Source organism: Homo sapiens, chromosome 3 (assembly GCF_000001405.40).
Source record: "Homo sapiens chromosome 3, GRCh38.p14 Primary Assembly".
NCBI lineage: Eukaryota > Metazoa > Chordata > Mammalia > Primates > Hominidae > Homo > Homo sapiens.
This window is the reverse complement of record NC_000003.12, coordinates 31284203-32208668: the sequence shown is the minus strand read 5'-3', so window position 1 is coordinate 32208668 and position 924466 is coordinate 31284203. Positions and strand designations below refer to the sequence as shown.

The 924466-nt window shown below is 41.1% G+C and overlaps 4 protein-coding genes, 2 long non-coding RNA genes, 2 other non-coding genes and 6 pseudogenes across 32 annotated transcripts, besides 38 other annotated features; 4 read left to right on the top strand and 10 right to left on the bottom strand.

The window, feature by feature from the left end:
- On the bottom strand, positions 16972-17998 carry RPSAP11 (ribosomal protein SA pseudogene 11; annotated as a pseudogene).
- Positions 30237-30406: an enhancer, noted in NCBI's record as "experimental_69804 CRE fragment used in MPRA reporter constructs". NCBI's record gives its function as "activates a minimal promoter by MPRAs in K562 erythroleukemia cells, with activity observed for both the introgressed and non-introgressed 3:32219840 variant alleles {active_cell/tissue: K562}" and the evidence as "EXISTENCE:reporter gene assay evidence [ECO:0000049][PMID:34662402]".
- Positions 30712-30881: an enhancer, noted in NCBI's record as "experimental_69802 CRE fragment used in MPRA reporter constructs". NCBI's record gives its function as "activates a minimal promoter by MPRAs in K562 erythroleukemia cells, with activity observed for the introgressed 3:32219365 or rs17028988 variant allele {active_cell/tissue: K562}" and the evidence as "EXISTENCE:reporter gene assay evidence [ECO:0000049][PMID:34662402]".
- Position 30796: a transcriptional cis regulatory region, noted in NCBI's record as "Neanderthal adaptively introgressed variant 3:32219365 (GRCh37/hg19 assembly coordinates) or rs17028988 in the experimental_69802 CRE". NCBI's record gives its function as "modulates activity of the experimental_69802 enhancer by MPRAs in K562 erythroleukemia cells {active_cell/tissue: K562}" and the evidence as "EXISTENCE:reporter gene assay evidence [ECO:0000049][PMID:34662402]".
- On the bottom strand, positions 35914-36013 carry LOC124906367 (small nucleolar RNA U13). Its single transcript, XR_007096334.1, has one exon. It is a non-coding gene; the product is annotated as a small nucleolar RNA U13 (small nucleolar RNA).
- Positions 38669-39326: an enhancer, noted in NCBI's record as "H3K27ac hESC enhancer chr3:32210835-32211492 (GRCh37/hg19 assembly coordinates)". NCBI's record gives its function as "activates a minimal SCP1, AML or CMV promoter by ChIP-STARR-seq in primed H9 embryonic stem cells {active_cell/tissue: H9 hESC(primed)}" and the evidence as "EXISTENCE:reporter gene assay evidence [ECO:0000049][PMID:30033119]".
- Positions 39960-102049, bottom strand: GPD1L (glycerol-3-phosphate dehydrogenase 1 like). 2 transcript variants are annotated; one of them, NM_015141.4, is made up of 8 exons: positions 101911-102049; positions 80416-80593; positions 69942-70082; positions 68303-68441; positions 61935-62047; positions 49560-49793; positions 48995-49101; positions 39960-42855 (listed from the first exon to the last, which is right to left on the bottom strand). In NM_015141.4, the coding sequence occupies exons 1-8, from the start codon at positions 101955-101957 to the stop codon at positions 42759-42761; spliced, it is 1056 nt and encodes a 351-aa protein (NP_055956.1). In that variant the 5' UTR covers positions 101958-102049; the 3' UTR covers positions 39960-42758. The 2 variants fall into 2 exon arrangements, with proteins under 2 accessions (NP_055956.1, XP_006713131.1); XM_006713068.3 differs by lacking the exon at positions 69942-70082.
- On the top strand, positions 56774-57586 carry RPL21P137 (ribosomal protein L21 pseudogene 137; annotated as a pseudogene).
- Positions 60273-60886: an enhancer, noted in NCBI's record as "OCT4-NANOG hESC enhancer chr3:32189275-32189888 (GRCh37/hg19 assembly coordinates)". NCBI's record gives its function as "activates a minimal SCP1, AML or CMV promoter by ChIP-STARR-seq in naive H9 embryonic stem cells {active_cell/tissue: H9 hESC(naive)}" and the evidence as "EXISTENCE:reporter gene assay evidence [ECO:0000049][PMID:30033119]".
- Positions 72410-72579: an enhancer, noted in NCBI's record as "experimental_69731 CRE fragment used in MPRA reporter constructs". NCBI's record gives its function as "activates a minimal promoter by MPRAs in K562 erythroleukemia cells, with activity observed for the introgressed 3:32177667 variant allele {active_cell/tissue: K562}" and the evidence as "EXISTENCE:reporter gene assay evidence [ECO:0000049][PMID:34662402]".
- Positions 78460-78629: an enhancer, noted in NCBI's record as "experimental_69674 CRE fragment used in MPRA reporter constructs". NCBI's record gives its function as "activates a minimal promoter by MPRAs in K562 erythroleukemia cells, with activity observed for both the introgressed and non-introgressed 3:32171617 variant alleles {active_cell/tissue: K562}" and the evidence as "EXISTENCE:reporter gene assay evidence [ECO:0000049][PMID:34662402]".
- Positions 101647-101786: a silencer, noted in NCBI's record as "silent region_14166". NCBI's record gives its function as "represses an Ori minimal core promoter by ATAC-STARR-seq in GM12878 lymphoblastoid cells {active_cell/tissue: GM12878}" and the evidence as "EXISTENCE:reporter gene assay evidence [ECO:0000049][PMID:35858748]".
- Positions 101907-102316: a silencer, noted in NCBI's record as "silent region_14165". NCBI's record gives its function as "represses an Ori minimal core promoter by ATAC-STARR-seq in GM12878 lymphoblastoid cells {active_cell/tissue: GM12878}" and the evidence as "EXISTENCE:reporter gene assay evidence [ECO:0000049][PMID:35858748]".
- Positions 110286-110385: a silencer, noted in NCBI's record as "fragment chr3:32139776-32139875 (GRCh37/hg19 assembly coordinates)". NCBI's record gives its function as "represses an EF-1alpha promoter that drives an FKBP-Casp9 reporter gene in an ReSE screen in phorbol 12-myristate 13-acetate-treated (for megakaryocytic differentiation) K562 erythroleukemia cells {active_cell/tissue: K562(+PMA)}" and the evidence as "EXISTENCE:reporter gene assay evidence [ECO:0000049][PMID:32094911]".
- Positions 130977-547844, top strand: OSBPL10 (oxysterol binding protein like 10). 17 transcript variants are annotated; one of them, XM_047447386.1, is made up of 13 exons: positions 130984-131273; positions 162066-162178; positions 328839-329014; positions 332157-332236; positions 378438-378629; positions 460549-460759; positions 475258-475412; positions 506161-506310; positions 524555-525035; positions 537686-537872; positions 539845-540027; positions 544437-544590; positions 546553-547844. In XM_047447386.1, exons 2-13 carry the CDS (start codon positions 162171-162173, stop codon positions 546595-546597), a joined length of 2022 nt encoding a protein of 673 aa, XP_047303342.1. In that variant the 5' UTR covers positions 130984-131273; positions 162066-162170; the 3' UTR covers positions 546598-547844. The 17 variants fall into 17 exon arrangements, with proteins under 17 accessions (XP_047303346.1, XP_047303342.1, XP_047303341.1 ...); XM_047447390.1 differs by lacking the exon at positions 378438-378629 and having other exon boundaries at positions 130977-131273; XM_047447385.1 differs by lacking the exon at positions 546553-547844 and having other exon boundaries at positions 131090-131273; positions 544437-546546.
- NIFKP7 (NIFK pseudogene 7) lies at positions 142058-144695 on the top strand (annotated as a pseudogene).
- Positions 171016-171143, bottom strand: LOC124900559 (small nucleolar RNA SNORA25). The gene has a single exon (XR_007096308.1). It is a non-coding gene; the product is annotated as a small nucleolar RNA SNORA25 (small nucleolar RNA).
- Positions 177958-178515, bottom strand: RPL21P40 (ribosomal protein L21 pseudogene 40; annotated as a pseudogene).
- On the bottom strand, positions 202226-226919 carry ZNF860 (zinc finger protein 860). Of its 6 annotated transcripts, XR_007095674.1 has the most exons (4): positions 211826-213729; positions 211660-211732; positions 210297-210408; positions 202226-206450 (listed from the first exon to the last, which is right to left on the bottom strand). XR_007095674.1 is itself a non-coding variant. In XM_047448072.1 (3 exons), exon 3 carries the CDS (start codon positions 219587-219589, stop codon positions 217691-217693), a length of 1899 nt encoding a protein of 632 aa, XP_047304028.1. In that variant the 5' UTR covers positions 219590-220009; positions 222260-222421; positions 226767-226919; the 3' UTR covers positions 216946-217690. The 6 variants fall into 6 exon arrangements, 4 of the variants coding, with proteins under 4 accessions (XP_047304028.1, XP_047304030.1, NP_001131146.2 ...); XR_001740138.2 differs by lacking the exons at positions 211660-211732; positions 211826-213729 and adding an exon at positions 222260-223471; XM_047448072.1 differs by lacking the exons at positions 202226-206450; positions 210297-210408; positions 211660-211732; positions 211826-213729 and adding exons at positions 216946-220009; positions 222260-222421; positions 226767-226919.
- Positions 227648-227717: a silencer, noted in NCBI's record as "silent region_14164". NCBI's record gives its function as "represses an Ori minimal core promoter by ATAC-STARR-seq in GM12878 lymphoblastoid cells {active_cell/tissue: GM12878}" and the evidence as "EXISTENCE:reporter gene assay evidence [ECO:0000049][PMID:35858748]".
- Positions 229272-229321: an enhancer, noted in NCBI's record as "active region_19632". NCBI's record gives its function as "activates an Ori minimal core promoter by ATAC-STARR-seq in GM12878 lymphoblastoid cells {active_cell/tissue: GM12878}" and the evidence as "EXISTENCE:reporter gene assay evidence [ECO:0000049][PMID:35858748]".
- Positions 256110-256159: an enhancer, noted in NCBI's record as "active region_19631". NCBI's record gives its function as "activates an Ori minimal core promoter by ATAC-STARR-seq in GM12878 lymphoblastoid cells {active_cell/tissue: GM12878}" and the evidence as "EXISTENCE:reporter gene assay evidence [ECO:0000049][PMID:35858748]".
- Positions 261139-261740: an enhancer, noted in NCBI's record as "H3K27ac-H3K4me1 hESC enhancer chr3:31988421-31989022 (GRCh37/hg19 assembly coordinates)". NCBI's record gives its function as "activates a minimal SCP1, AML or CMV promoter by ChIP-STARR-seq in primed H9 embryonic stem cells {active_cell/tissue: H9 hESC(primed)}" and the evidence as "EXISTENCE:reporter gene assay evidence [ECO:0000049][PMID:30033119]".
- Positions 261741-262343: an enhancer, noted in NCBI's record as "H3K4me1 hESC enhancer chr3:31987818-31988420 (GRCh37/hg19 assembly coordinates)". NCBI's record gives its function as "activates a minimal SCP1, AML or CMV promoter by ChIP-STARR-seq in primed H9 embryonic stem cells {active_cell/tissue: H9 hESC(primed)}" and the evidence as "EXISTENCE:reporter gene assay evidence [ECO:0000049][PMID:30033119]".
- Positions 311363-311864: an enhancer, noted in NCBI's record as "NANOG hESC enhancer chr3:31938297-31938798 (GRCh37/hg19 assembly coordinates)". NCBI's record gives its function as "activates a minimal SCP1, AML or CMV promoter by ChIP-STARR-seq in naive H9 embryonic stem cells {active_cell/tissue: H9 hESC(naive)}" and the evidence as "EXISTENCE:reporter gene assay evidence [ECO:0000049][PMID:30033119]".
- ZNF587P1 (zinc finger protein 587 pseudogene 1) lies at positions 412369-413225 on the bottom strand (annotated as a pseudogene).
- On the bottom strand, positions 487083-504456 carry OSBPL10-AS1 (OSBPL10 antisense RNA 1). The gene is made up of 5 exons (NR_049771.1): positions 504430-504456; positions 497604-497731; positions 490399-490446; positions 489745-489890; positions 487083-487277 (listed from the first exon to the last, which is right to left on the bottom strand). It is a non-coding gene; the product is annotated as an OSBPL10 antisense RNA 1 (long non-coding RNA).
- On the top strand, positions 506319-511056 carry LOC124909360 (uncharacterized). The gene is made up of 2 exons (XR_007095858.1): positions 506319-508595; positions 508705-511056. It is a non-coding gene; the product is annotated as an uncharacterized LOC124909360 (long non-coding RNA).
- Positions 529640-530141: an enhancer, noted in NCBI's record as "NANOG hESC enhancer chr3:31720020-31720521 (GRCh37/hg19 assembly coordinates)". NCBI's record gives its function as "activates a minimal SCP1, AML or CMV promoter by ChIP-STARR-seq in primed H9 embryonic stem cells {active_cell/tissue: H9 hESC(primed)}" and the evidence as "EXISTENCE:reporter gene assay evidence [ECO:0000049][PMID:30033119]".
- Positions 562552-562721: an enhancer, noted in NCBI's record as "experimental_69593 CRE fragment used in MPRA reporter constructs". NCBI's record gives its function as "activates a minimal promoter by MPRAs in K562 erythroleukemia cells, with activity observed for both the introgressed and non-introgressed 3:31687525 variant alleles {active_cell/tissue: K562}" and the evidence as "EXISTENCE:reporter gene assay evidence [ECO:0000049][PMID:34662402]".
- On the bottom strand, positions 571053-675744 carry STT3B (STT3 oligosaccharyltransferase complex catalytic subunit B). Of its 3 annotated transcripts, none has more exons than NM_178862.3 (16): positions 675357-675744; positions 632165-632273; positions 628573-628860; positions 611806-611871; positions 608210-608309; positions 593466-593564; positions 591594-591740; positions 590681-590729; positions 588839-588993; positions 586361-586572; positions 584808-584995; positions 583584-583755; positions 582542-582715; positions 579258-579371; positions 575522-575734; positions 571053-572685 (listed from the first exon to the last, which is right to left on the bottom strand). In NM_178862.3, the coding sequence occupies exons 1-16, from the start codon at positions 675668-675670 to the stop codon at positions 572605-572607; spliced, it is 2481 nt and encodes an 826-aa protein (NP_849193.1). In that variant the 5' UTR covers positions 675671-675744; the 3' UTR covers positions 571053-572604. The 3 variants fall into 3 exon arrangements, with proteins under 3 accessions (NP_849193.1, XP_016861347.1, XP_011531767.1); XM_017005858.2 differs by lacking the exon at positions 675357-675744 and adding an exon at positions 674983-675105; XM_011533465.2 differs by lacking the exons at positions 571053-572685; positions 575522-575734; positions 579258-579371; ... (2 more) ...; positions 584808-584995; positions 586361-586572 and adding an exon at positions 586786-588704.
- Positions 646730-646899: an enhancer, noted in NCBI's record as "experimental_69549 CRE fragment used in MPRA reporter constructs". NCBI's record gives its function as "activates a minimal promoter by MPRAs in K562 erythroleukemia cells, with activity observed for the introgressed 3:31603347 variant allele {active_cell/tissue: K562}" and the evidence as "EXISTENCE:reporter gene assay evidence [ECO:0000049][PMID:34662402]".
- Positions 661065-661234: an enhancer, noted in NCBI's record as "experimental_69540 CRE fragment used in MPRA reporter constructs". NCBI's record gives its function as "activates a minimal promoter by MPRAs in K562 erythroleukemia cells, with activity observed for both the introgressed and non-introgressed 3:31589012 variant alleles {active_cell/tissue: K562}" and the evidence as "EXISTENCE:reporter gene assay evidence [ECO:0000049][PMID:34662402]".
- Positions 672571-673070: an enhancer, noted in NCBI's record as "H3K4me1 hESC enhancer chr3:31577091-31577590 (GRCh37/hg19 assembly coordinates)". NCBI's record gives its function as "activates a minimal SCP1, AML or CMV promoter by ChIP-STARR-seq in primed H9 embryonic stem cells {active_cell/tissue: H9 hESC(primed)}" and the evidence as "EXISTENCE:reporter gene assay evidence [ECO:0000049][PMID:30033119]".
- Positions 673071-673572: an enhancer, noted in NCBI's record as "H3K4me1 hESC enhancer chr3:31576589-31577090 (GRCh37/hg19 assembly coordinates)". NCBI's record gives its function as "activates a minimal SCP1, AML or CMV promoter by ChIP-STARR-seq in naive H9 embryonic stem cells {active_cell/tissue: H9 hESC(naive)}" and the evidence as "EXISTENCE:reporter gene assay evidence [ECO:0000049][PMID:30033119]".
- Positions 675012-675071: an enhancer, noted in NCBI's record as "active region_19630". NCBI's record gives its function as "activates an Ori minimal core promoter by ATAC-STARR-seq in GM12878 lymphoblastoid cells {active_cell/tissue: GM12878}" and the evidence as "EXISTENCE:reporter gene assay evidence [ECO:0000049][PMID:35858748]".
- Positions 675232-675381: a silencer, noted in NCBI's record as "silent region_14163". NCBI's record gives its function as "represses an Ori minimal core promoter by ATAC-STARR-seq in GM12878 lymphoblastoid cells {active_cell/tissue: GM12878}" and the evidence as "EXISTENCE:reporter gene assay evidence [ECO:0000049][PMID:35858748]".
- Positions 675462-675591: a silencer, noted in NCBI's record as "silent region_14162". NCBI's record gives its function as "represses an Ori minimal core promoter by ATAC-STARR-seq in GM12878 lymphoblastoid cells {active_cell/tissue: GM12878}" and the evidence as "EXISTENCE:reporter gene assay evidence [ECO:0000049][PMID:35858748]".
- Positions 675622-675851: a silencer, noted in NCBI's record as "silent region_14161". NCBI's record gives its function as "represses an Ori minimal core promoter by ATAC-STARR-seq in GM12878 lymphoblastoid cells {active_cell/tissue: GM12878}" and the evidence as "EXISTENCE:reporter gene assay evidence [ECO:0000049][PMID:35858748]".
- Positions 675922-676061: an enhancer, noted in NCBI's record as "active region_19629". NCBI's record gives its function as "activates an Ori minimal core promoter by ATAC-STARR-seq in GM12878 lymphoblastoid cells {active_cell/tissue: GM12878}" and the evidence as "EXISTENCE:reporter gene assay evidence [ECO:0000049][PMID:35858748]".
- Positions 676162-676421: a silencer, noted in NCBI's record as "silent region_14160". NCBI's record gives its function as "represses an Ori minimal core promoter by ATAC-STARR-seq in GM12878 lymphoblastoid cells {active_cell/tissue: GM12878}" and the evidence as "EXISTENCE:reporter gene assay evidence [ECO:0000049][PMID:35858748]".
- Positions 681318-681818: an enhancer, noted in NCBI's record as "H3K4me1 hESC enhancer chr3:31568343-31568843 (GRCh37/hg19 assembly coordinates)". NCBI's record gives its function as "activates a minimal SCP1, AML or CMV promoter by ChIP-STARR-seq in primed H9 embryonic stem cells {active_cell/tissue: H9 hESC(primed)}" and the evidence as "EXISTENCE:reporter gene assay evidence [ECO:0000049][PMID:30033119]".
- Positions 719039-719208: an enhancer, noted in NCBI's record as "experimental_69494 CRE fragment used in MPRA reporter constructs". NCBI's record gives its function as "activates a minimal promoter by MPRAs in K562 erythroleukemia cells, with activity observed for both the introgressed and non-introgressed 3:31531038 variant alleles {active_cell/tissue: K562}" and the evidence as "EXISTENCE:reporter gene assay evidence [ECO:0000049][PMID:34662402]".
- Positions 721558-721852: an enhancer, noted in NCBI's record as "tiled region #4459; HepG2 Activating non-DNase unmatched - State 3:PromF, and K562 Activating DNase matched - State 5:Enh". NCBI's record gives its function as "activates a minimal TATA promoter and a strong SV40 promoter by Sharpr-MPRA in HepG2 and K562 cells {active_cell/tissue: HepG2 | K562}" and the evidence as "EXISTENCE:reporter gene assay evidence [ECO:0000049][PMID:27701403]".
- THRAP3P1 (THRAP3 pseudogene 1) lies at positions 752578-756026 on the bottom strand (annotated as a pseudogene).
- Positions 759822-760000: a silencer, noted in NCBI's record as "fragment chr3:31490161-31490339 (GRCh37/hg19 assembly coordinates)". NCBI's record gives its function as "represses an EF-1alpha promoter that drives an FKBP-Casp9 reporter gene in an ReSE screen in phorbol 12-myristate 13-acetate-treated (for megakaryocytic differentiation) K562 erythroleukemia cells {active_cell/tissue: K562(+PMA)}" and the evidence as "EXISTENCE:reporter gene assay evidence [ECO:0000049][PMID:32094911]".
- Positions 786748-786797: a silencer, noted in NCBI's record as "silent region_14159". NCBI's record gives its function as "represses an Ori minimal core promoter by ATAC-STARR-seq in GM12878 lymphoblastoid cells {active_cell/tissue: GM12878}" and the evidence as "EXISTENCE:reporter gene assay evidence [ECO:0000049][PMID:35858748]".
- Positions 794980-796179: an enhancer, noted in NCBI's record as "CDK7 strongly-dependent group 2 enhancer chr3:31453982-31455181 (GRCh37/hg19 assembly coordinates)". NCBI's record gives its function as "activates an origin of replication core promoter dependent on BRD2, BRD4, P300/CBP, MED14 and CDK7 cofactors, with strong dependence on CDK7, by STARR-seq in HCT116 cells {active_cell/tissue: HCT116}" and the evidence as "EXISTENCE:reporter gene assay evidence [ECO:0000049][PMID:35650434]".
- Positions 815996-816205: an enhancer, noted in NCBI's record as "active region_19628". NCBI's record gives its function as "activates an Ori minimal core promoter by ATAC-STARR-seq in GM12878 lymphoblastoid cells {active_cell/tissue: GM12878}" and the evidence as "EXISTENCE:reporter gene assay evidence [ECO:0000049][PMID:35858748]".
- Positions 830641-831840: an enhancer, noted in NCBI's record as "CDK7 strongly-dependent group 2 enhancer chr3:31418321-31419520 (GRCh37/hg19 assembly coordinates)". NCBI's record gives its function as "activates an origin of replication core promoter dependent on BRD2, BRD4, P300/CBP, MED14 and CDK7 cofactors, with strong dependence on CDK7, by STARR-seq in HCT116 cells {active_cell/tissue: HCT116}" and the evidence as "EXISTENCE:reporter gene assay evidence [ECO:0000049][PMID:35650434]".
- Positions 850758-851957: an enhancer, noted in NCBI's record as "MED14-independent group 3 enhancer chr3:31398204-31399403 (GRCh37/hg19 assembly coordinates)". NCBI's record gives its function as "activates an origin of replication core promoter dependent on BRD2, BRD4, P300/CBP and CDK7 cofactors, and independent of MED14, by STARR-seq in HCT116 cells {active_cell/tissue: HCT116}" and the evidence as "EXISTENCE:reporter gene assay evidence [ECO:0000049][PMID:35650434]".
- Positions 861758-862052: a silencer, noted in NCBI's record as "tiled region #2436; K562 Repressive non-DNase unmatched - State 24:Quies". NCBI's record gives its function as "represses a minimal TATA promoter and a strong SV40 promoter by Sharpr-MPRA in K562 cells {active_cell/tissue: K562}" and the evidence as "EXISTENCE:reporter gene assay evidence [ECO:0000049][PMID:27701403]".

Below are 924466 nucleotides of genomic sequence, written 5' to 3'. Positions count from 1 at the left end.
AAGTTAGTCATCAGTATCAGCTACGACCATGTGACCAGTTGCAGAAACAAGGAGCGTAATTGTGAATACTTCCCCTTATTTTGTTAAGAATATGTTTGTGCATGTATACACTTGTACGAAGAAAATATCTTCATTTTAAATTTCCTTTCTTTTTCCTTTATCGTGTGACATAAGATTTTTTGACTTTATATCAGCATTTAAGTGTTGTTAACTTTATATAAAAACATTTAGGTTAAGGATTAGTGAGCTTCTGGTTGTACAAAGGATAGCTGTATTATGTTAGGTGTAATTATGACCTTATTATTGTCTTTATTTGGAAATTATGTATGATTTCAGGAAATGTGTATGGCTTCAAGTTGACAAGGGGTGGACTTGTGATCGTTAATATTGTCAACTTGATTGGATTGAAGGATGCAAAGTATTGTTCCTGGGTGTGTCTGCGAGGGTGTTGCCAAAGGAGATTAACATGTAAGTCAGTGGACTGAGAGAGGCAGACCCACCCTCAGTCTGGGTGGGCACCATTCTCAACAGCCGCCAGCCTAAAAGCAGGAATGGAAAGGGCAGACTTGCTGAGTCTTCCAGCTTCCAACTTTCTCCTGTGCTGGATACTTCCTACCCTCGAACATCTGACTCCAAGTTCTTCAGCTTTCGGACTCTTGGACTTACACCAGTAGTTTGCCAGGGGCTCTTGGGCCTTTGGCCACAGACTGAAAGCTGCATTGTCAGCTTCCCTACTTCTGAGGTTTTGGGACTCGACTGGCTTTCTTGCTCCTCAGCTTGCAGACAGCCTATTGTGGGACTTCACTTTGTGATCCTGTGAGTCAATTCTCCTAATAAACTCCCCTTCATATATACATCTATCCTATTAGTCTGGTCCCTCTAGAGAACCCTGACTAATACAATAGAGTTAAAGACAAACTCCTTGTACTGCTTTATCTCAGCTTACTGTAGAGGTCATAAACCAGGGTCAACAGGCAGGATTTGGCTCGCAGATGCATTTCATCTGGACAGTACAGTGTTTAGATGTTTTAAAAAGTTGGTTGCCAACATTTAAAAATTTGGAGATTCCAAATTGTGGGCTCTCTTGCTTTCACTGATAACTTGAAAGGGCTGAGCGGCTGTGCCAACATTCCAACATGGCAACAATTTGAGTCTCAATGTAAAGCAAGCTGAGCGGTGGCCTCCCATTGCAGACAGGCGTTCTCCCACCTGGTGGGGTCCACCTCTCACTTTCACTGTGTCTGCCCTGAGGGTATTGCAATTAGTGACCCCAGGTATAACCTCCTTGCAAACCCTTTGCATGTATTTTTAAGAAAATTTTATGAAAAGTGTATATACTTGGCCCAGTTCTTCATCTACACAGTATAATTAACTTATTAAACTTGAAGTATAATATACATATAAAAAGTGCCTATTTCACAGTGTACACCTTGATGAGTGTTCACAAATTAAACATATCTGTGTGATAATACCCAAGTCAAGAACCAAAACATTTCTAGCACCACAGAAGCCCCCTTCTGTCCCCTTCTGGTTACCCCTGCCCCTGGGTCACCACTGTCCCGATCTCTATCAACATAGATCAATTTTGTCTGTTTTTGTAGCTTCTAAAAATAGAATTGCCTATCTAGTATAACTTCAGAAATATTTTCGATAGAATATGTTTGACTCCAGTTTGTAATAAAGCGATACACTTTACTGTCCTGCCATACACTTTGCAGAGCCTTCTGCCTCAGCCATAGAATAACTGCATTTCCAGGTGAGCTGGGCACAGTTTAATTCCATTGAGGTTTTCGGTACACTCCTGGGAAGAACTTGGTCAAGAAGACATTGTACACGAAAAGGACCTCTGAGTGTTGGCACCTCAGGAAGTGAGTTGTGCTCTACCAGGGAAGATAATAAGATTTTACCTACAACAATAGCCTTTGTTTTCAGTCTACGTGTAATTAACAAATCCCCTGCTCAATGCCAAACTCTGGGGATATATACAAGAGAAACTTCCCCTTAAGATCTCATAGTCTGGCCTGTAGCTGCTATTTCTAGTTCAGGATGATAAGTGAGTGCATGACTCTGGAGTCAGACTGCCTAGGTTTAAAATCATGTCACCGCCAATCAGCTGTGTGACTTTGGCTCAGTTCCTTAAGCTCTCTGTGCTTCAATTTCCTCACCAGTAAAGATTATTAATAGTACCTGCTTCGTGGGTCTATTTTGTGGCTTAAATGAAATCGTTTGACCGGGTGTGGTGGCTGACACTTGTAATCCAGCACTTTGGGGGGCAATGTGGGAGGATTATTTGAGGCTAGAAGTTCAAGACCAGCCTTAGCAATACAGTGAGACCCTCACCCCACCCCCAGCCCCTTGTCTCTACAAAATAATAATAATAATAAAAAGCCAGGCATGGGGACACATGCCTATAAACCTGTACTCCTAGCTACTTGGGAGATTGAGGCAGGAGGATTGCTTGAGCCTAGGAGTTCGAGGTTGCAATGAGCTGTGATTGTGCCACTGCACTCCAGCCTGGACAAACAGAGTGACAGCCTGTCTCTAAAGATAAAAAATTTAAAACATTTAAAAAATAAATATGAAAGAAAAATGTCAAAAAAAGACCAAAAAAAAAAAAAAGGAAGTCATCTAAGTAAAGCACTTAACACAGTATCCAGAACATGCGGACAGCTCAGTAAATGTCATCATTGTTATTGTAAAGGAACACAGAAACATATGAGGCATACTGAGGAGGGACTCTAACCCAGGCTGGATGGAGTCAGGGGCTGGGGGAGATAGGAAGTGGAGAGGAATGGAAGGAGGTAGAGGAATAATCAGAAAAGCCTCCAATTAGGTGATCCCTTGCTTGAGTTTAAAGGTGCCCTTCAGGAGTTAGCCAAATATTATACAAGTTAACCAAGGGGAGAAAGGACCGGAATGTGGCAGAGAGAGGAAGGGTGTTTAGGAAGGAGGAACAGCCTGTGCAAAAGAAAAAAGGCACGAGTGAGAATTACATGTTCTGGGCATTACACCCCAAAGTGTTTTCCTGAAGAAACCAAGAAGTGGCAGGAAATGAGTTTAGCAAAGTGCATAAGGGTCAGATTATGCAGACTGTTAGGAAAAATTAGAAATAAAACCAAGTGATGATGACTGCATATGACTGCAGTATCATACTGAATTTCTGAGTAAAGGGCCCACCCAAGGGCTATTTATTTCTCTAGGCAAATGTACCATTGTGAGATTTTGCTACTTTTTTTTTTTTTTGAGACAGAGTCCTGTTCTGTCGCCCAGGTTGGAGGGCAGTGGGCTCACTGCAACCTCTGCCTCCTGGGTTCAAGCAATTCTCTTGCCTCAGCCTCCCACATAGCTGGGATTACAGGTGTGTTTCACCACACTCTGGTAATTTTTTTGTATTTTTAGTAGAGACGGGGTTTTGCCATGTTGGCCAGGCTGGTCTCGAACTCCTGACCTCAGGCTATCTGCCTGCCTCAGCCTCCCAAAGTGCTGGGATTATAGGCGTGAGCCACCATGCTCAGCCTTTTCTGTTTTTTGAGACAGAGTCTTGCTTTGTCACCCAGGCTGGAGTGCAGTGGGGTGATCTCGGCTCACTGCAACCTTTGCCTCCTGTGTTCAAGTGATTCTCGTGCCTCAGCCTCCTGAGTAGCTGGAATTACAGGCGTGTGCCACCACGCCTGGCTAATTTTTGTATTTTTAGTAGAGACAGGGGTTCGCCATGTTGACCAGGCTAGTCTCAAACTCCTGGCCTCAAGTGATCCACTCTCCTCGGCCTCCCAAAGTGCTGGGATTACAGGTGTAAGCCACAGTGCCAGCAGATTTTGATACTCACTATTAATTAAGGACTCAGACTTTGTGACGTTCCATGTAAATTAGTAGATTTGGGTCTACCAGAGATGTAAATAATTTCTGTCTGGTAGAAAAATAATCCCGAAGGTTACAATTTTATTGCCTTGCAGGATATTAGCCAGCTTTATGTCTAACCTAGCAAACTTATTCTAATCATTTTTTAAAGGACCATATAAATCCTAGTTCCCCAAGCAGTCCAGCTCTATTTTCTGATTGGTTCCCTCACTAATTAATGAATTCAATAAATTTTAACCTTTTTGTTCTGTATTTGTATGAAAGTCTAATTTTTTCAGTTTTCAAAATTATACTTTGATGAAGGCCATTGCATACCATGATAAGAGGTATGGAATTTATCCTTAAAAGAGGAGGAAAACTTTGAAATATTTATGCACAAGGATGACATGATTATATTGGCATTTGGAAAGGTCATTTTTTCAGCAGTGTCTAAAAGGAGTGAGATAGTCATTGACGTGAAATTTAATTCTGAAAACCAGTGGACATTTGGTGGCAACAGTAGCGATAAGAATTTCTGAATATCCTGGGAGCAGGTAGTAATTTCCATATGGAAATTTTATCATGTACAGAATCAAGAAAGAATGGTATTTACACTGCAGTTTAGGAGGATGTCTTGCATATTAATATCTATTAACAACCACTATGGTAATCAGAGGTCATAAATATTTTAAGTAGATAAAAGAAGTTGTGCTCTAGGGTTACCATCAGAAGCACATTATCAATGTACCCATGGATATGCAGTTAGAAAAATGAGTCATCACTTGCCTTCAGCTGGGAAGAAAGCCAGTTTATCTGCTGTGAAGCTATCTCTAATACCTTTTTCTCTTCTCCTGGTATTCTCTAAACCCAAGAGATGAAGTAGAATAAGGAAACATCTTGGGAAGCTCAAATTATCTGGCAACACTGCCTCTGGTCAGTGAAACCAGGGAAAGGAAGGAGACATACTATTCACATGCCTTTGTGTTTTACACCATTGGAATGAATGCACTGGTGTTCTGCATACTGCTGTACCCGTTGGGCCACCGTCTGTGGGGGCACCATTCATATGGTAGACATTGTAGATCTGGATAAATATGCCTATTTTTTGGTAGTTGTCAGTAAAGTGTCTTGGATCAGGATTGCGTTTTTGCACAAAGGCACCAAATGGGCTAGGAGTGGCCTCATGAATGACTAACTTTTTCACATGTATTTAAAAATGATAACAGGTCAGATTCCTAGGATTTGGGGGGGCTGACATTCTGAAGTGTTTTTCTCATATTACTCATTATTGTACCACTGTTTCTCCCTTAAAATGTACCTATTTCTCCAAAGTTCTGGAAGGTAAGCAGAAGGCACAAGTTCTTCACCCTAATGAGCATGATCTTTCTGTTTTGTGTTACTTTCATATTTAGAATCCTTCCTACAGATGACACTTGTCCGTGTATCTATCTGTCTATCTATCTATCTAGACAGAGTCTTGCTCTGTTGCCCAGGCTGGAGTGCAGTGGCACAATCTGGGCTCACTGCAACCTCCATCTCCTGGGTTTAAGCAATCCTCATACCTCAGCCTCCGAAGTAGCTGGGATTATAGTCATGTGCTATCATGCTGTACTAAAATTTTGTATTTGTAGTAGAGACGGGGTTTTGCCGTTTTGGCCAGGCTGGTCTCGAACTCCTGGCCTCAAGTGATCCACTCTCCTTGGCCTCCCAAAGTGCTGGGATTATAGGAGTGAGCCACCACGCCCAGCTACACTTGTCATTTTAAAAAGCTGCTTAGCATCTACTCTGCCATTAAGATATTACTTTGAATTTAAGACATTACTTTGAATTTCCTTTGGGAAATCACTCTTTCCTCATTCTCAGCCATGTGATTTAGACGGGATTGATTCTAAGGCTGAGCCCCGACTGGCCTAAGTCACCATCTTGGCCACTTGACTGGTTCAGCAAAGGGAATATATCCCAATCAGAACTAGTGAGACAGGAAGGTGTTTTCTGGGGTATTTTGCTGCCACACAGGCGAGAGCCTGATGCTGCTGGAGGGAGAGCAGCTGGTATAGTATGAGAAGAAATCTAAAAGCATAGAAAAAAAAGTCACCCATGGAGACATCATTTGAGTCTTGCATCACATTGATTCTGAAGCCAGCACTGCCTTTGGATATTGTGGTTATGTAAGCCAATGTAGTCCATTTCTTGTTCAAGCAATTTGAGGTTTTTTAGGGAGGTTGGTTTTGTTTTGTTTTGATTTTGGCCACATGAAACACACACACATCCTCAACTAATCTGTTCTATTTCTTATGTGATTTGGATTTAACCATTTTCAGACTAATGACTTAAAGGATGACTCCAGGCTACAGCAGATCATTTTAAAAGTAACTATTTGCTATTAAAAGCACTTAAGTTCAGGCGCGGTGGCTGATGCCTGTAATCCCAGCACTTTGGGAGGCCAAGGTGGGAGGATTGCTTGAGCCCAGGAATTCGAGAGCAGCCTGGGCAACATAGGGAGACCTCATCTCTCCAAAAAATTAAAAAATTAGCTGGGCGTGTTGGCATACACCTGTAGTTCCAGCTACTCAGGAGGCTGAGGTGTGGGAGGTCAAGGTTGCAGTGAGCCATGATTGTGCCACTGCGCTCTAGCCTGGGTAACAAATGAGATCCTGTGTCAAACAAAAAACAAAAAACAAACCAAAAGCAGGGGGTGTGGGGGAGGCACTTCAGCACTTAACACAAATTGCTGATGTGAAAGCCTCATATTATTTGAAATTTACAATTACTTTTTTTTTTGCTCTTAAGCAGAAATGATTACCCTGACTACTCTTTCTTGATGTTTTGCTTTGGATAAATGAACTGTAATATCATGCGTTTCCCAGTATGGGTCCCTTCAGGAGAAAGAACCACAGCATAGGTGAAGTAGAGGAGGCTTTATATAAAGAAGCTTTAACTATGCTAAAAGAGTAACAATAAGATACAAGAAAACGCTATATGGTACCCTAGGCTGAGGGAAAGTACTAAAGGAAGCACAAATTTGGAAGAGGTTCACATCTCACTGGAGAAGGTGTGGTTCAGCCCACCAGGCAGCAGAGTGGTTTCCAATTCTGCTGGGCCAAAGCTGGCCTACAGCTGCTGGAAAGCAAAAGGCCACCTTCCAGAGTGCAGCCTGGGAGCTGGGCTTGGGTGAGCGTGGGAGTCCGCATGGGGACAGGAACCCCTCAGGGCACATAGGCTGCACCGGAGCTTTGGTTTCCATGACAAGAGGGCCATGGAAAGGCTGTCACCAGGCTGAGGCTGTAATGTCCCAGAGGGACTGTGTCCTGGGCTGGGGCAGGCTCTACTGGATGTCCCGGGACCCATTTCCACTCGGGAAATGACAGGAGAGTCTCTTCCTCCTGCAGTTTCCTCCAGCGCCCTGTACAGAGAAGTTTAATAAACATCACACCCTACTTCAAGAAGAAATGCTTAAAAGAATTCTAGGCTGATCCCAGAGCATATACTGAAGGTTGCATTCGGAGCTGAGAAGCAATAAATTGTGTTTTTCCAAGAATACAGCTCTGTCCAATTCATTAGGGACTGTTTGGGGGGAAAGAATAACAGAAGTTGCCTAATCTTACATACTCAAATTCCGAGTTGGGTTAAGGGTTTCCTGAAGGGGTGAACTTAGTCCAGGCACGTGTCCTCTAGAGTGTTCTATGTACTAGTATGAAGCAGAAAAAAATGGAGATACGCTGTGCTGAGCAAAGTGATAAGACTGACTGTTGGACACTCCAGAGCTTTCATATGCTAATGTATAATAACTTCTCTCCAAATTACTCAGACTGATAACCCTTTTTCCTTCAGGGTTATGTACAAGTTGCCTATAGCAGATTTTTTTTTCTCAAAATTCCCACATCTTCCCACATTCTCTTCTTACAATGTGATATTGAAACTCTTCCCATTGAGAATTCAGATCTGTTTTTCTTCCTCTGAAATTTGCGTGAGCATACGACTATGTTGGAAGCGATACTACATGGCTTCCAAGGTTAGATTATAAAAGACAAAACAGCTTCTGCTTGGTTCTCTTGGGACAATTGTTCTTGGAACCTAGCCACCATGCTTTCAGGAAGCCTAAGCAGCCACGTGCAGGTTTTATGTCCAAAAGGCCCAGCTGCAGTCCCAGCCAACAGCCAGAATCAGTCACCATACATGTGAGTGAGTGAGTGTTCAGTTGATTCCAGCTCCCAGCCATTGAGTCACTCCCAGCTTCCAGGTCTTCCCAGTCAAGGCCTCCGACATTGTGCAGCCGAGGCCAGCCAGCCATACAAAGTCCTTCCCAATTCCTGGACAAGTAGGATCCATGAGCGTAATACAATGGTTGTCGTTTGAAGCTACGAAGTTTAGCCTGGTTTGTTACACAGTAATAATTACTGGAGCACACCCTGTAGGAAAGACTTTCTTGCAAATCCCAACTGCGTTACAGTTTTGTCCCATCCTTCAATCCTTCTTTTCACTAATATCAGGCTGTCCACTGGTTAGACCAGATATCCACTGCTCTACCAAAATGGTTGCCAGTGTGCTGCAACTCTGTGAGCAAATTCTTCTCCTCTGTGTGACCCATACTGACCCGGGCACTTTCCAGATTCTTTCTCCATAGTGTAAGATATGTTCTCCTTAGGTCTGGAGAGGAGAGGATGCTTGACTTATCCCAGGTTGTTTAACCTTAGGATTGTGTGTTGGTCACAAAGTGTAAAGAAGTGAGTCTGAGCGTAGCCAGTTCTGTTTCTTCCCTTTCAGAGTGACTGCCCACTGGGGTATTAGCCCTCCCCAGGATAACTCCTCCTGCTTCTTCCCACTCCTCCTCTTCCCTTTCCCCCTTTGTTTTCCTCTCTCCTTCCCCTTCCTCTTCTTCTCCTCCTATTCCTCTTCCTCACTCCCTCCTGCTTCTTAAGCAGTTACCAGAAGCCAGGCACAGCAACATAACGAGGTGTGAGCAGTGCTGTCATCCCCTGGTTGGTGCTGTTCGTATTCCTAATCCCTGTGGATCCCTTTACCATTTCTCTGCACACAGGCTTCCCAGCCAGCACCTGAGTCTCTGGTTTCTTTGTCCTAGAATGGTTCTTGGGCTGCCTAGTTGCAAATGCCTGGCAGTTTACACACCTCCTTCCCCCAGTAGCCCTTAACCCTTGTGGAACTAAACCAAAACTTTCCTCTATGGAATCTGGCTTGACATAGCACTTTAGCTTGGCCCTCTTCCCTTCCCTGTCTCCTGGGAATATTTCCTGATATGTCACTTTTGCATGAATCCTAGTCTCCGGGTCTCTTTCCGAGAAATTCAGCTTAAGATATTTCTATTTAATAATCAGGGAAACTGAGAAGTAAATTGCACAATCTCTGTAAAAAAATAAGTGATTGACATTGAGATTTTAACCTGGCTTCCTTTGGATCTCAAATCTACATACCTGCTCATTACTCAATACCGCTTCCCGAAATAAGGCAGCCAGTTAACACCTAGGTCTCTCCCCAGGACAGCTCTAGGCAAAGCACTGCTAGGAAGAGCCACCCATGCCAAGTCAGCTGCCTGTTTATCCACCACCCCACAGTTCTTTAAAGGTAATCCTTTGAGAGCAGATCGTGCTATATTGAAGTTTGCAGCCCCACAACATTATTATGCTCATGACTCTGCAATTTGGACAGGGTTTGGTGGGGAAGGAAAGGCTCGTCTCTGTTCCATGTGGTGTCAGCTGCAGGCCTCAACTGGGGAAAATCTGCCTCTAAGATGGCGCACTCAGGCTTTCAAGTTGGTGCTGTCAACTAGACGATCAGCCAGGGCTGAGGCTGGAGGGGTCTCTCTAGGTGGGTCTCTCCATGTGGCTTCTCATAGCAGCAGAGCCAGGCTCCAAGGGCAAGCCATCCCCAAAGAGAGCCAGGAAGCTGGGTTGCTTCTGTGGTCTGGGCTCAGAAGTCAGATAGTATCACTTCTGCTCTTCTCTACTGATGGAGGCAGTCACAAAGGCCCACCCAGTGTTTTCAAGGGATGGGGACAGCCACAGGCTCCACCTCTTGTTCGGGAGTGGCCAGGTTCTGGAAAACATGTGTGATGGGAGATATTACTGTGGCCATTTTTTGGAAGCACAATCTGCCACACAGATATTATGTTCATTCTCTTGAGTTAGCTTCTGCCAGGCATGGAAGACACGGGCATCAATAATTCTCAGGTTCCCAGCTTCTGCTCTGCCATCCGAGAGGGATGCCCTTCTTGCCTTTGGCCCAGTTTGGGTTGCATCTTTGTTCCAATTGCTGTGGTATGAGATTGGATAATATTATTGGTTTATTTGGGGTTGGGGCCCTACCTCTGCCAATCCCTGTGGCTTAGGGTGTGAGATCTGAAAGCAGATGGCTCTAAACAAGAGGATAAGGATGAGGGTAAGGAGTAGAGCCAGAAGAGGGGAGGGGTGCTATCCTGAGCAGACACATTAATAGCTGTTCACCATAGGCAAGAGACCCTGACCTTAAGACATGCTGTCTTGGAGGCATTGCTTGTAAAGACTTCTCTTCCCTCCCCTCCACTGGGCGGCAAAGAATGTGGCTGCTTGGATAAATGGGCTCCCAGCCTGCCATCCCAAGGGAGGACTTGTATTACTTTATAGACCCAATTCTGCCAATCTAGCTAGAGGTTTAGGTGGAAGTTGTGGAGCTTTATGATTAAAGAAACAAACCCAGCAGGTTTAGCAATAAATGGGATCCATTTCTTCTTGGAAGTTTCTGCTCTGAGAGGTGTAGAGTTGTAAGTTTTATGATCCTTGATGGTGGCAGTCAACCCACATATGTTTCTCAGAACAATTTCTTTGAACACTTCAGATTTTTGTTTGAATTATTTTGTTTTATTTTGTTTGAAATTATTGTTTATTTAAATGGACAGGTATCATTGTATGTTTTTTATCATGTACCACATGATGTTTTGAAGCGCATGTCTATTGCAGAATGGTGAATCTAGCTGATTAACAAAGGATACCTTCAGATTTTGAATGCCAGCACTGGCCCTAAAAAATGAGAACTGCTTGAGACCATCTGAATACAATTTGGATTTTGGGAGGTCAAATATTCAAGACCTTTTGTAATCTGGATCCAGCTAAAAAAATGATAGCCTTTATTTTCACTACCGATTTAAGCTTCAACAAGTAGAATTTAACATAAGGTTTTAAAAGCCAGGCACAGTGGCACATGCCTGTAGTCCTAGTTACTCAGGAGGCTGAAGGGGGGGGAATCCCTTGAGCCTAGGAGTTCAAGGCCAGACGAGGCAACAAGTGACATCCCATCTCCAAAAAACAAATAAATAAAAATAAAATAATGTCTTAAATATCCCTTTTCTTTTCTTTTCTTCTTTTCTTTCTTTTTGTTTTTTTTTTTTTTTTGAGACAGAGTCTCACTCTATCACCTAGGCTGGAGTGCAGTGGCATGATCTCGGCTCCACCTCCTGTTTTCAAGCAATTATCCTGCCTCAGCTTCCTGAGTAACTGGGATTACAGACATGCGCCACCACGCCTGGCTAATTTTTGTATTTTTAGTAGAGATGGGGTTTCACCATGTTGGCCAGGCTGGTCTTGAACTCCTGACCTCAAGTGATCTGCCTGTCTCAGTCTCCCAAAGTGCTGGGATTATAGGCATGGGCCACTGCCCCCAGCCTAAATATTTCTTAATACTTATATTTTTACCTTTGGTGGTTTCCTCGGAAATGGATTATAGGTCTTCTTTTTTGTTTTCTTCCTATATTTTAATATAATTGAGGAAACCCAACAAACATAATTCTGGGGGACATAAAATTCCTCACTCAACAGGATCCCCTCAAAGTCATCAGGTGCTGCTGGAACATGTCTGTGGGAGAAAACACACTGCTGTGAGAGGCTGTCCATCTTCCACCGCCCGACAGTCCTCGCTGTGAGAAGGGTATTACATTAAAGCCCATCCTGCCTGTCTCTCATCCAGCAGTGCATTTCTGGGCTCTGGACCAAGAAGCACAATTCTACTTCTTCCCATGACCGCCCTCTGGATATTTTGAGATGTTACCAGGTTCATTACACATGTTCAGCCCAAACTTTCTGTTGCCTAAGTTAGTGGTACCCAGAATCGAAACCCCACACCATTCTGACTGTCCTCCTCAAGATGGATCTTCATTTTAAATGTTCTCTCTGAAAGGGGAGTGCTGTACTGAATATGGTATTTCTTCATTCTTTCATCAACCAGGCATTGAGCACCTATGTGGGGGGCAGGCACTGCTTGTCATCCAGGGATCTAGAAGGTCACAGGACAGATGTAATCCCTACCTCACGAAGTGTGTCATATCCCGAAGGAGCTGGGCATGGAGAGTGTCAGGTGTTGGGGAGTTGGGCATGCAGATTGTCAGGTGCTGCTTTGATTTTTCCTGACCACCACTCTTTTGTCCTACTCATGCTGCCTAAAACTGTATTATCTGATTTGATTTCCACAACAAACCATGTGTCATACAAACTGGGACAATGCCAGGCACCTGTCATCCCGTACCTGTGCAGCTGTATTTATTTTATGCATAAATACAGCTGTCATTTCTCTTTTATCTTGTTGGCTACACCTCAGGATTCTGATCTGTTGATATCATTTAAATATTGATTATGCAATCTCTTTTATTTGCCATTTCTCTGAGTTTGGGATCATCTGCAAAGTTGATAAGCATGAATTTTAAGGTTTTTGCTTTTAAATTAATAGTTGATTTTTTTCAAAATGGGAAGGATGGAGCAATAAACAGTACCCTATGGAATACCGCATTAGTTCAAAAAGTCTCAATAAAATACTTGAATGAACAGCTAGATATGAAGAATAAGTTCTAATGTTCTATACCAGTGTAGGATGACTACAGTTAACAATAACATATTATACAGGCCAGGCGAGGTGGCGTATGCCTAAAATCCCAGCACTTTGGGAGGCCGAGGCAGGCGGATCACTTGAGGTCAGGAGTTCGAGACCAGCCTGGCCAACATGGTGAAATCCCGTCTCTACTAAAAATACAAAAATTAGCCGGGTGCGGTGGTGTGTGACTGTAATCCCAGCTACTCAGGAGGCTGAGACACGAGAATTTCTTGAACCCGGGAGGTGAAGGCTGCAGTGACCCGAGATCGTGCCATCGCACTCCAGTCTGGGCAACAGAGTGAGACTCTGTCTCAAAAAAAAAAATAAAAATAAAAATAAAAAAAGAAAGAAAAGAAAACAAACAAAAAACCCCCCCACAAAACCCAATAATATTTTATACCATTTCAAATGGCTAGATAGCTAGAAGGAGAATATCGAATGATCCCAACACAAAGGAATAATAAGTCTTTGAGCTGATGGATATGCTAATTACCCTGATCTGATAATTGTACATTAAATGTATTGAAACATCTCTATGTACCCCAGAATATGTACAGTTATTATTTGTCAATTAAAAAAATAAAATAAATACTTGAATGAATGAATATGTCCTTTTCTCTGAAATTTTTAAAATCTGCTTTTCTAAAGTCACATTTACTATTCTCCAAATCAATTGATCACTTTTTTCCAAAGGGTTCCTGGCATTTCAATGTAACCAGGCTGGTTGTAGTTACCTGTTGTTTGGAGGATTGTACAAATTACCATATGCCCACTAATCCTCCCCTTACCCCTCTAGAAAGGAAAACTGGGTTATTTGAATGCAATGTTCAGTTCACCTTTGGTTGTGCCAAAGAGGATAGCCTTTAAAAAATGATCTGAGGTCAAAAAAGACATCTGCTGCACCCTTTTGTTGGTAATTTTAAAACTCTGGGCTAGTCAGGAAGATTCTATTTTTATGCTCATTGTTGAGAGAATCAGGTAAGAACAGGAAAACAACCCTATGGAGTGAAATCAGATAATCCCAGACAATGGGTTGTCTGGCCACTGCCACAAAGCTTCTGGTCCAGCCTGCAGGGAGGTAATGGTCTTCTCGCAACCCTGGAGCAAGTTCTGCTTCCAGAGGCTTCACAGAGCAGAAGTTGGAGCCATATCAAGTAGGCCTCTGATTTATGAGGGTAAGTAAGACAGGAAAATAAACATGGCTCCTGCCTGTGCTGAGCCAGGCTGTGTCATGGGGCTGAGGTGTGTGTGCCTCTGTGTGTGTGGGCATTCCTCATGAGCACAGACCTGGCTGCCCAGGATTTTTGCAGCATGCAGTGCTGGTGAGGTAAAATTCTGAAACCAAATATTGTTTATAATCTTGCTGTTACAGGGACTGACAGATTTATTTTATTATCAAAATGAAAACTCCTTTATGTCTCCCAGGAAGTTTAGGGACCCCCATGCACCAAGGTGTGTGGGAGTGGGTTTGGTGTTGTTGGCCTGGAGAACAAGCAGTCTGGAAATACTTAGAGAAATTAGATGTGCAAATATGTACCTGACAGCCCAGTATTCTCCTCTCCTGGATATATGTCCCAGAGAATCTCATTCCTAGGTACATGAGGACACATGGAAAACAACATTCATTGCAGCATCCTATGTGATAGAGGAGTTGGAAGCAACCTAAGGCGTCCCTCACTAAGGGAGTAGAAAAGTACACTGTTGAAGAGAGACAGACACTTAGACCGGATGGAAGCAATGAACTAAGGTACATAAAGAATACAGACAGACTTTGAAAACATGATGTTGAATGATAATAATTTTTATTACTATCATTTTTATTTTATTTTTTATTTATTTTATAACCAAGGGAGATCTAGAATTGTGCAGCTTGATGTGTGGTGCACTGTCCACAGCCTCAGAATCCCCAGGCAACCTGTTACAAATGTTAACTCTCAGGCCCCATGCAGACCTGCTGAATCAGTCTCTGGTCCAGGAATCTGTGTTTTCTCCGGATCATCCTGATGCAGCTAAAGTTGGATTACCAATTATATGTACTTAAAATGCATACATATACTAAGTTGTGCTCTGTATTTTTCAAAGGTAGGGTCATAGCTAAGGAAATACTACACATTATAATGAGTGCTGATGGGGAGAAGGGTGGAACAGAAATGCAGAACAGAGACCAGGAGCGGTGGCTCACACCTGTAATCCCAGCACTTTGGGAGGCTGAGGTGGGCTGATCACCTGAGGCCAGGAGTTCAAGACCAGTGTGACCAACATGGTGAAAATTTGCCTCTACTAAAAGTACAAAAATTAGCCAGGCATGGTGGTGTGCACCTGTAATCCCAGGTACTTGGGAATCCAGGAGGCAGAGGTTGCAGTGAGCCAGGATCGCATCACTGCACTCCAGCCTGAGTGACAAGAGTGAGACCCTTTCTTAAAAAAAATAGAAAAAGAAAAAAAGAAACAGAACAGAGATGAAGGGGGAAAATCCAATAAAATAAAATAAAATACATATAAAAGTGAGGCACAGCCCAGGCACAGATGATAGTAAGTGATACACTGAATCATAAAAGAACATAATTCTGTAACTGACATTAAAAATATTTGTCTGGTTCAGAAAATCCCAAAGAAAACTGGCATGCATTTGTAGTCCCAGCTACTCAGGAGGCTGAAGTAGGAGGGTGGCTTAATGCCAGGAGTTCAAGATCAGCCTGGGCAACAGAGCAAGACTCTGTCTCTTTTAAAAAAAAAAAAGGAAGAAAGAGAGAAAGAAAGTAAAGAAAGAAAGAAAGAAAAAGACAGAAAGAAAGAAAAAGAAGAAAAGAAAAGCTGGAGAAAGAATTAGGACTTCAGATCCAGGGGAAATTTTTTTGCCCTTTATTTGAAGTCCACTGACTTTGCTCCGGCCAGCAGAGGCATATTCAGTGAATCCAACTGTGTCTATGTATGAACAGAAAACCAATTCTTTCTGCTCCCCATAAACAAATATTTAAGGAACATCAGTTTAAGGGAATGCCAAATTATTAGCTTGCCCAAGATGTCTGCATCTCATATTCTGGTCCTAGAGGATTACCTGATTTTAAGAGACCTGTAAGTCAGGTGAGAGGATGTAGTTGGAAGAAAAACACAGTTTCTCTACTAACCATTTAGCCTACAGACCACATAGGACACATTCAGAGAATCAGGTCTGAGGAGGCCTCGGCCCACCCAACAAGAAAGCGGAAATGACCACAAAAAGGCCAACTTTTCTCCTGTTTTTTTTCCTTTGTTTGAGACTCTTACTTCTGACTGTTGGGAAAAGCTGAGTGGTGGTTTCACTTGGCTGAGACCTTATTAGGGAATTAAGGTGCCAGAGGAACGGAGACACTTTGTGGGTGGACAGGTTGGCATGGTGCTGACAAGGGGTCCTGTGTGTCCCAGGGCATACCAGCCCCTGGCTCATCTGAATGCCCTCTCAGTGGTGAGGAGTTGAGTGGCCATCTGAGGTGGTTGATGGTGACAGGTCCACAGCCTGGGAGTGGAGAGGGCTGGGTTCTCACTGGGTTCTGGGAAGGGAGACCACACCATCACCATTTATCATCCAAACTGTGGCACTTTGAAAAAGCACTAAATACTTCTATGTGTAGTTCCTAAACCTAAGGACATTCTACATTGATAGCAGTGCCGTTATCTAATCTACAGTCTTCAGATTTCACACGGCCTGCTGATGTACTTTTTTTCCATTCAGGATATAATCTTGTACCATGTGTTGCATTTAGTTGTCGTTTCTCTTTAGTGTCCTTTAATCTAGAATGGTTCCTTGGTCTTTCTTGTCTCTCATGACCTTGATATGTTTTGTGGCTCAACTGTTGTGTGGAATGTCCCTCAGTTGGGGTTTGTCTGATATTTCTTAGTGATTAGATTCAGTTTATATATTTCTGGCAACAATATCACAAAAGTGCTGTTGTGTCCCTCTTGGCACATTTTTTTTTTTTTTTTTTGAGACAGAGTCTTACTCTGTTGCCCAGGCTAGAGTGCAGCGGCGCGATCCTTGCTCACTGCAAACTCCACCTCCCGGGTTCAAGCAATTCTCCTGCTTCAACCTCCTGAGTAGCTGGGATTACAGGCGCACGCCACCACGGCCAGCTAATTTTGTATTTTTAGTAAAGATGGGGTTTTACCATGTTAGCCAGGCTGGTCTTGAACTCCCGACCTCATGTGATCTGCCTGCCTTGGCCCCCCAAAGTGCTGGGATTACAGACGTGAGCCACTGTTCCTGCCCCTTCTCAGCACAAATTTTTTCTTTCTCTCTTTTTTTTTTTTTAGAAACTGATGTTTATTTTCCATCAGCCTTATTTCCATGTTGCTTAAGAGCCTGTGCAAGAACAGCTTAAGACCATTCAGTGGTTGCTCCTACCCATTCAGTGGCCTGAGCAGTGGGAGCTGTAGACCAGTCTTCCGTGGCATGCTGAGAGCTCTAGTCTTCAGTAGGGATCTGCTGGATAGGCACAGAGGGCACCTGCACACCTTCAGACCAGTCTGCAACCTCAGGCTGAGTAGCAGTGAACTCAGGAGCTGGAGCAGTCCATTCGCCCTGAAGTTCCTTCTTGGTCACAGCCTTTTCAGCAGCAGCCTGCTCTTCTTTTTCAATCTCTTCAGGATCTCTGTAGAAGCAGAGATCAGGCATGACCTCCTATGGGTGTTCACGGGAAATGGTGCCACGCATGCGCAGAACTTCCCGAGCCAGCATCCACCACATCAGACCCACTGAGTGAGCTCCCTTGTTGTTGCATGGGATGGCAATGTCCACATAGCACAGAGGAGAATCTGTGTTACAGAGCAATGGTAGGTAGGTTAACATAAGATGTCTCCGGGAGAGGCTGGTGGTCAGCTCTGGGGTCAGTAAACACAAGAAGCCATGGCTCCCGGAAAGCTGCCTGGATCTGATTGGTGAAGGTTCCAGGGGTGAAGCGGTCAGCAATTGGAGTGGTTCCAGCAGCAGCAAACTTCAGCACAGCCCTCTGGCCAGTATTCCTGGAGGATATGACACTGACATCAGCAGGGTTTTCAATGGCAACAATGGCACGAGCTGCCAGCAGAAGCTTCTCCCAGGTCCTCTTCAGATTTAGGATGTAGATGCCATCACTTCCTTTTATAGACGTACTGTTCCATCTGGAAGTCAAGATTAGTGCCACCTAAGTGGGTTCCTGCTGCAAGGAACTTAAGGACATCCTCCTCCTTCATTTGTAGGACATCAAGGGCTCCGGACATTGTGAAAGTTTCCGTTTAAGTTACGACTGGAATCCAGAACAATGCTGTATGCACCCCTCTGTGGGTAGCGTGGAAAGTTCTGAGCAAATCTTAACAGGAGGCACATGATGTTCATTGGTACCATCTGTGAAGATATTAATCTTCATTACTGGATTAAGCATCTGCCAGATTTCTCTACTGCAAAGTTACTATTTTTTTCCTTCATAATTCCAACAATTTTTTAGGGAAATACTTTGAAAGCATGCATATATCAAACATGTATTTTGAGAGGAAAAAAGGGTGCTACTGATACTCAAACTGTGACAACAGAAGCAAACATATTATCCTGGGGAAACTAGGACATATGGTCATCCCAGTTCTGAATGACTTTTGTTATTTCCTGCTGTAATGTCCAGGTTGCTCCCAGCCACATTTTAAGGGTCACATTCATGGCGAAACCATTGCTGAACCCCCTCCTCTTTGCCTCCATTTCACCCTGTGAGATGACCATCATAGATTGTTATGTCTCTCTGACTTCCTGTCTCTTTCTGTCTCAGACTGACAGCTCCTTGAAGGCAAGAACCTTGTCATATCTTTATCTCCTAGGGCCTTACATGGGGCTAGTAAGGGAGAAGCATTTCCTAAAAGTTTGAATTCATACTGACCTCTGAACATTGGTTTTCTCATCTTTTGCAAAGAGGGATAATGAACTTTGCTGAATTGCCTCTAAGGATCAACTGTGATGAGATTTTACAAGTGAAAGCACTTTATAACCTACAAAGTGCCAGAGGACTCTGAGGCACCACTGTTTGTTTGGAGCCAAGAACGACTCCAACACCAGTGAGCACTGCTGGGTCTCCTCTCACACTCGGCAGGTGGCCACCCAGACTCTGATCTGAAATCAGCTTGTTCACTCCTTCATCCTGTGGCTGCCTTGTTGGTCTTAGTAGTTTCAGGGCTGAGCACAGAACACAGCCAGGGGTACTCGATAAGTGTTTTGAAAGAATACCCCCATGAATGAATGCATCTAGCCCCTTCCCCTCCTCTTAGTGTCCAAACCTCCCAAAAGAAATTTAAGAACTAGCACTGTACCTGACACAGTATTGTGTAAGCATTCAAGATGAATGCTATGTAGAGAATTACAGCAAGTAAAGAGATTGAATTAGCAAACAAATAACTACTCACAAAGAAAGCCCCAGACTCAGATGGCTTCACTCGGTGAATTCTATCAAACATTTGAAAAAGAATGAATACCAATTTTTTCACAAACTCTTTCAAAAAATAGAAGAGGAGGGAACATTTCCCAACTCATTCTATGATGCCAGTATTATCCCTGATACCAGAGACAACTCAATAAAAGAAAACTCCAGATCAATGTCCCTTATAAATGTAGTCAAAAACCTTTAACAAAATACCAGTGAAATAGAAGAGTTACACACCCTGACCAAGTGGGACTTATCCCAGGAATACAAGGTTGGCAATATTTGAAAATAAATCATGTAATATACCACATGAATGGAAAAAAGGAAAAAAGCCACATGGTCATCTCAGTAGACACAGGAAAAGCATTTGATAAAATTGAACATACTTTCATGACAAAAACACTCCACTAACCAGGACTAGAAGGGAACTTCTTAAACCTGATAAAGGGCATCTACAAAAAGAAAACCGATAGGTAATATCATATATAATGGTGGAAGACAAATACTTTTTTCCTAAAATCAGGAATAAGATAAGAGTGTCTGTGCTCATCACTTCTACTCAACATTCAACTAACTGACAAATTAATTAGGAAAGAAAATAAAATAAAAGGCATCTAGATTTGAAAGGAAGAAATAAACTATATGTTACCTATTGGCAGACATAGGTCTTATATCTATAAAGTTATGAAGTATCCACTAAAACTTACTAGAACTAATAAACAAGTTCAGCAAGGATGTAAAATCAATATACAAAAATCAATTATATTTCTATATGCTGGCAGTAAACAATCTGAAAATGAAATTAATCTAAAAATTCCATTTCCATTTATAATAGTATCAAAAAGAGGAACATACTCGGGAATAAGTTTAACATAAGAAGTATAAGACTAGTACACTCAAATTACAAAACACTGCTGAAAGAAATCAATAAAGACCTAAATAGATGAAAAGACATCCCATGTCCATGGATTGAAAGACTTAATATTGTTCAGATGGGAATACTCTCTAGAGTGATCTATAGTTTCAATGCAGTCCTTATCAAAATCTCACCTGGATTTTTTTTGCAGCAATCGACAAACTGATCTTGAAAATCATATGGATTTGTTAATTAGCTCAATTGAGCCATTTTGTAATGTACGTATTTCAAAACATGTTGTACATGATAAATATATACTATTTTTCTTTGTCAATTAAAAATTAATTAATTAAAAAATAAAACCCAACAGTAATGAGAAAAACTAAAAAAAAAAAAATCATATGGAATTCAAGGTATCCAGAATAACCACAATCATCTTAAAAAGGAAGAATTAAGTTGGAGGACTCACACTCCTCTATTTGACAACTTACTACAAATCTATAGTAGTCCAGACAGTATGGTACTGGTGTAAGGATAGATGTATAGGTCAATGGAATTGAAGTGAGAGTCCTGACAGAAATTTATACATCTAAGCTCAGCTTGTTTGCTAAAAGGGTGCCAAGACCATTCAGTGGACAAGGAAGTTTCTTCAAAAATGATGGTGAAACAACTGGCTAGCCATATGCAAAAGAACGAAATTGAACTCCTGCTTCATGCCATATACAAAACTTCATCAAAATGGAGCAAAGGCCTAAATAAATGTGAGAGCTAAACTATACAACTCTTAAAAGAATGCATAGGCCTAAATCTTCATGATCTTGGATTAGGCAATGGTTTCTTAGCTATAACACCAACAGCACAAGCAACAAAAGAAAAAATAGATAAATGGGACTTCATCAAAATTAAAAACTATTATGCTTCAAGGACATCTTCCGGAAAATGAAAAGAAAACCACTGAATGGAAGAAAATATTTGTAAATCATGTATCTGACAAGGGGCTTATATCTAGAATATGTAAGAACTCTTACAATTCAGTAATAAGAAGATAAATAACCCAGTTTTTAAATGAGCAAAGGATCTGAATACACATTTCTCTAAAAAGATACACAAATGGCCAATAAGCACATGAAAAGATGTTCAACATTGTTAATCATCAGGGAAATGCAAATCAAAGCCACAATGAGATACTACTTCACACCTACTAGGATGGCTAGAATCAAAAGGTAGATAATAACAGGTGCTAGTGAGGCTATGGAGGAATTAGAACCTTCATATTTGTGCTGGTACAAACATAAAATGATACAGACACTTTATTTAACAAAGTCTGGCAGTTCTTCAAAATGTTAAACATAGAGTTACCATATGACCCAGCAATCCCACTCTTAGGTGTATACCCAAGAAAACTAAAGACATATGTCCACACAAAAACCTGCATACAGATGTTCACAGGAGCTATTATTCATAATAGCCCAAAAGTGGAAATGACCCAAATGTCCATCAACAGACGAATGTGGTAAAGCCATATAAGGGAGTGTTATTTAGCCATAAAGAGAAATGAAGTATGTGCACCTGCTACTTCATGAATGAACCTCAAAAACATGCTAAGTGAAATAAGGCAGAAACAAAAGGCCACATATTGTGGGATTCCATTTATATGAACTGTCCAGAGTATGCAAATCCATACAGACAGAAAGTGGATAAATGGTTGCCAGCAGCTGGGGGCAGGGAGGACAAGGAGTGACTGCTAATGGGTTGGAGTTTCTATATAAGGTACAGCCTTTTCGGTTTGCCTGGGACTGAAGGATTTCCCTGGGATGTGGCAGTACTTCCAGTGCTGAAGTTGGGGCAGTCCCAGCTAAACCAGGACGGATTGGTCGCCATATTCCATACCTGGAAATGAATGTGTTGTATTAGATTGTCTCTAAGGTCTCTTCGAGCTCACAAATTCTTTGAGATTTGTGAAAAAAACAACAAAAGCAACAACACACGCTGGAAAACAAGAAAAGCCTGTTTTTCTTTCCCTGTCTGGTAAATGATCCTCTTTGGGCTAGCTTGCTGTCCACACCTGCTGACTGTGTATCACAGCCAGCAGCAAAGTTCCCTGGTTTCAGGAGAAGCGTGGGTACCATGCATCTAAAACAACATGCATACTTAGCCTCTAACCCCAGATCAATTGAATCAGAATCTCTGAGGGTGGGACCCAGGCCGTGGGTATGTTTTTAAAGCTGCGCAGGTGATCCGAATATGCAGCCAGGTGTGAGAATCAGTGCAGGGTGATCTGAGAGCCGCCCAGCTCCTCATTCCCTTTAGTCCCAGCCTGTGTCAGCCCCTCCATTTGATTGGACCAAGTGTTGTGAGACATATGAGATGAGCCAGTCAGAGCCTCTCTCTGGAATTTGAACTAACACATTCGGGGAAGCTTGACAAAGGCTGGAGAGGCCATAGCAGGTCAAAGGCCAGTGTGCTGGGGAGGAGCAGAGGCTGAGGGAAATCAAACAAGACCAAGAGAAACTGAGTAGAGAGAGTGCAAAGCAGACATGCAGAGGTCAGAGACAGAGCAACTGGTCCATTCCAGGGTTTTCCTAATTCTAGTCTTTTGTATTTTTATAATAAATCCTCTTTTTCTTAGCAGTGGAGGAGATTCCATTTTTCAAAGATGGCTACAACACTATCTCCATCCCACATGCTCTCCTCAGTGTGACCTTGCCACTCCCCCATCAGGAGGGGACCTATGATTCCTTTCCCCTTGAATCTGAGCTGACATTACTATAGTCAACAGAATGCAGTGGATGTAACACTATGTGTCTTCCAAGGGTAGGTCAAAAAAATCATGCAGCGTCCATGTAGTTGTGACATATAATAAAATGGTTTTGCTTAATCAACAAAGTTTTAGGGTAGTTTGTTATGCAGTGATAGTAAGTGGGACAGGTAGTCTAAGAAAATCCATGTTCCTTGTCATCAAAAGAGCCTGACGAGCACACCTGACTCCATCTCTCAAGGTCTGTCCTCATTTCTAACTCAGCCTTGGTTTAGTTTTCACCAGGCACCCAACCACCAACCTGTCACCACCAATGGGTAAACTTGAAGTGTGAATAGGAATTGCTGATGCTTTCATAGCCAGAATGGTTCTGAAAAGTACACAATGCAATTATAAAGTATTAAGAGAAAATATCTTTTAAATGTGGTAAAATATACATAAAACTTGCCATTTTAATCATTTGTAAGTGTATAGTTCAGTGGCATTAAGCACATGAACACTGTTACACAGCCATCACCACCATCTACCTCCAAAACTTTTTCATCTTCCTAGAATGAAACTCAGTACTCATTAAACAACTCCCCATCCTCCCCTCCCCTACGTCCCTGGAACTACCACTGTACTTTATGTCTCCATGAATTTGGCTACTCTATGTACCTCATATAAGTGGAGTTATACAGTATTTATCCTTTTGTATCTGGCTTAGTTCACTTAACATAATATCTCCAAAGTTCATCTATGTGGTAGCAGGCGTCGGAATTTCTTTCCTTTTTAAGGTCAAAGAATAGTCCACTGTATGGGCCAGGCGCAGTGGCTCACACCCGTAATCCCAGCACTTTGGGAGGCTGAGGCAGATGGATCATGAGGTCAGGCATTCGAGACCAGCCTGGCCAGCATGGCGAAATCCCATCTCTATTAAAAAATTAGCCAGGCACGGTGGCACATGCCTGTAATCCCAGCTACTCGGGAGGCTGAGGCAGGAGAATCGCTTGAACCCAGGAGGCGGAGGTTGCAGTGAACCGAGATTGCACCATTGCACTCCAGCCTGGGCAATACAACGAGACTCCGTCTCAAAAAAAAAAAAAAAAAAAAAACGAATAGTCCATTGTTGTATGTGTAGACCATATTTTGTTTCTCCATTCATCTCAGCGGACACTTGGATTTCTGCTACTTTTTGGCTATTGTGATTAATATTGCTCTGAATGTCAGCGTACAAATATCTGAATCCTTGCTTTCAATTCTTGTGGGTATATACCCAGAAGTGGAACTACTAGATCATATGCTAATTCTATTTTTAAGTTTTTGACGAACCACTATACTATTTTCCATAGCGGCTGCACCATTTTATGTTCCCACCAACAATGCAAAGCAGTTCCAATTTTCCCACATCCTTACTAACTCTTGTTATTAACTACATATTGTGAAAAAAATAACGTTCCTAATGAGTGAGGTGGTATCTCATTGTGGTTTTGGTTTGCATTTCTCTAGTGATTAGTGATGTTGGGCATCCTTTCATGTGCTTATTGCCATTGTATATCTTTGGAGGAATGCCTATTTAAGCCCTTTGTCAGTTTTTTAATTGAGTGTTTTTGTTGTTGTTGAGTTGTAGGAATTCTTTGTATATTCTGGATATCAATCCTTTATGAGTTATATGATTTGCAAATATGTTCTCCCATTCTGTGGGCTGCCTATAAACAATATAAAAAGAGCTGAAAAAGACTTTCTTTTGTCTTTCTTTCCTTTTTTTTTTTCTTTTTTTTATGAAGTCTCGCTCTGTTGCCCAGGCTGGAGTGCAGTGGTGCAATCTCGGCTCACTGCAGCCTCCGCCTCCCAGGTTCAAGGGATTCTCCTGCCTCAGCCTTCTGAGTAGCTGGGATTACAGATGTGCATCACCACGCCCAGCTAATTTTTGTAATTTTAGTAGTGATGGGGTTTCACCACGTTGGCCAGGTGGTCTCGAACTCCTGACCTCAAGTGATTCGCCCACCTTGACTTCCCAAAGTGCTGGGATTACAGGCATGAGCCACCATGCCCGGCTGAAAAGGACTTTCTAAGTGTGGTGCCAAAGCAGAAATTATAAGGAAACTAATTGAACAATTTGACTACATAAAGATAAAGGTGTTAGTTATGATAAAAATATCATAAACCAAAAGGCAAACGACATTGAAAGTATTTTTTTTACATTTTATCGTAATAGCTTTTTAATATATAGGAAATAAAAATCAATAAGCAAAAGGTACGACCCAGTAAAGTTAAATAGGGCAAAAGACACATACAGTTATACAAGCAGAAATACACAATCCTGTCTACACCTGAAAAGTCTCGTGGAAGCAAAACTGATCTCTTGCCTCCGTTAAGTCCCATGGTTAGAGGAAAACAAACATTTTGAACCCTCTCTAATTCTAGCCCCCCAAATAAATGAACTCTTGAGCATTTCCTGTAAGTTGCTGACTACTTAATGCAAACAACTTTATCCCAGACTTTTGCAAAACTGCTGTCTGAAGACTACCCCAGCCTTTGTAGAAATGATAACCCCGTAAGAAAATTGCCGGTTTTCTGTCATGAACACACCAACTACAAATTCAGTAACCTTGGTAAGTTTGCAGTGTTTGCTGTTAATGACCTGTTGTGTTTTTTATCTGATGAGCAGTTCCTTCTGAGGTCCCTGTATTTCTTGCAAGTAAACTTTTTCCTTTTCTAAATTCTATTATCTCCAAATCTTCAACTTAGTGATACTTAAATGCAAATTGAAAATATGAAGATGCCATTTTCACCTATTAAATGAGCAAAGTTGTATTTTTCCAAGATATTGCTCAATGCCAGATGGATGGGCACTAACCTGGGCACTCATACGTGGCTGGTAGGCAGTTGAGTCATATTTATTGAAAGCTTTCAAAATCTACCCTTCAAATCCTGTAATTCTACCACTAGCAATAGACCAATGGATATAATTAGGTTGTGTATCCCCAAATTAAAATAAAACTCTAAAAATGCCATCAACTTATACATGGTTAAATATATTCCCTAAGGATATTTAATACTATGGGAAAATGCTCTTGGTTTAATACAAAATGAAAAAAAAGATGAGATCATACAGGGTGATTGAAATTTTGACATTGAAACCATATATATGGCATCCAAAAAATCAAGAGGAAAAATAAAGCATTTTAATTACTACCCTTTTCCTTTCTTTAAGAAGAAAAAGAAATCATTCTATTCTGCTGACATTTAATAACAGAGAACAGTAAAACTTCTTAAGTTTAATTAATTTAGAATCACATATAATGTTCTGTGTTAAAGTGGATGAAACTGGATGTGATGGTTAGGAATGAAGAAAATAAACAAGACGGGGCAGAGAAAGAAAAGGGAGAGGTTGGGCACAGCGGCTCACACCTGTAATCCCAGCAATTTGGGAGGCTGAGGCCAGTAGATCACCCGAGGTCAGGAGTTCCAGACCAGCCTGGCCGACATGATGAAACCTCGTCTCTACTAAAAACACACAAAAAGTTAGCTGGGCATGGTGGCACAGGCCTGTAATCCCAGCTACTTGGGATGCTGAGGCACGAGAATAGCTTGAACCTGGGAGGCAGAGGTTGCAATGAGCCGAGATTGCGCCATTGCACTCCAGCCTGGGTGACAGAGTGAGACTCAGTCTCAAAAAAAAAAAAAAAAAAAAAAAAAAGAAAGAAAGAAAGAAAAAAAAAAAAGAAAAGGGAGTGGAAGACAGGCATGATAGTACAGGAATGCAGCAGAGTGACAGACAGACTTGGACACCTAGGCATAATGATCAAATGAAATCAATCCATGGTGTCCTGTTTCTCTCTTTCTCTCTCTCCCCCCTCGTTCTCTCTCTCCTACTCTACACACACACATACACACGTATACACACACACCCCAGCCTGTTGTTTCAGAAAGCTGTCATAGAAACCAATGAAGAAGTCAGCGCTGTGAATCAACAGGAACACAGATTCTTCTGCAGATACATGTACTAAAGTTGAAAGAAATGATGTTCACATCAAATCCTTGTCAATAGAGCACATGCAGGAACATGCACGCTGGAGTTTGCAAAGGACATCAGAGATGTCTCAGAAGTTGCGATCAGTTGTTCTGGAGGAAAAATAAATCACATTGCAAGCGGCTCAATGCCCTTCTGTGGAAATTGCCAATAAGCATTGTGTGCATACTCCCACCTCCAGGAGGCAGGGACCTCAGGCCAGGTTACTCGATTATTTATTGGAGATCTGATTTAAAAGAATGAAACCAGTTTAAAAAATAAAAAAGGCAGGGCAGGGGAGTAGGCAAGGACTAGCTGAAAGAAAAGAACAGGCAGTTATTTACAAAGGACACGCACATGCGCACAGACGCGCAGGTGCAGACCTGTAATGTGATCAGAAAGGCAGTGTACCAGAAAATGAAGCAAAAGTCTTTAGTGAAGATCAAAACCAGAAGTAATTGTCCATGGCAGGCCCGGGGTACTGTAATGCTAAGCAAGCCATGCTGGCTTCTGTGGGCACAGAACTCACCACCCACGAAAGATCTCTGACTTGCTGGGTTAAAGGAGGTCTGTCCTCTCTCAAACTAAGACTCACACCCTGGATTGCCCAGGTTTGAGAACTCTTTATCAGATTAAAAGCCTCTAAGGAATCTGCCTCAAGTAGTAGAAAAATATCCCAGATTTGGAATTAGGAAAGTGTCACAAACACAGGAGAATTAGCACTAGGTATCTGGAAAATAAAGCAGGGTTCTCTGGCCCAGTATGAGAGAAATAGATCAAGTTAACAGCGTAGTCATTTAGGTGCTTGTGGAGAGACCCCAAGAAGCGATTTGACACCTGTATGTGCCCTTCCTGGTGTGGATTTCAGGAACCCCGGGGCCTTTGATTCTCAGGTGGTCACTCCTTTCGGTAAGTCAAGGTGACACAATCTCTGAGGTGGCTGAAAAGACCATAGCCAGAAAGTCCAGAGGATGCACACACATACCTGTGAGTTGGATAATGGCAGGATGCACGGTGCAAACACCACGCATCCCTCTCCTGTTTCCTTTAACTCCAAGAGAAGTGACCTCAATCTGGGGCATTACTGTGCCACTATCTGGAACAGAAATGGGGCAGGGTTGTAAATGACAAGGAAACATAGGCAACCCCCCCCAGTAAGGTGGCAAAGCCTTTTGTGGATACAAAGGGTGGATGCTGAACTCCTCACCCCCACCCATGAGAAGGTTACTGTGGTGACTGCTGTGTGAGCCCAGTGACAGGGAACAGAAACACATGCGTTCAAGGAAATCGTCGGAGGGATGAGAAGGGAGAGAAATTGATTTGACAGCTTGTTGCTGCCACAGCTTCCTTAGCAAAGATAAGATCAGGATGGGGTTTATTTAAAAAGAGACATCCTGATGTCTACCCAAGATGTCCATTCTTATTGTATTTACTCTGTTGGCAGGAGTAAGGAAGAAGTCACTTTTGGGTAAACGCTGCTTAAAGTAGTAGCCATTCCAAATTTGCAGAGCAAATTTGTAAACGGAGAACTGAAAATGAACCAAGAAAAACTAGCACATCCTTGGCAACCTACCCTTCACAGGGCTTCAGCTGTGTTTTCTTAGAAACACAAACCATCTTTGTCAACAGAGCCTTGACACCCACTCATAAGGTGTACTGGCCGTCATACTCCAGTCCCTTTAAAAAGGGGCCTGCAGCTCCTTCACCGAGAACCAGTCAGTTTTGCTTAACAGAATTGCAAATTTGGTGGCTTAAATCATGTAGACTAAACATCCCTAAATGAAAGTGGTTTACAGAAAAAAGTTGGGATTGCTCCTCAAAGATCTCTGCATCAGGTCTGGCTGTTCAGTGGGATCCCGTGGGAGCTCTGGAGACACTCTAAGTCTGGGACCCACTCTAGAGCAGTGAAATCAGAATCTCGGAAAGGCGGGCAGGTCCTTGGCATTGTTCCCAAAGGCTTCCAGGTGATTTCAACACTCACCCGGGTGAGAAAGAGTGGTCCAGGGCGGAGCTTGTCAAAGCAAATGGGCACAGGACTCACCTGGGGATCTCCTTCAAGTTCAGAGTCTAATCCAGACAGGTCTGCGAGACGAGAGTGAGTTTCTAACGAGCTTCAGGTGATGCTGATGCTCTTGATCCCAGGCCACACAGGATAACAAGGGTCCCCAGGCCTACCTCTTTAATTATAGGGATTGGAATGGAGGATTTTCACCAATGAAGTACAGTTCAAAGCCAGTCAGAAACTTTTTGATCATCATGGTAAAAACAAAACAAAACAAACAAAACCAACTTTATTTATGTGTGAGGAGAGGTCAGGGGTAAGCAATCAGATCAGATGAGTAGAAATCAGATGCTATTAAAAACAGTTTTGAATTTCAGTTACATTTTTCAGTAAACATTACTTCAACTGATGAATGGGAAAACAATGTAGCATATCCCTACGATGGAATATTATTTGGTCATAAAAAGGAATGGAGTTCTGATACATACTACAACATGGATAAACCTTGAAAAATTAGGCTAAATGAAAGAAGCCAGTCACAATAGACCACATATTATATGATTCCATTTATATGTCCAGAATAGGCAAATTGATAGAGACAGAAGGTAGGTTGGTGGTTGCTTAGGGTTGGGGATGGGGGAATAGGGAAATGATAGCCAAAAGGTGAAGGTTTTTTTTTTTCAAGTTGGTGAAAATGTTCTAAAATTGTAACAAAAACCCATCGTACACTTTCAATGGTTGAATTGTATGATATATGAACTACATCTCAATAAAACTGTTATAAAATACTGGAAGATCTTTGCAGTGCATATAAGCAACCAAATATACAAAGGATATATATTTTAAATGTATTGCATATACTATATTATAGTCTTTAATATATTATCTTTATATAATATACAAGCATACATTATATATAATATAAAATATTAAGATTATGTAAGGACAGACTTTCAGGAGCAAGTCAACTCAAAAAAAAAAAAAAAAGGAAGAAGAAAAGAAAAGGAAAACAGAGGAAATGCACAGTCAACTCACAAAAGGAAATTGGAAGGCCAACGAACACAAGGAAAGAAGCTCAACATCTTTGGAAATCAGGGAAATGAACATTAAAATATCAACCAGATACCATTTCAGACCTATCAGATTGGCAAAAACCTACACAAATTAGTATGGCAACACCAGGTGATGCCAAATGTGGAGAAATGAGAATTCTTCTATACTAATAATGGTGGGAGAATAGATTGGTCCAAGTTCTTTGAAAAGCAATTTAGTAATATTTTAGTAAATTTGAAGATGTGAGTATCCCATGGCTTCCTAGTATATACCCATGAGAAAGTCTCACTTAGGTACACAAGAGGCATGCACAGAAATATTTCCCATTTTGTTTCTTTATTAGTAAAAAAAAAAAGAGAACCTTCAAACAACCTAAATCCCATCAATAGGGAAATGAATAACTAGAATGGGATTTATTCATATAATGGAAAGTAAGACAGCAGATAAAAAGAAATGAATTTGAGCTATTGTATGCAATAAAAATATTTAAAATAGAATTCATATTTTATCTCCTTCAAAATGAGACTAAATAGAGCAAAAGTATAGGAGAAAGTCGAGTTGATAAATATATATATTGCTTGCATCTGGCACACCATCACTCCTGCCACACTGCATTGGCAAAGCAAGTCACAAGAGCAAAGCCAGATTTGAGGGCCTGGGAGATATACCGTGTCTGTAAAGCCTGTAAAGTCTTGTGGCAAAATGCATGGATTCAGGGAGGGATGAAGTGGAGCCAAGATCTACTACATCACTATGTCATTTGTTCTGCCAAATCGCCATGTCATGTGCCTATTTCCAGACAGGAACCAACTGGAACAGAGCATCCCCTAGTGGTCATCTGTGGGCTAGATACTGAGGACACACAGTATCAGTAGAACCTCTGGCTTAGGGAGAACTGCCCAGTCACCAGAACACGTTGTATGCACAAAATGATCAGTAAGATATTCAACTTGAAGCCACAATTGACCCATGTGTTGAAGGAAAGGTAGGACTAAGTGTCCAGTGGAGACAAGGATGCTCTGGGAAGGAGAGGTGCCTTGAAGAAAGACTGGTGGTAGCCATACCTCTGTGCCTTTGTAAAATGGGACTATTACCACCTTCCCTGAAATAAGTTATAGGAAAGGGCCCGACACATAGTAACCGCTCAGAAAATGTTAATAGGCTCCAGAAACTGAGCTGTAATCCCGATCTGCATCCACATCCCACTCACTTTTCCAGCTACCACGGCACTGTCCCTTCTTCCCCCACTCCCAGGCTTTCTGCCATCACAGAGCCTTAGCACATGCTGCTACCTTTACCTGGAACACCTCTTCCTTCCCTATTTAATTCCACCCCATCCTGCTACATGGGTCGAGGGTCACTTCCTCAGGAAAGCTTTCCTTGACCCTAGTTACAACTTTGCTTAGCACACGACATGTCCTCAATAAGTATCTGTTAAATGAACGTTGTTGGTTGAATAACCCTTGCGCAGTGCTGCCCTCAAGTGATTATCCTGGGTATTGCAATAATTAATTTCAAACGGTTGTCACACTTAGGACGGCAGGATCAATGAGAACAGAGTCCTGAATGAGTAAGTCCTGAGCAATGGGATGCAAGATTCATAAATTACCCGCAAGAAATGAAATGTGAACTTCTGAAGTTCAGGCCTCACCCTGGACACTGTGCTGGGCTTAGACTCCCGCTTCTTCCTTCCTGCCACACAGATACTTCCTTCACCCAACTCTGGCTTCAGTAACTGCCTGGACACTGGCCTCACCCAACATCTCTGCTCCTCATCCCCTTTTGATCTGTTGTCCAGAGTGTCCTCTTGCTTCCTGCACATCTCCCCACAAAGGTCCCAAGCAATTCCATCCAAATATGGATTTGTCATTTTCTCTCTGGGTTCTTTCCATCATGAAGTCCCCTAATATGTTCAGGGAATTGGGAAAAGCAAATGACATGTTTTCTGACTTCTCAAGAAACCCAAGATAAAAGATACTATTTACAGAAAAGAAAATTAAGGCCTAGGGGGAAGTTAGCTCCCCAAGTTCACACAGGTCTAAAATTTGAACCCCCACCTGACTCCAAAGTTCTGAAACTAGAGATGGACTAGTTTTAGGGGGTTATGACTTTAAGAAAAATAAAAATCTATGAAAACAAAGTTTGGTACAGGGCCTTAGAAAGGATTTACACAAGTGAGGGTCTTGAAGCTTACATTTCATTAGCTTCATGATTACACAGCATCCTAGTGAAAATTATGCTGTCTCCAAAGATAACAGACAAGCAAACCAGAAAGATTAGGATGCAAAGAGGTTTTATCTTTCCTACCACTCTCCTTGCTGAAACTGCCTCCTTTAAAAGTATTTCCCAGGTGTGTTCCTGGAATCTTTCCTAAAAGCAGAAAGCAGGAAGCAAGTGTTTTTGCTTTTGTCAGAATGTCAGTGTCAGAATGAGAGACAGAAGAAAACAGAAATTTAGTAAAGATGTTCATAAGTGGGTCTCCGACATCAAGGAAGAGAAAGAGATCAAGAAGCAACAAAAGTCCCCCAGACATCTAGGTGGACACAGGCCAGCAGTGAAAGTAAAGCTGCTGTATGTCAAAATGTGTGGTCTGGGAGTTTCCGGATAGCTGAACACATGGAGGTCCCCGGAGGCTGGCGTGCCCAGGGAGGGCGTAGAAGCTCCATGCCCCTGGCCCCATACCTGACCCTATGCATCTCTTCATTTGTATCCTTTGTATTCTGGGGACTCACATTTTGCTCCAGACCTCTATTTCCCAGGCTTTGTCCCCTTGCAGAGAAAGGCCGCATCAACTCTATTTTTCCTGTTTAAAAAATTTGCCTGCTAACCTAGGGATTGACAGACTTCAAGCCAAATCTGACCCACTGTCTATATTTGTAAATAAAGTTTTATTGGAATAACAAGAAGAAATTGTGGTCTGTTTTGAGTTTAAAAGTCAAAGTGAAACGTAGACACTGGGCGCTTTCTAGTACAAATTTAGTTTAGTTCATAAGAAATACGTGTTCTTCTAAAAACTTGACCAAAATGCCATAGGAATAGTGATGTCTTTCACAGCATGCCAACTGCCTAGGGAAGTTATTCACGAAGAGCGACCTCTAGTGGGCAAGGGTCATAGTTAATTAGAACCTGGAACTCTCCCAGAAAAGCATCTTACCCCCATTTCAGCTTGTTTTGACAACAGCTTGAAGAGGTTTTGAATAAATAGTGAATTTGTGATTAAAAAAATGTTTCTTGTTTTAACATTCGTTATAAACATCTCATTTACATGAACATTTCTGTGACTATAAAAACTTTCAAGGCCAGGTGCGGTGGCTTACACCTGTGATCCCCGCACTTTGGGAGGCCGAGGTGAGTAGATCACCTGAGGTCAGGAGTTCAAGACCAGCCTGACCAACATGGTGAAACCCCGTCTCTACTAAAAATACAAAAAACTAGCTGGGCGTGATGGCGGGTGCCTGTAATCCTAGCTACTTGGGAGGCTGAGGCAGAATTGCTTGAACCTGGGAAGTGGAGGTTGCAGTGAGCCAAGATTGTGCCATTGCACTCCAGCCTGAGTGACAGAGCAAGACCCTGTCTCAAAAAAAAAAAAAAAAAAACTTTCAGTACCAACTATTACAACTATATAGTAAGATGGCTGCTTTAACACAATTGTAGTTTTGAATAACAAAAAATTTTATTTTTTACAGTGAAACTGACAGGAGAGACATAAATTATTAAGTACAAAGGCTCACATTTCTGGGACTTATTTGGTTCAATTTAGGTCTCTGGTTATTATAAAGAATTCCCTAATAGAGGCTGTAGAGGTAATTAGGAACAGAAAGTGAGGTCAGAAGCATAAATTGCAGCCATCTTTGTGAAGGGGGATTTGGCGGTTTCCATTAAAGTATAGAACACACATACCTTTGAGCCAGCAATTCCGCTTCCAGGATTTTATGATGTAGATTCACTCATATAAATGAGCAGAAATCCATGTGCAAGAATGTTTTCTGCACCAGTTATTATAATAAAAAGAAAACAAACATTTATCTGTAATAAACTAAGGAAGAGTCATAGAAAATGATGCAGATATGTAGAATGATGTAGGAGATTATATTGATACAGAAAGTTCAATATTAAAACTATTAAAAAAGTTTTAAAACAGTATTGTCTTAAAATATATCGCATGCATGAACACAGTACATTTATGAAAGTCTGCAAAAGAATTGAATGATTACACTTTCAACCCTTCACATCATTGTTTGCTTTTGCTTAACTATGAACACCCATTACTCAAAGGAGTTAATGTAGTCTTATCTAAGAGTTAAGAACACAGACTTTTAAGCCAAACTCCCCAGGTCCAAAACGTGGCCTCATTAATTACTATCTCTGTTATTTGGACACGTTCTTTATCCTCTTTGTGCCTTAGTTTCCCCATCTGTATATGGGGGTGATACATTTTTATTAATGTTCATCTATGCAAAGCACTTAGAACAGTGCTAAAAGTGGGCCAGGCATGGTGGCTTATACCGATAATCCCAGCACTTTGGGGGGCCAAGGCAGGAGAATCACTTGAGGCCAGGAGTTCAAGATCAGCCTTGGTAACATGGTGAGACCCTGGTTTCACAAAATATTCAGAAATTAGCTGGGTGTGGTGGCTCATGCCTGAAGTCCCAGCTATTGGAAGAAGCTGAGGCAGGAGGAATGCTTCAGCCCAGGAGTTGGAGGCTGCAGTGGGCTAGGATCGAGCCACTGCAGTCCAGCCTGGGCAACAGAGGGAAACCCTGACTAAAAAGAAAGAAAAAGAGCAGTGCTGAAAGTGTTTCGCTACTGTTATTTTAACTTACAATTTTAAAAACTAGGTGTTGATATATTAGGGAAAATTGGGTGAAGGGTACCTTTGCAATTTACTATGAATCCGTAATTATTTCAAAGTAAAAAGTTAAACATGCAGTTATTAAAAATAACTGATATAAAAGATTGTCAAGATGTCATGTTAAGTAAAAAAAGCAAGATGTGTAACAATGCATCAAGTAAGCTCAATTTTATGTAGAGAAATGGGGAAGGGAATGAGAATATATATATTTTGCTTATGTGTGTGAAATGAAATTCTAGAAGAGATTGTTAAAAACTAATAACTACTTGGGAAGCAGGCTTTATTTTTGAACCAAATGACTGTGTTACCTATTGAAAAATTATTTAAAAATAAGACTAGTAACAAAAATGCAAATAACACTTCCATCATAGCATAAAAGCATTTCCATTTGTAACGAGTCAAATAACACCAATTTGACAAATAACAGGGTGCATTGAGTTCAACAGTAAAGTACTTTCCAGTGGCACTATTTCACTCACAATGTGTACAATTCAGACAAGTTTAATTCCTAAGTCTTTGAGGGGGAGCTGAAGAACCACTCCTTCAGGTTTCAGACAGACAGGTTTCAGGAGGTTACAAGTAGCATATGGCCTTATCTAAGATCTAGTGACATTTCTAACTTAAAGCTTTTGAAATGAGGAAGACATCTTAAGGACATCACCACCTGGTGAAGACTTCTCTGATGTTAAGCACATGTTATAAGTCCTGGAACTTGCTGGCATTAGTCCTAGAGAAAGAAGGATGAGGCTGAGCATGGTGGCTCATGCCTATAATCCCAGCACTTTGGGAGGCCGAGGCGGATGGATCACGAGATCAGGGGTTTGAGACCAGCCTGGCCAACATGGTGAAACCCCGTCTCTACTAAAAATACAAAAATTAGCCGGGTGTGGTGGCATGCACCTGTAATCCCAGCTACTCTGGAGGCTGAGGTAGGAGAATCACTTGAACCTGGGAGGCGGAGGTTGCAGTGAGCCTAGACTATGCCATTGCACTCCAGCCTGGGTGACAGAGTAAGACTCTGTCTCAAAAAAAAAAAAAAAAATAGAGTGAGAGGGAGAAAGAAGGACTATTGGATATACAAATTTGGATTTAGCCAGAGTTATCCTGGGTAGGGAAGAGTCAGACAGACATACCCATAGGCACGCCCACACTCATATATAGCCTCCTGTGTCCAAAAAAGTGATGGCAAAACAGACACTGTGATGCTGTAGTGACCAAGGGATTAAAATTTCCCTAATCTCTTGATGTTTCTGCAAGTTCAATTTTTAAATTCCTGAAACATCTATTTTTTTTCATGTCTGATAATAAGCAGATGTTGTGACAAGTTTGATTGGGGGCACATCTCATACATGAGCATGAAAACTGAATCATCACACTTATCAACCACAAAAGGATCTCCTCAAACATCTTTTTAGCAATGTATGAAGTGAAGTTATGCTAGCTGCTATAACAAGTAACTCCTATGTCTCAGTGGCATAATACAATAATTTTTGTACCTATCAATCACAGACCAATGTGATTGGGGGGTACTTTCTCCATATTGTCTTGTAGAATCCTGGCTGAAAAGGGGGTCCATCATCTTCAATGTATGGCTTCCAGAACATACTGGAAATTGATATACAACCAGCACGCACAGAAGAAATAATAAAGAACCAGACAGAACACATGAAAGTGGCACTTTTCTCTCCCTATGCCATTGACTAGAACTCAATCATGTGATGCCACCTAACTGCTGGGGAGGTTGGGAAATGTAATTTAACTGTGTATCTACAAAAAAAAAAAAAAGAAAAGAAAAAATAATTTAGTGAACACATGGCATTGTTTCTGCCACAAGCAGATATCGCCATGATCATTTAATTTTTCTCCTTTAATATGTTGATTTCCTGCTCTTTACGGACCTTAACAGCAATCCTATGAGGTAGGCTGCACAGATATTATTCCCACTTACGAATGAGAAAAATGAACCTCAAAGAGAAGTTAGCTGACTTGGCTAAACAACATGGATATTAAATGTTAAGCAGGAGCTAGAACAAGTCTTCCCACAGTACCAGGCCTGCTGTCTCCCATCCTACCAAAGGTAACATCACTTGCTTCAGTAACTTGAATCAATCACAGCTTCAGTAAATTAGATTATCCACACAGATTCTTCATAAAGCGTATTTCCTCAAAAACGTTCACCATCAACTTAGTTTATATGCAGTCATAAAAAGCTATAAAGACCATGTGATTAAATTTTAATGGAAATACATTATGGAGAATAACATAAAATTGAATGCACATAATTAAATCGGGACAAATTTCAGCCTTTTCTTCAAAAATTGCCTCCTTTTTCTCTCTTCTGTAACTCCTATCAGATGTATGTTCAAGTCCTATTCTATCTTCCACTTAATCTTTAAATTCTCAAATATTTTCTTTGCTACTTTAATATCCTCAGATCTATTTTCCAGTTTGCCAATTCCATCTGCAGCTCTGTCAAATCTAGTCTTTAATCTTTCCATCTGCCTATTTTTAAACTTCAAATGATTATATTCATTCCTAAATGTTTGAATAGGTTCCTTTTCAAATCTGCCTGGCTGGGTTCTTTTTTTTTTTCCTCCCATACAATTTATTTTTTAATCCTTCTTTTATGCCTTTATTTTTAAAAATATCTTTCAAAGCATCTGGCCAGGCTCATGCTTGTAGTACCAGGGCTTTGGGAGGCCAAGACAGGAGGATTGCTTGAGGCCAGGAGTTTGAGACCAGACTGGGCAACATAGCAAGACCCTATCTTTACTTTAAAAAAAAAGCTGGGTGTGGTACCATGCCCCTGGAGTCTTAGCTACTTGGAGGCTGAGGCAGGAGGACTGCTTGGGCCCAGGAGTTGGAGGCTGCAGTGAGCTATGATCACACCACTGCAGTCGAGTCTGGGCAACATAGTAAGACCCCCATCTCTATAAAGGATTTCAAATGATTTTAAAAAAGCATCTATCGTATTACTCAAATTATCTGAAATCCTACGGTTCTAACTCTGTTTTTAAAAATCTGTTGGTTTTCACTCATAATGAATTATTTTTCAACTATTTTATTTATCTTTTCAAGACAGTGTCTCACTGCTCTATCTCCCAGGCTGGAGTGCAGTGGCATGATCTCTGCTCACTGCAGCCTCAACCGTCCTGGGCTCAGGTGATCCTCCCACCTCAGCCCCGAGTAGCTGGGACCACAGGTGTGTGCCACCACTGGGTGACAGAGCAAGACTCTGTAGCAAACAAAACAAAACATTTTTCTCACATGGAGCCCAGCTTCTTTGTTTGTACCTCTACCTGGGTTTTCTTATTTCATTTTTTTCCCTGACAACATAGCCTTTGGTGGGCTCTCGTGTAGCATAAGCTTCACAACTCAATTCTTTCGACTCTGGCAATCAGTCCCCTATTTGTTTCAGGATTCTAGGAATTTCCCTTACATTTTTTTTTTTTTTTATTGATCATTCTTGGGTGTTTCTCGCAGAGGGGGATTTGGCAGGGTCACAGGACAATAGTGGAGGGAAGGTCAGCAGATAAACAAGTGAACAAAGGTCTCTGGTTTTCCTAGGCAGAGGACCCTGCGGCCCTCCGCAGTGTCTGTGTCACTGGGCACTTGAGATTAAGGAGTGGTGATGACTCTTAACGAGCATGCTGCCCTCAAGCATCTGTTCAACAAAGCACATCTTGCACCGCCCTTAATCCATTTAACCCTGAGTGGACACAGCACATGTTTCAGAGAGCACAGGGTTGGGGGTAAGGTCACAGATCAACAGGATCCCAAGGCAGAAGAATTTTTCTTAGTAGAGAACAAAATGAAAAGTCTCCCATGTCTACTTCTTTCTACACAGACACGGCAACCATCCGATTTCTCAATCTTTTCCCCACCTTTCCCCCATTTCCATTCCACAAAACCGCCATTGTCATCATGGCCCATTCTCAATGAGCTGTTGGGTACACCTCCCAGACGGGGTGGTGGCCGGGCAGAGGGGCTCCTCACTTCCCAGTAGGGGTGGCCAGGCAGAGGCACCCCTCACCTCCCGGACGGGGCAGCTGGCCGGGCGGGGGGCTGACCCCCCCACCTCCCTCCCGGACGGGGTGGCTGGCCGGGCCGGGGGCTGACCCCCCCCCCTTCCCGGACGGGGCGGCTGGCCTGGCAAGGGCTGACCCCCACCTCCTTCCCGGACGGGGTGGCTGCCGGGCGGAGACGCTCCTCACTTCCCAGACGGGGTGGCTGCCGGGCGGAGGGGCTCCTCACTTCTCAGACGGGGCGGTTGCCAGGCGGAGGGTCTCCTCACCTCCCAGATGGGGCGGCGGGGCAGAGGCGCTCCCCACATCTCAGACGACGGGCGGCCGGGCAGAGACGCTCCTCACTTCCTAGATGGGATGGCGGCCGGGAAGAGGCGCTCCTCACTGCCTAGATGGGATGGCGGCCGGGCAGAGATGCTCCTCACTTTCCAGACGGGGCAGCCAGGCAGAGGGGCTCCTCACGTCCCAGACGATGGGCGGCCAGGCAGAGACGCTCCTCACTTCCCAGATGGGGTGGCGGCCGGGCAGAGGCTGCACTCTTGGCACTTTGGAAGGCCAAGGCAGGCGGCTGGGAGGTGGAGGTTGTAGCGAGCCGAGATCACGCCACTGCACTCCAGCCTGGGCACCATTGAGCACTGAGTGAACCAGACTCCGTCTGCAATCCTGGCATCTCGGGAGGCCGAGGCTGGCGGATCACTCGCGGTTAGGAGCTGGAGACCAGCCCAGCCAACACAGCGAATCCCCGTCTACACCAAAAAAATACGAAAACCAGTGAGGCGTGGCGGCGCGCGCCTGCAATCGCAGGCACTCGGCAGGCTGAGGCAGGAGAATCAGGCAGGGAGGTTGCAGTGAGCCGAGATGGCAGCAGTACAGTCCAGCTTCGGCTCAGCATCAGAGGGAGACCGTGGAAAGAGAGGGAGACGGAGAGGTAGAGGTAGAGGTAGAGAGGTAGAGAGGTAGAGAGGTAGAGAGGTAGAGAGGTAGAGAGGTAGAGGTAGAGGTAGAGGGAGAGCTCCCTTACATTTTTACGAGATCAGCACTGGTTATATTTTCCCAGCTTTTAAAGGTATACATGGAGTGGGGAGAAGGGGATTTCAAATTCACTAGAAGGTCTCCATCCTAAACTGCAATTGTATAAAAATATCAGTAAACAATAAAAACAGATGCATTTAAGGCCTGGGATTAGAGATGAAGCCCTTCTGTTGAAAACTGTTTTTGATATTGGTAATGAAACACAGTTCAGGAAAAAAGAAAAAGCCGACAAATAAAATGATTACCTAAGCTGATAAAAAGAAAAACAGGATCCACGGTGCAAGTTTAGGGGGTTAAATGTTTATTAAATCAAGCTTTTAAATTATATATCCACCTACAGTCTATAAACAAATATAGTACACATGTATGTAAAAGGCTAGCAGATAAGAACCAGTGGAAAAACTAAAGTTCCCTTTGCACACCGGCACCTCATCACAACACCCTCTTGGTGTGGATGCCATGGGGCCATGCTGTAGTCAAAAGTTAAATGAAAAACCACAAGTTTAGTTTGACTCCGTCTCCTAGGGTGGATTTCATTCAGATATTTGTTCCATATTATAGGAGGGTGGATCCTAGCAAGGCAACAGTGTAGTTTTTACATTCACAGATTGGCTGAAGTAGTACAAATTGAGCTGCTAATCTAGGTGTCTCCCTCCCTGTTACCATACTTCATAAGAAATGTGAATTAAAATGAACAATGGACCACAGGTGGTTATAAAAATAGATAACTCGCAGAGTCATAAATATCTACAGTTAGTAGAGCAGAAACTTCTAAAATTTACCTTTTTCCATAATGTGCAGAATATCCTAAGTATGTTCAAGAGACACAGTCAGCAGACTTCAGAGTGGTAATTACAAGGGCATTTGTAAAGAAATAACACTCGAGTACAAACCCAGAGTAAGAAGCTGAATGCAGATGAAAATACGCAAAACACGCAAAGTTCCAACTCCTCACATCTCATTATGCTACTTACTAGACACCACAATTAGCTTACAGCCCTTTATATATCTTTTAAAGTAACTTTTTGTTACCTGTGTACAAACTTTAACAAAGATTTTTCATGAGACAAGCAAAGTGGGTTAATGGTGGCGCTAAAACTGCTGAAACTTGGAGTGTTTTGTGTGCTTTCGTATACTTCTGTGTATGGGGCTTTAAAATGCTCCAAAAATGTTTTGGATAGAGTTTTTAAAATTCCCATGAAAATCTATTTTATAATCATTTCAAGGTATAGAAAAAAAGAAATCCTAAACTGGCATTGAGGGACAGGCCCAAATCTCACAAAGTAACTTAAATTCTAGGAATATATAAATTACATTCATATGTTCATTTAACACGTATCAAGTGCTATGTAAGGTAACTGTAATGGATTCTGAAGCCAATCTCATTTAAAACAGTACAGTAAATCCCATTCTAATTCTACAATTAAAGCACTTATTCCAGGTAATGTGCGTTTCAGCAAAGCTGACATCTTGTACAACAGTGTCACCTTAAAGCTTCATCAAAGATTCACAGCAGGCCTGAACTGTAAAAGTTCAGAACCAACAATGCCACAGGTAGTTATTCATCCTAATTTCTCGCAGGGAGTGAAGGGTCTACTTGAGTGATCCTAAGGTCACCTAAGCCTAGAACAGTGTTCCCTGAAAACTCCAGCAAGTTTCCTCACCAAAATCTCTTCAGTGTAATGTGTTTGGGACTTGCTAGGCTAGAAAAATGGGTTCCACTGATGTATAAACATACATTCGACACCTTCAAGAGGTGTACAGACATAGTGTTTCCCAGACTCACTTGACCTTTCCAGGGAACACCTGGAATAATCACTGGCTCTTGGGACAGTCATTTCCTAGGGAACACAATTAGAGGAATACCAAGTTAAAGCAGATTTTCTAAAGTAGTGGTTCACATATTGTAGTAAGCATCAGAAACACAGATGCCACACCCCTTCAGAAGTCCAGGGTGGGACCTGGGAACCTGCATTTCTGAGACCGCCCCTTCCCCCACCCCCCCACAAGTGAAGCTGATGCTGCTGCACCGAGGACCGCCCTTGGAGTGGCACTTGTTGAGAGGATGGCCTGCATAGATCTCAGCTGCAGGAAGCCCTCCTATGGCCTCAGGAAAGGCTGCACATGGCATTTGCACAACCAATGAGTCGGAGGTCAAATCAGCCCAGTGACTTCTCAGAGGGTCATGCACCTTGGCACTGCACTTGACTCCTGGCTCTGTCCCTGCTCACTAGGTGACCAGGAGGAGTGACTGCATCTAACAAGAGGACTAACAGTAGCCCCTTGCACCCCCCAGTGGATCTGTGATGTTTAAGATAAATGTTTGCTAAAAAATGCACTAACTAGCCTAAAGCATCATACAAGTGTCTGTTAATCAGAAGAATGTGCCAGCCACAGCAGGAAAATCCCAGATGAATTTTCTGTCTTGTTACCTCTGAGCCTTGACGAAGGCATATTCTGACAACTAACGAAGAGAAAAGAGGCTAAAAATGCAGACAACTGCAGTGAGGGGGAAATACATGAGTGGATTATCTAATTAAAAATGCCTGATTGTTAAAAAAACAAAGGTCAGCCCACAATCAAAGTAGTTAATTATGCTGGCTTTGAGATAGTGTTTAAAAGTTAAATATGTTGATCTTTGAACACACTCACTCCTCCACTCTACCATGTTAATGCTGGTTAAAATTTAACACTAGAAAAATGAGAAAAAAAATCCTCCACTCAAATACATATGAATTACACCTAAAATATTTGGCTGAGATCGTTCCAATCTTATAAGCTACGATTGTGTGGAAATTTCATAAGCAATTTTGAAAAAAAGACATCAAATTTTGGCTCATAGAAACATCCACAGAATGAGGAATAAACCACCATTCACATGTTTGCATGTGTGTTTAGTTACTGCCCAGTACATCTTTGCTAATGAACTGCCTCTCACAATTCAAAAACGAACCTGTAAAAATTCATACATATCCGTGATGAGATTACAGTCAAACATCATGTTGCCAAGTCCTGGTTTCCACGTGAACCCAAAAGATTGATCAGAAAGGCAGAACTTCCCCCAACACGTTGCATGATTCACTTTATGTATGCTCTGGATGGCTCTGAAGACAAGACAACATCTCTTGAACTGGTCTGCTTTCGTAGCAGATCTGATACACTGCAGTAAACAATGGAAACCTAGTTGGGAGGAAATGTGAAAAGACAAAGTTAGGCCACTGGATTTACCTCAGAGAATAAGTTAGGTTTTCTGTCCTAACAGATTGCAGGTTAGTATGTGACTATGGAAAACACAGTGAGCACTTTCTACATTCCTTTATTATTTGGTCTGCAGAGAGCCTCTGGAATGTGGCTGTCAGATCCTGGGGCAACCTAGACCATCCTCTGCCTAATTAAGCTTGGAGCACACTGTCCACAACCAAGTCACACGGTGATCCTACCAGGGCAAACTGTTGTCATTTACATAGGAGCTGTGGCTCCAACTCTTGGTCAAATCTTGGAGGAGTCTATATTCTGTCATTATTTTAAAAGTTGTAAAAATAAATTTTTAAATTGCAAGGAGGCATTGCTCTCCCTTCTCCAAAAAGAATCATCCCAAGGTAACAAATAATGTAGGCTGGAATGCTCCCGCAAGAATCCGAGTGAGGACCCACGATTAGCAAAGCACTCATCTTATGTCAGAAGCTTGATTTATCTTACCTTTTCTTCCAAGATGTGAATACAGATATAAGTGAAAAATCACTAAAGAAATAATTTCATCAGGCTTTTTTTCTTTTTTCTTTTCTTTTGCGACAAAGTCTCACTCTATCGCCCAGGCTGGAGTGCGGTGGCATGATCTTGTCTCACTGCAACCTCTGCCTCCTGGATTCAAGCGATTCTGCTGCCTCAGTCTCCTGAGAGTAGTTGGGATTACAGGTGTGTGCCACCACGCCTGGCTAATTTTTGTATTTTTAGTAGAGACGGGGTTTTACCATGTTGGTCAGGCTGGTCTCAAACTCCTAACCTCATGATCCACCCACCTCGGCCTCCCAAAGTGCTGGGATTACAGGCGTGAGCCACCGCGCCGGCCCAGGCTTTTAAATACACACACACACATAGCTCAAAGTGAGCTTGGCAGAATCAATAGAGTCTTGAAAGGCAATCCTGAAAATTAGCTGGACAGAACCTTATAATGATAATTTTTAAGAAGAACAAATAGTACTAATAGATCACATGTCTTTATGAGAGTCTATCGTTGTAGGGTTGTTTCTTCATTGTAGTTTTTTTAAGGTACGGAATGTTTTGCTACTTTTTTGTGGAATGTTTTATTTTTTTGGAGTCAGGTAGACCTAATCAACTCTGACTCTACAGCCTACTAACTCTGGGCAAGTTTCACAATCCTTCTGACCCTGTTTGCCCATCTGTAAAATGGGACTGGATACACAGCCTTGCTGCAAGTATTAAATGACTTATGTGTGAAGCACACAGTACACACTTGGCAAATGGTGGATGTGCAGTAACAACAGCTTATAATAGCAGCCACAAGATGGATAGTGTGTCCTGGACCGAGAAAGCTCCCTGAGGACTGGGACCAAGTCTGTTTTTTTCACTACTGTATCCTCAGTGCCTGGCACCATGCACGGCAAGGGGCAGGTGCTCCGTGAGAATTCGTTGAATAAATTCCTGTGGATTGGATTTAAAGCCTAGAAACTTCAGCCCCTTTCTTTGTCCTTCCATGCTATGTTTCCCTGTTCCTAAAACAAGAACAATGTATATGTCCCCAAAGCAGTGTGGTAGCAGATGACTGGCCATCCAAAGCCATTTCCAACCTGCTTCTCCCTTTCCCCAAGGTTGGAAGAGACTACTCACCTTCCTAGCCTTTCACCTAGAATTGGTCAAGTAACACAGTCCTAGGCAGCAAGACATAATATATCTGCTGAAGGTTTCTCGAGGAAGATTTCTCGAGAGGCACTAGAGGAAAAATCTGTTACCCCAGACTACTCTTGTTCCCTTCCTGAGTGTAAAAGTGAATGTGATGCCTGGAGCTGCTGCAGCCATCTTGAGGTTCAAGGGAAAGCCAACAGGATCACTGAGATTCTAATCCAGAGCCAGAGCCACTGGGCCAACACTTTAATAATGTTCACCTCCATATTCCCTGTTATAACTGTGTGTTGGTCTTGCAGCTGAAAGCACTCCCAACTTTTAAAACTATCATTTCCAAAGTGCATTCTGTGGAAGGGATGTTAACAAGAGATATGAAGTGTGTGGAAGAGAAATTTCTACAGACGAGTAACTTGTTTAATCCTTACAATCACCCCATGAGGTAGAAAATATTGTCCCCATTCTATATATGAGTAAATTGAACCACAGTTTTGGACTCTGAAGCCAATGATCAACCATTAGGCTACACTGCCCATCTAAATATTATTTTCTATTACATAAAATGCTAAAAGGACAATTAGATCAGTTTGGAAGACTCTCTAAATAAAGTTAGAGGTGAAAGGAAGAAAAAGACAACATTTCATTTAAAAAAATGACAAACCAGAGGCCTGGGTGTGCTGGCTCACGCCTGTAATCTCAGCACTTTGGGAGGTTGAGGCAGGTGGATCACGAGGTCAGGAGATCGAGACCATCTTGGCTAACACAGTGAAACCCCGTCTCTACTAAAAATACAAAAACTTAGCTGGGCGTGGTGGCGGGCGCCTGTAGTCCCAGCTACTCAGGAGGCTGAGGCAGAAGAATGGTGTGAACCTGGGAGGTGGAGGTTGCAGTGAGCCAAGATCGTGCCACTGCACTCCAGCCTGGGCGACAGAGCAAGACTCTGTCTCAAAAAAAAAAAAAAAAAAAAAAAAAGGACAAACCAGTCAGCCAGCTATCCCACTAATCAATACTGAGGGCTTAAGATGTTTCAGACTTCAGACTAAGTGCAGGGATGTGCAGTATTATAAATAAAGCCAGGCCAGGCGTGGTGGCTCATGCCTGTAATCCAGCACTTTGGGAAGCCAAGGTGGGCAGATTGCTTGAGGCCAGGAGTTCGAGACCAGCCTGGGCAACGTGGTAAAAACCAGTCTCTACTAAAAATGCAAAAATTAGCTGGGTATAGGGGCACACGCCTGTAATCCCAGCTACTGGAGAGGCTGAGGCAAGAGAATTACTTAAACATGGGAGGCGGAGATTGCAGTGCTGAGATTGCACCATTGCACTCCAGCCTGGGTGACAGAGTGAGACCCAGGAGCTTGCAACATGCACCTCAGAGAACATGTTGTGTACGGGCTGAATTGTGCCCTCCTCCCAATTAATATGCTTAGGTCCTAACCCCTAGTATCTCAGAATGTGACACGGTCTTTGAAAAGGTAATTAAGGGCACTTTGGGAGGCCGAGGCGGGTGGATCATGAGGTCAGGAGATCGAGACCATCCTGGCTAACAAGGTGAAACCCCGTCTCTACTAAAAATACAAAAAATTAGCCGGGCGCGGTGGCGGGCGCCTGTAGTCCCAGCTACTGGGGAGGCTGAGGCAGGAGAATGGCTTGAACCCGGGAAGCGGAGCTTGCAGTGAGCCGAGATTGCGCCACTGCAGTCCGCAGTCCGGCCTGGGCGACAGAGCGAGACTCCGTCTCAAAAAAAAAAAGAAAAGGTAATTAAGGTAAAATGAGAGGCAAAGAAAAGTTCCATTCAAGAAAAGACGGTACCATAGGGAGTAAGAGGATGTACTGCAGGAAGTTACATTGGTGCTAGATTGAGGGGGGCCACATCTGCCTAAGGACCATGTGCTTCACTCTATAAGAGCAGGAGGCCTCTGAATGTGAATGCTCAAGCTGGTAGGGACCATGGTGTTCATCTGGTCTTCCATCTTAATTTTGTGGATAAGAACACCGGGGCACAGAACAGCTAAATACGTGACTTGCCCAAGGCCACAGGGCTAATAAGCCACAGGGCAGCCTTGAATGCTGCCCTCCTGCTATTTTTTCTATAGCAATGGAGAAGAGAAGGGAGGGAGAAGGAAACAGAGGAAGACCGGAGTAGTGGTGGTCAGAATGAAAAAGGAAAAAGGAATCAAAGTAAGAGGTGGTGCAAAGGGAGCACAATAGGCCTCTGCCTTTGGGAGGCAGGTGGTACAAGGAATGGGGAGGAGTCCCAGGGGATTCTACACTCCAGCCCAGGAGAAGGGTGCTGCCACGTCCAATCCAGCAGCGATGTTATTAAGCACAGGTGGAGCCTGTTCAATCTCTAATCAGAAGAAATAAAATGGGACATGACCAAGGAGAGATGTCTGCTCAGAGCAGAGATTTACCTGCTTGATTACACCTGCTTTTGAAAACAGGGAGCTACTGGCCCCAGAATCGCAATTCTAGTCCATGTCCCCCTGGAGCTAACAGGCTAATGCCCAGCCAACCTGTCCATCCAGAGAATCCTATCAAGGCACCCCATGGTAGCACACTTGGGGTGTGTTTCAAGATGCCACTTGAAAATTCTGGTTGGGAGAGTCTCACTAAACAGCCAAGTATTATTTTTTTTTGAGACTTAAAAAAATTTCTTGATAAATGCTCAGTGGTCATTAAAGTAGTCCAACCACACACAAACATATCACTGTCTGCTGCTAAGTAGGTAAGGAAAACCATGCATGTCAGAGGCATTTTCCTTTTAGCCACAATTTAAAGGTAGTTCTCCTCCTTTGGCAGCCTGTTTGTGAACTTCCATCTCTGCATGGCTGGTTTTAAAAGCCATTTCAGAAAAATAAAGTGCAAATTTAAAAGGTAAGACAAATGCTCCATCCACCCTCATTTTTAACTTTCAGTACAGAACTCCATGGCTGATTAATTTGTTCTGGGTAAAAGGAGGAGGGGTGCTGGGTGCAGGGGGAGGTAAAGATGCATGACTGGGACCAGCAGACACCTAAACTGACAGAACCAGGATAAAGGAGCTGCAACCAGAGATAATAGCAACAACATCCACGACCCTCCTCCCAGCTTGGAGAGAAGCTCATGCTCTAAATTAGCCACAATCAGCATGTCATTCCAGCTGCCCAGCTCCCTTCAGTCCTAGGCAACAAGACCTCCCCTCCCCTAGAGAGTATTACGGGAGAGTTAAGGATACATGCAATATGCTGCATAAGCATTTATGCAGTGGTGTAGTTGGCATCATGATTATGGTCCTCCACAATCATGCTCAGTAAATCGGCAAGAGAAAGTGCTGTGGAGCAGGTAGGGCTGGAGAGTGGCCTCAGGAGAGGCTGGGAAGCTTTTCTGGTGCTACAGGGCTCACTCTCTCAATCAGGTGGCAAATAAACTGACTTAAGCCCACCTTTAACACACAACTGGCCTGGAAGGGCAATGGAGGATGGATGCACCCACCCATCTATCCATCCATTCACCCATCCCACCCATCCACTCACCCATCTATCCATGCACCCATCCATTATCCATCCCTCCGTCTATCTCATCCCATCCCACCCACCCACCCATCATCCATCCATTCACCCATCCCACCCATCCACTCACCCATCTACCCATGCGCCCATCCATCATCCATCCCTCCATCTATCTCATCCCATCCCACCCACCCACCCATCATCCATCCATTCACCCATCCCACCCATCCACTCACCCATCCACCCATGCACCCATCCATAATCCATCCATCCATCCATCCATCCATCCATCTCATCCCATCCCATCCCACCCACCCATCATCCATCCATTCACCCATCCCACCCATCCACTCACCCATCTACCCATGCACCCATCCATCATCCATCCATCCATCTATCTCATCCCATCCCTTCCCACCTGCCAACCCACCCACCCATCATCCATCCCTTCATCCCATTCCATCCCATCCCATCCCATCCTAAGCCCCATCTACCCACCCGATGAAGAGACTGGAAGGCTGTGCACCAAACTTAACAGAGCTACCTTCTAATGGTATAATGTTGGGCTAACTCGTCCTTCCTTCTTTTCTGACTTGACATTTTAATAACATAACCATACTTTTTAATAAAAACAAAAAAGTAATTTTTACAAATTTTAAAACGTATGATATGTAGCTTTTACCAAACACCCTGCGAGACAAACTAGAATCTTAAATTTTGTATTTTATAACATGACTTATAGAATTGAGCTCCTTTCATTGAAGTTGAGCCTGGTTTTGTGTAAACACATGTTTTGGGAGTAGGTAGATGCTTCTCATCACAGACGTTCACATCACACAAAGGACTGAACTAATCCAGATAAGTTCTAAGGGCACTTGTCAAATAGTCTAGCTCATCTCCGTGGGGCTGGAAGTCCTGAGAATAGGAATGATGGACATTTATCTGGTCTCATGGGCGACTGAGAGACTTACTTGTCCAGTAGTCCCTTCTGTTTGAGGATGCGGTACACTTCAGCAGAAGTCTGCGGTCCTTGGAGCTTTTGCCCATTCAGCATCTCCTTCTCCAACTCTTCAATGGTCTTAAAAACAAAGGATTATATATTTAAAAAAACTATGGTAAAGACTAAAGAATCATTTATTTGTTTAATTTTTAAGTGTTTTTTTTCTTTTTTTTTTTTTTTAGAGAATGGGTCTTGCTATGCTGTGCAGGCTGGCCTCGAACTTGCGGCCTAAAGCAATCCTCCCACCTTGGCCTCCCAAAGTGGTGGGATTACAGGCATGAGCCACCACGCCCGGCCTAGCATCAATTATTTCAAGAGCAGAGTGAGAGAAGAGCTTCAGTCCCCTGCTGGAAGCCAAGGAAAGATAAAGACACAAAGATAAAGAACAGAAGAGTCAAGTGAAAAAGCAGCCAGGCAAACGGAACAATCCCAGCAAATAGATGCTGGCATGAAATCTCCACTGGGCTGCAGTTCACCCCAAGCCAGGAGTCTCAAGTGAGGAAGGAGGGGGTGCGGGAGAGCAGGTGAGGGGCTACCTTCCCAGTTCTGGCGAAGGCCTCGGCCACCCTGCGGTTCCGCCCTCCGTAACAGGTGGTGATCAGGTCGGCCACCCCGCAGCTCTCTAGGAAGGTGGCTGTAGACACTTGGCCTTTGCAGAAGATCCTGGCAAAAGCAATCATTTCCATGAGTCCCAGGCGGATGACGGCCGCTTTGGTGTTGTCTCCACAGCGGAGGCCGTCGCAGAACCCAGCTCCCACAGCTACGATGTTCTGCAAAGGAGATGACAAAGCCCAGATGCCGTTACAGCACCCACCACGGGTATGGATGCCAGAGGTGGTGGGGGATGCCGAGGCAGGGGCAGACCAGGGACATTGGCTCCATCTTCAAAATACTCAATGCCGGGCTCTGCTCTTGTACACCTGGGTGAAAGAGATGACGAAAGGAGAGACAGGGCTTCCATATTCCCCTTTCTAGGACAAAGAGCCCATATTTGGGGTCAGCAGTTGAAGAGCATTGGACAGAAAATCAGAACGGCTGATAGTAGTCTTTGGTTAAATAATGTTTGGACAAACTACTTTACTTTTTGTTTTGTTTTAAATGGAATGCTTTATGCAACCATAACATTCATACAGAAAAGTACACAAATCCTAAGTGCACGGATTGAAGAATTTTCACAAACTGAGCATACCCCCATAGCCAGCACACTGATCAAGGAGAAAAGCACAGCCAGTGCTTCAGGAAGCTCCCGAGAACCCCTTCCAGCCCACCTCCACCACCAAAGGTAACCACTCTCCTCACTTCTCACAGCATAGATGTGTTTTACCTGCCTTTCAACTTTTTGTGAATGGAGTCATACAATATGTAATATTTTATGTGTAGCTTCATCTTAATTCAACATCGTGTTTGTGAGATTCATCCATATTTTTACATAGAGCACATTTATTTTAATTGCTGCATAGTATTCCATTTTGTGAATATGCTGCAATTGATTTAATTATCTCCTGTCAACTGGCACTGGGGTAGATTCCAGTTTGGGGCCATGACAAACAGTGCTGCCATGGACACCCTGGCACATGCCCTCCGGTGACTACGTGCAGGCAATCCTGTTGGGTATGACCTAGGAATTGAAACACTGGGTCATGAGGCCTGTATGTGTGCAGCTCAAATTCCAGCCTTTTGCTTCATTTAATAATCCCCAAATGAGTATTTATGGAGCACTCACTCTCTGCATGGCCTCTGCTAGACACAAGGCAAATGAGACACAGAGCCTGCCTTTTCAGAAGCTGAAAATCTGCTAAGGGGGCTGGCAATCTAGGCCAACTGCCTGTTTTGTAAATAATGTTTTACGGGAACCCAGCCATACCCATTCATTTACACATCGTCTATGGTTGCAGATTTGAGTAATTGCAACAGAGACCATATGGTCCACAAGGCCTCTTCTGTCTGGCCCTGATGGAAAACGTTTACCAGCCCTGACCTTACAGGAAAAATAAAACGTGTACAAATAACTGTTAATGCTCAGCAGAAAGTGATATTCCATAAAAGGTACTGAGAATCTGAAATTCCGTTTCAACAGGTATGCACTGAGCATGTACTGTGTGGGGAGCACCCCACTCAGCCCTGGAGGGACACAGTGATTGCAGGGGCTAGCGGGTGGCAGGGGGAATGCAGGGGCTGAAGATGCCCCCAGGGGAGAGCTGCAAAGATGAGAGTTAAGACATAGAGCTTGTCCTCAAGGAGCTGACAATCTGGCTGAGAAAAGAGACACAACAAAGCACATCAAAAGGCAGAGGGGATGGAGTGAACCTGGGAGGTGGAGCTTGCAGTAAGCCGAGATCGCACCACTGCACTCCAGCCTGGGCGAGAGCGAGACTCTGTCTCAAAAAAAAAAAAGGCAGAGGGGAGAGAGTGTGCTGACAAGTGGCAGGAGCCACAAGCTTCCGTTCACAGCAGGGAAGGCCACATGGAGGAGGCGGCATCTGAGCTGGGCCCAAATAATAAGTAAAAGTCAGATTACCACCTATGACAAGTAACACCTGCACAGTTGCACAGGTGGCAACTCAGTTGGAACTTCAGTTGAGCCCCTAGGTTCCTGGCCCCTTCCACTTTTCCAGCTCCTTCACCAAGAACACTCAATGCCCCCCAAAAAGCAAATATCCAACTGTCTAACCACACTAGCAATTCCAGTAATACCTGTGACTGTACAGAGAGCCGTGGGAGATTTTAAAACATGAACTTAGTTTGGGAAATGAGTTAAAATAAGTGTATTTTAATAAAACCAAGTTTTATAGTGAAAGAATAACTTTTCTTAAAACATCAGGCCTATAAAATGTGAGGGATGAGATGAAAAACAGAATGAGCTGGGGAATAAAAATGTCTTCTCTAGTACACAGGCAGTTTTTGATAAAACACATCAAACATATCATTGATGTGGCCGGGCTCACCATGACAAACAGACTTGGTCATTTAGATACAGCTATTGCTTACCAGAAGACCGAGGCGCAAAGATACTTCACATGAAAAAAAACATCCAATTGGGCCTCCTGAAGTTTCTGTCTACTCCCCACAGACCCACAGAACAGAGCCCTCTCTTGCCCTCTCCCACGGGGTGATGTGGAATGAAGAGGGCTAGAGAATAAAGGATGGGGATAGGAAGGCCCCCTAGTGTCTTCTCTTCCTGAGCAATAATGTGAGAGCTTACTGCGGTTGCTGCTTATGCCTCTCATTGCAGTCAACATAGAAAGGAAAAAGTGGAAAAATTCTCTAAAAATGATGCAGGCAGAGCTGATGAGGAATTGGTCCTAGGAACTGACAGCCTGACCAAGTGCATATGTCTTCGTAAGGTACCAACTTGCCTGAACCTGCGAAAGCTTCTCAGCCTCTTCCTACCACACAGGCTATGCGAACTATAGGTTTCATCAGTTCTCATCAGTGTGTAATTCCCGGCTTACACACTCTCAGCAACAGGCAGCATCATGGAAGAGGCAAGGCAGAAGCCGTGTGAAAGGAGCCTGGAGAGATGCTGGGGGGTCGGGTGCGATCTAGTTCTGCAGCTCTGCTTCTAGAAGGGGTGAGTTGCCGAGTCAGGATGGGACAGCCAGACCTTTTAGGATGAGTGCTATGCAGAGGCTAAGAGCAGGGACCATAAGAACACCTGGGGCTGGGCCCACCTAGGTCTGGACGCCCTTCCCAGCATAGCAGCCAGACTAAGGAGGCTACAAGGAGACGGAAGCGGTACACGGCACTGACATCCAGAGAGCCTCTACATTGTCACAGTGTGACCTAGGCCAACCACTCCACCTCTCCGGCCATCTTCACCTCAGATGTAAAATTCAGGGCTTGGACAAGACTTTTCAAGGCCCTTCTAGTATTGACATTCTTTCAGGAAAGTTGGTGCAATTGTAGCCTGCACTGGGGCTGCAACCAGTACTGGGGCAACAGATTGACACCTGGGGACATGCAGCGGGTCTGACTGCCGAAGCCCAGAGGCCAGCCCTTGGGTGAGCTGGCCAAGTGGTTTTATTGAAGTTGCCATGCAATGTGGCGAGGCTTAGGCTGTTGGCCAACTGGTCAGATTCCTGAAATTGCTCTCTGATGCCCCCTGGACTGTGTCCCTATTTCCCCCTCCATCACAACATGAACCATTCTGAAACTGTTATATGAAAAACCAACCCCAGGAAATGTCTATGGGCTGAATGGGAGAGAACATGGACTTCTGTTCAACAAGGGGCTCCTGTCAACAGAGGAGGGGAGGCACTTATTTATTACGTGCCTTCAGCCAGCCCAGGCTAGTTACACACTGCCTCATCATCATTCCCATGACTCAGAAGTATGTACCTATCCTCCTATTTCCCAACTGGCACAACTGAGGCTCAGAGAGGTTTAGTGGCCCACTGAGAACACCTCACTGGTAAAAGATGGAGTCTGGATGTGCCCCTGGTGCCTGGCTTTGCAGCCCGCTCTGTCCCCTGTGCCTTGCTGCTCCAGTGTGGGAAATCTGCCCTTCCTCCAACCTCGGTCAAAAAGACCTGCCTGACCCTTTGCAATTGGTTGTCAAAGGAGAGTGCCTCCCTGGCCTACACCAAGGCTTGGGAGGTAAAAACGGTAGCTTAGGTTGGGCATAATCCTAGCACTTTGGGAGGCTGGGGTGGGTGGATTGCTTGAGCTCAGGAGTTTGAGACCAGCCTGGGCAACATAGTGAAACCCTGTTTCTACCAAAAATACAAAAAATTAGCTGGGCATGGTGGCATGCACCTTTCGTCCCACCTACTTGGGAGGCTGAGGTGGAAGGATCACTTGAGCTGGGGAGGCGGAGGTTGCAGTGAGCCGAGATCATGCCACTGCACTCCAGCCTGGGTGACAGAGTGAGCCTGTCTCAAAAAAAAAAAAGTAGCTTAGGAGAAGAAAAGGTAATAAAAAATAGCAACAGCAAACCTTACTGAACTGTTCTAAGAGCTTCATATATTATTACCTCATTTAAACCTCACAACATTGTCACAGGGCAGGTCCTATTATCATGGGAACATGATAGGAAACTGAAGCACACAGAGTAAGGACCTTGCCCGAGAAGATCACGCCACACCGTGCTGCTCTAGGGTCAGTGAGTGAAAGGCACAGAGAGGCCACCGCAGAGTCCAGATGAGAACTTTCTAACAGGAAGAGCTGACCTCACCCAACAGGAAAGATTTAGCAGGAGCTCTCTGCAACCAGAACCATCCAAGCAGGACTGTATGGACAGGCCCTGAGCTCCAAAGCAGTGTTTCTATGTTGCTGTACTCAGAAAAGCCACATGAGGGTGCCTGGGTGCTCCCTCACAGCTCCTCTGTGGCCCCTTCACTGCAGGGCATGGGAGTCTAGACCACCCCAAAGCTTCTACTAGAAGCTTTTACTAGACATTTAACCTTCCCACCAGGGGAGATCAGGAGACCTAGTGCAGGGTAAACTCCTCTCTTCTAAGAGGACCCTGGGCTGCAACCCAGTTTAGTCGCCTTATGACAGATCTTGAAATCCTCATTCTCTCCCTCCACCACTTACCATTGTCAAAAGAAAAATAAAGATACTGAGCCAGTCAGAGCGTGTTTGAACAGCATCCGAGCAGATGTCCTCCGAGATCGCTCAGATGTGAAAGTTATCATTATCCACTGTGCATTTAAATCTGCTTTAAACTCTTTTGGAGCTAAAAATACCATAATTTTCAGAAAACAGACGTATGTAGCTCTTCCCCATCTCCTGAGTGACGGAATACTCAGAGGCAATCATCCACTCTTGAGTGTACTCTTTCCAGTTCTGAATAGGGGTGGGTTGGATGGGGCTCAATTCCTCTCCCACTTCCACCTTCCCACAAAAAGAATAAAGAACAGGAGAACCAGCCCATGCTACCTGCAGGTTACATAAACATTCTCACCACCCAGCAAGAACTGCCTCCCCAAAACCCAAGTCAGTACTCACTGTTTTCTCTCAGTCCAACAATCCATCCGACTCCTCCTGAGGCTAGCTGCCAAGAGGAGACTGTCTGCAGGGTTTGGGATTACTAAAGGCAAGGTGCCACATATTGTTTGCTGCTGGCCCCTGTCTAAGGCAGCCTGGCTGAGATGTCAAGGAAGGCTGAGGCAGGCCCACACTTGGCCCACCTAGTCGGTCGCACCAATATGAAGCTGCCTTAGCTGGAAGAGCGTTGTCCAATAGAAGTTTCTGCAATGATAGAAATGTTTTATATTTGCTCTATCGAATACAGTAGCCATTAGTCAGCCACTGAGTCTTCAAAATGTAGTTACTGTGACTCCGAAATGGAATTTTTAGTTTTTAAGAATTTTAATTAATTTGAATGTAAATATAAATAGTACATATGTCTAGTGGCTAGCATGTCAGATTATGTAGGCCTTGCTCTCACTCACATAAAGGTGCTTTTGGGCGAGCAGTGGCCCTGACTACAGATGAGACCCAAAGCTGGGCATCCCGGCATGGTTTACCACAGCCAAAGCCCTGGAGCAAACCTACATGCCCAGCAATTAGAACTGCAGAACAGCCCCACAAAGGAACACCACCAGCCTGTACCACGGGCTGCTGCTTTATCCCCAATCTATTCTTTCCTTCTACAATAATAGAATCTCTTATTTTAATGCAAGTATATGGCTATCCAGAAAAAAGATCCCCAAAATGATTTTCCAGCCTGCCTTGTAGCTAGTTATGGTCACACCTAGTGTACCCACTGAGATGAAGCCAAGTGACAAGGTTGATTTTCCAGAACCTTCCTTGAAAGATAGCTGCCACGTGCTCTTTGTCTGTCTTTTTTTTTTTTTCTTTCTTTCTTTCTTCTTTTTTTAACCTCGCTGCTTGGAAGGTAGATGTGACATTGATGCTCTGGTCACTTTCACAGACCATGAAGACAAGGGCCACACCCTATGCTACCCTATGCCATTCAGTGTTTGTCCTCTCCAAAACCCATGTTGAAATTCGGTGGCCACTGTGGCAGTGTTGGGAGGTGGGGCCTAACAGGAAGTGTTTTGGTCATGCGTGTTCTGCCTTCATGAATGGACTGAGGCTTTTCCTTAGAAAAAAGACTCCGGGAGTGGCTCTCTGTTTGCCTCTTCCATTCCTCTGTTGCATGAGGGTCAGCGCTCCTCCCCTCCGGCAGCATTCAAGGTGCCACTTGGAACAGACCGTGCCCTCATGAGACACCAGAACTGCTGGTGCCCGATACTGGATTTTCCAGCCTCCAGAACTGTATGAGCCAATACATTTCTGTTCATTATAAATCACCCAGTCTCAAGTGTTCTGTTATAGCAGCACAAAATGGGCTAAGCACCAAGTGAGCTGGAAGAAGCCTGGATCCCTGCGAATTCTATAGAATAGAATTGTCATATACATTCTGGATTTTACATAAGAAAGAAAGAAACGTCTACCTTGTTCAGCCAGTACAGTTTGAGCATTCCTAATCTGAAAATCCAAAATCCAAAATGCTCCAAAATCTGAGACTTCTGGAGCACCAACATCATGCTCAAAGGAAATAGTCATTGGAGCATTTTGTATTTTCAAATAGGGATGATGAACTGGTAAGTATAATGCAAATATTCCAAAAAAGAAAAAATCCAAAATCCAAAACACTTCTGGTCACAAGTATTTTAGATAAGAGATACTCAACCTGTATTATTTTGGGTCTCTGTTAATGAAACTCAATCCTGATAAAGAATCTATTAAAAATGATAGCCTTCTGGCCAGAATCGCCATCTTCCAGTAATTTACCAAAATGATGAATACAAAAGGGAAAGAGGAGAGAAGTACCTGACATATGTTCTCCAGGCCTTTTAGAAAGCATGAAGTTGCTCCTTTGGCCACATATATGTGAATCTATCAGAAAGGTGATATTGGCAGGGTGTGGTGGCTCAGGTCTATAATCCTAGCACGTTGGGAGGCCAAGGCTGATGGATCACTTGAGTCCAGGAGTTTGAGATCAGACTGGGCAACATGGTGAAACTCTGTCTCCACAAAAAATACAAAAATTAGCAGGCATGGTGGCAAGCACCTATAGTCCCAGTTACTCAGAAGGCTGAGGCGGGAGGATCACTTGAGCCCAGGAGGCAGAGGTTGCACTGAGCTGAGATTGTGCCACTGCACTCCAGCCTGGGCAACAGAGTGAGACCCTGTCTCAAAAAAAATAAAAAATAAATACATAAGCTAAAAAACCTTTTTTTAAAAAAAGATGATATTGTAGACATCAGGGGAATGGTCACTGTTCAAAAAGGAATGCCCCACAAGTGTCACCATGGCTAAACTGGAAGAGTCTACAATGTTACCCAGCATGCTGCTGGCATTGTGGTAAACAAGTTAAGGGCAAGATTCTTGCCAAGAATTAATGGGTGTATGGAGCATATTAAGCTAAGAGCTGAGATAGCTTCCTGAAACACATGAAGGAAAATGATCAGAAAAAGAAGGAAGCCAAAGAGAAAGGTACCTGGATTAGACTGAAGTACCAGCCTGCTCCACCCAGAGAAGCGCACTTTGTGGGAACCAGTGGGAAGGAGCCTGAGCTGCTGGGACTTATTCTCTATGAATTCATGCATAATAGGTGTGAAAAATAGGCTGGGTGTGATGGCTCACGCATGTAACCCCAGCACTTTGGGAAGCTGAGGCAGGCGGATCACTTGAGGCCAGGAGTTCGAGTAGCTGGGACTACAGGCACAAGCCACCACGTCTGACTAATTTTGTTTATTTTTTGTAGAGATGCGGGGGGTCTCACTGTGTTGTCCAGGCTGGTCTTGAACTCGTGGACTCAAGCAGTCTTCCCACCTCGGCCTCCCAAAGTGCTGGGATTACAAGGATGACCCACGACGTCCAGCCATTGATGAGTTTCACTTTTTTAACATTAATCATCTTTAGTAATATTCTCCATAGTAGCCAATTACAAAACGTACATTACAGATGTAATACATCTGTTGGCCAGCTACAGCCTGGCCAACATGGCAAAACCCTATCTCTACTAAAAATACAAAAATTAACTGGGTGTGGTGGAATGCACCTGTAATCCCAGCTACTTGGGAGGCTGAGGCATGAGAATTCCTTGAACCTGGAAGGCAGAGGTTGCAGTAAGCTGAGATCACACCACTGCACTCCAGCCTGGGCAAGACTCTGTCTCAAAAAAAAAAAAAAGTTGTTAAGAAAAAAAAGACCACTAGACTATTTAAAAACACAGAAAACAATAACATAAATCAGGCGCTGTGGTGCATACCTATAATCCCAGCTACTTGGGAGGCTGAGGCAGGAAAACAGCTTGAGCCAAGGAACACAAGACCTCTCTCAGAGGGGAAAAAAAAGATAACATAGATTAAACAATATACTTATGATTTTTGTACTTTTCTATATGAAGTACCTCTTAAAATTTATATTAAAACAAACAAAAAATACACCTCCAATCAAAGAAGCCAGACACAAAAGAGTGCATACTGTACAGTTCCACTTATAAAAATCCTAGAAAATGCAAACGATGGCATATAAAAGCAGATCAGCTGACTGCCCAACTGGAGGCTGGGGTGATGAGGAACCTCAAAGGGACATGTGGAGTTGTTTGGGGATAATGGAAATGTTGTGTACTTTGGTAGTGGTTTTCGCAAGTGCATGCACACAACTCTCAAAACCCATGGTATTATAAACTCTAAATAGATGCAGTTTGATTACATGAATTACATTTTTTTTTTTTTTTGAGACGGAGTCTCACTCTGTCGCCCAGGCTGGAGTGCAGTGGCACGATCTTGGCTCACTGCAGCCTCTGCCTCCCAGATTCAAGTGATTCTCGTGCCTCAGCCTCCCGAGTAGCTGGGATTACAGGCACACACCACCACGCCCAGCTAATTTTTGTATTTTTTAGTAGAGATGCGGTTTCGCCCTATTGGCCAGACTGGTCTAAGACTCCCATACTCACGTGATCCACCCGCCTTGGCCTCCACAAGTGCTGGGATTACAGGTGTGAGCCACCATGCCTGGCCTAATTACATGAATTACACTTAAAGTTGATTTTTAAAAAAGGATATATCCTTACTAAGAGATGAATACAGCTAAGAGTTCATGAAGGACATTCCGAAGGTAGTAAGAGGCACTGGTACAAAATGATTATGCATAAATCCTTTGAATTTTCTATTTTATCCTTGTAGAGAGTTGTTTTCACATTTTTCCTAGTAAGTCAAATGCTCCACATTTTTGAGTACAAAAAAGATAATGTACATTTTGTAAATTGGCTAGTATGGAGAATATTACTAAAGATTGTTAACGTAAAAAAGTAAAACACATCAATGGCTGGATGTGGTGGGTCATGCCTGTAATCCCAGCACTTTGGGAGTCTGAGGTGGGAAGACTGCTTGAGTTCACAAGTTCAAGACCAGCCTGAACAACACAGCGAGGCCCCATCTCTACAAAAAATAAACAAAATTAGTCGGGCATGGCAGCATGTGCCTGTAGTCCCAGCTACTCAGGAGGCAGAGGTGGGAGGACAGCTTGAGCTTGGGAGGCTGAGGTTGCAATGAGCCATGATTGTGCCACTGCACTCAGTCTGGGCAGCACAGCGAGACCTTGTCTCAAAAACAAACAAAACACACACACACAAAATCAAACTACTTGAACACTAATATCTAGTTTTTGTTTTAAAAAGGACCCATACACATAGGTACACACTAAAAACATTGGAAGGGTATACAACAAACATTAACTGAGGTTATTTCAGGATGTAGGATTGTCAGTGATTTGATTTTTACTTCCTTCTTTACACCTTTCTGTTGTGTGAAAACAAGGAATATGACTGTGTTATAGTCGGGGGGAAAAACCCATCACTGTTATTTATGTGATGAAAGCAACATACGGCCATGTGTCCTTGCTCTGGCAGGCTCTGATGAGAGAGGGCTTCGTTTCATTCATGCTGCCTGATTACTAACCAGAAAAGTCAAGTGGTACACAGTAACCAAAGAAACTGGGCTGAGAGTCTTAAAACCCGTGTTCACGCTCCGAGTGTGCCAGTGTTTGCTACCCTAAAGTCATTTGCTCTTTGGATCTCGATTTCCTTATCTGTGCAAGACAATGGTTGGAGTTAATAATTGCTACAAGTGCCTGTTTCTCAGTTTTCAAAAATTTTAACTCTGATGCAAACCCCCAGGAATGATGGTAACTGATCTCGTTTTAAAAGATTGTGTGGGAAGTTGCAGGGAGGATGATTAAGGGCCTTCAACCCCCACCTCCCTGCATCCCCCATGAATCCCTTTCCATCAAGGTAGCTGGCACATCCACTTACAGTCTTCCTGCCAGCAAAAATGAAAGCCATTCTAAGTTCAGACACAAGACCAGCATGGGTTCCCATTAGCAGAAGCTTTTCCAAAGCCCTCACCTCAATCTAGACTCCTTCTTCTCACCCAGCACTCTTTGCTCTGGGCAGGGTTTCACAGCTTCTCCATGACCACCAAAAACATCCAGTCACTTGAAAACAGCTTTGGAGCAGCTCAGGCCAGCACTGAGCAATTAGGCATTCACGATGCCCCCTGCTGTTGAGTGGTAATTAGTTTAATGAAGGACTATTAAAAACACATAAAAATCTCAACCAACAAAAATAAACAAAGCAGCCAAAGTCAGCGTCTTACATGTATAACTGGGCCTGCATGTAATGTAATGCTAATGCAAAGAATGCCCCACACAGGCGCTTAGAAATATGCATGTGTGCTCCCTAGGAGCCCAGGCCTTTAATTGGCTTTAATTTTTTTAAATGCTCATTATATATCATGACCACACATATATACACAATGTTAATTCTAGAGAGTGGTTTTAACTTCTGACTAGAAAAAAACATATACAATTTATGAGAAAGCATAGACAGGCATTCTTTCCACCTTTGCAACTCCCATCCAATAAAGACAGGTGACTGGTGGATTGCCTAACCTCTTCCCTAGATGCTCAAATTTCTGAAGGGTGGCTTTTTGCTGCAAAAGAGATGACTCAGAAGTGGCTCAAAAGGGGCATTCACATTGAGAACTTTTTATTTCCCCTATTCCCCCCACTCTTTTTTGTAGATGATAGTGAAATAAAGGCAACTTAGATAGTGAGGGGGAATGAGCAGGTAGCTGCTGCTGTTCCCTGTTGGTTGTTCCCCCAAGTCACGGCAGAGAGAGGGACAGTGCCTAAGGCTTTAAAAGACAGCAGCCAACAAGTCAGGAGCCCAGGTGTGGAGACCTCCCTTTACCTCAAAAGAGGGGAAAAAAAGATAACATAAACTACATACTTATGATTTTTGTACTTTTCTGTATGAAGTACCTCTTAAAATTTACATTAAAACAAACAAAAATACACCTCCAATCAAAGAAGCCGGACACAAAAGAGTGCATACTGTACAGTTCCACTTACAAAAATCCAGCAAGCCACTGGCCAGTGGAGTGCATTTCTTTAATCACATCTTCTCTCTCTTGAGGGCAAAGACAAAACTATTCTTAGAAAAACCTCTACCAGCAGCAGATTATTTTTTCCCTTAATAAGAACAACCAGCCAAACTAGTAGAGTAGCATAATTCAGAGGAAACAAGTTCCTTTTCCTGCTCAGGATGAAGTGTGGGAGAAAAACATGAATGAATAGAATCATTTGCTCCTGGGTGAAACCCTGTCATCAAGGAACTCCCATGCTTTCCAAATATCAATGCTGCCAACTTCCCAAAGACCAAAACATCACAATTCCCCCATATTTACAAGTTAAAGCAAGCCACGAGTAAGAGAGGAACTGAACCACCCGGGAAAGGCTGCAGCAAAACAGGAAGTTATAAACAAGACTCTCAATTCACTATTCTTCGCTGATGTGGGTGCACAGAACACAGAGCCCATTCTTGAGGATTAGACTCAATGATGCTAACATTTGCCTTGCTTGATGAACTCCTCCCCTGAGGCTGACTTTACCTTAAGCGCACCACAGAGTTCAACAGTGTCTGCATCATCAACCACGGTAATTCGAAAATTTGGAGTCTGCAGAAGTTCTTTGAAGAGAAGGCCGTTCTCCATTACTTTGCTGCCTGTTGAAAGGTTAGACAACAAGGATATTAATAACAGCCTCTAATCTTAATTTTCACACCTAATACACTTTAAAATAAGTTTCTACTTACTATAAAAGTAACATGTTCATGATAGGATATTTAGAAAACACATAGGAGCAGAAATAAAGTAAAAATATCCCGTTTCCAATCGAGGTGATCATTTACAATTTGACATACATTTTTAACTGACCGAATGTGAATCTAAAGTTTTTTTTGGCCAGACACGATGACTCACACCTGTAATCCCAGCACTTTGGGAGGCTGAGGCGGGCAGATCACGAGGTCAAGAGATTGAAGCCATCCTGGCTAACATGGTGAAACCCCATCTCTACTAAAAATACAAAAAATTAGCTGGGCGTGGTGGCACGTACCTGTGGTCCCAGCTACTCAGGAGGTTGAGGCAGGAGCATCGCTTGAACCCAGGAGGTGGAGGCTGTAGTGAGCTGAGATCTCACCACTGCACTCCATCCTGGGCAACAGAGCGAGACTCTGTCTCAAAAAAAAAAAAAAAAAAAAAGAAAAAAGCATGATTGTCAACAAGTAAAACTACACCAAGAAGTGACACAATGTCAAAATAATCCAGGCCATCTGAGGGTTGAGAGAGGGTGGGGAGTGGATGAAATGAGACTGGCCAGGAGTTAATCATTTCTAAAGATGGGTGACGGGCATGTGAGGTTCGTGATACTACTCTACTTTTCTGAAAAGTTTCATAATAAAACACAATATCTACACCCAATACTTAGAAACACAGTCTACTCTGTAGCATTACTGTTCTTTCATTTAGCTGAGTTCCCCTTTTCCAAATGTTAGAACTATGTCAGTTTGTGCAAACTGTTCTCTTCCTTTTTAAACAGTCCACCAGGCTGTCTAGGTGACTCTGTGCAACACTGTTGCATCATCTGGGTTGGGTAAACCAGCCCCTGGCCCCTACATCATATTACAGCCTCATCGTGTCTCCTCCCACTGCTCAGTGCCTCCAACATGAAGCATGCTCCTGAACATTGCAGACCAGCCCCTCCCTCAAGTCACTTTAATCCAGCCATCTGCAGCTGGAAACTTGGGTTGCTGGTGAACAAACTGAGGAATGGGCAGGGGAAGGCACACTCTTGGCTTGCCATAGATACAAGGTAGGGTCTATGGGTTCCTTTGTGGCTGCAAATAACGCAATGCCCATCCAAGAGGTGGGCTTGATTTATAGCAATCTCATATTTTCTCAAAGGTACCTTTTAAAATTTATTACCTTAAATCATGGATAATAGGTAGTAACTTTATTTATTTATTTATGAGACAGAGTTGCTGTGTTGCCCAGGCTAGAGTGCAGTGGCACTATCTCAGCTCACTGCAACCTCCACCTCCCAAGCTCAAGCGATTCTCCCGCCTCAGCCTCCTGAGTAGCTGCAACTATAGGCATGCGCCACCATACTCGGCTAAGTTTTGTATTTTTAGTAAAGATGGGGTTTCGCCATGTTGGCCAGGCTGGTCTCGAACTCCTGACCTCCAGCAATCCACCTGCCTTGGCCTTCCCAAGTGCTGGGATTAAAGGCATGAGCCACCGCACCCGGCCCGCGAATTTTATTATTAATATAATACCAGTCATAAGCCAGCGCGGTGGCTCATGCCTGTAATCCCAGCACTTTGGGAGGCTCAGGTAAGTGGATTACTTGAGGTCAGGAGTTCGAGACCAGCCTGGTCAGCATGGCGAAATCCCATCTCTACAAAAAATTCAAAAATTAGCCTGGCGTGGTGGTGTGTGTGTGTGTGTGTGTGTGTGTGTGTGTTCCCAGCTACTCAGGAGGCTGAGGCATTAGAATCATTTGAGCCCAGGGGGCGGAGGTTGCTGTGAGCCGAGATCACGCCACTGCACTCCAGCCTGGGCAACAGCGTGAGACTCCATCTCAAAAACAACAACAACAACAACAACAAACCCCAGTAATAAACAGTGACATGGCAAGCAGGGACTCAGGGCATCTGTACAGAACAGCTAATGCCGGACAGCCATGTGGGAAGGTTGCCCAAAACTCAATGTAAACCAAAGACAGGAAAATCCCCTTTCTCTGTCACACCAAGTTTTAGAGGCAATTAACCTATGTAATAAAACTCCTTCAAAACCCTTATTTTAGTTTGTGATTCCATATGTGTTTGTGTGCTTACAAGTTCCATAAGGAGCTTATGTATTCTAGACATTTGGCACCATGCCTGATACATAAGAGGGTTTGAAAAATATTTGTGGAATGACTGGATTAAAAGCCTCAGAGTCTGTGGTATGCCCCAAGAACGAAAGGAGACCTTACCACAAGAGGGCACTGTAGTTCACCATGACAGGATTTTGAGGCCTGAAGCTGCCCTATCTTTTCCCTCCACAGAAGATTCAAGTGGGCCACGATTCCTGAACCTACCGCAATTTAAAATAGTCCCTATGCATCAACAAAGGATGTCTGGATAACCACACTGCAATGATCAAATACAGAAAATGTAATGTTTACATAATATTATTATCTAACATATAATCCACATTCAAACCTCACCAATCACCTCTGCATTGTCTTCCACAGCAACCCTCCCTGCCTAATCCAGGACCCCACACTGCACATAGTGCTCATGTCTCCTTTTTGATTTTTAGAGACAAGGTCTTGCTCTGTCACCCAGGCTGGAGTGCCATGGTGCGATCACTGCTCATTGCAGCCTCCACCTCCCACGCTGAAGCAATCCTCTCATCTCAGGCTCTCGAGTACCTGGGACCATAGGCGTGCACCACCACACCTGGCTAATTTTTGTATTTTTAGTAAAGATGAGGTTTCGCTTGTCATGTTGACAAGGCTGGTCTCAAACTCCTAACTTCAGGTGATCCGCCCGCCTCAGCCTCCCAAAGTGCTGGGATTACAGGTGTGCGCCACCACACCTGGCTAATTTTTGTATTTTTTGTAGAGATGGGATCTCATTATGTTGCCCAGGCTGGTCTCAAACTCCTAGGCCCAAGTGATCTCCCACCTTGGCCTCCCAAAGTGCTAAGATAATAAGTGTGAGTCACCACGCCTGGCTCGGTAATATATCTTTAGTCCTTTTTATTCTGGGACACTCCTTTAGCCTTTCATTGTCTTTCATGACACTGACTTTTTTGAAGAGTCAAAGATACCATTGGCCTGTTGTTTTATAACATATCTCTTACTTTGGGCTTGTCTGATATTTTCTCATGATTAAATTCAGGTTATAGGCTGGGCACAGTGGCTCGCACCTGTAATCCCGGTACATCAGCAGGCTGAGGCAGGAGGATCCCATGAGGCCAGGAATTCGAACAAGACTCTACTTTTAAAAATTAATTAATTCAGGTTATATAAAACAATTTTTAAACATCACTTTCATATTCTATCTTACTTTCAATGTTTTACTTAAATTTTTTTTTTTTAAAGAGACAGGGTATTGCTGTCACCCAGGCAGGAGTGCAATGACGTGATCATAGCCACTGCAGTGACTACAGCCTCGCTCAATCTCCTAGCCTCAAGGTGATCCTCCCACAGCAGTCTCCTGAGTAGCTGGGACTACAGGTATGTACTACCATACCAGGCTAATTAAAAAATTTTTTTTTTTCTTTTTTGGAAACTCCCAGCTACATTTCCCAGGGTGATTTCAAACTCTTGGCCTCAGAAGATCCTCGGCTTTAGCCTCACGAGAGCTACTCCACCCAGAAATGCTTTACTTAATTTAATTCAGGTCATCAGTGCTTATCACACTCCACCCCACAGAGAAGGCATAGAAGCACCGGGTAAAGAAATGCCAGAGGGAAAGAAATGCAACTTATGTGCTTTTATCTGTTTTTTAAAACCAAAAAAGCCTAATGTACCCAACTAGAAACTTTCCTACAACAAACAGGGCTAGAGTCCTAGCCAGGATTGGATCAGGGATTGGGATTGCAGATTAAGATTTAGTCTTCCAGAATGAACTGGGAAAGGATTATTGGCAAATAGGATTGAGTTGGAACAAACTAGTTAATCTTTTTGGGAAAATATAAGTAATTACATAACAATTTCACAGGCTATATTAAAACTGCAGATAAATAAAAGAATTTACTGTAAAAGAATAAGACATATTCATATATGTACATACTAGCATACAAATATAAATAAATTTTTTCCAGAAGAATATTTAGAAACTGCTAATAGTAAAAGCCATTAAAAAAGAATGAAATCAGCCGGGCGCGGTGGCTCACATCTGTAATCCCAGCACTTTGGGAGGTTGAGGCAGGTGGATCATGAGGTCAGGAGATCAAGACCATCCTGGCCAACATGGTGAAACCCTGTCTCTACCAAAAATACAAAAATTAGCTGGGCGTGGTGGCGCATGCCTGTAATTCCAGCTACTTGGGAGGCTGAGGCAGGAGAATCGCTTGAACCAGGGAATTGGAGGTTGCAGTGAGCCAAGATAGCACCACTGCGCTCAAGCCTGGCGACAGGGTGAGACTCCATCTCAAAAAAAAAAAAAGAAAATCATGTCCTTTGCAGCATGGATGCAGCTGGAAGCCATTATCCTAAGTGAGTTAACATAGGAACAGAAAACCAAATACTGCATGTTCTCACTTACAAGTGAGGGCTAAACATTGGGTACCCATGAACATAAAGATAGCAACAACAGATACTGGGGACTACTAGAGAGGAGAGAAAGGAGGGAAGGATTGAAAAACTACCTGTGGGGTACTATGCTCACTACCTGGGTGACAGGATTAGTCATAACCCAGACCTCAGCATCATGCAATACACCCATGTAACAAACCTGCACATGTACCCCCGAATCTAAAATAAAAGTTGCAATTATAAAAAACAAAAAAGAAACTGCTAACAGTGATTCCCTCTGGGAAGAGGGAAATGGGTGGGAAATTACAATCTTAGTTCTACTTTTCCACCTTCTCATGGTGCTTGAATTTTTTTTTAAACCTGTGTCTGTATCACTTTCGTAAATGACAACCTGGGCAGGTGGTATCATAGGCTATTCTTTTCTTCTTTGTATTATTTGTGATACTTCTCCTCTCCAACAAATATTATTTTTCAAAAAAAAGTTTTGTATCCAAATATATGGAATTGCTGATGGAATGCTATGCAGTTATGAGGATGTACAGTATGTTAACAGACTCTGAAAGGTTTTTGTTACATATTCAGCGAATAAAGCAATTATTAAACAGCATATGATTCACTACAAACATAATAGTTCATACAAATAGTAAAAAAGGATATATAACAAAATTATCAAAAATTTAAAATGGCTTTCTTTTGATTATCTCTATCTTCCATAATAATCATGTAAAATACCTCCATAATTAAAAATAAAAATTAAGGTAGAAAATTCCAAAAAAATCCTAAAAAGTCCTACGTATAGGCAGGTATAAGAATCTGGAGCTACATTTTCCTGCGCATTCATCTCATGCAAGAGAGCCTGACATCTCTCAGAGCTTCCTTTTACAAAGCTGCCAAGGGGAAATGATTCATATTGCTTGCAGGTTTGATAAGGGTGAAAGTAAGTTCTGCAGTGGTAGATAAACTTTTGCAAAGCATCTGAAAATACAATAATATTACTCTTCCAACAAAGCATCGTTTAATATAGTACACGGACACTTGAGAATTCTCAAAGCCCCTTTCAAAAGAAATGAAAATTTTCATAACGTCAATGTGAGAATAATGTATCTAATGTATAATGTGTAAGAGTAGAAAAGGCTTACTAGTTCAGGAAACAGAAGACTCAAATTTGTTCCTGGCTTCTACATTAGTGTGTGATCTTGGGGCAGGTAATTTATTCTCTGAGTCTTATCATTCACCTGAAAATGGGGGTCATTCAACCAATTTTTAGATCTCACTGGAATCAATGAGGATCCAGATACTAACATTTGTAAGAAAAGAAAATTTGGGCTTCTGAGGCCAGGGGACCCCTACCATGGATGTAGCCACCTGTTTCTTGGTACAAGCAACCTTGCACTTTTGTGTTTAACCTCAGTAATTCATTATTGGATCACAGCAAGTCAGAATGCTCTTCTTGGCTATATTCATTTATATTCATTCTGGAGGTTGTTGAAACACTTCAGTTCCACAAAATAGCCTCCTTAAGTAAAACCCTCGCCCCACTGAATGCCCAACTAAGGAATGTTAAGAGGGACAGGGAAGAGTCTATTACAGAAAATATCAGAAATGGAATATGTACATGTTCAAACATCAAATGTCCAGACTCCTGGGGTCCCTCCCAGGCAGTGCTTACCGATGGTGGTCTCACAGAACTTCTCTGCAGCCACCTCATTGGCAATGTTGGCTCCCATCAGCACACTGATGTCAATACCCATCTTCTCACGGATGATGTCAGAAATGAGCTTCAGCCCCTCGGGGCCCTCGTCTATGCCCTACAAGGATGCCAAGAAGTTAGGAGAGAACAAACCGCCAAATCAAAGAGGCATGGGATAGTAGATGTCCCATGGCTACACAACTTGAAAAATGTCTCCTACTTACAAGAGTAAAAGCATCTATACTGCCTATGTACAGCTTAAAGAAGAATCAAATGAAGAAAATAAACATGTACTCATCACTCGTGTTAAGAAATAGAACGTGACTGACACCACTGAAGTCCCCTGTGTGTCTCCTCTCAAGTTCATCCTCCTTCTACCCCTGCTCCCCAGGGTGAACCACTGTCCTGAATGCTGTATGCATTGCTCCCTTGCTTTTCTTGACTATTTTACCACATCGGATGGTCCCTAGACAATGTTATACGTCATTATCCCTGGGGTTTCAAGTCTATAAAGAGAGTTGTGCCATTCACCTGTGATGTGCTGTCTTGAACTACAATACCGTTTTAGAGATTCACTCATGTGGCTGCATCAAACTTCTGGTTCGTTTCTGTTCACTTACTGCACAGTATTCCAAAATGAATAGTTCACATTTCATTTGTCTACTCTCTTGCTGATGACATTTGGGTTGCTCTGGTTTGCCTTCATGAACATTCATCTGTAAATGCTCTGGCACAGCCTCTCTTGGGAGTTCTTAATCTTTCCAACGACATGGGCCTTACCCCTGGTAGTCTGGTGAAGTTTATGGACTCATTCTCAGAATTTCATATGCATAAAACAAAACACCTAAAATAACCCAGGAATCCAATTATGTTGAAATTTGTTTAAAAAACAAATTTATGATAAAGTAATATATGCACTGTTTTATTAATGCAATTAGAAAAAGATATCATGGCAGGTCTAACAATTACCACAATTTCCAAGTAGTGATGAGTATAAATGATACCTTGAGATATCAGAAAAAGGTGTAAACTGAAATGAAAGCCCTGCGACTCCTATTGACAAGGTCTCAGATCCTGCTAATACTGCTATTACTGAAACTTTGGCTGTGAGCTGCATTCATAAATGAAGAGAATGCTCATTTCACTTAGAGGTTAAAATGAGTTAGAATGCAAGGATTTTTTTCCACCACATTTAAATGCATGAACTTCCTGTATTCAACCTGTGGACCTTCAGAGGTGGTTCATGGAGTTCTGGTTAAAAACACATGCTTTAGGGTATATATCCAAGAATGGGCACTAATGGTTATTAATTTCCCAGCTAATTCAAACTGCTGGTGCTTTCCAGATGGCAGGCTGAGCCCCGAGAGTGGACTGGAAGGGGCGGCACAGCTCTTCACATCACTGCTGCTGCTAGTCTGCTGCAATGGAAAGCAGCCCACTCTCAATCTGAGCTAAACTAGTCTTATTTTTTTTATGACTTTTGAGCATCTTTAAGAACACAAACGAAAAACCGCCACAACTTCCCCTTCAGCTCCAAATCTCAAGCAGATGAAAGTGTGAGGAAATGAAATTTCCTGATAACCAATGTCTAGCCCTGGGCAGCATGCACTCGAGTTACCTTGATGAGGGTGATTCCCAGCGCTTTCTTGGGCACTCTCCCAGTGATCTCATCACAGATTCTGTGAATGAACTGGTGGGGAATGACAAACACCAGCAGGTCTGCATCCTGCACAGCCTCGCTAAGATTTGACATGGCAACCTGCAACCAAAAGGCAGAGAAGACCGTTTCTCCTCTTATATCAAACCTTGCCTGTCCACAAGGTTTCACTCACTGACCATTTATCAGATGCCTACTATGTGCAGAGCATTGCACAGATAGACAAGGAAGGCAAGTGTGTTTGCTTTGCCTTCCTTATTCCTTATGGGGGTCTGAAGCAGAGGGTTTGCCTCTGTCACCAGCTGGGCAGGTGAGTTATCCTCTCCACCCCTCAACTGCCTTATCTGCAAAAGGCACCTCTAATAACACTATGTGGGTTGCTCTCTGTTGCTCTCCCACCTCACCAGCCCCCTCATCCATTTTCCGCTCTTCTCTGCCCCATTCTGTTCTCAGGAGGCTGCTTTCTCTAAACTATTTCCCCAGGCTCCCTTGTTCTCTGGCTTCCAGTGGGCTTCAGCCAATGGGAGGCATTGTCAGGAGATCAAAGGATGGGAGGAGAGACAGGTCAAGGGTATTTATCAGCCTCCTCGGGCCACTTCTGCCTAGGCTCACAGTGTTTCTGGCTTGGCTTCATTCCACAGCTGTCCCTGCTGCCAGGCAGCCCCTTTCTAAGGCCATGTCTCTAAGCCCTCTTCAGGCTGGTGACATGTTCTTTCCCTGACCCTTTTAGGGGTGGTAATGGCTTCCTGCTGTTGCTAATCTCCGAGCACTTCACCAACCCCTGTTGATTCCCTCGACCCCATGGCCCCTCTGTAAATGATCCCACACTAAACTCTCCTTTGAGAGTGCCACTGTGAGGACTAAATGATATAGAAAACTGCCTGGGACTTGATATACACTCAACACATGTCAGCTATTATGACGATTTCTTTCCTTAAGGGTGAAGATTAGTTTAACACGGCAGAAGTGAAGGCATGCCGTGCGGACTCCAGGGCACATGGTCTCTGGCAAAGGCTTCTTGCTGCACCTAGTATCTGTTCTTCCTTATTCCTCAGCATTAGAACCCCTAGTTTCAAGCTGGGCTCCTGAATGCCAGCAAAGAAGGCTATGTTTCCCTGTGCTCCTTGCAGCTACGTGTACCATGTGACTGAGTTCTGATCAAGGGAGCATCAATGGAAGTGCTGCCTGTGACTTCTAGAAAATGTCCTGGAAGGTCCTTCTCCTTCCTTTTGCCAGTGGGAATGTGAAGGCATGGCGGAAATTCAGACAGTCATCTTAGAGCAGAAGGAGGACAGCACATGCCGAGATGGCAGAACAGTGGAATCAAACAAGTCTCTGCCACCATGATGCTACACCAACCACAAATGTCTTTACATTAGAGAAAAATGCACAAACATTTACCTTGCTTAGACCACTGTTATTTTAGGTTTTCTGTCATATGTATTTAAACCTAACTATAACTGACTTAGTCCCCATTAAGCATTCCTGGTTCCCAAAATGAAAGGCCTTGGATGAAGATTCTTCTCTGAGGAAATCGTGTCTGTCACAGGAACATCATTCGGAATGGGCCAGCCTCTGAGGAAACCTAGTTTGGGGGTTGTGATGGAGATTGCCAACTCCCAGCCAAAATTCCTTCTCCCCTTTCTCTATAATCACAGACCTGTAAGCTGGTCGCTAGTCATCTAGCCAGGGACTGTGTTTCCCAGCAGTCCTTGCAGCTACACATGGCCATGGACCAAGTTCTCATTGTTGGATGTGAGAGGGAGAAGTGGTTTCCACTGACAGCCCAGAGCCCTCAAGACAGTGGGTTGCCTCCTCTACACTTTCTCTTCCCCCTTTCTGTGAGCTGAAAACCTTGGTAACTTAGCCTTGATCACACTGAGGGTTACAAGGCTTAGGAGATGGTACAGGGGAAAAAAAAACAAAAAACATGGGACCAAGAATAATAGTGTAAAGCAAACCACTGGAGTATTTCTATGTGAGAGGAAGACAAGTCTCTTGTTCTTTGTCACATTATTATGTCTTTTGCAGTATCTTAGCCTATTACCTTGACTAATGCCTGTGCTAAGAGTTACTCCCTCACACAAAGGATTCCCCAAAGAAAATGTATCTGAAGTTTAATTCCCTTATCCCTTCAGGAGGTGTGGAGGACTTCCATAATTTATTGCCTAGCCTCCATTCCCCTTCTTTCTAGAAGTTTCCTTAAACTTCCTTTCAAAAGCTACAACTTCCCCATTTTATCCATGCCATTTGGGTGGAATTGGCCCCTACCCCATTTCAGGGGTGGTTCTTAACTTGTTCAAGCTAATGGGCACATTAAACAATCAGAGCCAACAAGAAACCAGTAGATGTCTTCTGGGAAACAGATGCTTCCTTATTCTTCAGGAGTAGCCTGAACAATGTCTTTCCTTGAACAGTGTGGGATGCTGCTGTGAAGTCTGGAACTACTGCAACCATGTTTACAAATGTGAGGGGAGAACCTACGCCACGGGGCTACCATGTGGATGAAGCCAACTTTGCGGATGGCAAAGCAGGGGAACAGAGGGAAAAACAGGGCCCTGTTAATATCATGTAACCTGCTGGTTCAGGCTACACCTGAAGCCAGCACTGCCTGGATCTTTAGTTACAAGAGCCAAAACATTTAGCTTTAAGCTGATTTGAATGACAACCTAGAGTCACTCCCCATAGAGCAGATCAAAACCCAAAGCTCAGCACTTCTCCACCGTTAGTGGCAGATCCAAAGGCAGGGAAGGCCTATTTGCCTATTTTCCTCTTGAAAGGGCTTCTCCAGATTGGTAATCTAGGCTAGGTAGTCCACAAGTGGTGAAGATTTATTAAAAAAATCCACCTGCTACATTATTCCTCTCCCACCTGGAGACTCCACCCCCTCCAACAAAGCATTTTCTGATTCTATTGCATTAATCTCCCGATGAAGGCTGGGCGCCATGCTCATGCCTGTAATAATCCCAGCACTTGGGGAGGCTGAGGTGGGTGGATCGCTTGAGGCCAAGAGTTTGAAACCAGCCTGGCCAACATGGCAAAACCCCATCTCTACTAAAAATATAAAAATTAGCCAGGTGTGGTGGTGCACACCTGTAATCCCAGCTACTTAGGAGGCTGAGGCATGAGAATCACTTGAACCTGGGATGGGGAGGTTGCAGTGAGCCAAGATCGTGCCACTGCACTCCAGCCTGGGCGACAGAGCAAGACTCTGTCTCAAAAAAAACAAAACAAAACAAACAAAAAAACAACCCTCTCGATGCCAACCCACAATTGGCCTGTGTGTCGTTTATTGGCAAAGCTCATTGTTTTGTTCTCATGTGTTTGCCTGTGTCCCACCCATCTTCCCACGGCCTTCACAAGAACTCCGATCACTCCTTCCCCTTCAACACTGGCCTTGCTCAGATGGGCATTTATGCACCCTACTCCCTGGTTCATATGGAGCCTGGCCGCCTGACTTTTAATTAAAACCTATTCCTCTGGACCTACTGTTTCTCCTCTTCCCCATCCACCTCTAACACATACACATTCCTCCCTTTCCCCCTTTGGGGCATTTTCAACATGGTGAAGTGGAAAAAACACCAGAACCAAAGAGAAAAAATATAGGTTTGAAGGTCTGGGTTGCACATCTGCAACTGACCAGCTGTGTGACCTCTGGCAAGCTACTCAGCTTCATCGACCTCAGTCACTCCATATGTAAAATAGAGATAAAAATTACCTTTCCGATCTGGCTACCTCACAGAACCCTTTCCAATTAAGTAATATGAGTGGCAATGTTTTGAAACTACAAAGACCTTAACAAATGAAAGCGTATTCATCAGAAAAATCTACCCGTGTCTTGCAAATCCTTAACTTTTAAGAAATCGGCCTATTCCCATGTCTCTTGCTAAAATACATCCCCAGCCAGGCTCAGTGGCTCATGCCATAATCCCAACACTTTTGGGAGGCTGAGGTGGGAGGACTGCTTGAGCCCAGGAGCTCAAGACCAGCCTAAGCAACACAGTGCGACTTCATCTTTACAAAAAATAAAAAAAATTAACCAGGTGTGGTGGCGAGTGCCTGTGGTCCCAGCTACTTGGGAAGTTGAGGTGGGAGGATCACTTGAGCCCAGGAGGTCGAGGCTGCAAAAAGTTGTGATTGCACCACTGTACTCCAGCCTTGGGGACAGAGTGAGGCCCTGTCACAAGCAAACAAACAAACCATTCTCAAGGAATCTGCTAGCTGGCCAGGATTTCTTCTGTCTCTTACATTTCCTTCTTAATAAATCAAAGAGGAACCTGCAGGTGGTAGGGAATGTGATGGTCTCTAGGACAATGTGGTTGGGGCTTATTCTCCTTGGTGGAATACTTAGGGTTTAACCCACAGAAGCAACGTGTACAATGTGAGCTGTATTTTTATGGTGTGCATGGTCCATTCACAGAACATTATTCCTCTTACACCGTATCAGAACAAGTTCTTATCAGCTAATGAGATCATGTGAATCTCATCTTTCAGAATAAAACCTTTTGCTAAGCCCCTACCCGATTTTCTGCTCTGAAAATAATCAGGAGCTGCTTTGGAAATGGTGACTGATTTTGTGAGCCTCCTGCCAAAACTCTGAAGGTGTCCATCGTTCCAGATTCTGAAATATGCTGGGAAGCAAAACTCAGAACAACAGGTCTTGCCTTTCAATGGCAAGTAGGACAAACAACCCAGAACGAAGGCATCAGGGCTGGTTTGCTTAATGCCCAGACTTTCAGGAGCCCAGTGCTCTTAGTCTAAGTTAATAAAAACCTAATAATAAATAAAAACCATTGGAAACAAAGCTGGTGAAGTCTGTGTGGACAAGTCTGAAGGTTCTTTCGTACTTCCTGGATCCACCATCACTGTCCACAGTGTGTGCTCAATGAGCTTTTACCTGTTAGCAACATCTTATCTGCAGCCATCAGAGTGGGCAAGAAAAAGACCTCACTTTCATCATCACAGACTGATCTCCTCACCCTCCAAAGATGCTATTTTATGGTCTTTAAAACCAATTAGGACTAAAATGCTTTCTCCATTCATTCATGACTATAAATAGGCTCGCTGGATCAAATCTGAAGAAAAAATCTCTAAGTAGGAAAATAAGAACAGCTTCTCCCTGCTGTTCCCAGAAATAATCACTATCAATATTTTGGTACACTCCTTCCAAGGTCTTTTCGAGCCTACAGCAATGTCTAAAATTGTATTTATAGAATTAAAGTAATATTTTATATCTTTTTAATATAGTATTATAAGAATTTTCCTGTTATTCAAATGAAGACTTTTCCCCCTAAAATCCATGAATCTTACTACAAACCTTTTTGTAGCAACATCATAGTAATGACAGATAAAACAAGGATAAGCCAAATAAAAGATACCAAGGCTGTTCTCATTTTTATCTAATCTCTTAGGGCCACTAGTTATGTCTACTTCAAGTCTGTATGAATCTACATGCTGAAACAATTCTGGTTCCTAATGAGAATGGTGTGGTTTAACAACGGTCCAGCTGCCGTGGCTGCACGGAGCATCGTGGCCGGGCTCTAATGCCAGTCAGCTAACCGGACACCATGGCAACTCACCTACATTATCTGGGGGATGTGTGTACTCAGATTCAAGACAATACCAGGAGTAAAACACATAGCAGTGTCATACTTGGGACATAGTAGAGGCTCAAAAATAGCGTAATTTTCCTCTGTCTCTTCATCTCACTTGCAGCCAAGATCTCAGGTGAAATTCACATACTTGGCTCTACATGCAGAAACATGACCCTCAGACAGAGGACCTTATCTGATGATTCTTATGTAAACATGCCACTGCTGGTAAGTAAGGCTACTTCTGGAAAAATAGCTATCCATCGCCTGGATTCCCCAGTACAACACCAATAATATCAATTTATTATGTACCCCCATGGTTCCCAAAGCATGGCTCCTGAACCAACAGCATCCCCATTACCTGGGAACTTGTGAGAAATGCACATTCAGGGACCGCACCTGAAACCTACTGAATCAGAAACTATAGGAGTGGGCCCACATATCCCTGGGAAGCTCTCCCAGTGATCTGATGAACACTAAAATTTGAAGATCACCAGGGAAAACTACTCCTCTAATGAAATCAAAGAGTTAAACCCAGGGAGGAAAGGAGTAACACTGAGGCTTCGCACTGAACTGATATTTTAATTTTCAGAAGGCTTTCAGCAAAAATTAATAGGTATTACCCCAACCCTAGTATCCAAATGTAAATGATTAATTTTTTTTTAAGTCTTGCCCTAAACTTATTTCCCATGTGATACCACCTAAAAAGCACTGAAACAAAACTCTTCATCCTGGTTTGTTCTTCCTCACCACTTCCACTATCCTTGGCATTTATTCAAACCACAAATAATGCCAGGCACTATTCCAGGTGCTGAGGAGACATTAGTGAATAAAGACCTATGCAAGAAACTATACTCAAAGAGTTCACAGCAGAGTAAAAAGGTAAACATTGGACTTCATAATTAAAAACTTTTGTGCTTCAAAGGATACCATCAAGCAAGTAAAAAGAAAACCCACAGAACAGGAGAAAATACTTGTGGAGAAAGGGGACCTGTATCTAGAATATATAAAGAATTTGTATAACTCAATAATAAAAAGACAATCCATTTTTTAAATGGACAAAGGATTTGAATACACATTTCTCCAAAGATATACAAGTGACAATAAGCACAAGATGCTCAACATGGTTAGCCATCAGGCAAATGAAAATCAAAACCATGAATGAGATACTCGCTAGGATTAAAAAGTCAGATAACAGCAAGCACTGGTGAGAATGTGAAGAAACTGGAACATTCACACACTGTTGATAGGAATGTAAAATGGTACAGCCACTTTGTAAAACAGTCTGGCAGTTCCTCAAAAAGTTAACTCTACTCCTAGGTATACACACAAAAGAAATGAAAACATATGTTCATACAAAACATTGTATATAAAGGTTCACATTGTACATAAAGGTATTATTCATAATACCCAAAGAGTGGAAACAGCTCAAATGACCATCAACCAATGAATGGGTAAACAAAATGTGGGACATCCATACAACAGGATCGTATTCAGCCATAAAAAGGAACGAAGTATTGATACATGCTACAACATGGATGGAGCTTCACAGCATTATGCAAAGTGAAAGAAGCCAGTCACAGAAGACCGCATATTGTAAGACGCAATTTACATGAAATATGGAGAACAGGTAAATCTATAGAGATAGAAAGTAGATTAGTAGTCACCTAGGGCTGTGGGACAACTGGGGAAAACAGGAGGTGACTATGAAAGGGTACAAGTTTCTTTTCAAGGTGATGAAAATGTGTTAAAATTGATGGCAGTGATGGCTGCACAGCTATGTAAATATACGAAAAAAGCCACTGAATTGTATGGTCTGTGGATTATATCTCAGTGAAGCAGTTTTTTAAAAAGGAGGCAGGAGATGAGAGGCAACGGCAACTATATTTCATGGGGGTGCTGGAATCTAAATCCTGGTGTCACTGGCTGAAGCTGGAACAGGGAAGCAAAAGAATCCTCTACCTTGATGAGCTCCAAACACAGGCTCTGGAAATAGAGCTAGAAAACAGGATCAACCATTTTGCAATTACAGAAAATAATGAGCATTCTTTTTTTTTTTAAACGGAGCATTCTATTTTTTTTTTAGATGGAGTCTTGCTCTGTTGCCCAGGCTGGAGTGCAGCGGGGCAATCTCGTCTCACTGCAACTTCCGCCTCCTGGGTTCAGGCAATTCTCCTGCCTCAGCCTCCCGAGTATAGCCGGGATTACAGGTGTGCACCACTACACCCGGCTAATTTTTCTTTTTTTAGTAGAGATGAGGTTTTGCCATGTTGGCCAGGGTGGTCTCGAGCTCCTGACCTCAAGTGATCCGCCCCCCTCAGCCTCCCAAAGTGCTGGGATTACAGGCATGAGCCACTGCGCTCGGTCCCAAAGTGCTGGGATTACAGGTGTGAGCCACCGCAACCGGCCTTCAGAAAATAATGAGCATTCTTTTCATTCGGATCTAAAGGGAAATCGCAAATCCAGACGGGCTCAGCTTTTAGTGAGCAGGCAATGACATGGTGAAGTCACTGTAACAGAAGGCTCCTATGTGGGAGGGGCCACATGATGAGTGTGGACCTGGGGAAGGGTCACGTTGGCAGCAGTTTGAGGGTCTCACACAGAAAAGGCTCAGTCTGAAGTCAGCACATCAAATGACAGCATAAACAGTGAGCTTGTGTTGACGGAAATGCAACAAACCTCTCCTGCTTGAATTGGAAAGAAAAACAATGATTAAAAACTGTACTTTTAGGTGGCTACCTGAGGCTGGAGGGTGAGGGACTGGGGACATATTGGTCAAAAATTTCACTTAAACAGGAAGAATAGGTTTGAGAGATCTATCAGACAACAACAGGGTTCTGGGAGTGAATTCTCCTGCCTCTGTCCACACCCAGTGACCAGGGGTGGGTGGTGGAGTCAGTCAAGTGGGGGGCAGGCTCTCTCAACTCCTCTATGTCGATTCCTTCCCTCCCACTCTCCCTGTTCGCAGCACAGGCTCCAGCTTCACAGAACCACTCAGCAGATTCACTTCCCCCAACATTCCTCAAATATCCACTGTAGGAAAAGCACTGTGCTAGGGACTGTGGGTGAATGAAGAACCAGAAAGCAAGGTCACACACTGAGGGCACGTGGAGGTAGACAGACAGGTACACAAGGGACTGGCGCCAGGCAGGGTGGGAGGAATGTAACAATGAAGCATGTAGTTTACCAAAGGGAAGGGGCAACCAATTCTGATAAAAATGAGAAAAGTGAAGCTCAAAAGAATGATCTGCCCCAAGAATGGATTAGAGATGACCCCACAGGCCTTCCATTGCAGGGGGAAGAGCTACCTCTTTTATTCTCTCCAGCAGATATTTGGACAACTTAACTTCTAAGCTCACAACTCTAAAGGTTCTTCTTCCCCCACCAACTACACCAAGAATAACTGTAGGGAAATGCTGGCTCACCCAAGTCCAGAGCAGAAAGTCATCACTGTCTAGAAGGCAACAGATTCGGCATGCTCAGGGATGCGTCCACCAGGAATCAATCTGAACCGTAGCCCTCAGCTGTGTGACCCTGGACAAGTTCATTAGCCTCTTTGAGTCTTGGTTTCCTCCACTATATAATCAAAATAATCACCCTAATAGGAAAACCAGTAGTATCAGCCTAAGAGGGTTATTGAGAGGATTAAATGAGACTAAATGTATTGCTTAGCACAGTGCTTGACACTAACGAACACTGTAACTAAAACTTCCCCACATTTATTGATTTAGAGATCGGTCTCCCCCGCTCAGTTCCTTGAGGAAAGCAACACTGTCTTATTCCTCTTTCTGTCCCCAGCACCCAACACGGTGCTTTGCATGCACAGTGCATGCTCATAAGGTTTGGTGAGTGAATATATGCAGTAAAGGGTATTTCGTTAACAAAGGAGATGAGCTTCTTGGGTTAACCATAGGAATCAGACAGCCACAACTGTCTGTTTTTCAAAGAGATTATGATAGAAAGCCACAAAGGGGTGAATCTGACAACAGAAGAAGTTCATAAATTCCACTCAGACAAGCAGCAGGGTACACCCTTTTCACTCCCCAAGCTCATTTCTTTCTTCCCCTGCAAGTCAATAGAAGGAGGTCAGGCAATAACCTGTATTTTTCTCTCCCAGACTTAATAAGCTTGAATTTAAACTGTCAGTCTTACATTTTCCCATTTTCTTCTATCTCCTTCTGTAATTTAGGCCTTGACCCTGACTTTAATTACAGACCATTGTATTAGCTGTCCTAGCAAGCTGATCTCATGCACTTAGGGTACAGCAGGAGCTACTTGGGGAGCAGGAGCAGCCTAAGGCAAGTTTGTTAGTTCCAGAGGTGGCTGGCACTTTGAATGCCAAGGAGGAAACCTGTTATGGGCTGTACCTCAGAATGTGACTGTATCTGGAAACAGTGTCTTAAAAGAGGTAATTAACTTAAGTCATTGGGGTGGGTCTTTATCCAATATGACTGCTATCTTTATAAGAGGAGATTATGACAGAGACAGGATTAGAGGGAAGACCATGTGAAAATACAGAAGATGCTATCTATAAGCCAAGGAGAGAGGCCTCAGAAGAAATTAACCCTATCAACACCCTGATCTCATGCTCAAAACCTCTAGAATTATAAAAGATAAATTTCTGTTGTTTAAGGTACCCAGTCTGGCACTTTGTTAAGGCATCCTTAGCAACATAATAGGAAACCCATTTTCAGAGTCAGGAAGACCAAAACCAACCAACCAATTGGTAGTGGAAAGGAACTGGGGAAAAGGGAAGCAGCTTTCCCAGTTCCAAAACCCAAGTGCTGCTCAGCCAAGCACAACTTGCAGAATGAACCAATGTACATTTCACCCCAAAGTCTTACCACATTTTCTGGCAGCTTGTGTCCAGGAAGATATTTTACATTTTCATGGTCATTATTTATGATGTCTGTCAGTTTTCTGCCATTCACTGTTTCTTCAAAGACCCACATCTTGACTGTGGAGGCAAATTTCTGAAGTTTCTTGACATTATTACCAATTATTTTTGCAACAGCTGAACCCCTACAAAAGAAATCGTGGAAAAGAAAAACATAAACTCACTTGGGCGGGAGAGAAAAAGCGTTTGATTAAAATTCAGAAGACTTGTGTTTTGATTCTGATTCAAACACTGAGCCTACTCAAGATGTGACGTGTATCAGCCCCAAGCCATTTGAAACTTAGTTGTTTTCACATGGAATACCACCGCCTGTGACTGGGAAAGCACCAGAATTTGGCTTAAGGTCAAAATGCACCACCCCTTGAAACTAGTAAGAATCAACCTATCTTGGAAGACAACGTCACAGGCAGAAGAGAAATCCACCCCAAAGCATGAAAATGACCCTAGAAGGTCTTGAAAGGATATTGAGATGTACCTGTGGTAAGATAAACTGTGTCTTGATGAACTGCAACAGGTGCAAAGCAGAATCACAAAGGAAAGACAAGAACCTGACTGGATTCCAGAAGAGGAGCAAAGGGAGAGCGCAGGGCCCAGTTGTTGAGTACTTTGCACTCCCTCCGCCCTGCAACCAAGCCGGCCTCTGGCCCCCAAGCTCCCTTTTCTCTGCATCTCTATTTAGCAAACATGTTCTAGTGACGGCTCAGTCTCCCACAGGCTTTCCTACAGGGGACAAGAATGACCCTGATTTGTTAACATCTGTCCTCCCGACAGCAGTGCAGGTCTGCACGTGGTTGCCGCAGCAGAGGAGGTTGGACCAGGCACCTGTGTCCATCTCACAGAAGCTGCTGATGGGGCCATGGTGGGCACTTGATCCTAGCTGAGCCTGTCAGCTTTCCCCTCTGGACTTTCAACTGAGAAACAGTTTGTTTCTTAGATGACCTTCCTGGCGTGAGGAGCAAATGAGAGAACGCAGTAAAGAGCATCTTGCAAATTCATGTGTTAGGGCAGTTGCTACTTTTTCTCACAATTATTCTCAAGACAAATTGATGAGATGGAGTAGGGGGTGACAACAAAAGGCGGGGGCGGCCAAGTGGATGCAGAACATGTTGGAGACATTTATTTTCATCCCTGGATGAATCTGTTATTCTAACCCAAATATAATACATCCCAGCATATAAACCTGTATGCTTTAACAACCATAAAATTTCAAGTAATTCTAACAGATTATAAATATTGTCCCTTTCCTGACATAGAAGGGATAAACTGAACCAGTGGTTCTCAACTTTGGCTGCACACAGAGTTACCCGGGAGATTTAAAAATCCTGAGTCCCAGACCACACCCCAGGCCAACGGAACTGGCACTTCTGTGGTGGGATCAGGCATCTGTACTTTTTAAAGCTCCCTGATGACTTGATGTGCAGCCAGGGCTGAGAGCCACTGCTCTGCACAATGATTAGAATTCTGATGCCCTCCTCCCTCACAAAAGAATAGCTGTAGATATCAAGGCTATGCAGCTGTACCTGTGAAATTCTTATTCTATGCCAGCAGGACAGGTTATTAGAAAAATACCCATTAATCTAATTCTCCTACTGACACTTTGTAGAAGGGAGGCCAGGAATCTCCCACCATCACTACCACCTTTATTCTAATCTTGGAAACAGCTGCTCACGTACTCACAGGAAGATAAAGGCTGTGGTTCACAGTGTTCCCTGGCATCAAGTAACTTTCACAAGGTCATAGAGAACAAGTATGGTTCTGGGGGACTGAGCATCAACTGACGAGGGACTATGAGACACCAGGAATCTAAGTCTAGTAAACCAAGTGGAAAAATAAATCAGAACCAGGAATCCCTCCCCATGATCTTACTGGAATACACTTGCTTTCCCCTTTACAGCTGCCTCTTGGGGAAGCCAAACATTTGCAACCAGAAGCAAACCTGTAGTATCTGCTGCAATGAGTTGGGAATATTTATTTATTTATGTATTTATTTATTTATTTAATTTATTGATACAGGATCTCACTCTGTCACCCAGGCTGGAGTGCAGTGGCACAGTCACAATTCACTGCAGCCTCGACCTCCTGGGCTCAGGTGATCCTTCCAACTCAGCCTCCTGAGTGGCTGGGACTACAGGCACATGCCACCACACCTGCCTAGAGTTAGGAAAATTTAAACAAACATTGGTACCATTAAGAACTAAGCCCTCCAGACCATGTCTGTACATCCTTTGGGATTCAATGGGGCTTAAAGTGACAGGATAAAAAATTAATAAGGGGAATTCCAGTTATTTTACTCTTGGGGGGTCATCAAGACCTCATTCTACCTCATTCCTGGTTTCATCAATAATTTCAGTCATTCACTCATTTATCTCAGTCATCAAATATTTACTGAGCACCTACTATGCGTAATGCATTGGGCCAGATGGTGGTAATACAGCAGGGGAAAGGCAATGTGTTATTTGCTCTCAAAAGCTTACCACCCGCTCAGAGAGATAAATAGCTAAAAGGCATTCATGATGCTGTGTGTGGTAAGAGGTGGAAGAAAGTGGAAGCAGATGTGGTTAGAAGGGTAAACTGCAGTGGACTTCAATACAAAGGAACCAACTGCAATACATGTTGATCCATGACAAGTCTCCCAGGCTCAACCTTCTATTAAGAGAACCATAATGGACAGCCCAACCCAGGGTGCAGGGAGAAGACATAAGGATGGTGCTCAGGAAGACCAAACCCCGCTGAGAAGCAAAAAAAGCTTCGCAAATCAGGGCTGGGAAGAGCAGACACAGCAGTGCTTTCCACCCAAATACTCAGCTAACTGCAGACACATGAGTGAGCCTGACCAGCTGATCCATAACTCATAAGCAATCATAAATGCTTGTTATTTTAAGCAGCTGAGTTAGGGGAGAGTGGGCTGTGTTGCAGCAAAAGCTGATAGATGCATAAATACAGCATCTTTGACACAACTAGAGGCCACTCCAAGTGAATTGTTGGCCAAGCTGTTGGATTTGCCACCCAGGGATTGGCAATGTGGTGGGAGGGATTGGGGGCTGCGGTAGTGTTCAGTGCTGAAGGAAGGACTGTGGAATTAAATTCACATATGGAGAGGAACAAAATGATCCTAGTACCTTAAGGCCTAGTTTTGTTCTCTATATATAATTTATACAGTAATTTTTTTGGCAAGGGTGGCGGGGAGGCAGGGCATGGAGGAGGAGGACCAGGACTTAAAACACTATATTTTATTTTGTTTTAACCCCCTTTGGCATACTCTCTCTGTTTGTTTGTTTGAGACAATGTCTTGCTCTGTCCTCCAGGCTGGAGTGCAGTGGTGCAATCATGGCTCACTGCAGCCTTGACCTCCCAGGCTCAAGGGAATCATCCCTGGCCCCTCGAGTAGCTGGACTACATGTGTGCCACCACGCCCAGCTAATTTTTTAAAAAGTTTTTGTAGAGATGAAATCTCTCTATGTTGCCCAGGCTAGTCTTGAACTCCTGGGCTCAAACGATCCTCCCACCTTGGCCTCCCAAGGTGTTAGGATTACAGGCATGAGCCACTGCGCCCAGCCCAATCTCCATGTTGAACTCAATATTTTCTCTGTTGTCCACTTTTATCTGTGTGGTTTATAAAAAATCAAAAAGTATAACCCGCACCCAAAATTCCTTTGTGCCTCTGGAATGGTACTAGATGCATTTGTCCCAAGTGTTACCTCTTCTGACCAATGTGAAAGAGCAGTTTCATTTTTCTTGTGGATGAAATAGAGCAAGGAAAGTGTTTTGGAGGAGCCAGAGGGTTTTGAAGGGAACAGAGTCTACTTATAAGTGGCACACCCTGTTCTAAAGAAATGGGCCGGGGGTGGTGGCTCACGCCTGTAATCCCAGCACTTTGGGAGGCCGAGGCGGGTGGATCACAAGGTCAGGAGATTGAGACCATCCTGGCCAACATGGTGAAACCCTGTCTCTACTAAAAATACAAAAAATTAGCTGAGCATGGTGGCGTGCGCCTGTAGTCCCAGCTACTCAAGAGGCTGAGGCAGGAGAATCGCTTGAACTCAGGAGGCGGAGGTTGCAGTGAGCCGAGATCATGCCACTGTATTCCAGCTTGGGCTACAGAGGAAGACTCTGTCTGGGAAAAAAGAAAGAAAGAAAGAAAGAAATGTGACTGGCCAACAGAAGGCCAGTCCAAAAATGTACATAGATATATTAGAGCTGAGCTTAAAATAAAAGTACTGACTACAGTCCACAAAGGTGGTTTGCATGTGAACAGGTCATAGTTGGGGACCTGCGGCCACACTGCTGGCACTCTCCATGTCTCAGCTGCTTTCTGTAACACTACACAAGCATAGTCAGGCATGGGTCTTATCTGTCTGTCTATCTATCTATCTATCTATCTATCTATCTATCTATCTATCTATCTATCTTTCAATTCCTGCATATCTATCTCTCTGTCTATCTACCTGCCTGCCTATTTTTCAACTCCTGCATATCTATCTATCTATCTATCTGTCTGTCTGTCTTTCGACTCCCGCATTTTGAGAATCGAGGGCACAGGTCTTCACATGGCTGGGTCAAGGGCACGAGCAGCCACCTCCACATCAGGCTCAGCTCATCCATCTACAAAATGATGGGGGGGTCAGGTAATCTTTAAGGTTCCTTCCAGGTCTATGATCGAATCCAGTGCTTCCCAAAGTGAGAAATGGGTACTAGGGATACACACGAAACCAAATGACACTGAATCACTCATGCCCTTTTCAACTCTCATGGTCCTGAGCGAGTGCAGAATGTCTCGCTGCAGTGCCATTAAGTGGTTACCATCTCTCCAGCATGTGCTAATTTCCCTTCTTCACAAAGTCTGAAGAGGCCTCAGACTCTGAGCCTTGGCAGGTAGTAATATCTGGCAAGAATTTTATAACACTGTCTTGTTTTCATTCTACTGGGTTTTGTTGTTGTTACCTTCTACTTGTGATATTTACTATAGTGGTATGAAGTTGTCTTTTAAAGTAAACATTTAGGCTGGACACAGTGGCTTCCACCTGGAATCTCAGCACACTGGGAGGCTAAGGAGGGAGCATTTCTTGAGCCCAGGAGTTTGAGACAGCTTGGGCAACATACTGAGATCCTGTCTCTACAAAAAATAAAAAATTAGCTGGGCATGGCGGCTGCACCTGTAGTCCTAGCGACTCAGGAGGCTGAAGCGAGAGGATCAGTTGAGCCCAGGAGGTCAAGGCTGCAGTAAGCCATGATCATACCACCGCAATCCAGCCTGGGTAATGGCACACAACCCTGTCTCCAAAAAATAAATGAATAAAAATAAACTTTTAAAGAAAGAATAGCAATCAAATAATACTATAGCTATGAAGCAGATAGAGCCAAAGCCATAAGGGTGCTGCCTGCATGATGTGTTTAACCCTACCCAAACTCTTCATCTTGCAGATTAAGATGCATGAGACTCAGTCATGTTCACCTTGCATCCTACGACCAGGTATGGCCTCCAGGTGGGTCTTACCTGGGGAGGAGGTTGGGGAGCCTTCCAGGCAGAAGGAAGGCCCCCGGAGCAAAGGTCAAAAACTAGCTAAGGCAGAACTTGGAGGACTCAGGTCTGCTGATGGCCAGTCCTGGGTCTTTACATAGATGTATAAAATTCTATTACCCATGAAATAATGAATTGTCTTAAGTCTTAGGCCTTAAAGTATACACTATTTCACAAGTCCTGTAATGCTATGCAAATAAAATTTAAAAGGAACTTGAGTAGATGGGTACTTCATATAAGATTTCATTTAAAAAATCTTTATTACAGCCCATAAGAGAGGTGCACATTATCCCCATTTTACAGATGATGAAATTGAGGCCCAAAGAGCATAAATGAATTGCCTAAGTCATGCTGTCCATCTACGGTTAGCAATTCAAACCCAGATCTGAGTGTCTCCAAAGCCTGCACTTGCTGCTAATTCATATTTGCCCTATTGTAGTGTAGAGTCTTTTATTGAAAATATTTATTGAGCACCCATTAATTTCAGACACCATGCTGGGTGCAAGGGACACAAGGGAATGAACGCAGACAAGTCCCCATCCTCATGGAGCTTGGAGACTGGTAAACAGAGACTGACGCTGTTTCAACAAGCACAGAAAAAAATGTAACTGTGCTGCTGCGCACGGTGGCTCACGCCTGTAATCCCAGCACTTTGGGAGGCCAAGGCGGGCAGATCACGAGGTCAGGAGTTCAAGACCAGCCTGACCAACATGGTAAAACACCGTCTCTGCTAAAAATACAAAAATTAGCCGGGCGTGGTGGCGCGTGCCTGTAATCCCAGCTCCTCAGGAGGCTGAGGACAGAGACTCACTTGAAACTGGGAGGCAGAGGTTGCGGTGAGCTGAAATCACACCACTGCACTCCAGCCTCGGCAAAAGAGCAAAACTCTGCCTAAAAAAAATATATATATATATAGAAATATATATATATAGAAATATATATATAGAAATATATATATAGAAATATATGTAGAAATATATATATAAATATATATATAGAAATATACACATAGAAATATATATAGAAATATATATATTATATATATAGAAATATATATAATATATATAGAAATATATATAGAAATATATATATAGAAATATATATATAGAAATATATACATAGAAATATATATATAGAAATATATACATAGAAATATATATAGAGAGAAATATATATAGAGAGAAATATATATAGAGAGAAATATATATAGAGAGAAATATATATAGAGAGAAATATATATATAAAGAAAGCCTAGCCAGGGCGGAGCTCTGAGGCTTAGTGGGCCTTACCCGGGGAGGAGGCTGGGTACCTTCCCGGCAGCAGTAAGGCCCCTGGGGCAAAGCTCACTCATAGCAGGTGGCATGGCCAACAATAGGCACAGATTTTATCTAGAACCAACACATCCAGAGAGGAGAGAAAAGAAGGAAGAGGAGACAGGTTAAGGGAAGGAGAGAAGAGGAGACAGTGCAAGAGAAATGGAAAGGATCAGGGAGACTAAGGGAGGAGAAAAAGAGGAGGGAGGGAAGGTGGAGAAAATGGCGTGGCAGGGGCAAGAGGCAAGGAAGGGACGGGGTGGGCAAAAACAGCACTAATTTGGTGCGTACCAGGTGTCAGGCACTGTTTCAAATACCTTACCCACAGTATCCCTTTTAACCCTTCTGCTCTACGGCCCTGAGTCCCAGCTGGATGGACACCCGCCTGCAGGAGGTCCTAACCCCCAGCTTGGCAATGCCCTCCCCGCCTCCAGCCCCAGCTAACCCTTTGCCATTCACTCTGTCCACAGCCTTCTCACCCCTTTCTCTCTAAAAAGGTGTAGTATTTAATTAGGCTGGGGAGGTACTACTTCAGCCAAGGAATGGACGCCTGTTTTTAAATAAAAATAAAAATTTCAGAACCCTCTAAATTTATTATGCCAAGGGGGAAGTTAGGGCTTGGAGACTGGGTTATGTATAACTTGCATGCTTGCAATTCTGCTTCACTCTCTTCCCCACTGTTCTTGACTTCCTCATTGTAAATGACTAGGAGAGACCAGATCTTCCCGCTTCTAATTGCTGATCTTTGTTGTACATTAACTGCCTCCTTCATTGTCCTGTACCTAACTCGCACCAGATAGCGTCAGTCCAAGACCCAATGATGGTTACATCTGCTGTGTGGAATGTTAAATATACCTCCCCCACCACTCAGAAAGACCACCTTGACTAATCAGATCATTGTAACTATGCATTAAGCCTTACATAGAAACATGCTGAAATCCTATTAAATTTCCCTGAACTTTTTCTATATGAACACTGTCAAATTTCTTGGAATCTGTTCTTTCTGGGCAGGCTCACTTGTTTTTGTTTGTTTGTTTGTTTTTTGTTTTTTTTGAGACAGAGTCTCACTCTGTCGCCAGGCTGGAGTACAGTGGTGCGATCTTGACTCACTGCAACCTCCGTCTCCTGGGTTCAAGCGATTCTCCTGCCTCAGGCTCCCCAGTAGCTGGGACTACAGGCACGCGCCACCACACCCAACTAAATTTTGTATTTTTAGTAGAGACAGGGTTTCACCATGTTGGCTGGCATGGTCTTGATCTCTTTGTGATCCGCCTGCCTCGGCCTCCCAAAGTGCTGGGATTACAGTTGTGAGCCACTGTGTCCGGCCGGCAGGCTCACTTTTAACCTTCGCACTTAATTAAACTCTCTTTAAACTAGATTCTGACCTTTTTGATTATTTTAGGTTGACACTATCAAGTTGGGCCTAAAAACCTGATGAATTTCTTTGAGGCCAGAAAGGACCCTACAGTCCATCCTTCTTTTTACTATGGAGGAAGCGGAGGTCCAGGAAGAATACACCATCAGCTAGATTCTCCACATTCCATGCCCCCATCTCTTCCAGAGCTGACCCGGGCTGGTTCCATGGGCAAAAGCGTGGTCCTTTGTGGTTTAAATAACATGTACTTTTTCACTCATAAGAGCAATACATGAAAAAAATTATGAATAATCTCACCACCCAGGGAGAACCACTATTAACATTTTGCGTAATTCTTTGCAGTCAAAGGGCTTTTAAAGAACAACCAAATGCCAGAGTATTAGATGCAAATGTTAAAAATGAAGTATTTTAAAAATAGATTCAACTTGGCGAATGTTATTTGATCTCTACATAGGGAAGCTTTCTAAGCTTAAAATCAAAGAAAGAAACCACAAAGGAAAAAAGATCAATATGAACAACTTCACTTCAAAGAGGAAGGAGACTGAAAAGGCTTTCTATCAAAATTCAAACTGTAGGGGAAAATGCTTATGATAGAATGTTACATTTAACAAAAAGGATGTAAAATTGTACATACCATATGATTGCAAGTGTGCAATTAATAAATAATACCACCTCAGATCCACTTAGATGGCTACTATCAAAAACACAGAAAATAATAAGTGTTGGTAAGGATGCAGAGAAATCAGGACCCTTGTATACTGTTTGTAGATTTGTAAAATACTGCAGCCACTGTGGAAAACCAAATGGCAGTCCCTCAAAGAATTAAAAATAGAACTAACATATGATCAAGCAATTCTGTTTCTGGGTATATACCCCAAAGAATTGAAAGCAGGGTCTCAAAGAGGTATTTGTACACCCATGTTCATAGCAACACTATTCACAATTGCCAAAAGGTGGAAGCAACCCAAGTGTCCATCAACTGATGTATGGATAAGCAAAAGGTGGTCTACACATGCAATGGGATATTATCCAGCCTTAAAAAGGAAATTCTGACATACGTTACAACATGGATGAACCTTGAAGACATTATGCTAACTGAAATAAGCCAGACACAGAAGGATAAATAATGTATAATTCTACTTATATGAGGTACTTAGAGTAGTCAAATTCATAGAGACAGAAAGTAGAAGCGTGGTTTCCAGGGACTGGGGAAAGAGTGGATTGAGGAACTGTCGTTTAATGAATATAGAGTTTCAGATTTGCAAGATGAAAAGAATTCTGGAGATCTAATTCTTTTCAATATTTTCATTGTTTTCAATACGAACAATGTGAACATTCTTAACCCTACTAAACCGTATGCTTAAAAATGGTTAAGGTGGTAAATTTTATGTTATGTGTATTTTGTCACAATTAAAAAAACATACACACTTAAAAAGGATGGCAAGAAAACACACAAGAACAAGCATAAGACCCAGCCTATGGTCAGATCCTATTAAAAGTGCAGTTCGTGGACCAGCAGTGAATATATCCCTGAGAGCGTGTTAGAAATGCTGAACCTCAGGCCCTACCCCAGACCTGCTGAATCAGAATCTGCTCTGTAACACAATCCCCAAGAGATTCACATGCACATTGAAGTGTTGACATAGTAGATGCACAACAAACATTTGTTGCATGAATACATCCTTTCTTGTTGGTAAGTTTACAAGCAAATGTTATTGTGTTCTTCATACTTGCCTATCTTTTCCAAATTTTCCCAAACAGGCATGTGTTAGTTTATTTTTTTATTCTGATTTTAAATCATTCCCATTTAGATATTTTAACAGACCCCGAATCCAAAGCAGACAAGTTTCAGCAAGTCCCAAGGCCTGTTAGCCAACCAGAAAATAGAAGCTATGGAGGTTTAACTGAAATCCACAGATGCCCCCTAAGTCTCATTTTAGTTGATACTTACTTCAATATGTTTTCAGAGCAGCCAAGTAGGAGCAGTTTGGGATGGACCACACCTCTGTCAGCCTGTACAAAAATGGCTATCCATGACCTGGTCAGCCATGCTATCAACCCCACACACCATGGGAACAATGTTCATCTGAGTGAATGGAGGAATGGTCAGTGATTAATTCAGATCGGAATCAAAGACATAGGTAGCAGGAGAATCTACCTGCCCACTCAGGAGAACAACACACAGGGTCCTGGAGAATGTCTAAGTCACAGTCTCAAATTGCCTTTAAGGACCACCAGTCTTAAGCAAGGATGGCAGAGAACCAAACTGTCCATGGTGCTTCAAACAAGCATATTCTACATCCTAGCACAAACTTTTTAGATAAATACATTCTGCAAGCCCATCTATTGATAATGGAAAGAACCATGCAGTGCAAATTCTAACAGCCACCTGGCACTTGGTCTCTGTTGACATAACAACTGAAAGACTATACACCCCTGCCCGCATTCCTGGATAATGAGAATTACTGAAAACCATTTCCAAACATCCACCAGAGTCTCAACAATGCAAAATCTCAGCTTTCAAACCTGAGCTCTACACCAGACATGCTAGGTAATCCAGAACAAACAAATCTCTTTTCTGCTTATGTTTCTAGGCCCTCTACAGCTGGAATGTTACTGTCCACCTTCCTCATACTTGCTTATTACAAAGTGAAAAATGAAATAAGAAATCATGACTAAATTATTTCTCATGTATTGTTCTGGCTTCCACCAACATATATGCAGATGGTTCAGTATAAGGCTATTCACTGCAGAACTCTTAGAATATCCATCAAGAGGAAACTGATTAAACAAAAGCATACCTATACCCAGCAATATTATACAAGTATAAAAAAGAATGAAGATGTTCTTTATGTATAGATATGGAAAGGGCTTCAAGACACAGTTACATGAAAAAGCAAGGAGAAAATAAGTATGTAGAGCTCCACTGCATACGTAGCTACACATAGTATTTACATTTTAATTAGTTAACATTTAAATGTAGTCCGAATAGCCACATTTCAAGTGGGCAGGAAGGCAGAGAACTTCAACCACTCTACTGCATAGTATCTGTGTAACTTAGAACACATTACATAACTTCTGTAAGCTCAGACTTATTATAAAATAAGGATGATGACAATACAGTACCTCATACTGTGAGGATTAACTCAGATAACACATAAAGTGCTTAAGGGGTTAACCGGGATAGTCCTTACTACTGAATCTAACATTTGTGCAGCTGTGGGCCAAAGCTGAGCATGAGCTGGCTGTGTCAGTCAAGGCCTCACAGATGGGTTCTCCTTTGGTAGAAGTAACTAGTCCAAGTAGTAGTAAATTTAAATATGAGTAGTAGTAAAATTGGTAGTAGTAAATCAGTCCAAGCTAGATGCTGTCAGTCCCCACCCCAATCCCCACCCCAGCTTGCTATCGTAGGTCACAGCACCCTTTCCTGGCAAAGCTACTCTCTTCCCCAGAATCCTTCTCAACACAAAACTCTCTGCAGCCACCATTAATCAACTAGAGTCAGTGCCTGAGATGAAATTTATCTGCCATCATTGCTGGTCCTGGTTGTGAGGATCAGAATCATGTTACTCAAACTCACAAGAGTTCCTTTTAAGCAGGTTACCATAAGATTTGTTGTTTAAAACAAGATCCTTTTGAGAATGCTCTGAAATTAGACTGGGACAAGTATAAACCACAGTTGAAGACAAATGTGAATGCATGGTCACTTAATTATATGTGATAATGCAAATTTATCCATAATCATTTCTAACATTTATATAACATATTACAGTTGTCAAAGTGTTTGCACATGCAGAATTTCAACAGACGACCCACACAATGGAGAACCATGGAGTACAGTCTACAAAAGGCACTTCCTCTCACTGGGTGGATCCACTCAAGAAACCCAACTTAAAAAGTTCAACCTGGCCGGGCACGGTGGCTCACATCTGTAAACCCAGCACTTTGAGAGGCCGAGGCGGGCACATCACGAGGTCAGGAGATCGAGACCATCCTGGCTAACACGGTGAAACCCCGTCTCTACTAAAAATACAAAAAAATTAGCCTGGCGTGGTGGCACATGCCTGCAGTCCCAGCTACTCGGAGGCTGAGGCAGGAGAATTGCTTGAACCCGGGAGGTGGAGGTTGCAGTGAGCCAAGATCGTGCCACTGCACTCCAACCTGTGCAACAGAGCGAGACTCCGTCTCAAAAAAAAAAAAAAAAAAAAAAAAAAAAAAAAAAAAAAAAAAAAAAAAGTTCAACGTACACGAAAAGGGTTTAGATGCTTGAAGACATTTCCATCAAGCTGAGGTAGCTACATGAATTACTAATTTCAGCTTGGGGATATTTCTGTCCAGATGGCCAGTGTTAGGGCTATTAGGTTAGAGTTCTCCTCCTCCTCCAGGACTGGAGAAACACAAATTCTTTGGTTCTTTTTTTGCCTATAACCCATGCAAACCACTTCCTTTCTTCAGCACTGGAAAAACCGGGTAGAGAAAATCCAAATGATGAGGATATAGTTTTCTTAGGACATACATGTGACTCTGGCTGTAATGATAATGAGAGGTGAAGCCAGCTGGACTTCTTGGGTCCAGTGGGGACTTGGAGAACTTTTCTGCCTAGCTAAAGTATTGTAAACGCACCAATCAGCACTCTGTAAAAATGCACCAATCAGCACTCTGTGTCTAGCTAAAGGATTATAAATGCACCAATCAGTACTCTGGAAAAACACACCAGTCAGCACTCTGTGTCTAGCTAAAGGATTGTAAATGCACCAATCAGCACTCTGTGTCTAGCTAAAGGATTGTAAATGCACCAATCAGCACTCTATAAAATGCATCAATCAGCACTCTGTAAAATGGACCAATCAGCACTCTGTAAAACGGACCAATCAGCAGGTTGTGGGCAGGGCCAAATAAAGGAATAGAAGCTGGCCACCCCAGCCAGTGGTGGCAACCGGCTCAGGTCTCCTTCTACTCCGTGGATGCTTTGTTCTTTCGCTCTTCACAATAAATCTTGCTGCTGCTCACTCTTTGGGTCTGTACTACCTTTATGAGCTGTAACACTCACTACAGAGGTCTGCGGCTTCACTCCTGAAGTAAGCGAGACCACAAACCCACCTGGAGGAACAAACAACTCTGAACGCGCCACCTTTAAGAGCTGTAACACTCACTGGGAAGGTCTGTGGCTTCACTCCTGAAGTCAGCGAGACCACGAACCCACTGGAAGGAAGAAACTCCGAACACATCTGAACATCTGAAGGAACAAACTCTGAACACACCATCTTTAAGAACTGTAACACTCACCGTGAGGGTCCGCGGCTTCATTCTCGAAGTCAGCGAGACCAAGAACCCACCGGAAGGAACCAAGTCCGGAAACAATAAGAATGAGAAACTGTTTTACTATCTAGGACAGTGTTTCTCAAACTGAAGGTTATGCAGGCACAAAATAAATATAAGGAGAAGAGATCACAGTTAATCACCCATAGTAACATTTGTTACTGTGAAACATTTGTTTCTGGTTGGATATGAAGTATCCTCCATCATAATATAAAATTGTATGTCAGCTAGTTGCAAGTCAAAAAATTTAAAGCCACAGATTTAGGAAACTATGACTCTTCTGAACACATGGACTAGAAAAGCATCTGGCCCAATTCGTGCTACAGCTTGAAAAGTGCCTATTAAGTTCATGAAGGTTTGCCTTCTCTTACTCTTGTTAGAACCCAACCACCATATGGAGAAGCCTAAGCTAGCCTGCTGAAGGATGAAAGACATGTGGGCTGGTCACCCCTGTCACGCTGGCTGAAGCCTGCCCACTGCCAGACATGAAGGAGGTCATCTAGGACCAAGAGTCCCAGCCAGGCTGGGTGTGGTGGCCCATGCCTGTAATCCCAGTACTTTGGGAGGCCAAGGCAGGAGGATCACTTGAGCCCAGGTGTTCGAAATCAGCTTGGGCAACATAGTGAGACCCCACCTCTATGATGAAATCTGAAGATTAGCCAGGCATGGTGGTGTGTGCCTCTAGTCCCAGCTACTCGGGAGGTTAAGGTGGGAGGATTGCTTGAGCCTTGGAGGTTGAGGCTGCAATGCATTGTGATCATGCCACTGTACTCCAGCCTGGGTGACAGAGTGAGACTCCCAAAAAATAACAACAAAAAAAAGGTGGGTGAGAGTGTCCAACCAAGTCACCAGCCAACCACAGCCATATGAGTGAGCCTAGGCTAGATCAGCAGAAAATCTGCCAGGTTAGTCAGCCCACATTGTTAAACCCCAGAATCATGAGCTAATAAATGATTGCTGTCTGAAGCCACTAAGTTTGGGGGTAGACTGTTAGGCAGTGAGAGATGACTGATTCAGTTCTCCTCTTCCAATTGTGGAAGAGACTGAGCCTCAAAGCAGAATAACTACAAAGTGTCACCAGTATAACCTTATGGGAGCCCAGGACACTTCTGGCACAGTGAGCTTAGTTCCTGACATCACCCAGTTGGGGAGGAGGAAAGGGAAAGGAGAATGGTGACACAGATGGTGAGGATCCCAGAAACTACTGTCCACCTGCAACCACTGAGAGACTTGGGGATGCTACTTGGCCTGCCAGAGACAAGATTTAGGAGATATGTGACTTTTCTGTCCAAAGGGACATGACTTAGAGAAGAGTAGGCTCACCTAAGTGTTGCTCTGGGATTAACAGGTAAAAGTTAGAGGTGATAGATTTTTAGCTTAGATTTTCCTAAGATTTTTCTTCACATACAAAGAAAAAAAAAGATAAGATTTTTTCAACAATTAATCCTCTAATTAATTTTAAGATCAATTGCCTTGAAAATAGTAAACTATAATCATCTGTCATATCTATAGGAGAAGGGATGACTACATTGGTGGGAAACTGAATGAGATGATTTTTAAGGCCTTGCTTCCATTTTATTTCTCAGAAGGAGAATATAAAATTGGATTTTGTTGGGAGGATACTCAACATTTTTATGAAAATGATATTTATCCTCATGTGAAAGTATGCTTCACACTGAAAATGGTAAGAATTTATGGAAACATGGTCTTTGGGGTTAAAAGGATCTGGGTTTCAAGTCCACCTACTAACTGTTGACTTAAGCAAGTTTTCTCTAAATCTTAGTTATGTCATCTAACATAGGGTTATAATAATAGTACCCCACAGGCCTGTCACATGTTTAAACGAAATAACATCATGTACATGACACACAGAAAATGATAAATTATTATATTTATGCCTCTTAAGGAAGAGAAGGAGATAGAATGGAAGAATGAAGCAAGAGGTAAAGGTTAAGAAATGAAAGGTTAAGGTAAGACACTGGGAGCTCTCGACTCATTCCTAGAATAGTAGTCATTATTATATTATATATATTTTTTTGAGATAGGGTTTCCCTCCTGTCACCCAGGCTGGAGTGCAATGGTGCCATCTTGGCTCACTGCAACCTTTGCCTCCTGGGCTCAAGTGATTCTCCTGCCTTAGCCTCCCAAGTGGGTGGGACTACAGGCGCATGCCATCATGCCCAGCTAATTTTTGTATTTTTTTTGTACAGACAGGGTCTCACTAAGTTGTCTAGGCTGGTCTTGAACTCCTAGGCTCAACCAGTCCACCTACCTCAGCCTCCCAAAGTGTTGGGATTACAGGCATGAGCCACTGCGCCCGGCCATGAGTTTTATTTATATTTTATTTATTTATTTTTTAGATTTAGAGACAGGGTCTTGCTATGTTTCTCAGGCTGGACTCAAATTGTGGGGCTCAAATGATTCTCCACCTCAGCCTCCCAAAGTATTGAGGTTATAGGCATGAGCCACTGCACCCAGCCCCACTCATGATTTGTATACCAAACAGGTGGGGGAGATGAAGGAAACAGGTGATTAAATATTACTTTTTAAAAAGCCGTACAAACTTTCTCATCTTAGCCCACAAGGGAACTCTAAGTCTCTTCCCAGTTCATCTCCAGTCCATCCTATCAACTCTCACTCCAACTTCCAAGGCAGAAGTGTGTCCGTGCGCCTGTCCTCAGGGAAGGATTATTTCTGACCATAAAGGAGCTAACTTATAGTCACTCAAATTGTTTCTGAGCTCTCTGTGTGGTGAGAATCACAACAGAAACTGAGTAGCACAGACAAAAGGGTGCCCAGGGCGGATGAACAGCCAGGATGCTGCACCCAGCCAGTTCCAGCAGACCAAAAAAAAAAAAAAGACAGAGTCACAGGTCCAGCTTCAGTCATCAGAGCAAAGTGGGCCAAAGCTCTCCTTGACCTTCGGTATCAGAGAAAATGTCAGGCTGTGGGGTGATGTGAAAACAAGGGCAAGAGATAGGCAACTCCCAAGGACACTCCTCCAGCTGTCTATCAGCCTCTCTCCTCATCTCCTGTCTTCTCTCCTATCCTCTGCCTCTCTACCCCTTGGCCAAACCCCAAACCAGTCCATTTTGTGACTTAATGACAGGTCCATCAAGGATGATGAAACTAATAATACTAATAGCAACTGTCATTTACTGAGTGCTAGTCACCATGCACTCTCCCCAGATCATTTCATTTAATCCTAACCATAATCCCAGACAGCAGGTATCAATACATGATTCTTAGAGAGAAGCGCTTTTCCCAAGGCCTCAGAGCTGCCAAGTGGGAGACCCAGGCAGAAACGTAGGCAGTCAGATTCCCAAGCTCTTTCTTATACCACTGCACTACCCTGCCTCCAAAGGAGATTTAGGATGTGTTTCTGGACATATGCTTCCTATCACAAGGGTTTGGCTGTAAATACAGCCCTGAGGTTTTAACTCTAGAACTTTATTTTGCACTTTGTCTGGGTGATCTTCCCAAGGTGCTGGTTAAAAGAAAGAAACTTTGGGCCAGGCACTGTGGCTGATGCCTATAATCCCAGCACTTTGGGAGGCCAAGGCGGGCAGACTATTTGAGGCCAGGAGTTCAAGACCAACCTGGCCAACACGGCAAAACCCTGTCTGTACTAAAAATATAAAACTTAGCCGGGCATGGTGGTGCCCACCTGTAATCCCAGCTACTCAGAAGGCGGAGGCATGAGAATCGCTAGAACCCAGCAGATGGAGGTTGCAGTGAGCCAAGATGGTGCCATTGCACTCTAGCCTGGGTAACAGAGCTGACTCTGTCTCAACAACAACAAAAACAAAAAAAGAAAAAAGAAACTGTTTCATCTTTGAAAGAACCTGAGAAGCTTTTGTTGTTTTTCCAAATCAAATTTACAGGGTCAGGAAAAGTCATGCAGGTTAGGAAGTCCCTCCCTGCACCTGCGGCAGTGGGCAACACAGCAGGGCTCAGCTGGATGCATGACGGCCCCTCCTCTAGCCTCCTCTCTCTGATCTATGTAGAGAAAATGAGCTTCACCAAAGGACAGGACAAGGGCATGTTATACAACACGTCTACTTTCCTGCCCAGGACCTTCCTGGCTGAAGCTCCCTGGCAAGCCAGCTAGATTCAATATTCTGATAACTGTATTGCAACTGATGACAATTGACTTGGGAGAGGCACTCCATGTGAGAGTTCTCAAATGTGACAAACACCTTTATTTACACAAACAGGCTAAGCTGCCCTAAAGTTCCAAGTATAAACATTGCTTAAGCAACTTGACATTCCTGAGGTAAGAACCAGATCTGGAAGGGTAGGTCTATCTCTTGGTGATCTGTATTAAAATTGGCAAAAGGCTAAAGTTCCTTCAGAAAAAAAAATCTCATTCTCAGGGGATATGATTAAGCAAGTCTAGTTTCAGTGGTAATTCTGACACAAGTGGTCTTGGGACCACAATTTAAGAAACACGATTTAGGCCGGGCGCAGTGGCTTACGCCTGTAATCCCAGCACTTTGGGAGGCCGAGGCAGGCAGATCACGACGTCAGGAGATTGAGACCATCCTAGCTAACACAGTGAAACCTCGTCTCTACTAAAAAACACAAAAAATTAGCTGGGCGTGGTGGCGGGTGCCTGTAGTCCCAGCTACCTGGGAGGCTGAGGCAGGAGAATGGCGTGAACCCGCGAGGCGAAGCTTGCGGTGAGCTGAGATTGCGCCACTGCACTCTAGCCTGGGCGACAGAGCGAGACTCCGTCTCAAGAAAAACAAAAACAAACAAACAAAAAAAGAAACACGATTTAAAGTGTAACAGAGCAGTTACTCCATTCCACTTGGCAATTCCTTCGGTCTTATCTTCCATGTCCTCACTGATCTCAGACCTGAAGGTAAGTTGTTTAAGGACCGGGACTGTGTCCAGCTGTGTCTGCATCCCTGGTCAGACCACAGTCTCTTCACCGGGCAACACTCAAATGTCTACTGACTAGAGCTGAACACTCCTCTGGGGCTTCTCCATGTTGTTTTCAGTTTCTGAGTTCCTGAATCCCTCTGGGGAGGTTGTGATCCTCTCTCTAGGACTGGAGTAACTCTGTACCCAAGGCAGTGGCACAGAAGCCAAGAATTGTTCCCGTCTAATCCCATAATTAATGAAGCCAGGCAGCCAGCCCAAACCATCAGCACATTTCTCAATTGCTCTGCTTCAGTATCACTGGCCAAGTTCTACTCCATTTCCCTGGGCTGGAGTGGGCCAAGGAAACAGTCAAGTACACCAGAATGAAGAAGCCACGGGCAGGCAGCCAAATCCCAGCAGAGGGGGCAGGAGGCTCACTTCACTACTCTTGCTCCAGGCCCAGTTCCAGCATGGCAGAGCTGTGCTACTTGTCCTGCATCTTGCAAATTAGGAAAAGGGGCTGTCATCTGTGGAATTGTACAGACTAAAAAACTAATGTTAAAAAAACATGTGCTAAATGGGTGCCTTTCAAGTGGCATGGCCAACAGGGGAGCTGACACTGCACTCAAGTGAGCTTGACATTAAAACTGGCAAAGCCGGCCGGGTACGGTGGTTCATGCCTGTAATCCCAGCACTTTGGGAGGAAGAGGCAGGCGGATCATGAGGTCAGGAGATTGAGACCATCCTGGCTAACATGGTGAAACCCCGTCTCTACTAAGAATACAAAAAATTAGCCAGGCATGGTGGCGGATGCCTGTAGTCCCAGCTACTCAGGAGGCTGAGGCAGGAGAATGGCATGAACCCAGGAAGCGGAGCTTGCAGTGAGCAGAGATCGCGCCACTGCACTCCAGCCTGGGCGACAGAGGGAGACTCCGTCTAAAAAAATAGTAATAAAAAAAAACAACTGGCAAAGCCAAGCTGAAAGTCCAAATTAAGCTTTGCAGCAGCAAGCTACCAACTCTATTAAATATTGTGTAGAACATTCTGTTGTTGGTTGAAAAATGCAGCTCACAGAAAAGTATGCAATACCCTAGTATTTGCAGCGTGGAGGGCGAAAGGACTATATGTAAGCATTCACTTGCATGGAATTCCTCCAGAAAGGACAGAAGTAATTCATAACACTGGTTTTCCTCCAGGAGGTACTCAGGGGGGATAAATGTGGATGGGTGATGTTTCACTGTTTTTGGTACTCTTTGGTTTTTGTTTTTTATTTTTTGTTTTGTTTTGTTCTTTTGAGACAGGGTTTCACTCCCTTCACACAGACTAGAGTACGATGGTGCAATCTGATTTTGGCTCACTGCAACCTCTGCCTCCCAGGCTCAGGCGATTCTGCTGCCTTAGCATCCCAAGTAGCCGGGACTACAGGCGCCTGCCACCACACCTGGCTAATTTTTTGTATTTTCAGTAGAGACGGGGTTTCACCGTGGTCTCAATCTCCTGACCTCGTGATCCCCCTGCCTCAGCCTCCCAAAGTGCTGGGATTACAAGCGTGAGCCACCATGCCCGACTAATATTTTATTTTTTGTAGAGGCGGGGTTTTGCCGTGTTGCCCAGGCTAGTCTCAAACTCCTGGGCCCACCTCAGCCTCCCAAAGTGCTGGGATTACAGGCATAAGCTACTGCGCCCAGCCCTGGTTGTTAAACAATGTGAATGTATTATTCAATCAAATATCATTATGGTTTTAAAAATTAGTTTTTAGGCAGGGAGCGGTGGCTCACACCTGTAATCCCAGCTACTCAAGTGGATGAGGCACAAGAATCGCTTGAATCCAGGAGGTGGAGGTTGCAGTGAGCCAAGATCGCACCACTGCAACAGAGTCTTAGTATTGACTTAGCATATGCCAGGCACTAGGGTAGATGCCATTCTCAAAAGTTGGGAGACAGATAATCAAATAACTCCTTATAATGCAGTGATGCAGGCCAGCAATAGGGACACAGAGAGAGGCCACTGGCCTTGCTGGGATGGAAAAGTGAAGAACCAGGTAAGGTTTCCTTCAATAAGTACTTTCTGGGCCAAGTCTTGAAAGAGTAAAACTAAGACCAACTACCTAGGACCAGCTGCTGCAGCACTTCTGATGCCTGTCACGCCACAGAAAAACCGGTAAACAGAAGCACTGAAAGGACATCATCACTCTTAACTATTGTACACCAGTCCCTCCAATGTGGCAGAGTGTACAGCAATGAAAAAAGGCTTGGAAACACCAGATGCTACACTTTGCTTCCTTCCCCCTTCACACCCCCACCTCTACATTCACCCAAACACACCAGAGAATCCCACAGTGTACGTTTGATTAAGGGTACTAGAAGAACTGACATTTCTAATGTGCTCTATAAAATGTTAAAGTCAAATAAGGCCCCAAAGAGACGCAAAGCTTCGCAAACATCTCGGCAAGGGAGAATTCTCAACGCCTCAGGGAGAGCGGCCTGTTGAAACTTGGATTTTCTTCCTGATACGACGCGCCTAAGATAGTGGACCTATCAGAAGCGGGGGCGAGACGGGCACCTTGAAGGGCAGAGCATGCCCCGCCCGTGACCTGGGCAGCAAGAGCCCTTTAGCCCTCTCCGCCTCGGTTTCCTCAACACCGAAACTGCAGTAAGAATGCTCGAGCCTCCACCAAGTCCTTGACCCAGGAGATCCGCCGTGGAGAACGGAATACGCCCTTAGGATATTGTGCAAAACACCCAGGCGTGGCAAGCAGGTGGCTTCTGTGCGCTCAGTAACGGGGGCGCAGACAGGTGCCCGCGTGCTCGGGGTGCCCTCTCTCCGCGCTGTCCCCCGCACGCACGCGAGCCCAGCGCCTCCCGAGCGAGTGCCCCGGTGCGGCCTCCTCGGGCGCACGGTGCCCAGCCCAGCAACGAGGTCGCCCACCCCGCCTCCCTGCGCGCAGTGCCCGGTGCCCACGCCGCAGCATGGGGCGCGCAGCCCTCACCGCCCGGGAGAGGCGCTTCCTGGAAGCGGAGCCCCGGCCTCCAGCCCGCCGCCGCTCACCAGTTCCCCGAGCCCACGATGCACACTTTCAGGGGCGCCGCTGCCATGGCCGGGCCGAATGTAGCCGCCTGGACCGTGCTTCCCTGGCCGGCTGCCCACCTCCGCCTGTTCAGCCTTGCCCGCAGCGGCTGGCGGCGGCCCCGCCCCTTTCGCCTCTCCGCCAATGGTCGCGGCCACCCCCGCCCGGCGCCGGGGGCCGCAGCTGACAGCGGGGCAGGACCCGCTTCGCCACTCCCAAGAACCACTGCGCACGCCTGGCCCCGGCCGGCCTCCAGGCCCGGCTCCGGCACCGCCCCGCCCTGCCCGAGGCACGTCGGGACATGTAGTCCTCACCCCCCGTCGCTGCGCGGCCCTAGGCAGCAGCTCCCGCCGCGCCACATGCAGGCCCAGGCCACTGAGCAGCGACTCGCGCCCCTGGTTCCCGGTGGAGGCTGCACTCCATCCTCATGGGTGGAGCAGACCCAACCAGCTTGCCGTGGTGCCCCCTACACGCTCCTTTTTCCCTACTCGGGAAGGGCTGCCACATTGCCATTTGGAGCCGAGAGAGGCTCCTAGGTTGACTCTCAAGCCGACCAGACTTGGGGCAGAGCTCGAAATGCCCACCCGACCTTGTCATCCTCTGTTTCATTTGCACAAACAAGACACAGCCTGGCACCTCTGAACTTCTTAGAGAACTTGGATCTTCAGAGGACTTTGGAATTTGGCTGAACAGTACCTGCATTTCAAGGATGACACCTTTTCTAGTTAGAGTCAAGATAGAAACTTGACCTGGTGCAGTGGCTCACACCTGTAATCCCAGCACTTTTGGAGGCCGAGTCAGGAAGATCACTTGAGCCCAGGAGTTCGAGACCAGCCTGAGCAACATAATTAGGACCCCCCACCCCTCTGTACAAAAATTTAAAAAATTAGCCAAGCATGGTGGCACGCACCTATAGTCCTAGCTACTCAGGAGGCTGAGGCGGGAGAATTGCATGTGCCCAGGAGGTCGAGGCTTCAGTGAGCCAGGATAGGGCCACTGCACTCCAGACTGAAGGACAGTGAGACCCTGTCTCAACAAAAAATAAATACATAAAAATAAAGGGAAAAAGGTAACAACAGCTTGCATTCAGTGGGTGTCACCCTCACACGCTTACTTGGCAGGAATTGCTTTACCATTGTCTTTGCCCAGGGCCTGACTTATCCCTTGCTTGTGGTTTGTTTGCATTTGTGAGTAACACAATGCTCTCCTCCTTGACAAATAGAATCTTAGTTTGTTCATTCTGAGCATCAGTCTCTGCCAGGCACTGTGCTAGACGCTGTCAGAGTAGGACAAAGTCCTTTAAACCAGTGGTTCTCAAACTCTGCTGCATATTAGTCACTGGGGCTTTTAAAAATCCCCATGCCCAGACACCATTGCAGGCCAGTTACATCAGAATGTCCCATGGTGGGATCCAGGCATCAGGATATTTACTTATTGACATATATTTTTTGAGACAGTCTCCTTCTGTTGCCCAGGCTGGAGCAGAATTTTTTAAAGTTCAAGAGGTAGTTGCAAAAGCAAGCCAAGATTGAGAACCAGAAGACTAAAATATCAGTGGATTCTGGCTAAAGAAACAAATACTCTAGTACCTACAAAAAACTAAGCCTAGGCCGGGTGCCGTGGCTCACGCCTATAACCCCAGCACTTCAGGAGGTCGAGGCAGGCAGTTCACCTGAGGTCAGGAGATGGAGACTAGTCTGCCCAACTTGGCAAAACCCCGTCTCTACTGAAAATACAAAAAATTAGCCAGGCATGGTGGCAGATGCCTGTAATCCCAGCTACTCAGGAGGCTGAGACAGGAGAATCTCTTGAACCTGGGAGGCGGAGGTTGCAGTGAGCCGAGATCTTGCCTGGGCGACAAGAGCGACACTCCGTTTCAAAAAAATGATAGTAATACTAAGCCTATTAGTTTGATGCTCAGAGAACTGTTATTTTTGCTTTTTTCTCTACATTGTATGAAATATTTATTTGTGTTACTTATGATATTTACTTAAGGAAATACTTAAAGGGAGCTGGTGAGTCAGAGCAGTCTTTCCATCCCCTCACCAATGGTTTGTTCTCAATTATTTGCACTAATGCAAGGATACATGCAGGGATAATGGGAAAGATGGACTAGTAAAGCTTTATTAATCCTTTCTGTATTTGTGTAACAGAACGCATTTGTCAAATTGAATAATGAAGTCATGTCCTTGGGTAGTACACATACACTGCAAATATTTATGTTATCTAACTGAACTAGGGTCCCTTCACCTGACACAGTAAGGCCAAATACCCACACCAAGGTTTGCAGAGGGAGAAAGAAGGGTGTTTATCTGTAGGGTACCAAGCAAGGAGAATCAGGTAGCTCCTCCTTGATGGCTGGCAAGTAAGGGTTTTTAAAGGCAGCTGGGGGCCAGGCGCGGTGGCTCACACCTGTAATCTCAACACTTTGGGAGGCCGGGGTGGGAAGATTGCTTGAGCTCAGGAGTTCAAGACCAGGCTGGATAACACATACCGTGTCTCTACAAAAAATTAAAATTAGCTGGGTGTCCCAGCTAGTCGGAATAGGCTGAGATGAGGGGATTACTTGAGCCTAGGAGGTCGAGGTTGCAGTGAACTGTAATTGTGCCACTGCACTCCAGCCTGAATGAAAGAGCAAGACCCTGTCTCAAAAATAAAAAGTAAAATAAAGGTGCGTGGGGCAGAGGTTACAGGCAAAGTCATAAATCAATACATGGAGCTACACATTGGTTTGACCTAAAAAAGCAGGACATCTCAAAGTGGGGGAGGGGGACCCACAGGTCATAGGTGAATCAGAGATTTTCTTTTTTGCAATTGGTTAAGGAACTTTAGACAAAGCTTTGTCTAAAAATTTGGGGTCAGTAGAAAAGAACGTTAGTTCTCAGCCTGGGCAGTATAGGGAGACCCCATCTCTACAAAAATAATTTAAAAATTAGCTGACCATGCTGGCACAGACCTGTGGTTCTAGCTACTTGGGAGACTGAGGTGGGAGGATTGCTTGGGCCTGGAAGGTGGAGGTTGCAGTGAGCCATGATTGTGCCACTGCACTCCAGCCTGGGCAACAGAGTGATACACTGTCTCCAAAAAGAAAAAATAAAAGAAAAAAAAAGAATGTTAGTTCTGATTTGCAGACATGACTTTCAGGCCCCTCTGAAAGACGTTGAAGAACAGTGGTCAGAGTTCAATCCTCAGTTCCTCCTTATCTGAGGTCTATATGCCAGTGGATACATTTCGTGAGGGTCTGGGTTTTTAAAAAACAACTCAGGGACATAGTTAAGATGCATCATTAGTTTCTATAGGGACCATCTTCTGACTCTAACTTCCTTGGCTTTTTATTTTTGATTTTTTTTTTTTATTTTGAGGTAGAGTCTTGCTCTGTCATCCAGGCTGGAGTGCAGTGGCACAATCTCAGCTCACTGCAACCTCTGCCTCCCAGCTCAAGTGATCCTCTCCCTCAGCCTCTCAAGTAGTTGGGACTACAGGTACATGTCACAATGCTAATTTTTGTATTTTTTGTAGAGACGGGATTTTGCCATGTTGCCCAGGCTGGTCTCGAACTCCTGAGCTCAAGTGATCTGCCTGCCTCAGCCTCCCAGAGTGCTGGGATTACAGGCGTGAGCCACTGTGCCCGGCCTTGGCTATTGTTTTAAGCTACTATTACCTTCTTGCTTATTAATTTGCTCATTTACTTCTAAAGGCTGGGAAGGTGCCTGGAATTTCCCTTGAAGGAACTCAAGATTTTCTGTTATTTCCATGCTTGGGAGATCCACAGGCCTTTAAGAGAGGTCCCTGCTCTTAAATGATTTTGTAAAGGTCCCTTTACACCAAATGATTCATTTTTAGCAGTTGCCTAAAAGTTTTTAGTTTATTTTAAAAAAGGTTTTTTTTTGGTAGAAACAGGGTCTTGCTACGTTGCTCAGGCTGATCTTGAACTCCAGGTCTCAGGCAATCTTCCTGCCTTGGCCTCTCAAAGTGCTGGGATTATAGGCAAGAGCCACCACGCCTAGCCACCTAAAAGTTTTTTGTTTTTTTTTCTTTTTTTTAAATTTTTTGGGGGTCACGTAAAAGTTTTGTACCTTCTCTGGAAACTCTTATTCCTGAATATTACAACTACATTTGCATGAACGTGAGCTACCCACCTATTCTGTGTGTTGGGGTGATCAGACCCAACACTAAGCTGTGGGTGCTACGAAGTCCAGCAGAGTCAAAGGAATGAGAAAAGACAAGAGAGAAAGTGGGACCAGGGGGCCAACGCTAGTATGGAGGCTGCAAAGGCCCTGAGCTCTGGGAGCCCACGCTATTTATTGGTGATAAAACAAAGAAACAGGTGGTGAGGATGTGGGGGTTGGAAGGAAGTGGCGTATCAAGCGAATGAGCTATAGCTGTGAGAGTTTAGCATTTTCTTTGAAACATATGGCTACTTGAGATAATGGGAGTGCTAAAAGCAAGGAGCCCGCAAGTCTAGACCCATTCCAAAGGCCACGAGGGGTTTTAGACCCTGGACCCCTGACATGTTCCAAGCCCTGCCTCAGGTTCTCTCCCAACACTCAGCTTTTCTCCCAACACTGTGGACATATCCTGCCCAGCATCATCCTACAGTGTTTACTGGTCACCTGATATGCACAGCACATTGTGCCAGAACAGAGAGGATAGTCATTTGGTTTTACAGACTGGTTACAAAGATTAAGACAAAAAACAAATAGGTGAAATTTATGAACTTAATGTTGAGAGAATAAAGCAAGTTTCGGGAGAATACATACAGTGTGATCCCATTTCTGTTAGTTAAGAAACAAGCAAAAATAAATCTATCACTAGGGATTCACATGTAGTGAAACCATAGAGGAAAACAAAGAAAGGAAACACACAAAATGCAGGATCATGGATATGGTGAAGGGCAGGATTAGTTATTTATACATTTTGCACATATTAAATAATTTTTGTGTAGATGTTTAATGAAAATCATGGGGGAAAGGAGAAGCCACAGTACAGAGGACTGAAGAATGCCAGACGAATCACAGTGGATAGGAACTAGTGACCTGCTTTCCAATTTTGAGATAGCTGATCTTCTGCCAGTCCCACTCTCTTTTGTCTAAGATGACAGTGCCAACGATGTTGCCACCTTCTCCAAAAGGGTTGAGTAGCCTGGAAGACAAAAGGTTAGCCATTGTCATTGTGACAGTGCCAACTCTTCGGGGACCTGGAGAAGGCTTAGGGCAGGGGTGTCCAATCTTTTGGCTTCCCTGGGCCACACTGGAAGAACTGTCTTGGGCCACACATAAAACACTAATGATAGCTGATAAACTAAAAAACAAAACAAACAAACAAAAACTTGCAAAAAGAATCTCATAATGCTTTAAGAAAGTTTACGAATTTGTGTTGGGCCGCATGCGGTCCATAGGCTGTGGGTTGGACAAGCTTGGCATAGGGTGTCTATAATTTCATGCATGGAGACAATGTCTTTAACAACATGACTGGTTCATGCATTGTGGTAGAAAGAGGTGCCACTAGCTAGCCAAGTAAAAATCAGGCAGCACTTTGGAAACTCAGCCCAGAAATCTTCTTAGAAAGGTCACTGAGTTCATGAAGTACACTTTTTATTTTCCACATTACAGAAGGCCACGGCAACAGTGTTGCCAAACTTTTCTATGTAACTGGAGTCCCCTTTCCTCTCTCCAGATAACATTTCCCTCACTTTTAAGTCCTCACTCCCAGCCTCCTACACCATTACTAACATGCTCCCAGAGGCGTTTCTGGCTTGTATCTGCTGCCCAGTCCCAAAGCCAGTGCTGCGTGTTATGGTATTATCAATACTCCACTTCCAGGTATCAAAATCTGTCCTGATTATTGCTTGTTGCATAACAAACCATACCAAAATGTAGATCTTAAACAACATTTCTTTATCTCTGGAATCTTACATGGGGGTGGATGTTCAAATGGGGCTGGAAGGTCCACTTCCAAGATGATTTGCTTGGATGGAGCAAGATGGAGGCCAAAATGGCTGCCAAATTGTGGGTGTTGCTGCCTGGGAGCTTGGCAGAAGCTGAGGGCTGGAGGCTGGAGTCCTCTACGTGGGCCTCTCTGGAGCTGCTTCTCCATGGCATAGTGCCTGCGTTCCGCAAGGAAGCATCCCAAGAAAAACAAAATGGAAATTGCCGATTTCTTAAGACTTGAGTCCAGAAATGGCCATGACATCACTTTTGTTGTGATCTTTTGGTCAAGAAATTACAGAGCCCAAATTCTAAAGGAAGGGACATAGGCTCTACCTCTCGTTAAAAGAAGTGTCAAAGAATTTGGGGATTATGTTTTAAAATTGCCATTGCCATGCTCTATATTATATATTCGTATTACAAGTGAGGACACTAAGGTACAGCAACACTAATAAACACTTTCCAAGGGTCCAGTGGTGAGTCAGGACCAGAATTTTTGGATTCATATCCTGCACTTATCAACTGTTCATTTATTCTACATGTACTTACTGAGCACCTACTATGTGCTGGTCACTGTGCTGGGTCCCAAGAATTAAATATTAAACAAAAGCTGGATGAGGTGGCTCACACCTGTAATCCCAGTACTTTGGGAGGCTGAGGTGGGCGGATCACTTGAGCTCAGGAGTTCGAGACCAGCCTGGGCAAGACCCCATCTCTAAAAAAAAAAAAAAAAAAAAATTAGCCAGGTGTGGTGGTGCATGCCTGTAGTCCCACCTATTCAGGAGGCTGAGGCAGGAGAATCACTTGACCCCAGGAGGTGGAGGTTGCAGTCAGCTGAGATCGTGCCATTGCACTCCAGCCTGGACAACAGAGTGAGAGTCTGTCTCAAAAACAAACAAAGAAGAGAGGCAAGGTTCCTGACCTCTTAGATGCTTATATTTAAAGGAAGATGTAGACCAATGAACAGGGAAACACCCTAGTGTGATAAATGGTACCAGCTTACTATGGCAGCTCAGAAAAAGACCCTTGTCCCAGATTTGGGAGTTTAGGGAAGGCTTCCTAGATAAAGTAAGATCTCTGCTGAAACCTGAAGAGAAGGTAGCATCGGCAAAGTAAAGGGGTGGGAGAGCAGCTAATGAGCTGCTCCATGCAGAGGGAACAGCACAGGCCAAAGTTCAGAGTCTAGAGAGAGAATGGGATATTCAGAAGCTAAGAGGAGTTTAGTATGGATGGAGGGAAGAATGAATGAGTGACAGAATATGAGGGGAAAGGGGGAATGGAAATAAATAAAAGCAGAGAGGTAGAGGAGGTACCTGATTATGGTTGGCCTTATAAAGCATATTGAAGAATTAGAACTGAAATCCTGAAGGCCAAAAAAACCATTATAGGGTTTCACCAGGAGCTTAACATCATCAGTCTTGTGTCATAGGAAGCATGCTCTGGATGAATTCACAGGGAAAAGTCCCGAAGGCTGAGGCCAGGAAGGAGCCTGCTGCTGTATTCTATAAGAGCCATCATAATGGCTTAGAGTGAGATGGAGACCAGTGTGGTGGTAACAGTGATGGAGACAGGTGATTGAAAGTCAGACATATCTAGGAAGCAGAAAAAAGAGACTTACTACTTTCTCAGGTGGGAGAGAGAAAAGGGTCTAGGATGACTCCAGCTATCAGTCTTGGGCAACTGAATGAATATCATTTGCTAAAATGGGGAACCCAGGAAGAGAAACCGATCTAGAGAGAAGGATGATGAACTCAGTTCTAGACAAGTTAAGTTTGGGGGAAGGTCGTTTGATATCGAAGTTCAGATTTCAGGGAGGCAGTTGGATATGTGAGCCTGAGATAGACACATTTGTCATTTACCAGCATGTACTTAGAAGTTGCAAGTGGTCAGTGCCTAGAACAATGCCTAGCACAGAGTGGGCACTCAATAAATGTTGAATGAAAGTGATTGGGATCACTCAGAGAGATGGGAAGACAAACCAGGATAGACTCTGGAATGGACTTAATATTAAAGAAGAGAAGCATGAGAGGATGAGAAAGAAACAATGAGAACATTGTGTGGTATCACAGTTGCCAAAGGAAGGCAACATTTCAAGAAGGAAGGATGGTCACAGGGGAGTTGAAAGTGGTCAAATAAAAACTAGGGCTGGGTGCAGTGGCTATTCTATGCTTGTAACCCCAGCACTTGGGGAGGCTGAGATGGGCAGATCGCTTGATCCCAGGAGTTTGAGACCAGCCTGGGCAACACAGCAAGACTGTCATAAAAAAAAAAAAATGGATAGGACTAAAGTATAATGCATCTTTCTTTCTTTCTTTTTTTTTTTTGAGACGGAGTCTCGCTCTGTCACCCAGGCTGGAGTGCATTGGCGCGATCTCTGCTCACTGCAAGCTCCGCCTCCCGGGTTCACGCCATTCTCCTACCTCAGCCTCCCAAGTAGCTGGGACTACAGGCACCCGCCACCACGTCCAGCTAATTTTTTGTATTTTCAGTAGACGGGGTTTCACTATGGTCTGGCTCCTGACCTCGTGATCTGCCCGCCTCGGCCTCCCAAAGTGCTGGGATTACAAGCGTGAGCCACTGAGCCCGGCCGTGTAATGTATCTTTCGGGCTTGGAGGATGTTGGTAGGGTCCTCATATGGTTGTGCAGGTAGCACACTGCACAACACCAGCAGGCACCATGCACATTGCAGACATTGCAGATTGGTATACCTAAGATGACTATTTTCTGATAGATGGAAGCAAGCGTCTTGAAAAAGGGAAATGTTTTTCCAGTCCATATGAAAGCAATATATGGGCTAGCCACAGGCCTGTTTTTTTCTGTATCTGGTCAGAGTAAGTCACTTTCAGTTTTGGGGCAGAGCATAAACTCATTGTGTGGTGGGTGGAGGTATAAATAAATGGAAGGTAGGGAAGTGAGGCTTGAGAAAGTACAGATATCTTAGTCTGTTTGTGCTGCTGTAACAAAATACCTGAAACCAGGCAATTTATAAAGAACAGAATTTTTTTGTTTGTTTGCTTTTTTTTGAGACAGGGTCTCCCTTTGTCGCCCAGGCTGGAGTGCAATGGCAGGATCTTGGCTCACTGCAACCTCCATCTCTCAGGTTCAAGTGGTTCTCGTGTTTCAGCCTCCTGAGTAGCTGGGATTGCAGGCTTGTACCATTATGCCTGGCTATTTTTGTATTTTTAGTAGAGAGAGGGTTTCACCATGTTGGCCAGGCTGGTCTCAAACTCTTGGCCTTAAGTGATCTGCCTGCCTTGGCCTCCCAAACTGCTGGGATTACAGGCATGAGCCACCGAGCTCAGCCCAGAAATTTATGTCTTAGTTCTGGAACCTGGAAAGTCCCAGGTCAAGGTGCTGGCATTCAGTGTCTGGTAAAGGCCTTCTTGCTTGTCCTCACATGATGGAAGAGCAGAGGGAAAAAAAAAAGGGCCTAATTCCCTGTATCGCTTTTATGAAGTCATAATCTGGCCAGGTGCTGTGGTTCATGACTATAATCCCAGCACTTTGGGAGGCTATCATGGGAGGATTGCTTGAGCCCAGGAGTTTGAAACCAGCCTGGACCACTTGGCAAGACCTTGTCTCTACAAAAAAATTTTTAAAATAGCTGGGCATGGCGGTGCACACCTATATCCCCAGCTACTTGGGAGGCTGAGGTGGGAGGCTCCCTTGAGGCCAAGAGGTTAAGGCTTCAGTGATTGTGTCACTGCACTCCAGCCCGGGCAATAGAGCAAGCCTGTCTCAAATAAACAAATAAAGTCATAATTCCCAATTAGAGCCCTCATGACTTAATCACCTCCTAAAGGCCCCACCCCTTAATACTATCAAATTGGGGATTAAGTTTCAACATGAATTTTGGAGAAGACACAGACATTCAAACTGCAGCAGTAGACAGTGTTTTCTAGAAGTTTGGCTGTGAGAAGATGAGAGCTAGGGACACGAGGAAAAGGAGAGGCAAAACTAAAGAGTAGCAAAATAATTTTAGTTTTTTTGTGCTTGTTTGTTTTACATCATGTGGAGGAGGCTAGAATATGTTGAACTAGTCCTGGGGAGGAGCCAACAGAGAGGGAGATATCTAAAATACAGGAGAGGCCAGGTGCAGTGGTTCATACCTGTAATCCCAGTAGGAGGATCTCTTGAGTAGTTGTGATTCCAGCTACTCGGGAGGCTGAGGCAGGGGGATCCCTTGAACCCAACAGTTTGAGGTTGCAGTGAGCTATGATTGTGCCACTGCACTCCAGACAGAGCAAGACTCTGTCTCAAAAGGTAAATAAAATGAAATACAAAAGAGAGACTGAGAATGAGATTGGGAGTAAGAGTGAGAGATAAATTAGTCTTTTTTTTTTTTTAATTGAGACAGAGTTTTGCTCTTGTTGTCCAGGCTGGAGTGCAGTGGCGTGATCTTGGCTCACTGCAACCTCTGCCTTCTGGTTTCAAGTGATTCTCCTGCTTCAGCCTCCCGAGTAGCTGGGATTACAGGCACCCGCCACCATGCCAGGCTAATTTTTGTATTTTTAGTCGAGATGGCATTTCACCATGTTGGCCAGGCTGGTCTCGAACTCCTGACCTTATGATCCGCCTACCTCGGCCTCCCAAAGTGTTGGGATTACAGGCGTGAGCCATGCGCCCAGCCAAGGGATTAGTCTTATATTAGACAAGATGGTCCCAGAAAAATTCTCTGAGAAGGAGACATCTGAACGCATGGAAGGAGCCTGCCATGGGAAGGTGGGAAGAAGACAACTCCAGGGAGGGGGACTGCTAGTGTAAAGGCCCCGAGGCAGTGCAGAGCCTGCATGTTTGAGGAACAGAAAACTATAATTAATAAGTAAGTATGAGAGAGAGGAGCATTTCAGTCAGAGACACAGTCAGCCCAGATTAAATAGCAGGGTCTTGTGGTCCATAGTATTAAAAAAAAAAAAAAAAAGGATTTCCCACTAGGCAAATCTGAGTCAATGCATGCATTAAAATTAATAATAATAGTTATGAATTTAAACTCTTTGAATAAAAGTTCATGAGCCTATACCGATTCAAAGAAACAAGTAAACAAACAAGGCAGAAGGGAAATAAGTAAACAAACAAGGCAGACAAACAAGTCAAATGTCAACCCATAAATATGGAAAGAATGATGGCTCTAGACAATCATCAATGGATGCTAACAATAGTGACGAAAGTTTGATGTGGGACAGGATATTTATTTAGCATTAAAGTGTCCACACAAATTGTTTACAAAGGATAAAACAGTAACTTTACTGTAGAGTAAACTGGCTGACACCACCTTAACCACATGGTCAAAGTCATTGCCAGTGACGGGACAAACTGATACATGCATCTTCTTTAACTAAAATGAGAAGATATTTACTTAATATCAGTGTGTTAGATATTTATTTTTAAAAATAGGACTTCAGGATTTTACAGATTAAAATATTTTTAATTCTTTTGATGTCTGACAGAGACTTGTCCATTTTCTCCAAGTAAGGACATAAGCTATTACCATATCCGATTACCATTTTATTTCATCTTATTTTATTTTAATTCATCTTATTAATCTTACTTTAATTAACTTATATTTTGAATAATTAATGCATCCATTTGGCTCAAAACCCAAAAGTCTTAAAGAGGTATACAGTGAAATCCCTTTCTTTTACAGCAGATGCCCAATTCCCTCCTTTGAAGAAACCCTTGTTCTCAATCCCAATTTCTTTGTGTATCCTTCCAAGAATATTCCATGCATATACAAATACATTTTTTTCCTCTCTCTTTTTTTGTTTTTGAGACAGAGTTTCGCTCTGTTGCCTGGCTGGAGTGCAGAGGCACAAACATGGCTCACAGCAGCCTTGACCTCCTAACTTCAAGCAATTGATCCTCTCACTTCATCCTTCCAACTAGCTGAGACTACAGGTGCGAGCCACCATACCTGGCCAATTTTAAAAAGTTTTTGGTAGAGATGAAGTTTCACTGTGCTGCCCAGGCTGGTCTTGAACTCCTGGGCTCAAGAGATCCTCTGGCCTCAGCCTTTCAAAGTGCTGGGATTACAGGCGTAAACCACTGCGCCTGGCTCCTCTTGTTTTTAATTAGTATGCTATGCACATTGTTCTGTTACTTGCTTTTTCACTAGATGTCATTTCGCATTAAAAATGTCAGTCAACATAAGAAAAGGATGCATATAATGAAAACTTAAAAGAAAACAACTTATCTTTTTGGAAAACACTCCCCCAAAGTCTTTATTTTTCTTATTTCTCTGTGACACTGAAAACTTTTTCACAGGCTGATATTGGTTACATTTATTTCTCTAATTCCAAGTAAAACATACACTTGGACCACCGTAGAGAAACATTTTATCTATTCTGCCTTACCCCACATATATCACAACTTTGCTTCCTCATTACACACCATACAATCTCTGGTGGTGACATTTGTTCTTGGTATAGCGGTTTCAAATGCAATTACCCATCTTCAATATTGTTATTGACAGTCCAGTGATAAATTACAGATTTTTGGCAGAAGAAAACAATGCCTCCTTCTGGAAACTTATATTGGCTTTTATCTCACTTCCTTGGGGAATAGAGACATAATGGATAAAAGGCAGATTTGGCTGCTTGAAAGACCCAAATAGAGACCCAGGCACTTAGCAGTAGCAGGTGTCAATTGTAATCTGTTCACATCAAACTTTATTACATTATCCAAGAGGTCTGTGTACCAGGTTTTATCCAGCAACTGCACGTTTTCACCAGTTCCTTAAATTGGGACAGTGTGAAAATTTGTTGCTTCTTTTATAAACCACACTACCATAATCTACTTTTGGTTTAGAAGCCAGCTCTTAGCCCAGCACTGTGTATTATTATAGATTATGTCTGGGGTGTCAGCCAGCTTGGATCATTTGGAGAACTTGGGAGTTTTAAAGATGAATTTACCAGACTTAGCACTGTAACTGACCAGAGAAAGGCATATCTATTCAGAATTTTTGCTTGATTAAAAGTCAAATATCCACCTGAACTTGGTTTTCTGTGTTTTGTTTTTGAGAGGGAGTCTCCCTCTGTCACCCAGGCTGGAGTGCAGTGGCACGATCTCAGCTCACTGCAACCTCTGACTCCTGGGTTCAGGCGATTCTCCTGCCTCAGCCTCCCGAGTACCTGGGATTACAGGTGCCCGCCACCATGCCTGGCTAATTTTTGTATTTTTAGTAGAGATGGGGTTTCACCATGTTGGCCAGGCTGGTCTCAAACTCCTGACCTCAAGTGATCTGCCCGCCTTGGTCTTCCAAAGTGCTCGTATTACAGGCGTGAGCCACTGTGTCCAGCCTGAACTTGGTTTTTAGTTTGTCTTTTTCATTTGTTTATTCAACACATAGTTACTGAACTCACTATGTGCCAGGAGCTAAGGACACAATGTTGAAGAAAACAAAGTCCCTGCCCTCATGGAACTTACAGTCCAGAAGGGAGACTAGATAAAGAACAAAGCAGGTATCTACAAAACTATCCACCCTTATGTTCCCCTGATGAGAGATGAGGGACGCCAGAACAAATGGGAGGGGCAGCAACCTGGACCCAAGGTGTCAGGTAAGACCTTCTGGATTCCTGAATTGAAGGATGAGTAGGAATTAAGTCGGGGAAGAGTGTTTGAAGCAGAGAGAACAGCATGGGTGAAGGTTAGGAGGCAAAATGAAAATAGTCATCGGTTCTTTTGAGAAAATGAAAATTCAATAAGTTGGAGGATAATTCAAGCCATAAAGACAGATGAACGGCCATGTGCCGTGGTGCACACCTGTAATCCCAGCACTTTAGGGGCTGAGGTGGGAGGATCCCTTGAGCTCAGGAGTTCGAGACCAGCCTGAGAAACATGGTGAAACTGTCTCTACAAAAATTACAAGAATTAGCCAGGCATGGTGGCAAGCACCTGTAGTCCCACCTACTCAGGGGGCTGAGGTGGCAGGATTGCTTGAGCCCCCGGGATTGAGGCTGCAGTGAGCAGAGATCATACCACTGCACTCCAGCCTGGGTGACAGACCTTGCCTCAAGATAGATAGATAGATAGATAGATAGATAGATAGATAGATAGATAAGGTGTTTTTAAAAATCAGAAACAAAGTCAATAAAAAAGAAAAAAGGAGGCCGGGCATGGTGGGTCACGCCTGTAATCCCAGCACTTTGGGAGGCTGAGGTGGGTGGATCACCTGAGGTTGGGAGTTCAAGACCAGCCTGACCTCCATGGAGAAACCCCGTCTCTACTAAAAATACAAAATTAGCCGGAAGTGGTGGCACATGCCTGTAATCCCAGCTACTCGGGAGGCTGAGGCTGGAGAATCGCTTGAACCCAGGAAGCGGAGCTTGCAGTGAGCTGAGATGGTGCCATTGCACTCCAGCCTGGGCAACAAGAGTGAAACTTCATCTCAAAAAAAAAAAAAAAAAAAAAGAAGAAAGAAAGGAAAGAAAAAAGGATTAAGAAAAACAGAATAAAGACAGATAAGGCAGACAGTTTGGTGGAGGCCAGATAATGCAGGCTTCTGTCATAGAGCTTTTGATTTTCTTTTGGAGACACTGAGGGAATATTGAAGTGTTTAGGTTGGTGAGTGAGGTAGCCATATTTGTTTTTAAAAGATTACTCTTGCCCGGGAGCAGTGGCTCACCCCTGTAATCCCAGCACTTTGGGGGGCTGAGGCGAGAGGATCACAAAGTCAGGAGATCAAGACCATCCTGGCTAACACGGTGAAACCCCGTCTCTACTAAAAAAATACAAAAAATTAGCCACGCGTGTGGCTGGCGCCTGTAGTCCCAGCTACTCGGGAGGCTGAGGCAGGAGAATGGCGTGAACCCGGGAGGCGGAGCTTGCAGTGAGCCGAGATCACGCCATTGCACTCTAGCCTGGGCGACAGAGCGAGACTCAGTCTCAAAACAAAACAAAACAAAAAAAGATTACTCGTGTTGCAGCAAAGCAGATGTCCTAGAAGGGGCAAAGTTGGAAGTAACAAGAACAGTTAAGTAAGAGGCTGTTGCATACAAAAGGGATGGAAAAAAGTGGACCAGTTAAAGGAAGAACCTATAGGATCTAGCATTTGAACCTAAGTGATCCAGGACTATAGGTAGAACCCACCAGATCTGGCAATGTTGGGGAGAGTTAACGATGACTTTCAGATTTTTTACTTGGACAGCTAGGTAGGTGGTGGTGGGAGGGGGATAGGACAGAGGATGTTTTGAGGCAGAAGTTGCCTTCTTGGCAAAAGCAAAAGTATCTGTGGCTTTTCTGGTTTTCCTCTTTTCTAAACTATGAAATCAGATACCAATCCTTGCTTTATATTTTATGCCAGACAGCATTCAAGACTGATTGCAGTTTTCCATGAATGACCTGCAAGTATAAGAGATGTGATTTAATTTGTAAAAGATTGGCATTTTGGAGCAGTTCAAAAATTTATATTCTTATGTCACTTCTCAACATATGAGACGTGGATAAAATTTAGCCCTTGCAATATTGCTTCACATGACGTTTGGTTGGTCACTCTCTGGGGTTTTTTCTCTTAATTTTTAAAAATCAAAAATCTAGTACATGCACGTGGTTTTTAAAATGATCTAGTACCAACTACTAAATCTAAGTGGAAATAGTAAATACTAAATGGAAAGCAGCAACCCTCTCTCCAGATTCTACTCCTTAGAAACAACCACTTTCAATATTTCTTCTGGTATTTACTTCCATATTTCTACATAATGTCCTTATGCTTCTATTTATTTTTTTAAATTAAAGTGTCTGAATAAGTAATGAAATCACATTGTTCTAAAATGGAACATATAAAAAGATGTACAGTAAAGAGCAGTTCTCTTCCTCTTGTCCTCTATCCAATTCCTACCCAACTCCATTTCTCAGGTAACCACTATTATTTGTTTTTTGTGTATGCCTGCATATGAGAAAATACCATTATACATTTAGTCCTTTTCCCGTTTGCCCCAAGAATACTTGCTAGTAGTGCTTGCCACTGCAGCATTTGCCCTAAGATAACTATGCCACAAAATATCTTGCTTGTATTATTATTTTTGCATTGCTCTAGTATATCAACTTTGGAAACAAAAGACATAATTCTAATATTTATAGCATTACGTTTTTAGTAGTGGTATTTCCATTTACAAAATATAATATTTCTCAATCACTGAAGGTGGCAAATCCTAAAAAATGTAGCATTCCTATACGTGATGTTAACATTGTTCTCAAAGAGTTGTTGGCTGAAGATTCATTTGATGAATTCAATTTTTCTGAAATAGATGATTCTGGTGATTCAGACAACTCTGATGTTAGCTCTGTTTAGAAATAACTCCAAGAACAGTTTTCATATTTTATATTCGCATTGAAAATCAGTCAGATTTGCTTCAGTCTCTAAGAGCATGTTTATGTAAAATTAAATGAGCACTGGCAGCGAGCTGCACTTTCTTTCTCTTTTCTTTTCTTTTTTTTTTTTTTTTTTTTTTGAGAAGGAGTCTTGCTTTATCACCTAGGCTGGAGTGCAGTGGCGCAATCTTGGCTCACTGCAACCTCCACCTCCCAGGTCCAAGCATTTCTCCTGCCTCAGCCTCGCTAGTAGCTGGGATTACAGGTGGGCATCACCACGCCTGACTAAGTTTTGTATTTTCAGTAGGGATGGGGTTTCGACTTGTTGGCCCAGGCTGGTCTTGAACTCCTGACCTCGGTGATCTGTCCGCTGTTGCCTCCCAGAATGCTCGGATTAGAGGCATAAGCCACCATGCCTGGCCCACTTTGTTTTTCTAAACAAGAAAAGGGTTAATTTTTCTGCCCTTTTCTTTTTTTACACAAAAGGTGCTATACTAGCCTGTACCAGTCACAATAAAGGAGAATATGTTGCAATAACAAAAAATTCATGCATCTTCATGGCTTCTTTCTCCCACATGCTGTGTGTCCATCCTGGGCTGGCTGGGGATTCACATTTTCCTCACCCAGGATTGCAAACCAACTGAGTGTCTACCATCTGGAGGGTCATGTTTGTGATGGGAGTGGGCAGGGAACATGACTAATCACTCACTGGCCCTGAAAGCCTTTCTCCCAGAGTTGACCCATATCTCCTCTGCTCCAGTTCATTGACCAAAGCATGTTACATGGACCTGACAGATTAAAGCCTCACTGGCCCTGAAAGCCTTTCTCCCGGAGTTGACGCATATCTCCTCTGCTCCGGTTCATTGACCAAAGCATGTTACACGGACCTGACAGATTAAAGGTGTTGGAGACCGAAAGAATAAGGGTCATGATAAACTCAGTATACCTCTAGAGGCTATATGAATAAACAGCAAACTGTTCTCGTGAAAGCAGGATGTTGGCAAACTGACAAACTGCATCTGCCACCCAGAAGGAATGCTGAGGGTGGTCATGCCCAAGGAGCAGTGTTTCTTGTGATTAGGCACATGTGAACCTGTGATTAGTCAAGCAGCTGACCAATTGTTACCTCCTCCTCCCTGCTCTTTCTACCCAATAAATACGAAGGGCTGTGGAAGCTCAAGGCCCTTGCTCACTAGAAGCAAGGAGCCCCCTGACCCCTTCTTTAAAACAGATTATTTTGTTTTTGTTTTTCATTTCTGCATTCATCCCCCTTTGTTCAGTCCCATAGTAACCATCACAAGTGGTGCCTAAACAGGGACCTGCAGGGACAAATAGAGATAAATAGAGAAAAATAGAGACAATAGGGAAAAATAGGAACTAGAAGAGACTTGCAGGGACTAACAGGAACCGACAGGGACATACAGGGACATGAATGAAGAAGGTCTGCTGGAGCAGAGAAAGTAAAACTGACCAGATGAACGAGAAACCCCGGGACGAGTCTGCCGGCAGCTGATATAAGGTCAGTGTCCTAAAGAGGTACTGGGAATGGGAAGTTTCTGAATCAAGGTAACATGGGGCAGAATTTATCTATTCTTTCTGTTTTTGTTTGGAGTTTGGCCCATGCTGTTCTTTGCCATTGTTTCCTTCTTATTTAGCGGGACAGCAGGAGTTATGTTCTGAAAATTTGAGAGAGTCTTTTGCCCTACCCACAGCACCTATTGAAAATGGTGAACAGGAGAGGGAGGATGATAATTGGCTTGTACTGTCTTCTTCTGTGGCTGCAGAAATGCTAGCATTGGCTTTGGCTTTTGGGGATGCAAACATGGATTGTAAATGTGCACTGGCATCTGTGAGATGTACAAAAGGCTTAAGAACACCTGGAAGTACAGGATTAGATCTCCCAGTCAGAGAATGGGTTGCATTAGTTGGAGGAGACAAACTCGCCAATATTCCCACTGGTATTTGGGGACCCTTGCCAACAGGATGTATGGGATTAATTTTAGGCAAAAGTCATCTTAACCTACAGGGCATTACTGTAGTCCCAGGAGTTGTTGATTTGAATTATGAAGGAGAAATTCAGGTGATGGTGATGTCACAAGATCTTTGGGTTTTTGAACCGGGAGAATGTATTGCTTGACTGTTGCTTATTCCCTGTAAATTACACCCTTCTCCACTTAAGGAGAAATGAGAGAATAAAGGATTTGGGAGTACAACTAGGAGGGAAATTTATCTATCACAACCCATAGCATCTAATAGACCCACTGTACAGTGCAAATTAAAGGAAAGAAGTTTTATGGGCTTATGGATATGGGAGCTGATGTGTCAGTAATATCTAAAAACAATTGGCCCCCGTCCTGGCCTCTGCAATTAACTTCTACATCCCTAGTGGGAGTAGGAACAGCTCAAAGTGTTCAACAGAGAGCTGCGATTTTGCCCTGTCTTGGAGTGGATGGACAGTCATGTACTTTTCAACGTTATGTTGCAAATATAGCTGTTAATCTATGGGGTCAAGATTTACTTACAGCATGAGATATGAGACTTACAAATGAAACTATTGATAATCTAGGATTTACAATGTTAAAGAAAATGGGATCTCAGAGCAGAAATGTCTTAGGAAAGCCCCTCCAAGGAAACCCTGAATCATTATCAATAACTGAACAGACAGATAGAAAAGGGCTAAGTCATCAGGATTTCTGACGAGGGTCATTGATATTCCTCCTCCACCCACTGCTTTGCCATTAGAGTGGCTGACTAACAAACCTGTATGGGTGGAGCAATGGCCTTTATCACAGGATAAACTGATACCAGTATTTGTGATTCCAAAAAAGTCAGGAAGGTGGCGATTGCTACATGATTTGAGAGCTATTAATGCACAGATTAAACCAGTGGGTGCATTGCAGCAGGGTCTGCCATCCCCCGCGGCCATTCCGAGGGACAGGCTTCTCATAGTGATAGATTTTAAGGATTTTTTTTTGTTGTTGTTATACTATTGCACAAGAAGGATAGGCCTCGATTTGCTTTCTCTGCGCCTTCTGTTAATCAGAAAGAGCCTGTCTCTCATTATCAGTGGAAAGTTTTCAGTGGATTTACTAACATGGGGACAAGGGTATGCTTGAGTTTTTATAGGAGACGGACAAACCTTGTGGGTACCCTCAAGGTGTGTGCGACCATGGAACGGTAGACTGGAGGGACCTATGGATCCCAAGCACAGGCCTGGTTCCCCCAGTATGAGCCATGAGCCAGTTGAATCTGAATGCGAGAAGACAGAGCAAGGACTGACCGGAGTCACGCTGACATCAACCCCCATAACATAGGGACAGATCTTATTCAGTTAATGCAAAAACAAAAAGAGGGAGATGTTGGAGGCCAAAAGAATGAGGGTCGTGATAAACTCAGTTTACCACTGGAGGCTATATGAGTAAACAGCAAACTCTTCTCATGAAAGCAGGATGTTGGCAAACTGACAAACTGCATCTGCTGCCCAGAAGAAACGCTGAGGACAGTCATGCCCCAGGCGCAGGGTTTCTTGTGATTAGGCACATCTGAAGCCTGTTATCAATAATGTGAACCTGTGATCAATCAAGCAGCTGACTAATCATTACCTCCTCCTCCCTGCTCTTTCTACCCAATAAATTTATAGTAATAGTATTATTACCTATACTGTGGAAGGGCTGTGGAAGCTCAAGGCCCTTGCTCACTAGAAACAAGGAGCCCCCTGACACCTTCTTTAAAACAGACTCTTTTGTCTTAAGTTTTCATTTCTGCATTCATCCCCCTTCATTCAGTCCCATAGTAACCATCACACAAAGGGGCAGGGAAGTGGGAACTTATCTTGTGCCCAGGAGTCCAGGGAAGCTGGTGAACAGCGCAGATGATGATGTCATATACACACTGTTCTGCAGCTTACTTTTTTCAGCTAAGAAGATAATCATGCCATTTCAATAAATACAGAGAGCATCTACTGTGGATTGAATGTTTGTGTCTTCCCAAATTATATGTTGAAAACCCAATCCACAGTGTGATGGTATTTAGAGATGGGGCTTTTGGGAGGTAAGTAGATCATGAGGATGGAGCACTCATGATGGGATTAGTGCCCTTGTATGAAGAGACATGAGAGAGCTTCCTTCCTGTCTGTGTGCACCACCAAAGAAAGGCCACGTGAGGACATGACCTCTTGGGCTCTCACCAAGAACCTGCTCATACTAGCACCCTGATCTCAGACTTCCAGTCACTGAACCATGAGAAATAAATGTTTGTTGTTTAAGCCATCCAGTCTAAGGTTGTTTGTTATAGCAAACATATTCAAAAACACCCTTATTCTTTTTTAAAAGCTGATGGACATTTGCATAATTTCCAATATTTTCTTTATAAAAAATGCTGCAGTGAATAAACACATACAGATGTTATTTTGCCCATGTATGACACTGATATGGAAGGGGGGCAGGGAAGTGTTGGGTAGAGGAGGGCATGGCCCCTGGCTAGGGCTCCACCTCCAGGCCTGTGCCCAAGGAGCTAGGTGAGGACAGGCATTCCTGCCTTTGCATGCAAATGTTGCATTTCCCAAGACCACCCTGGCCTGCCATGCTCCCATCCTGTGCCGATAAAAACCCTGAGACCCTAGCAGCCACACACACAAGCCACTGGATGTTGTGAGGAACACATCGGTGGAAGAAGACACAAGTGGCTGGACGTCAAGAGGACATTGAGAGGAGCATGCCAGCGGAAGAGCACACGACAGACGCCAGCACACTTGCATGCCATCGACTGGTGGAACGAGGCAGAGTTTGTCCAGGGTAGCTGGAGGAGAGCCCAAGATGCCAAGCAGCCTGATTCCAGGGGAAAACCATCTCCCTTTTGGCTGCCCCATCTGCTGAGGGCTACTTCCACTCAATAAAACCTTGCACTCATTCTCCAAGCCCATGTGTGATCTGATTCTTCTGGTACACCAAGGCAAGAGGCCTGGGATACTGATAGCCTCTGTCCTTGCCATAAGGCAGGGGTCTAATTGAGCTGACTAACACAAGCTGCCTATGGACGGCTAAACTAAAAGAGCAGCCTGTTAACACACGCCCACTGGGGCTTCAGCTGTACATGCCCCTAGACACTGCTGTGGGGTTGGAGACCCACAGCCTCACTGACTGTATGCTCCCCTAGAGGTTTGAACAGCAGGATACTGAAGAAGTGAGCCACACCCCCATCACATGCCCTGTGAGGGGGACAAGGGAACTTTTCCTGTTTCAAGTGTGTTGCTAAGTGATATGGTTTGGCTGTGTCCCCACCCAAATCTCACCTTGAATTGTAGCTCCCACATGTCATGGGAGGGACCCAGTGGGAATCATGGGGGCAGATCTTTCCTGTGCTGTTCTCGGGATAGTGAATGAGACTCATGAGATCTGATGGTTTTACAAAGGGGAGTTTCCCTGCACAAGTTTTCTCTCTTGTCTGCCACCATGTAAGACATGCCACCTGCCTTCCACCTTGATTGTGAGACCTCCCCAGTCACGTGGAACTGTGAGTCTGTTAAAACTCTTTTTCTTTATAAATTACACAGTCTTGGGTATGTCTTTATCAGCAGCATGAGAACACACTAATACACTAAGATAAATGTCCAGAATGGAACTGTTGGGTCATGGGGTGTACACGTTTGTCATTTTGAGAGGTATGGCTGCATGGACCTCCCCAGGGGCTAGGCCAGTGTGCATTCTTACCAGCAATGTGTGGGCATGACTGCTTTCCCACGGCCTTGCTGAGGGAGTGTACTTTGAACTTTTGGGTTTTCAACAGAATAGGCAAAAATATTCTCTATTTAGTGTAAATTATATTTTGCTTATTATAAATAAAGTGGAGTGTTCTGCTACCTCTTGATTTTTAGGCTTCCTAGAATAGTAAGTGACACTTTACTTCTCCAACACTCACCCTTCCCATGCACACATTCCCTCTCCCTCTCTTCTCCATTTCCAGTTATGCCACAGCTCTGGGTTAATTCAGCGATCAGTCTACATCATTGTGTCATGAAAATATATTTAGTGGCCAGGCGCGGTGGCTCATGCCTGTAATCCCAGCACTTTGGGAGGCCAAGGCAGGTGGATCATGAAGTCAAGAGATCGAGACCATCCTGGCCAACATGGTGAAACCCGGTCTCTACTAAAAATACAAAAATTAGCCAGGAGTGGTGGCGCATGACTGTAGTTCCAGCTACTTGGGAGGCTGAGGCAGGAGAATCACTTGAACCCAGGAGGCAGAGGTTGCAGTGAGCCAAGATTGCACCATTACACTCCAGCCTGGGTGACAGAGCAAGACTCCAACTAAAAAAAAAAAAAAAAAAAAAAGGAAAAAAAGAAAGAAAATATATTTAGCTATAGTGCCAGATCATGTTCTATAATTAAATTTTCTCTAGTGTGCTCTCCCCACACCCCCGCCGACTTGATGATTGCCTTTGCATTTTTTACCCATATACTATTCATCTTTTTATCCTTACAGGTTATTTTTCCCTACTTGTTTTCACTGGATCTAGTACATGTCTGCTAGTAGTTGTTCACAAATGATCAAATACAAATTTATTAGGTAATTTATTGATTTCATTTTTTCCTGGAGACTTCCTTCCCAGAGCCATCCATCTGTCAGCCTGCACTATTTGCCCTCCAGGCCTCCTTCTTAGACCCGCTGTACTCCTCTTTCTTGGATTACTCTGTGTTTAATTAGAGCACACCATTCAGTAATTTTCAGAAAACTCTCTGTTTATGTCTTATTGCCTTACTGAAACTCACTTTTGATAACAGACTAAAATGGCATTCTAGGGTAAGTGTCTTTTACCCACCAAACAATGAAGACATTATTTCATTGACTACTAGTATCACAGTGATGCTGTGAAGAAATATGATTCTGTTTTGATTCCTATTTGTGGCAGAGGCTTCTATTTCTCTTTCAGTATCCATTTTTTTCCTTAGTAAAATAATGCCTAACTTTTAGCCTGGCTGGAGATGACATTCCCTAGCCCTCCTTGCAGCACTTTATGGACATGTAACTAAGTTCGGCCAGTGGAGTGTTGAGTTGAAATGATATTTTCCACTTTCGGATTATGCCTGGAAGGAATCAGCAGCCAATGGCCTTTCCCATTCCCTTCTTCCCCATGGACAGGTGCAGACATGATCGGGGGACCTGGCTGCCACCTTGAATTCTGGGTTGGAAGCTGTGTGATGAGGTTCCCAGAGCTGCCATTCTTGCTCTGGACTTTACCTCTGAACTGTGATATGAGTTCAGAATAAATTTCTGCCTTGATTATGCCACTCCACTTTTATACATATTTCTATATTAACACTGCTTAGATTCTTCATTATTATAGTTTCTTTGTATATGACCTGTTAAACCAAGTTTAACCTAAAGTTTCCTCCTTACATATTTTAAGTTTGAACTAAAGGTTTCTCTGTACATAGTGAACTATAACCTAAATGGAGAGATAAACACTGTAACCTACTCTTGCACCAATCACCGAGTTTTGGCTAATCAAGCTGTTAAACAGTGTTCAAATAAGGCTGGGCTGTAACCAATCCAGCTTTTTGTGTATCTCTTTTTGGTTTTCTGTCCGTCACTTTCCTTTTTCTGTCCATAAATCTTTTTCCACCACGTGGCTGTGCTGGAGCCTCTGAGTCTACTCTGGCTCTGGAGGCTGCCCAATTCACAAATAATTCTTTTGCCCAGTTAAACTCTGCAAAGTTGCTTTGTCTAAGGTTTTTCTTTGAACAGATACCTTGGATTTTTTTTTTCATTTCCTCTGTCTCTGAAAGTTTTAGGATCCTCTTTTTATCCCCTGCTTTCATGCTTAGAGTCCTGTCACAAGCTTTTAAAATTCAGGGTGCTGGGTACTCTGTGTCTTTTAAATCTGAATGATTGTGTTTTTCAGTTTCATAGAATGTTTTGTGTTATTTATTCAAGGAGTAACTCCTTTTCATTTTCTCTGTAGTTTCTATTTGAAATTTTATCATTTAGCATTGTCACCTTTCCTGAAGTCTTTTCTTTTCTTATTTCCAATTGTTTGCTTGTACTCATCTTCACTTTCTGGATTTCATCTTTTAACCCTTTTGGTGCATTTCTCTAAAAAATTAAAGCCATATTATTTTCCATTTCCAAGAGCTCTTTCTCATTATTCTTTTTATTTCTGTGAAGATGTTTATTATAGGTTTTGATTTTCTTTCATGTTTATGTGATCCTGTTTGTGTTGTCTTTTTTATGTTGGAGACTGTCAAATGTTTGGTGATGTGTGGCTGTTGGTATAAGAGTGAAATGGCTCTAAGTGGACTGGCACGACTTGTCAACAGAGGGTGACTGGGTTGCAAGTAAGCCTTAATTTTTTTAAAATTGATGCATAACAAATGTATATAGTTTCAGGCCATTTGTGATAATTTAATACATTCATATAATTTGCAAAGATTAAACCAGCGTAATTGGGATATGCATCACCATAAATATTTATATTTTCTTTCTGCTAAAACCATTCCTATTCTTCTCTCCTAGCTATTTTGAAATGTGCAATAGATTACTGTAACCCATAGATACCTTACTGATCTACAAGCAAGTCTTTTTCAGTGGGGGCACACCCACATGTCAGCATCCTGAAAACTCTTCTCCAGAGCAGAGTAATTCCTCAAGAGGAGAGTTCTATAGTTTACCAGGAGAAGGAGATATCACATGTATACTCCAAACTAGCTTTCACATATAAAGATATTGATTCACTTTAGCAAGCCAATGGTTTTGAATATTTTCCCCTAGCAGTTATGGCATATGTATGTGTGTTTATATACTAATATGGTTTGTCCGTGTCCCCACCCAAATCTCATCTTGAATTGTAGCTCCCATAATTCCCATGGGTTGTGGGAGGGACAGGGTGGGAGATAATTTGAATCATGGAAGCAGTTCCCCTATACTGTTCTTGTGGTAGTGAATAAGTCTCACAAGATCTGATGGTTTTATACTGGGTTTCTCCTTTCACTTGGCTCTCACTCTCTCTTGCCTGCTACCATATAAGATGTGCCTTTCACCTTCCACCATGATTGTGAGGCCTCCCCAGCCATGTGGAATTGCGAGTCTATTAAAGCTCTTTTTCTTTACAAATTACCCAGTTTCAGGTATGTCTTTATTACCAACATGAGAATGGACGAATACATTTACTTAACAAATATTTAGGCTGAGTCCCTCTGTGTGTGTGTATGTTTGTGTGTGAGATACTAGGAGGACAAAATTGAGAAAATCCACATTTTGGCTCTGTCTTGTAGCAGGCAGGATCACAATGTATTTCCAGGTAATGACTGCTGTGATGGGGATGGGGGTGGTGTAGAGGGAAACAGGAACCAAGGGTTCCCATATCAGAAGTGTGGAGTGGGCCAGGTAATGTTACAGCAGCTTGGAGGTCTTCCAGGTGGGGCACTCCTAAGTTAGGTTGAGTATCAAGGGAAGGAGTCAGCCAGGTACAGTGGCTCATGTCTGTAATCCCAGAACTTCCGGAAGCTAAGACAGGAGGATTGTTTGAGCTCAGGAGTTTGGGCCACATGGTGTAACCTCGTATCTACAAAAAATACAAAAATTAGCTGAGTGTGGTGGCATATGTCTGTAGTCCCAGCTACTCTGGAGGCTGAGGTAGGAGGATCGCTTCAGCCCAGGAGGTTGAGGCTGCAGTGAGTCATGGTTGTGCCACTGCACTCCAGCCTGGGTAACAGAGTGAGACACTCTCTCTTAAAAAAAAAAAAAAAAAAAGGGAAGGAAGCCTCTCACAGTGTGAGAAGCTGTGCAGAGAAAGTGTGAAAATAAATACAGTTTTAAAGCTGTTGGGACCTGCTTCCCAGCGCCCCCCCAAAAAAATTAAGCCTAGATAGAGATGACTGTGATCTGAGCCACATATGGTTACAATTTATGGTTCTCAGACTATGGATTAACTTGCTTTCTTATTTTTCTTGTTCTGTACAATGACTAGAGAGAATTAAACAAAATCAGAGACAAAAACTTCCCGCCTTTTTAATGAATAGCACGTGCTAAAGATTAACTTCCCTTTTGTTGTCCTGCTTTGCTTAAACCAGATGACAGAAAATCTGTGACTATCATACCCTCTGCAAAAAGATGTTAAAATATACCCTTCTCAAAAGAAACATTGCCTAAAACCTAATTTCTGTAACTATGTGCCAACCTTGTATGAATAATGTAATCCCACCAAAAACTCCTCTGTCTCCACCCATATACATGAAATCTTAACTTCCCTACATTGCAACACCGACTCCATCCCTTTGGAGTTGGTGTTTCTGGGCGGTCCATCCTCATGCACTTGAATAAACGCTCTTTAAATTAGATTCTGACCCTTTCGATTATATTAGGTTGACAAGAGAAAACTGAGTATCTTAGTAGAAAAAAAGCACAGGGCATGAAAAGACAATTTGCATGAGCAGAAATGACCAATGAGCACATGAAAATTTTCCGGATCAGAGGTAGTTCAAACACTGCAGGAGGAAGCAACACCGAGGTTTGATTTCTTTCTAGTAGCTGACATAAAAGGTAGAGGGGTCTGCTACCATCCAACGTTCATGAAGACAGGGGGAAAGGGGCTCTGTTGTACTCTGTGGATGGAAACATACAGTGCCATGATTTTCAAAGACAATAAATTGGCTTTATTCCACTTCTATTGAAATACCTAGGCTGGGCGCAGTGGCTCACGCCTGTAATCCCAGCACTTTGGGAGGCCGAGGCGGGTGGATCACGAGGTCAGGAGATGGAGACCATCCTGGCTAACAGGGTGAAACCCCGTCTCTACTAAAAATACCAAAAATTAGCCGGGCATGGTGGCGGGCGCCTGTAGTCCCAGCTGCTGGGGAGGCTGAGGCAGGAGAATGGCGTGAACCCAGGAGGCGGAGCTTGCAGATGGCGCCACTGGACTCCAGCCTGGGCAACAGAGCGAGAATCCATCTCAAAAAACAAAAAAAAAGAAATATCGTAAGTGTATACCAAGAGGAATAATAGTCTGTTATACATATATTTAATTTACACAATGTGTGTAAATGATAGATATATAAATATATAATATAATATTTTAAAATTCAGAATAACCTAAATGTCCAACGATAGGTAAATTATATAGTTGTATATTATATAGTTATTAAATGATGTTGCAGAGAATAATTAGTGATATTAAAATAATAAAGATACATTAAATTTTAAAAGTTCACAAAATGATATGTATATATATACACACACATAAAATAATGTGTAAACACACACACCTACTTGCATGTTAATAAAACAACTGAAATATCAAACATCAAAATATTTTAAATGTGGAGGTACAGAAAACTTTTTAAAAACTTATGTATGTTAAATAAAAATTTTAGGAGGCCATTGTTTTAGACTGAGTTTCTGCACTAGGCCCCAACACACTGGACTAAAAATCAACATGGAGTCACCCAAGCTAAAGTTCCACATCACCAAACACAAACTAAGTTGCTATCTGACCTTCTGAGAAGCCAGGAGAAAGAGACAGCCAATTTCCCAAATGGACCAGATTAAATCTTCAATGGGTGTAATAATGCAGTTCCCTCTTCTTTAATCCTTACACCAAAGAAGTAGTCTGAAGTAACCTGATATTAATTAATCAGTTCTTTTTCTATTGTTCTGTCTAAAAGTAACTGATAAACTCTTCGTTCTTTGCTTCTGCTTTCTTCAGCACTCCTCTGTCTATAAAGCCAAACTCTCTTGCTCAGCTCATTGGAACACTTATTCTGTTTTATGGAAAAAAGTCTTGCCTATTCTAGAATTGCAAATAAAGCCAACTGAGATGCTTAAACTTGTTGTAATTCTGTCTTTTGATATCTATCTCTTCTAAATTTTCTATAATAAATATGCATTGTTTCTATAACGAAAGAACAACAGTGAAATATTTTCAAACCAACTGGGATTCACATCCTGCTGGGTTCACCTTGAGTGGAGAGTTGAGGCACACTTTGAAGGTGAACCAAGCAGGACTTGAATTAGTTGTGAAAAGTGGAACAGAAATTATGCATTCACCATTCAAAACTTATTTGCATTTGAAGCGAGGTCCCCAGACCTTAACATAAAGGAACAAAATTTTTTTTTCTTGTTTCATAAGATACAGTAGCACTATTCTCAAAGGACAGAAGATACAGATCACCTTACCAAAAGAGCAAACAAATTTATAATCTTTTTATATTTCATAAGATACAAAATGTCTATTTCCAAAGGGCAGAAGATGTAGACTCACAATTTCTAAAGGTGGTAGTAATGGTGGGAATTTCTGACCCTATTTGAAGAAGGAGGGGAGATACAGAGATCTCTGAGCAGGTGCCTCTGACATTTTAGATCATGCTTTGGGGCAGCTGCCTGCAGAGAGAGCTAAGGACACAGCTGATTTCTGCAAAAGACGCCAGTCTTTCTGTGGATTTCCAGAGGCAGGACCATGACTGGTGAGAAGCCATAAGGCTAGCTGACCACAGAACAGATACTGCAGGAAGAATGGAGGGGTCTTAGTGTTACTGGTGGAAAGAATCCGAGTTGCCGACAGCAAATCCATACAGGTCTGCAGCAACTTCAATTCTTGCCTCCTCAGAAGAAAGAATTCGACTGAGGGGCATAAAGCAGAAAAAAAGACTAAGGCAGGAAGGGCGACTCCTTTCTGAGAAGGAGTGGAAGTTTATTTAAAAGGCTTCAGAACAGGAAAGAAAGGAAAAGAAAGTATGCTGGGAAGAGACCCAAACAGGCACAAAGGTCAAGTGTGACGTTTAACTGCATCCTAGGACTTTATAGGCTCGCCTCTTTCCCATGATTCTTCCGTTAGTGTGGGCTGCCCGCAAATGCAGCGCCCTCCTTACCCTTGGGAGGTGAGCATGTGCAGTGTGTTTAGGAAGTTGTCCACATGCCCACCTGAGGCTTTCTTCCTTTTTCCAGTGGCGTGCCCCTGGAACGTTGTGCACCACCATTTTGACTCTTTTAATGTGCATGCCCAGGAAGCTGCTTCTCCCTGGAGTCAGTATTCAAATCACACTTTACTGCAACAGGTGTGGACCATCAGGAAACGGCCTCTCCCCTGGCGCCTGGCTCCCAATTCACCACTTTTAGAGAGGTAATGTGATAATTACCGAACATTCCTAGTGGGTGGGGGAGAGTGCTCTCCTGCCCTGTTGATGCCTGGTTAACTACCTGTAACATTAGCACAGGCACTCTCAGAGCAGAGTTTAGATGACAGTGAAACATCCATTGCAAAATTATAACTGAGACCGTGAAAGAGATTTGACCTAACCAATTCCATCTTGCTTCTAACTTCTAAGCTATCCTTGTTCATTCCTGGGCTTAGGCTGAACTAACTTTGGGAAGAACTTAGTTTATAGTTTAAAACAAAGACGATAATAGCCCTTTCCCAAAACAAACCCCTTTCTTGCCTGGGGACTAGGCTGACTTTGTAGGGCTAACAAATTGGCCAAAAGATCAGATATTATGGTTTAGGAGTCATACAGCTGGGGGCTACAAGATTCTGACTCTCTCCAAATTGTTCTTGGGGATAATATCAGTGCTTTATTTTGCAAAATATCAGTGGATATTTTGCAGACCCTGCACTTGATGGATCAGCTTGCACCACCCAGATCAATAAACTGGCTCATCTGACCTTGTGGCCCCAACCCAGGAATTGACTCAGCCACAAGAGGACAGCTTGGCTCCCTGTAATTTTGTCTCTGACCTTACCAATCAGCACTTCTGACTCACTGGCCCCCCACCTACCAAATTATCCTTAAAAACTCTGATCCCTGAATGCTCAGGGTGACTAATTTGAGTTACAAAACTCTGGTCTCCCGCACAGCCGGCTTTGTGTGAAATACTCTTTCTTTATTGCAATTCCCCTGTCTTGATAAAACGGCTGTCTAGGTGGTAGGCAAGATGAACCCATTGGACAGTTAAAAAAGTTTGTCAGGCGAACAGGGAAAGGATCCCCTTTCTCTGACCAGATGCCTTAAGGTTGTGTCACGCGTGTCCGTGTGAAGAGACCACCAAACAGGCTTTGTGTGAGCAACGAGGCTGTTTATTTCACCTGGGTGCAGGCAGGCTGAGTCTGAAAAGAGAGTCAGCAAAGGGTGGTGGGATTCTTTTTTTTTTTTTGAGATGGAGTCTCACTCTGTTGCCCAGGTTGGAGTGCAGTGGCGCAATCTCTGCTCACTACAAGCTCTGCCTCCTGGGTTCACGCCATTCTCTTGCCTCAGCCTCCTGAGTAGCTGGGACTACAGGTGCTCGCCACCTTGCCTGGCTAATTTTTGAATTTTTAGTAGAGACGGGGTTTCACCATGTTAGCCAGGATGGTCTCGATCTCCTGACCTCGTGATCCACCCACCTCGGTCTCCCAAAGTGCTGGGATTACAGGCGTGAGCCACCGCGCCTGGCCATATCATTAGTTCTTACAGGTTTTGGGATAGGTGGTGGAGTTAGGAGCAATGTTTTGCAGGCAGGGGGTGGATCTCACAAAGTACATTCTCAAGGATGGGGAGAATTACAAAGAAACTTCTTAAGGGTGGGGGAGATTACGAAGTACATTGATCAGTCAGGCTGGGGCAGAAACAAATCTCAATGGTGGAATGTCATCAATTAAGGCTATTTTCATTTCTTTTGTGGATCTTCAGTTGCTTCAGGCCATCTGGATGTATATGTGCAGGTCACAGGGGATATGATGGCTTAGCTTGGGCTCAGAGGCCTGACATTCCTGTCTTCTTATATTAATAAGAAAAGCAAAACAAAATAGTGGTGAGGTGTTGGAGCGGCAAAAAATTTTGGAGGTGGTATGGAGAGATAATGGGCAATGTCTCTCAGGGCTGCTTCAAGCGGGATTAGGGGCTGTGTGGAAACCTACAGTGGGAAAGATTCAACTGAAGAAAGATTTTGGGGTGAGGGGTGATATTGTGGGTTTCTTAGAAGGAGGATTTGTCATATAGAATTATTGGTGATGGCCTGGATGCTGTTTTGTATGAATTGAGAAACTAAACGAAAGACACAAGGTCTGAATAAAAGAAGGAGATAAAAAGGTATTAAAGGACTAAGAGTTGGGAGTACCCAGGACATCCAATTAAAGAGTGTCCAAGGGGGTTCAATGTTATTGTTTGCTTGGTTGGTGAGTTTTTGGGCTCTATCCTTGAGTTTTTTTATGTTGTCATATACCAGACCAGATTGATTTAGGTAAAAACAACACTCTTCATTTAAAAATATACAGAGTCCTCCTTTTTCAGCAGTGAGTAAATCAAGGCTTTGGCGGTTCTGGAGGACAACTGCAGCTAAAGGGTCAACCTGGGCTTGAGGAACAGATAAAGTTTGTGATACATCTGTAATGCTAGTGGAGAAGTCATTAGAGAGGCTGCAGAATGTTGTGACAGAGGTTGAAATGCCTGCTATTCAAGTTCCAAGTACAATAGTGGAAGCAGAAAGTCGTAGACCCACAAGTAAAGGGATTAGTCGGATGACTCTTTTTGGTCGTGTTGGCGTCATGAGGGGGACCCGCAGTTGTTCATTCCCATCTGCAAACTGGATTTTGGGGGTAAGGAAGACTAGAGTACATGTGCTTGTCCAGTTGGCAGGTAGGCACATGTAGGTGGAAGAGCCGCATAAAAAGAAGAGACCTTGTGTCAGGCAGAACTGGAAATGTAAAGTGAAAAGGTTAGAGGGTGTACTGAAAGAGGAATCCTGCACCCCAAATCCTAGAGATCCAGCAAGGGCAGCAGCTGTTACAGATTGTAATGGGGATTGATGGTGCAACTGCATAGAGGGAGGGGTTCGGTTTTCATGGTATATGAGAAAGTGCATAGTGTCTACAAGTAACCTTTCACTGCTATTCATGGGGCTGGGTATAAGCAAGCAAGAGGAGGGGCTAGGAGGAGATTCAGATGAGCAGGGGGAGGGTAGCGAAGGATGCAGTGAGATGCAGGGTAGGTGTCTTCCTAAACAATAGTGACTGCCAATGTTTTTCAGTTTGTCAGTAATGATAGAGGGCTTATCAGTAACGTGAAGTTGGAATGCTCCCATCTGTTTGGTAATGTGTGTGGCTGGGTTCTGGAGATAAAGAGTAAAGGAACATTTGGACAGTGGAAGGTTGCCTAAAGGGATTCCAGTAGGCTGTTGTCGAGAGATGCATAAAGGAGTGGCAACAGGGATAGTTGTTTGCGTGGTTAGCAGTCCAAATATGGGGGCGTGGAATTGACATAAGGAGAAAGGTGCCGTAAGTAGATGCGGAGAAGTGTGACAGCTTATTGATGTGAAATGTCTGGGGAGTTCTCACCAAATCTGTCTAGAAAGTAAAGAAGTTCCTCAGGCGGGTAAAGTGAGGGCTATTAAAGGAGGTTCTGAGGTGCAGGGAGGTGGGAGAGGTAGCCCAGTCGGCCTGTAGAGCGGGGATGGCTGTGTAAGAGCAGGAAGAAAGGGAAATGCATAGCCAACAATTCTTTGCTAGAGAAGGATTGGCGGCAGTGAGGACAAAGTGGATGAGATTGCTAGTATGCTGGAGGTAACTAGGGAGAGGTAGAGAGTGGCATAAGAATGGGAATGAGAATAAGAGTGAGTATAAAAGTAAAGGATAGAACTTCATCAGGGCGGAAGTATTGGAGGGTGCCCTGTCAGAAAAGATCATCTATCCACTCCAAGAGGGAGTCAAGAGTGGCGGTTTGGGGATAGCACCAGGAGATATCAGCTGTGATGGCTTGGAGAAACAATGTAAACCGGCAGTGTAAACAAGAGCAGGTCATTTATGAGTAGTTGAGAATGGTGAATAGGAGTATGGCTAGACAGAATATAGAAGGGATGACAAGTTTTTTGGGGTGCAGTCCAAGTAGTGGGGGTGACTGCATAAAGCCCCGTTGCAAAGAGTAGCATAAGGATGGATAGACCTAATAAATGAAGGGATGTATTAGGCTCATAAGGGTCATTACTGTTCTTCAGAAATGTGAGTGAGTTTAGGGAAGTAGGGGAGAGTACTTGCAATTTCCAGGAGGAAGAGAAGATATCAGGCTGTCTGTCTGATGGATACAACTTTATTCTGGAACAGTGAACCCAATGGGGAGGGTCCTGCAGGTGGATGGCAGTTGGAGTACTATAGATGACTAAGTGGGGTCCTGTCCATCGAGGTTGTAGAGTTTGAGGGGTCAGATTCTTAACAAGAACTGATCGTCCAGCTAGGGTGTCTTCATATGGCTGGGAATCTGGAGTAGGCAAGAGAAGATTAGCAGCCTGGTGAATGTCCTGTCTAGCCTGCTGGAGGACTGGAAGATAGTTGCCTAGAGGGCTGGTGTCTGGGATGAGGTTTGGGCCGAGTAAGAAAGTGCATCCATATAAAAGTTCAAATGGACTGCACCCTGTAGCGTCTCGAGGACAGGCTCGAATTCTGAGAAGGGCAGAAGGTCAAAGTACTGTCCAGTCCTTTTTAAGATGGAGGCTGAGCTTGGTGAGGTGTGTCTTTAAAAGACCATTAGTCTGTTCTACCTTTCCTGAAGATTGAGGACGGTGAGGGGTATGAAGGTTCCACTGAATACCAAGAGCCTGAGAAACTGCTTGGGTGATTTGACTAGTAAAGGCCGATCCACTATCAGACTGTATAGAGGTGGGAAGGCCAAACTGAGGAATTATGTCTGACAAAAAGGAAGATAGGACCGCGGTGGCCTTCTCAGACCCCGTGGGAAAGGCCTCTACCTATCCAGTGAAAGTGTCTACCCAGACCAAGAGGTATTTTAGTTTCCTGACTCAGGGCATGTGAGTAAAGTCAATTTGCCACTCCTGGGCGAGGGTGAATCCCCGAGCTTGATGTGTAGGGAAGGGAGGGGGCCTGAACAATCCCTGAGGATTAGTAGAATAGCAGATGGAACACTGAGAAGTGATTTCCTTAAGGATAGATTTTCACGATGGAAAGGAAATGAGAGGTTCTAAGAGGCGGGCTAGCAGCTTGTAACCTACATGGAAGAGGTTATGAAATGACAATAGAATAGAATGGGCCTGTGAGGCTGGAAGGAGATATTTTCCTTGGTCCAAGAACAATTTGCTTTGTGTGGGAAGAGATTGATAGATGGAAGTTTCAGTGGGAGAGTAGGTGGGAGTGACTGATGAGAAGGAGAAAAACTGGCCGTGAGGGACAGAAGTTGGAATGCTAGCTGCTTCTTTAGCTACCTTATCAGCATAAGCATTGCCCTGAGCAATGGGATCTGATGCCTTTTGGTGGCCCTTGCAGTGTATGACTCCAGCTTCCTTGGGAAGTAAAGCGGCCTTGAGAAGCATTTTTATTAAAGAGGCTTTGACGATGGAGGACCTTTGTGTAGTAAGGAAACCTCTTTCAGCCCATATAACAGCATGGTGGTGCAGGATATGGAAGGCATATTTAGAGTCAGTATAAATATTGACGCGTAATTCCTTTGCAAGAGTGAGGGCTTGAGTGAAGGCAATGAGTTCGGCTTGCTGAGAGGTAGTAGAGGGGGGCAGAGTGGTAGCCTCAATGATAGATGTGGAAGATACTATAGCATAGTCTGCCTTTGCTGGTGAGTGGCAATTAGGCCTGGTGGAACTGCCATCAATAAACCAGGTGTGATCAGGGTGAGGAACAGGAAAGAAGGAAATATGGGGAAATGCAGTGAATGCCAGGTGTATCAGAGAGATACAGTTATGGGGGTCAGGTGTGGTATCAGGAACAATGTGGGAGGCTGGATTGAAGTCTGGGCCAGGAACAATGGTAACTGTGGGAGACACAACAAAGAGTGAGTACAGCTGAAGGAGCCGGGGAGCAGAAAGTATATGTGTCAGGTGTGAGGAAGAAAATAGATTTTGGAAGTTATGAGAACTGTAGAGAGTGAGTTGAGCATAGTTTGTGATTTTGAGGGCCTCTAAAAGTATTAGGGTGGTGGCAGCCGCCGCATGGAGACATGATGGCCAGCCTAAAACAGTAAGGTCAAGTTGTTTGGACAAAAAGGCTACAAGGCGTGGTCCTGGTCCTTCTGTAAGAATTCCGACTGCACAGCCCTGCACTTCAGCTGTGTGTAATGAAAAGGGTTGGGATGAGTCAGGGAGAGCTAGTGTGGGAGCAGTCTGTAAAGCTGTTTTCAAGGAATGGAAACAGGAGTGGGGAAAGGATTTAGGATTTATGAGGTCAGCTAGGTTTCCTTTTGTGAGTTTATGTAATGGTTTTGTTAGGATGCAAAACCAGGTATCCAAAGGCGAAAGTATCCAACCATGCCCAGGAAGGAAAGGAGTTGTTGTTTTATAGAAGGAGTTGGGGTTTGAGAGATCAGTCAGACCCAATTGGCAGGGAGAGCACATGTGTTTTTATGAAGAACTATACTTAGGTAGGTAACAGAGAAGAAATTTGAGCTTTGGAGGGGGATACCTGATATCCCTTGGAGAATAAATGTTGAAGGAGCAGGAGGGTATCTTGTTGAGAAGATTCAAAGGAGGGGCTACAAAGTAGAAGGTCATCAATATATTGAATAAGGTGAGAAGCAGAGGAGTGGAAAGAAAGTAAATCATGAGAAAAAGCTTGGCTGAAGTAATGAGGGCTGTCCCTGGAGGCTTGCAGCAGTACAGCCCAGGTAAGCTGCTGGGACTGATGGGTGTCAGGGTCAGTCCAGGTAAAAGCAAAGAGAGGCTGGGATGAGGGGTGTAGGGGAAGAGTGAAAAAAACATCTTTAAGATCAAGAACGGAATAGTGAGTTGTGGAGGAAGGTATTGAGGACAAAAGAGTGTATGGGTTGGGCACCACAGGGTGGATAGGCAAAACAATTTGGTTGATAAGGTGCAGATCCTGAACTAACCTGTAAGACTTGTCTAGTTTTTGAACAGGTAAAACGGGAGAATTGGAAGGAGAATTTATAGGTTTTAGAAGCCCATGCTGTAGCAAGCAAGTGATAACAGGATTTAATCCCCTTAAAGCCTGTTGTAGGGTAAGGGTGATTAGGTTTTAATGGGATAGTAATGGGCATGTGATCAGTTGCCAGGGAGGGAGTGGAGGTGTCCCATATTTGTGGATTAAGGTTGGGGGATATGAGAGGAAGACACGAAGGAGGCTTTGGGTTGGGAAGAAGGGTGGAGATAAGATGTGACTGTAGTCCAGGAATAATCAGGGAAGCAGATAATTTGGTTAAAATGTCTTGACCTAATAAGGGAACTGGACAGGTGGGGATAACTGAAAAAGAGTGCATAAAAGAATGTTGTCCAAGCTGGCACCAGAGTGGGGTAGTTTTAAGGGGTTTTGAAGCTTGGCTGTCAATACCCACAACAGTTATGGGGGCAAGGAAAACAGGCCCTTGAAAAGAAGGTAATGTGGAGTGGGTAGCCCCCATATCAATTAAATAGGGGACGGACTTACCCTCCACCATAAGAGTTACCTAAAGCTCGGCGTCCGTGATGGTCCAGGGGGCTTCCAATGTGATCAGGCAGAGTCAGTCTTCAGCTGCTAAGCTGAGGAGATCTGGGAAGGAGTCAGCCAGGGAACACTGGGTTTGGGCTCCAGAGGCTTTAGAAGCAGCGGCGATGTGAGTCGGAGAGTCCAACCTCCAGTGGGGACCCACACAGACAGGGCATGTCTTAGGAAGAATCCTGGGCTGCGGGCATTCTGAGGCCCAGTGGCCAGGCTTTTGGCATTTGAAGCAAGGTCCACGAGGATGTTTTGAAGGAGCCCCTGGGAGCTATGGCTTTGATGTTCTGAAGTTCTTATATGCTGGAGCCGTGGTTGTGGGTTATCTTACATTGGAAGCAAGTAGCTGTAACTCAGAAATGCATTGCTGTCTGGCTACCGCCTCTCTATTATTGTACACCTTGAAGGTGAGGTTGATTAATTCCTGTTGTGGGGTTTGAGGGCCGGATTCCAATTTTTAAAGCTTTTTTCTAATGTCAGGAGCTGACTGGGTGATAAAATGCATGTTAAGAATAAGGCGGCCTTCTGGACCCTCTGGGTCTAGGGCGGTAAAGCGTCTAAGGGTTGCTGTTAAGCGGGCCATGAACTGGGCTGGGTTTTCGTCTTTACCTTGGGTAGTTTCTTTAAGTTTGTCATAATTAACAGCTTATAAGCTGCCTTTTAAAGCCCTTCAACTAGGCAGGAAACCATGTAATCTCGCCTAGCTATACCTGGGGAATCTGCCTGGTAGTTCCATTGGGGATCTTCTCGGGGAACTGCTCTAATGCCTTCCTGGAGGTCTGGCTCATGAAGCTGGTGGTTATCAGCATGAGATTGGGCTACAGAAAAAAACTCTTTCCCGTTCATCTGGGGAGAGGGTAGAAGTCAGGATGACATTTAAGTCACTCTAAGTTAAATTGTAGGACAGAGTTAGATATCGGAATTCCTGTATATATTTAGTGGGGTCTGATGAGAAAGAGCCTAAACACTGGCTGATTTGTGAAAGGTCTGATAGAGAAAAAGGCACATGTACCCTGACTATGCCTTCAACTCCAGCCACCTCTCTAAGAGGAAATTGTTGGGCAGGTGGGGGAGAGCTAGTTGCAGAATGAAACTGTAAACCAGACCGGGTGTGGGGAGGGGAGGTAATAGAAGGGTTATAGGGTAGGGGAGCAGGGGCTGAACAAGAGTTGGAGCCTGATTCAGCCTGACGGGGAGCGACCTGAGGAGGAGCAGTCTGGGGAGGAGGTGAGAGGTCAGATGGGTTAGTAAAAAAGGAAGATTCACAAGACTCAGTGACACTTGGGGTTGGGACTGAAGGGACAGGCAGGAGGGAAAGAAGGAGGCTTTGGGATGAGTTGCATTGGGAACAGAGACTAGGGAGAGAATGAAGTGTGAAAAATGCCTGGATGTAAGGCACCTCAGACCATTTGCCCATTTTTCGACAAAAATGATCTAGGTCTCGTAGGATGGAGAAATCAAAAGTGCCGTTTTCTGGCCATTTAGAACCATTGTCAAGTTTGTATTGGGGCCAAGCAGTGTTGCAAAAGAAAATAAGATGCTTAGATTTTAGGTCAGGCGAGAGTTGAAGAGGTTTTAGGTTCTTGAGAACACAGGCTAAGGGAGAAGAAGGAGGAATGGAGGGTGGAAGGTTGCCCATAGTGAAGGAGGCAAGATTAAAGAGAAGGGTAGAGACACGGAGAAGGGGGGTGGGGAGCAGCCCTGGGCTGCAATGTGGGTGAGCAGCCAAAGCAGGCATCCCTGCAATTGACTTGCCACCAAGGGAATGTGGGTGAATGACCAAGGCAGGCATCCCTGCGGTGATCAGACACCAATGGAATGTGGGTGAATAATCAGGCAGGGGTCCCCGCAGTGATTAAACACCAAGGGAAGACTGTCTTCCCGAGTCCGTGACTGGCGCCGGAGTTTTGGGTCCACAGATAAAATGTGTCTCCTCTGTCTCTACTAGAGAGGAAAACAACTGGAATTGGAAGGAAAGAGAGATTGAAGGGAGTGAGAGAGGCTGGAGAAGAGAGTGAAAAGACCGCTTACCTGATTTGAAATTGGTGAGATGTTCCTTGGGCTGGTTGGTCTGAGGACCGGAGGTTGTAGGTGGATCTCTTCACAGAGTGAGGGTGAGGACAGGGAACTGGTCTCTTGAAGCAGTCCCTCTGACCCTGGTCTTCAGCACCAAATGTCATACGCATCTGTGTGAAGAGACCACTAAACAGGCTTTGTGTGAGCAACAAGACTGTTTATTTCATGTGGGTGCAGGCAGGCTGAGTCTGAAAAGAGAGTCAGCAAAGGGTGGTGGGATTATCATTAGTTCTCATACGTTTCAGGATAGGTGGTGGAGTTAGGAGCAATGTTTTGTGGGTAGTGGGTGGATCTCACAAGGTACATTCTCAAGGGTGGGGAGAATTACAAAGAAACTTCTTAAGGGTTGGGGAGATTACAAGAACCTTCTTAAGGGTGGGGGAGATTACAAAGTACATTGATCAGTTAGGGTGGGGCAGAAACAAATCACAATGGTGGAATGTCATCAGTAAGGCTATTTTTACTTCTTTTGTGGATCTTCAGTTGCTTCAGGCCATCTGGATGTATATGTGCAGGTCACAGGGGATATGATGGCTTAGCTTGGGCTCAGAGGCCTGACAGGTTGTTTTTGTAATACTTAGATTCTATTTGTCAATGCAGATCCCTGAATATCACTAACTCAACCAACTGAAAAGACAAAGCTGAATTTATTGCTCCTCAAGATGAGAGAACACGACCCTCCACAGAGCTTTGGCAGTGGCTCTGGGTTCCACAGAAGGGGTCCCTTCCCAAGGGTCCCACTTGGGAAGGCAAGATATAAATTGACTTAGAATTGAGACTGTCAAAAGACAAAATTACAAAAAAATTTAAATTAAAGATCTAAATGGGTTTTAGATCTTTTAGTCATTGAATTGGCAATTCAACATCTCATCTGAAGATTTTTTTTTTAAAGGTGTTCCATTGGTTATAGAAGAACAGTCAGTTTTTATAAGGTTGCTTAAGCAGGACAAAGGTAACAGCATAATCCAAAAACAGTTTGGTTAACATCAGGTCACTTCAAGTTACTTTCTTTATAAGAGTTAAAGCAGAAGGAGCCTCGTTATCATGCTGTCTAAAACTGGCCCATTTGGGAATTTGGCTATCATCTCTTCTGATCTTTTAGAAGATCAGATAAACAACTTAGTTTCAGAACTTTAGCATGAGTGACTCCATTTTGGTGTGGTTTGTTGGGGCCAATCACAGGAGCTCAGTCCAAATCAATGACCTCCCATAAATTTCATTTTTCAGGAGTTTTGTTTAAGATGGGCCTTTCATTGTGGGTGACGTTATTAGGATTGGATAAAGATAACAATACAACTGTCCAGAATTGGTAAGGAATTTGAAGCAAGAGATTTAAAGAATCTTAGGTTGCAAACTGTCTGTTGATGATTTTCACTGAGGAGGTGATGGATCTTGGTTGGCTTGGGTACTCTCGGCATGGCAGACTTTTCTGGCATGGCCAAGCTGCTCCTGTCACTGAGTTTGCAGGAGGAGGGCAAGTTTCTAATGGAGGTGGTACAGGTTTGCTGTGCTAAAGAAACAATTATTCATGACACTTGTTAAGGATAGTAAGGCTGCCTTTATTCAACGGGACCATGGTGATCGGTATAGGGACCATTACAATGTGAGATTGGCTCAACTCAGACTCCAACAAGGACAAGTGGAGATTTATAACCAAAGAGCAGGGTAGGGGCAGTGGATGGAAAATTACTAAGGGGAAATATCAAGGATAAGAGGTTTCTGGCTAAACTGACTTGAAAGGATTATTGCTGAAGGCAGGCTAGGGTGATAATATAGTGAGGGTGGTCAGATTGCAAGGGTGGGGGATGTCCTTCCTTCCTTCCTTCCTTCCTTCCTTCCTTCCTTCCTTCCTTCCTTCCTTCCTTTCTTCCTTTCTTCCTTTCTTCCCTTTCTCTCTCTCTTTCTTCAGGGTCTTGCTCTGTCGCCCAGGCTGGAGTCTAGTGGCGCAATCTCTGCTCACTGCAACCTTGCAACCTTCTCTTTCTCTTTCTCTCTCTCTCTCTTTCTTTCTTTCTTTCTCTTTCTTTCTTTCTTTCTTTCTTTCTTTCTTTCTTTCTTTCTTTCTTTCTTTCTTTCTTTCTTCTTTCTTCTTTCCTTCTTTCTTTCTTCCTTCTTTCTCTCTCTTTCTGTCTCTCTTTCTCTCTTCTCTTGCTCCGTTGCCCAGGCTGGAGTCTAGTGGTGCAGTCTCTGCTGACTGCAACCTTGCAACCTAGGCCTCCTGGGCTCAAGCGATCCTTTGGCTTCAGCCTCCCAAGTAGCTGGGACCACAGACAGATGCCACCATGCCTGGCTGATTTTTGTATTTTTTGTAGAGATGGAGTTTCACCATGTTGGCAAGGCTGGTCTTGAACTCTGGGCCTCAAGTGATCCACCTGCCTCAGGCTCTCAAAGCGGGGGGATTATAGGAGTGAGCCACTGTGCCTGACCTGGGGATTTTTATTAAACTGACTACACAGGATTCTTGCTCAAACTGGATTCTACAAGGACAGAGAGAGAAGCCCAAGGGCAGGCCTAGTCAAGCAGAGGCCTCAGAGGAGCCTGGCCAAAGTTCTGCTCAAAGGATAGAGTCTTTGTCAGCCCAATGACAGGAGCAAGAAAAACTGTCTTCTGGAGTTATCTGTGTAGGTCACATACCTCCAGCGCTTTATGAAACCCAGATCTGAGCATATTTCTCCAAGTATGACATGATTACAAGATTCAAGCTCTCCAGAAGTGGAAAGCCTGAAAATGCCAAAACTATGCTTTTGTGGAGTTTGAGTCTAATGATATTGCTAAGTTGCCAAAACAATGAACCGCCTTTTTGGTAAAAGACTCTTCAAGTGTCATTTTATACCACTTGAAAAAGTACATGAAGAACTTTTCAGAGAGTGGAGTGTTCCATGTAAAAAGCCATCATATCCAGTGAAATGAAACAGTCAGAATTGAACACTTTTAGAAAAGCTGCAGATAAGGAGCTATTTAAAAAGAAAGAAAAATTACTCAGGAAGAGATTAGCCAAGAAAGAAATTGATTATAATTTTCTTTCACTGATTTAACAGAAAAAGGAAAAAAGAAATGTTTCGAGCACTGATTTTCAGAAATCTGCAAATAGTCATGTTTTACCTAAGAAGAAGAAAAAGGAGATTTTAGGCATGCCTAAGAGAAAGGGGGAAAAAAACAAAAAAACACACATGTATCTAGGAAATGTGAGCCCTTTAAATTATGAGGCCCAGCAAGGCATTTAAAATGTAACAGCAGTTATGTAGCACTTCCCCTTGAGCTAAATCATTACTTCTTGAAGCCACTTGCTATTTGGGCTCTAGACTAACTGACATCAAGTAGCCATAAAATGCCATGCAACCTGTAATTCAACACAAGCCAATCACGAGTCAATGTTATTTCTGTAAACCAATGAGAATGCCTGATGAACAACTTTTATAATCGTCTCCTCTCCTGATTCATCTTTTTTTTTCTTTAAAAACTTGAGATTCTCTTTTGTTTTTCCAAGCATTCACCAAGGCAATTTGGAAGCATGTCCCTAGCTGCAGTCCTCAACATTTGTGCTTGAATACATTCTCTTTAAGCTACATTCTGACCCTTTTGATTATTTCAGGTTGACATCTAACACTCCTGAAAAGATGGTGAAATATCAGGGCTTCATATTAGTTTGTATATCAACATGTTTGCAGAGACAGAAATCTGATGTGACATAGGTGAATGATGATGATAAAGATAATGAAATAGTTTTCAAATAGCACATATCTGGTATAAAAAAAGAAATACTGGCCAGGTGTGGTGGCTCATGCCTGTAATCCTAGCACTTTGGGAAGCCAAGGTGGATGGATGGCTTGAGCCCAGGAGTTCGACTCCAGTCTGGGCAACATTGGTGAAACCCTGTCTCTGAAAAAAATACAAAAATTAGCTGTGTGTGGTGGCTCATGCCTGTGGTCCAGCTACTAGGGAGGCTGAGGTGGGAGGATTGCTTGAGCCTAGGAGGTCGACACTGCAGTAAGCTGTGAGCATGCCACTGCATTCCAGCCTGGGCAACACAGTGAGACCCCTGTCCCAGAAAACAAAACAAAACAAAAAACATGAGACTGTATTAGTCCATTTTCACACTGCTATAAAGAACTACCTGAGACTGGGTAATTTACAAAGAAAAGAGGTTTAATTGACTCACGGTTCCACATAGCTAGGGAGGCCTTAGGAAACTTACAATCGTGGCAGAGGATGAACAGGAAGCAAGGCACGTCTTACGTGGCAGCAGGGGAGAGACAGCGAGAAAGTGGGGAACTGCCAAACACTTTTAAACCATCAGATCTTGTGAAAACTCACTCCCTATCATGAAAACAGCATGGGGGAAACTGCCCCCATGATCCAATCACCTCCCACCAGGTCCCTCCCTTCACATATAGGGATTACAATTCAAGATGAGATTTGGGTGGGGACACAGAACCAAACCATATCAGACTCAAACACCTACATGTCACTTGCCTACATCTCCCTGATAGCCCAGGGCCAAATTTGCACTGAATCTTCCTTAAAAATTTGACGAGGAAGGTTCTGCCCTCCACCCCTAGTGTTGGTCTGTTCACCCTGGGCATCAACACTCTTTGATATGTGAAAGCTCAAAGTTCCTGAGCTGTGGAGCCAAGAAGCTGAACTCTGAACTTCTACCTAGAAGCCTTCCTAGTCTTCAACATGTGGCTCTAAACCCCTTGCTTCCCCATCCCTGACCTGTCCCACTGCAGGATTAAATGGGAAGTGGTTCATTCTTCCTGAGGCTGAAAATAGTCAGCAACCACTCTCCCCTGAGAGCTGGATAAGTATTATTCCTCCTCCAGGGGGAATGTAACATTGTGTTATTCTACTCTTGAAACATGTCCAAGTCGATTCAGCTACCAAGAGACAAAGTTGAACCCAGAAATGATTCAGGACTGCAATTCAAGTTTTATTACATCCCACTGCAAGGTCTTGGAAAGATTGCTCTTATGCTCATCAAGACCAGGGAATACATAAATATTTTCAGTACCTAAACTGCTGTGGATTGACGTTATCCAAGATACATGACAATATCAGGATTTGTACTCGGGCAGTACATTAAAAGTAAGAAGTAGTGGAAAAAGGAAGACTTTCTATTTTAAAGGATTGATTATCTTGCGTACCTCTGAAACAGCTTTAAAAATAGCAGGAATGGCTTTTATTTTTAAATTTCAAAGATTTGCAAAACCTGTTGGGGGATAAAAATAGGAGATTAAGGATTTGAACATTGACAAATGCTACTGTCCTGTTTGTCTGGAAATCCATAATACATCCACAAGTCCTTTGCTGGTAGCCTGGCAATGCCAGGCTGTTGGCTACATTAGCACAAATCCAGGTCTGATTCAAGAAGCCCATGCTCCCAGCCCTTGCTGTCCCCTTTTGAGCTCTGTATCCTTAGGCAAGTTTCCCTATCTGCGCTCAGAGTTTTGTCTGGACCAGCATGAAAGGACTTTCTAAATCGTAAAGATAGCTTATATTAAACAAACATCAGAGATTGTGATTGAAAATACAACTGAAATCCTATAGTGAAATTACCATCAGATAAAAACATACCATAGCCATACAAACATACTGGGCCATACAAACATAGCCATATAAACAAACCAGGAGTGGTGGCTCATGCCTATAATCCCAGCACTTTGGGAGGCCAAGGCAGGTGGGTCACCTGAGGTCAGGAATTCAACACCAGCCTGGCCAACATGGTGAAAGCCCATCTCTACTAAAAATACAAAAATTAGCTGGGTGTAATGGTGCATGCCTGTATTCCCAGCTACTTGGGAGGCTGAGGCAGAATCTCTTGAACCTGGGAGGTGGAGGTTGCAGTGAGCCGAGATTGTGCCACTGCATTCCAGCCTGGGCCATAGAGCGAGACTCTGTCTCAAAAACAAAACAAAACAAAAAACAACAACAACAAAAAACCAATAAACCATACCATAGATTAAAGAGAACCTTATAAAAAAGGACCTGTAGTTGGGTCTCCATGTCCGTTGATACTGCATCTGCATATTCAACCAACCATGGTTGGAAAATATTTGAAAAAAAATTAAAAAGTGAAAAATAACAATATAGCTTGACATAGTGGCTCATGTCTGTGATCCCAGCATTTTGGGAGACTGAGGCAGGAGGATTCCTCGAGCTCAAGAGTTTGAGGCCAGCCTGCTCAACACAGTAAGACTCTGGCTCTATAAAAAATAAAAAAATAAGTCAGGCATGGTGGCACAAGCCTGTAGTCCCAGCTACTTAGGAGGCTGAGGTGGGAGGATGGCTTCAGCCTGAGAGGTCAAGGCTGCAGTGAGCTGTGATCATTGTGCCACTGTACTCCAGCCTGGGCCACAGACTGAGACCCTGTCTTAAAAAACAAAAAAGGATTGATCCTCTTTGCTTCTCTTCCTCTTCTCTTCTTTTTTCTCAAAAAAATAAAAAATAAAATAAAAAAGAAGTTGCTAGACCCAGCAACCCGTGTGCAAGACTTGCACCCTCCTTTGGTATGGAGAATGCATTCATTGAACGAGTTTTAGAATGTAGAGGACCTTAAGGTTTTCCTCAAGGGCTTCACCTTAAATAGTGCCCATGAAGTATTTTATCATAATCGATAAATAACTTTCATTAAAGAAGCAGTCATTCATCTCATCTCTCACTTATATAATAAATATATATTGAGCTCCTACCAGGTGGCCTGGGCTGGGTACTAGACATATAGCAGTGCAAGGGAAGATGCCTTCCTTGTACCCACAGTGCTTATAGTTTATCTGAAAGACAGATATTAAACAAAGAGTTACAATAAGGTGAGAGGGGAGCTGTGGGGTGCTCAGGGGACAGAGCAGAAGGGCCTAACTCAGTTTAGCTTCAATAGAGGACTTCTTGAAGAAGTGCCTGAGGAAGCACATGAGTTGGTGAGATAAGAGGAAGAGAGTGATGTGTGAGGTCTGGGAGGGGAAAGAATGGGGCTTGTTTGAGGAACTGAAGAGGGGTGATTGTGTCGAGGGACAGAGCAGGAGCAGGGGGTCCTCTGAGGGTTTTTTTTTTTTTTTTGAGGCGGAGTTTTGCTCTTGTTGCCCAGGCTGGAGTGCAATGGTGTGATCTCGGCTCACCGAAACCTCCGCCTCCCAGGTTCAAGCGGTTCTCCCGCCTCAGCCTCCCGAGTAGCTGAGATTACAGCTGAGATTGCCACCACGGCTGGCTAATTTTGTATTTTGAGTAGAGATGGGGTTTAGTAGAGATGGGGTTTCTCCACGTTGGTCAGGGTGGTTGCGAACTCCCGACCTCAGGTGATCCACCCAGCTCGGCCTCCCAAAGTACTGGGATTACAGGCATGAGCCACTGTGCCTGCCCATGGAAGTGGGTTTTTTTAAAAGCTGGGGAGCAACACAATCAAATTTGCCTGTTTGAACTTAATTCTGGCTGCAATGGAAGAGAATGCTTGGAGACAATTGGAGATGAAGAGTGGGGATATTATTGCTCTGGGAGAATAAAGGTGCCTGTGGCTAGGTTAGAAGTGGAAAGCAGTGGGTGAAGTTTGGATAAACAGTAAAATCAACCATTTTTGGTATATGAGCATTTAAGCAGGGTTAAGAAAGGACAAGAAGTTGAGAATGATGGCGTTCGGCCTGGGCATTTGATGGACAGCGAGACAGAGAAAGATGGATGAGCTTATTGGAGGCACACTGAATTAACCTACTTGTGTAGTAGTTGAGGGCAACAAGATGCAAACTGGTGCCAAGGAGGCCGGATCTTGCCTGCAGAGGAATTTAGCCAGCATTCATTCATCATTCAGTTTGTTTTAAAATTATTTGAAGACATACATACTTCAGTATCATTCTCTATCCATACATATACAGATCTTGCATTCTATTTTTGTAGTTTTTTTGTCAGAAAAGGTGCATACAGAAATGTATATATACCGTAAGTATATATATATATATATAGCTCATTGACTTTTCACGAAGATAATTTCGTACCTGTGTAACCACCAACCAGATCACAGAACATTACCAGTGCTCCCAAAAGCCCCCTCATGCACTTTTTAGTCATTACCTCCACTCTCCTGGCTTCTCGAACCCTATATTAATTTAGCCTGTTTTTTTTCTTTCTTTTGAGACAGGGTCTGGCTCTGTCTCCCAGGCTGGAGTGCAGTGGTGCAGTCTTGGCTCACTTTAACCTCCACCTCCTGGGCTCAATCAATCCACCCATCTCAGCCTCCCAAGTAGCTGGGACTACAGGCATGTGCCACCATGCCTGGCTAATTTTTTTTATAGAGATGGGATCTCACTGTGTTGCCCAGGCTGGTCTCGAACTCCTGGGCTCAAGAAATCCTCCTACCTTGGCCTCCCAGAGTGCTAGGATTACAGATCTGACCCATCATGCCTGGCCTAGCCTGTTGTTGTTGTTTTTTGTTTTGTTTTGTTTTGTTTTTTTGAGATGGAGTCTTGCTCTGTCACCCAGGCTGGAGTGCAGTGGTGCGATCTCGGCTCACTGCAACCTCCACCTCCCGGGTTCAAGCGATTCTCCTGCCTCAGCCTCCGGAGTAGCTGGGATTATAGGTGCCCACCACCACGCCTGGCTAATTTTTTTTTGTATTTTTAGTAGAGGTGGGGTTTCACCACCTTGGCCAGGCTTGTCTTGAACTCCTGACCTAGTGATCCACCCACCTCGGCCTCCCAAAGTGGTGGGATTACAGGCGTGAGCCACTGTGCCCGGCCTGTTGTTGTTTTGAGACAGAGTCTTGCTCTGTTGCCAGGCTGGAGTAGAGTGGCATGATCGTGGCTCACTGCAACCTCCACCTCCCAGGTTCAAGCGATTCTTCTGCCTCAGCCTGCCAAGTAGCTGGGATTACAGGCATATGCCACCATGCCCCACTAATTTTTGTATTTTTGTAGAGACAGGGTTTCATCATGTTGGCCAGGCTGGTCTTAAACTCCTGACCTCGTGATCCACCTGCCTCAGCCTCCCAAAGTGCTGGTATTACAGGTATGAGCCACCACACCCGGCCAGCCTAGCCTGTTTTTAAAATCAACGTAAACCAGGCATGGTGGCACATGCTTGTAGTCCCAGCTACTCTGGAGGCTGAGGCAGGAGGATCCCTTGAGCCCAGGATTTCAAGACCAGCATGGGCAACATAGCGAGAAGCTATCTCTACCAAAAAAATAAATAATTAGTTTGGCATTGTGGTGCATACATGTAGTCCCTATGGCTACTCCACAGACAGAGGCAGCCACTGGGAGGCTAAGGCAGGAAGATGACTTGAGCCCAGGTCAAGGCTGCAGTAAGCTATGATGGCACCACTGTATTCCAGCCTAGGCGACAGAGCATGACTCTGTCTTTAAAAAACAACAACAACAATTCATAAGCATGCATCATTTAAAACATTTTGAATAGTTCAGGCTGGGTGGGGTGGCTCATGCCTGTAATGTCAGCACTTTGGGAGGCCGAGGTGGGCGGATCACTTGAGGTCAGGAGTTCGAGACAAGCCTGGACAACATGGTGAAACCCCATCTCTACTGAAAATACAAAATTAGCCAGGTGTGGTGGTGGGCACCAGTAATCCCAATTACTCAGGAAACTGAGGCAGGAGAATTGCTTGAACCCAAGAGGCAGAGGTTGCAGTGAGCCGAGGTCATGTCTCACTCCAGCCTGGGTGACAGAGCAAAACTCTGTCTCAAAAAAACAAAACAAAACAGAATAGTTCAAAGAATAGTACAGAGAAACCCATATACCTACCAACTAGATTCTATAATTGATAACATTTTGCTAAAGTTGGTTTATCACATATCTATCCCTCTATCTATTTTTCAAATGCATTTTGAAGTTGCAGACATTAGGGCATCTCATCCCTAAACATGTCTGCATTCATATCATTAACTAAAGTTCAAGGTTTCTTTATAATTCTCTTTTATGAGGTAAAACTAAATGCAGTGATATGCACAGATCTTATGAAAACTATTAGATAAGTTTTCAATGTCAATGGTCTTCATTTCCTGATAGTGCCATGAATTATTAATTCTTTGAATTATTCTTATTGTCATACCCATACAAGTCCATGCAGTTAAAAATCAATGTCATTCTTGCCACAGGCCAGTTCCTTTGCATAGGTTGCCCTTCCTCAAGTGCCAGAGCTAAAAGTTTATGTGTCTCAGCTGTGTACTTCCACCTCCTGGGTTGGTCCCCCACCTGAGGGCCTCTATGTTACTCTTGACTCCCATTGTAGGTCTAGATAATCTGAGGCAGCAAACAATCCAGAGTAGTGATATGGTTAGGCTTGTGTCCTCACCCACATCTCATTTGAATTATAATCCTCATAACCCCCACAAGTCAAAGGAGAGACCAGGTGGAGGTAATTGGATCATGGGGGCAGTTTCTCCCATGCTATTCTCATGATAGTGACTGAGTTCTCATGAGATCTGATGGTTTTATAAAGGGCTCTTCCCACTTCGCTTGGCACTTCTTCCTGCTGCCCTGTTAAGAAGGTGCCTTGCTTTCCCTTTGCCTTCTGCCATGATTATAAGTTTTCTGATGCCTCTCCAACCACGCTGAACTGTGAGTCAATTAAACCTCTTTCCTTTATAAATTACCCAGTCTCAGGCAATTCTCTATAGCAGTATGAAAATGGACTAATACAAGTAGATTTTACTAATCCCAGGGTCAATGGCATGACTGTTATGGAAAGGGGTTCTGATCTAGATCCCAGGAGAGGGTTCTTAAACCTCACGCAAAAAAAAATTGGGGGCAAGTCTATAAAGTGAAATCAAGTTTATTAGGAAGGTAAATGAATAAAAGAATGGCTACTCCATAGACACAGCAACCGCATGGGCTGCTCTACTGAGTATACTTACAGTTATTTCTTGATTATATGCTACACAGAGGTGAATTATTCATGAATTTTGCAGGAAATGAGCAAAGATTTCTTGGAACTGAGGGTTCCTTTCCACTTTAGACCATATAGAGTAACTTCCTGATGTTGCCATGGCACTGGTGAGAGTGTCTTTTAGCATGCTAATGCATTATAATTAGCATATAATGAGCACTGAGGATGACCAGAGGTCACTTTCATTACTATCTTGGTTTGGATGGGTTTTAGCCAGCTTCTTTACTGCATCCTGTTTTATCAGCATGGTCTTTATGACCTGTGTCTTGTGTATCTTTATGACCTCTTATCTCATTCCATGACTAAGAATGCCTAACCTTCTGGGAATGCAGCCCAGTAGGTCTCAGACTTATTTTACCCAGCCCCTTTTCAAGATGGAGTTGCTCTGGTTCAAACGGCTCTGACATATGTCCCTCCTCCCTTTTACAAGGGTTGCAGAGGGACGAAGGTCCATCTTCTGTAATTTCTTCGGGCTGAATAGGGGCAATGATATTTCTGCCTAAGTATCAGGGTCTCTTGTATTCAGGGTAGACAGGAGCTCAGTCAGAAAGTGTAGGTATGGCAAGGGCCATTCGTATCTCTTGAGTCTGACCAAAGGTGACATCTGGAAGATTAAAATGTTCAATTTAAGCAAGCATACAGTAAGCTTATCCTGCATTCCTACACAAAGAGTACAACAGCAATATACTCCACAAGAGTAAAGCAAAATAAGCAAACTATCCCAAGTAAACTAAATAAGAAGGCTTTCCATGAACTGGGCAATTGTTGGAACCCGGCTGATATGAAGTCTCTGGCTGATTCCAACATGTACCCAGAATTATAACATTGATTCAGATTTTTACATTACCTATCCCTCTTGTTTCTTCTGAGCTGCAGTCAGAAATCACTAGTTGGTTCACAGAAATAAGCAGGGTGAGTCTAAATTGCAGAAAAAAACTCAAAAACAACTGATAAGACCGGAATCTAATAAACAGGTGTATCATGGTTCTTGAGACATAATTTTTCTCTCTCCAGTTCTTATTTTTATTAAAAGCAAATCATGATAGGACTGATTTGTTTACAAAATAAGCTTTGATCTTATTATACCTGGCTTAATTATTTGTAAAAAGTGCAGCAAGAATAATTATTTGTCACATAGGCTCTTTTTAATTGGTTTTGATGGAACTTTGTTTCATAAGGAATCTCAGATAAGACCTTTTTTAAAGCCAAGGCCAGCCATGGGTTTACACATACAACCATCAAATACCTGTATGAGTTGGTCAAATTCCTTTCCTCTTGAGCTCCCAAGATAACTTGGGGCTCCTGGGCCTGTCAGAAGTGGCATTCTTTACTTACCACAGATTAGGGACCCTGTACAGGAACTGTGTAGATGAGATATGTGGCCAGTTTTCCGAAAGGGCTTTTATTGGTTCTATAAGTCAGGTTTGATTCCTTAAAGGAAAGCAGGCGATTCCAGTCAAAGCCTAGGTAAAATAATCAATGTCTCCAATTGTGTCTTGTTACAAGAGAAAACAGATTCTTATTGCACTTATGCAAATAACTATATTGATAAGAATACTCACAACTAGTTTCCAAATTTTAGAGAAATCAAGTGGAGAGAAATATAATCCAAGTTTTGTTTATAGGAGTATACTTTACTAAAATGTTAAAAGCTATAAATATGGCTCATGCCTGTAATCCCAGCACTTTGGGGGGCTGATGTGGGTGGGTCACGAGGTTAGGAGACCAGCCTGGCCAACATGGTGAAACCCCATCTCTACTAAAAATACAAAAATTAGCCCAGTGTGGTGGCATGCACCTGTAATCCCAGATACTCATGAGGCTGATGCAGGAGAATCACTGGAACCCAGGAGGCAGAGGATGCAGTGAGCCGAGATCCCGCCACTGCACTCCAGCCTGGGCGACAGAGCGAGACTCCGTCTCAAAAAAAAAAAAAAAAAAAAAAAAAAAAAAGCTATAAATAGTTCAAAAGTTTTCTTGGTTCTGAAAAACAAAACAAAGGATCAGCAAAGTTTTAAGCAAAAAGTCATAAAAGGATTATTTCAGTCTTCTATTAGCTTAGTCCATGCAGTTAACTCCTGTTCTTGATATTCATGAACATTTCAGCTCTTCATGAGAGTCCTGAAAGTTTTTTCCTATATTCTAATGTTGCAGTCTCCAAAGTTATCAGAAACCTGCATTCAAGAGCACCTGTCAATGTCCTATACCCGTCAAAGTCCTATAAACCACCTTATGTAGAGGATCAAAACGAGAGAACAATTTTCTGTGAATGACCAAAAGTCTTAGTTAGGACAGCCACTATTAAAGCCACAATTGCTGGGCACAGTGGCTCATGCCTGTAATCCCAGAACTTTGGGAGGCTGAGGCAGGTGGATCATGAGGTCAGGAGTTTGAGACCAGCCTGACCTATGTGGTGAAACCCCATCTCTACTAAAAAATACAAAACTTAGCTGGGCGTAGTGGCCCGCCCCCGTAATCCCAGCTACTTGGGAGGCTGAGGCAGGAGAATCGTTTGAACCTGGGAGGCAGAGGTTGCAGTGAGCCAAGATTATGCCATTGCACTCCAGCCTGGGTGACAGAGTGAGACTCCGTCTCAAAAAAAAAAAAAAAAAAAAAAAGCCACCATTGACCAGGAAATGTTGGTTACTTCTGTGGCATACAACAATTTTATGTAATAATATAACTATTAATAACATACACTAAGTCATATAAGAATTATAGGAGTTTCAAATAATTTTGGAACACATACCAATAACATATACAAATACAACCCAAAGAAAGTCAAATACCATTTCATATTTGACAATGCTTCCTGTGTGATTTTTATACCAAATAAGCCAAATATGTCTCTTTTGGACTTTAGGGGACCTAATATCTAAAAGATTAATTAGATCAGAAAAAGACATAATTTAGAAAATGATTTTGGAAAGTTTATTAAATATCAAAGATTTAAGCACTTGATATTTTAAAATAGAATCCCAGGTTACCATAAGTCATTCACTTGGTCAAAATGATAACTCAAAAATTTTGTTAAAGGCAGAAAGCTTTGCTCATTGATAGAGGGAAGATTTAGCTTTCCAAACAATCTGTCTCTTGTCTTTCCCTTCTTTTTCCTGTAGCTTATTCAAAAGTCAAACAAAACCCAAAAATTTCTTTCTTTCTTTCTTTTGTTTTTTTGAGATGGAGTCTTGCCCTGTTGCCCAGGCTGGAGTGCAGTGGTGCAATCTTGGCTCACTGCAATCTCTGTCTGCCTCCCGTGTTCAAGTGATTCTCTTGCCTCAGCCTTGAGATTACAGGCACATGCCACTACACCCAGCTAATTTTTGTATTTTTAGTAGAGATAGGGTTTCACCATGTTGGCCAGGCTGGTCTCAAACTCCTGACCTCCCGTGATCCACCTGCCTCAGCCTCACAAAGTGCTGGGATTACAGGTGTGAGCCACAGCACCATCCTCATTATTTTTTTTAATATTACATGAAAATCTTATTCAAGAGAGAAAGCCAAGTTTCACCCTTGCATTAGTGTACTACTGATATCAAACCCAGGTCTTAATGAAAATTCATAGACACATCTATCCAATTTTAATGTCTGACCATAAGGTAAGAGCCTCATAAACCTTTGATAACCCTTTACAATTTTTGTAAAAGAGCAGATTAGTGCTCTAAGAAAACCACATTGTGCTTTTATTGCAATGTCCAATTTACAGAAAAACTGAGTAATACCCCTTTAACTTTAGCCAGTATGTTCACACACAGAATTTCTTTTATAAGGTTAATTTTTCACAAACCTTCCACAACTTGCTCAAACCTTCAGCTTTATCCTAATATAACTTAAAACAATCCTTTAACCCTTTAGTTGAAAAATCCACATTCCCATGCCTTCTTATAACCTTTTACCAAAAGGACGTTTCACTTTCCTCACGTGCCTTGCATGTAAAACTGTTTCTTTACACTTTATACTGTTAACTCTTAGCAACTTTTACTTTTGGTGAAAAACCTGGTAAACAAGCAATTAGAATTATGTACTAGGTGTGGAGCCTAGGACACCAGACAGAAGTGCAGATAAGGTCTGACTCTTTCCAGCATAGCCAGGGGGCATAGGTAACTCCACATGTCCCCAGGCCTTACCTAGAATCTACTGGCTCCAAGGCAGGTAAGTCAATCAATTTTTTTTTGATTGTTCTGTAAGTTCTGGGATATATGTGCAGAACGTGCAGGTTTGTTACGTAGGTACACATGTGCCATGGTGGTTTGCTGCACCTATCAACCCATCATCTAGGTTTTAAGCCCCGCATGCTTTAGATATTTGTCCTAATTCTCTCCCTCCCCTTGCCCCCAACTCCTGACAGGCCCCAATGTATGATGTTCCCCTCCCTGCATCCATGTGATCTCATTGTTCAACTCCCACTTGTAAGTGAGAACATGCAGTGTTTGGTTTTCTGTTCCTGTGTTAGTTTGCTGAGAATGATGGTTTCCAGCTTTATCCATGTCCCTGCAAAGGGCATGAACTCATCCTTTTTTATGGCTGCATGGTATTCCGTGGTATATATGTAGCACATTTTTTTTATCTAGTCTATCTTGATGGGCATTTGGGTTGGTTCCAAGTCTTTGCTATTGTAAATAGTGCTGCAATAAGCATATGTGTGCATATGTCTTTATAGTAGAATGATTTATAATCTTTTGGGTATATACCCAGTAATGGGATTGCTGGGTCGACTGGTATTTCTGGTTCTAGATCCTTGATGAATCACCACACTGTCTTCCACAATAAAGTCAACCAATTTTCAAAAGTCAAAGAAGCAGTTTATGACATTAAAGCATTTAGCAAATCTAATCTCTGACCTAATTTAAACCAAATATCTAAATTTTATTAATCTTTATTTTGCTTTTTTTTTTTTTGTGACAGGATCTTATTCTGTCACTCAGGTTGGAGTGGAGTGGTGTGATCTCTGCTCATTCCAACCTCTACCTCCCAGGCTCAAGTGATCCTCCCACCTCAGCCTCCCAAGTAGCTGGGACCACAGGTGCATGCCACCACACCCAGCTAATTTTTTGTATTTTTGGTAAAGGTGGGGTTTTGCCATGTTTCCCAGGCTGGTCTTGAACTCCTGAGCTCAGGTGATCACCTACCTCAGCCTTCCTAATGCTGAGATTACAAGCATGAGCCACTGCACCCGGCCTACCAATAATCTTGAAAACTGTCTTTATTTCCCAAAGCTTACTAAAGTCATGTGAACTAAAAAGCATTACAGTTTTTATTTTTCTGACAAAACATTTGAATTAAGTGCTTATTATTTTTAAGCCAGTTAATTAGATCTCTTTCATACATAGACATCACACACACACCACATATAAATACGCAGACAGACAAGAAGATCTAGTAGTTGTAGGATTTTTCATTTGCCAGTTTTTTAGTTTCTTAGTTGGATTACTGGCTTCAGGGTGGAACCATTCAAGAAACAGGTCTAGGAAAACATGCAGTTTCTAGGACCTAGTAAGCAGGCATGGCTGGAAAGGAAAATAGATCCACAAAAATTAAGGGTCTCATTTTTATACCAGATCCTGGATCTCCAAAGAGAGGGAACTAGCCCATTTCCCATAGGAGTCTTATCTCTCAGTGGGGGGTGAGGACATTTTACCATAACTTCCAGGTGGCCAAGAGCATGCTTCTCTAATCCAAACATCAAAGAGCTGAGTATCCCCTGATAACTGCCATTAGCTATCCCCAAAAGTGTATTTCCTACCTAGTTATTCCACACCAAAGCTTTCTCATAATGAGAATTTCTGATAACGCTCCAAAAGGAAAAAAGTCAGATAACACAATGCAAAACAGAACAGATCCTTAGATTTTGAGAGGGATCTATCCATTTTGAATTCCTGGGGTTTCATGAGGAAAACAGATTTTTCCCAAAATGGAGTCTGTGGTGCCTCCTCTGTTTTCCCCAGCAGTCCCAGCCTGTTAGAAATTATCTTAGGTCCTCTCATGTGTGCATCAAGAGTAGCAAGAAGGCAAAATAGAGACAAACCATTCAGTCAACTGAGAAGAAAATAAAGCCTCTTTTCCAGAAAAACAAGAGCCAAGAAGAGAAAAAACATAAAGGCCTTCTAAATATATGTATAGCTTGGATATCCACTTTTAATTAAGCTGACTTTTAGCCAGTGAGCTTTTAAAAAAAATCCTTTTGTGGCTGGGCATGGTGGCTCACACTTGTCATCCCAGCACTTTGGGAGGCCGAGGTGGGCGGATCACCTGAGGTTGGGAGTTCGAGCCCAGCTGACCAACATGGAGAAACCCCATCTCTACTAAAAATACAAAATTAGCCGGGCATGGTAGCAGGCGCCTGTAATTCTAGCTACTTGGGAGGCTGAGGCAGGAGAATCACTTGAATTAGGGAGGCGGAGGTTGCGGTGAGCTGAGATTGCACCATTGTACTCCAGCCTGGGCAACAAGAGCGAAACTTCATCTCAAAAAAAAAAAAAAAAATCCTTTTGTATCTCTTATTACCTGACTTTAGCCAGGCCAAACAGCCAATATTTCTGGCCTTTGAACTTTACCAAAAGTAATCTCCCAGGTGAAACCAATAAGCCTTAACTAAGGTTATGACTTAACCATGAGTGTATGAGGTATTTTCAAAGATGTGGTTAGAAGTTTTTTCAAGATTTAGAAACACCAAAGGTAGCTCAGAGAAAGGAAGATTCAAGAAGGGAAGTTAGAAGTTGTTCATGGAGGAGAAGAGAATCAACAAATGGCAAAGATCACACAGATATCAAACCAGAAAGGACTCATTCCCAAAGCCAGAAATTGAACCCTGAATTCATGCCACCGTTGTGAAAAGAAAGCCTTAGCTACTAAGCTACAGCACTGGGCAGTCTCTATTGCTCTTCTCAGAAGGAGCCTAGAGCAGTCAATTTTGAGCTTGCAATGGCTTTTAACTGCTCAAGATATGTTTTAGAGCTATGACATAAACTCCAAAATTCCTGTCCTCCAGATGGCGAAGATCAAGAGAAAGTACTGCCCATGGTTACAAGGTCAAGCTCCTAAGGACCTTGGGACAAGAGGGAAACTTCATCCAGTTTTTGCTGCTGTTACACCAGATTCACTACAGCTTAAGACTAGCCTCACAAATCCTTTTTCCCATTAATCAAAACTTTGCAGAGAACACAGTGATTTTTACCATTCCTATAACAAGTTTTCATAGAAAGAGAGGAAAGGGAAGGGAGAAAAGTGTTGACTGCAGCGAGGTGGGGAAGGCAAGGAGCTCGGGGAGGCCAGAGAAAGACCTACCCATTGCACTAACACTGAATCAAAACTTCAGGCAGCTGCTTGCTGATCACCAAGGGATCTTTTCCAGTAGTCCCATCAGCTCTCAAGTTTTCCCATTTGGGGAAAAGAAAAGTTCTCCATGTCCCATAATCTTGTACATGCCTAATCCTGTCACTCATAGCCATCAGCAGAGAGTACAAGGCAGATTAATCCAAAGAGAATAGTGGTTAAGAACTCATAGTGCCAAATCCATTTTTAAGCAAGGGGGACTTTACTGAGAGGGGCCTCTAACCCCCTAAATCTTAGGAAGGATTCTAATCTTCCTAATTTGGGTCTTGCCTCAAACCCAAGTTTAATCAAGCATCCTTGCCTTTTATTAAGAGGAGCCTTTAACCCTCTCTGTCTTTAGAGAGACTCTCCTAAGTTGGGCCTCTAACCCAATCCTATCCTTTACCTGGGTAAAATGTATCCTACCACTTACCCAAAGTTGGCCAATTGGTGCTGCAATCTATGTCCTTGGGGTCAGGAGTCTCCCCAGTATAGTCCCTTCATGGTTGCCAGCAAGATGTTACTAAAAAGGGCTCCTGATCCAGACCCCAAGAGGGCGTTTTTGGACCTCGCACAAGAAAGAATTTGGGGTGAGTCTATACAGTAAAAGCAAGTTTATTAGGAAAGTAAAGGAATAAAGTAATGGCTGCTCCATAGGCAGAGCAGTGGCATGGGCTGCTCAACTGAGTATACTTATAGTTATTTCTTGACTATATGTTAAGTGAGGGGTGGATTATTCATAAGTTTTCTGGGAAATGGGCAGGGATTTCCTGGAACTGAGGGGTCCTTCCCTCTTTAGACCATATAGGGTAACTTCCGGATGTTGCAATGGCATTTGTAAACTGTCATAGCACTGGTAGGAGTGTCTTTTAGCATGCTAATGTTTTCTAATTAGTGTATAATGAGCAGTGATAACAACCAGAGGTCACTTTCATTGCCATGTTGTTTTTGGTGGGTTTTGGGATGCCAGCTTCTTTACTGCATCCTGTTTTATCAGCAAAGTCTTTATGACCTGTATCTTGTGCTGACCTCCTATCTCATCCTGTGACTAAGAATGTCTAAGCTCCTGGGATTATAGGTCTCAGCCTTATTTTACCCAGCCCCTATTCAAAATGGAGTTGCTCTGGTTCAAACACCTCTGACATGACCAGCTGGTAGTTGGATGGGGGGATTTAAAGGGGTATAGAGAAAAAAAACAGCTAGTCTATAGTAATAGTGTCTAAGAGAGGCTGGGCATGGTGGCTAACGCCTGTAATCCCACCACTTTAGGAGGCCAAGGCGGGTGGATCACCTGAGGTCAGGAGTTTGAGACCAGCCTGACCAACATGGTGAAACCCCGCCTCTACTGAAAATACAAAATTAGCCGGGCATGGTGGCGTATGCCTGTAATCGCAGCTATTTGGGAGGCTGAGGCAGGCGAATCACTTGAACCAGGAAGGCAGATGTTGCAGTGAGCGGAGATCGTGCCATTGCACTCCAGCCTGGGCAATGAGTGAAACTGTCTCAAAAAAAAAAAAAAAAAATAGTAGTAGTGTCTAGGAGAGATGACAGTATATAATGAGAATGGATTTTAGGAACAGGGGTCTTGAATATTTTGAGCAGAGGGATGAGAGGGAGAGATATCAGTGTTGGGAAGGGAAAGGAAAGAAAGCAAAATTAATAGGAACTGCCAAGTGCGGTGGTTAGAGGAAGAGATGTGGGGTTGTCAGAGGCATTTGAAGCATAGCAACTCCATCTTTAATAGGGGCTGGGTAAAATAAGCCTCAGGTTTGCTGGGCTGCATTCTTAGTCACAGGATGATATTGGAAGTCGGCAGGACTGGTATCACAAGATACAGGTCACAAGACTTTGTTGATAAAACAGGTTGTAGGCCGGGCGTGGTGGCTTATGCCTGTAATCCCAGCACTTTGGGAGGCCGAGGCGGGTGGATCACAAGGTCAGGAGATTGATACCATCCTGGCTAACATGGTGAAACCCCATCTCTACTAAAAACAATACAAAAAATTAGCCAGGCGTAGTGGCAGGTGCCTGTAGTCCCAGCTACTCGGGAGGCTGAGGCAGGAGAATGGTGTGAACCCGGGAGGCGGAGCTTGCAGTGAGCCGAGATCGCACCACTGCACTCCAGCCTGGGCGACAGAGCAAGACTCCGTCTCAAAAAAAAAAACAAAAAACAAAAAACAGGTTGTAGTAAAGATGCAGGCCAAAACCCACCAAAACCAAGATGGCGACAAAAGTGACCACTGGCTGTCCTCACTTCTCATTATACGCTAATTATAATGTAATAGCATGTTAAAAGACACCCCTACCAGCGCCATGACAGTTTATAAATGCCATGGCAACATCAGGAAGTTCCACTATATGGTCTAAAGAGGGGAGAACCCCTCAGTTCCAGGAAATCCCTGCCCCTTTCCGGGAAAACTCGTGAATAATCCACCGCTTGTTTAGCATATAATCAAGAAATAACCATAAAAATAGCCAACCAGCATCCCTCGGTGCTACTCTGTCTACGGAGTAGCCATTATTTTGTTTCTTTACTTCTCTAATAAACTTGTTTTCAAGGCCAGGCATGGTGGCTCAGCCTGTAATCCTAGCATTTTGGGAGGCTGAGGAGAGTGGATAGCTTGAGCTCAGGGATTCAAGACCAGCCTGGGCAACATGGCAAAACCCTGTCTCTACAAAGAATACGAAAATTAGCTGGGCTGGTGGCACACACCTAGAGTCTCAGCTATCTGGGAGGCAGAGATTAGCAGACGTTGCAGTGAGCCGAGATCGTGCCACTGCACTCCAGCCTGGGTGACAATAAGACCCTGTCTCAAAGAAAAACAAAACAAACTTGCTTTCACTAGACTCTATGGACTTACCCAGAATTCTTTCTTGAGTGAGATCCAAGAACCCTCTCTTGGAGTCTCGATTGGGACCCTTTTTCTGGTAACAGGGTCTGACTTCTTGCATGTCCCTGTTCCACCACTTAGTAGTTGTCTGTTTTAATTTAACTCTCTGTGCCTTAATTTCCTTTTCTGTAAAATGGGGATAATAATAGTAGCTATTCCATTAGATTCTTGTGAGAAGTACATGAAATCATGTAAATGATAGTGAATGCCCTACCTCTTGGTTAATGTATGGCAAATGTTCGCTGAATGGATGAATTGGTGGTTGGTTGGCTTAGCTTTGGGGCCAGTCTTTAACATTTACGATTTATAGTAAGAAAGTCTCTTGCTTTCCTTCCACAGCTATCCCCCATCCTCATCACTTTCCTATCTGGCTGCTGCAGCAGAAACATTTATTTAATAGGAAATAGAACTACTCATTCTGCAAGAAGAGTCTTTAAATTGCAGATGCCTGGGTGAGTTATTATATTTATATAAGTGGATTTTGTTTAAAGTGCAGACAGTGATCTCTGATTTCTTTTTGATTTGACAAAGAAAGGTACAATGAACTTGGAGTCTAAAGGTGGAAGAGCTAAAGCCACTGGGGTTGAGGAAAAAGCAAAAGGAATAGATGGGAGACAACCAGGACACATTTTAACACATTTTGATGAGGGCGTCAATTTTTAAAAGTAAGCAGTATTTTTATATAAGAAGGACCCCATTTTTCTTTTAGAGATAGGATCTCACTGTGTCACACAGGCTGGAGTCCAGTGGTATCACCATAGCTCAGTGCAACCTTGAACTCCTGATCCTCCCTCCTTGGCCTCCCAAAGTGCTAGGATTACAGGTGAGAGCAACTGTGCTGGGCTGAGGGCCCCATTTTTGCAATGCCAAAATATTCTGTATAATAAGTAAGAAATAAGAACCCACAGGAAAGTAGATTCAGGACAAACAACGGAACCGAGATTCTGGTGTTTGTTTGTTGTTTGTTGACTGGTCAAGTGCAGTATTAAGAAGTCAGGAAAGAGTGGAACAAGGAGTTCAACCTGTAACTGAGCAATCATTTGAGATAACTCACTATCTTCAAACAGGCAGAGATTCTGTTCTTTAAAAACATTGAGTAATCACACACACTGATTCTTAGGCTTCATCTGCTCACACCTGGTACACACCCATACAAATCCCTTCCTAGCTTTTTGTTTAATGCTGCTGAGTCAGCCCCGTTGGATGAGAGAGAAGGGAGGAAGCTTAGCTTCACTTTGTGAGCCACCCCCTCCCCCACAGCTTACTTCTAGGCAGATGTGGGAAGCCTTGAGAGGCTGGCATAGTTTCCAAGTTGGATGCCTCCTTTAAAAATGTCTGTTAATTCTGACTACAGGCTAGAGCTGTCAGTTTGGAACCCCTTTAGGTGGAAAGCCAAGCTTACGGTCATTCTATTATCGACCCTGTCTCATTTCCTGGTGACTTTTCACCGTGTACACAAAGCTTTCACCTTTTATGCCCTCTCCCAGCCTCTTGCCCAACAGTCTTGGCTGTCTTTTTGTAAACTGATCTGTTAGCATATACTCTATTATTAGTTTAGTCTTATCATAATCACCGTAACAGCTGCTGTTAAAATTTACTTTCACAACAGACATTAGTGTAATCTAGCTCCTAGTGGCTCAAAAGTGTTTTCTTGCATTTGTGAGAAACCCAGTAGAAGCTACAAGCAAAGGGACTTGGAATGCTTCCTGGTAGAATGCCTGCACCAGATGGGAGCCATACCCTGAATTGCCTTTGGAAAAGCAATCTATGCTCCATCCAGACTGTTTCTCATTCACACTAGCTCATGGCCCCACCCACTATGCCATCTTAAAAGGCAAGGCCTCTTCTATTTTGAAAACTTCCAACAACAAAAAATGTGGGTTAAGCAAAATTAAATGCTGTAAGTTATCTCACACTGCAAATTAATTTTAATAGGAAGACACAATTGATTTTTTCTGGAATCTTTCAAAGTAGAGCATTCATTTTGAGTTAGGCCTAGTTTGCCCTCAAAAATCAAGTTCCCTTCTCTGCAAATTTTAAGTAGAGGCTGCATTGAATTACTATTTCAAATAAGGTTGAGAAATAAGATTCTTTCAGCAAATAATTTTTTTGAGCATTATACAAGTTTATTCCTATTTATACTTAGTATATGGCATCTGTTATTTAGGATTCAGAATCTTTTTTTTTTTTTTTTTTTTTTTGAGATGGAGTTTCGCTCTTGTTGCCCAGGCTGGAGTGCAATGATGCAATCTTGGCTCACTGCAACCTCTGCCTCCCGGGTTCAAGCCATTCTCCTGCCTCAGCCTCCTGAGTAGCTGGGATTATAGGCATGTGCTACCACGCCTGACTAATTTTGTATTTTCAGTAGAGACTGGGTTTCTCCTGTTGGTCAGGCTTGGTCGCTAACTCCCGAGCTCAAGTGATCTGCCCGCCTTGGCCTCCCAAAGTGCTGGGATTACAGGTGTGAGCCACAGCACCCGACCAGGATTCAGAATCTTTATTAGATACAACTGTTTGCCATTAAAATTTTTTTAAATTATGTTATATATTATTATTATTATTTATTATATATATATTATTTCCCAACTAATATTCTTTGTATTGATAGGGGAATTCTTTTTAAGGTTTAGCCAGAAGTGATCAGAATAATATGAATCTTATATTACGAAAGATAGATTTGGAACACAAAATTTAACCTGAATAGCCTAGAAATGTTAAAATTAATACAATATATTTTGTATATTGACTTTACAGGGTGATTATAACATTGCAGAAGACCACAGCTTGGCTTGGTTTCAATATAAATATGTGGAATTTTCTTTTGTTAAAAAGTAATTTCAACTTTTATTTTAGATTTAAGGGATACATGTTCAGGCTTGTTACATTGGTATATTGTATGATGCTGTCACCAAAGTACCCAATAGGTAGTGAGCACAGTACCCAATAGGTAGTGAGCACAGTACCCAATAGGTAGTGAGCATAGTACCCAATAGGTAGTTTTTCAGCCCTTGCCCCCTCCCTCCATTCCCCCTCTAATAGTCCCCAGTGTCTATTGTTGCCATCTTTATGTCCGTGAGTACCCAATGTTTAGCTCTCACTTATAAGAGAACATGCGGTATTTCGTTTTCTGTTCCTACATTAATTCACTTAGGATAATGGCCTCCAGCTGCATCCATGCTGCTGCAAAGAACATGATTTCATTCTTTTTATGGCTGTGTCTTTTAGCAAATTATTTTTGAGTTCCTACTATGTGTAGGGCTCCCTGCTACACGTAGTGCTGGCCTTAGGAGAAAGGAGTGATAGTGTTGTGAGAAGTCAGGGATCCCAAACGGAGGGACCGGCTGGAGCCATGGCAGAGGAACATAAATTATGAAGATTTCATGGACATTTACCAGTTCCCAAATAATACTTTCATAATTTCTTACGCCTGTCTTACTTTAATCTCTTAATCCTGTTATCTTCGTAAGCTGAGGATGTACGTCATCTCAGGACCACTGTGATAATTGTGTTAACTGTACAAATTGATTATAAAACATGTGTGTTTGAACAATACGAAATCAGTGCACCTTGAAAAAGAACAGAAAATCAGCGATTTTCAGGGAACAAGGGAAGACAACCATAAGGTCTGACTGCCTGCAGGGTCGGGCAAAATACAGCCATATTTTTCTTCTTGCAGAGAGCCTATAAACGGACGTGCAAGTAGGGAAGATATCGCTAAATTCTTTTCCTAGCAAGGAATATTAATAATTAATACCCTGGGGAAGGAATGCATTCCTTGGGGGAGGTCTATAAACAGCTGCTCTGGGAGTGTCTGTCTTATGCAGTTGAGATAAGGGCTGAAATGTGCCCTGGTCTCCTGCAGTACCCTCAGACTTACTACGGTGGGGAAAAAACCCGCCCCAGTAAATTTGAGGTCAGACCAGTTCTCTGCTCTCGAACCCTGTTTTCTGTTGTTTAAGATGTTTATCAAGACAATACTTGCACTGCTGAACATAGACCCTTATCAGTAATTCTGCTTTTGCCCTTTGCCTTGTGATCTTTGCTTTTGCCCTTTGCCTTGTGATCTTTGGACCCTTATCAGGAGTTTCTGATTTTGTCCTTGTCCTGTTTCCTCAGAAGCATGTGATCTTTGTTCTCCTTTTTGCCCTTTGAAGCATGTGATCTTGTGACCTACTCCCTGTTCTTGCACCCCCTCCCCTTTTGAAATCCTTAATAAAATTTGCTGGCTTTAAGGCTCAGGTGGGCATCACGGTCCTACCGATATGTGATGTCACCCCCGGTGACCCAGCTGTAAAATTCCTCTCTTTGTACACTTTCTCTTTATTTCTCGGCCGGCCAACACTTATGGAAAATAGAAAGAACCTACATTGAAATATTGGGGGCAGGTTCCCCCAATATGATAGAGCATACAACTAAATCTTACACAAGTCAGACTAAGGGATCCATTCTGACCATGGAACTGAAGGTGGGTTTCAAAAAGGGGATGATGCTTTTGCTGAGCCTTTAAGGATGAATAGACTTTGACCTAGCGAAATAGAGAAGGGCATTGTTTCACTACCACTGCTGCATAATAAACAGCAAATTTAGTGGCAAAAAAACAAACCATGTTATTATGCACACAGATTCTGTGGGTCAGGAATTCAGAAAGGGTGCAACAGGGAAAGCTTGTCTTTGATCTGCCATGTCTGGGTCCTTAACTAGAAAGACTTAAAGGTGGGGGTGACCCCACAGATGGGAGGTGAAATTGTCTGAGAGCATCTTCATTCACATGTCTGGTGGCTAATACTGGCTATTATTGTATGAGGCCTTAGTGGAGCTGTGGGTAGAAAAACCTACCTATGGTCTCTCCACGGGCCTTCCTCATAGCAGGTAACCTTTGGGTGGCCAGATTTCTAATTTGGCAGCTCAGGGATCCCAGAGTGAGTGTCCCAAGAGAACCAGGTGGAAGCTGCATGGTATTTTCTACACTAGTTTCAGAAACTCAGCCAGGTGCAGTGGCTCACACCAGTAATCTTAGCACTTTGGGAGGTTGAGGCAGGCAGATCACCTGAGGTCAGGAGTTCGAGACCAGCCTGGCCAACATGGTGAAACACCCGTCTCTACTAAAAATACAAAAAATTAGCTGGGTGTGGTGGCACATGCCTGAAATCCCAGCTACCTGGGAGATTGAGGCAGGAGAATTGCTGGAACCTGGGAGGTGGAGGCTGCAGTGAGCCAAGATCATGCCACTGCACTCCAGCCTGAGTGACAGCAAGACTCTGTCAAAAAAAGAAAAAAGAAAGAAAGAAAGAAAAAGAAAGAAAGAGAAAGAAAGAAAGAAACTCAGTGGTATCACTTCCACAAGAGAGGCATCAATGTTGGCCAGCTCAGATTCAATAAGAAGTGATACGGACTATGGACTTCAGCCTCTTGATAGGAGGCGTGTGACCATTTTAAAGCCTGTCCTAAGTGTGCTGCAGCAGAAGGAAAGCAGAGACCTCACGGGGTGTTTCCAGCTGGCCTGTAGTCTGATGCTGCTGGCATTGTAGGTGTGAAGTAGAGTGGCAAAAGTGGGGTTGGAAATGTAGACTGGAACCACCATGTGAAAAAGTCTTTACTGCTTTGCGGCAAGTACCATATCTGAAGCCACAAATCACAGAAGAAATGACACTTTGTTTTTCTATGAGTTAATCTACTTTTCCTTTTGAGACATTCCATCAGGGCGTGGGAACTTAATCTCACTCAGTTCTGGGTAATCTCTGCCACCCTGGGTTGCCTGAGTTCAGTCCTCCCTCATTTTTTCTCTTGACACTGTCTCTAGAGTGGCATGGGGTGTATGTGGCACGGAGGAAGCTGGCTCCGGGCTAATTTCTGTCCAAGCGGGCACCTGCCCAGATATACCTGAACCTGTTTGGTTCTAGGCCATTGATTCAAGCAAGTTGCATCTGTGTTATTCCTGACTGCAGAGCTTCTTGAGGTCTAGTTCTATTTTAGCTAAAACTGTCCCCTTCATAGGGACACAGAGATAATCTCCTGTACCTCTCTGGAGCTGCAAGGAACAATGTAAGGTCATCTCAGTTCTTCTCTGTTCCCTACTGCACTTAAAAACAATTTTTAACTTTTATTAGAGATGGAGTCTCACTCTGTCACCAGGGCTGGAGTGCAGTGGCACCATTATAGCTCACTGCAGCCTTGAACTCCTGGGCTCAAGCAATCTTCCCACCTCAGCCTCCTGTTTAGCTAGGACTACAGGTGCATGCCACCACAGCCAGCTAATGTTTAAATTTTTTGGTAGAGACAGGGTCTCTCTATGCTTCCCAGGCTGGTCTCAAACTCCTGGCCTCAACTGATCCTCCCACCTAGGCCTCCCAAAGTGCTTTGCTTACAGGTGTGAGCCACTGTGTCTGGCCTATCTACTGGACTTTACTCCTATGCCAGGCCAGCTGCAAAGAACCCACCTCCTGGGTTCAAGTCATGCTCCTGTCTCAGCCTCCTGAGTGGCTGTGACTACAGGTGCATGCCACCACATCTGGCTAATTTCTATATATATATTTTTTGAGATGGGGTCTTGCTCTGTCGCCTAGGCTGGAGTGCAGTGGTGCAATGTTAGCTCACTGCAACCTCTGCCTCCCAGGTTCAAGCCATTCTCCTGTCTCAGCCTTCCAAGTAGCAGGGACTACAGGCACATGCCACCACACCCAGCCATTTTTTGTATTTTTAGTAGAGACAGGGGTTCACCATGTTGGCCAGGCTGGTCTCGAACTCTTGACCTCAGGTGATCCGCCCTCCTGGGCCTCCCAAAGTACTGGGATTACAGGCATGAGCCACCGTGCCTGGCCTCTGTTTTCAATTCTCTGAGTATACTGCCTTAAACTAGGAGTGGAGTTGTTGAGTCATATTATAATTTGGTTTTACTTATTGACGAACTGCCAAACTTTGTCTCAGGCCCTTAAAACACAAAGCTGGCCCATGTCCTTCCTTGGTCAAGATTCATTGTTCTTTTACCGTACTGTTGAATTTGATCTGCCAGGGTTTTATTTAGGATTTTCACACCTATCCGTGAGTGAGACTGTCTTTGTCAGGCTTTGGTAAAAGGATTATGATTAGTCAGCTTCATAAGTTTCCATCTTCTACATATATTGTATATTATAATATTATAGATTATGGAAATGATCTATTTCTCCAGTTATAGAATACATAACACAAACATGAGTATTTTGAATTATAAACTTTCAATATCACTTTTAATGATTTTGTTTGCTTCTCCTTAAAATAATCTAAGTAATTTATATTTTCTTTTTTTTTGAGACAGAGTCTCACTCTGTCACCCAGGCTGGAGTGCAATGACGTGATCTCAGCTCACTGCAATCTCTGCCTCCCAGGTTCAAGCGATTCTCCTGCCTTAGCCTCCCGGGAAGCTGGGATTACAGGTGCCCACCAACACACCCAGCTAATTTTTTGTATCTTTAGTAGAGACAGGGTTTCACCATGCTGGCCAGGCTGGTCTCGAACTCCTGACCTCCTTGTTATCTGCCCGCCTCGGCCTCCCAAAGTGCTGGGATTATAGGCATGAGCCACCATACCCAGCCCTCTTTTTTTTTTTAATTAACTAATTAATTAATTTATTTATTTATTTTTGCAACAGAGTCTTGCTCTGTTGCCCAGGCTGGAGTGCAGTGGCATGGTCCCGGCTCACTGCAACCTCCACCTCCCAGGTTCAAGCGATTCTTGTGCCTCAGCCTCCTAAGTAGCTGAGATTACAGGCACGTCCCACCATGCCCAGCTAATTTTTCTGTATTTTTGGTAGAGACAGGGTTTCACCATATTGGCCAGGCTGGTCTTGAACTCCTGACCTCTTGATCCACCTGCCTCAACCTCCCAAAAGTGCTAGGATTACAGGCATGAGCCACCATGCCCTGACCCTCTTTATAAACTTTTTAATAGCTCCTAAGTTTTTATTATTCCTTTTATTGTTGTCTAGTTTTTCAATTAATTTTTTTTATTTTGTCTCTGTACTTGACTTGTAACAGTCTTTTAGTCCACCTTAACTTCTAGATAAGGTATTTTGTCCGTTTATTTTACTTTTCTTGCCTAGGATTTGCTTTTCGGAACTGCTTTATTAGGTTATAATTTTCCTACTTAAAATTCATCCATGCTGAGTGTACAATTAAATGATTTTTAGTAAACATACTGAGTTGTGCAAACATCACCACAATCCAGTTTTAGCACATTTCTGGCACTCTGAAAGATCCCTTATGCCCATGTACAGTTGATCTTCATTCCTATCTTCAGCCTCAGACAAGCACTGGTTTGATTTCGGTATCTATAAATTTGCTTTTTCTGGCTGGGTGTGATGACTGACGCCTGTAATCCCAGCACTTTGGGAGACCGAGGTGGATGGATCACTTGAGGCCAGGAGTTTGAGACCAGCCTGACCAACAAGGTGAAACCCTGTTTCTATAAAAAATACAAAAATTAGTTGGGTGTGGTGGCACACGCCTGTAATCCCAGCTACTCCGGAGGCTGAAGCAACAAGAATCACTTGAACCCGGGAGCCGGAGATTGTGCTGAGCCAATATTGCACCATTGCAGCCTGGCTGACAGAGTGAGACGCTGGCTCAAAAGAAAAAAAAGGAAAAATACTTGGTTTTTCTGGATATTTCATTATAAATGGAATCCTGTTATATCATGTGGTCTTTTGCATCTGGCTTTTTCTCCTGGCCGTAATGTTTTTGGGGCTCGCCTGTGTTGTAGCATGTATTGTATGCAGCAGGTAATACATTCTGACTTTTTAGATTGTGCTTATCCACATCTTTCTAAGGGCTCTTTCCCTGGACTCATGTAGCTTCCTCCTAAGACTGTGGAAAGCCATACTTTGCAAAGGCTCGAGGGAACACTGCAGATCTCTGGAACTCTCTCTTGGTACAACTTCCTTATCTCTGGTACATTGCTCCATAAATTGTGGATATTTTCTAAAATCTTTCTCTGTTCTGATATAAAAACATTTCACAGCAGTGTTTTCTCTCTAAGATCTCAGGACAATGCTCCCTTTCCCTTAAGTTGCAGAGTCTTTCCTAGGATATATGAAGTCTGTTTTCACTCCTCCATGAAGCAGTGAGCTCTTTCAAGGCCTGGGATTGTCACTGGGCAGATATGTGGGCTGTTCTTCTCTCCCTCCGCTGCAGAGGAAGTGTCAGATTTCCCCCCTCAGGCTGAGAGACAACTGGGTGGAGGTTGATCTGCACTCTCCCCAGAGCAATTTCTGGTGCCTAGTGGATTCTCTTTTATCATTTTTTTTCTTTTTCTTTTTTCTTATATCTCCTCAAGAAAACATAGCACCATCAAATGCCATGGCATCCTATAGAGAACTTCCATCTTTGGTCGCAGTGTTAAGAGCTCTTGGTTTCACAGCCTCACAAGACCTCTTTGAAATGACCTATCTTTTCTCGTTAAAAAAATTGAAAAAAAAAATTTTTTTAGAAATGGGGGTCTTGCTATGTTGCCCAGTCTGGTCTTGTACTCCTGGCCTCAAACAGTCCTCCCACCCTGGCCTCCCAAAGTGCTGGGATTACAGGCATGAGCCACCACACCTGGCCCTTAGTGGGCTTTCTGAAAGAAGCAAAACTTTTTTCCTGTTTTCATTCTAGGATTTTCTGACTGCAATACCAGTTCAAGAACATGCCTAAACAAATGAAAGCTTCTGCAGAGGGCAGTGCAGTCACAGAAGGCTGACTGCCTCCTGCTTGTGTAACCAGCTCTCCCAGTGAGCCCGCAGTTCCTGTTCTCTCTGTCACACGGGGTACGTAGGGGAGCTTTTCTTCCAGCATGTACTGTTCTAGGGGTACTGCCTGACAGGATACTCATCTCCCAAGATGCCCCTGGGCTAGGCAGTGGATACATCAAGTCCTAGTAATTGTCACTGAATGGTTACAGAAAGAGGCAGGTGGGGGTTGGGGGTAGTAAGGTAAAACTTTGGTTTAGATCAGTTTAGATCAAGCCAGCCTGTCTATACTAGTAGGACTTCTGCCTAGTTGCTTGGTTAGAATGAGGATAAGTAAGCTCCTTGTGGCTGTCCATGGTTCAAGAGCCGAGTGAGTATCATCAGGAATGTGGGTTTTTTTCTTTTTCTTTTTTTTTTTTGAGACACGAGTCTCACTCTGTTGCCCAGGCTGGAGTGCAGTGGTGCCATCGTGGCTCACTGCAGCCTCAAACTCCTGGGCTCAAGCAATCCTCCTGCCTCAGACTCCCAAAGTGGTGGGACTACAGGCATGAGCTACCATCCCTGGCCTATGAATGTGTCTACTGTTAGTGTCCCAACACATTGCATTTAGTGGAAACGTCTCTCAGATTTTGGCAAGTGGTCTTCCTTATCTATCACTCCTTTCAGGGACCAGCATCTTACTAAGTTGGGAAGGCACTGGTGGTTTACCCCATGGTAACCTTGAGGCAATCTAAGGATTTTTTATTTGGTTCTGGAGGAATTGGAAAACCTGTGAGCTTTCCAGGCAGAAGTGGTGAGTTAGGTGGATTATAGGTCAGAATTGTGCCACCTGGGCAGTGGCAATTGGAATGCAGAGGAATCAATAGTTCCTTGTTTTTTCTCTTAAATTTTTTTTGGCTGGGTGCAATGGCTCATGTCTGTAATCCCAGCACTTTTGGAAACCAACGCAGGAGGATGGCTTAAGGCCAGAGGTTTGAGACCAGCCCAGGCAACATAGCGAGATCCATCTCTACTAAAAATTAAAAAGATTAGCCGGGCGTGGTGTCACATGCCTGCCATCCCAGCTACTCAGGAGGCGAAGGCAAGAGGATTGCTTGAGCCCAGGAGATGGAGGCTGCAGCGATCTAGGAATGTGCCACTGCACCCCAGCCTAGGTGACAAAGCAAGAACCTGTCTAAAAAAATTTTTTTAAATTGTGATAAAATATACATAATGAAGTATGCAGAGTAGTTGGATTCATGAAGACAGAAAGTATGACAGTGGTCACCAAAGACTGGGGGGAGGGTGGAATGGGGAGTTACTGTTTGATGGATACAGAGTTTCAATTTGGGAAGATGAAAACAGTTCTGGAGATAGATGGTAGTGATGGTTGCACCATGTGAATGTGACTTAATGCCACCCAATTGTACACTTAAAAATGGTTACAATGATACATTTTATATCATAATATTTTAACTTCTATTATCTGTCTCTATAAATTTGCGTCTAATTTTTTGCTTTTTAAATCTGTGAAGATAGCATAGGTTCTTTTCCTACCAGAAAGTTGGAGGATAGAGGGAAGAGATATTCCTTTAAGATCTCTTCCAAACCTATTATTTTTCTCTATTTTTATTTAAAGAATTAGTGTCTGATCCTATTTTATGAATTAACATGTCTGATTTTTTTTTTTTTTTTTTTTTTGAGACAGAGTTTCACTCTTGTTGACCAGGCTGGAGTGCAGTGGCATGGTATCAGCTCCCTGCATCCTCTGCCTCCCAAGTTCAAGCCATTCTCCTGCCTCAGCTTCCTGAGTAGCTAGGATTACAGGCGTGCACCACCATGTCCAGCTAATTTTTGTATTTTTAGTAGAGACATGATTTTGTCATGTTGGCCAAGCTGGTCTCGAACTCTTGAGCTCCAGTGATCTGCCTGCCTTTGCCTCCAAAAGTGCTGGGATTACAGGCATGAGCCACTGTGCCCAGCCTGATTCTTCAGAGTTGTAAGTTTTTGTTTTATTATATTTTTTCTATAAAGTACATTTTCTTTCTTTCTTTTCTTTTTAAAATAATTTTCTTCAGGCAGGCTCCCAAACCAGAGTAGGCTCAGACTCCTCTATGAAGTACATTTATGGTATATCCTACGGCCCCACTCTCCTATCTCCTCATTCTCTCTGGTGTGGCTAGCTGTATGTGTGATGTGAATGTCTGAGTGTAGACACTGCTGCTTCCATGAAACAACTTCAGTTAACAGTTATGGGAAAACCCCATGTTCATGTATTAAAGTCCTGTTACTAGAATTATCACTCTGTGAATTTATATACATGATAACTTCTTTTTCTCAGCTCTGGAATAATAGCTGTATACTTGATATTTATTTTGATATATTTTGCACATTTATGTAGTTGTAAATTGATTTACCATGTATTGATTAAGCCTGATTTTCATAGACACTGTCTGATATAGTGTGGATAAGTCTAAATTCAGCAATACTGACTTTGCAAAGTGACCATGAAATTGTTACATATTGGCTGATACAATATCTTGACTGACATTGACTCACTGATTATAGCATATTAGGTGATGAATTGGAGACAAATTAGTATCTCCCTTGCAGGTACAGGGCAGTAAAATTATTTATTTTCTTGGAAAGCACTGTGATGAGCATCACTTTCTTCAGCTGGAAATCTTAGTGTTGATTCTTCTTCTGTTCTGGAGCCTGTGATTGATTGGACTCTAATTATTGACAACTTTTCTAGGAAGTCTCAGAGCTTTTAGAGGGGAGAGTATTTACATTTGGTAGAAAATCTTTTTTTTTTTTTTTTCCGCTACAGGGTCTCGCTCTGTCACCGAGGCTGGAGTGCAGTGGTGCCATCTCTGCTCACTGCAGCCTCAGCCTCCCAGACTCAAGTGATCCTCCCATCTCAGACTCCCTCTCAGCTGGGACTACAGGCTGGGGCCACCATACCTGGCTAATCTTTTTATTTTTTGTAGAGATGGAGTCTTGCTAATATGGTTTGGCTCTGTGTCCCCACCCAAATCTCACCTCTAATTGTAATCCCCGTAATCCCTACACGTCAAAGGTGGGATCAGGTGGAGGTAATTGGCTCATGGGGGCAGTTTCCCCTATGCCGTTCTCCTGATAGTGAGTGAGGCTCATGAGATCTGATGGTTTTATAAGCATCTGGCATTTCCCCTGCTTGCACTCACTCCATCCTTCTGCCCTGTGAAGAATTGCCTACTTCTTTGCCAGCCGCCATGATTGTAAGTTTCCTAAGGTGTCCCTAGCAATGTAGAACTGTGAGTCAATTAAACCTCTTCCTTTATAAATTACCCAGTCTTGGATATTTCTTCATAACAGTGTGAGAATGGACTAATATCCTTGCTATGTTGCCCAGGCTGATCTCAAACTCCTGGGCTCAAGCAATCCTCCTGCCTCAGCCTCCCAAAATGCTGGGATCACAGGCATGAGCCACTGCACCTGGCCTGATAGAAATTCTTAATTTCTCACCTTTCCTCTTTCTTTACACTAAAGAATAAGAAAAGCCAATAACAATGGCTGCTATTGGCTTACTGTCTTAAAGGCAGATAAGTCTTCTCACTTTGGGGCCAAATGTCTCATAAAACCTATCATAGAGTGTATGAATACCGTTAATGAAACTCTGTCTCTTTTTTACACAGTCTAGGGAAGTTGATATCACTTGTGGCTGACAATAAATTTGTATCTGGATATTCTTATAAATTTTCTAATACAGCATTTATTGGCTGCAATACAGAGTTATATCACCCTTTTACTAGAAAGGAGATATTTCTCTGCATTCCATGTACTCCTTCAACAAGTATTTTTTGAGTGCCTTCTAGGTGCCAGCTACTTTATAATTAAATTCCTAATCTTAGGACTGGCATCCGTGGTTTGTCAGATTTTAAATTCCACAGGATCATGTAAGTTCAAGTTAATTAATTCTAGGTACTAAAAAATAAGACTTCCTGTTAAGACAACAATTAATTTTACAAGATTAATATAGATATTTGAAAGGCTTCTTGGAATTGAAACAGCTCTTAAGACCTTCAAATTTTGACAAGTTGAACCAAAATGATTCAACAACAGCAAAAAACCACTGAGCTTTAATATACATTTCAAATTGTTTTATGATATCAGAAATAATAGGAGAACTGTTCAGTAACACACAACTTGTAAAATCTAAAAACATTTTAAAGGAAATTCATCACATTATAATTTGACAAGCCCCTAAATATGACTACTGAAAACAGGCATTAATAACTGGAATGACTGTTTTACATTTTATTGCTGATAGCGAATGGGTCTTGAGTAAAGATGTGAATTTTCTTTCAATGGTCCTCCAACAACAACAAATCTTATTTTATAAAATTCCATATTAATGGAGAGTTCATTTGAGAGTAAGCCAACTGTAATTTTTCCTAAGGTTTTCAAACAAGAATCCAAAACATACATCCATTGAATTGAAGTCTAACACAATTCGTTATCCTAGAAACATTAAAGAGCTGGAGATTAACAGTGTTATCACCTCAACTTAAGTCAACTGTTCAATAGAATTAAAAATTGGAGATGTAGTAATTCTCATATTCTTGTTTCTTTTCATATTCACAAAAAAATATCCAGTGTCCTATTTAAGTGGCATTTCAACTTAAGCTAAAACTTAATTCTTCTTCTTTTCCTGCTTTGCTTTCTTTTGGTGGAGGAGGGGTCATGCAAGAAGGAACTTAGTCCTAAAAACAAAATATATAGATTGCCATAGATTTTATTTCATTTTATTGTTTTTTGTCATTTTTCTTTTTACTTATTTAATTTTTAATTAATTAGTTAATTAATTATTTTTAGACAGAGTCTCACTCTGTCGCCCAGGCTGGAGTGGCATGATCTCGGCTCACTGCAACCTCTGCCTCCCGGGTTCAAGAGATTCTCCCACCTTAGCCTCCTGAGTAGCTGGGATTACAGGTGCCCCCCATCATGCCTAATTTTTGTATTTTTAGTAGAGATGGGGTTTTGCCATGTTGGCCAGGCTGGTCTTGAACTCCTGACCTCAAGTGATCCACCTGCCTTGGTCTCCCAAAGTGTTGGGATTACAGGCATGAGCTTTCATGCCTGGCCTATTTATTTTTAAAATAGAGATGGGGTCTTATTATATTGCCCAGGTTGGTCTCAAACTCCTGGGCTTCAGCAATCCTCCTGCCTCAGCCTCCCAAAGTACTGGAATTATAGGCATGAACTACCATGCCTGGTCAGCCTTAAGATTTCAAAGGAGCAATTCTTAAAATGACTCATCTTTCCTAAATATCTGGGTTTAATTCCGAAATATTCTAAGATTTCAAACTCATTTTTCTATTGCATTTATATTTCCTATTTCTCATTGCTTTTAAGAGGAAATGCATTTCCTATGTTAGCTTTATCCTTGAGTCTATTTCTGAATATTTGTTGAAAAAAGTACTAACATCAGAATTTTATGGATTCTTTTAGTATATTAAAAGCCTTTTGGCTGGGCACGGTGGCTTACGCCTGTAATCCCAGCACTTTGGGAGGCCGAGGTGGGTGGATCACATGAGGTCAGGAGTTCGAGACCAGCCTGGCCAACTTAGTGAACTCCCATCTCTACTAAAAATACAAAAATTAGCCGGGCGTATGCCTGTAGTCCCAGCTACTTGGGAGGCTGAGGCAGGAGAATCACTTGAAACTGGGGGGCAGAGGTTGCAGTGAGCCAAGATCACGCCACTGCACTCCAGCTGGGGTGACAGAGTGAGACTCTGTCTCGAAAAAAAAAAAAAAAATTATTTAAGAAGCCTTTCAGGTTAAATAACTGAAGAGAATCTAAAAATATTGTTGCAAGAAGTAGGCTGCTGATTCAAATCACATCTTTAAAAAAAAATCCAACATATGAAAATAAAAAAGTTTTAAATACCAGTGACCTTGATTTCATCTATGGGCTTAAGATACATTTTAGATTCAAATATGATAAACACAGTTACTCTCCCTGAAATTGTAAAATAGTGAAGTCTTTTTCATTCTTGTTTGTCACTTAAGTTCTCCTCAATTGTTTTCTTTTTTCTTTTTCTTTTCTTTTTTTTTTGAGATGGAGTCTCTCTTGGTCGCCCAGGCTAGAGTGCAGTGTCACGACTCAGCTCACTCCAACCTCTGCCTCCCAGGTTCAAGCAATTCTGCCTCAGCCTCTCCAGTAACTGGGATTACAGGCACCTGCCACAACGCCAGGCTAATCTTTTTGTATTTTTAGTAGAGACGAGGTTTTACCATGTTAGGCAGGCTGGTCTCGAACTCCTGACCTCAGGTGATCCACCCGCCTCGGCCTCCCAAAGTGCTGGGATTACAGGTGTGAGCCACCGCGCCCGGCCTCCTCAATTATTTTCAATCTTTCTATTTCCCTTGTCAAAATATTTCATGTAATCTTATCATTCCCTTGAGATAAGGAATTGCTGTTGGAGAAAATGTGTTTCCAAACAGAGAATATTTTATGTAACTTAAGGGTTTTGCTTAGTAATTTTTTATTTATTTATTTATTTTTACAGTCCAGAGGTCTTTTATTTTTTTTAACACCTATTATGCCATGAATTCATAGGGAATAGGTTCCAGCAGCTCAGGCTACTTCCCATTGGTTCTCACAAAGTGTGCTTCTCTGGGTGGAGCAGGCGGGCGCTTCAGTTGAACCCAGGTACGTTTGTCTTTGGCTTCTTTCTTTTTCTGATCATTTTCCTTCACGCATTTTAGGAAGCGATCTCAGCCCTTAGAGTGCTTAATACGCTTAATACGCACATTAATTCTCTTGGCAAGAATCTTGCCCTTAACTTGTTTCTTTACCACAATGCCAGCAGCATGCTGGGTCACATTGTAGACTCTTCCAGTTTAGCCATGGTGCCTCTTGTGGGGCATTCCTTTTTGAACGGCGCCCATTCCCTTGATTTCCACAGTATCACCTTTCTTATAGATTCGCATACACGTGGCCAAAGGAACAACTCCATGTTTTCTAAAAGGCCTGGAGAACATGTATCACGTGTCTCTCCTCTTTCCCTTGGCGTTCGTCATTTTGGCAAATTACTGGAAGATGGCGGTTCTGGCCGAAAGGAAGCAGTAAAATTTTTATCACTTGCTTTCTTAAGAAAATTTAGATATCATAAATTTAGCCTCTAACCTTCTTTGACATATTCTCTATTCTCATTTTATGACTCAGTCTCTTCTGTTTTATTTAATGGCTTAATAGAGTCATGTTTGAAACTGGGTGGAAAGCAATTTCAGGAAATGGTTTACAAGCTACTTTTAATGGGTACTGTTAGAGTGTTTATTGCTTTCAGATATAAAATTATTATTAAAAATTATTTGTTGGTTGCTGGTGGTTGTGCTTGGAGCTATGAGAGACATAAAGAAGCTGCAATCACTGTCCTGTGCCCCATTATGTGGCAAATAAAAACTATGTGTCTTTACGTGGTTTCTCTGGCTCTACCTGAGATATTTTCCCCTCTAGGGAATGGACATTGGTTACAGTGAGATGATGCATTTTCATCTTATTTTTATTGGCTCTCTTTTCATGAGTATTAGATTCCTTGGTAGTCAAGCTGAACTCCCTAAGAGGAAACACTAGGTCAGTGAAGTATATCAATGGCCTTTATAAGAACATGATGTTGATTCATGATTGCGAGACTTGCATTAGGGTTTGCCTTGCTCATATTGTTACCGGCAGAACATATCCGTATCTGTACAGGTCTGCAGCAACCTCAATTCTTGCCTCCTCAGAAGAAAGGATTTCACTGAGGGGGATAATGCAGAAGGAGAGACTGGGGCAAGTTTCTGAGCAGGAGTGAAAGTTTATTAAAAAGCCTTAGAACACCAACATGGCACATGTATACATATGTAACAAACCTGCACGTTGTGCACATGTACCCTAAAACTTAGAGTATAATAATAATAAAATAAAATTAAAAAGCCTTAGAACAGGAATGAAAGGAAGGAAAGTACACTTGGAAGAGGGCCTGGCAGGCAACCTGAAAGGCAAGTGTGTGGTTTGACCTTTTGACCTGGGGTTTTATATGTTGGCATACTTCTGGGGTCTTGAATTTCTTCTTTCATCCCACTTACCTAACTCCTGAGAGCTTATCAGGAAACTGCTGATCACCAGTTTCAGGTGTTACCTATTATGAGGCTGCCTTTCACTGGTGCCGGCTGTGACCAATTATTACCGTAGCAGGGCAGTTAACAACAGCCTGACCATCACCTGATGGCCACCCAACATTCCTGGTGTGTGTGTGTGTGTGTGTGTGTGTGTGTGTGTGTGTGTGTGTGTGTGTGTGTGTGTGTGTCCTGACTAGCTACCTACTGTAACAATATCTGTAAGTAGATGTTTGAAATAATCTTAGAGATTAGAGTCATGAGTTTTGGAGGGGACAAATATTCAAACCTTCCATGTTCTCTCTTTTCTTCTACCTTCCATCAATTATTTCTCACAAAAGGGGCAGATTTCTTAGCCATAGAAAAGGAAAGATGACAAAAATGAAGAGGATACCAAACAAGTTAAAATATAAAACAGGAGAGCAAGAGAGTCTATGGATACCAGAAGTTTCCAAACTCCTTAAAGAGCATAAAATGTAAAACCCACCTCTTTGTAACATTTCTTCCTATTTAAGAAAAGAGGAGAAATCAGTTTCATATTGCAATTTGATGTGTATATTGTGTGTGTATATGTGTATGTATGTATCCAAAACACAGATTTTACAAATCAATACTTGTGATGCATACTATTATCTATTCTGTGATTGATGGCTGGGATTTAAAGGTTGAAGTAAAGAGCCAAGATGACTTCTGGTCTTTGGTTTAAGCAATTGGGTTGGGTGGTAGTACTGTTTACTGAGATAGAGAAAATGCAAGAGGAAATGTTTTGAAAGTTTAGAGAGAAGAAAGTGAATGAAATAATGATTTCTGATTTGGCCTTTTATGTTTGAGTTCCTTAGTATAGTGGTTCTCAGACATTTTGACTGATCCTCAGTACATTTGACATGAAGACCAAGTTGACAGGCACACATTTATGTCTGTAACACATACATTTATATCTATGAGTATGCACATGTGTATGTCCTCCTCCTTTAGCAGGAGCAACAAGAGCTCTGGCCTGAGATGGGGGTTGAAAGATGCCATCTTAAGAGAGGACTCAATGAAGTGTTAGGGCCATCATGAACAAGAAAGAAGTTCTCAATGTTTTCCTCATTTCCAGGTGGCACTCACTTCCAGAACCCAATGGCTAGTTATTTTGAAAAGACCAAGGCAGTGAATGTATTGGAGACAGTTGTTCCAGTCTCTCCATTCCTCTATCAGGAAAGATCAAGAAGGAAGAAGCTCAAGGTCTTCTCTTGCTTTGAGAAAAGCTAAATTGTGGAGTCTGAAGGGTGACCTCCATTTCTTGCTTAAAGTCTGAACACCCCTGCCCCTAACACATGCAAACCTGGGCACAGTGATGTGCACCTGTAGTCCCAGTTACTCTGGGGACTTGGGCAAGGGAATCACTTGAGCCCAGGAATTTGAGTCTGTAGTGGCTATTCATAGCCATAAATAGCCTGGCAACATAGTGAGACCCTGTCTGTTAAAATAAAAAATAAAAATAAAATCTGAACACATTCAATTTTATTGATTAATTAAAAATGATTTTGAGTTAAACTTACTGAAAAATAATTGGAAAAGTTTAGCAAACACTTATTTCCAACATCAAGAATTATTAATTGTTAACATTTGTCTTATTTGCTCCTAGTCTTTTCTTTGATGAATATAAAACATTATGGATAAAGCTAATGTCCCCTTGAATCATCACCTCAATCCCATTCCTCTCCCCTTCTCTGTGCCATCACTTCAGTTAGCATTTATGAATTTGATCTGCATCTTCTGACCCATATTTCATTGTTTTCCTACATAATTATAGCCAAGATATAGTATTCGCATTTTTAAGATTAATAAACCAAACATCGCATGTTCTCACTCATAAGTGGGAGTTGAACAGTGAGAACACATGGACACAGGGAGGGGAACATCACACACTGGGGCCTGTCAGGGGGTCGGGGGCAAAGGGAGGGAGAGCATTAGGGCAAATACCTAATGTAGATGATGGGTTGATGGGTGCAGCAAACCACCATGGTATGTGTATACCTATGTAACAAACCTGCATGTTCTGCACGTGTATCCCAGAACTTAAAGTATAATAATAAAAAAAAGAAAAAAAAAGTAATAAATGACTCCTCCACTGGCCACGGCTGTTATTTAGCAAGCTAGGGTCCTAGCATTCAAAGTTATGTCCTCTCTGAGTGAGAACAGACTTTCTGAGGGTGAGGAGATGGTGACTGTGCAAATCTGTATGGATGCCAGTGCAGGCATCTTTGGCCCAGGATGGAGGGCTGTTTCTGAGGAAGTGAAGTGGGCTCTATGGGGAACTGCAGTTCATGCCCGTTTCCTCAGCTTAGAGCTGTCTCAACTAAAAGTAGTAAAAGCTGTTCACCACCTGCAAAATGCAGCTGTGTGGGCTATTTTGAAACAAAGAGAGCGTTAGTATGGCGGTCATTTCCCCAGATCTCTCTTGGTTCACTAGGCAAAAGGTAATGCAGATATTAACGGTAGGGTTTTCTGCGTCTTTCTCTCCCGGCCATTGCTGTGTGTGGTAGGAGGCATCCTGTTGCAATATACATTTAGGGTTTTTTTAGAACCATATAGTTCCTTTAAGGGTTCCTTTAATCATATCAATCTGGATTGTAAGTTGAAGCTAACAGTCCTCCAGCTATAGTAAGAAGAAAGACATTCCTCAAAGAATATTATGGCTTAGCCGGGCATGGTCACATGAACCTATAATTCCACTGCTTTGGGAGGCAGAAGGATTGCTTGACACCAGGAGTTTGAAACTAGCCTGGGCAACACAGTGAGACCCTATCTCTATATAAAATTCAAAAAGTTAGCTGGGCATGGTGGCTCATGTCTGTAGTCCTAGCTACTTGGGAGGTTGAGGCAGGAGGACCACTGAGCCTAGCAGTTTAAGGTTACAGTGAACTATGATTGTGACATTGCACCCCAGCTTGGGGCACAGAGTGGGATCCTGTCTCAAAAAAAAATCTATATATCTCTATCTCTATCTCTGTCTCTATCTCTATCTCTATCTATCTATCATCTATCTATCTATCTATCTATCTATCTATCTATCATCTATCTATCTATCTATCTATCTATCTATCTATCTATCTATCTATGTCTGTATATATAAAGGCTCCATATATCATGTTTAGCCAGAGACTTTGGCATGTATAGCAAAGACCAGAGCAGGTCTGAGCCATCCACACAACCCTGGCTGATGGAGTCTGTGTGTGTGTGCAGCGGATACTCAAGAAAGCCTGATGGCTCTGCTAGACCAAGAAAAGAAGAGACACAAAATCAGGAATGAAAGAGAGGACATTACTACTGACCTTATAGAAGTAAAATGAATTGTAAGGGAATATTATGAATAACTGTTAGACAGCAGATGAATTAGACAAATTCCTAGGAAGATGTAAATTACTGGCTTGGAAAAAATAGAAAAGCTTGATAGACCTACAAGTAAAGAAATTGAACTGGCTTCCCACAAAGAAATGCTCATGCCCAAATAACTTCCCTAGTGAATGCTATCAAATATTTAAATAACAAATACTAGTAGCTTACAAGTTCTTTCAGAAAATAGAGGAGGAAGGAACACTTCCCAGCTCATTCAATGAGGGCAGCATTAACCTGATACAAAAGCCAAAGATGACATGAGAAGAGAAAACTACAGACCAATATTCCTCATGAACATAGGCCCCAAAATTCTTAATAAAATCCTATCAAACCAAGGTCAGCAACATAAAAAAAGGATCATATACCATGACCAATAATATCCCAAGAAATGCAATATTCCTGTATCCCAGAAATGCAAGGTTGAATTAACATTCAAAAATCAATTAATGTGATATACCATATTAATAAAAGTCAAAACTGATATGATCATCTTCACAGATGCAGAAAAAACATTGGAAGAAATTCAGCACCAATTCATGATAAAAACCCTCATCAAACAAGATAGAGGGGTCCTTCCTCATTCTGATAAAGGCATCTACAAATAACCTAGGGCTAATATCATATTTAATGGTGTAGGACTGAATGTTTTCCTCCTAAGATCATGAACAAGGTGAGACTGTCTACTCCCACCACTTCTGTTCAGCTATATACTGGAGGTTCTAGCCAGTATAATGAGGCCAAAAATAAAAAAGACATCCATGTTGCAAAAGAGAAGTAGGACTTTTTAAATTCACAGATGATATAATCCTTTATGTAGAAAATTGGAAGAAATTCACAAAAACACAAATCTAGAACTAATAAATTAGCAATGTTGCAAGAGACAAAAGCAATATACAAAGCTAATTATATTTCCATGTTCTAGCAACAAACTATTCAAAGATGAAATTAAGAAAATAATTCCGGCCGGGCACGGTAGCTCATGCCTGTAATCCCAGCACTTTGGGAGGCCGAGGCAGGTGGTCAGGAGTTCTAGACCAGCCTGGCCAACATGGTAAAACCCTGTCTCTACTAAAAATACAAAAATTCGCCTAGCATGGTGGCAGGCGCGTGTAATCCCAGCTACTGGGGGGGCTGAGGCAGGACTTGAACCTGGGAGGTGGAGGTTGCAGTGAGCCGAGATCATGCCATCGCACTCCAGCCTGAGGGACAAGAGTGAGACTTTGTCTCAAAAAAAAAAAAAAAAAAAAATTCCATTCACAATACGTAAATAAAATCAAAAGGAACAAAATACTTAGGAAAAAATGATCAAAAGTAGTGCTAGATATATACACTGAAAACAACAAAATATTGAAAATATTGCTGAGAGAAATTAAAGAAGATATAAATAAACATCATGTGATGGGTTGGAAGACTCAACTTTGTTAAAGGGTGATTTTCCCTAAATTGATTTACATTCAACAGAATTCTTCTCAAAATCCCAAGCAGGCTATTTTTTTGTAGCAATTGATAAGCTGATCATAAAATTTATATGGAAATACCAAGGACCTTGCAGAGCCCAAACTGTTTTGAGAAGGAAGAATGACACTGGAGAACTTATACAACTCAATGTCAAAATTTACCATTAAAACGACAGTAATCAAGACAGTGTGATATTAGGGTATTGGATAAGCATAGGCATGTACAGTAGGCCTCTCTTTTCTGTGGTTTCAATTTCTGCAGTTACCCATGGTCTACTGTAGCCCAAAAATATTAAGTGGAAAATCCCAGAAATAAACAGTTTATCGGTTTAAGATTCTTATTATAGTATGCTCTTGTAATTGGCCCACTTATTATTATTGTTGTTAGTCTCTTACTGTGCCTAATTTATAAATTAAACTTTACCATAAAGTTTACATATATAGGAAATGCCAGTATAGAAAAAAACATAGAATGTATAGGGTTCTGTACTATCTGCAGTTTCAGGTATCCACTGAGGGGTCTTGGAATATATCCCTTGCCGATGAGAAGAAACTATTGTAAGGCAATGAAGCAGGACTGAGAATGCAGCAATAAACTATATTAAATTAATTTTCACCAGCGGTTCTAAGACAATTTTGTAGGGGAAGTATAGTCTTTTCAACAAATTGAGATGGAGCAGGGGGTTCTTTTAGGGGCTTGTGGGTGGCCCAAGCATGGAAATAAAGAAAAGTCTTGAGTTCCTTCAAGGGACATTCTGGGCACCTATCTAGCTGTATTAGTCAGTCTTCACACCGCTAATAAAGGCATACCTGAGACAGGGTAATTTATAAAGGAAAGAGGTTTAATGGACTCACAGTTTCACATGGCTGGGGAGGCCTCACAATTGTGGCGGAAGATAAAGGAAGAGCACACGGACATCTTACATGGCAGCAGGCAAGAGGGCATGTTCTGGGAAACTCCCCCTTATAAGACCATGAGATCCTGTGAGACTTATTCACTATCACAAATACAGCAAGGGAGAGACTCGCCCCCATGATTCAATTACCTCCCATTGGGTCCCTCCCAGGACACGTGGGAATTATGGGAGCTACAATTCAAGATGAGTTTTGGATGGATCACAGCCAAACCATATCACTAGCCTTGAAAAGTAAATGAACAACTTGATAAGCAAGAAGTTAATAGTAGCTTAAAACAGGAGCCACAGAAGCTAAAGTCAGGAGATGTTTGATTCCCTATAGAAACTAAAGATATCTTAACATATGTACCTGAGTTGTTTTTCAGAAACCCAGACCTCCACCAAACAGATCCACTGGCACACAGATGTCAAATATGAGGGACTTGAGGACTGAACTCTGACCACCGCTATTTGTTTTAGATGTCTTCCTAGGCAGTCTGGCAGAAGTCACACTCCCAGGCCAGAATTAACGTTCTTTTCTGCTGATCCCAAATTTTTAGACAAAGCTTTGTGTCCTTTAATCGCAAATCAGAATTTTTTTTTTTTGCAGCATCTTGCTCTGTCACCCAGGCTGGAGTGCAGTGTGTGCAATCTTGGCTCACTGCAACCTCTGCCTCCCGGGCTCAAGTGATCCTCCCACCTCAGCCTCCCAAATAGTCAAGGTGCCAGCCACCATGCCTAACTAATTTGTGTATTTTTGTAGAGATGGGGTTTCACCACATTGCCTAAGCTAGTCTCAAACTCCTGAGCTCAAGCAATCCATCCGCCTCAGCCTTCCAAAATGCTGGGATTACAGGCGTGAGCCACCATGCCAGGCCTCAAATCAGAAAATCTTTGAATCCACCTATGACCTATGGGCCTCTACTTCAAGATGTCCCACCTTTTTAGGTCAAACCAATGTGTAGCCTCCATGTATTGATTTATGACTTTGCCTGTAACTGCCTCGCCATCCTAAAAAACCCTTACCTGTAAACCATCTGGGAGTTTGGGTCTTAAGTATGAGCTGCCCAATTCTCCCTGTTTGGTGCCCTGCAATACATGCCTCACTTTCTCTTGCTGCAAATCCCAATGTCAGTGTTTGGCTTTGCTGCACCAAGTGAGAGACCCCAGTTCGGTTCCATAACAAAATGGTGCTGGGACAACTGCATATCTATATGCAACACTTCAGAAAAAATAGATAAGCTGGACTTCATTATAGTTGAAAACTTCAGCTCTTCAAAAAACACCACTAACAAAATGAAAAGACAAGTTAAACAGACTGGGTAATAAGATTTGCAAATCATGTACCTGACAAACGACTTATATCTAGAATATACATATTTTGTTTTACTTTTTTTTTTTTCGAGACAGATTATCTCCTGTTGCCCAGGCTGGAGTGCAGTAGCACGACCATGACTCACTGCAGCTTCAACCTCTTCAGGCTCAGGTGATCCTCCCACCTCAGCCTCCCTAGTAGCTGAGACTACAGTCATGCACCACCATGCCCAGCTAATTTTTTTGGTATTTTTTTGTAGAGATGGAGTTTTGCTTATGTTGCCCATGCTGGTCTCAAACTCCTGGGCTCAAGCTATCTGCCCACCTCAGCCTCCCAAAATGCTAGAATTACAGGTGTGAGCCATCATACCCAGCCTAGAATATATTTTTAAAACTCCTAAATGGGCAATGGATTTGAAGAGATATTTCACTAAAGAAGATATACAAATGGTTAACAAGTACATGAAAAAGGTGTTCAACATCATTAATCACTAGAGAAATATAAATTAAAACCACAATGAAATATCCATTTACTTTTACCAGAATGGCTGAAATAAAAAAGAAAGCATTCATGAGCGTAAGGGAGTGGAGAAACTGGAATCCTTTAATATTATTGGTGGGAAGTTAAAACGGTGCAGATATGTTGGCAAATGGCTTCTTAAAATGTTAAACGTAACCCAGTAATTCCAGTTCTAGGAATATACACAAGAGAAATGATAACATCTGTCCTCATGACGTTGAACTTTATTTGAGCCTGTGCTCCTGGAAAGCAGCAACGCGGAGAAAATACCCACACTTTTGTATTTGTAAGAAAGACTACCCACAAAGAATCACTGTTATGGACTTAATTATGTCCCACCCACGCCCCAATTCATATATTGAGGTCTTAACCCACAGTACACCTCAGAATGTGATTATACTTGGACACAGGGCTTTTAAAGAGGTAATTAAGGTTAAATGAGGTAATGAGGATGGGGCTCCAATCCAACAGAACTGGTGTTTTAATGAGAAGAGGAAGCAATATCAGGAAAGCACGTACACACAGGAAAGTCCAAGTGAGGACACAGCAAGAGGCAGCCATCTGCAAGCCAAAAAGAGAGTCCATGGCAGAAACCAACTCTACTGACACCTTGATCTTAGACATCCAGCCTCCAGAACTCTGAGAAAATACGAGTTTTGTTGTTTAAGCCACCCAGTCTGTGGTATTTCATTATGGCAGTCCTAGCGGACTAACACAACCACCTTGCTCTTGCATATTTCCTGCCATCATTCCTTAGGACTCCTATAAGACTCACTGGTGGCTCTCTTGCTTACCCGCTTCTATAAAATCCCAGGTCTTCTTTTTTTTTTTTCTCCTGGAGATGTTTTTCATTAATGAACATTTTGCCTATTATAAAAGCTTGAATGAAATCATCTCCTTAATTGCTCAGCACATTTTGTCTTTTATGTCCATCACAAAGACTTGTACGCAATTACTCATAGCAGCATTATTTGAAAACTGGAAAGAATCCAAATGTCAATTAATTAATGAATTGATAAACAAATGTAGTATGCCCATACAATGGAATTCTATTTAGAAATAAAAAGGAATGATATAGTACTGATACATGCTACAACATAGATGAACCTTGAAAACATTATGCTAAATGAAAAAAGCTAAGTGCAGAAGACTACATATAGTATGACATGAAATGTCCAGAGAGGGCAAATTTAGAGAAAGAGAAAGCAGATCAGGCTAACCTGGAGCTGGATATGGAAGTGGAGTATGTCTGCAAATGGGCTAAAGGAAATTGGGCAGGGTTCTAAAATTGGAATGTGGTGACGATTGTACAACTATACAGATTCTAAAAGTCATGAATTGTATACTTACAATGGGTGAATTTATGGCATATAAATTTTAACAAAGCTATAGAAAATAACAGGAACAAAACATAAAAATCAAATGCTGCAACAAACTATGAAAATTCACTATCAGAACAAATTGTACCCAAAGAGTGGATTAAGCATCCAGACTTCTGGTGTTTTGCATTGTAGGCTCATTGACTCGGCTTCTACAGAGCACTGTGAGTGGAACTGGGAGAGAAATCCCTCCGCAAATTCAGGGTTCGTGTTTGATCCACATATCTAGAACCACCCATCAGAGCAGCACCCTCACCACAATAGTCAAAGATTGATAGTTATACTTTATATGTTCCAGTGTAGTAGAAATAAAGAACAAAGAAACTAACTCGATGAGGAAATAGACTATAGTTGAAGCTATTGATCATGGAGCCAAATAAAGATAACACAATGAAAGACTGCAAACAATTTTACCCTTCTTATTGCGAAGAAACAGAGTTAATAATTTTTTATAATTGCATCATTAAAAATTGTGTTGAATCTTTTTTAAAAAAATTCATTTTTAGTTAGATATTTACAAATGAGGCCAATACCCATTAACTAGTCTGTGGATGTTGAACATATGAAAACAGACTTAAGAAGATGCTTTCTCTTCCAACTGTAATACAAGTTTACTTAAACATTGGCACCGATCTTTCTTCCCATTATACTCCTCTCTTCAGAATCTTCCTCCTACCACACGTCTCTGCTTATTATAAATTCCCATTCAGCCATAAGACTTAGCTCTAATGTGATTTAATAGTTCATTTCTTCTTGAATCATCATTACTTGCATAAATATATTATTGATTGCACTTGAATGTAAGGAATGATGCCTTATTTTTTTTCATGGGGTAGCCTCTAGAGTATGGAGCACTTGGTAAACTTCCCTAAATATGCTTTTTGAATTGAATGGAATGTATTACCCCCTGGTGGCTGAATAGGAGAACAACTTCGGACTTTGTTAAACGACATCACCCCCACTCCCTTGTTCCTCAAACTACTGTGGATTTTGGAGAGCTCCAATTGTGGAAATTAATTCAAGGGAATTTGGGGGGGTGGGTGATGTTGATGTTCTAAAACTGGAATGTGATGATTGCACAGCCTTCAAAATCAAGAGTAGCTTAGGCCGTTGGTGGAGATTGCAATTTCAGAAATTACCTTTTTTTCCTTTTTTCCTCTTTTTTCATTTCTTCCCACTCCTGGTCCTCTTCATTTTTCTCATTTCTCCCTTGTGAATCTTTCCTCCACCTTATCTACTCATTTTAATTTTTTTCTTCTTTCACTTCTTGTTCTTATCTTTTCATTGCTGAGTTCTTTTGCTTCCTTTTGATTTTTGCCTGTTTGTATTCAATTATTTCCAGTGTGATCACACAAAAACACTACCTTTTTTTCTTTTGGTGTGTTTAATGGACACAGTTGGCCAGACTCCAAATTCAGCCACTGATGTCTTCAAATATAATGTCTTGCATTTTTTTCCTTAGGACAGAGTCTTGCTGTGTTGCTGCCCAGGCTGGAGGGCAGTGGTGTGATCATAGCTCACTGTGGCCTTGAGCTCCTGGGCTCAAATGATCTTCCCACCTCAGCCTCCCGAGTAGCTGGAACTACAGGCACACATGACCTCACCCGTGTCTTGCATTTTTACAGCATTTTTATTGTAAACTTTTTTCCAGTGTGGTTTCCCTTTTATGCTCTGGTTTTCCCTTCTATGCTCTGGTTTCTCATCTATTTTAATATCTGGCAAGAAGTCTTCTTAAAGCAAACATACAGGCATTAGAATTATCTCCATTCAACCATAAAGCAAACTAAATCAGAGGAAGAATAAACACTTGTCTGAGATCACAGATACTCAGTCTGAGCTTTGTTCCCACATCTCGTCTATCATTGCACCAATCCTTCTAAAAAGCTGGTTTCTGAAAGGTTGGGATCAAACTTCTTTACCATCATAGTTTAACAATCACATTTGTCCCTGTAATTATTTCATAATTTTTGACATTTTATTTATTTATTTATTTATTTATTTATTTATTTATTTATTTATTGAGATGGAGTTTTACTCTTGTTGCCCAGGTTGGAGTGCAATGGCACCATCTGGGCTCACTGCAACTTCCGCCTCCCAGGTTCAAGTGATTCTCCTGCCTCAGCCCCCTGAGTAGCTGGGATTACAGGCGCCCGCCACCAAGCCCAGCTAATTTTGTATTTTTAGTAGAGACGGGGTTTCACCATGTTGGCCAGGCTGGTCTCGAACTCCTGACCTCAAGTGATCTGCCTGCCTCGGCCTCTCAAAGTGCTGGGATTACAGGCATGAGCCACTGCGCCTGGCTGACATTTTATTTCTTTAAGTTTAGTGACACAATGAATGTGATTGTTCACAATTCACCTGGGATTATAGAAACTTAAAGCCAAAAGAATTAAAAGTGACCTAATTCAAATTATTTCAGCAAATGACAAAACTGAGGCTCAGAGAAGTGAAATGGCTTAACTGATGTCACATAGTTCATTGGTAACACAGCGAACAATAAAACCCAGGTCTCTTGGATTCCAGTTTAGTGTACTTTCCGGGGCTTTGTGCAGTCTACTAAGCACAGTTTGGAAGTGGTAGGGTAGAGCTGTGAAGACACAGAACCCTGGGCCCAAACAGACCAAACAGTAGATTAAGAGAAAATGAATTTTTTTTTTTTTGAATCTCAGCTCAGCCACTTGCCAAACCATATTAGGTAAGTTATTTAAGCATCAGCTTCCTTATCTGTAAACCAATGATAAAATCCAGTACAGTTCTGTTTGAAGATTCAAAATAAAAACTACTTGGTAGAGTAAAAATGTGTAGCTTGATAAAAGGTACCTAGATTCTGAGACCAGTATAGCTAAGAAGATGGTCTTCGGATCAAACAGCTGGTGTTTTTAGCTGTTGGAACTTTGGAAAGCTTTTTAACTTCTTTGAAAGTTATTTCCTCATCTTTAAAATGGGAAAAACAATGCTATTTGCCTCGTAGCGTTTCCAGAAGCTCAAATGAAATCATTCATAAGAAATTAATATGTGTTTGGCATACAAGTCAGAGTTCAATAAATGCATGCTGTGATCAGCCCTCTTCCCACGTTCTAATGGAAGTTCAGATCTCTTAAAGGGCAAAACTTTGAACTAAAAAATTTAGTCTAGAAAACACTTTATTATAAAACATTAGCTTCTTTCCAAAGTAATGATATTTTCAAGGAAATAAGGAGTAAAGACTTTTCATTATCACATGAAGATAATAGCTACCAAGAATGTGCCATGTGGGTGCCAGGTCTTTACATACGGTCTCTCATTTAGGTTTCAGAATACTCATATGCAGACAGATTAAGTACCTGGTCCAGGATCACTCTGCTAATGCGATGTTTAATCCTGGTCCAGATCACTCCAAACTCTCTGGCATTCCACTGTCCCATTTTAATTCTGCCTCCCAAACTGAACTATTTATTGAGAGCATTAAAACTTGAGACTATCAACAATTGCTCTAGCTTTTTGACAACCTATTCTAATTACCAAAAGCAGCAAGAGAGAACATCGATATAAAGCTTTTATGATGCCAGGAAAAACCCTTTTATTTTTTTCTAAATTATACTTTAAGTTTTAGGGTACATGTGCACAACGTACAGGTTTGTTACATATGTATACACGTGCCATGTTGGTGTGCTGCACCCATTAACTTGTCGTTTACATTAGGTATATCTCCTAACGCTATCCCTCCCCATTCCCCCAACCCCACAACAGGCCCCAGTGTGTGATGTTCCCCTTCCTGTGTCCATGTGTTCTCATTGTTCAATTCCCACCTATGAGTGAGAACATGCGGTGTTTGGTTTTTTGTCCTTGCGAGGGTTTGCTGAGAATGATGGTTTCCAGCTTCATCCATGTCCCTGCAAAGGACATGAACTCATCATTTTTTATAGCTGCATAGTATTCCATGGTGTATATGTGCCACATTTTCTTAATCCAGTCTATCATTGTTGGACATTTGGCTTGGTTCCAAATCTTTGCTGTTGTGAATAGTGCTGCAATAAACATACGTGTGCATGTGTCTCTATAGCAGCATGATTTATAATCCTTTGGGTATATACCCAGTAATGGAATGGCTGGGTCAAATGGTATTTCTAGTTCTAGATCCCTGAGGAATCACCACACTGACTTCCACAATGGTTGAACTAGTTTACAGTCCCACCAACAGTGTAAAAGTGTTCCTATTTCTCCACATCCTCTCCAGCACCTGTTGTTCCCTGACTTTTTAATGATCGCCATTCTAACTGTGTGAGATGGTATCTCATTGTGGTTTTGATTTGCATTTCTCTGATGGCCAGTGATGACGAGTATTTTTTCAAGTGTCTTTTGGCTGCATAAATATCTTCTTTTGAGAAGTGTCTGTTCATATCCTTCGCCCACTTGTTGATGGGGTTGTTTTTTTCTTGTAAATTTGTTGGAGTTCATTGTAGGTTCTGGATATTAGCCCTTTGTAAGATGAGTAGATTGCAAACATTTTCTCCCATTCTGTAGGTTGCCTGTTCACTCTGATGGTAGTTTCTTTTGCTGTGCAGAAGCTCTTTAGTTTAATTAGATTCCATTTGTCAATTTTGGCTTTTGTTGCCATTGCTTTTGGTGTTTTAGACATGAAGTCCTTGCCTATGCCTATGTCCTGAATGGTATTGCCCAGGTTTTCTTCTAGAGTTTTTATGGTTTTAGGTCTAACATTTAAGTCTTTAATCCATCCATCTTGAATTAATTTTTGTATAAGGTGTAAGGAAGGGATCCAGTTTCAGCTTTCTATGTATGGCTAGCCAGTTTTCCCTGCACCATTTACTAAATAGGGAATCATTTCCCCATTTCTTATTATTGTCAGGTTTGTCAAAGATCAGATAGTTGTAGATATGTGGCATTATTTCTGAGGGCTCTATTCTGTTCCATTGGTCTATATCTCTGTTTTGGTACCAGTACCATGCTGTTTTGGTTACTGTAGCCTTGTAGTATAGTTTGAAGTCAGGTAGTGTGATGCCTCCAGCTTTGTTCTTTTGGCTTAGGATTGACTTAGCAATGCAGGCTCTTTTTTGGTTCCATATGAACTTTAAAGTGGTTTTTTCCAATTGTGTGAAGAAAGTCATTGGTAGCTTGATGGGGATGGCATTGAATCTATAAATTACCTTGGGCAGTATGGCCATTTTCACGATATTGATTCTTCCTATCCATGAGCAGGAAATGTTCTTCCATTTGTTTGTATCCTCTTTTATTTCCTTGAGCAGTGGTTTGTAGTTCTCCTTGAAGAGGTCCTTCACATCCCTTGTAAGTTGGATTCCTAGGTATTTTATTCTCTTTGAAGCAATTGTGAATGGGAGTTCACTCATGATTTGGATCTCTGTTTGTCTGTTATTGGTGTATAAAATGCTTGTGATTTTTACACATGGATTTTGTATCATGAGACTTTGCTGAAGTTGCTTATCAGCTTATGGAGATTTTGGGCTGAGACCAAGGGGTTTTCTAGATATACAGTCATGTCATCTGCAAACAGGGACAATTTGACTTCCTCTTTTCCTAATTGAATACCCTTTATTTCCTTTTCCTGCCTGATTGCCCTGGCCAGAACTTCCAACACTATGTTGAATAGGAGTGGTGAGAGAGGGCATCCCTGTCTTGTGCCAGTTTTCAAAGGGAATGCTTCCAGTTTTTGCCCATTCAGTATGATATTGGCTGTGGGTTTGTCATAGATAGCTCTTATTATTTTAAGATACATCCCATCGATACCTAATTTATTGAGAGTTTTTAGCATGAAGGACTGTTGAATTTTGTCAAAGGCCTTTTCTGCATCTATTGAGATAATCATGTACTTTTTGTCATTGGTTCTGTTTATATGCTGGATTACGTTTATTGATTTGCATATGTTGAACCAGCGTTGCATCCCAGGGATGAAGCCCACTTGATCATGGTGGATAAGCTTTTTGATGTGCTGCTGGATTCAGTTTGCCAGTATTTTATTGAGGATTTTTGCATTGTTATTCATCAGGGATATTGGTCTAAAATTCTCTTTTTTTGTTGTGTGTCTGCCAGGCTTTGGTATCAGGATGATGCTGGCCTCATAAAATGAGTTAGTGAGGATTCTCTCTTTTTCTATTGATTGGAATAGTTTCAGAAGGAATGGTACCAGCTCCTCCTTGTACCTCTGGTAGAATTCGGCTGTGAATCCATCTGGTCCTGTACTTTTTTTGGTTGCTAAGCTATTAATTATTGCCTCAATTTCAGTGCCTGTTATTGGTCTATTCAGAGATTCTACTTCTTCCTGGTTTAGTCTTGGGAGGGTGTATGTGTCGAGGAATTTATCCATTTCTTCTAGATTTTCAAGTTTATTTGCATAGAGGTGTTTATAGTATTCTCTGATGGTAGTTTGTATTTCTGTGGGATCAGTGGTGATATCCACTTTATCATTTTTTATTGCATCTATTTCATTCTTCTCTCTTTTCTTCTTTATTAGTCTTGCTAGCAGTCTATCAATTTTGTTGATCTTTTCAAAAAACCAGCTCCTGGATTCATTGAATTTTTGAAGGGTTTTTTGTGTCTCTATCTCCTTCAGTTCTGCTCTGATCTTAGTTATTTCTTGCCTTCTGCTAGCTTTTGAATGTGATTACTCTTGCTTCTCTAGTTCTTTTAATTGTGATGTTAGGGTGTCAATTTTAGATCTTTCCTGCTTTCTCTTGTGGGCATTTAGTGCTGTAAATTTCCCTCTACACACTGCTTTAAATGTGTCCCAGAGATTCTGGTATGTTGTGTCTTTGTTCTCGTTGGTTTCAAAGAACATCTTTATTTCTGCCTTCATTTCGTTATGTATGCAGTAGCCATTCAGGAGCAGGTTGTTCAGTTTCCATGTAGTTGAATGGTTTTGAGTGAGTTTCTTAATCCTGAGTTCTAGTTTGTTTGCACCGTGGTCTGAGGGACAGTTTGTTATAATTTCTGTTCTTTTACATTTGCTGAGGAGTGCTTTACTTCCAACTATGTGGTCAATTTTGGAATAAGTGCAGTGTGGTGCTGAGAAGAATGTATATTCTGTTGATTTGGGGTGGAGAGTTCTGTAGATGTCTATTAGGTCCGCTTGGTGCAGAGCTGAGTTCAATTCCTGGATATCCTTGTTAACTTTCTGCCTCGTTGATCTGTTTAATGTTGACAGTGGGGTGTTAAAGTCTCCCATTATTATTGTGTGGGAGTCTTAAGTCTCTTTGTAGGTCTCTAAGGACTTGCTTTATGAATCTGGGTGCTCCTGTATTGGGTGCATATATATTTAGGATAGTTAGCTCTTCTTGTTGAATTGATCCCTTTACCATTATGTAATGGCCTTCTTGGTCTCTTTTGATCTTTGTTGGTTTAAAGTCTGTTTTATCAGAGACTAGGATTGCAACCCCTGCCTTTTTTTGTTTTCCATTTGCTTGGTAGATCTTTCTCCATCCCTTTATTTTGAGCCTAAGTGTGTCTCTGCACGTGAGATAGGTTTCCTGAATACAGCACACTGATGGGTCTTGACTCTTGATCCAATTTGCCAGTCTGTGTCTTTTAATTGGAGCATTTAGCCCATTTACATTTAAGGTTAACATTGTTATGTGTGAATTTAATCCTGTCATTATGATGTTAGCTGGTTATTTTGCTCGTTAGTTGATGCAGTTTCTTCCTAGCATCGATGGACTTTACAATTTGGCATGTTTTTGCAGTGGCTGATACTGGTTGTTCCTTTCCATGTTTAGTGCTTCCTTCAGGAGCTCTTGTAGGGCAGGCCTGGTGGTGACAAAATGTCTCAACATTTGCTTGTCTGTAAAGTATTTTATTTCTCCTTCACTTATGAAGCTTAGTTTGGCTGGATATGAAATTCTGGGTTGAAAATTCTTTTCTTTAAGAATGTTGAATATTGGCCCCCACTCTCTTCTGGCTTGTAGAGTTTCTGCCGAGAGATCAGCTGTTAGTCTGATGGGCTTCCCTTTGTGGTAACCCGACCTTTCTCTCTGGCTGCCTTTAACATTTTTTCCTTTGTTTCAACTTTGGTGAATCTGACAATTATGTGTCTTGGAGTTGCTCTTCCCAAGGAGTATCTTTGTGGCATTCTCTGTATTTCCTGAATTTGAATGTTGGCCTGCCTTGCTAGATTGGGGAAGTTTTCCTGGATAATATCCTGCAGAGTGTTTTCCAACTTTGTTGCATTCTCCCCGTCACTTTCAGGTACACCAATCAGATGTAGATTCGGTCTTTTCACATAGTCCCATATTTCTTGGAGGCTTTGTTCATTTCTTTTTATTCTTTTTTTTCTGACTTCTCTTCTCGCTTCATTTCATTCATTTGATCTTCCATCACTGATAACCTTTCTTCCAGTTGATCAAATCGGCTACTGAAGCTTGTGCATTCATCACGTAGTTCTCGTGCCATGGTTTTCAGCTCCATGAGGTCCTTTAAGGACTTCTCTGCATTGGTTATTATTCTAGTTAGCCATTCATCTAATCTTTTTTCAAGGTTTTTAACTTCTCTGCCATGGGTTCGAACTTTCTCCTTTAGCTCAGAGAAGTTTGATCGTCTGAAGCCTTCTTCTCTCAACTTGTCAAAGTCATTCTCCGTCCAGCTTTGTTCCATTGCTGGTGAGGAGCTGCATTCCTTTGGAGGAGGAGAGGCTCTCTGATTTTCAGAATTTTCAGTTTCTCTGCTCTGTTTTTTCCCCATCTTTGTGGTTTTATCTACTTTTGGTCTTTGATGATGGTGACGTACAGATGGGGTTTTGGTGTGGATGTCCTTTCTGTTTGTTAGTTTTCCTTCTAACAGTCAGGACCCTCAGCTGCAGGTCTGTTGGAGTTTGCTGGAGGTCCACTCCAGACCCTGTTTGCCTGGGTATCAGCAGCGGAGGCTGAAGAACAGTGAATATTGCTGAACAGCAAATATTGCTGCCTGATTGTTCCTCTGGAAGTTTTGTCTCAGAGGAGTACCCGGCTGTGTGAGGTGTCAGTCTGCCCCTACTGGGGGGTGCCTCCCAGTTAGGCTACTCGGGGGTCAGGGACCCACTTGAGGAGGCAGTCTGCCTGTTCTCAGATCTCAAGCTGCGTGCTGGGAGAACCACTACTCTCTTCAAAGCTGTCAGACAGGGACATTTAAGTCTGCAGAGGTTTCTGCTGCCTTTTGTTTGGCTATGCCTTGCCCCCAGAGGTGGAGTCTACAGAGGCAGGCAGGCCTCCTTGAGCTGCGGTGGGCTCCAACCAGTTTGAGCTTCCTGGCCGCTTTGTTTACCTACTCAAGCCTCACCAATGGGGGGCGCCCCTCCTCCAGCCTCGCTGCCACCTTGCAGTTTGGTCTCAGACTGCTGTGCTAGCAATGAGTGAGGCTCCATGGGCACAGGACCCTCTGAGCCAGGCACGGGATGTAATCTCCTGGTGTGCTATTTGCTAAGACTGTCGGAAAATCGCAGTATTAGGGTGGGAGTGACCTGATTTTCCAGGTGCCATCTGTCACCCTGTTCCTTGGCTAGGAAAGGGAATTCCCTGACCCCTTGCACTTCCTGGGTGAAGTGATGCCTCGCCCTGCTTCGGCTCATGCTCAGTGCGCTGCACCCACTGTTCTGCACCCACTGTCCGACAATCCCCAGTGAGATGAACCCAGTACCTCAGTTGGAAATGCAGAAATCATTCATATTCTGCATTGCTCATGCTGGGAGCTGTAGACTGGAGCTGTTCCTGTTCGGCCATCTTGGAACTGCCCCCCCTTTTAACTTTTATTCCTTGAAATCTCTTGGACATTCTCTAGTGAACCTCCTACCACAACTGGCTTTTGAATCCTGTATTAGTCTGCTAGGGCTGCCATGAAAAAATACTGTAGACTGAGAGGCTTAAACAACAGAAATTTATTTTCTCATAGTTCTAGAGGCTGGAGATCCAAGAACAAGGCACTGGCAGTCTTGGTTTCTCCTGCAGCCTCTCTCCTTGGCTTACAGATGGCTCTGGCCCCACTATGCGTTCTCATGCCCTTTCCTCTGTGCACCTGCATTTCTGTCTCTCTTCCTCTTAAAAAAAAAAAAATGGGCAGCCTCCTGAGGTTGAGTAGGCTCAGAGAGACTTCCTCTTTGACTCTTCTTATGAGAATACAAGTCCTGTTAGATTAGGGCCCTACCGTTACAACTTCATTTAAGCTTAAATGCCTTTGCAAAGATCCTGTCTCCAAATACAGTCACATTGGGAGTTAGGGATTCAGCATATGAATCTGAGGCACTGGGGGAAACAATTCAGCCTATAACGAATGCTTCAATAGTTTAGCCTCAAGGCCATAAAGCATTTTCTAGAAATACTCGCAGAGACATGACTGACAAGCACGATCATAAATCATGTCTAAGCCCCCAGAATTATAGAATGTGAGAGCCAGAAGAGACCCTAGAGGTCTATTTCAGTGCCATTATTTTTCAGTTATTGAAACTTGGGCCCAAGATGGGGAAGCAGCTTGTGTGAGGACTACCTCGCATCCGTCCATATTGGAACCCAGAACTTCTCATGTGGTGCAGGGCTTATTCAACTGCAGTGCTGCTGCTAATTCAAATCTGATTTTATATATAATATCATCCTTGCTTTTTCCCCATCTTAAATTTCACCAATGAATTCATTCACACTTGAGAAGATTAGATTCAGCTCAGTCCAAGCACTTAACTTGGAAATGCATTGTTTCATTTATTCCTCCTTGTAGCCCTGTGTGGAAGACTGTATCATTTTATAGATAAGGACACCTGAGAGTTTAAGTGACTTGCTCAAGTTTCCCCAACTAGTGAGAGACAAAGCCTGATGTGGACATGGATTTGAAGACTCATGCGTGATTAATTGAATGGCTCATGTGTTTGCTCACTTTGAAGGCTGATTCATTAGCTTCTTTCCCTATCCCCATTATGACTTACGACTGCAAGTTCAACAACAGGTGGTGAAAGAGGACAACTACAGACCTTCACAGGGCCTTGGAAAAGGATTCCTTTATTGTTCTGCAAAAAGGATCACTGGGGAAAGCCAAGAGTTCCTACTTAGCAGGACTAGGGTCACTTTAGGCAGGAGGGCTAGAGAATATTTTATAACAAAAACACTTTACAGTGACTGTAAAAACACAAACCTGTTCATGATTTTAAAAAACATAAACAGTATAGAAAAGTACAAAGAGTAAATTATCTCGTCTTCCTGGCTCATCCCCAGTTGCATTCTCCAGAGATAACTGTTGTTCTGTGTCTATTCAGACACATTTTAAAAAATATATGTAAGCACTTGCATAATGTATGTAAATTATACTTTAGGGTAATACTATAACTATTGCTCTGAAATTTACTTTTAAAAAATCTCTTAACAGTATGTCTTTGACATGTTTTCATGTAAATATATGTACTTCCATTTCATCCTTCTTTTTTTGTTCTTCTTTTTTTTTTTTTTTTTCCAGTCAGGATCTCACTCTGTCTCCCAGGCTGGAGTGTGGTGGAGTGTAGTAGTGCAATCTTGCCTTACCGCAGCCTCGACTGCCTGGGCTTAAGCGATCCTCTCACTTCAGCCTCCCCAGTAGCCAGGACTGCAGGCATGCGACACCACTCTCTGCTAGCTTTTGTGGGTTTTTTTTTGTCTTTTTTTTTTTGTAGAAACGGGGTTTGGCCATGTTGCCCAGGCTGGTCTTGAACTCCTGGGCTCAAGTAATCTGCCCACCTTGGCCTCTCAAAGTTCATTCTTTTTAATGATGGAAAAATATTTCAGGCTGGACGCGGTGGCTCACACCTGTAATCCCAGCACTGTAGGAAGCCAAGGCGGGTGCATCACTTGATGTCAGGAGTTTGAGACCAGCCTGGCCAACATGGTGAAACCATGTCTTTACTAAAAAAACAAAAATTAGCTGAGCATTGTGGCGGGCACCTGTAATCCCAACTACTCAGGAGGCTGAAGCAGGAGAATTGCTTGAACCTGGGAGGTGGAGCGCCACTGCACTCCAGCCTGGGCAACACGGCGAGACTTGTCTCAAAAAAAAAAAAAATGATAAAAACATTTCATTGTAGGGATATACAATAATTTTAAATTAAATCATTCCCGTAATAGGCTGAGTAATGGCCCCCAAATGTCTACACTGTCTACATCATAATCCCTGGAACCTGTACATGTTACCCTATTTAAAGAAATGATCTTTACAGATGTGTTTAAGAATTTTGAGGCTGGGCGCAGTGGCTCATGCCTGTAATCCCAGCACTTTGGGAGGCTGAGGTGGGCGGATCACCTGAGGTCAGGAGTTTGAGATCAGCCTGGCCAACATGGAGAAACCCTGTCTCTACTAAAAATACAAAATTAGCCAGGGTGGTCGCGGGCACCTGTAATCCCAGCTACTCGGGAGGCTGAGGCAGGAGAATCGCTTGAACTCGGGAGATGGAGGTTGCAGTGAGCTGAGATGGTGCCATTGCACTCTAGCCTGGGCAACAAGAGCAAAACTCTGTCTCAAAAAAAAAAGAAAGAATTTTGAGAAGGGGAGATCATCCTGTATGATTGAGAGGGGGTGTGGGGAGGTGCTAAATGCAATCATTAGTGTCCGTATAAGAGAGAGGCAGAGGGAACTTTGACATATACAGAAAAAGTGAGAAGACAGAGGTTGAGATTGGAGCATGGAGGTTACAAGCTAAGAAATGTGGGCAGTCACCAGGAGCTGGAAGACACAAGAGATGGAGTCTCTTTTTGAGCCTCCAGAGGAAGTGTGGCCCTGCTGGCACCTTGATTTTGGACCAGTGATACTGATTTCAGACTTCTGGCTTCCAGAATGGTGAAAGAATACATTTATTATGTTTTCAGCAAAATAAGTTTGCTTAAAACAAGTTTGGGGTAGTTTGTTATAGCAGCCACAGGAAACATATAGTTCTTTTACTGATGAACATTTAGGATGTTTACAATAAATGTTTAAAATAAATATAACTTTACCCACTTGGACAATTATATTTGTAGGACAAATTCCAAGAACTAGAATATCTGAGGCAAAGCATATGGACATAAAAACAAAAATTTCATCATGCCTAAAGAGAATATTTTATATATTCTAAATGGATTCCAAGTACTATATGTCAAAATGTACACCTTTGAATTTACAAATTTAATTATGTTTGTTGGCTGGGCTCAGTGGCTCACATCTGTAATCCCAGCACTTTAGGAGGATGAGGTGGGAGGATTACTTGAAGCTAGGAGTTTGAGATCAGCCTGGGCCACATAGTGAGACCACATCTCTACAAAAATAGAAATGAAAAAATAAAAATAAATAAAATGTCTATAGAAGAGGAAATATCCATGAATAGGTTCATTTTCATAAAGGAAAGGCAAGAAGGACGACTAGACTCCCAGATATTAACAAATACTGCAAAGCCACAGCAACAAAAGCATTATGGTACATAAGTGTGGGTAAATAGCCCGATGGGGCAGAACAGAGAGCTCAGAAGCAAAGCTGTGTACATGAGAACTTGATATATGAGGTTGACACCACAAGTCAGTGGAGAAAGGCAACAGTGCCTCACTATTGGAGAAAAGTAAAATTAGGTCCTTACTTCATTCTGTGTGAAGGTAAATTTCAGATCAACCAAGATCCAATGGAAAGATAAAACTATAAAGTTAAAAAAAGAAAATGTAGGAAGAGTATCTTTTTGGGGGTAGAAGAGAGGTAGGGTTGAAGGATTTCTACAAAACCCAGAAATCACCAACAATTGGGTAAAAAAGTTCAATGGATTATATTAGACCACGATTAAGAATTCATTTTTAATGTGATATAGTAGACAAAGATGACAACTGGCTTACAGAAAGGGAGATTTTTACATCATCAAAAAGTGACAGAAATAATATCTAAAGTAAATCCAACAGAAAAATACACAAAGTGTATTCAAGGGGAAATCAAAATGGCTAAGATTGCTCAACTTCATTGGATACCAAAATAAAACAAGATGGAGGGGTGCGGTGGCTCACGCCTGTAATCCCAGCACTTTGAGAGGCCGAGGCAGAGGGATCACCTGAGGTCAGGAGTTTGAGACCAGCCTGGCCAACATGGTGAAACCCCCGTCTCTATTAAAAATACAAAAATTAGCTGGGCATGGTGGTGCTCATCTGTAATCGCAGCTACTTGGGAGGCTGAGGTGGGAGAATTGCTAGAACCTGGGAGGCGGAGGCTGCAGTGAGCCAAGATGGTACCACTGCACTCCAGTCTGGGTGACAGAGCAAGACTCTGTCTCAAAAAAACAAAATAAAATAAAAAATAAAATAAATAAATAAAGTAAAACAAGACACCACTTAAAAGCCAAAAACATTGGGCTGGGCACGGTGGCTCACCCTGTAATCCCAGCACTTTGGGAGTCCTGAGGTGGGCGGATCACGAGGTCAGGAGACTGAGACCATGCGGCTAACACGGTGAAACCCCATCTCTACTAAAAATACAAAAAATTAGCTGGGCATGGCGGCAGGTGCCTTTAGTCCCAGCTACTCAGGAGGCTGAGGCAGGAGAATTGCTTGAACCTGGGAGGCAGAGGTTGCAGTGAGCCGAGACAGCGACACTGCACTCCAGCCTGGCAACAGAGTGAAACTCCATCTCAGAGAAAAAGCAACAACAAAAAAAACCCAAAACATTAAAGAGGCAGACAATACCAAGTTTGAGTGTCTGGAGAGCAGTATGCCAATACTTATGGACGTCACATATGCCCCATGACTTATTTAGCCTACTCCTGGGTAAATGCTCCAGAGAAACTTGCTCACAGTCCATAAAGGGACAGGTCTACAGATGCTACGTTAATCTCCAGATTAATGTGGTAGTAGGACAATTGGAGGCATCTGAGCATTTACTGCTCAGGGAATGGATAATACTATGGAATAGATACAACCTGTGGAATACTTTCCAGCAGTTAGGCCCTATGAACTAGATGTGCGTGTGCATCATGGGTAGATCTTAAAAATTAGTGTTGGGGATAGGGGGCAAGGGGAGGGAGAGCATTAGGACAAATACCTAATGCATGCAGGACTTAAAACCTAGATGACGCGTTGATGGGTGCAACAAACCACCATGGCACACGTATACCTATGTAACAAACCTGAACGTTCTGCACATGTACACCAGAACTTAAAGTAAAATAATAAAAAAAAGTGTTGAGTGAAAGAAGCGGCAGATTAAGATCTACGGTGTGATACCACTTCTGTATGATTTTATAAAGATGCCATCCTATCCAAGGATACTTATTAAGTCCATCAAAGTGGGTGCCTATGGGGAGAAACATAAGTGGGAATTGAATTGCAAAAAATAAAACAGGCTGATGACAATAAGCACCATGAAATAAGGACTATAATTTACTTAATTTTATGCACCTGTAAAAATTCTAGCTATCCTTTTCTTTGGTCTAAAACATGGCCTGCATTGTTTTAGAGGCTAAGCCATACACCTGCAAATAACTGCGCATGTGTCTGTCGCTCTGCAAGGCTGTCAGGCAGCCCATGTTTTCTTCTCTGTTGTTCTCTTGGTACCTGACACATAGCAGGTGTTCAATAGTTTTGTTGAAAGAAAACTCAGAACATTTTTGGAAACCAGTTTATACATTCCTCCAAAGCTTAGAAAAATGCAGAGGAACCGAAGAATGTGATGCCTGGAAACAAGATTTTCTAGTTCTCCAGCCGATATCTTGAAGGCTCAAAATTGAAAAGCAAGTACTGTTTTTTGTCCCTGTGTTCTGACTCCCCTTTCTTGTCTTCTCTTCTAGTGCTTAACAGTTGTCTTCCCCATCTGGGCAAGGGAGTCAGGTGACAACAGAATTAATATGCAATCCTTCCTGGTAATGTAAGGGATGGGCAGGGGCTTGCCTATCACAGCATAATCCAGCAAAAGCAGCCAGTACCACATGCTGCTCCCTGCTGGAGGCCCTCCAGGTCCACACTGCCCTCAGGATAAAGTCTCCACCTGACACTCATGTCCTTCCAGACTTGCTTAGGGCTCCAGACTTGGCTGTCACCACTCTAACAGGATCTGCTTCTCTAACAAAGGGTGCCAACATGGACACTCGTTAATTTTTTAAATAAGAAATCATTTAAAATAATATAAGTTAAAACTAGTAAGTTCAATAATTTAAAATTCTTTCTACTGCTTGTCTCCAAAGTGGCAGTTTGTTGAAGACACCAGGTCCACAGTGCTAGGGTCTGCTGTTCCCTGCTGTGCTATAAGTGACAACTCCTTTTATCTCACTTTCCCAAATCCAGCTGTTGTTTTGCAGAGAAAAACCTCTGTGCCAGGGTGAACAAGTCCAAAAGAGCCCTTAGTATTAGCCCGTGTTCTAGAACTTTCTACTTTGTCCCTCCAAATCCACTGTTCTCCCTTTTCCACCTTGCTCTCTGTCCTGGAGGATGACCTCCAGGGACAGCCTTGGCAGCTCTCAGAGAGAGGTGCCCTCAGTGCTGACCACACACTGCAGTGCCCTGCAGAGCTACATGACCTCCGATGCCCAGGTCCACCTGGACCAATTAAATCCTTGCCCTTTGTTCCTGATTGGTTTCGGCCAGTGAAGAGACGAGAAAGAGGATTATCCTGTTTCACTGTGCAGTCTGTTCCCTCCCAGGACCTTGAATGATACCACCCACTGGTATATTCAGTTCTCAGAAACACCCTGTTTCTTCATGGTGGTTTTATTTCTTGGTTGTCCTTGTCCTTTCCTGAAACTCAGCATTGGTTAAAGGCTAGCCTGGTTCCCTAAATGTCCTCAGGAAACAGGATGGGATGGTTCAGGGCAAGTCTACAAATGGCTCCACTTTCCACACAGGGATCAGCTTTGCAAACCAGGTGCCTTAGGAAACCTCGGGGGAACTCCCCCTTAGCACTTCCCCTCTGGGGGCTACTTGCCTTTCATGTGTATATGCATAGGAAGACCACGCTAATGACTCTCCCCTGAACAGAGAACACATACTCCCAGTGACCTGTGCTTTCTAACCTTAGCCAGAGGAGAGTTTGGTCTAAGTTCTGATGTAAGTGTTACGCAGTCCTCCAAAGCATTCTAGACATTCCGTTGATTTGCCTTCAATGACACTTGTGATTCCTCCAATTTACCACCCTCTGCCCCACTCTGGTGCCTCTGCCCAAGTCCTCACTGTGCTGTAACACTCCTCCTTCCCACTTTCGTTCGGCCAGCTTCTGCTTTTCCCAGCTGGGAGGTCTGCCTCCTGCAGACAGTCTTCCCTGACCTAAATGAAGTCTAAATTAAACCCTCATCATAGTTGCTTCTCCCACTGTGTTGTAATGACCTGATTGTCTGTCACCCCCATTGAGACAAGAGAAAGTAAAAATTAGCTTGGACTGTTAAAATCTGCCTGGCCATTCATCAGGCTGGAATAAAAGATAAAAGCAGATTCAAAGTTAACAATAAATAGTATTTCTCCCAAGGGGCACACTGTAGTGGTAAAGGGTCACAACAACCCCCTTCTTGGAGTGAGTAGTGCCTTCTGACTCACTGAGAAACCTTTTTTCTCTAAAATCTTAGACTATCAGAAACATTGCTGTTTGAAATGATGTTAGAGTGAAACATCTCACCCTTGCCTGGAGGATCTAAGTCACCAAGAGAGAAGAAGCCTTGATTCAAACCCTAGGTACAGAGCTTTGGAGGAGGGGTTTTTGGACACAGTATTCCACAGCTATGGATAATAATCTTATTGCTTCCCAGCAAACAGGTTCCTGGGTCTGCTTCATAGTCCAGGACTTAAAATAATACCTTTACATTTAGACCTATCTTGCTTTGAGTCTGTCAAAATACATTTCACTTAAATTCCATTCCTCCCCTTGCCCCATACTGTAATTCTTTTCTTTTCCTTGTTTGGGGAGATACCCTATGGTTCTCCTGGTGTGTGGTCTCTTTGCAATGTGTCAATGAACACAACTTTGTAGGCTTTTTCAGAGTAGGCTTTGTTCCTGCTGGTCTTGGGTTGGTTGAGTGGACAGCAATTCATCATAGCACCTAAAATGCAGGATAAAAGAGAGAAGCAATTTCTGTTGAATGGGCGAGTAAATGAATGAATGAGTAAATGAATGAGTGAGTAATGTTTTCCCCTAGATGGACTTGTATGAGCCAGGAAGTATACCTAGGACCTAGCCAACCTGGGCAGTTTAAACTGGGAATCTGGAGTCAGAGCTGGGTTTGAACCCTAACCTGCCATTTATTAATCATGTGAGCAAAATGAATGTCTTACTTCTGTGTGCCTCAGTGTCCTCATCTCAAAATGAAGATGATATTTTATTAAGCATAATAATCTCTCTTCTTCAGGATTGCTGTAATTGTCAGAAAAAAATTGTCCAAGAGTTGGGATTGGATAATAGAGATTACTGGGTGTTATTTCAATTGAGTGGGGCCATTGTCCTGGGGACCCTCTGGGGATATCTGATTCCAAAGGGGTGTGCACATTTCACTGACTTGCCATTGGCTAGGCTTTTTTTTTTTACACTTGATATTAGCCAAAAGGCTGAGAAGCAATGACTAGCCTTTTTAAAAATTCAACTAACAGTAGAAATTAAGTTATAGAAAACTGATGGTAACAGTTCCTGCTCATAGCAATGCCAATTAATTTTCTCTGGTACAGAATATAAATCTCTGTAATTTAAATTCTTATTTGCACCAGTTTTTACATCTTACTGGTTTCCCTATTAATTAATGAGTTGAATAAAACCCTTGGCATGGGTTCATTTCACATTTGCACGAGAGTCAGGATTTTACCTTTTGAAATTTTAATTTAACACAATGAGAGCAATAATAGATGTAAAATGCTTATTGTACCAGAGACCCTCAAGTAATACCTATGATTATTATTTTATTGATAGACTGAGATGCCAGACAGAATACACCAACAGATCAGCAAGACTGTAGGGGTTAATATAGAGCCCAGCCTTATAGAGTAGGCCAGGGAAGGGTTGGAGACCGGGAAGTTCTCTTGGGACACATCCAGGCTGAATGAATGTTTGCCTCTCCTCTTAGGCATCGCTGCTTGGTTGCAAGCACAGAACCCCACCTGAAACAATGAGGGAGCTTATGCCATAAAGCACAGGTTGATCAGCCAGGCTTCAGGAAGAGTGGACAGACAACAGCGCCCCTAGATGCCTTCACTCATCTCTCAACTCTGCCTGTTTATTAGTTTGATTCTCTGTCCTAGCACATTGACCTTGTCCACACAGCCAGGAACATGGCTGCTAACAGCTCCAAGTCCCCTTCCCCAAGGCTGTTACCACAGGTTAAGGACAGTCTTTTCTTCATTCCAGTTCCAAAGATTTCCAGGAATGTCTCTAAGCTTTCTGGTTTGGAAAGCTGCACGTCTTAGAGTATTCAGTTGTGGCCATGGAAGAGAAAGGTATTTCCCATGTGAACCGCATGGCCGGAGTCAAAGAGCAGTTCCAGGAAGAAGGGGGAGAGTGCTGAGCAGAGAAGGCAGAATATTTTTCTATTCCCTCTCAAAATTGGCTTGGAAACTGAAGTGTAACCTACCTAGAGCTGGCCAGATCACCTTGCAGTGCAGGAGTCAACAATGGTAAAGGGAGGAACAACCGTCACGAGGAAGGGCTGACAAACCGTGCTGAGAACAGCCCCGCAATTTCGCACAGATGTTATAGAAATGCTTTTAGAGTGTGTTAGATAAATGATGGGTTCAAATAGATGCATTGATTATCCTTTATATGGGAGTCAGCATGCTGGCCTCCTTACAATTTCATTTCGCCCTCACAGAGGCCCACTGGTGTGGTGGGGTGATCTTCATATGACCGTTAAGGAGACTGAGGCCCAGAGAGGTCATATAGCTATGAAGTAGCAAAACCAGTTGGAGGCAGTCTGATCCTAAACACTATTTGGAATGGACCTTTGGTCTTTGAGCCCGTATTATAAGCCGAATATAACTCTGATCTTAGTTTTTCTCCTTTATCTAGAGTGCTAACTCTGTCATGTCATTCTGTCACGTCAGCATGACCATGCTACAGTGAAATTATGTGGCGAGAGCAGGGCTTTATACTTGTATAAAACCCAGGAAAATGAACGTTAATTTACCAGGTAGAGGAAGACAGCCTCAAATAGAATAAGCTGGTATGACTAAGACAGAGGAAATGAAGGCTGACTTAGAAACAAACAAAGATAACCATTGGACCATGAGACTCAGACTTTTTGGTTATCTTTGTGGCAAAGATCATCTCCCTGTTATAGCTGAGGCCGCACCACTAGATATTTAAAGTCAAAGGGAATTAGTTTTAGAAGAGGCTCTTATGAACATTTTGGCCCTGACCTAAGGGCAAGGGAATCGAATGACCTTTTTAAGGTTCGGTTTTCAGGCCCGGTTTTGTGACAGCAGTAAAATTACTCTGACTGAAAGTTTAGAGAGTTTCAGTACAAAACAGAATGCTCTCTAGGTCTCATTTCACCGGGCTGTGGGCATGCCTTGGAAAAGGTGATCCCTGACATCTGGGCATAGCAGAGGCAGCCATATTTTCTGAACCCCAAAGCAAAACTTATGAATGGCAAAGAATTTTTAAAAATGATTTTGAGGCCGGGCACGGTGGCTCACACCTGTAATCCCAGCACTTTGGGAGGCCAAGGCAGGCAGATCACCTGAGGTAGGAAGTTCGAGACCAGCCTAAAAAAACATGGAGAAACCGTGTCTCTACTAAAAATACAAAATTAGGTGGGCGTGGTTGTGCATGCCTGTAATCTCAGCTACTCAGGAGGCTGAGGCAGAAGAATCGCTTGAACCCAAGAGGCAGAGGTTGTGGTGAGCCGAGATTGTGCCATTGTACTCCAGCCTGGGCAACAGAGTGAGACCTTGTCTCAAAAAAAAAAAAAAAAAAAGATTTTGATATTTTTATCTGAAAAGTCTCCCAAAGCATAAATAATCACATTCATTGAAAAGAATGAAAACAATCTGGGCCATGTTATCATCACTGACATAGGGGAATCAGGTTAGGGGAGTAGCTGGCAAGACAGGAAAGACTGATACCTTTGCTACATGCCACACCTGATTGCCACTGCAGCTCTTGTGCAGTCTGGAGTTACAGTGATGCCCTCCAGACAGCAGAGGGGAGACAGCTGATCAAGCTAACAGCAGAGATGGGCCAAGTGAAAACTAAAAGCTAGGCTCTCTTCAGGAGATTATTACTGTCTGGCTGATACAAATTTGTAAATTATGTCCCTCCTTTTTTCTCTTTTACACATCTTCTTCGACCTTGTGTTTTCTTATGAATGCAAAATAGCTAAATAGATTTTAAATATCCACTTATACTAAAGTGTGAATGATTGCTCTGAGCCAATGAATGGATAAATTTTATTTATCCAAGATAGTTGAAAAAGAACTGTTTTAGTTGGAAACTCTCCATTAATGGTGCAGATCTACCATAGCCAATGGCAGAAAAACTCAGTAGGGACAGAAAAACCAATAGACGTGGATCTATAAGGAAAATGCAGGAATAGGAGACTACAGCTAGAAAGGGAAAGGGCGGAGTTCTCAGTATGAGCAGAATTGATGGATAGCCAATTGGCAAGAACAGCTATAAAGTGGGGAATTTAAATGACTAGAGGACCATATTTGGTATGTAACCATCAAATTATTTGAAAAAGATCCAATGAAAGGGACAGATAAGGAAACTGGAATTTGATTATGGGTTTTGCTAGTGACAGAATGAAATATCTCCATCATTGCAATCCCAAGTTAATATACAGTAGTTGTGAAGTTCCCTTTCTAAATTGTAAATAAGCCTGATGCTGGGGGACAACCATCTGCTCAAATTCTGACCAATAATTCTCCCTTACTAGCAAGAAATCAACAGACTCAGCACTCACATGGAATTTTTTCTGAGGGGTTTTCATTCAAAGGGTGAGTCGCCAGTGGTGAGATATGCTGATGGGGAGTATACTTTGATGCTGAAGCCATTCCTCATTTCTTCCCTTTCATCTGGGGGCAAAAAAAATGCCACAAGGAAAACAAAACCCCAAATACTCTCTCACACATCATAGTACTTTACCATTTACTAAGTAATACAACTCAAGATGCCTTATTAGAGCCTGACAACAGCACCACAAAGTGGGTGCTGTCATCTTATTTTTCAGATGAAGACACTGAGGCTATAGCTGGGCACGGCTGCTCACACCTGTGGCACTTCAGGAGGCCGAGGCGGGAGGACTGCTTGAGCTCAGGAGTCTGAGACCAGTCTGGGCAACAGAGTGGGACCCAGTCTCTACAAAAAAATAAAACAAAATTAGCTGGGCACGGTGGTGCATACCTGTATAGTCCCAGCTACTCGGGAGGCTAAGGTGGGAGGATTGCTTGAGCCCAGGATGTCGAGGCTGCCATGAGTTGGGATTGTGCCAATGCACTCCCACTCCTGCCTGGGCGACAGAGTAAGACCCTGTCTCAGAAACAAAAACAAAACAAAACAAAAACACTGAGGCTCAGCGAGGCAAGTTGCTCCATGACAAGGAAGAGGCACTAACTCACAGCTGTTCCATCTCCCATCTCCAGATGTTCGCTTGATGAAATTTGTGGTAAGCAGACTATTTGATAAAGGAAAGTAAAAACAAAACAAAAAAAATCCTTCTTCTGCTTGTCATTTGCTAATTCACTAACTCTCCTTTATCTCTTTAACAATGAATGATGTTTGCCCTGGCACGGTGGCTGTAATCCCAGCATTTTGGGAGGCTGAAGCGGGCAGATCATGAGGTCAGGAGATAGAGACCATCCTGGCCAACATGGTGAAACCCTATCTCTACTAAAAATAGAAAAATTAGCTGGGTGTGGTGGCTCGTGCTTGTAATCCCAGTGACTTGGGAGGCTGAGGCACGAGGATCCCTTGAACCCAGGAGGCGGAGGTTGCAGTGAGCCGAAATCGCACCACTGCACTCCAGCCTGGCGACAGAGTGAGGGCGAGACTCCATCTTGAAAAAAAAAAAGAATGATGTTCATAAATGCTCATAGGGAGACTATTAGGACTTAAACACTGCCTATTGACATTGTAATAGTCATATTTACAGGGCTCTGCTGTGCACATAAATCGGGCATGCTTTTTAAAAGCTTTAAGTCAGAAATAATTTACTGCATAATGTGTGCTAGTAAATTTAAGCATATGATGATCTCAAATGTGTCTTGTCAGAAAGCAAGCCATTCAGCTGCAAGAAACGTGTGGTAACTATAAATAAAGGCTCCCACCTTTGCATCAAGATGAATCTCCATGATAATTTCCTTTCCTCTGGCTTCTCTCCCATTGTGAGTGGGGAGCCTTCTGGGAAGAAGGGTAGAAGCTTGGCTTTAGTTCTCCAAGATTCACAACCACATACCATATTGAATGGAGTGCTCACAAAACTGAACTTCCTACCTGTCCAAAGATACTTGTCAAGTTTTTTTTGTTTTAAATTTTATTTTTTTAAGTTCTGCACTCTCTGGAGTTGATAGCGGGATCTTTTTGCTGGTTTTTCGGCTTTTGCTTTCTTTCTTCTATAGTTTCAACCTATAAAAATTGACTTGAATATTAGGTTTGATCCAAAAAGAAACGTCAGCACCCGGCAACAGCTTCTTTCTGAAATTCTCTTTTCAGGACTGGGAGTACAGAGATGTATTAGAGATTTTCTGTAAGTGGTCTTTTCTCTTTTTAAACTTTGGGAAAGTCAATTCTTAAATCTGAAGATAAAAGCCTTAAGGTCCACTAACCCCCTTCTCCCCCTGGCAATTTATATTTAAAAAGACTTCAGATCACACATAGGTTGGCTCATATTTAGATGCAGAGAATGGCTCATATTTAGAGGTTGAGAAACACTCAAAGTGAAACAACCCACAATCATATCATTGTTCCCTTGCACGGGGGGGAGAGTTTAGAGAAATCAAGTCCTCTCTAGCAGGTTGTAACAAAAAGAATGTTACAAGTCTCAGTTAAATTTAAAACATTTCTTTGGACAGAAGTTTCTCTTTACAGGAACATTGAATTGTATTTTCCCCCTTTTATGTCTCTAGAATATTTTGTCCACTTTGGTAATCTTCCATTCTGGTTGTTTGCGTTTACCTGTGGGGAAGTCAGAAGGACTAGTATTTTGCAAACCACTTAAAACTGCCGTTTAAATGGCATCCAGTCAAGAACATTCTGCCTTGAAACTGGCAGCCCCAATTCTACCTCCAGCTCACAGTGTGACCCTGGGAGTCTCCTTTTTTTGAGTTTCATTTTCCTTCTCAGAAAAATGCTGAGATTGGATTCATCCTCCATTTCCAGCCCTCCACAGGGCATTTTGTCAGGTGGCAAATCAGGAAGGGGAGATGTCATGGATGGTTATTAACAGCGGCTTTGCACTGCATTGATCACACTAACTGCATGTCACTTCATCTCTGGATAGGGACTTCCTGTGGCTCTTTAAAAACCTGGGGTGTCACGGGAAGTCAGGGACCCTGAATGGAGGGACCGGCTGGAGCCTCAGCAGAGGAACATAAATTGTGAAGATTTCATGGACATTTATCACTTCCCTAATAATACTTTCATAATTTCTTATGCCTGTCTTTATTTTAATCTCTTAATCCTGTTATCTTCGTAAGCTGAGGATGTACATCACCTAAGGACCACTGTGATGATTGCGTTAACTGTACAAATTGATTGTAAAACATGTGTGTTTGAACAATATGAAGTCAGTGCACCTTGAAAAAGAACAGAATAACAGCGATTTTAGGGAACAAGGGAAGACAACCATAAGGTCTGACTGCCTGCAGGGTTGGGCAAAAAGAGCCATATTTTTCTTCTTGCAGAGAGCCTATAAATGGACATGCAAATAGGGAAGATATCGCTAAATTCTTTTCCTAGCAAGGAATATTAAGACCCTAGGGAAAGAATTGCATTCCTGGGGGCAGGTCTATAAACGGCCGCTCTGGGGATGTCTGTCCTATGTGGTTGAGATAAGGACTGAGATACGCCCTGGTCTCCTGCAGTACTCTCAGGCTTACTAGGATTGGGAAATCCCAGCCTGGTAAATTTGAGGTCAGACCAGTTCTCTGCTCTCAAACTCTGTTTTCTGTTAAGATGTTTATCAAGACAATACGTGCACTGCTGAACATAGACCCTTACCAGGAGTTCTGATTTTGTCCTTGCCCCATTTCCTCAGATGCATATGATCTTTACTCTGCTTTTTGCCCCTTAAAGCATGTGACCTACTCCCTATTCATATACCCCTTCCCCTTTTGAAATCCTGAATAAAAACTTACTGGTTTTGCGGCTCAGGTGGGCATCATGGTCCTACCAATATGTGATGTCACCCCTGGCAGCCCAGCTGTAAAATTCCTCTCTTTGTACTCTTTCTCTTTGTTTCTCAGACCAGCCGACACTTAGGGAAAATAGAAAGAACCTACGTTGAAATATTGGGGGCAAGTTCCCCTGATACTGGGGTATTTGTTTTATGGCCTTTCAGGAGCCTCAATCTTAAGACACATGAATATCTAGACTGTTTCTTCCTTTGGCAGTAACATATCTGGTGTTTGCAGTACACTTTCAATTTATAAAGAATTTTCTGATTTGGTGTCTCATTTAATCAAATGCTCACATTACTGTCACTTGAAGAAGGTGTATAGAAAAGACATCTGCACACCTACCCAAAAGATCTTAGAAATATCACTGAAAATTTTCAGCAGGCATGCAGTTAGGCTGGCAGACCATCCATCCATCCATCCATCCATCCATCCATCCATCCATCCATCCTTTTTTTCCCTGACATAGGGAACTCATCCTCTAACATGAAGGCATACAGGACATTTGACCTCATATACCTTTTTCTTTTTTAAAAATTTGTTTGAGAAGTTCACATTTAATAAATTTCACTATTTTTGGTGGACAGTCTATGAGTTTCTATGAGGCCTGGAGCTCTTGTAACCACTGCCACAAGTAAGTTATAGGACAGTTCCATCACTCCACCCACGTTCAAATACATTTCTGTCTAGCTACCTCTTTCTAGTCAAACACTTGCTCCACTCTTAACTCTTGGCAATCACTACTCTCAACTCTGTTCCTATAGTTTTGCCTTTTCCAGAATGTCATTATCAAGAAAATCATATAGTGTGTGGTTGAGTCTGGCTTCTTTCACTGAACATAATGCATATGAGATTCACTTGCAATATTGCATGTAACAATAGTTTACTCTCATTTATTGCTGAGTACTCATTTATTGTATACATGTACCATAGTTGGTTTACATTTTTAATTCATTCCCCAGTTGAGGGATCTTTGGGTTGTTTCCGGGTTTTGATGATTATGAATAAGGCATCAATAAACATTCACAAACAAGTTTTTTTTTGTACAAACATAGGTTTTCATTATATTTGTATAAATATCTAGAAGTGGAATAACTAGATCATATTGTATGTTTAACTTTAAAAGACACTGTCAAACTGTTTTCCAAAGTGACTGTATTATTTTGCACTCTCACCAGCAATGTGTAAGAGTTCCAATTACTCCACATCCTCACCAGCACTTGGTATCCTCAGTTTTGTGTGTGTGTGTGTGTGTGTGTGTATGTGTGTGTAGTCATGTTAATAGGTATGTAGTAGTATCTCATTGTAGTTTTACTTGTATTTCCCTAATGACTAGTAATGTTGAACATCTCTTGATGTGCTTTTTCGGACATCTGTATATCTTATTTGGTGAAGTGAATGCTCACATTTTTTGTGATTAAAAAAGGGTTTTCTTGTCTGGGCGCGGTGGCTCATGCCTGTAATCCCAGCACTTTGGGAGGCCGAGGCGGGTGGATCACCTGAGGTCAGGAGTTTGAAACCAGCCTGACCAACATGGAGAAACCCTGTCTCTACTAAAAATACAAAATTAGCCGGGCATGGTGGCGCATGCCTGTAATCCCAGCTACCGGGAGGCTGAGGCAGGAGAAGTGCTTGAACCTGGGAGGTGGAAGTTGTGGTGAGCTGAGATCGTGCCATTGCACTCCAGCCTGGTCAACAAGAGTGAACTCTGTCTCAAAAATAAAATAAAATAAAATAAAATAAAATAAAATAAAATAAAATAAAATAAAATAAAATAAGGTTTTCTTACTTCTGCATTTTGAGGGTTCTTTGAATATGCGGGAAACAAGTCCTTGGTCAAACACATGATTTGCAAATATTTTCCCGTCTTTGGCTCACCTTTCATTTCCTTACCCATATCTTTTGTAGAGTAAATATTTTCAGTATTTGTTTATTTTTTAGAGACAGGGTCTTGCTCTATTGCCTGGGCTGGAGTGCAGTGGCATGATCACAGCTCACTGCAGCTTTGAACTTCTGTGTTCAAGTGATACTCCTGCCTCAGCCTCTTGAGTAACTAGGACTACAGGCATGTGCCATCCACACCCAGCTAATATTTTATTTAAAAAACTTTCTGGACAGATGTTACCTTGCTATGTAGCCCAAGCTGGTCTTGAAATCCCAGCCTCAAGTGATGTTCCTGCCTTGGCCTCCCAAAGTGCTGGGATTACAGGCATGAGTCACCATGCCTGGCCAAGGTTTGTTTGTTTTTTGCATATAGATGTCTAGTTCCATCACTTGTTGAAAAGATCATCCAGGTGTGCTCAATGTAATCACAAGGGTCCTTATGAAAAATGCAGGAGGGTCAGAGTCAGAGAAGGAGATGCAATGACAGAACCAGAGATTGGAGTGATGTCCTTGCTGAAAGGGGCCAAAAACCAGGAACCAAGGAATGTGGGCAGCCTCTAGATGCTGGAAAAGGCAAGTAATAGATTCTCCCCTAGAGCCTCCAGAATCAACATGGCTCTACTGATACCTTGATTTTACCATGTAAGACCCATTTTTGGGCTTCTGACTGCCAGAACGGTAAAATAATCAAGTTGTATTGTTTTATAATAACCACTATGTTTATGGTAATATTTTATAGTAGCAATAGGAAACCAATACAAAAAGCTGCATTGAATTGCCTTTGCATTTCTGTCAAAATCAAGTGACTATATTCATATGAAACTATTTCTAGATTATTTATTCTGTTCCATATTTCTATGTGTCCATACTTTTTGCCTACACCACACTGACATATCTTTTTTTTTTTTTTTTTGAGATGGAGTCTCGCTCTGTTGCCTAGGTTGGAGTGCAGTGGGGCGATCCTGGCTCACTGCGACCTCTGCCTCCCAGGTTCAAGTGATTCTCCTGCCTCAGCCTCCCCAGTAGCTGGGACTACTGGTGCGTGCCACTACGCCTGGCTAATTTTTGTATTTTTTGTAGAGGTGGGGTTTTGCCATGTTGACCAGGCTGGTCTCAAACTCCTAACCTCAAGTGATCCACCCAAAGTGCTGGGATTACAGGCATGAGCCACTGCACCTGGCATTTTTTTTTTTTTAGCCTGTCTTGAATTCTCTTATTTTCACTGCTTCATATCTTCAGGATATGAAAAGTTGGTCAGTGGTAGTGAGAAAGATCCCAAAACATAAGGATCAAAAAATGGCATGTTTCAGGGTAGGCATCTGTATTAGTTATCCATTTTTTTTTTCAGAAAGAAAGAAGTAAAATTGTATTTGTTTGTAGATGACATGATCTGCTGTGTAGAAAATCACAGAGTCAACTAAAATACTACTGAAGCTAATAAACACAGTGTATTTGCAGAATACAATATCAGTACCAAAAATTAGTTAAATTTCCATACATTAACAATAAACAATGTTAAAAGAAAATTAAGAAAACACTTCCATTTGCTAGAGAACTTACAGTAAGAAATATTTAGGAATAAACGTAAAAAGGTGAGAAGTTTGTACCTTGAAATCTACAAACATTGATCAAAATGATTAAAAACTTATATAAATAGAGATATGACCCATATTGATGGATTGGAAAGATTAATATTGTTAAATGATTATATAACCCAATGTGATTTAGATTCAACACAATACCCATAAAAATCCCTATCAGAAACAAAAAACAGGCTAGGAAAAGTGGCTCACGTCTTTTGGCCAGGATGGTCTCAAACTCCTGACCTCAAGTGATCTATCCGTCTTGACCTCCCACAGTGCTGGGATTACAGGTATAAGCCACCCTGCCCAGCCCAATCCTCTTAACGTAAACACTTTAATGTCAATTAATGCTTGAACTCAATGTCAAGTCAACTGAAACTCAAGTCAATGCTGAATTGACTCTAATGTCAATTAATGCTTGATGGTTTGCTATACTCATTGCATTTGGAACAATTATCTCAGGAATGAATTTTCTGATGTTTTGCAAGGAGTGACCTCTAACTGAAGACCTTGCCACGCTTATGACATTTGTAAGATTTCTGTCCGGTATGGATTCTCTGATGTCTAATGCGATGTGAATGTGAAGTAAAGGCTTTGCCACAATCATCACACTTGTGATGTTTCTCTCCCATATGAATTCTCCTTTGTTTTGCATAAGATGAAGCTTGACTGAAGGCCTCGTCAAAATCATCACATTTGTAAGGTTTCTCTCCAGTATGAATTCTCTTATGTGTTTCATGGTGTGATTTGCGACTGAAAACTGTGTCACATTCTTCACATTTGTAAGGTTTCTCTCCAGTATGAAGTCTATGATGACGTGCAAGGGTTGCTTGTTGATTAAAAACCTTGCCACATTCATTACACTTGTAAGGTTTCTCTCCAGTATGAATTGCCTTATGAATTACAAGGGCTGAATTGTGACGGAAGGTCTTGCCACACTCATTACACTTGTAAGGTTTCTCTCCAGTATGAATTGCCTTATGAATTACAAGGGCTGAATTGTGATGGAAGGTCTTGCCACACTCATTACACTTGTAAGGTTTCTCTCCAGTATGAGTTCGCCAATGAACTACGAGATATGAACGACGTCTAAAAAATTTGCCACATTTATTACACTTGTAAGATCTCTCTTCATTATGGATTCTCCAATGATTTGCAATGGTTGTAGCATTACTGAAGACTTTGTGACAATCATTACATTTATAAAGTTTCCCTATACCATGGATTGCTTGATGGTGAATAAGTGTTGACTGCCCACTAAAGGCTTTGCCACACTCATTACACTTGTAAGGTTTCTCTCCAGTGTGAATTCTAGTGTGTTGTGTGAGGTGTGAATCACGCCTGAAAGCCTTTTCACAAACCTTACATTTGTATGGTTTCTCTCCAGTATGAATTCTCCTATGTCTTTCAAGATTTGATTTGCGACTAAAAACTTTGTCACATTCTTCACATTTGTAAGGTTTCTCTCCAGTATGAAGTCTATGATGACTTGCAAGGTTTGATTGTTGATTAAAAACCTTGCCACATTCATTACACTTGTAAGGTTTCTCACCAGTGTGACATCTATGATGGCATGCAAGGTATCGCTTCTGATTAAAGACCTTGCCACATACATCACATTTATATTGTTTCCCTCCTAAATAGATTATCTGATGTTTCCTTAAGAGTGAGCTACAATTAAAGGCTTTGCCACTCTCATTACATTGGAAAGATTTTTCTCTTATGTGTACTTCCTGTTTTAGTGTGAGTAATGATGAATGGAAGAAATTATTTTCATAGTTATTAGAAATATGGATTTTGGGCCTAGAAGAAATTCTTTGGGACGTTAGAACTGAGGAAGCATCGTTGATAGACTTCTCAACTTGATTACCAACTTTCCCTTTGGTCTGAAATATGTGGAGTTCAGGAAGATGCGAATGAAAGCTTAATCCAAGCTGATCTTTGATAGGCTTGTTTCCAGGATGCCTTCGATCATATCTGTCGGTGCTACCAGTCAACTTTTTGATTTGTGTCATAGTTGCTTCATGGCTATTTCTTTTGTCTTCTTGCCATTGAAACTCAAAGTCATGAATATCTTTCCCAATTTTCTGGAAGCAAAAATCTCCAATGTGATGACTTTCATGTCTTTCTAATGTCCCTGTGTCCACTTCTGTATTGCCTTGCGCTGTTGATGAGAACTTCTTCATCATGCATTTGGAAGAGATATCCACAGAATGCAGGTTCCTGTAGTTCTCCAACATCATGGCCCTGTATAAAGCCCTCTGCGTAGGGTCCAGGCATTTCCACTCCTCCAAAGAGAATTCTATAGCCACATCCCTAAAAGTCAAGTGTCCCTGAGGAAGAGCCATGCCTGGCTCCTTTTCTTTCCTCTTCTGAGCTGCTTCCTCACGTAACATGAGTCTTTAGAAATCAATAGTGCTGCAGTGTGACCTTCACTGAGGCGATCTGCTTCCTGCTCTGTATTAGTTATCTGTTTCCGAGAAACAAATTATCACAAACTTCGTGGCTTAAGGCAACAAACACTGATTATCTCACAGTCGCTGTGGGTCGGGGTTTGGAGGCACTTCAGCTGGGTGTTCCTGGCTCAGTGTCTCTCTGGGTTGTAGTCAAGCTGTGGGTCATGGCTGCAGTCATCTCAAGGCTTGACTGGTGACAACCTACTTCCAAGGTCACTCACATGGCTGTTAGCAGGTCTCAGAAAATCTGCTTATAAGGTGACTGACACAGTGGCTGGCACACCTTCATGCCTCCTGCCTGGGCTATCCATTGGTGGCCTGAGTATCCTTATGTCATGGCAGCTGGCTTTCCTAGAGTGACTGATGATAGAGAGAGAGAAAGACAGGGGGAGAGAGAAAGAGAGAGAGAGAGCGAGAGTGAACACTCCCCTGTTTATAAGCTGATCTTGGACATGATATACCATGACTTCTGCCATATTGTATTCATTAGAAGTGAGTCACTAAATTCATCCCACACTCAAGAGGGGAGGAATTAAGTTTCACCTCTAAAGGAGAGGAATCTATAGGCATAGCTTTGAAATCACTACAGTCTACCCTCTGGCCACAAATTTTTTTATATTCCTCCCACATGTACAACACACTCATCCTACTCCTCAGTGGCCCCCAGTGTCTCATCCCATTACTGCACTAGCTTCAAGTCCACAATCTCACCATCTAAGTCAGGTCTAGGTAGGAGAGGCTCCTCAGGTTAGTAAGTTTAGCTCCGTAAGTGCCGTTCCTCTGATCTGTGAAACTAAAGAGACTGGTTATCTGCCCCTTCACACTCAAAACACAATGGTGAAGCAGACACAGGATAATTGCTCCAGATATTCTTGTTCAAAGAGGCGGAAACAGGAGGTGCAAAGCGATCAGTGGTCCAAGGCAATTTTGAAAGCCAGTTGGGCAAATGTTGCAATTTCCGTGATTAGGTCTCAAGGCCTGGGAATACTTCTCTGGGGTTCTTGGCTTCCCTGTCTGAACCCTTGGTTTTGCCCTCTTAATCATCCTTCCCTTATCACAAAAGGCAATATGTGTTTGCTCCATTTTCCTAACCCAAGTTCATAAGTATTTTTTCCTATGTTTTCCCCTGAAAATCTAATGGTTTTACATTTCACATTTTGGTTTCTGATCCACTTGGAGGTGACTTTTGCATAAAGTGTGAAGTATAGGTCTTTCAATTTTTTGCTTATAAATGTCCCAGTCTTCTAGCACTGTTAGTTGAAATGTGGCAAAGTGACATTATACCAGTTCCCAGACTAGGCTTCAGGAGGTCCTTCCGGCTTCCTCTCTTTGGAACCCTCCCCATGCCATGAAAACAAGCCTGGGCTGGCCTGCTAGAGGATGAGAGACCCTGTGGATTAGAGAGCCCAGCTCAAACATGGCCAGCCTAGTCCATCCAGCCAATGGTCTGACATGTTAGATCTAGCCAGAACCAGCATAGTAAACATTGGTTCAGACTTTCCGGGGGTTAATTCTGTAGTACATGAGCCACATTTATAAGTGTATGCAGCCTGACCCAGTCATTGGATCTTATTCTAAGGAAATAATTAAACTAATGTAAAAGGTTATTTAAAGAACATTTCTCACAATAGCAAAAGCTTGAAATATGAGTGTTCATCAGTAGTGGAATGATTAAATTAGGGTGCATATAGACAGTGGAATACTCTGAAACTGTTACAAAGGATAATATAGCTCTAAAGGAAATTGTCTATACTATATTCTTCAGTGAACAAGGTAAATTAGAAAGTATTATATGTTTTATAGTATGAACCTGTTTTTGAATAAAATGATATACAACTATGCAGATAGAAGAGTGTCTGGACGAAGGGAAGGAGATGTATATATATGTGTGTGTGTGTGTGTGTATACACATACATATATATGGACATACATATATAAAAGTATATATACACATATATATTTATAAATTATTAGCAGTGGTTTAGAAATAATTTTTTAGTTTCTGTTTTTTTTGAGATAGGGTCTTGCTCTGTCACTCAGGCTGGAGTACAGTGGCACAATCATAGCTCACTGCAGCCTCAAATTTCTGGGCGCAAGCAATCCTCCTGGCTCAGCCTCCTGAGTAGCTGGGACTACAGGTACATGTGCCACTGTGGCTGGCTTATTTTAAAAATTTTTTTGGAGATGGAGTCTCTCCAGGTTGCCCAGGCTGGTCTGGAACTCCTGGGCAATCCTCCCATCTCAGCCTCCCACAGTGCTGGGATTATATGCATGAGCTACTGCACCTGGTCTTCAGTTTTTACTTTATAATTTTGTGTGCAAATCTTTGAAAGTGAGCATCTATTTAATAAAATAATAATAAATAGGCCAGGCGCCTATTTTATTTGTATATTTGTATTTTTTCGTATAAAAAAATATAAACTTTTTTTTGTATTTTTAGTAGAGACAGGGTTTCACTGTGTTAGCCAGGATGGTCTCGATCTCCTGACCTCGTGATCTGCCCGCCTCAGCCTCCCAAAGTGCTGGGATTAGGCGTGAGCCACCGCGCCTGGCCCTCTCAGGGTAATCTTAATGGAGCTGTTTATTCACTGGATAGTGGACTGTCCATACCTTAATTCTGGTATTTTCTTCTTCCCACTGGATGGTAAGGTTGCATGTACACGTCACAGCTGAAGTTCAGGCAGCAAGAACACTGGACTTGGAGTCAGAAGGCCTTGGTTCAGAATCAACTCCTCCTCTTTGAGTTTCTGTTTCTTCCTCAGTAAAATTAGGCTTCATTTATCATGCAATAAACATGTATTGAGTATGATTGTGTTCAGGCCCTGTGGCTGGGTGCTAGAGGCCCAAACACCTGTACTGCTTCTCTCAGAGTGGTAATGAGAGGATCAATTCCTAAATGCATAAAAATATAACAGGAAATGGAATTCCAGGCACTGAGCTGTGCTTTCTGCAGTTTCATTAAGTAGAGGAAATGAAACTGGATTCATTGCAAAGCAAGTGGTATAATACGGTGGCTAAGAACTCACGCTCAGTAGCCAAATTGCCTAAGTTGAAATCCTGGCTCCACCAGAATTTGGGGGATGTTGCTGAACCTCTCTTCAATTCAGTTTCCTCTGCCTGTAAAATGGGAGTAAGAACTGTAGATCTCCTCATGTGGTTGTTGTGAGGATTTAATGAGTTATTATGTGTAAAACACTTAAAGCAGAGTCTAGCACATAGTGCTCAATATACATTAGCTATTATTGTTATTATTATTTGGGACGTACAACACATCAGACCACATGTTTCTAACACAGACATGACCAAGTTGATATCAGAGAGTGATCTGGTTGTGATAATTTTCTCTCTATTCGTGGCCAAGCTTCATTCCTGTCATCTGGCCAATGAAGTCAATGTCCACTCACTTACTTGCTGGTCCATGAACATCCTCCTAAGGCTTTCTAACTAGAGGAGGGAGCCTCAGAAACAACTACTAGAAACTCCAGACCAGCCCTCCAGGTCCATGTGGAGAAGAAGATGGGGTAGTCAGCTCCCTACTAGGAACTACTGATTCTGTCCATTATTTCAAGAGGTATAATGTGTTTATCTTATTGCTCCAATCATGCATAGCTTCATTCCCAAAATCTTTACATGGTCTGTGATGGCTGTCAGATTTCCAGTCATTCTATTTACGTTTAAAATTTTTTCTAAGTGATTTATGCAATCTGGGTAAATTAAGGAAATGGTCCTTATATTGAGCATTTGTGTTTAGCCAATATTTTGTATTTTTAAAACATTTTTTGAGATGGAGTCTTGCTCTGTTGCCCAGGCTGGAGTGCAATGGTGTGATCTTGGCTCACTGCAACCTCTGCCTTCTGGGTTCAAGCGATTTTCCTGCCTCAGCCTCCTGAGTAGCTGGGACTACAGGCGTGTATGACCACGCCCAGCTAATTTTTGTATTTTTAGTAGAGACAGGGTTGTACCATGTTGGCCAGGCTGGTCTTGAACGCCTGACCTCACGTGACCCGCCCACCTTGGCCTCCCAAAGTGCTGGGATTACAGGCTTGAGCCACCGCGCCTGGCCTAGCCAATATTTTTAATCATACCGAAAGTGCCTTTGCAAAATTATGACAGTAAAAAAAATTCGACATAGCTGATTCCATCTTGCTTCTAACCTGTAAGCTGTCCTTGTTCATTCCCGGGCACAGGCCACAGCTAACTTTGGGAGGAATTTAGTTCATAGTCTAACCCTAAAGCAAGGATTGTAATATCCCTTTCCAAAACTATTCCCTCCTTGTTTGAACACCAAACTACCTTTGTAAAACTAATGAAAGGCCACAGGCTTAAGAGAGGTCTGAACTTTGCTAAGATAAAGGCATAGTTAAATGATAATCTGCCATTTTTCCAGAGGTCACAAGATTTCTAACCTCCCCATCACTCCTATAGATAACACCACTATTGTAAAACTTAAGATTTGTGTTTGAGGTGTTTTTCATACCCTGCATTCTGACGGACCAGTTGCCACCACCCAGTCTGGTAAACTGGCTCATCAGGTCCTGTGGCCCTTACTCAGGAACTGACTCAGTGCAAGAAGACAAACTTCGACTCTCTATAATTTCATCCCTCACCCAATCTATCAGCTTCCCCATCCTTAGCCCTCTGCCCACCAAACTATCCTTAAAAAAAAAAAAACCTTAGGTGGGCCCGGTACGGTGGCTCACGCCTGTAATCCCAGCACTTTGGGAGGCCGAGGTGGGCGGATCACGAGGTCACGAGATCGAGACCATCCTGGTGAACACAGTGAAATCCCATCTCTACTAAAAATACAAAAAAATTAGCTGGGCATGGTGGCAGGTGCCTGTAGTCCCAGCTACTGGGGAAGCTGTGAGGCAGGAGAATGACGTGAACCCGGGAGGCAGGGCTTGCAGTGAGCTGAGGTCGTGCCACTACACTCCAGCCTGGGTGACAGAGCGAGACTCCAGTCTCAAAACAAAAACAAAAACAAAAACAAAAAAAACCCCTTAGGCTCTGAATTTTCAGGGAGATTGATTTGAGTAATAATACACTCCTGTGCTCCAGCTTGGCTGGCCCTACAATTGTTAAACTCTTCCTCTATTGCAAAAACCTGCATTGGCTTTTCCGGGTAACAAGCAAGATGAAACTGTTGGGCATTACAGTATGTATTTCAAATACTTTTTGCCAACTTATTATGTATTTTCCAAATTGTTTTTCAAACATAAAGACTTTTTCCTCTCCAAACATAATTCTGCAGGTACCTTTTCCCTATTTGCTATACTACGGTAGGTCAAGGAAAGCTTTCTGGAAGAAGTGACTTGTAATCCATAACTCCATGGGTGAGAAACACAAACCGGGTGAAGAGAGCAGGGAACAGTGTCACCAGCAGGAGGAACAGCATGTGCTTCATCACTCTTTCATGATATAGCCTCTACTTTCAGCACATCTGCTCCACTCACCTCTTGGACATTTTTGATCCCATACGGCTGGCTTGCTCCTGCCCCATCCTGGCCTTGACTATTCCTTTTAGCTTAGTTCCTTCCCCACTTGAACTGGTCTATCTCAAGGGTCTAATTTTTTAGTCCAAGGTGAGAATTTGTTGTGCTAGCTCATTCAGTCTTAGGTTGGCTGCATAAGGTGGAGTAATGGTGGCATAGGTTAGGTAATATGAAATAAAATGACACTTCTCCTCTTTTAGCAGGAGCTTAAGGTGGCAGTCTCCAATAAAAGGCATGTTGTTTTGGTACATAATGCTGACATTTATAGTCCAGTATGCACCTACCTTCCCACCTTCAGTCTGTATGTCAATGCAGGACTCAATGAACACTCATATATGATCAGTAAGTTAGCTTAGGCAAAGCTATGCTGTGGTAAAAAATAATGCTAAAATCTCAATGGCTTCAAACAAACATTTTGTGCATGTTACATGGCCAACACTAACTGGCTTAGGATCTGCTGTATTCCACACCTTCTCACTCCAGGACACAAGCTTAAGGAGAGTCCTTATCCGGGACATGCTGCTCTCCTGGGATAAGGAAAAGAGAAAGATGGTGGAACCATATGACTGCTCTTAAAGCTTATGTTTGGAAGGGGCATTCATTACTTCTGTTCACATTCCATTGCTCAAAGCAATTCCATGGCCAAGCCTAAGGTCCATGTGGAGGAAGGATACTCTTTCCATAGGAAGCGGCAGTAAATATTTTGAACAAATGAACATTCTTGCATAGTTTATTACAGCCGGTATCATTTGTCCCATTTTGCAGTGAGAAAACTAAGGCTAAAAGAGGTAATTTGATCAAGGTCATAGGTTAGAATTCAGCTCTGAATGGCTTCAAATTTGGTCCAGGCAAGCTCTTTTCAGATTTTTTTTTTTTTAACACTATGTAGGCACCTGGAATTGTAATTTACTCAGGGGCACAACCACTTCTCTTCAACTCCAGAAGCTTCTCCGTGCATCTCTAGAGCTAAACCACCCATGAAATCTTCCTGGAAGGATGTGAAGCTAGAAAGGGGTTGGGCTCGGGGAACTGTCCCTTTGAGAGCTGACTTTTCCATTTAGTAATTTTTTTTAACTCTTGAAGTATTTATCTGCTTGATGGGTTTGTAGATCCTTTGGACGGAGATCACCTATCATCTATCACCTTTTGTTTTGTCTGTGTGTGTGTGAGAGAGAGAGTCTGAGTTCCTCAAAGCTTTTTTCTAGGTAATTTTTGATACTTCAGATTACAATGGATATCTATATTCACAAAAAATATTAGTGGGATAGAAAGAGTATCTTTAGGTAGGAAGAGGGGCGCAGAAGTTACAGCCAACACAGAGAATCCTTCAATGTTTGTAAATATCTGTTAATTTCCCTTGCCTCTGGAGCAGTTTTCCCGGTTTCAGAGCCTCTGCTCCTAGGTGCACGTGCAGTGTGGTAGCAATGGATAGGTTTTGACTTGCCAGGTTTATGCGTGCCATTCAGGGCAGGGGATTAGGGTTAGGCCAGTGAGTGACCTAGGACACTCAATTTAAGGAAGCACTCGCACAAACCTGAGAGTTCGCGCGCCTCACCCCAGCCCAGCCGTGTGTCTGTTAAGCATTTATCATAATCCTGCTGCATGAAAATGCCCGGCGAGCTTACCTGTGAGGATCACCTGCCACTCCCCTCCTCCGCCAGACAACGCGGAGGGCCTCCCTGAGCTGTGACTTTGCTCCGCCGGTGATAATTTCCAGGTTACTGTGTAGGAGCGTCTGGCGCAGCATCGTGTGCGGAAGACCGAGAGAGGGAGTGTGCGTGTGAGCCTGTCAGGCCGGGCGGGTCCATATCCGGGTGGACCGGGTGGGTGGGGCTGCCCCTCCCTCCAGGTCCCGAGGTGGATAAGGGGTGGGGAGTGACGTGCAGAGATTCCCTTTCGCCCCTTCGGATCCAAGAGAGGGTGGCAGAAGGAATGCGTGGGTGACTTGGCGTGGATTTAGGGCGTGCCCACCCTGCAGATCGGCCTCCTAGAGTGTCCCGAGGGCCTGAGAGGCCGCAGGGACACGAAGGAAGAGAAGGAGGAACCCGAAGAGGGCTCGCCTAGCCGGCCACCCGCTCCGAACTTGCCCGGGAAACTAGTGCGGAGGGAGGGGCCGGGCCCTGGCCGCGGCGGGAGGAGGGGCGGCCGCAGCTGCATCCAGCCCCGTTGGCTTCCTTCCCAGCTCTCCTTCGCCTCCTCCTCCTCTTCCTCCTGTATGAGTCAGGCATTTCCCGGGGATTTGGAGCAGGCACGCGCGGCCCGGGCGTCCGGAGCTGTAGCAGCAGCAGCAGCCGCCGTGCCGGGGCCGCCACCGCGGCGGGCACCCGCGTCCCGGGCGCCCACGGACCATGGAGAGGGCAGTCCAGGGCACAGACGGCGGCGGGGGTAGCAACAGCAGCAGCCGCAGCAGCAGCCGTGCTACCTCGGCGGGCTCCTCGCCCTCCTGCTCTCTGGCGGGCCGGGGGGTCTCCAGCCGGTCGGCGGCGGCCGGGCTCGGCGGCGGGGGAAGCCGCAGCAGCCCGGGCTCTGTGGCCGCTAGCCCGTCCGGGGGAGGCGGCCGCAGGAGGGAGCCGGCGCTCGAGGGCGTGCTCAGCAAATACACCAACCTCCTCCAGGGCTGGCAGAACAGGTAACGCGCCAGCCGCCCGCGCCACCGCGCGCCGCTGTGTGTGTGTGTGTGTGTGTGCGTGCGTGTGTGTATGTGTGTCTGTGTATGTGTGTGCGCGCGCGATTGTGCCTTCAGCGAACCCAGTGATGCCTCCCAACGGTGCCCTTCCTGCGTCCCTGCTCCCCTCCAGGTGGGGTTCTCAGGATGGGGCGCGCCGTGGCTCCACCCCGGGACCGCACCGCAGTGGCGGGGAGGGAGGCGAGAGCCCTGGTTTTCTTCTATGCTGGCACCTGCAGAGACTGGAGTGGTGGCAGGAGGATCGTGCTGGTCCCCGTGCTCTGCTTGTCCGCGGTTTCCCGCACGCCTGAAGAATGACTGGGAAAGGGAGGCAGAAGGGGCGTGCTTTGTGCCGGGGTGAAAAAGCGTTAGCACGTCCGCTCCGATTACAGTAATTCTCTAAGTAACAGTTCATTTTAAAGTTTGGTGTTTCAGAACACCACCACCATCAACAAAAAACCTGCCACTTGTCATCCTGGGCGACTGTGCATACTCCTGCCCCAGTTTGTGCCTTGCAGCCTCCGATGTTTGTAATGGAAGTTTTGTTTAAAAACAGAAAGAGGCCGGGCGCGGTGGCTCACCTCTGTAATCCCAGTACTTTGGGAGGCCGAGGCGGGCAGATCACGAAGTCAGGAGTTCGAGACCAGCCTCGCCAACATGGTGAAAACCCGTCTCTACTAAAAACAAAAAAAATTAGCCGGGCGTGGCGGCGCGCCTGTAATTCCAGCTACTCCGGAGGCTGAGGCAGGAGAATCGCTTGAACCCCGGAGGCAGAGGTTGCAGTGAGCCGAGATCGCGCCATTGCAATCTAGCCGGGGCGACAGTGCGAGACTCCGACTCAAAAAAAATAAATAAATAAAATAAAATAAAATAAAATAATAAAAAGAAAGAAAAAATACCCTCCCCCTTTTAATATTAGTAGCAATTTACATTATTATCATTATTTCCTCTTCAGGTCCCATTTGAAGTTTCCTGCTCACTTCCCCCTTGCAGTTGAGAAGCCTAGTTATGGACACGTGGAAGGATGGGGCTGTCGAGGAAAGGGGCTCAGGAGGCACTTGGAATGGTGGTAGTGTGTGTGATCTGCCATCGTGAGGAAGACAAGAACAGATGTGGCACTACTGTTTACTTTTTGTTTTTGTTTTTTTTTTCAATTTGTTTTCCAAAAACAAGCCAGAGGGAAATACAAGTGTCAGTGCGAGGAGAACAATGCTTTTTGGAGAGGTGGTTGGTGGGATATTTTGTCCTGCCTATTTAACAGTCTCCAGATCTTAATAGACTTGGGGCTCTTAAGGATGTTTGTGAGATTTGAATTATACCCTGGAAAGTTGCTTATCTCTGCTGCATGGACTATATTACTTGGTTATCTCTTCCTGTAGATTGTTTGGAAATGTTCAGATTTGCTTCCATCTGAAACATATCAGCCAGTTATCTGCACGAAACTCAACTTGGAGGAAGAGGTCTTTTGAAGTATGGAAACTGAGTTGTTTCTATATTGATATTCTACATATAGGACTTTCTGAGTCACCTGGGCTTCCTGGGAGATGTGTTACTATGTTAGTGGAAGTTGCACTTAACTTTTGAATCCTTTTATTTCTCAAAATAGTCCTAGTGTCTGCTGTTGCCTCTCCCTTCCCCTTTCAATTCGTGAAAGCTGAAAAAGAATAGGTAGAATGCGTAGGTAGAGGGAGATATGAGATGACTAAATCTGATTTCAGTTCTTGGTAATTATGTCTCGTTAATGGCAACTCAAGGTGCCTTGTCAGTAACAGCATTTTGTTGGTGTGTTGAGCAATCACTTAATGCTTTTTCTTCAAGTAGATTATGAGGCCAGCAAAGCTTTTACCCTGGATTACAGTTATTTTATTATTTACTTGCTGGGGAACAATATTTTACCTTGCAGTCTGTATTAAAGGATTTGTTATTTGGAGTGGATTTAGGAGGCATTGGAGTAACATTCTTTTGCATTATTTTAAACCCATTGTGGTGTTTAGATTGGAGGCAAGGTTGAGAAGAAGCACATTTAATGCCAATAATAATACCTACGTGATAGCAGGCTACCTAGGTGAAATGTGGTATTAAGTACACTCCTGAGCATGCTTAAGTGATGTCTCATCTTTATTGAGTTTGTTTACTGCAATTTATAGCTGTCTGCCTATGTTTGTTCTTACCACAGTAGACTCACCGTTTTCCAAGTCTACCACTGACTCCATAAGCATCGTCTGTAATTGTTAACATCTCAGTGTCAGGGTTTCTATTTCCCACATTTTGTTCTTTGAACGATGGCTGAGGGTCCATTAGTGGTTTGGAGAAGATTACGATGACTCTGTGCTTGCAAAATTCTCCCTTCTCTAGGGGTCTTATGAAGGGACAGATGGATTAGTGAAAAGGAAGAGAGAAGAGGATAAAAATAGAAACTTTGAAAATGTATTCATTTGTTCAATTATCTATTCACAGACTGTTTTATTGAGCACCTACTATGTGGCAGGAACTGTTCTAGGAGCTGGAGCTACCACCCTTCCCTGGTCCAGGGAAATGCCTTAGTACAAATAGTTAGCCAACTGATTCCTGCTGCCTTTCTTTCTGGGCCTCATAGCATCTTCCTTTGGCAGTTCTTTTCAAAGTGCCCACAGTTAATGACAAATCTATAGCAACCAAGTTCTTGGTTCATCCTCTCAGGCTGCTGTGCAATTGTAGTGCTCTTCACCAGCTCCCAGGACTTAATACCAATCACCCACTAACAGTTTGTACCCTGGTGTCCTCTTGCATGTTCTCAAGTTGCTGTAAAACTTATATTTTAACACTTGGCATCATATTCTGCCTTTATTTGTAGCCTCATCCTCATGCCCTTAGGAAGGCAGTTTGGGCCAGAACACAAAATAAACGACATAAAGAGAGGTCACAGAGAAGAACACTGTATGATGGGAACGTGCTCAACTCAGGAGAGTAAGTTCAGGACATTTGGCTCACACTCACTGGATGAGAATGTGAAATACTTAGAGTATGGGGAAAACATGCATTAAGGGCTTTCTGTCATTCATTATTATAGATATTTAAAGAAAATATTTCAGGCATAATAACATTGTATAGATTTACAGGATGGCACTGAAGAGTAAATACATTGATACAAATGAACAACAATAAAAAATCCAGAAAGTGGCAAGTGCTATGAAGGTTAAAAAAAGGTGATGAGATAAAGCAAGTATTTGCAGGAATAATTTTAAGTGTGAGTCTAGTGTTTTTACTGCTATTCACATTGTCACTTAGAGTACTCTCTTATTACCCATCTTATCACTCATACAGAGTGAACCATGGGGAGAGTAAACCTCGAGAACTTGAGGAGGCAGATGACCTAGCACCTAGTTGGCCAGGATTAGAATTTCAGACTGGGTTCTGGTGGCCCAGAAGGATTTTAGGAAGGGAAGTGACACTTATTAGGTCACTTTGGCTGCTGTGTAGAGATGAGATTTTCAAGGGGCCAAAGCATGAAGCAGGGAGACCAGTTAGGAGCCCATCTGAGTGGTCCAGGAAAGAGATGCTGGCGGCCTGGGCTGGGGGTTGGCAGAGAACTGGAGAGAAGGGATAGATCTGGTGTGGAGAGGATGGAAATCGCTGATGAATTTGATGTGGAGGTGAGAGAGGGGCAAGAATAACTCTTGATTTGTGGGCCTGAGAGGCTGGGAGGTTGAGACGTCCTTTGTGGAGATGAGGATCACAGGAGGGGAATGTGTTTGTGGGGAGGGTGAGGCTTGGCCAAGAGTTCTGTTTGGACTGTGTTCAGTTTGAGGTGCTTACCCCTAGTAAGAAACTGGCTGTATGAACTTTCATTTGCCCTAAGTCAAACTTTACTCTCAAACTAAAATGGAGCTATTTTGGAGTTGCTCATAATATCAAGTATTTGAGGAAATAATTTCTAATTGGATCTAGAAATTGTTATTTAAATATCTAAGGGTTGCCATTGCCATTCACTTTTTCTTATTTGGAGAAAAGAAGACACTGCGAACGTGGAACCAACCTTCAATTCTTTTTTTGGTGATTGGCAGGGTTGTAAGAACTCAATAAAATGCTGAATGACAACAAATCTTGACTAGGATTAAGGAAGACAAGGCTGGGTGCATTGGCTCACATCTGTAATCCCAGCACTTTGGGAGGCCGAGGTGGGAGGATTGCTTGAGCCCAGGAGTTCCAGACCAGCGTGGGAACCATGGTGAAACCCTGTCTCCACAAAATAAAAATATAAAAATTAGCCAGTGGTGGTGGCTTAGGCCTGTAGTCACTGCTGCTCAGGGGTCTGAGTTGGGAGGATTGCTTGAGCACAAGAGGTCAAGGCTGCAGTGAGCTATGATCACACCACTGGACTCCAGCCTGAGCAACAGAGCAAGACTCTGTCTCTAAAGTAGACATTTATTTGGGGAGGAAGAGTAGTGTGAACTTTGGATTCAAATCTTGACACCAACACTTAGCACACATGTGACCGTGGGCTAGCTCTTTAATTGCACTGGGCTTCTGTTTTTCTCTTCTGCTAAATGTGGGAAATGATGTTACTCTTTTCATTAGTTCAATGTGAAGATTAAATGAGATTATTGGTGTATAAGGGACTGAGAATAGTACATAGCAAGATACCAAGAAGTGGTAGCTATTATTAGATCTTCAATTTGTCTGTTTTTAAGTAGGCACTTTCTGGTCCATAAAATTCTTGGTTTTTATTCTGAGTGCTGTGGTTACCCTGGGACCACATTAACATAATTATCATAGAGTTCTTTGGGGAGAAGATGATTACTTCATTTTGAAGGGATCCTTTTAAAACTTGGCACCAAACATTTACAGCTCCCCTTCCCAGCCTCTAAATCCTATCTTCCTTTCCTATTTTATTTCTCTCCATATACCTTGCTATTATCTGACATGCTTTATATTTTACTTTTTTTGGTCTCTCCACACTAGAGTATAAGCTCCCTGAGGACAGATAATTTTGTTTGTCTTTGTTGCTGCTGTTATCTCCAGTGTTGAGAACAGGGTCTGGTATACAGTAAGGGTAGAGTAAGTATTGTCAAATGGATAAAAAAATGAATAAATGTCAGAGAGGGAAACCAGGGCTTAGTTCTATTTGAGCCAGTGTTAGCTATTATTAGTATCAGAAGTCTTGGTTCTGTACCTGCTTGTAACCTTGTCCTTGTGTTGCTGTGTTTATCATCTGTCCTGCTCTCTGCAAACAGTCTTTGGTTCTGGATCAGGGAGTATGACTCTTCCTGTGACGTGCCCACCCTGATTTAGGGCCCACCACAACTCACCCATTGGGGGCCATTAGTGACCAAATATCCAGGGCTTGCTTTTGACTCTATCTGGATTAACAACATACGTTGAGTGTTTAGTGTTTAGCCCCCAGCATTTTGGTGCCACTTATCCCAAATTAAAGCATCACTGGGGTATATATGAATTTTTAAAGCCACCTTGAAGGAAAATAAGTGTTTTTTTGAGTATCCCAATAATTTTAGAGGGAATTGGTGATACCAGGGTTGAAAATCACTGCTCTGGGTTTTGTATTCTTGTCCGCGTGTACATAGGAAATATCTGCATATCTTCCTGTGTAGTCTGCCAGAGTGTTTTGAGGCCGTGTGCTAAAATCCTTTAGGGACACTAACTAGTTTCATTGATGGTAATAATAAAAGGGATGGTTGCCTAGGTTACAAAACACTGTATAATATTGTTTATTCACTTATGGTTCAAAATACGTATTGAGCACCTGCTTCGTATTAACTACTCCCTGCAGAATCTGCCCTCCCCCTCCTTTGAAAGTGTGTGTATATTTGAGGAGATTCACACCAAAATGGTTTTCTTTGGTTGGTGGGATTATGGGTGATTTCCATTATCTTCTCTTGTCTGTTTTCCCAAGGTGAATGTGTGTCTGTTTTGCAGTTTGAAAAAGTTGTTGAGGCAAAGAAAAGCTGCTCATGCCTTTTCACGTCATCTGTCTAACTGAGTTTTGCGAGTAAATTTCAAGTCTAATCTACATTCAGAAAAGTACACAAATCATATACATACACAGTTCAATGAATTTTCTTAAATGGAACACACCCAGATTAAGAAACAGCTGCCAAAACATTCCCTGTCCCCCACAGCCCCTTTCCTCATAGTATCTCCCCGCATACGGTAACTGCTATTCTGACCTCAACACCACTGAGTTGTTTGGTCTCCTTTTGAACTGTGTATTGTGTAATATGTGATCTGTGTGTCTGGCTTCTTTCTCTTAACGTTATGTTTGGGAGGCTTACGCATGTTTCTGTGTATAGTTGTGGTCTGTTTATTTTCATTGCTATTTGGTATTCCGTGGTATGAATATACTGAACACATTTGTCTATTGTAGGTTGGTATTTGAGTTCTTTTCAGTTTTTGACCCTATTCATAGGGTCACAATGCTGTGAACATTCTAGTACCTGTGTTTGGAGAACATAGGTATGCATTTCTGTGGATATACACCTAGGAGTGTTTGCTCATGTCCAGCTTATTAGATACTAGCAGAGAGTTTTCCACAGTGGTTGTATGCATTAATACTTCCACCAAAAGTGTGTAGAGAGAGTTCTGTGTGTACCACATTCTCATCCACACTTGATATTGTCTCTTGTTTTCATGTCATCCAATTTTAATTTGCCTTTCCCTGATGACTACTGAGGCTGAACATGTTTTCACGTATTAATCGGCCATTGGGATGTCATGTTTTGCAAGCTGCTCTTTAAGTCCTCTGCCCATTTATCTGTTGGGTGTCTGCCTTTTTCTTCTTGACTTTTACGAGATGTTTATATATTCTGGGTATGCGCCCTTTGCTGGATGCCTGTATACAGGTGCCTGGGCACTGCATATATAGAGACACGGTGTATTATGCAGGCATTATGTCCTGTGGATATACCACAGTTTGTTTATCCATTACCTGTAGGACAACATTTGGGCTGTTTCCAGTTTTTGACTATTACAGATAAAGCTGCTATTTGTGTGTAAGTCTTTGTGTGGTCACATGCTTTTATTTCTTTTGGGTAAATACCTAGCATTAGAATTGCTCGTGTATCCATCCTATGTAGAAAGTGCTAACCTGTTTTCCAAAGTGGCTGAACCATTTCACACTGCCACCAGCAGTGCATAAGTGAATAGATGGCTCCCCATCCTGGCCATCTTCATGTTGCTACCTGGAGAGCTTTTGGAAAACAGGACTGCCACTTCCTCATGTGCATGGCATTGCTTCTGAGAGGGGCAGTCTAGGGAGAAGCTGTGTAGTCCTTCTTACCTTTCCAGCTTTGTCTCCTTTTGGCCAAATGACCTTGGGCAAGTTATTTAACTCTTTGGGCCTTGGTCTCTCCATCTGTAAAATGATATGAACCTCGCAGTGTTGTGAGGCCACCACAGGCACCAGTCCTGTGCTTGGTGCACAGTAGGTCCTCAGCAGAAGTTTGTGAGTGAGAGTCTTGTATTTTAGATAGACTAGTGACTAGCTTTCTGGAACCTAGGGGTTGCATTGGTGGTCACTTAAGCCCCAGCCTTGGCAAATCTGCAGGTGTCTTAGCCCTGCCTCTCATTACATGAGGACCCAGTTGACTTAAGCCATTTGATTTGCCCAGTGGCTGTCTGCGTTTGGTGTGCTTCCTCAGAGGCTGCTTGTGGACAGTTGTCTGAGGACTCTGGGAAGAAAGAAGCCACATGGATGGGCCTTTGTGTCCTGAAAGAAGGGTTGAAATGATTGTGCCGGAAACGTGGGAGGCTTTTTGCAGTTCTGCCTGGCTCCCACTGATGCGATTTGGGGCCAGGCCAAGACAGAATTAAAAAGAAAACCATCCAGAATTTGAATTTTGATAACCTAGACTGGACTGAATATGGTCACAGCCCAGAAAATGCTTTATTTGTGCCTCATGCAATGATATCAATAATAATGATAAAATTAGGAAACATTATATATGGTCTTTTGTTGCAAGTCTGTTCCTTGAAGGTCAGAGAAGGCATTTGCACCATGAATAATCTTTTCTTTTTGTGTTGTAGTTTTTAGGGGACTATTTATGTTTTTGTGTGGTTTAGTCCCTTTCTATAAATATATTGATGAAAATACAAAGAGTTGAAAGGCAACCAATATCAGTTTTTAGTCACTCTTTTCCAGGATGTTTTAAGTATTTATCTGCACGGCCAGCCTTGTGGCCTGTGCAGGCTGCCATGAGTGGTTGGGTGGGATTGGACGTTTTTTGGAAAGTGGTGGGGTTCAGGTTCTCCTTATGTGTGGGTAGAACTGGGGGCTCTGTTCTGGCCTTGTGTTCAGGGCAATCGAGTAGATTAGGTGACTGATGCAAATGATCCTCACTCAGCCGTCTCTGCAGTGCTCACTCCGTCAGAGCTGTGTGGGCTGCTAACAATGCAATGAAAACCACCGCTGCAGCTGATCTGGGCTTTTTGGTTGTTAAGTAGAGTCTGGGCAGAGTCGGGAAACTTTCTTTTTTCTTTTTGAGACAGAGTCTCGCTGTGTCACCCAGGCTGGAGTGCAGTGGCGTGATCTCCACTCACTGCAACTTCCACCTCCTGGGTTCAAGCGATTCTTCTGCCACAGCTTCCTGAGTAGCTGGAATTACAGGCGTCCGCCACCACACCCAGCTAATTTTTGTATTTTTAGTAGAGACGGGGTTTCATCATGTTGGCCAGGCTGGTCTTGATCTCCTGACCTCAGGTGATCCGCCCGCCTTGGCCTCCCGAAGTGCTGGGATTACAGGCGTGAGCCACTGTGCCCGGCCCAGAGTTGGGAAACTTTCTAAGCCCTGAGTGAGGTGGCAGCACCATCCCCCAAACATACTCCTCTTTGCTTGAAATTATGCCTGGTGGAATTTTTATACCCCAAATATTTTTGAGCGCTTTTTATGTATATGTCAAATGCCATGTGAGAAGCAGGAGACAGGAGGAAGAAGCACAGGCCCTACCTTAAGGAGCTGACAGTCCATAACAGAGGGGAGCAGACTTTTCTGTAAAGGGCCAGATAGTAAGTAGGTTAGACTTTGTGGGCTATACAGTCTTCATGGCAACTACCGAGTGCTCCTTTGTAAATAAGTGGATGTATCTGTGTTCTATAAAACTTTATTTATAAAAGCTGGCGGTGGGCTGATATAGCCTGTGAGATGTAGTTTGATCATCCTTTCCCTATAATTACACTTAGATTTCTTATGCAAGTAGTTGAGGCAGCCCAGTGTTGGGGCTAAGAGTGTAGTTTCTGAGGTCCAGTAGCCTGTTTTTAAATCCCAGCTCTACTCTTTGCCTTGGACAAGCTATTTGACCTTTATGTCGCAGTTTCTTTATCTGTAAAATGGGGATAATATGGTGTCTGTGTCATAGAGTTTTGGGGATCAACTGAGAAGCTGTGTATAAAGGGTTTAGGACAATGGGTGGCACATAGAAAGCACTCATTAGGGCCAGGTGCAGTGGCTCATGCCTGTAATCCCAGCACACTGGGAGGCCGAGGTGGGTGGATCACCTGAGGTCAGGAGTTCGAGACCAGCCTGGCCAACATGGCGAAACCCTGTCTCTACTAAAAATGCAACAATTAGCGGGCATGGTGGCATGCGCCCGTAATCCCAGCTACTTGGGAGGCTGAGACAGGAGAATCGCTTGAACCCAGAAGGCAGAGGTTGCAGTGAGCCAAGATTGTGCCACTGCACTCCAGCCTGGGCGACAGAGCAAGACTCCAGCTCAAAAAAAAAAAAAAAAAAAGAAAAAAGAAAAAAAAACAGAAAAAAAAAACCAACTCATTAGATGCAGCAGTACAGGTGGTGAGTGCTACTGCAGAGGAAGCACCTGGGAGTGGGAGCAGCTGCTCCACTTGGGAATAAAGGGCAGAAGTCGCAGGTGGAGGAAGACCTTCTAGAATGTTGAAGAGAAGAGTTCATCATGCAGACAAAGGCTTCAGCAGGGCGTCCCTGGTAGAAGGCTCTGTGAGTACAAATGTTTGGAGGCATGAAAGGAGATAGGTTTAGTATGGCTGGAATGCAGGTTGTATGTGGAGTGTGGCCAGAGATGAGACTGTAAAAGACAGACTAGGCTAAAAAAAGGCTACTTTCTGAAGAAGCTCTTAAGCCGCTGAGACCACAGATCACAAAATGTCTGTGTTACCACAAGGGGAACGCTGGCCCTGTGTATTTGTGGGTCCACGAAGCATCAGACACTTTACGTATATTATCCAATTTAATCTTTAAAATGAGATGGAGGTGGGTGTTGCAAAGCTATCCATTCTCCCCTTTTCCTGTAGCTATAGACCCCAGTTTTTAGCTGGATGCATGGCTGTCAAAAATAAAACTGTATTTTCATCCCTCCCCCTCCTTGCAACTAGGATGGTGATGAGATTATAATCTGGATGTAAGCGCAGAGTTGTCACATAGTAATTTCCTGGAACCTTCTTTGTACTCTTCTTACCTTTTCCTTTCCTGTTGGAATATAGACATGCTGGCCAAAACTAGAATATGGAAATGATGGCTGGAATTTCAGCAGCCGTCTTGAACCTCGAGGTGACTGGGATGAAGGCCATGGAGACAGAAGAAATCTGGCCTCAGAGGACTTTGTGGATCAAAGCCACCTCATAAATCCTAGCTGCAACCTCTGGAATTTTCCTTGTGGGGAGGGGGAGGAATATGCTTCTTTTGCAAGCCCCGAGTCTCAGTCAGATCTAACCCTAATTGATGCAGGTAGAATCGCAGTTTTACAGGTGAAGATGTTGAGGCCTAGAGTGACATAGACTGCACAGTTAATAAATTGTGGAGCACGGAATTTTCGGACTTCAAAGTGTGTTTTCTTTTTCTCTGGAAAGAACTTGGTCTCCTACCCCTTCATTTTATAGATGAGATTACTGAGGGCTTTGGCTTAGGGTAAACTAGGACCAGCTAATTCCACTGCAAGATAATCATTTCCTGCCCCGCGCCCCCCACCCCCGCATACTCTTTCTCTCCATGGCCTTTCCAAAGAAGAGGCCTCGTGTTTTTTTTTTTTCTTTTTTTGTTTTTTTGAGACGGAGTCTCGCTTTGTCGCCCAGGCTGGAGTGCAGTGGTGCGATCTCGGCTCAATGCAACCTCCGCCTCCCAGGTTCAAGCTATTCTCCTGCCTTAGCCTCCGGAGTAGCTGGGATTACAGGTGCCTGCCACCATGCCTGACTAATTTTTTGTATTTTTAGTAGAGACGAGGTTTCCACCATGTTGGCCAGGTTGACCTGGCCTCAAGTAATCAAGTAATCTGGCCTCAAGTAATCCGACCTCATTACGTGAACACCTGACCTCAACTAATCCACCCACCTCAGCCTCCCAAAGTAGTGCTAGGATTACAGGCGTGAGCCACCGTGCCCAGCGAAGCCCCGTGTTTTAACGAGTGATGTTGTAGCCCTCCTTTGGGCAGAATATCTTTCTGTGCATGGGTTGTGTTCGGTGGTTTTTCCTCTTCCAAAACCCTAACTGTTCCAGAGCTGTAAGTGTAGAGCTTTCTCTTTAGACAACCTTGCCAACTCTTGCCACCTCTGGGCTGGTCCTTAGGAATGACTTTCCTTGCCTGGCCTGTCCTTTCTCTGCCTGAGTGTTTAGGGGATGGATGAGGGGTTCCTTGGCCCTGTGATTATTTGTAAGTGCTGACAGATGTCTTGATTTATGCAGAGGCCTCCCAATTCATTAACCTCAGAGTGTGGACTTTGGCTGAAATAGGATCATGCGTTTGCGGAATGTACTTTGCTTTTGGGATTCTTGTGTGTCTGAGTTCCACCCTATTACTAATACCTTAACAATGGGCTTCTTGATCCCCTTGGCTAACCACACAGCACAGAACTTTTTTGTGTGTGTACTGCAGCAGACTCATTTAGTGGCCTCGTCTCTAAAAAGTTTAACAGAACAAAAACCCATTTGTGCTAGTACGTGCCGTTGAGAGAGCATTTGTCGTACATTCATTATATAGCATTTCATATTGATTCCTCTCTTTGCTCCAGCAAATTTCTTTGTGGTAATTTTTATTAGCTTGGCTAATGAGTGCCTTTTTCTTTTTATGAGAAGTCTGCAGCTGATACCTTGGCCCAAAGTACATCATAACACTATTATAGTTGTTTAGTTAATTTGGAATTTCCTGTAACTGGAATTTTTATGTCAAAGATCAGTTTACATGATTGCTTCGAAGTCAGCTAAAATTCAGGAAGATGGTCTTAAAAGCCAGAATGGCATGTTTTCTTTCTCATGTTGATTAATAGGATAGGCCATTTTTATGGGTTGAACGTAAAGGTATGCTTCAGAAAATCTTTGTATCAAAGAAAGTAGACCAAACTTGTATCTGGGAAATCAAGTTTAAGTCTGGGTAAAGTGTTTTTTTTTTTTTTTTCCCCTTCAAAATAGAAGCAAAGCATGACCTAACTTGGATGAAACTAAATTGCAGTGATTCATGTCATGGAATGGTCTGAATTTCTGTTTATCTGAAGGCTTGCTTCCTTTTCCTTTCCAGCATTGTAGTGTTATTGGTATTTTTGATATTTTTGTTTTGTTTCCTTTTTTGTTTTTGCTTCCTTTCTTAGTTTAAGACTTTGAATTCTTTTGTGTAACAACTGCATGTAACTTGTGATCCGATTTTTTTTTCTATAAATGACATGATTGACAACATTTGTATAAAGTCTACAGATTTGATAATAGTACTGTATCCATGTCAAGTATTTATTTTAACATTTACGCACTGAAGTATTTAAGGGTAAAGGGGCATTATGTTGGCTATTTACAGAAAGAAATACACACAGAAAGAAAAAATAATAAAGCAACTGTGGTAAAATGTTAATAGTTCTTTAATAGTAAATACTTATTTGTATTATTTGTGTAACTTCTCTGTAAATTTGAAATTATATTGAAAGATTAACAAAAATTCACTTGACCTATTCAAAACAAAAACCTTGGGGTGTGCACTATATACTTAATCACCGAATAGAGCATATATCTAATAAACATTATCCAATTTGCCTTAATTCTAGTCTTCTAATGTGGCCACTGAAGCATCCATTCTTGAAGCTTCATCCAGACTGGTTTAGAAGATGCCCAGGTGTGATAAAAATGATTGTTAGGCAATTCCAGAGATTAACTACAATGAAATTGCCTGAGTGTGTGAGTGCCTGTGAGCAAATAGGTAAAGCCAGCATATTTGCAGCTTATGAAAGGACCATTAAACCAAAGGTTTGGGAGATTTGTTTTTATCCTTTCACTGTTTTTATCCTTTCCCTATTAAGTTGTTTCATCGTAATATAAATGTCAACTGTCTCTTTCATTTATAAATGAGATGAAGTGGGAAACATTGCTTGTTTCCTCATTACTCCAACATAGGAAAATTATAATGAATTACCATTTATAAGCAACTTTTTTTTTTCATTTTTTTGAGACAGGGTGTTGCTCTGTTGTCCACGCTGGAGTGCAGTGGTGCAATCACAGCTCATTGTAGCCTCAACCTCCTGGGTTCAAGCGATCCTCCTGCCTCAGCCTCCCAAGTGGCTGGGGCTACTACAGGCCAGGGCAGGAGGATCGCTTGAGGCCAAGAGTTTGAGACCAGCCCTGGCAATGGCAAGCTCCCTGCAACGGTGAGACTCTACAAAAAATTACAAACAGAAAACAATCAAACAAAAAACCTGGAGTGGCATGAGCTCTCTGCATTCCTGTCCAGAGCTGGAAAGATGTCTCAGTGAGGGAATGGGATTTTTTTTTTCCTGACCTTGGTTTTGATGTGCAAGATTGATTTGGTTTGTCTTGCATTATCTCATGGAACATGTTATTTATGCTCAGAAGTAACAGCTTAAATCTTTGTTATTTGTGTAGTAAAATGTGTTTTAACCATTTATTAAAAAAAAAAAATCCCCTCAGAGATTGTCCATGAACTTGCTCATACTCACATGAAAGTTCCAGTTCCACATCCTTGTCAGCGCTTGGTATTATGATATTTTTAATTTTAGGCATTTTAGTAAATGTGTGTCATGGTTTTCATTTGTAATTGGCTGATAGCTAATGACACTGAACAGCTTTTCATGTGCTTATTTCCCATCCAGATATCGTGTTTAGTAAGGTTAGCTTTAGCTAAGTCTTTTGCCCATTTTTAAATTGGATTTCAATCAGGTTGTTTGTTTTCTTATGGTTGTGAGAGTTTTCTTCTGAGAGTGGTTCATGCTTTTTAAAGAAGTGATCCATTTTTTATAAGTTGTTGAATTTAGGTATGTAGAGTTGCTTCTAGTATTCCCTTATTATCTTTTTAATGTTCATGAGGCCCCTTTTTCTTCTCCCTGATATTGGTAACTTGTTCGTGTTTCTTTTTGTTTTTATCAGTTTTGCTAGAGGTCAGTCAATTTATTGATCTTTTCTAAGAATCAACTTTTTGTTTCATTTATGATCTTTATTCTTTCTCTGTTTTCAATTTAATTGATTTCTATTCTAATATTTTTTATTTTTTCACTTTATATATAGTTTTTTAGTTTCCTAAGGCAGATGCTTAAATTATTAAATTATCATTTCTTTTCTAATGTAAACATTTAGTGCTATAAATTTCCCTCTAACCATTGCTTTAGTTGCACTCACACATTTTGATATGTTGTATTTCTATTTTAGTTCAGCTTAACCATTTTGTAATTTATCTTGAGACTTTATTTTCGTCCCATGAATTATTTAGAAGTGTGAATACACACACACACACACACACACACACACACACACACACACATAATTTTGTTGTTGTTGTTGTAGTAGAGATGGGGTCTTGCTATGTTGTTCAGGCTGGTCTCAAACTCCTGACCTCAAGCAATCCTCCCACCTTGGCCTCCCAAAGTGCTGGGATTACAGGCATGAGCGACTGAGCCTGGCCTATATATATATATATTATATTTTATATAATATATATTATCTATTTTATATAATATATAATATATATTATCTATTTTATATAATATATATTATATATTATCTATTTTATATAATATATAATATATGTTATCTATTTTATATAATATGTATTATATATTATCTTTTTATATAATATATATTATATATTTATATAATATATATTATATAAATAGATAATATATCTTATCTATTTATATAATATATATTATCTTTTAATATAATATATATTATATAAATAGATAATATATATTATATTATATATTTTATATAATATATTATATATTTTATATAATATATATTATATAAAATATATAATATATAATATATAATTTATATAATATATTATATAATATATAATTTATATAATATATTATATAATATATAATTTATATAATATATTATATAATATATAATTTATATAATATATAATATATAATTTATATAATATAATAGTTTATATATTATCTATTTTATATATTATATAAAATAGATAATATATAATATATATTATATAAATTATATATTATATAATATATATTATATATTATCTATTATATATAATATATATTTTATATTATATATTATACATAATATATATATTTTTTGAGATGGAGTCTTGCTCTGTCACCCAGGCTGGAGTGCAGTAGTGCGATCTCAGCTCCCTGCAAGCTCTGCCTCCTGGGTTCACGCCATTCTCCTGCCTTAGCTTCCCGAGTAGCTGGGACTACAGGTGCCCACCACCACGCCCGGCTAATTTTTTTGTATTTTTAGTAGAGACGGGATTTCACCATGTTAGCCAGGATGGTCACAATCTCCTGACCTCGTGATCCGCCCACCTTGGCCTCCCAAAGTGCGCCCCGGCCGCCTGGCCTACATTTTTTAAGGGTTGTTTTATGACATTGAATATGTTCTATCTTGATGATTGTTCCATGTATACTTGAAAGAATATGTATTTGGTTGTCATTGGATGAATTGTGCTATAAATGTCAGTTTGATTCAGTTGATAATGTTCAGTTCTATATCATGACTGACTTTAAAAATTTTTATTTGATAATTTTGGAGCTGTGGTCTGGAAAGAAAGTACACCCTCTGCTCATAAGCCATTCATATTCAGATTTTCCCCTGAATTTGTGTGTTCTTTTACAGACTAACTTACTTTTACATTTAATTTTCCTGAGTATTGCTACATGAAGTCAGTTAAATGATGAGCCATGAGAACTTGATGTTTGTTCATTGTTTGAAAGCACACAAGTATTTCAGGCCAGGGTGTTGTTTATTTCATTTTATGAGGCACACCTATCATTATTTTAGGTAAATACCTAAAAATCAGCTTCAGGACTACTTGGAGATGCTTTTTCAGACAATTTAATTGACTCCAACTCAGACTTAATGTAAAGATGTTATTTACCTCGTCAAGTGAAGATTGATCTAAGGAAATACATATTGGTTCTAATGAGTGGATGGATGCTGATGAAAGAGGTTCTGAGACCACTGCTTACCCATTAAGAGTGCTGGGTAGGGCAGGTGCCATGGCTGACGCCTGTAATCCCATCACTATGGGAGGCCGAGGCGGGCAGATCACTTGAGGCCAGGAGTTTGAGACTAATCTGGGCAACCTGGCTAAACCCTGTCTGTACCATAAGTACAAAAATTAGCCAGGTGTGGTGGTGCACACCTGTAGTCCCAGTTAGTCGGGAGCCTGAGGCAGGAGAATTGCTTGAACTTGGGAGGCAGAGGTTGCAGTGAGTCTAGATTAAGGCACTGTACTCCAGCCTAGGTGACAGTGTGAGACCCTGTATCAAACAATGAACAACAAAAAAAGAGTGCTGGGTAGATGGAATCATTGGAGAAACATCTGACAGCTATATTGAAGGAATCATTAGACAACCCAGGTTCATCCACCTCCATCTCAATAGGGAGATTTACCTGTGTCTCCCAAGACATTCCCTCTTGGTTTGGATGTGCTTTGGAAATATTGCTTTGAATGGAAGATGCTGAGCAGGAGGGCTACTGAGATTAGAACAATTTCTAATTGGGGCCAGGTGTGGTCATGCATGTCATTAGTCCCAGCTACTCGGGAGGCTGAGGTGGGAGGATGGCTTGAGCCCAGGACCTTGAGATTAAAAAAAAAAAATCTAATTGGGAGGGTGTGGAAGGTGATGCTGCTGAATTTTGTTACAAGAAAGCATTTTTATCCAGAGATTTCATGACTATGGAACAAAATTAGATAGGACTAAGTCATATCTTGGAGAAATCAGGTTAAATGTGATTTGTTCCAGTTAGGGAGCTTCATTAAGTAATAAGGGAAGGAATTTTAATGAGAATTTTCTTCTGCCTGGAGTCCTCTACGAAATGTCCTATGGATAGCAAGGGAGCAAGCCAGGCGCCTCTTTGGGTGGGTGTGTCTCTACAGGTTGTCTCTTTAGTCCATTTGGTGTTTGAAGAGTGAGCCTTCAAATCATTGTTTTAGAATCTGTGCATCACTCCTGCTGTCATCATTTGAAGAACTGGCAGCATTTAAGTATTAAGTAATAGTATTTAATCAGTGTTAAACTGTGAGAACTTGATCATCATATGGTTCTATAAGAAAATGTCCTTGTTCTTGGAAAATACATAAATACATAAATATGAAATATTTAAGAATAAAGGGAGATGTCTACAACTCATTCTCAGATGGTTGAGGAAACACTTTATATAAGGAGAAGGGGATGGGAAAGGGAGGGAGATGGATGGATGTGGGTGGAGGGGAGGAAAGGAAGGAAGGACGGGGAAGGGAGAGAAGGGAGGGGAGAGATGGCTAGAGAGCATGATAAAGCAGATGTACGCAAACATCAATAATTTTTGAATCTGTGTGAAGGGAGATAGAGGAGTTCTTTGTCATATTCTTGCAACTCTTTGGTAAGTTTGAGTCATTTCAAAGTACACATTTAAAAAAACAGAAAACAAGGAAACACATGGCTCCTTTGAGAAACAGGAGTCACACCACTTCCTGTAATATTATTTGAAATTGCCACAAAAGTGAAGTCTTTTGATTGAAAGCAAGTCATTGTATTGCAAGATCCAGGAGATCAGGCATTAGACCTAAGTTCTGGCACAGTGCCTGGCGCATAGTAGGTACTCAATATTTGTTTAGTGAATGCTATCAAAGCAGCAGTGATTTTGGCATTGGCTTTTCCCATTTGTGCATTTACCTTGCACCCAAGTGATTTGGATTTGCTCCCCTAGACAAGACTTTATGTGCTCCTGTGGTCTTTGTGAAAACAGCCAAATGGAAAAGTTTTGTCTCAGGGAGCTTGCGTTACAACTTAGTGTAATGGGAGCGATTGAAACCCTAACTGTACATTTCTTGCGGGTAAAAGCCCCCTGGAATCAGGCAGAGTATTTATGGCACTTCTCCTGTGCTGGTTCCCATTTAAAGATGGTGAAATCTCAAAAAAAAAAATAGTGTTTCATTACTTTTATAATATGTAGAACATATAGTTTACCATTTTAACCATTTGTAAGTGTACAGTTTGGTGGCATAAGTATATTCATACTGTTGTGAAACCAATACCACTTTTCATGTCCGGTACTTTTTTATCATCCCAAATTGAAACTATACCCATGAAATAACTTTATTGTTGTTATTTGCTTAGAAAATCATTTATTCAACAGAATTATAGTTGTTATCTGTGTTAATAGTAGGCTACAGGACCTCGAATCCAAAATTGGTGATGCCGGCCAGGCGCGGTGGCTCCCACCTGTAATCCCAGCATTTTGGGAGGCCAAGGTGGGCAGATCACCTGAGGTCAGGAGTTCAAGACCAGCCTGGCCAACGTGATGAAACCCCATCTCTACTAAAAATACAAAAAAATTAGCTGGGCGTGGTGGTGGGCATCTGTAATCCCAGCTACCCAGGAGGCTGAGGCAGGTGAATTGCTTGAGCCTAGGAGGCAGAGGTTGCAGTGAGCTGAGATCACACCACTGCACTCCAGCCTGGGCGACAGAGCGAGACTCCGTCTCAAAAAATAAAAATAAAAAAAAGCAACCCTCCCCTCTGCCAAAAAAAACTCTTAAAAAAAAAAAAACCAAAACAAAACTGGTGATGCCAAAATTAGAGAACTTATTTAAATGTAATTAATAGCAATTATCTTGAAAGGGAACCTTTAGAAATATAACAGGAACATCTGCTGGTGTACATTAATTAATTTCTGTAAAGATTATAATTATACACTAGAATATATGCCATTTAAAATGAAATTTAATACTCAGGAGGCTGAGATGGGAGGATGGCTTGAGCCCAGGAGTTCAAGGCTGCAGTGAGCTATGATTGCACCACTGCACTCCAGCCTAGGAAATAGAGTGAGACCCTGTCTCTAAAAAATAAATAAATAAAATACAAATGTCAAAAGACACCAATAATTAGCCCAGCCCCCTCCCAGCATTATTAGCATTATTAACATTATTAACACACACACTCTCTAAATAGAGCAGTTTTAGGCTCCCAGCAAAATTGGAAATATAGAGTTCCCATGTCTCCCCTACTCCAACACATGCACAGCCTTTTTAATGATACTTTACATTTTAAAAATAGTATCTGTCTACTAAAATAAAATCAGAGACGCTAGCTTTCCGAGCCCTGGGAGCTCACTTTTCTCCTGAAGCCTTCCCTGGCTTCCTGGGCACTGCAGATCCCTCAAATTTAGGTTCTACCACCACATTCTTGTTTGGTGACTCGTGATCTAGCCTCACCCACAAGGACAGTACAGGGCTCGTGTTTGCTTAGGTGGTGCTCCATATTTGATTGTTGAGCCAAAGAGTGGGTTTGGAGAGCTTCAGAACTTGATTTGTTATAGAATAGCTTCATTCTTTATGGAGTGGGTTGCACATGAAGAATATTTGATGTAGAATGGCTCTGGCAAGTTAAAAAAAAAAAAAAAAAAAAAAAGGCTGTAGCTTCTTGGTTAAACATTGACAGAAGGAGGTCCCTTGGGGAATTTGTGAGCTGCTAGGTGGTTTACACCATTTTTTGGGCAGCTTTGAGGTTCAAGCAGTTTGGTTTTAACCCTTTGTAGGTCAGGTTTTTAGACCTTGTAATCTATTTTCCCTTTTAAAGGAGGAATAAGGATTAAAGAGGATAAAGAGGATGGTTTTTCTGTAAGAGAGAGTGCTGGTAATTCTCTCCTGGTGGTGAGCATTTGTAGGGTGGGGTAGGGGCACAGATGGCACATGGCTGATGGCCTTGAGGGAGAAGTGGGTTGCACAGTCTCTTGCAACAGTTTCCAGAGTGGGGAAGGTTCAGAGATGCTCTTCTGGTTTCTGAGCTTGTGAAGAGAGAGACGTAGAGGAGAAAGGGTTAACTTCCATTTTTACTTGGAAATGGATAGTTTAAGCTGGGGAGGGCCTGTGTTATGTAAACTAGCTTGCAACCTTCTGGTGTCCATTTTAGCCTTGCTTTCTCATTTAGGTCAATTGGATCTGAATAAGGAATTTGGCCAGACAACAAAATATTTAAACTGGTTCCCCTATTGCATCTCATTTCCACAGTCTGTTTATAATCCTAATTGATGCAAATGCCCTTGTTATTGTGAATGTGAATACCCTGAATGCAGGGTTCTGGTTTGTTTCATTTCACATTGTATTACTGAACGTGGTGAGGGAAGCTGAGGGTCTGAGTGACAAGCGGAGTGTGGCTGGATCCAGCCTTATTTTGAAGGATTCCTTTGGCACCCAGGGGCCCAGGGATGAGGTGCTGTTTTGGGAGGCTGGTAAAAGTTCAGAAGCGATCTCTGAGACTCCCTATCTGCCAGATTCCCAGACTGTGAGCTGCTTCAAGATCAGGGAAGTTTTTCGGTACGTAATTTCTTAAGCACTCAGCAAAGTGCTAAGATAGTCTTCCCTGCCTCAGGGAGTTTGGAAGGACATTTTTCCATGGAGTACATCAGACCTAAGAGGGAGAGTTTTGTTTTTCTTCACTGATAGGCAACTTTCATTTTCTGCATTTGAGAGAACCTGATTTTAAGTAGCACAGTGGCCACGTCACAATCCAGGAATAATTTTGGCATTTTTCCTGTATCCTTTTTCTGCAAGTGTTTTTCACAATAAACCAAAATAACCTAGTCAAGGGGAGAGGGAGGCTAACATTTTCTTTCATGGAGCATTATTCTGAGGCTTGAAGGTGCTCAGGTGAACTTGCCCAAGTTCTGTTTTACAGGTGAGGAAACTGCCTCAAATAGATGACATTTAATTCAAAGTTACACACGGAGTTTGTCGCTGAGTTAGAACAAGAAACAGAATATGCTTCTCAGTCAGTTTTGGAAAAACTCCAGAAAGGTGATGCTAAAAATGGTCTTTTTGCCTTGTGTTTTGTTATATAGCAAAGAATACCCGCTGGCTTCTCATTATCTAGCTGATGCCCTGAGACTCATCTGATGTTCTGGCTTATGTATTAGCTGCTTTGAGTGATGGCGAAAACTTCAAAATGTGCAGAGAGCTCTTCCTTGAACCCAGTGATCCTGGGGTATTAACAGATTGTGTTTGGGATATCTTATCTCTGAGTCTCATGCTAATTTCCTCTGATATATAGCAAAAAGACTGGGTTTAACAGTAGTTTTCAGTAGACAAAGTTGCTTTTATTTTATTTTCCAGGTTATGAATACAGAACTGGCCTTTAGGACTGCTTCTGATCTATCAGTAGATAGTACACTGTTTATAGTGCTGCAAAAAGAGAAGGTGGACTTGTAAATTCAGGAAGGGACCTGGCTAAATTTGATTAGACTGCATTAAAAATTTGAGACTTTTCTCTGTGAGCCGATATCTCGTAGCATTTCTTTAGGACAGAGCACTCTTTAATTGAGAGTTGTTCTTGCCTGGACCTTGGCTTGTTGGCAAATGCAGCATGTGTGATTCCATTGCGTGCGTCTCCACTCTTGAACTGCTACTTTGGATCACAATTACTGGAAGTGTCTTCTAGGGCCCTGACCCTTTAGAGATGACATTTGACCTTTGGGAGTCTCTTCCATGGTGCATTAATGAGTTTCCCATGTGCTGGAGTGCTTACTCTTTGGTTTAGTACAGGGGTTAGAAAGGTTTTTTTGTAAAGAGTCAGATAGTAAATAATTCAACTCTGCCATGGCAGCATAAAAGCAGCCCTAGGCAATATGTAAACAAATAGACATGGCTCTGTTCCAATAAAACCTTATTTGCTAAAATAAGTGGTGGGCTGGATTTGGCTCAAAGGCCTGTTCTCTAGTTTAGAGGCTTTTGGAACACAAAGCCGAAACACCCTTGGCTCTTGTGTGAGAGAGAGAAGAATCCAGTATTCAGAACATAAACATCTCAGTTGAAATGTAGCATCCATGGTGAGAAAGATGCTTTGTGTTATTGAAAAGTTGACATAACAAATATAAAGACTTTTTTTGGGAAAAAAATGGGCCCTTGTCCTCCCATCCTAATACAACTGTTACTGATTTTTGTGCATTTCTTTTGAGTCTTGTCCTCCTGCATATGTACCTCTGTGAAGTCCTGATGTGCGCAATACCAGTTGATATTATTAAAAAGCATAACACACCATATATCTGACAGTTGTTACTACATTGGATCTAGTGAGGCCTAAAACATACAAACTAGATTTGTCAGAGAAGATATTTTTAAGGACTAATTTGTGAGGTGTACTGTCATTTTGTGCATTTTTAACTTTTTTCAATTGCAAGAGTAATACTTCACTCATTATTTACTTCAGCCCTAAATATTAGTAGAAATCAGGCCAGAGCTAAAGTAAATCAGGTAATTGGCTATTCAGGGGCTGAAAGATGTTTAGTGGCAAAGTCACGCTTTAGCTCTAAGTTAACATTGTGGTCACAAGGGTATTCTGGTGGCCCGAGAGTTACTGCACCCCTCCTTGCAAATGGCTACAAAGGCTAAGACATAGCACACGTTTAATTTTTTTCTTCCTTCTTAGCTGGTGCACACACAATAAACCAAGAAACAAATGACCATACTTCAGTGTCACTCTATACAATGTGACTTTAAAGATGCATTTTTAAAAACAGGAATCTGGCCGGGTGCGGTGGCTCACGCCTGTAATCCTAGCACTTTGGGAGGCTGAGGTGGGCAGATCACGAGGTCAGGGGTTTAAGATCAGCCTGGCCAACATGGTGAAACCCCCCCTCTACTAAAAATACAAAAATTAGTCAGGCGTGGTGGCATGTGCCTGTAATCCCAGCTATTTAGGAGGCTGAGGCAGGAGAATTGCTTGAACCCCGGAGACGGAGGTTGCAGTGAGCCGAGATTGCACCACTGCACTCCAGCCAGGGCGACAGAGCAAGACTCCTCAAAAAACAAACAAACCAAAACAAACAAACAAAAACAAACCAATAACAACAAAAAACCCCAGGAATCTCCAAGTACATATCTCCACGAATGGCAAGGTTCTTTTTCACAACAGTGCTGCCATTGCTCAAAATATTTCAAGGCTCCTTTTCTGGAATTGCCTTCAGAATAAGTTATAAGCCACAGTAGAGTAGAGGTCTGCCTGCTTCATAGTCTTTTCTCATTTTTGACTAAAAATGGTGTTCGCCAGTGCAGTTCCCTTGCCTCAGCTGCCACTGTGGCTCTGGGTTGCTTTCAGCTGTTTCCAGATCTCATAACTGTGCTCAGGGGAGATGGATTTATCGTAACTGAGTCAAAGGTTGTGGGTAATGACAATAAGTCAGGAGTCTCTGTGGTTATTTCTTTGGAAAGAACAAAAATATTTATGTGTCAGTTGTGATAGTTAAAAAAACAAAAAGTTCTGCCTTTGTACATCCCTGGATCACCATGCCAACATGATTTTATTTATTTTTATTTATTTTTTATTTTTTGAGACAGGGCCTCACTCTGTCGCCCAGGCTGGAGTGCAGTGGCACAGTCTTGGCCCACTGCACCCTCTGCCTCCCGGGCTCAGGTGATCCTCCCACTTCAGTTTCCTGAATAGCTGGGACCACAGGTGTGTACCACCACATCCAGATAACTTTTTTGTATTTTTTATAGAGATGGGGTTTCACCATGTTGCCCAGGCTGGTCTTGAACTTCTGGACTCAAGCAATCTGCCCACCTCAGGCTCCCAAAGTACTGAGATTACAGGCTTGAGCCACCACACCCGGCCCAATGTGGCTTTTGAATGAGATCATTCCTTCACCAAGCAGCATCCAAGATTGACATGCTGTATCCCAAATCCTACTCTAGGGAGCAAGGCCAGGGTCCATGAAAGGCCCCCTTTTTTTTTTTGAGACGGAGTTTCGCTCTTGTCGCCCAGGTTGGAGTGCAATGGCGCAATCTCGGCTCAGTGCAACCTCCACCTCCCAGGTTCAGGTGATTCTCCTGCCTCAGTCTCCTGAGTGGCTGGGAATACAGGTGCCCGCCACCAAGCCCAGCTAATTTTTTTTTGTTTTGTATTTTTAGTAGAGACAGGGTTTCGCCATGTTGGCCAGGCTGGTCTTGAATTCCTGACCTCAGGTGATCCAGCTGCCTCGGCCTCCCAAAATGCTGGGATTACAGGGGTGAGCCACCATGCCCGGCCAAAAGGCCATCATTTTTATGTGCTCTGTTGTCCCTCTTACCTGGAACATTTGGAAAGCTTTGCTCAGTTTGCTTTTCTGGGAGACCCTGCACATACTGATATTAATAGAACCTGATGGACTGTAGGATGTCCCCTCAACTCTCCTTGTCCTCCTTTGCCCTCCCTCTAATGTGGAAAGTGGGACTCTCCTGTACTAAAGAGTTTTACTCTCTAGCAGGCATTTATATAGGCTCAAAATGTGGGAGGCAGGATCAGAGCCATTTAGAAGGGTTGCTGTTTAGGATATTAGTTACAAACAGTAGATTCCTTCTAAGCAGTCTAAGTAGCCAGGGATTTATTAGAGGGTTTTGCAGTGTTTCTGGGAGAACCAAGATCAATGCTACATGTTTAGGAACAACACAGCCTGTCTCTAACCAATTCCCATCTATAGCATGGATATAACCCACTTCTGCCTTAGGGCTGGTGACACTAGAGGCCAAACTTCATAACATCTGCTATAACTGCTCCAAGGAATCAAATACACTTGTCACCATCTGACCAGAAGTTCTGACCTTCTGGTTTGTGGCTACTGCCTCCTGTTGTTCCCCTCTCACTCTCAGATCTTGCATGAGTGTGTCTGCTTAGAAGAATCTAGCTGCAAGGGAGTCAGTGAAATGTAGCTTATAGTTTTCTAGCTTCTGTAGACTAGAAGCTGGGCTGGAAAGCTGCTAGATGGCACTGAATGAGCTGCTTTGCATTATTTGTTATTAAGAGCATGTGCATGGAGATGATGGCTAAATCCCTGGTGGGTAAATTCTCCTTGTGGCAAAAAGAAAAGAGGGAAGAGGATTGAGTGTAGGAGACCCCACAGGGCTTTTGGGAGAATGAAGCGACAGGGAGTCAGTGCAAGTGCCAATGCTGTTACCAAGAGGGTGGCTTCCTACTGCATGATAGGTGGCATTGCTGGGTAGCTGTGGCTGCAGTGCCATGCCTGAGCCTTTGGCACAGTCCTGACCTTTGCAAGAGGGAAGCAGTGTTGGGCTCATATGGTTCTTTTTCTATTGAGGTTGGTAGAGCTGGTTTCAAATTCTAGCCTCGGATAAGTTCCTGCACCATTCTGAGTTTCAGTTTGCTTATCTATAAAATGATGATATGCCTACCTTGCAGGGAAGTTGTGATGGTAAGACCAGATGGCATATGAGTGTCTAGCATATACCTCTGGTGTATAGTAGTGGTTCAACAAATTATTACTGTATTACTGTTATCTTCAATTTTGTCATCTTTCCTTTTTTCTTTTGTCTGAGCAGCTCACGCTGCATTAAACCCCAGTGGATGCCTGGATGCCAGTAGCTTCTATGATTTTTTCTTAGCAATTAGCTTACCTTATCCACCCATCTACCTTCTATGTGGCTAACTGCCCCCTCCCTCATTTTATTATGAAAAATTTCAAATATACAGAAATGTTGAAAGAATTGTACAGTAAACACACAAGTATCTACCACCTGGATTCTACAACTGACATTTTATTATACCTAGTTTTTTACATGTCTGTCCATCTGTCTCATCCATAGATCCATTTTATTTCTTTATACATTTCAGAGCAAACTGCTGACATTAGTATAGTCATAAATATTTTAGCATGCATGTCATTAACACATATCATTAACAATATTTGTTTTCAATTATTTCTCTTGATGTAAAATTTCACAATGAAATGCACAAATCCTAAGTGTACATTGCTAAGTTTTGACAACTGCATGCATTTTTACCCAACCTCTGTCAAGGCATAGAACATTACCATCTCCCCAGAAGCTTCTGTTGTGTCTCTTGCTCCTCCCCACTCCAGGCAACCACCATCCTTCCCCCTGCCCCCAATATAGATTGGTTTTTGCCTACTCTAGCATTTCATATAAATGGAATCACACAATATATACTTACTGTGTCTGGCTTCCTCTAGTCAGCATAACATTTTGGGATTCATTTATGTCGTTGTGTCTTATCAGTCGTGGATTCCTTTTTATTGCTGAGACGGCTAGCTTTAAAATTATGCCTGATTGCTGCAAGTAGAAAGAACCAGAAGCCCTCCTCATGGAACTTGGGATTGTTGCTTCTTTTTCCTTTCCAGCCTAGTGTTAGCAATGCACAAAGGCTCTTTGTAGAGGATTAGAGTTGAGGGGCTTAGAGGCCATTTAATTCAGTACCTCCTCCAGGCCTGTGGCATCTTGGCCAGGCAGCCATCTTTCTGACCCCTTTTTCTTCCCTCTTGGGACTGGTGTTAATGGGAATTCATGTGCAGAAGGAGCAAATGGGCCAATGCACGGGCACCTCACACATTTAATTGTTCTAGGGTTAAAGGATGAACCCAGACTTCTCTTAATGATTTTTGTTGTTGAGGATTTTGACATGCTTTGTGCATGCTAGAAATTATAGGACCAGTCAGCTGCAACAACTGGAGCTGGAAACAAGTTCCTATTTAGCTTTGATGTTAAGGAATCAACCACAGCACTGAAGCTGCTGAACTCTCTGATGGAAAAAGGCGTCATTCTGTTGCCTCTTGCCCCAGTTCCTTCTCTCCTCCTCTTTCATTTCTCTGTCTCTGTCTCTCTGTCACACACACTCCTCACATACACATAGAGCTTTTGAACATCTTCACGTATGGTGACTTGTCTGAAAGTTTAGCTGTCTCTTTTTTGAAGAAAATTGACATGATTGAGAGGGAGAAGGAAAAGGGTTAATGAAGAATGGCCATTGTGGCCAGGTGTGGTGGCTCACACTTGTCATTCCAGCACTTTGGGAGACTGAGGCTGGCAGATTGCTTGAGCCCAGGAGCTTGAGATCAGCCTGGGAAACATGGTAAAACCGTCTTTACAAAAAATACAAAAATTAGCCAGGTGTGGTGGCATGCATCTGTAGTCCCAGTTACTTAGGAGGCTGAGGTGGGAGGATTGCTTGAGCCCAGGAGGCTGAGGCTGCAGTGAGCTGTGATCAAGCCACTGCACTCCAGTCTAGACCCTGTCCTCAACAGCAACAACAACAACAACAGAATCACTTCTGCTTGGTAAGGGGGAAGCAGTGCCCACTCTTTGTGTGTGTGGGGGTATTAAATAATATAATGTGTGGCAACTGAGTGTTGGACACAGCAAGGCTCTGCAGATGTTATTTCCTGCCTTGCTTCTGTCCCGTGGAGAGGTTCTGAAACCTTTCTGCATATTAAAAGTATCTGAGGACCGGGCGCGCTGGCTCACGCCTGTAATCTCAGCACTTTGGGAGGTTGAGGTGGATGGATCACGAGGTCAGGAGTTCAAGACCAGCCTGGCCAAGATGGTGAGACCCCCGTCTCTACTAAAAATACAAAAAAATTAGCCAGGCATGGTGGTGGGCGCCTGTAATCCCAGCTACTCAGGAGGCTGAGGCGGAGCATTGCTTGAACCCTGGAGGCGGAGGTTGCAGTGAGCCGAGATTGCACCATTGCACTCCAGCCTGGGCTACAGAATGAGACTCCGTCTCAAAAAAAAAAAAAAAAAAAAAGTAGGAAGATTTTACAAAAATTTCATCACCAGATCCCATCCTGGACCAGTTGAACCAGAATATAGGACCCTTCCCCGACAGCCACAGTTTAAAGTCACTGATTAGTACCTGAGAGAATCATCTTCACACATATTATCACCACTAATTCTAATAACCACACAAGGCGGGCAGGTTTTAGTAATATTTAATATTTAGTAATATCAGAGCCAACTGATGTTGGGGGGACATTCTAACACAGGTCAGTCTGATTCCAAGTGCCACATCCTTCCTACTATTCTGTGTTCCCTCTGATCCTTTCGTGTGAATGGATTTTACATAGTAGTATGATCATCCCTTCATTCAGTTGTTGATTCCTTCTCATTGCTCCCCATGCTGTGCCTGAAGGTACAGTGGGGACTATTGTAGATGGGTTCCTGCCCCAAGTTGCTGGTGGGCTAGGAAGAAGATGCACAGCAGTGGTTGAACTGCAGCATGCAAAGTGCTCTCACGGAGCGTGACGAGGGATACGCCTGGATGTAGGGTGGGGAACTCTTTTGGAGGAAGTGCCACCTGGTTAAGATCTAGGGTGAGAGAGGAAACATGACTCTTGAAGGGAAGTGAAAGAAGCTCAGAAGGTGAAAACAAGAAAAGAACCTGGACAAACAGATGAATTTATCACTTGAATAGTTTTGCCTCACTGAAGAAAACATATTTCTTAATCCACCTAATGTGTACTAAGGCATGGCTTTCCACTTTGCACCAGGATTCTTTATTTGCATTTGCAAAATAAAACAAAATGCTTTATCGTAGGTTTTCTATAAATTCCAAATTTCATTGAATTTAAGAGTCTTTTGTTTAATATGACTATATGTTAACATGTAAATAAGTTTGTCTTTAGAGCTAACAAATCCTAATAAACAATACTCATTTCCCACCACTCATGGAAGGCACAGATTATAGTAGGAGTTCTGTAAGAGTTGCACACTAATGGAGTTTTAGGCAGGGATTCTTGAATCTTGTGAATTATATCTAATTTTTTTCTTCGCTGGTGGAAATCTTAAGAGTATAGCACGGTGTTAAAGCATGGGTTTTAAAGTTAATGAAAAGCTTAGTTTGTCACTTTCACTTAACTGGATGTGTAAAGTTATCCTACCTTTTTAACTCTCAGTTTCTTCATCAGTAAAATGGGAATAATAATAAATACTCCATATAATTTAAATATATAATTATATAGTTTAAATTAACATTTATATATTAGTTTCTATTTTTATAATTGTATACAATCATAGAATAAATGATCTAAATAGCTTTTTTCTAATATTTGAAAAATATAATTGATTTATATTAAAGAATATATGCAATCATATATGTAACAGAGCATAAGAAAATGAACAGGCATGAGCTCACCATTCACTCTAGGAAGGATAATATAACCACTAGTAGCTCATCTGCCCAAGTATTCTTCTTCAACTCAATCCTTTCCTCCCCTCTTTTAGGTAACCACTAACTCTTGAGTTTCAAGTTCATCATTCCTTCACCTTTGTATAATATAAAGTATTTTTATAATAGATATTTTACAAAAATAATGTGTGTTATCTCTCTGTATTATTTAGTTTTGTTTCTCAGTTTTATATTTTTAAAAGGATGTTGTATATAGTTTTCTGCAAGTCTTTTTTTTTTCCCGTTTTGTTTCCAAAATTGATTCCCGTTATTGTGTCTAACTTCAGTGCATTTCTTTTCAATGCTGTATAACATTCTTTGTGTGACTATGTCACAAATTTTTTATCCTGGTGATGGGTATTTAGGTTGTTCACCATTTCTTCCTCTGTGAACGGTGTTACTGCTGTGTGTAAGTTAGTATGTATCTCCCAGTACACACACGCAAGAATTTCCTTGTGATGTTGATGTAGAAGTTGAATTGTTGGTGTGTTAGTCCGTTTTGCATTGCTATAAAGGAATATCTGAGACTGGGTAATTTATAAAGAAAAGAGGTTTATTTGGCTCATGGTTGTGAAGACTGTACAGGCATGGCACCAGCATCTTGGCTTCTGGTGAGGCTTCAGGGAACTTTTACTCAAGATGGAAAGTGGAGGGAGCAGGCATGTCACATGGCGAGAGGGAGCAAGAGAGAGAGGAGGAGATGCTAGGCTCCTTTAAACAACCAGCTCTAACAGAGCTAACTGGTAAACTAACAGAACTAACAGAGTGAGAACTCACTTATTACCATAGGGAGGGCACCAAGCCATTTGTGAGGGATCTGCCCCCATGACCCAAGTGCCTCCCCTTAGGCTCCACCTCCAACATTGGGGATCACATTTCAGCCTGAGATTTGGAGAGGTCAGATATCCAAACTATATCCACTGGGCTTCAGGGTATTTGGATGTTCCATTTTATAAGATGATGTTAAGTTGTTTTCTAAAGTGGATGTGCCAGTTTAATGCCATCCAGTAGGGTATAAGCATTTGCATTGTTCTGCACCTTTTCTAGTTTTTGATATAGTAAGAATTCTTAATTTTGCCAAGCCAGTAGGTATACATGATATCTCATTGGTATCTTAATTTGTGTATCTCTGATTATCAGAAAGACAGCAGCTCTTCATGTGCTTAAGGGTCATTCTTTCTTCCTCTTTTATGAAATTCCAGCTTGGGTCTTTTGCTCAGTTATTTATTAGGTTGTCTTTTTTGCATTGGTTTGTAGGAGTGCTTTATATATTCTGCATACTTATCCTTTGTTGGATCTATGTTGCAAATATCTCCTTTTAGTTCATAGCTTGGCTTTTTACTTTATTTGTGATGCTTTTGAAAAACAAGTTCTTACTTCTTTTCCATATTCTCTTAATTATGCTGCCCACTGCTCAGTTTACTGGCAGAAACAGTCATCCCTCCTGACAGGCCCTTTTCGGATACCCTGGAAGCTAATACAAGCCTACATAAGTAGGATTTCCACCGAGACCTACTTTAAAAAATTTTTGCCAACTCTCAGATTGCTACTTCAACCCACTGCATAACTGACAACTAAAATTTTTCATTGAGAGCAGCTTCTAGCTCTGATCCAAACCAAGTCAGTCCATAGGTGGGACCTCAGGTCAGGAGGTTCTTAATGTGGTAGAATATGAGTATTTTCTTTTCTAGTTAACTAAAGAGATATTCTCTTATATTTTCTGCTGAAAGTTTCAGAAGTTACCTCTCTCAATTAAGGCTTTAATCTGTCTGGACTTGTGTCTGTTCTGTGAGGTAGGAACCCAGTATCCTTTTTTTTTTTTTTTTTTTTTTTTTTTTTTTTTGAGACAGAGTCTTGCTCTGTTGCCCAGGCTGGAGTGCAGTGAGGTGATCTCAGCTCACTGCAAGCTCCACCTCCCGGGTTCACGTGATTCTCCTGCCTCAGCCTCCCAAGTAGCTGGGACTACAGGTGCCTGCCACCAAGCCCAGCTAATTTTTTGTATTTTTAGTAGAGACCGAGTTTCACCGTGTTAGCCAGGATGGTCTTGATCTCCTGACCTCGTGATCTGCCCGCCTCAGCCTCCCAAAGTGCTGGGATTACAGGCGTGAGCCACCGTGCCCAGCCGGAACCCAGTATCCTTTTATATTTCTTGTACTGCACAATTGTTCCATGAGAATGGAGAAGGATGTATGCATCCAACTACTTGCACAGTTTTAGGCACATGGAAGGTACTCTGAAAAGGTTAGCTGTTGCTATTTTAACTTGTCTCCTGTTTTTTCAGTTGATTGGTTCAATCCTTCCTGAAATAATATGTGTGTGCGTTTTAGGAATGACAATTGAGGCAGATTTGCATTGGGCTAAGAAACCAACCTAAAACTCCTCTTTCCCCAACTTCCCCTTAGTATTGTTAGAAGCTTGATCTGTAAGTTTAATCACAGAGTAAATAATAAATAATGAGTTAATTGATTTGACCATTTATTTCCTTTGGACTTGGCTGGTAATTAAGGAATTTCTCTGGCACCTTACCAAACACCTGCTCCCTTTTCTCTGAATAATCAAATAGTCTTTTATTACAAAGTTAATTTCGCTACTCTGGAATTTACTTATTTGGCCCTGCATTACCATAGAGGTACTCTCTAACTCCATCATGGATGGTGGGGGCTCCAGCCATGATTCTGAAGTTCTCCTTAAGTCAATTCCTTCTTGAATGTCTTGGTCCAGATTGTACACACTGTACAGAAAACTTGATTTGGGGGCCTTTTCCAATTTCTTAGCTATGCTTTAGTGGAAAGGAAAGGCAAAGAAATACTTCTTGGAAAATTAAAACTGCTTAGCAACACTCCTGGGGTGCATTGAATGCACACGATGAAATCTGGAAAGTAAAACGTGAAACTTTATAAAGTCAGCATAAAAAGCACCATAAAAATTGGAGGAAAGTTGTTAGTTATATGACGGAGGATGACTGCCCGTTTATTGCTCGAGTGTGGTCGTGGAGATTCACTCTGAGGCTAAAGTGCTCTTAGGCAGAAGGTAGGTGGAACTGCAGGCTGCTGCTTGCAATAGGGAACAATAAACCCAGTTACTTGGGAGGTAAGCCTTCAGTCTGGGTTGTAAAATTATACTCCATGCTCAAGGCTTTTCAGAGGTGCTCAACCACCTTGTACAGATGAGTTTTTTAACTTCCTGGATGGTTTCCAGAGAGATGGAAAGATGAAAAGACTCATAATGATGAATGGCCCTTCCCTCTTTCCCTGCATGTATATTGTTCTGCTGGACTTCTAGAATGGACTCTGTCCATTGTGGATGTTGCTGGTGCCCTGCACAGATCCCCTTTACTGGGTCAGGGCACCCAGCCCTTGACTAATTGAGGGAGTTAGCTGCTAATACTTCATGCCTGTACCTTTCACTGGAAGATTCTGCCCTGCAGGGGAGGAACCCTCTAGCCTGGAGGTGACTGGGAGGTAACCTGCATCCTCCACTCTGGTGTGACCTTGTACCCAGTGACTGACATCACTTAGTGAAGTCAACGATTGGGAGTATCAAACCCAATCCCCTGCTTCCTGGCAGCACAAACTTTGTACAGTTTACTTCAGAGCTTTTTGTGGGATCAGACGGAGGCTGGGCTTATCTCAACTCCTATGCAGTTTCCCTCACCTTCTTCCAGTTTCTCCGGATCCTGAGAGCACTTCCTCAAGCACTCATTTGCATAGGAGTCGCCACATCAGGCTCTGCCTCCAGGGAATATGACCTAACACAGATTCTTTATCTATTTTTCTCCTCCAGCCTGTCATACTGTGCTCAGCGTGTGGAGTGTTTCCACAGGAGTCTTCCGTGATCTGTTAGGTTCTTTTGAGGGCTTGTTTCATGTGTTGGTCATCTTTAGACTTCCACCAAACCTCCCAACCCCATGCCCTGCCTGAGTACCTTCTCAGTGCTGTCGCAGGAATTGTGGAGTAGGGGAAGGTGGCATATGCAGAGGCCAAGAGGAGCTGGTAGGGGACTTCTGATGTTGGTGTAAGATCTGCCATTGGTAATTTGGACACTCGCTATAGGCAGGCAGAGGACAAAGCATGCTTCCGCCTTTGTGAGGAGGATAGCATTCCAATTTTTCAGCCTTAGTGATGCTGTGGGAACTGCTGTTCAGCTGAGTTGGGTGGAGGAATTGGCACCTCCAGCTTTGGTGATGTGCTGTGTGCTTAGGGACAGCCTGGGCCGAGGGTTGACCTTGTTCGTGCCTAGATCCAGAGCTGCTACACTTCTGCAGATGGGATCCTGGTCTCTATGTCTCCCCTACTCACCCTTACCTTCCAGTAACTGCTCCCCATCCTTTATTTTTTGTGTTGGCCCAGTGTTTCTGATGTCCACTGAGTTGTCAGAGCCTGAAATTTAGTGAATCATTCTGATTACTGCTGTGTCTCGTTCTCTAGTATCTAACCAGCCACTGAGGCATAGCTGCCTTTCTGGTCTGCTCCCTCCTGCCTTTGTCTCTTCTGATAACTGCTCGTCTCATTTGTCAGTATCTAACAGCCACTGAGCCGTAGCTGCCTCTCTGGTCTGCTCCTCCTGCCCTTGTCTTTGTTTCGATGCTCCTTGCATCTGGTCTGGACTCCCACGATCATCTTCTTAAGGCCTCCCTGAGCCCAAGCTCCTCTTCTTCTAGGCACCTCAACACCATCTCCATGGTAACTTTTCTAAAGCATGCAACACTAAAAACTCTTGGGTGACTTCCTGTGACCTCCAAAGGAAGTCTCAGCTCTGCTAGAATGGGACCAAAGCCCAGCTCCACCTTGAACTTGTGTCATAGCCTTGCTTCTTGTTCCCTCTCCTTAGCCGGGCAGATGCCTTGTCCTTTGATAAAGGCTTCCTGTCACCTCCTGAGGGCTCTTGTGCTTTTCGCAGGTGGATGCCATTACCTTTACCGCTGTGCCTCCCGCAATTGCTCTGTTCACACGCTGTCCGCCATCTGCCTGCAAGGGCCCAGGCAGGGTCTTACTCATCATTATGTCATTGCTTCAATAGAAGCCTAATATTTTGTACATAGTAGTCAGGAAGGAAACGACTTAAAAAATTCTTAATTTTTCTTAATACAAGGGTTTTTTTTTTTTTTGATAAAAAACAACTTAATAAAATTCTTAATTTTTCTTAAATTCTTAATTGATTTCTAATTTTTTTGTTATTATTGAAAAAGTAAAAAACTTGAGTTCCCCCTTTTCATTAAAAAACTTAGTAGTGGCTGGGTGCAGTGGCTCACGCCTATAATTTTAGCACTTGGGGAGGCTGAGGGGGGTGGATCACCTGAGATCAGGGGTTCGAGACCAGCTGGCCAACGTGGTGAAACCCTGTCTCTACTAAAAATACAAAAATTAGCCGGGCATGGTGGCACGTGCCTGTAATCCCAGCTACTCAGGAGGCTGAGGCAGGAGAATCACTTGAACCTGGGAGGCGGAGGTTGCAGTAAGCCGAGATCATGCCATTGCACTCCAGCCTGGGCAACAAGAGTGAAACCCATCTCAGAAAAAAAAAAGCATAAACCAAAACTTAGTAGTGTCTGTTGATTCAGGCAATCCCTAATGGCAAGAGGTTCTCTGAATTGAGTAATGCCTTAAGTAGTTTGGATTTTTTTAGTCATAATAGGATCTGCAGATGTTTGGCCAGTAACCCTATTTGTATGCATGATACGTTATTCGTACCAGACCAGGGGTCACAGGCTCAAATATTCTCCAGGTCTCAGGCTGTGTCACAGAAACAAGGGTGTCAGAAAAGCAGTATAAACCCCTCTGGTCAAGGGCTGCTGACCTCTGCTTTGGCATCCTGAGCGTCTGGAGAAGGTGGGAGCATGGAGACCTGAGAGTGCATCACATCTGACAGGGCAGCTGCTTCTCAGCTATGGCCTATGGTTGCCGTGTAGTGAATGGACCCCATGTTGAGATCCTTGGATATTGCAAGAGAAACTAGAGATGTAGATTTGTGTGAGAAGCTGTCTTAATTTTTAAAGATTGTCAACTGATTCAAAACAATTTTTAAAGCCAAAAATAAAAACAATGAACAAACCAAAGCCTGATTCTGGTCAAAGCAAGTGGGCTTGAGGGCTGGATCGTATGTCACTGACTGACTTTTGTTTTGAGGCTTCCGGTCCAGATAGTGTCCCTAGAGCATATTTGTGGTGACTTTGGGAGCCCCATGTCACTGGTGTTGACTTTGGGGACTGTAACTTTGGACCAGAGTCCTAGTGGCAGGAATTTGACGCCTTGTTTGCTGATGAGGGAGGGAATTTTAGGTAATTTTCTCCTCCCAAAATGACCCTGGCACCCCTTTTGTTAGCATGGCTTGTTCCTTCCTGTTTTTTTTTTTTTTTTTTTTTGAGACGGAGTCTTGCTCTGTCGCCAGGCTCGAGTGTAGTGGTGCAATCTTGGTTCACTGCAACCTCTGCCTCCCAGGTTCAAGTGATTCTCCTGCCGTGGCCTCCCGAGTAGCTGGGACTACACATGTGTGCCACCACGCCCAGCTAATTTTTGTATTTTTAGTAGAGACGGGGTTTCACTATGTTGGCCAGGATGGTCTCAATCTCTTGACCTCAGGATCTGCCCGCCTCAGCCTCCCAAAATGTTGGGATTACAGGCATAAGCCACTGTGCCTGGCCTTTTTTTTTTTTTTTTTTTTTTTTTTTTTTTTTTTTTAAAGAGAGGGGGTCTTGCTCTGTTGCCCAGTTTGGAATGTAGTGGTGCAATCATAGCTCACTGCAACCTTAACTCCTGTACCCACTCTTTTCATGTGAAGCAACCAGATTGGCTGATGGATGTGCTGGGAAGAAGGTGTCTCCAAGGAGATGAGTCAGTGCCACAGCACTGTATTATAGGCATTATGTATTATAGGCATTAGAGTTGTCCTTAGTCTATTCAGGCTTGTATAAAAAGGACAAAGGGAAAATTTAGGGATGGGGACAGCTATCAGGAAGGTGGTGGTTTTACATAAATCTTTCTCTCCACATGTCCATATGTAAATATATCCATGCTTTAGCAGGCCTGTTAGTTTAAAATATGGATTGCCATTTGAAAACTTGACATTTTCCTAGATGTCTTGAACCTTAGTTCATCTAGCCTGGCCACATCATTTAATAGAAAAGATAATTGCTAACACATGGTTTACCAGTTTGGAAGCTGTTCTTTTATATTTTATGATTATATAATTAATTTATTTTTACATTTAAAAAAGCTGCTTATTTTTGCTGGTAGAAATATAGATTGGTATGACTTTTATGGAAGACAAATAGGTAATCTTTATCAACAGCCTTAGCAATGGTTATATTGTTTGATGCAGTGATTCTACTTGTTGTAAGATATGCTAAAATAGTAATCAAAGAAGTGCAGAAGAAATAATTCATGAAAATGTTCATTGCTGTGTTATTTATGACCACAGAAAATATGCAACAGCCTAAATTGGGGAATAGTTAATAAAGTTATGCTTTATCTATCTGATGAAATATTATTCATATATTAAGTGTTGTTTCTAAAGAACTTTTTTTTTTTTTTTTTTTTTTTTTTTTGAGACGGAGTCTTCCTCTGTTGCCCAGGATGGAGTGCTGTGGTGCAGTCTCAGCTCACTCGAACCTCCGCTTCCTGGGTTCAAGTGATTCTGCTGCTTCAGCCTCCTGAGTAGCTGGGACTACAGGTGCGTGCCACCATGCCTGGCTAGTTTTTTTGTATTTTTAGTAGAGACGGGGTTTCACCCTATTGGCCAGGCTGGTCTCGAACTCCTGACCTCGTGATCCACCTGTCTTGGCCTCCCAAAGTGCTGGGATTACAGGCATGAGCCACTGTGCCCGGCCTCTGAAGAACATTTAATGACAGTGGAGTTAATGCTCTTGATACAATGATAAGTGGAAATAACCCAGTTTTAGTTAAAATATCCATGTATGTCTGTCTCTGTGTATGTGTATAACTAGACAGTAAGATTTTAAGGGAATATTCTGAAATATTAACAGCGACTTTCTCTGGGTGGTGTAATTATTTTCCAGATTTCCTACAATGAACATGTGTTGCTTTTTAATCAGGAAAAAAGTCCAAGTTTTTTTTAAAACTATTGAATGTACTTGATTAAAAAAAATACTGTGTATTATATGACCTAGCAATTCTACTCCTAGGTATATACCCAAAATAATTGAAAGCAGTGACTCAAATAGATACTTGTATGGCAAGGTTCATTGTAGCATTATTCACAAGATTCAAAAATGGAAACAACCCAAGTGTGCATCAGTAGATGAATGGACAAACAAAATGTGGTTTATATGCACAATGGAATATTATTTAGTCATGAAAAGGAATGTAGCTCTGATACATGTGGCAACATGGAGGAACCTTGAAAACATTATGCTAAGAAGTCAAATAAGCCAGTTACAAAAGGACAAATATTGTATGCTTCCCATTGTATGAAATATCAATACTAGCCAGATTCATAGAGGAAGAAAGTAGACTAGAAGATACCAAGGGCTGAGGAAAGATTGGAATGGGGAGTTATTGATTGATAGTTACAGAATTTCTCTCTGGGGTGATGAAAAAGGTTTGGAAATAGATAGTAGTGATGGTTGCATAACAATTGTGAATACAACTAATGTCACTGAATTGTACACCTAAACATGACTAAATGGCAAATTTTGTTATGTGTATGTTATGATTTAAAAAATTTGACATAATTTTTTTTGTCAAAACTGTGTTAGCTAATTGTGTGTTTGCTATTTTACATATGGTGTTTACTTTCAATGACAGTGGCTATCACTTTTTGGTTCATTTATCTCAATTTTTGCTTTTCACTTTTACCCCTACAGACATGCCTGTGCTTTAAATGGGTTTGTTGTTTTGAAGGTTTCAGATGCCAGGCTCAGATGCTGACAATGGAGCCAGGCAGGTAATGAGGCATCTGGGAGGATTTAAAAAAAATGTATAAGAGGAAATGTGTCACTTTTTTTTTTTTTTTTTTTTTGAGATGGAGTCTCACCCTGTCGCCCAGGCTGGAGTGCAATGATGCGATCTTGGCTCACTGCAACTTCCAACTCCTGGGTTCAAAGGATTCTCCTCTCTCAGCCTCTTGTAGCTGGGATTACAGGTGCCCGCCACCCAGCTAATTTTTGTATTTTTAGTAGAGACAGGGTTTCACCATGTTGACCAGGCTGGTCTCAAACTCCTGATCCGCCCGCCTTGGCCTCCCAAAGTGCCGGGATTACAGACGTGAGCCACTGCGCTCAGCCCGCTTTTTATATTGAGCCATACATTGCATTCTTGTGGCGCCATCTCGGCTCACTGCAAGCTCCGCCTCCCAGGTTCACGCCATTGTTCTACCTCAGCCTCCCGAGTAGTTGGGACTACAGGTGCCTGCCGTCACGCCCAGCTAATTTTTTTGTATTTTTAGTAGAGACGGGGTTTCACCGTGTTAGCCAGGATGGTCTCAATCTCCTGACCTCGTGATCCACCCGCCTCGGCTTCCCAAAGTGCTGGGATTACAGGCGTGAGCCACCGTGCCCTGCCATACATTGCATTCTCGACTGGGAGAAGAAGGAAGAAAGAGAAGCCCTGCTGGTAACCAGCAGCCAGCCGATAATAGTTCTGGAATGGTGAAAAGTATTCTGGCAAATCAGATAGCACTTGAAGAAATACAGCTAGCACTTTTTTGCTTTGAAGATTGATTTGGCAGCTAGAAGTGCTAGAGGAAGATCTTTACTTATATTCTCTGCTTCCTGATATTTAAGGAATTTATTTCACTTGCAATTTAACACTAGTCCATTTTCTTTCCCTTTCAAAGGAAAGATGGGCCCCTCTGAGATGTGAAAGATGGCAGGTGGCTGAGGCTGCTTCTCTTAAAGCTACCTCTTAGCAATCCATCTAAAAATGATTATGGAATACAAGAAATTGGGGTCAGCAGGGATCTTGGCAGTAGGCAGGCAGCCAGATCCCTCTCAGGGGAGTTTGAGGTGTCTAGACTTGATGCTTTTGAGCTCTTGGTACGTTTCCAAATCATTGTTTGGCTCCTAGCTGCTTCTGTTGGAATTTACACAGCTCAGAGAGATTTGTTGGGCTAACTCTTGCCTCTGCTTAAATCAACTGAAAAAGTGACCACTTTCGTATCCATCAAAGAGTCTTCCCTTTGCTCAGGATGCCCTCCCTGAGATTCATTTATTTACCCAATAAGACTTTCATTTTCCTTTTATCTTGGCTTTTAGAGTAAGAGTTAGCAGAGTCTGTTTGTCTTGCTTTTCTTTTTTGTTTGCACCGGATCTTGATATAATACAGTCTCCTGTGTATATATGGTTACTGAAGTATTAAATATAAAATACTGACCTTTTATTCTTTCAAAGTTATTTCCTTAAATATTGATATTGCAACTGTTCATCCTTCTGTGTTTAGCTTGAGGAGAAAGCAATTTTTGAATGTTTCATTCACCTGTCGGACAAACGTTGAGTACATTTACCATTCTCAACACCTGGCACACCCTCAGCAAATAACTTGGAGACCCTGTGCTCAGGGAATTCACATTCTGGGGAGGGAAATGGTTAAGCACAAGCCTTTTTTAAGATGAGAGAGTTGGCCAGGTGTGGTGGCTCATGCCTGTAATCCCAGCACTTTGGGAAGCCAAGGTGGGTGGATCACGAGGTCAGGAGTTTGAGACCAACCTGGCCAATATGGTGAAACCCCGTCTCTACTAAAAATACAAATCTAGTTTGGGGATTGGGAAGACTTCCTGGCAGTAGTAACATCTACGCTGAGTCTCAAAAGACAGTAGGAGGTGGCCATGCCAAAGCTGTGGGGTTGTTCAAGCAGAGAGGCCAGGGGTGAAGGAGAACATCATCTATTTGGGAAAAGATAAGAACTTCAGTATGAGAGCAGGGTAGCCTGTGAAGGAAGGTGACGAAGAAGGAGTACAGAGAATCATACAGGTATGAAATCCCAAAGGCCTTTGCCATGAGATTGTGGCACTCTCAGAAAATACTTAAAAAAGGGAAATGAGGTGGCAATTTTATACATTCATATTATCAACACATCAAACCAGATATAGGACATCTCCACCAGCCCAGAAAATTCCCCAGTGCCCATTTCCAGTCAGTCACCCACCCCACCTCTCTACAGCTGCTTTCTGACTTTTATCACCAGTTATGTCTTTCTCAGATTTCATGAAAATGATGTTACGTAGTAGGTGTTCTGCCATGTCTGGCTCTCTTAAGTCAACATAATACTTTGGAGCTCAGCCACATTGTTGAGTGCATCAGTCGTAGCTCCTTTTCATTGCTGAGTAGTGTTCCATTGTATGGGTTCACCCAGTTTGCTTATACATTCTGTTGATGGACATTTGGGTTGTTTCTAGTTTTTGGCTTTGATGAATAAAGTTGTTGTGAACATTTCTTGTGTAAGTCTTTTTTGTGGACATATATTTCTATTTCTCTTGGTTAAATACTTAATCATGGGATTGCTAGGTCTGGCTGTCTATTAAAGAATATATGGAGTGGGCTGGGTATAGTGGCTTATGCCTATAGTCCCAGTGCTTTGGGAGGCCGAGGTAGGAGGATTGCTTGAGGCCAGGAGTTTGATACCAGCCTGAACAACATGGTGAGACCTCGTCCCTCTATTAGCCAGGTGTGGTAGCATGCACCTGTAGTCCCAGCTACAGGAGGCTGAGGCAGGAGGATCGCTTAAGCCCAGGATTTTGAGACTTAGGTTCAAGACTGGCAGTTTGAAAAACAGTGAAGTAAAAGGCAGACAGAGGGAAAAGATTGGCTAGCAAGATAGAAAGAAACCCAGGAGTGTGTGCATGAATTGAGGGCTCAGGGAAGATGTTCCAGAGAAGCCAGGTCAAGTGTGGTCTGAATGTGTTTGTGGAGTTTGGTCACTATGGCCATGCTGGTGTGCTGCTGACTGTAGCTAGGGGAGTTTCACTGGAGGGGTGGGGAAGGAAGCCAGATTCACTGGGAGAGAAGTTGGGAGAGATAAATCTAGAAGCTTGACTGTGAAGAAGAGGTCATAGTTGGAGCAGGCGTTAGGTCTGAGGGGAATTTTTTTGTTTTTTTTTTTTAAGATGAAAGAGTTGGCCAGGTGTGGTGACTCATGCCTGTAATCCCAGCACTTTGGGAAGCTAGGGCGGGTAGGTCACAAGGTCAGGAGTTTGAGACCAACCTGGCCAATATAGTGAAACCCTGTCTCTACTTGAAATACAAAAATTAGCTGGGTGTGGTGGCATGCGCCCGTAGTCCCAGCTACTCGGGAGGCTGAGGCAGGAGAATCGTTTGAACCTGGGAGGTGGAGGTTGCAGTGAGCCAAGATTGTGCCACTGCACTCCAGCCTGGGCGACAGAGTGAAACTCTGTCTCAAAAAAAAAAAAAAAAAAGGATGAGAGAGTCTTGGCACATTAAACTGAAAAGAGAGGGAAGTGTGAGAGCATAAGAGAGCATTAATGTAGTAGAGCAAATGCCTGGGAAGTCTAGTGTGGATAGAGTTCTGAGCTGGGATGCATGTTGATCTGAAGCAGGAGGAAGGACATTTATCCACTGAATGGGAAGGAAGACATTGATGGATACAGATGAAGGTGAGTTTGAGGGTGGGCAGGAAGTTGAAGGCGTTCTTGCTTTACTCTCTGTAAAGTAGGAGGTGAGGTTATCGTCTGAGAGTGGAGTTAGAGGAAGGGTTGATGGTGGACCCTGAGGCTTGGGCAAAGTCGAGGAGGTTTGAAAAAGCCTCTGGCCAGGCATGTTGGCTCACACCTGTAGTCTCAGCACTTTAGGAGGCTGAGACAGAGGATCACTTGAGCCTAGGAGTTCGAGACCAGCCTGGGCAGCATAGTGAAACCCCATTTCTACTTACCTGGGTGAGTTGGCGTGTGCCTGTAGTCCCAGCTACGTGGTAGGCTGAGGTGGGAGGATCACTTGAGTCCAGGAGGTCAAGGCTGCAGTGAGCCATGATCGCACCACTGCACTCCAGCCTGGGCGACAAAGTGGGCTCTATCTAAACAAACAAACAAACAAAAAACCCCACAAAAACTTCTGAGGGGAATGGAAAGAGAGCTCAACAGGTTTGCTGGACAGCTCTGAGGGTGTCCAGAATGGAGCCCCTGAATCTGTTATGCCATCTGCTGTTAATGGTTGTGTGGTTTTCTCCTTGGTGTTGAGTATCCTGAGGAGAGGAACAGAGAAGGTGATAGGTAGAAGGATCTGGGGTTGGGATTTGGTTGAGTGAGTGTTTAAGAGAGTGTGAGGGAGTTGAGATCATTGGTTAGTGGGCAGTTGATGTAGGATGGAGGAGAAAGGAGATGTAGACAGAAGAGGCCTGTCAGAGAAGAAGAAAATAGAGGTGCTAGCAAATTGGAGCATCAGAAGAGATGGAAGAGTTGGTGTGGTGGGAGAGGTGGCATGAGAGATCTCAGGGAAGGAGTTCGTAGGGTCAAAAGGAAATGCAGTGAGATGTTTGGCAGGTACTGTCAGAGTTGGAGCCATTCTGAGTAGTGATGGGAAAGCCACGCTAGGTCTTTGGGAGGAAGACAGTAACACCAAGAAGGAGGTTACAGAATGAGGTCAAGGAACTAATTGGGCAGTGTGCTTGGTGGATTCTAAGGTCATTTGGAATGACTGCTGGACTTGGTGACTCAGGGAGGACTGAACCAGGGGAAAAGGTCTTCAGCGAATGAGATAGAATGATTGAGAGACATGGAGGTAAATTTTACCCAAGAGTGGAGGAGTCTTATATTGGAAACAGCTTTGGGCAATAAGGAGAAGCTACAATGTGCTTCCATCAAGAGTTCCAGGTTTCAACCAAGATAAGAAGAGAGGTTGGGGGAAGGGTGGTCCCAAGAGGTTCAGTACAAAGGTGTAGGAGGGTGGGGATCCAAGGGAAGTTTTGGACTGTGGGTGTGATATTGTGGGAAAGGGTCGGGGGTCTGGGGGCAGGAAGGGGCTTGAACTTTGGACAGGACTGAAAGGCATGATGGGGGTGAGTGGCTGTATTGTTCTTCTAGCTCCCCTGCTGGCTAGGAGGAGCCAGTCTTCTCTTTGGAAGCAATTTGAGAAGTGCTCTGCTGGACCTAAATTGATGCTGTCCAAATTTCTGCCTTGAGGCAAGTTGGCTATGCCTTCTCGGATGAGTAATTTCAGCCCCTAAAGAGTATAGCAAATCCATATAACCAAGAGTTGGCAAGAAAAGGCTCTTTATGACATTTGAGTGTTTCATGTTCCTCTGACTTTCTTTCTTTTTTTTTTTTTTTGAGCCTGAGTGTCTCTTGCCCAGGCTGGGTGCAGTGGCGCAATCTCGGATCACTGCAACCTCTGCCTCCCAGGTTCAAGTGATTCTTCTGCCTCAGCCTCCTGAGTAGCTGGGACTACAGGCACATGCCACCATGCCCAGCTAATTTTTGTACTTTTTAGTAGAGACAGGGTTTCACCATGTTGCCCAGGATGGTCTTGATCTCTTGACCTTGTGATCTGCCTGCCTCAACCTCCCAAAGTGTTGGGATTACAGGCATAAGCCACTGCACCCAGCCATTCCTCTGACTTTCTAGAGGCCTGTTTACTGGAAGAGTGAATAATCTCAACTGCTTCTTTTTTTTTCCTGGTATCTAGAAAGCAGAAAGATAAGAAGACTCCTTGGGGTTTCAGTTCCATTCAGTGCCTTGGTTACACGGTGTGATAAGTCATGTCTGGTTCTTGAAAGTCAGCAGTGAATAAGCCTTTCCCAGTGTAGAGCATAGGGTTCCTTTGGGGAATTTAAACACATTTTTCTTTAATGGCTGAAATGAAGTGTGGCTCTTTTCATGGAAGTTTTATGTATTTGACCTATTTAATTTTTTTTTCTTCAGGAAATAAAAAATGCCACTTTCTTACTTCCCTTCCAAAACAGACAACCACTGACTTTTCTTGGCAAGGAGATACCTGTGTGTGTCATGGAAATGGATGGTGTTTGGAAATGTGAAAAATGTAATTTACTTTTTCTTTTCACCATTGAAGTGGATTAAAAGAAGTGAATATTTTAATGGAACTGGATATGATAAATGTCTTTCTTGTGAAAGCTTTAGAATCAGAATGAAAAATTATGTTTTGATTTTTCCCTATAAATATGCACATTTATTCTTGGAAGTAATACTAGAGTCTGTTTGTTACAGCATTTAGCTAACATGAGGTTTCAAAGGACAGTCATTTTGTACAGATTGAATACAAAATATGCAGAAGGGACTGCCTCAGTAAATAAATGCTAAGCCCTAGGTTGTTTTGGTAGTATTTTAAGAAAATAAGAGTTGCTGGTGTACCTTAAAGAATGTAAGAGAGAATAAAAAGAAAACAAAAATGAAAATAGGAGAAAGAAAAATTATTAAAGCATGAGAGGCTGAAGCAAAGAATGAGTGAAACCTTAGAGAAGCTCAGGAATGGACATTTAAAGACCAGTGGGGAATGTTAGAACAGAGGGGAGTTACATAAGGAAATGACAGTTCAGGAGTTGAGAAGGGATGGTGAAGAGGAGAAGGGGGTATGGCCCAACCTGTAAAAGCATAAAGTGGAAAGATAAAGGATTTTTCTCACTAGAATGGTGACTTTACATAAAAAGTAAAAACATATCAGATCCTGCTTGTAGAATTTTGTTATCACTTCAGCAATTTTATTTCCAGAACCCCTTGCTTAAACGCAACCTATTTCCTTTCCCTTTCTACATATGAAAACCAATTATTTTGGCCGGGTGCGGTGGCTCATGCCTGTAATCCCAGGACTTTGCGAGGCTGAGGTGGGTGGATCACAAGGTCAGGAGTTCCAGACCAGCCTGACCAACATGGTGAAACCCCGTCTCTACTAAAAATACAAAAATTAGCCGGGCGTGGTGGGGGTCACCTGTAATCCCAGCTACTTGGGAGGCTGAGGCAGGAGAATCGCTTGAACCCAGGAGACAGAGGTTGCAGTGAGCCAAGATCATACCACTGCACTCCAGCCTGGGCGAAAAGAGTGAGACTCTGTCTCAAGAAAAAAAAGAAAAAAAAAAAAAATCTATTTCATAGGAGTAGATTTTTTTTTCTTCTTTTAGTTCCCAAAGCAGCATTTCCCAGGATGAATTGCACCAAATGCTGTTTCAACAGGCTGTTCAAAGGAAATAAAGAATTTTATGTTCAAATAACTTTGAGAAATACTGTATAAAAAAAAAGTTTAACATGTTTATTTACTGCACAGTTCTCAGATCCCTTAACATCAAATATGTATTTTGAATTTCTAAGATAAATGGTCTCTCTTATCTAATGGAATTCTGGTTTTGCTCTGGGTGGCAAAAATTATAGTTAAAAATTCTCATCTCCCCAGACTCCCCTGTTGCCAAAGGTGACACAGTAGCAGCCAGTGAAATATAAGTAGAAGTGGTTGCAGGGCAGAGGCTTCCAGGAGAGCTTCGGTTTCTTGATAAACAGGATCTGTGAGGCTGGCACACAACTTTCCCATTTCCCTTCCCACCTTCCTGTATGAAGGGGATGTAGCAATCTTGTCCCAGGAAGGCCAAGCGCTAAGAGTTGCAAATCAGAAAGATTGAAGGGGTTCTTGATGGCTTCTTGCAACTACTCTACCAGCCTTGGAGTTTCTATCTTTGGACTGGTTGCTTTAGTAGAAAAATAGAGCCCCGATTGTTTAAACTACTATGGGTAAGTTTCTATGACATGCAGCTGAATGCAATTGTAACTCATACCAGGGTGATATATAGTAAGCAGTAATTGTGCTTATGTTAACCGTGGATATCCAATTTTTTTTCCTTTAAACTATTTAGAAGAGTCTTTGGGAAATGCTACGTTTATGAATAGAAATGTAGTAATATAGTCAGCCTTTTTTTTTCTATAAAAATGAATTTTCTCTTGGGAGGCCGAGGCGGGTGGATCACCTGAGGTCAGGAGTTTGAGACCAGCTTGGGAAACATGGTGAAACCCCATCTTTACTAAAATACAAAAAATTAGCTGGGTGTGGTGGCAGGCACCTGTAATCCCAGCTTCAGGAGGCTGAGGCAGGAGAATCCCTTGAACCTGGGAGGCGGAGGTTGCAGTGAGCCGAGATTGTGCCATTGCACTCCAGCCTGGGCGCCAGAGCGAGACTTTGTCTCCAAAAAAAAAAAAAAAGAATGAATTTTCTGATGGTCTTTGACTATGAAATTTGGGTTTAAAATTTTGGGCTTTTCCTTTGCCTTTTCCCCACACAGATGAAGTTTTTGCTTCCTTTTTTTTTGTTGTTGTTGTTTTTTAAATGGGCCAGGCTGATCTTGAATTCCTAGGCTCAAGCCATCCTCCCCCGCTCAGCCTCCTGAGTAGCTGTTACCACAGACAGGCATCACCATGCCTGGCTTCCTTTTTTGTAAAAACAACAAACAGACCAAAAAAGCCTTTGTAATTAGTTTATGCCTCTTACCAAAGCACTTTATATATGCCAGGTTTTTTTTTTTGTTTTTTTTTTTTTAAACAGAGGTGGTTTTCATTAGCCTATTCATGCCTTCTTTACAGTACAATTGTTCTGAAAATTTGTAGGGGAATTGACTCAGATGTACATTTATTTTCGTCATACTATCAGAGATGTTTAATTTCCTTTGAATGATTTTATTCTTAACTGTAGCACTTAACACTTTTTTCTGTCTTCTTTCCTCTCAAAATTAATGTCTGTAAACTAATGTTTAAGTGGCCTAGAGAGTCTCTTAATGTAAAAGCTTGTTGTAAAGTTGGAAATCTTTTGTAATTTGAATACCCCTTGATTGCTGTCCTTCAGTGCATTGGATTGTCCTAGGGTGTTCTAATAGTATTTCTCAATTAGCTGATAAAAGAATTTTAGAGGCTGGGTGCCCTGGCTCAATCCTGTAATCCCGGCACTTTGGGAGGCTGAGGTGGGAAGATTGCTTGAGCTCAGGAGTTGAAGACCAACCTAGACAACATAGTGAGAGCCCACCGTCTCTGCCAAAAAATGTAAAAACTCAGGGGAATGTGGTGGTGTGTACCTGTAGTCACTACTGCTCGGGAGGGTGAGGTAGAAGGATTGCTTGAGCCCAGGAGATCGAGGCTGCAGTGAGCTATGATAGCACCACTGCATTCCAGCCTGGGCAACAGCAAGAGACCCTGTCTCCTAAAAAAAAAAAAAATTTATTGTTTCCCCCTTAAAGGACATTTAAAGTATACTTCAAATCTCTAGAATATAAAATCAGAATGTTAAAGTTGAAGTGGCCCTTAGCAAATGAGTCTAACCTCCTCATTCTGCAGCTGAAGGGATCGAGAACTTACCGAAGGCCTCATTACTGAGCCAAAAGGATGGCAGGACTGGTGCTCTATTCATGAGTCTGCTCACTCTGGTGATGGCCTGACAATAACAGTGTGGGAAGTTACACAACTCATTTCAGTGATCAGTTTCTCCATGCGTAAAACTGGAGTAACTTCTCATTTGCTCAACCTGCAGTAAAATCTTTAAACTCTTCTGAGTTGCTTGGAATTGAATCCTTATTCTAGTATACTGTATTTGTTGGAAAGGAGAAATATTTGATTTTAGAAAACTTTATTTTTAAATAAATTTGAGTTTATTGCAGTATATAAAATTGAACCTTTTCAAGTGTACAGTTCAATGAGTTTTGACAAATGTATGTCTTATGAAACTGCCACCATAAATAAGAATATTCTACCATCTTAAAAGGTTAGAATTTGTTTTGCTTTGATTAATGAGAGAATACTTTCATTTTCTGTAATAAGAATATGGATAAAATGTTACAACTATTAAAATATTGACATACTTCATTGTTTTCATGAAAGCTGTTAAATTTTTGATTCTCTTGCTGACACCAAGAAGAAGGAGGGGGAGGAGAAGGAGCAGACATCATTAAAATGATGTTAAATAGCCTCTTTGTGACATGGGGAGTGTGTAATGGACTTTAATATTATTCAGGTAGAAAAAATGATAGGTAAGGATATAGTAGACTTATTTTTATTATACGCAATGTAAAACTTTACAGATTTTCCTGTGGGTTTGTGGAGACAAGGTGTTCGTTAAATTTAAATCATAGGGAAACCATTACCAATGAAATAAATTGTATATCTTCTTACATTGTTATTTATTTATTTATTATATTGTTAGAACAAGCAGCATCAAGGTACTTAAGCCATTTGTATCCCATTTGAAAGGCAGGAAGCGAAATCACTTAGGGCATTGAATTTGAGGCAGTGTTGTCTTGGAGGTAAGGAAAGTTTTAAGCTAAGCAAAGAAACTGGGAGATGCGGGTGGAGGTGAGGAGACCGTGTTCGGAGTTGGAAACTCTAGTGAAATGGATTATTTTAGCATAAACTTATCATTGGCAAATAACAGTGTTTGGTTTTCTTAAACTTTTTTTTCTTCAAGTTTCTTGAATGAGAGACCATGTTTTTCATTTTCATTTTTATTTTTCGGTATAATATAATCAGATATATAAATTCTGTAAATTTTTTTTTCTTCATTTAAAAAGATTATTTATTTGTTTATTTTTGAGACAGAGTCTCGCTGTATTGCCCAGGCTGGAGTGCAGTGGCATGATCTTGGCTCACTGCAACCTCTGCCTCCTGGGTTCAAGTGATCCTCTCACTTCAGCCTCCGGATTAGCTGGGACCATAGGCACACACCACCTTGTCTGGCTGTGTTGCCTAGGCTGGTCTCGAACTCTGGGACTCAAGAGATCCACCCACCTCAGGCTCCCAAAGTGATAGGATTATGGGCATGAGCCACCATGCCCAGCCTAAATTCTGTAAATTACATCACTATTTATTATTTATTCATTTATTCAAATAACATTTCTTGAGTACTTACTATGTGCAAGACACCATTCTAAGAGTTTTGAGAATAAAAAGATGGATTTGATAATGAGTGTTCTGTAAGAAGCTTCTAGTGTAATTGGAATTAAAAACATAAGCACAGACAACAGAACTGTAAAGGTGGCTTGGATTTGAATGCCAAGACAAGGAGCGTGGCATTCTGTAAGCAGTCAGCTTCCACTGATGTATAGAGGAAGGACTTCATCAGGTCTAGGCCAAGGTCATCTCCTTAAAGGGAGTTGAATCTGGTGGTGGAGTATAGGTGCATTCTTAATGGGTAGAGGGGAGTATGGAGACCAGCTAGGGGACCCTTGATAATTGTCTAAGGACTTGGAGTGTGTCCACAGAATTGGAAAGGAAATAGGTTAAGCAAGAGATGTTTTAGAGAGAATCATCAGAATTTAATAAGTGGTTGGGGGCTGGGGGTGGAGAGTGGGGAGTGTTTCAAATGCTACTAAGATTTTTTAAAAATTTAATTTGAATTCATTTTTTAGTAGGTATTACGTTCACATGGTTTTCAATCCAAAAGAGAATGCCATGAATTGTTTCCCCCTTCCTTCTGTCTCTCGGTCTCCCTCTCCAAAGATAATCACCAGTGTTATTGGTTTCTTCTATATGCTCCCAGAGATATTGAATGCCTATGTAAGCAGATAGGTGTGAGCACTCTTTTTTACTATCTTTTTTTTTTTTTTTTTTTTTTTTTTTGAGACCGAGTCTTGCTCTGTCGCCCAGGCTGGAGTGCAGTGGGGGGGATCTCGGCTCACTGCAAGCTCCGCCTCCTGGGTTCACGCCATTCTCCTGCCTCAGCCTCCCGAGTAGCTGGGACTACAGGTGCCTGCCACCACGCCCAGCTAATTTTTTGTATTTTTAGTAGAGGCGGGGTTTCACCATGTTAGCCAGGATGGTCTCGATCTCCTGACCTCGTGATCTACCCGCCTCGGCCTCCCAAAGTGCTGGGATTATAGGTGTGAGCCACCGCACCCAGCCTACTATCTTTTTATTCTACCCAGTAGCAATTTATTTTTCACTTACACTGTTTTTTAAAGATCATTCCATAGAAGGAGATAAAAGGCTTCCTAACTCTTTTCTTATGACTACATAGTGTACCTTGTATGGATTTACTGTGATTCATTCATCATTCTGCTATGGATGCTCATGTAGGTAGGTTCCAGTTTTTGCTGTTACAAGCAATCTACATTGCAATACCTGTACATACATACTTTCTCGCATGTGCACCTATTTCTGTGGGGTAAATGTTGAGAATAGAAATAGCTAAGTGTAAAGGTATGTACATTTTTAAATTTTGATATATGTTGCCTAATTGCCCCTTATAAAGGTTGTACACTTCCATTAGCAAAATAGAAAGTGCCTATCAATAGGATGTGGTTTTGAACTGTTGAAAATCTGAGAGGTAAAAATGATTTCTCAGGTCAGTTTTAATTTGCATTTACCCTTTTGTGAATGAAGTTGAACATGTTTTCATACATCAAGGGGCCATATATGTATATGTATATATATCCTTATCTGTGAACTGTTTTTTAATTAAAAAAAAATTTTTTTTTTTTGAGATCTGAGGTCTTGCTGTGTTGACCCAGCTGGTCTCAATCTCAGACGCCTGGTCTCAAGTGCTCAAGTGATCCCCTGCCTTGGCTTCTCAAAGTTCTGGTATTACAGGCGTAGGCCACCACACCTGTTTTTTTTTTTTTTTTTTTTTTTGGTTGGTGACAGGGTCTCACTTGATCACCCAGGCTGGAGGGCAGTGGTGCAGTCATTGCTGACAGCAGCCTTGAACTCCTGGGTTTAAGCCATCTTCTTGCTTCACTGTCCTGTGTAGCTGGGATTACAGGCATGAGTCGCCATGCCCAGCCTGTGAACTATGGCTGTATCTGTTGACCATGTATCTGTTCGGTTATTGGGCTTTCTTTTCTTACTTAGTAAGAGCTTTATTTTTATTTCCTTTTTTTTTTTTTTTGAGACAGAGTCTTGCCCTGTCGCCCAGGCTGGAGTCCAGTGGCGCTATCTCGGCTCACTGCAAGCTCCGCCTCCCGGGTTCACGCCATTCTCCTGCCTCAGCCTCCCAAGTAGCTGGGACTACAGGCGGCTGCCACCACGCCCAGCTAATTTTTTTGTATTTTTAGTAGAGATGGGGTTTCACTGTGTTAGCCAGGATGGTCTCGATCTCCTGACCTTGTGATCCACCTGCCTCGGCCTCCCAAAGTGCTGGTATTACAGGCGTGAGCCACCGCGCCCGGCCGATATTTTACTTTTTGTAACCATCATGAATGAAGTATTTTCTTTGATTATACTTTATAACTGGTTATTTTTTGTCTGTATTAAAGCCACATATTTTACATGTTAATTTTGTATTAGTAAATTTTTTTCTTGTCTAATTATGTTGACGGGAATCTCCAGATCCATGTTAAAAAATGCTGGTTCTTATTTTGTTCCTGAGTAGAATTTCTTGTTAAACATCATGCTGACTTTTATCCTGAGATATATTTTATGATGTTGGAAAAGCATCCATCTCTATCTTTTTTTTCTTCTAAGAATGGATGTTGAATATTATCAGATGTGAATGGATGTTGAGTATTACCAGGTGCCTTTAGAGTGCCTATGGCAATGATGTATGACCTACCATCTAAAAGATTTATTTTTAATCCTAGCTGGATGTTTCCTTTTTAATTCTAGCTGGTGTGAAGGAGATGCAGGCTTGGGAATGAGGTAGTTGAGAGTTGGATGTCTCTGCGATGCTATTGTGCAAGTCAGCTCTTTTATCAAATGCTATCAATATTTAATAAACCTAGACCTAATAATAGATTGACTTTGGATTGTGATTTTTATATTTCTGTCTTTCCCTGTCAACACCTTTTGGTAGCTTCAAGTTAAACTTCTAGTCCAGTTGGGGTTTAAAGGGTATAAATATACATTCTGGGCATTCTTTTTTTTTTTTTTTTTTTGGAGACAAGTCTCACTGTCGCCCAGACTGGAGTGCAGTGGCGGCAACCTCTGTCTCCCAGGTTCAAATGATTCTCCTGTCTCAGCCTCCTGAGTAGCTAGGACTACAGACAGGCATGCACCACCATGCCCGGCTGATTTTTATATTTTTAGTAGAGACAGGGTTTTCAGCATGTTGGCCAGACTGGTCTTGAACACCTGACCTCAAGTAACCCGCCTGCCTCGGCCTCCCAAAGTGCTGGGATTACAGGCAGGAGCCGCTCTGCGCCCGGCCATTCTTGGCATTGTTAATTGTGCAAGTCTGAGGTAGATGGTAGGGTCTGTGTCCTCCGAATCAAGAGTAGGATACTTGGGGGTAGCACACACAATAATTACTGTTTTGGAGCATGCAGATAAACTTTTAAAAGTCACCTTGATGTATGAGTCATTCTTGAAACTGTCAATTAGTGGATTGTTTTTTTCCAGGCAGGTTAAGGTAGATGCCAAATGGACAGGATGTTTTGGTTATGTGTTGCCATTTTTTAAAAAGATCAATACCTCCGAATTAAAGTTGTATAGGGACCTAAGTGCTCATTTTCTGTAGAGTTTTAAATACCATCCGCAAATCTCCATTATTTTTCTTAAAGGTATTTGTCCTTTAGGAGTAGAAAGTAATTGTTGTAAATGTAACTAACCTGAACTTCACCCTCGGGAGTTTAATGACCTTATTTTTACTGGTCGTGGTTCACACTGAATTTTCTCTCACTTCTTGTTCCTCATTCTCTCCATGCAACCTATCCTTTTCGGGCCTTTTTTATTTCTTACTCCTTACCTGTATGGCAGCCTCCCTGTTCCCGACTACAAGGGCTAGTAGGTGGGGGTGGAGAAGAAGAGCTCCATAGTGTTAACATACAAAGATGTGAAGATTCACGGGCTACAGACTCTGTGCCTGGTAGAACCCCACAATTATTCACTCAGCCTCTTTACGCATGTTTTAGATAAGGTGTTCCTGGTTATTATACTAGATTTCTGGAAAAGCCAAATGAGAAGGAGCTGGCATGAAGGCCAGCGGTAGATATACTGATTGCAACAAGGAATAATAGCTGCTGTTTATTGGGTGACCCTGAAAATTATATCAGGACCTTTAAAACCAAGGCCACTTAGGGCCATTTAGTGAAGGGACAAGCCTCTGTTCCTTTTATATCAGTATAGTACAATTTAAAAAATAGTTAAGATGACTCTGGGCATCCAGAAAAGATAAATCTGACATAGGTTGTTCAGTTTACGAAGACAGAGAAGTGTGTGATCCGTTTTTGAGTCAGTTATCTGGAAAATTTACCAAGCAAGGGTTGAAGAGTGGAGATTTCTTGTACTAGGGAAGCTAGCTTAAAAGATGTGTTCTAATGGAAACAGTTAAATAGTTGATGACTCAGTTTTTCTTTAGCAATTACTTTTATGATATGATGTGGTTGAAAATAACCTCCAAATATTCCAGAGTTTCTTTTACATATAATAGTGACGCTTGTTTTTCATGGTAATTGAAAATGTTTCAGATTCAACTTTTGTAATGAATAGTTTTAATTTATTTCAGATTTGAAATGTCAGTGACTTGGGAAGGGTCCAGAGTGTGTAGCTTTTACTTTACCTTTGACTTTTTGTTGTTGTTGTTGTTGTTGAGATGGAGTCTCACTCTGTCACCCAGGCTGGAGTGCAGTGACACGATCTTGGCTCACTGCAACCTCTACCTCTTGGGTTCAAGCTATTCTCCTGCCTCAGTCTCCCGAGTAGCTGGGATTACAGGCATGTGCCACCATACCCAGCTAATTTTTTATATTTTTAGTAGAGACAGGGTTTCGCCATGTTGGTCAGGCTGGTCTCGAACTCCTGACTTCAAGTGATCCACCTGCCTCAGCCTCTCAAAGGGTTGGGATTACAGGCATGAGCCACCATGCCCGGCCTACTTTCCCTTTGATTTTGTAGGTGGCTGAGGAAGTGCAACTGTGTTACTACTTCTGCTGCATAGGTGCTGTGTCATTCATATGTCAAAGTAATAACCTCTGCATGAGAATAACATTCAAAGCACCCTGTGTAGCCCTGTGTACCTACACAGCTTTTCAGACCAGTTCAGGCGTCCACAGCAAGCCTGTGCCATTTTTACTTGTCTTATGTTACACCAACTCCTGAAGTGTGGTGGCTTTCTGAATATGCTTATGGCATATGTGCTGCAAATTTTTGTGATTTCCTGTCTCCATATTCCAGAATTTATAGTAATCTCATGAGGAAGCGAGGTGAAGTTTTTGGTTTATTCCACGGCTTCTCAACCCCAGCACTATTGGCATTTGGGGCTAGATAATTCTTTGTTGTGGGAGAACTAGCCTGTATATTGTAGACTGCTCAGCAGCATCCCTGACCTCTCCCCAGTAGATGGTAATGGCATCTTCTCTGGTTATAACAATAAAAAATCTTTCCAGACATTGCAGCTATCCTCTGGGGGGGCAAAATCACCCATGGTTGAGAACCACCGGTTTATGCTTTATAAAGAGTGATTTTGAGGGCGAATTGACTGTTTATGTTATTATAAGAAAATGAATAAACATTTGTTGAGCACAATTGATAAGCCAACTCCAGTGCAAAACCAAGTATACAGAGGAAACATCCCTGTCCTCAAAGGAAACGTACATGTGTACTAGAACTAGAAATACAATACTTTATACTATGTGACAAAGCCTATAATAGATATAAAGATAAGAGAGTGGTTACTTTTACTATAAAGATATCAGCCAAAGAACAGGAAAGGAAGGAATACTTGACCTGGGTCTCGATGGATCAGTAGGAATTCACCAGAGTGAACTGCAGTGGCCTTCATAACAGAAAAGTCATTGTGAATTAAGGCTAAAGGACTCTACATTATGGTTTGCTTTGGGATATTCTTCTTGTCCCGGCATAATTATTTTTATTTTTATCTTTTTTTTTGAAACAGAGTCTTGCTCTATTGCCCAGGCTGGAGTGCAGTGGCACAATCTCGGCTCACTGCAACCTCCGTCTCCCAGGTTCATGCACTTCTCCTGCTTCAGCCTCCCAAGTAGCTGGGATTACAGGAGCCCACAACCACGCCTGGCTAATTTTTGTACCTTTAGTAGAGACGGGGGTTCACCACATTGGCCAGGCTGGTCTTGAACTCCTGACCTCAAGTGATCTCCCCACGTTGGCCTCCCAAAGTACTGGGATTACAGGCGTGAGCCACTGCGCCCGGCCCCAGCATAATTATTAATAGCACTCCTTTCACTCAAAAAAAAAAAAAAATGCTTTGCATGATGAATTTAACAGTCACTCTGGTAGTCCTGGGGAGTCAAAAGTTTGTGGGCAAGTGATGTGTTTAAGGTGCAGTGAGTTGTCTTATATTGTCAGAGTACTTTAGGGAGTGGGAAGGGATGTGGAGGATGGCTGGAGATAAGGTTAGGACCTATTGTGGAGGGTCGTGGAGGGTCTTGTATGCCATATGATGAAAGTGGAACTTGTCCTGGACAGCCTAGGAGCCAACTAAAACCTCCCGGGCAAGGGAGTGTGTTAGGAAGAGAGAGACAGAGAAAATGGGCTTTTCTGGCCCTTGAGAAGTTCCAGTCTGTTCTATATGTTGAATGCTGCTCCCAAGTACTACTACTTAGAGGAAATAGGTCCCCAGGAGTTTCTCCTTGGCTGAGTTTTTTTGGTGACAGCCAGGTGCTGTTCACAACTGTGTTACTTTCAACTGAGTTTCTTTGTGAAATGCATAAAGGAGACTTCTATTCATTTTCACTTTGTTCTTGACTTGTGAATGAGTGAGATTTTGCTCTGTTACTGAAATTTGAATGAATGGCTACTATTTTAGTTGAAAAGAAAAGATGAAATTATCTCAGGACTTGGCAAAGGATATTCTGTGGGCGAAATCTAGCCTCTAGTCTGCTGCTTGTTTTTGTAAATAAAGTTTTATTGGAACACAGCCACAGTTATTCATCTATGTATTGTGTATAGCTGCCTTAGTGGTACAACAGCAGAGCTGGATAGTTCTGACAAATACCATATGGCTTGTGATGCCTAAAATGACTGTCTGGGCCTTTGTAGAAAAAGTTTGCCAATCCCTCATCCAACTGAATTCAATATTCAAGTCAAGTCACTCAAGTATTTTTCATATCTTTACTCCGATTAAGATAGTTTCAGGAATGGACCAAATTATGCTGATTTTAGTGCATCTATTTGTTCCAAATTGGGCTTGTGTTTTCAATTTTACGGGAGAGATTTTGTTATCCAGGATTTTACCTGAGAGGGATAAAGCTCTAGAACTTGGCTTTTCTGTCTTCCAGGAAGTCTTGAATCTACTCTCTGGATTTGATACCTCACAAGGAAGGTGCTGCCCGGAGAGGCTGGGTGGCTGGACCCGGGCTCTGTGGTGGGGCTCTCTCCCCTCTAGATGGCCATGGACCACGTACTCTTTTCCACTCCAGAGTCCCTTTCCTTTTCCACTCCAGAGTCAATGCCGTAAGAGACAAATATATTTCTTTTTTTCTTTTCTTTCTTTCTTTTTTTTTTTTAGATGAAGTCTTGCACTGTCACCTGGGCTGGAGTGCAGTGGCATGATCTCAGCTCACTGCAACCTCCACCTCCCAGGTTCAAGCAATTCTCCTTGCCTCAGCCTCCCAAGTAGCTGGGATTCCAGGCGCCTGCCACTATGCCCACTAATTTTCTTGTATTTTTAGTAAAGACAGGGTTTCACTATGTTGGCCAGGCTGGTCTTGAACTCCCGACCTTCTGATCCACCCACCTCAGCCTCCTAAAGTGCTGGGATTACAGGCTTGAACCACCACACATGGCCTTGACAAATATATTCCAATTTCAAGCATTTTCAGAAAAGTAAGCTATTATAAATAACATGAATTTGTGTACTTAAGAATATTTTTGGCTTTTAAAAATACAAGTAGATCATACTGGTCTTTTTCTTTTACTTACTCCTCACTGTCTTTTAGAGACAGGATCTCGCTCTGTCATTGAGGCTGGAGTGCAATGGCACAATCATAACTCACTGTAGTCTCAACCTCCTGGGCTCAAGTGATCCTTCTGCCTCAGCCTCCTGAGTAGGTAGGACTACAGGTGTGCACCAAATCAGCTATTTTTAAAAATTATTTGTAGAGATGGGGTCTTGTTATATTTCCAAGTCTGGTCTCGAACTTTTGGGCTCAAGTGATCCTCCCACCTTGGCTTCCCAAAGTGCTGGGATTACAGGGATGAGCCACTGCTCCTGGCTCATACTGGTCTTTAAGAAAACAAACAAAAAGTACAGGAAGAAAAAGAGGCAGTTTTTTGGTTGGTCTGATGCATTTATTTCCTCGTTACGATCCTCTGGTGCCTTCTCATTTAATGACCATGTTTGTTTACTCCCTTTCAAACTGACAACTTTCACTCTGATTAGCATCAAGCTGTACCTGGTATTTGGGTGGGGACTGGACCTTTGGAGAGAGAACCAGGGACAACAGCCATATGTTAACCAGGGACAATGTTAATTAACCAAATTGGTGGTTTAGCTCCCCACCCCTTTCCTCCACCAGTCTGGATAGCTCAGCTTTTTGTAGGATTTGGCTACTTGCCTTCAGAGACTCTTCAATAAGAGGAGAGTGGTTACCCTGGGAAACCAGTTCACATAAATGAAGAATGCTGTTTGGTCATTTATGGTCCTGGACCTTGCCCCTTGTTCTTTCTTTGTGAAGTGTTCAGATGAGCGTTTTCTTTCATCTTTTAGTTGCTCCTTTAAAGCTCCAAGTGATTTTTTTAAACACTGTGAAGCCCTCACAATCAATTGCTTAAAATGTTTCTAGAAATTCCTGGTATCACTTAAAAATAGCTTCCGTTTTGTGCTCTAGAAGGTTATTGTTGCTGAGTGCCAGCAGCTACATTTTAGAATTAAGGCAGGTTTGGCCAGATTGGTGTGCAGTGTGGAGATGAAGAATCCCACCCCTGCAAGACGGAGCCACATAAGAAGCCAGCCGGGGGAACAGATCACTGTAGCCATCTCTGAAAAGTGACAGCGCTAAATCCTTGTCCTGCCTTTCTTCTCTTTCCTTCCAGTTTTTTAAAAAAAATTAATAGACTTTATTATTGTTTTTAGAACAATTTCAGATTTATAGAAGTTTTTTTTTTAGATGGAGTTTTGCTCTTGTTGCCCAGGCTGGAGTGCAATGGTGCGATCCAGGCTAACTGCAACCTCCGCCTCCCGGGTTCAAGCGATTCTCTTGCCTCAGTCTCTCGAGTAACTGGGATTACAAGCACGCTCCACCACACCCAGCTAACTTTGTATTTTTAGTAGAGATGGGATTTCACCATGTTGGTTAGGCTGGTCTCGAACTCCTGACCTCAGGTGATCTGCCCGCCATGGCCTCCCAAAGTGCTGGGATTACAGGCGTGAGCCACTGCTCCCGGCCAGGTTTATAGAAGAACTGATTGGATAATAGAGAGTTCTCACATACTCCCCCCAACTCCCACAGTTTCTCTATTATTAACATTTTACGTTTATGTGGTTACATTACCATTAATAACCGATATTACACCTCATTATTAACTGAAGTGTATAGTTTACCTAGATTTCTTTACTTTTTATCCAATGTTCCTTTTCTGTTCTAGGATCCCTTCCAGGATACCGTATTACATTTAGTTGTCATTTCTGCCCCTTAGGCTCCTCTTGACTGCGATGACAGTTTCTCACAATTCCGTTGTTTTTGATGACCTTGACAGTTTTGAGGACTACTAGTCAGGTGTATTGTAGGATAGTCCTTATTGGAATTTGTCTGATGTTTTTCTCTTGATGAGATGAGGGTTATGTGTTTTCAGAGGAAGATCACAGAGGGAAAGTGGCATTTTTATCACATCATATCAAGGGTACATACTATCAACATGATTTGTAATTGTTGCTGTTGACCTTAATCACCTGGCTAGAAGTAGTATATTTCAGGTTTTTCCCCTGTGAAGTTTCTCTCCTCTCCTGTCCTTTTCATACTGTGCTCCGCAAAAGAAAGTCCCTATGCTCAACCTAGTGTTTAAAGAGTAGGGAGTTAAACTCCTCCTTCTTGAGGGAATGGTTTTACATCATTTATTTGCAGTTCTGATGCCTGGGAGATTTGTCTCTTCTCCATTTATTGAGTAACTTAATCATTATTCATATCAGTATGGAATCATGCATATTTATTTTTTACTCTGGATTATAGACCCATGTTACTTTATTTTGTTGCTCAAATGTTTCCATTTTTGTTGGCCATCGGAGGCTCTTTCACTTGGCTCCTGCATCACTTTGACATACCCCCATCATTGTGGGTTTGAGCACTTCCTTACTTCCTGGTACTACAAGATGCTCTAGACCCATCTTGTGTTATTTCCTGCCCCAGTCTTAGAATCAGCCATTTTTCCAAGGAACCTGACTCCTTTTATTGGAGAATGGTATTACAAACCAAGATGTGGGCACTAGGTATACTTGTTGCCATGGGGTTATCATTTTTTTAGGTCCTCTTAGCTGACATAAAAAAAGTACATGTGTGTACTAAGGTGTATATATACACATATTTTAAAATATTTCTATGTGTAACCATGTGTATCTATATTAAGTTTATCATGAGTTTGACTTATGTTTAACATGTTGATATCTGAACCCTAGCCTATTAGCACATGGATTAATCTAGATTCCTCCTCTAGTTTATCGTTCACCCCCACTTCAATAGTGAGAAACTTGGAGTATTAGTCCATTTGTGTTGCTATAATGGAATACCTGAGACTGGGTAATTTATTTTAAATAATAGAGTTTTATTTGGCTCATGGTTCTGCAGGCTACACATAAAACATAGTGCCGGTATCTGCTTCTGGTGTTGGCTTCAGGAAGCTTCCAATCATGGTGGAAGGTGAAGGGGGAGCTAGTGGATCACATGGTGAGAGAGGGAACAAGAGAGAAGCCAGGCTTCTTTAAGCAACCAACTCTTGGTGTGAACTAATAAATAGAGTGAAAACTCACTCATCACCAAGAAAATGGTCCCAAGCCATTCATGAGGGATCTGCCTCCCTCCCACGACCCAGGCACCTCCCACCAGGCCCCACTTCCAACATTTTGGATCACATTCCAACATGAGATTTGGAAGGGACTGATATCCAAACCATATCACTTGGCCTCTACCATCTACCATCCATCTACTTAATTGTTTAGTTCCAGTACACATGTGTAGCAGTAGCAGCATTGGTAACCTGCATCCCCATGGGAAGCAACTTTATCAGCTAGAGTACAATTCTTATGTGCTGTTCCTTTTGCCTTTACTCTTACAGATGCCACTCACTTGCAAAGTCACTTAGGTTACTCTTTCTCCTACCTCCTTCAGTAAGGTTGTTTCCTACATTTGTAATACAATTAGATTCTTTTGTCACAGGCTGGGTTCTTTCCTAGGATCCCCTGACTTCCTAAATGATTCTTCTTTTCAAATTTGCATATATCCAGGTTCACTCTTTGTGTTGGACAGTTCTATGAATTTTGACAAATGCATGTCACATATCCACCAATACAGTATCATACAGAATATTTTCACCATCCTAAAAATTCCCAATGCTTCACCTGCTTATTCCTCCCTTCCTCCCCTAAACCACTAGCAACCCCTGATCTTTATAATGTCTTTATAGTTTTACCTTTTCCATCTTCTGCATTTTAAATTCTTTACACTTGAATCTCTTGAGCACCCACTGACAATGGCTGGCCAGTCAGAACTCATAGTCATTATTCTATTATTCTGCTCCTCTGGAGGGCACAGAAAGTTGGACTTCTCTTTGGAATAAAGTAGAAGATAGTTATGAAAGCTAAAATGCATTATCTTAACAACACGTCCATGTTTCACAGTCTGCACTATTAGTGCCATTATCCTCTAATAAAAAAGTGCTTTCATTCTAGTCTTCCTGTAAAGCCTGATTTGGTGGATAGATTTGCAGTGCCTGTGTTGTACTTCCTGTTTTCCTCAGCCCAGGATAGTGATTGCTATTTACTCAGCAAACAGTTTTGGAGGCACATTCTGGAAGCCATTCCTCCTGCTCTGTGAACTGCCTCCCTGGACCTTTGGTAATGATGTTTATTAACTCTGGTGATATGATTGGGTGAAAGAGACAAATCAGATCCTCACTTAGAAATTTGAATTGATGAGATAGCCGGTTGGGATGAGCACATTCCTGGAATTCTAGAAGGTGTCATCTTGGGAACTGAAACCACTATGTTCATTTCTGGAAAAACAGAGATTGGAACCAGAGGGAGAAAACACTTCCTCTCTGTTGGTTGGATTTCCAGTCTTTGCTCCAGCCCTTCCTAAGACCTGGCCACCTTCCTTGGCTCCTGTGAGATGCCTTGAGCCTCATTCAGTAAGTCACCCCGATGTATCCTCAAGCAACCAAATTAGTTTCTGTTACTTGCAATAAATAAGTCATAGGGAATTTATCTATGTTTTAAATTTGGTCTTTTCCTCTGCGGAGTGCTGTTCTAAGTGGATTTGATATGTCAGACTTATTTACATTAATACTAAAGCATTATAAAGGTCATGATAGAAATCTGTGTAAGAGGCAAAGAAAGGAGTGGTTGAGTCTACCTGAGGGCAGGAGGACACAGTCCATGAAAGAGGCGATCTTTCCAGGTGGTCTGGGCAGGGCATTCTGGGTAGAAGGTACAGTATGAGCAAAAGCCCAGCATTTGGAATCATCTTCAGGAGTTGCAGGATGTTTGACATAGGGTGTGACTGGGGGCAGTTGGTAGGCAGGTGAGATCCAGGCTGTGAGTGCCTCATGCTGTGAAGTTTGACTTTATCTTGTAGATCGAAACCACAAATGGGCTTTGGATGGGCTATTTGTGGCCTGCATATGTGTTTTGTTTTGCTTGTGCAAATGTTTTCCATCACTAGTTGCCATGATTTAAAAATCAAATGCTTTCCCTTAAACATCTGAATATGTACAAATTACCACTGTCTGAAATTTTTTGGAAGATTTATTAATAGATGGTCTAGCAGTAGTGGGCCTGCATTCCACATGGCACAGGAAATGGGGTATGTGGGCCCCTGTTGCCATGGTCTCACCTGGTCTACCCCATACACTGACTTTGCTTTCCTATCCTTATAGGCTTGGGCTGGAGGTAGTGGGGCCAGTGACTTGCTTACTTTCATTTGTTTCCTGTTTGGTCAGCAGTGGTCCCAGTGATGACCGCCTTACTATCTCATTAACCCTTTTCCTTTCTGAGGTGATTTTCCATTCCAAACTCTTTAGACACAAAACTGCTCTGGAGCCAGGCATGGTAGCTCACTCCTCAGGAGGCTGAGGCAGGAGGATCGTTTGAGCCCAGGAGTTCGAGGCTACAGTGAGCTATGATCATACCACTGTACTCTGGCCTGGGCAACAGAATGAGACCCTGTCTCTTTAAAAAAAAAAAAAAGAAAAGAAAAAACAACTCCAGTGTGTGTCTTCTAGATGTTTTTGTTTCACTTTCAGGGACTTGTCTTGCTGTCTTTTAACTTTGTCATTATTACTATTTTTTAAAGCAAAAGAGAAAGTTTAAAATACTGGCATAAAGGTTAAGTGAATTGTCATTGTGTTTTTAATAACTGAGGAGGGCTTTTGTTTGGAATGATATTTATAGTAAGTTGTTCTTTTTCAATTATTAGTTTATTAAAATAGTAAATTTTAAAACCTAGTATTTCTTGAACTTTAAGCTCAACTTGTAGATAAATTTTTATTTATAAAGTAGTAATTTTCATGTCAAAAATGGTTTCACTTATTCATTGATTAACCTCACTTAGTTTCTAAATTTAACAAATTAAAGTTATTAAGGCTGTTAGCACCACTTAAAGATTTAATCAGAGTCCCTTGATGTTTTAAACTGTAATCACACATTTTAAGTATCTGTTTCTCTCAAACACCTTAACTAAGGCTGATAACAAAACCGAGGAGCAAAGTCAGCCTCATACTTCAGCAGCTCTTGGGAATTAGTGCAGTAATCCTACTGGAAGCCAAGAGGAAAAAAGAGTGCGTTAGTCCAGTCAAGGTTACATGTTTTGAGGTATTGATTGATTGATTGTCAGCATACTAGATCAGTTTGTACCTTCCAAGGTGCTCCTTCCTATCTCAACAGCTAGTTTCTTTTCTCTTTTTGTGTTTTAAATCAGGCAGCCTCCAGAACCAGAATAGGTTCAGAGAGACTCTCAAAAGCTGGTTGCTTGATAAAAACAAAGCATACTTGTGAGTAGGAGGTTTGGGTGTCTGTAGTCTTTCAGCTGGGGGTTACCTATTTGCATAGGTTGCACTTGTCTGCAGCCAGGTGTGCTAAACTACCCATCATGTAAATTAACAGAGGCTCTTGAATGTACTTTTTTTCTCTAGTCAAGCAGTAAGGATTTATTCTTTTCATTTTTCACAACATAGCAAAAGACACCTCGTTAATAGCTTTTCACTATAAAGACTGTAAAGATTGAATTACTTTCTCATTTGGTTGGGACTCCTAGTGGAGTTGGACACTGAAATTCCTTTGCCAAGGCCCTTGGCCCCACCTCACATGAACGCTGTAACTGTCGTGTAATTTCTTGTGTGGGGCCTAGTGTGGGCACCGGTGGGATGCTGAACCCCGGCTGTGACACCGACTTTGTCTTGTCTTATTCTCCAGTGTCCTATTGACCTCCTCCTGGAATCTCATTATTGATGTGCACAAGGGAAGTAAAGTAATGCAAGGAGGCACAGCCTCACATTATTTAGAAGAAATGCTTTTGGAGAGGCTTGAAATCGATTTTTTGAAATCTAAATATTAGAACAAAAGAGATATATTTAGTCTGCATATCTTAATAGGAGTCCCGGCTTACAATAAAAACATTTATTAAACAGTTAAAGATGGAAAGCAGAGATAAGCAACCATTTTCAGGAGAGGGCCAGGTGGATGAATCAACACAATTGGTCTTTTTGGCAAGAATGTTAAAACCTGTTGGTTTTGATTTTGTTAATTGGAAACAGCGAGGGAGATTAACAGGTGCCTGAGAAGTAATTAATCAGGGATTTAGAGAGCTTTTATGTTATCAGGGAAAGGTGATTTTGAAAGTGTCCACTCCAATATTTAAGAGTACTGAGTGGAACAAACATTTACATTTTTACTGTATTGATTAGCTTACTCATTGGTGAGCCATGGACTGTGGAAAATGATCATTTGTGGGGGTGGGTGATAAAAGACTAAGAGTCAATTTAGAGTGAGGTTTGGTGCATGAAAAAAGGTGTCAGATATTTTACTTCTGACTGCTCATGAGAACAAAGGCATCATAATGCTTATAACCAACCTGTTGTTACACTTGACTCCTCTGTTTTTAGAGGCAGTGGGGTGGCCACTCACTCTACACTTGCCAAATCACCCAATTAGGAAGACAAACCAAGAAGGAACATTTTACGTGACTTTAGAATTGGGGAAATAGGTGAGTAGGAAGCTGTACAAAATATGCACATTGATTTCTGCATGTTAACTTATTTTGGGTTCTAGAATGTAGAAGCCAGTATCAGTGCATCCATGTTTGTGTGCTATAGCCTTTTGGATAGAATTTGATCAGTATCAAAATAAATACATGCATACTTATTGTACATTAATTATTTCCCTCCTGGAGACAGTGCTGGATTCTTTTTTTTTTTTTTTTTTTGAGACGGAGTTTCACTCTTGTCACCCAGGCTGGAGTGCAATGGTGCGATCTTGGCTCACTGCAACCTCCACCTCCCGGGTTCAAGCGATTCTCTTGCCTCAGCCTCCCGAGTAGCTGGGATTACAGGCTCCCACCACCACACCTGGCTAATTTTTTATATTTTTTAGTAGAGACGGGGTTTCGCCGTATTGGTCAGGCTGGTCTTGAACTCCTGACCTCAGGTGATCTGCCCACCTCGTCCTCCCAAAGTGCTGGGATTACAGGCGTGAGCTACCACTCCCGGCCTGGATTTCTCTTAAAGGGTGTTGCGTGGTTGGTTACAGATAATTTTTTTTCAACTTTTATTTTAGATTTGGAGGTACACGGGCAGGTTTGTTACCTGGGTGTACTGAGTGATGCTCACGTTTGAGGTATGAATGATCCTGTCACCTAGGCACTGAGCATGGTATGCGATAGTTTTTCAACCCTTGCTCCCTCTCCTTCCCTACTTTAGTCGCCCCAAGTTTTTATTGTTGCCACCATTATGTCCATTAGTACCCAATGTTTAGCTTACACATATAAGTGAGAATATGCGGCATTTGGTTTTCTGTTCCTGCATTAATTCGCTTGGGATAATGGCCTCCAGCTGTATCCATGTTGCTACAAAGGAAATGATTATTTTTTTATGGCTGGGTAGTATTCCATGATATATGTGTACCACATTTTATATATCCAGTCCACCATTGACAGGCACTTAAGTTGATTCCATGTCTTTGCTATTGTGAATAGTGCTGTGATGAACACCTGAAGGTCACCAGAGAATTTGAGGACAGGAGTTGGGAGGCGAAGTGGAAGGGAACAACTCCAGGAAACCACCAATAAGAGGAAATTTTATTCATGGTAATGGTTTTTTTTCCCCCCTGTTACCATTCAATGGCTATTTATTAAAAAAAAAAATGTGTTCAAAGCAGTGCACTGGATGCAGATGAGGATACGATAGAAGACAACAGGCATGGTAGTGGTTCACACCTGTAATACCTGTGCTTTGAGGCCAGGAGTTCAAGGTTACAGTGAGCTCTGATTGTGCCACTGCACTCCAGCACGGAGCTTGGGCGACAGAGTGAGACTCTGTCTCAAAGGGAAAAAACAAAACCAAACAAAACAAAACACAATAGACACATCCCCGTAAACACAGGGAGCTTATACTCTAGTGTAATGCTGTTCAATGGAACCTTCAGCAGTGATGGCAATGATATATAGGTATGTTGTCCAATATGGTAGCCAGTAGCCACATGTGGCTATTGAGTGCTTGAAATGTGATCAGCATGACTGAGGGATTGAATTTTTTATTTTATTTAATTTTATAATCATTTTAAGTTAAATAGTTGCACATGGCTAATGACTAGTTGGGCATTTGTAGTGGGTCAAGTGAGTTCTAGTTCTAGTCTTCATATTTAGAACACCTCATTTGCGGTAACTAGGAAAATTTGATACTAAAATCCAGAGTCTCGGGCTCAAATAATTCCATATACTGGGAAATCAGAGTCCCATCTTGGATATATTTTTGCTGTGACATTTCCCAAAGTGGGTTCCATGGAATGCTAGTCACATGAGATATACTGACAAAAAGAGTGCTGTGGTTAGTAAGGTTGGGAAACACTGCCTGCTGCCATATCCTTCTGGAGCTGCATAATGAATACAAGCATATTTACAGACTCTGATAAGTCACACAGTAAAGAAATTGATACTTGGTAGAGATGTATTTTGGCTCAGTTTCCCAAACTTAGTTGGCGATAGCACTCTTTTATTCACCAATACCTCTGAACACTTTTCGGGAAATGCTATTCTAGGGAGATAACTGATCTTGGTTAGGACCGTCTTAAAAATGAAAGGAAGAGGCTGGGTGCAGTGGCTCATGCCTGTAATCCCAGCACTTTGGGAGGCCGAGGTGGGTGGATCACTTGAGGTCAGGAGTTCGAGACCAGCCTGGCTAACATGGAGAAACCCTGTCTCTACTAAAAATACAAAAATTAGCCTGGTGTGGTGGCGGGTGCCTATAATCCCAACACTTGGGAGCTGACACAGGAGAATCACTTGAACCCAGGAGGCAGAGGTTTCAGTGAGCTGAGATTGTGCCACTGCACTCCAGCTTGGGCAACAGAGCAAGACTCCGTCTCAAAAACAAACATGCAAACAAACAATCAAAAAATAAAGAAGGAAGAAATGGTGGTTATAGCCTCTGGTTAGTTCTTGGTTCTCCGAGAATATGAGAGTTCTCCCATTCTCCTAGATTTTGGTGGGTTAGAGATATGACAGAATCGGGGCATAGAATTGCATATTGCACATTTGGGCACTGAAAAAACGCTTCTTGTCAGTAACAATATCTTTATTTCAGAGTTTTATATACATATATTTTGTTGTGTTCACCTTGGTTAGTCAGTTTTCTAATTGTTTCTGAGTTAGCCTGTGGTCTACAGTAGTCTAAGGTAGCCTGAATTAATACATGCACAAAGAGGTTGAATAGTTTGATTTTGCTTTTCTCCTATTTAGGTTTATAAAACTAGTACTTGGGCCGGGCGTGGTGGCTCACGCCTGTAATCCCAGCACTTTGGGAGGCTGAGGCAGGTGGATCACGAGTTCAGGAGATCGAGACCATCCTGGCTAACACGGTGGAACCCCATCTCTACTAAAAATACAAAAAATTAGCCAGGTGTGGTGTTGTGCGCCTGTAGTCCCAGCTACTCGGGAGGCTGAGGCAGGAGAATCGCTTGAACCTGGGAGGTGGAGGTTGTAGTGAGCTGAGATCGTGCCACTGTACTCCAGCCTGGGCGACAGAGAGAGACTCCATCTTAAAGAAAAAAAAAACAAAAAACAAAATAAAAAAAAAAACCTAGTACTTCTGTGTCCATTTACACTTTCTGACTCCCTTTACAAAAGCCTACAGGGTCTCCAGGGGTGGTATTATAGTCCCCTCATTTACTTGGTATAAATTAAAAGCACAGAGTCTATTATATATCAACCCCAAATGGCATTTTAGAAATTCCAGTTAGATTGTATTATAAATCAGTTCTTATGCTGTTATATATGCGGGTGTGTGGGTATATGTGTGTGTGTATGTACAAACACAAATAAGATCTCTAAGCTTGCTAATGCCTTACTTAACAATACAACTAGGCTGGACTCAAGGTTATTCATATAATAATGCCACCCTTGCTCACCTTCTGCAGTACTTTCTTGAGCAGCAGAGAAGGAAATGGATTGAGCAGGCCATGGGAGTGGATCCTGCTGCATCCATCATGCTTGTGAGCTCCATCCATCATGCCTGCTGTGGCAGGAAAAGGCTCAGAGCTGCTGGGTAGTGTATCTTCCAAGGTCCCTTTCAGTGCCGAAATTCTATCACTCTACGACAGCTTTATTGAGGGTTTCCATTGTAGTGAAGGCGCATTGTAGTCTAGCTGAAACTCTAGCATCAAAGGAGAGACATGCTCAAAATACTTCAAGGCTTCAAGAGGAAATGTTGATGATGAAGTTGATTTTTGGCCTTATAAGAGGGCGAGAGCTTCTTGGGTGCCTTAACTTACCATTTCATTCTAAGAGTTTAGAAAACACTGCTTGTTTCTGCCATTTGGAACTTCTCAATAACCAGTACTTCCTCAACTTTACTAATGTCCGCCCCCCGACCCCGTGACTATCACTATTTTGCCTTAATTTTTTTTTTTTTCCGAGACAGAGTCTCGCCCTGTCGCCCAGGCTGGAGTGCAGTGGCGCAAATCTCGGCTCACTGCAACCTCTGCCTCCTGTGTTCAAATGATTCTCCTGCCTCAGCCTCCCGAGTAGCTGGGATTACAGGCATCCACCACCACGCCCAGCTAATTTTTGTATTTTTAATAGAGACGGAGTTTCACCGTGTTAGCCAGGCTGGTCTCAAACTCCTGACCTCATGATCTGCCTGCCTCGGCCCCCCAAAGTTCTGGGATTACAGGCGTGAGCCACTGCGCCCAGCCAATTTTTTTTTTTGATTTAAACATTGTTTTATTATGGTAAAATATACATAACAAAATTTATCATTTTAACTGTTTTTTTCGGCATACTGTACCGTGGCATTAAGTACATTCACATTGTTTTGCAACCATCAAAATTACCATTTTTAATCAATGCTTGTCTGCATGGAGGATTAGGGGAAATTTCCTGTTGGGGCCTGACCTTCCAGCACCTGCCTGTACTAGTTAGTTGAGACTGTTATTCATAAGCAAGACTTGCCAACCCAAGTTGACCTCTTTCATAATATAGCTAGACTTATGGAAGGAGAATGACTAACTTTTGCATGTTCCCTGCTTGAGGCCACTTTCCTTCCGAAAGGAGGTGAAAGAAAGTTGTAGTGTGAGCTTGTCCAGCCTTCAGCTTGTGCTCTGCCTGTGGCCCAGGACAGCTTTGAATGCAGCCCAAAACAAATTTGTAAACTTTTCTTAAAACATGAGTTTTTTTTTTTTTGAGATTTTTTTTTAAAGTCCATCAGCTATTGTTAGTGTTAGTATATTTTATGTGTGGCCCAAGACAATTCTTCTTCTTCCAATGTGGTCCAGGGAAGTAAAAAGATTGGACACCCCTGTTGTAGAGGGAATGTTGAAGGTATTACCCCAAGCTTAGTGGTGTTTCGCCATTCCCCTGAGGGTATCTGGAGATTTCTGAGAAAGGGACAAAATGCTCAGAACCACCAGCGGCCACTTCCCATTCCACTCCTCCACCCCCATGAGAGTAGCTTTAAGATTAACCATCCCACTGTTTTCTTTATACATAAAGTTTCGTTGGGACACAGTCATGCCCATTTGTTTACTCTGGTCTGTGGCTACTTTTGTGTGGTATCAGCAGAGTTGAAGTTGAGTAGTTGGAACAGAGACTGCAATGGCCTACTGAAGCTAAAATATTGACTTTTTCCCCTTTTCCAGAAAAAGTTTGGCAACTCTGTAGGCCCTGAGCACCCCTGGCCCTGTGTCTTCTTTAAGTTCCCCCTCAAACAGGGTCTGAAGCAGGATGGACTTATCTGAGTACTCTGTGGGTGTCGCATTTAATATGGAACCCTGCCCTGGTGTCCTGAAAGGCTGGGCTGTGGAGATGAAAAGAATCAAAGCAACAGCCCAGGTGTGGCAGAAGACAATGTTCTTTTATTCTGGACCATGCTTGAGAAGACAGCCTGCTGGGTTACATAATGATTTGAGTAAAGGAAGTAGGGGGTCCTTTAATTCATGAAGTAGTTTATTAGGAAATTAATTTAAGTATGCTATAAATATTTGTAAGTTTGGGAGACTCATGGATTTGGTTAAAGGAAGCGGCGCCATTTGTTAAATTTTACTCTGGAAGCTTGAGGGTATGTCAGTACAGCCTTTGATTTGTCATACATTCCATTTGCCAAGAAGTCCAACTGAGGAGACTCTCTGGCTTCCCAGACTCTGAATTCTTTTATTTTTATTTTTATTTTTTTTTTGAGCTAGAGTCTCACTCTGTCCCCCAGACTGGAGTGCAGTGGCATGATCTTGGCTCACTGCAACCTCCACCTCCCAGGTTCAAGCGATTCTTCCACCTCAGGCTCCCAAGTAGCTGGGATTACAGGCGCGTGCCACCAAGCCTGGCTAATAACTTTGTATTTTCGTAGAGACAGGGTTTCACCATGTTGGCCAGGCTGGTCTTGAACTCCTGATCTCAGGTAATCTGCCTGCCTCAGCTTCCCGAAGTTCTGGGATTACAGGCGTGAGCCACCGCGCCCGGCCCCCTGACTCTGAATTCTGCCAATAGGTTGTCCTTTACTGAACCCCATGTCCCTCCTGTTTAAAGGCCAGGAGATGGCTAGGTGCACTGGCTCACACCTGTAATCCCAGCACTTTGGGAGGCTGAGGCGGGCAGATCACAAGGTAAAGAGATCGAGACCATCCTGGCCAACATGGTGAAACCCTGTCTCTACTAAAAATACAAAATTAGTTGGGCATGGTGGCGTGTTCCTGCAGTCCCAGATACTCAGGAGGCTGAGGCAGAAGAATCGCTTGAACCCAGGAGGTGGAGATTGCAGTGAGCCGAGATTGTGCCACTGCACTCCAGCCTGGTGACAGAGCAAGGTTCCATCTAAAAAAAAAAAAAAAAAAAGGCCAGGAGACAAGGATGCAAAATGATTGTCTTACACAGCGCCAGTGTAGCCAGCCTCTTGGTGCTCCAGGATTTAGGCATCTTAATGTCTTTAATTTCTTAAATGTGTATGTGTTTAACATTTTTAAAAAAATGGTGTTAGGGGGTTTGTTTCAAAGCTGCTACTCAGAGTGGGGGCCATTCTAGTAGATTCATGTGGGTTCCTAAAGGCAAAGTCGCATGTGTTTCCCATGGGATGTGAAGAACGGCCCTGGAAAGAAAAGCTGATGTGGTCGCTGAGGGTTATGTCAGTCACAGTGCACTCGCTTGATCTGAAATGGAGGGAAGTGAAATCGTTGGGGTGTCCAAGTGGCCGTACTGACTTGGTGAGTTACTGTGGAAATGTTCATTTGCACTTTTTTGCTAATGAAATCATTTGCTGAGAGATGGCAATTTAGTGAGAAGTTCCTTCTCTCCCCCTTTCTTTCTTTTTTTTTTTAAACGTTGAGCCCTACCAGCAATAGCTTTCATTAGCCACAAGAGTCATGGAGTTAATGGAATCTTTCATTTTCCGTTATGCCAGCTCCCTTTCCCAAAACTAATCTTCAGGTGCCTTAAGAGACAGCCTCAGAGAATGAAAGGCAGAAGACCAGAAACCAAATCATATTGGTATTCTGGTTGAATGCTAATATATTTTGGTGGAGGTCATTATTTAGAAACTATAGGTCTTGGTGATAAAATTACCGATGGCCTTAACAGTTCCAGTAGAAAGGAGAGTGTTACAGAAATATAGCTTTGAGAGACCACTGGAGGGCCAAGGCCAGCCATCTGAAAGGTAATGTCAGCTCTCAAGTTCTTTACTTTGCTCATTAACCTCTAGGTAGTTTTCCCTTAGCTCAGGCTATGGATAAAGTAAAAAGACTTAACACAGTCATTAAGAATTCTGACGAATGCTAGCTATGTTTTAGCATTTTATTCTAAGACACTTCTTAGCTAAATGATACTTCTCTCCAGTGACCTAAAGTTAATGGTTTCAGAAGGCCCTTGACCTGGCTCTGCTTCCTGTAGAAATGATTTCAAGGTTTCCAATTGGTTACTAATCACTAGTTAAGTGAAAGCCAAATAAAACAATGCTACTTGCAGTTCCCCAGGGGGAGCCGCTCATCTCCTCTTTCCATCTCATTGCCTGAAAGTGCTGCCATCATCTGTAGGAGATCAATATCTCCAGGTACTTAAAAAATATCCTGGCCTATGGAAATGGACTGTTATATCAGGGAATTGGCCGACACAACCCAGGGAATCACAGAATGTTTAAAGGCAAGCAAACATCCTGAAGTAATAGGAAACCAAAGTCAATGATGTTTTTTCCTGTCCAGTAGTTTCCTTAACCTCATCCTCACTAGTGAACTACATCCGACACAATTAGGGCATTTACGTGGCAAAAAACACCTGGCACCATTGTCCTGGGCTGGCCATCTTGCCTCTAGATCAGCTGGTAGAGCAACAAGTTATCAGGCTGCAGGTGCAAGAGAAGGGGGTGGCTCTTCCAGTTGTGTTGGAAAAAATTAAAAGGTAAACTTTTCCATGTGACCAATCTGCACAGGTTCTGTGCTCACATAAATCTCTGCCTAGACAATTATACTAAGCTCTTAGTGGATCCCCCTTTCTCCACCCACCCAAGCATCATTCTAGAGTGAGCTGCTAGTGTCATGTCTTTGCTCAGAGCCCTCCTGGGGTCTCCCTTTATATCTGGAATCAACCCCCCAGTCCCTATCATGCCTGCAAGGTTCTGTGTGATCTGGCTCTGGTTCCCTTCATCTCCCATCACTTCCCCCTTGTTCACTCCACCCGTGTTGCACTGGCTGTTTCTCCAGCACACCAAGCCTGCTCCCACCTCAGAGTCTGTATTTATTGCCTGAAACACAGTTATTTTTACCGCCACCATGCTTTACCCTCTTCCTTCCAGTCTTTGCTCAGAGTCACCTTACAGACAGGCCTTCCCTGACCCAGTGAAGTTAGAACTGCTCCTCCACCGCAGCCTTTTCCCAGCCTCCAACACTGTAGCCTGTTTTATTTTTCTCTAAGCCACTTATGGACACTTACTATGTTTGTGTATATGTTTATAATTTATTTCCCACCCCTAGAATATCAGTTCCACAAGGGCAGGAATGCTTATCTGTTTCACGGATTGTTCTATTCCCAACATCTAGAGGAGTCTTTGGCAGTGAATATCAACAAGTATTGAATAGGGAACCTCATAATTTAATAAAATAAACTATAGACCAAAAATTCAAGTATCTGGTCCTGGTCCTTATATGAACTAGTTATGAGACAATGGAGAGATCACTTAAATTTTTTTTTTTTTTTTTTTTTTTTTTTTTTTTGAGATGGAGGTCTCACCCAGGCTGGAGTGCAGTGGTGTGATCTTGGCTCACTGCAACCTCTGCCTCTTGGGTTCAAGTGATTCTCCTGCCTTAGCTTCCCAAGTAGCTGGGATGATAGATGCCCGCCACCATGCCTGGCTACTTTTTGTATTTTTAGTGGAGACGGGATTTCACCATGTTGGCCAGGCTGATCTTGAACTGCTGACCTCAAGTGATCTGCCCACCTCGGCCTTCCAGTGTTGGGATTACAGGCGTGAGTCACCGTGCCCAGCTAGAGGTCACTTAAATTTACCAGTCTTACTTTTCTTACAAGTAAAATGCAATAAAGAATACCTGCCCTATTTTTAAGACGACAAAATAAGATAATCAGATGAGTATGCTGGAAGCTCTGTGTGTTGGTCCGACCTAGAGTTCTTTTTTGGTCTGATACCATGGGGCCTTTGCATATAGCAGATCCTCAAAAGCCATTGGCTTGCTATTGCTTTTACTCCCTGGTCACAGACCTTGTGATGGGTCTGTGCATCTGTGTATCTGTGCATCATTGCATCTGGGGTGTGACCTATGACCTAAGGGAGACCTTTCAATAAATTATGACATCAATAATTCAGAGGCAGACTGTGTAATTTCACTGCTCCCGAAGGCTGGAGAAATGATCTGCTTTCTAGAGCCATAAAAGTTCTCTTAACATAAAACCTTCTACAGAAATGGGTTTCACAGGCAGGCTGTCTTCAGTGACTTCAGTGACAGTTTTTCAAAATCAAGTTTTACTTCAGTCAGTTTTCTGTTAGCCATGGATGATCTAAAAACATAGTTGTTATCACCAGGTACAACCTCTTTTATCTTGAAATTTGAATCCAATCCACTAGTGGTCCACCATGCTTGGCAGATTTGGTTCTCACCTTTTCTTCCTGCTCAGAGGAGAGGAGTAGCCAGTGTGGGAGGAGGATTAGAGGGTCAGGATGGCCTGAAGATTAATTCATCAACATGGACCTAATTCATCAAATCCTGATTGATTGGGAATTGGTCATTTTGCTAGCTGTATATATTCATAAAGTACCCAAAATGTCCCTGGTTATGGAGAGTAGTTTTGGCTTTAAAGAGCTTTATGTGCTGGTAGTGATAATAGATAGGGAGGATGATAATGAAAGGATACATTTCTATTTAATGATCTTTTGCCCTGGATCTGTTAGGGCAAACTTCCTCCATATGCACAACACTATGCCAAGCCCAGAGCTATGTTTAATCGAGTGATATAATGTCAAAGGAATTTCTAGTTTAATTGGCAGAGATACTCATAATATTATTGATAATAACAGTAGGAGGCCAAAGGATTTCCCAGTTTTTTTTGGCTCTAGTCTGCTTGTGGGAGAGTTGAAGTGGGTTATATATACTTTGTGAAAAATAATTTAAGAGGTAGTTGTGGGGTTGGTGAAGAACAAAGTGAAAAGGGGTTAGTTTTTTGGTTCCCTGATCGTGAAATAGATTGCTTTGTTTGTTCTTGCTTGGCAAATTGAAATGGCAGCAGAGCCAACTGAAGTGATGGACACTGACTATGGTGTTGTTTGTGGAATCGAAGAAACTTAGCAGGAGACACTCCCCAAACTCATATTCCTTCTACAGGAGAGTAGATTAATAAGGTTGAATGTGGTGACTGTTGCTCAAAATTCAGGCTGGATCTGAATATATATTTGTTCATCTGAGGAGAACACACTTTTTTTTTTTTTCCTTCTTTGAGGTGATGGGAATAGAATAATTAATCAAGTGATAGGTTTTTTTTTGTCAGGGAATGTTTTATTGTCTTGCTAAGAAGTCTTATATTTTTTTTTCTAGAGTGGTATGATGGATATTTCAAGACAGATTTGAATAATATCATAGTCAATGCTTAGAATTCAGTGATGTTTATTAATCTTTGTCCTCCTCTCTCACTAGGCCTTAATCTTGTCTATTGTGATGAGAATTCACTAGGTTCTGGCTGGGCACAGTGGCTCACTCCTGTAATCCCAGCACTTTGGGAGGCTGAGGCAGGTGGATCACTTGAGGTCAGGAGTTCGAGAGCAGCCTGGCCAACATGGCGAAACCATGTCTCTACTAAAAATACAAAAATTAGCTGGGTGTGGTAGCGCATGTCTGTAATCTCAGCTACTCAGGAGGCTGAGGCATACGAATCACTTGAACCCGGGAGACGGAGGTTGCAGTGAGCCAAGATTGTGCCACTACACTCCAGCCTGGGTGACAGAACGGGAGTCCGTCTAAAAAAAAAAAAAAAAAAAAAAATCACCAGGTTCCTTGACATAGAGCTCTTTGTGGAATGCCATGTGCTCTTTGACATATTGACAAGTTTGATATCATCGTGTGACTTGAGGACTAGGAAATCACAGCTCATATGTATTTATGCAGAATGTGATCACAAACTCATGCCCCTGAAAAATTAAGCTTTCTATGTAGGCAAGACAGTGATTTTGTTCAGAGTAATTGGTATTTCCTTCATTTATGTTATTAATATTTGACAGACATATTATACTTCCTGTGTGCCAGATACTATTTTAAGCATTTTACAAATAACTTACTTCACCCTCATTGAAGTCCTGTGAGGTAGATACTTCTATTACTCGATTCCTTTGTTGCTTATACTTTTGTTTTATATTCCGGTGGCAGCCTATAGGCAGATGCTTGTAGCTGCCTCCAGTTTAAGAAAAATTCCTTGGAGAAAACCTCAGCTCTGCCTCATAACTGATGCTCTCCTCTCCCAGAAAGTTGGGAAAGTTCCACCTTGATTTGAACTCGCTGGCCAAACACCAGCTATCTCTGTAGACACAGATTTTGACAGGTTCAGACCCAGATTGGAAATGATTTTGATTCAGGTTGCCTTTGAGTCTGTGGAGAGTCAGAGTTTATGGCAATTTCAGCCCGCTCTATCCTCTGTTTGGGATTATGTGTTCCCAGAGAGTAAACTGTGTGGCCCCAGAGTCACCCTAGGAGGATCTGAGTGACCCTGGGTTTTGTGTTTTTACTCTGTGGATGTTGTGGTCACGCTGGATCATGTTGTGTGGAGGCTTGGGAGCATGTGTTGGAGGAACAGTTGAGATTTTAATTTTATTTTTGGTGGCTTTTTTGGTACATCCAACCCTTTCAGGTTAATTAAATGCCAGGTAGAGCTAGCCCACAAGTGGATTTTGTTTTGAAAATGTGCCTGTTTTCCAGGAGCCCTTTGTGGCAGCCTGGTCTGGTTGCCCAGATATCATTTTGGCTTCTTGGTGCCTTAGTGCCTGGGATGAATTGGCCTGCCTGCTGCAGTCTCTTCTCCTCAGCCCTGATATCCGCCAACTGGGTGGCTTTGATGCCTCTGCTGAGGGCTCTGGTTTCCTGCCAGTCTGGGAGGCGTGGGATCTCATGCGTGGGAAAGGTAATCAAGCAATAAAACTAAGCCTGGGTGTGAGAGGTGGATTAAAGTGGGCAAGGAAGAAGCAGGGGAGAGGGAGGGAGCCAGCTGTCCAGAGTGGCCGGAAGAGGCAGAATGTGGGCTCCATCCTGGCTGGGACCTGTCAGCCCTTGTGAGAACTTTTAGGGCGGTAGTATTATAGTTTGGATTTTCCCCATTCATCTTCTCTCCTTCCCCTCTCCTAGGTTTTAGCTGCCCACAGAATCCTTTGAGGAGGTGATTCCTGGAAACCTGTGTTCACTGGATTTAGTAGAAATCCACCTTGACTTCCTGTTGAATATTTGACATGTCCTGACAAGTGTTTCCCTCCCATCCCCGCAACCCCGTCACCCTGCTTTAACAAAAAGCTTCAAAGTTGAGACCCTTTGCTCTGAGGTAGAAGATTTTATATACTCTTATTTTTCAGAAAAGGGCAGAATAATGCAGTAGTTAGGAACACAGCTCTGGGGACAGATTGCCTGGGCTCCTATTGCCTCTGCTGCTGATTGGCTGTTTGACTCTGATGAGAGATCTCTGTGTCTCGGTTTCCTCATCTTTAAAAAGGGCTAATAGCTGAGCATGCTGGCTCATGCCTATAATCCCAGCACTTTGGGAGGCTGAGGTGGGAGGATTGTTTGAGTCCAGGAGTTTGAGACCAGCCTGGGTAACATAGTGGAACCCTGTCTCTACAAAAGAGTTTTTAAAGATTAGCTGGGTGGTGTGGTATGGCCTGTGGTCCCAGCTACTCAGAAGTCTGAGGTGGAAGGTTTGCTTGGGCCTAGGGGGTCAAGGCTGCACAAGCCTTGGTGTTGTGCCACTGTACTCCAATCCGGGCAACATAGTGAGACCTTGTCTAAAAAAAAAAAAAAAACCTAAAAAGCAAAACAAAACAAGGGATTATAATAATGCCTCCATCATAAGGTTAGGGAAATATTAGCAATTATTAGTTTCTCTGCCTTCTCTATTCTCTATAAAGGGTCCTTGAGGTGAAGGCATGAATTTTTGTTATGTTTTCCCACTGTTGTATTCCTGGCACCTAGAATAGTGCTTGGTACTTAGTGCTTAGTATATCTTTTGAATGAATAAATGTAAGAAAGACTGTGCAAATGCTATTTGCTGTGGCCTCTTGTTTATCCTGTGTCTTTTGGACTATAGCAGGGATGAAGGAGGAAGGAAGGGCATGGGACTGGCAATGTCAGAAAAGTGCAAGAATGAATAAATCCTCTGTCTTTCTCCATGCTTTCAGCTTTCTGCATTGTTGAGCTGGCTGTTCTTCCTCACTGCTCTCTTTGGAATCAGACTCCATAGAAGGGTGAGCAGGGTGAAACAGGTGCCTGCTGGCCACTGACTTAGGGGCTACATTAAGACTAGCAGGTTTGGGAGGCCAAGGCGGGTGGATCACGAGGTCAGGAGATCGAGACCATCCTGACTAACACGGTGAAACTTGGTCTCTACTGAAAATACAAAAAAAATTAGCCAGGCGTGGTGGCGGGTGCCTGTAGTCCCAGCTACTCAGGAGGCTGAGGCAGGAGAATGGCGTGAACCTGGGAGGTGGAGCTTGCAGTGAGCCGAGATTGCGCCACTGCACTCCAGCCTGGGCGACAGAGCAAGACTCTGTCTCAAAAAACACTGGCAGGAAGGCTGGGCGCAGTGGCTCATGCCTGTAATCCCAGCACTTTGAGAGGCTGAGGCAGGTGGATTGCCTGAGGTCAGGAGTTCAAGACCAGCCTGGACAACATGGTGAAACCCCGTCTCTACTAAAAATATAAAAATTAGCTGGGTGTGGTGGCAGCCACCTGTAATCCCAGCTATTCGGAAGGCTGAGGCAGGAGAATCGCTTGAACCAGGGAGGCAGAGGTTGCAGTAAGCCGAGATGGTGCCACTGCGCTTCAGCCTGGGCGACAGAGTGGGACTCCGTCTCCAAAAAAAAAAAAAAAAAAAAATACTGACAAGAAGCAGCCTCTTAGTACTGTATATGTGCCAGGTCCATCTTTAAGGTGCTATATGTGCATTAGCTTGTTTAAACCTTAGCACAGCTCTGTGAAGTGAGATCTTCTTAGCCCCATTTTACAGACCGGAAACAGGCACTGAGAGGTTAAGTGACCTGTGCAAAATCATGCAGTATTATAAATACTTATTAAATGCCCTTTTTTGTTTGGTGCTTTTGTTTTTTGGAGACAGAGCCTCACTGTTGCCCAGGCTGGAGTGCAGTGGTGCAATCTTGGCTCACTACAACCTCTGCCTCCTAGGTTAAAGTAGTTCTCCTGTCTCAGCCTTCCAAGTAGCTGGGACCACAGGTGCGCGGCACCATACCTAGCTGATTTTTACTAGAGATGGGGTTTTGCCGTATTGCCCAGGCTGATCTTGAACTCCTGAGCTCAGGCAGTCCGCCCGCCTTGGCTTCCCAAAGTGCTGGGATTACAGGTGCGATTGGCCTAAATGCCCTTTTTGTACCAGGCATTTGTGCTAGATACCGAGCAGCCAGCAGTGAAGAATCCTGATGTGGTTCCGCCCTGAAGGACATGCAGTCTAGTGAATGTGTGGATGTTAACAAATAATCCCACAAATAAGGACACAGTGATGACTTGTGAGAAATGCGAGGGAGGCAGTGTGCTATGGGGCAGAGTGACAGGGAATCTGGTATGAGAAAGGGAAGACTTTGCTCAAGGGCAGGCCTTTTTCAGCTGGGATCTGAAAGCACAAGTAAGAAGTAGCCAGACCAAGAGTAGGGAAGAGACTTCCAGACAGTGGGATCAGGATAGGTGAGTGTTCTGAGGCAGGAAAGTGGGGGCATTGGGAAGATGGCCACTGTGGCCAGAGCAGGCGGAATGAGCAGACTGCAGAGGTGAGCTGAGCTACATCATGTAAGACCTGTAGGCACACTTAAGGATTTTGGATTTTGTCTTGAATGCAATGGAAGCCATTGAAGGATTTTAATTAGGAGTGCAAGGGGATCTCATTTACATTTGTTTGAAAAACCTTTATGTCGAGTAGAGGGAGATGATTAGAAGTGAGTGAGAATGGATGTGGGGAGATCAGCAAGAAAAGTTTATGCTTTGACTACAGGATTTAAAATGTGTATCCAAAATTCATATGGTCTCTTCAATAGATGCTGAAAAGACATTACATAAAAGTCAACATCTATTTTCGTTTAATGTCTTGTTTTGAAATATTTTTAGATTTACAGTAGAGTTGCAGAGATAGAGTGTTCTCACAGCATTTTCCCAGCTTCCCTTAATCAAATTTATTTTTCATTAACACTTTAATAAATTAGAAATGGATTTTTCCTTATTATAATGAAGACTATCTGAAACCAACAGCTAACATCATACTTAATGGTAAAAATACTTAGAAATGTTTCCATGTAAGACAAGAGTAATACAAAGTTTCCTGCTCACTCATTTCAGAACATTCTGTGCTTTGCAGTAAGGCAGGAAAAGGAAATCAGAAACAGAAAAAGTGATCCTCCTCAATACCTATAACATCCAAAGAGTTAATTGAATTGAAAATCTAACATTGATGCAATCAGTGGAATGGCAAAAGTACAAAATAAATATCTAAAACTCCCTTCTAGAATAAAGACAAAGTAATTGCTGTTACAACAACTGACTGCAGTGCCTTTGGCCCCTAAATCATGTAATTTTCCTCTTGTAGGACAAGCCTGAGAAGGGGAGAAATGTGAAGAGAGGTCTTGGGGAACAATGGGTCTTGTCTGAGGAGAGGCCAGGGGTTTAATAGGAGACAAATAGTGAGAAATTAGTCATAGTGGGCACAGCCAAGGGACCAAGGGTTGGAGCTTTTATCAGGAACAGGGCTGCAGAACAAGAAGGGGCAATGATATGGTAAATGGTTTGTTTTTTAAAAGTTTCATTCTCGGCTGGGTGCGGTGGCAGCACTTTGGGAGGCCAAGGTGAGTGGATCTCTTGAGCTGAGGAGTTCGAGACCAGCCTGGGCAACATGTTGAAACCCCATCTCTACAAATGAAAAACAAAAAAACAAAACCCACAAAAATTAGCCTGGCATGGTGGCGTGTGCCTGTAGTCCCAGCTACTGGGGAAGTTGAGGTGAGGATCACTTGAGCCTGGGAAGTCAAGGCTGCAGTGAGCCTTGATCTCACCACTGCACCCCAGCCTGGGTGACAGAGCCAGACCCTGTCTTAAAAAAAAAAAAAAAAAAGTTTTATTTTCTAACCATGTTTGTAAATAAATATGCAGTTTTAAAAACAGCTTAATCTTCTGCAAAGTTGGTTTCATAAAAGTAAAAACAGCTTAATCCAGTATATTACTAAGGTGCTTTTAATTGTAGTTATTTTCTGTAGAATATTTTCTATGCTGGGACCACAGGTGTGTGCCATCATACTCAGCTAATTAAAAAAATTTTTTTTGTAGAGGTGGGGTCTCACTCTGTTGCCCAAGCTGGTCTTAAACTCCTGACTTTAAGCAATTCTCCTGCCTCAGCCTTTCAAAGTGCTGGGATTATTGGCATGAACCACTGCACCTGGCTGAATTTTTCTTTCTTTCTTTTCTCTTTATTTTTTAAAGAGATAGGCTCTCCTATTTGCCCAGGCTGGTCTCAAGCTCCTGGGTTCCAGTGGTTCTCTCACCTCGGCCTCTCAAAGTGCTGAGATTACATGCATGGTGTTCAGATTTTTTAAAACATCTGTTTAATTTGCAGTATCTGTTGTTTAACTGGCAAGTTTAATTCATTTATATCATTTGTGATTAATACGTTTGGACATGTTTGTGCCATTGTAACCACTGATTTTTATCTGTCCAGCTTTTTCTATGTTTCTTCTTTCCACCCCACCCCATCTTGTATTTTTGGAGGATATATTGCATTTTTATTCTTTTGTTTATATTCTATTTTTTTCTTCTTACTCTTTTGGAATTTATGCACTATATTTTCTATTGGTTTCCCTTGAAACTTTACCATCCATATTAAGCTTTAAAAGGTTTGAAGTTGGCTGATGTGGTGGCTTACGCCTGTAATCCTAGCACTTTGGGAGGCCGAGATGGGCGGATTGCCTGAGCTCAGGAGTTCGAGAGCAGCCTGGGCAACACGGTGAAACCCCGTCTCTACTAAAATACAAAAATTAGCTGGGCATGGTGGGTGCGCCTATAGTCCCAGCTACTTGATAGGCTGAGGCAGGGAGGCAGAGGTTGCAGTGAGCCAAGATCATGCCACTGCACTGCAGCCTGGGTGACAGACCGAGACTCTGTCTCAAAAAAAAAAAAAAAAAAAAAAAAAAAAGGTTTAAAGTTAACTGTCTTAAACTTTCTCCCAAACCCAGTTGAATATTTTAATTTTAATGATACCCTCCTATGTCAAACTTTAGTTCTGTCCTTAAAAAGAATCCATAAGTTAAACATCTTTATTATTTTATGTAGACTTATATTGTTTAGATTTGCCTTTGTTTACCATTTTATTTATTCATCATTTCTTTTTGCAAACAAGACTTCTTTGTGGGATTATTTTTATTATCCCAAAGAACCTTAAAAGCTCCTTAAATGCAGGTCCCTTAGTGGTAAATTATGTTTCCGTATATCTGTATATCTGTTTTGTATATTTGTAAAGATATTTATTTCATTCTTATTCTTTTTTTTTAGATTTTTTTTTTTTTTAAGAGACAGGGTCTTGCTATGTTGCCCAGGCTGGTCTCGAACTCCTGGGCTCAAATGATCCTCCTGCCTTGGCCTCCCAAAGTGCTGGGATTACAGGCATGAGCCACCATGTGTGGCCAGCAGTTTCTAATGCTTACCCATCCTGAGAGTGTTTTTAAAAAATATTTTCAATGGACAAATCACAGTTGTATACATTTATAGGGTGTAATGTGATGTTTTGATACATGTATACAATGTGGAGTGGTTAAATCAAGCTAATTAACATATCTCTCACCTCACTTATCTTTTTTTGTGGTGAGGCATTTGAAATTTACTCCTAGCTATTTTAAAATATATAATGGATTATTACTAACTATAGTCACCCTGCTATGCGATAGATCTCAAAAACTTATTCCTCCTGTCTAACTAAAACTTTGTATCTGTTGACCAATGTATCTATATTTCCTACACACTTAAAATGTCAACAAGATCTTCCCAGACTAAAGATTCCAATATTTTTTCCTTTACATTTTGAAAATATCATTCCTTTCTCTTCTTCTTCTGTTTTTTTTTTTTTTTTTTTTTTTTTTTTTTTGACAGAGTTCTCGCTGTGTCACCCAAGCTGGGGTGCAGTGGCATGATCTCGGCTCACTGCAACCTCCTCCTACCAGGTTCAAGCAATTCTCCTGCCTCAGCCTCCCTAGTAGCTGGGACTACAGGCGCCTGCCACCACGCCCAGCTAATTTTTGTATTTTTAGTAGAGATGGGGTTTCACCATATTGGCCAGGCTGGTCTCGAACTCCTGACCTTGTGATCTGCCCACCTCAGCCTCCCAAAGTGCTGGGATTACAGGCGTGAGCCACTGTGCCTGGCCTCGTTTCTCTTCTTATACATCCAGTGCTGATATTAAAAACTCTAATGTCAACCTGATGTTTGTTTCTCTAAAGGTTTTCTGCCTTTTTTCTCTGGTAGCTTTTAGATTTTTCTTTCTTTGATTTTAAATTTTACTATAATGAATCTACATGTGGCTTTTTCTCATCTAACCTGTTTGGCACTAAGTGAGATCTTTCAATCTGAAATGTCGTATCTTTCTTTAATTGTGGTGAATACTTGGTCCTTGTTTCTTTAGATATTTTCGCTTCTTTTCATTCCTTGTTCGTTCTGTGGAACCGCTGTGGAAGGATGTTAACACTTCTGTTTTATCACATTTTCTTTTCATTTTAAAAATCCAGTCCTGATGCCTTCTGAGAGAGTGCCTTGATTAATCTTCCAGCTCACCAGTTCGTTTTTCCACCACACTCTGCTCTTCTACCAGTCCTGTGAGTGCCCTTAGCAAAGCTCTTCTTTTTCAAACCCCATATTTTCAATCAGTGGTTTCTAACTGCTCGTTTCTACTTGCATTTCCAGTAGCCTCCGCTGGTTTGCTGAGGCTAACTATGGTATTTGTTTTGTTTTAAGTTTTAGTTCTTTGTTTTCTATTAGGTCTGCTTCTTCTGTCTAAGTCATTCCATTCTTTTTTCTTCCTTTTATAGTGTAGATGTTTCTCTGATTTCTGGTTCTTTCTGCCTCTGGCATGGACCTTTTAGTGCTTTGTGATGCTTAGCTGTCTTGCCTAAGTTTTCTACCAGGGGGTGAATGACAGTAGCTCAGGCACTACCTGTCCTCCCTAGATGAGATGACGTGGCGAGAGAAGGTGCCCTTTGGACTGAAGTGTAACCAGGGACCCTTAACTCCCTGCCTTTCCTCCCCTCCCTCCAAGGACTGGCCCTAGGCTTTGCTAACTCTGCCTCCTGTGGCCTGTGGAAAGGTGCTGAGTAGGGAAGAGGCATAGGCAGGAGCTGGCTGGCCCACCATTCTTCTTCCCAGAGGTGACCCCCTCTAAGGCAGGCACTGCCCTGATTTCACAGCAGCCCTTCCAGCTGGTGCTTCTGCTTATCTGCCCATGACAATGATGTGGATGGCCCAGCTAGAGGAGCCTCCTTGAATCTGCCTCTGCTCTGTGGCCCTTAATGTCCGATTGTCCTGGACTGTCCCTGCAATCGGGAACCACTTCTGCTCTGCACGGCTCTCTGCTCTTCAGCTCCCTTTATTTTGTGTGGCGTCTCCACAACTGGATTCCAAGGAGGGAGCTGGAGATGGGCACGTTCTCCACATTGTCCAGAGTTGGAAGCAGTGATCCAAAATTCATAGATTTGTCAAGAAACTGTACCATCCTTTGCAGAAAATAAATGTCATTTTTTATTTGATTAGATTCTGTGGAATATGGATCTAAGCACCTGGAACATTTGATCCCCCTAAGGGATATAATCTTACACAGTCTTTTGAGGAGTAATTATTGTTTTTCTGTGAAGTCTGAAAAGTGATGCAATAACTCTTTCCTCTACAAAGTGTGATGGTTTTAGTGTGATGGCAACACGTGAATTTCTGAAGGATTCTGTATTTTGAAAGCTTTATTATCAATGGTGAATGTTTCATTCATACAACTGTCATACAATTCTTGGAGTTGAGTTTCTTGGAATTAATGTGGCATTGTTTTTAATTATCATAAATTAAGACATGTAGAATATACTAGGCATAATTTCTAGTACTGTGTGTGTGTATAGGTGTGTGCATTGAGGATATAGCAGCAGTGTTGAACTATTCTCAGCAATTACTGAGTGCATTGCTGAAACAGGGAATTAGATTTCACCTTCCTTTAATATGGTGATGTATTTCCCATCCTTGCTATTTCTCCTGGGTTTTGATTATGCTTCCCACAAATAACTGTAGAATTTATATAGTTTGTTGCTCTTGCCCATTCATGTAAATTTTTAGACAACATATCTGTACGTTTCTTGAAGGCAGGAACACTGAGTCACTTACCAGTGTATCCTCAGTTACTAAATATTTGTGGGAGCAGTAAGCATTATAATCCCCTGTTTTAAAGATGTTCACATTGGCACAGGAAGAGTCAAACAGCTTGGATTATCAGTTAGGAATTGTGTTCAGCTGTGAGTAATGGAGTTACATAAAGTTGGAGTCCATCACAGATTCTCCACGTTGACTGCAATTGTAACCACCTGAGGAGCTTTAAAAAACTACCACTGCCTGAGTTTCATCCCCAGAGATTCTGAGTTAATTGGTCCAAGTGTATGTGGGGGATTGGGATTGTTTAAAAAAAGTCTGGGCTGGGTGCGGTGGCTCATGTCTGTAATCCCAGCACTTTGGGAGGCTGAGGCGGGCAGATCATGAGGTCAGGAGATCAAGACCATCCTGGCTAACATGGTGAAACCCCCATCTCTACTAAAAATACAAAAAAAAAAATTAGCCGGGCGTGGTGACGGGTGCCTGTAATCCCAGCTACTCGGGAGGCTGAGGTAGGAGAATGGCGTCAACCCGGGAGACAGCTAGCAGTGAACCGAGATCACACCACTGCACTCCAGCCTGGGCGACAGAGTGAGACTCCGTCTAAAAAAAAAAAAAAAAAAGGCCGCAGAGAATTCTAATATGCAGCATTTATGTTCTGTCACATAAAAGCAGTTTGGAGGTAGCTTTTCCGGGTTGGTTTGGGGATTCCACAGAAATCAGAGACCCATGCTCCTTCCAGCTTTCTGCTTCACCATCCCTAGAGTGTGGCATGGAATTTCAGCCATTGCATTCATCTTCTAAAAAGCAAGTGGAGGAGGGAGGGAAGGTAATACGACAGCATTTTTCCTCATTAGTTAGAACTTAGTCAATTGATCACATCTAAGTGAAAGGAAGGCTGGGAAAGATATTCCGGCATAGCATGTTGTGTCCGACTAAAAACTAGCGTTCTCTTGAGAGAGAAGGGAAATAGGTATTTAGTGGGTAGTAGTCTGTCTCTGCCACACCTGGTTTCAGACCGCTAATCAATCAGTGGCAGAGCTGAAATTCAGATCCTGGCTTCAACCCAATAATGTTTCCACTCCTCCCAGTAAAAATGGAATGAGGATGTTGGAAAATAGCTGGTGGATTTAGGCAATACGTGTTTGGAAGAGAAGTTCTTTTCCTTTCTCTTGGGCTTGCTGCATCAACAACAACAAAACAAAAACGGATTTGCTTGACAATAAATTAGGGCCATGGGAATCCATGAATCTAGAAATAAACAGATGAGTGTATGGTCACAAATAGGATGTTTCAGTTCTTACTGACACTTTGTCAGCATTTGACATGGTCACTCTGTCCTTTCTGTGCTTCTGGTTTTCCTCTCTGCCTTGTTTTCTCTGTTCTTTTCCCTGTTTAATGTTAGAATTCCTCAAGTCTTGGTCCCAGGCCCGTTCCTTCCTGCCTCCCCTTGTCCTCCTTGTTCCTCTTTCTGGGCAATCTCATCTATGCCTGTGGCCTCAATTTCTACTTATTTGCAGATGATTTGCAAATTCACATCTCCAACTCCGACCGCTCCTGGGCTCCAGATTCATCCATCCAACGGCTAAGTGACATTTCTTGGAGTAAGGTATTTCAAATGCAGCATTCCCAAAACTGAATTCCTGCCTCATCAAATCTTGTCAACTGAAACTCTGCCATCACCACCTTGGTCTAGGCTATTGCCAGGATCACTGTAGATATCACTTGTATTAAGGTATAATTTAAACATTATAAAATTCACTCATTGTAAGTATACAATTGAGTTACTTTTAGTAAATTTATATAGTTTTGTAACTATCACCACAATTCAGTTTGAGAATATTTCTAACACCAACATTTTTTTAAAAAAATAAAATAATCCCTGTAAGCAGTTTGCAGCTAATCCTGCTCCCACCCTTAGCCCCAGACAACCACTTATCTTTTTGTCTCTCTGTTTCCCTTTGCTGGACGTTTTATATAAATAGAATGATACAATTTGTAGTGTTTTTCATCTGGCTCCTTTAGCATAATGTTTTTGAGGTTCATCCATGTTGTACTTTTATTGCTGAATAGTATGCCATGGGATGGATATGCCACATTTTCTTTATCCATTCACCAGTTAACATTTAAATTATTTCCAGTTTCTGGCTACTATGAATAATACTGCTTTAACATTCGCATGTAAGTCTTTGGTGTAGACATTTGTTTTAATTTCTGTTTAGTAGATTCTTAGGAGTGAAACTGATGTGTTGTAGGTTAAGTTTATTTTCACAAGCAGATGTTCTATTTCACATTCCTACCAAGAGTGTGGAAAGGTTCCAGTTTCTCCATATCCTTACCATTTGTCATTGTCTTTTTAATTATAGCTGTTCTAGTGGGTGTGAACTGGAATCTCATTGTGGTTTTAATTTGCATTTTTCTAAAGACTAATCATGTGCATCTTTTCATGTATTTATTAACCATTCATGTATCTTCTTTGGTGAAATGTCTTCTTTGGTGAAATGAAATATTTTGCATTTCTTGAATGGGTTGCTTCTCTTAGTTTTGAGGTGTAAGGGTTCTTTGTATATTTTGCATGTATATACTTGGTATTTAGTCAAAGATTGGCCAGAGATTGTGCTTTAGCCAGAAAGGCTTTGACTCTGCCCCTCTATCTGCTTGTTAGGAGGGAGCACATTAACATTTCAGGCTGTTTCCGTGTCCTTCCTGGCTCTTACTTTTTATCGCTCTTCCCTGTGCCTGAGCATAGGCTCTGTTGACCAAGGATGTATGGGTGCCGTGGGCCTGCTCTGGTCTCTGCTGCAGTTGTGCTCAACCACCGGTTAACAGATACATGAAAAGTTTAGCCCCATGGTTTTCTCACCTCCTGAAATTCCCAATTAAATCCCTGGCTAGTCTGCTGGTCCGTGGCTTGCTCCAAACTGGGCAGCAACCTCAGGCCAGTGGAGCCCCTGGTCTTCCCACTGCATCTGCCTGCAATTGCCACTTTACCTGATGATGATCCGAATCATGTGAGCAATTGCCCTCACCCTCGCCCTCTCCCTCTCCCTCAGGCAGCAGAACCCTGCTGCCCCAGTCGAACTACCGGTCAGCATTGCTAGGAGGAGGCTGGGGACAGCCCAGGCATGATCCCCAAGCTCTGCTTGTTCTTATCAAAGTTTGGTCAGTTTCTACTGTTCTGAAATGGTTGCTTTTGACAGTTTTGTCCAGTTTTATAGTTGACTTTTTTGGGGAGAGAATGTGTTAGTCTCCCCAGTCGTCACGTTGAGAGAAAGCGAGTCTCTGCAGCCGCCTTTCTGCTCCCTCTGCTCCCACCTGGCTTCTTTCCTGGCCTTTCCCTACTTTGGAGCTAGAATTCTCTTTCTACAAAGTAGTTCTGGTTCTGTCCCTGCCGCTGGTTGATGTTAGGATAAAGTCCCGCCACGCCTTGTAGGCGCAGCATGGTTTGCATTGCCTACGTCTTTAGCCCCATCTGATAACACACATTCTTTCCTTCTCTTTGCTCCAAACACACTGGTTTTTCTCCATTCCCTCTCCCCACTCCGTCCTCAGGGCCATACACGTGCTCCTTCCTCTGCTTGGAACTCTCTCCTCTCCTCTTCCCCGAGTCCATTTCTTCACACCTCAGATCTCAGTTCCTCCGTCTCCAGACAGGCCCTAGTAAGTCAAATTCTACTAATTGACTCACTTCTATTACAACACACAATCACAGCCAGAGTTTGGCACTCATTTTAGTGAATATTTTATTCTCTGCTTCCCTCCCCCGTTAGAATAGGGGCTTTGTCACCCATACCACATGTATCCTTAGCACAATACCTGGCTCATAGCAGATAGTAAAAATTTTTCCGAAAACAAATGAGTGAATTCTTACAAATAAAACTTAGTTTGGGGACTTGGAGCTACCCTCTTCAAAACATTGTTGAGCTTTTATATGGATTCTCTTCTCTTTAACCATTACCTGAATAAACTTATCCAGAGTGCTTTATTCATATCACAGAACCTATGTACAGTTGACCACACTGACAGCTGAGTGTGAGCCCCTGCCAAATAATATTTCCGTGGCACTGGCACCCCCCAAAAATGGCAAACACAAGCTCTCAAGTTCTGTCTTGTTGGCATTGTAGTAAACTGCTGATACAATGCAATATGAGCATCAGCATCAGATCTGATTTACTGTCTGCATTTAGGAATGTGATATGAACATTTGGAAATTCTTGTTTTATAAGCAGGCAGACCTTTGGGCACAGAGACGGTGGGATGGACTGCAAGAGCGAATTAGCCAGCTTTTTGTTTTTGCAAATGTGGAAATCAAGTCTTAGAGTGGATAAAGAACTTGCCCGAGGTCACAAAAATGAAAACAAGTGGTTCCCAAAGTGTGGTCCTACCAGCAGCATCAGCATCACCTGGGAACTTGTTAGAAATCAAATTCTCCTGCTCCACCCAGACCTCCTGAATCATAAGCTCTGGGGGAGGGGCCCAGGAAGCTGTGTTTTAACCAACTTCCAGGTGATTCTGATGTGGGCAAAGTCTGAAAACCCCTGGCCTAGGGCATAATTAGGTCTCTGACTGCCGAATCACACTACCTTCCTCTATGCTTTGTTGCCCCTAGAGAAAAAGTAAAGGACACTTTGAATTCAGGGACGGTGGAATTTAGAGACTTAGTTGATGTTTAGGGAAAAAGCTGAGCCATGGGGCTTGTTGATGATTGGGTTTGCTTCTCCTGGCCTCCACAGGACAGCTCCCATCTCTCTTGCTCTTGGTGGGTACTAAACTGGGGTTGCTCACCCACTTTTACCCCAGGGCTTTAGCTAGTATCAGAATTTTTTCAGCGTGACTTTCAGGATGGGTGTGTTATAGTACAAAGCAGAGACGTGAATCAGGACTTAGCTCATTTCCAGGTAAGTTCCAACATCGTCAGTATCAAGAATAAGATATAATTTGTGAGCATTAAGACGCAGATTGGTATCGAAATTTTCACCTAAAGACACCAGAAACTCAAGAGTTAATAGTTCAGAGGGAAATGAGGCAATATTGTGAAAGCCTATATTAATTCTCATAAGACAGGTCTCAGTTCTTTCGGGCTTAAATCAACTAGTCTTTAAAAGCAGATCGAGTCTCATCATAGATCAAATCCAAGCTCAGTGCATCAAATCTTGAGTTAAAAGTTCACTTTGACTTATTCTGGTGCTTTATGAGGTCTCCAAAGCAGCAGCCTCTCAGGCTGGTGGCTCTTAATCTTGAGGTGCTTCACTCAGCCTGGCCCCTGGAGCCCCTCTGCTCAAGTGAGCACCTTCATAATGCCAGGTGATGATCCCATTATGCAGGAACTCGATGCCAGGTGATTTCAAACAATGTCTTTAAACCTTTCTCAAAAACACTTCCAGAGTGACAAAACCAAGAAATCCACTGTCTGGGCTGCTGTGATTTAGGAAAGCTGGGGTTTGGCTGTTTTTGACTAAGACAAAATGAGGTTGGCTAATGCTTAAATAACATTCATCTTGGTTATATGGGTGTGTGGGTGCTCAGGTGTTTGAATGAATGATTGAGAGAAATGCTTGGCATACCAGATGGAAAACAGGGTGATGAATAACGGAAGGTTTTATTTTGACTCTGATTTTGCACTGTTTTTTGTACTTGAGGGTGCTTCTGAATCACTTGGAAAACTTCTTGAAATTCACATTTCCGACTTCCTGACCTTCACAAAGATCCTCTAGGTGTAGGTTGAGAGTCAGAATCCACATTTTCAACAAGCTTTTCAACTGATTGAGAAGCAGAGAGCAACTGGACCAAACTTTAAGAAACATTATTTTTATTAAGTTTTAAATTGACACATAATTGTACATATTTATGGGCTACATAGTGATGTTTTGAGACATACAACATACCATGATCATATCAGGGTAATTAGCATATCCATCATCTCAAACATTTATCATTTCTTTGTGCTGGGAACATGCAATATCCTCCTCCGAGCTATTTGAAGCTATATATTATTCATTAGCATCATTGTATTGTGCTATAGAATGCTAGAAATCCTCCCGTCTAGCTATAAGTTTGTATCCTTTAACAAATCTCCTTCTATCCCTCCCTTCCCCCAACCCTTCCCAGCCCCTAGTATCCTCTATTCTACTTTTTATTTCTAGGAGGTCAATTTTTTTTTTTTAAGTTTCCATACATGAGTGAGAGAATATGTGGTGGTTAAATTTCTGTTCCTTGCTTATTTCACTTAACATAGTGTCCTTCAGTTCCATCTGTGTTGCTGAGAATGACAGGGTTTCATTCTTTTTTAAGGCTGAATAATGTTTCATTGTGTATATAGACCACATTTTCTTTATCCGTTCATCTGTTGTTGGACACCCAGCTTGATTCCACATCTTGGCTATTGTGAATAGTGCTGCACTAAACGTGGGGGTGCAGATGTCTCTTCAATACACTGATTTCCTTTCCTTTGCATAAATCCCAGTAGTGGATTGCTGGATCATATGGTAGCTGTACCTGTAGTTCTTTGAAGAGTATTCATACTGTTTTCCATAATTGCTATACTGGTTTACGTTCCCACCAATAGTGTATAAGAGTTCCCTTTTCTTTGTATCTTCACCAGCATTTGTTATTTTTTGTCTTTTTGATAATAGCCATGCGAGCTGGGGTTAGATGATTCCTCATTGTGATTTTGATTTGCATTTTCCTAATGATTAGTGATGTTGAGCATTTTTTCATATATTTGTTGGACATTTGTATATCCTTTGAGAAATATCTTCAGATCATTTTTAAATGATGAATTTAAAATCAGATTATTTTTAAAGCAGATTATTATTATTATTATTATTTTTTCCTGAGATGGAGTCTCACTCTGTCACCCAGGCTGGAGTGCAGTGACGTGATCTCGGCTCACTGCAACCTCCACCTCTCAGGTTCGAGTGATTCTCCTGCCTCAGCTTCCCAAGTAGCTGGGATTATAGGCATGCACCACCAGGCCTGGCTAATTTTTTTTATATTTTTAGTAGAGATGGGGTTTCACCATGTTGGCCAGGCTGGTCTTGAACTCCTGACCTCAGGTGATCTGCCCACCTCAGCCTCCCAAAGTGCTGGGATTACGGGCGTGAGCCACTGTGCCCAGCCCATTATTTGTGGTTTTTTTTCGCTGTTGTTTGAGTTTCTTGTATATACTGGATATTAATCTCTTGTTAGATGAATAGTTTGCAAATATTTTCCCCCATTCTGTAGATTGTCTTTTCACTCTGTTGTTTCCTTTGTTGCACAGAAGCTTTTATAGCTTGATGTGATCACATTTGTTTATTTTTGCTTTGGCTTCCTGTGCTTTTGAGGTCTCACTAATTTATAAAATCTTTTCCCAGACCAAGGTCCTGCAGCATTTCCCTTTTGTTTTCTTCTAGTAGTTTTGTAGTTTTCAGGTCTTACATTTAGGTCTTTCATTCATTTTGAGTTGATTTTTGTATAGGATAAGAGATGTCTCTTTCTTCTGCATATGGATATCCAGTTGTCCCCGCACCATTTACTGAAGAGACTGAGCTTTCCTCGATGTATGTTTTTGGTGCCTTTGTCAAAAATCAGTTGGCTGTAGATACAGGAATTAATTTCTGAGTTCTCTATTCTGTTCCATTGGTTTATGTGTCTCTTTTTTGTGCCAGTACCATGCTGTTTTGGATACTACAGCTTTGTAGTATCTTTTGAAGTCTGGTAGTGTGTTCTAATATAATTCTTATGTAATAGACTATATTTGTTCCTGGCTTGGTGATGAGCCTGAGGACCCTCTGACAATTTAGTACCACCTGGGGTGTGTTGGAATCTCTACATCTTGGTGGTTTGGGAGGATGGTGATGGTGGCAGTGGTGGGACTCTGGTCACAGACAAGTAGCTGAGAGATGTAAGAAGACCACTGCATTTCTCTAGTCATTGCCACAAATTCCAAGAGTTAAGAAGATTCCAGATTTTAAAGTTTGGTTGGGATTGAGTTTGCCTGCAGGTGCTGTGCCTTGGAACCTGTTGTAAGGTTTTGGCTGTAGGATCCAGTGTCTTACTTCCAGGAAGTTTGGTTATCATGAGAGAAATTCTAGAAAACTTACTATTTTCTTCTAAACCTCTTAAGGTTTTTGAGTATAAACTCTTCTAAGATGACAAGACTACTATAGGGAAGGAAGAAAGTTTCTTTTCTTTCTACCCTCTAGGTTGAGCATATTTTGGGGTTATATATTATGCTTTCTTTCCTTCACCGCAATGATTAAGGCATTACAGCCCCACCTGGAGATGTGTAGATACCTCCTATGTGACACTGGTAGCTCCAAGGAGGAAACTTTTTGCTGACTTTAGTCTGTTGATCTCTGGAGATGAGAAGGGTTCAACAAATGATTACCAGATGATATTAATTTTAAAAACATATGGGACACTCGGGAAAATGCATCCATAGTTTGGCCCCCCACTTCACATACTGAGTGTGCTTTATTTTGCTGACTTTTCCTGAGTTTTTCTGTAAGTAGTAGATTGGAAGTTTTATAAACAAGGTACTTGTTGATCTCAGAGATGGTGAAGCTTTAGATGTTTGTGCACAGGAGGGACCTGGAAGGCTACTGAAACCTCAAGAATCAGTGTGTACATTGCTGGAAAGAACTGCTCCTTCCAGCTTGGACCTTGTACCAGGCAAATCTTTTAGTGGGAACCATGTGGGGGTGGGGAGATGCTGAGGGTAGGGAGGGTCTCAGTCTCTGCCATTAGTGTGTTCGTGGGGGTGTCTGTTGACTGCAACTCTGGAAGAGTCAGGTAGTAACTATCCCACATGGAGAAGGGTTTTCTTTTTTTTTTTTGAGATGGAGTCTCACTCTGTCACCCAGGCTGGAGTGCAGTGGCATGACCTCGGCTCACTGCAGCCCTGCCTCCTGGGTTCCAGCGATTCTTCTGCCTCAGCCTCCCGAGTAGCTGGGAGTACAGGTGCATGCCACCATGCCCAGCTAATTTTTGTATTTTTAGTAGAGACGAGGTTTCACCATATTGGCCAGGCTGGTCTCGAACTCCTGACCTCGTGATCCGCCCGCCTCAGCCTCCCAAAGTGCTGGGATTACAGGCGTGATCCACCGCATCCGGCCAGGAGAAGGGTCTTAAGCTGAAGAACATGGCATAGTTGCCATTGGTCAGGACGAGACAGGGTGCAGAAGTCTGTTCACAGGCCCCGTTCATGCAGTCCAGCAGTTTGGAGCAGATGCGTCTCAGAAGATAGAGGCCTGAGGAAGGCGAGGCAGATCTCAGCAGGGAGGTCCACCCTCTCCATGAAGCTGCGGTCAGCTAGGAGCTTGGTGCTCATTCCTCTTTCACGTGGCAGAAGGTGGGCCTGGGTAGGTAAGGGGCCTTCATGGCCCTGGACTTGACCATCTTGTGTGGCAGTGAGGGACTGATCCTCACCAGGACTAAGAGGAGCCTGAGCCCCTCTTGGTAATAGCAGTAATGTGGCTATGTAAGGTATGCTGCTCAGTCATTAAAGAGAGGGCCATAACCTCCCCTTCTTGGGCCCTTTATGCTTGTTGTTTTAATTTTCACTTTTAAATTTAGATGAAATGATTTTGCTTTTTGTTAGAACCAGCCTGTCTAGCAGAGTGCTTCAAAGAAAGATTTTTTTCATGCATGTTTGTAATTCTCTTGTAGTTTGGCTCTAACTTCTGGCTGTCAGCATGAGTGAGCTGTTTCCCACTGCAGCCCCCCACCCCCCATCTCCTTCTCCTTTCTTTCTTTCTTTCTTTTTTTTTTTTTTTTTTTGAGATGGAGTTTCGCTCTTGTTTCCCAGGCTGGAGTGCAATGGTGTGACCTTGGCTTACTGCAACCTCCGCATCCTGGGTTCAAGCGATTCTCCTGCCTCAGCCTCTCAAGTAGCTAGGATTACAGGCACCTGCCACCATGCCAGGCTAATTTTTTTTTTTTTTTTTGTATTTTTAGTAGAGATGGGGTTTCACCATGTTGGCCAGGCTGATCTTGAACTCCTGACCTCAGGTGATGCACCCATCTCAGACTCCCAAAGTGCTGGGATTATAGGCATGAGCCACTGCACCTGGCCTCTCCTTTCTATTTCTCTTCTTGCCTGGGGTTTGGCTAAGGGTTGTTGGTGAAATCCTAGGCCCAGTTCCTTCCCCGACAAAGGAAACATGTATGCTTTTGTCAGCTTTTAGATCCTAAAGTTGAACCTTAATGAAACTATGTCGGGTAGATGGGGGTGTAGAGGCAGCAATGAAATGGGTACCTGTGCAGACAGATGATGTCTCAGAGATGCAAGACTGGCAAGGCACAGTGAGTGGGTAAGGGCAGTGCAGTGTGTGGGTGTGAACGAGTGAGAACATGTGCAGGTGAGTGTGAATATGCAAATGCACCTTCAAGGGTGAGTGCATGGGTGGTTATGAATGTGTGAGTGTGTCACACTCTTGGTGCCTCCAGTTGTGCAAGTGTGCATGAGTTTGTGAGTATGTGAGTGTGAACATGTGTAAGCATGAATGCAAGTACCTGTGTGAGTGTGTTTATATGTATAGTGTGTGTGAGATGCATGTATGTTTGTGGGCATCAGTGTGAGTGTGTCACATATATAAGTGTATATGAGGGTATATATGTGTGCATTTGTGCTTCTTTTGGAAACAATGGATATATCTGAAGGATGTTAGTAGGCAATGGCTTGTCCTCAGCCCTTCCCAGGAAGGGGCCTACACTTGCCCTATCTCCCAGCTTTGGGATTGAGCAAGGGTTTCACCAAGAAGCTAGCCTGGTGAGAATTAAGATGGCTTTCCTCATGGGTTTGTTCGCTTTCTTCCCTCATTTTCCCTTTCTCCCTGCAGCACATGCTTTGATTTTTTTTTCCTCTTTTATTGATGTTATTTTTAACATAGCAAAGAAAGTATGTTCTCTCTGGGTACAATTAAGTTCACCAACACAGCAGTCAAGTTGCACACTGTAGCTTCAAGAAGTTAATTAATAAACCCCAGAACGTAGGAATTAGATTTGCCTTATTCTGTTCTCTAGAAGGGAAGATCTTTAAGAATGTTTCAGGATTTTATCTGACAATTTCACTTGGTTTAATGAAGCCCGATCCAGAAATACGGTTTACTTTTCCATTTAGAATGAAAGCTGTGACTTTGAGATATAGCTGCGTGCTCCTAACAGCAGTACCTGACAAAGCCATGACCCTGTGGGAAACCAAATTTAATTTCTTTCCTACCAGGGAATGTGACCCACAGGAATTCTTAATGCTATATGGACAGTGCTTATCCATATATGACACAAGCTGACTTAACTGTCAGAGGCCATGCTGAAAGAACACTTGTTGAGTCTGTTGCAATTTTTTTCTAGTCTGTTGGAATTTTTAATCAGATAGTGTCCCATCAGTCCCTTCCAAATATAAAAATTTTAACTGTCTTTAGAAGAGGAGTAAATTATTGATAACTCTCCTTAGTACACATGATTCAAACCTGTGCATTTGCATTGAAACTATTTTAGAAAGCAGTGGAAACATGTTCTTTTTTTTCATCTGAGGCAGAAAGTTAAAGATGTCAGTTTGAAATAGTTAATGTGAAAAATCATTAATGTGTCCCTATATTCTATATAATGTGACATCAGTTGGTTATTCTGTCATACTTACTGAAAAAATAAAACAGCGTTCAATTCATTTCTTTATACCAGCTCCTAAATAATGTCCTCTTCAATTATATAGTTATTTGTTTGAACAGGATGCATTTGGGAAGCTGCCTCTAGGAGAGAGAAAAGCTGGCAAGCTGGCAGGTTCTCTGTGGATAAGTTGGTAGGAGCGGTAAGGAGAGAAAAGTTAAGCCTTTGCTTCATTCCAGTCAATGGCATAGAGTAGATGGGGAAACTGAGGACATGTTACTTTGCCTTTTCATTGAAAGTTTATCCCCTTCCTTTTCTACTTACCTTTGTGTAAGAGTGGCATGTGGCCAGGCACGGTGGCTCATGCCTGTAATTCCAGCACGTGGGGAGGCCGAGGCGGGTGGATCACCTGAAGTCAGGACCTGCCTGGCCAACATGGCGAAACCCTGTCTCTACTGAAAATGCAAAAATTAGCTGGGCATAGTGGCAAGCGCCTGTAATCTCAGCTACTCGGGAGGCTGAGGCAGGAGAATCACTTGAACCCGGGAGGTGGAGGTTGCAGTAAGCCAAGATCACACCATTGCAGTCCTGCCTAACAGAGCAAGACTCATCTCAAAAAAAAAAAACAACAAAAAAAAAACAGGCTCATGCCTGTAATCCCAGCACTATGGGAGGCTGAGGTGGGCAGATCACCTGAGGTCAGGAGTTTGAGACTAGACTGGCCAACATGGGGAAACCCCATCTCTACTAAAAATACAAAAAAAATTAGCTGGGCGTGGTGGTGTCTGTAATCCCAGCTACTTGGGGAGGCTGAGGCAGGAAAATCACTTGAACCTGGGAAGTGGAGGTTGCAGTGAGCTGAGATCGTGCCATTGCACTCTAGCCTGGGCAAAGAAGCGAGACTCCATCTCAAAAAAAAAAAAAAGAGTGGCATGCTTGTCAAAGGGGATGCTGCAGTGCTGTGTCTGCAGGTGTGTGTAGGGGGGCACACATGGCACAACGTGCTGTAGTGTGAGCCTACCTAGTCTCCTTCCTCAGCTTGAAAGGATGATTGTTCATGTTCTAACTTGCCATGAGCATTGTCTGCACAGCCGCAGTCAGAATGACATTAAATATAGGTCAAGTGGAAGACACTCCTCAAGGCAGTCAGCACTTAAATAATTTGACCATTTGCTGCTCAGAAGTTACCCTGGTTCTTCTCTCATTGAGGGAGTTTGGTTTTTGCCCCACATTAAAGAATAGGGGCAAATTTCAAGTAGAAGGATCTGAAAATACAAATAAAAAGGGTTTTTTATGTCTTTGTTAATGTAAGGCTAGCAGCTGCTATAACAGATACTGATCCCCGTGGCCTAGTTAAAGTTTCTTTCTTATTAATATAGTGGTCTGATGTGGGTGTTGCTCAGCAGGTGATGCTCTTCCAGGTGGTGTTTCAGGGACCCAGGCTCTCCCAAGTTGTGCTGTAGGTTGTCTCCATTCCAGTGCGTGTGTGTGTGTGTGTGCGTGTGTGCACACTTCTGCTCACATTCTATTGGCTAAAGCTCAAAAAGCCACACCCTAAGTGCTGGGAAGGCTGAGAAATGTGTTCTGGATGTGGCTTCTCTGGAAGAGGAGGAAAGGGATTTGTTGATGGTAGTTTACGCCAGTGATTTTCACACTTCACCTGCAGCAGATTACCTGGAAGCTTGTTAAAACAGTTTCTGATTCAGCAGGGCTTGGGTGGGGCCCAAGATTTTCCATTTCTAACAAGATCCCAGGCAATGTTGTTACTGCCGGCTTGGGGATCACACTTTGAATAGCCCTGGTTCTGACACATTTTTGCGTCTTCGTTTATCCACGCTGTTCATGAGAACCAGAAATACCGTTATTAGAATGACTTGAGAGATGAGAGGGAAGAAGAGTAAAATAGATAGTAGTCTTGGCCAGACCATCTGAAATATTAAAAATAATTCAAAGTGGACGATTTCTTAGAGGAATTGGAGCTTTGGAGGACTGCCACCCGGGCAGTCATGTGCTAATGAGATGGCTGCGACTTGCTCCCTTGCCGGGGCCATAAGTAGGGACCTCTACTGCCAGGCAAAGGAGCTTTCAGCTTCATTATCTCTGTTGGAACAGGGAGATTTGGAGAATGAAGTATGTAAATAGGTCCTGGAGAAGTGATATGGAGAAGTTACAAGGAAGGACTTGAGTGAGAATCAAGGAGTTTCAGTTTGCTGGAGTGGACCCGAGCCTGAACTTTGGACACAGAAGAGTTGAACTTGGATTTTAAATTCCTTCAAGTCTCAGGATACGTATAATGTGGGGATAACATCTATTCTGTTGGGTTATTGTGAGAATAATTTAGAGGTTTGTGAACTTTGCTGGTTGTTGGTGCTTCTAGGTTAAAATAAGTATCTAACAGATTCATTTTTTAAGTGGTTAGTTCCAAACAACCTCATACATATTTATGTCTAAACAACTCAGTAGCTATTTGAAAAAATAATATCAATTGAAAGAAAAATATTTTAGTTTCTTAAATAACCACAATTACTTATTAATGGGATGTGTGTACCTGTGGGTACTGCACAGCTTCTCAAACCTTGGAATCATACTGGACATTGCTGTTCTCTTTTCCTGTTCTACGTTGATGTTTTTTTTTAAATCGTAGCACCTGCTGAAACTCTTTGCAAAAATATGATGGCATCAAAAGGAGTGTAGTGCAATATAATGTTAAAACTGTGAAAAGTCCCTGAGTTGGTAGTACAGACGGTATGTTGAGTCTCGCCATGTATCCCTCAAAAAATGTAAAATATGTTGCATTGCCTCTATCAGTTCACTGTATGACCCGGGTGCTTTGATGCATGGATGGAGAAACGTGGGATTTAGTAGGTTTTTTTCTTTATTCATTCCTTGCACAAGTGCTAACTGAGTAGCAATGAACTATCAGGCACACTGCTGGGCGCTGTGGGGAGGAAAACACTTTCCACTTCCGCAGAGTGTAGTCTAGTGGGGAAACCAGTCATTGAATCAGATAATCACACAAATGTAGACTTCAAATGGGGCCAGTACCATGAGGGAGCATTTCAAAGTGCTGCAAGAAAGAATATTTGACCCGGTCAGGAGAACTTGACACGGCAAGAAGGGGTAGGAACCATATTCCAGGCAGGGGGAGTAGCATTCTGGGCAAGTGTTTTTCAAACTATCTATGGTGAAGGACCTGCTTCACTCCATCTGCCAATTGCACTGTCATTGGTTCATGACTAGTATGTAGCTTGTGTGGACCACGTGTGTTTGACAACTTCTGAACTGTTGAGACTTGTCCAACTGATCTATGCATTTGGATATTGAAACAAAGCCAAATGCAGGAAATGTTTCAAAAGGGTGTGGTGGACTGGTAACAGTTTGTAGACCGTCAAAATTTGCAGACCACACTTTGAGTAACTGCTCCAGACAGCAAGAACAGCATGTGCAAAGGTCCTGTGGCAGGAGGCAACTTGGTGACTATGAAGGAAGAGAGAAAAGACTAGTGTCAGTGGAAGATGAAGTGAGAAGGTAGAAAAGTCAGCAGGGGCGGGCCTCAAGGCCACAGTAAGAATCTGAGGCTCAGGTGAAGACATTTCCCTCCTGGTGGAGAAGGGGAAATTGTCTTGACTACTTCCTAGGTAATAGCTTGAGAAAATTAACAGGCCAGATATTTGGCTACAAAGATTCATTGTGTGATTTAAGCAAATTGGAGTTCTTCTTCTTTTACCATGGATGTAGAGTTCAGTGGCATTTCAACGTCCCAGAGCAGGGGGATTCCTTGCCTTCGTGTGAATGGGCCTGCTAGAGCGTGTCCAGATGGTTGCAGAAGCACCTCCAGTTCCCTGACAGATGCTGCCAGGTGCTCAGGCTCCTTATGGTACCCATGCCACTGGCAGGAAGTTGGAGACCAAGCTTGCTGCTGCTCTCTGGGTGTGAAACTACCTCTCCTGGAGGCCTTGTGAATTTCAACTGTTCCTGTGAATTCATGTGGAGCATGTTGCAAGAGGCTGTGTTGCAATGCTTCTGCCAGTCTCTGTCATTCTGAGGTTTAATGTGGTATCCATGGGTACTGGGTGAAGTGTGGGCATGGCACCAAATCCTGAGTGGTCCTGGCCCTTGCCCACAAGTGCCCCATTATGAGCGCCACTCTGATTTAAGAATCCAGTGCTCTCTCCCTACTCAGGCTAACTTCTATGGGCATCTGGGAGGGACTTTTGGTTTCCAGCTTCATGGATGTGGAGTCTTGATGTTGACTTCTGGATCACTTTGCTTTTTTCTGCTTTGCTGTGCAGAATAGGGTAGGAGAGAAAAATGATGTACTGTGGTTTCTCTGTGCAGGTACTTCGTACTGGATTTCGAGGCTGGCATCCTGCAGTATTTTGTGAATGAGCAAAGCAAACACCAGAAGCCTCGAGGAGTCCTGTCTTTATCTGGAGCCATAGTGTCCCTGAGCGATGAAGCTCCCCACATGCTGGTGGTGTACTCTGCTAATGGAGAGATGTTTAAACTGAGAGGTGCGTTCTTCTCCCAGTAACTTTTCAGACAGGCCTCTAGTTGCTATGGTGATGGCTCTCTTGTTTTTTGATTTTTTGTTTTTTTAAATTGCCTTTGACAGTTTGCTGTGTTTGGAGGACTCTGTGGTGACACACATTGCCTCTCTTATCCCTGGGGTGGGGAGATGGAGCTGACATTAGGAATTACTTGTCCTAATTAACTGAGGAATTAAGGACAAAGGAAAGGTGAGTGATTCCCAAAGCAGCGCGCCTTAGGACTTCGAAGATCTTAAGTGTTAGCTCAGTATATTCTCTTTGACGTAATAGTATGAATCTTCACTACAGTGCCCTGTGAGGGCTGTGCTATAAGGGCAAAAAAAGACCTTTAAGGGTCCTAGTGTTTTCCCCCCAAAGTTTCTCTAGAACCGTTTCTTAGTAAAGTGCCCCTTTGAGTTTTGTTCAATCCACTGTCGTAGAGCCTGGTGAGAAGCCAACTGGAATGGAGTTAATGTCCCTTTGTATGCTTTCTTCCCTTCTCTTTGCTTCTTGAAAATGGATATCTTTGCTTTAATAAAGAAAAAAAAGAAAATGGATACCTGCCCAGCATCCCGGAAATGAGGATGACTTTCCAGGGAGTCCAGTATTCACCCTCAAGACACATCCATCGCACAGAAATGTCAGACTTGTAATAAAATTGCAGTGTAATTTGATTGCTAGATCATTCTACCAGGATCTGTCATGGTTGCATTGCTGTGATTCTTCTGCCACTTTTCTTCTAATAAAATAATGAAATGAAACAACAAATCTAAATGCCCACAAGTGCATGCACACACACACACACACACACACACACACACACATGGACACGCAGAGTCTATATTATTTATCAAGTCCTGAGGAAAAGTAGTATGTATTAAGTATTGAGAGGTGGTTGAAAATTCTGCCTTTTTTAATGTAACATTTTCTTTTGACTAAGAGCTAAGTATGAAGAAACGGCTGCTTGCTATCTGTTCGTGACCATGATCAGTTGCCTCTGCAAAGTCAGACTGAGGGACTACATTCCTCACCTCTCAGCCCAGTTTTCACCATTCTTCTGCCAAGCTTCACTACCCAAGAGATGGAATAAGCTAATGTTTATTATCTATATACAAGTCATATTTCAGAATCTATAAAACAATCCAAAAACCTCGGAAGTAAAAATGTCTATAGTTGATAAAAAACTTTCAGGAATGTGATAAGATTCATGTTCTCTTGAGATTCATGCAGTGTGCATTCCAGCTGGCTAGATTTATATGGTCCTTGGCTTCGCTTTGCCATTTATTGCTTAATAAATTGTCAGTGCAGAAACAATAGCAGACGAAAAACGTAATGGCACTTTCCACCCTGCCTGTGGTTTATAAAATGATACAAACCCATACAAAAGAAATATCCAACTAATTTGACAATTGAGCCATCTTGTTTTGCCATTGAATCATTAATATCCTTTGGATTATTAAGCCCTAGGTTTTTTTTAGAGGGCAATTTTAATAGCAAATATAGAGGTTTTATGATCTGCATGGAATAATCACAATTGCTAAATTTAGCTAAAGCGTAACTATAAAAAAAAGTCAGGATAAATTTCTGCATGTTTATGGCTTGTCCTTAGCCCGTCCCACAAGCAACTGGCTGTTGGTGTCTCATTTCACATCTTACCTGCACATAGTAGGAGTTGGATCATGGTATCATGAGACGCACAGCTTTTGGGAGTATTTTTGATGCAAAGCCTTTGGATAGTATTGCCACAAACTGGCAATTCTTCAAGTTTACTAAGGAAAAAGGCCCTAATTTCTGCAAAGTCCTTTGTCTTTGGAAGTTCATTACACCTGGTACACACTGTAAATCAGACTTGTGTAACAGGCCTTTTGACAGACAAATCATTTGGGATTTGTAGGGGCCATCTTCATGCCTTAAATAGGACTAAGCAACGAATTTCCCATTTGGTAACTCTAGATTTCTTCTCCTGAAAGTTCAAGCTGAAGTCAGGTTTTATGGACAAATGACACTTAGGCCCAGTTTTGTAAACAGATATAATTTCCAGGGAATCGTTGTTTTTTTTTTTCATAGTCAACATTTATGCAGCTAGTATTATTATATTTATGCAGTTATTTATGTGATTAAATTGATGATTTAGATTTCATTAGAACCTGTTGTGTGCCCATGATATTTGAGAATAACTTCATATATATTATTTGAGAGATAGGTTATAGATGGAAGGACATAACTATACAACATGACTACTTGCACTTTAATATCTCTTTGGGGGAAATTTGAGGCTCTCTAAGGCAGCATTTGGTATCTTGCTCTTTGCAATCGTATGAATCTTTGAGAGCATACTAAAATGGTAATTCAACTGAATGCTTATTTTGTAAATGTTAATAACACCACAATACAGCCCTGGTAGATAGCAAAAGGCCCTGAAAAACTGCCCTTTGAGGCCGGGTGCAGTGGCTCAGCCTGTAATACCATCACTTTGGTAGACCAAGGCGGGTGGATCATGAGGTCAGGAGATTGAGACCATCCTGGCTAACACAGTGAAACCCCATCTCTACTAAAAAATACAAAAAAAATAGCCGGGCATGGTAGCGGGTGCCTGTAGTCCCAGCTACGGAGGAGGCTGAGGCAGAAGAATGGTATGAACCCAGGAGGCAGAGTGTGCAGTGAGCTGAGTTGGCGCCACTGCACATCAGCCTGGGCGACAGAGCGAGACTCCGTCTCAAAAAAAAAAAAAAAAAAGTGCCATTTGATACTCATATTAGCTACACAAGGTTAGAGGCATTTGAAAATAAGCATGTGGTTCCTTGCCTGCTTTCTTTTTAAATAAGTATTATAGAAATGACTTTTTTCAGAGGAGGCTAAAAAATGGCAAAATTATTCTTATAACGGGTATTTCAGAATCCATTTTTCATATGGCTCAAGAGAGGATTTTCCGTGGGATTCAGTGCAGTCTCTGTTTTGGTGTAAGTACAGGCCGCTTGAGAACGTTGTGATCTGTGCTTGCTTCCCCACCTTCTTGCTACCTCTCACTCCCCAGGCTCCCCACCCCCTTAGGTGGGTGTAGAAATAAGTTGGATGTGTTTTGGAACAATCTCTGCAATCATTTCTTTCTCTGTTTTCTCTATTTTAGCTGCTGATGCAAAAGAGAAACAATTCTGGGTGACTCAGCTTCGAGCTTGTGCCAAATACCACATGGAAATGAATTCTAAGGTAAGTCACCGTGAGAAAGGAAGGAGGCATTCGAATAACCAGCCTGGCTTTCAGCCCCATTATTTGTTTCTTCGGGGAAGGTGTTTTTCATGTTATTTTTTAAGTTGCCCACTGCAGTGGAATTCCTACTTGTCCTGCTGCACATAAATTTAAAGCCAGGAGAAATGTAGTAAGATTTTCTTGTAGGTAGAATACGCAGGCACGCAGACACTATGGGAACCGAATCTGGAAAGACACTTTTGCATTCTGTTGTCAATTTAGGCAGCTGTTAATTGGTCTATTGAGAAGCTCTAGTGGATGATTTCATTGTGGAGATGGAGTTGTCAGATTTACAGTTCGTAAATCTAGTAGCCATCACCGATCCTTAAATAAAACCTAGACCCTGAATTGCTTATGTACTTTGCAAGGAGCTTCTGCATTCCTAGTGTATCAAAATGTTCTCGGGTAATTTGGCATCCAAGTATGATTTATTCTCTCCTGGGGACCTTGTGAGATCTTGTGTTAGGTGTGCAGGAGGTAGGAGGTGGGCATTTTCATGGATTATTGTGGAGGATTTACATTCATTAAAATACAGGAAACAATTTCAAAATGCATTTATCTAGGGCAATAAATATTTGTTAAAATTAATGTTCCAAGGGCTACTCCTTTCTATCATTAGTTCAAATATAGTTAGTGTATCCAACTGCTATCTTTTTCTGTATTCCATGCATCCTGTAGAAAGATCCATTCTTCAAACTTCTGATGATTCCATCTGCTAAAACCTGCCTGCTTTCTGGGTCAGGGCCATGTGAAATGTCTTACTTAGATACACCTGGCTGTTCTGCCTCCAAATACAAACTAAAATAATTTCTTCATAATGCTTTTTTTTTTTTTTTTTAAAGAAACATCCCCTTTTCCTTAACTTGCTTAGGATAGTGGCACTTACCTGTAATGCCTCGCTTAACTTGCCCTAAGCCGAATCTTCAGGAACTGTAGGTACAGCCCTCATTCTAAAGCATTTTCCCCCAATTGGCCTTCTTTATTTTCCAAGAATTATAGTAGGAGTTCTCAACACTTAATTGGTACTTTATATACATCTAGGAAGTGCAGTTTGTTTTTGTCTTTTTATATGTGTCTTTACTTTTTATAAACCAGAACAGAAGAGGATAAGAGTAGAAGGACTTATCCCCACCTATTGCCCTATGTGCTCATTAGAGATAGTTGTTCTTAACAGTTCTTGAATATCTTTCTAGTAAATTTAGTATATCTTGGTATGTGTATGTATATATAACTGTATCTACGTAAATACATGTTTTTATACAAATGGGGATCACATGCATACTGTTTTCTCCTTTTTTTTTTTTTTTTTTTACTTAATATATTTTGGAGATCTTTTTGTATTAGGCACATGGATTTACTTGCACTCCTTTTTGGTTGGCCAGATGGTGTTTTTGGGAATGGATGTCAGTGCTTTATTTAAGTCTTCTACTAATGGAAATTTAGAGTTGTTTCCTTATTGTTGTTGTCACATATAATGCTGTAATGTGTGACGTCTTTGTGCATATATATTCTTATACCTCTAGGTGTCTATCTGTAGGATGAATTTATACCAGTGGAATTGCTAGATCTTAGAATATGTCTTTGAAATTTTCATAGACGTTGCTAAATTGTCTTCTACAACGGTTGCCGTTATTTGTACTCCCACCAGTTCTGTAAGAGTTTGTTTCCCCCTCTCATTAACGGGCGTTACTAACATTCAGGTTTCTTCATTCTCACAGATCAAAATTGGATACCTCATTATTTTTATTTTCATGTCTAAAATCATGACTGGGGCCAAGTATGTCTTCAAATGTTTATTGGCCATTCTTAAAAATAATGCAAACTGCCAATTTATATCCTTCACTTGTTTTTCTATTAAGCTCATTTTTTCCTCTTGATTTGCAGTAGCTCTTTGTGTACAAAGGATTTTTTTTGGCCTGTCATTTGTACTGTTGATATTTTCTCCTAGTAGACAATTTGTATTTTGAGTTTGAATAAAATTTTTGCTTTGTAGAATATTTAAGTTTTTGCAGTCAAGTTTATGAGTATTTTTATTTTTGGCTTTTGGTTTTGTATCATATTTAGAAAGGGCATCTCTGGTCCAAAATTATGAAAATATTCTTCACTGTTTTCAAGGAGTTTATAGGTTAATTATTATATTTAAATCACTGATTCATCTGGAATTTATTTTGGGAGTGGGAATTGAGGTAGGGGAACCAACTTTAAGTACATTAATATTTTGATGAATCATTGTAGAGAAGAAAAATTAAAGCCTTCCTAATGGTAGTTAAAAAAAAAAAAAGAATTTGAAGATTCTTGGAAGCAGAGTTTGATTTCCTGATATATTCTCTGGTTAGCTTCAGGAATACTGACTAATCTATTAATATTAGAATCAAAATAAATAATAATTTAGAAGTTTAGGCCTGGAGGATTTCTTATTTGAGAAATGGAGATGAAAGTGCTATTACCACTCATTTATATCCTAGCTAGCATGATCAACTAGGGAATAATAATTTTAACACTGTGAACAGACCTTATTATTCAGTGACAGCATTACCAAATTCAAGGCTGCTTAAGCAGAAGTTAAATAGTGAAAACAAGGATGGGCTCAAAGTGAATATAAACTTGATATCTAGTTAACTATAGTACTGCTGCTTAATTTGCATCATGGTTATTAGGAATATATGCCAAGCCTCCTCTTCACCGTGTTTCTTCTTTATTCTCAGCAGATCAGATCCCTTTACAGTAGACTATAGAGAATACTTTCCCTACAGCTGCTTGGAATTTTGCCTTTTAAAAACTCTTACGTAAAATCGTGTTCAGGGTGGGAAAAAAATAACATTGTGTTCCCTGGAACAAATATTAGGTAAAATGGTGCTATAATTCAAACTCATTTTAGTAAGAACTACAGGATAGCCAGATGCATAGAACTGTAGAGCTGAAAAAGGCTTTAAGGATGACCCAGCCTGTGGTTTCAAAACCCAGACCTGCCTTAGTCACTACCTGATGAAGTTTTTCCCCAGTCCAGAGTGAAATGAGAAAAACAAGGAGGGAATTATTCCCAAAGACAACTTTATTTAAAATAAACGACTACTCTTTTTTTCAAAAATTATGTTGCTTTGCTTTTGGATGGTTAAAATATTCTTCCTTTTTATCGTAGAATATGGTAGAATATTGATTGCATTTTTTTTAAATTGAGGTTTATTAGAGTATAATTTGCATACAATAAAATTTAACTCCTTTTAAGTGTAAAGTTCACTGAGTTTTGACAAATATATAGAGTCGAGTAACCACCACTGTACTCACAATTCCGCCCTGCCAGCAGGTTCCCTCGTTACCCCCTTTATGATCAATCTCCTCGCTGACCCCTCTGCAACTGGCAACTGCTGATTGGTTTCCTATTTATAGTTCTGCTTTTTCTAGAATGTTCTATAGGTAGAATTATATGGCCTTTCACAACAGACTTCTGTTACTTACAAAAAAGTTTTTGAGGCTGGATGTGGTGGCTCACGCCTGTAATCCCAGCACTTTGGGAGGCTGAGGCAGGCAGATTGCTCGAGTCTGGGAGTTCGAGACCAGCCTGGGCAACATGGCGAAACCCTGTCTCCAAAAAAATATGAAAAAAATTAGCTGGGCATGGTGGTGCACACCTGTAGTCTCAGCTTCTCAGGAGACTGAGGTGGGAGGATTGCTTGAGCCCAGGAGACAGAGGTTACATCAAACTGAGATTGCACCACTGTACTCCAGCCTGGGTGACAGAGTGAGATCATGTCTCAAAAAAAAAAAAAAAAAGCTTTTGAATTTCATCCATGCTGTTGTGTGTATCAGTAGTTGATTCTGTCTTTACATTTTAGCTATTTTAGTGGAATTATGGTACTTTTTGTTCTTAATATTCTTACTTGGAAAAATTGAAAGTGTGAATAACCCTAAATCAATTCCCAGACTTAAAAAAAAAAAAAAAACAACAACAAAAACAAAACACGTATTGGCTTTTGAAATCCAGAGGTCTGGCTATCTCGCCCAGCCTCCATTGGTTTGTACACAAAGAAGCCCCAACCAGGAGGCTGTGGTGCTAAGACTGGAACCTGGGTCTCCTGCTTTCTTGTCCTTGCTCTGACATCTAGCCTCACAGATGTCAGCTAGGGCCACCATGTGCTTCCCTCTGTGGGTGGTGGGGTCCCTTCTAGGAAAGTTTCTGATTCTGCATGGACAGAAACTGACAAACAGACAAAATCTCCCTTTTCTCCATGTCACATAGGTTCATCCTGTGGTTTCCGGTGTTACTTGAGGTGGAGTCACCGGGGTATGGGATTGGTCTGCCAGGAAGAATAGAACACAGACTTCCCCTGAAAACACAAACAACAAAAGAAAACATTCGGCCTTTAGTGCATTATAAAAATTAAAGCAGCATTGATGGAGAAAGTGTTGAGAGAGAGTCATAAAGCCATTCTTATGAGAATCTACTTGTGTATGACTTTGAAGGTCTTAAATGCAAGAAATGCAAGAGTGAATTTCTTGCATGTGTGTGCGTGTGCATGTGTGTGTGTGTGTTTTGAGACAGGGTCTCATTCTGTTGCTCAAGCTGGCATGCAGTGGTGCAATCAGTGCTACAGCCTTGACCTCCCAGGCTCTCAATCCATCCTCCCACCTTAGCCTCCTGAGCAGCTGGGGCCACAGGCACACACCATCATCCCCGGCTAATTTTTTGTAGAAACAGGGTTTCTCCACATAGCCCAGGCTGTTCTCCAACTCATGGGCTCAAGCGATCCTCCTGCCTTGCCCTCCCAAAGTGCTGGGATTATAGGCATGAGCCACTGAGCCTGGCTTCTTGTAGTTTTTATCAAGTGGGTGGTCTTAGGAAACTTCTAGGATAGGAAAAGTGGTGTTACAGTGTGTCCGGAATTGGTGGGTTCTTGGTCTCACTGACTTCAAGAATGAAGCCGTGGACCCTTGCGGTGAGTGTTACAGCTTTTAAGGTGGCCTGTCTGGAGTTTTTTCCTTCTGATGTTTGGATGTGTTCGGAGTTTCTTCCTTCTGGTGGGTTCATAGTCTCGCTGGCTCAGGAGGGAAGCTGCAGTCCTTCGTAGTGAGTGTTACAGCTCTTAAGGCGGCGCATCTGGAGTTGTTCCTTCCTCCCGGTGGGCTCATGGTCTCGCTGGCTTCAGGAGTGAAGCTGCAGATCTTAGGGGTGAGTGTTACAGCTCATAAAAGCAGTGTGGACCCAAAGAGTGAGCAGTAGCAAGATTTATTGCAAAGAGCGAAAGAACAAACCTTCTACAGTGCAGAAGGGGACGGGAACGGGTTGCCACTGCTGGTTTGGGCAGCCTGCTTTTATTCTCTTATCTGGCCCCACCCACGTCCTGCTGATTGGTAGAGCTGAGTGGTCTGTTTTGACAGGGCGCTGATTGGTGCGTTTACAATCCCTGAGCTAGACACAAAGGTTCTCCACCTCCCCATCAGATTAGTTAGATACAGAGTATAGACACACAGGTTCTCCAAGGCCTCACCAGAGCAGCTAGATACAGAGTGTCGATTGGTGTACTCACAAACCCTGAGCTAGACACAGGGTGCTGATTGGTGTGTTTACAAACCTTGAGCTAGATACAGAGTGCTGATTGGTGTATTTACAATCCCTGAGCTAGACATAAAGGTTCTCCAAGGCCCCACCAGAGCAGCTAGAATACAGAGTGTGGATTGGTGCACTCACAAACCCTGAGGTAGACACAGGGTGCTGATTGGTGTGTTTACAAACCTTGAACGAGATACAGAGTGCCAATTGGTGTATTTACAATCCCTGCGCTAGACATAAAGGTTCTCCAAGGCCCCACCAGACTCAGAAGCCCAGCTGGCTTCACCCAGTGGATCCCGCACCGGGGCTGCAGGTGGAGCTGCCTGCCAGTCCTGCGCCATGCATTCGCACTCCTCAGCCCTTGGGTGGTTGATAGGACTGGGTGCTATGGAGTAGGGGGCGGCGCTCGTCGGGGAGGCTCGGGCCGCACAGGAGCCCATGGAGGGGTGGGAGGCTCAGGCATGGCGGGCTGCAGGTCCGGAGCCCTGCCCCGCGGGAAAGCTAAGGCCCAGTGAGAAATCGAGGGCAGCGCCAGTGGGCCGGGACTGCTGGGGGACCCAGTACACCCTCCGCAGCCACTGGCCCAGGTGCTAAGCCCCTCACTGCCCGGGCCGGGAGGCCCGCCGGCTGCTCGGAGTGCGGGGCCCTCCAAGCCCACGCCCACCTGGAACTCCAGCTGGCCCGCAAGCGCAGTGCGCAGCCCCGGTTCCCCCTTGCGCCTGTCCCTCCACACCTCCCTGCAAGCTGAGGGAGCCGGCTCTGGCCTTGGCCAGCCCAGAAAGGGGCTCCCACAGTGCAGCGGTGGGCTGAAGGGCTCCTCAAGTGCCACCAAAGTGGGAGCCCAGGCAGAGGAGGTGCCGAGAGCAGGCGAGGGCTCTGAGGACTGCCAGCATGCTGTCACCTCTCAATAGGAATTCAGTAAGCACTGAGGATGAATCAGGAACTGGCCTGTTGGCAGAAGTAATGATAATTAATACTTTATACTAGTGTGAGCTTCATCCATGATTGTGTTACTCTTCACAGAGGTCCTGTGAGGTAGGTGGTATTACTTCCATTTTTATAAATTAGAAAATGGAGGCCAACTGAACCTAAATGACAGGCTGAAAGTTACACAACTGTTAAGTGACTAAGCTGGGACAAAAGCCCAAATTGCTTAGCATGCTCCCTCTTCTTTCCATCTCCCATCCTAGTTTATTGGCATAATTTGAATAGAAAGGTTCACCCCCATCCCCTTGAGCCCCATATTTTCATATATTGCAGAGGAAACAGCTCTGGAATAGGATGTCTGCAATCTTTATGTAATCAAAGGAATCCTTCCTCAATCTTCTAAATTGATTCTGATTCTACAGTTTTTAAAGTGATATTGCTTAAAATTACATCAGCCTTTTGCACTCATTTTTGGGGGATGTAAGCTTATTATACAAGGTGAGCATTTTGGCGGGGTGGGGGGTTCCCGTAAACTTTGAATGAAAAGTGTCTTCTGATTAATTGGATATATCCATCTTTCAATTCATGACATTCTGGTTTAGAAATGATATTGTGGGGTTCAGAGTGAGAAGACCTGTTTAAATCCCTGCTCTGCCAATGATGTATTGAGCATACCTGCTTAGACCATTTTTTTGTACTTTCTGAACCTCTGTCTCCTCATCTTTGAAATGATGATATCTGTCTCATAAGGTCATATAGCTCAAGCAAGAGAGTGAAGTGAAAGCCATTTGCTGAAGTGAAGCACTCCTCGGAGTTGGAGGCTTAGTAGCAGGTGCTGATTTTCAGTAAGGCTGCTGCTTGGAAGTTCAGACTCCTGACCACCTTTGGTGCTTTGACAAATCCCTCAAGGAAAACAACTTTGCTTTTTAATCCATTCGTGGCTATGTGTCTGTTTAGCAGTCTGTTTTTAGATAGGCCTTATTATTTTCAAGTGACCACATCAAAGAATGTAGGATCATTCAAAATCAACAAAAGTCAATATTTGGGAGTGGATTCGGGAGTTGGAGAAATTTATGAATAGTGCTGTTTTCAAGTTACTTTTGACCTTTGTGAAAAGTAGGGTAAAAAGAACAAAAGTCAAGTGATTAGGGAACATTTAAAAGACATTCATACAAGAAAATTTTAGTTTCATTGGCTTTAATTCTGACTGAGAAAAATTTTAAGGGTCAAACTTGATGGAAACTTACAATATTTTCAATAGTTTTTGGATTTTTTTTTTCTGGACATGGAAAGTGGATTCATTTGTGGAGATGACTTGTACACGAAGTGTAATAATAGCTTATGAGTCTGCTGTGATGCTAGTTGGGCTTTAGTATCTTCTCCCTTGATGTTTCATCCCTAAAGGATAAATGTGTGACAGACAGTGATGCTTATCACTTCCTCAAGTAGCGCTTGGCAGCCACCTAGACAATGGCGGGGGAGGTGGAATGTGGTGCTTCAAAACCCGATGGAGCTCGGGGATTGCCTTTTTGGTTCAGGTGGCTGTTTTCTGACTGGCATTCCCCATCCTCACTGCAAATGTATTCTTAGTGCCAATTCATCTCTAACAGCTTGCAAAGGCCTTTTTTTCTATAATGGAAGTAGCATTATTTTTCAAGATTATGAATATTACCTATATGCCATATAAAACATTCAGAAGATAGAAAAGTATTTCAAAAGGTCACCCCAGACCCCACCCCCAGACATAATCTGATGCTACCATTTGGGTGTGCATCCCTCCAGGCACTTTTTAATGTGGAAAAATGCAGAGAGACACATGACTCCATTTGGAGGTCCGTCCTGCCCGTCTTTTTTTTTTTTCTTGTACGTTCATATGCACGGAACTTGTACACGTTTTGTTTTCATGGGCAGTTTACATCTCTGTGAGGAGGGACTAGGAAGACCAGGCTTTGGCCATAGACCTATTCTATGTTTGGGCTGTTTTATTTTTAAAGTGACTGTGAGAGTGTTCAGTTGGGGACCTGTTTCTTAGAACATTTCTGGGATCTCTCTTGTGTTTTATCTTCCTTCCAGTCAGCTACTTGCCCTTCTGTCTGGGTCATTTCTGACCCCTTGTTCTGTCTGTCTGTTTCCCTCCCTCCCTCCCTCCCTCCCTTCCTTCCTCCCTTCCTTTCTCTTTCTTCTTGTCTTACTCTGCGCCCAGGCTGGAGTGCAGTGCCCTGATCTTGGCTCACTGCAACCTCCGCCTCCCAGGTTCAAGCAATTCTCTTGCCTCAGCCTCCTGAGTAGCTGGGATTACAGGTGCACACCACTATGCCTGGCTAATGTTTTGTATTTTTAGTAGAGACAGGGTTTCACCATGTTGGCCAGGCTAGTCTCAAACTTCCGACCTCAAGTGATCCACCCTCCTTGGGCTCCCAAAGTGCTGGGATTACAGGTGAGAGCCACCGTGTCCCGCCTGTGTCCTGTTCTTGATTAGCTCCAAGTGGGAAATTGAGAAAATAAAGGGAAGTGTTTCCTGGTATTTTATACATCTAACAGTATGGAAAGCACAGCAACTTTTTTTTTCCATCTATGGATAAAAAAGCAAGAAAATGTAGATATATGTAGATGTATTTGAAGTAGTTTATGATACTCATCGCATTAGAAATCTTTTCTCTGGGCTTCTAGGACCCCAGGCCTGACTCTCTCCTGGCGCTTACTAATGACCTGGTTTCCCATCTCCTCCACTTGACCCTGTGCTCACTGAGAGCAAACAGTGGTGGCTACACTGAGGATGGCAGTAGGTCCCTGTGAATCTTCATCTGTGTAAAGAGTGTGAAGACACTGTGGTTAGATTGGCATATGGTTAGGGCTTATTTTCCTTGCTAGGTAATTCTAAATTAAAATACAAATTTTAGGATAAAGTCTTATGCAAATTTGGTCATGGAGGAATATGATTGGCTAATACAGGACTTTAAATTCATTATAAGTCATAGGGGGTCTTGAATGAACAGCAAAAGTTACTGAGTTTTGAGGAGTGTATATATTAATGTTCATGCTGGAAGCTGCCCAAATTACAGGTCTTTTGGATTTTTTCTTTTTCCCCATCCCCTTAGAATGATAATTGCACATTAATTCACTTGTGGCCTTGTGGTAGTAAGAGCCCTGTCTTACCCCCGTCCACTGGGGTCTGGACAGCCCCAAGAGTAGGTGAGGCAGCTCTTCCTCACCCCTTCTAGCTGTGAGGGACCTGCCTGTGTTTACAAAACTTCCAATGATAGCTGACACCAGTGATATACCCTAACTCTCCTCCCCCGCCTTTGTCATGGCGTCTATACTCCCCAAGCATGTAGGGGCTTTAGTCAGGGCATGTTAGAGCATTGGACAGTGAGAAAGGAGGCCGTAGAGAAATGGGCTGGCTTGGCACCCTGGCTGACACTGGTTGGTTCCACATCCACTCTGACTAAGGAGAGCATGCTCTGTGGGTGTCTTCTCTTCCTGAAGGCTGTGTGTCCTGAAGCCACTGTTCCCACTTGTGTGGTTGAGTGCACAGGAGTGTGTGGATAGGTTGAGAGACCAACTGATAGACCTCGCCCCTGCTTGCCAGGTGCAGACACCACCCCTGTTTGGGGACATTGAGAAACTTTACTTGGGGAGGCCTAGGGGATGTGTGGACTGCTTCCGGGGAATTAAAGGGTTTGTTTGTTGGGGTGGGAAGGAGGAGACAGGAGTGGGGAATTCTATCCATAGCAAAATGTGAAGGGTGAGGTGATTTGAAGCTGTTTAATTGTTCCTCCCGCCAATCTAGGTTTCTGATGGTGAAAGACTACAACTTTCTTGACTTTTTCCCGCCCTGGGGTGTGAGCCAGAGGGCTTTGGAGAGGTGCTTTGATATTTTGGTTAGGATGCAACACAACGGGAAGCAAGATTAACCCAGTGACATCTGTAGACTCTGAAACCATGTGGTTACCAGGGATTTCAGAAGTCATCCAGCCCAACATCCTGGTCTATCCAACTACTTGGAAAGAAAAATGCACACCAAAGTGTTTACGCTTATACTAAATAAAGATTGATTCTACTCAAAACAACACCCAATTTTATTCTTTTAGAGAGGGTACTGCTGGTAACTCATTGGCTGAATTCTCAGAATTTTGGTGGCAATCTGACAAATGACACTGAATACCTCTTTTATATGATTAAGCAATTTTAGGGTCTCTCAGAACAATTTGAAATAATTCAGAAGTAACAGAATGATTAAAATGTTGTGTCTTAGTCTGTTTGGGCTTCTGTAACAAGCTACCATAGACTGGATACTTTTAAACAACATGAGCTCTTTCATGACCTAATCACCTCCCAAAGGCCCACCTCCTAATGCTATCAACTTGGGGGTTAGGATCTCAACAAATGAATTTTAGGGAAGACACAAGCCTTCAGACCATAGCAGATTGAAAGGGATTCCAAACTCCCTTTGTTGCATTTGTCTAAGAAACAGTAGATGAAAAGGGATAAGAAAATACAGGTTTTAAAACTATGCTGTGCAATATGGAGACCTCTAGCCACATGAGACTACTTAAATTTCATTGAAATAAGATTTAAAAATCAGTTCTTCAGTGGCACACATTTCAAGTGCTCAGTAGCCACATCTGGCTGATGGCTGCGTATTGGACAGCACAGATATAGAGCATTTCCATTATCACAGAAAGTTCTGTTGGATAGAGCTGGTAAAGCTTCCACTATTACTTAATGGTTTCTAAGAAGGGAATTTACCAATATCTAGTTTTGTCTCTTGCACAATGAACAGTTCTTTTAATCTACAGAGGTTTAATGGGGCTCCCTCACCCCTTCTGTCCCTCCCTCCCTTCTTTTCTTCTCCCTTTCTGTTGGGAGTCCTGGTCTTCTTTAGGACCTCGGCATTAAATGCTTGATCACTTTCACTTGTCCACTTGCCTCACCTGTGCAACAGGAACATAGGCCTTACTGATCTGAAGGCAGGAGCTAATGTTCTCTGTGGTCCGGGTCAGCTACTTGTTCACGCCACTGGAGCCATTTATGGAGCAGACATCTCACACGCGGCTTTAGTGAAGGACAAAAGAGCAAAGGAGACTGCTAGTTATGCCTGTCCCTAGCTCGAACAATCGTTAGTGGCACCAAACTTCCTAAGGCAAGTCCAAAACTTTATCTTGGCATTAAATGCCCACTCATTTCGGGTCCAGTTCCTTCCCCTCTATCTCTACCCATCATTCAGTCAGTGTTCTAGACAAACAGCTCCCCAAGCACCCTGCACACCTCCATGCTTCCTTGCCTTTGTCACTGCTGTTTCCTTTGCTGGGAATGCCTTTCCCTCCCCCTCCCTCTTGTGGTTTTTAAAGCTCATATACTTTATATGGTTAAGTATATGGTCGGGTGCGGTGGCTCACTCCTGTAATCCTAGCACTTTGGGAGGCTGAGGCAGGTGGATCATGTGAGGTCAGGAATTCGAGACCAGCCTGGGCAACATGGCGAAACCCTGTCTACCAAAAATACAAAAATGTGCTGGGTGTGGTGGCGTGTGTCTGTCATACCAGCTACTCAGGAGGCTGAGGCAGGAGAATTGCTTGAACCCAGGAGGCGGAGGTTGCAGTGAGCCAGATTGCACCACTGCATTCCAACTCCAGCCTGGGCAACAGAGTGAGACTCCATCTCAAAAAACAAGAAACAGAAAGAGAAAGCCCCTTATACTTCTGTGATGCCTTCCTGACCCCCCAGGCAGCATGGTCTTCTCTCTGTGCTCCCATATATACCAGTACTCACTGACATTATAGCACATCTTATTGTGCCCTCATGGCCCACCGTGTGTCCTCGGAGGCCTGGGACTGTGGGGAAATCATACTGCATCCTCTGCATCTGGCACTGTCATGACACATGGGGGTGGACATAAACCAGTTAGTGCATGTTCAATACTCAGCAAATATCAACGCTGCTTCTTCCTTCTTCTTCTCCTTTACCTGTTAGTAGTAGTATTAGTATCAGTATTAGTAACAGTAGTAGTATTAGTAGTAGTGGTGTTGGATTTGGGTTCCTCAGGAAACTAGATCCAAGATACCACATTTTATTTTTCTAAATATTATTGTTTTGTATTTGATCAAGTATAACAATTTTTTTTTATAGAGAGAGAACTATTAACCAGTAGCTGAAAATCAGTCATGAGTAACAAGCAAAATGTTTCTGAATTTTTAGTTTTTTAAAGAGAGAGGAAACTAATAGTCATAAGGAACACATTTTTGGGAAAAGGAAATAATAGTAAATGGCATCTTGGAACACATTGCTTTGTGGCAGATACTATGCTAAGTACTTTTCTTGGATTATCTTGTGTATTTCTCACAACAACCCTGTAAGGCAGGCACTGCTATGACCACATTTTCTAGGTGAGGACACTGAGGCACAGAGTAGATTTGTGATAAGCCCAAGGTGGCATAGCTAACAAGTGGCTCTTATCGTTTCTTAAAATTTAAGATATAATTCACATACCATAAAGTTTACTTTTTTAAAGTATGTAATTCAGTGGTTTTTAGTATGTTTTCAAAATTGTACAACCACTACCACTATCTCATTCCAGGATATTTTATCGTTCCTAAAAAAATCCCCTGTTTCCCTGTTTCCATGAACTGTCAGTCACCCCCCATTTCTATCCACCCTGTCTTCCCAGCCCCTGGCAACCACTAACCACTGTCTCTATGGATTTGCCTCTTTTGGATATTTCATTTAAATGGATTGTATGCAATATTGTGTCTCTTTGTGTCTGGCTTTTTTTCACTTAGCATAGTGTTTTCAAGGTTCATCCATGTTGTAGCATAAATCAGTACTTCATTCCTTTTTTATGACTAATATCCCGTTGTATGGACATGGCATAATTTTTAATCCCTTCATCGCTTGATGCATATTTGGGTTGCTTTTGCTTTTTGGCTATTGTGAATAATGCTGCTGTGAACATTTGTATGCCAGTTTTTGTGTGAGTTTGTTTTAAATTCTTTTGGGTGTATATTTAAAAGTGGAATGACTGGGCCATATGGTAATTCTATGTTTAGCTTTTTAAGGAACAACCAGACTGGTTTCCAAAGCAGCTGCACCATTTTACATCCCTATCAGCAATGTATAGGGTTCCAATTTTTCCATATCCTTGCCAACATTTGTTAGTATAGCAGCCATACTAGTGGGTGTGAAGTGATACCTCCTTGTAATTTTGATTTGCATTTCCCTAATGAATGATGTTAAGTCTCTTTTTATATGCTTATTGGCCATTCATATATACTCTTCGGAGAAATACATATAAAAATCCTTTGTCTTTTTTTATTCATTTATATTTTATTGAGTCATATGAGTTATTTATATAGTCTTGATAGTTAGACCTTTATCAGATACATAATTTGCAAGTATTAGCTCCCATTCTTTTTGTTTTTAGAAAATAAAAAAAAAGCATTACATTTTACTGTTGCATTTGTTCATGATAGTTAAAGTTCTAGGGTGGAACGCAGACATCTTTTATTTCAACACTGTCTTAATGCAGGATATGTTTATTTTGGTAATTTATTATTGTTAGAATTAAACCAGGCTTCGGTCTTTCCAAGTTTGATTTGAGCTTATACTTTGCATGTCTATGTGTGGTCCTTTGGTCTCAGGCTGGGGCACATTAAAGATAGCCACAGATTCTTTGAAGCTTTCCTGTCAGCATTCCCATCAAAAGGCAGGTGCTATTTTTTTCTTTAAAAAAATTAAAAAAAAATTTTTTTGTGGGTACATAGTGTATGTATTTATGAGGTACGTGAGATATTTTGATAGAGGCATGCAATGCATGAAGGGGCTATTTCTGAGCCTGGCATGTGGCAGCTTTGACCAAAAGTCAAAGTACCGCTGACAGTTCCAGGCATGGGCTGTAAGAAAACTGGCCCCTTCCACTTGGCTCAGAGCCCTGAGCCACTCTGTAAATATTTACTACCCTACTGGAGAGACCCCATTGCGAGGCTGTAAGAATACATGAAGGGACACAGCAAAATCCAGGCTTCCAGCTGCCCCTCTCAAGGCACCAGGATGTGCACGAGGCTTTCGTGACCCCTCCAGACAAGTCTAGCTACTGGCCAAGTACCACTGAGTCACCCGAGGTGATGCCACCCAGAATAGAAAGAATCACCCCAGGAAGACCGGCCTGAGTTCCTGACACATGTTGAGATAAAATAAAATAGTAGTCACTTTTAACCTCTTGTTTTGGGGTAGTTAGGCAGTAATAGATAACCAGTGCAAACTTGCCAAGGGAATGGTTAGTGTCACCAAAGAGGCCAATAATATTAATGGTATTAATCAATTTTTGAACAATGATACAAGCTAAAATTTAAATTCTGAGTTTCTAGTTCTATAGACAATCAGTCATCTGTATCTGTGGGTTCTGCCTATGTGGATTCAACCAACTCTGGATCACAAATATTCTAAAAAAAATTGCATCTGTTTTGAACATGGATCGACTTTTAATCTTGTCATTATTTTGTAAACAATACAAATAACTGTTTACATAGCATTTACATTGCATTAGACATTATAAGTAATTTAGAGGTGATTTACAGGGGAATATATATGCATAGGTTATATGCAAATAAAATGCCATTTGATATCAGGGACTTGGGCATCTGTGAATTTTGCTGTCTTAGAAGGGTCATGGAACTAATCCCCCATGGACACCAAGGGGATGACTGTATATGCCTTCACAATTTCCTAATGACCCCCAAACTGACCCAATGAAAATCAAAAATAAACACATTGATTAAAAACATGACTTATTCTAAATCTGTGATTTCTAAACTAATAATTTATGTTATTGGCTTAATTTTCAATTTTTATCCATAGTGTAGGTTAGAGCAATGTATATTTAATAACCTGTAGACTTAAGAACTAAGGTATTTTTGCCCATGTGTGGTTCACAACTGTAATCCCAGCACTTTGGGAGGCTGAGGTGGGCGGATCACTTGAGGTCAGGATTTTAAGACCAGCCTGGCCAACATGATGAAACCCCGTGTCTACTAAAAATACAAAAAAAAAAACCCAAAAAAAAAAACCCCAAAAAACCCCACAAAAATTAGCCAGGCATGGTGGTGGGCACCTGTAGCTACTCAGGAGGCTGAGGCAGGAGAATTGCTTGAACCCAGGAGACGGAGGCTGCAGTGAGCCGATATTGTGCCACTGCACTCCTGCCTGGGTGACAGAGTGAAACTCCATCTAAAAACAACAACAACAACAAAAAACAGAAAGAGAACTAAGGTATTTTTAACAGTGTTTTGAGTAGAAGAAACTAAAAAGAACATACATGAACTTTTTTAATGTGGTGGGTCAGGTCATCAGATAAGATGTGGTGGCAACGGTGGAGAATGTGGCTCATAACCCTAGCCTCCTTGGTCGTTCAGTCCCCTCTTATCACTTCCTTGTCTCTTTATTGCCTTGGGGCTTTCTGCCTGGAGCCCCTCATTCTTCTCCCATAGTAAATCCTTCTAATGCAGTTTCATGACTTGGTTAAGGTCACTCACTCAGTGACATGTTCCTTTGGACCATCCAATAACAAGATGCTTAATTCTTTCCTTTTTTACATCTCCATAGACCTGGGGGCAAGTAAAATACAACTCTGGATGTGCTTCTTCATGTAGAGAGTTGGCCCATCATAGGTCTGGTGACTGGTGACTGTGCTTCGTGCAGTGAATGATGCAGAGGTTGCCGAGGTGCAGGCTTCTTCAAAATCTTAAACGCTTTCATTTTCAAATACAAGGCCTTTTAGGGCACAGGGAAAGAAAAGGCTTTTCATTGACTCAGACTTCATGTAAGGGAGCAGGAAGGGCTGGTTCCAATGTGCGCAGGAGGGAGAGGATTACCAGGTATATGTGAGCAATGTCCACCACACCATTCTTAAGATACTCTCCATGCCCAAATGGAACTGTTATTGGAGTAAGTCCTACATGGCAATCTCCAAGTCCATTGGAAAATTTCACTCACTCTTAGGCCTCAAGGGCCAGTCTGATTACATGTGGGAATGCCACCTACTTTGCTGGGCTCTTGGCCTTCCTAAGCAGAAATGTGATTATACTACAAGGTAAGGGTGCTGTAATGAATTGTGTATTCCTCAAGGATTCTGGAACCAAAGCCCTTTCCAATGTCTCAGCACAAGCAGTTGCTGCACAGAAAAATAAACTTAAGGAGCCTGGGAGAGGTTCATTTTGGGATGATGATGACGTTAGTGATGTTCCCTTGATGGAAGTCCAAGATTGAGGGACCAGCATCTGGTGAGGACCTTCTTGCTGTGGCATCCCATGGCAGAAAGTGAAAGGGCAAAAGAAAACCATTTCACCAAGATGGAGATTGGGTCCATCATGAACTTACTGATCATCTCCAGGATTTCGTGAGGCAGCGTGGCACTGATGAGAACAACCTGCATGGCTGGAGGCCATGTACACATTGTAAATCTGCCCTTTGAAACTTATGTTTACCAGTTTATTATAAAGGATGTTGCAAAGGATACAGATGAAGAGATATGTAGGGTGAGGTATAAGGGAAGGGGCGTGGAACTTCTACGCCCTCCCTGGGCGGTCACCCTCCTAGAGCCTCCTGTATTCAGCTATCCGGAAGCTCCAGCTCCCATTTCATGGTTTGTCTCTTTACTTTTCCCATTTTTTTTGACATAGACAAAATTTTTTAGAACAAATGGAGGATCTGGTGTGATAGACAATGTAGGGAATTAGGTAAAAACAACAACAAAAAAAAAAACCTGGTTTCTGGCTGTGCCTGGGCCACTCACAGGCTACTACCTAGCTTTGTAATCTCAAGTAACTCAGTAAACGAGTAATGTCTCTTAGCCTCAGTTTTCACTTCTGTAAATTGGGCAAAATAATGGCATCAACCCTACAGGGCAGTTGTTAGGATTAAGTAATATTAAGCATGTCACAATATTCTTTTTATAACACAGATTCACCCAATTCTGCTACAACATTTCTGTTGATGGATAACTTGGTTGTTAAGCCAAGTTCTACCTGAAGATGATCATGAAGGAGTGGCTAAGAAGCATCTCTAAAACCTGATTGTTATGACTTTCCCCCTAAAAGTTTTGATAGACTGCCCAAATGTTTATATTCCCCATGCATCAGAAAGCTCCAGTATAATCCAGACTCAGCCAGGCTGGCCTTGTTCACATTGTGCATCTGGTTTTGAGTGGCTCCCATCTCACTTTCTGTGATGCTGCAGGATTAAAGGCAAGTGCTCTAGGCTCTCTGGGGGCAGTACCCGGTTCAGAACTAGCCCTATAGTGCCACCTGGGGCAAGTTATTCCTTGAAATGAGGACAGTAATTTTTGATGTGAGGATTGAATTGTATGCTGTGGTGAGGATTAATGAGATCATGTCTGTTGTGCTCTTAGTACAGAGCCAGACACTGAATGAGTTTCCGTGAGGGGTACTGTGCTTTCAGGACCCAGCTAAGTTGGGCCCTGCGAAACAAGCAGTACCTGACTGCCCAAGACTGGAAAGGCACAGCTTGTGAAATGAAATGGGGTATTTCTGATAAAAAACTGAGCTTCTGCAATAAAAGAGAAATTTAATTTATTAAAGTTGATGAAAAGGTTAAAAAACATAGGGGGCTGGGCACAGTGGCTCACACCTGTAATCCCAGCACTTTGGAAGGCTGACATGGGAGGATTGCTTGAGCCCAGGAGTTTGAGATCAGCCTGGGCAACATAGGGAAACCCTGTCTTACAGAAATATAAAAAAATTAGCCTGGTGTGGTGGCGTGCTCCTGTAGTTCCAGCTAGATACTCGGGAGGCTGAGATGGCAGGATTGCTTAAGCCCAGGGAGGTCAAGGCTGCAGTGAGCCATGATTACGCCCCTGCACTCCAGTCTGGGCAATAGAACGAGACCTTGTCTCAAAAAAAAAAAAAACACAGGCTGTGGGGAAGATATACCATGATAGGAACAACCAACCAGTCAAACAAAAACGGGAGAGACACACACATACTTACTTTTTCTGTATCTCTCTCTCTCTTTCTCTCTCTCTCCCCCCCTTTCCCTCTCCCTCTCCCTCCTTCTTTCCCTCCCTCTTTCCCTCTCCCTCTCCCTCTCCCTTTCTCTCTCTCTCCCTTTCTGTCTCTCCCCCCCACCCCCCTGCCAATCTTTGGAAGGACACACGAGAGGCTAGTAGTAGTGGTTGCCAGGGGTGCTGTTAGGGGAACAAGAGATTTATGGTTGAAAGTATATAGGGATTTAGGTGTACCTTTTGATATTATTCAAAATTTTCATCTTTTGCATTGGTCAGTTGTATATTAAAAATGTAGTTACTCAAGTGGTTAAAATTTGAATTATTAAAAATGTATTTTAAAACCTGGAGCCGAGGCTCTTTTGCTGAGTGCTGTGTTCTCGTGGGTCACTATTGAGTTGGTCGTTTTATCTTCAGGGAGATGCTCTCCATCAGGCAGTCACTGATGAACCTGCTTCTCATTATATTCTTCACTTGAAAGTCTTAACATCTAATGTCCTTGAAGATGTTCAGTAATTCCAAATTCCTGCCAGTTCAGATTAGGCTCCTCTTCTTGCTACTCTGAATTGCTTTCACTTGAAATAATTTGAAGTGTTTAAAGTTTAATGCTCTTTGAGGGGAGCTGCTACATCTCTCCCCTTTATTTGAATTAAATAGTGATTAATAGTCTCTGTTGAGTGGCCTCTTCCTTGACAAAACCCTCCGGTGCTGGGGTGGTTGGCTGATTAGCAGAGCTAGCTCCTGTCTTGGGTTCTGTAAGCAGAGCTTCTCCATCTGCAGAGGGCAGGGGGTATGAATGCCACTGGAGGTTGAAGAGGGTTAGTACTGCCCACATGAAAACTTCTTTTTCAAGGCAGGGTCTCACTCTGTTGCCCAGGCTGGAGTGCAGTGGTGTGATCCTTGAACCCTCCACCGCCCAGGTTCAGGCGATTCACCCACGTAGCTGGGAATACAGGTGCCCGCCACCATGCCCAGCTAATTTTTGTATTTTTAGTAGAGACGGGGTTTCACCATGCTGGCCAGGCTGGTCTTGATCTCCTGGCCTCAAGTGATCCTCCCACCTTGGCCTCCCAAAGCACTGGGATTACAGGCATGAGCCACTGTGTCTGGCCTACATGAAAACATTTTCAAGAAGCCCTAGGTGTATCTTACATTCAACTCGTACATCTTACTGAACAATACACTAGCCTGATAAAATATTTTAAAGCTGTTTTATTTTCTTTCCCAAATCATTGGGTGAAAAGTAAGATATGCTGCATCTCCTGTTGAGACTGAAGGTATAAAGTGCTCCAGGTTGAAAAGCAGAGTATGAGGATAATATGTTTTCCGAAGTAGCAAGTCTTTGGGGGAATAGATTCCGATGAGTTTAGGCTGGATAAACTCCCTTAGTAAAGTTGGACAAGCTCATCTAAGGATTGACTCTTCCCTTGGCTCTGTCTTCTTATTTCTGCTATTGGGTAATTTTGCTTTCATGTTTTATTAAGCTCAGTGCCATTTTTCTTCTAGAATTTTTCACAGATAATTACTTTTTGGGTACTTAAAACTAAGTGTAAAACATCACCCTCCTAAACATACCATCAAATTAAGTAAATAAAACACAATTTAAGAACAGCTTTTATTAAAACAATAAAGTTTGGGGATTTTTTTAATTGTCTTAATAAAGTGCAACAATTTTGCATACCTTCTCCAGCATAATCTTAACATTTGGCTGCCCGCCTTGCCTGAAAGGAAAGTCCTAACATTACCCAGGAAGATCATTTTAGGTCAAGAAGGCCTTTAGATTAAAACGTGTGTGTGTGTGTGTGTGTGTGTGTGTGTGTGTGTGTGTGTGTGTGTAATATAAACATAAATGTATATAACATATATTATACATATATAAATATATATATTTTTAGGAAAAAACAAAATGGTACAGTTTTGATTCAGTTGAACTAGTTTATTGCACCATACATCTGTACTTAAATAGGGCTTTTTTCTACAATACTTGAGTTGCTGTTTTTTTGCCTAGAACCTTGTGGGGTGATTTTCCATCGCTAGCCCTCTGTGAGAAGTTCTGACTTGAGGGTAGACAGCTCTTAGTCTGAGGACATTTCCTGCACTGAACTGCATCCACTGTGAGTGATAAAGTTGGGGTCAGTTGTTCAGAGTGGGGGTGTCTGGTCCCTGTTTTGCTAACATTGGAGGAAAGGCTTAGAAGAACGAATGAATGCTTGGAGTAGCATTCAACAAACACTGCAAGTAGATGAATGCTTGGGAGTAGCATTCAACAAACACTGCATGTCTGTGTACCATAATGTTCTAGGCACTAGGATATAGTACTGGACCCTGGAAAGTGACTACGTGTAGCTTGTACTTGTGTGAGGGAGACATCCAACAGACAAATATGTACTGTGCCAGGTGGTGACAGGTTCTATGAAGAAAAGTAAAACAAGGCTGGAGGCTAGAGAACAACAGTAAATATTTTAAGGTATTCCTACTTAAAAATATATCCTACATGGACTGTATTCTTCAAAAATGTCAGTATAAAAGACCAAGAAGGGTATGGAAGTGTTCCAGATTAAATGAGGCTAAAGATACATGACAACTCACCGAGCATGGCGGCTCAAACTGTAATCCCAGCATTTTGGGAGACCTGGTGTATGAATTGCTTTAGCCCAGGAGTTTGAGACCAGCTCAGGCAACATAGCAAGACCTTGTGTGCACAAAAAAACTTAAAAATTAGCCAGGGTGGCACATGCTTTAGTCCCAGCTACTTAGGAGGCCGAGGTGGAAGGATACCTTGAGTCCGAGAGTTGGAGGTTATAGTGAGCTAATCATGCAGCATGCACCCCAGGCTGGGGACACAGCAAGATCCCTGTCTCTGGCAAAACAAAAACAAAAACAAAACAAAACAAAACAAAACCATGACAACCAAATGCGATACCTACCCTAAACTAGATCTGATTTTACACTGACATGGAATTAATTGGAATACAGACAGTAGATAGGATAAAGGCATTTGATAACTGTCCTGTGGTTATACAGAGAATATCCTTGTTTTTAGAAAGACACACTGAAGCAGTTAGAGGTATTTAAGGGGAAAAGGCCTTACCCTTAAATTAGGAAAAAGTTTCATTCATTTATTCGTATAATAATTATGTGTGTTTATGTGTTTATTTTAAAGTGGGGAAGGAGAGAACAGAGGGAACAAATGATAAAACAAATGGGGTAAAATGTTAGTAATTGGTAAAACCGAGTAAAGGATACGTGGTGGGTTTTCTTTTCAACTTTCTATAAGTTTGAAATTATTTCTTTGTCAACTTTTAAAAATTATATATTGTATGTGTGTTATATAAAACTGTAAAATTATATATAGTCTAACACTTTTAAAAACATTCTTTTTTAAAAAGTATATATTCTTTGGGAGAAGTTACCTATTAATCATTTCCATGTTAATAATATGAATTTTAAGAAAAGTAATTTATTCATTTGCTATTGTCTTAGCTGAGACTAACCACAAAGGAACTGAGTGGCTAAGAAAATGTGGGAAAGGAGGCATTATGGGCCAATGGCAGCCAGGCTGATGCAGAGAACTGGTTAGAACACTTGGGCTTGGAGAGTGAGGCGCACAGTGTATTGTGGAAGATGACGTTTAAAAGGAAGATCAGAGCAGGCCTTTGATAAAACCACCACTGGGGTCAGTTTGGCCTTTACAGTTAGGCAATCTCTCTAGACCATTCTGTATGCTATCTTTGGGATAAAGTTATCCTTAAAAAAAAAAAAAAACTTTACTGAGATATAATGTATATATCATGAAAGAAGGTTGTGAGTGACCTTGACCAATATTTTATACAGATAGATGAACATTGTTATGCCAGCATCTATCAAACTTGATCAAAATGCCAGGCGCAGTGTTAAGTACTTTAATAGATATTATTTAGTTTAATCCTTACAATATCCTTATAAGATATGTCTTGCTTTTTAAATAGGCAATGAGGATAAAACCCTGAAACGTTATAAATAACTGCCTTAGGTTGCATATCTGATAAGGGGCTGCATTTTGGAGCCAGGCCTTGCTGCTCCAGCACCACTGGACTGGGCTGCTGCCTCATGTGTGTGATCCCTGATGTGTGGGTGGTGCAGCCAGGTGAGAGCAGAGGCTCTGTCTCAAGTTAGAACAGAACGTGCAGGTGCTTCCTGAAATGTGGCAGAAGTGAGCTGACGTGTCTCAGCCCAAGAAGAGAAGAAAAACTGTGTGAATAATAATAAGTAGGAAAATGAAGATGCCTGGGGAGTTAATTGAGCATTTTGGGGTTAATATTTAAGTAGAGTCAGTTCTGGGCTGGGCAAACTATAGCATCGATCCTTTCTTCCTTCCATTCATCCAATCTGTATTCCAAGGTGGCTAACCTTGATTTGCATTTTTCTTTCTGCCCAGCATTGACCTTCCCTACCACTCTTGCCTGTGGTACAAATTAGATGATCCTGTTTCTCTACCATAGACTTTACCTCCATCATCTTGTATTCTTAGCTGCTTTTCCAGCCCTTCACAGACCCCTTGATGCTGACCCTCAGTAACCTAGACAGGTTATCAGGAACTACACTGAGGGTTAGGATACAGGGTCATTTGAAGTGGAACTCCATGTTTTGTTAATTAGTTGGCACCTGCCTTCACAATCTTTCTTCCCTCTGAATCCTCTTTAGGCCAGGTCAGGAACTAGAAAAGGTTGCTGATGCCTGACTACCTGTATTAGGATATTTATTTTTCATTCATCTACTTGGCAGCTTATCTTAATGGCATCTTCCGTCCCTCCTAAGCCTTGTTGCTTGGCAGATCTGCATACCTCTTTGGACTAAAAAACTCTTTTTCATGTGAAAAAAACCTTATGAACTCCAGTGCATTGCATTGGGCAGTAGGCATTTATAAACTGCCTACTATGTGGGGCACATTGCCCTTGGTACTCTTTCTTTACAACTTATAGCATAGAACCTTTAAATTCCTAGATTCTCATCATGTATTCATGTGTTAAAACAAACAAAACAGGAATAGCCAGGCGTGGTGGCTCACACCTGTAATCCCAGCCCTTAGGGAGGCTGAGGCAGGCGGATCACTTGAGGTCAGGAGTTCAAGACCAGCCTGGCCAATATGGTGAAACCCCGTCGCTACTAAAATTAGAAAAATTAGCCAGGCATGGTGGCGTGTGCCTGTAGTCTCACTTACTTGGGAGGCTGAGGCAGGAGGATTGCTTGAGCCTGGGAGTTGGAGGTTGTAGTGAGTCGAGAGCATGCCACTGCACTCCAGCCTGGGTGACGGGAGCGAAACCCTGTCTCAAAACAAACAAACAAACAAAAAAAGGAAAAAACTTCCGTGCCACAGGAGTAGCTTGCTCAAATGTCACAAAAATGTGTTTTTCTCCTGTAATAATTGTAGTAAATAGTGCACTGTCGTTCATAGGTTTCTTTCACGTGCATCACCTCATCCCAGGGTTTTCCCACCTTGGTACTATTGACATTTTTGGCTGGATAATAGTTGTTGTGAAGCGGTTGTCATGAGCATTGTAGGATGTTCAGCACATCCCTGTACTCTTTACCTCCTGATAGTGTACCTCCTTCCCCCCGACCCCCTGCCCCCGACTGCCGGTTGACAGACTTTGCTGAATGCTTTGGGGGAGGGGAAGGAGCACAGTCACCCTCATTGAGAAATCCCTGCCTCAGATAATGCTCACAACAATCTTGCGGGTAGGTCTTATCTCCATTTCTGCAGATGAGGAAACTGAGGCCCAGGGAGATTAAATGGCCACATGGCTAGGGCATGGCAGAAGTGAGGCTTGAGGTCATCCCCATATGTTCAGTTCTTCACTTGAGGTCCTTTTTCACCCTGCAGCTGCTGGGAATGGTGTTTCAGTGTATAAGAGAGAAGCAAGGCCAGCGGGGTGGTTCTGCAGTTGAGCTTTTACTCTTGGGAAGGGCCTTGTTCTCTTTGCCAGATGCAAGACAGCCTATCCATCATGTCTTTGAGACTCCTGGGCATCTCCCCCAGAAAGGGATGCAGAGTGAGAGATGTTTTAGCAGCAAAGCTAGAATGCCTTCTGAGTCCTGCTCTGCCTGGTTCCAGGGATCACCGGACTCAGTCACGGGATGGAGGGGGTTCTGAACTTTGCAGTCTGAGACCCCCTTTGCCAGGATACTGCACAAATCAGAGGAGAGCTGCATGACACTTCTGGCACATGTTGCTGAAGAAGCAAATCACATCTTTCGGAAATTTTATTCCCCTGTGCTCTGTGTTGCACTGACAGAGTGGAGAAGAGATTGAGGAGAATGTTCTCTTGAGCCTGAAGTTTGACAGCTCGTGTGAGTCGTGCTGGTCTGGGTAGGACTGGCAGAGCCTTGGCCCTGGTGCCTTCTGGCCCTCCTCATGGGCTGCAGCCACTCTGCCATGGTGTGGACCGACAGCGGCGCCTCCTCCCTCATCCCGCTGTGGGCAGATGCGGGGAGAGGCTCTTGCCGGTTTCCTCTCCATTGCTCATCAAAGGTAGATGATGGAGGGGCCAGGGCTGAACTGGGGAGTGGGATTGGAGGGGAGCATTTACTCTTCAGCTCTCCTTCACGTCTCTGGCTGAGAAAAGAAGTACATCTCTCTTAGGACTTCTCGACACAGACTTCCAGGGCATCGGGGATTTCTGTACAGTATGAAACTATAAATATTTTCTTCCCCCAGTGGGATGCATAGTACAGACTGGTTAAACTTGAGGAAGTGTTTTTTTAGAATCTGATTTTTGAAATACAAAAGAATGTTACTAGAGCGTTCCTTGGCATTTGAAATGAGAAAAAGACATCTATCTTTTCTCTTGTGAAATTTTTTTTGCAACTTAAATACTGACCTTGGATAACTGCTTTGATTTTCTGGTTTTGAAGCCAGTGTCATGTTGTTCATGCTTTCCTCATTACTTCTTAATAACCAAATTATATGCAGACACACCACATTAATGGAGGCAGTTCAGGAATGGAAGAAACTCGAGTATTCTTCTCAATAGTTCTATCATTGGCCTTGACCTTGAGCTGTTTCCTTCTTTTTTGTACTTGTTTCTTATTCCGTAAAGTAGATGGAGCATTTCCTTCTTGTGTTTTATAGCGACATTGCAAGGCAAGTAAATCAATACTTTTGGAGAGGCTTAATCAAAGACAGGTTCAGTAGCTATTAATATCGTGATTATAATGATGGCATGATGACGAATAGTATAATTGCCAGCTTTATGTGCAGAGTGGGGGTTGTGAGAGTTACCTGGGAGTGCTCTGCCACTGACCTCTGCTCATTTCTATGGAGAGTGAAATTTTTCTCACATTTGTTTTAATGAAGTAGAATTTTGGTTTCCTTTTTTACACGTTGGAAGCTTTTTGCTGCCCCTTTGCTCTTTGCCCCTCCACTCTATTCTCCAAAGTAACCATTCTGGGCATGTAAATGTGAATATTGTTTTCAACAAAGGGGGAAGTGGGGTCATATTTTATATTTTCTTTCCTGGTTTATTGTTTTTGTTTTTTGTTTGTATTTTTCACTTACTAGCTCTTGGAATTTTTTTCTTTCTTTTTCTTTTTGAGATGGAGTCTTGCTCTGTAACCTGGGCTGGAGTGCAGTGGTATGATCGTAGCTCACTGCAGCCTCAAACTCCTGGGCTTAAGAGATCCTTCTGCCTCAGTCTCCTGAGTAGCTAGGACTACAGGTGTGTGTGACCATATCCAGCTAGTTTTTAATTTTTTTCTTTTTGAGACAGAGTTTCACTGTGTCACCCAGGCTGGAGTGCAGTGGCGTGACCTCGGCTCACTGCAACCTCCACCTCCTGGGTTCAAATTACTCTCCTGCCTCAGCCTCCCGAGTAGCTGGGATTACAGGAATGCACCACCACACCCAGCTAATTTGTTAATTTTTAGTAGAGATGGGGTTTCACTGTGTTGGCCAGGCTGGTGTCCAACTCCCAACCTCAGGTGATCCGCTTACTTCGGTCTCCCAAAGTGCTGGGATTACAGGTGTGAGCCGGCATGCCTGGCTAAATTTTTGTAGAGAAGGAGACTCACTATGTTGCCCAGGCTGGTCTCGAACTCCTGGCTTCAGGCAATCCTTCTGCCTTGGCCTCCCAAAGTGCTGGGATTATAGGTGTGAGCCACCATACCCAGCCCAGTCTTGGAAATTTTTTCATGCCAGTGTTTGTGTATATGTATGTATATGGATCTGTCATTTAAAATGGCTGCATGATATTTAGTGGAATGCATATGTCATAAGTCTTATCCAATCTCTTGTATAACAACGTTATAGCAATCTCTTGGTGGGTATTTTTTTGGTTATATAGTAGACCCTTGAGCCTAGGAAAGGCCTTGTTATGGTATGAAGTGGTAAGGCTAGTGAGACCTAGGATTCTAGACCTAGAATTATCTCTAAAACACACAGGCAGGACCAGGAGGAATCTTCTAGTCCTGTCTTTGTGTGCGTTAGAGATAATTGCTCTGTTTTTCTGGGCTTCAGTTTTCTCGCTAAAAAGGAGGATTGGACTAGAAGATATACTCAGATCCTATTCTACTTTAAATGTTATAAATGTATCCTCAAATTGCCCATACTGTCTATATTGCTTTGTAACAAACTTCCCAAAACTTAATGCCTTAAAACTATAATCCTTTATTTAGCTCCTAGCTATGCTGGACATTTCTTCTTATCTGGGCAGGCTCATTTGATCAGTGGACAAGTGGGTCAGGGGGCCTTTTATTCCTGGATGGCCTCATTCACATGTCTGGTGATGGCTGGTTCTGTTCACATGTGACTTGGCAGAATTTCAAAAGTAGCAGGAGCAGAAGATGAAAGGCATCTTGAAGCCTAGGCTTGGAACTGACACAGTGTCACTTTGATCACAGTCTCTTGGTCAGAGCAAATGACACAGCCAGCCAGATTCAGGTGGAAAGAGCCACCAAAGTGGACCTGAGACCACCCAACTCTGAACTTTTTGCTAAGTAATGAAAGGGATCCTGAAGTTTAGGCCACTGTCAGTCAGTTTTCTGTTACTTGCAACAGAGCGGGTTCCTAACTGACATATGTCACTATTAAGGATGTGATTAAATAAAGAAGAGAAACAAGGTGTACCTTTCCTTCTGTTTCATTTTAATGTATCAGACAATATTTTAGACCATTGGCCATGCTTTTAGATGGCCTTGGACTCTCAGCTTTTGGCCAGAAATGCTTTTTCAGCTGTTCTGTGTTAATCCTTAAACCTGAGCAGGAGGTCAGAGCAGGGAACAGGCATGTGGGAGGCAGTCATTGCTCCCATTTATTCTGGGGCAGAAATGCAATTAAAAGGTTGAAGCAGCAGCTCAGGCCTAGGAACATATTATTCTTTAACCTGGTTACTTTTCGTTTTAAATGCAATAGGGCATTTGAGAGTAGTAGAGCATGAGTTTTAAAAAGAACTGACGAAAAAAGTCACTGGGTGGAACTGGAACCAGATAATGGAATTCATGTTCTTCATGTTTGAGATGAGACTCACAAAACATTTTCCACCGTGACCTTGAACTTGCCGTATGTCTGTATTTGAACTAACTGGGGGGGGCTTGTAGTGGGAAAGAGAGATGTGAAATTCTTCTAGGACAAGCAGAGAGTAACAGCAGAAGAGAAGGTAAAACGTGTGCCTGAGTCAAGGAAGGCAGTTCACCAAGAGGTAAACTTAAGACCACAAGGGGTTGTGCCGGAGTATATAGAATCCTATCACACCATGCCCAGAACCAAAGGAACAACAAAGCTTCAGGGCAGGTGTCCCCTGAAGTCAAGCCTGATTCTGCATCATCTTGTATAGCACAAACTGGCGACACCTGTGACTTTGCCTTTCCCAGGGTCCCTGCTCTCCGCTCCAGGTAGGCTCAGCCTGAGGGAGGTGCTGGCAGGAGCCTCGGAGGCAGGAGGGGCTGGCGTGCTTCACTCCTTCAGCTTGTCTTGGGAGAGCTGTGGGCTGCATCCCCCTGGCTCCTCGTCCCACAGGCAGCCCCGCTGTGTGTCTGGTCTTGCAGGTTGGCTGCAGCTTCTGGGCCCTGCTTCCAGCCCCTCTTCCCATGATCCTCCAGCCTTGGAAGGTGTAATAGTTTCCCATGTTGCTGATCTTTAGTTTGCCTCCCTCTCCTTGGCTGTTCTTTCTGCTGTTCCATCCTCTGTGCAACCAATTTTCCATATTAAATTCCCTCACTGAGACACTTCTGACTTCCTGACTGGACAAAATCTTGTTGACTCAAAATGTATTCTCTCTCTCAGTGTTGAGTGTGAAGGGGTCTATGTCTTAACCACTCATTTGGAAGACTTATTGGGAGTCAACACAGATATGGATTGGGGTAATGCCGGTGAATAGTTTAAGGAAAGGACAGCTCTGAGGAGGGCAAGAGAAGGTTTGCTACCACAGTGAGAGAAGTAATAGGCTGGGCGTGGTGGCTCACACCTGTAATCCCAGCACTTTGGGAGGCCAAGGTGGGTGGATCACCTGAGGTCAGGAGTTTGAGACCAGCCTGACCAACATGGTGAAACCCCGTCAAAGTACAAAAATCAGCCAGGTGTGGTGGGCACGCCTGTACTCCCAGCTTCTTAGGAGGCCGAGGCACGAGAATTGCTTGAACCTGGGAGACCGAGGCTGCAGTGAGCCGAGATTGTGCCACTGTACTCTAGCCTGGGCTACCAAATGAAATTCTGTCTTTTTAAAAAAAAAAAAAAAAAGGAATGGGGAGAATTGCAGATGACTTGTGAGTGGAGGCTGAGATGGGGAACCACCTGGTGGATAAATGATGTAATGAGAAAGGGGAGAATGAGACATTGGGTTGGGGGATCCTTGAAGTGACAGCCCTTTATGGATAATTGGAAATCTGAGTTATTTTGAGGACTGAGAGTGGACATTTGTGATTCTTCTGAGAAGAGGTGACAATTGAAGACACACAAAAAGTTCTTTGTAGAGAAAAGTCCGTACAAACAACAGAAGGCTGGATCTTGGGGTTCACTCATAGTTGGGGGATAGAGGAATATAGAGGACATTGATGAGCTAAAGGATGTACACTCAGATACAGGAGGAAAATTCGCATGGTTTTTCATCCCAGCTTTGAAAGGTGGGCATGCTCAGGAGCACCAGAAGCTGCAGAGAAAGAGAGGGGCATTTGGGATAAGACCTTTGGATTTGCCCAAAGGGTAGTCAAGAGAGTGGTATATGTTTATATGTGGCCACTAGCACTAGATTAATTGTTCCCAATAGGATTTATTTATTTATTTATTTATTTATTTATTTATTGAGATGGAGTTTTGCTCTTGTTGCCCAGGCTGGAGTGCAATGGCGTGATCTTGGCTCACTGCAACCTCCGCCTCCCAGGTTCAAGCGATTCCTCAGCCTCAGCCTCAGCCTCCCAAGTAGCTGGGATTATAGGCGCCCACCACCAGGCCCGGCTAATTTTTTTGTATTTTTAGTAGAGACGGGGTTTTACCATGTTGGCCAGACTGATCTCGAACTCCTGACCTCAGGTGATATACTCACCTTGGCCTCCCAAAGTGCTGGGATTACAGGCATGAGTCACCTCGCCCGGCCCCAGTAGGATTTTTTAAATTGCCATTTCTGGTCAGATGCAATGGCTGATGCCTATAATCTCAGCACTTTGGGGAGGCCAAGGCGGAGGATCGCTGGAGCCCAGGAGCTTGAGACCAACCTGGGCAATATAGTGAGATCTTGTCTCTACAAAAAATTAAAAAATTAGCGTAGTGTGGTGGGACATGCCTGTTGTCCCCGCCACGCGGGAGGCTGAGGCAGGAGGATTGCTTGAGCCTGGGAGGCAGAGGTTGCAGTGAGCAGAGATGGTGCCGCTGCACTTCATCCTGGGTGACAGAGTGAGACCCTGTCTCAAAAGAAACATAAACTTTAAAAATAGCTATTTTAAAATTTTGTCATGGTTCAGTTATTTCAAATTTGCCTTTTGCAAAGCACATGTCTCATCTTCTCCATGTCTTGACCACAGTTGTGCGGGATTCCTCTTGAAGTCAAATAAGTAATGCACAGGTAAGCCAAAGAAACCTGAAATGGTAGCAATCCATTCATGGAAAAGAGCCTGCCCTGCTGTAAATGACAGGTTTTGGGAGTCTCTGAAAAGCATCGGTTTGCCCATGTTGCCCTGTCTCTGGGTCATGCAGAGCAGTAGAGAATTTCAAATCTGGACTTGGTGGAGTGACTGCTTTTTGCCTTTTTTCTCTTTATAATGTGTGCTGTCTGGGGCTCATGCTTAGCATTTCCTCTTGGTGAAGTCTGACACAGAACCGCTTCTTACTGGATTCTGCTCTGTGTGTAATAAACAGTCAATGTTATCAGGAAGTTGAGGAATAATAGAATTCATTAGTTTAACTTTTTTCTTACTATAAAAGCACTATAATTGCACATAATAAAATGTGGAAAATAGAGGAAAGAAGATCCTGGTCTCATCTCTCTACAACAAGCACTTTAACAATTTGGAATCTCTTCTGTTGGTGGACTCACTTCCTACTTTAATAAGTAATTTTGAGTCATTGCTTCCAGTATCTCTCAGTTTTTGTCCAGTTACCCTGGGTATACAGTTCTGCCTACACGAAGAAGAAATAAGAGCAGCCTTATTATAAAATATTCTGTATGTTCCACATACCTTGTGGCATAAAGAGAAACCCTTTCAGGATGAGCAGGAGAAGATGGAGGCAGGCAGGCAGAAAGTGTTAGAATTGCCGGTGGAGGGTTGCTGGATCCTTAGGGTGTTCATTTTTATTTTCATTAAAAAAAAATTGATATGAAAGTCATTGACATAAAATACATACAATGGTTAATTTTATTGAGACAGGGTCTTGCTCTGTCACCCAGGCTGGAGTGCAGTGGCACAAACACGGCTTACTGCAGCTTTGACCTCCTGGGCTCAAGTGATCCTCCTGCCTCAGCCTCCCAAATAACTGGGGTTGCAGGTGTGCACAACCTTGACTAGCTAGTTTTTTTAAAAAACATTGTTTTGTAGAGATGGGGTCTTGCTATGTTGCCCAGGCTGGTCTTGAACTCATAGCCACTAGTGATCCTCCTGCCTTGGCCTCCCAAAGTGCTGGGATTATAGGCGTGAGCCACTGTGCCTGGTCCAAATTAGCCATTTTTAAAGAGGACAATTAAATGATGTTTAGTACATTCGTTATGTTGTATAGCCACCACTTCTATGTAGTTCCAAAACAATTTTTGCTACCACAAAATAAAACCCTGTGCCCATTTGCAGTTACTCCCCATTTCTCTTCCCTGAGCCCTTGACAACAACCAGTCTGCTTTCTGTTTCTATGGATTTACTATTCTGATTATTTCCTATGAATGAAATCATATGTGACTTTTTGTGTCTGACATCTTATTCTTTATCATAATGTTTTTGAGTTTCAACAACAATGTTGCATGTATCAATACTTCATTCCTTTTTATGGATGAATATTCCATTGTATGGATTTGTCACATTTATCAATTTATCAGTTGATGAAAATTTGAGTTATTTCTGCCTTTTGACTATTGTGCATATAGGGCTGCTATAAACATTTGTGTATATGTATTTGAGTCTGTTTTTAATTCTTTTGTATAAGGCATTAATCTTATTCCTCAGTCTTTGGGTCATAAAATATACAGGCTGAGCCAGCTTACTTGAATCATGGCAGTTCACGGTTGGAACCAACACATTTTGCTTGCTGCTAAGCAATTCTCTGCATTATAATGATTTAAGTCACAATCCCAAAGATAATACATGGGTCCCCTTTTGCCTGACTGGTGCTTTGTTACAGGAATCCTAGTTCAGCATCTTGTACCTACGGTGTAAAATGTTAGAATCTCAGCCATCTTATCATAATTGCTCATGGGGAAAAACAATCTTTGTACTACTCTGCTCATCAGCAGATCTTAGTTATGTATCCCCAGACCCTAGCATCCCTGTCCCTTGCCTCATCTGCCCTCTCTCTGCTCAGAGCATCTGGACTCATGGCTGCTGCCTGTGTTTGATTTAGAACTAATGGTCCAGGGCCACCAGTGACTGTGGAGCTGTTAACATGTGACTCCCTGAGCACGGGGTATATGTCTTGGAGATACCCAATCGTGAACTTATTATTAGATATGCTCTATTTGCAGTGTCTAGATTGGTCCTTTGTCTGGAAATGCGTCTCTGTATTCCTCAATGTAGCTCTTGATAGACTTGAGGAGGAAAGGAACTTTGCTGTTATGCCAACTGGAACTTTAACCTATAGAGAGAATAAATTGGGGCAGCAAAGGAAGGAGGGCCAACAATGATCAGAGATGTCAGATTAAAGCAAGCATACCATTTTGCCACTGTCTAGCACTCTGAAACAATGGGTATTTATTGTTTTAGATGGGTTCTCCCAGAAGGCAGAGCCTCAGGGATGAAGGCTTGGGTGCAGGAATGTCATCCCGGAAGAGTAGAATAAGGAGAGCAAGAGGAACAAAATATGGAAAGAGAGGAGGAACCCCAGGAGGTGTGCTTTTGTGCTGATTACAGCTGTGGGCAATTTAAGCCAAATCCCACTGGCTACCCTTGTAGGAACCACACAGAATGTGCTTCAGAATTCTCTACCCCAGACACAGGTAATGGGATTATCATCTCCTGGCACCCATCTCCCATTGATCAAGGGCTGCCCCAAGGTGGGAGGTAGGTGGGGTTAACTCTCTCTTGCATGCCTAGATTTGCACTTGTATGTGGCTGAACAGTTGCTGTGGACTTTCCAAACAGGCTTCTGTAGAAGAGTCCCAGGTCAGAAGGTAGGAGGTAAATAGCACAGCCAAGGCCTCATGCTGTCTGTGTACCAATAGTTGGCTCAGCAGCCAGGAGTTAAAATGTGGATTGAGAGGTGTAAGGCAGGACACACAATGTGTCCAGCACGTGTAATTTCCACATTTTTTCATCTCTCTGTTTGTCGCTGCTTATAGCCACCTCCTGTATCTAAACCTAAATCAAAGTTTTAGGAATATCCCCAAATGATAGCGTTCTATTATGGAACGTATTCTCAGCCTGGCTCTGGGTGAAGGTCATGTTTTTGTCCCCAACTCCATAACTTCTCTTTTGCTCTTCCCGTATCAGTTTTGATGGAATTAGGCCAGTTGATCCGTTAGACTTAAAGTCACTAAGTCTGTTAAAGCTGTAGGAATCCAATTAGATTTTAACACAAGATGAAACTCTTAAAAAATGAATAATTTGGACTCTTCAGCAGGTAGTAGAGTCTCTGGGGACAGGAAGAAATGAGAAAAAAACTCTCATGTACTACCATGCAAGGAGTGATAAGAGTTTAATTTTCTTCTTCATGTGCTCTAACGTCTGTTATGACAGTGACATGCTGGGTCAGAAGCCATAGTAGGAGCTTTTGTGTTTTATGTAAAGCCCAACAACTTTTCTTTTGCATTTCCTGTAAGGATCACCCTGTCTTCCTCCCTGTATTAACACAGAGCCAACTTGCTCAGGTATTGACACCTGTTAGCCAATGCCACTTCTGTAATAAGCCCAGAAGCTCTTTGCTGAGCCAGTATTTGCACTGGTGAATTGATGGAAACTGCATTCTTAGAGCTCACACATTAGGGATACTCCAGGGTTCTATGATCATAGGGCTGAGATACTTCAAGAGAAGTCCTAAGTCTTAGCTAAGGTGATATGGAGACATCATTCCTTAATCAAAACAGCGAAATCATCCACCATTATGTATACAGACCTTAAGTGTGTGTGTCATTTTAACTTTGAATCTTTACCCACCAGTCTTTAGCTCTAAAGTTCCAAGGCCCATTCATCAAGCGTAGGCTTGCTGCTCGAGTTTCTGCATCATCTCCCTGATGTAAAGCATATCTATTATGTATTACCTGTAATTTCCTGTTTTGATTTGTTTAAAGAAGAGGGCAGCCTGATTACAGAACGCTTCTAGGTTTTTAGAGATAGTTTTTACTCTTTTTTAGTTGTCATGCCTGTACCTAATTCAATGGCTGTTTTTAGCAGCTCACTTTTATTGATATTTTTCAAATTATACAGCTTAGTTTCATAAAGACAATTATTTTCATACTTTTATTGGTTTCTTTGTTATTTAAATTGTGTAATTAAAATAATAAGTACAGCAGCACAAATACAGTAGGGACTAAATACCGTTGGCTGTTAGTAAATACCCAGCTCAGCTGGTGGGGGCAGAGTGTGCAGGCATAACTAGAGAAAGGCTTTGAGTCAGCACTAGAATGCATCAGTCAGTAGGTTTTGGAAGAAATGTGGTGGGACATCCAATTAGTTGGTTAAATTGAGGATATTGAAAGCATCTACTACAGCTTTTCTAACTCTGCTACCTGAAATCCTGAGATGGGGCAACACAAATATCTTCTCATTTAAAATAGCCTAAGCCTCGCCTGGGTTGTTTCTAATGGCTCCATCCACACACTTTCTGCAGATTTCAGTGACTGGAATGACAGCAGCCTAGTGCCTAAACCACAAATACTGCTAAAGATCCCCTGTCTTGAATTCATTGGTAAAAATGGAGAGATCTGAGAGTGAGTCAGGCGCTTTCCTTTGTGCTTCAGAAATTAGTAGAAAAATAAGTAAATAAAAATAAGTAAATGAATCTTGTTGGCTCTGTTTACTCAAGTCCTGTGTCTGGATTCAGGATTCTTAAAAGTCCAAGACAGGATCTAAACATATTTGTGTTTTAAAAATAAGCCTAGGCCAGGTGCGGTGGCTCATGCCTATAATCCCAACACTTTGGGAGGCCGAGGCGGTGGATCACCCGAGGTCGGGAGTTTGAGACCAGCCTGACCAACATGGAGAAACCCCGTCTCTACTAAAAATACAAAATTAGCTGGGCGTGGTGGCACATGCCTGTAATCCCAGCTACAGGGGAGGCTGAGGCAAGAAAATCGCTTGAACCTAGGAGGCGGAGGTTGTGGTGAGCCGAGATCACGCCATTGCACTCCAGCCTGGGCTACAAGAGCGAAACTCCGTCTCAAAAACAACAAAACAACAACAACAACAACAACAAGAAGCCTAACTTAGTGTTAGCATAAGCCTGTGAGCCTACAGTTTATTTCTGCTTTGGCAAAAGTGCCTTACTGGGAATTAGGGAGGGGTTAAATCTAGGTATATAAGACACCTGTGTATGTGTTCCATACTTATAAAAAGCACAGGAGAAAAGAAGAAGCCAAATATCAAGAGCTTCTAAGGTCCTGGCCAAATACAGTGTTTTTAGGAAAATTGCCTCATGGACGCACGACTTATAAGGTTTCTGTAGCCTCCTGTGGCTATCACTGTAGGTGGGTTAGTAAGGTGCTATCTAGCCAGACTTCCTGTGTTATTAGCAAATCTTGCATTTTTATCTTAACTTCATCAGCAATACCAAGCTTGGAATAGTAATTAGTGGGATTTATTCCACAGCTCCTGTAGGAGTCTGCACGCCGCTTGGGCATGTTGATGATGTCGTGATTTAATTTTTTTAGCATGAAACATTTGGAAACACAAGTAGGCGTGCCCTTTTGAGCTTGGCATTTTTGTGCCTGAGCATTTGGGAAGGAGATAATGATCTCTTAGTAGACAGGAGTGCTCTGTCAGAGATTAGTTATTGATTTTAAGAAAAATCAAATTTGCTTCTTGAAATGTTCTCAGAATGACATTGGACTTCCCATCCCATGGCTGGTTTGACCCACTGGTAGGAGACAGATGTTTAAATATAAAATAGGAGCCCTTGTCCCCATGTTCCAGAGTGATCATTTATAGAATTCCTCAGCACGCACTCGCCTTTTGTTCTATGATTCATTACTGGCATAAAGTATCTTCTGGGTCGATTACAATGAGACGTGAGAAGAAATAGAGCATAGAATAAATCATGAAAAGCCCATCTTCAGGGCAGTAGTAATATAATTTTATGATGAAAATTATCCAGTTGAAATGATCCATTCCATGTAGACCTAAGTAAATTGTATGCAAATAACAATTTAATACCTGACTATGACCCTGAGGAGAAAGCTTATTGAAACCCATTCTTCTAATTTGCTTGTCATTCTCTGTGTCTGCATGAGCCTTAGGTGGTACCAGGCATCTGGCTTGCCTGGCTGTTGTCTGTAATTTCTAATTCAGGAACTAGTCTCTCCCATCCCTAACCTGTTGACCTCAACTCCATATTGCTCTATGCTTTGCTCACTTCCACCTCTGCCACACTGTCCATCTTGCTCAAACACACCAAGTGAACTCTCACCCCAGGGCCTTTGTGCTCTGTTGAGATTCTATGTAGAATGCTCTTACCCAGATAGCCTGGCTCACTCCTTTACTTCGTTGACATCTTTAATCAAATGTTACCTTCTCATGAAGCGTTCTCTGGCCACCTACCTAAAATTGGAAAGCCTCCTCAAGTTTTTTTTCTTTTTTTCTATCCCTGCTTCATATTTCACCTATTTGTCTTTTTAGGGGGTGGTGGGTGGGGAGGAACTCTTTCTCTCACCAGGATGCCATTTCTGTGAGGACAGGAATATTTGTTTTGCTTATTGTTGTACTTTGTTCCTGAGAGCAGTGCCTGGCACATAGTAAATGTTTATTAAATACTTGCTGAATCTCTGAATAATGTGAGTCAGTTGATGTTGTGCCAGGTTGCTTTTTGGACATTTCATGTTTGTGTATGATAAGTGTGGTGGTATGTATGTCTTTTCCAGACTCTTCTGCCTGTTTGGAAAAGGAGAAGAGATAATAATGAATCAGTGTTGATATTTTTAAAATTAGGTTTTCAGGGAAGAGGCAGTGGTTTAACCGGTGATAAAAATTGAGGTTGGGGGGATTTATTGCTCTTTATTTACTGCATTCATAGCTTTTGCAAGGTGAGGCCATGTATCAAATTCAACAGAATACACCATGGCTGGTTAGATACCATCTCTGGCCTGAGAAAGGCCATCCTTGAGGGGAAGCAGTAAGCTGTGGAGACAGATGATTCCTGAGTAATGCACATTAAATGCTATGCGGGGTGTAGTCTACATTTTGTTTTTGACATCTGTATACATACTGCCCATCAAACATTACTCCTGTTATTAGGAATAGTTAATTAAAAACCATATAAACAATTTAAAGTATTAGCTCCATGTGGTTTAGCTCTAATGAGCTTATTGTTTAAGTATCTGAGAATTAGTATGCTATATTGGCCTTTGATATTAAAAAGTAATTTTTTTCGAAGATGCTAACTCAGCTCCCAGTTATGGTGTTCCATAGAGAGTTGTGGTGACTTTTTTGGACCTCAGTTGAAGAGAGCTGAGTGACTTACCTCAAGTGAGGCTGTGAATCCTCATGTCCTCATCACCTTCCAAGGCCCTACCACCTAATAGCATCACTTTGGGGTTAGGATTTCAATATATGAGGTTTTTTTTTTTTTTTTTTTTTTTTTTTTTGACAGAGTCTTGCTCTGTCGCCCAGGCTGGAGTGCCGTCTCGTGATCTCGGCTCACTGCAGGCTCCGCCTCCCGGGTTCACGCCATTCTCCTGTTTCAGTCTCCCAAGTAGCTGGGACTACAGGCTGCCGCCACCACGCCCGGCTAATTTTTTTGTATTCTTAGTAAAGACGGGGTTTCACCGTGTTAGCCAGGATGGTCTCGATCTCCTGACCTCATGATCCGCCCACCTCAGCCTCCCAAAGTGCTGGGATTACAGGCTTGAGCCACAGTGCCCGGCCACAATATATGAGCTTTTTTAGCGGGGAGGGGACACAAATATTTAGACCGTAATATGCACATATATGTATGTGTTTGTATGTGTGCGTATTTCCATTGTGGTTTTGTTAATATTTGTATCTGGTTGGATGAGTTCTTCCCTTTTGCTCACATTTTCAAAATTAACTTGATCTTTCATGAAGCTTTATTCTTCTATTTACGTATTAGAATAAATTTGTTGAGTTGCTCAAAAAATCCTGCCGGAATTTTTATTACAATAATTATAAAGCTAATTAGAGAGAACTGACATCTTTACAACATTAAGTTGTCTCATCCATTTACCTGATATGTGTATTTCCATTTTCTCAATTCTGCATTGATTTCTTTTCATGGATTAAATTTTTTTTTTTCCTCTATAAAGGTCTCATATACTCCCTATTGGGTTAATACTTGTACATCATAGTTTTTATTACTATTGTGAATGATATCTTATTTTCTATTTTCTGATTGGTTATCGTTGATATGAAGGAATGCTATTGGTTTTTCTAAATTCATCATATATCTGGCAACATTGTGAGACCCATTGATTTTTTTTTTTTTTTGAAATAAAACAGTCACATCTACAGTGATTGTTTTCTAGTCCTATTTTGTTGGCTAGTGCTTCCAGGAAACAGTGGTAGTGGAATTCTTGTTTCTAATATTAAAAGGAATGAAGCTAATTTGTTAAAACTTAAATATGACTTAAATATGATGGTTACTGTAATTTTTTGCTTTGTAACCTAATTAAGAAAATTTCTTTTTATTCCTTGTTTTCAGATTTTTTCTCTATTAAAATGGCAATTCAGCATTTAAAGGTCTCTGTGTTATGTTACTTACTATATATATATATATATATATATATATATATATATATATATATATATATATATAATTTGGGGATCTGTAATTCTAGGAATATAGCACACAGTTGCCCTACTTTCAGAGGTGTGTTGTGTGTTTATGATGATAGGTGGTTAAATTGAAGTTTTGGGTAAGAAGAAAGATAAAAATGTGTAACAGTTATCAGCTTTCCTCCTTTCTATCAACTATTTTAAAGTGTGCCCTGTGTTAATACTATTTTGGATGATGAGGTCTTTATTTAATTGTGAAGGCCCAGCTGAAGGGGCTGAATCTCTAATCAGGTGTTTTCTGAGTTGAGTCTTGAATGAGATTTATAATTTGGGCCTGAGTTTTGAATGATTCATTTACCTTTTGGGAGCTGTAGACTTTAGATCTATAAAAGGAAAGGACTAGCCTAGACTTATGTCTTGAGATTCCATCTAGCTCTAAAATTGCATAGTTCCAAAGCATGAGAAATGCAGTGAATTGAGCTTTGTCAGCAGAAAGACAATTTTTCATGTTTTCAAAATAAAGCATCCAAAAGGAGTCTTGGTACTTGGAATTGCAAGGCCCCAAGCAAATGGTGTGGATGGAGGATGCAAAGTGGAGAAGGTGGAAGGTTTTGAAGTCACACTTGACACTTCTGGGTGGATCTGTGGAAAGTGGAGAAAAAAGGGTGGTGTGCGATAAGGGGGTCAGATGCCCAAGGACAGTGCTTTCAGTTGACTTGGGACCTTCAGGTTTGCCCTGGAGACTGGCTAGGGATTCCAGAGCAGTTGAATTAACTGTTAAGGAAGAGTCAGCAGGATTTATTGGCAGGGGGGTAGAGGAGGGGGGTTAGATGATTGGTGGATGGGAGGAGTTGAAAATGATGGGGGAAAAAAGCGCAGAAAATGTCAAGTTTTGTTTCCCACTATTTGCAGGAAATGAAATATATGCATTTGCTTGTGACAATTTTTCAGAAATCTGGCATTTGCGTGCATACTCATAGATTCAGGACAGTGTGTTTAGAAGCAGGCTAGAGACTTCGTCTCTGGAAGAACCACGATTTTTCATTTGCACACACATTTGCATGCATTTATATTGCCATTTGAGAGGGTATTGGTATAAAGTTAGTGAAAAATGTTTAAGATATATTAAAGATTTGAAGATGGCAATGGAAGAAATTTTCTATGCCTGGTTACTTAATGTTGAAACTCGTATTTCTGGATGAAAACAGGAATTTGGAAAAGTAGAGAGAGCTGGAACAAATTTGAAAAGCTAATCATGGAAATGAACTTGGAAAATTTCCCAGTTTTAAGAATCTTACTTCTACTTTAGGTCTGTTTAAGCTTGAAAGAATAGACAACTAAAAAACAAAAAGCAATGCAAATGAGGAGGTCAATATGAAGCAATTAAGCAAAATACTGGAATAGATTCATTTAAAAAGCAGTTCACATTTTATTCGGAGGTTGACTATCAGGAAAGTGAAATTCCAGCTAATTTTAAGGCCCTCAATATACTGTTTTAAAAATTGTTACGCTTTTTCTTTTTGTTGATTTTGAAGTATATTTACTTTTAGAGGAAAAGGATTTTTATCCTTAGCTTTCACATATTTAGATATGGCACAATTTTTTTAGAGGAAGAGAAGAAATATAATCAAATGATTTTAGTTGGTTAAATTTGTTTTTCAAAATACATTACCAGACTTGTTTGATTTTTTTCTGTTTGCCTTGGGCTATTTTTTTCTGAAATATAGTATCTTTTTTTCCTCCTTGCTGTGAAGGAATTCAAGGAAGTGAGGAAAATATGTTCCAAAGTAAATGTCATTTGAATGTTGTTACAATTAGTGGACGCTCAGAAATTTTTCACATCAGAAAAATTTTCTACAGTAGAAGTGGTTGTGTCAAATGTCTATTTGAAATCTTAAACCCCCTTCCCTCCCTTGCCTCCTTTTAATTCTAGCTCAACAATTACAAACTTTTGATACATGTCTTAAGAGGTTTTGAGGACCAGCTGATCTTTTCTATTTGGAACTTTGTTTATCGCAAGTATTAAGGGAAACTTTCCATTAGTTTAAATACTAATTATTTTTTTGGGTAACCCATGTAGATTGGATTAATTTATAGGGAACTTTGCTTTCTCTAACAGGTGGGTTTCTGAAAATGTGAAATCATATTTTAAGAGCATTTTTTTTCTCCGAAGCAAGTGGTTTTTTAGTAATTAGGATGACTGTCTTTTAAAGTTAAGGAAGCCTTAAGACTGTGACTACTTAAGATACCAAGGACCAAAATGGCCATATAGTTCATTCAGGAACCACTTAACAACCATTCCCCTATAATGAGGCTTGAAGACCTCATTTTATTAATTTATTAATGATAGTATTCATTGCATACTTTATGACACATGCTTTATGTGTCTTTTCTCATATCATTCTCCAACAACCCAATGAAGTAGGTAATATTAAACTTTAGAATGGAAGACACCTACATTTTCTAGGTTACACAGCTTGCAAGTGTTGGAGCCCAGATTTGAACTCAGGCAGTTGACTTGAGAAGGTGTGCTCTTAATCACTCCCCACACTGTCCATAGTACTGGGTGGGTACAGGGCCTGTGGATGGTCCAGTGCTTGTTGCCCTAAGCTTTCTCACACTAGGCTTCTATCTCCCAGGCTTGTTACCCGATTACCTTGATTGGACAGATTCTTTCTAGTGATTCCTCTCCTTTTCCAAGCACCCCTTTCCCAAATGGCAGTTTTGGCCAGTAGATTCAAAGCATATGTGTGTTTTGTCTTCTCTTTGCAACCTTGGGAAATTTAGGAATCATTCAATGAGAATGTAGGGAAAGACCAAGAGGCCTGTGTGATTATGTGCAGATGCCTGGACAGGCTCTGAGCATCAGCACTTGGTCTCACCTGCTCCCACACTCTTTTTTGCTGTCCCGCATCATCAGCCAGGTGCTTACGAAGCAAGGGGACATAAGGAGTAGCCAGATGAACACTGATGGCTGTGTGAGGGACGATTCTCCTAAGCAAAGGATGAAGAAACTTGCTCTCGACTCCGAATTTTCCACAGATGGCACACTTGGTGTTTCTAGTTGCCCCCATTGAAGTAAATATTTGGAACAAAAACCTGCCATGTTGTTTCTCAGACTCTGTTAATATTTTAAATTAATAGCGAAGATAGGCTTTTATGACATGGAGGCATAATTTTGAAACAAAACCTGGAGATTGTAGACAGGTTGCCTTTTGGAAACACAGCCTGCTCATTTATAGTGCTTGCAATTTGCTGCCTTTTCTCACTTGTTCTTGTAATGACTGATTACCTGTGGGATTTATGAAGGGTAAGACTTTTTTGCTCATGTTTATCCTGAAAGAAGGCATGGATGTGAATTACACTGTGAAAATCCCCAGTTAATGGAAAATTAAAGGTTTTTTGACTCAAAGTTACTGCTTGTAAATTCAAATGACAGCCATTAAGTAATTACGATCATGGTTTTAGACATCCACCGTGGAATAATTTTGCTCTTGGGTGAATCTGATTTATTGCCATTCATGGTGATACTGCTACAGGCAAAGGTGTCTATTGCCAGAGCTGTCTTCCTCACTGATTTCTGAAGAGTCCTCATTTCTACTCAGAATTAGAAGAGAGAGAGAGTGTGTGTGTGTGTGTGTGTGTGTGTGTGTGTGCGTGTGCGTGTGCGTGTTTTCCCTACAATCTTGATATTTAATGGCTGACCCTGTAAGTATTTAATTATGTTTTGGGCTTCTGACCAGTCTGACCTTGTAGAAAATAAGAAGGTCAGTGACTCAGCGACTGCTTATGATTTTGTGCTAAGCAACTTCTTAACATTTTAAAAATCCATAAGGTTTTCATTGTTCAAGTTTTCAGTGATATTAAGAAACAAACTTTGTCCATGCAGCTTCTGCATGTCAGGCACTGTGCTAAGTATTGTATATGCATAATCTAATTTAAACTTCATGGTGACTTTTAAGGGTCAATATTATTATTTCTCTTTTTAAAGATTAGGAAATTGATGTTTAATGAGAAAACTTAAATAACTCACCCCAGATCACATGGCAAGAGCAGGGGTTTGGTAGGGGAGGAGTGGGGGGATAGAGGTGTGTGTATGAAGAATGAAACTTATCTGTCTGGCTTCAAAGCCCAGGGAAAAATCTGCCTTTTCCTGGACTGGAATAAGCCTCGCTGACAGTCAAAATATATTTCAGTGGACTCTTAATACTTAGGCAAATTTACTGTTATTAAAGAAATATCCTCTTTCTCCCTCTACTCTCCAAGTGAAAAGATTGAAGCTGAAAGTAGGTGATTATTATATGGTTATTTCCTATCTTTATCTGCATTCCAATTCATTATGTCCAAGTCAAATCCAGAGAATCTTTACAATCTGCGGTATTTCAAGGTAAACCCAAACTCTGATTTCTACCCTGGCTCTCGCCCCACTCCTTCATCCCCTGGTGATCTGTAAAACGATGGATCATTAACATTTAACAGTTTTTAGAGCTGTGCCTGTTAGCCGAGGCCTGAGGCTAAGACTACCTAGGGTATCCAGACTGTTGGGTTGCTATGTAGTGTGCTGCCTTGCCTGTCTAGCTTCCCAAAGCCTACTCAGGCTTCAGGCCCATCACCCTTGGAACATCCTGCCGTGATGAGATGAGCTCACTTCTTTGACATTTTCTGGCTGTATTGCCAAATTAGCCCCTGTTATGCACCATCTTGTAAGTGTGCATCTGTGTATGTTTCCCTCCGTCTGTCTCTGTATATGTGCATCTTACATCCCCAGCAATATTATAGGTATCTATGGTGAAAAACTGTCTCATACATTTTGTTTTCTTCCTGACACTACACAGTAGATATTTTCCTAGGCACATAGTAGGTATTCAGTAAATGTTTGAACTGTAGGAACTAGATGATTTCCACATTATCTAACTTGCCTTTTCTCAAGCTGAGATGAAGTATAGGAACAATTAGAATGTAAATTTTATGCAAAATTAAAATGTTTTCAATAGGGAATACATACGTATAGTTCAAAGTGAAAGAATATAAAAAGTAGACAGTGAAAAAATCTCCCCTCTTCACTGTTTCTATCCTCTCATTCCCTGCTTCTCCACAAATAAGCAGCCACTTTATAGTTTTATATGTATCCTTCCACAGTATGTTTGTTTTAAACAAATAATTTTCAACAAGCTAAATAACAAAAATACTTATTTACCTCATGTTGGAAAAGCTATATTTTGCATACTATAGATCAATTATGTGCCTTCCTTCACTTAACTGTATAGCTGAGAGATATTTCCAGATCAATTCATAGAGACCTCTCTCATTATTCTCTTACAGCTTGGTAGTATTCCATTACATAGATGTACCATAATTTATTTAACCTGTCCCATGCTGACGGACATTTGGGTTGTTTTCTGTCCTTTGCCATCAGGCATAGTGCTGCGGTGACTAACAGGGACATATAGCATTTCACCCAGCTGCAGGTATGTCTGGAGGATACATTCCCAGACACGGGATTGCTGGAGCCAGGGGGAGATGTGTTTGTATCTGTGATGGGTCTGCTGATTGCTGTTCTCAGGGTTTTGCCACCTTTTTTACCTCCACAAACTCGTTTCTCTGTGGCCCTGTTGACAGATTGTGTACTCAGACTTTTGAATTTTTGCCAATCTGATGAGTGAAAGATGGTTATCTAAAGTAGTTTGAATTTACATTTATCTTCTGAGTACAGTTGAACATATTTTCCTATGTGTTAAAAGCCATTTATATTTCTTTTTTTGTAAGCTGTCTTCATACCTTGGCCCATTTTAATAATTATTTCCAGCTCTACATTTTTCCTAGTTTATAGTTGGGCTTTGCTGGTGGTCGTAGTGGGGTATTTTGTTGGTCTGTTTGTTTCCTTTGCAGAAATTTCCAGTTTTTAGGTGATCAAATTTATCAAGCTTTTCTTTTTTCTTTTCTTTTTTTTTTTTTGAGACGGAGTTTCGCTCTTGTTGCCCAGGCTGGAGTGCAATGGCACGATCTCGGCTCACTGCAACCTCCGCCTCCTGGGTTCAAGTGATTCTCCTGCCTCAGCCTCCTGAGTAGCTGCGATTACAGGCATGTGCCACCATGCCTGGCTAATTTTGTACTTTTAGTAGAGATGGGGTTTCTCCATGTTGGTCAGGCTGGTCTTGAACTCCTGACCTCAGGTGATCTGCCCGCCTTGGCCTCCCAAAGTGCTGGGATTACAGGTGTGAGCCACCGCACCCGGCTAAGCTTTTGTGGTATAGCTTTTGGATTTCAAAGTGTTAGGCCCATGGTTATGTGTTTTCTTCTAGTACTGTTTGTTTTTCTTAAATCTTTGATCCATTCGAGATCTGTGATCTGAGAGATGAATCCAGCTTTGTTATTCAGATGGCTTCCCAGTTATCCCAACATTTACTGAAAAATTCATCTCCACTAAGTTGAGATGCCATCTTTATCATAAACTAGATTGTAATTTGGATTATATATTACCACAGGATGAAATGTAAACACTGGACTAACAAATGAGGAATACTTGGTGGACAGCTTAGTTCGTGCATATAGATGACATTATTAAGCACTTAATAAATTAAACAATTGTGATGTGCCAGGCCTTGGGGATATAAAGATGAGCATGAAAGCATCTCTTAAGAAAGTAACTGGATAATCAATATAATCTTGATGCAGTGGAATAAGAGCAGCAGAGAGGCCGAGAAAGCCAGGGAGATGCTTCACAGAGCAGAGAACACCATGCTGAGTTTGAAGGTTCAGCAGAGGCTGACCAGCCACAGAGGAAGGGCATTCTAGGAACAGGAAATAATAGGTAGAGAGGCAGAGCTCCATGAGCGTCCATGGTGTGTGGGTCGGGGACGGTGGGGGGCAGGATTTTGAATAGCTGTTCATGGCCATAGCGTAGGACAGGAAGCACAATTGGAGATGAAACCAGAAGGGCAGCTAAGGAAGGGCAGTTCAGTGAGTATCTGTGGGATTTGGGCATGCAGTGTTGTTATACCTCCTTCATACCTTCAGCTCCCTAAAGAGAGGAAGGGGAAAGATGAAGAGGTCCAAAATGAATAGAAGCCAACACTTAGTTGTGTTCTGCAGGTCAGTTGTTGAGTTTTGACACCTGTTGCTTATTCTAGAGTGCTCCAAGCTCCCGAAGCCGAAGTCTCACTTTGCTCCCACATGGAACACCCAATTCTGCGTCTCCCTGTAGCCAGAGACACCTCAGTGTGGGGGCCCCCGGTGTTGTCACAATCACGCATCACAAGTCGCCTGCAGCCGCCCGAAGAGCCAAGAGTCAGTATTCCGGCCAGCTTCACGAAGTCAGAGAGGTAGGCTTTGCTCTCCTACTAGGTTAAGCAGCCCCGGGGAGTTGGGGGCTGTGACAGTCGCTCTGCCGACTCCTCTTCCTTTGCGCCGTCTTGATTTATGGAGAGAGGACCAGCAGCAAACCTCCCAGCCACACGGCTGTGACGGTCCTTCCTGGTTTAAAAAAAGTTAATTGTTCCTATTTCTTAGGTTAAGTGAATTGTTAGGAGACTACTCTGAGAACTCGGAAAGCAGAGAAAGCAAGCCTACAAAAATATGGATGTAAATGAAGTACAGTTAAATCCACGCTCATAGCAAAGACTAGGCCAAACCTCATGGATAATAAGAAAATAACTTTGGGTGTTTTGAAACTCAGGAAGTGCTAGACATAACGCAGATACCCCCTGTTTTCTGCCCTGCTTCACTTTCTTTCTCTCCTCTCCTGCTTCCCCTCATAGACACACTCCAAGGGGAGGGTTGGGTAGTGAAAAGAATACTGTCCTTGAAGTCAGAAGACTTGTTTAAGAGCAAGTCTTCTGACAGCCCCGAACCTCAGTTTCTACACCTGTAAAATGGAAATAAAACAGGCTTTGCCAGCCTTCTCTGGGGAAATAGGATCATTTGTGACAATGAAAACTCTTTAATTGTGCCTTATAAAAGTGAGGCGAGGTTATGTTTAAATTTCGCTTTTGATGCACTGAGAAGTCATCAGTTTGGGGATCCCAGATCCTTAGTATCCCTGTCATCCTCTGCAGCTGTTATAGAGAACAGACTCTCAAATAAATGATGGTGGTTTTGGTTGCCTACTTCCTTTGAGTGCTGAGGTTTTTTGCTCTGCAGCTTACTTGGGTACAGACCAGTTTGCTTTCCTCTTAGAGAAAGTGGCAGGGCTCTTCCTCCGTGTCACACAGAATGAGACTCCTCGACTAGGGTCTTGCCGCTGCTTGAGTTAGCATGCGTCTGGCTTTAGTTTTTAAATGTCACAAGCCAGGTAGTGCTCTGTTAGCTGACTATCTTGGTTCTGAATCTGGCCCAGGAAGGACAGTCTGAAATCCGAATCAAATCTGTAGATGCATATGAAAGACAATTTTTTTTTCTTGAAAGATTTTACATGTATATACTGTGTCTTGCCTAATAAAGAAAAAGTAGAGAGTCAGAATTCTATTGGAATTTTCAGGTAGAATGCTTACTTTGAAATAGTCACCCTGATGTGTTAAAAAGGAAAAACTGGGCCGGGCCTGGTGGCCCATGCCTGTAATCCCAGCACTTTGGGAGGCCAAGGTGGGTGGATCACTTGAGGTCAGGAGTTCGAGAGCAGCCTGGCCAACATGGTGAAACTCCATCTCTACTAATAACACAAAAATTAGCTGGGCATGGTGGCGCGTGACTGTAGTCCCAGCTACTTAGGAGGCTAAGGCAGGATAATCGCTTGATCCTAGGAGCGGGAGGCTGCATTGAGCCAAGATAGCCCCAGTGCACTCCAGCCTGGGCAGCAGAGTGAGACTGTGTCTCAGAAAAAAGAAAAAGAAAAAGTAGCTATTAGCTTAATTGTGTTACGTTAGTTGATATGATGAATGATTGTGCACAGGTTTATATTTCTTTTCATTTTCTTAGCACCTTTTCAAAACATTGTATAATGGAAAATTTTCAAATATATGCAAAATAGAATAGTAATGCAACCCTATATCCATCACCTTACTTTAACAATTCCAACTTTCCATTGTTCTTGTTTTATCTGTTTTTATTTCCCCCACCACTTTATTTTTCCTGCTAGAGTATTTTAAAGAATAGTTAAGTTTTATAAAAAGTTCCTGTTAGATAAATACCATTACATTAACTGGCAGTGATAAAATGACACAACACTTAACTATGATACCATCATTTCACTTTTATGTAGACCTCATCGCAGATTAGTTTATAAGTAATTTGAGACCATAACCTTGAACAAAGGCAGTTGAAAGTTTATGGTATTTTGATAATATTCTTTATTGTATTATAATGAATCTCTGTGGACTTACTGTTATAAATGATAGGAAGCCTGTATGTATGAAAAAAAAATGTAGGACTTGTGTGTAGTGAGCAGTGACCTAAATAAAAGTTGAGGTACTTTAGCATGATTAATTAGTAGCGTTTGATTCAACAGAATGTTTTCTACCTTCATTTAAAAAGAATTCAAATTTTTAAAATAAGTATGGCTTTTGTGTATGGGTGTACAAAGAAGTTTTATTTATATAAATTCTATAATGCAAGTTTATATTGCAAAAAATGTATAAAGAAAATTAAAATTACCTACAATTGTACCTCCCTACAGATAACCACTGTTAACCTTTCAGTGAATTTGCTTTTGGGTTTTTTTCCCTGTGTATTACAGATGTAGATACGTAAAAATCTATACAGAGCAATCTAAAAAAAATTTTTTTTTTTTTTGAGACAGAGTCTCACTCTGTTGCCCAGGCTGGAGTGCAGTGGCTTGATCTCAGCTCAGTGCAAGCTCTGCCTCCCGGATTCATGCCATTCTTCTGCCTCAGCCTCCTGAGTAGCTGAGACTACAGGCATCCACCACCACGCCTGGCTAATTTTTTGTATTTTTGGTAGAGACGGGGTTTCACCGTGTTAGCCAGGCTGGTCTTGATCTCCTGACCTCGTGATCCGCCCACCTCAGCCTCCCAAAGTGCTGGGATTACAGGCATGAGCCACTGCGGCTGGCCAGAGCGATCTAAATTTTGTAAATGAATACACGTATGCTTTTTTTTTTCCTTTATCGTATTGTTTTTTCTCTGTTGTCTATCTGTTGGGGAAAGCTATTGAAATTTTCCATAGAGTTTCATGATATGAAAAATAATTAGGTGAAGCCAGGTCCGGTGGCATGCACCTGTAATTCCAGCTACTTGGGAAGCTGAGGTGAGAGGATTGCTTGAGGCCAGGAGTTCAAAACCAGCCTGGGCAACATAGCAAGACCCCATCTCAAAAAGAAAAAAGAAAAAGTAGATGAAATGCCTCTATAGCCATTTGGTTTGGCTTTTGTACTCTTGGGTGACAGTATATTTCTTCAGCTTCTTGCTTTTTGTATATTGATAACCTTTATTACTCAAAATTTAAGTAAGATTGTTGACATATAAGTGCCAACACTGGTAATGGAGAGAATTTTAGGGTGCCGAGCCCCTTTAGGAAGAGTTTAAAGTTTCAGTCTTCAGACACCATGTCCACCTTCACTCCTGATGGGAGATGAGTAGCTGTTCTTTGGAATTTGTCATTTTGTGATGTGGCCAGGTCCACCTTGGGAGCTATCCGAGCAAATTGCACTCATAGTAGAAAGTTCCGCAGTTATTAATTTCAGAGCATAAAGGCCACTGCTTTAAGGTTCCACTGTATTTATCTATAAAATAACGAGAAGAAAATGGAATAGGATTTTTAACCCAGCTGTTCAGGGAAGATAAACTTATGACCACAGAAGCAATGGAGAAAATCATCATACACAAGACAGATGTGCCTGAATATCAGGAGAATAAAAGAGAAATAGCCCAGCCAAAGGCAATAGAATAAACAGTAAATGGAAAGCTACAGCATTGGTGAAAATAATGGGACAGTTTGAAAGATTAAATGGTTATCCAAAATATGAGGAATTGAGATACCAAAGGTCGGAACCCAGCATCCTCTCAGGAAGTGGTTAGGAGAGATGAGTATAGGGAATTTCAGAGACAATATCATCAGGAGGAACAGACATATTCTCTCTAGCAATTCAAGAAATGAAAATTAAGGCAACTGTTTGTGAAATTATCAGAATTAATTCTAGCCCATTATTGGTGGGGTATTAAGAAATGTTGACTGTGCTGCAGATTGTCTTTTTGCTACAATCTGGTGATGTATAGTAAGAATGAAACATAAACCAAACTGCATTGCCAGTGACCCATAAATTTCCTGCTGGGAATCATACCTGAGGAAACAATTTATGGAACTGGGGCTAGGAGGAAGAAAATTAATTTGGATAAAGCTATTCATACTAATAAAGGCATAGATTCAATACAAGACATTAAGGGAATGACTAAACAATAATACATTTTAGATTCTAAATCACTATATAGTAATTTAAGATAAGAGTCATGTCGGTATTATTACTACATGGACATGTATGCATAAAATGAGTAGGAAAATAACTATACAGAATAATATATGTACATTGGACCCTATAGTCATCTTAATAAGCTCCAGAAGTTGTTTAAGACAGTGGTTCCCAGAATTTTGGATTTTACTTGCAAACGAAGTTTTAGAAATAGAATTTTGGGAGTAACATAGTATTGCTATTTTAAAATTTACCCAGAAAGGACATTTTGAAAGTAGTCATAATCTCTGGTTTCCACTATCTCATAAAAACATCTTAATGCCCCCAAAAGGAATATAATCTCAGAATAAAGAGTCATTTATTGCATTGAGTAAGAAGTCTTATGGGGCTGGGTGCAGTGAATCACGCCTGTAATCCCAGCACTTTGGGAGGCGAGATGGGAGGATTGCTTGAGTCCAGGAGTTCAAGACCAGCCCTGGCAACACAGACTCCATTTCAACAAAAAATTTACAGATTTGCTAAGTGTGGTGGCTCATGCCTGTAGTCCCAACCACTCAGGAGGCTGAAGTGGGAGGATTGCTTGAGCCCAGGTGTTTGAAGTTGCAATGAGCAACGATTGCCCCACTGCACTCCACCCTAGGCGACTGTGCAAGACTTTTTCTTAAAAAAAAAATTCTTGGACTGGAAGATACTTCCTTGTGGATTGATTCTGGCCTGTGCATCTGTGTTTCCAGTCTGTCTCCTCCATTGCCATTGTCAATCACTCTTTGAGTTCATGCCTTGCTCTATCTCCAGAAAACCACCTTCCTAAATAGGAACATTTTATCATGTCACCTTTCTGCTCTTAAAGCAAACAAAAAAATCCCCAAACCTTTTTGATTCCCCACTGTCCATAGGATAAAGGTCAAACTCTCCTGGGTGGCCCACAAGCCCAGCTTCCTGCAGTGTGCACTCCTCCATCCCCCAACCCTCAGTGCCCCTTCTTGTCCTCACTGGGGACTTAGGACCTCCTCTGTTGGGAGGCCCATTGCTCAGCAGAACTTTCTGCCAAAACAGAAATGTTCCATACTTTACTTGATATGGAAACATTCATATCTTGGCTCCACTAGGAAACAGTTGAGCGTACAAGAAGGCTTAAGATCTATGATGGTGATGCAGGAGGTTTTATCGAGTGAGATGGGATGATATACCCGCAACTGCAAGATATCCGCTGGCAAACAAGGAAGAACCCAGAAACAGCCAAGGAGGAGAAGCGCAGACAGATGGCACTTCCAAAGCAAGAGAAAGCACTGATTGATGAATGATGTGAAGGCTTTGGTGGACAATGGCCAGAGCACAGATGTATGATCACTCACTCTGCGTCCAAACCAACAAAGATGGCGGGTCTTTCGATGGAGAACCTAGTCCAAGGCATCAACTTGAGATCTGATCTTGCCCTTGACGATATCAAACTGTACATATCAAACCTTGCGATCGTTTCCAGTGCTCTTGTAGCAACCATCGGTCAGCAGAAAGTGATCCTTCAGTGCGTTGAAGAACGATTTGGACCATTTTTTGGATCAGAGACTTTATGATGCCCTAACCACGACTCAACAGAACACTGTAACAATAGAGACTCACGTCAAGGCGCTTAAGCACAATTTAGGTTAAATTGCAAAGACAATTGATGGCAGTACTAGATCTCACATTGGCCAACCTGCAACTACAGCAACTGTCAAGGTGATCCCATGAGCTCTTCCTGCATCCATTTATCCCTTCCATATGTTCAAGCTGTCAACACTTCCTGTTTCTTCAGGCCCAACTGCTTTCATTGACCATGGTGTCTTTATAGAATTAAAAAAGGGGCAGGGCGTGGTGGCTCATGCCTATAATTCCATCACTTTGGGAGGCTGAGATGAGAGGATCGCCTGAGCTCAGGAGTTTAAGACAAGCCTGGGCAATCATTGTCTTAATGAAACCCCATCTCTACCAAAAATGCAAAAAAGTAGCTGGGTGTGGTGGCATGAACCTGTGGTTCCAGCTACTTGGGAGGCTGAGGTGGGAGAATCCTTTGAGCCTGGGCAGTGGAGGCTGCACTGAGCCAAGATCATGCCACTGCACTGCAGCCTAGGTGATAGAGCCAAACTCCATTTCACACACACACACACACACACACACATACACACATACAAATTAAATTAAAAAGGGCCTAGTCAAAATGAGCTTCGAAATGTGCACAGTATGAATGGAGATGTGCTGTAATATAACACGCACTCTAGATTCCAAAGACTTCGTACAAAACAAGGTAAAATGTGTCATAATTTTTAATACTCATATACTAAGGAAATCATAATATTTTATATCCATTCAGTTAAATAAAGTATTTTAGAATTTATTCTACCTATTTCTTTTTACCTATTTATTATTTATTGCTCCTTGCCTGGGCTGTGGACAGGTTGGGAGGAGGTCTTTCTACCTTTTAAATTCGCCTACTAGAAAACGTAAAGTTATGTATGTGTCTCCCATTTGTGGCTTGGCTTATCTTTCTCTTGGATAGCACTGCCCTAGACTGTGAGCTTGCTTACTCACCCACTCCTACCTTCATTCTGCAGGTAGTAATTGAGCACCTTCTATGTGCCAGACCACAGATACCTATGTGAAAGGTCACATCTTATTCATCTTTGCATCTTTCAGCCCTTGCACAATCACTAGGCATACTGATGAACAAATTGAATTAAGGACTCGTTCTCTAGCTGTTAGGGCTCTTTTAAAATGGCATATGGAGGTATTCAAGGGTTGCTTAGGTAACTATGTGGATTGTATGTCAGAGAGGAGACCTGGCAATTGGTTGAGGGTTGTCAGGTACTCATTTAATGTTCTCTGACTGATAGCATTTGGTGAGTGTACATCTAGATGACTATGTGACCATGGGGAAAAGTGATGATAGTGTAAGCCTATTAATGTGCCACTTGAATTGTTTTATAAATGAAATCTAGTATATTTTAAAAAATTAATTTGATCCTCTCAGTTATTTAAGCATATGATGATTGAAATGTATGGTATTTATTGTATTGTATTTTTTTTTCTATTTTAACTTTTTTTTTTTTTTTAGAGTTGGGGGTCTCACTCTGTTGGAGGCTGGAGTATAGCAGATCAATCATGACTCATTGCAACCTCCAACTCCTGGGCTTAAGCAATCCTCCTGCCTTAGCCTCCTGAGTAGCTAGGAGTATAGGCATATGCCACTATACCTGGCTAATTTTTTTTAAAGTTTTTTGTAAATATGGGGTCTTGCTATGTTGTGCAGGCTGGTGTCGAACTCCTGGCCTCAAGTGATTCTCCTGCTTTGGCCTCCCGAAGTGCTGGGATTACGGGGTGAGCCACTGCACCTGGCCTTTAACTTTTCTATGTCTAGTTATTACAATAGTTTTTAACGCGGCTCACACTTACTTCAATAGACACAAGTTCAATTGGTACAAGTACAATGTGATTTTAATAAAATTCTTCCTTGCTAGATGTTTTCTGAAGAAATGCAACCCTAATACATGTTTATACTGAATACTTTTTTTCAGTTGTGACATTTGAGACTTAAAAAACAACACTTAATTCAGTAGGGAGGCTTTGGATTCGTAGCATGATGAGGGAAAAGGTGGTGCTGTTGAATATTGGGTGTGTGTGAAGCACAAATAGAGATTTAGTTAAGCATCCAGTGAAAATTTATAAACAAATAGGAATTATCCTTCTTTGAAACATTTTTTCATTGTTGACTTTTGCTTCCAGGTACACACTCTCCTGACAGAGGAAAGCTGTTTGCTGCACTGGTTTACTGGATAGATTAACTGGGTTGAGGCTGTGTAATTTAATATGATTTTAAATAAACCTTTTACAGAGTCTGATATGTGGAGGGAGATGTGTGTTTATGTCATCTCACCTATGTGAATTTATATGTTTCTTCATGTAATTGCAATGTTATATTTACTTACTACACACACATACGGAAGACCCTTTAATGAAGTTCCCATCTTTATAAATGGATATTAACTCAGTATTCTCTCCTTTCAGGATGATTTGGTGTGATCTTGTTTCATGTGGATGGAGTAAATACCTGGTTAGAAATTCATGTACAGCCTTTGTTATGGAAGCAGTAACTGTAAACTGTCACCCTAACAAATTTTATTAGCTGATCAATTTTAAGGTAGTGATCTGTACTGGCAGAATTGAATACAGACAATCCCATCACCAGGGAAACCACATTTAGGGTATAAAGTGAATTTACCCTTTGTGTGAACAGAGTGATTAGTTTTTAAAAGGTCCTTAATTAATTTTCCTGTGTACTTTTTGGATAGATGATGACAAGTAACCATAAAATGTATTTTTAGTAGCAATTTGCCATCTCTGAAAATAAGTCAGTTTCAAACATCGGTTTTCAAAAAATGTTAATGTGGAATTAGTTAATAGCAGTCATTTCCAAATGTTTTTAAAGCAATAGAGTGGGTTGTTTGTGAGTAAAAATATTAGATACTTACTGTGTAAGAACAGGTGAAGTTGGTGTTTTATGAGAGCAGATTTACTTTAGAAGGTAAAAGGGGCATTTGTTGATAGTGAAGCAGGTTGGCTGGAATAGTGAGAATGAGAACTTATGAGCACCCCTACAATCCCTTATCAGCCTCTGCATCTGTGAACTTTGAAACAAACATTTGTGTGGTCTGTGGAACACCATGGGATCCTTTGAGAACACAGTTTGAGAGTCATTGGATTTGGTTGTCCACTAAGGGCATCTCAGGTGAACAACAACAAAAGCCCAACACCGAGATATGTCCCCCACCAATCCTCAACTCATTGTCCAACTGCTGCCCTGGCAGGAGAATGCTCTGTTGTGGTCTCAACCTGCTGGGAGCACGGCATGGCTGGGTGGGGTGGGGGAGGTAGGAGAATAAACTCTCAGTTTATTCTCTCACCAGGCTCTTTTTGTTCATTTACATGTTACACCTGGAAATTAGGTATTTGTTTATGTGTTTATTGTCTGACCCCTTGTCTTCCTCCATCTAAAGGTGTTTTTGGTTTAACCTGTTTATTCCCAAGCCCTTAGCACAGCACCTAGCACTTGAAAGATGCTCAGCAAAAATTTGAGTAAATGAGTGATTTCCCACTGAAAGGATTATAACCACTGGGAGATACTTCTCTATAGATTAGGTTTAAAAAGCCTTTGAGAGGAAGGAGTTTCTCACCTTGCACCATCTCCTTAGGAGTTAAAGTCCCAAAGCAGAAGCAAGGGGGAACTTGGGCCAACTGCATTGTACACTTACAGCGGCTTCTCACTGTGTCCTGGGCACACTTAGGTACTTCTTTTCCTAGTGCCTGGTGTACTTTATACCTATCTATATTTTTAGCAAATATTTCTTTATGTTGAAATTTTTTTTTTTTCTCCCGAGATGGAGTCTCGCTCTGCCTCCCAGGCTGGAGTGCAGTGGCGTGATCTCGGCTCACTGCAACCTCCGCCTCCCGGATTTAAGCGATTCTTCTGCTTCAGCCTCTTGAGTAGCTGGGACTACAGGCATGCGTCACGGCACCCGGCTAATTTTTCTATTTTTAGTAGAAACGGGGTTTCACCATATTGGCCAGGCTGATCTTGGACTCCTGACCTCATGAGCCACCCGCCTCAGCCTCCCAAAGCACTGGGATTATAGGCGTGAGCCACCGTGCCCAGCTGTAATTATTTTTTCTAATATCCCCATTAGTCCATAACCTTCTTTCTTAAGGGCATGACTTTATTAATAATAATAGCTATTACTACATGAATAATAATATTTCATACTTGTTAGGATCTTACCAAGTACCTGGGCTCAATACTTTCCTTGTGCTATCCTCAAGTCAACTCTGTGAGGTAGATACTATTATTTTCCCTATATTAAGACAAGAAACTGAGGCATAAAGAGGTTAAGGCAAAGAGAGGTGTACTAGCTAGGGTTCAACCAGAGAAACAGAACCATAGGAGATCTACATTAAGAGATTTATTAGGGGGAGTTGGCTTATATGATTGTGGGGGCTATTCAGGCAGGTCCAGGATCCATGGAGCAGACACAGAAGTGGCCATCTACAGATGGAATTTCTTCCTTAAGGAAGCCTTGGCTCTACTCTTTAGACCTTTCTGTTGAATCTATCCCATCCAGATGATCTCTGTAATCTCTCTTACTTAAAGACAACTAATAATGAACTTTATCCACATCTACAAAATACCTCTCAGAAACTGGGAACTGTAGCTTCTCCAAGTTGATACAGCAAAAAAGACCATCATGAGAAGTCACACGCGTGTGAAGTGGTTGATTCTGGCCCAGGGAATTTGACCGCCAACTATCATACCAGGTGCCAATTCTTGTGCAGGGAGCTGGGGCGGCAGTGGCTGCCAAGGCCATGGCTGTCTCGCCCTCCTAGAAGTATGGCTGAGACTCTTGATCTCTGTATGCCTCACTCCTACGTGGCCCCTGGCCTGTGCAGTACCCCAATGAGGACTCGATGAATTTATTCACTTGGATGAGTCACCAGAACACAGCACTATTCAGTAGAAAGAGCAGCGACCTCAGTTCCAGTCCTTGGGCAAGTCACATTACATCTCTCGTATGTAAAGTGGAAATATCACAACTTCTTACCTTGATGAATGATAGAAGTAAAAGTGCCCGGCAGAGTGTAGCACAAAGTAGGTGCTCAGGCAAATGATCAGAGATTCCCAGATGTGTCAAACTGAGGTCTCAGAGAGGGGAGAACCTCAAAGCTGCCATCGTCACCCTTCTAGTTTGTCAGCCTGGGTAGGCCAGAATGGGAGAGGTGGGTATCAGCGGGGGAGCCTCTGAAAAAGTTCTCCTGTCCATCCTACCCCTTAATGTGGGAGCTGCATCCCTAGCTCTAACAAAGGTTTGTGTGAAGGTGAGGAGACATTCTCCTTGTCCCACACCCTAAGTAGATGTGTCCTATCTGTCCTTCCCTGAAAGTGGCAATCTTAGCAACCGTGCTCTTGGTAGAATGTGGGAGTCTGTATTTTGCCTGAAAGTGCCTGCCAGTAACACGGCAGTGTCTCAGAAGTCTCTGAACACCTCCTACCCTACTCACTAGTGATTTTTAAAGAAAGCGGTAGGGGTGGTGGTGGAGTGGGGGGAGGCCAGTAATGACCAGTTCAGTGAGTTTTGTACCTTGTGATTCCTCTAACCTGACCAAAGGTGATGAGACCAGCTGTCACTGCCTTGTCCTTGAAGCCCTTTGGACTTTGAGGTGGTCTCCAGTGGGAATTCCACTCAGGAGGGCCACTGGGTTAGAATGAGGTCATTGGCCCCTTTTGGAGTAGGAGTGGGGAGCATGTAGAGACTGAACAAAACAGCGAGCAGAGGCCAAGAGCTGGAGAAGCGGTTAGTGGAGAAGTTGATTGCTGCTAGCAGTTAGAGGGTAAGCAGCTAAGTCACAGACCGTTGGGCTCCTGTGTGAGAGGAGGCCATGAGAACTGCTATGGTGCTGTGCTAGTCAGGGTTCTTCGGAGAGATGGAACCAGTAGGATGTGTATGTGCGTGTGCCTGTATACACATACATATGCACCCGTGCACACAGAGAGAGAAGTTTGTTTTAAGGAATTGGTTCGCGGAATTTGGGAGGCTGGCAACTTCAAAATCTGCAGGGTGGGCCATCAGGCCGGAGATGAGGGAAGAGCCAATATTGCAGTTCAAGTGTGAAGATGACTGCCATCATAATTGCTTCTTGCTCAAGAGGAGGTCAGTCTTTTGTTCCATTGAGGCCTTCAATGGACTGGAGCGGCCCACCCACATTACAGAGGGCAATCTGCTTTATTCAGAGGCCACCAATGTAAATACTAAGCTCACCTAAAAAGCACCCTCACAGAAACATGTGAGGGTGTTTTTTTGTTTGTTTGTTTTTTGAGGCAAGGTCTCCCTGTGTCACTCAGGCTGGAGTGCAGTGGCACGATCCTGGCTCACTGCTACTTCCACCTCCCAGGCTCAAGCCATCCTCCTACCTCAGCCTCTCAAGTATCTGGGACCACAGGCATGTGATCACCATGCCCAGCTAATTTTTGTATTTTTTGTAGAGACATGGTTTTGCAAGGTTGACCGGGCTGGTCTCAATCTCCTAAGCTCAAGCAGTCTGCCTGCCTTGGCCTCCTAAAGTGTTGGGATTACAGGCATTGATGGCAGTGGCTGCAGCAGGGAGGCTTGACTGGGGCTGCACACTCCATGGAGCTGGTGGGAGCCCCGCCCCTTCTGAGGTGGAGTAGGAGCTCCCCGGGTGCTGCTGCAGTCACCCAAACCGCAGTCCAGACCCAGGCCTCCTGCTCTATCAAGCAGGCAGGAGCCTGCCCTCCTTGGCGGGGCCACAGCTGCCCAAACTGCGGCTGTGGATCCAAGCCTCCCTGTGGTCTTAGACGGGGCTGGGAGCAGGCAGGATTTGCCCTGCTGGGTGTGGGTGTGGGTGCAGCTGCAGCCGCCTGACCCACAGCTGCAGACCCTGGGCCTCCTGCTCCACGGAGCAGGCAGGAGCCGGGGACAAGCAGGAACCCTGCCCCTTCTGAGTTGATGGGGTGGGAACTCCCTGGTGCAGCCTGCATCCTTGGGGGCCCAGGAAGGGCCTCCCTTGTACCCTTACTGGCTTGAGGATGTCTGTTCCTGCTGTCTGGCCTCTCTCCTCTCCCAGTGCCCTCTCCAATCCTGGAGCAGGGTTTGGGGCCAAGCCTTGGGGCCCTGAATGGCAGCAGGAGAGAGAGTCCTGCTAGAAGGGGGGCAGGCCCCAGTAAGGCCCCATCTTTAGGCCAGGGAGGGCCTGAAGGCTGAGGGCCGGGCTGCCAGTCCCACTGACCAGAGTGGGGACTCATGGCGCCTCTTCCAGGCCCGCCCATGGCTGCCCATGGCCACCCATGGACCAGTTGGCATGTACTTTCTCCCCTCTGAGGTCCATAAAAGCCCTGGGCTCAGCCAGAGCAGGGAGAGGATGGCCAGAGGACGAAGTGGGCAGAGACGAGATGGCCAGGGGACGAAGAGGGCAGAGAGATGGGATGATGAGCTGCAGAGTGGAGTACCCTCTCTGCTGATAGCTGGAGATGATGGAACAACTAGTTGCAGAGAGGAGCTATTCTCTCTGCTGAGAGTTGCGGAGACATCCTACTGGCAGAGAGGAGCCACCCTCTCCAGGGCCTTCTCTCTGCAGAGAACTGAACTCTTGACAGACGGCCTGCCTACAGAAAGGAGTCACCCGCTACGGGTCTCCTCTGAGCTGTTGTAACACTCAATAAAGCTCATCTTCGTCTTGTTCACCCTTCACTTGTCTGCGTACCTCATTCTTCCTGGATGCAGGTGAGAACTCAGGCCAAGGTGCTGCAGCCACAGATGTTTCCAGGAAGAAAAGGGACACCTTAGGGAGCCACTAACAGCATGAGCTACTGTGCCTGGCCCAGATTAATGTTTGACCAAATATCTGGACACTGTGCCCAGCTAAGTTGACACATGAAATTACCCATCACAAGCATCCTGGACTGTCTTGTTCCCCTGTGTAATTTTAATGCACGTATCTGTATCTGTCCCCTGAGGTCCCTGAGCTTGTTTCTGGAAAGCGAAGGGAGCCTGACTATCACCTGTCAAGCAGGCTTGGTTCTTGCACACACACTGTGGGGCCAGAGCTTGTCTCTGACGTAGTGGATGGAGTGATGTTTGCAGCCTAGCTCTTGTCCAGGGCCTTGATGATCTAGGCGGTTGGTTAAACTGACATGAAAGTTACATGGTGTTACAGTTGTCATAGGAATTCACCAGAGGGCAAGGCCACAGTGGGCTGATCATCCCTCCACGTAGACCTACCCGCTCTGGGCTCCACAAGTCACTGGGACCCCTGGAAGAGTCACTCCTGGATTCAGCAACTGGGGCAGACTGACTTTATACCTTTCAAACCTTTCCTCCTGACGATTAGAGTATTGCTGAACATCTGTCTATCTTGCCCCTCTCTGGCTCACAGAAAATTCATGTCTTAGGTGCCTTTGATGCTTTGCAGGCAGAAGGAAGCTAAGTGGCAAGTTATTTTTTATCACAGTTCAGTGACATGAAAGGCTGTTCTGCCTGTTTTTATCTCACGTGGCAATTTAATACAAGGAGCCTTCCGACAAGTGCCCTAAGGCTCGAGACAATAACATATTGTATTTTGGATATTGAGTGAGTGGCTGCAGAGAGACGTTGGCTGAGTTCATGTCTGTGACACTCAAACCCCCCTTGGCACCTGTGTTTTGTGATCTTATTCTTGGTTTTGTCTCCAGAGGGTGTTAGGTTCCTGCCACCGCCAGGGGCTCATTCTAGTATTTCAAGCTACAACAGAGATTCTTCCTCATTTAGAACCCAGTCATCTTGTTCAGCTTCCAGCAGAGGCAGGGCACTTTGGTCATTCCCATCTTTCCACCCCCATTAGATGCTTGGGCATTCTAAAGTTTCAGGTTAAATACCACAGTTTCCATAACTGGCCACCTCTCTGCCCCCCTGCCAGGACCATTAACATTTCTTATTGCTTTGATCTGAATTTTCTCTAATGTTTCCTTTTAAAGGTGTAACATATTTTGCTTCTACTTTTATATTAAAGGCTGAGAGTCATAAGCTGCCCTGATTATCTATTGCTGTAAAACAAAACATCTCCAAACTCAACAGCTGAAAACTACAAGAGTCATTTATTTTGCTTACGAATCAGCAGTTTGGTCTGGGTGTGGCAGGACCACTTGTCTCTGCTCCTGGGTGTCTGGGGTTTCCTGTGGAATTATTGGGGGGCGGGAAGAGCAAGCCAGGGGCTGGCAGGGCATCTCTCGGTGTTCATGTTGTCTCAGGGCGGGAAGAGCAAGCCAGGGGCTGGCAGGGCATCTCTCTGTGTTCATGTGGTCTCAGGGCCTCTCTGCATAGACATTCCAGTGTGGCCACTTCAGATTCTTACAGAGTCATGCAGGACTCTAAGAAGCGCTCCGGGGATAGAGAGCAGAAGTTGCTAGTTTCTTAAAACCTGGGCCTGGAAACTGTCACACTCTCACTTCTGCCATATTTTATGGCTTACGGAACAGAGAACTTTCCAGATCCACGAGAAGGGCATATCATATCCTCAGGGGCAAGAGAGCAAAGAATTCTTGGCCAACTTTAATCTATGGAATAAGCCACTTTTGTGCCTTAGGTATATGAATGTAGCCTAAATAGCCCCATATCCCTTTCTGAATCCTTTGCTTTCATGGTTTGGATCCTCTATTAATACGCTGTACAACCAAGTACTACAGCTGGGTGGCTTAAACCACAGAAATGTATTTCCTCACAGTTATTGAGGCTAGAATCTGAAATCAAGGTGTTGGCAAAGTTGGTTCCTTCCAGAAACCTTGAAGGAGAATGTGTTCCATGCCTGTCCTAGCCTCTGGTGATTACCAGCAGTCCTTGCTGTTCTGTGGTTCATAGACGCATCACTCCAGCTTCGGGCACCTGTGTCCTGTGGCGTTCTCCCTGCGTATCGGTGTCTCTGTCTTTTTTTCTCTTAAAAGGCCACCAGTTACTGGATTTAGAGCCCACCTCAGTTCTCTCTGACCAAATCTTAACTAATTACATCTCCACAGGTCCTATTTCCAAGGAAGGTCACGTCCTCAGGTTCCGGTGGACTTGAATTTTGAGGGACTGCAGAGTGAACTCAGTACAGACTTCTTTGACATTCGTTTAGGTCACAGCATGAGATTAGTCTTCCATTTTCGACTTTGTGTTTATGATTTAGTACAATGAGCTGTCGTATGTGCTCCAAGCTCTTGGGTTTGTCTTTCAGCATGGAAGGCAACTGGTCAGCTGTCACTGTTGGGATGCCTGGCCCTCTGTGGCTGAAGAAAGTAGCGGTAGTCTTGTTGGAGCTTGTCAGGCACAGGAGTAGACTCCACCCTGCCCCTGGGTTCTCTCTTGTCCCCACTAACGTTTGCCCTAGGAGGAGAGAGGCTGTAAGGATAGGTTGGTGGACAGGGCCAGGCTCTTTCCCAGAGATTCTGGCTCAGCTTTGTTTAAGCCGTGGACAGGGATGAGGCCCAGTGTGTCCACTCGGTGTATTCCTGCTTTGTGTGGTTCTTCACGTGGACAGCAGAGCTCAGCATGTACATGCGTGCCTAAGAAAGCTCATACTTATGGAATGCCAACATGTTGCCCTGAATCTGCCCCGTGAAGTAAATTTCATCCCCACTGTACAGATGAGGACACCCGGGCTTAGAGAGGGCCAAGGCACATGCTCAGGCTCATGGCAGGTGGGAGCAGCCAGGCTGGAATTTGAGCCAGGGAAGTCTCACCCTGGAGCCCTCTCTTAACAAGGCACACACAAAGCATGGGTACATGCACCTCGTCCCCTCCCCTACCCCATTTTGCCTCCATTTCTAGATAGTGACAGGGCAGGAGTAGTGCTCACAGCATTAGCCACAGATATTTTACTTTACATGTAATTTCTGGATGATAGTTGGTGTTAAAGGCAACAATAGGAAGTTTTAATTTTTGTAGCCTTAACTTACATGAACACTTTCTCCTATGTGTCATTTTATAGACAAAACAAACAAACAAAAAAACCAAAACTGCCTCTGCATGAGCTAATAAGTGAGTAACTGGTGTAGGCTTCAATTCTGGGTGGAGAGCCATCTGAGGGATTAGGGCTGTGTCTCAGGCCATGAGCTGTTCCCTGTGGGACCCTTGGGCAAGCCATTTGACCTTTGCTGCCACCTGCAAAATGAAGACAGTAGGCTGGGTTGTCAACTCAAAGATGCTTTGGTCATCCCTAAATCAGAACTTGATGTCACCATGGAAAAGACACTGTAAGATTTCTTTCTGAAGGTTTTTCTTTCCTCCAGCTACTTTCATTCTTTGATGATTATTCTCTGCAGTCCAAGGATAACAGTCTTAAAATAGGTCTGCAAAGAACCATTCCTGTATTTTTATTTTCAGAGAGATTCCTTATATTTCTTATATTGGAGAGATTTCGATGTAAAACACATAATATGTGACTTATGCTGGTTGTCTAGAAGGGATAAAATAAGAATTATAGGAGTAAACAAAAACTTCTGTTCTATATTTTGAGCAAAAAATAGAACCTACATCATTTTAGTACACATTTTATCTTTAACACAAAAATAATTGTCCTTCTCACATGTTATTGGAGAAGTTCGTTCTTTCTTTCTTTCTTTCTTTCTTTCTCTTTCTTTCTTTCTTTCTTTCTTTCTTTCTTTCTTTCTTTCTTTCTTTCTTTCTTTCTTTCTTTCTTTCTTTCTTTCTTTCTTTCTTTCTTTCTTTCTTTTTTTTTGCCTACTGTGTAGAGATTCCAGCATACCTCTGGAATAAACATCTATCAACTTAACATTCAGGAGATGAGAAGGTGTGGTGAAGATTTCTCACTGACAGAAAAATCATCACAGTAAAGCATGTTATTTAGAATTTCCTAACATTTGGGTTCATAAATCACAGCGACAATACTTCATAATTACATAGTGCCTTTCATTTGAGATTCTAAAAAGAATTCATAGATCAACTTGTGAGATATCACAGTTGTCTTAAATTCTTTGTTTGAATATATTGATGGAGATAATTTCAGAACCAAAATTTGGATGTGGGGAAAGGTGCCCTTTAACCCTGCCTAGGGGACGTTAACCAGGTATTAAATTATCTGTTATAATAACCTGGCCAGGGCCAGGCGCGGTGGCTTACGCCTGTAATCCCAGCACTTCAGGAGGCTGAGGCAGGGGGATCACCTGAGGTCAGGAGTTTGAGACCAGCCTGGTCAACAATGCAAAATCCCGTCACTACTAAAAGTACAAAAATTAGCTGGGCATGGTGGCAGGCGCCTGTAATCCCAGCTATTCAGGAGGCTGAGGCAGGAGAATTGCTTGAACCTGGGAGGCAGGCGGAGGTTGCAGTGAGCCGAGATCGCGACACTGCACTCCAGCCTGGGCAACAAGAGCAAGACTCTGTCTCAAAATAAATAAATAAATAAATTTAAAAAATAAAAATAATAACTTGGCCAGGTGAGATTTGGAGTTATTTATTGGTTCAGATGTAACTTCTGTGATAACTCTATTTCTTTAAACAAATTAGACTTTGAATTATTAATAAGTATAATCTAGGCCAGATTTAGAAGACACACGTAAATCTGTAGAGATACCTATGGGCCATTTGTCCACAAAGACCTCTCTGACTACTCTCTCCCAGCATCCTACTCTGATGGGCAACTACTGTTACCACTGTCTTGTGTGTCCTATACGTGAATGGGCACATATTTGTTAATGTGTACTTGCCTATATATGCATATTCTTTTTTTTAATGGTCTTGTTTTTAAAAACACCAACTGTGGTATATTACATTGTTATGGACTTGATATATCCTGTTATGAACTGTGTTGCTTTCACATGGAAATAGCTCTGTAGCAAGACATTTAGGAACTGTTTCTTTTTCCTGTCTGTAAAGTGTTATTTTCTATGGATGCACCATCACATACTTCAACACTCCTTTCTTTGAGGCACAGGCTCCAGGCCAGAACCCTCCCTGTGATCTTTAGGTCCCACCCCAGGCAATTACAAAGGCTTTACCTGCAGGCCTCATGGGGAAAGCCGTCCTCCCTGCGCCGCACATGGGGCACAGTCGGAGGGTGTTAGAGTCAAGGAGTCCTGCGAGTTCTGAGCCCAGGCCTCTCCGGGTGGAGGCTTCCTCATCAAAGGGCCCCGCCCTTCCCAGGCACCTCTGCTGAGGTCTTCTTGTGAGGGGAGGGGGCTTGAAAACATTTTACTCTGACCCAGTCCTCAGTCCTTGCCCACCCCCAGCATCCCCCACACCCCAACCCCTCTGCAGTGATCCTGCACTGCCATCCACAGGCTACATCTGAGCCCCTTTCTGGGGAGTAGCGGAATACTGCAGGAGAAGGCGCCTTTTTCCTGTTTTGACTCTTGCTTATAGGCTCACAGTGAGTACATGAGGGCTCAGTGGTTAGTTTCGGTTTGGGTTTTTGTCCTCATTGACCTCCTCGACACCTGGAAACTTAGCACTCGACACTCTCGCTGAACAATTTAGGGTGTTTCTAATTTTCTGCTCTTACAAACAATGCTTTAGGGAGTACCTGCAGCCATGTGTCATTTAATGAAAGTAAGCGGGGGATCCTTAGGATCAGTTCATGGATGTGTAATTGCTTGATGGAGCCATTGATGTTAGGGAGTGCCAGTTTCCTTACACCCTGTGGACTCACTGTGCCGTCAAACCTTTTGCATTTGCCAATTGGCTAGGGGAAAACTTGTATCTCATAATTTTAATTTAAATTTCTCTTAAGTGAGATTGAGCATCACTTCGTATTTATAGAAGCTATTGGCATCTCCTTTCCTGAAAACTGTTCATGTTTTTTGCCCATTTTTATTTAGTATGTGTTCCTTATTGGTTTCCAGGAGTTTTATATATATGTATATATTAAGATAATTCACCTTCATAATTTGTCAGTTGTTTTTTGATTTATTTGGGATGTTTTTAGCTGTGTTAAAATTTTTTTGTTTTTTCATAGTCAAAGTGTCAATCTTTAGAGATTTGGAGTTCTGTGTCATTATTATAAACATTTTTTTCACTCTAAGATTATTGTTTTAAAATTATGTTTTCAAGTAATGGTATGGTCTCCTTTTAAAAGCAGCTTTATTGAGACATATTACATATAATAAAAATCACTCATTTTTAAGTTTACAGCTCAATGACTTTTAGTCAGTTTACATAGTTGTGCAATATTACCACAAACCAGTTCTAGACTACTTCAATCATTATGGCTTTACTGTTTTGACTTTTTTTAAATAAGAAATTTGGTATAAAGAGTCAGAGGGGGCGAGGTGCGGTGGCTCATGCCTGTGATCCCAGCACTTTGGGAGGCTGAGGTGGGTGGATCACCTAAGGTCAGGAGTTCGAGACCAGCCTGACCAACATGGAGAGACCCTGTCTCTATCAAAGATACGAAATTAGCCGGGCGTGGTGGCACATGCCTGTAATCCCAGCTACTCGGGAGACTGAGGCAGGAGAATCGCTTGAATCCAGGAGGCAGAGGTTGTGGTGAACCGAGATCACTCCATTGCATTCCAGCCTGGGCAACAAAAGCAAAACTCCATCTCAAAAAAAAAAAAAAAAAAAGAGTCAGGGGGCACCCATTGACATTTTCTTGGGCTGGTCTAGTTTTCCAATCCCATTTTTTGAATAGTCCATCTTTTCTCCACTGATACGGCAGTGCTACCTAAGTTGCATACTAAATTAAGTACTTGGGTCTATGGTTTTCTCTGGTTTGTTGGCACATTCATATTCCAGAACTACAATACTTTACATGTTGTCACATTAGAATATACTTTAGTGTCTGGTAAGGCCAGCACAGCCTTATTGTCCTTAGTCACACTTCGTTTCAACTATTCCACAAGAACTTCAGACTCAGCATGTCTAGCTTTTAAAACCTCCGTGTCCACCACCACCCTACTGGCACTTTTATTCGGAGTGCATTAAATTTATACATTATTTAAGGACTGACATCTGAATGATATACTTTCTAAGAATAGGGGCATAGTTATCCAGCTGAAGTGTTTGTTTGTGTTCCTCAGGAGCATTTTAAAGTTTGTGGATCCTACATGTTCCTTTTAATTGCCAAGTATTTTATCCCCTTTTGTTGCTGTTGCAAATGAGACTTTTTCCATTACATGTTCTACTTGATTGGGCGACTTGTAAATAGGGAGGCTATTACTTCCTGTGGATTGCATGTATTCCCCCAAATCTAAATATATTCTTTTATTGTTTGTTGTAGTTTTGCTGATGATTTTCTTGGGCTTTCCAGGAATAAACTCATCCGTTGCGAATATTGATCATTTTGCCTCCTCTTTTTAGTTTATCAAATTTCTCTTAATAATTTTGTTGGCTAGTATGTCTAAAATAATTCTAAATAGTAGTGGCGGTTGTGATTATTCTTGGCTTAGTCTTACTTTTGCTGAAAATGCTTTGTTTACCTTAAGCATGGAGTACATATGGATGTATGTGTTTATATATTACAGGTATATTACTTGATTAAGAGTTTTACGAAGTCCAGAAGAGGTATTAATTGATTCCTTTGATAAATATTATTGCATGTGTATGATATTCTGGGCAAGATTCCAGTTCTGGGAGTACAGTGGGAAATGAAACAGAGACAAAGCCTTTGCTGTTGAAAAGTTTAAATTCTAGTGGAACAGACAGGAACAGAAATCAAATGATTAATAAATGTCAGGTTTTATGAAGTAAAGCGAAGAGAGGGATACAGAATAATGTGATGAATTTAGTTAGGAATATCGGAAAGGAATGTAGAATTGTTTTCAAGTGCCTTTTAATTATTCTATTTTCTTTCTATTTAATTTGAAATTTGGAATACAGTAGCTTTTTTCAGAACCCTCTCTCCCAGCCCCAGGCTCCTGCATTTCCCCCAGCCTGGGGACTTCAGAGCAAGCCTAGTGATTGATTTGCCCTCTCAGTCCACTGGTTGGTATTTGCTTGTTCTCATATTATTTCCAGGACACTGATTGTTTAAGAAATGAACTGAATTTGTTAGACAGCAGGGTAATTTATCACCTTGGATAGAGATACTGTTGCCAAGGCAACTGGCTACATTTGGGGACCTCAGTCTCCCAACATGACACCTGACAAGACCTCAGTGTCAGTGTGAGCCTTTCCTGGCCATCACCTCTCCTTGCCTTGCCCCAGGCCTGGATGGTCACTGTGAAATGCCTGCGCTTGCCTCGTCCTTTCTCCCCCTTTCCCTCCAACCTCCTGTCAAACCTGCTGGGATGACAGGAGTAAAATGGGGATGATCTTAGTCTTGATGATATGCTGGGTGAGTACAGAATTGTGGCTCTTTGCTCTCCAAGGTACCTGATTCCAGGTAACTGATTCTGGGTGAAACTCAGGGTCATTGTAGCTAGCTGCTCAGTTACAAAATCGGGATAGAAGTAGTGTCTGTGGCACGTTCTTCATGTTATATCACTCTTTTCCCCTGAATTCTCTGTTATTCTTTATACATAAGTTGAAGTTATTAATAAGTCATTATATCATGGCCCAACATCTGTCCAATTCTTAAAACACTTTCCTATTTGTAAGTAATTTCTTATTTCTTATGTGTAGTCTTCAGTGCCTCTTCCTTTCCTAGAGGAGTTTGGTTCTAAATTTGGCCACATCATGTCTTGTTACCTCTACCTTCATTGTTCTGCTCCATAACACCATGATCTTACCTTTGTTTAAAAGAAAAATTCTTTTTAGAGATGGGGTCTTGCTCAGTCATCCAGACTGGAGTGCCGTGGCCCAATCATAGCTCACTGCAGCCTCGAACTTCTGGACTCAAGTGATCCTCCCACCTCAGCCTCCTAAGTAGTTGGGACCACAGGCACGTGCCACCGTGCCCCGCTAATTTTTTTTTTTTTTTTGTAGAGATGTGGTCTTGAACTCAAATGATAAACCAGCCTTGGCCTCCCAAAGTGCTAGGATTACAGGCATGAGCCACCATGCCATGCCCTCATCTTGCATTTTAGCAGTCTCTACTTGTGCCCTTGACACCCACCATATATCCTCCAACACAGCATGCAGAGTGAATCTTATTTATTTATTTATTTATTTATTTATTTTTCTGAGACAGTCTTGCTCTGTCGCCCAGGCTGGAGTGTAGTGGCACGATCTCTGCTCACTGCAGCCTACACCTCCTGGGTTCAAGCAATTCCCAGCCTCCCGACTAGCTGGGATTACAGGTGTGCAACACGACGCCTGGCTAATTTTTGTATTTTCAGTAGAGACAGGGTTTCACCATGTTGACCAGGCTGGTCTAAAACTCCTGACCTCAAGTGAGCCACCCGCCTTGGCCTCCCAAAGTGCTGGGATTATAGGCGTGAGCCACCGTGGCTGGCCAGGAGTGAATCTTTTAATGGACATGTCAGATCATGTAGCTGTTAAAAAGCTCCAGTGGATTCCCATTGTACCTATAGTAAAATCCTAAATCCTGTCTGTGGCCTGGGCTGTCCATGACCAGGTCCCTGGCTATGTTTCTAACCTTATTTCTCAGAATCCTCCCTCCCAGACCCCTGTTTCCTGGGTTCTAGTTCCCCAGGCTGGATAGGAGGTCTGCTGTTCCTAGAACATGCCAAGACACTCCCACTTGAAGGCCATTGCACTCACCGTTCCCTGCATATCCACCCACATGGCTCCCCCCACCCCCCAACTTCCTCTAGACCTCTGTCCAAATGCCTCCTCCTCACACAGGTCTTTCCAAACTACTCTTTGTAAAGCAGCACCCCCTGCCCCATCACTCTCTATGCCCTTGCCTTGCTTTATTTTTTCAACAGCGCTTGTTACTGCCTGACTGCCTGACATTGTATTATGTCTTTATTTGCTCATTGCCTGTGTCCCACACTAGGACGTAAAGCTTCACAGGGAGCAGGTACTTGCTCTGCTTTTCTAACTGCGGGTACAAAGCGGAAGCTCAATAGATATGTATCAAAAGAAGGAATGACCCTTGCACTTACTGTTTGGCTCTCAGCTAAAAGAAGGTAAGTAAGTGCAAGACCATGAAGAATGGCCATCTAGACTTTTATCGTTGATGCATTTGAGTTCTTTTCAGTCTTCCAGGAAGAGATTCTTTTTGGGGAGTGCAGTGGCGAGGAAGTCTTGTCTGTGAACATTTGTTGGTCAAGTAGGAAAATGGTGATTTGGACACAAGTCCCTGACTTCAACTTCTGGCAAAGCCAGGAGGTATGGGGCTGGGACTTCTGCCAGAGGCTGCTGGGAGGGCTGAGGGAACAAGGGCGTAGGCTCTCGGGTCCTCCTTCCCTGCATCCATCATTCTTGGAGGGGAGGTAAGTGGTGTGACGGCATGATAGGTGGAGGCTAAGCATCCAGGGCCTGTAACCAGACTGCCAGAGTTCAATTCCTGGCCTGCCCTTGATCAGCTGAGTGACACTGGGCAAGTTACCTCACAAGATACCTATGAAGAGTGCTTTAGACTCTGCAAATGTACATGCAGATAGTGACAGTGTTGCTTCTTAAGTTCATTTTGAAAATTAGTAGAGAAAGACAAGTGTAGAGCTTAGAACAGTGCCAGGTACTTAATAAGTTGTCAGCAACTATTAAACCCTGCTACCATCGTCATCGTTATTGTAAGCTTGCAAGTCTTCTTGGGGAAGAGCTGTTCTTCCCTTCTTGTTGGGTTATCTTGTGAGGCCTGCCTGAGCCTATGGACCTCAAAGATACTTTTGTGAAAGGAAGATACTTTTTTGTCTACTAAATGAGGCAGGTTGTGATGGCTGAGCATTCAGCGCCTACCATCAGATTGTGGAAGATTGCTCTTTATTTGCTATTTTAAGGTGCTTTGTATTTTGTGTGGATCATTTCACTTTATGTCTTACCTATGAGAGCAAGAATGCTCAATTTGTTAGTAGTGCGTGCTTAGAAGAGAAAACCCATTTACTAGTCATTTCAAATTATTTTGCTAAAACCACGTATAGCCAAACATTTGCGTGAAGGGAGAATGTGGAATACCAGGCAATTCATAGTTGCATTGACTAGTTTTCTTTCAGCTCATAATAAAAGCCATCTTCTGTTTGAAGCCCCATGAGCTTCTGGAAGGGCACTGTGGATGAGAGCATGGGAATGCAGTAGAGAGAGATACGACTATATTTAGTCATTCTTTGAGACCAGCATTTCTGGTAATAGGTGCAAGGACCTGGTGTGAGGAGAGAGCATTGCAAATTCTCAGAAAGGGTTAACATATGTAATGTGTTGACAGGTTGTGAATTTTGTTTTAAAGGTTCATCTCAAAGGAGGAGTCAGAAATACCTTCCGTGAAAAAGCTTGCATGGTTCATTTTTAAAGAAACTGCAAACTCATACCAGTTCATTTAAAGTGTAATCAAGACAAAGTCTTGAAGCTCAGCATGCTCAGATACATCAGACCCTGAGCACCTTTTACATTAAAATAATAATTACGAATTTTGTCAATGATTTTGAAAACCATAGGGAAAGCCAGGTGTAATAGTGAGAATATAAAACATGCTCCCTTGGAGACAGTGTTGTTTGTTTGAATTAAAATCATTCCCACCAAACAGACACACAAAGTAAGGACCTTGACCATTTAAACAGCTAAAAAAAAATTGCAAACCAAAGCAGATTTAGTAGTTGGGAAAGTGAATGAAGTCTTATTAAAGTTGAGTAACTTCTGAAAAAGCTTAATTTTAAAAGCTTCATTTAGATCACGAATGCTGCTGTTTATTGCTGTTGGCAGTCAGCACTTCGTGTTTTGGTAAAATTACATCTTGTCCTCATGAAGCGCGTTTGGTAGGCGCTGTTACGTTATGGCCACTGTGGGATGGGGAGCTCTACCTTTAATGGTGCTTGTCTGGGAAGATGGCCAGTAATTTTGGACTAAGTAACTTTGGTTGTTAAAATGAAGGGCTTCAGATATTTTTCTCTCCCCTTCTGTCCTAATACGGGTCTCCTTCATTGTTAGATCACATTCTGCTTTTTTGCTGATTGATGATGACATCAGTTTGTTTACCCTAGAGGCTGGGTCATTTGCTTACTTGTAAGTCAGTGGAACTGGCTTTTGCATCTTTGCTACTGACTAGCTGAGTGCCCTCAAGCAGGGTTTTTTAACCTCTCCTTGCCTCGTTTTTCTAATCTGTAAAACGGAGATAATATCAGAATTATTATCAGGATTAAAAATCTGTGATGTTGATAGTATTGGATTTCAACCCTTAGAATAACATAAATATACATGATTCGTGTTGATATAAATAATAGGATGAACAAATACATGGGGTGGGGTGAGTAAAAGCTCTTCCTTAAAATAGACTTCTAACTAATAAATGTAGAATAATGAGGGAAATGAAAGATCACCATTGAGCAAACATCATAGTAATGATTGTTGCAGGTCAGAACCATTGATGTACACTAATGTTAGGTGAAACTATGATGAAAAACAGGATATGTGAATAGTCTCAAAGTATCTCCCTGTAGAATACTTATTTTTTTACAAAGAGAAAACAGTTATTTTACAGAGGAGAAAACTAGTGGACACCACCGCAACCAAGTGATCATGGTTAATACCACCAGTAATAAAGACATAAAAACATGTACCACCAAATATGATGCATTGAGAAGGTACAACATCACCTCTGTGTTATTCTTACCAAAAGTGCACATGACCCCAATCTAGGAAATACTAGGGACATTTTGAAAATAACTGGCTTGGACTTTTAAAAAGTATGATAGATTAAAGGAGATATAATAGTCAAATGCAACATGGGATCCCGGTTTGGATCTTGGACCAGAAAAAAAAGCTATTAGTGGGAAAACTGAAAACAAGGTCTGTAGATTGAGGTAGTTGTATTTTGTCCATATAAATTTCTTCATTTGAATAACTACTTTTATGTAAGATGTTAACCTTAGGGGAAGTTGCGCAAAGGGTATACAAAAATGCCATATGATTTTTGCAACATCTCTGTAAGTCCAAAATTATTTTAAAGTAAAATGTTTTGAAATACCCATCATACATGTGAGGTACTTTTGGTTTGAAGGAAGATGGTTATAAACGTCCCTGGTTCTGCCAGGGACTTAGAGGGGCTTTGAAGCATGTGAGAAGGTGCTCTTTTGTTCTGTCACGGTGCTATAGACTTGGCAGTCTTATCCCCTGAAGGCTGGATATCACTGTTCCTCCCTAGAAGACCTTAGCCTCTTCAGCTGACCTCAGGCCAGCGCCTCTCTGGGGAGAAGGGGGGCTGTAACTAGTCATTGGCCTGGTAGAGCTTTGCTTGGCATGTGGAAGTGGAACCATCAGAAGCCACTTTCTTGTTGCCTTCTTCTTTTGAAAAGGTCACGTCTGGGTGGAGCCGATGTTACACACTGTTCTCATTGATTCACAAAAAATTATTCAGGGGATTCTCACTGAATCATGTGTGATTTTAGAAAAGCCACTTTGTAGACTAGAACAGTATATTAGTTCAGCTCAGACTTAGATGCTGTAAAAAAAAAAAAAAAAAAAAAAAGGACCCAATACCATTGTCTAAATAAGGTACAAGTTTGTTATTCCCTTGTAGATGGACCAGAGGTGACCAACTAGAGCTGACTGGGTGGCTCTTTGATCACTGGCACAAGCTTCCATCCTGGGTCAACCCTGGCTATCCAGTTGTCACCTTTTTCCAAGTAGTGGGAAAAGAGGAAGAAAGAGGAATGTACTCTTGTTTTTAATGGATTTCACTTTTATTCAGGATCCGTTTGCAGGAACTTGGCCGCTTGGTCACGCCTCTAAGTGCAAGTGAGGCTAGGCAACAAAATGCCCTACTAAGAGCTGGAGGCAGGCCGGAATTGTTGAAAAGAAGGGGAATTAATACCAGGAGAGAGAGAGGAGTCTTCCACTGTCTTGGTACAATCCAGAGAATTCTCTTTTTTTTTTTTTTTTTTTTTTGATACCCAGGCTAGAGTGCAGTGGCGCATGATCTTGGCTCACTGCAACCTCCACCTCCTGGGTTCAAGTGATTCTCCTGCCTCAGCCTCCTAAGTTCCTGGGATTACAGGTGCCCGCCACCATGCCTGGCTAATTTTTGTAATTTTTTTTTTTTAGTAGAGATGGGGTTTCACCATGTTGCCCAGGCTGGTCTTGAACTCCTGACCTCAGATGATCTGTCCGCCTTGGCCTCCCAAAGTGCTGGGATTACAGGTGTGAGTCACCATGCCCAGCCCCAGAGAATTCTTTACAGAGCAGCTTGAGAAATGTTTTCCATACCTTCAACCCTGCCCCTTGTTACCTGTTAAGAAATAAGGGCTTAGTTCTTACGGCCGGGTGCAGTGGCTCATGACTGTAATTCCAGCATTTTGGGAGGCCGAGGCGGGCGGACTGGGTGCAGTGGCTCGTGCCTGTAATCCCAGCACTTTGGGAGGCCGAGGCGGACGGATCACCTGAGGTCGGGAGTTCGAGACCAGCCTGACCAATATGGAGAAACCCCATCTCTACTAAAAATACAAAATTAGCCGGGCATGGTGGCACATGCCTATAATCCCAGCTACTCAGGAGGCTGAGGCAGGAGAATTTGCTTGAATCCTGGAGGCAGAGGTTGTGGTGAGCTGAGATCGTGCCATTGCACTTCAGCCTGGGCAACAAGAGCAAAACTCCATCTTAAAAAAAAAAACAACAAAAAAAGAAAGAAATCAGGTCTTAGTTCTTATAAGCAGAGAGGTGATAGTCTGACCATAACCTCATGGCATAAGAAGTTGATATAGACCTCCTAGCACAGCATACTGTTGAAGGCATTCGTGGCTTCTTTCTTTCCTTGCAATGGACACAGGTCCTGCTTGCTCCTGGAGTGTAACCTTTCAGGACACGGACCTACATCTTTTGTCTGCAGTGTGAACACGGTCACAGCTAGAGATTTGGTTCCTGCAGGGATAGACCTCAGGGGCCTGGGCCTGCTGTGGGAGGCCTCTGCTCAGAAATTGGCCTCTGTTTCACCCACACTCACAGTAAATGCTCAGAAGCCACTGCAGTTAGTTTTGTGCCTGGTAAACAGGCAGGTGAGAAGCCAGAGTCTTAGGGCTGTTGGGGCAAGGGTTACAGGAGGTTATAACCCACTCTGTCAGATTGAGCCAAGGGAGACTTTTCCCGTCTAGTCATTCCTTCCTCTGCATGTGTGGTGTTGGCAGTAGCTATCTGTCTCTGTAGGGAACTTCCCCAACTCCAAAGACTTGGGGACCACAATAGTATGTCACCATATCATGGAGATGTCCATGCAGTTCTGTGTGGCCCAGTTTATTTCTGCCTAAAGAAAGAGTCTTTATCCCATGCTCCTGAAAAGTTGTTGGTTCTTGTACCTGACAGTCAGTATCCAGGGACTTGTGAGCAAGTCCAGGTGGCTGAATCCTAGTCCAGGTGGCTGGATCCTAAGTCTCCCCGTCCCTCTGTTGGAGAACCTATGGTGATGTCAGTAGCCTTATCTTTATGTATTAAAAAAAAAAGACCACTTAAAAGGTTAACTTTTTTTGGTCAAGGGGATCGTAAAGGATTATTTTGTAGCTGAATTAAAATCTAGGAAGATTAATAAAACCTGAAACACAGTCCCTATTTTAGGCTTACTTCAGAAAAACCTCCTAGAGCAAGCCAAAAGGCATGAAAAACTGCATTATTCTGATGACATTTTTCTTCTGATAGACTTATATAATTTCTGTGTCTCCTTAGCTGTTGTCAGCATGGTTTTCTTTTCAAAATAAAATTTAAGTATGTACCATAAGTTTTTATAGCATATTGAATTTCATGGTTTGGCTATTTTAACTTGACCCACCCATGTGGTTCATTAAAAGTCTTTCCTTGCTGTAGCCTTGGGTAGTTTCATGGTGATTGTTTATTCGTATAAGCATTTTGCCTACTCATTTGCTTTCAGTGAGAGAGTGTGGTTTTGATAATGGGAAAGGAAATGCTCCTTAGGTTGAGTGTTTAGCCTTAGTTGGCGACCCAAAGGTTTACGTTCTTATTAGCATGCCCAGGAGGGGTGGGAACGCCTGCCATGTTTGATGGCCCATCATGCCAGGGCCAGGCTGGTGTTTGTGCTGGGCCCAACTGCTTGCCGAGAATTATCATTAGTACTTTTTCTCTGTTCTCCCAGAGATGGTTTTCAGTTCTGTTTGGGTGTGATCACAGATAATGAAGTGAAATGCGGCTTCCTTGTCATGAACCACCATCATGCTCATTTACTGACTTGAAATAATATTGAGATCTCAATATGGAAAGGACAGCGGAGGAGGTGGGAAGACATTCCATTTTAGAAACATCTGTGGCTTATACAAGAGAAGGCACAACAACTAGGCCACTTCATCAATGTGATTCAAGTTAATGTGAGAAGTTGGACCATTGCTAAGACCATTTTCTGCCCAAAACTTCCTGCCTTTTTACCTTTCACTAAACAGAACCTTTGACCCAAATACAACCCAGGCAGAGGTTATTTAAAAATGCACTTTGGGGCCGGGCGTGGTGGCTCATGCCTGTAATCCCAGCACTCTGGGAGGCCAAGGTGGGCGGATCATGAGGTCAGGAGTTCGAGACCAGCCTGGCCAATATTGGTGAAATACCATCTCTACTGAAAATACAAAAATTAGCCGGGTATGGTGGTGGGCGCCTGTAGTCCCAGCTCAGGAGGCTGAGGCAGAAGAATTGGAAAATTTGTTAAGAGGGTTGATCTCATGTTAGTAATTACTTACCATAATTACTTAAAAAGCACTGTTTGCTTGTAAGTTTCTGGTACTGCTGCTTACGATTTTTGTGATTTGAAGCAAATAGGTTAAGTTCCTTGAGGCTTTATTTTCTTATTTGTTAAAGGAGGTTAATAAATGTTTTCAGCTATCATTTCTTGAGTGCTTATAATGTACCAGGGACTGTGACTAATTCATCTTCACCAACACCTCCATGAGCTATGCCCTATTACAATAATTATTTTACAAACGAGGCACTAGAGGCTAAGAGAGGTTAAATAACTTGCCCAAAGTCAGGTAGATAATGTGGAGCTGATATTCAAACCAGCTGATTGACTTCTAAGCTGATATTCTTGTTCTTTCTTTCTTCCATTTTTTTTTTTTTTTTTTTTTTTTTTTAAAGAGATAGGGGTCTTGCTATGTTGCTCAGTCTGGTCTTGAACTCCTGGCCTCATGTGATCCTCTCGCCCTGGCTTCTCAAGTAGCTGGGGTGACAAGCCTGTACCATCACGCTACTCTTAACTGTGACTATGCTTGATTACTCTGTTTGGTCTTGGCATATCTGAAAATAAGACCCAGAGAGGGAAAATGCTTGGCAGACATACCCCACAAGAAGAATCACCTGAGTTATAGTTCTGGAAGGGTCTTATGTGTAAAAGACCTGCTGACATATGTATACCTTGAGGTAGGGATTCCCAATCCCCAGGTGGTGGACCTGTACTAACCCATGGACTGTTAGGAACTGGGCGGCATAGCAGGAGGTGAGCGGTGAATCAGCAGTACTGCCTGAGCTCCACCGCCTGTCAGATCAGCAGCATTAGATTCTCATAGGAGTTCAAACCCTATTATGAACTGCGCCTGGGAGGGATCTAGGTTGCATGCTCCTTAATTGTCTTCCACAAAACTGGTCACTGGTGCCAAAAAGATTGGGGATTGCTGCTTTAGGGTGACAGTTTTCTGCAATTCAGATACAAGCTCTTTGTATACAGGACTTGAAGAAGCCTGTTTTCCACCATGAAATAAAACAGGACCTAGGTGGGGTTTCTTTAACAGTTTACTTAGTTGGCACTAAGTATGGCATTAGGCAAAAGGCAGGGGAAGGTAGATTATGTTGGCATGGTCCAACAGAAATATAATGTAAGCCACATATGTAATTAAAAATTTCCTACTAGTCATGTTAAAAGTAAGAAACAGGTAAAATTAATTTTAATAATATATTTTATTTAACTCATATCCAAAATATTATAGTTTCATCATATGATTAATATTAAAAAAATGTAATATTTTATGTATTTTTTCATATTAAGTCTTTGAAACTCCACATGCATTTTGGTTTTCTTTTTTTTTTGAGATGGAGTTTTGCTCTTGTCACCCAGGCTGAAGTGCAATGGTGTGATCTCGGCTCACTGCAACCTCTGCCTCCCAGGTTCAAATGATTCTCCTGCCTCGGCTTCCTGAGTAGCTGGGATTACAGGCACCTGCCACCACGCCCAGCTAATTTTTATGTTTTTACTAGAGACGGGGTTTCATCATGTTGGCCAGCTGGTCTCAAACTCCTGACCTCAGGTGATCCACCTGCCTCGGCCTCCCAAAGTGCTGGGATTACAGGTGTGAGCCACTGCGCCTGGCCTCCATGTGCATTTGATGCATACTGCATGCATTTCCAGTGGGACTAGCTATGTTAAATGTGCCCAGTAGCTATGTATGGCTGGAGGCTATCATATTGGATAGTCTATTAGTAGAAAAATATATTAAGACAGCCTTGCAGATAGCTCCTTATGCCCGGACCCAGAGTTTGGAACGATATATATAAAAATAATTATTATTGTTTCAGTTAACAACAGGGACTGTAAATGTAGTGGGTTCCAGGTTGAGAGTGCTAGAAAGAACCATAGCTATTTTATCTAACATTCACCCCCCCATCCCCATTTTTATAGGTGAAGGCTTGTATGCTCAACAACATGTGTGAGGTCACACAGAGAGTCATTGGCATCGTCAAGACTCAAACCCAGTTGATCTTTCTGGTACATTGTATTGTGGACATGGCAAAAAGTGACTGTGACTTATATCATGGTACATATAAAAAAACTGTGTGTGTATTTTAATGTACCCTCTTTTATGTGGAAAAATAGCTGTGACCTTTTGCAGGGTTCACAGAAATTGTAGTTTGGAGGGATGGAAATATCCTCTGAGATCACCTGATTCAGCTTCATTTTTCTCTCCTGGGCCCTTAGGCTCAGGGAGGTTAAACGGTTTGCATGAGGCGATTGCATTGGGTCTCCTGCCTTGCCGCCATTGCTTCACCATGATACTAGGATGATGATCATTGGAATCAGTGACTGTAAAACATCACAGAGCAAAGGTGGGAGATTCCATCTAAGAGCCAAGAATTAGTTTAGTATCTTACCTTTCTTTTCTTTTCTTTTTTCTTACCTTTCTTTTTGAATACTCAACTTGAGTTTCCTCCTGGCCCTTAAATCATTTGTGGCCAGGCGCAGTGGCTCACGCCTGTAATCCTAGCACTTCGGGAGGCCGAAGAGGCCGGATCACGAGGTCAGGAGATCGAGACCATCCTGACCCAACATGGTAAAACCCGTCTCTACTAAAGATACAAAAATTAGCTGGGCGTCGTGGCGCATGCCTGTAATCCCAGCTACTCGAGAGGCTGAGGCAGGAGAATCACTTGAACCCGGGAGAAAGAGTTTGCAGTGAGCCAAGATGGCGCCATTGCACTCCAGCCTGGCAACAGAGCAAGCCTCTGTCTCAAAAAAAAAAAAAAAAAAAATTAATAAAAATTAATAAAATAAAAATCATTTGTAAGGTTCATCAGTCTCTCTTGAAGGAACCTGTATGAGAATGGGAGAAAATGTTTGGGGTAGAGAGAAGTGAGGAGAGGGGAGGAAAGGTGTCTATTACTGCTTGAAAGATCCTGAATGAAGTTGACACTTCCTGTGTGGGGAAGCCTAAGGTAAAAGCCCTCATTGGGTGTGTACCTATACCAGGAGAGTAATCTACTGTAAGAAATCACTTAGAGCAGTGGTTGTCAAACCCAGGGCATTTGATAATGTCTGAAGACATCTGCTAATTGACTTCTAGTGGTAGAGGCCGTGGATGCTGCTAAAATAGCCTGAAACACACAGGACCCTCCACCCCCACAACCACCAAGTTATCTGACCTAAAATGTCAGTAGAGTTGATGTTGAGAATCCTGACTTATAGAGGAAAGGGGCAAAATATATATTCAATTGTCCCTTGGTATCCACAGGGGATTGGTTCTAGGACCCACTTCAGATACCAAAATCCATGGATGCTCAAGTCCCTTACATAAAATGGCATAGTACTGGCACATAACCTATGTACATCCTCCCGTATGCTCTAAATCATCTCTAGATTACCTTTTTTGGGGGGGCGGGGCAAGGAATTTCTAAAATTTATTTCACTAATAGGGATTTTCTATAGGAGAACCATCTGATTTTCTAACAGCAGTATTTCAGGTAAATATCTTTCCACATTTGCTGTACTCTTAAAGCCTTTCTCCAGTGTGAACTCTCCTGTGTCAAATGAGACTGGAGTTACAGCAAAGGACTTCCCACATTCCTTGCACTCATAAGGCCTTTCTACTGTGAGTTCTTCGATGCTGAAGGAGAGAATGGCTTCAGCTAATTTTTACCACATTCCTTGCACTGATCTCCAGGATGAACTCATGTGTTTCTTGAGACTGGAGCTTTCAGCAAAGGATTTCCCACATTCAGTGCGCTCATAAGGCTTTTACCCAGTGTGAATTCTTGTATGAACACGAAGTGCAGAGCTGTAAGAAAATGATTTCCCATGTTCATTGCATTCATATGGCCCTTCTCCAGTGTGAACCCTCTGATGCACAGTAACATGCTCCTTCTGGCTAAGTAATTTCCCACATACCTCACACTCATATGGCCTTTCTCCAGTGTGAACTCTCTCAGGTAGAAGGAAGTGAGACTTCTTGTAAAATAATTTCCCACATTCCCCACAACTATAAGGTCTTTCTCCAGTATGAAGTTTCTGGTGATCAGTGAGGAGGTGAGACCTGTTCCTAAAAGATTTCCCTCATTTCCTGCGCTCATAAGGCCTTTCTCCAGTGTGACCTCGTTGGTGTTGAATGAGGTTGCCCTTTTGTCTAAAACATTTCCCACATTGTCCACACTCATAAGATCTTTTTCCAGTGTGAATTCACTGATGATTACTGAAGGTATTACATTTGCTAAAGGATTTCCCACATTCACTGCACACGTAACATCCTTCTCTAGTGAAAAGCTTCTGGTGGAACAAGTGAGTGAGTAGTGCCGAAAGGTTTTGTGGGCCAGACACGGTGGCTCATGCCTGTAATCCCAGCAACTTTGGGAGGCTGAGGTGGGCGGATCACCTGAGGTCAGGATTTCAAGAGCAGCCTGGCCAACGTGGTGAAACCCCATCTCTACTAAAAATGCAAAAATTAGCCAGGCCTGGTGGCAGGCGCCTGTGATCCCAGCCACTCAGGAGGCTGAGGCAGGAGAATCGCTTCAACCCGGGAGGCGGAGTTTGCAGTGAGCTGAAATGGTGCCACTGCACTCCAGCCTGGGCAACAGAGTGAGACTCTGTCTCCAAAAAAAAAAAAAAAAAAAAAAAAAAAGGTTTTATGAATTCTTCGCAGCTGTAATGAGTCTTTCCCTCATGAAAGGGTGGGCCATGCTTAGTTTCAGTGTTTGTCTTCTCTACATTGTGAGTAGCCTCTTGCTGGTGTAATCCCAAGCTGGGCAAGAAGTTCTTCCCAACCTCATAAGAGATAAATGGCTCCTGTGACACATGGACTTTACAGCTGTTTACAAATGACACTTCTCTGGCACCCCTTCTCTCGAGTTTCTCTCCAATGTGCTGCTTCTGGTGCTGATGAAGGTTTTCAGTGTCATCCAGTTTTTTCCCACATGCCCCACTCCTGTTCAGTTTCTGCTTGTGATGAGTTTCCTGCTGCTGTGCCAAGTGAAAAATGTCTCCCAAGATGGGGCTACACATTTCACAGGGGTGAGCCTTCTTGGGAGACCCCCCTGCCCTCAGAGTCCTGACCTGAGACTCTCTTTGTATAGAAATGCTCTGCTTATATGGTGCCTCTTCATCTTTCACTCCACACCAACAACCCAGGGAAGATAAAAGTGCCAGGTTCTTCAGCATCACGTCACAGTACAGGCATCTCTGAACCTCACTAAGGAGACTCCATTTCTTCTGGGAAAAGTTCACAGCCATGTCTGCAAGGGTCACAGTGCCCTGCTGAGCTAGGAGCCTCAGCACAACCATGGCCATTCAACTATGTGAGGAAGGCCGGGAGCGGTGGCTCACGGCTGTAATCCCAGCACTTCAGGAGGCAGAGGCAGGTGGATCGCCTGCGGTGTCAGAGGTGAGGTGGATTGCCTGAGCCCGGCCAGCAGGGTGAAACCCCATCTCTACTAAAAATACAAAAATTACCTGGGTGTGGTGGCGTGCGCCTGTAATCCCAGCTGCTCGGGAAGCTGAGGCAGGAGAATTGCTTGAACCCAGGAGGTAGAGGTTACAGTGAGGTGAGATTGTGCCATTGCACTCCAACCTGGACAACAAGAGCAAGACTCTGTCTCAAAACAAACAGAAAAACTATGTGGGGAAAGTGGGGTCGGGAGCTGCAGGTGCCATCACGAGGCTGAAGACCTGCTTCTGTGCAGCAGGGGCAAGTCCCCTCCACCTTCTGAGTTCAGCCACCACTGTGCCAACCCAGCGCCCTGGGGCCTCTCAAACCACAAAGACACTCGACACCAACCAACATGGCTGCTACTCTCATCTCTAGATTACTTCTAAAGCCTAATACAATGTCAATGACATGTGAAGAGTTGTTATTCTGTATTTTAATTGTCATTTGTTGTTTTTTACTGTTTTTCTTCAAATATTTTTCATCTGAGGTTGTTTGAACCTATAGATGTGGAGTTCACAGATAAGAAGGGCCAACTGTATATCTAAACTCTCTATAGTCAAAAAACCACTTTTTAAATTCTAGTTTTTAAAAAATTCACACTATTGTTTCTCATGAGTCCAAATTTAATTACAGTTGCTTTTTCACTTGGAAAACTTAGAGAGTCTTCCTAATTCCATGTTATTTTGTAAACCAGAGGTGCTTTTTAAGACCTTGAGAGAGAACAGTCACATTTGTTGAGCTCATCTTGTTTCAAGAAGGTGAATGTGTATTTTGTGCTTAGTTTTGGATTTCTTAGCATAATTTCCATCCTCCTTAAACCTACACAGCATTGAAGGCCATCAGCCTGGTAAATAAGCAGTGAGTGGTTACATTATCAGACACTTACTGCTAATTAAATTTTATCTAAATTTAGATTTTTAAAAGCCCTCCATATGTTTTAATTTTCAGCATAAATTATTTATGCTAGGAGGTCATACAAACGGGTGCTTGATTGTGGTCCTGAAAACTTCAACAGAGTTGAGGGAAGCTGCAGTGGCTGACTGCTTTTGCTCTTGCAGCTATTTTAGGCAGAAAGAAAATGACAGGCGCGCTTTCCCAGTCTGGCTGGGAGTTCACAGGAGGTGTCAGTGCCATCAGGAGAAGGAGGCAGGATATGAAAGAGACAGAAAGAATTAGAAAAATATTTCTGCCCTCTTTGGTTGGTTCGTGAATATAAAAGGCTGTGGGAAATAGTGGAACTGGGGAAATGGGCTAAATTAATAGATATTTTTTCTGTTACCTTTGAGACTACAATAAAGGGAGATGAAAACTTGTTTCATGCTTAGCTTCCAGGATATCCAAATGATGTGCATCCTCAGGGCCAAGTCAGACCCTGGTACTTCCAGAAACATCCAGTATGTCTGGATAGCTGAGCATCTACAACACACACACACACACACACACACACACACACACACACACACACACACAGAGTGCCTAGATAGCTGAGAGTGCAAAACGCACCCCCACACACCAACTCACCCACCCAGTGTGTCTGGATAACTGAGAATTTTTACACACACACACACACACACACACACACACACACACTCTGTGTCTGGATAGCTGAGAGTGTAAAACACACACACCCCTGCACACCCCCACAACACCAACTGTCACACACACACCACACACACACAGTGTGTCTGGATAGCTGACAGCGTAAAACATACACACCCCAGCACACACCCTCATACACCAATCACCCACCCAGTGTGTCTGGATAACTGAGAATTTTAACCACCACCCCCCTCCGCCCCGCTGCAACAAAACAGAAACGCTGCTATGGTTTGTCATTTTTAGGTAACTAGGAGCCTTTTAATTGTCGCCAATGTTGAGAGTGGGAGAGGGGGAACCATTTTGCAACCTGTTTAAAATGGGGTGTTTGAGAGCTGCCCTCAACTTTGAAAACTTGGAAAAGCTTTTTTACAACTCGATAATTATTTTTCTCTTCCTGAATGTTTTTGAAAGTTACACGTAATGTCTGATTGCTTGAAAGCTCAAGGAATGTTCTTTGACTTGCCAGATTATTACGACTTGCTCATTTTTATCATTTTTTTTTTTTTGGAGACAGGGTCTCTGTTGCCCAGGCTGGAGTGCAGTGGTGTGATTACAGCTCACCGCAGCCTCAATTGCGTGAGCTCGAGTGATTTACTAAGCTCAGTGTCACGAGTAGCTGGGACCGCAGATGTGCGCCACCACACCTGGCTAATTTTTTTTGTCTTGCTATGTTGCCCAGGCTAGCCTCAAACTCCTGGGCTCAAGTGATCCTCCCACCTCGGCCTCCCAAAGTGTTGGGACTACAGGTGTGAACCACCGCATCCAGCTTTGTCTTGCTCGTTTCAAAATCCCTCACAGCACCTATATCCACTGTTTTGCAGATTGTTTGGCTCAGAAAATTGATTGAATTGGAGTAATCTGTTTCTTATTTTTTTTTTTTTTGCTCTTTGTAAATGTAGTCTTTGAAACCCAATTTTTCATTTTAAGCACTGTATGTTTTTAAGATCATAATTAGTTACTTACCTAGTGGTCTATTTTTCTCACTTGGTGGTTACTAGCTTTTTAGGGCATAAAGATATGATTTTCATGGATTTTAACTTACTTTGGCCGTACACAGCTTAGTAAAGCTTTGTGGAAAAAAAAAACAAAAACCTCTTTAAGTCACTAGTGTGCTGTCTTACATGAGCCAGTAAGAACTCAAGTTTTCACTGGGGCTATGGTTTTAAGATAAACACATATTAGAATATAGTTATAGTGAACTACCTCTGGGGCATAAGACTGAATTGATCCTGCTGTGAATGCTTATAAAAATGATGCAAGGCTATCAGAAAATGTCAGAACCTCAGGGGAAATGCACGCTGATTTCCATTTCATGCTAGTCTTTCTTTATAACTCTGTCCACAGACTTCAACTCCTTTCAGTTACGTTCTAAATACTGTGGCCAATTTGCTTTTACAAAATGGGAGTTTTTAGCCTGGGAATGTGCCCTTCACATTAATTCTTCCTCTAAAAGCCACTGTGCATATACTCCCATTTTCTGAGGTTTGAAAGATGCATTATGGTTTTTAAACGACAAGATTTTTCACCTAGCATAAGAGCCAAATCTTGAGAAAAACAGGCTGTTCCAGTGTTTAAAATGACACTTCTATTTTAAAACAAAAAATGTTTTGTTTTGTAAAAAGGTCACACAGGTATTTTTTTTTTCCATGACATTTATGTTCATGATTCAAGTGGACCAGAATCAAACCTTCTCCATCCTTCCCTTCTTTTGCATTTGTTAAGTTGTTGATGAGTCTCAAGTGCCCAGTTCTTCATGCCAGCCAGCCAGGGAATCCTCTAGCATATGGCTTACATTTGGGGGAGAACATTAAAATGAGTTCCAACAAGCATAGCTGTGTCTTCTGTACCATCTGGCTTTCCGACACATATGCAGTAGATCTTTATGTGCAGCCCAGGTGATCTGATTCCAATGATGTTAACCTCTTATCCAGGCAAGAGTGTTGTGTAGATTGCTGCCAGTGGATCAGAGTGTGGTGTTTATTATCAGGGTCACCAGGTGTCAGTGGGTGGTTGAAGCTCTCAAATTTTATAATTCAGGCTTTGCGGTCAGACCTCAAGGATTGGCTCCAGTTCCGAGAAACTTCAAGGCGCCATAAGCATCTCAGTGGCAGCCCCACCTGCAGTTGGCAAGAATGCCCCCAAGATCTATCAGATGGCCTCTTAATCTTTTGCCCTTCATCTTTTTCCCCCGTCAGTATTTTTTAATTAGCAGATGGTGTATGCGAACAGCTGTGATTCAGAGACAGAAGAATTTTATATATGTGAAATGTAAATCAGGTCTTAATTATTCAGAGGATGATTGAGGACACATTTCTTCTTGAGCGCATACTCAGGGGTTCATGGGTTCTGCCACACACAAATGGTCTTTTAAAGGTTTGGGGAACATATTGCCAAATGGCCTGGAGAAAAGTCATCCTAATTTACACCCTTGGCTGGCAGTGTATTTGACTGCTTGTTTTCCTGAACTCCTGCCAACAGAGTATTACCATATTTAAACATTTTTGCCAACTTGCTAAGCAGACAAGAAAGCATCTAATTATTCTTACAATGTACATTTCTGTAATTACTTGTGAGATTGAAGCATGTCATGTGTTTATCGGTCATGTCTAATTTTTATTTTGGTAATTGTTTTGCTTACAGTTTTATCTCACTGACTTCCAGTTAGCTAAAGTAAGGAATATTCATATGGTGGGATACCAGATCATCTTTAAAATCATGTTCTTAAAAATTAATGTTATGGTAAAGTATTTGTAATATATTAAGCAAAAAAAAAAGAATAAAAATGTGTGTCATGATTGTAGTGGACATCAAAGTAGTATATAAATGTGGCAGGTTTAGTAAAAGAGTTGCAAATGTATACACCATACAACTCAGGTTACAAGGAAGAAGTATCCTCTTTATTTTTGGTGCATAGTCCAGTCATCCTCATGATCCCTAACCCCAAGGAGAGAGGAAAGAACCTTGCAGAGGGAGAGTCTTAGTCTCTTCTAGCCTGATGGTCCTCCTACGATGTGGCCTGGCCTCCGTTGCCTATGGTGCTGTGTACCTGCTGACTTGCAGCTCCATCCTGATCTGCTCCCCCTGCCTGGGCTCTTGCCCTCACGGTATCTTTCTTGAGGCAGTGCCCCTGCCTGGCAGTGCTCCCGGCTCTGCACTTGGTCCCCCACCACTTCTTTCACAGGCACATGCCGAGTTCTGAGTCCTTTCCTGGACCTTCAGGGACTTGTTTGCTCTGCCCTGTACCCTATAGGAAGAGTTTACAATTTAGACTTCTAAGCTTTGTTCTGGAGAACTTCAGCATCTGTTTTCTTTTCCAACAAAGGCTGACTAGACTACTCTTTCATGATGGACTCAAGGACCTGAAGAAAGACCCCTTGGTAGTGTCACCTACCCCTGCCACCCTAGAGTGCCTTTCATTGAATCTGTGCGTGAAGAGTTTTCAGACCACAGAATCTACAGGATATGGAAGAAAATATTTCATTAAATATATGTATGAAATAAACATCCTAGCCGGACATGGTGGCTCACACCTGTAATCCCAGCATGACCAACATGGTGAAACCCCTCTCTACTAAACATACAATAATTAGCTGGGCGTGGTGGCATGCGCCTGTAATCGCTGTGACTTAGGAGGTTGAGGCAGGAGAATCTCTTGAACCTGGGAGGCAGAGGTTGCAGTGAGCCAAGATCGCGCCACCGCACTCCAGCCTGGGTGACAGAGTGAGACTCCGTCTCAAAAACAAAAAACAAAACAAAACCAAAAAAAAAAAGAAAGAAACATCCAGGAAGGAAGTATACTAAAATGTTCATGATTTTCTCTGGATTAATGAAATTGTAGGTGAGTTTTATTTTTTCTTCCTCATGCCTTCTGTATTTTCCAAATTTCCTACAATGTCTATATAATGTTTTAATAATTCCATAAAGCCAATTTATTTTTATTATTATTTTTTTTTAGAGGCAAGGTCTCACTTTGTTGCCCAGGCTGGAGTGCACAGGTGGCATCATAGCTCAATGCAACCTTGAACTCCTGGGCTCAAGTGATCCTCCTGCATCGGCCTCCTAAGTAGCTGGAACTACAGGTGTACACCACCACACCTACCATACAGCCATTTTTAAATGGGAGTTTTTTCTTTTGGCTTCCTTGAATGTTAGAGAAAAGGGGCAAAGTTACTGATTAAATATAGTATGCATTTTGGATTACCTGTGATTTTTAGTCTTCCAGGCTTCTTTCTTCCAACTTTCCTATCCCACCCACCACCAAATTTGTAAAACAAGATCAAGAATTATATGCTTACCTGTCACCAGCAGATGGAATCAGGAAAAGGACTAAGTGGAATTAAGAATTTAGGAAAATGAGGCTTCTATCATTTCTTTGATACTTGTTTTGACATTTATTCCACACTGATAATAGTTATCTTCTATTAAATGACATTATGGCAAAATGTCATAGGATTTTATAGGATAAAATTTGGCACAGTAACTCCTTTCAGTATTCCTGTTCATGTTGATAGTTCTAGAAAACTAATTTCTTGTAACCCTGCCAGGGTCAGATTGCTGACATCTCTGAAATCTAGATACAGGCTTATCTCTAGACAGCTTTAAAATTTATTCCAGAGTCACCTTTTCTGGGAGAAAAAAAACAATAACCTAATCAATATGTCCTTTGGGAAGTATTAGCAACATTTTCTCATCTTTGTCAATTTGTGTAAATATTATTCATTTATTACATTTGTGATGGGCAGAATACTTTCTTTTTTACTTAATATATGTTTCCATTTATATTCTGTTTGTGCATTTTAAAGTAACTATATTCCATTTATATATTTACTTAAAAATACCAAATTCCTTATAATTTATTTAAATACTCATTCTGTTGTCGGGTATTTATGCCATTTGCCATTTAAAATCCTTATTTTGGAAATTATTCTGAACTGCACCTAGAAGGCATGTAGATTTCAAATTTCTTAGCAAAACATGATGTGAAGCATGTAGACTGTGAACCAATCTAGGACTGAGTGGTCTGTCTTTGATCTGCTGTCTTGCTGATCAACAGGGTTGGTGTGGCTGAACCGGCTGGCTAATCCTTCCCAAAGGACATATTGATTAGGTTATTATCATGTCTTTTTTTTTTTTTTTTGAGGCGGAGTCTTGCTCTGTCGTCCAGGCTGGAGTGCAGTGGCGCAATCTCGGCTCACTGCAACCTCCAGCTCCCGGGTTCAAGCGATTCTCCTGCCTCAGCCTCCCAAGTAGCTGGGACTACAGGGACCCGCCTCCATGCCTGGCTAATTTTAGTAGTTTTAGTAGAGATAAGGTTTCACCATATTGGCCAGGCTGGTCTGGAACTCCTGACCTCAGGTGATCTGCCCGCCTTGGCCTCCCTGCTGCGATTACAGGCATGAGCCACCATGCCCAGCCTATCATGTCTTTCGAATCCATTATATATGACTAAAAGGACCAGACCTTTTGTAGTTAAATCAATCCACAAATACCCCTGAAGCCTAATTTTTAGGACTTTAAAAGAATGAATATTGGCAAACCGAATTCCTTGTGATATTTGTGTATCCTTCGAGAAGTAGTAAATCATTCAAAATGCAAACAAACTAAGGGACATGAAGAAGTAAGGAGGCAACAACCATATCGTGACCGCTTATTCTATGCCAGGCATTGTGCAGAATACTTTTTCATAGTTGTCTTATTTAATTCCAGAACAACCTGGCAAACAGATAATGTTCTCTCTACTTTTGGAAATTGAAGACTAAGGAGTTCTTAAATCATTTGCCTGAAATTGCATCTAATAAGGAGGTGCGCTGGTTCAGATCTGTGTCTGCCAGATTAAAAAGCTGCTGCTGCTGGTCTGGCCCATGCTGCTCATATCTACAAAAGTCTAGCTCGTAGTAACTGAGAGTTACCTGAGAAGTGTGCCATGATGTATTCTAAATGGAACAAAGACTTAAGAAAACCAAAACCAAAACTTTTAAAGTGCTTAAATCATACAATATATATATATTTTCACCTGTGCTATGGTTTGAGTGTTTGTGTCCCCACCACAATTCATGGTGAAACTTTAATCTCCAGGGCAACAGCGTTAAGAGGTAGGGCTCTTTGGAGGTGATTAGGCCATGAGGTCTCTACCATCAGCAATGCCTTGTAAAAGGGCTGCAGGGAACTCTTCCCCTTCTGTCTGTCATGTGAGGACACAGCAAGAAGGTGCCATATGAGAAATGGGCCCTCACCAGACACAGAACCTACAGGCACCTTGATCTTGGACTTCCCAGCCTCCAGACTGAGAAAGTAAATTTCTACTGTCTATAAATTACCCAGTCGTAGGTTTATAGCAGCCCAAGTGGACTGAGATGTCTCAGGATGGAGAAGGCTTTTTAAAACGTGACTCAAAAAATCTTAAGCCAAAAACAACAAAAAAGAGAAGTATAAATTTGACTTCATAAAAATGAAAGCTTCATGGCCAAAAATATGCCATAAGCAAAGTCAACCTGGGGGCAAAGTTACAACTCATCACATAGATGAGAGACCAATTTCCCCGTTCTATAAGGGTCTCCTAAAATTGGTAAAGGAAAACCCAAGAACCCAGTGGAAAAAAGGAAAAAGAATATTAGAAGGTGGCTCACTGAAAAGGAGGGAATAATGGCATCCCTGGGTCTTTGCCTCTATCCTTGTCTGGTTCTGCCCAGGCTTTGGCACATGTGAGAATCATGGGAGTGATTCCAAAGTCTAGTTTGGGCTCTCCAACTTCTACGCAAGTTGCCTTTACCTACAGTGATGAGCAATTGAGGTGGAGTCTTTCTGGATCACAGTGAATCATAACTGTGGCCATTTTATGCCCAGAAGCTTGAGTCTCCCAGAATCCTAAAGCCATGCTCAGAGTAAGGTTCTCTGAATTTCAGAAAATTATTAAGGGAAGGCTAGGACTTTAGTTTGGGATTATTGTCTGTCAATGACCAGGAATTATCTAGTAACTTGCAGTACCTGAGGATAAGCCTTACAAGAATCCCAGAACAGAAAATGTTCAGGACTGAGAAACATGCCGAGGCAATCTAGTTCAGTCTCTTCATTTTATAGAATGAAAAGAAAAAAAAACGGCTCAGAGAGGTCGGTGGTTTGTTCAGAGTCACCCACGATGTTAATGGTGGAGTTGGATCTCCTGACTGCCAGTCCAAAACCCCTTCCATTGCGTTGTGCTTGTAAGTAGGCCTTGGGGCTTACTGAAACAGCTTTAAGACAGATGGATTCCAGTCTGGGAATTCTTCCTCGTGATTTAAAAATTGCCTGGCCAGATCTGGATTTTATCTTGGTTTTTCCTGTTTCCCTGTCTCCCTCCCACAAATACCAATCAAACACGCCTACCATGTGCTGTATACTCTTTTCTTTCAAGTTAGCGTGTTTTATTCAGTTACAGTTAGTTTATGTATATGTATACACTTTTCATTTTTATTTTGGATAAAATTGAGGTCATATATACAGTTTTATATTCTGTTTTTCCATTTATTACATTTTAGCTATTTTCTGATATCATCAAATGAAAATATGGTTCAAGACTGCGGTGGTTCACGCCTGTAATCCCGGCACTTTGGGAGGCCGAGGCAGGCGGATCACTTGAGGCCGGAAGTTCAAGACCAGCCTGGCTAATAGAGGGAAACCCCATCTCTACTAAAAATACAAAAATTAACCAAGTGTGTTGGCAGGTACCTATAATTCCAGCTACTCAGGAGGCTGAGGCAGGAGAATTGCTTGAACCTGGGAGACAGAGGTTCCAGTGAGCTGCTATTGTACTACTGCACTTCACTCCAGCCTGGGTGACAGAGCGAGATCCTGTATCCCCACCCCCCCGCCCCCCCAAAAAAGTTATATTAAGTCATACAGATTAACACTTTGGGAGGCCAAGATGGGCGAATCACTTGGGGCTAGGAGTTCAGGACCAGCCTGGCCAACGTGGTGGAACCCCATCTCTGCTAAAAATATAAAAATCAGCTGTGCATGGTGGTGCATGCCTGTAATCCCGGTTACTGGGGAGGCTGAGGTGAGAGAATCATTTGAACCCGGGAGGTGGAGGTTGCAGTGAGCTAAGAACGCACCACTGTACTCCAGCCTGGGTGACAAAGCGAGACCTTGTCTCAAAAAACAAAAAACAAACCCATTTTTGCTATTGTCATTTAAGTGGTTTTGCAATTGTAAATAACACTGTTGTGTCATAACTTGTACATGCATATTTATGATTGTGATTATTTCTTTATAATAAATACAAGTAGAAGTTGGGGTCAAAGGTTCCAGTGAGCTGAGTTTTTTTCTTTCTTTCCTTCCTTTTCCTTTTCCTTTTTCCTTTCCTTTTCCTTTTCCCTTTCCTTTTCCTTTTCCTTTCCTTTCCCATCTCTGTCACCCAGGCTGGAGTGCAGTGGCCATGATCTTGGCTCTCTGCAACCTCCGCCTCCTGAGTTCAAACAATTCTCATGCCTCAGCCTCCTGAGTAGCTGGGACTAAAGGCGCATACCACCACACCTGGCTAGTTTTTTTGTTTTGTTTTGTTTTGTTTTTGTATTTTTAGTAGAGACAGGGTTTGACCATGTTGGCCAGGCTGGTCTTGAACTCCTGACCTCAAGTGATCTGCCTGTCTCTGCCTCCCAAAGTGCTGGGATTACATGCGTGAGCCACTGCACCCAGCCAGTTTTTATTGTGTTTTAATACCCTAAGCAACAAATCACAAGTTTCTGTGGTGAATCACAAACTTGTTATCATTTGGTTTATAGAGAAGAATGTTTTTAAAAATGGATTTTACAATGTACTTTTTCTGCAGTAAATTTCTATCTTGTTTATAATGTTTTTAGAAACTCAAATTTTTTTAATTTTTATTTATTCATTCATATATATATATATATATATATATATATATATATATTTTTTTTTTTTTTTTTTTTTTTTTTTTTTTTTTTAATCGGAGTCTTGCTCTGTCACCCAGTCTGGGGTGCAGTGGTGTGATCTCAGCTCACTGCAACCTCCGCCTCTCAGGTTCAAATGATTCTCCTCCCTCTGCCTCCTGAGTAGCTGGGATTACAGGTGCCTGTCACCATGCCTGGCTAATTTTTGTATTTTTAGTAGAGACGGGATTTCACCATGTTGGCCAGGCTGGTCTTGATCTCCTGACCTCAAGTGATCTGCCCGCCTCAGCCTTCCAAAGTGCTGGGATTACAGGTGTGAGCCACCATGCCTGGCCTTATTTTAATAGTTTTTGGGGAACAGGTGGTGTTGGGTTGCATGGAAAAGTTCTTTAGTGGTGATTTCTGAGATTCTGGTACACGCATCACCTGAGCAGTGCACACTGTACCCAATGTGTAGTCTTTTATTTCCTCACTGTCCCAACCCTTCCCTATGAGTTCCCAAAGTCCATTGTATCATTCTTATGCCTTTGCATCCTCATAGCTTAGCTCTCATTGATAAATCAGAACATATGATGTTTGGTTTTCCATTCCTGAGTTGCTTCACTTAGAATAATGGTCTCCAACTCCATCCAGGTTGCTGTGAATGCCATTATTTCATTCCTTTTTATGGCTGAGTAGTATTCTATGGTGTGTGTGTATATATATATATATATATATATATATATATATATAATAGATATATTGATATAGATATATCCATATAGATATCACATTTTCTTCATCCACTCCTTAATTGATGGGCATTTAGGCTAGTTCCATATTTTTGCAATTGCAAATTGTGCTGCTATAAACATACATGTGCAAGTGTCTTTTTCATGTAATGACTTCTTTTCCTTTGAGTAGATACCTAGTGGTGGCATTGCTGGATCAAATGGTAGATCTACTTTTAGTACTTCAAGGAATGTCCATACTGTTTTCCATAATGGTTACGCTAGTTGACGTTCTCACCAGCAGTGTAAAAGTGTTTCCTTTTCACCACATCCATGCCAACATCTGTTATTTTTTGATTTTTAAATTATGGCCATTCTTGCAGAATAAGGTGGTATCTCATTGTTATTTTGATTAGCATTTTCCTGATAATTAGTGATGCTGAGCATTTTTTCCTGTGTTTGGCCATTTGTGTATCTTCTTTTGAGAACTGTCTATTCATGTCCTTAGCCCACTTTTTGATGGGATTATTTGTTTTTTCTTGCTGATTCATTTGAGTTCCTTATGCATTCTGCATATTAGTCCTTTGTCAGAGGCACAGTTTTCAAATATTTTCTCCTACTTTGTGGGTTGTCTGTTTACTCTGCTGATTATTTCTTTTGCTGTGCAGAAACTTCTGGGTTTAATTAGGTTCCATCTATTTATCTTTTTGTTGTTGTTGCACTTGCTTTTGTGGATTCTTGGTAATGAACTCTTTGCCTAAGCTAATGTCTAGAAGAGTTTTTCCCATGTTATCGTCTAGAATTTGTATGGTTTTAGGTCTTATATTTAAGTCTTTGATTCATCTTGAGTTGATTTTTGTGTAAGGTGAAAGATGAGGATCCAGCTTCATTCTTGTACATGTGGTTTGCCAATTATCCCATCACCATTTGTTGAATAGGATATCCCATTTTGATTTTGTTTTGTCAAAGATGAGTTGGCTGTATTTGACTTTATTTCTGGATTCTCTATTTTGTTCCATTGGTCTATGTGCATATTTTTATACCAGTACCATGCTGTTTTGGTACCTGTCGCCTTGTAGTAGTTTCAAGTCAGGTAATGTGATGCCTCTGGCTTTGTTCTTGTTGCCTAGTCTTGCTTTGGCTATGCAGGGTCTTTTTTGGTTCCATATGAATTTTAGGATTTTTTTCTAGTTGTGTGAAGAATTATGATGGTATTTTGATGGGAATCACATTGAATTTGTAGATTGCTTTTGGCAGTATGGTCATTTTCACAATATCGATGCCATCCATCTATGAACATGGGATATATTTCCATTTGTTTGTGTCATCTATGATTTCTTTCAGCAGTGTTCTCTAGTTTTCCTTGTAGATATCTTTCACCTCCTTAGTTAGGTATATTCCAAAGTATTTTATCTTACTTTTATAGTTGTTGTAAAAGGGGTTGAGTTCTTGATTTGATTCTAAACTTGGTTGCTGTTGGTGTATGGCAGTGCTACTAATTTGTGTACATTGATTTTGTATCCTGAAACTTCACTGAATTCATTTATCAGATCTAGGAGCTTTTTGGATGAGTCTTTAGTGTTTCCTAGGTATACATCAGCAAACAGTGATAATTTGACTTCCTCTTTACCAATTTGGATACCCTTGATTTCTTTCCCTTGTCTGATTGCTCTGGCTAGGACTTCCAGTACTGTGTTGAATAGAAGTGGTGAAAGTGGGCATCCTTGTCTTGTTCCAGTTCTCAGGGGGAATGCTTTCAACTTTCCCCCATTTTAGTGTAATGTTGACTGTGGGTTTGTTGTAGATGGCTTTTATTACCTTGAGATGTCCCTTCTATGCCAGTTTTGTTTAGGGTTTTAATCATAAAGTAATGCTGGATTTTGTCAAATGCTTTTTCCACAGCTATTGAGATGATTTTGTGATTTTTGTTTTTAATTCGGTTTATGTGATGTATCACATTTTTTGACTTAAATATGTTAAACCATCTCTGAATCCCTGGTATGAAACCCAGTTGATCATTATGTATTATCTTTTTAATATGCTGTTATATTCAGTTAGCTAATATTTTGTTGAGGATTATAGCATCTATGTTCATCAAGGATATTGGTCTGTAGTTTTCTTTTTGTGTTATATCCTTTCCTGATTTTAGTATTAGGATGATTCTGGCTTTATAAATGATTTATGGAGGATTCCCTCTTTATCTTCTGCAATACTTTCAGTAAGATTGGTACCAGTTGTTCTTTGAATGCCAGATAGAATTCAGTTGTGAATCCACCTAGTCCTAGACTGTTTTTTGGGGGGGTGGGGGGCAATTTTTAAGTTACTGTTTCAATCTCACTACTTGTTATTGGTCTGTTCAGAGTTTCTATTTCTTCCTAATTTAATCCAGGAGAGCTGTATATTTCCAGGAATTTATCTATCTCCTCTAGATTTTCTAGTTTGTGCACATAAAGGTGTTCATAGTTGCCTTGAATGATCTTTTGCATTTCTGTGGTATTGATTATAATATCTCTCATTTTCTTTCTAATTGAGCTTATTTAGCTCTTCTCTCTTATTTTCTTGGTTAATCTTGCTACTGGTCTATCAATTTTGTTTATCTTTTCAAAGAACTAGCTTTTTGTTTATTTTTTGTATTTTTTTTTTCAATTTCATTTAGTTCTATTCTGATCTTTTTTATTTCTTCTGCTGGGTTTGGGTTTCATTTGTTTTTGTTTCTCTAGTTCCTTGAGGTTTGTGACCTTAGATTATCTATTTGTGCTCTTTCAAATTTTCCAATGTAGGCATTTAATGCTATGTCCCAGAAGTTTTGATAAATTGTGTTACTATTATTGTTCTTTTTTTTTGACGGAGTCTTGCTCTGTCACCCAGGCTAGAGTGCAGTGGCGTGATCTCGGCTCACTGCAAGCTCTGCCTCCCGGGTTCATGCCATTCTCCTGCCTCAGCCTCCTGAGTAGCTGGGACTACAGGCGCCTGCCACCACACCCGGCTAATCTTTTTGTATTTTTAGTAGAGAAGGGGTTTCACCGTGTTAGCCAGGATGGTCTCGATTGCCTGACCTCATGATCCACCTGCCTTGGCCTCCCAAAGTGCTGGGATTACAGGCGTGAGCCACCACACCTGGCCTATTATTGTTCAGTTCAAAGAATTTTTTAATTTCTATCTTGATTTTATTGTTGACTCAAAGATTATTCAGGAGCAAATTAATTAATTTCTATGTATTTGTATATTCTTGAGGGTTCCTTTTAGAATTAATTTCCAATTTTATTCCACTGTGGTCTGAGAGAGTACTTGATATAATTTAGATTTTCTTAAATTTCTTGAGACTTGTTTTGTGGTATATCATATGGTCTATCTTGAGTATTCCAAGTGCTGATGAAAAGAATGTGTATTCTGCAGTTGTTGGGTAGAATGTTCTGTAAATATTTGCTAAGTCCATTTGTTCTAGGGTGTAGTTTAAGTCCATTGTTTGTTTTTGACTTCCTGTCTTGATGACCTGTCTAGTGCTGTCAGTGGAGTAATGAAGTCCCCCACTATGATTGTATTGCTATCTAATTTCTTACGCCTAGTAATAATTGTTTTATAAATTTGGGAGCTCCAGGTGCATATATATTTAGGGTTGCGATTTTTTCCTGTTGGACTGATCATTTTATCATTATGTAATGTCCCTCTTTATCTTTTTTAACTGTTGTTGCTTTAAAGTCCTTTGTCTGATAGAATAACAATTCCTGCTCACTTTTGGTGTCCATTTGCATGGAATATCTTTTTCTACTCCTTTACCTTGAGTTTATGTCAGCCCTTATGCATTAGGTGAGTCTCTTTAAGACAGCAGATACTTGGTTGGTGGATTTTTATCCATTCTGCCATTCTGTATTTTTTAAGTGGAGCATTAGGGCATTTACATTCAGCATTCGAATTGAGATGTGAGATATTGTTTTATTCATCGTGCTAGTTGTTGTCTGAATACCTTTTTTTAAAATTGTGTTTTGTTTTTATAGGCCCTGTGAGATTTATGCTTTAAGGAGGTTCTATTTTGGTGTATTTTGAGGTTTTGTTTTAAGAGGTAGAACTCCTTTTAGCATTTTTTGTAGTGCTGGCTTGGTGGTGGTGAATTCTCTCAGCATTTGTTTGTCTGAGAAAGACTTTATCTCTCCTTCATTTATGAAGCTTAGTTTTGCTGGATACAAAATTCTTGGCTCGGAATTATTTTGTTTGAGGAGGCTAAAGATAGGATCCCAGTCCCTTCTGGCTAATAAGGGTTTCTGCTGAGAAATCTGCTGTTAATCTGATAGGTTTTCCTTTATAGGTTACCTGATGCTTTTGCCTCACAGCTGTTAAGATTCTTTCCTTTGTCTTGACTCTAGATAACCTGATGACTGTGGGCCTCAGTGATTATTATTATTATTTTTTTGCAATGAATTTCCCAGGTGTTCTTTGGGCTTCTTGTATTTGGATGTCTAGATCTCTTGCAAGGCTAGGCAAGTTTTTCTCGATTATTGCCTCAAATAAGTTTTCCAAATGTTTAGATTTTTGTTCTTTCTCAGGAACACCAGTTATTCTTAGGTGTGGCTATTTAACATAATCCCAAATTTCTTGGAGTCTTTGTTCATTTTTTAAAATTCTTTTTTGTCTTTGCCTGATTAGGTTAATTCAAAGGCCTTGTCTTAGAGCTCTGAAGTTCCTCTACTTCTTCAATTCTATTTTTGAAACTATCTATTTCAGAGAAACACCATCAGGTGGAGGCAGGCAGGGTTAGGCGGGTCTGAGCTCAGACTCTCCTTGGGCAGGGCTTGCCACGGCCACTGTGGAGGATGGGGGTAGTTATCAGGCCAATAGGGTTATGTTCCAGAGGGGATTATGGCTGCCTCTGTCACTAGGGATGTGGGGGAAAGCTGGTAGCAATAGGCTTCACCCAGTTCCCACACAGTTGGCAAGGCCAGTCTTGCTAATAGCACTGAGTTTATCTCCAGGCAGCAGGACTCAGACCTAGCCCCAGGCTATAAATTTCCCCACTGAGAAAGCAACCATGGCTTTCAGGCCCCACCCTTCCCCATCTGCCCATACTGTCCACTGTGACTCTGCTGTCCTTCCTCCAGCATTTCCTGTTTGCCCCCAGATTCTGCTCAAGAGAGTTTATGTCCAGTCAAAATCATTACAAAGTTCAGCTGGAAGCTTCTTTCACCCTGCAACCTTTCCCAGATTCCACCTGCTGCCTTCCCCAAGTGCCCCTGTGAGACATTGTCAGGCATGGCTTCCCTGGGCTTGAGCTGGAGAATGGGAGTGCCTAAAAGGCTCTTCTCACTGCTGCTTGTAATTTTATATTTCATGCTAAATCCATTTCAGCTCTAGGTAAGGTTAAATCCTTTTCCTGTAATCTGGATTTTTGGATTCCCCAGTGGAGACATGTGTTTGGAGGCAGGTTTCTCCCCTCACACTTTGGGAACTCAGTTTTTAGCTTGTCTTGTGGAATTTGCAGTGGCCTGCAAGGAGAGTGGCCACGTTTTTCAAAGGATCTGTGAATTCTTTTGATTTTCCTAGTACACTTTCACAATGGTTCCTGGAACAAAAGTCCACACTGTGAGTCTCCACACACTGTTCCATCATCTAAGTGGGAGCTGCATGTCAGTCCTATCTCCTGTCTGCCATCTTGAACCCAGTCCTGTGCTGTACACTCTTGCAGAGAAAGGGACATTAGCACTTCCTGTATTGTCTACTGAGTCAAATACTCTTTAGTAACCAGCAGGCTAGGGGGACAATAGCGAGTCACTCACACACCTCAAAAAGAGTGGCTCTCTTATCTAAAGATGAAAAAAAAAATTACTGGGCCTTGAAAAGTGTATTATGTTTTAACAACAAATTAGAAAATAAGGTTAAGCTTAGTCACTGCTGTTCATTATTTCCTGTGATCCAGAGCTGGGCAAAGATGAGCCAGGGGCATGTCATCTGATGTGCTGTTCAGTGCTGCAGGAGTCCCTTCACAATGTGAGTTTTAAATGAAAGTTTTCAGAAGGCTTTATGTGTTTAGAAAACCTAGTTGCAAACTCCATTGATAATTGCATGACTTTTATAGTAAACAACATTTAAATCTTTTAGTGTAGGATTAAAGGTTGTCTGATCTTGAGATGGGTAAAGAATTTCTTGATTTTTTTTTCTCTTTGTAAACATTTTTTAAAAATTGTTTTATTGAGGTGAAATTCCCTAAAATATTAACCATTTTAAAGTGAACAATTCCATGGCTGTTAGTGTATTCACAGTGTTGTGAAACTGCCACTTCTATCTAGTTCCAAAGCATTTTCATCACCCCAAGAAAATACTCCATACCTGTGTAGCAGTCAGCCCTCCCTTCCCTCCTCCCCCCAGCCCTGGGCAACAACCAATCATGGTTCTGTGGATTTGCCTCTTCTGAATATTTCATGTAAATGGAATCATAGAATTTATGACTTTTTATGTCTCCTTTCACTTACAATGTTTTTGAAGTTTATCCATTTTGTAGCATGTACTAGTATTTCATTCCTTTTTGTATGTGGATAAGATTCCATTGTGTGGATATACCACATTTATCCATTCATCTGTTGGTGGACATTTGGGCTGCTTCCACCTTTGGCTATTGTGAATAGTGCTGCTGTGAACATTTGTGAGCTTATATTTGTTTAGGTACCAGTGTTCATTTATTTGGGGTTAGAAATTTCTGGGTCATATGGTAATTTTATGTTTAACTTTTTGAGGAACTGCCCAACTGTTTTTCGTAGCAAGCTGTGCCATTTTACATTCTCACCAACGGTATAAGAAGGTTCCAATTCCTCCACATTCTTGCCAGCTTTTAAAAATTTTCTCCTTTTTTAATGACAGCCATCCTAGTGGTTGTGAAACGGTACCTGGTTTTGATTTGCACATCCCTCATGAGTAATGATGTTGGGCATTTTTTTCGTGTGCTTGTTGCATAATTGCTTGACTTTTATATGTAATTAATCTCAATTTTAAGACCTGACACACAGTTTTGCCACTACTCTCTGCTTGATACCATTGAGTCTAATCTCATTATGCTCTTTAATCAGAAGGTGGCAGCCATCACAGGAAACCCAGAATTCCCAGATCATTGCACCCTCCTGACTTGCAACCCCACGTGCCTCTGTATTGTTGTTTTTGCCCCATCCTTCAACTCCTGAGACCCTTTCATTGTGCTCCTTGGAATTCATATTGCATCAGCGATATAATCCCCTACATCCTCAACCTGTTCTCTAAATGATTTCTTCACCTTGTTCTCTAACTGGAACCTGGTTCTCTCCCATAGCCCTCTTACATGGTGGCAGCATTCTCTCTCCCGCTCCTCCAAGGCCTGGAAATGGAGTAAGTGGCCTCTTTTTCTTCTCTGTCATTCCAGATTACTCTTACCTCTCCTTCCCTACAGGCATCTACCTTTGAGTCTCCTGTCATCGTCACACTGTGTTCCCCACCGTCCCTCCTTCATCCCTTGACAGTTTGAGTTTGTGAGTCACCATCACTCCCTCCAGCAGTGCCCTATCATAATTTTGGTGATTTCAGCATCCACATAGATGATGCTTTCAATTCCCTGACCTCTGCCGTCTCACTCACTCCCTCCCACGCTCAGACCTGTGACTTTAACATTACTAAAAATTTCAACTCCTTCATGATCTGTTTCAAGGCATCCACTTCCTTAACCATCCCTTCTTTTCCTAGGTTTCTCCAGGTGGCACCTTGATCCTGGACTCCAACAGCTTTTTACCCCTCTAGAGTCCTATCCTCTTTCCCCTGGAAACCCTTCTCTGCATGTTTCTGTTTTCCTCCTGAATCAGCTTGGGTTCCATGGTTCTCAGTGGAAGCAGTCCTTTGCATGTTCCCTCAGATCTGTTGCCCATTCTCACTTGGCTGTACTCACGGGGCAAACTCTTTTTTAAATCCCTGAACCTCTAGCACTTCCTTCCACAGCTCCATTCTTTTTTTGGAGAGAGAGAGTCTCACTCTGTCACCCAGGCTGGAGTGCAGTGGCATGATCTTGGCTCACTGCAACCTCTGCCTCTTGAGTTCAAACGATTCTCCTGCCTCAGCCACCCCCACTGAGTAGCTGGGATTACAGGCACATGCCACCATTCCCGGCTAATTTTTGTACTTTTTGTAGAAACAGGGTTTCACCATGTTGGCCAGGCTGGTCTCGAACTCCTGACCTCAGGTGATCCACCCACCTCAGCCTCCCAAAGTGCTGGGATTACAGGCATGAGCCACCACACTCAGCTCTCAATCTCCATTCTTAAGTAATGACCTGGCTTCTTGTGTCACTGAGAACAAAAGCAATCAAAAGAGGACTTCTGGCCAGGAGCAGTGGCTCATGCCTGTAATCCCAGCACTTTGGGAGGCTGAGGCGGTCCCATCATGAGGTCAGGAGTGCGAGACCAGCCTGGACAACATGGTGAAACACTGTCTCTACTAAAAATACAAAAATTAGCCAGGTGTGGTGGTGGGTGCCTGTAATCCCAGCTACTCGAGAAGCTGAGGCAGGAGAATCGCTTGAACCTGGGAGGCAGAGGTAGCAGTGAGCCAAGATCTCACCATTGCACTCCAGCCTGGGCTACAGAGCAAGACTGTCTCAAAAACAAAAAACAAAAACAAAAACAAAAACAGAAAACAAAAGAGGACTTCCAACAATCTCTTCCCTCCACTTGCCCATCTGCCTCTGTTGCTAGACACTGTACCTTCACCTGTGTCAGCCAGCCTCGACACTCCGCTCGCCTGCTCCAGGGCGTTGTTGTGGCAATTCTCCCATCTTACTCCTCTAAAGTCAATTTATTGGATCCTTTCTATTAGCATACAAAGCTATAACTTCTTCCATCTGAAAAACCCCTCACCTGACCTCACACTCTCCCTCTAACAATAGGTCATTTCTCTGCTCCCTTTTAAAAGGAATCTCCTGAAAAGCATCATCTGTTTTCAGTCTGTCTTTCTTTTTTTTTTTTTTTTTGAGATGGAGTTTTGCTCTTGTTGCCCAGGCTGGAGTGAAGTGGTGCAATCTCGGCTCACTGCAACCTCCGCCTCCCAGGTTCAAGCGATTCTCCTGCCTCAACCTCCTGAGTAGCTGGGATTACAGGCGCGTGCCACCACGCCCGGCTAATCTTTGTATTTTTAGTAGAGACGGGGTTTCACCATGTTGGTCAGGCTGGTCTCGAACTCCTGACCTCGTGATCCACCCACCTCGGCCTCCCAAAGTGTTGGGATTACAGGCGTGAGCCACCACGCCTGGCCTTTATGTATATTTGTAATGTATGAAAGATTACCTGCTAATTACATGAGAGAAAACAAAGCTTTCAAGAGAGATGCCAGGCAGTGTGCACTGCACTCGAGTCTCTGACTGAGTGTCACTACTGTGGGACAACTTGATGTGCCTACTGCATGATGAAGCATGACATTCTCAGCCACACTCATGAGTATTCCTATTCCAAATCGAATCAGACCTTTAGACCTACCTTCTGGTTTGCAGAAAATACAGGGGATGGAGAAGCAAGTAAACCACCACCATAAAGGACAATCAGATCCATAATATGGGACCTTTTGTACAACCACAACCCTCATTTCTTCAAATGTCAGTGTGGCAGGGACAACGATAGGCACAAACATGTAACACTTGCTGTGTGTTAGCAACATTTCTAAGTGATTCACATTTATTAACAAATTCATTCCTCATAAGCCTATGTGATGAGAACTATTGTGAGCCCCATTTTACAGTTTTTGCATGTTTGGGCATTTTCTTGGTGATTTTGCTGTTTTAAATGTCCCCCAGGCGTAGTGCTGACGAGTGCAGGAAGGTTGTGATGTGCCTTACAGAGAAAATATTTATGTCAGATATGCTCGTGTGAGTTATAGTGCAGCTGGCTGTGAGTTCTATGTTAATGAATCAAAATGTAGTACATCCAAAAAAGGAAGAGGAAATTTGCCAATCTGTATGTGAGGCCACTCTGGAAAGTGCTAAAGTAACATCTATAGTGCATATGAAACTTTGGGAAAAATAGAAAACAGCTACATTTGTGGATTCAAGAGATGACTTTTTATTTATTTATTTGTCAGTTTGTTTGTTTAAAGCATAGTGGACAGCATTATGGGACTGAAAGCCAAAAAAAAAAAAAAAAGTTTGGTCACGTTACCCAGGATCAGGAAATGTGAAACCCTTCTTGGCTAGTGCTGGCTTGCACGTTTTGAAAGGCGATATGACATGAAAAGTGTTACATTTACAGAAGAGGAAGGTTCCGAGAATCAAGAATCTGAGAAAGAATTTTAAAAATACAGTCTATCCTCATTACAGATTCTGTATTTGCAAATTCTCCTACTTCCTAACATGTATTTATAACTTCATTGATACTTGCAGTGCTTTTGTGGTCATTTCCAGACACACAGAATGGTGAAAACTGTGTTTCTGGATGCACATGTTCCCAGAGAGGGCAAACAAGGCAGGGCTTTGCCTTCTTGTTTCAGCTTCATGCGGAGATGACCAGAGGATAGAGACGGCAGGGGCAGTGCAGTGCAGTGGAAGAAGCTCAGCTCTGGGGCCCCTTGGAGGGGGTTCAAATCCCAGTGCTGGCACCTGTTACTGATGTGGCCTCAGGCAAACGGCTTACCACTTTTGGGCCTCATTTTCTCTTTGGTAAAATGGAAAATAAAATCCACCAAGATGAGTTGTTTTTGCATTTAAGATTATAGTCTTTGTGAGAAACACCCACACATACATTTCCCCAATGGTTGAGTATTTGCTCATTCACCATTTGTGGTGACTTTTTGAAGCAGAACTGTGAATAATGAGGATTGACTGTACCTGCTAAATGTTAAAAAGGAAAGGGGTTATGTGGAACGGCTGGTTTTCAATACTAATAAAACTGGCTTATTTTATAAGGACCTTGGCAGTTGAACCTGTATAAAGCTAATGGCATTTTGGTTGATAAAAATGTTGTGACCAGAGGTTCGGGGTAACCTAACCCTGTATTTCCCTAGGAGCAAACGTTTAGTATTGTCTAATTCAGTGTTTGTGGAGACTTTAATAGAACATAACTACTGTGCATAATGAGAATCAGCTGTAACTGATTTGGTGACTTAAAAAAAATCTGCTAGGCAAATGATTCTGCAAGAGAAGTGTAATATGTTTTACACTGAATCTATTGTTTCTTAAATGAACATGTTTCATGATGTCTGGCTAAAATGACATAGTGTTCCCGGACCAAACTGAGGGTTGGGCTGCTTATTCTTGCGGCCCAATAACAAGATGCAGAGGAACTGAGAAAGAAGAGAGTTGATTTCTGTAACGGGTTATAGGGAGAAGGCCGGGAAAATATCGTCAGACCAACTCAAAATTACGAAGTTTTCCAGAGCGTATATACCTTCTAAGCTATATGTCGACATGTAAGTGTGCATTCATCTAAAGACATGAGTGATTAAGGTCCGAGTCCTGAAGACCTTCCTCTGGAGCCTTAGTAAATTTACTTAATCTAGATGGGTCCAGGTGACAGGGGTGATTACCTTTGTCTTGTCTCCTGCTAAATCATGGAGGTTTGGGGAGTTCCTTTATACCCCAATAAAACTTGTTTGTGGAGGTCTGGGGAGTTCCTTCAGACCCCCAATAAAACTCATTTAATCCTAAATGGGTCCTGTTAATAATTCCTTCTTTATCTTGTCATGCTTCAAAGCCAAGGAAAGGCCTGGGCAAAACTCTTGGTGGGTGTTTGTGACATTCCAGCCTTTGCATAAGGACACTGGCTCTATCAGCTTTTAATATTGAACTTACCCACTCAGTTAGTGCTGAAACAGTTGTCATGGAGGCCTGCCTGTTCAGCTGTTAGTTAGACCTGGCCTGCCACAATAGCATAGAAATTCTGTATCTGTGATAACATTTATTCAGTGTTTCCTACATGCCTGTCACTGTTTTAAGCACTCTGAGTGTAATCTCATTTAACCTTCAGGGTAATAACTGGTAGTAGCAGGGACAGCAACAGACACAAACACTTACGTAACACTTGCTGTGTATTAGCAGCATTTCTGAGTGATTCACGTATATGGACTGATTCATTCCTCATGATAAGCCTATGTGATGAGAACTATTGTGAGCCCCATTTTACAGGTAAGGAAACTGAGGCCAAGGAAGATTAAACATGCCCAAGATTACAGTTAATAAGTGGTGTCCTCAGCCTACACTCCTAGACACTAAACTGTGCCACTTCCTAGAATGGGGAGAATGGGGTGCTCCCTCGACCAGTAAACAAATTAACTGAGTAGGAGCTTGTATTTTCTCGTATTTTATTATGTATTGTTAGTTTTCCGTGAAGCTGAGCTCAAAACTAGTTCCCTTCTTTTTTTTTGAGACAGAGTTTTGCCCTTGTTGCCCAGGCTGGAGTGCAATGACGCGATCTTGGTTCACCGCAACCTCCGCCTCCTGGGTTCAAGCGATTCTCCTGCCTCAGCCTCCCAAGTAGCTGGGATTACAGGCATGCACCTCCATGCCCGGCTAATTTTGTATTTTTAGTAGAGATGGGGTTTCTCCATGTTGGTCAGGCTGGTCTCGAACTCCTGAGCTCAGATGATCCACCCACCTCGGCCTCCCAAAGTGTTGAGATTATAGGCGTGAGCCACCGTGCCAGGCCTCAAAATTAGTTCCTACAGGCATTTTAGCTGATAGTAAACATAGCAAGTGTCAGACAATGGACTCCTGTTTCTCAAACCAGCTTTACAAACAGAGATGACCTGTTCATCAAGGAGAACAGACCACACAGGATAAATGCTTAAGAAATGGGCTATTTGGGTCGATTATTTTTTAATCTTTGAAATTGTTGATGGGGAATGATATGGCATTAACAGCATTGTAGAGTTGGTATAACCCCCGTCCCCCAACTTTTTTCCAGAGGAAAGGAAAAATAGGCATTTTAAAATTCAGTTTAAACCTGAACATTAGCCTCTCAGGACAGAAATGGGAAAATGCTCCCTGCACCTTTTCTCTTTATCTGTATCAGTAGTCCCTTGCCTGACATCCCTGAGACTACAAGTTTTGGTTTTTTTATTGATTGCTTTATCTTTGACCACAAGTTTCTTTGAGAATCTAATGAAAGTCAAGGACTCTTTCCTTAGGAGGAAAATGCTTCTAGGTACAGGCAGAACCTTGTCATCAAATATATTTTGTGGATATTCCCAAACCCCTTGAAAAACCCATTGAGATGGCATTGCAGGGTCCATAGATTTCAGAACCTTCTTAGGGGATCCATGAACTATTTTCACCATTTAAAAATACCTACAATCAAGCAGTTATCTGTTTCTTTGCTCTTGGCTGGAGTTAAGTGAGCATTTGCTGGGAAATCTGGTTTTCTTATGTAGACAAATAACTGAAAGCAAGAAGTGGGTGAGGTGGGGTTCCTTAGTGGTGAAAAGGTTGGGAACTGACAGCCTATATGGCGTCTCCATCTTCATCTGCCTCTCCTTTTCCCAAATCCTGTAGTCTGCACAGCTACAGTCTAACTCATATATTTTTATAATGAGTTATAATATAAAAATATATTTTTAATAAAATATATTTTTATAATGAGTTATAATATAAAAATATATTTTTAATAAAATATATTTTTATAATGAGTTATAATATAAAAATATATTTTTAATAAAATATATTTTTATTCTGTTTTTTTTTGTTTTTTTTTTGTTTTTTTTTTTTTGAGATGGAGTTTTGCTCTTGTTGCCCAGGCTGGAGTGCAGTGGCGTGATCTCGGCTCACTGCAACCTCTGTCTCCCGGGTTCAAACAATTCTGCTGATTCAGCATCCAGAGTAGCTGGGATTACAGGTGTGCACCACCACACCTGGCTAATTTTTTGTGTTTTTTAGTAGAGACGGGGTTTCTCCATGTTGGTCAGGCTGGTCTCAAACTCTCGACCTCAGGTGATCTGCCCGCCTCGGCCTCCCAAAGTGCTGGGATTACAGGCTTGAGCCACCGTGCCCAGCCGTCTGTTCTTTGATTATTTCATGCTTGCATGTTTTGTCTCCTCTGTTCATTCTTAAGACCATTTGGGTACCACTTCTTAAGGGCCCCTTTCTTATTTTCCATGGGGCTTGGCACTCAGTAGTTCAGTTGGCTTATTTTTCCGCGGCTGCCGTCTTCTCAGGAAAGTGCAGTGTCTGCCAAAGGTGTCCATTCTTTTGTCAGCAGGGGGCAGCAATGGAATGGGCAAAAATGGTCATTGTTCTTCAGATTAACTTTTCAGAGCTCTAAGACCCTTTAAGGGGTAATACCTACCCAATGTGAATGCTGAGGAAATTGTTTGTGAAATAAATGGAGCTTGATTAAAATCTAGCATATATTTCAATTCGAAGCAATATTATTGTTTTAACTAGAGGAATTGCCTTGTTTAGAGGTGTATGTAGGTTTGGGTTCCTGATGCGTTGGGGTGGCACAGAGGGTGAAGTATACAGTCAGAAGCCTAGGAAGGGAGCCAGTGAGCATTTCCTCAGGCTGCCGGTTACCTTTTATTGCTACTAAATTTACATGAACATAGGCCAATTTATCCCTGGAGTGAAATATGTATTTATGTTGTAGTGTGGAAAGAATTACATGTGTTTATTTTACATCTGGGAAATCTGAAAAAATATCTGCAAGAGTACTAATATTACACATTTTCTAAAAGCTTCGTTTAAAGGTGGTGAATTAATAGTACACAGATAAGTCTAAAGGGAGACAATTTCTAATTATTTTCTGAACTGAAGGAGAAAATGCATTTTCCTTCTATAAATGGTCAGATTAGCCAAAAATTGGGCAGCCCTGAGATAGGAGTTTGGTAGGACTGGTTTTGCAAGGTATGGGTCGCAAAAACCTCCCCTGATAAAAAGAGATGCCTACCAAAACCAAGGGGGCCATGAACGTGACCTCTCGTGGTCCTCACTACTGGTCATATGCTAATTATAATGCATTAACATGCTAAGAGACACTCCCACCAGCGCCATGACAGTTTACAAATACCATGGCAATGTCTGGAAACTACCCTATATGGCCTAAAAGGAGGAGGAACCCTCAGTTCTGGGAATTCCCCACCCCTTTCCCGGAAAACTCATGAACAATCTGTCTCTTTTTTAGCGCACGATCAAGAAATAACCATAAAAATAGCCAACCAGTAGTCCTCAGGGCTGCTCTATCGAGTATCCTTTACTCCTTTACTTTCTTAATAAACTTGCTTTTACTTTACTCTGTAGGCTGGCTTTTGAATTCCTTTCTACATGAAGCCAACGACCCATGTGACCTCCCAGGCTGAACCCAAATTTTGAGGTTCGCCTTGTGACAGCCCCGACTACTGACACAATTGTGATAACTGAAGCAGAGCATTTTCACCTGGAAGAAACAAATCTGAAGTCTGAGGCTAGACCCAGAGCCTGAAGGGTGCATTCAGTGGTTCATTTAACACTTAATTAGGGTCACCTTGCACTAGCCAGGTGCTATGGGAGTGGGGACATGGGCCTGCTCCCCAGACCTCAAGGCCTTACAGAAGAGAAGGGCAAGTGCTCACGGGAGGGCTCTGAGAGACTTGGGGCACGGGGACTTCTAAGTGGGAGATAAGGAAGGCTTCATGAAGAACTGAGGAAGGGCATTGGAAGCCTGGTAGGACTTTGACCATGAGAGATGGGGAGGAAAAGCTTTCTAGGCAGATGTAACCTGACAGGAATTCAAGAGGTGTCATGTTGCCCAAGTAGGTAGTGTATTTATGAGGAGGCAGGGACAAGATACAAAGCCACCGTTTGTGAGAATTACACACAATTATATTTTTTAGATCCTGTACTTTCCAAGTGGTTATTGCAGGGACCACAGTTGAGTTTTTTTCTCACTGGCTTAGTGATGGTCGTGGGAGAAGAACTTATTCCCATGAACAGAGGGAACTGTTTTAATCACAACTGCATGAGCAAAACACAAGAGGGCTCTTGAAAGAGAGAATTGGCTAATATTGTAGCAAAATCCAGAGCTCCTCAGTGGTAATTTTAATTTCCACAAAGTTAATGAAAGTATAGCCCTCCAGACCTGATATGAAAAAGTAGTATAACGTAGCTAATTGGGTTGTTTTCTAGACTTAGGAATCACCAGGGAAAGGCTAAGCTTAGAGAGGACTGTGGATTGAGCCCTCATCTCTTTTTAATCTCCTCTATAACCTGGCAGATTCTATTGGCTTTTCATTATGAGATTGTACTGCAAATGAAAGAAAGAGGAGGTGGGGTGTTCTGGGCTTGGTTACAGCTGGGTGTTTATCACAGGCATTTATAAGAAGTTAGTACACTTTCAGGCCCTCTGACAGGAAGCTTTGTAACCTGGCATTCATGTCATGCCAGCATTAAGTTTAGAGAAATGCTCCATTATTTGATTAATTGTCTTGGATAAAAGCCTTAACTGATGTTCCAGTTGACCTACAAATCTTGTGAAGTGAGTTTTAAAAGTATTTGTAAATAGTATGTATCCTTATAGCTCATGAATGTCAGAATTCTACACTGGGGCCAGCACAGTGGCTCATACCTGTAATCCCAGCAATTTGAGGGGCTGAGGAGGAAGATTGCTTGAGGCTAGGAGTTCAAGACCAGCCTGGGCAACATAATGAGACCCCATCTCTACCAAAATAAAAATTATCTGGGTGTCATGGTGTGAGCCTATACTCCCAGCTACTTGGGAAGCTGAGCTCAGAGGATCATCTGAGTCCTGGAGGTTGAGTCTGCAATGAGCAATGATTGTGCCACTGCACTCTAGCTTGGGTGGTGATGAAGTGAGACCGTGTCTCAAAAAAAAAACAAAAAAAAACAAAAAAACAAAAAAACTACATTGGGCCAAACATCACAGAGCAGTGGGCAGAGGGAAGACCCTATGTTGAAGTGGGGGATCTGTGTCCACATGGTGTGTCACATGGCCACTGTTTTCCACATCTCCAGTGTCAGCTGAGTGGGCTCAGGCAGGCATGTGACCCAGAGCCAATAACGTAAACTCACTTTCTCTCATCTGAATTAGGAGAAGAAACTAGAGGATTGGGTAGATTTGGCTCCAGCGGCTCTGCTGGGCTTTGTTGCAAGTGGAGGAAGTTGAGTTGAGCAAGAAGAGGAGAGAAAGGTGTGAAAACCAGCGACCATAGAGACCAGGGGATAGAGAGAAATAAGAGACGGCCATATCTCTGAAGGAAAGAAAGAGTAGCTCTTTCAAGTAGTTTCTGGGCACTCTTTCCTGTATCCATGCAACAAATCCCCTTCTCCTTGCATGAGTGTGGGTGGTTTCACTTCTTTGTTACTAAACTTTCTCTGTGACCATGATCAACTAAACCCTGGGAGGTATACAAGGAAAATATGAAACCTTGTCCCCTGACTACTGAACTTCTCAGTCTTGATAGAGCAAGAAAAAAAACCCAAACCTGGTCCTACTTATCCCCAGAAATGGTATTGTACCTCCTTTTTCACTTGCTAATTTTAAAGTCCCACTGGCTGTCACTTAGATTGGGTGTATACATTGTTTTTGTTCAAATGGATCCATCTCATAGTGGCATTGAGACCAATCTTCTTACCTGTCCGAAGGGAGGAGAACAGCCCCTTCCCAGCTCTCAAAGAGATGCCTGGGTGCTCTCCTTTGTATATTCATTCATTCATTCATTCATTCACTCACTCACTCATGCTTTCAGCTGATATTTTTTTGCCCACAGTTTGCCACATCTTGTCCTAGGTTTGGGGAAACAACAGTGAACAGAAGAGACAAAGTGGCACCGAGAGCCTGGTAAGGGCAAGAGAAATTAACAAATTAGTAACATAACACATCAGTAGAGGCTGGGCACAGTGACTCATGGCTGTAATCCTAGCACTTTGGGAGGCTGAGGTGGGCAGATCACTTGCTCAGGGGTTCTAGACCAGCCTGGATAACGTGGTGAAATCATGTCTCTACAAAAAAAAAACAAAAACAAAACAAAACACAAAAATTAGTTGGGCATGGTGGCACATGCCTGTAATCCCAGCTACTTGGTAGACTGAGGTGGGAGGACTATCTGAGGCCAGGAGGCAGAGGTTGCAGTGAGCCATGATCTCGCCGCTGCACTCCAGCCTGGGTGACAGAGCAAGACCCTGTCTCCAGAAAAAAAAAGAAAAAAAGTAGTTAGTTAATTACAACCATGATGTGTTTTATGGATGATGGGGATCATGGCCTTTTGGGAGGATGATGGAAGGCTATCTGGTGAAAACAACCTGTAAGCCGGGGTCGAAGAAGGAATAAAAATTGACTAGGAGAAAAACATGTCATGGACTTCACTGGAAGTTGAGCCTGGAACTCATTCAGATAATGCCTTCTTTATCCCACGATCATATAGATTAAGTTAGAGGCTCTAAGAAATTTGGGATTGTGTGTCCAGAGATATATAATGTGCAGTTAAAATGCTCCACCCTTGCTGGGAGATTGGTACTGGAGAGAAATGATGGTTAAGCCTGAAGCTTCAAGGTCCCAGGCTAAAAAGAGACAAGATCTTTTATTCCTTGAGTGAAAGTAGTAACAACAAACTAGGGGCAATGAAAAGGAGTTCTCAAATTTGCTAGAGAACCGTGCTGGCATCTTAAAACTTCTAGAAGCTTTGGAACTCGATCCTTCTTCCTTCGTTCCTCTTTCTTTATTCTTCCCTTCTCTTCTTCCCCTGTTTTGCCTCCCTTTAATCGCCCTTCCTTTCACTTGCCCTGTCTTCCCATTTCTTCTCTCCCGTCCCCTCTCCTCCATTTATCCACCCAACAAACATACATCAGGCATCTCCTTTGAATAAGACATTATGGGCCCTGCCCAGAAAGAGTTTGGCAGTGAATTAATTGACTGATTCCACCAGCAGGCTGGGCCGTGGAGAGAGATATATGTGGAACTATATTCGTTATAGTGAGTTCATTCTGTGTGTTTATATGAACAGTGATCATGGACTATATACTCTTACATGTACTCTTTTTAAAAGTGCATGCTCAGAGCAGTGAGGAAGTGTGGAGAAGGAGTAGAAAGCAGTTCTAAATGCAGGTGTCTGCAAAGGGCGGTTAGCTCTTTTGCAAAGCACTGTGTATTATATATCATTATTCTGTGTCATATTTGTGTGCCTTGAGGATTACATTGTAAGCAGTTCGTGTGCAGGAATTGTGTTCTCTCTTCTGTAAAATGGTGACTGCAGTGTCATTTACCCAGTGGGGATACAATAAACGTTAATTAATGGTGGCTTATTCCTTAACATAATTTTCCCTTTCAGATTAATGAAGCAGATTCCTGATAAATGCACTTGTCTCTCCAGAGTTTCATTTGCTAAAGCTCAAATGATGTAAAGGATTTGCCTGGAGGTGTGAAATTTTTGCCCAGTTTTTTTTCTTTTTTCAAGTGCCATTTGGAGATGCATTTCTTTCCTGAAAATAATTGGCACTAGTGAAATTAATTCTAGGTGGAAAAGAGAAGTATGTAGTCATGTTCTTGCCTGCTACTTTGGGTGGCTATTTGATCTAAAAACAGCAATTAAGTTTTAAAAGGGAATGGCAGGTGTTTACTGGGTAGAGCTAAGGCCCAGTTTGTATATGCTATCAAGCTCAAGTTAGAATATTAGAATATTCTTCAGGAATTCTTAGAGACATCCTATTCTCCTTGCAAAATAAAAGAATTTCCATAAAATCCAGATTAAATATCTGGACACTTAGAGGTTCTTTGAGATATGTGTGTGGAGTATGAGTGAACAAAGGTGAAGCAGTCTGAAGAAAATGGTTTAATTTCATGCTTGTTGACCCTTAGTTTGTAAGGTTACGTTCTGCCAGAGAAAAAAACTGATCTACTATCCAGTATTTGCTGAGAAATGACAGTAGATTAATCAGAAGACTTCTGAAGTGAGTCAGTAAAGCAGCATTTTAGGTTTTGTTTCTTTTTGTTTTATATGATGTGTGTTAAATGATTTCTGATTAGAGAACTGACAGAAATGTAAACACTTGAATGAAACTTTCAAACCATTTGCAGAACAATTCCTTACCCTTTCTTATTACGTCTTTGCTTATAAATTGTGTTTTCTTTTCTGTGAATTTTACCCTAGAGGAGTTTGCTGTGTGTGTTCTCATTCCGTTCCGGATGAATTGGCGGGTGGATAGGCCAGCTTGCTCCCAAGCGTCTTCTTTCTTCTAGGGGGAAGGCCATGCTAGGTGAGCATCAGAGTGTGTATGTGAGCCTTTGTGCTGTGATCTGTAGGAACAGAATGGTTCTGCATGCTTCCTGGTCATGAGGTGAGGAGCACAGAAATGTGGATCCTTCAGTCCTGACACCTCGCATCCGCAAATTATGATTTGGGCAAATGGTTTACTCTTTCAGCCCCAGGATTGTGTAAAATGAGAATAATGGTAATCAGGAGCTGGGTGCAGTGGCTCATGTCTGTAATACCAGTACTTTGGGAGGCTGAGGCAGGAAGATCCCTCGAGCTCAGGAGCTTGACACCAGCCTGGGCAACTTGGTGAAACCCCATCTCTACAAAAAAAAAAAAAAAAAAATGCTGGGCATGGTGTTGTGCATAGGCCTGTAGTCCCAACTACTCAGGAGGCTGAGGTGGCAGCCTGGGAGAGTGAGGCTGCAGTGAGCCGTGATCATGCCACTGTACTCCAGCCTGGGTGACAGAGCAAGACCCTGTCTCGAAACAAAACAAAAAAAACAGTAACCAGCCTTGCTTGTGGCCAAGACAGAGCTGGGAGGATTAGAGACTGTGACTGTGAAAGCACTGTTATAAACTGCAGCCCAGCGCTTCTCAGCCCCTGCCACACATCTTGTGAAATGGCCCTGTTTCTATCATTTGTGTAGTGGCTGTTACTGACATGGCTTTGATAACGGAAGTATTTTGAAAAGAGTGAGAAGAGAAAGATAAATGTGGGGGAAGCAGCAAAGGACTACTCTGTGCTTTTTTCCTTGAGCTAAATGCTGGGTTAAAACCAGACCTTGAGCTTTAGATAAGCTTGTTGAAGGTGGGAAGAGGCTTCTAGTGGGTTCTGGGGACATCATAACTAGGCAGTTGGACCTCAAGGTTGAGGTAGACCTGTTTTCTCTGGCACTATGAGGGAAGTGTTTCCCCTTGTTCTCCGTGTCCCTGGGATCTTTTAGGAGAGAACTTTGACTTCTCCTATTGCTTTCTGGGTCCACCTCGTTCTTCCAATAGCACTGCCCTCCCTTTGCTTAGGACTTTGCTTTCCCTTTCATTGCTGAGTACCATCACACCCCCATGTGCTGGTGCCCATGGCCAGACATTTACAAGGCTTCTCCATCCTTATGAAGGAAAATACTCTCTGACTCCCTTTAGGGTTTTTTTTTTTTTTTTTTAGAGACAGTCTTGCTCTGTTGCCCAGGCTGGAGTGCGGTGGCACAATCTTGGCTCACTGCAACCTCCACCTCCTGGGTTCAAGTGATTCTCCTGCCTCAGTCTCTGGATTAGCTGGTGTCAATTGTGTGCCACCATGCCCAGCTAATTTTTGTATTTTTAGTAGAGATGGGATTTCACTATGTTGGTCAGGCTGGTCTCAAACTCCTGACCTCAAGTGATCCGCCCACTTCGGCCTCCCAAAGTGCTGGGATTACAGGCGTGAGCCACCATACCAGGCCTCTTTAGTCTTATTTCCTTAAATTTTCTTTACTGGATATGGAAACTTTTTTTTTTTTTTTTTTGAAATGGAGTCTCACTCTGTTGCCCAGGTTGGAGTGCAATGGTGTGGTCTTGGCTCACTGCAACCTCCACCTCCCAGGTTCAAGCAATTCTCCTGCCTCAGCTTCCCAAGTAGCTGGGATTACGGGTGTGTGCCACCACATCCAGCTAATTTTTGTATTTTCAGTAGAGATTGGGTTTCACTATGTTGGCCTGGCTGGCCTTGAACTCCTGACCTCATGATCTGCCTACCTTGGCCTCCCAAAGTGCTGGGATTACAGGTGTGAGCCACCGCGCCTGGCGGAAACTTCTTAACTTTTCTTTACCCTGCATTATGCAGGGACATGAACAATGAATTAAAACAATAAAATACTGGTTTGGATTTTTTTTGCCTCTGAAATTGTTTAAGAAAGAAAGATGTTGGAGAGTGATAGGGCAGAGGACAGCTCACACACGACTGAGAATACAAATTGTTACAATTTTTTTTAGTTGTGAGCTGGCAGTATTTATAAAAAAAAAAAACTTAGCAGTTCCTCTTCTAGAAGTTTATTTTCACAAAATCTTTTTAAAGTTATGCTAAGATTTAGATACAGAGAGTTTGTTGAACCGTAATCCGTCATAGAGAAAAAAGTTAAACATCATCGTAATGTTCGGCCATAGGGAATTGGGCAATAAGTTGTGGCATATTTATGTGATGAAATGTTCTGCAGTATTTTAAATAGTATTGTAGAAATTTATTGACATGGTATGTTGAATTAAAAAGGTTGTAAACATGATTATGGCCTGTAGCCATTTTCATAAAAAGTTGAAAAAGGGCATACAGTCAGCCCTCCGTATCTGTGGGTTCTGCATCCCTAGATTCAACCAACTAAGGATTGAAAATATTCAGGAAAAAATATGGATGATTGCATCTATATTGAACATGTACAAACTTTTTCTTGTCACTTTCCCATGAAGAATAAAGTATAATAACTATTTACATGGAATTTACGTTGTATTAGGTGTCATAAGCAATTTAGAGATGATCTAAAGCATATGGGAGGATATGCAGACATTATTATCTTTTTATGTAGGGAGCTTGAGCATACATGGATTTTGATATCCAGGCGGAGTCCTGGAACCAATCCCCCATGGGTACTGAGGGATGACTGTACGATTGACCCTTGAACAGCGCAGGTTTGAACTGTGCAGGCCCACTGATATGTGGATTTTCTCAATACAAATTAAACTGAGTGTGACTGCCTCTCCTTTCACCTCCTCCAACTCTTCTGTCTCTGCCACCCTGAGACAGCAAGACCAACCCCTCCTATTCTCCTCCTCCTCAGCCTACTCAATGTGAAGAAAAGGACGAAGACCTTCATGGTGATTCACTTCCACTTAATGAATAGTAAATATATTTTCTCTTCCTTGCGATTTTTAAAATAACATCTCTTGGCCGGGCATGGTGGCTCACGCCTGTAATCCCAGCACTTTGCGAGGTCAAGGTGGGCAGCGCACTTGAGGTCAGGAGTTCGAGACCAGCCTGGCCAACATGGCAAAACCCTGTCTCTACTAAAAATACAAAAAAATTAGCCAGGTGTTGTGGTGTATGCCTGTAATTCCAGCTACTCAGGAGGCTGAGGCACGAGAATTACTTGAACCCAGGAGGCAGAGGTTGCAGTAAGCCGAGATCGTGCCACTGCACTCCAGCCTGGGTGACAGAGTGAGACTCTTGGGGAAAAAAAAAAGTAAATAAAAAACAAAATAACATCTCTTTTCTCTTGCTTTGTTGTAAGAATACAGTGCTAATATGTGCTAATCGACTGCTAATGTTATCGGTAAGCCTTCCAGTCAACAGTGGTGTATTAGATAAGTTTTTAGGGAGTCAAAAGTTATATGGGGATCTTCTGCCCTCAAGTTGTTTAAGGGTTGGCCATATATATACATAAAAATTCTGTAAGTACATTTGCCAGGATTTTAAAACTTCTCTCTGGTATTGGATATATTATGAGTATTTTTCTTTCTATTTGATTTCTTTTTCTATGATGAGTATTCTTTTGTATTAAAAAGAGATTTTTAATTAAAACAAAACATAGAGTAGCCTGCTGCAGAATGGAGCTCCCTTAGAAGCCCCAGTTTCAGATGTTGTGCAAGGGAGGCCAACCTTGTGTCCAGAGAGGTAAGTGCTACTCGATCTGCATTCAGGATCCCGTTCAGGTCTGTGTCTGTGTGTGTGGGAGGCAGAGAGTATAGATAAATTATAGCATATGAGGCACTTACTCACTGATCCTTTGCCTTCTACTCGGAATCCTTCTGTTGGACAGTGGCATTTTCTTTGAAAACAATTTAAAAGATTATTCCTTTTGTATATTGCACCCCTTGTTACCAACATGTTTACATGTTATTCAATTCTGACAAATGGAATTTCTAAATTAACAATTTTTAACCTTTGTGTAGAAATCATAGGGGAGGAAAAATATTTTTTTCTTCACTCTTCATAGTTCTGTCAACTAAACAATGATGAGGTTCATAATTTGGAAAGGAGAGCTTTATTTCTCACAAACGGCCGCAGCCTGTAGGGTGACCATTTTGACAGGCTGGGAAGCATAGTCTCTGGCCAGAAGCCAGAAACAGGCACTTCAAGGGTGGGAAGAATAAGACAGGATTTATACTGAACAAGGTGGCCAAATATACATATTCAAGAAGCTATAGGAGGAATCATGAATATTTATGAAAGAAATATGTACACATGCAATTGAGCTTCATGCTGCTCCATGAGATCCATGTTCAAAAAAATGCAGCATTAACATGATCCAGGGGTGGAGTTTTCAGCCCTCTGACATCAAAAGATGAAGTAGAGGACACGAAGACCCTCACTGCACATCCTCCATAGACTGGCCAGAACCACTCTCGTGGTCAGTGGTCTCTTATCAGGAATACCTGTCAGTTGCTTTGTTGAAACTACAAAAGGATGGGGGAGTGTCAGTGGGCTTGATTGAAATGGGGGTGGAGTTGTTTGAAAGGGCTGGTTTCTGTTTAGCCCTTAGGGAAGAAAGCCTAAGAGCAGTTAGAGACGGAGTTGGACCTCCCATCCTGTCATGGCTGTGAACTCTGTTTTCAGGGTTTCTCTGAGGTCCCCTTGGCTAACAGTGGTATCTGTTTACTTGGTTGGGGGTTCTAGAATTTTATTTTTATTTCTCAGTTCTTAGTTGGGATGGACCTCTGTAACAAAAGACAGATTAACAACAGAAAAACTGAAATTTAATACATGCACATGTACATATCATGTATACATGAGAGGTACTCAGAGAAATGAGTAACTCTCAAAGAGGTGACAGGCTTCAGGCATAAATGTCATCTTCCTCTGAGATTAAGAAGGGTGAGGGGAAGGCAGATTTTGGGGAGGTATCCAGGAAAAGTACTGTAAACATTAGTAAGTTTTGATATGCAGATTTTTAAGTTTGTGCCTTCTCCATTGATGAGGCTCTATAGTTTAGTCATCCTTATTATCTTCCTGGTTCAGAGAATGGAGACTTGCTTTATAAATGTAAATTTCCCTTACAAAAGGATAACTTCTTTGTTTTCAGAGCTGTTCTGGTGTCTGTAGTTTCTCAAAATAATCCTTATGCCAAAGAGGCATATTTTAGGGAGGCATATTCTGGTCTTCTATAATTATATTTTGGGGTGGTATATTTTTGGTCTTCTACAGCATATTCTGTTACACAATTCTGAAAATCTTTCTTCCACTTCACTATTTCCTTTAGCAAAAATTACATGAGAAAAACTGATAGAGATTGCTTTGAAGGAACTTTTGTTCTAAAGCCAAGACCTACTTTGTTTGGAGGAAAAGCTCTTATACATGCAATCATTAAAAGGAGATCTATGTTTATTGGTGTGGAAAGATGTCTGTGATGTGTTTCTTAGTTTACTAGTACTGCATTAACAAAGTACCACAGACAAAGTGTGTTAAACAACAGAAATTCATTGTCTCACAGTTGTGGAGGCTGGAAGTCCAAAATCAAGTCATTGGTAGAGTTGGTGCCTTCTGAGCACCATGAGAAAAGGATGTGTCGGCTTGTAGATGATCATCTTCTCCCCATGTCTTCACTGCTGGTCTTAAACTCCTGGCCTCAAGTGATCTTTCTGCCTCAGCCTCCCAAAGTGCTGGAATTTACAGGTATGAGCCACTATTCCTGGCCCAAATTTCCCCTTTTTATAAGAACACCAGTCATACCGGATTAGGGACCACCCTCAAGATCTTATTTATCTTGATTCCCTTTATAGAGAACCAATCTCCAAATAGGGTTCTATTCTAAGATACTGGGAATTAGGACTTCAGCATATGAATTTGGTGAAGGATACATTTCAATCATAAAAATATATTTTCCCCCTATTTTATTTAATTTTCACGGAAAAACCCTCATGTTTATTTGGTTAAACAAAAATAAGCTGCATAGGAACAATTTTAAAGTCCAGAGAGACACCAACTTTGTTTTAAGGCTGTAGCAGCTGTTACAGCATCTCCTTGCTACCTCCTCCAGCCTTCTCTGTGGACTACAGTGATACATTCAGAAGCCTGTTAGCTAACGCAGGAGTTTCTGAACACTTTTCCATTGGTTCTTCACCTGCTCATTGCCTGTCATGCCTGCGGCCTGCAATAGTAACATTTAAGATTTAAAATGTGAAAGCCAAGAGGAGGTTTCCCCCTATTTTAAAAGACATCGTTGTTATGAAAAATTTCAAATGTAAATACACTAGAGAAGATCATGTTGAATTTCCATGTCCCCATCAACAGCTTTAGCTACCCCCAAAGCCAATATTGTTTCATCCTTGCTCTTTTACCCCCATTGGGTTATTTTGAAGTATGTCCCAAGTGTTAGAGATGATACATTCTAAAGTGATCAAAGGTTATACAATTATATATAAGGGGTGATGTTTTTAAGATAAAATAATATACCTCTGTGTGTGTAGATATAAATTAAAAGAGTCAGAATAATACCAGAATGTTAACAGCACTTATCTCCAGGAAGTGGGATGACAGGTAACTTTACTTCCTTCTTTATAACTGTCTTTACTGTCTGATTCTGTTGGGATGGTTGTTGATGGAATGAGCCAGCCTTTTGTAATCGGAAAGCAAAACCAAAAAAGCTGGTTTCCAGATGGTGAGAATGGGTGGGCTGAGGGACAGTGGAAAGGAAGGAACCTTCTCATTGTTGTTTTCTGAGGCAGGAGATAGTTTTTTGCTTCTAGAATATATGAAAGAAATACGAGGAAGTCCACAGGAGCATGTGTCAGAGTGTAAAGGGCGCTGAAGTGGAGCCGGAGGACTAATGGTGAATTATGCCTTGCCAGGAAAGTGAAGCTGTGACTTTGGCAGAGTCATTCAGCTTCTCTGAACTCAGGTTTCCTGCCTGCCAAGAAGCAGACTTGACAGACCCGTACGATAAGTTGTGTTATGATCTCACATTTCTTGAGGATCTCAGTAACGGTTTCCTCCTAAGGAGTTTGTAAAGATAAAATTTGCATTTTATGTTTGTGCAGTGTGGTGTTACTATTGGGAGTGGTAAGGCAATGATTGTAGAAAAGCCAAAGGTGAAGAAATGACAGAAAGGAATCAGTTTCTTGGAACTGCAGAAGGCTTATCTCCCCCCATCTTCAGAAAGTGTCTTTTGAGTGTGTAGGTGCAATTCAGAATTTTGCATTTACCTTTTGCCCTCAACAGCATGGCCTGGTTTAGAGACAACACTGGAGATTTCTTGATACCAACTCAAACCATGGAAGGACCAGAAAAAGCTTTGGATGTTCTGGGTCTTTGGGTTGTCCTTTCAACCACTCTTTTGTTCCATCCCTCTCATCTCACATGATAAAGTGTCAAATTGTTGAACTTCAAAATGCCATTAGCCTGTCCTGCCTTCCAGGGGCAAGGGTGGACAGAAAAACCTGGGATCATGGCTTAAGTCACTTAGTGACGGTCAGCCTCAATAATGACACCATGAAGTCCAAAGCAAAGTAAGTATGAATCCAGAAAGCAGGTAAATATCTAGAAATAATGAATGCATCTCTTCTGCCAATTTCCTGAAAGGGAGAATAGATTCTATTACCAAAAAGATTAGTACAACTTCCAACCGGCCAGTTAGATCTGCTTATGAAGCAGTCTTCAACTTGGAAGTGGAAATAGGGTGTCTACACTTACACATCTTTGAAAGGAAAGCAGACTATTATACCGTTAGGCATAAAAAAATGACTTCGGGCCTGAGACTCCCCTCCTACCCAGAGTTGGGGGCAAGGTGCAGCTATGGGCATGAGCAAGGGTAATCCTGCTCCCATCCTGGAAGGCTGGAAACTCCATTCTTTCGACTAGAGGCACCAGTCAGAGGTCTGGGGAAGCTCTTTCTGTCCCCTTTGGTAACACTAACAGGGACCAGTAGAGGCTCCAGAGGCAGGAGATGAAGCAAGCAAATCAAAATAGTACCACAATGGCTCTGAAATGAGATTGTCATTGGAACCACAGCCCATACAAGCAGGCCAGGACCTATGTTCTAAACTTAAACATGAGACTTCCAGCCTAAAAAAGAAAAAAAGCAAATGGGACCCAGAGTCCCCTAACATAATAACCAAAATATCTAGGGTAGAGTTGAAAATCATCAGTCATATCAAGAACCAGGACAATCACAACATGAGTGAGAAAAGATCTTATCTGACACCGAAACTGAGAGTGAATAAAAATATTAGTTTCACTGGAAAACAGCCATGCCCATTTGTTTATTCATTGCCTCTGGCTGCTTTCAAGCTACAGTGACAGAGTTGAGTAGTTGCCACAGAGAACATACGGTCTGCAAAACCTAAAGTGTTTACCATGTGGCCCTTTACAGAAGTCTGCAGACTCCTGCAGTAAGCTCATTGACGACCTAGTGGTCACTGTTTTTGAGATCCTGCCGCCTGTTTACCTTTTGTTTGTTTGTTTGTTTCCTTTGGTTTATAGTATACAGTGTGATATTTCTTATATTGGTTTCTCCCTTCTCTTTCTGTGTCTTTTCCTTTCTTCTTTTTCTTTGTAACATTGTCATCTGTTTAGCCAGCACCCTCTCTCCACTGGAGCTGGATCCCTCTTCCTTCCGCTCATCTTGTCCGTTATTGCCACCGTCACTCTCTTAGCCCTACTGAGAGAAATGTGTTTTTGGAAGTTCTGTACACTAGTTGGGGGTTTTCTTTCTCCACTCACTAAAACAGGCTTAACAGATACTTGGCAGTCACGAACTGTTTGGGACTGGCCTACACAGGATTGTGTTTGTGGGTATGAGGAGCAGTGTCCCCAGGGGCTCAGGACCTTGCCTAAAGGGAACGCTTGGAGGGCTATCATTTTAGGTGTATGTTGTGCCAGGAGGTGTAGAACAAGAGACATAGGCTGGGAATTAAAGGGCGAAGGTAGAATGTCAGGTAGAAAAAGTCGGCAGCTCATTGAGAGAAGACAAAATTGTTCAGGTGTGAGACCAGGACTGACTGTGCCCCAACACTCAGATGTTTGGAGAAGGGGGTTGTGGATTGGAAAGCCAGCTCTCCACATATCAACTTACAATTTGTTAATAAAACAAGGCTGACTTTATTGTTTGCCACTGTGAGGAAGAACACCACCTCCACAGGGCACTGGCTCTGTCTCCAAGCGGGGAAGGCAAGGTCAGAATTTATCAAGAACTGGAAGTTTGGTATACAATGTGGAGACTTGATTAGGATTAAGATTAAGAATCAAGATTTAACAGTTCAGAATTAGTGAAAACAACAAGGCAAGGATTTTGAGGCAAGGCATTCAAAGACTTTTAGAGGGCAGAGTGTTGATGGTTTTTATTAAAGCGTTGATGAACATTTGGGGAAGTTCCTGTAATGAATCATCAAACCATTTCTGGGATGGAGTCCCCTGGAAAATTAAAGTATTGCTCCTGAGAGTAGTGGAATAGGATAATAAAGCAGCCATGTTAAGGCAGACAGTAAGCTGTTTGTGTGTGTGTGTGGTTTTGGTTTAATGATCCATAAAGCGGCCGGGCATGGTGGGTAACACTTGTAATCCCAGCACTTTGTGAGGCTGCGGCGGGCAGATCACCTGAGGTCAGGAGTTCGAGACCAGCCTGACCAGCATGGAGAAACCCTGTCTCTACTAAACATACAAAATTAGCCGGGCGTGGTGGTGCATACCTGTAATCCCAGCTAGGCTGAATCAGGAGAATCACTTAAACCCAGGAGGCGAGGCGGAAGTTGCGGTGAGCTGAGGTCAAGCTATTGTACTCCAGCCTGGTCAATAAAGATTGAAACTCTGTCTAAAAAAAAAAAAAAAAAAATCCTTGAAGCACAGCTTTAAAGCTTAGGTGAGGACATTGGCCAAGTGAAAAAGTGCCTACGTTAACCAAGGACTGATCCCCTGACTCAGAGGGGAACTTAGCAGGGACTCAGGAATTCCACCAGACTGAAGAGAAATGCCAAACCAAGGCCATCTTGTATGTGGCATCAAATTGTATGGTCTCCTTCCAAGCCAGACAGATTGAGTAATTGAAGGCACTGGGGCACCGGTTGAGGCTCTGCCAACAAGACAAGCAGCTTTGGTTCCTTTAGGATTAGGAATGTTTGTTTAGGAGCTGCTTCATGCTGAGCTTTTGGAGAGTAATGGAGGAGTGACTGAAGTTGTCAAATTTGTTGACACCTGACCCATCAGGATTGGACTTTGCAGGTGCCTCTGAAACTGCACAGGGTTTACAGCTCAGAAAAATCCGAAGCAGTCAAGACAAATGAGGCCCTTATCTTCTTGCTGTCTCCCGCAGCCCTTGCTTTACCCAGATTTAAACTTGTTGAGCTAGATATCATTGGTTTTTGATCTTTGCATCTTCGTTTCAGCTTTTTTGACTTGTTTTTTTCTTCTTCTGCAGCCACTGATGCTATTAACATTAACTCCTATGATTTGATTTTGTAACGCATGTGTTATTGTTTATAGTGCAAGAAACAGGCCATAGAATTTTTATTCCCTCTCTGACAAGTTTCTTATCTGTGAAGTTCAACTTGACCTACGTTTCATCTCTTTTACAACCTCAGAGTTGATATTTTCAGGTGATTGTATCTCTGAAATTTAATTTGGGGCTCTGTTTTTGTGCCCATGTTACAACATCATGATGCCTTGATCGTGGAAGCTAAATTCCAGAAAGAAATGAAATTTGTGCTTTTTGTTTGTTTGTTTTTAAACAATCATGGATGATTAATGTTGGTGTGCCTTGGAGGAAGTATTTGGGGTTATAATTTGAAACTTCGTAATTAAAGTAAATGGTTCAACATTTTCTTAAAGGCTGGGAGATCTAGGTGAGTCTGTTTGTTGATGGTTGGGCTTTGCTCCTTTGTTGATAAGCTGGTAGGCACCTTGAAGGGGAGAAGGAACCCTCTTTAAGAATTTGCTGTTGATATTTTTGGTGCATTCAGCCTTTCGGTACCACATTTATCTTCTCACATGTGCCCTTAATTAAAATGAGAGAGAGATGGACATAGCTAAAACTTGTTCTTCGGAAGTCTGATGAAGAGTCTTCATCAGTGCCTCCCAGTCTTAGCAAGTGTTGGAGCAGTAATAACTGTGATGCACAGCTCCAAGGCTAGAAATCCTACATTTCTTTCAGGGTTCATTCAACTTCTTTTGGATTCTGATGAAGCTAACGTAAAGTGAAGATTGGCATTGATTGTGTCATTAAAGACTAGAGTTCTGTTTCACATCTCATGGAAAATGAGAAGAAAACGAATCTTTAGGAGGTGTCTACTGTGTGCCAATCACTGTAAAGCTTGTATTATTTTTAGCATTCAGTTTCTCAAGAAAGAAGTCAAAAGCCATGAGGTGCCTGGTTACTGATGTGTCTCTAGCAAAGGGTTACTCAAGGGGCACTGTTAGCATTTTAAACGGCAGTGTTCTTTGTTGTACAGGACTGTGCCCTGATTCAAGAGACATTTAGCACTCCTGGGCTCTATGCTTTCAGTGCCGTAGTTCTTCCCCAGCCATCGTAACTGCCAAACCCCACTGCCTTTAAAGGCTACCTGCCGTTGCTATTGGCAATCGGCTCTCAGTAAATACGGATGAATACTTTTTATTTTTATTTTATTTTATTTTATTTTATTTTATTTGTTTGTTTGTTTGTTTATTTATTTATTTTGAGACAAGGTCTCACTCTGTCGCCCAGACTGGAGTGTAGCGGTGTGGTCACAGATCACTGCAGCCCCACCCCCTGGGCTCAAGAGATCCTCCCATCTCAGCCTCCTGAGTAGCTAGGACCACAGGTGCACCACCATGCCTGTCTAACTTTGTTTTTTGTTGTTGTTTTGTTGTTGTTGTTTGTTTGTTTTTGTTGTTTTTTTTGGTAGGGATGTGGTTTTGTTATGTTGGCCAGGCTGGTCTCAAACTCCTGGCCTCAAGTGATCTGCCCTCCTTGGCCTCCCAAAGTGCTGGGATTACAGGCGTGAACCACCACGCCTGGCCTGAATGCTTTTTTAGAGAGCTAGTATGTGGATTTCATCTCTGAGCACGTGCATCTGTTGTAATAGAGAAGAATATTCTCTAAGCCGGTTTCGTGTTTTTATTATCTAAGATTTTCATAATGTCTTCTGTTTATGAAATAATAATTATCCTATACTGTATAATTGGAATATAGTTCTTTTTGTTGATTAGAAATGAGTATATACCGTATAGTTTATGGCTTGATTTTATTCACCTTTTCTCTTAAGGTGAATAAAATCTTAAGATTATGGCATCATTCATAATAATAAAAACATAATGCATCATGTTTCATCATGATTTCTTCTTTCTTTTCAGTGCATTTTTCTAAGACAGGATTTTATGGTAGGAATTTACAGAAATGCTGACTACAAATAGCTCGAAATCCATTTCTCCCTGTTAGCATTTATACATACAAATGTCAGAGAATACATAGACGTTTTATCTTGTTTGAAGTTAAATTTAACTAGTTGGCAGTACTTCTTGGCAAACTGATAATGGAGGTATTATCTGTTACTAAATCTTCAGCCATATTATGTTCATCAAGTATTCTGTAGAGTGTCATAAATGGATTCTCTTGCACTTCTGTGAGAGGAGGGAAACTTGGATTCATTCATTCAATAGGTAGGTACTTACAGTACTTGGGATACATCAGCAGACAACACAGATAATGATTCCTGCTTGCACACTAGCATAAATGAATATAATAAGGAAATTACAAGTTAGTTTGGAAGGAGGTAAATGCTGTGGAGAATAATGAGGTTGGTAAGGAAGATAGGTGTGCCTGGGATTGGGCTGGAGGTGCAATTTTTATTTTTTATTTTTTGGAGACTGAGTCTTGCTCTGTCGCCCAGGCTGGAGTGCAGTGGCGCGATCTCAGCTTACTGCAACTTTTGCCTCCTGGGTTAAAGCGATTCTCCTACCTCAGCCTCTTGAGTAGCTGGGATTACAGGTGCCCGCCATCACACCTGGCTTATTTTTGTGTTTTTTAGTAGAGATGGGGTTTCACCACATTGGCGAGGCTGGTTTCGAACTCCTGACCTCAAGTGATCCACCCGCCTTAGCCTCCCAAAGTGTTGGGATTACAGGCGTGAGCCACCATGCCCGGCCTGGAGGTGCAATTTTAAATGAAGTGGTTTGGGAAGATTTCTCAAGAAGGTGACTTTTATTATTTTATTTTATGTATTTATTTTTGAGATGGCGTCTCACTCTGTCACCCAGGCTGGAGCACAGTGGTGCCATCTCAGCTCACTGCAACCTCTGCCTCCTGGATTCAAGCGATTCTCCTCCCTCAGCCTCCTGAGTAGCTGGGACTACAGGCGTCCACCACCACAGCTGGCTAGGTTTTGTATTTTTAGTAGAGATGGGGTTTCACCATGTTGGCCAGGCTGGTCTCGAGCTCCTGACCTCAGGTGTTTCACCCGCCTCCCTAAGTGCTGGGATTACAGGCATGAGCCACTGCAAGCAGCTAAAAAGGTGACTTTTAAACAAAGACCTGGAGAAGAAATGAGTACTTATTGAGCTCTCCTTATTTCTAGGCACTGTTTTAGGAGCCAGAATGGCTAGGTAGATCCTCTGTAATCTGCAAAAAAACAATTTGCATGGCCAGATTATGGATGTGTACACTAAGATGAGAACGCTCAAACCACATCTGTGGAATGTGTCTATTAACAATAATCTTTTTAAAAACATCGTTTTGAAGTAATCGCCGATAGCAGGTATTTGTTTCAAAAGGAAAGAGAAAAAAGGCTGAGCAAAAAAGAAACGAGCTTTGTGTCCAAGTCTGGCAGTCCTTACAGAATTACTGCTTCTTCCCACTGGTGACATCATGGTGACAAGGATCCTCCAGGGATGACAGTGACAAAGTAGGAGATGTTACTTCAAATAAAAACAGCTTTTGTGGAGAAGATTAAAAAACAGCGGACCAGAGAACAGGAATTTACTCCTGCTTCTGATGTCAGTGGGCTTTGTGACCTTGGGCGGGTTGCTTGAGCTCCTCCACTTCTTAGACTCGCTAATTATTTGTTAGACATGGTGCCGAAGCACTTTATGTACATCATCCTGTTTAATGGGATGTTATAAAACATGAGGAGGATGAACTTCACAAGATAACCATTAAAGTCCTTTTCTAGATCTTGTGTTCTTTTCTTTTTGATTTGTTAGTTCAAAGACATCATTAGACTACTGTTTGTCTTTGTTGTTATGATAAGCTTATGAATTGAAGCCAGGCCACAAGATATGATTATTTGCCATAGCTTAAGCCATGGAGTAGGGCTGGGTCTAGAATTTCTGGTTTTTCTCTTCCTGACATCTCTCCTGGTGTTAAGAAGGTCATGTCCTGTTTAGCATTTTTTTTTTTTTTTTTGCAAGCGAGCGAAGGGGGCTCAGCATTGGTTTCTTTGTAATCTCCTTTGTACAAACACCAGCCCCAGATTTCCCTTCCAATTCGTGAACTCTGAACAGGACTAGCAAAGAGTTAAGGTTTGGAGCTGGAGGAAAAGCAAGGAGGGAAAGCCACACAGTGCGCCTGCTGTCTCAGATAACCTTCCGTAGAAGAAGGACTCTAAAGGTGGTTGCAAGGACTGCTTTCAATGTATTTATTATTGACTTACCTCCAGAAGATCTGTAAAATGATATACCCAGATGGCCCTAATGGCCCCTTTTAGCTTGAAAGTTGACAAATTCTCTTTTGATTAGAGTGCCTTTGGCTAAATTTGCCTTGACAGATTTCACCCAGGATTGAGTATTTATCAAAAGACGAATGTGCACCGAACACGCTGAGTTGACCCTCACCTAGTTTTACCCACTTCTGTGGTTTATCTGCCGCCTCCCCAGCCTGTCGAAAGAACTTCCGCCCCTCACCTCCTTACTGTCTTCTTGTTTTGTAGATGATGAACCAGGTGGAAGGGCAGCAGAAGAACCTTGTGCACGCCATTGAGTCCCTGCCAGGGTCCGGCCCCCTCACTGCCTTGGACCAGGACCTGCTGCTCCTGAAAGCTACCTCTGCTGCCACCCTCAGCTGCCTTGGGGAGTGCCTCAACTTGTTACAGCAGAGTGTGCACCAGGCGGGCCAGCCCAGCCAGAAGCCAGGAGCCTCGGGTAAGACCCCCGGGGGCTTGTCCATGTTTGGGATGAGTACACACACTGTGTCTGTGTCCCACTGTCTTCCTCCTTTAATTCCATCCATTTCTCTACGATCCATCCATCTATCCTTATATCCAAGTATTTCTACTGCCCTTCGTCTCTACTGTTTGGGATATATTTTTATGTTACAAGTTACAAATGTAACATTTCATGAAAAATGTAATTCTGCATTAATCTCTCCTGCCCTTCCTCTACTGTTTGGGATATATTTTTATTTTAGAAGTTAAAAATGTAACATTTTATGAAAAATGTAACTAACATATTTACATAAATACTATGGAACACCTTTCAGACTTGCTGGCATCACATTATAAGTCTCATTCCACTCATGACGTTTGCACTCAGCATTCTGTGTTTTTTTTTTTTTTTTTTTTTTTATTTGAAGATTCATTTCATTCCATTCAGTGGGTACCTTAAAATGACAAAATGGACACGGAACCTTTCAAATGTAAATAAAAGCAGAGAACATAGTAAAGAAACCCTATGGGTCCATTAATGAGCTTTGGCAATTTTTAACATTTTGCCAATTCTCCCACTTTTTTTTTTTGAGTCAAAGTCTCATTCTGTTGCCCAGGCTGGAGTGCAGTGGCACAATCTCGGCTCACTACAGCCTCCGCCTCCTGGGTTCAAGAGATTCTCCCGCCTCAGCCTCCCAAATAGCGCCCTCCACCATGCCCAAATTTTATGTTTTCAGTAGAGACGGGGTTTCACCATGTTAGTCAGGCTGGTCCAGAACTCCTGACCTCAGGTGATCCACCTGTCTCAGCCTCCCAGAATGCTGGGATTACAGGTGTGAGCCACTGTGCCTGGCCCCACTTCTTATTTTTATTTTTGGCTTGAACATTTTAAGGCAAAAGCTCCCCATTCTATCTTTTCTTTTTTTTATTATTATTATGCTTTAAGTTTGAGGGTACATGTGCACAACGTGCAGGTTTGCTACATATGTATACATGTGCCATGTTGGTGTGCTGCACCCATGAACTGGTCATTTAGCCTTAGGTATATCTCCTAATGCTATCCCTCCTCCCTCCCCCCCACCCCACAACAGTCCCCGGAGTGTGATGTTCCCCTTCCTGTGTCCATGTGTTCTCATTGTTCAATTCCCACCTATGAGTGAGAACATGCGGTGTTTGGTTTTTTATCCTTGCGATAGTTTGCTGAGAATGACGATTTTTTTTTTTTTTTGAGACAGAGTTTTTGCTCTTGTTGCCCAGGCTGGAGTGCAATGGTGCAATCTTGGCTCACTGCATCCTCTGCCTCCCGGGTTCAAGCAATTCTCCTGCCTCAGCCTCTCGAGTAGCTGGAATTACAGGCATGCACCACCACACCCGACTAATTTTATATTTTTAGTAGAGATGGGGTTTCTCCACGTTGTTCAGGCTGGTCTTGAACTCCCAACCTCAGGTGATCCTCCCGCCTCAGCCTCCCAAAGTGCTGGGATTACAGGCCTCAGCATTCTGTTTTTAAGATCCATTGGCATGCAGCATCTGGTCCATTATTTCTGTGGTGTTGAGGCCACCACATTATACCCAGCGACTCTCGGATGACAGACAACGCACATTGCCTCCAGCTCTGTGCCCCACTCACCTCGCTGCAGTAAACATCCTCATGCCTGTCCCCTCATGAGGATACCTCTAGAATACACACCAGGAGTATTTCTAGTTGTTAATCAAGAAGCCAGGGATAATAATGCATTCCTTTGAGATGCCTCAGTCCTTTTGGAGGAGGGTTTAATCAATGAGCAGATATAAAGATATTTGTGAAGATTAAGATAAAGGTAAAAATAGCTTGAGACTGGTTATGTCACATATAATTATAAAGTATAATTAACAGAATAACAGCAGCCTTATTGTGCTTTGTTGCCCAGGGGTCACTTAATTAATGAAGGAATGAGGCAAGTTAGGTGATAGGAAGTAAAGCCAGATTATGAGTGATAGTCTTTATATTTCATGCTTTCCCCAACTGCCCTTTGCCCTTTGTTTCACTGAAGCATGAAAGGGACTGTTGGTTTTTCAGAGTAGATTGTGTGTGGGTAATTTGGTTTTCTTTTGGTGAAACCCACCATCATTTACTGAACTTGGCCTTTGCTACATGTTTTCTGAAATCTTTACAAAGTAGGTATGATTATGCCCATCGTTCAGATGATATGCTGGGACACAAAACAATTAAACAACTTGCCCAAGACCACCCAGCTAAGTGGCAGAACGAGGGCAGAACCAGGCTCTTTCCACTGTGGCAGGCGTCTTCCCGGCCTGGGGTTCTTTGTTCAATCTAGAACAACCACTCAGTGGGCTCAGTCCCCCAAACTGAGGCCAGGAACCGTGTCTTGCGAGCATTATAATTCTCTCAAGGCAGATGTATACATGTTTTTAAAAAATAATTTCAGACTTAAGTTGCAAGAATAGTATGAAAAATGCTCACATATCCTTCTTCAAATTCCCCAAACAGTAACATGTTATGATGTTTGCTTCACCTTTTCCTTATATTTATGTATTATAATTTTCTAACCACTTAAGAGTAAGTTGCAGACATGATGTCCCTTCACTATTACATACTTCAGTGTGTATTTCTTTTGAAAAAAGGACACTCTCCTCTAAAGACAGCACAGTGATCGAAATCAGTAAATTAACGAGTATAGTCCTCTTTGCTGGTTATCCCATTGTAGCAAAATAAAACAATTTGGGTGCAGAATCCAGTCTAGGAGATTTGCGTGTATTCACGCTGGAGCAAGGGCGCCCAAACCTGCTTTTCTACCTTTCCTCTTGCTTCTCAGCTTTAAGAATGAATCTCAAATGCGGAAGCTCAATGAGGCTTTTGACATTTTCTGATCTGGAATGAGCCTCAGTGACCCTCGCTGAGGACTGGGCACAAATTCGGAGTGAGACTGGAGACTTTTCAGAGTTTCTGTGGTCTCTTTTGCCCTATATTGTAACTTGCAGCTTCTGCAATGTAATAGGCTCGTTCCGAGAATCTCACTAGTAAATATAAGCTTGAATCATTTTCTTATTCCTAAAATTAATCCCTCTTGAAAAAAATATTTCTTCAGGGCTTCCTAGAAAATTCGTTGTTTTTTTTTTTCCTAATTTTCATTGGCTCTCTGGCATTTTTAAGGGCCCAGGGGAACAAAGCTCAAATGGATGCATTTCAGAGGTGGTGACGGGTTGAAATGGAAATTATTGGGAAAAGGGGAGACCAAGAAGTGTCCCTAAAATTATGTCACATCAGGTGCTACCTCCTTCATGTCCTCCCTGTGCTCTCTCTCCCACCTTTGACTGTCACTTGCCCACTCTCCTTCTTTTCTTTCTTTCTTTCCTTTTTTTTTTTTTTGAGACGGAGTCTCGCTCTATCACCCAGGGTGGAGTGCAGTGACGCGATCTCGGCTCACTGCAACCTCCGCTTCCCAGGTTCAGGCAATTCACCTGCCTCAGCCTCCCGAGTAGCTGGGATTACAGGTGCCCACCATGCCTGGCTAATTTTTGTATTTTTAGTAAGGACCGGATTTCTCCATGTTGCCCAGGCTGGTCTCAAACTCCTGACCTCAGGTGATCCATCCGCCTTGGCCTCCCAAAGTGCTGGGATTATAGGCGTGAGCCACCGCACCTGGCTAGCTCACTCTCCTTCTTTTGGACTGTTTTCATCAAGAAACTTAGCTGAAAGTTGGAGAATAGAGCATGAAGCATCACGATCACTACTTTGTTTCCTTGTCATCTTACCCTTTTTACATGTCATATTCCATGTAACACAGCCCCTGAAGTTTTAAAACAACCTACTGTGTGTCTTAAATCTATGCTACCCACTGGGGGAAAGCAGAGTTACTTCTTGCAGGAAAAGCATCATAGTTGGCTGCAGTTAAAATAGAATTCCAGAATCTCAAGCTGGTGGGATAAGAGAATAGAGAATACGTTGGCCCTGGGAGTGCTGCCACAAAATGTGTTTGTTTAGACACTTGGGGCTCTCAGGGTTGATAGTTGCTATAGCAGCTGCCTGACACACATTGATAAAAATATAATGGTTATGTCTAAGAAGTGCCAGGTTGGGCTGATGGAAATCAAAATCTCATTAAAGTGAAACTCTGGCATGGTTTCATTTCAGTGTTCGATGGGCAGGAAGGCCCGTCTTACCTGAAGCATTACCAAATACCCATACAGATTGTTCCTGCCTGATGGCTCTTTGCCTTCTGATCCTTGCACTGTTTTTTTTTCCTTCTGTCCCTTTTCTGAATAAAAAATGATTTATGATCTTGTGTATTTCATCTTGTATAGTATTTAATTGTGTCTTCTGGGATATATGTTTGCTTTGGAGCCTTTGTCTCCAAATGTTGCTCATTACGCTGTTTTTGTTTCAAACACATTGAGCAGCCAGACTGAAATCTGAGAATACTTCAGTATTCATCTGCCTCCCATCTATACATTTGGGCTCCCAGACCTGTTTCTGATGTTATTATCTCCAAGATATACTGGGTCTGAAGTACTTTACTTAACTTCCATTTATGGAGAGGTATGTAATTAAAATTAAGAAAGTAATTTGGCCGGGTATGGTGGCTCACACCTGTAATCTCAGCACTTTGGGAGGCCGGGCCGGGTGGATCACTTGAGGACAGGAGTTTGACCAGCCTTACCAACATGATGAAATCACATCTCTACTAAAGATACAAAAATTATCTGGGCGTCGTGGCGGGCACCTGTAATCTCAGCTACTCAGGAGGCTGAGGCAGGAGATTCGCTTGAACCCTGGAGGTGGAGGTTGCAGTGAGCTGAGATCGCACCACTGCGTTCCAGCCTGGGGGACAGAGCAAGACTCTCTCTAAAAAAAAAAAAAAAAAAAAAAAAAAAACTAATTTAGCTTTTCGGTCAAGACTTAAATTATGCAGCTCTTTTACCATTACTGGTGGCTCCTAAATCTACTTCAGCAGCTTGATGGAGGCAAACAGTTGCTGGACTGGGGACTGGGTATCTGTTTTCTTCAGCCTAGATGTGTGCCTTCCCCGTGCTATGGGGAAGAGGCAGGCAGAACCACGCTCAAAACTGGAAAAGGTTGTGCTCTTTGGGAGCCTGGGCTTTAGGTGGGTTTCAAGTGTGGGAGGGGAACTGGGCCTAGAAAGTGATTCGAGGGTACAGAGTACTCTGCCCTCCATGCTTCTGGTTGATTTGCTATTTGCTTGCAAGTCTTAGTCTAGGTAACATGGTTTGAGTTCGGGCAGATGCCTGTAACTAGACAAGCTCATTCTAGTGCCAGGTAAGAGCTGCACATTAACAGCAAGATGCTGTAAAACAGGCTTGGGGAAGGACACTGGAGTCATAGCTGCCAGAGCAAGTGACAATGGCACCTTGGCAGAATGCAGTAGATGACACAGGTACCCGTGAACACAAATGGGGACAAAAGATCAAGAGAATAGATTTGAGAGAAGAAGAACCAGAGCAGAATTTAATATACTTTCCTTAACTCATCCTTGCAATAACTCTTCATCCACTTAAAAGATTTGCGGGGAGTGTCAGTTAATAAGCCAGTTGCATTGGTCTTCCCATTTTGGGGTTTGGCCAAAAGGGCCAAATAAGTGAGACTATTGTAAGGACCCTTGGCTCTTCTGGCTGTTTGCCTTCTTCCTTTTGCGGTACTTTACGTTTTTCCGGAGACCTCTTCAGACTTGTATTTTTCATCTCTTTTCTACCACTCAGGGACTTCCTTTGCTTTCTTTGTCTGTTATACTTTCTTTCCTGACACCTACTGCTTTTGGTGAAGCTTTGCCCCACTTATAGTCACCTTTCCTTATTTTATGATTAAAAGCTAAGACAGAAATGTGATATTTCAGTAAATAGGTGTATTAGTTCGTTTTCATAAGACTGGGCAATTTACAAAAGAAAGGGGTTTATTGGACTTACAGTTCCACATGGCTGAGGAGGGCTCACAATTATGGCAGAAGGCCAGGAGAAGCAAGTCACATCTTATGTGGATGGCAGCAGGCGAAGAGAGAGCTTGTGCAGAGAAACTCCCGTTTTTAAAACCATCAGATCTCGTGAGACCCATTCACCATCATGAAAACAGTGTGGGATAGACCTGCCGCATGATTCAGTCATACTCCACTGGGTCTCTCCCACAACATGTGAGAATTATGGGAGGTACAAGATGAGATTTGGGTGGGGATACAGAGCCAAACCATATCAATAGGATATCAATAGGATATCAGGAGAAAAGGAAAAACTAGCATTGTAGAATATTTCAGATAAGTGTTTATTTTTTATTTTTTTACAACTGTCTAAACAGAGTTTTTGAGTGCCAACTTCTCCCTAAAGAAAGCAGTTAGAGGCTGGGCACAGTGGCTCACGCCTGTAATCCCAGCACTTCAGGAGGCCAAGGTGGATGGATCACGAGGTCAAGAGATCAAGATCATCCAGGCCAACATGGTGGAACTCTGTCTCTACTAAAAATACAAAAATTAGCTGGGTGTGGTGGCATGCGCCTGTAGTCCCAGCTACTTGGGAGGCTGAGGCAGGAGAATCACTTGAACCTGGGAGGCGGAGGTTGCAGTGAGCCGAGATTGTGCCACTGCACTCCAGCCTAGTGACAGAGCGAGACTCCGTCTCAAAAAATAAAAATAAAAGAAAACAGTTAGATACCAAGGCGCTGGCTTTCCACTGGGAATATGTCTTAAATGGTTTCAAGTGAAAATTCAATCTTTTTGTGAATTTCAATCTTATTCTATTTTGGAAAACCATTTTATGTTTACTGAACCTGGGAAGCATGAATTCACTGTTACAGGAAGAGGAAAGACCTTGCAGGGGCCTTGTAGGTCTCAACACTCTAAGCAAGGCTTAAAATAAGGCCAAGGATAGATTAAGACAATTCCACAGTCAAACCTTTGCCCTTAAAACTGGTGTTTTTCTCTTAGTCTCCTTATGATTTTTGTTTTTATTTCCATACTGCTTTTCATGTTTTCTATTTTGCTATACAAGTTGTATTTCTTTTACCCTTCTTTAGTATTTTGGGAAGAAATATGACATATATATATAAATTCTAGTAGTGGTCATATTAAGTTTATCATAACCATTCTTTTCTTTTCTTTCTTTCTTTCTTTTTTTCTTTTTTTTGAGATACGGAGTCTCACTATGTTGCCCAGGCTGGAGTGCAGTAGCTCTTCACAGGCACAATCATAGTGCAGTCTAGCCTTGAACTTCTGGGCTCAACCAATCCTCCTGCCTCAGTCTCCTGAGAGCTGGGACTGCAGGTGTATGCCACCATACCCAGCTTCATAAGCATTCTTTAACCTATTTTTTTTGGTAGTCCTCAAAGGGATGATGCAATACTTTTTGAATCTTTTCTTTAATGATGAAGACAGGGCATACTTTAACTTCCTCTGCCCCTCTATTCTGCTTTCCAATTTTTGCTATTATGTAGGCTATTGTTATTAATATTTTAATATTAGTATAATACTTAGATAATGTATGATAATGACTAATTCTTTTTAAAAGTAATATGTGACTTTAATATTCAGTTATGTAACCATGCTTAGAAATATTATTCATAGCGGCCAGGCACAGTGGCTTATGCCTGTAATCCCAGCACTTTGGGAGGCCGAGGCGGGTGGATCACAAGGTCAGGAGTTCGAGACCAGCCTGGCCAATATGGTGAAACCCATCTCTCCAAAAAGAATACAAAATTAGCTGGGCATGGTGGTGGGCACCTGTAGTCCCAGCTACTTGGGAGGCTGAGGCAGGAGAATCACTTGAACATGGGAGGCAGAGGTTACAGTGAGCTGCAATCGTGCCACTGCACTCCAGCCTGTGCAACAAAGCAAGACTGACTCAAAAAAAAAAAAAAAAAAGTATTATTCATAGCCAATTCTGGAGCTGGGACCAGGGTGAGATGAAAGAGGCACTAGCCTTGAGTGCAAAATTCAAAAGGATGTCAAAAGTTTCAGTAGTTAAGATAAAAAGATGAAGTTCAGTAGTTAAGATAAGTAGTTATGTTTTAATGCAATATTTTTAACCAAAATTAATGCAAAAACAATTGATAATGAACAAAATATCAAAAGTTTACATAAAGACAGTGTCTTAGCATGGGCTGCTACAGTATTATAAAACACTGTAGACTGGGTGGCTTAAAGAACAAAAATTTCTCAGTTTTGGAGGCTGGAAGTTTAAGATCAAGAGTCCAGCCTGGGGCCAAAAGTTTCTGGTGAGGGCTCTCTTCATGGCTTGCTGACAGCTGTCTTCTTGCTGTGTCCACACATGGCATTTCTTTGGTGTGTGAGCCTGGAGGGCAACCGAGCTCTGGTATGTCTTCCACTTCTTTTAGCAGTGGTCTCTCTTCCTCTTTTATCAGAGACACTAATCCAATTGGATCAGGACCCTACATTTTTTATGTCATTTAACTTTATTAATGTGAAGGCCCTTTTTCAAAATATGGTCACATTGGGGTTTAGGACTTCAACATATGAATCTTGGGGGAACATAGACATTCAATCTGTAGCAGAGAGGATCTGATAGGATGGAGATTAGGGTGAAGTGAGGCTGAGTACTATAAGACTTTCTCTCTTCCTTGTTTCTTCCTTCCTTTCTCCCTTCGTCCTTTCCTTTCCCTCCTCTTCCTTTCTTTTCTTATTTCAATTTTAAAATATTGTGTTAAAATATAATTTACCTCAGCCAGGTATAGTGGTGCATGCCTGTAGTCCCAGTTATTTGAGAGGCCAAGGCAGGAGGATTTTTTGAGCCCAGGAGTTCAAGATTGTGGTATGCAGTGATCACACCTGTGAATAGCACTATACTCCAGCCTGGGCAACATAGTGGCATCCTGTCTCTTAGAAAAAATTACCCTTTATCTTGATGACTGATTTTCTTGATGCTTCCTTTTATTTTACATCTGAGGTGAATGTCTTACTTGCCTGACTGTAGTCCCAGCCCTGCTCAGCTCTGTGTTTAACTGGGTTCATTGCTTACTACCAGTTTTTTTTTTAATATATATGTATATGACATCCCCATTTCTTGAGTTCTTAATTCTGCTTCTTTTATTCATACATTGGTAAATATTTTCAAGCTGTTTTTCCTGCAAGAAGAATCATTTCTGAGTCTCTGCAGTGCTGCTGAGAGGGCACATGGTGCATAGCGTAGGAGTCTGGGTTGTGGAGCTCGGCTGCATGGGTTTTAATCTGGATTCTACCACTTACTAGTTCTTAATGCCTTTGTTTCTTCATCTGTCAAGTAGGCATGGTGGTAATATGTACGTGCCTCGTGGGTCACCATTAGGATTAGATGAGGCAATGCACAGATAGCATGTACCACAGTACTTGGCACCTGGCAAGAGCTCAATAAATGTTGGCCATTCTTACCGGGGAAAGACATTTTGGCTGGGGATGAATGTTTTCCCTCAGCTCCCCAACCCCCTCCAAATTTGTCGGTTTCTATTTACATTCTTCTGTTTGCCTGTTCATCTTTTGGCATTTAGTGTTGTCGCAAAATTCAAACTGATTTTTTTTTTTTTCCTTTAAGGCAGGTCTAATTTTTCTGCTTCCATGATTGGAAAATTTTTCTCTTGATTTTTGTTATTCAAAAATGTTGCCAAACTTCATAAACTAGGGATTCATTATACTATTCTGTCTACTTTTGTGTGTGTTTGGAATTTCAGTAATAAAAAGCCGGAGAAAATATTGCCAAGCTGCATCTAGATGTGCATTTTTTTCCCATTGATTTTGCTGGAGTGTGGTGGCTCCTTTAAGCAGCCCCCACAGTTCTCTGTTCAGCCCAGGACATGTATTTATATTTACATTTTTGTCTATCCATTGATTTGGTCTCTCTCCTTCAGGAACATGGATCCTTTATCTCTTGGATCTCTGTTGTGCATCTTCTGTATTGTCTTTCTTTTTTTTTTTTTTGAGACAGAGTCTTGCTGTGTCACCCAGGCTGGAGGGCTGGAGTGCAGTGGCATGATCTCGGCTCACTGCAACCTCTGCCTCCCGGGTTCAAGTGATTCTCGTGCCTCAGCCTCCCGAGTAGCTGGGATTACAGGTGCGTGCCACCATGCCTGGCTACTTTTTGTATTTTTAGTAGAGTCGGGGTTTCCTCATGTTAGCTAGGCTGGTCTCGAACTCCTGACCTCAGGTGATCTGCCTGCTTCGGCCTCCCAAAGTGCTGGGATTACAGGAATGAGCCACTGCACCCAGCTTTTCTCTATTGTCTTCTGCCTCATGATTGTCATCTGTGTCTTTTGCAACTGCAGATTGGTAGAGCCGCCTTATCTCAATACATTATTTATTTGACTTTCTGTGGTGTTGATTCCACTATTTCCTGTTCTCAGTTTTAATTTTAATTCTACTAATGTTGGTTTAGTTTCCTCATAATAATTCCTTGATGCATCCATCTCTCTTTTCACCTCAGCCTGTTTTCTTCTTCTGGTTTTCTGTTCTTGTTTCATAGAGGGTGCTTTGTCCTATATTTATGTGCTGAGGAAACACCTTTCCTGGTGTTTTCTCTAACACCTTATGTTAGAAATTTTACATGTATTCTTCCTCTTAGCCTTCTTGAGAATATTTTTTCCCCAAGCTCTGTACAGTCCTTTTTATTCACTCCACGTAAGAATGTTTTTTTGCCTTCGTCTCCAAATGAGACAGCTCTATCCAGCCTCCTAAACCCATGATCACTTTTTAAAAGCAGCTGAACTGATCTGAGATGGGCGTCTTTCTCATGCACCGGCTCTTTGATATTCGGAATTCATAGGGTCCACAGAAAGTTGTGTTCCCCAGCATGCATTGCCAACTTTCCTTGTCCTGTCCTGGTCTTTGTCTATCCCAAGATACAGCCTACCACTGCCAGTTCAGACTCCACTTCTTGCTCTGTGGTGCCCTAAGTTGCCATATCTGGATAATGATGGGATAGAGGGGAGGGAGACACAGAGTTGAGGTGTGGGAAGAATGGAGGGAACGTTGTCCTGATTGCCTAGGCAAGTAGATCTCTTTTCTTCCCCCTAGTGTTTTGTTTAAAGACAGGGTCTTACTGTGTTGCCTGGGCTGGAGTGCAGTGGCATGATCATGGCTTACTGCCTCAAACTCCTGGGCTCAAGTGATCTTCCCATCTCAGCCTTCCAAGTAGCTGGGACTACAGGCGTGTACAACAGTGCCTGGCTAGTTTGTTAATTTTCTGTAGAGACAGGGTCTCACTGTGTTGCCCAAACTTCTTTATCTTTTAAAAAGATTTCCTAACTGCTCTACAGGATGTTTACTGCTTGTGTAATAAAGCAAAGAATTTTCAAATAGCACCCCTCTATCTATGGAACAACTGTTTGGCATTTTAGATCTGAATCCAGTTTGAGGTTTCTGAGGCGGGAATTGGTCAGTAGGAAAGGCAAGAGGTATCTGTCCACCTCTCTTATGGCAGATTCTAGTGTCTTGAATCCTGGGCTGGTTTTCTTAGTTCAGCTCCGTCTACCTTGTTATTTGCGGATATTTCTCTCAAGTTCTGGTATTAGTGCATCTTTAGCCTTTGGTTTTAGTGTTGTGAGTTTTTACCTTTTAAAAAATAACATGAAGTGCTGCTATATGGATGCTTTTTTTGCCATTAAGAAAAAAATTGTAGTCAAATACACATAACATAAAATGCATCATCCTGACCATTTTTATGTGTACATCTCAGTACACATTCTATGTGTACACATTTTATGTGTGCATTCACATTGTTGTATAACCAATCTCCAAAACTCTTTCCATCTTGCAAAACTGGAGCTCTTTACCTTTTAAACGTTAACTCCCCATTCCCTCCCATCCACTCTCCAACCCTCAGCAACCACCATTCTATTCTATGTCTTTCTTTTGGCCGTTTTTTATTTTTTAATTTTTAGGAGGCTATAACGTGCACTCTTCTTAAAGTTTTCTGTCTCCGATTTCTTCAGCACATTCATACTGAGCGTACACTCTTTGCTAAATCATGTTCATGGTTCTGGGGACACTGCTGTGAGCAAGGGCAGTATTGTTCTTGTCCTCAAGGAGCTGACATTCCAGGGAGGAGAGACAATCAACAAGTAAATGAGTGTGCTAGTGAGTTCAGACAGTGCTAAGTCCCAGGAAGACAGCAAATGGCAATATGACAGAGAGTGCCTTTGGGGTGCTATTTTGGCCAGGGAGGTCCCAGAAGGTCTCTCTGAGCAAGTGATATTTTAGCTGACTCCTGGATCTACACAGGAGACTTCCTCCCCGATGTAGAAGGACTGGAGGAACAGCCCTCTGGGAGGAAGGAACAGAATGCACAAACACTCTAAGACTGTCATGAACTTGGCACATTTGAGAAACGGAAAAAAATACTGATGTGACTTGAGCATACTAAGCAATGGGGAGAAGAGAACAAAATGAGGCTGGGCAGGTCACAGAGCAAAGCCAGGCAGCTTAGATTTTGTTCCAATTGTAATGATAAGCCACTTGGGACCTTTATTAATTTATTTATTTTGAAACAGGGTCTTTCATTGTCACCCAGGCTGGAGGGTAGTGGTGCAATCACCGCTTACTGTAGCCTCGACCTCCTGGGCTCAATCAATCCTGTCACTTCAGCCTCTCATGTAGCTGCAACTATAGGTGCATGTCACCATGCCCAGCTAATTTTTGTATTTTCTGTAGAGACAGGGTTTTGCCATGTTCCCCAGGCTGGACTCAAAACTCCTGGGTTCAAGTGATTCACCCGCCTCAGCCGGGATCCCAAAGTGCTGGAATTACAGGTGGGAGCCACCGTGTCTGGCCCACTTGAGGCTTTTAACAGTAGAGTTATGTGACCTAACACTTGACATTAAAAAAGGATTTTTGCATAAAAATACACTTGAGTTGGCTAATACTGCATACAGCAGCACACAGGTGCATAAGCACCGCACATACACAGTGTCTTCATCTGCCTCTGACAACCAGATTCCCCTGGGGATATGTCAGGAATGTTTGGGATACCTGTAGACTTTTCTTTGAGTAATTCTAATGAAAAGGCTGACAGATAGTATTGCTTTATGGATGGAACATCTGAGACCCTGAAATGTTGAATTTTAGTTCATGAGTCATGCTGTACTTTAGCCTAATTTTTCTTTTTTTGCTTTTAGACTTAGAACAGAATCTACAGAGTGTCAGTCAACTGAGCTTGAGACTTATCTATTTTTTATTAGCTTTTTTGGAGACAGTGTCTTGCATTGTCACCAAGGCTGGAGTGCAGTGGCATGATTTGGGTTTACTACAGCCTTGACCTCCTTGGCTCAATAGATCCTCCCACCTCAGCTTCCCAAGTAGCTGGGACTACAGGCTTGTGTCACCACACCTGGCTTATTTTTATATTTTTTGTAGGGATAGGGTTTCGCCTTGTTGCTTGGGTTGATCTCCAACTCCTGGGCTCAAGCGATCCTTCTGCCTCAGCCTCCCAAAGTGCTGGGATTACAGGCATGAGCCACTGCACCCAGCTGAGACCTCTTTATTCGAATGGCAGAATTGCTATGGGGTAAAGAAATCCACCTCTGGTTACTCCTGTTTCTATTAGTAGGTGTATAAAATGTTCTACAATAATATATGACCCTTAAAAAAAATTAGAGTAAAAGTCTTTTCCCCTCCCCCGAAGGGAGTTGGTGGAGGATTCGAAAAATGGTTTTTGGTTTGCTGGATTGGTATCTGTAAAAGTGTTTCTTGCTAGAATGGAATGAGTACCTGTGTCCTTGGTGATGGGGCTTCCTGACATCTGCCACACCAAGCCACGTCTGAGGGCAGGGGTGGCATCCTGTGCTCACTTTGCAGGCATCTTTTCTGAGCCATGGCCATTGTGTCACTTAGAATTCAAACCACATTTTGAGCAGCCTATTTTTGATAGAATCTGACTTTCTATTGTGAATATTTAGAATTTTTTTTTTCTTTTTTGAGACAGAGTCTTGCTCTGTCGCCCAGGCTGGAGTGCAGTGGCGCAATCTCAGCTCACTGCAAGCTCCGCCTCCCAGGTTCACTCCATTCTCCTGCCTCAGCCTCCCGAGTAGCTGGGACTACAGGTGCCCGCCACCACGCCCAGCTAATTTTTTGTATTTTTAGTAGAGATGGAGTTTCACCGTGTTAGCCAGGATGGTCTCGATCTGACCTCATGATCTACCCGCCTCGGCCTCCCAAAGTGCTGGGATTACAGGCGTGAGCCACCGCACCTGGCCAGAAATATTTTTAAAAGTTCAAAAAAAAAAAAAAAAAAAAAAAAAACACCTTTATCTGGCTTTGGTAAATCGCAATTGTTTTTGTCCACTGTTGGGGAGTGAAACAGCCTGTGATGATTCTGATCTTGATATTATACAGAAACTAGTTCATCAACAGATGATCAGAATCTGCACTTGGTACTTCATTCAAAACAAGCCCTCTGTGTTTTACCTCATGCCCTTTTCAAGTAGGTCTCTTCATACAGTGAGTACAAATATTTCATGAGCTATAAATGTTTAATTTGGAAAATACTTGGCATCATTCTAGGTCTTTATTTCAGAAAACATCCTGGGATGGCACGGGTCCAAGTCACATTCCACAGAGCAGCTGAAAAATGGGACACTTGGCTCTTTGCCATCAGCCAGTGCCAACATAACCTGGGCAATTTTACCAAACTCTGCTGAAGACGAACAAACCTCACAGCCAGAGCCAGAGGTAAGCGTGCAGTCCTCTCAGTGCATTCATGGCTTGTGTTATCGCTTGTTCAGAAATATAGTAATTATATTTGTAACTTGCTCATCTCTTTGTTTTAAGAGGAGACAAATTAAAAAATGGAAGAATTGCCTGGAGAGACAAAATCAGCTATGTGCATGCCCGGCACTTCTCATGTTCTTGTGTCTGGCAGCTGCTGTGGGTGAATTGTGATCCTACGAATGAGGAATCTCCTATTTTCATTGAAATGGGAGTCACTTTAACTTCAAGTGGGAGAAATTCGAACAGACCCGTTAACATGGTGCCTATTGACATGATGGGAGCAGTTACAATATATTATGTCGCTCCCCTGAATAATGGCTTCTTCGTGTGGTTCCTGCTGATACAAGCTCTTGCCTCACATGCTCGACTCCTGCATGCTCCTGAGCCAGGCCGGGATCTGTGGGGCCATGGCCAACACTCCTCTTGGGCATTGAGCTGCAGCCCAGGTTCAGGCTGCCGAGGATATGCACTGCCTCGTCAGGAGAGCAGTCCTTGCAGATCCTGGTGATCAGCCAGGCTCCAACAGGCTTCATGGACTCTCTGTCATCTGCCCGCAGCCTGGCTCTCCTATTTCTGCCTCTAAGTGGCCGCTGGAGGGGAGCCAAATGCAGTGTTTCCTTTTGTCAATTTTATTTTGTGTCCTGAGTCCATTTTTGTTTTTCTTGTTCTTTTGATGCACATGATATAGTCTTGATATAGTCTCTTGAACTGGCGGAGGCCTCCTTTAACCATGCATTAGAGGTTGTTCTTAATTTCCATTGAAATCATTTTAGCCTGAAAATTGTAGAACACTTACAAAATCTATTTGATAAGGTTGAAAGCCCCAAGGCAGTGTCTTTGATCAAATGGTTTTGGTTATCAATGGAAATTTTTCTCCAAGCAGCATAGGATTATATTCTCGGACAGTGATGTAGTAGCATAACTCTTATAAAGTCAGATTAGCCTGCCTACAAATATTTCATCGGCATCTTTAAGGGGTGTTAGAAGGGTGTGAAGTGAATAGTGGCTGTGGATTTTTGAAAGGCATTTGCTCTGTATGTACAAGGAGTTTCAGGGTCAAGAAACTCATGCAGCTGATGTGTAAGTGAATCAGAAGGTAAGTTGGCAACCGTGTGAGTGGTAGAGAAGTGAGTTATTAGATCTTTAGTAATCATTTTTTAGATCCTTATTTCTAGCAGCATTCTTGGGCAAAACCTAACTGGGGCTATCACATAATCAACTTACTTATTATGGCTCATGCTATTTCTGACTTTGTAAATCCTCCTTAGTGTTTCTTCTCTGTTTTTCTGATAGGTGTTCCCTCTGACCCCCAAGGTTTGAGGCCAGGTCTGTTGTTTTTTACACAAAGTTGTTGCCCACTTTGCCTCACCAGTCAGTAGCATTGGCAAAAAAAATTAGCATACGATTATCTGTGAGAAATAACTAACTCCTGGCCGGGCGCAGTGGCTCACGCCTGTAATCCCAGCACATTGGTAGGCTGAGGCAGACGGATCACGAGGTCAGGAGTTTGAGACCAGCCTGACCAACATGGTGAAACCCCATCTCTACTAAAAATACAAAAATTAGCTGGGCGTGGTGGCACACGCCTGTAATCCCAGCTACTTGGGAGGCTGAGGCAGGAGAATCGCTTCAACCCAGGAGGCAGAGGCTGCAGTGAGCCAAGATCGCACCATTGCACTCCAGCCTGGGCAACAGAACGAGACACCATCTCAAGAAAAAAAAAAAAAAAGAAAGAAATAACTAATTCCCAAGTTCAACTTTAAAAAAATACATCCTGAAGAAGAAGAACTAGCCAGAGCTTTTTTCATTAAAGTAGAGACAGTCATTAATTTCTAGTTGTCATTTTTGCCCTTAATTGTTTTGTCAGAGCAAGTTAAGATTTTGTTTGATTCCATGTAGTAGGGAAAGTCTTATGGAGTAGAATGGTGTTTTGGTGTTTTGGTGGTTTTCTGAGAAGGGAGAGTTAGAATTCTTTGGCAAAGACTCCCCTCATTTTTTCTAGTGAGTGCTACGGCAGATGATTCTCAAAACCCAAACAGCTAGTAGAGCTTGGACACTATTTTTCTTCTTAGGCCATTGTGCTTTGCCACATTTTTTGTCTTAATAGTTAAAAAAACTAGCGACATCCACACAATAGTTTTTCTGTCAGAAAAAAAAATGTTGCTGTTGCCTCCTTTCTGTACATTGTGGAGGAATAACTTCTATATAGAATGAAGTGAAATTCCTAAAGGTTAAGAATGCCTTATGAGCAGGTCCTTAATGCTTTTGATCTAGAGGATATAGTTACTTATGTGAGTGATCATTGGGAAACTAACTTTCAGAATTGTGGTTATTATGGTCGTGTAACTAAATTAACTATTGTCTTCTGGTTTACCGTTTAGAACATGTTAGGTCTTTGGGGGGATAAGTGGGGTACCAAAGGTAGCTCCCCTCTGCTGGTTCTGGCTTCCCATAAAATAACCTACATCTGAAACAGTAACGCATTTTGAAGCTTAGTCTGTTTAATTCCCTGCAGAATAAAAGCTCAAAGAGCTGTACATATTTAATACGTGAGTTAGAAGAGAGCTGTGGTCGGCTCTGTTATAAAATGTAGTGATCTTAGAATTTTATTCTGCTGGGGCTAGAACTAACTAAATGTGAAAATGAAATATTCTTCTATAATGAAATGAGTTAGGATCTTGGTTTTACCTATTAGTAAAACAATTTTTTCAACAAAAAACACCATCTGAAATGTAAATCAAGATAGAAAAAGGTTTTCCGTGTGTCGCTTCATCATGTATGCCTTACTTTAGGACAAGAAGGATGGTGATTGGAGTAGAGACTGTGGACCAAGCTCTCTTGACTTTTTCTTTTTTTTTTTCCCCCTTTTTTTGGAGATTTTTTTTTTGCTCTGTGGCCAGGCTGGAGTACAGTGGCGTGATCGATCTCAGCTCACTGCAACCTCCGCCTCCCGGGTTCAAGCGATTCTCATGCCTCAGCCTCCTGAGTAGCTGGGATTACAGGCAGGCGCCATCACACTCAGCTAATTTTTGTATCTTTAGTAGAGACGGGGTTTCACCATGTTGGTCAGCATGATCTCGATCTCCTGACCTCGTGATCTGCCTGCCTTGACCTCCCAAAGTGTTGGGATTACAGGCGTGAGCCACCGTGCCCGGCCACTCTCTTAACTTTCTTTCCACTTTCTCGATTGGAGAGATTGGAAACAGCTACATGTCCCAGACTTTCTTACAGTTGGAGTTCTGAACACGTTACTGGGAGATGCATTTGTGTGAGATTTGGAGACCAAGTTCCTCCTGCTCGTGCTGCTGGCAGGCAGTGGCATGGAGGTTGGAGTGTTTAGAGGCAGTTGTGGTGTTGTGGTGGCCACACTTAGAGTTCCAGGCCTTAGTCCCACCTACCTGGGTGCGGGAATCTGTTGTGGCAAGAGCAGCAGCTTCCTGACCTCTGAATCACGGCCACCTACAATGTTGTGACCTTGAACTTAAAAGTCTAAGGTGCCGGCTGGGCGTGGTGGCTCATGCCGGTAATCCCAGCACTTTGGGTGGTTGAGGTGGGTGGATCATGAGGTCAGGAGTTTGAGACCAGCCTGACCAACATGGTAAAACCCCATCTCTATTAAAAATACAAAAATGAGCTGGGCGTGGTGGCGTGCGCCTGTAATCCCAGTTACAAAGAAGCTGAGGCAGGAGAATTGCTTGAACCTGGGAGGCAGAGGTTGCAGTGAGCCGAGATTGTGCCACTCCACTCCAGCCTGGGCGACAGAGTAAGACTCTGTCTCCTCCAAAAAAGAAAAGTCTAAGGGGCCCCTGATGTCTGCTCCTCCAGCCTTTTTAATAATTCTACAGGCACCTAATTCCCATATCAAATTCCTTTCTGACTGTAACACCTGGAGTGGTTTCTGTTTCTGCACCCACTGTGACTGGTTGGGCTCTTGGCACAGGAGGGAACAGGAGAGCCCAGGGCAATGAGATAAACCCATCCTGAATGACAGAGCTCACACGTGACCATGTACACTCACCTTCTAGAGGACATATCTGAGCAACAAAACCTTAACTGTTTTTTAAAAGTCAGGTTTATTGAGGCGTAATTCACAAACAATATAATTCACCATTTTAAAATGCAAGGTTCTCAGTTTTAACAAATCAAAGTAGTATCCCTAATCCAAATCTAATTCAAAATCTGAATTAGATCTGAATTAAATCTGAATCCCTAATTCAAAATCTAAAATGCTCCCAAATCCAAAACTTTTTAAAGGCCGACATGACACTCAAAGGAAATGCTCCTTGGAGTATTTTGGATTTCAGATTTTTGGATTTGGGATGCTCAACCGGTATAATGCAAAACTTCCAACTTCCAAAAAAATTCAAAATCCAAAACACTTTTTCTCCCAGGCATTTCAGGTGAGGGATACTCAACCTGTATAGAACAGTTCTATTGCCCCCAGATTCCCTCATGCCCCTTTATAATCAAATCTGTCCCCCAGCCCTTGGCAACCATTGATCTGTTATTTGTCCCTATAGTTTTGTCTTTCCCGGAATGTCATATATATATGGAATCATGCAGGAGGGCTTCTTTCACATAGCATAATGCATTTGAGATTCATCCATGTTATGTGAATCATTCTAAGGCATTCCTTTTGCATTCCTTTTGCATTGAATAGTATGTATGGGATCTACAGATTATCCGTTTACTAGTTGAAGAGCATTTGATAACTTTAAATTTCTCATATTTTTTATGGGTAAAATGGAAAGGGGGAGCAATGAAAAATAATGTTGTGTTAATTATTTGAGGGTAAATATCTGGTGCCAGATACCTACCCCTGGCCTTAGGACAATCAGGACTATCAGTCCCACCCCTGGAGACTAAGCAGAGGGTTTTTAAGCCTGTTCCTCAATAGCATACTGTCAACTCCTATCAACCCCTGTGTTGACTGTCTCAGTTAGCAGCTTTGCCTAGTTAGTCATCTGGATTACAGTGGCAACAATGCTATCAAGAGACCACATACCCTATACCACCACAAATCTAGCAGGCGTAGAAAAACTTATAATATCTTTATGTACTGAGTACTATATCAGCATATAAGTTAGCTAAATGGACTTTGGTTAAAAAATTGCATAATTGAATTTTCAAGTAAACATGTCCTAATCATCCTTTCCCAAAAGAAGAAAAATTGTTTTAAGAATAAGGGAAGGAGACTGATATAAAAGATTTAGCTGAGTTCTGCGTCAAGAATTTTCATGCTTTTGATTGAATGGTCATTATAGCACTGAACTTTTGAACTACTTAACAAGCCATAAAGCTGTCCATCTGAAATCCTCTGATGTTCAGCTTGAAGCCTGGCCAGTACAATCCCCTCAACACATTTTTATCATTTTTTTAAATTTTTCATCCCCATGATACATAAAGGTATAGGTAGATGTTGGTTGGGGATGTATCCGGTGTGGGATGGTGATAGATTTTTAGAGATGAACAAGGTTAATATGTTGTTTTGATCCTTTAAATAATTATTTTAAAGTTTCAATCTTATAAGTTTGTTTGAAACAGGTGGCACATATTTATTTGTGGTCAACAGTTTGAAGAGTGAGGTATAGCTATCACTGACTTATGATGATTGAAAATCACTTTATTGAATCCTGTGATAACCTCACAGAGTTTAACTCCAAATGGTTGCTGCATAGGAAATATCATTGATCAAGTTTAAAATTTGTTATAAGTAAATTTCGTGGGTGATAGGATTATCCTTCCCCACTCCATTCCTCATCTCTCATCATCAAACAGACTACATCTCCTTCCAAGAATCTGTAGAATAGACCTTTTTTTTTTTCCTTTGAATCATGACCTTTGATTCACTAAATCTTAGAATAGTCTTTAGGAGTCAAATGGCCATTCCTCAAACTCGAGTGGTTGTTTAACTTGCCAAGCATCACAGAACTTAGGTTGACGCAAAATTGATATGTGGACTTCCTTTCTCCCAAGCTAGTGCTCTTTCCTTCATACTACACTATCTCCTATATTGGATAGGATTCTTTCAGATGCAAATAACAGGAAACCCTACAATTAATAGCTCAAATAGTAATAAATTTAAGCCTGGGTATGGTGGCTTATACCTGTAGTCCCAGCATTTTAGGAGGTCAAAGCAGGAGGATCACTTGAGGCGAGGAGGTCAAGACCAACCTGGGCAAGATAGACCCTGTCTCTACAAAAAAATATAAAAATTAGCTGGGTACGTGCCGATGGTCCCAGCTACTTGGGAGGCTGAGGTGAGAGGATTCCTTGAGCCTGGGAGGTTGAAGCTGCAGTGGGCTGTGATCACACCACTGCATTTGAACCTTGGTGACAGAGTGAGATCCAGTCTCAGCAAATAATAATAATAATAATAATAATAAATTTTTGCACAAAAGAATTCTGGGAGTAGGTGGTTCCAGGTGTGGTGCAGCAACTCATGATGGCCTCAAAGATACAAGTTTCTTCCATTCCTCCTCCTGTTTATCCTTATGCTTGTCACTTCATTGTGGCAGCATCATAGCTGTAGTCCCAAATATTGCATCCTCATGACATATCCTTTAAAAGAAAGGATGGGAGCTCTTCTCAAGATACTTTCTGAGGTCAGGTGCGGTGGCTCACGCCTGTAATTCCAGCACTTTGGGTGGCCGAGGCAGGCGGATCATGAGGTCGGGAGATCGAGACCGTCCTGGCCAACATGGTGAAACCTGTTTCTACTAAAAATACAAAAATTAGCTGGGCATGGTGGTGGGTGCCTACAATCCCAGCTACTTGGGAGGCTGAGGAGGGGGAATCGCTTGAACCTGGGAGGCGGAGGTTGCAGTGAGCAGAGATCGTGCCACTGCACTCCAGCCTGTCAACAGAGCGAGACTCTGTCTCCACAAAATAAAATAAAAAAAAAAAATTAAAAAGACACTTTTTGTTTGGGAAGCGAAGCCCCTTAGTACACTCCCCCTGTTATCTCACAGCCAGAACTAGATCACATACCTACTCCAAGTCCTGTAACTGGTGGTGGGTCACTGGATTTTCATGAGTCACCCTCCCCGGCTGTGGAGTGTGCCTTACCTGAGATCAAAGGGATCTCAGATCCCAGAGAGACCAGAACTGGGCTTTTGTCAGCAAGAGAAAATACAGTATTGGCTTTTGGGTCATAATAGATTGTGTCTGCTATACCCCGATGTACCCCAAGCAGGTTTTCTTCATGTAGTGGTCATCTTCAGCCCCACAAGACTTTTCTGACCTGGCAGTTTCATCTCATAGACTTAATTCTTTGAGGGAAGACACCATGTGTGATTCTTCTCTGGAAACTCCAGAGTATTTAGGAAAGTACGATGCATGTAGCAGATACTCTTAAGTACGTAATGAATGAATGTGAACGATGAGGTTCATTGGTAGTATTCATGACTAAAGGGCATGCTTCCTTCTCGTTCTCATCTCTGTTCTGTGCTCTTCCCTGTGGCTTCCGGGAGTTCCAGTAGAAGTAAATTTAACCTGTTGAGTGACATATGACTTACATATGCTGCTGTGATGAAAGATTCATCCATGGTCAGCGTCCTGGAGCTCTCCAGGCAGAAGATGCTTCTATGAATTGGTTCATTCCTCATCTGTGGCCTTGATTGCTATCTAACAGGTGCTAAGTGGTTGTAGTTATACATGGAATTATTTTGTGTGAGGGTCTCTCATCATGGGATAGAATTCTTATTATAATCTTTTAGAAGAGCTGCTGAAGACATTCCATTTAGATCCTCACACTAAAGGAATGAACAATGATTTGATCATCCGGGTTTTTTCTTTTTCTCTTCTGGCTGTTGTTGGTCTGGGGGGAAAGTAGTTCATCCTTTAGGCAAATGTAGAAGATATGCCTTCTAGCTATCAGACCCTTAGGACTCACTAAAAATCAGAAAGAGCCATAATGTTGTTATGCTTAAAAATATACTGCTCCCTCAATTAGTTCGTTCTGTGTTCCAGTATAGTTAAACAGTGATGATTCATCTATGCAATTATTTTATTCACTCAACAGATATTGAGCTCTTATTATATAGTGGGCATTGAATGGAGCCCTTCCTTAGTTTAGCAGATTTTCATAACCCAGTTTATTAGCTCTGTACATGTTTCATAATAGTTATAATTATTCTGTATTCATGAGATTAGAAGCAAGAGAAATGTCTCTTAACCAAGTGACGTTTCCAAGGTTAGTACCCTAAGACTGTGTAGGTCCTGGTGCCGTGTGGCTGTGGGTTTACCTATGGCCTGCAGCAATTGAGATGACCATCTGTGAGATGACGTGGAATTTGAAGATGTGCTTCTATGGTTATCTCATAGGCTATACTGCCTCCTGTGGTTAAGAGCTCCTCCTGTCTGTCTTGCAAAACAGCATCTTTCTGCCCTCCTTCCTTCTCAATCTTAGCAACTCACAACGTAATCATCACACACAAACCTAAACCCTGCACACATTTTTTAAGAACTTGTTGGACTTGGTTTCTGGCAGCTTTCATGAGCTGTCTGAGTACAAGGCATGATAGTATATTTTTCTGTGCAGTTTTGGGGGATTAATTTCAGCTTATGCTCGTTTTTCAAGGATTTTTTTTCTTTCCTCCATTGCTTTTCTCCTCCTCTCTTCCTTTTTTGTGGGTGATAATAAGGTTTTGCTTCTTGGGTGGGTGTTGTTTTTATAAGAGAGGAGGTGAATATAGTGGAAGGTCCGAAATCATGCCTTTGCTATGGCCAGTAGGATATGTGCTGGGGCTTTTAATGGGTTTCGACACTGGACTGAGAGAGTCTTTGGGAGCGGCCTTAGGAGTGTTCACAGTATTGCCTTCCTTCTCTCCCCTCCCACCAGGCCTGTGTGGCTTTGTGATGTAAACACCCACCAGAGTGCTGGGGAGGTAGCCACCTTGGATTTGCCAACTGTGAGCTGGAGCCATATAAAAAAGCTCAGCACCGAGTGGTATAATCTCTCCTATCCTGCAGCAGTACTCAAAGAATTAAGCGCTTTGAAACTGGTGAATGAAAAGGGCTTAAAGCACTGCAGTGTTTAGTCTGAGTTTTCCCTCCTCCTTCCCCTTTTCTCTTTTCCGTTCATTTTTGTTGCCACAAAGGGAAAAAGTCAGATCTGAACCAGAGGTGAAGAGTTGAAGAGATTGTAGCGATGTGGTATGAAAAGTTTTAGTATTCTGTTGTTTGGGGTATTTAGTCTCACCCTCTAAACATGGCCCTAAATTTCACAGCTCCCTTGCTTCCTTCTCACTTGCCTAGTTCTATGAAATTATACCAGTATAAATGAGCTTTTCACCATCTGCCTGGCTTATATTTTTATTTTCCCACGATGAATGACTATTCTAAAAGTGATTTATTTTCTGGCCCTGATGATGCTCGCCTTCTAAAGATGGAAAGTCAACGCTCAGAGATTTATGATCTTGGAGAAAGAATGTTATGGAAGAAAAGAGTAAAATATTTCTCACATTTACTTTGGGCTTTGCCTGAGTTAATCGATGAGTTCTTGTATCCCTTTTGTAATTTGAATTGAGTTTTGTAGATGGCTTATGGCTCTATGCATTGCAGGGGCTTACTGTGTGCTAAATAATTGTAAATTTAAAATTTTTTTTGGTACTGATGATGGATGTGAGCAACTAGAGGGAAAGGGGTGTGTGTGTGTGTGTGTGTGTGTGTGTGTGTAAGAAACAGAGCAAGTGAGTAAGCCATAGAATTGTCTTTAAGTTCTGGCAGTGTTTTTCAGATCTTATGGATGTAGGACTCAAATGGCCATTCTGTAATACTTGAAAGTACTGTACCAGCAGCTGTTTGGCTATCCATCCTGTCCCCAGCCACCCCGGGACCATAGCCTTCCTCACCCCTAAAGATACTGGAGCAGCCCTGGCCAAGGCCGTGGACTCCATGAGGTGCCCAGTGGAGTTGGGTGTCATGCGGTGCTCTGTCACCACTGTCTTTTCTCTCTCTCAGATAACAGTGTGCTCCTGTCCCTCCCAATCTCCATCCTTTTCTCTGTCATTCACCATCCACAGCCAGCTAAGCCTGTGCTGGACAGTCCTCATGTCACATAAAGTTCTCTCTATTGGCTGTAGTGGTCCCATTAAATGACCACATTACTAATAAGTATAAGAAGAGTGGTGGACATACAGCCATGCGAAGGAGAAGGAAACTCTAACTTTTTTGGAAATGAAATTAAATGCAGTTGAGAACAGTGTATCAATCCTTAAAACCATGGGAGTGCTCTTTAGATTGCTCCAAATCTCCATTCACATTTTTCTTGATCATCTCATCAGAACTGCTTTTCTTTAAAAAAAATATAAGAAATGTATATAACTTTGTTAATAGTTATTTAAAAATTAATATTGTAAGAGTATCAAATCTTTATTTACAGCAAATGTATTTAGCCCACATTATGAGTTTAATATTGTAGGTTACCCTGGAAACCCCCAGGAATGACGGTTATTTTTTGATAAATGTGTTTCAGATTCCAAATATCTTCTTTTTCCTAGCTTATGTACTAAAATGCAGAGCCAGCTTGTAATTCTGACTTTAAATATATATATATAATGTAATTCAAGGAGAAAACTACTCCTTTGAAGGATGTGAACTTTTCTTATAGTAGATTGATGCTAATTCCATGTATTGAATTGAGAAAAGAAATGGAAGCAAGAGGGACTTACACTTATGTTTACCTGGCTTTTAAAAACCCCATTATGATGAATTTTTAGTGCTAAAACCTTTATTTAGAATGTAATATTATACAGAAATTCCCATAATGGGAAAATCCTTGCCCATTTTAGGTATTGATGTGCTAGATCAGTGGTTCTCAAGCAGATGACTCTTGTGCCCTGCAGACATGAGGGGCAGGTGCTCCTGATGGTCACTGACTAGGGCTTATGAGAAGCCTTTATAAACTTCAGTCTCCACCTCACAAAAGCCAGGTTTTTGTTTATATCATCTGAGAATACAGGTTCCTTGACGGAGCAATCAATTGGTTGGACATAAGGTACAAAATCATAATGAAAACAAGAGATTCTGTTTTTGATAATTTGGCTGTTAAGATGAGTTAAAAAAAATTTCTAAGTCTCAAGGGTATTTTGAGGGGGTGGCAGTTAAATTGTTGCGTTTCTAGGTTGGTGAGAATGAGGTGAATAAGCTTTTTTCTCCTCAGCATTTGGGTCTCTTTAAGCTGTTTCATGATATGGGGGATGGGGATTAACATGATGTCTCTCTGGAGCCCCAGCTGTGGAGTCTGACAAAGCACTTTGAACCCAAACTCTTTCAATGATTGCATGTAAGAATGTAAACATGTGAATCATTAATGGTTGTATAATGGTATGTCCTGATGAAAATGTTATAAACATTATGTGAGATCATATATCGCTAATGTCCAGCTCAATGCCTGGCACTCAATAGTAAGTCCTTATTAAAATTGTTCTTTGGCCGACCTAGCTTATCTTTATTTGTAGATATGAAGTATGTTGGGAAACACTTAAGAACGTGTGTTGTCATGCTATTCTAGGCTAAGTAAGATTCATTTCTCTTTTGTCTTCCAAAGGAGTAGTCTGGGTATAAATAATGACATCTGCCATTTATATAATGGAGCATGGTTTACAAAGGACCTCCACTAATAACTTATTCAAATATGGCTTCTCCACATAGAGCTAATTTAATAATTATCAGGGTAGCTCTGTTGCTGGTGTCTTGCCTGGGTTTTCTCTGAGGAAGTCCTGAAATCACCTGGTGCGGCCCCAGGTCAGTGAGCATCCACAGGTGGGAAGCCCAGGTAGCTGATTTGCACAGCACATCCCAGGTTTGTGCATCAGAGGAAGTCTGTGTATACAGAAATAAAGGAAATATAAGTAGGTCGCATTAGCTTCCTATTGCTGCTGTAACAAATTACCACAAATGTATTCTCTTGCAGTTCTGTTGGTTAGAAGTCTGACACAGGTCTCAGTGGGCTAAACTTAAAGTGTTAGCAGGGCTGTGTTGCTTTCTGAACGCTCTAGGGTAGAATCTGTTTCCTTGGCTTTCCCAGCTTCTAGAGGCTGCCTGCATTCCTTGGCTTGGGCCCATTGCTCCATCTTCAGAGCCAACAGCATTGACCCTGCTTCCGTAGTCCCATCTCCCTCTGACTTCCCTCTTCTGCTTCCCTCTTCCACTCTTAAGGGCCCTTGTGATTACACAGAGCTTACCCAGATAATCTAGGAAAATCTCCCTGTTTTAAGATCAGCTGATTAGCAAACTCAATTCCATTTGCAACCTTAATTTCCCTATTGCCATGTAACCTAACATATCAGGACTTGGACATCTTTGGGCCTTTTTTTTTTTTTTTTTTTTTTTGAGACAGAGTCTCGCTCTGTTGCCCAGGCTGGAGTGCAGTAGCGTGATCTTGGCTCCAGGTTCAAGTGATTATCATGCCTCAGCCTCCCCAATAGCTAGGATTACAGGCACCCACCACCACGCCCGGCTAATTTTTTGTACTTTGAGTAGAGATGGGGTGTTGCCATGTTGCCCAGGCTGGTCTCGAACTCCTGAGCTCAGACAGTCCTCCCACCTTGGCCTCCCAAAGTGCTAAGATTACAGGCATGAGCCACCACGCCTGGCCGTCTCTGGGCCATTTTCCCACCTACAGCAGCAGGGGAGTTGGCTGGCATTCACAGAATACATTACATAGAGCATGGAGATAAAACTAGGCTCAACCTCTGGCTGGTGGAAATTAAGCAAGTTGTTCTATTGCTCCTGTTGAGGAAAGCAGTCAGCTCAGCTGGACTCATTATTGGAAAAGAAATGCCTGGCTTTGCTTTTTATACACAGTGAAGCCTTTTCAAACTTGCTTTTCCCAGGCTGCCCCTGCCATTGCCCCTCCCTTCCTCCCTGTATCTCCCAAGAGCCTCAGAATTAAGCCGGACATGAAACTATGATGTCTCATTTTTTACAGTTTCTACAGTTCGTGCTTTGGCAGTAGTAGGAGGAGGGTTTTTAAAATTATTGTAAAACAGCATAATTATTGCATTAAAAAATACAGTAGAAACCTGTAGAAAGTCAGAAGTAAAAACCCTGTATTTCCTTTTGATGCCACCTCCTTAGAAGGAGCTACTGTGTGTCTTTTATGGGAAATTTGTTTTTACAGCAAACATATACATATAATATATAAAATATATATAATATATATATATGTTCTTTAACTTTTTTTATACCAGTGGAATCACAGTATGAGTAATGTTCTATGGCTTTTCAATTGTCAATTAGACAATATATCTTAGGTATCTTCCCTTGTCAGTACGTAGAGATTGTTTGCATTCTTTTGAACAGCTACAAAGCCATTCCAGTCTATGAATATATCATAATTTATGGAGTTATGTATTATATTTTATTTAACAAGGAATTTATTTAACTGGACCCTAGGAGTGGCATTTAGGTTGTCCAGTTTTTCATTATTATAAATTGTCCTCTACATATATTATGTACACTTACAGAAATATATCTTATATAGGGAAACTTTCCGGCAGTGGAATTTAAGGGAAATTCAGTTAACAAATGTGGGAATTTAAATTTTGATAAGTATTACTACATTGCCCTCCAAGATTAAGCCAAATGTATACTTTCTCAGCATTGTGTGAGGGTTGCTATTATCCTGTCTGTCACCATTAAGAAATGAATGTCAAGCTCTTATTTTATTTCCACTTTATTTTTAAGATTAATGGTATCTTGTTTTTAATTTCCTTTTTTATAATTATGTATGAAGTTAAGCATATTTTCACATATTTATTAGCCGTTTGTATTTCTTTTGTCTTTAACATCTTGTTCATAGTCTTTGCATATTTTTCAATTGGGTTACTGGACTTCCTAATTAATGTTTTCTAAGAATTCTTTTAATATACAAAGCCAGTGAATTTTTAATAATGTGGAGTAAGTATTTTTCCACCTTTTGGGTGCATTTTTTGAGGTAAGAAGCAGTAACAACAAACATGATTACGTCCCCACTGTAAAATTTTTTCTCATGAAGATCCCTTAGCTTGAATCGTTTTGAGAGTCAGATTCCCCTTACATCCTTTTATAATTTAGCATTAGTTTAAAATTCAGCTCCCGGATTTTATGTGTTGCTGTCCAGGAACACCCACTGGAATGAGCCAGCAGGTGATTCTACATGTGGGCTGTTTTGTAGGGATGAACAGCAGCTATGGGAATGTACACTAACTGATATATACATTTATCCTTCCTGGAAACATCATCTAGCAAGACTCTAGCAGTCCTCTTATTAAGAGAAATGCACCATGTGAAGAGGTAGTTTTCCTACCCTCACTTTCTTGCTGGTCTTGCTCCTTGCTTGAAAACAGATGTGAAAATATGTAGAGATGCATTCCATGGAGGTTCTGATTTGGACCTTCCGTCCCCATCCCGGGTCTGATGTTACTGGTTTTTAATGCAGTTTTATGCAGGATACTTGTCAAGTTGAAAAAAACAATTCGTTTGTTCCTTGAAAATGAAACACTTAATGACAGAAAAGTTTTTAAAAGAAATTCAAAGACATTGGATTAAGTGTAGCATGATAAAATATTCAGTTAAATATCAATTTCCAATAAAGTGTTACATACTCTCAGTTGTTCTGAAACTTTTGAAACTCATATGAAGGATGCGTTTCATGATCCTGTTTTATGAAAACGGGATGAAGATGTGTTCAGGAGTAGAGAATTCTGTCAAAATCTCTAAATTGACAAATTCTCTAAAGTGACAGAAAACCTAGCTTGGAAAGTCATCATGGTGTTATTTTATGCTACAGAAATGGAAATTCTGGGGCTGGGCATGGTGACTCATGCCTGTAATCCCAGCACTTTGGGAGGCTGAGGAAGACAGATCACGAGGTCAGGAGAGCGAGACCATCCTGGCTAACACAGTGAAACCCTGTCTCTACTAAAAATACAAAAAATTAGCTGGGTGTGGTGCCACGTACCTGTAGTCCCAGCTACTTGAGAGGCTGAGGCAGGAGAATCGCTTGAACCTGGGAGGCAGAGGTTGCAGTGAGCCGAGATCGCGCCACTGCACTCCAGCCTGGACAGCAGAGTGAGACTTTGTCTCAAAAGAAAAAAAAAAAAGAAGAAGAAGAAATGGAAATTCTGTGCAACAGAGTGATACAAACAAAAACTAGAATATTTAGTATTGAAAGGATTGTAGGTCCTACCTGAGCACAGTTGTATCTTAAAATTCACCTTCTTTTTGTGCTTAATATAAGAATCCCACCGTTCTGATTATTAACAGTGCTACTACATACCGTTTGCATTACCCCAGGATGATTACAGCTGTCTCACAAATTTCCCCTGGAAGTTTTCACTGAATGAAGCATTTGAGAGCAGGACAAAGCAGAGCATGATAATGTGACAGTTTTTAAAGCAGAGGACATAGTGAGCCTCATTTGGGGTTTATGGCAGCGGAATAATGTGAAAAAAATATGAATTGCTGCAATTACCCTCTTACATCCTGAGTATCATTTCACATTTGAGTAAAAGTACAGGGAAACCTTCTTTTAATATCCTGTGTCACTGTGGCTAGAAAAATGGACACACATAATGCAAATTAAAGAGAATAGAAAATGCCTGCTGTTTGGACCAAAAGGTATTGAGTGGGATTTAGAGATTGCAGCTTTATAATGGGGCATTATTGGTGCCTCCTCATTGTGGAATTAAGGGCTGTGGTAGTTTCGCTCTTGGTTTATTTCTTTTTTTTCTACAAAATGCTAGAGCCTGTTTTCTGCCAGATGCTTTCTTCTTGGTTTGTTAATATTTACAGAAATCAGGACGGAATAGGCGTATACCAGAGTTGTCTTTAAGAAAAATAAAAAGAATAAGACCTGAGCTTTGGGTTGTTTCTGATATTCCTAGCTCTTGATCTGCTTGTGGTACCAAATCACTGGTTTGAGAGTCAGAAGATAATGATCCAGAAACTACCTCTTGAAGCAAAATGGGGTGGACTTGCTTGATTTTATCCCTTAAAGACTGGGCTGCTACCCTGTATGTATTGACATGTGCCTGGCACATGGAAAGTCCTCAATAAATGTACCTTCTGCGTGGCCTGGAGAGAACATTATAACATTATCTGCCGAAGAGTTCTTAATGCATTTTGCTTTTTCCATTATTCATGATGCAGTCCCTTTTGGCCTGCAAAGAACAGTAAATGCCTCTTGCTTCTAATGACTTGTAAATCAAAACCGTTCTGTGGTTTGTGATGCTCCTGATTATTTCCTTTGTGTTATCGTACGCTTCAGAAATTTCCATTGGAGAGTGTTATTTGGGAATTTCTGGGTGAGAAGCATAAATGATTAAAGTGGACACATAAAATTCAAAGTTGGAGTTGAATGACTGCCTGGTGTGGCCACTGATGAAAATATAATCACCCTTATCCAATCAAAGGTGATAGCTTTCTGAATCTGTTTTGGGGTCATCAAATGAAATTTCTGGAACCTTGTCTAATGTTGAAGAATATAATTTTCTTCAACTTGTGCCTACACAAGTTTATGAGAAAAGTTGTCCATATGTCTGTGTTTGGATCCCCCTAGCATCTAGGCCAGAGCCGTCTCCTCACTGGCCGCCTAGGATTGGGTTTGGAGAATCTGAGGGGCTGGTAGCACACCACCTGTGCTGCTCCTCCCTGGGAGCCAGGCCCCTATCACACCTGCTACTTTTCTCTGCTGTTCCTCATAGCCCCCATGGCCGGGGATCATTAGAGCAGACCTTCTCAAATGTTAGAGTGCGCCCAAATCTCCTGGAGGGCCTCGGGGAGCAGGGAGGAGGAGCAAGGGAGTTGCTGTTCAGTGGGTATAGAGTTTGCTATACAGGATGAAAAAGTCCTAGAGATCTGTTGTACAATAATGTCATTATAGTTAATACTCCTGAACCATACACTTAAACAAAAAGTATGAAGTTGGATATAAAGTGATACATTTGTCAAAATTCATGGAACTGTACAATAAGATTTGTATATTGTACCAAGTATAAGTTATAACTATATTTCAATTAAAAGGATAAACAAACCCCAAACCAAACAAATACTGGTCTCTGCCCTGCCCCCAGAGTTTCTGTGTCTGTAGGTCTGGAGGGGGGCCCTAGACTTGTATTTCTATTCAGTTCACAGTGATTCTGCTGCTGCAGGTCCAGGGACCACAGTAGACCTAATTTAGAGCCTTTCCCGCTGCCACTCTGCATTCCCACAGTGCTTTACATGTTTTCTGCTGTCCCTGCCGTAGAGTTCAGGCCCGTAACTGCATAATTTGTGGGAAAAGCAAGGCAGTCTAGCAATTAGTGGCATCAAGTGTACAGTTCCGAAAGAATCACTGATGTGGTACCGTCGACTTTAGTCTCGTGTCTCTTTTTGAATAAGGCCATTTACCATCCGCAGATGAGAAGAAATCCATCACCCAGCACAAAGCATAAGTCAATAATGATTTCAACTGTGGATATAGAAAGCCAGACTTCTAGTCTCGGCATGGACCAGTGCTTATGACAGAAGCAAATCATCGGTAGTAGAATTCCTTTAAGTTTTTAGGCACAGAATCATTTTATTACTATTGGCCACCCCAACTACATTATTCCTTCATCAGTTTGTTTTTGAAATGGAGGTGTTTGTAAAATTGTTCTGTGGTGTTTCATCAGGAATTTTAGATTTTCAAAATAATCTCTTCCCACTGAACTTTCTATTACCAAGAAATTAAGGAAAGATAGACATGGCAGTAACGTTCGAGTGATCCCAGTAAAACTTACACATAGGATTTAGAGGAGGGAGGGATTGCTCCTGCCCAGATTGTTAGAGCCAGCATCATGGTGCCAATGCTGTTCTTACAGGTAGATAACAATTGGTGGAAGGAGTAGAAATTGATTGGGAGGCCATCAAAAGTTAGAGCACCACTCTCCAATCAAACTTGCTGCAATGATGAAAGTATTTTCTTTCTATGCTGTCCAATATGGTAGCCACTAGTCTGAATGTGGCTAGTGCCATCAAGGAACAGAATTTTAAATTGTGTTTAATTTTAATTATTTTAAATAGCTAAATGTGACTAACAGCTTCTGGATTAGATAGCACAAGTCTAGAGAGTAGGGTGAGAAGTGAGTATACTGTCCTCAGACTAGGCTAGAGGAAGTTTAGGAGGGGAGGGGAAGTATGGGTCAGATTGAGGAAAACCGAAGTACTGACTGAGTAGACATTTTCCTCTGGGCAGTGGGAAGCAACTGAAGACTTTTTTTTTTTTTTTTTTTTTTTGACACAGCCCTCAGGAGATCCTGAGAATATGTGCTTGATTGAAGACTTTTGAACAGAGCAGTGGGTGTCTGGGGAAGAACACTCTGGTGGTGTGGTACAAGACAGTGTTAAGAGGAGGCGTCTGGAGCAGAAGGATGAGCTGGGAGGCTGGCAGGGCCCTACATTTATGTGGTCAAAACCTAGGGTGTGGTAGCAGCAAAGATGAGGAAAGGAAGGGATGGTGGGCCAGGTGGCTCTCTAGATGGGAGGTGTCCGGGAACTTGCAGGTCTCAAGCCTGGGTGACTAGGAGGATGGTGCGCAAAACAGGAAAGGCAGGACGCGGCTGCTGGGTTCCTTTCTCGAGTGCACGCAGGGCTGAAAGGAGGGGAGCTGAGATGAGAACGGCCCTTTTCCCCACTGAATGCTGCCTGCCCATGTGTGTCGTCTTAGCTGTTTTCTATTTGCCCATCGTGTTTAGTAGAATAATTGAATCTGCAGACAGTTTTGACTAGTCCATTTTGCCTCTCACTCCACCCCGCTGCCTCTCGTGCTTTCTCTCTCTCTTCCTTACCTGCCTGCTGCCAGCTCCTTGCCTCCCCTCTGATTACTGCGCCCCCGCAATAACTCACTGTTTGATCTTCCACATACGGGAACTCGAAACCCAGCTACTGTCTGCCCAGCAAGGCTGCAGTGTCCAGGGTGACCCAGGCCATGTCCTGCACTGATTGTAATCCTCCTCTGCGCCTAACACAGAGCCTTACGTGTATACCGAGTAGAGGAGAAGGAAGGATGTCAAACATGTCACTACCACCCCCCAGTGCATGTTGGTCTCCCTCACGCTGGACTGTGGCAGGAGTCTTCCAAAACTGCTCTCAGTGCCCCATCCCCTCTGTGTGCAATCATATCGTTGCTTACTTAACCAACCATTCATCTCCTAGGGCCTGAGTTCTGTTACCCAGCCTCCTCAGAATCTTCAGCAGTTCCTCATTTCCATAGGGGAAAGCCAGCTGTTTATTTCCTTTACTTATGCAACGAATAAGTCAGTGTCAGATAGTATTTTTGTTGATAAAGCCACAGCGGCGAGCAAAACATTTTGGTCCTGCTTCCTGTGAGCTGACTTTCTGCAAGGGAGAGAGATGATAAATGCACATATAATATAGTTGAGAGTGATCAGTGCTGCAAGGAAAAGCAGAGCTGAGGAAGGAGCAAATGGTGGAGAGGGAGGAGAGGGAGTGGTGCTGGCCTAGACGGTCAAAGGTTGCTGTGGTAAGGGGACACTGGAGTTAAGATCTGAGTGAGGCTGGGTGCGGTGGCTCATGCCTGTAATCCCAGCACTTTGGGAGGATGAGGTGGGCGGATCACTTGAGGTCAGGAGTTCAAGACCAGCTCGGGCAACATGGCTAATCCCCATCTCTACTAAAAGTACAAAAATTAGCCTGGCATGGTGGTATGCACCTGTAATTCCAGCTACTTGGGAGGCTGAGGCAGGAGAATTGCTTAAGCCCGGGAGGGGAAGGTTGCAGTGAGCCAAGATCACACCGCTGCACTCCAGCCTGGGCAACAGAGTGAGACTCTGTCACAAAATAAAATATAAATAAATAAAATAAAATTAAAAAAAGATCTGAGTGAAGTGAGGGGGATATGGATGAAGAAGACCTATAAGAGCAGGTGCAAAGGCCCTGAGGTAAGCCTGTCCTTTGCGTGTTCCAAGAACAGAAGGTGGCTGGGAGGGGTGAGCAGAATGAACAAGGAGGGGAGCGTGATCAAGAGAAGAGTAGAGAAGTCGTGGGGGCAACATCGTGTAGGGCCTCACGGGCCACAGTCAGGACTTTGACATTTAGTCTGAGTCAAGAGGAGAGGGCTTTCAGCTTAGGAGTTATGTGATGAACTTTATGATTTAAGATGCCTTCTAGCTACTGTGAGGAGACTGACTGGGAAGCTGTTGCAGTAATTAGGAGAGAGAGGTGACGGTGGCTTTGCCAGAGTGGCTGAGGTTGTGAGAAACCATGAGATTCTAGATATAATTTGCAGAAGTTGCTGATGGATGTGATGTGGAACAGTGCGTAAGCAAGAAATTAAAGTCAAGGATGGTGCCAAGGCTTTTGGCCAAGTGATTAGAAAAACAAAGCTGTTATTTACTGAGATGAGGAGGATCATATTTTGGAGGTATGAATTGAAAGGTCTGTTTTAGACACAGTAAGTCTGAGATGGCCATTAGGTGATGTGTTTTCACTGCTGTAACAAATGATCATCGACTTATTGATTTAAAACAATGCTAATTTATCATCTCGTAGTTCTGCATAAGAAGTCAGACACAGGTTTCAGTGGGCTGAAATCAAGGTGTTGGCAGGGCTGCATTGCTTTCTGGAGGCCCTAGGAAAGAATTTGTTTCCTTGGCTTTTCCAGTTTCTAGAGGCTGCCCACATTCCTTGGCTTGCAGCCCCTTCCTCCATCTTCAGAGCCAGGAACGTTGCATCTATATTCCTCTTCCTGTCCACAGCGTGGAAAGATTCTCTAACTTTAGCGATTCATGTTTTTACATCAAGGCCACCTCAGCAATCCAGGTTAATCTCCTCATCTCAAGGTCCTTAACGTAATCACATGTGTAAAGCCCCCTTGTCACTTAAAGTGCCGTATACACAGGTTCCGGGAATTAGGATGTGGGCAGCTCAGGGGTCTGCTATCCTGCCCACCTCGGATAGCTAAGGGGGAGATGTTGAATAGGCCACTGGGTGCACAAAGCTAGAGTTCAGGGGAGAAGGCTGAACTTGAGATACACACTTAGGAAACATACATTTAGAAATTATTGAAAGCTGTTGGACCAGATGGGCTCTCCAAGGGAATGAGTCCTATTATAAGGCCAAAACCATGTGCTTGGCCTCAGCTGTACTTCCCTGCAGTAAGGTTCTCTTCATCCCTGGCTGGCATCATTTCTTCTGTTGGACTGTCCCCTCCTTCTCTTGGCTACTTTAAGTGCTCCTCTTTGGTGACACCCAGCCCAGAGTCTGCCTTCTCTGTGTGAGCCCCTCTGATCACCCTGGGCACGCCCTTCCTCCTGGCCTTTGCTATTTGATTTTGCATCATATATCCTTTCATTTATTTTTCTATTTTTGATGACAACATTATTGAGATATAATAGGCATGCCATACAATTTATCCATTTAAATTGTACCAACCATTTGGTGGATTTTAGTATATTTACAGGTGTATGTCACTGTCACCACAGTCAATTTTAGAACATTTTCATCACCTCAAAAACAAGCCCTGGACCCTTTAGCTGTCACCCCCATTCCACCCATCCTCGCAGCCTCTGGCAACCACTAATCTTTGTTGCCTGTCTTGGATGTCTCATAGAAGTGGAATCACAACACCTGGCCTTCTGTGACTGGCTGTCCTGTTAAATCTAGATTTTGTCCTTGCACACTCAAGTTTCCCATGCTTTCTTTTTGGTTTTATAAATTCATTCCTTTTAAGAACTTACTGTACATCTGTTATAAACCACCCTTTGTGTTGGAATTCTAGAAATGAAACCCTCAGTTAGCTAGGATTCCTCCATGAAAGAATTCCGATTAAGGTAAGCTGACAACCACATGGCCACTGCGTTCCCCTCCTGAGCCACTGGCTGATATTACTAATTGATCACAGCATTCTTTCTCCCCAGATTTGTATATGGCCTCTACGTCCACCTCCACCCATGGCCCTGAGTAGCCAGCCCCAAATAATCAATTTTCCTTTGCCAAAAGAGGGCTGACATTTCTGGTCCAGTTGGAAAGTAGGTGTGCACTTGCATAAATCCACTTTGCTAAGTGCCAGAATGGGCATGTCTGAAGCACCTAGGGACTCCTTGCTAGAATGGAGGCTCCACCTCTGTGAAACATGGTTGAACTAAGTCTCAAATCATGAGTTGAAACTTACAGTCTGAAACTTACTAGTCTCCAGGGGTAGGAGAAAGAAAGATCCATGTACTCCTTCTCAACCAGAACACCAGCCTGTTGAATGCTGAGACCATATCTTAAGCAAATTTCTATCTTCAGTATCTAATGTGGTGCTTTGTTACCTGTGGGCATTGGAGGTGGCTGAGGTGATTAACCCTTTCAGGCCTGGTGTCTGCTTACCATTAAACCTACCCTTATGCCTTTATGTCTAAACCCATTGCATTCCCTCTTATCAGAGCTCCAGGAAGGCTAGAATGGGGTCTTGAAGGAGTTTCTTCCCTACCTTTCCTAGGTCTGGAGAACTCAAGTAGCTGTGGATGGCAGGTTTGGATGGCAGGTGTGGATGGCTGCTGCTCCTGTCACCTCCAAACCACAGCTGGTCCTCTGGGGCTGGTTGCTGGGATACTATCTCTGATTCACTGCACTTGCTGCTTTGTGTTTGTCTTGCTTAGTTCACACATTTGCATGTGACCTTGATTGAGACATATTTGAAAGTTCTCTGAATCCTTTCCTAGTGTAGCTCCAGACCAGGGAAGTGATGCTTACCTCGTGGACAGGGCCCTGCAGCCCCAAAGCCCTCAGTGGGGAAGGCCTAGGAGAGGAGCTTGGGTGGTGTCAATCAGCTTTGAGAGGGAAGCTGTGGGGGGAGAAGGGGAGCAGCACAAGTAGGAAGATGCAGGAGTGTTAGCAGCAACCTCAAGTCAACATACCACTGTGTGCCCAGTACGAACGTCACAGGCCTCGTCAGAGCATGGCTGTTTACCAAGCACTTCTTGTGTGCCAGCCACTGTGTTCAGTGCTTTACACGCTTTGCCTTGTTGAGACCTAGAGCAGGCCTCTCAGATATGAGAGGTGGTACCATCTCCATTTTAGAGACAGGAAGGCTGAGCCTTACAGGTGGGGCATAGCGTCTTTAGGATTTATCTCCAGGACTATCTGCAGCCAGATCTCCAAGCTTTCCTTTTGTGCATCTCTGTCTCCTAAAGCTGTGGTGGTCTCTGATTTCATGGCCTCTTCCTTATCCTCACTATGACTTTTATCCCAAATACTCATGAGCTTCCTGTGATCGGTGCTGCCTGAAGACCTTGGCCCCACAATCATAAACAGCTTTGCTTTCAGGGTGTCTTTCAGAGCTCTTGGCTGTGTTATTAATTCAGCGCTGGATTTGGTTTTAAAGTGCTAGTGTCTTGCTCATTGAGATGCTGTAAAGCACCTGACACAGTGCTTGGCACCTAGGAGGCCCTCTCTGTCTTGTTGGGGCCCTGCCCTTTCCCTGCTTTTCCAGGCAGCAGGCTGATGCTAAGCTTGATTTGCAGCCTCTGGGATTCTGCACGCTGGCAGTTGGTATTCATACTGGCACGCTCCAAAAGCTCAGCTGCAAAATTGTTGCCTACCCCTTCATTTGCCGCTGCTTCTTCCCTTTTCTTTTTTGTACTTTCTTTAGGTTTTCCTTGCTATTTCTTGATTTCTTTTTTTCCCTTTCATTTAAAAATAGCAGGACTCTGGTTTCTAATCAGAAATGTAGAAATTAGACAAAGACATGCTGCTATTTCCTGTGAATGCTTCCCTCGAATGTTTTAAAGGAACGCCTGTTGAATCCTCTCAATATAATTGTTCCCAATTATCTTGGCTGATGACAAATGCCCCCACTCTCTCCCCTCCCCAGAAGTGACTTCCTTCTGCCTTCCAGGGTGTGTTTTATTTAAAACTAACCTTTCTGCAGGTCGGCCCCTTTGCTCAGGAAGAGCATCTGTCCTTCCAGTCTATAAGAGCCAAGTGTGGTAAATGTGTGTGTATGTGTGGTTAGAGCCAGCCAGCCAGCTCATCCCCTGGGAGGCGGCAGGAGGATTGTGATGTCAGTGACGACAAACTCAGCATCTCCGAAAGGCAGCTGGGACTAGCTTGCTGTGTGGACATGCGTGTACTTGGACCTGTCAAGGATAAGATCCAGCTTCTCCATCGGGTTCCCCTCACAGTGGCCTCGTTGTTGAATCTACCTCCAAATGGCAAGATAAGGTCCCCTAAATTCGCCGGTGGCCTTTGAGGCACAGTTGGTTGCCTGGCTTTGGAAGTGGCTCCATGTAGAGGATAGTACGTGTGCAGGAGCCTTCAACAGCCGCCCTGCAGCAGGGCCAAGGGGTACCAGCTATACCAGACACCAGCTGAAGGCATGTGTCCACAGCTTCTGTCTTCGGCATGACTTCTGACCAAAGTGGAACATCCACCCTTTCAGCTGAGATACCCTCTACCCAACAAAGATGGCCTACTTTTGGAGAATTAGACACAGCCACCAAAAAGACTCTTCCAGAGGAGAAATCTCACCTGTGCAGTGTGTGGGAAGGACAGTAGGTTCATCAGGATCAACCATTTGGCATTCATATGCCAAAACTTTCTATCTCTGTGTCCTCAGGGGAGATACTTTTTCCAAGCATGTAGTAGTGAATGCCTTGCACTTGGTAGTCATGTGATATGAGTTGCTTATTGGAAATGGGTACAAGAAGGCCAAGTGAAATTTCCTGGATTGCTGGCCGTCTTTATATACCCTGGGCTATGCTGATGTTATTGACATATATACAGAGTCGGACTGGATCTTCAGATGTGGCTATGTCAGTTTTCATGACCTTTGCCTGTTAGATGGGGCTTCTTAAGAAATGTCACTGATTGTGAAGATACACTGTGAGGATTATGTAATGATTGTGATAATTTGGTTAAATATGCTGTACATATTGGAATGAGAAAATGACTAGAGATAAAAGGGACTAAGTCCTTGGTTTTATGGATTCTGTACTGCAAACACTAACACTATTATTGTTAGAACTGAAGGTCGGGTGCAGTGGTTCATGCCTGTGATCCCAGCACTTTGGGAGGCCAAGATGGGAGGATCACTTGAGGGCCAGGAGTTTGAGACCAACTTTGGCAACATAGCAAGACCCTGTCTCTAATTTAATAAAAAATTTAAAAATTTTAACTGAAGACCTGAAAAATGGATTCAGTAATTGGTTGTTGGGCACTTGCTCCTCATAGACACTGAGACCCCTTTGTTTCTCTTCTGTAAAATCACTGTGTTTCTTGATTTATCCCCTTTGTCTTCTACTTGCCTACTCTTCCAATCTCTCCAGTCCCTAGCCTCTATCTATGTCTCAACTCCACACTCTTTATTTTTCTAGAACCTCTCATTTGTTGGGAAACCAGCCTCTGTTGACTCTTTTCCCCTAGAAAACATAAGTACACTTGCCCTGGTGGCCATTAGTGCATGTTATTGCCTGTTCTGTGTAGTTATGGAATTGAGAAATAATTTGTCTATGAGGGGACATCATTCCCTGGTTACTTCTTTGCCATGCTGCTGTGTACCTGACAGTTCTCTTTTCTGAGGATATCTGAGCATGGTGCTTTGGGTCTTCTCACCTACTGCCTGCATTTCTGTGACCCTCAGACTACCCATTTTTTTTGACATGGCTAGATTTCCCCAAAAAGATCATATCTAGATGTGTATGGTCTTGTCACTCAGTGCCAAGGTTTTTTGGTATGGCTCAGTTCACCCCAGTGCCTCCTTGCCAAGTTAACAGTGTGTGGGGAAAGTTGCCAGGCTTTAAAAATGATTGAACTGCAATATGCTTGCTGCTAAAAGAGAATTTGATGTTCATTCTCTAGCTGGCTTTATTGTCTGTCCTTGCCATATAGGTTTTCAGGAAAGTTGCAGGTCACTTGAGTTCAGTGGGTGCTGTTTTTCTGTTGAGATATTGTCTGTTTATTGGATACTTATTTACTTGGGCATAAGATGGCTTTAGGAGGTCGTCTTAATCCGTGCTAGAGTAGACCCTCTTGCCCCTGCATGTCTGTGATTCCTGGTTTGGCACAGAAAAGCTCCCTGTCCAAAGGCAAAATGCATCTTTAATGGTTAGGTAATGGAACCACGCAGGCTTCTGCCATGATATCTCAAATCTAACCAGTGAGGATTCAGTCCTCTGAATTAAGATATTAGGTTATAAGGCCATGTACAAATAAAGGAGATGTTAGTAGATCAAACTGCTTGTGTTGACCCCAGCTACCTGAAGGCCAGGTCTAGGTTAAGAGAGAAGGCAGTTCACTAAAGCAGGAAGGGTGGGGTGGGGTGGGAGTCATCTGTCTGAGGAGGGGAAAGCAGGAGTGAAGTGCCAGGAAAGAGAGTACCTTTGGGGACATGGGTGGAGTGAACGAAGCCTGTGACAGGGAAATGAGTGGACTCTGCAGACAAATGTCTATTTCATGCTTTTTCCTGGGAGGGACACAAACTGTAGTTACATTACATATATGTATTGAATAAAAAGATTGGCATTTCAGTCATGCTTGAAATCTGCATTTGTATTGAAGAATTAAGATATTTGTTTAAGAGATGAAAGCAAAGCTAAATGTTTCTCCCACATTGATGTTCCCATTGAGAAGACTGTTGGACCCACACAAACCTAACACACGTCACAGTTTTGCCTCCTGGCTTTGGCCTCGGTGGCATAGCCCCATATATCTCCTTCTCCTTACTAGATAAGAAGCAGAGGCCCATGGTTAAGGGCAGAGTCACATCTGTAGATGCTGTGACTGTCTTGGATTGGACCATTCCCAGCCCAAGACCCCATCTCTCACATGGTCTCAGCCTTTGGTCCTCAAGAGGCTGGAGGTCAGCGAAGGGGCAGAGACCCTTCTAAGAATCCAAGGGGAGCTATGGACCCCCTCTTCAGAAAAATGCCCAGACTTACAATTTTTGCATAAAATTTCAAGGATGGGGGTGGATATCTTAAGGGCTGTCCATGTGACCCAGGCCAAGAACCCTTGCTCCGGGCACAGGTCACTGTGGGTCACCAGGGAATGTCCCTAAACCCCAGCCTGCCCGTGAAGCTTTTTCCTGCCCATTGATTTTTCGCTTATCGTTCTCCCCATTTGCTAATAGGCACAGTTGCTTGATTTTTGTAGCACCATATGCCCTGAGGTGCTTGTGTGGTAGAAATATTGTCGTAATTTCTGTTTTTATTAAAATCCTCATTTTTCCAAAGCCTGCTTCTCTTTAAAACATATTTTAATTCCATTTTATCTTCAAGTTTGCATACATTTTTGTGGCTGGGCTGGCTCATTTGCAAAAATCTCTGGGGGATGGGGGATCTGAAGATTCTTCTGCTTAAGTCTTATAAATTCTCTCAGCAGTATGAAACCGTTTCTCACATTCATATTTTTCAGAGATGGGGGAACACTGTTCTGCCATTTTTGATGACCTTGAGAGAGTTGTTACTGTTTTATAAGTGAAAATTCGCAGAGATTCAGAGAGGGGAGGCGTGCAGGGGCTCCCAGGAGACAAGTAGGACTTTGTGAGAGAAGGGGAGTGTGGATGTGGATAAGCACGGGGACCTGATTATGGAAAACAGCACTTAGAAAGGATGATAATTATCCATCTCTTTGAATTCCACATCAGAGTAGCGGAATCAACAAACCCTTGACCCTGAAAGGGAAGGAGGTTTTGTGTCTTTAAAACTCCATCAAGACCTGCTTCTTCAAACCCTCCATTCCTTGCAGTGCCTGTCTATGTGGGTGCTTTGTGGTTGCCAGTAGATTGGTATTTACATTGCCATGGACCTCTTTCAGACAGAGTTGACCTGCTGACTACTGCTGCCTTTCCATCTATGTACCCCCAAGTTGGACCGCGATGGGGGTGGGGGGGGGGGTCTTCTCTTTGTGCAGATGGACTGAGCTGCAGTGTGGGTGGATTGAAAGTGTCCTCTAAGATGTTTACTGTCAACATGGTGTATGAAACCAGCTTAACTCTGATATTTACTTGAGGCTGGGTAGGAGAATTGTTTACAAATCACATTGGGAGAGAAAGGGCAAGTTCTCAGAGGCTGTGGGAGAGAAAACAGTCCTAGGTCCTTGTTTAAGGTTAGGGCATGGCTTGCTCAGGATTTGTGCCACCAAGGGGCAGTGTGCCAGGCTCCCATGGCCGTCCTTCTGTGGGCGGGACTTCAGGGCCACCAGTCATCCCGGATGACTCAGCTTCTGGGGCACCTGCACCAGCCTTAATTTCCTCTGCTGGAGCCACTGTCTTTGAGAGGAATTGTCAGACACAGAGGGCATGTGCTGTTGATTTACAGTGGGAAAGGATGGAGGGGTTTGTTTTCACATTTATGTGTGTACTCCGTATCATGCGGCTGGATCTTGTGGAAGACTTTCTGGCTACTAGAAGTCAGGGACAAGCTGGGTCTAATTTTCGAGTAAGGCAGACAGCTGGAGGAGGTGTGGTCCCCGAAGGTCTATAAACACATCACAGTGAGTGTAGCAGTGAGTGGGAAAGATGAGGATTTCCCCTGCAATGGCTTGTGAGCAAATAGGAAATCACAGCTTTAGAAGAATGAATCATTCTTTGCTTCATGAAGCTTATGGCAGCCTCAGTGGAGCAATTGATTTAGTATGCAGTCCATTCTTGGTGAGAACAGCTAATTTCAAGCAGAAAATAATTGCCCGCAAAATGGAGCTACTTCTCCTGTTGAGATGTTTAAGGACTTTGCAGCCCACTCCACCTGTTGGGTACACCATGGTGGTTGGATTTCACTTGGTTTTGATTGTCCTTTTTCTTCCCAAAGCAGAATGCCCAGGCACTACCCTCTCCTCCCCCAGCTGGTGCTGGCATGAGAGGAATTCTGCTAATACAGATTACTGCCCACCGGGTCACTGCAGAGGAAGTTGCAGCTATAGCACCTTTGCCATTGGGAGGGATTTGTGTCTGAGCTCTCTGACTTCCGTAGCGTAGACTGGAAATGGAAGCTCACAGGGAGCTGAGACAGCCACCCACTTTCAAACTGACCTGAAATCCAGAAGAGGCAAAAGGGAGGAGAGCCAGGAGGACAGGCCAGTAGAAGGGAGGCCCTGCTAATCTCAGCATTAGCCATTCAGACTCATGGCAGCGGTGGCCTTGGCACCAGGAGCAGTCACGCAGCAGCACGGGGTGTCATGAGGTGGAGCTGGAGGAGACCCCCAGGGCCACTGGCTGTAAGTGCTGGGCTCCTGTGTGCTTCTACCCCTAACTTCCCAGTGTAGAATCAGGGTAGCTCACAGCTCAGAGACTTCCCTCTCTGGCTCTTCCTCTCAGGGTTAGCATAGGTAAGGATTCCTCAATTATTTCAGCATAATCTAGCAAAGCAACTTGCCAATGACGTCAGATAATACCCATTATGAGGTGGCTAGAGAACTGGGCACATAATAAAAGAAAACTCAGCTTTTGGCTGGGGGAATATCCTGTGGGCTTCACTGAGATCTTCCCAACCATCTCTTTAGAATTGGGGTTATTTAGAGCTGATTGAGAACACCTTAGGAGTATGTCTGTGGAAAACGTCTATTTACGTTGAAGTTTTAAAAATGCCTACCCCAGGAGGGAAGGAACACCGTTATTACCTCTCTTTGGAATGTTGGAAAGGAATGGTCCGTGTGGGTATGTAAGGCCAGACAATTTTAAACACCTTGACCACTAAAATAACCTTTGTATGTTAGAAGTGCCTGTAGATATAAGATGATTCTGTCTAATGAGGTTAGTAAATTGTTCGTTTTTTGCATGGACATTTGGACAAGTCTGTATCCTTTCATGTTTAACATCTTTGAGCTTCTGAATTTCTGTATATTATGTCTGACCTGTTATTGATAATTGGAAAGAAATGTATAATGTTCTGTGCAGAGTGCTTTTGCTTATATGTAAGCAAGCATCATAAGAACATAGGTAAATGTGGAGTGTGGAATGTGGATACTTCTTTCAATAGAATTCTGAGGGCAAGTTAACCTTGTAACCAGAGTCCTTAATACTTGGATACTGGAAAATTTTATGTGCAATAATCCCCTTGCCCAGTTTATTAAGTTGCCTGTTTTCTATGTAATGTGAAAAATTGGAATTGAGTGATTGAATTAATAAACTTGCATCGAGGAAAGCAGGGTATGTTGGCCAGTGTGAATCCCAGTAGTATCATAAAGTTTCAGTTTTGCCTTAAATTTTCATTTGTTGTCTTCCTCCCTAAATTAATGCCAATTCTCAGCATTTTCTTATACCTGCTAGAGTGATCCTAATTGATTTGGGTAGAAATAGTCTTAGAGCACGTTTTTCCATAAATAATTTTAGTCCCTGGATAATCCAACTTTTACTTATAAACAGAAAAATTTATATTAGATATGAAGTGGCCTGGATTGTGCAAGTTAACAGGAGTCTAACTTTGGTAAACTCCTACTTGCTAATAGGCAAAATGAAGGGGGCTCATACCCATATACTATAGTTAGTTTCTTAAAGAACAGGGAGCTGTTTTGTCAGGGGAAGTCCTTACACTCACTAATCAGGGATGACGGGAGAGATGAAAGGGGATATGCAGTGTCCAAGGCACAGGTCCGACCCCCAGGGGACTTGTCTGCCCCGTGGCCAATAGGACTGGGTCACAGAGGAGCTCTGCCCGGGACAGGATTGGGTTTCTTCTGTCATTGCAAAGCATGTGAATTCATACACTTTATTTCTAACTTCTATTGGGCCAGCTGGTGATTTTTATTGATTATTTCATTTTAGCCAAACTCAGGCTCTGAATTGGTTTTGTCTGAAGATGAAAAAAGTGACAATGAAGATAAGGAAGAGACGGAATTGGGCGTCATGGAGGATCAGCGTAGTATAATTCTTCATCTCATTTCACAACTCAAACTTGGAATGGATTTGACCAAGGTAGGTTGGCATGTCCCCTGGATTTGTGGTCAGTTGTTGGGGTTCTGTCTCTATCCTCAAGCCTTCTCTATGCACATTCTTTTCGTTGTGGTGAGATTGGAGAAGAAGAGTGGGGAAAAAGGCCAGCATTGCTTTCAAGTATGGATATTCCAGGTATAATTTGAAAGGACATTTGTACATAAATGGTTATCCTCAGGGCTGGACAGCCCTGCATTTGATCTTGGGAGGAGTTGTTGCTACTCTACAAGGGCAGGGAGAACATCAGAAAAAGCATATGAGATGGTATGGAAAATTCAAGGTACTATTTCTTTGTTTCTTGCTATGTTCTAGAGATAACTGTAGGTGGCCTATAGAGATGGCTATGCACAGTGGCCATAGAGGGAAAAGATGGGGAAGGGAAATGGTGGCACCAGGAATGACGCCACTCTACACGCCCAACCTCACGACCTTCTGAGGGCTGTCCTTAGCTGTAACAGCTGGTCCCCAAGGGTAACCTTGTTGCTGATCCAAATCTCATTGCCATAGGTAGAAGTGGAACCAACTCTTCTTGGTGCTGAGTGCAGGCAGGATGCTTCCTGAGGAACCTCACCAACAGAACCAGTGTCCTGACCACTAACGTCATGGAGAGGGTCCCACATACGTCACCCCTCACCTCTAGTCAGTAGCTTCATTCTAGAGGCAAGCAGGAAAGGCAATTTTGTACGTAGCTGAAAGCTTGTGTGGTGTCACTGGGGCCATTGTCAGGTGGTAGAAAGAGCCTGGAGTTCAGCCTTCCTGGGCTCCACTCCCAGCCAGTTACTCCAGTTGGGAGCCTTCCTGGCACGGTGGTGTGAGAATCGCATGAGGCGTGCGGAGGACCTAACCCAGTGCTGAGCTCCTAGCAAGTGCGTCACCATCTTATCCTTACGAAATGCTATGTTATGTGGTTCGACTGTGGTAGGGTAGAGAAGCAGCTGTTACACAGACAGACAGACATGATCTGCGGGGAGGGTGTGCTGGGGAAGGAAGTTCTAGATTCTGAAGGCCAGCTAGAAAAATATGGATGTCAGAGCCACTGAAGGCACAGCCTGGGGAACAGCCCTAAGGGCAGTTGGCTTGGTTGGCCACAGTGGAGGCTCTGGATTCCACAATCTCATCTCGGACTAGGCAGGGGGCAAGAGAAGAGAGAGGGAAGCGGCAGTAGTGTGAGGAATTCTTTGAGGAGGAAGATGACAGAACAGAGTGACTAACCATTTATAGAAGACAGGAGAGAGACTGAGGAGATAGGAGCCTCTCAGATGACAGACAAATCTTTTCTTTGAAGTGTTTTCATGGGTTTGAATGTGAGCGTGTCTGATATTCTGGGAGACTGCACCACTTTAAACAAAACAGTGGGCCCACACTGAGGACGCCAGACATAGAAAGTTCCTTCTTCACCATCCTCCACCCTCTGTGTGGCTGCTTCTGTTTTGCACACCAAGCTATGACGACTTGTTCTCCATGCTGCTGCCTTCCCTTCATCTCAGTCCCCTAGCTGGATAATGCTTATTGTTTTTTCAGCTACAGGAGTCATTTAAGTGCTTGGCTTTTAAAAGATGCCCATGTTTTATTCTTGTGGATTGTGTAGACACCCAGACAGAGCTTGAGTTGAAGTTTGATGAAGTGTGGATGATAACGTGTACAAGTACAATCTAAAATCACAGTGTTTCCAAACTGGGTCATGAACCATTAGTGAGTTGTGAAACCAATTTAGTGGAGGTCAGGCCACCATTTCTAAAGAATGAAATAAAATACAGAAGAAAATATCAGAGCATTCTGCACATGAAACCTAGTTCTTTTGATACATGTGTACTGGGTAACGATGTAGGATATATTCTCATTGTGGATTTTTTTTTAATGTTTATAAAACTCAGAATCATGAATGATGGAGGAAAGAGATTGTAAGAGAAATTGAAATTGCCAAGGTCAGATATGGAGAAGCAAGAAAATATTGAGGGGACTATATTATGGCAAGCTGAGTGTCTGAGCGACTTCACGTTATTCCTGTCTTGCTCTAAAATAAAGAAATATCACAACTGTGCATTTCATATTTATTATTGTTTTATTAGAATATGATTGTTTTGCATTTCCAGAGCCACAGCCTCTTCTTGAAAGAGCAGACATTGCATTTCTCCCAATACTCAGTTGAGTACCTGAAAGAATAACGTTTCCTGTCTATAGTTTATTAACTTACTTTACTTGGAAGACTCTGTCATTCAAAAACCAAAGGAAGACTTGACAAGCTGAAATACTTGTGAGGGAAAGAGGTAGAACTGTTACTATCCCATGAGATTTCTTGGCTTCTGTTGCCCTGTATTATAAAAAGGTTGATGAAATTTCCTCTCTCCGTACTGTCCCCTTTTCTCTTCTTGGCAGTTGTCCATGTCATTAAATTAAGCCTGTACTAAATAAGCAATGGAAGAACTTAGCCAGAATGGAGTATCTGATGAGCAGGCACCCTGGAGAGAAAATCTTCTTCACCTCAAGGATGAAGGTCTAGTCCCTCTCCAAAAACAAGTACACTTCCGTGTCCCTGAGGATGTGCCAGTGTTGACACATTTGTGAGTCATTACCAGCCCAACTGGGCACATAGTGCTGTATCTTGCGATGGTTCACTGTGGTTACCAGACAGGGCCAGGTTCGTGGATGTTTGACCTGTGAGGTTGCTCAGCACCCCATGCTCAGAAGGGCTCCATGCTTGGTTTAATGCCCTGCTATCACTGTCTTGAAATTCTTAATAATTTTCCAACAAGGGGACTTGTGTTTTCACTTTCCACTGTGCCCCACACAGCATGTAGCTGGTCCTGCCTCTAGAAGCACCCTTGTCTGCCCTCTTTCCTCAGGGTGGCACCATAACCCCAAGTTACTGGTGACTACCTCCACTGGAATAACCCACTGTATTTCCACAAATTGTGGGTAGCCTAGAAAAGAAGAGAGGATGGAGGAACCACAGTGAGGTGGAGGGTCACCGAAGGTCTGGCGTGTTGTGCATGCTGGTGAGTGGCTCCATTGAACCTGGAGTGGACGTTAGGATCAGGTCCTGCAGAGCCTATGGGCCATGTGAAGGGGACAAACTTGATCCTGAGGGCTATGGGAAGCCTTGGAAAGTTTGAGCAAATGAGTAACATCATGTGGTATTCAGGAGATCCTGACATGACTGTTGTGCCAAGTTCCAAGCTCCAAGGAGAAGGGCCCACAAAATGCAATATTGAGCTTGCAGGTGTAGGACCATTTTTACCTAGTTTTCAGGGATATGAAAAGCAACAATTTGTAACGTGTTCACTCATGTAACATGTATTTGTTGAGCACTGCACATGCCAGATACTGTTTTAGACACTGGGATTGCAGCAGAACATTGAGAATCCATGCCCTGATGGGGCCTGAGTGATGATGGAAGGAAACAGACAAGAAACAAGTGAGAGAGAGGGAAGGAGGGAGGGAAAAGAAAAGGAGATGGAGATGAAGTATAATGAAGAGAAATAGAGCATATCAGGGAGGGTAGCTAGTGGTGGGACGGGGGTCCCTCTTAGGTAAACTGGTCAGGGTAGGATTCTACTAGGTAACATTCTAGTGGAGACCAGATTTAAATGAGGGAGCCAGCCATGTGAGCATCTACGGAAGAGTGTTCTGGCCGGAGGGGATGGGGGTGAAAAAGGCCCAAGATGGACCTTGTTTGGCATTTGGGCATGAGGCCAATGTGGTTGGATCAGAGTGAATTGAGTGGGATTGGCAGGAGAGTAAGTTGGTGAGACAGCAGGTTATAGGGCCGTTTAGGATATTGTGAGGGCTCAGGATGTTGTTTTGAGTGATATGGTGGCCATTGGAGGGTTTTGAGCAAGGGAATATGTGGCCTTACTTGTATTTTTGTTTTATTTTTATTTTATATTTTTGAGATGGAGTCTCGCTCTATCACCCAGGCTGGAGTACAATGGTGCCATCTTGGCTTACTGCAACCTCCACCTCCTGGGTTCAAGTGATTCTCCTGCCTCAGCCTCCCAAATAGCTGCGATCACAGGTGCGTGTCACCATGCCCAGCTAATTTTTTGTATTTTAAGTAGAGATGGGGTTTCACCATGTTGCCCAGGCTGGTCTCAAACTCCTGACCTCAAGTGATCCACCTGCCTTGGCCTCCCAAAGTGCTGGTATTACAGACGTGAGCCACCATACCTGCTTAGTTGTATTTTTAAAGGGTAATTTTGACTCTGCTGTGAAAAATAGACTGAGGTGGGGTGACTAGGGTGTGAACAGCAGGGGTCAGGGTAGAAGAGAGAAGGAAGCTGGCCAGGCACCGTGGCTCACGCCTGTAATCCCAGTACTTTGGGAGGCCGAGGTGGGTGGATTACAAGGTTAGGAGTTCGAGACCAGCCTGGCCAACATAGTGAAACCCTGTCTCTACTAAAAATACAAAAAATTAGCTGGGCGTGGTGGTGGGTGCCTGTAATCCCAGCTACTTGGGAGGCTGAGGCAGGAGAATCGCTTGAACTCGGGAGGCGGAGGTTGCAGTGAGCTGAGATCACTCCATTGCACTCCAGCCTGGGTGACAGTGCAAGACTCCATCTCAAAAAAAAAAAGAGGAGGAAGCTACTGTAATAACCTAGGTGAGGTGCTGGTGGCACAGTGCTAGTGGCTGATTCTGGATGTGCATCGAAGATACTGCCAACAGGATTTGCATATGATGTGCAGTATGAGAGAGAGGAATAAAAGATGACTGTAAAGTTTTGGCCTGAACAGCTAGAATAATTATTATTATTAATTGCTATTCGTTTTATTGTTTTTTATTTTTTGTTTTATTGTGTTTTTAAATTTTGTTTTATTCTTTTATTTCTGGCCTGAACAGCTAGAATAATAATTACTAATTGCCATTTGTTTTATTGTTTTATTATTAATTGCCATTTATTATTAGTTGCCATTTGTTTCAATTGTCTATTGCTGGTAACTAACCCCCCCCCAATTTTTTTTATTCATGGTTATGCAATCTGGAATGGGCTTAGCGGGGCAGCTCTTCTGCTGGTCTTGCCTGTTGTTCACTGGTGAGTTGGACTTGGCTGGAACAGCTGGGCTCTTCTTTCTTCATGAAGTCTTAGGACCTTTCCCTCTCCGTGTGTTCTTCCCACATGGTTTCTCCAACTGGGTCGCCCGACTTCTTAAATGGCAGCTCAAGGCTTCTAAGGGGGCAAAAGTGGAAGCCGGTAAGCCTTCCTAAGACTTAGGCCCCAAACTGGCACAAGATCACTTCTATTTTATTGATTAAAGTAAGTCACAGATTCAGGCCAGATTGAAGGAGGATTATGCAAGAGTGTAAATTCCAGGAGGTGTGGTTCATTGGAAGTCATCAGTGTAACAGATTACCACTCCATTTTATGGAGGAGGAGGAGACTAGGGAAGAACACGTTGGAGATGTTGGGGCTATCACAAATCCAGTCTTGGATCTGATTAGGTCTGAGATATCCATCCACTAGGCATTCAAGAGGACATGTAGGCATTTGGATATATACAAATCTGGAGTTCATGAGTGAGGCTCAGGTACAAGTTTGAGAGGAAACAATGTATAGATGGTGGTCAAAGCCGTGAGGCTGGATGAGTTTCTCTAGAGAGTGAGTAGAGACATGGGGAAAAATATCCAATTACAGGGTTCTGGGATATTCCAACATGGAGGGGTCAGGGAGATGGGAAGAATCTAGCAAAGGAGATGAAGAAGGTTCAGCCAGTGAAGTAAGATAGAAGTCAGAGGAGTGTGATGTTGTGGAAGCCACGTGAAGAGAGAGTATCAAGAAGAAAGAATTGATCAACTGTGTTGAATTGCTGCTGATGGGTCAAGAAAGCTGGGGCCTGCAAATGGACCATTGTATTTGGCTTTGCCAAAGTCTGATGGGAGTGCATTCAAGGGAGAATGGGAAAAAATGTGGTATAAAGACGGGGAGTAAAGATAGCTCTTTAAAGGAACTTTGATATAAAAGGGAACAGAAAATTGGGTGGAAACTGTAGGAGTATCTGAAATTAAGGGAGATTTGGTTTCTTAAGATGCTTGAATGCTGATGGGATTAGGAGACAGAAGAAAAAATGCTGCAGGAGAGAGGAAGCAGATGAGTGCAGGAATTTGAGGAGGTGAGAGGGCATGGGATCCAGTGCATGGAAGGGGAGTTGGCCAGAGATAGCATAATGCATCCATTGCAGCAGGGGGGCAGGCAGAGAGAGGGGTGCAGACACCAGAAGATGGCAGGAGACCCTCATGGTTAACCACATGGCTCTGAGCCAGACTGCCTGGGCTGGCATCCCCACTGAGTTCCTATCTATATATTACCTTGCATCTGAGTGCCTCTGTTTTCTCATCTTTAAAAGGAGGTTGATAATTGTACCTTCCTCATAGGGCCGCTCTGTATGTATGCATACTGACGTGTGAAGGATTCAGAGCAGTGCCTGGCACAGAGTGAGTGCTGTGTTTGCTATTATGATTATCAAGTGAACCTTCTCTCTGGACTGCTTCAATTTACCCAGTGAGAAAAGCAGGAAAGTGACCAGCTGAGAGTGATAAAGAGCAAAGGGTTATTAGAGGTTTGAGAAGGGAGGAGAAGACAGGGAACAAGTAGAGAGAGGAAGCAGGTAGGAGGATTGTCACACACCACCAGGGGGCCACTTAAGGTTTTGAGGTTGTGAATTTAAACTAAGAGTCTGCATGTTGTCTCTGTTTCTCCAAGAAAGTTGAGCTGCCAGATTGAGATATACAGAATGTGAGGGGCTGGATTAAACAGAGTTAAGGTTTTCTTGGTTAGTGCCTGGATGGAGGGAGAGAGTGGCAGAGTTGCTTGGCATAGATCAAAGGGAGTTAAGTATAGGGTTGGGCCAGGGACTCTATACTGGGAGTGGAGGGAAGTGAGACCACAAGGGGGTGGTGGACAGTAAAAGGTCAATGGGTCAAAGGTGCTGGTAAGACTAGGGACTGGATGGGGTGAATGGGACATATGGGGCAATAGCAGAGAGAGGGATGCTTGAACTTGAGATTATGGGTGGCAGTTACAGATAATGACAGTGTGCCTGTTTGTAACCCTATGTGGATTTCTCAGAGGATTTAGTCTAAACTCCAGTGTTACAGATATAGAAAAACCTCGAACAGTGTATTTTGAACCCTTTCAGAGAGCACAGCTGGCTTCAGAGAGTAGGTAGAAGGTGGGGGATGCAGACTGTGGCTAAAACTAGTGGATTGAGCTGTGCTCCGGTGGTGAGGTCCCTAACCTAAAGATACCCAATTCATAGCTCATCAATCAAGAACACATGAAACAAGATTCATGCTTTGAGGCCGGGTGGCTTGTGCCTGTAATTCCAGCACTTTGGGAGGTTGAGGTGGGCGGATCACCTGAGGTTGGGAGTTTGAGACCAGCCTGACCAACATGGAAAAACCCTGTCTCTACTAAAAATACAAAATTAGCTGGGCATGGTGGCACATGCCTGTAATCCCAGCTACTTGGGAGGCTGAGGCAGGAGAATCGCTTGAACCTTGGAGGCGGAGGTTGCAGTGAGCCGAGATTGTGCCATTGCACTCCAGTCTGGGCAACAAGAGTGAAAGTCCGTCTCAAAAAAACAAAACAAACAAACAAACAAAAGATTTATGCTTTGAAAGAGCTTGCTGAGATAATTTTCTATGAGTCTTAAAGAATTATTTAAGTTGTTACTAATCAAAGAAAGAAATGACCTTATTTTAGACCTTCTAAATCAGCAACAAAATAGTAGATACATATTTAGTGTATACAGGGTAAAAATGATACCCCAACTCCTTGCTGATGGCATTATAAATTGATTGCATTTTTAGAAAGCATTGACTACGTGTCAAAAATCAGCAATGTTCACTGAAACTTTTTAAAAAATTAAAATAATTTTAAAATTTAATATTGAACAGATACAAAAGAATATAAGATATATGGATAATATAGGGCAGGGGTCAGCAAACCTTTTTTTTTTTTTTTTTTTTTTTTTTTGAGACAGAGTCTTACTCTGTCACCCAGGCTGGAGTGCAGTAGCATGATCTCGGCTAACTTCAACCTCTGCCTCCCGAGTTCAAGTGATTCTCCTGCCTCAGCCTCCTGAGTAACTGGGATTACAGGTGCTCACCATCACGCCTGGCTAATTTTTGTATTTTTAGTAGAGATGAGGTTTCACCATGTTGGCCAGGCTGGTCTTGAACTCCTGACCTCAGGTGATCTGCCTGCCTTGGCCTCCCAAAGTGCTGGGATTACAGGCAAGAGCCTTTGCACCCGGCCAGCAAACATTTTTTGTAAAAGGTCAGACAGGTGGCTTACATCCGTAATCCCAGTGCTTTTGGAGGCTGAAGTGGGAGAATCACTTCAGTCCAGGAGTTTGAGACCAGCCTGAGCAACATAGCAAGACCTTGTCTCTACCAAAACTATTTTAAAATTAGCCAGGTGTGGTAACACACACCTATGTTCCCAGCTACTGGGGAGGCTGAGGCAGGAGGATCACTTAAGCCTAGGAGTTTGAGGCTCTAGTGAGCTATGATCATACCACTGCACTCCAGTCTGGGCAACAGAGCAAGACCTTATCTTAAAAAAATTTTATTTAATTAAATAAAAGACCAGATAACAAGTGTTTTTGGCTTTGCAGACCGTATTGTGTCTACTGCAACCATTCAGCTCTGCCATTTGACCACAAAGGCAGCCGTAGAAAATGCAGAAATGAATGGTTATAGTTTGTTCCAATAAAACTGTTTGTCAAAGCAAGTGAAGATTTGGCCCATGGGTTGTGTTTGTTGACCCCTGGTATATAGAATCACACTACAGCAGACATCATGTTCTCACCACAGGTTTATGGAAAATGACATCATTACCTGTGTACGCTTTAATGGATATATAACATTCTACCACATTGCTGCGTTATTTACTTTCCCAACAAATAGTCTGTGGTTGGCCACGTTGTCTCTTTTTGGCTTCTTGATGTTATAGGTGATGATATAGTGAACATCTTCTTAGGCATACAGCCTTTTTCCTTTGATTGAATTATTTCATTAGGCCCAATTTCTAGCATCAATCACAATATGCAAAGATTAACATTGCTGTGCTTGAGCTTTTTTTTGTAAAAGGGAAATTTTAATGAAAAGGGTCAGAAGGCCAGTGTTTATCCTGGAAATGAACCCCACAAGGCAGAGATATGGACCTCAGGGGTCTCTGGTCTCCCTGATCCTGCTTCCACTTCTCTTGCCAGATCCCTCCAGCTGTTCTTCTCCCTGAATCTGGTTTTCAGTATACTGTCAAGCAAAGCCTGTTATCTCTCCCGAGTGTTTGCCTTTTAATAGAAGAGAGAGTGGAGACCTGGCTTCCCTAAGCTTGTCTGTGTAAATCTGTTTCATGAGGCGACACAGTTATGCGATCTCCATTCTTTCTCCCTTTCTGTCCTGTTGGCAGCAGTTCATCAATCCACACTTCTAGAAAGAGTGACAGTCACAATGGTAGTCTTCAGGCCCCTTGGGGGCGCTGAGCAACCCAGCATGGGCCTTGGCCAAGCAGAATTGATTCTCATTCCAGCTCTCCACTGACGTAGCCATTGTAAATTGCAAAACCTCTCTGGGCAGTTTCCTCATCTGTAAAATGGAATAGTTGTACCTGCTTACAGACATCTAAGAAGATTACATAAGATAATGAGTGTGAAACCCAAGCACTGTGCCCTGGCTTGAGCTCTAAAAACAGTTTAAATCTGAAATATTTCATATATTCTTACAGCAATGTTTTTGTCTTATACAATTGTTTCTCCTTTTTCTCTGAGCAGGTGACTGATTGTTTACAGAAGTGTCAGAGGTGGTCTCGGGGTTGCTCTGGGCATTGTGAGTCATTTTAGCTTTCAACATTGTCACTGAAATATTATGTGACAAGTTTGTGTCTAATGCCTGTTGCTCGTATCTTCCCTGGTCTCCAAATGAGGTTACTGATTCCTGATTATAGGGGTCTATAATCTGAGCCAGCAAAGAATGAGCGTTTCCTGGATACTAGGTAGGCACTGGACTAATTTAACACTGCCATTTAATACTCACAATCAGCCTAGAAGGTTGGTATTTTTATTTTCTCTATTTTTACAGCTGAGGAATTGAGTCCTGGGGAGATGAATTTGCCACGTACACATGGCTAGTCACTGTTAAGGGATGACGTTCTGCTCCCAACTGAATTCCTTCTGTGAGCTGATGTCTGGGACTCTGGAAAAACACAGGGATTAACTTCAACAGATATCTTTCTATATAGTAAATATCTTCTTGGAAAAAGTAAAATTTTATTTCAAACTCTTCCCATCTGACAAAAATTTTAATGAATGCTTTTCATAATGTTTCAGGCACCATGAAATGGGTGTGAGGGAACCTGGCAGGTTAAGGAAACCTAGGGAAAAGGTTGGCTAAGTCAAGAAACCTTTTGCAGTGTGAATTGTCTGCGCTTTATTTTGTAAAATTGGATTTTTGTGTATTTCTCCTGGTTTTCTCAAAATAGGACATAAATGAACCTTTGCGGTGGTGGAGGCCTCTCTGCTTGCTTGTTTGCACTGGGTGTGTTTGCCAATCTAAGGATAAAATACGAAGATGGCTCCCAAGGTTATGAAGTCATGTTTCTTTTTTCTTTCTTTTCTCTTTCTTTAAAGAGACAACTCAGGCTGGCATACAGTGGTGCAATCATAGCTCCCTGCAGCCAGAAAGTCCTGGGCTCAAGTGATCCTCCTGCCTCAGCCTACAGATAGCTAAGACAACAGTAAGACTACAGGCTTGCACCACCACACCTGGCTAATTTAAAAACATTTTTTGTGTAGAGACAACAAGGTCTTGCAGCCAGGTTGGTCTTGAACTCCAGGGCTGAAGCGATCCTCCCACCTCAGCCTCTCAAAATGCTGGGATCATGGGTCTGAGCCACTGCACCCAGTCAACTGATGTTTCTTTGAAGAAAATTGCACCTACTCTTGGCCTTCTATTTGCAGAGGCCAGCTGTGCTCCCTGCTGTGGGGAGGGGACTGTCCCTCCTTCCAAGTGTCCTTCGCCTTCCCCTATGGGTGATTGTTTATTTCGGATTTCTAAGAGCCTAAGATCCCAACCTGAAGATTGGTTATTTACTTTTAGATTGATGCAACTTTAAATGTAATTAATTGTTCTCTGAGTCCCTAGTGCAGATCCTCTCTTTTTTTCCTTCCCCCCAAATAGTTCACTGTCTTAATTATGTTAACGGAAGAAAAGGCAGTCTTTATTGATGGCTCGGTAAATCCACAGCAGTGATTTCAGGTCATTTGGATGCCATCAGTCTGAACAGCTGGGCCGTCACTCACCCTCTGTCAGAGGCAGACAACCCAATTAGTACTCACCACTCCTTGGCTCTGTATCCCTGGTGTTCACTGTCCAAGAAATGGATGATTAAATGACTTATTTGCAAACACACCAAAAAAAAAAAAGGAGAGGGTGCCCAGGAGATTGTAGGAGAGGAAGAAATCAGACCAGACTAGGAAGTCTGTTTTAATGAAAAGTATGACATCTTGTCCAGAATGTTCAGTTGCTGGTTTTGAAGTTGATCTGGCATTCTGCACAAACTCCAATGAAACACACAACAGAAGATGAAAGAGGAAATAGTAATTCTGCTCCCAACCCATTCTGCTCCATCTCTCCAGGTATTCTATTTTTTTCCTGCTCTGACAAAGCCACGTCATTTTAAAGTACAGAATACATACCTAGTAGGTTGGACTTGATGTTGGCTGTGAGCCCATATTCCCTCAGTCCACAATTTTGGGAAGGTTGTCTTTGAAAATTATTATTCTCAGGTATTGCATTCCCAGTAGAACCTTTTTTCTTTTTCCTCCAACTTTTTTATTTTGAACATTTTCCAATCTACAGTAAAGTTGCAAGAGTAGCACAATGGACTCTTGTATTAGTTCTTGCATTGCTATCAAGAACTACCTGAAACTGAGTAATTTATAAAGAAAAGAGGTTTAATTGACCAGTTTTGCAGGCTGTACAAGTTCTGGGGAGGCCTCAGGAAACTTACAATCATGGCAGAAGGCGAAGGGGAAGCTCTCAACATCTTACATGGCCAGAGCAGGAGAAAGAGAGCAAAGGGGGAGGTGTTATATACTTTTAAACAACCAGATCTCATGAGAACTCACTATCATGAGAACAGCAAGGGGAAGTGTGCCCCCATGATCCAATCACCTCCCATCAGGCCCCGTCTCCAACACTGGGGATTACAATTTGACATGAGACTTGGGTGGGGACACAAATCCAAACCATATCAACTCCCATATATTCTTCACCTTTTTTGGCCAATTACTAACATTTTGTACTTTGCATTTCTTCTCCCTTCTTCCCTCTCTGCCAACCTCTCTCCTCCCCTCCTCCCACCTTCCTCCTTCCATTTTTCTCTCTAGTTCTCAAGCTGTTTCCCTCCAGAACTTTTTCCGTACACATACATGTATATGTGTGTGTAACACATTGGGTTAGTCCATTTTCATGCTGCTAATAAAAGACATACCTGAGACTGGGAAGAAAAAGAGGTTTAACGGACTTATAGTTCCAAATGGCTGGGGAGGCCTCACAATCATGGCAGAAGGCAAGGAGGAGCAAGTCATGTTTTACATGGATGGCAGCAGGCAAAGAGAGAGAGCTTGTTTGGGAAACTCCTCTTTATAAAACCATCAGCTCTCATGAGACTTACTGTTAATGAGAACAGCACAAGAAAGACCCACCCCCATGATTCAATTACCTCCCACTGGGTCCCTCCCACGACACGTGGGAATTGTGGGAGTTACAACTCAAGATGAAATTTGGGTGGGGACACAGCCAAACCATATCATACATGTATGTTTATTTTTTGATTAACCATTTTAGAGTATGTTGCAGACATCATGACAGTTCTTTCCTACCCCTTTGGTGAGTGTCTTCTAAGAATAAGGACATTATAGTATACATGTGTCACATTGGGAAATGTAACATTGAGGCAATATTATTTCATATTCAGCCCATGGTAAATTTTCCCAACTTGTCCCAATCATGTCCTTTATGGCCATTTTTTAAAACTCCAGAATCCAACCCAGATTATGTTGCATTTGGTCATTATGATGTCTCTAGTCTCCTTTAGTCAAGAAAATTCCCCGCCTTTTTCCCTTTCATGGCAGTGATACTGAAGAGTTCAAGTCAGGTTTTCTTTGCTTTCATTTTTGTTTTCCAAACTGTTCCTCAGTTTGGATTTGACTTTTTTTTTTTCCTCATAGTTAAGAGCCAGACTAAACAATTTGGGCAGTAATAATTGGCAGAAGTTGCTGAGCAGAGCCTTTGTTTTTCCTTTTGATAAAGAGAAGAGGAAGATGCCTTCAGACTAGGCAATTTCATTCCTTCTGGCTCCTTTGGAGCCTTTGAAGGCCCATCCTGGAGGTCATCCAGCCACATTCTTTTTGGCCCCAAAGGTGTCTTAGGAGATCCAGAAGAGTGTGGGGCAGACCGGGTTTGAGTCTACTCATTCATTAGACATTTAGAGTGCACTTCTGATACATCAGGCTCTGGTTCCTTACCACCCAAAACACGTTCCTGAAATAAGCTAGATTCTGTGTAAGCTGGCTTCAGCCTAGAAGTTGGTATGTATGTGAATATTCTCATGTTGCTCGAGAGAAGCAGCAACTGAAAACTTGGCTGGATATACTCAGAAGAATTAAAAGCATAGTGAATGAGAATCTGCATTTAAAAATATGGGTAACTTAAACATGTCAAAGGAAACAAAGGTGTCTCTCATGCAGTTCATCTGTTTGTCTTGTTTTTTGCTAGGTATTAAGGAGTCAGGTGTCTATCCACTAAGAGCTTACAGTTTTGAAACGTGTGCATTAATAAGAACAAAAGAGCCTTGCAGGTGGAGATATGTGTGAGGTGCAGAGGATAGGAGAGAGGGGTTGTTGCTTTAGCCTTGAAAGCAGGAACTGTCAAAAAAAGCTTCACAGAGCAGGGAGCTACTTGAGCTGATGAGCTTTTTGTCATAGAGACAGGGCAGGAGAAAGGGCAGAAAAAGGGAGTGTGTGTGTGTGTGTGTGTGTGTGTGTGTGTGTGTGTGAGAGAGAGAGAGAGAGATTTGTGCAGGGAGGGATGGGGGCAGTCAGTCAGGACATCGTGTGAGACCAGAGGGAGGTGGGGGCGTTATCTCTTACATAGATTTTAGAAAGATGACTCTGGCTGTTGTGTGGAGGAGAGTTGGAGGTATGGCAGGATGCTGGGCCTCCAGTTCAGGAGCCACGCCTCCTACGCCCTTCCTTCATTGCAACGATCTCCCTCCCATTTATGATATTAATGATACTGTTTGGAATGGTGGATTTTCTTGCTATGTTGGGAAGAGTGAAATGGCCCTAAAAGGTGGGGCTCATGTCCCATTCTCTTGCCCATTTGATCTCCTTTGCCCACTTCTTTTAAAAAAATTATTATTATTATTATTATTATTATTATTATTTGTAGTGATGGGTTCTCACTATGTTGCCCAGGCTAGTCTTAAACTCTTCCTGCCTCAGCCTCCCACTGTTGGGATTACAGGCACAAGGCACCATACCTGGCTCTTCCCCCTCTTCTTAATCCATGACAGCAGCTGGGGTGGCCCAGACATCCTAGCTGTCTCCCTTGTCCACTGAGAGAAGATGTTCTTGTTAACCAGAAGCAGATAATCATGATGTGTCATGGGGTAATGGCAGGGACTTGGAGGTGGCACCTGGGAGCCTGAGGTTCCCTGCTGGCTCGGCCACTGGGTGGCCCAGGCATAGCGCCCTCACCTGTGGGACCAGGGCAGTGCACTAAATCATCTTGCTTTTTAGTTCTGACATTCCGTGACTCAGGGTTCCAAGTGGAGTTCTTTTTCTTATTTATTTACTTATTTTTTTTTTTAAATCCTTCAGCTTTTGAATTCAGAAATGCTGACTAAATTAGGGGAAATATCTTAAATTCTTCTCCTTTTCAAAAGTACATCACTAGAGAGTAAATATTGTATCAGTTTTCCTTGTTAACTTTAATCTTGGGTACAAACATGAAGATTCTTGTCTAGAGGTGGAATTATTGCCACAGAAGCCCCATTGCCATAGAGTGGGGAAAAAGACACGAGCCAAGGTTACGCAATTATCTTTGTTTGAAGTTATACCCATCAGGGCTGATGGCCTCAGTGTATATTTCTGTCCTTCCCCTCCCCTGGCTTGCCTTCTGATCACAGGGCCCCTTGGACCTGGGAAGGGAGAGAGCAGGAGACGGAGTCACTTGGGGAAGGGATGCAGATGCAGACATTTGTGGCAGCCTGTCCTTTGTCATTGATTTGGCTTCATTAAGGGATTTCCAAGCTGCTTAAATTCACACTCCCCAGCTTGTGCACCCTGTCTGGGTGGAGTTCATAGGGGAGCCCTTGGGTGATTCTGGGGCAGAAGAGGGAAGTGTGGTGAGTATTTGGGGGTTATTTACTCTGCTATTGGACAGCTAAGTGGTGGGAGAACACAGCAGCCTGACCCCAGTGAAGCCTCATTGGAAGAGCAGCCCCCAGAGAGCACAGTGATGGTTGCTGAATGATGACCTGTCCCCACGAAAAAGGCATAGGAAGTAATAGAGGTGGCATCTGAAGGTTATTTCAAGCTAAATGCTTTTCTTGGCCAGATAAGATCCTAGGACAGCCAGATTCTCAATTTTTTCAAGTCGTGGATTAAAGAAAATTAGGAAACCTCCATTGATTTGCATAGTTGTGTTTTTAAATAATGTTTCTTCCTTGTGTGTATTATAAAAACAAAGCAGAAAGATACTCAGAAAAAAAAGTGTTAAAATCACTCAGTTCTGTCACCCGGACAGATATGTTAACATTTTGAGTGTTTTTATGATTCTTGGATTGTATTACATGTTCAATTTTACATCTGGCTGCTTTTTTATTTAGGACAGGCACATTTTCTCCTGACATACTTTTCAAATGAAAGATAGAAAAGCATTAAAGGAGATCTACCAAGCTTTACCTCTCTAGCAGATGGGGCTTTTTCTAGTTTCCTCTGAAATTTCTGTACTTTGCTGTTCTCATGTCTGCCTATCTCTCTCTGGACATCTGTATTAGTCCCTTTAGTGTTGCTGTGACAGAATGAGACTGAGTCGTTTTTCAGAAAAGTACATTTATTTAGCTCACAATTCTGCAGGCTGGGAAGTTTAAGAGCATAGTGTCACATCTGGCTGGCTTCTGGTGAGGGCCATGTGCTGGGTCAAAACGTGGCAGAAAAGGGAGCGGGTGTGTGTGCAGAGATCATGTGGGAAGCACAAGGGTCTAGGAAGCCAAAGTCGCTTCTAGAACAGCATGCTCTTGCGGTCCCTAATTCAGTCCTGAGAGAGTGAGAACTCGCTCCTGAAGGAAGGCATTAATCTCTTCATAAGGGATCTGCTCCCATTACCTACACACCTTCTACTAGTCCCCACTTCCTAACACTGCCACATCGGGGATCAAATTGCAACACACATTTGGGAGAGGACAAACTCAGACCACAGCAGCATCTCTTCTCCCTTCCATCACATCCAAGTCATTTGCAGGGAAGGGTGTTGGAATCCTGAAGTAGAGTCAGGGTTACAGATCTGTGAGCCTGTGTGATATTTGTGGTCCGTGATCATACACCCTCCCAAATGTTTTCATGGGAGTGAGGGACTGCAGAAAGGAAGGACAGAATTAGTTATGTAAAGAGAGATTGTAAACCAGCCCCATGGTATTGGTCAACTCGCTGGAACCCGGTGTGTTCCCTGCGTGGCCCAGCAGGTCTGGGCTAGCTTTCCAGTTTCAAAATCCTGTGAGTCCACGTTAGGAGGAACAGAATGAGATGCTCTGGGTTAAGGCTGGCTGTGTTTTGCAGCTAAGTGGGTGGATTATTAATACCCGATAACTGTTTGGGAGGCCAAGACGGGTGGATTGCTTGAGCTCAGGAGTTTGTAATGAGCCTGGGCAACATGGTGAGACCTTGTCTCTACTAAAATAAAGAAAATTAGCTGGGTATGGTGGCATGTGCCTGTAGTCCCAGCTACTCAGGAGACTGAGGCAGGAGAATCACTTGAACCCAAGAGGTGGAGGTTGCAGTGAGCTGAGATTGTGCCACCGCACTCCAGCCTGGGTGACAGAAGGTGACTCTGTCTCAAAACAAACAAAAAATACCCGATATTTGTTTCAAGTTAATTTAAGATCACTCTAGGACAGTGAAAAATGGACTTTCTCTTCTTTAAAAAGCAGTAGCAGTAATGAGTTATGGGCTTCCCAGTTTCAGAGTACCCTTCAGTTGCTTTAAGTGACTTACAGTAGATGATTAAATAATCATTGGGTTACAGGCATTTGGGGTTGTAGAGCCCCCTGAGTGACCACCTGGATCCACTTTGGATCAATGAGGAGTCTCTGTCTTATCTCTACCAGAGTTATCCGGGCCTCTACAAGGTCTCTGTCTTCAATCATGGTGCCAATAACAAACCTAGGGGTAGCCACTCTGCCAGTCCTTTAGCAGCAGGTTCTGTATGTTAAGTGCCAGCCTGCTTTGTAACTTCCACTGGTTTCTCCTGGACCAGCCTTGAGGACCGACCTCCACAGATGGAATCACCATGGCCCCTCTTGTCTGCGGCAGCTCTGTGGATATTTGCCTGCTGATGGGCCTGCCCCGTCCTGGAGCTGGGCCCTTTCCACAGTCCTACCCTTCCTCAGTCATGGTGGGGCTTGTACACCATTCTTCTACCGAGGCCTCCCAGTGCACACTGTCATTGGTGGTGGGTCCTGGTCTGCCTGGACCCCCTATGAAGTGGCACCAACAAACCCCAGTATCCATGTTTGTGAGAACACACTGATTGCCGACCCCTCCCTTCCCCTGCCCCAGCCCACTTGGTCTTGCCTGATGGCAGGGGGAATACAGAAAAGCCCTTCCAGGCTGTTTTCTTCACATCTCTAAATAATGGAGAGTTAGGGGAGAAATGGCAGTGGAGACTGAGACAGAGACTATTGTGTTAGCCCAGGTAAACAAGGAAGAAAATCACTCAGAGCAGTCTTGTCCACAAAGCTGGGCTCTCGTTGATTCCACTGCCACTTCTCATTTCTTTGATATTGTTTCCCTTGGTTTGTCATGTGTGCACAAGTCAAAACAGACTGCTCCCTGGCTGGAGATGTTATGAATTTGCTTAACAGTGGTTGCAGCCTTTACCTTTCTTTTCAGCTTTTCCGTGTAATCCCAGGGATTGTCTGACTTTGTGTCCTTCCAAATGCAGGTGGTGCTTCCCACCTTTATCCTGGAGAAGCGATCTTTGCTGGAGATGTATGCAGATTTCATGGCGCACCCAGACCTACTGCTGGCCATCACCGCTGGGGCCACACCAGAGGAGAGAGTCATTTGCTTCGTTGAGTATTATCTCACAGCCTTTCACGAGGGCCGCAAGGGCGCTTTAGCCAAGAAGCCCTACAACCCCATCATAGGCGAGACATTTCACTGCTCCTGGGAAGTTCCCAAGGACAGGGTCAAGCCTAAGAGGACTGCTTCCCGCTCTCCTGCCAGCTGTCACGAACACCCAATGGCCGATGACCCTTCCAAAAGCTACAAACTAAGGTTTGTGGCTGAGCAAGTGTCCCATCACCCACCCATCTCCTGCTTCTACTGTGAGTGCGAGGAGAAGAGACTGTGCGTCAACACTCATGTATGGACCAAAAGCAAGTTCATGGGCATGTCCGTGGGGGTCTCTATGATAGGGGAAGGTAAGCCATGTCGTATGTTGGAGTTTGGCTCTTACACAGTGACGTTTCTATACCTGGTAGATGATTGATAATTTTGTGTGTGGAGTTTTTTGTTGTTGTTGTTTTTAACTGGTTTTGGAATTAGAGTGTGGGTGGTAAAAGGGTCAGGTTTTGTTGTTTGGGAACAAGGTCTGGTAATTTCCCAGCGGGGCCAAGGTAACGGACTATCTGCCTGACAGCCGCCCACCTGGACCTTCCCACCTGGACCTTCCCATGCTGTGCACGCGCGTGCGTGCACACCTTACAGGTACTGTTTTCTTTCAGCTTTGCATGAATATAAGAGTTGGCCTCCAAATCTGTGAAAACACATTTTTATTCATTCTCACCGGTGTTCTGGCTCACAGACAATGAGGATAATCATGCTGCCTATTCAAAATCTGCTCGTAAAAATTCCCAAAACAAATCTTTTGACTCTATGCTGGAAATTCTGAAGCAAGAACATAGTATAATCACGCCACTGGTGGATCACACATTCTTATTTTAGCAAATAGCTGTGAATGAAGTTTATTCATTGTTTGAAGAAACCTATAATAATCCTTGTTAAATTCAAGCATCTGTGTTACTGGTTCTTCAACTTTTTTTTGAGTCACAAATCTCTTCAAGGCTCTAAGGCTGTGATTCTCTTCCTAGAAAAAAGGAATCTAACTCCAAATTTGTCTTTGAGTTTCAGGGAGTACATGGCTCCTTAGAAGCCCTTCCAAAACCCCATGAGATAAGAGCACCTTTCATTCACTTAGCACATTTTTATTGAGCACCTACTAGATGCTTGGCATTGCCTTAGGAGCTGTGGTTACTTGAGCAAACAAAACAGACCAAAAAAGATCTGTTCTGATGATGCTTCTGTTCTCCTTCTTTCTCACGGGGAAATGAAATAAATAAGTAAATAAAATGGATTGTGTGGTAAGTTGAAGAATGGTAAGTGTTGTAGAGAAACAAAGCAGGTGGGGGTCCGGGGAAGACCAGGGAGAGGGCAGTTGAGCTTTCAGATGAGCTGGCCAGTGGGAAGGCCTCACTAAGGTGATATTTGAGCAAAGACCCAAAGCGGGCAAAGAGGGGTAAGGCAAGCCTTATAGGTCACTGGGAAAGAGTTTGTGTGCAGAAAGAATGAGGCAGAGGCCTACAGGTAAAATGTCCCTGGCACGGGGATGGAGACAGGAAGCCCATGTGGCTGGAGCAGGGTGAACAGGGGCAGGTGGAGGTCAGGGAGGTGATGGTGGCCAGATCACATAGGACCTCATGGGCTATTGCTAGGGACACTGGCTCTTACAGTGAGGGAGCCCTGAAGCCACTGGTGCTTTTGAGCTGGAGAGTACCAGGCTCAATCTCATAGTTCAGCAAGACTGCTCCAGCCGTTTGTTGAAAACAGACCCTGGGCGGGGGTAATGGTGGAAACAAGGAGACTAGGGAGGAGGTTGTGAGAATAACTAAGCAGGTGATGATGGTGGCTTGGACCAGGTGGAAAATAGTGGAGGAAGTAAATGTAGTGGAGTAGTAAGGATCTGGATAGGTTCTAAAGTTAGAGCCAAGAGGATCTGCCTCTGGATGGGATGTGGAGTGTGAGAGAAAGTGTTGCCAAGGTTTTGACCTGAGCACCTAGAAGGATGGACTAGCTGTTAAAACTGAGATGGGGAGACTTGAGGGCTGGGTATTGGGCTACTTTGAAGGAAGAGTATGGGAGCTCAGGGCGGTTGTTAGGGTTTAGTCATTGAAGGGAGTGCTAAAGTAGGCAATTGTGTATGCAAGCTGGAGTTTCATAGGGAGGGTCCTGGCTGAGATAAAATATTTAAGGCCTTGAGACTAATGAGACTGCTGAGTGAGCACTGATTTCTGAAGCATTAAGCAGCATTAAGAGGTCTGCAAGATGAACAGCCAGCCGAGGAGACTGATGAGGGGTGGCCAGAGAAGTAGACTGAATGGAATGGGAGAAGGTGCTCCTTGCGAGGCAAGTGAAGAAGGGCTTCAAAGTGCGAGAGTGATCAACTGCATCACATGATGCTGGTTACTCCAGTAAGATGAGAACTGAGAAGGGATCATGGATTTTGGATCATGGAGGTCATTCGTCACCTTGACAGCAGTTGTCAGTGGAGTAGCACTAGTGAAAATCTGACTAGAATAAAGTCAAGAGAGAAGGAAGGAGAGGAATTAGGGACTGTAAATGTGGACAGTTCCTCCTTATTTAGGGTTTGCATGCAATGGTACTGTTTTGGAAAATAGCCACTCTTGGGTTCCACTTCTCTGTTAGGTTTACACCCCAAAGCGCTGCTCCCCCTCTTGCATAGGTAAGATGGCAACTCCAGAGTGCCCACAGGTGTACTCAGCATTCGTGTTGGGCCTTCACTGGGGTCTTCCTTGCATGCAGGTCTAGTAATCAGCAGCTCATGCTGCACTCGTCACACCTTCCTCTCAAGGATCAATCAGGATCAAGAAGTTCACCAATGAGACATTCATTAATTTGTGTAGGAAGCTAGGGACACACCTGTCACCAGGATGATCTTGGGTCACCCAGTTTAGGCCTTTTCCACAATTCAGATGGAGGTGGGTTGTATCTGTGGGGGAAAGATGTAAAAATACATCTATCTTTAGATAAACCTCATCAATAATGAGTATTATCCTCCTCTTAGGTTATCTTCTGTAAGAGTGCAGTATTACAACTATTTTCCAATTAGAAAAATCCCAATTCATGACTGGGTTGTCTGGCTTTTCCTGCTGTTGACAAGGGGAGATGGATGCCTGAAGTGGTCTCTCTTCTTAAAGAGGAGTTGTTACCAGTGATGACTGGACCATGAAATCTTGTAGCTGAAAGGGCATTTGTCCACCATATGCTCCAGGGTTTCCAGCTGTGCTGTAGAGAATCCCAGGCTCCTTAGAGGGGCACAGGAAGTGAGTGGCAAGGTTGGTGTTCTTCCAAGTCCACTCCAGCCCGAGTATCTCCATCCATCCTTACCTATTTACCAGAGGGACTTCCCTATACAAGTTTATTTCCGAAAGGGTTCTGTTGCTTCAGAATGCTCAGCAGACCCCGGATGAGTCCAGCTATCCTCATTTCACAGATGAGGAGCCCGAGAGAGGCAGCTTGCCTAGGAACCCATGCATAATTCACAGTATCCATCCTGCCCTCAGCACAAGCCATTGAAGGGGGATGCAGGGCAGGTGCTGGGGTCTCCTTGAGTCAGGGGCCATTTCTCAGCTCATCTCTGACCTGTGGATGAGATACCAGAATCTGAGGAGGTTCAGGCAGCCCCCTGAGTTCACAAGCCCAGGAAGAGCAGAGGAGCAGGGTTGAGCAGCAGGCGGTGGGCCGGGGAAGGGGGATCAGGTCAAGGGCGATTAGAGCCCTATATGGACACAGCCAGGGCTGTTGAGGCCTCTCTCTGACACTGAGAAAACAAACTTGATTCAAGTGTGCTTCTGTGGGGGCAGGGCTAGAGGAACGAGAGGTATTTCCTCACCGGCCTCTTTTCTGACCCCAGTGACTGCTTGTTCTCCTGAACTCTGCCTTCTCCTTGGATGAAGCGACAGGGAGCTACCACCGTGCAGCACTGTTTGGGTTAAAGCCCCCTGGCAGGTTTCAAAAAGGTGTTTCAGCCCAGACTGGGGACTCTTGAAGTTGTGTGAACTAAGAGCTCCGGTTAGAATACTCGGGTAACTCTTCCTATTGAAAGCAGGGAGAAGATTGCCAAGGACTCCCCTGTGGGAGGTTTATGTTCACATTGATTTTTATACTTGAGTTTGTAATAAGAAATGGGAGCAACATTAATCTTGATTTTGACTTATCTGGGGCTCTGTGTTTTCATAGGTTGCTTTGGGCTTGGCTCGTGCTATGAGGTTTATATTGGTAAAAAATCTTTTCCTTTTCTTAAAAACAAAAATTGGTATTCAGGAGACTCATCTCATTCTATTTAATTTTATTCCTTATTCTAAATTTCCCACATAATAAATATTTTGAAGATGAAATATGTTTGTTTGCCAGAGAAGGTAGAGAAGGCAGTTCACACTTTGTATTTATGCCCCATATGCGAGATAATTCCTTACACATTTTCTACAGTTAGTATTTTAATCATGTTTACCTCCTTATCGGTAACAGTGGTGGCTCGAATAAATCTGTCATTTACCCATTCACTTATCCATTCATCCATTTATTTGTGAAGTGATTGGCACCATCCTTGATGCCAGAGATGCAGCAGAGGCCACAGCACACAGATTCCCTGCCCCCGGGAGCTCATGCTCCAACAGGAGGGTCGGAGAGAAGACAAGACATGTGCGTGAAGTCCTCAATGTGATGGATGATGACTGACACTAAGAGACAAAGTAGGAAGGAGGAGAGTGAAGCTGGGGCAGGGAGGTTGCAATTTTCAATAATGTGGACCTCAGCAAGATAGAGCAGCTGAGGAAAGGCCTGAAGCAGGTTTAAGAAGGGGTCTTCTATGCAAAAAAGAACAGCAAGTGGTAAGGCCCCAAGTTGGGAGCTAGTGGCTGGGGTGTTTTGAGGACAGCCAGGGGCCACTGTGTCTGCAGCAGTGAGTGCGTGGCTGGGAAGAGAGGAGATAAAGCCAGAGAGGAGAGGCCACATTTTGGGATCTGATTTTGGGGCTCTGGAACGTCTTTGCCGTTTGCTCTGAGATGGGAGTCGCTGAGGGTAGACATGATTTTAGCATCCCTGTGTTGGCTGAGTGAAGAATAGACTGAAGGCAGAAGTGGAGAGGGCCCAGTGCAAAGATAGAAGCAGAGAGGCAAGTTGTTTCTTATTTCTCTTCTTCCCTCCTACACACACACACACACACACACACACACACACACACACACACACACACAGTTTGAATCTGTGATTAGTCAGAGTAAGTGCTTGGTGAATAGAATGCCTTTTGTCTGGGGATTTCCCTGCACTCAGCAGAAGTGCTTGTTGCCGCTTGTCAAGGCCTGAGAAAGCCAGATTCTTAAATTGGAGTAGAGGGTCAATACCTCCCAGTCTGTGAGCCCCTAATTCTTGCCATTAGACAAATATGTGGAAATGTTCGAAAAGGTAGATTTGCAATCCATTTTTGGTGATTTAGGGAATTCTTCACAGAAACGCAATCTCTCCCTTCAGGATCCTTCCTTCTCTACCAAATAGCAGTCACTTTTCCCCTGTCCCCGACCACCAGCGGTGGGCTCCGACAAGGAGGTGGCTGTGCAGTGGTGTCACGTGTGTGATTGTGTTTTAAAGCTGGTTATTCTCTCTTCCCCACACAATGTGTTCATCTTTCCCTTCTTCCCTCTACACAGCATGTTCATCATCATCTTCTTCCCTCTGCTTCCCTGCACCCTTGTCCTTCCTGTCTCCCTCTGGTGTCTCTAGCCGTTTCACTTAAGCCACACCGTCAACGGGGCACCCCTCAGCCCAGCACAGCACATGGCCTCCTGTCATTGCCTCTGCAGCTGAACTTGAGAGAGTGATGAGGTCCTTTTAGCCCTCTGTCCCCTGAACTAACCAACATCTTTGCTCTGTCTTTTTTTTTTTTTTTTTTTTTGAGACGGAGTCTCGCTCTGTCGCCCAGGCCGGACTGCGGACTGCAGTGGCGCAATCTCGGCTCACTGCAAGCTCCGCTTCCTGGGTTCACGCCATTCTCCTGCCTCAGCCTCCCGAGTAGCTGGGACTACAGGCGCCCGCCACCGCGCCCGGCTAATTTTTTGTATTTTTAGTAGAGACGGGGTTTCACCTTGTTAGCCAGGATGGTCTCGATCTCCTGACCTCATGATCCACCCGCCTCGGCCTCCCAAAGTGCTGGGATTACAGGCGTGAGCCACCGCGCCCGGCCTTTGCTCTGTCTTATGTTGGCCGTTGTTGAGTGTCCGTGTCTCCACAGGGTAGGCCTGTGAGGTCTCAGGATCATAGCTCCTCTGTTTCTCATAGGCAGCAGGCAGAGGCTGGAGCCCTTGATTCACTTTACCCAGCCCAGGACCACAGTGTCGTGGGTGAGAAGCCGTGGAACACCCTCTCCTGAGGCCCTCAGATGCAGCCTGCAGATGAAGCAGAATTAGAATTTGTTGCTCTCACTTTTTCTAACTGCTTGAAAATGCCACTCAGAATTTCTCAATAGCATGCTGAGTTCAGAAAGAAGATTCTGGAGAGAGACTGTGAAAGGCCTCTCCTGGACATGGCCCTTCCTGGCCACTCACCTGATGTTTTCCTGCTGTGGGTGGGCCTGGGCATGGCCAGGGGACCCTTGGCTCGTTCTTGTGAGGCCTTGAGTTTGCCTAAGTCCCTTCAGTAGCTGCGTCCCCTTATCTTTTGTATTAATTAAAATGTGTCCGCTGTAATGCAGGATCTGATTTTTCACACAAACTATTTCTAAGAATCTCCAAACTTCGAAGCAGAAGGTTCTGGCTCCCACACTCAGAGCTCCTTTGATTGGGGGAAGGCAGGAGGTTGGATAATTTCCCTTCCCTCGCATATTTCCTGCATATTCTATGAATTTGTTGATTGGGTGTAAATAATGCTTTTTCCATCTCCTCATTATAAAAATGAGGTCTTACATGGGTCCACTTGGAATTGTGAACGTAAATACGTGGGCTCATCTCCTAAATCATGGCCTTTAGGCTGTGGCATATTTGACTGTAATGAAATGCTATTATGAAGTGCTTCATTATGCCCTGAATTCACTCACGTTGACCCCAGAGACTGCACCCCTTTCTCCCACCCTCTCGTTTCTATTGCTCTAACAGTGAGAGCCGACACTGTTCAGTCAACCTAAGACCTCTGTCCACGGGAAAGTGTGGGCTGCTCACCCCTCCCAACCTCGCACCGCTGTGGAGCTGAGGGGCGTTCAGCTGCTCTTTGCAGCCCACTTCCCTCAAAATGCCTGAATCAATGCCTGGTAAATGGTGCAGGCTCTTAATTGAGTCTGTGGGGAAAAACAGTTAGTTCTAATGAGAGGAAGCAACATGATTGCCACTGGGCTTGTGAGTGCCAATGCTGCCGGGTCTGCAAACACACTTCCCAGAGTTCCTTCTGTGACTCTACTTTCCAGGATGAATGTCCCAGCTGAATATTTTGGTTCCTCAGATTGAGATTGGACACAAAATTATTTTAAGTTTATCAGTTTGAAAATCTTAATGCTTTGCCTTTATTGGCGAATCAATTTGTGGAATTTCAAATGAAGATCTCCCAGCCTGAGGAAGATGCATGGAAGGATTGATTATTTGATGTTTTTTTTTTTTTTGGCTTCTCTTAGCTGTTAGGCCAAATGAAGAAGTAACTTATATTTGTGATCCCATTTGTAAGTCTAATTTTAATATGTCTTTTATTCATATTAAGGAGATTTTTTTTTAAATGCAACCCTGAAAAAAAAGAGTATGTACTAAGAAGGCATAATTGCAGGTGATTTGATGAATGAACACACATTTATGGATTTTCAGAAACAAGCCAAAGGCATGTGGTCTTGCCAGTGCCTTCAAATCAGTTTAGCTCTGAGGCTCACTGACCTCCCCCAGGACTTGGGGGAAATTTTACCTTGATTTGGAAGAGATTTTTCTGAAGAAAAATGGGAGGAGGATGCTATCTCTTATGCAGTATTACATTAGAGAAAGTCTGCCCTGTGTCTCTTCCATCCCTCACAGGTATAGCCTATTGGAAGACGTTGTAGTTTCCTCTTTTTTTTTTTTTTTTTTTTGAGATGGAGTCTCGCTCTGTCGCCCAGGCTGCAGTGCAGTGGCGCAATCTCGGCTCACTGCAAGCTCCGCCTCCCAGGTTCACGCCATTCTCCTGCCTCAGCCTCCCGAGTAGCTGGGACTACAGGTGCCCGCCACCATGCCCGGCTAATTTTTGGTATTTTTAGTAGAGATGGGGGTTTTACCATGTTAGCCAGGATGGTCTTGATCTCCTGACCTCGTGATCCACCCGCCTCAGCCTCCCAAAGTGCTGGGATTACAGGCGTGAGCCACTGCGCCTGGCCCTGCAGTTTCCTCTTTATTGCCAGTTGGTGATACCCATCGAGAGGGCTGCTTTAAAGAATGAGGAGTAATTAAGACATAAAACCTTCAGGATTTTGGCAGTGTGCCATGCTGCAGTGCTGTTAGCTGAGTTTAGAATCGCCTTCTCCATCTTTACGACAGCCATGGGAGATACAGATACCATTATCTCTGCATCACAGATGAGGAAACTGAGGCACAGAGAAGTTAAGATTGCCAGGCTGGTGAGTGACGGAGGACTTGGAATGATCCTCTAAGATTTCATCCAGGTCTTAAAAAAAGTCGTGGCATATTCTCCATGAAAAAACATGGTGAAGAAAATCTCAGCTGTATAATCCTACCTTACTACAAAGTTTATATTTATGAATGAGACTAGGAATACCAGCCAGCCAAGTTTGTGGCTGTTGTGTGTTTCCAGTCTGTAGAGGTTTCCTGCTAGACATGCAAGAGGTGGGAGTTCCCAATTCCCAAGGTATCCCGATTAAGGACATGAAGGGTGAACCACAAAATAGGAATGCAGTAGACATCAGGGGCAAGGTTATGGTGCCAGGGAGACATATTGCTCGCCTGGAAGGATTTTACTACCAAGTAGAGATGCTCCTTGGCTTATGATGGGGTTATGTCCCAATAAGACCATCTGAAGGTGAAAATATCCTAAGACGAAACTACATTTAATATACCTAGCCTAGCAACATCCTCGCTTAGCCCAGCCTATCTGAAACATGCTCAGAACCCTTACATGAGCCTGCCGTTGGGCAGAGTCATCCGGTAGCACAGTACACTCGAGAGGATGGGTTGTGTCCTAGTCCATTTGTGTTGCTATAAAGGAATACCTGAGAGGAAAGAGGTTTATTTGACTCACAGTTCAGCAGGCTGTACAAAAAGCATGGCACTAGCATCTGCTTCTGACGAGGGCCTCAGGCTACATCCACTCGTGGTGGAAGAGGAAGGGGAACCCCTGTGTGGGGGTCACATGGCAAGAGCAGAAGCAAGGTGGGGGAGGTGTCGGACTCTTTTCCATCTATCTATCTATCTATCTATCTATCTATCTATCTATCTATCTAATCTATCTATCTGTCTATCTATTTGAGACAGGGTCTCACTCTGTTGTCCAGGCTGGAGTGCAGTGACGTGACCATGGCTCACTGCAGCCTCGACCTCCCGGGCTCAAGTGATCCTCCTATCTTAACCTCCCAAGTAGCTGGGACTACAGGTGCTCACCACCATGCACAGCTAATTTTTTTTTAAAATTTTTTTATAGAAATGAGGCTTCGTCATGTTGCCCAGGCTGGTCTCAAACTCCTGGGCTCAAGCCATCCTCCCACTTCCACCTCCCAAAGTGCTGGGATTACAGGAGTGAGCCACTGCACAGGCCTAGCCTCTTTTTGACAACTAGCTCTCAGGGGAGCTCTTGCAAGAACTACTAATGCGAGCACTCACTCATTACTGTTAGGATGGCCATAAGTCATTAATGAGAGATCCCTCCCCATGACATAAACACCTCTCACTAGGCCCCACCTCCAACATTGGAGATCAAATTTCAACATGAGTTTTGGAGGGGGTCAAATATCCAACCTATACAGGAGTTTGTTTAGTCACTTTGGGAGGCAGAGGCAGGAGGATCACTTGAGCCCAAGAGTTTTAAGACCAGCTTGGGCAACACAGGGAGACCTTGTCTCTATAAATAATTTTTTTTTCAATTAGTTGGGTATGGTGGTGCATGCTTGTAGTCCCAGCTACTCAGGAGGATTGCTTGAGTCCAGGAGGTCAAGGCTGCAGTGAGCCATGATCGCGCCACTGCACTTCAGCCTGAGTGACTGAGTGGGACCCTGTCTCCAAAAAAGAAAAAGAGCCTCGCTGCCTGGCATTACACGAGAGTGTCATCCCATATATCACTAGATTCAGAAAAGACCAAAATTCAAAGCACGGTTTCTATTGAACACTTACTGCTTTGGCACCATTGTAAGGTCAAAACATTGTAAGTTGAACCACAGTAAGTTGGGGGCTATCTGTAGCCCATTAGTGCTGTGGGGAGGGTGGCAGTGGACTATCTCCTCTGGGGCCTTGAAGGCATGGTAAATGCTAGCCTTCTCTACAGGGTCCAGGGGCCTCTCTCAGCTGCCACAGTCTCCAAGTCTGTGGGGATACAGCTGGCACCCAAGGAACCGGGGTCTTGGGAGATAAAACTTGAGTAGAGAGGGATATTTGAGGTGACCTCTCTCTCTTCCACTTTCCCTGGCTGTTGATCAAGAAGAACCAAGTATTGATCTGTGTTTGACATTGGCTGCAATTTTCTACCTGCTTTAGGCTGTCTTCTCAACCCAATTCAAAGAAGTAAGATATAAAGGTAGGCTTTGAACAAAAAACACTGTCAGACTTGGCCATTCTTCTCCAAGGGTCCTGATCAGAAACTATCAGGATTGAAACACCAATGTCTAATTCTCCTCAGAACACAACATTCCTCCCTTTACTGCTTGGATAGGACAGGGCCTCCAGGGTCATCTGGGATGCTCTTCTTTCTAAAATGCAGAAGGAAGAATGAATGACAGAATGAGAGCAAGAGGTGGCCTGGGGCTTTACTTTTGGCAAGATGAGTTTAGTCAAGAGAGCTCCAGCAAGTTGGAGTGGAGAAGAGGGGAGAAGGCCCATCTCTTCTGATACGCAGTGTATTTGGTGTAGTGGACTTATGCTGTTTGTGGATTTGCATTAAATGTACTCAATTATGTTCCCAGCCAGAGAAAGATAGGATGTAAATGCAGCTGTGATACCTGCCCTCCAGTCCAGCCCACATGATCTGCTTCTCCTGGGTGTCTCAGTGCCTTCATCTGTCCATGTGTCTGAGGATCCCTCCACACTGGGAGGGATTGAGGCCCCTAATCACATACTAGCATGTCAGCTTGGGTTTTCAGAACCAGCCAAGTATTTCATGGGTTGGGAAAACTGACTTTAATGGACTTAACTGAGAACTGAGAGTGATGTTGCTGGTTCGGACAAGCCTAGTGTGTCCTAAATACCATAGTGCATGGGCAATTAGAGGAATTCTCCACGGTAAATTGAACTATAGTTGAACACATCTTAGTATTGACTTTAGAAACTAAGAGCAACCATGACTCCTTTGTACAAATTAACCCTATCTCTCCTCAGACTCCCCTGGCAAGCTCATCTATACTAAAAGAAACTTCCCCTCCCTCCGCACTCCCACCCCCCTTCCTTCTCTCTCTCCCTATCCTCCTGGTGTGTTCTCTCTCTCTCCCTCTCCCTCTCCCTCCCTCCTGCCCCCCCCCCCGCCCCCGCAAATTCTAGCTCTAAGTGATTTAGATGCTTATGTAGCCTAAGAGGGAAGTATTAAACAGCTGAATTACTTAACCTCTCTTAAAAGTTTGTTTCCTCATTCTTATTAAAACGATAATCATTGCCAAATAGGGCTGTTGTGAGCTGAAGAAGATAGTTCATGTGGAGCTCCCAGGAATGTCTGGCAGCTGGAAAGTGCTCTCATGTGGGAGCCATTGACCCCACTCTTCACTCTTTCCACTGGAGGACTGGAAGCCCAGGAAGGTGCCGGTCGCTAACCACCTCTGGTCCTCTACCCTCCTAAGGCTCAGAGCATTCTTGACGAGCTCAGAGCAACCCTAGAGTGAGGCCTGGGGTGAGCTGGAGTGGAGCCAAGAATATGCATCTCTAGGGAGCCAAGTGCCAAAGTATTGGATGGGAGACTGAGAGGTGCCTTGTGAAGATGTGATCTTAAGAGAGCTGTAGTGCTGGGTCTCAGGGCCTCTGCCAGTCTGTATAGGGCCTCTGTATACAACTCTACGGCAGTCCTGGGAGCTTCTGTATTTTGGGGGTAGTCTTGAGGACTTGATGAAAACTGTGGCCCTGTTCCCTAGAAAAATGAACAAAATTCTGCATTGCTTTGAGAGGAATAAGGCCTTTCCCACTTTGGGTTGTAGGTTGGAGAACCCTTTCTCTGGAAGTGCGTGGGCAGTAAGTGTTACAGAGTCCCACTCTTGGCAGATGTCTTTCCTAAGGTTGCTGACAGCAGCTGTACAGCCTGATTTCTCTATTTTCATGAGAACCATTGAGCTTGTCTCTGTAGCTCTCAGGATAAAGGCAGAACTCTTCCTAGAAGTTTAAAAGACAAGGTCTGACCCCTGCTGACTTGGTCATCCTCCACACCTATATATATCATCTCTCTTCTGCATGTGGGCCCTCTTCCCAGCCTCTTCACACTTACCAGGCTCCTTCCTACCCCAGGGCCTTTGCACATGCTCTTCCCCCTGCCCAGAACACTCTTCCTTCCCCTGTTCATTTTCTTAAGGAAACCTTCCCTTACCAGGTCAGTCTCTCCTGTTGGAGGCCTCCATTGTGCTGGCCACCTTGCCCTCCTACCTTTATCACTGTTACAATTTTGTGTTCATTTGGTGACTAATGACCACCTTTCTCTTCTGCTTTCTGAGGGCAGAAAGTGGGTCTGTCTTGTTCACTGCTGTATTCTCAGTGCCTTGCACACAGTAGAGCCCACAGTGAACGAGCAGCTCACCTCTGCAGAGGTGGGAGATGTGACATCTGTGCAGGAGGCTCTTTGGTTTCCCATCTTCATTTCTTCTGATCCCCAGTGCCCTCTTCACATGTTTGCATGCCTAACTCTCCCTCCTCTCTCCCTGGAGGTGTGTTGAGGCTCCTGGAACACGGGGAGGAGTACGTATTCACCCTGCCTAGTGCCTACGCCCGGTCCATTCTCACCATCCCGTGGGTGGAGCTCGGAGGAAAAGTCAGCATCAACTGTGCCAAGACTGGGTACTCAGCGACAGTGATATTCCACACGAAGCCTTTCTATGGAGGGAAAGTCCACAGGTAGGAGCTGGCCGGAGAGACTCTGGCTTTGTCTTAACAAGATGCCCTGAGTTTCCTTTCACCATTAGAAGACTGAGTTTCAGTAATGGGATGAGTTGAAAATCAAGATAAACTTGTTAAGGTCTTTTCCAAAAGAGATGCCTTTTCCCTACCTTACATGGCAGTTTTTTGGAGTCCTCCCCACCCTAAACTTAAGGTTAAATCTTCGGTGATGCATTTGCAGAGCACACGCCAGAAAATAAAAGCACTTCTGTTTGTTGGAATAAACTCTCCCTTCTGAAGCCACAGTTTGTTGCTTTGCTCTAAAGTGATTGAATCTATGAACCCAGACATAGCCAGACAGTTCCCCATTTCACATTAGCTGGCTACACTATCCTCAATTCTGTGTCATGCATCCATGAGGTCAAGATCATTTCCTTCTTTTGAAAAACTGGGGAAGCCCAAGCCTAAGTAATTGAAGGAGAGGTCTGCTCTTTGAGGAAGCACAAAATTGTTTTTATTGCTGCAGCTATAAAAAATATTCCTCTTTTAGCACAGCTCTACTGTGTAAGCAAGATATACTGTACAAACAAACTTCCATCTTTGCCCTTTTTCTTGGAAAGCATTATTCTGCATGGCATTAGTGTGAGTGTATCAGAGTGTCACAGGGGCACGTGGACACCCTTGGGGACACCTGGAGCCAGCACACACCAGCTCGTAAGAACTGATTTGTGTGTACTTCACGTTCAGTGCTATCATGTTGGTAGTTGAAATCAGCCATGATGGGCACCACAGAAATTGGCAAATGGTACAGATCAGGTGTCTTCCCTTTTAGAGATCCAGTTGTTAAATATTTACCAGAATGCCACTAATATCTTTCCACTGTGTGCAATCCAGAAGATGCCTCATACCTGCCTGTGAGCCTCTGCATTGCTACCTAAGAACTGTGACTGTTTTTAGGCTCAAGGAGAAAGCCTCCCAGTCTGTTTGAAAACTCTAAATTCAGCCTGAGCTGGGCCTTAAGGAAAAGGGGAGTTTAGATCCTACACATGGCTGCTTTGGGGCAGGCATCCCCGTTCCTGTGGTGTTCCTTCAACTGTGCAGAAAGCTCAGTGGTGGAGAGGGAGCTGGGAGTCTGCTTTCACTTGGAATTCCCACAGGTGAGGCAGGTGAAAGAGAGGTCGCAAATCTCCACAAAGGCCCTTTAAATGAGAGGTTGAAGTCATTCCTCAGAGCCACTACTGTGAGTAGGAAGCTATTGATTGAGACTGAGACTCTAGGTTTTGCTCAGCCTTCATTCAGGGGATGTGTGGATGCTGGAGTGGATGTTTCCCTCCTTTTCCAACATAAGCTCTGTTGGGATTGTGGGCAACCATGTTTGACCCCATACAAAATAGACCTGATTTAAGGATTGAAAAGCTCACCCTACACTCTTACACACTTTTTAGGGTTAAAATGTAGCATTATTAGATACTATTTTGGAGAAGACAGAGTATATGCTATTTTGTTTTCCTTTTTTTTTAATTAATTTTTTGCATAAGTTATTGGGGTACAGGTGGTATTTGCTTACATGAGTAAGTTCTTTAGTCGTGATTTGTGAGATTTTGGTGCACCCATCACCCGAGCTATAGGTACTGCCCCATATTTGTAGTGTTTTAATTCTCGTCCCCTTCCCACTTATTTTTTCTTGAATTGCCTGATTTTCATCCCAGTGATATCTGTTTATCACAATTGAGAAATTAACATTGCTGTATTACTATGAACTAATCTATAGACTTTATTCAGATTTCACTATTATTTCCAGTGATGCTTTCTTTTGCTGTTCAAGGATATTAGATCATCTTTTAAGAGCTAGTCTTTGAGCAAAGCTGCAAAAACAATCCCTCCTTCCCATTTCTGATTAAAAAAAAAAATCTCTAGAGATGGGTGTACCTTTGAAGTCTCTGTTTTTATCATTTTGAAAAGTGTGTACTCATTTGACTCATTAATTCAGGGTTACCGCAGAAGTGAAGCACAACCCAACCAACACCATTGTTTGTAAAGCCCATGGGGAATGGAATGGTACTTTAGAGTTCACCTACAACAATGGAGAAACCAAAGTCATCGACACAACCACACTGCCAGTGTATCCCAAGAAGATCAGACCTCTTGAGAAGCAGGGACCCATGGAGTCCAGGTGAGAACCGGGCTGTGTCTTCCTCTCCAGCTTAGTCATGCTGGGCACCTGACTCAAGGGACAGAGAAGAAAGAAGACTTTGAAACTTAGCGACTGGAAACAGGCCAGGAATCATGTTCTACTGGCTTCTTTAGATATTTTAATTTTCTACTGTGTGTCACTTAGGAGCAGAACCTTTCAGCTTTCAGTTACGTCATTCTGTAGTCATGGGGTGGGGTGTGAGGACAGACTTCACTGCTTGTCTTACAAAAGTTTGTCAACTCATCTGATCTGTTGCTTAATTGCAAAGGTAAATACCGAGAGTTGATAGTAATCAAAGAACTGCACAGTGAGTCAATAAGATACTATTTTTTTCTTGCCAGATTAGCAATATTATTAAAAAAATTAAATGCTGGGAAAGGTGTAGTAAAATTGACACTCTATACCCTGTCCTTCTAGTAGGAGTGTGTGCAGTTTAGCTGCATGGATCAGTAGCTTTCAATTCATGAATCCATTTTAATCTTGCATTCTACTTCTAAGAATCTGTTCTCAGGGCAAACTCTTAAATTCAGAAAAAATTTAAACAACATAAAATGGTTTATTCTTTTTTTAAAGAAAACTAAGCAACAAAAGAAAGAAATCACCTGTCTAATATTTGGAAAATGGTTAAGTAAATTACGAAGTATCCATTCAGTTTGTATATCTATGCTGTGACTATGGTATGAATATAATGCAGCCACTTAATGTGATGTTTATGCAGGCACAGAAGCAGAATCTCCTTGGAATATGCCAGTTTTATTTTTTAATGTAGGACATCAGCAAACTATGGCCTGTGGGCCAAATCCAACCTGAGGCTGATTTTGTAAATAAAGTTTTATTGGAACACAGCCATGATCATTCATTTACATATGGCTTATGGCTGCCTTCCTGCTACAATGGCTGAGTTAGGTAGTTGCAACCAAGACCATATGGCCTGCAAAGCCTAAAATGTTTACTTTCTGGCCCTTTACAGAAAATTTTTGCCAACTGCTGCTCTAATCTAAGAGCATACACTCTTTAGAAATACGATGCAGGGTTAAAATGAAATTACAAATGATTTTATGAAAGCTTTACTATTACTACAAGAGTTTGTAACCAAATAGAAACAGTTCTTGTAAGTGGAAACAAAGCAGGGATACCACAGTATGTATAAATAATACATTATATTAATAACTGGGTTTAATGGAAACAGAGCTTCAGTATCCCTGGAACCTTTGCTTTGCTGTAGAATTAGTACACTCTTGCTTGTTAATCAGTTTATTTGAGGACAGTGAGCATAACCTTTCTCTGTGTCTAACTGGAGAGCTTGGACTCTTACCAGTTGTCTTTTTCAGTCCATCCTGTTGGGCAGCAGTAGCAGGACAAGGGAAAGGCTGCGATAAGGAAGGAAACCCATCCCCTTGCCCACACTGCCTCTGATGAAGCATTCCCAGAATGGGGAAACCTGTGGTTCATATCATGACATGACTGTTGTTTCTGATCCAGCTATTGAGAACAAAACTGTGATCACCTGCTACTTTTCTTCCAAGGATATCAGAGTAGTTTAGCTACTCCTTATTAAGACTCTTTGTTGCTTGTTAGCCTATGGGAATGCAGAATTCAGCTTAGAGCAGGGATGGAGTCTGGTGCCAGAGTAAGAGAGAAGGTGCTACCTCTTTTTGTCTGTTTATGTGGATTTTACTGAAATAGGGAACAAGCTACAGTAGCCCCCTTTATCTGTGATTTTGCTTTCTTTAGTTTCTGTTACCTGCAGTCAGCCACCACCTGAAAATATTACAGTATTTTCAGAGAGAGAATACATTCACATAACTTTTATTATGGTATATTGTTATAATTGTTCTATTTTATTAATCTCTTACTATGCCTAATTATAAATTAAATGACATCGTAGGTATGTAATGTATAGGAAGAAACATAGTATATATAGGTTTGGTACTATCTGTGGCTTTGGGCATCTGCTGGGGGGTCTCCAAATGTATCCTCCATAGGTAAAGGGGGACTGCTGTATAGGGATACTGAGCCCACCCATCCTTGTTCTCTGCAGAGGAAACGGCCTTGAGGAGTGGAGTGGCTGGTTCCAGTCTCCGTGGCTGCTCAGAGCACCTGTGTTCACTCTCCCAGCCGGGTGTGCTAGGCCTTCCCTGCAGAGGCAAAGGAGGGACCATCAGCATGGCTAGGTGGACCAGCAGTTAGAACAGTTGTCTTAGCTCTCACAGTGGTGCCAGCCCTTGGTGAGGCCTCCAGTCCCCAACTAGAATTCCTGGAAGGGAACTCCAGTCCCATTAGTGGTAGAATGAAGATAATTCTGTGGTCTTCGGTCTTCCCATACCTGTAAGTCTGCTCACAAGGCCCAGAGCTTGGTCTGAGCAGAAACTCTGCCTTGGCCAGAGCCCTCAGGGGCCCAATGACTTAAGGCAGAGCCAGCACCCAGGGATGCCAGTCCTGCCCTGCCTCAGCCACTTGCTCGACCTCTGCCATGGTGCCCTCCCCTCCTCAGAGCAAGCTTACCTCAGCTTCCTTTGGCTTTTCTTACTGAATTGCTGCCATCTCTCCCCACCCTGGAGACTCCTTTTTCTTTTAGCATGGTGTTCAGAGCCTCCTCCACTCCATTCTCCTCCCTGCTCTCAAGTGACTCTCCTGGTTGGGTCCCTATTCATGTTGGGCAGAGATCTTTGTCTGTGGTTCTGGTCCCATCACCCTGTCTCTGGTTTTGGGCGCTCTGCCCTCTACTCTTGGGGCCACTGTCTTAAGATGGGACTTACCATGGGAGGTTCTGCCCTTCAGAGGACCCCCTGACCCCAGCTGTCCTGGTGCCCAGCCCCACCCTCAGCGTAAGGTGTGTGTTGAGGCTGTGTGATGAGAATTACTGTGATTTTACCCAACACCCACCCCTCATTTTCTTCCCTCACCCAGCCTTACTGTTTGGGCGAGTCTTTCCTCTTAAATCAGTTATGAGGGTACAGTGGAAAGAGGAGGGACTGAGAGACCAATCAGATCTGGCTTATCTCTCAGTGCCAGCAGTTTTCTTGTGTGTGTGCAGCTGGGGTTTCTTCTGTTGGCATCTGTACCCCCAGGAGGTGCTGCTGGCTGTCCCTAGTTCACTGGCAGCCCCATCTGTCTGTCCTCTGCCTGACCATGCCAGCACTCAAGCCTTCCTGCTGCTCTGAGCCCTTGCTGGGGAAAGGGTTAAGGACACCCGCTGTAGATATGCTCCCCGGCCCAGGACCTAAAGATGGGCATTCACTTGCCCCTGGGTGAAGGGGCCTCATTTTCTAGAAGCCAGGGAGGGAATCTCCACCACCTGGCATTCGGACAGTTCCTTGTCTGTGAAATCCGACCTTCTGATGCATTTAAGTGAGGAAGTGCTTGGGTGGTGGTGTCCTGATTTATCATGGGTCCTTTCCTTTCTCTCTAGAACAGAGTGTGTCTGAATACAGGCTGGTCCCAAGGACATCCTGAGGAGGAAAGCTGTGTGTTAAACATAAGCCAAATACAAACTAGTGTTAAACACTAGCTTCTTTCCTTTTCTCTTGTCCCACTGTCAAAGTGCTTTTTTTTTCCAAGTAGTCAGCCTTGATTGACGTAAACCAACCAAGCTCCCCTTTTATTTTGCTCATTTCATGGGGTTTCCTCCTGCCATGCCAGGGTAGGAAGGTCAAGGTCATCTGAGTGTCCAAAGAGCAGCTGGGCTGAAGAGGGGTAGTGAGCTGAACAGCCTGGCCTCACTACCTTTAGGCTGCGTTCTACAATGAATTCATGAAGCAGAGAAATGGCTTTGTGTAGACATGGGGGGAGATGAGAGATCCCGCACTATAAGCATGCACACACAAATACCCACACATCACACATGCATCAGCCTCTAACCCCTAATTCCAGGTTCCCTTGTGGGAAAGCAGGTCTTGTTCTGATTTACCAGTGTGGTGTCCTTGGGCAAGTCACCTAACCTTATGTGGACCTTAAATTTTCTCCTCTGTAAAATGGAGATAAGAATCTACCGTCTATAATATATCATTGGGTTGCTGTGAGGATTAAAGAGGTTTATGTATGTAAAATGCTTAGAAATATGGCAAATGCCATATGTGCCTGCTACCGTTGTTTGTAGTAGTAGCAGAATGCCAACTACTACTATTAGATTTGATTCCCAGAATCTCCGGGCCCTGAGAAAGGCATGCTGCCTGGTACAAGCGGAGAGTAGAAACAACACAGAGGTGGAGCTGGGTAGCCCTGGGTTCAAATCTAGGCTCTCGGGGTCTTTGAGGTATCTGGGATGAGCTACCCCAGAGGGGGCTTGCCTGGCGGCCCCTCGCTGCTCTGGCTGCTCCTGGCAGAGTTCCGTTAGCTTGCAGCCAGCTGGCCTGGCTGATTGTTTCCTCTCCTCCACGCATCCCCAGGAACCTCTGGCGGGAGGTGACCCGATACCTGCGGCTGGGGGACATTGACGCAGCCACCGAGCAGAAGCGGCACCTGGAGGAGAAGCAACGGGTGGAGGAACGGAAGCGCGAGAACCTCCGCACACCATGGAAGCCCAAATATTTTATCCAGGAGGTAACTCTGCCGCCTGTCATTGGTCCCTTGCCCAGGAGAGAACTTGTCCTGAGAGGGTAGATGGGTTTTTCTTGCTGAGCCCCCAAGACTGGATAAATACCAGGCAGGGGAAGGGATGGACTAGGGCAGCTCGGTTCTGACTCCAGCTTTGGACAAGGCTTCAGGACAGGTTTTCTGCCACAATATTCATGAAACCTTCTGGAGGGCAGAACTGAGCAACTGACACTTCCCCTCCAGTATCCCTATGTCAGAAAAGCATGTCAGCCTGCCTGTGAGGGATCGCGATGGGACTGCAGACTGGATACTGTTCTATTTTTAAAAAGAAAATCATCATGGCACCTGTTAGATCATCTTTAGTAACAAATTAGTTGAGGAGTGCCTCACAGGCCATCTCAACACCTGGGTGGGCTGGAGCCCTCACTGATGAAGAATTGCCTTTCAGAGCTTTGCCTCCTGTGGGCCACAAGGGCTAGTCATGCAGGGGAAGGCCAGCCTGAGTCCTGTGCCTAAAATGCTGTTGCTGTCACCTGCAAATGTGACACTAGAAGCTAGAAATAATATCTGGGCAAGTGGGCAGGGCACTGTGTGCCCAGCTGAAGCCCTTATGCTCTTGAAGTTGTGGAGGGATTGGGAAGCACTCTGAGAACAGAATTGGAAATTATGAAAATGTAGGAGCCACACGTCTTAAAGCAGGCCCACAGGAACCCAGCAACATCAATGAAGAGCAGGCCGGTGAGGGCTGGGGCAGATGCCACTCATCTTCCAGTGATAAAACAGATTGTCTAGTTGTTCATGAGGAGCCAGAAATCTAAATTTTTATGAGAAATCTCATATTTGCATGGTCAAAGATTTAAAAAAATTTAAATACCAGTAGGCAATCAAAATGTATCTGTGGGCTTTCCTTAGCCCAGGTGCTGGTAACCCCTGACTTCTGCTACAAAGAGGGATTATTCTGTCTATATACGAGGCTGAGAAGTGAGTTAGGGCAACATAGTAGGTAACTGGGGTGGATTCATGGTTAAGAGCAGGAAGAGCAGGAAGCCACCACTGTTCTCCCCAGAGTCAGGCTGTGGACTGAAGGAGATTTCAAGGTTGGATTCTGGTTCAGACAGGAAAGCTGCCTGGAGAAGACTTTGCCTTTATGGGTCACTGAGTGGGGACCCTGTGTGGGAGCCCTGCCCAGGTGAGGTAAAACCTTGAAAGATCCTTCTGTGAGGTTAGCTCCCTTTTCTCTTGAGGGAGCTAGTAGCTTGAGAGAGCTAGTTTGTCTGGCTTCTGTGGAAGGCTGTGCATTAAACAGCAACAACAACAAGAAAAAACATTTACAGTTCTTCCTGAGTTTAAGAAAAGCCAGTATGCCCATAACAGAAGGGCTGGGAACATGTAAGGAATAAGAGTCATCTGAACACCAGCACAGTTATTCAGTATAGTGCCTTCTAGTCATAACTAGATGGTATTAATACCATTTTAATTCTTGCCTTTTTCTCACTTGATATTTGATTGATGGTGTTTCTTGTGTGTGCTGATTTGTTTGTGACTACTGCCTGCTGGAGAGAGCCTTTGTTGGGTGTTCCCCTGTGGGCTGGAAGTCACTGGTATGCACACCCTTGCCTTTTCTTTCCCCTGGCCATTCATCTAGCTACTCTCCTTTTCTCTTGTCCCACTGTCAAAGTGCTTCTTTTTTTTGGCCAAGTAATCAGTCTCGATGGAAGCCAACCAAGCTCCCCTTTTATTTTGCTCATTTCTTGGGGTTTCCTCCTGCCATGCCAGGGTAGGAAGGTCAAGGTCATCTAGATCTCCAAAGAGCAGCTGGGCTGAGGAGGGGTACTGAGGCCAGCAGCCTGGCCTGCGTGTGAGGTATTAAGACACGGCAGACACACAGAGTGGCTGCGGTTATCCTTGCTTCCCCTTTTCCCTGTTGAGAGGTCTCCATGTAATAATGCCTCCTTTCTTCTCTTGCAGGGCGATGGCTGGGTATACTTCAATCCCCTCTGGAAAGCACACTGATGGGGTGGAGGTGCAGAGCTTTCCAGTATAGCCCTGTTTTTGTAGGAATATTAAAGTAGTAGAGTATCAGGGTTTTGTTGGCATTCACTGAGACCTTGTATTAGCATCCAAGAAATGATGAGAGAGAGAGAAATTATATACTATGAAAAGTGCACCCCCACACTCTGCTAGAGGAATGAATTTATTCAAGAGCCATTCGGGGCACGTGTGTGTACACACCGTATACGTTCACACACATGCACTATGTAAACATCTGAGTATGATTACACATTTAAATACTGCACTCACCAAGGTTAAAGTGGGTAATCATAAGCTCCTTTTTATCAATGAAGTTTGAAGTTTTTCTATTTTTCACTTTGCCAAAAATGTTTTACACTCACAAAGATATTCTCACTTAGTCAACTCCTGTCAAAATGAAGGTGAACTGGCATGGCCCGATCACTGTCCATAAGGGAGAAAGTGGCTCATTCCTGGTAGAAGTATGGGTGGTTATCATTTCAAAATTATTGTGATTCTCACCTCCCTCCCCACCTCAGTGTTTTGTCTGTCCGCGCCCAAGAAAGATAAGCAAGTATTTCCTGCTGGATGGGGGTTGGCAGGAAGCTGTTAAAGATTTATGCCAGAGCCTTGCAGGATGGAGCACCTCTGGGACAACTAAGAGCCAAGGCCCACCAAGGAGTTTTCCACCCGTCTCTCATGGTCACAGCGCTAGTCATTCATTTTTGAGAAGTTGCTTCTTTTACATCAGAAAACCAGTCAATCATATGGAGACTTCTTTTGTGATGAAAAAGGGCTTTAGAAGTTAAATACATGCATGCACATGAAAACATGCACAACCACAGCCTCAATCTTGTATTTAGTTTGGGGAAAGAGAAGAGAATTTCCTGTGGATTATTTTTTCCTCAAGTGCACCTCTCTGGTTAACCCAAACTCTGCAAGAAAGCACTGTGACTAAAACATACATAACGCCTGCATAAATATTCCATGGTTTCAGTTAAATTTCAGTTTTTAGCCTTTACACATGAGGTCAAAGGAGTGACGAAAATACAAAGCAAGGAAAAAATGAAATATCTGGTTTTTGCTGAATGCTTAATTTATTTTTTACTGTGCCACTCCAATATTTATCAAATCCAAATAGCATGAATGCTTCTCTGTAGTAATACTAATTTTGTGCCTTTTGTCTGCTTTCTTAAGACCAGTTGTTCACACTTTGTAGATATTAGACAAATATATTTCGATTGAATACATATCTGTGTCTGTGTTTTATTTTCAGGGATTCAACAGTTCTATTAAATTGGTGGCTCTAAGTGAGCTCAACTTTTCCTGGTTAAATATTTCTAGTTATTGATATGAAGAGCAATCATATCTATATGGAAAAAGTATTTAACACATTTAAAAATGTACCAGATAAACATTTATGAATATTTTCTGGTAAGTCCATAAGAACATTTAACTCCTACCCAGTGAGTGTTGTTTCACGAGAAGAGTCACTGCCAGAAGTCACAATAGAAGCCTACTTAGGTCCACAGTCTTTAAAGCATCTGGGTGAATCAAGTATCTGGAACCATCTTATTTCTGACAGAGAAAGTGGAACAAATGCTATTTTGAGAAAAAGAAGAAAACTCAACTCAATGAGACTGAAAAGTAATCACTGTGTTGTTGGATTTTCCAGTCTGACTACAAAGCATAAACCATCTGGGAAGTAAAACATGGAGAGGGCTCACTTTTCTTTTGAGGCCAGGGGTACATTTAAAATTGTGAAATGTTATGTGTCAGGAGATTTACATAAAACATATGTACTCCAGGAATAATTATAAATACCCTTGTAGCCACTGCTTAAGCAAAGAAACCTGTTTACCAGTACCTTAAAAGCCACTATTGTGCCCCTATACAATTGTATCCCTCTCCATGCCTTCCTGGAATAACCATCCCCTTATGGGTTTTTTGTTGTTCTTTTAGACTATACACACTATGTGTGTATTTCTAAACAGTGTGATTGGTTTTACCCATTTTTGTAAAAATTGAATCATACCCTAGTTTGCCTATTTGAGCCAATATTTTCTTTCTAGTTCAATCCTTGTTGCTCTATTTGTTCATTTTCTTGCTGAGTTCATATTATGTTTTATTGTGGTAAAATATATGTAACAAAATCTACCATTTTAACTATTTTTTTTTTCCCAGATGGAGTCTCACTCTGTCACCCAGGCTGGAGTGCAATGGCGCGCAATCTCTGCTCACTGCAACCTCTGCCTTCCGGGTTCAAGCGATTCTCCTGCTTCAGCCTCCCGAGTAGCTGGGATTACAGGCGTGTGCCACCATGCCCAGCTAATTTTTGTATTTTTAGTAGAGATGGGGTTTCACCATGTTGGCCAGGCTGGTCTCAAACTCCTGACCTCAGGTGATTCACCCACCTGAGCCTCCCAAAGTGCTGGGATTACAGGTGTGAGCCACTGTGCCCAGCCTGGCATTTTAAAAATATACTGAGAAGTGGAATTGCTATATCATATGAAAATTCTGGTTTAAGTTTTAAGGAATTGCCACACAGTTTCTCACAAGAGCTGGCTGCCACATTTTGCAATGCCACTAGCAATGCACAAGGGATCCAATTTCTCCACATCCTCACCAATACCTATTATTTTGTTTTTACTTTTGTTGTTTCTTTAACCCCATCCTAATGGCTATGAAGTGCCATCTCAATGTGGTTTTGATTTATATTTCCCTAATGATTAGTGATGTTGAGCATGTGTTTTTGTGGTTTTGGCCATTTGTAAATCTTTGGAGAAATGTTTATTCAAATCCTTTTGCCCATTTTAAAATTAGGTTCTTTTTGTTGAGTTTTAGGAGTCCTTTATGGGTATTAATCCTTTCTGGATATTAATCCTTTATCAGATATGATGTGCAAATATTTTCTTCTGACTCTTTGGTTGCCTCTTCACTGTTAATGGTGTCCTCTGATGTACAAAAGTATTTAATTTTGATAATGTCTAATTTATTTTTCTTTGTACTTGTGCTTTTGATGTCATATCCAAGAAATCATTGACAAATACAATGCTGTGAAGTTTTTGTCCTATGATTTCTTCTAAGAGTTTTATAGTTTTAGGTCTTACTGGGGGGTAGGGGGTACTTTGATCCATTTTGAGTTGGTTTTTATATATGGTGTTAGATAAGGGTCCAACTTCATTCTTTTGCATGTGGATATCCAGTTTCCCCAACACCATTTGTTGAAAAGACTCTGCATTCCCCATTGAGTGATCTTGGTACCTTGTTGAAAATCACTGGCTATATACACGAATGTTTATTTATGGCCTATTCTTTTCCAATGGTCGATGTCAGTCTTTATGCCAGTACCACACTCTTTTAGTTACTGTAGCTTTGTAGCAAGTTACAAGATTAGGAAGTATGAGACCTCCAACTTTTTTATTCTTTTTTCAATATTGTTTCGTCTGTACAGGGTCATTTAAGATTCCATGTGAATTTTAGGATGAAATTTTCTATTTTTGCAAAAAACTCTGGGATTTTGATAGGGATTGCATTGAATCTGTAGATCCCTTTGAGTAGCATTGTCTTAACAGTAAGTCTTCCAATCTGTTAACCAGAATATCTTTCCATTTATTTATCTGTCTTAATTTCTTTCAGCATGTTTTGTAGTTTTCACTGGGCAAGTCTTCCTCAGTTAAGTTTAATTCTTAAGTATTTTACTCTTTTTGGTACTACTGTAAGTAGATCTTTCTCAGTTTCCTTTTTGGATTGTTCAATGTTGGCATATAAAAGTGTAAGTGCCAGGCACAGTGTCACATGCCTATAGTTCCAGCTACTCAGGAGGCTGAGACAGGAGGATTGCTTGGGCCCAGGAGTTTGAGATTTCAGCATGCTATGATTGCTCCTGTGAATAGCCACTGCACTCCAGCCTGGGCAACATAACAAGACCTCATTTCGTAAAAAACACATAATACTGATTTTTGTGCATTGGTTTTGTATCCTTTGCTGAATTTGTTTATTCTAACAGTTTTTTGGGGGGTGTGTGGGATCTAGGATTTTCTAGATACAATCATGTCATTTGCTAACAGATTTTACTTCTTCCAAATTTGGATGTCTTTTATTTCTTGTTCTTGCCTAATTGCTGTACCTAGAACTTCAAATACTGTGTTGAAGGAAGGAGGCAAAAAAAAAAAAAAAAAAAAAAATCCTTGTTTGTTCTTGATCTTACTGGAAAAGGTTTCAGCCATTCACTATTATGAGATTGGTTGTGGGTTTTTCATATATGGACTTCATTATGTTGAGGTACTTTCCTTCTACTTCTATTTTGCTGAGTGTTTTTGTTATAAAAGGGTGTTGTATCTTGTCAGAATGCTTTTTCTGCATGAGTTGATCAAGTGGTTCCCCCCCTCTATTCTGTTAATGTGTGGTGCATTGCACTGACTTTCATATGTTGAACCACCTTGCATTCTAAGAGTAAACTCCATGTTCTCATGGTGAATAATCCTTTAAATATGCTGTTGAATTTGCTTTGCTAGTATTACACTGAAGATGTTTGAATCAATATTCATTCATAATGGTTGTTGATCTGTAGTTGTCTTGTGTCTTTTCTGGCTTTGGTACCGGAGCATGCTGGCCTCATAAGATGAATTAGATTTTCTGTTTCTCTATTATTCAATCCTGGTAGGTTGTGTGTTTCTAGGAGTTTGTCCCTTTCGTCTAGGTTATTCAATTTGTTGGCATACAATTGTTCATGGTATTCTTAGGATCCTTTTTATTTTTGTAGAACTGGTAGTAATGTCTTCACTTTCATCTCTAATTTTAGTTATTTTTTTTTCTTTGTCAATCTAGCTAAAGGTTTGTCAATTTTGTTGATCTTTTTGACAAATTAACTCTTGGTTTTGTTGATTTTTTTTTCTGTATGTTTCTGTTCTTTATTTCTGCTCTAATTTTTATTTCCTTCCTTCAGCTAGCCTTGGGTTTAGTTTTAGTTCTTTACGTTGTAAAATTAGGTTGTTGATGTGAGATCTTCTTAAATGTGTTTACAGCTATTAATATGTATTTCTTTTTCAGCAGTGCTTTCATGGCATCCTGTAAGTTTTGTCATATTGTGATTTTACTATCATTTGTCACAAGATATTCTATAGTTTGCCTTGTGATTTCTTATTTGACACATTGGTTGCTTAAAAGTGTGTTCATTTGGATTTCCCAGTTTTCCTTCTAATTGCATTGCATTGTGATTAAAGAAGATACTTTATCATTTCTGCCCTTTAAAATGTATTAAGAGTTGCTTTGTGGCCTAACATGATCTATTCTGGTGAATAATCCATGTACACTTGAGAAAAGTATACATTCTCTGGTTGTTGGGTGATCTGTACGTTAGGTCCATTTGGCCTATCACATTGTTCAAATCCTCTGTTTCCTTATTGATCCTGTCAGGTTGTTTTAACCATCATTAAAAGTGGCGTATGAAACTCTCTTACTGTTATTGTAGAACAGTATTTCTCCCTTCAAGTCTGTCAATGCTTGCTTTATATATATTGAAGCCCTGATATTTGATGCATGATGCTTATAATTGTTCTATCTTCTTGGTAAGTTAATCCTTTTATCAATATATAATGTCCTTTTCTCTTGAAACAGTGCTTGACTTATTTTGTCTAATACTAGCATAGCCACTTCTCTGTGATTACTGTTTTTTCCATCCTTTAACATTGAACGTATGCATCTCCTTCCATCTAAATATGAGTCTCTTGTAGACAGCACATAGTTGTAATCTTTTTAAAAAATCCATTCTGTAAATGTGTCTATCAATTGGAGTTCCATTCATTTACATTTCAAGAAATTACTGGGCGGGGTGCAATGGCTCACACTCGTAATCCCAGCATTTTGGGAGGCTGAGGCAGGCAGATCACTTGAGGCCAGGAGTTCAAGACCAGCCTGGCCAACATGGCGAAATGTCATCTCTACTAAAATACATAGATTAGCTGGGTGTGGTGGTGCATGCCTGTAATTCCAGCTACTTGGGAGGCTGAGGCAGAGAATTGCCTGAACCTGGGAGGCGAAAGGGTATAGTGAGCTGAGATTGCACCACTGCACTCCAGCCTGGGTGACAGAGCAAGACTCTATCTCAAAAAATAAAAAAAGAAATTACTGGTAGGGAAGGACCGACTTTGTAATTTCGTTGTTTTCTGTATGTGTCATGCCCCTCATTTCCTCCATTACTGCCTTTTGTGTTGAGCCATTTTTTTTCTCTTGTAATTAATTCTCATTTCCTTGATCTGTATTCTAGGACTGTTTTCTCTGTGGTTAACACAGAGATTACATTAGCAGCCTAAAGTTGCAATAGTCTGTTATATTTATACCAACCAATTTGTCCATGTATTTACTTTTACTATAGATCTCCATATTTTTGTATGGCTTACAGTTACTATCTGAAGCATTCCATTTTAAATTTTAGGATTCCCTTCAGAATTTCTTGAAGGGCAGGTCTAGTAGTAATGAACTCGCCCCCAGCTGCTGCTTTCTCTGAGAATGTCTTAATTTTGGGAGACATGTCTCCCGAAATAATTAAGACATTTGGGAGAATGTCTTAATTTCGGTCATTTTTGAAGGACCGTTTTGTCAGATATGGAACTCTTTGCTGAGACTTTTCTTTCAGCACTTTAAATATATCATGGCACAGCCTCCTGGCTACCCAGGTATCTGCTGAGAAATCTGATGATAATTTTATTAAGGATTGCTTATATGTGACAAGTCATATCTCTTGCTGCTTTCAAGATTCTCTCTTTGGCTTTAACAGTTTGATTATAATGTGTTAGTGCAGGTCCCTTTCAGTTTATCCTACTTGGAATTTAATGAAATTCTTGGATTTGTAGATTCATGTCTTTCTTCAAATTTGATGTTTTCTGCCCTTGTCTCCTCCATCATGCTGCCTGTCTTTGTTCCTCCTGGAACTCCTTTAATGCATATGTTGGTTTGCTTGATGGTGTCCCTTAGGTTCTGTTCACATTTCTTTATCCCTTTCTCTTTTTTGCTTCTCAGAATCAATTTCCAGTGACTAGGTTTATGATTCTGAGTCTGTTAAATGTCTCTTGTCAATTTTTCAATTGTGATTTTTTTCAGTGATGAAATCTGGTTTATTTTTCTTATTGACACAATGTTTTACATATTTATGGAGCACATACATAGAATATGTAATATGTGTAATACTCATGAGTATTACACATATTACACGTGTAATATGAGTATCTGTCAGGTTATTTTTCATTTCTATGTGTTGGGAATATTTCAAATCCTCGCTTCTAGTTATTTTGAAATATACAATATATTGTTGCTAACTATAATCATCCTACTCTAATAGTGAACATTAGGATGTATTCTATCTAAGTCTGTACCCATTCACCAGCCTCTTCATTTCCCAGTCACACACTCCCCACCTCTGGTATTCTATTCTCTATCTCCATGATATCAAGTTTTTAGGTCCTACACAACTGAGAACATGTTGTATTTGTCTTTCTGTGCCCGTGTTATTTTACTTAACATAATGACCTCCAGTTCCATCCATGTTGTTGCAAATGACATGATTTCATTATTAATGGCCAAATAGTATTCCATTGTGTATATATACCACATTTTCTTTATCCATTCATGTATCGATGGACACTTAGGTTGATTCCATATCTTTGCTATTGTGAATAGTGCTGCAATATACATGTAAATGAGGGTATCCTTTTGGTAGACTGATTTCCTTCCTTTTGGATAGATATCCAGTAATGGGTTTGCTGGATAGTGTGGTAGTTCTAATTTTAGTTTTTTGAGAGATCTCCATACTGTTTTCCATAGTGACTATACTAATTTACATTCCCACCAAGAGTGGGTAAGAGTTGCCTCTTCTCTGCCTTCTTGCCAGCATCTGTCTTTTAATGATTAGCCATTCTGAGATAAGATATCTCACTGTGATTTTGGTTTGCATTTCCCTGATGACTGATGATGTTGAGCCTTTTTAATGTACTTATTGGCCATTTGTATGTCTTCTTTTGAGAACTATCTATTCAGTTCTTTGCCCACTTTTTAATGGTGTTTTCACAAATTGTTGTGTTCCTTATGTAGCCTGTTAGTCCTTTGTCAGAGGATGTTTGCAAATATATTCTCCTATTCAACAGGTTTGTGTCTTCACTGTTTCTTTTACAGTGCAGATTTCAGTTTAATAGAGTCCCATTTGTCTATTTTTTATGTTACTGGAAGGAATAACCAGGTATGTCCATTTGTTTTTGTTGTCTGTGCACTGGAGGTTTTAGACATAAAGTCTTCCCTAGACTAAGGCAAAAAAAATCTTTCACCCAAGCTAGAGTGCAGTGGTGTGATGACAGCTCACTGCAGCCTTGACCTCCCAGCCTCAAGTGCTCCTCCTACCTCTCAGTCTCCTCAGTAGCTGGGATGACAGGCATGCACCACCATGCTCAGCTGATTTCTATTTTTTGTAAAGACATGGTTTTGCCATGTTTCCCAGGCTGGTCTCAGACTCCTGGACTCAAGCAGTCAGCCCACCTTGGCCTCCCAAAGTGCTAGGATTTCAGCTGGTTGTAAATACATGGATTTATTCTGTGTTTTCTGTTCTGTTCCGTTGGTTTATGTGTCTATTTTCATGCCAATACCATGATGTTTTGGATACTATACCCTTGTAATATAATTTGAAGTTAGGTAGTGTGATGTCTCCACCTTTGTTCTTTTTGGTCAGGATTGCTTTGGCTATTCTAGCTCTTTATTGGTTCTATATGAATCTTAGGATTTTTTTTTTCTATTTCTGTAAAAAATGACTGGTATTTTGATAGGGATTGCATTTAATCTGTATATTGCTTTGGGAAGCATGCTCACTTTAACATTCTTCTTCTGATCCGTGAGCATGAAATGTCTTTCCATTTGTTTTGTCCTCCTCAACTTCATTCATCAGTGTTTTGTAGAGATTTTTCACCTCCTTTGTTAAATATATTCCTATGTATTTTATTATTTTTGTAGCTATTGTAAATGGAATTGCTTTCTTGATTTCCTTTTTGGCTATTTCATTATCAGTGTAGGCAAATGTCACTGACTTTTGTATGTTGCTTTTTTATCTTGCAACTTTACTCAATTTGCTTATCAGCTGTAATAGTTTTCTGGTTGATTCTTTTCATTTTCTAAATATAAGATTGTGTCATATGCCAAGTGGGACAGTTTGGCTTCCTCTTTTCCAATTTGGATGTCTTTTATTTTCTTCTCTTACCTGATTGCTCTGGCTAGTACATCCAGTACTATGTTGAATAGGAGTAGTGAAAATGGGTATCTTTGTCTTGTTCCATTTCTTAGAGGAAAGGCCTTTAACACTTTTCCATTAGTATGATGTTAGCTATGGGTTTTTCATATATGGCCTTTCTTATTTTGACATGTTCCTTCTATACCTAGTTTGTTGAGTCTTTAGTCATGAAGAGATCTTGAAATTTATCACATGCTTTTTCTGTGTCTATTGAGATGATCCTATGCTTTTGGTCCTTCATTCTGTTGATGTGATGTATCACTTTTATTGATTTGTGTATGTTGAACCATCCTTGCATCCCTGAGGTAAATCCCACTTGATTATGGTGTGTTATCTTTTTGATGTGTTCTTGAATTCACTTTGCTAGTATTTTGTTCAGTTTTGCATCTAGAGTCATCAGGGACACTGGCCTGTCAATTTTTTTGTTGTTGTTGCTGTTATGTCCTTATCTCTTTTTGAAATCAGGGTAATGCTGGCCTTATAGAATGAGTTAGGAAGAATCCCTGATGCTTTAATCTTCTGGAATAGTTTGAGAAAGACTGGTATTACTTTTGTTTTTGTTTTTTGAGATGGGGTTTCACTGTGTTGCCCACGCTAGTCTCAAACTCATGGGCTCAAGCAGTCCTCCTACCTCAATCTCCTGAGTAGTTGGGATTGCCTCCAGAGTAGCTGTGATTACAAGCATGCCAGCACATGCAGCTATGGTATTAGTTCTTTTTTATGTTTCGTAGAATTCGGCAGTGAATCCATCCAGTGCTGGGCATTGTCAGAAGACTTTATTACTGCTTCCATCTCATTACCTGTTATTGGTCTCTTCCGGTTTTTGATTTCATCCTGTTTCAATCTTGTTAGGTTGTATGTGTCCAGGAATTTATCCATTTCCTCTAGATTTTTCCAGTTTGTTAGCATATTGTTCATATAAGTGTCTGGGAAGTTTTGTATTTCTGTGGTATTAGTTGTAATATCTCTTTCGTCATTTCTAATTTTATTTGGGTCTTCTCTCTTACTCTAGCTAAGTTTATCAGTTTTGTTTTTTTTTTGAAGAACCAACTTCATTTCATTGATTCTTTGTTATTTTCTAACTTTCTACTTCATTTACTTCGCCTCTGATCTTTATTTCTGGTAATTTTTTTTTTCTGAGACTGACTCTTGGTCTGTCACCCAGGCTGGAGTGCAGTGGTGCGATCTCAGCTCACTGCAACCTCTGCCTCCTGGGTTCAAGCAGTTCTCCTGCCTCAGCCTCCTGACTAGCTGGGATTACAGGCAGCCGCCACCAGACCCGGCTAAATTTTGTATTTTTAGTAGAGACTGGGTTTCACCATCTTGGCCAGGCTGGTCTCAAACTCCTGACCTCGTGATCCACCTGCCTTGGCCTCCCGAAGTGCTGGGATTACAGGCGTGAGCCATCATTCCTGGCCTATTTCTGCTAATTTTCAATTAGGTTTGTTTTTGTTTTTCTAGTTCCTTGAAGTGCATCATTAGAGTTTTTAGTTGAAATCTTTTTTGCAGCAGGCATTTATTGCTATAAATTTCCCTTTTAGTACTGCTTTTCCTGTATCCCACAGGTTTGAAGATGTTGTATTTCCACTTTCATTTGTTTCAATAAATGTTTTTATTTCTTCTTCATTGACCTAATTAGGTTGTTCAGGATCATGTTATTTAATTTCTATATGTGTGTATAGTTTTCAAAATTCCTCTTAGCATTATGTTCTAGTATTGTCCCATTGTGGTCTGAAAAGATACTTTAAATTTGTTGAGGCTTATTTTTTTGGCCTAAAATATGGTCTATCTTGGAGAATGTTCTGTGTGCTAAAAAGAAGAATGTGTATTCTGCAAATGTTTGATAAAATGTTCTGTGTTAATGTTAGGCCCATTTGATCCAAAGGTCAGTTTAAATCCAATGTTTCTTTGTTGGCTGTTTTTTTTTGTCTAGATGATCTAATGCTTAAGAGTAGGGTGTTGAAGCACCCCACTATTATTGTATTGGAGTCTGTCTCTTTGCATGGAGTATGTTTTCCCTTCTCTTTGTTGTAATTCTATAGGTAAAGTGCATTTCTTGTAGTTAGCATACAGTTGGGTTATGTTTTTTTACCCATCAGGCAGTCTATATCTTTTAAATGCAATATTTAACTGATTTACATTTAAGGTTATTACTAGTATGTCAGGTTTTGTTTCTGTCATACTGTTGTTTTTAGGTTGTTTTGTATATTCTTTTTTTGTTTTTTTTTTGTTTTTGTTTTTGTTTTTAGAGACAGAGTCTTGCTCTGTCACCCAGGCTGGAGTGCAGTGGTGCGATCTCGGCTCACTGCAAGCTCTGCCTCCCAGGTTCTTGCCATACTCCTGCCTCAGCCTCCCCAGTAGCTGGGGCTATGGGTGCCCACCACCATGCCCGGCTAATTTATTGCATTTTTAGTAGAGACGGGGTTTCACCATGTTAGCCAGGATGGGCTTGATCTCCTGACCTTGTGATCCCCCCCTCGGCCTCCCAAAGTACTGGGATTACAGGCATGAGCCACTGTGCCTGGCCTGTTCTTTTTCTCTTATTGTAATTGTGGTTTGGTGGTTTTCTGTAGTGGTACCATGTGAGTTTGTTCTTTTCACTTGTGCATTTGCTTTTCCAGTGAGTTTTTTACTTTCCTGTTTTCATGATGGTAAATGGCATCTGTTCCCTTCCACGTTTAAGATTCTCTTGAGCCTTTCTGTAAGGCTGGTGTAGTGGTGATTCTCTCAGCTTTTGCTTGTCTAGGAAATATTTTATTTTTCCTTTATTTAGCAAGGATAATTTTTCTGGATATAGTATCTTTGGCTGTCAGGGCTTTTTTTTTTCTGTCAGCATTTTGAATATATCATCATCCTATTCTCTCTTGGCATGTAACATTTCTGCTGAGAAGTCTGCTGTTATTCTGATGGGAGTTCCTTTATAGGTACTAGACACTTTTCTCTTGTTTTTAGAATTCTCTCCTTGTCTTTGACTTTTGAGTTTGACTATAATGTGCTATGGAGAGGACCTTTTTGCACTGTTATCTGTTTAGGGATCTCTGAATCTCCTGTATCTGGATATCTAAATCTCTTGCTAGACTAGAAAAGTTCTCCCCTCTTTGCCTTCTGGGACCCTGATAATTCAAGTATTTCATTGCTTTGTGTTGTCCCATATGTCATGAAGTTTTTGCTCATTACTTTTTATTTTCTATTTTTGCCTGAGTTATTTCAAAAGACTTGTCTTCAAGTTCTGAGATTATTTCTTCTGCTTGACCTAATTGGTTGTTTAAGATTTTGGATGTATTTTGTATTTCATCCAATGAATTCTTGTATTCCAGAATTGGCTTTTTTCTTTTTTATGATATCATCGATCTGTGTGGTAAATTTCTCATTCATATCTTTACATTTTTGGTTTTTTTTTTTTAAGAGTTTTTGTGTATCTCACTGAGCTGCTTTAGAATCAGTTTTTCCCCTGGATTTTATGAATTTTTGATTGGAATCTGTTATTGCAGAATTAGTGTTCCTTTAGAGCTGTCAAATTTCCTTGACTTTTCATGTTTTCTTTGTTCCTATGTTGATATCTATACATCGGTATAACAGTTGCTTCTTCCAAATTTTTGACTTTGCTTTTGTAGAGGACTTTTTCCTGAAGGTGTGTCTATGATGCTGGTTGGGTAGGACACTTTCCCTTTGATTCTGGGTGTACGCAGTAGCATACTGTATCATTTATTCAGTAGTAAATGGAGTCAATGGTATCTGTGATTTCCTTGGTGGCTTAGAGTGAGGTTATTAGTGGAGGCTTTGGTGATGTTTTGCTGGGGCCTGGTATGCCATGTTGGTTAGTCTTTTGGCTCCATTACTGGCAACAGTGGGCTGTGTCTGCACTTGGCTCAAGGCAAGGGAAGCTGGCACTGGTGTTAGTGGGTCCATGCAGGCTAATTCTTGGGCCTCCAGGTGGCTTACTCAAGCGCTAATAGTGGCAGCAATGAGTCAGTCAGGCAGGTTCTTGGTCCCCTGGGTGGCTGGCATGGCATGGGCAATGACGGGAATAGTGGTAGGACAACAATCTGGGTCCAAGTGGTGTGCATCAGTGCTGGTAGTGGCCTGGTGGGTAGGCCCAACCTCAGGCCCCTTGCAGGAGTGTTCAGGTGCCAATGGGGGTGGAGTGTACTAAGCAATCCTTTGGTCCTTGGATTGTGTACTGTGACGCTGTGGCACAGGGTCAGGGGGAGGTGAAGCCAGGCCAGGTGGGCTTGTCTTCAGGCTGCCTGGTGGTGAGTTCAGGTGCCAACCATGGTAGGCAGGAGTATGCTTGCCAGCCACCTGTGGAATGCTTTGGTGGTAGGTGGCAGCAGCCTTCAGTGGTGGGCAGCCTAGGCCAGCAGATGGGGAACACGTGTATCACTCATGCAATAGCTTATGCTGGGGTAGCCTGTGCCTCACCCATGCCTCAGACCTGGTATGACTGCCCAAGGTTGCTCATGCCTAAACCCTAGAAGCAGCAGCCATACTTCTCTTGTGCCTCAAGCCCTGGCATTGCTGGGTTCCAGAACATACATGGTCTACTGTTGGGAGGCTCTAAGACAGTGCCTTGCTTTAGCTGCTTACGTCTTAAGGTGTGTGTGAAACCCAGTGTGAGCTTCCTCCCTGAAGCAGTGCCATAGTATAATCTCCTGGCAGCTCCCTATGTTAATTTCAGGGCCTGTGACGATCAAGGGGCTCTCCCATGGTAGGGTTGCAGGAGTCCATGGTAGAAATGTGGACTGCTGATGGTCTGTCACTTACCTTTTCCCTGTACTGGGGAGTCCCTTTTGACTGCTAGACATTCCTGGACAGGCAGGCGTTCCCACTTCCTTCTTAAGTATTTCCTATCCCTTTGCTGTTGACTTCCAGTATTCTCTCTTGGATGATCTATTTGAAGTGTGATTATCTACTCACCACTGTGGTTCTTCTTGGTGGAGGCGGCAACTACTAAATGCTTCTAGTCAGCTGTCCTGAAGTGCCTGTTGGAATTTGGTGCTTAAAATAATTTCTTAGTTGATTTCCAATTTTGTTTGGTTTTTCTGTGTTCTCCTTTAGTTCTTTGAGTGTATTTTGAAGTCTTTAGTACATCTGATGCTTTAGGTTAAGGGACAGTTTCTGCACATTTTTTCCTATGAATAGACCATGTTTTGTTCTTTGTATGCCTTGTGATCTTTTGTTGAAAACTGGACATCTGAAAAACAGCCAAGTTTCCCAGTCTTTGCAGACTGGCTCCATGCCAGGAGGGACCTCCACTCACTAGTAAGATGTGTTCTGACCTTTAGCATCATCCCACGATGAAGCCCCAAAGACCCTCCAGGACTTTGCTTGGTAAGGGTCTTGCCTGAGGCCCTGTGTGTATTTGTTTTTATTCTGTTACACCACGCTTTTAAATTTTTTACTTTTCCAAAGAGTCTTCCTGTACCTTGTTCTAGTCCATAGGTCTGCAGTCCTGCAGCTTTCAGTTACCCACCACTTTCTATGGCTTTTCCAAGGCTGCGCTCTAAGTATACCACTTTTCCTCATCCAAGCTCCAAGTTAGGCAAAACAGAGACCAGTTCTTCAGCAGCCCCCAAAATGTTGCAAATAAGATCTGTCCTGCTCCCTCCTACTTGAGGGAGGTCACTGGTACCTGGGCTGCTGCTTCCTCCCAACACTACCACACTGTGGAGAGGGTGGGGCAAGCCTGAGTAAAACTACCACAAAATTTCTTACCATTTTGAATGTGACTTTTCCTTGATTGGGCATTAGCTTGGTTCTTGTAGACCTTTGCCTTTCAGAGTTCCCATAAAGTTTTCTTTAGTCAGTCTCTACTTGTAATCTTTCCATGGGGAATGAAGACATGTAGCTGCCTATTCTTCTTGCTGCTGTATAGTCCAAGCACAGTGCAAAAATAAAATGTACAGCATAACAAGTTATTTTACAACAGACACATGTAATCATAATGCAACTCAAAAAACAGAACATTTGTAAAACTTAGTAAGTTCCCTGCTTACCAAATCACTGATATCCCTCGCCCTCCCTTCCCAAAGCTGACCATTATTTTAACTTTGTGGGCAATGATGTCTTTGCTTTGCTTTATACTTTAACAGTTATGTATACATCCCTAAACAAAATATAATAATCTTGCCTGTTTGGGAACTATAAACAGAAACGTATGTTACATATCCTTTTGTCTGATTCTTTAATGTTTTTACCAATGTTTTTTCCATATAAAGGTATCTTTTCTCCTTGTATTTCTTTTTATGAATATACTGCTGTCAACTTGTCTATTTATGTTTAAGATTTAGAATGGCTGGATATAGGAATATGTATATTGTCAGTTGCACTAACTAATGCCAAAGTTTTCCATAGTGGTTTTTACCAGCAATATATGGGAGCTCATTTATGCATACCTTCTCCAATTAGCCAATCTGGTGGACAGTATGTTCATTTTCATGTATTTATTTGCCATTTGGGTTTTTCTTCTGTTAAGGGCTAATAAAAATATTTTGTTTTCCTAAGAGTTCTTTATATATTCTGGATATTAGTCCTGTGTCAGTTACAGGTTGGGTGACAATATATCTTCATTTGCCCAAGATATCCAGTACATGCCTGTGGTCCCAGGGTAATTAAAGGGGCCATTGAACAAAGGCACAGAACTTGCATTACCAGACTTCAAACTTATGGTAAACCTACAGTAATCAAGATGGTACACTATTGGTGTAAGAAGACACGTACATATCAATAGAACAGAATAGAGAATCCAGAAATAAACCAACATTTTAAACAGATTTCTACAAAGGTGCCAATTAAATGAGGAAAACAAACACTCTTTTCAACAAATGGCATTGGATCAAATGAATTAAAAAACCCTAACACCTCAAAGTCATATACAAAAACAACTCAAAATACAGTATAGATCTAAATGTGAGATAACTTGATATTAGAAAAAGGAGATATGAACTAGGTTTGCCCACTGACAGGTCTCTATTTTACTTTTTATATTCCCTTGGGGAAAGGGAGGTAACAGAGCTACACTAGTCCCCACGTTCTTGAATGTTTGTTAGTGAAGTTTTCTCATTAATAGTTAAGTCCATCAAAGCATTTTTAAAAATTTCCTTCAGCAGGATACAGACTGGGCTCTGGTCCATGTAAATCTTAGTCTATGGAAGGAAGAACACATGATATATCATCTATCTATCTAGCTTGTTTCAACAACTAAGTATGCTGAGATTATGAGAACATACTGTTATTAGTCACTCTGGCTGCCATTTGATCTTTCTTTAGTTTTCGTCTTACTAGCTCCACTTTTCACTGAAGCCAGTTTCATAGGAGACACTTGATATTTTAATCAGTGTCCCCAAGCTGGAGTGCAGTAGCGTGATCATAGCTCACTGCAACCTTAAAGTCCTGGGCTCAAGCAATCTTGCCAGCTTAGCCTCCTGAGTAGCTAGGATTACAGGCACATGCCACCATGCCTGGCTAAGGCTATTTTTAAGATTTAGAAATAGAGGCTGGCCGCAGTAGCTCATGACTGTAATCCCAGCACTTTGGCAGGCCGAGGCGGGTGGATCACCAGGTCAGGAGTTCGAGACCAGCCTGACCAACATGGTGAAACCCCCTCTCTACTAAAAATACAAAACAAATTAGCCAGGCGTGGTGGCTGGTGGCACGTGCCTGTAATCCCAGCTACTTGGGAGGCTCAGGCAGGAGAATCGCTTGAACCCAGGAGGCGGAGGTTGCAGTGAGCTGAGATCGCACCACTGCACTCCAGCCTGGGCGACAGAGCGAGACTCTGTCTCAAAAAAAAAAAAAAAGATCGAGACCATCCTGGCCAACATGGTGAAACCCTGTCTCTACTAAAAATACAAAAATTAGCTGGGCGTGGTGGCACGCACATGTAGTTCCAGCTACTTGGGCCACTGAGGCAGGAGAATTGCTTGAACCTGGGAGGCGGAGGTTGGAGTGAGCAGAGATCACACCACAGCACTCCAGCCTGGCAACAGCGACACTCTGTCCAAAAAAAAAAAAAAAAAAAAAAAAACCCCCAAAAAGATTTAGAAATTGAAAATATAGCATTTTATTGGAGAGTTTTTTCTAAGTAAAATTGAGATTGTGACTGTCTCTGGGTGGCACTTAGAACTGGCAATGTCTAGTTACTATACAGATAGTGGGGAAGATGTAAGAAACATTAAATATTAGATATGTTCTGTGATTCAAAGGATCACAGATTATTTTATTGCTAAATTCCAATTTTAATAATAGGGATGTCTAATAATAGGGAGTTTTAACCAACTACCCAGCTAACAACAATTAGAAAAGCTGAACAATATCCGCTTCAAGACTTAACAGAACCAAAACAGTATTAGCAGGCCAGAATCAAGAAGACAAGTTCTGAGGCAAGCTTGGCATTTGGGGCCATTTTCCCTTGGGAAATTGACAGAGTTGAATACCACTTTTAATGACTTTGTAGGACTATGGGGACAAATATTCCTATCTGCTTGGGTGAAATCCTCAGAGAATTTCAGCCTGAAAATAATGAACTAGCCCTTATGGGGATGGCAGGCTAGCTTCCTATATAATATTAATCCCTTCATAAATTGAATTAAGGTGTTTCTGGTTTATTAGTTCCCCTAGGTACCCGGCAAAAACAAAAGAAAATCTGTAAAGCATGGGCTGAACATGGTGGCTCATACCTGTAATCCAAGCTACTCAGGAGGCTGAGATGGAAGGATCATTGAAATGTAGGAGTTTGAGGCTATAGTGTCAAACCACTGCATTCCAGCCTGAGTGACAGACCCTGACTCAAAATAAATAAATAAATAAATAAAAATTCCTGTGAAGTAAACCACCACCTTAGGCCTAAACTGACTCATACAATTTCTTAAATATAATGTCTAAAACACAAACCCATGCCCGTAAGAAGACCACAGGAACAACAAGCAGCAGAAAAAAAGACCCACTATGCCATAGAAACAAGACCCACAAGAGCTCTAGATAATGGATTTATCAGATACAATACATAGCATTTAACACAGCATTGAAAACTATGCTATGTTAAACAGTGATAAGATTGGGAATTTCAGTGGATCAGGTGTAAAGTATAAAAAGAGACATGGCTGACTTAAGGAGTGAACGGAGAGGCAAAAGAAGAGAGAAGGGAGAGGACAGAGAAATTAGGAGTAAGAAGGTCTAATTATGTTTAACTGGACTCTCAGAAGGAAAGTACTAAGAATAGGGGAAGAAGGAACATTTAAAGAGATAATGAGAACTTCAAAAAAACCTGATGAAAACCAACAAGTCACAAAGTTAAAAGCTCAACAAATCCAAAGTGGGATGTATTAGAAGAATAAAAAACATACATTATGTGAACACCATAACAATGTTGACATAATGCTATTATTCATCAGAAAAAAAATAGGCTTTTAACAAAAAATCTTATTAAAGATTGACATTTCTAAAAAGCTGAAAGCTCAATTTACCAATAAGATACAGGCTCCAAATGTGTATAAACTTATTAATATGGAATCAAAACATATAAAGAAATAAATTCATAATTCAAGGAGAAATACACAATCTATTATAATCGTGTGTGATTTCAGTACATTCTTCTCAGTAAATAACAAAATAGCCACAAAAGATTCAAACAGTATGCCCAAGAATTGTCAAAAGAACAGACATTGTTTTCAGGGACATAAGGAGAAAAATTATATATATGTAAAATATTTATATTCAGCTGGGCACAGTGGCTCACACCTGTAATTCTAGCACTTTAGGAGGCCGAGGCGGGTGGATCACCTGAAGGTCAGGAGTTTGAGACCAGCCTGGCCAACATGGCGAAACCCCATCTCTACTAAAAATACAAAAAATTAGCCAGGCATGGTGGAGGGCGCCTGTAATCCCAGCTACTCAGGAGGCTGAGGCAGGAGAATTGCTTGAACCCAGAAGGCAGAGGTTGCAGTGAGCTGAGATCACACCATTGCACTCCAGCCTGGGCAACAAGAGCAAAACGTCATCTCAAAAAAAAAAAAAAAACCAAAAACCAAAAATTCAAAAAACATTTACTTATGTCTCTGAAAGCACCGTGTGCTCATTTGACACTATGTTTCATTGGCAAAATATAATAATAATCTATATGTTTATAAACTGGCCATAAGTTGAGTCACAGAGCAAGCCTCAACCAATTGCAAAGGATTAAAATTATAGAGTATCTGACTACAATTCAACAACGGTAGAAGTTGATAATAAAAGGATATTAGAAAACCACCATATTTGGAAATTTTTAGAAAGTACATGTAAATAACTCATGGTCTTAAAAAAGAAGTACAATGGAAATTAAATATACATTTAACTTAATGACATTTAGTCACCTCAAAACCTGTGAGAATGGAGGCTAAATTATGCTCGGAGTAAATCTGTAACAATATATTAGGAAAGAAAAAATCACCACACCAAGTTTAAAAGAATATGACCCTCCGCCCACCCCAAGGAAATGGCACAAAATAATGAACTAACACTGTAGAAAGCACTAAAGTGAGGAGCTGGTCTTTGAAAGAAAAAAAAAAAACAGCTAACAAAATTGATGTAAAGAAAAAAAAAAAAACAAAACCTGCCAAGGAAAATCAGGGGAAAAAAGTGTATGGCAGAGGTGGGGGGAAAGAAGTATGAATTCAAGGGGGAAAAATGAAATATCTATAATTAAAAAGGAACACCAATAGAAGCTGCAGACATTAAAACAATTAAGTGATATTTTCAACAATTTTACTTTAACCGAATTGAAAATTTAGATGAATTCCTTGAAAATAACTCACCAAAATGGAAACAAGGAGTAAAAAACTGAAATAATCCTGTATCTGTGAAACATAATCTGTAATTAAAAGCATTTGCAAAAGAACTCCAGGCCCAAATGGTTTCACCAGTAAATTTCACCAAGCATAAATCACTATTCCAGGAATACAAGTTTCATTTAATTTAACATTGTGAACAAAGTTTCTGTAATTCGTGTACCACATTAAAGGAGAAAAATCAGCATCATCTCAATGAATGAAGGAAAAAACTACTTGAGAAACAAAACCTATTCATGATTAAAAAACTCACAGCAAACAGTAACATCCTTAATCTGATCAGAGATATCTATAGAAAATATACAGCAAACTTAAAGGGTGAAATGTCAAAAGCTTTCGCTGTGAGAGAAGAAAGCAAGATGTTGCCTTTTCTTTGCAGTACTATACTGGGTGTGTGTCCTAGCCAGTGCAGCAAAGCAAGAAATATAAATATATAATGATTAGAAAGGGAGAAGTAAAATTGTCATTATTCCCAAGTTATGATGTTCACAACAAAAAAAATTGGAATTGTTAGAATAAGTTTAGTAATTTCAACGTATAAAAATCAAGTATTTTTATATGCTGAGAAATAGAAAATCTAATTTTATGATAGTATTAAAAATAACATATACCTTGGAATCAAAGTTATGAAAATGCGCAAGGTCTTCAAAAGCAATAAAACAGAAACTAAACGCCTGCATAAATGGAAGGATATGCCACACTCATGGACACAAGACTCAATATTTCAATGGTGTTCATTTTCCCCAAATGATCTATATATTCACTGCCAAATCAAAAGCTCAACAGGGTTTTTTTTTTGTTTTTTGGTGAAACTTAACCTGATTCTACAATTTGTATGAAAAAGCAAGGCAAATTAAGGAACAATGGAGGGACAGATGGACTTACTCTACCATATTTTCTGAATTATCTTAAAGCTATATATTAAGTCAACATACACAGAGCTCTGTGGAATATAACAGAGGGTCTAGAAATAGATGCATATATGGACATATGATTTACTACAAAAGGGATACTGAAGAGCTGTAGGAAATGAACTGTCTTTTCAATAAATGGTGCTGGGTCACTTAGATATACATATGCCAATAAAACCCCTTAAAAGAAAAACAATTCACATTGTGCTCAACAAATGAATTATAGGTGGACTGCAAAGCTAAGTATAAAAAGTAGAACAATACATTTTCTGGAAAACACAGCAGACTATCATCATGGCTTCAAGTGAGGAAAAGATTTTGTATAGGTATACAAGAGATGGAAATAGACTATATTAAAATTATTAATTCCTAGGCAATTTGCAACACAAATGAAGGCCTTATATACAAGACAAAGAATTCCTATTAACATAATAAATTTTTAAAAAACCAGGAGAAATGTATTAGAACCAACACCTTATAAAAGGGAGATTTCTAAATGGCCAGCCTTATTAACCTAGAAATATCAAACTAAACATCATGACAAATCATTATTCACCCACCAGAGAGGCAAAATTAAAAAGATGACAGGGGTTGACTGGGATATGGAAGTAACCATCAATTCCACTTTTAGAAATACATGCATATAAGCACCAAGGGAGATGTAAGAGTATTCCTCTAACATTGTTGGTAATATCCTCAAACTGGAAACAATGTAAATACCCTTTAGCAACAGAATGGATATGTGTGAGAGCCAGCTACAGACATACACAAGGAATACTATATATAGCAATGAAACAAAAAAAACGTGTAGCTGCAAGCAACAACCTCGATGCATTTCACAAATAGTGGGCAAAAGAAGACAGATAAAAATCATACATACTCTATTATTCCATTTCTATAGTTCAAATAGATGCATCTCAACATGTTTAGAGAGAAATACTGAATTGGTAAAACCATAAATCAAAGCACCAATAAAGACCAATATAATGATTACCTTTTGGAGAGGGAAGTGGGACAGGATAGTGACCACAAGGGGTCATGAGGAAGCTTCTGGAGTACTGGCACTGTTCTGTTCTCTTGACCTGTGTCACGGATACAAAATTGCTCACTTTGCAGTTAATTCACTAAGGTGACCCCTGAACAATGACTGCCAATCAAAAATTCACATAAAACTTTTGAGTCCCCCAAAACATAACCAGTAATAGGCTATAAAACAGTGATAAGTGTCACACATGGTGTTTTAAGTGGATACTAGCAACACTTGAGCTCATAGTAGCAACAGATGGCTATATTATAGAACAGTATTTTATGCAGTTATGATTTAATATGGCTTTACATTGGTTTACATTTCTCAACTGTGAATGGCGCCATGTAGTGAGCTTAAGTTTTCATAAATTTTAACATATGATAGACTTGTATATATTTTATGGTAGTAAATGATAAAAGAATAGTACCTAGGCCAGGTGCAGTGGCTCACCTGTAATCCCAGCACTTTGGGAGTTCGTGACAAGTGGATCACTTGAAGCCAGGAGTTCGAGATGAGCATGGACAACGTGGTGAAACCCCATCTCTACTAAATATACAAAAATTAGCCAGAGATGGTGGTGGGCACCTGTAGTCCCAGCTGCCTGGGAGGCTGAGGCATGAGAATCGCTTGAACCCAGGAGGTGGAGGTTGCAGTGAGCCAAGATCATGTCACTGCACTCCAGCCTGAGTGATGGAGCAAGACTGTCTCAAATCAACAGCAAAAAAGTAGTTATCTATATACTTTGTGCATTAATCACATAGCTTTTTCTTAACTTTTAAAATATTTCTAGGCTATGCGGTTCATTTGCAAGCTTTTTTCAAATTGTTGTAAATCTCCAAAAATGTTTCAATACATTAATTATATAGGTTTTTTGAGACAGCATCTCACGCCGTTGCCCAGGCTGCAGTGCAGTGGCACGATCTCGGCTCACTGCAACCTCCGCCTCCCAGGTTCAAGCTATTCTCCAGCCTCAGCTTCCAGAGTAGCTGGACTACAGGAGCCTGCCACCACGCCCAGCTAATTTTTCTAATTTTAGTAGAGATGGGGTTATACCATGTTGGCCAGGCTGGTCTCGAACTCCTGACCTCAAATGATCTGCCCACCTCGGCCTCCCAAAGTGCTGGGATTACAGGCGTGAGCCACCATGCCTGGCCAAAATTTTTCAATACATTTATTGAAAAAAAATCCATGTGTGCAACTCATGTTGTTCAAGGGTCAACTGTACATTTTTGTGTTCTCTTGTGTTACATTTCACAATAAAAATAAGACATGACATTTCATTACTGTTTTTGGTCTGTCTCAATTTCCTACTATTTCCATGGCAGACAGCTGTTGAGCTCAACATTACTCCACCTATCTCGATTAAGGACTATGGGCAACATGGCAAAACCAGCATTAAGCAGCAGCAGCTACAGCAAGATGAAAAGAGTTCTGGAGACTGGTAGCACAACAATGTAAATGTACTTCACTATTGAACTGTATACTTCAAAATGGTTAAGTTGGTAAATTTTATTTAATATGTATTTTACAACTCATTTTTTAAAAACGAGAAACAGCTCCAAATTTCATGATCTTACACCCCCTTGGCTATGGAAACTCAATACAGGATGCTTTTATACTATTTTAGTCCTCTGGTCACTTGGTCATGGCCTAGAATGCAAATGAATTAAAACTCCACAACTATAAACTCAAGTAGGTTACAATGTAAGTCTTGAAAGGGAATTTTCTTTGGAGTTGCTGCCTCACTGCCTTATTTATACTACAGAGCACTACAGCCTAAAAGCTGTTTTATAGTCTAAAACTTCAAGGCCACGATCTTTAAGTTCCTTTGGTGTACAATGTTAGTGATCACACATGAAATGAATTAAGAGATCTAAAGAATATTTTAAGTCAATTATCCTATATTCCAATGTATTCAAACTACTATTTCACTTTTGTGCTACAATACAAGTGCTCAAACAGTTACAATATGGTATTTTACTGACAAGATACACTGAACCAAAATGTTGTTTCCTGAGAAAGGTGAGGGGTCTTTCCTTTGGGATTTTTCTAATGAGAAAATTCTATACTGAGACTTGACATTTCATTACCAGAACTTCATGGATGGTTTTGTTAGGTCCCTATCCTTATTAAACAGAGATAAAATTCCTAGTTGGCTAGGTGTTCCCCCTCCCCAAATCCCTTCCAAAAACAAAACAAAAAACAAAAAACAAAAACAAAAACAAAAACAAAAAAACCTGAGATTTTCATTCCAGGGTAAAAGAAGGCCAAATAAAATAGCTTGGTCTAAGATGAAATAATCTAACGTATTTTTTTCCACACATTTTCTTTAAAACCTTTGTGAAAGTCAACAAGGAAGAAGGAGGTATGTGTTCAGTACCAATTCCTTTCAAAACCAAAAGATTTGTAAAAAACAACACTTAACACAAAATTTGAATTAACTTTATTTCCCCTACAGTCAACAACTTCTCTGCATTGAATTTTAAAGCAACAAAGTAAAATAAAATCCCCCAAATGACAAGGTATCAGAAATCCAGACTTCGTTACACTCTATTTGTGAAAATGTTCAGCCATTTTATTGTTCTGTAAAGGAACCATCATCTGGGTCAAAAATGAATTCTATAAATCAAAGAATATTCTACACCTTGGAAAAGAAAATCAGCAGTAACATTCTCACTGAATATTGTAAATTACATTTTTCTTCATAAAAGGTACATACTATTCTGCACTTTTCCACCAAAAGCAGTGGTGTGTTATGCTTGTTATATAAAAAAAAGTTATATCCTGTGGCAGGAAAAACCCTTTCTCTTTCACTTTTACTAAACAACTGGAGAAAATGTTCAAGTCTGTATAAAGTTGCCTATAAGCTGGAAAGTGAACTTGTTCAATCTCCATTTACATTTTAGTGCATTTTTTGACAACTGTCACATTTTTAACAAAAGTAAGAAAATGCATATAGCACTAAAGAGTGTTTCATCAAATGCTTAAGGGATTAAAAAATATGGAGCAGAGAACAAAATCATTGTGAATGGATGAACTGTTGTAAAATGAAAAAAGTCCAGGCAAAGTTGTTACAAGTCTTTTGTCACTTTGATGAGTCACAGAAAATGAACTTTGGATACCTGTCCACTTTAAGGGTTTTTTCCTTAATCTTTTGCATGTAAACATAGTGCTAACTTCAGTACTAAGATACCAAAACTCCGTCCTGGTAAGCAACATCCTGTGTAGTTGCCATGATTTCCAAAAAATATAAATTTAGCCCTTGAATGAATGATGTATGAAATCTGCTCTGTAAGTACCTGGTGAAAACGACTGCTAACAGCAGTAATAATGTGTCAACATAAAAAAACTACTTGAATCAATTAGCTACTCAGAGGTCCATCTTTGAAACAGCAGCTTCTTCTCAGAGCAAACAGTAAGCAACAGAAAATATACATTTGATGAAACATTCTTTGCATTAGAGAAACATGAAAATAAATATAATTCAAGGAAGTATAATGATTCTTCTAATATGTCTTTCTCAGACCTGTACTAGTTTACCGGTTCAAGAAGCTCTCATCACATTTTGTCACTTGTATTTTACATATTGCTATTCGGGTAATTCAAATAAAATGCAGGTCTTGTAAAAGAATAAAAACATTGACAAGTATGCATGTGCCAGGGACCAAATTAGAGGGTTCTTTGGTGCAGTTAGTCCAAATTCTCAGATTTGAAGGATAATATGTACCAATAAAAAAAAAATCTGCTGCTAGACATTTACAGCAGTGCTCTGTCTTGCTTCACATTAGAAATCGAAAACAGCTGTTCTCAACAAGCCAATTTTATTTTTTTAATCAGGCATTGCCAGAAAATTTTGTACATTAACCTGGACCAGTGATGGTTCTGTACCCTCTTTGCTGTGAAACACGACATGAGCTAAAGGCAAAGACCGGTTCTCACAAGGACAACTGCTTCAAGTTAGGAACCAGAACAGTGCATTTAAACAGTCTTCTTAGATATTTTCTTGCCTTTCTTAAAAACCAGCTTATTTTTAATGTAGCCACGCTTCCTTTTGGTAGTCTATAAAAAAACAAAACACATAGTATTAATGCAGGTTTCTTACTGATTAAAAAATCTATAAACACACACATGGTTTACTGAACTATGATGACTTAGTAAGCTCTCTGCTCTTCTTGTGACTGGATTCCTTGAATAGTTCAGTGAACACCACTAAACTGTTAGTGGTGTTTCTTACCTGAGTACACTAACACATTCAAAGTGAAAGGACTAGGTTCCTAGACATCCTCACCATCAAGTGAATGAATCTTCAGCCCTCTTCTCAACCACAAAGTGCTGAGCTGTAATTATTAAAATTTCCAGGCAAGACAGAATATGTAACACTAGACTAAGGAATCAGAAATGGTAATGCTGCTCCTGATTTAGCCTCCAGGAAATTAGGTGTGTGCCAGAAAAACACGTTAACTTAGTAACTCTTAGAGTCCCTGTTTTCTGTAAAATGAGGATGACTGTAACCATCTACAAAAATGAGAGATATAATCACTTGGCACATTCTCTAAAAATAATCCTTTAGGTAGGAAAATAAGCAATTGAAAATGTAAAGCAAAACAATATTCCTTCAGTTTCATACATCTTTTAAAAATAAAATATTTTTCTTAACAATTCAGTATCCCACTAAAATACTTTCAATAGACGTTTCCTAGTATTAGAAACAAATTACCGGAAATGCAGTGGTACAAATTACTGCTAAAATATTTATGTTAGAACCCCACAGGATAAATTATAGGCACATATGTCTTTCAATCTGACACACAGCCCTAGATATTGAAGACAGCAAATATTTTTTGAAACTAAGTAATTTAATGCACCATCAAAGCTCTGGGTTAACAGAGGCAGAAGACTCAAGAGACTGACCACTCAATTCAATTTTCACATTTAAATACAACTCTCAGAGGTTTCAGAAACTGGGTAAATCCTGCATCATGTTCCTTTATCCATGATGTTCAATTCAAGATAATTTATAGTAGTTTCTAACAGGGATGAGAACACAAGGCAAAATGCAATCCTTCTTAAGGTACTAAAAATTAGCTACTGCTAACTTGTTAACCCCATTATATTACCTTATTGTTAAACTGATGTTATTAAGGCACAAAGTAAGAAACTTCAGAGGGTACAATTTTTAAAAATTCAAACCAGATCTAGTAGTTTCTTTATTATAATTACATCCAGATTCTAACAGGATACTTTTTCTATGAGATCTTATGATGTGCCCCAGGAATATCCAAGTGTGTAATAGCCCTCAGGGTGCTTTTCTCCTACTGGCAGTGAACCATGTGCCAAAAAGCCTTTTCTGCAGCCTGGACTACAATTTCTAGTGCCTTAGTCATGCCGGCTTTGCGATGGCTGGTAAACTCTCAGAATGGATGCTGTTATGTATACCCTCCTCCTCCAAAGTCAAAACCAGGATAGAGAAAGGGAAGTATAAAAAGCATTCCTTCATAGTGTTAGTACAAAACATCTAAAGCCATGGAAACCAGAATGTCAAAATATGTTATTGGCCACCACAATATATGTTTTGGGCACACAAGACAGATTATGTTTTATTTATCCATTCACATTTATTTGGGGAAAATGATGGGAAGAGAAAAGGGGTCAAATGAAGAAAATTCACTGCCTTTGGGGTCTATATCATCAGACAACAAGTTCAACAGCCCTCTTTTTGCAGAAAAAGTACACCTTAGTTATACTTGGATATCTTAGGAGTAACTGCTTTGAGAATAGCAGCATTTGCTGCTCACCAGTTTCTCCTACCTCATGCCTGTGACAATCATCTGATTTTTTAATGTTATTTTACCTAAAGATAATGAGTTTCATATGACTAACACAATGAATGTCAGCTCTATGTGACATTTTTAAATACATTAGTCTAGACATGGTAATTTACATCTGGCACATATTCATATAAAAAGCTTCCATTTACATATCACACCGTTAATATTCAGCACTTTTATAGTACAAATTAAAATCATCTGTATTTTGAATATATTTGATGTATATTTTAAGTAACAAAGAGTTAAGACAGTTGTTTCAATGATATAAGATAGCTGATCTGAGCTATGTAAACCTAAGCATCCTTAAAAAATGAGATTCAAAGTCAGTCTAATAATAATCAGTATTATAAGGATAGTACCTTATAATGAACCTTAACATTTTATCTGACTGTTCATTACTTCCCATTTCCTACTGCTGGACAACCTATATAAATACTAATTTTTAGCCATCTTTTATAGCAAAAATTATAATCTATTTGGCTTAAGTGAGCAATAATGACCCCCAATGAAATACTTCATATCTTATATAATATTAGAAAAGAATTGCAGTAGTCTCATAATTCCTGCCTATAAGCTTTGTCACAATTACATTAAAAAATAATTATCTTAAGATAAATGATTTTTTTGGGCTTCAGAAGGACTCACCCAACCCAAACCTATTCTTTATTCAATGAATAATAGAGTAACATCATACTAAGAATGGAACATGAAGATGCAATATAAATTTGCTCTGCTCAAAAGATGAGAATTTAGCATTTTTACTTTCATACAGGTTTGGAAAGCGATGGCCACAGCTACATCTTACTTTACAAGTAAGTCTTACTAATGGCAATAGCACAAACCAAAGCCAGAAGGCCTCTGGAAAAATCTCAGCTTGGGATATCTGAAGTGCTCAGTTTGAAAGGAATGCTCCTAGCAGGCTAGGCTGATATTTACTTCGTATTAATATAGAAGCCATAGTCTTTATAAATCTGGCAGATGGAAATTTATTGCAATTTCCAGAAATTCTTTTTCATACAAACCAACACACCTTAAGTTACCCTTTAATGCCTTCACTTGGCACCCACCTTCTTTGACAAATACTTCTGTTTTGGGAAAATGTTGGTGACTCGAGGTTTGTGATCTAATGTCTCCCTGTTATCAGGTGCTTTTACTTTATATATCCTAACAAGCCAGTGTTCTGATGTAAAGGCTTCTTCCAAATGTTTGAATTTAATGTCCTTATTTCCAATCTCAGCATTACGTGTTCGGTCAAAACCTGGGGGTGTACGAAAATCCAGCTGCAAAAGTGACATTATTATTGGGTGTTAACCATATTGGAAAACATTCAGTGTTATAAGACAGTAAGTGTTATCATTACAGTAATACCTTCTCCCTTTAAACTAGGAAAACAATCAAGTAATCTATCTACCTTAATAGTTCTCATGTATTGCTAACTAGACAGGAAAAAATCAGGAAGAGAGAAACTAAGTACATCAGAGTAAGAATTTCACAAAATCCTTAGAGTAAATGAGCATTCTAAAGGCATTAAAAAAAAAAAAAAAACCCACCAAAACATAGAAATGAAATCTATCAAAGCCCTTTTTATAGGTATACAGACAGAACACACCCAAGGGGCTTCTTTTCTGTTTCAGGGCCTTGCACTATCTATCCTCTCTGCCTGGCGTGTTCTTCATTCAGCTCTTTTGCATGGCTAGCTCCTTTACCACCCCCTTCAGGGAAATATTTTCTTGAGATTAGTGACTGACAAATCTCCTTTATTGTTTCCTCATAGCATCTTGTTCTTTTACCCCATAACATATATTATTAACATCTTTACTTAACGCTAAAAATTACCTGTATCTTCGATTGGGATGTAAACATGTCTTTGTCTTATTCAAAGTGTAGCTTTATATCCCAATTATTATTTGTTAAATAAATGCACAAGTAAGAGATACTACATTCTGAAAGTGGGAACTACAAAGGAGGCCAAATAAAAAAACCAAACCGTGAAAGGATTTATGAGGGATAAAAAGGGAAAACATAGGGAGAGAAGGAGACTTTAAGAAATTCTCAGACCGTCCTGATGTGGTGGCTCACACCTATAATCCCAGTACTTTGGGAGGCTGAGGCAGGAGGATGGCCTGAGCCCAGGAGTTCAAGACCAGCCTGGGCAACATAGCAAGATCTTGTCTCTACAAAAAATACAAAAATTAACTGGACGTGGTGGTATGTGCCTGTAGTCCCAGCTACTCAGGAGGCTGAGGTGGGAGGATCAACTGAGCCCAGGAGGTCAACACTGCAGTGAACCATGATTGCACCACTGTACTCCAGTATGGGCCACAGAGTGAGATCCTGTCTCGGGGAAAAAAAAAATGCTCAGACTAAGTTTATGTTGACATACAAATCTAGCATAAGTAAATTCAACTTTTTTTTCCATTTTTTTTTTTTAAACAGAGACTGGGTTTCGCCATCTTGGCCAGGCTAGTCTCGAACTCCTGGGCTGAAGCAATCCTCCCACCTAACCTCCCAAAGTTCTGGGATTACAGGTGTGAGCCACCAGGCCTGGCCAAACTCAACTTTAAAACAAACATGAAAACCAGCTCTCCTTCAAATAGTGAATTACTTGTTCTTGCTTATCTATATGATAGCAAAAGTTACACTTCATATTTTAACCATATATTATTCTTGAGTAAGGTAGGCATCAAAATGAATGTATGCTGGGAACATGGCTTAAAACTATTGATAAACTTAAAAGAGAGGAAGAAAAAGGTCCTTCAACGTGATCAGTAGTGAGCAGAGAAACTAATCAGAAACAAGCCAATCAGAAAATATGTTTTCTGGGGTAACTGATTATTATGGCCAGTGTGCTTCTTTCTTAGCAAGCGTTTAAAGACCAAGTGTGGCCTTCAAAAGAAATTATAAACACAAACAAAAACCTAAATCTAGATTATCACCTGCTGTTTTTTAAGTCATCTACAGAGTAATTCCAAGTGAATAATGATAAAATATGATTCACTTGGAATTACTTGAAGCAACACAACAAACAGGAACACAGTATATGCTAACTATTCTGAAACCAAGTGAATATTCTAGTCCATATTAGCCACAAAGATGGTGTTTTAGAAAAGGATAAAACTTGGGGCTGGGCGCGGTGGCTCATGCCTGTAATCCCAGCACTTTGGGAGGCCAAGGCAGGGGGATCACGAGGTCAGATCGAGACCATCCTGGCTAATATAGTGAAACCCCATCTCCACTAAAAATACAAACAATTAGCCAGGTGTGGTGGCAGCCGCCTGCAGTCTCAGCTACTCGGGAGGCTGAGGCAGGAGAATGGCATGAACCTGGGAGGCGAAGCTTGCAGTGAGCCGAGATCACACCACTGTACTCCAGCCTGGGCGACAGAGCGAGACTCCCTCTCAAAAAAAAAACAAAAAAAACACCACAAAAAAACACGGTAAAACTTGATTCACAAATTGAGGTCCAAACACACCCCTTTAGTTTTGATAGTTATCTTGATCCCCAGTGATAGTATAAAATTAAGCAAGCAATTTTTCCTCTGCTTTCTTACCAACTTAACCAGAGAGCAATACAGAAATAAGCAGTTTTCAGTGAAACTAATAGTATGAAGATAAAAATTTGGGACAGACACTTATAACAAAGGACAGATTAACAAGAGCAAAACAAATTTATTAAGACGTTCGGCGCACATTATGCAGGAGAAACCTCAATGAAAAGGAACTCAAAGCAGTGGCTTAGAACTCTGGCTTTTATAGCATGCTTAACAAAGAACAATACATTTGTGGAGAAAGGACAAAGGATAGTGGTCTTAGGCCTTCAAGATGGGAAAGTAGAAGGGTACATATATGGGAGAAACTAGTAGAAGGGTACATATATGGGAGAAACTAATGGAGTAAATTTTGTTTGCAGATTCCTCTGGTGCTTTCTCTGGGCTGATAAGAGTCTTAGAGTTGTCTCCAGTAAAGGAGAATTTATATTCTGCCTTTAGGCAGAAAAGAGGTTAGATAGAACTTTTTCTCTGTTTGCTGCTTCTAAATTGCCTTCAGCTCAAAATTAACTTTCATGTCAAAGAGGCATATTTTGGGGTGACATATTCTGGTTTCCTTAAAAATCAAGTCATCAATCCAAGCCCCATTATTTACAAACAAGAAAAGAACCAAGTGGAATCCAAGGCAGATACAAATTGTCTGAGAGTTACATGACTTGACAGAACCTGATCGAAAACACAGGTGTTATGACATCAAGTCCATTGTTTCTTCTTTCTGCCACAATGCCTCTTTGCACATTCACTCATTTTGTAGACCCTTAAGCTTTTGTACCACATCATTCTAATATACTAGAAAACTCTGACCCAGGCAGCTCTAGCTATTTGTGGTAACGGAGAATGGGGAGAGAGTGAACATCTGAAGTGACTATTTACTTCGAATCTTTAATTTTAAGCTTTTCTCCACCAAGCAGCAAAGTGACCTAAGACACCACACTGTTTCCTAGCTAGGAGAACTCTTCTTGGAGAACAATACTTTCCAAAAGCATGAGTTCTAATGGTGAGATGGCAAGCAAAGATTGGATTTGAGGCTACTGTTAATAAATATGTTAGAAAGAAGTCCTTGATCTAAAATTTTATTTTCTAATTTCTCACATATTAGTTTCAGAAATCTAAATTTAATGAAAAAAAGACTATTTAGATAAGCACATTTCTCTTCAGCACAATCAAAATATCATTATCCTGTTTTCTAGAGGCAAATAAGACTTGTTTTAAACATTATTTTGAATGAAAATTAGAGAAAAATGGATTTAACTAACCTGCATTTCTCCAAATCTGTAGTATGACATTTTATACATAAGGCAATTCAACAAAGTAGGGGATCCTGCTTTGTCTACACGGAATTCTCCCTGTGGGGTAAAATAGTCACTTTCCTACAAGAAAGAAACCACAAGTTCTATGTTAGTTCAAGTTAACATATTCAAAGCTACAGTTTCCTCTTTTCATTTCCCTGTAAGAATAAGCTTCTGAGGTATCTTTATAAAGCCATATTCAGTTACACCTCAAAAAAATTAATCCCACCAGACTTCGAACCATGTTATAAGGCCTTAATAATTATTATTTTTGAGACAATGTCTCGTTCTGTCCTCGAGGCTGGAGTGCAGTGGCGTGACTGTGGCTCACTGCAGCCTCAACCTCCTGGGCTCAAGCAATCCTCCCATTTCAGCCTCTCAAGTAGCTGGGACTACAGGCCCACGGCACCACGCCCAAATAATTTTTGCATTTTTTTGTAGAGACAGGGTTTCACCATGTTGTCCAGGCTGGTCTTGAACTACTGGGCTGAAGTGATTGGCCTCCCAAAATGCTAGGATTACAGACTTGAGCCACTGCACATAGCCACTTTCATAATTTAAAGAGACTGGTACCAACACCATGGCTTAATACCAGGTAAGGCTGGCTCTCTCAATTACCCATCCTCATCTCCGTTACTCCTTTTCAGAGTTTTCTTAAGTGTTCTAGCTAAATTTTTCCACATGAACTTTAAAATCGGCTTTATTTGGGGAGGACAATGTTAAAAAGACTCCTGTGGTAATTTTTATGGGGTTAACTTATAAATTAACCTCTATGAGGAACAATTTTGGCACTCTAGGTAAAAAATGTAATTTCTGAGTCAGAAATTCCTTTTCCAGGAATTAACGCTACAGAGATACTTGTATATGGCCAAAATAATGAATGCAGAAAGTTATTATGCCATTGTTTATAAAACTAAAATACTGGAAACAATCTAAATTCCATCAATGGTGACAGGTTAAATAAATCATGCACACACACAAAAAATGCAACGTACTGTGCAAATGTAAACAAAGGAATAAAGAAGTTCTCCATATTCTAACATGGAAAAATCACCAAGACATATTATGAAGTGAACAGGGTATATAACTTGCTAGAAGTTAAGAATCACAAGAAAATAACCAGTGATTACCAGGGACTCCACCGCCCGCCCGCCCCCCCATTTTTAACTGACACATAAATTTGTGTATATTTATGGTGTACACCATGTTTTGAAATATGCACTGTGAAATGGCTACATCGATCTAATTAACATATGCATCAATCATACTTATTTTGTTGTAGTGAGAACACTGAAATATCTACTCTCTTAGCAACTTACAAGTACACAATACATTGTTATTACCTATAGAGGAACTTTTTTTTTTTTAGGGGGGGTAGACTTTTTTGTATATCCTCTTATACTTTATTTTTGAATCACGTGAAGGGGGTAGACATTTATTGTATATCCTCTTATACTTTACTTTTGAACCATATGAGTGTATTATCTATTCACAAAGTTTAAAAATAATTTAAGATGCACAGAAATTTAGGACTTCTGTAATATTAATGTTCAAAGCATACATTTAGAAACAGTGATCTATCACATGTCACAGTTTTAACACTGACTGCTAAAGCAAATCCACAAATAAAAACCATACTGGGAGAATTAAATTTCAGAAGATTAATACAAAAAAATAATGTTTACTAATCACAGTTAAGGGAAACATTACAGCATTGACATTTGACCAGGAAATCTGAGGCTTTACTTCATCTGCATCACACGACACCTGCATACATTTTTCCCAAAAGATTCCTTTATTCTGGATCAGTGGCAATTACTCTTATCTTTTGTGCCTTCATCATGTAAAAGCACAATGCTGGATGTCCATCTTCTAAAAGCTCACAATTTAGTGAAAGAGGTAAGACACAATCTAATACAAAAAAGCAGTGGTTCCCAACCTTTTTGGCACCAGAGACCAGTTTCGTGGAAGACAATTTTTCCACGGATGGCGGAGGGCTGCTGGTTTCTAGATGAAACTGTTCCCCCTCAGATCAACAGGCATTAGTTAGATTCTCATAAGGAACATGCAACCTAGATCCCCTGCATGCGCAGTTCACGATAGGGTTTGTACTCCTATGAAAATCTAATGCTGCCGCTGGTCTGATAGGAGGCGGAGCTCAGGCGGCAATGATCGCTCACCTGCCCCTTACCTCCTGCTATGTGGCCTGGTTCCTAACAGGCCACGGACCAGTGCTGGTCCGCTGCCTGGGGTCTGGGGACTCCTGCAAAACAGGTATAAATAATTTGGTGATGAGTACAGATGTGAGTATACCAGAAAAGGGCTTTTGGAGAGGGGGCAAGTCTGTGGTAGGGAAGGTATTCCAGGAAAGAGAACAGTAAAAACACACGTGTCAGGTGAGTCAAGGAAAGAAAGCACAAGCAAGTTTCAGGGGCTAGAACATACTGGCAGAGTAGACAAAGGTGGCAGAAGAACAAGACACCAGCAAAGGAAGGCAAAACATAAAGAGGCTTACATTCCAAGCTAAAGAGTTTACACTTTATACTAATGTTTTATCAGAGGTTATCTATTTTGTACCAGTCCCTAGGCTGGGGCTTCAACTACTTTACTATAAATTCTCATTAAACGGCACTATAAATTAGTTATTTTTGGCAAAAGATAACCTAGTCGGCCTCGGTCACCATTTTAATTCCAGATCCTAGAACTAGACCTAGTGCTCAAAGCATATTATGTTGACTTGCTAAAATAACTTGCCCAAGTTGACAGTTTTAGTTTTAACTCATGTCTATATGGTTTTAAGACCCTTTCCCTTAATCTATTGAAGTCTTTTGAGCCTAAAAGTAACACGATCAATTTTATCTTACACTGGGAGGGAGGAAACAAGGCAAAGATAGCAATTTCAAGGTTACTATCCTATTTCAGGTTTACAAGCATAAGGGTAAGTACTAGAGTGGAAGCAATGGAAATGGAAAGAAAGGGATGACATGAGAGGCTGTGAAGAGACGTAAAAGTAAGAAGTCTTGGCAAGGGACTGCTTCATAGGGAAGAATGGTATATTAGTTCCATTTTGACTTCAAAAAGTTTTAATATAGGAAATGCCTCTACTATCTTTAATAAATAGTAAAGCCAGGGTAAGGAACTAATCTGAGGGATAGGATGATGAAACAAATACAATGCAATTAGCAAGATGAGAGAATTACGAGGACACAGTGAGCTATCTTTCACATACCTGGAATTATCTAGTTTCTTACCCGAATGTCTTTGGGATGTTCTCCTTCAGCTATCCTAACCATCCAGAGAAATTTGTTGATATCATCACCAGAATAGCCAATAACCCCTCCAAAAATAACCAAAACATAATCTACATCTAGAGTCCTCATGATTTTATAGGCTGCTGTTTCATTAGAAGACATAGCTTTTCCCACCTGCAGAATTTAAAAAAAAATGAGAATGTTTTTGATTATTCCCACATTCATAAAAATCAATGTATATTTTTTACTACAACATGGAATTCATCAAGAGTTTGTTTTACATGGAATTTTTTTGCAGAAATGATTTACTATGAATTCAACAAATGCATTGGAATTTATGAACCTCTCAACTACTATAACTAATTTACAGTCAAAAATCAGAATACATGCTCTAATATTTTGCTAATAATTAAGTTCTATAACATTAACATTTTATGATGAAAGCAGGCAAGCTTAGAAAAAACAACTTCTCACAACCGCAGGCCAGGGCTGGCCAGTGATCTTGCTAGCACATACATTTCTTCTCCCCAGTCTAGCATGCATCTGATAATTAGCTACAACAGTAATACAAATAGAATTCATTTGGTTAAGACTACTCTTTGTATTTAAAAATCTTTGAAGTACAAAGAGGGGATTACATTAATCTATGCAGATTAGTTGTTTAATAGCTAGAGGAACAGTTTGCCTATCCATAAAATACAGTGCATTTACTTTACATATTTGCAAATAATTTTTAGTTTATAACACGAAAAATACAAGCCAAACATTTTAAGTTTCAGATTTTGTCTAATTCTTCAGTAAGCTAAATTTATCATAAAATCTACCAGAAATCAGCCTGCAATTCTGAATGATACTTAGTATCATTCTTAAAAACAAAATAAGCACACCTTGAACTCACTTTATTGAACATATGTGTAAAAAAGTATTTTGAGAATTCAGCAGAGTACTTTTCACCCACATTTTTCCTATTTAGTCACAAGTGAAGCCTGATTGCTAAGGAGTGAATAAAGATTTTTTAACCTTGTATTTAGTAAATCCTTACCAGTGCTATGTGGCTGTTATTCCAGGTGTTATTATCCACCAACGTAGTTCTATTAGCCATTCCAGCTATCTGATAGCCATAATCCCACCAAGACATTACTCGTGCATGTTCATCTGTATTTTGCCTTAGCCAAAAGTAAGCTTCTCTAAAATCATCTAAGATATTCCTGGTGCTGAAAAGAATCACAATACTCTTTTAAATGAGATGTCACAAATGTGAAGAGGCTAACTTAAAATCTTGAGGTATTAAACCACTGAATACTTTCAGATTTTAAGGATGGTAGTTATTAAGTAAAAGCCTCTACCAATGAGAAAAAAAAAAGTGAAACAATGAAGAGCTAGACTGGTGTTATTCAAACTAATGTGTGTGTGCACAAACCACCTGCATATCTTGTATTTAAAAAAAAAAAAAAAAAGCCGATTCTGATTCAGTAGTTCTGGGGTAGGGCCTAATAGTGTACAAGCCTAATAAGCTCCCAAGTGAAAGAGTAGTTGAAAGCCATGGCAATACATAAATCAGCTGTTCTTACATTTTAGCTGCATCTGAATCACCTAGGTCTATTAAACCACAGACTGCTAGGCCCCAGCCCCAGGTTTCTAATTCTGTAACATTAGGGTGAGGTCAAGAATTTGCATTTCTAACAAGTTTCATGGTAATGATGATGCTGTGTGTACAAAGACCACACATTTGAGAAAAACTAATGTATATGATTATGCATGCAGAAATATTCTGGAAAAGAGCATGAAATACAATGATTACTACCCATGGCACCAAGGTGGAGGAGAGGACAAAGAAAGGTAGATTCAAATACAGAGCTTCACAGGAGCACAAGGCAGAGGCTGGCAGGGGCGGGGGAGAGTGCACGGGGATGGTTAACGGGTACGAACACCACAGTGTGATTACAGTCAAAAATAATTTAATTATACATTTAAAAATAACTAAGAGTGTAACTTGATCGTTTGTAACTGAAAGGATAAATAGTTGAGGGGATGGAAACCCCATTTTACACGTGATTATTACACATGCCTGTATCAAAAGACATAAATAGAATGTACCCCATAAAATTATGTATTTACTGTGTACCTACCAAAATTAAAATAAAAAATTAAAAACAAGCAAATGCAGAATCTCACAAACAACATTCTATTTTTTAATTATATCCTTTGAGACAACGAAAAAGAAGTGTAAGTATAAAATGTTTTTGTATCCGAGTTATTTTCTTACCCATCATGATTGTATGAGGCCAGGACTACACTTGGACTAGAGTAGGCATTGCTTGTGACCCAGGTACAGTGGACAGCAAACATCATCAATAGCATCAGCATCAACATGGTGACAATGCTTTTTATATTAGGGCCTAATCCCTCTTCAGTTTTTTCCTGTTCAGTTGCATGTTTCCTCACTTTACCTGCCTAAAGATATTAAAAAAATTGGTTAGACAAATTCATTATTTGACTTGCTTCATTAAGATACTCAATGGAAAAAGTTGAGAGACTGTTTATCTATCAATTTAATTCTATGACTCAGAAAATGTATAACCATCAGATATTCTTATGTGGGTGATGGAGTGTTTTCTAAGTCAAACGTGAATAAGGTTTCCTGGGAATATACCAATCCAGAAACTGGTCACAGAGCAAAATAATTATCTCCAGTAAGAAGCTGCTTTCAAACCCAGTTGTCCTTATACTTTAATTAAATACAAAGGAGATTAACCAAATGACCCCATTCTGGTGAAATCTTAATATGTAAATTCTTATAAAATCTGAATTCCACATCCTGAAAATGGCAATGCTCAGCTATAATTTTGACCATGTACCACTTTAGTATAGGAAAAAACTGCATTAACAGAATCAGTCTTCCGATTTCGAAACCCTAAAACCAACAGACTTGTTAAAACTACGATTACCTTAAAAAATCACCTTCCCCAACAGAAAAGGGAAGAGAGAATAGAAAAAGTCACAACTTCTAAATTTCAAGGCTGGTTAAGAAACCACAAAGCAACAAAAAAACCCCAACAATAACAACAAACACAAAAATCAGGAATGTGGGTTTATTAACACACATCTTTATGAATTACATTCATCTTATAGAAGGAAAGAATTTCAAAGTTATTACTGATACTGGGAAGTTTAATTTATTAGTATTTTAAAATCCAGGCAATATTCAAATAGCAAAGTTTAATATGTCATCCAAGACAAGTGCTCTAATTCTTACAAGTCCTTTTCACACTTGCACCAACTGAGAAACTATAGATTAAAAATAAATTACCTGTATTGGCCAGTTACCTATTGCTAACGAACTGGAGGGTTTTAAAAAAGGCATTTTGCTCCCTTCATTTTACTGTTCAACCAATCAAATGTCACTTCCAAAATATTTTGAAAGTATGCACTGAGTATGGACCTCAAGGATAAGCACCTGTCTGTCCACATGGTTTCAGAGGGGTTTACAGTGCCAAATGTTATGTAATTTAGTACAGCATAAAGTTTTTGCTCTCAAAAATGGAAGGGTATATTAACAAGGGTATATATCTTAAGTATTTAGATAACAAATTACCAAAAAGAGGAATTCCTTCTCTGATTACATTCTATTTTCTAACTCTGAGCTAAAGGACTGACCAGGATTCATATTTTGAGGCAAACAGTGGAGACCAACTAGAAAAGTCACAGTTTGTCCAAATCATCATTTAATAACATTTCTTGATATGTATAGTTCTTACTGTGGTGGAAAAATTAAGAAAGGACATAGACAATTTAAAGGCCTTACTTTAGATTCCCCACCTTATCATACAAATTTCCTTGGTTTCTTTTGTCATCCTCATCACTGCTGTCCTCCACAGGTGGATTTTCCCTTTTCATGTCATCCCCCAAATAGTGCTCAAAAACATTTGAAAAGGCAATTGCAGACAGCATACACACGACTGGAGTCAAAGTCAACATCAGTCGCACCATCACTCCAGCAAAGTAGACAGCACTGATTGCATATAGAGCAACTGCAAAGACAAATTCTCTTACAATATGTTGGAGGGAAAAAGTTCCCAGGAAACTGAACTAGATACTTAAAACTATAAAACCAACCTGGAATTATATAAATGTCTCACAAACGATCTAATTGTTTCTAAATTGATACTACTGAACAACTGATTAATTAGCCACATTTAGAAATTATAACTAGTGTTCACTAAATAAAACCTACACATCCACAGTTTAGAAAAATGTATATGATTCAAATTTAATTAGTTATGAAGAATTAGACTTAATTCACTATTTGTCAATAACATCATAAAAAACCCATAGCTGGCAGATAAAAACATATTTGTGCATGACATCTCCAGGCAAAATAAATTTATAGATTTAAAATCTATAAAAAGCCAGTGCCAATATCTGGCATAAAACCTGCTTTAAAACAAAAACGGGATGAGAAGAACGTAAGTTATTAATCAAAGGAGGAACCTGCAAAGTTACTGCCAAGAAACTTAAAAAAAATTTTTGAAACAAATTTCCAATAGCCAGAGCTTTCTGGATAATGTGCTAACCACAGGAAAAGACTCTAACTATTTCTGGCTGAAGGCTATGTATAACTTTACAAATTCAGTGAGTCATGTGAGCTCCTACCTTATCTGATGCTAATTAAATTTTTCTTCCTGACTAAAAAATACATCGCATCATATTCTTAAGTGTGTATCTCAATGAATTTGTATATATACACACCTGTGTAACTACAACCCATAATGATATAGAACATTTTTATATGTCCTCATGCCTCTTCTCAGTCAGTAACAACCCCCTCCCCTATCAAAAAAGGTAACCACTATTTAGACTTCTAAAGAATTAGTATTCCTTATTGTTGAACTTTACAGGAATGTAACCACATAAAAATGTTCTCTTTTGTATTGGCTTCTCTTATTTCCCCATCCTGTTCTTTAATGATTGTTGTGTTGTATTCCACTACAGATATACAAAAATTTATTCATGCTACTGCTGATGACTTTGGAATATTTACTATTAGGGGTTACTGTAGATAAAATTACTAATGCATTCTTAAACATGTCTTCTGGTAGACATATGCACTCACTTCTCTTAGATATATACATAGGAATGGGATTACTGAGTCATGAGGTTTAAGTTAAATCTTCTTGAATGATGCAGTATTAACAGGGCCTCATCCAGGATCCATTAACCTAGAGAACAATGAGTGTGCAATCCTTTAAACTGAACCCCTACAGGTGCTGTTCTTTCTTTCCTGATTCATGTGTCACTCATGGTCCAGATCCTATAATTGTACAAGTTTCTAGCACTACAAATTACTTACCAACTGGTGTGATCCTGTGCACGTGATAAAGTTTTTCTCAGTTTCAGTTTTTATCTCATACAAAACAACCACAGCATATTTCATGTGTGATTAAATCATGTAGAAGCCTTTGATATCTGCTTATTTTGTCCACTTATATTAGAAATATAGAACCCTAAATACTTGGCATTTAAATATTTTGTATTTCAAGTCTTATTAGTTGGAAATATACAAATCTGTCAATGAAGAGGATGTTTAGTGAAAGGTGATCCTTATTCCGCTATAAAATGGTCTTTGCTCTGAAATCTGGAAGATGAATGTCCCTAAAAACTTCTTCCTACTTAAATAAAATTTTACTCAGAAAACAAAGTCAAGGCTATTGTCAACAAAGTTAAAATTTTCAATTCTCAAACACAAACTACAACATTAACCTCTCAGAAACCATAATATACTAGTCCTAAATTAAAACAATCAAAATACTTAATACAAATTCAATGAATTTTTTTCTTTTTTTTTTTTTTTTTGAGACAGAGTCCCGCTCTGATTCCCAGGGTGGAGTGCAGTGGCTTGATCTTGACTCACTGCAACCTCCGCCTCCCAGGTTCAAGCAATTATCCTGCCTCAGCCTCCTGAGTAGCTGGGATTACAGGCATGCACCACCATGTTCGGCTAATTTTTGTATTTTTAGTAGAGACAAGGTTTCACCATGTTGGCCAGGCTGGTCTCGAACTCCTGACCTCAGGTGATCCGCCCGCCTCGGCCTCCCAAAGTGCTGGGATTACAGGCGTGTGCCACCATGCCCAGCCTCTCAGTGAATTTTTCTTGGTTAAGCACCTATGCAAAATAAAGGAGAAAATTTATCTTGAATATATAGAGTCAAACATAGAAAAACAAAAATTTAAAGTAAATAATCTCAAAAAGAAAAATAACTATTCCATATCAAAGTATTCATTAAAAACCTCTCTTACCAAATACTCTTTCATCGTTGATATTTTTGATGCAGAACCAAAGGCCTGCTGGGAAGGTACATACAAGAATATGTAGATCAAAGAAGAAAGACACCCAAGTCGTAGGTTGATGCTCAGACACTGATGCAATAATTGGAATGTGTATTTTTGCATACCTGGTATTAAAAAAGTTAATATTGTTTACAATTAAGTGATAAAACAGGAGTTCCTTTTAGATGAAGAAATCTTGTTTGGTTGTAGAAATGGTACCTACTCCCTACCCCTTCTTATTTAAATATACCTTCCAAGGTAACCAGTTATACTGGATAGTTTCTGTTTGGTCTACACTGGTAAAACTAAAACTAATATGCCCTCTGTAAAATTCAGAGAATTATCTAGATCCAGACATGAGAATGTTGGCTCTGAATTCCAATACAGAAATCTCTGTTCAACTGGCAATTTGTTCTGTAGTTTAAGTCAGCATTTTTCATGTTTGCATCAACGAGTCTCATTACCTTTTGGAATTATTACTACAGACTGAATATCCTTTATCTGAAATGCTTAGAACCAGCAGTGTTTCAGATTTTAGAATATTTGCATTATACTTACCAGTTCAGCATCTCTAATCTGAAATTCTGAAATGCTTCAATAAGCATTTCCTTTTAGCATCATGTTGGTGCTCAACAAGTTCATGATTTTAGAGCGTTTCAGATTTTGAATACTCAACCTGTAGCAGAAATACTTTACCCAATAATTACACCTTACACAATAATGCCTTGCTTGACATGAAGCTGGCATGGAGACAGGTGAAGGAAATGGAAAGGACTGAAAAAATTATTACTGAAACACCCTGAGATTCTAAAGTAGTCAATTAATTGACTACTTTATAATATAACTGCACAAGTTATATTATAATATTACAATTTTACTTTACAGTTATATATAACTGTATAATTTATTTTACAGTTATATTATTACTTTATAATATAACTGCACAAGTTAACCTAGTAATTTAACCTAATCAGAATAACATTCTACAACTTGGGTTATCCTTCAAATTCGTTAGTGATCCACAGGCTGAACTCTTGAAGTATGTGTCTAATTGTTAGTTCCAGTCATTCATGCATAATTTGCTTATGTCCTTTAATTAGACCTGGACACAAGTCCTTCTGGTATCACATCAGAAAGCATGTCTGTTCAATAAATTGTTTTTTATTGAGCCACCTGGGGAGTAACAAGACAGAACAGCAGGAACAGAGGAGGGGCATAAATTATAATCAATAGATATTTTCTAATCTCCAGGAAAACATTTTAGAGAAAAAAAGTTTTATTGAACTAGTCTAATTCAAAACCAAATGTATTAACTCATTTTATAACAGCACTTTAAAAAAAAAAACCACAACAGATATATATTCTCTTGTGTTTCACAGATTTAAAAAAACAAAAAAACTTAGATCAGATGGTATTAGAAAAAATTAAATTTTCTTCCTATCTATGGCAATTAAACAGTATCCTTAAGAATTCTTAAGAATAAAAAATTATTACTAAAGATGAAAATGTTATAAAAGACAAATCAATCTTTAAATTGCACAAAGGTAACCTAAATATTCTTACAAACAAAACGGAAACAAGGAGTTGCCCATGCAGAACAGTAATACACAACGTACATTTCATACTAAAGATGCATTCAGAACAGGTATCATAACAAGATAAAGTAAAAGGAATTTAACATTTACTAAACTAGCATCTTTGGTACTTAGAAGTGTTGCCCAAGAACTGAGTGAAACACTGACAAAACAGATAAAAACAAAGGAAAAGCAGTATTTCAATAAATATGATGCCAAATAATGTAACTGTACTTACCCAGTATCCCACAATGAATAAAACCTGCCACTCCATGGTGCAATGTAACCTTGGAAGGAAAAACATGGATGAAATTAATCTGCCTTTTTATTATTTTGTAAATCTTTTATTGCCTTTATGTTTATTGCTAATTATAGATAGACAAACTAATGTTCAAAGAATTTCAGTTTTCATTTATAGGTGTCAACCTATTTCAGACAGTTGGCAGTCAGAAAAAATAAGGTAGTGATCAAATAAAAACAATATCCATGGAGAACCCACTTCCAGAGAAACACATTTGAGATAAAGTTGTAGAAAGTTTTCCAATTCTCTTAAGCTTTTAGTTGACTAATAAGGCTAAGGCATTAAACAAGACCAGATCATTTAAAAAAAATAAAATAAACGGGGGGCAGGGGAAAGGGAGTTTCTAAATGATCTAGTCCAGTATGCCATATCCCACCAGATAAATTCAAAGATGATTTTAAACACTCACGGCTTTTACATTAATTTGACAGAATAAATTTAGAAAGAATTCAATTTGTTTCTAAGGACTGGTAAATAAAGGTTAGAGGGTAACTTAGAATCCAGAAGCAGACTGAAACTGATTCTGTTAGTAAACTGCTGAAAAGTAGGGGAGAAAGAGGGAGTGTGTGTGCATGCAAGAGAAGGTGAGCATATAACAGGTAAATAACAGAAGCTCTGATTTTTTTTTTCTTTTTATAGTTTGGGACTATTCATCCAGCAAGAGAAGGACGCTTAAAAGTAGATTTATCAGAGCTTGATGCCACAAAATTAAGATATACTATTCAAAAAAAAAAAAAAAGAAAAAAATCACTTTGTAGTCATGCTGTTATTCAGATTTTAGAAACTTTGGCTATTTTTCTTATATTGTTTGTATAGACAATATTCACACCCTACAGGTGATAACACGTACCTGTATAAGTCAAATAGATGACACTAAGGAACACAGCACCTGCAGCTAGTGATACACCCAAAAAGAAAAGGGTCTGGAACTCTTGTTTTGTTAATCGGTCTCTCAGATACTGCAAGAAAGCATAAGCTTGCAGCAATGCAAAGACACCTAATTAAAGAAAAGGGTCACATAATCAACAAAGCAGTTTTCCAAGGTCATTTAAAAACTTTCATTTGAAAGAGCTTCTTAGAATGTCCTGCACCATTCATATCAAAGACTACTTATTTCATCTAGCCAACATTTCCTTTGTCAAATGACAGTTGCCTAATTAATACATCCAAAAAATTCTGTGACTTTTTTTTTTTTTCCTAAATGATCAGACTCCTTACACATGTACCAGACCAAAGGGGAAAAAAAATCCCATTTGAATAACAAGCCTATTTAACACATTAAGTTCCTCCCTTTCCTCTATATTTTAGGGGGGTTTTCTGGGGTGGAGGGAAGTAATTTTTCAAAATCACTGAAAAACAATTCTCCGATTTGTTTTGCTGAAGGATACAAAGACTTAGGATCAGGATAATCTTGATATATAGTTACTATTTATAACTGAGTAATAAGATGTGACCTTAATTACACATTTAGACAAGATTCTAAATTTGTATCAGGGCTCATGCCAAATTATGGCATCTTGGCATTTGAGAAACCAGCAGAAACTGGGAAGTCTCTCTCATCTTTTCTGTTTGTTCTCCCCTGAGGCAGGTCATAAAATAATTCTCTGACCTTCCTGTAAGTAGGTTATAAGATCCTCATTCCAGAGGGGTCCTTCTAACACCCAGAGGAAAAGATGAAGACACAGAGACACCAAGAAGAATATGAACAAATAGGCCTTAAGTTCTTCCCAGTCTGTTGCCATTAGATCGTACTTCTCTTTGTCCAATCTTATTTCTACATGACTGTCCACTCTTCATCAAACCTAAGCATAAAAATACAGTTTCCCTGCCTTTTTAAAATTTTCACTTCTGAAGACTCTTGTGTCATGTAAAATTTATGCTTTTCTCTTGTTAATCTGTCTTTTGTTAGAGATAACAATCTTTTCTCCCCTACATTAGTAAATATAAAGGTGAGTGCTAAGATATACAAAACTAAAGGAGTAGTCGCAAAAACGGATTCTCAAAAAGTACAAAACATGATACAAAAACATTAAACATAAAACTTTAAACAAAGAGGATGTAAGAATCCTCAAGCATCTAGAATATTAATTTTTAAAAATAAATTCAATTTTAAGGGTTGTTTTTAAAAGTCCATTTTACAATGGTTAAGTAAGTATTATCAAAGATTTAGAGTTTAGGAAATGTTGTAATGCATACGTGTAAAGACAGGTGACTGCGTAATTACATAGACATTCTATTCATTATTGTGTACACAACACTAAATATACATCTCTCTGCGTCTCAAATTACTACTTGGTAAAGTGACAACATCCATTCAGAAATCTAAGTAAAAGCATTTCATAAATTTTAAAGTGCTATATAACAGTAAGATAGTGATTCTTAACTATTCTGGGAAGATGGAGATTAAGTCAGACTCCACTGAGAATCTGATAATAAACTCTATAGAAACACCACCTCTGAAAGTTATATATTGCTATCTATATAGTATCAGTGTACAGATGTTACAAATAAAATAACTACCCACAGACTTCCAATGGGTCATGAACCTTGCAATGAGAATCTCTGATAAAATTTTTATCTACAGATTTCCCATAATTGTGAGTCAGATTACTTTGGTTGTCATTGCAACAACCAAAATGATCAAAAACTGTCATCTCTTGGAAGACTGCCAATCACACGTCCACATATTCTTTAGAAGAAGGAAAATATATATTTTTCATACCTGCAGCTGCCATGTGTTCACTTGTTCTGATTGGCTGGAATCCCACAAAAGGTATCTGCATTGATAATATTAAACCCACAATGTAGAAAGTGCTATATGCTATAAAGACAAAATAGGAAACAAGGATAATTTACTACTACCATTAAGTACCTAAAACATAAATGTATATGTAAATCCTGTTTTTAGCAAAGTATTAACTGAATTTAAGAACAGAATCTTGAAATGACTTTTATTAGATGTCCATTTGTTAACCATATGTTACAGATTCTGAATATTCTATCCATTTTTCAAAAATACTAAGTACTATATTTTGCAGATCATTACAACAGTTTGTGAGACTTGTGTTGCATTCCTTTCCCAGAAATGGAATCAAGTTTGTTTTGATCTACCATTAGCAATCATTCATACGACTCAAGAAGCTAAGTAATACATACATAAAATTAAGTAAATATCAGTCCTATTGGCATTAATCCAAAATACACGACTTAATACTCATCACCACTGCCAGCATGTGTGAATACCTGCTACTGTCTCAAAAGCTCTGAAGTAGTTCATACCTTTTTATTATCCCATAATACCTTTGTATAGTACTATGAGTTAAATAAATTCATATGTCCACCAAGTTTTCTGTAATTAAAGAACTAAGTACACAGAAGTCAAGCCATTATACAGACCAGCTACTGAATTTAGCATCTAATAAAAGAAACTCACTTCTTTTCACACTAAGTATGTTATAGTATTCTCATCAATCTAAATTAAGTTTGTCAATCTAAATGGACAAGGAAACTGGGGAGGGATTTACAATTTGTGTCAAATACCTGCTTTATATTCACAGACCACTGTTACGCAATTGATTAGAGAGAAAGTATTTGAAGTCACTGAAACTAAAAATTCATTAGAAATAAAGCCCATCTGAAATAAGTTAACGTAAAAACTACCCCATTTATACAGATTACACATCATTTAATAGTTTTTGGCAAATAAACTACTCTATCAAAAACAAAGATTGGGGGGTATATTTAGGAATACACGTATTTGTGTATCCTATATACTGTGTAGCATAGTGTACTACACACTTTCCTCCTCACCCAACTTAGATGAGAAAGAATATTCATTTGCTTTTAAAAGAAATCCATCTAGAGAAGGAAGTTAGGGGCTACTGGTTCAAATATTAAGTTGCCTCACAATCTATATGATAAGAGATGACCACAGTGTTAGGAAGACAGTAAGAAGCTCATAAATTTAATAGGAAGGACCAAAGTAAGTAAAGTTTCCACTGACCTCAAGCTAATGGAGGACCAGATGTCTAGAAGACAACAGACATAATCCATCAGATAACGTTCTTTCCAAACACATTAATGTTGGAATGGAATTACCCTCTATGACGTACCCAAACCCAAATGTAATCAAAGTTAAACAAAAATTTCCCCGTCACATGACCCGAAATGTCTACAAATTATTTTTTTAAACAAATCAGCCTGTTGAAGCCCTGATAAAGGAGAGTCACAGAGGCAGGAAAGAGAGAGAAAAAAAAAAGAACCATGCATACTAAAGTATAAAGAAAATTAAAAACTGAGAAGAAGATCACTATGTAATCTTACAACTACTTAACAGCAAAAGCTTCAGTTTCCTCACTATAGAATGTGGGTTGGACAAGATTTGTAGATCCCTCCCAACAATTATAAACTAAGATTCTATGATCAACAGGCCTTTCAGATATCCAGAGCTGAGAAGTCAAATCCTAGACAAACACTGAACACACAAAGGCACAACTAGAAACTGACTAGGCCTGAGAAAACCTTATGTCATTTATGTTTTTATTATAGCTAAGTCCACTTATGTTGAAACACGACAATCACTTCTGAAGCTGGATTTCTTTCTTCTAAGTACAAATAAACACTGAATGCTGTAACACTGCCACAGAATTTAGGTTTAATATAAGAAATGATACAAACTGAATGAAAAAGCCTTCTTAAAAAAATTGAGGTGAAAGTCACATGACATAACCATTTTAAAGAGAACAAATTCAGGGATATTGAGTACACGCATAAGGTTGTGCAACCACTACCCCTCTATAGTCCTAAAGAATTTTCATTACCCCAAAACAAAACCCTACACTCACTAAGCTCTTACTACTCCACATTCTGTCCTATTTCCAGCCCATGGTAACCACAAATCTGCATCTGTCTGTATGGATAATTGGTTCAATTGCAAAGGTAATAGATGTTGTTTTTGTCTTAAAGTAAAAAGTGAAAAAGTTTCCACCCTATTTATTTCCCTCTAAGTCACATTCTCCAGAAATAATCACTAGCAGGTATATGGGTACACAAATACATATTCATAGTCATATTCATACTTTCTCTTCAAATGGAGCCACACTTTGCTTGACAATGTAAAAATTTTAGCAATCATGTTTGGTAACTACAGATGAAGTTTCATCTTAGACATTTGCTCAAATTCATTTCCAGGCGTATTTGAAAAGAGGAGACCCGATAATACTCTCAATTCAGCACTTCCCTGCAACTTCTCAGAGATATTTACTATCATTAGTAAAGTAGAAAACATTTTATACAGAAGCAGATGCACTAGAGTTTAAGTTAATAATAAGAGTGATGGAGAGTTCAAGAAAAAGAAAATAGGAAATGAAAAAGCCCAGGTGGGACTTTAATTTGTATTATTTGGTAAACATAGGTTAATGCTAAAGATAAACTAATAGAAACAGACAAGTTTTCAACAGTATTTTACCTTGAAACTTCCTCTATCCCAATTAGTCTCATTCATACCCACTTACCAGCACCAATGGTACAAATCTGATAAACGTGGTATCTACAACAATCCAAACATAAGCATTTACTTTTAAGAGAACTGGACCCAAGTACCTATTTTTCACATTTTTTGGATCACTGAACCTGAGATGTTTACATATTGGAGGTATGTGTTTTATGTCATAACACTCTTCAGTGCACGGATAGACACAATTTGAATATCCCTTATCTAAAATGCTTGGGACTAGAAGTTTTTTGGATTTTTGGAATATTTGCATTATACTTAATAGCTGAGCATACCCAAACTGGTAATGCAAAACAGGAAACGCTCCAGTGAATATTTCCTTTGAGAATCATATTGGTGCTCAGAAAGTTTTGAATTTTCAAATTAGGAGTACTCAACTTGTACTTCCATTAAATAAAGTTGAAGATTGCTTGCCAGATAATATGTCAAATACAACAAATACCTTGCTTAATACTGACTGCTCTGCTTGAATTTGTAAAATTACACATATATTGCTATATCTCAATTTAAATCTCATTTACAAATCTACATTTTAAGACATAGAAAATAAGAAATTAGATACATCTGAGTAAAAAAAATGGTGAAGTAACTCAATTCTTAAAAATAAACACAATCTTGGCCAGGCATGATGGCTCACACCTGTAATCCTAGCACTTTAGGAGGCTGAGGCGGATGCATCACTTGAGGTTGGGAATTTGAGACCAGCCTGACCAACATGGAGAAACCCCGTCTCTACTAAAATTACAAAAATTAGCTGGGTGTGGTGGCGCGTGCCTGTAATCCCAGCTACTTGGGAGGCTGAGGCAGGAGAATCGTTTGAACTGGGGAGGCAGAGGTTGCAGTGAGCTGAAATCGCACTGCACTCCAGCCTGGGCAACAAAAGCGAAACTCCATCTCAAAATAAATAAAGAAACACAATCTCCACTGCAAAATGAAAACATACGCTTTTTGCCAGACTTTGTACTACAGCATCTAATATATGTTTAGAAATTACCTCTTCAATTTATGCATTTAAACATTAACTTGAGTATGGTCAATATATTCTAAAAACAGAAAATCCCATTAAGATCAATCCTACCCTCTAAGAGTCAGATAAATTGCTAAAAATCAGAGATGTAAACAAATAACCATAATATTAGGAAGAAAGGTCATGTGACATTTGGTGGGGGAAAGGCTCTATAAAACTTAAGATCTCTTCTTTTCTTGACATGGACTTCGAAGAGGTAATTAATGTCTGGTACTGTTCTCTAGTGTTTTCAGAAGACCTCAACAAGACAAACCCATAGCCATCATTCTCTACCAATTCTCCTTCCAATGAACTCTTTAAGAACCCTAACTAAACTACTATACCCATCTATTACAATTTTCTATCCATCCATGTAAACCTACTTTTCTTACCCTTTAAGTTAGAAGAATAAAGCATTCCATCAAAGTGGTGAGCTCTAAGGAAATACATGATACCAATAGTGTTGTAAATCATTTATTACATCATGAAAATGTTACCACACTGCCATCCTGTGGATGCACAGTTACTGGCATTCATTACTGGAGATGATAATTCCAATGTGTGAGAAAAATTCCACAAAAAATTACCATTAGAAAGATATGTATATACATATACACACACATATATTATTATTCTGTTTATTCTTAACCAAAGAAAATCTCTCATCTGGGACAGATAAGTAATAATCTCAACAGAACCTAAAGATGTCTACATTCTTGGAAATATTTTATATCCAAGGGTGGGACGAGACAGATATAGAGAAGAAATATACCATAGTCCTTGACTTAATGTGCTCAAGTGAATTATTCTAGAAAAGAAAAGGCACTGAAAAGTCTGACTCAAATTCAAATGAAATTTTAAGTATTGAAGAAGTTTGCTGTTCCCCAAAGCAATCTTTAAGTACCTTCTCTCTGATAAGGCATTGCAGCTTACATTGACAGTGCTCTTTACACTTTTAAGTTATTGTTATACTTCTTTTTATGTAAATAAAGTTAGAAAAGGTTATGCAAATACTATATTCCCATTAACTTTAACCCATGTTAAATCACATTAGCATTTTTGAATTGCTTTGCTCTCTCTCAACCAAAATAGTATTAGCCAAAACACACACAACGGGTAGATACTTTAAAATCCAACCAATTTTGCTTTATTATAAACAAATATGATTAAAGGCTTATGAAGGCTTTGAATACTAAAGATATTTTATTTCTTTGTAATCACTTCTGGTTACTGTGAACCCTGGTAGATATGCAGGATAAAGAATAGTAAGAAACATGGATTAAAGAATAAAACAACAAAAAAACACAAAACACTGATTCTTCTTGACCAGCAGAGAAATATATGATTAACTTAACAGGCATACATAATGATAAAAATCATTTCTCTTTTCCAAGGACAATGCTCATTATAAACTATGTTGAGAATGAATCACTGAAACTTATATTTTACAAACTCCAGACTTGTAAAAGCAGCAAGAAATTACTTACGTGTTCAAAACACTTCAGTAGAGATACTTAATCACAACATTTTTAAAACAGCAAGTGTGGCCGGGTGTGGTGGTTCACGCCTGTAATCCCAGAACTTTGGGAGTTAAAGACCAGCCTGCCCAACACGGTGAAACCCCATCTCCACTAAAAATACAAAAATTAGCCAGGTGTGGTGGCACATGCCTGTAGTCCCAGCCACTCAGGAGGCTGAGGCAGGAGAATTGCTTGAACCCAGGAGGCAGAGGTTGCAGTGAACCGAGATGGCACCACTGCACTCCAGCCTGAGTGACAGAGTGAGATTCTGTCTCAAAACAAAACAAAACAAAACAAAAAAACAAAAAAACAAACTCAGCAAGTGTATCTGGTACTGATAACTAAAATGAAAAAACAAATCTAAACAAAGTACATCTTGGTTTAAGTTCTACCCTGTGGGAACAATTCATTTAATTCTGGCAATGTTTAATGAAATAATATTAAAATATAGTGAAATTACAAAGGTACTGTATGTGTGGTGTGTTTGGAGACTATGAAAAACTCATGGAATATATAATTTTTATGTAACTTAAGAGGTGTTAGGTAATGATCCTCAGTAGCTTCTAGAGCTAAGTAGTGACTATACCTAACATATCAAGAAGTAGTAAAAGACAAATACCAGCAAATTTAATTCACTCATAAAGAAGAGAGTAAAACAAACAAAAAATAAAAAAAGATTTAAACTACAGGAAATCACAAATCCTGTTACCACAAGTCATGTTGCCACTAAAAACGTTTTGGTTCTTCTTAACACATCCTTTTCTTTCTTTTCTTGAGACAGAGTCTTTTTCTGTCGCCAGGCTGGAGTGCAGTGGCATGATCTCGGCTCACTGCGACCTCCGCCTCCCAGGTTCAAGCAACTCTCCTGCCTCGGCCTCCTGAGTAGCTGGGACTACAGGTGCATGCCACCAAGCCCAGCTAATTTTTGTATTTTTAGTAGAGATGGGGTTTCACCATGTTGGCCAGGATGGTCTCGATCTCTTGACCTCGTGATCCACCCAACTCAGCCTCCCAAAGTGCTGGGATTACAGGCGTGAGCCACTGCACCTGGCCAACACATCCTTTTCTTATTGTCGACTACTACTGTAGTAGGCTCCTAAATTCATTTAACTGATACCATGAAGAATCCATAACTACTTCTATGCAGGAGTTAATTCTTCTGGACTATGAAACACACATTTCTCAATGAGAAGAATAGACCTTTAAAGGAAATCTCACTCAGGTCTATTCTTCTAGATAATGGTTGGCCTGTAGAACATGAAGACTGTTTCTATTCACTGAAAGCCTTTTTGATCAGGCCAATGATTATTGCTACAACACAGGTGAGATCCTTGCTCTAAATATCCCGAGTTTTAATATAAGGAGATACTGGAGGACTAATCCTTGTGAACTACACAATGAGTCATATTAGCAGCATAGGTGGTGCAAGCAATACCATCTTCCCTTTGTGTTTGAACTTTCAGTTTCCCCCAACCCCAATAACCTCTAAAATATCCACTGGCAAAGCTGCAAAGAAGATCCATAAATATTGTAAACCGATCTAAGGAAAATCCCATCTCTTTCCCCCAATAACTAGCTTCAGTGCCTGTTACAACACTCATCTTGAAAACTCACTTTATGTAATCAACACTGAAACTTCTAATTTTAAATGAAAACCTATGGAAAAAATAGGGGCGGAGGAGTGTAGTTATTGTAGTCCCGTTTGCCTGTCTGCTCTTGGCTCACCTACCTTGAAGGTACAATAAACAGTAAAGGCAAAACAATTAATGCAAATAATAATATTGCATCTGTAGAAGATGGAATCTTGTCTTGATAAAACTTTATCTGCCACAAACATAAAACTGTACAGCCTCTTATTGTTTTCAATACCTTAGGATCAAAACCATCAAAACTACTTGTTTAATTACATACTGAATACCACTGTAAATACTGGGGTGTAATCCCAAATATTTTGTGGCAACAAAATGTAGCTATATTAAATAAAATGCTGCTGGGCACAGTGATTCACGCCTGTAATCCCAACACTTTGGAAGGCGGAGGTGGGAGGACCACTTCAGCCCAGGAGTTCGAGACCACCCTGGGCAACTTAATGAGATCCCCCTACCATTTCTACAAACAACAACAACCACAACAACCCCCCAAAAACAACAAAAAACAGGAAATCAACGTTTTATTTGCTATAAACCCTGTAGTATTTGACTTTTTCAACTATATACATTTATTCAATTATATAACACTTGGATCAGTCTGTTCTCATACTGCTGATAAAGACATACCTGAGACTAGGCAATTTACAAAGAAAAAGAGGTTTAATGCTCACAGTTCCATGTGGCTGAGGAGGCCTCACAATCAAGGTGGCATGCAAGAGAGAAATGAAAACCAAGCGAAAGGAGTTTCCCCTTACAAAACCATCAGATCTTGTGAGAGTTATTATGCACCACCAGGAGAACAGTATGGGGAAAACCACTCCCATGCATCATTTCCCACCGGGTCTCTCCCACAACATGTGGAAATTATGAGAACTACAATTCAAGATGAGATTTGGGTGGGGACACAGCCAAACCATACATTCTGCCCTGGCACCTCCCAAATCTCATGTCCTCACATTTCAAAACCAATCATGCCTTCCCAATAGTCCCCCAATAGTCCCAAGTCTTAACTCATTTCAGCATTAACACAAAAACCCACAGTCCAAAGTCTCATCCAAGACAAGGCAAATCCCTTCTGCCTATGAGCCTGTAAAATCAAAAGCAAGTTAGTTACTTCCTAGATACAATGGGGGTACAGGCACTCGATAAATACACCCAGCCCAAATGGGAGAAATGGGCCAAAATAAAGGCGCTGAAGGTCCCATGCAAGTCCAAAATCCAGCAGGGCAGTCAAATCTTAAAGCTCCAAAATGATCTCCCTTGACTCCATGTCTCACATCCAGGTCACGCTGATACAAGAGGTGGGTTTCCATGGTCTTGGGCAGCTCTGCCCCTGTGGCTTTACAGGGTACAGCCTCCCTCCTGGTTGCTTTCATGGGCTAGCATTGAGTGTCTGCAGCTTTTCTAGGCGCATGGTGCAAGCTGTCAGTGAATCTACCATTCTGAGGTCTGGAAGACGGTAGCTCTCTTCTCACAGCTCCACTTGGCAGTGCCCCAGTGGGGACTTTGTATGGGGGCTTCAAGCCCACATTTCCCTTCCACACTGCCCTAGCAAAGGTTCTCTTTGAGGGCCCCACCTCTCCAGCAAACTTCTGCCTGGACATCCAGGCATTTCCATACGTTCTTTGAAATCTAGGTGGAGGCTCCCAAACCTCAATTCTTGACTTCTGTGCACCTGCAAGCTCAACACCATGTGGAAGCTGCCGAGACTTACAGGTTGCAACCTCTGAAGCCATTGTCTGAACTGTACCTTAACCCCTTTTAGCCATGGCTAGAGCAGCTGGGACACAGGGCACCAAGTCCCTAGGCAAAACTCAGCAGGGAGGGTCCTGGGCCTGGCCCATGAAACCATGTTTTCCTTTAGGCCTCTGGACCTATGATGGGAGGGGCTGCTGCAAAGGTCTCTGACATGCCCTGGAGACATTTCCCCCACTGTCTTGGCATTAACAGTTGGCTCTTTGTTACTTACACATATTTCTGCAGCCTGCTTCAATTTCTCCTCAGAGAATGGGTTCTGCTTTTCTATTGCATTGTCAGGCTGCAAACTTCCCAAACTTTTATGCTCTGTTTCCCTTTTAAAAATGGAATGCTTTTTAACAGTACCCAAGTCACCTTTTGAATGCTTTGCTGCTTAAAAATTTCTTCCACCAGATAGCCTAAATCATCTACCTCGATTTCAAAGTTCCACAAATCTCTAGGGCAGGGGCAAAATGCCACCCATCTCTTTGTTAAAACATACCAAGAGTCACCTTTACTCCATTTCCCAAAAAGTTCCTCATCTCCATCTGAGACCATCTCAGCCTAGATTTCATTGTCCATATCATTATGAGCATTTTGGTCAAAGCCACTCAACAAGTCTCTAGGAAGTTCCAAACTTTCCCACATTTTCCTGCCTTCTCCTGAGCCCTTTAACTGTTCCAATATCTATCTGTCTGTTACCCAGTTCCAAAGGTGCTTCCACATTTTCGGGTATCTTTTCAGCAGCCTTCCACTCTACCAGTACCAATTTACTGTATTAGTCTGTTCTCATGCTGCTGATAAAGACATACCTGAAACTGGGTAATTTATAAAGAAAAAGAGGTTTAATGGATTCACAGTTCCACGTGGCTGGGAGGCCTCACAATCTTGGCAGAAGGTGAAAGGCACATCTTACATGGCAGCAGGCAAGAGGGAAATGAAAACCAAGAGAAAAGGATTTCCCCTTATAAAACCATCAGATCTTGTGAGACTTACTCACCACCATGAGAACAGTATGAGATAAACCACCCCCATGATTCAATTATCTCCCACTGGGTTCCTCCCACAACACATGGGAATTATGGGAGCTACAATTCAAGATGAAATTTGGGTGGGGACACAGCCAAACCATATCAACATTTATTATCAAATTTTAAAATTATAAAAAAAAACACCTATTACAGGTTATATTTTAATTGCTATTTTGTACTTTATAACACACAAGTGTTATTTCTCCATTATGTTTCTCACAACCAAAAATAGTTGAGTGAAAGTTTATTTTCACTTAAAAAAAAAAGAAGGAACACTCCTTAGATTCACACTGGGGTTTTATCCTTTCAGTCTTAATACAGTAATCACCTCTCTTAGCCTCTTGAACTCTTTTGTCTATCTGGCTATTCCTTCATAACTTTAACATCAACAACAAAAGCAAACACTTAAATAGTATTTTTTTGTGTTCATCTATTATTAAGCACCTTTCATATATTAACCTGTAACTCATTAATCCTTAACAATCTGTAAGGTAACTATTATTATCTTTATTTGACCCATGAGGACATTAAGGCCTAAGGACATCAAAGGACATTAATTTGTCCAAAGTTACACAGTAGTAAGGGAGCAAGAATTGAACCCTGGTAGATTGGCTCTGGAGTATGTACTCTTACCCTCAATGTCATGGCACCTTTTATTTATGGTTACATTACCACAAATTCTAAGTCTGCTTCTGTACTATTCTCTCTTCTCAAGATCAAGACTTATCTCCAAAACTTTTAAAAGAACATGGTTAAAGTCCAAACTGATTTTCACAAATTTTTCCCTATTTCCATTTTGATCATATGCTATTAAATTGATTACACTGTATAATATACACTCCTTACACGAAGGTTTTTATTCATCTTTGTATCATAATGGCTAGCACAAAACAGTATTTATTTTTTCAACACTTAATAAATGTATGGTGAGTGAAATTTGCTTTAATTTCCTCAGTAGTATGGTAGAATTAGACAAAATAAACTCCAGAGCTTCCAGCCCTTGTATCCGGGAACTTTTCTTTTTTTAATGCTGGATTTTTTACATGCAATCTTTTTAAGTTTGTTTTTTCTAAGTTAAACTAGCATTAGCTGTGTTCTGTTTACAGCTGCCAAGTATAAATGTGACTCCTAATAATTTGGCTTTACTTTTAATGTACTCAATAATTGGATTATCTTTTCTTTATTCACAAAATATATAATGCCCATAATAATTTGTACAGAACTAAAGTAGGTAGTATGTTCAAAAAACTTTAATGACGGTTCCCAGCAAATATCATCTAAAAAATACATTTTAGATATAATATGAAAAACAACTGTTACTCTCCTTACTCAACTCACTGCAGAAAACATAGACAATGCCATAAACAAGCTGTTCTAGTGACATTTCAAAAGCATTCATCAATATTAGAAATTGATTTCTTTTCTGTGCTTAAATTACTAACCTAATCTAGTTAATGCAGCCCTTGAGGTACAATTCCTATTTCTATAAACTAAAAACCAAGTCTTATTTATTATAAACTTAACACATACTCATTGTATGTATCTGGAAAGCAGAAATAAGTATGAAAAAAAATCACTGGTAATCCTTACTGTCTGCTTTTAATTAACATTTTCCTGTGTCATCAAATACTCAAAAAGATTAAATTTAAAGGCTGCATAATATTCCATATGGCAACACTGCAATTAAAAAATCATTCCCCTATTGGTCATTTAAGTTAGTTCCATATTTTCACAATTACAAGTTATACCACAGTAAATATCCCTAAATTTGACTTCATATCTTTAATAATTTCCTTATGACATGAACACAAAGTATGATAAGCTTTAATCAAATTAGAAAGCTTAAATCACTTCACATCCCATCAGTTTTACTGTGATTTCCTGCAAGCCATTCTTTCTACAAATGCAACATAAGGTTTGGGTGTTCCTTTTAAAACAGTAGAATCCTATGCATAACATAATTTTTAAACATTTACTTCCCAATATAGTGAAATTCACCAAGTCAAAAATATCTCTTAACAGAAAATTAAATTTTTCCTCCCAAAATTTCAAGTAGAGACGGCCTCCCATCTCAGCTTTTCTTACACCTCCCTTGCTCAATTCCCATGCCACTCTTCTACCACTATACATCCACATTACCACCCATGTGCCTCCTTTTCCACATGTGAATAAACTTTGACAGTTTTCTGTGGTTGTGCTACAATTGATTTTAAGGACACTTGAAAAAATCTACTCAAAGAGGACACAACTTTTTCATAATTATTTAAAATAATTCAAGTCATTTAATTCAACACTTAGAACAACACAACTAAACTTTTAGTTAATATAATTATGAGTCTGACATTTATCAATCCTTATTTTTTTTTACCTAAACATTTCTGCTCAAGGGGAGAGAGAACAAAAGACAAAGGATGTTACGTGCCAAAATCAAAGAACTTTATATACAAACACTTTACAATGCTTCCATAGTTTTTAGGACCATTAAGTTAAGAGAAATTGAACTTAAATCCTGACACACTCTGGATGAAGGAAGAGCAACACTTGCTCTATCATACTACTTTCCATCCATTTAGAAGTAAACCCTAAGAAAGCAGACTAGAAATCATCAAAATACTCCTGGATAATTATAAGTAAAAGAAACAAGTTGGGTAGAGTGGAGAATTTGAACATTATGAACATTAGCTTTATACACACATACATCCCTAACCCATTTTATTATTCTTTCTTCTTAAAATACTCTCAAGAATCAACCAAAGTAGTATGAATTTCATATTTTTCTAGAGTGACCAAAAAAAAAAAAAAAAAAAAAATCCCAGCTACCAAATACAAAGGCCTTTCTCAAATTCTAATCCTTTGAAATCTTGGTGCTAAGGTTAAAGGGGAGTTGGACACTGCTTGAATTTTAAACTTTTATGTAGAATATACTTCCATCTGACCATTTTAACAATATACTTATTTGACTACTTCTGACATCTCCTTTGGCTCTTCTTCCTGAATCATGGCATTTCATAAAGTGTATTTCTCAATCTTCTCTCTCTTGTATTCCTCTGACCATTAAATTTCCAAGATCCCCAATTTTTAAATTTACACAAAACAACAACAACAGCAGCAACAACAAAACACCCTCTTAGTTCCTTCACTGTAACCATTTAACTTAAAAAAAAAAAGTTTAATCTGTTATTTATTATTCTCCTTTCTGGATCCCAACTACTGTTTATAGTGTTTTTGGGGTAGAGAAATACATAGGTGTATGTATTTCAACAGTACGGTTATTTGTTTAAACGAGAGGCACACAGATTTGGTGGTTTTTAGCATCATGGGCCATTCATTCAGTCATTCATGCAATCAGAGACAGGTCTCCTTCTGTCACCCAGGCTGGAGTGCAGTGGCAAGATCACAGCACACTGCAGTCTTGAACTCCTGGACTCAAGTGGAACTCCAGCCTCAGCCTCCTGAGTAGCTGGGATAAGAGGTGTGAGCTACTACAGCTGGCTCATTACAGGCTTTAAAGCCAAAATCTGAGTTCAAGCCTCAGCCCCGTTATTAGCTACATGATCTTTAGCAAATTATTATGTCTCCTCTTGTTTCCTCACCTGTAAAATGAGAATAGTACCTACCCTCACAGTATCAAATGAAAAAGTATGCTGAAATGGCTATAAATGTAATATACTATGCTTTTTTATTTTGTTGAGATACAATTAATATACTATAAAATTTATCTTTTAATAACCTATCATGTAATGGTTTTTGGTGTATTCACAAGGTTGTGCGACCATCACTACTATATAATTCTAAAATATTTCCTCATCCTTGAAAGAGACCCCATATCCATTCAACAGTCACACCTCTCCTCTCCTCTCCACATTCTCCTCCTCCTAAATCCCCAGGCAACCACTAATCTACTTTCTGTTGCTATGGATTTACCCATTCTGGACATTTCCCACAAACTCTACTTTCTGTTTCTATGGATTTGCCTATTCTGGACATTTCACACTAACAGAATCATATACTATGTGGCCTTTTATGTCTGGCTTTTTTACATAATGGTATAAAGTTTTCAAGGTTCATGTTGTAGCATATATCAGTATTTTATTCCTTTTCATGGCTTAATAATACACCATTGTATGAATATACCATATTTTATGGTTTCATAAAGCTGATAGACATTTGGGTTGTCTTCATTTTTGGCCATTATGCACAATAAATGCTGCTATAAACATTCACATAGAAGCTTTTGTATGAATATATGTTTTCGGTTCTCTTGGGTAAATACCTAGGAGTGGAACTGCTTGGTCATATGACGAATCTATGGTTAACTTCTGAGAAATTGCCAAGCTACTATGCTTTTGAAAATGAATTTAATTAAGATTTATCTTTGTGTTATTGTTTTCCAAAAACATTATTATAATAGAATTGTATTATTTTACTAAGACACTGGTTTCAGTTCACAATTGCTCTCTAGTTCCTTCAACCCATAGAAGTTCTAACTCTATCATGGAAAATGAGATCTAAGGTGAAACATCATCTACCGCTAAACATCACAGTGAAAATATTGTTTTAAAACCTGTAGAGAAAAATGAACATTTTTCTAGAGACAACAGAGACTCAGTCTATTAGTACATTATCCAAAAAAGAGCTTCTGAAAGCTTATTAAGCTGCTTACTTTGAGGATGTCAATCTCTTACAGTAAGTTGAATTCGATATAAAAAATGTGAACGATTTTCATGATAAAAATTCCCATTCCCCAAAATTAAGAGGAGGAAAAAGTGTAGACAAATATTAAACCCAGACTAATTTCTACAAAAACGAAAAAAAAACTTGTCAAGGAAAAGTTGATGACAAAGCACTTATATAAAAATGCCTGACCTTATCAATATAAACAGCAAAATGAACACAAAATTATTTTTACCTTTTCATGCATAATATTGACCAAATAGAAATATCTCTTCAATAAAATGAATGAATACAAAACATCTCTTAGTTGACAGATGTCAAAAATCAAATTACTTACCTATGTAGACTCTTTTGCTGTATCTCTGCATCAGTAACAACACAAATACATGCAGTGGAATAAGATTGATGATAAATACATAACCACCCCAAGCAGAGACCTATAGGAAAAGAAGTGCTAAGTTAAATATATATTTTTACTTTTTAAAATAAGTATATTTAGGAATCTAAACATACAATGAGCAAATATAAACATTAAGATTTTAGCAATTTTGAGAAATGCTTAAATAAGAACTTACTAACCTATGAAGAACGTATTCCTCATTTTTATTGATCATTAAAATAACACGATCCCACAAATCCAATATGCTTTTCCAAACGCACTGGAGAAATGTTCAAATTAAATTAGATTTAATAGAAAAGCTGAGAGTATTATAATTTGTGAATTGTCAGTAAACAGACTGTCATAGAGACAAGGAGTTTTAGGATATAGATCATAAATTTTGAAAATAAAAAAACGGGTTTTACCTCACCCACTTTTTATGACAAATTTGTTGTAAGAAAGGTCACTGAGAGTAAGAGCAATGAAAGGACTCACTGACAACTAAAAAAAATTCAGATGACATGAATACGCTTTGAGATTCTCAAAACTAAAAGTGCTAGTTGGGCATGAATTTTTTTCTTAAAAATGGATTACAAAGCAAGATCCCATTTTAATCTTTGGCTTATACAATATACACTATTTAGCCAGAATAACTGAGGATGTTCTTGGTCTACATTAATGAATATTCTAAAGAGAATCTCCATTCTCAACCAATAGAATTAATTAATTTTTTGGTACACTAAATAATAGGTAATAAGCTCCTGTCAATATCAAAGTTCTTAGATGTCCTCTAATAATCAGAGCTTGAAAGGCTCATTTGTATCAACAGTCATGTTAGCAGACTATATGCTAGCATATCTATTCCAATAATGCTTCTCTTACGTAAAATATTTCAGAACCCCTTGTGGAGAACTGCCATCAGTTTTCAATACATACATCAGTTTTCTGCCTTGGTCACATGCTATTTTTCACAAAAAACAATGTTATTCTAATGGAGCGCCAGTCCTATCTGAAAGACTTCTGATTACTTTAAAAATTTAAGTCTAAATTTGAAAGAGAACAAGTTTGATATTGCTAAGTACAACTACCCAGAATGTGCCCCAGGCTCTAACCACTTTAACTCAGATAACTTGGATGCACATATTCCATGACATTTGTTTAAAAAGAAAAAAAAGATTAGCTCAAATTGTCATTAATTTTCAAAACAAGACTACTATACAGGCTATGGTGTAGAAAAAAAGAGAAAGAAGAATAAAAAGGTAATACTGAACCCCAATCTTAAGAAACCTGTTTAAAAAAATATGTAGGTGGCTGGGCACATTGGCTCACGCCTGTAATCCCAGCACTTTGGGAGGCCGAGGCAGGCGGATCACCTGAGATCAGGAGTTCGAGACCAGTCTGACCACATGGAGAAATCCTGTCTCTACTAAAAATACAAAAATCAGCCAGGCATGGTGGCACATGCCTGTAATCCCAGCTACTCGGGAGGCTGAGGCAGGAGAATCGCTTGAACCCAGGAGGCAGAGACTGCAGTGAGCTGAGATCATGCCATTGCACTCCAGCCTGGGCAACAAGAGCGAAACTCCATCTCAAAAAAAAAAAAAAGTAAGTAAATTTACAGGTTAACCTAGAGGATATGACCATTATTTCGGTAATGACTCTAGGTATCTACTACATTAAGGTTGAAAATTGAGCATAATATCAATATGCTACCTTATCTACTCTCTTCACTTAAGAACAAAGAAAAGCTGAAACCAGTCTGACAGTGAATCTGATGTTCTGAAAAGTACTTGCTGATCTTATGCATGATCTTTAACTACAGGGATTTATTTCTTCTCGGACCCACATAAATTCATTTTAAGAGTTTTCCTTCATTTACTTTAAGGAGTGAAATGAAAGCAAATGGGCCAGAAGAACAGTCTTTCTACAGCTTTTTCTCAATCCGTCTCTCTTTTTAGTTAACTCTTTACTTGGGTTATCTTTTTCACCAAAACTTCCAAGTACTCTTATTTCTCTGTTCTAAGTTCACTTCACTAAACTGTTTAGATAATGACTGTTTAAAAACTCAGATTTTAACATTAAGCAGTTATCTAGTCAACTCCAATACGAAAAACTAATTTTTAATACCATATTTAAAATTGAGTGTTAAGTAAAAACTTATTTCATCTAAACATGGTTCCATGCTTGATATATGACAGGCAAAATTTCCTGTTCTTTTTGAGTATGCAATCTAACTTGGAAAATATTTTACTTGTCAGAGCTATTTAAAAAATAAAGCTAGGGGCCAGGTGCCGTGGCTCACACCTGTAATCCCAGCACTTTGGGAGGCTGAGACAGGCAGATCACTTGAGGTCAGGAGTTTGAGACCAGTCTGATCAACATGGTAAAACCCTGTCTCTACTAAAAATACAAAAATTAGCCGGGCATAGTGGCACACATCTGCAATCTCAGCCACTTGGGAGGCTGAGGCGCGAGAATAGCTTGAACCCAGGAGGCCGAGGTTGCCGTGAGCCGAGATCGTACCACTGCACTCCAGCCTAGGCAACAGAGCCAGACTCTGTCTCAAAAAAAAAATAATAATAATAATAATGAAATAAAATGAATAAAGCTAGGAAGAATAGAAAAATAATATTTAAATTTAAGTCATTAAAAAGTTAAAAAACAGGCACGGCAGCTCTTGCCTATAATCCCAGTGCTTTGGGAGGCTAACGTAGGAGGATTGCTTGAGGCCAGGAGCTTAAGACCAGTCTGGGCAACAGAGTGAGGATCTGTCTCTACAAAATATTTTTTAAAATTAGCCAGGCGTGGTGGCACATGCTTGTAGTCCTGGCTGCTCAGGAAGCTGAAGTGGGAGAATCACTTAAGCCCAGGAATTCAAGGTTATAGTGAGCTATGATTGCACCACTGCACTCCAGATTGGCTAACAGAGAAAGACACTATCTCTGAAAAAAGAAATGACAGGCCAGGCATGGTGGCTCATGCCTGTAATCCCAGCACTTTGGGAGGCCGAGGCCAGCAGATCATGAGGTCAGGTGTACAAGACCAGCCTGGCCAACATGGTGAAACCCCGTCTCTACTAAAAATACAAAAATTAGCCAGGCGTGGTGGCGGGCGCCTGTAATCCCAGCTACTCAGAAGGCTGAGGCAGGAGAATTGCTTGAACCCAGGAGGCAGAAGCTGCAGTGAGCTGAGATCGTGCCACTGCACTCCAGCCTGGGCAACAGGGCAAAACTCCGTCTCAAAATAAATAAATAAATAATGAATATAATCTTAAAAAATTAAAAAAAATTCTTAATAAAACATTTAAGTATTTTGAAGTGGTACACTTGAAAACATTTTGTTTTACTTGCTGCAAATATTTGAGGGGTTAAATGTTAGCCCTCTCCACCAAAGCAGGTGTATACAGGACCTGTGAGTAGGAGAAGGAAAGAGGATGGTAGTAATGAAAGATTACATTAAACAAAATAAAAATCCTACAGACTTCAGGAGAAAAGAACTGTTTTAACCTCCAGAGACCTACTAGACTTCATGTAGTCTCAAATATGAAATCTTACCATATAGAAATAGGATAAGCAGCAGCACATTGTCCAAAAAACTGACCCAGTTTTTACAGATTTTACCTAAAAAACAAAAGCAACTGATATAATAAAAATGTTTACAAATGTTCTTGCGGAATTTTTAAAAGTTAAATGTTTGGTAACCACAGGCTACAAAAAGTCAAGGTTATTCTAAAAAATACTGTGGTTATTCAGATATGCAGACATACTTCATATATGCATTTATAACACTGAGCAGCACACTGAGACATTTTAAGAATAGCTCTCATTCTCTGTTATGTAGTTTTCAGTAAAAAGAATCATCTTTTAAATAACAAATTACATTTTTCTCATTTTCTGCAAAGTCTCTTGCCCTCACTGATATCCACACACCATGCCACAGGTCACCATGGCCACCTCCTACCCCTTCTCCTTAGGTGTCTACACTCCAGAGAGGTCTTTTGCTTGTTCAGCAGTGCCAAACCAGTTCAATGGGCTGAACCACACCCTACGCAATGAGGTGTGAAAACCTTCCAAGTTTGCCCTTTCCTGGGTACTCTCCCTCAGCCTCAGGATACCATATAGAGTTTCCTTCTATTTTAGTTACTCTTTTATCATAATTAATACTTCTTTCTCTCTCCTAACTGAACCCAGACTGCTATAATCTATTACAATAAAACCAAGGTATATTTTACAACCACTAACTACAGTTCATATCTTGGAACTTCCCCAGACTCAATCCAATTGGCTGAAAGAGAAAAGTAAATGAAACATATTTTTCAGTATTTACTAATACACAGAAAACTTTGCTAGGCTATGTTGGACACAAACTATAACTCAGTCCTGTACTGTGGAGATAAGATACAAAGGCAAGAACTTGAGTCAAACACAATATAAAAGAGACTCTACGGTGAGTATAAACACTGAGTACCAAAAGGTCCTTATAGAGCCTGAATGCCAAAGGCAGGAAAGCAGTTCTGGCTGGGATAAAATTACCAGAAGCTTTACTGAGGTGGTGGTTTTGGGCAGAACTTTGAGGGCAATGAGGCAGGAAAGATGCAAGGCATCCAATCAATCACCCACAGTGGATTCAGTAGCAGGCACAGATGGAAGAAGTATAGGTGTGGAATTTAAAATTTTTAAGCCCACAAAAAGCTCACAATCTAGAGGAGGAAGTAAACTGAAAAGCAAGTAACCAATATACCATATTTCATAGAAACTATGACCATCACTCATAACATACATCCTAATTTCAGAGATGTCAAAATCTGGGGAGAAAGTATACATTTTAGGATTGATGAAAGGTACTATATACAAAGTGTTATAATAGAGGTAGGTATCAGAAACTAACTGCATGAAAACAGAAATGAGAGTAACAAAATCTATGTAAAAGAATGGTCAAAATGTCAAAGCAGGCACTGAAGAATTATAAACAAGGAGAGAGGGATCAATAACGAAAAGGGGAAAACAACACCACCTGCCAAAACAGAAAACAGCTGAGCTACTCAGAAGGAACTGAAAAGACTTTAGGAGAAAAGTTAGGACTTTGTAAGTATGGTATTATGATATATGGACTTTCATCCACAGTTCGTGGCTCTTAACTCCCCTTGTTACAGAATCTCTGTCTCTGAACTTCTCCTACTCACTTTTCACTTCTCCACTTGGCAGGGCTCTAATTTGATTTTGGGTCATAAGACCCTCATTTCAGAGAGGGTTCTGCCCCATACCTGGAGGAAGGAATGCTGCACAGAGAGGCCAAGAAGAATCTGAACAGATAGACTTTGCTGGGTTTAGGTCACACTCTTTTTGTCCAGTCACATTTTGACAAGGTTGTCCATGCTTCAATCATGGACAACCAATAAAGTCTCCATAAAAGGCCCAAGGACAGGGTCTGGTGAACTTCTGGACAGCTGAATACAAGGAGGCTGACAGGAAGGTGATCAAGAACTCATCCATGTACCAGGATGGTGGTGCACCCCAACTCCATGGCAACAGAAGCTCCTGCACTTGGGACTCTTCCAGATCTTGTCCTACGTATCTCTTCATCTGGCTGTTTATCTGTATAATTTAGGGTATCTTTCATAATAAGCCAACAAATTGAACTAAGTGTTTCCTTGAGTTCTGTTAGCCGATCTAGCACATTAATCAAACCTGTGAAGGGGGGCTGGGCCCAGTGGCTCATGCCTGTAATTCCAGCACTTTGGGAGGCCGAGTCAGGTGGATCACGAGGTCGAGACCATCCTGGACAACATGATGAAACCCCGTCTCTACTAAAAATACAAAAATTAGCTGAGCGTGGTGGTGCACGACTATAATCCCAGCTACTCAGGAGGCTGAGGCAGGAGAATCACTTGAACCCGGGAGGTGGAGGTTGCAGTGACCTGAGGTCACACCACTGCATTCCAGCCTGTGGACAGAGCGAGACTCCATCCAAAAAAAAAAAAACCTTGAGGGGGTGATGGGAATCCCTAATTTAAGCTGGGCTATCAGAAGTTCTAGAGGCCCAGACTTTCAACTGGTGTCTGGGGGCATAAGCTGGGACAGTGTCTTGGGGACAGGCCCTCAACCTGTGGGATCTCGTGCTATCTCCAGACAGACAGTGTCAGAAATGATAGGGAGGACACCAGCTGGTGTCCGCAGCAGAATTAACTGCTTGGCAGTGGGGAGAAATCGCCAAATATTTTGAGGTCACATAAGTCTTCTGTATTGATGATTATTGTTTTGGTGTGAAAGCAGAGAAAAAATATGGATTGAGTTTTTTCCCAGACAATAAGTCATGCTCACCATTTGGTCTTCATTTACACATATTAAGGAGTCCAGTAGCAGAGGCTTTGAAATAGAAAATTGCATGTTCGGATAAGCTATTTTTAAAAATAACAAGGGTAAGCTTCAACCCAAAACTATAAGACATGCAAAGAAACAAGAAAGTGTGACCCAAATTTGGACAGGTATAGGCTGGGGAAGGGGACATGGTTGATAAAAACTACTTCTGAGTGGGCCCAGATGTTGGAGTTAGAGGACAAAGACTCTAAAACAGCTGTTATATGTTCAAGGAATTAAAGAATACTATATTAAGAAAATTAAAGAAAAATATAATGATATAACACAAAATTTCCATAAAGAAACAGAGATACATATTCTCCTATACATGTGAGAAATAAGAATGAACTAGAAATTTTAGAGCTGAAAAGCATAATAAATGGAATAAAAAATTCACTAAGTAGGCTTAATGGCAAATTTGAGATGGCAGAAGAATCAGTGAGCATGAAGATAGGTCAACAGGAAGTATCCAACCCAAAGAACAGAGAAAAACAAAGTTCAAAAAAGGAGAGGCTACAAAGACAGACAGATAAAAACATTTAAAGAAACAATTACAACTTCCCAAATTCTAAGGTAAGCACTAATCTACAGATCCATGAAACCCAAGAAGCCACCAAATACAATAAATACAGAGAACTACACCTAGACAAACTGTAGTCAAAGTACTGGCAGATAAAGACAAAGAGGAAAAGTTGAAAAGAGAAAGAAAAAAAAACCCACAAGGAAGTAACGATATGATTGACTTTGCATCAGAAAAAAAAATTTTGACAGAAGGCAGTGGAATGACATACTCACAGCGTTAAATGAAAGAGAAAATTATCAAGTGTTCAATGAAAGAGCAAAGTATCATTAAAAGTAATGGGAATAACCGCAATTACTTTTGCACCAACCTAATATATTCTTACATAACTATCCTTCAAAAAGGAAGGCAGGTGAGGATTCTGGGAAGATACTGAAAGAAGAAGCAACAGAAATCAGCTCCCCACCTAGACAATAATTGCACGGGCAGAATCAATCTGATGTGAGGAAGCTTGTCCTCCAAGTACTGAGGTTCTGCACTCTGCTCACTGATTGCTGCTTTTTGTCATAGAAGAGCAGACAGAAGTGATCACCTTTGCACTTTGGCCCCAATGTTGCAAGTCCCTCCTCCTCTGGCTGAAGTGACTGACAGGGGATTTAAAGGGCTGGCACTTTTTTCCCCTTCATTTTTCTGCTTTTCCCCACTTTGGAAACCAAATACTAAAGACTATGACATTCAAAATCAACCACATATACAAAGAAATATATGACGGGAAATTAGAAAGTCACCGTGAATACCCTGGAGAAGGTGTAGGCCTTTACAAATGGGCAATAAGCACATGAAAATATGCTCAACATTACTACTCATTAGGGAACTACAAATAAAACTCCAAGATGCCACCTCACACCCATTAGGATGACTACTATCAAAAGAACCAGAAAATAACATGTGTTGACAAGGACAGGGAAAAATTAAACCTTTGTGCAGTGTCGGTGGGAATGTAAAATGATACTGCTGTTGTGGAAAACAGTTTGGCATTTCCCCAAAATTTAAAAATAGAATTGACATATGACCCAACAATTCCACTTCAAGGTATATACTCACAATAATTGAAAGCAAGGTCTTGGAGAGAGATTTGTATAACCACTTTCAAAGTAGCTAGACCATAAAAGTGTCCAGCTGCAGATGAATCAATAAGCCAAATATGGCATGTACATACAACGGAATATTATTCCACCTTAAAAAGGAAGAAAATCCTGACATGCTACAACATGGATAAACCTTGAAGACATTATGCTAAGTGAAAGAAGCCAGTCACAAAAAGACAACTACTATATGATTCCACCTATGTGAAGTATTTAGTCAAAATCATAGAGACAAAAATTTGAATGGTGGTGCCAGGGGCGGAGGGGAAGGTGGAAAGGAGAGATATTGTTTAATGGGTATAGTTTCAGTTTTGCAAAATAAAGAGCTCTGGAGATGGATGGTGGTGATGGTGGTTGCATAATCAATGTACTTAATGCCAATAAAGTATATACTTAATGATTAAAACATAAATTTTGTGTTATGTCAATTTTACCATAGTTTAAAAAAACTGGGGGAAAAATGAAGGCAAAATTGAAAAATCCCATTACAGCAGATTTGCTCTAGAAAAAATATTAAAGAAAGTCCTTCAGGCTAAAAGGAAATTATAAAAAATGGAAACTCAGATCATGGGACAGAATAAAGAATACTGGAAATGGTAAATATGGAGTATATAGAAGACTCTCTTGATTGTTTTCTTAATTTAATAAGTGTAAGTTATATGAATATAAATATAATCTGTATTGTTAGGTAGATAACATACATAGATATAATACATACGACAATAACAGCACAGAGGAGAGGAGAGAAAAAATAAGGCTGTGTTGGAGCAAAGCTGCTATATTTTACCAGAATTATGTTAAGTAGAAGTAGATTGTAATATTAAGATGCATAATTCGTTCTCTGCATCAAGCGCTATAAATAAATAGCAATAACAGGCTAAACAATCAGGGGAATTAAAATGGTATACTTAAAAATGCATTTCAACACAAAAGAGGACAGTAAATGGCAGGTGCAAATCAAACAATACTTAAAACTCCAATAAAAAGGCAGAGATGGTCAGTCTGGATAAAAAAGCAAGATCTAACCATACGCAGTCAATGAAACTTTTAAAATCCAGAGATACAAATAGTTTGATTTTAAGGACAGAAAAAGATAAGCCATGGAAACAGGAATCATATGAAATCAATCAAACAAAGCAGATTTTAAGACAACATTCCTAGAGATAAAGAGAACTACTTCACTATAATAAAAGGGTCAATATACCAGGAAAATGTAAAAATTTTAAGTATACAGGGACCTAAAACAAATCCTTAAAATATATAAAGCAGGAACTAACAGAACTAAAAGAAGAAACAGTTTCTGAGAGGCAGTTATTGAAATCTCCAACCATATTGTTGAAGATAGAACTTGAAAAGAAAAACGATGAGCATATAGAAGATTTGGACAATATCAACCAACTTGACCTGACCATTAATTTACAATATGCAACCTCCAAACAGCAGAATACATGTTCTTTTCAAGCATATGTGGATCACTGTCCAGGATGGAGAGCATGCTTGACCAGGATCCAGCAATCTTGTTTTGAACAGTCAAGATAGTAAATATTTACACTTAGGAGCCAGATCTGTCACAACTATGCAACTCTGTAATTCTGGTGTAAAAGAAGCCAAAGACAGTATATGTTTATGAATGGCCAGGGCTGTGTTCCAGTAAAATTTTATTTACTAAAGCAGGTAACCTACATATGGGCCATACTTCACAGACTTCTGTGCTAGACCATAAAACAAGTCTCCATATACTTAAAAAGACAAATTATACAAAGTATGGTCTTCAACAACAGAATTAGAAATCAACAAAAAAAAGTATGCTAAGAAAACCCCAAATATTTGGAAATTAAACACCATGCTTAGAAAAAACCCATGAGTCAAAGAAACTATGAATTCGAAGAATATTCAACCACATGACAATGAAAACACCACATATTAAAACACAGAGACTACAGCTAAAGAAGTAAATACAGTATATTCTAGTATAAATAGTTATACTAGAAAAGTAGAAATGGAGAAAATAACTTAAGCTTCAACTTTAAGAAGCTAGAAAAGAGTAAACCAAGTGTGAATTAGAAGGAAATAATGAAGACGAAGAAATCAATGCAATTGAAAATATAAAGGAAAAAAAAATCAGTGAAACCCAAAGTTGGATAAGCTTTATCTAGACTAATGAAGAAAGGAGAGAAGATACAAATTATCAGTACCAGGAATAAGGAAGGTGACATCACTACAGATTGTACAGAAATCCAAAGACTTATAAAGAAATATTATGAACAATTTCTGCCGACAAATTAGGTCATTTAGATAAAATAAAAAAACTTTTAAAAAGATACATATTACCAAATTACTCATGAAAAAAGAAAATCTGAATAATACGATGTCATTAAAAAGCTTAATTCATATTAAAAATCTTCCCTGGTCCACATGGCTTCAATGGTAAATACTGCCAAACAAACAGTTAAAGAAGAAGTAATACCAATCCTACGAGAATTATTTCAGGAAATAGGGCAGGAAAAAGTACCCTGTCCAACGTGATGTTAGAGGTTCCAGTCAGTACAACCAGGCAAGGAAAAAAAATTAAAGGTATACAGTTTGGGAAAAAAGTAGCAAAGACCCTCTGTCTCTGAAGATAACATGATCTTGTATGTAGAAAATCCTAAGGAATCTAAAAAGTAAATTTTAACATGCAAATTTAGCAAGGTCACAGAATATATGATCAATACATAAAAATCTACAATACTTCCCAATTTAAAAATGTACAATGAAGTTATAGTAATTGGGTCAGTACAGACAACTAGATCTATGTTTATGAGGTAGGCATAGACATCTAGATCAATGGAACAGAACAGACTCCAGAAATAAATTCATAATCATGCCCCCTGAGATCAGGACAAGATACAGTTGTTCTCTCTCATCACTCCTATTTGCATTGTAATGGAAGTCCTAGCAAATGCAATAAGACAAGAAAAGAAAAGAAGTACACAGACTGAAAAGGAAGAAATGAAGCTGACTTTTTTTCGTGCATGACATGATTGTCTACGTAAAAGACCCCAAAGAATCAGAAAGAAAATTACTGGAATCAATAAATGATTACAGACAACACTGGAGGATACAAGGTTAATACATGAAAGTTAAACTTGTTCCTATATACCAGTAATGAACTGAAATTTAAAATTAAAAACATAATACCATTTAGCACCCAGTACGTATTAGCACACACACAAAATGAATTACTTAAGTATAAAACCAACAGAATATGTGTGGAATCCCTATATGGAAAACTACCAAACTCTCATGAAAGAAATCAAAGATGTAAATAAACAGAGAGATATTCCATGTTTATGATAGGAAGACAATGTTGTTAAGATAACAAACCTTATCTCAGCAAGTGACTTTGTGGACATCAACAAATCAATTTGAATGTTTATATGGAAAGGCAAAAGACTGAGACTAGCTAACATGATATTGAAACAAGACTGATACTACACCTGACTTCAAGACTTATCATACAACTACAGTAATCAAGACAGTGTGGGAAAAGAACAAACAGATCAGCAGAACAGAACAGAGCACAGAAATAGAGCCCCATAAATATAAACTGACCTTTGACAAAAGGCAATACATAGAAAAAGAATAATTTTTTTAACAAATAATGCTGTAACAGCTGGACAACCACATACAAAAAAAAATCAATCTAGACACAGATCTTATACTTTTCATGAAAATAACTCAAAATGAATCACAGACATGAATGTAAAGTGCAACACTTTCTAGAAAACAACACTGGAAAAATCTACATTGGAATAAAAGGCAAAAATCTAGTGGTAGCCCAAACATGGCATGAAAACTGTATTCCAACAGAATTTACAAATGGCTTTCTTCCTCTATACTGAGCAAATCTAGCAGAAATGTAGTGCATCCAGATGACTAAAGAGACATTTTTGTAAAAGGATTTTTTTAATGGATTAGGCTTAGGGAATTAACTTTACATAATTCTCACAAATTATGAGGTCCTCTGTTTCTAGAATAAGTTAACATTTCCTAACTGATTTAAAAGAAATAAATATTTGAGACAAATATTTTAAGGGTAAAACTCAATTCTATTACCTATATTATAGTGAAGCACCTAGTACCTGCACAAAAAAAAAGTCCATATACATGCGGCCAGTGACTATCTTATTAAACAGAGTCGAAAGTTCTATTGGAAAGTAGTATTGCTCTAGGCCTACAAACATGGGCCATCTTGTGTTTTGGTTCACAGTATTAGGAGATGCACTGAATTCCACTTGTGCTTGGGATGTGGAAAGCTGCAAGAGAATGTTATTTTCACCTCAACAATAAGGGAAAAATTCTAGATGATCTACAAAATAGTAAGTTTTCTTAGGCTTATCAGAGAGCTAAAGTCACAAGGCAAATAAGCAAGTGTTAAAACAGCTAAGGAAACCAGACATAAGAGGAATTTACATTCACAAGCTCTTTTCATAAGCCCTACCAAGTAGTCATGAAAAAGATTTGGAGTAGGATAGAAGTTCAGCATCCTTGGTGACACTGTCAGTCACATGGGAAATTAGAAAATATCTGAGCTAGAAAATTAAAATAGAGCATAAAAACTCTGTGCAATTCTTATAGTAATTTGTACACAGATGTTTATAAATGTTTAAAATGTAATAAAAATGCACACAGATGTTCACAGAAGCGTTATTCATCATAGACAGAAATTAGAACCCAAATGTTTAATCAACTGAAAAAATGGAGAAATACAATGTGATAACCATACACTGGAATATTATTCAGCAATAAAAAAATAAAGTATTTATAAATACTTCAACATAGACAAACCTTGAAAATACTATTGTAAGTGAAAGAAGCCAGATGTAAAACAGGTAAGGTCGCTCACACTTTGGGAGGCTGAGGTGGGAGGGTAGCTTGAGGCCAGGAGTTTAAGACCAGCCTGAGCAATATAAGGAGAACCCATCTAATTTGAAAATTTTAAAAAAAGATACAAAAGGCAACATATTATATAATTCCTTTTATATGGAATTCCAGAATAGGCAAATCAGAGAGGCAGAAAGCAATACCGGTTGCTAAGGGCTGGGGGGATGTGAAAATGGAAAGTCACTGATCATGGGCGAGGCTTTTTGGAGTGTTAAAATGTTCTGTAACTGGATAGTGGTAATGGTACAACTTGGTTAATATACTAAAAGTCACTGAATTCCATTCCCTAAGAGGATAAATTTTATAATATGCAAATTATTTTTCAATAAAAAAATTTATGGGGTACAGCTAAAGTACGTAAAGGAAAAATTATAGCTTTCGGTGCTTAAAATAGATCAAGTCACTAACCTGATCGCCCAGAAAAATTAAAGCAAAAATGAAGAAGATCTAAATAAATGGAAAGAAATACCATATTCACAGATCAGAAGACTACATATTAAGATAACAATTCTATTCCAAACTGACCTATACATTCAATGCACTTCCAATCAACATCCCAGAAGGCTTTTCCGTTAAAGAAGTTAATAATGTGATTCTAAAATTTACATGATGCAAACAGCTAAAAAAAGCCAAATTAATTCTGAAAAAGAGAAATAACATTAGATTACTCATGCTACCTGATTTCAAGAGTTTCTAGAAACTAATGAAAACAACATAAGGTATTGTTATATAGACAGACACAGATAAACAGAAGAGTCCCAAAACAGACCCATATGTATATATTCAATTGATTTTGACAAGGTTACCAAAGCAGATAATTCAGTGGAGAAAGAACAATCTTTTCAACACATGATGTTGGAAAAACCTAACATTCAAACCCAACAACCCTTATATTGCACCAGACCATAATCAACTTAAAATAGATGACAGACCTGACTGTTAAACCTAAAACTATTTAATTTCTATAAGTAAATACATGAGACAATCTTTGTGATTTAGGGTAGGCAAAGATCTCTTAGAGAAGATACCAAGAGCAAGATCTATTGAAAAAAAAGCTGATACATTCCATAAAAATCAAAATTTTCTGCTCTTAGGAAGAGACTAGAGAAAATGTTTGTAGAGCACACATCTGATAAAGTATTTCCAAAATATACAAAGAACTCTCACACCTCAAGAGTAAGAAAACAACTTAATCAAAACATGGGCAAGATATGAACAGACATTTCATCAAAGAACTGGGATGGCAAATAAATACGTGAAAAGATGCTCACCAGTCATTGGGGAAAAGCAAACGAAAGCCATAAGATACTACTACCTACCTACAAGAATGGGTAAAATTTAAAAATGTGACCATGCCATCTGATGGAAAAGTAGAGTAAATATTACTGTCATGTATTTGTGGAGGGAATGCAAAATGAATACAGCAACTTTGGCAAACTGCTTGGCAGCTTTTTATAAAGTTAAACCTATACTTATCACACAAACCACCAATCTGTGCTTATGCATTTACCTAAGTGAAATAATAATATATGTCCAAACAAAGACCCACAAGCAAACATTTTATAGCCACTTAATTCATCATTGCCAAAAACTGGAAAAGAAATTGTAGTACATCCATATAATGGAGTACTATTCAGCAATAAAAAGTAACAAACTACTAAAACATCAACAACATGGATGACATTCTCAAAAATATTATGCTAAGTGAAGGAAGACGGATATACAGGGTCACGCCTACTGTCTGTATTTATATGGCATTCTAAAAAAGAAACTCCCAAAGCTATATAGACAGAGAAACAGAAATCAGACCAGTGGTTGCCAGAAATGGGGTAGGGAGAAGACTGACTACAAAGGTACAGGAGGGAACCTTAAAGAAACAAAACAAAACAAAACAAAAAACAAAACAAAACAAAACCTGTAAGAGGCAATATGATAAACACTGCTCCTTGTACTACTTTATCTGTGTTAATTACTTTTCTGAATCATATACTCTGGTGCTCGTAAATAATAACAAACATGTACTCATTTCTTACTATGTTCTCACAATATTCTATACCTTTACATGTATTAATTTTTAAGTTATATAAGGAAGGTACAATTATTACTTCCATATTATAGTTGATGGAACAGGCACAGGGTGGGGATTTAAACAACCTCCAGTGACAGAGCTGGAAATCAAACCAAGAGAAAACCAAACCCTGGCAATTATGCTATAGACTTTACTCTCAATCACTCAATCACGATGAAAATGTTTTAATCTCTGTAGAACACAAATCCAAAAGTGTATCCAAAAATGTCTATCAACACCAGCTTGTAACAGTAATAGGGCATCAACAAATAATAATGCTATGACAAAGTACTTATCTTTTAAATTTTAAAAACATGTACCTTTTAAAAGAGTTGGTTTAAAAATAAAAACACTGGGTGAGGAATTAGACAACTTAACATTTATATATTAGAGATTACAAAAAATGTTTTCACCTTTTTATAACTTCATTTGGGCTACAAACAACTTTTCATAGTAGTTAGAACTGTAATTATTTCCACTTTCAATTAGTAATAATGAAATTTTAAATGAATGTCATCATCTATTATAATTCTGTAGGCAAAACGTTTTCTGTATCTTAAGAGAAAACTGAATGAGATTCAAAAGTGTCAATTTGTCAAGAGTCAGAGAGTATTTTATGCCAGAACTCAAACACAAGTGTTCTAATTTTCAAATACTGAATCTATTTCCACCGTAAACCTAATTTATTTAAATATATTGTTTTTAAAAAGAAAACAAAGGAAAAACTCACTAGATAACCTCCCAGTTTCTGGGTGAGAATGTTTTACCATTCCATCCTTCTGTTAATATGATCCTTCAAAGCAATGATATCTATAATTTCTTCTACTAGATTATCAACTTCATATAACCTTGTGTAATCAACACATAAAACAGCACCTGCTCCATATTGTATTCTACAAAAATTTCTGTTGAATTAACAAAACAATATCATGCCACTTAAAAAAAAAGATGTAATGAACAAGCTAATCTTAAAACTTATGAAAATGCAAGGCACCCCATATAGCCAAAGCAATCTTGAAAAAGAACAACAAAGTTGAAGGACTTATGCTTTTGGATTTCAAAACTCATTACAAAGCTACAGTAACCAAAACTGTGCGGTAGTGGCATAAAGACACAACATACAGATGGCAAGGGAATGGAACAGAATTGAGAGTCCAGAAATAAACTCATACATTTATAATCAATTGATTTTTGACAAAAGTGCTAAAACCATTCAACAAAAAAGAGTATTTTTCTTTAACAGTGCTAAGATAAGTGGATATCCACATGCAAAAGAATGAAGTTGGAATTCCTCTCTCACACCATATACAAAAATTAACTCGAAATGGATCAAAGACCTAAGTGGAGGAACTTGACATATAAAATCTTTAGAAGGAAACAGAGGTGTAAGTCTTCATGAGCTTCAATTAGGCCAACAGTTTCCTTAAATATGACACTAAAAGCACAAGCAACAACAACAACAAAAATTAATTAGACTTCATAAAAATTTAAAATTCATGCAAAGGACACTATCCAGAGTGAAAAGGCAATCCACAAATATGCTCAAAAGTAAAGGGATTCAAATGTTTCACTACCAAAAGAATCCACTAAACACAAAAGAAGACTAATGGAGAAATGAGGGACAAAAAAAAAGCTATAAGGCATGTAGAAAACAGCACAACCACAGAAATCAGTACCTCTTTACGAGTAATTACTTCCAATGTGTATTAAACTCTCCAAAAACAGAGATTGGCAGAAAGAATAAACACATGATCCAACTACATGCAGTTATGTAAGAGATGCACTTTAAATCCAAAGACAAAGAGACTGAAAGGACAGAAAGTTATTCCATGCAAATAGTAACCAAAAGAGAGCAGGGATGGCTATACTAATATGAGAAAAGACAGACTTTAACTCTATAAAATTCAAAACAAAACAAAATGAAACAAAAAAAGGCAGGGTGTGGTGGTTCAAACCTGTAACTCCAACACTTTGGGAAGTGAGGAGGGAGGATTGCTTGAGCCCAGGAGTTCAAGACCAGCCTGGGCAACATGGTGAAACCTCATCTCTACAAAATTAAAAAAGAAAAAACAGACTTTGAATTTTTTTTTTAAAAAAAAGGTTACAAAAGAGAAAGAACCCAATATATACAGCAATAAAACAGTTCAATACAGCAAGAAGGTATAGCAATTGCAAACATTTATGTACCTGATAACAGACCATCAAAATATAGGAAGAAAACACTTGACAGAATTGAAGAAATAAACAGTTCTACAATAATAGCTGGTGACATCAATACTCTATTCTCAATAATGGATAGAACAACCAGACAGGAGATGATATAGAACTTAACACAACAAACCAACTAGGTCTAAAAGACATGCACAAAACACATTATTGAATAACGACAGCATACACAATTCTTCTCAAGTACACATGGGACATTTTCCAGGACAGACAATATGTTGGGCCGCAGATTAAAGCCAAATATTAATTTCAATAGATTTAAAAAGACAGATACCATACAAAGTATCTTCTCCAACTACAACAGGATGAAGTCAGAAATCAATAACAGAAGGAAAACTGGGAAATAAATTTGTGGAAGTTAAACAAGATACTTACCAACAGATCAAAAAATAAAAATGAGAAAATACTCAGAGATGAATGAAAACAAAACCACAATGTATCAGAACTTATGAGACACCGTCAAAGTAGTACTAAGGGAAAACTTTATAGCTATAAATGCCTACATTCAAAAACAAAAAAAAAAATCTCAAGTCAAAAACCTGACTTCACAAACTACGTTGTGAACTAGAAAAAGAACAAACTAGGGCTGGGCGCGGTGGCTCATGCCTGTAAACCTAGCACTTTGGGAGGCCGAGGTGGGTGGATCACGAGTTCAGGAGTTCAAGACCAGCCTGACCAACATCGTGAAAATCCATCTCTACTAAAAATACAAAAATTAGCCACACGTAGTGGCAGGCGCCTGTAGTCCCAGCTACTCGGGAGGCTGAGGCAGAGAATCGCTTGAACCTGGGAGGCAGAGGTTGCAGCGAGCCGACTGCGCCACTGCACTCCAGCCTGGGCAACAGAGCAAGACTCCGTCTCCAAAAAAAAAAAAAAGAAGGAAAGAAAAAGAACAAACTAAACCCAAAGCTTCCAGAAAGACAAAATTGAATAAATAATAAAGACTATAACAGAGATAAAATAGAGTGCTTGCTTCAGCAGCATATACACTAAAAGAGAGAAAAGAAAAAGAACACAGAAAAAAATCAATGAAACCAAAAGTTGGTTCTTTAAAAAGAGCAACACGATTGACAAATCTTTGGCTAGATTAAGTAAAAAAGAGAGAAGACTCAAATCACTAAAATCAGAAAGCGGGACATTACTACTGATTCCATAGGGAACAAGAAGAATTTTAAGAGAGTATTATCAAGTCTTGTATGCCAACAAATTGAATAGCTTACATCAACAAAGTCCTATTAATAGAAACACAAAAACCTACCAAGACTAAGTCATGATGAAATAGAGAATCTGCAGAGACAACTTGCAAGGAGACTGAATCAGCAATCAGAAATCTCCCAAAAAAGAGAAGTCCTGGTCCTGATGGCTTCACTGGTGAATTCTACTAAAACGTTTAAAGAACTGAACCAACACTAATCCTCCTCAATCTTTTCCAAAAACTGAAGAGAAGGGAACACCTTCTAACTCATTCTATGATGCCAGCATTACCCTAATCCTAAGACAGACAGACACTGCAAGTAAAGAATATTATAAACCAATATCACCTTATGAACACAGATGCATAAATCCTTAGGAAAATACTAGCAAACCAAATTCAGCAGCATATGAAAAAGATTATATACCATGACCAACTGGGACTTATTCATGAATGTAATGTGCTCAAAATTAAAAAATGCAAATGGTAGTTCACTGTGGGTGATTTTTTTCTTTGTATTTTTCTGTTGCATAAATGTCCACAAAATAGAATATTTTATTTTTTAAATTTATTATAAAGTATTTGAAACATACACAAGTGTAGAGAATATTAAAATAGTTATGAACCTAGCTATTCAGACTTTCAAATTCAAAAATTATACATTTGCTTCAGAATATTTGATTTAAAATTTTTTTAGCTGAGCTAGGTGAAGCTCCCTTAATATTGCCCACCTCAGTATCACCCACCCACCCTCAGGAAAACCCATTATCACAAAGCTGGCGTACATGCAGCTTATCTATCACATTTTTATACTTTCTTTATAAACTGCTATTAACAGACATAGTATGATTTGTACTGCTTAAAAACTTACATCAAGGATTTCTCATACTGCACATATTTTATCACAACTTATTTTTCCACTAAGCATTATATTATCAGGATCTAGCCACATACGCATGTATTATTTTTATGATTTAAAATATTATATAGTTTATTAAAAGGCATTCAACAGAGGTTCTCGATTTTAAGGTGTTTTTTTTTTTTTCTCCTCAGCTGCACACAATAAACAAAGAGTTTTTAAAAACACTTTTTGATAAGTACAGCAGCACTGGCAACATCCTACTGCTTGGTATCATCTTCACTTGAATGGGTATTTTTCTTTCTTCTCTTTTAAACTCAAGATTAAGACACTGTCTATACTGATCACATTGCAACCTTCTCCTCCAGAATTCCATGCTAGAGCAAAAATACTCATTAGCCAAGTAGTTTTGAACAATATAAAATAATTATTAAAGAGAAAATTTATGCTGCCATTCACCTAGCTACCTAAAAATATACTTAATAAAATATACAAAAACATATTGACACACACAAATTTTGGTAATTTCTATCACTGGAAAATTACAAGCTAAAGCTAAAATAATAAATACATAAATAAATGCAAGCTCTAAAGTGAACCCAAGTAGCATCATATTTCATACACAGGGGAAAAAATCATTAAGTTTAAATAGCCTGGCAGCAGCAAAATAAATAATGCTAGTTTCAGAAACAATTTAAAATTCTTAGCCATCAAACCATGCTTCAACTTTCCTGGGTAACTATTTCTTACCTATCTCCCCAAAACAAAGAAACAAAAATATCAACAGATTGTTTTATGATAGCTCTTCTTTTGGAGTTCTGACTTATTTAAAAAGGATATTTACACATAACTTGAGAGATGCCTAACATATTTTAAAATGTTATCCATTATTAAATTGATTATGAACAGTAATACAGATCTCTGTACGCAACTACATAATTTGTAAAAGACAAATCTGCGTACAGCCTAAAGTGTTTCAGGAGAAAGGTCACGAGTAATAATGGCAGCAAAACATTAAATGTCACTTACCCATAAATAGTATGTGAACTGAAGTGCAAAAATAGCAATGCCTTCATTATCAAAGGATCCAGCTACTGACCGAGATATGTAGCCTGGTACAATAGCAATAAAACAAGCAGCTAAAAGTCCTGCTCCTTGGTTCCAAAGTTCTCTTGTAAGCAGGAAAGTAGATATAGATGTAAGGCCGCTAAAAGTTGGTGCAAGGAACACACATACGTCTCTTATGTGAACAGTTATGTTCAATGTATTTAAAATCCAATGAATAAGGCCAGCGGTTATCATCAACCCTGGGTAAACCTAGGAAGAAAAAAATGGAAAATTTAATTACATATAAAATGAGACACAAAAATATTAATGTATGTACTCTTCATCATTACATTTTGTTTACCTTACATAAGTTTGAAAGCAACATCTCAAAACAATTTGCCTTCTTTATAAACTACAAAAAAAAACCCACACCTTTTTGTGTTGCATACAAAGAACTAGCTCATATCTGGAGGAATACATAAAAAGATCAGGGAGAATATGAAACAAGAATGATTAAAATTCAAAATGTTTAACAATGTTAACTGTAGGTAACTTTTTTACTGATCCCACTAACTTTTTTTTTTTTTTTTTTTTTTTTTTTATCAAAACAGGGTCTTAGTCTAGCTTATCCTTGAGTTTGGAGTTCTAACATACTCCAATTTTGCCCATACTTGTGTGTACATAAGAAAATGAGAAAAGGAAGATAAAGAAAAATTACACACAAAATTATTTAAGTCATATTTATAAAAAAATGTTCCCTCCTTTCAAGCCCTAGATTTGGAAAGTAAGCAAGGAAAAGAGGGAACAGTCTAGCTAGGAAAAGAGGGAAGAGTCAGTTGGTGAATCCAGAGATAATGTTTTGGGACTCCTGAAAAATTAAATTTTTTATACCACATAAAGTACTTAGGGATAAAAGGGAAATAATAAACTAGAAGAGGCCAGTTAACAGTTATACGTACCCTCACTCTAAAAGAGGAACATCAAATATTAAAAGGATTCAAGAACAGTGAACAGGACATTCTTCCTGAGTTATTATTCAGTGACTAAAACATGCATTTACATCTGCTCCCTTAGGTAAGTCCTAAAAGACTCTTTTTTTACTCCATAACAGAAACTACAAAGGTTATACATTTCCTTTCCTGGCTATACAATTTGCAACTGCAACCTCTCTCCCCCACACTCCCGTCTTTAACTCTCTTGCTTTTTCTCCATAATACTTATCATCATTTGACGTACTATTTATTTTATTTATTTACTTTCTATTTATTAACTGCCTACGCTCACAAGAATATAAGCTCCAGAATAGCAGGAAATTTTTCCCCAGCATCCAGAAAAATAACTGGCACAAAGTGGATGCTCAATACCTACTGCATGCATGGAAGGAGAAAGGGGGAGGGGGAGGAAAAAAAAGCATGATAATTCATCCACATTCTCAACACATAAAAATTCTGTTCTACTTCAGATTCAATACTAGGTACCAGTGTGTAATTTTGTCAGCAATACTGGGGGGGAAAAAAAAACAAAGTGAATTTAAAATATTTTTCAAGATAAGACAATATATCCATATAATACGGTAGACTGAACTGACACACACAAAAACAGCCAAGATTCATAGAAGTACTAAATGAAAGAACCAAAAATAAATCAACAAATAAAACCCCAACAACAAAAAAAGCATAATCAAGCTCAAGATAGGGTATTCTCCAGATGCCAAAAATGAAGAGGAAATTCAAAGTAGGTGCTGATGTCATGGGAGCCCACAGGAGAGAAGAAAAAAGCCAAACATAACCAGGCCTGATACAGGCCTTAAGGAATGAAAATGAGGGGGTTTCACCCAACACAGGGATCAGAGTGAAGACCTAATTACCAGCAAAAAGTCAGGACCTGCTTATGAAACTAGACAAATTCTATTCATCCATCAAGCCTTCCAATGCTCAGAGCAGAAACAAAGTCCTAAAGGAGAATATGAAACTCATTCAAATGTGTCAATGTGGGTTCTACATTTATAATAACCTTAAGTATAAGAAACCTCAAACTAAGTAAAACTGTCCTAAAACCAGTGAAACCCCTAAAATTCTCCAGCAAAGGCAAATAAGAAAGATTATTACAGGGATGATCCCAAATCTCAGGACATCAGGACTCTTAGAGAAAACAGGCTTCCACTGAGGATTAATTTAAGATAAAGTTATAAACTGCACAAGAAAAACTATAGTTATCAAATGTAATACAATTTAGGTATATGATAAGATTAGCACCACAAGAACTGCAGATAATAGCTATCTGCCGTATGTACTACCCATTTAATACTTCTCCAATTCACAATGCAGAACATGATAACGACTATTGTGCCTTCATCTCTTTATGTCTTTCTCTCTATTTACATCAAGGATAAGAAGATGCCCCAGACTAGAAACACAACACCTTACTATCATGGAGAACATGTTCTTTCTAAACACAAAGGGAACATTTATAAAAATTTGGATATATCCTAAGCCACAAGTCAAGTCTCAATAAATTTTAAAGGATTGAAATTACATAGAAGGTGTTCTCTAACCACAATATATTTGAAGTACAAAGCAAAAAAACATAACTGGGTAATCCCCTTATGTTTGAAATTAAATACAATTCTAAATAATCCATGAGTCAGGGAAATTATAATGAAAATAAAGATACATTTTGTTTTAAATGATAATGAAAATACTACACATCAGAACTTATGAAATGCAGCTAGTACAGTGGCTAGTGTGTAGTTTCTAGGCTTAAAATGCATCTCTTAATAATGAAGAAAAGTTGAAAATTACTGAGAAACCATCTCAAGAAGTCAGAAAAAGAACATGAAAATAAACTCACAAAAGAAGAAGAAAATAAATTAAAATTTAAAAAATGCAAAACAAACCTATGCTAGAAGTAATCAACAGAGTCAGAAGTTTCTTTGGGTTAAGAAAAACCCTAATAAAATGAATAAGCCTGGCAAAATTGATTTAAAAAAATCAAACATATATTTCTCCGATACAAGACAATGTTGCTTTGTCTTTCACCTTCATTTCTCCTTATGTCCCAAATCCTAAAAATATTTGCCTTTGTGTCATCTTTCTGGATATCAGAAGTCTGCATGAACTATAATCTTTAGTCAATTACCTGGAATAATTTGGAATGTCTCCATATTCAGGGCCTGAAAAATCCTAATTATCTGATTATTCTAGATATATAATTATCATGATTATTCTACGTTTCTATCTCCTTCCAAATTGCTTTTTCAACCAAATTGCTATAAGAGCAAATACACAAATAAACTGAACTTCATTCAGATACACTGTGACAGCAGATCCCCACCCAGCCTCCACCACTTGTCAAAAAGAGTGGCTAGTGTGAGACAACCCAAAAACAGGTTGGGGATTAAGGGGAGGAGGTATCAAGAAAAGAGCCTAAGTAAACTGAATACTGGATAATAAGCCACAGAAAAATTTGTTAACTATACAAAGCTTTCAAGAATCCCTACCACCTTGGCAATTAATGATTTACTCAAGTAACAATAAATGTTATAATTAACATAAAGAACTGCTAATATACTTACAGTACCACCTACTATTCTTCCTAGTGGATACCATGCTCTTTCATCAAACCAATTTAAAAATTCATAGAACCCATGAGATGCAAGATGATGTGTTGATCTATAGTTAAACCTAGAGAAAAGAGATAAAAAGAAATGTTATAAAACTGCTTAATAGAAATAGCTCCTTCTTTATATTAAACTCTGTGGCTACATAAATGTATCTTTCAGAGCGTTTTCATCAAACTTATATAACATAATCTGAAGATATCAAAAGAACATGCTTATACCTCTACATAAATAAAAACGCCCCCAACTTCAAACCCACACCTACAAAACTAGTAATGTTCAAAATAACATTTAGCCATTGCTTGGGGTCCAGGTGGTAGAGGGCTATAAAGAAGTTCATAAATCTCAAAAGATTAAGAACTGCTGACAGAAGATAACATCAAAATGGAAGAAACGGTACACTCACCAGAATTGCCCAAAATCCTGCAACCCTAAAAACATTGGCTTTAAACTATAATAGCACTAAAAATATAAAGAGAATAAACCATAGCAGCACTATAAAACAAGAATATGGCCTTATAGAAAAAGAAATTATAATTTCTGAGACAAATGAGAAAAAATGAAATTGAAGAAACCAGGGCCCAAAATGAAAGGCAGAAGAAAACCACAAACCATAGAGGGCAATTCCAGGGATATTCCATGTTTAGTATAAAGCAGCTGTCATGGGCAGGGGAAAAGCCTGGAGCAATCCTCAGGGTAATGCCATTAGGTATACTCAGTCAGGTCAATCCCCTTCCCCCTACTATTTCGAAGCAGGGAAGTGGGCATCAGAGGTGTCTGCCTGAGGTAGAAGCACTACACATAGACAAGTGAGTCAAGAAGCAGAACGATGCTGGATACAAGATGAACAGGAAATCCTTATACCCCAGATCAGTTTGATACATCCTTTCCAGCAGCAAGTTATGATCTCAACTCCAACAATCACTAGATGCAAGCTTTGTAGCATTTTTACAGTCTTTTCCAATACTAAAATAAGCAACATATCCCCCCCCCAAAAAAATCAAGCATTTGACAAAAGCAATCACCATGACAGCTAAATATCAAAATCAACAAATAGAAAAATTAATACTGTAGAAACAGAAGCGAGAATATATTCAGATGGTTAATATAACCCAGAGTTATATTAACTCTGAAAGAGTTATTAATATTAAACTTTCAGACCTGAAAGGAAGTATAACCTAGAGGTTGAGAGGTCAGGTTCTAGCATCATACTGCATAGGTTTGAATGTTAGTTCCACACTGACCAGCTATGTGACCTTGGTTGGGCAAGTTACTTATGTTCTCTGCATTCTAGTTTCTTCATTTGTAAAACAGGGATTAACAACAGTACCTATGATAGTACTAGTGTAGCTATAAGCAAACAATACAGCATCTCTGAAGCACTTAAAGTCTATAGTTAATGAAACAGACTTATGATAAAGGATCCATTTAAGATTTTGAATGGCAAAATTGTAATTGCCAAGATAAAATAAAAGATAGGCTAAATAGCATAAAGGACAAAAATGAAGAGCAAATTAGAACAAGATAAAAAGTATAAAAAAATTTAAGTAGTCTAGTTCTTACACTGATATAAAACAAAAATTTTTTTTCCGCAGAGCATACACATCCCAATACATTTCAAAATACTGAAGTACAACTTAAAATCATTAATTCAGAGAGAAAGGTTTTCTACAAAGGAATGACAAAATTAGATTAATACCTTCTCAGTGGAACCACTGGATTGCTAATAAGGCAAAGGAGTAATATATCCAAATTTCTGAGGGGAATTTTAAAATCAGAATTTTAAGTAATAACTTTGTGTGCCAACAACATGGAAAGCTAAGCTAATGCTAGAAATGCTACCCTGCTCCCTTCCTCTTCCAAGAAGTATTTACCAGATCAGAATTTAAAAAGGGATATCTTCAAATGCCAGAAACAAAGTAGTGATTGTATTTACAAAGCGAGGATTATGGAAAGGCTGTCTAGTAAAAGATGGAAAACAATCTAACCACCACCATGGAAGTGACAAAGTTCTTCTCTATCTAAAGGCTTAAAAGGCTCCAATAAAAAAAGCTAAATTAAACACTGTGCTAAGCATCAAGGGTCTAAATTTACAAAGAATTCCCAAGACAAGAAATTAACATTGAAAACAAGATCCAAACACCTGGATTAGCAATAGAAGCAAAAACTAAAAATAGCTCTACCCAGATAAGCTCATAAACAACAGTTAAACTAAGAGATTCACCACACAAAGTTGAGTATACCCCAGAAAGAGTAACACCCCCCCGAAACTTCTGGAAATATTTTAATGGAAGAGGCCTAGTATTTTAGCAAGAATACCAAGGTTTTAAATTTTCAACCTAATTTTTCATTTTAAAAAACTGACTTCAAGGGACTGCTAATAACACATTTTAAAAACCAGGAACCATGAGAGTCCAACCTCATAAAGTTTTCCTGACAAGTATTTTTTCACTTTCCATTTTATATAATTCTTGGCCTCTCCCTCTTTATCAAATCATTCTTCCTTTGGCTTTAATGACTACAACAGTCTCTTGATTTTTTTACCCCCACCTCTCTAATCTTCTCTGTTTTCTGTATAGGTAGCCTCCTCTACCTAAGATACTCTTATTAATTCACTCTAAAATCTCTGCCGAAAGGATGTCATTCACCCAAGTCTTCAATTATTACCAGTATGCCCACAATTCACTAATATCATCTCCCTAACTAGATCTTTCTTCTCATGTCCAAACCAGTGTTATGTGACTACCCATGTGGAATGTTTTTCTTGAATGTCACAAATGCATCTCAGACTCCACATTCAACTAAACTCCTGATCAGACACCTACCATCCACTCCCAAAACAAACATATGCACTATATCTGCTTTCAGTATTCTCTTACCGCCACCTAAGTTGAAGAAATCTAGGTGTCATTTTTGAAAGTTCCTTCTCTCTCACATCCTATACAAAAATCATAACAAGGTTGTCACTTCCTAAATATCTCTGAAATCTGTATACTATTTTCTTATTCTGCTACTAGCACTGTAATCCAAGCTATCATCTTTTAACTAGACTACTGAAATAGCCTCTAACTGGTCTCTTTACATCCATTCTGCCCACTTCTAGTTCCCCAATCTGTGCACTCTGCCACAAGAAGGAAGTTCTTTTCAAAATGTAAATGTGATCATATTGCAACTCTCTGAATTATTCAAAGACTTCATCACTTTAAAATTAAAGCAGAAAAACCTCCACTTCTTAACATAATGGTCAAAACCACACAGTCTACCTCATACATAACTCTAGTCTCATCTCACACCGTATTACCTCTCTTCTTTCCATCTTTCAGTCCTCCAAGCTCACCTCATTCCTTCCTGTTACAGGATCGTTAAGACTGCTAATCCCCTCTGCCTGTATCACTGATGTCTCCCTCCCTATCCCAGTTAACTCATCCTGCAAACTTCAACACATTTCTAAGAGATTCTGTCATTTTTCCATCTTGACATAGATAAAATTTCACATCTGTTTCCTTAATATCTATTCAAATAGATAAATACTCCTAAGAAGACATCACTGTGTCTCCAACACCAAGCACAGCATCTGGTACTTCACAAACTCAAAGGACATATGAGAATTTTGTTTCGGTTGCCCATGCTTCTGCAGTGCAGTGGTGCGATCACAGCTGCAGCTTCAGCCTCCAAGTCTCAAGTGATTCTCTGACCACAGCCTCCCAAGTAGCTAGGATTACAGGTGTGTGCCATCACACTCAGCTAATGTTTTATGCTTTGTAGAGATGAGGTCTTGCTTTGTTGCCCAGACTGGTCTCCAACTCTTGGGCTCAAGCAATCCTCTCACTTCAGCCTCTCAAAGTGTTGGGATTACTGGCGTGAGCCATCGCACCAGGCCAAGAATATTTTTAAAAATATAAATGTAAGTTCAAACTTACAACACTTAGTCAATAGTAAGAACAATTACATTGTTTCAATGAACACAAAAATCTTAAACTTGAGGTTAGAGATCATAGCTGCAATGATGCCAACCATGTCATGAATCTACTTCTGTATTTTGTTTTGGTTCACAAAATTGCAAAAATTTTGACTCATAGAGATAAGTGTCAAAGACTAAATTTTTTAAAAAAAGTTTTCCTTACTGTTAAATTCTACAATTAAATAATACAGAAGTTTGTTTGGGGCCTAAGAGAAAATTCTGGTTCAAGGTTGAGTAATTACATATAAGAACTGCTTGCATTCCTCATCATATATATATATAATATAATATATATAATTAATTATATATTATATATCTCATATATAATTAGCTATATATTATATTATATATAAATTTAGATCAGGTGCTTCCTTTTTGAGATATATAATATATATATTTAATATCTTAATACTTATATATTAATATATTTAATATATTAATATATGATATATTAATATATCATATATTAATATATATTAATATGTTTAATAAAATAATTATGTATTAATATATTTAATATTGATATATTTAATATTTTAATATATATTTAATATTATATATAATATATATGATATATAATCTCAAAAAGGAAGCACCTAACCTAAATTTATAACATATCATGAACTTATGTTACAGATTGAGTTGTTACTAAACAAAGCATAGTCTGATTATTTTCATTCATGCAAATTCCCAGGATACCTCAGTTGGAACATTAGCAATTCAATCCAAAGCAAATATAAGGCATCTGAGCCTAATACATGGCTCCAAATCTATCTCAAGGACTTCTCTGTTTCCTCCAGCTTTAGCTGCCTGATTTTCTTTTCCTCTGTTCATGTAAATATGAGTAAGAATATGATTGGCTCAAATCATTTCGTACAAAGTCACACATCACAGGTAACAGACAATCTATGTGTTGGCTGCCATGAGATCCCATGCTTGTAATCCAATACCTGTAGCCAAAAGAGCAGGGTCATATGATATAAAACATGGCTGTTTTGGCTTCTTTGCATGTGCTGTGAGTAGAAGATGATGGGCATGAGAATTGTGCAAGGGTTGTGAATGTAGTAGGCACTATAATTCATTTTCCTAGAATAAAATAAAGCCCTTAGTGATGCTGAAAATACTTGGATACTTAGTGCTTCACCAAAGTATTGAAGGCATAACTGGCTTATTTGCTTCTCTTTTTTACACCTCCTCTTCCAAAAAAAAAAAAAATGCATGAGGCTTTCCAGTAACACTTTTTCTCCCTTTTCCCCCCTTAAGACTACCCTTAAAATCCACTTAATAAAACCTATAGTGTGATTATCTCTGGACAGTGCAGTCTACACAGGATTAGAGCTGCCTGTTCATGTCAGAAGACATAGCAATACCTATGTAATTTTTTTCTTCCTAGTTGACAAATACTCTCCTCTTGACCAAACATTAGGTTTCTCTAAACCCTCTTCTCAACTAGGCTTTGACCTTGGGCTTCAGTGTCTGTTCCTGTTGGGCCTGGACTGCCCAGTTACAGCAAGAATCCTGTTAAGTCAGTTCAGAAAGAATCCCTACCCTCCATTTCTGATCACCTCAATATGATCAAATTCCTTATCCCCAGGATCCCCCAGGGTATCTGGTCACCCTGGTCTGCCTTCAGCAAGAATCCCTGTAAAGCTAGTTTAGCCAGAATCCCCCTACTCCTTTCCTTACATCCGTGTTTTCCACCCACTGACCCTATCCCTGCTCCTTGACTACAAATCTTCCATTTTCGTTGTATTCAGAATTGAGCCCAGTTCCATACTTAGATGTCTCTTCCCTATTGCATTAGTTCCTGAATAAAATCTGTTTTTATCACTTTTTAAAAAAAGGTACTTGGATTGACCATATTGATCCTATAACTACTCTTTTCCATTCCATTTTTAGATAACTAAAAACTGAATGTATTTATCACACCTGCTTTTTGAGATGTTTCAGCATGGTCTTTTCCTCAGCCCTTGGCTCTGTCTACATAGAAACGTGCCATAGCCAAGTACTTTATTCTCACTTCTTCATACGATCATCTCAGACCTGAAGTTCCTAATCATTTTATAAGAAGTCTTCTCTAATGTTTCATCCTCCTCCTCCCAGTCTACCTTAATTTCTGCTCTTAAAACATGTTGAAACCTCTACTGAAGTTCACCTCACAATGAACTACATTTTCTTAGTAATTTTTGTATCTTGGAGTTATCTCATAGTTTCTGGCAGTTCACTCATGAGGTTCAATTAATGCTTGCTTAGCTAATTACTCCTTTTTAGCATACTAGTATCAACACTTACTTTAATTTTTGTCTTCTATTCCCTTCTTCATTAAACTCAAACACCTGTATGTACAAAGGTAGTCTTCAATTTTGGCATGCCCTACTTACATATTTTTTTAAATATTTAAATAGCTGAAAGGAGAGTGTTATAGATGAATCATAAACTGAAAACTGTTGAAGCTGAGTGATGTATTCATGGAGGTTCATTACAGTATTAGCTCTACTTTGCTGTATGTTTGAAATTTTCCATAATGAAGGGTATATATACGTAGATATAGCTTATTATCTATACATATATTTATAAATATGTACTTATAAAATTTATATGATTTACATACATAATGACACATATGAGTAACATAATACATATATATGCAAACTCTATTATGGAAAATTTCACACACTCACACATACTCTCACACACAATTATAGTTTTCCCCCAATAAAGCTAGGTGAACTGGCTTAGAAATAATGTTTTAAAAATTAGCAGTCACCAAAATAAAAATAAAAGAGAAATCAAGGAGTAAAAAACGATGTCCAATCTCACATATATCCTCCTTCTTTTAATACTGTCAATGCAAGTTTTACTATTTTAACTATAATAAAAGAATCTGTTTTGAAGCAAGTGTGACAAAAAATTGCTAAGTATATTTGGTGGTAGTTTAATTCATTATGGTCTTTTACTTTTGGTTTATTTGAAATTTTCATAAAAGTTAACAACAAAAACAAAAACACACCTCCTCCAACTTCTCTTAACCTGATTTTTAGAGCTAATGAACTTTTTCTGCAAGGGGCATTTAGGGAAAAAGAGACCGTCTCCTAAGGTAGCAAGAAGATATTAAATTTTGGAATTCAATTTATGGAAAAAAATGGTTATGTTTTTTGGGTTCTAGCACAGTTAGTACAATACGGTATTCAAAAACATTAAAGCATATGGCTGATGTAGTGGCTTAGGTCTGTAAACTCAGCTACTTGGGAGCCTGAGGCAGGAGGATTGCTTGAGCCCAGGAGTTCGAGAACAGCTTGGGGAAAGAAAAAAAAGTTTTTTAATTAGCCAGGCATGGTGGCACATGCCTGTAGTCCAACAACTCAGGAGGCTAAGGCAGGCGGATCACTTGAGCCCAGAAGTTTGAGGCTGCAGTGAGCTATAATCGCACCACTGTTCTCCAGCCTGGGTTACAGAGCAAGATCCCGTCTTTAAAAGAAACAAAAAGAAAGAAAGAAAGTAAAGAAAAGAAAACTCAGCTTAAATAGAACTTTATGAGCTGGTAGGTGTATCCAGTAAATACTGCATTATTTCCTTACATAAACAAACACTAGGAATATCAACCTATTTGTAAACCAGGGCTTTTACAAATAAAAAGGGGAAGTCACAAGGAGCTGCCTTTGCATTTTCCTTCCATAGATCTTGTCAGAGATCCAATCATTTGATACATTTGGTTTCAGATTTATTTCATCTTATATTGAAACACCTAATTTACACTCAAAACAACAACAAAGAAATCTCATGATTATGTCCTGAAGCAAAATACCACAATATACTTTTAATCTTAGGTTAAAAAAAATTATATCTCTATAAATGGCCAACAGGTATATGAAAAGATGTTCAACATCATTAGTCATCAGAAAAATGCAAATCAAAACTATAATCAGATAACATCTCACCTCAGTTAAAATGGTTTGTATTCAAAAGACAGGCAGTAACAAATGCTGGTTAAGATGTGGGGAAGGGGGAACAGTCCTATACTGTTGGTGGAAATGTAAATTAGCACAGCCACTACGAAGAACAGTATGGAGGTTCCTCAAGAAAACAAATAGAACTACCATATAATCCAGCAATCCCACTGCTTGGTACATATCCAAAGAAAGAAAATCAGTGTACCAAAGAGACACCTGCACTCTCATGTTTATTGCAGCATTATTCATAATAGCCAAGATTTGGAAGCAACCTAAGTGTCTATCATCAGATGAATGAATAAAGAAAATGTGGTACTTGTATTCAATAAAGTACTATTTAGCCATAAAGAAAAGAATGAGACTCAGTCATTTACAACAACATGGATGGAACTGGAGAGGTCATTATGTTAAGTAAAATAAGCCAGGCATGGAAGGACGAATTTTACATGTTATATCTCATATGTGAGAGCTAAAAATTAACACAATTGAACTCATGGAGATAGAGAGCAGAATGATGATTACCAGAGGCTGGGAAGGGTGGTAGAGAGGGGGGCAAAATGTGGGGAGGGGTAACGGATACAAAAATATACTTAGGATGAATAAGATCTAGTATTTAAGAAAAAAGATCTGGTATTTGATAGCACAACAAATAATTTAGCACATATTTTAAAATAACTAAAAGATTGGAATTGAAATGTTTCTAAAACAAAGAAATGATAAATGCGTGAGGTGATGACTATGCCAATTACCTGGATTTGACTTCTACACATTGTATGCCTGTACCAAAACATCACATATAACCCATAAATAGATAAATCTATTATGTACCCATAATTATAAAAAATTAAAAATTATATCTCAGCCTTAAAATTAACCTAAGGCTTTTATATCTTCAAAACAAATTTTGAGGTGGCAAAGGGTTTCGTATGTTTAATTAACATTTTCAGTCCTCATTAAAAGTGACACCGTATCAGAAAGAAATATTAATAATTAGAAATGCCTAAGAATAAATTAAGTGGAAGAACAATATATTGTTAGCCATAATGCTGTGGCCACAATGAGCGACAAACATGTCCCACATTCCAAAAATGTTCAGTTCACAAATGTAATTTTAACAAGACAACACAAATCTGGTTTAGTTTAACCTTTGCAAATTAAATCCAACAAACAGAAAAGAATCAATCAGGAACAGAAAGAAAATAAGAAAAGGGAGGAAAGAAGCTTTGATCAATGATGGTGATAAAAGAACAGCAAATATTAGTAGTAAAGGAGGGTAAAGAGGTGCAGCAAAAGGCAGCGAGGTGGAGCACTGTACCAAGTATTACATTTCAACACAGTGCCCCCTTAAGGCCAGGCAAAGCCAGGGTCCTAATTTGCTCTGAGTTGAGAAACAGGTTAACTAAAGTTTCTATCTATCAAAATAACCACACATAGACTCCAAGTGAGGGCTCAGGGTTGTCTCCCATGGATAGAGAGAGCATAATGACAGTTTGACAGCACAGCTTTAAGAGAATCCCAGGAAGTCTTGCATGACAAGATATTAGAAAAATGTGCCTCTAAAGGTGGTTATTCTATATCTGACATTGATTTGTTTTCATTTTTACAAGGTAATAATCATGTTTTCAAAAAACTCCTTGAGCAACCATAGTGTACCAGGTTTCTGTTAGGCACTGGAAATAGAGCACTGGAAAGACAGGCAAATTCTGCTCTTTTGGAACTTAAATACAATAAACACAAACCAGGTAATTACAGTTTGAAACAAGAGCTGGGGGGAGTAGAGGAGAAAAGATTCAGATAAATAAAAGAGTAAAATGGGAAGAAGGGAAGGAGGAAGGGGTAGAGATTGCTGTAAGCAGGGTATAAATGAGGTCCTATCTTAAAACATCTGTGAAGTCTTTAAGGATGGGGGTAACCAGCAATTCAAAGAGTTAAAGAGCTGTCCTAGGCAAAGAAACTATCAAGTGCAAAGGCCTTGAGGTGGAGAAATGGTGTGCTGAAGGAAGAAAAAGATGTTCAAGAAGGGGAGTGGTAATTTATGTTGTGTACACTACTTCTGCACAATTATTGTTTTAAAAAAACATGTCAGACACTATGATCCTATTTTTCATTTAATCATCACACACATACACACTCCTTTGCGGCAGGACACTACACATATGATTAGACTAAGGCACAATATGTAACATAAGTTGTCCAAAGTCACACAGCCATGAAGTGGTCAAGATGGGATTTGATCAAGGTAGCTTTGACTCTGGTGCCCACATTCTTAAGCATGATCACAAGGTGATTCCAAACAGCAACAGGGCAATTAATGCAGGTAAATCATTTGTATCACCTTCTGGGCACTGCGAACCTTAAAGATTTCAAACTGTTCCCAGTATCTCAGGGATTCCAGACAAGAGTGGGGTACCAGAATGGACACACAGTTTTGAATGACATATGGTACCATCTTATATAACCTTACCTATTTGTCTATTTATATATGGGGCTTTTGTACAAACTCATTTGAAGAAAGGATTCAAATGCTAAACAAGTATTTGAAAACAATGGCATGCGTATCTATAGATCTATATCTATATATGTTTAAAATATCTAAAACAAAAACCACTGGTGTAGTTCTCTTAAGATCTGTTAAGATGCAACTTTGAACCTTAAAGCTTATGCCCTTTCTAAAGTTACTTTGGAAATAAAAGGACAGAGAAGTCTAATATATGTCTGACTGTACCATTTCAGATTTCAATTCTTTGGTATAGGTATGTCTTAAAAAATCATGGCCAGAAACCTTTATTAAGTACTGCTTGACCAGTAACAACCATCCTCACTCACCACCTTACAAGGGTCATACATAATTGTTGGTTTTACCAAACAAATCCTCCAATAAGTGTGACTATCACAAAGAAACAAAGCCAAGTAGTCCCTATCTCTAGCTCACATTTCTCTCCTTTTTGGCACCTTTCTCATACTTCTTATATTAACCAATTCAACCACTGTCAATCTTCAGATAACTGAACTCTTCTCAGTAAGCTATAATTTGTCATCTTTACTTCTCCGAAGTTTAGTTCTTACAAGGTTATGAGTAAGTATGTGTACACTTCATTATCAAAAAAATGTACAACAACTCCTTCCTCTTTCAACCAACAAATGCTTATTTTATCTCAATCCCTCCTCTGATCACAGCCAAGTTTGTCACATAATGTTACACAACTACTTGGGAGATTGTCCAATGAGAAATATAATGTCTGCCTGCTATCATTTGAATAGTAAGTGTAACAAAAAGAATGAAGAAATGGAAAAGCATTTGTTCTCACATAATTTTTCCTTCCTGCTTTTACAACTCTGAGATATAAAAACAAGAAACAGGAATTTCTATTTGGTCTAAAAAGGCCAGTTCATCTTTGTAATACACGTTATACATGGATCAACAACTAATCTGAGAGAAAGCAAAGTACCAATTTCTCATGAAAAAGAAAGAATGAGAGAATGCAAGGAAGGAAAGAAGACAGGCAGGCATGTTAAAAGGTTAAGCCTATTGTTTCTATTGTCCATTATTTGCAACATCTTCCAAGAGATACAGAACTTCCATTATTATCACCATAATTATTATATATTGGTATTTTGATTTGAATAAATTATTTATGGGATTTAAAGTTTAACAATTGGTTCGGAATCTCTTCCTCTTTCTGGTCATCAGGTACTTTCTAATCCCCCAGGAATTTAAAGTATGATTGTTTCTCTTCTTTCACTGAAATTAAAAAATCTCATTTTACTTTTTATTGGCAATCCTTCCTTTATACGTAACCCTGATGAACTTTGCACCTTGCATTCTACCTTTTCCAATCTAATATACGAAATAGCATTGATTTACAGATTTGTCTCCTCCACTGGATTGGAAGGTCCTTGAGAAAAGAAACCCCCAGCCTAAGAGAATAATGAAAACAACAAAATCAATAAATTGTTAACATTTTATGAGTGGTTATTATGCCTTAAATACCTTTGTTATTAATAATTTGATCTTTATGACAACTTATTGAGATGTATATTATTGTCATTCCCTATTTACAGATGAGAAGATGGAAGCACAAAGAGGTTAAGTAACCTGCTCTTACTCAAGGTTAGACAAGTCAAAGCAGCAAAGCCAGGGGTCTATTTCACATCATTTTGCCTCTGGGCAAATATGAAGGAATCAATCTTCCAACTCCTAGCACCAAGGACGGTGCCTGGTATATATAGTAAAGTTAATAAAATATGTGTTAAAGCTCCTCTGAACTATTTTATATATGACCCAATTTTAAAGCATTTTTACACAACTGTCGCCCGAGCAAAGTGATTTAGTGCCAGTGTGAGGTTGTAAATGATGTGAAATGTTTAAACATTCCCACTTTACTAAGGTAAACTATTTTTTTTATATAGAAATATACTATTCAGATAGAGGGCACTAAAATAGTGTAACTGGTTTAATTAAATTTTCATTCAGGGAATACTCCCGTATACTTGATATTCAATGCTGTTTGGGTCCCGGTTCATGTTCTGGCCTCTGAAGTCTTTCATCAACAGTCACTCACAGAACCATTTAGTATTGTATACAGAAACGGAAAACACCTGCTGCAGTCAGCTACTCGGGAGGCTGAGGCAGAAGAATTGCTTGAACCCGGGAGGTGGAGGTTGCAGTGAGCCAAGATCGCGCCCACTACACTCCAGCCTGGGTGACAGAGCAAGACTCCATCTCAAAAAAAACGTCTGAATAAGGGTCTAATTTCCACAATTACCAATTTCAGCACTTGTTCTGGCTCTATCCTAACACTATTCACACCACTTTTCTAACTCTATCCTGGCCACAGGGGCATTATATCTGTTCCTTCAACATATCAACTTTTTATCTGCTAAGAGGAATGCTCTTAACCCAGATCTTTGCAGGGCCCTAATTCCTTGTCATTCTGATTTTAGTTCAAATATTATCTCAGAAAGGCCTTCTTTCACTTCTCAATCTACAGTAGTGGCCCCATAGCCATGGTCTACAAACACATCAAACACTAGTTAGCATATTACTTTTTTAATAGCCTTTATCACTAACTAAAATTATCTTGATCTTTTTATTTACTTGTTTGCTTGCCTATCTGAAAAATAAGCTCCATCACAACAAAGATCCTTGTATATATCCCAAATGCTTAGTACTGTGTCTGGCACATAGTTATCACACAATAAATATTTGTTAAATGACTGAATGTTAAAGGCACTCACCATGCATACTAAAATAATTTGCTCTACTAGTTTAGATAAGCAATCAAAACCAATAAAAATCAATGCTGAAGATAGTTGACTAGATGTATCTGGTACTTGTCTCATCTATGGAGAGGAACCACAATAGCGAGTAAAAAAGATCACCTGAGAGAGAACAATGAAATTCAAGAGAGTAGTGATGGGAAGCATCAAAAGCAAGGAAAAAGAGGGAAACAAGCCTGTTCGGCTGGGATCAGGTAGGAGGCTGGAGTGGCTTATAATGCAGAAAAAGGGTGAGAGACCCCCTAAGGTCTACATTCCCACTGGAACCACTAGGACTCCTAAAATCCTAGCCACAGGAGAGCTCCTTGACCCTCTCAGGTCCCAAGACTAACAGGGAGCTGCCTGAAGTCCACGCGAAAGCACTGCTCCAGAGAGACAGCTCATGCTGGATCCCACGAATCACTCGAACCTAAGCAGCTACAACATGGTGCCATTTTGAGAACACAGGCCCCATTAAACTGCATCCTGCTGCCAGGGCCACTACAAGGCAGCGATACTGCCCACCCCAGCAGAGGGCGACTGTGAATTTTTACCTGCGCTAAGGACAAATTCCATTGCTTACAGCCACTTGAGGGCTGCAGGCTGCTGCAGAGCCAAGGCAGGAAACCCATGCCCCGCCCCCAAGTTGCCAGCCTACAGCTACTCTGAAGGAAAGCAACCCCACCTTCCCTAGTAGAGCAGGGTTGCAATGCAGTTGCTGCTGGCCCCTCCTGAGCATTCCACCCACAAACTGGGGATCACCCCTCCCTTGCCTACCACTGCCAGCCGGTCCACCCAGCTAGCTCCATACCCCCACCAAAGCAAGTACCCAAACACACAATCCAAGGTGTGGATGATCTCTGGTGATCACCTCACTAAGTCCACCACCAGTGACACCTGAACACTACTCCCAGGGTCTGAGGTCAGGCCCACTTAACCTGCCACTACCAGCAGAGCTAGGACCCATACTCATGCATCACCTGCAGGTCTGGGGACCAGCCCACACAACTCATTGCAGCCACCACAATACCAGCACAGACACTTAGGTTCCAGGGAGTTGTCCACCGCTGCTACTGCAATCACCCATGCTACACCTGCTGCCCAGGGGCTCGAGAAGCTGCCCTCCCCTGCATGACCCACCACTGGAATCCCAGCACCTAAGCAGGCCACCTGGAGGCCTAAAATCAGCCTGGATGCACGAACGCTGTCACTGGCATAAGCTGCCCTCGGGCCAAAACACTGAGGGGATGCTCAGTTCACTGCTGCCACCACTGGGTCCAAAAGACTGTTACACCTGGTATCCCTGACCCCATCAAAACTTCACCACAGCCTCCACTAACAACCACATCTTAAGCCCCTGGGGAAATCACAGACACACTAATGCTGTTTACAGAAAAAAAGAAAATCATATGGAGACTACACACTACCACACACACACAGAATCAATACCAAAGTGCCATATCCAACCAACACCATACATATATCTTCAGGAAAAAATTCTCTCCAACAAAAGCAATGTCAAAAAATGCCATTACACCAGATGTGCAGATACCAAAGTAAAAACACAGGAAACATAAAAAAGAAAATATGATACACCTCCAAAAGAACACAGTAATTATCCAGCAACAGATCCCAATCAAAAAAATAAATTCACAACAAACTCATGGACACAGGGAGTAGAAAGATGGTTAACAGGGGCTGGGAAGAGTAGTTGGGGGTTTGGTGGGGAGGTGGGGATGGTTAAATGGGCACACACAAAAAAATTCCAGCACGAATGAATAAGACCTATTTGATAGCACAATAGGGTGACTATGGTCAATAATAACCTAACTGTATATTTTAAAAAAAAGAATGTAATTGGATTGTTTGTAACTTAAATGATAAATGCTTGAGGGGACAGATACCCCATTCTCCATGATGTGCTTATTTCACATTGTAAGTCTATATCAAAATATCTCACGTATCCCATAAATATACATACTTATCATGTACCCATAAAATTTTTTTAAAAAATAAAAAATTTTGAAAAAAAAAGAAATTCACAAAATCCCAGAAAAAGAACTCAAATTATTTATTCTAAAAAAACTCAGTAGGATACAAGAGAATTCTGAAAAACAATATAAAGAAATCAGAAAAACAATTCAGGATATGAATGAGAAATTTACTCAAGAGGTAGATATCATAAAAAAGAACCAAACAGAAATTCTAGAACATAAGAATTCATTGAATGAAATAAAAAATATATATGAAACCTTCAATGACAGACTAGATGGGGCAGAAGAAAACTCTCAGAACTTAGACAAGTCTTTTGAAATAACCTAGTCAGACAAAAATAAAGAAATAAATTTTAAAAACATGAACAAAGTCTTCATAAAAGACAACAGAAAGTGAACAAATATTAAAATTTTCAGTGTCCTAGAAGGTGAAGAGAAAACAAAAGATTTTAAAAGCCTATGTAACAAAATAATAGATGAAAACTTCCCAAGTCTAGCAAGAGATTTGGACATCCAGAGACACAAGGCTCAGAAATCTGCAAACAGATACAATGCAAAATGTTCTATCCACAATACATTACAGTCAAACTGTCAAAAGTCAAACATAAGGAGAGAATTCCACAAACAGCAAGAGAAAAGAGTCTAGTCACTTATAAAGAAACCCCCATAAGACTAATAAAAGATTTCTTAGCAGAAACTTATAGGCCAGGAAAGAAAGGGATAATGTATTGAAAGTGCTGAAAGAAAAAAAAATTGCTAATGATACTATATCCAGCAAATTATCCTTCATAAATGAAGGAGAAATAAAATATTTTCCAGACAAGCAAAAGCTAAGGAAATTCATAATCACTACACTAGCCTACAAGAAATGCTCAAGGGAGTACTTAATCTGGAAGTGAAAGGACAATATCTACTACCATGAAAACACACAAAAATATAAAAACCACTGGCAAAGCAACACACACACAAAGAAAAGACTCAAATGTTACCACTACTACAGAAAACCACCAAACCACAAAGATAAATTATGAGAGAAAGAACAGAACAAAATAACCAGAAATCAATTAATAAAATGACAGGAATAAACCCCCACATATTAATAATAATCCTGAATGTAAATGGATTAAACTTTCCACTTAAAAGATATACACTGGCTGAATGAATTAAAAAAATAAAAGACCCAACTATATGCTGCCTACAAGAAACTTATCTCACCTGTGAAGACACATATAGACTGAAAGTAAAGGGAAATAAATTCAGATATTCAATGCAAATGGAAACCAAAAGTGAGCACGAGTACCTACACTTAGATAAAGCAGGCTTTAAGTCAAAAAACAGTAAAAAGAGACAAAGAAGGTAATTATATAATGATAAGTGGATTCAACTAGAAGAAATAACAATTCTAAACATATACGCACCCAACACTGGAACACCCAGATATATAAAGCAAATATTACTAGATTTAATGGAAGAGATATATTCCAATACAATAATAGTTGGGGACTTTTAACAATCCACTCTCACCATCAGATAGATCATGTAGACAAAGTTACCAAAGAAACACTGGATTTAAACTGCACATTAGACAAAATGTACTTGACATGAACATTTCATTCAACAGCTACAGAATACACATTATTCTGATTAGCACAAGAAACATTCTCCAGGATAGACCATACAATAGAACACAAAACAAGTCTTAACGAATTAAAAAAGAAACAATATCAAGTATCTTCTCAGACCACAACAAAATAAAATGAGAAATCAATAACAAGAGGAACCTTGAAAACTGTACAAATACATGGAACTTAAACAACATGCTCCCAAATGGCCACTGGGTGAAGGAAAAAATTTTAAAGGAGAAAATAAAAAAAATTTCTTGGAACAAACAAAAATCTAAACATGACATACCCAAACCTATAAGAAACAGCAAAAACCATGCTAAGTTTATAGCAATAAACAACACCTACATAAAAAAAAAAATACAAAGACTCCAAATAAGCAATCTAATAATGCACCTCAAGGAGCTAGAAAAGAACAAACCAAACCCCAAATCAGAAGCAAAGAAATCATGAAAATCAGAGCAGAACTAAATGAAAGAGACAACACACACACACACACACACACACACACACACACACACACACACCCCAAGAATCAATGAAACAAAAACAAAAAGTTGGTTCTTTTGAAAAGATTTAAAAAAAAAAAAACCAATAAGGCACTTCCTAGACTAACCAAGAAAAAAGAGAAAGACCCAACTATAATCAGAAATGAAAACAAAGACACTACAAATTAGTACCACAGAAATACAAAAGATCATCAGAGACTACTACGAACAACTATCTAGAGAACCTACAGGAAACTGATAAATTTCTGGATAAGCATAACCTATCAAGATTGAATCAAGAATAAATTAAAAAAAAAAAAAACCTGAACAGACCAATAAATGAGTAATGATACAGAATTAGTAATAGAAGTTCTCCCAACAAAAAATGTCCAGGAATTGATGGCTTCACTGTCAAATTTTACCAAACTTTCAAGGAAAAACACACATCTATTCTCCTCAAACTATTCCAAACAACTGAAGGGGAGGGAATTCTCCTTAACTTTTTCTATGAGGCATTACCCAGATACCAAAACTAGACAAGGATACTACAACTGGCTAAAAGCCAATATCCTTGATGAACACAGATGCAAAATTTCTCAACAAAATCCAACAGTACATCAAAAAGATAATACACCATGATGAAATGGGTTTATACCAGGGAAGCAAGGATGATTCGACAGACACAAATCAATAAATATGATACATCACTTCAAGAAAATGAAGACAAAAACCCTATGATCATCTCAATAAGGAGAAAACATTTGATTTTTTAATTTTGAACTTAATCTTGAATTTGCAAGATCCCTTCATGATAAAAGCTCTCAGACTATGCATAAAACACACCTCAAAATAATAAACGCCATATATGACAAACCCAGAGCTAACATCATGCTGAATTAAGAAAAGTTGAAAGCCTTTCCACAAAGAACTAGAAAACAAGGATATCTACTTTCACCATTCCTATTCAACATACTACTGGATATCCTAGCCAGAGCAATCAGGTAAGAGGACAAAAGTAAAAGGCATCCAAATTGAAAAAGAGAAAGCTAAACTGTCCCACTTTGCATATCACCTGATCTTATATTTGGAAAAACCAAAAGACTCTGCCAAAAAACTCTTAGAGCTAATAAGCAAATTCAGTAAAGTTGCAGGATACGAAATCGACATATAAAAATCATGTACTGATTCATTTTTATATGTCAATGACAAACTAGCTGAGAAAGAAATCAGGAAAGCAATCCCATTTACAATAGATATAAAAAATACAGTGGCTCACGCCTGTAATCCCAACACTTTGGGAGGCTGAGGCGGGCGGATCACGAGGTCAGGAGATCAAGACCATCCTAGCTAACAGTGAAACCCTGTCTCTACTAAAAATGTGAAAAATTAGCCAGGCATGGTGGCGGGCGCCTGTGGTCCCAGCTACTCGGGAGGCCGAGGCAGGACAATGGTGTGAACCCGGGAGGCGGAGCTTGCAGTGAGCCGAGACTGCGCCACTGCACTCCAGCCTGGGCAACAGAGCAAGACTCCGTCTCAAAAAAATAAATAAACAAATAAAAATAAAAATATATATACCTAGAAATAAATTTAACAAAGGAAGTGAAAGATCTCTATAAGGAAAACTACGCAACAATGATAAAAGAATTAAAGGGACACAAACAAATGGAAAGACATCCCATGCCCATGGATCGGAAATATTAGTATTGTTAAAATGAGCATACTGCCCAAAGCAGTATACATACAGATTGAACACAAGCCCTATCAAAATACCAATGTCATTTGTTACAGAAATAGAAAAAACAGTCCTGAAATTAATAAAGAACCAAGGAAGAGTGAGAATAGCCAAAGCAACCATGAGCAAAAAGAACAAAGCTGGAGGCCAAACTACCTGATTTTATAAGACTACAGTAACCCAAACAGCATGGTTTTAGTATAAAAAGACACAGACCAATGGCACAGAACAGAGAATCCAAAAGTAAATCCACATATTTACAGCCAACTGATTTTCAACGAAGGCTTCAAGAACGAACACTGGGGAAAGGACATAGTCTTCAATACATGGTGCTGGGAAAATTGGATATCGATATGTAGAAAAATGAAACTGGACCTCTATCTCTCTCCCTTTATGCAAAATTAACTCAAGATGGATTAAAGGCTTAAACATAAGATCCCAAACTATAAAAGTAGAAGAAAACAATAAAAAACCACTTTAGGATAATGGTCAAGGCAAAGATTTTATGCTAAGACCTTAAATGCACAGAAAACAAAAACAAAAAGAGACAAATGGCACTGTATTAAACCAAAAAACTCTGCACAGCAAAGGAAATAATCAACAGAGTGAAGACACAACCTACTGAAAGACAGAATATACTGTAAACTATTCATTCAACAAGGGACTAATATGCAGAACCTAGAAAGAACTCACACAACAGTAAATCATCATCATCATCACATTAATAAGCAAAGGACATGAACAGATATTTCTCAAAAGAAGACATACAAATGGCCAAGAAGCATATGAAAAAATGTTCAACGTCACTAATCATCAGAGAAATGCAAATAAAAATCACAATTAGGTATCATCTTACCCAAGTTAGAATGGCTATTATTGAAAAAGACAATAACAAATGCTGACAAGGGTGCAGAGAAAACAGAACTCTTATACATTGCTTTGGGAACATAAATTATATGGCCACTTGGAAAAGAGTGTGGAGATTTCTCCAAAAACTAAAAATAGAACTACCATATAATCCAGCAACCCCACTACTGGGTATTTATCCAAAGGAGAAGAAATTAGTACATCAAAGGGACACGTGCGTTCACACGTTTACTACAGCACTATTCACAACAGCGAAGATGCAGAATCAACCTAGGAGTCCATCAACAGACAAATGAATAAAGGAAGTGTGGTATATAAGCACAATGGAATATTATTTGGCCATAAAAAGAATAAAAGTATGTCATCTGCAGCAACATGGATGGAACTGGAGTCATTATGTTAAGTAAAATAAGCCAGACACTGAAAGACAAATTTCACAGTTCTCACTCATTCGTGGGAACGGAAAAAAAAAAAAAGTTGATCTCAGTGAGGTAGACAGATACCAGAGGCTAGGCAAAGTATGGTGGATAGGAGAGAAGCAGAGATGAAGAGAGATTGGTCAATGGGTACAAAAATACTGTTAGATACAAGGCATAAATTCTAATGTTGTATAGCAGAGTAGGGTGACCATAGCTAGCAACAATTTACTATGTATTTCAAAGTAGCTAAAAGAGAGAACTTGAAATGTTCCCAACACGTAGAAATAATAAATACTCAAGATGGATACCCCTAAATAACTTGACTGGATCATTACACATTCTATGTATGCTACAAAATATGATATGTACACCATTAAATATGTAAAATATTATATATCAATAAAATAAAGTGATGTTAACTAATGTTTAAGATTCTGAGACCTTTAAGGGTGTCCTAGTTTATCACTTTTCTGGTTCCACAAAAATACATAATAAAACAAAGATAATGTAAAAAGACTAAAGAACAAGACAAGTATAAATAAGTTGAGATTGGATAAAACACACAAATATTTAAGTAATAAGGGCCTATGATTCAAATGTGTAATGTGACTTAGTTTCCCAGCAATCAGGGCCAAAACAGAGAAGCAGGAGTAACAGAACTATCAAGGAGAAAAAGAAAGAAACGCTATTTCCTTAATCAAATTAAGTTTTGATTAAGTGTATCAACATCTAACAGTGTTCTTAAAATAGAATACAGATATCAAAATGCAGACTCATGAATTTTCTTTAAATATAAAGCTTATCCTAACAATTTTTTGCAAGAATCATGTTATTTTTATCTTTTCATAGGTTTTTATAGCTAGGAACCACCTCAAGAATAACAAGAGGATTTGAAATAGAGGCAGCACAGAGTAAGTGAGCAGGTGACAGGATATGCATGCAGCCACACAGTTTTAGATTTTGGCATTCCTAAACATCTTGCCAAGAAGGATATATATTCCCCACAAAATTGGTACTATAATTGAGAACAAGTATATTCTAACCAGAGGTTGCAAAACAAAAACCAGGTATGCTGATGGGAATATTTCTTTTTCATCATTCTTATATGTCTGGAATGGTTTGGAACACAGAGGCAGAGAGGCCAGTCAGTGGAATCCAGTAATTATGATCCAGTTCTGCACCCAAGAAGGTCAAAAAGAGAGTAAAAACAATCATGAAGAAAACAGACCCAACAAACATATCAAATACATACTGATGGTCAATATAGGTAAACAATCACTATAGAATAAATTCTTGTTGACTTTAGGGCTGTTATGTTTCTTAAAGTTGGCAAAACCAGCAGCTGGCAAAATAAAAATCTTAGAGAAAATAGAGGTAAAGGCAGGGTTTTTAATCTTTCTGGGTGAGGGTCTGTAAGAATCTGATGAAAATATGGATTCTCTTACCAGAAAAGAGTGCATAAAAGTTTTGCAGAATTTCAAAATTATTTTTTAGAAGACCTCCAACATAAATCACAATAAAAAGCCATCTACTTGATGAATAAATTAAAACTCACCAGCACTGAAAAATCTGCTCTGAGTTACCTTCTTAAAGTTTCAGAGAAATTACACCTTGGAGCTGCTGACGCGGTTTTGGGAAATTCAGACTATCTACACACTTATCTTTCAAGTTTTTGACACGGCCATTAAATCATTTAAAATTTAGTATTATTTTCATCAGGGAAAACAAAACAGCAAAACAAAAACAAACAACAACAACGAGAGATAGTACTAGTTAGACAAAAAGCTATGTAACCACCTGGTTCTTTTTCAAATTACTCTGGTGTTTAAGGGCTTTTGATCAAAAAGATTAAATGACCAAGGCTCATTTTTTCCATTGGCTCAAAAAGTTAAGAACTGGCAGGAAGGGATTCACAAGAAAACAAGATTAATATTGAGTTTTCATTTTTTTAAGGAGAATAAAATAAACCACAATTTGTTTCTTAAAATCTGATTTTTAAACTTTGGTTTACAAATATAGCACTGTGCTATCTCAAACTGTGGTTGGCAAAATTGTAGTTGGAGCAAGACTACTCTACCAACACTTAAACAGATGTCTTTTGTGAATCCTAGAACAGAAAAAGCTAGAAGCTACATAAAGAAAAACACTGAATGTAAGATTCTGTAATAATGCAAATATTTTTCTTAAAAATGCAGCCATAAAATATGGATATAATCTATGAATAGATTATAGATCTCAAATAACTATTCACTTCAGGGCCAATAAACTTGGGCATTCTGCATACAAGTACACAATTCTAAGAACCACAGGCAAACTTGGTCCCTGACCTCACAGAGCTGACAATCTCACAGGAGGAAGAGGCAACAAGAAAATATAATTAAGCAGAGAACCCAGGGGGTACTAAAGGATACCTTCTTCGCTCATTTTTTTTCATTTTTAAAATCTAAAGTATAATTTAGATGCTTTAAAATACACCAATTGACATGTTTCATTAGATGAGGTTTGACAACTGTATGCATAACATCACCCTCATGATGAAAGTTCCCACATGCACCTTTAGGCACTTCTTTCCAAGCATACTTTGACTTCTTTCACCATAGATTCATTATGTTTGTTCTCGGATTTCAGATAAATGGAATAATCGTAATTCTACTTTTTAAAAAGGTGAATCAGGCTTCTTTCATTTAACATGTTTTTGAGATATATTCATATACCAACAGTTTATTCTTTTTTACTGCTGAGTAGTATTCCATTTAATGCATACTACAATCCATTCCCCTTCTGAAGGGCATTTGGGTTGTTTCCGGGGGAGGAAATAATAAGGCTGTACATTCATTCTTATAAAATATGAACAAGCATTCTTGTAAAAGCCTTTTTTAAGGACACAGGTTTTCACTTCTTTGGGTGAATACTTAGCAATTCCACTCCAAAGTTATATAGTAGACACGTATTTAAGAAATACTAAACAGTTCTCCAAAATAGTTACCATTTACACTCCCATCAGCAATGTACAGGAGTTCCAGTTCCTCCCTATCAAGTTTTATTTGGTTTTTTTTTTTTTTTTTTGAGACGGAGTTTCGCTCTGTCGCCCAGGCTGGAGTGCAGTGGCGCGATCTCGACTCACTGCAAGCTCCGCCTCCCGGGTTCACGCCATTCTCCTGCCTCAGCCTCCCGTGTAGCTGGGACTACAGGCACGCGCCACCATGCCCGGCTAATTTTTGTATTTTTAGTAGAGACGGGGTTTCACCGTGTTAGCCAGGATGGTCTCGATCTCCTGACCTCGTGATCCGCCCGTCTCGGCCTCCCAAAGTGCTGGGATTACAGGCGTGAGCCACCGTGCCCGGCCTTATTTGGTTTTAAGAGCCTATCTTATGTATCACACTGGGTGCTAAAGATACTAGCAAACAGGACGGACCTGTCCTCACAAAGCTTACTGTCCAAAGGACTCGTGGATGGCTTCTACAACTGACATCTAACTTAAACCTGGATGAATTATTGAGCAAAAAGGCAGGAAAAGAGGAGAAGTGTTCTTGAGAGAGGAAAGAACACTCGTAAGGGTTAAAAAATACACATAGGTAGTTTTCATAATGCTAACAGAAAATAAAGATAGAACAAGTTTTGTGATGGCAGAAATATGCTTTAAAAAAAAAGGTAAGAAAGCAATGTAGTAAGTATAAGTTTTTAAAAGTCAAATAAGGATTCCTAAAAAGACAATGTGTTTAGTTTATCTCCCTATTATAAGCTCTCATTGTATCATGTTCCTTGACAGCATTGGTCATTCTTACTGGTTCAAGTCTAACTCCCTCACTAAACTAGAATCATGTCTATTTGGGTTCACACTACTGTAGCCATAGTCCCTGGCAAGTAAGAGGTATTCAATCAATATTTTTTGATTACATGAGATCAGAGAGAAGTTAGGTAGTAACATTCAGAGATGGAAAGAAAGGTTTACGAAGGGTATTTGTATTAGTTTCCTATTGCTTATACAGCAATTTTAAACAAACTCAGTGGCTTAAACCAACATATACTAATTCTATCATAGCTTCATGGGTCAGGAATCTAGGCACAGTTTAGCTGGATCTTCTGTTTAGGGTCGCACAAGGTTGACATCAGGATGTCACCAGGGTTGGGTTCTTATGTGGAGGCTAAATTAGGGAAATAATCTGCTTCCAAGCTCACTCAGGCTTCTAGCAGAATTCACTTCCTTGAGGTTATAGGACTGAGGGGCCCTGGTTTCTTCCTGGCTGTTGGTGGAAACATCATAGAGGCTGTTAGTAGTTCCTTGCCACATAGGCTTCCCTAACAGGGCTGCTTATCTTATAATGCCAGCAAGGAGTCTCTGGTGCAAGTCTACTGGTAAGACAAAGTTTTACACAACGTCACATAATCACGGAAGCAACATCCCATCACCCTAGACTCTGTCTATCACTCTGTTCTTCAAAGACTATCAATTAACAGGCTCTCTTGAAAATAACCCTTTCTGTAAAGATTTACAAAGCCACCTATAACAGTTTGTTGTTACACATACGACTACCAAAACTGGCCAAGTTAACATGTATTCGTGGGAACGGTAAATGAGAAAGCGACTAGTACCACCAACAGAAATGACCAATTATGGATGCTAACGTAAGCATAAAAGAATCAGGAAAGAGGCCAGGCACAGTGGCTCATGCAGGTAATCCCAGCACTCTGAGAGGCCAAGGTGGGTGGATCACTTGAGCCCAGGAGTTCAAGACCAGCCTGGGCAACATGGCAAAACCTGTCTCTACCAGAAATTTTTCAAAATTAGCCAGGCGTGGTGGCATGCGCATGTAGTGCCAGCTACTTGAGAGGCTAAGGTGGGAGGATCATTTGAGCCTGGGAGGCGGAGGTTGTAGTGAGCCGAGATGACACCACTGCACTCCACTGTGGGTGACAGAACAAGACCCTATCAAAAACCAAACAAACAAACAAACAAACAAACAAAAAACACCCAAAAACCACAATCAGGAAATAAAGGAAAGGAGTACAATTCAACAAAGGGAGAAGAAAAATAGAAAAGTAAAAGGCAAAAGACAAAGTGTTAGAACACCTCAAGGATTATTCTATTCTTTCTCCTTTACCCTATTAGTAGGCCCTCTCAGGCTATATAAGGTACCAGATCTTTCTTATAGGACTAAGTACCACTATTTGCAACACTTCATATATACCCAAAATTCAGCACTAATAGGGACAGAGAACAACCAAGGTAAAGTACAAAGCAGCTAAGGCCAACTAAAGTTGGCATTTCAATCTACCTTTTATTGCTCCTGCCATCTAGTGGCAGGATCAAAAACAAAAGGATGCCAGACTGATGAACTCTATTAAAAGTAACACATGGAAAAAAAAAATCCCCCTTCAATAGAACGAAAAAAACAGCCTAAATTCAATCTCACCAAGTGATACACACGAGCACTGTCTAGATAATCACATTAAACATAGCCAATTTTATAACTTAAAATATGGAAACTCATGAGAGAGTTATGCTCAAGCCTAATATGATTACATAAATTCCTATCAGTGTTTAAGTAACAGCAGGAAAACAATGATAGAAATTCATAAGGATTACTAATGATATATGAGAATAACTTTTTTTACTAGGTTAACTCTGAAGGGAAAGACTCACAAATGTCATACCACCATAAATGTGACACTGTACAGTTGCAACTGGATCTCAGACTACTCTCACAAACCTCTCTCTCTGCTCTTGCAACTGATGGGTGGTCATTTTGATTGAAGCAGAGAGCATGTCATAAGCTTCAGATAACAAAGTACCTGTCTCTCTACTTTGAGCAACACAGAGAGAAAACCAAAGGTTGTTTAAAGGCTGCAAAAATGTCTTGAAGACTCCTTAGAGCTACTCTGCATCTTCCAATTTAAAGTCAGATGCATGTGCAAATCAAAAAAGAACACACAGGGCAAAACTTTTAAACACACATTAACTGAAAACAGGATTCCTATTTTAGTACCATCTCTTAATTTCTGCCTTAACTGGCAGTGACAGCTGTCAATTTTTATCAGTATCCATTTGAAAAAGGAGGGTCTATTCTGATTTATAAAGGACATTTACTAAACTAATTGGAAAAAAGAAAAAGCAACTGACAACAAAAAAAATTACAACAAAATAAGAGGCTGTTAGAGCATTTTAATGGCACTAAAAAAATCTGAAAAAAAAATCTAAGATCACATACAAAATAGTATATTTGATCAATTAAAACTATCCGGTGACACTTTGCTCAGCTAAGCCCAATAGAGATGGAAATCTAAATAATGTAGGCAGAAGGGATGGGCACAAGTGTTCTTTCTCTTTATATAACGCACGCACAACGTGTATAACATATATTTAAGTCCGGCATAACTATTCATATATTATAGAAACAAATCTCCAATAAATATTATATGTAAACATGTTATATTTACATTTCTTTATTGTTACTAGATATTATCTAAATTAGACATATGATTATGCATTATACTATATAAAGAGGATTTCTAACAATTATTAGATATAGAAATACATAATACACGTTTAAGTCAGACCCATAGTCATATACTATAAATATAAAATGTATAACTAACAAGCATTATCCATAGTAATAATATCCCATGGCCCACAAGTTGGTGTGATGAAAGAGCCAAAGTGGTTGGACAACTAATAAACTCATAAGCAAAATGACCAACTTTCTGAGGACAGTCTCGGTGGAAAGCAACAGCACAAGGTAAACTAAAATAAAACAATCACTCAAAATAAGCAATGTATACAGGCCTGAGAACTTAACTATCATAGAAGTTAGTGGTATAATACTCAACTTAGTCACCAAGACAAATCAGGAGAATCAGGGGGGATGCTATCAATGAGCAGATACTCAACTGTCCCATTTGAAAAAAAAAGTATGTTCCTAATGTGGATATACTTGTTCCTAATGCAGTAATTCAAATAAACAAATAAAAAGATTTAAAACACTGAAGAAAGTCAGTCCTAGTTTTATTATCTCTACGACTTTGGTAAAGTTACTTAGCCTTAGGCCTCAGGCTCCTCATCTATCAAATAAAACATCTACATCAGTCTTTTCCATGAATTGCATGGAACATTAATTAAAAAAAAATTAAAATCTTACAGTGATTCATAAATTAAATACGGTAAATACCAGATTAAATAAAATTAACAGTTAACTGAACAACTTCTTAAGACTGTAACATGGTAATGTGTATTGCATATCAGTATCAAAGAATGTAGTAAGCAGTTTTTTTCCCAAATTCAAATTATCAAAGATTATTTTGCTTAGAAGTGTAATTTCTGGAATATGTGGTCTGCAGAACATACTTTGGCAAAATAATAATTTCTTTGTGCTCGCCAGGTATGAAGTTTGTTCCATATTACAGGGAAACCAAAACTTATCTCCCTCAAAGGGGGGAAGGTTCTTCACCCCCTTTCCGAACAGAAAATATCAGCAAACTAATGACGGAGCAGAGAAAGAAGAGAATACAAGGAGAATAAATCAGTTTTCTCCTACCTTTAGAGACAGGTTGAGGAGAGGTGGTCAATACTGAACTATAGGGAAGCTTTACCATCCTTAACATATTTAAAATAACTTAAATTTCTGTAAAATAATAACATGCATTAAACTCCTCAGAGAATAGCATGTTTGGTATACTCTATTTTAAAATTTATTTTGAGAATACAAATGTTAAAAATACATTTATTAAATTTTAAATGGGCTCATTTTGTTCCCTATTTTACAAATGAGTCATTTGTAAAACAGGGAAAAAAATGGCTGTTTTTTTCTCCCCGGTTTCACAGAAACATTTTTTTTCCCTGTTTTAAATGGCTCATTTTCCCTGTGTTACTATGCTCAACCTGGTGAAATCTTTTTGCCAAACTACTTGACACTTATACTTTATCACAGTAACATTATATCAGCATTATTATAGCAAATATGTTATACTTTAGTTTACTTCTTAGGCAAGAATAACTACCTCTTTAAGACACTTAAAATGGAAGAATTCGGGGCAGGAAAGAATAAAAACAAATGAGGCTCAATCATGCAATGGCTGGAATCACCACTCCTGTTCCAACCAAACAGGAAGGTAAATGACCAAACATTACTTGGTCAAAAGTCTCAAGATGCTCTGCATTTCATTACATGTCCAAGAATCCTTCCACTAAGTATTATTATTTCCACTCTGTCTTTGAATATTAGATCCAAGAAATCTGAGGTGACATGAAAATAAGTCATGCTGCCTGAAGCACTGCTTTTACACTGCAGAGATATGCTGAGGTGCCTTCAACACATAGAATTTTAAGGATCAGAAACTATACTTTTACACAGAACAAATCTTCCTAATTTGAAGGTTGGGAAGAAGTGTCTACAAATTTATTGTCTTTTTGTACTTGTTCAGGCTGTTTTATCCAAAGCTTTGCATTTTGGAATTCAGAATTGTTCTGTGGCATTTCAGTTTAAACCAACTGAGTTGTACTTGATGCGTGCCTACAGCGTTCTTCTGAGATGGACTCTCGTTCTGTCATGCAGGTTGGAGTGCAGTGGCACGATCTCAGCTCACTGCAACTTCCGCCTCCAGGGTTCATGCAATTATTGTGACTCAGCCTCTCGAGTAGCTGGGATTACAGGCATGCACCACCATGCCCGGCTGATTTTTTGTATTTTTAGTAGAGACGGGGTTTCACCATATTGGCCAGACTGGTCTCGAACTCCTGACCTCAAGTGATCCTCCCAAAGTGTGGAAATGACAGGTGTGAGCCACCGCACCCGACCTGCAATGTTCTTTTTAAAGTATATAATGCAAACATTTGAATATTAATTATAAATCTCTGGCTTCTATTATAATTTTGCAAAATATTTCGCCACTACATTTAAGATGGATTTTGAATATGCTGGCAGAACCTGGTTGATCCAAACGAATAATTTAGGGAAAAAAAATTGAGGAATAAGGAGGGCAGATAAGACTAGAAAGAACTTGGGGCTGAACTTACTGCCTACTCTGTCACTCCAGGCAAGTCCTCTCACATCAAACGTCCTCAGTCCACTCATAGCAAAAGTCACAGTTACATAAAAATTTATAAGTAAATAAAAATACTTGTAAATTCTTCCAAGCCTCAATTATTTGGAGGGGAAGGGGTACAACAGGTAGGTTGAGCAAAGCATCATGCTGATTCATAATTGTACACCTTTGCAAATGCTATTCTTTGTAACAAAAATGTCACCCTGGAGGCTGACTTCAAGGCCTTTCCTTTTAACATACTAAGCAGTACTCTCTCATCTGTAAAATGGGGGCAATAAAATATCTAATAGGATTGCTTTAAGGACCAATTAGGCACAAACTGGAATAAGATATCTGCAACAAATTTAACCCAGACTTAGGATGCAAAATACATATACATATAACCTCCTACTAAATTAGTGAGACTAAACAACCCAGTCTAAAACTTTGGGAGAGACATGAACAGATATTTTACGGGAGATAAAAATGATAAACACATTGTGGTAAGTGTTTCCAAAGATGACCTTAAACAATTCTGCCCCTACCTGTATATGCATCTCCTCTCAACATTGAGCTAGGTCTGTGTGTATTTTGAGAACAACAAAATATAGCTGAAGTTACTTGTGTCTATTCCAAGCTTAACCCTTAGTTGACCTGGCAGCTTTCTCCCCCTTTGAAATGTTCTTTCTCAGAACCCCGCTGCAATGCTGAGGCAGACTAAGCAGTCACATGGAGGAGCCAAAAGCCCCAGCTGAGGTCCCAATGGAACAAGATTCCAGATGACTCTCAGCTGTCCAGGCATCCCAAACATTCTAGTCCCAGCTGACTACAGCCTATTGAGCCTCCAGGTGACTACAATCATCTCAGCACCTCAGCTGACACATGAAGCTGAAGGACTCCCCACTCAACCCACAAAATTGTGAAATAATAAAATGCTGTTTTGTCACTAAGTTTTGGAGTGGTATATTTTCATAAATAACTGAAGCATATTTTGACAAAATCCCACTCCCAGGTATATACCCCAGCAAACATCCACACATATGCATCAGAAAACAGTTTTAATGTTCATAGTAGCATGTTTCACAATAGAAAAAAAACTGGATATTCAAATGTCTGTCAACTAACAGATGTATAAATGAAAGTCAAAGAGGAGGATAAATAAGCTAATACCATTTTTTAAGCTCCAAACAAAGCAAAAATTAGCAATATATTGTTTTCACAGCAGGGGTGTCCAATCTTTCGGCTTCCCTGGGCCACAGTGGAAGAAGAATTGCCTTAGGCCACACATAAAATACACTAACGATAGCTGATGAGCTTAAAAAAAAAAAAAAAAAACCACTCCTAATGTTTTAAGAAAGTTTACAAATTTGTGTTGAGCCACATTCAAAGCCGCTCTGGGCTGCAGGGTGGACAAGCTTGGTTTACAGATATATACATATGAGAGTTTTATTAAAAGATAGCAATGGAAACGTTAAACAAAATTCAGCATAATGTTGCCTAGTGCTAAGGGGGAAACTAAGGGGACAGGCTAAAGAAGAAACACAGCCAGATGTAAAATTGGTAATGTTCTGGTTTTGTGGTTGGCTAGGAGGTTCACAAGTATTTATCATTAAGTTTTATAATTATATATAGAATATGACAGCCCATTATATATGCAAGTTGTATGTTAAATATACTTCAATTTATTTAAAATTTATTTATAACTGTATATTATGTTGTGATTCTTACACAGTTATAACATCACTTAATGTTACATACTCTTTTCAAATGTCCAGAATGATTATTCCAAAAGGAAAACCTTTCATATAACAGCTGTTTCTATTTGACACTTCATTGAAATGCAGTAAATTATTTTAACAGCCAAAATAAAGTATTTAAACAGGTGAAAAGATCTTCCTTTCTAATGAAGTGACTGATTCATTTTAACAACTTTAGAAAAAAATCCTTATTTAAAAAGATTTTAGTTGCTCCTCAAACTCATGACTTATGACTGGCCTTTACAGTTTTAAGATTAGATTTATTTCATCTACTTCACAGTTTCATTATCCTGTTCCTTCAAATGCCATAAAGCTGCTTAGCATATTAAAATAAAAGCCTTCTTTAGCGATGGTCTAGAGTAAAAATCATCTTGGGATTGCAATTAAACTTATATGGAACAAGGTTATTAAATTTTAAAAATTAAGAGCATATGCAATGTTCCCCCCCCGCTCCCTGAGACAGAGTCTTGCTCTGTCACCCAGGCTGGAGTGCGGTGGTGCAATCTCGGCTCACTGCAACCTCTGCCTCCTGGGTTTAAGCAATTCTCCTGCCTCAGCCCGTCTAATTTTTGTATTTCTAGTAGAGATAGGGTTTCATCATGTTGGCCAGGCTGGTCTCAAACTGGCTAGTCTGGAACTCTTGACCTCATGATCCGCCTATCTCGGCCTCCCAAGTGCTGGGATTATAGGCATAAGCCACCGCGCCCCGTGCAAATGCTTTAAGTGTCAATGTCTTCAACAAACCCTGCTCACTGTAATAGATTTTTTTAAAGGCACACTGATGGACAAAGATTTGTTTTTAAAACAGCACACATTTTTAAAAGCAAAAACATCTTGTGAGATCATTACAGCATACTGTTTTAGGATTCACAGGAATACTGCCATTATTACATGGAATGATTCTATAACTAAAGAGCTGACCATTTTGTCAGGATTCAATGCATAATAAAAGAAAATAAAGACTTTATCTGGTTTATTTAACCCACAATATCTACAATATTCAATGATCCTCTCCAGTAATTAGACAAGAACAAAGCTATTTCCATTGCAAAGACACTTTAATGAAGACAAGCAACTTATTTTATCCCTAATGAGTATTTTTATTTAGTATCCTTTAACCTCTTATGGGAAAGTTTAAATGAGATCAGTCAGAGCTGTGATGGTTTCCTAAAGTGTTGCTTAATTTGCATATTAATTAACTATAATCATAAAGTTAAATCAAGAGCCATGAAACCAAATGAATCATTAATCCAACCCCACCCAAATTCATCATGTGCATGAATTTAGTATATTCTAACTAATGCCTATGTATGCAATGATAATTTCAATTCTTACTATTCCTTCGTATCAGAATATATTTCTCAAGTTCAATTAAAATGGCATCTTGTGAATTTTACTTCTATTGCTGTCATCTGTCTTTTTTCATTTCTCATTTGAAAAATAATAAAACTTTCATAACTCATATGGTTTTTGTATATTAACTGGTCTGTCTTCTCTTATTCAATGTTCCCTAACTAGTGAGTTAACACTGGAGACAGACCTCTGTAAGAGTTACTTGTACTTGGAAGAAATACTCAAGAAACTAAAATCTTCCTCAAAGTTCTTCCTAAGTTATCCATCCAGCCATTCATCTCCCAATTGTTGATGGCTGTCATGATGCTCACATATACCATTTCTTCCATAAGCATTATCCCTTTTCTTCATCAACTCTTCCCTTCTTCTATAAAGAATAATATGACATGTGTATTGAAACTGGGATTATGATGTTCACTGCACATGTGATCTTACTGACATCACAGTCAAATCCAAAATTTCAAAGTATTGCACAACAGAGACTTACTGTACTATTACTATTATGACCAAAACATAAAATGTGGTTACCATTAAAGATAAAGGATCTGTCTTAATATTCACTGTGCACTCACTATGTTCCTAATACTGTGTAGGATATTCTAGAAAGATTAGAAAAATGTTCTTGCCTTAAAGAATCTTTTGCCTCCCTACAATAATAGTAGTAAGTTATTATTATATTCATTAGAGGAAAAATGAGCACCAAAATTTAAATAATCATAACAGTACCTTACCAACTTTGGCAAAGAACAAATAACTTAAGTCTCCTTGAGTGTTTTTACATGCACAGGTGTTAAAATCTTCAAAATGGCTCTGGCCTAGTTAGCCAAATAAACAGTCCTAAGTAAAATTTAGTTTGTTTTGTATTAATAAAACCTGTACCTAGACCTCTCACGTAAGACACAGATGATCAATTGTGATTTCTGAGAGAAGTAGGCCTGGAATTTATTTCTTTCTCTTTTTTTTTTTTTTTTTGTGAGATGGAGTCTCACTCTGTTGCCCAGTCTGGAGTGCAGTGGCGCAATCTCGGCTCACTGCAACCTCTGCCACCCGGGCTCAAACAATTCTCCTGCCCCAGCCTCTCGAGCAGCTGGGATTACAGGTGCCTACCACCATGCCCAGCTAATTTTTGTAGTTTAGTAGAGACAGGGTTTCACCATGTTGGCCAGGCTAGTCTTGAACTCCTGACCTCATGATCCACCCTCGTGTAACCCAAAGTGCTGGGGTTACAGGCGTGAGCCACCACACCCAGCCAGCCTGGAATTTTTCTTAACAGTCAATATATCTCAGAAAAGAATCTCCATTTGAGGAATTCTACAAGAAATACACTAGAGGCGTTAAAAATAGCTTAAATCACTCAGTTGGACCATCATCCAAATAGAGCCTAATTTGAGCCATTTATATTACTCTCTGGCAGGTACACATGGGATTTTGTGAAGATGGGATACAGTACGTATACCCACCCTAAGACACTTGGTTTAAATATTAAGTTTGAATTCTGTAGAAATACTGGCTGACTAAACAGAGTTTGAAGAAAGACAGTCCTAGATTTAAATTTTTCTTCAACAAAGAATTAACTATGACAGAAATGCAATATATGCAAAATTGCTACATCTACACAAATAAACAACAAAATACCTCAAAACCAGGATTGACAATCTCTACAAATATATCAATACAGCAAACAGTCCATGCCCAGGGTTTTCCTAAATTCCTCAGCTCAGACCTCCAGTTCCAGTATTCTCTTTCCTGCTTTCAAGAAGTATCAAGCAACCAATGCCTTCTTTATGCCAATTTTAATATACAATACTTTAATAGTTGACAAAAAGCCATAGTTTAAAACCAGTCATTTTGCATTTATCTGATTATCATTTGTCTCCTTAAAGACGATGTCTCTCTCTTCTCTCCCACCCACTTTCTTGTATTTTTGGTTTCTGTAGAAAAATTAAATCTCTGGACAATTAGTACCTTAAAACAAAGTTGTCAAAGTTACTCTAGTCAAGGATGACTCCACCTCAAGGGTTCAGCCTTGAGATAATTTTTTTAAATCTCAAGTGAAAAGAAAAATACCTTCCCTTTCTCTTTCCTAGAGGCACCTCCCGCTATAAAAGAACAGGCAACCCCGTCAGGTGAATAAGACACCTGGTTAGCCAAATTATTGCTGAAATGCCGGGCGTGGTGGCTCACGCCTGTAATCCCAGCACTTTGGGAGGCCGAGGAGGGTGCATCACGAGGTCAGGAGTTCGAGACCATCCTGGCTAACACGGTGAAACCTCGTCTCTGCTAAAAACACAAAAAATTAGCCGGGCATGGTCGCGGGCGCCTGTAGTCCCAGCTACTCAGAAGGCTGAGGCAGGAGAATGACATGAACCCAAGAGGTGGAGCTTGCAGTGAGCTGAGATCGCGCCACTGCAATCCAGCCCGGGCAACAGAGAGAAACTCCATCTAAAACAAACAAACAAACAAAAAAATTATTGCTGAACTTTATTACTTACGTACATATTGTCAACAATCCTTTGACCAACAAGGATGAATCTTAAAGAAAATGCTCAGCCAAAAAAAAAAAAAAACAAAAAAAGAAAAAAAAAGACACAAAAGCCACAATTCCATTTATCTGAAGTTTAAAAATAGGCAAAACTAAATTGTATTGTTTAGCAATGCACACAGAGTTTACCACCTATGAGAAAAAGGAAGGATGTCATCACTATAAAGTCAGGGGGTGGAAGGGATTGAGAAACACACCAGGTCGTCTAAGGTAGTGGCAATGATCTTGATCTGGGTAATAGTCACATGGGTGTTCACTATACTTTAGATTTATATTTTTCAGGATGCGTCATACTTCATCATAAAAGAAAATTGCTTTAAAAACTGAAACTGAATTATCTTTTCTCCTCTAATGAAATCCTTTGCAGAACTCATTTCTTTGCTCTTGTTTATAGAAACATTTAAGACTTATTTTCAAAGAATATAACTGTACAAGAGTGCTGCCTCCCATAGTTCTGTACTCCATTTCTGATGTGGGTTACATAAATAAGATGTATAATAATTTACTTTAATAATAAACCTTCTTAAACTGGGTATAGTCTACAGGTGTTACTGGTATTTTAAGAATAGGCATCAAATAATAAACGTGTGGTAGGCATGGTGGTCACAAGTGAGTTTCCAGTTATGATCCTTTTCTCCAACTCCTTATGGCCTGTGTTCTCCTAAAGATAAATTTGGTCAGCAACAAACAATAATTTAAGCTGTGGATATACTAGAATTTTGAAAAATCACACTACATTTTAATTTTTTTAACAGTATGGGCAACAACATAAAATTTTACCTTCAACATTAGTATTTGTATATATATGTATATCTTATACGCTACAACATTATCTATCTATTGTGGGGCGGGGAGGCAGGGGACAGAAAGTGAAACAAAGCACCAATATTTAAAGTTTAAAACAATGCATTTGAAGGATTTTATAGGTTGCAGGGATAGCTAGATATCACCAAAGAAAAGAATACCATACTGGGGAGAAAAGTCTTTACTTGAGAACAGCTAATAAATCTGTAAGGCATGAAACAAAAAAGAAAAGAAAACCCCAAAAGAAAATATTATCAACTTGGTTATCAACTAATCATTAATACTTTAACACTTTACTAATATAAACAAAATTCCTTTACATGTCTTCATGCAGTAACATTTCCCTTTTAATAGGAATGAGCAAACAAGGTAAAAAAGAATAAAGTTTTAAAATTTATACTGCTAATTTATGGAGATTACAGACAACCAGTACACACAATTTTTTTAAATAATTCCAAATGAGTCAAGCTTCACACAAAAGCTCTATTTGTTTCCAAATCTAAGCCTGAATTGTCAACATTTACGATATTGTAAATTTAAACTAAGTGGTAGAAAGTAACTTCCCCTCATCTTCTGAAGTAACAATTTCAAACGACTTCTCAAAATATTCCCTTCTACAGCAAACATAGGTGCAAAGAAAATGGAAAAGAATCTAGCCAAGCTATAATTGTATCACCTTAGAAAAAGTATTATCCTTCTGGTCCTTAGCTTCTTAGAAAATAGAAACAGGGGGCCAACACATACACTAAAAATCCTGTGGGTTATAGAATTCTGAGTCTACTCTGAAAGTTCAGCTCTCCATCTCCCAATTCCCTTAACTGGCATGGCTTAAGACTTCCAATCTCATTATTATGAACTTTTTATAGACAAAATAAATCTAAATAAGAACAATATTCAGTTGGATTTGATCATCTTTTCCTCTCATTCAGCTACTCTCTTCAGAGTTTCCGAAAATCCCATAGTAATTGAAGGTTAAAAGTCTTAACCATCAACTCATCTCTTCGCTCCATCAAAACAATCAAAGTAATCAGCTATTATCCAACTAGTAAGCTTAGTTAGCTACAGCCCGGATTGTGAAGAGGTATTCTGATAGACCAGTATTTTAAGACTTAAGTTGGGGCACCTGAATAAAAAACATAAATTAAACAGAGGACACTTTTATTTAAGCTGGCCCTGGAGGCAGAGGGTGTGGTAAGAGGAACAGACTTTGGAATCTGGCAGATCTGTATCCTTCAATTCTTGTGGGAAATACTGAATTGAATTATCTTTTGTCTATGGAAATAAAAGATGTTACCTCATCTCCTCAATTCTAAGATGTCACTGGATTGTAAAACACTGTAAAAACTAAGCATCTACTATCATTTAGAACATATATTAAAGTTATCTTGCAACATTAAATTCCACAGAAAGAAAAGAAATAGACATGGTTGAGAGTGGTCAATTAGTGCCAACAGTCACAATTGTTTAGAGATTTGTTTGTCTACAAATAGTACAACCTTGAACAACATAAAGAGGCATTCACTAATTTATGTACACATTATATTCCAAAACATGTTTAGATGTTTTTCATCTGAAACTATGGAAGTATTTTTCCAAAGACATAAAATTCTAAATAATGGTTAGATTTCCTGGCAAGCCTACAAATGCAGATTAACATACATTTACCTAAATATGGGAGCCTCTGGGCAACTGATCCTATCTCCCCCAACGCTAATCCTCACCTCCTAATATATTCGACTTTAAAAACAAACAAAAAACCCTACAGTATTCCACTTTCTATCAATTTCTAAATTCCCAGAAATTACTCATGGTCAGAAGTAGGTAAGAAGAGGACAACAGAAGCCTTCTCAGAAGAGTTACTGGTTTAAATACAAAAAGCATCCACCAGAATCAGGTAGATAGACGGTTGAAGACAGAGTAGCAGGTTAACCATTTACAGGTTTTCCCCTTTCAACAGTATTAATTTGGCCCATATAGTATATCAGTGGGTCCTATACTATTTGGAAATGTTTTTCTTTTTTCCTATTTATTGCAGGGATTTACAGAAGTCACTGTTGCAATCACACTAAAGCTAAACCATTACCTCTGGATGAAAGATGGCAGAGACAACAGGCTGACCTATAAAAGCCTTCTAATAATTCAAGGAATTTAGGAGTTTCACATAAATTACACCTAACAAAACCAACATCAACATCAATATCCATCTAACCACTTTAGAGTTTCTTCTGAGACACCAGATTCAGCAAACTCAAGTCATTTAACAGATGTGGGGCTAATGCACTGATTTACAATGCACTCAGGTAAGTTGCTAACCAAAACCTGGAATGATGGAATCTGATCCTAACTTCACTCTGAGGATACTGAAACAGCATGTATATACATATGTTCAAATAATATAGAAAACAAACACTATGTAGAAATAAATCCTCTTTATCATGGTGTTGGGGAACAAAGATGGCATTCTTCATATCATAGTAACAATGTCTGTCTACAAGCAGGATTTAAAAGTAGTAATGGATAGGAAGATATGCTAAAGCAAAATATTAATTGTAGAATCTAGGTGGTTAGAGTATATGAGTGTTCACTATAAAATTCAACTTTCTTGTGCATTTGAAAATTTTTATAATAGTTTAGCAATAGGTCTGTTGAATTGTGGGGTCTTTATAATTCAAGTTAACTGCAGTATTTTCACTCCCTAAGATCATTAAGTTTTAAAAGTAAACAAATTGAGGGGAAAAACATGATTTGGTCACTTGAGAATAATATTAACCTTTCCATCCTTCATTTCGGAGAGCACGTGTGCACAGACGAATACTAAGATATAACAATAAAGATAAATGTTAACATTTTCTCAAACACTCAAAACTTATAGAGAGTATAAAAATTGATTAGGTACAGAAGGGCTAGTTAAGTTAGCCCATATTCATTAACAACTGGGTCAGAGATTATGATGTAAATCCTTATATTGAGCTTCTAATGTTTATAACCAATGTTGTCTTTATGCAAACTACTCATGGCAGTAAGGGGCATGCAGTCCTACCCAAGTTAACCTTTACGATATGAAAACCATAAAGGGGGAAGGAAAAGTCCCAAGGGCATTCATGACAGACCCTAACTACCGTAGGGCCTATACATCATGAAATCTATGATTACTACTTATGGAAGCCATCACACTCAACCGAAATGGGAGTAGCACCAATCTTATCATAAATTCATACAATTTAATTGTCAATGCAATCAGTAACAGTGATACCTGGTCTGAAGTGCAGCTGGACTGCTGATGCTAATGATCCCACAAAGTGACTTTTTAAGATTTGGGGACGTTTGTGTTCTAAAACTGGTTTGGCTACCAATTTGTCTTCTTCAGAACTGAGGTCAACAGCCTCTTTTTGTCATCTGCAAAGTGAAGGAAAACATGGAGACCTCAAAGTACAGGAAGTAGTCCCCAACTTCTAACAGCTTATGTTCCAAAGGTTTATCATTCCTTTGAAAACACATCTGTACTAATTAACCAATTTATACCATAGTTTCTTCGGAAAAATTGCATTCTAAGTTCCAACTCTAACTTGCAACTTTCTGCCCAGCAAAAAGGCGTCTGCTGCATTTTTGCTAACTACAGCCAAAACCTAAGGCTCAGAGAATTCTCTCTAGGGAGAACCCACTTTATAACCTGCTAAGGCAGGGAAAAAAGAGCTCTCACATAGGGAACTTCATTGCTTCTATGGGAAAGGCTACCACAATTGAACAAGATAATGGATATGGAGAAGGTATCTGGCTAATATAAAGTAAAAGTATTATCTCTTACAATAAAAATATGTAGAAAACACATTTTGTTCCAGATAAAAAGGTATAGTTAAGTGCTGTTAAAGTGGCTGATTAACCAAACGTTTGGCAAGTACAGACAATATATTTTCAAACTGCTTCCTCCTATCTGTTCAACTCAGCTGATAAGGGAGGAATTACTAAAGTGAAGTCAAATTGTTACCAAAAATGTTGCTAAATGTTAAAAAAGTGCAGTGTACTTCAATAAATAAATCACACATCACCCCTTATGACAACTGGTAAGATAAATAACTTGGGTGACAAATTTAAAAAACAAGTATAACTCTGTGACGTCACTTTCAGCAGCTAACTTGAGTCTTTTACACAATTTAAGAACTACTGTAAAATTTAAAGAAATAGCTCACAGAGAAAGTAAACCCTTCACTAAAACGACTTGCAGAAATGAAACCATTGATAGAGATATGGAAAAAGAGGTCAGGGAAGGTATGAGCAGGCCAGAATAAATCGGTTTGTGGATGCACAGCCTGAGAGTAACATTTAAATATTATTAAAGGTCTGTGCCATTGCTATATGATATGATGGTGATCTGAGCAACTCCCAAACTAGAAACACTAGAGTGTTCAGCTACAGACCAGTTAAAGTGTTGCGACTATTAGTAGCTATAGAAGAAAACTAGATTTAAAAGCCCCGAAAAGCTTTAAAAGCCCAAAGTAATAATGGCAGGCAATCTACACATCCCCCTCCTTTTAACCTTTTCAAAAAGAATGACTGTAAGAATCAGATAAGAATGAATGAGATGCCTAACTACGTGAGATCTTCAAAAGACATGAAAAAAAAACAAGAACAAGGTATTTTTTTTGTCTGAAACCTGATTCTCTCATTAAGTCACCTGAATTAGACATTATATTAGATTCATACTGACAAATCTCCATTCACGGTAAGGCACAGGAGACAGTCCATTATTATACAAATCTCCTTACTACTAAGCAAGATTATCTAACATTATGAATATAAACATTTAATTAAGAAATGTCAACATTAAAACTATATGCAGAATACCTAAATTAAGTAGCTCTTTAAAACAGAGATGTATACTTTCAAATGGTACAAATTTAGCTAAATGATAATGTGTCAGAAATGCGTTTTCATATATATAAAAAATGAAGCAAAACATATTTTCTTTTTTGAGTCGGAGTTTCGCTCTTTGTTGCCCAGGCTGGAGTGCAGTGGCGCGATCTCGGCTCACTGCAACCTTCGCCTCCCGGGTTCGAGAGATTCTCCTGCCTCAGCCTCCCAAGTAGCTGGATTACAGGCGCCCGACACCACTCCCGGCTAATTTTTGTATTTTTAGTAGAGAGGGGGTTTCACCATGTTGGCCAGGCTGGTCTCGAACTCCTGACCTCAGGTGATCCACCTGCCTCGGCTTTCCGAAGTGCTGGGATTACAGGCGTGAGCCACCGCGCCCGACCAAAACATATTTTCATGTGCATGAAAAAGAATTATGCCCTCCAACCACACTACTGAAGCTGGAAAAAGAAAACTTTTAATACTTAGCTACACTAAAAAAAAAAAAATAATAAAAATAAAAAATAAAAAATAAAAATATTAGCCACTTTACTTGTTGAGCCTTTTCATTATTGCATTACTCAATTTTAGTGGGGATCTTTGGCTGACTTGATGCAGATTTCTAATCTTAAGGAAAAATGACCAAAATCTCATCATTCAGTAGTGAATTTTTCTGCAATCTTTAATTTCAGCCCCAGAGTTACTATTAAACAGTCGTTAGCCTTCCATTTGTAAAAATGTTACTATGGAAATATTCACAATTTTGTTACCTGAAATGTTTGGTCAACCATGCATTTCTGCTATTTTAATCTGAAAAGAGAACTTTCTCTTTTCATATTGTCCAGTAAATACTAGTTTTCATTTTCTGGTTCCAATTTCATTTTTATCTAACTTGCTTAAGTATTTCAAAACAAGACCACCTAATAATATTGTGTCAATAAGCCTTCACAGGTATTCTTAGGCTCATAAATAGTCTACACTAACATATTTTCTTCTGTGATTGCACGTTAACAAAAAGGTTATTTTTTAAAAAAACTAGTGTTAGAAAACAAAATCAAAACTTCTAAAATGGAATGAAAACATTTCATGGAAGACTGTCACAGTAATTAACTGATCTAAATTGAATTGTCCATGAGTGGGCCCCTCTGGTGTTCAATAGATGTTGCAGTACCAATTTTTCTCTCCATAATGCAGAACTTAAATCTGGTATATTACTATACAGGTAAGTTACTGCCCCCCTCCACCCGAACACTTATTATCTATATAGTTAGTAACTCTCAAAAAAGACTCTCTCTCTTTGAATCTCAAATGATGAAACAAATATCCTGAAATTTAATTAGGTCTAACTGTGAGGAAGTAAGATTAACTCAAGGTTGACAGGTCAATAAGATAACACTAGTTTAAAAGGCATACTCTCAGAGGGGAAAATCCTAACTCAGGGGGAAAAATCCTAACTCGGGTTGGGCAAGTTGCGAAAAAAAAGTTAAAGCAATCTTTCCATCTAGATAATTCACAGACCAATGTAGTGTCTAAGTTAGCTAGTGTTGTTAAGAGTGGGGTAATTTCCTAAAACATTCAGGTCAGTCCCTTACACCATGTGCAACTTCGGTATTACAATCTAGGACTCCCATCACCGTGGTACTGTTTGCTCTTATCCACAAACCTTCCTGCAGACCAATAAAGGAACTAATGCAATGCTTTCAGATACTGTGCATAACACACTAAGGGTGACAGTGGCTAACAGGGTAAGGATCTTGTTCTAAAAAGCAACCCAAGACGATAGTGAAACAGTAAGGTGCTGAGTGCACTTAAGAGCTCTGAAAAAAAGCCACTCTTTAAAATACCTAATGATAAATAAATAAGAGTAGCTAGCTTTCAGATCACTTTCAGGGGTATTATTTCCTTCCCTCCAACACGCCATTCACTCTCCTTTTCCCTTCTCGTATCATGAGAGCATAAAAAGAAACAGTAAAAGCGTAAAACTGCAAGGGTGAGCAGCCGGGGTTCCGGCACATCTGGACCCACCTCCAGCGGCAACAGGGCAGCCCCCCTGGCCGATTCCGTCTGAACTAGCAAAAACGCGCCCGCAAATATGAAAGAACGCGAAAGCAGCGGGCGAGGAGGGCGGGGAATCGACCGACAGTCCGCGGAGGAGCTACCTGCCGCCTCCTGGCGTGGCGGGTCCGGACTCAGCGACCAAAGCGGGCTGCGAGGGACTGCACCCACACTCCCGGCGGCTGCACCCACACTCCCGGCGGCTGCATCCACACTCCTGGCAGTCTTCACACTAGCCCGGCCGAGAATCAAGGTTTCGCTCCTGGACCCCGACGCCCCGCCTCAGGCTGCACGGGGCAAACTTCGCCCACGGGCAGGGGGCGCGCCCGGAGCTCCGGGATCCGCGCCGGCCTCAGCCAGGACGCGAGCGGGGCTCCGCGGCGGCGCGGGGCCAAGTCGAGGAGAGCTGCGGCGGGCGGAGGAGCGGGTCCCGGTTCCCCGCGGGCCACGGGCGGGGGAGGGGCGGCGAGGCACTTACCACGGGTCGAACTCGTGGATGATGCTTTCGAAGCGGATGACGGCGAAGAGGCGCGAGCTGAAGCCGGCAAGCCAGGCCAGGAAGAGGATGGTGAAGGAGAGAAGCGACTGCCACCCAGCCGGCTGCGACAGCCCCCCGGACAGCCCCGCCGGGGCCGGCTTCGGCGGCGCCGCGCCGCCCGCCGCCTTGTGCGCGCACTGGGCCCCGGGCCCGTGGTGGCCGTGCCGGCTGTTTCCCAGGGCCATGAGGCCACTCCACGGGGACGAGTTGAGGGACGACTTGTGCTTGCTCTCCGGGGCCGAGGGCTCCGCCATGTTGTGCCCCGGCGGCGGGTCTAGCTCTCCTCCTCCGCCGCCGCCGCCTGGTGCGAGGGGTGCTGGGCGGGGACCCGGAGGAGGAGGAGGAGGAGGAAGAAAAAGGAGGAGGGAAGAGCTCTGCGCGCTCCCGCCCTCAGCGCCGCGAGGCCGGCGGACTGGGGGTGGAGGAAGCGGCGGCGGGGAGTCTCCGCCTCAGCAGCGGCCGCAATCGCCGCTCTCTCAACCCAGATGGCCCCGGCGCCCCACTAGCCATCCGTATCCCCAGTGCAGCTGCGGCGGCGGCGGCGAAAGCCGACGGGACGAGGGCGCCAGGAAAGAAGCAGCAGACGGAGGCGGCACCACGGCTCTGAGAAGCAATGACATTCCCTCTCTAGCCCGCCGCCCGCCCAGCCGAAAGGAGCAGGGGGAGGAGCCCCCTGGAGTCCGGGCGGAGCTCAAGCAACCTCTGACTCCGCCTCCGGCCCGACAGGAACTGGCCCCTCCGCCTGTCACAAAGCGACAGGTCCGTTAGGGGGCGGGCCCAGAACCGCTGCGCCCACCAATAGGGGCGCGAGCTGGGGCGGAGCTTGACCCAACCGTCTCCCCCTCCCCCCCACCATCCCGGCCTCGCGCCGATTCGCCCGGAGTGGCCGAGCTGCGCGGCTACGGCTTCATTGTCAGTTGAAAGACGCGGTTTCGCGCGCCTGTGCGGTCGGCGAGAAAGGGTACTAGGCGGCTCCGCTAGGTTCATGGAGCTGAGCTGGGCCGAGGGGCGGGAACTGCGGAGCGGCCTCGGTCAAACTCGTCTTAAAGGACGCGGAAAGCGCCGCACCGACCAGCAGGACGCTCGCGGGCTCTCCGCGGTCGTGACTTTTAACCCGCTTTGCGCGGAGCCCTCACCACGTGACGGCCGCGCAGGCGCATTATCCTAGCCCTCGGCGCGTGGGTCGGGCCGAGGGGTTCAGCAGCCCGTGGCGCTCCTCGGCTGGCGCTGCGAGTGAGCCCGCGGCGGCAGTGACACAGCCTACCTTGCTCATTGCCCTTCACGTCCCGCCTCCGGCTTCTGCGGCCGCGGGAATCCGAGAATGTGAGCAAAGACAAGTTTTCCGACACCGAAAACTCGTTGGAACCGGCAAGCGCGCCCCTAGCTCCGGCAGGCAAAATGCGACCTTCTCTCGCCCTTTTTCGTTTGTACTCCGAATTGCGAAAGTACTGTATGTTCACTGGAAATATGGGAAAATGCAGAAATACATTAACGGCTGCATACATTCCGTCGAGTGAGTGAAACTAACTTACCCTGGACGTTAAGCTGTTTCCAGTTCTCACTTTACTAAATAATAATAGAACGAAGGTTCTTGTGCACGTCTACCTTGTATTTTTATAATTCCTTTCCTTTCCCCACTTCCCTCCTTGTCCGCTAAAATAAAGTGCTACCAGATAAACTCAGGGCAAAATGAGCTTAAACTAAGTGAGGTAGTGGGGAGACTCGAATTGCTCTTATATAAACCCCATAGAAAGTACGGAGCTTTCGGCGTAATCGGTGCTCAGTAAATACTTGTTCATGTCAATTCACAGCTAATTGTACATTTTATTAGGTAAGTAACATCTGGATATTAAAGGGCATATTAATGTAAAACTATAAAGGCCCTGAATTATTTTCTTAGGTGATTTAAATTTTTCTCTTTAACTACAAATTGTGTTTCAATATTAATAGAAGTCTTAAAATATTAGATAAATGAACCCTAGTTATTTTGAGGTAGCTCCTTGAAAGTAAGGCAACTCCAGCTACCCTTTTAACCTGCTAAGTGGTTACGTTTTGTCTTGTTTCCTTAAAAAAACCATAAATAGTCTTATTAAGGAAATAATGAAAAGGTTTCCAGAAATAGACTTTCTCACCAACAGTTTAATAGCCGACATTTATTGAACGTACACATTTTAATGAGAATTAGGATAAAATATTAACTGCCTCTGTTATACAGAGAAAGATGACATGCTTTTCCTCATAGCCCAAACGGTACATGCTGAAATGACAGCAGAGGATTTTTGTCTGTGTTCCCTGAACCAAAGTTTTATCAGTCTAAAATAAAATTTGTGTTTTTATTTTAATTTGTTTGGATATTTCTATTTTATTGTCTTTGTGTATCTATTCCCTAGTAAGTTCTACGTTATCTTCTTTTGCTTCCTGTTTTGGCTGTTTAATGGCCATAGGCCTGATCTGAAAAGTGACAAAGTGAAATAGTCCCAAATTGTTGCTTACTAGTCATGTAGCATTGGACAAGTCACCTGCATGGGTTGCCCTTTCTGCTCTTAAAGTCAGTTGTTAATATTAAAAAAGCTTATCTGAAAGCATTTTAGGAAATTGTTAAGGAACGTGCAAATACAGGGTAGTGGTAAAGGTGAAAAGCCCTACGAAAACCCCTTGATTTTTGACCTTCATTTATTCACTCATTCATTCAGCAAGTATATATTGAACTCCTTTATGCCGACCACTGTGAGTGAACTGGGATGCATGGGGATTCAGCTAGGAACAGGAAAGACAGGGCTCCTACTCTCAGAGAGTTCACCAGCCAGCCCTAGGAAGGGAGGTATTAACCAAATCATCAGATGGTTCAGGACCAAAATGCAGGGTGACAAACACTGTGGAGGACAGGCACATGGGGAATTTGATCTACACCAGAAGGATGAGAAACATTACCCTGAGGAAGCAGCACTGGAAGTGATGATGAACGGACGAGGAGAAGGAGAATGGAACGCGTTACATAGAGAAGCACGTGCAAAGGCACTGCAGTGGGGCAGGGGAGGCATACGAGTAACCCAGAAAAGTGGCTGCAATGCAGACAGTGGGACAAGGTGCAGTAGGAGTCAAAGGAATGGCCGGGTAGTGTAGGTCCTTTTAAGAGGTGTTTTTTGCTTCATGTTAACTTCAGAATATTGAGAAGCCATAAAGGGTTTTAAGCAGCATGTAGTGTATTTGAGATAGAGGGAGAGAGTTGATCAGATGTGTGTTTTGAAAAGATTACCAAGGCTGCAATGTGAAAAGCATTTTGGAGAGGAGACCAGTAAAAGCTCTACCTGAGAATTCAGAGATTACTTTTGTGAGGAATATGCTATTGTGGAACCACTAGAGAACCCATAAAAATAAATTGCAGCATTGTGAATTCACAATTTCTAGCCTATCAACTTGGAAAAATTGTTTACAGTTTGTGATGAAGCTTGAATGTGTTTGCCCCTTTGCACTTGAGGTTCTAATCCTGCTAGGTGCTTGTAACATCCTCCTGAGTTCAAATATCTCAGGAGTCAATCAAACACTATGGGTGCAACATGATGAGCAGAGTGGTGTGACATCAGAGGCCCAGCTTCCAGGGGAAGGGAGTATTTGAGTTGAAACTTGAGGGGTGAGCAGAAGTTCACAAGACACACCAGGAAGAGGGATGGGGGATTCCAAGAAGGAACGAGGAAGTCCTTCAAATTAATACACAAAGTTTAATATTAATGAAGGTGCATTGGGAGATGAGACTGAAAGAGGGATAAGAACCAGATTATCAAGGACTTGTCTGCCTGGTAAAGGAGTTTATTATTCTGTAAGCAGCTGGGATTCATTGAAACATTTTGAACAACAATAACATGATCAGACTTGGTTGATGGAAGAAAAAAATTGACAGTAGTATGAAAGATGTACTGGAAAGGGTGAGAGTGGAAGCAGAGAAACCAATAAGGAAGCATTTACAGAAATTTAGGCAAGAGAATTAGGTACCAAAACTGGGACAGTAGGGCTCAGAGAGGAGAGGACTGATAGGAGAGGTATCAAGAGGGTAGAGTCCAGAAATTGGTGATTGGGGTAAAATAAAAGTAGGGTTTAGGACAAATCTGGAGTTTCTGGTTTAGTTATTTGGATGGAAAGTGATGTCTCAGAAATAGGGAGCAAAGGACAAGCAGCAGATTTGGAGGGGAGATGATCAAATCAGCTTTGGAGATGTAATGTTTTAAGTCCCTGTAGGACATCCAAGAGGAGCTGGATAACAGACACTTAAAGAGATGTGATGTTCAGGAGGAAGGGTTTTCTGGGATAAAGGCTTGGGACTCCATGGCTACGGGTGAAATTTTGCTGGAATCAAGGCTATAGACAAGGAGACAAGGGTTGAGGATAGAGCCCTAAGGACTTTCCAAATTTAGATGTGCCTACAGGGAGCCCAAGATAGAGCAATGTCCCAGCAGTGAAGAAAGGGAAATAAAGTGAAGTCAGAAGCAGCACAAGGTACAGAGAAATGGAGTGTGACACAGCTGAAAAGTGTACCTTTCTTTTGGCAACCAGGAGTTCACCAATTACTTTAGCAAGGTCAATTTTAGTGGAGTCATAGGGGCAGAAACCAGATGGCAGCAGGTGAGAAGGGATCAGTGGCAAGGGATGTGGAGGCAGAGAATGTATACCACCCTTTCTAAAAGTCTGGTTTCAAAAGCACAGACAGGACCAAATCAGACCAAGAAAAAACTAAATTACGATCCGCAGTCCCTAGCCTTTCCCACAGTGATCAAGAAAAGATTTAAGTGCCTGTGATGTGTCCCAGGAATGACACAGGTCGGAGAGTGGGTTTCATTCTTCCTAGAGAAACACAAACAACAAGACATGTACGCTTGTACTAGACACACCACACTAGGGGGCTGCTACGGTCTACAATATAATTGACATTTGCAAATATCTGGTAACTGAGGGAATTCCCAATGCTTATATTGTCCCTTTCTGACAAGCACCTGTCAAAGAACCTCCCTGGTAGTCCATAGCCCCAGTAGAGGAGAGAAGCAGAGAGGGAGAAAAAAGATTTGAGCTAGGTATGCTGCTAAGTGGTACTGTGTGGTGGTTTAGAGCACAGGCTCTGCAGACACGCTGGGTACCAAATCTTGACTTTAGTTCTTCTGAGTCACATGGCTTTTGGCAAGCTACTTCCCATCTCTGCTCCTTGGTATCCTCATCTTTACAGCGTAGATAAGCACTGAACCTTTCTCTTAGGGTTATAAGAAGAAATAAATGAATCAATACATGAAAATAACTTAGGACAGTGCCTGGCGCAAAGGAAATATTCAATATATGTTGGTTATTAACAATATCACTGGTACTACTGCTATATTCAGAACCATGACAGATGGGCTATGAGACTTACTCCCCTGGATAGCCTTAAAATAATTCTCCATGACCCGAGCCCATACGAGTGCTTCTTTATTTCTTTAAGCCAGAAAATGCCTGCTTCAAATAAAACACCTTACAAAGTTAGGCAATACCTAGCTGCTGATAATGAATAATAACCTCCAATTTATAATCCAATAGAACTGGGGTCTGCAACTTTTTTTGTAAAAGGCAACACAGTAAATATTTTCATCTTTGTGGGCCATGCTGTCTCAGGCTACTACTCAACCCTGTTGTTGTAGTGTGAAAGTAGCAATGGACAATATGTAAGAGAACAGGCATGGCTGTTCTTCAGTAAACACAACCACACCTGCAGACCAGAGTTTGTTGGCCTTTGCGGTAGATGATAAGGGGATTGCTGTGATCTAATCTAGCTCAAAATCCAGTATGAGGCAGAGAATGTTTTCTATCATGATCACTGTGAAGAGTGAGAGCTTGTGTCTGGGCAGTCATCAAGGACATGTTCATGAAGTGATTGGCCTTAAAGAATAGGTAGAATGTTGGCCGGAAGCTGTGGCTCACGCCTGTAATCCCAGCACTTTGGGAGGCCAAGGCAGGTAGATCACAAGGTCAGGAGTTTGAGACCAGCCTGGCCAATATGGTGAAACCCCCATCTCTACTAAAAATACAAAAATTAGCCGGGCATGGTGGTGCACACCTGTAATCCCAGCTACTCAGGAGGCTGAGGCAGGAGAATGGCTTGAACCTGGGAGGCGGAGGTTGCAGTAAGCCGAGATCACAGCACTGCACTCCAGCCTGGGTGACAGAAAGAAAAAAAAAAAATGAATAGGTAGGATGTTGACAAGTGAGATTTGGAGTGTGGGAAGGATGCATTAGAAGCAGAGGAAGGCCGGGGGCGGTGGCTCACGCCTGTAATCCCAGCACTTTGGGAGGCCGAGGCGGGCGGATCACGAGGTCAGGAGAAGGAGACCACGGTGAAACCCTGTCTCTACTAAAAATACAAAAAAATTAGCCCGGCGCGGTGGCCGGCGCCTGTAGTCCCAGCTGCTCGGGAGGCTGAGGCAGGAGAATGGCGTGAACCCGGGAGGCGGAGCTTGCAGTGAGCCGAGATCGCGCCAATGGACTCCAGCCTGGGCGACAGAGCGAGACGCCGTCTCAAAAAAAAAAAAAAAAGAAAAAAAAAAAAAAAAGCAGAGGAAAAGGAAAAACAAAGCCAAGCAGGGGACACTTGGAAATGAGCCAGTAATCTACAGCTGAGATGCAGTGTCACATTTTATCTTTATTTGCTACCATTGAAACAACACAACACTCTAGTCTTAAAATTCCAGATCATATATAGGAAATTAATTTTCTATTTTAGTACTTTTGAAAATTCACATTTCTATGCCCACTATCTCATGGTTTTCATAGAAGGACATTGTAACAGTGAGGCACACATTTGATTTCAAAAAGGGCCAAAGGATAATGGCTTAAACAAATAGAAGTTTATTTTCTCTCATAAAGTGAAATTCAGAGAAAGGTGGTTGCTGGTATGAAGTCAGTTGCTCAACAAAGCTTTCAACTTTTTCTGTCTTTATACTCTTTGCTGGATTCTCGGATGTCATTTTCACCCCCTTTTATGCTGTCCTTTGCATTGCATAGCAGAAGCTGAGAAGTACTTTTCCCAGATTCTTTTCTTGTATGACTCCATGATATTTTGTCAGTGAGGGGAGCTCAGTCGACAAAAAAGACAGAGAGGATTTCAGATAGAAAAGGAAGAATGGGCAAATGTAAGATTTACACATCTTTTTGGCTGGTGTGAGAACAACTTACATAATTGTCATTGACTAAGACAATTTTGGGGAGCTTTTTGGAGATTATTGAGAGTTGGAGCAGTTTCCTAGAGAACTTCTGAGAGCTCCCTGCTTCAGTCCTTCAGGCTAAAGTTTTCAAAGTCTCCTTCCTTGACCTTGACCTTCAGGCAACAACTTCTCTTATCTTTATTCCCTATGGTCTTTCAACATTAGTGTAAATAATAATTCTTGATTAAACCTTTTATTCCTGAAGTACCTAGAGTATCTCTGTTTTCCTGATTGAACCTAGTAATACACTTTCAATTCACTTAGCATATTGGTTTTCATTCTCTTGATTATTGCCTCACTATTGTAAGACAGCTGCTGCAGCCCCAGACATCACATCAGCATTTGAGGCAGAAGATTAGGAGACAGGAAGATGCCAATCACATATGTCTTCCTTTTTTAAGAAAAACATTTTCCCAGAAATTATTTTAGCAGACTTTCTCTTAGGTCATATTGGCACCACCACCTCCCATGACCATATTGACTTTATATTGCTGTAAGTTTGCAGCTTCATTTCTTTAGGCATGCCTGGTTTTCCTGAGAGCACAAACAAAAGTCCTGAAATTAGGTTCCAGTGGCTCTAATTAGTCTGTCTTAGATCATGTGCCAATTCCTTTTTTTTCTTTGGGACGGAGTCTCAGTCTGTCGCCCAGGCTGGAGTGCAATGGCACGATTTCAGCTCACTGCAACCTCCACTTCCTAGAGTCAAGCAATTCTGCTTCAGCCTCCCGAGTAGCTGGGATTACAGGCGCCCACCACCACGCTGGGCTAATTTTTGTATTTTTAGTAGAGAAGGGTTTTACCATGTTGGCCAGGCTGCTCTCAAACTCCTGACCTCAGGTGATCTGCCCACCTTGGCCTCCCAAAGTGCTGGGATTAGAGGCGTGAGCCACCACACCCAGACTATATACTGATTCCTGACCAAGTGCCTTTAAGAAGAGAATAAGAAACCCTAGTTGGCTTAAGCATCCTGGAGTTGAAGTTGGGTCAAACCTAACTTGTAAGAAATCTGAGGCACTGTTACAGAAAGGAAGCAAGTCTGGATGTAGAAAGGAAAAGATAATTCTCCACTATATTTAGGATGTAGAATTTCAACCAAGAGGAAAGCAACCTGAGTATAGTTATTTACAATCTAGTGTGCATACTAGATAGAATTAGCACCAAAGAATATAAAATCTGAAGAATATATATGGAACTATAATTTGTCAATATGTAATTTTAAAAAAGGCACATACTCTAGAACACAGAAAAAAATAAAATAAAAATTGAAGAAGGTATAGAAGAAGTATTTTAAGTGAGGAAGGGGGTAGACACCTTTCCTTATTCACTTGTGACTTGATTCAGACCTGATATCAATACAGAGCAGAGGCTAGCAAAGTTTTTCTATAAAGATCCAAACAGTAAATATTTTAGGTTTTATGGGTCATATGGTTCAACCACTCAACTTTGCCATTGTAGTGCAAAAGCAGCCATAGACAATACATAAACAAATGCGATAGTTGTGTTCCAATAAAACTTTATTTCCCAGAACAGGCAGCAAACCAGATTCGGCCCAAAGATTGTACTTTGCCAAACCCTGAACTAGAGCATTCCTTATCCTTGAAGTGATGCAAACTTGGAAGCTAAGGTTCTTCAGCCTGTGTTCGAGAACTGATTTTATTATTTCTTATTAGTTTTTATTTAACTCTATACAGAGGTAATACATTCACGATCTGTCTCCTGACAGCCAAATCCTTCCCTCTCCTCATCCAAATAGGTAATCATTTTCATTATTTTATATTGTATCCTTTCAACATTCTCTGTGGAAATGCAAACACATGTGAAGCTATTTTCTTATTTTCTCATTTTTTCCATGCTATACATACTTTTCCCCATCTTGAATTTTTTTCTAAATATTTATCTTCAAGATCTTTCTCTATCAGCTCATAGAGCACTTTTCATTCCTTTTTATGGCTTCATAGTATCCCAGAGGATGCACCATAATTAATTCAACCAATCACCTGCTAGTGGATGTTTAGGCTTTTACTGGTCTTGTACTACTACAAATAAGGCTGTAATGAATAAGTTTATGCAGAAGGAATTTTGCCCAAGTGCAAGTGTGTTGATTGGAATTACCATAAGGAAAATTTGGTATAGGTATGTCCATTTGTAATTTCAATAGATAAGTTGTTCTCGGTAAGGGGTTGTACCAATTGCATTCCCACAATGTGTGAGAAGCCCATTTCTGAGGGCTTACCAACTGAGTGTGTTAACAAACTCTTGGCTTTTTGCCAACAAATGAGGTACAAACTGGTAGTGTTAATTTGCATTTCCTTCATGAGTAAGGCTAAGGGTACTTATTTAACATTTAAGACAGTCTTTTCACATCCTCAATGAGGCAGAATTGCCATTACTGATTGTATATTCTTAAGCACAATTATTGGAATAGTATGCTCCTATGTTATGGAAACCATTAACATGTATAGTTTTATTTGCTAGTTGCTCAGAAAATGAGGTCGTCTGCATTAAATTAATGCAAATCTGTTCTTGAAAAACAAAAACTCTTCTACTGTTCAATTTATCATATCCCCTAGATTATCTATTCTAGATCATGTACTTCCTGAAAGTATCTTTGAAGCAATGAAGCGATTTTTTATGATGTGTTAAGAAATTCAGATAGAATTTTTTTTAGGTAAAGTAATTGTTAGCAAACACCTCCCCTGATGGAAAGGGAATTGTTTTATTTAGTTTTAGTGTCGTTAATTTGTGTGCCTTCCTGATGTATAACTAAACGGTCCGCTGTTTCCTGAGAGCTTTATAGAAGTAGATGAATAAATAGGTTACTTCAGCAAATGTTTTCTTTCAATGCAGTTTAACTGCAATTACGGTGCTTCAGATGCAATACCATCACCTATGCCCATAGATTTGTGTTCGTATTTTTAAAAATTTAATCCAAGCAATCACAGAATCAATATCTGCACTTTATTTTTAAGAGAATTTATTAAGCTATGTTCTTATGTGGTCGACCATAAAATGAGTCAGTGAAGTTCCAAGCAGAAGCCTATAAAACAAAGATTTCAACCTATAGGCGTCAAGAAAACAGAAAATTTGAAATAGGGACTCTCTCTGGCTTAACAAGAGAACTTAATATGTTGAGCTTCAGAATTATACATTTAAGAAAATCCCTCTACTTGTTATTGTTGTAAATTGTTGATATGTCAAATGTTTAATTTTAAATTTAGGTACAATAAATTTTATACTGAAGAAATGTATTCCACTTAATAATTACACAGAACAAATTCATTTACTAAGGAATTAGAAGGGATTTTGTTGGTTATTAAATTAGTGACACAATAAAGAATGGAGTTTGCATTAGCTAGATGTTATAACATAGAAAACACATTATAATTTTAATAATAAAAACGAAATTAAAAGGAGCTGAACGGACCTACTTAATATATAATCTAAACATCTAAAACATTGTACAAGCATATGATTGGGGTGTTATTTCTACTTCTGACAGTGTGGGTTTCTTAGGCCCTTTGAGTTTTCAAAGAACAGAGTTATATTTGGGTCACTGGGTAATGGAGTTTATTAAAAAGGATACACAGAGGAGTAACAGACAGATATCATTGCAGCTGTAGAGCCATACATCATAGAAAACAGGAAGTTATGTCATACAGTGGTTCTGGTGGCTCAACAAAACTCTACTAAGCCAGCAGCATGACCTGTCATCTTTCCTGTACTCAGCAGCTCCCTACCCCACACCCTGTCCAGACGCTTTCTCCACTGTTCTGCCTTGGTTTCCTTTGTGACTGCCTCTCCTCCCCCTAACTCACTCACTAGTGTTCTCCTAGGCTCTTAACATAGACTTCCCTCTGGCTCCTACTGCTCTTATTCTGCCAAGAGAATAAGAAACATTCATTGGCTTAAGCCATCCTGGAGTTGAACAGTTATATTTGGGTCACTTACTGATTGCCTCCTCTTGAATATCTCTCTGCTTCTCATGAAATCTTCGTGCATCTGTCTTATATAAGTTTCTTCAGAAGCAGAGCCAGAACTTTTGTGTGATTTGTTAAGGTGAGTTATTAATTGCTCTCAGGAAATATCAGTAGGGGAAGGAGAAGGTTAAGAAGCCAAGCAACGATGCAATCTCAGGCAAAGACCATGGAGAGTCCTTTAGTCTCATCCCAGACTGACACCTCTCAGTCATTGACTAATTGAGAAGATGCATGAGCTTCTAGGCACTTCCAGCTTTCTGGTCATTGGGAGGAAAAGATCCAGGGAAGGGTACACACAAATGTGTGTGTAATCTGAGGATCTTGGATATGGATGGAACACTGCTTCAGCATTCCTCTCAAATGCAAGTATGACTCAGATTGGAGCTCCCAAGGAGAGAAGATGTGGTTGGGTCAAGAAGTTACCCTCCAGTATAGCCTTCTCTTATTGGGTTGTCGTACTGGGTCACTCACTCTATAGGCTAGGAGACATTGGCAGACTTTTAGACCAGGCTTATTTCTCTGGCCTTGTCAGTTGTGGCTAGGGTAGTAGGGCCACACGCTGCAATATATGGTCACTTATGTACAATAAGCCTCCAACAGGGGGCTGTGGCTCTGACATCATGCTGAAGCCTCTTAGAAAAGAGCACAGTAACTGGCCTGCATCTTGTCTAGGCTGTTCCTAGACTAGTTTGTTTGCACCTAGATATATACTTGTTACTTTGGTTTTTGGGGAGTGAGAGGGGTTCAAGTGTGTCTTGAAAGTAGCCACCCTCACGCCTGTAATCCTAGCACTTTGGGAGCCCAAGGCAGGCAGATTGCCTGAGCTCAGGAGTTCGAGACCAGCCTGGGCTACATAGTGAAACCCCGTCTCTTCTAAAATACAAAATAAATTAGCTGGGTGTGGCGGCATGCGCCTGTAGTCCCAGCTACTTGGGAGGCTGAGGCAGGAGAATTGCTTGAACTCGGGAGGGGGAGGTTGCAGTGAGCTGAGAACACGCCACTGCACTCCAGCCTGGGCGACAGAGCAAGACTTCACCTCTATAAAAAAAAAAAGAAAGAAAGAAAGAAAGAAAGCAAAGAAAGAAAGAAAGACAGCAACACTTTTGTTTTGCATATGAAAGAAAATACCATATTATCATTTTTATAAGTTGTTATCATATTCTTTTAAATTCATACCTTTTTAAATTTTCCCCTAACCTTTATTTTAGAATATATTTTTGAATTTAAATAGCTTTTGGGGTACAAGTGGTTTTTGGTTACATAGATGAATTGTATAGTGGCGGAGTCTAAAATTTAGTGCACTATCACCCAAGTAGTGTACACTGTACTCAATATGTAGTTTTTTTTAATCCCTCACCCCCCTCTCACCTATTCCTCTTTCTGTGTCTCCAAAGTCCATTATATTACTCTGCGTGCCTTTGTGTACCCATAGCTTAGCTCCCACTTACAAGTGAGAACATACAATATTTGGTTTTCCATTCCTTATTTGCTTCACTTAGAATAGTGGCCTCCAGCTCCATCCAAGTTGCTTCAAAAGACAGTATTTCATTCTTTTTTATGGCTGAGTAGTATTCCATGGTGTAAATATACCATATTTTCGTTATCCAGTCATTAGTCAATGGGTACTTAGGTTAGTCACCAACTCTTGATCTCAGATTTATTTTTTTTAAATGAATGTTATAGTGATTATTGTTCGTGTATGGGAAAGGGAAGCAGTGCTCGATATTTTCTCATTTAATTAATTTTTTACTATCATATTTCACAAAACAAGAGCCCAGTAATGCTTACATCATAAATTATTGGGGTGTTTCCTAAAAATGCTGCTTTTTGGGTCACCTACTTAGTATGTCTGGGTGTACCCTAAGTACTCTGCATTTTCAGTCAGGACTCCAGATATTTTTCTCAAACTAATGTCAAAGTTTAAGAACCACTGCTTTACAAAGTAGGAATTATCGTCTTCATTTTACTGTGAAGGAAATCAAAGTGTTAAAAGACTAAAATATTTACCTGAGGTTACAAAACTAACACCAAAAGTGTCTCAAAGTTTTTTTCTTAAAAGGAAGTTTCCATTGATGCATTGTTTGCAATATGAACGTTCACTTGTTTACAAAAATGTTTGCTATCATCTTGAAGCAAATTTCAAGGTGTCTATGACTACATAGTGTCTGTATCTACCATCTCATTTAGACTAAGTGCAGCTTCCCAGTTGTGTGACTACAAAATCATAATTTGAGTACTTCTACATTACTGCTAGAAAAAAGGACTTGAGTGCAAAGGCAGCAGCTGAGCAAATCTGTAAAATTTAAGGTGAAGGAATTGGTAGAAGAATACTATCAAGTGATTGAACTGGTGGTTCAGCAATTTTGTTCCAGACAGAGTGACAGTGTATGTTTGGTTAAGCGATGAGAGGGTTCAGCACGTCATACTTATTCCGTGTGTCAGGCCCAAGATTGCTGTCCTATATGTAGGATAATCTGAGCATGTACGTGGAATCTTAGAGTGTTGCTTTTGATCCAGGTGAGAATGCAGGAAAAGGATGGAGCTGAAGTTCTGTCATATCTGACATATAATGCAGAGCTTGCATGTCTGGACCTGGCTGTATAGAGAAATGGCCATGTTTCTCCATAAAGTATGAATTGAAACATTGGGTAAAGTCATAGCAGTTCTTCACCTCCAAATCCAAAGATTGGCCTGCTTGCAAAAAGATGGAGCATAGTCCATAAAAATCTAATTTTCTTGTGTATTATTGCCCATAAGTCATTCTTCTATGGGAAAGAATTTAGAGATACCTTATATAACAGGATCTCATGTTCATCCTTGCCTTATCTGAAACCAGAATCTGTGTTCCTTCCACTAAATTATCTTTTCATTATATGTGTTGTCATGGACTGAATTTTGTCCCACCAAAATTCAAATTTGATGTCCTAATCCCAATATGACTGTATTTGGAAAGAGGTCTTTAAGAAAGTAATTAAGGTCATATGAGGTGATAGGGTAGAGCTCTAATCTGATAGGACTAGTGTCCTCATAAAAAGAGGCCAGAGATCTCTCTTTATTTGCACTACACAGAGGAAAGCCCATGGGAGGACACAGCAAGAAGGCAGCCATCTGCAACCCAAGGAGGGAGCCCTTACCAAGAACCAACCAGTTGACATCTTGATCTTGAATTTCCAGTGTCTAGAGCGGTGAGAAAATAAAATTCTTATGTTGAAACCACCTAGTTTGTGGTATTCTGCTAATGCAGACTGAGTGGACTAATTAATACATGTGTACTGAGTACAGCCTAGGTAATCAATACATTTTTCTTTAGGTCACTTTCTCTATTCTAGAATATTCATAAACATTTTTGAAATTGTAAGACCTGAGTCTTATAAGAGTCAGCCAGACTAAATCTAAGAAACTTACTGATACATGTATCTCATTTATCTAAGAAACTCAGGAATATAAAAACATTCTCAGAATTCTTACACCTTGAATTATTATTTTACCTATATTTGAAATCGTTTAGCATATAACATAATTATTCTATTTCATTCTTATGTACACACATTGCATGAACTTGAAGACCACAACTATAACATTTTGGCTGTAGAGAATCTAGTTCAACCCTCATTTTTTAAATAACTGAGAGGTCCAGAAAGGTTAAGCAGCTTGTGAAAGACACATTACTTATAGTGGCCAAACCAGGATTAGAATCCAGTTCTAGTGACTCCTAGTATATCTTGAATGCTTTCCAATTCGCCATCCTAAGTACAATATTGCAAAGGTAATAAATTTTGATTATAAAAATATTTTAGAGTCTCAAGATACTATAAATTATCAGAGACAGAATACCTGACACTAAATTTGAAAGAGAAAGCATTATTTTTAGCATTATTTTATAATAGGGTTGGGTTGTATTAGTCAGCTACTGATAAAATAATTACAATAATTCTGCATAACACATAACTCCAAAATTTAGTGACTTATCACAACAAGCATTTATTTTCACTCATTGGCCTGTGAGTAGTCTGTGATTCTGCTGGGCTCAGCTGATATCAGGTAGACTTAGCTTTTGGTGGTGTGGACAGAGTTGAGATCTCCTCCATGTGTCTCTTCAGTTTCCTTGGACCCAGTGGCTATTCAGATCATCCTCATTTCAGGATGAATGGCAGAAGCTCAAGAACCAAGCCAAATCATGCAAACAGATTTATATCCACATCAATGGGGTGGGGCTGTATACACCATCGATTCTCCTGGGAATCATTACAAAGTCTTATGGGAAAGGAGATGGTTGTATAATCTATTACAGGAGAATGATAAATTGAAAATAATAATCCAGTCTATGAAAAATATTACTTGTTCCTGGTTATTACAATATAGTTTATAAAATACAGTTTATAAAATTCCATGTAGCAAATTTGTGAACCAAAAATGAGAATAAATTCTAATATGTTGTACACATTCTCTTCTTTAAGATAAAGAAACATAGTATTAATTAAAAGTTCTATATTTCTTGAGCAAAACGTATGTCTCTTCTGAAGAATGCCTGCTTTACTTATATGCAAGGCTTTGTTTAAATGGGAGAAAAAGAAATATATTCTGGTTGTAAATTTGTCATTTTGGAAAAATTTTAATTATATAAGTAGTTTTAATGTTAGGCAAGTAAGCCTAACTGCATTTACCTAATAATAGACTCAACCATTAGATAAAGGAGAGTTCTGAATCCAACAATATGGATTTTGAGGTAATAAAACCAAGAGGCCAATGCAGAGTCCAGGAAGAATGACAGAGGAAAAGCTCCAAGAATGGGAAGGAATTCTGTAGAGACTCCTAAATTTTACACCCATCTAGTCAGAATTGGGCACTTTGCTTTTGGGATACCCAAACTTCCCTTCTGACCAAAATCTCATATAACACTTGATTGAACAAAAAAATAATTTTTAGCTCACTAAAGTGAAAATCTCAATGTTTGATTTCAGAGGTAGCTTGATCAGGGGCTCAAACAATGTCACTAGATGCCATTTCTCCATCACAACCATGTGTTTGGTATCATTCACCTCCACGTTGGCTTTATTCCCAGGCAGGCTCTTCCTTCGTGGCTCAAGATGGCTGCCACATCTCCAACAATTTCAACATCTCATGTTCAAATGAGAAAAAAAAATCTAATACCTTTTTTCCAGGATTCCCAGCATTCTCACTGCATCTTATTAGCTCTGAGCAGACAATGTGTTCATCCTTGAACCAATTACTGTGGTGAGGGAAATGAACTGTGATAACTGCCTTAGCCTCAGGTCATGTGCTCTATCCTGGAACGTAAATGGAGCCCTAGCTGGAGCATGTTGGTTGAGAATGGGGGTTGGGGGGGGGGGGCAAGAGGATTTCCCATGGGAATTTGAGTTGAGGTTAACAAAAGGAGTGTGAATGTTAGGTGCCAAAACATATTTATAAAATGGGTGCATATTATAACCTTGTTTACATGTTGTATTGGAAATAATCTTTGGCTGTTTTACAGTTATAAGCAATTTACAGGAACCCAGTAATAAACTCTGCTAAGCAAATGTTGTTCACATCCTTTATACACTAAGCTACTTAGGCTGTTCTTTTTTTTTTTTTTTTTTGAAGAGACAGCATCTTGCTCTGTTTCCCATGCTGGAGTTCAGTGGCTTGATCTTGGCTCACTACAACCCTGCAACCTTGAGTGATCCCCCCAGGCTCAAGTGATCCTCCCACCTCAGCCTCCTGAGTAGCTGGGACTACAGGCACACACCATCACACCCAGCTAATTTTGCTTACTTTTTATATAAATAAGGTCTCACTATGTTTCCCAGGCTGGTCCCAAACTCCTGAGCTGAAGCGATTCTCCCACCTTGGTCTCCCAAAGTGCTGGGATTACAGGCATGAGCCACCATACCCAGCCTTGTTTGGTTACTTTTATGTAGTGCAATACTGAATAATTACCATAGCTACTATTTATTGAGCAACTTCTATTTGCCAGGCATACAAAAGCTCTCATTTAATCCTCATGTCAACTGCCAGGAGAGTGTCAGTGTGCATATTTTAAAAATAATGAAATGAGGCTCAGAAAGGTCAAGTACATTTTCAGTGACTACACAGAAAACCTGGTGAAACTTGTGGACTGTATTAGATAGTATCAGAAACAAACTAGTCTTATTTACCAGTGGTTTAACATAACTGAGGTTTCTTTCTTACTCCTGGTTCCTATCCAAGTGGGCTTATGAGGGGCTCTGTTCCATATGAATGGACCTAGGCTGCCTGTGTCTTTACCATCATTTAGCTACACCATCTGAACCAAATAGCTTTCTCAATCACTGTGGCAGATGAAGAGAGAACTGAAGAGTCACACATTGGCTTTTAAATTATTCAGTCCAGATGTGGCCTGTTTCACCTCCATTAATAGCCCATTGGACAGACTAATCACATGGGCTCAGCTAATACTATGCAGCCTAGAAAATGTAGGGGAGCGCTTGGATATCCAGTGAGCAGTGAAATCACTACTACAGAGACAATCCCAGCTCTTTCTGTCTTCAAAATAATTATTCTGTCTATTAGACCCCCATTGCTGTATTTTATCTAACCACCTTGTATTTCACTGTTTTGAAGTACCAGTTGTTAAAGATCCTCCTTGACTGTAGAAAACAATACAGTGGTAAGAACAGTGTAATGATTAAGAGTATGGGTCTTAGAACCAGGCTTCCTGAGTTTGTATCCTGGCTCTTGTTACTTGCTGTGTGCCTTTGGGTGAGTTACTCAGCATCTCTATGCTTCAGTTTTGCTATCTGTTAAAAAGAATAATAATTATATTAATAATGGTGTCTATATCCCAGATAATCAGGATTAAATGAGTTCATTGAAATAAAGCATGAGACAGTGCTTAGTACAATGAAAGCTTAATAAATCTTGTAATTATTATTATAGAGCCACTTAGGTTTTCACTGATAAAAAGTATTTTTCTTCTGCAAAATGTAACTTCAGCCAGAAAATTTGGAAACATGTTCACTAGGTCACAAAGGCAACCTCATGAGAGGGAATAACAGTGCAAACCTGAAACCACTATTGGAAGAACAACTCAAAGATCATGTTCAATTGAAAGTGGTTTAGCAGTGTGACCTTTATTGGCAAAAGGAGCGTATATGTGTGCGTGCATGTGTGTGTATGTGCGCACATGCTCATGTGTGGGCATGGGTTTTCATTCAAGGTACAAAATGTAAAGCAGCAAGATGTTTGACAAGCCACACGTGAAATTCAATCTTGCTAGTCCTCCTCATGGATTATGTACATAATGTACATATTATGTACATAATATATTTGGTCTTGTATATTCATGAATCAAGAAAGTAAAACCTAGAACTAGAATATAGATTTTGTTTAATCTACTCTTATTTCACACACACACACACACACACACACACGAAATACAATCTCTTCTTGGCTACTGAGGTCTGAAAACCTTGCAGAGAAGGCCAGTATTTCTTGTACTCTCATTCCTTATCTTCCAGACACTCTCTCTGGGGAGCACCATTTCTCAGTGACTGTGGGCAGGATTAATAAGCACCATTAACTCTTCACTGTGGCCCACAGGGGTGGGGGACTGAAAATAGTCTGTCAACAGTTTGGCCAACTTGCCACGGGCAGCCTTCTGTCACCTGCCGGCATCCACTGGACACATACCACTTGATTCCCTTTTATTTCAGCATTGAGAACACAACCAAACATTTGTGAGAACCAAATCTTGCTTAGATATGCTAACAAGCCTGAATAATTAACTTTAAAATTAAATTTATTCCTGATTGAATTTCAAGATTTTATTTCGTTTTATTATATTTTTTTTGAGACTGAGTCTCGCTCTGTCCCCCAGGCTGGAGTGCAGTGGCCCGATCTCAGCTTACTGCAAGCTCCGCCTCCCGGGTTCACACCATTCTCCTGCCTCAGCCTCTCAAGTAGCTGGGACCACAGGAGCCCGCCACCACGCCTGGCTAATTTTTTGTATTTTTAGTAGAGACGGGGTTTCACCGTGTTAGCCAGGATGGTCTCGATTTCCTGACCTCGTGATCCGCCTGCCTCAGCCTCCCAAAGTGCTGGGATTACAGGCGTGAGCCACCTAGCCCGGCTCAATTTTTATTTCTTAAAATTGAGAGCACTTATTAAACCCAAGAGTCCACAAGCTTACTGTGTTACATACATGAGAACATTTAAGATTCCGAGGGCACTGAAAATTTATTTTTGAAAAGCAAGACATTTTGAAATAAGAAATTCAAATCTCTTGCTATGTACATTATTTAACAAAAATAATGAAGCGTTGTTAGTAACTTCTATGAGTATTAATATAGGCCTTAATTTAGTTCTCCTGTTTTTCTCTATTCATCTTTGTGCCCTTTAAATAAAAGAGATTTATTTTATACTTTACATATAATTATTATTTTGTGTCTCTGCTTTAGCAGGAGATCCTTTATTCTATCTCTACTTCAAAAGAGGGTTTTATAATTTCAGAAATAGTTAAGCAACTTGAGGCAGAGCACATAAGTAAAGATTATGTAGTAGACACTGACCAAATGTTGTTGGCATTAACGTCTACACAGAAATTTTTAATGCCCACGGTAAGTAGCAAGAAATAGTCCTGAGAGTTCTCAATGAATTTAACAGGTTTTCAACTCCATAGACCAGGTTAAAAGTAAGGTGTTTATTTAATTAATACCTCTGTTCCTCTCAAGGAGATAGAGTACATTTTCACCAGGTCGATAGCATCATTTATTATTCTGTTTTTGTTTGAGCTCCAGGTTTTCATTTGAGCTATGTATTTTCTATTTATTCTATTTATATTCTATTTATTTTCATTTGAGCTATTTATTTTCTAAACAAATGAACTCTGTTTTTAAATAACTTTAAAATGAACTCTGTTTTTAAATAACTTTATGTACCTGTACGTTCATTTTCTTTGCCAAGTTGTACACCCAATTTACAACCTCTATAGAAAACAGTACAGAGATATCTCAAGTAACTAAAAATAGAACTACCATTCAACCTAGCAATCCCACTCCTGGGGTTACCTACCCTCCACACAAAAAAGAAATCCTTATATCAAAAAATCACCTATATGTTCATTGCAGCAGGTTCATTGCAGGTGTGGTATTCACAATACCAAAGATATGAAATCAAACTAAGTGTCCATCAATGGAAGATTGGATAAAGAAAATGTGGTGTATATACACAATGGAATACTACTCAGCCATACAAAATAATGAAATAACATCTTTCACAGCAACACGAATGGAACTGGAGGCCATGATCTTAAGTGAAACAAGTAAGACATAGAAAGACAAATACTGCCTGTTCTCACTTATAAATGGGAGCTAAATAAGGTGTACACATGGACATAGAGTGTGGAATGATAGACAACACAGGCTTGGAAAGGTGAGGGGGTGGGAAGGGAGGGAATGATGAGGGATTTCTTAAGGGGTACAATGTACATTATTTGGGTGATGGACACCCTAAAAGCCCTGACTTCACCGCTATGTAATCTATGCATGTAGCAAAATTACACTTGTACCCCACAACTTTATACAAATAAAAATGAATAAATTAATTTTTTAAAAAGTAGTTGCAAACTTTCTTTGAAGTTATAAGACCCTTTCAAGGTCATGAAGATACATCTTGGGCATACTTCATTCTGGGCTGAGATGCTGTTGTAGAGATTTGAGAAGAGGGAAATGGCCAGGCATGGTGGCTCACGCCTGTAATCCCAGCACTTTGGGAGGCTGAGGTGGGCGGATCACGAGGTCAGGAGTTCAAGACCAGTCTGACCAACATAGTGAAACCCTGTCTGTACTAAAAATACACAAAAAATTAGCCGGGCATGGTGGAGTGTGCCTGTAATCCCAGCTACTTGGGAAGCTGAGGCAGGAGAATCACGTGAACCCGGAAGGTGGAGGTTGCAGTGAGCCGAGATCGCGCCACTGCACTCCAGCCTGGGCATCAGAACGAGACTCCGTCTCAAAAAAAAAAAAAAAAAAGAAGAGGGAAGTGATTAATTCTGGATAGAGTCTAAATATTACACAACTTAAATTTTGAAGAGGTAGGGGTGGGTTTTGTGTGTTGTTTTATAGACTGTTAAAAAAAAAAAAAACAGTAACCACATCAGACCCCTTATTTCTCTGATACTAGTGATTCCTGTCCTTAGAAATTCCAAACAAAGTGAGGAAAGAGATGGTGAGGAGAGAAAAGGAGGTATGGAGAGTGTATTAGTCTATTCTCATGCTGCTAATAAAGACATACCCAGGACTGGGTAATTTATAAAGGAAAAACGTTTAATTGACTCACAGTTCCACATGGCTGGGGAGGCCTCACAATCATGGCAGAAAGCAAAGGGAAAGCAAGACATGTCTTACATGGCAGCAGACAAGACAGAGCTTGTGTAGGGGAACTCCAATTTATAAAACTATCAGATCTCTTGAGACTTATTTACTACCACGAGAACCATATCGGGGAAACTGCCCCCATGATTCAGTTATCTCCATCTGGCCCCACCCTTAACACATGAGGATTATTACAATTCAAGGTGAGATTTTGGTGGGGACACAGCCAAACCATAGCAGACAGGGAAGAAAGAAAGTGATGTAGTTATGGGCAGAAGCTGTTGGGGAGGCAGAAGCAAGAGAGTCGGGGGAAGAGTGGGGAGAAAGGTCTTTTGCGTAAACATCATTTTAAGATAATCATTACTAGGAATAAAACCACCACAAAACTGTGTAATATCAAATGATTGAAAAAAAGAAATCTATGTGCCAAAGGAAGCAATGCTGCTCAGCTGTTGACAGGAGCACACAGGCCTTTGCAAGAGGGAAAGCAGGGCATCTGATATAGATGAAGTGTCAAATTGTCCATCATTTTCTTTTCTGTCTTGACAAACATTGTATTATTTTTACAAATTGCCACCAACTTAGCCACTTACAACAACACACATTTATCATTTCATAATTTAATTGGATCCTCTGCTTAGGGTCTCATAAGTCAAAGTGCTAGGCAGACTGCAGTCTCATCTGGAGGCTAAACTGGGAAGAATTTGCTTCCAAACTCACTCAGGTGTTGACAGAATTTATTCTCTTGAGGCTGTAGGATTGAGGGCTCTGGCTTCTTTTTGGCTGTTGGCTGGAGGCTACTCTCAGTCTCTAGGAACTGCTCTTATCTCCTCACCAGTGGAGGGCTCCCACAATGGCCAGTACTTCTTCAAAGCCAGCTAGGAAGAGAGAGCTCTTCAGTGAGTCTACTAGCAATATGGAGACTTATATAATATTATAGAAATGTCATCCCATCACCTTTGCCATATTCCATTGGTAGAAAGCAAGTCAAGGGGAGGGGATTATACTGGAGCATAAAAACCAGGTGTTGGGAATCATGGCTGACTCCTTAGACTCTGTCCTCCATGCTTGCCATGTTTCCTTTGTCTCCTCTAATCTATAACAATTACTCAGTCTTTCTTGTCTTTCATGACTTTGACACTTTTGAAGAGTACTGATCAATTGTTTTGATTTGTGTATTTTAAATTATTTTGTTTATAACATTTATTACAATATGTTTCTCAGAAAATTGTGAGCACATAGATATCATTTACCCTTGCTCCAGTCATACACCATGGAACAGTAATGCCTCTCTTGTGTTAGTCTCTTTGTCTTTACTTTTTGAGGGATGGTGGCGAAAAGACTATATTGAGCACAAGAGAAAATAAGGTAACAGTATTACATTTGGAGGGACAGCAGGTTACATATAGCGTTGTGAGCGTAGAAGAATGATCACACCTTTGATGGAAATCAGAAAATTAGGGAGAAAATCTGGCTTGGGAAGCATAGTGAATATTGTTTTCCCTTTGGGAAACCTCCCCAACTGTCAGTCTGTGCAATTCAGATGAATGAAGAGAAAACTACTCTCAGTTCAAGCCTTGGGCACATCTCAGTTAAACCTTCCAGAATCCCAGGCCACGGTGATTGGTTCAGGAATTGACCCATGACCCAGTCAGAGCCATTGAGCTGTTCAAATGAAACTCTAGGGCCACTGGGAATGAGGCAGGCATAGTTCAGGACTTCTACCTCATAGCATATAAAGCCTGGAGTGATAGTAAGCATTTTGCTATGTATATCAATTAAGATTAGATTTTTCCATGAGACAGAAAACCCAAAATTACAATAACTTAAGTAAGATAGAAATGAACAAGTGAAGTCTGGAGGTAAGCAACCTAGGGCTGGTGGTAGCTCCCTGGACATCAGTGAGGGTTTCCTTCTTTCTTGCTTTGGTGCCCTTGATACATAGCTCTGCCTGATGGTCTAGGGCAGCTGCTTGAGCTTCCAGGCAGCAGGGAGAAGGAAGAGGTGAGGAGGATGGTTCAAGGACACTTTTGGAAATTGCTTTTGACACTACTACTTGTATCCCATTGGCCAGAAATTAGTCACATAGCTATGCTTAACTATAACAGAGGTATGGAAATATAGTCTTTATCTCAGGATGGTGTGTACCCAGGCAGTTAGGGTTTTATTATGAGCTATTGGAGAACAATGAGCTTTCTCTGCTGTACCACCTCAAAGTGAAAGCCTGACCGAGAATAGAACCTGTTCTGAATGAGCAGAGTTGAAAGATGAAAAGAAATCTTTCCCCAATTATATCTTTGAGCTTCTGGATCAAGGGACATCTGAAGTCAAACTACCCCTGCTACTTAAGTTAATCCTCCTTCTTTCTCTTCTCTTTCTTTCTTTTTTCCTTCTTTCCCCTTCCTTCCTTCCTTTCATCCTTCCTTCCTTCCTTCTCTCCTTCCCTCCCTCCCTCTCTCTTTCTTTCTCTTCCTTCCTTCCTTCCTTGCCTCCTTCCTTCCCTCCTTCCTTCTTTTATTTCTTTTTTTTCTCCAACTGGAAAAATCCTGACTAGTACAGAAAGGAAGGTTCTCTCAACAGAGCATATAAGATCATCTTTATTTCTTTGTTCTCTCAAGCTCTCAATTCCCCCTGCAGTTACTCAGAATGGCAACTGAGTCTTCCCTTAGATCTCCTAAGGGCCAAATTATCCATCTTCATGCTTCATTTCTTTTCAGCATAGAGGAGAAAGAGTTGCTTGTATTTCTTAGAACTCGCCTTCTTGGATTTGAACATTTAAAAAGTATGTTTTGTAAATCTCTACTAAGAATATAAGCTGGAATTCACAGCCTTACCTATTCTAGGTATATTTATTGATCTTTAGGAAATACTTCTTGGAATTATTTTACTATTCAGTAAAAACTCCTCTGTCTAAATAGCCCAACTTCCTACCCACTTCCTCTTTCTCAATTATGACTTTTATTAACATTAACATTATCTGTAGAAATTAGAGCTTAATGGATTTCTTTCTGTTGATCTCAGAATCCTACTACAACAGGTCGCAGCCATACAGTGCACTTTTTTTTTTTTTTAAGTAACTTTGCCTACCCTGTTTCTAAGTATCAATTTACCTAGCCTGTTTCCTTGGCATCTTTTTTTCTGGGTGTTTCCTTTGAAGCAGAAGATACAAAACATTAGTAGGGTTTCCTATCAGATTCTGAAAGCATGGTTTTCACTTAAACTATTATGCTTCTCTGTACCTACTTATATCAGTAAAGTGATTAGGAGTGTCTACCAACTGCAGTTCTCAGGCTATGAAATTTGGCTTTTTGAATTTAAATTATACTGCAGCACCATATGGCATAGGAGAAAGGAGTGCTCAATTTCTTATCTCACAGAGAGTTCCTCTCAAGCAAGGGAAATTGCTGTCATAGCCTAAGTTTCATTGGCTTTCTGTGGCTTAGCATTACCTGCTGCCTCCCAAGCACATACATGTAGGCTATTCTTGAGCCACTTTGAGAAAAATGGCTGCAAACCATCACAGATGAGGAGAGCCCATCTGAGTCAACTGCTGCTCATCTTCCCACAGTTGGATGCTGAAGAAGCCCTGCGTACAAAGTTCCAAGAATGAGAGAACTCTGGGTGCCTCTTACTTACGTTTTTAAAAAAATTTATTTAACTTGAGGCAGAGCCATGTTACAGAACATCATTCACATTCCCGAGAACATTATAAGCAGTCGTTACCAGCCTAATGTAATTATGCTTGGGAGCACCGCAGAGACTCCTAAAGCTTCTGAAATGCAAGGTCAAGTTCTACAAATGTCCAGGTATGCAGGAGGAATCTACTAATTTATGATTACGGTGACTCTTTTCTCTGAGTCTGTCACAAATTAATAGAACTCAGGGAGCCACACATCCTCTTTAGGATTATAAATGGGGTCCTGACATTTCAGACTCTTTGCCACTGTAGTGACTGAGAATCCTGTCTCTCATACCCGACATTAGGGAGCCCCTTATTGTCTAATGAGATGGCAGACTTCTCTACTTGACTTCTGCCAAGTCGGCATAAGGACAACTCAGAAAGAGAGGGAATATCCAGGTTGTGTTGTTCTCTGTCATCTAACTTATGAAAGTTATGAACATATGAATCAAGCAAGTCCTCCATACGATGGTGGTTACTGGATATATCATTGTCCTCCATATCCACACCTCTTGTGCCCTCTGTCCCTGGTGGCTGAGCTGATGAGTTGTACCAACATGGTTACTTGCCCTCTGGCTTCCGGTTGGGTTTGTCCAGTGGCAAGCACTGGCAGATGAGGTTAGGATATCTATTCCCCTGGCATCTCCAGTGCTTACACACTGACCCAGCTCCTGCTGGGCAGCCCTCTCCTCACAGTTCTCATTCTGATTTCTCATAACTTCTCTCACTCCTTTCCCTTTCAGACTCTGAACCCCCTCTCTGCTGTTCCTAGCCCTGAATACTATACTAACCATTGTGGTTTCCCTAATCCTGCCCACACTTGTATAAATTACCCATTTATTAAACTCTCCTCAAATTATTCAGTTTGAATGTGCCTTGTGTTTTTTGCTGGAGCCCTAAATGATAAAACAGCACTGTTCTGATTTGCCCATTTTCTTTTCTACCTTTTTCACGTGCCCTAACTCTAATAGTCCTGTCTTTCTAAATGTCTACAAAAGATCTCCATATTTGTTTCTGTTTTTATCAGGCCTCTGAGCCCAAGCTAAGCCATCATATCCCCTGTGACCTGCATGTACACATCCAGATGGCCCATTCCTGCCTTAACTGATGACATTCCACCGCAAAAGAAGTGAAAATGGCCTGTTCCTGCCTAAACTGATGACATTATCTTGTGAAATTCATTCTCCTGGCTCATCCTGGCTCAAAAGCTCCCCTACAGAGCACCTTGTGACCCCCACTCCTGCCCGCCAGAGAACAACCCCCCTTTGACTGTCATTTTCCTTTACCTACCCAAATTTTATAAAACAGCCCCACCCTTATCTCCCTTCACTGACTCTCTTTTCGGACTCAGCCCGCCTGCACCCAGGTGATTAAAAAGCTTTATTGCTCACACAAAGCCTGTTTGGTGTTCTCTTCACACGGACGCGAGTGAAAGTTTGTATTTATGTATTTTATGCATGTTTGCCCTATTTCATTTCCAGAAGGATGTGATGATGCTGCATGTTTGCTGGTTTTGCCCCAGTACTGACTTGCCTCTGTTTTATCTAAAATGTACTGTATCTTTGGGTCCCCCAGACAGCCTTTTAACAAATTGGGGAAAATCCTCAAACTGGCTATTTCCTGTCATGAAGACAATCACTAAAAATAGATTTTATTGAATTCAGTCTTATTAAATTGAATTTGATTGAACCTGTTTGGCATGGACAGAACCTCAGAAATACAATAGGCAATTGATTGGTGACACTAAAACATATAGTATTTTGGTTAGCACAGATTTCACTTTGATTCTTTTGGGACAATTATCTTCATGTATAAGACGGATAGTTTCTTTTTCTTAGGTACCTATTGCCCTTATGAAAAAAATATGACAAGAAAAAAATACCAACGTATTGCACTTGTGATAAAAAATGATCCAGACATGGGTGCTAATGTCTGGTCTATTTAAAATCAAGATGGATTATTTAAGACTAAATTAGACACTGCCTAATTTTTAGTACAAGGGAAGAGTATGGCATCTTAAAATAGTGGTAAAAATGATTTGAATCCTAGGTATTCTGATGATGGATTTGGGCCAGGACTAGTTTGTGCCCCAATGAAAAAAGACATGTAACAGACGCTGTAAATGCCCCACTCGCCTCTTCTTGCTCCCCTGCCCCCCAGGTCCCCTGTGGCCTCAGTGAAGGGTCCCGATACTTGCAAAACAGCTTCCTCCTGCCTGCATTTCTCTGCCAGAAAACTTTTTTTTCTGCCTGTGGAATTGTGCCGTGCCTATGTGAAGAAGATGTTCGCAGTGCTTGGGATTTAAAGCCCCATTAGCAATTCTCAACCATGTAGGGACAGGAGTTGGAGGATAAATATCCACATTTTCTCACAATTCTGAGATGTGTTCTGTGCATTCACTCAGGGAGTCCCCAGCAGGATTGAGCCTCTGTTGCTCACAGCAGTAACATGCTAATTAACACACCCTTTATTGGTTTTCTTCCCTTTCCTGTCTCAGTGCCTTACTCTCACACTTGCTTCCTGTGATCACCTCCCAAATACTTGCACCAAAATTCTTGTCTCAGGGACTGATTTTCAGGAGAATGCATTTAGAATAGGAGACTTTAGAAAGACAATAAGAGGTGAGAAATACAGAATGAGTAGATTATGCCACTCTAAGCTTCAAGAGATAGTATCTTTTATGTTCTTCTGAATTATCTCTGTGTTTAGATTATAAACTATTGAGAACCCTGGCTGTTTCTAATCAAATCTATAAATTACCACTATCTATGAATGCTGTGAAGGAGGACTTCCTAAATGTTTGATAATAATGACAATTCTAAGATTATACTATTTATGGTATCCATTACCATAATGAAGGGGCATAATTATCGCAAAAGAGCAAATAAAATTCTGCCTTAAAAAAAGGTGAATGATGTTAGCTCATTTTTCGTCATCTTTAAAATCTAAAAAAAAAAAAAAAAAAAAAATTAGAATGGGCCAGGCATGGTGGCTCACGCCCATAATCCCAGCACTTTGGGAGATCAAGGCAGGAGGATAACTTGAGGCCAGAAGTTTGAGACCAGCCTGGGCAACAGAGTAGGACCTCATCTCTACAAAAATTTAAAAGATTAACTGGGTGTGGTGGCATACACCTGTAGTCCTAGTTATTCAGCAGGCTGAGGCAGGAGTATTGCATGAACCCAGAAAATCCAGGCCGCAGTGAGCTGCTGTGCCATTGCACTTCAGCCTGGGCAACAGAGTAAGACCATGTCTCAAAAAAAAAAAAAAAAAAAAGAATGTCTTACTCAGATGAGCACTGTTAGGGGATGATAAGTTTATACAATTGGGTGCAATGCAAACTGAATTTCTTCTCAGGTGTCTGGTCGATTTTTTATATTCCTCTACTCATATCAGGCTTTTAAGTGAAGCGATCACGGCACCTCTGTGTGGTTCCATTAGACAGCAACACAATTTGGCTAAATGCACATCAGGGGTGTATATAGGTTTGCATGCACAGCTTAGTCTCACAATTTAGAACTGGCTAGAGACCTTTATAGACCTTATTGGAAAGAGACCAACTCAAACATAACAGCATAGAGTTCAATGAACTCTATGTGTGAACATTGAACAGCATAAAGTCCAATGGAGAAAACAATAATGAAACAGAATTTATGTGCATTATTTTACTTTAGGTAAGTTCCGAAAATTTGACCTTTATTCTTTGACTTATCCTATTCAGTGAAATGAATAATTTTTTCATTATGTTGTTTTAGGAAATTTTCTCCCCCATAATAACTCACTAGCATTCATTATATGGTAGAATAGTGAAAAGTCACACACAAGATAATACCAGACAATTTCTTCATCTAGCTAACATTAATAAAATTGAATAGCCTTGCACCAAAATTCATTGGGAATCATTATTCACTGTCCAAGAAGCATTTAATCATATTCAGGTGTCCAAAGATTGCATTACACATCTCTGAGGAAGAAAAGTTATGGTATATAAAGTTAAAATCTCCACGGCTGTACACAGTAGGGCAAAATATGTGATCACTCTTGGAAACCACAGCAAGTCAGCTTAATTTAAAAACATCAAGCTTAATTTAAAAACATCAAGCTAAAATGTGGCATATCTTAGCAAAAAAAGGTAAAGTGCTCCTTCAAATTATCACACATTTCATCCTTCAAAATGTATTCTATATTCATTTTCAAAATCGTCATCCTAACTACATTTAGGCATCACTGCAAATAAGCTAATGGTATAGCAGCACAAAATGCTGAGACGACTACAATTATCTCTTAATTATACACAGCAGGCTTCCAATGTGTGTCCCCTTCTGAGGATACTTAACAAGAAACAAAAAAAGTCAGGCAAACCAGTTAGACATCCCACGCAGGCTTCTTGATGACAGGTTTACTCTGAAATGCTGTGGGGCAAGATACAGTAGCAGCTACTGTCACTAGGAAGAGCTTGCCCAGCTCAAGAAAATAGTTGGACCTAATCGGATTTCTCCATCCATGTTGTGAGACTTGAGGAACTAAGAAACAAAGCAAAGAGGAATATATGATCTACAAGTTAATGGTTTATAAGGAGCTCTGCCCCTCTACGTATGACATAAGGAAATTTCAGGTAACTCACCCCAGATTGTGTTGCTCAGGGTGAGTTTATCTCTTCTTTGAGAATCAATATTTCCATGTTATTGTGAGATCATATATTTAGTAGGGGAAATGGTCCAAGACCAGAAATATGTCAAACAACTTTATTTCATCTTTGAAGAGATTAATGTAATCGGAAAAAGTATATCAGTTAATTATCCAATAAAAGTTTATTGCATGACTATTAGTTGCCAGCATCATCCCAAGTGAGGTTAATAAAAGCTTTGCATGTACTCTGTGCTGTTTCACACATTCTGTGACAAAGCTGTGGAGGAAGTAGCACCCAGACACATGTGGATGGTGTGAATGTGAAAATGGATCGACTGAGGATGATAATAATTATTCTATGTGTATAAACCACTTGCCAGACAACAAAGGATGTTCACAAGCTTTCTCTTCTTTGATTCATATTACAACCCTGTGAAATAGATATGGGAAAATATTAACCCCTTTGTATAAGTGAGAACATTTCTTGATCAGTGGTCTAGAAATTACCAAGAGCTCTGGGAGTCGAGTTTCCGGTACAAACCCATTATTATATACTTTTGGTGAGAGAAGGATAGGAGAGTGAATAAATGGAGGTTTCTAGAACCACACCTAAGAACAGCTGCCACCACCCACTCCTCATATCCAGCCCCATCTGAGAAATTTCGATTAGCCTTGCATGAAACTTCCAATCTTGCTGTTTTCACAGAACATTTTTATATCTTTAATTTAGGCTTTCATAGTGCTCCTCTTTCTTTGTTCTCTCTCTTCTACTAGACCAGCAGTCTTAAAGCTGGCTTTATAGCAGTGACTTGCTGAGTTTATTAGCAATTCAGTTCCCTGGGCTCCACTGTAGACCTACTGAATCAGAGATTCTAGATGCTATCTGCGACCGGGTCTCTTTTCTTTTCTTTTCTTTTTTTTTTTTTTTTTTTTGAGACAGCGTCTGGCTCTGCCGCCCAGGCTGGAGTGCAGTGGCGCGATCTCGGCTCACTGCAAGCTCCGCCTCCTGGGTTCACGCCATTCTCCTGCCTCAGCCTCTCAAGTAGCTGGGACTACAGGAGCCCGCCACCGCTCCCGGCTAATTTTTTGTATTTTTAGTAGAGACGGGGTTTCACTGTGTTAGCCAGGATGGTCTCAATCTCCTGACCTCATGATCCACCCGCCTCGGCCTCCCAAAGTGCTGGGATTACAGGCGTGAGCCACCACGCCCGGCCTTTTTTTTTTGAGACTGGGTGTCACTTGGTCACCCAGGCTAGAGTGTAGTGCTGTGATTGCAGCTCACTGCAGCCTTAACCTCCCAGGCTCAAGCAATCTCCCACATCAGTCTCCCAAATAGCTGGGACTACATGTGCACACCAGTATGCTAGGTTAAGATTCTGTACTTTTTGTAGAGACAGATTTTCATCATGTTACCCAGGCTAGTCTCCAACTCCTCAGCTCAAGCGATCCCCCATCTCAGCCTCCTAAAATGCTGGGATTACAGGCATCAGCCACCGTGACTGGCCTTCACTTGGAAGCCTTGAACTAGAGCTCCTCAAGGGCATTTTTTTTTTTTTTTCATGACCTCAACCTGATACAGTGTAAGTAACATTCCAATCAATAAAAGTTAAATGATGAATCTAAATTAGGAGGATATAGTTGTTCATTTGATTATTCTTGCAACTTTTCTGTGATTTTGATATTTTTCAGTATAAAATGTTGGAGAAAAAAGATATGATTGGTTAAATAATCATTAACAAATTTGGAAATAGTTGAATATCCAAAGTGAATTATGCTTCACTAATAAATAAATATTTGTTGAATAAATGAATGAATGATCTACTCTCCAGCTTTTTATTTGGGAGAAGATATTAGAAGTGAAACATCAGATGAAAATTCATTTACATCAGAGAGCAGTAAATGGAACCAAGAAGATCTTAGCAACATGAAAAAGTGGGGCTAAAAAGATCTTTCTCTCTTAGTTGCATTGTTGGAACTCACAGACCTATTTTTTTTTTAAAAAAATCTTCCCATTCCATATTATCCTCTAATAGAAACCTGTTTCTGCTTTCATTTCCAGCCAACCCTTCACTGTACATACAGTTGGACAGGGAGCAATAATGTGGATCAACAAGAGCAGCAATTTGAAGAGGACAGACCAAAAAAGAACAGGCTTGTTTTGCTGTTCCTTTCTGAGGAGCCCCAGAGTGCCTGCCAAGCCCATAATCCCTCTCTGCAGAGTCCTTTAGTCATGAGACACTGTGATTTGTACCACACTGCCCTCTCCACCCAAACCATGTCTGATTGGAATAGCAACGAATTCCAGGTTCAATGATAGCCAAACATCAGCAGTCTTTGAGGTGGTCTGAATCTATCCTGGTTCGTGACTAATTTCTCTTGGGGTGTTGGAGTATGAAGGACTCCAACATGGATGTTGGATCATACATGACAGCAAGAGAAAGACGCATGAAAGCAGAGAGGAAACCAAGGGATGGCCCTAAGTGTGGAAGCTGTGATGGGAATATGAAGAGAGTTGACAATGACTGCAGCAGTAGAAGCAAAAGCAAAAAAATTTTGTCAACATTCTTGGTTTTAAGGAACAAAAACCCAATTTGAATTTGCTTGGACAAAACAAAACAAAACAAAAAGAATTTTTTGGCTAATATAACCAGGAAGATTAGGTATGTGGTTAGGTAGGATGAGAAGCAGGAATAAAACCCACCCAGAAATTAGAAATTTCTGTCTTTGTCTTATACCCATGCTTCCCCCATGTTTGCTTCATTCTCTCTTATTGTCAACAGGCATTGTGCATGAAAAGAGAGGGGGCATGGTCCCCTGCAGCTCCAACGCTAAAAAAATCCTAGGGAAGGCTCTAATTGGTCCTGCTTAGATCACCTAACCAACACTGGACTAATCAGTGTGCTCACTGTGTACTATGATTGTCAGTCTTCAGTAGAACTACACGGTTTGCAAGGGAGACAAAGAACAGATTTCCAAGAGAAAGAGAGTACACTTCCACCAAAGAAGGGAGAGAAATTCTGGGTAGAGAATACCATCGATACGCACTCCAAACATAATGGCAGAATGTTAAAGAAGGAATCAGGGAACACATACTTCGGAGCACATAAGCACTCAAGATTTGGTTGCATCATTAGAGCAGCTGCTGATCTCCTAGTGCTACAGTTTTTCATAGGTATTAGCCAGTTATTACTGTAATAAGATCTATAACAACAACCCAAAGTCTCAGCTTATAATGACAAACATTTATTTCTTATTCATGGACTGGGGGTCAGGAGGAATGATTCTGCTTTGTGTTATGTGTTGAATTCTGGTCTGCTTTGTGCATCTCCTCAGTCATGAACAAGTGGTATCTGGGGCATGTTCTTTTCATTATGAAGACCAAAAGCATAATAGATCAAGCCAAAATGGGCAACAATATTTTTAAATGCCTCTGCCTCTATTTGCGTCATGTCCTCCAACATTCCATTATTCATGTCCCACATCAATGAGGCAGGAGAAATATACTAGCTCCAAAAGAGGTGGGCAAGAAAAAGGGAATACTTGCTGAAAAATCTTAAAAACCTCTCATAATACTGAATGGCATTGAATGGCCTTTTAGGGGGTCTGCTGAAATTGTTTCTTGTGTTTTCCTACATATTTACTTAGTGGATGCCTATCTCAGTTTAGAAATTCAAGTGTTTGAAATTTAACTTTATTTTTCTATAATGCAACTTAATTCTATTTTGAGCCTCCAATCAGCTGAGTGCCTGAAACTTTACCTCATTTAATTCAGAATTATCTGTCTCAGTTTCTTTCAAGATTGTATCTAAATCCTAGGGGCTTATGTATTATCAAAACACATCTGGGTAGCATCTGATCTTTGGGTCATCTATCTGCACAGATATCCACAGAAGAGTGTTTTTGGTCCTTTTGTCCCAGGAGTCAATCCATGCAAATAACCTCTGAGATGTTACGTCAATGGCTTGCTTTAGGAATCGTATTTTGGAGCATGAGAATCATCCAACTGCTTCTGTGCGATAGTGAGCTCACTAGGGCCAGGGATGACCAAAGTTCTGCCTGCCTAGCTGCTTATGACTCTCCCTGGGTTTCTGCATGGAGCATGGTCATTGTGTAGTCTGTGCCACATTCCTAGACAGTTCCATCCACATGAAAAGCAGAGATCAGGGACCCATCCCTTGACCCGACAAATCTATCTGAGGTTTTGCTGTCTCCTGGGGGCTCTTACCAGGAAAAAGCCTACAGGCCACACTTTACAGAACTGTTTTATAAATACTTAATTTGTCTCCTAGATTTCTCCCTCTTATCCAGCCAAGACGAATCTTCTAACTGTGAGGGAAACCCCAGGCTACACAACGGCCTTCCCCGACTCCTCCCTTATTCTCAGCCCTGGAATTTCTCTACCATATTTCTGCCTGTGCTGAAGATGGTCTCCATCTGTCATCTCCTCATCCCTCAGCGTGGCCAAGGATTTTGGAAACCCAAGCCAGAAAACGTTGTTTCAGATTTCCATCAAGGCTTGTCCCTTTTCTGAAGTAACAAGCTTAGAACTGCCATGCTTCTTGGAGAGAAAAAGGTGTAGGAAAAAAATGATCTACTGGGGAAAAAGAATCTCAAAAATGCTATCTTTATTACTTTTACAAATTGAGGTACACTGACCACATTTCAGTTCTTCTTTTTTTTTTTTTTTTTTTTTTTTGAGATGGAGTTTTGCTCTTGTTGCCCAGGCTGGAGTGCAGTGGCGCAATCTCGGCTCACTGCAACCTCTGCCTCCCGGGTTCAAGTGATTCTTCTGCCTCAGCCTTCCGAGTAGCTGGGATTACAGGCATGTGCCACCATGCCGGACTAATTTTGTATTTTTAGTAGATATGGGGTTTCTCCATGTTGGTCAGGCTGGTCTCGAACTCCTGACCTCAGGTGATCCACCCCCCACCCCCACCCCTTGGCTTCCCAAAGTGCTGGGATTACAGGCGTGAGCCACTGTGCCCGGCAACTTCAGTTCTTTGACATTTGAAGGAAATAAAAATCTAACAACACACTTTCATAAATAGTGTCTATTAGGCTTTAAATGAATTTTGAGACTTCTATTAAATTACGGGTTTGTTTTACACTGAGGAAAACTACAATATTTCGAATCAAATAACAAATCTATTTACATTATGAAAATAAGGTCCAAGAAGAAATAGAAAGCTGTCCAAAATCTTCATTATTTCTCAGTGACAAGCTGAAAATGGTGGTCATTCCCTTTCAGAATGATGGGGAAAACTTGCTTAAAGCATTCCTTATTTTTCTCCCCAGTTACCAAACTTGCTACTGTTCACCTTCAATTGGATTACAGAATGTTTGCATATTTTGGTGTTTTCTTTTAACTTTTAAAGATGATGGATATGTTTAATATCTTGATTAAGATGATGGTATCATAGATGTTTGCACCTGTCCAAACTCAAAATGTATTAATTAAACATGTGCACAGGGTTTTTTCTTCTGTATATCAGTTACAACCCTAATACAGCTATTAAAAATGGACAACGTATTTTTAATGTTTGTTCCATTGTGTGATATGAGAAACTGCATTGGTAGTATTTTCTTTTCTTTTCTTTTGAGACAGCATCCCACTCTCTCACCCAGGCTGGAGTGTGGTGGTGTGATTTCGTCTCACTGCCAGCTTTGCCTCCCAGGTACAAGCAATTCTCATGCCTCAGCCTCCCAAGTAGCTGGAATTACAGGCATGCACCACCACACGCAGCTAATTTTCGTATTTCAGTGGAGATAGAGTTTCACCATGTTGGCCAGGCTGGTCTTGAACTCCTGGCTTCAAGTGACCCACCCACTTCAGCCTCCCAAAGTGTTGGGATTACAGGCGAGAGCCCCCACACCTGGCTGGTAGTCTTTCCTTTTTGACTTTTTGTGTTTAATTGTTTTGGATACAGAACAGTTATGCATATTTATGGAGTACCTGTGATATTTTGATACAACTGGCTTTTTTTTTTTTTTGGTAGTGTTCTTTGTGGGACTCTTGGAGGTGTCTGATCAGCTAGTGAGACCATGACTCCATATTTTCCCAGGAATGGCTTCAACCATAAAACTTGGTCCTCTAGCCATCATGGTTATTTTGTGTGATACCATCTCTGGCTCTGGCCAGCAAGACCCAAAGCTGGATATCAGACTCAAACTAGCCAATCTCCTGGGCATTTGGGATTGAAACGGAAAGAGTCTGTCTCTTGGCTGAGCCTGCAGGTTCTGAGAAACAGACAAGGCTGGTTTGTGGAGAGAGAATGTAGAAGATGCCTTGGCTGAATGCTTCCTTTTAGTTTTGTAATTCTCAGGCTCTTTCACTTCCTAAGGTCATGTGTCTTTCTACCTTCAGGTCCTCCAGACCTTTGAGACTCTGCACAGTATCACACTAAAGTCCCCTCTCTTGGGAGCTTGAGTTGTTCTAGTTGTATTTTTGTTGTTTGCAACTAAAGAACTTTAACACACTTTTCCTTGTGCTGAGCTCAGTTAAACCAAAACCTTATTTATACCAACAAATGACTTAATTAAGCTGAGTGGGTAACAGCATCAAGAGGAACTTGGATAATCATGGGTAGCTGATAGTAGTTACTTTAAAGCAAAAGAGAACAGTGGTGACTACACATGGAGTCGTAAAGCCCCAATCTATAATCTGTGCACATCAGACTGCCAGTGTGAAGTGCTGGTGCTTTATATGAGAGCAGAATCAGAAGCAGTTATGCCCTCAGTTAATGAACAGTGTGAACAAAGGAAGGGGGACTTTTACAGCTTGCGTGGAGCAGCTGAGCATTTAGAGGCGAAGGGAGTACACGAGAGAAAAAGTTTTCACTTCAAACACAGGAGGTTTTTGTAGTGCTTATTATTTTAGGCTGACAGGCTGCCTGCTTTCATGTATTGATATATTGGCTTTGTAAAAAAAAAATCATTAAAAAAATAAGTTTGATCACATGTTCACAGCCATCTGCTTCTGGTGACTAAGTTGGGGGTGCCAAGAAAGGATGTACTATCTTTTATCAACCGAGGCAAAAATAAAAATCGCAGATCAAAAATCAGAACTTGGGGGAAGAAGCATCCGGATTTCTCAAATAAATCAAGAAATATGCAAACTGCAGACCTCTTTTGAACTCGGGAAAAATAACTTTTTGGGGTGGGTTTTGTCTGCTTGGTAGAAGATGTGTTCAGATCCATGGATATGAGTGCTACAGGAAGTGACTACGGTTTCAGGGCCCAGATCCAAGCTCTTGCTCATGTCACTTGAAGCTAAATTCCCCTCCTCTGCATCCACTCTGCTAGCTAAAATAAAACTTAAAAATGAGCCTATTTGAGTACCCCTGAAATCTTGCCTAATTTAATTTCTAAGTACTCCGTTTACAGGCCCCAGTTCACTATGCAAGCCCCATGAAAACACTTGCCCAGAAAAGAACTGTGATCACATCCCACATTATTGGCCAACAAGAATATCTAGCAATTAGCTCTTATAGAATGGGGAGGCAATATCTCTTGAACTATGTTTCTGGTTCTTTAGATTAATGGAACATATTTTTCTTGGGGATGTTTTTAGAGTGTAGCAGTAGAGCATTTATTCTTCATCCTTCAAGTTGAGAATTTATTTAATTTCTAATTCAACCAAGTCTGCCCCTGGCCCTTGACCTCACTTCTAGCTATTAAATTTAGCTTTGTGTGATTGCTGTGGACAAGATGAGCTTTAGACAAAATTGGAAGAAGGTAACATTTGCTGTTGGCTTCTTTTCATCTCCCCCATTAGCACAATCCCTTTCTTCCCTCAGCTCTCCCAAGCCACTCATATGCCTGGGTGACACATCTTAAACAGACTCAGCATTCTCTACAGTGCCCAGAAATCCCACTTCTGTACTTACCTATGAGCAAAAGAGCAAAACCATATTTATTTATTTTTGCTAACTTAAAACATGAAGTTATTGAACATATATCGTGTGCCAGCCTATATGTTAGGCATATTGATACAAAAGCAAATGCAGTGGGTCACTGTTTTCAAAGAATTCAGTCTAGGCCTGGAGACAGATGCATATAAATGTATATATCTACAAAAGAAAAACCTAGCCACTGTAATTACTGTAATAATAATGCTTAGGTAAATAATAGAAATGTGACATAAGGAAATTAATCAGGGACCTTGGGAATGAGAGCGAGGCAGGCAGAATTGGGAGCGGGAAGATTTGGGAAGGGTTCAAGTTGTCCGAATCAAATCTATTCCAGGAAAAGTGTGAGATAGGTGATTTTCAGATTAAAGGAGTCTATGTTTCATTATTTTAAATGGAAAAAACAAGAATGCAGTCTTTGACACAGGGCTGAATCATAGACTAGGACCTAATGATGACAATTAAAAAGCATTTGAAATTGGGTTGGCCCTGGAAGATCTGGAGTAAGTTGTCACTGTATCCATATTTCTTAAGAGATTAGGGGATTAGATCTTAAGCTAAAATGTAAAACGTTGACTGTTTCTTCTTATAAAAACGGTATACAATGAGATAGAATTGGAGAAAACTGGAGTTGAGATGAACCACACCGGCACATTTATTGATCTCCCTTGGCTTAGTAGTTCATCTTTTGCAATATAAGTTTTCATAAAGAAGGATAGTAATATGATATGTTTCTTCAAAAATCTATTATAAAAATTGAAATGACATTTTCTTCTTGGATGGATTTAGCCTGATCCCGCCAAATCTGTCAGGACATTTCTCTGTACACCATACTTATGAAAGAGCTTGACAGATGCCATTATTGGCGTTAGCGGGTAATGGGGGAATGCAGAGAAGCACCACGGTCCCAGCAGTGCTCACTCACGTTTGTATTCACATGCAACACCATCAAAGAAAGCACTCAGAAAAATGATATGAAATCTCCTAATGATGGTATTTAAATGTTGTATTTATCCTGGTAATTTTGGATATAGAATCTGGTTATATTAGTTAGGTTATAGATTTCAGTTACTGTCATAGAGAGACCCAAAATAACAGCAGCTTAAATGAGATAGATGTTTCAGTGTAAGCAGCACGGGGCTGATAGGGCAGCTCCCTGGGATCAGAAACCCAGACTCATTTTCTCTTGAATTCAAATTTTTTGAACTCCATGTCTTCATCACCAAAACGAGAGTGATGACACCTCATTATCTTTGCGAAAGTGATAGGAGGTAATGCATGTAGGGTGCCTGTTACACAGTAGAATCTCAGTATTTCTTCCTTACATTCACCCCTAGTCGTGCTGACTTCTATGGAAAATCCTGGGGTTCTCTTTTAAGTGAATGTATCATAAAACTACTCTATTCTCTCTCTCTCGAAACTTGGAGTTTCTCTCTTTCTATCTCTTCTGCTGGAACTATTATGTTTTTCATTTGATGTCTTACACCTGTTTTGAGGAAGTTACTGATGGGAAAGTATGACCCCTGTGAGGAATTGAGTGACAAGAAGGAATTTCTGTTGAACACCAGGGAGGGAGGCCTCTGTGGATATTAATCTAGAAAAGTTCTCTCCAGACTTTCTTCCTTGGCATAAATCCTCAAAAAGTGTATTCTACCTTGAAACTCCAGAACATCAGAAGAGGTTCCAGGTGGTAGATCTCCTGTGTCTGAGGAAATTGCTCATCTAAAAAAGACCCGAGGGACAGACAGAGTTCAGGCCTAAGTTCCACAGGGTGAAGAATTTTCTAACTCTATGTTTCCAGAAAGATGTATGTGCTTTCTATGTGGATTGACAATTGCTTTTTATTTAAAAGGCTCTCCCTGTACTGCAGCCTGGAAGGAGACCCAAACTTTCTTCTCTTCCAGTCTGCTAGGGGCCCAGCAGGCATCTGTCTTGGGTTAGTTACTGGGGGCTTGGGCTTATTTGGGCCTACCTAATGACCTAGGGGTGTCACCAGACAGCTCTTTATTTGCATGAGGTGATTTGCTGTAGGGAGGGAGCTTATAATCAGGAAGATGACATACCTGTGGAATTGGCTTTATAGCTCCATGGATTAGGCCCAGCCCTAGTGAATATATTTCTCAATGTTACAAAGATAAAGGCTACAGCAATGCAGTGTTAATTAAAATGTGGACTCTGAACTACCTGGGGTAACTTGTAAACATAGATGACTGCATCTCACTGAGACCCTCTGAATCAGCCTCTCTGGTGGAAGGGGCCTAGGAATCTACACCCCAAGTGATTCTAATGTCTACTAAGAGTTTGCTGCTTAAAGTGCAGTACAGAGCTAGCCTCACCTGGGAGCCTGTAAGAAATACTGAATCTCAGGCCCCACTTCAGACCTATTGAATGAGAATCTGCCTTTTCAGATGATCTCCCAGAAGACTCTGCTGCATGTTACATTTGAGAAGCACTGGCCTCCCTAAGGGATTGAGAACCATTAAGCCCAAATTATGCTCTTCTTGACAGATTCTGTGAGATGGGGGATGTGAGGGATGACAGGATACAAATAGTATTCTTTGGATGCCCAAGTGATACAGCATGGCACACACAGGCCCTCTTCAGGGGCTCAGAATGACTCCAATGCAGTGAGGACACCAAGGAAGGTGGTATCACTCTGTAATCTCCAGGGATGGTGTCCTCGAATACTTTTGGAGGCAGCACAGACATCCTGAACTTGGAAGTTCAAGATACCTCCTGGCAGCACTGACGTGGGGAGGTACCCTCAGATGGCTTCCTAGGTGGCAGACATCTTGGAGGGAAACTGGAGCAGCGGGAAAGAATGGTATCACATGTTAACAGTAGCTGAAGACTTCAGGAATGTATGTGCAACAACCCCTCCTGATTCCCAGGGGGAACAGGGTGAAACTTCGGGGCTTTGAAGTTCACCCTGACAGTCTGTGTAATATCCGTGGAGACAAGGACTGGTGAATACATGCTCATGGGCAGGTTACATTATAGTTAGGCATACTAAATAAATATAATTAGAGGAAGTGTTTATGTGGCCCAGTGGTTCTCAATTAGGGGAAATTTTGACCCCCACAGGGCATTTGGCAATGTCTGGAGACATTGGCATCTAGTGAGTAGAGGCCAGAGTATACTGCTAAGCCTCCTACAATGCTTACATAGCACAGCTCCTATAACAAAGGATTATCTGGGCCAAAATGCCAATAGTGCCCAGGTTGAGAAACTGAATCATATCTCAAAGTGAGATTTATATAAAAAAGCAGTATTCCCTATTGATCTTAACAACCACTGGGTGATATTTAAAGATCTACCATGGAGGGCTAAGCCTGCAAACTGCACACACTTTTGGCTAGCCATCGAGTTAACTAGAGCATTATCTCAAATTGACTGTTTGTCCACATACCTTGGCAGACACTGAAGTTAAGCTGATCAATCTCTAATATCCAGGAGAGTCTTCTGGGATTTTAAAATCAATGGGCACTGTATTTGTCATTTTTTTTAGGTGTTTCTTTTCAGTGCTATCAGTTATAAAAAATAATGACAAGTGACTCCGCAGTAATGCCAGCAGTTTCTGTTGTGCTCCAAGAACTGTGTTATCAGGACCCACCACTCAGAATACTCCAGTTTTATCACATACTCCGCCTCTGGGCTGTAGTAGAGGAGGCAGTAATTATCTATCACATGCTTGCACCCAGCATTTGCTCTTCCTATCTGATCAACTTAGAGCTTAAGAAAAAAATTATATATATATGTATATATAAAATTTTTGGGCCGGGGGCGGTGGCTCACGCCTGCAATCCCAGCACTTTGGGAGGCTGAGGCGGGCGGATCACGAGGTCAGGAGATCGAGACCATCCCGGCTAAAACGGTGAAACCCCGTCTCTACTAAAAATACAAAAAATTAGCCGGGCGTAGTGGCGGGCGCCTGTAGTCCCAGCTACTTGGGAGGCTGAGGCAGGAGAATGGCGTGAACCCGGGAGGCGGAGCTTGCAGTGAGCCGAGATCCCGCCACTGTACTCCAGCCTGGGCGACAGAGCAAGACTCCGTCTCAAAAAAAAAAAAAAAAAAAAAAAAAAAAAAAAAAAAAATTTTTGGAATAACCAGTTACTAGTTTTTTAAATCCTATTACAAGTGGGCAATATTGAGAACTCACAGAATAAAGTAAAGACATGATTCTAGGAAGTCAAACTTCTCGGCAGGGGAAAGAATACACTTTCTAGGGAGGACTATTGACCTCAGCAAAAACCAACCAAGAGACACATGAAAGTAAAAATCATATTTATTTTGTTTGTTTCAAGGAAAGAAGAATGTAAAGATTAAAGAGGAAACATACTGTAGATAAGATAGCACTGGAGTTTCAATCAGACAGACTTTGGTGTAGATCCTGTCTTTACAGCATTCCAGCTGTGTGTCTGTGGGCTTATTTCTTACTCTCAGTTTCCATTTTGGTTAAAAAAAGGGGTAATACTACTGCTTATCTTACAGGATTGTGCATTGGTTAGCTACTGCTATATAACGAAAGCTACAGAATCTCAGTGGCATAAAACAACAAGCCTTTATTTAGGTTATGCATCTGGAGAGCTGGGGTCAGCTGGAAGTTGGCTAATCTGGGTTGCAGTGGCTTTGTTTTCTGAGAGATTCATCCTTCTCCTGGAACCAGAGGCCTAGCCTGTGAGTTTTTCACATGGCATGGCAGAAGTGCAAGAGGGCAAGCTCAATAGTGAAAGCGTAATTCAAGTTTCTGCTTGTTTTGTCTATGCTACCATCCCATTGGCCAAAGCTTGTCACATGATTGAGACCAATGTCAAGGGGCAGGGAAGTACATCCTGCCCAATATTGAAGCCACAGCAAATCATTTAGGCAAACCCAACATCACTGGAGCAAGAAGTATCCTCTCCCATGAAAGTGAAGGGGAGGGAGTGAATATTTCTGAACAATATCTAATTGACCACAGGCTGTTAAGATGATTAAATGAATTGATGTCTGCAAAGCGCCTTGCCTAATGTCTGATACTAAAATGTTTAATAAATGGTTGTTCCTTTCTCCTCCTCCAAACTCGGACTTCACAATAAAGAATGGGAAATATAAACTTCAGAGATACAATAACTATTTTAAAATAAACTTGAATTCTGTATTATGATCAGTTGTGAGAGAAAGAATGATAAGAGAGAGGAGATATTCAGGAAAATAATAAAATAGAAGAATGATGGGAGAAAGAAATAATACCTCCTTAAATTTTGAAGAGGTAAGGAAGGGGATAAATAAGTAATATATCTATAAATGAAAAACAGAATACATATAGAAATATAGCCACAGAACAGTAGAACAGTACAAAGAAGGTGGAAGGGAAAATTACTTATCAAGAGAAACACCAGGATGTAAGGGGAGCTTTTTCAAAATACATGCACCTTTTTTCTCTCCTCTACCTCCCAAATTCTGAATTATATATGAAATTCTGTTATTCACATGGAGTAGGCTGGGAAAAAGAGAAGTAAGTGTTCATAGTTTTATCACTTCTTGCCAAGGTTCTATAAAAGACTAATTAGAGTTTTAACCATTGTCTATCAAGTCACAGAGTGAACTTTATTCTTGATGCTTCCAAAGGCTCTAATCTTTGTGGGGTTATTATTGCCACCTACCAGATGAGCCATCATTTTCTGGGAATGTAGTATGAAGGACAGAGAAATAATACCACAGGGATCAAGTGAAATTGAGTTGGGTTTTTTCATTGTGATGACTTGGTCTATGCAGAAAAAGAATATTGTCAGCATAACACATTTGATCATACAGTATTTTATATTATCTGACTTCTTGGTATTCTATGGTAGGAAAAAATTGTATAGAAATTATTTTCTAAAGGACAAGACAGCCTTCAATACAATAAGATGCCTGCAAATATCTCCTAGAAAAAGAGAAGAAAAGCTTTGGTCAAATTTGGCTTGGTTAACAACCAATGAAAAGACCCTTATTAAGATGAAAACCTTCATATTTAACCATGCCTTCCTTATGAAAAGGAATGGAAGTTGTCTTTGTGTCACCATTTGCCTAGAGAAGCAAAAATATCAAAAGTCAATCCTCTTAATTTTTCATATTGTTTGTTTCTTGCCGGTGCTCCTCTTGCTTTTTGGTCACCTTGCCAATAATCAACACATAGTAGTTGCTCAGAAATTGGAGCAAGGTCAGGAAAAGACCATTTCTGAAATTATAATGAGCGAAAATGTGACTTGTCTCAGATAGGCGTGGGCATATGGAAAAACAATCCTCTCCATACTCACATTCCTTTTTTTTTTTTTTTTTTTTTTAAAAAAAGAAAGTTTGTATTGGTTGTTGAAAAGAGAATGTTTTCTAAATATCCAGAATTGCATACCAAAAAGATAGGCCTGCGATGTAAAGATGTCAAAAAAACAATAAAAAAGAGAGAATCTCTTGAATTGTGCTGTAAACTGGTAGCCTGAGGTAAGGAGTGACTTGAAAAAAAAAAAGATTAGTCACTGAAGGTCTTTGTGTTGCCTATGGAATCTAGAAAGAGGAGGCCGGAATGCAAAAATTTTTTGGCATTTTTCTTCTCCCACTCCTCTTTGCACTTTCTCAGGCACACCAAGCTCATTCTTACCTTCTGGCCTTTCCGCTTGCTCTGCTGGTGGCCTTGTAAGTTCTTCCCTAACCTAGAGCACTTCTCACTTCCTCACTTCATTGACTTAGGGCTGCTTAATCATGGCCTCCTCACAGAAGCCTGTTCTAACCACCTGTCTTAGTCTGTCAGGCTACTATAACAAAACTACCTTAGACTGGCTAACTCGTAAACAACAGAATTTATGGCTCTAAATTCTGGAGATAAGGAAGTCCAACATCAGGGCACCAGCAGTGTCTGGTGAGGGCTCACTTCTAATAACCTTGCTGCATTCTCTCTTCTGTGGCAGAAGGGGCACACAGGCTACCTCAAGCCTCTTTTATGGGCAGCACCCTCATGACCTGACCACCTCCAAAAGGCCTCACCTCTGATTACCATCTTGTTGGGAATTAAGTTTCAACATATGAATTGGGGAAAACATCATCTTATCTAAAATTGTTCACCCTGATTCCCTCTATTTCCCAACTCAATACTAATTTTCTTCATATCACTTCCTCCTATCTGTCTTCAACATTCTATTACATACTTCTTTTGCTTATTTGTCTCCAGTGTTTTCTGCACTAGAATATAAGTTCAATGAGGGAGCTTTGTTTTGCCCACTGCTCTATCTCAGTGTCCAGGGCAGTGCCTATACCTGGCACATAAGTGAATATTTCAGTAATCTTTGTTGAATGAATGAATGCTTGATGGGAGGAAAAGATTTTGACTATTCATTATAGTTCAAAGAATAAAAATATCCCTAATGTGAAGAGGGCAATACTTTGGCTACCACAACTTTATGAAAAATTCACTTAAGTATATCCATTCATTTCTCTAATAGCCCGCTGAACCTACAGGGCATGAAGCACTGTGTGGGTGCTGTATGTGGACCTCAAAGGATTAAGACAGGGTGCATGCCCTCAAAGAATGACAACTGAGAGGTGGACTAGAATTCCCCTGTGTGATCTCTGGGGTTGCCATTCACATAGACATGACATAAATCACATTTCTCTAAAGCTACGAAGTGTACAACCTGTCCCACGGTACACAGTAGCCCTAAGAGATAGGTGTTTTTCTTCCTTTCATCTAACTGGTATTTCCTATCAATCCAGATGCCACTCAGACTTTCATTTATCCATTCAACAAACATTTATCGAACATCTACTACATATAAGTAAGTGGCTAGAAGCTGGGATGCAAAAATGATCCCCAATGATTCCCTGACTGTGGGCTGCTTCCAGTGGTGAGACAGATAAGTAAACAGGCAAATATAGCACCTGTGGTAAATATGGAGTTGGGCCTTTATAAGAGGACATAGCAGGGCCTTTCAACACTGTCCTAGGAGATAGGGGAGAATCAAGCAAGTTTTCTTGAAGGGGATAATCTCTAAGCAGAATTTCTGCAAAGAAGCATGTATACCTCTATAATTGTAGTGGTAACTGGATTTATTGTCAGGCAGTCTTTGGTTCAAGATTTTGCTTCTCACCTGTGGGATGAGTAGGAGTTCTCCAGATGTGGAAAAGAAAGCGTCTGATGGGTAAGGGGAAAGCAAGAGCAAAGGGCCAGGGTTTGGGAGTGCAGGGGACTGAGTTCAAATCTGGGCACAGACAGGGCCCAGCTCACATACGCCTCTCTGAGAAGTTTGGGCTTTATCTGCTAAACTGTTCTGGGGATCCCACTGGAGTTTACATGAGCTTCCTGGAGGAGTGTGGAGGGTGGATTGGACAGGGGTGGCGGGAAGCCTAGGAAGCGGCACCATGGATATGAAAGGAGAGAAAGAGGATAACAGACAGGGGAGAGGGAGAGAAAGCAGGCAAGACCATTCCCTGGTCTCCGGCTTGGGCTCTGTTTGAACGGTTGCATCATTTACTGAGGCAGGACAAACAGGGGAAGAGCCAGGTTAGGGTCAGGGTGAGATAAGCAGGTGAAGGGCCCCATATTGCTGATTGGGAGGTTCATTTAGGCCCTCCTACTCCGTGTCCTGTTTGCTTGTCATTTGCTTCCCTACTTACTCTCTCCCCTGCACACATACCCCTTCACACAGTGCCGTGCTAAGCCACGTTGGAGCCTGAGGCAAAAGGAAAAGGACTCTGCCTTTGTTTAACATTTTGGTATCTTGATCATCATGGATTTTTAGCATTAATTCTGATTTTAAAAATATAATATTAAAATATTATTTATCTTAATTACCGAGTTCTTGGGCACCCCCTTAAAATTTGCACCTGGGGTGAGTGCCTCCGTTGCCTCACCCTAGTCCAGCCCTGGACCCCTCCTCATCACCTATCTGCAAGCTTCTTGACCACAGAGACTAGGCCTAATTATTTTATAGAATCCATAGCACTTACCCTAGTATCTGACACATTTTACACAGTAACTTCATTGAATTAACATAAATAACGAGTTATAGAACAAGGCATTTATTTGTTCTATGAATGAGCTAGGCATTGTTCCAGGAACAAGAATGTGTAGTTTAACATAAGAGTTTACTCAGACAGGTAGAGGGGACATGGACAGGCAGCATGAGAGGAGCATGACAATAGAGACCCAGGCAGAGGCTAAGGAAGTACAAGACCTGGGGCTCATTCATTCCCTCAGGGCCTTGGAAGAAGCTTGACTTACCCAAGGAAGTGGCATTTTCTAGAGTTTGGAAAGAGAGGTAGGGCTTCCATGGTCAGTAACAGAGAAGAACATTTCAGGAAGAGGAAACAGTTCAAAAGGCATGAAGGGATGATGATGAATGACTTTCTGGGGAAATGGAGCATGTTTGGGATGTTCAGTGGGTGACACAGCCACAGGGATGGGGATGCAGTGGTCTTTTTGGTTCTGTTGGGAGCAGGAGCATGCTTGTGGAGACCCTGTGGGGTCAGGAAGCAGCCGCTCTGACTGGTGGTGGGAGGAGAACAGCTGTGGCTATGAAGGAAGGCGAGGAAACAAGAATAGAGAGAAAACAGTAGATAATAAGAGTGAGGGTGGAAGGGTCCTGGAATAGGGATGAATAGAAGGAAATTTGTATAACACTTTGTGCATTAGGATGCATAGAAACAAAACAAGAATGCCATTTTTCTATTTTGATATGCCAACATATAAATAAATTCCTAATTTATATAGTTATGCAAACAATTTATAGTGACATTAATAGAGTTCTAACACAGTAGAATTCAAAATGTAGGTGAAAAGAAGTTCGCCTACATTTTTACCACCCCGAGAAATGAGTAATTTCATTTTTGTATCTTTCCAGGCCTTTCGGGAAAGCCTATGAAATGCTTCTATCTCTGTAATCAGAGTATTGATATGATTTTATGGTCAGAGAATCATGGACTCAAGCCTTTACTCAGATCCTAGGATTCACATCTGAGTCCAGTGGATGTCATGCAATGAACACCTGTACTTCTCTTTGCAATGCCTTTAGCAAATGCATGCTAACTTTTACAACAGGACCCTGCTGAGGCAGCTTAAAGGGAAGTGGGGAAGTGAGTGTAGCCAGCAATGCTGAAGCAAGCATAAGCAAGCATGGGTGTGTGTAATCACCTTGCCAGCTCTAAGACACTAGGCCAAAAACATGCACGGAGTAGAAATAAAGGAGAAGCAAAGTAAGCAGGTTATATTGAAGTGATTGCAATTTTCCTTCTTCACTAAGGAAGCAGGATTCTTGCTTATGTGGTCTGTCCAGACTCTTCCTTTCTTATACAGAATTTGGGTATTGGGAAAAATGAACAAATAAAAAAGAAAAACAAACAAAAACAACAAAAAACTCTCAACCAACAAGATACACCATAAATACCTGAGGTGACAAAAGGGCAGGGGACACCAAGAAATGGAGTGGTTATCTGGCAAACAAACATTATATAATAGTGGTGTAGTGCTGGTAAATGCTTAATAACTGGCTTCCTGAAAACAAAACTGTGTTTGCGTGTGTGTACATACATACATATATTTATTATACATTTTTCTGTGAAGCACATAATTTATAAATTAAATATATGATATTTCTTTTTTTTGTTTTTGTTTTGAAACAGAGTCTCACTCTGTCGCCCAGGCTGGAGTGCAGTGGCATGAACTTGTGCCTCCCGGGTTCAAGCAATTCTTGTGCCTCAGCTTCCTGAGTAGCTGGAATTACAGGTGCATGCCACCGTGGCCGGCTAATTTTTGTATTCTAAGTAGACACAGGGTTTCACCATGTTGGCCAGGCTGGTCTTGAACTCCTGGTATCAAGTGATCCACCCGTCTTGTCCTCACAGAGTGCTGGGATTACAGGCATGAGCCGCCGCACTTGGCCATAAAATGTAATATTCTTTATTATAAATTCTATACAACCAATTGATCCTTATTGAATGTTTTCATTGATTTTTGCTGAATTCTTGTATTCATAGCCAACCTATGGCTGCAATTGACAAATGAATATAGTTCTAACATAAGCATCAGTTATTATTTTTGTTAATGAGTTAGACATAAGGAAATAAAACAACAAAGAATATGCTGGAACTTTACAAATTGGCCAATGATGTGAGCGAGTGACTTCTATGCTGAATCAGATAATAGCTTTTAAATGCTGAAAAAAGTATTTTATTTTTTCTTCGGAGAGAGGGTCTTGCTATGTTGCCCAGGCTGGTCTCAAACTCCTGGGCTCAAACGGTTCTCTTGCCTCAGCCTCCTTGGTAGCTGGTACTACAGGCATGTGCCACCATGCCTGGCACTTTTTAAAAAGTGGATTTTCTTAATATTTTGTGCTGTTGACAGTGTAATGGCTATAGGCATGACATGTTTTGAAGTTTAATCTGCATTATTAGCATTTTTCCATGACTTTTTAAAGTCAGAAGTCAACAGAACAATAAATCAAGTTCTGATTTGTAGTGTTTGTTGATTTCCATAGTGTAAATCCCCCAACCATGGCCAATTTCAAGGTACCAAAGTGACGTCATTGGGTGTGGAGCTGGGAGGAGATGCCAAGCAGCACATTATATAGTGTTTCTACATACAGATGTAATAGCTGTAAAGAAACTTCAAGTGTATAGATAAAATGTATAGGAAATGTATAGTAAAATGTAATAAAATAGTAAAATAACTGGAAAGTGATGGATTTTGAGTGTTTATTTAAAATGTTGGCTGGGTGCAGTGGCTCACTCCTGTAATCCCAGCACTTTGGGAGGCTGAGGCAGATGGATCACTTTGAGGTCAGGAGTTCAAGACCAGCCTGGCCAACATGGTGAAACCCGTCTCTACTAAAAATACAAAAATTAGCCGGGTGTGGTGGCGCATGTCTGTAGTCCCAGCTACTTGGGAGGCTGAAGCAGGAGAATCTCTTGAACCCGCGAGCTGGAGGTTGCAGTGAGCTGAGATAGTGCCATTTCACTCCAACCTGGGTGACAGAGCAAGACTCCATCTCAAAAAAAAGTGTTATTGAGGCATACTTGATATACAATAAGTTGCACATATTTGAAGCGTACAGTTTGATAAGTTTTGACAAATGTACACACCTGTGATGTGTACACTTCAATCAAGATGATGAATATATCCATTACTCCCCTAAATTTTCTTATGCCCTTTTGTAATCTCTTACTTTCACTACTTCTTACCCTTGCCTACTCAGGCAACCACTGATCTGCTTTTTATCACTATAGATTAGTTTTCTACAGTTTTATATAAGTAGAATCATGTAGCATATACTCTTCTTTTGTCTGGCTTCAGCATAATTATTTTGATTCACCCATGTTGTTACATGTTTATTCATCTTCCTCCCGAGTATTGTATATTTATTATCTCTGTTTATAATTTATTTCATTGCAAGTTTATATAGTTTAATCTTAAATAATGGCTATGTTTAACAGCTTGCTGGCAAAATTCCTAAAAATTTAACAATTGGCTTTTTCAAGTTAGTGCAAGCCTGCTCTGGTGGGCTGTGTGCATGTATCTGGCTTTAGACAAAGAGCTGAGAGACTTTGGGGTAGCTGCAGGGTTTGGGAGTAATTGAAAACGAATGAAAAGGAAAAGAGAATTTCTAAGTTCTTCTGTGCTCCCTATTTGGCTTTTTTTTTTTTTTCCCAAGAAACTGCAGTAAAAATGCTAATGAAAAAAATTACTTTTGAGTTGCTGGCTTTTTGTTTTAATTAATGCATGACTGGACCACAATGCAGCTACGCTTTGGGTACTTTACATGAAGGACTTTTATTACTGAAGTCTCCAAGAGAGAACTAGGAAGCCAGGGTCAACTTGCATATGATTCAAAGGGGTGAACTCTTAGAGAGGGATTTAGGGGTAATAGTTAGGCACAAGAATGCTGGAATTTGGCTGCTCATATACTAGGAAGTCATGACCACCTATTAATTCTCTCTCAAACTATACCAGACAGGCAGGAGTGTAGGAGAGGGCTTGGGCTGAGTCAGGGATAGATTGAAACTAGAGAGACATAATTTGAGATACAAAGCTCACAGTGGCCAGGCATGGTGGCTCACACCTATAATCCCAGTGCTGTGGGAGGCCAAATGGGGAGGATTGCTTGAGGTCAGGGGTTTGAGACCAGCCTGGACAACATAGCTAGACCCTGTCTCTACAAAAAAAAAAAAAAAACTTAAAAAATTAGCTGGGCATGGTGGTGCATGCCTATAGTCCCAGTTACTCAGGAGGATGAAGTGAGAAGATGGCTTGAGCTCAGGAGTTTGAGGTTACTGTGAGCTGTGATCACACCACTGCACTCCAGCCTAGGAGATAGAATGAGACTCTGTCTAAAAAAAACAAAACCCAAAACCAAAAACACTCACTGTGCACTGTCCTTGACACATCCTCAGGTAGAGGACAGGTGTGTGTGTTTTTGGGCGGGGGGGGTGGGGGGGGCAGTTATTCTATGCTTCTATGCTGTAACAAACTAAAAAGCCAGGAGAGCAGCAATAATAATATTTTTTGAGTGTTTACTACATGCGTGGCACTCAGCCAAATACTATATATTATCTGATTTAACACTCAAAGCAATCCTGAGGTGAGCAATTGTACTTGTTTTACAGGAAAGTTAAGTCTTTTTTCAGAGGTCACACCAGGGAACAGTGGAGACCATATGTGAACTCAGGTCTGTCTGATTCATCTGGTCTTATTCCTCTACACTGTACCGCCTTCTGGTTTGCAGAGCTCTAGAAAATTGAGTGTAAGGCCCTAAAATAGGAATTACAACCCTGGTTGGAAATTAGGGCCCTTCTCTAACTCAGTGACAATGTCCCTGGCTGCCTAGAGAGTATATCTGGAGGTAACATTGAAGCCCAGTCATTTGGAGTCTTTTAAACATTTTTTTATAGAAACGTGGATCCTCTCCTAAGGGCAATTGGGGTGCCATTGACAGATTTTAGTGTGGAGCAACTGGCTCAAGTATGCATTTTAAAAAAATAGGTTGGATAGTGACTGTATAAGTTGGGACAAAGACACCCCAAAATGCAAGACAGAGGTTATTTCTCTCTTGTGTAGCAGTCCAGTTGGAGGTGGAAGTCAACCTGAGATAAAATCCCAGTAAAGAACTTGGCTGATCCTGCTGCGAGTACTGAAATACAATGACTCTTCAGATTTATTTTGAGTTGGGACAAAGGAGCTGAGCCTTAAATCCCTAATTCAACCAGTAATTTGATGTGGGAATGGGATGCTGCCCTAGGGTGAGGTGGCTCTCTTCCTGGAGGAAGGCTGACTGCTAAGTGTTTCTGCCAGCAGTGCTCCCAGCAGCCAAAGTAAGAAGTCTTTTATTTTTGCAGGGGCATCTGGAAAGTGCATCAATGAATTCACCTCAAGTATACTGGTTGGTTGCAGCTCTCAAAATACAACCTGAAGAATACCAGCAGTTAAGAAGTGGGAAGAAGTAAAGGACCACAGCAGAGACACAGAAGGAATTCCTAAGAGGTCAAATCCAGAGATGATCAAATCATGGAAGTAAGTGAGAAATGAATGTTCAGAAAGAGTTTGTGTCAGTAGTGCTTAATGCTTCAGAGGCTGACAAGAGAAGAATTTTGCAATCAGAAAGACACTAGCAACTTTACTGAGCCATGCCAGTGGAGTGGTGGGTGCTAAAGCCAGATTGAAGGAAGGGGGAGGTTGAGGAATGAGTGGGAAGTGAGAAAGTGGGCAACCCGTTGTGGATTTTGGGTTGTGAAGAGGAGAAAGTCAGGGTGGTTATTGATTTGACAGAGTTCTTATTCTTAATTTTTAGGGTGGGAGAAATTTTAATCTGTTTATATGCCAATAGACAGAACAAAAGAGATGGAGAGGTTACAGATATGGGAGAAGTGTGGGTAATTGGTGGCAACAGGGAGCTTTCAGAACACTGGCGGGATGATTAGATTTAAACCAGGAAAGAGAAAGACTGACACTGACATTTATTTAATGCGTTCAAAATGCCAGGAACTGCGGGGTAGTTTGGCTTTATTTAATCCTTTTGACAAATTATTCCAACAATTATTTTGCAGATTAGGTTTAGAGAAGGTAAAAGGGTTGCCCAAGGTCTCACTTCTCCCAAGAAGCTGTGTCAGAATTTAAGGCTGTACTTTACACAGTGAAGGAAGCACACACCTCATCCTCTGAAATTCAAGGAATGACAAAGGATGACTGAAAATGGGCAGAATGGGATTGGATAAGGGGAAGAAGGCTGCTGTAACAAAGATATATAAAACTCTAGTGGCTTAAGTATGTTAAAATTGATTTATCCCCAAAGGAACCAGAATGAGCTGTCTTGGGATGGTAAGGTGGCTCTCCTCTATGAGGACAGTCAGAGACCCCAATTCCTTCCATCTTATTGCTTTGTAATCACCTTCTAATATCCATATGGCAGATGTTGGCTTATGTCTGTATTGGTGATATAGCCTGGGGTAAGAGAAAAAGAGTATTTAGATAGATCTTTTGGAAGACCAGAAGTTTGTCCACATCCCATTTATCTGAAGTAAGTCACATGGCCACACTTAGCTGCAAGGGAGGCTGAGAAATGTAGTTTTTTTCTCGGCGGCCATATGCCCACCTAAAACTAGGGGTTCTAAGAAAGGGGAAAATGAACACTGTGTGATCTAAGTCTTTTTATTAGAACTACTCCTAGGGAAGTCATGTGACAAAACCACAAAGGCTGTCCACATACTAGATTCTTATATAAAACAACTAATGAAAACAATATTCCGTAACAATTTTTAAAATGTGTCTTGTGGCAAGAAGTGTTTCCAGCAGACAGAGAGGATGCATTCATTGTCCTTGCTCCTGCATCATTCCTCTGTGACTCTTGGCATTTCAGCATCTTTTGACAATGGTAACAGTGTCAGAGTGGACACATGGCCAGGGCCTTTTGAGGACCAGTCCATAACTGACCATAATAGTCTGCCTGTTCTCATGAGTGGAGGGAGCCAACAGAGACTCATTTTAGAATGGAATGATGATGCTGTCTGATGGAGATAGTAATAGCCACTGAGGATGGGCCTTGGGCAACTAGTCCTCATCTTTAGCTGGTGATTGCCATAAGGGAATGTAGCTGGTGTTTTCAGAAATTTGAAATTTTCTATAGAATCTGGGTATCTGGATTTTTAGCACGTAATCTGGGTTTTTAAGCATGTAATCGTCTTATTTTTAAATGCTAGCTCAAATGTTTTAATGTAGACCAAAAAGAACATCCATATGATCTAAAAGCAGCTCTGGTCTTTCTGACTTAAACTCTCAGAACCATATTTCCTCATTTGTAATGTGGTGTCAATATCCATCTCAAAGGATTATAGGGAGGATGGAAGGAAATAGTGTATGTTCTAGGTTGACAAATATCACTGTATCTGATTTTTTTCATGATAAATCTGCATTAGAATAAGGTAATTCTCAGATCTCCTCTTAGTGGATAGGAAGTTCAGGATAGAAGTTCCAAAGGCCAAGAGGATGGAGTCTACAAGATTTACTGAAATTGGCTGTTCCGATTCATATCTTCAAAACTACCCTGATTTACATTCCCCAACATTTTCTTTTGGAGGTGTCATGGTTAAAGGTTTGAGTCTGGCTAGTGTCTTCAGCTTGGATTACAGTGATGGATAATCCGTCCTCTCTTTACCCCTTGTTAGTTGTGTGACTTTGGCTCTATTATTTAACATACCAAAGCCTTAGCTTTCTTATTTGAAAAGTGAGAATAATAATAACTTACCTCATAAAATAATTGTCAGGACTTAGTAAGATGACACATATAAACCCTAATGTATATTGCCAAGCATATAGTAAGTATTCAATAAGTATTAATTGCAATAAACTATTATTTCTTACCTAGGTGGAAGATACATAAAATAAGTTTTTTATTGTTTTGATTTTTGATAATACTTATATTTTCAAGCAAACCACCTTACTTAGTCACTGGACTGAGTAATGGATAAAATCTTAGAAAATATTGCTTAAAATATTTTTTTTGCAACTTCTAACAGTAAGAGGATAGTGTCAGGTGTAAAGAGCTCTAAAACAACAAAGTGACCTTTAAAGAAAAGCAATTTATTTATAAAATAAATCACCAAAGAAAAGAGGAGAAAGGTCTTCTTTTATATTGCTAGCAATGAATCTCTGGGCTAATGCATTGTTTTGCATGGCTTGTGCTGGTTACAGGCTGTGTATAAAAGTTTCTTATTTCAGAGCCGATGGATTTCTATGAAAAGGAATGTTGAAATTTACTACAGTAAGAGATACACAATCTGTTCTACAGAAAGCCCCACAGGCAAAAAACAGTGGATGCAAAATACAAATTGTGAATGAGTACTTCCCCTAAGTTGTCAATTAAGTTTCTTTTCAAAAATAGACACATTTACATAGGACGGTTAAAGCTATTGCTTTTTCTTATCTTTGTTGCTGTTAGTAGTAGCAGCAATAACAATAATTACTGAGGTTAATTAGGCTCTCCCTATGGGCCATATATTGAGCAAACTACATTACATGCTTTATCTCACTGAATTCTCTCAACAATTGTGTGAGTTAGGGCTATTATTATTCCCATTTTTCAGATGAGGAAACTGATGCTTTGAAATGTTATCTAACATGCCCAATTTCATTAGCTTGTAAATGGCATGGCTTGGTTTGCAACTTAGCACTGCATGGCTCCAATGCTCATGATTCTATGAGGAAATGGAAATTTCGCTGGGTGAAATGGAAAGAGAGAAAGAAAGACGTAATTTTGGAGCTTTAAGCTGTTCCCCAGAGGGTTATGTCTAAATTGGATGCCTCCTTGTGGGGCTTTCACAGACAAGGAATTGGGCTGCTGGGGGTTGAAGGGTGAGGGAGAAAGGAAGTCAGAAGGTGCCAGAAAAGAAGCAAACAAGCAGAGAAGACGTTGAAGACTTTTCAATTTTAGCAACAGTGTTGACATGTCATGCTCATCCTTTGACACCTTGACCTACTTGCTCTGACTACAAATGACTTTTATTATTGATGTTGGTGATCACCATTCTGGAATTCCTGGGAAGTCCTGCTTTCACATAGCCCGTGCAGTTGTCCTCCTATGTACATTTACACTTGTCAGACTGTGTTTGGAATTAAGATTTTGCAATTACAGGCACGGTTTCTGGAGCCCTCGGTTACAGTTCATTGACTCCAGTTGGTGAGGTGGGTACTCTGAGTGCCATCAGCCTCTATCAGGAGACAAGAACATCTTGGTGACAGCTCCGACAATCTCCCAGCCTCCTGTGGGGAGGGAATGTTGTTTAGGACTTTGCACTGTTGATTATGTTATTTATTTGCAGTGTCACCATTCTTTATTTATGTTGTTTAATCAAATAGTATAAATCCCTTTAATGATAACAATTTAACACATATCCTTACCTTGATCACCTTGAAACACAATTGGTAGTTTGAATGCATTTATCTATAACTACACAATGTTGTCCTTGACCATCTGAAAAGGAATTTTTGACAAAGAAAGTACTTTGAGTATGAAGTTGTTGACCTTGAATTGGGTAAGATAAAAACTAGACACACAACCATAAAAATAAGAGGCAGAAATATTTTTCTGTATAACAGGCTAAAAAAAATTCCCCAAAGATTATTGTCACAGTAAAACAAAAATACTATTTTCATTTTTTTCATGTTGTTTTTGGAGTCTACCAACCACATCTTATGTGTAAAGAAAAGTGGACATTGGAATATCTGGATTCTAGTTTTCATTTGGTCATTGTATCATTCAGAATTCTTTGGGTTGTAAGTTGAAGAAAAGGCAACTCAAAATCACTTAAGCAAAAAGAGAGTTTATTGCCTAAGTAATCTAGATGTTTGGGCATAGATTGGACCTAGGTACCTCAGAGCTGTAAGTTACATCATCAAGACTTAATTTCTTTCCATTTCTCAACTCTACCTTCTGCTTTGGCCGCTTTATTCTCAGACTCCATTTGGCAGCTTACAGAATTCTAGTCTCATTTCCTTCCAGGCTTTAGACTAGCATGAAAGGGCAAGAGTCTTTTCCAGTAGTCCTGTGGTTTGCTTGATCAGACAGGCCTAAGTATCGTGGTAACCCTGAGCCATTAACAGTGGTGTTTTGATTGACCATGTCTGGATGGAGCCTCACTCAAAGCCTGTAAGAGTGGAGAGGACAGATCCCCAGAGAAAAGTTGAGGCTATTACCAGGAGAAAGGGGAATTAACCCTGGGGGGTGTCAACACCACTCACCAATTATGTGATCGTGAGAAGGTAACCTCGGTGAAAAGTAAAGTTATTAATGCCTACCGAAAAAATGGATTGAAACAACAGTTTGTACACTACTTGTACCTATAATAGTGCTTAATAGACTAGAGTGCTGTATAATTTTGTGTTATCATTTTTAGAGGTTTTTCGAGAATTGATATGTGGGAATGAAATGGATAAGTTTTACATAAAATATGTACATTTTCGATCAGGTAATGCCAAATCATTTTCTACTATCAACATAGTCTTCTAGCACTTGGTGTTAGACTTTTTAGTTATTTTCCAATCCAGTGGGGCTGCAGTTCTTATTATTGCATTTTCTTGATAACTTATAAGGAACATTTACAAAATATTTACTATATCAATAAATATTTTGATTATGTCATACTTGTTGGTTATATTCTGAGATGTACTTGTTCATATATTTTGCCTAACTATCGCGTTGTCTGTTTGCTTTTGTAACCATTTACAGTTCCTGTATTTTCAGGATACTAATATTTTGTTGGTTATCTTATTGCAAACATACATTCTCAGTTAGTGCCTTGTCTTTTCACCTTCTTATGGTGTCATTTTATGAGTTTAAGATCACAATTTTAATGCCCAATTTAGCAATAAATCTCATCCTATAAGATTTGTGCTTCTTATGTTTTGTTTAAGAAACAAACAAGAAACAAGGTTTCTCCCCTAAAACCTTCAGGTCATAAAGATATTGCCTCTATTTTGTTCTAAAAGTTTGAATGTTTTGCCTTTTGTATTTGAATTCTTAAATTCTCAATAAGTTGGAATTTATTATGCATGCTGTAAGGTAGGTATTCAATTTCAAATTTCCCATATAGACAACCAATTTTTCCAACACCATTTATTCAATGACTGTCTTTCTCTATTTCTGTGAAATGCCTCATCTATTACACATCAAGTGTCCTTATAGGCATGCCTCTGCTTCTTGGCTATCTGTTCTGTTCCATTTTTTTTGGGCCTAATTGTCCATCTCTAAGTCAGTAAATTTTTTAAACCTAGGACTTGCACATTGCTTGTGATGGGGTATGACAGGACATGACATAGAGAATCAGTATGGGACGTGTGGAGCTCTTCCATGTCCCATCATATACCCCAACAGTGCTGTGCTGACCTGGGTTCAGTAAGTTTTATTAACTTCTACCTAATAGATACTATTGCTAGTCCCTGTTCTTGTCCACCTATTTAGGAAAAAAGGCATTATTTTATTTTTTTTAAATCACTTATGCTATTTGAATTAAATAAAATAGAGTTTAAAAATGTGAAAGATTTGAAAAGGTTATATATAACCTTTTTACCTGTAGAAAACCTGGAGAGTGAAAAATTCTTTTGGAGGAGGGCTAAAAAAATAACAGTCTCTCTAGGATCTCTACCCAGAGGAAAGAGGGTTTGGTGATTAGCAAAGCTCGGTAAGAAGAAGCTAGAAAGGGGTTGCTCATAACTTGGAGTTTCAGGGCATAAACAGATTCTCTGAATAAGAAAAGCCCAGAAGGCAAAGGAGCCTCACGGCTCTCTTAGCCTATGGCATACTATTTGTACTCAATGAAATATAATGAGAATAAAACAACAGTCGATAAAATTAGCCAGATAGGATGTAGATTTTAAAAATATATAGCTTTTGTGAATAAGTCTTTTAGCCTACACAATTTTTTTTCTCTCTGTGAATAGGTTTAACTATCATTGAATGCACTATCTTAATGTGATTTTATATGAACAATAAACAATAACATGATTCTTATCTCCATATTTTAATTTTCTGGCCCTTCTCCAGGGGAAATGACCACCTTTGTTGTTCTTCAAAGAAATTTCTAGCCGGGCATGGTGGCGGGCACCTGTAATCCCAGCTGCTCTCGGGAGGCTGAGGTGGGAGAATGGCGTGAACCCAGGTGGCGGAGCTCGCAGTGAGCCGAGATGCCGCCACTGCACTCCAGCCTGGGCGACAGAGCGAGACTCCGTCTCAAAAAAAAAAAAAAAAAAAAAAAGAAATTTCTCTGTCTGCAGCACTCCTAAAGAGCAGGCTTTAGCAAAACTTAGTGGGGAAGCAAATTTGAATGAATGGATGAATGGCTACCTACTTTAAATAAGCTAACCCAATTAGAAAAACGTGGGAGAGTAAGATTTTAGGACTGAATGATCCAAATAGTCAGAAACGAAATAGTTTCACTCAGAGATTCCATCTAGGCTGTCCTGTCTGGTACACTGTACATGGATGTGGTGGCTATTGATACTAATTATGAGTTGAAGAATGTGTAGAAAAGCAGCTGCCCTAAGATGAATTGGACCAGAGCCACAGTGAAAGGTGCCTGATTAATTAAAATCCCTGGTGCTTGTTAAAATCACCATTCTACTCAACAGAAGCCAGTCAAGGAAATATACAGCAAGGTTAAAGCCGGCATGTGCAATTCAGATATCAGCTGTGCTCTTGGCCTTTGACTTCTGCATCTGAACATGTTGACTGTCTGCCAGCGTGGATGTGGAAGTCAATCAATCCTCTTCTACTTTCCCGACAAGAACCCCCCTCATAAGCATTAACAAGCAAAGAAAAATTAGAATAAACCTTTTGTAGAGAAGATGGAGGATTGAGATTTATATTGTATACACCACAGCAAACTAGTTTAGAAGTCACCTAAAATATTTCTGATTTCCCCAGTCTCTTGGGCCCACTCCCAACGGAATAACTTTCTCTGGATCCTCGCATGCAGACCCCAGAAATGCTGGGCCCTTCTCTCTACATCTTGCCTTAATTTTTCTTTTCTTCATTCTTTAGAGCATCTCAAGTTCTTCTCATTATCTTATGCACAGCAAGTTATCCACCATATTTCATCATGGTGGGGGTGGTGAAAGGGTTAGGGTTAGGGTTATGCTGGAGGCTCTTACATCCACTCTAAGGGGATAATTAATTTATTTGACAAGTGTTTATTGGGTGCATACCATGTGCCAAATACTGTTTTAAGACCTGAGGAGACAGTGTGGGCAAAACAAATAAAAAATCCTTACCGTCATGGGGTTTATATTCTAGTGGAAGGAGACTGTATTAGTCTGTTTTCACACTGCTGATAAAGACATATCCAAGACTGGGTGATTTACGAAGAAAAAGAGGTTTAATGGACTCGAAGTTCCATGTGGCTGGGGAGGCCTCACAGTCATGGCGGAAGGTGAAAGGCACTTCTACATGGCAGCAGGCAAGACAGACTTGAGAGCCAAGCGAAAGGGGTTTCCCCTTATAAAACCATCAGATCTTGTGACACTTAGTCACTACCACAAGAACAGTATGGGGGAAACCACTCCCATGATTCATTTATCTCCCACTGAGTCCTTCCCACAACACGTGGGAAGTATGGGAGCTACAATTCAAGATGAGATTTGGCTAAGGACACAGTCAAACCATATCAGAGACAGACAAAATAAATAAATACAACAAATAAATAATTAAAATGTATAATATGTCAGATAATGATAATAGCTGTGTACAAGAATAAGACAAACAAGGGCTAAGGGATTCTGGAGAGGGTGCTGCAATTTTTACAGGGTGGTGAGGGAAGATTTTGCTGATAAGGTAGTATTTGGGCAAATGCCTAAAGGAGGTAAGGGAGTGAATTTTGGGTATATCTGAGGAAAGAGCATTCCAGACAAAAGGAACAGCAGGGCACAGTTTCTGAGGCAGACGTGTGCCTGGCTTGTTTCTAGGACAGCAAGGAGGCCATGGTGGCTGAAGCTGAGTGAGCAAGGGCCAGAATCAAGGGAGATGAGTTTGGAAAGATAATTAGGCAAGATCCTGAGGGGCCTTATCCTATGAAGATTTTGGTATTTACATTGAGCAAGATGGGGATACACTGGGGGATCTGAGGCAGAGAAATGGCATGCTCTGATTTGTTTGATCAGATCTCTTTATGGCTACTGAGCTGGCAGTAGACTATAGCAGGAAAAGGGTGGTTGTAGGGACTGGTTAGAGGCTTATACCATAATCTAGACTAGAAATAGCAGTGGCTTGGAGAAGGGTGATTGAGATAGAGGTGGTAAGAAGTGTTGGGTTGTGGATACATTTTCAAAAGTGTGTTAATAGACTTTGCTGATTTTTTTGATGGGCATATAGAGGAAAACAAGAGGAGAGTAAAGAAAGACTTAAAGGTTTTTGGCTTGAGTACTTGAAATAATGGATTGTTTTACTTTCAGAGGTTGAGGGTGAGGTGAAGAAAGTCCAGAAATTTGATTTTAGACACAATAAGTTGGAGACGCCCATTAGACAATCAAGATGAGTTGTTTTCTAGGCCCTTGGGTATAGAACACTGAAGTTCAGGGAGAAGTCTAGACTGGAAATATGAATTTGGGAGTTGTAAACATACAAACAAGAGTTATTTGTATGTGAATGAGAGTTGTTGATATCACCAAGGTGGCTGATATGATCCAATGACATGAAAGTTAAAGCTCATCAGAATATTTCATCTAAACAAACAAGATGCTGTTCCCAAGTGAATGTTTCTTCATACATCATTGTGGTTGGGTTGCAGACACCTGAGACTCTGTGTGCTCTGACCTTTTACCTCCTCTCTGACCAGTCTCCTATGTTTCTTGTCCTGGCTCATTCTGTTTCTGGCTCACCGTGTTCTTTGCTGTTCTTTCAACATGCCACATGTGCTCGAATTGTGTGGCCTTAACACTTTCCTTCTACCTGAAAGTCTTCATTCCCAGATACATGCAGAGTTTACTTGCTTATTTCCTTTGGGTCTCTCAATGTCACTTTATGCATTACTTCTCTCTTGCTGCATAACAAATTGCTCCAAAATTTAGTGGCTTAAAATAACAACAAATACTTATTATCTCACCTTTTCTGGGGCCAAGAATTTGGAATCAGTTCAGCAGAGTGGTTCTGGTTAAGGGCTTCCAGTGAGGTTGGAGTTCAAACTTCAACTGGAGCTGCAGTCAGATATCCGAAGGTTTTACTGGGGCTGGAGGTTCCACTTGCAAGCTTGCTCATTCACATGTTTGACAAATTAGTACTCTTGGTGGGAAGTCTGACTTCCTTCCCGCATGGTCTTCTCCCAAGGGTGTTTGAGTGTCCTTATGCCATGGAGGCTGGCTTGTCCCAGAGAGAGTGATCCAAAAAAACAGAGTGGAAGCTTTGGTGCCTTTTATGACCCAGCCTCAGAGGTGAAATATCTTAATCTCTGCTCTACTCTGTTGCACTGAGACCAGCCCTTGACTCTATCACATTGAGACCAGTCCCAATTCCTAATTTATTTGGGAAGAGACTATCCAAGGGTGTGAACACCAGAAGATGAGGCCCACTGAGGGTCATCCTGAAAGTTAGCTACCACATCTTATCAGGGACGTCTTCTCTGAATAACCTGTATGTTATGGACTGAAGGCATGTACCCCTCCAAAATTCAAATATTGAAACCCTAACACCCAGTGTGACTGTATTTGGAATAGGGAACTAATTAAGGTTAAATGAGATCAGAAGGGTGGGGCCTTTATCGATGGCTTAGTGTTCTTATAAGAAAAGAATCCAGAGAGCTCACTCTCTCTCCCTCCTCCAGCAAATACTGAAAAAAGGCCTTGTGAAGCTATAGAAAGAACTTGGCCATCAGCCAGTCAGAAGAGAGCCCTCATCAGAAATGGAATCGGCTGGAACCCTGATCTTGGCCTTCTAGCCTCCAGAATGGGGAGAAAATACATGTCTGTTGTTTATGCTAACCAGTCTGTGATATTTTGTTACGGCATTCTGAGGTAATACATAGCATAAAAAAGCAACTTCCTTCCTCAGCACTTTCCATCCTTTTATCCTGATTTATTTTTCTCCACAGTACTTATTACAACCTGATATTTTCTCAATTTATTTATTGTCAGTTTCTCCTTAGTGGAGTGTAAGCTCTCTGAAGGCAGGGAATTTGTCTATTTGTTTACAGTTTTATCCTTGGGCCCCAAAACAAAGTCTGGCCCATGACAGGTACTCAAAATTACTTGTTGAATGATAAATGAATGGATGAATATTGGATATTGGACTTTATTTTATTTCTATTGATTGTCTTTTTGGTGGCTGGGATTGTTCGTTCTTTAGTTAGACTTTACATTCATTATACCCTAGTACCATTTCTGAAATCAGGTACAAAACAGAAATATTTTTAAATTTCAATTAATCTTGTGTGTGTATTATTAAATTATAATGGGCTATCTGAAAATTAACACAGTGAAATATAAGCTCACTTGAGAAAATTTTGAGTTTGCTTTCACTTGATTAATAAACTGTTGGCAACCTGGAATTCTTGGGGCTGTTCTTCCTGCTTGAGGGTGAGAATTCTGTACCTTTGTAGAGAAGTGGAAAGAACATGTTATGACCGATCCTGATGAAATACTACATGTGTTTTTGTGTGTTCTGAAAGAGAGACTGAAAAGAAATATAAAATACATTTCTGTATATTCCAATTTTTCCGTCATGCTTATGTACTTACTTCTGTAGTTAGAAATAAAAAAGTTATAAAGATGAAATTTAAAAAAGAATAATAATTTTGAAATAGGATAAACTCATTCATGTCTGTGCTCTGCTTTTTACTGATCGGAATTGCTATTTAATCTCTTTGAGTCTTAGCTTCCTGCTCTGTATACAGGAGACAATAACATGGAAGTTCAGCCTTGACTCACGTAGAAAAATGTCACAGTCTTGGAGTGTGTTAGCTCATTCTTGTACCCTTTGGTAAAGTCCTGAAAGAAAGGGAAGTGTTTAGTCCAAGCTGGCTCTTATAAGAGAAAACAAGACATAACCTTCCTATGTGAAGTCCTTTTTCTTAGCAGAACCAGGGGAAGCCAGATTGGCTGACCAAGAATATCCCTTCATTGCCAAGGACGGGAATTCCTGCCAGTCTTCTCTGACTGGATATAGCCTATATTAAGGACTAATTGTTCTGAATTGTTCTCCTTATTTGCTTTTGTCCAAAAAGGAGTCTACTGTAGCTAGCTTATTTTCTTTCTACCATTATTCTGTTGAATATGGTGTATTGGAAATATTTAAATTTATGTAGCCATATGTTGGTAGACTCTGAGAAGTTTACGCATGGGCCTGACTCAGAGAAATATACATTGCTCAGAGATTCTGGGCTTGGATCTAGATGTAGTAGTGAGGTGAGACTTCAGATTGTCTCCCTCATAAAGCACCTTTGCCCATAATAAATGCTTGGGAGGGTAGCTACCACCATGCCCGTCATTGTAATTAATGCCACTTCTTTCTCCCCCTCTACAGTAACACAGACTCCATCATTAATTTGCCTCTATCTGGGCTTGCTTAACACTTACGGGCTTGCACTTCCATAGAAGCATGGACATGCTTACAGCCAAGATTCTAAAGAAGCTAGAGCGATAAGAAATCAGCACACTTTCAGCCAACAGTTGCTGGGAGAATCTAAGTCAGTAGAGATAAATTAGTCACAATACTGATATTGATGGATTTGGACAATTCTAATCAAATTAGAATGGAAACACAGGGGATTCAGAAAGGCAGGTCAATAAACAAGAAAACCCATTGAAAAAAATCACCAGTATAATGATTGGACTTCACATCTTTGGCTTCTTTCCCACCCTCCCAGGTCAAATCAGTACTGTGATCCTCTTGCCCCTGCCAGGCTCCCTTCTCTGGCTCCCTTCCTGTTGCCTTGCTACCGCTTTGTAGCTCTTTTCTGCGCACCCCCGGCCCTCACTTTTATATAGGCCTGACAGGCTTTTCATAGCTTTTAAGGAACAGGTTTCAGGCTTAGTTGACCTTATAAATACCATCATTTTATTTCATTGCCTTGGACTTGGGGAAAAATTATAAAATCCCTTTCCTTAGAACACTAAATCCAAATGCTTACCACTCATCTAAACTCAGCTTAAAGCAAGGTCTTGTATTTCATGGGCAGAAATACTGTCTTGTCTAAAAATATAAAGCTATAATGGGTTTTCTTTGGTCCACATTATTTCATTGAAAGATTTGTATTAGTTGCTTACTTCAAAAAGGTGAAGAGATTTCACATACTAATTTGGAATTCTGAATTTTTTTGAAAAATCAAAAGATCTGGCAACACTGAGCCTACATTTCTGCAGAACAAGGGCCGCTGTAGCTGAGTCCCTTCAACTGGTGGCAGGAGCCCTTCAGTTCAGCACAGTCCCCACATGGACAACTTCATGCATTCATGGTGCCTCCTTGGTTCTTATGGGCCTTTCAGTGTTTGACTTCACTGTTAGAGAAAGTGCACTGTAGTTTCTCTTTGAACTCTGTCATCCTTTCCCTCAAGCAGATGTAAGAACAGAGGTGTGTACAGAGGTTGATGGAAGATGCATTAACTATGATGAAAGAGCTAATGGCCATTTTGTTTAAAGGGCTTACTCATTCACTTGTGTACTCAGTCATTCATTCCCATTATCCTGCTTTCTCTCCATTATTGCCTATCACTTTATTTAAATAGACATCATAGAAATTCAAACAGCACAAAAAGGCATATGCAAAAAGCAGTGCTCCTCTCACTCAAATCTCCTAATCCTCCTTCCCAGAAACTACCTCTGTTACTAGGTTTTTGTGTCTTCCTTCCCAAGATAGACTGTATTTGTAATACATGTCCCACTTCATGTTATACCAACTGGTGACAGACTACAGACTATTCTGCACTTTCCATTTTTTTTGCTTGATGATATATCTTGCACATTATTCCATATTGGTGTAGATTTGCCTCATTCTTTCTAAAGCCTGCATAGCACTTCATTTTATTGATGCACTGTGATTTGCTTAAGCTTACTGATGCGTCTGTAGCTGGTTTTTAATCTTTTATGAATACAAACAATGCTGCAATGAACATCTTTGTATACATTTACGAAGGGCAAATTGTGCCAGCATATTTGTTGGATGAATTTTGTTAAGTGGTGTTGCTTGGTCAAAAGGTATAAGCAATGGTGTGTGTATGCTACAGTTAACTCACGCAGGCTTACAAGCAGCTGATTTCTCTGCATCTCTTCCCAACTCCATGATCAATGACATCACATTGGTAACTTGCTATTGGCCATAGTGGGAGCATTCATAACATGAAAATATGCAAACACCACAAACTAGGGCTTAGGGCTTCCCCCCTCCCTCCTGGAGAGCTGGTTGTCAAACATTGTAATGCTGTAATTCAATTCTGATGCTAACTACCCAGAGTTAGCCCACTCCACAGGTTAAGGGAACAGTCCCTAACAAGACTTACCTCACTGCAGACGCCAGCCACAAGTTCAGGAATCAATAGGTAACCCACATTTTTGACAAATTGCTACAAATTTGGGAGTTCCCACAGCCCCCTCAGATTTGATAATTCATTCGTTAGAATGATTCTTAGAACTCAGGAAAGCTGCATTTATAACTGTAGTTTTATTATGAAGGACAAGAATTAGGACCAGCCAATGAAGATACCCCATAGGTGAGGCCTGGGAGGGTCCCAGATATGAAGCTTCTGTGTCCTCACCCTGTGGCTTCAAGATGCATCACCCTTTTGGCACATCAATGTATTCACCAATCAGGAAGCTCACCAGAGCTTCAGGTGTCCAGAGTTATAATTTGGGTTTCATTATGTAGGCAGGATTGATTAAGTCATTTACCATGCGATTGTACTTAATCTCTATCCCCCCTCCTCATCCCTTCCTTGGGGGTCAGGAGATTATAAACGAATCTCATGTGTCCTGAAGCCCAACCCTTTAATCATATGATTGTTTTTTCTGGCATGGCCAACCCCTATCATAAAACATAGGAGGGCTCCTACATTTCCTCCTGAAATGTAGGAGCCCACCTTGAGTCACCTTATTAGCATAAACTCAGCTGTGGTCCCAGGAGCTCAGCATGAATAAAAAAGACACTCCTATTTATCATTCAGAAAATTCCAAGGGCTTAGAGGCTTTGTCCCAGGAACCTGGGCCAAAGACCAGTCAGATTATTTATTATACAACAAACACAACAGCACATCACTGGATGTAAGTATTTAAAAGTGTTGACACATATTTCCAAATTGTCCTCCAAAGAAGTTGTACCAAATATGCATTCCCACCAGCAATGCATACAAGTGTTTTTGGAGCAACAATTCTGACCACAATGATTTGTCATATCAGATCACTAGAGTGTGCCAGTTATTTTCTTGAGACTGAGCATGAGAGAACTCTGGGTTATTTATATGTCACTGGGAGGATACATTTATATTCTTGCTGAGATCTTCATATGCAACCCAATGCTTATAAACTTTTCTTATGGCTCTCTGCTTCCATTACATGAGCAAATAGTTGTTGGTAAAATTCACCAGCTATTAATAGAAATGAGAGGAATTGAGATATCTCACAGTTGGTTTTAGCTTTTCTATAATCACTCTTCTTCATTAGAAAATGTCTCTAAAGACTTCTACCTTACAAGAGTAGAGTCCATGCATGATAAAATCTCACAAGCTTGGGGAAGGCCATTCTGAAATTGTGACAATAATAAGAATGTTTTGAAAATATCATTGTGCATTTTTATTGTTTCCTTCACTTGACTAATGGTAATTTGTTCCAAAGCATCAATAAATCCTACTGGGTAATGCCTTAGTAGAATAGATAAGAAAAATATATAATCATTAAATAAACATTATTTCCAATCATTGAAGTTTAATTAATATGTTATTCATATACATTAATTCAAGTCTTCAAAAACAGCTTGGATAGTCAGCAGGTTAAACAGTCCTCTTGAAAATCTAGACCAACATTGTATAATAAAGTTTTCTGTGTGATATTGGAAATCTTTATCTGAGCTCTCCGATATGGTAGCCACTAGCCACATGTGGCTAATGTGACTGAGTAACCAAATATTTAATTTTATTTGATTCTAACTAATCTAAATTTAGATATGTAAATAGGTATATGTGTCTAGATATGTAAATAGGTACATGGTTACCTTATTAGACCAGTTCTAGGTTATAAAGACAGATTTAACCTTTGTTCTTTTCTTTTCTCTGATTTCTGATCCCTTCCCCTAGCTAGTCATGGAAAATGAGGAAAATGAAAGTACCTAAAGAGGCTCATTTCTAAGTGCTTGACACATATCAATTCCTTTAATCCTCTCGACAACTGTATGAGATAGGTACTAACACTATCCCTGTTTTATTAACGCAAATGAGAAAATTGAGGCATAACTTGGACAAGGTCACACAGCTGATAAGTGGTGAGCCTAAGACTTGAATACAGAAAATGTGACTTTAGGAGACCATGCTCTTAACTGCAATACCACACTGCCTCTACATCTATATGCAAAGAAAATAAAAATCACCAGTGAGAAGTATTTTTCGTTTTCCAAATAAACACTTGAGAATTGACATCAAAGGATCAAGGAAGCTGGGGATAAGGGTGCTAAGATGAGAGGACAGGAACAGGGTGGTGATGTGGAGAGGTGTGGAGTCAGCCTAGCACCTTCCAGGGCCAGAGCCAGTCTGTGCATGGATATTTATCCTCCACCTACAGACTGTCTGCTGACATTTGATTAAACACATCGTGGAGGCCCACACAGAGGAGCTGTGTCAACAGTTTTTCCTGGTGCTCGTGGGCCTTTCATCGTCAGTGGCTGTGGATTTTCTGGCAAAAGGAGGCCCACTTCTAACCATGGACTTTGCAGAGATTTATTTAAAAGCCAGAACAAAATGTGCTGGATTGTTGTATTATCAAATTGTTTAAGCTGGGAATTAGTTTCCCAGAATCCCCTTCCCTCTATGGTTCTAGGATAGAGTTGGCCAAAAGAAGAACTTGTATAAAGCTTGGGAGGCAGAAGTGAAGCAGTGACCATAGCTCATCTTCCCACCTGCTGGTTCTTCTGACCAACAGATTCATTTCTGGCTCCAGGTCCACTTCCAGATGCCTGGCAGTGGACCCACAATGTGGTAGCTCCACAGGGGAAGAGCTGCTCATAGGCTTCTCTACGAGCTCCCCTCCCAAGATCTGCTTCAGTGGCTGGAGACCCCTCTGCAAACTCTAACTTGGCTATTGGTGTCAGTGCTTCAAGAAGGCTGGTTGGTAACTTTTTCTCTGACCCTCCAACTCTTTCTGGGACTTTCTCTTCCAGCAACTTCCACAGTTGTGAGGTCTAATTCCTCTAATACATTTCTGTCTTAGTCTGTTTTCTGCTCCCCTAACAGAGTACCACAGACTGGGTAATTTATAAAGAAAAGTTATTTATTTTGGCTCACAGTTCTGGGGCTGAGAAGTCCAAAAGTGTGATGTTGGCTTCTGGTGTAGGCCTTCTTGCTGTATTATCCCATGGCTGAAAGGTAGAAAGTGGAAGGGAGCCCATGAGACAGAGAGGAAAGGAGGAGCTAAACATCTGTGATAACTAACCCACTCCCACAATAACAGCATTAATCCATCCATGAGAGTGGGGCCCTTATGACTTAATCACCTCTTAAAGGTCCCACCTCCCAACACCACTACATTGGCAATTAAGTTTCAACATGAGTTTGTGCGGACATTCAAACCATAGCATTTCCTTGTAACATCCCAGTGGCTCTGCTTCCCTGACTAAAACTGCAATTGTTATACTATTCTATTAATACGATGCTCAAAACGGAAGCTGGGCTCCGTGATACTTAGAGGAACCATGTAGGAAAATAAGTCTCAGCCCTAGTACTTGGGCAGGTCTAGAGTTGTGAGATCCTCCCTACTAAAACAGTTTATAATATTCGTCTTCTTGGAAGTTTCCTTCTGCCTGTAGAAACTGCCAGGACAAACTCCAGCTGATTAAGATGCTTCAGCTAGATGTTCCTGAGGCATTGTGGACTGCCCTGCACCCCCCACTGCAGAGCTTTTCCCATAATAGTATAATACTCTATTCAGTGGTCTGCATTCTCTGCCTTGTTGCCAGATATGAGAGGCTGGTAACCATACATTGGGCTCACCACTCTACCCCCAGGGCACTGTGCCTGAGAGTAGTGGTTCATCTTGAATGAATGAAGTAAGAGAGAGTGAGCTTTGAATTAATGTGACTTCACTGTGGTGAGAAACAGGGATATAGAAGACCTTGTCAGTGCCCTGGCCAGAAGCCCTTGGGTTCCTTTTACCTTTTCTGTGCAGTTCTTCCCAGCTTCAGTGTATTTCTGTTTCCAAAGACCTGTACCTGGGACTCTTTTTCAGAGGCCTGTTCTCAGACTACTGGAACCAGTCAAAATTGCCTGGAAGTTTATGTGTCCTTAAGGCAGCTTGTAGACAATGACTGACCATGTGATCAGGAAAGCTCTAAGGCATAGCTTATACTCCAAAGCTCCCCTGGGGATCAGCCTGGAGCTACCCTCTGTGAGACCTTACCTGCATCTCTCCCCTGCTTGGCTTCATCCTGCCTGGCTTACCTCATTCTTTTAAAGGCCTCTCTTAATAGCACACTGGTAATAAGTCACTAACTCCTGAATCCTCATCTCAGGGAGTATGTCCAGAGAAACTAACCTAGACCATGAGTATCTAAGGAAGAACATTGGCTTCCAATCCAGTTTGCCACGGGTCTGCCAAACTCAAGCCACCTCCCCTTTCTGGGAAGGCCCTGCTCTGATTCCGTTGATCCTAATGAAATGGCAGTTCCCAAAACCCAGGTAGTAAAGATGGGAAAAGGGTTTCACTTGCCTTTTGTCCCTTGTTAAAGTAGGCGAAAGATGCAATCTTAGCAGTCTGCATCTGATCAGGAAACAGAAGCTACTCTAGGTTTTTAAATAGGCAGTTGGTTGTAAAGGTGTTAGAAGAGCCAGAGGAGAAAAAGGGGAAGGTAAGATTTTTCAAAGATCAGTAGCTGCAGGAAACAGATAACACCTCTAGGTTCAAAAGAGCAAAGAGAAAAAGGTGTTGCTCAGAGTACACAATGTGGTGTTGTTAGAACAAAGTTGGCAGAAATCCAGAAGCCACATTTGTCCATGGCTACCACTGCTGTTGCTGCTGAGACTCTTGCCTCATTTGTTACTGCATCGTCTGTAAGAAGCACAACTGTGTCTACAGGAAAAAATATTTCTTCCTTACTTTCACCTTCCAAACTCCTGCCAGAGCCTCCCATTGGTAGCATCTGACAGGAAGCTAGGTGGAAAGTAGGTCTGACAAATGTAGCTTGCAGGCTTTCTGCCCTGCTGGTGAGAAAACGGCATAAAAGGGGAAGTGTAGGGCTGAAAGACGACAGACGCAATGTGGCACTTCACCTCAAAGTTTCCATCCTTTTCCTGATGGTAAAAATCATCTAAAGTCTCCCAAAGCTTCAGAATTGGTGCAGGAAAACCTTATTGGGGTAGATGAGCAGGAGAGAAGGAAAGGGCAAGAGACAGAACAGTGAATGAGACAGCAAAAGGCATTGCCTACAGTCTAAAAAGTATCCCTTTATGAATACCCAGGAATTCTTATGGGTTATTTAGCCCTTTCATTGTCTCATGTAGGGCAGAAACTAAGGAGCCATGCTTCTTTCTATCTTCTTTCGAATGCAGATGGATACGCTTTCCTCTAAACAGAAATCTATACATATCCCAGAAGCAAGCAAGCATGCTTTTTAACACAAGTGAGTTTTACAGGAGACTTGTAGATTCTCCTGCTTGATTGCAAAATACAGCTCATCTCCTGGAATGGGCCCAGAGACTTTGGCATTTGTTAAGAATCAAAGTCATAGTTGGTTAATCCCATCTGCTTTCAAGAAATAAGAAAAATCAGTGTCAATGTGTCTCAGACTCCTTGCAAATTATTCTCCCTTGGGTCTCCCAAAGGTTCCTGTTTGCTCAGAGAATTTTAAGCTATGTCATGAGAAAGATAATTTAAAACCCCACACTATTAATTTTCAATTGCTGCTATAACAAACTATTATGAATTTGGCTTAAAAACAATGTAAATTTATTATCTTACTGTTCTGGGTGGGTACCAATGATCTACAGACAAGATGTCAGCAGGCTTGTGTTCCTTATGGAGGCCATAAGGGAGAATTCCTTTCTTTGCTTTTCCTAATATCTAGCAGCACTCTGTATTCCTCAGTTAAAGGGTCCTTCTTCTAGACTGAAAGCCAGTGGCATAGCTTTTCTCTCTTCTCTGATCTCTGCTTCCATCCTTACATCTTCTCTCTCTGACTCTGATCCTCCTGCCTCCCTTTTGAAAGGATCCCTGTGACTACACTGGGCCAACCTGGATAATCCAGGCAAAATTCTCCTTCTCAAGACTCTTAACTTAGTCACATCTACAGTCTTTTTGATAATGTAAGGTAACATATTCACAAGTTCCAAAGATTAGAACATGGATGTCTGCTATAGACAGAATGTTTGTGTTGAAATCTGATCTCCAATGTGATGGTATTAGGGAGCGGGGTTTTTGGAAGATGATTGGGTCATGAGGGTGGATCCCTCATACATGGGGTTAGTGCCCTTATAAAAGTGATCCCAGAGAGCACCTTTGCCTTTCTGCCACGTGAGGACACAGTGAAAAGACAGGCATCTAAAAACCAGGAAGCGAGCCCTCACCAGTCACTGAATCTGCAGGCACCTTGACTTGAAACTTGCCAGTCTCCAGCACTGTTAGAAATAAATTTCTGTTGTCTATAAGGTACCGATTCCATGGTATTTTGTTATGGCAGTCTGAACAGACTAGGGTGACAGCTTTGGTGGGGGCGATTATTCAGTCTACCACACCCACTGTTTCTAATATATATTAAATGCAGTGAAGGCAGAGGGTGTTGGGATTGATTATAATCCCACATCTAGTGAAAAAAGCAGCTTCTGTGTGGCTATTGAAAATGAAAATTATTTGGCAAATAAATAAGTATTAATCCAAATTTTCTTGACCCTTTACTATTTTTAACTAAATCACTTTAGGCTTTAGTTCCTTTTATTCATTGAACAGGTATTTTTGTAGAGCATTTGACACATGTGTCCCAAACTACTGATTTGGGACATCAGTGGTTCACACAGAGGGCAGAAAACAGACAGATCACCAGAAAAACAGAGTAGGCGTGAGAAGATATGAGCTCAAGATATGCCTACTGAGCAGTGTGAGCAGGCAGTCAGGTGAATCTGGACGTATGGGGATCAGCTCTCCACAAATACTGGGCTTAGGATATCTCACCACCAATGAGCCAGTGTGCATGCCATACTGTGCCTAGAGCTCCAAAATCACCACTGCAGTGCAGTTCAGCATTGGTATGCGTCTGAATCACCTGTAAAGCTTGTTCATCACCCACCACTCTCAGAGCTTCTGAATCAAAAGATCTGGGGTGAGGACCTGGGATTAATATGTGTAACAAATGCTAAAGATTATTCTCAGTAAAGCTTAAGAATTTTCACACTCCTGTCTTGGAGCCCTCATTGACATTTCTGTCCCAAAGGCAGTTGTGAAACAGAGGAGTGCGTCATAGGAATCCAACCAAATGCCAGCTTGGTAACTGCCACATTTATGACCTTGAATCTATACTTTTTAAAAATTATTTGTATAAATTTATGGGGTACAAGTGCAGTTTTTTTTACGTGCATTGATTATACATAGTGGTCAAGTCAGAGATTTAATATATCCATCACCTGAATACTATATATTGCACCCATTAAGTAATTTCTCATCATCCTCCCCCTGTCATCCTCCCACCCTATTGGGTCTCCATTATCTATCATTCCACTCTCTATATTCATGTGTACATATATTTTAGCACTCACATATGCATGAGAGTATATAATATTTGACTTTCTGTGTTTGGCTTGTTTCACTTAAGATAATGACCTGCAGTTCCATTCATGTTGCTGTAAAAGACATAATTTCATTTTTTTGGCTTAATAGTGTTCGATTGTGTATATATACCAGACTTTCTTTATTCATCCATCCATTCATGGACATTTAGGTTGATTCCATATCTTTGCTATTGTGAATAGTGCTGCAATAAACATACAAGTGCAGGTATCTCTTTGATAAATTGATTTCCTTTCCTTTGGGTAGATTCCTTTAACAGATTGAGAAATCTCCCTATGGTTCTCCATGTAGGTTGTACTAATTTAAATTCCCACCAAGAGTATATAAGAATTCCCTTTACTTCAAATACTTCCCAACAACTGTTATTTGCTGTCTATTTAATAATAGCAATTCTGACTGGGTAAGGTGATTATCTCATTGTGGTTTTAATTTGCAACTACTTGCAAATTATTCATCTGACGGGGGATGATGATTTGTGAAGTTGAGCATTTAAAAATATATGTTTTTGCCATTTGTATGTCTTCTTTTGAAAAAACATTTATTCATGTCCTTGGCCACTTTTTAAATTTTTCAATTATTTTTATTTTAATTTAATTTTATAATTATTATTTTCTTGAGATGGAGTCTTGCTCTTGTCTCCCAAGCTGGAGTGCAGTGTCGTGATCTCCCCCAGGCTGGAGGGCAGTGGTGTGATCTTGGCTCACTGCAACCTCCGCCTCCCAGATTCAATCGATTCTCCTGCCTCAGCCTTTCAAATAGCTGGGATTACAGGCACCCACCACCACGCCCAGCTAAGTTTTGTATTTTTAGTAGAGACGGGGTGTCACCATGTTGGCCAGGCTGGTCTTGAACTCCTCACCTTAGGTGACCCGCCCTCCTCTGCCTCCCAAAGTGCTGGGATTATAGGCATGAGCCACCGTGCCCAGCCATTTTTAAAACAGTTTTAAATTATTATTATTATGTTTTTGAGACAGAATCTCGCTCTGTCGCCCAGGCTGGAGTGCAGTATTGTGATCTCAGTTTACTGCAACCTTTGCCTCCCAGTTCAAGTGATCCTGGTTCCTCAGCCTCCCCAGCCAGTATCTGGGATTACAGGTGCACACCACCATGTCTGGCTAACCCTGTAGAGACAGGGTTTCACCATATTGGCCAGGCTGGTCTCGAACTCCTGACCTCAAGTGATCAGCCTGCCTTGGCTCCCAAAGTATTGGGATTACAGAAATGAGCTACTGCACCTGGCCTTATTTTTAATTTTTGCAGGTGCATAGTAGGTGTATATGGGGACAGGCTTTGCCACTTTTTAATGGGAATATTTGTTGTTTTTGTTGTTGATGTTGAGTTGTTTGAGTACCTTGCATATTCTGGATATTAATCCCCCATTAGATGAATAGTTTGCAAATATTTTCTTGTATTCTGTGGGTTGTCTTTTCGCTTTGTTGATTATTTCTTTACCCATGAAGAAACTTGTTAGTTTAATTAAATCCCATTTGTCTACTTTTGTTTTTGTTTCCCATGTTCTTGAGATTTTAGTCACAAATTATTTGCCTAGACCAACGTATGAAAGAGTTTTCTCTAGGTTTTATTCTAGTATTTTTATAGTTTTAGGTCTTACATTTAAGTCTTTAATTCATTTTGATTAATTTTTGTATATAGTAAGAGATAGGGATCCAGTTTCATTCTTCTACATATGGCAATCCAATTATCCTAGCACCATTTATTGAAAAGGGTGTCCTTTCCCCCAGTGTATGTTTTTGTCAGCTTTGTCAAAGATTAATTGGCTGTAAATATGTGGCTTTATTTCTGGGTACTCTTTCTGCTCCATCCACCTATGTGTCTATTTTTATATCAGTACCATGTTTTTTTGGTTACCATAGCCTGGTAATATAATTTGAAGTCAGGTAATGTGATGCCATCAGCTTTGTTCTTTTTGCTTTGGATTGCTTTGGCTATTTGGGTTCTTTTTTAGTTCCATATTAATTTTAGGATTATTTCTCTAATTATGTGAAAAATGGTGTTTGTATTTTGATAGGAATTGCATTGAATCTATAGATTGCTTTGGGAAGTATGGTCATTTTAACAATATTAATTTTTTTACTCCATGAGCATGGGATGTTTTCCATTTGTTTGTGTCATCTACAATTTCTTTCATCAGTGTTTTATAGTTTTCCTCATAGAGATGTTTTACCTCCTCGGTTAAATTTATTTATTTTGGTATTTTTTTTATATATATATGTGTGTATATATATATGTGTGTGTGTGTGTATATATATATATATATATATATATATATATATATATATATATGTAACATCTGCCACTTCATTTATTTGCAGGAAGAGTTAAAAAACATTTTAAGGGAGATTTTCATTTTCCCGCTAAACATGAATCATCAAGTAAAACTAACTTAACTATAGAAATGTAGCAAAGTAAGGGGAAAGCAGCACAACAACTCAAGAGGCAAAGTCTCAGAAGAGGTGGGTGCAGTCTGCGTATAACATATGCATAAACGCCCTATGATTCACTTGCTCAGGACCACCTCCCCTGAAGACAAGCACAAGGACTCATTTTAAGAGGATGTTTCCCCGCAAACATCTGAGAATGCTTCAATTTAAACAGCTTAAGGTTAAAAAGACAAAACAAACAAACAAACAACACAAACAACTAACTAAAGACCCCAAAAAACTCCATGAACCACCCAGCCATAACCACCTTCCTTAATCGATCATAGGAGTTTTTCATTTTATAAAAGGATTAATAAAAATATTGAAAAAATTATTTTCTCATCTTATATTTGTAAAGACAATATAATTCATAAATTTTTTAGAAAACAGACCAGACACTGCCCTCCAGTTTCCACCCCATTGCTGGAAGGATCAGCAGGACTAGAAAGTTTGGGATACCGAAGCTGCTGGTGGAGAATGGGAAGTCCAGCCCAGAAGAAATCAGGAAATAGGGCTCAGGGGCACGTGAGGTGTGGTTAGGAGCAACCCCACGTGATACATGGCTGTGCAGAAAAGGGGAACACAAGGTGGTCAGAAAGGCCTTAAACTCCTCCTTGACATACAAAACTGGTTTTTACAAAGATCCAAGCAATTTGGTCCCAAACTGAGGTGAACACTTCAAAGTTTATTCACATGCTTTGTTTTCTCTTTTAAGAATCAAAGTTTCCCAAATTAAATGTTTCTAATATTACTACATAGGCCTAAAAAAAGAAAAGAAAAAAAAAAGAAGGGCTTTTAAAATCAGGATGGGGAGAAGAGATTGAAAATCATCAAATTAGTCTTCTTAGCTCCAAATGAAATGAAATTCAGAACAAAACTGTTGGTTTCTGATAGGAAACAAAAATTCAAGCATCGCTGTCCCGCCCTACCCTTGCCCCAATGCCACACACCAGCAACAAATGAGAAAAACAGCTAAAGCCCAATGAGTTGTGTTCTGCTCAAGAGCTGGGCCTGATCCCTGGGCTCCACAGCCAGCCTCCTCTGTCCAGTGGGAGGCAGTGCCAGGGATGACTTCCATGGTAGTACAACCTGCATGGCCGGTGAGGGGTGGGGTAGGATTTTGAGAATCATCTTGAGGTTCCTCTGTTTAGCTCCTCGCAGCCATCTTCCCAGCACCTCTCTCCCCGGGGCAAGGAATCCCATCAAGAGTGGCCCCTACTTGGTTGTGGGCTATAAATTGTCCTCTTCTCAGTTCTCTGTCCCACTCTTGTTGTCTTCAATCTGCCCTTCCTCCCCACTGAATTTGTCATGGGCCAGCTTAGGTCTGGTACTTGATTTCTGGAACATGAACCGGACCTGACCCGGAGGAAAGGCTCCTCCCCCTGGCCCCGGCTCACCCACTTGTCACTGCCTTCACCTTCATGGTCATCATGCAAGTAATGCTTCTTGCTTTTGGGTGTGTACTCTGGGTCCCACTCCTCTTTCTGGTTTCTTTTTTGAAAATCGTTGCTGTTGTTTTTATTGTTCCCAGAGTAGTTGCCTCTGCCCCAGCCTCTTCCTCTGGCTCAAAATGGAAAGGTTCCTCGAGCTCTGCCACCTCCTCTTTCACTTGGACCCACCAAGACTTTGGTCCCCAGTCTCGATTTCTCAAAGCCCGTGGTGCTTTCCTCTCTTTCCTCTGTCTCTTCCGTGTACTCTTCTGCTTTGTAGGAGTGAGATGACTGGGAGGAAGAGGAGGATCTGGACCTGTCTCTCGATCTCTGGTGCTTCTTCTGCTTCTTTGATCCTTTATGAGTTTTCTCTGTTTTCTCAGCTGACCTTTTCCTCGAGGGCCTGGAGTCTCAGGAATCCACTGATCCTCTCGATTTACCTAATTTAAGATCTCTCTCCTGGCTGGGAATGGTGGCTCATGCCTGTAATCCCAGCAATTTGGGAGGCAGAGGTGGGTGGATCACTAGGTCAGGAGATTGAGACCATCCTGGCCAACATGAAATATAAAAATTAGCTGGGGGTGGTGGCACATGCCTGTAATCCCAGCTACTTGGGAGGCTGAGACACAAGAATCACTTGAACCTGTGAGGCAGAGGTTGCAGTGAGCCAAGATCATGCCACAGCATTCCAGCTTGGACGACAGAGTGTGACTCTGTTGGAAAAAAAAAATCTCTTACGACGTTCAATATCAAGGCTGAGATCAACAGGATCATCTTTGTATTTTCCCTCAGCGTTGTAGCCAGGTACTGGGGGAAACGTCTATTCTTCTGTGTATCTCTGGGCTTTTCTTGTTTTTGGCTGCCGCCTGCTCAGTTAGTCTCTTTAGGTATTTAGTAAAGCGTTCATGTAATGTCATTCCTGAGGACCCAAAGTGATGCTCTTTAACATGGTGAATAATGGTCACTATATGTTGGGCAAACAGTTCTGAGGGGCTACGCTGAGACTGAGCTGACTGTATGTGCTGGAAAATGGAACAAAACTCCTGTTCCTTTTTGTTGCTATGGACTAGATCTTGGCAAAGCTTGCGTTCCCGAGCCAATAAGCCATTGGGTCGTGCAAAGTCCTCATCAAAAGAGTCCATCCAGACATCGCCCTGTGTCTCTCGAGTAATGGAAAAGGAAGACTTCCCTGTGGAAAAGTCTCCTTTCGCTTCCAGCTTGTCTCGGCTCTCAGAAGTCTTTCTTGGGGGAGGCAAAGAGCTTTTCTCCCGGACCGCTTTGTGAGCAGTCACTCAGAAATTCCTCTCAGGCAGAAAGCCCTTGTGCCCACCTTTGGTTCTCTTGCCCCGATCCTCCTTTTTGGATCTCTCTGGGAAAGACTCCTCCTCCAGCTCCTCTGTTTTCCTCTGCTTTTCCTTCTCTGGAGGTGCATATACCAGGCCCTCCCATTTGCCTGACTTCTCCTCCTCCTGGTTTTCGTTTGCACCTATGACTTTAGACATATTTTGGGTTCATCATCATCAAACTCAGATTCCTTCCTTCCCTTAGCTTTGTCCTTATCTTGATCATCCATCTCTTCCTTGTGGAAGTCAGCCATCTTCTTCTCAAAGTCACTTCGGAGCTTATGCCTTTTGAGAGACTGACTGCCCCGAAAAGGCTTCTCAGAATCAGTTTTGGGAGCAAAAGAATCAGATTTCATTTTTCCATCACCCAAGTCTGTGTCAGAGAAGCTCCCTTTTCTCTTTTATTTTTTCTTTATCTGTATTTGTTTGTTTCCGTTCCTTATCTTTTCTATTCTCTGTCTTCTGCTCTTCTAGGTACCTCTTTGTACAGGCTGCTCCTCCTGGAGCAGCACTCTCCTCCTTCTGAGATGAGACATATGTGGAGCCAATGGATGGTAAATTCTTACCCACAGGGCTGTTTTTGGATGGACTCAGGGACCAAAGAACCACGGTCGAACTGAACTTGGTGTGTCCCAGGCTGATACTCAGCACCGCTTGGCAGAGTTGAGCTCATCTGGGATGTGCTGGAAAGTGGAGGACTAGGTTTTGGCACGGGGCTAGGAAGGAGTGACCGCTGCCTCACCACCACAGCCTGGAGGGGGCTTTTGAGAGCTGAGCTTTGCTCCCGAGGACTCAGCTCAGAAACTGCTGAGGCCCCTGATGCAGAACCAGTGCCGTAGGTGGCATCTGGCCATGGCTTCGAGCTCTCAGATGCTTTTGTATCTTGAGAGGTGCCTCCAGAGAATGTCTGCTCCCTGGCCTCATCTCCCTGGTTATCCCCGGTAGCCTGAGATGGCCGGCTATCCTCGGAAGAGGACTTTTCTCCTTTGCAGACTTGCGCTTAGAAGATTCAACTCGGCTATGGTTGGAGGAAGAACGGGAAGATGAGGAGCGCCTTGACTGGTCAGAAGACGACTTATCAGAGTTTCTAGAATGGCTCCTGGACCTTGGTGAAGGGGACCTTCTCGCTGGGGACCGGGATCTTGAACGGCCCGTGTGCTTGCCGGCAATTCTGCCAATTTGAGCGGTAGTTTCCATAGCCTCCTCCGTTATACTGGCCCCATGGATAAAAGCCTCTGTTGCGCCCACGGAAATAATAGGGCCTTCTATATAGCCTTTGTTGTGACCTCGGAAATCCCGATTCGGTTATACTCTTGGGTGGTTTCTTTCTCTGTTATGAGCTGGAGAATATAATCTGGAACGAGACCTAGAACTCAGCCTGCACTTCCTTGAACCAGAGACAGATGGCCTTAGGGACCGAGACTTCCAACATGAACGAGAACGAGATCTTGATGCAGATCCTGAGCGAGGAGAGCGAGATCCAGACTTGGATTTGTTTTTGACAGCTCTGAAGAGAGGATCACTTTTCAATTACACCTTATTTGAACAGTGATTCGACTTGCACCGGATCCCAGACACTACCCCAAAAGAACACTTGCAGCACCAGTGGCTTCGTCAATTTACGAGTCAGGATACACTTCTGGGCCTGCCGCGGCGATCACCGCTGCAGCTCGCAACGGCACAACCAGCCAGAACCTCGCCCCCGGTATTTTATATTTTTATAGCTATTGTAAATGTGATTGCCTTTTGATTCTCAGCTAGATTGTTATTGGTGTATAGAAATGCTATTGATTTTTGGACATTGTTTTTGTATCTCGCAACTTTACTAGATTCATTTATCAAACTAAGGGTTTTGGTGGTGTTTTTAGGTTTTCCAAATTACACAGAGACAATTTGAGTTCCTCTCTTCCAATGTGGGTGTCTTTTATTTCTTTCTCTTGCCTAATTACTCTGGCCAGTACTATCGGTACTATGTTGAATAGGGTGGTGAAAGTGGGCATCCTTGTCTTGTTCCAGTTTTTATGGGAAAGGCTTTCAACTTTTCTTCATTCAGTATGATGTTGGCTGTGGGTTTGTTGTATATGGCCTTTGTTATTTTGAGGTACATTTCTTCTATGACTACTTTGTTGAGGGTTTTTATCATGAAGGGATACTGGATTTTGTGAAATGCTTTTCCTGCATCTATTGAGATGATCATATGGATTTTGTCCTTAATTCTGTTTATGTAATGTATCACATTTATTGATTTGTGTATGTTGAACCATCTTTGTATTCCCGGTATAAAACCCAGTTGAGTGTGGTATACTGTCTTTCTGATGTGTCATTGGATTTAATTTGCTAGTTTTTTTTAATTTTTGTGCCTATGTTCATCAGGGATATTGGTCTGTAGTTTTCTGTGTTCTGTTGTGTGCTTGTCTGGTTTTGGTATCAGGGTTATACTGGCCTTGTAGAATGAGTTAGAAAGAATTCCCACCTCCTCAGTTTTTTGGAACAGTTTCAGAAGGATTGAGATTAATTCTTCTTTGTATGTTTGATAGAATTTTACTATGAATATATCTGGTCCTGGGCTTTTCTTAGTTCAGAGATTTTTTTGTTATGGATTTAATGTTCTGTGCATTATTGGACTGTTCAGGTCTTCTATTGCTTCCTGGTTCAATCTTGGGAGGTCGCATGCTTCTAGGAATTTATTAATTTCCTCTAGGTTTTCTAGTTGGTGAATGTATGGTTGTTCATAATAGTCTCTGATGATCTTTTGTATTTCTGTGGTATCATTTATCATGCCTCCTTTCTCATTTCTGATTTTATTGGGTTTTCTCTCATTTTTTCCTGGTTAGCATATCAAGTAGTTTATTGATTTTGTTTATCTTTTCAAAAAACCAACTTTTTGTTTCACTGATCCCTTGTGTGTATATATGTATTTTTGGTCTCTATTTAGTTTAGTTCTGCTCTGATTTTTCTTTTTTTCCTTCTACCAAGGGTTTGGTTTGTTCTTGTTTTCCAGTTCCTTGAGATGCATCAATAGTTTCTTTATTTGGAGTCTTTCTATTTTTTTTTTTTTTTTTGGTGTAGGCATTTATTGCTACAAACTTCCCTTTTAGCACTCTTTTGCTGTATCCTGTAGGTTTTGGCATATTGGGTTTTGATTTTTGTTTGTTTCAAGAATTTTTTTATTTACTCCTTATTTCTTTCATTCAGTCATTCAGGAGCATGTTGTTTAATTTTCATGTATTTGTATCATTTCCAGAGTTCGCTTTGCTATTGATATCTAGCTTTATTTCATTGTGGTCTGATTTCAATTTTTTGAAATTTGTTGAGACTTGTTTTGTGTTCTAACATATGGTCTAACCTGGATAATGTTTCATGTGCTGATGAGAAAAATGTGTATTATGCAGCCACTGGATGAAATGTTCTGTAAATGATTTTTAGGTCCTTCTGGTCTAATGTGCAGTTTAAATTCAATATTTCTCTGTTAATTTTCTGTCTAGATGAACTGTCTCATGCTGAGAATGGGGTGTTGAAATTCCTATCTATTGTTGTATTGGAGCCTGTCTTTTCTTTTAAATCTAATAATATTTGCTTTATATATATGGGTGCTTCAGTTTTGGGTACATATGTTTAGAATTTTTATATCTTCTTACTGAATAGATCCTTTTATCAATATATAATGAGATTCTTTGTCTCTTTTTACTGTTTTTGATTTAAAGTCTGTTTTATCTGATATAACTACTCTGCCTAATTTTGGTTTCTGTTTGCATGTAGCTTCTTTTTCCATGCCTTTACTTTCAGTCTGTACATGTTTTTACAGATGAGATGAGTTTCTTGTAGGCAGCCTATACTTGAGTCATTTTAAAAAATCCATTGAGCAAGTCTATATTTTTTTTTAAGTGGAAAGTTTAATTTGTTTACATTCAGGGCTATTACTGATATATCAGGGCTTATTCCTGTTATTTTGTTACTTGATTTCTGGTAATTATATATATTATTTTTTCCCTTTATTTCTCTGTTATTGTTTACTATTGTAGTTTGTTGGTATTCTACAGTGGTAACATTTGCTAATTTCCTCTTCCTTGTTTGCTTGCTCTATCAATGCCTTTTATATTTTTGAGTGTTTTCATGATGGTAGCTATTAATCTTTTGCTTCTGAGTATAGAACTTTCTTAAGCATTTATTGGAGGGCTGCTCTAGAGGTGATGAACTTCCTCAGCTTTTGCTTGTCTGGGAAAGACTATTTTTCCTTTATTTATGAAAGATAAATTTTCTGGACATAGTATCCTTGGCTAACAGTGTTTTTCTTTTAGTGCTTTGAATATATCATCCCATTTTCTCCTGGTCTGTAAAGTTTCTGCTGAGAAATTAGCTTTTAGTCAGATAGAGGGTTTCCTTTATAGATGATAAAATGTTTTTCTCTTGCTGACTTTAGAATTTGTACTGTCACTTTGACTTTAGACAGCCTGAATTGCAATAGGCCATGGTGAAGTACTTTTTGCATTGTATTTTCTGGGGATCATTGAGACTCCTATATCTGGATATTTAAATCTCTTCCTAGAATTGTGAAGTTTTCATTTATTACTTTGTTAAGTAGGTTTTCTAAGCCTTTCAATTTCTCTTTACCCTCAGGGATACTAACAATTAATACATTCAGTTGCTTTTTGTAGTCCCAAGTATCTCAAAGGCTTTGTTCATTTTTTAAAAAATCTTTTTTCTTTATTTTTTGCCTGACTAGATTATTTCAAAATATTTGTCTTCATGTTCTGAAATTCTCTATTCTGCTTGGCCTAGTCTATTTTTGAAACTTTCGATTGTATTTTGTTCTTGCTTTGATGACTTTTTCAGTTCCAGAATGTCTGTTTTTTTCAAAAAGATATTTATCTCTTTGATAAATTTTTCACTTATTTCCTGAATTGAGTTTTGAGCTCTTTGTATTGCTTTTCATATTTCTCTTGCATCATTGAACTTTTAAAAATAAATATTTTGAATTCTTTATCTGGCATTTTGAGGATTGCTTTTTGGTTAGGATCTATTGCTGGAGAATTATTGTGTTCCTTTGAGGATGTCATATTGCTTTTTCATGTTTCTTATGTCTTTACAGCATTTGCTTCTCTTTATTTTTGAATTTTCCTTCACTGGGGGGGCTTTTTCCTGAATATGTGACTATGATGTTGGTTGGGTTTGCTTTTGGGTGCATGGAGTAGGGAAGACTACTATAATTTCATTGGCTATAAATAGCATCAGTGGTATCTGTGGTTTCCTTGGTGTGTTAGGGTGCGGTTATTGGTGGAGGCTGTGGTGAACTTGTGCTAGGGTCTGGAATGCCAGATTGGTCTGTCTTTAGCTTTCAGTGGGGCTAAGCATGTCTATCCTTGTGTTCTGTGGCAGTGTATTCTGATACTTGTGTTGGTGGTTCCAAGCAGGCTGATTTTTGGGCTCTGGGTGCCTTTCTCAATGCTGGTTGTGGTAGTGGTGGACTGGTTGGGTGAGTAGGCTCTTGGGTTCCTGGGCAGCCACATGATGTGGGCAATGGTGGTAGCAGTAGTGGTGAGATGCTCTTCTGATTCCCAAGTGCTGTGCTTTTGTGTTGGCAGTTGCAATGGGCCATGCAGGCTGGCTTCTGGGCCATGCAGGCTGGCTTCCAGGCCACTAGGTGGTGCTTGCAGGTAGAAGCAAGCACCTGCAGATACTTGAGGTGGTAGTGATATGTTGTTTGTGTCCAGCCTCTGTCCCCCAGGATAAATGCTTAGGTGCCCCAGGTGGTGGATTGGGTTATGGAACCCCCAGGACCATGGATCCTGCACTCTGTCTCAGAGGGTGGGGTGAAGCCAAGCAGAGCCAGACCAGGCAAACTTGTGCACAGGTCCCCCAATGATGAGTGCATGGACTAGCTGTGATGAGGAGTTGGGGGTGAGGTGGGTTGATCCTTGGGCCCTGGAGAAATGCTTGGGTGAGGGGCAACCACCACTACAGTGAGGTCTTACCATGTGGTGGGGGTGGCCAGTCCCAGCAGTCTCAGCAGCCACAGCCTTGGCCAGCAGCTGGGGGACTTATGTCCTTTTCATGCCCCAGTGCTTGTGGGGCTCCCTCCCCCATCCTGGCTGTTGCAGCTGGGGGATCCCTCCCCCATCCTGGCTGTTCAGTCAGACCTGGTAGTTCATGCCTAGCCTGGAACTCAGCGCTGGGCCATGGGGGCCCTCTTCCCAGCTCATGTCCAAGTTTCTGCAGCAACTCTTGTCTTACTCAGGACAAGTGGAGGAGTTGTCCACATGTAGCACCAGCAGCTGCAGCCCACAGCACACTTGCTTCTCAGTCCCGTTTGCAAAAGCCTCCCCCACACCCCTACCTAGGCCCCATGCCCCACTCTGGAAGCAGCAGCCTGAGTTTCCCCAATGCCCGGGACTGGTGCCACTGGTTTCCAGGACTGAGCATAGTCTGTTAAAAGCAAGGATCAAGAATGGTGTTTTATTGTAGCTCCTCAGGTCCCAGAAAGAGTGTGAGACCCAAAGTGTGTTCCCTCCTTGGGGTTCCTTCCTACAGTCTCCTGGCTGCTCCCAAGTCAGAATCAGGGCTTAGAAGACTCAAAGTGTTTCTCCTATGGCTTGGATAGTACAGTTCCCAAGTGAGAAGGTAAATTGTAGGAAGACACTCACTCACCTTCCCCTGTACTGAGGGATTCACTACCAGTTCCGGGCCAATCCTAGCCACAGAAGCTGCACATTTTCCTTCTCCTTCCTAGATTTTAGTGTTTCCTATCATTTTTTTTTTCTGTCAGACTCCCACATTCCACCTTGGATAATGTGTTTAAAATGTGAATGTTGGCGGGGCACAGTGGCTCCTGCCTGTAATCCCAGCACTTTGGGAGGCAGAGATGGGCAGATCACAAAGTCAGGAGATCGAGACCATCCTGGCCAACATGGTGAAACCCCGTCTCTACTAAAAATACAAAAATTAACTGGGCGTGGTGGCAGGCGCCTGTAATCCCAGCTACTCAGGAGGCTGAGGAAGGAGAATCGCTTGAGCCCGGGAAGCGGAGGTTGCAGTAAGCTGAGATCGTGCCACTGCACTCCAGCCTGGCGACAGAGGGAGACTCCAGCTCAAAAAAAAAAAAGACTGTCTACATATTTTTTGGTAATTCTAAGTGGATGAGGCATGCTTACAATGCCTCTAGTCAGCCATCTTAAAAAACAAAACAAAACAAAACAAAAAAACACCTATACTGTTAAGATAGTCTCTTAGAGCTTATCCTAAATGTGGGCAATATTCTCAAAATTGCAATAGGTGAGAGAAGGCATATGTAGTGACCTGCATATAGCACTCCAAGCTTTGGTTATTGCTGTTTGCTCCTGATAGGGTCCAAAAGGGGCTACATTAGACAGGAAATTCAATTTTTTCTTTTTGCCTTTCACATATCTGCATTTTAATTTGAAATTTATTCCATGCTTTCTTTAGCTGGGTGAGTGTGGATTGCCATATTTCATCAAAACTAAGACACTGTCAGTTTTAAGGTCTTATTTTATTTACCATTATTTTATTTACCATTATGAAAGGAAAAAACCTGCCAATTAAACGATGACAATTATAAGACATATCACCATTTCAGAGATGTTACTATGTTATAATTCCTGGCAAGAAGGGGAGGTACAGTGTTGAAATGCAACATTTTAAGATTGCTGCCTCCCATGAAAGAGGAGGCTGTTATTTCTGGGATGAGATCAAGTTTCCCTTGAACTGTTTTTGCAGGTTATCTTCTCTACACTTGGCGTTCATGCATGGAAGAGCAAAACCTGGTTCTGTGTTAGCACATATTTTGTGTTACATTGATCTCTATCTTGCTAATTACAAAACAAAGTTTTATAGAATAAAAACCAGTGATTATAGAAACCAAATTGAGAATCAGGACTAAGGATAAAGTTTAACAAGAAAATGTAATTACAGGAAGTTAGAACACTCTCTCCTCTGTATCATTTAAAGATTAAGAGACTCAGCAAGAAGAAAAGGGAAAATTTTGTCCTATTGATTGTGGAATTAGCCAGGAAAAGTGTCTGTGAGTCCTTTATACTCTGAAATATTATTCTACACTATGGAACTTTAATAATCAGATTACACTCTTGAAGTTTAATAAATGGCACTGAAAGTTGTTTTTTCCAACTCAGGTGCGAATATAACCAAGATTGTTCTTTGTCCCTAGTAAAGAGAAGGCTAGATATTACTATTTCTATAAAACTGTAGTAGGATTTAGAAATAACATTTAATATGCTGTAGGCCATAAGGCAAAGGGTACACAATGACTGGAATTAATTTTTCTAAACTGAACTAGTAGAGTATATGTATGTGACTTTTATTCAGACAAGACATGTAAAAGAAGCCTCTCCGCTCCTAAACCTAGAGCAACTGGATTTGAAAACCAGATTTGCAACCCATGTTATTTGATGGCAGCTATAAGATTTTGGCCCCAGGGCAAGAGGTGATTTGGTTAAGGGTTATTTATTTTTTGCCTTCACAGGATACCTTGTGGTATTTTCATCCTCTTTTTCCCACACACAGTCTTCATGGCTTGAACTACTTACAACAGTGGGTTTTTTTTGTTTTTTGTTTTTTGTTTTGAGATGGAGTCTTGCTCTGTTGCCAGGCTGGAGTGCAATTGTGCGATCTCGGCTCACTGAAACCTCTGCCTCCTGGGTTCAAGTGATTCTCCTGCCTCAGCCTCCTGAGTAGCTGGGACTACAGGTGTGTGCTGCCACGCCCAACTAATTTTGGTATTTTTAGTATAGACGGGGTTTCACCATGTTGGCCAGGATGGTCTCAATCTCTTGACCTCGTGATCCACACACCTGGGCCTCCCAAAGTGCGGGATTACTGGTGTGAGCCACTGCACCTGGCCAGAACAGTGGTTCCTAACCTGGACTCCACATTAGAATTAGCAGGGGAACTTTAAAAAAATACTGAAAATATCCATGCATACATCTTATTCCAGCCCAGTGAATTCAGAATCCCTGGAGTAGGTCCCAAACATAAAGGTTTTTTTTTTTTTTTTTCTTGAGCTCCGAAGTGTTTGTAGTGAGTATCCCAAATTGGGGATCCCCTGATTTAGAGTTATAATGCTTGCTCCTGGGGTTTTGCAGATGTCAGCATGGAGACTTGGATTTAGTCCACATTAGTAACAAACCTTCCTAGAACAGGAGGCTGAAATCTTTGGATTGAAATAAGCTTTATCTTAGGGTCAGGTTTCCCAGAGGCAAGACTCTGAGATGAGAGTTTATGTGTAGGTGATTTCATTTAGAAAGTGCTCCCAGGAGAAAGCTGTAAAAGAGCAAGGAGGACAGGGAGCGGAGTGTAGTAACTGGTTTTTAAAGGTGGCTGCCTCCCATTCGTTTCCTCCATGTTTGCACAAACCACTCCACCCACCAGGGAGGGGTCTATTTCCCCTCCCATCAGAGTTGGCCTTATAACTTGCTTCGACAAACAGACATGGTAGAAATGATTCTGGCCTAATTCCAGGCCTGTCTTTTAAGATGCCTAGCAGTGTCTGCTTGTCCCCAGCAGTAACCAGTTGCCATGTAAGTAACCCGACCACCTGAGACCACCAAGCTGTGAAGTTTGAGCTAGCACCATGGGGAGGTGACATGGAATAGAAAACTGAGGAATCCAGCTGGCAGTGAAAACCAAAGCCCCAGATATATGACACCAGTCCAGCCAGTCCAGCCAGTCCATCCAGCCCCTACAGTTGTTTCAGCCATCCCAACTGAGGTCCCAAACATCATAGACAGAGACAAACAATCCCTGCCATGCCTTGTTTGAATTCCCAACCAAAAGAATCATGAGCAAATACAATAATTGCAGTTTTAAGCTTTGGAATAGTTTGTTATGAAGCAATAGAAAATTGAAATTTGGGGTAGTTTCACAGTGATAGAAGACTAATGTTTGGGTGGCTTATTGTGCAACACTAGATACCGGAAATAGGAAGAAACCCCCCTGCAGGGATAAAATTTCAAGCAAAATCCTGTGAAGGTTATCTCCAGCCTGATCCCATTGGGAAAATCTGAATTATGTCTCAGGATTATCCTGATATTAGGCTTTCATATTCCTAGTTATTGGATGAGGCCTACTATGTGGTCAGAAACAGCGGCATAAACTCCCAGGTTTTTCTCGCTTTCTGAGGAGCACCGGCAGAATTAACCATCCCTCAAAGGACACCTGGCCTGTGGCAAGTGCCACATCATCATATCAGAGCATGTGGTAGTAACTGTCTTCTGATATTATTTCTCAATGTTTTGCAGAATATGCAACCCAAGCAAGAAAAAAAAAAACCAGAAAAGTGAAAAAAAAAAAAAAGAAATACAAGTATCTTAGGCATAAAGTTCAAATTTGATCAATAAAAGGGAATGAAGACTTTAACAATAAAAAATTATGGGAGGAACCTTTGTAGATAGGGGAACAGGTAGGTGCGGTTTCTTTTTGCAAGATAGGAAAAATAAGCCACGAAAAATACTGCAGGTAGAAGATGCTTGTGTAGCAAAGCAGAGGAAAGCAGCTTTGTGACAACGCTGAACATTTCCTGCTGTTCAGAGAAGCATGAAGTGGGAAGATGCTAAATTGTTGGCAGGTGTGTCTGATAGTAGTGTTGGCACACCTAACTTCATAATTTCTGACCTAGTTGAAGAAATGCCTATGATCTTTTTGCTGGGTTTAATTATAGCCTAAATATAATCTACTTCTTTAAAAAGAAAAAATTGGTTAGAATTCAATTATTGTTTCTGTGGAGAGAATTAATTTTCAACAAAGTGTTATAGAGAATCTGTGTTGGCAGTTCTGGGAGGAAGACCTCATTTTCTAAATGCAAATTTTGGCTCCTCCTGTCTTCTTCCTTCTACCTCAACACTTAGAAAACTACCAGAAACAGGTTTTTTTTTTTTTCTGTTAACTCATAAAACAGTAAGTTTTGTGATATTCTTTTCTAGGTAGATCTTACATTAGAACAGAAAAAAATTCTTCACTAGGCATGTGGTTTTATACTTGCAGATGTTTGGAATGGATCATCTTTATGTGCTCATTCATTAAGAGCTAATCTATCCCACTTGCTGATATATACACACACACACACACACACACACACATACACACACACACACAATTTCAACTCCTGCTGTGCACTACAAGCACTGCCTTTGGGGGTTATGCAGGGTGAGGTGACAACTTTTGGCAGTGCCAAAAATGCTTAACTGCTGAGGTTAAGCTAGAAGCTCTGGGTGAATGTTGCCTCAAAATGGCTGCTGGCACCCAAGCCAAATTAGCCAAGGAATCAATTACCCTCAGGTGGCTGCCACAGAGATATCACCACCAAAGCTGCTGAGAGAAAAACCTCTGGTCAAGCCAGACTTCTGATGATACAAAGGAACAGAATACACATCTATCTCCTGGGTCATTGTTTCCCTTCCTCAATTTTCAGCCTGCGGGACACAGGCAGTTTCAGCTGGCCCCAAGTTAGCAGCCCTTCCAGCACCTGGGCATCATTTCCTCTATTCAGATACCTTATCTGGAAATAATGAAAGTTTAATACGAGGCAATCAGACCCCAGGGATTTCCAAATGATACCTGATGGAAAGAGGTCTTCTGGGGTCACAGACACAATCACTGCTTCCTTCAGACCTGTGATTGCTCACTGCTGGGGATGATTGGGATTTGCAAGTTGATTAAAGCTGGAGATTTAGTGTCTGAAATAGAATTTCTCAGATAATTGCTGGAAATTGGCCAATGCCTTTGTTGCACTGAGCTCCACATAGCAGATTATATGCTCTCGGACTTAAACCAGATCCATGAAAGGGATCTCAAGGAGGAACCTTCAGAACTGGTACTCTGTCTTCTGACATGCAGAACAAGACGAGAGAGGATTGGATGCTTCCTTGGGATTGGGTGCTGAAGAAAATGAAATCAAAGCAAAGATTTCCTTCTGGAAACAATTTCAAAGAGTAGTCCATTTCTTTCTCCAGCTGAATCTTTTCTTTGGTAATTTCACAGTTTTCTTCATGTAAATATTCATGTCTTTCTTGATTTTTCCTGCACAAAAACATGTCTGCCTCTTACAGTAGGCCAGGACCTGATTAAAACAGTATCCCAGAAAAGCTATTAGAGCTTATGCTTCCAAACCAAGACCCAAAACATCTTTGTGTAGTGCCAAAGTTGAAAATGTTGTGAAGTGGTATGCTTGAAAGATTTTTTAACAAAATTATACCACCCAAGATTGGTGAGAGGACCTGGAAAAATGTACTCCCATACTCTATAAATTCTCCAAGAAAACATTTTGGCAACGTTGACCAATGGCCTTAAAAATGTTCATGTCTTTGGACCCAATACTTCATCTAGGACTTAATCAAGGACTTAGTCTTTAGGAAATAATCAAGGGTGTGAACAAAGGTTTAGCTTGTTCCATCTTTGCTGGTGCCTGTCTAGCAAGAGCATGTCTAGCAAAAGCATGTCTAGCAAAAGCTTGGCAATAGCGTTCAATTTTGGAGGACTAGAGTAGTGTATATCCAATAACAATAAAGATGGAAATGTTAACAGTGGTTGTCTTCACATGGTGCAATTACAATTTTATTTTGCTTATCTGTATTTTCTAATTTTTCTTCAGTGAATATGTTACTCATTTAGAAATATTTTCAAAAACTCCCTTTGAACTGTAATAGTTTTGTTGCAGAAATTTGTCTACTGACATGAAAAAATGTTCACAAAAATAATTGATGTAAATAAAATGGTATTAAACTGTACGTAGTATGATTCCACTTTTGAAAAAGAGAAATCAATGTATTCTCTTTGTCTTTTTCTCTGTCACACACACCTGGAAGTGCACACACCGGTATATTTCAGTGGCTTTCTGTTGACGGAGAGATAATGTTAACTTAATTTTTTCTCTTTGCTTGTTTATATAATTTATAACTTTTCTTCGGTGAACATGTAATATTTGTATAATTGAGAAAAAATAGAGTATAATTTTACATGCAATAGACAGGAGGCCTTATGTGTGTACAGATGCTCTCAACTAAGATTAAGATTTTTTAACTTTAAAATGGTGAGAAAGTACTACACATTCAGTAGAAACCTTACCATTCTGTTTTTTACTTCCAGTATTCAATAAATTACATGAGATATTCAACACTTTATTATAAAATAGGCTTTGTGTTAGATAATTTTGCACAGCTGTAGGCAAAGGTAAGTGTTCTGAACAAGTGCCGGTACCTTGATTTCAGCCTTATGAAACCCAGGCCAGAGACATCAGTCAAGCCAACTGAGAGTTCTGATCATGAGGTGATACATTTGTTGATGTAAGCTGGGAAGTTTTCATAACCAATAGAAAATGAAACACATGAAAAGTAAGTTTCACTCCCATCCTTGTACCCCAGCCCCATGTTTTCCTTTCCTGGAGACAAATTCCCTATGTTTAGAAGGAAAAAAAAAACCAGAAAAAGGAAGGAAGGAAATAGGTCTATTTTGGGAGGTGTTTGAAGCAGAGATTTTATTAGGGAAGAGAAAAGAGTAGGAAGAATATTTCTTGGATTTTTTTTTTAGGGAAAACTGGAATGCTGCCTTGTGCCAAGTGTAATACTGTCCATGTGAAAATGATTAATAAAACTGTAAGAACATTTATGATCTTCTTAACATTTAAAAACAGAAAAGAAAACCACAGCTACTTAGAAAGTGTGTATAATTAAGAGCATAATGGGGAACTTAAAAGATTTGTCTGTATCACAAAGGAAAGCTCCCTGTGTGAAAATGTCAAAGGTTTTTCTTTTAGAGCCATGAAAAAACTTCTGAATAGTTCAGTCATGTCCCTCCTAGAAGCCAAAACCTTTAAGAGTATGGGAGGAGAGAGAGTAGAAGGGAGAAAAGGAAGATACCATTAGTCAATTTAAAGAAGGGAATTACATGAACAGAAAGGGCTTGTGAATATTCTGAATACAATCTGAGTTTGTATAATTTCAAACAGGTCTGGACAAGGTAGACAAAAGGCAGTCATTTAGACAGATTGAGGTCATTTTGTATGTCCTTGCGTCTACTGACAGTTAAACCAATAATCAGTGTGTGGTCTTTTATTTCTCTTATTGATATTTGGAACGTTGACAGTCTATCAGCTAATATTTATATCTTAAACCTGTTTTGTTTTGTTTGGATTTTTTTGGTGTTGGGGCAGAGAGGAGCAGGAAGTTCAGGAAGGGAATGCAATAAATCATCCAATGGTTGTGCTGGCATATTATTTAGAAGAAGGACTGAATCTACCACAAACCACAGAATACTGAAAACTGACCTTCGTGTTGAAAACTCCCTGCATTTTACTTCATGCAATTGATTCACAACTGAGAAATCCATTTTTTAAATGCTTCATGAATATTTGGAGGAAATGAAGTATATTGACTAGTTTGATGAATATTAGCCCTAGTGGGAACATTGTAACCATCCTTACAGCATATGAATGGCGAAATAATCATTGTTCAAGTCACATTGCAAATAAGGCAACAGGCAGCTTTTTCATGACAAAAATATCAAAATAGAAAATGGTACTGTCAGTCGTTTTTATTTTTAAACAGAAAACAAAACATTGTATTGCTTTGCTATAATTTTCTCAAGAGATTCTTCCTGAGAATAAGATGTAACTCACTGACTTTTATTTCCAAGTAGTGAATGTATCACAATGTATGAGATTACCCAGGAGTTCACTTACAGACTTGTACATCCCCAAACTCAAAGTTACAGTTACATTTATTGCAAAGAAAGGCCAGAAACAATTTCCTCTGAAGTCTTCCTGCCTGTTAACATACACCACAGAACACCAGGACTGATGAACCCATGTGGCCCCTTTACCCTAACAAAAGAATTTCTGGTAGCTGAGCGAGTGCTCTTGATAGTCAGGGCTCCTTGGGTCTCTGCTCTTGGCTGAAAAGAAAGCTGTCTTAGCTAACGTGATTTTTTGATCCATCTTAGAATGCCTTCAAGGTTAGCAAAGGGAGCTTGGTTTAATTTGCTTTGGCAGAGGAATGAGGACAAGTGGGACCTATCACAGGTAAAAGGAAAAGGCAGCTGGAGGGTGTTCTCATAATGCCAATGTTGAGGGCAACACACCTTGGGCTTTCAGTTAAGGTTTCTTATAGCTTTCTTTGGTTCATCTCAGGTTCTCTTTGTGTAGCTAATGAACAAGATGTCACAGGTGGTTAAAATAACCCCAGAAGAAACTGGGATCCTAATTATGGGCATTAAATCAAAGAACATGTTTATTTGTTATGATCACACATTTTCAAAAGACAAAACATTAATACTCATGTAGTTGTCCTAGTCAATTTGCTAAGAGGTCTCCACATCCAGCCCTGTTAGCTGGATCAAGCTGCACGCATCTGTTTGCCAACTAGATTATTGCTGATTAAGCTGGATAGTTGCTTATTGTTGTTATGAGAAATATGGGATCAAATGCTACAGTTCTGACTGAAACATGACGTTTGAGAAAATCAATGTACATTTGTCTTTAAATTTCAGAGTCATATTGACTGTTGATAACATCTGCTGTTAGTTTTCTTTTTCTACCAATCTAGAAGGAAAGTGTTCAAATACTTTTGTCAAAAGATTGACAAGAAGTTCCTCCTTCTTGTTTCATTTATAAAGCTGAAGTTTTGTATCTCATTATCTTTTAAAGACTGTATCAAAAAAGTGGAGCACTATTCTTGACTGTGGGAAGTAGTTATCATGATTTTGGCAGGAGTTTGTGACTATCTATTTTACAGAATTCAAATCAGCTCACTTCTGTGATGACCCATCTAATAAACTTTGGGTTTTTCCATTTAAACTTTCTTGGACTCATGATAGTTCTCAACATATTTCTCCACTTATCTGTCTTGTTGTCTTCCTAATGGAATCAGGTGGGTGGCTTGCTGCTGAGCTTTGATGATTGTGATGCACCGTGCCTGGTGGGAGCTTCTCAGATGCAAAGGTGGGGAGCTGACAACAGTGAGAACTGCTGTGGGCAGCCGTATGAGCTGCCATGTGTTTTAATTAATAGACCACACAATATTTAGGTCTCAGCTTCCAAGCCTCAAGGAAGGCTTTTCTTTCCTAAATTTTATTTTTAAAGTGTTTAACAATTAATATATAATAGTCGTACATACTTTGGGGGTGCATATGTTATTTTGATACTTGCATACGATGTGTTATGATCAAACCAGGGTAATTGGGATATCCATCACGTCCAATATTGATCTTTTTTTTAAATTTTGGGAACAATACAGTTCTTCTCTTCTAGTTATTCAACCAGTTTCTCCTCATTTCTCTCCCTTCTCTTCTCAGCCTCTCATAACCATCATTCTACTCTCTGCCTCCAAGAGATTCACTTTTTAGCCCCCACATATGAGTTAGAACATGCAATATTTGTCTTCCTGTGCCTGGCTTATTTCACTGCACTTAATGATCTCCAGTTCCATTCATCTTGCTGCAAATGACAGAATTTCATTCTTTTTATGGCTGCATAATATTCCATTGTGTATATATACCACATTTTCTATATTCATTCATTTGTTGGACACCTAGGTTGATTCTATATCTTGGCTATTGTGAATAATGCTGCACTAACATGGGAATGCAGACATCTCTTTGATATACTGATTAAGAAACCTTTTCTAACTGTCCCAAATTAAATGTCCATTCATAATCCACAACTCCCTCCACCTCCTCTTTCACAATGCTCATCAAATTTCCAAGTACTTATCTATCTTTCCTCATAAACTATATGCTCCATGAGGGGCAGAAATTGTGTCTATCTTATTAATGTCTATATCTCTAGTACAAATCCAATACCTTACCACTCAATCACAACTATATGCACATCATTCTTTCTTTTTTGATCATATCACTTACATCTTAGAAGGCGCCCACTTTTGCAGTGTATAATGCCATCTTTGTGGCTTGGCTTTGAGAAAATTTCCCACTATACTTCTTGGCTTCTCTATCAGGATTTTTCTAGGTTTCCTTGTCAATAAACTCAAGCTAATGAAAATGCAAATCTCATGTTTTATGGGAAGAATTTCTCTAAGACTACATGGGTGCTTGTTTATTTGACCGTTCTGTCTTGTATGTACACCTGCTGTACAAATGCTTGCTCAATACTTGCTGAGGTTAGAAATCAGTGTTAGAGGAAGTGGTAATATGGGCTCAGGAGCTTAAATTTGAAAAAGCACATTTGGCCTCCCGCATTTAGATCTTTACAGAATGTAATGCCAGACAGATTCATCTTTCCCATTGCACAGATGAAGCTAATTACTTGAGACAGCAGGGTTGCAGTAGAGAAAGAGTTTAATAATCACATGGCCAGCCAAGTTGAAGGATGGGAGTTATTAATCAAATCAGCCTCCCTGAGAATTCAAAGGCTAGAGTTTTTCAAGGATAATTTAGTGGGCAGGAGGGTAGAGAATGTGTAATGCTGATTGGTTGGGTTGGGAATGAAATCACAGGAGGTTGAAGCTGTCTTCTTGGGTCACTTCCTGGGTAGGAGTCACAAGACCAGTTGAACCTGTTTCTTGGTATGGGTTACATGTTTCCAGCTAGTCTACCAAAATGCAAGCTTTGAAAGATACCTCAAACACCAGTTAAGGTTTTACAATAGCGGTGTCATATATAGTAGCAACTGGGGAGGTTACAAATCTTGTGACCTCTGGCCACATGACTCCTGAACCTATTTCTAGCCTTGCAGCCAATTTATTAGTTTTACAAGGCAGTTTCAGTCCCTGAATAAAGAGGGGGTTCATTTTGGGAAGGGGCTGTTATCATCTTCATTTTAAAGTTCAACTATAAACTACATTCTTCTCACAGTTAGCTTGGCCTATGCCCGGGAATGAGCAAAGACAGTTAGCTTTGTTGTTTTGCAAGGGCAGTTTCAAAAAGGGTTTCAGATTCATGACAAGAATATTTCTATTTTTAATTATGTTTTATCCTGGAATCAACATTTGTAGCCTATAGTAGAATAACTTGGGGAACTTTAATATATGCCTCTTTGAGGCTGAAAGTAAACTAAACAAATAAACTGCAACTCAGATGGTCTGCAAATATGGATAATTGTTTTAAAAGCCTCAGGATTCCTCTCCCTCTTCTCCCTATTGAGGTTAAGTGCCTTCTTTTCTGGGGACAAGGAGGATTTCTTTCCTGTCTGCTAGGCATTTGTGTATTACAGTCCTCTGATTCCTGTCCTAGATCTTTATGAATAACACAGCTGCCTTCTGCATCTGTATTTTCTAATTTATACTGGTAAATTTTGGGGGAGTAAAGGTAAGAGTTAGCTTGAGTGGGAAGTAATTGCAGTTATCAATCTTTATGCCCAATTTTTATCTTCTTCTAAAGGGGTGAAGAGAGAATGAAGGCCTTTGGATGGTTATAATTATAAACCTGTGGGTGCTCTTGGAAAGAGAAGCTATACAAATGGATGTGAGCTGCTCTCCCCTCCCTGTGTGTAAGGACTGGAAGAAAACTGGAGAATAACAATTTTAGGAGCTTAAAGGGAGTTTGTTCAGTATTTGCCTTTCCTAAGATTTCAGGTAAGCTGAGCGGATTTCACCCAGACATTATGGAATGAAATGCAGAGCTAATTTTAGAAGTTATTATTCATCAATCAATTAAATCAGGAAGTTATTTAATATCCCCCCAAAACAATTTTCTAGGTTTCCTGTTTCAGGCTATGATGAGAAGGCAGGAAGAAACTTCACCTTGGAATGGGGTCATGATACATAGCGAGCATTCATCTGCCTTGTGAGGAAAACATGTGGCTGGGGCTGTTTCAGTGAGGAACGAGGGAACACAAGTGACTCTGAGATTTTCATTTTCTTCCTCTGCTATGTTATTTGGCTTTTTCATTAGAGACTATCAATTTGTTGCAGATATGATTTTTATGCCAAAACTGTTTTTGTTTTGATCTCTAGGGACCAGATGACCCTCATCATCCAGTGGCTGATTGTATGGCTATTTGTGATAGATTGTGTTATTGTTGAAAACATTGTCTTTCCCTGAAATGCCCTTCCTGTGGTATCTCTTCTGCTGGAGGGTTATATATCCCTGCCCTGCTGAACTCAGGTATGGCCATGTGACTTGCTTTGTCCAAAGGAATATAAGTGAAAGTGATGTGCAAGACTTGCAAACAGAAGATCTAAGGGCTCTTGTGTGATTTTTACCATACCTCTTTCTTTCTGCTACAAACCAGCCAGGTCACAAACAGTCAGCTCCATCAGTCTGATCCCCAGGGTGAAGCTGACCTGGAGAAGCACTATAGCTGATCTGTGATGGACCAAACTTGGGGTCATTTGTTACTGCAGCACAACAGCTTAACCTGACTGATGTAGTAATGAAAATATTTGGGCCCCAGTTAGTGAAAATAATTTTTGTCCTTCTACCTCTTTGTCCGATTTTTTCTCATAGAAATAAAATCACCATATTCAAGAACACTTTTCCAGGCCAGTGTGCTGGCTTAGAAATAAGCTGTGAAGTCACTCACTGAAAAATGAGGCTCCTACATCGTAATAAACTCCAGTTCATTTCTAGAAAAGCAGAGACTGGTTGCTCCACAAGGGCTAGGATCACACTGGTCTTGCTTGTTGCTGTATCTGTGGTGCTTAGCAAAGTGCTTTGCCCATAATGCTCAGTAATTATTTGTTGAATGAATACTGAATAACTGAATAAAGAAGAAATCAGGTGTCTCCATTCTTATGGATCAGACAAGACCATAGGTGGCATTTTGTATTTAAAAAATTACTTTCGTGTTTAGAATTATACAAGCAAGTTAAGTCAAGTAAGGAACTGAGAGGCAAAAGTGGGTCTAAAGAAGTCGATAAGGGTCACTCCAGGTATCACAGCCCCAAATGTGGCTCAGACCTATGCAGAAAGCATAAATGAGTGAGACAGGCTGGATCACTTCAGCACAAAAATATACACCCTCTCCTTTCTCTTGAAACATGGTTCTCTTAGTCTAAATTTCATTGTATTTTGATAGAGATGTGTGTGAAAAATACTTATCTCTCTAACATAACTATAAGAAAAACAATAGCAGGAATATAATGACAATCAGTTACTCATGGTTAACCTTGGCTTCTAGGGCACAAAAGTGGTGACCTGAACAGCACACATCCTATCAAAAGAAGTCAGGGATTTCTCAGCTCCTGTTGAGTGCTGCTGTGTTGTGCTGTGGGATATGAGTCCAGTCTTCCCAGAGCATCCTAATTTTCAGGAGAATCTTGTAATCTGGATTTTGGTTTTGAATTTCCCAATGTTTAAATGTTGGCAATGAAAAAAATGATATTAAAATTGATGTAGGTTAACAGAATGCAGCCCAGTGAAATACTTTTCAGGGCAGATTTGATCCATGGGCTACCATTTGTGACTTCTGACCTTGGTCAATTTTTACAGGGATGGTTTATGAGGTAAAAGCTCTAGACTTTAATATTAAATTTGCATGGTGTGTATGTGGTTTTTAGGAGACACCTGGAGGAGGAGCTGTTTTGAAAGTCTGCAGCTAAATTGGGGTTCCAGTACCAGAGTGGCTAGTGACTCTGCCCAGGGGAAGCTGCCTGTGGGTGTTTATGGTTTGCCTCTCTTAGCATACTATACTTCTTTACATGGCAGATGGCCTTAAGCCTAGTGGTTCAACTTGTGACCAGGAGTCTTGCAAATGGGAAGTTTGTTTATACTGGCAGACATCCTTGTGGCTCTTGTCTGACCCATGTCCACTTTATGCCTGCCTGACCATCACTCTGGCCGTGGGAGCCTGACCTCACATTCTTTCCAGTGTCCCAAGGAAAACCTGGTTTGGGGAAGCCCCTGATTCTTCAGATGAAATGTGCAAATTCAATACATCACCAAAGAGGAAACAAGTTCAAAGATTTTTACTTTCCGAGCAAGGAGGACATAATGAGTCAGGAGGGCAGTCTTTTGTCCCCGGATCACCTAAGGCAGTAAAGAAGGCTCAGGCAGATAGAGAGAGAGAGAGAGAGAGACAGCGAGAGAGCAAGAACACGAGAGTGAGCATGTGGCAACTAGAGCATGTATAAGAGAATAATGTGGATCACTTTAAGTTTGCAGGCAAACGTCTGAATCATCCGTTTGAAAGAAGTGGCAGGAAAACAGGGAGCCCAGTCTGCCAGGTGGGAGAGATACCTCTAAGTTCTTATCTCTGGCCACTGGCTTGAGCCATTTGCATGTGGTGTAGAACTGGAAACTGTGTCCAGGATGACTGAGCCCTGCTTCTGGTATGAGAAAGTTAAACTTGTATTCAAAATGAATGCCAAGGCAAGATAAAACCCTGAGAATTCACCACATAGGCTGATGCCAGTTTCCATTGCCCCAAACTGCAGATTGGTGGTTCATCACCTGAGCTGCCACAGGGACAGCAGGAGGCTGCTGTGTGTCCTTTCTGAATCTCTCCTGGAGTCAGGCCAAGGTCCTTTGACTTTGAGTATTTCTAAGATTAAATAGGAGATTTGGGCACTAAATTATATATTCAGAGTGTCCTTGCTGGAATGAAAAGTTTTAATTTTGTGCAAGTGTGTTCATTTGTTTCTTGTTTCTTTCTCTCAGATAATATTAGGAAATGTCTAATCTCCTCCAAGAGAAAAGATATTGGCCTGGATGAAAATGCAAAGAGTTTGTGGTCCTAGGAGAAAGAAAATTCTAGAAGAGAAGAGAAAGGCCTGCATGTGAGGAGGTACCCTTGAGAGATGTGTACCACAGCAGTGGCTACTGCTTGAAGATGTCCATGATTTTGGGAGCAGTACCCAACTGATGTTGAAGATGTCCATGATATTGGGAACAGTACCCAACTGAGTTTAAAGAGGACAGTTGTCCAGTTGTCCTGCTTGTAGCCACCCAGCATCACTGGAACACCTTCCTTTTTTCTACCTTGGAATTTTCCATCATTTAAAATCCACCTCCTGAAGGTAGAAGGCAGAGCTCACCTTCCTGGTCTCTCCAACAGCTGGTGCTCAGGCCTCTGAGCTAGGCTTTGGGTGATATGGGTTTCTTCTGTTTGTCCCTCCAGATCCACTCTCCACCATTCTCTACCTTTCCTGTCCTCCAGGAGGCTGACTTGGATGGACTACATCACCAAGGTTTCCTTGTCTCTTGCTTCTGGTTGGGTTTGGCCAATGGCAGCAATGGCAGGCAGTTGGAGAGTGGGAGGGGAGTGCAGTGGGGACATTAACCCCCAGCTCCATCTATGCTGAGCAGTGTTCCTACTGTTGTTACATTTCTATACCTAAGAGCCCAGCTTGGGAAGGGAAGCTGTCACCAGGTTCCAGAATAGCTCCTTTCCCTTGGCCCTTCAGATCTAGGTGCAGTAATGTTTTCCCCCTGTCGCTAGTTTTTGGGTGCTTTACCATCCTTTCCCACACCATTGCAAACAGCCCCCCTAATAAACTTTCTGAAAGTATCTTTCTGAGTGTGTCCTCTTTTTCCTGCTTGATTCACTTTGTTCATCAGATCTTTGCCAAACCTTTACCCAAAAGCTTGTGACAGAATAGAGCTGGAATAACATGATGGTTAATTGTATGTGTTGACTTGGCTGGGCCATGGCATCTAGATATTTGGTCAAACTATCTAGATTCTGGATGTTTTTATAAAGGTGTTTTTGAATGTGATTAATATTTAAATTGGGACTTTGAGCAAATCAGATTGCCCTTCATTGTGTGGGTGGGCCTCATCCAATCAGTTGAAGGCCTAAATAGAACAAAAGTCTAGCCTCTCCCCAAGCAAGGCGGAATTTTGCCAGCAGATGGCCTTTGGATTCCAGCCACAACATTGGCTGTTCTCTGGGTCTCAAGCGACTGCCTTTGGACTTACTGCAATTCCTCCCAGCTGGTCTACCCTATCAGATTTTGTACTTGCTAAGCCTTTGCAGTCATGTGAGCCAAGTCCTTAAAATAAATCTCTCTCTTGGGAGGTTAAGGCTGTGAGGTAGAATTTCTGGCATGGATGTGGTAGTGGTACGAACTCATAAATACTGCTTGGTGGCAGTGGTAGTGATAACATTTTTGTCATCAGACTAGTTCTGCAGTGTGGGTTTAGGAATTGTTCCTGGGAGCTCATCTCAAGCCTGTTTCTCGAGATTTCCAGAGGATTTTGTGAACTACTTACCATCCTTTGAAAAATCTCTTTTGCTTATTCAATCAGAGTCTAGCTTTAACTAACCATCACAGAAGCATGGATGAACTATAGTTTGAGTAAGGTCATATTATAAACAAAGATTTGTTTATGTTTATTGTCTTAAACATATTTATCAAATATAGTTTTATGGCTTTGAAATAATTCATTTTTTTTCTTGCAATAAGCAATAAATATGCTGTCATTCAGCTGTACTATTATTTCTTTCTTTGGGGTGTAATATACTTTTCCAGACTGGCACAAATAAAACTACTCAAGCATATTGTTATCATTCCCTCATTTAATTTCACTTCTGAATGACCCTGCAATCTTGATTTAGCATGAAGAAGCAAAATGTGATTGTGTTTGCAAGACACCGCTTTCTAAAATGGTATGTGTATATTGGTCTGTGTTCCTTTCTCTCCTTCTCTTTATATAAATATGAAGTTAAGCTTGCAGTTTCTGTTATGTTTGTGGAAGGATTAATTTCTACAAAACAGAAGATTTAAAAACCTGCCTTAGGAACAGTCCTACTTGTGGGGTAATTCAACCTATGGTTTTTATTTCTGATATAATAATGTCTTAACTTTTTGGCTCCCATGGGAATGCATGAAAGGATGAAATTTATGAGAAAATATGATTCTCCTCTTGTTATATGGATTAACTAATGGCTCTATCTCTAAACTGAGCATCTTTTGTACAATATTCTTTTAAGTGTAACAATAGTTTTATTTCCAAATATAGAAATTTATATATTTATGTATTTATTTTTTCAGACAGAGTTTCACTCTTTTCATCCAGGCTGGAGTGCAGTGGTGCGATCTTGGCTCACTGCAACCTCCACCTCCCGGGTTCAAGTGATTCTCCTGCCTCAACCTCCCGAATAGCTGGGATTACAGGTCCCCAACACTATGCCCAGCTAATTTTTGTATTTTTAGTAGAGGTGGGGTTTCGCCATGTTGGCCAGGCTGGTCTCGAACTCCTGAGCTCAGGTGATTCACCTACCTGGACCTCCCACAGTGCTGGGATTGTGGGTGTGAGCCATGGTGCCTGGCCTCATTTGTACCTTTTTGTGGCTTGATAACTATTTTTTTATGCTGAATAATATTTCATTGTACAGATGGACTACAGTTATTATTTATCCATTCACCTATTGAAGGACATCAACTGTAGTTTTTCCCTTTAATTTTTAATAATTTTTTTAAATTAAAAAATTTTAAGGCTGTGAGTTAGAATTCCTGGCATGGATGTGGCAGTGCCACAGACTGTATGATTATGGCCTGATGCCAGTGGTGGTGGTCACAGTTTCCTCATCATACTAGATGTCACAGGGTTCATATTTAATTTTAATAGCTGTGTATATCATGTTCAGGCTAAATAGCATACTTAAGAGCAGGACAAGAGCACAAGCAAATTTATGGATTTAAGCTTCTGTTTTCTTTTATCATTTGTACTGCAGTGATAAACTTGATCTCTTTGCTGCTCCCCAAGGCGCAACTTAAAAAATATATTTTTCTCCAATTGTATTAATAAGAACTCTTTTAGCTGCTTATGCATGGCATCCCCAGAGACCACATGTGAGGACCCTACTTCATCTATTGTCCCAGTCATCATCGAATAGGAAAATTGAAACCTTTCCAGGTAGTTTAAACAGAGAGGGATTTAACATAGCAAAAGTCCCGGAATGACTGGAAAAGCAACATAAGGAAGATAATGTTGCTTAGAAGTCAAGAAACTGCTTCTAGCAAAAAACGTATTCTGAGAAGACAAAGGAAATGTCAGAACCAGATTCAGATGTGGCAGAAATTTTGGAATTATCACATGAGGAATTTAAAGTAACTATGATTAATATACTAAGGGTGCTAGAAGAAAAAAATGTAGCAGAAAGATGTAAACTCTAAAAAAGCATCAAAATGAAATACTAGAAATAAAAAACATGATAACAGAAATGAGGAATGCCTTTAAGGGACTCATCAGTAAATTGGACATGGCCGAGGACAGAATCAGTGGGCTTAAAGATGTGTTCATAGAAACGGGGTGAACTGAAAGGCAAAGAGAAATAAGAATGAAAAACTGGAACAGAATATCCAAGAAATCTAGGACAATTACAAAAGGTATAATATACATGTAGTGGGAATACCAGAGGCAAAAAAGTGAAAGGAACAGAAGAAATACTTGGAATAATAATGTCTGAGAATTTTCCAAAATTAATGACATCCAACAAACCACAGATCCAGGAAGGTTAGAGAACATCAAGTAGGATACATAGTAAAACAAAAACAAAACAAAAATCCTGACACCAAAGCACATCATATTCAAACTACAGAAAATCAAAGACACAAATCTTCAAAGAAGCCAGGGGAAGAAAACCACCTTACCTATAAATAATGAGGATAAGAATTACACTAGACTTCTCTTCAGAAATGATGCAAGCAAGAAGAATGTAAAGTACAAGATTTAAAGTGTCAAAAGAAAAAAGCTATCCACTTAGAATTATGTGTCTAGAAAAATTATCCCTTAAAAGTGAAAATGAAATAAGACATTTTAGATAAAAGTGAAGGAATTTGTCCCAAGACATGCCTTGTAAGAAATGTTAAAATAATTTCTTTAGAGTGAAGGAAATAATATAGGTCAGAAACTCAGATCTACATAAAGAAAGGAAGAGTGTTAGAGAAGAAATTATGAGGGTAAAATAAAATCTTTTCTTATCCTTAATTGCTCTAACAATAGTTAACAGTTTGTTAAAAATAATAATATATTGGATGATATACCTTATGGATAGTGACACAAAGGGCAGCAATTTCATAAGGGATGGAAGGGAGGGATTGGGCATATTGTATTACAAGATAACTGTACTAGCTATGAAGTGGTACAGTGTTGTTTGAAAGTGGACTTAGATTAGTTGTAAATGTATATTGCAAACTCTAGGCAACCAGTAAAAATTTTTAAAAAGAAGGATAATTGAATGCTAAGAGAGGAGAGAAAATAGAATGGTATAAAATGCTCAATTAAAACCAGAGAAGGCAGAAAAAGAAGGAAATACCAAAAAAAGAGGAGACACAAAGGCTACACATAGAAAACAGTTACAAATATGGTAGATATTCATCCAAATATACCAAAATCACTTTAAATGTAAATGGTCTAAATACACTAATTAAAAGACAGAAACTGTTAAAGTGGACACAAAATAAGACCCAACTATGTATTGTCTTACAAGAAACTCCCATTAAATATTAAGACAGATAGGGTTTAAATAAAGAGATGGAGAAAGTTATGCCATGCTAACACTAATGAAAAGAAAGCTAGAGTAGTTATATTAACTTCAGACACAGCAGACTTCAGAGCAAGGAAAATTATTATGGACAAAGGAGGGCATTACGTAATAATAAAGGGGCAAATTCTGTAGGAAGACATAACAATCCTTACTGTGTATGCACCAAAAAACACACTGTTAAAATAAATTAGACAAAAACTAAAAGATTGCAAGAAGAAATAGACAAATCCAACTACCATAGTTGAAGACTTCAAATACATACAGCAAGTACTAATAGAACTGAAAAGAGAAATAGACAAATCCAATTACTGTTGGTAACTTCAATGCTTCTAGTTTACCAGCTAATCAAAAAAGTAGACAATCAGCAAGGGTATAGAAGATCTAAGTAACACCATCAACCAGCTTGATCTAATTGACATTAAAAAACACTTTACTTACCAATAGCAAAATGCACATTATTTTTAGGTCCATATGAATATTCATCATGATAAACCATATCTTCAATAATAAAACAATCTTGAATAAATGTAAAAGAATTGAAATAACTCAAAGTATGTTCTCTGACCTTAATGAAAACAAACTAGAAATCAATAAAGATATCTGGGCCGGATGTGGTGGCTCATGCCTGTAATCCCAGCACTTTGCGAGGCTGAGGAGGGTGGATCACCTGAGGTCAGGAATTCGAGACCAGCATGACCGACGTGGTGAAACCCTATCTCTACTAAAAGTACAAAAAAATTAGCCAGGTGTGGTGGCACATGCCTGTAATCCCAGCTACTTGGGAGGTTGAGGCAGGAGAATTGCTTGAACCAGGGAGTCGGAGGTTGCAGTAAGCCAAGATTGTGCCATTGCACTCCAGCCTGGGTGATAAGAGTGAAAATCCATCTCAAAAAACAAACAAACAAACAAAAAATACATATATATATATACATATATATATATATATATATATATATATATATATATATATATGGAAAATCCCTCAGTATTTAGAAATTAAACACATAATTCCAGATAATTTATGAATCAAAGAGGAAATCTTAAGGCAAATTAAAAAATATTTTGAAATAAATAAAAACACATCGTATTAAAATATGTGGGATGCAGCTAAAGCAGTGTTTAGATTCAAATTTTTGGCATTAAGTGCACATATTAAAAAAGAAGAAAAGTTTCAAATCTGTAAGCTTCCACCTTAAGCAACTAGTAAAAGAAGAGCAAAATAAGCTCAAAAGAAAGCTAAAGGAAAGACATAATAAATATAAAAGCATAAATCAATAAAATAGAAAACAGAAAAATAGGGAAAAGTCAATGAAACAAAGAGGCAATTATTTGAAAACATCAATAATACATACATAATACCTGATATGGTTTCGTTTTGTCCCCACCCAAATCTCATCTCGAATTCCCATGTGTTGTGGGAGAGAACCGGTGAGAGGTAATTGAATCATGGCGGCAGGTCTTTCCTGTGCTGTTCTCAGGATAGTGAATAAATCTCACAAGATCAGATGGTTTTAAAAAGAGTTCCCCTGCACGAGCTCTCTCTTTTCCTGCCGCCATCCACATAACATGTGACTTGCTCCTCCTTGCCTTCTACCATGATTGTAAGACCTCCCAAGCCATGTATAACTGTAAGTCCATTAAACCCTTTTTCTTGTTTAAATTATCCAGTCTTGGGTATGTCTTTAATAGCAGTGTGAGAACAGGCTAATACAATACATCTATCCATACGCTCCAGGGAAAAAATAAAAGACACAAATAATCAACATCAGAAATGAAATAGGAATATTACTACAGACGCTGCAGACTTTAAAATGGTAATAAGAAAAATCTATAAATAACTCTATACACATAAATTCAACAACATAGATAATATGGACCAATTCCTTGAAAGAAAAAAAATTAGCAAAAGTTATTTAAGAAAAAATAGTCCTATATCTTTTAAAGAGATTGAATTCATATTTAGGAATCTTCAAAAAAAAATCCCACAGAAAACAAAAGTCAATAACAAAACCAAATCCCAAAACTTTAGACCCAGAGAGCTTTACTAGTGAATTCTGCCAAACACTTAATGAAGACCAAAGCACCATTTCTACAAAATCTCTTATATAAAATAAACAAGGAGGGAATACTTCCAAACTCATGATACAACTCTAACATTACTTTGATACAAAAACCAAAGATAGTACAAGAAAAGAAGATAGACCAGTGACATTGATACAAAAATCTTCAACAAAATATCAGCAAATTGAATCCAAGAATATATAAAAAGAATAATGCAATACAACAAAGTGGGATTTATCCTGAGAATGCAAGGATGGCTCAGTATTTGAAAATGAACCAATATAATCTACCATATGAACACACCAAAGAACAAAAATCCTATGTATTGGCTAGGAAGTTCTTCTGACCTGGGATGAGCTGCTTCATATGTTTGTAATCAGCTCTAGGTTGGGTAGGCAGGTCTGCTGATCTTAAGTGGGCTCTCTTATGTGCTTGAAGGTCAGCTGTTGTTGAAGGGGCTTGGATGACTTGGATGGCTGGAATGACTGTTCTCTTTCACATGGTTTCTCTCATTCTTCAACATTTGTTTTTGTGGCACTGGCAAGGATTCCAAAAATAGGACAAAATCATGCACCTGTTAAGACCCAGACTTGGAACTGGTTCACTATCACTTCTATTGCATTTTATTGTCAAAAGAAGTGACAAGACCAGCCCAAATTCAAAGGGTATGAAAATAGATATTTGATTAGAGGACCTACAAAGTCACATTGCAAAGGGGTATTGATCAGGGAGATACAGGGGGAGACAGAGAATTTGGCCCATTTTGGGCAGTCGGTATACACAGAGATTCACTTAGGTATTTTCAAGAAAAGGGCATTCATTACAAAGTACACATGGCTATATATTACAGCTTGCAACTAGACCTAATCTTAGAAGCTCTATTTTCCTCTGTGTGTCCTGCTAATTAGTGTCTCTCTTCCTTCCCTTCCCCCTCCTCCCTCCCTTCCTCCCTCCCTTTCTCTTTCTCTCTTTCTCTCTCTCTCTCTTCCTCCTTCCCTCCCTCCCTCTCCTTCCTTCCTCTTTCTTTCTCTTTCTTTCTTTCTTTCTTTCTTTCTTTCTTTCTTTCTTTCTTTCTTTCTTTCTTTCTTTCTTTCTTTCTTTCTTTTCTTTCTTTCTTTCTTCTTTCTTTTCTTTCTTTCTTTCTTTCTTTCTTTCTTTCCTTCTTTCTTCTTTCTTTCTTTCCTCTTTCTCTCTTTCTTCTTTTCTTTCTTTCTTTCTTTTTTTTTTCTTCAGGGTCTTGCTCTGTCACCCAGGCTGGAGTGCAGTGGCATGATCATGGCTCATTGCAGCCTTGACCTCCCAGGCTCAAGTGATCATCTCACCTCAGCCTCCCTAGTAGCTGGGACCATAGGAGCATACCACCATGCCTGACTAATATTTAAATTTTTTTGTAGAGACAGGGTCTCACTATATTGCCCAAGCTGGTCTCAAACTCCTGGGCTCAAACATTCCTCCTGCCTCCACCTCCCAGTATACTGGGATTACAGGCATAAGCCACCATGCCCAGCTGTGTCTCTTTTTTTCTATCACAACTGTCTAGATCTTGGTACTAATTCCTGAGTGAGAATGTGATGGGTCATTTCTATCATGGACTATCCACCAAACTGTAGATTGACTGCCAACTGCCCCCCATATCCCCTCAGCATCACCATTTCAGTAATTGTCAGTATTGTGCTACTCCGTGTATCTGCAACTCTCTGCTTGAGGGCTTTCTCTTGTCCCAAGCTTGTGGGCCAGTCTGGCAGTGCTGGGGATCTGATCTACATCAATGGCAGATGATATTGGTGGATATGGCAGATTGTTTGCGTTTAAAGTACCAACTCTTAAACCCTCTCTGAATCCATGCCCCTTGCCTTAAGACTTTGCAGTTTCTCTCACTAAAGAGAGGGTGTCTATTTTCCCATCACTTAAATAAGGGCTTCATGTGATTTTCACTGGTCTGTAGGACATTATATTAGCGGACTTTTTGTAAGCAGAGGCTTGTGAAAGTCCTTGTGCATTTCTGCTTTCTCTGCTATTCCTCTGTGACTGCGCTGAGAACATGGCCAGGCTAGCCTGCGCAAAAATGAGACATATGGAGCAGCCAAGGCCTTTGTAGAACAACTGATAGTCATATGACCCCTGGGCATGTGAGAGTGAACCAAGCTAAGATCAGCAGACCCAACTAGCCAATCCACAGCTGGACTGCAGATGCATGAGTGAGCTTAGCTGAGATCAAAAGAAACTGCCCAGCTGACCTGCAGACTCATGAGCAGAATAAATGGTTGTTATTTTAAGCTACTAGATTCTCCTTGAACTCTAAGCCTGGAGGCTTTAGTGATTCAGGCAGGAGAGGTTAGGTTCCTGACTTCTTTAGCAAGAGATAGGTTTGAGCATTAGGCATTGTTGAGAAGGGAGATTTTTCTAAATTTCTTTAGTTGTTTTTTTTTCATAGCAAAAGCCAGTTTCCCTAGACTTTCTCTTATTTAGTAAAAAAAGAAATACTTATCCCCATCTAGGCTTAGCCTCAAAGCTGGAATTGAGAAGGAGAATATGACACAGAGAAAGCCTGTCCCTTCTGGTGAGATGTTTGAGGGGATAAGAGGAGTCAGACAGAGTGAGAGACTGAGGAAGAAAAAGAAGCCCTTTGGACATGTAGGTCCTGGATATTCTGTCTCATGAAGATGAGGAACAGCATTAGAGGACGCTGTGCAGATCTGAGGTAATCACCATGTCATTCACATGAAGACACTTGAACCCCCTCCTTCTTATACCCAACTGCCATTTTGGAAAGAAATGTTTGTGCACATGTGCGTTGGATATGTATGTATGTGTGACTGGGGAGTGCTGAAAATAATAGAGACTGGGAAGGATAGTGGTTACTCCTGGGGGAAGATATCTTTAGCTCTCAGGCTCTCATGGTTGCAAAATGGCTGTGACATCTACATGTAGCATGTCTGTGCTCCACACAGGATAAAGTTGAATCTTTTAAAGAGCTTTCCTGGAGGTCATAGCCAGCAAATTCCATTTACATCTCATTGATCAGGACTGAGTCACATAATCAAATTTCACTGCAAGATAATCTAAGGAGATCAGTATTTTTAAGTGGACACATTGTCAACCTAAACAAAAACAGGATTCTGTTAGTCAAGAAGGAGTGAACAGATTTTAGGTAGGTATATATGTTAGGGTAATGCTAGCTGCCTTAACAACGAAACTCTAAAATTTCAATGGCTTAACACAACAGAATTTTATTTCTAGGCCATTAAAAGTTCAATGTGGGTGTTCTTGGTCAGTGGTCAGCCTGTTAACATGTTGTGCTGCCATCCTCTAGGGCAAGGGAGTGTTCTTCATTCATTGGACAGATGGGAAGGGAGGGTAGAGAAAGTACACAGTGCTGTAGCCGCCATGACCTAGAAATGGCACATATCACTTCTGCTCACATTTTGTGGGTGAGAACTAGTCACAGGGCTTTATCTTGAAGCAAGCAATCCTGGGAAAGTTTCCTGCCTGGATATCTGCTTCTAGTCACAACTGTACACCTAGAATGGAAGATAACATTTTTTTTCTCAGTTTATTCTTTTCATTTGCCTATATTGTGTATATTGGATAACTGATTAAAAAAACTTTTAATTAAAGCATAGAACAAATCAGAAAGATGCTTATATGATAAATGTATAGCCCAATGCATTTTCATAAACTTAGCACACCTATGTGACCAGTATCTAGATCTAGAAACAGAAAATAATTAGTACTCCAGAATCTCCTCTGGGGTGGATAAGTTTCTTGATGCATAGTTAGCTATTGCCACAGAGATAATCAGCAGTGTCTGCCACAGTCACCAACAGCAGGAAATTTATATTTTCAATTTATCTATGTTGCTTATTAAGTGCCATATCAATCACTGGTGCAATTTGGTGGCTGAGTTTGATGGGAATTTAAGCAAACAACTCTGTGTATAGTCATAGGTCAGGGTACTGCTGCATCCTGAATTGGTTGAATTTCTTGTGGTCTGTTGCATATTCAAAGGGTGCAGGTAATGGAAACCACCCTTGCTGATAAACAATGCTGAGAATGTTTTCAGTTTTGCCTGGTACATGAGAGTGCTTTTTTGGTTCTAAGTAACTAGTGGTGACGTTCAGTTTAATGGATCCTACAAATGAAATGCCCAAAGGAAAACATTAAAATATAGCTGAAATTGTGAGTACATTTGTATTGTGGAGTTTACATAAATGTGAATGAGGCACACAAGTACACAGGAGCTAGTTAAGTGTTTCACATGCTTGTATTTGTGTGGTAGGGTGTTTATCATGGCTTAGTTTGATAAGGCCTAGTTTTAACGAGATCCTTGAATATGCAAATATGCAAAGGGCTGGGTGGTCACCATTTGTGGGTTTGTTGGAGTGGCCTTTGGGCACTAAGTGCTGTTACAGTTGCTGTGGGGTAGAAACAGAGTAGTAGTTGTGAGCATTGGCTTTGGCATCAGAAATATCTGCATTGAATCACTGATTTTGATACTTTTTGGCCACATTTACTGGGCAAATGACCTAACCTATCTTAGCTTCCTCTTCTCTTCTAGAATCGTTCTGAAGCTTGTTATGTTTTTATTTTCATTTTATTATTTTTTTCTGAGATAGAGTTTCGCTCTTGTCACCCAGGCTGGAGTGCGGTGATGTGATCCCAGCTCACTGCAGCCTCCGCCTCCCTGGTTCAAGTGATTTTCCTGCCTCAGCCTCCCGAGTAGCTGGGATTACGGGCACCCACCACCACGCCTGGCCAATTTTGTATTTTTAGTAGAGAAGGGGTTTTGCCATGTTGGCCAGGCTGGTCTTCAACTCCTGACCTCAGGTGATCCGCCCACCTCGGCCTCCCAAAGTGCTGGGATTAGAGGCATGAGCCACCACGCCTGGCCTGAAGCTTGTTATTGTAGTTCAGACATTGGTTGGGGTCACACTAGACACTGTTCCTTAACAATTGGATGAAATTAGCTTGAACTCTATTTAACAGTTGGTGGAAAGTCCAATGCCCCATCTTATGAACTCTGGTTCTCCCGTGCTTGACATCTTTACACATACTATCCTTTACATGCTATCCCATGCACGTGCCCCAAGTGGGTAATCCTATTTATTTCATCCCAAAGCTTTCGTGTATGCTCTAGGTTAAAGGTTTGGGAGGCAGAGACCTTTCCATTTCATTAACAGAAACAATTAAAAATTGAATATTAGACATCCCTGTACTTAGAGCTTTGCTCATTTCTGCACCTCAGATTCCAGCTGCTATAAAAGTTCCTTTGTAAGGCCGTCTGTATGGTTGTGTAGTTTGTACAGTGCACAGAAGAATCTGGCCAAGGGAGGTGAGTGAGGGTAAAATCCAGCCTGTGATCTGCTTATCAAGCTGTGAGCCCGAGGGAAGGCCTGTGTTTACTCAGAGGTGGTCCTTTTCGCTAATTAATCCACTCAGATGGGCACTTTTATCTAAGTCACACAAGGGCTATGTTAACTCATCATTTTTCTCTCTCCTATCCCCTTCTTTTATCTGGTCTTTATATCCAAGGAGCAATTAAACAAATTCCTCGTATAAATTCATATTCTCTTAGCCTAAACTCTTCGGCCACACATATGTTTTCTGAATTCAGAATTTTCAGAATGTAGAAAGGTACACATAACTTGTGTTATGTAACAACTCCAGCAGGGTCTGGAAAAGCACTCTGTAATTAAACACGTTAATATTTACCTGGAAAAATGGATGAATATTCACACTGTGTTTGATGAATAAAAACTATAACTAGTCGGGTCTTAACACCAAATGATTCAAGTCAGGTCAGGGTTTACTGCCATTGAGTTTTGAAAAAACTTTCAGTTTTCAGAGCCTGTTGGGTTTCAGACTAAGGGATTTGGGCCTGTATTTTCTTATGCCGAACAACTAGGGTCCCTTCAGCTCCTACTTACCAAGTCATCTAGGGGTCTCCTTTTGCCTATCCAAAACTGTGTTGTAAATTTGAAATGAACTCTTCTCAAAGTCTGATTGGCTGGATTAGATTTTTAGAAAAGTGGGTCCCAAACGGCACTGCTTATTAGAATTTCCCAAGGATCTCTTAAACATTGTGGTACCCAGATCTACCACAGATCAGTTAAGTCAGCATGCCTGCAGTGTGGGCAGGCATGCTGACTTAATGATCTCTAGGTGTTTCCAATGTGAAGCAAAATTTGGGAAATTCTGGCTTCAGGGAAAGGGGAAATCATTTGGAAGGATGCTGAGGCCTGTCTCCTAATCACGGAGAGGGCTAAGCTGATGTTGAAATGGGGGACTTAAAAATTATCTTTTGCATCTGCTCTCTAGTGTGGAGGTGAGTGAAGGGTTCAGTAGGGCTACATTAGCCTGCTGTCCTGAGGCAGGATACCTGGGCCTTGTGGTAGGGAAGTAGGTTGCTCTACCAAACTTGGCCTGCAACAGTATAAGACCCTGATGACCAGATGGAAACTAGCCAGGAGAACATTGAATCTCCCTGCCTGTCTGACCTTCATCCTGCTTCTGGGTCAATTCAGCTTCTTACCGTTGAGGTTCATCTCTTATTATTGTCTCTGTTGGGTCCCTTTGACCCGGAAGATGAAGTTGGGCTTCCTCATATTACTTTTGCCTGTCTCGCTCCCGTCTTTTACCCACACTCTTTGGGTAAAAGACTTGAGGTTAGGATTCTTTATGTTACTCATCCCACTTGATTAGATTTTGGCTCTTATGTCTCCACTCCAGCATTGTCCTTCTGGCTGACATCCCAAAAGACCCTATGAAAGTTAGAAAGCAGGCAGAGTCCAAGAGGTCAAAACCATCCAGGCGGCTGTAAAGCCAGACCAGCAGTTAGGGGTAAGGGACCCCAAAATACATAGTGCAAGGAGAAGCAAGGGAGGAGATGAGTGATGTAGTTAGAATTATTGTTCAGCAAATATTCAGTCCCTTCTCCCTCAATTTCACACCCTATTGATTTGGAGCTTGGCTGTATGATGTTTCTTGGCTGGTAGAATGCTAGCAGATATGACAGAAACAGATATTTTACCTGTGCTTGGGTTATAGGGCAAGGTCTCTTATGCTCCAGTGATCCACTAAAAGGAAAGCATACCTACGTATTTACTGTCTTTTCTGCCTGGGGCTCAAAATAAAAAGACACATGGAGCAGACACGAACACAACCTACAGCCTGGAGCTCAGCCAGCCAACCAGCAGTTGAAAGTGAACCATCCCAGCAGACCCAGAGGACTGTGAGTGAGAAAAATACACATTTGTTGTTGTAGCCACTGAGTTTTAAGGTATTTTGTTATGTGGCATTATTGTGGTAATAGCTGACTAATACAGAAATAAATTAAGGGAGGATCAAAGGCCATTCCTGTTTCAGCAGGGAAATCTTTGCATTTCAGCCTGGACTTAGGGCTGATCCTAGAGTATAAATAGCTTAGAGCTGGTGGGTAGGCAAGTGAGCCACACTGAGCTGCTAATAAGTGAGTTGGCTCAAGATGAGGGTGGGAGGTGGAGAGGAGGTACTACAGTCTCCCTCAGTATCTGTGAGGGATTGGTTTCCGGACCCCCTCAGATACCAAAATCCACACATATTAAAGTCTCAAAGTTGACTCTTGGGAACTCACATATAAAAAAAGCCAGCCCTTCATATCTGTGGATTTTGTATCTCGCAAATACTGTATTTTCCATCTGTGCTTGGTTTTCTGCTAAACCCGCAGATATGGAGGACCGACTGTATTTATTGAAAAAAAGTTCGTGTGTAAGTGGACCCATGAGGTTCAAACTTGTGTTGCTCAAGGGTTAACTGTAATTCTGTTTCACATTGAGAATTTCCTTTTTTATATTTTATTTTTCAAAATTGACATATAATAATTATACATATTTATGGGGTACCCAATGATGTCTTATGCATATAATGTAGAGTGATCATATCATGGTAATTAGCATATCCATCATCTTCAACATTTATCATTTCTTTGTGCAGGGAACATTCACTATCCTCCTTCTAGCTGTTTGAAACTGTATAATATATTATTGTTAACTAATCTCTCCCCATCACCACTTCTCCAGAATTTGTTTTAAATGGAAATGGATCCAGGTAAATAACTCAGGGCTCTACTTTATAAAAGAGTTAGATCTTGTCCTAAACTGTAACAAGCAGATAAGCTAGACCAGCAATCAATCAAAATCAGACACTTCTCAGAAATACTCCTAAGTCCCTGCCCACCTCAGACCTGTCGTGTTTCTCCATTGTTGCTTTAGAGTGTCAGAGAATGACCTGTAGTGCAGTCATGTCTTTTACTTTTGTCTTCATAGAAAAGCAAGTCTGACCTTGGCCTCTGGGTACCAGAACAATAAATTAAAAAAAGATTTAAATCAAGCAGAACCTCATAGGCATGCTGATTCAGTTCTTCTTCTTTTTTTTTTTTCTTTCTTAAAGGAAATTGTTTTCCTTCCACACAGGAAAAGAAATGCACTGTGGTTTAATTCAACATTAAAATATGGAGTAAGCAAATACAGTTTTCCTAATTAAATTCCACTATGTTGGGTAGTGTGAAGGATAATTTGGACTATGTGAGATGTATGTTTTGGTGAATAAAAGGATTCTTATGGCCGAAGAAGTCAGCGACATGGGTTAAACAACATTTAGCAGCTTTCTTTACTGTAGGACTTTTCAGAGCCTTTGTCTAGCCAGAGGACTTCCCCCACACCCCGCCCCAGGATCATCTCTTGGGAATAGGGTGGAAAATGCTTTCGGAGGCATTGTATTAGATACATGCTTGGACTTTTAATAATCTCTTCTATGACTGTCAAAGGTTGTCCTTGAAGCAATAAAAATGATGGGTACTCTCCAGGAGTGGAGATTTTGGTTTACTCTGCCTGATTTCCTAGATCTGTGGCCATCTCTTGATCAAGGGCCATGTCTTCCTCTTTCTTTCCTGGAACCACTCTTTAAAATGCATGGAATGAGTTTGGCAAGCTTGTTAATGCCTGGATATTTATAAATACGTAAATATTTCATTACTGCTGCTTTCCTCTGTGCAATGCACACTCCCTTGCAAAGGTATTTGTACTAACAGAGCTCAAATCCACTGGCACCCCCACATCTGTCACTGTCTTTCTCCTGGAATTTAATTGGCAACAGTGACTCGAGGGACTTTATTTGGTAGCACTCTGGGAGGGACTCTTTCCCTAAAGGTTCATGTTCACAATGACAGATTTTTCCTTGTGGATGACAAGAGGGGCTTGTAAGCTGAAGCCCCTCCTGCAGAGATTGCCATGCCTCACCTCTTACCCCAGTAGTGTAGCAGGATTCTGCTTGCTCCTTGAGATAGCATATGAGAGCCTGGGTGCTTTTAATTTAGGTTCCCCACACCAGTGTTTCACCACTAGGACCGTGTTCTTCCTTCTATTCTAAAGATAGGAGAGCTTGCTAGGGCTTATTGGTGGGGGAGATAAAGAGCAAAATTGCAGGAAAAAAACTTTCTTATCAAAATTGGATATTTTCTAAGGTAAAAGAAGCACCATTTTTTTTTTTGTCTCCACATCTTTCTTTCATAGTCATGTGGAATCAGACTTGATACTTCCAGTTACTTAGTACATTTTTTTTTCTTTTCTTCCCGAGATGGAGTCTTGCTCTCTCACCCAGGCTGGAGTGCAGTGGTGTGATCTTGGCTCACTGCAACTTCTGTCTCCCAGGTTCAAGCAATTCTCCTGCCTCAGCCTCCCGAGTAGCTGGGATTACAGGGGCCCGCCACTACACCCAGCTAATTTTTGTATTTTTAGTAGAGACGGGGTTTCACCATGTTGGCCAGGCTGGTCTCGAACTCCTGACCTCGTGATCCGCCCGCCTCGACCTCCCAAAATGTTGGGATTACAGGCATGAGCCACCGCACCTGGCCTACTTAGTACTTTTTAATACACATCAAGATTCAGGAGCTTAGAAATAAGAATTCCTGGTAGCTTTGTGAGAACATGATCAGGAAAAAAAAAAAAAATCAGTTACCTGAAAAAGAGAGCTCCGAAGAATACACCAATGTTAGATTGTGATTTTTGACTGTAGGCTAGAGTTTTTCATGATTTTGGTTCTATCATCTGAAATAGGTTTGCACTGATGCAAATCCAACTTCCAGACCACATTTTGCATTTAGTTTTCTTTGCCAAAAACTGAAGGTAATTGTGTGGAATTTGGCATTTTGAGCTTTGGTTTTATTAAGAACCCTCACCGAATCCCTATAACAATGGATTATTAGAAAAGGAATTGCCTGATGGCTTGGAATCCTATGAGATTGCCTCACCTATTCACAAGCAACTGTCTTTTCCATGTTAATATTCCTTGTATTCTTTGATATGTATGATACATATTAAATGGGTTTCCTGAGAGCAGCTTTGGCATTTTTTTTTTTTTTTTAAAGAGAGGGTCTCACCCTGTTACCCAGGCTGAAAGGCAGTGACACAATCATAGCTTGCTGCAGCCTTGAACTCCTGGGCTGAAGCAGTCCTCCTGCCTCAACCTCCCTAGTAGCTGGGACTACAGGTGGCACTGCAGTGCCTGGAATTTTTTTTTTTTTTTTTGAGTTTTTGTAGAGACAGAGTCTTGTTATGTTGCCCAGGGTGGTCTTGAGCTCTGGGTTCAAATGATCTTCCCTCCTCAACTTCCCAAATTCCTGGAATTGCAGGCACGAGCCACAGTGCCCAGCCAGATTTGGCTTTTGAAATCTATGCAAGAGACCCATTTTCTGCCTTTTACCATATTTAATTGTAGTAGATAGTTTCCCTACCACAATTCTAAAAACGGTTGAACTTAACTTTGATTTGCATTATTCTCATTTTTCCATTTATTAGCAAGCATATTGGCTCTGCCAGAGTCATGTAATTATTTTTGTGTCTGCCAGATTAGGGCATATGGTGTATTATTTTGGGAAGGCAGATAATGCTTCCATTTAGAGTGGTATCCAGGCAGTCTGAACATGTCTTAGAAAAGGTTTCTCTGTAAATTAATTTTCCCTCTCAACTGTGTAACGGCAGTATATTAATTTTTTGCTCCTTGAGGCATGCGGATTTAACTAGGAGAGGATTTTATAATGGTCCCCCATGATACCATTGGTTTGGCAATTTGAATATCTTAGCCTGGAGTTTTTTGTTTTCTGTTTTTTTTGTTGTTGTTGTTGTTTTGTTTTGTTTTTCATTTTTTTAAGAAAGCAAGCTGACAGTCTGGTGTGCCTCTTAGAAAAAGGCCACTGAATGAACAGCACTGGGTCCGAAGAGAAATAAGACGGCTATCAGATGCTTTCCACCAGTGTCAGAATATCAGATGCTGTGTCTAAGAAGGGCAGACTGTCCACCAGACGTAAGGACTTCAAAGCACCTGTCAGTGGCTCCAGCTCTCTCCTGTGGAGTCTAATTGGAATCACATAGCTAAATCCCTGCCTAGTGCTTTGGAAACTCAGGGATACATCCTGAAGACACTTCAACCTGAAAAAAAAGGTCATGGGTAACAGTTTTAAAGGAAAAAACAGGTTTCTTTTTTCCTTATTCTTTGTTCACTGAAGAGCTATGGTTAAAAGAAAAAAAATGCTGTCTCTAAAGGTAACTGAAGCCAGGCATGATGGTGTGCACCAGTAGTCCCAGCTACTCGGGAGGCTGAGGTGGGAGGATTGCTTGAGCCCAAGAGTTTGAGACTAGCCTGAGCAACCTAGCGAGACCTCCATCTCTTAAAAAGAAAAGGACCAGCTTGCAAAGTTGACCCTACTTCTGCATGTTTCCTTTTTATGGCTTTTGTCTCTCTGCTGAAGGGATGCTTAGTTCTTTGGAGTAGATGAACTTTGAGGATGCCCCAACCATTGCACTATGCTTCCTGACTTCCATCACCACATCTTCTAGGGGTCACTAAACAGGAACTTGTGGAACAGTGCTTCTCAAACTTTGACCTGCATCAGAATCACCTCGAGGGCTTGCAAACAGACAGCTAAGCTGCAGCCCCAGAGTTTCTGATTCTGTTGGTCTGGACTGGGGTCTGAAAAGTTGCATTTCTACCAAGTTCATGGATGATGATGTTTCTGTTCTGAGGACTACCCTTTGAGAACTATTGGTGTAGATAGAAGCTATGCATGCAGACTCTGAATTTGAATTGCTTGAGTTTATGTACAGTGATTAGCTTTCAAGACATTGCACAAACAAAAATATGTGCATATCAGATCAGTGCCCTTGCTTTGCATGATTTCAATATATGTGAGTTTCAGTCAACATGATATCATGAGGACTGCCTGTGATCTTTAACCTCTCTGTGCTTCAGTTTTCTCATCTGAAAATGGGAATAATAGTACCTACTTTATACAATTGTTGTGAGGATTATATAAGACAATACTTGGAAAGCATGTAAAACAAACAGTGCAATCTATGAATAGGTATTATAATTATTAGAGTAATAGCCTTAGAATTATAAGATTTTGGACCCTGAGGGGATTTTAGAGAGATAATGTAGTCTAATTCTTCACTGCACCCTCTTCTTTAGGAAAAGAAACAGAGTCACAAAGAAGTAGAATAACCTGTCTAAAGTTCTATGAGAATGAAGACACACCTGGCACCAGAATGCTCTTCTCTTAATTTCTAACTCAATACTTTCTCCAAAGCATCATGTTGATTACTCTGCTTTTAAAGATTTGTTCACAAATAATCATTCAGTTTATATTAAGGATGTATTGATCTTACTCAGCTAATATGAAGATTAGAGAGACCTGGGAAATACAGGAGCAATGTTGTAATAAGGAACTTAACAAGCTCCTTGCACTTATTCCATTGCCTTGACTCACAGGAACTCCAGGATGAGTGTGTTTGGTAAAGAGTCTCTGCAGTTCACTCCTGGGTGTTGTCATTCCAAAGGCTCTTACCGCAGAATAGTTTCTTAATTTGCCATCAGACCCAGCCTTTGATGCAGTTATTCAGACAGGTATTTATGGGGAAGCCTTGATGTGTTTACTCATTTATTCAACAAATATTTAATTAAGCACCTACTGTATGCCATGTACCATTGGGTTAAGAACTGTGGAAGTTGGCATCCAGGTAGTTCCTGGCTTGATTTATTTCATTTCTGGTTCCATTTGCTTTTCTTCTGTTCTAGGTGTTCAAAAACCACCTTGTAATAGGTCACAGCTTTCAGGTTCATTGTAGGCACTCAACAAATAATTGACGAAAGAACAAATCAAAGATGGAGGGAAAGTAACTGCAAAAGAGAGTCTTAATTCTCATCTGCAGGCCCAGCCTCAGGGCCCAACTTCCTGATTTTAGAATCTTAGTGAGAGGAGCCAGGCATGGTGGCTCCAGCCTGTAACCCCAGCACTTTGGGAGGCTGGATCACCAGGGGTCAGGAGTTTGAGAGCAGCCTGGTCAACATGGTGAGACCCTGTCTACTAAAAATATAAAAAATTAGTCAGGCATGGTGGCACGCACCTGTAGTCCCAGCTACTCGAGAAGGTGCAGTGAGCTGAGATCGCACTGCTGCACTCCAGCCTGGGTGACAGAACAAGACTCTGTCTCAAAAAAAAAAAAAAAAAAATTAGTGAGGGGTTTCATATTATTCCTAATCTTTACTTCTACCTCATCATCCCTGCACCAAAAGAAAATTAGCTTCAGTTTATTTTGAATGATCCCAAGAACTGCTCTGGCCATTAAGGAATGACTGGGTTATTTGCCAGTGGACCTTGTTCACAAATGGTTTATAACATGGATTCATCCATTTTGGAGGCTGAGTAAATCACAAGGGCCGGCCAAGAGGCTGAATTCACAAACATCAGCCTTCCTGAAAATGAGTCTGTGTTGGATATTTGAACTATTAAAATAATAGTCTACCACTATACATAGCTTTATTGTACATGGATTGTTGTCACATGCATTTGAGAGACCTGGGGGACAGTTACGTGGAAACAATATTAGGCTTTGGGTATTTGAGTAGGGGCTTGGGACAGGAGGCTGGATCATCATTATGCAGCTCAGGGCTTTTGGGTATGGATGACATCAGACTTGCAGTGAATAACTCCTTAAAAAAAAAGAAGGAAAAAGTCCCTGTTTCTATAACCATTGATTGCCCATAGTTAGGCTGATTTACTGCATATTTCTCTGTAGAGAGATTTTCTGAAGTAACTCTTTGGTTGTAACTTGATGTTTGCTTTTTTTTTTCTTTTTTTTTTTTGCAAATAATGTTTTTGTTTTAGAATAGCATGGATTCACAGAAAAGTTACAAAGATAGTCAAGAGAGATCCCATGTATTTCACAGCTTTCCCTGATGTTAACATCTTACATTACTATGGTGCTTTTGTCACAATTAAGAAATCAACATTGGCATATTACTGTTAATTAAACTCTATGGTTTATCCAGATTTCATCAGTTTTTCTCCAGAACATCATCCTTTTTCTGTCCCATGATTCTATCCAGGATACCATATTATATTTATTTGTCATGTCTCCTTAGCTTCTTTGGTATGTGACAGTTTCTGTGACGTTCCTTGGTTTTGATGACCTTGACAGTTTCAAGAAGTACTGGTCAAGTATTTTGTAGAATGTCCCTCAGTTAGGGTTTATATGATGTTTTTCTAATGATTAGACTGTGGTTATGGGTTTTTAGAAGGAAACCATGAAAGTAAAATGCCATTCTCTCAACACTTTAGTTGAGGGGTATCTGTTATCAACATGACTTATCACTGATGACGTTAACCTTGATTGCTTGGCCAATGTAATTTGCCAGATTTCTCCTTTGTGAAGCTTTTTTTCTCCCTTTACATACTACTCTTCAGCAGTAAGTCACTAAATACAGCCACACTCAAGAACTGGGGAGTTAAGTTCTACTTCCTTGAGGAAGGAATATCTACACAGATAATTTGGAATTCTTCTGTATTGGAGATTACTTTCTCTTCCCACTTGTTTATTTATTCAATAATTTATTTATATCAGTAGGGACTCATGGATATTTATTTTACAGTTTGGATTTTAATCCAGTACTACATTATTTATTTTGCTTCTCAAATTTTTCTGATTTTGGCTGTTGGGAGATCTTTCAGGTTGGCTCTTGTGTCCCTTGACGTACCCTCATCATTTTATTTTAAGCACTTCCTTACTTTCTGGTACTGCAAAATGCTCCAGGCTCATCCTGTATATTTCCTGCCCCAGTTCTAGAATCAACTATTTTTCCAAGGAGCCTTGGTTTCTTTTATTGGAAAATGACATTATAAACCAAGATCTTTGCGTTTGGTGGTGAGTTGAAGGTGCTTTTAATAGAACTTCAGCTAGGGAGCGTTTGGTGGTGAGTTGATGGTGCTTTTAATAGAACTTCAGCTAGGGAGCAAGTTGATCATCTGTGGAATTAATTAACAGCCCCATTGGGTTGTTCCAAGTTTTGACAAAGTCAACAAAAAGAGCTTTAGAACATGCAAAAAAGGGCTTATCTTTAAGAGTAAGCTTTTGGGATATTAAGGTAGAGGTAGCTACTTGTTCTATATAGCAGAAATAATCCTTTATTAAAACAATAGTTTTTAAAGAGAGATGCTCACTTTTTTCAATATTCTAGTCCTCAAAATCTTGACTGCAATTGTCATGATGGTTCGCCTCATTCTCCTATCTCTTTATACCAGTACCTGGTGGGCATCTTTATCTTGGAACTCAGAAGCCAATTACAGAAATATTAGTTTGGGAATGACTAAAGACTTTGAAATGAGAACTCTAAATATATGGGACAGAGGGTCACGAAACTCCATTGCCTGCTTCTCAGGAAGTCTACTACGGGCAGTTCTTAGTGCCTAGTGTTGCCTTTCCTGGTCCCATGCGACTCTGCTGACTCAGCCACACTGCTTGGACCTGTGATTGGTAACTTAGACAAAGGCTTGAGATTCACCTACCCTGCCTTCTTTTCTTCTCTGCGGGCTTCCCTGTAATTAACTTCCATTACCCGAGGCTCTATCTTTCACACCAATGAAGTCTGAAATGAGCCGGAGTAACAGTTAAGTTCTTAACAATTTGAAGAAAACTATGTCATTTAAAACATCTGCATATTAAGGCCAACACAGACATATACAACACTTGAATAAATTTTAAAGGTAAACATTGAGGCTTCAATATTTTTTCAGATTTGCTAAACAATGAAAAAGGCTATGGCTCCATACAGCGAAAACGAGTCAGCAGTAAAAAGAATTGAGTACTGGTATCTGCTACAATATGGATAAGCCTCAAAAAGATTACACTAAGGGAAAAAAGCCACATGAAAAAAGACCACATATTGTACGATTCCAATTATATAAAATGTTCAAAGTAGGCAAATCTACTGAGACAGAAACAGATTAGTGGTTGCTTGGGGCAGGTGGTGAAAATGGAGATTAACTGTAAACAGGCATGAGGGATCATATTGGGATGATGGAAATGTTCTAAAACTGGATTATGGTGATGGTTGTACAACTCAGTAAATTTATTAAAAATCGTTGAGTTGTAAATTTAACAGGTGAATATGACAGTCTGAAAACTACACCTCAGCAAAGTTGTTTATGAAAAATAGGTAAGGAAGAGAGAGAGAAAAAATATTATGGCTTCCAGAGCCTCTGGAGGTATATAGGTTCAGCTGTTAGGAGGATTTGGTGGGAAAGTTTTAAAAGCATAATTGTAAAGTAACTTGGAGGTGCCTAGTCCGTGCAACCTAAAAGAACCTAACTAAGCACTATTGTTACCAGCGATGAATCCGCATCTGTACGGGTCTGCAGCAACCTCACTTTTTGCCTCTTCAGAGGAAAGAATTCAAGTGAGGGGCATAAGGCCGAAGGAGAGACCGAGGCAAGTTTTAGAACAGGAGTGAAAGCTTATTAGAAAGCTTTAGAGCGGAACAAAAGGAAGATAATTATACTTGGAAGAGGGCTAAGTAGGTGACTTGAAAGACAAGTGTGTGGTGTGACCTTTTGACCTGAGGTTTTATACTTGGCATATTTCCAGGGTCTTGTGGGCCTTGTCCCCTGATTCTGCCCTTGGGGTGGACTGCTACTAAGGATGATATGAGGATAAAGTGCTTAGGAATAGTCCTTGCACACAGTGGGTGCCCAAGACAGTTGTCACTATTACTATTATTGTTCTAATGCTGGACATCAACCTCTTTTCTTTGTTTCTTTTGATATTCTGCTTGCTGGGTAACCTTTGCTCTGTCTTGGTTTAATATTAGAGTATCTTATTTCTTTTTTTCTCTCATTTTAGTAGTAAAGCATTTGTTCATTAAAGTTCACAGAAAGTTGTTAGAGTTTGTGTACGTGCTTTCAAAAGGGTCACTCTAAGTACCCACTTTTTGCTTAAGAGGTTTGCTTCCCTCCTATGTCATCTGCAACATGCCTGGCCCTAAATAATTCCTTACCCAAAAAAGACTTTTCTCTGGGTGGAGTTCAGACTCTTCCGGTCCCTCTATCTGAACTAAGCCTTCTGTCCTGTTTGTGTTTTCTGGGCTGTGGAGTAAGGAGGAGTTTTTTTTTTTTTTTTTTTTTTTTTAGCTGTTCCCCGTTTTTAGGAAGAATCATTTCCTGATTGGGGTTTGGGCTGAAAATGGAATTTTCCCTGGGTTGGGTAGAAAATTCCAGAATCCAGGACTATTTCTCAAGACAAATCCCCAGCTCCACCTCCACCACACTACCTATAACAGTTGGAGGAAACTCTTAATGGTAAGAAGCTGATGGAGTCAAATGTCCCCAACTCCACCTCCCCCACCACACGTATAACAGTTCAGAGGATATTCTTGCTTAATATAATTCCACTTTTAATATTGTTTCATATGCAAGTGCATTTTTATAAAGATGCCCATAATTTTGCCTTGACTGAATTGTTCTTCCAAGCTATATCTTGCACACGCCTCCAAGCTACATAAAGAGTTCATTACTAAATAATTTTCCTTTCTATAAGATATTCAGATAAACTGTATTGTATACTCTTTGAGGTGTGCGTGTGTGTGTTTTATTCAAAAGTACCCACAGGAGGGTAGAACGCTACAAGGAACAAATGAAGACATATTTCCACTTCATGCTGGTGGCCAGAATTGGAGGAAATCCAAACTTGGAAAAGAAAATCCTGGGCCGTGCTGCTGAAATCTCTGTGGCATTATTTTAGATTCCAAAAAGATTAACTCATGATTTAGTAAAAGTACTGCTAGGGGATATTTAAAAAAATCAATTTCATTGAGGTACTTGTTATTAATATATTATTAAATGCACTCATTCTATGTGTACAATTCAGGAAACTTGACAAAGATGTGCACTCATGTAATCACCACCACAATCAAGATATAGAACATTATTCTCTTTGCTGGGGGGATTCTTAATCCTAATAAAGTCCTCTAGTAGAAGAAGGGCAAGACTGTGAGGAATTAAGTTCTTTTAAAGGGGAGAAAGGGCCCATATTCTGAAGGACTAATGGTGGTGGGTTTTATTGCCTAGAAGAGGATGTGGCACTATTTGACCATGAGAGAAAAAAGTAAGCCAGGAACTGGAGTTTTCCATGAGAGGACCCCAAGTGAAAGCTTTCCTTTTTTTTTTTTAAATTTTACTCGAAGTCATGTTTATTATTCTGTGTTAAGTGTCACCAATCTTTTACAATGTCACAGACTGTAGGTCAGTGGCAGATGTCTAAATACAGGGCAGCAAAAGAAATACCACCGTCTCTGCATCACCCTTTGGCTGAGGCCAGCAAGGCAGAGGCTGTACCCTCTTCAGGATGAACAAGAGCCTTGCAGTTCTAGTGACAAGGCTTAAAGAAATGATGGCTCAAGATGGAGCTGGGAATGCTAGACAGGGAACATGTGATGGAAAAAGGCAGCTGCAGTTTGGACTAACTCAGAAGCAAATGTGCAGTGCATATAGACAGAGATAATCCTTAAAATAGGGTTGTCAGATTTAGCAAATAAAAATACAGAATCCCATTAAATTTGAATTTCAGATAAGCAATAAATAATTTTTAGTATAAGTAGGTCTCATGCATTATTTGGGATGTACTAAAAACTTTTGCTGTTTATCTGAAATTGAAATTTAACTGACATCTTTTATTTTATTTGGCAATCTTACAAGAAAGACCAACAACTGGATTACAATGTTGATACTGAATCAAAAGGATCAAAAGTAAAATAAGAAACATAAGAATACACATCTTAGGGAGGTTTGAATAAAGAGTGATGTGTGTGTGTGTGTGTGTGTGTGTGTGTACAAAAATGATCAAAGAGAATCAAAACTGAAAGGACAATATATATACTTTTTGACCTGAGCCTAAAGTAAGCTTGATATCTTATTTATTTGATTTGAATTTTTGCTTTCTGGAGAACTGAGTATGTTTTTGATGTTTAGTTTTGAACTGGCTTATAATCTTTTAAAAAATTGGTGCTAAAACATTTATTACATCAAAAGTGACCTTCTCTTTCACCTTTCTTCATCCTTTACTTTCAGTCTCCAGAAATAACCCATTTCAATTCTTTTTAGAAATTACATCTAATATGTACCTCCACATTTCAAATAATAATCTTATGATTTTTTTATGTTATTTTTTATATTCCCTGCAAGATAGTTGAGAAATTCACTGCTGTATACACTTCTCTGATCCTTCTGTCTCCACCTCCCCTCTCCACCATCTACCCAATCTATCACAATTTTGGTTTCAAGGAGCTGGTGTTTACATCGTTTCAAACTACAAATGCCATTCACTGCTGAGATAAGTAGTATATTATGGTCACATCTGAATACAATTTTGGTTGTTCTTGGAGTTAATAGTTACCTCTGTTTCATGAAGGAGATATTTTTCTTGGGGAGTGCTACATGTCTTGAAAGGTCTTATATTTGTGCTGGTCAGCTTTTGCAGAGAAGAATCCAGCCTCCATAATGGCGTGGGATGAAGGGGAAATAAGTTGCCTTGCTACTGTCATTTTGGGGCAGGTGGAAGAAGGAGGCTAAAGTTCCTACAGTTAAGAATGCGGATTTTTACTTAATTGCTGTGTTTTCAGTCCACTTGTAACTCTATCCCTTTGCTGTCTCCTCTTCTGCTCTGTTTGTCCTTTTGAGTTAACACATTTAAAAAATTCCTTTACTGGAATTTCACGGGGTTTGGCAAGGAAAGGGAGAAAACCATGGAGGATAATACATCTCAGCCAACTACTTTTCACAAACAATCTTTATCAGTCATGGGCCCTGAAATTCCAGCTAAATAGACTGTGCTGACTTCAAGGACTGGAGTGTTATTACTCTCCTTTCCAACTAGACTCTGAGCTGAGTACTATCTTGCTCTGTATAGGACTTGCACTTACTGAGTTTAGTTTCTAATTCTTGTACTTAGGTCATCCCTTGCTTCTTGTGGGCTCATTTTAATGGATGGAAAGAAATAGGCCAACCTGGAAACAGCTCAAAATGTAGGTGCTGGGAAGCGGGATGATGAAAGGCATGAACATGATTAAATGTTCAAATTCCTGTTGAGTGCTAAATAGAGATTCTTTGACATTGGGTCCTTTAATCAAGATTAAAAAAATTTTTGCTGAAGTGAACATGTACCTTAGTTATTAGGAAGTAGGATAGCATTTGAAATGCAATTGTGGAAGCTGTGAAATATATCCAAGAGTCCACAAAGCAGCCACATGTCTATTATTACCCATAATGAACTCCAATATAAAGAATTTGGTTGAAATCCTTTGGATATCTGTGATTTCTAAATCTATTTATGACAGCTAATGACATTCCTTGGTTATTGTTAAGAATATTCCTAGTCCTCCACTGTGGGAAGAGAGATTCTTAAGGATGCCTTGATGTATAATTAGGTGGGAATGCAGTCCTATTTCTCTTCGAAGGTTTTGAGGATAATCCTCTAGCTTGCTAACTGACCTTATTTGAAAGCTATTATGCTCATGGAAATCAGTGGAGCTTTTGTGATCTCATGTGAGTATGGAAAAAGCAATAAGTGGGAAAATATTCCATTAGATTTTATTTTTGGTATGCCTGATTAGGTGAAAAAAATAGTAACATTTACTGAGTGGCTACCATATGCTAGGCATTGTGTTAAGAGTTTTAAAGGCATTATTGTTATTTAAATCATTGGAATAATCCTATAAGGTAGACACTATGATTATATACGTTTTATAGATAAGAAAACTGGGATCATGGAGATGGTAAGTGGTGACACCATATTTTGAAGCTAGGTATTTCAGTTAGGATGTATAGTGGATAATAGCAGTGGTCTACCAGACCCTCTAGATCTGATTTTACCTGTGTGTGTGTGCATGTGTGTCTGTGTGCATACACTTCATTGTGCTTTTGCTTCCAACAGTTACCACCTCCAGTATTTTTGTGTGTGTGTGTTTTTTTTTTTTTTTTTTTTTTTGAGAATTGTACCCAGGACATTGGAACTCACTTTTCCTGGGACGGCCTTTAGTCAATGACTCTCAAGTGTGAGACCATGAAAGCCAGCTTTCTCACCTCAAATTGGGACAACCTGGAGATGTTGAGTTAAATATCTTTGCTTTGGAGTGTTCCCTCTATGGTTGCAGCCCTACCTGTGGGACTCTGCCTGAGATTTCTCCCTTCCCTAGTTTCCACACGTTTTCTAACTTACTTCCCCATCCTCCCTTACTGCTTTTTTGAGGGGCACACTTCATTAATAAATTACTTATACAGGAATCCTTATTTTGGGGTAGGCTCCTAGGAAACTTGATGTAGAACAGAATAATTTTTTTTTTTTATAACAAAACAAGATGTGAGAATTCCCCCATTCACCAGCTGCTACACAATGAGGCTGGGATAGAATAGACATATAGGAAAACAGACTCAATGCTCACTATCCTAACTCTGACTTGGGACAACCATACTACGCATACCCTTAGACATTCAAGCATATTGACCTTGGTCTTTAAGATTGCACATGACCTGGATTCAGCTTGTTGCTCCAACTCCATCTCCTATCGTTCCCCTCCTCACTTCCCCAGCACATGACCTTCCTTTAGTTCCTTGAACACACCAAACTCATTACTGCCTCAGGGGCTTTGTACTTATTCTTCCCTTTCTTATCATTTAGGTCTCAGTTCAAATGACACTGTCTTAGAAAATCTCACTTGACCTCTATCTAAAGTTACATCTAACTCTCATATCATTTAAAAATCACAATATTCTATTTTCTTCCTAGCATTTATTGTCACATGAAATTACCTTATTCATTTGTTTATTTGCTTATTGTCTGTTCTCCTGCATTAAAATGTTACTTGCCTGAGGTCAGGGACTTGGTCTGTGTTGGTCACAGCTATATTTCCAGTGCTTCTTAGTTGAGTGCCTGTCTCATATTGTCATCAATACACATGTGCATGATCATGAATATATTGCCTACATGGAAAGGGCAAAGAAAGATCCTTTTCCTTCTATGCGGTCTGCACTCTCTCTTCTCCATTATGTTGTTTGCCAAGAATATCAGATGAATAGAAATGGAAATAGAAATCTATGATCTCTCTGGAGCACCTAGCAAGGAGTGACATGTTATAGGATACAGACAACCCAGATGGCCATCTGGTGTGTTAATGATGTTTGATTTGTGTTCAAAGCAAGTTTATGTTGCCCTTTCCGAGGCTTGGTTCTACAATTTCTGACTCAAAATTTTTCTGCTGACCTGGGAACCTCTTCTTCTTCTTCCTTTCCCCTAACGGTATTAAAAAAAAAAATGACTCCATTGCTCTGTAGAGCATAAAGACTAACTCCCATTCCCTATATCCTCACTCTATCCCTAGCCCTGTCTCAGGAGAGGTTTTAATATTTTAATACTCAAGTAGATATTTTGGTTTGAAAGTGACAAATCTCCACTTGGACACTTGAACTGCCTAAATGGACAAATGACTGGTTCTTGATCATAGTTCATTATGCCACTTGCATCAAGAGTGCTTGGGCACATAACCATGTGTGGAAAAAGGAAAAATACTGACTGCTAACCCCCTGCTTCATTAATGCTTTTTAAAATGAACTGGGCATAGTGGTTCACGCTCGTAAACCCAGCACTTTGGGAGGCCAAGGCGGATGGATCACTTGAGGTCTGATGTTTGAGACCAGACTGGGCAACATGGTGAAACCTCATCTCTACAAAAAATAGAAAAAATTAGTCAGGTGTGGTTGCATGTGCCTGTAGTCCCAGCTACTCAGGAGGCTGAGGTGGGAGGACCACCTGAACCTGAGGAAGTTGAGGCTTCAGTGAGCTGTGATTGAACCACTGCACTCCTGCCTGGGTGACAGAGTGAGACTCTGTCTTAAAGAAAAGGGGAAAAAAAAAAGAGAGAGAGAAACAACAAACTTAAAACAATTATTGGCTTGGACCTGCAGGACTCTGTGCACATGCATCTGGCATTTCACAATAACCAGTTACTTTCTTTCTACTTGTCAATATCATTGTTTCACTGCTGGTGTGTTTATGTCACCAGATCCTTTCTTCTGGGGACTTTGAAAAGGGCTAACTTGAAGCTTGGATAGTCATAGGTCAATTAGGTTACAGAATAATTTAAAGAAGGGGCCAAGTTATAAGACCTTGACTGCAAATAGAGAGGAAGGAAAGAGGAAGTGGAGTAATAAACACTGGTAATCCAAATCAAGTTGTCAAGCCAACGATGGGACCACAAGGAAACAGAGCTTGTTGTTTAGCTAAGACCGGAACATGGCAAGAAAGGAAGGAGAGCCCCACTTGTCTAAATCAAGATAAATAAAACAGCAATAAAAGGAAATGTATATTTGAGGACTTTGAAAAATGGGTGGCTACTCCTGTTCAACATAGTGTTGGAAATCCTAGCCAGAGCAATCAGGCAAGAGAAACAAATAAAGGGCATCCAAATAGGAAGAGAAGTCAAACTATCCCTGTTTTCAGACAACATGGTCCTATATCTAGAAAACCCTATAGTGTCAGCTCAAAACCTCCTTCAGCTGATAAACAACTTAAGCAAAATTTCAGGATACAGAATCAATGTAAAAAAATTAGCATTCCTATACACCAACAATAGCCAAGCTGAGAGCCAAATCAGGAAGGCAATCCTATTCAAAATCGCCACAATAAGAATAAAATACCTAGGAATATAGCCAGCCAGGAAAGTGAAAGAGCTCCACAATGAGAATTACAAAACATTGCTCAAAGAAATCAGAGAAGACACAAATAAATGGAAAAACATCCCATGCTCACAGAGAGGAAGAATAATATCATTAAGATGGCCATACTGCCCAAAACAGTTTATGGATTCAATGCAATTCCTATCAAACTACCAAGAACATTCTTCACAGAACTAGAAAAAACTATTTTAAAATTCATATGGAACTGAAAAAGAGCCTGAATAGCCAAGGTAATCCTAAGCAAAAAGAACAAAACTAGAGACATCACAATACCTTACTTCAAACTATATGAGAGGGCTACAGTAACCAAAACAGCATGGTACTGGTAGAAAAACAGGCAAATAGACAAATGAAACAGAATAGATAGCCCAGAAATAAGGTCACACACCTATGACCATTTGATCTTCAACAAAGCTGTCAGAAACAATCAACGGGGAAAGGATTCTCTATTCAATAAATGGTGCTGTGATAACTGCTAGCCATATGCAGAAGATTGAAACTGGACCCCTTTCTTACACCATATACAAAAATCAACTCAAGATAGATTAAAGACTTAAGTGTAAAACCCAAAACTACCAAACCCCCGGAAGACAACCTAGGCAATACCATTCTGGACACAAGAACAGGCAAAGATTTCATGACAAAGACATCAAAAGCAATTGCAACAAAAGCAAAAATTGACAATTTGGATCTAATTAAACTTAAGAGCTTCTGTATAGCAAAAGAAACTAGCAACAGAGTAAACAAAAAATCTGCGGAATGGGAGAATATGTTTGCAAACTATGCATATGACAAAGGTCTAAAATCCAGCATCTATAAGGAACTTAAACAAATTTATAAGCGAAAAACAAACAACCCCATTAAAAAGTGGGCAAAGGGCTGGGCATGGTGGCTCATGCCTGTAATCCCAGCACTTTGGGAGGCTGAGGCTTGTGGAGCACCTGAGGTCAGGAGTTTGAGACCAGACTGGTCAACATGGTGAAACCCTATCTCTACTAAAAATACAAAAAACAAAGTCGGTTGTGGTGGTGGGCACCTGTAATCCCATCTACCTGGGAGGCTGAGGTGGGAGAATCACTTGAACCTGGGAGGCAGAGGTTGCAGTGAGCTGAGACTGGCCATTGCACTCCAGCCTGGGCAACAAGAATGAAACTCCGTCTTAAAAAAAAAATGTGAGCAAAGGACATCACAGACACTTTTCAAAAGAAGACATACATGTGGCTAACAAGCATATGAATAAAAGTTCAACATCACTGATCATTAGAGATATGCAAATCAAAGCTACAATGAGATACCATCGCATACCAGTCAGAATAGCTATTATTAAAATGTCAAAAAATAACAGATGCTGAAAAGGTTGTGGAGAAAAGAGAACACTTATACGTTGTTGGTGGGGGTGTAAATTAGCTCAACCATTGTGGAAAGCAGGAAGGCAATTCCTCAAAGAGCTAAAAGCAGAACTACCATTCGACCCAGGAATCCCATTCCTGGGTATATACCCAGAGGAGTATAAATCATTCTACCATAAAGACACATGCATGTGAATATTCACTGCAGCACTAGTCACAATAGCAAAGACATGGAATCAACCTAAATGCTCATCAATGACAGATGGAATAAAGAAAATGTGGTACACAGACACCATGGAATACTACGCAGCCATAAAAAAGAATAAGCTCATGACTTTTACTGGAACACGGATGGAGCTGGAGGCTATTATCCTTAGCAAACTAACATAGGAACTGAAAACCAAATACTGCATGTTCTCACTTACAAATGGGAGCTAAATGATAAGAACTCACAAACACGAATAAGGGAACAACAGACACTGGGATCTGCTTGAGGGTGGAGGTTGGGAGGAAGGGCAGGAGCAGAAAAGGTAACTATTAAGCACTGGGCTTAATACCTAGGTGATGAAATAATCTGTACAACAAACCCCCATGACACAAGTTCACCTTTGTAACAAACCTTCACATGTACCCCTGAACCTGAAAGTTAAAAAAAAAAGAAAAGAAAAATGGATGGCACATCATGCTTTTCATTCATTGATTTATCTAATCGTAAATTCATTCATGCATCAGTTATTTTTTGAGCCTCTACCTTCTTTCACTTGGTCTAATGACCCTTGCCTCTGTGTTAAACAATCTGTATTTAGTTCATCTGCTTTCTTTAAAAGGTACAATTGTGCAATCTATAGAGTTTCTGTAACAGACAGTCTTCTTAGCCTTCTAACTTCCTTTTGCTGGTTTTTGATCTTTTCAATACTGGGGGAGTAGAAGTAGAAGTGATAGGGAGGAAAGAGAGGATGTGGAGAGTTTGTGGCTACAGTGTAGTTGGGGTGTGAATGGACTGTTATTGGACAGGATGATGGGGCAAGGGGAAGTGTCTCTGTTGATTAATTTTGGCAAGAACTCAGGTGAGCCTTGGACGAGGTAAGTTTATGTCCTATGGTCCAGAGAGCCTGTCTGTATACAGTTAGCAGCATATTCTCTTTGATTGGGAGGGCTGGCCAAAGGCAAGGTTGCTTTGAATCTTTAGTGCCTTTTGCTTAGTATTTCCTCCTGTTCTCCACCTGCTAGGTATACAATAGAATTGTATTTCTTGGACCTTATGTGGTTGCAAGGACCATATGACTAGTTTTGTCCAATGAGCTGAGAGGAAAAGTGACTTATATCTCTTCTAGGCTGAAGCATTTAATTGCAGGTGTGAAAACTTCCAGAACACTCTTTTTCTCTCCTCCATTGGCAACTGGAAACACTGGAATTGGCAGTTGCCCTGTTAGCCTGAATTCTGTGGTGAGAAGATCTGGGGAGCAGCACCTACCCCATCTGATCTGTGATAAACAGAGGATGTGAATAAATAGCTTTGTTGTAACTAGCTACTAAAATTTTGGGATTGTACCATTCAGGACATAGGCATAGGCAAAGACTTCATGACTAAAACACCAAAAGCAATTGCAACAAAAGCCAAAATTGACAAATGGGATCTAATTAAACTAAAGAGCTTCTGCACAGCAAAAGAAACTATCATTAGAGTGAACATGCAACCTACAGAAGGGGAGAAAATTTTTGCAATCTATCCATCTGACAAAGGTCTAATATCCAGAATCTACAAAAACAACCCCATCAAAAAGTGGGCGAAGGATATGAACAGAGACTTCTCAAAAGAAGACATTTATGTGGTGAACAAACATATGAATAAAAGCTCATCATCACTGGTCATTAGACAAATGCAAATCAAAACCACAATGAGATACCGTCTCAAGCCAGTTAGAATGGCGATCATTAAAAAGTCAGCAAACAACAAATGCTGGAGAGGATTTGGAGAAATAGAAATGCTTTTACACTGTTGGTGGGAGTGTAAATTAGTTCAACCATTGTGGAAGACAATGTGGCAATCCCTCAAAAATCTAGAACCAGAAATACCATTTGACCCAGCAATCCCATTACTGGGTATATACCCAAAGGATTATAAATCATGCACACGTATGTCTGTTGCAGCACTGTTCACAACAGCAAAGACTTGGGACCAACCCAAATGCCCATCAATGATAGACTGGATAAACAAAATGTGGCACATATACACCACGGAATACTATGCAGCCATAAGAAAGGATGAGTTCATGTCTTTTGCAGGGACATGGATGAAGCTGGAAACTATCGTTCTCAGCAAACTAACAAGGGAACAGAAAACCAAACGCTGCATGTTCTCACTTATAAGTGGGAGTTGAACAATGAGAACATATGGGCACAGGGAGGGGAACATCACATATCAGGGCCTGTCAGGGGTTGGGGGCCAAGGGGTGAGAGAACATTAGGACAAATACCTAATGCACGCAGGGCTTAAAACCTAGATGACGGGTTGACGGGTGCCACAAACCACCATGGCACATGCATACCTATGTAACAGTCCTGCACATTCTGCACCTGTATCCTAGAACTTAAAGTCTAATAATAATTTAAAAAATTGGGATTGTGTGTTACCAAGCAGTATCTAACCTTTGCATCTAACCTAACGTGGATAATATGACTTCCAAGAGTATGAAAATTGGCTCTTGGGATAGGAGAAAAAAAAAACAGTGTGCACACACTGTACATAAGCAGATACTTAGCACATTTGTGGTATTCAAATTTCAGGGAGAAGTGAACAGAAATGGAAAGATATTGGTCAAAGAGTATAAATTTTCATTTAGACAGGAGAAGTAAGCTCTATAAATCCACTGAAAAGCATGGAGATGAGACTATAGTTAATAATAATGTATATTTTAAAATTGCTAAGAGAGTAGATTTTAAATGTTCTCACCATAAAAAATGATAAATATAAGAGGTGATGGATATGTTAATTATCTTGACTTAATTTTCCCATGATGTGTGTGTGTGTGTGTGTGTATCAAAACATTACATTGTGCCCCATAAATATATATAATTTTTATTTGGCAACTAAAAATAAATAAATTTTACAAACTAAATATCATGGGTTGGGGGATCAAGAAAAAATGTCCAAAAAGACTCTTTAAGGGAAGCGATAATGAAAAATCAGTTCAGAGACACTGGACTAGCTTACCCTGAATGATAGAATTATAAAGCACACAGTCTTTGTGTTTTCTCTGTGTTGCTCTCTGTATCATTTTTTCCTCTTCTATGTCTCCTCTAGAACACTTTTAGCTACCCAGTGCCAAGATGAATATATGCCTGAAACTTTTAGGATACACTTATTTTAAAATTTTCTGTTCCTTTATTCCAATTAGTACTTTCTTATTTTCCAGGCATATTCTTGTTGTTTAATTTGTCCAGGGCCTGCATGATGTCTTGATTTCCCTTGAATAGGAGGGTTCTTAAAGTTTTCTTAATGGTCTTTTGTGGAGGATGAGGAAAGGAGAGTCAGGATGTATATGGGAAATTTCCAAAAGTTCCTCTTGTCTTAATAATCTTTTTGTTAAGACATTGAGAATGTTTGGGTTTAGTGTGTACAGTAAATCAGATACAGCTTCTCTGTCATTGAGACCTGACTAAAAGAATAATTTTGAGTTGAGGGAAGAAATGCTGTACACTAGCTCTGTAAGTACATAGAGGAGACAGGTGTCCATGGGGTACTCCTGGATGACCTATCTTCTCCAACGGGAAAACATTGTCTTTTGCAAGATAAAGAAATTGAGTCAAATATAAATGAGCCTCAAAGCTATTAAACAACCCAATGAGAAGTGAGCCCCTACTTCCAAGGTAATATTCTGGAGATGAGCCAGTGCTCAGATGGACAGAAGGAGTGATGGGGGCACTTCAAGGGGCTAAAGCCCAGTTAGGGCAAGGGACTTCGATGATGCCCTTCTGCTCATTCAGTTAATGTGTTGAGACTTGAGTTGACCCCTTTGGCATGTAGTCATTGCTTAATAAATGTTTTTAAAATAAATGCATGCATGAGGGAATACCTGTCATCAACCATAATGATTCCCAGGGAAAACACCCAGACTGTGAAGATGTCCTGTCCTGAAAGCAAAGGTGGGACAATAATTAGGGGAATGGGCATCATGTGCCCCACTTCCTTTTTATCCTCTTTGTCCACTACTCCCAGTAAATAGGTGTCTTTTTTTCTTTTTTAAACATGCCTGGTGGTGAAAGCTTAAACAGTCACCGTGGGTGGTGACTTCATCAGGTAAATTTGGGAGGCCTTCTGAAATAGCCCTTCTATTCTCTATCCTTTAATACTACAAATCCTTCTTATACAGATTATGGTCTGTGGACCAGCAGTATCAGCCTCACCTGAGAGCTTGTTAGAAATGCAGAATCTCAGGCCTGGTCCCAGACCCACTGAATCTGAATCTACAGTTTATCAAGGTCCCCAGGTGATTCACAGGCACATTAAAGTTTGAGAGACCCCGATGTAATGATTATAAATACAATATATTACCTCTTATAAGTAATGAAACCTGAAGAGAAAGGCAAGAGTGTAGAAATAAGTAATTATTCAGATACATGAGCCAGAAAAGAGAAGCATTGTGTAGAGGGATTCCCCCAGAGACCCCTGCCTCCACCTGTTGAGCTAGTGATTGGCATCCCTTCCCTTAGGGAAGGATGACTCCATGTGACACGCTATTCATAATGCTGACTATATCCAAAAGAGAGCTAGCTGGTCCATGTCTTTATGATGACAATACAGTAAGAGAAGGGCTTGCCTTTTGCTTGATTTTCAATCCACTTCTGTATAACTGTTTTTTTCACTACTCTGTTTTGCAGATGAAAAACTGTTGTTTTTGAAAAGGTTGAAGGTAAACCTAATAGAATCTTTCCTAAGAAGAATTAAAGACTCCTTGATATAAGGATATATTTTTTTATTTGGAATTCATTTTATGACCAGAACGTTTTCCTAACTGAACACTTCATTGCTCACCTGAGCCCAAGAATTACTCAGGTAATCTGGTGTCTTACTGTAGGAATTAGTAAGTGCTCATTATAAGCCCATGAAGTGCTATACTTTACAGCGTGGTGGTTCCTAAACTTGAACATGCGTCAATATCACTCGGAGAGCTTGTTAAAACCGATTCCTGGGCATCAGCTCCAGAGTTTCTGATTCAGTAAGTCGAGGTGGGGCCCAAGAATTTGCAATTCTAATATCCAGGTGACACTGATAGCTGATGTTCCTGGTGCCAAGTTTACTTTGAGAACCACTATGATAGAGAATCTTCTTAGAAAACATTGAGCTTTGCTTATCGAAGTGGGTGACCTCTGTCTAACCTGGGAGCCAGCTTTGGCCTTTGGCTTGATTTCATTTAGATTGTTACCTTACAGTTTGTTACTGCAACTTCAGCCCAGAAAATAAGATTTCTTTTGGGAGGGTGTTCTGATAGAGACAGTAAGTTGTTCCTCAATTTTTTTTCTCACTTTGTTCTCTTGTAGTAAAATCCCTGATCTTTATGTGCACATGGCTTCCCATAATATTGACTACATTTTTTAGCCTTCCTTACACCGGGATGTGGCCATGTGACTAAGTTCTAGTCAATTACGTGTGGGCAGAAGGGATGAGGGCAATTCCTGTGTCATGCCTTAAAAGGAAAAGAACATCTTCCATTCTCCTGTCCCCATTTTTATGCCATGGTTTGGATGTGGGCCAAGAGGAAAAGCCAACAAGATATGCTAGAGGAAGAAGAAAGAGGGAAACTGCCTGAAATTATGGCTACCATACCACTCTGACTGCCAATGCCTGGGCTGTTAGGTTAGAAATAATCACCTTTTTATTGAGGCCACTGTTATTTTGGGTCTCTGATACAGAATTCCAGCTGATAGTCTAACTAAAACCAGGGGATGCTGTGACTATTCTATTTATTGGAGAAAGCCTCTGAAGAATTTGTCAGGATAAAGAACCATTAAAGGGCTTGAAGGAGCAGCAGGGAGAACTTATTGCCTTTGTTTTGTTGTTTTTTTCATTTTTATATGTTCAGAAGAGTACGTATCCACTTCAAAAAATAATTATGAAAAAGAGGAGGACGAAGGTGATAGAAAGTAAGGTCTTAAGAAGCTTAATGTTAATCCAGACCAAATCTCACGGACATAAGACCTGAGCTCACTATATCTCTTATCTACACTCTTTTCAGGCCAAGAGCAATGCTTATAGGGTAAACCTACAGAACTTTCAAAGGAGAGAAATCTCACAGTCTCAATGTACCTTGACTTGAATGAGGAATTTAAAATAAAGTCTCCAAGACAGCTTTGTGGATAAGATAGAGAAATGATGATTGCTGTTCAATACAGGTAGACAGAGTTGTGTCTGAATGATCAACTATACTTGGAATGTTGATCAATGTCCCGTTCTAACTGATTGCATCATTTCAGATATGTTTGAGTGTAAATCCCAGGAAACCTATCTATTAGTGGTTTAGGCAATGAAGATACAGTTATTTCTCATAACAAGAACTCTGTGGATAGGCATAACAGGCTGGTTCAGAAGCTCCTTCATTTTCATCGTATTGACTCTTCCTTCATGCTTGTTACCTCATGATCATCAGATGGCTTCCATGGTTCCAGGCAGTGCAACCACACTCAAAAGTAGAAGCAATTGAGTAATTGTGTTAAAAAAGTATGTCTTGGGTTGATATTGCTTTTTTTTTTTTTTAAATGACAGCAAAATATGTTTCCACATTTCTTCTATAGGTGTACCTTATTTCTCACTAGACAACACTAGCTTCAAGGAAAACTGGCAAAGTGGGTCTCTGGCATGTTTTAAACTTTATAACTAAAAAGGAAAAACTAAGAGGGTTGGGGAAAGGCTAGTGAATTAATTGACCAATTATTCCTGCCACATGGGGAAAGAGGCAGGTGTATCGTAGCGTTTTTGTGGTGCTAGCATAAGAAGACAATTTATTAACAATTTGAAAAAGGCATGAAAGTCATGATTATAGTATTTTCAAATGACATCTGGTGAGAACAGTTATTATCTTGACTTGCAGAATTTCATTTCAAAAATACTTTTTTCTCAAATATAAAACTTTACATTTAAATGAAACAGAAATTGCTTAAGCATAGAGATATACCTGGCTTGACTTCAGTTAATGTAAAAAAAATCCAGTGGGGTTTAAGTTGGTTGCTAATACCAAAAAAAGTAACTGAGAGAGATAGCATTTCACCAAATTCAAAGAAATAAAAACACACAAATTATGAGTAAGTTGGCTAGAAATGATCTTTCTCATTTTTTGGGTGATTTTATCTCTTTATATTATTCATTCATTCATTCATTCATTCATTCGGGACAGTCTTATTGAATATATCTTATGTGCAGGGCACAGTACTAGGCACTGGGAAAAGTAGCAATGCAAAAGATAGAAAACAACTAAATATGTAGAGTCACCATTTAATGAAAAAGTATGAAAAGTCTTACAAAAATAGAAAGTCAAAGACATTGCGACACTGAGTAAGCAGAGGTTTTGACCTGGCTTTCTGGATGCAGGAAGCTTTCTGTGAGGAACTGAGATCTAAAAGATGAGAAGAAACTAGACAAGGTGAGGAGGAAGCATGAAAGGCCAGAAAAGAACCAGCCCTTTTTGAAGGTGCTGAGGTGGAGAGAAGTAGGGTGAGCTTGAGAAAATGAAAAACCTGTGTGGTTTTTAGAGTGGAACTGGGAGAGGACATGGAAGGCAGGAAGGTATCTCAAGGTGAGGCTGCAGAATTGTGCAGACAAGTCTTTCACAGCTTTCTGGGCTGTGATAAGGATGTCGATCTTTATCCTAAAAGCATTACAATGCATTGAACAATTCTCAGCAGGAGCAAGGCACAATCAGCTTTGCCCTGTAGAAAAATCCCCCTGGCTGGTATGCACAGAACGGACTGAAGGGAGCAAAAGTAGATGCAGAGAAACTGGTTAATAAGCTGTTGCCATTTTGGATGTAGAGATGCTGGCAGCTTGGACTTTAGGAGTAGAGAGAAGAGGAGATATTTAGGATTTGGAGATGGATTAGATGCGGGGTGAGGGAGAGAGAGTTTCAAGACTGACTCTTAGTTTTCTAGCTTTTGAAACTGAGCAGATGGATTTGCTTTCACTGAGAAAGAAACACTGGAGGAAGACTGGGATTGAAGGAAGGGGTGGAGGTCAGTCTGGATCACGCTGAGTTGTGTGTGAGACATACAAGGGGCACAGTCAGCAGGCTGCTGGATGTGTGGGCCTGGAGCTGTGGATGAAGATCAAACACATGATCATCTGCTTAGAGAAGGTGTGGAGCTACAGTGTGGATGAGGTCCTGTGGGTGGGTAGTACATTGGCAGAATAAAAGCAGGCCTAGGACCAAGCCTTAAAGAACCAACCTTGAAGGAGGCAGGTATATCACAGGGTTTCATAGTCAAGTTTGAGGAGTTCATGGTCAAGGGTATATCATAGTCAAGTTTGAGAAGAGGAGGAAGACCTGGCAAGTGACACTGAAGAGTGGGAAGTTGGAGGAGGAGGAAAACCAGAAGAGTTTGGCATCGCAGAAGCCAGAGGAAGAGAGTGTGGCTGGGGGGAATGGGCAGTGCTGTAGAATGCATTAATTTTACCTGCATCAAGTTTGGTGGAGTGGAAGGAACGAAAGTCTTCCTTACCTGCTTCTCATCTGAAATCAAGATACATCCCCCTAAATTGAGTATATTTAATGAATCATGTTGAAAATTCCCTATTCTCGACATTTAAATTGTGTGAGTTTAACCTTTGATCTTTCTCACTTTGTAAATCACCCAACCTAAATTACTTTTCGGTGATTATTTTTTCCCCTTCTGTGAGCCAGTGGCCCAGAATGGAAAACAAGCTTCCCCCTCAGCTCTAGAGGTTTGCATTTCAAAAGACCCTCAGCCACCAGCTGAAAAACTCTGCAGTGGATTTGCAGTAGGTTCTGTCTTCTCAGTTCCTCTACCGGAGGAGCACAGCCAGCCAGCTCACTAAATGAGGACGGGTGCTGACCTTGTGTTGGCCCCAATCCACTGTGCATTTCAAAGCAGATTAGGAGACACTTTGAACAAGCTTTTGCTACACGCCAGGTGTCCTTCCAAATGCCTTGGGTAGAACTAGAGATGAGTTCCATGAATTGTTAATGCTGATCTGAAACAGGGCTTTCAATAATTCCTGCCCTCATTTCTTCCCTGGATGAAAATCACATTCCAAAGAAGGGCAAAAGGCAGTCCTCCAAAAGCACTCCCAGAATTGACCACTGACAAATTAGAGAGATGATAAATTCCGGTGTAAAATAGAAGTTTATTTGGTTACTTTTCATTCTGGCCGCTAATTTCAGGTCACCAATTTTTCATTCTGAATGGGTGTATGTAAATCTTGCCTAAAACTTTTTGCCTTTTCTGGCAGCTTGGGATGAGTTCTTATGAAGGATTCAGACTGGCATCATTAATATTTTTAATTGCTATGGTCAAATAGCTTCGATTGAATGGTGTAGAATTTGGTGTCTTAAGACACTTTAAATACACACATGTGCACACACGCAAACTATGGCTTAGTTAATTTTATTTTTAATCTCAAATACTAGTTTTGTGTCTCTGACTTTTAGCAAATTTTCCCCAGCCTCCTCCACTCTCTCTCAGGCCCACCCACCAGTTTCTTTGGCACACTGTTTCTTCCCTCTGCAGCTCACTGCCTCCCCCTTCCTTGCTAAGTGAATTCTTTCCAGGTACAGTGACATCTGGTAGTGAAAGAAGAAATAATCAACTGCAGCTGAGAAATATTCCCCAGTGATATTTGCAATACTAAAATTTCAGCCTTGTGTCAGGGAGAGATGCGAATGGACTATTTGCAGGAAGAAGTTTCCCTTTCCAATCTGAAAAAATACAAGTAGAGAGTAAATAAAAAAGGATTAGAAAAAAGTTAGGTATTAACACTTTCTTAATATTATTAGCAGAGGAATCACAAAGTCATAGGGTTTAAAAGGACCTTTAGGGGCCATTTGGTTCAATCCCCTGCCTCTAGGCATGATGGGACCTGAGTTATTTAGATAGGTAGTTGTTCATGTCTGATTTTAAATGGCCTCCAGGGAAAAAATGCCAGAGCTTCCCTTAGTAATCAGTTCCAGTCCGTAATAATAGTGATGGAAATAAAGATGGTTTCCTCTGAGATGTCTGACAACATTATCATCAATTAATGTAGAACCTATGGGCAGGACTGAACTACCCAGCACCTGGGTTTTTCTAAGTCATTCCTCTTTTCTTACTCTGTCATTTTAGCCATCATTTTACAACCCTGATGGTCCAAAGGCTCTTTCTTCTTTTCTCCTAATTCAGTCTTCCTGCTATATTTTAAACTAGTTTCCTTTTGTGTGGGCCTTAAGGGAGAAGAGGACAGCTGGCCTGTTTCTGCTCTGGATTATCTTTCATAGACTAAGATATTTTATTGTTATTTCTGACTTGTCTAAGATTTGCCCCAAATGACTTAGGTTGTCTTTTTAAGTACTTTATATCATATATAATACAACTGGCAATATCGGTGGAAATCAAAATAAAAATTAAAACAAAGCAGCTCATGATCCTGTGACATGAATGACTCAAACATTTTATTTTTAGGGGCTTCTTTTCAATACTCATTTTTCTCTCTCTATGTATATACATATTTTTTGCATAGTTTCTGTTTCATATAGCTTAATGTTCTGTTTTTTTAAATTTAACATTACATGTTAAGGATTTTGCTTTTTCCTCAGAAGTATTTTATAAACCAGTGCATACATTTTCACTACTGGTTTTTCTATAACTTACATAAGCATTCTCTTCTTGTAGGGAGTTTAAATAATTTCCAAGTTTAAAAAAAAACAAAATAAATTGGTATCATAGCAAATGGAACTCACTAGCAACCCAAAAACTTGATAGCTGGACACAGAGGTCCGAAGCACAGAGAAGTTTCCAGACTGTCACTGATGCTCAGATCCAAAGCCCTGCTGAAGAGGTCTGATCCTACCATCAGAATATTTGAACTAAATCTCACTAAATGAGATGCCAACAATGTCCAAATTCAGCTAAACTTCAGATTAGACTGACTCACCACTGTCCCCTTCTCTTGCCACCCATCCATGTACTAGTGGCCTGAGAGAGGAAGGGGCATACTCTTTCCTGGGAGTGAATATTATTTACTTCAGTTTTCATTGTACTTTTGTACAAAATCTCTGGCACATAATTTTTAAAAACAAACAAGTCAGGAGACAAAGGAAGAAAATGTGACCTATAATCCAGAGGGGGAAAAAAAGAGTTAAAAGAATTAGACTCAGATGTGGCACAACAAATGTAGACTTTCAGAAAATAATTGGAAAATATTAAAAGCCAAATGGAAATGATAGAATTGAAAAATATCTATCAGAATTAATTTTAATAATTGAATTGATAGGCTTACTAACAGGAAAAGATCAGTAAACATGGAGAAAGGCTAAAAGAGATTATATAAACTGAATAAAAAAGGAAAATAAGTATGCAAAACTGAAAAAAAATCTGAGACTTTAGGTACAATATCAAATGATCAAATATAATAGGAGTTTTAAAAGAAGGGAAAGAGATAATGGGGCAGAAAAAAATATTCGAAGAGACGATGGCCATGAATGTGTCCAAACTGATGAAACAGATCCATAAATCTCTGTGAACTTCAAGCAATATAAATTCAAAATAAACTACAAGCAAATTGTAGTCAACTTCCAAAAGATGAAGATAAAAAAAAATAAAATTAGTTTGAAGAAAAAGGCATATTATTATGCTTACAGAATAATGGCAAATTCTTACTACAAGTAATTTATAAATACATTATTTAAATGGTTTAATATATATATCTTGTTTTAAATGTTCAATAATAAAGACTATATGCGTGTGTGTGTGCATAGAGATATACATTATATATACATTATATACATTATATATAATTATAATGTATAATCATATATAATTATATGATATATACATATATACATACATTATATACACTGTAATATATAATGTATAATATACATTATACATACATTATATATAATTATACATTATATAATGTATAATTACATACATTATAATGTATATATAATGTATAGCTCCATGCACACACATGTATATTCTTTATTATTGACCATTTTTTTTAAAACAAAGTATAGTAATAAAAATATATTGTGGGATTATAACATATATGGAAGTAACTCATATGACAACAAGAGCAAAAACGATATGAAAGGGGTTAAATACAATTAGAATGTTGTAAGTTTCCTGAATTATTAATAAAGTAGTTTAATATCATTTTACTTGATATCTAAAGATTCATATTTTAATCTCTAGACCAATCACTAAAGGATAACACCAAAAATAAAGTACTTAAAAACAACAAAACATAATGAAACAAAACCTAATTAATCCAAAAGAAGGTAGGAAATTAGAAAAAGAGAAAAAAAATTCCACTGTATCAATAATAAAATTGAATGTAAATAGACTAAAACTTCCGTGCAAAAGCCAAGGAGTCAGAGGTTAGATGAAAAAGCAAGATCTAACATTTGCTGTTTACATGAGACAAATTTCATAGAAAAAAAAAAGTTGATAGTGGGTGGGCAAAGATACACCATACAAACACTAAGCATAAGAAAGCTGCTCTGGTTTTATTAATGTAAAAAATAATACCTCAAGAGAAAGTGTTACCAGAGATGAAGAGGGTTACTTCATAATAATGATGAAAGGGTCAAGCATCAGGAAGACATAATGATCCTAAATGTGTATGCATCTAGTGATAGAGCACTAAAATACTTGAAGCAAAACTGACATAACTAAAGAGAGAAATAGACAAATCTGCCATTGCATTATTAATAGTCCATTTTCACACTGCTATTAAGAATTGCCTGACACTGGGTAATTTATGAAGAAAATAGGTTTAATTGACTCACATTTCTGCATGGCTGGGAAGGCCTCAGGAAACTTACAATAAAAGCAGAAGGTGAAGAGGAAGCAAGGCATGTCTTACATGGCAGCAGGAGAGAGTACAGGGGAAACTGCCACTTTTAAACAAGCAGATCTTGTGAGAACTCCCTATCATGAGAACAGCATAGGGGAAACCACCCCCATGATCCAACCACCTCCACCAGGTCCCTCCCCAGACATGTGGGGATTACAATTCGAGATGAGATGTGGGTGGGGACACAGAGCCAGACCATATCACCATTATACAGATTACTGAAATGTACTGTATGGCCCTTTGTATTCCTGACTCAGCCATGCACATGGATGCTCCCATACTGACAAAATAACCTTGAGTCGGGGTGTGCGGGGAGGGAGATCTCTGGGACTTTTGCAGACAGAATCACAAGTCTAGGACTGTAGGACATAAAGGAGGTAGCTGGGCCCATGACATGAACATACAAGCCCTTTCCTGCAGAGAACATCTTGTTGGTCAGCAATCCTGGAAGGGCCCATAGGTGTGGAATGATGTGGACACTTCATCTCTCCCAGCTTCCAGGTGGGGCCTGTACCCTAGGCCACAAAGAACCTCCCATTTCTTTTGGTGACAATGATTTACTGGTGTGGCCATGATATAGAAAATGTTGAAAAGCTCTGTTTTGTCATTTTTGTTCCTTCCTGCTCCTCCCTGACTGCTCCCACTGCTGATCTGTTCCGCTTGCTAGGCCCATGTATTTTGAGCAGAACACTCTACAGAGTGCTTTTCTGGGCCTCACAAAACTCTGATGACCTGGGCTTTCTGTGGCTCTAGAGCCTGGTGATGTCTACAAAGCTTTCCACCGGGCCATCCTGAAAATGCCCTGTAGGGGTGAGCACCATCTCTGAAGGTGTGAGCCCAGGTGCAGCCCTCAGGGGCATTGCCAGGAGATGGTATGAGGTTTTTTTGTAGATAAACATCAACTTTTAGAGGTGGGGAGAAGAAGCTTGGCATAACTTTTTCTGCCTTAGACAAAGAAAAAGTAAAATTTTGTGCTCGGGAATATTAAGAAATTATGAAGCACTGGAATCCTTTTTGATGGAGGCCAGCCTTCTGAAGACCAAGCTGAGTCTGGAGGCAAATAATTTTTAAAAACTCCAAAAACTGAAAAGGTCCTTCTTAAGGTTAAATAGACTTTTCAGGAAAAGAATCAAGAGAACAGAAATCTAGATGTCCAGAATAAGAGTTGGTGAGGACTCACATCACAAGAATACAGTTGCTAGAAGATAAATCAGAAGCCATTCAATCCCAAGTGGCTGAAGCCAAAACAACTTTAAAGTTATGTTAGAAGAGTGAAGAATAACTAATGACAGCATTAAAGAAAAGTGTGGATGAATATGCCCATGTTTAGGAAAGCATAAAATTACTTTCCTAATAGGCTGGTGGATAGAAAGAGGGAGAAACTCAATAAGCAGGAAAAAAGTGGTTGAGGTCTCTAAACTAGCAGTTCTACACTTTTTAGTGTCAGGACCCCTTTACAGTCTTAAAAAGTATTGAGGACCCCAAAAAGTTTTTCTTTATGTGGATTAGATCTATTGATGCTTACTGCACTGGAAATTGAATGGATAAATTTTAAGATAAATATTTATTCATTATTGTATTTATCATAATAATTAAGGATTTGTATTTTTATAAGCTGCTTACATTTTAAAATAAATAACAAATTTTAATTTAAAATCACCAAATTTCTCCAAAACAACAACAAAATTAGTGAAATGACTGGTGTTGTATAGACTTGCAAATTTCTTTAAAGTCTGGCTTAATAGAAGATAGCTGAATTCTTATAACTGCTTTTGCATTCAATACATTGCACTATGTTGTTTTAATTCAGGTATATAAAGAAAATCTTGTCTTACGCAAATATGTACTTGGAAAAGGGAGGAGTATGTTAATAGGCTTTTTAGATAATTGTGGGTATTCTTTGTTACTACTAAAACCTGATAATTATTTATTAAAGGGTGGTTGCGATGTGGAATCTGACATTAGATTAATGAAATTTCCAAATTCTGTTACATTAAAACTAGTTGGTCTAGATACCACACTTTGAATGGATTTATTTTACCTATGCATGGTTTTGTAACATCATATATTGACCACTTGAAAAGTATTGGTTCATTGAGTTATTAAAATTTTCCAAATATTGACATATTTTATTGTAAAATATCAAAATATTACATTTATTAATAACTCCACTGATTTAATGAGATTTTTTTTAAGTATTGGGAAGCTGTCAAGCTCATGGTAACAGATATAATTTTTTCCTATATTCTAGTATTCACTTGGAAAGTTGAATTTTATCATTAGCAAAAAATGCTGTCAGTTTTCTGTCAAGTGATAGGCTTACTTTGATTATTTTTATGAAAATGTCTGCCAATACTTAAATTTATATAGTTTGTCAGTTTTTCTTTCAGGTGAAAATAGTTTTTTTATTAAAAAAAGGTAGTCATTTAGCTTGCAACTCAATCAACTGCACATGCTTTCCATACGCTTTGCCTCTGGACGGTCGTCATAGCTCAGTATGGAGCAGAAATATTTTATGTGTGCTTCTAATTTTGTTGTTCAAGATACTGGAACAATTTGTATCAAGGTGTCAGGCTTAGATAGGTAAAACTTTATTTTATAAAATAAAATTAATAGTTGTTTTCTCCTGCTTCATCAAGGACACACTTAAGTGAAGCTGTTTTTGTTTTGTTTGTTTTTTTTTTTTTAAACTGAGATTGCAAGGCAAAGAAGAATACAATGACTACTAGTACTATTTGGTGCCTCTGCCTTGATTCATACTACAGTGTCACCAGTTTTACCCAGCATTGATTTGCATTATCAGTACAAAATGTCAATGGTGACAAAAATATATACTGTCTTAGTATTATTATGAAAATAGTTTCAGAGGATCTCACAATCTTCTGAAAGAGTCTTGGGACCCCCAACTCCTGCACTTTGAGAACCACTGCTCCAAAGCATGGGTGGAAAAATTCTACATGAGAAAGAACATCAGATCAAAACTCTTACTAATCTCTCTGCTAAAGATGGTGGGTTTGGCTGCTGTCCTAGGAAAAGATAATATAGATGAAGTCACCAGGAAATGGAAAGAATTAGATCAGGAATTGGATACCACCTAAATGACCAGTCAATATGAGCTTTGAGGAAACCGATAACATCAAGCTAAATGCTTCCTTATAAACTCTTGAAGCAGAAAGTTGAATATATACTCAACTAGCTAGAGAAGATAAAACAGTCACTAGCAAATTATATCAAAACTCTCAAACAAAATAAATGCATTGTTGATCAGAAAATGAAAATATTAAAATGAGATTCAAAAGCTTTAGCATGAACTTGAAGACTGAGCTTTCTTATCAAGACAATGATAAGAAAACTCACAGAAAATTATTCTGTAGAGGGAGAGAATGATTTGCGATTGAGAAGAAAAGTTCCACAGCAAATAAAAATGTGAGCCATGCCCTGAAGATCTGGAGGCCAAAAAATAAAAACAAAAATTAAAAGTAAGCCAAAGCTTTAGGATATGAAATGAAAGGACTTACTTGCCCTTTGAAAAACCAAACCATTGCTCTCGATAACAGCTCTTGAATTGCCGATGATAATTTAGGCTGGACAAAAACCCTCTACAACTTAGGAGAAAAGAATGCACACGGAAGACCAAAAGCAGCTGAAGACGTTAAACTTGAGATTTTTAGAAAAGGGTCCTGAAGGCCTTGCTGATCCACATGCAGTGTTTGGCGGAGGCCCACAGGAACCACGCAATTTGCTGGAAAATCAGATCCTCAAGACAGGAGGTATGTCCAGCTGGGATGGTTTGGGGATTCGAGCTTCAATACTGCCTTGCATTGCCAGATGCTATCTCATGGGATCTAGACCCTAGCATGATATAGTTCCCACCAGGCCAACGATATCCTGCTCTTTGTCCACATGTACAAGACAAAGTTTATCTTTCTGCTTCAGACACTGGTGATCTTTCTACATGAACAAGATTCACAAGTTTGAATGGGACTGCTTTTGAAGAGCAATTGGTCCACACTTAAAAAAAAATGGAGTCTGGTGGGATGCATTGTGAAGATGCTTTTGGTTGTTTAGGTCCTCCTGATCCATCTCTACTACCTCAACCACATCATCCAGTTGAGTTTCCATGTTAGGAATGGATCCATTGGGATACAAGGGGAGGGACCTCTTGTATCTCCCTTTCCTCCAAGAAATCCCTATGAAGTCCTGAGATTACTTTCCATAGGGGATTTTCCTGGTCCTTTCAGCCTGCATTGGCACTGAGGGACATCTGTCCATCACGGGAGTTTCCCTGTGACTCTTGCACAAGAGCTGGATTTTACTCCCATTACCAAGAAATGAATTCCCTAGGGCTGAGCCAGCCTTCAAGAGAGCCTCCTTCTGAAGGTCTGAACCAGAACAATAATGTCTCTGTCATTCTTCTAAATGCATTTTGAATTCTTTTTTAGTTTAACAGCTGTTGTTTAAGTGATTGTACATTTGTTCACATTGAAGCTTGATAGAATTATAATTCTTGGGGTAATATTTTATAAGTGAAGTTGATTTACAAACTAGATTCTTTTAAATGAATCATTTCCATATTATTGTACTCTCTAGGTAGTAGATTTGTATTTTGATTTGATTAACCAGTTCTCCATAACATAAGCTATAAGAGACATTTTGCATAAGTAACTATACACATTTAAAACTTTACAAGTCATTTGTCTCTGTTATGAACTGTTTTCTACTGTAATATTGAGGAAATTGAGAAAGGTGTTCAAAGTTTAGTGAAATAAATTTTTATTGGTTAAAAATAGTAAATGAGTAAAGCGGTGTCACAGAATGCCTTTCTGCATCAGAGCTGCAGTGGGGACAAAAGAGTAAGTACCCATGCATCTGAAGAGAGGGGCCAGGTTATTCATGTGGTCCTTGCTAAATGGAGCTTTCAACCAGCCAGTTCCACCTCCCATCCCAAAGCCCATCACTCTGTTCTGTATGCCTGTATTCTATGTATATGGGGTGAGGGATAGATAGATGGGGAGAGGGATAGGAGGGATGGGGTATATAAATCTCTTTGGGGAGAGATGAAGGAGTGCGGTGTTCCCCTCTCCTCACTTAAGCCAGGTGAAAAAGTTCTCAATAGAACTTCTGGGAGGTGTGCCCTGTGTTGGAGGACACAGAGGCTAGTTTCTGGTACACATCTAGAAATATTAAATGTGAGGGGCTGGTTATACCTTCCCCAGGTCAGAGAGTTGGGAGTGCAGCAGCAGCAGGAATAAGAAGTACTTTTAGCTGTAATGGGACAAGTGTGGTCCTTGGAAGATAGTTGGGGCTATGTTGAATTTAAAGCACTCTGCCCCAAAGTTCTGCCTGTGCCAGTGAGGTAAATCACAAGCCAAGAGCCTATCTTTCACTGGAACAATGTAGAGGGAGGCCCCTAAGTGGGGAGTTCCCCAAAAAATGGACTAAAGAGAAAGGGCTAGCATTTAGGTATCTGACCCTTACAGGGAGCTCTGACCCCAGATTAATATCAGTGAAATGACTTTTTAATCTATCTCTCTTCTCTTCTGCTGGCCCCCATTCTCAGCAGAGAAGTGAGAAAGGAAGTAAAACAAAAATAGGAAAAGCTGTCTTTCTGCTCCCTTCTTCTACTGCCTCCCAATCAGGTTTCTAAGCTCAGATCAAACCAAGCATTTTAAATGAAATTAGGTTGAAATTTTGACTTAGATTTCATTAAACATTTGAATACCCCAGAATGAGAGTGTTATTTATGTTTAATACTTTAAATTGACTGAAAAAGCTACAAGATCTGCTTCAAATATCATCCAGCTGAGAGACAGAAATGTTAAGAAAAAAAAAGATATCTCAATATTTTACCCCCACTTGGTTTGGATTGGTAAATATATTCATTATGGTAGCAATAAATACCTTTGTATACAGACCTTTATTATTCATTGGGGTAATTTTCTTATGATAAATGCCCAGATGTGAAAAAAATTGATCAAAATTTATGAACATCGTGATGGCTTCAGATAAGAAGTGCTAAACTGACAACCCACGTTTACCAATATAAACTGCCACTGGCAACACAAAGAAATTAATTTCATACCAAATCTCACTGTACCATTGTCACCCTTATAATAAGATATCCCAAGTCAAGGTCACAACAATACAGTATAGAAAGTAGAACAGGGGTCAGAACTGCTAGTCTTCTCTTTGTACCGCTGGCTATATGATTATATATTTAGAAAAAACCTACAAAAATTCATATGGATTTTGTCTTGCAAAAACCAAAATGCGATTATACAGTACATATTTGTATTCACTTTGTTGTGAGTGTCTTCCCATGTCGGTACACAAAGAACTGCTTTCTTTTGCTAATAGATGTCCCTTTTCTTAAAAAATAAAAACATTAAGTTAAAAATTTAGGCTGGACGTGGGGGCTCATGCCTGTAATCCCAACACATGGGGAGGCCCAGGTGGGCAAATTGCTCAGAAGTTCATGACCAGCCTCGGCAGCATGGCAAAACCTGTCTCTACCAAAATATATAAAATATTAGCCAGTGTGGTGGCATGTGCTTGTAGTCCCAGCTACTTGGGAGGCTGAGGTGGGAGGATCACTTGAGCCTGGGAGGTGGAGGCTGCAGGGAGCTGAGATCATGCCACTGAACTCCAGCCTAGGTGACAGAGCGAGACCCTGACACACACACACACACACACACACACACACTCTCTCTCAGGGAAAAAGTCACATTAAATGTGTCATATTAATTAATTGCTTGGCGTTACAAGCACTGTAGTCTTTCTTCCTTCCCCTCTTTCCCTTCTCTCTTTATGGTTGTATCCTGTATTGTACACTACTTTCAGAATATGCGTTGTGTTGTTTAGCACCCACTCATTTAATATATAGGTGCTGCACATACAGGCATGAAGGAAACAAACATGGCACCTGCTCTTTGGAGTTTCCACCCTCATGGATCTCTCTTTGACTTTCTGCTTTGCCTTCTAAGCTTAATACTTAAATTCCAAATGCTTATCATATCCTGTGTCATTTGCTAAAAGTTGGCAATAATTAAGAGTGATCTTTCTAGTAGCAACACAAAGTGGGAAATTTGACCAGATACATAAGTTACAGTTGCTAAGGAAATGAACAGTTATTCACAGTTCTGGGGATGGAGAGAATTTTCCCTGTGGGTTTTCATTAAGAAGATACCTTGGCCAGGCACAATGGCTCATGCCTGTAATCCCAGCACTTTGGGAGGCCGAGGCAGGCGGATCACCTGAAGTCAGGAGTTTGAGACCAACCTGGCCAACATGGTGAAACCCTATCTCTAATAAAAATAAAAAATAAAAAATTAGCCAGGCATAGTTGCATGTGCCTGTAATCCCAGCTACTCGGGAGGCTGAGATATGAGAATTGCTTGAACCCAGGGGGCGAAGGTTGCAGTGAGCCTAGGTTGTGCCACTGCACTCTGGCCTGGGCAACAGAGTGAGACCCCATCTCAAAAAATAAGAAAAAAAAAAAAAGATAACTTATGATGTAGAGCAGTATGTTCTCAACATTATCTCAACAGTCAGCACAAACTGAATTTCACAACACTGTTTTCTGGGATGTGCTTCAATACAGCCCAGTGACGTAATGCCAAATATAATTCAGAAAAATGAATTCTCCCAGGATTACAAAGCTTAATGACTAGGTATACAACTTTCTGACTTAACCCAATGATATAATTTAGAGGGTCTGGAGTCCAGACCCCAGACACTAGAGAATATGTGGAATACATATGTTTTATGAAATAATTCATCGATAATACCTCATGCAACGTAAGTTTCTATGAATATAAGTTAGCAAGGAGTTTGAGAATATACTTCACCAGTCCAGATATTTCATGCCACTAGTTATAGCATATTTGGACGCTTTAATGGGTTCTATAACATATCAAACCTGATGCTAGAAACTTGATGTAGACAGCTGACTCCAAAATATCCCTACCCTACAATGCTCACCATCTCAAAAGAAACCAAGACTTGTACACAAATAGCTGTAAGAAAAAGTATTAAATGTCAAAGTTCATAAAAGGAGTTTAGATAAAGTGCAATTCATTCATTCAACAAACATTTGTTGAGTACCTAGGATTTGCCAAGTACTGTGCTAAATTTTGATGATACATCATGCCTAATAAAAAGTGTGTTACCAACAAAATTTTAAAAAAATAAAAAGGCGCCATTTCACATGCCTGTAATCCCAGCTAACTGGGAGGCTGAGGCAGGAGAATCGCTTGAACCTGGGAGGCAGAGGTTGCCATAAGCCGAGATGGAGCCATTGCACTCCAGCCTGGGAAACAAGAGTGAGACTCTGTCAAAAAAAAAAAAAAAAAAAAAAAAAAAAAAAAAAAAAGAAAGAAATGAAAAAGATTACATTTATAAGGGCAACAAAAAGTATTAAATATCTTTACAAGCATTTCAGAGATAAATTTAAAAAGACCTAAATAAGTGGAAGGATATACTACATTCATGGATTGGAAGACTCAATATTGTTAAGGTGTCAATTCTTACCAAATTAATCTGTAGGTTTAATGCAATTACAATCAAAATTACCTTAGAAATGTTTTTGTGGCAATTGATAAGCTGATTATAAAATGTGTATGGAAATGCAAGAGACCTAGAAGAGCTGCAGTAGGGAGAAATGATCCCTCCAAAATGGTCACATCTTAATTTATGGAACCTGTGAATAGTTATGATCCATAGCAAAAGGACTTTGCAGGTGTAATTAAGGTTATGGAGTTTAAAATATGAAGATTATCCTGAATTACCTGAATAGTCCCAATCTAATCATGTGAGCCCTAAAAAGCAGAGCACTTTCTTAGACTGAATACAGAAGAGATGCAGCAAGGAAGCCAGAGAAGTTTGAAGTATGTGAAGGACTCATCTTCAAACCATTGCTGGTGGTTTGAAGATAGAGAGGGCAGCATGACAAGGACTGCAGGTGGGCTTATAGCTGTTAGAGGCTCCCAGATAACAGCCAGTAAGTAAGTGGAGAACTCAGTCTTACAGCTGCAAAGAACTGAATTCATTCAAAAACCTGAATGAACTTGAAAGGAGATTATCCCTAAGGGACTACAAATAAATACCCAGACTGTCTGATATTATAGTTTTGGCCTCGTGAGACCCAAAGCAGAGGAACTAGTTGAGCCCATCTAGACCTCTGATTAACAGAACTGTGAGACAATAAATTTGTGTTGTTTTAAGCTGTTAAGTTTGTGGTACATGGTTACAGGATCAGTAGAAAACTAATACCATATCGAAGGCAATCTTAAGAACAAAACTGCAGGACTTAACGTTCTTTGTTTCTAAGAATTGTTCTCTCCACCACATAGCTCTAAATGAAAGAATGGCTTTTGAGGCCATGTTCGTCTTATATGACTCTTCCTCTCTGGCTACAACTGGTTGGATGGACTGGGATGAACTTGATTGTCTGGGGAATTTGAACTAAGCCCCGCAGAGACAGGGTCTGTTACTCCAATGTATCTCACCCCCTAAATAAGTGGAGTAAGTATTCATGTGCTTGTGTAGTCTTCTTCCTTTGAATCTGGGTTTTAACTAAAAGAATGAAGCAGAAGTGTCACTGTGTCAGTTTTACTAATGTGACCATGTGTTTATGTTTACAGTTAGGAAGGACATTAAAATGTAAAATGGGGCTCATGGCATGATAGGGTTGATATGATGATTAAATATGCTTGTATTCATGAAATGCCATGTCTGATTCTTGCTATGTGCCTGTTACTTAACAGGGGCCTAAGTAAATGTGAGTTTCATTTGCCGGGTAAATAACTGGAGACTGATGGCTTTCTGAATTTTTCTTCAAGTAGTGATGGTTATTGACTCAATTTCCTTAGACTAAGTATAGCTATGTGCACAGTAGCTTATCAGGAATTGGATACAGTCTGTGACCCCAGAGAAGTGGTGGGGGAGAAAACTCATAAGAAGATCAGACCAGAGCCCAGGCTATATAAGTACAGTGAACCAACTGAGCTAACCATGAGTCACGGCTCAAAAAAATTAATACCTCATGAGTCAATCCATGGCAAACTTCAAAGGCTGCTCACAGAAACCTGTTTACCTTCCCTGCCACCACTTGAGAGAACAAGGTCTTGCGTTTCTTAACTGCCAGCCCTAGAACCAAAGCTTAGTTCTTTGATCCTGTTGTGTACTCTACTACCTGGTGGAGTTATGTCACATGTGATACTAATGCCTAATATGTAACTGAGCACTTCCCATGAGGCAGATACCGTTCTAAATACTTGATGTGTATTAATTCATTTCAACCTGCCAATATGCCTCATGAGACGGGTATTAATAATATTCTCATTTATAGATGATGAAACTGAATTAGAAGAGTTTAAATGACTTTACTTCAAACAACAAATTAGTAGCAGAACTTGAATTTGTCTCAGGCAGTCTAATCCAGGATTTGTGTTTTTAACCACAATATTATACTGATTAGCTACAGGATGAGAAATGTCAGAGTTAAAATTATTTTGAAAATATAATTATTTTGGTTTCACAAATTGCAGGTACACAGAAAAATTGCAGTACACAGAGTTCAGCTTTGTTGACTTCAAAGACGAGGTGTATTTCTCTTCTTACTACTTTCAGGACACTGAAAAGAATCATGTCTACGAGCTTCTCCCCTGCTTCACTTTGTGATGAGTCTCTGCTTTCTAGGACAGGAACATTTCCTTTCAGGTTCCTGCACTTGAATATCTCCTTCCCCTAATTTATCGTCCTGAATGGATGGTCATGGTGACATCTACAACCTGCTTTCTGTAATTCCTATTCTGATTAGCTAAAATATAGGTATTGTTTTCTATCTTGTTTATTTTTACACAAGTTTACCTATATAACAAACCTGCACATGTACCCCTGAACTTAAAATAAAAGTTAAAAAAATTTCCTTCATTCACATTCTTTCCTCTACAACCTTACTTCCCTATTTTTCTGTTTTCTGTTAGTCATTTTCTGACATTTTGAAAATTAATATTTATACTACCCACATCTATGTTTGATTTTTATAAAATGGCCCTTGTCATGTGCAATTGAAGAAGTGGACTATTTGTTACACACCATTTACCAAGGCTTTATTTTTCTTACAATTGCTTGCTCTTGATGGGCCATTTATTCATAATAGAATGTGGACCTCTTTTAATACTTTAATATCTAAAGACTTACACTGAATTTTCTCCACATTTACACTTCCTGGAGTCCTCTGAAATTTTCCATATCTTTTGGTACTTCACACAGGTGAAATCTGGGGACCAAAAGAGATACCTTTTCCCATACATCAGGCAAATATCTCTTTTCCTATCATGTTTGCTCACAGAATGAAACCTACTCTCAAAATCCCTTAGCTCTGTTCTGAGATCCCTGATAAACTTCGATGGTGTTGGAAATCCATCAATGTCAGCCTCCAAGTTTTCTACTAATGCTTCTAGACCATGTGGCCTCTTAGAAACATCCAACTGATATACAGCAACAACATGCAGGAAGACAAAGGCATCTCCAGTGGGACTGAGAGCAATCTTAACGCAGTGAACAGCTTGAGATTCCAGATTGCGGTGTTGGCATTGGTATCCCTATTCTTCCCTTCAGAAGAAAATATTCTTAAAATGGGCAATTTGTAGGTAAGTATCTTGTTTGGGGTCTCTAGAAGCAGAACCTGAGGCAGAGATTTGGGTACATGTGATTTTCTACAGCATGGATATTTCCTTTCAGGTTCCTGCATTTGAATATCTCCTTCCCCTAATTTATCTTCCTGAGTGAACAGCCATGGTGATGTCTATAAACTGCTTTCTCAAATTTCTCTTCTTTTCTCCTTCCCTCTTTGAGGGAATACTCTTCAGGAACTACCTGTTTGGGAGTGAGGAAAGCAGGACTGGAAGGCAAAGAATCAAGCAAGGCTACAGTAGTCCAGGTTGGCTTTTATCCATGCGGGCTCTGGAGCATGCATGGTGCCATGGAGAAGCGGTTGGACTCTTAATTTTTTTTTTTTGAGACAGTCTTGCTTGTTGCCCAGGTTGGAGTGCAGTGGTGTAATCATAGCTCACTGCAGCCTTGATCTGCTCACCTCAAGCTAGCCTCCCAGCTTAGCCTCTTGAGTAGTTGGTACTACAGATGCCTACCACCATGCCTGGCTAATTTTTTTTTGATTTTTAGTAGAAACAAGATCTTGCTATGTTGCTTAAGCTGGTCTTGAACTTCTAAACTCAAATAATCCTCCCACCTCAGCCTCCCAAAGTGCTAGGATTCCAAGCATGAGCCATTGTGCCCTGCTGGGCTTTTTAATTTATTTATTCTTATATCACTTATTAGTTATTTGCCACTATCTGCCTCCTCCCTTGGTCACGTAAACTTCTAGGCATCTCATGGCCAGCTATTCTCTTTAGTCAAGTACAATTCTCTGGCAAAGTTTACTCAGGTAAGCCGCTAATGGCACCATTTGCAGCACCTGGGAGAGGGGCACACCAGCTGTTAAAGAGTGTCCAGTGGATCTCATACAGGGTCTATCGCAATAGGTAAGAGTACAATGATTATTTATAGCTCAAACAAGACTCATTTTTTTTTTTCCAGTATGCAGGAAATTTTCTGTGCCATGTTGTTGATTGGAGCTTCATTCTACAAGTGTTCCTGTTGGAGTTAGGAATGTGTTTGGCTGCAATAATAGGCAACCTAATTAATACTGGCTTAAACAAATAATGATTTATTTTCCCCATGCAGTTCCAGATTGAACAAATGCTATGAGGGACACAGGCTCCTCGAGATTTCTCTGGCATCCTTAGAATGTTGGTGTCATCCCATTCATGCTCACCTAATGCTGCATTACCCCAGGCCTCCTCCATGTTGCAGGCAGAAAGAAGTAAGAAAGGGAAGTGTTGGCACCAACAGGCTTCCACTTCTGCTTCATGCAACATAACTATGGTATATGGCTACTCCTGGCTGCAGGAGAGGCTGAGAAAACCAGCTTTTGGTTTTTATAGCTTCAACAGAATGGAGATAGGCATGGGATAGTGAGATTGGAAATGAAAATCTGTCTAGTTCTTCTGCAGTATCTGCTACAGAACCTTTATTTTTTAGCATTATTTTCTGAGGAGTTACTTATTGACTACTAAGGGTGTGATAGTTTCCTTTAGGCAGAACAAGACAAGCTAGGAGGCATTGGGGAGCTTGCCCTCTAGGGAGGAAAGTATACCAATAAGTCAGAATCCATTCAATGTGACAAAGACTCTGAGAAAGGCATGACTTTCCCATATAAGTGAGAACACAGAGGGTGGACTTGGCCAGTTGGGCTGAGAGAAAGCAGTTGATGGAGACATATTGGCACAATATGTCTGTGTGTCTAATGTGATTGTGGATGAAGAATAGCCGGTAATTGAAGATAATTCTTACTTTGTAGCTTCAAAGAATGGATGAATGGTTAGCTAGTGAATATAATTGGATTCTGAAGTGCCCCTGTGGGGCATATAAGAGGAGCTATCTAGTATGCAGTCAGAAGAATAATGGTTAAAACTAACTCAGCCCTCACTACGTGCCAAGCTCTTCATATGGGTGAACTCTCTTAACTCTCACATCACAGCTTGTGCTTATTACTATCATCCCCATTTTACGGAAGAGCAAACTGAAGCTCATAAAGGTTAACTAAGTCATCTAAGGTCACACAACTAGAAAGTGGTGGCACCCAGATTTGAGTGCAAATATTCTGACACCAATCTCTGCTCTTAACCACTTATTAATTCAACAAATATTTAATGAGCATCTATGATGGGCCAGGCACTGTTCTAGATGCAGGGGATACAGTGGTACAGAAAGACATACTTTCTATCCTTATGGAGCTTTCATTTTATTGTAAATAAAACCCCACAATGTTATATAATAAGTAAATTTTATTGTAAAAGAACTGATTTTAAAAAGAACTGATTTTAAAAAATGTATAACTATTTTATAAAAAACATGTAGTAATAACATATATATAATAACAGTTTGATGTTAGTAGTGATACCACTATCACTGTACCACACCGTCTCATGACAGAAATGGAACCCAAAGTAGCGGAATCGGGGTGGCAAAGAGCTTGGCCTGGAGTCCGTGCAGGGATAGGTGGATGACACTGCTGCAAATGGGACTACAGAGAGGAGACTTGCTAGAGCCAAGTTTCCAGAAGCGAAACCTGGCCCAACAGTGCTGGTTTTGACCAGTGCTTCATCAAGAGCAGATCAGAGGTAAGTGTACGTGATACTGCCAAGGCATGGTGGCTCTAGGGCAGTGACCTGGCCCAGACCCAATTCCAAGGTTCTATAGTACTGACAGAACTGGCACTAAGCTCTTTTTTTCCCTGAAAGTCTGACATGTAGTTGAAGATATGCAGTGAGGTTCTGAGTTGGCTTGAGCTATCTTTTTCTGTTTCCTCTCTACTCTCAGGGGTATGGTCAGAGACAGGAATTTATATGGTGCTGTCTTTTGAGAGGCTTTTTGTTAATTACATGAGGTTAGATCTCAATACAGATTTTAGAGACCTAAGCCTTACAGTCCCACAGAGAAGGGTCATGGGTTTTACCAAACATCATAAACTTGAATTGGGAGCTTTTGTTAAATAGGGGTGGGACATTTTCTTGGGATGAAGAAAATAAATAATTACTGCCCATCAGAATAAAAGAAGACAATATAAAGGTCTGTCTTCATAACACTTTGTGTTTAATAATCAGGTTTGCTCAGGGAATTAGGAGGAACTGAATTTATTTAAATTATGTGTTGATCTTACTATTAAAATAGGAGCAAGTGGAAGAATGAAATAAAAATAAAGGAAGACATCTGATTAACGGGGAGAAGGGAGACGTTTCTTTAGGAAAATGATTAAAGTCTTAGCATATAGTCTAGACAAATATGAAAGAGAAGAAGTTCTTGGAGGCCAAATTCGACATATCTGAAACTGGACAGGAGAAGCACATCTATCTAGCTGCTCCTGTCTGATGAAGGGATTGCTATACAACTGCTCTAAGATCAGAAAAGATAATTGATCTCAGGGAGGAGATGAGTGTGATTCTCTAGAGGGTTCCTGAAATTAGGAAACTATTGAGGAATATCTCTATAAAACTGCAGATAGATATTCCCTAATAAGAACACATGGGTAAGCACCCCTTGAGGACTGAGACAGCTACGCACAATATTTGGACAAATGTGAATGAGGAAGCCTGAGAAGCCAGGATAAAATACTGAAGGCACTGAGTCGCAAATTGGAAAATTGTACAGTTATCATAGATGGGGAAGCAGGAATTGCCTGTGCCTGACGAAACCTGCCAGGAAAATTTATGGAATTATGATCCCCCCCAGGGGAACTCACAGGGCAAATAAGATGTACTACTAGAGAGCCAGGCAAGATAAAAATAAATTGAGGTCAGTCCTGAGTTGGATATTGATCTGATGAGATGATGCCTCCTGAGTGGTATTATACAACTCAAGCAGGTGAAGATAAACAAGCTTTGTTTGAAAATGGCATGCTTTGAAAACTGTTCATTCCTTGACTTGGCATCAGACACTCTGGAGAAACCCAAAAGAAAAAAAATCTAGAGGAATAAGTTAGAAAGACAAATGTCTGGGCCAGAAAAGCAATGTGAAAGCAAACAGAAGGAAAGCACCATTCCAGCAAGCAGTGTTCATACTATTCTCAATAGGGAATGATAAGGTCAATTAAGAAACAGGCCAGACTGCTGAAATCTCAGCTAAGATTCAGATGGGAAAAGAAGGACACAGAATAGTGGAGGCCTATCACCCCTGCTACGGTTGGAATGTTTATCCCCTCCGTAACTCATATTGAATCTTAATCCCCAATGTAGCAGTAAAGGCAGGGCCTTTAAGAAGTAATTGGGTCATGAGGGTTCTGCCTTCATGAATGGATTAATCCATTCATGGACTAATGAATTAATTGGTTAATAGATGAATGGGCTGTCATGGGAGTGGAACTGGTGGCTTTATAAGAAGAGGAAGGGAGACCTCAGTTAGCACACTCAGCCACCTTGTCATGGGATACCCTACACTGCCTTGGGACACTGCAGTAAGTCCCCACCAGCAAGAAGGCCCTCACCAGATTCAGCCCCTTGATGTTGAACTTTCCAGCTTCCAGAATCATAAGAATTTTTTCTTTATAAATTACTTAGTTTCAGGCATTATGTTGCAAGCAACAGAAAATGGACTAAGACAATGCAGAAAATACATGGAACTGAAGGAAATGTTAAAGGTCTGGAACTTTCAAAAGCAGAAGAAAAACAGGTTTTCCACGAGCATAAAACTGAGATATGGAAGCGATTTGTTTGTTTAGTGACTTTCCTGAACTAATTTGGTAAAGTCTACATTCTTTATTGTGTGTGGCTGCTGAAGTCTTTGCTCAATGAGCTTAGAGATTAGCTAATGATTGCATAGAGACTTCCTTCAATGCTTTGAACCAATAAATTTCCCAGCCTTTGCAGAGGAACTCTGTGTGCATATCAGGACATGCTTTCAATGCTCAAGCAGTAGCCTTTACTTCAGACTTCAGCAGAACTTCAAGATAAGCCAGAGATGAGAGTTTGGAGTGTTCTCAAGGTTTTTTTCTGGCTGTGTGTGCAGTCCTGGGCATGTGGACAGCCCTGAACTTATGAATGGGCTTCTAAATTTCCAGGATGTTGTCAGCGCTTTTCAAAGCTCCTTATGGACTTTGCTTTTCCTTTTAAGTTTCTTGGTCAGTTTGTTGATTGCCTATTATTGCCACCTCAGGCAGCTGTGATAGGAAACAATTGCTGCTGATTGTTTTTGCTAAATGTCCTCAAGGAAAAGGTTGTTCACACTAAGTGAGCTCCAGTCAGGTCATATAAAGACCTGCTAGTGAGAGTTTCCAAGAAACTGCCAGAGAGGTCAAATAATGACAATTCTCTGAATTGGTGATTTTGGAGAGTGCCTGTCTGCTTCCTCCAGTGGCTGCTAGGCTTCTAGTTTTTGCTGTGATTACAAACTGTTTATTTTCAAGCCTTCTGGGTAGCTAGGAGAGGGGAATGGGAATAGGGCAAGTTAAAATATCACATAGCTTGCTGTTCTTACTGAGTCAGCTCTTTTTCTTGAATAAACACTCCTTGGATTGTTATGAGCCTTTGGTTAATTTCCAGAGTTCTGAAAAAGTTGATTTTTACAATTTGCTAGTGTTCTCATTGCTTTTATGGAGAAACAGATTTTCAGAGGTCCTTATTCCACCATTCCCACTGACATTCCTCTTACAGAGTTGTTTTTCCAGTTCCTGAACCATGTGGCTAAATCATTAGCCATTGCTCAAGAATCGAGGTGGATCCATTTCTTTTACCATATTTCTGTCTGGCAAAGTGGATATCAAATGTGCTATTAAAGTTTTGCCCAGGAATGGATTCTTCAATATTTTTCACACTTCAGAGTGAGTCAGCAATATTTCCTTCTGGCTCAGGCTAGAATACTGTATAGACCATCTGTAAACCAGACCTAAGTTTTATCTTCCTTAGTCAAATAGTCACAGGAAACTTCCATGGGGCTGTTGGTATGGATTGAGCATAAACAACAATGCAGCAAGAGTGGTTACCATGGGAGTCTAAGCCCATGCAACTTACTTGTGGCTTCAAAATCTGGTTGAGCCTGATCTTGGATAAACCACGTGGATTGCTGCTGTGTACATCCAACTTTACAGTTGGTGGGTCAGATAATGATGAGAAGTTAATGTTGGGTAGGTCAGACACCAAGGTCACTTGATACCCCTTGGTTGGATGCTCAGTCTCTATTAGGGTATATTAGTGAGCCAAAAGCTATGTCTCAAAATCAGAATAATTATTGACTGAAGAAGGCAAGAAAGCATTTTAAATTCTGTGAGTGTGTCCTTGAATTCTCCTATTGGAGTTTACCAGAAGTCTCATTGTGTTTCTATTTGCTACGGCACCCTGAGTACCATTGTAACTGCTGGACCATGTGGCCCAAATGGCAAAACACTTTGTATTGCATCCTGTACTTATCATATAGCTTTCTCTTGCTCTGGGCCCCAATAAATAATGGCATCCTTATGTGTTATTTTATAAAGGTAACATGCTGTATTTTGCCTCTAAAATTTAAAAAGTCCCAACAATTATTGTGGCTCCTTAGTGGTGGGTTGCACGAAGTATAGAAATTTGTCTTTCACTTTAAAGGGACTATGCCACCATGTCCCAGACCCATGCATCCCTGAGAACATCACTTAAGAGATACCCGGCTCAGTGGGATTTATCTTTCATCCCCTGACATGCCTGTGTCTTACTTAGATTATTCCAGAGTAGAAAGTACTTTTTATTTTCCAATTTCAGGCAAGACATCATCAATATAGGGACCAACGTGGCACTCTAGAATGTCTGGATGATCAAGTTCCCTCAGGCTAGATAATGAGCAGGAGAGTTAATACAAACCCGAGAGTATGTACTGCTGTACAGACTGCACATCTGTACCAATGCATGATCTTTTCTTAACCATTTAAGAAATTTAAATCAATGAATTATTTTAAAAAGGTAACACAGGTGTATGATGCAAAATTTAAAATGTGCAAAAGCATTGGCAGATGAAAATGGGTTTCTCTGCTACTCTACCCCCTCATCACTCAGTTCCCCTTTCTAGGGGTAACCAGTATTTTTAATTTTTTGTCTATCTATCCATAAACAATGCCTTAAAGAAAAGAAAAATACATACACACAAATACATAGTTATATATGTGTATATAAACATAACTGTCTATATATACAAACAGACACATACACACATACATACATATCTTTGTAGTACAACACCTTGGAGGTCATTCCACACAAGTTCTCGTAGAGTTCTTTATAATGGTTGAAAAGTATCCACTCAGTGGATATGCTTTAATTTATTTAATCATTTCCCAGTTGAATTGGATAGTTTTCCATTTTTTTCACCATTAAGAGCAGTGACAAAATGGATATCTTTTATGTATATGTCTTTGTGCACATACATGCTTATATCCACAGGGTAAATTACTTTAAGTTCATCCATTTATTTTTAATTTAATTTGAATTCTTTTTGAATATGTTAAGTTCTATACACACAAATGATTATATCTACAGGGTAAATTCCTAAAAGTTCATTTATTTCATATTTAATTTCAACTCATAGTGTATATTTAAGCCTCCTTAAAACCTTTTTGTAACATTATGTGGTATAAATAAGCAAAATACAAAGAGTGGGATCGGTAAGTTCGTAATTTATCTGTGTGTGTGTGTATATGTGTGTGTGTGTATATATACACACACATATATATACACACACACACATATATATATGACACTACAGCTACTAGTTCTGTAATATTTGCTGAACTGTTTGCCTCTCTTTCCAATAAAGATACTTTATCACAAGGTTAATAAGAATTTCAACACAGTAAATGTTTATGTTAGACCAATAAAACACATTGCTGGGTATCTTTCATTAAGCTTTCTGGATCTATTCTCCATGTTTTCTACCTTCCTCTGTGTGAGGCTGAGAGGCTGACCCATATGGTCTATACCAGAGGTTGACAAACTTCGGTCTGCGGGTCAGATCTGATCCATGGTGTCAAATCCAGTTACATCCATTTAAGTATCATCTATGGCTGTTTTCATGCTACATCTGCAGATTTTAGTATTTGTGACAGAGACCATATGGCCTATAAGCTTAAACTATTTGTAATCTGGCCATTTACAGAAAAGGTTTGCCAGCCCCTGGTCTATATCATTGGCTCCCTTGCCCTCTAGGTTCTGGTTAGGTTTATCACTTTGGAGCATGGCAGGAGTTTGGAGGGAGAGAGAAAGGTGAGTTGGGGACTTTATTCCAGTTGCCTTCTTGTGTGGTTGTCACAGGATGGCTCCATTTCTGGATTGTAAATCTCAGCTTCTCTCAGAAGCCTCTTTCCAGTCAGCCCTCTCTGCCTTGGGGTTCTGGTAATCTCACCCCAACCTACCCCTTCAGGCCCAGGGATATGCCGTTTTGCTGTCACTGGTCTGGGGCCCTGCACTGTCCTCTGTGGTAGCCTTGCCCATGCCTAAACAAATAGCCCTTTATTAAGCTATTCTTAATTTCTCTTTTAAGAATACTGGGTGTTCTTTCTGGGACTCTGATACAGCAGGTTACAATTTTATGGATATATTGTCCCCTGAATTTTATGAAAAAAGGGAAAATACTGAAAATAATTTCACAAAAACGGTAACAGTGGTTATCTGTGCATAGTGAGATATCAATGACTTTTATTATATTCTTCTTGCTTTCTGTGGAATCTATATGAGGAAGAATTACTATGTTTGTTCTAAGGATAAAGCTAAATAAAGAACATAATAAAAGAAAAAAAATGACTGGACTCTTTGCCCTCTTTGCCCTCTATAGTTACCAGACTAGCTATGTCCTGAAACTCAGTAGTAGACGTTGCTTTTCCTGGAAAGCAGCATACAGAATGGAGAGGGCACTGCCTTTAGAATCAGCAGGCTTGCTCTGTCACTCCGGGTTTGGTCATGAAAACAAGCAGAAGACCCATATACACACATTCGTGTGTGTGTATGCTTGCGAATACACCTACACAGAGCTGGAAAGTTGTAGCAGCCTTTATTTCAGTTGTTGAACACTAACCTTGCATAATCTGATGCATGTGTGCCTGCTGCTGTGATGGTGCCCATGTTCGTTGAAACTTTCCCCATTGGCAGTGCTAACACCTGCCTGGGCTCCCAGGTTATAGCTTCCCAGTTCTTGCATGCTCAGTGATTAGTCTTCAAAGCATGACCCTCTGCCCTCTGGCTTGGTCCTGAGGAACTTGCAATGTTAGCTATATGCTATTCCAGATTCAGCCTCCTCTCAAGACTCTTTGACTGTTGTTTGAGCTTGGATCACTGGCTCAGAGTCTCAGACTCCCCAACTGTCCCTCCACTCCTGTCAGGTTGCCCTTTGGGGTACTGGTGGCAATTTATACTTGCAGATCTTGGTCAAAACCACTCTGACCTATCCTGACAGGCTTCTTTAACTTTAAATTCACAGGAGCAGTGGTTGGGATCTGTTTTTCTTTCTCTCCAGAAGATCAAGAGTTCATGCAAATTGGTTGGGGTGACCAGCTATGAATAAAAAGAGGCCTGCCTGGGCACGGTGGCTCATGCCTGTAATCCCAGCACTTTGGGAGGCCGAGGCAGGTGGATCACGAGGTCAGGAAATCGAGACCATCCTTACTAACACGGTGAAACCCCGTCTCTACTAAAAATATAAAAAATTAGCCGGGTGTGGTGGCGGGCGCCTGTAGTCCCAGCTACTTGGGAGGCTGAGGCAGGAGAATGGCGTGAACCCGGGAGGCGGAGCTTGCAGTGAGCCGAGATCCCGCCACTGCACTCCAGACTGGGGACAGGGCGAGACTCCGTCTCAAAAAAAAAAAAAAAAAACAAAAAAACAAAAACAAAAACAAAAAAGAGGCCTGCATTTGTTAGGCCAGAGAAAGTTCTACTGTGATCTTTTCCCAGGTCAATGATCTTCATTAAGCATTGAGCTAGAAAGAACTGAGCTGACAGGTGTTGAGGTGGTCCATTAAAACAACAAGCCAAAACCAAAGCACCTGTAAAGCCTTTAGCCACTTACTGCAAAACTGTAAACAGGACCTGAACATGAAAGGGCTCCAGAACCCACCCCCACACCTTGTTCCATTTTTGAGTAGTGTAGGTGGGAGGGTCAGGTGGGTTGGCACAGATGTGGGGATCATCTCACTGTCATGGGGAGCTGTGAACAAAAAGCTCCTTCAGTTTTGTGGATGTGAAGGCTAGGTGAAGAAGGAACGAAGGAAGGGCTATGAGTGGGAAAAATATGGAATATTGAGTCAAATGTCTTTGAGGCTCACCAGATAATGTGGTCTTAGCAGAGGTGCCTGAGAAAGGCATCAGTGGAGGTATCCTCTGATAAGGAGGCCTCAGAATGGAGATGCCTGGGCTAAGAATGTTGATTTTTTGCATGGCCAGGCCTCTGAGTTCTTGGCTATAAATCTCTCCCACTGTGCCCAAAGTCTGGAGAGGGCAGCTTTCCCCCATGAGGCCTATGAGATGAAAACTTTGTAATTGCCTATGGGCAATTTGGCTTAAAAAATCACACATAGGATTTTGACCTGGAGCCAACTCCTCAATATCTACTTGCCCTACGCTGAAAAAACTAAGAAAGAACATGCAAATGACTGCTGTCTGAGCAAAGCTCTGCTTCAAGGTGTCTTGACAATGTCTGCCTCTCTATACTCCAGAAACAGATCTAGAGACAAGAATTCAAGGACATGTAGGTTCTTTTAGAAGTGAAGGAAAACAGGGGAGGAGGGAAGTTGGAAATGGCAAGGCACCAGGCTAAGTGCTTTTTGTTTGTTATCTCTGTTTTATTCCCATTCACAGAAGTGGAACCTAAAGCCTGAGAAGGTGAAATGGCTCCCCCAAGGCCCATAGAAAGGAAGTGGTGAAATTTTCTCTGATGACAAAGACCATTCCATAACTATATACTCACTAATTTCTGACCCAAATACAAAATAAAAAAGAATATGCAAATGTCAAGTTAAAATAAGTGCAATAGAGGTTTGTTTTTTTTTTTCCTAATGTAATGCATTGGTTAAAAGTTGATTTTCATTTCATTTTTTAAACCATATGCATTTATCCTGGTTACAGTAACTCTGGAAAGTTCATAAGAGATGACTATGAGTCTCTTGAGTACGTAACCCCCTCCAGGAGAATGCATTTAGCTAAAAGCATGAAGAGCATGGAGAAAGAATGGTAAAAAGGACCATGTTGAGGTGAAAAAATGCTGATGATGGAGGACTAGAGGCAGAAGGAAATTAAAAGAAAGTAAGAGAGAGAAATGAGGGAGAAATTAGGGCACTAAGAATGTTTATGTATATCCCCACAAAAAGCAAAATGCCATGGATTTCTAGGGTATAATATAGTCTCAAAAAAGTGCTGAGTCATAGCCATCTCTAGGAATAAGGATTAGTTAGCATAGACAGAAAGCATGGATGCCCTTGAAAACCAAGTGAGGTGCCATCATGGAGATTGCAATACATGGTGTGCTTACTCTATGAGCTTTTGTTGCATGTGGATAAGAGCTTACATTTGGGCGAATGGGTGGGTTAGCTAAAATATCAACTAAGATTCATTTCAACTTTAATTCCAACAATGATTTCTTATAATTTAATATTTTCAGGAATTTGCTTAGTTTCTTTATTCACCACTTCCCTCTCCCAGTTATGTTTCAATTACTCCTTCCCATGACTCTCATTTTCAAATCCCCCTCTCCCCATGTAGTTTTTGGGGGTATGGGCTGCTTCTTCCATTTAAAAATATTTTCCATTGTTTCAAGTTCTGTATTATATGTCTATTTCTCTTTTAATATTTTCCTGTTGAGTGATTAAGGTATGACTGCTCAGAGTCAGCTATGTTTTTTAATTATTTGTGGAGCTTCCTGATTGCATAGAAGACACATTTCTGTGAAGGGTCAAGAGGAAGAATTTAATTTAGCAAATATTTATTGAGCACTGGCTATGTACAAGCTGAGACAGAGGCTTCAAGGAATCTCCAACCTAGTAAATGAGATAAAATGCAGCACTAGAAAATTATTACGCATAGGAAACTAGTAAAACCAAGATTCAAAACAAGCTGGAAAAGCAAAGAAAAAGCAGAACTTGAGTTTTCAAAATGATAAAGCATTGAAATAGTCATCCTCCAACATTATTCATGCTTATAACTTATGCTTAACTATTATTTTTATTTTTATAGTTTTGTCTTTTTACATTAGGGGAGCATCATAATCTTTTCAGAGATTTTAGGACATTTAAAAGTCCTTATCTGGCCATGATTATAGGACACAAGGGTACCTATAACAGTTCTCATCTTAATTTCAAAGCACCATATAGTTTGCACAGTTTCCACACATATCACTCATCTTAGTAGTATTCTGAGAGAAGCAATGCAGATGGCATCCCTATTTCACAAATAATGAAGCTGAGTCTTCGAAAGATTAGTTGGATTGCTCGTAGCTAGTATAGACTAAGATTTTTAAGATCAGACCTTAAGGAAAGGTCCAACTGTGGTCCAAGGGAAGGACCAACTGCTCCTGAGAGGCCCCATGGTGGTAGAGGGTATGTTGGAGGCAGACTTTAAGAAACAGCCAAGTCTTCCAAAGAAAAAGGGGTAAGAAGGGCTTGTCAGGGAGGGGTGATCACATTGGCAAAGAAAATTAGGTGGGAAGTTACAGGGCTTGTTAGAGAAAACAAAGAGCAGGAACTATCAAATGACTGTCGTCACGTCTTTTAAAATTACCCTCTAATTAGAGCCATCTTTGACCGGTTGACTTCCCTCTTGCCCTTGTTCACTAGTGTGGGTTAAGAAGGAGGAGGAGGAGGCAGAAGTGATTGGTGGAAAGCAAACTAGATTTATTTTGTCATGGAGTGAAGAGCTAGCCCCCAAAGCAGACTCTGTGGCTCTTCTCCATTCTATTTTCATTCTAGTATCCACCCCCCACTCCCTGGCCCTGTTAGTTCAGCATCTTCCCAGTGTTTTTATAATTTTCTCTGCTTCTGTACATCTCCATTAGTGACTCTAAAAGCATTAAGAGAAAATCATACCACACTTGAATAAAAGTGAAAGAAGCCCCTGAATCCACTGAAAGATTGTTTTTGTTTGATGGAAACTTATTAAATAAGGCAATAAGAACAGACCCTGAATCACATCAATTCCTTTGGCCTTTCCCAGTAAGTTAAAATCAGGTACAGCGATGATTCCTGTATATAGGTTTAGAGACAAACCAACTAAGGAAATATGCCAATAGCTTCTGCTCTTCCATCTGGTTGCTTAAAATTAAGTCATCTGCCTAGATTTATCCAATGAGGTACTCATGTAAACAATCTTTGATTCAATGGAAAGTCACTGAGAAACTACAGCATATCAGAAACATTCTTCTTTCAAGAACCATGCAGTCTAGTGTCCCATAAGGTCACAGCTGCCTCATAGATGCATTGGTGACAGCCCAAGTTACAGTCTGAGACTCCCAGGGATGAGAATTGAATGACATATGTTCTCTTAAGAGCTAGATTTTCCATCCACTTTCCATGTTGACTAGTATATAAGGCTGGACGTCTACCTTGGAGCCTATTGCCTCCCAACTCCCCATTTGTACTCACCATCTCCATCCAAGTCTGGGGCTTGTCCTGAACTCAGGCCACTTCCCTCAGTACCTGCCTTGCCCTCATGTGTAATTCAAGAGTCAGATTTTTCCCACATCCGCTCTGTGCTTTTGTGGATATTCTCATTGTGCCTTGTTCCTAAGTTGTGACAACCACTTGTCTGTCCATAAAACTTCAAACAGTCCTAACCAACTACAGCCCTCATTAAATCATAACCACTAAGTCAAAATTTGTAATGTAGTAAAATAATAGACTTAGTCTTCATTTTTTCAAAGTCAGCTGATAAACCAAAGGAATTCTTTTTTTATGTCCCTGAAAGGAATTGTTAAGGAATGTGATGCTCAGCGTAGTCAGGGGTCACTGTCTTCTCTGAATCAGAATTGATGAAGCCTTTTGTGGTTTGTCTTCTCTCCTTATCTCAAAAACCTCAAACTTTTGAATCACATGAGGGTGTCTGTCTAGAGGAGAATATAATTCCTTTCTTCTGTGTGACCTATAAGGATCAGACATTAATGAACAGAGCCTGATGCTGTTGAAAAGGATTCATGAAAAAGAAACCAATGATAGGGGCTGGGAGCACTTCCAAGGTTTTACTTCCTTAAAAAGCCTCACATATAGATTGCTCCAGTCAGCAAGGCTAAAAAATAATTCCCAAGAATGTTTAGGGAAGACTAGAATCTGACAGCGACTCTGGCTGTGAGATTTAACTCTTCCCTAAAGTCACAGGGTCAAGTAACTTAATCCTCTCTCGTGCAAAAGAAACTACTGGGTGGCCCGCTGAAGCCAAGATGAAACAAACAGGAAATTTACCAACTTAATTTTTTTGAAAGCCTTTTTATTAATATTTGCTTGCCAAGAGAATGAAAAGCAATGTTATTTCCTTACTCATCTATCTATAGCATGTAAGAATCAGCTGGACAAAAATGGATAGGGGAAGGAGCTAGAATTTTCCTGCTAGCATTAAAAGACTGTCTTCCTTTGTTGTTTCTGCATTTGCCTTTCATTCCTAAACAGTATGTTTTCCACACCACAGCCAGAGTGCTCCTTTAAAAATTTGAGTCTGATTGTATTACACCTTTTTCTCAAAACTCTCTGGGGGCATTTCATCTCTCTCAGAGTAAAATCTAACATCCTTATAATAACCTATAGATCCCTACCTGGCCTTGTCTCTGGTTTATCTGTTACCTGTTTCCATTTTTCACCTCTGAAAGTCTATTTCCTACTCATTAGACATACAGTGTCTTTTGAAAACATGTATTAGAACATGTCACTGCTCTGCTCAAAATCTTCTAATGGCCCTCTGAACTCCCCCAGAGCAAAAGTCAAATAGGATAAATACAAAATCTTTATAGGACAAACAAGAGCTTGTTGTTCTGCCCCTCTAAGAATTCTCTTTCCTCTGTGCCCTGCTTAATTTTTTTCCATAGCACTTATCACTAACTAATACACTGCATACTTACTTATTTATCTGACTTTTTGTCTACTCATAAAAACATACAAGCTGCAGCAGCTAAGAGATATTGTTTCTGATGCACTGTTGTGTCTCTAGTGCTAAGAAATATACCAGGGAACTAGTAGGTACTCAATAAATATTTCAATCAATAAATATATAAATACATGTGAATGATATGTAGTCAAGTTTACCTGGCTGGTAGGTAGTTCTTTATTGGGAAACAGAAATGGCAAGGTAATATTCTCTACTCATGCTATTTGTTTTCAGTTGACTCTTTTATTTTTAAACGCATAATGATGTGTTGTGAAATGACAATTTTGTCTTCTTCGTGCCACTAAGTCAATATCTTATTTATATTTTGCCCTTATTACATTGATTAGAACTCCCAAGAGAATGAGGTTCGTTCTAAGAGAGTGAATCCTGTTTGGGTTCTGATTTTAAAGGGGATGCCTCCAGTGCAGTTTCCCAACCTCAACGCTGTTGACATTTTGTCACAGATAATTCTCTGCTGTGGGGGCCATCCTGTGCATTTCAGGATGTTTAGGATAAATTGTTAGAGAATAAATAAGTATATATATATATTTAAAGTATATATATTTATATACTTTATATATATATATAAAGTATAAATATATATAATTATATATATAAAGTATATATACACTTATATATGTGTATATATACTTATATATAAGTATATATATACTTTTATACAATATATATATGTATATACTTATATATGTTTCAGTGTTAAATTTATTGTTTTCAGGCCAGATTTTCTCTGAGAACATAATATACTCTTACTCTTTGTTGGAGGAAAAAATAGTATAAACATATACTATATAGAGAGTATATATATAACTTATGGTAAATATATATAAACTTATATATATTATATAAAAGTATATATACTTATATATGTGTATATATACACTTTTATATAACATATATAATACATATATGCTTATATATGTATATGTATACCTTTATATATATATAGCTATCTTAGGATCAGCAGATATATAACATTATATAGGTTATGATCTTAATCATAACATACATGCACACGTATATGTGCACACACACACACAAGCACATGGTATGATCCCAAGTTGGTGAGAAGCAAATAGACCAAAATGCCAACGATGACTTTGCTAGGATTATATTCTTGTCTTCACTTCGCTTGACCTGGGGAGGTGAGGATTTGGGCCATCTATAGTGAAAACCATATGGCTTTCATGATGAATAAAACTCATGAAGGAGCGTGGCCCCATGGACTCTATGGCCTTTTACCAAGCCGAATCTGTTTAAACATCAATCCTTATCTGTTTGTGTAAACCTTCTTGACCTTGGAATGGGAAGAAGCAATTAGGAATTATTGGCCTTGTTGTTATATTGGTACCTTCCTCAAAACCAACTTGTTGGAGTTGAGGCATCTTAAAAACAACAGGATAAAATCATCCTCTCTGGGAAATACATATACACATATGTCCACATTTTTTTTCCTAACAACTTTTGCAATAACAAGATGAAGTAAAAAGTTAATTACAAATATATGCCACAAGGTCTACATTTGGGCATATATGATGTTTTTCTAAGAGATTTGTAATAGTAGCACTAGTATTCAGCTAGTGAATGCTTTTTCTTGATATTTATTTACAGAAAAGGTACTTCAGATTGGACAGATGTTAACAATGCAGTATCTTTTTTCCACGATAACTTTGTTTTGTAATAAGAGCCTTTTGCTATGATGTCTTTTTGACTTTTATCATGTGGGGTATAGCAAGATGCTGTTGGTTTTATTTCCTCCCCATTTATCTGTTATCTCAGTCATGCTACATAGTCACACCCATTTGGAGTTAGGCATATACCAGATAAGATAAGAGAAAGGGGCCTTTCACAGTGTAACTCAAGGATGAAAAGAGAGAAAGTTTCTCATAGCATAATAATGCACAAACATTGATTGTCTTAAAGAATAGTTTCCAAACCACTGTTTGTGTACACCAAAACCACTGGACAACTTGTGAAATCAGATTGCTATGCTTTATGTCCAGACTTTCTGAGTATTCAGTAGGTCTGAGTTGGTGGTCAAGATTTTGCATTTCTCATTTCTCAGGTGATGCTGATGCTCCTGCCCTTGAGCAGGATGATTCAAGACCAGTGGTTCTGAATGAAATAAAATCTTTTCTTTTTTTTTTTGAGACAGAGCCTCACTCTGCTGCCCAGGCTGGAGTGCAGTGGCGTGATCTCAGCTCACTGCAACCTCTGCCCCCACTGGGCTCAAGCGATTCTCCTGCCTCAGCCTCCCAAGTAGCTGGGACTACAGGTGTGTGCCACCATGCCCAGCTAATTTTTGTATTTTTAGTAGAGTGGGTGTTTTGCCATGTTGGCCAGGCTGGTCTCAAACTCCTAATCTCAAGTGATCCACTCTCCTCTGCCTCCCAAAGTGCTGGGATTACAGGCATGAGCCACCACGTCTGGCCTGAAGTAAAATCTTAATTACAAATATATGCCATAAGGTGCACATTTGCGCATATATGGCTTTTTTCTAAGACATTTGTAATAGTTCTCATTTTGAGAACCACTGATCTTGAATCAATGAATCAATCACTGATGGCTGCTATCCTTCATCCACTGCCCTCCCCTTTAGATCACTTGAGTGGATCAAAAATTTTCTCTGAGTCCTCAGGTGATAGAAATGAATGACTGACAACATAAGCTGAAGACAGAGAAAAAGAGGAGGTGGGATACAGGTGAGATGGTGATGGAGAAAAGGGTTTAAGAGACAGGGATCTATGGGAAGAACAAAGAGTGAGTTTATGGGGCTAGATTTCTTCTTCAGCCCCAAAGAGGTACGAGTACATGAGCTACACGAGAGTACAGAAAATTGGATGCCAAGCTCATTCTGCCTGTGTCTCTGGATGAGCTGAATACAAAGCACTTGGAATTGACTATTACAGATTGACTCAATTTAGGCCACAACAGGTGTTTTGAACTTGAAGGAAAATACTGGCATATTTCTCTGAATACTGTGGGTGTCACTGTTCTCAGTAGTAGAATTCATTATGACCCATGCTGATGTTGTTTATGGTAAAAGAGCTTCAGGTGAGCCTTGTTTCCTAGAAGGAAGGGAACATTATAGCCAAGTTTATAATGAGTATAGGGTTAGTGTAACAGAACTTTCAAAATCAAATGATGTCACTCCCTGTTTAAAATCTTCCCTTACAGTGGTTCTCAACCTTAGCTGCCCGTAAAAATTCTCTCCTGGGGAGTAAAAAAAAAATTCCTAATGCTCTAGCCATATGCCATATCATTTCAGAATTTCTATGCTTGAGACACAAGCATATTTTTCAAAAGTTCCAGGTGATTCCAGTGCAGCCAAGGAAGACAGCCACTGCTCCAGTGGTTTCTTATTGTACTAGAAGAAAATCCAAATTATATTCCAGGGGTTACCAGCCTTCATCACCCTCTTGTGTCTTCATCACCATTTTATGCTTTCTCCCCACTTGCTCATTATACTCCCTGTAAAGGAGATGGCAGCACTTTAGCCTGGAGTAGGCCGAGGCGGCCTTCCAGCACAGCATGACTCAGCAGGTTTGGAGCACAGGCTTACAACCCCACACATTACATAACCATGCCCCGTGAGGCGCATTAGGTGATCACTCACGTGAGCTTGTGCTTGGCTTGGACGGAGCCACTATTGTCTGTAAAAGGTATAACTACCCGAGTAATGCTGTACCTATGTCTCACCCAGGCTCGTGGCTGGGCTCACGCCCAGAGAGAGAATAAAGCCATGTCAAAACTGCCTGTGATTTCTTGAGTGTTTTTCTAGTTACCCTTTACCTGCCCACCGACTCCTCTTGGACCTCAGTTTGGCCTAGAACCTGACACTCCCCCAGCACTGAACTCCTTTTAAAAATGTGTAATTGTTGTAATTATTTTGGGTACACAGTGATTGTATATATTTTTGGGGTATGTGTGATGTTGCTCCAGGCATACAATGTGTCATGATTAATCAGGATAATTAGGGTATTATTACCCATTTATCATTTATATGTGTTAAGAACATTCTAATTCCACTTTTTTAGTAAATTTAAAATATACAATATATTATTAACTATAGTCACCCTGTTGTGTTACTGAATACAAGATCTTGTTAATTTTATCTAACTATATTTTTGTACCTATTAACCATCCCCACTTTATCCTCCACTTTCTGCTGCCCTTCCCAGCATCTGGTAACCATCATTCTATTTTCTGTGTCTATGAATTCAATATTTTTGGTTTTGGTTCCTACATATGAATGAAAAAAATGTAAAAAGCAGGCATATTTGTCTTTCTGTGTCAGGCTTATTTCCCTTAACATTATGATTTCTAGTTTCATCCATGTTGCAAATGACAGGATTTCATTCTTTTTTATGGCTGAATAGTATTCCATTGCATATATGTGCCACATTTTCTTTATTCATTTGTCCATTGATGGACACTTAGGTTGATTCCATATCTTGGCAATTTTGAATAATGCTGCAATAAACATGGGAAGATATCTCTTTGAAATACTGATTTTCTTTCTTTCAGATAAATACCCAGGAGTGGGATTGCTGGACTGTACGATAGTTGTATTTTTAGATTTTTGAGGAATCTTCATACTGTTCTCTGTAGTGGCGGTACTAATTTACATTCCCGCCAACAGCGTACAGGGGTTCCTCTTTTTTCACATCCTTGCCAGCATTGGTCATTGGCTGACTTGGATAAAAGCCATTTTAAGTGGAATGACACCTTATCTCACAGTAGTTTTGATTTTCATTTCCCTGATGATTAGTAATGTTGAGAATTTTTTATATACCTGTTGGCCATTTGTTTATTTTGAGAAACGTCTATTCAGATCTTTTGCCCATTTTAATTGGATTATTATTATGATTTTTATTTTCCCCTATTGAGTTGTTTAAGCTCCCTATATATTCTGGTTATTAGTCCTTGTCAGATGGGTAGTTTGCAAATATTTTATCCCATTCTGTGGATTGTCCCTTCACTTTGTTGATTATTCTCTTTGTTGTGCAGAAGCTTTTTAGCTTGATGTGATCTCATTTGTCCATTTTAGCTCTTGTTGCCTGTGCTTTTGAAGTCTTATTCAAGACCTCTTGACCCAGACTAATATACTAGAGTGTTTCTCCAATGTTTTCTTCTAGTAGTCTCACAGTTTCAGGTCTTAGATTTAAGTCTTTAATCCATTTTGATTTGATTTTTATATATGGCAAGAGACATACTTTCATTTTTCTGCATAGGAATATCCAGTCTTCCCAGCACAATTTATTGAAAGGATTGTCCTTTCCCCAGTGTATGCTCTTGGCTCCTTTGTTGAAAACAAGTTGACTGTAGATGTATAGATTTATTTCTGGGCTCTCGATTCTGTTCCATTTGTCTTTATCTCTGTTTTTATGCCAGTAGCTTGCTGTTTTGGTGACTATATCTCTGTAATATAATTTGAAGTCAGCTAATGTGATTCCTCCAGTTTTGCTTTTTTTTTTTTTTTTTTTTTTTGCTCAGGATGGCTTTGGTTTTTCTGGATCTTTTGTGATTCTATGTAAATTTTAGGATTTTTTTTCTATTTGAAGAATGTCATTGGTGTTTTGATAGGGATTTTGCGTTGAATCTGTATCTTGCTTTGGATAGTATGGACATTTTAATAATATTGATTATTTAAATTCATGAACATAGAATATTGTTTCATTTTTTGTGGCCTCTTCTTTTAATTGTTTAAGCTTTCCCCTATCTCAGGGACTTTCTACATGCTATTCTTACTGCCAGAAAGGCTGTTCTTATAGCTCTTGAGCTAGTTAGCTCTTTAGGTCTTGGCTTAATATAATCTCTATCCCTGAATATGTATATAAAATAATTTTCCCTTTATTACTATCTCCTCTAGCACCTTTTTGTTATTGTTGTTTTTCCTAACAATATGTATCATGATTTTTAATTATATATCTATTTACTTATTTATTTATTAAATACTTGTGTCTTCTACTGTATGTAAGCTGCATGAGGCCATGTTTGTTGAGCTCAGTACTGTAGTATCAGGGCTTAGCACAGTGCCTGAACATGGAGTATGTTTATAGCTGTTTTAATGCCTTTGTAACTTCATCATATCTTTTACTTCCTGGCAGAAAAAAACCAGGCAGATTTTTTCCTGGTTATGAATCACATTTTCCTACTTCTTCATATGTCTTATAATTTTTTTATTGAATGACAAACATTGTACATTTTATTTTGTTGAATACTGGACTTTTTGTACTCTTTAAAGAATGTCAGATGTTATTCTGGCAAGTGGTTAAGTTTCTTGCAGATTAGTTTGAACCTTTGGAGTATTCTTTCAAATCTCCTTTAGGGTGATTCTGAGTTTACTCTAGGTAGAATTTTGTCAACTTCAACAGTATTTACAGTTTGACCAGGTAATTCTTTGTTTTGAGGGTCTGTGTGTCCATTGTAGATTGTTTAACAGCATCTCTGGCTTCTGCACATTAGCTGCTAGTAGTAACTCTCCAGCTGTGACAGCCAAAAATATGGGCAAACATTGTCAAACCTCCATCCAGTTGAGAACCACTGCTCTAGGGTTCAATTAACCTCATTACTAAGGCATGATAGTCCTCTGGGTTTCCTACTGAATCCTTGTATATTCAGTGAGGTCTCTTCACAATGAATTGTAGGAACCCTAATGAGTCCTGGTATTGTGTGAATCTAAGGGTTACTCATCTTCTTGCTCCTCAGTTAGTGCTCTTTCCTCAAAAGTTTCTCTGTATGGCCTCATGAGGTTTTACACTATGTAAGCCTGAGGTAGTACCCAGTCAAACTCAAAATAATACTCTATTTTTTTCTGGAATGCCTTCTCTGTGTAGCTTTCTCTTTGGGTGCTCTTCACTGAAAATTCTAGTATTTTTTTTTTACCTCCTCAAATTCTGATATCTGCCTTATCAACTCAGCAAGACTACCAGGCTCTGCTTCAGTTCTCTACCCTTGTACTGCAATTTGGAAATTGCCTCTGGGCAGAAAGATAGACTATTCCTCATTTGTTTCCCTTCTCCCAGAGATTACAGTTCTGAACTGACTTTCGTCTAATATCTGAAAATACTTGTGTCCTATATTCTTTTCCAGTTTTCTAGTTGTTTATTGCAGGAAGGTAATTCTGAATTTTGTCACTTCCTCATCCTGACTGGCATATACAAGTTTTAAATGAGTGACTGAATGAATGAGTAAAAGAATGATCCAAGGAGAAGTACATTATGATGGATGAGAGGGATTGAAAATATCTGCACCTTGGGGTGTGACTAAGGCCAGCAGATGCAGGCAGGGAATCCTAGGCAAGAACTGAATGCCTGTGGTGAGATGTCTTTAAGCAAAAGCGTCTATTCCTCTTAGAGGAAGTGGGAGCCCATGATAGGCTTGACTATGGCTTTGAGTGGTGGAAGAAGCTTCTGGATTGGACTGACCTTAAGGGGTCTGCACTCTGGTCTTAGCTTTGCCACAGACCAACTCTTTGTGTACAAATTAGCTCCCCTTTGTAGGCCCCAGTTTCCACAAATGGCTTGCTTCAGAATAAGGGAACCAACACAAATGTCTGTGGGCACCAGGTGGCCTAAATCAGTAAAGGTGTGTATGTGCAGACTACAGTGAGCCAGGGAATACATGCTTCCCTAAAGCGGTGGCTGTTGGGGGAACTTTGGGATCTTGAGTTGTCACATATCATAATTTTCAAGAGAAGACCAAAATTTAGATTTTTGTACTAAGTTTTCTGATTTTAAATGATTGACAACTAATACAACTTGGGGCTAAGCTCATCACATCTTTGGGCAAAATTTAGTCTCAAGGCTACCAGGTGTAGCCAGTTATTCTTTTCCACAATGTCCACCTCTTTTATTAAAAGTACTCAGTGTATGATGATATTTCTTTTAGACCTTTTTTGTTTGTTTTTAATATGTGTCTCCTTCTCTTGACTATGAGGTCTATGGGAATGGAACCATGCTTCTTTCATTAACTTCTATATCTCTGATGCTTGGTGTGTACTACACCCTTGAAATGCAATTCTAATGCTAAATACCTGAAATTAGCACAGACTTCCCAGTTAAGGGCATCTCTAACAAGACTGCTTTCACTTCAACATCAGCCACAATTTGGGGGTTCCCTGGCCACCATGTTTCTCAACAACTGGTTACAAATTTGGGGATTCCTACTACTTCCTCATGTTTGATAATTTGCTAGAATGACTAACAGAATTCAGGAAAGTGCTACACTTACAATTATAGTTTTACTATAAAGGATACAAATCAGGACCATCTAAAAGAAGAGACCATAGGGCAAGATCTGGAAGAATCCCAGACATGGAGTTTGCATGTCATCTCCCTGTCAAATCCAAATGTGTTACCATCACAACCTGTTGACGTGTTTAGCAACCAGGAACACTTACCTAAGCGTTGGTGTCTAGAGTTTCCATTGGAGTTTCATTACACAAGCATGACTGAATCATTGGCTATGGGGTTGAACTCAATCCTAGACCTTGTCTCCTCCGTGGAGGTTGGGCTGATATCATGTGGGTCAAAGCTCCAAGTTGCCAATCACATGGTTGGTCTTTCTGGTATAGTCAGTCCCTTTCCTGAAACTATCTAGGGGCCTACCACATGTCACCTTGTTACACAAACTCAGGGGCAGTTCCAAGAGCCCACCACAAATAACAAATACACTCCATCACTCAAGGAATTGCAAGGGTTTAGAAGCTCCCTCCCAGATACCCAGGACAAAGACCAGACAAACTATTATACAATAGCCCTCAATAAATATTGAATAATTATGAATATAAATATTGAGTGAATAAACAAATGGGATACAGTGGAACTCCTGCGATTTTTTTTCTTGCTCTGACATGATGATGCACTGGATGATAATAATAACAACTACAACAATAATAGCTAACCTTTATGTTCTAATGCCTTGGTAGCCATTAGGACTGTTAAAATATGTGGTAGTTTTTCTACCCTTTCTGGGACATGATAGGATTCTATTTCTCTACCTCTCTCTGAAAGTAGGCATAGCTATTTGACTTGCTTTGATCAACAAAATGTTAGTAAGTGAAACTGGTAGAGGACACTTCTGGGTGGGATCTTTGAAAACCGTCTGACTTTTGCCATATTCTTTTCTCATCATCTAAGCATGTATTGAGAAGCTAATGATCCAATTGGGACATATAGGATAAAAAGGAAATAGACTTTTGCTGGGTGAAATCATTGAGATTTGGGGGTTTATTACTACAGCATAACAGAATACATTTTAGCTAGCATAAATGCTGTACATCCATTATTAAATTATTGTAATAATTTAATGCTTCCTAGAATCTGTGAGATATTCAGTATTAGCAGTCTCATTGTTATAGGTGAGAAAACTGAAGCATAAAGGAATTATGTGACCTGTCCAAATTCACATCATTGGTAAGAGGCAGGGCTAAGCCAAGGACTCAAGTCCAAGGAGTTGTCTCCAAATCTAAGTGCTAAAGAGTACAAATCAACAAGGGTGAGGCAATGGGAGAAAGGTACCTAAAATTTGGTGGTGACAGTGGGTGGTACCTGAGGAGCAGCACTGTGTGGGATGATTTTTTACACTCTGCTGCTGTGTTTGGTTTAAGCTGCTTTGTCCTTTCAGTTACAGGCTTAGAGGAGGAGAGAGTCTAGAAGTGTCTCTGGATGTGCTTTTGACATTTTGTATTTCACGCCCATGAAATAGTGGAGATTCTTAATTGTTGGTTGCTTTTTCAGAACAAATACGGAAGTTATATTCAAAAGGATTTCTTCATGCCACATGGAAAGTCTTTGATGCTGCCTTGGCATTTGAGGAAATAAACATCCAAGCGAATAAATAGCTGTTGCATGTGATTGGGCGGAATTTAAATGGCAGCAAGGAAGGACCGAGGTTAGGGACAAAGGAATAGCTATTTGGGTTTCTCCTGGCCCTTGTAATCCTTTGAATACTTAATTGGGTTTTCTTTCAAACATCTTTCATTGTCTTCTGCAGTTTAAATGGAAAGGAAACTCATCCTATATATTCATGAATTACAAACAGTCATGCTTTGGTTTCAGTAAGGGGGCCTGGAGAAGGACTGAGGAGGTTATCTCGGGAGGCTGTGAGAGACAGAAAATGTAAACAGGTTGTCCCAGCAGCTTGCCTGTCTCTCAGGCCTCAGGGACATCCCTTCTCTGGGCCCTCCCGACTCTAAGGTCTGTACCACTCATCCTACACCAAACATGTACTGGCTGCTTGTGCTTGCTGGTTTCTCAGTCCTATATCTCTCTCCAAGACTACTCTGCAGGCTCAGAAGGACATGATCTATATTTGACACTTTGACACAATCTCTGATGCACAGCCATGTACATAGAAAATAGTAGTTATTTATTAATTGTGATTGACCAGGAAATGAGGATCTATTGGGAAGAAGGTTTGGAAATACTTTATGCAGCTCTGTGATCTATTCTGAGAGATTTTTCTGTAGGAAAGGATTGTTAGCTGTCAATACTCCAAAAGAAAAGCCTGTTGATTTAGCAAAGCTAAGTTTATTAGACTTTCTACAATTAAGGAGAACACTACCTTGACAGTGTTAGTAATAGCTCAGAAGGGGATAGTCAGGGAGGATATTTAGTGGGTTTAGGACCTGGGCTGGAGAATTTTAAGGTGAGTCTTTCGAGGCAGAAAACTATTGGAATCAGGCAGAGTTTATGACATAATATTTTATGTAATATAGAAGTGAGGGTTTTGGGGTGTGTATATTGGTGAGGCAGCTATTGGTGTCCGAAAGTAAACTGTTTCATTATTTTATGGTCTTATCTTCTAAGTGCAAGTATTTCCTGGATCAGGTAGTTAATTTATTTATTTTTGTCCGATTTCAGTACTGTTTAGCCCTGAGGTTTTGCTTGTATATAAATACTCCTCAATTAAGTTGATAAGAAAATAGAAGGAATGTTTTGTCCCATAATTGTTTAGCACAAGGACAGAGAGGTTTGTTGGTTTCAGTTCTCAGGATAGACAAAGAACCTGGCAGGTCTTTTGGAGACTATATTTATGACTCCAGCCATTAGCAAATATCTTTTCTCGAAACCTCCTCACACTTAGGATCTGTATTATTCTGTACTAATTATGAAAGTCTGACATGAATTATTCTGAATTATTTAAATCTGCTGGGGTTAAACTAACATGAATTATTCTGAATTATTTAAATCTGCTGGGGTTAAACTAAGGTGATAATAGAATCCTCTGACAGAGAAGACTTAGTTTTTCTGCTTTTTAAAGTCACTAAAGTTTTCACAACCTAAATGAATCAAGTATCTTTCAATGGGTGAAGTGGTCTGATAATTTTGTTTCAGGTCAATCAGAAATAATTTATTTTTTTGAGACCAAGTCTCTCTCTGTCACCCAGGAGGCTGGAGTGCAGTGGCAGCTGGCTAATTTAAAAATTTTTTTTGTTGTTGAGATGGCCTGTGTTGCCCAGGCTGGTCAGTAGTCTTTAGCCTCAAGCAGTCCTCCCATCTTAGCCTCCTAAAGTGTTGAGATTACAGGCATGAGCCACTGTGCCCAGCCCAATCAGAAATAATTTGATGTTTGCATTTGCTGTAGTCCTCTTAAAAAGGAGTTGACCCTGCAATGGTCTATAAATATTTTTACCAAAATGGGGATGCATTCCCAAAAAAATTAGTAAATGTTATTGCTCTCTACTCTTGAGTAAAACATTCTCTGCTTCCTACATGCAGAGAAGCAAAGTCCCCTTTTTAGAGAGTACAGTCAGTGAGTGTAATGAATTATTTTGCTTAGTTGAAGCATTGGCTATTGCATTCTAGCCCAAAGATGACATGGAAGACAGAGTTAAAAAAAAGTTGTTTGTTAAATGTTAATAATTGCATGCACCAGTGATTTGTGAAATACAGGCAAAGTAGAACTAAACAATAAGGAAACATACCTGTGCCCTTAGAAAAATAAATTGTACACTCAGCATCTGGAACGTAAATGACATGTTTTCCTCCTTAGATGCAAATAACAGTTAATGGTGACAAGGGCGTAGCAATCTTAATGTGATTTCCCCTCTGGAAATATGTCTTGAAAATAATGAAGCTATTTTCAGTTCAAAAGATGAGTTTAAAAAGATTAAGTTAAAGGGCTATCAAAAACAAAGCAAAAAAGAACAGAACAAAACAAAACAACTTCAGAGATAATTAGTTTATTTATTTGTTTTTGAAAAAGCAGCCCCTTGTTCCCTATTAGTTCTCAAGTTTTCTTAGGAATGTCATTGTCTCTGCATAATAAATAAAATAATAACCATCACTATGATGTCATTTGTTGAGTAACTACAATGTGATAGCCATAGTGCTAGATGCTTCATTGTATTACCTCAATCAACCCTCCCAACAATTCAATGAGATAGGTATTCTCTCATTTTATAGATGGTAAATTTGAAGCTCAGAGAGATAATATTATCTGCATCTCACATTCTTGCTCTTAAAGACTCGTGAGTCATTGAATGTTAGATGCAGAATGAAACTTAGAAATCATCAATTTCAGCCCCTGGCTTGTTAGATAAGAAAACTGAGACAGAGAAAGGAAGTGATTTGAAGTAGAAGCTTACTGTGGGTTGCACATTGTGGAGGACATTGCAGTTGGCTCTTCACATCCATTCCAAGCCAACACTGGTAATTCCTTCACCTTTGCCCATTATTAATACAGGAATGGACAGTTGATTATGGCCAGTAAGTGTGAGGGGATTGTGTGTTAGAGGTCTTCCTGGAGCAATTCCATAATTTCACTGATCCTTAACAAGTTACAAGGAAAGAAGACAGCCATCTTCCTGTTAATCCAAAGAGGATGCCAACCTGAAGAATGACAGAGTGGAGAGAGAAAAAGCATCTGCATTCTTGATGACATCGCTGGACCTCTAATTTAATTAACTTTGAAGCTCATCAGACCTCTGGACTGTATAGTTATATTAAAGGTCAATAAGACTACATAGTTATGATTAGCTATAATACAAAGTTACATGGTTATAATAAGTATATAGTTATATATAGTTATAACAAATTTCCTCATTATGTAATTCAGTTTAAATTGGGGTTTCCGCTTGCTGTGAAAAGGATAAAAAATTTATTTAAGTTGAATTTATCTGTCTCCTCTCTCTCTCTATGTGTGTGTGTATATACATGCACATTTAATGTAATGAACTCAATGAGGAGAAAAGCAAATTATATGCAAGTATGTAACAAAAATATAAAACTGAGAACATGATATATAGATAAAGAATAAAATATATGTAAACTCAGAGAGCAATGAGTAGAGTAGATACAGTTGAAAATACATGCTATCTAGATTGGGGGAGACGGTTTATTGAAGACGAATTTTGAACAGAATCATGAAAATGGGAATGGATCAGTATCAATAGAGTTTTAAAATAAAAAGCTAAGCTTCTAGGGCCATGATATTTTATTTTCATTTCCTGACAGAGAAACACACCCGGGTTGTGGCATAATAATTTTTATAACTTGACTAGACTAAATGAATAACATAAGTATGGATACTTGTGTATCTGCAATCAAGACATTTTTGAGATACTTAGCCTTGGCCCACTCATTTATATTTGGAAGTTTGAGAAATGTAGAGAAAATATATTCATTTGCTTTTTCCTCCTTCCCAAAATATGGTCACTTCACAACAAAATAAAGCCTTTGTTTGAGTTTTGTCTGAAAAATTGAACTTATTTCTCAAATATTTGCCACCCTTTCACCTTCTTCCCAAGAGGTCAGAAGTTTCCAGAGAGAGCAAATATCCTTACTTCCACCTGGTTGAAAGTCCAAGAGCAAATGTGGTCCGGGCCCTGGGTTTACTCTTTGGTGGGCCACTTGGCTATGTTCTCTTGCAGAGCTCAGTCTGGCTTTTCATTTCACCATGGCCTTGGGAACAAAGGGGATTTTGGTAGACTGTATCACTGTGCAAAAACATCCAGTGCCTCTGTCTCAGGGAGAAGGATACATTCCCACTCGGTTGTAATCAGGCATGCCATGAGATTTGCTCTGGCCGGTGGCATGTGAGAGGACGTGATGTGTGTCACTTCTGGGCAGAAGCTTTAAGAACAGTGTGTGAGTTGCCACGTTCCCATTATCCTGCCTCTATGATAGTAGAAATGGGAGTTGGGGGTTACTAAGTAATTGCAATGAGCAAAGCCCTGGACAACCTGCATTGTACATGTTCTATGTGTGAAAAATTAACTCCATTATTTAAAGCCAGGAAGATTTGACATTGTTTGTTATCACACCATAATCTAGCAAATCCTGACTGATACAGTGACAAGCAAGGATGTGGAGTTATGGATCATGGCAATTATCCCTCACTAGAAATAATTAAATTACAGATGGCACATTCTCTAGAGAGGGTCAATTTTTTAGATCCTGTTTTAAATTTTGTAAAGAAAGATAAAAGAGAAGGTGTACAAATATTAGAGGCCTGAGAAAAAACTAAAAAATGCATAGAATTTTTTCAGTCATGTCAAGTTATAGTTTATGTACATCTTGGTGCATGGGTTTTGAAATTTCAACATGAATGATTATTGTTCTCTTGTTGACTGTCTTATTAAAGTTTTGGCTAGTATTATAGTGCTTATTATTTGCAAAGCTAATTAATACACATTGTTTATTAAAGTGTTACAGCAATCCAAAACTTGCAGTAGTTAAAAGGTGTGTGTGTGTGGGTATTTACAGTTGTCTGCTTCCCTCTCATCCTGCTCCCCATCTCTCAATCTCCCCCCAGCTCCCATCTATGGAGGAAAGAGTCTTTGCTGCTTAGATGGCTATGTGCCTTCTGTTGTGTTCAGGGAGAATACTGGGAAGGAGAGGGTGGAATTTGAAAGCAGGTCAAATTACTTAAGTAGAAAAGGATGAGTCTGGGAGGGGTAGCCTGGGAAGATGAGAAAATCCGTCAGGTATGTGGGGAGTGGGGTGAGAAAGAGGAAAGCGAAAAGGAAGGGAAGCCAGGATGCTGTGATGAGGAGCACTGGGAGAGATGAATAACAATTACTTTTTGGAAGGTCTGCTGTGTTGTGCTTCTCAAGAGACATTTCAAAATTCAGTTTTCTAGTCCAAAAAGAATATTCTGTTGGTATTTTTATTCTTCTCACATTACATATATAGATTACTTTTGGGAGAATTGACAGCCTTCCCATGCAAGGATGGAATATGCGTATTAATTTCTTCAACTTTTCTTTTCCATATTTACCTCAGTTTAAGTTTTCTTCATACACCTTGTATATCTTGTTAATTTGAATCAATTCTATTTAAATTTAGTTCTAGATATTTTATATTTTTGTTTCTCTTGTCAAGGGTATCTTTTCGTCTATGACATTTTCTAACAGCTTACCATTTTTTTTGTAGGAATACTTTCTATTTTTTGTTTTATTATTATACACCCAACTGCCTTACCTGTTTTTCATTGTTTGAAATTTTAGTTGATTCTCTTAGGTGTTACAGGTATACAATCATATTAACTGTAGGTAGTGGTAATGTTATTTCCTCCTTCCTGTTTTTTTGTACTTTTAATTTTATTCTCCTACATAATTGCATTGGCTAGTACTTCCATAACAATGTTAAAATAATATGGTGTCAGTGGATGTCGCTGACTTCTTCCTGACTTTACTGATGATATTTGCAGTGTTTCTGTGATGCTGCTGTTTGGGTTGAGATGCATGCTTGTACAGAGCCATGCTTCTCTCTGTCTCTATGGATAAAAAAGTATTTGTCTATTTCTATCAAAATGAGTGTAACCAACCTGTCCCTTTTGCCTGGGCCTTTCCCAGTTTTGGCATTGAAAGTCTTGTTCCTGGGAAACTTCTCAGTCCCAAACAAATTGGGAAAATTGGTGACTTGCACTAAAATCAAGAATGGATATGAATTTTATCTGATCATTTTTCAGCACCTCTGTAGATACCTTATAATGTTTCCATTTGTGTGATTGAATGATTAGTTATATTCATATGTTCTATAATATCGAGCCATATTTTTTCTCTTGGCATACACTCCAATTAATCATGTTATGTTAGGTATCTAGCTAACTGGTTGCTGGACTCTACTTGCTAGCATTTTTAAGTTATGTATTTTTTGTCAACATTCGCAAGTGAGATCAGTCTGTAGTTTTCTTTTTTGTCTGCTATCTTTGTTGGATTTGGGTATCAGTGTTGTGGTGACTTCATAAAAATAATTTTGAATCTTTCTTTTTCTCTGTTCTGCAACAATTTTAAATAGCATCAGCTTTGCTATTCCTTATAGTTTTGGTAGGTTTTCCCTGTGAAACCATCTGGACTTGGTGTTTTTGTGATAAGTAGCTATTTGACAATTTTTTTTTCTAGTTTTTTTTTTACTTGACAGTAATTGGCTTATTTAAATTGCCTGTATCTTGGGGTTCAATTTTGGTAATTTATGTCTTCTTGGACAATTCTACATTCAGGTTTTCCAAATCACTGGAATATAAGTGATAAAAATAGTCTCTCTTATGCTTCTTTTAATATATTCTATATTTGCACATTTTCACATTTTCATTTTTAATTTTTCATGCTTCACACCTTTAGTCCTTACTTTAGCTTAGGATTTTCTATTTTATTAGATGTATTTTTCCCTGTCAAAGAACATATGTCTGTCTGTCTTCTCTTTCTCTTATCTATATCTCTTTTTATGTAGTTTTACTGTTTTTTGTATTTTATAATAAATTGATTTCTGGCTTTATTTATTATTTTCTTCTGCTTTAATAGCCTTATTTTTTGTTCTTTTTATAACTCCTTGAGAATGTATGTGTAATTCATCTCTCTTCATCTTATTTATAATGTATGCTTAAGATTATGAATTTTTCTCTGAGAACTCTTTAGCTGTAGCCCATAGATTCTGACATGGTGTTTTAAAGCCTATGTCATTCATTTTTAGTCCAATTGCATTGTAATCAGAGAATTATGTGTATTACCCACATGATTTCCACTTGTGGATATTTGGCCCATCACCTCTGTGATTCTGTAGAATCCAGGGAAGTCCCCCTGCCAACTCACAAAACCCATCTGGATCCAAAGATAGAATTGTTAAATTCACCCCTCAGGGTTTATCACTTATTTTGTGCTTTTCCCATCTTCCAGAACTCTGTCTAATTTTCTCTGCATTTGGCAACTCTTCCTCATGTATTGTGGCTCAGCTTTACAGATGTCCCTAGTTCTGTCAAAAATGGAGTTTGTGTCCTGTGTCCTGTCTCTCCTTCTCCTTGTTGTTTTGAGGCATTTCCAAAAGAAAAGGGTACCAGAAACTTCTTTACTCTGCCATCTTATAACTAGCAGTCTGGGGCATGATGTAATTCTAGATTGTCCTGCAATCTAGATTTTGGGAAGCCAACTATTCTACACTCATGCCTCCTGGCATTTCATCAAACCAATACTTGGGTGTTTCTGCCAAGCCTGGTCAGAAGGACTCTTTCAGTGTGTGTTCATTTCTAGCATGCTCAAATCAGATTCAATTATCTCAGTTGCTTCTTCCCAACTGGTTGTTCTCCATTCCTCTCCTTACGTTTCTCCTCAGTCCTTTTTCTGTCTCACTTGTTACTGGACCAACCCATGTTCCTAGCATCATGATTTTGAGTTTTTCTCATTTCAGCTACAAATGTTCTTTGTAGCTGATCTGCTTCTGCAAAATTGTAACTGCTCTTTCAGTAAAAGGATCGTTTCTTTCTTTTAAATTTCAAATCATCTGGTGTCTAGTAAGTAAGTTCAGTTCATGACCATGGTAAAGAGACCATGATCTTGCTGGAAAATATCCTTCTGGAAACTCTCCCTTTGGTGCATCTAACAGCCTCTGTGCTCACCCCCTTCCTATCTCCTCACCGTTGTGACTTCTCTGTCTACCCCTTGCATATCGATGCTCTATAGGTCTCTGTCTTCAGCTCTTTCCTTTGGCTCTGCGTTCTTCCTGGTAGTCCCATCCTTGTCCTTGGCACAACTGAGCACCTGAGTTGTGAGGATGCCCACATCTGTGATTCTCTGCTCACACCTCAGTTGGTACTCAGCCAGGCCAGGCCCCTGCTCCCCTGCTTTCCTATGGATTGGCTCTGCAGTTGCTAAGTATGGACCTGGATAAAACTACTGGTGTGGGAGGGGCACCACTTGCCATGTAGTCACCCAAGACTGAAACCTTCATTGCCACCTTTCCTCTTATCCCGCATGTCATCAGTCACAAATTCCATAAACTCTGCCTTTCAAACTCCTCTCCATTCTTTTCCCTCCTCCCTGCTTCTATCACTATCGAATCCAGACCAAATTCATCATTCTTTCCCTGGATACTTAACCCTTGAATTCCTCCTCCTGCCTACAGTCTTTGCCTGCCTCCTAACTCCATCTTCCACCCAATGTCAGAATTATCTTTCAGAAATGGTCTCATGCCCCCACTGCCACCCCCTCCTCAGTAGACCAAAGACCAGCCAGGCTGAGGGATACCGTGCCCAGCTCCCATTGTTAGCCAATAACCAAGACATCTCTGCCTTGACTAAACTCCTGGAAATGAGACACAGCTCCAGGGAGAAGAGAGGGGAACAAACCCCAGGTTGTGTATGTTTCTGTCACTGGGGCAGAATAAAGGCTAGAAATAGAATAGACTTGAGTTACAAAACAATAAATCATAATTCAAATACACTTGAGATGTGAACGGCTGTACTAATTGTGTTTATATCTTTGTCTTTACTAGATAGGGAGCCCTGGGGTTCCTGTCTAATTCCTGTACATGACTTTTGGGCCTAGGACACAGTGGGTGCTTTAATATGCACTTGTAGAATTGCTGATGTGCATCTAATACCTCACTGCCCAAGTGCTCCTAATCTGAGTCCATAAGAGAATCCTTGAGAAACTTGTTCTTCTCTTTCAGAGAGGGATAATTAAGTTAGAGCTAATATAGGCAGCTAGGAAAAGGGGCTTGCAAGGGGGGGAAGTAGGGAAAAAAGAGAGAGAGAGAGCACACCAGTGAGCCCTGGGCTTCTCTGAGGATAAGAATTACAGATTATTATTCAAATACCTAGACAGGAGCACAAACTGGACACTTTTCAGTGGATTGGCTCTGGAGTTGGCTGGGATAAACCTGGATATAAAGCTGAGGACTCATGCAAACTGTTTATTTCTCCTCATTGTGTGGGAAGGAAATTATCCTTGGCTGAGCATGTAACTGTGAACTGGAGCATGCATCCCTGGCTAATACTAATTTAATGGGGTGGGCCTGAGATGGCCTTGCCAGCTACCAGTGAGTTGCCCTTTGGCTCTGGCAGCCACTCTCCTGCCTAGTCAAGCCAGTGGCAGCCTGGGGATCCCAGCTTTCCTCCGGACCTCACACACTGCTGCTCCCTGCAGGTCATGAGCAGGGAGGTGGAGGACAGCTATGACTCCTGTTCATTCACTGAGAACTTTCCTCGGTGGCTTCTGGGCTTCCTGGGGAGACAGAGCTTTTTGCTTATAATCCAGAGATGAATGAGGAAAGGTGTCTTGCTTTCCATATTCTATTTTTTTTTTTTTTGGTCTTTATAAGATGGCCAATTTGTTTAAAAGCTGTCACCTCCCCAAACCTTAAAGTGGCATCACTTGCATTTTCAATTGCTTGCTTTTCAATAGGCCTTTTATTTACTACATAGAAGATTTGCAACGTATATAGAATGCTTTTCTTTTTGAGATATGGTCTCGCTCTGTCACCCAGGCTGGAGTGCAGTGGCATGATCTCTGCTCACTGCAACCTCCGCCTCCTGGGTTCAAGTGATTCTCCTGCCCCAGCCTCCTGAGTAGTTGGGACTACAGGCACGTGTCACCACGCCCGGCTAATCTTTGGATTTTTAGTAGAGATGGGGTTTCACCATGTTGGTCAGGCTGGTCTCGACCTCCTGACCTCATGATCCACCCACCTTGGCCTCCCAAAGTGCTGGGATTACAGGTGTGAGCCACCACGCCCGGCTAGAAAGCATTTTTGAAATAGCAGGTTCCAGGCTGTCAGCAATGACCATAAACTTGCATTTCACTGAAGTAAGTTGCCAGAACTCTTCCCCCATGACATACAGTTTAACCAGCAAGTTACCTAATGACTCAATGAAAACATAAGCATGCGGCAGGCAAAGTTACACAGATAACTGAGGAAATGTGATAATTACCATGCTGTGGACGTTCTTGCCATTTTTCATACACCACGACGTGAATCAGAATACCCAGCCTCTCTCCTCTTGTAGGAGACACCCCTGCTGTCCTGCTCAGGCCCGCTTTACCAGACTGGTTGTTCAGGATTGGCAGCCGATGGCTGACAGCTGCTTCTTGTTCAGGAGAATTGCCATCAAAAGGAGCCACCTCAACTTGGAGGTTATGCTTCCCCCATCCATCGTGCATCCCATGGTGACTGACACAGAGGTACAACAGAGCAGCCCCCTAGCCTTAGCAGGGACTAACTCCAATGTGCACTTCTTGCTCCAGAGCTCCCCATGGGGTCAGGCTGAAGCAGGCTCCAGCTGAGACCCCAGTCTTGCCTAGCTCCTTCCTGTACCTCATTCTGCTTTCTCATTCCCTTTCTTCTGAGAGCTCCTTCTCCATAAACCATGCACAGCCAAACCTCTGTCTCAGACTCTGTCTTTCGGAAACCTAACCCAAGACACCACTCACATACTACCAACAAGCAATTGTTTGCTTCCCACAAGACGAGAAACAGTGCCCCAAAGATTAAAGTGGAAGCGTAAATTTACCAAAAAGGAAGGAACAAAAGAAATAATGATGAGTTGGGGCAACACTTCATTTTTCTCTCCTCCTTTTTCCATTCGATTTATTTCAATTCCGATGTATTTGTTTTGGAGCAACCAGTCCCTCACTGTTGGACACGTTGGTTATTTTCAATCTTTGGCCATTACAAATAATGCTGCAGCAAATACTCTCAAACATAAACCTTCAATTGCATCTCAACTCTGATTTTTTTTTTTTTTGGCTAAATTTGAACAAGGGATATCACCAAGACATGAAAGATATAGGTTGTTTCTGAACTCTTGATACACATCAAGTTTTTTCAGAAAGTGGGAGGTAACAACCCACTCTTTTATTTGTCTCTTATGAAGATAGCCCATTTCACAGTTCTGCTTTCACTGAGTGTTACTTTTTAGAAGCGTTTGCCATTTTTAGAGGAAGATGGTTTCTAGTTTTAATATGGTTTTCTTTAATTACTTATGAATAATTTTTCTTATGGTTATCAGAACTTTAATTACTTTTCATGTCAATTATCTGTACATGGCATTACTCATTGTTCTGAAGAACCCTTTTTCTTCTATTTGTCCTTAATGGTAATAGCTCCATTTACTACACTCTTGTAATGTACTGGGCCTGGATTTAAGTGCTTTACATATATTGCTTTATATAATTTTTATAATGTAATTATAAAAATAATAAAATATAATCATTATTTTATGTAATTTTCTTGTATTTTATGTAATTGTCATCTGATCACTACTGGTTCATATGGCTCCTTAATACAAATGAGAAAATGTTGTCTACTACCTCAGGTAGGAAACTGCAGTTCTGCTTCAAGGCTTGGTGAGTGGAAAGTGAGTTGAATTTCAGCTTCTCCTTGCTGTGCTCCTTTGTGTAGTGTACAACCTGTGCACCTATAGAGGATGTTCTTGATTCTCATAATAATCCTTTAAAATGGGTATTATTTTCTCCATTGTGAGATGCAGAAATTGAGGCTCAGGCAGTTTTTATTTTGATTTATTTTTAAATGTGTTATTTTAATTTTTGTGGGTATATAGTAGCTGTATATATTTAGAGGGTACATGAGATGTTTCGATATAGGCATGCAGTACATAATAATCGTGCATAATGGGGTATCATGCCCTCGAGTATTTATCCTTTGTGTTACAAACAATCCAACTATACTATTTAGTTGTTTTTAAATGTACAAATGAAGTGTTATTGACTGTAGTGATGCTATTGTACTGTAAAATCTAGGTCTTATTCATTCTATTTTTTTGGACCCATTAACCATCCCCACCTTCCCACCCTTCCGCCTTGCCAGCCTCTGGTAACCATCATTCTACTCTCTATCTCTGTAAGTTTAATTGTTTTCATTTTTAGATCCCACGAATAGGTGAGAACATGTGATGTTTGTCTCCCTGTGCCTGGTTTATTTCGTTTAGCATAATGACCTCCAGTTCCACCCATGTGGTTGTAAATGACAGGATCTCATTCTTTCTTATGGCTGAATAGTACTCCCTTGTTTATAAATACCACATTTTCTTTATCCATTCATCTGTTGAGAGACACTTAAGTTGCTTCCAAATTTTGGCTCTTGTGAACAGTGCTGTAACGAACAAGGGAGTGCAGATATCTCTTTGATACACTATTTTTCTTTCTTTAAGTTACATACCCAGCAGTAAGATTGCTGGATGATATGGTAGCTCTATTTTTAGTTTTTTGAGTAACCTCCAAACTGTTCTTCATAGTGATTGTACCAATTTACATTCTCACCAACAGTGTACAAGGGTTCTCTTTTCTTCACATCCTCTCCAACATTTCTTATTGCCTGTCTTTTGGATGTAAGCCATTTTAACTGGAGTGAGATGATATCTCATTGTAGTTTTGATTTGCATTTCTTTGATAATCAGTGATGTTGAGTACCTTTTCATATGCCTATTTGCTATTTGTATTTCTTCTTTTGAGAAATGTCTATTCAATTTTTTGCCCATTTTAAAATTGGATTATTCAATTTTTTCATATAGAGTTGTTTGAGCTCCTTATACATTTTGGTTATTATTCCCTTATCAGATGAGTAGTTTGCAAATATTTTCTTGCATTCTGTGGAATGTCTCTTCACTTTGTTGATTGTTTCCTTTCCTGTGCAGAAGCTTTTTAATTTAATGTGATTCCATTTGTCCATTTTTGCTTTGGTTGCCTGTGCTTGTGGGACATTAATTAAAATTTTTTTGCCCAGAACAATGATTTTTCTTGACATTTCTTGTAGTAGTTTTATAGTTTGGAGGTCTTGATTTAAGGCTTTAATCCATTTTGACTTGATTTTCATATATGGGAGAAATAGGGATCTAGTTTCATTTTTCTGTATATGGATATCCAGTTTCCCAGCACCATTTACTGAAGAGACTATCTTTTTCCCAGTGTGTGTTCTTGGCACCTTTGTTGAAAATGAGTTCACTGTAGCTGTGTGGATTTGCTTCTGGGTTCTCTATTCTGTTCCACTGTTTTATGTGTCTGTTTTTATGTCAGTACCATGCTGTTTTGGTGACTATTGCCTCTGTAGTACAATTTGAAGTCAGGTAAGGTGATTCTTCCAGTTTTGCTCTTTTTACTTAGGATAGCCTTGGCTATCGTGGGTCTTTTGTTGCTTTATATAAATTTTAGGAATTTTTTTCTATTTCTTTGAAGAATGTCATTGGTATTTTGATAGGGATTGCATTGAATCTGTAGATTGCTTTGGACAGTATGGACATTTTAACAATACAGATTCTTCCAATCCATGAACATGGAATATTTTTACATTTTTTTGTGTCCTCTTCAATTTCTTTCATCAGTGTTTTATAGTTTTTATCATGGAAGTGTTTCACTTCTTTGGTTCAGTTAATTCTTAGGTGTTTTTTTTTTTGTTTTTTGTTTTTGAGATGGAGTCTCGCTCTGTCACCCAGGCTGGAGTCCAGTGGCGCAATCTCAGCTCACTGCAAGCTCCGCCTCCTAGGTTCACGCCATTCTCCTGCCTCAGCCTCCCAAGTAGCTGGGACTACAGGTGCCTGATTTCTTAGGTATTCAATTTTATTTGTGGGTATTGTAAACAGGGTTACTGAGTTTTATTTCTTTTTCACATTATTCACTGTTGGCATACAGAAAGGCTACTGGTTTTTGTATGTTGATTTTCTATCCTGCAACTTTATTTATCAGTTCTAATATTTTTGTGTGGGGTCTTCAGATTTTTCCAAATATAAGGCCATATCATCTGCAAACAAGGGTAATTTGACTTCTTTCCAATTTTGATACCATTTCTTTCTTTCTCTTGTCTGGTTGCTCTAGACAGGACTTCCAGTACTATGTTGAATAACAGTGGCAAAAGTGGGTATCCCTTTCGTGTTCCAGATCTTAGAGGAAAGGCTTTCCATTTTTTCCCCATTCAGTATACTAGCTGTGGGTCTGTCATATACGGCTTTTAATACGTTGAGATATGTTCCTTCTATACCCAGTTTTTTCAGGGTTCTTATCATAAAGGAATGTTGGATTTTATCAAATACTTTTTCAGCATCAATCGAAATGATCATATGGTTTCTGTCTTTCATTCTGTTGATACTATGTATCACATTGATTGATTTACATATGTTAAACTATCATTGGATCACAGGGATAAATCCCACTTGGTCATCATAAATGATCTTTGACATGCATTGTTGAATTCAGTTTGCTAGTATTTTGTTGAGGATTTTTGCATCAATATTCATCAGAGATATTGGCCTGTATTTTTTTTTAATGTGTCTTTGTCTGGTTTTGGTATCAGGTAATACTGGCCTCATAGAATGAGTTTGGAAGTATTTCCTCCTCCTCTACTTTTGAAAATAGTTTGAGTATGATTGGTATTAGTTCTTCTTTAAATGTTTGGTAGAATTCAGCAGTGAAGCCATCAGGTCCTGGGAAACTTTTTATTATGGCTTCAATCTCATTACTTGTTGTTGGTCTGTTCAGGTTTTGGAATTCTTCGTGGTTCAATTTTGGTAGGTCCTATGTGTCTAGGGATTTGTCCATTTCCTATAGCTTTTCCAATTTATTGGCAAATCTATAGGGGTTCCTAGTAGCTCCTAATGATCTTTTGAATTCCTGTAGTATCAGTTGTGATGCCTCCATTTTCATTTCAGATTTTATTTATTTGGATCTTCTTTTTTTCTTAGTCTGGCTAAAGGTTTGTCAATTTTGTTTAACTTTTCAAAAACCTACTTTATGTTTCATTGATCTTTTGTATTGTTTTCCTTGTTCCAATTTCATTTATTCCTGCTCTGATCTTTATTATTTCTTCTTTTTACGAACTTTGGGTTTGGTTTGCTCTTGCTTTTCTAGTGTTTAAAGATGCATTGTTAGGTAATTTATTTGAAATTTTTTTGATGTGGGTGCTGATAACTATAAACTTCACTCTTAGTACTGCTTTTGCTGTATTCCATAGGTTTTGGTATTTCATGTTTCCATTATCATTTGTTTCAAGAATATTTTCAATTTCCTTCTTAATTCCTTCATTGACCCACCGGTCATTCAGGAGCATACTGTTTAATTTCCATGTATTTGTATAGTTTCCAAAATTCTTCTTGTTATTGATATCTAGTTTTATTCCATTATGAGAAGATGCTTGATAATATTTCAATGTTTTTGAATGTTTTAAGACTTGTTTTGTGATCTGACATATGGTCCATCCTTGAGAATGATCCATGTGCTGAAAAAAGGAATGTTATTCTGCAATCATTGGATGAAATGTTTTGTAAATGTGTATTAGATTTATTTGGTTTATGGTGCAGATTAAGCGCAGTGTTTCCTTGTTGATTTTCTGTATGGAAGATCTGTCTAATGCTGAAAGTGAGTTGTCAAAATCTCCAGCTATTATTATATCAAGGTCTATCTCTTTCTTTAGCTCAAATAATATTTGCTTTGTATATCTGGTGCTCCAGTGTTGGATACATATATATTTATAATTGTTATATCCTCTTGCTGAATTGATCCCTTTATCATTTTATAGTGACCTTCTTTGTCTCTTCTTATGGTTTTTGTCTTGCAATCTATTTTGTCTGATATAAGTATACTACTCCTGCTCTCTTTTGATTTCTATAGGCCTGGAATGTCTTTTTCTATCCCTTTATTTTCAGTCTATGTGTGTTTTTATAGATGAAGTGTGCCTCTTGTAGGTAACAGATCATTGAGTATTTTTTAAAATCCATTCAGTCACTATATGTCTTTTGATTGGAGAGTTTAGTTCATTTACATTCATTGTTATTATTAAGGACTCACTCTTGTGATTTTGTTATTTGTTTTCTGGTTGTTTTGTAGTTTTTCTTCTTTCTTTCCTTCATGTCTTCCTTTTAGTGAAGGTGATTTTTTTTCTGGTGATATGATTTAGTTTTTTGCTTTTTATTTTTTGTGTATCCATTGTATGTTTTTTGGTTTGAGGTTTCCATAAGGCTTGCAAATACTGTCTTATAACCTATTATTTTAAGCTGATAACAACTTGACACTGCATAAACAAAGAAAGAAACAAGCAAAAATAAAACTAATAAAGACTCTGCCTTAATTGCATCCTCCTGCTTAAGTTTTTGTTTCTATGTATATCTTATTGTACTCTCTGTGTCTTGAAAAGTTGTCATAGATATTATTTTTGATTAGTTCATCATTTAGTCTTTCTACTTAAGATAAAAGTAGTTTACACACCACAATTTCAGTGTTATCATAGTCTGTGTTTTTCTGTGTATTTACTATTACCAGTGAGTTCTGTACCTTCAGATGATTTCTTCTTGCTCATTAATGACCTTTTATTCCTGATTGAAGTACTCCCTTTAGCATTTCTTGTAGGACAGTTCTGGTATTGATGAAATCCCTCAGCTTTTGTTTTTCTGGGAAAGCCTTTATTTCTCCTTCATGTTTGAAGGATATTTTCACTGGATATAGTATTCTAGGGTAAAAGTTATTTTTTCTTCAGCACTTTAAATATAGCATGCCACTGCCTCCTGGTCTGTAAGGTTTCTACTGGAAAGTCTGCTGCCAGATGTATTGAAGCTCTATTTATGTTATTTGTTTATTTTCTCTTGATGTTTTTAGAATCCTTTCTTTATCCTTGACTTTTCTGAGTTTGTTTAGAATGAGTTAAGTGCCTTGAGGTAGTCTTTTTTGAGTTAAATCTGCTTATTGTTCTATAACCTTCTTATACTGGGATGTTGATATCTTTCTCTATGCGAAGTTCTCTATTATTGTTCCTTTGAATAAACTTTCTATCCTTATCTCTTTCTTTACCTCCTTTTTAAGGCTGATAACAGATTTGCCCTTTTGAGGCTGTTTTCTAAATCCTCTAGGTGTGCTTCATTGTTTTTTCTTTTTTCTTTTGCCTCCTTTGACTGTATTTTCAAATAACCTTTCTTCAGGCTCACTAATTCTTTCTTCTGCTTGATCAATTCTGCTATTAAAAGACTCTGATGCATTCTTCAATATGCCAATTGCATTTTTCAGCTCCAGAATTCCTGCTAGATTCTTTTTAATTATTTCAATCTCTTTGTTAAATTTGTGTGATAGAATTCTGAATTCCTTCTCAGTGTTATCTAGAATTTCTTTGAATCTCCTCAAAACAGCTATTTTAAATTCTCTGTCTGAAAGATCACATAACTGCTTCTCCAGGATTGATCCCTGGTGGCTTTTTAGTTCATTTGGCGAGGTCATGTTTTCCTGGATGGTCTTGATACTTGTAGATGTTCATGTGTGTCTGGGCATTGAAGAGTGAGGTATTTATTGTAGTCTTCTCAGTCTGGACTTGTTTGTACCCATCCATTTTGGAAAGGCTTTCCAGATATTTGACAGGGCTTGGGTGTTGTGACCTAAGCTGTATCTACTTTAGGGGGTATCCCAAGCCCATAATACTTTGGTTCTTGCAGACTTGTAGAGGTACTGCCTTGATGGTCCTGGATAAGATCTGGAAGAATTCTCTGGATTACCAGGCAGAGACTCTTGTTCTCTTCCCTTACTTTTTCCCTAACAAACAGAGTCTCTTTGTCTGTTCTGAGTCACCTGGAGCTGGGGGTGGATTGACATAAGCACCCATCTTGCCACCACTCCTAGTTCTATGCTGGGTCAGACCTGAAGCTAGCACAGCACTGGGTCTCTCCCAAGGCCTGCTGTAACCACTCCCTGACTATGGCCTATGTTCGCTCAAGGCCCTGGGGCTCTACAATTAACAGGTGGCAAAGCCAGCCAGGCCTATATCCTTCCTTTCAGGGTAAAGAACTGCCCCAGGCCCTGGCTGTGTCCAGAGATGCCATCTGGGAGCCGAGTACTAGAGTCAAAAACCTTAGAAATCTACTTGGTGTTTTATTGTACTGCAGGTGGACTGGCACTCAAACCACAAGACACAGTCCTTCCTACTCTTCCCTCCAATTTCCAAAGGCAAAGGAGCTTCACCCTATGGCCACCACCACCACAGGCCCATGGGGATTACCACAGATGTTTCTTTAAGGCCCACAGGCTCTTCAATCAGCCTGTGATAGATGCTTCCTGGCTTAGGACTCACCCTTTAGGGCAGTGGGCTCCTCTCTGGTCCAGGGCAAGTCCAGAAATGCCATCCAAGAGCCAAGTTCTGGAATTGGGTACTCCAAGAGCCTAGGCCTGGACTTGGGGACCCTAAGAGCCTTCTTATTGCTTTGCTCCACTGTGACTGAACTGGCATCTAAGGTGCAAGCAAAGTCCCCTTTACTTTTCCCTCTGCCTTTCTCAAGTGGAAGGAGTCTCGCCTCATAGTCACTATAGCTGGGAATGTGTTGAGTCTCCTCTGAAGCAAGCAAGTCTCAGGGTCTCACCTGAGGTCCTCAACATAGTGCCTGGGTATCACTGCTCTTTATTCAGGGCCCAAGGGATCTTCAGTTAGCAGGTGATGAGTCCCGACAGGACTGGGTCCTTTCCTTCTGGCCCAGGATGTATCTAGAAATGTTATCAGGGAGCTAGGGCCTGGGAATGGGGCCTCATGACTCTGAGCAGTGCTCTGTCCTGCTGTGGCTGAGCTGATATAAAAGATTCAAGACAACATCTTCTCTACTCTTCTGTCTCCTCAAGTGAAGGGAAGGGGGCTCTCTTTTGGAGCTGTGAGCTGTACAGCCTGGGGTGGGATGGGGGATGATGCCAGTACTCCCTTAGCTACCTGGGCTGGTATCTCAGTGGGTCATGTTCTCCATCCCCCTCCCCAAGTCCACTGTCTCTGGGACAAATTCAGCACTAGGATTCTCTAGGAGTTGCAGTTCTTGTGGTCTAGACTGCCTTTCAAGTTTATTTGGGGCCCCAGAATCCTTTAGCTCACAGTAGCGAGACACTGGGATTGGTGACTCCCCTCTGGCTAAGGCTGGTTTCAATGCTCCCTTCATGGGTCAGCTGAGTTTGGTCTGTTTCTTTCTTTCTTTTTTTTTTTTCTATTATAATAGGGCAGCACTGAGTTCAACACCTCACAATTGCTGTGCTCTCCCGCTCCCCAGCACAAAGAAATTCTCTTGGCACCATGCCACCACTCCTGGGGAATATAGGGGTGGCAGGTGGTGTCAGTGATTCAAGACTAACTTTATATCACCGAGAGAGGCACTGAAGAGGTTTTTCCTACCTTATCAGTGCCTCTCTCAGTGATAGGAAATTAAAACCAGGTACTGTGAGTGCTGACCTGATTTTTGGTTCTTATGAAGGTACTTTTTTTTGTATAGAGAGTTGCCTGTTAGTGTCCTTGCAGGGGGAATGATCAGTAGACCCTTCTATTTCAGCATCTTGCTCCACTCCCTCAGGCAGCTTTTAATGGACTTGTTCAGGTTATACACCTGTAAGTAAGTGATCCAGGTTTCGAACACAAGCTTGGGTGATTCCAAAGCCAGAAGTAATTGTGGTCCTATGTGGCCTTTATCTACTATGCTTAGCAATCCCCTGACTTAGGCAGAAATGTCTTTTTCTTATTTTGCCTTTTAATTTTTGACGTATGAAAGATTTAAATGTTTATGCAAGCAAATTAAGCAATTACTCTTTTCCTTCATGTTTTAAAAATATTTTTGTTTTTATGCTTAGAAAATGTTGGTAATTTTCATGGTGGATTAGAAAGCCCTTTCTATGACTTGCTATCCCAAATTAGGAGCTGCTTCAGCTGAAAATACTTAACATGACATTTCAAAGCCAATGTAACATTGCTTAGTGTTTCTGCAGGATTCTTTTGGAGAGTTGTACAATTTTTGCCTAAACAGGTGGGCTCACATCTTTCTTAGAAGCCACGTTATCTTGAGTTTACTTGCAGTCTTACTTGCATTCTTGCATAATATGTTATGTTAGAGAATAAAGCAGCCTCCCTTAACAACCTAAATTCAGAATCAGCAATATTTAAAACAGGAAAAAGGAACTATGTGGAGAGAAGAGGGGCTGGATCAGTGTCCTTGAATTCTGACTTATCTTCGAGGATCTCTTTTCCTGCATGCCAGTCGCACTTTCATGATGATTTGGGGAGTGAGCTCTTTTCCAATTCTGGCTCAAGCACATAGCTATCCTATTCTCTGGATTTTTCTAGAGATGGCTCCAAATTTGAAGACATTTTTACTGAATAATTTGAGTAAAACAAAATAGTAATATTCAGGGTATACAAAATATGAAACAGTCCAATGCATGAATTTCAGGCTTTTGATCCTACCAACACTGGCTGTCCTAGCTAGTTCTGTATCTTATTTATGTGTTAGGTCCCACAAAACAGACATTTCCTGCCTTCATGGAATGTACTTTTAAAGAGAAGACATTTACTCATTTATTAAACTAATATTTATTGAGCACTTTCTCTGTGCAAGGCTTTGGGCTAGTAGCTGTATATATGGCTGTAAACAAACAGATATATGGCCTTGACTTCATGATTCTTAGATCCACTGAGAGAAAAATGCATTGAATAAGTAAGCACACAAATAAGTGTGTAATTACAAATTATAATAAAATGTACTTAATACTATAATAGCTTATGAGACGTATATAGTTAGGTAGATTAAAGATGATTGAAAATTGTTTGCTATTCCTGCCATTGAGAGGTGGACTCTAATGCCCTTCCCTTAACCCTGGCTGGCTTCAGCTTGTTACTTGACCAGTGGAATAAAGTGGCAGTGATGTTCTGGGACGTACAAGGCCAGCTCATAAGATGCATTGGAACTTCTATCCAGGCCTCTTAGAACATGCTTCTTCAGAGCTCTGAGCTAGCAGAGAAGATGTCTGATTACTGAGTCCTCCATGTGTAGGCATTCTGGCCTATGGTTCTAGTAATCCTAGACTTTTATCTCTACTGAGGCACCAGACATGTGAGTCAAGCCATTTTTTGTAGAAAGAGTGACCTTAAAACTTAACTGCATTATGTAACTTCAAAGGCCCTCAGTATACTCAGAATTAAATACAAACTTTTCCTGGGGTTTACTAGGCCCTGTATCACCTAGTTCATTCCTACTTGCCAACCTCATTATTTCAGTTACTGAGCCTCTGTAACAAATGACTCTAAATATGTAGTGGCTTAAAACAATGACAATAATTATTTTGTTGCAGTTTGGGTGGGATCCAAATTGCTCATTTCTGCTCCTTTTGGCATTAATTGGGGAAACTTGAAGACCAGGGGCTGGAATCACCTGAAGTTTTATCAAGTCTCACATGTGGTGGTTAATGATGACTGACAGCTAAGACTTCAGCCAATTATGTTGACCCAAACACCTACATATGGCTTCTGCATGTGGCCTGGGCTTTCTTAAGACATGCTGGCTGGATTCCAAGAGCAAATGTCCCCAGTGAGAGAGTGAGCCAGGTAGAAGTCATATTTCCTTTTCTGACTTAGCCTTGGAAATAAGGCATCATCACTTCCACTATATTCTATTAGGCAATCACAAATGCTTGCCCAGGTTCAAGAGAGGTGGGGATGGGGTGAGGGTAGACTCCACGTCTTGTTGGTGTGTGGCCAGGTTCTGGAAGAGTGTGTGTGATGTGATTTGGATCTGTGTCCCTGCCCAAATTTCATGTTGAATTATAATCCCCAATGTTGGATGAAGGTGGGGCCTGGTGGGAGGTGATTGGATCATGGGAGTGGATTTTTTCTTTTGTGCTGTTCTTGTGATAGTAAGTGAATTCTCATGAGATCTGGTTGTTTAAAAGTGTATAGCATGGCCTGGCATGGTGGCTCACGCCTGTAATCACAGCACTTTGGGAGGCTGAGGCAGGAGGATCACAAGGTCAGGAGTTCGAGACCAGCCTGGCCAATATGGTGAAACCCTGTCTCTACTAAAAATACAAATAAAATAGCTGGGTGTGGTGGTGCATTCCTGTAATCCCAGCTACTTGGGAGGCTGAGGCAGGAGAATTGCTTGAACCCGGGAGGTGGAGATTTCAGTGAGCTGAGATCATGCCACTGCACTCCAGCCTGGGTGACAGAGCGAGACTCCGTCTCAAAATAAAATAAAATAAAATAAAAGGTGTACAGCACCTGCCCCCTTCCCTTTCTCCTGCTCTGGCTTGTAAGACATGCCTGCTTCCCCTTCACCTTCTGCCATGATTGAAAGTTTCCTGAGGCCTCCCTAGAAGCATCATGCTTCCTGTACAGCCTGTGGAACCATAAGCCAATTAAACCTCTTTTCTTTATAAATTACCAAGTCTTAGGTATATTTATTTAAGGTAGTGTGAGAATGAACTAATAAAGAAAATTGGTACCAAGACTGGGGTATTGTTATAAAGATATCTGAAAATGTTGAAGCAGCTTTGGAATTGCGTAACCAGCAGAGGTTGGAAGAGCACGGAAGGCTCGGAAAACAGGAAGATGAGGGAAAGTTTGGAACTTCCTAGAGACTTGTTGAATGGTTTTAACCAAAATGCTGATGGTGATATAAACAGATGGCCAGGCTGATGAGGTCTCAGAGGGAGATGAGGGACTTACTGAGAACTGGAGTAAAGGTCACTTTTGTTATGTATTTGCAAAGAACCTGGCAGCATTGTGCTCCTGCTCTAGGGATCTGTGAAACTTTGAACTTGAGAGTGATGATTTAGGGTATCTGGCAGAAGAAATTTCTAAGCAGCAAAACATTCAAGATGCAGCCTGGCTGCTTCCTATGTGTGAGCAAAGAAATGACCTGAAACTGGAACTTATATTTAAAAGGGTAGCAGAGCCTAAAAGTTCGGAAAATTTGCAGCCTGGCCATGTGGTAGAAAGAAAAGCCCATTTTCTGGGGAGAAATTCAGGCCTGCTGCAGAAATTTGCATAAGTTAGGAGGAGCCATGTGCTGATAGCCAAAACAATGGGACAAAGGCCTTCAAGACATTTCAGAGACCTTCATGGCAGCCCCTCCCATCACTGGCCCAGAGGCCTAAGAGGGAGGAATGGTTTTGTGGGCCAGGCCCAGGGCCCCTGCCACCCAGTGCAGCCTCAGGACACTACTCCCTGCATCCCAGCCACTCCAGTTCCAGCCTTGGTTCAAAGGGGCCCAGGTACAGCTCAGGCCACTGCTTTAGAGGGTGCAAACTGTAAGTCTTGGTGGCTTTCATGTGGTGTTAACCCTGCAGGTGCACAGAGTACAAGAGTTGAGGCTCAGAAGCCTCCAGCTAAATTTCAGAGGATGTATGGAAAAGCCTGGATGTCCAGGCATAAGCCTGCTGCAGGGGCAGAGCCCTCATGGAGAGCCTCTACTAGGGCAGTGTGGAGAGGAAATGTGGGGTTGGAACTCCCACATGGAGTCCCCACTGGGGTGCTACCTAGTGAAGCTGTGAGAAAAGAGTCAACATTCTCTAGCTCCCAGAATGATAGATCCACCAACAGCTTGCACCATTTGCCTGGAAAAGCTGCAGGCACACAGTGCCAGTCCGTGACAGCAGTCACAGAGGCTATACCCTGTAAAGCCTCAGGGTTGGAGCTGCCCAAGTTCTTGGGAGCCCACCCCTTGCATCAGTGTGCCCTGGATGTGAGACATGGAGTCAAAGGAAATTATTTTGGAGCTTTAAGATTTATCAGCTGGCCTGCTGGGTTTCGGACTTGAGTGGGGCCTGTAACCCCTTTCTTTTGGCCAATTTCTCCCTTTTAAAACAGGAGCATTTACCCAGTGCCTGCACCCCTATTTTATCTTGGAAGTAACTAACTTATTTTTGTTTTTATAGGCTCATATGCAGAAGGTATTTGCCTTGTCTCAGATGAAACTTTGGACATGGACTTTTGAGTTAATGCTGGAATGAGTTAAGACTTTAGGGGACTGTTGAGAAGGCATGTTTGGTTGTGAAATGTGAGAAGGACATGAGATTTGGGAAGGACCATGGGTGGAATGATATGGTTTGGCTCTGTGTCCCCACCCAAATCTCATGTTGAATTGCAGTCTCCAATGTTGGAAGTGGGGCCTGGTGGGAGGTGATTGGCTCATGGGGGCAGATTTTCCCTTTGGTGCTGTTCTCATGATAGTGAGTTCTCATGAGATCTGATTGTTTATAAGTGTGTAGCACTCCCCTCTGCTCTCTCTTCCTCCTGCTCCGGCCGTGTAAGATGTGCCTGCTTCCCCTTCATCTTCCACCATGATTGAGTTTCCTGAGGCTAGCCCAGAAGCTGTCATGTTTCCTGTATAGCCTGAGGAATTGTGAGCCAATTAAACCTCTTTTCTTTATAAATGGCCCAGTCTCAGGTTTTTTTTTATTTTTTATATATATAACAGTGTGAGAATGGACTAATACAATGTGGGACTAAATAATATTGCTGTGGTCATTTTTTGAAAACATAATATGCATTACCCATCTTCAACAATTTCCCACCAAGTTCACTAAACTCCATATACAGTGCTCTTTGAACATGTTAAATATCTTTTGAAGGCATGCATAGTCTTTAAAATATTCCTGCAAGTTATGTGTCATTATCCCCATTTTAGAAAGTTAGTATGTGGCAGAACCAGGATTTGAGTTTCTTCTAATCACTGTCCCCAACTGTGCTAGTTCAAATATTTGAACTAGCTTTCCCCTTTTCTACCAATATCCTGAACAGATTCCATAATTTTACAGCCAATGGTGATAAGTAAAGCAGTCTATTTCATCATTTACAACTCCATCCTATTTGTATTTAAAGTTTCAATCTTATATTCTTATTAAGATCTCTTCTCTCCTATCACCTCAGTTCAGGTTAACCGGTGGTGTAAGGGATATGAGGCAGAGAGGGGGCATTGGCCACTGATTCACCCTGCAGGCTCTAGAATGCCTTGTGCTTGACATGGGGAAGAGGGCTGGGAAAAGTAGCAGGGGGTCTTTATTAGCTGGCTGGCATTGGTGAGGAGAGTTGCTTCTGGTCTTCTTCTGCTCCATCACTCCAGTAACCTCTGTTAGTGTGGTGATGTATGTTAGTGGTGAGGTTTTCTTGGGATGCTCTTCACCTCTATTCCACTTCTTTGCTGATGAAGGTCCCTCATAGAAGGAAGTTGTGTCTTTTCATCACCCTTAGGAGTCCATGCTCCAGATGGGCTGTAGCCTTGGCTGCCTGGCAGCTGTCTACACAGCTTCATGGCTTCTCTCTCTTCTTCTAACTCACATAATGTACATGTGAAAGTCATGGAAACTTCTGTGGTTTCTTTCATGCCCTGCAATGGTCTGGAGGAACTTGTCTGGGATGGGCATTGCTACTGCCTTGTTTCTAGGTTAACCTCACCAATTCCGCACTTTCCACACTGTCTTCCTAAACTGTAAATTCTTCAGGAAAGAAGGCTCCATCACTATGTTCACTTCTTGGGGAGATTGCCAATGTTACCTAGGAACTCCTTCCCCATACCCTGGCTAGCTGGGGTACTTGGCTGGATGTGTGGGTTTCGGTGAACATTCCAGCCATAGAGTGAGGTATGGACCTGCTGTCCCACTTGAGGGCACCCCAGTCTCAATGAAGGGTCTTCAGAAGTCATCCTTACTTGACTTGGGGTGCCAGGAGAACCCATTCAGCTCCATTTAATGAGCCCTGATGAGTTTTCTGCTGTCTTTAGGATTTTGACGGTGGATGCAGTTTTTATTATCTTTCTTTTTGGCTTTGATCTTAGTCCTCAGTTCTGGAGCAACAGGAATTTTCCCACTCAGCACCCAGGGGCAGTCATAAAATGGCTGTGACAGTTCCTGGCCTCACATTTACCCTCCACAGATAGAAAGCCTCTCTTTTCCAATCACTGAAGACAGTGGACTTCATTTTGAGTGGACAAACATAGGTCATATGACCACTTGGAATCAATCATACTGACTGGCTTAGGCCTATGCGGGCACACCTCTGGACCTAGGGGTTAGCTCAGTCCCACCCAAACTACTGGGCTGTTAGTTCATGAAGGCAGCATGAAATGAATGTGGAAGAGGCATTCACAGGTTCCCCCTCTTAGTGCTTCCAGAGCATCTTGGGTGAGCCTCAGCATGGTACCTAAAACATTTATTGAAGTATCCCTCTTCTAGGCTGTCTTTCCCATAAAACCATAAGCCCCTTGATGGCAGGCGCCATGGATATTTAGTCCACCACCATATGTCTACCTATGTCTAATTGCATGCCTGGAACATAGCAGATGTTTCAGTAAATGTTTGCTGAGCTGAATTCAAATAAAAGAAAACAACTTGGAGGACCAAGGATTTCTGGTCTCCCTATCTCAAAGACTAATGGGCTCCATTTACATGCAGAAGCCATGTCTACTTCTTACCCTGCTACATTTTCTTTGTTCTTTATTTGATATTTCCTAATGGATTCCTAGGCTTTACTTTTTGCCTTCTTGGTCCCTTCATTCTACAATGTTTAGTTTGTTTGATGACTTCTGCCCATGCTACCCACGTTTGACGGAGCCTTGCTTGGTCTGCCTTAGGATGATCAACTCTATAACATCTGTTTCCAGGAATGTACTGCATTTTAATTGCATCTTAAAAGCAGAGGCATCCTGTTCTTAGTTACTTTGGGGAATTTGGTGTGGAGTATTATTGATTTATTTATAATTCATACCCTACTCACTTCTGAAAAAAAATGCCTTGAAGCTGAAGCTGCTGATGAATAGTGAGATAGTGTCCTAAAGAAGAAACAGTTCTGGCCCTGGATTTTAATTCTAGTTGTTTGTAACTCGCTGTGTGACCTCAGGCAATTCATATGACCTTTGTGGGCCTTGATTTTCTTCATCTATAAAATGGAGGTCTAAGTATGTCAAATTGGGAGGTGGATGAGCGGACAGATATTTGCGAGGTAGTGCCCAAGTTTCCCTCTTGCACCACATTCTATGTTGCTGTGAGTATGAATGTATCAGAAAGCTTGTTTGATATGCACAATTACAAGATAGTGCTCTACAGAAATGGCCTGTGGAAACCCAGTAGGAGAACTCACTTATGAAAAGTCATCTTTTAAGTATTCTGCACCATGGCGTGTTTGCATTGATTGACAGGATTCTTCAGGAACCCACCTAAATACTTGCATTAATAGTATTGCTAGCACATGTCAGGCTTGGAACCCCTTGAATATGATCCAATTTTGTTATTTTCCCTCTGCTTTTGTTTTTAATAATGGCAACACACCCCAGATGAAGACATTTTAATAACTCTCTTTAGCAAAAATGTGTTCTGGCACCTGCCTCATTGCTGATAGCCGAGAGCATCCATACCATTTTCAGAGATCATGCAGAGAGAAAGCCGACTTAGTTCCTAAAGCAAAGTTATGACTATAATTTTCCTCAATCGCAGTCGAGTCTCATTTGATTTGTGCTCAAGGGTACTTCAATTGGATCGATTTCCACCAATTGGAATATCTTGCTACAGCTGGAAGCCTCAAATGGAACTTACTCCACTGATTCTATTAAAAACCAAATGTATTTGGTACCTAAAGTGGCCAAGGAATCTGTCTCCAGATTTGAGGAGAGTCAGGGAATAGAGTGGGTGGACGTCAACCTGATATCATATGGCACATTGCCCCACGGACAAGAAATCTCCAGGTGCATTCACAGCTTTTCCCTTCTGACAGTCATTCCCAGGCATCACGTATGTAATTATCTTAGTTCTTCTGACTGAAAACCAGCAATGACCATTATGATGACAAAAAAGTTGACACGAGCATTTGTCTGTAAAAAATCCCTATAATTAGGTGTGTTAAGTAGTCAGCATTCTGTCTTGTTTCTATTTTTAGCCAAAGACCAGCATCCCCACAAACATCATTTCCACAAATTTCGGTGTGCTCTTTCTTGCCGATAATTTGCAAAGCCCATTTTAATTCATGAGTAAATCAAAAGGAATCTCCCACACTGTTCCCAAGCCCCTTGTATCTCTGGCAAGCAAAGAAGGTCATATATCAAATCCAGACAGTCCCTTAGCACCAGGCTGCTGGCATCGTTCAACGAGAAAGTGGGTGACCAATTGAGCTGCTCTAAGCCAGCATCTGCTGGATGCTTTCTTTTTTTCCTTTTTATTTTATAATAGAGAAAACAGATGCCAAAATGGATTTGTATTTATGAATCTTTTTTCACTTGTCGGGATTATTTTCCTGTTCATCTAAAGTTGTATAAATTCATCCGGGACATTAAGCTCTTAAATGTAGTTTTATTCCCTTGAATCCACAGTAAAAGATTTTCAAAAAAGGAAAAAGAAAAAGAATTATGGCACATAATGGAAAATGATTGATGAAAACATAGAGCAATTCAGGATACATATTTTAAGAAAAGATTTCCAAAGAGGAATCCATCATGGCAGTGCTGTAAAGCATACACTCTATCATAGAAACTCTAGATTATAAAATCAAGATGCCTATTTTTTTCTTTAAAAAATATTCTATTCAGGATATAAAACCACAAGGACTTTTATTAATAGTGCTAGCTGATGAGAAAACTAACAATGAAAAAGCCCAACTGATTTCCTGTGGCAGTGAGAAGGACAGAGGAAGGAAGACGGAGAAAGCAATTATTTTCTCAAATCCCAGGTCAGGACAATCTAACTTTTTGCAAATGGGTGGGGAAGGGGATGAGGAGAGATGGCAGAAGTTATGTATTAGTCAGCATAGGCTAGGTTATACTGTGATAACAAAGGACCCAACATTTCATTGGCTAACAACAACCAAGACTTCTTTCTTGTTAGTACTATATGACCATTGTGGGTTGGCCATGGCTCTGTGCCATGTCATCCTTGTCTCAGGACTCGGGCTGCAGGAGTAGCTTCTGTCTGGAACATTGCTGAATGTTGAGAAAGAGGAAAAAAGGAACATGGCAAATCACATGCTGGTTTTTAAAGCTATTGTCTGGAAGGAACACCTTCAACTTCTGCTCAAATTTCATTGGCTAAAACAAATCATTTGGCCATACCAGAAAAAATAAGATGCACGGTCCTCCAGCAGGGAGGGGCTCAAATAAGGGGACAATTATATAGTCCATCAGTGACTATGAGAATGGCTTCCTGGAACGTGGAGTAAAGGGAGTGTAATTGACTGAGGCTTCAGTCACTGGCTTTGTGTTTGTGCCAGGCTGTGCTTCCTATGGACTGCTCCCCACCAGTGACTTTCAGTGTGTGGTGTAGTTACTAAGGCAAACCTGTTCCTGAGGAGCAGAGGACTCCCTTTGTTAGCTAACTCTGGCTCAAAGATCCTCAACAGCTTTACCAAGCCCTCTTTTGACTGCATAGGCATTTGGGATGCTTCCATCCAATTTTCTCTTCCTCTCTCCTTCACTTGCGGTCATATTTGCATCATGATCTAATGGCTCTCCCAGTCTTCTCTACCTGCCTCCCTAATTCCTTTCAAAAAAACATCTCCCCTAATCAAGTCTCTGTATGTACAATCTTTTCTTGGCAGAGTTCACCACAGAACAGTCTACTGGAAGATGAAACAAAACTTAGTAGCTTATGAGTCTCTGGAGTTGTTTGAATCACTTGTACTTATAAATAAATGTGGTGTCTGGAACAATATGTATATCCTATATATATTGGGGGGATATGCCATACCTACTAACAGGATATGTCCAGAGAGAGATATAGATATTCAGATTCCTACTGAATCAGGTCATCAGAGTGCCTGTCCTGCTCAAAGCCATCCTAAGGAAGATAGCTCCACTCATGGCCTCCTGCTAGAGAAGCAGCTCTTAGCTGCCATGTTTTATACCCACCTCTGCCTACAGAGGTGTTTGGACCACAGGTCTAGACCCAAGGGCAGTGATTAATAGTGGCTAATGCCTGTAAAATGGTGTTGTGTGAAAAGCTCTGTCTACATACAGGCAGTAGTGATTAAAGGAGAATCAGTCAAATTCTCATGGGATTTGAACTGGGAGTTACTGTAATTGAGTTTCCCCCAGAAGCAGAACCTGAGACAAGAACTTGGGTGTAGTTAGTTCATTCAGGATGTGATTTCCAGGAAGTAAAAGTAGGAAGTAGGAAAAGTGAGGCATGGAGGAGAGAAAACTAATGAAGAGTAAAGGAGTGGTTATCACTGCAGGCAACTGGAGCTCAACCTTACTGGGGATGCTTTGAGAAATTATGGCAGACTCATGCTAAAATAGTCCCCCTGGAGGACATGGAAGCCAGAGAATTCACTCACTGAGTTCTGCCCTCCATCATTTGAGAGTTCCCACTTCTAAGGCATTACCTCCTTTACTCTTCTGGGTTGCACTTGCTGCAGCTGAACAAGCTCCCATGGATTCTCAGGTGCAGAAGTTGAAAGGTGCTTGAATTGAGAAGCTCATCTGCTAGAAACTCTACTAAAGCTGTGGATAGATTCAGAGGTGGGCAGAAAGGATAAGGGGTAAGTTCTTGACAGCATCAGCAAAGAATTTTAAGGAGAGAGACAGGACAGGGGTTGAAAAGACAGGAAAGAATGTGAACAGAAAGAGTCATAACTGAGCAGACAATATCAAGAAGCTGACACTGTGAGCAAGAAATTGTGAGGTAGAAGGCAAAGTAGAGAAAGCACAGATAATGAATAGCTGGTTAGGTCACTGGTTAATTATGGAAAGGCTGTTTAATCAGAGATGAGAGGGGCTATTTCTTCCTAGGGGCATTGACCCTTACTGTCCTCTTCATCCTTTACCTTGTAAGGCAACGCCAAGACTTCTCAATAGTTTCTTTGTGACCTTTGTATTACTTGGATTAGGGATTAAGTCCTTAGTCTCAGGCATGGGATAAAAACCAGAAGTAGGTTTCCCCAAAAAACGATCGGGTACTTATGCAAATTCTCAGGATATCTCAGGGGTGAAACATAAGCAAGCACTAATGATGCCTCGTGAGTTTCTGATACCCAATGGAAAAGAAAGGAGAAGAACCCTTTCTGAAAAGCGGGGTGCAAAAGTTTCAATTTGTTCTTATGTCTGGTTTGGTGCTGTGGTGTGAGGCTGACTGATGATGCATGGGTGGAGTTCTTTCACAGCTTAGGGGTCTGCCTTGGCCAGTGAAGAAGCAGCAGCTGTTCTTTAGTGGATTTTAGCAGGTGCAACAGCAACATCACAGCCTTGGTGTGTGTCCCTTTGCTTAGCTGCCTGGGAGACTGCTTTCAGATCCTTGCTAGCTTTGGAACCAGGTCAGTGCAGGTCTCACTCTTATCAAGGATGACTGAGCATTCAGGACCCAAACAGTTCAGGGCCAAGTAAGCCACTGATCCTTTTAAAATACCTAACTAAAAGGTAATATGTAAAATTAGTACCTAAATATGAATAATTATATTATAGTCAAGATGTATTATTCCGTTTTATATTTAAGGTCTACAAACTTCAAGTACTTTAGGGAAAAGTTTGGAGACCAAAGTCTTGTTCCAAAGTGCTATTTATTAGCTTAAGACTCCCCAAACCTCCAAACAAGATTGTCCTGAAGATCAGTACATTTCTTAAAGCTTTGTCTACTATCCCCTTCTTTTCTAGCCCCTTCTAATGCAACCTTGCATCATAAAAATATTCTGAACTTTCTGAATCTATTCTCTTTCTCTGCTTAAATGTACCTGTGCAGTGTCTTATGCATCACTGCTTTTCCAAGGTGCTCAAGGCTAGGAGTGGCTTACTGCATGCTTCTATACTAGGATATTGGCCTCTTCATGGAGAACCTTTGAGGATGCTGCCTGTCACAGGTTGAGTTCTCAGGGAAGCAGACGCTAAGATGAAGTTAAGAGTGCAAAAAATTTATGGGGGAATCATACCTGTGAAAGCAAAAGAACATGAAGCAGGATTGGGCAGTGTGAGCCATCAGACCATGATGCAGACTTGTTAAGCCTCTGCCAGCTCAATGTGGGAACTCCAGAGCACAGATTGCCCATTATAGGAGCCGCATGTTGTGTGGAAATGAAGAGGCTCTGTACCACTGCCTTCCTCAGTCATTGGCTGGGCTCCCCTTTCAAGAGCATGACCTTGGCCTGAAAGTGGAGGAAAACTCTAAAGACATTGAAAGCTGAGGCTGCCAGCTACTCACACTCCTTGAAGTCAGGCGGAGAGTCCTTTCTTGGAGAAGGATCTGAGTGGTTCATGTTCATGTCTGCCACGCTAACTTAACCAAAGGGAAGACTCTCTAATAGTGGAAATTTTAAGGCCTGTGGTGGGCCTTAAAATGTTTATAAACATTTTCCATGGCCTACTTTGTGCTGGTTGCTTTCATATAGCATTTCTTGAGCAAAACAAGAAAAAAGGAAAATGAGATTGCTTTTTTGTTGCTCCCTTTCCCATTCCTCGTTACCTGTTGTTTGGTTGTCTTGCTTGGCAGAATATTTAAATCCTACTTATCTTTCAAGGCTCAGTTCAGGATTGCCATGGTGACAAAATATTTGAAATTGGGACTCTCCCAGAAAATCAGGGACTTATTTGAAAGCCTGTGCCTTCAAATCACCACTGCTGGCCAGCTTGTGTTCTGTAGGTGGAAGAACCGTGTTTGTTTTCATTTTAGTTAGATCTTCCTAGTACCCTAACCTATTATTGTATGTTACCGGACACACTTACTATTTTTTTTTTTTTTGCTTGTTTTTTGAGATGGAGTCTTGCTCTGCCACCAGGCTGGAGGGCAGTGGTGCGATCTTGGCTCACTGCAACCTCTGCCTCCCAGGTTCAAGTGATTCTCCTGCCTCAGCCTCCTAAGTAGCTGGGACTATAGGTGCACACCAACACACCCAGAGAATTTTTGTATTTTTAGTAGAGACAAGGTTTTACCATGTTGACCAGGATGGTCTTGATCTCTTGACCTCATGGATACACTATTTAACGTTCATCAAATCAACAGCTCACTGGGTCAAGGTGTGTTCTCAATGCTCCCATTAGACCTATTTGGTTTTTTTCTTGGTTAAGTCTCCACATATTGGGGAGCAAATTTCTTACCCAACTTTGACACATACTGATGCATATCCTTCTCTCCCTCTATAATAAAGGAAGACTCAGAGGGGAATATTTTTAAGGCACAATTTTTAGCAAGTTGTGCCTTAAAGAAATACTCTTTACATCTTGTTGTCTGTGGGAGATTCCATTTTTCAAAGATGGCTCCAATATCTTCCATTCTCCATGTTCCTCTAGAATTTAGCCCTTCCCTTATTAAGAAGTGGAGCCTAAGTCCCTTCCTTTTGAATCTGGGTAGGCTTGTGACTACGTGCATGGATAGAAGGCAGTGGAAGTGATGCTTTATGACTTCTGAGGTCAGATGAGCTAAGGATATGCAACTTCATGGTTCTCTAGGACACTCACACTTGGAACCCAGCTAGCATGCTGTGAGGGAGGCCAAATATCCTATGAAGAGGCCCATGTGGAGAGGAACTGAGGCCACAGGTCCACAGCCCTGGCAGAACTCCCAGCACAACTTCAACTTGCCAATCCTAGAAGTGAGCTATCTTGAAAGGATCCCCCAGGCCACACCCAGACTGCTCAGGCTGAAGACACATGAAGCAGCAATGAGCCTTCCTCATTGAGTCCTGCACAAATTGCTGATCTGTGAACAAAATATAATTGTTGTTATTTTAAGCCACTCCATTTTGGGATGGTTTGTATATTAGTCCGTTCTCACACTGCTATAAAGAACTGCTTGAGACTGGGCGATTATGAAGAAAAAAGGTTTAATTGACTCACAGTTCTGCAGACTTAACAGGAAGCATGACTGGGAGGCCTTATGAAACTTACAATCATGGTGGAAGGTGAAGGGGAAGCAAGGACCTTCTTCACATGGTGGCAGGAGAGAAGGCAAGTGAAGGGGGAAGTGCCACACACTTTTAAACCATCAGATCTCATGAGAACTCACTCACTATCATGAGAACAGCAAGGGGGAAATCCACCCGCATGATTCAATCACCTCCCACCAGGCCCCTCCCCTGGCATGTGGGGATTACAATTTGACATGAGATTTGGGTGGGGACCCAGAACCAAACCATATCATTCTACCTCTGGCCCCTCCCAAATATCATGTCCTTCTCACATTTCAAAACACAATCATGCCTTCCCAGCAGTCCCCTAAAGCCTTAACTCATTCCAGCATTAACTTAAAAGTCCAAGTCTAAAGTCTCATCTGAGACAAAGCAAGTCACTTCTGCCTATGAGCATGTAAAGTCAAAAACAAGTTAGCTACTTCCAAGATTCAAGGGGTATAGGCATTGCCTAAATGTTCCTGTTCCCAATAAGCTCCTCATCATCATTTGTTCCAAAAGGAAGAAATTGGCCAACACAAAGGGGCTACAGACACCCTGCAAGCCTGAGACCCAGCAGGGCAATCATTAAATCTTAAAGCTCCAAAATAATCTCCTTTGACTCCATGTCTCACATTCAGGCCACACTGATGCAAGGGGTGGGCTTCCATGGACTTGGGCAGTTCAGCCCCTGTGGCTCTGCAGGGTTTAGCCCATGAGCCTGCAGGATGGCATTGAATGTCTGTGGCTTTTTCAGGTGTACAGTGCAAGTTATTGGTAGATTTACCATTCTGGGGTCTGGCGGATGGTGGCCCTCTTCTCACAGCTCCAGTAGGTAGTGCCCCAGTGGGGACTCTGTGTGGGGGCTCCAACCCTACATTTCCCCTCACATTGCCTTAGTAGAGGTACTCCATGAGGGCTCTACCCCTGTAGTAAACTTCTGCCTGGACATCCAGGTGTTTCCATACATCCTCTGAAATCTAGGGGGAGGTCCCCAAACCTCAATTCTTGACTTCTGTGCACCTGCAGGCCCAACACCACATGGAAGCCACCAAGGCTTTGGGCTTGCACCTTCTGAAGCAATGGCCTGAGCTGTACCTTAACCCCTTTTAGCCATGGCTGGAGCTGGAGTGGTTGGCATGCAGGGCTACACAGAGCAGTGTACACAGAGCAATGGGGCCCTGGGCCCAGCCCACGAAATCATTTTTGCCTCTCAGACCTCTGGGCCTGTGGTGGGAGAGGCTGCCTTAAAGATCTCTGACATGCCCTGGATACATTTTCCCCATTGTCTTGGCTATTAACATTAAACTACTCCTTATTTATGCAAATTTCTGCAGCAGGCTTGAATTTCTCCCCAGAAAATGGGTTTTTCTTTTTTACCACATGGTCAGGCTGAAAATTTTCCAAACTTTTATAGCTCTGCTTCCCTTTTAAATATAAGTTCTGATTTCAGAGGATCTCTTTCTTCATGTATATGAGTGTATACTTTTAGAAACATCCAGGACAAATCTTGAATGATTTGCTGCTTAAAAATTTCTCCCATCAGATATCCTGCATCATCTTTCTCAGGTTCAAATTTCCACAGATCTCTAGGGCAGGGGCAAAATGCTGCCAGTCTGTTTGCTAAAGCATAGCAAGAGTGACCTTTATTCCAGTTCCCAATAAGTTCCTCATCTTCATCTGAGACCACCTCAGTCTGGCCATATCTATCCATATCACTATCAGCATTTTGGTCAAAACCATTTGACAAGTCTCTAGGAAGTTCCAAACTTCCCACATCTTCCTGTCTTCTTCTGAGCCCTCCAAACTGTTCCATCCTCTGCCTGTTACCCAGTTCCAAAGTCGCTTCCCCATTTTCAGGTATTTTTATATTAATAGCAGTGCTCCACTCTCCTGGCACCAATTTTCTGCATTAGTCTGTTCTGACACTGTCATAAAGAACTATCTGCGATGGGTAATTTATGAAGAAAAAGGCTTAATTGACTCACAGTTCTTCAGGATTAACAGGAAGCATGACTGGGAGGCCTCAGGAAAGTTACAATCATGGCAGAAGGTGGAGGAGAGGCAAGGACCTTTTTCTCATGGTGGCAGGAGAAAGAGAGAAAGAGCTAAGGGGGAAGTGCCACACACTTTTAAACCATCAGATCTCGTGAGAACTCACTCAGTATCACGAGAACAGCAAGGGGAAAATCCATCCCCATGATCCAGTCACTTCCCATGAGGCTCCTCCTCTGGCATGTGGGGATTACAATTTGACATGAGATTTTGGGTGGTGATCCAGAGCCAAACTATATCAGTTTGTTACCCAACAACAGTAACCAGAACACCTTCATTTTGTGTTCTTCTCAAATATAATTTATTTCTGCCCTTTTAGTGACTGACATGACATATTTGTACTGTGTGGTGATCCCAGGGAAAGATGACTCAGCAAATTAATTTTGAAATGATTATAATGTAGCTTTTCTAAAAATGTTGCTGTTTTACAGTGGTAGTAGCCGGGGATTCAGGTCTTCTTCTATCTCTCCATTGATGGCTCTGGAGTCTGTAATGCTCCTCTGGTTGTCTTCACTGATGGATGGATCTTCACACCAAGATTTGGGCGATTTATACAATGTGATGGGAACACAGTATAATCTTTATAGTGCTTCTCTTCTAAGAGCTTCTAAAAGTAAGTACTCATATATATATATATTTATCTTCCCTAGATTTCTGTGATGCTCTGACTTTTAGAAACACTCCCTTCTCTCACCTTTACTTACCCCAGGATTTTCCAAACTGTGTTCTGTAGAACCCTGTTCCCTACAACATTAATAGGTTTTCTGCAGAGACAAATTAGTTTGAGAAACACTGAATACTTTACTATTCTCTTGGAGATTGATGAGGCTTATTAGCATCTGAGAGTCTTGCAGGAAAGAAACTGGTTTTAATTATTTATTCATTTGAACAGTATTTATTGAGTCCTTATTGTGATTCAGGCTTTGTGCAGATGCCAGGTATACAGCAGTGAAGAAACATACATGGTTCCACCCTGAACAATCTGGGGGGTGGGGTAGATAGCTAATTTCTAATTACAAATTGTAATGACTATTCTGAAGGAAAAGAACTGTGGACCACAAGAGAGAATGGTGGGGCACTTATATTAGAGTGAGTGATAGGAGGAAGTGATGTTTAAGCTGAGACCTGATCGAAGAGTTGGGTTGGCCAGTTGAAGAATGTTCTAGGCAGAAAAACAGCACAGATAAAGGCCATGAGGCAAGGAAGATATTGGCAATGAGAATAATGTTGGCCATTTCAGCAATGGAGCCAATGAGAAAAGGCCAGTGGGGGTAAAGGAGAGTGGAGGGTGGGTTAGAACAGTCCCTTCCAAATGGTAGTTGGCAGGTGCTAGGGAAGCCTGCCTGAAAGGGGAGAAAGCCCAGAGTGCAATGATCATGTGTATGTAGCTGCTAAAGTGATAGCGAGGCTGGTAAGAACACATCAAACTTTAATGTGCATACAAATAAAATTCTAATTCAGTAGGCGTGGGGTGGGGCCTGAGACTGAATTCTGCTAAACTCCCAGGTGATGCCAATGCTGCTGGACTACAATGTGAGAGGTAGGAGTGATAACTGCCTTCCCTGCCAGCCCCTTTCCTTCTGCCACCATTCCCGACTCTTGGGCTCCTCATACCTGCTTCAAGTGGTTTGGAACATAAATCATGCATCTGTCCTGCCCTGGTCTATGGTAATTGTACCTTTTCAGGCTCAAAAAATTGTCTTGTTTATCTCAGTCTTACCTCTAGCTCCAAGTCCAATTAATGATAAAGGTTCTAAAATTTCTTTTGCTAAAGTTTAGCGAATTTTAACTGTCGTAATTCAATTCCACACGTCACAGCTCACGTAATGATTTGTAGTGGTTGTGGCGGTAGGAAAATCCAGAAGAAACCTTCTTAAAACTTTAATCTGAGATGCCTGTTTATTCCCTTGGGATGGATAGCAAATACCAGCATGTGTGGTCACCTTAGAGTAATGGAAAGACAGTTCATAGTGTGCCCATGCTGAACATCCCTAATATGAAGGTGGAGTGGGGGCCTGTGTCCCTCCTCACTTAGGATTTTAAGGCCTGTTGCACTTAGAGATGAGAGGATCTGGGTTGATGGATATCTTAGGTTAGGTTCTTCAAAGGCAGTCCCTGAGCTGCCTTGGTTTGTGTGCCAAGTGATATTTTCAGGAAATGCTCCCAGGGGAACCCAGTAAGAGAGTGAGGCAGCAGGACAGGAAAGGAGAGAAAAACCAAGCAGTTGCACAATCTCAGAGTTCTACAGAGAAGAGCTTCAGGCTGGGTCTGCATGTGAGCTCTGGAGGGGAAGATCTGCCTCAGCACTGTCCCTAGTTAAGGCGCCCACACCCATGCATCATTGGTGAAGGGTCAAGGGTGGAAGCACAAAAATTATCAGGCACTTTAAACTTTCTGTCCGTGGGGGCAAAATGGGCTTCAGTAGTCTAAGGGCAGCCATCCAAGAAAGATCATCAGGTGCTGTCTGCTGGAAACACACACACACACACACACACACACACACACACACACACTGAAGGCAGGAACATAAACACGGTAAAAATGGATCTGATCTGAAGAGATCTGAGGGGCACTGATGTTATCTGCTATAATGAGAACAGGAAAAGGCATTTTTCTGGAAAGGTCATGTTGAGGACAAGGGGCCTTTGATGCCTTTGTCAGAGGTGTTTGAACCAGAGTGACTCCATCTTGAATAGGGTCTAGATAAAATGAGGCTGAGACCTGTTGGGCTGCATTCCCAGGAGGTTAGGCATTCTTAGTCACAGGATGAGATAGAAGCGTGGCACAAGGTCACAAAGACTCTGCAAGGACCCTGTAAAAACTCTTTACAACAAGGTGAAGTAAAGAAGCCGGCCGAAACCCACCAAAACCAAGATGGCCATGAAAGTGATCTCTGTTCTCCTCGCTGCTCATTATATGCTAATTATAATACATTAGCATGCCAAGAGACGCTCCCATCAGAGCCATGACAGTTTACAAATGCCATGGCAACATCCAGAAGTTACCCTGTATGGTCTAAAAGGCAGAGGAGCCCTCAGTTCCGGAAATTGTCTGCCCCTGTCTTGGAAAACTCATGAATAATTCACCCCTTGTTTAGCATATAATTAAGAAGTAACTATAAGTGTACTCAGTTGAGCAGCCCATGCTGTTACTCTGCCTGTGCCATCCTTTCATCTCCTTACTTCTCTAATAAATGTGCTTTCACTTTACTTATGAACTTGCCCCAAATTCTTTCTTGGGTGAGATCCAAGAACCCTCTGTCAGGGTCTGGATTGGGACCCCTTTCTGGTAACAGCTTCATTCTACTGGTGTGGCTAACCCAACTGTCCCTGAACATCCTTTCTAGGTAGAACTTGTACTTTTCCTACCAATGGCCTTTGATTGTGTACTTCTTCTCAAAATAACATTCTCTACTTTGTACTTAAGAAGTTGAAAACTTTTTATAAATTCATCTTAATTTTTGCAGAGAGTTGGCAGACAAAAAAATCTATTATTGTGTCATTTATAAAAACCTTAATGAAAAACACGAAGAACAGAATGATTACAGAGGTGATTCAGCAACACATGGTTAAAGTTGTCTTATCACTTGTTTCATCTATTTAATATTTTTTCAATTTCTTATTTTTCTCCAGTAGATGTATTTAGTGCACATTCTTAGCTAGGAACCCTTTATTTGCTTGTTGAAAACTAGAATAATAAAGATGCAAGGTGCCTTCTTTAGGATGAGAAAATTGGCATTTGGCAACCATCCAACCTGTCTCCAGCTTCTCCTTGCTGCGTATATTATTCTGTGTAGCTTATATTTAAACAATGGGACAATGTGGTGAGGGGCTGGTCTGTAGTTTAGATCTCACTCCCTTCACTTCAAATGATACAGTCTGTTGGAGCCAGTTATCTAGGTCTTTCCTCTTCTTATTGTATGCATGTTAGTTGCGTGTTTTAAGTTTTTCACAATATGTTGGAACGAAGATAATTTCTACATATTTGAATAAAATTTGTGACATGCAGAAAAAAAGAAATTAGGCCAGGCCCAGGGGCTCATGACTGCAATCTCAGCATTGTGGGAGACTGAGGTCAGAGGATCACTTGAGGCCAGGAGTTTGACTAGCCTGGGCAATATAGCAAGTTCCTATGTCTACAAAATGTAAAAACAAAAAAACAAAAAACAAAAAAAGGAGTTAAAACTTTAAAAATTAGATGCAGTTCTGTTGAACACAAAAAATTCAGACTTCAAGATCAATAGAACATTTTGTGATGCACAGATACTGTAGATTCTGGGACTTGACCATTCTGAAGTCATTTGTAAAATAAAAGAGGTCAGGGGAACCTGCATTATCAGCTTAAATACAGAAGAGAGTTTGAACCAATTCTTTCTTAAATCTGGTAGAATTGTTGAAGAAAATGAACAGTTTTAAAATAATTTTATCAAGTTTAACACTTGTTAGCAATTCACTTTCAGTCTAAGATAATTTCAAACTAAATGTAGGTCCTTTGTCAAGGCCAGTACTGTCCAATAGAAGTCTGATAGGAACCACATGTAATTTTAAATTTGCTAGTAGCCATGTTAAAACAAAGTAAGAAGAAATAGGCTGGGAGCATTGGCTCATGTCTGTAATCTTCTCAGCACATTCGGAGGCCAAGGCAGGCAGATCGCTTGAGGTCAGGAGGTCAAACAACATGGTGAAATCCTGTCTCTACTAAAAATAAAAAAATTAGCTGGGCATTAGGTGGGTGCCTGTGATGTCAGCTACTCGGGAGGCTGAGGCAGGAGAATCACTTGAACCTGGAAGGCAGAGGTTGCAGTGAACCAAGATCCTGCCACTGCACTCCAGCCTGGGTGACAGAGCGTGACTCTGTCTCAAAAAAAAATAATAAATAAAAATAAAAAGTAAGAAGAAACAGGTGAAAATAATTTTAATAAGATTTAATTTAAACCAATACAACTAAAATATTATAATTTCAAGATGTCAATATCAAAATTTTTGATAAGATATTTTACATTTTTGTGTACAAAGTCTTTGGAATCCAGTGTGTTATTTTATACTTAACAGCATATCCCAATTTGGAGTGGCTACTGTATTAGAAAGTGCAGGTCTAGGCAAAATTTAAAAGCATAGTTCAATTACATCATATTCCAATTTAAGTTATAAAAATTCAAATATACAGATCTCACTCCTCCCTCCAAAAAAGGAAAAAGTCATTTAAATAGTGTGGGCTATTTTGTCTATATTCAGCTTTATAAATTCCCGTCCTGGACTAGGTCTGCTGTCACAAAGCTAAATCTGCTCTTTCCTACTTGGCCTGAGTCCCATATGCCTCTTATAATATACACCTCTTGCTACATTAAGTATGTTGTTGGTGTTTAAATATGTGTATTATTTCTTACAACATGGCCTCTAACACAAGCCAGCTACTTCATGTGGTACTTATTCAAAAAAATAGGGAATCCAACACTGGAGGAAAACCTGCCTGTGATGGGCTCAGTGAAGGGTACCAATATTTTGGTTTCCAATATGGAGCAAGTAAATATGGCTGTAACAAATCTAGCTACAAGATTCAAGAGAGAAAAATGCATGTACTTTATGGGCAATTTGATGGATTTTCAAGGGTAATTTTGACTTTGCAATTTTAACTTTGGATGGAATAACTGTAGTCAAAGATGTTATTGCCCTGTAGTAAAATGGGTCATTCACTGAAGTCATTGACTGAGTAGACATGGTCTCCTTCTCATCCCCTCCCCCAGCCCTGCCCCAGAGACACTCAGAATCCTCCTGCTACCTGAGGGCATGTCACCAGCTGATCACCTGCCTTGCCTGCTCAGCTGTGCCTGGGTTCAGTCTTTCCTCAGAACTTTGCCTTCATCCAAACTTAGCTTTTCCTGTCTCATTTCCTCAGAACCCCACTTCCTGCTGCACAGCAGCTGGCCATTTTGATGAAGACTTCATCCTGTGATGCTACTACCTGGATCATCTAAGGTAAGGTTTGTATTGGGAACTCATGCCTGGACAGACAAAACTTCAAAGAAATGACTTTGAAAGCAACAATAAAGTTGGATGACTCTTCAAATGGTTTCAGAATTACCCCTGGAATGAGATGATAGGGATCATACAACTGGGTCTTACTGTTAAATGCTGGTTGGTGCATGCATGCAATAAAGTTAAAGACTTCTTGGCAATTCAACTTTGTTATTATAGCAACTCTTTCTCTAGATTTTGCCTTGTTATATTTTCCTTGAACTTTCTGCCAATTTTCCTCAAAATGTGGCATTGCAGACAGGAGTTGCCTGGAAAAAGACCCTTTACTTTTAATGCTATTTATTCAAAAGTGCTAAAATAATAATTTGTGATGTCATTAACAGAGTTTAAATAAATGAATAAATTTAGCTTTTATTTTATTATAAAGTTTATATTTTCAACTGTAAAATGGCATTTTTATGGCTTTGTGAGCTTAGGCAAATGTAGATATGTGTCAAAGCTAATATAGATTCCAACTTTTGTGCACTAAAAATGGAAAATTAACAATATTTTGACACTGCAGGAAATTAAAATGGTATCTTTTTCTTTATAAAAATTTAAAATCAATGATTATATCTTTTGATAGAGATTAACTGAATAAAATCACCTTTTAACATAACATAAATTTATTTTCCCCAAATGTGGTATTGTGATAGCTCAGCTGGCACTATGGTGACATTATCTTAGGTTAGTAATTAAATCTGGCTCTGAGAACTTGTGTTTGCCACTAGATTCTGAACTTCTAAGGTTCTCAAGCTCGGCTCTAGGTCTCTGTGTTCTTGGCATCAAGTGCAGTGTGTTGAACCAACACATAACTTTGGGTATGTCAGGTTCTAAGAGCTGTGATTTGCAGAAATAAAATGGCTTGGTGTTATGATTTCTTAAATATGCAGTATGAGTGGACGAGGGAGGGGCCCAGTGTCTAGTGAACACCTGCAGTGTGCCAGGCATTCTGATAGTTGTTACAACCCACTGCATCTATGGTACTAGCTTAGGTCCTATGGAGTTATCTGTATTCATTAAACATTCTTAGCCCTTTAAGAGCAGGAGACAGACCAAATCCTATCACAGCTAAGCCAGTTACAATGAGAAACCACAAGCAATTGAAGGATTTCTAGGTCCTTGTTGGCAGTTCTCTTATCTCAAGAACTTTCCAGGACAGGGAATGACCTTGCACTGTTCCAAGGATTCACTGTAGTAGGATTAGCCTTGGAATAGTTTCTTGGTTATTGTCCAAGTCTTTCTGGTTTATTTCAGAGTCACTTTTGGCCCAGGGAAGAAATGCTTTATCCCAGAGGCTCAGGTCAGTGTTGTGAACTCCTTTCTAACCACGCTCCAGGGCAGAATTATCTGGAGCACAGCTTTGTTGTACACAGACCACTGTGAAATCTTGCCCAAACTTAAGGCAGTTTACCTATTCTCTCTGTGTCAATGAAGATTCTAATATCTAACTTTCAGGTTGAGAATGAAATGCACTTATGTATATGCAAACTGCTGGCTGACTGTATCCATTACTCATTGTCACAATAATGCTATGTAATAATGAACAACTACAAAACCTCAAGGACATTTAACAATAAGTATTTATTGCTCATGGGTTTGAGTCCACTGAAGTTTGGCTAGGTGGTTCCATTAGTCTGCAATGGACTTGTTCACATGTCTGTAGCTTGTCTAGTGGTCAGCTGGCTGATCTAGGAGAGTTAATCTGGGTACCTTGGCTCTGGTCTATGTGTCTCTCATTCTCTCAGGCTAGCCTGGGAATGGTCCCATCATGGTGGCAGAGATGCAGAACAAGTTCTAATGTGCAAGTTCATTGTAAGCTTCTGCTTATGAAACTTCTGCTGACATCCCATAGGCCAACATGAGCAAATGGCTGATTTGAGTGCAGTGTCAAAGAGTGAGGCAGACCACCCTGCTCATGGAGGGAGGTCATGGCAAAGCTATATGGCAAAAGGTATGGATATGAAGGAGGGATGAAGATTGAGGACAGTCTGCAATATACCATAACAGACGTAGGTGGTTTAGAGGAAGAACTGTCAGAGTTTTGGCTATTTAGCATCTGAACTCCATTTCTATGTTTGAGGTATTCACTACTTCATGGGTCTTGATGCGAGATAGAGCCTATCTCCTATTAAGAAAGTAAAACAAGCTGACATACTTGCTTTCTTGGTGCCTCTGTGCCTAAAGGATGCAATCACACGATGTGCACCCAACTACTCTGATATACTTGCCTGGAACCCTGGATCTGGAGCTGGGATACAAAGAAGCATGGAGAACCCACATAGGTTGATATCGGCAGTGATGAGTTGAGGTGTAGTTTCAGGGCAGAAGGGGCAGTGGTGCTAGCGGTGGCTTCCTGTGTGTGATGGATTGATTGCATCAATGGCCTCAATTTGTTACCCCCTGTATCAGGCCTTTTGTTGAGTGGTTTTATAGGACCTCTCACCAAAGAGCATCCATTTCCCCACTCCTTAAACCTAGGCTGTTCTTGTGATTTGCCTTGACTTGTAAAGTGATGGTGACACCAGTTCTGAGCCTAGGCCTCAAGAGGTATTTTTGGGCACTTTTGTGATTGCTTTGCCATCACCATGAGAATAGAACTGTTGGAGAATGAGACGTGTGGAGCAGAGCTAAATTGTCCCAGTTGCCCCACGTGATGCCAGCCTAGAAAATCCAATTGCTCACCAACCTGGAGCCTCCTGAGTGGCCCAGGTAAGAGGTCAGAGCTGCTCACCAGCCTCTAAGGGACCCCAAGCCCATGAGCCACACTTATTGCATGTCACACTGTTTGCTAAACAGCATTATTGTAGAAGTAGCTAACTCATACACTGTGTCCAGTGCTAGACTAGTTGTGTGGCAGGATTTTCAGTAGTTGTGGCTGCCTCCCATCTCTTTCTTTCTGTCCATTTTCAGAGCCTGGACCTCCAGAATTGTTAACAATTATGAAAGTTACTCAGTATCTTTTCAACAAATTCCCTTTGTGCTTACATCAGTCAGAGCCAATTTCTTTTTCCCACACTTAAGAACCCTGTCTAGTACAGTGCAAATATATCGTTAGCTCTTACTATTTTCCCATTTCTACCTATGTCTGAACTGCCACTTATCTTTCTCAACTTGTTTCATGCCTGAATTAAACAGCATCTGACACTCTCTCTTCCCCAAGAAGCCTCTCCTAATTGGGAAGTGCCAATTTCTTTTCATGTCTTCTCTTCTTTGTGTGCCAGCATCCTCTCAGCCTCACTTGTCACTGTCTTCTGCCAAACTCACAGCAGCAGTGAAACGACTGCCATTGTTCTCACAAGCGATTCATCTGTTGGATGTTTACTGGAGGCTCAGTGCTTGTTCATGTCAACATTGCCTATGGAAGAGAGTAAATGTGCAATGGACACAGATGGTGTTGATTTAACTGATTTTTAACAACATGTAGCCATGCACTTGTTTCAGGTGGCTAAATCAGCCTTTTGATGATGATGAGTAGTTCATATGTCGGATGGAGACAGGCGGTTAGTGGCCAAATTTGCAACAAAGAACTGAACCCTGTCTCAGGCTTTTCTCAATAGAATCTAAGAAGTTTTTTGAAACACTGGCCTATTGGCAAGAATGAGGTCAAGTGGCTGAGTGTGCCTCCTGTCTCTGGCCTTGGGCAAATGCCTTAGTTTCCCCAAGGTATAGTTTCCTTATCTCTGAAATGGGGATACAAACCACTACCATCCCTGTTCAGTGGTCAAAATTGTTGTTAACAATTAAAAGCAATATTAGTCATGAATGTGTTTTGTAAACTGTAAATAACTGTACAAACAAGGGAGTAATAACAGCTGCTGACTGTATTAGGTTATCTTGACCCCAGATTCACTGTTTAGGGAGGCCACGAGAGGATGAGGAGCCATTACAAGCCAGGATTCTGGAGCCAGTGTCCAGGTAGTCATTGGGTAATTGTGATAAATATATATTTGTTCTTTGTCCTCAGTTTCCATCACACAGCTCCTAAATCCCTTGGAATTTCCTAGGTGATAAGACAATCTTTTGTCCTAATGAGGTCACTCTTGTTGGGGCCCTAGGCTGTTTCAGGATGGAGGCTGGTTGCCATGATTAGAGGGTTGAAACTATCACCCCCAACCCCTAACCTCCAGGGAGGGGAGAGGGGCTGGAGATTGAGTTAATCACCAGCAGTCAGTGAATTAGTCAATCAGGCCTATGTAATGGAACTCCATAAAAACCCTAACTGATGGGGTTCAGAGAGCTTCCAGGTTGGTGAACACATTGAGGTGCTGGGGAGAGTGACGTGTCTGGAGAGGGCATGGAAGCTCTGTGTCCTTTTGCTTATACCTTACCCTATACAGCTCTTCAATTTGGCTGTCCCTGAGTTGCATCCTTTATAAAAAAAAAAAAAAAAACCGGTAATGGTAAAGTGCCTTCCTGAGTTGTAGGAGCCATTTTAATGAGTTATCAAACCTAAGGAGGGGGGCCTTGGGAATCTCCTATTTACAGCCTTTCAGCAGAAATATGGGAGGCCTGGAACTTCCTATTGGTGTCTAAAGTGGGGGCAGCCTTGCAGGACTGAGGCCTTACCCTCTGGGGTCTTTGCTAACTCTGCGTAGTTAGTGTCAGAATTGAACTGAATTTCAAGATACCCTGTTGGTGTTGGAGAATTGGTTGGTGTGAGGGGAAAAAGCCACACATTTGGTGCCTGAGGGATTGTAAGTAAAAATAGTTTAGAATAAGAAATTCTCAGTCCTGGTCAGGCACCAGTAGCCACAGGCTTGACCATCCCAGGGTAACAGCCAGGGATGAGGAGTCCATCTCATGTCTCGTATCAGGGTGTAGCTCAGGGCAATGCCAGCTGACATGGTTCACAAACGCTTCTTAAGAAGACCAGTTGGGAATGATACCCAAGAGTGAGTCCTCCAAGTGTAGTGTGAGTGTGAGTGTCACAGAAGGCTAAGATAAGACAGGAATTGTTTTTGGCCATGAATAACAGAGGCCTGACGTGTAGTGGCTTAAACAATTATTAAAGGTTTTATTTTTTCACGTGGAGAGAAATCCTAAGGTAAGTAGTTGAGGGCTGATGTGGAAGCTCCATGATCACAGGCTCAGGCTTCTGGAAATCCATCCTGTCCATTCTTAGGTGTCATCCTTTTTCCACAAGAGCTCAAGATAGTAGCTGAGACACCAGCCATCATGTTTGTATCTCAGGCTGGAAGAATGGGAGAGGGTGCTTACTAACTTATTCCCTTTTAAAGAACTTATCAGAAGACACCTTCCAATGACTTCTGCTTCCATCTCATTGGTCAAGGAAGGCTGGGAAATGTGCCCTTCTGGCTGGGCATATTGTCATCCCAAAAGAGGAGTGGGATTCTTTTAGTAAGAAAGAAGGGGAGCTTGGATAATGAAGGGGCACTTTGCTGTCTCTGCCACAAGATTCTTACTGCTGTGACAACCCAATATCATGATTCATAGTCCCCAGAGGGGAAATGAACTTTTGGAAATTATATAGCATTATCAGTTAAGAGTCTGGATTGGGAGACCTGGTTTTATATCTGCCTCCATCACTTACTAGCTGTGCAATGTTGAGATATTTACTCAGCTTAATTGAACCTGAGTCTTTTTTTTGTCTGCGAAATGGAGTTAATAATAATATTTATCTCATGGGGTTCCTGTGCAAATTGAATGGTTCTTCAGGTCTGCTTAGCATGGTACTTGGCACCCAGAAAATGCTTGAGAAAAGTCTCTCTAAGAGCACATGAAATGAGTTATTTAATTGTGAAATGTGAGTCTTGTTTACTCTGCAACAGTAAGAAAAAGACTTTTTAATCAAGAAGGGATATCGCCCTAAATAATTTATTATCTAACGGCTGGCAGCAGAATTTCTAGTAGGAAGGAAACTGTCTTTGTGCTGGAAATTACTATGGTGAGCCTGGTGGGGAACAGGGTAAGTTCTGAGAGTATGGTAATGCGGGAGATGTCAAAGGAGAGCAGTGTGACAGAGAAGAGGAAAGGGCAGGGGCCATCCAATCATAGCCCACTGGCCAAAAGAAATCTGGTTCATCATCTGTTTCAATGGGGCCATGAGCAAAGAATGGTTTTTACATTGTTAAATGGTTGAAAAAATACAAATAGTAATAATATTTCATGATATAAAAAATTATGCAAAATTCAAATTTCAGTGTCCATAAATACAGTTTTGCTGGAACATAGCTGCATTGCCCATTTACATATTATCTCTGGCTGCTTTCATGCTGCCATAGAAGAGTTGAGTAGTTGGGACAGAGCGCATATGGTCTGCAAAGCTTAAAATATTTACTGTCTAGCCCTTTACAGACAGAGTTTGCCAACCTGGAGTAGAGAGAGGTGTGGTTAGGCTGGAGAAGTGTGTGGGGATGCAGCTACCTCCTGGTGGGGAAGATACTGGAGGACACTTAACAATGGACAGGCTGAGGGTTTGTTATGAGCTGAATTGTCTCCCTGCAAATTCATATGTTGAAGCCCTAAGCTCTAGCACCTCCGAATGCAATCATATTTGGAGATAGGGCCTTTAAAATGGTAATTAAGTTAAAATGTGGTTGTTGTGGGCCCTAATCCAATGTGGCTGGTGTCCTTAAAAGAAGAGGAGATTAGGACACAGACACAAACAGAGAGGGAAGACCATGTGAAGACACAGGGAGAAGGTGAAGGAGAGAGGCCAGGCTGAGTGCAGTGGTTCATGCCTGTAATCCTAGTGCTTTGGGAGGCCAGAGTGGAAAGATTGCTTGGGGCCAGGAGTTTGAGACTAGCTTGGGCAGCATAGTGAGACCCTGTTTCTACAAAAATAAATATAAAAAAATTAGCCAAGGATGACTGTGCATGCCTGTAGTCCTAGCTACTCAGGAGGCTCAGGCAGGAGGATCCCTTTAGCCCAGGAGTTTGAGGTTACAGTGAGCTGTGATCGCGCAACTGCACTCCCGCCTAAATGACAAAGTGATACCTCAACTCTTAAAAAAAATAAATAAATAAAGGAGAGAGGCCTCAGAAGAAACCAACCCAGCCAGCACCTTGACCTTGGACTTCTGGCCTCCAGAAGGATGAGAAAATAAATGTCTGTTGTTTAAGCCAACCAGCTTGTGGTATTTTGTTACGACAGCCCTAGAAAACATACACAGGGTTCAACTCAAATCGTTTGGGTCCCTAGAAAACATACACAGAGTTCAACTCAAATCGTTTGGGTATCTGCAATATGATTTATTCCTTCATCTTCCTCCCAGATCTTCAGTCATGTTTATAAGAAGCCACAGTGCCTTGGGTGAGATTTTAAAATTACGGACATTGAGGAAGAGGGTAAGTTACAAGCCTAGGTCAATGTGGTCAAGAACTGTGAGATAATCTATAAGAGGAGGATAGAGTTAACTGTGCTTTTAAACACTTAAAACTCTGGGGTTTTAAGCAAAACTTATCTAGATTTTAAATATCTAATTCACATTTTGGTTACAACAACAAAAGCAAAACAAAACAATTTTGAAAGCCACCTGTGGCAAGATCTACTAGTTTCAAGTTCAAGTTGATTGGGGCTGCACTCTCTCAGTCATTTTTCCCTCCACACCTCTATGGTAGAGTTCTTTCATGCTCAGACATCACATCTAGCCCAGAATCAAGGCTGGTAGCCTGATTGTATGGGAAGTTTTGTTGTAGGAATGGCCAGCTTTCAGAGGGCAGTGGGACACTCATTCCCACTCTTAGAACCCTGTGTTAGGGAGAGATCTTGTCTATGTGGGTCAATTGCCACATAGCCATATTATTTTTTTATTTATTTGCTTTGGCATGGTTCCCTCTTTGCTTTGGCATGGTTCCCCCTTAAAGCAGCAGCTGCAGATTGGGGCCTGAACCCAGACTTGATATCCTACAGTTTACCGACTGCTTTCAATGGCTAATCACTTTGCTGTCCAGTTGTGCAATGCAAGCAGAGACAGAGGTCTCCCTGGTGCCTAGAGGATGTGTGAGGAGGGCATGCAGCACTTTTCACTGTAGGGTTAACATTTCAAACTACTGCCATGGTCTGCCATTAGTGGAAAATAGGAAAGCTGATGGGTAGCCTCTGGCAAGTCCTGGGAAGAAAACTTGCCTCTCATTTCAGGGAAAACCCAACAGATGACCAGGATCCCCCATCAGGTGCTTTCCCTCAGCTGCAGGAGTGCTGTTGGCAGATGGCCTCCAGCTGTCAGTTTCTTCCAGGAATTGCCTTGGCTGATGAGGGCTGCCTCATCCAAGAGTATTCCCCTTTTCAGGGTCTGCACATGCCTGATAACGGATCAACAGGGGGTCTAAAAGCCTGGCTCCTTTGTCCCTACTTGGGACAGCTCTGAAAGGCCATCCCAGATCCAGAACTCTCCACAGAGGTGTATGAGGCTTTCCTTGAGACTGCACTGCAGCCCAGCCTCTCCCTCTGCCCACTTTTGTTTCCCTCCCTTTCCTTCTACAGGCAATGATCCCAAGCACATACCCTGGTAAATGTCCTTTAAGCTCATTGAGCCTCCAAGAGTCTGGTTCCTGGAAAACCTAGCCTGTGAAAAAGTCAATCTATAGATGGAGCACCTGGGTGGAGCATACTGTGGTCCTGCTGCCTCTGGAAACAGGCATTCAGCCCTCAGGCCAGGGCATATTAGCAGAGGAAGCTGGTTTTCAAGTGCTGGATAATGGGGTGAGATTGCCTTAGCTGTGTGTGTGTAAGGAGGAAGAGAAGAAGGAAAAAGAGGAGGAGGAGAGAAAGAAGGAGAAACGAAGAAGGAAGGAGAAGGAGAAGAAGAAAAAGAGAGATGTGGATTGGGGTTTGCTGGATACATGTATGTGATTTTATTTTCTGCTCTAAGAAGGGAGTCATCACCAGATATTTGAAATAAGATACTCATGAAAGAGAACATTTAAATGTCCTGACTCTCCAATAACAATAGGCAGTAGAGCAAGAGAGATGGAATAAATTTTCTTTCTCCAAGAATGTGTAAACCTTTCAGAGTATGTGTTCAAGTGGATCACACTTAAATAAAATAAAATGTAGCATACCCAAACTCACATAATGGAAAAATGAGGGCCATGGTTTCTAATTTTGATTTTAAAAACCCTAACATTCATTAATTCATGTATTTATAAAATATTTATTGAAAATATATAATGTATCAGATATCATGCTAGGTTCTGAAAAACTCTGAAAAGCTCACATTCTAATGAGGGAGTAGGGCCAGGGAGAGCAAGTAAATAATTACAGCAAAAGTCAAAAAGTTTGATAACTGTATTAGTCCATTCTTACACTGCTTTAAAGAACTACTTGAAACTGGGTAATTTATGAAGAAAAGAGGTTTAATTGACTCACAGTTCCACAGCCAGGCTGTAGAGGAAGCATGGCTGGGAGGCCTCAGGAAACTTACATTCATGGTGGAAGGTGAAGGGAGAAGCAAGCATGTCTTACCATGATGGAGCAGGAGAGAGAGTGAAGGAGAGAAGAGCTACACACTTTCAAATGACCAGATCTCATGAGAACTCTAGCAAGAGAACAGCAAAGGGGATGTTCGTCCCCATAATTCAATCACCTCCCACCAGGCTCTTCCTTCAACATGTGTGGATTACAATTTGACATGAGATTTGGGTGGGGACACGGAACCCAACCATATCAATAACATACTGTTGGTGAAGCTGTAGGGAAAACAGTACTGTGTTGATGCTGTTGCTGAGAGTAGAAACTAGTGTAGGAAATTTGGCAATATTAATAAAAATTGCAAATGCACTTACCTCTTGACCCAGAAATTCCACTTCAGGAAATTTATCCCAAGGAAACAATGGTGCCAAATGTCAAAAGTATAAGATTATTCATTGTAGAACTGTATGTAATGAAAAAGATTGGAAGCACCCAAAATATCCCCAAATGTGGTACATCCATACAATGGTATACCATGAATGGTCTAAAATAATGAAGTTCGATGAAGAAAAACATCCAACATATATTAAAGTGCAGGTACAGACCAGCATAAAAACATTTGTGTAAAAAAGAGAGAAGAAAGTAATATATTTTGAACATACAATGTCTCAGAATGAATACTTAAGGAATTGTTAACATTAATTCCATCTTGGGTGGGGACTTAGCTGGCTATAGGATATACTCTTTTTACCTTTCTCATTGCCAATTATGTGAACATATTCATTTTTCAAAAAATACATCAAAGTTTAAACTTTTTATTAAAAAATAATTGCATAAATAAGCAAAGTACTAATGGAGGTATATATAAAATACTATTGTGGTACAAAGTGATTTGTATGTGAATTATGACATTTGGTGGGAAGAATTGAGTCAGACTAGATAACTTTTAATATCCTTAGAATCTGGTGAGCCCATGAAAATAAAGAGTTATTTCAAAATAAAGAGGATGCCTGAATTCCTCTCAAACTCCAAAATTCTGTGATTCAATAACTTAAAGAAATCAAAGCAGGATTGGGAGCAGGGTTTTGTGTGTGTGAGGGGCTTTAAAAGTTAAATGCTAGGTGTGCTTCCAATAATATTCCAATGAACAAGGAAAGACAGTTTATTCATGCATGTCTTTACCATGCAAAGGGAGGCAGCCCTGCATTCATGCAAAGGTGGTTGCAGTTGTAGCTTGCTCACTGGTATTGTTCAGGTTTGTTTTGCTTCTTTAAATCAAATCAAAGCAAGCAAATTTAGTACCAGGAGTGGGAGGTTCTGAATAATTAAAGATTTTGTTTTCTTGATCTATACGTTTATATGAACACACCAGCTATGTTGTTAGCCTCTTGCTGTGGGAAAGATACAGCTTTATAACTTTGGCAATTGTTGAAGAGGTTTGAAGGAAAAAAATTGTTACAAAGATTTATTAGGTGATTTCTCTCAGTTTTTAATAAACTATGGAAGAAATGTTAAGAGCCAAGAAACGGCACTGGGAAAAACAAGCTAAGGCCAGGGACAGAAATAACCCTTGGGAAAGATACTTGCCTGCAGCAAACAGGATGCCACAGTGAACCATCAGCCTGAACTCCTTTTTGAGTCTGGGCCTCCCTCAGTGGTGGTTTCCAAGCTAAGTTTGGGAGGGTTCACCTTGTGAATGATGCGAGAAGGGTTCAACTTGTGAATGATGCGAGATCTGGGGCAGACTTAGTCGCCCCACTGAGCACACTCTGCCTAGCCACATTCACCAGAGCTCATCTGCAGCTGCAGTTCTGGGTACCACAGTCTATTTTGATTTCTTGCACAGGGTTTGATGATATCCATGGGGTCAGATTGGCTAAATATTGTATTCCCAATGGAAAGGCTGACTTTATCCACAATTAACCCTTAATGCTTTTCCATTTTTATTCCCCAGCTTTTCTGGACAGGCTTTGGAGCTCTAGGAAAGTTTAACTCGATTTGTTACCATGTCCCTGGCCACCTCCTGGTTAAGCAGGAATTAAGGGTGCCTGCTGTGTACTTAGGAGAGTTACCAACAAAGGACTCATCCTTCCTTCAGTTAAGTGGAAAGATTCCAGGTTCCCAATTGAGAAGGGCATTTCTTGGAGAGGCCTGGTGGTCCAGCTGTACCCCCTACCCCCACCTGCAGCTCCTAAATTTTTCATAGTGACATTGAATCTGCTACTTGCCAAACTAGATCTTTTACACAATTAAACTATCTCTCCCATACCTCCTTTTTTTTTAAAAAAAAAAATCTTTCTTTTTATTGTGGTAAGATGTACATAACATAAAACTTACTATTTTAATCATTTTTTGAGTATATTGTTCAGTGGTGTTAAGTATATTCATATTGTTGTACAATCATCACCACCAACTGTGTCCAGAACTTTTTCGTCATCCTAAACTGAAACTCTTTACCTATAGGGGTAAAGGGAAAACCTCTCCTTGGCCCTTGGAAGATTCACTGAAAAATTTACTGATAAAGGCAGATTAATAGAAGAAAACACACAGTTATTAACATATACACAGGGGAGAATCACTGAGTGATTACCCAGTATACCAGTGGAGCCCAAATACTTTTATAGCCTTATTGCGGAGAGGAAGGGAGGCAATGGGGAGTGTAAGTAATTCTATCAAAGGACAGTAGATGATTATTAGTGAATGGATACTTGGGAGAATGAATGGATGGAGGAACAGAGATTAACTTGTAAATGGTTTTATTTGGATACTGAATGAGCCTGAGGGATAGACATTATTCTGTGAAAGGGTCTGATCATGTCTGGTTACATTCTTGGTTTTCTTTTTTTTTTTTTTTTTTTTAATTTTTGAGACAGGTTGTCGCTCTGTCACCCAGCCTGGAGTACAGTGGCGTGATCATGGCTCACTGCAGCCTTGACCTCCTGGACTCAAGTGATCCTCCCGCCTCAGCCTCCTGGGTAGTTGGGAACACAGGTGTGTGCCACCACCTAATTTCTCTATTTTTTGTAGAGACTTAGTTTCACTATGTTGCCCAGGCTAGTCTTGAACTCCTGAACTCAAGCAATCCTCCACTTCAGCCTCCCAAAGTGCTGAATGAATGCCTCCCACAGTGCTGAATGAGCCTCCCAAAGTGCTGAATGAATGCATCCCAAAGTGCAGGCATGAACCACTGCACTCAGCCTTGATTTTTTTCTGCAACAGGTACTGAGATAACAGGGAGGGTAAGGAAAAACAATTATTCTTCTTGGTGGGCCCATCCTGTCTTTATGTAGACAGGGGAGAAGTCTCTTGATCTCTAAGGGCTTTTAATTCACAATACTCACTATACTGGGGAGCTATATTTTGAGATGATGTTCCTTTTGCTCTTTCATATCCATTAAAGATTTACTCCCATTCTCCACTTCCCCAGCCCCTGGCAACCATTCTTCTACTTGCTGCCTCTACTAACTGACTACTCCAGGTACCTCACGTGAGTGGAATTATTCAGTGTGGAATTTTTGAGGCAGTTTCCAGAAAATGCCAAACAGCAGAGGTTGAGTGAAACACCAAAGCCAATTTAGGCCACCAATTATTTCTTCCTTCTTGGCTTCCTAACACTGCCTAGACCACCCTGGAGCCTGCTCTTTTGCAGGCTTAATCTGTGATGGCAGATTAAAAAGTGGAATTATTCCTTTTGTGTCTGGCTTATTTCACTTAACATAATGTCCTCAAGGTTCATCCAGGTTGTGGCATGTCCCGCACTCCCTGCTTTGATCTTTACTCTGTTCCCACAGCCTCATCCTCGCCCTCGGGTTCTGCCTTCTCCTCCTCTCACCACTTTGTTCCATGTACTCTCTGTGACCCTCATTCCATGGTAAATAAAATACTTTAACTATGGTAAATAAAATACTTTAACTAGTCCAAAACGTGGCCTCCTTCTATGAGACACAGCCTGGAGCTGGGGCCCAGATCACATTCTTTAAAGGTGGCATCTTCTTAAGAATTGATTCTAAGGTCACGTCTAGACAGGAGTTACGATAAGATTATCAAGAAAGAGGAGAGGAAGCAGTAAAACAATGAGACCAGGCGACACAAGGAAAAGGTAATCAAAGGGCCAGCCACCTCCTGATTTAATTGGAGCCCAGAGCCCTTGGAGCCTGGATCCCCTGCAGCCTCTTCCAGGGAACTGCCCTTTATTTTCCCACCTGCTACACACTGCAGGTTACTTTCCACCTTTGTGGAATTGTCTGTGGTTTCCTGCATAGCAGACAACAGAGCCAGAGCCATGAGGGTGGTGGGGGCTCCACCAATATCAATGCTTTTCTGAGGTCTTTCTGTGAAAACAGCACAAGGGATGGAGAAGCAGCAGATGCCAACTGCATGCTGAGGCTATGTCTGTGTGAAGGGGAAGCATTACAAAACCCTATTAAAAATATTACCTCTTTAATCTCTTAATTTTCTTCCTGCTGATAACGTAAGGGCTGACATACCTGGAAAACCATTGGTGAAAGCTCAGTGGAATTTTTACCAGCCCCTCCATGTTGTTAATCAGGTCCATGCCAATCACCAGGTGGAGTGAGGTTGGCAGGGAGATAACTGTTCCTGTGTAGGTTGAGTGACCCAGTTTTAAAGGGAGAGCTCAGACTTCGTGGTTTTTCTATTATTGCACTTAATATGGTTGCCTATTATTTCTAAGAAAAGGGAGTTGCTGGCAGTCTCCATGTGGAATTTCTCTGGAGGGGCTGTCTGAAGCTTAACTTCAGCCATTCCTTTCATTGGCTACTTCTCAGGTCATTTGTGATGGGCTGAATCAGACATTTAAACACAGATAAGGTCTTTTCATATTTGACTCATCAAAACGGTCTCTTTGTTGGGTGTTTTTTTTTTTTTAGACAGTGTCTTGCTCTGTTGCCGAGGCTGGAGTGCAGTGGCATAATCTCGGCTCACTGCAACCTCTGCCTCCCAGGTTCAAGCAATTCTCCTACCTCAGCTTCTCAAGTAGCTAGGATTACAGGCGCATGCCACCACGCCTGGCTAATTTTTGTATTTTTAGGAGAGATGGGTTTTCAGCATGTTGGCCAGGCTGGTCTCAAACTCCTGACCTCAAGTGATCCACCCGCCTCAGCCTCCCAAGGGTGTTGGTTTTTAGGCACATTTTCAGTCTTAGCTACTGAGTAATGGATACTATAATTGAATTTGAAATACTTGAGTTTGATGCCAGTGTTTATAAAGGCTCACATGTTCTGGTATTTTGTTTTGGGTTTTGGTGGGTGGGAGGTTAGTCTCTTTTTTTAACTGCCATCGCAGATTAAGCCTGCAAAAGAACAGGCTCCAGGGTGGTCTAGGCAGGGTTAGGAAGCCAAGAAGGAAGAAATAATTGGTGGTCTAAACTGGATTTGGTGTTTCACTCAACCTCTGCTGTTTGGCGTATTCTGGAAGCTGCCTCAAAAAAAATGAGGTAGCAAAATAACTTGAGTAGAATAATCATTATTGTAGGGTATCCTGAGAAGTCATCTCATTCATCTCCACCCTGCTTGACCTGCTTGGCCACCCTGCTTCTGTGAAAGGAATCAGTCGGACTTCTCTTAGTAGTCTCTTTTCATGCAAAAAGTCCTTGCCATATTATCTGGAATGTTCAGTTTTGCCTCATATAGTTCCCTGATGCTGTAGTGCAAGCCTTTTATTTTTACTGTTTCCATTTGAGGTGGAGAAAAGCTAGTTACCACCCTTATAGTGGATTTACTCAGCCTCTATAAATTTAGAAAATGAATATTGTTGAGTTTTCCTTCATTCTTCTTTTCTCCAGGCTTACTAGAAATTCTGTTTCTTCACTGAAGCCTAGCATCCTTTGCCTACACCTGCCTATAATATCTAATTTATTAACTATAGATTTGAAAGAGGAGGTTTTGTGTTTGCAACATTTTCCAGAGAAGGCATACTTTGTGTTAATGATCCTCTAATTCAGGGACAGAGAGAGGGTTTGGTACTGAAGGAATGGAGGTGGGATGGGTTCAGGGAATATGTCTGAAGGTGGGGCGGGGCAGTGAAGTATTCAAGAGTGCAGGTTCAAAGCTGGACAGCTTGGTTGGAAGTCTAGCTCTGCTGAGTCTAGCTATGTGACCTTGCATAAATCATTTACCTCTTTGTACCTCAGTTTCTTTTTTAAAAAGCTTTGTTGAGTTTTTGTGGGGAGTATATGAGATTATGCAAATGGATTAACACAGCACCTGGGATATTGCACACTGAATAAATGTTGTCTATCATTATCATCATCATCATCATCATTGTTGTCCTCATCATTATCATTATCACTCATTGGCTAGACTGTGAGCTGCTTCAGGACAGGGAACTGTGATTTACCTGGAATGTAGGAGGTGCTTAGCAACTGTTTGCTGAATGAATGAGCAAATGTTGCTTAGTGTTAGTCTTCCCTTTCAGCCTTTTCTTTTAGGACTGATTTATTTTGAGGTTTCCCTTTGTTTTCCTCCCTCGCTCTTAAAGACAAAATAATAAGTGTAATTTTGGAAAGAAAGGAATATAAAAGACTCATCCATGATCTCACCAAGTTAGTTACTCATCCTTCTTAGTTTATTTCTAGTTGGTTCTTCTTATGGTAGATTACAATTCAAAAATACTTACTTCCTCACCTCCACTTCCATGGGAGAAGTATACTTCCCTGCTCAGTTGGTGTTGGGCTTTACCATGTGACTTGCTTTGGCCTCAGACGGGGGTACTTTCTCATACCTTGACTCTAGACTCAGCCACATCATTTGCTTTGGCTAATGGGATGTTAGTAGACATAAGTAGGGGCTTGAAGTTCATTTGTGCGGTTGGATTTGCCCTCTTGAACCACTGCCATTGCTATGAGAAGAGCTTACCCTAGCTGGGTACTGCCCATTCATTCTGGGCTCCAGAATGAATATGTAAGGAATGGACCTGAGTCCAACCTGCATGAAGGAGATAAGCCCAGCTGGACTTCAGCTTAAAGCAAAAATGCCCGGCCAAGCCCCATCCATATTTGTAGATCCATGGCTGAGTAGCAGACATATGAGAAATAAGTGCATATTGTTTGTTATGCAGCAATAATGGATTGACCCACTTATCAAAGCATACAATTAATTTGCACATAGATATAACCAAAACATAATACTATTTCATATTTTACTTTAAATTCACTATGCATTGAATCATGGCTGGGTTTTTCTATGTTGCTGCACAGTTTTAAAATTTTCAACTAGCACCACAAAACTTTATCAAATTAATCTAGAAAATAATAATGTAGTAATATTGACTCTGATGTATTGAGGAGATAGTATGTGTCAGGTATTATGCTTTGTATACAATGAATCCTTTCAACAATCCTATGAGGTAAGCCTAACTCATCATTCCATATTCTCAAAGTCAGAGGTGATGTGGCATACGTTTAAGAATGTGGACTCTGGAGCCAAAGTGTCTGGATTTGAACATTAGCTCTGCGGCTCTTAGCTGTGTGACCTTGGAAAACCCACTTTACCTGTTTTGTCCAGTTTCTTTACCTGTAAAAGTGATAATAATAGCACCTACCTTATACGGTTGCAGTTTTTAACTTTAAATGAGTTAATAGACATAAACATTTAGACCAGTGCCTGCTCTATCTAATCTGTGTTGGTAATTATTATGAATGAGGAAAGTGAATTTCAGAGGCTAAACGGCTTGCTCAAAGTCATACAATTGGTAGATTATAGTATTTGTATTGTTTTCATGTTTTTCCCCTGACAATTATAGAATAAAAATGCAAAGAAAAATAAGTTGCCCTGGCAAATATTGGTAGTGAACTTTTAAGCACCATCTGGAGAAGCAGGGCCTCTTGATTAGTGGACTTTGGGTATTAAGGGTCCAGGAGCAAGTCCAGTTTTAGGCAGAGAGGGAAATTGAGTTTCAGAGAGTTTGAACACTTTGCCCTAGGTCACATGGATGATTAGTGGTAGAAAAAGAAAACTTTAGTTTCTCTGACTGCAAACTTGGGGACTTTTTAGGGCATCAGATTGTTTCTTTAAAAACAGTCAGTAATTGCTTATTTAAAAATAAAGGGAGTGGTCTCTTGAAGATTAATTTTTGTTATATAGCAAGGTAACCCACTTAACATTTAGCAAGGATTTTGTTTTTTACTTCTTTAGCAAGAAACATTAAGCTATTTCCTTGCTTGTGTTTTGAGCATATAAGTTGAGGTAGAGGAATGATTTCTGCCTTATCATGAGTTAAGATCCTTTTTTTCCCCAGACTGACTCTTGGAGAGTCTGGTCTCTCCTTAGGTGTCAGCATTCTCGATTGTTTAGAAAGCAGAAAGCCAGTAACTGTTCATATTTCAGGGTCAAAGAGGCAAAGCTGCCTGTGGCATTCTTTGTTTTCAGGGTCTGAATCCTTCAATTACTCCCCAGGTGTCCTTATTGAGCAGAAAAGGAATGGAGTAAATCTTTTGTACTTCTGTGCTGAAATGGAGATGATGAATTCCAGGTGTGTGGCTACGAATGCTTGGGGGAAGAAAATGGAATAAATAATGATTCTGGTCAACAAGTGATGAGCTCCTGAACTCATTTCTGATTTGGTTCCCCTGGCTGAAGCCATGGAAGAAATGGCTTTCTATAGGAGTGGAGGGGCTGAGGACTTGGACAACAAGCCAAGGGCAGCTGGTGCTGGGGTGGCGGTGGAGAGAGTGGAGGCATCGTTCTCCACAGGATGGTGGCTGCTGTACTTGGAGCTGGACCATACCTGGGCTGGGCTTCACCACCAATAGCCAGCAGTGTCTTGTTCTGACTCAGAAAACACTACTCCAAATCATGGGCTCAGAAGCAACCTCAGAAGCAAAAGTTTTCCTCTGACTTTCTCCTGTCTCTCAGTCCCATTCTCCCCTGAGGCTGCCATAGAAACTAGAATCCCTCTTCCCCAACGTGGGTCATAGAAGCCAGAACCCCTTTACTCCAAGTCCAGCCGTAAAATCTAAAAATATCACTCTAACTTTCCCTTTGCCTTTCTGTGTAAAAACTGGCCATAAAAAAAAATGATCTGACCTGTCTTGTTTGACTGTAGGCCATAAGACCTCCATTCTAGAAGGTCCTGCCCCATACCCAGATTGGAACAAAACAAAACAAAACAAAACAAAACAAAACAAAACAAAACAAAACCCACATGCTCAGAGAGGCCAAGAAGAATCTAGACAGACAGGCCTTGCTAGGTTTCCTTCTCGGGTTCTTAGCATTAGATCACACCCTTTTTGTCCAGTCATATTTCGACACGGCTGTCCATATTTCGTTAAACCTCAGTGTAAAAATGGACCATTTCTTCTGTATCTTTGGGTCTTCATTCTGAAGGCTCCTGTGTCACGTGAAACTATCATCAAATACATTTGTATGCCTTTTCTCCTATTAATCTTCCTCTTTTCAGCAAATCTTCAAAGGGAGAAGGAGAAGTTTTCCTTTGGTCTTTACAGTCTGTTGGTCCTGAAACACCAAAAGCCCACTGTGAGAAGCAGAGACAGCAGAGGCAGGAGTTGGCAGGGAAGACTCCAGTGCTCTCGGTGTCAGTGGGGGAGGTGGGCTGACCCTTTTCTTCTAAGGTTTGTGACCTCAAGGCTCATGTTTTGTAGAGTTCACAGAGAGGCAGTTTCCCAAGAGGGATGATAACATGCTTCATTTCCTGTATGGTAGTAGGGGTAGGCAGGGGGCCTGGCGACGAGGGCTTGGGCCTCTTCTAATTTGACGTGAAGACATTAAAGAGATGGGAACATATTTGTGTTGGAGTGTTAAGAAGCTCTCCAAACCAGTTACAGTCATAACTCTTAGGAAGGAGCTGTTTAGAGAAAATGTTAGCCATGTCCCTGGTTTTCAAATGGAAAGAATCAAGTGTGCACTCTTCTGATTGACCCATGGGATTCCTGCAAGGCCTCCAGAAGAACAATGGCTGGAGCAAAGGGTATAATATTTTAAGGGAAAATTGCTTTTATTCAGGCAAAACTACCAAATTTTGTTCATATTACAAAATAGAAAAAAAAAATCTTGCAGATATTTAATGACATGGAAAATCGTTCTCAACGTAGTGGCAAATGAAAAAAGCAAGTTTATTACTAGGATGTTCAGTGTGATCTCCTTTTGCAACCCTAAACAGATAGATCTCTGCAGAGAAAAAAGTCTAGAAAGATGTATTCCAACATGCTGGCACGTGCTTACTCTTTGTTTGTTGTAATAAAGGGCACTTTTTATTTTTCCATTCTGCCTCTCTGTGCTGTTTGAATATTTTTATGACAAACATGTATTGCTTTTATAGTAAGAAAAATGTGCAACATAGGTTTTTATTTTTAAAAACGGGAAGCAAATCTAAACAACAACAAAAAGCCCTGCTGCCTTTGTGTTCAGGATGGTAGAAGATAGTAAGGCCCTTTCATCTAATGGGAGTGTAGATGTCAGGGCTGGAGGATAATGACTCAGAGCCGGTGGAAATGCGGCCGGTGGAACAAGTTTCAAACAGGAAAGTGCTTGTGGGGTGACCTCTGGGGTCAGCCACAGAGCTTACTGCAGATTCCACCAAAAAAGTAAGAAGATCCAAAAGGGCAAGGCGTAGGGTCTGTCGGGCGGGTGTGTCCCAGTTTAAACAAAGCTGCTTTGATGTGCTTCCCAGCGGGCAGGCACAGGAATGCAAGGCCCTGCTCTGTCTTGCAGCCAAGAGGGAGTTATAAACATCCATCTGCAAGGGAAGATCCATCAGCTCCTATCAACCACACAGGAAAGATTTACAGGTAATGTTTTCCTCCCATACAGAAGTGTGATTAAGCAAATTCTTGGAAGGGTTTGTTGTTGTTGTTTTTGTTCTTTCCTCTTTCCTACACTGTAAATAGAGATGCTTTTTCTCTCATGCCTCGTGATGTTTATAATGACTTTTATAGACACGTACTGATGTTCAGTGCTTACGGTGTGCTTTCCTCACATCTGTCAGGAGAACCAGGCGTGTAGAATATGTAATCCCCCATTCTGAGATAAGCAGGGACAGTTTAGGCCTTAGGGGTCTGGTCTGTGCTGGAGATCGGCTGGCCCAGGGCTCCACCTAGCCCGTCCCCAAGTCGGGGTTGACTATGTGGTGAGGAAGAGAACACACCATGACCGCCATACTTTGGAGCAATGAACTAAGGGAATGCCTTGGGAGGGAATGGGGGTCTGTTTTACCGCCAATTCTCTTTAAAAGCCTTTTTTATTTAGATAGCTGTAATAGGATGCCAAGAGCTTGAGCTGGAGAGGGACAGTTCTGCCATAGACTGGTGGTGTGATCTTAAAAAATTTAGTTAATTTTTCTGAGACTTAACTTTTGACACCTGTAAAACAGATTACCTTCTTGTGTCTGGAGGCTGTACCAAAGTATGTAAAAATAAGGCAGCTAGGAGCCACCTACTCTGGCATTCCAGAGTGGAGGGCTAGCCATGCTACCTAAGCAGGACCTGCAAAGGAGGTGCAAACCCTGTCTGAGAACCACCCAAGAGACAGTGCCTAGAAATATGTGTCCTTCCTTCAGAACCTCAACTGCAGAAACCCAAAGGGGAGAGACTAACACTGGTTCACTCTCTAAGGGAATGAATCAGCTCTGTCTTCTGCTTATTCAGGACACATGGGAGAGGGAACCAAATTAAAGGTTACCTGGGAAGAGGGCTGGTGGGAAGAGAGAGTCTGCGTGGAGTGGCCTGCTGGAAGCCAGGGGAACCGTAGGAGGCTGGGAGGAGGTGACACTGTCCTTATTAAGGAAAAAAACAGGTAAAAAAATCCCAGTGATGGTCTGGGGTAGGGGTAGTGGTGTCTCTGAAGAATCCATGAACTTACCTACGAGAAAAATCATCTTAAATAGCTGCCATGGAGTAGAAACTGAGGCCCCTATAATGTCAGGGCCTCTCAGGTAACATTTTTCCTGCACCTGACCTCTCCTTGCTCTCCCTGCCATACCACACCTGGAGGAGCAGGGGGTCCCCCCCGGGAGTGGGGGAGGAGGTTAGAAGAGCTAGACCAGGAAGACAGAGACAAAGCCACCCACAGCCCCCACACACTGCAGCAGGCCTGGAAGGAGGAGAGGAACTGGAGTTTTAGGTGACATTTGGAGTTTTTTTTATTATAGGGGAGTCAACACAAAATGGAAGTTAGCCTGTTTTGTGATTGTAATCAGAGAATTTTTTATTATGTGAAAATAAAGAGGAAGTAATCAGATAATTTTTTATTATGTGAAAATAAATATTTGCACAAATATCCAGGGGTTCACCCAAGTTTACCCCAAGGTACAGGATGAATCAGACCCTTGGAGTAGTTTGAATGTGCAGGGTTGAGGAAAAGAATACAGCTATTTTCTAATTGCCCATTTTATTAGTCAGGGTTCTCCAGAGAAACAGAACCAATAGGATGTATGTGTGTGTGTGTGTGTGTATTTATGTGTCTGTCTGTCTGTCTGTCTGTCTATCTATCTCTCTCTCTCTCTCTCTCTCTCTCTCTCTCTCTCTCTATGAATGACGGAGTGTAAGGAATTGGCTCACCTGATTATAGACTGGCAACTCCAAAAGATCCAGGGTAGACTAGCAGGCTGGAGACTCAGAAAAGAGCTGAAGTTGCCATTCAAGTCCAAAGGCAATCTACTGGCAGAATTTCTTCCTGCCCTGGGAATGTCGTTTTCTTGTTCTGTTCAAGCCTTCAGCTGATTTGATGAGACCCACCCACATTATGGAGGGCAGTCTGCTTTACTCAAAGTCCACTGATTTAAATGTTAATCTCATGCAAAAACACAGTCACAGTAACATCTAAAATAACATTTGACCAAATTTCTGGGCATCGTGGCCTATCCAAGTTGACACATAAAATTAACTATCACATCCATGATTAGTCCTACGCATTCCTGTTATCTCCTTAGTCTATATTTATAGAAGTGAAATCCCATAAGATATATTTCTAGTGTAAAAAGGTCATGTGAAATTATAAGGTTTTTTAATATATTGACAAATTACCTTTCACAAAGTTGTATTTTGAAAACAATTTTAAATTTTACTGTATTGTATGAGTATAGTATGAGTACAATATATATTGTTTGAGTACTGTATGGAATTATAATTCCATAGTTCTCCAAACCCACATGAACCATTGATAGTATCTATGACTGTTAGGTGTTATCTTTAAAAAATTGTTAATGTGATGGACAACGATAGTGTCTTCTTGCTTGAATTTGCATTTGCAATTTTAATTATTGTGAAATTTAACATATATTAACATGTTTATTGACCACTTATGTTTCTCCCTTGGCTCTTGGCCTCTTCATGGTTTGCCAATTTTTCCATTAGCCTCTTTCAGACCAGTTAAATTTAAATATGTACTTTAACCTTTGCCAGTCTTCAAAAGAAGAGGCAAAATTCCAAACCACACCGACTTACAGCTCAGTGAAAGGACAACCTGTGAGCTTTGCATTTGCTTTTCCCACACTGAATCAGAACCTCTGAGCATTTCTCTCCCTTTCAGGTTTAACAAAGAATAGTAAGTATGAGAAATAAACAATCCAGGATGGAAAACTCTTGAGAAAAAAGCAAAACCCATGGCAGAAAAATACTACCATTGCCCCTAGCTCTTCAATACAGAGAAATGAGCTGCCTGTGGGATGGATCATCTTATTGCAATGTGGCCTTAGGAGCAGAACGGGGGCAGATGGCCATTCTGCGGACAGGGCAGGACCCCAGAGACAATTGTGCTTGCCTTTGAAGGTGAATTATTTCTATCATTCCAAGGCATCAAGAAACAATTCCAGCATTGTCAGCAGCATTTTCAGGTCTTGGCCCAACATTTTTAGGGAAAGGTCTTAAATTATTTTCTCATCAAATCAAACTCAACTGCAAAACTCAACAGAAGATTAAAAAAAAAAACTGGCTACAGAGCATTTCAGAAAAGACTCAGGGTTTGGGGAACATTGTAGAACAAAATGTTTGTCTCTCCCACCATTTCTTACCTTCAGAGAATTTCTGGGGCTTTTGTATGGAAAGCTGGGAGACAAAGAGGTGTTTCTCTGTCCCCCCTTGGGACAGTAAATGCAATGTGTGTATTTGGGAAAACTACAATATGGTCCTTATTTTACCTTGCTTTTCCCAAAGTCTAAGGCAGCTCTTTGAATTATTGGAAGTTTCAAATCAAAGTCCTCTTAACCCAATAGAGTGACAACTTAGGTGGTCACTAGTCTCATGACCAACTCAGAATTCTCCAGTAAGCTAAGGTTGGAAAAAAAAAAAAAAAAAGTCCAGAATCTTTGAAGTTTTGGACCTTGGCTATTTTAGAAGGTTTTTAGAGCCCATTTTTAAGGGCTTTGATTCCAGAAAATAATCAGCAGCAATGGGAAACACTGCAGGAAAGCCTGGGGATGTTGAATGATGTCCATGGGCCATTAACCAGGAAGAATTCTTGGAAAACTGCAGCCAGCATCTTGTACTAGTTCCCATTTTCCTGGTTGACTCCCTGGTGGGTGCTTGGAATAAATAAAATCGAAATTTGGCCTTCCTGGAGATAGGGAAAGGAGAGTACTAGTCATAGAATGGAGGAGGGAATGTGGTATTTCTATACTTTCTCAGCAGCCATGACTACTTCATTGCTTCCAGAGTCACACTCTAATAATTGGGCTAAAATGTTTGATGAATGTTTTAGCTCAGGCTGCCATAATTAATACAACTGGCTGTGCAGACTGAAAAAACAGAATTTATTTTTCTCACAGTTCTGGAGGTTAGAAATCTGAGATCAGGGAGCCAGCATGGTCAGGTTCTGCTGAGGGCTCTTTTCCTGGCTTGCAGATGGCTGCCTTCTTGGTGTGTCCTCACATGGTGAAGAAAGAAAGAGAGAAATCTTCCTACAAGGGTGCTAATCCCATTATGAGGGCCCCACTCTGGTGACCTTACCTAAACCTAATTACCTCCCAAGGGCCCCATTTTGAATACCATCACACTGGAGGGCAGGGCTTCAACGCATGAATTTTAGGGTGACATGATTCGGTCCATAGCAGTGAACTTGATGAAAATAGTGTTGAGGATCTGATGCAGTTCTCCATTGCCCCTCCTCTTGTCTCTTCCATGTTTCCCATGGTTTCTTTGCTCTTCTGTGTGTAATGTTAAGTTCTGATGCATAGGCACTGTCTGGTACCTTGCCAGGCAAGTTAAGGAGCTGGGACTATTGTTATAGGACTTGCTGCCTTCTTCATAATGAAAGTGATG

Bases quoted from the DNA above. Each gene is read 5' to 3' on its own strand.
- GPD1L (NM_015141.4), bottom strand. From the start codon at position 101,957: ATGGCAGCGGCGCCCCTGAAAGTGTGCATCGTGGGCTCGGGGAACTG. The intron at 80,594-101,910 runs GTGAGCGGCGGC...TTTCTTTTGTAG, and splicing joins ATCGTGGGCTCGGGGAACTG to GGGTTCAGCTGTTGCAAAAA. The intron at 49,102-49,559 runs GTAGCCCCTCAC...TTTGTTTTTAAG, and splicing joins CCTTCGCCAGAACTGGGAAG to ACCATTGAAGAGTTGGAGAA.
- ZNF860 (XM_047448072.1), bottom strand. From the start codon at position 219,589: ATGTTACGTGAGGAAGCAGCTCAGAAGAGGAAAGAAAAGGAGCCAGGC.
- OSBPL10 (XM_005264843.5), top strand. From the start codon at position 227,490: ATGGAGAGGGCAGTCCAGGGCACAGACGGCGGCGGGGGTAGCAACAGC. The intron at 227,771-328,838 runs GTAACGCGCCAG...TTCTCTGTGCAG, and splicing joins CTCCAGGGCTGGCAGAACAG to GTACTTCGTACTGGATTTCG. The intron at 329,015-332,156 runs GTGCGTTCTTCT...TCTCTATTTTAG, and splicing joins AGAGATGTTTAAACTGAGAG to CTGCTGATGCAAAAGAGAAA.
- STT3B (NM_178862.3), bottom strand. From the start codon at position 675,670: ATGGCGGAGCCCTCGGCCCCGGAGAGCAAGCACAAGTCGTCCCTCAAC. The intron at 579,372-582,541 runs GTAAGAAACTAG...TCTTTCTTGTAG, and splicing joins AACATCCCAAAGACATTCGG to GAAAGTGACTATTTTACCCC. The intron at 575,735-579,257 runs GTTAGTTAAATC...TCACTTTTGCAG, and splicing joins ACAGATTTGGAGAAATGCAG to CTGGATTTTCGTACACCCCC.